Source organism: Phyllobates terribilis, unplaced genomic scaffold, assembly GCF_046119375.1.
Source record: "Phyllobates terribilis strain yellow unplaced genomic scaffold, ASM4611937v1 Scaffold_10__3_contigs__length_209671492, whole genome shotgun sequence".
Classification (NCBI taxonomy): Eukaryota; Metazoa; Chordata; class Amphibia; order Anura; family Dendrobatidae; genus Phyllobates; species Phyllobates terribilis.
The window spans coordinates 29141917-30295349 of NW_027362770.1; the positions used below are offsets into that span (position 1 = coordinate 29141917).

At 46.1% G+C, this 1153433-nt stretch overlaps 1 protein-coding gene across 2 annotated transcripts; it reads right to left on the minus strand.

Annotated features, from left to right (window-relative positions):
• Positions 1 to 28348: 28348 nt before the first annotated feature.
• Positions 28349 to 694884, minus strand: ATP10B (ATPase phospholipid transporting 10B (putative)). 2 transcript variants are annotated; one of them, XM_073649518.1, is made up of 25 exons: positions 694624 to 694884; positions 515041 to 515104; positions 307809 to 307956; positions 213478 to 213747; positions 206164 to 206358; positions 90482 to 90686; positions 79770 to 79855; positions 76463 to 76569; positions 70509 to 70640; positions 69763 to 69890; positions 69356 to 69608; positions 68558 to 68787; positions 56607 to 56798; positions 54015 to 54594; positions 52255 to 52361; positions 51203 to 51329; positions 48670 to 48854; positions 41531 to 41843; positions 41027 to 41103; positions 39579 to 39704; positions 36633 to 36833; positions 35366 to 35446; positions 33929 to 34033; positions 33283 to 33467; positions 28349 to 32147 (listed from the first exon to the last, which is right to left on the minus strand). In XM_073649518.1, exons 4-25 carry the CDS (start codon positions 213735 to 213737, stop codon positions 31763 to 31765), a joined length of 4260 nt encoding a protein of 1419 aa, XP_073505619.1. In that variant the 5' UTR covers positions 213738 to 213747; positions 307809 to 307956; positions 515041 to 515104; positions 694624 to 694884; the 3' UTR covers positions 28349 to 31762. The 2 variants fall into 2 exon arrangements, with proteins under 2 accessions (XP_073505619.1, XP_073505620.1); XM_073649519.1 differs by lacking the exons at positions 206164 to 206358; positions 213478 to 213747; positions 307809 to 307956; positions 515041 to 515104; positions 694624 to 694884 and adding an exon at positions 121204 to 121997.
• Positions 694885 to 1153433: the final 458549 nt, after the last annotated feature.

A 1153433-nucleotide genomic window follows, 5' to 3' on the forward strand; every position in this document is an offset into this window, starting at 1 on the left:
TTGGTATCCAAGTTCCACCAACGTCTGCTGGTCCTTGGTAGTGCTTTCTGGCACAGGTACCTCCTGCATAGTAACCGAGTTCCAGTACCATCAGCTGGTTCTCGGTAGTTCCATTGGCTCTTGTACCTTCTGCTACCCATCCGGGTTCCAGTACCATCAGCTGGTTCTCAGAAGTGCCTTTGGCTTAGGTGCCTCCTTCTCGGTATCCAAGTTCCACCAACGTCTGCTGGTCCTTGGTAGTGCTTTCTGGCACAGGTACCTCCTGCTTAGTAACCAGGTTCCAGCACCGCCAGCTGTTTCCCAGCAGTGGCTTTGGCATGGGTACTCCCTCCTGCCCAGCCTGGTTCCAGCACGCCAGCTGTTTCCGGGTAGTGTCAACAACACTTTGCCTCCAATGCGTTGTCCTGTCGTGTTGCGGTCGGGTTAGTCGACTCTATGGTGCCTGCAGTTTAGGTGACTGCTATGTGGGCTGCGGGATCTGGCAATGAAGGCTGGTTACATAGTGCCAATAGGACAAGCACCCTCTGTAGGACTGTGTGTTTCCGTAACTGCGGCCGGCTCGCGGCCTTGCAACTTTTTTTTTCATGGGTACCTTCTGTTACCCATCCGAGTTCCAGTACCGTCAGCTGGTTCTCAGCAGTGCCTTTGCTTAGGTGCCTCCTTCTCGGTATCCAAGTTCCACCAACGTCTGCTGGTCCTTGGTAGTGCTTTATGGCACAGGTACCTCCTGCATAGTAACCGAGTTCCAGTACCGTCAGCTGGTTCTCGGTAGTTCCATTGGCTTTTGTACCTTCTGCTACCCATCCGGGTTCCAGTACCATCAGCTGGTTCTCGGAAGTGTCTTTGGCTTAGGTGCCTCCTTCTCGGTATCCAAGTTCCACCAACGTCTGCTGGTCCTTGGTAGTGCTTTCTGGCACAGGTACCTCCTGCTTAGCAACTGAGTTCCAGTACCGTCAGCTGGTCCTCGGTAGTTCCATTGGCTCTTGTACCTTCTGCTACCCATCCGGGTTCCAGTACCGTCAGCTGGCTCTCGGCAGTGCCTTTGGCTTAGGTGCCTCCTTCTCGGTATCCAAGTTCCACCAACGTCTGCTGGTCCTTGGTAGTGTTTTCTGGCACAGGTACTTCCTGCTTAGTAACCGAGTTCCAGTACCGTCAGCTGGTCCTCGGTAGTTCCATTGGCTCTTGCACCTTCTGCTTCCCATCCGAGTTCCAGTACCGTCAGCTGGTTCTCGGCAGTGCCTTTGGCTTAGGTGCCTCCTTCTCGGTATCCAAGTTCCACCAACGTCTGCTGATCCTTGGTAGTGCTTTCTGGCACAGGTACCTCCTGCTTAGTAACCGAGTTCCAGTACCGTCAGCTGGTCCTCGGTAGTTCCATTGGCTCTTGTACCTTCTGCTACCCATCCGAGTTCCAGTACCGGCAGCTGGTTCTCGGCAGTTCCTCAGCCTTCTTGTACCCTCTGCTACATTTCCAAGTTCAAGCTTTTTGAAATGGTTCTTGATAATCACTCTGGATCTCCCTGACGAGGACCCTGAAGACCACCCCGAAGAAGACGAGGACCCCGAAGACGAGGACCCTGAAGACCACCCCGAAGAAGACGAGGACCCCGAAGACGAGGACCCTGAAGACCACCCCGGAGAAGACGAGGACCCCGAAGACGACGACCCTGAAGACGAGGACCCTGAAGACCACCCCGGAGAAGACGAGGACCCCGAAGATGATGACCCTGAAGACGAGGACCCTGAAGACCACCCCAAAGAAGACGAGGACCCCGAAGACGACGACCCTGAAGACGAGGACCCTGAAGACCACCCCAAAGAAGACGAGGACCCCGAAGACGAGGACCCTGAAGATGAGGATCCTGAAGACCACCCCGAAGAAGACGAGGACCCCGAAGACGACGACCCTGAAGATGAGGATCCTGAAGACCACCCCGAAGAAGACGAGGACCCCGAAGACCACCCCGGAGAAGACGAGGACCCCGAAGACGACGACCCTGAAGATGAGGATCCTGAAGACCACCCCGAAGAAGACGAGGACCCCGAAGACGAGGACCCTGAAGACGACGACCCTGAAGACCACCCCGAAGAAGACCAAGAAGATGACCCTGAAGAAGATGACCAAGAGGACAAAGAACAAGAAGACAACCACCAAGATACAGAAGAACAAGAGACAGAAAACCAAGAAGCAGAAGTACAAGAAGCTGCAGAACAAAAAGCGGAAGAACATTAAGCATAATACTAAAAATCAGAGCGAAAGATATTATCTAAATTATAAGCAGAAGAAGACTAAGCAGTGTATGGGGGCGAGTCCGTTCCTCCTCGTGGTGCCCCTGGAAAAGACCTGCTGCTGCAGGCCAAACTGAACGCGGACAAATCCTGTTGTAAATCTTTTGTGACGGGCAGAACGAAAGGTGTAATGTTCAAACTTTTATAGATAACAACTACAGGAATGCCTGTCACAAATAAGAATATGATGAAGAAGAAGAATATGAAGAAGATAAAGAAGTAGAATATGAAGAAGAATAATAGTTGAATAAGAAGTATAGAAGAATGTAAAAAAAAAGAATAATATGAAGAAGGCGAAGAAGAAGAAGATGAATAAGGTGAAGAAGAAGTTGATGAAAAAGATGGTGATGCTGAGGATGATGAAGGAGAAAGTGTGGGAGAAGTAAAAAAGAAGGTGAAGAGCATGGAAGTAGTGAAACATAAATATCTGACAAAACATAAAAAAACTTAACATAGTCAATATTTCCGTAACTCAGAACGTCTTTAAAAAAATATTAATTCCTGCTATTCCATTTGATTGGGCTAAACCTCTATGCCTTTATTGTCTCCCCCACCTCCCCCAATACATTCTACATTATTCTTAGTTGTTTTCCTTCATGTAGAATTAACCTACAAGGAAAGAAAGGGTTTATTTTCCTTCTGATATTTGTGTCCCATTGACTTGCATTGGTTTTCGGTATCGGAATCGGCGATATCTGATATTTTTTGGGTATCGGTCCGATACAATCCGATCCGATATTTCTCGATATCGGAAGGTATCGCTCAACACTAGTCTTGACTCATCAAGACAGATTTGAACATTTTTTTTCAAAGTGGGTAGTGAGCTCAAGAGAGAGGGATAAAGGAAAAAGTGTCTTATTAGCACCAACTACTGTGACATAAGTCACTGGCAGAGATGATCTCTGTCAGCTAGGACCCAGGAGTTCTGCTAAGCCAGGCACACACCTAGTGACCATGTGATCTCCAGATCCTACTAAAGCAACAGCAGTGCCAGTGCTTTAATCACTGCATAGTGCTCATGAGTGCTATGTATCTGAGAGAAGAGACAGAGGCGGTAATAAGCAGCTTCTGCCTTCTGTCCAGGATCTCCTCACAGCCAGGGGCTAGACTTGCTCCTCCTAAAGTGCAATAGTGGAAGCTTTAACCACATGCCCTAAATGTACAATGGCTTTGGGTTAAAATGCAGAACCAAGCACCATAAATTTACAGCACTTGGCTATTATCAGGTAAAAAATGATCCACCATTTCATGCACAAAGATGTTATGTAGTGTCTTGTGATTAAAGAACACAATCAAATGCCTGTGCCCTAATCACATAGATTAGTTCTGTCCTGCATTGTTAGCCTATTTAATGACTATCCAAAATTGAGGTTGCTTAAACCTATGTAGGAAGATGTCAAATTATTTTAGGCGAGGGTTTATTTGCAACACCATAGTATTCACTTTTAACCCCTTCAGGACATATGACATACATTTATGTCATATGTAATCTTCCTGTCTTTGATGCGGGCTCACACGTCGAGCCTGCATCTTTCTCGGCAGATAACGAGGGATTTAATCAGCCACAGTGTGCCTTTAACAGCCGCAGGTGGAGCGGCTGTTAACCCGTTAAATTGCGCTGTCAATCTCTGACAGCGGCATTTAACACGTGCTGACAGGAGGGCACGTAATCCACACGCCCATCGGCGTCCCCATGACGGGATTGTGGGGAGCTGATGGGTTTCCATGACAGTTGGAGGTCTGCTGAAGACCTCCGTGCTAGTCATGACCATTCTCCTGTGAAAGCCAGCCTGTAGCTGGCGTTCATAGGAGATTGTGATTTTCTGTATACATAATAGTGCTGATGCAGTGCTATATACTATATATAGCACAAGCGATCAGACAATCGCAGCTTCACATCCTCTAAGGTGACTATTAAATACAATAAAAAGTTTAAAAAAAGTTTGAAAAAAAAAGAAAAAACACAAAGGTTCAACTCTCCCCCTTTTGTCCAATTAAAAATAAAACAATTTAAAAAAATACACTGCGTTCGTAAAAGTTCGATCCATCAAAACAAAGTAAATTAATCTGATCAATAAACGGTGTAACAAGAAAAAAAAATCAAAATGCCAGTATTCAATTTTTTTGGCCACCGCAACGTTGCAATAAAATGCAATAAGAGGCGATCAAAACATGATATCTACCAACAAATGGTATCAGTAAAAATATCGGCTCGGGGCACAAAATATAAGCTCTCACACAGCCACAGATTATGAAAATGTAAAGCATTACGGGTCTTGGAATATGTCAACACAAGCAAATTTTTTCTTTTTACAAATTTTCATATTTTTTCACCACTTAAATCATATTACCGGGTCATTTTAACTGTATATTGATCACAGTAAATTAATAAAGCAAAAAACAATTTGGAAATTGCACTTTTTTGCACTTGGAATTTTTTCCCACATTTCAATGCCTCACATGATAAAATTAATGACGTCATTCAAAAGTACAACTTGTCCCTCAAAAAACAAGCCTTATACAGCTATGTGGATGGAAAAATAAAAGTTATGGGTCTTGAAAGAAAGCGAGGGGAAAACAAAAACAAAAAAAATGGAAAAACGCACGTGGGTAAAGGAGTTAAAGGGCAGGAGTGTGAATTTTTTATTTTTTTTGCTATGATCTAGGGTCTGAATTCATTTTGAAATCTCTGCCTGTAACCTAACCACACTTTATTTTAATAATCTACCACTGAAAAGGTCACTTCCATTTTGCCACTACCCATCATTTGAGTATCAGCCTGTCAAAGGCTGTACTGGGTTCACATCTCTGTTAATGAGAAGTGACCAAAAACAAAGCTTTTGCTTCCTATATCATTATCAGATAAACAGGAGAAAAGGTGAATTATGAGTGGTTTGAGTTAGAGACCTAAAACCTGCAGCTGTGCTGCTCTTTAGAGCGCCAATCAACATGCAAGGATTGCCTGCCACTCATTGTAATGCCGTAGCCATGTTGGTTGTGGCATTACAGTGATTGGCTGGCCGAACACAGCGTCATCAGGTCTATATCAGACCTGGCGCCGCGATGCTCGTCACAGTCTACTCCGGCATCAGGCAGAGTAGGGAGAGGTGAGGCTGCGTCAGGGAGAGATTTGCTTGTGTATTAGGTAGTGTAGGGAGAAAAACTGTACATTGCACATATCCATCTTAACAAACAGTCCTTCTGAGGACTAACTAATCCATCTGCAGAGATATCAGGCAGGGTGTATAGGCAGGCAGGCAGTGTATACAGCAGACTGCAGTGTGTAACATACCTGGCGGCGTCCTTGCATAGTGGTCCATCTCCCACTGTGCAAGAGCGCGCACTTGATCTCCAGTCCAGTCTGCTAGCCTGGCTTCCCTCCATGCTGTTTGCTTGCCTCTGTTTCTGCTGCTTAAGGGCGGCGCCCGATCACTTCCTGTTTCTTGTACCTGCTGCGGATACACCCCTTGTGCGTCCTCAGCCTATTGCTGTCTGTCACCTGGTATTTAACCCCGCTGCTCCAATGAATCCCTGCCTGAGCATTGTGTTTCATTCAGTGTGCTCTTTCACTCTGAATGTGCCAGGTCCCCTACTGTGTTTGCTTGCCTGCCCTTCCTGGAGGCTGTATTTCCAGGCCTGTCTGAACACACTCCTAGCCTGTTCCTCCCGCCTTCTAGGGGCTGCATACCTAGACCCGCTCCTGTATCTTGCTACTGTGTCTGTTCTTGTCTGTATACTCTTCTAGCCTGTTTCCTGTGTTTCTCTATGTCCGTACCTTTCCTTTTTCTGCACAGTCTGAACTCGTACCTAATTCCTGCTTGTTGTCACTGTACTTTCGTTTGTGAGTTAGTGGTCCACTCGCTACTTCACTGTAAGTACCCTGTGGGTATCTCGTTCTGCCTTTCCCTTCCTGCCTGTTCCGTGTGTACAGAGCTCTGTCCCCCCTGCTCCGCCTTGCTCACCGCTCTGGCGGTTCTAGCCTGCTCTGCCTTGCTCACCGCTCCGGCGGTTCTAGCCTGCTCTGCCTTTGCTCACCACTCCGGCGGTTCTGGCCTGCTCTGACCCTTTGCTCACTGCTCCGGCAGTCTTGCTCCGCTCTGACCTTTTGCTCACTGCTCCGGCAGTCTTGCTTCGCTCTGACCCTTTGCTCACTGCTCCGGCAGTCTTGCTCCACTCTGACCCTTTGCTCACTGCTCCGGCAGTCTCGCTCCGCTCTGACCCTTTGCTCACTGCTCCGGCAGTCTCGCTCCGCTCTGACCCTTTGCTCACTGATCCGGCAGTCTCGCTCCGCTCTGACCCTTTGCTCACTGCTCCGGCAGTCTCGCTCCGCTCTGACCCTTTGCTCACTGCTCCGGCAATCTTGCTCCGCTCTGACCCTTTGCTCACTGCTCCGGCAGTCTCGCTCCGCTCTGACCCTTTGCTCACTGCTCCGGCAGTCTCGCTCCGCTCTGACCCTTTGCTCACTGCTCCGGCAGTCTCGCTCCGCTCTGACCCTTTGCTCACTGCTCCGGCAGTCTCGCTCTGCTCTGACTACTGATGCTCACCACTCCTGGCGGCCTCGTCCTGCTCTACTCTTGCTCACCGCTCCAGACGGCCTCGTCCTGCTCTACTCTTGCTCACCGCTCCAGGCGGCCTCGTCCTGCTCTACTCTTGCTCACCGCTCCAGGCGGCCTCATCCTGCTCTACTCTCGCTCACCGCTCTAGGCGGTCTCGTCTTGCCCTGCTCTCGCTCACCACTCTGGGCGGCCTTACTCTGCTGTGTTTGTCCGCCACATCTGTGGTTCTGTTCCTGAGTCCCAGTGTGTACTGGGTCCTATCCCGCCTGTGTTCCTACCTGCTAGTGCCTCCCTGTCTGCACTCTAGACGTGCTTGCCTGTACTGCCCTGCCTGCATACCCGCCTGCCTGCATACCAGTCGTGCCTGCCTATACCCACCAGTCTGTGTGCCAGCCTAACCTGTCTGTTCCTGTATTCCCCTGTGTGGGTCAACAGCCGTGTCCGGGGTCTGTCCTGGAGTAGCACCTGGTCCCTCTGCTCGGTTCCTCCTTGGTGCACTGGCGTCGTATGCCGTCGTGCGACCCTGGTCGGATCGGGTGAATACCTAGTTGCGCCCTTCCAGGCATTCACTCTCCGGCACGGTACAGTGGAATCACACGCACACGCCGCTCAGCCCGGGCGTGTGCATTACAGCATGCTCAGGCCATGGTTCCCGTTGAGCCCCACGGCCTTCGCTCTCTGAGACGTTTTCCAGCGAATACGTGCATTAAAAATAAATAAAAAAAAATATATATATATTTTTTTCTTTAGCTGAGTTCCAGGCGAATTACACACCCGTCTAGATCTTTCTGCACTCGTTCCTGCGGATCCGCCACGGTACTATGGGGATCCAAGACAGAGTCGTGCATTTGTGGAGCAATGCATGCTACACTTCAAGTTCTACCCTCTTTGTTTTCCCACCGATCGGGCTAAGGTGGGATTCATGATGTCTTAATTAGCGGGTGATGCCTTGAAATGGATCACCCCCCTATGGGATGCACAGGATCCTATCGTCCTGGACATAATGGCCTTCTTGGTAGCCTTTCTAATGGTCTTCGATGATCCTAACCTGGAGGCTCCTGCTGAAGCTTCATTTCCCAATATCCCGGAGCAGCCCCGATGGGTAATGTGTGTGGGTAGCGCATTAGTCCTCCTGCCCGAAGAGACTACTGCCCAGCCAGAATCCACACAGGATGACTACGCTCTTCGGAATACTTCTCCCAACCTCAAGAGGCAGTCCAGACGTGCTAGGCGTAGAGGCAAGCCGTCACGCCTGGGTCTGTCCTCCCAAAGACCTCCTGATCCCAACCTTGAAGTCCCTGCTGAAGCTTCATTTCCCTGTATCCCGGAGCAGCCCCTACGGTTAATATGCGTGGATAGCGCACCTGTTCTCCTGCCCGAAGAGACTTCTGCCCACCTAGAATCCTCCGGGATACCACCTGATGACAAATGGAGAGAGACTTCCCTACACCCGGTACCCGATACTTCGTCCGCTCCGTCCTGTGAGCCTGACAATAGGTACCTCAAAGCGGTAGTTAACCCCGAGTATCTACACCCCTCTGACCAGGCGGAGGACCTCCAGTTGTCTCCAGAACCCTTCGGGGTGCTACCTGGTAGTTAATGGACAGAGTCTTCCCTATACTCTGTACCTGATACCTCGCCCGCTTCGTCCAGTGAGTCCGACCTAGTGTACTCCGAAGCAGAGGTTATCCCCGAGTCTCTACACCCCTCCGACCAGGCGGAGGACCTCCAGTTGTCTCCTGAACCCTTCGGGGTGCTACCTGATAGCGATTGGACAGAGACTCTCCTATACTCGGTACCTGATATCTTGCCCGCTTCTTCCAGTGAGTCCGACCTAGTGTACTCCGAAGCAGAGGTTATCCCCGAGTCTCTACACCCCTCCGACCAGGCGGAGGACCTCCAGTTGTCTCCTGAACCCTTCGGGGTGCTACCTGATAGCGAATGGACAGAGACTCTCCTATACTCGGTACCTGATACCTCGCCCGCTTCTTCCAGTGAGTCCGACCTAGTGTACTCCGAAGCAGAGGTTATCCCCGAGTCTCTACACCCCTCCAACCAGGCGGAGGACCTCCAGTTGTCTCCTGAACCCTTTGGGGTGCTACCTGATAGCAAATGGACAGAGACTCTCCTATACTCGGTACCTGATACCTCGCCCGCTTCTTCCAGTGAGTCCGACCTAGTGTACTCTGAAGCAGAGGTTACCCCCGAGTCTCTGCACTCTTCCGACCCGGCGGAGGACCCCCAGTTGTTTCCTGAATCCTCCGGGGTACCACCTGATAACAAAGAGACAGTGACTTTTCTACACCTTGTACCTGATACCTCGCCCATTTCATCCTGTGAGCTTGACAAGATGTACCCCGAAGTAGAGGTTACCCCCGAGTCTCTGCACCCCTCCAACCCGGCGGAGGGATTCCAGTTGTCTCCTGAACCCTCTGGGGTGCTACCTGATAATAAGTGGAGAGAGACTTCCTTGTGTGCTGTTCCTGGTACTCCACCCGTTTCGTCTGTTGCTGAGGATGGCTGGATAGGAGGTAGCATCCTAGCTACCCAGAGGAGACCAGTTTTTCCGGTGGACAGTGGAAGTGATCTCCTTGAAGTGAAGGATTGGCCCTCAAATTCTCTGCGGAACATTCTGGCAGGCCTGAAGAAGAGGGGGTGTAAGGGGGGGGGGGTATTGTAACATACCTGGCGGCGTCCTTGCATAGTGGTCCATCTCCCACTGTACAAGAGCGCGCACTTGATCTCCAGTCCAGTCTGCTAGCCTGGCTTCCCTCCATGCTGTCTGCTTGCCTCTGTTTCTGCTGCTTAAGGGCGGCGCCCGATCACTTCTTGTTTCTTGTACCTGCTGCGGGCACACCCCTTATGCGTCCTCAGCCTATTGCTGTCTGTCACCTGGTATTTAACCCAGCTGCTTCAATGAATCCCTGCCTTAGCATTGTGTTTCATTCAGTGTGCTCTTTCACTCTGAATGTGCCATGTCCCCTTCTGTGTTTGCTTGCCTGCCCTTCCTGGAGGCTGTATTTCCAGGCCTGTCTGAACACGCTCCTTGCCTGTTCGTTCCACCTTTTAGGGGTGGCATACCTAGACCCGCTCCTGTATCTTGTCTGTCCTGTCTGAACACGCTCCTAGCCTGTTCCTCCCGCCTTCTAGGGGCTGCATACCTAGACCCGCTCCTGTATCTTGCTACTGTGTCTGTTCTTGTCTGTATACTATTCTAGCCTGTTTCCTGTGTTTCTCTATGTCCGTACCTTTCCTTTTTCTGCACAGTCTGAACTCGTACCTAACTCCTGCTCGTTGTCACTGTACTTCCGTTTGTGAGTTAGTGGTCCACTCGCTACTTCACTGTAAGTACCCTGTGGGTATCTGGTTCTGCCTTTCCCTTCCTGCCTGTTCCGTGTGTACAGAGCCCTGTCCCCCCTGCTCCGCCTTGCTCACCGCTCTGGCGGTTCTAGCCTGCTCTGCCTTGCTCACCGCTCTGGCGGTTCTAGCCTGCTCTGCCTTTGCTCACCACTCCGGCGGTTCTGGCTAGCTCTGACCCTTTGCTCACTGCTCCGGCAGTCTTGCTCCGCTCTGACCCTTTGCTCACTGCTCCGGCAGTCTTGCTCCGCTCTGACCTTTTGCTCACTGCTCCGGCAGTCTTGCTCCGCTCTGACCCTTTGCTCACTGCTCCGGCAGTCTTGCTCCACTCTGACCCTTTGCTCACTGCTCCGGCCGTCTCGCTCCGCTCTGACCCTTTGCTCACTGCTCCGGCAGTCTCGCTCCGCTCTGACCCTTTGCTCACTGCTCTGGCAGTCTCGCTCCGCTCTGACCCTTTGCTCACTGCTCCGGCAGTCTCGCTCCGCTCTGACCCTTTGCTCACTGCTCCGGCAGTCTCGCTCCGCTCTGACCCTTTGCTCACTGCTCCGGCAGTCTCGCTCCGCTTTGACCCTTTGCTCACTGCTCCGGCAGTCTTGCTCCGCTCTGACCCTTTGCTCACTGCTCCGGCAGTCTTGCTCCGCTCTGACCCTTTGCTCACTGCTCCGGCAGTCTCGCTCTGCTCTGACTACTGTTGCTCACCGCTCCAGGAGGCCTCGTCCTGCTCTACTCTTGCTCACCGCTCCAGGCGGCCTCGTCCTGCCCTGCTCTCGCTCACCACTCTGGGCGGCATTACTCTGCTGTGTTTGTCCGCCACATCTGTGGTTCTGTTCCTGAGTCCCAGTGTGTACTGGGTCCTATCCCGCCTGTGTTCCTACCTGCTAGTGCCTCCCTGTCTGCACTTTAGCTGTGCTTGCCTGTACTGCCCTGCCTGCATACCCGCCTGTCTGCATACCAGTCGTGCCTCCCTATACCCACCAGTCTATGTGCCAGCCTAACCTGTCTGTTCCTGTATTCCCCTGTGTGGGTTAACAGCCATGTCCGGCGTCTGTCCTGGAGTAGCACCTGGTCCCTCTGCTCGGTTCCTCCTTGGTGCACTGGCGTCGTATGCCGTCGTGCGACCCTGGTCGGATCGGGTGAATACCTAGTTACGCCCCTCCAGGCATTCACTCTCCGGCACGGTCCAGTGGAATCACACGCACACGCCGCTCAGCCCGGGCGTGTGCATTACACAGTGCGTATAGCACAAGAGGTTCCATTCCAATTCTGCCTTCTGCTGCTGTTAGATATTTCTATACAAAGGCCCAGGTCTCAGGGGCCAGGAATACTTTTCTTTGGATCTTAATCCTCATTATTTGCTTAAAAAGCAATCCAGAGAACACCGTTTTTCTGCGCCATTTGCTTGTTGGCACTGCAGAATACAGCCAGGTCCTTTCCATATTACAGCGCTAGAAATCCAGCTTTTTAAAACTCTGTTTTCTCCGTCAAACGGATCACATATACGTTGTCAGAAAGTACTGCCATTTCTGGCCACCATTAAAAATTTCCTTTAGTGTGTGATTGAAGCAATTCACTGCAGTTTGCTGTTCAAACTACTTACCTACAGGCCAGGTATTTAAAACTCTGTTTTCTCCGTCACATGGATCACATATAAGTTCGCTCCAAACTCAGTCATTTATAGTGAGCGTGAAAGATATTGTCCTCCATTTAAAATGGGCAAGCCACGTGGCAAGGGACGGGGAACTGGACGTGATGGTAATGGTGCATGCAGAGGCCGAGGACAAGGCCGTGGGCAAACTGAAATTGTGCCACAACAAACACCCACATCTTCTCGCCTGACCTTCCTGTCCCAATTTCAAGGGGACCGCAGCACACCACTATAGAACCCAGAGCAGTGTCAAAAGGTTGTTGGTTGGATAGCGGATAATGCTTCCAGTCACTTAGCCACCACCACCCTGTCTTCCACACAGTCAAGTCTCAGTAGCCGTGAGTCTTGACCGCATATTGCTCACTCTGATCCTCCTTCCTCCAACCATGCCGAGTACCCAGAGACAACTGATCCCATACTTGGACACTCTGAAGAGCTGTTCACTTTTCCATTTATAGATTCGGGCCTCTCACCCGGTCCACTTGAAGCGGGGCAAGAAGAGATCGCATGTAGCGATGCCCAAATATTTGAGCAGCCACGGTCACACAAAGGCGACGGTGGGAAAGTGTCACAAGAAGTGGACGATGATGAGACACAATTGCCAGAAAGTCAGGAGGAGGACCAGGGTGCGGAAGTGGAAGATGAGGTGGTGGATGATATAGTAACTGACCCAACCTGGCATGAGGACATGCAGAGCGAGGACAGGAGCACATAGGGGGAGGGAGGCAGAGCACCCCAACAGGCAGGAAGAAGCAGTGTGGTGGCTGCAGACAGAAGGCAGGCAACAGTTCCCCGTAACACCAACACGAAGAAAGTTGCCAGTACATCTGTTAGGTCTTCCCGAGTCTGGTTGTTTTTTAAAGACTCTGCCGATAACCCCAAAAAGGCCATTTGCACCACCTGCCAGGCCAGCATCAGCAGGGGTGGCAAAACCACCAGCCTGACCACCACCAGCATGATCAGGCACATGGCAGCAAAGCACCCGACTTTGTGGGCTGAACCCCAGGGTCCAGGGACAGTGTCTGCAGGTGGCACCATTGCTTCTTCCGCTGTTGTGCATGCAAGCCAATCCCCTGTCCATGGTGCATGCGAAGATGCCTCCTGCCCTGCACCTGTCATTGCGCACTCTCAAGTAGCAGCATCAGGAAGCACGTCCATATCCTTGGCCCAGCGCAGCGTTCAGTTGTCCATACCCCAGTCCTTGGAACGCAAGCGCAAATATGCAGCCAAAGCCCTACAGGCCACACTAATAAATTCTCACATCTCACGACTGCTTGCGCTTGACATGTTGCCTTTTAGGCTCTTGGAGACGGAAGCATTCCGCAACCTGATGGCGGCGGCCGACCCTCGGTACTCGGTCCCCAGCCGCCACTATTTCTCCCGGTGTGCCGTCCCCGCATTACACAAGCACGTGTCCCAAAACATTAGCCGTGCCCTCAACAACACAGTTACAGGGAAAGTCCACCTAACCACGGACACGTGGACAAGTGCTTGTGGGCAGGGACAGTACATCTCGCTGACGGCACACTGGGTTAACATAGTGGAAGGTGGGACCCAGTCGGACCTTGGGACGGAACACGTCCTCCCGATGCCAAGGATTGCGGGCCCTAGGTCAATCAGGGTTGCCCCCACGGCCTACAGCTCCTGCACCTCATCCTCCTCAGCCTCCTCCTCCTCTTCAGCCTCCATCTCCGAAATGACCACATCAGTCACGAGCTGGAAGCACTGCAGCACTGCCTCGGCCAAGCGGCAACAGGCTGTGCTGAAGCTAATATGCTTAGGTGACAAACCACACAATGCTGAAGAGTTGTGGACAGCTCTGAAAGAGCAGGCAGATCTGTGGCTCACACCGCTGAACCTACAGCCAGGCATGGTCATGTGTGACAATGGCCGGAACCTGTTGGCGGCTCTGAGGCGAGGCGAGCTCATACACGTACCATGCCTGGCCCATGTGCTTAACCTCGTGGTTCAGCGGTTTCTCAAATCCTACCCAGAGCTGCCAGATCTGCTTGTTAAAGTACGCCACCTGTGTGCCCATTTTAGAATGTCAGCTGCTGCTTCCGCCGCCCTTGCAGTGTTTCAGCAGCGTTTGCAGCTTCCGGCTCACAGACTGGAGTGTGATGTCCCCACGCGTTGGAACTCTACACTGCAGATGTTGGGAAGGATTTGTGAGCAGAAGAGGGCAGTTGTTGAATACAAGCATCAAAACGGCCGTCGGTATTCAGCTCACACTCCACACATAAGACCTCAGGGGTGGATATGATGTTAGACATATGTACCATCCTCCAAAACTTTGAGGACTCCACCAAGATGGTGAAAGGCGATGACGCCATAATTAGCATCACCATCCCGCTTCTCTGTCTTCTGAAATGCTGTCTGCTCACAATCAAAGAAGATGCATTGCAGGCGAAGCACGATGAGATGGAGCAAGGAACCATACAGGGTGATTACACGCAGCCAAGCCTCATCTCATCCCAACGTGGATTGGGTGACAATGAGGAAGAGGAGGAGGAGGATGAAGGACAGGAGCTAGTTTCATGCACTATAGATGGTACTACCTGCACAGCTGTCATATCTTCTGTTCAGCATGGATGGCCAGAGGACAGAGAGGAGGAGGAGGAGAGCATGGTCAGTAATCCTCTTGGTGAGGACACGGAAGTCTTGCCTGTTAGTATTCTGGCACGAATGGCTGAGTTTATGTTACGCTGCCTTTCCCATGACCCTCGCGTTCTCAAACTTTTGGGTGACAGTCATTACTGGTTGGTGACACTTCTAGACCCACTCTACAAGGAGAACTTTATATCTCTTATTCCTGAGGCGGACAGGTCTACAAAAATGGGGCTGTACCAGAATGCCTTGTTGCGGAACTATTAAAGAAATTCCCATCTGAAAACGCTGGCGGCAGAGGGCACACTTCACTGGACAACCTAGTAGTAGAGGCGAGAGAGACACAACTTCAATCCAGCAGAGGCAGGGGAACACTGTCAAAGTTCTGGGAGAGTTTTCTCAGACCCTCCCATCGCACAGGCTCTGGGGCGCGGGGTACTCTCACAGGGAGTGCAAAGTTGGGAAGATACTGAGGGAGTACCTTGCCGACCGTACCAACGTCCTCCGTGATTCCGCTGTGCCTTTTAATTATTGGGTATCCAAGCTGGATACGTGGAATGAACTTGCTCTCTATGCCTTGGAGGTCCTGGCCTGCCCTGCCGCCAGCGTTTTATCAGAGCGGGCTTTTAGTGCTGCTGGTGGAATTATAACTGATAAGCGCATCCGCCTGTCAACTGAAAATGCTGACAGGCTGACTCTTATAAAAATGAACAAGGGCTGGATTGGGCCAGGCTTCTCAACACCACTGAATGATAGCAGCGTAACAAACTCAAATCCAGTGTCTTTTCTTGGGAGGTGTCTTCCCATGCAACTTTTCACACCCACACATGGGTATACGCTTCCTTATTTTGGCTATTTGCTCTTGTCCTCCTCCTTCTCCTCATCCTCCACCACAATATCACCAGGGTGACCGTGGTCCGTGATGCAACACCCACATAATTTTTTTAAAGGGTGTTTATGATGGCCGTAAAAAAAATTTTTATACAGTATGTTCATGTATACCCCCCAGGGGTAAATGTTTGTCAGCCCATACACTTAGCGCATGGGCATTACAAGTATCGGAGGCCTGCTCCTTTCTAATGGGAACATTTTTTTATGAGGACCTCCTCCACGTCTCTTCCAAGGAGCATTGAAGTGCCTCCAATTTTTTGGCAGCCCTTGCATTCACTGCATAGGCCAACACTATGGGAGACTCTCTCCTTTCTAATAGGAATTTGTCGTTACTGTGACCCTGCTCTATGTTTCTTTAAATTCTTAGTGGGGTTTTTCCTAAAATTGGTCAGCCGTTGGACTCACTGCATACCCTATAACTGTATAGCAGACTCTCTCCTTTCTAAATGGAATTTGTCGTTACTGTGGCCCTGCTCTATTTTGTCTTTAAATTCTTAGTGGGGTTTTTCCTAAAATTATTCAGCCGTTGGACTCACTGCATACCCTATAACTGTATAGCAGACTCTCTCCTTTCTAATGGGAACATGTCGTACCTTGTTACTGTGGCCCTGCTCTATGTGTGTTTAAATTCTTAGTGGGGTTTTTCCCAAATTTTGGCAGCCCTTGCAGTCACAGCATGGGCATTACCACTATAGGAGACCTGCTCCTTTATAATGGGAACATTTTTTTTACTGAGACCCTCCTCTATGTCTCTTCAAAGGGGTATTGGGTTGCGTCCAAATTGTTGGCAGCCCTTGCAGTCACTGGATGCGCAATAACAGTATAGGAGACCCACTTGTTAATAATGGAAACAACAAAGCATAGCCGGCTGATGGCTCTCTAACAATAGCGAGGGCCGACTGCTGGCCTTTTAAGAATAGTAAGGGCCGTCTGATATCCCTATAAAAATAGGCTTCATGACTTTCAGAGTCCCTCCATCATAAATAAAACAGGATGTGTCTGATGATGTGTCACACACCACATTGCCAGATAAGGTTGTAAAATGTTAAAATTACATTTCTCGGTGAATGCATTTGACTCGCCCCCTGGGCCGTGGGGCACTCGGATCCGGGCAGTAGGGGAACGATGGGAGTAGTAGTGGCAACCCAGTTCCGTGGCTCAGGGTGGTCAGGCCAGTGGTAGTCCGTTATGTGCTGTTGATTATGTCCGACTACGCCACCCGTGGATTGCGGTTATTAGGAACCGCCGCTGCATGCAGACCGCTGGGGCTGATGAGGTGTGCAGCTAGGGTAGTGTGACTCCCCACGGGAAGAGTGCGGCCCCAGGGCAGTATAATGGATGGTGGGAGTGATGGTAGTGAGAATCCCAGTGCTGATAGTGCTGGAGGAGCAAGGAGCACACAGACAACAAGTTGCAGTCCAGGGTCTTTACTACAACAGGTAAACTGACCCATAAACAGTCCCGGCTAGGAGGGGACCTGGATGTCTGAGAGCAACGGGGAAATTGGCCCTGGTCAGGGTGAGGGTGTAGGCCTACCGTGCTTTCTGCGCTCCTTCTGGCTATCTCCTCCTGATAGGGTAACAGCCCACGTTTCCGAGCTTTCCGTGTATTCTCGCCTGTATGGCCTGCGACGTGGGTTCCTGTCTACTCCCAGCCTTGTACGGCTTTACTGGTCCCTTTGGTTGTGGCAGGGCCTCCAGGCTTCTTAGGCCAAGGAATGTACAGTCCCTTGCGGACTGGTTCTCTGCTGGAGGATGTGGAATCCTTCCAGCCTCAGACACCAAAGTCTGGTAAAATTAAGTCCTTTCTCTGCCAAGACAGGCTCTCTTCGCCTCTTGTCTCTGGCTTGTGGCTCTCCTACTGCCACACTTCCTCTTAGGTGCAACACAACTGTCCCTCTCTGCTCTGGGACCTGAATCCTCAGATAGGTCATCCAGTTCTCCCTAACCCTGCCCCCAGCACCAGCTTTTCTAGGGGCAGCCAGCTCCCCCTACTGGCCTGAGACAGGAGGCATTGCATGCCAATGTTCCCCTGACCAGAGAACCTCCCCCTTGCTCTCAGACACAGCTTTATTACACTTGTGGCATCCAGGTAGGGTGACACACATTTGTCTTAAAAAATAACGTAAAAAACCCAAAACAATAGGATCTTTCTTTAGTATAAAAAACAACGTCACCAATTTAACCTCAATGTAATCACATTGTTCAGCTCCTGCACCTCCTCCTCCGTCTCCGAAATGACCACATCAGTCACAAGCTGACAGCACTGCAGCACTGCCTTGGCCAAGCGGCAACAGGCTGTGCTGAAGATAACATGCTTAATGCTTAATTGACAAATCGCCCAGCGCTGCAGAGTTGTTGAAAGCTGTAACACTGCAGTCTGATCTGTGGCTCTCACCGCTGAATATACAGCCAGGCATGGTCGTGTGTGACAATGGGCGGAACCTGGTGACGGAGAAATGACAGCCGAAGTAGATACGGTTTCCCTCTATGCCAGTACTTTCACCGAGCTAAATACAACTCTCAGCAAAAAAAGCTGTGGCCTGGCTCCGTACCGTCCCTGGCCACATTCACCTGTCCACGTGTTTGTGGGTAGGCGGTCCTTCCCAGTAAGTGCACTGGGGAGGGCACGGGTAATGTTGTGGGACCCGTGCTTGTGGATGGCGGAGACGATACCGGGATAAATAGAGGCAGCTGGGGACCGAGTATGGACACCTGGTCGCCACCGGCATGAGGTTGTCAAAAGCTTCCACCTCCACGAGCCTAAAAGGCCATATTTCAAGTGCAAGCAGCTGCCCAGAAATCTAGCAGTTTAGTGTTGCAGCCCGTGGGTGGGTGGCTAGCTGAATACTTGCGCTTGCATTCCAAGTAACATAAAACTAAGCAGATGGTGGCCTCTATCATCATCATGGCCTCACCTCGGCACTATGAACTCTCCTGAAGGAGAAGCCAGGGCCCGCCGGAGGAGTCTCCGGTTTTCTGGTGGGCCCTTCCAATCCTGCCAAGAAGCAGCCCTGGCTAAGAAAAGTGTGGGGGAAGATTCCCGGATAGTCTATGGCTGCTTTTTTAATGTGGATCGGACATGCTTATGCATGTTATTTCTCAAACCGCATTGCAGATCAGGCCATTGTCCAACTCTGTATTCATGAAATTAAATGCGCAAAGAAAGATGTTTGTGTGTCAAAGCACCACCGACAAGTGCGAGTTGATGTTGGACGGGCTGCCATTGCTTCTGCAACAAGCAGCATTACAGGACTTCCTGGGAGAAATGACACCCAGGGTAGAAACGTTTTCCCTCTATGCCAGTACTTTCACCGAGCTAAATACAACTCTCAGCAAAAAAAGCTGAGGACCGCCAGGTTAGTAGACATAGCAAAACAATCATAAAAATAATATTTTTATACAACACCACTAAGTGAGAAAAGATTGTAATTAATAGATGAGGAGTGCTCCCATAAGGTGAAGGGAGGGAATATAAGGGTGCTGTCATGGTCTCCGAAAAATCCCATTACCGGTTGGTAACTTATGACTATCGGTCGACCATGACAGCACCACGAGAGAATTACAGAGATGAAAAAGTCTAGGGAGGGACCACAGCCTGGAGCACCCTTCTCCCAAATGTGAGGTCAGATGAAACACGCAAATCCAGTCTATAGTGCCTATAGAAGGTAGATGGAGAAGACCAAGTAGCAGCCTTACATATGTCTTCCATCGAGACACCCATCATCTCCGCCCATGAGGTTGTCACCGCCCGGGTAGAGTGAGCCTTCAACCCCTGTAGCGCTTCCTCACCGCTGGAGACATAGGCTAGAGTAATAGCCTCCCTGATCCACCTAGCCATGGTGGATTTAGCAACCTTAAGCCCCTTTCTAACCCCTTTGTAGGAGATAAACAAGGAACTATCTTTCCTGAAAGCCTGGGTGACCAAAAGGTACCTAATCACACATCTCCTTACATCTAAGGTATGGAACTCTGCCTCTTTTTGGTTACTTGGATTAGGATAGAACGAGGGTAGTATTATTTCTTGGAGTCTATGGAAACAGGAAACTACTTTAGGGAGATATGCTGGGTCAGTTCTAAGAATTATTCTATCATCCAGGATCTGAGTGAAAGGTGGGGGTGAAGACAGAGCCTGGATATCACTAACCCTTCTAGCTGATGTTAGTGCTATTAGAAGCGCTGTTTTAAGGGAGATGGACTTAAGGGATGCTGAATCTATTGGTTCAAAAGGTGAACCAGTTAATGCTTTTAGAACTAAATTTAGATCCCAGGGTACCAAATTGCTTTTGATAAACAGGCCTGGATCTAAACACAGCTTTGATAAAGCGAGAAATCCAGTAATTTCCTGCCAAGTCACAGTTATATAGGGCACCTAAGGCAGAGACTTGGACTTTAAGGGTGCTTGTTGCCAACCCCAACTCGAGGCATTTCTGTAAAAATTCTAAAATTTTACTAATTGGCGCTCCCTCACCAACTGTAGAACCAGAGAAAGATAAAAAATTTTTCCAAGTTCTAGCGTAAATCCTGGTTGTGACAGGTTTTCTACTACGCATTAGTGTAGTCACTAGATCTCGGGAGAATCCTTTGCCTTCTAACAGGGACCTCTCAAGTTCCACACCGTCAAGTGGAGGCCAGGAGCTTGAGGATGGACTATTGGACCCTGGCTGAGGAGATCCGGAATTTCGGGTAGGACCCAAGGATCGGAGATGGACATGTTCCTTAGGCATAAGAACCAGGGTCTTCTGGGCCAAAAGGGGGCGATCAGAAGGACCCTCACCTTGTCCTCTCTGATCTTTCTTAGAACCATGGGAAGGAGATTCAATGGGGGGAAGGCGTAGGCCAGACTGAAATCCCAAGTTATTTGGAGAGCGTCTACTGCCAGGGGGTTTTCTCTGGGATTTAGGGAGCAAAAGAGCTTTATCTTTCGATTTAGCCTTGTGGCAAAGAGATCTACCATTTTCGGACTATTTGGGAAAAAATATCCTGCTCTAGTTCCCATTCGCCCTGCCTCAGTGAAAAATGGCTTAAGTAGTCTGCTTTTACGTTTTCTTTTCCTTTGATGTAGAGGGCCGTTAAGGAAAGGAGATGGCATTCCGAAATCTGCTAGCAGTTCCTTAGTGTTGGAGGAAAGACTTTTTTCAGCGTCTGACCAGGACCCCTGGGCAACCATATCCCCCAGATGAGCCCCCCATCCATGGAAGCTTGCATCGGTTGAAATTATTTTAGTGACTCTAAACACCCAGGGAACACCTCGTGACAGGTTCACCATGTGCACCCACCACTGCATGGACACAACAGATCGGGGAGACAAGGACATTCGTCCTTCTAAGTGCCCACTTAACAAAACCTCATTATGTAGAACGTCCCATTGTAGAACCCTGGAGTGGTATTGTGCCCACAGAACCCCAGGAAGGCAAGATGACAGGGTACCCAACAAGGACATCGCAGCTCTAAGGGACATGACCGGGTTTGATAATGCTTTCTGTACAAGAATTTTAACCTTTTGTTTTTTGGCTTCCGGGAGGAAACATATTTGAAGGTCTGAATCCAGCATGATACCCAAGAACTGTTGTATTTTTGAAGGCACTACCCTGGACTTCTCTAGATTTAGGATCCAACCCAGACTTTCCAAGATGGAGGATACTAATTTAAGATGATTATCACATTGGGAGGCTGAGTCTCCAACTATCAAGAAATCATACAGGTAAAGGATAATTAAAATATTATGTTCCCTAACATGAGCCATGACTTCCACTATAACCTTAGTAAATACCCTGGGGGCTATGGCCAGACTGAAGGGTAAGGCTCTAAACTGGAAATATTTAATTTCGTCATCTATGATCAAAGCCTAAGGTATTTCTGGAAATCCATATGTATAGGTACATGGTAATAGGCGTGTTTTAGGTCTAACACTACCATGTAACAGTCTGAAAAAAAGTAACTTTATTGTAGATTTAATGGATTCCATCTTAAAGGTGGGAACTAACAAAAATTTATTAAGGGCTTTAAGGTTAATGATGCACCTAAAAGACCCGTCAGGCTTAGAAACCAAAAAGAGAGGCGAGTAGAATCCTAGCCCCCTTTCTGCTGTCAGGACTTCCACTAGGACCACTTTATGGACCAAGTTCAGGACTTCCACTTGTAGGGCCGTCTGCTCTAATGCTGAGGAACGGTTTGGGGTCAAGATGAATCTCCCACGAGGAATCTGCCGAAACTCGAACCTCAGACGGGAACCTACCAGATCAAGGATCCAGTTACTAGAAGAAATTTTTGTCCAGGCAGGTAAGAAGCCCAACAGCCTCCCCCCTACCTGGGCTGCGAGTCATTGGTTAGAAGAAGAAGAGCCGAATAGGAGCCCTCTACCTTTCGGTCTGCGGTCTTCCCATTTCTCCTGACCCTTCTGTGGTCTTTTTCGTAGAAATCTTCTCCTATGGAAAGGACGTTTATAAGTGGGGATAGACAAGCTCGGGAAACCTTTCTTTTTGTCACTAGCTTTATCCAGAAGTTCGTCCAGAACAGGCCCAAAAAGATGCTCTCCTTCACATGGAATAGTACAGAGTCTCGTTCTTGCTTGAATATCACCTGGCCAACATTTCAGCCACAAGGCTCTACGGGCTGAGTTGGACATGGCGGCTGACATCGCTGCCAATCTGACTGAATCCGCAGAGGCATCTGCCAGGAAGGCTGCTGCCCCCTGTAGGAGTGACATATCTGATAAAATCTCCTTCCTGGGGGTGTTATTTCTCATATGGGATTCAAGTTGGTCCAGCCATATCATTAGGTACCTGGCGGTACAAGTAGCGGCAACCGCTGGTTTTAAGGCCCCCGCAGGTGTCTCCCTGGTCCCTTTGAGAAAAGTGTCAGCTTTTCTATCCAAAGGGTCCTTAAGAGCCCCCATATCGTCAAAGGGGAGAGAGGATCGTTTAGATACCTTAGCTATAGCCACATCTATTCTGGGGGCTTTCTCCCAGGAGGAAGAAGCTGAGTCTTCAAAGGGGTATTTTCTTTTAAAGAACGGAGGAAGAATACCCTTTCTCTATGGCCTTTTTCATTCTCTACGTATCAAGTCCCGAATTTTATTGTTAAAGGGAAAACTTCTTCTTTTCCTTTGTCCCAGCCCCCTGAACATAACATCCTGGACTGATTTTTCCGGTCTGGCATCTGTAATACCCATGGCTGACCGAATTGCTTTAATTAAACCATCGACACCATTAAGGGGAAAACAATTCTGACCCGCACCACAGTCTGAGGAAGTGGATGATGAAGAGGCTGCGTCGTCCGAGTCCAACTCATAAGCCGACGACATGGAGTCATCAGGGGCTGGGAAATCTCACGGTCTGTATCCACCTTTCCTTTAGTTTTTTTGGAGAGGATTTTACTAAATTTCAGACTTGACCAAGGTTTTTAATCCCGAGGTCAGGCTAGGGGTCTCCTCTGCCAGCATTTGATTTATACAGGACTGACACAATTTTTTGGGATATGAGTCGGGAAGAACGGAGTTACACAATGCACACTGAATATGCTTGGTCTTGGAGGTACACTTCTTCCCCTATTAAAATTAGAAAGGGAGAAGGGATACTCCATTACTGAGTGAACTTTCTCGAAGATCACTTACCCAGGTGGCTCAAAAAGGCTGGTACCAATTTGGAGGAAGGACCCTTCTCAGCCGGGGGATCATTCCTGGAGGCTGCAGATTCGTCCATCCTGCTGGAGCCGTGATGACTGGACTTAGACGCCGAACTTCATTTTCCTGAGCATCGGGCATTACCAGAAACACGAGGGCGATGCACTTTTTGGGGCTCCCCAAACAGCCGCTGCGATGGTGGAGATGGCGGCTGCTCAACTTGCTGCTGCAGTAGCTGCTGCTGCTCATTATCAGACTCCATGATAGGGAGAATGAAGCTGGGAAGCCCTGAACAGTGGTGCCTGGGCCAGTTAAATAGACCTTGATCCACCCCTCAGCCACCTGCTTTAATCAACTCCTTCTTTTTTTTTTTGAACTTCCTACAGGGACGCTTGGCGCCCCCTCACGGCGGTTAATACCGCACTAACATCTAGGTGCAGGTGACCGGACTTCCGGGTTCTGGTCACGTGATCGCCCCGAGGCGCGGTGACGTCATCGGGCCACGACTTACAGGAGAAGGTCGGAAGTGCACGCCCGCACGAGCCTCGCACCAGGAAGCTTCATACGCCGCCGGCGCTCCAAGGTAGGCCCTGCTAATAGCGATGGCCTGCTACCCCAGAACGGGGCGCAGCCCCCCAGATATCCAGCGCGCCGACCTCCGCCGAGTGTCGATGGGGACAACATCCCACGCAACCCGCATCATCTCCAGGGTGATGGTGGGCTTGCCACCCCAGATAGGGGCGCAGTCCCACTGCAATCCGGATCAGACCAGGGGCAGACTCCTCCACAGAAAGGGGCGCAAACCTGGCTGAAGCAGATGAAAGGGCTGCCACCACCCCAGATAGGGGCGCAGCCCCCTGCATATCTAGTGCAAAATGCTGTGCCTTTCCCAGATAGGGGTGCACCCACATTGGCAGAATGCTGGAGCTGCAGATCCCAGATAGGGGCACTGCTCGACAGCCGTTGCCATCCGGTTCTTCCACGAGCCTGTAAAAAGGTTCCCTCCATCAAGGACAGGAAACCAAACTGAGGCGAGAGAGAGGGCTGCCCCCTTTTAAGCCTGTAAGTTTCCTGTCCTTGGTGGGCGGATCCCCTCTCTTGTGGTGCTGTCATGGTCGACCAATAAAAATGCTCAAGTTTCCCATAGACTTACATTGCGCTCGTTGCTCAGGTGGAGCACAAGAGTATTCCAATTTGATCGACTCGAGCAACGAGTACCCAAGCATTTTAGTGCTCGCTCATCACTAGTCTGCAAGCCTATGGAATAAACCAAAAAATATTGGAAAACCCGGTGTTCATATGAAGGCTGCAACTTGTTTAATATACACCAGTACGTCGAGGTTGAAGGGGAAAAAGTGTGTAATATACTCTCGTGGTGTGTAATATACTCACTGTGGTGTGTAATATACTCACTGTCAGGATTCGGCTATGCTTGCCAGTTTTTAGTGGTCATCCTGTGACCCCTCCCGTAACTTTCATACTTACGGTCATGTGCCACCTCTCTCTTCTCTCAATGAAGCAGGGGCTGTAGTTTTTCACTGAACATTGAGAGAATCAGACAGACGCTAGTTGGCACGTGACTGTAAGGGTACGGTCCGGTCACCTTTTTTAACCGCTTTGTGGCTTTCAACGCCTGAAGTTTTTAAAAGAAACTTAAAAAGGCTGAACATCTGCACAAGACATTTTGACATTGAAGTTCATTTCATTTGGTATTTTTTAGTATTCAAATTACATATGAGTGGGCACATGACTACTCGCACCACTTAAAGGGGTTGTCTGGCCTTAGAGGACAAATCACTCTGTACCTGACCGCAGACTTGGGTGCACTGAGTGTTGTGATGATTCTCCGATGCCAGGAGCGTAACTACAAGTATGTAATTTGCATACACATGGTCACATGCCAACTAGACGTGCACGGCCTCGCTCAATACGCTTGCATTGAGTGAACTAGAACACGTCTAGTCAGAATGTGGCCGGAAGTGTGCATATTGTATACTTGCAGTCACATGTCTGCCCGCTTCCGGCACCAATGAATCCTTACAGTGCGCAGTACATGTGATATGAGGATTCACAAGTCTGCAGTCACGTACACAGTGATTTGTACTCTAAGGCCGGACAATCCCTTTAAGTTGTGCATAGCAGGTGGGTGCCAAACTGAATTTTTGACCCAGATACTGAAAATCTAGATTCTCCTCTGATAATATAAGGTTTTCTTCTATTAATATATATTTATACACTTAGACATGATACACGGTCTCAATTTAAAATTCTGGAATTGGAAATACCCAGAAAAACATAAAATGTGAATATGTGGAAATATATCATATGCAGAAAGTCTTAGTCCTTCTGGATTTAAAAGTAATTACTGCTCATTTTTAATGACTGGCCACAGATTAGTGATCATAATATGGAAATGTTTTTTCCCTCTTTGATGTATTATATGCCACTTCATTCTTAGAATACAGCTTTGCTAATGCTGACAAGTACCACACAGGACCAGCAGGTGGCAGCATGACACCTTAGATGGAATCTCCTGGCTTATTAGGCAGAATTTGCATTTGTCTGAGGCTGGAGAAAGCAGGAATATTAACCAGGGAAGAGGGGAGCGTATCCATTACAGGGCTTAGGAGGCCGGCCAGGAGGTCAGCAACGGGGAATATTAATGAAGACATGCACATTAGCTAGGGTGTACATACTTAGGACGCTGTGGAACTATGGGCAACGTTTGGTTGCCGAGCAACACTTGTTGTATACACAGCCGGCCGAAAACAGTTACAGCAATTTACCGAGAATGTAGAAGTGACAGCAATTGTCGAAAAGTTTATAGTTACCATACAAATATGTCGCCTGAAGAATAGTTCAAGATGGACTATGACGCCTATGATATAGGGCTGAGAAAAGTATTTAGCCCCTCACATTATTTCGTTTGTCAGTCTGAAAGGTTTCTCGGAGTGTAATATTAGACAAATATATTCTCGACAACAGCATTTTATTATAGAGATTGTATCACCATAGAAAAGTGTGCAATTTCTGGCTAAAATGGCGCCACCTTCATCCATGCCTGGTACTACAGCTCTTCCCCATTCACTTAAAGGGGTCGTCCATTTAATCTTTATTTTACCAAATGCGTTGTGGACATTATTTCCTTGCTGACTGCACACCTTTCCTGCTCCCAAAATGGCTGCACATGGAGGAGAATGTGACCAGACCTGTCCATCCGCCTCCCACATAGTCTATCTGTGTGAAATATATATATAAATCTCCCCCGCATTCAACTTAAAGTTGTCTGCTTTGGACAAATCACTTTAAATGGATTCGCCAACAAGCTCATCACTGGGCGTCCCCCTGACTTTAAAGGGGTTACCCCTTGCCTTTCATTTCTGAAGTGGAAGGTGATCGTACAGGTGTGTGAGTAGTCTTCTATTAAATTAGTCATTTATGATACCAGTGCTCCTCAGGTCCCCATTGACAGGCGAGACACACTGGATAATCTTTTTAAAGGGGTTTTCCCATGAACAAAGAACATTTTAATTAATAAATCTTATAAGAAGTTCCACAATTGGAAGTGTTTAAATAAAATGTTCCTGTGCTGAGATAATCTTATAAATGTGCCCCTGCTGTGTCTGACCGTACAGGAACATGGTCTGATCATACCACAGCTCCTGGGCAGAGGAGTATACAGACATTACAGCGGATTCTTTTTGTGAGGTATAACAAGTTTCTAAACCGGCAGGGAAAAGTTTTTCCTTACAGAAACCATCAGCTGTGATCCCTTGCTGTCTTGTCTGTATACTCTTGTTTCCTCCTCTGCCCAGGAGATGTGGTATGATCAGACCATGGCCCTGTAAGGTCAGAAACAGCCATTACACAGCAGGGACACATTTATAAGATTATCTCAGCACAGGAACATTTTTTTTAAACACATCCAATTGTGGAAGTTATTATTATTCCAAAATCTATTGATTAAAATTAACTTTGTTGGTAGGAAAACTGCTTTAAGGAATCAGCTATGATCTGTGGGGAAATCATTGGTCACGCCTGTGCAAGTAAAGAGTAAAACATGTTCTTTGTAGACACGTTCTGTTCTGGTTACTAGAGTGAACAGTGGTCCTATTCTAGGACCCTCATCCAAGTCCTCTACCTCTAAGCCTGTGCAGCAGAACAAATCAAATAGTGATACAGAAATGGCAATAATTAACAACAATCCTTAATAGATGTTGTCCGATCAAATCGCGTCAGTCATTTAACAAGGTTGCCCACTCTTTATATTTTGAATAGGTTCTCACTGTCAGATTGGTCTTCTACCCTGCACCCCACCGATCAGCTGTTATCACCTGTGGCCTTGACCAGACGTTAGAGTGGAATAGCACTGCTCCATAAAATGTGTAGTGACCACTGCCAGGTGCTGCAGATCAGCTCCTATGGAAGAGAATAGGATCTGCTCCGCAGTACCTAGCAGTGGAGGCTGAACAGGATGTGGAGGTGGTGAGTTCTATCCTGTACACTTTACATCCAGTCATTGCAGATCAGTAGATGTGCGGGGAATTGAACCCCCAATGATCTGAAGGATAAAAGTTGTGAAAAATCCATTAAACTATTTGTACTAGTAGACAGCCTCCATAAACAGATGAAGGGCAAGAATGCCATGTCTCACAGTTCGGCCATGTTCACACATTCAGTATTTGGTCCGTTTTTTACATCAGTATTTGTAAGGTAAAACCAGGAGTGGGACAATCAGAAGAAAAATATAACAGAAACACGTCACCACTTCTGTATTATCACTCTCTCCTGGTTTTGGCTTACAAATACTGAGATAAAATACTGATCAAATACTGAACGTGGCCTTAAAGGGATTGTCGGGGATAGTGCTGGACCTGGGTTAATTGGATCCGCAAGAAGAAATGATTTTTAATAACATCCTCTAAGTTCATGAGCTCTTTCAAAAGTTGATTGCAATCATTGTTGTTATCGCCCACACAGGACACATCATCATCATCCTCAATTAGTAGGTTGAGAATCATCCCATAAACAAAATAGACAATAGAGGAAAAGTGATTAAAGACTACATAGACTTTGAGTCTTTTTGCACTATGGACCCATTAATTTGACAGGACCAAATGAATAAAGACAAAGTATTTTTATTTTTTCTCAAAAACAGCGCCTCTCATGGCCAGAGGGTTTGTCTAGTATTGCTGTAGAGCAATAAGTGTTTCAGGAAAATAGATTTTGTTTATTTCGTCACTGAAAACATTAAAAGGATAGAGTACCAGCCTATAGCCCACCCTCCTGTCATATACGGGATGGAAGTCGGGGAATGAGGCGCTGCGCGCTCACCTTGATTATTACCATGCAAGTCTGTAGGATATATAAAATGACAGACATGACAACGGAAAAACAATCTTTAATGTCATTTTATGTTAAATAAACCATTCACATTTGGCAACAGTGATAACGTGATGTGGGACAGAAGGTAAAAAAGCACCAGAAACATTTTTTTATTTTTATTTTGACATGTTAAATAGAAATACTAATAAATACGTGAGTACAATTAACAATGCATTTCCCTGAGTTTACCGCATTGATTGAGAAGAACAAATGCTAAAACTAGATCACAAGGTTAAGTATCAGCCTCATAGGATTTCATAAGTGGAGTGTAGCTACATATCATAAAGCAGTATATCAGAGACTGGGGAAGGGGAAACAAAGGCAGCCAAACAGAAGATACTGAAAATATACCCAATATGTCCTTCAGCTTTGTTGCTGCTTTTGTTTTCTGGCATGACTGTCAAGCATTTTTTTTTTTTTTTTACAGGATTTTTTGTGGTGTTTTTCTTTCTGCATTTTGTTAACCTATGGTAAAAATACATTAGAAAAAAATCAATATATTTCAATTTGGCAAAACTGCCCTGGACCCAAAAAAAGTGTGGAAATCGTGTAAAAAAAATACCAGAAATGACCCCTGAAAAAATACAGCATTTCTGTAAAAGAAGAAAAAGAGCCCTCAAAAGCAAACTACAAATCTGCAGCAAAATGTATTCATTGAAAGAATTCCGTGTAAACATTTGTCGTAAAGAAGGATTGTGAAATGTATATCGTCAGCAACTCCCATGAGAATTTTTCCTGTGGTTGTTCTACACATCCATCAGCAGAATATAAGCTGTTTTATGGCAGCCTGCATCCTGCTGGGGAATATGCAAGGCAATGGGAGAAAAATGGAAGCTTTCAGCAGCCCATCACCAAGTCATTATTGGAACGCTGCTTTTAGGAGCATTCACAATAATCACAAGATTTAAAGAGGTTGTCGACTACGTTTACACTGATGATCTATCCCTACGAGAGGTCATCAATCTCTGATCGGCTGGGGTCCGACAGCCAGCACCCCCCACCGATCAGCTGCTGTCAGGGTCTGCGCCGACGGCCACAAGTACTCACGTGCTGAGCTGGCCATCTTCTGTTAGTGGGCGAGGCTTGGAACTGCACATCCGCCTCCTATTCAAATCAATAGGAGGCGGAGGTGCAGTACCCTGTGACTACCACTCTCAGAAGACGGCCAGCTCCACAAGTGAGCACTTCTGTCAGGTGGCCGCCGCCGCCACCGATAACAGCTGATCGGGGGTATGCCAGGTGTCAGACCCCGGCCAATCAGACATTAATGACCTATACTAAGGATAGTAAAAGTAGTGGACAACCTCTTTAAGGGTTCATTAGTAAATCGATAGTTTTTTGGGAAATACAGACGGGGTGAATAATTATACATTGTATCAATCATAGTTTATTTTTTTCATAGATGGTTGGGTTACTGACGTTAATAACATTTTACTAGAAACTTAAAAAGTGCAATTCATGCAGTGAGGGGTGATGGTTTAATAAAAAGATCTTAAAAAAATATAAATAAAAAGTAAAAAATATGCATGTGCCTGTCTGCTTTGCACAAACTACCATTAATATGACTGATGTGGAGAATCACAGCGCAGTTGCTTTAAAAATTGTTTCCAACTAATTATTTAAGTATTCAGGACAGAACGCTAATGGCACCATTAATGACCTCGCCTTCCATACATAAAGCAGTACCCAGGTTACTCAAGCATATTCATCATCACTATTTAAAAAAAAAAATCACTAATTGTAATTGTTTTTTTTTTTTTTTTTAAAGTGTATTACATGTGGAATTTCAAGTATTGATTTCTAATATCCCACAAAAGTAAAAGCATAACTAAAAATAAATAGAGTGAACAAAGAACTAGATACAGATCCACTTTCCTTTGTTCATGGCAGCTCAAAACAAGAACATTTTCTTAAAATTAAATTGGAAATCGACATTTGTGGCAAGAGGGGAAAATGTATTATTTTCTCTTGGCACATATATTTGGCATAAAGAAATGAGGTCCAGTATTGTGCTTATATAGGGACTAGTATAAAGGGAATGTTTTACCAGGACAGGTCCTCTTTATATTAATGTACTGATGGTGGAAATGCATCCAACAAATAGTGCTAATCATAAGGCCAGACGGAGAAAGCCCCATCCCTGACTCCACAGACTTAGGAAAAGGGTCATGCAGCCCATCCTGACTTTACAAGATGAGTGATAAACTTGTTTGCAGTCCTTTAAAAGTTATATATTTTTAAAAAAAAATAGTGCCACCTTTACCCATATTTTGAGCTACAAAACTAAGTTTACAGGCTAGCACTATTTAAGGAAAAAAAGGTGACACTGTCACATTCCTGCCTTAAGGAGTTGAGGGTTCGACTGACTTTCATGTGGCACTTAATTGGCATCTTACTTTCCCATTAAATGGGTTATCAGGTTTATAATTTTAATAACCTATACTAAGGATAGGCAATATCCCATTGCTGGGGGTCCATCACCCGACACCCCTACTTATCAGCTCACCGTGCTGATGGAAGCCAGGTGCATGAGCGGAGCTGGAACACAAGAGCTCTGTTCACTATGTAGTGGCCATTCCCAGGTACTGCAGCCTAGCTCATATTCATTTCAACAGGAGCTGCAGTACTTGGAATGACCACTAGACAGTGGTTCTGTTCTTTCTCCACTGTTTACATTTGGCCTCTGTCGATGCTGTCAGCTGACCGGTAGGGCTGCAGAGCGTTGGGCCCCCAATCATCGGATACTGATTCGTCATCAATATCTTTGACTTGGAGAACCTCTAGTTTTAATGTCTTAACACACAAGCATACCGATGGCTGACCCAACATTTTCTAAAGAAGACCTGTCCCATGACTCCTTCCCTTTTACTTCTTAATGAACTGTCAGTTCTGGAATGTGCCATAAATTGTTTAAACAAGTAAGACAACTTAGATCAAAGACTTACACGTGACTAAGGGAACGTGATTCAAGTCATTGGATTTCGTGCAATCACCTTACGCAGATTACCAATCCCCCTGTGGTTATCAGCGGCTGTCAACCGCAGCCTGCATGTAATGTACAATTGTAAACTTGTGATGTAGATGGTGACAATGCACCCATGTATGAGAAGAACAGAAATTCGGGCAGGAAACCGTGCGATTAGAGTGTTGTCTGCCAGCAGCTCATCATTGAGGACCAGTTTATATCTGTACATTTCGTACACAAAGGTTCATGGATACACTTCATTTTCCTTCATATAAAAAGTCGATATTGCACCAGTCACAAATATTTCAAATTGGATTCCAGTGTGTAAAACAACTTCACAGTTGAAGAGATGGAGGCAACGTTGACCTCTTTTTCCCAATATGGGTTATTGAGCAGCTGAACAATATATACAAATAAATTGGGAGATCCTCCCAATATCATCTGTCTCTAAACCGTGACCGTACTGATCGACCTGCGGTGGTTAGATCTGGTGAAGTCCTCCATGTTTTCTCTTAAGAGATCAGAAACTCCTTTGGATGGTGCTACAGGTCGTGGAAGGGGCGATATTGGATTATGCATATCCCTGGGAGAATTGTTACTGCTGCCCCCATGGCTAGGTGAGCACACATTGTGAAGCACCCTTTCTGGAGTTGCAGGTAAACCACTGAAGTTAATGGAGGAGTCGAAAAGGTTGGAAGCCATTTCTATCTTATTCTTGTCCCTCCATTCTTGTATTTTGAACTCCCTTTCTTCTTTACTCAGTTTGTCCAGTTTGTGAGCTTCGATGATGGGGGCTACACCACATGTCCCTCTTAGTGCTTTGATGAAATACCTGTTCAATAGGATTAAAACATTTATGTTTAGTATAGGATGTGAAAGAAGATTACTGTAAGGTATAAAGAGCCAAATCATAGATACCAAAAAACATGACAATTCCCTCTTTACCATCAAAATATATATATTTTTTATTATAAGTAACACCAAACTCCCAGCACAATGAAGGTGCATTAGTGTTCTCTGGAGTGCCTGACTTCTATTACATCATATGCAGGATATGCCACATCTATTTCAGAGGGAAGGGGCCACTATCACAATGTCAGGAATTGAGAGGTGGCCCCTTACGTGTAGCTCTTTCTACCAACTTGAATGGACTTTCCAAAAATTGCCAAGTTATCGCACCAGGCAATTTTCTAGACTCCCATAAAGATGAATGGAAAGAGCCATCCAGGCACAGCCAGTTCTCTTCTTCTCCATCCACAGCAGCATGGAATGGGGCCTCTTTTTTGAGATACAGTAGATTTGGCAGCCGCATCTATTTGCCATTTGTGGTTGTCCCACATGGCATCCATACAGATGTGACCATGCCTGGTAATACAGGTCCACCCACTCCACTCCACCGAAGTTGGAGCCTCTTGTAGCAGCGGTGTTTTGCATTGTCTAAGGGTCCTATTCCTATTCTATCCACATATCCTAGCCCTTTGATGATGAGAAGGAAAGTTAAGAGATACAAATGAAGGTATATTACTGACCAAAACCCTGTGTCACTACAAATCTAAATAAGCCTAAACCTATGCAATTAGGATAACTAATGAATGTGCTAGAGAGATTGTCAGCAGAAAATGACTGATCAAACCAAGCACAGGTAATCAGTGGATCCTTGACACCTACTTGTTTTCCATTTACTCCCACCCTTCTCTGATTCCTATAAAGTCCGAGCGGTCAATAAAGAAAACATGTATACAGGTATATGGAAAACAAGTGCACCTGTGTTTGGTTTGAACAGTCGGTTTGTACTTACAGACTCCTTTAAATTCATATGTTTTGCTGTTGGCGTCATCTTTGGTGTCTTGCTTTTCCCGACACTTCCTTAATCTTGTCCTAACAGCTTCTTTTACACAACCACAGACTTGGCAATGGCTGGTAACGTTACCACATCAGAACAAATATATCAAAATAAATCTGCTTACCTTGGCAGGAGGGCAAGAACAGGAGTAAAAATACAGACTAGGTAGAAAGAAGCTTCTGACATCTGCTTTTCAATTATCCAGTATGGGGAAGGCGTTTCACAAGAAACACATATGGCGCTGTATGCCAAGGAAACCGTAAAATAGACAAGAACGCTGCCGATCATCGTGATCCAGTGTACTATCGTCTGTAATTAGAAACATGAAATGGCAATTGGTTTTATTAAAAACTGTTTAACGTCACATTATTCGGTTTCTTTCATACCATGCTCAGCCATACTTTTGCATAGCTATGGGTATGACATGTAGAAGGATAGAGATAGCAGAGGGAATAAAGTATCCATATATATCCTGAGATAACACAGATCTTATTTGCTGCACCAGATTAATGTACAGTAAATCAGAGCCTATTGTTGAAAAGAGCATAGTGTCCCGCTGAGAAATCTCTACATGGTACTGAGATAGTATTGTATTTTGTCAGCAGAGCAGTAGGAATCAATGTTGGCATTGATTAAATTAGACTGATTGGGTGCTCGCTGCTTACTTTACCAGTCTATCTACTATTTCTCAACAGAAATCTGTACCGGGAAACAAAGTTACTCCTAATTATATCAAACAAAAATAAAACAAATGCTGCATGACAACTTACCCAATTCTTTATTTCAATGGCAAGATGAAGCAATATAGTGAGGAGGGCACAAGTGTTCATAGGAGTACCGAATGAGTACAGGTCAATCCCAGACTTATAGTATGTCTAGAAAGGAAACAATGATGTTCATTAAATAAGATACACACAGTGCCAACCAATATAGCCCCCCACAAAGTGGTCACTGTTACATATTTCATTTGCCTCCATGTATCTCCTTACATGTACCATAGCCAGTAGTGACACCTGAACTAATGCACAACAATTCCTTTCTACAAGCATCTCATCTTAAAATTCATGATTTATCAGCAAAATATAGTTGTACTGTACATATAGCTTTATTCTGGGAATAACTACATTGTGATAAATCTGGCGACTCCCACGAGTAGCTACACCTCTGGCAACTCCCAAAAGGAGCTACACCTCTGGCAACTCCCACAAGGAGCTACACCTCTGGCAACTCCCACAAGGAGCTACACCTCTGGCAACTCCCACAAGGAGCTACACCTCTGGCAACTCCCACAAGGAGCTACACCTCTGGCAACTCCCACAAGGAGCTACACCTCTGGCAACTCCCACAAGGAGCTACACCTCTGGCAACTCCCACAAGGAGCTACACCTCTGGCAACTCCCACAAGGAGCTACACCTCTGGCAACTCCCACAAGGAGCTACACCTCTGGCAACTCCCACAAGTAGCTACGCCTCTGGAAACTCCCACAAGTAGCTACACCTCTGGAAACTCCCACAAGGAGCTACACCTCTGGAAACTCCCACAAGTAGCTACACCTCTGGAAACTCCCACAAGTAGCTACACCTCTGGCAACTCCCACAAGTAGCTACACCTCTGGCAACTCCCACAAGTAGCTACACCTCTGGCAACTCCCACTAGTAGCTGCACCTCTGGCAACTGCCACAAGGAGCTACACCTCTGGCAACTCCCACAAGTAGCTACACCTCTGGCAACTCCCACTAGTAGCTACACCTCTGGCAACTGCCACTAGTAGCTACACCTCTGGCAACTGCCACTAGTAGCTACACCTCTGGCAACTGCCACTAGTAGCTACACCTCTGGCAACTGCCACTAGTAGCTACACCTCTGGCAACTGCCACTAGTAGCTGCACCTCTGGCGACAACTAGAAACAGTTACATCTGGCAACACCTCGAAAAGCTATAGCTCAGACAGCATGCATTTACAGCTATACCTTCAGAAACAGCTCATTACATGGTTATATGTTTAGGAAAATTAGGCATGGCTGTATTCTAGCTATACTTTACAATATATTTCAGCAATTAGTGATGCCCTGCTTACATTTTCAGTCATTTCCTTCATCCATCCCTTCCAGTCATCTCCAGACAAGCACCATTCAGTGGGTCAAACATTTCTTGATTAAACAATGATAACCACCTTTCAATATTGCAGACAAAATGGTATACTTACAAGGAAAGGAACAAAGAAGCAGATAAGACTTTGATAGAAGGCATCCAGGATGGCTATCCAAAATGTAGACATCTTATATGACTATAAGAAACAGACAGACAATTTTACCAAAAGGTATCAAACATATACATTCATTTTTGTGTATCATGTGGAGGTGTAACGTGAAGCTCTTAGGCTGTAGAGCTAAATCTGCCCAGGTGCCACTTATAATACTGGAATCTCCATATGTGGCACAGGGGACTTGAGATTATTCCGGCTCCAAGACCTAGGTGCTACTACAGCTCTTTCAGCTGTGCCCCTTCTTAAAAAGGGAGGTTGGCCAGAGTTAAAAAAAAATAACATAGAAGGGACTGTAATCCAAAGAACTGGGCACTTAGATATGAGATACGAAATTTATTTGCAATCTAAAAGTGAGTGTATAACGTTTGAGTCATAGACTCTGACCTTCATCAAGCACAGATGATTTATGCACAGAGACATGGATCAAGCTGTGATAAAGCACCATAGAAGATGCCTGCAGTAATGAGAGCGCTTGACTGCAGGCATATTGCGCCTAGTTCTTTGGATTTACAGTAAACAAGGGCGAGACCCCTACTAGCGCCCCCATCCCATCTGGAGTGCCATAATTTATACATAAAGGAAAGACGGTGACAAAATATTTCACCTGGTAAGCGCCTGCAGCTCCAGAGCCACTGCTCAAATGTTCAGTCAATCTTTGTGAACTGTTCTGCAGTGATAATTTGTTAATCATGCACAAGTGACCGCTGCAGCCAATCTCTGTCTTAAACAAGGCAGCATGGTCGGCTTGTCATTACTGCAGGAAAGTTCACGGGAATTCAGGCTAGTGAGTATAACTCATTTTATCACATTTTCTGCTTTGTGGCCATTATAGACTTTGTAGACATGTGAGAGCAAGACGACTAAACAAATCTTTATACCACAAAGTCAATATAGGATCTATATATAGCAGATAACTATCTTTATACTTCACTGAATATAAAAAAGAAACATTTTTTACAAGTCACTCAAGGTCTATATGTTGTTACTTGATAACTTGAAGAAAAGTATATAATTTATTCAATTAAATATTAACACGGCTGTTCAAATAGAGAACAAAAGCAATTTGCCTCACTATGTAAAATTAATATGCTTCTTCAGGGATAACTATTTGCCAAGGGTAATCGGAATCAAAGGGAAATATCAGCATTTCTGACAGCTTTGGATGTGAAATAGAACAAACGGTTTATTAGACATTGACACGGCTTACTTCAGACCGCTGGCCACTTTTATAAAGCTCTGGCAAATTCAGGAGTGTTTCTGCTGATACGTCCATGTCCATTATCCCAAACACAAGTGGAGGCACAGAGGTGAAGAAGAGATTGAAGAAGATCAGCTGCCAATAGTCAATCATCGTAGTACCCGAGAAGCCACAGAAGAACTGGAACCAGAACAGGAGGTTGACATATGCCTGGCCAAAGGAAAGAACAACTTTATTCAATAGAAATGGTATGAACAGGTTTCAGGAGGAACATGGCCAACGTGAATGGCACCTACTGTCCATGTGCATCTCGACACCAGGAAGGACAATTGTCACAGTTGGGATACCACCAACTAATGCTGAAGGTTTTATCAAGAAAATAATCCAGAAGACCATGAAGACTGAAAGAAACTTAACTTTGGACCAAACTAGCACTGATATAAGGGACCAAGGCCAAAAATGTCATATAGAGAAGATACATTTTATCCGTGGGTAGCAGATTTTTCTAAGCCTCATCTGCATTTCCTGGTGTTTGCAAAGACCAACTTTGAGCATAATATTATACCATGTCTATTGATCAGTTATTACAACTATATTGCTAGATATTTGGAGAGCAATTTTAAAGGGGCTGTCAAAGGAGAAACATTGACAGCTTTTCTGGTTTTCTGCAGAAGCCACGAGGTAGGTCCATAATAGTCAGTAGCCAACCTTGTGGCCTTTCGAGAGATACGACAGGTAATGAGTTTACAGATGTTCCATAAGTTTTGTTAAAAGCACAAACAGATTGCAAAATTAGGCTGTTTTTTTTCCAATAAAGTTGATAGACTTGGATTTCTTATCTTGGGTTCTGTGAAGCCAGGAGGAAAAGTACAGCAGGACACACCTGCAGTTCTCATGATGGTGAGGGTTACAGTTGTCGGATCCCACCAATCAGACATTGGTTGTAGAGTTGAGTAGATTGATTTGTGCTTCCCTTGTCTGGTGTGAAGTCAGGTCCTCCATGGCAGCTGGACCAGGGTAGGCTTCACTTCTGGGGATGACACTCTCAAACTGGCATCCTGGGTGCCTCTGGTCACATGGCCTCACGTGACATCATATTGTGCAATGCGGGGCCTAGTAAACGCCACAGGCACCCAGGATGCTAGACCAAGAGTGTAAGCTGTCCTGGTCCACCTGTATTGGGGACCAGAGCAGCATGAATGTATAATGACTCTAATTGATGGCATATTATAGTTTTATGCTATGAATGTATTTCCAGAAACAACATCCTCTCTGACTGAAGACCTGCTGACAATCAGCTCATGCCCCTGATCTCTGATAACCAGCTTTTAGCACTAAGGAAAGCTTCTGCAAGTTTAGTAGATGGCACACATTAGGAATTAAAGGGAATCTGTCACCTAATCTGACAGCAGCATAATGTAGAAACAGAGACCCTGATTCCAGCGATTTGTCACTGACTGGGCTGCTTGCTGTAGTTTTCATAAAATCACTGTTTGATCAGCAGATTATCACTAGAGGACTAGTAAACCTACTGCCAGGTAGTCAAGCATATTCATGAGCAAAGTATAACCATAACCCCATCACTGAAAGGTGTACACTGTGCATAGGCAGAAAGCTGCCAATGAGTGGTGTGGGCGGGGTTGCACATCGATCTAGCAGTTCTCTGAATGCTGAGCTGAGAAAAGTGATGTTATCAAAATGACAGCAAGCACTCTAGTAAGTGGCACATCACTGGAATCAGGGTTTTTGCCCCTACATTATGCTGCTCTCAGATAGGGGAGCAAATACCTGCTGACAGGTTCCCTTTAAGTCGTTCACAGCAGGGGCAACCTTTCACACCGCTCTTCGTCACTCTCTAGTCTACTTCCCCGGTGATATTTTGATCCAGCTCCGTGCATCAATGGAAGGCTTTTATGATGTCAGTTAATGCACTGAATGGGTTTGTACTAGAATAATATCCATAAACAGGACTCCGTACGAAGTGAAAGGAATTGATCTCAATTCTGCGGATCCATTATCCCAGTGGAGGAATCACATTCATTTATAAAGATGATTAACGTATTCATAAGTTAATGGGCAAGATAGTGGAGCTTTTATGTTGGTGGCGAGCATTTTAAGATTAATGAGTTTGTCTTCTATTGAGCAGTTATAATACTAAGAAGGAGGGGAAAAAAAAAACGGTTTAAAGATTTTCCTTGGCTTTAAGTCTTTATCCCTCATTAAATATGAAATAAAGAAAATACGTCTTTATTTTCCGCTTGTTTTTTTTTTTCTTTTCACTTTGAATTTCACGTTGTCAAAATTCTGCGTGCGATTCATTTATTCAAATTAGCTTCATTTCCAGTAATCACATCGTTTGCATTATTAAACTTTAAAAAAAAAAAAAAAAATGCTTAATTTGATTTGTGTCAGGGAAAAAAAAAGAAAAAAGAATTTTACGAAAAATGGTTTCCTGGACTACTAAAAGCGAATATAATCTCATGACACATCTTCACACGGTTTTCTTACATTAGCATTGTCTGAGACTTTAACCAGCAGAAATTATGTGTTGTGTATGCAAATTGTTTGCACTAATTTAATTTGATGGATGCCATAATCAATTACTGACGATACATAGATTACTCAGAAAACAGCTCGAAAAAAAATTAAAAAATGAAATTTAATCTTTAACTATTTGTGACAGCTGCACATCAATGGAAAAGGATTTCATACAGGTGTCTTCCCGTCTGTATTATTCCTGGACCAGAACAATACACATCGCGCTTCACTGACAGCGCAAAGACAGCATTATTTTTAATGGATTCAATGATATCTAAAATCCAAAAATGTCCGCAGCCACCAGACGGCCCCGTGCCCTCCAGTAGAGCAGCACATGGCGGCTCACCTATTTGGGCCATTTTATTACATATTTAATTGGATAACAGTTATGACATTTATATCCTAAATACTACATACCACATTTTTATAGAAGAAGTAGATGACCATTTTTGCCAGTCGAGTATAGCACCAGTGACCATGGACGAGAAGAAGTTTCTTTAAATGCTTGAAGCGAGATATGGCAAAATCACTGGACATGACAGCCTGGAATCAAAGAGACAGAGCTATATTAGAAATCTATAGGGCCGCCAAATCTGGATGGAAAGGTTTATTAAAACTGAAGATTTAATAAAAAAAATATATATATATATATATATATATATATATATATATATATATATATATATATAGATATATATATATAAATACATATATATATAAATAAATACATATATATATACACATACACACACACACACATACTGTATATATATATTTATTAATAATATATATATAATTATATATTAATAATAAATATTATAATTATAAGTATTAATAATATAATAATGATTTAGTATTATTATTCTATATTGTTATTTTTATTATTAAGTCAATCGTTTAAAAAAAAATGGGCAAACCCCTCTCTGACCGTGATATGGCACAGCAAACATACATTCATTTGGGGCTAAAAATAATTTTTGGAGTTGGATTTCATAAAAAAAAAAATTGCCACCATTTGCCTTCTATAGCTATAGAGGAGTTAAATCAGCTGAGTGGATTCTCATTAATAACCAAAAAACACATTGAAGTTGAATGTGCAGGGAAACAAAGAGCCTGTAAAAGCCTAAAAGTGCAACATTTTTTATTAAACCTAATTGCAATAATGATTTTTTTTTGCCTTGAATACATGCATTTGACAAAAAAAATAAAATAAAATAAAATTATTCCCAATTGTGGACAATCCCTTCAAGGCCTCCATACATAAATACATAATAGTTAAAAGTCGGCCAAATTGTCAAAGGATATTGCCACATTAAACTAAATTTCCACCTTTTACATGTTATCTTGAGTGCCGCATTCTGTGCCAATTAATTTATTAGTGTACATTTATATTGTTCGGAGCTCCAATTTTCAAATTCTGGCCTTCGATGAGAATGCTCTGGTTGCCTGTAGCCACCACTAGGGGGAGCTTGATGCATACAGATCATGCTTTAAAATGTATTCATTAAACAGTATGCAGTTATCGCCCTCTAGTGGCAGACAAATTTAAATCTATGAAGGATTGGTGCCAGAATTTGGGCAAATTTGGGCAAATTTCTGTCATAAGCAGAAATAAACAGTTGTGTGTAAATGAACACAGGTTCCAATAAACTTGTGATTAAATGACCAGACGCCTGTATGTTCTTCCACAGGGTTATGGTACATAGAGCATTGCTCTTATACCGTCTGCCCTTTAACTGCATTAATGGAGGCAATCATCACGGATTGAGTCGAATGGCGATCAATCAGCACTACTTATACGTTTCATCAGCCAGAAAAAAAAATAACCAGGAGAGAATGTATAGCCCTAATGGGAGAACTGGTACCTGCATTCCTTCCTGGCCAGAAATCCCAATCCCGACGTCTGCGCACTGAATCATGCTGACGTCATTTGCTCCGTCACCTAAGAAAGATTATAAGATTTGTCATGTAAGACGTTTCCCAATAACAGATTTCTTACCGTGATGTCGCCTGTGGTGTACAACACAAAGGGAGCAATTAATATAGCAATTAATTGAATATTCTGCACAGCATAGGGATGTCTTTATATAATTATTGGGGGTAAGGGGAATATGCATAGGCACATACAAAATACTACCTGGAAACAATCAGCAGGCAGGCTAATAGTCTTAAATGATCTGGACAAGCATGGCCAAAGAGATGTAGAAGCGTCCAAGTTGGAACAAAATAACCAGCTTACTGACAGTTTCCAGCTAGCAACAGGAGTATTTTTATGATACTTTTGCACAGTTTCTTGAAAAAAAGTTCTTCCATCCAAAAACAGTGCCACTGCTGTCAACAGGTTGCATGTGGAAACGTAGACTACCTACCTATGGAAAGGGTCATGACGTTCAGCTTGTCGCGCACCAGTTTGACCACCATACTTTTCTGCAGAGGAGTAGCACGGCAGCACAAGACAGAACGGCAATACTTGGTCAATTCCAAAAATTTCGTTTCCAAACCGCCTTGAAAGACCACACTCAATGTCCTCCCGTCAATCACCAGTCCGACCTCAGGACGAGCCATCCTCGCTTCACAGACATCTTCAGTCTTTCGCTTGTTAAAGAAATATCTCTTCTTTTTCTCAGGGGAAAACTTTTTGACCTCTTCAAGGGTGCAGTCCAAGATAGACTCGCAGGTTTCCTATGACACCAAATACAAAGGACACCTTAAAAAAATTGACATTAATGTCCAATCAAGCTTTAATGCTTCATGGAGAACAGGGGGTGGGATATAGAACATGGCAATACCTTTTATTAATTGGAACCTGTCGTGTAGAAATTGGTATCTGATCTGTAGGCTTGTTACAGAGCAGGAGGAGCTGGTCAGATTGATCTACATTTTTGTGGGCAAAATTTCAGTGTAACTTGTATTGGATTCATGGAAATTCTTGACGTTTGTATGAGGAGTCCAGTGGGCGGTCCTACAAGTGACTGACAGTCTTCCCTGTATGACAGTGCAGATAGCTGCCAATCACTGAGTAGGACCGCCCACTGGACTCACGTACACAAGCACTGGGGAATTCAACGAGTAAAACACTGATAGACTGATTCATCAAGATCGGAGTCAGACGCTCCTGATTCATGAAGACATTGCACACCTCTTCATGAATCTGAAGCATCTGATGAGTGGTGTGCGCCATGCCGATAATCTTTCTCCAGCCAAGGACTGGAATGAGATTACAGGAGTAGGGATCACCACAGCACATTATAAATTAGTGTCGTCCCGCTCCTGCCATGCCCGCCCCTGCTCTGCCAATTTGAGCAAATCTGGGAGAAACTGGTGTGAAAACACAAAACGTTGCAACATTTTGTCACAACTCCGAGTTGCGCCTACATTTTGTGTATTTTCAAAACTTTTTGGACAGAATCCGGTCATGAAAGCTTTGATGAATCGGGTCCGTAATCTTTTCCAACCAACATTTATATCATTCTGCCCACTTACTTCTCTATACCGTGATGACCACACATCGGACAGCATTTACAACCTGACAGGGTCCCTTTAAGTGCAGATGTAGCAGAGCTGACATTGTATCACAGTAAATTCTATTCCGTGTTTTATCCCTTGAGGATTGAGGTAAATGTGCTACATTATCCTAAATCAGTGAATTATCACAGAGCACAAAAGTAATAGTTAATTGACGTCAGCTCTGCTACATCTGTACTCGCAACTCCCTTAACAAATGGCCAACTACTTAAAATATTCTTACATCAAAAGGTGAGGCACGGCTGAGGCACGCCCGGGTTTGGTTAAGTACTTTGTGTGTCTTCTAGTTATCGCTATTTATTTAGGCTGTGGGCCGCAAGACTTTGCCAAGTCACCCAGCTGCTTGTAAGAAGCACTTTCCAAACAGAGATTTCCGTGTGTCACATATGTGCTTAACAATGTATCACCAGCAGAGGCTTGGACTGTCATCTGTGTAGGAGCAAGAGGAAGAATAGAATTTCACCCCTTCTACTTCCTCCTTTTTATTACTACAATACATTTACAGTTTGCAATTTTGCAAAAGAATTTTTCATAAATGTATGTGTATATATATATATATATATATATATATATATATATATATATATATATATATATATATAGGCTAGGCTGTGTGCTGTAGTTTCAATACAATCAGTGTTTAATCAGCAGGAGATGATCACTGCTGGACTACAGCTCATGTGACTAGCAGTCAGGATAATCTGTTTAACTCCGCCCCCCACTACTGATTGGCAGCTTGCACCAAAAGCTACCAGTCAGGGGTGTGGGTGAGGTTATACATCTGCTACATCTCCATTAGACAAAACAGGTATTCTATGAAAACTACACCAAGCAGCCCAGTAGGTGATACATCCCTGGAATCAGGCTTTCTTGCACTATGTTATGCTGCTCTCAGATTTTATAGCAAATACCTACTGAAAGATTCCCTTTAAGAAGAAGCTGGGGACATGTTCAAGGGAGTACTGTATGGTTGCAAAAACAAACTACAATGGTGTGTTTGCTGCATGCAGGGTCGGCGTTAGGGGCAGGCAGACTAGGCATCTGCCTAGGGCCCCCACTTCCCCAGGGACCCCCAACCAGTGGCACACTGCCTGTGAGTCAGGGGGACACCAGCGCTGGCCCCCCTCACCTCCTTCCACATCGCGCAGTCAACTGTATCGGCATTTATGATGCCTTTACAGTTGAAAGCAATGATGGAGGAGAGAGCGTCATGTGACGCTCCCTCTCCCATCATTCCTCCTCTGCCTCTGCCTGCAGTGGGTGCAATGACATCATTTCATCGTGAGCCACGTTGTGCCGGCAGTGGAGCTGCTGAGACATGCTGCGGACACCGGGGCAGCGGGGGAACGAGGAGGAGAGGTGAGTATGTATTTATTTTTTTGTAAATCAGTGAGTATGCGGTCGCCATAATACTGCAGGACTTGGGGGCCTGCGTTACACTATGGGGTGGCTGCATTATACTCCTGGGAGGGTGGCTGCATTACACTCCTGAGGGGGATGACTGCATTACACTCCTGAGGGGGGTGGCTGCATTATACTCCTGGGGGGGTGGCTGAATTATACTCCTGGGGGGGTGGCTGCATTATATTCCTGGGGGGGTGGCTGCAGTATACTCCGGGGGGGGGGGGGCTTCATTATACTCCTGGGGGGGTGCATTATACTCCTGGGGGGTGGCTGCATTATACTCCTGGGGGGGTGGCTGCATTATACTCCTGGGGGGGTGGCTGCATTATACTCCTGGGGGGGTGGCTGCATTATACTCCTGGGGAGGGTGGCTGCATTATACTCCTGGGGAGGGTGGCTGCATTATACTCTATCAAGGACTATGGAGAGTGCATTATACTATATGGAGGACTATGGGGAGTGTATTATACTATATGGAGGACAATGGCGTGTGCATCATACAATATGGAGGACTATGAAGAGTGCATTATACTATATGAAGGACTATGGGATGTGTATTATAGAATATGGAGGACTACGGGGTGTGCATTATAAATACAACCGAAATGTTTCTGTGTGAGATGGTGCAATATGTGAGCATTTGGGGCCTCACTTTAAACTTTTGTCTAGGGCTCCATTTTGTCTAAAACCGGCCCTAGCTGTCTGTATACATGGAGATACATAAGCCAGTTTAATAGCTGTAGACAAAAAAAGGTGGGATTTTTTCTTAATACTATCAGCTTTAAAAGTTGCAGATACATTAGGCAAGTATAAAATGATAGTTGCAAACATTCACATATTCTACATTAAAGGGGATCTGTCACCCAGGAATTCATGATGCCAAGTCATGGGCAGCATAAATCAGAGCCTGGCTGCTGAATTGCAATCAGGTATAGTTTTCTCTGAAATACTCCAGGGTTTCCTTGATCTGGAAAGTTTATTCATCTTGCTCCCCATGTCTGTGTGTCCACTAGCTTGGCTCAGTCTCTCTGCCCTTATCTACATTTATGTCACTTGACAAACGGTAAGGTTTAAAATATTATAGTTAGGACTGTCCCATAAGGGTCGCCGTGATGATGTGGGATGGCTTTCACATTATTTTGATCAAAATTATGTTAACTAAGCATCCTTCATTATTTTCATGCACTATTGCGGTTTATTTATTTATTGCAGGGTATTTGTGTATTGGGTTTCTGTCTTTGTTTTTTACTGTTTAGTGGCCATGTGTAAACATGCTCTTATGTGACGCCCTGCGGCTGCAGGCTGTCACAGAACTCCTGGGTGTTGCACAGATGGGATTCTCCCCAGTGGCCTCAATACATGCAGACACCTCCACCCAAGTCCACTAGATGGAGCCCTGTCAGGTATATATATACTGGGGGGTTGGAGTTCAGGAAGTCAGTCAGTGGGAAGCAGAGAGTGTAACACGATGCTGCAGCACCAGACAATCTGAAGTTTGTGTGGCTGAAAGCCAGGCTAGGCCCAAGCTGCGGGCGAGTCTGGCCAGTAAGAGCCTAGAGTGGGCTAGAAGGCAAGGAGAAGAGAAGAGCCATGAGGGACAGAGGAACCACAGAGGGTTCGTCCCCTGATGTAAGCTGGGCACCGGGCCCGAGCCTATTGGGATCTCTATGCCCAGTAGGGAATCCGGCATACTGAGGAGGATTTCATATCCCTCAGACCACCCGTGAATATCGCATATTTAGGGGACTAGGTACCACGAAGGCCCCAGCGTCCAGGGTTTGTGGTAACCAGTGGGAAAGCCCTCGCCGCCAAGCATATGGGTGAGAGAAACATCAAGGGAGCTAGACCCTGTTCCAGGCAGGTCAGAAGCTCCAGGGAGAGAGACAGGAAGATGCAGGAAGGAGGCCTTACACCCGCTCACTGGGGAGCAAGACCAGAAGTGCACACCACCTACAAGTGCCCCGGACCGTACCTGACTACCATCTGCAGTAAAGGTACTGAAACTAGCCCTGGTATGTGTGTCTGTTCTTCCTCTGACCCGGCTGGGTCCCATCTCTCCTGCATCCCTTCACACCATCCCCACGCTGCCCTGGAGCTAGCTCTTCCTGTGGAGAGCCACACCATCCCTGCTGCCGTAACACCAGCTCCAGAGGACTGCTCCGCAGCGGCGGCACCCCTTAGCTGCATTCCACAGGTGGCGTCACAAACACTTTAAATCCCTTAGAAATATTCCCCCTTTTACTGACTGCCCTGGGTCACGGACCGGGCCAGCTACCGTGATATCCCCCAGCAACCAGAGGTCCGGCTGCCAAGTACCCCACGGCCCAGGGGGCGCATCACTTACATGCTGCATGCACACCAATTTACATTCCAGTTCAGTTCCCCAGGTTTTTCTGTCTAATGTGCACAAGTGCATATAGGGGTGTGGCCATGCTTTCCTTGAGCTGGAAAGTCTATTTCATCTTGCTTCCCAGGTCTCTGTGTCCACTAGTTGGGTTCAGTCTCTCTGCCCTTATCCACATGTATGTCACTTGACAAACGGTAAGGTTTTAAATATTAGAGTTAGGACTGTCCTATAAGGGTCGCCGTGATGAGGTAGGATGGCTTTCGCATTATTTTAATCAAAATTATGTTAATTAAGCAAGCACCCTTTATTATTTTCATGCTCTATTGAGGTTTATTTATTTATTGCAGGGTAATTGTGTTTCCGTCTTTGTTTTCTCTGAAATGCTCCAGGGTTTCAGAGAAAATATATTTTGAAGATCTGACCAGGTAGCCTACAGTAAGCCAAGACTGGCTCATCCCAGTGCTGCTGCAGGTGATTGACAGGTTGCTCCCTCATGTGTGTATATAGGAAGAGGACGGTCAATCACATCTACCAGTACTAGGAAGAGCCGGTCGGGGACAAGCCGGACTAGTCCAGTGTCTGGTTATGGTCCATGGCTGGAGCTTCTAACTATAATTTTCCCTGAAATGATGCAGCATTTCAGAAAGAGGTATACCTGGCTACAATTGTGCAGCCAGGCTCTGATTTATCGTGTCGGCGGTTTGGGCAGCATGAATCGCCTGACAAGTTCACTTTAAAAGGGTACAATATTATAACCTGGTAAAATTGTTAGAGAATTATAAGAGTCTAGGCGCTTAAAACTAATATGGAGGACAAGGCTGGAGCTTACAATAAGCAAAGCTCAAATTTTAGGTCTACTTGGCTTGAGAGGCCCATGGTGACCTAGGTATAACAGGAGGTCCATTGTGGCTCTCCAACATGAGAAACTACAGTGAGTACCTTGGAACAAGCCCTGAATGATGCTTTGTATGAACAGGGCCCATACTCCTGAACCTTCATACATTCAGCACTGCAGTTCTGATCACACTTCCATAGCTCAGAAGGGCTACAGGTAGATTATCATGATAATGGGATGATGGCCAGGTATAAATGTCAATACAAATACTGGGAATACAAGTAAACATTGGTGTGAGATTGAACAATACCTGTGGTCAACCAAGGTGTGAAATTAAACAATACCTGTGGCCGACCAAGGTGTAAAAGTAAACAGTGTCCTACAAACTCAATGCACTGCCAGGGTCTTAGGTAAACTATTCCTGAACAATTCACCTCCACCGCTTACATTTGTAATATGTATTTTTTCATGAACATAAGGCATGTCTTATGGTGACCTGTGTTCATGCTTCTGTGGTGGAAGCAAGGCTGAACTTTGGGATCCTGAAAAACACACCAAAAACTGAGTTTTTGTCACTGCTTCTTTCCTGCCAAGAAAGCAGGTTTTAATGCAAAAAAAAAGCACCAAAAATGCCCTGTGTGAACATACCCTAATGTGTCATTTAGACTCATTTGTGTTCACACACAAAAAAAACCCTTTGCATCACATTATGCATACTGGTTTATGATCTCGGGACAGTTTTAGTCCCTGACCCTCCAACGTGAAGCAAGATCACCTGCTACTGAAATGCCACTAATAAGCGAGAGCACTTATATGGTGACATCTGCTAACAGAACAAACCCTAGAAGAATGTGAAGCATGCAAAATTTCACTTGTGTCTCCGGATCAAATAAAACATGACGTCTAATGTTGCACCCATGAGTGTCGCTATACAACAAGAGGCATGTACAAACTGGCTCTGCATGGAACATACTAGCTAGACATACCGGTGTTAAGCATACAAGACACGGCATACTAGTGCTAGGTACACATTCCTGCCATATAGACTTTGCCTGTACATATTCTAACAATGGGAAGTTTATTGGTCTTTTATGGAGTAGGATTGCAGCATTTATTATATCCTGTTATAATACCGTTATTTCAATTGCTAGAAATAGAATAGTCATATGCAGTAAAAACACACAGTAGTAATATCCATACCATAAAGCTGAATGTGAAATTTAACAGCCAAGGTGCTGAGCATGTGTACTGTACACCACAGCATACACGTCCACTACAGCCCGTGTTCTGCATGTCGTATGTAATCCCCCCACGGTTAGTCCGGGGTATTTGCCCCTTTTGCAGATGTCATGATCCAGTCCCAAAGACACTTATCAGCATGTAACCATTCAACACACCTTACTCTCGGTATTAATTGTAAAAACCATGTCGCTCTGATCCAGAAGTTGGCAAGAGTAGGCAATATTAATGGCAGTCTCTTGTTTGTCCCCAGTCAGCACCCAGATGTTGATACCAGCTTCTCTCAAGGCAGCAATGGTGTCTGGAACGCCATCCTGAAGACGGTCTTCAATACCTGTTGCACCTTCAAAACAACAATGCAAAATTTTCAAAGTGATACGGAAAGTGAGTGGTCACTCTGCAAATCAGATCTCCTGCTTTGCGCTGGTGAAGGGCTAATACCCCTAAACATGTGTTTGAAAATAGGGTGTCTTTTTTGGCTTTTTATCCCACATCATTTGCAGGCTCGATAAAGGGTCGATATTGACTTTTAGGATTGCTACCCCCAATAGGTGGCAGTAGAGTTCCTGTTTTCTTCCTATCTGAAGTGGCTATTTGCATACTGACGTACAGGCACATAAGGCTGCGTGCCCACAAAGCATTTTCCAAGCGTTTATGCTGCGGAATTTCCGCAGCATAAACGCTTGGGAAACGCTTAGTAATCCGCCCCCCATGGTCCCCAATGACAAGCCGCAATGTCAATGCCCATGCTGCGGATTTTTCCGCAGCATTTATGCTGCGCTCAAAAATCCGCAGCATGTCCATTAATTTTGCGGACACGCAGCTTAATCGCCGCCATTGACTTGCATTGGACCGCGTGACACCCGCATCACTACATGTGGATAAGCGGATATCACACGGTTCAATGTGCGGATGGTACCCAGGTCTGGAGGAGAGAAGACTCTCATCCAGACCTGGGTACCATAGAAACTGTAAAAAAAAATAATTTAAAATAAAAAATAAAGCTTATACTTACCTTCCGGTGACCTCCCGGTGTTTTGTCTACTCTGTCCGGTCTCTTGCATTGCTCGCGCTGTTGTGAAGGACCTGCCATGACGTCATTGAGTCATGTGACCTGACACATGACTGAATGACATCACCGCAGGTCCTTCACACCACCGCGAGCAATGCAAGACACCAGACGCAGCGGAGATAACACCGGGAGGTCACCGGAAGGTGAGTATAATCTTTATTTTTTATTTTTTTACCATTCTTATTCTTTTTTTTTTTTTTTAACTAACTTGGTCACACTACTATAAATCCATGCCGTTTGCATGGATTTATATAGTGTGAACAAGTTGTCAAGCACTTTTCCAAGTGATGCTAAAATCGCTTGGAAAGCGCTTGTCAACCCGCATGCAGAAATGCATGCAAAAACACTTGACAAACGCTTCTACCTGGCGGGAAAAACGCATGTAAAATCCGCATGCGTTTTTCCTGCCAGGGTGAAGCTTAAAAAATATGCAGCATTTCTACATCGTGGGCACATAGCCTAATAACACTGTATTCAACCCTGTACTACTAATAATGTATACTGTTGAGTGGGCCAAAGGTTGTCAATAAGCTATTAGGCTGGAACGTGCATTTACCCCATTTGCTAGCATATTCATTCGGTAAAAACTCCTTATCATAGGGCTAACATTCACAGGCCTGATTGTAAATGGTTCAGATAATTTGGCCTGGTAGTCACTAATAGCAGACATGCCTCTGCAGGGAGAGGAGCAGTCACTGGAGATCCAAGAGATCAAACACCTATAGATCGGAAACCGGTTGGGGGAGTTTTATCTTATTCATGTAAATGTCTCCCGGTGCTTTATATTAATACTTAGACTAAGATATGTCAGGTGTGACTATGGCTGTTCTCAATCAGAACTCCCACCTTGCTCAACCAAACCATACTAGGACACAATGCACCCAGGTTTGGTTTTAACATTGTGCCTCTAGGCAGGTTGTACATCGTATAATCATAATTAACGTCATGGCTCTTTTCTTTAAAGTATCTCCAAGAGAGGAAACAATGATCTTGTGTGCAAGGAGAGTCAGTGTGCCATGACAATAATTCTGTATGAACTGGATCAGGTCTATGAGATCTTTTAGGAAATCTTGAGCAACATGTTTAAATTGCGTTAAATTTCTCTAGACACTATGTGTGACTGCAGATTGCTGAACCTGACAGTGTGTATTACGCACACAATTGCCAGGGTGAGAGGGCAACTAGATTCTCATGTACTATTGAGAATATAGTCGGCACATGACCATAAGTATGCAAATCGCATACTCCGGGTCACATGATTGCCCACTCGATCTGGCAATTGAAGGGAGTCCTGACATTATGCATAATGCACACCGCCAGGATTCACTAATCTGCAGTCAATCTATGAAATTTGGCTCAAGCCTGGTTTATCTTCCCATGTTCCTAAAGCCCAGAACCAAGTTGCCTTCCACTAAAATCTAACTCTCAATTTTTCATCCCAGAACTGAGACTTCTGTGGGTGAGTGAGAGAAGGGACAGACATTTCGAGCAGTATTTGTCACTCTGTGTTAAACGACTTGGTGCGACATGGAATAAAATGCAATAAGGCCATTCATCATGCTGCACATCTCGTCATGCAGAATATATACACCCTTACAATACAGTATTGTATGACTTACCAAGCAGAGTGAGATTCGTTTCCAGATGCTGAGCGGTTTCCATTAGCAATTCCTCTCGGTTATCAATTGCTGCTTCAGCTTCTTCACGAAAATTTGACCAGCGCTCAAAATCTTCCTCACTCAAAACCTAGGACAAGATATTAAAGACGAGTCATTCATAAAGCCTGGGTTAAAACAGGACATACATGGTTCATCTGTACACAGGTATAAGAAATGCATTCATCTGAAGAGGATTGTTTCATTAAAAGTCAAGAAAGAAAATGCACAAAATGCATTTTACAAAATTGAGGAAAACAAACGAAAATAAATTCGCACATTCTTTTTCCCCATAAATCACCAATGAAAGTGAAGATAAGAAACTTTGCAATATATCTTAGAAAAAAGTTCCCCATTTGCACATTAAATAGTAACTTTATTTTCTCTGTCTCCTGCACTTATCATTCTCTTTCAAAAACTGCTCAAATCTGTCTACACGTCTGTCTTCAGTGAGGGATCAAATTACAGCTGCAGCCTATAGAGCGGCTCAGAAAGTGCTGGAAGGAGACAAGAGCAAAGGAACACACAGAAGCTAAATAATGCAGGGTAATGGTCATATAATAGCCAGAAATAGTGTTATTGCTCATGTACAAGCGTGTGAAGCTTATGCTGAACAGTCACCTGAAATGACAGATACAATCTGCCCACTAGTGAACTGTATATAATTATAGCCAATGATGCATTACATTTATGATACTGGTTGTAAACGTTATCAAATATTACTTCCCGAAATGTCTTTAACGTTATGAGACTTTGAACTGAAGCAATTGAGCATTTTTTTTTATTAGCATTGAGAAATTTATTGCAGCTTAAAGCATCAAACACAGAGTAATTATCATAACAATCAGGTTGTTTTCTCCAAAAGTTAAAGTTTATTTTTTCAACTATTTCCTGGTTCGGATTCCTATTACACAACACCTGTCACCAAGAAAGTAGAGAGGCGGCGAGTACAAGGCGAGTACAAGACCACAAGACGGGGGTGTACAGGTGAGGTAGGGATCTCAGGCTTTTCTTACCTTTTTCGCTATGCACAGGGTTCTCAGACCGTCTCTAGCGTACCAATCCAGGTGCCTTTGAGTTCTAGAATGGATCCTCCGTAGATTCTTTCCCTCACTTATATTAACTATAAAAAAAAATACATTTAGATTTTATTTACTCATGCTTACTAAAAGGGGGTTGTCTAAAATCCTAAAAAAATAGGCTAAGCAACCACTGGAATCTACCATAAAAGTAGAACCGGACAGCAGGTGTTTAATTCAACAATGGTGCCTCCGCAGGATGAATAAAGTATTACACAATAATTATTAAAATGAACGGACTTTCTGCGTAGTGGACAGACAAAGCAGATACCCCAAACAGACTTTTTTTTTTGTAGCCACTCAATGATCTGGCAGAGTAATGAGGATCCTGAACAAGAAAGGGGGGCTAATAATAGAGTCAAAATTTACAGAAAATGGAAAAGATTTACCATCTAAATGCTCCAGTTAAACGCTAGTATAATTTGTAAAAACGGTCATTCACCACCTGCACCGGATTTATTATGCAAATTAGACACTTTCTAGACCTTTGCAGACAACCATGGTCTTACTGAAAAGGGCAGTGACTTACTGGGGCTGATACGATGCGCCAAAAAATGTGCCAAAATTTCTGCAACAAACTAAGTCAAGTTAAAGGTGGTGTAAACTTATACTACAGTCTTAAAATGTGATTTATCCAACAGCATGAACCACTATAATAATCTGGCGCATTTGAAGAATGCCTAGTCTACGTTTGCATCTAAAGATTAGTATTTGTACATCTGCCCCACTGTGTATGGTAAGTCACACATCCCCATTAAATACTAAAAAAATCATCTTTACTAAAATACATGTCTGTATTATAAAGCAAATGCATATGGTAGAGTTGAATTCAGTCCAGCAGCATTTATGAGGCACAACCCTGTAATTTTGGTGTAGCTGTGCTTGGTATTTCAGCCTCAATAAATTAACCGGGACTGAGCTGTAATGTTGGGCACAGTTGATGCCATTGTGCAGGAGGGGCATCATCAGTCAACTGAGTTACAGACATATGAAAGGATGGCCTTAACTACTCTGATATAAAATTTTGCAGTACCGGGTAAAGCACTTTTAACCATACAGCAAATAAATGACATACTATTCTTGAAAAATAATTTCTTGTATAAGTCTCTGCTTGGTCTGTATTTAAGGGAATCTGTCAGCAGGTTTTTGCTATGTAATCTAAGAAGAGGATGGGCTGAGACACTGATTTCAGTGATGTGTCACTTACTGGGTTGAGTGCGGTTTCAAAACGATAAATGTTTTATCAGCAGGAGATCATGACTGCCTGGACTACAGCTCCCATGAGCCCTGGTCTGACCACACCCCCTCCTCTGATAAGCAGCTCTCTGTCAATAGACAATGTGACCTCAATAAACTAAGTGATGCATCGTTGGAATCAGGGTCTCTTTTCCTACATCATGCTTCTCTCAAATGAGGTAGCAAAAACCTGGTGACAGATTCTTATTAATTCTTCAATATAGAAACATATTAATCTAGCATTAACAGTAATCGGATATCATTGAACATGTATTATCCTGATTGTCCTCTTGGCACGGATGCAAAGGGGTCTGCCTTTCAAAAATTTTGAAAATTAAAATCGTTAAAGGCGTGATTTACCATTGCTAATAGGGCATTTCTAGATGAGTTTTCTTCACTAGAAAGCCACTTTCCCCACATTAGAGATATGACATACAGTGCTAATATTCCTCGATGCTCACCTTTCGCCGGGTCGTCCAATAAATCCATGATGACAGAATCGGCTCCTTTGGTGTACACAATTATCTCTCTAGTTATTGGGTGACGAACCACCACTGACATTCTTTTTCTGACAGAGTCAAAGCCCAAAGTATAGAGAAGGTCAAAGGTGAGAAGGCTCCCTTGTGGAAGTCGTACTGTCACCTGGTCAGGGGTGCGGGACATTAAGGTGAAGCTATATGCTCTTGCTGCATGCACCAGGGCAGCTTCATCGGGACTCTCTGCCTCATATAAGAACTCATCTTCTATACTGAATGGGCCAACAGTGGCAAACATTTCATCAATACAGTTGTCAGCGCTGTTCTTGCTTGCTGTAGAGTCATCTCTGCCATTGCTTTCATTATCGGCTTCACCTGAACTTGAACGAGAGGCGCTATCGGGGCTGACTTTGTTCTTCTTCACACTGGTTGGAGTTGCAGGGTCAGAGCCGGAGGGAGTAGTGGAGGACGACTGACTCAGCCTCAGCAGCTTTAGCCTTTGGAACAAATGCTGAAACTTCTCCAAAGATGATGCCGATGGTTTTAGTAATGGAGGCATGGTAACCTTATGGAGCAAATAATCAAAATTAAAATGTTAGGAATGTGTGAAGGCCACGGTTCAATGTTATTTGTATGCTTATTTCTCTGGAATTGTAATGTACTAATATGTCCCTTTAAATAAGTTTTTTATTAACAGCAAAAAGGGAATAATTTTCTCTAGAAACTGTGTCTCCCGTCTTGTCTATGGGCTGGAAAAAACATGGATTCTCAACCTTCTTCTAGAGGGGCCTACCAGAAAAAATATCTGGGCCTAAGCGGTGTAGCATGGTGAAGGGCACAGCGGTGATTTCCTTGGCAGCCAGATTCTATGAAGGTGAAAAATTTTGCCACTTAGACCAGCACAGGTAGACACTGAGTGGACAACCGTTGAAACAGTTAAATCAGCCATCAGCCATTTGACTTCTAGATCGGTGCCACAGGTTCCAGTGCAGAGCACAGCAGTCACAATGAGTTTGTGATAGGCTGCTGCACTCTGCACAGGCAACTACTGAGATTACAAAGTTCTCCGTATGATGAAGTGAGCTTTATCATCTCAGTTGCTGCCTCTGCAGAGCCTAGACGCCAATGATAAGAGATCTGTGGAGGCAACAATTGAGGTTGCACTGTGCAAGTCCTCAAAAATGTCCTAAAAAAATAGTAAAAATAAATAGAACAATGTATAACTTTATTTATATTATTTTATGTGCAATTGTCCACGTTAGGGGGTGCAAAATACTTGCTTGCCACAGGCGCTGGCAACCCAAGCTATGCCTCTGCATGGTCCGTAGCAAAATTAGTAAAAATTACCTGATTTTGTCTGAAAATTTGTTTCTTGAACCACATAGAACATAAAAAACCCACAAAATTAATTCTATCATGTTGATTAACCAAATATTGCTGCAACTGAAGAAAAGCCTGTGCAAGATCTGATCACTTGTGTCTAACTTGCTTTGCTTGGGGTGCGCATTACAGTTTGAGAAGCACTGGTGTATAGAGCTGCTACTGCAATCGCTCAGACATCCAATAAACTAACATGGCGCTGCTTGTGGAGAAAATACATATATTTTCTTATCATGAACAACCGCTTTTAGGGAACTGATCATGTCCAGAAATGCTATTTTCTTGCACATATAAGGTTAATATGCAGGTAAATAGCATTAAAATGTTAGGCTGCCTTACCGGTTGTAGGAAGAAAATTAACTTGCGGCCACTCAATTCTAATCGTAGGGGGGGTGCAAGAAGTGGTTACGGTCACAGTGAACACGGCAAAAATCACTCCCTGCTGTTTTGATTGACAGCCGGTTCTGCAGCGTGTGTGAGTCTGTGCGCAACGTGTGTGTGTGTCTGTGCGCAACGTGTGTGTGTGTCTGTGCGCAACGTGTGTGTGTGTCTGTGCGCAACGTGTGTGTGTGTGTGTGCGCGCGCATGTGTGTGCGCAACATGTGTGTGTGTGCAACGTGTGTGTGTGCAACGTGTGTGTGTGCGCAACGTGTGTGTGTGGAGAGAAGGCTGTCAATCAAAAAGCCGGAGAAATGAAAGGTCCCCTTTAGAGTGTGAGCACATTTTTATAGGCTGTTGCGTGGGAATTTTTTTACACCACTGTAACGTTATACCCTTGACACCAGTCTAGGTTCTGCTGAGATTAACCCATGATCCAAATCACAAAAATGGGAGAGGTGTTTTCTGACCCTGCACAAAACTACTTGCGGTAGCAGGGCGGAGATTAAGTATCCAAGTGCATCAAAATGTCTGCAATGAAGTTCTATACACTCATGAATACATAAAAATGAAAATAACTTATTTTTTAGTCAACTTTTGTATTACATTTTTTGCTTTTCAATCATAATCACGTTTTAATGCTAGTTATATGTATTAGAATTTTGCGTAGAGCATTTTTATTTTAAACTAAACACATGTAATAACTTTATGCATTGACAGTTCTGGGAAAGTAAGCGATGGATGGAAATAGCTATACAGTTCAAGGTCAGACTTCCGATGAGCATGGATAGAGGATATCTTAATGTGCACAGGGCCTACCCTTTGCCTCGGTTCAGTTGCTGTAGAGACCACTACTGTATTGCAAATGGCCAAAGCCATGAAGAAATCAATATACGGAGAACTTGAAGGCCTGGCGCTGCTTTGTGGCTTATATGGAGACAAAGTTTCAACTTGGACTGACGCTTCTCTGACCTTCTGTAAAAGCATCTGATCCGGGGTTACATCTTTTTCCTGAAATAGAATAGAAAAAAAAAGAATTAATCTTTTTTTTTAACATTTTTCTCAAACTGCCTTTAAGTATCTATAAACGGAAACACGTAAACCAAGACCTCTTATTTCTCCATGGCTGACAAGACGTCTACACATGAAGTTAATTTGACTGCTCGAAACCCAGTATTACAATTAAGTACTATGCGGAAAGAGAGAACACAAACACGATACTGGAAGAATGGGTATTTTTAGGCCCCGTGATTCTAATCGTGTGCAGCTTCCCTTTATTCGGTTCATTTTTCTCTGCTTGACTATATCCCAATTAGTAGCATTTGTCTTGTGGCTGGCATCTGGATAGAGTAGATTTCATTACTTGTTCTCTGGATCTGGTCCAGCGTTCACAGTTTGTTTTTAGAGCAGATGTTACTTTTATATATTTGATAATTAACGGAATGACATGATCCCATCTACTATGGCAATAGCAAAATTGGTCACGTTGGACCAGGGAAGAGTAATTCGTAGAAAGCAGAGGAGAGAGTTTTGGGTCTGATGTTACTGTGCATTTTTATTTTTTACATAAAATAAAAACTTAGAAAATACGTTACATTTACTATGTTATAACACGTTCCGTCACCTTGTGGAAATTGGATAGTGCAGAGATTTACTGAAAAAAAAACTTCAGCTGAGGACAATAAATTTCCTTTGTTTGCTATTGATGGTGAAATATTCTGGAGATGAACTCTGGGATGCGATAATAAAGGGAACCGGTCAGCTGATTTATGCTGCTCGGCGTTCAGAGAAAATATAATCTAAAGATCCGGCTGGGGACCATAGCAAAAGGTCTGACTAGTCCAGCGCCGCTCCGCTCCAGCTGACTGACAGGTGTCGCTATGGGAGAGACCTGCCAATCATCTGCAGAGATGCCAGCCGGGGGCAGCGCTGGACTAGTCTCATTTATGGCTATTGTCCCAAGCAAGATCTTCCAACCATAATGAAACACCAAAGCGTTTCATACAAAAATATACCTGGCTGAAACTATGCATCCTGATTCATGCTTCTCATGGATTGGGCAGCATGGTCCCGCTGACAAGTTCCCTTTAAGTCATTTTATTCACTTCAAAACTTGTTATTCTACAGTTTGTAAATGGAACGAGCCTGCATGTGTGGATCCAAAGGTATGCATCTGGGATTTCTTGCTATAGTATAGGCAAGGGCCAACATATTATACAGGAATGCCCACAAAGCTGTGACACCCAGTGTAAGGGTAAGACCAAGCAAACGTTATCTAGGCTAGTACTTGAGAAATTACGGTATTTCTTTTGCACAATTATTTTTTGTTTTGGCCGGCTACACCCTATTCACAAACCATTCCTACCCATAAAGTACGCCTCTGGGTTGGGCGTACTAGCAATGAAAAAGATGACGGGGATTGCCTTTCCCAAGGGGTTCTCAGAGGATTTTGCAATGTCTTAAAGATTTGCCAACTCTTTTAGGCCACCTCCCCTTTTGATAGGAGTCTACTGGACATTCTGGGAGAATTGACAAGTATGGGTTACTATACTTCTATCTCCTAGAGAGAGTGTGACCACCTTCTACTGATAACTTATACTCTCCACTAAAGATTGGTCACAACACGATTCTCTCTTAGGGTGCTTTCATATTGCATCTAGGGACACGCTCAAACTCTACTACGTTTGAGAGTCCACCTCCAGTAGGCGTACGCTCCCAAAATTGATGCACGTCAGAGCACATGTTCTCTCTGCCAGCACCATTTCAGTCTATGGCCCCGCCAGCGCATACGTCCGAATCATGTTTTGCGGGGGGTTCGGACATAAGCCCCCACGAGGCCACCGAGCTTGTCCGTAAATGCAATGTGAAAGCACCCTTAAGCTATGTTCACACATGTTGGGTTTTTCAGTGTTTTTTTGCTGCAGATTAATATGCAAATTTTCAGCTGCGTTTTGCAGTACCAGCAAAGTCTATGAAAAACCAGAATTCTCTGTTCACACATCTTTGGTTTTTTTCTTGCATATTCTGTGCCTTATTTGGGTTTTTGGAACATAGAGAATGTCACTTCTTTCAGCGTTTTTTTCACCCATAGGAAGTAATGGGTGGTGAAAAAAACACTGAAAAAAGCACCAAAATTTGCATCAGCGCTTTTTCAGCATTTTTTATGGCAAAATAGAATAGGGGTTTTTTTTTTTTTTTTTTTACAGAACTTTATGTACATGAATAAATAGAGATAGAAGGACAGTGAAAAAAATGCAGAAAAAACACACCAAAAAACGCATCAAAACCTGTTTTTTGATGCAGCTGATTTCCTGCCAGAGATCAGTTTTGCTGCTGGAAAAAAAAACCAACATGTGTGAACATAGCCTTACAAATGAGATAATGGGACATAGGGGCCCTGAAAGGGGATCTAGGTACAACATATAATGGTGTTCACATACAGCAGAAGGGCAGCCTATTGTGATTATTACTACAAAACCCAACTTCTACTAATTCAAACATTGGAATAATGTGTAAAAAACTGAAAGACTTGGAGACAAAGGAAAAGAGCGAAGTCTATGAATAATTCTAGCTAGGTGGGTGCTCGGGTAAACAGAAGATTACGCTCCAAGGCCTTCAAGATCGCAAACTATGGCTGCCATTTACCATTCTCACAGAAAGAAGAGCAGCTCTCGGGTAAACAGAAGATTACGCTCCAAGGCCTTCAAGATCGCAAACTATGGCTGCCATTTACCATTCTCACAGAAAGAAGAGCAGCTCTCGGGTAAACAGAAGATTACGCTCCTAGGCCTTCAAGATCGCAAACTATGGCTGCCATTTACCATTCTCACAGAAAGAAGAGCAGCTCTCGGGTAAACAGAAGATTACGCTCCAAGGCCTTCAAGATCGCAAACTATGGCTGCCATTTACCATTCTCACAGAAAGAAGAGCAGCTCTCGGGTAAACAGAAGATTACGCTCCAAGGCCTTCAAGATAGCAAACTATGGCTGCCATTTACCATCCTCACCACAAGAAGAGCAGCTCATGAGCAAAAGTGCTGCAAACTAAACACTTTGGAGACTAAATGAGAAAGGGGACATTCATGAGAAGAGCATAGGTTTTAATTAATTCAGCACAGTGTTACCTTCTACCTCACATCAACTATGTCTTAAGGTGGTTACGATTACGGCTGGACTTTTTTTTTTTCATCACATAAACAAGTTTCCCTAAGGCCCCAAATTAAACATTTAGTGACACCAGAGATACAAATGTTGTTAGTAAAAAGGAAAACTAAACATTGTAAAGCATTGAAGCCTCAAGAATAATCTCCGAGCGGTATTATAGTGATTTGCATTCAGCAGATGGGAAACGCAGTTACTCAGAACTAATCATAATTTAAAAAAAAAAAAAACATTTCATCCGCTTGCTCATTGCCTAAATTTATAATATAGAAGGATTAAAAAAATAAGTAGAATCCAACATAACAGAAGCAATAGTATCCAGAGTGATATTAGGACTCCTATATATAGGATAGGTAGGAGGCAGAAATATAGACAGATACATAGACAGATGTGCTTTCTCTTCCAATATGGAGTAGTTTCAAAAAGTTGTCACACATCACATAAGGCAAATCTTAATATCCAACAAACCCCAAAAAAAGAGGCGTGAAAATGACAAAATAGTGTAAATGTAATATAAAAAAAATCAAACTATTGAAAATGTATAAGATAAAATATTTAAAACAATTTAAAATTCATCTACAAAATGGAAAAAGAGGTGGGACAACCGGAAACCCTATATATGTACAAGGCTGGACACCTAAAGAGATAGTAACACAATCAAAGAAATAAAAAAAAAAAGCCTCAAAGAAGGAAATAGATTGTGTATAAATATGCACACCACAATATAGCAATGGTAAAATGAGCGTTTCGCAAAACAAGCTTCGTCAAGGGTTGATTTTTTACTATTGCCACACATTGTAGGCTTATAGAGATAAATTATTTGTTTAGTCAGATATTTTTTTTTATTCATACAAAATGTTTATGGTCTAATTGTATTCATTGATACACCAGACACATAAAATGCTACTACTAAGCCAATTCTTCAGTCACCATCTTACAGTAATCTAAAATTAGATTATTTGTAGTTATTTATTATTCACCTATTTCTAAAAAAAAATGTCACGCAGAAGGTGTTTGTCCAAGGTCTTAAGGTTTGTCCAAGGTCTTAACGTGAATTCATGGAGCCAATCACAGTCAAAAGTGACCTGTCACCTTTTTGTCGGAAACCGAATTTTGCCCATACAAACAGGAATAGAACTACTTTTACTTGATTCACAACCAAAGGACGTATGGTCGTTTCCTATATTAGAGCTTCTGCATACTGTACAGCAGGGATTGTAGTACCCGGTGACGGCGGACATTCCATAAGGGCAACCTGTTTAGTTTCAGACAAGGAGGTCATTTCTATTATCCATTGGATTGCACATAATTGAACCACACTATAAACTACATTTACTGTTGGGCTATGCCTAGTGTGACGTGCTGCTCACATTCCAAAATAGAAAGCAAATAGCCCATATATTGCCTTTGTACCAGGGGTGCCAGCTGACTGTATCCATGTCTGGGCAAGGTAGAAGAAAACTACCACCTTTAATTGGGTACCATAAATTTACAATAGCATAGGGTTGAAGACAAGGACCATAAATTTAAGGCACTTGTTTTTTATGGACTTAAAAAGTATATGTAGCACCCTGAGGACTCGGCTGCTACAGGGGTATTGCACCTCACTCCAGAGGTGTGGTATTCCACTCCCGGGTAAGGATGGAGTGTGGGACTGAGCTTAGTAGGCTGCATGCACTACATACATCCCATTTCCGGGGGACAGAACTACGGTACTCCCACTAAGTAAATGTGCAGGTAAGACAGCGTCTGTCCCTGGCTGGAGTGGGAGGGGGGGTGGAACATCCCAGTAGTGTAGGGGCAGATAGGGGAGGGGCTCTGGGCATAGAGATAGGAGCCCATTGGGTGCTGGTCACCTGGGCTCACACATAGAGGGAGTATATATGGTGGGCACCATCTTAGGATAGAGTCAGTCAGTCAGTCTGAGGAGAAGCTGAAGGAGAGTTCAGCCAGGAGGGCTGACTAGGAGCTGTGGCTCCGGCTGGGCCCAGCTCCAGGGCCAGGCTTGTAGTGGAGAGGAAGAAGGAAGGCCCAGAGACGCAGAAAAGAGGGAACCCTAAGATCCCAGAATTAAGCCAAAAGGGTGAAGGGTTGGCAGAAGAGGGCACCGGATCCCAAGCTGGCGGAGGCAAAAGTAACCCTTAACCAGGAACCGGAGGTCGTGGTCAAGTTTTGCCACGACCCTCACCACATCCACCAGGAAGGTACACCAAGAGTAGGGTCAGGAAAGCCAGAGAAGGTTTTACCGTAGAAGGCCCAAGGGAACCGGACAAAGGTGGATCCCTGGTGGGGACGGCCAGGAGAAAGAGAGTGAGAGGGAAGCTCAGGACCACGCTCCGGAACTGCCTGGGGGTTAGCCGAGTCCCGCACCTGGTGAATGCAGTACGGCTCGGGTGGTCACTCCCGGCCGAAGTGACTAAAGCAACATCAGTGAGTAAAAACCCTGAAACTGCATCTCACGTCTCTGACTCTCCTTTCTGCACTACCACTACCTCCATCATCCGCACCAGCTGCCCTGAGGCCATACCCCTCCCGTTGGGGGTTATACCACCATTGCTGCACACATACTACCGGCCTCAGCGGACTGTTCTGCAGCGGCGGCCTTGTGACCGCAAATCAACGGGTGGCGTAGTCGACACAGAAACAACATCTACCAAGACTGCCACACACTTCGTTTGACACCCTGGGCACGGACCGGGTCACCGCCACAAGGACTACTACCCCCATTCAGATCCGGCTCCGGGTATCCCTTGAACATGGCCCAGGGGGCGCGTCAACTTTGGCGTAGTCGGCAGGATCACGTGCCCGCAACTACCGGGTACTGCGTGCCTGAAGAAAAATTTATCTGTACCGTAAAAGAAGTCTCCCGCCAATTCCGGAGGGTCCCCGCCATCGGACGCCATCACGGGTCGTTTCCCACCGGTTGCCCGCCATCTGCAGCTTTTTCCCTCCATCCACGGAGTTTCCCGCCACTGGGAGACGGTTCCCGCCATCTGAGACGATTTCCCGCCCTGGCAGAGCGGACGCCATTATGGGCGTGCCAGAGGGTGGTAAGAGACGACCTCCCATCGTGGGCCTGGTCCCAGAAGAGCGCCAAAACCAAGGACCGCCCCCACCAGCAGAGACTGCAATGATTGAGATGTCCGTCAGCGTGGGGGGTCTGCCCCTGGAACTGACAATCACCAAGTTGCCCCAGGACCGCCCTCAGTGTGGGCGGATACAGAACAAAAGACTGAGGATGGGTGCAGCCTGGAGGAGTCTGGAGAGGTCGCACCCGGAGATGGAGGGAGAGTCAGGCAGCACCGACCATGTGGTCAGGAGCCTGTTGCAAGTCACCACCCCACAAGACCTGGTGGAGATCCTAGCACAGCTCCCCCGAGACCGGGAGCGTGCACAGACCGCGCTGGAGGGCCTCGCACGGAGGATGGCCCAGGTGCGGCAAGAAACGCTGACTGAGTGGAGTAGGGAGATGGCCCAGCAGGCTGGAACCCGCCAGCGGAGCACGCCACCCGAGACGAGGAGTCTGACCGCCTCTGAGGATGGTGCAGGAGGAATGAAGGCCGGAGACGACGCCGTGGAAGGAGCTGAAGAGACGGAGGCAGGTAAAGGGGACGTCACTACCCCAAGCCTAGAAACCGCGAGCCTGCCCCAGCTTCCCGTCGCAGAGCCCGAAATTCCCCCTACAGTGCCCGTCGCTGCACCGCCACCGCTACAGACTAGGCCTCAAGTAGGCGCCGCGGCCACGCCCCCTGTGACGTCACGCGCCTCAACCCCGAGCGCGGCCAAGCAGGAGACGCCACCGGCCTGGTCGCAAGGCCTGGTGAATCCGGGCGCCGCTACTACCACCGCGCCCTCAACCCACAAAGTCCTACCCTTGGGTGAAGACCTGTTCGCCCAGCACACTTGCCCGGATGGGCAGCCCTTTGAGTGGCCACCGGAGTACCTCCATCCCCGACTCCGGAAGGAAAGGCCTCTGATTCCGGCTCCGGCGCCCGCCAAGATCACTCCGCTCCCGTTGGAGGAGGCCCAATTCGAATGGGACCCCACTGGAGAAAACCTCATCGGCTTCACCCAAGAGACCCGGGCGGCCGCAGCCCAGCGAGCAGAGTGCTGCCGGCAACAGCTGGAGGTCTTCGACCAGGAACGGCGAGAGAGGCGGGTCCGCGAGGAGCGGCTGCAAGTCCAGAGTGCGGAGCAGAAGAGCCGGACCAGACGAAACCCCCGTGCAGCCCACGGTCCCCGCGCCACCGGGACCGTAATCAAGTTTCAACTGCAGCACGGGTGGGGTTTTATCCGGGACCACAGAACCCCCGGCGACGTCTTTGTCACCCGCAGGGACGTCGAGAGCCATCTGCCGGAGGGACACAGAGGACGTGACCTTTACCTGGGTGACGAGGTCACCTTCACCCGGCATCAGTGTGCCAAAGGTCCATATGCTCTTCATGTGCACCGATTGACCGAGGAAGAGCTGCAGAGCAAGAAGGATCAAGAGGACCCGGACGGGTTTGAAGGTTACCCGCAGGAAGGAGCAGGAGGACGCCGTTACTAAAGTACGGTACAGTGAAACTGTAAATAGTTACCCGTAAGGGTACAAGTACTGTTACCTGTAAAGTATAGTCCCCGTTGGGACCAGCAAACTGTTACCTGTAAAGTATAGTCCCCGTTGGGACCAGCAAACTGTTACCCGTGTGTCCCTATCCCTTAACAGGCTGAGGACTGTGAGCAGCCATCCCTTTATCCCCACTGGCCGAGGACTGAGAGCGGCCATACCCTTGTAAATAGTTGCGCTTCCTAAAGCGCCCTCTACTGGTTTTATAAGGAACTGTTTTTGTACTGTTGCACTTTTACCTGGTCACAAGTGCACAGTGGCCAGAAGAACAAGAACATTTTATAAGAAGAGTATTATCTCAAAAAGGTCTTATAATATAAGTTACCCGTAATGTTATGTTGCTGATAATGTTTATAATGTTTTAAAAAAAATTTTGTATGTTTGCATGTTTTGCTCTTTTACAGCCCGAGGACGTGCTGTGATTTACCAGGGGGGAATGTAGCACCCTGAGGACTCGGCTGCTACAGGGGTATTGCACCTCACTCCAGAGGTGTGGTATTCCACTCCCGGGTAAGGATGGAGTGTGGGACTGAGCTTAGTAGGCTGCATGCACTACATACATCCCATTTCCGGGGGACAGAACTACGGTACTCCCACTAAGTAAATGTGCAGGTACGACAGCGTCTGTCCCTGGCTGGAGTGGGAGGGGGGGTGGAACATCCCAGTAGTGTAGGGGCAGATAGGGGAGGGGCTCTGGGCATAGAGATAGGAGCCCATTGGGTGCTGGTCACCTAGGCTCACACATAGAGGGAGTATATATGGTGGGCACCATCTTAGGATAGAGTCAGTCAGTCAGTCTGAGGAGAAGCTGAAGGAGAGTTCAGCCAGGAGGGCTGACTAGGAGCTGTGGCTCCGGCTGGGCCCAGCTCCAGGGCCAGGCTTGTAGTGGAGAGGAAGAAGGAAGGCCCAGAGACGCAGAAAAGAGGGAACCCTAAGATCCCAGAATTAAGCCAAAAGGGTGAAGGGTTGGCAGAAGAGGGCACCGGATCCCAAGCTGGCGGAGGCAAAAGTAACCCTTAACCAGGAACCGTAGGTCGTGGTCAAGTTTTGCCACGACCCTCACCACATCCACCAGGAAGGTACACCAAGAGTAGGGTCAGGAAAGCCAGAGAAGGTTTTACCGTAGAAGGCCCAAAGGAACCGGACAAAGGTGGATCCCTGGTGGGGACGGCCAGGAGAAAGAGAGTGAGAGGGAAGCTCAGGACCACGCTCCGGAACTGCCTGGGGGTTAGCCGAGTCCCGCACCTGGTGAATGCAGTACGGCTCGGGTGGTCACTCCCGGCCGAAGTGACTAAAGCAACATCAGTGAGTAAAAACCCTGAAACTGCATCTCACGTCTCTGACTCTCCTTTCTGCACTACCACTACCTCCATCATCCGCACCAGCTGCCCTGAGGCCATACCCCTCCCGTTGGGGGTTATACCACCATTGCTGCACACATACTACCGGCCTCAGCGGACTGTTCTGCAGCGGCGGCCTTGTGACCGCAAATCAACGGGTGGCGTAGTCGACACAGAAACAACATCTACCAAGACTGCCACACACTTAGTTTGACACCCTGGACACGGACCGGGTCACCGCCACAAGGACTACTACCCCCATCCAGATCCGGCTCCGGGTATCCCTTGAACATGGCCCAGGGGGCGCGTCATATAATTCTGTACATTAGTGTGGGAGTTGAAAAATGTATTTTTTTTTTTAATTAAAAATAGAAAATGAGGATTGCCCTAGTCCGTCCATTACATAATCAATGGATCACTTCCAAAGGCCAGCAGAGATCCATAACATAATTAAAGACATTACGGAGCATTGGATCAAAGCAATTTGTAAATATGGTCATACCATACTGAGGGTACGTATTCATCAAGCTAAAAAGCTGCAGTCCATCATATACCACTTATACAGAGCACGACTGACTAGACGAGCGCCCGACTCTGGCTGGTTGACTTGGAAACACTTCATTTAGCAATGCACGCTTCATTCATAGAATGCCTTTTAATTACATCATGGAGATAAAAGTGATCTTGTGAAGGCAGTCGTGTGCGTACAGACTATACATTTACAGACTGTGCCCAGGAACGACGGGGCTTGTTTTAATTAAAATGTGTCATTACAGCAGCCATCTCTCATTTTATAAAGTCTTGACTGAAGTCCTCTGTTGTTAATTACTAAAGTAATGAGGACTAAACTAGGGATTGCTGAAGAAGAACTACATTGTCTTCGATACCAGGTGTTCCTCGCAAATTGCTAGGCTGTAATTTTCAGAAATCATTCTCTGTTACCCTGGATTTACACGTAGGGGAGACAGGGAGAAGGTTTTGTGGTTGTAAACTGCACAATGAGAAGTATATAAAAAATAACGAAGCATTGACTCGGGGTTTATGCTGGGATTTTGAAGATATTTTCATTGAAAGAAACATATTTTTTTCTAAAATTTAATTTAGTTAAAGTGGTTGTCTGAAGTCATTCTATGTGACTGCAGACTTGTAAATCCTTACATATCATGCACTGTGAGAATTCTCCAGTGCCGTGAGAGGTGGGCACATCACCACAAGCATGTGATTTGCATACACGCAGTCAAGTGCTGACTAGATGGGCGCTGCCTCCCTCAATGCAAATGTATTGAGCAAGGCCAGGTACAGTCTAGTCGGAACGTGGCCGGAAGTATGCAATTCGCACACTTGCAGTCATGTGCCCACCACTCCCGGCACCGGAGAATCCTCTCAGTGCGTGTTATGGAAGGATTCACAAGTCTGCAGTCACATAGAATGTCTGCAGACTTGTAGCCTAAGGTCTAACGACTGGCCACTCCCAGTGCTGGAGAATCCTCACAGCAGGCAGCATCGACACCAGAGAAGCCTCTCCGTGCACGCAATGTGAGGATTCAGAAGTCTGAAGTCATATAGAGTGACTGCAAACTTGTAGCCTAAGGCCAGACAACACCTTTAAGCTGTCAATATACTCCAGATCAAAGTCAATCAATATTGTAAGATCAACCATCTATTTAATATACATAGGGGCATCTCAGAGGAATATGGGTGTATCCCAACGCCAGCATGGGTTCTTCACATAGACATGCACATTCCTCCAGAAAAGAAGAACTACCAAGACTGACTCTATCCCCATTTTATATAGGTTGTGTCAACCTATACAGAGCTCCCATCTCTATAATTAGGCACCAATGACAATTGTATCCTTCTCTTCTACAAAAGATGGAAATGGGGGGCAGCTAACATGAATGATCATCCTTGGTGTGCCTCATGTGCACCTTGTATGCTTGACAAAGAACGCCGTGGCTGCATTCGAAACGCGTTGCTAGATGTCCTAGTTAGTTTCATATGGGTCTGTACTGCATTCTCTCATATCGAATGTTCTTTAACTTTTTTGTGAATCAATAAAATGTACTTGTTTTTATTGGAGCTGGAAACCTCCATTTCTCTGCACCATGTATGCTGGCAACAGTATAATATGGAAAGTAGACCCAAAAGTATATACACTTCAGATAGCTGTTTTTAGAGGGAAGACCTACCATGCTGTAAGTAGAGGCAGCCTTGCCAATTGCATCATCGAATCCAATGATCCAGCCAGCGTCATAGCTGCACTTGCAAGCTGTATAACAAACCGCTTGTAAGCTCGCACCCCTAGTCTAGGAAACCTCCGATAGACTGCAGTGGTGGCTGGTATCTAAGGCAACAAGCCGTAAAATATAAAATTAAACATTCCTCCGTTCTGGAGAACGTAGAGGATTTTTAAGAGGTAAATTGAAGAGTTGCTTCTTTTTACAAGCACTTTGCATTTTTACCCATTTAAGAAGTTGAGACAACTGCAATTTTTTCCTTTGGATTAAACAGACACCATGTACATTTTGTTTTTTTGCATAATCTGATGCAGGAAAATTACATTTAGTCTGACAATTTAGCATTTACATTAAAACTTAAAACTTGCTATGAACTGTACAGCAAATACCAATGTTCTTAGTCTGATGAATAGCAAATACTTACAATAGGACTGCTAAAAGCCACTTGGGAAATGTCAAAACGTCCTTCAGATTTTTTTCTAAAGTGCCCTTGGATATTTGGTCGAGCACTCTGGCACCGTCTCAAAGCCCGGGTGCCTTTATGTCTCACGGTGGACTGGTTTTCTTCAGCTCTCGTATGAATCGGAATGTTTCTGAGTTTTGTCAAATCTTCATCATCAGAATCTTCTTCTTTGTAAGTTTCCAGACGTTTTGCTTTAAATAAAAAATTAACAATAAAATAATTTGCTAATTAAAACCATGGCTTGAAATGTGGATGTGTCCTTGTTGTACTGCTGGGTTGATTAACAAAAGAAAAGAAAAAAAGAAACAATTCCTTGATAATCTCTTGAGTTTGTTTTATGACAAGAGACATATTGTGATTCTAGAAAACTTCTGCTTGACTGTATCTCACAGCAAGAGGGGGAAGAACTATTACAAACACCTAAAACATCTGCTATATTTTTGTCTATTCAGAGTTGGTATGTAACAGAGGAAAATGATAACCCAGACAATAGGTATTTGATCCACCGCCATCAAGCCGAACTCCATAAAAAACAAGTATAAGCTCTAATGAAGAGCCGGCTGTCAGTCAGTATCGGGGGCGCGGTTACAGCCGCCGCTCTCTATGCACTGAGTGGTGACATGAAGCCGTGCCGGCACCGCCTCTATGACTGAAAGTCCAAGGCTGCCGGGAGGCATAAAGTTAATTTCCTCCAGACAGCGGAGCTCTCGGTCTGGGCGCCAGGCAGCTTCAGCTTGTGTAATGAGAGATGTAACTTACCGTTCTCCTGATGGGAGAATTCATTTCCTACTATTGTACATCTGCGGAAGACCATTTTATTCTCTGTCAATGTCCCAGTTTTGTCTGAGAAGATATACTGGATTTGTCCAAGATCCTCTGTAATGTTTAATGCCCGACACTGCACGGATAAGTCAATTTCTTCATCATATAGATCAATGTCATTATGTATGAAGTAGATCTGGCAAAGTTTCACCAGCTCAATGGACACATACAAAGAAATAGGAATCAAGATCTGCAAGAAAACAAGGTTCACTTTCAGGGAGACGTTAGAAGAATGGATCTTAGAGGGGTCTAATCCTTAGGAGGTTCACTATTGGAAAACAGGTGCAATACCTGAGGTCATTGTAAGGAAGGGGAAACATGGTTTAATTAACAGATCCACTTACCTGTAGTAAGATAATCATAGTAAGGAACATGTAAAAACCCGCAAGAGCTGGCGGCGTATAACTTCCATCAGGATTTGGAACATCGAATAGAGGATGTATTTCGAACTTTCGATACCAAAGACCATGACCTAAATAAGAAATGATATATAAGCAAACAGCCCAATTATGATACAATAGACTCAGCAGCTTGCTAGACCTTAGACTGAGTAAGCCATTACACAGTTATCAATGTTAAAGCCCCGGACAACCCCTTTAATGATTTTACTTTCCCCTATGAAATGAAGTAGTCATGTGGAGAAGATGGGTGAATAGGTTTATGGAACGACATAGATGTCGGATGAGCTATCATTTAGCTGGCGGATATCTTTTATGGGTGGTTTTGGTCTTAATTACACAGTATATCCCGAATCTTTCTTAGTAACCACTAATCACTGGCACACGAATGGAAGGGTCACAAAGTTTGATCTGGGCTTAGAAAATTACCCTCCACACGGGACCTTTCAATCTTTAACAAAACCACATGACACAATGTGGTCTGCATCTGTCTGGCATTTCATACTATATATTGGGTGGGATTCTACCTGACGTTTCCCGTTTGATGAGGGATATCCGATACAAGTACCATATTCTGGTCAAAAATATATTAGAATTGAAATCATAACATCTTTTAAAAATTCCGCAAAAAAATGGAATGAACAAATAAATGCAAATGGAGCCAAAATGTTAAAAAGTGGTAAAATATTAACCTATAGCTCCAATGAGGCACATGACGATGAGGATGCCAACACAGCAGAATACATTGATATTCATCCGTTTTTCCAGTTTGCTGCGCTTGTAACGTGGACCACTGTTGTTCAGCATTGCTTTGGTCTCATGCCCTTGGGGAAAAAATATACAAATGGCAGGATATTAATAAATATCTTTATATATGAATGCATTTTACAGAGCTGCTCAGCATGTAGCTGCCTGCTGTTTCGTAGCAATCAGGAAGAATCAAGTGCTTTAATTAACCATTTTGACCCAAAAGAGCAACTTTTATGGCAAGATTTGCATGTCTCACTGACAGCCAAGAGTTTTTCTTTTTTTAAGTGACTGAAGTCTACATTACAATATCTAATTATAACAATCCATCACAGATTCAAGACTAATGAAAATCATGTTATAACTGATTAATACACAGTCAATCCATATTTTAAAATTTAAAATATATGTTATATAAGAAAAAGCTGAAAACAGAATATCTAAATAGAATCATATAATTTTTTACTCCATTTTTGCACAAATAACCAGATCAGTAAACACTAGAAATGCTTATACAGCAGAAAAAGTTAAAGGAGTTGTCCAGCCCACGAAAAATATACATAAAGGAGCTCTAAGGAGTTAGAAACATAACTTTCTAATGTAGTGAAATTACACTAGGTGTCCTAATTATCAGGCAGGCCACACTGGTCCCAGGTTTGGCAGCTCCACAACATATCCTGTGTCGGCACATGGCCAAAGCTGTTTGTAAAGGTGGCTGGTTGGCCAAAATTGAGACTGTCCCCTTAATACATAGTCACATGATGAATCAGGAAACTCTCTTTGTAGAGCACAGGACCAAAAGTAGGGTTGCCAATCCTGGGACTCAAGGTAGGCCAACCACACAATTGGGGTAATTAATGTGATCGAATAGTAATCTATATAACTGCTGTATCTAAGGCTCATTTAGATTTTTTTTATTTTGGCTGGACAACCCCTTTAAAGACGACAAAATCCTATATTTCTTACTAGAGGTAAAATATGTCTGTTACACACCTGTCCTGGATCCAGGCTTTGCTCCCCTCTCCCAGGTCTGCTAAACTCTGTTGAGCTCCATGTCAGGCTTTGCAGACTGCCTGAAGTGATCCAATATGATCATCTATCTGGTCCTAGAAAAGGCTCACCAAGACACACACCTGTGTCTTGGTATTAAGATTTCTAAGTCCACTGGCATCCTGTGTGCCTGCAGCCTCCAGGACCTCAGCTACCTGTTCCTGGTCTTCTGTCCACCTGCGGTCTCCAGGACCTCAGCTACCTGTTCCTGGTCTTCTGTCCGCCTGTGGTTTTAAGGACCTCTGCTATCTGTTAAAGGTCTTTTGTCTGCCTGCAGTCTCCAGGACCTCTTCTACCTGTCTGCGGTCTCCAGGACCTCAGCTACCTGTTCCTGGTATTTTGTCCGCCTGCAGTCTCCAGAACCTCTTTACCTGTCTGCGGTCTCCAGGACCTCTGCTACCTGTTCCTGGTCTCTTGTCCGCCTGCAGTCTCCAGGACCTCTTCTACCTTTCTGCGATCTCCAGGACCTCTGCAACTTGTCCCCAGACTCCTGTCCACCTGCAGTCTCCAGGACCTCTTCTACCTGACTGCGGTCTCCAAGAACTCAGCCACCAGTCTGTGGTTTCCAGGACCTCTGCTACCTGTTCCGTGTCTTCTATCTGCCTATGGTCTCCAGTGCCTCTGCTATATCTTTCATGCATGCCTCAACTGACTGCTGCACCAACGTCCGTGTATCTGTCCGGACCTTGGGCTTTGAAGAAGGGATCCTCAGTGTCGCTAATGAGAGACTTTGCTGGGCTCACCTGATGAGGTGGATAATCAATTTGGTATAGCCCAATGTACAAAAATGACCTCAGAAAGGGTAGTAGCAATTAATTAGTTTTAATTAAAGAGGCTGTGAGAGATTAAACATAGCACAGATTTCTAGAAACAGCGCCCCTCCTGTGCATGGGTTGTGGCTGGTATTGCAACCAACCTGCAGTTCAGCACCACTTAACTAAACATGATAGATACAGTGAAATGATGAAAAAATGCAGAGTATTCTACAATGGCAAATACTAATCAGAGTATTATCCTATTTGACAAGCTGGAAGCACATCATCAGTAGACTGATTTGTCCCGGTGATGAAGTTGTTGCACATCTAAAAGAAGTACGCTTTACTCATGACATACTGTAATTAGCAATATGTCCTGAATTAGTCACCATGTTGTATATACGGATCACAACACTAAGTGAGAAATCTGTCTAATCGAGGCTTAAAGGGAGCCTGTCACCAGTAATGTCCTGTTATATTACTAAATCACTCAGTCTCTGTAATAACACTACAGGGTACACAAGCACCTACTAAAAGGCAAGGAAAAGTCACCACATATGCCCCACACTTCTGTGAACCTCTTAGAAGAAGGTAGGGTAATATGTATTGTCCTGCTGCCGGAAACGCCAATAATTAAGAAAAGTATTGTTTCTAAGACATTTAGGTAGGACTTGCACCTTAATGCATCCTGCTGTCACTTCAGAAGTGGGGGAAGCAATCCAGTGGCTAATGAGAATGAGCAGCTAAAATCTGGTAGCCAATATAGGTCGAACGAAAGCAAGAAGGATGGGCAGACACTTTGATTTTATCAGCACTCCTTAATTGTGTGGGTAGGAAGGGTTTTCCAGAATTTTTAAAGATTTAGCCAAGAGCAGGAAATAGGTTAAAGGGGTTATCAGGGATTATTTATTTTTTTCTACTATAGACCTAAGAATTAACAGTCAGGTAGTTACTAACACCGTGCCTGTTCTGCCCGCCACTGAACTCTAACCGGTGATTCTGCTGCTTCACATCAACAGAACAGCTCTTATTCTTCCGAGCTGCTCTATCGATGGGGTGTGACTGCCGACGTCATGCCAATTGACAGCCGGCTCTCAGCAATTAGGCATCGAGGAACCGGCTGTCAACCTGCATGACAGCAGAAAGAGAAGCAGCTGCACTGTTGATGTGACGTCAGCGGAAACAGCAGAATCGCCGGCAGGAGCGGTCTGTAACAACTCTGAGCAGGCAGAGATCGGTGGCAAGCAGAACACACTACCTGCTTGTTAGTTCTTAGACCCATAGTAAAAAAAAAAAAATAGTCACAGTTATCCCCTCTAAATGAAAAGAAAAATGAGAAAAGTACATATAGTCACCCCTTCAGTCACTAGCAGTTCTTGTGGCGACACTCTGGTGGTCCCCACCAGTCTCAGGTTACATCCTGCAGCAATCACAAGTCACAGATCACTCATGTGACTGATGCAGCCAATCACTGACCTCAATGCTGTTTCTGCCATGTATGTCATGTGATCGGTGAGGACAGAGCTTGGCTCCGGTGGTCATGTCCGCTGAACACTGTCCACAGTCATGTGCATGACCACTTTAGGAAATAAGCAAAGACCAGCATGGACCAACAAAGCTGCGGTGGTAGAGCGACACAGTACATGACGGCTTTAGTACATTGAATTTGTCAGGTTTTGGATGGTTTCTGCTTCAATTGTTTTGCATGAGGACAGAATACCCTCCCAGAGCTGTTGCTTAGATGTGAACTGCCTCCCGCCATCATAGACACTCCTTTTGATGATGCTCCAGAGGTTCTCAATGGGGTTGAGGTCAGGGGAGCATGGGGGCCACACCATAAGTTTGTCCCCTTTTATGCCCACAGCAGCCAGAGATGCAGATGTGTTATTTGCAGCATGAGACGGGGCATTATCATGCATGAAAATGATCTTGCTGCGGTATGCACGGTTCTTCTTCTTGAACCATGGCAGGAAGTGCTGTTTGAGAAACTCAACATACATTATGGAGTTCATCTTTACCCCTTCAGGGATCCTAAAAGGGCCGACAATCTCTCTCCCCATGATTCCAGCCCAAAACATTACTCCACCTCCTCCTTGTTGGCGCCGTAGCCGTGTTTGCATGGGGTGTCCATCAACCAGCCATCCTCCACTCCATCCATCTGGACCATCGAGATCATTTCATGCATGATAATGCCCCGTCTCATGCTGCACATAACACATCTGCATCTCTGACTGCTATGGGCATAAAAGGGGACAAACTTATGGTGTGGCACCCATGCTCCCCTGACCTCAACCCCATTGAGAACCTCTGGAGCATCATCAAAAGGAGTGTCTATGATGGCTTGAGGCAGTTAACATCTAAGCAACAGCTCTGGGAGGGTATTCTGTCCTCATACAATACAATTGAAGCAGAAACCATCCAAAACCTGACAAATTCAATGGACGAGAGAGTTCAGAAGCTCCTTTCGAACAAGGGGTCCTATGTGCAAATGTAACATCACCTAGAATAAAGTTTTGAGTTGAAAACTGTTTGATTTCAGTTTGTAATAACCTGCTCCATTACGGAGAAATCAGCAATTGAATCAATACACAATTGAGGCTTTAAGAGTGACCATCATTTTATTTTCCATAAACTAATCGTACGCATGAAAATATGCAACTTTGTAATATATTTTAATCAGAGAAATTTTCTTCTTCCTCATCCTGGACTGACTCTCAATTCATAGGTAAAATCTGTATTCAGTGAATGCAGAATTTCCCATTACTGAGATAAACAGAGCGGTGTTATAATACCCGTCCGGCAGGAGACCAGCGCCTCCCCTGCAATTGAAATCACTGGTCTCCTTCAGGCCGGGTATCGTGACAACGCTCTGTTGCCGGCTAATTACTACTGAGCTGAGCCGACAACAGAGCGTACTGTAATTGTGCACATCACACAGTGCGCAGGGACACAGCAGGGACTATCCCCTGAAATGAGTGTCAGTGATGACGCTTCGTTTCAGCGAGGGGGCAGATGTTGCGACAGTGACCCCAGCCTCTGCCCCCTGATGACACTCCGCTTGAGTATCCCAGCATGCAATGGAGGTTCTCAATTAAAGCGTCATTCCACAGGAAGTGAAAAAAATACTGACACATCAAAAGAATTGAAGAGACTGTAACTCACGAATGCATCTACAGTCTTCTTTATATTCTATTTCCCCAAAGTGGATAGAAAATGAGTGTGTGATGGAGAATGTGCAAGCAGTGAGTCTTAGGTATTAAGGGTAGACTATGTCAAGTTTTGATGCATCTGTCTGGCATTTTTGTAAGCTTTGCAAATGCCCCTAACGCATTTCACCGTTCTTTGATGAAAAGGTGTAGATAGACTTTGTACTAGGATATTTTTGGAAAGTTCATAATATACTTAATTCCTATTTCTTCACATGCCTCCAATGATGTATATATGAGGAAGTACTGGCTTACGGGAAGGGTGGAGCAAAGAGAAAATGTCACTAGATGACTGCACCCTTAATTTCACAATAGAAGATATTGGTATTCGAAAGGTCAAGCTGCAAGGAATAGATGACGTGCATGCTTCTTCTGGAGCTTTTGATAATTCTTTGAGTACGTGCACATAGCGTCTTTTAGATGCCATCGTACCCGCAGGTTTTTTGGAGCAGACGACACTTCATGAAAATGCCGGCAATGTTTCCCGAAGCGTCTTCTATGGCATCTCCCTTACTTATTTTTTTTTTAAAGGTGCATTAAAATAGTGGTCAGCTTCCAAATGGACAATGCCTGAAGAATGGTCAGGTCACTACTTTTAGCTGTTTCATGGCTTCCAAAGCCTGAAGCGGTTAAAGAAGTGAGAATAGATGGAACATATGCACAGCAAGTTGTTTTTACTTTGCAGCACATATTTTCATTTTTTTATTACATTTTTAAGTGCTTTGTCATATGGGATCCTGAGCAGCCCTGCCTTAAAAAAGATGCTCATATGCACATACCCTAATAAAAGGATTCACCATGTTGGTAGTTTTTTTTCTACACTTTGGATACTTCATGGATTTTTATATCAACAATGCTAACACAAAATGCTAGAAAAATATAAATCACCTGCATAGACCACAACTCCAATGACTTCTTCTGTATTTCGGACAGTACATCCTCGAAGGAGAAGACTTTCTGTGCCAAATCCTGTACGTTGCCCATTATTCTGATCCCTACAAATAAACAAAAATAAGTCACATGCAGTTAAAGGAGTAGTTTCTAGAATTGTGGCCACGACAAAAATACATATCTTGGGATCTTGAAAAGGCTCTTAAGGGGAACCTGTTATGTTCAGAAACTTTATTTACCTTTACATATAGGGTTAATCTTCAGGTAAATTGGGTTAAAATCATGCCTGCCAGCCTTACTGGAACAGTGGCTATGCGGAGAAAATTAACTTATATTCTCCCTGTGCCTGTTCACCTCCAGTCAGTCACTGCTCACTATACAGTGAGTGCACTGTAATCACTCCCCGACACATTGGTTGACAAACTGTGATGCGCACACACGCAGGAAGCGCCGCACACACACAGGCTGCGCACACACACACACACACACAGGAAGCGCTGCACACACACACACACAGGAAGCGCTGCACACACACAGGCTGCGCACACACACACACACACAGGAAGCGCTGCACACACACACACACACACACAGAGGAAGCGCTGCACACACACACACACACACACACACACACAGAGGAAGCGCTGCACACACACAGGAAGCGCGCGCACAGTCAATTAATATGTCAAGGAGTGATTACAGCTGCGTTCATTGTGTAGTGAGTATTTACTAACTGCTCCCTGCACTGTCCCTATGTCTAAAAGCCAGTGGGTACCAGGAAGATACAAGTTCATTTTCTTCCTGAAGCCGTTGTTCCAGTAAGACGGGCATGATTTTAACCTTCTTTATCTACAGATTAACCCAATATTTGCAAGCAGATAACAGTTCTGGACATGACGGTTCCCTTTAAGGAAGGTGAGACAAGTATCTTGATAGTCTCTACCAATATCATCTCCACTAAATATCCAGTATGAAAAAATAATACGACACTTCCAAGCAATCTGATATCCAGGGCAGCTACTGGTTTGCACAGAGGTGGACACAGACAGTAGAGTGCGCCGGTGCAAGAACAGAACATGGGTCCTATGCTCTCCAGTGCCCATTATTATAAGCCATGAGATTCATTAGCTCACTCCCTTACATGCCATCTTATAGAAGGCTGTAAGCTACTTGGAAGATGGCAGTGCGCTCTCCAACCTGCTAGGTCACTGTACAGATGCACAAGTTGCATTTGCCACCTTTCTACTCCTGAATAGTTAAGTTCAGAAACACAGGTGGAGCATATGAGAACATATCACACCATCAGATATCCTCAAGAGTAAGGAGACCTGTAATAAGTAGGGGCATGTGCCTAGCAATCAGCTGACATATATAATTAGGGAGTCAGAAAGTTATTTGTTTAAGTCTACAGTAGACAGCACCAGAGTGTTAAAGGGAATCTGTCAGCTGTTTCTGCTATGTAATCTGAGTGCAGCATGAGGTAGGGACAGAGACACTGATTTCAGCGATGTTTCACTTACTAGGCTGTGTGTTGTTTCAACACAAACAGTGTTTTATCAGCAGGAGATTATCACTGCCGGACTAGCTGTCTCATGCCTCCTGGTCCAACCACACCCCCATCACTGATTAGCAGCTCCCTGTCAATATACCATGTACCCAGAAAGCTGTGTTGTGGGCAGGGTTAGCTTTCTGAGCTCTGCTATGTCAAAACTGCTGCACTCAGTAAACTAAGTGACACATCACTTGAATCAGGGTCTCTTTCCCTACATTATGTTGATGAATTAGTAAAATGCTGGCGGCATATTCCCTTTACCATAAGTACATGACTTTGGTTTATAATAAAAGTGCTACTACATATTAACGTCCTATTAAGTTTCCTGGTATACAAGGATTGGTGTATATATGGAAGTAGGTGCTGGAAAATATTAATATACACTGTACATATATGACAGCACATCTGTGCTTTATTGTATGTACATGTGTGTATGTAGGTTTGAGCTCTCCATATATATAAAAAAAAAGGAAAAAGCCCGGTTACAAATCTTCGCATAGATTCCTTTTATTAATTGCTAAGTTTCCGTCACTAACCTAATATTCTTGTATGCATTACAATTAAAGCTCTTTTATTGCTTTTTTAATGTGTGTTGCATTAGGTAAAAAACAAAATCAACAATTCGTACCCGACCTGGTACTGAGAAAAAACAAGGAAGATACAAAGTCTTCTAGATAAGTATCATCATCATCAATACACGCGGAATATGAATGAGCAAACATAAAAATAAAGAGACAGCTGGGCACAGTGAGCTCTGTAACGCAGCTCCATCATTTGTCTATTTTATTGCTTAGTGAACAAAAGATACATAGAAGATAATTGATAGTTTTGCATTTATAAGTTTAAATTTACAACATATATGAAATGAAAGGATACGGAGTGAAGATGTGCAGATGCCTTGGGTAGCGGTCTGCTAAAAGAAGGTTTTGCTGACAACACATGCACGCTCAGCGTGGCCGAAAATGCATGTCTTTTCAAAAGGGATAAGGGAGTAAAAGCCACTGCCAGAAACCTCTGCCTGCGGCTTCTCTCTCCTGGAAGAACAAAAGAATTAGAGGGTGAAATCCTTCTCTTCTCTGACATTATTTCTTGGGCGAGATCCAGGAGGTCATCGTACACAGGGGAGGATCAGAGGGTTCAGTTGACTCTTTGCCAATGTGTATGAGAGCTGAACCGACAATGCTAACATGTCTAATTCGTTCTACGTGTGGGCAACTTCATGCAGGTGGAACTTTGGTTTTCCTGACGAAGATTTGTAGTAAAACCATATGTCGGCACATTTTGGGAAGCATCAAAGCACTATCTCTATTCTTAAAGAGCTAAACCCCTTCATGGAGCCTTTTCTAGCACTCAGGATCTTGGGTTGGCAGAAGAGACACACGTGCCCTGCTTCTCTAGCGCCAACTTCCCAAAAGTGCTTGGTCAAAGATCGGATTGGGTAATTCTAATGAGAAGCTCATAACGTTACAGCATTAATAAAACGCTTATGGGAATTGCATAATCTATCAGAATGGTTGCAAATCTATACACTAGAATTAATAAGGTTCGAGGTTTTCTGTGAACGCAGTGTTTAGGTAAAGGATAATAAAATCACATGCTCTCCCACCATCCTCCCTTCCTTGTTGTGCATTGCCGCCATGAATACAACTCATCTTGCAACCCTTAGGCCTAATGAGAACAATGTGAAGGTGTATAATAGAAACTGATATTTGCTTAACATTTCAATACCGCCGCATCGCTTTAAATACTCACATGTAACCTTTGAATTTGCTGAGGTTGTTATTTGGCTTCTCACATACGATGGTATATTTAAAGGACTCGGGGTCAAATGGAGATTCCTGGAATTAAAAAAAACATCAAAATCAATTACATTATTCCGAAATGTTCATTAGTTCTATGCATTGTGGCACAATATGTTCCTGTAAACTAAAGTTGTTTTTTAGGGTCCATCAAGCCCTTTTGCTAAATAATCAACCCACCAAGGTAATTTGATTTTGCCATTTTCATTTGATTTGTAGGTTGTTCCATTAAATAACCAAATTGTTGTTTAGACAACTTGCAATAAGGAAGCCATTAATTATACTTTGACCTCAAATGTTGCAATATCCTGTTTGTTCTGGATAAAAGACATAAAGAGGTTGTCTGGGACTTTTTTTTTTTTTTACTATGAGCCTAAAATCTAACAGGCAGGTAGTTGCTAACTGCCTGCCTGTTTTAACCGACGCCGGCTCAGAATGGTTACTGACCGTTCCAGTCGGCAATTCAGCTGCTTCACGTCAATAGAGCGGCTCTTCCTCTTCTGGGCTGCTCTGTCGACAGGCATGACCGCTGACGTCATGCTGATTGACAGCCAGCTTCCTGCAGTTAGGTAGCGGGGAGCAGGTTGTCAGTCAGCATGACATCAGCAGTCACGCACCATCAACAGAGCAAAACAGAAGAGAAGCTACTGTCGACGTGAGGTCTGCGGAAGCAGCAGAATCGCAGGCTGGAGTGGTCTATGACCACTTTGTGCCAGCAGAGATTGGCACAAAGCACAACATGCCGGTAGTCAGAAACTACCTGTTAGTTCTTAGGCACATTGTAAAAAACAAAAATATAGTCCCTGATAACACCTTTAAACTGGCCATACATATGCCATATGTGTCACTGGAAAGCTCATAACATCCTACACATTAACACTCGGCCGAGTATCTACACTGCTCAAAAAAATAAAGGGAACACTTAAACAACAGAATATAACTCCAAGTAAATCAAACTTCTGTGAAATCAAACTGTCCACTTAGGAAGCAACACTGATTGACAATCAATTTCACATGCTGTTGGTCAAATGGAACAGACTGTTACACTCGCGCCCGGACTGACTGGCGTGAGCTTGATTAGTGATCCCACTGGACCATGAACCGAGGAGTGCCTGGAGGGGCATAACTAAGTATCAACCCGGTCCGACCAAGGTCGCACGGCGGCTCAGTCGACTCCGTGAACCAGGGAGGAACCGAGCAGAGGGACCAGTTGCTACTCCAGGTCAGACCCCGGTCACAGCTGTTGACCCACACCGGGCAATGCAGGAACAGGCAGGTTAGACTGGCATATAGACAGGTGGGTACTGGCAAGCACGGCTGGTATGCAAACAGGTGGATATTGACAAGAACAGCTGGTATGAAGACAGGTGGGCACTGGCAGGCACGGCTGGCGTTCAGACAGGTGGGCACAGGCAAGCACAGCTGACATGCAGAGAGGCGGGTACTGGCAGGTAGGAACGTAGGCAGGATAGGGACCAGTACAGATGGGGATACAGGAACGGAGCCACAGGTGCGGTAGACAAGCAGAGCGGAGCAAAGCCAGCAGGTGCGGTAGACAAGCAGAGCGGAGCAAAATCCGCAGGTGCGGTAGACAAGCAGAGCAAAGCAAAACCCGCAAGTGCGGTAGACAAGCGGAGCAAAGCAAAACCCGCAGATGCGGTGAACAAGCAGAGCAAAGCAAAACCCGCAGATGCGGTGAACAAGCAGAGCAGAGCAAAACCGCAGATGCGGTGAACAAGCAAAGCAGAGCAAAACCCGCAGATGCAGTGAACAAGGAGAGCAAAACCCGCAGATGCGGTGAACAAGCAGAGCAGAGCAAAACCGCAGATGCGGTAAACAAGCAGAGCAGAGCAAAACCGCAGATGCGGTAAACAAGCAGAGCAAGGCAAAACCCGCAGATGCGGTGAACAAGCAGAGCAGAGCAAAACCTCAGATGTGGTGAACAAGCAGAGCAGAGCAAAACCCGCAGATGTGGTGAACAAGCAGAGCAGAGCAAAACTGCAGGTGCGGTAAACAAGCAAAGCAGAGCAAAACTCGCAGATGCGGTGAACAAGCAGAGCAAAACCCGCAGATGCGGTAGACAGGACAGGGCTCTGTTCACATGGAACAGACTGGAAAAGACAAGAAGATAGCTGGAACACAGGAGGTAGATACGGAGGCAGGGAAACAGAACGAGCAGAACCAGATACACACAAGGTACTTGCAATGAAGTAGCGAGTGCACACAAAACACACAAACAGACTGTCCAGGAGTTGGCGGATGCTTTAGTCCAGGTCTGGGAGGAGATCCCACAGGAGACCATCTGCAACCTCATCAGGAGCATGCCCAGGCGTTGTAGGGAGGTCATACAGGCACGTGGAGACCACACACAATACTGAGCCCCATTTTGACTTGTTTTAAGGACATTACATCAAAGTTGGATCAGCCTGCAGTGTGTTTTTCCACTTTAATTTTGGGGGTGACTCAAAACCCAGGCCTCCATTGGTTAATAAATTTGATTTCCATTGATGATTTTTGTGTGATTTTGTTGTCAGCACACTCAACTTTGTACAGAACAAAGTATTCAATGAGAATATTTCATTCATTCAGATCTAGGATGTGTTATTTGAGTGTTCCCTTTATTTTTTTGAGCAGTGTATATGCTTTCATTGGAAAGGGAGAAGAAAGCCGCTGCCCAAACATTTCCGGCAGGGACTCATCTCCAGGAGAGCAAAAGAGTAGGGTGCTGGGATATAAACTTAGGCTTATCTCCCATAGAACAAAAGCATTAGACAGATGATTATTCTCTCTCTAGACATATTGGGGGAGAGTTGGGAGACTCCCAAACGTATGGCTGGTCCCCCTAAGATCGGTAAGTACTTCAGTTTTCTCACTGGAGAATGCTTGCTTTTAAGCAGAGGTCCAGCCTATTGCTCGAGTGATGACTGCGGTCAAGTCGCAAATGGAAAATAAGAAAATCATTGGCCTGACACAGAGACCTGGGGCCATTTACTAGGACGTTCAATTATGTAGGAGTGGAGCTAAAGGAAGACTGATAAGTTAGGCATGCAACCCATGATTACCCAGAGAAACATTGAAATTCTGGTGATTACCAAAAATGAAATGTTCTCTAATAGGTATGGTGAGTACTATATCATCTTTTGCGCTACATGCATTTGCGAGCTCAGCTTTGCCAATATTTCACGGTGGTGGAAGGTCTGAAGTGCTTCTACCTCTGTAAGACATCTTCAGAAATTCTTTTCCCCACATCCTACTTCTCCTTGGCACTCAGACGGCTCCTATCGTTTCCTTGCATAATCTAATTTCAGATTATACACAGGAACAATTGTACAGCCAGTTACCTGATTTTTTTTTCTAAAAGAATTACTCTACCATGGGAGTGCGAGGAAGGTTAAATGTAGCATACTAATCGAATATGAAGCACCTAATTAGCTGTATCTGAATGTTAAACTCACAACTAAAATAATTTACAGAGCATCAGAAGGAAGACATGTCCTTATTGGCACAGAAAGAACAGGCCAACAACAATGAGAAGCGGCACGTAATTCACAAGTGAGAAATCTTATTCACATAAAACTAATTAGATTCTCTTCTCGTGATGTCCTCCATAATGACAGGATGTGAAGCATGAAAACACAAGGAGGCAAATGCACAATGCTCCTCCGGCAGCAGCAACGTTACAGATAGCTCAGCTTAGTAAAATAGGAATATATGGGAGGTTGAAGTGTGACTTAAGTGTAATGCTGTACTATATTTTCCAATGTTTGCAAAACTATGTTACCACCAAACTGCAGACATGACAGACATTACCAGGCAGGATGTCACAACACAGTTTCTTCTACACATTGTACTTATTTAGTCATCGTCATGATGGAGGTTCAACAATTTCGTTGAAGCCCTGAAAGTTTGTATGAACGTAAGACGTGAATTCCGAATCAGTCTTTATTTCCATCAACTTGCATTTCTCTAAAATAATCCAACAAAGAGGTCAAGTTGAGGAAGGAATCCTAAGAGTCCTCTACACTATTTCACTGAGCTTAGAGTAGGCATCAACATGCAACGCCGTTTCTGGAGTTACATCGGAAGAATGCAAGTGAGCAGAAAAATTAAAATTACAGATTCACCTCTCCTGATCTGTATGTTAAGGTAATAAATATCTGATATATTGGTAAAGTCTCCATGTAGTCCATGTCCCTTATGTCAAGAGGATATGTCACAACACAGGCTTATAGAGAGATGAGTGATACGTCCTGTGTGTAGGGACTTTGATAATGGGAATGGTAACGCCTAGTTGTCATGCTAGAACAAAAATGTGGTGTTGACTGTAGACACAGTGTGGTAGGACAATGTTGGTAAAGTTGCAGCCCAAGTTTAGGATATTGCCCAGGCCTCAGTCTTCTTGACCCATCACTGCTTGCATCTCCATAGTATAGCTGGACACATCATAAGACAGGACAGGCACTATACATAGATGAGGCTTGACATGCAAATCTTCAAAGTGATGATTAACTCCTTCACTTCCTGGAGACTGTATTGTGATGCATTAACGAGCGCTAGTTAACTATATAACCAGTGTCCGGAGCTTGTTTACCGGCTATTTACATAGGTGTTGGAACAGTTCTAACTCCAACTTGAACGTTTCTGGGATTCAGTTTACGGCTGAAGTAAGGACCAAGAAATACACGGGGCATGTGATTTCCAAGACTCTCCAAAGAAAATCTGACGAGTCTATTTATTTATACCCTTCATTAATAGGTGTACCATGCATAAATTTTAACATTTGCTACATGGTAGCATTATAGCAGAATACATGGCTGTATAATAAGTAACGACACTCCATGTATCCACCCAGTTTAGTCACACCCCTCAGCAAGTCTTTGTTTTAGTGAGTTCTGAGAATTACCACACCTTATGAAGACATAGGCCTGAAGACATTAACCTCGGTCTTACATAGGCCAATGATTATGATGGGGACAGAACAATTCCTAATAAGATCTGTCGGTTCCCCTTAGAACATTTCATTCGTGGCAGAACATCCCTCAATAATATTTTTTGCCGATCTAAACAATCCAATCACTCGGAGAATGAACATTTTGCTGGTTAGAAAGATGATGCTTTTAGGGGAGATAACCCTACAAGCTCGATTGCTGATTTCCCATTAATCTACCAGAAATGCCCTATTAGTTTCCACTTTTCTTTTGTGTAATAACTATTTTTTGCAGGTGTCACATTGCATATTCCATGCTGCACAGTTTCCACGGACGGTGCAGAAAGAGCATGTGCCTCCAAAGCGGCCACCCCTTAAAAGTTTTTAAAAATAAAAAAATTAAATGTCTACAACATTAATATCAAATATGCAAATTATTTAGCTTACACAGATGTGTATCTAATATGAAACAGCTTGGATACATTTTTATAAGGCTGAAAAAAAGTCAGCTTCATAATATGATAAATTACTGTACATACGCAACTGTAGGTAAAAGTTATACAAAAATCAGCATTGTACCCTGCACAGCAAGCAGTGTCAGCGCAGGACAAGTACACATCTGTGTGGGCTGTCAGCAGATCAGCAAGAAATCTGCTTCAAAATGAGAAAATGTGAGCACTTGAGAAAAGAGTAAATTGGTTCAAGACATTTTTTATCCTTGCCAAACAAGTGCAAATTAATTCACTTGCATCCGTTAAATAAATCACATGAATTCCTCCTCTATGTAATGGTTTCTAAGAATTGTTATAGAATTAATGGCTGTCCATTTAGTCTATTCTGTCATTCTGAGAGGTCTGCGGTTTTCGCGATTTGTTATCCTTTCTTCATACAACTCCTTTACAGTAGACGTTTCAGTTGTAGGATTTAAAGATAAAAAAAAAAAAAGTGACAAAAGCCTTTTTTCTTTTTAAGGGAAAGCTTTAAAAAAAAAATAAAAAAAAGAAAAAGTAAAAAAAAAATATGACCCCAGTGATATCTGGGTCATACATTATGTAAATCATCTATCTTCTAAATATGTATAGCTTTTTATTCTGCTGTATTCCAAATTGATTGTGTTCCCATCTTACAGATCACTTAGGTCTTACTCTTTACAGAACTCCTGCTCCCTTATACACAAGGCCCCTACCCTGACGTAATGGCCTCGAAATCCCTGATGAAGCATTATCCAGGCTGCCCGGCTAGGCACGTAGGCTTCAATTCATGAAGACCGGCGATGTTCACACAGGTCTCCATAAGCAGGTAATGTTGGAGTCAGACAATCCTGATTCATTAGGAGGTGCATGCTTTTTAGTGAATCAGAGGTGGCGTATGGCCCTGACAAATGGTGTGCAGCCCTGTGCCCTTCTTCATAACTCTTACTCCAGTTATGTACTGGAGTACGATTTCTGGAGTAAGGAACTCCACATCTCAAAACAAATTAAACGAGCTGTAGTGTCACTCCTCAGCTTCGCCTATTTTGACAGAGCTGGGCGAAACGATTGTAAAAGTGCCACAAGTCACAAAATTCTTGCACAACTCTGCGTTGCGCAAAAATATTGTTACTTTTCAGGGTCATTTACGCAAGATTTCTGGCGTAATTGCTTTGATGAATTGGGGCCATAATGTCCCGACTCTGCCTGATATGATGTTTTTTTTTTAGTAAAGTTCTTTCTTGCACATGAAGTAGCTCCTGATGTCAGTGTTTTAACCCTTAGATGCTACGGTCAAGAAAGAAGGGGACTCGCCTAAAGTTTGCAACGTTGCCCTGCCTTTTGTTAGTTATGTCCCTGTACTAGAATTAAGAGCTGCTACTAATGAAACATTTACGAGATAAGGCAGCGCCATGCTGACATCTGCTTTACGCATGTTGTACAATCAATAATGATAAGACATTGATTCTTTGCTGTTGTCAGGGAGGATTGTTCCTTCAGCCGGGGCGGTTTTACAATTCCGTTCGTGACTTCCATTCTGAAGTGTAATTACGGCACAATGGTAATGACGACGCCTTTTCAACGCAAAGTTCAACTCCTACGAAGTCTTCTTTCTTTTCTCTCTCCCTCTCTGAAGTGACATTTGTCTGTAAGATGTTGAAGGTGGCATTTATCTGCCAAATAACCGAACTCCTCCAAAGTTAAACACTATTGAAAGTGTAGATTCAATTAGAGCTGATTTTAAATTCACAGCTCAGGAGAAAATCTCCAAAATGTCAAAGGAAAAGTTAATCTCGCGGTTACCTCAAAGATACCCTCATAGCAAGGGGAGAAGTTACCGTACCTTCAAACTCTTTTAACCTTCCATATCGAAAGACACAAAGAGCTTATCTTATTAAGTATTAAACTCTGAAGGAAGAGTGACTGGAGTACATTAACGGAGCACAGCCGTATGAGGCAGGAATAAAGGGGCATTGTGACGGCCAAAAACTAATCTTCAAGTGTTTGCAGGTCCAATTTCAATTTTCATTAAACCAATTTAATGAAATTGTTTTACACTGCGAGAGTATTATTATTCTGCACAAGGGAATTACAAGGACAAGTCATTAGCACCTGGTAGAAATGCACTGGGGTGCACGGGAAATTAATCTCGGGTGACAAGATATGCAAACTACGATGACCAGCTCCGGAGTCGTATTAGGAAATTATATAGCAGCGCTTTAACTAAAAGACTTATTCAACAGTGTTTTAGTTAAAAAATCTATTTCTTTCACATATTCTGAATATAGCCGGGGTATAATGTCAATTAAGACAACAGTTCACAGCATCCTTGAGTATTAAACTGTGAGTTAAAGAAGCACTCCCATCTATATTTTTTTATTAGATTTATGAGTAAATGCATGTAATGTAGTGTGAGTGTATTAATATAGTCAACCTGCTGCTGCTCTCCTCGGTGTCCAGCTCCGTTCTTCTCCTCTTCTCAGTGACATCACCACAATTTTGACTAGCCGGCTCACTCTATGCTCTGTGTGTGAGCCAGAAGTCTCTTTTACAATGGAAGGCTATAGAGTCTCGTTCTGACGCTCCATAGACTTACATAAAAAGTGCCACTTCCGGGTCACGCACAACGCAGTGTGACCCGGAGAGTCTGCAGAGCTGTGATGTCACTGGGAAGAGGAGAAGAACGGCGCTGGACACCGGAGAAAGCAGCAATAAGTGAGTATATTAATACACTCACTACACTACATGCATATACACACATTCAATAAAAATATACTGTATATGTACATGTGACTGCTTCTTTAAAAATATATATAAATCTAGATTATATTATCAGATAAGTGCATTATTTTGGACAAGTCTCATGTCTGCTAACATTTTACAGTAAAATGACCCAGAGTGGTCTTCTTCAACAGTTTACGTAAAACTCTCATTAAAAATTAAAAATTACTTGTTGTCTAGACACCTGCTATGTCCAACTTCTATATTTTACCTGCTGACACACAAAGTATAACAAATCTCTGTTTTTTCTGTATGCTGTATGTTCTGTTGGCTGATGGTGGCTTAAAATATTGAAATAGCATCATTTGCCTGAGTATTTGGAAGAAATATTCCAAAGATAGTACCAATTGAAGGGAGTATAAGGGGTTGACACATCAGCAGCGCACTGATCCCAAGCCTTCTGGCTTCCAATGGAGGGGTGGGGAGGGGAATGGAGGGGGGTGGTGTTCTTTCCTGATTGACCGATCAGACCCACTACAGTATAGGAGGAGCACAGAGGCACTGAAACCTGCCAGTAATAAGTCCAGCTTCAGAGCAGCACTTCCAAGTTGTAAAATAAAGTGCTTACAAGCATTACACTCCTTGCTTAGTAGATAAGTTCGGACACTGCTGGAAGACTGCTATGGTGGCTTTTCTCCAATGAGCAATAAAGAAAATTAAAAATCCCTCTATTCTTGAAAATATAAAAGATTTTTAATAAATAAAATGCAAAGTTGATTGTTTTACATGCAGTTTGCAGGTTTACCCATTTAAGATAGTAAGAAAGGCCTTTTAGACTAGGGCTTACATGGTGATTTTGGTCAGTTGACATGAAGATCACAATCTCGCATCGCCTCTGATGAGGTCAATGAGAGAACAATGCTGTATGCAACATAAATGGGACTTCAATATGGCTGTCACCAAAAATTCAAACCATCCGCAGTTCAGGTCAGAGGTGACCTTGCCATCATAAAGCACATCATAAGTCATTTGTGCCTGCCACTTGCTTATGACCTGGCTGTGAATTGGTAGTTTATGTTTTTACAGCCATATTGCAAAATTTGTACAACACAAGTTGCAGACATATCACGCAAGACTTGATGTCACATCAACAAAACTGTTGGCTTGCACTAGCTTTATATGGATAATGGGCAGTGCCTTCAATGGCTGCTGATGGGGTCATGAACTCTCCTTAAAGACCAGATGTCTGTAGCCTGACTCACTAAATAAGGCCCTGACAATTTTCCTTTATGACAAAAGTGAACATGGAAAAAAGAAAAATGAGCATCAGCAAACCTCACCATATTAACTTGTTTGGGTGGAGTAAGGGTGCTTGTCAGTAGGTGAGTAGCGAATAATCACCAATCGCCACATATAGGTTTTTCATTCCTGACTAATTCTCTCCTATCCATTAATTAAGTCCTTCAAAGACTGGTCAGAAGCACTCTGAAGGAAATGATTCTTTCTCCCTTTTTCAGTACAACATGAAAGCGTTCTCGCACAGTAGTCATCATAGTGAGGTTCAGCACTGGCTTTATCTAATCAGCGCATCAAGGACTATGGAAATATCTGATGTTCAGACAGATTTTCTTCCAAAACACAAACACATGGTCCAGTCTTAGAACTTAGAAATGATCCTACAGTGAACAAGGATTCAGAAGGATCTAGATAAGCTGGAACAATGGGCAATGACTAATAGAATGGTATTTAACAGGGAGAAATGCAAGATTCTACATCTGGGCAAGAAAAATGAAAATTACATCTACAGAATGGGATCAAAAGAAATAAGCAACAGCACATGTGAGAAAGACTTGGGTATAATAATAGATCACAGACTTCACATGAGTCAACAGTGTGATGCAGCAGCAAAAAAGGCAAACACAGTTCGGAGATGCAGTTGGAGAAGCAAAGAGTCTAGATTACATGAAGTAATTTTCCCCCTCTACTCCTCCTTTGTCAGAACTCATCTGGAATACTGTGTTCAATTCTGGGCACTACATTTTAAAAAGACATCGAAAAGCTGGATCAATTTCAGAGAAGATCTACCAGGATGGTGAGCGGACTGCAAATTCTGTTCTGCCAGTATTGGTTTAAGGATCTGGGAATGTTTAGCTTGCAAAAAAGAAGACTAAGAGGAGACTTAATAGCTGTCTACAAATATCTGAAGGGATGTCACAGTGTTGAGGGATCATCCTTATTCTAATTTGCACATGGAAACACGAGAAGCAATGGAATGAAACTGAAAGGGAGAAGTTACAGATTAGAAAAAACTTTTTGACAGTGAGGGTGATCAATGAGTGGAACAGGCTTAAACCAGAGGTGGCGAGTTCTTCTTCAATGGAAGTCTTCAAACAGAGGCTGGACAGATATCAGCCTGGAGATGGTTTAGTGAATCCTGCATTGAGCGTTGGACACGATGCGTTGGACACAATGACCCTGGAGATCCCTTACAGCCACCATTCTATGATTCTATGATTGAAGAATAATGAACATTTGGAGAATACTTACTTGGTTTGTAAAACCTTTGACCACTTGTCTTTGCTTTAAATTAGTTTCTCCATCCAAATTAGCAGTCTCTATGTGACAGATCCCATTCTGGTCAGATGAGTAGAGAAGTAGTATGTCTGCTGGAATAATCTCATTGCTGAACAGCTTCACGAAGTCTCCAACCCGGACGTCCTTCCAGCACTTGTCCACAAAGCTTTTCTCTTTCCTTCAACAGAACAAACATAATAAAAAATTATTTAAGATTATTAAGCACATGTGTCTGGAGAACGCCAGTGGCTGGAGTACCACGGTGCAGCTACTTGACAGAAATATTAGCAAAATATAAAAAGATAAAATTTAGGTATCAAAAATATTTAACTTCTAAAGAAAATAAGAATGGGTTGATACTTTGAATAATGATTCCATCGACTGCAGAGTAACATTTACATCATAGTTCAATGAAATCTAGGATAATTCACCGTCTTAGTGTTACCATTAGAGGTTTTTAATTTGTTTTTATCCGAAGAAAATGAAGGCAGAGTAGATTCAACAATTTCAAAAACATAAATCCAACTTTTTACAGCCTCCAAAAGATTGAGGTTTGAGTTGTGCTTGTTAAGTTAGCACACCCACAGGGGGGATACACAGAGGGTCGTATAGATGCCATGAGTCGGTGGGAGCTTGCCATGTTGTGTGGACAGCATGGTATTGAGCAGGAGAAGATGAACATAATCTCTAAGGGAAGATTCAGTAGAAATAGTTTATGCTTAGGAGTCCAGTGGGTGGTCCTATAGTGTCTGAGAACTGCAAATTCAATTTCCCCTGAGTCTTTTCTTATAAAACTATAAATTAACCTGCTCCTCATCTCCTGCTTTATACCATACTGCCTAGGTATCAGATACCATGATCAATAAGACAGGTTCCCTTCAAAGGGGTCTTTGTAGTTCATACAAAGACTACATGAAAATCACTTCCCCCAAAATCTCAACACCGAACAGGGACCACTCCTAATAGGAAAATAATAAAACTGTTAATATACACAGACAATTTGCTTCAAGGGATAGAATGGACAATGTCTCTGCCCATATTTCCGAGAGTCACTTCCTTGCTGTGTTACCCTCTGATGCAAGATGTCCGCTGTATGTCATTTTATTACGGCAGGAAAAAAAAGTTATATTCTTTTTCACTGGGTGGCTTTTTTCTATAATGACATTTTTCCATGTATAAAAGAGAGAAGATCTGCAGACAATGCACCGGATTCATTGCAGAGCCGGAGACGCCACCTACACTATTATACTTTGCCCTATAAACTGTACGATCTGATCACTTTACTAGCCCTGTGCATGTACTGAAACCAGTTAGACTGATATTTCAAGTTTCCTGGCTCCAACGTATACATACGTATATCTTCCCTTTATACCCACCATCACCATAACAAGACCTATACAAAGCCCTGGATTCTTTACAAAGCTACAGAGAAAAGCTATAGCATATGAAATAGCCAAATAAAGGTGTAAAAGTAATGATACACATAAAAGTAATGATAAAAGTAACAAAGAGCAGGGAGATGCCTCCAACCCTGACGGGCCTTGCATGTCTATGTGAACAAGTCCATTGATTTTTAATGAAAACTGCAGAACTGTTCCTTTTCTCTTAACTAGCAGCTAACCTGCGGTGTTTAGCAGGGGCTGCGAACAAATAGCCGCTGTGCAGGGACCCTCCATTCAGTGGTTACATCTGGTCACTGACGGAGATTGTGGGAGACGGGTGTTAGACCTGTACTGATCTGGAAAGATCATTAATGATGCGCGCAAGTGATCATTACTCGAGTTTGCTGAGGGTGCTCGGGTAGGCAGAGTATTGTGGGTGCTTGAGTGACATGTTTGAGTCCCCGTGACCGCATGTTTTGAGGCTGTTAAACAGCCACAAAACATGAGGGGATTGCCCATGTTTGTCAGGCAATCCCCGCATGCTTTGTGGCTGTCTTACAGCCCTGAAACATGTGGCTGGGTGGATGTGAACATGTCACTCGAACTCCCATTTGGAAGCAGCAATCCTACAAGTAACTATCGACCCTTTAACGAGTCGTGCAATATGACTTAGGATAAAAGCAAATTCAGAATCTCAATATGCAGACATGGTGTTTTGGGGTTATTGCCCCTCATCAGTGCAAAGTATGAGAACTGATTTGGCAAGGTGACAGGCTCTGGACTGAGGTTTAAGGGGAGCCGGTATGTCACTTTCCACAAGGAGAAACGTCACTCCTTAAACCTCAATCCAGAGCCTCTCACCTAGCCAAATCAGATCACATACCTTGCATAGATGAGGGGCAATACCCCAAAACACCGTGGCTGAAAACAGATTCTGATTTGACTTTTATCCTAAGTCATATTGCAAGACTCGTGAGAGGGTCGATAGTGACTTGTAGGATTGCTGCTGCCAACAGGTGGCGCTGTAGAGTTCAAGTCCTCATCCACTCTGAAGAGGCAATTTACATACTCAAGCATCCGTGATACTCAGTTCATACCCGAGCACCCTAGGCAAACTCAAGTAAAGAGCACTTGCGCTCATCCTTAAAGTTCACAATAGCAAGTGACCAAAGAGCCCCTTTAAAGCTTTTGGACGCCAATGCAAAATCTATAACACGTGTCCCACAGCATACGGATACCTTCTCATGTAGCAGAAAGGCCTAGGCCTCCATAGGCATCAAGGCCCTGCGACGTTTTACTTCCACAGTAGTTCCACTCCTCTAATGATGGACAATATACTAAGGTTTTGAGATCTTGATAAGAATACATTAGAAATTACTCACAAGAATGAGTAAACTAATCTCAGGCATCGAAACACATTGTAGAGAACTGGCTTAGGATGTAAGATTCCTCTGTACGGTTTCTTGGGTCAGGACAACTTAACCATCTTAGCGGAGAAGGAAAGAACAATAGCTCCGAGAGTCTCAAGCTGTGTGCTACAGAGCGTGTCTACACCCATGAAGATTGTACGTTCCTCCACACCGCACAGACAAGAATTGCTTCAATGAATTGTGAATTGTTCAGAAAAAAAGAGCATTATTGGGTTTTTTTTTGCTAATTTTGTATTTTATGCAGAATCTTTATCAGGCTGCAATCGTGTCTTCAGATTAATAATTTACATTTACGCTGATTAGTAATTTAATTGTATCCAGTGGATTCATGTGAAGCATTAATCTGTTCAGATAATCATAAAATGCAGAAATTGTTAGATGCAAATGAGATAATTAAAGAAAATGGTCATAAAAATACAAGACTAAAATATTGCATCAGATTTGGGACATCGTCTGTATTTGGGTATAAATTTATAAAAAATATAATTTGCAACATATTTGATACAGTTTATAAAAACTAATTATTGGCTTGATAGGGGTTCCTCCATACACGCACACTATCACTTCCTTTGGTAGTGACCTTATGCCTTAAAGGCACCCACTTAAAGACCTGTTTTGTGGTGCTAGTTTTCATTGTCAGTTTACATAGTGACTCCATACTGACCGGTATTATGTGTGAGAAAATATGTGCTTAATTTGTCTACTGTAAAGAGCCAAGTTCAGATGTAAAGGGGTTGTTATCTTTAATAAAATCCTGGTTCCCAAGCACAGTGTTATAATGAAACCAAACAGGGCTTTACTCATCATCCACAGGTCCAAGGCGAGTCTCTGCAGCTGCTCTCCGTGTCGGGTAATGGCGGTGACTCTGATCTCATGTGGACGCCACGGCAGCCAGTGTAGACTGAGCTCACTGACTATCTGCTACATCATCGACATGATGTCAGCGCCACCGCCAATACCAGATAATGGGAGCAGTGGTGGAGAACCACCGGTGGACCAGGAATGGTTAGAATAGTAGAGTTTGTTTTTATTTTTATAAAAAAGTGTCTGGACTATCAAGATTTTCTGAAAGGTGACAACCTCTTTAAGCGCACCACTTTAGACTGCAGTTACTTTTAGTTCAGCGTGTATGTGTTTACCATGGGAAGAGAAAGTAAGCCACCCCCAGACATCTCTGAGACTATTCTCCCCGAAAACAAAAATGTCACACATGTCGAAATCTATCTTCCTGTTCCATTTTTTCCCCAAACCAAACCATATGGTGGTAGTTTGGAGGACCCCATAACAATTAGATGTTTGGCTGTTCATGACAGTCACTTGATTTGGCCAAAATTATTCTACGATATATGGTCAGGTTTAAAGGTTTAGAGCAATGATATGTGTCCTGTGATTGGCTGCAGCCAATGATTGTGAGGCTTTTGGGAGAGAGAAGATTATTGATTTGGGTGTGATCTATGTGTAATGTAATATACAACCTGACGACCTGGCCTGTCTGATATTATAACTCTGTTCCTCCTGCTAGAATAAAGCAGAGATGTAAAGCCAAAAACAGAAAAGAGTGGAGCGTTATCTAAGAGAAAAAAAACTTTAAATCGACCCAGTAGATCCCTTTGAAAGTGTAAATTAAGACAGTTATTCCCATCTTAGCTATTGACTTCCAGTAATAGAAGAATGAGGGTCTATATTAAAGAGCCTAGAGTTCTAGTCCTCTTCCTCTATGAAGAAACAAATTTGCTTATTTCATTTCCCAGAAAAGCATGTATGGCTTAAAAGTCTCCTCACTCTGACATGTCAGGCTTGGCTTGTCAGTCTCCATGAGGAGAAATGTTACTCCTCAGTCCAGAGCCTCTCACCTAGCCAAATCAGATCTCATACTTTGCACTGATGAGGGGCAACACCCTGAAACACAGTGTCTGCAGATTGAGATTCTTGTTTGGCTTTTGTCCTATGGCTCGTTAGAGGGGCAGTATTGACTACCCCTTACTGGCCTGGGGCATATTAGTACTCCCCAGGGCATCACCCCCGATTCAGTGAGGGCTCTGGCGCTAAGCCCACACTGAACCGGGCATATGTCAGCTGATTCTTACAGTTGACATTTGCCCGCAACAGCCGCGGGTGGAATCACGATCCACTCGCGGCTGTTAACCAGTTAAATGCCGCTGTCAATCTCTGACAGCAGCATTTAACATCCCTGCGCCAGAAGCACGGCATTAGCCTCGCCCATCGGTGACGTGATCACGGGACACCGATGCGTGGGCAAGACAACCCGGGGTCTGCAGCAGACCCCTGTGGTTGTCATGTCTCGCTTGCTATGAGCGCCACCTTGTGGTCGGCGCTCATAGCACATGAGCATTTCCGCTACACAGAGGCGATCTGCTCATTGCCTCTGTGTAACACAAACGATCAGATAACTGCAGTTTCTAGTTTCCTATGGAGACTATTGAAGCATGCAGAAAGTGGAGAAAAAATATTTTTAAAAATATGAAAAAGAAAAATTATATATATATATATATATATATATATATATATATATTAATAAACTAAATTAACCCCCTTTCGCCCCATTCAAAATAAAATAAAAAAAAAAACCACATACACGTATTTGGTATCGACGCATTCAGAATCGCCCGATCTATCAATATAAAAAAAGAATTAATCAGATCCGTAAACGGCATAGTGAGAAAAAAAAATTCTAAACGCCAGAATTACTTTTTTTTGGTCGTTGCAACATTGAAATAAAATGAAATAATGGGCGATCAAAACATCACATATGCCCCAAAATAATATCAATAAAAACGTCAGCTCGACACGCAAAAAATAAGCCCTCAACCAGCCCCAGATCCCGAAAAATGGAGACGCTGCGGTTCTCGGAAAATGGTGCCATTTCTTTATTTATTTTTTAAGTAAACTTTGGATTTTTGTTTCACCACTTAAATAAATAATAACCTATATATGTTTGGAGTCTACGAACTCGTAATGATCTGGAGAATAATAATGACAGGTCAGTTTTAGCATTCAGTGAACGTGGTAAAAAAAACAAAAACATGGAATTTGATTTTTTTTGCAATTTCACCGCACTTGGAATTTTTTTTCCTGTTTTCCAGTACACGATATGGTAAAACCAGTGATTGCATTTAAAAGTACAACTTGTCCCGCAAAAAATAAGTTCTCACATGGCCATATTGACCGAAAAATAAAAAACCTATGGAGCTTGCTGGCAAATATTCCCGTCTCAATATGGGAACGAATAATATGAGTAAAATGATAATTACAAGTTAGACTTGATGCACACTACTAATCTACAGTATGTGGTTATACAAATGTGTTATTACTGGTTCAATAACAGTTTAAAAAAATAAAGAGAATATAAAATGTTAAAGTAGTTACTGAAAGTTTTGGCTGGAAATGAGGTGGCTGAGAACAGAATTTTCTTCTGTATCTTCACTATCAAAATGACATGAAAAAACCCCATCCTTTCTATTTTCCTTACTTATTTTCTGCGCTTATCAAGATGACATTCAGCAGTGTCAGAAATAAATAAGCCACAATATCTCTATTATCCCTGAGTAATGCGTGACACAAAGGAGAAGAGACAGCCTTGTCCAAGTGCTCATAGCCAGCTGACGCGTTTCTAATGTCACAGTTATAGTGCACAGTGCAAATGAATAGAAGGAAAAATAGAGAAAATCTCCAGGATAGAGCTCCATTGTGAATTAGAGGAGAATGTCACTAAGCAAAGAACATACAGTATCCCAGGAAGGAGATAAGACAAAGAACAGAAAGTGTACGCTCATCTTAATTACTATAAGGAAGTAAAGAGTTCAGTATACCAGCCCTACATTTTATATAATTGCTAGACTTCTAGCATAAACTGCAATTATCTAACTGCACAAAAGGAAAATTGCAATGGATTTACTTTCCTTCGGCTTCAGTCTCCAAGTGCAAACAGCTAAAAGTTAACATGTGGCGAAGGTAAAATTTTAATGGGTTTGAAAAAGTAAGAAGAAAGAAAGCCATGTAAAAAATGGGATAGTTATGGGTCGGCAACTGTGACAGCTGATCAAAGAGTAAAACTGAGAAAAATGAAAATTCTTTTTGCAAAAAAAGGATTAGAAAAAAAAGTATTTTTGTAGATCCCTTCAGGTTGTGTGCAGTAATACAGCCGTGTACCATTCACTTCAATGGAACAGAGCTACAATGCCTGACACAGACCATGATTAGCATACGTACACTCTTTGTAAGAAAGCAGACATTTATTTTGAGCACAATTCTTTTAAATTTGGAAACGGAGTAAAAATTGAAAAAGCAGCAGGGAAAACCTTCAAAGGGTATTATGCTATGAAATTGGTACAGTTGTTTAGACATCATGAAAATAAACAAATTTGCAATTGACTTGCTTTTTCTATCCGCTTTCATTCTCCTGCAATGTGTGCTTTTATCTTACATAGTGTACAGCTTGTTGATGAGGGTGTTCAGTAGTTCCATTACAGGTTGAAGAGTTAACTCATGAGATTTTAACTACCTTTCCCCAGCCCATTGATTTCGATGCAGCACCTTCCGTCCCCTCCCTCTCAGCTCCTGATCAAGTCCAGCAAAATAATCAGCGTCAAAAATCAGCATTTTTCAGAGCAGCTGTCCCATTCACAGCTTACCTGTGCTTGTTCAAATGACCTGCTATGTCTATAAGCAAATATATTGATAGCAGTGTAGACTTCAGAACAAGCCCTTACAGACTATTAATCTGTCACAGTAGCATAAACTCAGTAATAGGACAAAACTACTGAAACAGAACTGTCACTAAAGGAGAAGTGCAAGCACCCCAAGTAACATGGAAGTGAAGAGACTGAATAGCTGTGGGCTGCTCAAGACACAACTTTAGAATAACCTTTTAAACAGGACAAATGTGATCAGTTTTTGCTCTTATTATTCCCGTGAGTGTTTCACAACTATTTTTTTTCTTAATTCACCATCCAGAGATATTGGCCTTTTTATGTAGTGCACCTAATATGCTAATTGTTATGCTCTTTACCAAGAGGGAATTGCTCACAATTACGCAGAGCAGCATATAGACACGACCGCTGAGAATCCTTGTAAAGACTATAAAATTAGCACTAAATAAAAAGACCCTTATCAATGAAACTGTGTGGTGGATTCATAAAACAAAAGACAACAAAACAATGAATGTTCAGAGAAGTAATAGACAAAATAAGGAAAAAAACTTACTATTTTTGGCCTGCTAAGTCCTCAGGACAGGTGATGCATGATGAAAACACCCCACATCACAAGAATAGGAATACCATGCATTTATTTCAATGATCATGATCACTACTCTGGTTCTTGTGATCGGTGGGGTTCTAGAGGTCAGACCCCTGTGATCTTACATCACCTATACGGTGTACAGCTAATAAATGTTTTTCATAGGATAACCCGATTAGGCGGAAAATGACGAGCAAATAGATCAAAAGGGTTGATAATCAGTGTTAATTCATTCATCCATGGACTACATGTCTCGCTATTAAGCTCTCGTTACAACAAATCCAGATATTTCAGCTAATGGTTAATGAAGAATGAAAAATGCATCCTACAGGATGTTTACATGCTCCATCTTGTATGGACTACAAGCTACTGGAGGCATTACTCAGGCTAGAACAGAAACATCATGTATATGTCTATAGCAAGAATGACCTGAAAGTGATGTGATCAACGACATAGGTCATCATCAATGTAATCTCGGAAACATTCAGGTGAATGTTCTGGTTTTCAAGTGCTCACGTGAACTGCCTGAGGACTACTGCCCTGAGTGTAAGAAGAGCTGTCAAGAAATGCTAATGTTACACATACATAAGAAGACCGCACCCAAGAAGTGAGCATTGATTTAGGCTCATTATCATTTCTGACAGCTACACAGGTATATAAATGACAGCACATGGTTCACAATGACGTATCTCCTTGCAGGAAGAATTCCTCTTCACATAATTGCGCAGATACTCATCACATTGTATCTATGTGACCTGCGTTGATGGTGGAGAGGTTATAAATAGTGATTATACCTTCGGGTGCCATTGTTAGGACAATGGAAACTGTACTTTTTATTCTCATTAAGGCTATTTTCATACACCGATGCATTGAAAAACACCAAGGACCAAAATGCTGTGTTAGCTGAGTGACCCTGGACAGGGACGTAAAATCCCAAGCTTTAAGAGCAATGGAAGGGGGTATAAAGACTGGAGTCAGAGCAGTAAATGACGAAGCTTGGCTACATAGGCGTAAGTTCCAGGATAATGCCTCGGATGCAAGTTATGGCACAATAGGGAAAAATTGACAAAATTTGTTGGAGGAGTTAGGCTGATTTCACACGTCGTGGCCATTATGTGTTTCTTGCCCCAATTTACCAGAATTGCAGTAAAACCAGAGGGCTCTATCATCATTTGCAATTTTTTTTTCAGTAATTTTTCTTTTGTCTTAGGATATTTTGCTGATGTTTTGATTCCAAATTCATCAAAATGGCACAACACTTTACAAGAATTTTGTGCAAAATTAAGATTGCTCTTTTATTTTTGTTTTTAACTTGCTTTGTGACTTTTAGAGCAAAAAGCAGATTTCTTTGCTTTAATGGCATAAAAATTGCGCCGACATTTTAGGCATACATAATCCAAAATTTTGCAACTTTTCAAATAGGCACAAATTATGAATCAAGTGAAAACATGTGGAAATCCTAAACTCTACGCACAATGATGAATATGAAGCAAAAAAACCCCAAACAAAACAGAAGAACATATAAAGATGAATAGTAATACGGCGTAAGCAAAAAATCGAGCAAAACACTAATAAATTGACGAACAACAGGTGGAAATGCAGTAATGAATCAGCACCACAAGGTCTGTCCTGATTTTTCTAAATTGTGGTAAAAATGCTGTGGTTTTGCTGCAATTTGGAAAAATCTAAGCAAAAACCATACTGTATCTGAAAATGTGTATGAAGGCAGCCCTGAAGAAGGGCAAAGGAAGCAAATCATCCATGAAACAATCCAACACTAGCAAAATGAGGATGCGGATGGGAACACTTCATGCCCAATTACCCCATTGCATACACTGTGCTTGGGCCATGAGCTGGTATGGAGGACCCACTGAAGACCCAGAGCAATCATGGATGCGATTTTGGAAAACTGGAAAATGTTTTTCATTTTTTTTGAAAAAAAAAATGCAGACAAACTAGAATATGTAATCTGTGCTATCGCCAGTGTGCCAGTTTCACCTACGTGTCATGTGTTTAAGTCGCTAATAAAAATAACATCCACAACACATTGTCTATAATTTGTGACACAAGCTATAGAGGAACGACCAGTTCTCAGAGTACCTCTGGCGAGCAGAACAGAGTGTATTAAATAAAAAAGCAACATCTTTTATTTAATGGAAACTTCCTTCCTCCAGGATGTGTAATAAAATTCAGACTTTCCATCAGAAAAAAAATTAAATGAACTGTTTTTGCCATCTACAGTATAAAACTTTTTAAATGATTCATCTTTTCAGCTGAAAAAGGTAACATATGTAGATTTTCTTATTCGACACATGTCACAGCAATTACTTCTGAAAAGGGCAAACCATTTTTCTATTACTCTAATAAGAGACACTAATTGCAGAGGTTTGTAAGTTACAATCATGAAGTAATATTCCACGAATATGAGCAATGATCAGAGATGTTAACAAGATGAGATTGTACATCAGTAGGTTTTATGCTAGATTAGAAAATGTAATACTGGGTTCAGGGGTTTCAGAAACGAAAAATGAATCACAGGGGTGGAAGTTGAGCCTTCAAAATATTGGTGGTGATTCTAAGTAGCAGATGTCCACCAACAATGGTTGCCCAATGGCCACACAAGCTGACACCTGTATTATAAATGGTAGATAGCAGGGCTCAGCTCCACAGGTTTGGCATTGGGCCCACAAGCTTCAACTCACATACTTGGTAAAAGTATTTTCTGTAACTTGATTTAATTAATATTTCATTCTAATAAGCTAAAGGCTTTCATATAAAGAGGACCTGTCACTAGGTCAAAAATGAACAGTTTTTGCTTGTATTATTTCCCGATGCTCCTGAGTATTCCTTTTTTTCTTTTTAAATTAGCCTTAAGGTTCCAGAGACATGGGTCATTTTATTTGAGGCTGAATTTTATTTTCTTAACCAAAAAGGCATTGCTCAGGGGATTCTTTGAGGTTGGTGTCTCTAGGCTGCCCCCTTGGTAAAGAGCATACCTTGGTAAAGTGGTAGTAAAAATTAGGATCACATCTCTGGAACTGTATGATGAATTTATGAAAATAAAAAAAAACAATACTCAGGGGAGCAGCAGTAATAAAATAAATAAAAAGAAGCTGGCGACTTTTGACCTGGTAACAGGTTCTCTAAGTCAAATTGGAATGAGAAAAAAAAACCTCCACCCCCCAAAAGATAAAATTTCTCCCATCAACTCCACATCTCTCCTGTTGCAATGCTTCCTAGGTGCCCAGTAGTGGCTACTTCCTGCTTCATCTTGACACACAGGAAGTGACTGCTCAGCCAATCACGGCTTATGCTGTGATACCGCTGCAGGCAGTTATTGGTCACTGTAAATGTTTCATGCTCCACTAAGGAGCCAGACATCACATGGCGAGATGGATGGGAAGAGGAGCACTGCCACTAGGGAAAGAGTAGAGGGACAACCCCTGAACTTGCCCTGTAGAACCCGGATCTCCCTGACGTCCCTAGATGGGTTCTTTCACCCCAAGTGGCAAGCGCATTTGTGACACCCCAGGGGTCTGGTTGCCACAGTGATAGAGATATTATGTCTGAGAGCAGGTGGGAGGTCCTTTGGTCAGGGATCCTGTGCATGCCACACCTCCTGCCCAGTCTTGGGAGGGGAAGAACTTCCCCTATATAAACCTGGGGCTGAAGCAGGGTTAGCAGTCAAGGAGAGTAGAGACAAGAAACAGTCACAGGAAGAAACAGCAGAAGCTCAGTGGGAGCAATACTACTACAAGTCAGGGGCTGGCAGCTGCAGAGCTCGCCCTGACTGAGAAGCTTTCTTACCGGACCCGGCGTCCGAGGCTGTGGGGACTAACTCTTACCCAGCAGCAGAAGCCGACCGGCAGGGGATTTCAGGTCCTCAGGCCCAGAAACCCGAAGGCACGGTCACACGCGTGGGACCAGCACCGCCATCGTGGAGCGGAAGCCATTAGAAGGCCCCGAGTCACCGGCCATACGGGTGAGCACCACACGGTACACTCAGGGACGTGGGCTACTTATATCCGCTTCTAGCAAGGTAGCCAGAAGAGTACAGTCAGTTTGGGAGGCCTACAACTCCGCCTGGCCAGGGGAGATCCCATCTGCTCAAGGACTGACCAGGCCCCGTTCACTAGCAAGTACTCCGGGAGGGTCTATCGTTGTTACCAGTAAAGACCCTGAATTACACCGCACCGTCTCTGAGTGGTTCCTGCTACCCCCATCATCCACATCTGCTGCCCTGAGGCCATACCCCTCCCGTTGGGGGTTATATCATCTATGCTGCACCATCCATCCACCGGCCTCAGCGGACTGTCCTGCAGCGGCAGCTCCATAGCTGCATTCAACGGGTGGCGTAGTCGTCCTGCATCTACCGCTGTTAAATCGCCGCTCAGTTTGACTCCCTGGGCACGGACCGGGTCACCGCCACGAGACTACAACCCTCAAGAGATCCGGCTCCGGGTAAGCTCCCGCGTGCGCAACGCAGCGCGACACAGGCCCAGGGGCGCGTCACATTCATATCCCCATCTTGCCCTAAACACGGCTCTGGCTAGTGCGTGTGGGCAGCAGGAACATTAGTCCTGCTCTATGATACATACACAAAAGGAGACAGACAAGTATAAAGAAAACAGCAATCACTCTAGGTGCACCCAGACTATGGAATGGTATATAAAGGGAATGGTATATAAAGGGAATGTTAGGGAGAGGCAAACCAAGGAATAAGGAAAAGGAAGATACCAGATAAACTTCCAAACAGCAATCTCAATGGACGACTCCTAAATGACTTCTCTTTCCACGGCTCACAGCTTCACACCAATTCCAAGATATAGCAAACTATCACTGGCAACTACCCAAGCTAAGAGGTGAGTACTTCTATCAGAGGGGAGTGGAGAACATCAGAACAGCTGAGATGTCTCCTGAAGCCTTCCATCCTGAGTTAAGCAGGAGCGTTTAACCCTTGCAACCAACAAACAAGGGAAATCTACATAGCTAACTGGAAAGCAAAGCAGATTCAACCAGTGCAGGCATGTATATAGCCAAACACTGCGAACTTCTGACCCCTGAAATAGAGACCACCACTCTGTTGCAATATCCCCGTGACAAAATGTCAGCCAACAAATAAGCAAACGATCGCTTTCCCCCCCATACAGTTTGGACATCCATGAAGATTGCTGCATGTAACCAATCAACATGCTATAATCGCCGGTCAGCCCAGTCTCCAGTGTCAATTAATACATTATTTATTCTAGTCAGAGGAGTAATTTCTAAAATAACTATACATACGGTATAATATATATACATATATATATACACACATACATACACACATACATACACACACATATATATACACACATATACATATTTTTTTAACATTACATTATTACCCTTGGTAAATATAAATGGCTGATCCAGTGTATATTGTGCATATTTATGTAGCACCCTGAGGATTCGGCTGCTACAGGAGTATTGCACCTCAACCCAGAGGTGTGATATTCCACTCCCGGGCAAGGATGGAGTGTGGGACTGAGCTCGGTAGGCTGCATGCACTACATACATCCCATTTCCGAGGAACAGACCGACGGTACTCCCACTTAGAAATGTGCAGGTACGACCGAGTCTGTTCCTGGCTGGAGTGGGAGGGGGGTGGAACATCCCATGTAGTGTAGGGGCAGATAGGGGGAGCAGTCTGGGTAGTGATAGGAGCTCATTGGGTGCTGGTCACCTGAGCTCACACATAGAGGGATATATAAGGTGGGCACCAACTAGAATCAGGGTCAGATGCAGAGAGTCAGTTGTAGAGAACAAGTCAGTTGGAGAGGAGCCTGTCTGATGCAGAGAACAAATCGGCAGAGAGAAGGAAACAACAGCCCTGGAGAGAGAGAGAGTGGAGCAGAGAAAGACCCAGAGGGGGAAGACTGAAGGGACCCAAGAACCCAAATTAGAGCACCGGGTGAGGAGTCAGCATCAGGGTACCGGAACCCAAGCTGGTGGGGGTAAAAACACTCCCCAGCCAGAGACCGGAGACCGTGGGCAGCGTCTGCCACGGTCACCCATCACATCCACCCCGAAGGCACACCACATGAAGGGTCAGGGAACCCAGGGCCAAGGGTGTCCCAGCAGAAGGCCCGAGGGAGCTGGACCTAGGTGGATCACTGGTGGGGACGGCTGAAGAAAGGACAGAGGGAGAGCTCAGGGCCACGCTCCGGACTTGTTTGGGGGTTGGCTGGATCCAGGACCTGGTGGACGCAGCACGGCTCGGGTGGTCACTAGCAGCTGGAGTGACCAGTACAACATCTGCAGTAAGTAAACACCCTTAACTGCACAACCCGACTCTGTCTTCACTGCCGTCTGCACTACACCACCACAACCCCCATCCTCTGCGTCTGTCCCCTCTGAGGCTATACCCCTCCCGTTGGGGGTTATCTCACCAAGCTGCGCACCCACCATCAGCCTCAGCGGACCCTGCTGCAGCGGCGGCCACAGTGACCGCATCACAACGGGTGGCGTAGTCGACACAAAAGAACTCTTAATAACATCTGTAGAACTGCCACATCACACTAAGCTTGACGCCCTGGGCACGGGGCCGGGTCACAGCCGCTCGGAGACTACAACCCCCCATCTGATCCGGTGCCGGGTATTCCCCTCAAAAAGGAATATGTCCCAGGGGGCGCGTCAAAAAAAAAAAAAAAAAAAAAAAAAAACCAAAGTTGACGCGCCCCCTGGGACATATTCCTTTTTGAGGGGAATACCCGGCACCGGATCAGATGGGGGGTTGTAGTCTCCGAGCGGCTGTGACCCGGCCCCGTGCCCAGGGCGTCAAGCTTAGTGTGATGTGGCAGTTCTACAGATGTTATTAAGAGTTCTTTTGTGTCGACTACGCCACCCGTTGTGATGCGGTCACTGTGGCCGCCGCTGCAGCAGGGTCCGCTGAGGCTGATGGTGGGTGCGCAGCTTGGTGAGATAACCCCCAACGGGAGGGGTATAGCCTCAGAGGGGACAGACGCAGAGGATGGGGGTTGTGGTGGTGTAGTGCAGACGGCAGTGAAGACAGAGTCGGGTTGTGCAGTTAAGGGTGTTTACTTACTGCAGATGTTGTACTGGTCACTCCAGCTGCTAGTGACCACCCGAGCCGTGCTGCGTCCACCAGGTCCTGGATCCAGCCAACCCCCAAACAAGTCCGGAGCGTGGCCCTGAGCTCTCCCTCTGTCCTTTCTTCAGCCGTCCCCACCAGTGATCCACCTAGGTCCAGCTCCCTCGGGCCTTCTGCTGGGACACCCTTGGCCCTGGGTTCCCTGACCCTTCATGTGGTGTGCCTTCGGGGTGGATGTGATGGGTGACCGTGGCAGACGCTGCCCACGGTCTCCGGTCTCTGGCTGGGGAGTGTTTTTACCCCCACCAGCTTGGGTTCCGGTACCCTGATGCTGACTCCTCACCCGGTGCTCTAATTTGGGTTCTTGGGTCCCTTCAGTCTTCCCCCTCTGGGTCTTTCTCTGCTCCACTCTCTCTCTCTCCAGGGCTGTTGTTTCCTTCTCTCTGCCGATTTGTTCTCTGCATCAGACAGGCTCCTCTCCAACTGACTTGTTCTCTACAACTGACTCTCTGCATCTGACCCTGATTCTAGTTGGTGCCCACCTTATATATCCCTCTATGTGTGAGCTCAGGTGACCAGCACCCAATGAGCTCCTATCACTACCCAGACTGCTCCCCCTATCTGCCCCTACACTACATGGGATGTTCCACCCCCCTCCCACTCCAGCCAGGAACAGACTCGGTCGTACCTGCACATTTCTAAGTGGGAGTACCGTCGGTCTGTTCCTCGGAAATGGGATGTATGTAGTGCATGCAGCCTACCGAGCTCAGTCCCACACTCCATCCTTGCCCGGGAGTGGAATATCACACCTCTGGGTTGAGGTGCAATACTCCTGTAGCAGCCGAATCCTCAGGGTGCTACATTTACGGTGTACAAACATGTCGTGCTTATCACTTTATTACCGCATTTTATATTTGATTAGACATTATGTGAACACTGGTAATCTAATAATCTGATCCCACAGCGCAAAAGGTAAATACCATACTGAGATCTATTACATAGCGAGAAAGGATAGCGAGGGGAAATGAAACACATTATTTCACATTTACAGACATTCTCTTATTATTATGCTCCACAGCCCATTTTTCACATATTGCCATTTATTAGCATGAGACTGAACATCTGTATTGCGGAGGCAACTAAAACTATTATCTTATTGTGTCACCTCGAGGCCAATTATCCTGCCCAAGGTTATACTACCTGGCAGGAATATCAGAGAATAATTGTGAACATAGATTTTTTATTACTTTAATTTGCGCAGTTTATGCCGCTCCCGCAATAAGTCATTATTAAGGGAAATCATACCTAAAATGTCCTACATCTTTCTCTACAATGTGAGATATATTAACCCCTAAACACACCACTACATACATAGCAATCTGAAGCCTCTTATTACAATTTCTAGATCACCCCTACATGTAAAGAATAACTACAGAACCACAATCCATGACACAGGATAAATCAAAGGTAATAAGTAAAAAGTTACTGGCCAAAATATGTAAGAATATATTCCATCTCAAAAAAAATATTAATCTCAATACACTTTGAAGCATACAGACTTTTAAAGACTTTTTTAACCAATGTAATTTTTTTTCTTATAAAGGCAAACTTTTTCTGGCAACGCGGGAAAGTTTTTCTTAAAGGGATTGTTTCGCATTGACAATTGAAGCCAGCCCCATGGTCAGCTGATGCTTGTCCAGCAATTTCACCTACAGAAACCCTTTGTAGGGCGAAAGTAGTGTTACATGCCGACCACGTTAAACAAAGGTTATCATGACCCACAAAGCACCATCTTCATAAATTGTCATAGAAAGTGAAGGTAACATTACACAAGCCATTGACCCATGGCAAGTTAGGTGTCAAATGACACTTTTTGCCTCACTACTGTGCTACCCGAATAAAGGTAACCTTTACTAGATCAATAGTTGGGGTTAGTGGCTTTGATATAGGGGGTGCAGGGGAAACATTTTCATCTGAGCACTAGTGCCTGAACTAAATGGCCCTCTAGCACATAAGATGAGACCAGTATTATATATAGCAGATGACAGATGAGGGCACACCTATAAATTTTCCATTTCGTCCAAGGATCTTTAAGCTACGCCTCTGGACGGTCCGGCTACAGTATGTCGCACTTTTCATCCAGTTGTCCACTATAGCTGATAGAGAAGGCTCCTCAGTAGAGGACACCATTCTATGACCTAGAAGGTCACAGGACAAAGGATTGTCGAGAGGGGTCAAGGGATTATAAACCATACCAGAATAACTAGATAAGCATATAAAACTGTAAAATAAAAACACATGGGCACAATTTTAAAGTAGAAAAAAAATAGGCCACAGTCGTCTATATTAACCATAATCTATAACAAATAGAACGGATTAGGTTTTTTTTAAAGCTTCCCTTCACAACCACCATGAAGTGTGTAGACTAAACCTAGCCAAGGTCACAGACTAACCCTCAGATTATTATAACCCATCTACTGGTACCAGCAAACCACTAATCCCTCCATCTAATATAGAAACCGTGACAATAGAAAGAGCAAAACATAAAAAGAATGGAGGCAAGGTGTGGAGCAGCAACCCTTCAGAAGGTTCTAGCTCCCTGCTGACCTCCTCTATTCAGAGCGTTGTTTTATAGTGTTATATGGATAGTGTCAGCCAATGACCCACATGTTACTGAGCAAAGGTAAATTGAACCCTCAGTAACGGCCATGTCAAGGGTCATCAGCTGACCCACTTGTTTCCTGCCACATAGCCTGGAAATCCCTTGGATTTTTGCAGGAAAAAATCCCACCAAAATCCTGAGTGAAGCATAGGAATCTGGGCTCTTTCTAAGAGGTAGACACTTTAGAACACATTTGCGAATTTTTTTGTCCTTAAGAGGTTTTTTTTGGACTTTTTGGTCAATTCCTGAGCAATTGCTATGACGTTTTTGACTGCAGTTTTTTGTTTTCAAGCATTTTTCTATTGTCTTGCGTTGTATTTTTTACTGTCATTTTTTCCTCCTTCATTCGACAATGAACATGCGCTAAGAAAATGCTCAAAAAGATGCTTGGTCATCTTTTGAGCTTTTCCATTGACTTGTATTGTAAAGTATAAAGTGTTTGCCGAGCGGAGGACACCTGAAGAATGGTCAGGTCACTTCTTTTAGGAGCCTGAGGAAGATAAAAGACACTCAAAGCCCTGAACATATGCACAGAAAGTCGTTTAACATAGAAATGCGCATGTTCATTCTTTTGAGGTGTGTTTAATGGTGGACTCCTCTAAAAACAAAAAAAACTATCGTGTGCACATGGCCTTAGAACGCCATGAGGATCCCACCATTTAATATGGAATTTTTCCTAGGCAAAAATAAACAGAAAATTTTAAATTGGCTAATTAACTTGCAGAACATTCTGTGCTCAGATTAATAGAACAAAACTGATCTAATAGGCTCATAAAAAGCTACAATTCTTTAACATTAACATAATTATCTGAAATAATGATTGTGATTTTTTTTTACCAGAACAATGTATTATTATAATTCGCATTCTTTTTGATCTCATGTACGCCTCATTTCTCTTCCGTTGAGACTTCATGGGCCTCTTATTTTAGCAAACTTCTAGTTGATTTAATTAATTCTATGGAGACTTATTGCGAGTCTTTAAACTGTTTAGAATGCCCCCTATGTAAAGATTATCTTTTCTTAGGTAATTTTTCTTGGACTTCCCGCATTTTTAATTATCCAGGGTTTTCTTCACAGTATTAAACACATTTATATGTAATAAAAAAGCCGGTATAAAGAGTATTTAGGGAATATGCTGTTCTATGAATACTAAAACATACAATTATTTAAAGTGACATTATGATCACAGATTATTTTCTGATTAATTAAGAGTAAAAATAATTCTACAATTTTTAATACCATCCCAATATAGAATATACTACATGCCGTAGGATGTACCAAAATATTCTATGATGGGATGGTGTTAAAAAATGTAGAATTATTTTTCCTTTCAATTATCCCAGGGGGCTAAATCCACTCCAAAAATGTAATGTGCTGGCTGTATTGTACAGTCAGCACCTGCCTTTAACAGCAGCTGTTTAACCACTTAAAGCAGCAGTCTATCTATCTATCTATGATTTATAGTGGGGAAGCGGCCATGCTGAAGGGCCCTGACACCACCATTTTGGTAAACCTGTGACAAGTGCTTAATTAGCTCCTTTGACACAACTAAAAAAAGCTATGAGTCTTGGAAAATGGAGAGTCAACCAACCTCCCCCCACCCAATTTTTTTATTTTTTTTGACAGTTTTCAATTTTTTTTCACCACTTGAATAATAATTTTTAAAAAATGACACAAAAAAAACCTGATAGCAATGACAAACTATGTAAGGCTGGTATCACTATAAATCGTACTGACCTGAAGAATTAAATTGTCAAATCATTTTTTACAGCACAATGAATCCGTAAAAGCAGCGTCATTAAAAACTCATCCTGCAAAAAAAAAAACAAGCCATATGCAGACCAAAATGAAAAAATGCATGGCTCTTCGAAGAAGTGGTGATCAAAAAAATGAAAACACAAAATTGAAAATTCACCTAAATCGGGGCAGGGTTACTACTAGAGATGAACGGATTACCTCGCGCTACCCTGGTCCACGGTTTAGGTCAGTGTTCTCTGGCTGTGGACAGGAATTGAGTGAATTTCCTGATCTTTCGGGTTACCCGATTCTTCGTTTGGTTCTCTGGCCTGGCAAGACGTCGTCCGTGAGGTGCACAGGTGATGTTCCGTCAGCCCTGGTAATCATAAGCCGACCCTAGGATCAGAAGTTCATTCAGCTTCTGTCAACGATAAGAGAGCACTGACCTGACCACCCATGGGCCAGGTTTCCGAGAAGCAATCCCTTCATCTCTAGTTCGTATACTTTTTGTATCAATTTCTCACATATCTTAAAGATGTCTGATTGTTGTCAGTTAATGCAAACTCTCATTGCTCACTTCTAGAACATAAAAAATTGCCCTGATGGACACTGGGGTGCACGGTTGATAGAGTTATGGTGCCGACACCTTAGATAATGATTCTCCAAATGCTCCCCTAAACATATGTACTGTTTGCTCAGCTTCAGGGACACAAACGGAATTAGATAGGTGATTTACATAATGGATCTTTCGCCCTCCAACTATCTAATTCATAATAGGGGGAAGGCTGGCGCCACTAATATTGGTAGATTCATCCAACTTTAATCCAATGTGTATGGGGGCCTTTATAGTGCATATTATTCATGAGTGCCAGTAATTAAAACTCTTTCTTATAATTTGCCAACCACATTTGTATCCATCACATGGTCAGAATATATTTTCATCCACTGGGGATAAAAAAAAATGATGATTTCAGTTGGATGACAGCTTGAAAACCTTGAGGAATCAAAATTGAATTTGTCTTCTGAAAATATTTTTTTTAAAATCAGGTTTTTGTGGGGTTTTTTATTTATTTTTGCCAGATTTTTTTCCATAATCACAATTTTTATTAAAAAATAAATATAAATCTGGGGCAAACTGGGGCTTCATTAACACTAACTTCCGGTTTCAGGAAATCCATGTATACATTAATAACAATGGAGACACCGTGACCCATATTTTGTATGAAGCATTTATTGTGCGTGTGCAAAGGTCATTGTGCAAGGAGGAGGGCAGTTGTGTCATCACCAGTGATTGGTGGATCCTGTGCTATCAGCTTTATATAAAGGTGGAACTTGTCATTATAATCCTGTCTATGAAAGCAGCACGGTGGCTCAGTGGTTAGCACTGTTTGTTTGCAGCGCTGGGGTCCTGGGTTCAAATCCCACCAAGGACAACATCTGCAAGGAGTTTGTATGTTCTCCCCGTGTTTGTGTGGGTTTCCTCCGGGGTCTCCGGTTTCCTCCCACACTCCAAAGACATATTGATAAGGGACTTAGATTGTGAGCCCCAATGGGGACAGTGCCCATAATGTCTGTAAAGTGCTGTGGAAAATTATGGCACCATACGAGTCAAATAAATAAATACGATAATGAGCCTGCTGCAAACACTTCTTGAAATGACAGGAAGTGTACGTGGCGACTGTGAAAATTACAAGGTTGAGTTTTGTTTCATTAATAACAGATTGCGAAATGAAGAAAAAATGACAAGCAAAAACCTGATCTAAACAAAAGCACATTTTCTGAAGATACATTTCCTTTTACGCAACCAAGTGTTTTTGTAAAATGTTACACCTTTTCATTATACTGAACAACAATGATCTGTTTAAAGGGAACTTGTCAGCAGGTTTTTGCTATGTAATCTGAAGACCGCATGCTGTAGGGAATAAAACACAGATTTCAGTGATGTCTCTCTTATCAAGTTCTGTGGTTTTGTTTGCCTGCAATGATTGTTTTAGCACCAGGAGCTTATCATTGTTGTGACCCAGCAGCTGGTGCTTCCTAGTTGACTCCACCCCTCCTGTGACAGGCAGCTCACTTTCTATGGACATTGTATATACAGAGCCTGCTGTGGGCGGGGTTAGCTTTCTCAGCTCTGCTTCATTGCTAAATCTAAAAGCTCTGATTATGTCAGAAAGGCAGCACCCAGTAATCTAAGTGATACATTGTTGGATTCAGCTTCTTTTTCTCTACATTAGGCTGCTCTTAGATGAGGAAGTAAAAACCTGCTGATTGATTCCCTTTAAGAGCTTGCACTTCAGTAATAAATACATCTATAGATGTAATATCTATATTTAATATAAAGGATATTTATGGCGGTACTATTAAAATTGCAAGGAAGCCTTATTCATAATGATGCTATATAGGAGATATGCACCATAGTGTGACTAAACTTACAAGTTAAAAGTATAGCAAAAAATCATCTCTCTCATATATATATATAGAAATAATCAACATAATCTCTTTACTTCCGATTAAGATGTCAATCCAATGTGCGATACACAAAGGACTGGCAGATGCAATGTGTAGATCTACAAGGGTTTTCTGATGTGATTTATGTCCTGTGTTTAGCAAAGCGACCATGATAGTTTTGATGCATTGCTGGGTGCCTGCGAGGAGGCAAGTTCTCCCAGGGTAATAGGGTACATTGTAAAAAAAGCTTAAGGCAAAGACGGTAGTGAATTTAGGTCTTGCAATTAACTCTTTACTTTTGAGAATTATGTTTAATATTGTATGTGATATATCAGTCAACCTCATACATGAAGTACGGTTTAGAGTGATAGACGGCCAAATAGAGCAAAAAAAAAAACATATAATGAAGAAGTAGAGGAATAGGTGCCAGCCCACAAGTAGCAATCCCCCAACCTACGGAACATAAAAAAGAAAAAAAAAGTGGTGTCTCAATAGCAAATTCCATGCAAAAAACTGGTGTGATTATTGGTGGCAACCAGAGCACGAGAGTCTGTGTTTAGATAGAAAAATAAAGAGGCAGCGCTCCCATACATCATGCAATGGAAAAACAGACTTAAATACGCCCTTATGCCAAATGTGCGAATTAAAGTTCACTTTTTCCATTGTCTGAGGTTTTAGAGTGCTGTCTCTCTTTATTTTTCTGATATTGCTACATACAATTGGATTGGGTCATGGAGGCTCAGCACCCAAAATCACTATCTTTTGGTGCGGTTCCACCATTTTTAAAAAAGTTAGATAGGGCTTGTTCACACTCTGTGTTTTTGCCGCTGAGTAAAAAACGCTGCACTTTTTATTACCAGCAAAGTAAATGAGATTTCAGAGATCTCATGAACACGCTGCTTATTTTTTCCTTGCAGATTTCAAACATTATTTTTTTTATTTTTTTTTATCTGTAACATGTCAATTATCTTAATTATTTTGTAGCGTTCTTCATCTATTCGAATGAACTTAAGTAAAATCACATCAAAAACCCACGTAAAAACGCATTAAAAAAATGCACGTATTTTATTCAGCCTTTTTCCTGCCAATACTGTGGTTTTTGATGCAGAAAAATCTGCTGCAATTGTGTAGATAGATTTCAGGTTCGAATAACAGTAGTAAACTATACCTAATGGATATAAATGTAAATAAATTATATACACACATATAGTCTATGTTCACATTAGCTGTTTTTTCAGCGTTTTTTTTTCTGCAGAAAAACCTGATCTCTTGGCATCAAAAACGCAGGTTTTGGTGCATTTTTTGGTGCGTTTTTCAGGATCCCAAAGTTCAGCTTTGCTTCCACCACAGAAGCATAAACACAAGTCAGAAATGCAAGACATATGTGAAACCATATTAACCAGAATTACAAATGTAACAGTGGTGGAGGTGAATTGTTCAGGAAAAGTTTTTCTAAGACACTGGCAGTGCATTGAGTTTGTATGACACTATGTATTTTCACACTATGGTCTGCCATTGAGTTGCTCAGAGATTATTCAATTTCACACCTCTGTGGGCCACAGGTATTGTTCAATCTCACACCTAGGTCGGCCAATACACATCACTAATTTAATTAAACTGTTCTAATTCAAACTGCCATCTCAGGTGACCAAGACAAGACGGTAAAATCACAAAAATAAATGAGTTTCACATACTTCTCTACTTTTTTTTTTCTTCACTAAAAAACGCAGCAAAACCTAATTGCTATGTTCACACTAGGCGTTTTTTTCACCACCCATTACTTTCAATGGGTGAAAAAGGCAGAAAAAAAAACACTGAAACAAGTGACATGCTCCATCGTGCAAAAAAACATGCAAAGCACAAAATACTGATGGCACAAAAACCAATGTGTGTGCATGAGATTTCTGAAATCTCAGACATTGCTGGTACTGTAAAATGCAGCTGAAAATTTGCATAAAAAAAGCTGAAAAAACACCTAGTGTGAACATAGCCATAAATTAACACACAAAACACTCTCGCCATGTCTCTCTAAATATACGTACTGTACTCAAACATGAACCCTAGAGGTTGTTTTCTGTAAACTGACTTTTCGTTGAAAGAGTCCACTATATCCTAATTGTTTGTACTTGTGTTAATCAGACGACTCCAGGGAAGTATTGATTTGTAAATTCTTATTGCTTAAGGAATACTAATCCTAACCCATCATTTATATATTTGTCTTGTGCTGACAGTTTCCTTACTTGGAGGCGTTTTGTCTTTAAGAACGACCTTTGTAGGCTAATCCTGGCTTTTTTATTAAGAGTGTTTAGCATGGATATTCATGTCATCATAAAGAAGGATTATCAACAGGGACATGAATGAGCGAAGCTCTCCTAGAAATTCTATGCATTTCACAGTTGATGCATTCTTCTATATATTTTAAGAGTTTGCACTCCTTTTTTTGTGAATCAGTTTTTTTTTTTCATTTTAAAAATGTTTATTCCTAAATTTAAAAACTGCTAAAAAAATATTCTTAATTACTAAAATAAAAAAAATAAAAAAAAAGTAGTCTAAGTCTATAGTTGCTTTCATTTCAGAACTGGTCTAATGTTAGGGCAATTTAGAAGGTTATGAAGGTTATTTAACTTCTCTTGAAGGACACAGCTTGGTCTCTAAATATAAAAGGTCTCTTGTTCCCTTGGACAAAAACTCCTTATTCCAGGCTTCATTGCTCTGGGACCTTACGTATCTGTATCAGACCCTTCCTAGCTAAGCCTCAGATAGGATATGTGTTCACCTTTGACCATGACTTTACAGCTTACATGAAGACAGAAAAAAAGTTAAGCAACTTGGTAAATAGATTTCTTTACTTATCTTGGACTTAACCATTAACATAGACTGTTCACAAGTATACTTTATATGGAGGAATGCTTAAAAGGGAACAAGTGGAGGCAACTTCTTCAAAATGTTCTATTACTCAGTATGGACAACAGAGCAAGGTGCCCTACTCAGATCCCTTCTCTGTCAGCCATTGTCTAGAGCAGCAAGAACTGATCTACTTTTGGAGACTCATTTATTTTATACATGGTGTTTCATTGTAATAACAGCTCATCGTCAGGATATCCAAAGTCGACAGTAGTAGAGATAAGTGGAATGCTTTGCTCAACCGCACAAATTAGTGCCATGTAGAGGATCTATGCAAATTTCCAGAGCTTCTGGGTTCGGTTTCGTCTCATGAGCCCTTCAGATGAAGCCGAGCCTTGGATCAGGTAAGGAAATTAGTGCAACTCCTTTCCATGGCAAGTCAGCACGGACCTTGACTGTGGACCAAACTTACACGAAGCAATACACTCATTTCTAGACCCTAGCTTTTGTACAATTGTATAATTTCCAAAGAAAGGTTGACCAAAATGGTCAAAATCCTCCACTTTAGCCAATGTTTATCTTATGAGTGAAAGGGGTTGTCCTGTCTTTGGGTACAAGTCTGTAGTCACTGTATGTGCCTGCAAGCTTGTGAATCCTCACATCGCGCACAGATCACGCTGTCAAGATTCTCGGGTACAGGCGGGCGCGTGACCATAAGTATGTAATTTGCATACATGTGGTCACAAGCCAACTAGACATGCGCAGCCTCGCTCAGTGCAAGTGAATTGAGCAAGGCTGGCTACGTCTAATCGGAATGTGACCGGTAGCATTCACAAGTCTCACATGACAGCACCAGAGAATTCTCACAGCACGCTTGCTGTGAGGATTCACAAATCTGCAGTCGCAGAGTGACTACAGGCTTGTACCCAAAGTCCAGACAATCCATTTAAGTCGTCCCCACTACCCTCTACAATTTACCAGTCAAAAATTGGAAATGATCAGTAGTTTTATTTGCACAATTTCTTCAGAATGGTTTCAGGAGACATACATAATTTATGTCCTATATTAGAACCAATGTTGGAAAGTTTACCTAGCGTTTAGAATTACTTTAAATGATCATATCCTCTAATATGACTGAATTAGCAAATGGTTTTAGAAATACAGCTTCTATATGCAGTTTCAACATAAAGAATAAGAATAGAGGAAATAAAACCGGAATTTATATAATTCTTCATGGGAAAAATATTTTCTACAACCAATTTGTGAATATTCAGCAGATGTGTAATGTAGAGATGTAAAAAGCAGTTAATAGTACATTTCGACAGCACATACAATACTACATAAATCAGTCCTAATAACACATAGGTAGCTGGGGCGAGCATAAACCATCCTTAATTTCACATTATGGCAATAGCATTAGCTGTAATTCCCACTAGTCATGTTCTAGTGTAGTAAAAGCTGCGGAGAGTCTTGAGCAATGGTTTGTTCTCTGCAGAGTATAATACCTAACCTGCCTAATGTAACACAAACACTTGCAGCGTGAGACGTGAGAAAGAACTCGCAGGTTGTTATCAAATTTCCTATTTATTTTTCCTGATCGTTTTCTCGGTAAATGGCCTCGTTTTTCGGCATTTATCAACATTAGATATTTAAGTGCAGCTGGTAAAAACTAATGATTTTATTTTCAGACTTGAACACAGACCTTGAGGGCTTATATCTATAATTATGTATTAATGAAGCTGTAAATCAACACTGATAAACATTAGTAAACAGCGTTTCAATGATTTATATGTGGTCTTATTTTAATTATGATTAAAGGGGTTGTCGGGGTTAATTAATATGGCTAATCTGTTTCAGAACCAAGACTGTAGAAGCTTAGCAAGGGTGTCGAAACCACAATATATGGACTTATATATGTGGGGTTTTTTTTGTTCGTTTTTACTTCTATAGACACAAAACATTTATGAAAATCATAAGTAAAGGAGACAATTAATACAGCTAAATCTATAGAACCATCTGAGCCCCCAGGCATCAAAGCTCATGGACTCTTACTAACCATTACAATGGACCCCCCTTGATTTAGCTTGAAAAGTAAAATGAGATGCACTTTTTAGCATTTTTTTTTTCAAATGCGATGCAAAGCTTAAAGGGTTTACCATGAAAATTAAAGAGGCTATCTAGGACTTTTTTTCCTAAGGGTTTAAGAACTAACCAGAAGTTAGTTGCTATCTACCTGCCTATTCTGCCCTGCGATGATCCCTTCCGGCTCAGTACCGTCATGGACAGCACCCGCCGGTGATTCTTCTGCTTTCTGTGACCTCCTGTCAACAAAGGAGTCCTCTCCCAGTCTGCTCTGTCAACAGGGCGATATTGCCAACATCATGCTGATTGAGCGCTGGTTCTCCACTGCATAACTGCAGTAAGTCAGCATGGCATTGACAGTGATGCCCTGTCGAAAAAGAAGAGCAAAAGAGAAAGATCTGCTCTGTTGCATGAGGTCAAAGGAAGGATAATCACCGCAAGGCAGAACAGACAGATAGTTAGCAACTACCTACCAGTAAGTTCTTTGCCCTGTAGGAAAAAAATAATTTTTTAACATGGGCTTTACAACAAAACGTCCAGCTTCTGAACCGTCTCCTCTACAAAAACTAACAAAAAAGGAAAGTTTGAGCAATGGAGCAGAACACTCCACATATCAGAGCTAAATTACAGAGAAATCAAGTTGATAATGCATAGATGCCTTAGTGGCACTGCAGTAATTCAGACATTCATTCATATGACATGTTCACCCAACAATGAAGCTACCAGGATGACAATACTCCAGATCTATGGGGAAGCAAATGAATGAGCAATTACCAACTATTAAATTTGATGATGATTTGCCTGGGTCATTTCCTATTCCACTTACAAAACGTACATATTAAAAGCAAGCTCTCAGTGTAATTGCAGAGTGTCTGTAAGGATAATATTGTTCAGGGTGATTATTACATTTGCACATACTTCCTTGCATAATATCAGTCAGCTACGAGTCACCAGATATTGTTGAATTATAACTCTCACCATGTTCTGCCAGACTATACTCCATGATGTGTGGACTCATTGCACAAGTATTTTGATGCAAGCAACTGAACGCTACATACTAAACGTGGTCAAGCGAACGCTATATACTAGACGTGGTCAAGCGAACGCTATATACTAGACGTGGTCAAGCGAACGCTATATACTAGACGTGGTCAACAGAGCACTATATACTAGACGTGGTCAAGCGAACACTATATACTAGATGTGGTCAAGCGAACACTGTATACTAGAAGTGGTCAAGCGAACGCTATATACTAGACGTGGTCAACAGAGAGCTATATACTAGACGTGGTCAACCGAGCACTATATACTAGAAGTGGTCAAGCGAACACTATATACTAGAAGTGGTCAAGCGAACGCTACATACTAGACGTGGTCAATCGAACGCTATATACTATATGTGGTCAACAGAACACTATATACTGGATGTGGTCAACAGAACACTATATACTGGATGTGGTCAACCGAACACTATATATTAGAAGTGATCAACAAAACACTATATACTAGATGTGGTCAACAGAACACTATATACTAGATGTGGTCAACAGAACACTATATACTGGATGTGGTCAACAGAACACTATATACTGGATGTGGTCAACAGAACACTATATGCTGGATGTGGTCAACAGAACACTATATACTGGATGTGGTCAACAGAACACTATATGCTGGATGTGGTCAACAGAACACTATATACTGGATGTGGTCAACAGAACACTATATGCTGGATGTGGTCAACAGAACACTACATACTGGATTTGAGTCAACAGAACACTATATACTGAATTTGAGTCAACAGAACACTATATAGTAGATGTGGTCAACTGAATATTATATATTATTAGAACGGGACTTGTTAATGACCTTAGGATACGTTATATTTGATTTCCCGGCATCAGTCCTGGGAAACCCCATCAAGTCCAAACACGCATAACCTTATAGAAAACATACTGTAAGGGCATTCTGTAAACTTCCTCAGAAAACTGATAATACAGGGGGCTGTAAGAGTCACCTCTCAATACACAGTGAGCTCACTGTAATTATTACCAGGCGCTTTAACAATCTCCGCAACACACAAACACTGCACAGCAGGCTGTCAATCAATGTTCCGGGGAGTGATTACAGCTGCGATCAATGTATAGTGAGCATTGACTAATCATCCCCTGCACAGTCCCAATGACTGTAAGCAATCGGGGTTTAGGCTATAACTCCATATTCTCCTTGTGGCCGCTGCTCCACATGATTTAAATTCCATTTATCTGCAGGATATCACTATACCTGCAGGTAAACATTGTTTCTGGAGGTGACAGGTTCCCTTATATAGCAGTACCAGTGACACATTTCATTGTCCGCGCTATAGTGATACTGAACTGAACTTTGATCACCATAGGATGCTCTGCTTGGTTATCATGGGACGATCTAGGTATTCTGACCATAACACAAATGTTAAAATGTAAATGTTTGACGGTTTCTGGGATCGACCAGTTGATGAAATTATTTTTTTGCGATTATATGTGTAGAACCAACCTGGTCTATGACTGCGTACAACCTCTGCCTGTGTGTTAGGCTATTACATGGTCGTTAACACCAAGGTGCTTGGCTGTGAATTAGTTATAAGTGTTTACTTGAAATACCTGAAATATTTCTGCTAATAGTTTATGATTAAGTGGCAAATAAACCAGACGGTGCGGTTACCGGACAAACTACTATGACTTGCCCAGGTTCATGCATTTGTGCTATGTGTCATTTAGCAACAGCTTTTCTACAAGAGCAGAGGAATTAAACCATAAAACATCTCCAACTGAACAAAAATGATAAAATATTAGTCAACATGCAATAAAACATCCTTTCGGGCCCTCGCCCATTCTAGGAAACTAATAGGACATATCTTAAGCTATACTAGATTTGGGTCCTAGTGGGCATCAGTGAAACCAATGACCATGCCAGCTAGACAACGTATCATGTATTACTTAACATATGGTGCACTATATATTATCTATCCTCGATGAATTCCATTTCATTTCACACCCACGTTAACCTAACCAACAAGAAACACTGGACTTGAGGAATCCAAGAGTACACCTCAGAGTCAAGCAATGAAGCGGCTTTAGCGTTTCTTTAAAGAGGATTAGTGCAACTTAGTTTCATCTCCATTTCTTAATGATGAGAACCATCATAGGAAAAGTGGTTCGTTACTGGAGTAAACCGGGGACAGTTCTGCAGAATTGTTTTAATGCAGATTTAGGTCCACTTTCCACTCTGAAATCTAAAGCCCTTACGAACAGATTGCCATTGTTCGAAATTGACAATCCATGTTGCCGCTCTTATAGCCATAGCCACACATTGATTTGCCCCATTAAATAGGCAAAATCCAAATGTAGACCATTTTAGTTTAGTAGCCTTGAATTTCTGCCAGGAAATACTCTACAAACACTCTCCGTGAACATACCCCGATACTCAAAAATAGGGACAAGGACTTCACTATGCTCATTACAAACCAGTATGTTGTGTCGAGTGCCACCCGAAAAGGATCTGATTTTTATCTTTGTGAAGCAGAAGGTTGTCCTTTATGTACACCCTCCAATAATTAAAACGGGACATATTTCAGCCCAAAAATCTATGGCCAATCAAACAATGGTACAATTTTAAAATATTAAATCAGACTACAACCATATTGAAATATCACCACCATATGCCACAAAATATCATAATATGTGAAAATATAAAAAAACAAGCCTTTATCAGTGCATATTTACCTGCAGTACACCATGCACAGCATGTTATTAATCTCCTTGTCTGACTTGTATCTCCTGAAATCCTCCCATACATCCTTAATTGCGGTAATAGCCAGGATAATACATATCGGAATAATGGCTATAGCAGGTTGAAAGGCGTTGACCACTGGTACAAAATTAAGCGCTGCCAGCAATACAAAGTACATATTGGCAAAGCGATGGAATTGTTCAAAAAGGTTCTTGGGAAGGAAAGAAAGGAATGTATACTTGGTGGTCTTAATTTTATTCGTCTGGTAAATACTGTTGGGATTCTCCTTCCAATTCGATCCTTCAAAGAGCAGGTTGGATTTGATAAATCGTTTGCCATCGTCCTTTTTCCGTCTACCCCTGATAACTCTCTCCCAGATCTCGGCGGTGATCGAAGACATTGTTCTACATGTAGAAGTAAACTTGGGAAGAAAAGTAAAACTTTACTCAATGTCTTCATAGACCGGGAAAGTAGGAAAAATCCCTGCTCATCATATTGTCCTGGAATTGGTAATCCCGATGCCCTTGGCTTTTGTGTAATAGGAATTGTCCAGCAAAATCCCAAGATGTCCGAGTAGGTCCTTCATGTGCGGCGAACTCCAGCAGACTCTTTCCTTTTCTCCTTCTTTCAAAGTACACCTGTTGATTGCAGACGTCACAGCAGCTACTTGTGTGTCACACTATAAACCAGTTATTCCTAGGGCAGGACGGCTGCCTCTGGGTCCTACAGCCGGTTTACTTTAAACTCAGTGATGAACTGCTCACCTGACTGCTCGGCTAAGTAGTCACACAGCTCGCTTACACCTAAGACAATGGGATGGCAGCGTGCCATGTGCTTGCATACAGTGACCACAATACGGAAGTCAATGAAATCTTTACTGGCTGGGCAGGATATTGGGAGAGTCTACATGTGACTCTGCACTTTGTACCAAGACAGATTATTAATAGAAAATGTGATTACAGAACAACCAGGCTCAAAAGAAAAAAAAAAAAGAAAAAATATATATATTCATATTTCTGGCAAGGGATAAACTGTAAATGATAAACCACAGCATAATTTATAATCGCCTGGGTAAAAACAATATTCTGGAGAAGGTGTAGGGAGTGATACAACTTGTGACATGGAAACTGGAAGAACAAAAAACAAATCTATTCATATTATAATGAGGTTCTCACACCAATACCTGTTTTACTGCCCTTGTTTAAATGAACAGACAATTTATTATTTTTAGTGCAAAATATAAAAGACAAAAAAAGTATAAGTCCATCAAACATTTTATCATTCTGATAGACATCTATTTTTCTTTCTACAGTATCGATCTGTATCTCTCCCTCTTTCTATATCTATATACTGTATCTGCATTTGTCTCTAACTATTGCTCTATATCTAGCTGTATAGATCTCTGTATCTATTACTATATCAAGATTCTCTATATGTCTTTGTATCTCTATGTTTTTATATCTGTCTCTCTACATCTGTGTATATCTATTTCTGTATGTCTAGCTATATTTATCTGTATTTTATCTCTCTATATCAGTATATCCATCTACTCATCCCATCATACAGCATCTATCAATCTATTGTATCTACTGTATCGTATTATTGCAGGAGCAGACACAGACAGTAGAGGACCTCTGTGCAAGAATAGTATATAGCCCCCTTGCCATCCTGTTACACGCATGCCGCCTAAGTTCAGATAGGGGTGAGACCGGTTACATGAATTTGTTGGACAAGAGTCTTCATAAACTGTAGAACAGTAACATTTAATGAGGCACGGCCAGTGCAATGCAAATGTCTCTTTGAGCAACAGGCTCCAGTAATAACAGTACAGTCTTATTTGCAGCATAGCAGTACACAGTCTATAATAATGCATACCCAACCACAGGCTTTTCCTTCACAAGCACAAGGACACAGCATTCTTTATCCTGCATGGAGATGGAGGGGGGGGGGGGTTGATGAGGGAGATGATCCCTATGACAGGCTTCCTTCTAGTCCTTATCTTCCTTTCCGACAACACTCCACACTCTTAGTTCAGGGAGTCTAACTGACCTTTGTTTAGCTTCCCTCCTGACCTTAATTCTGTTCCCTTGCCTTCTGTGAGATACAGAACACTCACCACCTTTATCTTAGGCTCCAGCCAGACAGTAAACAACTTCCCCACAATCCCACCAGGGCTCTGCTAAAATACTCCCCTTCTCCTGTGACTGTGTTAACCCCTCTAGTTGCTGGATGCTTCTGGAGCACACCACTTCCTGTCTCCTGTGCTTGTGTTACTTCTAATAGTTCCTGAATGCGTTTAAAGCAATAGCACTACTTCTGCATGTCACAATCCAATAGTTCACATTAAAGAAATCCTTTATGTGGGTGTGACAGCTTTGGAGGTAGGAGTGGGCTCCTTTCCCCCTTGGTTCCAGTGTGGCTGTACAGGCTGCACCAAGGTTACATACATAATACAAATATAAATTACTGTGAACAAACTAACAAGGAGAGACTGGTACAGAAAGTAGAGAGCCCTGCCCTTGTGGGCTTGCAGTCTACATGGTAATGGGGGGTTTCGTCAGGTCCGGGGGTAGTGTGATGGGTCATTGCAGGCTGTACGTTTTCTTGAAGAGATGCATTTTCAAGTTCAGCCTGAAACTTCCGAATGTGGTGGATAATCAGATGTGTTGTGACACAGAAGGACATGCACTAACATTTTAGTAGATTGAGGGTGGAGGAAAGGATAGATTCTGGAAATATTTTTTATATTTTACATAGTACCATATACCTGTATCAATAAATATCTGTCTCCCTATATCTATCTACAGTGTATCTATCTGTATTGGGACACAAACATTACATCCACAGGAGGTTTTATAACATCCCATTCTACACCCAAAAGGCATTAAAGTTAGTCGGACACCCCCAAAAGCATTTTAAATTAACTATACAATGTTGTAGAGGACTTAGCCCCTTTAACAAGCAAACTAGCACTGTATTAGTTACTGAGATAATACATTTTAATTCATATGCAAATGAAGAGGCTTTGGTGAAACCATGTTATGGCCATAAGTTTGGTGCAACACTGCCTCCTCATTTGCATATTGGGGGCCTTCTTCCAATTCTGATAGCGCTGGCTCTGGGAAACCGCGCTGTCTGAATTTGCGCATTCTTCTACCGGTGTCCTTTCTTCTGATGCCGCTCACTGCACTTCCGGGTGTATTAGTGTTTTGAGATGAATCAGAAGAAAGGAGAGAGGAGAATGTACATGGCCACTGCACGAGTGCACAGCCACACACACGCCGGCAGCATTCAGACAGTGCTTACTCTGAAAAGCAAGCACTGTCAATCAGAAGTGGAGAAATGGCATTGATAAGCAAATGAGGAAGCATAATGGTGCCATGACAGGTGTGCATTGAAGCCTCCTCATTTGAATATGAACTACAAGTTATTTTCTCGGGCACTGTACCAATAACTGGTACAATGCTAGTGTAGCGCCACGTGGGTTCGGTCGCTACGGAGGTATTGCACCTCAACCAGAGGTGTGATATCTCACTCCCGAGTAAGGATGGTGTGTGGACCGGGACTCAGTTAGCTGCATGCATCTCACACACCCCATTTCCGGGGGACAGCTCAATGGTGCTCCCATTAGTACAGTAATGCAGGCACGACAGATCATGTCCCTGGCTGGAGTGGGGAGGGGGGAGGAAAACCCCGTGATGTAGGAGCAGGAGGGGACGGTTTCTGGGCATAGGTAGGAGCCCATTGGTTGCAAGTCACCTGGGCTCATACACAGAGAGGGAGGTATAAGAGGTTGGCACCATCTTAGGACAGGAGTGAGTTCAGTCGTGCAGAGAAGAAGTGCAGTCTGTGAGGAGAGGCTCTGCAGGAGCTCTGCTCCAGGGCCAGGCCTAGAGTAGAGGCCGGGGTCCGAGAGAAGAGAGGAGAACAGAAAGGAAAGTAAGAAGGAACGGAACACCAAGAGGCCCAGAGACACGAATGTAGAAGGAACCCTAAGGACCCAGGAGATTACAGGTGACGGGTTGGCAGAACAGGGTACCGGATCCCAAGTTGGTGGAGGTGACTAATCCTTAACCAAGAACCGGAGGACGTGATCATTTACTGGTGCGACCCCTCACTACACCTACTAGGAAGGCACACCACACAGGGTCAGGGAAGTGGGCATCCAGTCCTCCCAGGAGAAGACCCGAGGCAGCTGGACAGAAATAGTGTCACTGGTGGGGCACGGCTGACGAAAGGATAGAAGGGAGTCCTGTGCCACACTCCGGAATTGCCTGGGGGTCGATCGAGCCCCCTGCCTGGTGGACGCAGCACGGCTCAGGCGGTCCTACCTGTGCACAAGTGACCTGGATGAGAACTGTGAGTAAAGAACCTGAACTGCAACACCTTGTCTCTGTGCTTTCTCACCGTGTCAGCACTACTAGTACCGCACCACAACCACCATCAACACTCTACACTGCCCTGAGGCTAAACTCCTCCCGTGGGGAGTTATACTACACTCTGCTGCCCTCACAACATCAGCCTCAGAGGTCTGCTCAGCAGCGGCGGTTCTTATCGACCGCAATCCACGGGTGGCGTAGTCGGACATCACATTATACTGATACAGAGACTGCCACGATATTGGTCTGGCCACCCTGAGCCACGGGAGCGGGTCGCCACTACTACTCCCAGCATTGCCCTGAAGTCCGGTCCCGGGTGCCCCACAGCCCAGGGGGCGCGTCACTAGTATGGTTTAAATAGGGGTTAAGTCCTCTGCAACGCTATATAGCCCATTTAATAATGCATTTTGGGAGTGCTGTACTCACTTTAATATGGACTTTATCCTCATTTTCCACTATAACAGCCTCCACTTTTTGGGAAGATTTTCTACAAGATTTTTGGATGTGTCTATGGGATTATTTACCCATTCATAAAGGAGAGTTTTGGTGAGGTCAGACATTTATGTTGAATGAAAGGACCAGATTCGCAATCTTTGTCCTAATTCACTACAAAGGTGTTGGATAGGGTTGAGGTCAGGGCTCTGTGTGGCCTGTCCATTTCTTCCACACCAAATGCCTTTTTTGGAATGTGTGCACTGGTGTACAGTCATGGAGAACAAAAAAAGGGCATTGCCCAAACTATTCCCACAAAGCTGCAAGTTAAAATTGTCCAAAATATCTTGGTATGCTGATGCATTAACCCCTTTACCCCCAAAGGCTGATTGCACCTTAATGACCACGCCAATTTTTACAATTCTGACCAGTGTCCCTTCATGAGGTAATACCTCTGGAATGCTTCAACGGATCCCACTGATTCTGAGAATGTTTTTTCATGACATATTGTACTTCATGATAGTGGTAACATTTATTTGATATGACTGGCGTTTATTTGTGAAAAAATTGGAAATTTGGCAAAAAATTAGAAAATTTTGCAATTTTCAAACTTTGAATTGTCATGCCCATAAATCAGAGCGATATGTAGCACAAAATAGTTAATAAATAACATTTACCACATGTCTACTTTACATCAGCACAATTCTGGAACCAATTTTTTTTGTTTGGATGTGATAAGGGTTAAAAGTTTACCAGCAATTTCTAATTTTTCCAACAAAATTTACAAAACCATTTCTTTTTAGGGACCACATCACATTTGAAGAGAGTTTGAGGGGCATTTATGACAGAAATACCCAAAAAGTGACACCATTATAAAAACTGCACCCCTCACGATGCTCAAAACCACATTCAAAAAGTTTTTTTTAACCCTTCAGGTGCTTTACAGGAATTTTTGAAATGTGGAAGAAAACAATGAACATTTAACTTTTTTTCACAAAAATTTTACTTTAGACCCAATTTTTTTTTATCTTTGCAAGGGTAACAGGAAAAAATAGACCCCGAAATTAGTTTTGCAATTAACCTGAGCACGATGATACCAAGTATGTGGGGGAAAACCACTGTTTGGGCACACAGCAGGGCTCGAAAGGGAAGGAGCACCATTTGACTCTTTAAATGTAAAATTTGCTTGAATAATTAGCAAACGCCATGTCACGTTTGGAGAGCCCCTGATGTGCCTAAACAGTGGAATCCCCACATAAATGACACCATTTTTGAAACTAGACCCCTCAGGGAACTTATCTAGATGTGTGGTGAGCACCTTGAACCCCCAAGTGCTTCACAGAAGTTTATAACGTGGAGCCATGAAAATAAAAAAATCCAATTTTTCTTTAGCCCCAAATTTTATTTTCAAAGGGGTAACAGGAGAAAATGGACCCCAGAATTTGTTGTGCAATTTCTCCTGAGCATGCATACTCCATATGTTAAGGAAAACTATTGTTTGGGTGCAAGGTAAGGCTCAGAAAGGAAGGAGTGACATTTTGGAATGCAGACTTTGATGGAATGGTCTGCGGGTGTCATATTGCATTTGAAGAGCCTCTGATGTGCCTAAACAGTGGAAAACCCACACAAGTGACCCCATTTTGGAAACTAGACCCCTCAAGGAATTTATTTAGATGTGTGGCGATTACCTTGAACCCACAGGTGTTTCACAAAATTTTACAAAATGGATCTGTAAAAATGAAAAAAATATATATATTTTTCCCACAGAAATGTTGTTTTAGCCCCAATTTTTTTCATTTTCTCAAGGATAGCAGAAAATGGACCTCAAATTTTGTTGTAAAATTTCTCCTGAGTACGCAGATACCCCATATGTGGTCGAAAACTACTTTTGATGCACAGTGCAAAGCTCAGACGGGAAGAAGCACCATATTGCAGTTCAGATTTTGTTGAACTGGTTTGAGGGTGCCATGTTACATTGGCAGAGCCCCTGAGGTGCCAGAACAGCAGACCCCCATAAAAGACCCCATTTTAAAAACTACACCTCTCAATGAATTCATCTAGGGGTGCAGTGAGCATATTGACACCACAGGTGGATCATAGAATTTTATACCATTGGGCAGTGAAGAAAAAATCTAATTACAATTTTTACCACCAAAATTTTGTTTTAGCCCCAGATTTTACATTTTCACATTGGCAAATGGGTGAAAATGGCACCAAGAATGGTGCCACAATTTCTGCTGAATATAGAAATACCCCATATGTGGCTGTACAGTACAGCTTAGCCACACGGCAAGAGTCGGGAGGGTCGGAGGCTATTTGCCTCCTGGAGCGCAGATTTTTCTAGAATAGTATGCAGACTCCATATACAGAGCCTCCAAGTGCTAGAATAGCAGAACCCCCCCTCAAGTGACCCCATTTTGGAAATTATACCACTTTGGGAATTTATTTACAGGTGTAGTAACGATTTTGACTCCATGAGTCTTTTCCAGAAACAAGCAGCAGCGGATGTTGCTGAGTGAAAATTGCAAACTGTCGTTGTAGTGACCAGTAAGTTGAAGTGACCAGTTCGTTGTGCCCAGCTCAAACCTCTGGAGACAAACACCTGTAAGTTAGGCAGTCTCATCGCTACAGAAATGCCAAACATGTGGACGCTAACTGCGGTTTAGGCACACACTGGAGCTCAGAAGGGAGGGAGGCATTTGGATTTGGGAGTGCAGAATTTGCTCAGTTTCTTTTGGGGGGCTTTGAGCTATGGTGCTTTTCCAGAGCTTTTGTGCTATCAGTAATGTGGAATCCCCTATATTCCACATTACTGATATATTTCTGATAAAAGATGACAGACCTGAGTGGGGACTTTTTTTGTGGATTGAGTTGAAGCTTTTGTTTGGAACATTTTACATAACATTTTGGATCACATTTATCTTGCGCTGTACGCTGAGCACTTATATTGGGGTTTCCATTTAAATTACCGAGTGACGTGATTCTGATAAACCCCTGAGGGATCCATTCACTATAATGAAGCAGCAGAGTTACTTTGGACTCTATCTGGCCTCTGTTCATCGTTGTCCTTTTCAGAAGTGCACAAAACTGTACGCAACGGCACTTTTATGCACGTCTAATAAAAAGACGGACGCCGACAGATCATAGACCTGACGGCGTCCACAGTGCCTCCATCTGCCTCATTACAAAGAATCGTCCACCGGGGGTTCTTTCTGAATCACGTATTTCAGAGATTTACACAGAAACCCCTATGTAAGAGCAGAGCGCAGGATAAATGTGGGCCAAGCCTTACTGCGATCTTTGGGAGGCACAATGAAAAAATCAGCAGCAGGTGAAGAATTGATTTTATTTATTGTTTACGCCGTTCCTCATGCTGTATAATTGATTAGGGGACTTTATTCTTTGGGTCAGTACCATAATAGCGATACTACACTCATAGCTTTTTTTTATGTTTTAGCGCTTTTACACAACAAAAACTTTTATAGAAAAAATAATTGTTTTTGCATCGCTTTTTTCTGAGAGCTATAACTTTTTTATTTATTAATTGATGGAGCTGTATGTTGGGTTGTTTTTTTGCGGTGATGACGTTTTCAGCATTCGTCATTTTGATCGCGTTTCATTTCACTTTTTGTTCGGTGGTATGATGATAATGCATCATTTTTTTTCTCTATTTTTTTTTATGGTGTTCACTGAAGGGGTTAACTAGTGGGACAGTTTTATAGGTCAGGTCGTTCTGGATATGGCAATACCAAATGTGTGTACTTTTTCTGTTTATTTCTTTTCCTTAAAAATATTTATGGGTACAATATATTTTTTATTTTTAAAAATATTTTTACAATTTTTTTTTTACTTTTTTCACTTTTACACTGTCAACTTTTACACTTTGGGACTTTCACTAATTGCAGTCTGATCGCTTGTATAGTATAGGGATGCAGAAGCATTCCTATACTACACAAACTGTCAGTTCTGCATGATCTGGCAACTTTCCTAGCTTTGGTGACTCTGATGTCATCATGACGACATCGGGTCACCATGACAACGATCGGGACCCCACAATGATGTCCCGGGGTCTCCGATCCAAAGGCAGAGGGGGCTTTCTTCCCTCTGCATGCACGCTAAATGCTGTGATCGCAGCAATCGCAGCATTTAGTGGGTCAAATTGCCAACAGCGGTGTGGGCACCACTCCTGGCACTTAGTCCTGGGGGTCAGCTGTCAGAATCAACTGACACTCGGTGGCGATCACGCGCACACAGCCTCTGTGCATGCAAAATCGCCGAGACATATCCATACGTCCCATGTTGGTAAGTACCAGGCCACAGGGATGTATGAATAAGTCTCATGTCAGAAAGGGGTCAAGATTTCACTGTAATTAAGGGGCTGAGGTCAAACCCTGAAAAATATGTTCCATGGTATTATTCCCCCTACACCAAATTTCACAGTTGGCACAATGGAGTCAGGCATGTAACAGTCTCCTGGCATTCACCAAACCCAGACTTGTCTATCAGACAGCCTGAGAGAGAGTCCAGTGGTGGCACGGTACATAGAAGAGTCACTTACTGATTGTGATGCACATGTCGGCATCAGCTTGATCCTTATGTACTATTCGTACTACATTGGTAGTAAATTACCTTAGATGCCTCATTTTAGCACCTCATGTATTCTTCACATTGAATGGGTTGCTTCCATGTACAAACAACCAGAAAGCATAGGAGCCACAGAGACATGGTCATGATGCAGCTGAAAACCCTTCAGCCATGTAAATGTGACATGGTTCATAAAAAATAATGATCTTTAAATGATTATGAATCTAATGGTAGTGCAGTTCAGCATGTTAAATTGTGTGGCCATTTTTGAAGTGCAGGTTCACTGCTATGGCCCTTCCAATGCCTAGAAAGTACCGTGCACAAGTCTTGTCAATTAGAACTGGTATTGTTCATCACAAATACTGGGTGTTGGGCTGTTTGCCATCTTTATTGCCTGGCCATCTAGTCATTAGGGGGGCCCCACAGCAATTTCCCAGTTTGCCATCTGCAGAACCTTTCCTGCATAGAGGGGACAGTACACTTTCTTGAAAGAAACCCTGAAGTTTAAAAGTACCTGATCTAGGAAAGGAATACCTAGAAATATCGAAATTGTGAGTTTAAGTATTAGAAAAGGCAATCATAGCACTGTAGCTAATCTCCCTGCACTTGGACGGCACAGAAAAACTGATGAAGGGTTGCAATGCAGGATAGTCCGGATGATGGATATGCAGCCCCAATCAAGTTCCAAAGAAATTCAAGTTGGTCTCAAGACAGATGAGACCTAGATGGAACTTTTTGGAAAAGCAACATTCTACTGTTTACAGAAAACGGAATGAGGCCTACAAAGAAAAGAATACAGTACCTACAGTCAAATGTGGTGGAGGTTCAAAGAAGTTTGGGGTTATTTTGCTGCTTCTGGCACTTGGTGCCTTGACTGTGTGCAAGACATCATGAAATCTGTAGATTACCAATGGATTACCAATGGATTTTGGGTCGCCCAGTGTCAGATGGCTGGGTTTGAATCTTAGGTCATGGGTCTTCCAGCAGGACAATGACCTCAAACATACTTCAAGAAGCATCCAGAAATGGATGAAAACAAAGTGCTGGAAAGTTTTAAAGTGGCCAGAAATGAGTACGGATTTAAATCTCATTTAAATCTGTGGCGAGATTTTAAAATTGCTGTTGGGAGAAGACACCCTCTCATTACGTTTGCAGCTAAAAAGAAAAACATCCTTGCACACACCTTGGACTCTAGGGCAATTCTATACACATACATCAAATACCTTTACAAGAAAAGCCGGCTACTCTATCCATAGGCGTTTTTGCTTGTATTGAAGGTCAGTTGCGTGCAAAAATAACTGCTATGCTTATACACTGGAGAAGAAAAGTATTTGATACACTGACGATTTTGCAAGTTTTCCCACCTACAAAGAATGGAGAGGTCTGTAATTTTTAATCATAGGTACACTTTACCTGTGAGAGACAAAATCTAAAAAAAAAAACCCAGAAAATCACATTTTTACATTATTAAATTGCATTTTATTGCATGAAATAGGTATCTGATCACCTACCAACCAGCAAGAATTCTGGCTCTCACAGACATGTTCGTTTTTCTTAAGAAACCCTCCTACTCTGCACTCATTACCTGTATTAATTGTACCTGTTTGCACTTGTTACCTGTATAAAAGACACATGTCCACACACTTAATTAATCAATCACACTCTAACCTCTCCACAATCGCCAAGACTAAAGAACTGTCTAAGAACACCAGGAACAAAATTGAAGACCTACACAAGGCTGGGATGGGCTACAGGACAATAGGCAAGCAGCCTGGTGAAAAGGCAACAACTGTGTGCACAATTATTAGAAAATGGAAGAAACACAAGATTACTGTCAATCTTCCTCAGTCTGGGGCTCCATGCAAGGTCTGACCTCGTGGGGTAAGGATCATTCTGAGAAAGGTCAGGAATCAGCCCAGAACTACACGGGAGGACCTGGTCAATTACCTGAAGAGGGCTAGGACTACAGTCTCAAATATTACCATAACGCACTACACCATCATGGATTAAAATCCTGCAGGGCACACAAGGTACCAACTGCTCAAGCCAACACATGCCCAGGCCTGTTTGAAGTTCACCAATGACCATCTGGATGATCCAGAGGAGGCATGGGAGAAGGTCATGTGGTCAGATGAGATCAAAATAGAACTTTTTGATATCAACTCCACTCACCGTGTTTGGAGGAAGAAGAAGGATGAGTACAACCCTAAGAACACCGTGCCAACCATGAAGCATGATGAAGGAAACATCATACTCTGAGGGTGCTTTTCTGCAAAGGGGGCAGGACAACTGCATCATATTGAAGAGAGGTTTGGCTGGGGTCATGTATCGCGAGATTTTGGCCAACAACCTCCTTCCCTCAGTAAGAGCACTGAAGATGGGTCGTGGACGGGTCTTCCAGCATGACAATAACCCAAAACACACAGCTGGGCAACTAAGGAATGGCTCCGTAAGAAGCATTTCAAGGTCCTGGAGTGTCCTAGCCAGTCTCCAGACCTGAACCCAATAGAAAATCTTTGGAGGAAGCTGAAACTCAATGTTGCCCAGCGACAGACGTGAAACATGAAAGATCTGGATAAGATCTGTATGGCGGAGTGGGCCAAAATCCCTGCTGCAGTGTGCGCAAACTTGGTCAAGAATTACAGGAAACGTCTGACCTCTGTAATTGCAAATAAAGGTTTCAGTAACAAATATTAAGTTCTGTTTTTCTATTGTATCAAATAATTATTTCATGCAATAAAATGCTAATCAGTTATGTAAAAATTATACAACCTGATTTTCTGGATTTCTTTTTAAAGATTCTGTCTCTCACAGTTGAAGTGAACCTATGATAAAAATTACAGACCTTTCCATTTTTTGTAGGTGGGAAAATTTGCAAAATCAGCAGTGCATCAAATACTTATTTTTACCACTGTCTCAATATGTTCTACAAATGAGATAATTGCCAGGAGGCAAATTGCATTCACTCACCATCTGGCTGCTATTTGGCTGTATTAAAAAAGAGATGGTAAGGAGTTATATAATTTTTTTTTAAATATACCGTATTTTTTGGACCAAAAGATGCACTTTTTTCCCTGCAAATTTGGGAGGAAAATGGGGGGGGTGCGTGTTATAGTCAGAACATACCGGGCGTTGCGGTGGTGGTGGAGTGGGATCACAGGGCCCTCCGTTCCCTCCTCCTACAGGAACGCAGCGGGGGCAGCAGCAGAAGAGGTGAGAGGCAGTCAGTGGTGAGGCAGAGCGGCGTGCACGGCTTTCTGGTGGCCGCGACCATCTTCCTGAAAACGTGATCTACAGGAAAATGGCCACCGGAACCGGCGCATGAGCAGACAGGGAGCTCGGGAGGCAATTTTCCTTTAGATCACAGCTTCAGGAAGATGGCCACGGCCACCGAAAAGCAGCGCACGCCGCTCACAGCCCGATGCCGGCCCCAGGACCCAGCCAGGCACAGGCACAGGCCCCAGCCAGGCATCGGCCCCACAGCATCTCACCACTTCTAGTTTACAAAATGGTGTCACTTGTGGGTGTTTCCACTGTTTAGGCACATCATGGGCTCCCCAAACACGACATGGTGTCCACTAATTATTCAAGCAAATTTTACATTCAAAAAGTTAAATGGTGCTCCTTCCCTTCTGAGCCATGCAGTGCGCCCAGTTGAGGGTTAATGGGATACGGAGCCAACATCCTTGGAGTTTTTCACCCACTTAGGCTGTACTGTTCTCTTCTTTGAATCTAGATATAAATACACACAAACAAGTATATGCATAATTTTTTGCTATAGAAAAATTATTTGTCGGGGTAGTAGCAATATAAATACACTGCTCAAAAACATAAAGGGAACACTCAAATAACACATCCTAGATCTGAATGAATGAAATATTCTCATTGAACACTTTGTTCTGTACAAAGTTGAATGTGTTGACAACAAAATCACACAAAAATCAACAATGAAATCAAATTTATTAACCAATAGAGGCCTGGATTTGGAGTCACCCCCAAAATTAAAGTGGAAAAACACACTACAGGCTGATCCAACTTTGATGTAAAGTCCTTAAAACAAGTCAAAATGAGGCTCAGTATTGTGTGTGGCCTCCACGTGTCTGTATGACCTCCCTACAATGCCTGGGCATGCTCCTGATGATGTTGCGGATGGTCTCCTGTGGGATCTCCTCCCAGACCTGGACTAAAGCATCCGCCAACTCCTGGACAGTCTGTGGTGCAACGTGGCGTTGGTGGATGGAGCGAGACATGATGTCCCAGATGTGCTCAATCGGATTCAGGTCTGGGGAACGGGCGGGCCAGTCCACAGCTTCAATGCCTTCATCTTGCAGGAACCGCTGACACACTCCAGCCACATGAGGTCTGGCATTGTCCTGCATTAGGAGGAACCCAGGGCCAACTGCACCAGCATATGGTCTCACAAGGGGTCTGAGGATCTCATCTTGGAACCTAATGGCAGTCAGGCTACCTCTGGCGAGCACATGGAAGGCTGTGCGGCCCTCCAAAGAAATGGCACCCCACAACATTACTGACCCACTGCCAAACCAGTCATGCTGAACGATGTTGCAGGCAGCAGATCACTCTCCACGGTGTCTCCAGACTCTGTCACGTCTGTCACATGTGCTCAGTGTGGACCTGCTTTCATCTGTGAAGAGCACAGGGCACCAGTGGCGACTTTGCCAATCCTGGTGTTCTGTGGCAAGTGCCAAGCGTCCAGCACAGTGTTGGGATTTGAGCACAACCCCCATCTGTGGACTTCGGGCCCTCATTCCACCCTCATGGAGACGGTTTCTAACCGTTTGTGCAGACACATGCACATTTGTGGCCAGCTGGAGGTCATTTTGCAGGGCTCTGGCAGTGCTCCTCCTGTTCCTCCTTGCACAAAGGCGGAGGTAGCGGTCCTGCTGCTGGGTTGTTGCCCTCATACGGCCCCCTCCCCGTCTCCTGATGTACTGGCCTGTCTCCTGGTAGCGCCTCCAGCCTCTGGACACTATGCTGACAGACACAGCAAGCCTTCTTGCCACAGCTCGCATTGATGTGCCATCCTGGATGAGCTGCACTACCTGAGCAACTTCTGTGGGTTGTAGAGTCCGTCTCATGCTACCACGAGCGTGAAAGCACAACCAACATTCAAAAGTGACCAAAACATCAGCCAGAAAGCATTGGTACTGAGATGTGGTCTGTGGTCCCCATCTGCAGAACCACTCCTTTACTGAGTGAGTCTTGGTAATTGCCAATAATTTCCATCTATTGTCTATTCCATTTGCACAACAGCATGTGAAATTGATTGTCAATCAGTGTTGCTTCCTAAGTGGACAGTTTGATTTCACTGAAGTTTGATTTAATTGGAGTTATAGTCTGTTGTTTAAGTGTTCCCTTTATTTTTTTGAGCAGTGTATATAGCCATTATGTGAAAATGTTGTCTCCCATGAGCACAAAAGATTGGCTATGATTAAACTCAAGATGCCACCAACATTACTCCAACATCTGCCATTAGGGGACAGTAGTGACACGGTTGGTCAGCCAACATTCATCTGTGCATGAACACCCTAAGTTTTTCATCTTCTAATACATTTACTTAAGAGTGTTTTATTAACATTGTAACCTTTTTACAACTGAAAATCTTAAATAAATAAGTACATAACGCTACTAAGCTTCGTTTTACTATATCTTGCATACACATTTTGTCATGTGTAAAGAATTTTTTAAGTTAGTAAGTGGGTTAGAAGGAAATGCAGAGACAGGAAATTCCGATGATAAAGTTGCATGGTTTATGATCAAGTAATGATGTGTAAAGGTTAGAAGAGCTAATGCTAGTACATAACCGTAATGGAGTAATAGTGGTGGTAGTTGTAGCAGTAGTAGTAAATAGCAGGACAAGCAGTATTAGTAGTATAAAGGAACACCAAGCAAAAAAAAAAAATTCCGTCTTGGAAAAAAAAAAATGGAAAAAATCTTCCGTGTGACCATCTTCCTCCTTACGGTGTCTGGTTGTAAGACCTCTATGTACAGCATGTGCCTCCCTCGGACAACTCAGTATCACTTGATGCCAATTGTATTCTGTATTTTAAAATATGCCTAACAATTTTTTTTTTTTTTAAAGTATGAAATAAACCTCAGCGCACATCTATACCCTTCTTCAGTAACAGTCATAATCAAAAATATTTACATCATACATTACATACATTAGATAATTTACTGCCTACACCTATGAATCCCATCAGAGGTAATACAATTATAAAATTCAGAAACTCACAGGTTTCTTTATTATGATGTATAGTAAGATGATCACAAGTACTACACATGGATATGCACAAATCTCACTAGACTGGTTAGTATTATCTATAATACATCCACTGCAAACACCATAGAAGGAATATTCAGTAAGAAAGTCCCTGTGATAATAAATCTCCCCCATTAATTCCAAGTTAAATGTGTCTCTCCCCCTTCCCTGCGCAATGACCTCTGCACAGATCACAGAGCATGCCCATAGAATTTTATAATTCACCTCTAGTCTACAGATGGCTGATGTAAAGCATCTCTCTAAATATTGTAAACAGCAGCTCAGGGAACACGGTCGGTAGGGGAGCATCCGTTTGTTATCTTTTACAGATATTAAGCCCTGTGAAGCATTTCTTTTTCGACCAGACAACCTCTAAGTCTAAAGCTTAGGGACTGGAGCATTATTGATGACCTCAACTTATCACATTGACACAGAAGTAAATGTAGGGTCTCATGACAGGCCAGCCAATTGTTATGGTGTAGAGTAAATTGCCAAATCATGTGTTTTAAAATGATGAACACACTAATGAATAAGCAACTACTTTGATTAAAAAGGGTTCCAGCTAAAAAGGAAAAAGTCACCAGCAGGACTTTTTTCGTTTTCAGTTCAGGTGACTGCAGCTGTGTGTTATGGGGCTGGCTTCTCTGTCACAGCCAATGTATAGACGCTGTCCAGGATGAGAAATTGCTGGGATCCTTGACCAGAGCGTGTCAGATCAGGACAAATTTCAGACAGGAACTCTAAATAACTGGCTGTGTGTCACAGGTTTACCGCAACAGAGAGCAGCCAGAAGACCGCAGAGTCTGAGTTCTCGTACTCCTGCATTGAGTAGAAGCACTTCTCCCTCTTATTAAATGGTGCTTGTTTCTTTCAGCAGTGCAGGAGTTAAACTGCTCAGCTTTGACTCTCTGTAGCTTCCTTCTTGGAATTTCTCAGCTGAGCAGTATAAGCCACTTCCCTCTCCTATATCGTCTATGCTCTCGCAATCTAGATTGCCAGTGTGAAGTCTTGTACTGCCTGGTGAGGTGAGGAGGAGTCTGTGTTGAGTAGAGACATTTAAGGAGAGTTGTTCTGTGACTGTTGCTTGGTGTTTTGGCTGTGTGCATAGTCCCATCCTCTTCTATTTTTGTTTACCTTCCTAATCCCTTTGGTGTTTCCCTCTGTTGAATGTGAATGCATATTTTGAAATGTTTGGTATTTTCATATATCCCTGTATGTCCTTCCCTTGTTTTTTTGTTTTGTGCTTTTACACATACTATTCCTCCCCACTTCCCTGGGTGGGGGAGGAGACAGATAAGGGCTGATTCAGGAGTACAGCAAGGTACGTGGCCCCAGCATCTTCACTATCTGTCACGGGTGTGTCAGAAGTGACAGACAGTCGCCCTGCAGTTGGTTGCAGGAGATCTCTACGGTTGGCATTACAGACTCTACGGTTGGCATTACAGGCATCTCCTTAGGGGCTGTCTCTAGGACCCAGCGGCTACCTTCCTCTGGCTAATTAATTCCCTGGCCTGGGTGTATAAATACTTGGTGTGTTCTAGAGGGAGATGCCAGCGATATTCATTACTACTGGTGAAGGCTTTAGCAAGAGCAGTGCTTAGTCCTCTCTGGAGCTTGAGGATGTGTGCGCATTTGTCTGGAGTCATCTAAAGCTAAGCAATTTCCCCTGTTTTTCCATCCTTGTTGTCTATAGTGTTTAGTGAAGATCGACTAGTGCTCATCTCCTCCCTTCCATAGCCTGAGCCAAACGCCAGGGAAAGACAGGGCAAAGTACTCGTGCGGCGATTAGTGAAGAGCCAAAGAAGGGATGTTAGGTGAGACAGGGTGATGCTAGATCAACCTAGGAGGTCTCCACTTCCCTCCTTTTCCCTAGAGTCTGGGCTCCCTTTCCCCCTTCCCTTTGTGTTTCACAAAGTCTTTCCCACACCTTGCGTGACATTATCGCCAGCCGAGCACATTTTATAAAGAAAAAAAAAAGACTAACACTTTTTTTTTTTTTCCCCTCTGTGTGTTTTTGGGCGTGGACCTTTTTTTTTTCCCCTTTCTCCTTTGGTATGGTTCAGTTGCAGAGCTCGCAGAGTGGTTGCACAGCCTGTCTCTGGTGGTAAATTACAACCACTGTGAGGTTCAGCAGCAGCATCGGCGGCTACAGGTCGCCAATGTGGGGGTCTCTGCAGGTAGGTCTGTCCAGCCTGATCCCAAGGCTGCCCTCCCAGACAGGTTTTCAGGAGGTAGGGACAAGTTATGTGGATTCAAGGAGGCATGCAAACTGCATTTTAAACTTTGTCCTTATTTCTCCGGAACTGAGGAGCAACGGGTTGGAATTGTGATCTTTCTACTCCAGGGTGATCCTCAGCCGTGGGTATTTTCTTTACAGCAGAACTCGGTCTCCAGTCTGTGAAGGGGTTTTTCTGGGCTCTGGCCCTCATCTATGATGACCCTGACCAAGTCACCTAGGCTGAGTCTAGGCTACATTGCCTTCAGCAGGGAAATCGGTCAGTGGAGACGTACAGTTCGGAATTCCGTAGATGGGCAACAGATTCCAAATGGAATGACTCAGCCCTTAGAAGTCAATTTTGTGAGGAACTTACTTAAAGGTTGAAAGATGCCCTGTCAGTATAAGGAACCCCTCAGTCCTTAGAGGCTGCCATGTCACTGGCCATACGTCTTGATAGCCGCCTTCGGGATAGATGGGTGAGACCACCTTCTCCGGGGCTTTCTTTTCGGGGTTGTGTGCCTCTGCCAGGGGAGCGGTTTGGGGTTGAGCCAGTACTGGGGGAGGTGGGGGTACCCATGCAGTTGAGGGGTGTCTCTATATCATATCTCCCCGGAGATTCACAGGAAAAAAGGCATATGTTTTTTTTGTGGGAAAAAGGGACATTTTGTTGGGACCTGTCCTTCAATTCCTAAACAAAAGGAGTCTCTATTAACTCTTGGTAGTTTGGCGTTGGATAAACAAAGAGAGCATTTGTTACAAACTTGCAGTTCCCACTTTGTCCTGTCAGCAGAGGTGGTGCTAGAGAGCAAAACCGAGAAAATTTCTGTGTTCATTGACAATAGAGCCAGAGTCAGCATGGTTGATGCGGAGTTTGTGAAAACTCATGGTCTTGCTTGATGTGCTTTAGCTAAACCTATTTCCATCTTTGTCATCGACTCGGCGCCACTTGCACAGAAAGCATTTACTCAGATTGTACATAATGGATAACTGAGGGTGGGGTCAGTTCATTGTGAAATAATCCCTTGCTATGTCCCGGACAATCTTCCCACACTGATTGTTTTGGGTATTCCTTGGCTTGTTAAACATAATCTGTTGGTGGATTGGCACACCGGGGAGATTACTGCCATGAGAACTGTTTAGATATTTCCCTTGCTACTGTCTTTACGGAAATATTACCTGCTTTTCTGTCTGGTTTTAAGGATGTTTTTTCTGAGAGGGGGTGTCAGGATTTGCTTTCTCATCGTGCTTATGACTGTGCTATTAACCTGAACCCCAGAGCTAAACTACCGAAATCCAGACTGTATAATCTTTCTGGCACTGAGAGACAAGCCATGAAGGATTTCATTGCGGAAAGTCTGGAGAAGGGACATATCGGACCCTTATCTTCACCCGTGGCGGCAGTGTTCTTTTTTATGAAGAAAAAAGATGGAGGTCTACGTCCCTGTTTAGATTTCCGGGAATTAAATCAAATTACCATCCGTGATCCATACCCTCTTCCTCTGATTCCTGATTTGTTCAGCCAGGTTGTAGGAGCTAAGGTATTCTCCAAGTTGGATTTAAGGGGAGCCTACAATCTGGTTAGAATAAGAAAAGGGTACGAATGGAAAACAGAGTTCAATACCCCGGAAGGACATTTCGAGAGACTGGTTATGCCTTTTGGTTTGACCAATTCACCTGCGGTATTCCAGCATTTCATAAATGATATTTTCCATCATTTGGTAGGGAGGTTTGTGGTGGTCTATCTGGATGATATTTTGGTTTACTCACCTGATTTTGAGAACCATCAAAGCAGGTGCTCCAGATATTAAGGGATAACAAACTTTATGTCAAACTAGAAAAATGTGTTTTCACTGTTCAGGAGGTGCAGTTTTTGGGGTACTTGTTGTCATAATCGGGTTTTCGGATGGATTTGGAGAAGATCCGTGTAGTCCTTGATTGGGAACGGCCCAAGAACCTGAAGGCTCTACATCACTTTCTGGGCTTTACTTATTTTTACCGGAAATTCATCCAAAATTTCTCTGTTATTGTGTACTGACATGACTAAGAAGGGGTCTGATTTTTCCAAATGGTCGGATGCTTCCCTCCAGGGTTTTTCTTCTTTAAAGAATCATTTTGCTACTGCAACTATACTCAGTGAACCCGATGTTTCCCAACCCTTTATTGTGGAGGTTGATGTGTCAGATGTCGGTGTTAGGGCTGTGTTGTCTCAGGGTCCATCCCCTGATAAATGGCGTCCATGCACCTTCTTTTCTGAAAAATTTTCTTCAGCTAAGAGAAATTATAACGTGGGTAAGAGGGAACTTTTGGCGATCAGAATGGCATTCGAAGGATGGAGACATTGCTTGGAGGGGGCTGTCCATCCTATTACTGACCATAAGAACCTGTCATATCTCCAGTCAGCTAAATGTCTCAACCAGCCAGATGGTACCTATTTTTATATTTTTTACTAGATTCAATTTTGTTGTCACCTTTCGTCCAGGGGTAAAAAATTTCAAGGTTGATGCTTTGTCCCAGAGCTTCCCTGGTGGTGGTGATCATGAGAACCCTGCCCCTATTTTACAGAAAGGGGTAGTCATTTCGGCACCGTATCATGAACTGGAGGGTGAGGTGTTGGGGGGCTCAGGGGGACGCCCCTGCCTCCCGCCCTTCAGAAAGGTTATTTGCACCATCTAATCTGCACCACAAAGTAATTAAGGAACATCATAGCTCTGTGCTTGCTTGGCATCCTGGTGGTAAGGCAACCACGGACCACCTCTCGTCGATTTTGGTGGCCAGGGTTGCATCGGGATGTGATTGCACACATAGCTGCCTGCAGTATTTGCGCGTGCTCTAAGGTTTCGCATACTCATCTGTTTGGTACTCTTCTTCCGCTACCTATCCCTAGTAGGCCATGGACACACTTGTCCATGGATTTCATTACTGACCTACCGGTTTCTGCAGGCAAAACAGTAGTTTTGGTGGTAGTAGATAGGTTCAGTAAAATGGTTAACTTCGTCGCATTGCCTGCACTTCCAAATGCCAAGACACTTGCTCAGGTGTTCATAAATGAGATTGTGAACCTTCACGAGGTTCCCTCTGATGTGGTGTCAGTTCAGGGGACCCAGTTTGTCTCCAAGTTCTGGAAGGCATTCTGTTCTCAACTGGGGGTGCAGCTGTCCTTTTCCTCTGCCTTCCACCCTTAGTCGAACAGACAGATCGAGCCTGTCAATCAGAATTTGGTGACCTACCTCAGGTGTTTCGCCTCCGAAAATCAGGAGGATTGGGTTGGGCATCCTACTTACCGCTGGCAGAATTTGCCATTAATAATCATTGTCTAGAATCCACTGGCAGGTCACCGCTCTTTGGTGCATACGGTTATCATATAACAGCCACAAGGTATCTCTTAAAATATAACCTTTAATAAATTTCTAAAAAGAGTGTACCTCCAAAATCTGATACCAGTCCTTAATTACATCTTTTTCATATCAGGATTGACAAATACAACCTCTAAAAATATATCAGACAAGAGACAAAAAATGTCCAAAATGGCCCCAAAAAATCCTAAGACATATAATGTCTGAACAGCCCTCTTAGAATGCAACCATATGACCTAAACGAGGCCAATAATTTCAAACTAATCCTGGTCAGTAAATTGAAAAACATACAGTGTTATCAAATATTAGTGGCATGTGTAGATCTCACCCATTTTTTTTGCATGTGGGCAAGAGATACCTCATGGCTGTTATATGTTGTTAATACTGAGGAAAATTGTCTGCCGTATGTTAAGCAGATTATAGCTATTCTATTGCATACGGTTATCACCCACAGTTTGGTAGCTTTACTGGGAGAGGAGCTTCAGGAGTTCCTGAGGAGGAATGGTTTGCTTCATCACTCTCCTTGGTATGGCAGGGTGTTCTGAGTAATTTAAAGATCATGGGAGACAGGTAAAAATGTATGGCTGACAGAAAACGATTGCCAGGTCCGGACCTGGGTCCTAGGTTTATTGGTCGCTATAAAATAACAGTCATTAACCCAGCAGCGTTTCATCTTGAACTTCCTCAGGCCCTTAAGGTCCACAACGTGTTCCACAGGTCCTTACTCAAAAAGTATGTGGAACCTCTTGAGCCCTCACCTCTACCACCATCTCCATTAATGGTTGATGGAAATCTGGAGTTCCAGATTTTGGGGATTGTAGATTCTTGTCTTCAACGTCGTTCTCTACAATACTAGGTGCACTGGAAAGGATATGGTCCAGAGGAGAGGATGTGGGTTTCAGCATCAGAGGTGAATGCTCCCAGGTTGGTTCTCTCACTCCACACCTCTTATCCTGAGAAACCCAATTCTGAGTGTCCGGAGGTCACTCGTAGAGGCAGGGGTACTGTCATGGGTGTGTCAGAAATGACAGACAGTCGCCCTGCAGTTGGTTGCAGGAGATCTCTACGTGGCATTACAGACATCTGCTTAGAGGCTGTCTCTAGGATCCAGCGGCTACCTTCCTTTGGCTAATTAACTCCCTGGCCTGGGTGTATAAACACCTGGTGTGTTCTAGAGGGAGGTGCCAGCAATATTCATTACTACTGGTGAAGGCTTTAGCAAGAGCAGTACTTTGTCCTCTCTGGAGCTTGAGGATGTGTGCACATTTGTCTGGAGTCATCTAAAGCCAAGTAGTTTCCCCGTTTGTCCTTCCTTGTCTATTGTGTTTAGTGGAGATCAACTAGTGCTCATCTCCTCCCTTCCCTAGCCTGAGCCAAATGCCATGGAAAGACAGGGCAAGGTACGCGTGCGGCAATTGGTGAAGAGCCAAAACAGGGATGTTAGGTGAGACAGGGTGATGCTAGATCAACCTAGGAGGTCTCCACTTCCCCCCTTTCCCTCTACCCTTTGTGTTTCACTAAGTCTTTCCCACACCTTGCGTGACACTATCAGAAGTAACCTGAGGAGCATGGATAGCTAGCGTGCCCTTAGTGTTAGGAGCAGAGTAGGAGACCCTGGTCCGTTATCGGACAATGGAATCGTGACACTATGTTTTCACAACGTTTTTATGCTTAGCCTATGATACGCTATATAACCTAAGAGTGAAGGGCATTGAGAAGTTTGATAAAATGTGCTACACTGGTATAAAATCAAGTGGGGATGTAATTGGAATTGTGAAATTTCAGCTTTTCATACATAAACTTTTACTAGAGGATTAGAACAAAAACTAAGAATACATTTTAAACAGCTCTAATAAATTTCCTGACCAGTGAAAAAGATTTTGATCTGTTTGAATGGTTTCTGGACAAATCCCTGCTCCTTTGCCAAAGGTCATATCAGCCTTAAAGTGTACCCGACGGTGAACATGGACATGAGCAGCATGCATCAGACACTGGCTGCATGACCTCCTCAAGGTATGTGACTCTGACTCGCCCCCTGGGCCGTGGGGCACTCGGAAGCGGGCAGCAGGGAGACTATGGGGGTAGTAGTGGCGACCCGGTCCCGTGGCTCAGGGTGGTCAGACCAGTGGTAGTCCCTTTATAAGTTTTAAGTGATGTCCGACTACGCCACCCGTGGATTGCGGTTATTAGGAACCGCCGCTGCAAGGCAGACCGCTGGGGCTGATGATGTATGCAGCTGGGATGGTGTGACTCCCCACGGGAAGAGTGAGGCCCCAGGGCAGTGTAGTGGATGGTGGGAGTGATGGTGGTGAGAGTCCCAGTACCGGTAGTGCCGGAGGAGCGAAAAAGCACACAGACAACGTACTGCAGTCCAGGGTCTTTACTCACGGTTAATATCCAAGTCACTTCAGCTGGCAATGACTGCCCGAGCCGTGCTGCGTCCACCAGGTGAGGGGCTCGGTCAACTCCCAGGCAGCTCGGAAGTATGGCTCAGGACCCCCTTCAATCCTTCCTCTGGCCTGCCTCACCAGTGACCCACTTTTGTCCAGCTGCCACGAACTTGTGCGGGTAAACGTGGATCCCGTTCCCCGCTGTTCTATATGGTGCCTTCCTAGCAGGTTTAATGAGGTGACGCACCAATAAATGATCACGACGTCCGGTCTTTGGCTGAGGGTAGTTTTTCCTCCACCAACTTGGGATCCGGCACCCTTAATCTGCCTGACCCTTCACCCTGTATTCTCATGGGCTCTTAGGGTCCCTTCTTCCTTCTTGTTCCTGAGCCCTTCTGTTTCTTTCTCTTCTTTTCCCTTCTCTGTTCCTCCTTCTTCTCCTTTCTCGTGGAGATGGGCTGAGAGAAAACCACAGCTCCCCTTCACTTCCTCTCTCTCTCTCCACTCCACCCTCATCCTTGGCCTCTCCCTCGGCCCACTCCAGAGTAGAGCTCCTACAGAGCCTCTACTCCCTGTCTTCTCCTCTCTCTGCACAGACTGAACTCCTGTCCTAAGATGGTGCCCACCTTTTATACCTCCCTCTAGCCATGAGCCCAGGTGACCAGCAACCAATGGGCTCCTACCTACGCTCAGGAACCGTCCCCTATCTGCTCCTACATCACTGGGTTTTCCTCCCCACTCCAGCCAGGGACATGGTCTGTCGTGCCTGCATTTCTGTCTAATGGGAGTACAGTTGAGCTGTCCCTCGGAAATGGGGTGAGTGTGCTGTATGCAGCTACCTGAGCCCTGGTCCATACTCCATCCTTACCCAGGAGTGGAATATCACACCTCTGGCAGAGGTGCAATACCCCTGTAGTGGCCGAGCCCTCGGGGCGCTACAACTCCTATGTTTGAAAAACATTCTTTGAAAGCCGCAGGGACTGAGCAGCACTGGAGACTAGTCACAAAGGTGGGTCCCCAGCGACTTCTCTTCGCCTGCAACCCCTGGATTGACAAGTCTCAGTCCCCAGCAGCTTTTAAAGTATGTTTTTCTCTGAAAAGCCACGTCAAACATACTCGACTGAGATCATATAGCCAGTGCCTGGTATATGCCGCCCGTGGATCTGGCAGCATGCATCAGCCGACAGCCTCTCTTTAAAGAAGTTCTCATTTCATTCATTCTTATGGGAGTGCCGAAGATCAGCCAATCGCATGCCTTAGTTTAATGGTGGTCCCATTAAGAATGAGTGAGCATGATAGACAACTTTTCCATTCACTTGGAGCTCTTCTGAGCCCTGGTTCTCAGGATCAGTGGGAGTGCTAGTGGTTGGACCCCCAGCAATAGAGAATATATCCCCTTATCCACATAAGGTATAATTTACAAACTTGAGACAACCCTTTTAATACCATGAGTGCTTTGTAAAGGATTTTGCATTTTGGACAACCACTTTTTTGTAGCAAGGGATCTATTAATGACATTACTGCCTTCAACTGCATAACGACCAAAATGTGCAAAGCACAAATAAACAGCGGCATTAAACAATGTCCACTAATTCTAGGTATTCAAGTCTATTGATCCTTAGTAAAAGAGTAACAATAAGTGATGTGCTAATGAGATAATGATGAGAAAAACAATGAGGCTGAACAGATGATGGTGAACAGTAGTTATTACACAACTATAAAATGATCACCACCGACATGAAGATAAATGCGGTACCAGGCTTACCAGCCTTCTTAACCCCACCTTGGTGAGAGTACAAAGGTTGAAGGATTAATATTTGTTTAGGTGATGACTACACAAAGTAATATCTTTTATATTGGCTTTATTTGATAACCATTTTTATTTTATATCCCCTTAGCAACTTTCACAACTGCATGATCTAATTGGTTAAACAGAATTTTAGCCCTATCAGTGTCCCCACAATGTGGTGCTGATGTGGCGCCCCTGAGGCTTCAGTCGCCACAGAGGTACTGCACCTCACCCAGAGGTGTGGTGTCTCCTTCTCTCGGGTAAGGAGGGAGTGCTGCCCGGAACCCCAACACTCACATTCAACACTACACTACTCCAGGCCGGCTGGAGGGGCAAGATGCATGAGCTCACCTGCTGAGCCCTGTCCCTGGCTGGAGTGGGGGGAATCCAAAGGTAGGGGGAGCCAGTGGTGGGTGTGGGTGGAGGAAGCAGTCTAGGGGAGCACCATAGAAGGAGGTATATAAAGGGAGGCCATCTTAGGGTGGCATGTCAGTCAGGGGAGTAAGAGAAGTGAGTGAGTGGAGACAGTCTGGGAGCAGAGTCTCCTTAGGAGCTCTTCCCCACCAGTGGGGCCTAGTGCTAGAGGCCCAAGAGGGGAGGGGAGTAGGCTCCGTTCTTGTAAAGGGTTCCCAGGGGGTACGGCGAGTGCGGGACGGCACCCGTATGCCCCGAATCTGTCAGAAGACAGAGGGATCGTAGGCCGCAAGAAGGGGAGCGGCCCCTGGGCCAGTCGTGTAACTTCAAGTCTCGGCTGGAAAAACCGGAGGCTTCTGGCTTTCATAGTCCAGTTGCCAAAGCCTCATTCTAATCCCCGTGAGGGTCAAGCAGGTCTGGGAACTCCAGTTAGACAGGAGGGACTTCAGAGCACCTGATCGGGACAGAGTGGGGAAGCGCAGGGCAGGAGGGAGAAGACCCAGCGTGAAGTCGGTCTAGAGAGGAACACAAGAAAGTGGGGTTCCAACAGGTGCTCCTAATCTACCTGAGGAAGAGCTGAACCCCCATTCTGGTGAACGCAGCGCGACGTGGGAGGCTGTAAGCTGGACAGTGCAACCTGAGGAAATTAACAACAGTGAGTAAATACTCGGATGACTGCACCGCATTGCCTCCGTCCCTTATTTCAGCTGCGCCACCTTTTCCCCTGCACTACAACGCCCAGCACAACCAACAACACCTACACTGCCCTGGAGCTAGCTCTTCCTGTGGAGAGCCACACCATCCCTGCTCAGTAACATCAGCTTCAGAGGACTGCCCCGCAGCGGCGGCACCCTTTGGCCGCATTCCACAAGTGGCGTCACGAACTTTACGAATCCCCTATAAATAATCCCCACCCCCCCTTTTGTTGACCGCCCTGGGCCACGGACCGGGCCAGCCACCGTGATATTCCACACCAGCAGCCAGAGGCCCAGCTGCTGAGTACCCCACGGCTCTGGGGGCGCATCACTGATAGGTTGGGTAATGGCGGCCATGGCCTTAATCAAGGCCCCCAAGTTTTTCATATTTGTACAACTCACAACAGAGAGCATAATAAAAAAGTATGCACAGTATATCCTCTGATATTGGTGGGATCATACCACAGTCCAGTGTGTATGGTGGCCTACCAACTGTCTCCCGACAGATGATGTTGAGCGATAGAATGCTCCAGCAAGTTTCGTTTCCAAAAGATGATCTAATTTTCCTCTGGTAGATGAGCCACCATCAGATGAGTATGGCTGTGATCAGAGAACTCCTTTGTATTTGAAGTTGAAGGCGATAGCTGACAACTGAACAATCATTTCATTGAAAGCCATTTATAATGTTTGAGGGGCTTAACATCATGGCTTATTTATCTTGCATGGAAAATGATGTAACAAAATGATTCTCCCCATCCCAAAATTGCAATAAAAAATGATCAAAAAGTTGTATGTACCCCTAAAATAATATATTAAAAAAATATAGCTCTTTTTGCAAAAAAAAAGCACAGCTCACAGCATAGCCATGGAGATAGGAAGAGAAAGCCATCAAAAACTGAATAAACATTACAGATAGTGTGTGATAGCACCCATAGCCATATATATTGAGGTCACTTTAATGCACACACAGCCTTAGTAATGTCATAGAGCTTATTATGAGTTTGACACAGTCCTAGGAGATCTTTGTGTTATATGTATCTTGTCAGGGTAATTGAAGTACTTGCAATTTAGCCATAAAATTTTTAGGAAAAAAAATTGGTGATGGCAAATTTCATTTTTATCTCTAGTAACAACTGCAGTACCAGGTACAGAACAAGGACAGAAGTGACTCCATTTTTAGAAATATTATAAAGACTTTTCTAAACCCATATACAGTGGCTTAGTTTTTAACTATTTTGTTACATTGCAACCGGTTTTTACAATTTTTTGTAATCAGATTTGTGTGTGATGCATCAGCTCTAAATAGTCTAAGTTGGTGATGTGAAGTGAGAAAAATATAGGCATAAATTTAATTTATGGGATCTCAAATAACTAAAAATTGGCATGTGCATATGTATTCACCCCTTTTGCGATGAAGCCCTAAAAATTTCTGGCGCAAGCAATTACCGTAAGTCACATGTTTAGTGAAAGGAAGTCCACCTGTGTGCAATCTAAGTGTTACATGGTCTGTCAGTAAATACACACCTTTTCTGAAAGGCCACAGAGGCTGCAACACCATTAAGCAAGAGACACCACTAACCAAACCACACCATGAAGACCAAGGAGATCTCCAAACCAGCCAGGGACAAAGTTGTTGAGAAGTACAAGTCAGGGTTGGGTTATAAAAAAATCCCAATCTCTGATGATCCCTCGGAGCACAATCAAATCCATTATCATCAAATGGAAAGAACATGGTACCACAACAAACTTGGCAAGAGAGGGCTGCCCAACAAAACGCCCAGCCCTGGCAAGGAGGGCATTAATCTGACAGGCAGCAAAGAGACAAAAAGTAACCCAGAAGTAGCTGCAGAGTTCCCAAGCAGAGACTGGAGTATCTGTCCATATGACCACTATGTAACGGGTCTGGGAGGTGGAACCTCTGAGCAACTATACAAGGGAGCAGTCCTTGTAAGGAAGCGGGTGGCTCCCAGGGAAGGCGGGCAGGTAGTCACGGCTAGTGACGGGGACAGTCTCTGGGTAGAAGGGCAGGAGGTCACGGCAAGTGACGGGGACAGTCTCTAGACAGGCGGGTGGTCACGGCAAGTGACGGCAGAGCCTCCAGGTAGGCTAGCAGGCAGGTAGCAGGTGGACGCTCCCAGGTGAGCGGGCAAGAGTCTCTGGACAGGCAGGTGGTCACAGCACGTGACGGCGGAGCCTCCAGGTAGGCTAGCAGGCAGGTAGCAGGTGAGCGCTCCCAGGTGAGTGGGCAAGAGTCTCTGGACAGGCAGGTGGTCACAGCACGTGACGGCGGAGCCTCCAGGTAGGATAGCAGGCAGGTAGCAGGTGAGCGTTCCCAGGTGAGCGGGCAAGAGTCTCTGGACAGGCAGGTGGTCACAGCACATGACGGCGGAGCCTCCAGGTAGGCTAGCAGACAGGTAGTAGGTGAGCGCTCCCAGGTGAGCGGGCAGGCTGGTCCATAGACAGACTGACAGGTGTTGGAAGGCAGACCGTCGGACCGCAGGCTTGCAAGCAGGTAAGCCGATATCAGGCAGGTATCAAGCAGGAATCTGGCAGGTGACTGGCAGGTAACAAGCAGGAATCTGGCAGGTGACTGGCAGGTAACTGGTAACGGGACCTGAGGGCTGAAGCAGAGTGAAGGCTTTGCAACAACATTGCTCGGTGCCTTATATATGGGAGGTCCTCCGGCAATTGGCCGGGGACTCCTTAGGACGGCACGTGCGGTCCCTTTAAGAGAGGGGGAGCGCGCGCGCCCTAAGCACACTGCTGGGGAAGGAGCGCGTGCTGGAAGCAGCGGGGAGAGAAGCGCTGGAGGACGCCGCGCCTGGAGCGGGGAGGTGAGAGGGATGGCATCTCTGCCTAGTACGGGGCAGGGACGCCAATGCTACAGTACCCCCCCTTTAGGCCCCCTCTTTTTTTGGCCAGAAAGAAATTTTTCAAGGAGAAGCGGGGCGTTGATGTTCTCCCTGGGTTCCCAAGTTCTCTCCTCAGGACCAAACCCCTTCCAATCCACCAGAAAAAAGGTTTTTCTTCTTACCCTCTTGAAGGCCAGAATACTCTCTACCTCAAAGACGTCATCAGTGGAAACCGGAGCAGGAGGGGCACCTGGATTATTGGAAAAAGAGTTAAAGACAACGGGTTTGAGGAGAGATACGTGGAAGGAGTTGGGAATCCGTAGGGTGGCCGGGAGTTTTAATTTGTAGGCCACAGGGTTAATTTGCCTGAGGACTTCGAAGGGACCGATGAATCGAGGGCCCAACTTGAAGGAGGGTACTTTGAGCCGCACATGTTTGGACGAAAGCTGGACGGAATTGAGGCGGATCCAGACGTCTCTTATCAGCGTATCTCTTCATCCGCTCAGAGGACAGAAGAAGAGCGGACCTGGTACTCTCCCAAATAGTAGAAAATTCGCTGACAAGAGACTCCGCAGCAGGGTTGTCCACAGAAACGGAGACAGGAAGTGGAATCCGGGGATGTTGGCCACCGACTATAAAGAACGGGGATTTGGAAGAGGATTCGCTCTCATGGTTATTGTAAGAGAACTCGGCCCATGGTAGGAGATCCACCCAGTCCGAATGGTGTGCATTAACGAAGTGCCGGAGGTAACTGGTCAGGATCTGATTGATCCACTCCACTTGACCATTGGACTGTGGGTGGTAAGTGGAGGAGAAGTCCAGGGTGATGTCAAGCAGCTTACATGTGGCTCTCCAGAATCGTGAGGTGAACTGAAGCCCACGATCCGACACGATGTGAAGGGGCAGGCCATGGAGACGGAAGATGTGGCGGATAAAGTCTTTAGCCAGCTCAGGTGCAGATGGGAGACCAGGCCGGGGAATGAAGTGGGCCATCTTAGAAAAGCGGTCAGCGACAACCCAAATGACTGTACAACCGGCAGAAATAGGAAGATCGGTGATAAAGTCCATAGCAATGTGCTGCCAAGGAGCAGCAGGTACGGGAAGGGGCAGGAGATGGCCGGCTGGAAGATGTCTGGGAACTTTGTTACGGGCACAGGATGAGCAGGCCGCGACGAAGTCTACCACGTCCTTACGCAGGATAGGCCACCAGTAATGCCGGGTAATGAGTTGGAAGGTCTTCTTTTGGCCAGCATGGCCAGCTAGTTTAGAAGAATGTCCCCAACGAAGAACCCTCTCCCGATCTGGTACAGCTACAAACGTCTTACCGGGTGGGAGACGAGTCAGATCCAAGGGGGCCACATTCATCACCTTGGAGGAGTCGATGATGTGCGTAGGCTCCTCCTCTTGATCGGAGGACAGGAAGGACCGGGACAAGGCATCAGCTTTGACGTTCTTGTCCGCCGGACGGAAATGAAGAATGAAGTCGAAGCGGGCAAAAAACAACGACCACCGGGCCTGGCGAGGATTGAGTCTCTAGGCATTTTGGAGATATGCCAGGTTTTTGTGATCCGTGTAGATAATCACCGGGTAGAGAGCCCCTTCAAGCAGACAGCGCCACTCCCCCAGTGCCAATTTGATGGCTAGCAATTCACAGTCTCCTATAGAGTAGTTGCGCTCAGACGAGGAGAAGATTTTGGAGAAGAAGCCGCAGGTTACCATTCTCCCGGTAGAAGATTTTTGGGTGAGTACCGCTCCGGCTCCGGAGGAGGAGGCATCAACCTCCAGGTAGAATTGTTTATTACAGTCCGGACGGTGCAGGACGGGAGCAGAGGCGAAGGCTTTCTTTAAGGAAAGGAAGGCCTCCTCGGCTTCAGGCGACCATGTCCTGGGATTAGCCCCCTTACGGGTGAGTGCAGATATGGGAGCAGTCCGAGACGAGAAGTGTGGGATGAAAAGACTATAGTAATTAGCGAAGCCCAGGAATCGCTGTATCGCCTTCAAACCTTCAGGATGAGGCCATTTTAGAACGGAAGAGAGCTTCTCGGGATCCATTTGCAGACCTGTCTGGGAGATGACATAGCCCAAGAACGGTAGAGAGGTCTGGTCGAAGAGGCACTTCTCGTATTTGGCATAGAGGTGGTTCTGCAGAAGCCTAAGCAGGACCTGACGAACATCCCTTCGGTGTGTGGGGAGATCCGGAGAGAAGACCAAGATATCGTCCAGGTATACCACTACGCAGGAGTACAGGAGGTCACGGAGGATGTCGTTGACTAGTTCTTGAAAGACAGCGGGAGCATTACAGAGACCGAAGGGCATCACAAGGTACTCATAGTGACCGTCCCGGGTATTGAATGCTGTCTTCCACTCGTCTCCTTGACGGATACGGACCAGGTTATATGCTCCTCGTAGATCCAGCTTGGAGAAGATCCTGGCGCCCTTGAGACGGTCAAACAATTCGGAGATGAGCGGCAGGGGGTATTTGTTTTTTACTGTGATGAGATTGAGTCCTCTGTAGTCAATACAGGGACGTAGCGAGCCGTCTTTTTTTTGACAAAGAAGAATCCGGCTCCAGCCGGGGAGGTAGATTTTCGGATAAATCCCCTAGCCAGATTCTCTTCAATGTACTCAGACATGGATCGGGTCTCGGCTGCAGACAACGGGTAGATACGCCCACGGGGAGGAGTGGTGCCAGGTACCAGGTCGATCGGGCAGTCATATGGCCTATGGGGTGGCAACGTCTCTGCTTCCTTCTTACCGAAGACGTCCACATAGGGCCAGTAAGGAGCCGGAAGACCTGGTAAATTAGCTGGAGTAGGCGGAGGGCGAGCTGGGCGGACCGGAACCAGGCAGGTCCTATGGCAGTCTGGACCCTATCGGAGTACTTCACCGGATCGCCAGTTCAATACGGGTTCGTGTGTCTGGAGCCAAGGTGGACCTAGCAACAGGGAGTGAGAAAGTCCGGACAGCAAATGGAATGAGATTTCCTCAGAGTGCAGCATTCCCACCTGCAGGGTTATGGGTTCAGTGACGAGCAGGATGGTCTCCGAGAGAAGTCTTCCATCCACGGAGGCGACTGACAATGGTTCAGCCAGGGGCTTGGTGGGAATACGTTATCTCTCTACCAGAGACTGGGAGATGAGGTTTCCAGCAGCTCCAGAATCCAGGTGGGCGAGTTCAAAGTGACGGTTTTCTCCCCAAGCAATAGAGAACGGTAAAGTCAGAGACGGAGAGGGCTTACTTTTGTCTAGGACGACCTCTCCGAGCGGTCCTAGACACTGGCGTTTCCCGGCTTTTCCGGGCAGGAACGGATGAAGTGCTCCATACTGCCACAATAGAAACAGCTTCCCTCGGCTCGGCGAGATTCTTGGCGAGATCTGACCATCTTGGTCTGGTCGATCTGCATAGGTTCAGGCGAGGGCGCCCGCGGAGTGACAGGCAGGCCTCTGGGAAGTAGGAGCAGAGCAAGAAAAGTCTTTCTCCCAGGCAGTCTCTTTGGCACGTTCTTGGAACCGGATGCCAATCCGGGTAGCTAGTGACACCAGGTCATCCAGAGTGGTAGGAATGTCCCGACCAGCTAACTCATCCTTAATCCGACCGGAAAGACCCTCCCAGAAGACGGACACCAGAGCCTCATTTTCCCAGGTAAGCTCAGAAGCGAGGGTGTGGAACCGTATGGCATATTGGCCCACGGTGAGACTCCCTTGGCGGAGACGTAGCAGAGAGGAGGCAGAAGAGGTTTTCCGTCCAGGTTCATCGAAGACTTTCCGGAAAGCAGCGAGAAAAGACGGCAGGTTGGACACCAGGGGATCCCCTCTCTACCACAGGGGATTTAGCCATGCCAGTGCCTCTCCAGTGAGATGGGACATGATGAAGGCCACCTTGGCCCAGTCGGAGATGAACTGGTATGCCAATAGCTCAAAGTGCAGGGTGCACTGGTTTATGAAACCCCGAGCTAAAGTAGGTTCGCCGGCAAAGCGTGGAGGTGCCAGAAGCCGAGGTCCATAGTCGGGTACCATGTAGGGACTGGATTGCGGTACCGCAGGAATGGGCACGGCTGGACCAGAGGTAGACAAAGACGAGTCACACAATGCGCCTAGACGAGAGTTAACGGACCGTAGATAGGACAGTACCACCTCCTGCTGAGTTTTCTGACGTAAGACTTCCTGGTGCAGATCGGAGATCTGGGGACCACCGGTTTCCATGGCCCGAGCAAACTGTAACGGGTCTGGGAGGTGGAACCTCTGAACAACTATACAAGGGGGCAGTCCTTGTAAGGAAGCGGGTGGCTCCCAGGGAAGGCGGGCAGGTAGTCACGGCTAGTGACGGGGACAGTCTCTGGGTAGAAGGGCAGGAGGTCACGGCAAGTGACGGGGACAGTCTCTAGACAGGCGGGTGGTCACGGCAAGTGACGGCAGAGCCTCCAGGTAGGCTAGCAGGCAGGTAGCAGGTGGACGCTCCCAGGTGAGCGGGCAAGAGTCTCTGGACAGGCAGGTGGTCACAGCACGTGACGGCAGAGCCTCCAGGTAGGATAGCAGGCAGGTAGCAGGTGAGCGCTCCCAGGTGAGCGGGCAAGAGTCTCTGGACAGGCAGGTGGTCACAGCACGTGACGGCGGAGCCTCCAGGTAGGCTAGCAGACAGGTAGTAGGTGAGCGCTCCCAGGTGAGCGGGCAGGCTGGTCCATAGACAGACTGACAGGTGTCGGAAGGCAGACCGTCGGACCGCAGGCTTGCAAGCAGGTAAGCGGATATCAGGCAGGTATCAAGCAGGAATCTGGCAGGTGACTGGCAGGTAACAAGCAGGAATCTGGCAGGTGACTGGCAGGTAACTGGTAACGGGACCTGAGGGCTGAAGCAGAGTGAAGGCTTTGCAACAACATTGCTCGGGCACCTCCATTTTGGAGGAGGTGCCTTATATATGGGAGGTCCTCCGGCAATTGGCCGGGGACTCCTTAGGACGGCGCGCGCGGTCCCTTTAATTGAGGGGGAGCGCGCGTGCGCCCTAAGCACACTGCTGGGGAAGGAGCGCGTGCCAGAAGCAGCGGGGAGAGAAGCGCTGGAGGACGCCGCGCCTGGAGTGGGGAGGTGAGAGGGACGGCGTCTCTGCCTAGTACGGGGCAGAGACGCCGATGCTACACACTATAAGTCATATACTCCATACAGGTGGCCTTTTTTTGAAAAGTGGCTTTTGCTTACACACAAAAATTGAAAGGCTCATTTTGAGTTTGTAAAAATACATGTGGTAGACTCCCCAAATGTATGGAGGAAGGTGCTGTAGTCAGAGGAGACCAAAATGTAACTTTTTGGTCACAAGAGACCAACACAGCTCAGCCCCCCAAGAATACCACATCATGCTGTGGGGATGTTTTTCAGCTGCAGGGACAGGGAAAATGGTCCGAGTCAAGGAAAAGATGGATGGTGTGAAATACAGGGAAATTCTTGAGTAAAATCTGTTTCAGTCTGTCAGTGATTTGAGACTGGGACGAAAGTTCACATTCCAACAAGACAATGACCCAAACCATACTGCTAAAGCAACACTCAAGTGATTTAAGGGGAAACATGTAAATGTTTTGGATTGGCCTAGTCAAAGCCCATTTTTTAATCCAATTGTGAATCTGTGGTCAGACTTGAAGATTGCTGTTCATTAGAGGAAACCATCTAACTTGAAGGAGCTGGGGCAGTTTTGCTTTGAGGAATGGGCAAAAATCCCAGTGGCAAGATGTGGAAAGCTCATAAAAACTTATTCAAAGTGACTTGAAGCTGTAATTGCCGCAAAAAGAGGCTCTACAAAGTACTGACTTAAGGGGGGTGAATAGTTATGCACACTGAAGTTTTTAGTTATTTTGTCATATTTGATAAACTGGTGCAAGCCCTAAAAAACAGTGAAATTCCAAGTTGTGAAGTAGCAAAAATATACTTTCACAAGCCACTGTAATCCCTTTAATACGACAATTCCATTGTACATATCTCCTATATGCAGGTAGCACTCATGCTCACGCCTGCCATTAGGCAATGTGGGGTAGGTGTAGGTCTCTATGGCTTTGCCTTAAAATTCCTTTTGTGCTTCTGAACAAATGGTAATACTTTAAGTGAGGAAACGGCTTGTTGGGAAGGTGATACTTGTCACACATAATAATGGATTCTCTAGAGATCATTTCCTGATTGAAGATAACAAGAGGTGAAGATTAGAGGAAAGGTGCATTAGGTTCCATTACCTCAGCTGATCTAATGCTATGAAACAGTCAAAACTAGACAACTCAGGGCGAGCTTATGTGTCACCCTGGCCTGGATGCCACAAATATAATAAAGCTATGTCTGAGAGCAGGGGGGAGGTTCTCTGGTCAGGGGAACATTAGCATGCAATACCTCCTGTCTCAGGCCAGTAGGGGGAGCAGGCTGCCCCTATAAAAGCTGGAACTGGGGGCAGGGTTAGGGAGAACTGGACGACCTGTCTCTGGATTGAGAGTTGTCCCAGAGCAGTGAGGGACAGTTGTATTGCACCCTAAGAGGAAGTGTGGCAGTGGGAGAGCCACAAGCCAGGGACAAGAGGTGAAGTACGCCTGTCCTGGCAGATAAAGAACCAAATTTACCAGACTTTGGCGTCTGAGGCTGTGAGGATTCCACGTCCTACAGCAGATAACCAGTCCGCAGGGGATTGTATGTTCCTTGGCCTAAGAAGCCCGGAGGTTTCGCCACAGCAGAAGGGACCAGCAGAGCCGTACCAGGCCGGGAGTAGAAAGGAACCCACGTTGCAAACCATACGGGCGAGAGGACATGGTGAGCTCGGGACCGTGGGCTGTGACCCTACCAGGAGGAGATAGCCAGAAGGAGCGCAGAGAGCACGGTAGGCCTACAACCTCACCCTGACAAGGGCCAATTTCCCGTTTGCTCTCAGACGTCCAGGCCCCCTCCTAGCCGGGCCTGTTTGTGGGTCAGTTCACCTGTTCTAGTAAAGACCCTGGACTGCAACCTGTTGTCAATGTGCTCCTTGCTCCTCCAGCACTAACGGTACTGGGACGTCCTGCACCATCACCCCCATCTTCCATTATACTGCCCTGGGGCCGCACTCTTCCCGTGGGGAGTCACACTATCCCAGCTGCATACATCATCAGCTCGAGCGGTCTACCTAGCAGCGGCGGTCCGCACTGACCGCAATCCACGGGTGGCGTAGTCGGACACATCAACAGCGCGTCGCAGACTACCAATGGTCTGACCACCCTGAGCCACGGAACCGGGTTGCCACTATTACCCCCATCGTTCCCCTATTGCCCGGATCTGAGTGCCCCACGGCCCAGGGGACGAGTCACTTACACTGCATGATATGCAGTGGTAAATGATCGGATTGGTGGTGGTTTAATAGCCGATTATAAAGCGTACAGTAATAGATTGCTCTCTGCAGCACAGGCTCTCTTTACATAGGACGATGTGCTGCTAAAAACAAGGATTTTTAGGCAATCTAAAATGGGTTAAAACAATCATCATTTATCCACAGGATAGGTGATAACTTCTTGATCAGTGGTTGCCTGACTGCTTGGACCTGGACCAATGGGTAGATAAAGGAAATTTTATCTGTAAAATGGAGCAGCAATGTGCATGCTCGATCTCCTCTCCATTCATTCCCCACAGGGCTGCCAAGCGATGTGCTCAGCTTTTTCCTGCATCCTATAGAGAATGAATGGAGTGGAATAAAAGCTCCCTGTTCTGATGATGGGTGCAGGTCCCAGTGGTGGGACACCCATTGATCAACAAGTTACTCATTTTAACTGGACAACTCATTTACAAATCATTTACTTTTATGAATAAAGATTTTGGTTGTTAGGCGAGTGATCAGCCGCCTGGTTATCCGGTAACGAGTGTTCAAAAGAACATTCATTCCTAACAATTATACAGTGTAAATGCACCCTTAGATTTTAATCTCTGTTGACATGGGAACGGATATATGCCTAATAGGGTAGGACCGATGCCTCCTACACCTCACTCTGTTTGGCTTACCATGATAGCTGTAGGATTAGTTTGTAGTAGCGGTGAATGAGATAGTCTCCCTCTGACACTAAAAAGGGTTAAAAGTACATTCCCAAAGTTAGAACCCTCTGGGGCTGAAGTTTGGTCCAGGTGGGGTTAACTTTGACAGCTGGCCCAGTAGAGGGAGGGAGAACTCAGTGCTAGTGTCTAGTGCAGGAAGTGAGCACAGACAGTAGTGTGCAATACTTCAGAGACCTGACAGGCTCTATAGTGGCTGCTAGGGTAGAAGTGGGTCTAGTATCCCGGACAGTGGATTGCCAACAAAGAGTCCACTTAGCCAGCCTGGGAACCTTGAGAAAGTCGTTTGGGACCTGGGGACACATTCTGTCTGTGAGGCTGCAGCCAGAAGTCAGGACTCAAGCTCGAGGATGTGGAGAGAATTATAATCCAGATATACTGTCCTTGATGAGGAAGATTCTCTAGGACTAGAGAAGAAAGTAACAGAGATGCTTCACCTAGATTGGGAACCAGGGCTGAAGTTATATCCGGTACCTGAGGGAAAGATGACAACTAGAGATGAGCGGTGTTCGACTAGAACTGTTCGCCAATCTCAAATTCGAGCTGTTTTGGGCGGTGTTCGAGTTGTTCGACGAACCCGAACGATTTGCAAAAAATTCGGCTGTTCGGGGTTATGTTCGATAACTGTTCGTGCACCAAAAGCGTGTCCTGCATGTCTGGCGCTATTTAGATCACCAATCATGCAGGGATTGTCTGCCACTCACTGTAATGCCACAGCCATGGTAGCTGTGGCATTACAGTGATTGCCCAAATCGATGGGAACAGTGCTCACAGTGAAACATGAAAAGCCGGCAATTCAGCAGCGGCATACACCGGTACCCGACAATTTAGAACAGAAAGAATAGAGAATCACACATAGATTAGATAGATAGAAACATGTCAGTCACATATATAAGAAGTACAGTGACAGTGTTGATTACTGTACTTGTCATTTAGTGTAAAGGATTTATTAAAAAAAATATTAGTGTTTTCATGCACCGTCTCTTTAAAAAAGCCGGCCGACAATTCAGCAGCGGTACCCGACAATTTAGAATAGAAGGAATAGAGAATCACACATAGATTAGATAGATAGAAACATGTCAGTCACATATATATGAAGTACAGTGACAGTGTTGATTACTGTACTTGTCATTTAGTGTTGAAATAAAGGATTTATTTAAAAAAAAAATGGCGTGGGGTTCCCCATAATTTTAGGCTCTAGCGGAGGTTAAGCAGACGGCTGAGGCAGATGTTTGAAGCCTGGGAAGGGGTAATACCCACGGAGCTTCCCAGGCTACTAATATCAGCCCCCAGCTGAATGCCTAGCCTTTACTAGCTATTAAAATGGGGGACCGTCCAAAAAATTGACGTGGGGTCCCCCCTATTTTAATAGCTAACAAAGGCTAGGCAGACAGCTGGGGGCTGATATTAATAGCCCAGGAAGGGTGCCATGAATATTGGCCCCCTCCCAGGCTAGAAACATCAGCCGTCAGCCGCCCCAGAAATGGCGCATCCATAGGATGCGCCAATTCTGGCACTTAGCCTCGCTCTTCCCACTGCCCTGTAGTGGTGGCAGTGGGGTAATAGGGCTGGGGTTGATGTCAGCTTATAATGCCAGCTGACATCAAGCCCAGGTTAGTAATGGAGAGGCGTCTATAAGACACCCCCATTACTAACCCCATAGTGAAAGTTAAAAAAAAACACAAACACCCAGAATAAAGTCCTTTAATTTAAATAAACACACAATTCTTTATTGTTCTAAATTAAACCATACTTACAATCACGCCCATTCCAGCTGAAGCCAACGATCCCCTGCAATAAAAGAAAAATAATAAAGCAACATAATCCTTACCTTTCCATGGTTCCCACGACAGCTTCAGCTCTGCTGCATCGAGTTGACAGGCTGGACCGCAGCAGAAAGCTGCCATCCAGCCTGTCATCCCGCAGACACTGAGAAGCGCAGGCTTCCTTGTGCTCCTCAGCATCTCTCTGTGACGGCATCCAGATGAGCCGAGTTCATGTCCAATGAACTCGGCTCACCTCATGTACGTCACTGACAGCGTGGGAAAATTCTCACGCTGAAGCGCTGAGTGCAGGAGAATTCTCCCACCCTGTCAGTGACGTGCATGAGGTGAGCTCATGTCCAATGAACTCGGCTCACCTCATGTACGTCACTGACAGCGTGGGAAAATTCTCACGCTGAAGTGCTGAGTGCAGGAGAATTTTCCCACGCTGTCAGTGACGTGCATGAGGTGAGCTGAGTTCATTGGACATGAGCTCACCTCATGCACATCACTGACAGCATGGGAGAATTCTCACGCTAAAGCGCTGAGTGCAGGAGAATTTTCCCACGCTGTCAGTGACGTGCATGAGGTGAGCCGAGTTCATTGGACATTAACTCGGCTCATCTGGATGCCGTCACAGAGAGACACTTTGGAGCGCAAGCAAGCCTGCGCTTCTTAGTGTCTGCGGGATGACAGGCTGGATGGCAGCGTTCTGCTGCGGTCCAGCCTGTCATCTCGATGTAGCAGAGCTGAAGCTGTCGTGGGAACCATGGAAAGGTAAGGATGATGTTGCTTTATTATTTTTCTTTTATTGCAGGAGATCGTTGGCTTCAGCTGGAATGGGCGTGACGGTAAGTAGAGTTTAATTTAGAACATTAAAGAATTGTGTCTTTAATTCAATTAAAGGACTTTATTCTGGGTGTTTGTGGTTTTTTTTTAACTTTCACTATGGTGTTAGTAATGGGGGCGTCTCATAGACGCCTCTCCATTACTAACCTGGGCTTGATGTCAGCTGGCATTATAAGCTGACATCAACCCCAGCCCTATTACCCCACTGCCACCGCTACAGGGCAGTGGGAAGAGCGAGGCTAAGTGCCAGAATTGGCGCATCCTATGGATGCGCCATTTCTGGGGCGGCTGACGGCTGGTGTTTCTAGCCTGGGAGGAGGCCAATATTCATGGCACCCTTCCTGGGCTATTGATATCAGCCCCCAGCTGTCTGCCTAGCCTTTGCTAGCAATTAAAATAGGGGGGACCCCACGTCATTTTTTTGGGGGGGTCCCCCATTTTAATAGCTAGTAAAGGCTAGGTATTCAGCTGGGGGCTGATATTAGTAGCCTGGGAAGCTCCATGGGTATTACCCCCTTCCCAGGCTTCAAACATCTGCCCCAGCCGTCTGCTTAGCCTCCGCTAGAGACTAAAATTACGGGGAACCCCACGCCAATTTTTTTTTTAATAAATCCTTTATTTTAACACTAAATGACAAGTACAGTAACCAACACTATCACTGTACTTCTTATATATGTGACTGACATGTTTCTATCTATCTAATCTATGTGTGATGCTCTATCTTTCTGTTCTAAATTGTCGGGTACAGATGCTGAATTGCTGGCCGGCTTTTTTAAAGAGACGGTGCATGAAAACACTATTATTTTTTTAAATAAATCCTTTACACTAAATGACAAGTACAGTAACCAACACTGTCACTGTACTTCATATATATGTAACTGACATGTTTTTATCTATCTAATCTGTGTGTGATTCTCTATTCTTTCTGTTCTAAATTGTCGGGTACCGCTGCTGAATTGCCGGCCGGCTTTTTTAAAGAGACGGTGCATGAAAACACTAATATTTTTTTTAATAAATCCTTTACACTAAATGACAAGTACAGTAATCAACACTGTCACTGTACTTCTTATATATGTGACTGACATGTTTCTATCTATCTAATCTATGTGTGATGCTCTATTCCTTCTTGTCTTAATTGTCGGGTACCGGTGTATGCCGCTGCTGAATTTGCCGGCCGGCTTTTTTAAAGAGAGTGTCTTCTGAGCAGTTTGTCAGCTTTTGGACACCTTTGAAGGTGTTTTCTATGTGTTTCTATGTGTTTTTGTTTGCCTGCCATTGGTTTTAACGGTGTTCGACGGTGTTCTAAGGTGTTCCACGAACAGTTCGACGAACAGTTCCTCGAACATCCCGGTGTTCGACGAACCGAACCGAACCCGAACACTACGGGGGTGGCTCAACACTAATGACAACCTGCTGGGCCTTATCCTTTATACCTGCCTGTAAATACTGCCAGTTACCAAGCAAAGTTCTAGTTGTTATTATGAATTCGGTGTCCGCTGAATTGATTGCTGTTCTGGCTCCAGAAGAGGAATTCCTGGAGTCAGAAGAGGCCGGCTGGCCAGAAGTAAGTGGGAGACACCACATACACAGCAGCTCACCAGAGGGAGGACACACTTTGTAGGGTGCCAAAACGAGCATGGGCTACAGCTCGCCCATGACTACCTCGTTTGGGCACCTTACAAGTTCACCGCCCTGATTCGCCAGTAAAATATGCAAATTTGAAATCATTCATGTACATTTGTGCTCAATTGGCTAGATACAAACCTAAGTGCCCCAGAGGAGCGAAAGAGAGGCAAGACAATTGACTAATAACATTTGAAACAGGACGACCCCTTTAAAGGCCCTATAACACTGATGCAAAACGTGTATAGAAAATGAACTTCACACTTTTGTCTTGTTGGAGCATAGCGTAGATTAGACATGTAAATATATGACAGGTTGCTATAACAGAGCAATCACATTATGATTCTTCCTAAGGATCTATCTAGTACGAGATAATGCGCTAAATCTAATCAGTTTTCAAGGTCATAACGTAAGCGTTACGAAGTTTTACAGTCAAATAATATCCTACTCCATGAAATATGCATCACACAGAATAAGTGACAAGATAATGTACTGTACTTGGGTTTCCTAGAAAGTTTCACAAATACTTTTACTTCAAAGTGAAGCAGTTATATGTAAGCTGAAACATTTAATTAGCAAAGTGATTTTATATTTTTGAGTATTTTTCGGAATTCGCACAGCGTCTGTATATGAAATGTGAGCTACCTGGAGGTGCAGTATGCACAATTATTAGGCAATTGAGTATTTTGATCATTTCATCATTTTTATGCGGATATTCCAACTCCAAGCTGTATAACCTTGAATGCTTATTGGATGAAGCAGATCAGGTGATGAACATTTGTGTAATGAGGAGAGTGAGGCCTAAGGATACAACACCCTTTATCAGGGTGTGCAGAATTATTAGGCAGCTTTTTTTCCTCATGGGAAATGGCCAGAAAAAAGAAGGATTTTTATCTGAGTCTGAAAAGTCAAAAATTGTTAAGTCTTATAGAAGGATGCCGCACTCTTGAAATTGTTAAGAAATTGGGGCGTGATCACAGAAGAATCAAAAGGTTTTGCTGCAAATAGTCAACAGGGTCACAAAAAATTGTTGAGAAAAAAAGCCACATATTAAATGCCAAATGATTTGAGAAGAATAAAACGTGAAGTGACCAGGAAGCCATTATCCTCCAGTGCTGTCATATTCCAGAACTGTAACCTCCCTGGAGGCCCAGAAGTACAAGGTGTTCAGAGCTCAGAGACATGGCTGAGGTAAGGAAGGTTAAGCCCGACCACCTCTGAACAAGGCAGAGAAGGGGTAACATCAAGACTGGGCCAAGTAATATCTGACAACAGATTTTTCAAAGGTTTTATGGTCTGAGATGACAATGATTCTTGACTGACCACATGGCTGGACCCGTGGCTGGATCAGTAATGGGCAGACTTGTACTTAGTGTTTGCCAGCAAGGTGGAGGTGGGGTACTGGTATAGGATAGTATTGTTTAAGATGAGCTAGATGGATCTTTCTGGATTGAAGATGGACTCAAAATCAACTCCCAAACCTACTGCCAGTTTTTTGAAGACTTTTCTGCAAGACAACGCTCGGTCGCATGCATTGAAGTCTCCACTGTTTGGCTAGCCAGTAAAGTGAACCTGTCAGCTGACAGTGAGCAGCATGTATCAGACACTGACTGTATGAACTGAGCCAGAAAAACATTTCCAAAGCCACCGGGAACAGAGATTGTGCTGTAGACTAGGATCGGATAGGCGGGTCTGACGCGCCCTCTGGGTCGTGGGGTACTCTGTAGCCGGGCCGGTCGTTGCTAGGGGAGATGTCACAGTGGCGGTGACCCCGTCCGTGACCCAGGGCGGTCAATAAAAGGGGATTTTATAGTAAGGGATTATCGTTTTTATGAAATGTTCGTGACGCCACCTGTGGTATGCAGCTAAAGGGAGCCGCCGCTGCGGAGCATGTCCTCTGGAGCTGTTGTTAATGCAGCAGAGTTGGTCCAGCTCTCCACAGGTAGAGCTTAGCTCAAGGGCAGAGTGGTGGGGATGTAATAGATGTTGTTGTGCAACGTGGTGCAGGGGATGATGGCGCAATAATAATTCGCAGAGACAGTGGGGTGCAGGCTTCAGGGTTTTACTCACGATTTTTAGACTCCAAGTTACCAGGGCCAGCGTAACTCCCAACACCGTCCTGTGTTTACCCTGGGAGGGGTTCAGCAAACTCCCAGGTACCTCCGGAGTACATAACAGGACCCCGTTCTGTGTGCCTTTTCTGGTCGTCTTCCTGCGCTGGCTCTCACCCTCCTGCCCTGCGCCTCACACCCAGTGTCCCAAGCCAGTGACTGCGGACCTCGTCGGGCGACGTTTTCTCTGTCTCCAGGGTCCTCTATGGTCACCTTTTTAGCGATTAGATGTGGCTGTTGGCTGCAGCACCTGAAATGCTGCACCCTCCTGTTATCTAGTTGAGACTTGAAGAACTCTGCTAGTTTAGGGGCCGGTCCCCTCTCTGCGGCCTGATCCTTCCACTCCTGGTGGGTTCGGGCGCACGGGTGGCATCCGCACTTCCCGTGCTCCTGGGATCCTTTCTGTTCTGGAGCCTTCCTTCCTGCTCCTCTCCTCTCTTTAGTCTGTCCTGGGCCTCTCTCACTAGGCCGCCCTCCTGAGCAGAGCTCCTGCAGAGCTCCTGCTCCACTACTTCTCCTTTCAGACTGATCTGTCCTTTCAAGATGGCTTCCCTTTTTATATCCTCCTTCTCAAGTGCTCCCCTGAAATTCTTCCTCCACCCACACCCACTACATGGTTCCCCCTCTCTTGGTTCCCCCCACTCCAGCCAAGGACAGGGCTCAGCAGCGCAGCAGTGCATCTTGCCCCTCCTGCTGGTCTGGAGTAGTGTAGTGTTGGATGCCGGTGTTTGGGTCCCGGGCAGTACTCCATCCTTACCTGAGAGTGGGATAGCACACTTCTGGGTGAGATGCAGTACCTCTGTGGCGACTGAACCCGCAGGGGTGCCACAGGTCCCAGGTGGCTTCTCCTCGCCCGCTGTCCTGGACTGAGTCTCTACCTACATGTGTGCATATGCAGAGAGCAGTAACTCCAATTCCGCAGGCAGGGAGAATCCACCAGGGACCCGCCTGTCTGACTTATCTACAAAGCGGTCTCAGTTCCTAATGGATTTTAAAGGGACTGTCAGTACAGGATGACTGTTCAAGCCAAGTACAGGCAATTGGTGCATTATGCCTTGGCCAAACATTTAACTACACCTTCCTCTTGCTCTATGAAGCCAGAGCTGTCAATAAAAAAAAAGAGGGGGTGAAGAGTGAGGGAAAACAAGCATGTGGGAAGATGTATTTACATGATTGTTCAAACCAAGTACAGTCGAAGGGGCTTCACGGTGGGACCAGTCATTCTGTGCAGGCTGAGTCCCTTTAAAGTGTGTTTTTTTCTGAAACGCTGCAGATTTTCAGAGTCAAACATACTTGGCTGAGTTCATTCACGCAGTGCCTGATACATGCTGTCCTCGGATTAGGCAGCATGTGTCAGCTGACAGATTCCTTTTAAAAACGATAGAATAATGATATTCCTCACCTGACCTAAGCCCTACTGAGAACTTGTGGGCCCTTCTCAAATAGGAGATTTACAGTGAAGGAGAACAGTCACCTCTCTGAAGAGTGTCTGAGAGTCTGTGGTTGGTGCACCCAAAAAGTAGATAGTCATCAGATTAAGAAACTGACGGATTCCATGGCTATATTGGTCGCTGATATTTTTGGTGAAATGTCAGAAATATATTTTGGCACATTTCGAGCTGTTTGGTTATTATTTTCACTTTAACAGATGAAATTGAACAATTGGGATGGGAAAATGTACATTTTTCAATTAGTTGCCCAATAATTCTGCACTCACAGATATTCTCCTAAGAAACGCAAAACCTCACTTATACTTTTTTAAATATTCAAGTTTCACGTTTATTAACCTCTTGGATTGACTGACAGAACTGGAGTTGTTCAATAATAAAATATATCATCAAAATTACAAATTGCCTAATTGTGCACAGAGTGTAGGTTGCTAAATGTATGGCTGTGTACATGAGGCCAAATGCAGGGGGATAATGTGCATTAAAATCTTAATGTCACAGACGTGTTACACTGATGTCACGGTATATGGTTAAAGAACTTCATCTAATACTGTATCAGCACAGGAATCATACACACACTGATGTCACAGCACTATGAGAAATCACTCTGAAGTTACAGACCTGAAATTAGACAAAAAGTGATGTCACAATGTAAAGGTAACGCACCTTATATCATACAGGAATAATGCACACAAAAATGTCACCAAGCTCAAGAATAAACACAAATTGATGTCACCCTGCAAGAACAATGATGTCAGTGATAGCAAAAGATGGGCAATGTACATAGGGTACAACAAGTAACCAGAGACCACCACAGTTAGAACTGTAACCACAATATGTTGCACTAACAAGGTCCATGGACTCTCTGTGGGGGTGAGCATGCCCTATAATTGGCAGGTAATGGCTGTGTATTAACCTGTTAAATGACAAATGTCTGACAGCGCCATTAACAGCGTTCCGACAAGGGGACACATTATTCCATGTGCCTGTCTCGATATCGCGGATGCGCCAATGGGCTGCTATTACAGCCAGGGGTCTGTTGAAGACCTCCGTGCCTATCTTTATGGAGCTCCCTTAAAGCTCAGCCAGTGGCTGGGCTGCAAAGGAGACCATAATTTTTACTGTTTGCAGCAATAATGCGGTACTTTGTATATAGCCGAAGTGATCAGACAATCACAGCTTCAAGTCCCCTAAGGGAACTAATAAATACAGTAAAAAGTAAGAAAAAAAGTTTAAAAAAATATGAAATAAAAAAAGTGAAAATGACGCCCCTTTACACCCATTAAAAATACAGATACACAAATAAAAAATACACATGTGGTATTGTCACATCTATCAAAATATAAAAATAATTAGCCTGGTCAGTAAACGCCAAGCAAAAAAAAGAAAAAACGATCAAAATCTCATAGCTACACCAAAATAGTAACAATAAAAACGCATCTTGACCTGCAAAAAATAACCCTTCACGCAGCTCCAGCTGAAAATTAAAATATTGCGGGTCTTGCAAATGGTGATAATCAAATTTTATTTTTATTTTTTAATTCAGATTTTTTTGTTCATTAAAATAGAAAAACTGGAAAAGTTTGGTATCTCTGTATTCCTACTGATGAGGAGAATCACATTGCAAGGTCATTTTTACCACACAATGTACACTGTAAAAACAAGGTCAGTATTATGGTTTTTTTTTTTCAATTTCACTGCCCTTGGAATTGTTTTCCCCTTTTCCAGTATACTATGTGGTGAAATGAATGGTGTTTTTCAAAAGTCCAACTCGTCATGCAAAAAATAAGACCTCATACGTCTAAGTGGACAGAAAAATAAAATTATGGCTCTTGGAAGAAAGAGAAGAAAAAACGGAAAACAGAAACTCCAAAAAAAAAATGGACATTGGCCACAGTTGGAAGGGGGAAAAGAATCTGTTTCCAAGTGCAGCATTACATGCGGAGCTACCACAGCTGGAAAATTCAGTGTATTTCTAATAAATGCTTCAGATTTAGTTACATAAATACTGTAGAATTCAGGGATGTCAAACTCAAACCCACAGAGGGCCAAAATGAAAAACTTGGGCAAAGTTGTGGTCCACCCAGTATAATGGGCCCCACATAGTCGTCCATACATAATAATGGGCCCAGATAGTCCTCATTGCAGAATAATGGCCCCACATAGTGCTCCATACAGAATAATGGGCCCCAGATATGGGTGGTGGTTCTGGTGTCGCGGAGCAAATATAAATCACCCTGCGGGCCAGATTTGGCCCACGGGCCGGAGTTTGACAAGTATACTGTAGACTGTGTGGCGCCCCTGCTGCGCATTAGTGCCACAGATCCTAGAGGGGTGCATGGACGGATTCCTCCGCAAGAGGCCCTCACAGCATACACACATCTCCACCTTCCACATCAGACCACAAGAGGGAGCCCGGATAGGGATATAAAAAGGGAAGGTGGAGCTAGGCAGTCAGTTCCTGCAGTAGAGAAGCCTGAGAGAGGTCAGCCTGCAGTGGAGCTCAGTCTAGTCTAGAGAACACAGCTAACAGTTCAGCAGTGGAGCAGGAGGCTCCTGCAAGCTAGACTCAGGGAGCTCAGTTAGAGCCCAAGGCGTGCCGACGCCATAAGAGCAGTGAAGCGCGGCAAGCTGCCGCTAGTGTGTATAGCCTAGAGTGAGGGCCTCGAGGCCGAAGGCTAGCGGAGAGAGTAGCATTGGGGGCAAAGAGCTGTACAAGCTCACCCCAGAAAACATATACCGGACACCGGGTCTGCGTCTACAGGGCCGTATATCCCCCTGTAGAGACAACTGGAGACCCCTGGAAGACTTCAGGTCCCAGGATCACCCAAGAGCTGATACGTACCAGAGCCAGTAGTCACGGAGGCCCCGCAAGCTGGGAGCGTGTACTCCAAGAGAAGGCCCTATCACAAAGTCAGCCGGTGCAGGACAGAGACAAAGTTAGGCCTAGCTCCAGGCAGGTCAAAAACTTACTACACAAAGGCAAGAAACAGGAGGCCCTATATCTGCTCACTGGGGAGAATCCTGATATGCACCCTTCACCCTACAGTGCTCCAGAATGTGCCTGAACATCCATCAGTAAAAGGTATTGAAGTGAACTGTGTGTTTGCCTATCCTTCAGACCCGGCTGGGTCCCCCCTGTCCTGCATCCCTACATCCACGCTGCCCTGAGGCCTAGCTCCACCTGTGGGGAGCTATACCACCCAAACTGCCTTAACACCGGCCTCAGTGGGCTGCCGCAGCGCTGGTGGTTCTCACCAGACACCACAGGTGACGTCACAAACTTTCACATAATTATCCACCCTTTTAAAGAGAGGCCAAGGGTACGGGCCCGGGAGCCGACTACCGGAACATCCCCCAAAACTAACAACAAGGCCCGGGCGCAGAGTCCTCCCCATTCCTGGGCTCGTCAACTGACCACACTTTTACCATCTGCTCAGAAAACGGTTACATCTGCTGTGATACAAATGAACATGCTGATGACTTTAAAGGGTTTCTCTCATGTCAATTCTTCAGGAGCAGCATGGAAAAAAGTGCAGGTTCATAGCAATGCAAGTAGGCTTTAACCCTCCGTCACATACAATAGGCCTGACAGGCACATCTCTTTTACTTTCATTTCTCCTTCCTCACCAGATTGTGAGGAAATCCCCTCCCTCCAGGTAGCCTCCTGTCTCTAGCAGCTCTGTGAAACCTCATACCACAGTTGGATTGCAGAGCTTCAGGAGGACAGATATAACTGCGCTAATCTCTCAGGCTCATTGTATGTTAACACGTCACACTCAATAAGGTTGGTATTTTAGGTTTTTATTCACCACAATTGTTTATTTAGCTTGTTTTATGAATGTATAGCACACAGTGTGAGGATATTTCATAGAAATAAGGCAGATTAAAAAAGAAAGTGTGCTGCTCAGGCATATACAGTAGTTCCCTAACACATATTCCTTCTCTTGCTTCAGATTATCTGCTGAAATGGAGAGGAAAATGTACAATTTATCAAAAAACCTTGATGTTGAGGAAGTAACAAACATGCTGCTAGATGATGCAGACCCCACACTGAAAGAGGATTTAGGAGAGGAAAGCGAGATTGATTCTTATGATGAGGTGGAAGTATGTGAAGTGGATTCTGAAACAGAGCAAGATGGTGACACTGATGAGGATGAAGATGTAGAATCTTATTATATGGAAAAAGATAAAAAAAAACAATGGAACAAGAAGCCACTCCAGAAAAAACGTAGGGAACCTCAAAACATTATTACTCACCTTCCTGCAGTTATAGGAACTGCAAGTAATGCAAAAACTGCAGTTGAATGCTGGAATAGTTTATTCACAGATGACATTCTGGACTCTATTGTCACATATACCTACCAATATATGGACATTATAAAGGACAAGTTCATCTGCAACAGAACCATCAAGGCCACAGATGAAATAGAACTGCGTGTTTTTTTGGATTATTATACCTTGCAGGAGCTTATAGGGCAAATAGACAAAGTTTGGAGGAACTTTGGAGTAAAGATGGGGATGGAGTTGAAAAATTTGGCCTTGTTATGTCCATAAACAGATTCAAGCTTCTAATTCGTTGCCTTTGGTTTGATGACAGAACTACCCGAACCGAACGTAAAACACATGACCGACTTGCTCCAATTCGTGATATATTCCAAAAATTTGTTGAAAACTGTAAAAAAAAGCTATTGCCCTGGGGAGAATCTCACTATTGACGAAATGCTCTCTGGTTTTCGTGGTAAATGTGCCTTTCGTCAATATATTCCATCAAAGCCTAACAAATATGGAATAAAAATGTATGCCCTTGTTGATGCCAGTAAGACCTACACTTACAACCTGGAAGTTTATGCAGGAAAACAACCAGAAGGTCCTTACTGTGTCAGCAACAAACCCAGTGATGTTGTAAAAAGACTGGCTGAGCCCTTATTTGGATCGGGTCGCAATATAACAGCTGACAATTGGTTTTCAAATTGTGATCTGATTGATTATCTGAAAATGCAGAAGCTTTCATATGTCGGAACTGTAAGAAAAAATAAAAAAGAATTGCCTACACAGTTTGTAAGTGTGAAAGGGAGACAACAGTACAGCAGTATGTTTGCATTCCATAATGGAAAGGTTTTGGTTTCCTATGTACCACAAGCAAAAAAAATTGTACTTCTTCTATCAACACTTCATGATGATGATGCCATCGATCCTGGGACTGAGACACAAAAAAACCCAGAGATAATTACATTTTATAATGCAACCAAAGGGGGTGTTGATACAGCTGATCAGATGTGCTCAACTTTCAACGTCATCAGAAACACCAAACGCTGGCCAATGGTCATATTTTTTGCTATGTGGAATTTGGGTGGTATAAATTCACAAGTCATTTACCTTGAAAACAAGCTTGAACCACTCCGTAGACGATTCTATCTGAAAAAATTGGCCCATGAACTAGTGCTTGGAGAGCTACGCAGAAGTATGAAAACAATCGGTATCCCCTCTCGCCTTCAAGTTCAGCTCAAAAGATTCCGCCCAGAAGATGATAGTGAAAATTCACCACCTGCACCACCTCCCAAAAGAAGGAGATGCACCACCTGCACCACGGAAAGCGGAATCAGAAGGCTTTCTAATTATGAATGTCACAAATGTCATAATGCAATCTGCCTGACACATGCAAAAATGATGTGTAATTCTTGCTCTTTGCTCTGCAAGTGTAATTTTTCTGGAGAAACTTCAGGATCTAATTCTGATTGAATATGTGTTTAATAGTACTTAATGTACCTTAAAATTAAGTTTGTTTCCATAAATTTTCTTTGTAGAGTTTTTTGACAGAGTCGAACTGGGGACTATTTGGCGGGAGTTTTGAAATGTTTGTATTTCAGAGTTATTAGTTTTATGTTAAGTAAATGTTTTTTTTTTGCAACTGATTATGTGTGGTCTCTTTTATTACATCCCTATGAAGGTCACTGATCACTTTTAGAGCACTGAAATTGCAAACATTAGATATTATAGGTATTTTTCTAGCCTGCGCCTGACAGTCACATTGTATGTGAACTCGTTAGAACCGAAATTGTATGTGATGGAGGGTTAAAGCTTAGACCCTGCGAGTGGCATGCGCTCCGTGACTAGTTTACTGCCCACAGTGAGGTTGCAGGGTAACCGGTAAGCGAACTGAGAATAGAGAGGATTTTTTAATAAGAAGTGTATAGCAAAGTTATTTGCTTTTAGCAGCACTTTGAAACTATGTCCATTGAAAAACTTGAGACAACCCCTATAAATCTGTAGTGTTGGTCAACTGATACAGCAGGTTTTCTTTGCAGAATGTGAATGAAGCTTAATGAAAATCCAGACTGAAAATAAGCTGTGGGAACATGCCTCAGATGTGAATACAACATTCTATATTCAGCTATACATTGCTCAAAGCAGCTCACATTACATGGACCTGGCTGCCAGACAGAGAACCTGCAGAGGGCAACAGCACAGACCGCACGAGTGACAAAGTGAGTATAATATAATAATATATAAATAATAAAAAAGAAACTGTGCTTTCAGACCTCAAATAATGCAAAGAAAACAAGTTCTTATTCATTTAGAAACAACAATACTCATGTTTTAACTCAGGAAGAGTTCAGAAATCAATATTTGGTGGAATATCCATGATTTTTAATCACAGCTTTCATGTGTCTTGGCTGCTTTCCACCAGTCTTTCACACTGCTTTTGGGCGACCTTATGCCACTCCTGGCACAAAAATGTAAGCAGTTCTTCTTTGTTTGATGGCTTGTGACCATCAGTCTTCCTCTTGATTACATTCCAGAGGTTTTCAATGGGGTTCAGGCCAGGAGATTGGGCTGGCCATGACAGGGTCTTGATGTGGTGCTCCTTCATCCACACATTGATTGACCTAGTTGTGTGGCATGGGGCATTGTCTAAAGGAAAAAAACAGTTCTCAGAGTTGGGGAACATTGCCTGAGCAGAATAAAGCAAGTGTTTTTCAACGATAACCTTGTATGCGGCTTGATTCATACGTCCTTCGCTAAGATTAACCTGCCCAATTCCAGCCTTGCTGAAGCACCCCCAGATCATCACCGATCCTCCACCAAATTTCACAGTGGGTGCAAGACACTGTGGCTTGTATGCCTCTCCAGGTTTCCATCTAACCATTAGATGACCAGATGTTGGGCAAAGCTAAAAATTAGACTTATCAGAGAAGATGTCCTTACTCCAAGTCCTCTATGGTGCTATCCATATGGTCTTTGGCAAACTTCAGCCTGGCTCTCCTTTTTTTCTAGCTTTACATGACTTGAGGCCTGCCTCTAGGAGCCTGTTATGAACTGTTCTTGCCATGCACTCCACCCCAGCTGCCATTTGCCATTCCTTTTGTAGGTCACTTGATGTCATCCTGCAGTTGCTGAGTGACATTCGAATAAGATGACGGTCATCCCGGTCAGAGGAGAGTCGCTTTCGCCCTCTCCCGGCCTGTAGCTTTGTTGTCCCCAATGTCTGCTGCTTGACCTTGTTGTAATGGACTGCCGTCTTCGAAATTTTAAGGATGGAGGCAACATGACGCTCACTGCATCCCTCTGCTAGTAAAGCCAGAATTGAGCCCTTCTTTTCCTCACTCAAAACTTTTCTTTTCAACTCCTCTGGCATGGTTAAAAGTTATTTTTTCATTCACATTACTTTTGGGCTATTCCTAGCACTTGTTTTGCCATCCAGCTTGTCCTATTGCAAGAGGATACTTTCCCTTGTTACATAAGATTTGGTTCAGGTGATCACCTAATCAGAAGCACATTAAATAGAATGAGGTGGACTTTGGTTGGAATTCAACTGACACAGGAATGGAATGGCTGTCAGACATGTAGAGATGGTGAGTTTTAGAAAACTGTGCAGCGGTCTCTTAATTTTTGACAGAGCTGTATATATACATACTGTGTGCTGAGTAAATTCTGCTTCACTTGTTGGACTGGATAGAGACACTATGCTTGAACATGAGAATAAGATCACGTGAGCCGTTCATTTTATTGTCACTCAGATCCCTAGTTATTTGATTCTTGGTAAACAAGAACAACTGTCATGAATTAATACTCCAGATGCACAGGACAGCGAACGCACAATGTGAGATGACAGCCATATGGAAAAGTCTTGAGTAACATGCACACAGAGGAAGTTTGAGGAACAAATACCTCACACTTCTGAGGAAATGGGTGCATTTTAGGAAGCAATTGTTTTGTCTATATAACATAGTTTGCACAGATACTGAACACAGACTACAATACAATAGAGGAGAAAAAAAAGAGAGTTCGGCACCATCTGAGTGTTCTGTCCATGATAACTGTGTCCAAACAAAATAATTTTTCTTACCTAATGGCCCATATACACATTACATTTATATCAGCCGAATTCGTGAATATTGGCGGGATCACAGTCTAATGTGTATGGGGGACTCCCGACTCTTATTGATGCATAGTCAATACAGTTGAAAAAAAGAAAAAACACATCAAGTTCAACCAAGGGAAAGGAAAGAACAAAGAAAAAGGGCACATGCATGATCTATAATAAAAAGTGTATAATAATTTTGTGCAGTAAAATAAAAACAAAACTAATATAATGTGGTTAGATAAGTGTGAATACCCTCTCATAATTGGGGATGTGGCAGTGTTCAGAATTAGTCAATCACATTTCAAATCATGTTAAATAGCAGTCAGTACACAGCTGCCATCATTTACAGTGATTCTGACAAACCCTCTATAAACTTTAGATGTTCTAGTAGGATCCTACTGACATGGTCTTGATTGCATTTTACAGCAAAAGCCATGGTCTGTAAACAGCTTGCAACACAGCAAATGGATCTCATTATTGAAAATTATCAGTCAGAAGAAGGGTGCAAAATTTTTTCCAAAGCATTATATATACCGTCAAACACTGAAGATAGTCATTAAGAAATGGCTCATATGTGGCACAGCAGTGACATTATCTAGAACTGTAAGTCACTCTAAAAGTGGTGAAAAGACAAGAAAAACAGATATATTACTCAGCGGATAATGTGTTTTTTCAGAACCCATGACAGCACCAACGAGAGAAGATAAAGAGGATGGCGCCTCTCTCGGCATAAGTTGGTTTACACTGCACGAGAGGACCTCCAACGTTAGTGTACACACATGTATAACCATTTCTAACTTCCATCAATAAGTGTATAACATAAAAAAAAACAACCAGAAGGTGATCACCTTAGTAACGGGAGGAAATATAAGGGTGCTGTTATGGATTCCGAAAAAACTCATTACAAGTAAGTAATATAAGTGTTTTTCTGTCACCCATGACAGCAACAACTAGAGAATTACTGAAAATTTATCTTCTATTAGGGATGGACCACAGCCTGCACAACTGGCGTTTAAGATAGCTTTTAGAGGCACTCCACGACCACCACCACCAAGGTAGACCCTGTGGATGACAGGAACTTCTTCCAGGTTCTATCATATATTCTCATAGTGATTGGCTTTCTACTACAAAGTAGGGTAGAGACCAGATTAGAAGAGAACCTTTTGCCCTCTAGTAATGATGTCTCAAATTCCAGGCTAAGTGCAGCCCAGTCACTTGAGGATGGTACATGGGCACCTGAGAAAGAAGGTCCGGGATCTCCGGAAGAATACAGGGAATCGTGACAGCCATGTTCTACGGCCAAAAGAACCAAGGTCTCTTGGGCCAGAAGGGGGCTATGAGAACCACCTTCACTCCATCCTCCCTGATCTTCCTCAACACTGCTGGAATCAGAAGCATATGCAAAGCTGAAATTCCATTTGATTTGAAAGGAGTCTACTACGTGAGGGTTTTTTCTTGGGTTCAAGGAACAGAACTTCTTTATTTTGCTGTTTAACCGGGTTGCAAAAAGATCGATCTCCGGACAACCCCACATGGCCACAATCTGAACACTGAATTTTTTTAGGGACCAATCTCCCTGAAGTAGCTGTTTGCGGCTCAGCAAATCTGCCTTGATGTTGTCTCTCTCTTTGATATGTAGAGCAGACAATGACAGAACATTCGCTTCTGCCAGCATAAATATTTGTTTTGAAATTCGCATTAGGATTCTGGAGCGAGTGCCCCCTGATGGTTTATGTACCCAACCGTGACCTGGTTGTCCGAGAGTATTCTCATGTGGTGGCCACATATTATGGACTTTTTTGTGCGTTTTCCACTGCGAGAAGATTCCACATGTTTGAGGAGCCCTTTCTTTCTCTGTTCATGTCCCCTGGATCAGATGGTTTTGCTGATGTGCCCCCCCCCCTCGCTTGGGACTGGTATCTGTGGTGACTACTCTGGTGATGTTGCGAACCAAAGGCACACCCTCCCGGACAGACTATCCACAACCATCAATGGATGGAGTGTATTACTTCTTGAGGAAGCATTAGATTGCCTTCTAGATAACCTTGTAAGGATATCTTGCTTTCTAGGATGTTCCATTGTAACTCTCGTGTGGATATGGGCCCAATTCAATACTGGGATACAGAAGGTGACTATTCTCTCTTTTTTGATCTTGTAGATGACATTCATGTCGGTCGGAGTCCAACATAAGACCCCAAAAGATCTGTGTCTTTTGTGGGTCTAACCTTGATTTTTCTAGGTTCAAACACCATTCTAAATTCTCATGATGCTGTTTATTTCCTCCACTTGACTGATAATGATCGTATGAGTTTCAAACTATTAGGAAATTGTCTATGTTACACGTACGCCTAAGTTCAGATAAGGGCGAGACCGGTTACATGAATTCATTGGAATCCTGGGGGAACCATTAATCAAGGCGACCATAGGCTGCAGCTTCTCTCAGGCACAGGATAGATTCAATTGCTGACCAGACACATTTGACAAGAGTCCTCAGAAATGATAGAACAGCAACATTTAATGAGGCATGGACAGTGCAATTTAAGTGTCTCTTTGGGCAAGAGGCTCCAGTAACAATACAGTAGTTGCTTCACAGTATTACAGTCTCTTCAGTAGCATAATTCGGCATAGATTAGATCTCTTAGCAGCACACTTCTATGCATACACAACCAAAGGCTTTTCCTTCACAAGGACTCAACAGTACAGTCATTGCCAAAAGTTTTGAGAATGACACCAAAATTATATTTTCACATGATCTGCTGGCCTTTGGTTTTTATTAGTGTTTGTCTGATGTTTATATCACATACAGAAATATAATTGCAATCATATTATGAGTACCAATAGGTTATATTGACAGTTACAATGAGTTAATGCAGTAAGTCAATATTTGCAGTGTTGCCCCTTCTTCTTCAAGACCTCTGTAATTCTGCCTGGCATGCTCTCAATCAACTTTTGGGCCAAATCCTGACTGATAGCAGTCCATTCTTGCATAATCAATGCTTGCATTTTGCCAGAATTTGTTGGTTTTTGTTTGTCCACCCGTCTCTTGATGATTGACCACAAGTTCTCAATGGGATTAAGATCTGGGGAGTTTCCAGGCCATGGACCCAAAATCTCTTTGTTTTGTTCCATGAGCCATTTTGTTATCACCTTTGCTTTATGGCAAGGTGCTCCATCATGCTGGAAAAGGCATTTTTGGGCGCCAAACTGCTCTTGGACGGTTGGGAGAAGTTGCTCTTGGAGGACATTCTGGTACCATTCTTTATTCATGGCTGTGTTTTTAGGCAAGACTGTGAGTGAGCCGATTCCCTTGGCTGAGAAGCAACCCCACACATGAATGGTTTCAGGATGCTTTACAGTTAGCATGAGACAAGACTGGTGGTAGCGCTCACCTCTTCTTCTCCGAATAAGCTGTTTTCCAGATGTCCCAAACAATCGAAAAGGGGATTCATCAGAGAAAATGACTTTGCCCCAGTCCTCAGCAGTCCACTCCCTGTACCTTTTGCAGAATATCAGTCGGTCCCTGATGTTTTTTCTGGAGAGAAGTGGCTTCTTTGCTGCCCTCCTTGAAACCAGCCCTTGCTCAAAGAGTCTCCGCCTCACAGTGCGTGCAGAAGCACTCACACCAGCCTGCTGCCATTCCTGAGCAAGCTCGGCACTGCTGGTAGTCCGATCCCGCAGCTGAAACAGTTTTAAGATACGGTCCTGGCGCTTGCTGGTCTTTCTTGGGCGCCCTGGAGCCTTTTTGACAACAATGGAAGCTCTCTCCTTGAAGTTCTTGATGATGCGATAGATTGTTGACTGAGGTGCAATCTTTGTAGCTGCGATACTCTTCCCTGTTAGGCCATTTTTGTGCAGTGCAATGATGGCTGCACGTGTTTCTTTAGAGATAACCATGGTTAACTGAAGAGAAACAATGATACCAAGAACCAGCCTCCTTTTAAAGTGTCCAGTGATGTCATTCTTACTTAATCATGACTGACTGATCGCCAGCCCTGTCCTCATCAACACCCACACCTGTGTTAATGGATCAATCACTAAAACGATGTTAGCTGCTCCTTTTAAGGCAGGACTGCAATGATGTTGAAATGTGTTTTGGGGGTTAAAGTTCATTTTCTGGGCAAATATTGACTTTGCAAGTACAGTAATTGCTGTTAAGCTGATCACTCTGACATTCAGGAGTATATGCAAATTGCCATTACAAAAAATGAAGCAGTAAACTTTGGAAAAATTACTATTTGTCTCATTCTCAATACTTTTGGCCATGACTATACACAGCATTCTTTATCCTGCATAGAGATGGAGGGGGGAGAAGGTTTGATGAGGGAGATGATCCCTGTGAGACATTTCCTTCCAGTCCTTATCTTCCTGCCCGATAATACTCTGCACTGTTAGTTCAGGGAGTTTATCTGACCTGTGTTTAGCTTCTCTCCTGATCTGAATCGTGTTCAGTTTCCTTCTGTCAGACCCAGATAACACACCACCTTTCTCTTTGGCTTCAGCCAGACTACAACAACAAGTTCCCCACAATCCCCCTGGGGCTCTGCTAAAACACTCCCTGTCTCCTGTGACTGCGCTAACCCCTCTAGTTGCTGGATGCTTCTGAAGCACAACCCTTCCTGTCTCCTGTGATTGTGCTATTTGTAACAGTTGCTGTATGTGTTCGCCGAACTGTTCATCGAACACCTTCGAACACCGTTAAAACCAATGGCAGGCAAACAAAAACACATAGAAACACATAGAAAACACCTTCAAAGGTGTCCAAAAGCTGACAAACTGCTCAGAAGACATAACTAACACATGGAAAAGTGACAAGTACATATAGTCATGCGAAAAGAAAAGAGGTGGAGGGGTAAAAGGAGGGGGAGACACAGATATAGGCATGTCATGCCCTTCTAAAATCCAAAAAGTGAGAAGCCGACACGGCCAGTCCGCTCCTGCCCGTGCCACATCCGTGTCGCCGGGTTTGTGCCAGAGCCGCGGTGAACCCTGACGGCCAGCCCCCCTCTCCCAATACTGGTGCCTGTCCGCTGGTGGGTCGAGCGAGCCCCCCTGTGGTGGAGGCAGCTCTAAGCTTTTTAATTTAAATTGTCTCTCTAATTTGAATGAATACACTTTAAATCCATTTACAAGGATCTATTGGAGGGCAAGTCTCATGACAGCAGCCGCGTAATTCCAGCTCCAGTAGCGTCCACTAAAGCTGCTGCAGTTAAAAAGCTTTTATAAGGATCGAGCTCGGCTGTCCACCGCAAGGCATCCTACTGCCAGTCCCAGCCCCTATGCCTTGGGGTGCATCCTGATGCTCTTCACTGAGTATCCCGTGGTCCCGAAGCATTTCCTTTGAAAAAATTAAGTGTCCAAACTACAGGTGGTGTAGCTTGCTTAACAGCCGGGATAATCCGCTGACTAGCAGACACTGCTACTAGGCACAAAGTATTTCCTGGGCTAGATGCAGTTAAAAATTTGTAATTAGATACTCTCGTTGGATGCTGAGAAAGCATTCCATAGAGTCTCCTGGCACACCATATATTATTCTCTTAAAAAGTTTGGGGTAGGGGTCTAGGGGACCCTTTTATAGCCAAAATCATGGCCCTGTATCGCAATACGTCACCTAGGCTGAAGATAAATGGAACTGTAGCACCCTGAGGGCTCGGTTGCTACAGAGGTATTGCACCTCACCCAGAGGTGTGATATCTCACTCTCAGGTAAGGATGGAGTGTGGATCAGGACCCGACACCTGCATGCATTACACCACATTGCCGTGGGGCAGGGCGACCAATACGCCCCTGAGATGGGCACGACAGTCCTTGTCCCTGGCTGGAGTGGGGGGAGAGAACACTGAGGAAGGGGAACCCTGTAGTGCAGGAGCAGGGAGGAAGCAGTTCCTGGGTGCATTGAGAAGGGAGTATAAAAGGTGGGCACCATCTTAGTTCAGTGCAGAGAAGTCTGAGCAGAAGTGACAGGGAGCAGGGGCTCTGCATGAGCTCTGCTCCGGAGGCGGGCCTAGTAACAGAGGCCCAGGCCTGGAAGAGGGAGAAGGAAGGAAGAGGAGCAGAGAAGGCTCCAGGAACGAGGAACGAAGGGATCCCAGGGGTGCGGAAGGGCGAGTCGCCACCGCACGCCCGAATCCACCTGCGTGGAGGGGTCAGGCCAAAGGGGGAGACCGGTCCCCGAAACTAGTGGAGGCGGGAAACGACCCTCAGCTAGAAACCGGAGGCTGTGACATTTTATGTGGCGCAGCCCCTCGCTACACCCGCTAGGAAGGCACCACATAGGGTCAGGGAAACTGGCGCCAAGTTTACCAAGAGGAGGCCCGAGGCAGCCGGACAGAAGGGTTGGTAAGAAAGGCCAGACAAAGGACACACAAAGGGGGTCCTGAGAAGCGCTCCAAAGTTATCTGGGAGTTGTCTGAGCCCCTCACCTGGTGAGCACAGTACGACGTGGGCAGCCGTTACCTGCAGACGTGGTCTGGATAATAAGAACTGTGAGTAAAGGCCCTGGACTGCATCACTGACTCCGTGTCGTTACTGCTGCTGCCCTGCACCATCACCCCCATCCTCCGCATACACTGCCCTGAGGCTATACTTCTCCCGTGGGGAGTTATGCTACGCTCTGCTGCACCCACAACACCAGTCTCAGCGGTCTGCCCTGCAGCGGCGGTTCACTCTGACCGCAATCCACGGGTGGCGTAGTCGGACATTTAAACATCAAAACCACATAAATAGTTCCGCCACTGGTTTGACCGCCCTGAGCCACGGAACCGGGTCGCCGCCACGGAGACTACAACCACCAGCATCCACCACAAAGGATCCGGCTCAGGGTGTCCCAAGGCCCAGGGGGCGCGTCAGAACATTTTCATCACCTTTCATAATCACCAAGGGACAAGGCAGGGATGTCCTCTGTCCCCTCTCTTATACATCCTAGTGACGGAGCACCTGCTCTCATCAATTCGCCATAACCCCAATATTAGGTGGATTGAGGTGGTAGGCCCCGAGTACAAGTGCTCTCTATTTGCTGATGATGTCCTAGTATATATCACTCAATCACATATATCCATCCCTGCTGTTATGGCTGAAATAGATCACTTTGTTACATGGTCAAATTTTAAAATCAATGCAGCGAAGTCTGAGGCCCTCGATGTCTCCCTCCCCAAATCCATACAGGATTCCATCCAGTCCAACTTTCCCTTTGCCTGGCCCTCACAGGGTATCAAATACTTAAGAATTCCTATTCATAGAGACCTCTCCCATCTATGTTATCTTAATTTTGGGCCCTTTATTGAACAACTCCATACAGACCACGGTTGGCAAGTTAGAACTGTAAGATTCACTACGTGAACCACTGGTGTTTTGTGGAAAAGCACATGTACACTGTGTTCCAAATTATTATGCAAAAAGTGTTTAGCAGTGATAAGGGAAGAATTTGTTTTGTTTGTCAGTTAAACTCATTGATGGTGATGTGTGTCAGGGCTCTTTATATCACTGTAAGCAATTGCAGACACCTGTGCTAATTAGTTTGGCAGGTGTGTCCAATGAAAGGCAAGACTACTTAAGAAGGCTGTCCCACATTATTAAGCAGCCTACATTTTCTGCCAAAATGGGAAAGAAAAAGGATGTGTCGGCTGCTGAGAAGCAACAAATTGTGGAGTGTTTAGGTCAAGGCATGACTACAATCAACATTGTGCGATGATCAGGATGAAGTGTCTTGGCAATCAAGAAGTATGTAGCTGATTCACAGTACACACGTGTGCGTGCTGATAAGGGCAAATTGAGGACTCTTTCCTACAGGCAATTACGTCAGGTTAAAAGAGCAGCGGCAAAAAAGCCTGGTCATAGCAGCAGACAAGTTTTTGAAGCTGCTGGTGCCTCCAACGTCCCCCGAACAACAAGATGCAGGGTCCTTCAGAGGTTTGCAGTTGTGCATACGCCATCCTGTCGACCTCCTCTATCTACTTCACACAAGCAGAAACGGCTCCAGTAGGCCAAACATTACATGAAGACTGATTTCAAAACTGTTTTGTTCACGGATGAGTGCCGTGCAACGCTCGATGGTCCAGATGGATGGAGTGGAGGATGGCTGGTTGATGGACACCCCACGCAAACACGGCTACAGCGCCAACAAGGAGGAGGTGGAGTAATGTTTTGGGCTGGAATCATGGGGAGAGAGATTCTCGGCCCCTTTAGGATCCCTGAAGGGGTAAAGATGAACTCCATAATGTATGTGTAGTTTCTCAAACAGCACTTCCTGCCATGGTTCAAGAAGAAGAACCGTGTATTCCACAGCAAGATCATTTTTATGCATGATAATGCACCGTCTCATGCTGCACATAACACATCTGCATCTCTGGCTGATATGGGCATAAAAGGGGACAAACTTATGGTGTGACCCCCCATGCTCCCCTGACCTCTACCCCATTCAGAACCTCTGGAGCATCATCAAAAGGAGTGTCTATGATGGCGGGAGGCAGTTCACATCTAAGCAACAGCTCTGGGAGGGTATTCTGTCCTCATGCAAAACAATTGAAGCAGAAACCATCCAAAACCTGACAAATTCAATGGACGAGATAGTTCAGAAGCTCCTTTCGAACAAGGGGTCCTATGTGCAAATGTAACATCACCTAGAATAAAGTTTTGAGTTGAAAACTGTTTGATTTCAGTTTCTAATAACCTGCTAATGCTTATAATTTCAAAAATGACAATTTTTTTGGTCTTTATTAAAATGAAAAGGTTGATCGAAGAGTGTGGGGGATCTAAGAGTGTGGCAACCCAGTAGTCAGGATTACTTCGAATTCTGACAATCTGAGGGTCATGTTGCAGGTAATGCAGCAAGAAGGCACTTATGTGTCTTGCGCATCTCGGAGCCCCAAAATTATTTTCCGGGCTAGATGCAGCTAAAAATTATTATTCATTTTAAATCTGGTGGAGCTTAGTATAGATGGCCTAATAGAATCAGTACTGCACACTGCTACAAAGCCCAAATTATTTTCCAGCCAAGATACAGATAAACATGATTAGTAATTTTAAATCTGGTGGAGCTTAGTATAGATGGCCTAATAGAATCAGTACTGCACACTGCTACAAAGCCCAAATTATTTTCCAGCCAAGATACAGATAAACATGATTAGTAATTTGAAAGCTTAAAATGGTTGGTGAGGTGATTTTAACCAATCATCAAGCTTTTACTCTCCCCAGGATGACACAGGGGTAGAAAAGTCGTTTCGGATCCATGATTTGTTCATCTTTATAAACGTGAGTCTGTCTACATTATCAGTGGAGAGCCGCGTGCGCTTATCTGTCAGCACACCACCAGCAGCGCTGAACACACGTTCAGACAGAACGCTGGCTGCGGGGCATGACAAGATCTCCAAGGCGTAAGTGGCTAGCTCCGGCCATTTATCCAGATTGGAAGCCCAAAAAGAGCAAGGGTCCAGTGACACAGTCATGGCTTCAATGTTTACTTGGAGATACTCCTGTACCATCGTCTCTAGGCGTTGACTATGTGTCAGACTTCTTGTCTCCTGTGGCCTTGCAAAGGATGGGCTAAAAAAGTGGTGAAATGATTCCGCAAAATTGATGTTACCAGCAGATACTGTGGTTCTGTTACGGTTTGAGTGCTGAACACTCGACTGTCCCACGGTTGGCAAGTTGGAACTGTGAGATTCAGTACGTGCACCACTGGTGTTTTGTGGAAAAGCACATGTAAGATTCTGGAACAGTCTCTGCTGATACTGCTGCATGCGTGCATCCCTTTCTATGGCAGGAATAATTTCTGCAAATTTACTTTTGTACCGGGGATCTAACAGTGTGGCAACCCAGTAGTCAGGATTATTTCTAATTCTCACAATTCGAGGGTCATGTTGCAGGTAGTGCAGCAAGAAGGCACTCATGTGTGTTGCGCATCCAGGAGCACCAAGTCCCCGTTGTGTTGGTGGCGAGGTAACAATCATGCTTCCTTCCTCTGTCCTCTCCCCTCAACCTCGCACAACATAAATGTGATCAAGGTCTCCCTCATCTGATGAGTCTTCCATCAGTTCGTCCTCCACTTCTTCCTGGGCTCCTGCACCTTCCTCACTAGTTTGGCTGCTACCATGGTAAAACCATCTCCCCCACCCTCACATGCCTGCCGCCTTGGTGCTGCCGACCGTCTGGACCTTGCAGATGTTAGCCCTTCCGCATACAACTCCTCCTCCTCTACTTCCTCCACCTCCTCTTGTGCCACCACCTGACTCCGAATTCTGTTTAACATGTGCTCCAGCATGTAAATCACCGGATTAGTCATGCTGATAATGGCATCGTCAGCACTAAACATCTTCTTCGCCATTTCAAAACTGTGCAGAAGGGTGTATAGGTCCCTGATCTGAGACCACTCCTCCAGCGTGATTTGCCCCACCTCTGGATCTCGTTGGTGCAGTCTATACGTCAGAACGTATTGCACCAGGGCTTGTCGGTGCTGCCACAGTCGCTGCAACATGTGCAGAGTTGAATTCCACCGGGTAGGCATATCGCATTTTAGCCGGTGAAGTGGCAGGCCCAACGACTTCTGTAGAGATGTAAGTCGCTGAGCTGCGAGATGCGAACGGCGGAAGTGAGCACACAGCGACCGTGCCCTCTGCACAAGGCCATCTAGTCTGGGATAGTGGGCTAAAAATTGCTGGACAACCAGGTTCAACACGTGAGCCATACAAGGCACGTGTGTGACATTGCCCCGGCGAAGGGCCGCACCCAGGTTTGCAGCATTGTCGCACACGGCCTTCCCTGGTTTCAGGTCCAGTGGAGACAACCATTCATGAAATTGGTTCTCCAGAGCTGACCACAACTCCTCAGCTGTGTGACTCACATTTCCCAGACATTTCAAAGTAAAAACCGCCTGATGAAGTTGAGCACTGCTGCCAGCATAGTAAGGAGGTGTGCAGGATCCCTTCTGCGCAGTTAGAAAGCTTGTGGCATGACCAGACAGGCTTTGGGTGCAGGTGGAGGACCGAGAGGAGGTTGAGGAGGCAGAAGCAGTGGAGGAACTTTGAGATAAAGAGGATTGACGCACAACTCGTGGGGACGGCAAGACTTGGACAGCAGCCCCTTGTCCTGCTGTCACCATAGTTACCCAGTGCCCAGTCAGCGACATGTAACGCCCCTGTCCATCTCTACTCGTCCAAGTGTCTGTGGTGAAATGCACCCTGTCACACACAGAGTTTCTCAAAGAAGCGGTGATGTTGTGTGTGACATGCTGGTGGAGCGCAGGCACACCTTTCTTTGAGAAGTAGTGCCAACTGGGCATCTGGTACTGGGGCACTGCGACGGACATAAGGTCTCGAAAATCCTCTGTGTCCACCAGGCGGAAAGGCAGCATTTCTGTAGCCAAGAGCTTGCAGATGGTGAAATTCAACCTCTTAGCTTTCTCATGGCTAGGAGGAAATGGTCTTTTACTTGTCCACATCTGAGGGACCGAGGGCTGGCTATTGTGCTTAGACGGGGTTGATAAGGGTGTCCCCGGCAAACTGTCAGTCTGTGAGGAAGATGCAGGCGGACATGTTAGGTTGCCTTGATCCAAAGGTGGTGCTATCGATGTCGGACAGCGCTCAACACCAGCTGGTGTTACCACCTCCAAAGAAAATGATGACCTGCCAATCACGCTGGCTTTTGCGGGTAAAGAGGTGGCAGGTCTGCGCCCCAAAACAGGTGTGACTGCTGTCCCCCCAGTCACAGAGGATGAAGAGGCCGCGGATGCACAAGATATGGCAGACGGTGGTTGGCGCGGCAGGCTAGGCCGCATTGTAGCACAGTGAGCTTCCCACTGCAACTTATGCTTCATGTCCATGTGCCGGTTCATGCATGAAATACTCAAACTATGTATTTTTTGGCCTCTACTTAGCTTTTGCTGACAAATGTTACAGATAACACGAGTTGGGTCATCTTTATCGATCTGAAAAAATGCCCAGGCTATGCAAGGCTTAGCACCCATGCGACCTGAAGAGCCACCACGACTTGTGGTGAGAGGCAGAGTTGTGTTTGAGGATGCAGTTGTTGACGTGCTTCCAGTACTACATCTCTGTCCAGGAAGGCGCAACCGGACCTTGTCGTCACTAGCATTCTCCTCCACCTCCTCTGCTGACCTCATCTCTTGGCTGACTGTGGGTTGACAGTAAGTGGGATCTCCAACCTCATCATCATCACCCTGTGCGTTATCACACCCGTCGTCCTCAGAGCCAACCTGTTCCTGCCCTGACAAAAAACTAAAGTTGTCGCTCCATTCAGGTATTTGAGTCTTATCATCGTCTTCCTCATTGTCTCCACCAACAGGAGTTACAGTTTGGGAATGAGGGTCTACATTATGGTCAGAACCTTCAGCATCTGGTCCTGGATCCGACTCAAAGATTCTGGGCATCAGTGCAGATCATTTCCTCGTCTGGATTCACAGAAGCGCTGGAGTCGACCTCTGATTCTCAGGCTATAGTATGAGTAAACAGCTCTGCAGACTCAACCATCTGTTCTACCTCATACTCAGACGGGCAGCTGGAGATTTGGGAGCTGTGAGGAAGCAAGTGCGATTGGGGTGACACCTTTGAGGACTGGAGTATTTGTGATGTTGAAGTTGATGTGGAGGAGAGCCCACTTAAAGGAACACTTGATATCCATTGAAGCACCTGCTGTTTTTGTGCCTCATCTGGAATTTGTAGCGATTGGCGTGGCCGTAAGAAAGGGATCTTATCACTTTGTCCGCTAAAAGAAGTAGACATTTTAGTTTGGCTGGAAGATGGTCTTTCTTCTGCAGATGTTACTGTTGCTTTAACACCTACCCCACGGACACAACTTTTTTTCCCCTTCCCAACACGCCTATTCCCCTTTCCACCAGCAGCAGGCCTTTTTCCACTCATTTTGGTGGTTAACTAATTCACAACTCTGGAGTTGTTTGCACAAAAAAAAAATGGATGGGAACCGAGCAGAGCTGAGTGGCCAAACTGTGGTATTAGGCCAAAACTATTGGCTGGGTTAGATGCAGAAAAAAATTATATTCAATTTGCAACCTGATGGAGGTCAGTATAGATGGACTAATAGAACAAGTCCCACACACTGCTAGAAGGCCAAATATTTTTTCAGAGCTAGATGCAGATAAAAATTATTTTTAATTTGCAACCTGATGGAGGTCAGTATAGATGAACTAATAAAACAAGTCCCACACACTGCTAGAAGCCCAAATATTTTTTCAGAGGTAGATGCAGAAAAAAATTATATTCAGTTTGCAACCTGATGGAGGTCAGTATAGATGGACTAGTAGAACAAGTCCCACACACTGCTAGAAGGACAAATATTTTTTCAGAGCTAGATGCAGAAAAAAAATTATTTTGAATTTGCAACCTGATGGAGGTCAGTATAGATGGACTAGTAGAACAAGTCCCACACACTGCTAGAAGGCCAAATATTTTTTCAGAGCTAGATGCAGACAAAAAATTATTTTTAATTTACAACCTGATGGAGGTCAGTATAGATGGACTAATAGAACAAGTCCCACTCACTGCTAGAAGGCCAAATATTTTTTCAGAGCTAGACACAGATAAAAATTATTTTTAATTTGCAACCTGATGGAGGTCAGTATAGATGGACTAGTAGAACAAGTCCCACAAACTGCTAGAAGGCCAAATATTTTTTCAGAGCTAGATGCCGAAAAAAATTATATTCAATTTGCAACCTGATGGAGGTCAGTATAGATGGACTAATAGAACAAGTCCCACAAACTGCTAGAAGGCCAAATATTTTTTCAGAGCTAGATGCAGATAAAAATTATTTTTAATTTGCAACCTGATGGAGGTCAGTATAGATGGACTAATAGAACAAGTCCCACACACTGCTAGAAGGCCAAATATTTTTTCAGAGCTAGATGCAGAAAAAAATTATATTCAATTTGCAACCTGGTAGAGGTCAATATAGATGGACTAATAGAATGATGCTATGCCCAAAAGGTTTTACTTCACTAGGTGCAGTAAAAAAATTGGTATTCTATACACAGGTGGTATATCTTGCAACACAGATAGGCTACTCCACTGACTAACACACTCTGCAATAGGCCAAAAAGGATTAGCTTTGCTAGATTCAGCCAAATGCTGTGAAAAAAACTTGCACAGCACTGGCACAGACCTGCCTGGCAAAAACTGATAGGAACTGATGTAACCTAGTCCTGAAAAGGACTCCAATTACAATTAGTCTTTACTCCCACAATCTATCTATTTAAGAGCACAGACCTGCCTGATAAAAGTCGTAGGAAATGCTGTAACCTAGTCCTTAAAAGGACTGCAATCACAACTATTCCCTACTCCCAAGCTATCTGTAGATTTGTGCAAAAATTGGCTTGAAATTAACAAGGTATAGCGCACACAGCAACAGCGGTGCCGTCTAACACGCAGCTGCAGCAGTGAGAAAATGGTGGCGACGGGGAAAATGGCTGGGTCTTATAGGGCAAGGACATGTGACATACACTGCCAATGACACATGCCCTAGCTTGTGTGAAAAAAAGCACTTCGCTCTGTGTGTGCGCTGCTGATAGGCTGACAGATTGCACCTCCCCACTGTAAATGCGGGAAAGAGAAAAAAAAATGGAGATCTTCATTATTCCTGCAGAGATCCATCCCCTGCCCCTCCCCCCACCCCGCTGTACACTCAAACTGCGTATTAACATTAATTTTCATCATTACTGAGAAAAAATCCAGTTATGATTTTGGTGCACGAACGGTTATCGAACATAACCTCGAACAGCCGAATTTTTCTCAAATCGTTCGTGTTCGCCGAACAGCTCGAATTTGAGATTGGTGAACAGTTCGAGTCGAGCAACGCTCATCTCTAGTAGGGAATAATCAGTCTGTTTTTTTTTCTGAGGTGGGCCTTAACTTCAGCCATTATCTTCGTAAACACACGGGGTGCTACTGCTAGGCCAAAGGGAAGGGCATTGTATTTAAAGTGCCTCCTGATTGCTCCTCTTGTTACAGCCATCCTGAGAAACTTCTGAAATCCTGCATGTATTGACACATGGTAAGTACGGTAAGTATGGTTTAATTTAGAACAATAAAGAATTGTGTGTTTATTTCAATTAAAGGACTTTATTCTGGGTGTTTGTGTTTTTTTTGTAACCTTGACTATGGGGTTAGTAATGGGGGTGTCTTATAGACGCCTCTCCATTACTAACCTGGGCTTGATGTCAGCTGGCATTATAAGCTGACATCAACCCCAGCCCTATTACCCCACTGCCACCTCTACAGGGCAGTGGGAAGAGCGAGGCTAAGTGCCAGAATTGGTGCATCCTATGGATGCGCCATTTCTGGGGCGGCTAACGGCTGGTGTTTCTAGCCTGGGAGGGGGCCAATATTCATGGCACCCTTCCTGGGCTATTAATATCAGCCCCCAGCTGTCAGCCTAGCCTTTGCTAGCTATTAAAATAGGGGGGAACCCATGTCGTTTTTTTTGGGGTCCCCATTTTAATAGCTAGTAAAGGCTAGGTATTCAGCTGGGGGCTGATATTAGTAGCCTGGGAAGCTCCGTGGGTATTACCCCCTTCCCAGGCTTCAAACATCTGCCCCAGCCGTCTGCTTAACCTCCGCTAGAGACTAAAATTACGGGGAACCCCACGCCAATTTTTTTTTTTAATAAATCCTTTATTTTAACACTAAATGACAAGTACAGTAATCAACACTATCACTGTACTTCTTATATATGTGACTGACATGTTTCTATGTATCTAATCTGTGTGTGATGCTCTATTCTTTCTGTTATAAATTGTCGGGTACCCATGCTGAATTGCCGGCCGGCTTTTTTAAAGAGAAGGTGCATGAAAACACTAATATTTTTTTAAATAAATCCTTTAACACTAAATGACAAGTACAGTAACCAACACTGTCACTGTACTTCTTATATATGTGACTGACATGTTTCTATGTATCTAATCTATGTGTGATTCTCTATTCTTTCGGTTCTAAATTGTCGGATACCGGTGTATGCCGCTGCTGAATTGCCGGATTTTCATGTTTCACTGTGAGCACTGTTCCCATCGATTTCGGCAACCACTGTAATGCCACAACCACCATGTCTGTGGCATTACAGTGAGTGGCAGACAATCCCTGCATGATTGGTGCTCTAAATAGCGCCAGACATGCAGGACACGCTTTTGGTGCACGAACAGTTATCGAACATAACCTCGAACAGCCGAATTTTTTGCAAATCGTTCGCGTTCGTCGAACGACTCAAACACCGCCCAAAACAGCTCAAATTTGAGATTGGCAAATAGTTCTAGTCGAACACCACTCATCTCTACTAAAGAGCAGCCTTATGCTGATTTTATCGACTTACCCCTTCTGGGGCGATCATCCCACCTATTTTTCTCTCTGAACTTCCTCCTTCGGTTGAATTTCTTCATCCAAAAGGACTGATTGAAGGATGAAAAGGGAGATCTTGGGAACCTTTTCTTCTTATCCCCTGCTTTCTCGAGGATGTCATCCAGGGCTGTACCGAATAAGTAATCATCTTCACATGGGAGGGCGTACAACTTCCCCTTTGTCTGTATGTTCCTTGGCCAGCACTTTAACCAGACCTTTCTGTGGCCTGCGTTAGATAGCACTGCTGACCTTGCTGCCAATCTTGCAGAGCCTGCTGAGGCATCTGACAGGAAGGCCGCCACCCCTTTCATTACTGGGAGTGTGGCCAAGATGGAATCTCGGGCTGTTTTATCCTTCAGCTGGTCTTCTAATCTATTTAACCATCTATGGATGGTTTTAATGCCCATGGCGATGACTACCATGTACCCTTGAGGAAACTATCAAATTTTCTCTCTAAGGGGTCTTAATAACCCTCCATTCTCAAAAGGGAAGAGATGATTTTCTTGAGGCTTTGGAAATCGCAAAATCCAGTTTAGGGGCTTTATTTCAGGACGTTGTCGCCTCCTCAAAGGGGTATTTACATTTGAAAGAAGACTTTATTTATGAGTCCTTGCACTTTCTCATCAATGGGGAAGGTTTTATGTTTTCTCTGATTCAGAGTGCCAATCATTATATCCTGTACTGATTTTTTTGTTTTTTGGTCAACTAACCCCATTGTGAACCTCACTGCTTTTATTAGATTGCCCACTTTATCCAGGGGAAAGAAATGACTGGTCCCGGAGTCACTTCTAGATGAGGATGAACTAAAAGACTCATCCAGAATCCCTTTGTCTGACTGTGTAGCTGATAACGTGGGGGATCTTGGGTTTTGTTCCTATGATGTTTTCCATGAGTGGAACAGGGATCTCAAAGCATTCTACAAGTCTGGCATAATCTCTTAGGCCAAACCCTGGCTAACCCCTGACCGCACAAAATGCAGGCTCTGTGTTTAGATTTATCTGAACATTTTATGGGGGGCTCCTAGCCACAGAGGGGAGAGAAATAAAAAGATAGAAAGAAAAGGAAACCCTCATTAATAGGCTGAACTTTCATGTGGATCGCTCACCGGATATAAAGGGTACCAGAACAGGAGGCAGAATGTCATTCAAAATCTCTCCTTTGGAGACCGCGGAATCTTCTATTCCGCTGGAGCTGTGCCGACTTGACCTGGAGTCCCTAGTCCTGCATACTCCGCTCTACTGGCTGCTACTTCTGTCCAGGCATGGCTGCGGTTTCTCCTGTGGCCGCCGCAGCTGGAGACGCTGTGGCTGGTGCTCTTGCTCTGATTGCTGCTGCAGCATTGTATGCTGCTGCTGCGTCTCCATAACAAAATCACATGCGCCCCTGTCTGGACAGCAACCAACCCTTAAAATAGTTTGAATTCAGGGGCTCTGCCAGTCAGCGTGCTCCTGCAGCTTCTGGTACCCGCCCTGGAAAAATTAACCAGGGTGAAAAGGTCCAGACGTTCATCATCAGGGCGCGACTTCCAGTCCACGCCCTGTGACTGCGCCTCCGGGATGCGTTGCTGCCGGCCACCATGTGGTGATGGCGCTACGGACCTCCGCTACGTCTGATGGACGAGACCCCATCGGGCCCCCTGCGGTGCTTCCAGCTCCCCTGGCGCCGGCCACTGCAGAGACGGAGTCCTGCCAGCAATCGACCGGCCCAGGTCTGGGAACTCTGTCTTCGTTCCTCTTCTGTCTTCTGCTGCCATGCAATAAGGTTCCCCAGTCAAGGACAGGAAACCACTGATGCGGAAAGAGGAACCACCCTTTTTATGTTAAAGGTTCCCTGTCCTTGAAGGGTGGATCACCTCTCTTGTTGGTGCTTAAAAAATTGGTCTGGGAGACTGCCAAGAGGCCTTTAGCAACCTTAAAAAAGCTGCAGGAATTTCTGGCAAGTATTGGTTGTGTACTACATGTGACAACAATCTTTTGTATTCAAAAATATCTCTGGCCTATGTGGCAGGGTGTTAAGATGGAAGCCTTTTCTTTCAAAGAAAAACAGCGCCAAGCCCAACTGTGTTTTGCCAAAATCTACATTAAGTCTGCCAAAAGAAAGTGATAAAACATGTCATGGTCTGATGAGACTAAGGATCAACTTTTGGCCATAATTCCAGAAGATAAGTTTGACACAAAGCCATCAATCTGCATTACCTAAAAACACCATTCACACAGTGAAGCATGGAGGAGGCAGTTATCTGCTTTGGGGCTGTTTATAGGCTGATGGAACTGAGGCTTTAGTCATGGTGGAGGGGATTCTGAACAGTTCCAAATATTAGTCAATTTTGCAATTAAATCTTCTGGCCTGTGCTAAAAAGCTGAAGATGAAGAGGAATTTTACTTTTCAGCACGGCAACGACTAAGTGAAAGTGCAAATCAACAAAATAATGGCTTTACCAGAAGCAGATCAACGCTTTGGAAGGGCCCAGCCAGAGCCCAGACCTGCATCCAGTTGAAAGTCTGTGGGTGACCTGAAGAGGGCGCTGTACACAGGAGATACCCTCCAGAAATAATTCGTTTTGGTATGATTTATTTTTCATGACAAAAAATCTGGCATTTTTACAATGGTGTACATATTTTTTCTATCCACTGTACACTGTTTTCAAAACCCAAAACTTAACTCACTTAAAGAGGTTATCCACTACTTTTACATTTTTGTCTTATTCTTAGGATAGGGCATCAATGTCTGATCAGCTGGGGTCTGACACCTGGCACCCCCGCCGATCAGCTGTTATCAGTGGCCGCTGGTCGGAAGTACTTACTTGCAGATTGGCCATCTATTTGTAGTGGCTGGGGCTTGATACTGCACATCTGTCTCCTATTGCTTTGAATAGTAGGCAGATGTACAGTACCCTGCAGTGACTACTACAGCCAAGCTCTGCAAGTAAATACTTCCGACCGGCGGTCACTGCCACTGATAACAGCTGATCGGCGGGGGTGCGGGGTGTCGGACCCCGGTCGATCAGACATTGATTCTCTATCCCAAGAACCAAATTTAAAGATGACAGTGTTGCCCCAACTTTTAAAACTATCATAAATTAATAAGAACACGATAGGAACACACCCGCTGGGTCCACCCAGAGTGGCTCCCACAGCTGTAACAGTGGTGGACTGTACGAGCCCATTCCTACCCCTGAAGTCCCCAATCGCGTCATGTATATAGTGTTATGCGTCTTTTGTATATCTTCTGTCATGTATATAGTGTTATGCGTCTTTTATATATCTTGTGTAATGTATTGTGATGTGATAATGTATAGAGCATGAGTAATGTAGAGGTAATACATACAGTAAGTGTAGCATGTATACGGTGAATAGACTGTTATGGTAGTGTACAGCATAGGGTAAGATATAGACTAGGATAGAAGAGGAAGGCAATAGGCTTAGTACATACTAGTATAAGATAGTATTTGTAGTTAGCTGGGGACATAGGATAAGTTACAGTTAATGTTTGAGACTAGCCCACAATGGAATGGGGTTAATGTTATAATAAAGCAGACTACTTCCTGATAGTCAGATAGGGAAGTATAGTAACCAAGGTCAAGCGCAATGGGCTGCTGGCGGCAGTAAGGAGCTATCATTCATGGCAGTGGGAGGCCTTAGTAGAATCCCTTGTGGACATTCCTGCAACATCTGGCGCTCATGGCTTGACATAGGTACTGGGAGGAGTGCCTTATTCCCTAGCGTACAGGGGACAATGGACGCGGAACCACAATAAGGGAAGTTAACGGATCTCGGGTGCACTGCGGAATGGGACAGAAAATCCCTGGGGCAGACAGGAATAGCCAACGTTAGAATAGTCCAGGAGGGAAGGATAGTATTGCTGAAAACGGACTCTGTTAAGGTAAAAATACTGTGGCAAGAAAACAAGAAACAGAAGTGTTGTGCCCGATAAAGCGTGTTACAATCTGATGAACTTGAACTGTCCAATAACCTTTTGCTGATTAATACAAACTGCGTGTCTTCCGAGTTATGTGGGCGGCCTGGAAGATGGAGGCCTGGGAGCAGCGGAGGTCTGCAGCCCACAAGTGAACGTGTTCCCCCCCATACTGGACAGCACATTGGGACTGGGATGTGATTTTCCTGTAGAATGCCAGGGCGCAATGAGACAGCAGCTTGGTCATGGCTACCGCTCTCGGTCACTTTACACAGCTGCCACTCATCAATATGGTAACACATAATAAAGTTGCAAATAATACCAATTTTACTTAGCCTCTTCCTGACGAGGCCAATTTACATTTTTGTGCTTTCGGTATTCCCTCTCCTTTAAAGAGTTGTAACTTTTTTTTACTTTACCATCAACATAACCATATCAGGGCACTTCTTTTGTGGGACATATTCTAGTTTAGAATGATACCATTTACTTTGCCAAATGCACTGAAAACAGAAAAAATAAACCTTTTAAGTGCCGTGAAATGGTCAAAAAACTAAATGTTGCCATTGTTTTTATGGTGGACAATCTGCATTTGCAACAGGATTGTAGGAGTATGATTGCAGCAATACAAATCTTTTTTAATTTTGCTTTTTTTTTGTGAAAGTGGTGAAAAAAAAATTCTGAATATTGTTGAAAAATATTAGGTTTGTGATGCCATATACTGTGACACGCAACTTTTCCAATTTTCCATTGGTGTTTGAGGCCTTTTTTTTCTTTTGCAAGGCAAAGCAGATCGAAATGTGTGGCTCATATGACAATTTGAACACATCACTTTTTTGGGTAGTGTACAGATCATAAAACTGCAATTCTAGCGTTTGTTTTTTTTTAAGTAAACCATGCCAGTTAATTTTATATTTTGACTTTTTGCAGCATTTTTTCTGCAGTCAAAACCTGCTATCTTGACAGTAAAAGCACTGTGTTCAAAATGCACGTTTTGCTTTTCTTTTTGGGTGCTTTTTTTGGTGCGCATTGCATGTCTGATTTGTTTACAGTACAAGCTTAATTTCAGTCAGGAAAAAAAAAAGCGCGTGCATGAGATTTCTGAAATCTCATTGCTTTTGTTAGCACTATAAAATGCAGCTTATTTCTTTATTTTTAATGGGGGGAAAGCTGATTTCTTATCCACACAATAATACATTAAATAGAGAAACTCATGTTCTCTTCTGAAGTCCATGGTTCGGGATCAACTCCTTAACCTCCTCCATACATGGGGACTTTTTGAGTCACATCAGAGGACAATGCATAGTTCTTAATCATAAGCTAGTTATCACGTTTCTGTTATGGCTGCTGATGGTGAGATGATGTATAAAGGTTTCTTCACCCCAGCACTGCAAGAGACTGTCTTAGAATATGGACAAGTGATAGAATCAGAAAAGCAGCTGTTCACATCCCAGTATGACGTAGTCAAGATGCAGATGAATCCATTGTCTTGTTGAGCGACACCAAGCGAGAAGCCCTCTGCACGTGACACCAATGAGGAGCCCTCTGTACATTACTGTAATTCTTCTGCCCTTTTGTGAGAGACTTTAAGCGCATGAGACCTAGTAAGATTAAGGATATAAGACGAAGACTTAAGGCTCATTTACACTGGTCGATAAACTAACAGGTAACAACCTATCGTTCACGATAATTGTGTAATGTGAATAGGTCGAGCGCCTGAAAGATGGTTCCAAAAACGCTCGTAAATAAAATCAATTAGGAGATCAAAAAAATGATCGTTGAATTTTCAAAAACTGTGTGTAGTAAATGGAGATTGTTCACTCATTCAACGATTTGACACACAAAAAGGAGGAGTGAAAATCATATTCCCAAATAGGGATGACTATTCGTTCCAAGGCAAGAGTTCAGTAGCAGTTGAAGCATTGGAGTGAGTACTGTGGTAATGCTAATCACTTGTCCACTACTGAGGTAGACACAGGAACACTTGAGGTTAAAGTCTGTGGTTAGTTTATTACTTCATAAACCAGCAAAAACAAAATAGTAACACAAAATGGCCCATCTCTTACAGATACTCACAAAAAAACAACAACCTGGTCATGGCTGATTAACCCCTCAGCACATAACATGCTGGAGAGAAATTTATGGGTTTCACATCATGGAAGAAAGCAAACTTCGTTACACATATCTCCCCTCAAATACATTGCCAGTAACCCTGTCACAGTACATATTCACAGATTGAGCAAGTACATATTCGTAATAACTTTTGTTACAATATAAAGAACACAATTCAACATTCACAAGTTCTCACACAGCGAGCAGTGCCATATGTGAGTTGAAAGGGGGTTTATCAGCTATGAACTCCAGTGACCTTTCTCACGTCAGCACTACACACTGCAGAAGCGTAATCACACTCTTGTCTCAGTGTGTTCAGGCTGGCTTGCTGAACGGTCACATCATGCCACCACTCAACAAACCACCCAGATGTAGCAGAGTTGGAGTTCTTTGTGGGACAGATATGGATCACCTTCTCGTCACACAGGTGAGGAATATGATGGTTTATTATTTTTCGTAGGGTATGGTACGTGTAGAAGGCGCTTATCAGGCTAACTACTACCAATGGCAGCGATAATTGTGGACAGGGACCCACTAATGTCCGTAGTAGATATACTACAATAAATTAACTGTTCTATAGTAAAAATCGCGCTATCGGTAGTGGAAAAGAGATCAGGAGAAGAGTACTATTATTTTATAAAAAATGTTTTATTTGTTTGGATGCTAGCGATAAAAACTTAATAAAATACAGGATTAAAAAGACGAGTGTAAAAAACAATATTTCGTTTGGGATAAAAAAAACAAAAACAAAAAAAACAAATGGTATACAAGGTGTAATAAATAGTTAAATCCAGCTGTTAATTGGTGTGGAAAAAATGCCTGTGGTGGCTTTGTACCTGGAAAGAAGAGGAGTTTGGTTAGGACTATTGTTCTCTAGTATTGGATATGCTTAGCTGGCTGTGGAGCTGTTACTCACCAGGTATCAGGATTGGCAAAGTGCAGGTGTGCACTAGGACTGTGGTCCGTCAGGATTCTTTGGGTGAGGCGTGGTCCTAAACGCTTTGTTATGCTCCTGGAGATTTAATGATATGGGGTTAGTGCTGTTAGCACTGGGTAGGTAGATAGTGGGGTTAGCGACTTACCCTCGGAGGAGCTGGTCTATTTTTGGAGATTGCTTGTTAGCACTCCCTCAATTGGGGGGTGCAGCAGGAGGCTCTGGATTGTATCTGACTTTATTGCAGAGATGTGACAGGGGGGCTTATGGTTGCCGGTAGGCGTATTAACGCTTGAGAATACTCAATGTCCTGTATATAGATATGGAGAAAGGATTAGGAACTGAGACATACAGGAATAGTCCACAGTATGTGGTAAACCTAGATGTTTACCTGTGCATAATTATCAGTAATCCAGGGGTGCAACAGGAGGCTCTGGATTGTATCTATCTCTGAGCAGAGATGTAGCAGGAGGCTTCTGATTGCCGGGTGATAGGGGGCGTTGTAGCACTCAAGGATATTTGATGTCCTGTATATAGATGGGGAGGGAGAGTTAGGGGCTGAGGTATGCAAACAATAAGCCACAGTGTAAGTAAGTCCAGGTGTTTACCTTGTTTAGGGTCCAAGTGTGAAATGGTCAGTCACCTTCTTATCTATAGCTGAAGGCCTAAATCAAGGGAAGGTGTTCAAGAGGTTCTGCAGGAGGTTTCAGCCTAGTGGTAGGTGTAGCAGGAGGCTCTGGCTGAGTCGTTTCCTGGCTAAGTAGCAGTGGGTCTTGTCCCTGGATGCTGTGGTGCAGCAGGGGACCGGCTACAAATGTGGCAGGAGGCCTGGTCTGGGTAAGTATATTCAAGTAGGTGGAAGGCTTTGGTAGCAGGCTGTGTAGTAGATATCCGGGCAAGGTATATGGTTATGCGGAGTCCGGTATTCATACACGGTCCCTACTCGTTTGGAGTCAGGCAGGCCGCGTTCCTGGAATCCTGTCGGTAATAAAGAGGTGAGTGTATGTGGTTTTTGGTCCTAGTGGTGGCGTGTGTCATAAGCGGTGGGGGCCGTGGCCCAGGGTACTTACGGTCCGTGGTCCTGCGGAGATGTCAAAAGGTAGTGGGGCCCGGAGCGAGAGCGGGGTCCCGGCCGGTGACCGCCGCTACTCGCGTGCTTCCGGGTAGGTGGAGCAAGAGAGGAGGGGTGGAGAAGGTGAGGGGGCGCGTTCTTTGGAAGCGCGCGAGAGGCAGAGAGACGCGCTGACACGTGGTATTTAAATATATGTCAAGAAAAGAAAGCGAGTGGATCTTTAAATTAAACACCTTGAGACCATGGGGTCTTAACAGTGAAATTGAGCTATTCGCTTTCAATGACTGATAGTTACCATGACAACGCCACAAACAGCGGACCGTTGCCATGACGTTATTATAGACAGGTATATAAAGGACTCCACCTACTGGGCCAGACTATCCCTGATGAAGACAGCCGTCAGCTGTCGAAACGCGTTGGAATTGACTGACCCAGAAGAGAAGGCGCCCACAGGCATCCGTCCCGAATACACGCTGCACACCACGTGTCAGCGCGTCTCTCTGCCTCTCGCGCGCTTCCAAACAACGCGCCCCCTCACCTTCTCCACCCCTCCTCTCTTGCTCCACCTACCCGGAAGCACGCGAGTAGCGGCGGTCACCGGCCGGGACCCCGCTCTCGCTCCGGGCCCCACTACCTTTTGACATCTCCGCAGGACCACGGACCGTAAGTACCCTGGGCCACGGCCCCCACCGCTTATGACACACGCCACCACTAGGACCAAAAACCACACACACTCACCTCTTTATTACCGACAGGATTCCAGGAACGCGGCCTGCCTGACTCCAAACGAGTAGGGACCGTGTATGAATACCGGACTCCGCATAACCATATACCTTGCCCGGATATCTACTACACAGCCTGCTACCAAAGCCTTCCACCTACTTGAATATACTTACCCAGACCAGGCCTCCTGCCACATTTGTAGCCGGTCCCCTGCTGCACCACAGCGTCCAGGGACAAGACCCACTGCTACTTAGCCAGGAAACTACTCAGCCAGAGCCTCCTGCTACACCTACCACTAGGCTGAAACCTCCTGCAGAACCTCTTGAACACCTTCCCTTGATTTAGGCCTTCAGCTATAGATAAGAAGGTGACTGACCATTTCACACTTGGACCCTAAACAAGGTAAACACCTGGACTTACTTACACTGTGGCTTATTGTTTGCATACCTCAGCCCCTAACTCTCCCTCCCCATCTATATACAGGACATCAAATATCCTTGAGTGCTACAACGCCCCCTATCACCTGGCAATCAGAAGCCTCCTGCTACATCTCTGCTCAGAGATAGATACAATCCAGAGCCTCCTGTTGCACCCCTGGATTACTGATAATTATGCACAGGTAAACATCTAGGTTTACCACATACTGTGGACTATTCCTGTATGTCTCAGTTCCTAATCCTTTCTCCATATCTATATACAGGACATTGAGTATTCTCAAGCGTTAATACGCCTACCGGCAACCATAAGCCCCCCTGTCACATCTCTGCAATAAAGTCAGATACAATCCAGAGCCTCCTGCTGCACCCCCCAATTGAGGGAGTGCTAACAAGCAATCTCCAAAAATAGACCAGCTCCTCCGAGGGTAAGTCGCTAACCCCACTATCTACCTACCCAGTGCTAACAGCACTAACCCCATATCATTAAATCTCCAGGAGCATAACAAAGCGTTTAGGACCACGCCTCACCCAAAGAATCCTGACGGACCACAGTCCTAGTGCACACCTGCACTTTGCCAATCCTGATACCTGGTGAGTAACAGCTCCACAGCCAGCTAAGCATATCCAATACTAGAGAACAATAGTCCTAACCAAACTCCTCTTCTTTCCAGGTACAAAGCCACCACAGGCATTTTTTCCACACCAATTAACCGCTGGATTTAACTATTTATTACACCTTGTATACCATTTGTTTTTTTTGTTTTTGTTTTTTTTATCCCAAACGAAATATTGTTTTTTACACTCGTCTTTTTAATCCTGTATTTTATTAAGTTTATTATTTTTCATTTTACAGTAATAAATGGCTAAGAGAGGGTGGGGAATATTTATTTAAAATAACTGTGTCAGTGTCTTTCTTTCAATTAAAGAACTTTATTCTGGTTGTGTATTTTTTACAATATGACTACGGGGTTAGTAATGATGGCATCTTACAGACGCCTCTCCATCACTAACATGTGACATTACAAAGTGGACACCAACCCCATAACTATTACCCCACTTGCCACCACATCAGGGCAAGTGGGAAGAGCGAGGCTAAGCACCAGAATTGGTGCATCTAATGGTGCACCATTTCTGGGGCGGCTGAGGGCTGATGTTTTCAGTCTGGGAGGAGGCTAATCTCCATGGCCCTTTCCTAGGCTATTAATATCGGTCCGCATCTGTCTGTTTAGCATTTGCCTGGTTATTGAATATAAGGGAAACCCCATTGCACTTTTTTTCTGGTGCTTCCCTTAGAATAACGAGTAAAGGCTAAGCAAATATCTGTGAACTGATATTAATAGCCTGGGAACCTTTATGGCTATTGACCTGTTCCCAAAATATTAACATCAGCCCCCAGCCATTGGCTTTCTCTCTGCTGGTTACGAGGGAAAGGTAGGGTTAGGTAGTGCCGTATTAAGGAAAGGCACTCCCCTTCTTTCATTTGTTTGCACTGATAATGTGGTTTGTTGTTTTAATGGTGTTGAATTTTAAGATACATTTTTTAAAAGTTAATTTTTAAATATAAAAATAAAGTACTAAATCGATGATCGCTATAAACAACCACTTCGCTGTTACCAAACAAAAGAAAAAACTCAACATGTAAATCTTTAAAACAGTTATCCCTTCCCATCCAGTCACCTCTCCCAAAAACATGGAGATCTCCATCTCCATCCCAAACGATAGTGATTCCACTGTTTAACGGTAACTGCCAGCTACAACCCACCCAAACATGCACCTGTACTTCTATTTCATTTGGTTAGGAAGGTACTTGCCAATTTTAATTTTTATAATATATTTTTGTTGAACATATTTATATTTAATTGTACTTTACCTTGGTGGAATGCCTTTCGAAATAATGTTTCTTTATTTAATGCAATTAATGTTATGGGTTTTTAGATAATAAAGACAAAAAATAATTATTGCCTCCCCGTTTTACTATTAATATGTGTAACTTCTAAAGATACCATTTTGGTATATCAGTAGTATCATTCATTAATAAAGTTTTCCCAATTATATAATTCACAGATTTATTCCTTTTAGTAATCCTGGGTCAAAAAGAGCAGTGCAAACAAATGTCATTTTCCTCTTCAAAACTGATATTTCCTGCACAGGTTAATGACTAGCTTTAGGAGAATTAATGACATTCCTATGTATAGAGAGTACATTATACTGTATTTAAGAAAGGTAAGAAGGTGGATCCAGGAAACTACCGTCCGGTAAGTCTGACATCAGCAGTGTTCAAGGTCTTTGAGGGCATCATAAGAGATAACCTGCTAAGTTATATCGCAGAGAATAATATAATAAATGATAATAAGCATGGATTCATGAAAGACAAATCATGTCTAACCAACATGTTGGTTTCTATGAGGAGGTAAGTGCAAATCTGGATGTTGGTAATGCGGATGATGTGATTTATCTGGACTTTGCAAAGGCAGCATATACATTAAATAGGCGTATACTCGGGTCTACAGAACAGGAGAAGGACTTGGGTATTCTGGTTACAAGTAAGCTGAGCAGCAGTACTCAATGTCAAGCAGCAGCTGCAAAAGAAAATAAGATTTTAGGATGTATAAAAGGAGAAATAAAATCCTGCAATCCCAATGTACTGTTACCCCTTTATAAATCAATGGTAAGGCCACATCTAGAATATGGGATCCAGTTTTGGGCTCCACATTTTAAAAAGGATATTCAGAAGTTAGAGTCAGCTCAAAGGTGGCAACTAGATTATTACAAGAGATGAAAGGCCTCTCCTATGAGGAGAGGTTGAAAAAGTTGGACTTGTTTAGCTTAGAATAAAGACGTCTCACAGGAGATCTCATTTACATGTATTAATACTTGTGTGGTCATTAAAAAGGTCTAGGACTTATTCCTTCCAAAGATACTAAGGACCAGGGGGCACTCATTAAGGGTGGAAGAAAGGCGATTCCGGCAGCTAAAGAAGAAAGGGTTCTTTACAGTCAGACTGTGGAATGTCGACCACAGGAGGTAGTGATGGCAGACACTTTTTAAAAAAAAAAAAGGGCTGTAAGATTTCGTCAGTACATAACATTGTGGGTTACAGATAATTTAGTGACAAAATGCATCATTGTTGGATAAAGGTTGAACTTGATGGACCCAGGTCTATTTTCAACCTGTGGAACTATTATATAAAGGTTATGATACTACAATTACTACTATAAACCAGCAGTAGAATAAGATAAAACATAACAGTTCCGTAAACACTAACTTACTAAATCCCAGCAAACACTTCTTTATTGTCTTCGCTTTTGAACTTGTACTATCTTTATACGTGGCCAAGAAGTAAACCTATTTCCTCCTCGGTTTCTCAGAAACCCTAGGTCAAACCTGTTTTAGCTGTATGGCAGCTGGCTACAGTAGATGGCTAGGGCTAGTCATGCTACAGTGCAACATTTGAGAAAAACCTGGCTCTCTTAGTACCGTAGTTTGCTAATTTAATACATGTGTTCACCTCAATATTTCAATAAGGTTCAGTGATTGTTCTCAGTTTTTAGGGCAGTATGTCATTTTTCTAACTTAGCTAAGCAGTCCATGTAGTCTTATCTAGATCTGGGGTCTCACCCGACCCCTGGAGTTGTAATCTGCAGCCCGGGGGCCATCAGAGGAGCTCCTGAGACCTAATGCGAGACAACAGTGAAAGCTGATGGAAGAGCGCCCCTTAATGCCATCACTCCAGAGCAGTGTGTCAGAGTGGAGGGGTCTCTTTCCCCACACTGCTTGACAGTTGGTGGTAGGTCCATATGGAGAGAAGGTTTTTTTTAAACCCCTTCCCGGAATCCACCCCAATGGGAAGTGACTTCCCGGAAATCTCCGTACATGTATGGCATGATGATGACACCAGCTCACAAACAGAGCAGGCATCATCATCAGCAGTTGTCAGCTGCAAGGGCTACAATCGGTATTCGCATTTAACCCCTTTAGATTCTGCTGTCAGCAGTAATAGTATTTAGATAGTAGAGAGAGGAGCTCCCTCTTTAATCACAGTGTGGCAGCAGTCTACTGTTGCCTGTAAGGCTCTGAAATAAGCGGGGTCTAACAGGCGTAGTGTCAGTGTAAAACTGATTAATCAAATATCCTGCAGTATAGAAGTTCCATATTGGCACAAAGTAAAAGGGGGAAAAAAAGGAAAAAAATTGCAAAAATGTATTTTTTTTTTAAAGAATTTATAAAAAAAATAACAAAATATAAAAAAACATACAGGTGCATCTCACTAAATTAGAATACCATTAAAAAGTTAATTTATTTAAGTTCTTCAATACAAAAAGTGAAACTCATTATATAGAGTCATTCCAAACAAGAGTGATCTATTCCAAGTGTTTATTTCTGTTAATGTTGATGATTATGGCTTACAGCCAATGAAAACACAAAAGTCATTATCTCAGAACATTAAAATAATTAACAAAAACACCTGAAAAAGATTTCTAAGTGTTTAAAAAGGTCCTTTAGTCTGTTTCAATAGGCTCCACAATCATGGGGAAGACTGCTGACTTGACAGATGTCCAGAAGGCAGTCATTGACACACTCCACAAGGTCCCAGAGTTCCAATTTTTATTTGGAAATCACGGTCCCAGAGTCTGGAGGAAGAATGGAGAGGCAGACAATCCAAGCTGCTTGAGGTCTAGTGTGAAGTTTCCACAATCAGTGATGGGGATCCATGTCATCTGCTGGTGTAGGTCGACTGTGTTTTATCAAGACCAAAGTCAGCGTAGCCGTCTACCAGGAAATTTTAGAGCACTTCATGCTTCCCTCTGCTGACAAGCTTTATGGAGATGGAAATTCATTCTCCAGCAGGACTTGACCCCTGTCCACACTGCCAAAAGTATCAATACCTGGTTTAAAAACAACAGTATCATTGAGCTTGATTGCCCAGCAAACTCGCCTGACCTGTCAAGAGGAAGATGAGAAACACCAGACCCAACAATAGAGACGAGCTGAAGGCTGCTATCAAAGCAACCTGGGCTTATATAACACCTCAGCAGTGCCACAGGCTGATCGCCTCCATGCCACGCCGCATTGATGCAGTAATTGATGCAAAAGGAGCCCGACCAAGTATTGAGGGCATTTACTGAACATACATTTCAGCAGGACAACATTTCGGATTTTAAAAATGTTTTTCAAGCTGTTGTTATAAAGTATTCTAATTTACTGAGATAATGACTTTGGTGTTTTCATTGGCTGTAAGCCATAATCATCAGCATTAACAGAAATAAACACTTGAAATAGATCCCTCTGTTTGTAATGACGCTATATAATATATGAGTTTCACTTTTCATATTGGACACTGAAATAAATAAACTTTTTGATGATATTTTAATTTAGTGAGATGCAACTGTACTTTAATAGCCGCCAATGACAGACTTGCTGTAGACTAGTCATATAGGCGGGTCCCCGGCAGCTTCTCTCCGTCCACTACCCTGGATTGACAGGTCTCTCCCTGCATGCTTGTACAAGTAGAAGACCAGTCATTGCAGTGCTATAACTTTCTAACAGGATGTTTGTAACACTTATGGTTTTTTACCAGCTACTCAGTTGATTAATGACTACAGACCACATCAAAGTTGAATATGCAGCGAAACAAAGAGGCTGTAAAAGCAAAACATTTCAACATTTTTAATGAATCCCTATTGCAAAAATGAATCTTACCCTCAAATACAAATTTAAGTCTAAAAAAAAAAAAAAGATAAATGTCCCCTAAAGGTGGAGAACCCCAAGCAGAAATCAATGCTCTCCAAGTACCACATACATAATGATGTATAAAGAGCTCTTACTTGTTATACACACAGGTTCTCCTCAGATTGATCTTCCGGTCATTGAGGTATCTTTTATAATCTTCCACACCATCCTTGAATGCAATAACAAGCAGCACTACGACAAGTGGCACCATAGTAATCTCCTTATGAAACACTTCAACTTGAGGCATCCAGTTCAGAATAGCAAGGAAAAGAAAGTAGAGGTTTGCCGACCTGTGTGAGGCAAAGGAGAAAGCATCATTGGAGCGGCTTTTAAAGGGATTTTATCATGATAATCAAACTCCTCAAACAGCTTATCTAATAATCTAACACGTTAAAATATAAGCCAATTTGTATATTTAGAAAATCTGGCATTCCATACAATTAATTACGCTTAAGTACTCTGGGTGTGATCAGAGCCCTCTCCCTCTCTTTCCGGTCTATCACCTTTTGTGTTCTGCTTGACTGACAGCTAACTCGATGTGCAGTCAATTCAGTGAGCTGTCAATCAAACCAAAAAAGGTGGCTCCAGGCGTAAATTAGAGCCAGGAAGGCAGAGGTCAGGGAAATGCTCACACTGACATCCAGAGCACTTCAGCCTCAGTTGCATAAAATTAGTCTGGTTATGTAGCAACAATTTGGCTTATGTTTCCTTTTAACCAAAACATTAAGAGTAAAAAAGAAATTAAACAGATTGAATCAAGTTTTCTATCAGCATATCGTATAAAAAATAGTCTGCTGATCATTAAGTAGACAATCCTTTGTAGTGTAGATTCACCTCTGATGACTGTAGGGTGAACGGTAACATTATCCTTGTTAGGAGTTATAAATGAAGCTCATTGAAGAAGCAGACAGAGATAAAGGTGCCAATCTCCATAAAAAAGCAGCCATCAAACTCACAAATTTTGGCAAGGACAGACCACTAACTTATATATTTGGGGACTCCCCAACTCTTCCATGATAAATTATGTCAGATTATAGTAGGTCTACGCGTGCTAAGGGTGGATTTATACTAATGGACCCATGGCTGGTAAATGCCCAATGAATGAGCAAAATAGACATTCATCAAGTGTAATGATTTTTGAGCTTACTTAAAAATCATCTTTCTCAGCAGCACTATGTCTTGTCTAAACAGGACATGTGCTGCCGATAACAATACCATTGTTTTGTGCGCACAGAATAATGATTGTTCTGTACAGATTGAGGTGAGGTTGACATGTCTAACCACTTCCCAAAATTCGCCATACGTGCATGGCACATATTTGTTGCAGGAGTATGGCGTGGACTCAGGAGCTGAGCACTCATCATGTTCAGTAGATGGCTGTGTTAAATAGACAGCAACTGCCTTGAATGGCAGAGACTGGAGCCGAGCCGCGATCAGAGCCGAGCGGCGATCATTGCTAACCCCTTAAATGCGAATGTCAAGCTAACACAAAATTTAAGGTGCAATGTCCAGGGATGCACAGTTCCGTTTTCCCATTGTGGCTGTCCCCATTGTGACATTATTGCATAGTGTCATTAGGTTGCCATGGCGGCCAGGGCCCTGCTGAAGGCCCTTGTGCCTATCATAATGGTTCTCCTAGGCTTTATAGGGGTCTGTGATTTTCTCTATCTCTATTGTGCAATTACAGGTTCAAGCCCAATACAGTAACTGTAACAACTATGTTGCAGCCATGAAGGAACCTAGACAAAAATGTTCATATTCCATAGCAACAGACCACACTGCCGCTATTGGATCAGTGAATCGTTTGTGGTGAGGAAGGGGTGGGGGGGTTGCAGTGGCTATCATTATAATTTCAGTGACATCCTCAGAACGCTGTTGAATAGAATGGTTGATCAAGAAGCCAACTGCTCCCTGATCTACCATTCAACCTGTACTTGTGAGTCAGAGACTCCGTGCACTGCAGGCGCAATGACGTCAGTAGAGCTGTGGGGGCAATCTTACTGTGTGGGTGACTGTGGGGCCATGATTCTCAGTGGGGGGTGGTGTGGTGGCTCCCAAACTGAGGAACATCATATGGAGTGGGGGGATGTACTGTAGCTGGCCATGATACAGAGCGGGGAGGTGGGGTGAACTGTGACTGGCCATGATACTGAATGAGGTGGGACTGTGGGGCTCCATACTGAGTGAAAGGTGGACGGTGAAGGCCATCATACTGAGTGGGGGATGGACTCATACTGAGCAGGGGGCTTTGGGAGCCATCATACTGTGAAGAAGGGGTGGAGAGACTGTGGAGGTCCCATACTGATTGGGGGGTGGACCAAGGGTGCCATAATGCTGAGTGAGGAGTGATCTTTGGCCCACATACTAAGCGGGGGGTCGTGGATGCTATCATTCTAAATGAGGAGCTGTGGGAGCCATCATACTGTCTGGGGGAGAATCATGCTGAGTGGGAACTCTAAGGGTATTATACTGAGCTAGGGTATCCTACTGACAGGCCCCCATACTGTATGGTGATCATGATAATTTGTCTGGGAGAGCTATGGGGACATCATACGAGGGGGGAGGGCACTTTAGTGACATCATACTGTGAGTGTATTAAACTCTTTTGGTGGCACTGTGGGGACATCATACCTTGCTAGGCACACTATTCATCATACTTTCTGTATGGTGCAGTAGAAGTTTCTACACTGAGCAAGGGACTGAGGGGTCCCCATAATGGGTAAGGTACTGTGGGGGTTCCCATACTGGATAGGGACTGTGGGGGTCCCCATACTGGGTAAGGGACAGGGGAGGCCATCATACTGAGTGGTGGCTATGAGAGCCCTCATACTGAGTGGAGCACTATAGAAGCCAACATTTTGAGTGGGGGGTTGTGAGGGCCTATGATACCAATTGGGAGGTGGGCTGTGGGTGCCATGATACTGAGTTGGAGGGAGGGCTTTAGTTAGCCATAATACTGAATGGGAACTAGACAGTGGGGTTCCCCATGCTGAGCATGGGGAGACTTTGGCGGCCCCCATACTGAGCAGGGGGAGATACTGGTGGCCCCCATACTAGGCGGTGGCTTGTGGGGTCCCCTATACTGAGCAGGGAAAGACTGAGGGGTTGCCTATGCTGAGCATGGGGAGATACTGGTGGCCCACATATTGAGCATGGGGGATACTGGTGGCCCTCATACTGAGCAGGGGGAGTTACTGGAATGGCATACTAGGCGGCTGCTTGTGGGGTCCCCTATACTAAGTGAGAGGCTGTGGGGTCCCTAATACTAAGTGAGGGTGGACTGTGAGGGCCATGATACGGAGTTTGGAGGTGGGAGGGGGAGACTACAGGGGCCCCATACTGATTGGGGGATGGACTGTGGGGGCCATCTTACAGAGTGATGAGTGGACTGTGAGGGCCCCCATACTAAGTAGGGGGTTGTGTGGGTCGCCAAACTAAGGGAGGTCATCAAGTGGGGGTATCATACTGACAGTCCGTCACACTTTATGGTGACCAGACCATGATACTTTGTCTGGAGAACTAAGGAGACATCATACGTGGGGTGGGGTACTTCAGTAGCATCATGTTATGGGGGTTTTGTAATGTGTGGGTGGCACTGTAGGGACATTTTACTTTGCGGTGGGCACTAGACGTCATACTATATGTGTGGCTGTAAGCTGTAAGGGGGGGAATTCACTGTGGGGGTACCATAATGAGTGTGTCATTTTTTTGGGAGAATAATTCTCTATAATGGCCATGATAGGGATATCGTGAGCGAGAACACTAAGGAGCTTCAATAAGTTCATAATCGCTGTGGACATCAAAGCAAAAGGTGGCTACTTTGAAGAGCCTAGAATATAAGACATATTTTCAGTTGTTTCACACTTTTTTGTTAAGTATATAATTCCACATGTGTTAATTCATAGTTTTGATGCCTTCAGTGTGAATGAACAATTTTCATAGTCAGGAAAATACAGAAAAATCTTTAAATGAGAAGGTGTGTCCAAACTTTTGTTCTGTACTGTATATATATATATATATATATATATATATATATATATATATATATATATATATATATATATATATACACCGTATATATATACCGTATATTCCGGCGTATAAGACGACTTTTGAAGACTGAAAAATCTTCTGTCTAGTCTGGGGTCGTCTAATACGCCGGTAATGCTTTTGAACTTTCAGAAATTGACATGCGGGGATACTCTGGGGGTGTTAATAAGCTGCCGTGGCCGTATCCCTGCCATGTCGGAGTTAATATAAGGTGGAGGGAGTTAAAATACGGTGGCGGTAGGTCCAGACGGTCAGCGCTTCTGTGCTGAAACTGACACATCGCTGCGTATTCCCAGCTTTCACTTGTCACAGAAGCGCTGCGCTGTGTCCGGAGCAGGGAAGTTCGCATCGCTTCTGTGACAATATATGAAAAGCCGGCAATTCAGCAGCGGCATAAGCCGGCACCCGACAATTTAGAATAGAAAGAATAGAGAATCACACATAGATTAGATAGATAGAAACATGTCAGTCACATATATATGAAGTACAGTGACAGTGTTGCTTACTGTACTTGTCATTTAGTGTAAAGGATTTATTAAAACAAATAATAGTGTTTTCATGCACTGTCTCTTTAAAAAAGCCGGCCGGCAATTTAGCATCTGTACCCGACAATTTATAACAGAAAGAATAGAGCTTCACACATAGATTAGATAGATAGAAACATGTCAGTCACATATATATGAAGTACTGTCATAGTGCTGGTTACTGTACTTGTCATCTAGTGTTAAAATAACGGATTTATTAAAAAAAAAATTGGCGTGGGGTTCCCCTTAATTTTAGTCTCTAGCGGAGGTTAAGCAGACAGCTGGGGCAGATGTTTGAAGCCTGGGAAGGGGGTAATACCCACGGAGCTTCCCAGGCTACTAATATCAGCCCCCAGCTGAATACCTAGCCTTTACTAGCTATTAAAATGGGGGAACCCCCCCCAAAAAATAACGTGGGGTCGCCCCTAATTTAATAGCTAGCAAAGGCTAGGCAGACAGCTGGGGGCTGATTTTAAAAGCCCAGGAAGGGTGCCATGAATATTGGCCCCCTCCCAGGCTAGAAACACCAGCCGTCAGCCGCCCCAGAAATGGCGCATCCATAGGATGCGCCAATTCTGGCACTTAGCCTCGCTCTTCCACGCTGCCCTGGTGCGGTGGCAGGGGGTAATAGGGTTGGGGTTGATGTCAGCTTATAATGCCAGCTGACATCAAGCCCAGGTTAGTAATGGAGAGGCGTCTATAAGACACCCCCATTACTAACCCCATAGTCAAAGTTAAAAAAAACACAAACACCCAGAATAAAGTCCTTTAATTGAAATAAAGACACAATCCTTTATTGTTCTAAATTAAACCATACTTACCATCACGCCCATTCCAGCTGAAGCCAACGATCTCCTGCAATAAAAGTAAAATAATAAAGCAACCTCATCCTTACCTTTCCATGGTTCCCACGATGGCTCCAGCTCTGCTACATCGAGATAACAGGCTGGACCGCAGCAGAACGCTGCCATCCAGCCTGTCATCCCGCAGACACTGAGAAGCGCAGGCATGCTTGCGCTCCTCAGTGTCTGACTGTGACGGCATCCAGATGAGCCGACAATGAACTCAGCTCACCTCCTGGACGTCCGTCACTGACAGCGTGGGAAACTTCTACTGCGCATGCGGGGAGCAGGAGAATTTTCCCACGCTGTCAGTGACGTGCATGAGGTGAGCAGAGTTCATTGGACATGATCTCGGCTCATCTGGATGCCGTCACAGTCAGACACTGAGGAGCACAAGCATGCCTGCGCTTCTCAGTGTCTGCCGCATGGCAAGCTGAACGGCAGCGTTCTGCTGCGGTGCAGCCTGTCATGTGAATGTAGCAGAGCTGGACCGGTCCTGGGAACCATGGAAAGGTAAGGATGAGGTTGCTTTATTATTTTACTTTTATTGCAGGAGATCGTTGGCTTCAGCTGGAATGGGCGTGATGGTAAGTATGGTTTAATTTAGAACATTAAAAAATTGTGTCTTTATTTCAATTAAAGGACTTTATTCTGGGTGTTGTGTTTTTTTTAATTACTTTACTAGAAATTCATGGTGGTCATGTCTAATATTGGCGTGACCCCATGAATTTCGGGCTTAGGGCCAGCTGATAATGTCAAGCTGGCCTTAACCCCTTTATTACCCAGTGAGCCACCGCACCAGGGCCCTGGATGAGTTGGGTACAGCGCCAGAAGATGGCGCTTCTATGAACGCGCCATTTTCCGGGGTGGCTGCGGACTGCAATTTGCAGCGGGTGGGGCCCAGAAAGCTTGGGCCTCCCTGCGCTGCAGATTCCAGCCCCCAGCTGCCTAGTTGTACCTGGCTGGACACAAAAACAGGGCGAAGCCCCACGTATTTTTTTTTTAAATTATTTCATGAAATAATTAAAAAAAAAAGGGCTTCCCTATATTGTTGTGTCCGGCCAGGTACAAATAGGCATCTGGTGGTTGGGGGCAGCCCGTTCCTGCCTGCTGTACCTGGCTGGACACAAAAATATGGCGAAGCCCCACGTCAACATTTTTGGGAAAAATTAATTACAAAATTAATAATTTAGGGACTGCATCTTTATTAACCCCTCAATTGTCATTTAGTGTTAAAATAAAGGATTTTTTAAAAAGAAAATTGGCGTGGGATCCACCATCATTATAGTCTCTAGCGGAGGTTAAGCAGACGGCTGGGGCAGATGTTTGAAGCCTGGGAAGGGGGTAATACCCACGGAGCTTCCCAGGCTACTAATATCAGCCCCCAGCTGAATACCTAGCCTTTACTAGCTATTAGAATGGGGGACCCCCCCAAAAAATGACGTGGGGTCCCCCCTATTTTAATATGTTTATGAGTGACAGTTTTCCTGCTATATACCTGCATGTCATAAGAATTTAAATTAAAAAAGGACCATGTTAAATTCAAATCTGTTTTTTTAAAATTTTTACCGGTGTTTGGTATGCGTTGGAAAAGGGGTAGTCTTATACGGTGAATATATCCTAAACTCTATATTTTAACAGGAAAGTAGGGGGGTCGTCTTATACACCGGAATATACGGTATATATATATATATATATATATATATATATATATATATATATATAGATAGATAGAGATAGATATACACATATATATATATTCACACACATGCATACATATATACACATGCATATATATATATATATATTATATATATTCACACACATACATACATATATACACATACATACACACATATATATATATATATATATATATATATATATATATATATATATATATATATATATAAATAAAATATACTTTTTTGGGGGGCTTAATCAGGACTTTTGCTATGGGGTCCTGTGATTTATATGCTAGTGATGCTCTTACCTGTAAAACTGCTCAAATAGATTCTTTGGTAGAAACGTTAATATAGTATACTTGGTAGTTTGGATTTTGTTTCCAGAATAAAACCTGGAAACATTCTTGCAGTCGTCTTCCCATTTTTTGTTATTGGCAAACACCACTCGCTGCTCGTTTAAGTTGTAAATTGGCCGCTTTTTCTTGGGTAGGAGAGGAGTTCTTTCAGAAGAAAATGAGGAAGGATCTTTTTGTAAAACTTGCTTCCAACGGTAAAAGGTTGAATCCATTGATAAAATGCTAGATTAGAATAAAAAAAGTGACATATCATCAGGAAACCAGACTTACAAGAAAACGAGTCATTTAAAAAAGTTCAAGATCACTGTAGTTGATTGTGTATTCTCAGGTCAAAGCTACACACAGATTATATCACTTGTAGGTGCTCAGAAACAAGTCTATGACACTGAGTAGGTGGTAAAGAGGTTCTCCAGAATTTACAAGACATGCTGTTTTCTTACAAAAACAGTGCCACACCTTTCCACAGGTTGTACATGCTATTGCTGCCCAGCTTTATATATTCGAATTGAACCAAGCTTTGTTATTTTGTGGCACCCCAGGGGTCTGGTTTCCACAGTAACGGCAATGTTATGTCTGAGAGCAGGTGGGAGGTCTCTTGGTCAGGGATCCTGTGCATGCCACACCTCCTGCCCAGTCCTGGGAGGGGAAGAACTTCCCCTATATAAACCTAGGGCTGAGGCAGGGTTAGTGAGTAGAGAAGAATACTGTGTACAGTTTTGGGCACCACATTTTAAAAAAGACATAGACAAACTGGAGCTCAGAGAAGAGCGACCAGAATGGTGACTGGTCTGCAAACCATGTCCTATGAGAAACGGTTGCAGGATTTGGGAATGTTTAGCTTGCAAAAAAGAAGACTGAGAGGAGACTTAATAGCTGTCTACAAATATGTCAAGGGCTGTCACATTGTAGAAGGATCATCTTTATTCTCATTTGCACAAGGAAAGACTAGAAGCAATGGGATGAAACTAAATGGGAGGAGACACAGATTAGATATTAGAAAAAACTTTTTGACAGTTAGGGTGATTAATGAGTGGAACAGGCTGCCACGAGAGGTGGTGAGTTCCCCTTCAATGGACGTCTTCAAACAGAGGCTGGACAGACATCTGTCTGAGATGATCTAGTGAATCCTGCTTTGAGCAGGGGGTTGGACCAGATGACCCAGGAGGTCCCTTCCAACTCTACCATTCTATGATTCTATGATTCTATGATTCTATGAAGAAGTAGAGACAGAGAAGAGAAGCAGATATAGGAAAGAACATCAGGAGCTCTGTGGGAGCAGTGCTACAAGGAGTCAGGGGCTGGCAGCTGCAGAGCTCGCCCTGACTGAGAAGTTATCACCGGACCCGGAGTCCGAGGCTGTGGGGACTAACTCCTATCCAGCAGCAGAAACCGACCGGTAGGGGATTGCAAGTCCTCTGGCCCAGAAACCCGAAGGCACGGTCACACGCGTGGGACCAGCACCGCCGTCGTGGAGCGGAAGCTACTAGAAGGCCCCGAGTCACCGGCCATACGGGTGAGCACCACACGGTACACTCAGGGACGTGGGCTACTTATACCCGCTTCTAGCAAGGTAGCCAGAAGAGTATCGTTAGTTTGGGAGGCCTACAACTCCGCCTGGCCAGGGGAGATCCCATCTGCTCAAGGACTGACCAGGCCCCAATCGCTAGCCAGTACTCCGGGAGGGTCTATCGTTGTCACCAGTAAAGACCCTGAACTACACCGTACCGTCTCCGAGTGGTTCCTGCTACCCCCATCATCCACGTCTGCTGCCCTGAGGCCATACCCCTCCCGTTGGGGGTTATACTATCACGCTGCACAATCCTACCACCGGCCTCAGCGGTCTGCCCTGCAGCAGCAGCTCCTTAGCTGTACTCAACGGGTGGCGTAGTCGTCCAACATCTACCGCTAATACAGCGCCACTTAGTCTGACTCCCTGGGCACGGACCGGATCACCGCCACGAGACTACAACCCTCAAGAGATCCGGCTCCGGGTAAGCTCCCGCATGCGCAACGCAGCGCGACACAGGCCCAGGGGCGCGTCAACTTCATCAACACCCACACACTCTTTTGGGAATTACACAAAAAGCATAGCACAACCCATTCGACTGTTCTTGTAACCTCTAGTGGCAGGCTCGTAGACATCGACATGGTCATCTCAGTCAACACTTGTTGAGATGGGAATAACCCAGGAGTACACTTTGTTGGCCTTAAGGACTAATAGAAATTTTGCAATTATAAGTATTTTTACACAGAGGCAGATGTGGTCTTGCATTGTTTGAGTGGGACAAGTTTTACTTAGAGGATGATTCTTTTCTTAGATTTTCTGGACTTGCAGAATAAGAGGGTTTTTCCATCACCATTATTTAAAAAAATACCTTCTCTCCTTTTAGCAAACCCCAAAGCTTCTTGAGCCCCCTTTCCCAGTAGTGAATATTTAGACATTGCAATAAAGTGTCAGATAGTATCAGAAATAACAAATGGCCTCCACTTTTTGCATTTACGACTGACCAATTTTTGGTGTAGCATATATCTTCAGATTGAGATTAAAACAAATATTAAAATAACTTTTTAAAATACTTTTCACTAGAAGGGAGCCTTGACCAAAAGTGTATCATAATGGCAACCCTTGAAATTTATTTCTGATAATGTGCTTGATTCTCCATAAAGAGAGCAGCATACCAAGGCTAACAAAGGGTGACTCTTAGGGCAGAGACAGACTGCCGTATAACTCGTGCGATGATCGCATCACACTGAACGGACTGGCCAGCACCTCTCTTGACCTGAGCATGACAGCATGATGGATTTCTATGCAGCTTTCCAGCTCTGGTCAGGAGAGTAGACAGCCAGTAAGAGGTTTACAATGTGATCCTCATGCGAGAATTACGGTTGTTTGTCTCTGCTTTTTAAGGGGTTTTCCACTTTTAGAAAACTGGATCCCAAATGATTCCTGTAATTTAAAAAACAAAATCAAGAGAGTACTCACCTTCCCCCGTTAAAGTTTTGTGTATTGGCTGTATACGTGATGTAAGGACTGCAGGGCGTATCACCGCTGCAGCCAAATACTGAGCTCAGTGGCTCTGCTGACATAGATGGTCTGAGCCACTAAGCTCAGTGAGTGACTTAAGTGATGATCAGCATTGTAGTCGTAACTATACCAATGCAGCCAAAACACAGAAACCAAAGCAGCATTAAACTGGCGCTGAAGTGGTGAAGGTGAGCACTGTGTGACGCTGTTATTTTACATTAGAAGAATTGGGATCCACCTATCTAAAAGTGGAAAAACACCTTTAAGCTGTACATACACTAACATACAGGCAAATATCACAACCCCTTCCGATTCCCACATGTGAAGGAATGCTCGGCTGAGAGTTCCTGTGTCCTTTAAAAGAGAATAGTTACCAGAATCAACTGGTAGTGGCTTATCTCCCCAATTAAATTCTAACCTCCTGATCATTATTTATCCCAGCATAATTTGTCAGGGAATAGTTGGGAGGCCCCTATACACATTAAATTCTTGGCCAAATTTGACAAAAGGTATAGCAAAGTGTGTATTGGGCCCTTTGATAACTCACCATCTATTAAAGGGTAGTTTGCATATTAACAACTATGATATGTCTCTACTTCCTGGTTGGTGGTGTTGGGGGTGAGATCTAGAACGGAAGGGTTCCTTCACAGCTTCACCCACATTACTGCTCTTAAATACCCACTATTGAGGATAATGCTGCACAGCTCCACTCACTTGACTGGATCGGTGTTGTAATTCTATGCATAGTTGGTGGGCAAAATCCACTATATGAAAAAAAAGCTGCCATGGGGGCATCTGTCTCTATTCTTAAGCATAGTAGGGGTGACATATGTTGTGCCACTAAGACAAATAGCCAATCAATCAAGAATACACCAGTACAGCTATTCAATAGGGTTGTTTAACTTAAATGGAAGTATTAGAAAATTACCTGATGTTTAAATCTGATTTTTGTGCTACATATATTTGTGAGAGGAAGGTTAAAATGTCCTTTTCTGATCATCGCTTCTCTTTACAGGTTCTTTACGACAACATAAAAAGTTGTAGGGACAGACAGAGAACATTGTTGGTTTGAACACATTTACAAGAAAACACTAAATGGCTTTGTAGACCATATTATGTTTGGCCATTTTTTGCAAACAGAATTCAACCATAGACATTTGATTTCCAGAAATAGGATAATTATTGTATCTTTATTTCTGTCTCGGCAAGTAAGGGCTGCCATAGAAGTGGTACAGCTGCATGGACCGTAAAAATGTCTAACAAAATAGAAAGAACAAAAAGAATACATCTTGCTGGTTTGGATGATTTGTAACTTTCAGATGGTCGCAGGATTTTTACCTTCTTTTTAAACATTCGCATTATTGAATGATACCACATGATAATCATATAATCAATAAAAAGATAACATACAATGTAGTATCATATACAAATATAGTGCACTGTACACAATCAGCAGTATAAATTTCAGAGAGACTACCGAATCCTTAACATGTAATTGTTCATAGGAAAATGCCTTATTAACTCAGTAATATTTTGATCATCTTGCTGAATTACAAGGTATCGATGCATATAAATATGTTTCCCACCCATCCATCTCAAAGCTATGGCCTCTCTGCCAAGAATGTAGCTTCTTGAAGGAATATAATATCGTAATGATGAGGCCACATTTCCTCATCCACGATTCCCAGTATACAAAGCTCTGACATGCAGTCAACAAAGACCTCTATCAATTTTGACATCATACTAATCATTTCACCCCAGTAATGACTTCACAATCCCAAGTAAGGTTACAGAAGTTTAGGGGAGATTCCCCAAATCTATCACAGTCGTCAATTGACAATCTGCCAAATCGAAATAATCTGGAAGGAGTTAAATAAGATTGATGAAAAATGTATACCTGTACGAGTTTAATATTTTCTGCTGGTGACACCAAAGTATGGGCCTCTATGGCAGGCTTATGGAATCTTTTTTCTGCCAGGGGCCATTTGGATATTTATACCATCATTCGGGGGCAGTATGAAATTATCAACATGAAATTTACCATGCTATATTTGGTCAAACATTTAATTAACTCACCCCTAAGGTGATGGCTGGAGCAGATTCTCTTTGGTGCAGCTGTGATGTTAGGTCGCATTGATGGTGCAAATCACAACTACTTTTCCAGATTTGCTTCGGTCTGGAGCACAGTACACTTTTTGCAATGAATTTTTAAAAGATCTCACAGCAGTAAGTTCTGAACACAAATGTATTTTACACCGCAGGTCTCTTCACAGTGAGAAAATCATCACTGCTCATTTATAGACCTCAAGCAGTGGAGGGTCTGCAGTATGTACATCACATAGGAGACATCAAGACTGCTCTTCAGTGGAATGTATAAGTTTGGGCACACCTGGTCAAAATTACTGTTGTGAACAGTTAAGCAAGTTGAAGATGAAATGATCTCTAAAAGGGAAAAAGTTAAAGATGACATTTCCTTTGTATTTTAGGCAAAAAAATATATAGATTTTGTAAGCAGACAAAAAGCGGCACTCCAGCAAGCGATTTCCAGTGAAGAACCTTTATTCCTTATTCACACACTAAAACCTGGAGCCGGGGAAGCGGGAGTCCTTCAGGACAACAGCTGTTTCGCACTAAGCTGGTGTTTCAAAGGGTCCAAACTGATTCCTCTTACAGAACGGTACCAAGGTAGTTGAAACGTGAACATGATGGGGAACTACCGCTGGATGCTTCACAGAGAAGATCTGCAGGCCTTCTATAAGAGAAAAGGTATCAAGGGGAACTTTGAAAAGAAAAGGAAAAGGCGAGGAATTTTCAATAAAGTTGCAGAATGAATGTTCAATAAATTTTTATATATAATGTGTACAATTTTGGCAACAAAAGAAGATTTTTCTTGTTCATTTTGCTTCTCCATAATTTCACACGCGCTTTGTGCAAAATCCATACGTGATGGTTAAAAATGAGTGTTGAGCGAGCACTAAAATGCTCGGGTGCTCGAAGCTCGGGCCGAGCTCACCGAGATACTCGGGTGCTCGACCCGAGCATTTTTGCGGCGGCACCCCCGGCAGTCTGTAGCAAGCCTAAAAAGTGCACAAAACGATAGTGACAGTGTTCAAATGACATGGGGATCGCCCCAGGAAGCATTTCTGACCCCCCAGCTCACTGCTGTGAACAACGTGGTCAGAGGTATTAAGCCACTTTAACGGGCTTACAATAAAAAGTTCAAAAGCAAAACTGAAACGGTTTTCCTGTGAAATATGTTAAGGAACTTCCTTTACAGGGTAAAGACTTGTGTATAAAGTAAAATAAATAACCAAAAACAAAAATACTCCTCCACACCTTGGGCTATGTTCACAAGTAGCATTTTTTATGCGTTTTTGCACTTTTGTATTGCTTTCAACCGTGACAAATGCATTCACCGGGAAATGTCATTTTAACATTTTACAACCTTATTTGGCCATGTGCTGTGTGACACATGCATACAGCGCTGAAAAGACATGGGAACAGCATGGGGAAGACCCCTGGAAGCATCTCTGACACCCAGGTCACTGCCTAAAAGTGTGCCCATCAGAAGTGATCCTTGCCCCATCAGAAGATGCAGACTTGCAACTATGCCTGTGCAAGTCCTTGTCCCAAGGCAGTGTTCAATTGTACCTCCCCCATTCCTTGCAATGCAAGCGCAAGTATGCAGCCTGCCACCCACCCACCCCCAGGCTGCAATACCATACTACTTTCTTGCTTGCACTTGAAATTGGGCCTTTTAGGCATGTGGAGGCGGAATCTGGCCACCACGTCATGGCTGCGTTGGCGGCTTGGTATCCATACCCAGTCCCCAGCCGCCCGGCAGCCGGGTGTCCACGCTCGGTCCCCAGCCGCCCCGTGGCCGGGTGCCCACACACGGTCCCCAGCCGCCGCTATTTATCCCGGTAACCTTCCCCACACTTTTCTTAGCCTGGCCTGCTTTATGGCAGCATTGGACGAGCTCACCAGAGAACCAGACTCCTCCGGTGGGCCCTGGCTTCTCCATCAGGAGAGCTGAGAGTGCCAAAGTGAGGAGCATGATGATGATGATAAAAGTTAGCATCTGCTTTGTTTTCTTGGAATGCAAGCGTAAGTGTGCAGCCTGCCACCCACCGCCCCCCAGGGCTGCAATACAATACTGCTAGCTTGCTAGCACTTGAAATGAGGCCTTTTAGGCTTGTGGAGGCAGAAGCCAGCCACCATGTGATGGCTGCGCCAGAGGCCTGGTATCCATACTCAGTCCCCAGCTGGGTGTTCACGCTCGGTCCCCAGCCGCCAGGAGGTGGCCGGGTGTACATACTCGGTTCCCAGCAGCCCCACAGCCGGGTGCCTACACACAGTCCCCAGCCACCTGGGGGCGGCAGGGTGTCCATAAACGGTCCCCAGCCGCCCCTATTTGTCCCGGTGCGCCTTGTACACAAGCGCGCATACCAAAACATTAACTGTGCCCTCCCCAGGGCATTTAGTGGGAAGGACAGCCTAACCACAAACACGTGGACAAGTGAATGTGGCCAGGGATGGTCCATCTCACTGATGCCTTCACACTGGGTTAATATTGTGGAAGCTGGGACACAGTTGGACACTGGGATGCAACACGTCCTCCAGACATAGAGGATTGCGGGTCCTGGGTCAATCAGGCTTCAACACAAAGTTCAGAAGGTAGACAGCAGTAGTGGTCGGCCTCCTACACAACGAGTAAATTATTCATGATCATTCATGAGGCCATCCATCTCCTTAGCTTTCTGTTCCTTGGAATGCAAGTTCATGTATGTAGTAGCAACTAGCCCTGAAGTGGTCAGCGTTTTGGCGCATATCCTACCTCCTCCGAGGATTGCTGGATGTTTTCCTGCTACTATCCCAGTTCTATGACTCCCGTTCAGGTGATGAATGATGGATGATGTGGTGGCAAAGGAGAAAGAGCAGGAGGAACAGGGACCATTCACATCAATATCAGGCCAGTTAACCACACATGTCTTGTAGGATAAGTTTCTGTACCAAAAGGAGCGGTTCGGCTACACAGTTTAGGGTATACAGTGAGTGCAATGCCTACCAAAAATTTTGAAGCACTCCAATGCCCCTTGGAAGTGACATGGAGGTCAGAGGGCCTTAACTAAACCGTTTTTTCCATTTATAGCAACTGGGTCTCCTGTACACTGTTGGCCTAAGCAGTGAATGGAAGGCTTTCCAAAAATTATGAGGAACTGCAGTGCCCCTTGAAACAGACGTGGATTATAGCGTACTAAAATCCTTCTCCCCATTATTGGGGAGTGGGTCTCCCTTAGTGTTCACCAATGCATTGAAAAGCAAAAGCTGACTAAAATTAGGAGGAAATGCAATGCCCATTGGAAGAGTCATGGAGGTTAGAGGTAATTAAAAACAACATTTCAATGCCCCTTGGAAGAGCTGTGGAGTTCAGAGTGGTTTAACAAGATGGTTTTAATGCCCCTTGGAAGAGTGGTGGAGGTCGCAGTGGAATAAAAAGACAATATCAATGCCCCTTGGAAGAGTGGTGGAGTTCAGAGTGGTTTAACAAGATGGTTTTAATGCCCCTTGGAAGAGACGTGGAGGTCACAGTAGCTTAACAAGATGGTTTTAATGCCCCTTGGAAGAGCTGTGGAGTTCAGAGTGGTTTAACAAGAGGGTTTTAATGCCCCTTGGAAGAGACGTGGAGGTCACAGTAGCTTAACAAGACAGTTTTAATGCCCCTTGGAAGAGTGGTGGAGGTCGCAGTGGAATAAAAGACAATATCAATGCCCCTTGGAAGAGTGGTGGAGGTCACAGTAGCTTAACAAGATGGTTTACATGCCCCTTGGAAGAGCTGTGGAATTCAGAGTGGTTTAACAAGAGGGTTTTCATGCCCCTTGGAAGAGACGCGGAGGTCACAGTAGCTTAACAAGATGGTTTTAATGCCCCTTGGAAGAGCTGTGGAGTTCAGAGTGGTTTAACAAGATGGTTTTCATGGTCCTTACAAGAGACATGCAGTACAGCATATTAAAAACATTATTCCCATTATTGGGGAGTGGATCTCCCATAGTCTTTGCCTATGCCTTCCAAGCAAAAGCTCCCAAAAATTAGGACGGAGGAACTTGCAATGCCCCTTACAAGAGACATGCAGTACAGCATATTGAAAACATCATTCCCATTATTGGGGAGTGGGTCTCCCATAGTATTTGCCTATGCCTTCCAAGCAAAAGCTGCCAAAAATTAGGACGGAGGAACTTGCAATGCTGGCAAACAAGAGCCATGCAGTACACCATATTAAAAACATTATTCCCATTATTGGGGAGTGGATCTCCCATAGTCTTTGCCTATGCCTTCCAAGCAAAAGCTCCCAAAAATTAGGACGGAGGAACTTGCAATGCCCCTTACAAGAGACATGCAGTACAGCATATTGAAAACATCATTCCCATTATTGGGGAGTGGGTCTCCCATAGTATTTGCCTATGCCTTCCAAGCAAAAGCTGCCAAAAATTAGGACGGAGGAACTTGCAATGCTGGCAACACGGACCAAGGTCACCCTGGTGGGATAGTGGTAGTGGAGGCTGAGGATAAGGAAAAGAGCAAAATACAGCCGAAATGAGGAAGCGTATACCCATGTGTGGGTGTGAAGCGGTGCTTGGGAATACACCTCCCGAAATAACACAGTGGATTTGAGTTTATGTTACTCTGCTGTCATTTGGTGGTGATGAGAAGTCTGGCCCAATCCAGCCCTTGTTCATTTTGATAAGGGTCAGCTTGTCAGCATTGTCAGTTGACAGGCGAATGCGCTTATCAGTTATAATTCCCCCAGCGGTACTAAAAATACGCTCCGATAACAAGCTAGTGGCAGGGCAGGCCAGGACCTCCAAGGCGTACAGAGCGAGTTCATTCCAAGTGTCCAGCTTGGATACCCAATAATTAAAAGGCACAGAGGAATCACGGAGGACGCTGGTACGGTCGGCAAGGTACTCCCTCACCATCTTTTGAACCTTTCCACTCCTTGTGAGAGTACCCCACGCCTCAGGGCCTGTAAGCTGGGTGTGTCTCAGAAAACTGTCCTAGAACGTTGACAGTGTTCCCCTGCCTCTGCTGGATTGGAGTTGCGTCTCTCTCGTCTGTACGCCTTGGTTGGGCAACGAACTGTGACCTCTGCCGCTAGCGTGTTCAGATGGGAATTTTATTTAACAGTTCTGCAGCAAGGGCCTTCTGGTACTGCCCCATTTTTGTAGACCTCTCCAGCTCAGAAACAAGAGAGCGAAAGTTCTCCTTGTAGCGGGGGTCTAAAAGTGTCACCAACCAGAAATGACTGTCACCCAACATTTTGACAACGCGAGGGTCACGGTTAAGGCAACGTAACAAAAAGTCAGCCATGCGTGCCAGACTGGTAACGGGCAAGACTTCCGTGTCCTCACCCAGATGACAACTGACAATGCTCTCCTCCTCCTCCTCCTCCCCCCTGTCCTCAGGCCACCCATGCTGAACCGACGGTATGACAGTTGTACAGGTACTACCATCTACAGCGCATGATACCAGCTCCTGTTCTTCCTCCTCCTCCTCCTCTCCCTCATTGTCCCCCAATGCACGTTGGGATGAGATGAGGCTGGCTTCTTGATCCATCTCATCATACTCTGGCTGCAATGCCTCCTCTTTAATTCTCTGCAGAGAGCGTTGCAAAAGACAGACAAAGGGGATGCTGACGCTAATGATGGCATCATCGCCACTCACCATCTTTGTGGACTCCTCAAAGTTTGTCAGGATGGTACATATGTCAGACATCCAGGTCCACTCCTGAGGTCTTATGTGTGGAGTCTGACCTGAATATCGACGGCCTTGTTGCAGCTGGTACTCCACAACTGCTCTCTTCTGCTCACAAATCCTTTGCAACATGTGGAGGGTAGAGTTCCAACGTGTGGGGACATCACACACGAGTCGGTGTACCGGAAGCTGCAAATGATGCTGCAACACAGAAAGGGCGACGAAAGCAGACTTGCGAAAATGAGCTGACAGGCTGAGTACTTTGACGTGCACATCTGGCAGCTCGGGGTACGATTTAAGAAACCGCTGAACCACGAGGTTAAGGACATGAGCCAGGCATGGTACGTGTGTGATCTCGCCTCGCCTCAGAGCAGGCACCAGGTTACGGCCATTGTCACACACGACCATGCCTGGATGTAGGTTCAGCGGTCTCAGCCACAGATCTGCCTGCTCTTTCACAGCTGTCCACAACTCACAAGCAGTGTGAGGTTTATCACCTAAGCTTATGAGTTTCAGCACAGCCTGTTGCCTCTTGGCTGAGGCAGTACTGCAGTGCTTCCAGCTTGTAACTGATGTGGTGATATCGGAGATGGAGGCTGAACATGAGGAGGAGGAGGATGATGCGCAGGAGCTGTACACTGTGGGGGCAACTCTGACTGACATAGGGCCCGCAATCCTTTGTGTGGGGAGGATGTGCTCCGTCCCAAGGTCCGACTGGGTCCCGGCTTCCACTAGGTTTACCCAGTGTGCCGTCAGGGAGATGTACCGTCCCTGGCCACAAGCACTTGTCCACGTGTCCGTTGTCAGGTGGACTCTCCCGTCAGGGAGATGTACCGTCTGTAACATCCCTGGCAGTGTGCTTGCATAGTGCACCACCTCCCACTATGCAAGACCGCAATCTTACCCATCAGTCCAGCCTACAAACCTTGCTCCAGTTCATACTGTGTGCATGTCTCTTGTCTGATTGCTTAGGGCGGCGGCCCGGTTACTTCCTGATTCTTATAGCTGCTGTGGGTGTGCTCCTAATGTGTCCCCAGCCTATTGCTGTAAGTCACTGGATATTTAAACACCCTCCACCCAGAAGGAGGAGCCTGAGCAACACCTTCACTCAGTTAGTCTTTTCAACTGAATTGCCAGGTCCTGTCCTGTATCTTGTCTGTTTCTGCCACCCTGGGGGCTGCATACCCAGACCTGTTATCTTTGACTTCTTGTCTGTTTCCATCACTCCGGGGGCTGTATTCCCAGGCCTGTTACCTATGACTTCTAGTCTGTTTCCGCCACTCTGGGGGCTTTATACCCAGGCTCGTTCTTGTATCTCATTGCAGTAGCAGTTCCTGTCTGAACTGTATCCTAACCTGTTTGTCTCTATGTCCATACCTTCCCTTTTCCTGCAGTATCTGAACCTGCACCTAACTCCAACTCGTTGTCTCTGTACTTCTGTTTGTTTTGTGTCCATTCGCTACTTCATAGTAAGTACCTTGTGTGTATCTGGTTCTGCTTGTCCCTTTTCCCTTCCTCCGTATCTTCCTCCTGTGTTCTAGCCATCTTCCTGTATTTTCCAGTCTGTTCCATGTGAACAGAGCCCTGTCCTCTCTGCCTGCACCTTCAGCCCTGTTCGGCTCTGCTTGCTCACCGCGCCAGAGGTTTCTCTCTGCTCTGCCTTACCCACCGCTCCGGAGGCTTCTCTCTGCTCTGACTTGCCCAACGCTCTGGCGGCTTCCCTCTGCTCTGCCTTACCCACCGCTCCGGCGGCTTCTCTCTGCTCTGACTTGCCCACCACTCTGGCGGCTTCTCTCTGCTCTGCCTTGCCCATCGCTCCGGCGGTTCCGCTCTGCTCTGCCTTGTCCACCGCACCTGCGGTTTCGCTCTGCTCTGCCTTGTCCACTGCTCCGGCGGTTCCGCTCTGCTCTGCCTTGCCCACCGCACCTGCGGTTTTCGCTCCGCTCTGCTAGCTCACTGCACCAGCAGTTCCTCTCTGCTCTGCCTTGTCCTCCGCTCCGGCGGTTTCGCTTTACTCTGCTTGTCTACCGCATCTGCGGCTCTGTACCTGTCTCCCAGTCTGTACTGGACCCTATCCAGCCTGCTAGTACCTCCCTGTCTGCGCTCCAGCCGTGCTTGTCAGTATCTCCCTGTCTGCACTCCAGCCGTGCTTGCCAGTGCCCACCTATCTGCATACCAGCCGTGCTTTCCAGTTCCCACCTGTCTGCATACCAGCCCTGCTTGCCAGTGCCCACCTGTCTGCATACCAGCCGTGCTTACCAGTGCCCACCTGTCTGCATACCAGCCGTGCTTGCCAGTGCCCACCTGTCTGCATGCCATCCGTACTTGCCAGTGCCCACCAGTCTGCATACCTGCCGTACTTGCCAGTGCCCTCCTGTTTGCATACCAGACGTACTTGCCAGTACCCACCTGCCTGTATGCCAGTCTAACCTGCCTGTTCCTGCATTCCCCGGTGTGGGTCAACAACTGTGACCAGGATCTGACCTGGAGTAGCACCTGGTCCCTCTGCTCGGTTCCTCCTTGGTTCACGGAGTCGACTAAGCCGCCGTGCGACCTTGGTCGGATCGGGTTAATACTTAGTTACGCCCCTCCAGGCACTCCTCGGTTCATGGTACAGTGGGATCACTAATCACACTCACGCCAGTCAGTCCGGGCGCGAGCATAACACCGTCCCTGGCCACAAGCACTTGTCCACGTGTCTGTTGTCAGGTGGACTCACCCAGTAACTGCCTTGTTGAGGGCATGGCAGATGTTTTGGGACACGTGCTTGTGTAGTGCGGGGATGTGGCACACCGGGCAAAATAGTGTCGGCTGGGGACCGAGTACCGAGGGACGGCCACCGCCATAAGGTTGCGGAAGGATTCAGTCTCCACCAGCCTAAAAGGCAGCATTTCCAACGGAAGCAGTCGTGAAATGTGCAAATTTAGGACTGTGGCCTGTGGGGCATTGGCTGCGAATTTGCGCTTTCGTTTAAAGGTTTGGGATGTGAACAATCGAACGCTGCGGTGGGACGTGGACGTTGATGCTGTTTCTTGAGAAACTGCCATAACAAGTGAAGATTGAGAGGAGGGGGTATCTTTGCATGCAGTATGGACAGGGGATTGCCTTGCACGCACAACAGGGGTTCTCTTACATGCACAACAGTGGAATAACCAGTCGTGACACCCGCTGACTGGTCGTGGATCCTGGGGTTCGCCCCACAAAGTCGGGTGCTTTGCTAACATGTGTCTGATCATGCTGGTGGTGGTCAGGCTGGTAGTTTTGTCACCTCTGCTGATGCTGGCATGGCAGGTGGTACAAATGGCCTTTTTGAGGTTATCAGCAGAGTCTTTAAAAAAATTCCAGACTCTGGAAGACCTACCAGTTGTACTGGCAACGTCCCTCGTGTTGGTGTTACAGGGAACTGTTGCCCGCCTTCTGTGTGCGGCCACCACACTGCTTCTTCCTGCCTGTTGGGGTACTCTGCCTCCCTCCCCCTGTGTGCTACTGGCCTCGCTCTGCGTGTCCTCCTGCCACGTTGGGTCAGTTACTAGATCATCCACCACCTCCTCCTCTTCCACTTGCGCACCACGATCCTCCTCCTCACTTCCTAGCAATTGTGTCTCGTCATCGTCCACCTCTTGTGACAAATTGCCAGCGTCGACTTCCTGTGGCCGTGGCTGTTCAAATATTTGGGCATCGCTACATGGGATCTCCTCTTCCACCACTTCAAGCAGAGCAGGCGAGGGGCACAAATATGGAAATGGACAAGTGAACAGCTCTTCAGAGTGTCCAAGTGTGGGATCAGTTGCTCTCTGAGGACACTCGGCATGGTGGGAGGAAGGAGAATCAGGGTGAGGATTAGTATGCCTTCTACCCATTATTGGTGTCCTCAGGCCACCCACGCTGAACCGACGGTATGACAGTTGTACAGGTACTACCGTCCACAGCGCATGATACCAGCTCCTGTTCTTCCTCCTCCTCCACCTCCTCTCCCTCATTGTCCTCCAATGCACGTTGGGATGAGATGAGGCTGGGCTGTGTGTAATCGCCCACTACGGCTTCTTGATCCATCTCATCATACTGTGGCTGCAATGCCTCCTCTTTAATTCTCTGCAGATAGCATTGCCAAAGACAGACAAGTGGGATGCGGACGCTAATGATGGCATCATCGCCACTCACCATCTTGGTGGACTCCTCAAAGTTTGTCAAGATGGTACATATGTCAGACATCCAGGTCCACTCCTGAGGTCTTATGTGTGGAGTCTGAACTGAATATCAACGGCCTTGTTGCAGCTGGTACTCCACAACTGCTCTTTTCTGCTCACAAATCCTTTGCAACATGTGGAGAGTAGCGTTCCAATGTGTGAGGACATCACACACCAGTCGGTGTGCCGGAAGCTGCAAACGCTGCTGCAACTTAGCAAGGGCGGTGGAAGCTGTAGCCGACTTGAAAAAATGAGCTAACAGGCGGCGTACTTTGACGAGCAGATCTGGCAACTCAGGGTATGATTTAAGAAACCGCTGAACCTCGAGGTTAATTACATGAGCCAGGCATGATAAGTGTGTGATCTCGCCTCGCCTCAGAGCCGTCACCAGGTTACAGCCATTGTCACACACGACCATGTCTGGATGTAGGTTCAGTGGTCTCAGCCACAGATCTGCCTGCTCTTTCACAGCTGTCCACAACTCACAAGCAGTGTGAGGTTTATCACCTAAGCTTATGAGTTTCAGCACAGCCTGTTGCCGCTAGGCTGAGGCAGTACTGCAGTGCTTCCAGCTTGTAACTGATGTGCTGATATCTGAGATGGAGTCTGCAGATGAGGAGGAGGATGATGTGCAGGAGTTGTACACTGTGGGGGCAACTTTGACTGACATAGGGCCCGCAATCCTCGGTGTGGGGAGGATGTGTTCCGTCCCAAGGTCCGACTGGGTCCCGGCTTCCACTATGTTTACCCAGTGTGCCGTCAGGGAGATGTGCGGGGATGGCACACCGGGCAAAATAGTGTCGGCTGGGGACCGAGTACCGAGGGACGGCCATCTCCATAAGTTTGCGGAAGGATTCAGTCTCCACCAGCATAAAAGGCAGCATTTCCAATGCAAGCAGTCGTGAAATGTGCGAATTTAGGACTGTGGCCTGTGGGGCATTGGCTGCGAATTTGCGCTTTCATTCAAGCTCTGGGATATGGACAATTGAACGCTGTGGTGTGACGTGGACCTTGATGCTGTTTCTTGAGAAACTGCCATAACAAGTGAAGACTGAGAGGAGGGGGCATCTTTGCATGCAGTATGACAGGGGATTGCCCTGCATGCACAACAAGGGGTTCTATCACACGCACAACAGCGGAAGAAGCAGTGGTGACACCCGCTGACATTGGTCGTGGACCCTGGGGTTCGCCCCACAAAGTCGGGTGCTTTGCTAACATGTGCCTGATCATGCTGGTGGTGGTCAGGCTAGTAGTTTTGTGACCCCGGCTGATGCTGGTATGGCAGGTGGTACAAATGGCCTTTTTGGGGTTATCAGCAGAGTCTTTAAAAAAATTCCAGACTCTGGAAGACCTACCAGTTGTACTGGCAACGTCCCTCGTGTTGGTGTTACAGGGAACTGTTGCCCGCCTCCTGTGTGCGGCCACCACACTGCTTCTTCCTGCCTGTTGGGGTACTCTGCCTCCCTCCCCCTGTGTGCTACTGGCCTCGCTCTGCGTGTCCTCCTGCCACGTTGGGTCAGTTACTAGATCATCCACCACCTCCTCCTCTTCCACTTGCGCACCACGATCCTCCTCCTCACTTCCTGGCAATTGTGTCTCGTCATCATCCACCTCTTGTGACAAATTGCCAGCGTCGACTTCCTGTGGCCGTGACTGTTCAATTATTTTGCATCGCTACATAGGATCTCCTCTTCCACCACTTCAAGCGAAGCAGGCGAGGGGCACAAATATGGAAATGGACCAGTGAACAGCTCTTCAGAGTGTCCAAGTGTGGGATAAGTTGCTGTCTGACCACACTTGGCATGGTGGGAGGAAGGAGCATCAGGGTGAGGAGGAGTATGCGGTCGAGACTCACGGCTACTAAATCTTGACCGTGTGGAAGACCGACCGGAGGTGGTGGTGCCCAGGTAACTGGAAGTATTATTTGCTATCCAATTAATAACCTGTTCACACTGATCAGTTTGCAATACTGGTGTTGTAGTGTGCTTCCCTAGTAATTCGTTCAAAAAGTGGGAGCGAGAAGATGTGGCTGTTGGATGTGGCACATTTTCACCTTGGCCACGGCCCCGTCCTCTACACGCACCATCACCAGAACGCCCAGTTCCACGTCCCTTGCTACGCGCCTTGCCCATTGTAAATGAAGTAAAATGGCTTACACTCTTACTATCAATGGAAAAAGGGCAATAAAATGGAGATTAGAACCGTGGAAGAGGAAAACCACAGTTCTATTTGTCTGGCCTACACCAGAATCTTTTAAACAGATATATTGGTGTCTGACCAGTCAGGGAGACACTATTACTGTTTTTTTTTTACGTAAAACAGGCCAAAAGCTGGATAATACAGAGATTTGAACTGTGGAACTGCAAAACCCCAGTTCTAATTTACTGGCGTATGCCTGACTTTTTTAAATACATATTTTGGTGTCTGAACAGTCACAGACACACTAAATTTTTTTTTTTTTTGGGGGGGGGGGGGATACTAAAAGTTATTTGGACAGTCTGAGTGAGGAAAAAAAAATAAATACAGGATTTAGATGAAAAAAAAAATAATTTTTCCTGGCCCCTGAGACCGGGGTGATAAGTCTAGCAATTTGACCAACAGGAGCACACAGGACTATAATGCAGCGTTTTCTGGTATAACCACTGCGTCTCCTATACAGCCTGCCTGCCTGCCTGATATCTGGGATGGATATTAGTCCTGAGAAGGACTGTTTGTTTGATTTGGCAGGCTTTAGAGACCCTACACTACCTATTTCGCACTATATATCTCTCCCTAACTCAGCAGCACTGACCCTACACTGGCTGATCCGGAGCGACTGTGTCCAAGATGGCGGTGCCCGGTTTTAAATACTCGAGGTGACGCTGTGCGGCCAGCCAATCACTGTAATGCCCACAAACAACATGGCTGCGGCATTACAGTGACTGGCTGGCAATCCCTGCATGTTCATTGGCTCTGTAAAGAGCGCCCAATGTGCAGGGAGGAGACCCGAGCTCCCGCCTGAGTAACCCGGAAATGCTCGGTGCTCGCCTAACATCCCGAGTAGCGTGATGCTCGGACGAGTAACGAGCAGTGTCGAGCATGCTCACTCAACATTATTAATAGCCACTCGCAATCCACGAGCAATAGGGCCAAATGTATTATCTCTTAATGTTATAACAACCGATTTCTTCCAATTTATAATGTGGCCTAAAATGTCTCTGAAGCCAATTCCCTAGGAAGAAAATGCTCAACGTGCGATAGAAAGAGCACAGGATCATCCTTATATAGTCCTACTTTATCAGTTCTGGGGCCCATCTTACTCCCGTCACTTGGATATCGTGTCTTAGCTTTAAAGCATAAAAGCAAATCGCATCGGAAACAGGGGGCTATCTTGTCTAGTATGTCTTTCCATATTAAATGTAGACAGACTATTTAATTTACTAGAACATTGGATTGTGGCTTCTTATCCTATTCACATGTAAGCAGTATTTGGTGCAGGAAATCCCATTCTTTAGAGTCAAAGACCTTCGCCATATCTAGTGATGCCAAAACAATTGTTTTTTATGTGCATGACCAATTTGTGTGAATACTTGAGCCCTCTTTATATTGCTCAATGTTGACCTTTTCATTTAGTCCAATTGTACATCAGGATTAATGGCAAAATCACATCTTTAAACAATTTGCTATATTTTTTGCAAAGATTTTAGAATCCGTGTTTAGGAAAGGTATGGGGAAGTAAGGACCACACTCCTCAGCCAGTTGTCTGGCTTTATTAATATCACTAATCTCTTTACTGTCTCAGGCGTCGTTCGCTTCTGGTTACTTACTCCAATACCTCAGCCAGACTGGTGGAGAAAATTGCTGTCTCACCATTAACAATTCAGAGCCTAGCCAAGTAGGCCATAGAATAAATCATATTTAGATTCCTCAGTCTCCTTTTGATTGAGATGAAAGCTCTGCACTTTTGTAAATCAGAAATGGTTTTATTTTGGAAATAGCATCATTGTTATGTTTTCATATTGGATTGATTGAGCTTGACGAGCTAATTGAAGATTGTGGTCTTTCCAATTCCAGAATCTAGCCATCAGTGGACTTGGAGGGGCCCCTGGAGATGAAGCACTCAGAAGGAACTCTGTGGGCTCTTTCGATTGCATAGGCCAAGGAGAAAGCGGTATTGGGAAATAGTTCATGCATTCACTTCTCAATAAAAATCACTAGGATTGGGGCCTCCTGACCTTTCTGGTAGCCCGTAACAAATTTGCCCTACGCAATCTATTTAAGTCATCTCTCCTTTGCTGCCTCAGCTCTGCCTTCTGCTCCAATATTTGAATACATTCTGTAAGAGGTGCCACTTGATCCTCAAGACCAGATATTCAGGTCTTTGCATGATGGATCCTCTCCCTCAGATTAGAGACGTCATATTGTAAAAGATGAAGGTTCACCTTGACTTTTTCAATCTTCCCGGTCAGCTATGTTTTGCAGGGTTGGATAGCAGTTAGCAATTATGCTGATACTTTCCTCAAAATAGGTTCTGCATCTGGGTCATAACACTCCTGTGACAATGGTGCTGCCTCTTGAGGTTGTTTTGCTGAGGTGCGCTGGGATGAAGATGAGGCACACTATCTGGGATACACTTACAGCTTCTTATTTGCAGTCCGAGATTTACTAGGACTCATATTGAGACTCTCAAGCCTACAAAAATACAGTTAACTGTCTGGCTTTATGCTGTACAGAAATAGAAGGCTAGCATCATTGGTTTGGTTTCAATGTCCCTCAGACATGAATGTACATGTGTTAATGTTAGATACTCTAAGCAAGAGTCTTCAAGACTTTAGGCAATCATGTTCATTCTGAGTTCAAAGCTTATGTTGACAAGTATCTCATGTATACTAGCTAGCATTACAAGAGGACGAGTCAATGCTTCTATATGTATAGAGATTGACAGGGTATCGGGATAATTTTCGTGTATGTACTGTATGTGTAGCACCCCGAGGGCTCGGCTGCTACAGGGGTATTACACCTCAAACCAGAGGTGTGATATTCCACTCCCGGGTAAGGATGGAGTGTGGACCAGGACTCAGTAGCTGCATGCACCACACACACCCCATTTCCGAGGGACAGCTCAACGGTGCTCCCACAAGATAGAAGTGCAGGCACGACAGCATCTGTCCCTGGCTGGAGTGGGGAGGGGGAGGAAAACCCAGTGGTGTAGGAGCAGATAGGGGTGGGTCTCTGGGCATAGGTAGGAGCCCATTGGTTGCTAGTCACCTGGGCTCTGGTGTTAGAAGGAGGTATAAAAGGTGGGCACCATCTTAGGACAGTAGTCAGTTCAGTGGAGACAGTCTGAGGAGAAGACAGGAAGCAGAGCCCCTGCATGGGCTCTGCTCTGCAGGCAGGCCTTGTCAGGAGGCTGGAGCCAGAGAGAGAGAGAGAGAAGAAGGAACAGAAAGGAATGTAAGAAAGGAACTGGAACAGAGGAGAAAGGAAGCAAGGAACATAGAGAAAGGCCCAGAGACACGAAGGCAGAAGGAACCCCATATGCCCAGAGGAGATACTGGGTGAAGGGTTGGCAGAATAGGGTACCGGAACTCAAATTGGTGGAGGCGACTAATCCTCAGCCAAAACCGGAGGTTGCGACCACATCTTGGTGCGACCCCTCACTACATCCACCAGAAAGGCATACCGCATAGGGTCAGGGAAACCGGGAGAGGTTTCGCCAACAGAAGGCCCGAGGAAGCTGGACAAAGGTGGGTCACTGGTGGGGAAGGCCAGTAGAAAGGAAGAGAGGGGAGCTCTGAACCACGCTGTGGAATTGCCTGGGAGTTGACCGAGTCCCTCACCTGGTGGACGCAGCACGGCTTGGGCAGTCATCGCCTGCAGCATTGACCTGAATAACAACCGTGAGTAAAGCTTTGGAAACTGCAATTACAAGTCTCTGTGTTTCATCGCCGCACCAGCACCATCAGTACTGGGACACTCACACCATCACTACCACCATCATCCACATTAGCTGCCCTGAGGCAATACTCCTCCCGTGGGGAGTTATCCCATACTCAGCTGCGCAACCAACACCAGCCTCAGCGGTCGGCAGCGCAGAGGCGGTCCCCACTGACCGCAATCCACGGGTGGCGTAGTCGGACACTTATTACAATACAAATAGACTGCCACTGGTTTGACCACCCTGGGCACGGACCGGGTCACCGCCACGGAGAACTACAACCCCCAGCGATCCGGCTCCGGGTATTCCCCCTGCACAGCAGCAGCACAACACAGGCCCAGGGGGCGCGTCATATGCACACAACAAAGTCAGTCCAGAAAAATTACGGCTTAACCCTTTAAAATATCTGTCAGAAATAGATCTTAATCCAAGTGAATTAGAGCCTGGATTGCACAGCAGGCAGGTATAAACGTGTCCGACAATTATTTAGTGTCTCTCATACTTATCAGAAAAGTCCATAAACATTTTGGCTAAGCCTATCATCTAGAAGTAAGACGGTATAAAGCGTTGCTGCCAACTTCAGGGAATCACATGTAGCTTATGGATCTTGAATCAGTCAGTGATGTCTCGTTCCTAATCATATGGGATATCTCATATCCATGTTAGCTGTAAAACCACAGATTTACCATTAAGAACGTGGGTGGCTGGGTCTCTACCATATGTAGAGGTGGAACTTTCCATAAAGGAAAAAGATTTAAAGTTGGACAAAAATAAATCAAATTTAGGACACTACAGGTAATTGATTTATTTAGTTACATTTCAGGTGTTTCCATTTGCATCAATTTGAAAAAAAAACAACTTGTTGCTCTACATAAACAGTAGTCAATATCCTTCTGTCATTTGTGACAGCTGAGCTCGTAAGTCATTTTTAGACTAATAGCTTTCCACGATCTTACTACGTGGTCCTTTGCTCTTCTGTGATTTATTGTGCAGTGAGCACACCTGATGTCACAATGGCTTTAATAAAAACATCACGATATGTTCCGCTCCTCTTGCAAATTTCCCTTAAAATACAATTTCTAAAATAATTAGGGGTTCAATGACCTATGCAAATCAAATGAGAACTTTACCACAGAAAAGCGAACAGAATACAATACATATAATTAGCTGATATCTGGCTTATTATAAAACAATACGCATTTTTGAAATAGTATTTCTCTAATTATAATTGCTACTTAGGTCCTGCTAATACTAATGTAAAAAATATCTGCAAGCTATAAGCGGATGGAAATATTCTTTAGCTTAAGTACTGAAAACGTCGCAGACATGACCGTATACGGCCAACCCGGGTTCCACCGTTCATATGCCTCCACCCCCATCTTACCACACTTACAAATAAAAACACTGCACCTGTAATTTCTTTGGATAAATTTGGCCACAGCGGCCATTTTATTAACAAACAACATTAACATATATACATTATTATGAAATAAATAAGAAGGGAGGGTTCTTGGAGTTAAAGATTGATCTGGCAAAACTAAAAACCGAAGTCGAACCACCGTGTTACCCTCAGCCGTCCATCTCCAGCTCGAGGGCACCAAAGCTCCCAGGGTAAAACCCCGTCCAGAGCCCCAAAAAACCATATGCCAGATCACCCCGGTTAATCAAACCACGGCCTATAAAATTCAAATAATTTTCCACCGACACTTCTGTGCCAACTCCAAGAACCCCACCCCCCGCCAAGCCACTGCGACAAACCTTCTTACACAACTTTAAATACTCTTCTTTATGCCACATCAAATGCCCCTTTAATTCGTCCCTGATAAAAAGCAAACCATCCTTTTACCCATAACCTACAAAAAATACCAACGGAAAAAAGAGGGTGGGTGGGTGGGTACTTTTTCCTATGCTCTTCTCCTCTGGACTGTCAGTTTCCCGCACTTTTTCCCTCTTATACCGCTCTTCCCCCAGCTCCACCCCCGTCCCAATGCCCGCCTTTCCTGACCTCTACCCAATCCCGATTATTGGGATTCAAATTGCACCCTCCTGGCCCATCCCGGTCATGTGGGGCTTCCTGCTAGGTTGCCCTGCCTCCAGCCCCCTTCTTGACCGTATACGGCCAACCCAGGTTCCACCGTTCATATGCCTCCACCCCCATCTTACCACACTTACAAATAAAAACACTGCACCTGTAATTTCTTTGGATAAATTTGGCCACAGCGGCCATTTTATTAACAAACAACATTAACATATATACATTATTATGAAATAAATAAGAAGGGAGGGTTCTTGGAGTTAAAGATTGATCTGGCAAAACTAAAAACCGAAGTCGAACCACCGTGTTACCCTCAGCCGTCCATCTCCAGCTCGAGGGCACCAAAGCTCCCAGGGTAAAACCCCGTCCAGAGCCCCAAAAAACCATATGCCAGATCACCCCGGTTAATCAAACCACGGCCTATAAAATTCAAATAATTTTCCACCGACACTTCTGTGCCAACTCCAAGAACCCCACCCCCCGCCACAAACGAACAGCCCTGACCACCTCAGGCTTGTGAGCGCCCCAACACCGCCATAGCCCTCTCAATCCCTTCCTGTATAGCCAAAGTCCACAAATCAATTCCAACATCGTTCAGAATTCTCCAACCCCTGCCTCAAGATCAAGATGCCGGACACTTACTCCCCCGTTCCGACAGACAAATGCTGCTATGGCTCTATTTAACTTCACTCGTGCCCTGTTAATGCCCTTCATTGATCTAGCCTCCCTCCATTTCTTCCTCGGTACAATGTCCGACCAAACCGTTAACACCCCCGGAAAAGATGTCCACAACCTTAAAAAATCGATCCGAATATCCCTCATCAATTCCCTAACTGGCCGAGACCCCAAATCATTCCCCCCCATATGCACTACCAAAATATCCGGCGCCCGGTCCAAACGAGTCGCCCTATAGAATTCCGGGAGCACCCTTCTCCATACCATCCCTCGAAAACCCAGCCACCGAACCACCGCTTGCTCCCTGCTAAAACCCACTTGCCTACCGTTCGGCCTCGCGTCCGCCCGCAGCGTCCCCCAATGAACGAAAGAGTGTCCGAGAATCCAGACTAATAACGGGACGTCACCTGCAAAAAGACAACCAAAGAATTGTACTCACTTCTTAACCAGATAATAACGTAAGCCTGCATACCTAATGCCGTACATAGGACAGATAATGATCTGAACTCCACCTCCCGATGCGCTTTATCACCTCCTTGCTTAAACCCAAACCATCCGCTTCTGACGCCGCACCGATTCTGAAAGAATGCGAACCGTAAACCTCAGGGCTAAGGCCCAATTCTATGATCCCTTTCTTAAACACTGCAATAAATTGAAAACGAGACAAAAACTCACCATTTTTATGACATAATAATGGGCCCTTACGTCCCGACCAGACTTGCCAATAAGCCATTAAACATCTCCTAGGACACAAACGATCCATCCACTTCACCCAGTACCACTCGCTTGCCTCTGCCCAATTGATCCGTCTTCCCCCTCCTAATCCAGAATTCTATGCACCTATCCCGACCGCTCACGTCCTCGGCAAACAAACCCCCAGCCTTACTCCTACTTGGTGCCACCAACTCGCCTAATCTTAGTGCGCCAAAAAACGCCCATGAAAAAGCCAACCTAAACAGTGTGGCTTCAAAAACCGAACAACAGATCTTATCCAAAGCAAAACCCAACTGCTCTAAAATACTAAAAGTCACCGGTCTTCGTTTGTCTAATACTTTACTTCCCCTCCTAAAACCCTTAATTGCTTGCTTCACTAAAAAGGATTTTGTAACATCTTTTAACCCCAGTAATCTAAAACCAAATGCCAATCCTGCAACAAATTTACTAACTTTTGAAACAGACCACCCGCTCTCCGCTGCCTTTCCTACAAGAAACAACACCGCCATTTCACTATCACCATCACTCTCCACCTCACCCCACTGCAGTAACAAACTTTGCCATACTCGCCACGATGCCTCGTATGATGCCCAGGTCTGCCTTGTGATGGACTCCTGTATTAAACGTCCTGCTCTTCCATAACCAGCTGCCACAAATGCGAAGGGCATTCCTGTCCCACGTCCTCTGCCTCTGGTGCTAGCGCCCGAAAATGGTCCCACTGAAAACGAGACAAGGCATCTGCTATGGAATTTTGCACACCTGGAACATGGACCGCTGTAATCCAAGCGTTCAAGTTAAGGCAACAAAGAACTAGATTCCTCAGCAGCCTAATCACAGGCGGAGACGAAGCAGACAAGCTGTTGATGACAGATACCACTCCCATGTTGTCGCAATGAAACCGAATTCTCCTGTTAGCAAAACACTCACCCCAAATAGTAACTGCAACAACAATGGGGAACAATTCCAAAAAAGCCAAATTCTTCGTAAGACCCTTCTCCTTCCACTCGCTCGGCCATACTCCAACACTCCACCGCCCTTTCCAGTAGGCCCCATAACCAGCACCTTCTGCAGCATCCGTAAATATCTGACAATCAAAGCTGCTTAAGAACTCCTGCTGGATTAATGACCTGCCGTTATAACTTTCCAAAAACAGCTTCCAAACCTTTAAATCCTACTTGTGTTCCCTATTTAGCCGAATAAAATGATGGGGGGCCCGCACTCCTACTGTCGCGCCTGACAACCTGAGACAAAATATTCTGCCCATTGGCATAATCCTGCATGCAAAATTCAGTCGCCCCAACAGCGATTGCAACTCCCTCAGGGTCACCTTGCGCAGCCTCCCGACTCTATCAACCTCCTGCTTGAGCAAAATCAATTTGTCCTCCGGTAACCGACACTCCATCCTTTCTGTATCAATTACAATGCCCAAAAAACTTATGGTTGTGCAAGGGCCTTCTGTCTTCTCTTCAGCCAATGGTACGCCAAAATGCTCTGCCACCCACACCATAGTACCTAATAAATTCCTACACAACAACGATTGCGGAGGGCCTATAAACAAGAAATCATCTAAATAATGAATGACTGACTTAACTGATGCCAGGTCCTTCACAACCCATTCCAAAAATGTACTAAACGTTTCAAACAAAGAACACGAAATTGCACAACCCATTGGCAAGCACCTATCCACATAATATGCCCCATTCCAAAAACAACCTAACAACGGGATACTATCCGGGTGAACTGGCAGCAACCGAAAAGCCGACTCGATATCCGTTTTTGCTAGCAACGATCCTGACCCATATCGCCGTACCCATTGCACGGCAGCATCAAATGAAGTATATTCAACGGAACACAATTCTTGTGCAATGCCATCGTTCACCGAGAGCCCCTTCGGGTACGACAAATGCTGAATCAAACTAAACTTATTCCGCTCTTTTTTGGGCACAACCCCCAGTGGTGAAATAATCACTTTGCTGCTAGGTAATTCCTGAAACGGTCCCGCCATCCTACCCAATTCCACTTCCTTTGCCAATTTCACACTGACCACATCCGGATGAAGAGAGGCCGAGGTCACATTTTTTACTGAAAAGGGGACCTCGTGCTCAGGAGGAGGTATTCTAAAACCTTCCAAAAAACCATCCGAAATAACCTTAGCTTTCAATTGATCTGGATACCTACTTAGAAAGGGGGCCATCACGTGCACCCTCACTGGAGTCACCCCTTTGACCGGTACCCACTGTCGCCTTTCCCTTACCCTTTTTAAAACATTTTGATGCTCCGTGTGAGCCTCCACTACAATGGGAGCACACATGTTTAAATTTACAGGAGCTCCCATATTTGCATTGGCCCTCGTTGAATTGCCAGCAAGTTCCAGCCTCTTTCTTAGTGCTTTGTGCCCCCTGACTGTTTCCCCCATGTCCTGTTGATTGGTTCCCACTACTGTTGCCCCCGTGAAAGGACTGCCCATACCTCACAGGGGCCATAACCTTCAGCCACAATCCAATGTCCTTTTGATCCCATCTAATCTCCGGGCGAACTGCCTTCCTCTGACGAAATTGCTCGTCATACCGTAACCATGCCTGACCCCCACAAGTCCTATGAGCCTCCCCAATAGCGTCCAAGTAGCAAAACAAACCCGAGCAATTATCAGGAGCCTTTTCCCCAATAACGCTAGCCATTATTGCAAAAGCTTGTAACCAGTTAACAAACGTCTGTGGAATCAACCTCCACCTGCGCTTTTCTTCCTCCTCTTTCTTACTGTCGTCCTTTTTTCCCTTATCCAGGTTAAACTTTTCCAACGGAAGAAGGGAAAAAATTTCCACATACTCATCCCGCCAAATTTTTTCCTTAACCTCTTTTTTTAAATGCGCCCCCAATGGCCCCTCAAAACACACATATACCTCCCCTTTTGCCCTATCATCCAGTTTTACAGTATCCCCTTTCTCCTTTTCCGTCTGCACACACACCGACACCCCCAGACGGTGTCCCGGCTGCAAACCCCGCTGACCTGGCCGATGCGCTCCCCTCCTGTGCCAACACCGTTTGACTATGTACCCAAGCCCCCGCTGGTGACGACCCCACTTGATTATCTCCACCGCCTTCTAATCTGGCCAGAATGCGCGACATTTTAACCAACATATCCCTAATCCCGCATACATCTGACCCACTACCTCCCCCAACATGTTCCCCACTGGGGCCCGCTGACTGCCTATCCCCCACCCCGACTGCCAATGACCCCGTGGGTGACAAACCATACATAGATGCATACTCACCAAGCTGCACAGGTGCTGTGTCCCCGCCAGCCGTACGCCCCGAGTCCTGACGATTCCTTGCTTCGCCTCGATCTCCACCGAAGTCCGATCCGCTCGCCTCCATGCACTCAAGGCCCGCGCCCCTGGCCTCCACGTCACCAGGGGGGACCCGAGCCCATGTTGACATCCCAGCCGCTCGTCCTCCACTCATCTCTGTTCCTGTCCTCGCCGCCGTCCATGTACCGCGTTGTTTAGCAGATCCAGACTCCCTAGCCCGATCCATGACAGTCCGTGAGAAACTGCCAGGCAACCCCATGCTGCTGCCTGCCGCCTCATCCCTCTGCATGGTGTGACTTGGGCCAGGCAGGAGGTCCTGGAACTGCTGCTGCCTGCCCGTGTGCTTCTGCTGCATCCTTCCCCCGCTGGACTGTTTGGCAGGCACCCCGACAGGTACCTCGCCAGGTGTGCCTGCCGCGCGAGTATCCCCTTGGTCAGCCGCCTCAGCATTAGTGTTGGTCCTCCGCCTTTTGAATCTTCCGCTCCGTGCATTGACGCGGGATCTTGGAGCGGGGGGCGTGTCCGCGTGCCCGCCGCTCATTGGCTGCGCGTTATCGTCGTGAGTTTCCGGGGCCGGAAGTGACGTGGGCCGCACTTCCGGGGAAGCCCCGCCCCCCGGATGGCGCGTCATCAGCACGGGCCTTGCACCACAACGGAGCGGGGCACCTCGTTCCCGGACCTCGACCCGACACCTGGAGAGCCAGCACGCCGGCTGGGCGGATTCCTGCCGCGGCGTGCACGTTGGCGGGGGGTTCCCCGCCATCATGAACATCCAACGCAGGGTCCCCTGAGGGGCTCCGCAGCCTGCGCCTGCTGCCCGTATCCACCATCTCCGGGGAGAGCCTCTCGGGAGGCCGCGTCCTCCTGGCGGTTCTTCCTGATCCAGACGTGGATCCTTCTTCGCCAGCATTCCCCAGCAGACCGGACAGCTGGGCCTCGAGCCATCCTCCTCGCCTGGATCTAGCTACCTCCCTCAACCTAGCGACAAGGGACTCCACAGACTCCATGACCGCAGAGAAACGTCCCAAATAAAGGTAAGGGTTTTTTTTTTTTTTGTGTTCCTCTATTACTTTTTCCTATGCTCTTCTCCTCTGGACTGTCCGTTTCCCGCACTTTTTCCCTCTTATACCTCTCTTCCCCCAGCTCCACCCCCGTCCCAATGCCCGCCTTTCCTGACCTCTACCCAATCCCGATTATTGGGATTCAAATTGCACCCTCCTGGCCCATCCCGGTCATGTGGGGCTTCCTGCTAGGTTGCCCTGCCTCCAGCCCCCTTCTTTACAGATGTTACATACGTGACCAAGAGCCTAAAAAGGGTTATCCGGGACCAAACTATTGATGACCTACCAATAGCACAGATCATAAATATGAGATCAGTAGGGGTCCGTAACTTGGCACAACCACCAACCTGCTGATATCTGGCAGCAGCTGGATGTCAGCAATGTATGAAGAGGAACACTGTAGCTCTGTGTAGTCTTTGAAGGCCACTGCTGAGTTCTAAAGTTCATCTCAAATTCACTTGAGTGGGATAAAACTGAAGAAATTGGCAGCAGTCAGGTATTGGTGCGGATATCTTCTGTTCAATGTAGGTTCCAGGTTGTGTAGTACCAAGATTAAGAACAATGGCTCAGATTTGTTAAGACTGGTGACGATTTGATGAGGGGGTGTGTCACGAGTGTGTCAGAAGTGACAGACAGTGGCCCTGCAGTTGGTAGCAGGAGATCTCTACGTTTGACATTACAGACACCTTCTTAGAGGCCGTCTCTCTAGGATCCAGTGGCTACCTTCCTTTTGCTAATTAACATCCTGACCTGGGTGTATAAATACCTGCTGTCTACAAGAGGGAGGTGCCGGCGATCCTCACATTACCCCTTGTGAAGGCTCATATCAAGTGCATTACTTCTTCCTCTCTGGAGCTATGAGGATGGGTGTTTATCTCTCTGAAGTCAACTAAAGCTAAGCTATCTTCCCTTATTTGTTCCCCCTTGTTGTCTGTAGTGGTCTGTGGGGATCAACTAGCGCTCATCCCCCTCCCTTCCCTAGCCAGGGCCTAACGCCAGGGCAAGGTTCACGTGCGGAGATTGGTGAAGAACCAATATAGGGACGTTAGTGGCGATGGGGTGATATTAGATCAGCCTAGGAGGTTTCCACTTCCCTTTTTCCCTAGTGTTGGCACCCTTGAAATTGAACCAGAAAATTAGTGCAATTACACATGTTTTGTTATTCACGTTTATTTCCTTTATGTGTGTATTTGGAACAACACACAAAAAAAAACTGAAAAAAAAGGGCAAATTGGACATAATTTCACACAAAACCCCAAAAATGGTGCAGACAAAATTGTTGGCACCCTCAACTTAATATGTGGTTGCACACCCTTTGGATTAAATAACTCCAATCAATCGCTTCCTATAACCATCAACAAGCTAATGCTACACTTCTCAATTGGAATTTTGGACCACTCTCCTTCTGCAAACTACTCCTGGTTTCTCATATTTGAAGGGTACCTTGTCCCAACAGCAATTTTAAGAACTTTCCACAGGTGTTCTACGGGATTTAAATCAGAACTCATTGCTGGCCACTTCAGAACGCTCTTGTGCTTTGTCTCCATCAATTTCTGAGTGTTTTTTTAAGTATGTTTGGAGTCATTGTCCTGCTGGGAGACCCATGACCTAGGGCGCAAACCGAGCTGACTGACACTGGACATTACATTGTGACCCAAAATCCTTTGGTAATTTTCAGATGCCTTGCATACAGTCAAGGCACCCAGTGCCAGAGACAGCAAAACCCCAAACTATCTTCGAACTTCCACCATATTTGACTTTAGGTACTGTGTACTCTTCTTTGTAGGCCTTATTCTGCTTTAGGTAAACAGTAGAATGATGTGCTTTACCAAACAGATCTTGGTCTCATCTGTCCAAAATAAGGGTTTTAGCTTACTCACATACATTTTGGCAAACTGCAGTTTAGCTTTTTTGTGTCTCTGTCAGCAGTGGGGTCCTCCTGGGTCTCCTGCCATAGCGTTTCATTTCATTCAAATGTCAACAGATAGTTCATGCTGACACTGATGTACCCTGAGCCTGCAGGACAACTTGAATTTTTTGGAACTTGATTGGGGCTGCTTATCCACAATCCGGACTATCCTGCGTTGCAACCTTTCATCAATTTTTCTCCACCAATGTCCAGGGAAATTAGCTACAGTGCCATGGATTGTAAACTTTTTGATTATGTTGTGCACTAGGGACAAAGGAACATCGAGATCTCTGTAGATGGACTTGAGAACCAAAATTGTTGACCAGTATCAATAATCTCAAGGTTACAAGTCCTCAGAAAGTATTCTGCTCTTTCTGTTCTCTGTGGTTAGTGTGCTACACACAGACACATAATGCAAATATTGTGTCAACTTCTCTTTTTATCTGGTTTTGGGTGTGATTTTCATATTGCATACACCTGTTACTTGCCACAGGTGAGTTTGAATGAGCATCACATGCTTGAAACCGTTGTTCACCCACAATTTTTGAAAGTTGCCAACAATTTTGTCAGGTCCATTGTTGGTGTTGTGTGAAATTATGTCCAATTGGCCTTTTTTTCTCTGTTTTTTTGTGTTGTTTATTTCCTTTGTGTGTATTGGAACATGTGTATAACAAAACATGTGTAATTGCAATAATTTTCTGGGAAAAACTCTTCATTCTCTGGAATAATTTCAAGGGTGTTAACACTTTTGGCCATGACGGTATAGTTTTGTACTTATAGATTCAGCATCACTTGTGTTTTTATCATTCAATCCTCTGCTCGTTCTAGGATTTTCAGCCCAGTGGGCAGTCCTATCAGTGCCAGCTTTCTTTGTATAAGAATGTATGCGGAGAAAAGTGTCAGTTTCCATTGAATCTTTTATAACAAAGCTTTGTATCAATCTGCTCAGCTCCCCTTGCTCTATAACATGCTGCCTGCAGATTAGACTGCATTTTCATGATTGTTTCCTTTAACAGAATTAATTTTATTCTGTTGACATGCTGCAGATTTAATAACATGCTGCAGTTTTTCCAAACCAGTCAGAAAAAAAGAAAAACAAGTGTGTGCTTAAGATTTCTGAAGTCTCACAGCTTTTGCTGGTACTGTACAAAGTAGCTTTTAATTTGCATGAAAAAGGTAAAAAAAAAGCACTACAAAGACGCAACGTGTGAACATAGCCTTAGAGGGAATTTCCCATGAACAAAGTACATTTTATCCAATAGATCTTGGAAGAATAATAATAAGTTCCACAATGGGATGTGATTAAAAAAATGTCCCTGTGCTGAGATAATCTTATAAATGTGCCCCTGCTGTGTACTGTGTAATGGCTGTGTCTGACCGTGCAGGAACATGGTCTGATCATACCACATCTCCTGGGCAGGGAGGACGCAAAAGAGTATACAGACAGGACAGCAGGGGATAAACTGCTACAAATAAATCAATACATTGAAAACAAGACAGGATAAAGCTGCATTTCTTTTCTACATATTAGATCTCGGAGATCGGAACTAGAAGGTAAATGAAATACACTTGGGAAGTTCCTATCATCTGAAACAAGACTGGGATGGATACGACAACCTTACAAACTTACTTCAAAAAAAGAAAATGGTCCAAAAACACTTATGCATGTAAAAACAAAAATTCAACTACCATCAATTCTATACAATTTTTGCAAGAAAGGAATTCTAGATTTTCAAATGCATCTTTGAAACATGCGACCTAGAATACAATGTGAGGGGTTGAAATGAAAGAGAAGATATGGAAGCGATTAACAAAGTTGCAGCCTTACACGAAGTTGTTTAAGTATCAGGACTTGCAAAGATTTTCTCCAGCATTTTTATGTATTGGAAGAATCAATAATGAGCACGAAAAATCCAAAGTTCCATAGGAATAAGCACTACAATTTGGGAAATAAAATATGTCTAGAAAAAGAGGGAATGAAGCCAGCCTACTCCCAAATCTGTTAGAAAACTGAGAAAAAAAAGAACAAAGGCAAATACAACAAAACAACATGTTCGCTTCAGTTTTTCAGAATTGAAATCGAAAGTAAGGAGGTTAGACTCTGCACTGGATTTTTCTAACAGAAAAACTCATGCATCTCCAATGCAATCCAAAAAATTAACATTGAGAAGAGTAAAAAAAAAATAAAAAAATGAAGGTTGAGATAGGGAAAAGAAAACACAGTCAGAGGAATGGAGCAAAAAAAAAAAACCCAAAAAACCATAGCTGTAAGATCCAGACTTGATATGGTGAATGTGTCAGAGATACTATCACAGCACAGAATTACGTATTGTCTTGAGTTGAGTTTTTGACGTATGAACAGTTTCTACCTTATTCAACATCAGATTTCTAGGTCTTCCATCAGTTCCCTCTAATTAGATTTTTATTTGCATGCAACATATAAAAAGAATGAGACTTCGTGTCATTAACATTATATGGGTGTTCAGGAAAAACTTGCAAGTTCTTCTATAGATAAACTTGCAAAGTGTTTGTAAAAACAAGCAATGTTGCAATTTACTAATAAAAAAAAATATTCTCTATTCTCAAGAACTTACTTGAGTGGTTACTGTCCACCACTGCAGTCTATCAGTGATGGCTGGTCTCCTAGGCAGGGAGTACAGCACTTACAAGATCCTTTATACAGAATTTTCAAGCACTGCCTAAACTGGTCCTGATTGCTGCATCAGCTTTGCTTCTGATGCTGATTCTGCTTACAGCTGGTCTGCTCACGGCAGAACCCACCACTGGAAACCCCACAATCACCAGAAGTAATCATACAGAAAGTATAGCCCTGTACTCTTCAGAGTTCATCCGCTGGTTCTGTATTCAGTCACATCATCAATAAACACTAGTGACCCAGCGCCATTGGAAGCCATGCATGCCCAAGCCATCACACTGCCTCCACCATGTTTTACAGAGGAGGTGGTGTGCCTTGGATCATGCCTTCTCCATACTTTCTTCTTCCCATAATTCTGGTGTAAGTATATGTTAGTTTCATCTGTCCAAAGAATGCTTTTCCAGACCTGGACTGGCTTTTTTCGATGTTTTTTTGACAAAGTATAATCTGGTCTTTGTAGTTTTATGGCTGATTAATGGTTTGAACCTTGTAGTGAACCATCTGTATTTGCTCTCATTTAGTCTTTTATTTTTGGTAGACTTAAATACTGAAACACCTACTTCCTGGAGAGTGTGATTCACTTGGATGGATTTGGGGAAGGGGGTTTACTTCACTATGGAAAGGATTTTACAATCATCAACCACTGTTGTCTTCTGTGGACGTCTAGGCCTTTTTGAGTCCCCAAGCTCACTAATGCACTCTTTTTTTTTTCAGAATGTACGAAACTGTTGATTTGGCCACTCCTAACATTTTTGCTATCTCTCTGATAGATTTCTTATTTTCAGCCTAATGATGGCCTGTTTCTCTGCCATTGAGAGACCCTTTGACCGCATGTTGTGTGTTCGCAGCAACAGCTTCCAAATGCAAATTCCACACCTGGAATGAGCTCCAGATTTTTTACCTGCTTATATAATGATGCTAATTATCCAAGTACCTTTGGTCCCCCTTTTAAAGATATAATTCCTAAACTCTTACTCCAATTAGAATGTGAATACCCTAAAATTAAAGCTCAGAGTCTGCTCTTTGAGCCCCATATTGAATATATAACTGTATCTTGCATATGTTCTGGTAAACAGCTAAAATGCCAAAACTTGTGTCACTATTATTAATTAAGGCACAGCCACATGCTATGGGGCCTGGTTGTGAAACCATAAAAAGACTATGCCTTACTGACATTCTTCCATCATTACATATAATGGACAAGTGGCTTTCCATGTGGATTCCAGAGCAGGTGACTGTGTAGTCTGCAGTTCACCGTTCATCTTGCAGAACAGGATTTTGGGCGGAGATAATATTACAACTGTGCATTGCAAGTTGCTGCTGCTGCAATATGACATGACATTAACAGTTAATCCTATCCTCAAAACCTGTAAAACTACCTGTCATTGTACATTAACTGGAGAATGCAAAAGAAAAAGAAATAAAAAAAAATCTAGAAAGGCCCCTCACACAGAAAAAAAACAAATGAAGACAAAAAAACAATTAAAGTGAACTTATCACTTAGTTTTTCACATGAATTAAAACAAGATCATAATTAAACTTATTGTTGATTTGTTCATTTTCTTTCATTTTCTCTACATAACATGCTTAACATCATTTTAATAATAGTTCAGTTTCTGTCTATAATTTCCCATTAAGTAAATATTTATACAATAATTTATGATCTTTTATCTTTCTCTGACTAAAAGTAAATTGTCACTGCCATTGAACTTGTCTAGAGGCCGGATCTTCTTCCATTAACCACTTCATCACCTTGTGATTTTCAGTTTTTGCGTTTTTGTTTTTTGCTCCTTTTATTCCCAGAGCCATTACTTTTTTAATTTTCCAACAGTATGGCAATATAAGGGCTTGTTTTTTTGCAGGGCAAGTTGTACTTTTGAATTACATCATTCAATTTACCATATAGTGTACTGGAAAATAGGAAAGTGCAATTCCACATGTCAGTACGAGTACGCAGATACCAAAGATGTACAGAAAAAAAGAAATTTGTATGAAAAATTATTTTTTGCATTTGTCGCCATTTTCCGAGACCTGTTACGTTCTCATTTTTCATGATCATGATGGGTGAGGGATTATTTTTGCACCCCGAGCTGATGTTATTGATACCATTTTGGGGTAGATCTAATGTTTTTATCACCTCTTATTGCATTTAATGCAATGTTATGGCAGCCAAAAAACATAATTCTGGCGTTTTTTTTTCTTCTCGTGACGTCGTTTACCGATCAAATTAATTTACTTTATATTTTGATTGATCGGACATTTCTGAATGTAGAGATGCCAAATATGGGTTTTGCGCTTTTTTTATTTTTAATGGGTCAAAATGAGTGATTTGAACTTTTTTTTTTATTTTCTTAAAACTTTTTTCACTTTTTACTTTATTGAATAGTCGCCTTAGGAAACTTAAAGCAGCGATCGTCCAATCGCCTGTCCTATACATTGCAGTGCTGAACAGGAGATTTACAATGACAGGCAGACAGCAGACCTCCGGCTGTCATGACAACCCATCGGCACCTCATGGCCACGTGATAGGGGCGCCAATGGACGGGATTTGTAATGAGCTCCCGGCCGGTGAGTGTCACTTTCAGTGATTGACAGCGGAGTTTAACTTGTTACTAGCATTTAACTTTTTAACAGCCACGGGTGGATCTCGGATGCACCCACACCTGATAGAGGCACATGATAGCTGATTAAATCAGCCATCAAGCACTGGTAAAGATGCGGGCACAGCGCCGGAGCCCGCATCAAAGGCAGGGACACGCTCGATGAAGTAAATATACGTCATCAGTCATGAAGGGGTTGAAGCTGTACTCTGAAATGCTATAATATGTACACATTGAATATGTGAAATTGGAAATGCATTACTCCTCCCATCAGCCTAAGGCGCTTTTAAATAGAGCTTGATCATGCCTACCCATATAATAGTAGGCTTTTAGCCTGGGAGAGGCGTCCTGTTTGGCTTTGGCTCACATGAATTGGGCAATTTATGCGTTAAGTACTTTCATTTTTTAACGTGTTTTCTACAGCAGTAAAGCAGTTCCAAATTCATATATTCGATGTTTACATATTATAGCATTTCAGAGTGCAGTTTTAATTTGTTAGTTATATAGAGAGGCTCTCTTAGCTTACACCCGTTCACACTTGTCTTTTTCTGTTTGGAAGTGCCGGTCAGTTTTTTGATACATTTTTGTGCAAATCAGTTGCAAGTACAGGGAAATTGGCCTGGCATTTACAGCTCTCTAACCTCTCTCCCTTTTTCCCCACCTACCTCTGGCTTTTTGTCAGTGACTGACAGGTCAATTTCCTCTGAGGCCAAGTTCTCACACAAGGGCCATCATTTCCAGGAATGGTGCATGCACAGATTGATAGTCTAACTCTTAAACGTCATCAGGACATTACTGCACGTGCACAGTGTCCAGGAATGATGGTGCTTGCGTAAGAAATTGGGATGGAGGAGCGGTTCAGAGAGAAAAGGGACCTGTCAGTCACTAAAAGGAGGTCAGCGGCGGGTGGAGAGAGTGGCAGGATAGATTTAAGCGCAGGGCTCGCCCCTTTGCACTTGTGGCTCATTTGAATGAAAATTTGCAAAGAAGAAATAGTAGTTTGCCTAACAAGGGTTCAACTAAACAATTATTCACTGTTTATTAATTTAATAAGACAAGAAAAGGCAATACACCTGAGGAAGCCACAATGCCTGTGGTGATACACGTGTGGCACCCCAGGGGTCTGGTTACCACAGTAATAGAAATATTATGTCTGAGAGCAAGTGGGAGGTTTCTCTGGTCAGGAGCCCTAAGCATGCAACACCGCCCGCCCAGACCTGGGAGGGGAGGAATCTGCCCTTATAAACTGGGTCTGGGGTGGGATTAGGAGAGTCAGAGCCTGAAGAGGGAAAGTTACAGCAGGAGCTCTGTAGGAGCTAGGAGCAGAAGACCAGGGACTGGAAGCTAAGCAGAGATATAGCTCGCCCTGGCAGAAGAATCTAAGACCGGACACGGAGTCCGAGGCTGTTGGGACATCCAGGTCCAGCAGCAGAATCCAACCGGCAGGGGATTCCAGGTCCTCTGGCCATAGAAGCCCGGAGGCACGGTCACAAGCAAGGGACCAGCACCGCCATTGTGGAGCGGAGGCTAACAGAAGTCCCCAAGTCACCGGCCATACAGGTGAGCACCACACAGTACACTCAGGGACGTGGGCTACTTCTACCCGCATACAGCAAGGTAGCCAGGAAGAGTGCAGACAGACGGGAAGGCCTACAACTCCACCTGGCCAGGGGAGATCCTGCTTGCTCACAGACTGACCAGGCCTCTACTGCTAACCAGTACTCCCGGGAGGGTCTGCTTTATAATACCAGTAAAGACCCTGAACTGCACTGCACAGACTCTGAGTTGTTCCTGCTGCGCTCGTGCACCATCACTCCCATCATCCATACCAACTTCCCTGAGGCTATACTTCTCCCGTGGGGAGTCATCCCATTCTTAGCTGCACACACAACACCGGCCTCAGAGGTCTGCCTTGCAGCAGTGGTCCCCACTGACTGCAATCCACGGGTGGCGTAGTCGGACCATTATCATACTAATAAGACTGCCACTGATTTGACCACCCTGGGCACGGACCGGGTCATCGCCACGGAGACTACAACCCCCAGCGATCCGGCTCCGGGTATTCCCCGCACACACAACGCAGGCCCAGGGGGCGAGTCACACGCAAGGTCCTTTTTTCCCTCTCTATTTTTGTCTGTACACATGGACCTTGATATTTGCCTTACATCATATTAGAGGCATAAAATGGAGACATGGACTTATAATACAAAATGTATGGATGTCAATAACACAGCAGGGACTTTACAAAAGTTACTTTAGTTAGGGGACTAAAAAGCTGCTGACAGGTTCCCTTGAACAATATTTTTGAACAGTAATGAAAGTCAAGGGGTTCAATTCAAGCATTGTGCATAAACAGCTACTGATGGAGAAATGTAATCATTGTGCAAAATGATTGACATTTAGTAGAAAAGTAAATAAAACTATTGTAATAAAATAATAAAATGCATGTAATAGATTGTAATGAAATCTCAAGCCTTTGCAAATGGAGCTATGGGATGCCTAACAAAGCTATAAGATGTAACCAGTAGGGCAATTCTTGACAGTCCTTAACCTTTTAAGGGTTAAGGCAACCCTCTATGACTTACTGTAAAAACAAAATAGACAAAAGTATTACCTACAGGAGCCTTTATAACATCACATTCTTAATCATAAGCATTAATAGGGAGTTGCCCCCCTCTTCTGCAGCCACTCTTCTCGGAAGGCTTTTGGTGTTTGGGGGAGTTTTTTCCCACTCATCCAGAAGGGCATTTGTGAGGTCATACACAGATTATGGATAAGAGAACATGGCCCACAATCTCTATTCTAGCTCAATTCAACCATGTTCGATGGGGTTTAGGTCAGGACTCCGTGTCAACCAGGCAAGGTCTTCCATATTAATATCACCCAACGATGCTTTCATGGATTTTGCTTTGTGCACTAGGACACATTTATAGCATAACAGAAAAGGCCTTCAAATGTCAATGTAGAGTGAGTGAGCAGGGATTACAAAATGGACAGGTAGGAGAAAAAGGAATATTTCGGACAAGAACAGAAAAAGCCAATACTTACGGGAGTGATGAGTTAACTTGTTTGTGCAGAGCCAGTTGTATGACGTCTGACAAGCATGAAAGTTTATATTTATTGAGAAGACAACAAACGGCATTCTGAACTATATGGTCACAATTACTTGCTGATTATTTCAATATATGCTGCTCAAAAAAATAAAGGGAACACTTAAACAACAGAATATAACTCCAAGTAATTCAAACTTCTGTGAAATCAAACTGTCCACTTAGGAAGCAACACTGATTGACAATCAATTTCACATGCTGTTGTGCAAATGGAATAGACAATAGATGGAAATAATTGGCAATTATCAAGACACCCTCAATAAAGGAGTGGTTCTGCAGGTGGGGACCACAGACCACATCTCAGTAACAATGCTTTCTGGCTGACGTTTTGGTCACTTTTGAATGTTGGTTGTGCTTTCACACTCATAGTAGCATGAGACGGACTCTACAACCCACAGAAGTTGCTCAGGTAGTGCAGCTCATCCAGGATGGCACATCAATGCGAGCTGTGGCAAGAAGGTTTGCTGTGTCTGTCAGTGTAGTGTCCAGAGGTTGGAGGCGCTACCAAGAGACAGGCCAGTACACCAGGAGATGTGGAGGGGGCTGTAGGAGGGCAACAACCCAGCAGCAGGACTGCTACCTCCGCTTTGTGCAAGGAGGAACAGGAGGAGCACTGCCAGAGCCCTACAAAATGACCTCTAACAGTCCACAAATGTGCATGTGTCTGCACAAACGGATAGAAACCGACTCCATGAGGGTGGTATGAGGGCCCAACGTCCACAGATGGGGGTTGTGCTCACAGCCCAACACCGTGCAGGATGTTTGGCATTTGCCACAGAACACCAGGATTGGCAAAGTCACCACTGGCACCCTGTGCGCTTCACAGATGAAAGCAGGTTCACACTGAGCACATGTGACAGACGTGACTGTCTGGAGATGCCGTGAAAAGCGATCTGCTGCCTGCAACATCCTTCAGCATGACTGGTTTGGCAGTGGGTCAGTAATGGTGTGGGGTGGCATTTCTTTGGAGGGCCGCACAGCCCTCCATGTGAACCCTATGCTGGTGCCGTTGGCCCTGGGTTCCTCCTAATGCAGGACAATGCCAGACCTCATGTGGCTGGAGTGTGTCAGCAGTTCCTGCAAGATGAAGGCATTGAAGCTATGGACTGGCCTGTCCGTTCCCCAGACCTGAATCCGATTGAGCACGTCTGGGACATCATGTCTCTCTCCATCCACCAATGTCACCATGCACCACAGACTGTCCAGGAGTTGGTGGATCCTTTAGTCCAGGATTGGGAGGAGATCCCACAGGAGACCATCTGCAACCTCATCAGGAGCATGCCCAGGTGTTGTAGGGAGGTCATACAGGCACGTGGAGGCCACACACAATACTGAACCTCATTTTGACTTATTTTAAGGACATTACATCAAAGTTGGATCAGCCTGTAGTGTGTTTTTCCACTTTAATTTTGGGGGTGACTCCAAATCCAGGCCTCCATTGGTTAATAAATTTGATTTCCATTGATGATTTTTGTGTGATTTTGTTGTCAGCACATTCAACTCTGTACAGAACAAAGTATTCAATGAGAATATTTCATTCATTCAGATCTAGGATGTGTTATTTGAGTGCTCCCTTTATTTTTTTTTGAGCAGTGTAAAAACAGTATATGTTGCTCAAACATGAAACCCTTGAAATAGGATCAATCCAGAACTTAAACATTTCAGGGTCACCAATATTTTATTTAAAGAAACTCTAAACCAAAGAGACAGCTTGAATTTTGTTACCATTTTTCTATAAATTGGGTAGGGATTTCTCAGAAGTGTAAGGCTGAGTTCACACGATGCGTTTTTCATGCGTTTCCGCGGCGTTTTTGCAGTTGCGTAAACGCCGGGGAAACGCATGAAAAACGCATGGTAGAAGGGCAGCAATGTTCCCCAATGGAAATCCGCATGTGCTGTGCCCATGATGCGGATTTTTCCGCAGTGTAAACGCTGCGGTCAAAAATCCGCAGCATGTCAATTAATTTTGCGGAAACGCTGCTCTTTTGCCGCCATTGACTTGCATTAGACCGCATGGAATCCGCATCACTGTATATGTTGATGCGCTTTTCATGCGGTCTAATGTGCGGATGGTACCCGGGTGTGGATGAGAGGACTCTCATCCAGACCCAGGTACCATTAAAAAAAAAAGAATAAAATAAAAAATATATATATTCTCACCTTCTGACGGCCCGCGCTGCGTCCTGCCGGCTTCCCGCGCACTTCGCGGTTGAATGAAGGACCTTCGCTGACGTCAGAGTCATGTGACGGGTCACGTGACGCTGACGTCAGAAGGTCCTACAGTCTTCACTGCCGGCAGCCGGGACCGATGAAGCAGGACACCGGGGGCCATCAGAGGGTAAAGTATATATTTATTTTTTGACATCACACACTATATGAATCCATGCCGGTTGCATGGATTTATATAGTGTGACCAAGTTGTCAAGCACTTTCCAAGTGATGCTAAAATCGCTTGGGAAGCGCTTGTCAACCCGCATGCGGAAATGAAAGTGAAGACCGCTTCATTTCCGCATGTCCCTGGCAGGAAACCGCATGTACAATCCGCATGTACAATCCGCATGTACAATCCGCATGCGTTTTTTCCTGCCAGAGAGATGCAGAAACGCTCAGGAAAAAATCCTGAGCATTTCTGCATCGTGTGCACATACCCTAATGAAATGAATTTCAATATATTGTACAGTAAGGATTCCCAAACACAATCTTCTCAAAGACAATAAGGTCATCCAAATATCAAAACATTTACACTTTTAGACTTTGTTCATTGCAACCCGTACTGCCTCGCTGACATAAGAAAATAAAACAAAAAACCTAAAATCTCACATGCTTACAGCCCAACACCATGCAGGGTCATTGACATTTGCCAGAATACATCAAAATTGGCAGATTTGACATTGGTGCCCTGTGCTCTTCACGGATGAGAGCAGGTTCACACTGAGCAAATATGACAGATGTGAAAGAGTCTGGAGACGTCGTGCAGAAAGTTCTGCTGCCTGCAACATCCTCCAGCATGACCCCCAGCAGTGGGTTTGTAATGGTGTGGGAAGGCCTTTCTTTGGAGGGCCGCACCGCCCTCCATGTGCTGGCCAGAGGTACTGGGATGAGATGCTCAGACTCATTGTGAGACAATATGCAGGTGCACTGGGACCTGGGTTCCTTCTGATGCATGACAATGCTAGGCTTCATGTAGCTGAAGTGTGTCAGCAGGTCCTGCATGATGAGTGCATTGATGCTTTGGACTGGCCCGCCCATTCTCCATACCTAAATCCATTTGAGAACATTTGGGATATAATGTCTCGTTCCATTCACCAACTCCACGTTGCACCACAGACTGTCCAGGAGTTGACTGCTGCTTTAATCCAGGTTTGGAAGGAGATCCCTCAGGAGAACATCCACCACCTCATCAGGAGCATTCCCAGGCATTGTAGGGAGGTCATATAGGCCCGTGGAGGCCACACGCACACTATTGAGCATCATTTCCTTGTCTTGAGGCATTTCCACTGAAGTTGGATCAGCCTGTAATTTGATTTTCCACTATTATTTTGAGTATCATTCCAAATCCAGACCTCCATGGGGTATTACTTTTGATTTACATTGATCATTTTTATGTTCTATTGTTCTCAACGAATTCCACTATGCAATTAATAAATATATGCAACTAGAACATTTTATTCAGTGATATCTAGGATGTGGTATTTAAGTGTTCCATTTATTTTTTTGAGCAGTGTTTATTCAATTCAGCCTCTGCTCTTTCTATTCTTAGGATTTCAGTGGGCGGCCATGGTCAGTGATGCAGGGAGAGCCGTTTAGGACTTCCCACTGGACTCAAACATGGGAATTCCTGGGATTTAACGGAATACAATTTATTCTGGATTATATTTCCTCCATTACATCCTGCCTGCAGATCAGAAAGCATATTCAATGTGACAAGTTCCCTCAGAGTGAGAATGCCAGCAGTTAAAGGGGTGTTCTCAAGTTTAAAAATTACTCGCCATCAACAGGATAGGTGATAACTTTCGGATCACCAGGGATTCGACCACTGTTTCCCCCACAGATGCAAAAAACCGGGTCTCTGAAGAGCCACAGCTGACTGGAGCGGAGGTCGATCATGCGCACTACTTCTCCATTCATTGTTAAAGGGAGCGCCAATGACTTAAGCGGGAAGGTGGAGGCTACAGTGATTGAACCCCCTGCAGTCAGAAAGTTATCCCTTATCTCCTTGAGAACACCCTTTCAATTACTTTGTTTGCAGGTAGGAATTTGCTGGGAGCTACAAATGCTTGTTGATGAATTTTACACCCATTTTTCCCATTAATTCCCCTCTTTTGCTAGAGTCGTGTTGCAACCAAACTTACAAAACCCTAAATGTGGCGGAGTTTCAGAGAAAAACATGGTTTAGGAGCAGAGAAACTAGTCGGACAGGCGGGTCCTTGCCGGCTTCTCCCCTCTCTCTGTATACACGCAGAGAGACCTGACAATCCAGGGAAGCATATCAGAGTTAAACGTATAAGGCTGAAATCGTGCAGCCAATGCATGATACATGCGGCCTGTGGATCGGACACCACGTATCAGCTGTCAGGTTCACTTTTTGTCAGGGCCTTTGAGCTCCAAATATCCACTGTAGCTGGGGGGAGTGAAAAAGACTGTTTTACTTATAAGCTTATTTTCACTGTTCTCACTACAGTGGACAGCAATTACTTTATTATATTATAGATATTAGGAGATATTGGACACTTTTTTCTATTGCGGCATCACACAATCTTAAATAGAAGACTTGGCAATGTTTATTTTCCTCATAAAACTAAACTAAAAATGGTAAGAAAAAGATGTCCATAATAGTGGTAATCATGTAAAGATGAGGCATTATATACCTCGGAAAATTGAAGACTGAGAATCTCTTCTCATTTTTCTTAAAAATAATTCCTTGACTTTACTATTCATCAGAGCAGCTAAGAAATCACAAGGAATGAAGAACTTGATAGCGCATTCAACATTTTGCTGCGTGACATAATTCTGGGTAGGAGAAAGCGGTCTGTAAATAAATCCCCCTTATCTTTGATACGGCCTGTAACTCCCAGAGAGGATATTATCTTTCCAATGCAGAAAGTAAATCAGAAAAGGCAGAAGGTGCTATTTATACACATGATCCCCCAAAACGGCTAATTTATATTTCCCTTAAAAAAACAAGAGAATTATGTGCGCGACAGGCGCTTGAAAGCAGGTTCGGTATTCGAATACATTTTATCTAGAAATGACAAAGTTTTTCAATCAGAACCATTATAATGAGAGAGGGAAAATCATTTTCCAGTGCAGTTTTCTAGTGCCACAAATTATTATATCCTGCGAAGATTATTTTTTTCCCTCAATCTGTGAGATGAGAAAAACTCTTTACAATAAAGAAAAGGGCATTTGAGGATCATTCCAAGGCTAGAAATGAGGTCCCATTATGGTGTTAGGATTTGCCACCCAACAGAAGCCATTGGTATTTGTTGCCGCTGCCATAGCCTATCCATTACCATCGGGAAACATTCACCTCCACAGTTTTCTAGCAATTAGGAAAAGAGCAACTAGGGCTAAGGTCAGTCAGTCCAATGGCCTTGTAGCTGCCATATAAGCTGCCTTTATTCTATACATATTCAAGCTTAAATTAAATATTCTTTTACCAAGAGGCCAAGTATAACAAATGTGTGCAATAAAAATTGCGCGACCTGCCTGCCGAAAAAGAAGTGTAAAACTTAAATGCTAGCAGTGCAATATTTGGGAGCCATTATAATTAGTGTTAATGCACATTAAAAAAAACATTTCAAATATGTTTTGAATACGCTTCTTATTCAAATGCAATAGAAATTCTACTTTGCTATATATAAGCCAAGTTTTTTGAGAGTTATTTTCTGACAAGGTTTTGAAAACCTTGTTGTGGAAATAAAGAAGTGACATGTCACTTTCTTCAGACAGATTATGTTGCATCTCTAGGAGTTTTCGCCTCTTTTCTCTGTAAGGCTATGTGCACACAAAGCGTTTTTGATGCGGCGGAAACGCTTCGAAAACGCTTGTTAATAGGTCTGCCAGCTATAGCAATGGTAATCCTGATGTGCTGTTCACATGATGCGGACATTTCCGTTCAGGATTAGCATTGTGGGAAAAAACGCAGCATGACCATTAAGCCCCGTTTTCCGCCCGTTGACTTTAATTGAAACGCAGCAAATCCGCAAGTTTAATATTTATACCTGCGGATTTGCTACGTTTCAATTAAATCCAATGGGCGGGAAATGATCCAGTAACATGGTGCGGGTGGTACCCAGTTCGGCATAGAAGGACTACAACTCCTCTCATCCGACCGCAGCTCCTGCTGATAACAGCGAGAGCGGCGCTACTGAGGGGAGCAGTAGTTCTCCTCAGCAGAGCCGGGAACAACAAGCAGTGAAAAAACAAAAAAAATAAAAGTAAAAAAAAAATTAAAAAAAATCCTTATACTCTCCTGTACGGCAGCCCCCGGTGTCTTCCTGGTCCCCGGCAATGTTCTCTCCGGCGGTATACTGAGGGGACCGCACTCGTTCCCAGCACTATACTGTGCTTCCAGGACCTGCGATCATGTGAGCGATCAAGTGACCTCCCCATGGGAGCATTTTGAAGAATGTTCCCAGGGTGATGGTAGTGAGAGCTCACCGGGGCTGATCAGATGATCTTCAGCTGATGAACCCCAGCGACCTCCTGCAGCAATGTATACTGACGGGTGATTTTACACTCCTGTCAGTATACAGTGCTGTCTTCTACAGCAGTGACATCAGTGATTGTTAATGTCACTGCTGTAGAAGTGACCCGGATTGTCCCTGGGTGGTAATCGTGGACTGCGTCATGACGGCAGACAGGTGAGGAATATGGTTGTTTGTTATTTTACGTTTTTTAAGAAGATCGATGGCTTCGCAGACAGCGTGTAATAAAAATATTTTTAGAACCATGTGTTTTTTTATTTCATTAAAATACTTTATTCTGTCCGTGTCTTTATTCTGGTCGTGTTATTGAAAAAGCGGTGACCATTTTACTACACAGTTAATAATGGGGGCGTCTTATAGACACCCTCAATTACTAACCTGGGCTTCACGTCAGTCACAAATAAAAGGCTAACGTGAACCCCAACCCCATTACCCCACTTGTCACTGCTACAGGGCAGTGGGAAGAATGGAGGCTAAGCGCCAAATTTGGCGCCATTTCTGGGACTGCTGAGAGGTGATGCTAATAGCTGCGGAGGGGTCTATTGTTCATGGCCCCTTCCCGGGCTATTAATATCAGCCTGCAGCTGTCTAGTTTAGCCTCTTCTGGCTAGATTTTATAGGGGGACCACACATCAATTTGTTTCTGGGGCCCCCCTGTAATCTAGCCAGTAAAGGCTAAACAAACAGCAGTGGGCTGATATTAATAGCCAGGGAACATTTTTTGGCTAACAGCCCCTTGCCCGGCCACGAATATCAACCCCCCTTTCAAAAAGGTCTTTCTGAGGCCATCAAGGTGTTTGTCTCTATCCATCTGGTTGGAACATATCCAACTGTATCTGATTGGCTGTAAACAATAGAGTTTTTTATGTGTTTTGGATGGAAACTGTCCCATTTAAGGTATGTAGGACGGTCGATTGGTTTCCGGTACAAGGATGTCTCTATTTCATTCTTCTGTAGCTTGATGATGGTGTCCAAAAAGTTAATTTCAGTACAGAAGTAGTTGAGTGTTAGGTTGATGGTGGGATGAAATCGATTAAAGTGTTCATGGAACGTCTTCAATTGTAGCTCAGACCCTGTCCAGATAATTAAAATATCATCAATGAAACGATAGCAGGCCAGAGGCCTGATGGGACAGGAGTACAAAAAGTCACTTTCAAGCTTGGCCATGAAAAGATTTGCGTACTGTGGAGCCATTTTACTTCCCATCGCAGTACCAGTTTCCTGTAGATATATGTTATCAAATTCAAAGTAATTGTGGGTGAGGATGAATTCTGTAAGTTTGACCACAGAATCCGCAACAATTCCTGTATTTTCTATGAAGATTTTGCAGGCATTCAATCCATCCTCGTGTGGGATGTTACTGTACAGAGATTCTACATCCATGGTGGCCAGGATGGTTCCTTCTGGTAGAGGACCTACTGCTGCTAGTTTATTCAGTAGGTCTGTCGTGTCCTGAATGTAGCTGGGTGTACTCTTTACCAGTGGTTTAAGAACACACTCTACCCATCCAGAAACTTGCTCAGTAAGGGTGCCCACACATGAAATAATTGGTCTTCCTGGATTTACAGATTTGTGGATTTTGGGGAGCATATAGAATGTCCCTATTCTTGGACTCTCTGGTATCAGGTCATCGGCCCTTATGGATTCATCAGCAGACACGATACCAACTTGTTTAGTTCCTTGTAATAGTCCTGTGTAGGATCAGACTCCAGTTTTTTGTAGTAGCGCATGTCAACCAGTTGTCTCTTTGCTTCCTTCATGTAGTCTGATGTGTTCATCATGACTATTGCACCACCCTTGTCAGCAGGTATAATGAAGATTTATTTGTTGGTTTTCAAAGATTGTATGGCCTTTCTCTCCTGGGCACTGATGTTGGATGCTTGTCTCCTGTTTGTGTCTAAGATGGTGGATTTTATCACATGTCTGAAGGAGTCTATATATGTATCCATATGTATCTTTTTCTTTAACGTTACTGGTACGTTTTTTCTTTCAGAAATATTATAACACTTTCTTCTCATATATAAGACATTATAAAACTCTTTTCACTGGTATAAACACATCTTTCACATATAAAACATTTTTCTCATATCAAGCATTTATCATATCAAAACATTTTTCTTGACATCACATTCTTCATATAAAACTTTTGTCAACTGGTCACAGTGCAATTGGCAACCAGGTGTCCATTTTTCTGTAAGGTGCAAACTGGTAAACACGAACATGAGGGACCCGTCCAAAACCCTCAACGGAGGCCCTGGGGTGGCTGCAGGGCATAGATGATCCCGATGTTGGACCACGTCTTCGGCCACCTCCAAAGGGTTTTTGTTCTGAGGTCATAGGTTGCATTAACATAAAACCAATAGGGGGCACTTTAAGAGGTGCAATTATTTACAATGGAGAGCTTTTGGCTGCTCACAGTCCTCAGCCTATAAGTTCTGGTACCCTTACCGGGTAACTGGATAAATATACACCCAGAACCTTTCAACTTGCAGTGTCTCTGCTGTACCTTTTCGGGTAACTATGTTACATAGTTACATAGTTTATAAGGCCGAAAAAAGACAAGCGTCCATCCAGTTCAGCCTATTTCTTGTGCACTGCAGCTATTCCGCAGCGTTGATCCAGGGGAAGGCAACAAAAAACCATGCGGTATAGGCCAATTTACATCATTGAGTAAAAATTCACTTCCCGACACCAATCTGGCAGTCAGATTAAATCCCTGGATTAACTAACTAAGCATAAGATGTAATTTTATTGTTCTCAAGAAAGGCGTCCATGCCTCTCTTGAACTCATTAAGTGAGTTGGACATCACCACTTCCTCTCCCAGAGAGTTCCAGAGTCTCACGGCTCTGACCGTAAAGAATCCCCTTCTATGCTGGTGCAGGAACCTCCTTTCCTCCAGACGCATAGTGTGCCCCCTCGTCTTTGTCACCATCCTTGGTATAAACAGGTCATGGGAGAGATCTCTGTACTGCCCCCGGATGTATTTATACATGTTTATGAGTTCTCCCCTAAGCCTTCTCTTTTCCAACGTAAATAGGCCTAATTTTGACAACCTCTCTGGGTATTCTAGTCCCTCCATTCCCTTTATTACCTTAGTCGCCCTCCTTTGTACCCTCTCTAACTCCAATATGTCTTTCCTGAGCACCGGAGCCCAGAACTGTGCACAATATTCTAAGTGCGGCCTTACCAGCGCTTTATACAGAGGAAGAACAATGTTCTCATCATATGCCCCTATTCCTCTTCTGATGCATGCCATGACTCTATTTGCCTTCGCAGCTGCTGCCTGACACTGGGCACTCCACTTTAATTTGCTATTAACCAAGACGCCCAGGTCCTTCTCCATATCAGATTTCCCCAACGGTTTCCCATTTAATATGTATGGGTGACTGCTGTTTTTCTTTCCCATGTGCATGACCTTACATTTATCAGCATTGAACCCCATTTGCCATTTTTTGGCCCAACTCCCCAATTTATCTAAATCCTCCTGTAGCTGTGCCCTATCCTCATCTGTATTAACTACTTTACAAAGTTTAGTATCATCTGCAAATATTGCTATTTTACTATGCAACCCTTCCACTAGATCATTAATAAATATATTAAATAATATAGGGCCCAAGACTGACCCTTGAGGCACCCCGCTAGTAACCCTGACACCCCCTGAGCTTACTCCATTGATAACCACCCTCTGCTTTCTATCACTCAGCCAGCTATTTACCCACTTGCACACATTGTCCCCCAGACCAAGCATTCTCATTTTATATACCAACCTTTTGTGTGGCACGGTATCAAACGCTTTGGAGAAGTCAAGGTATACAACATCCACTGACTCTCCCCGGTCCAGCTGTGAGCTCACCTCCTCGTAGAAGGCCATCAGGTTTGTTTGGCAGGAGTGATCCCTCATGAATCCATGTTGATATGGAGTTAGACAGTTATTATCATTAAGATATTCTACAATAGCATCTCTAAGAAATCCTATAGTTCCCAGGGTCACTTTTACACCCCTTTTTGAAAATTGGTACCACATTTGCTTGGCGCCAGTCTAGTGGGACAGTCCCTGTCCATAAAGAGTGCTTGAATATAAGATACAGCGGCCTGTCTATCACATTACTTAATTCTTTTAGTACCCGGGGGTGTATGTCATCTGGGCCTGGTGACTTGTCTATTTTGATATTATTTAGGTGTTTCTGAACTTCCTCCTGGGTTAGGTGGGTGATATTTAGCGGAGGGTTTACTTTATCACTCTGCATTTCTTCCGATAAATTGTTTTCTTTTGTGAAAACAGTGGAGAAGAAGCTATTGAGTAGGTTTGCTTTACCCTCATCACCCTCTATGATTTTACCCAGGTTATTTTTCAATGGGCCAACGCCATCAGTTTTAATCCTTTTACTGTTTATATAGTTAAAGAACAGTTTGGGATTCGTTTTACTTTCCTTGGCAATTAGTCTCTCTGTCTCCTCTTTTGCTATTCTTATTTGTTTCTTACAGATTTTGTTTTTTTCCCTATAAGATATTAGCGCTTCCTCGCTGCCTTCTTGTTTAAGTTTACCAAAAGCCCTTTTTTTGTTTTTCATTGTACAGTTCAGTTAACTAAAACAGGTTAACAGTGGGGCCCCCCACTAAGTGTATGGGCTGACAAACATTTACTCCTGGGGGGGGTATACATAAACATACTCTATAACAAAAAAATGATATGGGCATCATAAACACCCTTTAAAAAAATTATGTGGGTGTTGCATCACGGACCACGGTCACCCTTGTGATATGGTGGTGGAGAATGAGGAGAAGGAGGAGGACAAGAGCAAATAGCCAAAATCAGGAAGCATATACCCATGTGTGAGTGTGAAAAGGTGCATGGGAATACACCTCCCAAGAAAAGACACTGGATTTTAGTTTATGTTACGCGGTTATCATTCGGTGGTGTTGAGAAATCTGGCCCAATCCAGCCCTTGTTCATTTTTATAAGAGTCAGCCTGTCAGCATTTTCAGTTGACAGGCGGATGCGCTTATCAGTTATAATTCCACCAGCGGCACTAAAAACCCGCTCTGATAAAACGCTGGCACCAGGGCAGGCCAGGACCTCCAAGGCATAAAGAGCCAGTTCATTCCACGTATCCAGCTTGGATACCCAATAATTATAAGGCACAGAGGAATCACGGAGGACATTGGTACGGTCGGAAAGGTACTCCCTCAGCATCTTCCGAAACTTTGCACTCCTTTTGAGAGTACCCCCGCCTCAGGGCCTGTGCGATGGGAGGGGCTGAGAAAAGTCTCCCAGAACTTTGACAGTGTTCCCCTGCGTCTGCTGGATTGAAGTTGTGTCTCTCTCGCCTGTACTCCTTGGTTGTCCAATGAAGTGTGCCCTCTGACACCAGCGTTTTCAGATGGGAATTTTATTAATAGTTCCGCAACAAGGGCCTTCTGGTACAGCCCCATTTTTGTTGACCCCTCCGCCTCAGGAATAAGAGATATAAAGTTCTCCTTGTAGCGTGGGTCTAGAAGTGTCACCAACCAGTAATGACTGTTACCCAAAATGTGGAGAATGCGAGGGTCATGGGAAAGGCGGCGGAAGCTGTAGCTGACTTTCTAATATGGGCAAACAGGCAGCATATTTTAACAAGCAGAACCAGCAGCTCCGGGTAGGATTTGAGAAACCGCTGAACCACAAAGTTAAGCACATGTGTGTCACCCTGACCTGGATGCCACAAGTGTAATTAAAGCTGTGTCTGAGAGCAGGGGGGAGGTTCTCTAGTTAGGGGAACATTAGCATGCAATGCCTCCTGTTTCAGGCCAGTAGGGGGAGCTGGCTGCCCCTATAAAAGCTGGTACTGGGGACAGGGTTAGGGAGAACCAGATGACCTGTCTCAGGACTGAGACGTGTCTCAGCAGAGCAGGGACAGACAGTTGCACTGCACCTAAGAGGAAGTGTGGCAGGAGGAGAGCCACAAGCCAGAGACAAGAGGCAAAGAGAGCCTGTCTTGGCAGAGAAAAGACTTAATTTTACCAGACTTTGGTGTCTGAGGCTGGAAGGATTCCACATCCCCCAGCAGAGAACCAGTCTGCAAGGGACTGTACATTCCTTGGCCTAAGAAGCCTGGAGGCCCTGCCACAACCGAAGGGACCAGTAAAGCCGTACAAGGCTGGGAGCAGAAAGGAACCCACGTCGCAGGCCATACAGGCGAGAATACACGGAAAGTTCGGAAACGTGGGCTGTTACCCTATCAGGAGGAGATAGCCAGAAGGAGCGCAGAAAGCACGGTAGGCCTACACCCTCACCCTGACCAGGGCCAATTTCCCCGTTGCTCTCAGACATCCAGGTCCCCTCCTAGCTGGGACTGTTTGTGGGTCAGTTTACCTGTTTAGTAAAGACCCTGGACTGCAACCTGTTGTCTGTGTGCTCCTTGCTCCTCCAGCACTATCATCACTGGGACTCTCACTACCATCACTCCCACCATCCACTATACTGCCCTGGGGCCGCACTCTTCCCGTGGGGAGTCACACTACCCTAGCTGTACACCTCATCAGCCCCAGCGGTCTGCATGCAGCGGCGGTTCCTAATAACCGCAATCCATGGGTGGCGTTGTCGGACATAATTAATAACACATAACGGACTACCACTGGCCTGACCACCCTGAGCCACGGAACCGGGTTGCCACTACTACTCCCATCGTTCCCCCTATTGCCCGGATCCGAGTGCCCCACGGCCCAGGGGGCGAGTCAGCTTTGGCGTAGTCGGCAGGATTTCGTGCCCACAACCACCGGGTACTGCGTGCCTGAAAAAAGACTTTTGTAACTTACCTGTGGCGAAGTTTCCCGCCGTCCGGAGTCTTTTCCCGCCATCCGGAGCCGATTCCCGCCATCAGACGCCATCTTGGACCGTTTCCCGCCGTCTTCTGCCGTCTTCCCGCCATCCGCAGCTGTTTCCCGCCATCGGACGCCATCTTCAGGACGCCGCGCGGGAAGAAGAGGGGCGCGGACGTCAAAACCGCGCGAGATCCGAAGCTCCGCCCCACGCACCAACGCTGCGCAAGGTCCTGGAAGGGAGAGAGAGCGACGCTGACGTCATCAGGACGTGACGCCAGGTCCTCGTCCATAGCAGCAGCAGCGGAGCCGCGGCCTACAGAAGAGGATCGTCGGAAGGTAGGCCACGCTTAACTAGGGGGGAGGAAGATGTCGGACACAGAGGCGCCCACTACCACCAACGCAGCTGCAGCAGCGGTGATGCCCTTTTCCCTGCCCTACATCCCTGGAGCGACCTGGCTGCCCAAGTACTCAGGGGAGCCCCATGCCCTAACTGACTTCAAGGAAAGGCTATACAGTTTGTTCCACGTTTACCCCCTGACAGAGGAACAGAAGGTCAGCATATTGACAGGGCAGTTAACTGGCGCAGCCCAAAGGGAGGTAAAATCATGGCCCACTGAGGAGAAAAGGACTGTGAAGGGTATTCTGGCCCGGCTGCGGGGTACCTTTGATACACGTACCTCCGCTGAGATTAAAATGAGGTTCTATGGATGTAAGCAGCGGGCACAGGACAGCATCAGAGACTATGCCCTAAATCTGCAGGAAGCCTTGAGGGCTATTCAACAAACTGACCCTGGCAGTGTGCAGGAAACCGATAAGCTGCTAACAGAACAATTCATAGAAGGTCTGCTGTCTAGCGCCCACAGGGCCCAACTGCGCCTCATGTTCTTTCAGAACCCCGACCTGACTTTTGTCCAATTTAAGGACAGGGCCATAAGGGTGCTCCGTGAATCTGCAACCAGTGGTGCTATAAACCCCCGGCGCCCTGCTATCACCTACCACCAGGAGGCGGCGCCCTCCTCTATGGACTCCGTGGAGGCTGATGCACAGGCCCTGAACCAAGCCCCGTCGAAAGGCCTGCACCACCAAGTCCAGGAGCTAACCAGGAGCGTCGCGGCATTGACCAGGACCATCCAGGCGTTGCAAGTGGACCTGTCAAGACCCATCGAGCTGGCTTCAAGTCCGGAGGATGTCCCGTGGCGTCGACAGAGGAGGATCCCGTCGTTCCGAGGGAGGCCCACAGACCGCTACGCAAAGGATGGACAGCCCATTTGCCGTCGATGCAACCAGCCCGGACACCTTTCCAGGTACTGTAATTTAAACAGGTCCAACCTGGGGCAGAGGGCCGACCCCCAGGCATAAGATCACCAGGCCCTTATAATTGGCGTGATAAGTACGTTGGGGGGCGCCCGGTTTTACCCGTGGTGCTGGACGGTATCCCCATGAGCGCCTTGCTGGATACTGGGTCGCAAGTAACCACAATCCCTTATGTACTTTTTAAGCAGTATTGGACTGATGCTGATATCACACGGTATCCAGACAGTAACTTGAGCATCATCGCCAGTAATGGCTTGCCCGTGCCGCAGATGGGGTTCAAGGAGATGACCATTAAAATTGGTAAAGTTGAACTGCCGGCACAGGGAGTGATTATTGTGGACATTGACCGTCATGAAAGTCACCCTAAAATAACTGTGGGTACTAACATAATTGAAAATTGTCTTTCAGAGGTAATTGTAATTCTACAACAGGTGGCGGTGAATGCTAGTTCCAGCCAACAGAGAGTCCTCAACAAGGAGATAAAAGCCCTGATGAGACGGCAGCAGGTAGAACTGTCTGGTGGTGAGATCGGTAGCGTAAGACTGAGTGACCCATTCCCCATTTCCATGCCTCCCAAAAGTGAAATGATGATCTGGTGTCGGACTGCAATCGGGTTGAGAGGTAGAGACTACCAAGCCATGGTAGAACCTGTGTACTCAGACAGCAGACCCACCATTTTGACAGCCCAGGGGGTGGTTGATGTCCATTATGGGAGGGTGCCCGTCCGCATCCTCAACATTGGGGAGAGGGAGGTACACCTACCCAGGTACGCTACACTTGCCAAACTGTTTGTTGTCGAACACAAAGCTATCAGGGCCGTGGAACCCTTGCCTCCATCTCCACAGGCGGAGGGTAATGGCTCCCAGAAACAAAAGGAGGACTGGTGCCAGAAACTCCATGTGGGTGCGGACTCCACTCCCCTGCACCAAAAACAAGGAGTCTACCGGGTGGTACAGGAGTACGAGAGAGTGTTTAGTAAGCACCCGCTAGACTTCGGCAGAGTAAAGGGGATAGAACACCACATCCCCACAGGGAGCCACCCACCGATAAAAGAAAGACACAGACCTGTACCCCCTGCACACTACCAGAACGCAAAGGGCATGCTAAGAGAGATGAAAGAAGCTGGGGTCATTAGAGACAGCTGTAGAACCTGGGCAGCCCCTTTGGTTCTGGTCAAAAAGAAAGACGCCACCATGAGAATGTGCGTCGACTATAGACAAATCAACCGTATCACCCACAAAGACGCATATCCGCTGCCTAGAATCGAGGAGTCCTTAGCCGCACTAAAATCAGCTAACTTCTTTTCTACTTTGGACCTTACTAGCGGGTACTGGCAGGTTCCTGTGGCAAAGGCTGACAAGGAGAAGACCGCCTTCACCACCCCGATGGGACTGAGCGAATTCAACTGTATGCCTTTTGGGCTCTGCAACGCACCAGGGACCTTCCAGCGGCTGATGGAATGCTGTCTAGGGCACCGAAACTTCGAGACGGTCCTCCTTTACCTGGATGACGTGATCGTCTATTCGAAGACCTACGAGGACCATCTAAAGCACCTGGCTGAGGTGTTCGAAGCCCTGGCAGGCTATGGCCTGAAGGTGAAACCATCGAAGTGTCACCTGCTGAAACCAAAGGTCCAGTACCTAGGGCACGTGGTAAGCGCGGAAGGAGTGGCCCCCGACCCTGACAAGGTCACGGCAATCAAGAGCTGGCCAAGCCCCTCGAACATCAAAGAGGTGAGACAGTTTCTCGGGTTGGTAGGCTACTACCGAAGGTTCATCCCCGGGTTCACTAAGATGGCAGCTCCTATGCAGGACCTCCTGATCGGACAGTCTAAGTCCCGAAGTCAAAAGCCGCCCTTCAAGTGGGATAAACCGGAAGAGGAGTCCTTCCGCCAGCTAAAGATGGCCCTCACGGGGGATGAGATCCTGGCCTACCCTGATTACGGCCAGCCTTTCATTCTCCACACAGATGCCAGTAATGTGGGACTGGGAGCCGTACTGTCCCAAAACCAACAGGGCAGAGAACGGGTGATCGCATACGCCAGTCGGAAGCTGAGGCCCACCGAGAGGAACCCGGAGAATTACAGCTCCTTCAAGCTAGAATTCTTGGCAGTGGTGTGGGCCGTGACGAAACGCTTCAAGCATTACCTGGCCTCCGCGAAGTTCACCATGTACACGGACAACAACCCGTTGACACACCTGGACAATGCAAGACTGGGTGCCCTGGAACAGCGGTAGATGGCCCGTCTCTCCAACTATGACTTCGTGATCAAGTACCGGGCCGGCAAAACCAACGCCAACGAGGACGCTCTATCAAGGATGCCTCACTTACCTTAAGGTGACGAAGACCCAGAAGAGCTGGAGGAGGTAGAACTCCTCGCGTTTCACCGGTATGGAGCCGCTCAACACTCTCACCGCGTGAAGGAGGAGGATCTAACAACTGTGATGATGAATCCCCTACCTCACCACAGCTGGGCCAAGACCCAAGATAGTGACCCTGCAGTCCGCCTGGTGAAAGATCTGCTGACCCGGGAAGACGCCCGCCTAGATCCAGATGCACCAGAGGAAGCCAAGCTGCTATGGAAGGAGAAGAGCAAGCTGTTCCTCTACGAAGCCAAGTTGTGCAGAAGGATTGTTAACCACCGGACGCACGAGCTGACCTGGCAAGTCGTGGTCCCAAGGCGGGATGCAGCTATGGTCCTGGGGGCTTACCATGACAGAGCGGGACACTTCGGTTGGAAGAAACTGGAGTTCCTACTAAGAGGAAGGTTCTTTTGGGTCGGCATGAGAGGAGCTTTAGAAAAGTGGTGCAGAGACTGTGGCCCTTGTCACCTGAGGAGGAAGGACCGCACCAGCCAGAAGACACCCTTGAGGCCCATCGTCACCACGCAGCCTCTTGAGCTGGTAGCTCTGGACCACGTCAAATTGGCTCCAAGCCGGTCTGGATACATCTATGCCCTGACAATCGTGGACCACTATTCCCGTTTTCTAGTGGTGGTCCCGGTAAAGGACTTAACAGCCCAAATGTAGCACCCTGAGGATTCGGCTGCTACAGGGGTATTGCACCTCAACCCAGAGGTGTGGTATTCCACTCCCGGGTAAGGATGGAGTGTGGAACTGAGCTCAGTTAGCTGCATGCACTACACACATCCCATTTCCGGAGGACAGACCAATGGTACTCCCACTTAATAATGTGCAGGTACGACCGAGTCTGTCCTTGGCTGGAGTGGGAGGGGGGTGGTACATCCCAGTAGTGTAGGGGCAGATAGGGGGAGCAGCCTGGGTAAAGTTAGGAGCTCATTGGGTGCTGGTCACCTGAGCTCACACATAGAGGGAGTATTTAAGGTGGGCACCATCTAAGATCAGGGTCAGTCTGTGAGAAGTCAGTCAGTGAGACATCAGTCTTTTGCAGAGCAGTGGAAGAGAGTAGAAGAGCAGAGCAGCCCCAGCCCAAGAGTGAGAGAGGAGAGCAAGAAAGACCCAGAGGGGGAGAAAGAAGGAACTCTGAGACCCCAAATACAATCACAGGGTGAAGAGTTGGCAACAGGGTACCGGATCCCAAACTGGTGGGGGCTACAGCATACCTCAGCCAGAGACCGGAGGCCGTGGGCAGCATCTGCCACGGCCACCCACCATATCCACCCGGAAGGCAGACCACGCATAGGGTCAGGGAACCCAGAGGCAAAAGGGTTCGCCAACAAGAGGCCCGAGGGAGCCGGACATAGGTGGATCCCTGGTGGGGAAGGCCAGAGACGAGGACAGGACAGAACGGGAGCTCAGAACCACGCTCCAGAACTACTTGGGGGTTGGCAGAGTCCAGGACCTGGTGGACGCAGCACGGCTCGGGTGGTCACTCAAGGCCGGAGTGACCGGAACATCTGCAGTAAGTAAAGAACCCTGAACTGCACAACCCGACTCTGACTCTCATTACCATCATCCCTGCACCTCCACAACCACCATCCTCTGCACCTGACCCCCTGAGGCTATACCCCTCCCGTTGGGGGTTATACTACCTAAGCTGCACAAACACCATCAGCCTCAGCGGACCCTGCTGCAGCGGCGGCCGTAGTGACCGCAATTCAACGGGTGGCGTAGTCGACATAAAGAACTTTAGTAACATCAGTAAGGACTGCCACACACTGAGTTTGACACCCTGGGCACGGACCGGGTCACAGCCACTCGGAGACTACAACCCCCATCTGATCCGGCTCCGGGTATTCCCCTAAAGAATATGGCCCAGGGGGCGCGTCAACTTTGGCGTAGTCGGCAGGATAACGTGCCCGCAACAACCGGGTACTGCGTGCCTGAAGAAAAGAACGAGTTTACCTCAAAAAGAAGTCTCCCGCCGGTCCCGGAGGGTCCCCGCCATCGGACTCCATCACAGATCGATTCCCGCCGGTTGTCCGCCATTAACAGCTTTTTCCCGCCATCTGCAGAGTTTCCCGCCACTGGGAGACGATTCCCGCCATTTCCAAAGGTTTCCCGCCTTGGAAGAGCGGACGCCATTATGGGCGTGCCAGAGGGTGGCAAGAGGCCGCCTCCCATCGTGGGCCAGGACCGAACATGGCGCCAAAAGTGGAAACCGCCCCCACCAACAGAGACTGTGATGCTAGAGGTGTCTGTCAGCGTGAAAGAACTGCCCCTGGAGCTGACAATCACCAAGTGGCCCCGGGACCGCCCTCGAAGTGGGAGGACTGAGAACAAGAGAGCAAAGATGGGTGTCGCCTGGAGCAGTCTGGAGAGAGCGCACCCGGAGACAAGAAGCCTGGAGCAGAGTCCAGAAAGAGCCTACCCGGAGATGGAGGGAGAGCCAGGCAGCACCGACCCAGTGGTCAGGAGCCTGATGTGGGCCGCCACTTCAGGCAGCACCGACCCAGTGGTCAGGAGCCTGTTGCCGGTCGCCACTCCAGAAGGCCTGCTGGAGACAACGGGAGGAGAGCAGAGCAGCACCAACCCGTTGGTCAGGAGCCTGCTAGAAGCAACGACCCCACTAGGCTTAGTGGAGGTCTTGGCACAGCTCCCCCGAGATCGGGAGTGTGCACAGACTGCGCTGGAGGGCCTCGCACGGAGGATGGCCCGGGTGCAGCGAGAGACGTTAGCGGAGTGGAGCCGAGAGATGGCCCAGCAGACAAGAACCCGTCAGCGGAGCACGCCACCCGAGACGAGGAGACAGACCGCCTCTGAGGATGGCGCAGGAGGACTGAAGGCCGGAGACGGCGCCGAGAAGGGAGCCGAACGTAAGGAGGCAGGTAAAGGGGACGTCTCTACCCCAAACCGGGAAACCGCGTACCTGCCCCAGCTCCCCGTCGCAGAGCCCGAAGTATCCCCTGCCGTGCCCGTCGCTGTAACGTCACCGCCGCAGACTAGGCCTCAAACGGGAGCCGCGACCCCTGTGACGTCACACGCCTCGACCCCGAGCGTGACCAAGCAGGAAGTACCACCAGCCTGGTCGCAAGGCCTAGTACCCCCGGGCGCCGCAATACCAACAGCGCCCCCTACCTCCGCGGAGCCACCGGCCTGGTCGCAGGGCCAAGTAGCCCAGGGCGCCGCCGTCCTTACGGTGCCCTTCACTTTCCAGGTGTCCCAGGCCTGGCCGCAAGGCCTGGGCAACCCGGGCGCCGCCACCACCACCGCGCCCATAAAACCAAGAGTGCCGCATCTGGGAGAAGATCTGTTCGCCCAACACACATGGCCGGACGGGCAGCCCTTTGTCTGGCCCAGGGAGTACTATGAACAAGAGCTCCAAAAGAGGGCAAGGCCCATGTGTGAGCCCCTGATCCCGGCTCCGAAGCCCGTAAAAAGGACCTCGCCCCCGCTAGAGGAGGCACAGTTTGAGTGGGACCCCACCGGAGAAGATCTCATGGGGTTCACTCAGGAGACCCGGGCAGCTGCAGCGGAGCGTGCAGAGTGCTGCCGGCAACAGCTCGAGGTCTTCGAGAGGGAGCGGAGAGAGAGGCGGGTCCGGGAACAACAAGCCCAAATAAAGAGCGCGGAGCAGAAGAGCCGGGCCAGGAGGAGTCCCCGTGCAGCTCATGGTCCCCCTTCCACCGGGACTGTGATCAAGTTTAATATGCAGCACGGGTGGGGCTTCATCCGAGATCACCGCACCCCAGGCGACGTCTTCGTGACAAGAAGAGACGTTGAGTCCCACCTACCGGAGGGACACAGAGGTCGTGACCTTTATATAGGGGACGAGGTCACCTTCACCCGCCACAAGTGTGCCAAAGGACCCTACGCCCTCCATGTGCATCGCCTGACGGAGGAGGAGCTGCGGTGTGAGGAGGAGCAAGAGGACCCGGACGGGTCTGAAGCTAAAGTTAATCACAAAGAAAGAGCAGGAGGACGTCGTCGTTGAGTACAGCAGAGTAGAAGCTGTATATAGTTGCCCGTCGGGGCACAGTGAACCGTTGCTGCTAATATAGTCCCCGTTGGGACCAGAGAACTGAACTGTTAACCCGTGTGTCCCTTAACCCCACTGACCGAGGACTGAGAGCGGTCGTTCCTTCCCAATACCTGGCCGAGGACTGAGAGCGGCCATACCTTCCCTTTGTATATAGTTGCGCTTCCTAAAGCGCCCTCTACCGGTTTTATAGAAGAACTGATTTTTCTTCAAGAGACTGTCGCACTTTACCCGGTCACAAGTTGCACCGTGACCGGAGGTACCAGAAGACAAGAATGTTTTTATGAAAAGTTTTTATGAAAAGTTTTATATGATAGTTTATTATGTTGTTTATACAAAAATTGTATGTTTTGGTGTTGTTTATATCTTACAGCCCGAGGACGTGCTGTGATTTACCAGGGGGGAATGTAGCACCCTGAGGATTCGGCTGCTACAGGGGTATTGCACCTCAACCCAGAGGTGTGGTATTCCACTCCCGGGTAAGGATGGAGTGTGGAACTGAGCTCAGTTAGCTGCATGCACTACACACATCCCATTTCCGGAGGACAGACCAATGGTACTCCCACTTAATAATGTGCAGGTACGACCGAGTCTGTCCTTGGCTGGAGTGGGAGGGGGGTGGTACATCCCAGTAGTGTAGGGGCAGATAGGGGGAGCAGCCTGGGTAAAGTTAGGAGCTCATTGGGTGCTGGTCACCTGAGCTCACACATAGAGGGAGTATTTAAGGTGGGCACCATCTAAGATCAGGGTCAGTCTGTGAGAAGTCAGTCAGTGAGACATCAGTCTTTTGCAGAGCAGTGGAAGAGAGTAGAAGAGCAGAGCAGCCCCAGCCCAAGAGTGAGAGAGGAGAGCAAGAAAGACCCAGAGGGGGAGAAAGAAGGAACTCTGAGACCCCAAATACAATCACAGGGTGAAGAGTTGGCAACAGGGTACCGAATCCCAAACTGGTGGGGGCTACAGCATACCTCAGCCAGAGACCGGAGGCCGTGGGCAGCATCTGCCACGGCCACCCACCATATCCACCCGGAAGGCAGACCACGCATAGGGTCAGGGAACCCAGAGGCAAAAGGGTTCGCCAACAAGAGGCCCGAGGGAGCCTGACATAGGTGGATCCCTGGTGGGGAAGGCCAGAGACGAGGACAGGACAGAACGGGAGCTCAGAACCACGCTCCAGAACTACTTAGGGGTTGGCCGAGTCCAGGACCTGGTGGACGCAGCACGGCTCGGGTGGTCACTCAAGGCCGGAGTGACCGGAACATCTGCAGTAAGTAAAGAACCCTGAACTGCACAACCCGACTCTGACTCTCATTACCATCATCCCTGCACCTCCACAACCACCATCCTCTGCACCTGACCCCCTGAGGCTATACCCCTCCCGTTGGGGGTTATACTACCTAAGCTGCACAAACACCATCAGCCTCAGCGGACCCTGCTGCAGCGGCGGCCGTAGTGACCGCAATTCAACGGGTGGCGTAGTCGACATAAAGAACTTTAGTAACATCAGTAAGGACTGCCACACACTGAGTTTGACACCCTGGGCACGGACCGGGTCACAGCCACTCGGAGACTACAACCCCCATCTGATCCGGCTCCGGGTATTCCCCTAAAGAATATGGCCCAGGGGGCGCGTCACAAACAGCGGCCAGAGCCTTCCAGCAATATTTCTGCCGTCCACACGGGTATCCGGAACAGGTCCTGACAGACCAGGGTCCAGCGTTCGAGGCTGAAATCTTCCAGGAGTTCTGCAACCTCTATGGCTGTAAGAAGATTCGTACAACGCCTTACCACCCCCAAACCAACGGGATGTGTGAGAAGATGAACAATATAGTCATTGATCTCCTGAAGACGTTGCCCCTGGAGGAACGCAGCCTGTGGCCAGAAAAATTGCCGGACCTGGTAGACATGTACAACAACATCCCGGTGAACGCTACAAACTGCACCCCGGCTTACCTGATGCGAGCTAGACCAGGTAAGCTGCCCGTAGACCTGGAGATGGGAGTCCTAATACCTGAGGACACCTCCCCGGATGCCGACTGGGATACGGAAAGGCAACTGCAGTACAAGAAGGTACAGGAGAGTGTGGAGAAGAGCCTGGCCCAGGTGAGAGAGAGGCAAGAAAAACTCTTCAACCAACACGCCCCTGCTGGTCCCCTAGAACCTGGTGAGCAAGTCCTGAAGCGGAAGAGAAGGCTACATAAGTTGGATGACCAGTGGGAAAGGGAACCCTACACCGTACTGCAGTCTGACCACGACAACCCAAAGGTGTGCGTGATCACAAAGGACGGAGGAGAAACCACTAGCACCGTCTCCAGAGACCACCTCAAAAGATGCCCCGAGCAACTCCGTAGTGCTGAAGAGGATCAGAGTCACCTTGAACCCGCAGAGGACAAGGAAGAAATGATCAGCACCGTTCTCGGAGAGTTCCCTCAGTCCTGGACTCGCATAAATGATGCCATAGTGGTACCTGTCCTGCATTTCCTGCAACCGGCCCAGCAACAACCAACACCAGAGCCAGAAGGTGAAGAGGAGCAAGCGGTTCCAGAGGCAGAAGAGCCTGTACCAGCAGCCCAGGAGAGTCAACCCTCTGCTGACAGTGAGCCTGCCATGCCTGCGGTAAGCCAAAGAACCCGCAGACAGCTGCCTGCCCTACCTGTACACCCAGCTGGTAGCTGTACCCCTAACGCTAGTGGGAAAAGCAGAGTCCACCACCAGACAGTGGGTTAAGGAGGTCAACCAGGAGCACAAAGGGACAGATACCCGCTCGCTGGAGAATATAGGGTGCACTAAGATTGTAAATAACCCTGTTGCCAAATGTTGAATTGTTTGCCAAAGTTACCTGCATGTTTATTGATAGTGTGTTTCAGTTTCTTGCAGCTACCGTAAGGACTCACAGGTTATGGACTTTTTGTAACCGGGACCTTGTATGGACTGCGTTCGGAGCCTAACCAAGGAATGAACTAAGACTGTAAAGGACTTGGGGTAGGACAGACCCCCACCTGGTTAAGGCTCCCCGTTGTATTGGTGATATGGACACCCGGTCACAGGCCACACTGTGACCTTAAGCACTCAATTTGTGCGTCGTCTGTCTATTAATGTTTTATTGTTATGCATATTGTCTTTGTTTACTGTTTAGTCCCGGAGTACTAAATTTCACTAGGGGGGAATGTGTCACCCTGACCTGGATGCCACAAGTGTAATTAAAGCTGTGTCTGAGAGCAGGGGGGAGGTTCTCTAGTCAGGGGAACATTAGAATGCAATGCCTCCTGTCTCAGGCCAGTAGGGGGAGCTGGCTGCCCCTATAAAAGCTGGTACTGGGGACAGGGTTAGGGAGAACCAGATGACCTGTCTCAGGACTGAGACGTGTCTCAGCAGAGCAGGGACAGACAGTTGCACTGCACCTAAGAGGAAGTGTGGCAGGAGGAGAGCCACAAGCCAGAGACAAGAGGCAAAGAGAGCCTGTCTTGGCAGAGAAAAGACTTAATTTTACCAGACTTTGGTGTCTGAGGCTGGAAGGATTCCACATCCCCCAGCAGAGAACCAGTCTGCAAGGGACTGTACATTCCTTGGCCTAAGAAGCCTGGAGGCCCTGCCACAACCGAAGGGACCAGTAAAGCCGTACAAGGCTGGGAGCAGAAAGGAACCCACGTCGCAGGCCATACAGGCGAGAATACACGGAAAGCTCGGAAACGTGGGCTGTTACCCTATAACAAGGAGATAGCCAGAAGGAGCGCAGAAAGCACGGTAGGCCTACACCCTCACCCTGACCAGGGCCAATTTCCCCGTTGCTCTCAGACATCCAGGTCCCCTCCTAGCTGGGACTGTTTGTGGGTCAGTTTACCTGTTTAGTAAAGACCCTGGACTGCAACCTGTTGTCTGTGTGCTCCTTGCTCCTCCAGCACTATCATCACTGGGACTCTCACTACCATCACTCCCACCATCCACTATACTGCCCTGGGGCCGTACTCTTCCCGTGGGGAGTCACACTACCCTAGCTGCACACCTCATCAGCCCCAGCGGTCTGCATGCAGCGGCGGTTCCTAATAACCGCAATCCACGGGTGGCGTAGTCGGACATAATTAATAACACATAAAGGACTACCACTGGCCTGACCACCCTGAGCCACGGAACCGGGTTGCCACTACTACTCCCATCGTTCCCCCTATTGCCCGGATCCGAGTGCCCCACGGCCCAGGGGGCGAGTCACATGGGCCAGGCATGGTACGTTTGTGAGCTCGCCTCGCCTCAGCGCCACCACCAGGTTCCGGCCATTGTCACACATGACCTTGCCTGGCTGTAGGTTCAGCAGTGTGAGCCACAGATCTGCCTGCTCTTTCAGAGCTGTCCACAACTCTTCAGCATTGTGCGGTTAGTCACCTAAGCATATTAGCTTCAGCACTGCCTGTTGCCGCTTGGACGAGGCAGTGCTGCAGTGCTTCCAGCTTGTGACTGATGTGGTCATTTCGGAGATGGAGGCTGAAGAGGAGGAGGAGGCTGAGGAGGATGAGGTGCAGGAGCTGTAGACCATGGAGGCAACCTTGATTGACCTAGGGCCAGCAATCCTTGGCGTCGGGAGGACGTGTTCCGTCCAAAGGTCCGACTGGGTCCCGGCTTCCACTATCCTAACCCAGTATGCAGTCAGCGAGATGTACTGTCCCTGCCCACAATGAACTTGTCCACGTGTCCGTGGTTAGGTGGACTTTCCTGGTAACTCGTTGTTGAGGGTGTGGCTAATGTTTTGGGACACGTCCTTGTGTAATGCGGGTACGGCACACCGGGAGAAATAGTGGTGGCTGGGGACCGAGTACCGAGGGACAGCCGCCGCCATCAGGTTGCGGAGTGCTTCCGTTTCCATGAGCCTAAAAGGCAACATTTCGAGCATAAGCAGTCGTGAAATGTGAGAATTTAGTAGTGTGACTTGTGGGGTGTTGGCTGCATATTTGCGCTTGCGTTCCAAGGACTGGGGTATGGACAACTGAACACTGCACTGGGACAAGGACATGGACGTGCTTCCTGATGCTGCCACTTGAGAGTGTGCAACGACAGGTGCAGGGCACGAGGAATCTTCGCATGCACCACGGACAGGGGATTGGCTTGCATGCACAACAGTGGAAGAAGCAATGGTGCCACCTGCAGACACTGTTCATGGATTCTAGAGTTCGGCCCACAAAGTCGGGTGCTCTTCTGCCATGTGCCTGATCATGCTGGTGGTGGTCAGGCTGGTCATTTTGCCACCCCTGCTGATGCTGGCCTGGCAGGTGGTGCAAATGGCCTTTTTTGGGTTATCGGCAGAGTCTTTAAAAAACAACCAGACTCGGGAAGACCTAACAGTTCTACAGGCAACTTCATTCGTGTTGGTGTTACAGGGGAATGGTTACCTGCCTTTTGTCTGTGGCCACCACACTGCTTCTTCCTGCCTGTTGGGGTGCCCTGCTTCCCTCCCCCTGTGTGCTGCTATCCTCACTCTGCATGTCCTCCTGCCAGGTTGGGTCAGTTACTATATCATCCACCACCTCGTCTTCTACTTCCGCACCCTGGTCCTCCTCCTGACTTTCTGGCATTTGTGTCTACCTCTTGTGACACTTTCCCACCGTCGCCTTCGTGTGAAATATTTGGGCATCACTACATGCTATCTCCTCTTGCCCCATTTCAAGTCGACCGAGCGAGAGGCCCAAATCTATAAATGGAAAAGCGAACAGCTCTTCAGAGTGTCCAAGTGTGGGATCAGTTGTCTCCGGGCACTCGGCACGGTGGGAGGAAGGAGGATCAGGGTGAGGAATATGCGATCCAGACTCACGGCTACTGAGACTTGACCATGTGGAAGACAGGGTGGTGGTGGTGGCTAAGTGACTGGAAGCATTATCCGCTATCCAATCAACAACCCTTTGCTGCTCTAGGTTCAATAGTTGTGTGCTGCGGTCCCCTAGGAATTGGGAGAGGAAGGTCAGGCGAGAAGATGTGGGTGTTTGTTGTGGCACAATTTCAGCCTTGTCCTCGGCCTCAGCATGCACCATCACCATCACGTCCAGTTCCCCGTCCTTTGCCACGTGCCTTGCCCATTTTAAATGGAGGACAGTATCTTCCACACTCACTACAAATTACTGAGTTTGGAGCGAACTTATATGTTATCCGTGTGACGGAGAAAACAGAGTTTTAAATACCTGGCCTGTAAATAACTAGTTTGAACAGCAAACCGGTGTCAAAAACTTTGCTGACACAGTGAAAAAAAATTGGAATGGAGGCCAAAAATGGCAGTATTTTCTGACAACGTATATGTGGCGCCCCTGTGGGTTCAGTCGCCACAGAGGTACGGCACCTCACCCAGAGGTGTGTTGTCTCCTCTCAGGTAATGAGGGAGTGCTGCCCGGAACCCCAACACCCGCATTCAACACTACACTGCTCCAGGCTGGCTGGAAAGACAAGATGCACTGTGTTCCTGCTGAGCCCTGTCCCTGGCTGGAGTGGAGGGGGACCAAAGGTAGGAGGAATCAGTAGTGGGTGTGGGTGGAGAATGTAGAGTAGGAGAGCACCATTGTAGGAGGTATATAAAGGGAAGCCATCTTAGGGTGGCAGGTCAGTCAGTGGAGAACAGTCAGTGAGTAGTAAGGGGAGCAGAGTCTCTTCAGGAGCTCTGCTCCACAAGTGGGGCCTAGTGATAGAGGCCCAGGAGGGGAGCAGAGGAGAAGGGCTCTGCGGCACCCTGCTGCGCATTGGTGCCACAGAACCCAGAAGGGTGCATGGATGGACTTCTCCACAAGAGGCCCTCACACATTCACACACCTCCACCCTACTACCTCAGACCAGCAGAGGGAGCCCGACAGGGATATATAGATAGAGGGTGGAGCCAGACAGCTCAGAGTGTGATGAGAGAGTTCCAACTCAGACACAGAGAGGGACAGAGCTGAGAGAGCGTGCTGACGCTCAGAGAGCAGCGAAGAGGCAGCACGCTGGCTGCTGTGCTTAATCGAGCCAAGGCCTACAGCACGAGTGAAGGCCTAGTGAGGGCCCTGAGTGTGGCCGAAGACGAGAGGAGAAGGAAGAAGTAACGAGGGGGCAGAGGAGCATACCAGGCTCACCCCGAGATATATACCGGACACCGGGTCCACGCTAACGGGGCCCTTTTATACCCAGTAGGGACCACCGGAACCCCTGGAGGACTACAGGTCCCAGGTTTACCAAACGCTGACTACAGTACCAGGGCTAGGAGTCACGGAGGCCCCAGCGACCAGGGAGAGTTATCTCCAAGAGAAGGCCATACCACCAGGTCAGCAGGTGCAAGAGAGAGAGAGAGACAGTAACCAAGCTAGGCCTAGCTCCACGCAGGTCAGAAGCATAGCGAGTAAAGCCACGGATCAGGAGGCCCTATACCCGCTCACTGGGGAGAGTCCAAAAGTGCGCCCTTCGTCCGGAGTACCCTGGACCGTGCCTGCATCATCACCAGTAAAGGTATTGAAGCTTACCCCCGTGTGAGTGTCCGTCTTTCCTCCGGGACCGTCCTGCCGTCTCTAACCAGCATCCACCATTCACCCCTACACTGCCCTGGAGCTAGCTCTACCTGTAGAGAGCCACACCATCCTTGCTGCCGTAACACCAGCTCCAGAGGACTGCTCTCTGCAGTGGCGGCTCCCTTTGGCCACATTCCACAGGTGGAGTCACAAACTTTCCAAATCCCCTATATATAACATCCCCTTTTTTAATGACCGCCCTGGGTCACAGACTGGGCCAGCCACCGTGATATCCCCCATACCGGCATCCATAGGCCCGGCTGCCGAGTACCCCACGGCCCAGAGGGGCACATCAGCTCTGTTCTACAGAAAGGATCCCAGGGGGTACAGTGAGTGCAGGACGGCACCCGTACGCCCCGAATCTGCCCGGTGTCAGAGGGATCAGGCAGCAAGAAGGGGACCGGCCCCTGGACCAGCCGTGTTCCTCCAGGTCTCGGCTGGAAAAACCTTAGGCTTCTGCACTTCCAGGGTGCAGTCGCCAAGGTCTCATTCTAGTCATCGTGAGGGTCAAGCAGGTCCGGGAACTCCAGGTTGCCCAGAGGGACTTCAGAGCACCCGAGCGGGACTGAGTGTGGGAAGCGCAGGGCAGGAGGGAGAAGACCCAGCGTGAGAAGTCGGTCTAGTTAGGAACATAAAGAAAGCTGGACCCCTGGTCTGGTGGACGCAGTGCGACGCGGAGGGGGACACCCGTACAGTGTACCTGAGAACCTTGAATAAGAACTGTGAGTAAAACTCGGATGACTGCACTTCCCTGCCTCTGTCAGTAATTTCAAGCTGCGCCATCCCTCTTGCACCACAAGTCCCAGCACCAACCACCACCAAACTCTACCCTGCCCTGAGGCCCGCTCCACCTGTGGGGAGCCGTTCCATCCCAGCTGCCTTAACTGCCTCAGAGGTCTGCAGCAGCACTGGTACAAATTACCAGAAACGACAGGTGGCGTCACGAACTATTTACTTTATTTTTATTTCTATTCAAGTTCCAATCCCCTTTTTAAGAGTGACCTCAGGGTACGGGCTCGGGAGCCGACCACCGTGACATCCCCTAACCAGGCAAAGGCCCGGGTACCGAGTCGTCCCCATCCCCTGGGCGCGTCATACTCTTCCTGGCATCACAAAAAGGATTTTGTGCCCGTTGCCACCGGGTACTGTGTGCCTTAGAGAACTGTGTCACATACCGTGGTGAAGTTTTCCCGCCAATTGCCGCTGTTTCCCGCCATTGTTGAGTCACCGCGCGGGAAGAAGAGGGGCGTAACCGCAGAAGCATGCCAAGCCCAAGCCCCGCCTCACGCACAGCATCAGGTCCTGGAGGGAGACCGCCGTGCCAGGAAGCGAACCCCTTGACATCAGAGATGCAAGGTCCTGCACTGGAGTTGCTCGACGGGCAACTCCCCTGTTCCTGTCCGGAGGACCTCAGCCAGCGCTAGAAGTCGGAAGGTAGGCCGCAGTTAACTAGGGGGCACAGCAATGGCGGATGATCAGCAACACGCCAGGGCCCCAGTTAATGCCCCAGATGACCAGTCTGCACCCGGCACTGCTCAGGCAGGAGCAGTCGCCGCACCAGCACGAGCTGTGGCACGGATGGTGCCCATGGCTCTACAGCATGCCCTAAATGTTCAGAGGGTGAGGGAACTGTTGGAACAGGACACCCTGACTGAACGGGAGGATGACCAGGACGGGTCACCCACCTCCCATAACGAGGCGCAGCCCAGGAGGGGGCGCCCTTGAGCTACTAATTCCCCGGTAGCTCTCATGTTAAGTATAAGTTAACTTGAACTTGGAGTCCGTGAACTATCAGCGGTCCCACTATTGTACATAGTTTGTGACACGCCCCCTGGGCCTGTGTTGTGCAGGGGAACCCGGAACCGGGCCTGTTGTAGAATGCTGGGGGTTGTAGTCTCCGTGTGGCGGTGACCCGGTCCGTGCCCAGGGTGGTCAAACCAGTGGCAGTCTTAATGTATAGCAAATGTCCGACTACGCCGCCCGTGGATTGCGGTCAGTGGGGACCGCCGCTGCGCTGCCGACCGCTGAGGCTGATGTTGTTTGCGCAGCTGAGTATGGGATAACTCCCCACGGGAGAAGTATTGCCTCAGGGCAGCTAAGAGATGATGGGAGTGATGGTGTGAGCGTCCCAGTGCTAATGGTGCTGGTGCGGCGAGGAACCACAGAGACGTGCGGTTGCAGTTTTCAATTCTTTACTCACAGTTGTTGTTCATGTCAATGCTGCAGGCGATGACTGCCCGAGCCGCGCTGCGTCCACCAGGCAAGGGACTCGGTCAACTCCCAGGTAATTCCAGAGTGTGGTTCAGAGCTCCCTTCTCTACCTTTCTCTGGCCGTCCCCACCAGTGACCCACCTTTGACCAGCTTCCTCGGGCCTTCTGTTGGCGAAACCTCTCCCGGTTTCCCTGACCCTATACGGTATGCCTTTCTGGTGGATGTAGTGAGGGGTCGCACCAAGATGTGGTAACAACCTCCGGTCTTTGGCTGAGGAATCTGTTGCCTCCACCAATTTGGGTTCCGGTACCCTGTTCTGCCAACCCTTCATCCTGTATCTCCTCTGGGCATATGGGGTTCCTTCGGTCCTCGTGTCTCTGGGCCTTTCTCTGTGTTCCTGCTTCCTTTCTCCTCTGTTCCAGTTCCTTTCTTACTTTCCTTTCCGCTCCTTCTCCTCTCTCTTTCTGCTGTTTCTGGCCTCCACCCCAGGCCTGCCTCTGGAGCTGGGCCCAGACTGAGCCACAGCTCCCTGTCAGCCCTCTCTGGCTGAACTCCTGTCTTCTTCTCCTCCACTCTGAACTGAACTGGACTGAACACGCTGTTCTAAGATGGTGCCCACCTTATATACCTCCTTCTAACAACCGAGCCCAGGTGACTAGCAACCAATGGGCTCCTACCTATGCCCAGAGACCCACCCCTATCTGCTCCTACACCACTGGGTATTCCTCCCCCCGCCCCACTCCAGCCAGGGACAGATGCTGTCGTGCCTGCACTTCTGTCTAGTGGGAGCACCGTTGAGCTGTCCCTCGGAAATGGGGTGTGTGTGGTGCATGCAGCTTACTGAGTCCTGATCCACACTCCATCCTTACCCGGGAGTGGAATATCACACCTCTGGTTTGAGGTGCAATACCCCTGTAGCAGACGAGCCCTCGGGGTGCTACATTTGCACCTCCTAAGGTGCCCCCTGGTGGTTTTCACAAGACCACCACAACTAAAACCTGTTTGGTGTGGCCAAACCAGTGGTCCTACACCAGTCCTGCAGCCCGCCAAGGACCTTCGTTGGGGGTTTGGAGCAGGTTCCCCACACGCTAGCTTACCCGGATGAGAGGGACACATCCGAGGAGGGATCTCATCAAAACTGGTTGTTGCAGAAAGTAAAGTTGTGTTGCTGCTAATGTGCATGTGCTCAATTGTTATAAAAGTATTTTATATATATTAAACAGAAAGAAAATATTTTTGCTACAGTAAAGCATAAATAATGTTTATTAAATCTGTTATTGCAACGTTCAAGCCAAGTGCCTCCCATAAAGGGAAGAAAAATAGTTATGTTCATAAAATTGTTATTGATATCATTGTAACCTGTTTTAAAAATTTGATCCAATTATCCAAATAAAAGGTAGGAGGCGCTGGTAGGCTGGTCACTGATTAGCAGCGAATCAAGGGACACAAACCACAATGTGTCAATGGGATAGTACCAATACAAATAGGGGTATAATTCGCGCTTTGGTAGTGGGTAAAGGGAAATTGGGGAGATACCAACGTGGGGGCGTAACTAAGGACTAGTCGTAGATTGGATAAAATTAATTAAGCTTTATTTGGAATAAATAGATAAAAGGTGTTTAAAACCAGTTAAAAGTGATAAAGTCTCTGACCAGAGGCCAGTATATCTAGAGAATAGGAGTAACATATTGTATTTTGATAGAAGATGGTCCTTAGTGTGGTCCAGAGGTGGTCCAGATTCTCCCCAGTGGCCTCAATACATGCAGACACCTCCACCCAAGTCCACTAGATGGAGCCCTGTCAGGTATATATATACTGGGGGGTGGAGTTCAGAAAGTCAGTCAGTGGGAAGCAGTGAGTGTGACACGATGCTGCTGCACCAGACAAGCTGAAGTCTGTGTGACTGAAAGCCAGGCTAGGCCCAAGCAGCGGGGCTAGTCTGGCCAGTGAAGAGCCTAGAGTGGGCCAGAAGATAAGGAGAGGAGAAGAGCTTTGAGGGACAGAGGAACTACAGAGAGTTCGTCCCCTGATGCAAGCTGGGCACCGGGCCCGAGCCTATTGGGACCTCCATGCCCAGTAGGGAATCCAGCATACTGAGGAGGATTTCATATCCCTCGGTCCACTCGTGAATACCGCACATTTAGTGGACTAGGTACCACGAAGGCCCCAGCGTCCAGGGATAGTGGTAACCAGGGGAAAGCCCTCGCGGACAAGCATACGGGTGAAAGAAACATCAAGGAATCTAGACCCTGTATCAGGCAGGTTAGAAGCTCCATGGAGAAAGGCAGGAAGATACAGGCAAGGAGGCCTTACACCCGCTCACTGGGGAGCAAGTCCAGAAGTGCACACCACCTACAAGTCACCCGGACCGTACCTGACTACCATCATCAGTAAAGGTACTGAAGCAAACCCCTGTGCGGGCCTGTTCTTCCTCTGACTCGGTTGGGTCCCCTCTCTCCTGAATCCCTTCACACCATCCCTGCCCTGGGGGCCCGTTCCACCTGTGGGGAGCAGAAACACCTCAGCTGCCATCCCAACACCCCCGGAGGTCTGAAGCAGCGCTGGTAATCATTACCAGGTACAACAGGTGGTGTCACAAACTGTTTATTTAGTTTATCCAAGTTCCAATCCCCTCTTTCAAGAGTGACTCCAGGGTACGGGCCCGGGAGCCGACCACCGCGACATCCCCAAACCAGGTAAAGGCCTGGGTACCGAGTCATCCCTATTCCCTGGGCGCATCATATATGTGATCCGTTTGACGGAGAAAACACAGTTTTAAATAGCTGAATTTCTAGCGCTGTAATATGGAAAGGACCTGGCTGTATTCTGCAGTGCCAAGCAAATAATGAGGATTAAGATCCAATAATAATGATTCCTGGCCCCTGAGACCTGGGCCTTTGTATAGAAATATCTAACAGCAGCAGAAGGCAGAATTGGAATGGAGCCTCTTGTGCTATATGCACTGCAGTCTGCTATATACACTGCCTGCTTATTTACCCTGCCTGCCTGATATCTCCGCAGATGGATATGTGTAATGTAGGTTTTTCTCCCTACACTACCTAATATACAAGCAAATCTCTCCCTGACGCAGTAGCACCTCTCCCTACTCTGCCTGATTCCGGATTGACTGTGACGAGCACAGCGGCGCCAGGTCTGATATAGACCTGATGACGCTGTGCGGCCATCCAATCACTGTAATGCCACAACCACCATGGCTGTGGCATTACAATGAGTGGCAGGCAATCCCTGCATGTTGATTGGCGCACTAAAGAGTGCCAAATATGCAGGGAGGGGACTCGAGCTCCCGAGCAACCCCGGTAATACTCGGCGAGCGCCGAGCATCTCGAGCAGTGAGATGCTTGGGCGAGCACCGAGCAGTAGCGAGCATGCTGGCTCATCACTAACAAGGACGATGAGGAGGCAAATCCTGACACCCCCTCTCAGAAAAAACGTCCTTAAAACCAGACAGAAAAGCAGGTAATATTTCCGTAGAGACAGTAGCAAAGGAAATATCTAAACAGTTCTTATTCATTTAATAATCTCCCCGACTTGCCAATCTACCAACGGGTTATGTTTAACAAGCCACGGAATAACCAAAACAATTGGTGTGGGAAGATTGTACAGGACATAGCAAGGAATGATTTCACAATGAACTGACCCCATCCTCAGTTTTACATTATGTACAATCTGAGTAAATGCTTTCTGTGCAAGTGGCGCCGAGTTGATGGCGAAAATGGAAATAGGTTTATCTAAAGTACAGCAAGCAAGACCATGAGTTTTCAAAAACTCAGCATTAACCATGCTGACTCCTGCACCACTGTTAAACACAGAAATTATCTCGGTTTTGCTCTCTAGCACCACCTCTGCAGTCAGGACAAAGCAGGAACTGCAGTTTGGCCACAAATGCACCCCTTGTTTATCCAACTCCAGACTACCGAGAGTTAATCGGGTCTCTTTGTTTACGAATTGAAGGACAGGTCGCAACAAAATGTCCCTTTTTCCCACAAAATAAACATATGCCTTTTTTTTTGCGAATCTCTGAGGAGATGTGTGATGCAGAGACACCCCCTAACTGCATGGGTTCCTCCACCTCCCCCAGTACTGGTTCACCCCCAAATTGCTCCCCCGGCAGAGGTACACAACCCAGACAATAAGGCCCCGGAGAAGGTGGTCTCACCCGTCTATCTAGAAGGAGTCTATCAACACGTATGGTCAAAGACATGGCAGCCTCCAAGGACTGACGGTTTTCATATACTGCCAAGGAATCTTTCAAACTTTCAGTAAGCACCTCACAAAATTGACTTCTAAGGGCTGAGTCATTCCATTTACGGAATTCCGAACTGTACGTCTCCATGTACCGATTCCCCTGCTGAAGGCGATGTAGCCTAAACTCAGCCAAGGCGACTCGGTTAGGGTCATCATAGATGAGGGGCAGAGCCACAAAAAACTCCTCCACAGACTGGAGACAAACCAAGTCCTGCGGTAAAGAAAACACCGACTGAGGATCTCCTTGCAGTAGAGCGATCACAATTCCAACCCGTTGCTCCTCATTTCCAGAGGAATAGGGACGAAGCTTGAAATACAGTTGGCAGGCCTCCTTGAAAACAAATAACTTGTCCCTACCTCCTGAAAACCTGTCCGGTAGGGCAACCTTGGGTTCAGGCTGGGCAATCCCTACCTGCAGAGGCCCCCAACATTGGCGACATGTAGCCGCTGATGCTTCTGTTGAACCTCACAGTGGAGGTCATTCACCTCCAGAGACAGCCTGTGCAGCCGCTCTGCAACTGAACCCATACAAAGGGACAAAAGGAAAAAAAAAAAAAAAAAAAGGTCCACGCCCAAAAACACACTGAAAAAAAAAGAAAAGTGTCAGTCTTTTTTTTTTTTCCCCTTTTCAAAATGTGCTCAGCCGGCGATAATGTCATGCGAGGTTTGGGAAAGACTTAGTGCAACACAAAGGGAAGAGGGAAAGTGAGCCCAGACTCTAGGGAAAGGGGGAAGTGGAGACCTCCTAGGTTGATCTAGCATCACCCTGTCTCCCCTAATGTCCCTGTATTGGCTCTTCACCAATCACCACACACGTGCCTCGCCCTGTCTTTTCCTGGCGTATGGATAGGGAAGGGAGGAGATGAGCACTAGTTTGTCTCTAATAAACACTGTAGACAACAAGGGTACACAAACAGGGGGAAATTGCTTAGCTTTAGACGACTCCAGACAAATGCACACACGTCCTCAAGCTCCAGAGAGGACGAAGTACTGCTCTTCCTAAAGCCTTCAAAAGTAGTAATGAATATCGCCCACACCTCCCTCTCATACACATCAGGTATTTATACACCCAGACCAGGGAGTTCATTAGCCCGAGGAAGATAGCCGCTGGGTGCTAGAGGCAGCCTCTAAGAAGATGTCTGTAATGCCAAAACGTAGAGATCTCCTGCAACCAACGACAGGGTGACTGTCTGGCACTTCTGACACACTGTGAAAGGTTTATGGGCATGAAAATTCAAAGCTTGAAAATTGCTAAAGTTTTGCCAAATTTCTGATATTTTCACAAATAAAAGCAAAAAATATTGTCCTACGTTTACCACTAATATGAAATACAATGTGTCATGAAGAAACAATCTGAGAATCAGTGGCATCCGTTGAATTGTCCCAGAGTTATTACCTCAAAGTGACACTGGTCAGAATTGACAAAAAAATTGGCCTGGTTAGGAAGGTGAAAACAAACTGGGTGGTGAAGCAGTTAAAACATATAGTAACTTGTCTGGAAAGGTACAAACATCTATATGTTTCTACAGAATACTAAGATAATATTGTATTGCTAGGTGCTACTGTGAAGGTAAATGGAGTTTAAAAAGACCTTTTTTAATAACCCAGAATACCATGTTTTGTTGATAGACTCTCTCTGGTATTGATGGCCATGAATTCAATGTCATTTTATAAAAATTAGATCACAACTAACAGAACAAAAGAAACAGAACAAACGCCACAATCTGTTTACTTTTAGTTTAGCTGCATTGTCTTTTATTTGGATGATAATTGGCCCTACCATATCTCCCCTTATCTGCTGTTATGGAAAGTATATTGGAGAAACTAATTCAATTTGGATGGGGCTTACAAGTTTTATCTCTAGCCAAATCGGAGTTCTCAAGTTTTGGCTGGAGACCATCATTAAGGCTTTGCTGTGCAAAACACTATTTAGTCTCTTTGCTTATTATTCCAAATGAGCCTCATCTCCCATTACACCAGATGGACCCTTTAACCATCACCCTAATTAAATGATACAAAGAAACCTGTTTGTTTCTGCTGTCACCTTGGCATGACGCTGGTTTTGTAACTCAGCGTGTTACAAAAACACTCATTGGACAACTGGCTTCGTATGTGAGAGAAGTTTGATAGTGGAGTCCACAAAAGACAGGGATTGGTATAATGAATGAAATTTTGCATACATGGCTGGTGCTACATAAATGAATTGAACATAAAGGCACCCTTCAGGAAATAACACAATATAAACCACATTAACAGAGCAGAGCAGTATAAGTGTACTGTTACAAACTTTTGACATTCTATAGAGACCAGTCAGAAGTTTTGATGGGTGAAGATCTGAGTTGTGAGACCTTCATTGATTGCCATAACAATGGAGCACAAGTCAAGTACTGCTCTCCTCCTAGACTTAAGACAGACTCCATCTATTACGTCTGTCTTCAATGTCGGGGAAGAGCAGTGCTCCTTAGTTTCAGCAAATCGGTGGGGTTATCCGAACATGCCCCCCACAGCAGAACTTATGGCATGTGAAAATTTTGGTAAAAGTTAAGTTACTAGTGATAAGCGAGTACCGTAATATTCGTAACCGCTATACTTGTAACGAGTACTTTGTAACAATCACGTATTCGTTCCAAATAGCGAGTACAATGTAAGTCGATGGGAAATGCGAGCAATTTTCTACTGAATCCTACAAAAGAGGTCTGGGGGCCTGAGCAAAAGGATGAAACAGAATGGAAAGAGCCTGGAGAATGTGCCTGCATGCATTTCTGACTCATATGGTTTCTGGGAATAAGTTTGTTACAGTATTCCGCCACTTTTACAGACACACAAGAGCAACTACCAAACCTAACCTAAATTGCATTTAACAGGCCAAAAAGGTTAAGAAACAGTTTTTCCTGCATTCCATTTCACTTGTATATAAGACTAAATAAACCAGAGAAACCCCAAAAATATCCCTTTTAGTGTGTGTTCACACATACTGTTGTGGCTTTTTTTCGCCTTTTACAATAGGGAGGGCCCTGACTTACACATTTTGTAGGTCCCTCTGTCATACATCATTTTTAGTTCGCTATTTCCCAGCACTTTACAAGCACAGCTAGAACGTACCAGTAGGTATGTTGATCTTTGACCTGAGAGGCCTCAGGTGGCTCTGTAACATGAGTTTTGGAGGGACAGCTGTTACTTACACATTTTGGCGGTCCCTCCATCATTGACACACAGATAGTGGAATACAAATTCCATAGCAGTTTACAATGTGCCCATTGTAGCATTGGGCTTGACCCTCCTCCTCCTCCACCACCAAGTGATACTGCGGCCCTAAATTCAAATGTTCAGAGGCCCTGCAGTAGTGAGGAAAGCTGAGCTTTGTGAGAGCCCTCGTGTGGCCCTGTAACATACATTTTGAAGTGCCCTCCTCTAGAAATTTTGGATGTGCCTCTACTGTACATTTGAGAGTGCCCTCACTTATTCATATTGTAGGGCCCTCACTATTATTTAACTCATTTAAGGGCAGAGACTACAGAGAAAAAGGCCAAGAGACATGGAGTACTAGAAGGTAACAGTGAGTGCGGCCTGCGATCCTCAGGTTTGGCTTCACTCTGTGAACCGGAAAAATAAAGCTGCACTAGTTAAATGGATGACGAGCTCAAAAATATCACTTGTGCAAGTCAATGAACAAAGGATATATGGCGCCCCCCCTCCAGGATGAGTTGGAGAAGCTTCTCCAAAAGGCTCAGAGATTTTGATTGTCAATATTCACCAGATTAAATAGGAAAAGAAGACTTCTTGATACTTTACTACTTGGTCCTTTGCGGAATGTGCATCGTATTTCCAAAAATTACTCCTGGGGGCTGTGTCATAGGTGCAGGAAGATTCCATGACAAGGCCCTCCCTTGACAAACATTATCTACGATGGAGTACTGTAGTAGTTGTGGCCCTCAATTCAAGTTTTCAGAGGGCCATCAGTTGGTCATAAACAGTCAGTGTAAATTTCTATTGAATATGGCACAACCTGTTAACAAGGGCCTCCAATGACAAATATTTGTTTGGTAGGATCACTGTATATTCCAGATTTGTCCACTGTACAATGTGCATAGGGTTTGTAAAAATTAACCATATGGGCTGAGTCATGGTTGACACAGTAGACTGTGTGGTCGTGGAAGATTTGTTGCTGCTTGGCAAATGTGTAGAGGCCTTGTCTGCTATCCAAGACCGAATCTGCTCTCGCTCTTCTGGCTTCCACAAACGTTTACGCTCCAGACCGGGAAATTTTTCCAGGAACATAGTGGATGCATCAAGCTTCTTCTGACCTGACACAGACTGAGTGCCTTCTCGCCAGGGACGGCTCCAGGTTTCTCTGTGCCCCGGGCGAAAGAGTCTCAGTGGGCCCCTTTAGCACATACCACGATTCATGATGCACAGATACGGTGAAGAAATATAGGTATACAACACAGGGCCCAGCCTGCCACCTCATCTTTCACATATGCAAACATGCACGCACACACAGTACGCAGACACGCACGCACACACACAATACGCAGACACGCACACACACACACAATACGCAGACACGCACACACACACACAATACGCAGACACGCACACACACACACAATATGCAGACACGCACACACACACACACAATACGCAGACACGCACACACACAATACGCAGACACGCACACACACAATACGCAGACACGCACACACACACACAATACGCAGACACGCACACACACACACAATACGCAGACACGCACACACACACACAATACGCAGACACGCACACACACACAATATGCAGACACGCACACACACACAATACGCAGACACACACACAATACGCAGACACGCACACACACACAATACGCAGACACGCACACACACACACACAATACGCAGACACGCACACACACACAATACGCAGACACGCACACACACTTCATGCAGCAGCAGAGTGCGATCAGTGTGCTGCTGCTCCACCAATCAGGCCCAGTGCTGTCACTTTCAAGACATGGCCACGCGCTGTGCGCTGTGTAGCTGTGTCTGGTAGTAATGACACGGCAGGTGCGACACACAAGCACAATTAAAGGTGCAGTGTCGCCCCTGCATGTCATTACTACCAGACACAGCCACACTGCGCACAGCGCGCGGCCATGTCTTGAAAGTGACAGCACTGGGCCTGATTGGTGGAGCAGCAGCACACTGACCGCACACTGCTGCTGCTGCATGAAGCAGAGCAGGGCTTGAACAGCACCGGCGGACCTGCACAGATGCCAGGGAAGCAGCCTGGGCCCCGATAACAAGTGGGCCCCCTGATGGTCCAGGGCCCCGGCACTTGCCCGGGTACTGACGCCGGCCCTGCTTCTCGAGCACCACTGACAACACCACATCCATGTCCCTTAACAGGCTTTTTTTGTATTTGGGGTTTTGTTGACAGATTTTCAGATGTTGGTGGCACAAGCCAAGCTAGCTGTCAAAGCCAAAATAGTGGGTAAAATGGCCTGGTGCGTGCTTGGTAGCAAGCAGTAGGAAATGTTTGGACTACTCTTTGCATAGGGCACTAAACGGGTTTTTAAGTGGACTAATGTGGACAGAAGCCAGGCTGTCACCCCTAAAACAGCGGGGAAAATAGACCGGTGCTTTAAAAAAAAAAAAAAGGCAGCACAAAATGCAACTACTCTGTGTGCTGGAAAAATATTGCTTTGCCTCTGACATGTAAAGAACATGTCTATAACTGTGAACATTTGGTTTTCATTTTATTGTTAAGCAAAGAACAAATAGGACAGAATAACTGAAAACTTCAGTGTGCATAACTATTCATACCCCCTAAAGTCAGTACTTTGTAGAGCCTCTTTTTGTGGCAATTACAGCTGCAAGTCAATTTGGATAAGTCTCAATGAGCTTTTCACATCTGGACACTGGGATTTTTGCCCATTCCTCAAGGTAAAACTGCTCCACCTCCTTCAAGGTAGATTGTTTCCTCTAGTGAACAGCAATCTTCAAGTCTGACCACAGATTCTCAAATGGATTAAGGTCTGGGCTTTGACTAGGCCACTGCAAAACATTTACATGCTTCTCCTTAAACCACTCAAGTAATGCTTTAGATCTTTATCTTGTTGGAACGTGAACCTATCTCCTAGTCTCAAATTACTGACAGACTGAAACAAGTTGTGCGCAAGAATATCACTGTATTTCGCACCATGCATCTTCCCCTCGACTCTGACCATTTTCCCTGTCCATGTTGCCGACAAACATTTCCACAGTATGATATTGCAACCACCATGTTTCACTGTGGGGATGGTGTTCTTGGGGTGATTAGCCATATTTTTGGGGAGTCTACCAAATCTTTTGTCAAACTCAAAATGCGCCATACAATTTGTGTGTAGGTAAAGGCTTTTTTTCTGCCAACTCTTCTATAAAGGCCACCTCTATGGAGTGTATGGCTTATTGTGGTTGTATGGACAGATACTCCAGTCTCTGCTTAGGAACTCCGCAGCTCCTTCAGAGTTACCTTTGGTCTCTGTGCTGTGCCTCTGATTAATGCCCTCCTTGCCCGGGCTGAGAATTTTGGTGGGCAGCCCTCTCTTGGCAGATTTGCTGTGGTACCATCTTCTTTCCATTTGATAATGAATTTGATGGTGCTCCGGGAGATCATCAGAGATTGGGATTTTTACTTATTTTTTTTAAACCCAACCCTGACTTGTACTTCTCCAAACAAGTCAGGGACAAAGTTGTTGAGATCTCCTTGGTCTTCATGATATTGTTTGTTTTTGTGGTGCCTCTTACTTAATGGCGTTGTAGCCTCTGTGGCCTTTCAGAAAAGGTAAAGTGTATATACTGACAGACATGTGACACTTAAATTGCACACACGTGGACTTCCTTTCACTAAGCATGTGACTTATTAAGGTAATTGCTTGCACTAGAAATTTTTAGGGCTTCATCGCAAAAGGGGTGAAGACATATGCACATGCCAATTTTTAGTTATTTGATCCCATAACTTTAATTTATGCCTATGTGGCACCCCAGGGGTCTGGTTTTCCACAGTAATGTAATGTTATGTCTGAGAGCAGGTGGGAGGTCCTTTGGTCAGGGATCCTGTGCATGCCACACCTCCTGCCCAGTCTTGGGAGGGGAAGGACTTCCCCTGTATAAACCCTGGGCTGAGGCAGGGTTAGTGAGTCAAGGAGAGTAGAGACAGAGAAGCAGCATAGGAGAAAACAGCAGAAGCTCAGTGGGAGCAATACTACTACGAGTCAGGGGCTGGCAGCTGCAGAGCTCGCCCTGACTGAGAAGCTTTCTTACCGGACCCGGCGTCCGAGGCTGTGGGGACTAACTCTTACCCAGCAGCAGAAGCCGACCGGCAGGGGATTTCAGGTCCTCAGGCCCAGAAACCCGAAGGCACGGTCACACGCGTGGGACCAGCACCGCCATCGTGGAGCGGAAGCCGTTAGAAGGCCCCGAGTCACCGGCCATACGGGTGAGCACCACACGGTACACTCAGGGACGTGGGCTACTTATATCCGCTTCTAGCAAGGTAGCCAGAAGAGTACAGTCAGTTTGGGAGGCCTACAACTCCGCCTGGCCAGGGGAGATCCCATCTGCTCAAGGACTGACCAGGCCCCGTTCACTAGCAAGTACTCCGGGAGGGTCTATCGTTGTTACCAGTAAAGACCCTGAATTACACCGCACCGTCTCTGAGTGGTTCCTGCTACCCCCATCATCCACATCTGCTGCCCTGAGGCCATACCCCTCCCGTTGGGGGTTATACCATCTACGCTGCACCATCCATCCACCGGCCTCAGCGGACTGTCCTGCAGCGGCAGCTCCATAGCTGCATTCAACGGGTGGCGTAGTCGTCCTACATCTACCGCTGTTACATCGCCGCTCAGTTTGACTCCCTGGGCACGGACCGGGTCACCGCCACGAGACTACAACCCTCAAGAGATCCGGCTCCAGGTAAGCTCCCGCGTGCGCAACGCAGCGCGACACAGGCCCAGGGGCGCGTCAACTTTGGCGTAGTCGGCAGGATTTCGTGCCCGCAACCACCGGGTACTGCGTGCCTGAAAAAGAGACTTTTCAAACTTACCTGTGGTGAAGATTCCCGCCATCCAGCGCCATCTTCAGCCTTCTTCCCGCCATCGGTGAAGTTTCCCGCCATCCGGCGCCATCTTCTGCCTTCTTCCCGCCATCCGTGGAGTTTTCCCGCCATTGGACGCCATCTTGAGGACGCCGCGCGGGAAGAAGAGGGGCGTGGACTCCGAAAGCGCGCGAGAACTGAAGCCCCGCCTCACGTCCGGACGTTGCGTAAGGTCCTGGAAGGAGCCCAGCAGACGCCGACGTCACAGGAGCGCGACGGAAGGTCCTCAACCCTGACGATCCACTGCGGAGCCGCGGCCTACGGAACAGGATCATCGCAAGGTAGGCCACGGTCCACTAGGGGGGAGGAAGATGTCGGATACGGAGGAGAGCTTCACTGCCTCAACCCCCGCCAGCGCTACCGCTGCTGCAGTTATGCCCTTCACCATGCCCTATATCCCGGGAGCAGCTTGGCTACCCCAGTACTCAGGGTAGTCACATACCCTGCATGACTTTAGAGAAAAGCTGGATAGCCTCTTCCAGGTGTACCCCCTCACAGAAGAGCAAAAAGTGAGCATCCTGGTGGCCCAACTAACCGGGGCAGCCAAAAGGGAAGTAAAATCCTGGCCACCTGGGAGGAAGACTGTCGCAGGGATACTAACCCGGCTGAAGGACACCTTTGATACCCGCACCTCAGCCGAGATTAAGCTTAGATTCTACGGGTGCAAGCAGCGAGCGCATGAGAGTATAAGGGACTATGCACTAAACCTACAAGAGGCCCTGAGGGCCATTAAGCAGACCGACCCTGATGGGGTGGGAAACGAGGACAGGCTGTTGACCGAACAGTTTATAGAGGGACTGTATTGTAATACCCACCGAACCCAGTTGCGGGCAATGGCCTTACAGGATCCCCATCTGGGCTTTGCACAGTTCAAGGACAGAGCCATCCGGGTGCTCCGAGAACCGGCACCGGGTGGCGTTGTGACCCACAAGCGCCCTGCTATCACTTACCACCAGGAGGCGGCGCCCTTGTCGGCAGGGCCTGTGGGAGCTGATGCGCAGGCTTTGGACAATGACCCGGCTCCAGACCTACACCATCAGGTCCAAGAGCTAGCTAAGAGCGTTGCTGCGCTAACCCGAACTGTGCAGTCTTTACAGGCTTCCACCCCAGGGAAGATCCAGCTGGCATCCGGACCGGAGGACATCCCGTGGCGTCGACCAAGGAGGACCCACCGGCCAGAGGAAGACCCAGTGACCGATACAGCGAGGACGGACGACCCATCTGCCGCCGCTGCAATCAACCTGGACATATGGCAAGGTACTGTTCTTTAAACGGGCACAACCTGGGGTAGAGGGCCAACCCCCAGGAAAAAGATCACCAGGCCCATCGAGCTGGCGCGACAGATATGTGGGAGGACGTCCAGTCTTGCCTGTGGTACTGGATGGCATTCCCATGAGTGCCCTACTGGACACCGGGTCACAGGTCACCACCATCCCGTACGTGCTCTTTAAGCAGTACTGGAATGACTCGGATATTACCCGCTACCCTGACGACGACTGGAGTATCATCGCCAGCAATGGCCAGCCCGTGCCACAGATCGGATTTAAAGAGGTGACCATCAAAATCGGTAGAGTCGAACTGGCAGCACAGGGACTGATCATTGTAGATATTGACAAACATGAGAGTCACCCAAAAATAACTCTAGGAACTAATGTAATTGAAAATTGTCTTGCAGAGGTGATTTTCCTTTTACAGCAGGTTGCCAAGAACGCCAGCTCCGGCGAGTAGCGGGTGCTCCAGAAAGAGATCCGGGCACTGATGCGACGGCAACAGGTGGAACTCTCCGGCGGTGAGATTGGTAGCGTAAGAATGTGTAACCCTTTTCCTATTGCCATGCCCCCAAAAAGTGAAATGATGATTTGGTGCCGGGCAGCTATTGGTCTGAGAGGTAGAGATTACCAGGCAATGGTAGAACCAGTTTACTTGGACAGTAGGCCCACCATTTTGACAGCACGGGGGGTGGTTGATGTACGCCATGGGAGGGTGCCCGTTCGCATAATAAATATCGGGGAGAGGGAAGTGTACCTGCCCCGGTATGCCACGCTAGCCAAATTATATACCATTAACCAAAATTCTATACAATCTGTGGAACCCTTGCCTCCATCTCACCCGGAGGAAGGTAACGGCTCTAAGAAAAACATGGAGGACTGGTGTCAGCAACTACATCTGGGTACTGACTCCACTCCCGCACACCAGAAACAAGGAGTCTATCGGGTGGTTCAGGAGTACGAGAGAGTGTTCAGTAAACACCCGTTAGACTTCGGGCGAGTCAAGGGGGTAGAACACCACATCCCCACGGGAGACCATCCTCCTATAAAAGAGAGGTATCGACCCGTACCTCCTGCGCACTACCAACACGCCAAGGGGATGCTTAGAGACATGAAGGAGGCTGGGGTGATCAGGGATAGCTGTAGCCCCTGGGCAGCTCCACTAGTCTTAGTCCGAAAGAAAGACAACACCATGAGGATGTGTGTAGATTACCGGAAAATCAATCGTATCACACACAAGGATGCGTACCCCTTACCAAGGATAGAGGAGTCATTGGCTGCTTTAAGATCTGCTAACTTCTTCTCTACCTTGGATCTCACTAGCGGGTACTGGCAGGTTCCTGTAGCAGAGGCGGACCAGGAGAAGACCGCATTCACCACCCCGATGGGACTTAGCGAGTTCACCTGCATGCCGTTCGGACTCTGCAACGCACCGGGAACCTTCCAACGACTAATGGAGTGTTGTCTGGGCCACAGAAACTTCGAGACGGTCCTGTTGTACCTGGACGATGTCATCGTATATTCCAAGACGTATGAGGACCACCTGAAACACCTGGCGGAAGTGTTCGAAGCTCTGGCAAGTTACGGCCTAAAGGTGAAACCCTCCAAGTGTCACCTCCTGAAACCAAAGGTGCAGTACCTGGGACACGTGGTGAGCGCTGACGGAGTGGCTCCCGACCCTGATAAGATCACCGCAATTAAGGAATGGCCAAGCCCCTCCAGCGTAAAAGAAGTGCGGCAGTTCCTCGGGTTGGTAGGCTACTACCGAAGGTTTATTCCCGGTTTCACCAAAAAGGCAGCACCTATGCAGGACCTCCAGATAGGCCAGTCCCGGAAGGCCAAGAACCAGAAGCCGCCCTTCAAATGGGAGGAGCTGGAAGAAGAGTCCTTCCGCCAGCTGAAGATGGCCCTCACGGGGGACGAAATCCTGGCGTACCCGGATTATAGCCAGCCCTTTATCCTCTACACTGACGCCAGTAACATCGGGCTAGGAGCCGTACTGTCCCAGATCCAGCAGGGGAAGGAACGAGTAATTGCCTACGCCAGCCGAAAACTGCGACCCACCGAAAGGAACCCCGAGAATTACAGCTCATTTAAGTTAGAGTTCCTGGCCGTAGTATGGGCAGTCACCGAGCGCTTTAAGCATTACCTCGCTTCTTCCCGGTTCACCGTGTACACGGATAACAACCCGTTGACACACCTGGACACGGCAAGACTCGGTGCCCTGGAGCAGAGGTGGATGGCCCGTCTGTCCAACTACGAGTTCACAATCAAATACCGGGCAGGACGCTCCAATACCAACGCGGACGCCCTGTCCAGGATGCCCAACCTGCCGGACGGAGGAGAAGATCCGGAGGGACTGGAAGAAGTTGAACTCCCTGCATTCCACCGTCATGGGACTATCCAGTATTCCCACCGGGTAAGGAGTAAGCAGGCTGCTACGTTGAACCCCTTACCCCACTACAACTGGGCGGAAACGCAAGACAGCGACCCTGCCGTCCGACAGGTGAAGGAGATGCTGACTCGGCCGGAGGCTCGCCTTGAACCAGACGCTCCGGAGGAAGCCAAACAACTATGGGCAGAGAAGAGTCGACTGTTCCTTTACAAAGGGAAGTTGTGCCGCAGAATGGTTAACTCCCGGACGCATGAATTACTCTGGCAAGTAGTGGTGCCACGAAGAGACGCAGCCATGGTGATGGAGGCATACCACGACGGAGCTGGACACTTCGGGTGGAAGAAGCTGGAGTTCCTGCTGCGCGAGCGGTTCCACTGGGTAGGCATGAGGGGAACCATCGAGAAGTGGTGCAGAGACTGTGGCCCGTGCAACCTGAGAAGGAAGGACCGTGCCAGCCAGAAGACTCCCCTGCAGTCCATCGTCACCCAGCAACCATTGGAACTGGTAGCCTTGGATCATGTAAAACTGACCCCAAGCAGAAGTGGCTACGTCTACGCGTTAACCATCGTGGATCATTACTCCCGGTTTCTGGTTGTCGTCCCCGTCAAGGACTTAACGGCTCAAACAGCAGCTAGAGCCTTCCAGCAGCACTTTTGCCGTCCACACGGGTACCCGGACCAAGTGCTGACGGACCAGGGACCTGCCTTTGAAGCGGAGGTCTTCCAGGAATTCTGCAATCTGTATGGCTGCCGGAAGATAAGGACGACACCCTACCATCCGCAAACTAATGGACTTTGTGAGAAAATGAACCAGGTGGTAATGGATCTTCTAAAAACGTTGCCCCTGGAAGAACGCATTCTGTGGCCTGAGAAGTTGCCCGATCTGGTGGACCTATACAACCACATCCCGGTAGGTTCCACCAACTGTACCCCGGCTTACCTAATGAGGGCAAGACCTGGTAAGTTACCTGTTGACCTGGAAATGGGAGTCCTGACACCCGAGGACACTTCACCAGAAACAGACTGGGACACAGAGAGGCAGCAGCAGTACCGGAGAGTACAGGAGAGCGTGGAGCGAAGTCTCTGTCAGGCTAGGGAAAGACAAGAGAAAACTTACAACCAGTATGCTCCCGCTGTTCCCCTGGTACCCGGAGAGCAGGTCTTGAAGAGGAAGAGACGGCTCCACAAGTTGGATGACCAGTGGGAGAAGGACCCGTACACCGTACTGCCCTCAAGCCACGAGAACCCGAAGGTTTGTACCATCAGTAAAGACGGAGGGGAAACCACAGCCATTGTATCCCGGGACCACCTGAAGAAGTGTCCCGAACAACTGAGGAACCCTGAAGAGGAACAAGAAGACCATCGACCCGTAGAGGAAAGGGAAGATATGGTTAGTACTGTGCTCGGGGACTTCCCTCGGTCTTGGACTCAAGTCAATGGTGCAGTTGTGGTACCCGTACTCACCTTCCTCCAACCAGCATCCCAAGCACCTACGGAGCAACAGGTAGAGCTGGAAGAACAGCCGGTCCAGGAGGCAGAAGACTCCACACAAGCAGAACAGTTGGATCAACCCTCTGCTTATAGTGAGCCTGCCGTACCCCTAGTGAGACAAAGAGCCGGTAGACAGCTGCCCAGTTTACCCTTGACAGCTCCTACACCCTGTAGTTCAGGGCCAGACAGTCAGCTCCGTAGGTCCACTAGGGCCACTAGAGGCCAGTTACCCGCACGCTGGAGGATTTGAAGTGTATAAATTGTTTTATTTATGTTTATCTGTGTATTGTTGCTTGTGTATAATTTTGTGTTTCCAGTTATTTTTAGGAATCCTTGGTGGATTTACCGGGAATCCTTGTACATAGTTGGAGCGTAACCCAGGATGGACTAGAGACTGTTAAGGACTCGGGGTAGGACAGACCCCTACCTGGTTACGTCTCCCTGTTTTGGTGAAATGGACACCTTGCTTTCTTCAAAGACTACACCCGGTTACGGACATGCCGTGACCACCTTTATGTGTTTCTTCTTATTGTACTATTATTGTTGTTATATCTTGTTATGTTTTTTTTCTAAAATATGTTTAGTCCCGGAGTACTAAATTTCACTAGGGGGGAATGTGGCACCCCAGGGGTCTGGTTTTCCACAGTAATGTAATGTTATGTCTGAGAGCAGGTGGGAGGTCCTTTGGTCAGGGATCCTGTGCATGCCACACCTCCTGCCCAGTCTTGGGAGGGGAAGGACTTCCCCTGTATAAACCCTGGGCTGAGGCAGGGTTAGTGAGTCAAGGAGAGTAGAGACAGAGAAGCAGCATAGGAGAAAACAGCAGAAGCTCAGTGGGAGCAATACTACTACGAGTCAGGGGCTGGCAGCTGCAGAGCTCGCCCTGACTGAGAAGCTTTCTTACCGGACCCGGCGTCCGAGGCTGTGAGGACTAACTCTTACCCAGCAGCAGAAGCCGACCGGCAGGGGATTTCAGGTCCTCAGGCCCAGAAACCCGAAGGCACGGTCACACGCGTGGGACCAGCACCGCCATCGTGGAGCGGAAGCCGTTAGAAGGCCCCGAGTCACCGGCCATACGGGTGAGCACCACACGGTACACTCAGGGACGTGGGCTACTTATATCCGCTTCTAGCAAGGTAGCCAGAAGAGTACAGTCAGTTTGGGAGGCCTACAACTCCGCCTGGCCAGGGGAGATCCCATCTGCTCAAGGACTGACCAGGCCCCGTTCACTAGCAAGTACTCCGGGAGGGTCTATCGTTGTTACCAGTAAAGACCCTGAATTACACCGCACCGTCTCTGAGTGGTTCCTGCTACCCCCATCATCCACATCTGCTGCCCTGAGGCCATACCCCTCCCGTTGGGGGTTATACCATCTACGCTGCACCATCCATCCACCGGCCTCAGCGGACTGTCCTGCAGCGGCAGCTCCATAGCTGCATTCAACGGGTGGCGTAGTCGTCCTACATCTACCGCTGTTACATCGCCGCTCAGTTTGACTCCCTGGGCACGGACCGGGTCACCGCCACGAGACTACAACCCTCAAGAGATCCGGCTCCGGGTAAGCTCCCGCGTGCGCAACGCAGCGCGACACAGGCCCAGGGGCGCGTCACCTATATTTTTCTCACTTCACCAACTTATACTATTTAGTGCGGATGCATCACACACAAATTGGATAACAGAAATATTTAAACACAGGTTGTAAGGCAACAAAATAGGTAAAAAGCCAAGGGGGTGAATACTGTCGCAAGCCACTGTATAATATTCTGCCCAATTCTGTTTAGTATGGACTGAACCTTTACTTTTATTGGGCAATACCTCAACCCTGTAAGGTTACCTTTATTTCCTGGGGTTTCAAATTTTGGAGGTCTGAATCATGAATAGGTATAATGAAATTATCTTTTCATAATAAACAGTTCTTCTAGGATCTTAACAATTTCATACAGGTTATAGATCTAATGGGGTGGAGAACAGGATGAAGTAATACCTAAAACTCTGGAGAACAGTTGATATTTTGTTTATTAAAATTTAATTATAATAATACAACTAAAATTATGTTAAGTCCTTCAGAGTTATTGGCACACTAACACAAGAGGGTCTTGAGCAGAGGACACTCAAATATATTCTCCCCATAAATGCATGTGAAAATAATTTTTGTGATAAACTGTTTAACTGGTCACTGTCATTTGAATATTTTACATAAATCAATAATACAAGTAAATAAAACAAAAATTGTGAAATATCTTAAAAAAATTGCTTCTTTCTTCAGCAATGAACCATTTCGCTCTCCTTGTGCCCCTTGAATTCATCGTCCACTCTGTAAAGCAGTTGAAGTCAGTCTTGTTCAAAGCAAGATGGACTGCCAACTAATTGAAGTCTCAGGTTCTAGGTCCTATTAAACTTTGTAGAGGAGGTGAACAAGGAGGAGGAGTGCAGAGTACTGCGCACAGTGAGGGATAGCCACCCCATGCTGCAGCTTCTAGCAACAGTATTTCACTTTAGTGTTGAATTCACTGCTACGCAGCTCAGTACTGTGGTATAATGAGCTTCATGCTACTGCTTCTGTCTGTGTGCTAGAAGTAAGGGTGGCTGCCTGAATTGTTCGGATTTATCTTTTTCCATTCTTGCCATATTGGATCATTCTTTTGGTATTTGATGACGCGTGTGTTACAAAATATATATAAGGTCTGTACCCATTGCTACTTATTGTTAGGAATCGTGGTTCTGTGCTCCCACCTGGGAATGGATCTGGTCTGGTGCTATGCTACTTTGATCACAGGCACCGCCATTGTCCTGACCCTGGAGTCAGAGCTACTACGCGTGCAGGGAAACCATCCCAATCTGGTGTTGAAGGATGGGTGAGGACGCGGGATACAGTGTCTCTTACTGGTTTCCCAGGTTGCCAGGCAATGCAGGACGCTGCTGTGTCTGGTATTAGGCAGTGGTGGGATTTTGTGCATTCTGCTGTGCAAGCTAGCAGGGTGTGGTTGTCTGGGGATGATTGGGCGGTATTCAACACCTGATAATTAGGCGGGCTATTTAGCCCTGTTCCCTGCTCAGTCCTGTGCTGTTTATTGCAGTTCCTATGTGCTGTGGTGGTAAGTGGTGCTAGCAGTAGTGTTGCTATCTTTTCAGGGGTTTTCTCATTTTCTCTTCTGGTTACACTCCCTGGGGTTCTTGCAGAGGTACTCACCTGGTCCTTGACTAGACACCGACCGCGTCACCAGATGCCAGCTGTCCGGCTACAGTGGGCCTGGGAAGGGCTCTGCCAAAGTCCCCCTTCAATTTACTGCGAGCCGGGTGAAGAGTTTTCCTGGCCCTCAACGGCTCGCCTAGCTGGGCAGCTTGCGCCAAGTGCGTCTGTGGCTACACCTTTACTGGTTTGGTGCCAGTCCTGCTGGGTCTCTCTGCATAGTGCATAACACATATTACATGTTATCTACAGTATTTTCCCTAATCAGGAAGCCTCTGTTCCTCTCCCTTTTTGAATTGACTCGTACCTTTATTTGTAGTTTTCATACTGTGTTATATTGAATGTGAAAGTTTTTTATTTCATTCTTTTTTATCTAAATGTGAACACTTGCACTCCTGCATCTAACTAGTATCTGTATCTTTGGGTACATGTGTTACATAGAAGAAAAAAAAGCCATCGCCTGGAGAAGTAATATCAGCTAGTCTTCACTTACTATCTCACAGACGACTGAAAGTTTTCCTTTAGAGCCCGCAGAGAAGAAAAATGCAGGCATACAAGCCATTTCATTGCCAGAAATAGTTCTTCCTCATATACAAGTTTTCTAAACTAAAACTACAAATACTGAACACCTTAAAGGGAATCTGTCACCCCCCTGGGAGATATCAGACCTCTACTATGGGCATACAGGGTATAGAAAAGTAAATCTATACATACCTGTATGGCCCATAGTAGAGGTCTGATTGCAGAGAAATCTGGTTTTATAAAGTCTTTTTTCCAGAGGCTTGGCGGGGGACGCCAAGCAAACCCCTCCTATCTGCTTACTATTCCCCTAAATCACAGCTTCTGTGCTAAATTACCATATTCCCCCCTCCCCTGCAAGTCACAGGGCTCTGTGACGTGCCCTGCTCTGCCTCCCCTCCCGCTTTGTTTCCCTCCGGCCCCATTTGGCTACGTACTGCAAGCGGAGCGGAAGTCTCAGTGACTCACCGCCACTTGCACAATACAAGGCTGCGGCACAGTACGCAGCCAAACGGGGCCTGAGGGAAACAAAGCGCGCTCCATGGGAGTGGCGCTTTGCACATGCGCGGGAAGGGAGGCAGAGCAGGGTGCGTCACAGGGTCTGTTACAGACATTTAGGGGAATAGTAAGCAGATAGGAGGGGTTTGCTTGGCGTCCCCCGTAGAGGTCTGATATCGCTCAGGGGGGGTGACAGATTCCCTTTAACAGCACCCACACACCAGAGCAAACCATAGTAACCACATAGGAGGATGTAATAGGGAGTTTGACATTGTACATTACCCCTATTATATTGGTTATTTGCCCTCTGTACCAGTGATAAAAAATTCAAAACAAATATAACTGCCCAGACATCATCTGATGAACACAATGCTTAACAAACAGCTGTAACAAACTATAACCTACAGATGGTTAGTTAGGTAGTTAAATTTTATGGACGTCATTTTATATGTTTTTCAGCCCATTTATAAAAGACTTATAAAACAGAGACACAGTCATGGAAAATTAAGACTTTTATATGAATGCTGTGTTTGCGCTTTTGTGGCCCTACATGAATATACAGCAAGTCCAAAAATCTTAGAAAATAAGTTTAGAAGTGGCCTTTATGACACAACCCATTAAGAAAATTGTGGCAGACTTTCAGCATAGCTAATAAAAGTATTGACTGTATGGAACAAACAAAAGTGTTAGGACAAAAAAAAAACGTAAAAAACAAATTTATGCTAAATATCACACTTCTAAGGGGAACCTGTCTAAAAGATATAGGCCTCCGTACCACGCAGTTACCAGGATGGTAATGGACAATTTTGCATAATTTAGAAAAGCTAAGTCAGCATAAGTCACATTCAAATGACCTAGAAGAAGTTAAAGAGGAGGAGCTGCTCCTCTAAATGGTTATTCTGGCTGGTACCCCGCCTTATTTCTATAGGCCAAAAATGTAATTAAAAGTCATCTACAATGGCTTCCAGGAATGGAATACATCACCATAAACTAAGAAGAAAGAGGTCTTAGAGTTCTAGGTCTACATTATGCTAAATTCACCACCAGGTTGTACAAACACATTTGTGGCGATTAATCAAGACTGGTGAAGTGCACAATCACACTACGCCCACCGGACTAACAGGAGTAGAAGGCACTAAATTCATTAAGAGATGCATGCCGCTTAAAGGGGTTTTCCCACAAAGTACATTTTAATTCATGGATCTTAGAATAAAAATAAGTTTATAATTGGATGGGTTTAAAAAAAATTCTGTATGCCGACATAATCTTATAAATGTGCCCCTGCTGTGTACTGTGTAATGGCTGTGTCTGACCATACAGGGATATGGTCTGATCATACCACATCTCCTGGGCAGGGGGGAAGCAAAAGAGTATACAGACATTACAGCAGGGGATCACAAATAATTCTGTGAGCTAAAACAAGTTTTTAAACAGGAAGTGAAATGTTTAACCTCACAGAAAGCAGCAGCCACGATTCCATGCTGTTTTGTCTGTATACTCTTGTGTGTCCTCCCCTGCCCAGGAGATGTGGTATGATTGGACCATGTCTCTACATGGTCAGACACAGCAGGGGCACATTTTTAAGATTATCTCAGCACAGGAACATTTACTTAACACATCAAAATGTGAAACTTAATTTTATTCCAAGATCTATTAAAGTGTACTTTATTTGTGGGACAAATGCAAAGTGTTGTATCAACTCTGTAGTGCCAGACACTGTTTAACTTTGGAGTCATAAAGCTGTGGATAACATTTCCAACACACCCAGCTATATCCCTGATATGAAAGTAAGCAATAAGTCACAGCGAGGTAATAAAAATGTCCTTAACAATTGTGTCCAAACAAAATGTTCATTTACACAGCTGAAAATGACCAGAAGTAATATCACCAAGTTTTATTATTCTAAATAATTAACATCTATGGAAAATATCAGATCAGTAAAATTAGAACATGTGTGGTCTGGGATCAAATACAAAATTATGTTTTCTGTAGGGTTGCGTTTTAGATTTGTGAAGGCAACTTTTCTAGTGCGGTATTAGTTGATACAGAAAAATTAGAAGCCAAAGATGATAAAGGAAACAAAGGAAAATAATAATCAAAGTAACAAATAACATTTATTGCAAAAAAACACAAATTGAAAGACAATAGTTTATAATGGTAATTGTTCCAACACAGGAGGACACAATTGACATGTGTTGGTGGATGAACCACAGTGAAAAAAACAAAACAACCCCTTTAAGTAAAAATCCAATTACATAAGATAAAACAATCAATTCATAATAGCATATGCACATTGGAAATAAGAGTGGCATGCCGGGGGTGTGGGAATTGTATTGAATTATAAAGTCAATTAAATGTGATGATTTCAAAGTATACATCCTGGCAACCAATATAAAATGGGCTTACCCAGAAAATACACCCAACGCGCGTTTCACTAATGCTTTGTCAGGGGTCATTTGTTGGGTTTTATTGATCGAGAAAACTAAATTCCAATTTAAACAATAAACAAACAACTATCTACAGATTGTATTAATTTTCAATTGAATCCTCTTCTCTAAAATTCCTATAATGGATGAATGCACTGATACATGTACTGCAGATAAGCATAGAAGGTTAAAATTAATTTATTAACTTACCGGAATTTCGTTGGAGTTTTGACTGAAAACTGACTTGATCAGTAAAATCTTTTAAAAAAGTATAATAATCAGCTGGACTTGAACTTATGATTTCATCACTGCTATTCTCCAGTGCCAATTATTGATCCAAAATGATGAGGTGTGATTTCTGTAAAAGTAAAAACTTGGTGTTTGAATGATTTTATAGTCAATTGATCGCAAGCAAATTCCCCATAATTCTTTGAAGATTATTTTTGTCATAGTACTCATATAAGTCAATTTTATAAAGGAACATCTGCATAGCCAAGACCTTTTATAATTCTCAGTTTTTGTTTCAAAAAGTATTTTAATCTGGTCCAAAAACCTCTTTAAATTATCAGTCATAGCCACTTTAAAAGGAATCTGTCAGCAGGTTTTTGCTACCTCATCTGAGAGCAGCATGATGTAGGCAAAGAACCCTGAATCCAATGATGTATGACTTATGATTACTGGGTGCAGCCGTTCAAACGCAATCAGAGGTTTTAGATTCAGTGATGCAGCAGAGCGGAGAAAGCTAACCCTGCCCATACCAGTCTCTGTATATACAATGTTCATAGACAGTGAGCTGCTTATCACGGGAGTCAGACTAGCATGCACGTGTTGATGTGGCTGTTGTAATCCAGACAATGATAATCGCAAGGGGATAAAACCTACAAAAAAAGTAAACAGCACACAGCCGGACATGTGACACATTGTTGAAATCTGTGTGTTAACCCTTTCCACATGCTCTCCTCAGATTACATAGCAAGACCTGCTGATGGATTCCCTTCTAAGGGTATATGCACACTGAGGCTCTGATTCATTGTTTCCTTTGAATCTGTTTTTTGTCTTGTTTCATGTGTTTTGCTCATTTTTTGTTTGCACTCAGTTCATTATCCTACATGCGCCTTCTTTGAAGTCTTTTTTCCATTTGTGGGTGGAATTTAGCGATTCCAGATGCTTTCAGATAATTTATCAATAGCAGCTTTTGAAGTGTCACAAATTTTGGCGCAATTCTTGGCATCAAATTTTGACTTTTTGCCCCAAAAGGTTGCAAAAGTAATTGAAGACAAGAAAAAAGCTAGTTTTTTACTTTGCTAAAAATTCATGACTAGCGTGTGCCATTTTGATGAATTTGATGCAAAAAAAACAGAAAAGAATATCTCAAAACAAAAAAAATTTAAGTGGCATAAAAAAGAAAAACACGCAAGTGATGAATCAGGAACAGAGTATTTTTGCAGAGTTTACAGAGTGGAATCTTTGGGTTGCTGAGGAGGATCTCCAGACCTTCCACTCTATTTGTACTACAAAAACTTGGTAAATATCTCAGTGTGAACATACCCTAAGATAGCTGGCAAAAACCTTAGCATGAAGCTCCGGGACTTAAAGAGGGGGAAAACACAATTGATGGAGACACAATTTTGTGGTACTTAACTCATCAATATTACAGGTTCTCCCATAATCTGCTCGTTACTGCACGTTTCATCAGTCTGCACAGTTCTTTAATTAAAAAAATGGCTGCTTATGGAGGAGAATGATCAGACCGGTGCATCAGTCTCCAACTGAAATGCCCTGCACATAGGAAAGCTTTGTTCTTTTGTAAGAATCTGATCGGCAGGTCCAATTAGATGTTCCTCTACTGATAGCCATTTTGGGCACAGAAGAATTGTGAAGTTTCTGAAGAAGGCTGTACGAACAAGTTCAGGAGTAGAACCTCTAGTACTTGTATACAGTGGATACAGAAAGCATTCAGACACCTTTAAATTTTTCACTCTTTGTTTCATTGCAGCCATTTAGTAAATTCAAAAAAGTTAATTTTTTTCTCATTAAAGTACACTTTGCACCCCATCTTGATTGAAAAAAACAGAAAATGTAGAAATTTATGCAAATTCATTAAAAAAGAAAAACTGAAATATCACATGGTTATAAGTATTCAGACCCTTTGCTCAGACACTCATATTTAAGTCACATGCTGTCCATTTCCTTGTGATTCTCCTTGAGATGGTTTTACTCCTTCATTGGAGTCCAGCTGTGTTTAATTAAACTGATAGGACTTGATTTGGAAAGGCACATACCTGTCTATATAAAGACCTCACAGCTCATAGTGCATTTCAGACCAAATGAGAATCATGGGCTCAAAAGGAACTGCCCAAGGAGCTCAGAGACAGAATTGTGGCAAGGCACAGATCTGGCCAAGGTTACAAAAGAATTTCTGCATTACTCAAGGTTCCTAAGAGCACAGTGGCCTTTATAATCCTTAAATGGAAGAAGTCTCGGACCACCAGAAGTCTTCCTAGACCTGGCCATCCAGCCAAACTGAGCAATTGTGGGAGAAAAGACTCGGTGAGAGAGGTAAAGAAGAACCCCAAGATCACTGTGGCTGAGCTCCAGAGATGCAGTAGGGAGATGGAAGGAAGTTCCACAAAGTCAACTATCACTGCAACCCGTCACCAGTCGGGCCTTTATGGCAGAGTGGCCGGACGGAAGCCTCTCCTCAGTGAAAGACATATGAAAGCCCGCATAGAGTTTGCTCAAAAACACATGAAGGACTCCCAGACTAAGAGAAATCCGATTCTCTGGTCTGATGAGACGAAGATAGAACTTTTTGGTGAGAATTCTAAGCGGTATGTGTGGAGAAAACCAGGCACTGCTCATCACCTAAAAATGTATTCTGTGACCAAAATATTATAGATGATAAATCAATTTATTAGTATAGAAATACACAACACAAAATAAAAACACAAATAATAAAAACACGAAATATAAAAATAGAGGAGATCTGGGTGTATCAATGAATGTCAAAAATATAGGCCAGCATGCAAAAATCAGCTCATGATAATATTACATAAATACTTATTGAAGTGCAATATAATATATTTATAAATAATACATAATCTTATAATAAGTCAATTTGCTATGTGTGCACACCCTATTTTTATTATTATTTTTTATTTGTATATATTTTTTTCTCACTTTTTAATCCTCCTTCACTCTACACATTATCATATATATATATATATATATATATATATATATATATATATATATATATTATATATATTTTCTATACACAGTACAGACCAAAAGTTTGGACACACCTCATTTAAAGAAATTTCTGCATTTTCATGACTATGAAAATTGTACATTCACACTGAAGGCATCAAGACTATGAATTAACACATCTGGAATTATATACTTAACAAAAAAGTGTGAAACAACTGAAAATATGTCTTATATTCTAGGTTCTTCAAAGTAGCCACCTTTTGCTTTGATGACTGCTTTGCACGCTCTTGGCATTCTCTTGATGAGCTTCAAGAGGTATTCACCGGAAATGGTCTTCCAACAATCTTGAAGGAGTTCCCAGAGATGCTTAGCACTTGTTGGCCCTTTTGCCTTCACTCAGCGGTCCAGCTCACCCCAAACCATCTCGATTGGGTTCAGGTCTGGTGACTGTGGAGGCCAGGTCATCTGGCGTAGCACCCCATCACTCTGCTTCTTGGTCAAATACCCTTACACAGCCTGGAGGTGTGTTTGGGGTCATTGTCCTGTTGAAAAATAAATGATGGTCCAACTAAACGCAAACCGGATGGAATAGCATGCTGCTGCAAGATGCTGTGGTAGCCATGCTGGTTCAGTATGCCTTCAATTTTGAATAAATCCCCAACAGTGTCACCAGCAAAGCACCCCCACACCATCACACCTCCTCCTCCATGCTTCAAGGTGGGAACCAGGCATGTAGAGTCCATCCATTCACCTTTTCTGCGTCGCACAAAGACACGGTGGTTGGAATCAAAGATCTCAAATTTGGACTCATCAGACCAAAGCACAGATTTCCACTGGTCTGATGTCCATTCCTTGTGTTCTTTAGCCCAAACAAGTCTCTTCTGCTTGTTGCCTGTCCTTAGCAGTGGTTTCCTAGCAGCTATTTTACCATGAAGGCCTTCTGCACAAAGTCTCCTCTAAACAGTTGTTGAAGAGATGTGTCTGCTGCTAGAACTCTGTGTGGCCATTGACCTGGTCTCTAATCTGAGCTGCTGTTAACCTGCGATTTCTGAGGCTGGTGACTTGGATAAACTTATCCTCAGAAGCAGAGGTGACTCTTGGTCTTCCTTTCCTGGGGCGGTCCTCATGTGAGCCAATTTCTTTGTAGCGCTTGATGGTTTTTGCAACTGCACTTGGGGACACTTTCAAAGTTTTCCCAATTTTTTGCACTGACTGACCTTTATTTCTTAAAGTAATGATGGGCCACTCGTTTTTCTTTACTTATCTGCTTTTTTCTAGCCATAATACAAATTCTAACAGTCTATTCAGTAGGACTTTCAGCTGTGTATCCACCAGACTTCTGCACAACACAACTGATGGTCCCAACCCCATTTATAAGGCAAGAAATCCCACTTATTAAATCTGACAGGGCACACCTGTGAAGTGAAACCCATTTCCGGTGACTACCTCTTGAAGCTCATCAAGAGAATGCCAAGAGTGTGCAAAGCAGTCATCAAAGCAAAAGGTGGCTACTTTGAAGAACCTAGAATATGAGACATATTTTCAGTTGCTTCATACTTTTTTGTTAAGTGTATAATTCCACATGTGTTAATTCTTAGTTTTGATGCCTTCAGTGTGAATGTACAATTTTCATAGTCATGAAAATACAGAAAAATCTTTAAATGAGAAGGTGTGTCCGAACTTTTGGTCTGTACTGTATATACATACACTTCTGTGAAATCTACCTGTCCAGTTATGGTTGTGAATCAATTTCTCCTGCTGTTGTGCAAATGGAATAGACAACTGGTAGAAATGATAGGCAATTAGCAACATACTCCCTATAAAGGAGAGGTTCTGCAGGTGGTGACCACAGACCATTTCTATGTTCTCATCCTTTTTGGCTGTTTTGGTCACTTTTTCATTTTGCCTATTGCTCTCACGCCTAGAGGTACAGTAGCATGAGGCGGTGTCTACAGTACAACTCACAGATGTTGCTCAGGTAGTGCAGCTCATCCAGGATGGCACATCAATGCCAGCTGTGGCAAGAAGGGTAGCTGTGTCTGTCAGTGTAAGAAGGAAGACTTGCCTAGGGACAGGTGCGGAGCTCCGTCGCCAGAACTGCCAGGGTCCTGCCCAGTGTTGCCAGGGGACGGGATTAAGAGTGCACGGGGGACTTCCTGGACAGTGCTGGGGGGACAGAGGAGAGAGACGGAAGAGATGAAGTCAGGTATCTGGGCTCACGCGAAAGACAGTTGGTTGTGGAGAGCAGACCGGCAGTTGGGGAGAAACGGTCTGACCTGCCGACAACGAGAGAGAGACGTGCTGCCCTGTCCTCGGTGAAATGGAGACGTGCTGACTTGTCTACGGTGACGGACGAACGGGTGACACAGCTTGCCACAAAACAAGGGGCGTGCGGTCTGTACCAGGCCTACAGAAAATGATCATTCAGTTACCTGCATCACCACAGTTTTCCAGACATCTGACGATGACCTACAGGTGAAGGCTCACCCGGGATTAGTGATCCTAACGCAGTTTGTTGTATGCCAGAGGAGATTGCTACGGCTCTTAAAGGAGTCGTGACCGCTGTCGTGTTGTCAAAAGGACTGGGGGCCCAGTGGGTGAGACCGGAGACCGCCCACTGCTGCCAGAAGGCGGACACCCTCCGGAGTGAGTGTCTGAAAACGGACGTAGTTATCGCTAAAGGACAGATAAGTGCAAGCCTCCAGTACTCTATCTTCTCTTATTCAGCCTGAACTTTTGGGACTGCGCCGTATTGCTCATCCTTTCCGTGTCATAGTTAAACCGCAATCGTTTATTGTCCGATTCTACTGTTTTATTGTTGTGTTACTTAAATTTACACACCCTGCGTGGAGAAACCAAATCTTGAATTAAACCTCTGCCATACTCTCTGCATGCTGTGTGCGGCATCCGAGCCTTTTAACATCAGCACATTGTCCAGAGCATGGAGCAGATACCAGGAGATGTGGAGGGAGCCATAGGAGGGCAACAACCCAGCAGCAGGACCGCTACCTCCGCCTTTGTGCAAGGAGGAACAGGAGGAGCACTGCCAGAGCCCTGCAAAGTGACCTCCAGCAGGCTACAAATGTGCATGTGTCTGCACAAACGGTTTGAAACCGACTTCATGAGGGTGATATGAGGGCCCGACATCCACAGATGGGGGTTGTGCTCACAGCCCAACACTGTGCAGGATGCTTGGCATTTGCCACAGAACACCAGGATTGGCAAAGTCGCCACTGGGGCCCTGTGCTCTTCACAGATGAAAGCAGGTTCACACTGAGCACATGTGAAAGACGTGACAGAGTCTGGAGACACCGTGGAGCGCGATCTGCTGCCTGCAACATCCTTCAGCATGACCAGTTTGGCAGTGGGTCAGTAATGGTGTGGGGTGGCATTTCTTTGGAGGGCCGCACAGCCCTCCATGTGCTCGCCAGAGGGAGCCTGACTGCTATTAGGTACCGAGAGCAGATCCTCAGACCCCTTGTGAGACCATATGCTGGTGCGGTTGGCCCTGGGTTCCTCCTAATGCAGGACAATGCCAGACCTCATGTGGCTGGAGTATGTCACATTTGTCAGAAAAAACAACCTCTTTAGGAAAACGAAAAATGATTTACTCAATATAAAAGAGTCATTGAGTTGAAGGCTGAGAAATGGGTGAGAACCGGTACATTCCTCATGCGATGCGTCAACATTCAATAAACCTAGCTCACATTCATCAATAAGAGCAAAATTTTTAGTTTCTCATAGATATATTTTCCATTATAACCTATGAACAATTTGATTAGAAATACAAAATTAAAGCGTGTAGGGAAATTAGAAAGAATAATATTAAGCTCCACGACTCTGATACCCCTCCTCCATCCTGATGACTTTTGCTGTACATGTGCATTTGACTGCTGCTGCCATTCACAGAGGCCTCATCAGTCCCTGGTGTGGTGGCGTTGGACGGTTTAGCAATTTACAAGGCGAGTAATTTTTATTTTTTAACCTGCCAGCTTTAGCTACTAAATTTTTAAATTCCCTAAAAAAAAAAAACCCTATATTGGGAAAAATAGGACTAAGATAGATCAACAAAATATTACAATATTGATATTTTTTATTGTGATCAATTTTGAAAAGCCTAGTTACAACAATACTTTTGATCTCAATGTAGAACACAGATGGATCCTTGATTAATTACACAGTTCTTGCCTGAAAACAAAATTATTTCTGAATGACTGATTTTTTCCTGAGCGCATTTCACCCAGATCAATTATATCTTGTTTGAAAAAAGTGATAAAATATCTTAAAATAATGAATTGTCAAGTTTGAAATTTGGCTTATCTTTGTATATGGTCTATGCTACAATATATCAGTACAAGGATATACTGATTTGTCAGAAAAAAAAATAGAGAAATCAAATTGGTAAGAATCTGCTGTTAAAATCTTAAAGCAACTCCATGAAACAATAAAAGTGTGCTCATGAATGACCTGTTGCCATAGCCCTGCTAAAGAGATGGCCTACATACAAACAATATTCAGCCATGTTGGAGAGCATGGACATCTTTAGACCTGTTGGCATTGCCCTGCCCCAGAGATGCCCTACATATAAACACAACAATATTCAGCCATGTTGGAGGGCATAGACCTCTTTAGACCTGGAATAGTCCTGTCCCAGGGATGTCCTACACAGTAAACACAACCATTTTCAGTCACTTTGGAGAACTTGGACATCCTTAGACATGTCGGCATCGCCCTGCTACAGAGATGCCCTATATGTAAGAAACAATATTCAGCCATGTTGGAGGGTTTGAACATCTTTAGACCTCTTGGCATAGCCCTGCCCAGAGATGTCCTACATATAAACACAACCATATTCAGCCATGTTGGAGAGCAAGGACATCTTTAGACATCTGGTTACCTATCTTATCTCTGCTTTACTCTTAAATCAGTCTCATGAATATTACTTATATTTTCAAAGTCATCCTGTGAACTACAGTAACTAGCATGTTGAATTCACAATATATCTTTATAACGCCATATTACTTCTGGGTCCAACATTGCATGCAGTAATTATATTTTAAATTGCTCCAAATCCCAGGCATTTTCATGGAGGCAATTGGTGAAATTATGACAGCTTGAAACCACCACTAAGGGAAGAATCAGAGCTTACAATATTTTTTTTGAAGGAAATCACTGTATAACTTTATCCATCCACAAGTGGTTGGAAAACTAGAAGAATTATATTATTGGAGGTGTGGACTTCTGCATAAAAAAATAGAGATCTGATCACAATAATATGAATCATTCAGCACATAAAATTTAGATAATTTTTTATTAAGGATTGCACATTCACAATTAGGCTTCCCTTTATTGTAGCACATAAGAGATCAACATATCAAATAAAGGGTACAAAAACAAATTTAATACCAATAAAAACAAGATAGTTAATCCATCATGCAGGTAAAACAAGCCACCCGCAGGTAATTGTGCAGTACCAGTAACGTGGAAATCAATGCAAGTAAATTTAATTAAGTTTAAGAAAGGAAAATAAAGGTAAAAAATATGGGTTGAATGATCTAAATTGGAGATGGTCTAAGAACATATCCTGCCGCAAGTTATTTCAAAGTTTATTGAGGTTATGAAACAACAAATTACAGGTGAAGCGAGAACAAGTTTTTGTCTGTCAAGATCTGCCTCTATAAAGGGATTCAACCACCTTGTTATTGCTAACACACCTTCAAAAGTTCCTTTTGACAAACTGTTTTGATAGAAAGATTGACATAGTTAAATGTAAGTTATGTACGTCAGTATATTTTACATAAGTGAGTGAGAGCCCCACGACCCAAAGTATTGTCGCACTCTACTGAGCAGGGACGCAAAAACTGCAGCCGGGTGGTCACATGTGGCCATTCCATATGCAGAAATAATTGTAGGTGTAGCTGCTCAGATATGAAAGAAACGAGGGGCAGTATGGGAGAAGGAATAAGTAAGTACTAATGGTGCAGATTCTTCCAAATCCAACATGGATCAGGAGAAGGGTTCCACAGACTGGCACTTAAAACAGGAGAACAGGAGTTAAAAGTAGGCAATCTATGCATGCAGATCTCTCCATTGCAGTTTATGGGAGATGCAAAATGCCATGTTGTTGGTACAACACCCACAATCTATATAGAGACCCACATGCATGATCATTAAAAAATAAAAATGTTTGGAACAAATTATTCTATTGTATATTGGTCACTATTATGGGCAAACACAGAGGGGGCACTATTTCTTCGTATGTGACACAGAGGAAGTATTGTGGTAGACTATTACTCTGTGGGGGCATATAGGGGCATTGTTACTGAGTGGAGGCACAATAGGGGGAATTATATTGTTATGGACACACTTGGTGATGTGGTTTCTTTATGCACCAGGTCAGGGTGAGCAGCATAGTCCAGAGTTGAGCAGAGCAGAGCAGGTCTGGACAGATAGGCACATGAATCAGCCAGGGCAAAGAAAGCAGGATATTTAGGGCAGCAGGCAGATAAGTGAAGCAGGAAGCAGTAGAAAACAGAGCTAAGTGTCCCGATACATAGGAAATGTAGATATATAGGCAATCTGAAATTTGCAGCATGGTTAACAGAGATTCAATCAGGCTCTTGTAGCAATTAAATGGTTAATTGCAGGATAGCAGTGAACTATTGGCAGACTTGCTTGCAGAGAAGCAGTTCATAATAGATAAATGTATTGGTAAACTGGTAACTTGCTTGTAGAGATTTTTTACCTTGATAGAGATTGAGGTTTGAACAATGCCAAGATCAGTTGCAAGAAGTAGGTAATCTGGAATATGGATTGTAGAATAATAAATGTAGACTAGATCTAAATGAGCTAAACTGAGCTTGGAAATAGTAATGGTAGTAGAAACGAACTCAGGAGTATCAGAGGAGATAAGTAGAGACCTGGCTGGAGCTTAGCCAAGGCAAAGAAGAAGCAAACTGCTAAAAAATAACTTTAAGGTATGAACTATGCTTTCTAAATAACCAGGCACATATGAGCACCTGACCCAGCTTTAAAAGGTCTATTACTGTGTGAGGGTATGGAAATTACATTGTTTCTATTTGGAGTTACTATGGGGAAGACAAAGGGGGCATTATTACTATGTGTAGGCACAGAGGAGACATTATTACAGAATAGAGGCATATTGATACTGTGTGAAGGTCCAACAGTTTTCTTGGTTGCTGGACCAGAGCCCTGCAAACCTTATACTATGCACAGTCATCCCGGTTGACTCTTCTGATTAGTAAGCCCAGAACAATATCATGACATAACGTAATGATGTTGAGGGGCCTACTATGACATCAGCAGATAGTAGCAGGAGTGTAAGACTCAGGTGTGACATCTATGGACTTCTTACATAGCTTCTGGCCCAATGTCCTTTGAATATTTTTGCTCAAGTTTAATATATACATAAATATTTGTATTATTTTTCGAGAGGGATGACATATACTTTTGTAGGTCCCAGCAATGCCACAGGAGCAGACCCATCTGAGGAACATGCTGGTAGTGGGGCTAAGTCACAAAAATTGCCCATGAGTTGTTTGAACTTTAGTTTAGCTCCTGGTGTTAAAAATAAACTGCACTGCTTGGTCTTGATAAAACACAGTGGACCTACACCAGCAGATGACATGGCTCCCGAAACCATCATTGATTGTGGAAACTTCATATAAGACCTCAAGCAGCTTGGATTATGGCCTCTCCACTCTTCCTCCAGACTCTGAGACCTTGATTTCCAAATGAAATGCAAAATTTATTTTCATCTGAAAACAACAACTTGGATCACTGAGCAACAGTCCAGGTCTTTTTCTCCTTGGCCCAGGTAAGACGCTTCTGGCGTTGTCTATTGGTCATGAGTGGCTTGACACAAGGAATGCGACACTTGTAGCCCATGTCCTGAATACGTCTGTGTGTGGTGGCTCTTGAAGCAATGACTCCAGCAGCAGTCCACTCCTTGCGAATCTCCCCAAAATTTTTGAATGGCCTTTTCTTAACAATCCTTTCAAGGCTGCGGTTATCCCGGTTGCTTGTGCACCTTTTTCTACCTCACTTTTTCCTTCGACTCAACTTTCCATTATTATGCTTGGATACAGCACTCTGAACAGCCAGCTTCTTTAGCAATGACCTTTTGTGGCTTACCCTTCTTGTGGAGTGTATCAATGATTGCCTTCGGGACATCAGTCAAGTCAGCAGTCTTCCCCATGATTGTGGAGCCTACTGCAACAGACTAAGGGAACTTTCAAACCCTTAGGAAGCTTAAGCAGGTGTTTTTTGTTAATTATTCTAATCTATTTACTGAAATAATGACTTGTGTTTTCATTGGCTGTAAGCCATAATCATCAACATTAACAGAAATAAACACTTGAAATAGATCACTCTGTTAGTAATGACTCTATATAATATGAGTTTCACTTTTTGTATTGAAGAACTGAAATAAATTACATTTTTGATATTCTAATTTAGTGAAAAGCACTTGTATTTGAGTGTTGGCCATGGTTTACATCTTGACATTAACGCTCTAAATTTATGTTTATGAAGGGCTATAGACATGATTAGAATGTATCTACCTCCTCAAGAGTATTCTTGACTCAGATGGGTGTGTAACATCCCTGGCGGCATGCTTGCATAGTGCACCATCTCCCACTATGCAAGATCACAATCTTACCTTTCAGTCCAGTTGCAAATCTTGCTCCTGTTCATATTGTGTGCATGCCTCTGTTCTGACTGTTTAGGGCGGCGGCCCGGTTACTTCCTGATTCTTATAGCTGCTGTGGGCGCACCCCTAATGCGTCTCCAGCCTATTGCTGTGAGTCACTGGATATTTAAACCCCCTCCACCCTGTAGGAGGTGCCTGAGCAACTCTTACCTTTAGAGGGCTCCTTGCTTCTGATGTGCCAGGTCCCGTTCTGTTTCTTGCCTGTCCGCCAACCTGGGGGCTGTATTCCCAGGCCTGTCTGAACACTCTCCTAGCCTGTTTGTCCGCCTCTCCGGGGGCCGTATACCCAGACTCGCTCCTGTATCTTGTTGCAGTGTCAGTTCCTGTCTGAACACTCTCCTAGCCTGTTTGTCTGCCTCTCTGGGGGCCGTATACCCAGACTCGCTCCTGTACCTGGTTGCAGTGTCAGTTCCTGTCTGAGCACTCTCCTAGCCCGTTTGTCTCTGTGTCCGTACCTTCCATTTTCCTGTAGTCTCTGAACCTGCACCTAACTCCTACTCGTTGTCTCTGTACTTCTGTTGTGAGTTTAGAGTCCACTCGCTACTTCTTTGCAAGTACTTTGTGTGTATCTGGTTCTGCTTGTCCCTTCCAGTCTGTTCAGTGTGAACAGAGCCCTGTCCTCTCTGCTCTGCCTTGCTCACTGCTCCGGCGGTTCCTCTCTGCTCTGCCTTGCTCACCGCTCCGGCGGTTCCTCTCTGCTCTGCCTTGCTCACCGCTCCGGCGGTTCCTCTCTGCTCTGCCTTGCTCACCGCTCCGGCGGTTCCTCTCTGCTCTGCCTTGCTCACCGCTCCGGCGGTTCCTCTCTGCTCTGCCTTGCTCACCGCTCCGGCGGTTCCTCTCTGCTCTGCCTTGCTCACCGCTCCGGCGGTTCCTCTCTGCTCTGCCTTGCTCACCGCTCCAGCGGTTCCTCTCTGCTCTGCCTTGCTCACCGCTCCGGCGGTTCCTCTCTGCTCTGCCTTGCTCTGCTCTGTCTGTTTACCGCACCTGCGGTTTCGCTCCGCTCTGTTTGCTCGCCGCTCTGGCGATTTTTCTCTGCTTTGCTTGTCTACCGCATCTGCGGCTCTGTTCCTGTGTCCCAGTCTGTACTGGACCCTATCCAGCCTGCGCTCCAACCTGCTAGTACCTCCCTGTCTGCACACCAGCCGTGCCTGCCAGTATCCACCCTGCCTGCATACCAGGTGTGCCAGCCTAACTTGCCCATTCCTGCATTCCCCGGTGTGGGTCAACAGCTGTGACAGAGGTCTGACCTGGAGTAGCACCTGGTCCCTCTGCTCGGTTCCTCCTTGGTTCACGGAGTCGTTAGCCGCCGTGCGACCTTGGTCGGATTGGGTATATACTTAGTTATGCCCCTCCAGGCACTCCTTGGTTCATGGTACAGTGGGATCACTATCACACTCACGCCCGTCAGTCCGGGCGCGAGCGTAACAGGGTGCTGTGAAGGGGCTTTTCTAAATAATAATAGGAAAAATTCAGACCATTGGTCTCCACATAAATTAAAAGAAAAATAATTCCTCAGACTTGGATATTTTTTTTTTATTTATTTATTTTTTTTAAGTGCAACATGATCCATATCGGATGCTCGCATGCCCGTTGTAGGCGCCTTAAGTGGGGGACAAGGGTCAGCATGGATATGCTAAAAGTCCCAAATACAGCAAGCTACCATACATTGTAGTCTTTCACCTTTTTCATCGCTGCCAACATTACTTTTATCAGCAATATGTAGCTCTTAAGTAACTTTTCAGTGGGGTTGGACCATGAGCTTGCCCTCATTCCCTACAAGTATCAATGATTCTTGGGCAACTGTCTGTTCTGCAATAGACTATATTTGATATGTAATAAACAATGCATACTAGTACACTGCACAAGACTTAGCATTTTGGAGTTACTTTGAGCCAGGTATCGAGACATTACAATTAGGGTAGACACACACTGGCATATAACACTGCCGAGTGCTATCCGATGTTTTATTGGATAGCACTCGGCCCAATATACTATGTGGTAGAACTCAGATCTGCGATTTTTTTTCTCATACCGAATTGCCCTAAGAAAAAAAATCACAGCATGCTGGGGGTGCATCCGAGAATGGGATTGCACTCACTGTACAAGTATATGGGTGCTTGTGAAACATTACCGCGGACGATGGCAATGGAGGAGATGAAAGGAATTACTTTCTCCGTCTTCTCATGAGAGAGAATCGGAGCACAGTACACGAACACTCGGCTCAAACTTTGACAGAGTATGAGCCGAGTGTCATTTGAATAATCGGCCTCAATTCTCTCCCATGAGAGAACATATGCTTGTGTGACCCCAGCCTGAGGCCCTAATCAGGCTTGCACACATGCTTACATTTGCTCATTTGTTGTTCTTCTGATAAAGTAACTTCAAGAACTGACTGTTCAAATACTGCCTAATATTTCCGACCCCTTGAGAAGTGCCATTTTAACAGAATAACCAATGTTATGGCTAATCGGTGCAAAATATTTCTCCTAGTACGATGCAACATATGACAATATAAGGGATGCATTCTAGCATCAGAATACAACAATTATTTTGGTCTCTTTTATAAGTACAAAATGAACTTATATTTGTTCTGGTTATTATAGCAACCTGTAGATTTTTCATACAATTGAAAAGATAACATTGATTTTGCAAATAGTTCACTAAAGTAAAGCACAAAACAACGTAAAAACAAAGCAAAAAATCTATACACTAAATACACAATTCCAATCTGTATAAACTTGAAGGCTTATTGAATGAAGCAGATCAGGTGATGTGTATTTGAGTAATGAGGGAGGTTTTGGCCTAAGGATACAAAACCCTTTATCAGGGTGAGCAGAATTATTAGGCGCCTTGTTTTCCTCAGGGTCCAAATAATGTAACTAATTCTGAAAAGTCAAAACTTGTTAGAAGTCTTACAGAGGGAAGAAGCACTCTTGAAATTGTTGCGATATTGAGGCCTAATCACAAATCCATAAACAATTTTGTTGCAAACAGTCAATAGAGTTGCAAAAAAAAGTTTATTGAGAAGAGAAGATGCACATTAACTGCTGGAGATATGAGAAGAATCAAACGTGAAGCAACCATGAAATTATTATCCTCCAATGCTGCCATATCCCAGAACTGCAACCTCCCCGGAGGCCGAGAAATACAAAGTGTTCAGTGCTCAGAGACATGGCCGAGGTAAAAAAAAGGCTGAAACCTGACCAACAATGAACCAGACATGGAAGTGGAGATGTCAGGACTAGGCAATGAAATATCTGAAGATGAAACTAACTTGACTCAGTAATGGGCACAGACCTACAATTTCACATGGTGGAGGTAGGATATTGCTATGGGCTGATATGAAAAATGAGCTACTTGGACATTTTTGGGGTTGAAGATGGACTCAAAATCAACTCCCGAATCTAATGGCAGTTTAAGAAGACATTTTTTTTCAATTAATAGAATAGGAAAAATTCTGCTTCTTTCAAGAAAATCATGATTTTTATGCAGGACAATGCTCCATTGCAGCATCAAAGTCTCTACTGCTTGCCTGCCAGTAAAGGCCTTATGCCATGTTCACATGTTCAGTATTTTACATCAGTATTTGTAAGCCAAAACCAGGAGTGGAACAATCAAGGGAAAAGTATACAGTGGGCAAACTTACTTTTTGTAAGTTTGCCCACTGACAAAGACATGAACAGTCTATAATTTTAAGGTTAGGTTAACTTTAACATTGAGAGATAGAATATCCCCCCCCCAAAAAAAATCAAGAAAATCACATTGTATAAATTAGATACATTTTGTAACATACCTGGCGGCGTCCTTGCATGGTGGTCCATCTCCCACTGTGCAAGAGGGCGCACTTGATCTCCTGTCCAGAATGTCTCTCTGGCTTCCCTCCATGCTGTCTGTTTGTGTCTGTTTCTGCTGCTTAAGGGCGGCGCCCGATCACTTCCTGCCTTTTGTACCTGCTGTGGGTCACACCCCTTGTGCGCCCTCAGCCTATTGCTGTCTGTCACTTGGTATATAGCTCAGCAGCTCCCTTCTATCGCTGCCTGAGCATAGTGTTTCCTTCAGTGTGTGCTTGCACTCTGAAGGTGCCAGGTACCGTCTCTTGTCTCCTGCTTTTTGTATCAGTTCCCGTGTCTGAACTGAGTCCTGTATGTCTCCTGCTTTGCGGTATCAGCTCCCGTGTCTGAACTGTGTCCTGTATGTCTTCTGCTTTGCGGTATCAGCTCCCGTGTCTGAACTGAGTCCTGTATTTCTCCTGCTTTGCGGTTTCAGCTCCCGTGTCTGAACTGAGTCCTGTATGTCTCCTGCTTTGCGGTATCAGCTCCCGTGTCTGAACTGTGTCCTGTATGTCTTCTGCTTTGCGGTATCAGCTCCCGTGTCTGAACTGAGTCCTGTATTTCTCCTGCTTTGCGGTTTCAGCTCCCGTGTCTGAACTGAGTCCTGTATGTCTCCTGCTTTTCGGTATTAGTTCCCGTGTCTGAACTGAGTCCTTTCTGTGTTCTCTTGTCTGTCCTGTCTGAACACGCTCCTAGCCTGTTCCTCCTGCCTTCTAGGGGCCGATTTCCTAGACCCGCTCCTGTATCTTGTCTGTCCTGTCTGAACACGCTCCTTGCCTGTTCGTCCCGCCTCTCTGGGGGCAGTATTCCCAGACCCGCTCCTGTATCCCGCTGCAGTGTCGGTCTCCTCCGTACACTCAGTTCCAGTCTGAACTCTCTCCTATCCTTTACCTGTTTTTGCCTCTATGTCCGTTCCCTTCCTTTTTCTGCAGAGTCTGAACTCGTACCTAACTCCTGCCAGTTGTCTCTGTACTCCCGTTTGTGAGTTTGTGGTCCACTCGCTACTTCACTGCAAGTACCCTGTGGGTGTCTGGCTCTGCCTTTCCCTTCCTGTCTGTTCCGTGTGAACAGAGCCCTGTCCTCCCTGCTCAGCCTTGTCTGCACTCTAGCCGTGCTTGCCTGTACCCCTTTGCCTGTATTGTTCCTGTGTCCCGGTGTGTACTGGGTCCTATCCCGCCTGTGTTCCTACCTGCTAGTGCCTCCCTGTCTGCACTCTAGCTGTGCTTGCCTTTACCCCCCTGCCTGCATACCCGCCTGCCTGCATACCAGTCGTGCCTGCCTATACCCACCAGTCTGTGTGCCAGCCTACCAGCCTGTTCCTGTATTCCCCTGTGTGGGTCAACAGCCGTGTCCGGGGTCTGTCCTGGAGTAGCACCTGGTCCCTCTGCTCGGTTCCTCCTTGGTGCACTGGCGTCGTATGCCGTCGTGCGACCCTGGTCGGATCGGGTGAATACTTAGTCACGCCCCTCCAGGCATTCACTCTCCGGCACGGTCCAGTGGAATCACTACCAATCACACGCACACGCCGCTTAGCCCGGGCGTGTGCATAACACATTTATTTGCATTTTGCAGTGAGAAATAAGTATTTGATCCCCCTACAAACCATTATGAGTTCTGGCTCCTACAGACCAGTTAGACGCTCCTAATCAACTCGTTACCTGCATTAAAGACAGCTGTCTTACATAGTCACCTGTATAAAAGACTCCTGTCCACAGACTCAAATAATCAGTCAGACTCTAACCTCTACAACATGGGCAAAACCAAATTATAAACTGTTCAGGTCTTTTTCAGTGGGCAAACTTACAAAAACAGCAAGGGATCAAATAATTATTTCCTTCACTGTATACTTTTCCCTTGATTGTTCCACTCCTCGTTTTGGCTTACAAATACAGACGTAAAAAATAACCAAATATTGAACGTGTGCACATGGCCATAGAGGTGAAAGAATAATGACATAATGAAAAATGTACATTTTTATTTTCAGGTGTTTAGTTACATTAGTCTGCACACTAATAGTTGCCAAATAAATCCCCCACATAGATAATTAATCTCCAAAAGACAGACAAAACTTCACTTACTTAAATATTCAGGCTTCAGATTTATTAACCTTTTCTATTGACCCACAGAACCATAGTTGCTCAAAAATAAAATGAATCAAAAATGTAAATTGCCCAATAATTGTGCACACGGTGTGTGTGCATATACAGTGTAGGTATAGATCTCACACAGTCAGCACAATTATTGTCCTCATTCAGGGGCTCAAAAGTAATTGGAAAAATTAACTTTATTATAAATAAAATGTTCATTTTTAATACTTTATACGGAATCCTTTGCAGGCAATGACTGCCTTAAGTCTGAAAGCCATACACATCACCAAACGCTGGGTTTCCTCCTTTGAAATGCTTGGTCAGGCCTTTACTGCTGCTGACTTCAGTTGTTGCCTGTTTGTGGGTCTTTCTGCCATAGGTTTTGTCTTAAGCATGTGAAATGCATACTCCGTAGGGTTGCAATGTGGTGATGGACTCGGCCATTTCAGAAAATTCCACTTCTTTACCATTAAAAACTCCTGCGCTGCTTTCGCAGTATGTTTTGGGTCATTGTCCATCTGTCTTGTGAAGCGCCGTCCCATCAACCTTTCTGTATTTGGTTGAATCTGAGCAAAAAGTTCTGCCCTGTACAGTTGATAATTCATCCGGCTGCTTCTGTGTTAAGTCACATTAAAAATAAACCCTAGTGACTCAGTGCCATTGGAAGCCATGCATGCCCATGCCATCACACTGCCTCCACCATGCTTTACAGAGGATTCTCTCTTCTTCCAAGCATTCTGGTATGGGTTGTTTTTAGTTTCCGCTGTCCAAAGAATGCCATTTCCAGAACTGGACTGCCTTCTTTAGATGTTTTTCTGCATAGTCAAATCTGGCCTTTCTACTTTTAAGGCTGATTAATGTTTTGCACCTTGTGGTGATCCCTCTGTAATTGCGCTCATGAAGTCTTTTCTTTATGGTAGACAGATACTGTAACACCTACTTCATGTAGCATGTTCTTCACTTGGGTGGGTGTTGTGAAGCATTTTTCTTCACCATGGAAAGGATTCTGTGATCAACCACCACTGTTGTCCTCCGTGAATGTCCAGGCCTTTTGGAGTTATTAAACTCACCAGTGCACTTTTTTTTTGCAGAATGTACCATACTGTTGATTTGGCCTCTAACATTTATGCAATCTCTTTGATTGATTTCTTCTTATTTTTCAGCCTAAAAATGGTCTGTTTCTCTTCCATTTAGAGCTCCCTTGACAGCATATTGTGGGCAGGCCCCCCATCAGGGCGTTACAGCCCTTACTGTCGTATGAGGCCCAGTGAGCAGAGGGGGACTGGTGAGCAGAGAGGACTCAATCGAGCCCCCACTGTTCTGCCCACTGGGCCTCAGCAGCAGTATTCTGCAGGCTCACTTATTGTTAAAGTGCGTTCACTTTAAATCTATTGCCGCGAGGGAAGCTTCCCACACAGCAATAGTTAACAGCCGCCAGTCAATCACTGGCCAGCAGCTGACGTCAGTGTGCACGTCGCTGGCATATGACGTCACTGTCATGCGCCCGTGACCGCACTTCGGGTGATGGGAGATTGGACACTGGTAAGGAGAATGTTTTCTTTTTTTACGACACTCTATGGGGGCAGGATGGAGAGACATTGCGTGCAGAATGGACATACATTGCGGGCAGAATGGAGAGACATTGCAGGCAGAATTATTATTATTTATTATTAAAGGCGCAATTTATTCCATGGCGCTCTACATGTGATAAAGGGGGTATACATAGCAAAAACATTTACATAATCTTAACAAAACGAGTCAGCGACTGGTACAGGAGGAGAGAGGATCCTACCCGCGAGGGCTCACAATCTACATGGGATGGATGGGGATATAGTAGGTGGGGGTAGAGGAGGTCATGCAGTAATGTGGTGGAGCAGTGGTTACTGCAGGTTGTAGGCTTGTCGGAAGAGGTAGGTCTTCAGGTTTCTTTTGAAGGCTTCCACGGTAGACGAGAGTCTGATGTGTTGGGGTAGAGAGTTCCAGAGTAGGGAGGATGCGCGGGAGAAATCTTGTATGAGATTGTGGGAAGAGGAAATAAGAGGAGAGTAGAGCAGGAGATCTTGTGAGGATCGGAGGTTGCGTGGTAGCGAGGTAGGTACCGGGAGACGAGATCACAGATGTATGGAGAAGACAGGTTGTGGATGGCTTTGTATGCAAAGGTTAGGGCTTTGAACTTGAGTCTCTGGGAAATGGGGATCCAGTGAAAGGATTGACAGAGGGGAGAGGCCAGGGAATAGCAGTGGGACAGGTGGATTAGTCGAGCAGCAGAGTTTAGGATAGATTCGAGGGGCGCAAGAGTGTTGTAAGGGAGGCCACAGAGCAGGAGGTTGCAGTAGTCAAGGCGGGAGATGATGAGGGCATGCACTAGTGTTTTTGCAGAGTCTTTGCTGAGGAATGCGCGGCTCCTGGAGACATTTTTGAGTTGGAGTCGGCAGGAAGTGGAAAGGGCTTGGATATGTGGTTTGAAGGAGAGATCAGAGTCCAGGGTTACCCCAAGGCAGTGAGCTTGTGGGACTGGGGAGAGTGAACAGCCATTGACGTTGATGGATAGGTCAGATGGGGGGGTGTGAATAAGAGGGTGGAAAGATGATGAATTCTGTTTTATCCATGTTACATTTTAGAAATCTGGCAGAGAAGAAGGATGAGATGGCAGACAGACATTGTGAGATTTTGGTTAGTAGGGAGGAGATATTGGGTCCAGAGAGGTAGATCTGTGGGTCATCAGCATAGAGGTGATACTGAAAGCCGTGAGATTCTATGATATGTCCAAGGCCAAAGGTGTAGATGGAGAAGAGCAGTGGTCCTAGAACTGAACCTTGGGGGGACACCGACAGATAGGGGGTGAGATGAGGAGGTGGTGCGTGAGGAGGTGGTGCGTGAGTGGGAGATGCTGAATGTCCGGTCTGTTAGGTATGAGGAGATCTAAGATAAGGCCAAGTCCGTGATACCAAGAGATGAGTGAATCTGTAGTAAGAGGGAATGGTCGACTGTGTCGAAGGCAGATGACAGGTCCAGGAGGAGGAGCATGGAGTAGTGTCGCTTGGATTTGGAGGTTAGTAGGTCGTTGGTGGTTTTGGTCAGAGAAGTTTCAGTCAAGTCGGAAGCCAGATTGTAAGCGGTCGAAAGGGGGAACATGAGGAGAGATGGGAGGACAGTTCAAGGTGGACATGTTGTTCTAGTAGTTTTGAGGCATAAGGGAGAAGTGATATGGGGAGGTAGCTAGTCAGAGAGGATGGGTCAAGGGAGGGCTTTTTGAGGATGGGTGTGATTGAGGCATGTTTGAAACATGAGGGGAAGACATCTGTTGTTAATGACAGGTTGAAGAGGTGGGTTAGGGTTGGGATGAAGACTGTGGTATGGTTAGGGATGAGATTGGGTCAAGTTCGCAGGTGGTGAGGTGTGATTTGGAGAGTAAAGAGGAGACTTGACCTTCTGTAATGGTGGAGAAGTGGGGTTTGGAGGAGGAAGGTTGAGTAGATATGAGGAGGGGTTGTGGGGACCTTAGGCAAAAGATTTGTCTGATGGTGTCAATCTTCTGCTTGAAGAATGAGGCAAAGTGTTCGGCTGAAATAAGAGAAGAGGGAGGAGGTGCTGGGGGATGAAGGAGAGAATTTAAAGTGTTAAATAGCTGTTTAGGGTTGTGGGACAGGGAAGATATGAGAGATGAGAAGTATGTTTGTTTTGCTGCAGTGAGTGTGGATTTGAAAATAGTCAGGGATTGTTGGAATGCGATGAAGTGCTCGATGGAGTGAGACCTTTTCCATCTCCGCTCCGCAACCCTGGAGGCCCGTTGCAGTTATTTAGTAAGGTTGGTGTGCCAGGGTTGCCTGTTGATTGTGCGAGCTTTGGTATGTGTGAGAGGGGCGATCGAGTCGAGAGCTGCAGCTATTGTGGTGTTATATAAAGCAGCAGCAATATCTGCGTCGTGTACGTGTAAAGAATTTATGTCTGTAAGTGGGAGGAGGGATTCAGAGAGTGAGTAGTTCAAGGTGTTTGAGGTTTCTGCGAGGGTGTGTAAGTTTGTGGAATGGGGATTGTGGACCTGGAGAGGAGAGGGTAGAGAATGAGAGGAGGTTGTGGTCAGAGAGAGGAAGAGGTGAGTTAGAGAGATTAGATAGGGAACAGAGGCGGGTGAAGATGAAGTCCAGCATGTGGCCATCTTTATGAGTAACTGCAGAAGATCATTGAGCAAGGCCGAAGGAGGAAGTGAGGGATAGGAACTTAGAGAAAGATGAGTGGGAAGTGTCAATGGGGATGTTGAAGTCACCCATTATGATAGTGGGGATGTCAGCGGAAAGGAAGTGAAGCAGCCAGGTGATGAAGTGGTCTTAGAAAGTGGTGGCTAGCCCTGGGGGTCTGTAAATGACAGCCAGTTGGAGGTCAGAGGGGGAATAGATACACACACAGTGCACCTCAAAAGACGGGAGTGTAACGGAGGGTGGCAGTGGTATTTGGGTGAAGGCGCAGGTATCTGACAGGAGAAAACCTATGCCTCCACCATGTTTGCCGTTGGGGCAGGGGTGTGGGAAAGGTGGAATCCGCCATACGAAGGGTTGCGAGAGTTTGTGGGAGGTCATGGATAGGAGGTAGAAGTGACTGTGGGGATATGGCGAGGAGGACCAGGATTTGGAGAGATGTCGCCAGCAGTGAGAAAGAGTAGAGAAAGCGTTAACAGGTGGGAGTAGGAGAGAGCATGAGATGGCTGTCTGTGTTTGGAGATACAGAACTGAATGTTGAGGAATAATTCTGAGGAGGAGTTGAGATGAATGGGGAGGATGGAGGGAAAGATGAACAGTTTCTTACAAGGTGTAGGGATTTGAGGGGTTACTAGAAAGTGGAGGACTTTTGGGGAAAAAGTGAAAGCTAACAGAAACATAGTTAAAAGAGAGTAAGTAGTCAAAGTGTTGGTTACCTGACTCCTGCCCCAACTAACTGCCTCTGAAATAACTGCCACTTATCTCCGAAGCCACTTTACACAAGAAGACACGTGCACAACCCAGCACGCGTGCACCCCTTAAGGAGCTTCTAAATATATAGGGTACACTAAACCATCAGGTGAGGGGCATTGTGGGAGCAGCTTGTGGCTAAATTAGCCGCTGCTCACATCACCAGGATGGGTGATCAAAGACCGAACTAGTACTCTGTAGGCTCTGCAGTTTAGCACCTCTAAACATCAGATAAAATCTACAGTGGGGAAAGGACAGACATATGTGAGTATTGAATGGAATGGGACAGATAAGGCAGAAATATCAAGCGGAGAATTGTACCAGTAAGTTGATTCAGGGAAGCAAAGCAATAGATGACGACATATACAGCGAGCAGAGGAATTGTGCAGGAGCAGAGCATGTACCTGTGTGAAAAGAGAAGACGACGGGTGTTAGTCCATGGCCTCTGAAATAACTGTCACTCATCTCCGAAGCCACTTTGCACAGGAAAACGCGTGCACAGAATGGAGAGACTATGGGGGCAAAATGGAGACACATTGCGGGCAGAATGGAGAGACATTGGGAGCAGCATGGAGACATTGGGGGCAGCATGGAGACAATGGGGGCAGGATATGGCATATTAATTATTACTTTAGGAAATAATTAAATGATATTATTACTGCTCTCATGTATTTTATTTTTGAAGATACTGTTTTCAGTGAGGGGGTCCTGTTACTGGGCAGGGCGGCGCTATGTCGCTTTCTTTTCTTCATCTGTAGTGCAGAAGTTAGGGATAAATTGGAGAATGCGCTCTGGGAGCGGTGCTATAGATAACTTATTTTATGCAGAGACGAGTCCTGGCCGGAATAAGTTATGGCGGTCTGAGCTGGATTAAGGAAAAAAGTGAAGATTTAGGACATCACCTAGAGATGTCTCCAGTTAGTCAGTGTGTTACCTATACACTTACACTATACACTGAATACTATGTACAGCGCTCCTGTGTATAATGGCACTTATGGTAATATTAGTATTGTGTTAATGATCAGTATTGTAGCATTCGGTCACTGTGGTGGTAACATGCGATCTGGTCATAGTGTGGCGGTATTTGTCCCTTGTATGTGGTACTATTCGGTCACTATGTTGTGGTAATATGTGGTCTGGTATATGATATTATTGGTCATTTTAAAAAATGTATGTGACACATTCCCATAAATAAAAATATACCTAAAAAGAGTATTTGGTATTATAAGAAATATTTAATAGGTTAGAGTAGAGTATGGCCCGGCTAGAAGAGTCTACCTTGTCGTGGTGGTGGCTTAAAAAATCTTTTGGCCAAAACAAAAGCTGCTGGCTATGTATGTGATATGGTGTTCGATGGGAACTGTTAATGTGTGATTGGTGAGGACGGGGTGCAGAAGTGGAGCTTTTCCAAGAGTGGGCAGTGGGACTGTGGAAGATTCGAGGGATGGAGGAGTAGCTGGAGTGGAGCCTCGGCAGAGTCTCAAGGGGGACTGAAAATTTTGCCAGTATGGGGCCCCGAAATTCCTGATGGCAGCCCTGATTGTGGTTCACATCAACAGCTTCCAAATTCAAATGCCACATCTGGAGTCAGCTCCAGACCTTTTATCCTGCTTTAATTGATGATGGATTCATGAGGGAATAGCTCATGCAGCCTATTAAAGATCTTTTGAGATAATTGTCCAATTACCTTTGGTCCCTCGAAAAAGAGGCAGTAGCATATTAAAGAGCTGTAATTCCTAAACCCTTACTCCAATTAGGATGTGAATAACCTCCAATTAAAGCAGAGAGTCTGCACATTATGTTTTGCTACCTAAAATGCCAAAACTTGTGTGACTCTCTAAATATTTCTGGACCAAACAGTTTATTAGAACTTGATCAGTGTTCTCTATCAGGTGACATGTTAGGGGTGTGAAATATATATATATATATATATATATATATATATACACACACACACACATATACATATACACATACACACACATACACACGAGGGTCAGTCAATAAGTAATGCCTCCTATTTTTTTTCTCCTTAACTAAGGTAGTTATGTTAAATATTCGAATTTGGCACAGTTCCTCAAACCTTCTTCTCCAATCCACAGCAATTGCAACTTCCTGCACCAACAGGTGGCAGGACTGTATCAGTTTGCAAAATGGCTGAAATCGATGTTCGTATTAGACAACGTTCTGTGATTGAATTCTTGCACGCAGAAGGTGAAACGCCCATTCGAATTCATGAGAGACTGAAAAATGTGTACGGTGATGCAACAGTGGATGTCAGTACTGTTAGACGATGAGTTCGTCGCTGTAACACAGCTGAAGGGCCATCACCGTTGGCTGACAAAATGCGGAGTGGCAGGCCAGTAACCGCAGTGACTCCAAGCAACATTCAGCGAGTCGATGACATCATTCGTGGTCACCGCAGGGTGACTGCAGATGAATTGTGTGGCATTATCTGCCTCAGTAAAGGCAGTGTGATCAAAATTATTGGACAACTGGGATACAGAAAAGTTTGTGCACGGTGGGTCCCAAGAATGCTTTTTACCATGCTGGAATACATGCCCTTGTTAAACGGTGGACCAAGACTTTGGAAATGGATGGAGATTATATTGAAAAGTGACAAATTAATCGTTAATGTTGTGGTTTTCAACCTATGTAATTGCATTTGAATTTCTTGCCAATTAAAAGGAGAAAAAGATAGGAGGCATTGCTTATTGACTGACCCTCGTGAAATATATATATATATATATATCAGATGGTGGCCCGATTCTAATGCATCGGGTATTTTAGAATATGTATGCGGCCGACCGGGCGCAATCAGCAAAACGGTGTTTAAATTTGCCGGCGATATCGCTGATTGGTCGCGGTGGCCGGCCGCGACCAATCAGCAGAGCGTTGTTTAAATTTGGCGCCAATCTCGCAGATTGGGCGCGTCTGGCGTACGCGACCAATCAGCAGAGCGTTGTTTAAATTTGGCGCCAAGCTCGCTGATTGGTCGCAGCTGGCGTCCGCAACCAATTAGCACAGCAGTGTTTAAATGTGGCGCCCAAATCGGTGATTGGTCGCGGGCAGCGGCCGCGACCAATCAGCAGAGCGGTGTTTAACTTTAGCGCCAAGATCACTGATTGGTCGCATGCGGAGAGCGTGACCAATCAGCGAATCGTATTGGTGAGGACCGGGGAGCGCTGCTGCCTGTACCGCTACTTCCGCTGCGAGAAGCCGGGACCGGGACATGAGCGACTGCTCGCAGCAGAAGTATCCCGACCCGTAGCGCCGCCCCCCGGTCCTCCCTTGACACTTTTGCCGCTGATGTTCCCACAGTATCCGCATGGTGTTACTAAGGTCCTGACATTTGTTTTAAAAAACGCTGATTGGTCGCTGGCGCAGCCCGCGACCAATCACTGATTTGGGCGCCCAATTTAAATATCGGCCGCGACCAATCACCGATCTTGGCTCCACATTTAAACACCGCTGTGCTGATTGGTCGCCGACGCTGGGCGCGACCAATCACCGATTTTGGCGCCACATTTAAATAGCGTCCGCGACCAATCAGCACAGCGGTGTTTAAATGTGGAGCCAAGATCGGTGATTGGTCGCGGCCAATATTTAAATTTGGCGCCCAAATCGGTGATTGGTCGCGGGCAGCGCCAGCGACCAATCATCGATTTTCAACACAAATGTCCGGACCTTTGTAACACCATGCAGATAATGTGGGGACATCAGCGGCTAGGGTGTGAAGGGAGGACCGGGGAGCGGCGCTGACATCCAATTGGTCGCGGCAGCTATTTAAATGTGCCGCACAAATCGGTGATTGGTCGCCGTCTTGGCCCGCGACCAATCACTGATCTTGTCGCCAGAGTTAAACACTACTGTGCTGATTGGTCGCGGCCGATATTTAAATGTGGCGCCCAAATCGGTGATTGGTCGCGGGCAGCGTCATCGACCAATCAGCACAGCGGTGTTTAACTTTTGTTTAACCGGGACATGAGCGGGCGTTCGCAGCAGAAGTATCCCGACCCGCAGCGCCGCTCCCCGGTCCTCTCTTCCGCATGGAGGTCAGCGACGCCGGCGGTCCTTCCGCTGCTACCGGTCAGAAGATGAGAGCCTCGCGCCGCTCATCTCCCGGCTGCATCTCCTTCCCGCAGATGGGTCCGGCGGTCGAGGTCCTTCTGCTGGTACCAGCCCGGAGATGAGCGCCTCGCGGCGCTCATCTCCCGGCTGCATCGCTGCTGAGCTCCGTCCCGCAGATGAGCCGCTAACGGCCGCCATCTTTTTCCAGAAATCCCGCGGCGCTGATTGGCCGCTGCCGGACCAATGAGCGACGCGGGATTTCCTGGACAGACAGACAGACAGGATAAGACGAATATATATATATATATTTATTATATATATATATATATATATATATATATATATATATATATATATATATATATCTATATCTATATCTATATCTATATCTATATCTATATATATATATATATATATATATATCTATATCTATATCTATAATATCGTCTTATCCTGTCTGTCTGTCTGTCTGTCCTGGAAATCCCGCGTCGCTCATTGGTCCGGCAGCGGGATTTCTGAAAAAAGATGGCGGCCATTAGCGGCTCATCTGCGGGACGGAGATGCAGCCGGGTGATGACCGGCGCGAGGCGCTCATCTCCCGGCCGGTAGCAGCAGAAGGACCCCGACCCCCGGCGCCGCTGACCTCCATGCGGAAGGGAGGACCGGGGAGCGGCGCTGCGGGTCGGGATACTTTTGCTGCGAGCAGTCGCTCATCTACCGGCTTCTCGCAGCGGAAGTAGCCACACAGGCAGCGACGCTCCCCGGTCCTCACCAATACGATTCGATGATTGGTCGTGGTCTCCGGCCGCGACCAATCACTGATATTGCCGCAAAAGTTAAACACCGCTGTGCTGATTGGTCGCGGACGCTGCCTGCGACCAATCACCGATTTGGCGCCACATTTAAACACTGCTGTGCTGATTGGTCGCAGACGCTGCCCGCGACCAATCACCGATTTGGGCGCCACATTTAAACACTGCTGCCACATTTAAATAGCGTCTGCGACCAATCAGCGAGATTGGTGCCAAATTGAAACACAGCTCAGCTGATTGGTCGCGGTCGCCAACCGCGACCAATCAGCAATATTGGCGCCAAATTTAAACCACGCTCTGCTAATTGGTCGCGGCCGTCGGCCGTGACCAATCAGCGATATTGGCGCCAAATTTAAACACCACTTCAGTGATTGGTCGCGGTTGCCAGCCACGACTGATCAGCATTATTGGCACCAAATTTAAAAACCGCTCGGCTGATTGGTCGCGGTTACCGGTCGCGAATAATCACCATTATTGGCGGCAAATTTAATTACCACTCTGCTGATTGGTCGCGACCGCCGGCCGCAAACAATCAGCATTATTGGCGCCAAATTTAAACCCCGCTCTGCTAATTGGTCGCGTTCGCTGATTGCGCCCGGTCGGCCGCATACATATTCTGGAATACCCGATGCGTTAGAATCGGGCCACCATCTAATACACACACACATATATATATATATATGAATTAACACATGTGGAATTATATACTTAACAAAAAAGTGTGAAACAACTGAAAATATGTCTTATATTCTAGGTTCTTCAAAGTAGCTACCTTTTGCTTTGATGACTGCTTTGCACACTCTTGGCATTCTCTTGATGAGCTTCAAGAGGTAGTCACCGGAAATGGTCTTCCAACAATCTTGAAGGAGTTCCCAGAGATGCTTAGCACTTGTTGGCCCTTTTGCCTTCACTCTGCGGTCCAGCTCACCCCAAACCATCTCGATTGGGTTCAGGTCTGGTGACTGTGGAGGCCAGGTCATCTGGCGTAGCACCCCATCACTCTCCTTCTTGGTCAAATAGCCCTTACACAGCCTGGAGGTGTGTTGGGGGTCATTGTCCTGTAGAAAAATAAATGATGGTCCAACTAAACACAAACCGGATGGAATAGCATGCTGCTGCAAGATGCTGTGGTAGCCATGCTGGTTCAATATGCCTTCAATTTTGAATAAATCCCCAACAGTGTCACCAGCAAAGCACCCCCACACCATCACACCTCCTCCTCCATGCTTCAAGGTGGGAACCAGGCATGTAGAGTCCATACGTTCACCTTTTCTGCGTCGCACAAAGACACGGTGGTTGGAACCAAAGATCTCAAATTTGGACTCATCAGACCAAAGCACAGATTTCCACTGGTCTAATGTCCATTCCTTGTGTTCTTTAGCCCAAACAAGTCTCTTCTGCTTGTTGCCTGTCCTTAGCAGTGGTTTCCTAGCAGCTATTTTACCATGATGGCCTGCTGCACAAAGTCTCCTCTTAACAGTTGTTGTAGAGCTGTGTCTGCTGCAAGAACTCTGTGTGGCATTGACCTGGTCTCTAATCTGAGCTGCTGTTAACCTGCGATTTCTGAGGCTGGTGACTCGGATAAACTTATCCTCAGAAGCAGAGGTGACTCTTGGTCTTCCTTTCCTGGGGTGGTCCTCATTTGAGCCAGTTTCTTTGTAGCGCTTAATAGTTTTTGCAACTGCACTTGGGGACACTTTCAAAGTTTTCTCAATTTTTCACACTGACTGACCTTCATTTCTTAAAGTAATGATGGCCACTCATTTTTCTTTACTTGGAATTTGTATTATGGCAAGAAAAAAGCAGCTAACAGTCTATTCAGTAGGACTATCAGCTGTGTATCCACCAGACTTCTGCACAACACAACTGATGGTCCCAACCCCATTTATAAGGCAAGAAATCCCACTTATTAAACCTGACAGGGCACACCTGTGAAGTGAAAACCATTTCCGGTGCCTACCTCTTGAAGCTCATCAAGAGAATGCCAAGAGTGTGCAAAGCAGTCATCAAAGCAAAAGGTGGCTACTTTGAAGAACCTAGAATATAAGACATATTTTCAGTTGTTTCGCACTTTTTTGTTAAGAATATAATTCCACATGTGTTAATTCATAGTTTTGATGCCTTCAGTGTGAATGTACAATTTTCAAAGTCATGAAAATACAGAACAATCTTTAAATGAGAAGGTGTGCCCAAACTTTTGGTCTGTACTGTATATACATACACACACGCATATATATGTACGTATATACATCAAATTTGACACCTGATAGAGAGCAAGAAATCAAGTTCAATTGTAGCTGCAGAAGATTATTACAATGTCATAATGATAAAGTAAGGGGGTGCTTGGAAAAATTTCCCAGAGGTCGTCATTTTTAATCTATCCCCCATCCAACTACTATTCCTCATCGATCACACTCCAGCACAGATAACATTTGCTCCATTTCACAATGTAGAATGTAATCAGACTGAAGCGCTCATACCGTTTGGAAATATACAGATATTAGACTGAGCACACTTGCTTTGATCTTAGGATTTAAAATGAGAATTGCAGAAAGAACAAAGGAAAAAAAGTGTGTTTCTCAAAAGGATTCTTCTTAATCAGAAAATATAAACCAGAGTGGCTGAGTAGGTTAAATGAATAGTTGGCAACAAGCATCCAAAGCATACAAATGAGGTACAACTTGGGAATCCAAAAGGTTAGTATTTCCAATTATTACCTTACCATTCTAAGAAAAGTCATCATAAAGTAACGTTACACAATGGTACGGATGCTGATACGGATCCACAGGAAAGAGAACTTACAGAGTTAAAATTAAGAGGAATTTCTCATAAAACACTTATGTTCTGGCAACTTCCTCTTCAGTCCGGTATTTGAATATCTGCTTTATGGTCTGAACATCTAAACGCCATATGGTTCTACTGATTTGCTTTATATACGGAACATTAGATCTGATATTGGGAAGGGAGGGCAGGTGTAAAAGTTTTAATGTAAGCTCTAAAATGCAGATGCATTACAGGCATCTGAAATCAAGCTCATGTCTATGGAATATTTAGGTGACCCTGTGTAGTACAGGTACGTTCATGTTAACCGATCAAGGTCTGTGTCATATTTCCACCATCAAAGCAATTGGGTATGGGGGATGTGCATTAAAATTTAACTTTTATTTGGGCTAATTGAATACTATCACAACAGAAAAGAAAAAAAAAAGAAAAACACACCCAACAAACAAAGCACAATAAAAATTAATGTACAAACTTAACTACCGTAGATATCCACAATACCTCACAAATGAGGAGAAAATCAGAGCAATCTTGTTAGCATTAATTCTTCTCTCTTATCCCGCTGCATGAGAAGTGGGTGGGGGGCACTTAGCACTTAAAGAAGGCCGGCCCTGTAACCATCCTTTATCCTTTTTGCCTACTCAACCTACTGCTCCCTACAATTATATGTATGTTACTGTATATATGGTCATAGAAAGTGTACATTATTGGTTGTTCCGGTTTGGGGACACACATTTGATTTGTTGTGGTGGATTTATTTGACACAAATAAAAACAGTAAATGTTAGTGAAATATAGGGGACCTCCAATATGGTCGCTACTACAATGCCGACATGGGATGAACTTTCTCGAAGTCCTGGATAGCAAATCTGCCTGGTCACCAAGTGATACATGTCACGACATTGCTGTATGATATCTCGGGGCTAGGGCATCTTCCCTATTCCTCAAGCTAGGGCCGCGTTAGCTAGTCCTGTCCCCGGATTAATTTGAATGGTGAAGATACCAGGGCCACATGCCTTCCTGAGCTCCTAAATTAGCCCTTATCTGTTCCCTCCCCTATCCAGGGAAATGGGGAGTAGTAGTGTATAAGAATGCACAAACCAGACTAACAAGGGAAGACATACAGGGATAAATGAAAATACCAATCATACAAATAGGCACTCACAAAATAACAGAGTGGAACACCGGGAAGTAAAGGGAAGGAAAAAACAAATAGGAGAGGATGAGGCTATGCACACAGACAAATCACCAAGCAACAGTCTTTAGAACAACACTCCAAACCCCTCCAATTCCAGAAGCAGGCAGTATGAAACTAACACTAGCAATACCCGATTGCTAGAGGAGTGTATATACAGCAGAGGGGAGTGGCCAACACTGAACAGCTGAGCCCATCAAAGCAGGAAAGCTCCAGAAGCTCTCAACTGAACAGATTAACCCCTGCACTGCTAGCAGAAATCTGCACCATTTAATATGATGGTGAAGGGCTTCTAAACAGTGCATGAGTACGTGAAATCAGTCACCGCATTCTTCTGGCACCTCTGTTGCGGTAAACTTGTGACAATACATCTCCTTTTAATGTTTTAAAATATATATTAGGTAGGTAGAATGGTCAATGAGCTTTTCTAGAGGAAGCAGTAACTTAAAGTGTAACTGGGGACTCCTGGTCCACTGGCAAAATATGTAGTCTGGCCCCCACATGTCCTCTTACACAAACAACTTATTAAAATTCGATAGAGCAACCTATATTTTTAACTCCTGCTTTATGCATACAAGAGAATACAGGTACTGTGATGTTACTGGGTTTTATTCCCATTTTGTAAGATTTGAGGCATCATTGCTATATAAGTTGTATAAAGATATACAGACCGAGGGATTGGTGATATAGAAATATGTATACAGTGAAACTTGATTGGGAGGACCATCCAAAATTACAGTGAAGATATTCTTCTGGTAATCAGAATAAAACGGCTAAGAAGCTTAATATTTTGGCAATAGTGTTATTAACGTTTACCTATTAGTATTTTAATGAGCAATAAACTTAAAAGATCATTTTTAATTGGCTTACTGACTATTGTATGTTTGATTCAAAGTAGTGGAGTTGCTAATCATGATTTTAAATATATATCCGTCGCATTTGATACTTGATAGACAGGTCTACCTCATACTTATATGTACTGTGGAAATCAAATCTTTTTAACATGCAGAATATTTGGCAGAAGTGACAATCTTTTTAAACAGGCATTTTAGTTTAGTATTTAAGTGACCATTGACCCCGCACTATTACAATGGACATTACAGTGATCATTACAGCAGCATTGTAACTTTAGCTGGGTTATCAAGCTTGTGCTGTGACGTCACCATTTATAATCCTGTATTATGACATCATTGAATTTATTGTCACAACTGTGTTTAATCGCTGTGGTCAGATATCATTGTACGCAGTACCCAGATACTGTGACAGAACTGTAAAGCACGGCATACACACGAGATAGCTGTGCCATCTTAACCTACATACATATATTTTCCCCTATCCCCATTGTTCTCATTTTATGTATCAACCTTTTGTGTGGAACCGTATCAAAAGCTTTTGAAAAGTCCATATACACAACATCCACTGCATTTCCTTGGTCCAGTCCAGAACTTGTCTCCTCATAAAAACTGATCAGATTAGTCTGACAGGAACGGTCCCTTGTAAACCCATGTTGATATTGGGTCATGAGGTTATTCTTCTTCAGATACTCTAGTACAGCATCTCTTAGGACACCCTCCAGGATTTTACCCACAGTAGAGGTTAAGCTTACTGGCCTATAATTTCCGAGTTTGGTTTTTGTCCCCTTTTTGAATATTGGCACCACATTTGCTATACGCCAGTCCCGTGGTACAGACCCTGTTATTATGGAATCTTTAAAGATTAAAAATAACGGTCTATGACGTTACTTAATTCCTGCAGTACTCGCGGGTGTATCCCATCCAGGCCCAGGGATTTGTCAACTTAGTGATTTTTAGATGCCGCTGTACGTCCTGCTGGGTTAAACAAGTGACATTTAATGGAAAATTATTGTTATCATTCATCATATTTCTGTCATGCGATTTTCATGTGTAAATACTGTTGAAAAAAAATCATTTAGCATATTGGCTTTTTCCTCATCCTCATCCACCATTTCACCCAGACTATTTTTAAGGGGGCCAACACTATCATTTTTTAGTTTCTTACTATTTATGTAGTTAAAGAATATTTTGGGATTATTTTTACTTTCTCTGGCAATGAGTCTCTCTGTCTCGGTTATGTTCTGCAACTTAGAACTAAGGGATAGGAGGGAAAAGCTGTCCCTGCACGGAGACTCAGCTTAACCCTACACTGGGGTGGGTGCCCCATACCTTATGAATAGCCCCACCGAAACTCCTGCACTGAACACAAATGAAGTACTGAAGGAAGGGGAAAGGGGTCCCTAAAAGATCTAAGGACTGGGAGCAAAAGCTGGAGACCTCCTAACAGAAAAGTTAGTTGCAGAAACAAAGATTAAAGGAAACAAAACTGGTGGAACAAGAAGTCCCAGGATAATAATTGACCAAAGCACAAAGAACTAAACAAGGCTACTTAGCCAGAGCACAAGCGTAAAAACACTGAGGTCCAGCAGGGAATGGGAGCCAGGTGCTGAGTAATAAAGAGTGCAGAGATCACATGACCAAGAAACCCAGCACCAGAGGAAAAACTAGAAGCCAGCAAACCACAACAAGATGGCCGATAGTAAAACAAAATAGATTCTAACAGTCTCAATCTTTGATGCCTTGATTTGTTTTTTACAGAATTTATTTAATTTTCTGTATTAATTTAATGCCTCATCACTACCTACTTGCTTTAGTTCTCTAAATGCTTTCTTTTTGTCACTTATTGCACTCCTTACAGCTCTATTTAGCCATAGTGGTTTACTCCTATTTCTAGCATGTTTATTCCCATAGGGTATATATTGGACATAGGTCCTATTCAGGATGCTAATAAATGTCTCCCATTTGCTTTGTGTAGTTTTATGTCTCAGGATATATCGTCCCAGTTTATTGCACTAAGATCATCTCTCAACCATTGTAAATTTGCCTTCCTGAAGTTTAGTGTCCTTGTAACCCCTCTACTACACATCTTATTAAAGGTTACATGAAAACGTATTATTTTGTGATCACTATTACCCTAGTGACCCCCAACTCGTATATTTGATATGCGGTCTGGCCTGTTGGTTAATATTAGGTCTAGCAGTGCCCCCCTTCTTGTTGGGTCCTGAACCAGTTGTGAAAGGTAATTGTCTCTCATAGTTGTCAAAAACCTATTACCTTTGCTTGAACTACAGGTTTCTGCTCCCCAATGTATTTCAGGGTAGTTGAAGTCCTCCATAATAATGACTTCTCCTTGAGTCGCTGCTTCATCTATTTGCTTTATGAGGATATTCTCGGTTGCTTCCATGATTTTTGGAGACTTATAACAAACCCCTATCAGTAATTTATTATTTTTTCCCCCTCCCCTTATCTCCACCCACAGGGACTCTACATTTTCATTAGATTCACATATATTCTCATGCAAGATGTGTTTTAAGGATGATTTTACATATAAACACACACCCCCCCTCGCTTGTTTGCACGGTCATTTCTGAACAGACTATAGCCCTGTAAATTAACTGCCCAGTCAAGGCTCTCGTCCAGCCATGTCTTAGATATCCCCATCGTGTCATAATTATTTTCCAACAAAATTAATTCTAATTCCTCCATTTTGTTGGTGAGGCTTCTGGAATTAGTGTACATGCATTTTATGTATCTCTCTGTACCTCTATTCCAGTGTTTCTCAACTCCAATCCTCAGGACCCCCCAACAGGCCATGTTTTCAGGATTTCCTTAGTATTGCACAGGTGATGGAAGTTCTCTCATCTGCGCAATACTAAGGAGATCCTGAAAACATGATCTGTTGTGGGGTCCTGAGTACTGGAGTTGAGAAACACTGCTCTATTCCTTCTTACTATATTGACTGTTGTAACCCCACCCCCAATTTCTTTATTTGAGCCCAGGTCACTATCTGCACTATCTTCCCCACCTATAAAATGAATACCTTCCCACCCAATCCCTAGTTTAAACACTCCTCCAACCTTCTAGCCATTTTCTCCCCCAGCACAGCTGCACCCTCCCATTGAGGTGCAGCCAGTCCCTAGCGTAGAGCCTGTAGCCAACTGAGAAGTCAGCCCAGTTCTCCATGAACCCAAACCCCTCCTTCCTACACCAATTCCTGAGCCACTTATTTATCTCCCTAATCTCCCGTTGCCTCTCTGGCGTGGCACGTGGTACAGGCAGTATTTCAGGGAATACCACCTTGGAGGTCCTTGCTTTAAGCTTGCAGCCTAATTCCCTGAAATCATCTTTAAAGGACCTTCTACCTAATTCTAACTTTGTCATTTGTGCCAATGTGCACCATGACTGCTGGGTCCACAGCAGCCCCTCCCAATAATCTGTCAACCCGATCAGCGATGTGCTGGACTCGAGCGCCAGGTAGGCAGCACACTGTTCGACGATCCCTGTCTTTGATTGCCCCATCTGTTCCCCTAATAATGGAGTCACCGACTACCAGCACCTGCCTGGCCTGCCCTGCTCTCCTATTTCCCCCCTTACTGGAGCTGACACTCCTCCGGCTTTCAGAGGACTTGTCTTGCTGCAGCAGTGCTACCCCTGTACCGACGCCACCCTCATCTGCCAACTTTGCAAACTTATTGGAGTGTGCCAGATCAGGAATAGCCTCCCTGGCACTCTTCCCTCTACCCCCCCTTGTAACTGTCGCCCAGCTAGCTGCCTCACTGTCCTGCAGCTCCCGACTACCACCCTCCCCCACATCTACCCCAGTGAGCAGCTGCTCAGTGAGCAGCAGACCCCTTTCCATATTGCCAATGGATCTCAGTGTTGCCAGCTGCTCATTTAGATCCAGTACCTGGACTTCCAAACGCACAACGTATACATATCTCACACAGCAGTATGCATCCACAACTGGCTGTTCAAGGATTGCATACATGTGGCAAGATGTACACTAGATAGCATTGTCAATAATGGAGCTCATTTCCTAATGGGGATTGCACTAGACACAAATGTTAAGTAAAAAGAAATTTAAAGCATTAATAAAATACAGACAGCAATTCAGTCCAAATTCCTCCTTTCCAAACTCCCTGAATCCAAGTCATTGAAAAACAAGTCACACACTTACTTCCGTTTGCACTTACGCTCCGGTCACACTCGCTAAGGAATTCAATTTTTTTTTCCCCGTTTAGCAGCAATCCAACCTACAGCTCAATGCACTGCCAAAGGTGGCCTTCATTAATGTAATGTATATGGGGGGTGTAATAAAGCAGGAGATAAGGTCCTGGATGATTGATATGTGTCACCAAAGAGGTTGGCCTCAGTCATGTAAAATCTGTACTACTAACATTAGGTTACTGAGAGAGTTTTAATTTGACTGGATTTTGGGTCCAGGAATTAGGAGCAACCAAAAGAGTTTGGATGGGAAAGGTCGTTCTCATAATCCAGCCAGGTTTACAGGCCTAATATCAGGCAACTGGGTTATCTCAGCAGTGTGGAGATGTGCTGGAGCTGACCAGAGGTGTATTTGTTTCTTTAACACATTTTAAAACTGCTTGAGCTGATTTTGCATCAGATTCTGAACCCAGAGACTGATGAGGCTGCTACATTCACTTTGTTCATTATACCTGAAGAAAGGACTATTTATGTTATGCACTTTATACAGTGATACTGAAGGAAGGCTGTTTTTGTTTTGGAGTTATAAGTTGATGATGGACAATACACATTATGCTGTTCTGATATAAAAACCATGTGCATGTGTGTACCCAAGTGGCTGCCAGAGAGCTGAAACCATACAGCGGCTTAAGAAATATTTCTGTGCAGGGACATTGCTTTTCATTTTCAGAGGTTGCTGAGCAGTTTCTCTTTTACTACTATAAATTTGGCTACCTTCATGCACACTTTTTCTGGTGATTGATTTTGAAATGCATTTGTTCAGTAGATGGAAGAACACCTGAATAAAAAAGCCCGAACATGTACAAATGCATCAAAACCACAATTAAAAAATGCAATATTGTATTGCATTATTACATATTGACTGCTAGCTAATATCTGGTGCTGCATTTTTAAATTCATTCATTTTTAGAGCAGTTGATGTATAATCCAAGTTACAGATTTTTCTCTTCTGAGAGTGTCACTCCCAGTAATATAGGCTGTATGTGAGATCTTGTCTATTGGAGTTCTAGATTAGCTCATATCAGTACAGCTTCTATACCGCACACACTTCCTCTTCACATGCTTTTCTATAGCATGTAGAGGCTCTCTCCCTTTTAAGAAGATCTGTGAATACCCCCACTCAGCCTGCTTCTATATGTTACACAGGAAAGGAAGGGGGTGAAAAAAAGAACCATCAGAACCAGGAACTCTGGCTCTGAAGGATTTGCAACATTTGTGCTTAGAAGAGAATAGACTTCTCAGAGTAATAAGTCTGCAGTGTCTATCGGCCTCCTCCAATTGTGAAACATTTTACATAGGAAAGCAGTTTTTCTTTCCGTTTGGAGGAGGCTGATTGACTAGTCTGGTCACAAGCTCCTCCATCTCCATCCTTCTTTGGCCCTATGAAGTCCGAGCTGTCAATCAAAGGGGGGAGATTGACTGAAAATAAGCAGGTGGGAAGGTGTATTTAAATGATTGGTCGCCGTGATTCATCGAGTGGAGGGACTTGGTTTGAAAAGTCATCCTGTGCTGACAAGAGTCCCTTCAACCCCTTTATGACCTGGGGCATACAAAGTACTTGCCCCAGGTCACCACCCCCTATTCAGCGAGGGTTCCGGCGCTGAGCCCGCACTGAACTGGGCACGTCAGCTGATTTATTCAGCGGACATGTGCCCACAACAGCCGCGGGTGGAATCTCAATCCACCCGTGGCTATTAACCAGTTAAATGCCGCTGTCAATCTCTGACAGAGGCATTTAACATAGCTGCGCCGGAAGCATTAGCCCCGCGCCCATCAGTGACCCAGTCACATGATAGCGGGTCTCCGAAGGGTGGGCATGGCAACTCGGGGTCTGCAGCAGACCCCTGTGGTTGTCATATCTCGATTGCTATGAGCACCACCCAGTGGTCGGAGTACATAGCAAGTGAGCATTTCTGCTGCATACAAGCGATCTGCTCATCGTCTGCATGTAGCAGAGGCAATCTGACAACTGCTGCTTTTAGTCTCCTATGGAGACTATTGAAGCAAGCAGAAAGTGTGGAAAATGTTTTTTAAAAAATAAAAAAAAATAAAATATAAAAAGTTTAAATCATCCCCCTTTCTCCCCATTCAAAATAAAAAAAATGAAAAAAAGAAACATACACATTTGGTATTGCCGCATTCCGAATCGCCCGATCTATCAATATAAAAAAAAGAATTAATCTGATCAGTAAATGGCGTAACGAGAATTATTATTTTTTGGTTGTCGCAACATTGTAATAAAATGCAATAACGGGCGATCAAAACATCGGATCTAACCCCAATTGGTAATAATAAAAACGTCAGTTTGACGCGCAAAAAATAAGCCGTCACCCAGCTCCAGATCCCAAAAAATGGAGACGCTAAGGGGCTTGGAAAATGGCTTTTTAGCAAACTTTGGATTTTTTTTCACCACTTAAATAAAAAAGAACCCATACATGTTTGGTGTCTACAAACTCAATTACCTGGAGAATCATAATGGCTGGTCAGTTTTAGAATTCAGTGAACGTGGTAAAAAAAACTGTAATTGCATTTGTGGCACCCCAGGGGTCTGGTTTCCACAGTAACAAGCAATGTTATGTCTGAGAGCAGGTGGGAGGTCTCTTGGTCAGGGATCCTATGCATGCCACACCTCCTGCCCAGTCCTAGGAGGGGAAGAACTTCCCCTATATAAACCTGGGGCTGAGGCAGGGTTAGAGAGTTGAGAGGGAGAGTTCAGCCAGGAGGGCTGACAGGGAGCTGTGGCTCCGGCTGGGCCCAGCTCCTGGGCCATGCCAGAAGTAGAGAAAAGAAGCAAATATAGGAAGAAACAACAGGAGCTCTGTGGGAGCAGTGTTACAAGGAGTCAGGGGCTGGCAGCTGCAGAGCTCGCCCTGACTGAGAAGTTATCACCGGACCCGGAGTCCGAGGCTGTGGGGACTAACTCCTATCCAGCAGCAGAAACCGACCGGCAGGGGATTGCAGGTCCTCTGGCCCAGAAACCCGAAGGCCCCGAGTCACCGGCCATACGGGTGAGCACCACACGGTACACTCAGGGACGTGGGCTACTTATACCCGCCTCTAGCAAGGTAGCCAGAAGAATATCGTTAGTTTGGGAGGCCTACAACTCCGCCTGGCCAGGGGAGATCCCATCTGCTCAAGGACTGACCAGGCCCCAATCGCTAGCCAGTACTCCGGGAGGGTCTATCTTTGTCACCAGTAAAGACCCTGAACTACACAGTACCGTCTCCGAGTGGTTCCTGCTACCCCCATCATCCACGTCGGCTGCCCTGAGGCCATACCCCTCCCGTTGGGGGTTATACTATCACGCTGCACAATCCTACCACCGGCCTCAGCGGTCTGCCCTGCAGCAGCAGCTCCTTAGCTGTACTCAACGGGTGGCGTAGTCATCCAACATCTACTGCTAATACAGCGCCACTTAGTCTTACTCCCTGGGCACGGACCGGATCACCGCCACGAGACTACAACCCTCAACAGATCCGGCTCCGGGTAAGCTCCCGCGTGCGCAACGCAGCGCGACACAGGCCCAGGGGCGCGTCAACTTTTGGCGTAGTCGGCAGGATTTCGTGCCCGCAACCACCGGGTACTGCGTGCCTGAAAAAGACTGTTCAAACTTACCAGTGGTGAAGATTCCCGCCATCCGGCGCCATCTTCTACCTTTTTCCCGCCATCCGGCGCCATCTTCTACCTTCTTCCCGCCATCCGCGAAGTTTTCCCGCCATCCGGCGCCATCTTCTGCCTTCTTCCCGCCATCCGTGGAGTTTTCCCGCCATTGGACGCCATCTTGAGGACGCCGCGCGGGAAGAAGAGGGGCGTGGACTCCGAAAACGCGCGAGAACTGAAGCCCCGCCTCACGTCCGGACGTTGCGTAAGGTCCTGGAAGGAGCCCAGCAGACGCCGACGTCACAGGAGCGCGACGGAAGGTCCTCAACCCTGACGATCCACTGCGGAGCCGCGGCCTACGGAAGAGGATCATCGCAAGGTAGGCCACGGTCCACTAGGGGGGAGAAGGATGTCGGATACGGAGGAGAGCTTCACCGCTTCAACCCCCGCCAGCGCCACCGCTGTTGCGGTCATGCCTTTCACCATGCCCTATATCCCGGGGGCAGCCTGGCTACCCCAGTACTCAGGGGAGTCACATACCCTGCATGACTTTAGAGAAAAGCTGGATAGCCTCTTCCAGGTGTACCCCCTCACAGAGGAGCAAAAAGTGAGCATCCTGGTGGCCCAATTAACCGGGGCAGCCCAAAGGGAGGTAAAGTCCTGGCCACCTGGGAGGAGGACTGTCGCAGAGATACTAACCCAGCTAACCGAGGAGGAGCTGCAGTACTACCAATACGAGGAAAGCCAAGAGGACCCGGACGGGTCTGAGGACTACCCTCAGGAGGGAGCACAAAGAGGACATAGCTACTGAAGGGAAGTAGCGTGAATAAAGAGCTGTACATAGTTACCCGTTAGGGTACAAGGACTGCTGCTAATTAAAATATGGTCCCCGTTGGGATTAGTGAATTGTTCCCCGTGTGTCCCTATCCCTTACCAGGCTGAGGACTGTGAGCAGCCAATCCTTATCCCCACTGGCCGAGGACTGAGAGCGGCCATATCCTGTAAATAATTATGTGTTTCTAGTAATTTATAGGAGTCCTTGGTGGATTTACCGGGAATCCTTTGTACAGTTAGTGGAGCGTAACCCAGGATGGACTAAAGACTGTTAAGGACTCGGGGCAGGACAGACCCCTACCTGGTTACGTCTCCCTGTTTTGGTGAAATGGACACCTTTGTTTTCTTCAAAGACTGCACCCGGTTGCGGACATGCCGTGACCACCTTTATGTGTTTTTCTTATTGTATTATTATTGTTATACCCTGTTATGTCTTTCTAAAAAAATATGTTTAGTCCCGGAGTACTAAATTTCACTAGGGGGGAATGTGGCACCCCAGGGGTCTGGTTTCCACAGTAACAAGCAATGTTATGTCTGAGAGCAGGTGGGAGGTCTCTTGGTCAGGGATCCTATGCATGCCACACCTCCTGCCCAGTCCTGGGAGGGGAAGAACTTCCCCTATATAAACCTGGGGCTGAGGCAGGGTTAGAGAGTTGAGAGGGAGAGTTCAGCCAGGAGGGCTGACAGGGAGCTGTGGCTCCGGCTGGGCCCAGCTCCTGGGCCATGCCAGAAGTAGAGAAAAGAAGCAAATATAGGAAGAAACAACAGGAGCTCTGTGGGAGCAGTGTTACAAGGAGTCAGGGGCTGGCAGCTGCAGAGCTCGCCCTGACTGAGAAGTTATCACCGGACCCGGAGTCCGAGGCTGTGGGGACTAACTCCTATCCAGCAGCAGAAACCGACCGGCAGGGGATTGCAGGTCCTCTGGCCCAGAAACCCGAAGGCCCCGAGTCACCGGCCATACGGGTGAGCACCACACGGTACACTCAGGGACGTGGGCTACTTATACCCGCCTCTAGCAAGGTAGCCAGAAGAATATCGTTAGTTTGGGAGGCCTACAACTCCGCCTGGCCAGGGGAGATACCATCTGCTCAAGGACTGACCAGGCCCCAATCGCTAGCCAGTACTCCGGGAGGGTCTATCTTTGTCACCAGTAAAGACCCTGAACTACACAGTACCGTCTCCGAGTGGTTCCTGCTACCCCCATCATCCACGTCGGCTGCCCTGAGGCCATACCCCTCCCGTTGGGGGTTATACTATCACGCTGCACAATCCTACCACCGGCCTCAGCGGTCTGCCCTGCAGCAGCAGCTCCTTAGCTGTACTCAACGGGTGGCGTAGTCATCCAACATCTACTGCTAATACAGCGCCACTTAGTCTGACTCCCTGGGCACGGACCGGATCACCGCCACGAGACTACAACCCTCAACAGATCCGGCTCCGGGTAAGCTCCCGCGTGCGCAACGCAGCGCGACACAGGCCCAGGGGCGCGTCACATTTTTTTGGCAATTTCACCGTGCTTGGAATTTTTTTCCCGTTTTCCAGTAAACGATATGGTAAAACTAGTGATGGTGTTTAAAAGTACAACTTGTCCCGCAAAAAATAAGCCCTCACGTGGCCATATTGACAGAAACATAAAAAGGCTATGGCTCTGGGAACAAGGGGAGCTAAAAACGAAAAAGCAAAAATGGAAAATGCTCCAGTAATTAAGGGGTTAAAACATAATCATGTGTGTGACTCCCCCATTCACAGTCCAGCCCTAAATCCCATTGAGAATCTGTGTCAAGATGTGAAAACTGTTGTTCACAGACGTCTCCATACAATTTTACTGTTTGTAAAAAAGAATGGGAAAACATTTCAGCCTCTAGATGTGCAAAGCTGGTAGAGACAGACCCCAAAAGACTTGCAGCAGTTAGTGCAGTGAAAGGTGGTCCTACGAAGTATTGACTCAGGGGAGCTGAATACAAATTGATGTCACAATTTTCAGATTTATATTTGTAAAGTATTTAGAAAACCATGTATTATTTCCTTTACACTTCACAAATACTTACCACTTTGTGTTGGAATATCGCATAAAAATCCAAATAAAATACATTTATGATTGTGGGTGGAATGTGAAAAAATGTGGAAAAGTTTACAGGGTATGAATACTTTCACAAGGCATATTTATATTACATACATAAATTGTTGTCATTTTTTTTCTAATTCAACTGCTCAGATCAATTATTTCTGGCACACAGAGCCCAGTTATGCAAGATCTTGAATGTCCGATGGTGCAGTCAGGTTCAGAGCTTCTTTAACATAGTGCACTATTAACCTGCTGAGCCACGTTGATAAGGATAAGCCTATAGCAGTGTATGGATAATCAGGTCAGAGGATTATGCAGACTACATGTGTTATCTTGGCTGAAATCTCAGTTAAGTCTAGATATGCTCCAGATATAGTATTTCGCTATACGCTTCCTTTATATTTCCCATATTGCATAGTTCATTGAATAACAACAAATTCCAATATGTAATTACACTATTATATTATCAGGCAACCATTGCACCAGAAAAAGGTAGGATTATTACATAATCACATCGTTCTGCCATGCCTTACACTTTAGACACCAAATTTACGAAATAAGACAAGCGGGTCCACTATTACATGCAGTAACTTTTACATACTTTAAGTATGTACTTCTTCGTAGCGAATGACTGATCTCTTAACGTCCAGGGTATGGAATTACTTTTCTTTGTCGTTCTTCGGAAACTGGCAGAAAACCGGCAGAATTATTTCCTGATTTAGGTTAGCATTAGATACCACTTTGGGGATAAAGGAGGGATCCAATCTGAGGATTAACCTATCGGTTAAGATTTTTAAGTAAGGGTCTAATATTGAGAGCGCTTGAATCTCACCTACCCGCTTTGCCATGGTGTCTGCTACCGGGAAAGCCGATTTCATGGAAAGTAGATCCACTCCCGCCTGCTCTCAACACTAGGTTTAGATCCCATGGCGGCACCAGGTTTCTTATTGTAGGTCTCAGGCAAAAAATTGCTTTGGTGAATCTTGATATCCATGGATGGTCTACTAAGGAGTAGTCCAAGAAAGCACTCAGGGCAGAGAGGTGTACTTTTAACGTGTTTGGTCTAAGCCCTTAGTCAAAACTCTGTTGGAGGAATTCCAGGATCTTAGGTATGTCAGGGTGAGAAGTCCCCGAAATTGATTTTCCTGAAAAGGTCCAGAACTGTTTCCATATTCTGGAATAGATGGTTGACGTTACCGGCTTTCTACAGGCTTGTAGAGTTGTAATCACCCGGTGAGAAAGGCCCTTGGAGGCTAGGATCCGCCTTTCAGGATCCATGCTGTAAACTGGAAAAAATGGATGTCCTGATATAATAAGGGACCATGAGACAGTAGATTCTTTCTGCCTGGGAGGCAGAATGGATGATCTGGTTTAACAACGGAAATTAGTTCTTTTTGGGCCAATAAGGTGCTATCAGAATTAGAGTAGCTTTTTCCTGCTGGATTTTCCTCAATCTCCTCGAGATAGGAGGGATTGGTGGAAAAGCGTATACCAGCTCTGCTCCCCATGGTTGAGAGAGTATCTACTCTTTCCGGACCATTGTTCGGGTTCATAGAGAAAAAACGCAGCAGTTTTCTGTTCCTTCTGGTTGCGAACAAGTCTATGGATGGAGAGCCCCATCTTTGAACTATCTGAAGGAAAATCTCTGGGTTCCGTTCCCATTTGGAGGACCAAATTCTTTCTCTGCTGAGAAAATCCGCTACAGTGTTTTCAATTCCTTTGAGATGGACAGCCGACACCAATAGAACGTTTCTCTCAGCCCAATGGAAGATCTGTGCCGCTAAAGATTGTAATAGTCTCCCATTTGGGCCTCTCTGCCGGCATAGGAAAGAGATGGTGGTACTGTTGTCTGAGAAAATCTTTATGTGGTTTCCTCTGACTAGGTCCTGACACCATTGGAGAGTTTCCCTGACCGCCTTTAGTTCTTTAAAATTTGACGATCTGTTTCCCATTTCGGAAGACAAGATGTCATTAGACCTAAGATTCGCATGGCGTATCTGACTCACGTGGTCTTTTCTTTCTTGAAGCTCCAGATTTCCAGCCAGATTCCCTCCTGTTTTGTTAGAAGCAAGGAGGAATTTTGGAGAGGAGAATTAAAAAATACCCCTAGGAATTTTTTGGTGCTTGGCTGGAGGCTTGACTTTTCCCAGTTGATCCCCCATCCTAGGCATTTTAGGGTTTCGATTCTGTGTCTTTGTTGTTGGAGAAGGGGGGACTCTGATTCGGCCACCAACAGCATATCATCTAGATAGGGGATTATGATTGTGCCCTAAGTTCTTAGAAAGGCTGCCACTTCTGTCATTACTTTTGTAAAGACTCGGGGAGCCGATGACAGGCCGAATGGCACGCAGGTGAACTGGAAGTGACATACCGTGTTTTCTAGCTCAGGAGCGAATCTTAGGTATTGTTGATGATATAAATGGATAGGCACATGGTAGTATGCATCCCTGAGATCTAGGGTACACATTACTGAGTCCTTCTATATCAATGTGATGCTGGATCTTATTGTCTCCATTTTGAATCTTTTGTATTCTACCCATAGATTTAGAGGTTTGAAATTCATAACCATTCGGCGTTTGCCTGACGGTTTTACTACCGAAAAGATGGAGGCATAGCGTCCTGGGAATGGGGCTACTTGTTTTACTACATCTAGAGATTCTATGTTTAATATATCCTGCCAGAGGCTTTTTAGGGCCAAGGGAGAGTGAGGACGACTAACTTGATATTGGTGCGGGGGAGTATGGGAAAAGACTATCTTGTACTCGTCCTCTATGATCCGTAAGATCCACTGTTTTTTTGTTAAGGATTGGCATTTGTCCAGAAAAAAAAGGAGCCTCCCCCCAACCCCTATGGGGTCCGGGTCTACTCGAGAGTCCAGAAGAAAACTGGGTTGCTCTATCTTTTCCCTCTTTCCTGTAAGACCATCTACCTGATTTACCCTTGCCCCTACTGTCTCGTTTAGGGGACCGACGGGTTTTACGAAAGGGCTGGCATTGCCTTACTTTATCCTCAGGGAAACATTTTTTCTTATCTGACACTCTCTCAAGGATTCCGTCCAAAACCGGGCCAAGGACCTGAGCACCAGAAAAGGGAATGGAGCAAAGTTTATTTTTTAAATGGCTGTCACCCGACCACGTTTTAAGCCAAATTGCCTGTCTGGCGGAATTAGAGAGTACACTACCCCTTGATGCGAATCTAACTGATTCAGCTGATGTGTCAGCCATAAATTGTGTTGCCAATTTTAACATAGGCAGGGAGTCTGACAAAACTTCTCTTTGGGTATTGGATCTAATCTGATCTGACAGTTCATATATCCAGAGGCACATGGATCTAGCCACAGAAGTAGCCGCAATGTTCGTTTTTATTACTGCTGCCGAAGTTTCCTAGCATCTCTTCAGCATACTCTCTGCCTTTCTGTCCATTGCGTCCTTGAGACAAGAAGAGCCCTCAAAGGGGATGGACATTTTCCTAGCTACTTTTGCTATAGGGATATCCACTTTGGGAATTTCTTCCCATAGTTTGATGTCCTCTGGATCGAACGGAAGCCGTGCTTTAAAGTGCCTTTTCTCCACGTCTTCCCACTCTTCCATAATCATCGCTTTTAAGTACTCCTTCACTGGAAACACTCTGTTCCTTTGTGTTCTCAGACCGGAGAACATTTTGTCTTGTCTTTAATGGGAAATGTGAGTGTCTTGTAGATTCATGGTGTGCCTTACAGATTTTAGCAACTCATCCGGATGTTCTGCTGAAAACATATTTTTTCCTCTCCTCTGAAGGTAATTGGGAAAAACATTCTTCCTCCCCTTCCAGACTCTGTGCTGAGGCTGAACCTTGATATTCCCCTTGCTGAGATGACTCCTTCATTTCCCACCTAGGTCTCTTTGGGCGGGATGAGGGCCGAACCGTCTGGGGTGAAGGTTGTATTTGGGAGGGTATGAGATTAGAAACAGTGTTCTGAGCCTCCTCACGGATCATGGGCCGCATATCCGTTAGGAATGATGCCTTTTCTTCTTTGAGAAATTTGGCAATGCCTGTTTTACATAATCGTCTTTTGTACGACTCCTGCAGCTTAGAGTTACAGGATACACATCTCTGGGATTTTTTAGAGGAAGATCCGGACCTCTGGGCTCCTCTATCCTATTTTTAAAAGAGACACAGGGATTTTTGTTTAATACCCTTTGTTATACAGGAGATTTGAGGCAAGGTTTAAATATACTCACACTACCCAGGGACTCTGTTGGGACTTCTGACCATGGAAGATTGTAATCCATAATGTCAGGAAGTGTGTGACTGCAATGTACCCTTTTAAATGGTCTTACCTGGTCCAGGTGTGTGAGTCACGCCCCCGTCGACAGCTACTGCCATTCTTTTGCAGGGATGTCCTCTCTGCTGCCCAATATGAAGGTTTCATTTCAATCCAGCGTGGAACGCACGTGTCATCATAAAATTGCCCCGGGAAATCATCTCAGCCCCGGGGCAAAGTCCGTATCTCTGCCGCTTCTTACAGAAGTCCCGCCTCCGGCCGGAAGTTCGGACCGCATTCATCACGTGCGCTCCACTCTGAAACGCACGCAGGCCTAACCGGAAGTTCGGCCGGCAGACTCCGCCCCTGGCTGGAAGTTCAGCCTAGAGACTTCGCACGTGCTAGTGCGGAAGTCTGCTGGCAGGCAGCCTATCACTGAGAGCCCTCTGTCCAAGGGTTGCAACGCCGCCGGGTGACCCCTCCATCAACCTGGCTGTGGGAACCCAGTGGGGTATCAGCATGGAGCCTCTTGACCGGGGGAAGGGGAGAGATTGAACCCCCCAGATCCTCCCTGGCTCACAGGTACCTTCTTTTTTTTGACTTTTAGCACAACTTGTTCTTACAGCATCCTGTCCTGCTAGGGACAGGAAAAACACAGAGGGTGAGGTGAGGGAGGCTTTTAACCTTTCATGTTTTTCCTCTCCCTTGAGGAACAGAGGACTTACCTTCTGTCGTGCTGTTATGATGGACAAACTGGTAAACTATAATAGAAACAAGTCACCAATTCTGCATTTATCACCCACTCCTGGTTTTGGCTCCCACTCTTGAGAAAAAATACTGACCAAATAATAATATTGGGGCAGAAGCCTAACTCGCATTTTCTTATTGTTTAAATTCTAGTGTTTGTATACATGAATCCAGTGGACGGTCCTACTAGTGATTGGCAGCTATTGGCACATTCATACAAGGAAGACTGTCAATCACTAAGTAGGACTGCCCACTGGACTTGTATGCATACAAACACCAACATTTTTCATGAATAAAATGCAAGCTTTGCTGAAAATTTTCACAAAATAACAGATCAACCTCATCAGCTCCTCCTTCTCTATAACATTAAGCCTACAGAACAGATACCATTTTCAACGTGCCAGATTCCCTTTAAGTGACAGATCACAGTGCTTATAAATGAGAACTAGCAGGGATTACTAGGGGCCTGGTCTTTCGGCAGGAGCTACAACCTGAATTTGGTTTTAAGACACGTTGCATAGTCTAAGATCAATCTATGGAGATGCCACTAAATTGCTGCATTCGTTTTATAGCCAAAGCTGCCGTGTACCCCTGCCTTCCTGATGGCTCTGCTCTTTATGGGCCTCGAAATTTGCCCATTTAAAAAAGTTATTGAATCTTCTTTGCGGTCCCATTAAATAGTAAAACATAAAACTGTGGACATCTGAATGACGCACAACATCTTGCTAAAGCTTTAAAATATCAATAAGCGAGTCTGTATAAAAGTCACATCCTCCTGAAGTGCAGCTCACGGTAAAAAGTGAGATCCCATTGCCTTCCATTGCCATTTGGAATGAAACCTTCTGTGACACAGATCAATACGTTATTAGAGTGAATAAAAATCCAAATGAACTTTAACACAGACAATTACACCTTTGGCCACAATTCCCTTTGTAGCAAAGTGTTTGAAGGTCAAAGTCTGAATCGTCTTCAGGTTATTAAAGTTATTTAAAAAACCTAGCCGTGTTTCCCTCACCTACCCTTGTCACATCTATAGGGTTTTCAGTGCCGCAACGTCAGAGGAAAAAAAGTCTATAAGAATAAATGGTTCTAGTACAGAAACAAATACACAAAATACTTAAAATACTTGAGATAGAAAACAGACCTAGAACTACCAGTAATTCACCTATAAACATGTAGATTAGAAGTGAGTACTAAGTGCAGTACAAATAATGAGACATGCACTAAATCCCACCCACCCCTTTTCAGTCCGACTGCCGTATGTCCAAGGATCGCAATGCAATCCTCGGACTGGCCATCTGTTCTCCTGACTTGAGTGTGACAGCTGCTTAGAAATACATGCTCAGGTCAGGAGAGCAGACTGCCTGTCCGAGGATTGCGATGCAGTCTGACTGCACCCAATCAGTGACGCCAGCCAGGAGCGGTGGGATTATGGGCGGGGGAAGAGGTGAATATTCATTTGACATTTACACACACTTGGCTAGCTGGCGCGCATGTAAGTTAGAAATGAATATTCACCCCTTCTCCCGCCCATAATCTCGCCAGCCCCTCTGTGCCAGTGTTACTGATTCAGTCAGAAAGCCGTATGCAGCCATCTCGCTCAGGTCAGGAGAGCAGACGGCCAGTCCAAGGATTGCGATGCGATCCGCGGGCATACAGCAGTCGGACTGAATCACTGACACCGCAGAGAGGTGGGCGGGATTATGGGCGGGGGAAGGGGGAATATTCATTTGGCATTAACATACATTTGACTAGCCGGTGAACGACAATACATTTTCCAGGGCTTACAGGAACACAATGGAGTAGTGTACAAAAGTAAAAGTTATATATCCTGAAAGGGCTGCCCAAGCCCTATTTCAGGATACTATTAGTAGGGTAGGCAAAAATGACCTGACAGATTCGTTTAAAGGAGGAAGCAATACACAGATTGTCTTAACTATCATAATGACCAATCTGCTGTCCTGAATCCCAGATTCCTGCTTGTTGGGGAGCGATGTGCACCCAGTTGATTGACAGTTTGAACCAGCAGAGAAGGATTACCTATCCCTTGGCCCAATCTTCGTGCTCTGCGGTGAGCTTTGTCTCTGCAGCATCAGAGGAGCGTAGTCGCACAGATGTTGGTCTGATCACTAGTTTAAAGTGCAGTCTCATGATTCAGCCAGCTTCAAAGCAGCATTGAGAAGCTCTATAGAAAAGAGAGCTTGCAAGCACCGGGCATGTTTGGCCACCACTAGCGGTGGTTGGTAGCATAAGCAACAAGCTTTATATAATAAAATTAAAAATCACTCCTCTCAAGAATGGAGTAAAAGTACTGAAAAGTTTTTACAAGCACTTTTACATTTTAACCATTAACAAACATGAGAATAACCCTTTACAACCACCCCCACTGTGACCTCAAAAAGTGAGAATAGTGCCACACTCAATCCAAAAACTGGCAGACATAATGGTCCTTATATCATTCCTTTCATACATTTCCAGCCAAAAAGTTTGACACTGAATGAGGAAGTTCTCGCAAAAGTGATCTGTAACAGATTGTGCCAATTATAGAAATCTCCCTTTATGGAAGGTGGAAATAATTGGGCGGCACTAAGTGCCGGCATCTTTATTCATGAATATGTCCTTATTATTGGAAGAAATGTATGAGGGCCTGAGTGATGGTACAATGCGCAGCAGCTGGGAGCTATGCGCAAACAGAATATTTGAAGAAGGGAAATGATATTTCCTGACACCAATGGATTCTGTGAGTCACGACCAATTCTCTCTCTGTGAAATGCAGTCACAAGTAGAACGGATACCACTACGGCTGCATTGTCATTTCCTCCAAATACAAATGGTACAATTAACCATCCTCATTTTTAAATCCTTTCCATGCTTCAGAGGGACTGGGGTGAGTAGAAGGGGATTGGCAGTTTTCGGAAACCAGCATCAGTGTTCTGTTCTATCAGACTATAAAAAATACTCAGTACTAAAAGACCATGATCAGACAGATTTTAAGATCCACAACACGGCCTAATTGTCATGGATTTGCAGTAGGTGACCTCAGCTGTTTTCTGGATCCATCCATTAAAATGATCCATAGGATGTGTTTTTAGCAGAAGGCAATAGCCCTAAACCATGGTATGGTATGGTCAGAGAGATTTCTAGAAGCATTCGTCATAGAATTTGGCTATGCAATAATCAACTGATAGGAAAGGGTCCCCATCTATAAGGAAAATGGGTGTCAAAATCAGCAAGGATCTGATGTAGATAATTAAAATGCAACTTTTAATATTTTCATGTTAAAAAGGAAGGCTATGCCAATACTTCATTACAAGCAGACAAACACACACAAAAGTAGAAGTGGCAAAAGTGATCCAGTGAAACAGTCTCTATACCTAGTTGCTGCACAGCACCGTCGGTTACAAAAGGCTGTTTGCAGGGCAAATATCCCTTCTATTGTCCCTTTTCAAATAATTCTGGGTTCCCACTACCTGGGACCCTGAATTTTACTATTTTCTCTATATCCCCTGAGGAGTCCCCCCATTACGAAAGGAGGGTTTGTATAGGGACACTATGGGCATGACTGGGAGATTAGGGTACCTGTTTGGCCACTGCCTCCTCTCAAGTCTATGGATAGCCTTTTCGGAAGACCACAACGAAGAGTCCGAACCATTTTTTATTACTGCCCTGGATCACTTTTGACACTTTACTTTTGAGCAGTTTTTGCCTGTTTGTAGTTAAGTATTGTCATAGTCTTCCTTTTTAACCTGAAAACATTAAAAGTTACATTTTAAAATTACCTCCATCAGTTCCTTGCTGATTTGGACTTGTATTGATTGGATCGTTGTGCCTCCTGTGGGTCCTTGCTGAGGATGGGTGTCCTCAAGCCACTGTCCCAAGTAAGTTGGCCACATTCATTTCAAGACTGAAATTACTATAAGTAGCCATACATGTGAATGGTTCTATGGAGAGCATGCGGAATATAGGTGATGTTTTGTTACGCATGCCAATTCTTCTGAAATCTCTACAAGACTTGTCTATAAAGGGGAGGCCACCTGGACATCCAGAAGAAATAAATCTCTAAGGGGTCACAATACCCTCTCGGCAGACAGCTCTCCTGCAGCTTTTTAATTAATGCAATATTGAGCATTAGCATCCAGAGGCACAGTCAAGGGATCGGGAGGGGTCATGTACCATCGAAAAGAGTTATGGTTTTGCAGATAAAAGTTTGGTGCCGCACTTCATGCATCTCAATCCCCAGTGTCTTGGACATCAATTTTGACAAATGGACAATTTCATTTAAAAGAATCTCTCACATCAAAGTTTTTATCCATTAAATATATTGCAATCGTCATATTATATAGCACTGTGTACTTACAATTCGTCATTTTGCTCTTTTCCATTAAGTCTATGAATCTTTCTAAGCTCTATGTAGAAACATAAAGTCTCTTTTCCCTGCATGATTTATCCCCCTCTTCAACTCTTGGCCCAGCAGCTCCGTTCCACCCCCGTCAGGGACTTTGCAGTGATGTATAGTTGTAGTTCTAATGATGACTCATGCAGCGAAAAGAGACTTCCTGTTTCTATATAGAATTTAGAAGGATTCAGCTGGTCAATTTACTCATGCCCAATGGAAAAGAGAATAATTAGCTAAGTAGAAGGGCAAAATAAGAAATTGTAGGTACACAGTGCTAGATGATGAGTGCAATATATTAAGAGGATAAATATTTTGATGGGAGGAGGAGGGCTTCTTTAATTGTCAGGTGTAGGAAGAATGTATTCTTGATGCTTGCTGTTCTGATCATGTGTACAGTTGCATACATTTTTTTAGCCAAATGGTTGTGAAATTATTCTATGGTGGAAATTGGTTTGCAAACTATTTTAGAGCTCATCAGGTCTCTCTGTTTATCGGCAAGGAATCATTCCTAAGCACCTAATGCTTTTCCACTTAAATATGGATGTAATACAGATTGCATTTTGCTTTCAGTGTACAGCCTTTGCAAAGCTAGGCTGAATAATAGTGAAGAATAACGAATAAGGAAGCCCATGGTTAAGAAACCCTTTCTATATCTGTGTAAGATGCACACTGCAGGCTGAATATCCACAACGTTCCTTCTGCCTGTTCTTCCTAGGAAAAGCTCAGTATGACGGACGAACCTGCAGCATTTCCCATCTGCATACGTAAGTCCGAGTAATTCAGATGTAGCAGAGTAACGAACAGTATCAAAAATCTTCCGCTGCTCGGCTGATCGAGTGCAGCCATGAAGCTGTCCTGCAGGCAGTGCTGAAATGAATAATTCAGATGCTGCAGGTTGCTCTTTGTCAGTTTCCTGGCAGCCGGCGTTTTCCCAATTGCATTAGGGAAATCCTATCTACAGATTATCAGCCACAAAGCAATATTTCTCGGTTCACGCTGTTCTCCTTTCTAATTTCAGATGCATAGTATTTGAGAAGCGCAATTTATAAATAAGGAGAAAAGCCTTGTTGGAAGTTCTGCGGGGTAGGAATGGCGCTCAGCGCTTGGGATGTGCACTCGGTATTTGTGCTGCAAGATTTATGCAGCTTGGCGGAATAGATGGGGTTGGTCGGGGACTGATGTTTTCTTGACTTTGTTTCAAGGTGTAAAAAAACATCCTAGTCTACTTTTATCAACAAGTTAGAGGTAGAATAGATGCAAAGAATTGTCTGCAATGACATTACACAACAAGTTCTATAAAACCAAAAAGAGGAGAATCAATAGAAGTGTTTAAGATAATGCATCAATCATCGATTTGTAATGTAAAACTCGTATTTTTAATGTGTTCCTGTATTTTTGGACTACTGACTTGCCACTATATCTGATCATAGGGGCTCTGCTGCGGAGACGTCTAGAAAAAGCTGAAAAGAAGAGGCAGAACTGTGTGGGTGGGTGAGGTGCCTCTTTGGTTCTGATCGGTGTTCCTCAGCTCTCCTCACAGTCGTAGGAGAATAACTGTGCAAATTAATATACCGTTTATGGTTCTATCCACCTTTGGCTTTGCTCAGCTCTTTTCAGAGAGCACAGTGCTCACTTCTGCCCCTTTGTTTCAGAAATCAGTGGGGGTCTTGGCTGCCAGACCCTACAGATCAAAACTTCTGACATGCCAACAGTTTTCTGAAAATACAGGTTCACTTGTAATAGTTCATATATTGGCCAAGTGAAAATAGTTTTCGTCAAAATTGTCTTCCTCCACCTCCTGGGAAGTGCTGCATTTTGGAATGACAGTTTAGAACCAAACGCTTTTGTCCTACTTTTCTCCATATATGTTAACATATTTTTATGTTATTAATAGATTGGTTGCATTGCTCCATGAAACATCTGTTTGGTTCCTAAGAGTAAGGCGAGAGCCGGTTTATAATGCAGAAGAGCACTTTTACCTTAAAGTTGTGAGGTTAATTGTATATTTTGCTCTGTCCTCTGGGTGGGTGGGGGTGAGTGTATAAAAGAGAATTGTATGATTGTTATTTTTTCTTTTTTAGGTTTGAGCCCAATAAAAATTAAAAATAAAATTGGAAGGAATGATCGACTGTAGCTAGCGTCCTCAGCTTTCTCCTCCTTCTAGCTGCATGCTAACTTTGTTACTATATGGCTGCTTTCATGGCACGCTTGTTCTTCTGATATATGATGGACTCTAAGGTAAAACTTTCTCCCACTAGATATTTGAGGCATAACCTATGAATATACAATTAGAGGGGTTGCCCTGTTGAAATCAATAGGTCTGTGTTACCGCAGACTTATGAATCCCTGTAGCACACGCACTGTGGCGATTCACCGGTTTCTGACCCGGGACCGGAGGGTATGTATGCGTTATACATACAGCCGCCCAGAGTCCATCCAGTGGAGCAAAGACGCACCCCGACAAGAGAGGCGGCTGTGGCAGACTAGAGGGGCGACCTCTCTCAATACAAGTGTATGGAAGCGAGGCCGATCTCACTGGCCGGGGGTAAGCATAACTCATACATATCCTCCGGTCCCGGCTGAGAAACCCAGCGAATCCCCACAGTGCCCAGTGCGTGCGCTGGGGGGATTCATTAGTCTGCAGTCACATAGAGTGACTGCAGACTTACTGATTTGGACCGGACAACCCCTTTATCTCTCACAAGCTCCATTATTTAGAAAAAAACAAACAAAAAAAGAATAAGCTTATCTGGTGTTGCTGTGTCTGTGAAAAGCTCCCAAGAAATAAAATGTTTTAATCCGTAAGTAAAACACTAAAAAAAGCAAAAATATTTTACAAGTTTTACTCTGTGTAATTATACCGACCAGGTCATTTGTGCCACATGATGAACGGCATTGTTATGCACGCAACTCACTCATACACTGGTAACAGGAATAATTAAGCCTACAACACAAAGAAGCCGCACCCAGACTGTACTAATCCCTGTACAGACTACACAATCCCGAGCCGCACAACTAAAATCACCGCTTCGCACCTGGCTCGCTAAAAATCCGTCAAGGGGCTCCTCGTACCTTCCTGAGGAAGGAAGGCTGCTGTGAACAGCTAAGCAGGAGAGGGAAAGTGAGCAGAGGGATACGAGGACCCAGGGTGAGGAAACAAAGCACGTGCACGAAGGGGAAATAATTAGAACTAAGAAGAATAATAAATGAAACAAGAATAATCTCCTACCAACCTAACTGAGGAGAAAGGAAAGGTGCTGGGAAGGCCGACAAACAAACATACAGCAGAAATGCAAACGGTGTTTGCCTAGTAGGGAACATCCCTTCACTGAAGGGCTGAAACTCCTTAGCACTAATCCACTTAGATGTATAGCCAGCAAGGAAGTGTTGTGAAGGGAGAATATACAGTGGGGGAAATAAGTATTTGATTCCTTGCTGTTTTTGTAGGTTTGTCCACTGACAAAGACATGAACAGTCTATAATTTTAAGAGTTGGTTAATTTTAACATTGAGAGATCGCATATCCAAAAAAAAAAAAAAAAAAATCAAGAAAATCACATTGTATAAATTAGATTTTTTTTTTTGCATTTTGCAGTGAGAAATAAGTATTTGATTCCTCTGACAAACAACACTTAATACTTGGTGGCAAAACCCTTGTTGGCAAGTACAGCAGTCAGACGTTTTTTGTAGTTGATGATGAAGGTTGCGCATACGTCAGGAGTAGTGTTGAGCATTCCGATACTGTAATATCGGGTATCGGCCGATATTCGCGGTATCGGAATTCCGATACTTAATTCCGATACTTTTACAATATCGGATACCGGAATCGGAAGTTCCCATAATGCCTGCGCTCTGCAGTGTCTGTGAAGGATGACAAGTTGGATGGCAGCGCGATCCAGCCTGTCATCAGAATGCCATCCCAGCGGGGGAGAATTCTCCTGATTGTTTAAAAGCCGGCGGGCGGTATAAAGCCGCCGGCTTTTAAACAATCACACAGCCCCATACTGCTTCCCCGCAGCCTCCCACCCCGATCGTAAGTTAGGACCGGGCGGGGAGCGCAGCTCCAAGGAGCGGGGAGTGAAGGACCCGGGCGGGGAAGCCGGCAGTGAAAAGACTTCACCGCCGGCTTTCCCGTTCTGTGCTGCGCTTTCCCGCCAGTTATTTCAAATGAACAGCTGAGGTATCAGCTGATGCCGATCAGCTGTTCATTTGAAGTCGCCGCGTTGCCCTCAGAGGGTTCATGTGAGTTCATGCTTGACTGCATGAACTCACATGAACTTTCCCACGGCCGCACAGGTCAGCCTCACCTCGCAGACGATCAGACCGTCATGATTAGTGTGTGTGCGGGGTGTGTGCGCGATGTTTGTGCGGGTGTGTGCGGTGTGTGTGCGGGTGTGTGCGTGCAGGCAGACATAGGCCGATGTGACACTACTACTCCCATCGGCCTATGTCTGTCCCCCGTCCACTCCTGCCAGCAGGATCAGCTCGATGGGAGCAGTAGTTCCCATCAGCCTGATCCTGCTATTTAAATTGCCCTACTGTGTCCCCAATAAATGTTAAATACATGTCATTGGTGGCCAGTGGTTACCTAAAAGAAATTAGTTCATACATTACCTGTCCCCGTCGATCGCCACCTAAAATAAAGTAAAAAATAAAAAACTACACCTATACTCACCTAGACACCTAATTCCCCGAAGCCATCGATCTCCTGTAATAAAATGTAAAATAATAAACCACAACCTTATCCTTACCCCTCCGTAGCAGTCCACGAGTGTCCCACGATGATCTCCAGTTCAGAGCAGCCACATAGAATGTGACCGCTCTGAACCGCTGCCGCCGCTAGAATGACGGGGCCGTAAGGGTTCACCGGAGTTCAGGCAGCGCTGCTCCGGTCAGCTCCTTTACGGCCCTGCTGTATCGTGAGAAATTCCCACGGTACAGCAGTGCCGTAAAGGAGGTCTCCGGAGCTGCGCTGCCTGAATGCACTCCGGTGACCTCAGTCAGTGGCTCCCGCTGCCGGGAGCGGACGTGTTCTCGGCAGCGTGAGCTTACAGCAGCCATGCACAGCTGTCACCATCTCCAGATGTGACAGCTGTGCATGGGAGATCAGCGCAGGAACGTGGACAGGTAACTATTATTTTTAGTAAACTAAGAATTAAATAAAATTGTGTGTTTTATTTCAAATAAATTATTTTTTTCTGGGTGTAGTGTGTTTTTTCTTTTTAACACTTTGTAGGTTAGTAATGGGGGTGTCTTATAGACGCCCATCATTACTAACCTGGGCTTCATGGCAGCTGGCGCTGACATGAACCCCACCACTATTACCCCCTGCCACCGCACCAGGGCAGCGTGGAAGAGCGAGGCTAAGTGCCAGAGTTGGCGCATCCTATGGATGCGCCATTTCTGGGGCGGCTGACGACTGGTGTTTCTAGCCTGGGAGGGGGCCAATATTCATGGCACCCTTCCTGGGCTATTAATATCAGCCCCCAGCTGTCTGCCTAGCCTTTGCTAGCTATTAAAATAGGGGGGACCCCACGTCATTTTTTTTGGGGGGGGTCCCCATTTTAATAGCTAGTAAAGGCTAGGTATTCAGCTGGGGGCTGATATTAGTAGCCTGGGAAGCTCCGTGGGTTTTACCCCCTTCCCAGGCTTCAAACATCTGCCCCAGCCGTCTGCTTAACCTCCGCTAGAGACTAAAATTATGGGGGATCCCACGCCATTTTTTTTTTAAATAAATCCATTATTTTAACACTAAATGACATTTGAGGAGTTAATAAAGATGCAGTCCGTAAATTATTATTTATTTTTTAATTAATTTTTCCCAAAACTTTTGACGTGGGCTTCGCCATATTTTTGTATGCCAGCCAGGTACAGCATCCAGCTTCTATGAACGCGCCATTTTCCGTGGCGGCTGCGGACTGCAATTTTCAGCGGGGGGCAGAAAGCTTGGGCCTCCCTGCGCTGCAGATTCCATCCCCCAGCTGCCTAGTTGTACCTGGCTGGACACAAAAATAGGGAGAAGCTCCACGTTTTTTTTTTTTTAATTATTTCATGAAATTCATGGAATAATTAAGAAAAAAAGGGCTTCCCTATATTGTTGTGTCCAACCAGGTACAAATAGGCAGCTGGTGGTTGGGGGCAGCCCGTTCCTGCCTGCTGTACCTGGCTGGACCCAAATATAGTGCAAAGCCCCACGTCAATTTTTTTTTAATTATTTCAGGAAATTCATGAAATAATTAAAAAAAAATTATGTGGGGCTTCGCCCTATATTTGTGTCCAGTCAGGTACAGCAGGCAGGAATGGGCTGCCCCCAACCACCAGCTGCCTATTTGTACCTAGCCGGACACAACAATATAGGGAAGCCCTTTTTTTCTTAATTATTCCATGAATTTCATGAAATAATTAAAAAAAAAAATACGTGGGGCTTCGCCCTATTTTTGTGTCCAGCCAGGTACAACAAGGCAGCTGGGGGCTGGAATCCGCAGCGCAGGGAGGCCCAAGCTTTCTGGGCCCCACCCGCTGCAAATTGCAGTCCGCAGCCGCCCCGGAAAATGGCGCGTTCATAGAAGCGCCATCTTCTGGCGCTGTACCCAACTCATCCAGGGCCCTGGTGCGGTGGCTCACTGGGTAATAAAGGGGTTAAGGCCAGCTTGGCATTATCAGCTGGCCCTAAGCCTGAAATTCATGGGGTCACGCCAATATTAGACATGACCACCATGAATTTCTAGTAAAGTATTTAAAAAAAACACAAACACCCAGAAAAAAGTCCTTTAATTGAAATAAAGACACAATTCTTTATTGTTCTAAATTAAACCATACTTACAGTCACGCCCATTCCAGCTGAAGCCAACGATCTCCTGCAATAAAAGTAAAATAATAAAGCAACCTCATCCTTACCTTTCCATGGTTCCCAGGACAGCTTCAGCTCTGCTACATCGAGATGACAGGCTGGACCGCAGCAGAACGCTGCCATCCAGCCTGTCATCCCGCAGACACTGAGAAGCGCAGGCATGCTTGCGCTCCTCAGTGTCTCGCTGTGACGGCATCCAGATGAGCCGAGGTCATGTCCAATGAACTCAGCTCACCTCATGCACGTCACTGACAGCGTGGGAAAATTCTCCTGCACTCAGCGCTTCAGCGTGAGAATTTTCCCACGCTGTCAGTGACGTGCATGAGGTGCGCCGAGTTCATTAGACATGACCTCACCTCATGCACGTCACTGACAGCGTGGGAAAATTCTCACGCTGAAGCGCTGAGTGCAGGAGAATTCTCCCACGCTGTCAGTGACGTACATGAGGTGAGCCGAGTTCATTGTCGGCTCATCTGGATGCCGTCACAGCCAGACACTGAGGAGTGGAAGTATGCCTGCGCTTCTCAGTGTCTGCGGGATGACAGGCTGGATGGCAGCGTTCTGCTGCGGTCCAGCCTGTCATCTCGATGTAGCAGAGCTGGAGCCGTCGTGGGAGCCATGGAAAGGTAAGGATGAGGTTGGTTTATTATTTTACTTTTATTGCAGGAGATCGTTGGCTTCAGCTGGAATGGGCGTGATGGTAAGTATGGTTTAATTTAGAACAATAAAGAATTGTGTGTTTATTTCAATTAAAGGACTTTTTTCTGGGTGTTTGTGTTTTTTTTAAATACTTTACTAGAAATTCATGGTGGTCATGTCTAATATTGGCGTGACCCCATGAATTTCGGGCTTAGGGCCAGCTGATAATGCCAAGCTGGCCTTAACCCCTTTATTACCCAGTGAGCCACCGCACCAGGGCCCTGGATGAGTTGGGTACAGCGCCAGAAGATGGCGCTTCTATGAACGCGCCATTTTCCGGGGCGGCTGCGGACTGCAATTTGCAGCGGGTGGGGCCCAGAAAGCTTGGGCCTCCCTGCGCTGCAGATTCCAGCCCCCAGCTGCCTAGTTGTACCTGGCTGGACACAAAAATAGGGCGAAGCTCCACGTTTTTTTTTTTTAAATTCATGAAATTCATGGAATAATTAAGAAAAAAAGGGCTTCCCTATATTGTTGTGTCCGGCTAGGTACAAATAGGCAGCTGGTGATTGGGGGCAGCCCGTTCCTGCCTGCTGTACCTGACTGGACACAAATATAGGGCGAAGCCCCACATCAATTTTTTTTAATTATTTCATGAATTTCCTGAAATGATTTAAAAAAAATTGACGTGGGGCTTCGCACTATATTTGTGTCCAGCCAGGTACAGCAGGCAGGAACGGGCTGCCCCCAACCACCAGCTGCCTATTTGTACCTGGTTGGACACAACAATATAGGGAAGCCCTTTTTTTCTTAATTATTTCATGAATTTCATGAAATAATTAAAAAAAAAAAATACGTGAAGCTTCTCCCTATTTTTGTGTCCAGCCAGGTACAACTAGGCAGCTGGGGGCTGGAATCCGCAGCGCAGGGAGGCCCAAGCTTTCTGCCCCCCCCCCCTCCCCACTGAAAATTGCAGTCCGCAGCCACCCCGGAAAATGGCGCGTTCATAGAAGCTGGATGCTCTACCTGGCTGGCATACAAAAATATGGCGAAGCCCACGTCAAAAGTTTTGGGAAAAATTAATTAAAAAATAAATAATAATTTAGGGACTGCATCTTTATTAACTCCTCAAATGTCATTTAGTGTTAAAATAAAGGATTTATTTTAAAAAAAATTGACGTGGGGCTTCGCCCTATATTTGTGTCCAGCCAGGTACAGCAGGCAGGAACAGGCTGCCCCCAGCCACCAGCTGCCTATTTGTACCTGGCCGGACACAACAATATAGGGAAGCCCTTTTTTAAAAAAATTATTTCATGAATTTCATGAAATAATTTAAAAAAAAAATGCGTGGGGCTTCGCCCTGTTTTTGTGTCCAGCCAGGTACAACTAGGCAGCTGGGGGCTGGAATCCGCAGCGCAGGGAGTCCCAAGCTTTCTGGGCCCCCCCCCGCTGCAAATTGCAGTCCGCAGCCGCCCCAGAAAATGGCGCGTTCATAGAAGCGCCATCTTCTGGCGCTGTACCCAACTCATCCAGGGCCCTGGTGCGGTGGCTCACTGGGTAATAAAGGGGTTAAGGCCAGCTTGGCATTATCAGCTGGCCCTAAGCCCGAAATTCATGGGGTCACGCCAATATTAGACATGACCACCATGAATTTCTAGTAAAGTATTTAAAAAAACACAACACCCACAATAAAGTCCTTTAATTGAAATAAACACACAATTCTTTATTGTTCTAAATTAAACCATACTTACCATCACGCTAATTCCAGCTGAAGCCAACGATCTCCTGCAATAAAAGTAAAATAATAAACCAACCTCATCCTTACCTTTCCATGGCTCCCACGACGGCTCCAGCTCTGCTACATCGAGATGACAGGCTGGACCGCAGCAGAACGCTGCCATCCAGCCTGTCATCCCGCAGACACTGAGAAGCGCAGGCATACTTCCACTCCTCAGTGTCTGGCTGTGACGGCATCCAGATGAGCCGAGGTCATGTCCAATGAACTCAGCTCACCTCATGTACGTCACTGACAGCGTGGGAAAATTCTCCTGCACTCAGCACTTCAGCGTGAGAATTTTCCCACGCTGTCAGTGACGTGCATGAGGTAAGCTGAGTTCATTGGACATGACCTCACCTCATGTATGTCACTGACAGCGTGGGAGAATTCTCACGCTGAAGCGCTGAGTGCAGGAGAATTTTCCCACGCTGTCAGTGACGTGCATGAGGTGAGCTGAGTTCATTGGACATGAACTCGGCTCATCTGGATGACGTCACAGAGAGACACTGAGGAGCGCAAGCATGCCTGCGCTTCTCAGTGTCTGCGGGATGACAGGCTGGATGGCAGCGTTCTGCTGCGGTCCAGCCTGTCATCTCGATGTAGCAGAGCTGAAGCTGTCGTGGGAACCATGGAAAGCTAAGGATGAGGTTGCTTTATTATTTTACTTTTATTGCAGGAGATCGTTGGCTTCAGCTGGAATGGGCGTGATGGTAAGTATGGTTTAATTTAGAACAATAAAGAATTGTGTCTTTATTTCAATTAAAGGACTTTATTCTGGGTGTTGTGTTTTCTTTTAACTTTGACTATGGGGTTAGTAATGGGGGTGTCTTATAGACGCCTCTCCATTACTAACCTGGGCTTGATGTCAGCTGGCATTATAAGCTGACATCAACCCCAACCCTATTACCCCCTGCCACCGCACCAGGGCAGCGTGGAAGAGCGAGGCTAAGTGCCAGAATTGGCGCATCCTATGGATGCGCCATTTCTGGGGCGGCTGACGGCTGGTGTTTCTAGCCTGGGAGGGGGCCAATATTCATGGCACCCTTCCTGGGCTATTAATATCAGCCCCCAGCTGTCTGCCTAGCCTGTGCTAGCTATTAAATTAGGGGGGACCCCACGTTATTTTTTTGGGGGGGTTCCCCCATTTTAATAGCTAGTAAAGGCTAGGTATTCAGCTGGGGGCTGATATTAGTAGCCTGGGAAGCTCCGTGGGTATTACCCCCTTCCCAGGCTTCAAACATTTGCCCCAGCTGTCTGCTTAACCTCTGCTAGAGCCTAAAATTAAGGGGAACCCCACGCCAATTTTTTTTTAAATAAATCCTTTATTTTAACACTAAATGACAAGTACAGTAATCAACACTGTCACTGTACTTCATATATATGTGACTGACATGTTTCTATCTATCTAATCTATGTGTGATTCTCTATTCTTTCTATTCTAAATTGTCGGGTACAGATGCTGAATTGCCGGCCGGCTTTCTTAAAGAGACGGTGCATGAAAACACTATTATTTTTTTAAATAAATCCTTTACACTAAATGACAAGTACAGTAAGCAACACTGTCACTGTACTTCATATATATGTGGCTGACATGTTTCTATCTATCTAATCTATGTGTGAAGCTCTATTCTGTCTGTTATAAATTGTCGGGTACAGATGCTGAATTGCCGGCCGGCTTTTTTAAAGAGACGGTGCACGAAAACACTAATATTTTTTTTAATAAATCCTTTACACTAAATGACAAGTACAGTAAGCAACACTGTCACTGTACTTCATATATATGTGACTGACATGTTTCTATCTATCTAATCTATGTGTGAAGCTCTATTCTTTCTGTTGTAAATTGTCGGGTACCGGTGTATGCCGCTGCTGAATTGCCGGCTTTTCATGTCATTCTACATTATTCTTAGTTGTTTTACTTCATGTAGAATTAACCTACAAGGAAAGAAAGGGTTTATTTTCATTCTGATATTTATGTCCCATTGACTTGCATTGGTTTCCGGTATCGGAATCGGCGATATCCGATACTTTTTGGGTATCGGCCCGATCCAATCCGATACGATATTTCCTGATATCGGAAGGTATCGCTCAACACTAGTCAGGAGGAATTTTGGTCCACTCCTCTTTGCAGATCATCTCTAAATCATTCAGATTTGAAGCTGTCGCTTGGCAACTCGGAGCTTCAACTCCCTCCATAAGTTTTCTATGGGATTAAGGTCTGGAGAGTGGCTAGGCCACTCCATGACCTTACTGTGCTTCTTTTTGAGCCACTCCTTTGTTGTCTTGACTGTATGTTTTGGGTCATTGTCTTGCTGGAAGACCCAGCCACAACCCATCTTCAATGCTCTTACTGAGGGAAGGAGGTTGTTGGCAAAAATCTTGCGATACATGACCCCATCCATCTTTCCTTCAGTACGGTGCAATCGTCATGTCCCCTTTGCAGAAAAGCACCCCCAAAGTATAATGTTTCCCCCACCATGCTTCACGGTTGGTACGATGTTCTTAGGGTTGGTCTCATCTTTCTTCCTCCAAACACGGCGAGTTGAGTTAATGCCAAAGAGCTCAATTTTTGTCTCATCTGACCACAGCACCTTCTCCCAATAACTCACAGAATCATCCAGGTGTTCATTGGCAAACTTCAGACGGGCCTGCACATGTGCCTTCTTGAGCAGGGGGACCTTGTGGGCAGTGCAGGATTTTAAGCCTTTAAGGCTTAATGTGTTACCAATGGTTTTCTTGGTGACTGTGGTCCCAGCTGCATTGAGATCATTAACAAGTTCCCCCTGTATAGTTTTAGGCTGATCTCTCACCTTCCTCATGATCAAGGATACCCCACGAGGTGAGATTTTGCATGGTGCCCCAGATCGATGTCAATTGACAGTCATTTTGAATTTCTTCCATTTTCTTACTATTGCACCAACACTTGTCTCTGTCTCACCCAGCGTCTTACTTATGGTTTTGTAGCCCATTCCAACTTTGTGCAGGTTTATGATCTTGTCCCTTACATCCTTAGAAAGCTCTTTGGTCTTGCCCATGTTGTAGAGGTTAGAGTCTGACTGATTAATTGAGTCTGTGGACAGGAGTCTTTTATATAGCTGTCTTTAATGCAGGTAACAAGTTGATTAGGAGCGTCTAACTTGTCTGTAGGAGCCAGAACTCAATGGTTTGTAGGGAATCAAATATTTATTTCTCACTGCAAAAAATGTATAATTTATACAATGTGATTTTCTTGATTATTTTTGGGATATTCTATCTCTCAATGTTAAAATTAACCTTATCCTTAAAATTATAGACCATTCATGTCTTTGTCAGTGGGAAAACTTACAAAAACAGGAAGGGATCAAATACTTATTTCCGCCACAACCCAGAAAGTGATAGAGCAAGCAAAACGGGAGAATGGGAAACACCTGAAGAGGAGCAAACCCCAAAAGGAAATCTAAAGGCAATAGGAACCATCAGCATAAGGACAGCGAAGGAAAAGGCCAGCGAAGGAAAAGGCCAGCGAAGGAAAAGGCCAGCGAAGGAAAAGGCCAGTGAAGAAAAGGACACTGCTCAACAGACAGGAAATCTGACCACAGAGCAAGAGGTCACCGTATCGAATTCCCAAACCGAGCCATGACAGCCGTAAAATGAAATTCAAAAAACAATAGCACAATTGCATATTTTACCATTTTACATGACTTAATATTTTTTTTTTTAGGTTTCAATATATTACACTGTGTGCACAATTATTAGGCAATTTGTATCTTTAATCATTTATTTTATATTAGTAACAACTCCAGTGCTGTCGGTCAGTTCAAAAGGTTAAATAAACCAGAGTATTTAAAAAAGTAAATGTAAGGTTATGTCTTTCTAAGAAGAATATCTATCTGTGCAGAATTATGCAACTAAATGAAAAATGTAAATTTTCCCATCTTAATTGTTGTTTTTCATCAGTTAAAGCGAGAAAATTAACCAAACAGCTTGAAATGTGCCAAAATACATTTCTGACATTTAAAAAAAAAAACCTGGCGGCCTTCAGCAAAATTTAGCAGAGATCTCAATTTGCGAATTATGGTAATTTAGGAGGAATAAAATAATGTCATTGGACTGAAAAGTATTCTAGTTTTATTAAAAGAAATATAGCTTAAAAGGTGTATTCCTATCTCCCAAGATCCTATCCCAATATGTAGTAGGTATAATAGCAGCAAATACCTCCAATTAGAATTGTAGTATAGTTCTCCTGATAATCTGTGTCGCTTAACCTATGTGCAGGGCATTGCAGAAGCTTAGGTATTCATGGTTACGACCACTCATATAGTGACAGTTTTTAGCGGCTGTAACCATGGATACCTAAGCTACTGCAATGCCCTGCACATGATGTAAGCAACATAGCAAATCAGAAGAATTAGGCTATGTGCCCACGATGCAGAAATGCTCCGGATTTTTTTTGAGCGTTTCTGCATCTCCCCTGGCAGAAAAAACGCATGCGGATTGTACATGCGGATTGTACATGCGGATTGTACATGCGTTTTTCCTGCCAGGGACAAGCGGATGTGAAGCGTTCTTCACATGCATTTCCGCATGCGGGTTGACAAGCGCTTTCCAAGCGATTTTAGCATCACTTGGAAAGTGCTTGACAACTTGGTCACACTATATAAATCTATGCAACCGGCATGGATTTATATAGTGTGACCGTAAAGAATAGTAAAAAATTAAAAATAAATATTATACTTACCTTCTGATGGCCCCCAGTGTCTGTCTTCGGTTGCCGGCAGATCGCGGCACACTGAAGGACCTGCCGACGTCAGCGGTCGCGTGACCCGTCAGATGACTAAATGACATCAGCGCAGGTCCATCAGTCCACCGCGAGCTGCCGGCAAGCGAAGACAAAGACATCAGAAGGTAAGTATAATATTTATTTTTTATTTTATTCTTTTTTTCACAGGTACTATGGTACCCGGGTCTGGTGGAGAGTCTCCTCTTCTCCAAACCCGGGTACCACCCTTATTTCAATAGCTTAGGCCTCATTCAGACATCAGTGATTAGTTGGTGTCTCAGCTTCTACCATCAGAGTTTCATCAGGTTCATTTTTTTGCCGATTAGAAGTTTTCTCACGTTTCATCTATCGAATTGAAATGAAATTCATTCAGCCCATGGATGGCAAGTGGATGATATCCGAATACTGTCTGATTTTTTCCAGAACCACATGCAGTGGTGATCTTGGATCTAAGATCAGATGTGTCTCAGTGTTTTGGTACAGTCGATCCGCCAAAATACATGGACTTGTCAGCAGCTCCATAGACTAGAACTAGTACAAGCTCTATCCACGACAAACATTGATAGAACTCGTATGTGAAAACTGACATCTGAATGAGAGCCAAGCCAGCCATCTTCTCTTGTATACATCGGCTGACACAGAAGTGGGCAGGACTAGTTATACCCGTGGCTAAACACCCCCCCCATTTCTCCACCGGCGCCATGGAGTCTGAGGACCCTCTTTGCTTACTGCACTGGCGAATAGTCTTTGAGCGAGAGTGAGTGGAGGTGGGTGACGTTATTTAATAGCATATATCTGTACTCTAGAGTCGATGCCAGGATAGGGATTCGCAAAGTGCAGGCACTAGGCAAATATTTTGTGATTTTAACACATTGGCAATCACCTTAATACATCAATAAATAGCTCTAGATTTCACATTCTACAAAACAATTACAACTTTTCGAGAACTTCTCATGGAAGTACACCTGAGTGACACTGGTCTGTGACAGCTTAGGGCTATACATGGGCAATTGCATGTGTATTCTCCACCTAAGGACCATGAGCATCAGCCAAACTATTTACCTGAATGTGACTGATTACTACTCACAAATTCCATCCCTATTAATGGATTAATTCAGTACTATAAACTATCTCTAGCCAAGCATTCCGAAGCAGCATCCCGTGAATAAGCCGTGAGTCACCTCTTGGCAAGCTGAATGTTTCGCCGTCATACAACACACTTCTATTACATTACCTTATGCGAGAAATATGCAAATATCAGTCCATATAAGATTGTGTGTATGGTGCCAATTATCTGGCAATTAGCAGCCAAAATACACAAACAAATGCACATGGATTGCATCGAGAGGAGATTCAGAATCGGCACTGCATGCTTACACTTGTAAGCCTGAAGAAATGACTCAGAGAAAGTCATTACTAAACCTGGGAATTAACTATATATAACTGCTAATGTAATTGAAAGTCTCTTTTCTAGATTATTCTATTGTTTTCTCACATTTGCGTCTTATTATAAATATTGAATTTCATATGGAATTCCTTAGGCGTCCAATTACGGATGTCGGCATTAGAAATGCGCGCTTCATCCACTGAACATCCTGCTCTCTGAATTGGGTTTTTCAGCTTTTAAAGACCATCACATTTGTATTGCCGGTGATAATTGGGCACAAAGTAACAGTGGATGTTCTGAGATTATTTCACTTTCAGTAGATGAGATCTCATGTAATATGAAATAAATGAAATTTTATCAAGGATATTAGGGCAGCAAAGCCTCTTAAAGGGAATCTGTCAGCACGCTTTCTGTGTACATTGTAAAGTGACAGAGAGCTGCTAATCAGTGCTGGGGTGTGGTTGGACTAGGAGGCATGAGACACCTAGTCCTGTATGGATAATTTCCTGCTGATAAAACACTGATTGTATTGAAAGAGAAGCACACAGCCTAGTAAGTAATCAGTGTCTCTGCTCTTACATTATGGTGCTCTCAGATTACATAGCAAAAACTTGCTGACAGATTCTCTTTAAAGGAGTGTTCCCAGTAGAATTTTTAGTAGACCTCTTGACACAGACTTGTCTTCAACAGATACTGAAATATCTGACTCAGAATCTAACTCAAAGAGCACAAGGGGTAGACAGAGGGGCGGAAGGAGTTGAAAGGGGAGAGCTAATGACCGAATAACAAGCACACATTTTTTGGACCAAGGTTTTTACCTTCAGAACCATCCCCACAACAATTCGCGACAACTGATAGGTCACAAGTAATTAACCTTTCAAATAGAGATCTCAGTGAAGTGGAATACAAAGTATTGTCTCATGATTTATCATGTATACCAACATCTGATTTTCTAATTTTTGACAGTATCAAAGACCTCCATCTATTTGCGAGGAAGCTCGGATGGCGGATGCATTTCCTGAAGGAGGACAAACGCCTCTGCCAGGAGATGGGGGTCTCTCTGATGGGCTTCTACCAGATATCAGGATTCTATTTAACCTTTCTGACACTATTCCTGAAAACACAGTTGAAGGCCCCTTTACAGATTTAAAACTAAAAAGCAAAAAGATGCTGCCTATCCAGAGTGACCTCTCCCAATAGACGTTTTTGTTGAGTTGGTTTCTAAGGATCTAGAACAATTAGATAATCATACGATTCCCAAGAAAAGGAATTTAAATAAATGGGAAATTGACGCCCTTACTAAACTTGAAAATGATCCCAGTCTGGTTATAAAACCTTCAAACAAGGGAGGCAATATTGTGGTGATTGACTCAACTAAATACCAGGAACTCTGTTTGACTATCCTAAAGGACTCCTCCAGCTATGCAAAACTTGCCTCTAACCCCCTCCAATTATTCTCTAACCAAATGAAAAATATCCTTATGGAGGGTCTGAGAAATTCCTATATTGATAAGAGTGAATTTGATTTTATGGCCCCGCTATATCCTACAGTAGCCACCTTTTACTGTCTTCCAAAAATTCACAAGGAGCTTACACCACTAAGGGGCAGACCAATGGTCTCTGGTGTGGGAAGTTTTTGTCAGAATGTTGGGATCCATCTGGACCAACTGCTGAAGCCATTTGTCCTGGCGTTGAATTCTTACACTAGGGACTCAACAGATTTGTTAAGGAAATTGGAAGGGATCGAACTTGAGGACGACATGATTCTCGGTAGTATTGATGTTGAATCATTATATTCTTCAATCATACATACTAAGGGCTTGGAGGCAGTGAAATATTTTTTGCAGAGCAGGAGTCGTCAATGTTCTGGTCACAGCCACATTTTACTGACTCTTCTTGAATTTTGCCTCACCAGAAACTTCATTTTCTTTAATGGTCACTACCACCACCAGCTCAGGGGCACAGCCATGGGTAGTCCATGTGCGCCTTCTACGCCAATCTGCTCCTGGGCTGGAGGGAAGAGACTGTGGTTTTTGGCAAGGGTAGTCTGGAGGGTACCCAACAGATCATTATGTGGACATGATATATAGATGACATTTTGGTCATCTGGAGGGGCGACCCAACTAGTTTTAGTAACTTTGTTTGCAAACTGAACGATAATACCATGGGCCTGACCTTTATATCAGTACACCATCAGACCAAGCTTCCCTTCCTAGATGTTTTTATCTACAAGTCAGCTGAAGGTTTCCTTCAAACTAAAACGTACAGAAAACCCTCTTCCTCAAACGCCCCGTTAAGATTGGATAGCCATCAACCCCGTCCCTTAAAAAGAAAAAGGGAATTCCCAAAGGGCAATACTTCAGGGTATGACGAAACTGCTCGATGGATGCAAATTTTGAGTCTCAGTCGCAAGATCTCCGCAATCGATTCCTAGACAAGGGATACCCTGATGGGTTTTTACAATCTGCTTATTTTCACTCCAAAACCAGAGACAGAAACCAGCCACTAACACCTAAACCGCACGAAGGAGAGAACATTCCCTTTCGCTACATTACTAATTTTGACAATGGTGCTGAACAAGTACGTTCAATTATACAGAAACACTGGCAGGTGTTACAGATGGATGATGACATTGGGGACATGGTTGGTTCCCACCCGCTCATCACTTTTAAAAAAAGACAGTCTATTGGTGACCGTTTGGTCCATAAGCATTTTGTCCCTCCTAAGAATACCACGTGGCTGCCCACAAATGTAAGTGGCTGCCATAGATGCAGTGGGTGTGTGGCCTGTCCAGCTATGACCACTGGAAAAACTTTTACCAGCAACATCACAGGGAATGTCTATAAGATCATGTCCTTTATTAATTGCCACACAAAAGGAGTAATCTACAAGGTGACATGTCGATGCGGCCTCGAGTACATAGGAAAAAACACTTGTGAATTGAGAAGAAGTCCGTGAACATTTACGTGATGTTGTTAACAAAAGAGACACCCCTGTTGCCAGACACGTGAATGTCACATATAATGGTGACATTTCGTGGATATCCTTTATGGGCATCGACAAGATAGATGTCCCAAAGAGGGGGGGGCAACTGGGACCAACACGTACTACAACGCGAAACACGGTGGATCTATCGCTTATGAACTCAATCTCCACTAGGCCTCAATGAGAGGCTCTCTGTCAGCTGTTTCCTTTAGGATAAGGGTTTTCTGAGGGACAATTAGGGACAGTCATCGGTGCGGCACTTTCATTTTCCCAAACGGTGCCAACCTTCGCTTTCAGGTAGGGATCTCATGTAGATGGATCAGGAACGGAGTAGGCACTCCCTCACTTTTTCCTTTATTCTTTGCCCTCCAACCATGTCATCTGTGTTCAAAAATCCTCCTCTGCCCCGTAGTAAAAACCTGTTGACCTAGTATCATACTATTTTATATGTCCTTTTACCATTTTGGACTAATTGTCCCTGCACCTATCCTTGTGTCCTTGAACCTGTGAGGATTCCTATAAGTAGTATCAGGCAATTATAATCCTCCTTCAAAAACTTGGAGTGGCAAACCATTAAGCCCTAGCCCCACTTTGGGCCAGAACAATCACCCCATCTCCCCTGATGAGTATTAGGACGAAACGCGTCATGAGGGGTTAATTTAGGGCATCACTGTGTCTCCAGACCACTGTGAATGTCTTTAGGGGTATTGTGTGGCATTATTTATATAAGGCCCCATCCACTACCAGACCCCAACTAGTTTTTACAATAACTGGTAATTTCCTGGATTCTGGCAACCTGTACAAGACAACCACATGGCGAGATCATTTCATTACTGTCTTAATTGATTGTGGTGTTGATCAATTGTGGTTGCATTTTTGGATTGCTCCTTATCTCTTGACAGGGCTACATCTATGAGGACTCATGTGTTATCTTTTATCTATATATTGTATAATGTTTGTCTATATGTTATTTTAAATCCCCTCTTTTAACTACACTGCTCAAAAAAATAAAGGGAACACTCAAATAACACATCCTAGATCTGAATGAAAGAAATATTCTCATTGAATACTTTGTTCTGTACAAAGTTGAATGTGCTAACAACAAAATCACACAAAAATCATCAATGGAAATCAAATTTATTAACCAAAGGAGGCCTGGATTTGGAGTCACCCCCAAAATTAAAGTGGAAAAACACACTACAGGCTGATCCAACTTTGATGTAATGTCCGTAAAACAAGTCAAAATGAGGCTCAGTATTGTGTGTGGCCTCCACGTGCCTGTATGACCTCCCTACAACGCCTTAGCATGCTCCTGATGAGGTTGCGGATGGTCTCCTGTGGGATTGTGGGATCTCCTCCCAGACCTGGACTAAAGCATCCGCCAACTCCTGGACAGTCTGTGGTGCAACGTGACGTTGGTGGATGGAGCGAGACATGATGTCCCAGATGTGCTCAATCGGATTCAGGTCTGGGGAACGGGCGGGCCAGTCCATAGCTGACACACTCTAGCCACATGAGGTCTGGCATTGTCCTGCATTAGGAGGAACCCAGGGCCAACCGCACCAGCATATGGTCTCACAAGGGGTCTGAGGATCTCATCTCGGTACCTAATGGCAGTCAGGCTACCTATGGTGAGCACATGGAGGGCTGTGCGGCCCTCCAAAGAAATGCCACCCCACACCATTACTGACCCACTGCCAAACCAGTCATGCTGAAGGATGTTGCAGGCAGCAGATCGCTCTCCACGGCGTCTCCAGACATGTGCTCAGTGTGAACCTGCTTTCATCTGTCAAGAGCACAGGGCACCAGCGGCGACTTTGCCAATTTTAGTGTTCTGTGGCAAATGCAAAACGTCCACAGATGTGGGTTGTGCTCAAAGCCCAACACCGTGCAGGACATCAGGCCCTCATACCACCCTCATGAGTCGATTTCTAACCGTTTGTGCAGACACATGCACATTTGTGGCCTGCTGGAGGTCATTTTGCAGGGCTCTGGCAGTGCTCCTCCTGTTCCTCCTTGTACAAAGGTGGAGGTAGCGGTCCTGCTGCTGGGTTGTTGCCCTCCTACGGCCCCCTCCACATCTCCTGGTGTACTGGCCTGTCTCCTGGTAGCGGCTCCAGTCTCTGAACACTACACTGACAGACACAGCAAACCTTCTTGCCACAGCTCGCATTGAAGTGCTATCCTGGATGAGCTGCACTACCTGAGCAACTTCTGTGGGTTGTAGAGTCCGTTTCATGCTACCACGAGTGTGAAAGCACAACCAGCATTCAAAAGTGACCAAAACATCAGCCAGAAAGCATTGGTACTGAGATGTGGCCTGTGGTCCCCATCTGCAGAACCACGCCTTTATTGAGGGTGTCTTGATAATTGCCAATAATTTCCATCTATTGTCTATTCCATTTGCACAACAGCATGTGAAATTGATTGTCAATCAGTGTTGCTTCCTAAGTAGACAGTTTGATTTCCCAGAAGTTTGATTTACTTGGAGTTATATTCTGTTTAAGTGTTCCTTTTATTTTTTTGAGCAGTGTATATCCCATTAAAAGTTATATTTTAACATACATTCTATCTGCTGCCAATACCAATTTTGATTGATAGACTGCCAACCCTACTATTATGCTTACATTATGGTGCTCTCAGATTACATAGCAAAAACTTGCTGACAGATTCTCTTTAAATTAGTGTTCTCAGAATCAAACTCATCATCACCTATCCACAGCGTGTCCCAGTACTTTTATAGTATGCATAAATTTGATAGGAATTAGATAACTTGCACTTAAAACAGTATTTTATATGTATATGTAGACATATTTTTTCAGTGTACAATGTACATGTTGTTTAACTGTCCAATATCAGAAATAATGATTTTGTGTCCCACACAGTGATACAAATATTTTTGATTTTGATAGGCAAGTCAGATGTGTAGGGTGAGTTAATAGGCCAGAGATGATGAGAAATGCCTAGGGGCATGTCTTCGTCCCTTGATCACAACTTCTAAGGCCCTACAGCTACATGAGACAAGCTGCTGTCAGAACAAGTCAGTCTCGCTAGCTAGTGTTCATACCAACACTGTTCATTATATCAATTCTGTAGGGAAAGACAATCTTGTATCAAGGTTTAATAAAACTCTTCGCACTGGTTTTATAGAGCAAGATGGTAAACAACACATCAGAGTCAAACAATACGCTCTTTATTATTAATTTGCTCTAAGAGAAAAAAGGGACACAAAAGTTTTTGTAATTTTAGCTGTAAATAATTACTAGAAAGTATCCATTTTTACATTATAGAGAAACAAAAATTTCAAGTATTAGGGGTAAATTTTACTGTATTTTCTTTTTATACAGAGGATAAACATCTTTTCTTCTTGAATAGATGACTACTTCACTTTGGGCAGTAAAGCAGTTGTAATTAGAAAATAAAATGTTCTCCAGAAAAGGTAAATTAGGGAGAGCGGGGAGGGCGAGAGAGAGAGCGAGCGGGGAGGGCGAGAGAGAGAGCGAGCGGGGAGGGCGAGAGAGAGAGCGAGCGGGGAGGGCGAGAGAGAGAGCGAGCGGGGAGGGCGAGAGAGAGGGCGAGCGGGGAGGGCGAGAGAGAGGGCGAGCGGGGAGGGCGAGAGAGAGGGCGAGCGGGGAGGGCGAGAGAGAGGGCGAGCGGGGAGGGCGAGAGAGAGGGCGAGCGGGGAGGGCGAGAGAGAGGGCGAGCGGGGAGGGCGAGAGAGAGGGCGAGCGGGGAGGGCGAGAGAGAGGGCGAGCGGGGAGGGCGAGAGAGAGGGCGAGCGGGGAGGGCGAGAGAGAGGGCGAGCGGGGAGGGCGAGAGAGAGGGCGAGCGGGGAGGGCGAGAGAGAGGGCGAGCGGGGAGGGCGAGAGAGAGGGCGAGCGGGGAGGGCGAGAGAGAGGGCGAGCGGGGAGGGCGAGAGAGAGGGCGAGCGGGGAGGGCGAGAGAGAGGGCGAGCGGGGAGGGCGAGAGAGAGGGCGAGCGGGGAGGGCGAGAGAGAGGGCGAGCGGGGAGGGCGAGAGACAGGGCGAGCGGGGAGGGCGAGAGACAGGGCGAGAGACAGGGCGAGCGGGGAGGGCGAGAGACAGGGCGAGCGGGGAGGGCGAGAGACAGGGCGAGCGGGGAGGGCGAGAGACAGGGCGAGCGGGGAGGGCGAGAGACAGGGCGAGCGGGGAGGGCGAGAGACAGGGCGAGCGGGGAGGGCGAGAGACAGGGCGAGCGGGGAGGGCGAGAGACAGGGCGAGCGGGGAGGGCGAGAGACAGGGCGAGCGGGGAGGGCGAGAGACAGGGCGAGCGGGGAGGGCGAGAGACAGGGCGAGCGGGGAGGGCGAGAGACAGGGCGAGCGGGGAGGGCGAGAGACAGGGCGAGCGGGGAGGGCGAGAGACAGGGCGAGCGGGGAGGGCGAGAGACAGGGCGAGCGGGGAGGGCGAGAGACAGGGCGAGCGGGGAGGGCGAGAGACAGGGCGAGCGGGGAGGGCGAGAGACAGGGCGAGCGGGGAGGGCGAGAGACAGGGCGAGCGGGGAGGGCGAGAGACAGGGCGAGCGGGGAGGGCGAGAGACAGGGCGAGCGGGGAGGGCGAGAGACAGGGCGAGCGGGGAGGGCGAGAGACAGGGCGAGCGGGGAGGGCGAGAGACAGGGCGAGCGGGGAGGGCGAGAGACAGGGCGAGCGGGGAGGGCGAGAGACAGGGCGAGCGGGGAGGGCGAGAGACAGGGCGAGCGGGGAGGGCGAGAGACAGGGCGAGCGGGGAGGGCGAGAGACAGGGCGAGCGGGGAGGGCGAGAGAGAGAGCGAGCGGGGAGGGCGAGAGAGAGAGCGAGCGGGGAGGGCGAGAGAGAGAGCGAGCGGGGAGGGCGAGAGAGAGAGCGAGCGGGGAGGGCGAGAGAGAGAGCGAGCGGGGAGGGCGAGAGAGAGAGCGAGCGGGGAGGGCGAGAGAGAGAGCGAGCGGGGAGGGCGAGAGAGAGAGCGAGCGGGGAGGGCGAGAGAGAGAGCGAGCGGGGAGGGCGAGAGAGAGAGCGAGCGGGGAGGGCGAGAGAGAGAGCGAGCGGGGAGGGCGAGAGAGAGAGCGAGCGGGGAGGGCGAGAGAGAGAGCGAGCGGGGAGGGCGAGAGAGAGAGAGCGCGGGGAGGGCGAGAGAGAGAGAGCGCGGGGAGGGCGAGAGAGAGAGAGCGCGGGGAGGGCGAGAGAGAGAGAGCGCGGGGAGGGCGAGAGAGAGAGAGCGCGGGGAGGGCGAGAGAGAGAGAGCGCGGGGAGGGCGAGAGAGAGAGAGCGCGGGGAGGGCGAGAGAGAGAGCGAGCGGGGAGGGCGAGAGAGAGAGCGAGCGGGGAGGGCGAGAGAGAGAGCGAGCGGGGAGGGCGAGAGAGAGAGCGAGCGGGGAGGGCGAGAGAGAGAGCGAGCGGGGAGGGCGAGAGAGAGCGAGCGGGGAGGGCGAGAGAGAGAGCGAGCGGGGAGGGCGAGAGAGAGAGCGAGCGGGGAGGGCGACAGAGAGAGCGAGCGGGGAGGGCGAGAGAGAGAGCGAGCGGGGAGGGCGAGAGAGAGAGCGAGCGGGGAGGGCGAGAGAGAGAGCGAGCGGGGAGGGCGAGAGAGAGAGCGAGCGGGGAGGGCGAGAGAGAGAGCGAGCGGGGAGGGCGAGAGAGAGAGCGAGCGGGGAGGGCGAGAGAGAGAGCGAGCGGGGAGGGCGAGAGAGAGAGCGAGCGAGGAGGGCGAGAGAGAGAGCGAGCGGGGAGGGCGAGAGAGAGAGCGAGCGGGGAGGGCGAGAGAGAGAGCGAGCGGGGAGGGCGAGAGAGAGAGCGAGCGGGGAGGGCGAGAGAGAGAGCGAGCGGGGAGGGCGAGAGAGAGAGCGAGCGGGGAGGGCGAGAGAGAGAGAGCGAGCGGGGAGGGCGAGAGAGAGAGAGCGAGCGGGGAGGGCGAGAGAGAGAGAGCGAGCGGGGAGGGCGAGAGAGAGAGAGCGCGGGGAGGGCGAGAGAGAGAGAGCGCGGGGAGGGCGAGAGAGAGAGCGCGGGGAGGGCGAGAGAGAGAGAGCGCGGGGAGGGCGAGAGAGAGAGAGCGCGGGGAGGGCGAGAGAGAGAGAGCGCGGGGAGGGCGAGAGAGAGAGCGTGGGGAGGGCGAGAGAGAGAGAGCGCGGGGAGGGCGAGAGAGAGAGAGCGAGCGGGGAGGGCGAGAGAGAGCGAGCGGGGAGGGCGAGAGAGAGAGCGAGCGAGGAGGGCGAGAGAGAGAGCGAGCGAGGAGGGCGAGAGAGAGAGCGAGCGGGGAGGGCGAGAGAGAGAGCGAGCGGGGAGGGCGAGAGAGAGAGCGAGCGGGGAGGGCGAGAGAGAGAGCGAGCGGGGAGGGCGAGAGAGAGAGCGGGGAGGGCGAGAGAGAGAGCGGGGAGGGCGAGAGAGAGCGGGGAGGGCGAGAGAGAGAGCGGGGAGGGCGAGAGAGAGAGCGGGGAGGGCGAGAGAGAGAGCGGGGAGGGCGAGAGAGAGAGCAGGGAGGGCGAGAGAGAGAGCAGGGAGGGCGAGAGAGAGAGCAGGGAGGGCGAGAGAGAGAGCAGGGAGGGCGAGAGAGAGAGCAGGGAGGGCGAGAGAGAGAGCGGGGAGGGCGAGAGAGAGCGGGGAGGGCGAGAGAGAGAGCGGGGAGGGCGAGAGAGAGAGGGGAGGTCGAGAGAGAGAGAGGGGAGGGCGAGAGAGAGAGAGAGGGGAGGGCGAGAGAGAGAGGGGAGGGCGAGAGAGAGAGGGGAGGTCGAGAGAGAGAGGGGAGGTCGAGAGAGAGAGGGGAGGTCAAGAGAGAGAGAGGGGAGGGCGAGATATTGATGCAACTGTTTAAACTTAATATTAGGCTGATGCTTCCTTGGCAGATATCGCTTTACAGGACTCATTACCATCACAGACACAAACACAATGACTGGTAACATCTATATTTAGATAGCATCAGGGCCGGACTGGCAATTCTGGCAAATGCCAGATGGGCTGGTGCCAGGTGTGGGCCTCTCCTTCACTCCATTGACACCTTCCCCTTGTCACCACATTTTTCTATTTAGATTCCTGCGCTGTGCAGGGATTAACTCCAGTGGTGACTTGACCTCTGCTTCTTCCTATCCGCATTCTGTACATAAAGGACAGCATGACGCCAATGCAGCTAGTTAGCTTAAAGGGGTTTTCCGATCTAAAATGAAAAGTCTCCTCGCTTCTGGACAAATCCAGACATGCAGAGAAAGTGAGAACTGCATCTGCTTCCTCACCTCCTTCAGATGTCAGTTATATCCAAAGGAGGGGAGAGTGAAGAAGCCGCTGAATTGCTGCAGGGATCACCTGGAACAGCGTCCACACCAGAGGTGAGTATAAGTGTTCTTTTTTTAACTGGGAGGAATAAAAATAATAGTGATTGAGAAGGCGTTGTCCGAGTAGTGGACAACCCCTTTAATTTTACATTTATCATCAATCACTATGCAACAAAAAGGGGCTAATGAAAATGTAAAAAAGGGAGCAATACAGTCATGGTGGCGGTTTAGGGAGTTAGAGCAGCTGACAGGTTCCCTTTAATGGTACATTTAGGTGCAGTCAATGCACCTTGAAGGGGTGGTCCGAAGCTAAAAATTATTTTCATCCTAAATTACTATTTATCGTAATAATAGCATTTCTGATATGCTTTAATTAGAAAGTGCTCATCATTCCCTCTCTAATTTAACTGATTTAGATTTTTTTTTTTTTTATCTATTTCCTTTTTGAAATGCTGCTGGGATACTCAAACAAGTCGTCATCAGGAGGCAGAGACTGTGGTCAGTGCCGCAGTCTCTGTCCCCACCCTGAAACAAAGTGTCATTCAGGGGCGGACATATCATTAATATAACCTGTGTTGTCGCACAGGGGCCCAAGAAGTCAGGGGGTCCATTTCCACCTCTAAAACAGATGGAATTGTGCATTATCATGAGCTATTGGACGGCAAAGGGCCTATATACTGTTCTTACACTGAGGTTCTTTTCTGTTTGTGTCCACCAATGGCATCATTAGTGACAGCTATTTCAAAGGCTGGGCTAGTCCCTGCTGTACTGAGCATGTGTCAGTTGTCAGTTCCGATGCACGTTCAGTAGGACCTCCCTTGTCACTGCGCAATATTCTTCTCAGTGCACAACCTTGCCGGCTCTAACGAGAAGTCACGGGCCGGAGAGAGAGGGCACTGTTAGTCCGCATTGTAAGGAGTGAACAGGATGAGCAGAGACCATCCCTGCCCTGATAGTGAAGTCACTTTTGTAGTCCCTGTTCACTGCATTCTTTCCATGACTGATGGCCAGCTGTGCATCAAGTGGGGTGTCGGGGCGAGCTTACAGCGGCTACTCTCACTGCTGTGAGCGGTGTCTAAAATTACTCCGGGCACATCTGCATGACTGAAAGCTGGTGGCTCATGGAAGAAAAAAAAAAAATTGTCTAAGGTGCCGCACTTTAGGTACAGCGGCCGGGCACCTTCATAATGCTATTAATCTGCAGATCAACCCTATATCTGCAGGTAAATAGTTATCTGACCTGACAGGTTCCCTTTAAATTTCACAGTGTTATTCTAGCATCACAGATGTTTGTTTCTGTAAATGTGATATACATCTCGAGCGATCCACAGAAAACGACGAATATATATCACATTCACTTCATAGCAAGTGGGCCGGTGTGCTTTCAAATGCCAGGGCTGAATTTAAGTACCAATCCGACCCTGGATCGCATCCACTATTTACAATAAGTGATGGTCACGGCTTGTATATAGTAGTGTAGACCAGTCAATAGCCACACTGTTTAATGATGAATAGTCATAAACTAGACTTCGAAAAAACCTACTAGATCAAGTTCACAATTTGTAAGGATTTCCACTTCAATACCCCAGTGCCTGTTCTAGTGTGACATTTTCGCCTGCATTACTGTACAGATATTTATTCATATGCCTTAAATGTAATATTTCAGAATCACTAGGTTCAGATGTCCCCCCAAAAAAAACCCTCCAAAAACATAAAAGCAAGAGATCTTTCTCATTCTATTAAAGGATTTTGAAGCTTGAAATAAATTCCAGTTTTCCTTTGGAAGACATGGATACAGAAATCCACAGCTGCTTTCATGTTGTTAGTCATCAGGTTGTTAGAGGAGGAATTTTGTCTGCCAGTAAACAGCTAAAAGCCTTTGACACAGAAAATTAAATAATGCTACGTGCTTACAATACCTGTCTCGCCTGTGCTAGATGTTGCCATCTTTGATCCTGCCACGAACACTAGAGAATACTGTGCAATTTACCGCTATGGCAGGAGCAGATACCACAGTGGAGATGTAGAGATGTAGCACAACGCAACGCGGTACTGCGCCACGGTGAAAGCAGGGAAAAGGAAAGCAGAGGTTGTTGGGGGGGGGATTATTCTATAGGCACTGTAGGCCTGTATCTAAAGGAGGACTGGAAGAAGTGTGTTTGCAAAGAGTATAATTTACATATGAAAACACATAGCAGTGTACAGGTATTAATATGTTATTTAGGCGGTGGTGCATGGAGGACAGCCGGGCAAGAAGTCTGTAGAAGATGCAACATATCCTGATGATTATGAAGATGGAGAAAAAGAGGCAGCAGGTAAGATTTGAGACATGGCTTCCCATTACTCGGGGCAATGTTCAATTTGCTATTGTAACCCCAACCACAATGCTCTACTTCATTTTCTAAGAGCTGAAAAAACATACCCTACATGACTGAAAGGAGTGACGCATTCTAAGAGCTGAGCCTAAGGAGTCAGACATGTCGATAGCTATTTATACCTGATATGTAAATGTGGTATCCATCCTGGGTCAAACATCTGACCTCCATCGAGTTTCAGGGCCTCCATGTGGCCACATTTCCTTACTCCAAGATGAAGATGATCAAATTTGCTACAATAACTCTTAATTTTACTTATAAAGCTCCATTGATTCTACAGCACTTTACAGACATCATCACTTTCCCCTTCGGGGCTCACAATTTAAATTCCCTATCAGTATGTCTTTGGCGTGTTAGAGGAAGCCCATGCAAACACGGCTGGAACATATCTATAACAGCTTAGCCAATACTTTTATGTACCTTTCTAATACATGACCCACAAGTGCCCTCCATAGCTACGTCCCTTAAACAGCTACAGAAGTTAGACAGTTTTTATATATCACCTATACAAAGTAGGGACATAACTGAGGTCTAGCAGGCGTAGCCTGCAGGCCTGGTGTCAGTACCCGGCACACCCGGGCAAGTGCCTGGGCCCTGAGCAGGCGGGGGGGGGCCCTCTCGCCATCGGGCACCCTGGCGTGCTATGGGACCTGTGAGCGGTGCCAGTGCCCCCTCCCCCAGCTTGCTCAGGGCCCCGTCCCAATACTCAACTCTCCCAGTGCCTCCACAGCTGGTCCTGTATCTTTGGCGGCTGCTGCACTGTGACGTCTCAGGTCTGAGGGCGTGATGACGTCTTTCCCCCGCCCCCTCTAGTTAGTAGCCACAGTGCAGAGCGGGAAGACGGCAGCACGGCTGAGGAGTCCAGAGCAGCAGCAGCGACGAGAGCAGCGGCAGCAGGTGAGGTGAGTATTTGATTTTTATTTTTTTTTTATGTATGGAGGCATGGGGCACCTGCATGTGGCATTATATGGGGCCCCAGGAGGCATTTTGCATGATATGGAGACCCAGGAGGCATGGAGCATGATATGGGGACCCAGCCTCACTCAATTAAGTAAATATAAATGACATTCCATCATTACTTGAAGACATGAAGGTCAGTCAATCCAGAAAATTGCTAAAATAATGTAGCATCGGCGTCTCTGAACCCTGACAGGCAGAGACGCCGGCCCCCTTACCGCCGCGCTCCTGGTCTGGCGTCTTCCGGCTCTCCTGCTGCTGGCGCATGCAGCTTCCCGGGCACTGTGCTTAGGGCGCGTGCTCCCTCCCTCTTAAAGGGGCCGCGCGCGCCGTCCTAAGGAGTCCCCGGCCAAGGGCTAGAGGACTTCTCATATAAAAGGCACCTCCTCCAAAATGGAGGTGCCCGTGCAAGGTTGTAGCTCTGTGTACTAACTCTGCTTCAGCCTTCAGGTCCCGCTGCTAGTCTGACTACCAGTTCCGTCCACCAGCCTGACTACCAGTCCAGCCCGACAGTCTGCTTACAGCCCAGCCTGCCAGTCTGTCTATGGGCTTGGCCAGTCCGCTAATCCGGAGCCTTTACCTGCTACCAGTCTCCGCCAGCCAAGTACACTCTCCAGCCCGACGGTCTGCCTACGGTCCAAACCCACCAGTCTGTCTATGGGCCAGGCTAGCCTGCCTACCCAGAGAACGTACCAGTTACTTGCCGTGCCTACCAGCCAGCCTACCTGGAGGCTCCTGCTTGTTACCTGCCGTGCCTACCAGCCTGCCTACCTGGAGGCTCCTGCCAGTTACCCGTGGTGTCTGCCAGTCAGTCTACCCAGATCACCCGTCAGCCTGCCTGTCGTGCTCATCTGCTGTACCGGTCAGTCCCTGCTTTCTGACCCATGGGAGTCACCTACTCTCATACAAGGACTGGTCCAGAGTAGCACCTGGTCCCTCTGCTCGGTCCTTCCCTGGTTCACGGAGTCGATTGAGCCACCGTGCGACCTTGGTCAGTCCGAGTTGATACCTAGTTACGCCCCTCTGGTCCCTCCTTGCACCGCAGCACAGAGGTTCCACCACCCAGATCCGTAACAAAGAATATCTTCTGTATGCTCAAATGCAGTCATTAAAACCATCAACAGTCTCAGCAATGGAAGACCAAGAAATACATCTGCTGCAAAGGATAAGTTCATCAGAGTTACCAGCCCTAGAAATCACAAATTGACATCACCTCAGAAAATAGCCCTCAAAAATGATACACAGACACCAAGTAGCAGACATATCTCAAAATCAACTGTCCTGAGGATACTGTGAGGAGTAAGTCTTTGTGGAAAAATTTCTGAAAAGAAAATACTACCCAGTAGCGCAAACAAGAAGAAACTTGTTTGGGCCAAACAATCCAAGAAACTTGACATTGGATCTGTAGTGTGGTCTGATAAGTAAAAATTTGAGATTTTTGCTATTAACCACCTTGTCTCTATGAAAAAAAAGCAGAAAAGGTGAGCAGTTGGTTTCTACAGGTGTGCGGTCGGTTGTGAAGCATGGAGGGGGAGGTGTGATGGTGTTGGGGTGCTTAACTGGTGACACTGCTGGGGATTTATTCCTAAATCAAAGCACACTTACACGGCATGATTACTCAAGTATTCATCATCCTGCCATCCCATCTGGTTTTCACTTAGTGAGACCATCATTCGTGTTGCAGCAGGACAATAACCCAAAACTCACCTCCATGTAATAAAAGGGCTATTTGATCATAAAGCAGAGGGAAGGAGCGCAGCCTCAGTTAGCATGCCCTCTAAAATCACCTGACCTGAAATTGTCCCAATTAAGATGGTTTGGGATGAGTTGGCCCACAGAGTGAAGGCGAAACAGCCAACAAGTGCTGAGCACCTCTGGGAACTCCTTCAAGATGGTTGGAAAGCAGTTCCAGGTGACTACCTGAACAAACTGCTTAAGAGAGCGAGTAAAAGTCTAAAAAGGCAGAAAACTTTGAGGAATCTAAAGTTTAACACATGTTCTGTTTTTTTTTCACTTGCAGGTCTTTAGATGTTGGGTCCATGTGTGCTCTTTAGAAGTTTTGCTGCTTTCAGTCTGAATTTGCAATGTGCACAGTTCAATAAGAAAGGAAACCATTGCATTAAAAGTTAAGACCAAACTGTTGACTGGTCCTATATACAGTACTTAAAAAAACTTGTTCTTTCATGGACATTTGGATAAAAGTATGGTGTTGCTGTCTCCTAGTCTCTAAATATGTCTAATGGTATGGCACCAAAGTAATGTCTAAGGACTCTAAGAAAACTCCCTATTCTCGTGCGGAGTAATTTGCAGTCTACTCTTTTTATGTTGGCAGGTATTCTTCATTAGAACTTTGCCAGCACTATAGGAGCTGGATATTCCTCTCTCTCTTTTTCCATCATGTGTTACTTTTGTCATAGTCCAATGGCTTGCCTGTACTGATGTTAAATCCTGTCTCTTTGTTGTTTTTGTATGCTGTGTGATAGAACATAGATCAGGAGAAGAGAGACAAGATTATGCTAGAAATGGATTACACAGGAAGTGGACAGCAAATTAGACAGTAAGGTGTCCGGCACCTTGAAGTGATTTTTCAGGGGCAAGAAAAAAATATTTTTATATAGATTTAGTTATCTGTTCATTATATCTTCTATTAAAAAATGCAATGACCGTTTTCTTTCCACATTGGGAGGAGTATTGTTCAATGAAAAATCTTTAATAAGAGTAGAACTTGTTGGTGGTCATCCTCCGATTACTTAGGTGGTCTTAGTGACTCGCCCAGGGGGATATGGGGGACTCGGTACCCGGGCCTTTTCCTCCTTGGGATGTCACGGCAGTCGACTCCCGGGCCCGTACCTTGAGGTCTCTCTTTAAAAGGGGTTTTACTAACAGTTTTTGTCTCGTGACGCCACGTGTGGTTCCCGGTAATGGGTACCGGCGCTGCGACAGACCTCTGGAGCAGATGTTTAGGACAGCTGAGTTGGTGCGGCTCTCCACAGGCAGAGCACAGCTCCAGGGCAGTGTAGGTGCAGATGGTGATGCTGGGCGTTGTAGAATAGGGGCAGTAGCGTGGTAGAAATAACTGACAGAAAGAGTGGAGTGCAGTCATCTGAGTTTACTCACAGTTCTTTAGGTTCCTCAGGTACACTGTCCAGGTGTCAGCCTCCTGCGTCGCACTACGTTTGCCAGACAGGGGTTCAGCACTCCCTCAAGTATATCAGAAGCACTTAACGGGACCCCCTTTCTTTATGTTCCTTCCTTGGCCGACTTCCCGCACTGGGTCTTCTCCCTCCTGCCCTGCGCCCCACCACACAAAGTCCCGATCGGGTACTCTGAGATCCCTCTGGGCAACTTGAAGTTCCCGGACCTTCTTGGTGCCCTTCACGGTGGCTTAGGTGTGGTTGTGGCAACAGTACCATGAAAGTGCAGAAGCCTCCAGTTTTCCAGCCGAGACCTGGAGTAACTCAGCTAGCCCAGGGACCGGTTTCCTTCTTGCGGCCGTGCGGGTGCCGTCCTGCACTCGCCGTACCCCCTGGGATCCCTTCTGTTCCTGGAGCATTCCTCCCTTGCTCCCACTCCTCTCCTGGGCCTCTCTTACCAGGCCCCACTCTGGAGCAGAGCTCCTAAAGAGACTCTGCTCCCCTCCTCTCTTGCTGCTCACTTACTTACTAACTACTCTAAGATGGCTTCCTATATATATATTCTCTAAGTGCTCCCCTGTTCTACGTCCTCCACCCACACCCACTACTGGTTCCCCCTCACTTTGGTTCCCCCACTCCAGCCAGGGACAGGGCAGCAGAAGAAGTGCATAATGCCCTTCCAGCCGGCCTGGCATAGTGTAGTGTTGAGTGCAGGTGTTGGGGTCCCGGGCAGTACTCCCTCCTTACCTGAGAGAAGGAGATGCCACACCTCTGGGTGAGGTGCAGTACCTCTGTGGCGACTGAAGCCTCAGGGGTGCCACATTAGATCATAGAATCATAGAATGGTAGAGTTGGAAGGGACCTCCTGGGTCATCTGGTCCAACCCCCTGCTCAAAGCAGGATTCACTAGATCATCTCAGACAGATGTCTGTCCAGCCTCTGTTTGAAGACGTCCATTGAAGGGGAACTCACCATCTCTCGTGGCAGCCTGTTCCACTCATTAATCACCCTAACTGTCAAAAAGTTTTTTCTAATATCTAATCTGTGTCTCCTCCCATTTAATTTCATCCCATTGCTTCTAGTCTTTCCTTGTGCAAATGAGAATAAAGATGATCCTTCTACAATGTGACAGCCCTTGACATATTTGTAGACAGCTATTAAGTCTCCTCTCAGTCTTCTTTTTTGCAAGCTAAACATTCCCAAATCCTGCAACCGTTCCTCATAGGACATGGTTTGCAGACCAGTCACCATTCTGGTCGCTCTTCTCTGAACTTGCTCCAGTTTGTCGATGTCTTTTTTAAAATGTGGTGCCCAAAACTGTACACAGTATTCAAGATGAGGTCTGACCAAAGAGGAGTAAAGACCGATAATGACTTCACGTGATCTAGACTGTATGCTTCTGTTAATACATCCCAGAATTGTATTTGCCTTTTTTGCTGCTGCATCACACTGTTGACTCATGTTCAGTCTATGATCTATTAGTATACCTAAGTCTTTTTCACATGTACTGTTGCTTAGCTCTATTCCTCCCATTCTGTATATGCTTTTTTCATTTTTATTGCCCAGATGTAGTACTTTGCATTTTTCCCTGTTAAAAACCATTCTGTTGGTTGCTGCCCACTGCTCCAGTTTATTTAGGTCTTTTTGAATCCTCTCTCTCTCTTCTCTAGTATTAGCTATCCCTCCTAGCTTTGTGTCATCAGCAAATTTAATCAGTTTACCCTCAACTCCTTCATCTAAATCATTGATAAAGATGTTGAACAATACAGGTCCCAGGACGGAGCCCTGTGGTACCCCACTTGAGACATTCATCCAGCTGGATGTGAAGCCATTTACAACCACCCTTTGAGTCCGATCACTAAGCCAGTTATGAATCCACCTAACAGTTGCCTGGTCCATTGCATACTTGGTCATTTTTTCAATAAGGATGGTGTGAGATACTTTGTCAAATGCTTTGCTGAAGTCAAGATATACTATATCTACAGCATTTCCCTGATCCATCCAGTCAGTGATTCTGTCATAGAAGGAAATTAAGTTAGTCTGACATGACTTGTTAGTTACAAACCCATGCTGACTCTGGTTAATCACTTCATTCTTATCCATGTACTTACATACATGTTGTTTAATAATTTGTTCAAAGATCTTTCCTGGTATAGAAGTCAGACTCACCGGCCTATAGTTCCCTGGGTCCACCTTCTTCCCCTTTTTGAAGATAGGAACAACATTTGCTCTTCTCCAGTCTTCTGGGACTTCTCCTGTTCTCCAAGAATTTTCAAAGATTATGGAGAGTGGTTCTAAAATTTCTTCTACGATCTCCTTCAGTACTCTGGGGTGTAATTCATCTGGACCTGGAGACTTGAACTCATTTATGTTAGCTAAATATTCCCTCACAATCTTTCTGTTTACAGATAACTTGGATTCCTCTATTCCTTTAAAAGGACAGTGAAGATCAGTTGATGTTATATTTTCTTTCTGAGAGAAAACAGATGCAAAATAGGAATTAAAAAGTTCGGCCTTCTCAACATCCTCTCTTACCATTTCTCCATTTTCATCCTGTAAAAATCCTATAGCATCTTTGACTTTTCTTTTACTTTTGACATACCCCCAAAATCCTTTTTTATTGCTTTTGACATCTCTTGCAAGCCTTAATTCATTGTCAGCTTTAGCTAACCTGATACGTGCCCTGCAGGATCTGCAGACTGCATTATAATCTTCTTTAGATATGCCTCCCTCTTTCCATTTAATAAACATTTCTTTCTTTCTTTTTAGCATGTGTTTAAGTTCTGTGTTCATCCATCCTGGTTTCCTTAAAAGCTTCCCATTCTTCCTACTTTTCGGGATTGTTAACGATTGTGCTTTGAGAATCTCATTTTTAAAAATTTCCCATCCTTCCTGGACATTTTTGTCCTTAAGGACATCCAGCCATTGGATCCCTCCTATTCTCTTTCTGAGTCTCTTAAAATCTGCCTTTCTAAAATCTAACCTTGAAGTTTGAGTCTTCACATGTCTTCCTCCTCTAGTTATCCAAAATTCTATAATAGCATGATCGCTGCCTCCTAGGGTCCCAGCCACCTTTACCTCCTCAACCATTTCCTCCCTGTTTATAAGGATTAGATCCAAAGTAGCAGATCCCCTTGTTTTCTCCCCTACCTTTTGGAAGATAAAGTTGTCAGCAAGAGAGGATAAGAATTTGCTTGACCTGTTAGTTTTACTTGAGAGAGATTCCCAACAAATGTCTGGATAGTTGAAATCTCCCATGACCACTACGTCAAATTTTTTGGAGAACTTGGTCATTTGATACATAAAGAGTTCATCCATATCTTCAGCTTGCCCAGGTGGCCTGTAGTAAATGCCTACAATGGTGTCCTTTCCGTTGTTCTCTCCTTGTATTCTTACCCAAACAGTTTCCACAGAACTCCCAGTCTCTGAAGCTTCAATCTCTGTGCAGATATACGCTTTTCTAACATACAATGCAACACCTCCTCCTCGTTTATCAAGTCTGTTTCTTGCAAATAAGTTGTATCCTTTTATTCCAATCATGTGTATCGTCCCACCAAATTTCAGTGATTCCAATGACATCATATTCCTTTTCCTGCATTAGTAGTTCCAATTCTCCTTGTTTGTTGCCCATGCTTTGTGCATTTGTATAAAAACATTTTAGTTTGTGATTGGTTTCTCTTCCTCCCATATTTTTATTATTTAAATTGTTTTGTCTTTGTTCTTCTTTTCCACTTCCAGTAGCAGAGATCTCAATAGTATTTGTCAGCTGTATGGCTTTTTCTGGCCTTTTGCTTCCCTTCCCACATTGTTCTAGTTTAAAGCTCTTCTGATGAGTGTAGCAAGGCGACTTCCAAATACATGTTTCCAGTCTTCGTAAGGTGCACCCCATCTCTAGCAAGTAGTTCATCGTATAGGTAATTCATTCTGTGATCCAGAAATCCAAATCCTTGTTGACGGCACCATCGACGTAGCCAGTCGTTCACCTGTAGAATCTTATTCCACCTCATTGTTCCATGGCCATCCACTGGGAGGATGGATGAGAAGACCACCTGCGCTCCCAATTCTTTCACTTTCTTGCCTAAGTCTTCAAAGTCACTGCAGATGGTTTCCAGGTCCTTTCTTGCGGTGCCATTTGTCCCCACATGTATTAGCAGGAATGGGTAGTGATCTGTAGGTCTGAAGAGTCTTGATATCCTGTCAGACACATCTTTAATTTTTGCTCCTGGAAGACAGCACATTTCTCTTGAGGTTATGTCTGGTCTGCAGATAGCAGCCTCTGTTCCTCTTAACAGGGAATCCCCCATAACCACCATTTTCCGTTTTTTCTTCACAACATTCTTCTTTCTCCATCCAGGAGGATTCTGAGGGCTTACAAGGTTATTCATTGCTGGCAAAGTCTTATTTTGCTGTATTTCTTCATGGTTCTCCTGCGTGAGAGCCTGGTACTGGTTCCTGAGCAGTATGGGTGCTGACTGCCTCTCGATCCTCCTGCTTCTGTGGGTCACATGCTTCCATTCCTCGGTTTCGTCAGATGCAGTTCGAATTTCTTCTCTTTCTGAATCATGAAGAGATAATTCTGCTCTGTCTAAGAACTCTTCACCTTCCTTAATGATTTTCAAGGTAGTTAACCTCTCCTAGATTTCGCAACTTTTCCTCCAACAGGGACACAAGCTTGCATTTCTGGCATGTGAAGTTTGGCTTTTCCACTGGCAAGTCTGTGAACATGTAGCAGGATATGCAGCTCACCAAATGGCTCCTGGACTCTTCCATGTTCTTACTGTTAATGTTCTGAAAACAGTGAAAAAAGCTTAAAAAAAAAGCTTCAAAGCGCGCGGTTTACCGATGTCCTCTTTTCAGCTCCAACAGCCAAAATCCAGTGTTCTTTGAGCTCGCGGAGACTCTTCACTTACCCCAAAATGCAGTGGGAATATGCAAATTATCTCCTCAGGACTCCTCCCCTGGTTTACCGATGTCCTCTTTTCAGCTCCAACAGCCAAAATTCAGTGTTCTTTGAGCTCGCGGAGACTCTTCACTTACCCCAAAATGCAGTGGGAATATGCAAATTATCTCCTCAGGACTCCTCCCCTGGTTTACCGATGTCCTCTTTTCAGCTCCAACAGCCAAAATCCAGTGTTCTTTGAGCTCGCGGAGACTCTTCACTTACCCCAAAATGCAGTGGGAATATGCAAATTATCTCCTCAGGACTCCTCCCCTGGTTTACCGATGTCCTCTTTTCAGCTCCAACAGCCAAAATTCAGTGTTCTTTGAGCTCGCGGAGACTCTTCACTTACCCCAAAATGCAGTGGGAATATGCAAATTATCTCCTCAGGACTCCTCCCCTGGTTTACCGATGTCCTCTTTTCAGCTCCAACAGCCAAAATTCAGTGTTCTTTGAGCTCGCGGAGACTCTTCACTTACCCCAAAATGCAGTGGGAATATGCAAATTATCTCCTCAGGACTGTTAAGAGGAACAGAGGCCGCTATCTGCAGACCAGACATAACCTCAAGAGAAATGTGCTGTCTTCCAGGAGCAAAAATTAAAGATGTGTCTGACAGGATATCAAGACTCTTCAGACCTACAGATCACTACCCATTCCTGCTAATACATGTGGGGACAAATGACACCGCAAGAAAGGACCTGGAAACCATCTGCAGTGACTTTGAAGACTTAGGCAAGAAAGTGAAAGAATTGGGAGCGCAGGTGGTCTTCTCATCCATCCTCCTAGTGGATGGCCATGGAACAATGAGGTGGAATAAGATTCTACAGGTGAACAACTGGCTACGTCGATGGTGCCGTCAACAAGGATTTGGATCTCTGGATCACGGAATGAATTACCTATACGATGGACTACTTGCTAGAGATGGGGTGCACCTTACGAAGACTGGAAAACATGTATTTGGAAGTCGCCTTACTACACTCATCAGAAGAGCTTTAAACTAGAACAATGTGGGAAGGGAGGCAAAAGGCCAGAAAAAGCCATACAGCTGACAAATACTATTGAGATCTCTGCTACTGGAAGTGGAAAAGAAGAACAAAGACAAAACAATTTAAATAATAAAAATATGGGAGGAAGTGAAACCAATCACAAACTAAAATGTTTTTATACAAATTCACAAAGCATGGGCAACAAACAAGGAGAATTGGAACTACTAATGCAGGAAAAGGAATATGATGTCATTGGAATCACTGAAACTTGGTGGGACGATACACATGATTGGAATAAAAGGCTAAAAGGATTCAACTTATTTGCCAGAAACAGACTTGATAAAAGAGGAGGAGGTGTCGCATTGTATGTTAGAAAAGCGTATATCTGCACAGAGATTGAAGCTTCAGAGACTGGGAGTTCTGTGGAAACTGTTTGGGTAAGAATACAAGGAGAGAACAACGGAAAGGACACCATTGTAGGCATTTACTACAGGCCACCTGGGCAAGCTGAAGATATGGATGAACTCTTTATGTATCAAATGACCAAGTTCTCCAAAAAATATGATGTAGTGGTCATGGGAGATTTCAACTATCCAGACATTTGTTGGGAATCTCTCTCAAGTAAAACTAACAGGTCAAGCAAATTCTTATCCTCTCTTGCTGACAACTTTATCTTCCAAAAGGTAGGGGAGAAAACAAGGGGATCTGCTACTTTGGATCTAATCCTTATAAACAGGGAGGAAATGGTTGAGGAGGTAAAGGTGGCTGGGACCCTAGGAGGCAGCGATCATGCTATTATAGAATTTTGGATAACTAGAGGAGGAAGACATGTGAAGACTCAAACTTCAAGGTTAGATTTTAGAAAGGCAGATTTTAAGAGACTCAGAAAGAGCATAGGAGGGATCCAATGGCTGGATGTCCTTAAGGACAAAAATGTCCAGGAAGGATGGGAAATTTTTAAAAATGAGATTCTCAAAGCACAATCGTTAACAATCCCGAAAAGTAGGAAGAATGGGAAGCATTTAAGGAAACCAGGATGGATGAACACAGAACTTAAACACATGTTAAAAAGAAAGAAAGAAATGTTTATTAAATGGAAAGAGGGAGGCATATCTAAAGAAGATTATAATGCAGTCTGCAGATCCTGCAGGGCACGTATCAGGTTAGCTAAAGCTGACAATGAATTAAGGCTTGCAAGAGATGTCAAAAGCAATAAAAAAGGATTTTGGGGGTATGTCAAAAGTAAAAGAAAAGTCAAAGATGCTATAGGATTTTTACAGGATGAAAATGGAGAAATGGTAAGAGAGGATGTTGAGAAGGCCGAACTTTTTAATTCCTATTTTGCATCTGTTTTCTCTCAGAAAGAAAATGTAACATCAACTGATCTTCACTGTCCTTTTAAAGGAATAGAGGAATCCAAGTTATCAGTAAACAGAAAGATTGTGAGGGAATATTTAGCTAACATAAATGAGTTCAAGTCTCCAGGTCCAGATGAATTACACCCCAGAGTACTGAAGGAGATTGTAGAAGAAATTTTAGAACCACTCTCCATAATCTTTGAAAATTCTTGGAGAACAGGAGAAGTCCCAGAAGACTGGAGAAGAGCAAATGTTGTTCCTATCTTCAAAAAGGGGAAGAAGGTGGACCCAGGGAACTATAGGCCGGTGAGTCTGACTTCTATACCAGGAAAGATCTTTGAACAAATTATTAAACAACATGTATGTAAGTACATGGATAAGAATGAAGTGATTAACCAGAGTCAGCATGGGTTTGTAACTAACAAGTCATGTCAGACTAACTTAATTTCCTTCTATGACAGAATCACTGACTGGGTGGATCAGGGAAATGCTGTAGATATAGTATATCTTGACTTCAGCAAAGCATTTGACAAAGTATCTCACATCATCCTTATTGAAAAAATGACCAAGTATGCAATGGACCAGGCAACTGTTAGGTGGATTCATAACTGGCTTAGTGATCGGACTCAAAGGGTGGTTGTAAATGGCTTCACATCCAGCTGGATGAATGTCTCAAGTGGGGTACCACAGGGCTCCGTCCTGGGACCTGTATTGTTCAACATCTTTATCAATGATTTAGATGAAGGAATTGAGGGTAAACTGATTAAATTTGCTGATGACACAAAGCTAGGAGGGATAGCTAATACTAGAGAAGAGAGAGAGAGGATTCAAAAAGACCTAAATAAACTGGAGCAGTGGGCAGCAACCAACAGAATGGTTTTTAACAGGGAAAAATGCAAAGTACTACATCTGGGCAATAAAAATGAAAAAAGCATATACAGAATGGGAGGAATAGAGCTAAGCAACAGTACATGTGAAAAAGACTTAGGTATACTAATAGATCATAGACTGAACATGAGTCAACAGTGTGATGCAGCAGCAAAAAAGGCAAATACAATTCTGGGATGTATTAACAGAAGCATACAGTCTAGATCACGTGAAGTCATTATCGGTCTTTACTCCTCTTTGGTCAGACCTCATCTGGAATACTGTGTACAGTTTTGGGCACCACATTTTAAAAAAGACATCGACAAACTGTAGCAAGTTCAGAGAAGAGCGACCAGAATGGTGACTGGTCTGCAAACCATGTCCAATGAGGAACGGTTGCAGGATTTGGGAATGTTTAGCTTGCAAAAAAGAAGACTGAGAGGAGACTTAATAGCCGTCTACAAATATGTCAAGGGCTGTCACATTGTAGAAGGATCATCTTTATTCTCATTTGCACAAGGAAAGACTAGAAGCAATGGGATGAAACTAAATGGGAGGAGACACAGATTAGATATTAGAAAAAACTTTTTGACAGTTAGGGTGATTAATGAGTGGAACAGGCTGCCACGAGAGATGGTGAGTTCCCCTTCAATGGACGTCTTCAAACAGAGGCTGGACAGACATCTGTCTGAGATGATCTAGTGAATCCTGCTTTGAGCAGGGGGTTGGACCAGATGACCCAGGAGGTCCCTTCCAACTCTACCATTCTATGATTCTATGATTCTATGATTCCTCCCCTGGTTTACCGATGTCCTCTTTTCAGCTCCAACAGCCAAAATCCAGTGTTCTTTGAGCTCGCGGAGACTCTTCACTTACCCCAAAATGCAGTGGGAATATGCAAATTATCTCCTCAGGACTCCTCCCCTGGTTTAGATGTAAGAAAATACAGCCCTGAGCCCTGCAGTATTTTAGACCCTTTCCAGTGCATCTTTAAATAAAGACTCAAAACTATTTTCTACTTATCTCATTAATGCCACGCCACCGTTTATTAATGCTATCTGCATTCTGTAACTAACATGCATTCATTTTCTAATTAGAAGACACTTTGAGACAAACTGTGACAAATCCCCTATATAAAGTAATTATTATTAAAGAACGTATTTGATAACTTGACTTGAAATAATTTTACTGCTAGAAAGATTGCTTTTCCTTTTACTGAAAGCAATCGACTTCTTCGTTTAATTAAATTATAATTGATCCCAAGCTTTGCTCCCCCTAAACTAGGGGTTTAATAGCTGTTGTAGACTGCAGGAGTTGGTTTACCATCAGATAATTGCAAAATAGACATCCAGCCCCTCAGGTGCTAATTATCTTACAATAAACCACGTCAAGCAGAGTCTTATTATTGAACAGCCAAGTGCGGCAAGTCAGGTTAAAGCACACCAAGGTTGCACTCATTTATCATGAGCAAATTATGCTATAAAACTTAATATTGGCTGCAAGTCTGGTAACAGGAGAATCATTTTTTTCCGGTATAAAATCTTAGTCTTGACTTTTCTAAAGCCTTCTGCTTTAATATATCAATACAGTGTCGTGAAAAACATACAGTGCTCCTGTTAAATTTGGTAACAGTGAAAAATAACATTCCTTCCTTTGGTTTTGAACAAACATAATGAGGCTTATTCCTGAATATGTATGAAGAGCTCTAAACAATTAAGGGCAGACTGATCAAGGAAGGCGGATCTCAGCTACTCATTAAAGGGGTATTCACAAAATCACAATGTGGTCTTCGAATAAAGTACACATGTTTATTCACTTGTGCCAGTATAATCCATTTTTAAATCTGCCCTACCTTGCACATTTCACCCCTCGTTTGGATGCCCCTACAGGCTCTACTTGCCCTTGAATTGCCATTAGAACCTGTAGCTCAAAGGACCCTGACTGATCCAGCATAGTACAATGTCTCTCAGCTGGCTGGCTGACATCATAGCTATGCTGTGGGTCTGTGTCTAGAACACAGTTCCTGTGATAGATGATGTCATTGGAAGGGGAAGAGCCTCCTTCGTTACAGTGCAGAGTTCATAGCGGTGTGCAGGGGTGTTGATAACCAAAAGGCGTGACATACTGCAGAATGAGGTTGTATACTTGGGGCTGAGAGGAGAGATATACTACAGGATGAGCTCTATACAGGAGATATTTACTGCAGAATGGGCTATAAATAGAGGGGATAGAAAGCAGAGAAACTGCAATATGGGGCTCTGTGTACAGGGGCTGAGATTAGTTAAGCTTCTGCTGAGAATTCCCACTGTTGAGGGTTCAGTGATTCGAAACTGTAAATGCTGCTTTTTTTATGTATTTGCAGAGAATTATCTTTGTCATATGCATTTCTCAGCAGCAGGCAACCAACACAGTTCTGCATTACAATTGTGGAGGAGTGCAGGACAATTGAGCTCTACTAGAACCAGCTAATGATGAAAAACCACACTCCAACTATACTGATTTAAATGGCATAAGTACCTAGGCAGGGAACAACACAGGAGAATAAGGTGAATTCTACAGTCATGGCCAAAAGTATTGAGAATGAGACAAATAGTAATTTTTCCAAAGTTTACTGCTTCATTTTTTGTAATGGCAATTTGCATATACTCCTGAATGTCAAAGAGTGATCAGCTTAACAGCAATTACTGTACTTGCAAAGTCAATATTTGCCCAGAAAATGAACTTTAACCCCCAAAACACATTTCAACATCATTGCAGTCCTGCCTTAAAAGGAGCAGCTAACTTCGTTTTAGTGATTGATCCATTAACACAGGTGTGGGTGTTGATGAGGACAGGGCTGGCGATCAATCAGTCATGATTAAGTAAGAATGACATCACTGGACACTTTAAATGGAGGCTAGTTCTTGGTATCATTGTTTCTCTTCAGTTAACCATGGTTATCTCTAAAGAAACACGTGCAGCCATCATTGCACTGCACAAAAATGGCCTAACAGGGAAGAGTATCGCAGCTACAAAGATTGCACCTCAGTCAACAATCTATCGCATCATCAAGAACTTCAAGGAGAGAGCTTCCATTGTTGTCAAAAAGGCTCCAGGGCGCCCAAGAAAGACCAGCAAGCGCCAGGACCATATATCTTAAAACTGTTTCAGCTGCGGGATCGGACTACCAGCAGTGCCGAGCTTGCTCAGGAATGGCAGCAGGCTGGTGTGAGTGCTTCTGCACGCACTGTGAGGCGGATACTCTTTGAGCAAGGGCTGGTTTCAAGGAGGGCAGCAAAGAAGCCACTTCTCTCCAGAAAAAACATCAGGGACCGACTGATATTCTGCAAAAGGTACAGGGAGTGGACTGCTGAGGACTGGGGCAAAGTCATTTTCTCTGATGAATCCCCTTTTCGATTGTTTGGGACATCTGGAAAACATCTCATTCGGAGAAGAAGAGGTGAGCGCTACCACCAGTCTTGTCTCATGCCAACTGTAAAGCATCCTGAAACCATTCATGTGTGGGGTTGCTTCTCAGCCAAGGGAATCGGCTCACTCACAGTCTTGCCTAAAAACACAGCCATGAATAAAGAATGGTACCAGAATGTCCTCCAAGAGCAACTTCTCCCAACCGTCCAAGAGCAATTTGGCGCCCAACAATGCCTTTTCCAGCATGATGGAGCACCTTGCCATAAAGCAAAGGTGATAACTAAATGGCTCATGGAACAAAACATAGAGATTTTGGGTCCATGGCCTGGAAACTCCCCAGATCTTAATCCCATTGAGAACTTGTGGTCAATCATCAAGAGACGGGTGGACAAACAAAAACCAACAAATTCTGGCAAAATGCAAGCATTGATTATGCAAGAATGGACTGCTATCAGTCAGGATTTGGTCCAAAAGTTGATTGAGAGCATGCCAGGGAGAATTACAGAGGTCTTGAAGAAGAAGGGGCAACACTGCAAATATTGACTTGCTGCATTAACTCATTCTAACTGTCAATATAACTATTGGTACTCATAATATGATTGCAATTATATTTCTGTATGTGATATAAACATCAGACAAACACTAATAAAAACCAGAGGCCAGCAGATCATGTGAAAATATAATTTTGGTGTCATTCTCAAAACTTTATGCCATGACTGTACACTTATATTAGCTTGATGATAACTAAGGGAGGTGGGGCTAGTCAAGAGGAAACAGGAAAGGGGGGAGTGATCTGCAGCACAGTAGAGAAGCAGAGTACCGCTAGCAAATGTAGTTTTAGCATATAACAATAGGACCACCCAATCACCCATGTGAAGCTGGATGCACCAGGGGCAATAAGAGACTTAAAAGAAAAAAAAAAGACAAAGGTACAAGAAAGAAACTTTATATTGGGCTTAGTCACTATATTAACAACAAGTATGCATTTACTATTCTTTGTGAAAAATTATCTGATTCTGGGACTAATCCTTTAAAGGATTTTTTGAAACTGCATTAATAATGGCCTATGCTTAAGGTAACCCATTAATACATGATTGTTGTGTGGGGGCCTGACTATGGTACTGGTAGTTAAACCTTCACTAAGCAAATTTTGACAGCTTATCATAAAGCCGTGAATATTGCAGTCTTCGAAAAATATCTCCCACCATAGCCTATATTATGACAAATTTCTGATAAGTGGGGGTTCCTCCACTGGGATAAAACCCTAATGCTAGAAAGCAAGTCATCCATGGTTGGAAGCATTGAAGCAAAAGGCTAAATTTAAATGTAGTTCTTCTTTCGATCAATCTTTGCTTAGCTAAATAGGTGTTAGGCAACCCTAATTCTTTAAATAGATGAAAGAGGGAAATATACTTCATGTAGAAAAAGCTTAAAGAGAAGAAAGAAATGCAGTTGATAAATGCTGTTCATAGATATTGACCCAACTCAAATAAATCATGGTCATGGATGATAAGAGGCCCATGACTGGGGATAATGCACTATCAAGAATATATTATCAATAGATTTTATTATACAAAACTGTGCACTTTGTATATATGGGTAGCGTGTCCTCCCTTTTTTGGGCTGTGCATCTTGTCTACATAGCTTTCCACAGACCGGTGTGAAACAGTCTGGTCTGGGACGTGCTTTGTCCCCGTCTATCCTAAGTCCTACAGGCAGATACCAAGGTGAAATACTAGAGTTAGGAACAATCCTGATTGGGTATACCTTGACATGGTTGGGTGGCTTTTACGCTTTTTGTGATCAAAATAGAGTCAACTAAGTACCGTATGTTAATTACATGTACTATTACTATTTATTTACTGCAGGGTATTTGCTCTCTTTGTTTTAATCCCAAGTTTTGTCTGTTAATGGCCCCAGTGTAAATGTGCACCTACATTTTGAACTCTTATCAACAGGTTTGCCGGCTCATTTCTTCAGTTTTGCTTTAGTCATACTGTAGCTCTTGGGAAAAAAAAAAGGAGAAAAAAAATGAATGTGCAAAAACTGAAAATCGCCATATCTCGTAGGGGTTAAGAGTGGCGTACAAAACACCAGTCTAAAGGATTTGGGTCATAAATGTGTTATTTCACCACTGTTATTTTAGCACAATGCGAAGTGCAATTATTTGCACACTGTATAGATATACACCATTTGGAGAAGGATTAACGGAAGTTATCAAACAAATCAGTGTCCAATTTCAAGTCAATTCTAGTGTTAAATGAAAATTCTCACTTAGGAAAATTATTCTAGGACACCCACGATTCAAATTTTCCCAGCACAATGATGTTCCTGGGCACCTGACTGGCCAGAGATTCACTTACAAAGAGCCGCACTGCATTAAACAGTCAGAAACGCCCATGTTCAATGGAAAAATTTGAAAAGGATTGTTCTGCAGCCCCTTTATTCTCAGAACTGAAGGGGTACCACGGATCATTAACAGGTTAAAGAGAACCTGTCAGCAGGATTTTGCTAAGTAAAGTTTACACATGGCTATATTGGAGCTTTGATACTGATTAAAATGGTACCTGTGGTGAAGAAATCTTTTTTATGGATTTTGGGTAATCAGGGTTTGAAGTTTGGGCAGGACTGTGGGGCGGGACCTGCAACAGCCCCTCCGCGGCTCCTGTTGTCTTTATTGAACGCTTACTTTAAACCTTGCGCCATCCTAGCCACAGGCGGCACTTGAGCAAATTGATCTCCTTGCAGGCTTCAGGAAAATGGCGCCGGTGGCGGCAAATGGACAGAATAGGCTCTCGGGTCGTCATTGAGCCAAGATCTAAATCTGTGCATGCGCCATCACCGGCTCCATTTTCCTGAATACTGCAAGGACATCAATGTGCTCAAGTGCCGCCCGCAGCTAGGATGACGCAAAGTTTACACTAGGTGGACAATAAAGACAACAGGAGCACGGAGGGGCCATTGCAGAGTGGAAGACCCTGCCCCACAGTACAAATCTGTGTTAAGAAAACTTCAAACCCTGAATACACAAAACGGATTTCTTCACCACAGGTATCGCCTTATCAGTATCACAGTGCCAATATGGCCATGTGTGTACTTTAATTGGCAAAATCCTGCTGACAGGTTCTCAAATTATTATCTCCTATTCATAGGATGGGGATAACTCACTTAGTGATCACTGGGAGTCCAACCGCTTGGGAACTCCCAAAAGCCCAAGATCGGGTTCTGGAAAAAGAGAACCCGGATATGCGGAGAGCCATCTTGAATGGAGCAGAGGTGCATATTTTCAACCTCCGCTCCAAAGTCCACTGCCGGAAATCGTGAGTGACTAACTCTGCTTTCTCTGGCAGTCCATTAGACAATATACAGTGGGTATGGAAAGTAATTAGACCCCTTCAAATTTTTCACTCTGTTTTATTGCAGCCATTTGGTAAATTCCAAAAAGTTCATTTTTTTTCCTCATTAAAGTACACTCTGCACCCCATCTTGACTGAAAAAAAAACAGAAATATAGAAATTTTTGCAAATTTATTTAAAAAAAAATGAAATATCACATGGTCATAAGTATTCAGACCCTTTGCTCAGACACTCATATTTAAGTCACATGCTGTTCATTTCCTTGTGATCCTCCTTGAGATGGTTCTACTCCTTCATTGGAGTCCAGCTGTGTTTAAACTGATAGGACTTGATTTCGAAAGGCACACACCTGTCTATATAAGACCTCACAGCTCACAGTGCATGTCAGACCAAATAAGAATCATGAGCTCAAAGGAACTGCCCAAGGAGCTCAGAGACAGAATTGTGGCAAGGCACAGATCTGGCCAAGGTTACAAAATAATTTCTGCATTACTCAAGGTTCCTAAGAGCACAGTGGCCTTCATAATCCTTAAATGGAAGAAGTCTGGGACCACCAGAAGTCTTCCTAGACCTGGCAGTCCAGCCAAACTGAGCAATCTTGGGAGAAGAGCCTTGGTGAGAGAGCTAAAGAAGAACCACAAGATCACTGTGGCTGAGCTCCAGAGATGCAGTAGAGAGATGGTAGAGTGTTCCACAAAGTCAGCTATCATTGCAGCCCTCCACCAGTCAGGCCTTTATGGCAGAGTGGCCCGACGGAAGCCTCTCCTCAGTGCAAGACATATGAGAGTCAGCATAGAGTTTGCTCAAAAACACAAAGGACTGCCAGACTAAGACCAATCCGATTCTCTGGTCTGATGAGACGAAGATAGAACATTTTGGTGATAATTCAAAGCGGTATGTATGGAGAAAACAAGGCACTGCTCATCACCTGCCCTATACAATCCCAACAGGGAAACATGGTGGTGGTAGCATCATGCTATGGGGGTGTTTTTCAGCTGCAGGGACAGGACGACTGGTTGCAATTGAAGGAAACATGAATGTGGCCAAGTACAGAGATATCCTGGATGAAAACCTCTTCCAGAGTGCTCTGGACCTCAGACATGGCCGAAGGTTCACCTTCCAACAAGACAATGACCCTAAGCACACAGCTAAAATAACAAAGGAGTGGTTTCAGAACAACTCTGTGACCATTCTTGACTGGCCCAGCCAGAGCCTTGACCTAAACCCAATTGAGCGTCTCTGGAGATACCTGAAAATGGTTGTCCACCAACGTTCACCATCCAACCTGACGGAACTGGAGAGGATCTGCAAGGAAGAATGGCAGAGGATCCCCAAATCCAGGTGTGAAAAATTTGTTGCATCATTCCCAAGACAACTCATAGCTGTACTAGCTCAAAAGGGTGCTTCTACTCAATACTGAGCAAAGGGTCTGAATACTTATGACCATGTGATTTCAGTTTTTCTTTTTTAATAAATTTGCAAAAATGTCTACATTTGTTTTTTTCAGACAAGATGGGGTGCAGAGTGGACTTTAATTAGAAAAAAAAAATGAACTTTTTAGAATTTACCAAATGGCTGCAATGAAACAAAGAGTGAAAAATTTAAAGGGGTCTGAATACTTTCCGTACCCACTGTATATAGCAGAAGTTGAGCATGCATACTTCCCCTTCCATTCAAGATGGGGCTTCGCAGATCCAGAGTTCCAAAGCCCTGATCTTGGCATCGCAGTGGATTCCTAACGGTCAGACTCCCAGCAATCCGCAAGTTATCTCCGGTGACGCTTAATATTTTGTGAATCACCCTTTAAGTGAAGGCATAACAATGCCATCACCACAATAAATCTTTCAGGATAATGGGGAGAGAAGATAAAACTTCTGAGAAAGCATGGTGGATCATTGACTCTTGTAGCACCGTCACGCCTCTGCTAGTTGCTAGAATTGTAGCCATAAATGTTTATATATTTTTCTTCTAAAGTTAAGATGTATCTCTCAGCATTTTCAGAGATCCATCCCTATATAGTTTTAAAATATGCAAGTAGCTGAAATTTGGGTTTGTGAAGCCACACATCGTCTTTAATGATTGCAGCCTGTAGGTGTCACTGTAGCATTTCTAGTCAATGAAAGATTTTAGAAATGAGAAAGTTATACATTAATAAAAGGCACTTGTAAGAATGTTCCAACACCTCGCTAAGCGAGCACAAGAGTCACCGTTTCTGCTTTACACCTTCTGTACCTCAATGCACTTGTGTTCATCAGTAACTGAAATCATACTCCTATAGGGCAAATTACCTGTGCAGCGCTAGGCAGCCTAATAGGACTATGTGAGAAAATACCTTTATAAGAGTATTCGAATGCCACCAAAAATGTCCCAGTACCACTTACAGCGGAAAAGTATAGCACTGAAACTGGTAGGAATTATTGAAGGTTGCAATTGCAAGCAAGAGATCTAATTGTACGTCATTTGTGCACTGTTACGGCAGGTAACATACATATCGCTAGTCACTGTTCACATGCTTGTAATACAGAGCAGGGCACAGCCCAATTTCTAGATGGGATCCACATCATTTAATATGCAGCATGCTCCATCAGATGCAGTGCGGTGGCCTATATATACCCATCAACATCAGGGCATCCAAAACATGAATGTAGGATTGAGAATATTAATACAAATATCTTACAAGTCTACCTTCAATATGAAAATGCAAATGAAAATCGATATGAAACACTAGAAACAAAACCTAAAAAATATAAAATTCTAATGCTAAGTTACGTGATAATAAAACCCATTAAATTTCATATCTTAAAGGGAATCTGTCATCAAGTTTTTGCTACTTTGAGAGTAACATGATGTAGTGGAAGAGACCCTGATTCTAGTGATGTCTCACTTGCTGTGGTTTTGATAAAAATCATTTATTTATCTGCTGCAGATCTACCATTTCTAAATTCTGAGCTCTGTATAACGCCACCCACACCACTGATTGGCAGCTTTCTGTGTACACTGTGCATAGGCAGAAAACTGTCAATCAGTGGTGGAGGCTGGGTTATAAAGAGGTGATTAATATGGAGGACTACATGGCAGCAGGTTTACTAGTTCTAGGACTACATGGCAGCAGGTTTACTAGTTCTAGGACTACGTCAGCAGGTTTACTAGTTCTAGGACTACATGGCAGCAGGTTTACTGGTTCTAGGACTACATGGCAGCAGGATTACTAGTTCTAGGACTACATGGCAGCAGGTTTACTAGTTCTAGGACTCCATGGCAGCAGGTTTACTAGTTCTAGGACTACATGGCAGCAGGTTTACTAGTTCTAGGACTCCATGGCAGCAGGTTTACTAGTTCTAGGACTACGTGGCAGCAGGTTTACTAGTTCTAGGACTACGTGGCAGCAGGTTTACTAGTTCTAGGACTACGTGGCAGCAGGTTTACTAGTTCTAGGACTACGTGGCAGCAGGTTTACTAGTTCTAGGACTACGTGGGAGCAGGTTTACTAGTTCTAGGACTCCGTGGCAGCAGGTTTACTAGTTCTAGGACTCCATGGCAGCAGGTTTACTAGTTCTAGGACTCCATGGCAGCAGGTTTACTAGTTCTAGGACTCCATGGCAGCAGGTTTACTAGTTCTAGGACTACATGGCAGCAGGTTTACTAGTTCTAGGACTACATGGCAGCAGGTTTACTAGTTCTAGGACTCCATGGCAGCAGGTTTACTAGTTCTAGGACTCCATGGCAGCAGGTTTACTAGTTCTAGGACTACATGGCAGCAGGTTTACTAGTTCTAGGACTACGTGGCAGCAGGTTTACTAGTTCTAGGACTACATGGCAGCAGGTTTACTAGTTCTAGGACTACATGGCAGCAGGTTTACTAGTTCTGGGACTACATGGCAGCAGGATTACTAGTTCTGGGACTACATGGCAGCAGGTTTACTAGTTCTAGGACTACATGGCAGCAGGTTTACTAGTTCTAGGACTACGTGGCAGCAGGTTTACTAGTTCTAGGACTACAGGGCAGCAGGTTTACTAGTTCTAGGACTACATGGGAGCAGGTTTACTAGTTCTAGGACTACGTGGCAGCAGGTTTACTAGTTCTAGGACTACGTGGCAGCAGGTTTACTAGTTCTAGGACTACATGGCAGCAGGTTTACTAGTTCTAGGACTCCATGGCAGCAGGTTTACTAGTTCTAGGACTCCATGGCAGCAGGTTTACTAGTTCTAGGACTCCATGGCAGCAGGTTTACTAGTTCTAGGACTACATGGCAGCAGGTTTACTAGTTCTAGGACTACGTGGCAGCAGGTTTACTAGTTCTAGGACTACATGGAAGCAGGTTTACTAGTTCTAGGACTACATGGCAGCAGGTTAACTAGTTCTGGGACTACATGGCAGCAGGATTACTAGTTCTGGGACTACATGGCAGCAGGTTTACTAGTTCTAGGACTACATGGCAGCAGATTTACCAGTCCTCTAGTGATAATCGCCTGCTGATAAAATAGGGATTTTTGCAAAACTTCAACAAGCAACCAAGTAAATGACATTGCTGGAATAGGGGTCTCTGTCTCTACATCATGCTGCTTTCAGATTAGGTGACATACAGTACAGACCAACAGTTTGGACACACCTTCTCATTTAAAGATTTTTCTGTATTTTCCTGACTATGAAAATTGTACATTCACACTGAAGGCATCAAAACTATGAATTAACACATGTGGAATTATATACTTAACAAAAAAGTATGAAGCAACTGAAAATATGTCTCATATTCTAGGTTCTTCAAAGTAGCCACGTTTTGCTTTGATGACTACTTTGCACACTCTTGGCATTCTCTTGATGAGCTTCAAGAGGTAGTCACCGGAAATGGTTTTCACTTCACAGGTGTGCCCTGTCAGGTTTAATAAGTGGGATTTCTTGCCTTATAAATGGGATTGGGACCATCAGTTGTGTTGTGCTGAAGTCAGGTGGATACACAGCTGATAGTCCTACTGAATAGACTGTTAAAATTTGTATTATGGCAAGAAAAAAGCAGCCAAGTATAGAAAAACGAGTGGCCATCATTACTTTAAGAAATGAAGGTCAGTCAGTGCGAAAAATTGGGAAAACTTTGAAAGTGTCCCCAAGTGCAGTTGCAAAACCATCAAACACTACAAAGAAACTGGCTCACATGAGGACCGCCCAAGAAAAGGAAGACCAAGAGTCACCTCTGCTTCTGAGGATAAGTTTATCCGAGTCACCAGCCTCAGAAATTTCAGGTTAACAGCAACTCAGATTAGAGACCAGGTAAATGCCACACAGAGTTCTAGCATCAGACACATCTCTTCAACAACTGTTAAGAGGAGACTTCGTGCAGCAGGCCTTCATGGAAAAATAGCTGCTAGGAAACCACTGCTAAGGACAGGCAACAAGCAGAAGAGACTTGTTTGGGCTAAAGAACACAAGGAATGGACATTAGACCAGTGGAAATCTGTGCTTTGGTCTAATGAGTCCAAATTTGAGATCTTTGGTTCCAACCACCGTGTCTTTGAGAGACGCAGAAAAGGTGAACGGATGGACTCTACATGCCTGGTTCCCACCGTGAAGCATGGAGGAGGAGGTGTGATGGTGCTTTGCTGGTGACACTGTTGGGGATTTATTCAAAATTGAAGGCATACTGAACCAGCATAGCTACCACAGCATCTTGCAGCGGCATGCTATTCCATCCGGTTTGCGTTTAGTTGGACCATCATTTATTTTTCAACAGGACAATGACCCCAAACACACCTCCAGGCTGTGTAAGGGCTATTTGACCAAGAAGGAGAGTGATGAAGTGCTACGCCTCCACAGTCACCAGACCTGAACCCAATCGAGATGGTTTGGGGTGAGCTGGACCGCAGAGTGAAGGCAAAAGGGCCAACAAGTGCTAAGCATCTCTGGGAACTCCTTCAAGATTGTTGGAAGACCATTTCCGGTGACTACCTCTTGAAGCTCATCAAGAGAATGCCAAGAGTGTGCAAAGCAGTCATCAAAGCAAAAGGTGGCTACTTTGAAGAACCTAGAATATAAGACATATTTTCAGCTGTTTCACACTTTTTTGCTAAGTATATAATTCCACATGTGTTAATTCATAGTTTTGATGCCTTCAGTGTGAATGTACAAATTTCATAGTCATGAAAATACAGAAAAATCTTTAAATGAGAAGGTGTGTCCAAACTTTTGGTCTGTACTGTACGCCCTTTAATTAGTTCCATATTTAGCAAAGAGGTTCCTGACATCAGTGGCATAATTTAGTTTGAGCAGAAATAAGGTGGTAGCCTTGGGAATACATTTTAAGGGGTGCAAAATTTCTAAATGAACAAAAAATACTATTTTTTTTCTTCTTTTAAAAATATGCACCTTTAAGAAGTGGCATCTCTGATGCAGACGATCTGGGCAGTACACATGCTCTGGACTTCTGCCCATTTTCAACTGTATCATCATCAACATGATTAATATAGCTGGATTCTTATATAGTGGCTATATGATTCTGATATATTTAGTTCTAATCTTTTCCATGAGTCAATGGTGTAGATCTGTAGCCTGTCTTAAAAGTCAAGATATCTTAAATAAATTAGACAGGCTATGGAGTTATATCTACACTATTAGTTCATGAAACATTAAAAAACAGTGGTTACGCTAAGTTTTCAAGTACTTGGTTTAAAGGGGTTGTCCACTACTCAGACACCGGATTTTTAAATACTATATTCCTCAGTAGAAAATATAAATACCCTATACTCAACCCTCACACACACACACTGGCACCACTCTAGCGCTTTCGCCATCATGTCTCCCAGGGCTTGCATGACATTGTTATGCAAGTGGCTGCTAATGGGCTGCAGTTCTTACACTTCCTTTGGATAACCAAGGATCTTCTGAGGGAAATAAGAGCAAAGAAGCTGTTGATTGTTATGCCAGGTGGGTGCTACATCCAATGTCTCTGGAGCCATGGGAAACCCAGGACCGAAATTTGGAATTCTGCCAGTGCAGGTGGTGAGCATGTTATTTTTATTTTACAAGGTAAATACAGTAATTAAAGAATCTTTCCCATCAAAGTTCTTTTCCCCTTAATATATTTTAGTCATCATATTATATAGCACTGTGTATTTACAATTGCTCATTTTCCCTTCTACCCAGCTAATTCTTCTCTTTTCTCTGCTCTATGTAGAAACAGGAAGTCTCTTTTTCTTGCACGACTCATCCCCTTCTTCAACTCTTGACCAAACTTCTCCCTCCTCTACATGTCAGGGACTTTTGCAGTGACTCAAGACTCATACATGGAAAAGAGACTTCCCGTTTCTACATACAGCTTAGAAGGAATGAGCTAATTAGTTTTTAATCACATGGTGTCATAGATCTTGTAAAAAAAAGAGAATAATTAACTGGGTAGAAAAGAAATATGTGCAATTGTGAGTACACAGTGCTATATAATATGATAACTGGAATATATTAAGAGGATAAAAACTTTGATGGGAGTGATTTTTAAAGAAAGGGTTGTCCAAATAGTAGAAAACCCTTTTAAAGTCACTGAATAGAAACAGTCACCATTTAGTTTTGTGGAAATAAATCTATCCTGGTTATGTAATGAAAAAAGAGGCACAACTAGTTACAATAAGTATCTCTGACAACTATTACGTTTACTTTGAAACCATTTTCGCTTTCAATAAAGCTGTTGAATCCCTTCAATAAACCACAGAACAGCACAATGTAGACTCATATCAGCTCGGTCCTATCAACTTCTCGAGGACAACCGAGATTGAGAAAGATTTTGCACAAGTCAATTGCCACAAAACATTTGTTAATAAATTTGGCCATCTTTTGCACTCACCAAAACGGATGTAATTTATATTAAAATGTTTTCACATGAGCCTGCATTCGATAATTTCATGGGAAATGTTAGAAGCTACCATCAGGAAAATAAATGCCATGTTCTTCAATCACAACGTCCCATGGATCTAAGCTACTCACATCTGAAAAATTGTAACGCGCAGCAATGCTCAAAAACCAGGAAAATGCGAAGCCTCAAAATATCAGATCGTACATCAACTTTCCTCTTAATTGACTGTCGCTGAAGTATTTGACAAAAGCAATTAACTGCGCCATTAACAAAGCTATAGTCTAAAATACATTAAACTGAGTCATTATTTTCACTGGCGGTAAATGTCAGCTCAAACATTTTGCACAGTAAAGACTAGAGCATAAATTACTTTGAATCTATGGTGAAAAACAAATGGCTTCACCCTTTCCAAAAGTCTGGCGGATAATACCTCCCCTCAATAATGACTTATTCAAATGATTCAGCAGTTAATATGGTAGTAACGGTTTCTCAGAAAACTCATTAACATACAAGACCTTGACAACATTTCTAACAAAGAATATTTCATGTTCACTGGCATCTGATGTTCTATTCACTCACTTATGTTCAATAGGATGGTCCCTAACAGGCATGCAGAGATGCCACCACAGAAAAGGCCCTGACCGGTTGACCGGCAGTTTGGTTGTGGTTTAACGCCTTCCCGTCGAAGCCTGTTTCCACCTGCCTGACCAGCAAAAATTTTTCAAATCTGCCACATGTAACTTTTTGTCATAACCACCCAGTAACGGATCCATATAGAACAGTGATACTGAGACTTTTTTAGTGACACATTGCACTTTATTTTAGTGGTAAATTTAGGTTGATACACTTTAGATATTTTCATAAATGCAAACTAACGAAACTTTGGAAAAATTTGCAATTTTCGAGCTTTGAATTTTGATGCCCTTAAAACAGATATTAATTCCGGACAAAATGATTAATAAATGTCATGGTTGCCCTGTTCGTGAAAGCATGGCAGCTGTTAATAGGGCTTCCAAATACAAGCTTAGCACAAGCCACTCTGTTTACCAGATCCCAGATTTTGCCATGACTTTCACCTCTTAATCCCTGTACAGTGAATTACACAAGACCTCCTGGGCTAGGGCCCCAGAGTCAGCTGCTGCCTGGTGGAGTAAGCTGGTGGCAAGAAGAGTCATCATACGGGGTCGAAACTACAGTCATGGCCAAAATTATTGAGAATGAGACAAATAGTAATTTTTCCAAAGTTTACTGCTTCATTTTTTGTAATGGCAATTTGCATATACTCCTGAATGTCAAAGAGTGATCAGCTTAACAGCAATTACTGTACTTGCAAAGTCAATATTTGCCCAGAAAATGAACTTTAACCCCCAAAACACATTTCAACATCATTGCAGTCCTGCCTTAAAAGGAGCAGCTAACTTCGTTTTAGTGATTGATCCATTAACACAGGTGTGGGTGTTGATGAGGACAGGGCTGGCGATCAATCAGTCATGATTAAGTAAGAATGACATCACTGGACACTTTAAATGGAGGCTAGTTCTTGGTATCATTGTTTCTCTTCAGTTAACCATGGTTATCTCTAAAGAAACACGTGCAGCCATCATTGCACTGCACAAAAATGGCCTAACAGGGAAGAGTATCGCAGCTACAAAGATTGCACCTCAGTCAACAATCTATCGCATCATCAAGAACTTCAAGGAGAGAGCTTCCATTGTTGTCAAAAAGGCTCCAGGGCGCCCAAGAAAGACCAGCAAGCGCCTGGACCGTATCTTAAAACTGTTTCAGCTGCGGGATCGGACTACCAGCAGTGCCGAGCTTGCTCAGGAATGGCAGCAGGCTGGTGTGAGTGCTTCTGCACGCACTGTGAGGCGGAGACTCTTTGAGCAAGGGCTGGTTTCAAGGAGGGCAGCAAAGAAGCCACTTCTCTCCAGAAAAAACATCAGGGACCGACTGATATTCTGCAAAAGGTACAGAGAGTGGACTGCTGAGGACTGGGGCAAAGTCATTTTCTCTGATGAATCCCCTTTTCGATTGTTTGGGACATCTGGAAAACAGCTTATTCGGAGAAGAAGAGGTGAGCGCTACCACCAGTCTTGTCTCATGCCAACTGTAAAGCATCCTGAAACCATTCATGTGTGGGGTTGCTTCTCAGCCAAGGGAATCGGCTCACTCACAGTCTTGCCTAAAAACACAGCCATGAATAAAGAATGGTACCAGAATGTCCTCCAAGAGCAACTTCTCCCAACCGTCCAAGAGCAATTTGGCGCCCAAAAATGCCTTTTCCAGCATGATGGAGCACCTTGCCATAAAGCAAAGGTGATAACAAAATGGCTCATGGAACAAAACAGAGATTTTGGGTCCATGGCCTGGAAACTCCCCAGATCTTAATCCCATTGAGAACTTGTGGTCAATCATCAAGAGACGGGTGGACAAACAAAAACCAACAAATTCTGGCAAAATGCAAGCATTGATTATGCAAGAATGGACTGCTATCAGTCAGGATTTGGTCCAAAAGTTGATTGAGAGCATGCCAGGGAGAATTACAGAGGTCTTGAAGAAGAAGGGGCAACACTGCAAATATTGACTTGCTGCATTAACTCATTCTAACTGTCAATATAACTATTGGTACTCATAATATGATTGCAATTATATTTCTGTATGTGATATAAACATCAGACAAACACTAATAAAAACCAGAGGCCAGCAGATCACGTGAAAATATAATTTTGGTGTCATTCTCAAAACTTTTGGCCATGACTGTACAAGATGACATAAGAGACAAAATCAGAATGCAAGTGGGAGGTCAAAATACAATCCAAGGTCAGAAAACAGGAAAAATCAGGAAGGCAAAGCAACAGTAAGGACTCGGACTATACCAGATATGCAGAACTTACTGACTGTCAGTAGGAATGGATTCTCAAGGGTTTAAATAGCGAGCAACCCCACCCAATGCTGACCTCAGAAAGAAATACAAACTAACAGAATTTATCCCCAAAGCTTCTGGACTGGCTATAGTCAAGTCCCAAGAATAAAACAGGGCTACTGAATAGTCACACTACGTAGGCCAACAAGCAAAGCAGGAGTAGAGGGGACAGGCATCGGCACAGATGTGGCAATAACATTTACCATGTCTCCTTCACATCAATTTTTGAATGGAAAATATTTTGCTAGGATGTTTGAAGGGTTAAAAGTTTAACAGCAATTTTTCGTTTTTTGATGAAATTTGCAAAACCTATATTTTTAACTTTGAGGAGCCTATGTCAGAAAACCCACAAACAAGACCCCATTTTACAAACTACACCACTCAGCATATTCAAAACTGCATTCAGATTGATTGTTAACCCTTCATTTGCTTCACATGAATTACCCTATTTTGCGGATTATAAGATGCACTCCCCCCCCCCCCCCCCACACACACACAAATTTGGGAGGAAAGAGGGGGTTGCGTCTTATAATGCAAAACATACGGTATCTTTCCTGGGGGGGGGGGGGGGCCGCGTCGGATTGGGGTCCCAGATATAGGAGGTTGATGGCGGCTGCAGAGGTAGCGGGGATATGCTGTGGGCCCCGTCCTCAAAAGTGTAGCTGATTCAAGGTGGCGGTAGCGGAGTGATGCTGTGGCCCAGTCCTCAGAAGTTGGCAGTGAGTGAGGACGAGGTTCCCTATCCTGTACACAGCCCTGCGCTGTGCTTCGGCAAAATGGCCGCCGGAGGATGCGCTGATACAGATCTCGAGAGACTAGATCTAGTCTCCCGAGATATCAATCTGTGCATGCTCTGGTGGCCTTTTTGACAAAGCACAGTGCAGGGCTATGTACGGGATAAAGAACCTAGTCTCCACTCACCGCCGACTTCAGAGGATGGGGCCGCAGCATCGCCCCATTACCACCGCCTCCACCACCGCTTTGAATCAGCAACGCTTCTTCAGAAGACAGGGCCTGTAGCATCGCCCCGCTACCTTCGCAGCCGCCACCAACCTCCTGAGCGGAGACGAGGTTCCCTATCCCATACCCAGCCCTGCGCTGTGGTTCAGCAAAATGGCTTCCAGAGCATGCGCAGATTGAGATCTCAGGAGACGAGATCTCGTCAACATTAACAAAAATAAACACTTGAAATAGATCACTCTGTTTGTAATGATTCTATATAATATATGCGTTTCACTTTTTGTATTGAAGAACTGAAATAAATTAACTTTTTGATGATATTCTAATTTTGTGAGATGCACCTGTATATTATTTTAGTGGTTTCAAAAATAAAGCCTTACAAATTTCTCATTCCTATAATCGTACGGAGCTGGAAAATCATATTGCAACATTGAAACGCAAAAAACTTTTTATCCTCAGCAAGTCCAAATTAATAGTTATTCATGGGGAAACCCCTAAGAAATAACAATGTGCTCTTTTGTATGGAAGAATCAGATTAAAAGTACTAATCTTTACAAATGCCAGCTCCCACACTTTAGCTGAAGCTTCGCTTATCCAATTTCCAAGAGTGATGATGATACATAGCTGATAAATTTACATCAGTAAGAATAAAAAAGTATGCATCCCATAAAAAAAAAGGTTTATCCTCCGTACATGATAATGTTATATTTCATAGTCACAAGGTGATTTTGGGACCAGAAATAAAATTAAAGTACGTTCGAGGAATATTTATATTTTTTTCTAAGAAGAGAAAGGTTTTGTACAGAGCTTTTGATCATATTGCTAATGATGAGACTGATGTAGCCAGCTGTAGCAGTAGGCAACGAGTCAGGGAACAGCATGGGATATTTTGCTCAGGGCTTTTTCCAAATACAAATTACAATAGCAGGCAACTAGGGGAATGTGTAATATCGGTTTTAAAAATCATCCCTTTCAAGTAATTTAAAATTGCCAGGATAGAAAGGAAGCAGGGCATGAAGAACAAGAAAAATTGAAAACGTGAAGGAATATCAAAAATACTACTTCTAAAGCATAAACAAGCCCATAGGGACTGATTAGCTTAAAGGAAGTCTGTCAGCAGCTTTATGGTCAGAAAAGCAATTACAGTGCAGGGTAGGGTAATAGAACAAGTTGAAACATAACTTTCTGACCATATATACATTATTCATTGCAGAAAAAATAAACTTTTAAGCTTTTAATGCAATCCCAATCTGGCTAGTACGCCAGCTTTCCACCCATCAACCCAATTCCTTGACTTTGATTACATCTGTACAGCTCCCCTAGTTCAACAGGAAAATCTTTCGAGCTACTTTTTCCTAGCTTGATACTTGCACAGAGAAGGACGCTGCACATAGGCCAGGCCAGGCATGACACGTGTGAGATTTAGGTATGGAATACAGTGACCTAGGAGAGCGGTCCAGATGTTAACCAAAGCCAAGAGTAGAGTAAGAACTTACCGCAGAGCCGGTGAACTTGTGATCATCAAAGTTCATTTTCTCTGAAAGTGTATATGTGATCAGAAAGTTGGTTTCAAATTGTACTACCCTACTCAGAGTTGTAATTGCTTTGTGACTATAAAACTGAACAGATGACCGTTCTCCATAGAGAGATAGGGTTTTCATCTGAATATGGAAGACCCTTTCACTCAACGTCTTAAAAAAGGTAAGAAACAAAAAAGGTTTTTTTTCAACCAATCCAGTACTTTGTATTTCTTGTTAAAATGATCTTAAAGTTTAACATAAATAAATGTAAGGTCAGGCTTTTGGGATGAGGAAACAAAATGTACAGTTAACTACTAAAAAGCAGAGAAACTGTAAAAAAAAGACTTGGCCATATGAGTGGACCAAAAACTCAAATTTAGTGACTAGTGCCAGGCAGCTACTGCCAAGGATAATAAAATCATGGAATTCATTATAAATGGCATAAGTGCTCATGACGAGAACATAGTTTTGTCCCTGTATAAGTCATTAGTGCGACCACACTTAGAATACTGTGGACAATTTTGGGCTCCAGTGTATAAGAAGGACATAGCTGAACTAGAGCGGGAATAAGATATCAAACTTGGGCTTATTCAGTATGATAAAGAAAGGCTTAGGGGCGATCTTATTAAAATGTAATACTATATGAGGGAACAGTACAGAGATCTTTCTAATGATCTATTTACACCTAGGGCTGCAACAGGAACAAGGGGCGTCCTTTATGCCTAGATGAAAGAAGGCTCAACCATAATCACGGACGGTGATTCATTACTGTACGAGCAGCGAGATTATAAAACTCTCTGCCGCATGATGTTGTAATTGTTGATTCACTACAAAAGTACATGGAGGGCCTGGATGACTTACTTATATAATATTCCAGGCCATGGGCACTACATTCTGTGACGGGACATTAATCCAGGGAGTTAGTCTGATTACAGAGCGTGGAGCCAGAGAGTTTTCCCCTAATAAGGGGCTATTAGCTTCCTCTGGATCAAAATATAAGGTTATAGGCGGTGTCCTCTTTCAGCCTTGAAAATGAAAAATGTTGTAAATTAATACACACTGCTCAAAAAAATTAAGGGAACACTCAAATAACACATCCTAGATCTGAATGAATGAAATATTCTCATTGAGTACTTTGTTCTGTACAAAGTTGAATGTGCTGACAACAAAATCACACAAAAATCATCAATGGAAATCAAATTTATTAACCAATGGAGGCCTGGATTTGGAATCACCCCCAAAATTAAAGTGGAAAAACACACTACAGGCTGATCCAACTTTGATGTAATGTCCTTGTGTGACGCCCAGCTGCGCTTGGTATCACAGATCCTGGAAGAGTGCATTGATGGATGCCTCCGCAAGAGGCCCCCATAAACATTCACACATCTCCACCTTCCACCTCAGACGAGCAGAGGGAGCCCGTTAGGGATATAAATAGGGAAGGTGGAGCCAGGCAGTTCAGTTCCTCTGGAGAGTTCAGCAAGTGCAGGTCTGAATGCAGAGTAGAGCTCAGTTCAGTTGTAGCTCAGAATAGTGAGCTTAAGGTGTGCCGGCGCCATGAGATCGGTGAAGCGCGGCAAGCTGCCGTTAGTGTGAGTAGCCTAGTGAGGGCCCGAGTAGGCCGAAGGCGAGTGGAGAGTTAGTACATAGGGGGCAGAGGAGCTTAACCAGCTCACCCCAAAGCAGTTACCGGACACCGGGTCCGAAGCTTACCGGGATCTCTATGACCCAGTAAGGCATAACCGGAATCCCTGGAGAACTACAAGTCCCAGGAACGCTAAAGTGCTGATACGCAACAGGTCCAGGAGACACATAGGCCCAGCAAGCTGAGGAGTGTGTACTCCAAGAAAAGGCCCTACCACAAGGTCAGCCAGAGCACGACAGAGACAAAGTTAGGTCCAGCTCCAGGCAGGTCAGAAACTTACTACGCAGAGGCAAGTAACAGGAGGCCCTACACCAGCTCATTGAGGAGGATCCTGACATGCACCCTTCACCCTACAGTGCTCCAGGACGTGCCTGAATTTCCATCAGTAAAAGGTACTGAAGTGACTATCGTGTCTGTCCCTGTTCTTGCTCTGACCCGGCTGGGTCTCTCACCTGTCCTGCATCCCCCTCTCCGTATGCTGCCCTGAGGCCCAGCTCCACCTGTGGGGAGCTATACCATCAAGCTGCCTTATCATCGGCCTCAGTGGACTGCGCAGTGCTGGTGATTCTCACCAGAAGCCACAGGTGGCGTCACGAACTTTAATAAAACTAAGAAATCTATTAGCCCCTTTTTAAAGAGCGGCCCCATGGTACGTGCCCGGGAGCCGACCACCGCGACATCCCCAATGCAAAGGCCCGGGTACAGAGTCAACCCCATCCTCTGGGCTAGTCACTTAAAACAAGTCAAAATGAGGCTCAGTATTGTGTGTGGCCTCCACGTGCCTGTATGACCTCCCTACAACACCTGGGCATGCTCCTGATGAGGTTGCGGATGGTCTCCTGTGGGATCTCCTCCCAGACCTGTCCTGAAGCATTCGCCAAGGAGGTCTGGCATTGTCCTGCATTAGGAGGAACCCAGGGCCAACCGCACCAGCATATGGTCTCACAAGTGGTCTGAGGATCTCATCTCGGTACCTAATGGCAGTCAGGCTACCTCTGGCGTCCACATGCCAAACCGGTCATGCTGAAGGATGTTGCAGGCAGCAGATCGCTCACCACGGCGTCTCCAGTCTCTGTCACATGTGCTCAGTGTGAACCGGCTTTCATCTGTGAAGAGCACAGGGCTCCAGTGGCGACTTTGCCACAGAACACCAGGATTGGCAAATGCCAAGCGTCCTGCACGGTGTTGGGCTGTGAGCACAACCCCCATCTGTGGACGTTGGACCCTCATAACACCCTCATGGAGACGGTTTCTAACTGTTTGTGCAGACACATGCACATTTGTGGCCAGCTGGAGGTCATTTTGCAGGGCTCTGGCAGTGCTCCTCCTGTTCCTCCTTGCACAAAGGCGGAGGTAGCGGTCCTGCTGCTGTGTTGTTGCCCTCCCACAGCCCCCTCCACGTCTCCTGGTGTACGGGTCTGTCTCCTGGTAGCGCCTGCAGCCTCTGGACACTACACTGACAGACACAGCAAACCTTCTTGCCACAGCTCGCATTGATGTGCCATCCTGGATGAGCTGCATTACCTGAGCAACTTCTGTGGGTAGTAGAGTCCGTCTCATGCTACCACGAGTGTGAAAGCACAACCAACATTCAAAAGTGACCAAAACATCAGCCAGAAAGCATTGGTACTGAGATGTGGTCTGTAGTCCCCACTTGCAGAACCACTCCTTTATTGTGTGTCTTGATAATTGCCAATAATTTCCATCTATTGTCTATTCCATTTGCACAGCAACATGTGAAATTGATTGTCAGTGTTGCTTCCTAAGTGGACAGTTTGATTTCACAGAAGTTTGATCTACTTGGAGTTATATTCTGTTATTTAATAGTGTTGAGCAAGCATGCTCGACACTGCTCGGTACTCGCCCGAGCATCTCACTACTCGGGATGTTCGGCGAGCACCGAGCATTTTCGGGTTACTCGGGCGAGAGCTCGGGTCTCCGCCCTGCAAGTTTGGCGCTCTTTACAGAGCCAATGAACATGCAGGGATTGCCAGCCAGTCACTGTAATGCCGCAGCCATGTTGGTTGTGGGCATTACAGTGATTGGCTGGCAGCACAGCGTCACCTCAAGTATTTGAAATCGGGCGCCGCCATCTTGGACACAGTCGCTCCGGATCAGAAAGTGTAGGAAGAGTGCTGCTAGGGAGAGATGTATACTGCGAAATAGGTAGTATAGGGTCTCTAAAGCCTGCAAAATCAAACAGTCATTCTGAGTACTAATATCCATCCCAGATATCAGGCAGCCAGGCTGTATAGGAGACGCAGTGGTTATACCAACAAACATTGCATTACAGTCATTTGTGCTGCTGCTGCTCAAATTGCTAGACTTAGCCCCAGGTCTCAGGGGCCAGGAAAAATCCTTTTCTTTTCATCTAAATCCTCTTTTTTTTTCCCCCTCAGTCAGACTGTACAATTACCTGTCTTATTAACCTTTTGGTACTCCCCCCCCCCCCCCCCCAAAAAAAAAAAATTGAGTGTGTCTGTGAGTATTCAGACACCAGTATATCTGTTTAAAAGAGTCTGGTTTCGACCAGATAACTAGAGCTGTGGTTTTGCAGTTCCACGGTTCAAATCTCGGCATTATCCACTTTTTTGCCTTTTTTCCATGAAAAAACAGTTTGAGTGTCTCGATGACTGTTCAGACACCAATATATATGTTTAAAAGATTCTGGTGTAGGCCAGAGAACTAGAACTGTGGTTTTCCTCTTCCATGGTTCTAATCTCCTTTTTATTACCCTATTGCCATTGACAGTGCGAGTGTAAGCTATTTTACTTCATTTACAATGGGCAAGGCGCATGGCAAGGGACGTGGAACTGGACGTTCAGGTGATGGTGTGTGCAGAGGACGGGGCCGTGGCCAAGGTGAAAATGTCCCACAACCAACAGCCACATCTTCTCGCTCCCAGTTCTTGACCGAATTACTAGGGAAGCACACAACAGCACCACTATTGCGAACTGATCAGTGTGAACAGGTTATTAATTGGATAGCAGATAATGCTTCCAGTTACCTGGGCACCACCACCTCCGGTCTGTCTTCCACACAGTCAAATCTTAGCCGTGAGTCTCGACCGCATACTCCTTCTCACCCTGATGCTTCTTCCTCCCACCATGCCGAGTGTCGTCAGACAGCAACTGATCCCACACTTGGACACTCTGAAGAGCTGTTCACTGGTCCTTTCCATATTTGTGCACCTCGCCTGCTCTGCTTGAAGTGGTGGAAGAGGAGATCCCATGTAGCGCTGGCCAAATATTTGAACAGCCACGGCCACAGGAAGGCGACGCTGGCAATTTGTCACAAGAGGTGGACGATGACGAGACACAATTGCCACGAAGTGAGGAGGAGGACCGTGGTGCGCAAGTGGAAGAGGAGGAGGTGGTGGATGATCTAGTAACTGACCCAACGTGACAGGAGGACACGCAGAGCGAGGCCAGCAGCACACAGGGGGAGGGAGGCAGAATACCCCAACAGGCAGGAAGAAGCAGTGTGGTGGCCGCACACAGAAGGCAGGCAACCATTCCCCGTAACACCAACACGAGGAACGTTGCCAGTACAACCGGTAGGTCTTCCAGAGTCTGGAATTTCTTTAAAGACTCTGCTGATAACCCCAAAAAGGCCATTTGTACCACCTGCCAGGCCAGCATCAGCAGGGGTGACAAAACTACCAGCCTGACCACCACCAGCATGATCAGGCACGTGTCAGCAAAGCACCCGACTTTGTGGGGCATACCCCAGGGTCCAGGAACAGTGTCAGCGGGTGTCACCACTGCTTCTTCCGCTGTTGTGCGTGTAAGAGTACACCCTGTTGTGCTTGCAAGGCAATCCCCTGTCCATACTGCATGTAAAGATGCCCCCTCCTCTCAGTCTTCACTTGTTATGGCAGTTTCTCAAGAAACAGCATCAACGTCCACGTCCACGTTCCACCGCAGTGTTCAATTGTCCATATTCCAGACCTTTGAACGAAAGCGGAAATTCGCAGCCAACAGTCCACAGTCCTAAATTCGCACATTTCATGACTGCTTGCATTGGAAATGCTGCCTTTTAGGCTGGTGGAGACGGAATCCTTCCGCAACCTTATGGCAGTGGTCGTCCCTCGGTAATCGGGCCCCAGCCGACACTATTTTACCTGGTGTGCCATCCCCGCACTACACAAGCATGTGTCCCAAAACATCTGCTGTGCCCTCAACAACGCTGTTACTGGGAGAGTCCACCTGACAATAGACACGTGGACAAGTGCTTGTGGCCAGGGATGGTACATCGCCCTGACGGCACACTGGGTAAACATAGTGGAAGCTGGGACCCAGTCGGACCTTGGGAAGGAACATATCCTCCCCACACCGAGGATTGCGGGCCCTATGTCAGTCAGAGTTTCCCCCACAGTGTACAGCTCCTGTGCATCATCCTCCTCATGTTCAGCCTCCATCTCAGATATCACCACATCAGTTACAAGCTGGAAGCACTGCAGTACTGCCTCAGCCAAGCGGCAACAGGCTGTGCTGAAACTCATAAGCTTAGGTGATAAACCTCACACTGCTTGTGAGTTGTGGACAGCTGTGAAAGAGCAGGGAGATCTGTGGCTGAGACCGCTGAACCTACATCCAGGCATGGTTGTGTGTGACAATGGCCGTAACCTGGTGGCGGCTCTGAGGCGAGGCGAGATCACACACATACCATGCCTGGCTCATGTGCTTAACCTCGTGGTTCAGCATTTTCTTAAATCGTACCCCGAGTTGCCAGATCTTCTCGTCAAAGTACGCCGCCTGTCAGCTCATTTTCAGAAGTCGGCTACAGCTTCCGCGGCCCTTGCTATGTTGCAACAGTATTTGCAGCTTCTGGCACACCGACTGGTGTGTGATGTCCCCAGACGTTGGAACTCTACCCTCCACATGTTGCAAAGGATTTGTGAGCAGAAGAGAGCAGTTGTGGAGTACCAGCAGCAACAAGGCCGTCGATATTCAGGTCAGACTCCACACATAAGACCTCAGGAGTGGACCTGGATATCTGACAAATGATCTATCCTGACAAACTTTGAGGAGTCCACCAATATGGTGAGTGGCGATGACGCCATCATTAGCGTCAGCATCCCACTTGTCTGTCTTTTGCAATGCTCTCGGCAGAGAATTAAAGAGGAGGCATTGCAGCCAGATTATGATAAGATGGATCAAGAACCCATAGCGGGCGATTACACACAGCCCAGCCTCATCTCATTCCAACGTGCATTGGGGGACAATGAAGGAGAGGAGGAGGAAGAGGAAGAGGAAGAACAGGAGCTGGTATCATGCGCTGTAGACGATATTACCTGTACAACTGTCATACCGTCAGTTCAGCGTGGGTGGCCTGAGGACAGGGGGGAGGAGGAGGAGGAGAGCATGGTCTGTCGTCATCTTGGTGAGGACACGGAAGTCTTGCCCGTTAACAGTCTGGCACGCATGGCTGACTTTATGTTACACTGCCTTAACCGTGACGCTCGCGTGGTCAAAATATTGGGCGACAGTCATTACTGGTTGGTGACACTTTTAGACCCCTGCTACAAGGAGAACTTTCACTCTTATTCCTGAGGTGGAGAGGTCTACAAAAATGGGGCAGTACCAGAAGGCCCTTGCTGCAGAAATGTTAAAAAAATTCCCATCTGAACACGCTAGCGGCAGAGGTCACAGTTCGTTGCCCAACCAAGGTGTACAGGCAAGAGACGCAACGCCAAGCCAGCAGAGGCAGGGGAGCACTGTCAACGTTCTGTCACAGTTTTCTGAGACCCGCCCAGCTTACAGGCCCTGAGGCGCGGGGTGCTCTCACAAGGAGTGGAAAGTTTCAAAGGATGGTGAGGGAGTACTTTGCCGACCGTACCAGCGTCCTCCGTGATTCCTCTGTGCCTTTTAATTATTGGGTATCCAAGCTGGACACTTGGAATGAACTCGCTCTGTACGCCTTGGAGGTCCTGGCCTGCCCTGCCGCTAGCGTGTTATCGGAGCGTGTTTTTAGTGCCGCTGGGGGAATTATAACTGATAAGCACACTCGCCTGTCAACTGACAATACTCACAAGCTGACCCTTATCAAAATGAACAAGGGCTGGATTGGGCCAGACTTCTCATCACCACCAAATGACAGCACAGTAACATAAAGTCAAATCCACTGTGTTATTTCGGGAGGTATATTCCCATGCACCGCTTCACACCCACACATGGGTATACGCTTCCTCATTTCGGCTATTTTTTGCTCTTCTTCTTATCCTCAGTCTCCACCACCACTATACCACCATGGTGATCGTGGTCCGTGTTTCCAGCATTGCAAGTTCCTCCGTCCTAATTTTTGGCAGCTCTTGCTTGGAAGGCATAGGCAAAGACTATGGGAGACCCACTCCCCAATAATGGGAATAATGTTTTTAATATGCTGTACTGCATGGCTCTTGTAAGGGGCTTTAAAATCGTCTAGTTAAGCTACTGCGACCTCCACGTCTCTTCCAAGGGTCATTGATATTGTCTTTTTATTCCACTGCGACCTCCACCACTCTTCCAAGGGGCATTGATATTGTGTTTTTATTCCACTGCGACCTCCACCACTCTCCCAAGGGGCATTAATATTGTCTTTTTATTCCACTGGGACCTCCACCACTCTTCCAAGGGGCATTAAAACCGTCTTGTTAAACCACTCTGAACTCCACAGCTCTTCCAAGGGGCATTGAAATGTTGTGTTTAATTACCTCTAACCTCCATGACTCTTCCAACGGGCATTGCATTTCCTCCTAATTTTAGTCAGCTTTTGCTTTTCAATGCATAGGCTTACACTAAGGGAGACCCACTCCTCAATAATGGGTAGAAGGTTTTTAGTACGCTGTAATCCTCGTCTGTTTCAAGGGGCATTGCAGTTCCTCATAATTTTTGGAAAGCGTTCCATTCACTGCTTAGGCCAACAGCGTACAGGAGACCCAGTTGCTATAAATGGAAAAAACGGTTTAGTTAAGGCCCTCTGACCTCCATGTCACTTCCAAGGGGCATTGGAGTGCCTCGAAATTTTTGGTAGGCATTGCACTCACTGTATGCCCTATAACTGTGTAGCCGAACCGCTCCTTTTGGTACAGAAACATATCTTACAAGACATGTGTGGTTGTCTGGCCTGATATTGATGTGAATGGTCCCTGTTCCTCCTGCTCTTTCTCCTTTGCCACCACATCATCCATCATTCATCACCTGAAGCTTTGTTTTAATGGGAGTCATAGAACTGGGATAGTAGCAGGAAAACATCCAGCAATCCTCGGAGGAGGTAGGATATGCGCCAAAATGCTGACCAGCTCAGACCTAGCCACTACTACATACATGCGCTGGCATTTCAAGGAACAGAAAGCTAAGGAGATGGATGGCCTCATGATCATGAATAATTTACTCGTTATTTAGGAGGCCGACCACTGCTGCTGTCTACCTTCTGAACTTTGTGTTGAAGCCTGATTGACTCAGGACCCGCAATCCTCTATGTCTGGAGGACGTGTTGCATCCCAGTGTCCAACTGTGTCCCGGCTTCCACAACATTAACCCAGTGTGAAGGTGTCAGTCAGATGGACCATCACTGGCCACATTCACTTGTCCACATGTTTGTGGTTAGGCTGTCCTTCCCACTAAATGCACTGGGAAGGGCACAGGTAATGTTTTGGTATGCCCTCTTGTGTATAAGGCGCACCGGGACAAACAGGGGCGGCTGGGGACTGTGTGTAGGCACCCGGCCGTGGGGCGGCTGGGGACCGAGTATGGACACCCGGCCGCCCCCTGGCGGCTGGGGACCAAGAGTGAACACCCGACCGCCGGGCGGCTGGGGACTGAGTATGGATACCAGGCCGCCGACGCAGCCATGACGTGGTGGCCAGATTCCGCCTCCACATGCGTAAAAGGCCCAATTTCAAGTGCAAGCAAGCAAGCAGTATGGTATTGCAGCCTGGGGGTGGGTGGGTGGCAGTCTGCATACTTGCGCTTGCATTCCAAAAAAACAAAGCAGATGCTAACTTCTATTATCATCATCATCATGCTCCTCACCTTGGCACTCTCAACTCCCCTGATGGAGAAGCCAGGGCCCACCGGAGGAGTCTGGTTGTCTGGTGGGCTCGTCCAATGCTGCCCTAAAGCAGGTCAGGCTAAGAAAAGTGTGGGGAAGGTGCTTCGGCCTCCTCCAAACCAAAAGGCCCCATTTCAAGTGCAGGCTAGCAGTATAGTATTGCAGCCTGCGGTTGGGTGGGTGGTTGGCTTCTTATTTGCGCTTGCATTGCAAGGAATTGGGGAGGTACAATTGAACACTGCCCTGGGACAAGGACTTGCACGGGGATAGTTGCAAGTCTCCATCTTCTGATGCGACAAGGATTACTTCTGATGGGCACACTTTTAGGCAGTGACCTGGGTATCAGAGATGCTTTCAGGGGTCTTCCCCATGCTGTTCCCATGTCTTTTCAGCACTGTATGCATGTGTCACACAGCACATGGCCAGATAAGGTTGTAAAATGTTAAAATGACATTTCCCGGTGAATGCATTTGTCACGGTTGAAAGCAATACAAAAGTGCAAAAATGCATAAAAAATGCTACTTGTGAACATAGCCCAAGGTGTGGAGGAGTATTTTTGTTTTTGGTTATTTATTTTACTTTATACACAAGTCTTTACCCTGGAAAGGATGTTCCTTAACATATTTCACAGGAAAATAGCTTCAGTTTCGTCTTTGAACTTTTTATTGTGAGCCCGTAAAAGTGGCTTAATACCTCTGACCACGTTGTTGACAGCAGTGACCTGGGGGTCAGAAATGCTTCCTGGGGCGATGCCCATGCTGTCCCCATGTCTTTTGAGCACTGTCACTATCGTTTTGGGCACTTTTTAGGCTTTCTACAGACTGCCGGGGGTGCCGCCGCAAAAATGCTCGGGTCTCCCATAGACTAACATTGGGCTCGTTGCTCGGGTCAAGCACCCGAGTATCACAGCGAGCTCGGCCCGAGCACCCGAGCATTTTAGTGCTCGCTCAACACTATTGTTTAAGTATTCCCTTTATTTTTAAAGCAGTGTACTTTAACATCTAGTACTCATTAATCCACAAAACTCATAACAAAATAATTTGACACACGTGGCATAACAGCAAACAGACAGCATTTCATTTCTGACCTGTTTAGTGTAATTAGCCCCAAAACTCAAAGAGAAGAAATGTTCCTCAATTGTTACAGCTTTTGAGATATACTGTATTGTTATACTTTTCACATTTTATCATCTGGTTTTCTTATTGTTTTGTAACTCCAGGGCAGAGGATCCATCCAATATTTCATAATGCAACATAAATCTGGAAAACCATTAATCTCATATCCTGACTGTAAAAAATTAGGTAAAAGCATAAGTGCGCCATTTCTAGGCTTATTACTAGTCAGATGTATTCTTGAATTCTAAATGGAATACAAGGGAAATAGCTGGTAGTTACAAATTGTACAAGATTATCCAAAAAGTGTCACATCTGTGCACCACCGGCATTGCCACGTAGTTTAGTACACATTAGTTTCTTCCTGATTTTCAAGTTTTCAGGAGCAAGAATAAGACAGATAAATGGAAATCAAGTAAGTAGGACAGCACTCTGAATGCTAAGCCATGAAGTACACCGAGCTCCCATGCTTAGTCTAAACAATCATTTTGTGGTAACAGACTCTACTTAAAACCTCCCGTCTAAAATTTTGTAGGTCCACCTCATGCAGACAAAACAACTCAAATACATCGAGGCTTGGGCGCCACAGAACCTGTGAAGGTGCTGGGTGGTATCTGGCAATAAAATGTTAGCAGTAGATCTTTCCAGTCCTGTACGTTATTAGATGTGGCCTACATGAACCAGGCTTGATTTTCCAGAACATCTAAGAGATGCTTGAAAGGATTGAGATGTGAGAAATTTGGAGGCAAAGTCCACATCTCAAACTCTTTGTCCTCAAACTATTTCTGAACAATTTTTGAGTGTCGTCAAAAAGGGGTGTATTTATTCTGCAATAATGTTCTACATGCCAACGTAACTGGCTCAGCAGCAGTACTCAATGTCAAGCAGCAGCTGCAAAAGCAAATAAGATTTTAGGGTGTATTGTTACCCCTCTATAAATCATTTGTAAGGCCACATCTAGAATATGGGATCCAGTTTTGGATTCCACATTTTAAAAAGGATAATCAGAAGTAAGAGTCAGTTCAAAGGCGAGCAACTAGATTACAAGGGATGGAAGGCCTCAAATGATGAGAGGTTGGAAAAGTTGGGCTTGTTTAGCTTAGAAAAAAAGATGTCTCAGACGAGATCTCATTTATATGTATAAATATATGTGTGGTCAGTACAAAGGACTAGCACATGACTTTTTCCTCCCAAAGTCCATACTAAGGACCAGAGGGCGCTCATTACAGGTGGAAGAAAGGCGATTCTGGCAGCTAAATAGGGAAGAGTTCTTTACAGTCAGAGCAGTCAGACTATGGAATGCCAGACCACAAGAGGATAAAAAATGGCAGACACTAACAGTTTTTAAAAAAGGGCTGGATGATTCCTTAGCATAAATGGCATTGTGGATTATAGATAATTTAGTGACAAAGAATGTATGATTGGTGGAGAAAGGTTGCAAATTGTCTCTTCAGAGAAAAATAGAACTAGAACTCTAGTGCCACCTACAGGAAATAGCAATCATGAGAGTCAATAGTGACCCTTTAACGAGCCTTGTCACATGACTAAGGATTAAAGCCAAGACCAGAAACTCAATTTGCTGACACTGTGTTTCAGGGTACTGCCCCTCGTCAGTGCAAAGTGTGAGTTCTGGTTTGGCTGGGTGAGAGGCGTCAGACCGGTATCTAGGAAGTAACGTTTCTCCTTGCGGAGATCGACACGCTAAGCACGTCAAGGTGAGGAGACTGAGCCGCAATGCTCCTCTGGGAAATATGCAAATTGTCTCTTCAGAGAGGACGAGAACTAGAACTCTAGTGCCACCTATAGTGGAGAAAGGTTGAACTTGATAGACCTAGGTCTATTTTCAACCTACGTAACTAGGTAACACCTACAAGAATTTCAGGACCAAAGTTTCCAGCAAAACATTTCTCAAGCTTTGCATATCCTCTGCTGGCTTTCTTGCTTTCTTTCCATAGTGCATCCTTGTGACATCTCCCCCACACAAATAATTCAGCAGGCCAGACCACTTTTTTTTTTTGTTTATATATACAGAATAAATCACGGCACTCCAAAGAAATAAAAAAGCGCCTAAGTAGGTTCACACTCCTTAGCAAGCAATAAACAGAACTTTTCACTCAAAAATTTGCATAAGTGATATGTTTTTCACTGCGACCCACACTATACACTATTCATGACCGAAACATTATTAATTGTGATGATTGCAGTTAAAATATATCACTTCAGCAATTTTCGAGTAGCAAGTTCTGTTTAGTACTTTTTATTTTATTGTTTAGTGGTCCGGTCCCGATGCTTATGTGCCCACTGTAGATATATACAGTGCATTGACACCGACTTGTTTGTGGTTATGCAGCCCCAGGCAATGCAAGGTGTAATGCACTGTACGTTTTGACACCTTTCCATCTATTATGTATTCTGCCAGTTTCGAAAGCATTCCAGAAAATAAATCATGGCATGAGGAAACACAGGGCAACAGATGGTAGAAATAGGAACTCCGTTTCAATTCTTGTTAATCACAAAGTGTAAAGGAATCATAAAATGCAGTTTAACCAAGATGTTGGTTTTTCCATCAAAAAATGTTAAATCCATAGAAATACCATTTTTATGTAACCAAAAAACTTAACATATGAAAGTAATCTGAAGAAGAAAAAGCAGTGAAATGAGTGATGACAAACAAGCAACAATGCATAAAATAGACCGATTCTCTGCAACGTTAAGGTCAGAGCTTTCCTCGGGGAGAAAGATGTAATTTAAAGTTTCAAAATGTCAACAGCAGAAGCAAATCTGTGCGGCCCAACACAGGATTTGGCTTTTTGAGAAATGATCTCCATGGGGTTGGTTACTTTATGTAAATTCCTTGAAAGTCTGGCACTTGCTATTGTTGATTTAACTATGGCAACAAAATGAATGGGCTACAATTAGTGTTGAGCGAGTATGTTCTATTAACCCTTTCGCCGAGTATGCTCGGGCCGAGCTCCAAGTATTTATAGCTGCTCGGTGATGAGGTTAAATCGCTCCCGTGTGCATGATTTGCAACTGTTTGACAGCTTTATTACATGGGAGGAATGTGTATTTCTTACACATTCTTCACATTTAATAAAGCTGTCAAACAGTTGCAAATCATGCACACGTGAGGGATTCAACCATATCACCGAGCAGCTATAAATACTCTGAGCTCGCCCGAGCATGCTCGGAATAGAAAATACTCGCTCAACACTAACTACAATATCTCGTTTATGGTATCGAAGATTACGGGCAAGTCTGCTGTAAGATGCATAGTATATACCAGTAAGTAAGTTTGTTTTTTACTTCAATAGGATCTGTCAGTAACATTTGCCCCAGGCTAACCGTGGTAGTGCACGATCAGTCAGTATAAAACATTTCCATACCTGCAACCCAAATAAAACAAGAATTATTTAATCCAAACATAACATTGAACACCTTTCATTCTTAAAATGAAATGGAATAATGTCTAACTCATTTAGATAATGATAGCAACACATCTAAAAAAACAGGGTTAAGAGGCGTGAAAAATAAGAGATACTAATGAAAACCACTGGAGGGTCAATTTTCAATTAGGACACGTGACTATATAAAGAGAGTATATTAGAGAGGCAGAGTCTCTCAGAAGCAAAGACGGTCAGAGCTTCACCAATCTGGATAAAAGCCTAAAAACTGTGGAACAATTTCAGAAAAAATATTCCTCAATGTAATATTGCAAAAACTTTGAATATCCAACCATCTGTATGATTCTGAAGAAATCCATGAGCACAAACGTACAAAGCTGACAAACGTACAAGCTGGATGTTTGTGATCTATGGGCCCTCAGGCAGCACTGCACTATAAACACACATTTCAGTCATGCATGGACTCAAATACTTCCAGAAATCATTATCACTGACAGATGCGCGTCCCATTTCTGGAACTCGCACCTATGCGAACAGGTGTCCCCCTAACCTGTCAGGTGAGAGAGCGAAGACATCCATTGCTAATAGCTATGGAAATTACATAAACAGAGAAGCAAGTGTGGGGCCCACATCCATGAAACATTTATGAAGAGCCATAAAGTTTCCTAAAATGGGAATGCCTGTTTAAAAGAATTTTACTATACGTATTTGGAAATGATCCTCAAGTGTAAAGGTCCACCAATGTATCTGATTTTCGCTGTAAAGCAAAACATTCAGTCCACCAAATGGTAAATCAAGGAGCTTCTTGCAGCTTGTATCTGAACCCAATAATTACAGCATTTTTCGGACCATAAGTCGCACTTTTTCCGGCCAAATTTGGGAGGAAAATGGGGGGTGCATCTTATGGTCCGAAAGTAACTTACCGATGGTGGTGGAGCGGGATCGCAGCAGCAGCAGGCCGCGGCAGCAGCAGAAGAGGATGTGAGGTGGGCCGGTATCTGCCTGGGGGCCGGGGCCTTGCCGGGTACAGGGGCTGGTGTCATGCTGTGAGCGGCCACCTTTCTGAAGCTGTGATCTACAGGAAAATGGCCGATGGAGCCGGCGCATGCGCTCTGCCATGCTGGTGGCCATTTTCCTGTAGATCACAGCTTCAGAAACATGGCTGCGTGCATCAGAAGCCATTCACGCCACTCTGCCACACCACTCACAGCAAGACACCCAGTACCAGGCCCCCAGCACCAGTCGCCAGGCCCCCAATGCCAGCCACCAGCCCCCAGCCCCAGGGCACCAGTGCCAGGTACCGAGGCCCCAAGCCCCAGGCCCACAGCTCCAGGCCACAAGCGCCAGGCCTGACTTCCTGAAGGACCCTACTCCTGTGACCCGGCTCCACCGCCCCCCCAGGTAAGATACCTATTCAGACTATAGAACGGACCCCCATCTTATAAAAAATATTTTTTTTTCCTATTTTCCACCCCAAAATTTGGGGTGAGTCTTATGGTCCGGTGTGTCTTATAGTCCGAAAAATACGGTAGATGTTGGGTTTTTTCAGTAGTATCCCTAGTACAGAGTCTGATGATAAAGCATCAAGCATAAAGAATATTCAGAATGCGCTGCTTTCCATGACGCCTCTGTGGCACCTGGGAAACTTGCTAACTTTAAAAGGGAAAACCAGAAGCCTCCCAGACGTTACTGGAAAGTTGGCAAGTATGGCATTACAGCCATTGTGTCTATTATAAGGTGGTCATGGTACAGTTTGTCACTGACAGCTTGAAAACAGGAGGCATCAAAACATACAAATACAAGACTAAAAAGTCCCCATCCACAAGGTTTTATACTACTTTAACTTGATAATGTCAAATAATTCTATAGACTTTCTGATAAAGTCTTACTAACCTTGTCCATGTGTAGCATTGAATGTATTAATGTAAATGTAAGTAAAGACAAAACAATTTATTGCAACACAAGTCATGAGTCGCTTCTTCCTTTTTCTCAGTATTCACAGTGGTCATAAAAAGAGCAGCGTCATAACTGGATTTGATCACATGGGCACAGATGTAGAGAATTACTGTACTAAAAAATGCATTTTATACTTCTGGTTTCACAAAACATGGACTCAAGAAATTGTGAAACAGAGTAGCCATTGTAACCAAGTATCTTTTTGACATTGTTAGATGACAACCAGATTTATTATTTCTGTTTTTGGACATCACAGATTTTGGTGTCCTTATGTGGTAAGTGAATGTGGTATATAATCGGCACTGTCCCCATTGGGGCTCACAATCTAAATTTCATATCAGTATATCTTTGGAGTGTGTGAGTAAACCGGAGAGCCCGGAGGAAACCCACGCAAACACGGGGAGAACATACAAACTCCTTTCAGATGTTGTCCTTGGTGGGATTTGAACCCAGGACCCCAGTGTTGCTAAGCATTGAGCCACTGTGCTGAAATACCAAAGGAACATCTAAATTGACATTTCTATCTGAAAATTAGATTCTATGGCAAGGAATTATTTTGGTTTAATTTAAAAGATGGTGTTATGGGCTTACCAGGTAAGGTAGTTTCTCTAAGCCACAGATCAGGGTAAGCAGCACAGACCTGATACAATGATGAAGAAAGGTATGCAGGATGTCATATATTACTAAGTGGAGCTGGAAGCACTAGATGAAGCAGGAGGGCAGCCACATACATGGATAGCAAAGATGTATACACAATCTAGCAGCAGCAATGCAATCATTCAAAGGAGCATCAGAGATGTACAGTAGGGAAAAAAAGTATTTAGTCAGCCACCAATTGTGCAAGTTCTCCCACTTAAAAAGATGAGAGAGGCCTGTACTTGACATTATAGGTAGACCTCAACTATGAGAGACAAAATGAGAAAAATCCTGAAAATCACATTGTCTGATTTTAAAATATTTTTTTCAAATTTTGGTGGAAAAATAAGTATTTGGTCAATTACAAAAGTTCATCTCAATACTTTGTTATATATCCTTTGTTGGCAATGACCGAGGTCAAACGTTTTCTATAAGTCTTCACAAGGTTGGCACACACTGTTGGTGGTATATTGGCCCATTCCTCCATGCATACCTCCTCTAGAGCCGTGATGTTTTGGAGCGGTCGTTGGGCAACACGGACTTTCAACTCATTCCAAAAGGTTTTCTATAGGGCTTAGATCTGGAGATTGGCTAGGCCACTCCAGGACCTTGAAATGTTTTTACTCCTTTGTTGCCCTGGCGGTGTGCTTGGGATCATTGTCATGCTGAAAGACCCAGCCACGTTTCATCTTCAATGCCCTTGCTGATGGAAGGAGGTTTGCACTCAAAATCTCACGAGACATGGCCCCATTCATTCTTTCATCGTCAAGGATCAGGCGTCCTGGTTCCTTGGCAGAGAAACATCCCGAAAGCATGATGTTGCCACCCCCATGCTTCACAGTAGGTATGGTGTTCTTTAGATGCAACTCAGCATTCTTTCTCCTCCAAACACGCAAAGTTGTTTTTCTACCAAACAGTTCTACTTTGGTTTCATCTGACCATATGACATTCTCCCAATACTCTTCTGAATCATCCAAATGCTCTCTAGCAAACTTCAGAGGGGCCCCGACATGTAACGGCTTAAGCAGAGGGACACGTCTGGCACTGCAGGATCTGAGTCCCTGGCGGCGTAGTGTGTTACTGATGGTAGCCTGTGTAACGTTGGACCCTGCTCTCTGCAGCTCATTCACTAGATCCCCCTGTGTGGTTCTGGGATTTTTTCTCACCATTCTTGAGATCATTTTGACCCCATGGGGTGAGATCTTGTGTGGAGCCCCAGATCGAGGGAGATTATCAGTGGTCTTGTATGTCTTCCATTTTCTAATTATTGCTCCCACAGTTGATTTCTTCACACCAAGCTGCTTGCCTATTGCAGATTCAGTCTTCCCAGCATGGTGCAGGGCTACAATTTTGTTTCTGGTGTCCTTCGACAGCTCTTTGGACTTCACCATAGTGGAGTTTGGAGTGTGACTGTTTGAGTTTGCGGACAGGTGTCTTTTATTATAAGTTCAAAAAGGTGCCAGTACTACAGGTAATGAGTGGATGACAGAGGAGCCTCTTAAAGAAGAAGTTACAGGTCTGTGAGAGCCAGAAATCTTGCTTGTTTGTAATTGACCAAATACTCATTTTCCACCAAAATTTGAAAAAAAATTCTTTCCAAATCAGACAATGTAATTTTCAGGATTTTTCTCATTTTGGCTCTCATAGTTGAGGTCTACCTATGATGTCAATTACAGGTCGACCTCATCTTTTTAAGTGGGAGAACTTGCACAATTGGTGGCTGACTAAATACTTTTTTTCTCCACTGTATATGCAATCTGGAATCTTGCAGCAGAGATGTAGTTTCATATAGGAACAGCAAAGTCATAAATGTTTGCTAGCAACAGAATAGCAGAAAGAGATTATCAGGTTTCCTGATTGCAGATAGGACTTTGTAAAACAGATAACTTGACAGCAGAGCTGACAATGCAATAACACCATGAGTGGTTGGACAGAGCTTAATCGTAGCTGCTCGTTGGATTGCAGACCAGAATTGCCGAGAACAAGTCATTATCTGGTGCCTAGACCGCTGAGACGAGCATAATGCTGCTTATTCATCGGGTAATTGCATTGTTTATGACGGAACAAAAGTTTTTCTCAAAAGCACATTACATGATTTAAACTGCAGATATGCTGCTGATAACAGGAAACTGTATGGGGACAGATTGATATTTTAGTGATTGTTCTGTTCCCGTCATTCTCAGTCAGAATGTGTAAAGAGGCCGGAAAACAAGTGCCGAATGACTTGAATATTGTCGATCGCACTAATTTAACGGTGTGAAAACAGCTGATATAAATGCAACTGAAATGTTTGTGGGTGAAGGTGAAGTATGTTAGCATTTGGGGCCCTACTTTGAACTTTTGCCCAGGGCCACACTTTGTCTAAAACCGGCCCTGATATTTAGAGACGTACTGAGCCGTGTACATGTGAATCCAGAACCAGGTCTGAGAAACATTTACTACAAAAGCTACAGATCGACAAATCTAGCACTATATTAAGCTAAAAGGTTTTCTAGAAAGTAAAATGAGATATGTGGCAAGTTTCTTATATTCACTGGCACAATTAATGCAAAGTTTTTTGATATGATAGTCACCGTTAAAGTGCATTTACAGGTTTCTTTTAAGAAATTACTTCACATCTAGGGGTTCCTATCCACCTAATTTTAAAATGGAGGACCACTGAGATAAGTAATTCATGAAGATGCTTTATCAACAAGTTATAACAATTGAAACATTTAAACTATTTGAACTTTGCTAAAAAAAAAAAAAGCAAACACCAAAGTGCTAAAATATAATTTTCAAATATAAATGTGCTAAAACATTCACTGTGACTTATGAAAAACTTGCAATCATCATTCAATTTGCACCATATACAACAGGGACTACTTAATATCTTGCAGTGTTACTGCACATGCAAGAGCAACTTATAACTTTGTTTTATCCTAATATGAAGCAATGTACTAAGAAAAACTGCCAAAACAGACCGCATGAGGCAGAACAAAAATGACTATTAATCAATTATATACTTGCCTGCAGCATTTCACCTGATGACATTTCTGTGCAACTGGCTATAGCATATATCGGTAGCATTCATTGCACAACAGAAAATATTACGCTTTGTAATAATTCACAGAGAAACCACAAAAGAAACAAGTTCAATCTGTTTTCAGAAAAATCTAACACGAAGCACCTGGGCAGGTACATAAAATCAATGACGGATGGATATAATCTGCAATTTACTGTATAGGTCTCATCATACGAGACAAGGGACCTTTTGCATCCCTATGGGCTTCAAGGTTCAGTTGTAACACCCACCCTACTATAGGTACATTTTGTGAACTAGGAAAATAGACAAAATCAATTAGCTCGCCCCGCAGAAGTTCCGTCCGGCAAGGAAGCTCATGATCAAACAACTGCTCAGTCTTGTAGGAATGAACAGAAGGACAATCCAGCTTCCGAGTCCAGATAAAACAGTTTCTTTATTATAATCATTAAAATGTGGAAAACATGGCATAGCCCAAGTATAGAGAAACCATCACAGCAACCAAAACACGCTTTGAAAGCACATTGCATTCTCCAACTCGGTATTGTCTTAGATCCTTGGACTACGCCATGTCTTCCACATTTTATCACATGACAAAATTACTAAACATGTACACAGACCTATATATTGGTTAAAAAAATTATAACATATTATATAGAGCAGCTCTACCACTATTAAACATATATACAAAGATACAAAATACAAAGATGCAGCACAGTCCATATATCGGCCAGGGTCCGGCCACTCAGGGTTAAACACACATGGTTCAGCATAATACCTGCAAGCTCCTCTCTGGAGCAAGCCTCTCCAGATACTGACCACCAACGGAGTCAAAAGGCTGGCTATTTATAGCCCAGACCACCCTGGGGTGGAGATATGGAGAACAACCTCCCGCCCCCTCTATGATTCTTCTCATAAAACACGCCCTTTTAAATATGGCTGCTTAACCATCTATGCACCTACTATGCAGGAGAAGACTTCCATGTTTCACATCACTGAGGCTAGCAGCCTCAGTGAAACATATCTCCCCTCCAGCATTCCGCCAGTGACTGTCTACTGAGGTAGACACAGGTACGCTGTCTCTTTAAATTTCAAGTTGGTTTATTAAAGTGCGGCATGAACCATAAAGTCCATAAAATAAAAGACAGCCCGCTGGACAAAACAGGAAAAAACAAAAACAAAATGGCAACACAAAGCACAGTTGTTGTGGTAGCAGGGATCCACCTGTTCCGAGTTTAGCAACTCCACATGGTTCAGGTCAGCTCAACACAAAGATGTGTGGAGTTACTCGCTCCAGACTCACTGAACACTGAATGCCTCAGCAGGCAGAGTATTTAAACTCCAAGACCACACTCTGAGGTGGAGATATGGTGAATGACCTCCCACCCTTCACAATGGTCATTCACAAAAAACACTCCATTTTAAAATGGAGGTTTAACCCTCTCAGTAAATAACATGCTGGAGCAAACACCATGGTTTCAATTCACGGAAGCTAATAGCCTCCATGAAACCTATCTTCCCTCTATCACCTCACCATCTCACACACACACACTACTACAGTCCTGCTCATCATTATTGGCACCCATGAAGTCTAAGTACATAATGTGGAATATCTACTGAAAAAAATGAATCAAGTGAAGCAGTTTTATTGTGTAGAGCACTCGTGTTAAATGCAAAAGAGTAAGTGATAAACAATTTAAAATAAAAAACAATGGGAGGGAAAAATATAAAAACCTAAAGCTTGCTGTGACAATGGTATTGGCACCCATTACTTTAACTTAGTATGAAAACACATTTTGACTCACCTGTGGTAAATTACAAAAGAGATTCACTGTGATTCATTGTCGGAGCCCATGTGACATGAATTAGTCAATGAATGATGACTGCAGTGTTTTAAAAAGCCACGATGGGACATGTTCCTTTGTCACAATGGTGAAGAAAATGAGCTATCTGAGGACATCAGAACTGCTATTATTAGCCAACACAAGGCTTCCAAAGGGTATAAGGCCATCTCCAAAAGACCTTGGTATCCCAGGTTCAACAGTGTGCAATGTTATTAAGAAGTTTGCCAAGCATGGCTTCAAGAACCTCCCTGTACGTGGGGGAAAAAGGAAAATTGACGAGATGCCTTTGAAGATTGGTGCGAATGGTGGAAAAACAGCACGTCAAACATCCAAAGACCTGAAGGCCACCCTGGTACAGTCTGGGGTCATAGTTTCAAAAAGTACCATATGCCGCACACTAAACCAAGCAAAGCTGTATAGGCAAAGGCCAAGGAAGAAATCATTGCTGAAGAAAAGACATAAAAAGCAACGACTGGTATTTGCCAAAGAGTACCTTGACAAACCACAATCCTTCAGGGAAAATGTTCTGTGGACAGATGAAACAAAAATATATCTTTTTGGCAATGCAAAGCAACAGTTTGTTTACAGACGGCGCAATGAAGCTTATAAAGAAAAGAACACCTTACCAACAGTTAAGCATGGTGGAAGAATCATAATGCTGTGGGGTTGTATAGCTGCATCTGGTACTGGAATCCTTGACGTCAGAGAATTATCAAGAGATTTTAGAGCGAATTGTCCTACCCAGTGTAAGAAAACTTGGTTTGAGTCAAAGATCATGGGTCTTCCAGCAAGACAATGACCCAAAGCACACATCCAAGAGTACACAGGACTGATTGACAATGAAAAAATGGACAGTTTTAAACTGGCCAGTAATGAGTCCTAACCTCAATCACATTGAAATTTTTTGAGGTGAGCTGAAATCTGCCATTGGGAAAAAGAACCATGAAAACATTCAAGAGCTTGAACAAACTGCAAAGGAAGAGTGGGAGAAAATTCCAGCTGAGAAATGTAAGCAGCTTATAGATGGCTACAAGAAACGTTTGGAGGCCGTCAGCAATGCCAAAGGGTGTGCAACCAAGTATTAATTAGGGATGCCTTTATTGCTGCATATGCTGTTTTTTTGGTTTCTTCTTTGAAATTGCAACATGGAAGTTGACAAACAATGTCTTATTGTTGTATTACTTTGGACCACTAATTAAATCCTGAGGATATAACTTTGGTACATTTCCATTTATTTCTGAAGATATTGTACAGTCTATGAAAACAATTAAGGGGTGCCAATAATGGTGAGCAGCACTGTATATGTCAAATTTAGTGCAGATTGGTCTAGTCATTTGGCTGTGCATACAGAACAAACCAAACTATATATTTAGTCAGGTACTTGCCACAGGCGAGTTTGAATGAGCATCACATGCTTGAAACAAAGTTATTTACCCACAATTTTGGAGAGGTGCCAACAATTTTGTCAGGCCCATTTTTGTGTTTTTGTGTTAAAATATGTCTAATTTGCTTTTTTTTTTCTTCTCTCTTTTTTTGTGTTGCTGCAATACACACAAAGGAAATACACATGTGTATAACACATGCAGTTGCAATAATTTTGTGGGAGAAATACTTCATTTTCTGGAACAATTTCAAGGGTGCAAACACTCTCGGCCATGTAATATACAAATATACAAACACAAAACTGAATATATTTCAGGATAAAATCAGCAAAAATGTTATAAGGAATTAATATATCGTGGAAAATATAAAAACTAGGCTTCATTGCGTACTCATTGTATTTTGTCATTTAGCTTCTCATATACTACAATTAAGTTCAGCAGCAATATCTGAACAATCCATAGACAGGTGTGGCACCATTTCTAGAAGAAATCGGCCATATATTTCCAATCGAGAATAGTAATTCACTGGTTTACCGTTATGCTACAATCTAATGTTTCTGAGACACACATCATGTTGGGAAGATATTAAGGTGTCAACTACTGAGAGCTACTGATTTTTCAAAAACAGCCAATCTCTAGCCACAGCAGGGACACTAGTATGTATGGCACGGAAATGTTGAGACCAATGATTGGCATAAACGTGACATCATTGGTGCAGAACTGGCAGGCACCACTGGATCAGTGGTGTTGGATTGGTGAAGGATAAATTATAAAATTCCAGAACAAATGTATGCCAGTCTATAGCTGCAGGAAATTTTACTTTGTACTGCAGAATCAGAGATGCCCTGAATTTATTAAAAGGCATGTATATTATTTTTAAAAATTAGGCACATCTCGCTGCATCACATTTTAGTTTAGGACTGGCATATGAAACTTCGGTCTAACGAAATTAGAAGGTCGCAAAACTTCAAAATTATAAAATGATTAAAATTCATTTACAAAAAAAAAAAAGAAAAATCACATCTGGCCTTTTGCCTGTTGCAGTCCAGCGTACAACACGGCAATCCACCCACCCCATGTCTCAATTTTAATGGTATCTGAATTCTCAGGATGGAGATGCAGTTGAAAACAATGGTGGAATAGGGATCAGTCAGCTCTCTCTTGCCCCATTCATTTGGTGTATCTGAGTCCCAGTGCAGCAGGCGCAATTACATTACTAGGTTACCCCTGCTATGTGGAGCCTCAGTCAACACTGCACAGAGTGGAGCAGCACATCGGAGAATGGGGCCAGGTGATTATTACTTATACATTTTTTATTGCAGTCAGTACATTGGGGAAATTTTGGGGTCATCATGCTGTGTGGACACCGTACTGTGTGGGGGATCATACGGTCTGCAACTCGTGGGGGAGAGCAGAGGTAGTCATACCGCATGGGGGGTTGCGGAGGCCATCAAACTGCAAAGGTGTTGAGGGACCACAACACTGTTTGAGGGGGGCATCTTATTGTGCCAAAGGAACTGTGGGGCATCATACTGTTGGGGGTTCAGGGAGCTTCATAACGTGTGAGAGGCCTGGGGGACCATCATAATGTGTGGGTGGCGTGGGGATCATAACACCGTGTGGTCATCATACTGTGCGAGGTGGGCTTTGGGGGTAATCTTATTGTGTGTGGTGGGGAGCTGTTGAGACCATCATATTGTGTGGGGAAAGCAGTTTATCAATGTATATCTACTTTAGTCTAAATAACAGGAGCTGTATGATTTGCTGCTTTTCATACAGTAAATATAAAAAGCAGTAAATTATGGTTTTGATTAGATGCTACAGATAAGAATACACGTTACAATTCTAGCTATCGTAATGCATTAGTAATGGCAGCGAGTCAACAGACTGAATTCTGCTTTAAATTAAATAATGAGAAGAATTAATTTCAACCTATTGGTTTGGCCCTTAACAGTCATGGTCTCTCATGTGCCCCCTCAAAAAAAATTAATTGCCCACCCCCGCTTTAGACTATTCTCTTTTTTTACAGATGATATACTTTTTCATTTTCACATCCATTTCGTTATAAGGCCAAAGCAATCAAATCTACTTGCAGCACATCCATTTGGCTTGCGCAGTCTTGCTGCAGACACACAAGTTCTAGCACCCTCGATGGTTCAGGTCAGGTCATAATCAAGTTTTCCTCAGCTCTCATTTTTTAAGTGCGGTGTTTTTCCTTCCTTGCAAGAAGTTTGACATAAAGGTGTAAAGTCAGTCACCATGGGAACCAAATCCGTTTAGGAAAAGAAATGATGTGACCAGGTTGTTTGTAGTTCATGTTTGCAGTGCCAATGTGTCATACCGTTCCTGACAGGGCTGCCTCTGGGGACGCACCGGGCGCTCACTTTCTCTGCCGCTCATTGTACTTTGCCTTCATCCACCTTTCTGTTCTAGCACTTGCTGCATAATGCATATCAGAAAATGTCAACCTGAAAGGGAGGATTCGCACTGACAAAGGACGGATGAGTATCATGATAACAGGAGAGATAGACACCGTGTACAGGGAAGGACTTCATTGTATGCGTGCCTGGAGCTGTGGAAAGGTCACATACACCCTGGCACAGGTGGGGTGTCGAACAAACAAAATTCACCTCATCTTAAAATTAGGTTTCACAGCACAAACAAATACTGGTTTTATGTGGAGTCTTTCAAAAGCCTATTTTGAGCAAATACATTCTAGTAAGCAAAAGTCTGACTCTAAAGAGGCATTTACAATGCAAGATAATGGTGACCTAGTGTCGCTAGGAAAGCTTGTTTCACGATTATCCTGCCGTGTAAATAGGCTGCCGATAACCCGATGACTGAGCAAAACGCTTATTCATAGGGTGAAATAATCTGTTATGGGGCATAATAGATCATTGTTCTCAGTGGTGCATCATCCTGTGTAAACTATGGCAGCCTATGAGTCTAGGATAGGTCGCTCATTGCGTATAGTTTGCTTTGATCTGCCTGTTGAAAAGTTTGCCAATCAGCGGTCATATAGTGCCGCCGATTGGTCTATGTAAAAGAGATACTAATCACATGCAGTCCTTCCAACTTTTACCGAGTCCTTTCCTTGAGGTACTAAGCCACTGTAAATGTCTCCCCTTTTTTACAGGCCACATCCCTTTGCGCCCCTTACAGGTCTCATTTTTCACCTCCTGAGTCTGACAGCCATTTCTTACAACCCCCTCTATAACCTGAGTGAACAGAGGGGTTTTTTAAAAAAAATGTTTCTTTCAATGAGGACAATTCCAGCAGCATTCTGTGTCTTATGGCTGCCGCAAATACAGCAGATGGCCACCCGATCCTGACAAAAGTAGCAGGTTTAATCCATAAGAGAATGTATTATCATGTTGGTTTATTGAAGAGACACTTTTTACAGGAGTCTAAAAGAAAATTACATTAGACCTCATTCAGAAGTCCGTGATTTTGTTCATCAGTGTGCGGGATCAGAGTTTCAACAATGTTTGGTTCGTATGGCAGTTTTTACAATTAGTGTTTCAAGAGCGATTTTTCACTGATGGAAAAAAGACAAGGCTACTCAACATTACAATGTTAATCACTTACCACACACGGATAGTACACCGATGCCATACGTGTGCTGTCCATGACTTTCACAAACCCATTTACTTGAATGGGTAATATTGATCCGTAACTCGATTGGCAAAAGAATACAAACATGTGAGCACCTGCATAGACTATAATGCTTGTGTGCTTTATATGTGAAAAGCAATGCTAGAACATGGACATGTGGAGTGTCCCTTACACTATAATGTGTCTGTAGAACACGTACATTACTCACAGACTGAATCAGGCCTTAGGCTATTGTGGCGCCCCTGCGGGTTCAGTCGCCACAGAGGTACTGCATCTCACCCAGAGGTGTGGTACCTGTAACATACCTGGCGGCGTCCTTGCATGGTGGTCCATCTCCCACTGTGCAAGAGCGCGCACTTGATCTCCAGTCCAGAATGTCTCTCTGGCTTCCCTCCATGCTGTCTGTTTGTGTCTGTTTCTGCTGCTTAAGGGCGGCGCCCGATCACTTCCTGCTTTTTGTACCTGCTGTGGGTCACACCCCTTGTGCGTCCTCAGCCTATTGCTGTCTGTCACCTGGTATATAGCTCAGCTGCTCCCATCTATTCCTGCCTGAGCATAGTGTTTCATTCAGTGTGTGCTTGCACTCTGAAGGTGCCAGGTCCCGTTCTGTGTTCTCTTGTCTGCCTATCCTGGAGGCTGTATTTCCAGGCCTGTCTGAACACGCTCCTAGCCTGTTCCTCCTGCCTTCTAGGGGCCGATTACCTAGACCCGTTCCTGTATCTTGTCTGACCTGTCTGAACACGCTCCTAGCCTGTTCCTCCCGCCTTCTAGGGGCCGATTACCTAGACCCGCTCCTGTATCTTGTCTGTCCTGTCTGAACACGCTCCTTGCCTGTTTGTCCTGCCTCTCTGGGGGCCGTATTCCCAGACCCGCTCCTGTATTCCGCTGCAGTGTCGGTCTCCTCCGTACACTCAGTTCCAGTCTGAACTCTCTCCTATCCTTTACCTGTTTTGCCTCTATGTCCGTTCCCTTCCTTTTTCTGCAGAGTCTGAACTCGTACCTAACTCCTGCTTGTTGTCTCTGTACTCCCGTTTGTGAGTTTGTGGTCCACTCGCTACTTCTCTGCAAGTACCCTGTGGGTGTCTGGCTCTGCCTTTCCCTTCCTGTCTGTTCCGTGTGAACAGAGCCCTGTCCCCCCTACTCAGCCTTGCCTGCTCTTACTCCTTTGCTCACCGCTCCGGCGGTTCTAGCCTGCTCTGACTCCTTTGCTTACCGCTCCGGCGGTTCTAGCCTGCTCTGACTCCTTTGCTCACCGCTCCGGCGGTTCTAGCCTGCTCTGACTCCTTTGCTCACCGCTCCGGCGGTTCTAGTCTGCTCTGACTCCTTTGCTTACCGCTCCGGCGGTTCTAGCCTGCTCTGACTCCTTGCTCACTGCTCCGCAGCCTTGCTCCGCTCTGACCCTTTTGCTCACTGCTCCGGCAGCCTTGCTCCGCTCTGACCCTTTTGCTCACTGCTCCGGCAGTCGTGTCCTGCCCTGCTTCTGCCCGTTGCTCCGGCAGTCCTGTCCTGTCCTGCCCTGCTTCTGCCCGCTGCTCCGGCAGTCCTGTCCTGCCCTGCTTCTGCCCGCTGCTCCGGCAGTCCTGTCCTGCCCTGCTTCTGCCCGCTGCTCCAGCAGTCCTGTCCTGCCCTGCTTGTGCTCGCTGCTCCTGCAGCCCCGTCCTGCTCTGTTCTTGCCCACCGCTTCGGGCATTCCCTCTCTGCTGTGGTTGTCTACCGCATCTGCGGTTCTGTGACCCAGTCTGTACTGGGTCTTAACCTTTCTGTGCTCCAGCCCGTCCTTTCGGCCAGTACCTCCCTGCCTGCATACTCGCCTGTATCCACCCATCTGCATACCTGCCGTGTTTGCTTACATCCACCAGTCTGTGCCAGCCTAACCTGCCTGTTCCAGTAATCCCAGTGTGGGTCAACCCCCGTGTCCGGAGTTTGACCTGGAGTAGCACCTGGTCCCTCTGCCCGGTTTCTCCCTGGTGCACTGGCGTCGTATGCCGTCGTGCCACCTTGGTCGGATCGGCCAGATACTTAGTCACGCCCCTCCAGGCACTCTCCGGTCCATGGTCCAGTGGAACCACAACACCCGCACACGCCAGTCAGTCCGGGCGTGTGCATAACAGTACCCCACTCTCAGGTAAGGAAGGAGTACTACCCGAGACCCACACACCCACATCCAATACACTCCACTTCAGTAGGGAAGGGCGAGATTGCTCCTAAGGGAGAGCACAGTCCCTGGTCCATAGCTGGAGGGTGGAACTAGGTAGAGGAGGTGGGTGGAGGAAGTAGTCAGTGGAGCACAGAAGGTAGGAATATAAAAGAGAGGGTGGAAGGTTCTAGAGTTTGTTCTGAGTCAGTTCAGAGGAGAGAGAGCTGGGAGCAGGAGCTCAGGAGGAGCTCTGCTCAGGAAGAGTGGAGAAAGGAGCAGGGCCCAGTGAGAGAGGCCCAGGAGAAGGAAAGAGAGAAGAGGGGAGCAGTGAGAAGGGCTCCAGGAGGAACAGAGGGGATCCCAGGGGCACAGTGAGTGCAGAGGCCACCCGTGCGCCTGAATTCACACTGACGTGGAGGGATTAGGCCGCAGAGAGGGGACCGGCCCCTAAACTAGTGGAGAACGACCAGGCTCAGCTAGATAACCGGAGGCTGCCGCATTTTCAAGGTGCTGCAGCCAACAGCCACAATTGTATCGCCGAAAAGGTGGCCACATAGGGTCCAGAGGATTGCAAGTCGACCGACAAGGCCCGAGGCCACTGGCTTGGGACACTGATTGTGAGGCACAGGGCAGGAGGATGAGAGCCAGTGCAGTGAGACGACCGGGAAAGGTACCTAGAACGGTGTCTCATTAAGTGCTCCTGAGGTAATTGAAAGTTTGCTGGATCCCTACCCCGGAGGACACAGGACGACGTGGGCGGTTATAATCCGAAAAGTGTAATCTGAGGAACTTAACAACTGTGAGTAAAACCTGAAGATTGCACCCCACTGTGTCATTGAATAACAGCATCTACCTCATAAAATCACCATCTACACCACCCTGGAGCTTAGCTCTGCCTGTGGAGAGCTGAACCAACTCGGCCGCATCACCATCAGCTCCAGAGGATCTGCACCGCAGCGGCGGCCCCATATAGCCGCATACCACAGGTGGCGTCACAAATATTATATATAAAAAACTTTATTCCCCTTTTAATTTCCCCCTTTTATTGACCGCCCTGGGTCACGGACCGGGTCTCTGCCACAGTGACATCCCAGAGCACCGATCGGCCCGGCTACTGAGTACCCCACGGCTCAGGGTGTTCGTCACTATGTTCACACATCATGGTTTTTTCAGCATTCTTGTTCTGCAGCAAAATCTGATCTCTTGCCAGGGGCTTGTTCAGGATTTTTGTTGCTTTTTTGGTGTGTTTTTGGTGCTTTTTTTTCACTGTTCTTTTGTCAGTTATGCATGTACATAATGTTCAGTGAAAAAAAAAATGCTGAAAACTTGACACCTGGGTTTTTGGTGCTTTTTTTCACTACCCATTACTTCCAATGGGTGAATAAATGCTGAAAAAACGCTTAAAGAAGTGACATGCTCTATTTTGCAAAAAAAAACCACACAAAGCACAAAATCATGAACAAAAAAAAAAGCCATGATGTGTGCATGAGATTTCTGGAATCGCATGGACTTTGCTGGTACTGTGAAACGCAGCTGAAAATTTGCATAAAAAATGCATAAATAACAGCTGAAAAAAACATGATGTGTGAACATAGACTTAATATTCTACAAATCGCTGAAAAAACGACTGTCCTCACTACAGAGACATACGACCAAAGGTAAAATCTCACAAGAGGAATTCATTATATTGGCTATTGCCTTTTTTGTTAAAGTGATTATCCAAATGTAATATTTTTTGGGAGGGCATGGATTGACCAAAAATAATTTTTTATCAAAATATAAAAAAAAAAAAAAATAAGCACTCTTCTAGACACCTGACAGCTGTAGCCAATTGAAGGCTGCTGAGGCGCTATAACCGATAAGGGCAGGCGCTGCTTCCTCCAGAGTGGCTTGCGTTGGATCCGCGAGGCTATTGGGAGTGGGGTATACCTCTGTTTATTATTTTTAATCAATACATGCCTAAAGAAAAGATTTTAAATGACGGACAGCCCTTTTAAGTTTTATTAAGGTAGTAATCAGGTCATATTCTATGTTTGTATCGATGCACATTTGGGCAGTCATTAGGATTCCACCTTCTACATCTGGTTTTGGGGGGGAGGGAGGTTGCTGCTGCAGCTACCACGGGTTCCCACTGCTAAAGGGAAATGAATATTCCCTCTTCTCCACTCCCATGGGCATGGAGAAGAGGGAATATTCATTCTCTTTAGTAGCGGGCACAGAGGAGCGCTGAGCCACGGTTCCTGCCGTCAGTGCCCGCTACTAAAGAGAATGCATATTCACTCTTCTCCACGCCCATGTTTCGGGCGTGGAGAGGAGTGAATATGCCAGCAGCAGCAGCTCACATCAGTGTCTGAGAGCACACGCTGCTCAGATGCCGACATGAGTTGCTGGCAGACAGGACACAGCAGCGCTGGAGCACAGGTGAGGAAGGAAGGCGAGTATAAGTGTTTATTTTTTGTGTGCACAGTGATGGGGCCACACATACCAGGATTTGGGAATGAGGGGGCCACACATACCAGGATTGGAGGGTGAGGAGGCCACACATACCAGGATTGAGGGATGAGAGAGCAATGCATACCAGAATTAAGGGATGAGGGAGGCCACGCATGCCAGGATTGGGGGATGAGGGAGGCCACACATACCAGGATTTGGGGGATGAGAGAGGCCACGTATGACAGGATTGGGGGATGAGGGGTGCCACGATTAGGGGATGAGGGGTGCCACGATTGGGGGGGGTGAGGGGTGCCACACGTGCCAGGATTGGGGATGAGGGGTGCCACATGTGCCAGGATTGGGGGATGAGGGGTGCCACAGGTGCCAGGATTGGGGGATGAGGGGTGCCACACGTGCCAGGATTGGGGGATGAGGGGTGCCACACGTGCCAGGATTGGGGGATGAGGGGTGCCACACGTGCCAGGATTGGGGGATGAGGGGTGCCACACGTGCCAGGATTGGGGGATGAGGGGTGCCACACGTGCCAGGATTGGGGGATGAGGGGTGCCACACGTGCCAGGATTGGGGGATGAGGGAGGCCACAATTGGGGGATGAGGGAGGCCACGATTGGGGGATGAGGGGTGCCATGATTGGGGGATGAGGGGTGCCACACGTGCCAGGATTGGGGATAAGGTGTGCCACACGTGCAAGGATTGGGGGATGAGGGGTGCCACAAGTGCCAGGATTGGGGGATGAGGGGTGCCACACGTGCCAGGATTCGGGGATGAGGGGTGCCACACGTGCCAGGATTTGGGGATGAGGGGTGCCATATGTACCTAGATTGGGGGATGAGGGGAGGCCACGATTGGGGGATGAGGAGTGCCACAATTGGGGGATGAGGGGTGCCACACGTGCCAGGATTGGGGATGAGGGGTGCCACACGTGCCAGGATTAGGGGATGAGGGGTGCCTCACGTGCCAGGATTTGGGGATGAGTGGTGACATATGTGCCAGGATGAGGGGTGACATATGTACCTGGATTGGGGGATGAGGGAGACCACGCATGCCAGGATTAGGGGATGAGGAGGCCACGCATGCCACGATTGGGGGATAAGGGGTGCCACACATGCCACGATTGGGGGATAAGGGGTGCCACACATGCCATGATTGGGGGTGCCATGATTGGGGGATGAGGGGTGCCACACGTGCCAGGATTGGGGGATAAGTGGTGCCACACGTACCTGGATTGGGGGATGAGGGGTGCCATACCTACCTGGATTGGGGGATGAGGGGTGCCATACATACCAGGATGGGGAAATTTACCTGTAGCTGCTGGTACTAGGCTTTTACGTGAGTCAATAGGTTTTCTCAGTTTTTGTGGAAAAATTAGGGGCCTCGGCTTATACTCGGGTCGGCTTATTTAAAATATACAGTATTTTAAAATCAGTGAGTACGTGGTGCCCATAATACTGCAGGACTGTTGGGTGCACTATATGGGGGCTGCATTTTACCCTATGGGGTGTGCAATATACTGTATGGAGGACTATTGGGAGTGCATTATATTCTATGGAGGACTATGGGAAGTTCATTATACTATATGGAGGATTATGGGGGTGCATTTTACTATATAGAGGATTATGGGTGGCGCATTATACTATATAGAAGGCTATGAGGGGCCATTATAATATTTTGAGGGCTATGTGGGCGTCCATTATACTGAATGAAAGCAATTATACGGTGTGAAGGTTTATGTGGGGTCCCATCATACTATTTGGAGGGCTGTGTGGGGGCCATTATACTGTTTGGAGGGCTAGTGCGGGCCATTATATTGTATGTAGGCCCATTATACTGTATGGAGGGCTGTCTCGGAGTCACAGTTTGGGGATCATAATGTGTTAGGGTCACCATACTTTGCCAGGGGCGCTGAAGTGGGGTACAATGGGGTCATTATACTGTGTATGTGGAGGCTAATGTGGAGGAATGTACCATGGGGGTATCATACTGTGTTTAGGGGGCACTTTTATTGCCATCATACTTTATGGGGGCAATGAAAGAGGACTTCAGCAGGAGGAAAATTACTAAGTAAAGGCTGAAAAGTTGTGAGATATGCTCTTCTGTGACACAGACAAATATTTATCTTTTGTGGGGGGCAATTAGAGCCTCTGCTATGGGGCCCCATGATTTCTATGCACGCCCCTGCTGATAGGAATTCTAAAGGTCCTTAGCATCGCAATTTTAATCACCCACCAGTATTAATATGCTAAACATATAAATGCCTGATGCCATTAATTGGGCTACTCATATGGCTTCTCACAGACCATACATGCTATCAAAAACCTATGATTTGAATTGGTTCAGGCTAGATAAGATCATACGTTGGGGTTATTTTGATCAATAAAAAAGTTCTACAATTTTTCATATTGGCCAAAATATTGCAGCATGAGGGGACAATTCAACAGTGGAGTCCTCGTTCTTCTACTGAAGTTTCTTTCTTGGGGTTTAAGGAGTTGACATTCTCTACTCTATAGATACTAGATATGTCACAAAAGTTATAGTCTGTTCGCTAAGGAAGTCAAGTATTTCCACCTCCTTCCCCTTCTAAAAAAAAAATGAAAAGGAGTTAGTGAAGCCAACCATAGTCTCACTCAGGCATCCATAATTTTTCTTAATATCAACTGGCATCTCTCTGCTAAATCTGATAATGAAAACTGACTAAGGAGCTATAATATATCATGTTGGTTTGTAGGACAGATCTCCAGTAGACACAAGTTGTGCCTTAATTGATATTCACATTTATTCAATTCCAGAACCAGAAAATAACACCACATATTGTGCCAAAACAACAAATACAGCATAAAAGATTTTTCGATGTGGCTGCTCCTGGTAGTATAGCAATGAAGGATTCAGTGTTTCCCATGCTTCCTATTCATGGCCCTACATGGGAATCGCTGCAGCAGTCATTGGTATACTACCTGGAGCACTCAGCCCCCCAAAATAGTTTCACGCTCAGTTCCCCTACTTCTTGACTGTTTTTACGCAAAAGTTGCCTCTTTAAATAGTCACTGTCATTTCAATAAACTTCACATAATCCAATAGTATGAGCCAATATAACAAACTTTGGAATAAGTCTTTCTAAGCGAAATTTACTCCCTTTATCACTTATGAGCCACTTCTCCCCATCCGCCCTGCCTCATGAACTCCCCCCTCCATAATGAAAAATAGCTGAAATCCATTTTTGTTCAAAGCAGGACAGACTGCCAGCACAATGAGCTGTCAGGTTACTCCTAAGGCTGTGTGCACACAGCGCCCTTTTGCCGCATGGAGAATCCTGAAGTCTCATTCACACGTTCCTTATTTGTAACTTGCAGATTTGGTGCAGATTCAGATCTGCAGCATGTTAATTCTTTCAACGTTTTTGCAGTGTTTTTTCACCCACTGACTTCAATGAAGTCAAACAAATGCTATAAAAATGCAGGTCTAAAAGTGATTGTAGATTGGTCACGTTTTTGTAGCGTTTTTAGACTGCAGTGAATGTTATAGAGACAGATAATGATAACCTATTTGTTCTCAATGTCAATATGAGAGTCTAATGCTTCCTGGGCGTCCCTGGTGCACATTCATATGGTAACTATTCTCCTGCATTGTTTACAGGTGTATTAAAATATATTCTGGCTGTGTGGTTATTTGATGTTGCACCTTTGCCTGCTCACTTGCTTGCACTGGCTTAGTTCTCCCTTTGTGAGACTCCCATATGGTCACATCTTGGTGCATTATTTGCACAAACTCTATAAAATAATATATATATGACGCGCCCCCTGGGACATATTCCTTTTTGAGGGGAATACCCGGCACCGGATCAGATGGGGGGGGTTGTAGTCTCCGAGCGGCTGTGACCCGGCCCGTGCCCAGGGCGTCAAGCTCAGTGTTATGTGGCAGTCCTACAGATGTTATTAAGAGTTCTTTTGTGTCGACTACGCCACCCGTTGTGATGCGGTCACTGTGGCCGCCGCTGCAGCAGGGTCCGCTGAGGCTGATGGTGGGTGCGCAGCTTGGTGGGATAACCCCCAACGGGAGGGGTATAGCCTCAGGGGGGACAGGTGCAGAGGATGGGGGTTGTGGTGGTGCAGTGCAGACGGCAATGAAGACAGAGTCGGGTTGTGCAGTTAAGGGTGTTTACTTACTGCAGATGTTGTACTGGTCACTCCAGCTTCGAGTGACCACCCGAGCCGTGCTGCGTCCACCAGGTCCTGGATCCAGCCAACCCCCAAACAAGTCCGGAGCGTGGCCCTGAGCTCTCCTTCTGTCCCGTTCTCTGGCCGTCCCCACCAGTGATCCACCTAGGTCCAGCTCCCTCGGGCCTTCTGTTGGGACACCCTTGGCCCTGGGTTCCCTGACCCTTCATGTGGTGTGCCTTCGGGGTGGATGTGATGGGTGACCGTGACAAACGCTGCCCACGGTCTCCGGTCTCTGGCTAGGGTGTGTTTTCTGCCCCCACCAGCTTGGGATCCGGTACCCTGTGCCGACTCCTCACCCGGTGCTTTAATTTGGGTTCTTGGGTCCTCTCTGTTTTCCCCTCTGGGTACTCCTTCTCTGCTCCTCTCTCACTCAGGGTCTCTCTCTTGCTGCAGGCTGACTTCCTCTCTGCTTGCTGTCTGCTCCTCTGCAGCTGTCTTGCTGTCTCCAACTGACTTGTTCTCTGCATCTGACCCTGATCTTAGTTGGTGCCCACCTTATATACACCCTCTATGTGTGAGCTCAGGTGACCAGCACCCAATGAGCTCCTATCTTTACCCAGGCTGCTCCCCCTATCTGCCCCTACACTACTTGGGATGTACCACCCCCCTCCCACTCCAGCCAGGAACAGACTCGGTCGTACCTGCACATTTCTAAGTGGGAGTACCGTCGGCCTGCTCCTCGGAAATGGGATGTGTGTAGTGCATGCAGCCTACCGAGCTCAGTTCCACACTCCATCCTTACCCGGGAGTGGAATATCACACCTCTGGGTTGAGGTGCAATACCCCTGTAGCAGCCGAATCCTCAGGGTGCTACATTCCCCCCTGGTAAATCACAGCACGTCCTCGGGCTGTAAGACAAAAACATCACATAACATACAAAATTTTTCATAAACATATAAAATATATAAAACATTATATATATAAAACTTTCTCGTCGCCTCTGGCTCCTCCTCCGGTCACTGTGCAACGTGTGACCGGGTACAGTGCGACAGTCTTTCTAGAAAAATGGTTTTCCTATAAAACCGGTAGGGGGCGCTTTAGGAAGCGCAACTATGTACAGGGATATGGCCGCTCTCAGTCCTCGGCCAGGTAAGGAGGGAAAGGGAATGGCTGCTCACAGTCCTCAGCCTGGTATGGATACGGAATAACGGGTAAACAGTTCACTCATGCTGGTCCCAACGGGGACTATATATATGTAGCAACAGTTTCTTTATACCCCGGTCGGGTAACTATTTACATCTACTGCTCTGCCGCACTCAACGGCGTCTTCCTCCTGCTCTTTGCTTACAGCTGGTTGTAACTTCAGACCCGTCCGGGTCCTCTTGCTCCTCCTCCTCGCACCGCAACTCCTCCTCCGTCAGGCGGTGTACGTGGAGGGCGTAAGGTCCTTTGGCACTCTTGTGCCGGGTGAAGGTGACCTCGTCTCCGATGTAGAGGTCACGACCTCTGTGCCCCTCCGGCAGATGGGACTCCACGTCTCTGCGCGTGACAAAGACGTCGCCGGGGGTGTTGTTGTCTCGGATGAAGCCCCACCCATGCTGCTGGTTAAACTTTATTACAGTCCCGGTGGTACGGGGACTGTGCGCTGCACGGGGGTCCCTCCTGGTCCGGCTCTTCTGCTCGGCACTCCGTACTTGGGCCTGCTGTTCCCGGACCCGCCTCTCTCTCCGCTCCCTCGCAAACTCTTCAAGCTGCTGTCGGCAACACTCAGCACGCTCCGCTGCAGCTGCTCTGGTTTCCTGAGTGAACCCCATTAGATCTTCTCCGGTGGGGTCCCACTCAAACTGTGCTTCCGCTAGCGGGGGCGAGATCCGTGCCACGGGCTTCGGAGCCGGAATCAGGGGTTCATCCAGGGGTCTTAGTCTCTGCTGCCGTTCCAGCTCATGGTATTCTTCGGGCCAGATGAAGGGCCGCCCGTCCGGCCATGTGAGCTGGCTGAACAAGTCCTCCCCCAGGTGTGGCACCCTTGGTTTTACGGGTGCGGGCGCGGTGGTGGTGGCGCCCGGGTTGCCCAGGCCTTGCGGCCAGGCCTGGGGCACCTGGAAGGTGAAGGGCACCGTTAGGACGGCGGCGCCCTGGGCTACCTGGCCTTGCGACCAGGCCGGAGGCTCCGCGGAGGTAGGGGGCGCTGTTGGTGATGCGGCGCCCGGGGGTACTAGGCCTTGCGACCAGGCTGGTGGTATTTCCTGCTTTGTCACGCTCCGGGTCGAGGCACGTGACGTCACAGGGGTCGCTGCGGCGGCTTCCGGTCGGGGCCTAGTCCATAGCGGTGACATGGCGGCTACGGGCACAGCAGGGGGACTTTCGGGCTCTGCGACGGGGAGCTGGGGCAGGTGGGCGGTTTCCCGGCTTGGGGTATAGGCGTCCCCTTTACCTGCCTCCATGCGTTCGGCTCCCTTCTCGGCGTCGTCTTCGGCCTTTGGTCCTCCCGCGCCATCCTCAGAGGCGGTCTGTTTCCTCTTCCAGGGTAGCGTGCTCCGTTGACTGGTCTCAGCTTGCTGGGCCATCTCCCGGCTCCATTCCGCCAATATCTCGCGCTGTACCCGGGCCATCCTCCGTGCGAGGCCCTCCAGGGCAGTCTGTGCACACTCCCGGTCTCGGGGGAGCTGTGCAAGGACCTCCACTAGGCCTAGTGGGGTCGTGGTGTCTAGCAGGCTCCTGACCAACGGGTCGGTGCTGCTCTGCTCTTCTTCCAGCAGGCTCCTGGCCAGCGGGCCGGTGCTGCTCTGCTCTCCTTCCTCGGTCTTTAGCAGACTCCTGGCCAGCGGGCCGGTGCTGTTCTGCTTTCTCTCCATATCCGGGTAAGCTCCTCCGCTACTCCTCGTTAGACTTCTTGCCTCCGGGTGCGCTCGCTCCAGACTGCTCCAGGCGGCACCCATCTTCGTTCTTTTCTTTCGTCTCCTCCCACTTAGAGGGCGGTCCCGGGGCAACTCGGTGACTGTCAGCTCCAGGGGCAGTTCTTTCACGCTGACAGACACCTCCAGCATCACAGTCTCTGTTGGTGGGGGCGGTTTCCACTTTTGGCGCCATTTTCTGTCCTGGCCCACGATGGGAGGCGGCCTCTTGCCCTCCTTTGGCACGCCCATAATGGCGTCCGCTGCTCTTCCAAGGCGGGAAATCTGCGGATTTGGCGGGAAGCGTCGCCCAGTGGCGGGAAACTCTGCAGATGGCGGGAACAAGCTGGAAATGGCGGACAATCGGCGGGAAACGACTGGTGATGGAGTCCGATGGCGTGGACCCTCCGGAACCGGCGGGAGACTTCTTTCTGAGGTAAACTTGCACTTTTCTTCAGGCACGCAGTACCCGGGTGTTGCGGGCACGTAATCCTGCCGACTACGCCAAACTTGACGCGCCCCCTGGGACATATTCCTTTTTGAGGGGAATACCCGGCACCGGATCAGATGGGGGGGGTTGTAGTCTCCGAGCGGCTGTGACCCGGCCCGTGCCCAGGGCGTCAAGCTCAGTGTTATGTGGCAGTCCTACAGATGTTATTAAGAGTTCTTTTGTGTCGACTACGCCACCCGTTGTGATGCGGTCACTGTGGCCGCCGTTGCAGCAGGGTCCGCTGAGGCTGATGGTGGGTGCGCAGCTTGGTGGGATAACCCCCAACGGGAGGGGTATAGCCTCAGGGGGGACAGGTGCAGAGGATGGGGGTTGTGGTGGTGCAGTGCAGACGGCAATGAAGACAGAGTCGGGTTGTGCAGTTAAGGGTGTTTACTTACTGCAGATGTTGTACTGGTCACTCCAGCTTCGAGTGACCACCCGAGCCGTGCTGCGTCCACCAGGTCCTGGATCCAGCCAACCCCCAAACAAGTCCGGAGCGTGGCCCTGAGCTCTCCTTCTGTCCCGTTCTCTGGCCGTCCCCACCAGTGATCCACCTAGGTCCAGCTCCCTCGGGCCTTCTGTTGGGACACCCTTGGCCCTGGGTTCCCTGACCCTTCATGTGGTGTGCCTTCGGGGTGGATGTGATGGGTGACCGTGACAAACGCTGCCCATGGTCTCCGGTCTCTGGCTAGGGTGTGTTTTCTGCCCCCACCAGCTTGGGATCCGGTACCCTGTGCCGACTCCTCACCCGGTGCTTTAATTTGGGTTCTTGGGTCCTCTCTGTTTTCCCCTCTGGGTACTCCTTCTCTGCTCCTCTCTCACTCAGGGTCTCTCTCTTGCTGCAGGCTGACTTCCTCTCTGCTTGCTGTCTGCTCCTCTGCAGCTGTCTTGCTGTCTCCAACTGACTTGTTCTCTGCATCTGACCCTGATCTTAGTTGGTGCCCACCTTATATACACCCTCTATGTGTGAGCTCAGGTGACCAGCACCCAATGAGCTCCTATCTTTACCCAGGCTGCTCCCCCTATCTGCCCCTACACTACTTGGGATGTACCACCCCCCTCCCACTCCAGCCAGGAACAGACTCGGTCGTACCTGCACATTTCTAAGTGGGAGTACCGTCGGCCTGCTCCTCGGAAATGGGATGTGTGTAGTGCATGCAGCCTACCGAGCTCAGTTCCACACTCCATCCTTACCCGGGAGTGGAATATCACACCTCTGGGTTGAGGTGCAATACCCCTGTAGCAGCCGAATCCTCAGGGTGCTACATATATATATATATATATATATATATACACACATACACACAGTACAGACTAAAAGTTTGGACACGCCTTCTCATTTAAAGATTTTTCTGTTTTTTCATGACTATGAAAATTGTACATTCACACTGAAGGCACCAAAACTATGAATTAACACATGTGGAATTATATACTTAACAAAAAAGTGTGAAACAACTGAAAATATGTCTTATATTCTAGGTTCTTCAAAGTAGCCACCCTTTGCTTTGATGAGTGCTTTGCACACTCTTGGCATTCTCTTGATGAGCTTCAAGAGGTAGTCACCGGAAATGGTCTTCCAACAATCTTGAAGGAGTTCCCAGAGATGCTTAGCACTTGTTGGCCCTTTTGCCTTCACTCTGCGGTCCAGCTCACCCCAAACCATCTCGATTGGGTTCAGGTCTGGTGACTGTGGAGGCCAGGTCATCTGGCGTAGCACCCCATCACTCTCCTTCTTGGTCAAATAGCCCTTACACAGCCTGGAGGTGTGTTTGGGGTCATTGTCCTGTTGAAAAATAAATGATGGTCCAACTAAAAGCAAACCAGATGGAATAGCATGCCGCTGTAAGATGCTGTGGTAGCCATGCTGGTTCAGTATGCCTTCAATTTTGAATAAATCCCCAACAGTGCCACCAGCAAAGCACCCCCACACCATCACACCTCCTCCTCCATGCTTCACGGTGGGAACCAGGCATGGAGAGTCCCTCCATTCACCTTTGCTGCGTCGCACAAAGACACGGTGGTTGGAACCAAAGATCTCAAATTTGGACTCATCAGACCAAAGCACAGATTTCCACTGGTCTAATGTCCATTCCTTGTGTTCTTTAGCCCAAACAAGTCTTTTCTGCTTGTTGCCTGTCCTTAGCAGTGGTTTCCTAGCAGCTATTTTACCATGAAGGCCTGCTGCACATAGTCTCCTCTTAACAGTTGTTGAAGAGATGTGTCTGCTGCTAGAACTCTGTGTGGCATTGACCTGGTCTCTAATCTGAGCTGCTGTTAACCTGCGATTTCTGAGGCTGGTGACTCAGATAAACTTATCCTCAGAAGCAGAGGTGACTCTTGGTCTTCCTTTCCTGGGGCGGTCCTCATGTGAGCCAGTTTCTTTGTAGCGCTTGATGGTTTTTGCAACTGCACTTGGGGACACTTTCAAAGTTTTCCCAATTTTTCCCACTGACTGACCTTCATTTCTTAAAGTAATGATGGCCACTCGTTTTTCTTTTCTTAGAATTTGTATTATGGCAAGAAAAAAGCTGCTAACAGTCTATTCAGTAGGACTATCAGCTGTGTATCCACCAGACTTCTGCACAACACAACTGATGGTCCCAACCCCATTTATAAGGCAAGAAATCCCTCTTATTAAACCTGACAGGGCACACCTGTGAAGTGAAGAACATTTCCGGTGACTACCTCTTGAAGCTCATCAAGAGAATGCCAAGAGTGTGCAAAGCAGTCATCAAAGCAAAAGGTGGCTACTTTGAAGAACCTAGACTATAAGACATATTTTCAGTTGTTTCACACTTTTTTGTTAAGCATATAATTCCTTCAGTGTGAATGTACAATTTTCAAAGTCATGAAAATACATAAAAATCTTTAAATGAGAAGGTGTGTCCAAACTTTTGGTCTGTACTGTAATATATATATTGTTTGTTTTTTCAATTACTTATTTAATCATAAAAAGAGGTCCAATAAGCTCCACAGAGTGAAATTTTAGAATATGTTGGGGTGGTTGCGCAATTATATGTCTATATATATTAATTATCCATTAGCTATCTCTATAACATTCACTTCTGTCCAAAAACGCTAGAAAAAAGCAGGTGAAAAAAATGCATCAAAAACGTGCTTGTCTCTGTGTTTTTCCTGCCAAGAGATGCAAAAATGGAGCACAAATTTTTGCATCCAAATACTCAACGTATGCACATACCCTTACACTCTATGGCGCGATCACTAGTGTTGAGCCACCCCCGTAGTGTTCGAGTTCGGTTCGGTTCGTCGAACACCCGTGTGTTCGTCGAACACCTTCGAACACCGTTAAAAACAAATGGCAGGCAAACAAAAACACATAGAAACACATAGAAAACACCTTCAAAGGTGTCCAAAAGCTGACAAACTGCTCAGAAGACACAACTAACACATGGAAAAGTGACAAGTACATATAGTCATGCGAAAAGAAAAGAGGTGGAGGAGTAAAAGGAGGGGGAGACACAGATATAGGCATGTCATGCCCTTCTAAAATCCAAAAAGTGAGAAGCCGACACGTTCAGTCCGCTCCTGCCCGTGCCACCTCCGTGTCGCCGGGTTTGTGCCAGAGCCGCGGTGAACCCTGACGGCCAGCCCCCCTCTCCCAATACTGGTGCCTGTCCGCTGGTGGGTCGAGTGAGCCCCCCTGTGGTGGAGGCAGCTCTAAGCTTTTTAATTTAAATTGTCTCTCTAATTTGAATGAATACACTTTAAATCCATTTACAAGGATCTATTGGAGGGCAAGTCTCATGCCAGCAGCCGCGTAATTCCAGCTCCAGTAGCATCCACTAAAGCTGCTGCAGTTAAAAAGCTTTTATAAGGATCGAGCTCGGCTGTCCACCGCAAGGCATCCTACTGCCAGTCCCAGCCCCTATGCCTTGGGGTGCCTCCTGATGCTCTTCACTGAGTATCCCGTGGTCCCGAAGCATTTCCTTTGAAAAAATTAAGTGTCCAAACTACAGGTGGTGTAGCTTGCTTAACAGCCGGGATAATCCGCTGACTAGCAGACACTGCTACTAGGCACAAAGTATTTCCTGGGCTAGATGCAGTTAAAAATTTGTAATTAGATACTCTCGTTGGATGCTGAGAAAGCATTCCATAGAGTCTCCTGGCACGTCATATATGATTCTCTTAAAAAGCTTGGGGTAGGGGTCTAGGGGACCCTTTTATAGCCAAAATCACGGCCCTGTATCACAATACGTCACCTAGGCTGAAGATCAATGGAACTGTAGCACCCCGAGGGCTCGGTTGCTACAGAGGTATTGCACCTCACCCAGAGGTGTGATATCTCACTCTCAGGTAAGGATGGAGTGTGGATCAGGACCCGACACCTGCATGCATTACACCACATTGCGGTGGGGCAGGGCGACCAATATGCCTCTGAGATGGGCACGACAGTCCCTGTCCCTGGCTGGAGTGGGGGGAGGGAACACTGAGGAAGGGGAACCCTGTAGTGCAGGAGCAGAGAGGAAGCAGTTCCTGGGTGCATTGAGAAGGGAGTATAAAAGGTGGGCACCATCTTAGTTCAGTGCAGAGAAGTCTGAGCAGAAGTGGCAGGGAGCAGGGGCTCTGCATGAGCTCTGCTCCGGAGGCGGGCCTAGTAACAGAGGCCCAGGCCTGGAAGAGGGAGAAGGAAGGAAGAGGAGCGGAGAAGGCTCCAGGAACGAGGAATGAAGGGATCCCTGGGGTGCGGACGGGCGAGTCGCCACCGCACGCCCGAATCCACCTGCGTGGAGGGGTCAGGCCAAAGGGGGAGACCGGTCCCCGAAACTAGTGGAGGCAGGAAACGACCCTCAGCTAGAAACCGGAGGCTGTGACATTTTATGTGGCGCAGCCCCTCGCTACACCCGCTAGGAAGGCACCACATAGGGTCAGGGAAACTGGCGCCAAGTTTACCAAGAGGAGGCCCGAGGCAGCCGGACAGAAGGGTTGGTAAGAAAGGCCAGACAAAGGACACACAAAGGGGGTCCTGTGAAGCGCTCCAAAGTTATCTGGGAGTTGTCTGAGCCCCTCACCTGGTGAGCACAGTACGACGTGGGCAGCCATTACCTGCAGATGTAGTCTGGATAATAAGAACTGTGAGTAAAGGCCCTGGACTGCATCACTGACTCCGTGTCGTTACGGTTACCATCACCCCCATCCTCCGCATACACTGCCCTGAGGCTATACTTCTCCCGTGGGGAGTTATGCTACGCTCTGCTGCACCCACAACACCAGCCTCAGCGGTCTGCCCTGCAGCGGCGGTTCACTCTGACCGCAATCCACGGGTGGCGTAGTCGGACATTTAAACATCAAAACCACATAAATAGTTCCGCCACTGGTTTGACCACCCTGAGCCACGGAACCGGGTCGCCGCCACGAAGACTACAACCACCAGCATCCACCAAAAAGGGTCCGGCTCCGGGTGTCCCAAGGCCCAGGGGGTGCATCAGAACATTTTCATCACCTTTCACAATCACCAATGGGACAAGGCAGGGATGTCCTCTGTCCCCTCTCTTATACATCCTAGTGACGGAGCACCTGCTCTCATCAATTCGCCATAACCCCAATATTAGGTGGATTGAGGTGGGAGGCACCGAGTACAAGTGCTCTCTATTTGCTGATGATGTCCTAGTATATATCACTCAATCACATATATCCATCCATGCTGTTATGGCTGAAATAGATCACTTTGTTACATGGTCAAATTTTAAAATCAATGCAGCGAAGTCTGAGGCCCTCGATGTCTCCCTCCCCAAATCCATATAGGATTCCATCCAGTCCAACTTTCCCTTTGCCTGGCCCTCACAGGGTATCAAATACTTAGGAATTCCTATTCATAGAGACCTCTCCCATCTATGTTATCTTAATTTTGGGCCCTTTATTGAACAACTCCATACAGACCACGGTTGGCAAGTTAGAACTGTAAGATTCACAATGTGAACCACTGGTGTTTTGTGGAAAAGCACATGTACACTGTGTTCCAAATTATTATGCAAAAAGTGTTTAGGAGTGATAAGGGAAGAATTTGTTTGTTTGTCAGTTAAACTCATTGATGGTGATATGTGTCAGGGCTCTTTATATCACTGTAAGCAATTGCAGACACCTGTGCTAATTAGTTTGGCAGGTGTGTCCAATGAAAGGCAAGACTACTTAAGAAGGCTGTCTCACATTATTAAGCAGCCTACATTTTCTGCCAAAATGGGAAAGAAAAAGGATGTGTCGGCTGCTGAGAAGCAACAAATTGTGGAGTGTTTAGGTCAAGGCATGACTACAATCAACATTGTGCGATGATCAGGATGAAGTGTCTTGGCAATCAAGAAGTATGTAGCTGATTCACAGTACACACGTGTGCGTGCTGATAAGGGCAAATTGAGGACTCTTTCCTACAGGCAATTACGTCAGGTTAAAAGAGCAGCGGCAAAAAAGCCTCGTCATAGCAGCAGACAAGTTTTTGAAGCTGCTGGTGCCTCCAACGTCCCCCGAACAACAAGATGCAGGGTCCTTCAGAGGTTTGCAGTTAAGCATACGCCATCCTGTCGACCTCCTCTATCTACTTCACACAAGCAGAAACGGCTCCAGTGGGCCAAACATTACATGAAGACTGATTTCAAAACTGTTTTGTTCACGGATGAGTGCCGTGGAGCGCTCGATGGTCCAGATGGATGGAGTGGAGGATGGCTGGTTGATGGACACCCCACGCAAACACAGCTACAGCGCCAACAAGGAGGAGGTGGAGTAATGTTTTGGGCCTGAATCATGGGGAGAGAGATTGTCGGCCCCTTTAGGATCCCTGAAGGCGCTAAAGATGAACTCCATAATGTATGTGGATTTTCTCAAACAGCACTTCCTGCCATGGTTCAAGAAGAAGAACCGTGTATTTCACAGCAAGATCATTTTTTTGCATGATAATGCACCATCTCATGCTGCACATAAAACATCTGCATCTCTGGCTGATATGGGCATAAAAGGGGACAAACTTATGGTGTGACCCCCATGCTCCCCTGACCTTTACCCCATTCAGAACCTCTGGAGCATCATCAAAAGGAGTGTCTATGATGGCGGGAGGCAGTTCACATCTAAGCAACAGCTCTGGGAGGGTATTCTGTCCTCATGCAAAACAATTGAAGCAGAAACCATCCAAAACCTGACAAATTCAATGGACGAGAGAGTTCAGAAGCTCCTTTCGAACAAGGGGTCCTATGTGAAAATGTAACATCACCTAGAATAAAGTTTTGAGTTGAAAACTGTTTGATTTCAGTTTCTAACAACCTGCTAATGCTTATAATTTCAAAAATGACCATTTTTTTGGTCTTTATTAAAATGAAAAGGTTGATCGAAAAGTTTGGGGGATCTAAGAGTGTGGCAACCCAGTAGTCATGATTACTTCGAATTCTAACAATAGGAGGGTCATGTTGCAGGTAGTGCAGCAAGAAGGCACTTATGTGTCTTGCGCATCTCGGAGCCCCAAAATTATTTTCCGGGCTAGATGCAGCTAAAAATTATTATTAATTTTAAATCTGGTGGAGCTTAGTATAGATGGCCTAATAGGATCAGTGCTGCACACTGCTACAAAGCCCAAATTATTTTCCAGTCAAGATACAGATAAACATGATTAGTAATTTTAAATCTGGTGGAGCTTATTATAGATGGCCTAATAGAATCAGTGCTGCACACTGCTACAAAGCCCAAATTATTTTCCAGCCAAGATACAGATAAACATGATTAGTAATTTAAAAGCTTAAAATGGTTGGTAGGGTGATTTTAACCAATCATCAAGCTTTTACTCTCCCCAGGATGACACAGGGGTAGAAAAGTCATTTCGGATCCATGATTTGTTCATCTTTATGAACGTGAGTCTGTCTACATTATCAGTGGAGAGCCGCGTGCGCTTGTCAGCACACCACCAGCAGCGCTGAACACACGTTCAGACAGAACGCTGGCTGCGGGGCATGACAAGATCTCCAAGGCGTAAGTGGCTAGCTCCGGCCATTTATCCAGATTGGAAGCCCAAAAAGAGCAAGGGTCCAGTGACACAGTCATGGCTTCAATGTTTACTTGGAGATACTCCTGTACCATCGTCTCTAGCCGTTGACTATGTGTCAGACTTCTTGTCTCCTGTGGCCTTGCAAAGGATGGGCTAAAAAAGTGGTGAAATGATTCCGCAAAATTGATGTTACCAGCAGATACTGTGGTTCTGTTACGGTTTGAGTGCTGAACACTTGACGGTCCCACGGTTGGCAAGTTGGAACTGTGAGATTCACTACGTGCACCACTGGTGTTTTGTGGAAAAGCACATGTAAGATTCTGCAACAGTCTCTGCTGATACTCCTGCATGCGTGCATCCCTTTCTATGGCAGGAATAATTTCTGCAAATTTACTTTTGTACCAGGGATCTAACAGTGTAGCAACCCAGTAGTCAGGATTATTTCTAATTCTCACAATTCGAGGGTCATGTTGCAGGTAGTGCAGCAAGAAGGCACTCATGTGTGTTGCGCATCCAGGAGCACCAAGTCCCTGTTGTGTTGGTGGCGAGGTAACAATCATGCTTCCTTCCTCTGTCCTCTCCCCCCAACCTCGCACAACAGAAATGTGATCAAGGTCTCCCTCATCTGATGAGTCTTCCATCAGTTCGTCCTCCACTTCTTCCTGGGCTCCTGCACCTTCCTCACTAGTTTGGCTGCTACCATGCGCCCTGGTAAAACCATCTCCCCCACCCTCACATGCCTGCCGCCTTGGTGCTGCCGACCGTCTGGACCTTGCAGATGTTAGCCCTTCCGCATACAACTCCTCCTCCTCTACTTCCTCCACCTTCTCTTGTGCCACCACCTGACTCCGAATTCTGTTTAACATGTGCTCCAGCATGTAAATCACCGGAATAGTCATGCTGATAATGGCATCGTCAGCACTAAACATCTTCGTCGCCATTTCAAAACTGTGCAGAAGGGTGCATAGGTCCCTGATCTGAGACCACTCCTCCAGCGTGATTTGCCCCACCTCTGAATCTCGTTGGCCCAGGCTATACGTCAGAACATATTGCACCAGGGTTTGTCGGTGCTGCCACAGTCGCTGCAACATGTGCAGAGTTGAATTCCACCGGGTAGGCACATCGCATTTTAGCCGGTGAAGTGGCAGGCCCAACGACTTCTGTAGAGATGTAAGTCGCTGAGCTGTGGGATGCGAACGGCGGAAGTGAGCACACAGCGACCGTGCCCTCTGCAGAAGGCCATCTAGTCTGGGATAGTGGGCTAAAAATTGCTGGACAACCAGGTTCAACACGTGAGCCATACAAGGCACGTGTGTGACATTGCCCCGGCGAAGGGCCGCACCCAGGTTTGCAGCATTGTCGCACACGGCCTTCCCTGGTTTCAGGTCCAGTGGAGACAACCATTCATGAAATTGGTTCTCCAGAGCTGACCACAACTCCTCAGCTGTGTGACTCACATTTCCCAGACATTTCAAAGTAAAAACCGCCTGATGACGTTGAGCCCTACTGCCAGCATAGTAAGGAGGTGTGCAGGATCCCTTCTGCGCAGTTAGAAAGCTTGTGGCATGACCAGACAGGCTTTGGGTGCAGGTGGAAGACCGAGAGGAGGTTGAGGAGGCAGAAGCAGTGGAGGAACTTTGACAAAGAGGATTGACGCACAACTCGTGGGGACGGCAAGACTTGGACAGCAGCCCCTTGTCCTGCTGTCACCATAGTTACCCAGTGCCCAGTCAGCGACATGTAACGCCCCTGTCCATGCCTACTCGTCCAAGTGTCTGTGGTGAAATGCACCCTGTCACACACAGAGTTTCTCAAAGAAGCGGTGATGTTGTGTGCGACATGCTGGTGGAGCGCAGGCACACCTTTCTTTGAGAAGTAGTGCCGACTGGGCATCTGGTACTGGGGCACTGCGACGGACATAAGGTCTCGAAAATCCTCTGTGTCCACCAGGCGGAAAGGCAGCATTTCTGTAGCCAAGAGCTTGCAGATGGTGAAATTCAACCTCTTAGCTTTCTCATGGCTAGGAGGAAATGGTCTTTTACTTGTCCACATCTGAGGGACCGAGGGCTGGCTATGGTGCTTAGACGGGGTTGATATGGGTGCCCCCGGCAAACTGCCGGTCTGTGAGGAAGATGCAGGCGGACATGTTAGGTTGCCTTGATCCAAAGGTGGTGCTATCGATGTCGGACAGTGCTCAACACCAGCTGGTGTTACCACCTCCAAAGAAAATGATGACCTGCCAATCACGCTGGCTGTTGCGGGTAAAGAGGTGGCAGGTCTGCGCCCCAAAACAGGTGTGACTGCTGTCCCCCCAGTCACAGAGGATGAAGAGGCCGCAGATGCACAAGATATGGCAGACGGTGGTTGGCCCGGCCGGCTAGGCCGCATTGTAGCACACTGAGCTTCCCACTGCAACTTATGCTTCATGTCCATGTGCCGGTTCATGCATGAAGTACTCAAACTATGTATTTTTTGGCCTCTACTTAGCTTTTGCTGACAAATGTTACAGATAACACGAGTTGGGTCATCTTTATCGATCTGAAAAAATGCCCAGGCTATGCAAGGCTTAGCACCCATGCGACCTGAAGAGCCACCACGACTTGTGGTGAGAGGCAGAGTTGTGTTTGAGGATGCAGTTGTTGACGTGCTTCCAGTACTACGTCTCTGTCCAGGAAGGCGCAACCTGACCTCGTCGTCACTAGCATCTTCCTCCACCTCCTCTGCTGACCTCATCTCTTGGCTGACTGTGGGTTGACAGTAAGTGGGATCTCCAACCTCATCATCATCACCCTGTGCGTTATCACACCCGTCGTCCTCAGAGCCAACCTGTTCCTGCCCTGACAAAAAACTAAAGTTGTCGCTCCAATCAGGTATTTGAGTCTCATCATCGTCTTCCTCATTGTCTCCACCAACAGGAGTTACAGTTTGGGAATGAGGGTCTACATTATGGTCAGAACCTTCTGCGTCTGGTCCTGGATCCGACTCAAAGATTCTGGGCATCAGTGCAGCTCATTTCCTCGTCTGGATTCACAGAAGCGCTGGAGTCGACCTCTGATTCCCAGGCTATAGTATGAGTAAACAGCTCTGCAGACTCAACCATCTGTTCTACCTCATACTCAGACGGGCAGCTGGAGATTTGGGAGCTGTGAGGAATCAAGTGCGATTGGGGTGACACCTTTGAGGACTGGAGTATTTGTGATGTTGAAGTTGATGTGGAGGAGAGCCCACTTAAAGGAGCACTTGATATCCGTTGAAGCACCTGCTGTTTTTGTGCCTCATTTGGAATTTGTAGCGATTGGCGTGGCCGTAAGAAAGGGATCTTATCACATTGTCCGCTAAAAGAAGTAGACATTTTAGTTTGGCTGGAAGATGGTCTTTCTTCTGCAGATGTTACTGTTGCTTTAACACCTACCCCACGGACACAACCTTTTTTCCCCTTCCCAACACGTCTATTCCCCTTTCCACCAGCAGCAGGCCTTTTTCCACTCATTTTGGTGGTTAACTAATTCACAACTCTGGAGTTGTTTGCACAAAAAAACAATGGATGGGAACCGAGCAGAGCTGAGTGGCCAAACTGTGGTATTAGGCCAAAACTATTGGCTGGGTTAGATGCAGAAAAAAATTATATTCAATTTGCAACCTGATGGAGGTCAGTATAGATGAACTAATAGAACAAGTCCCACACACAGCTAGAAGCCCAAATATTTTTTCAGAGGTAGATGCAGAAAAAAATTGTATTCAGTTTTCAACCTGATGGAGGTCAGTATAGATGGACTAATAGAACAAGTCCTACACACAGCTAGAAGCCCAAATATTTTTTCAGAGGTAAATGCAGAAAAAAATATATTCAGTTTGCAACCTGATGGAGGTCAGTATAGATGGACTAATAGAGAAAGTCCCACACACTGCAAGAAGGCCAAATATTTTTTCAGAGCTAGATACAGATATAAATTATTTTTAATTTGCAACCTGATGGAGGTCAGTATAGATGGACTAATAGAGAAAGTCCAACACACTGCTAGAAGGCCAAATATTTTTTCAGAGCTAGATGCAGAAAAAAATTATATTCAGTTTGCAACCTGATGGAGGTCAGTATAGATGGACTAATAGAACAAGTCCCACACACAGCTAGAAGCCCAAATATTTTTTCAGAGGTAGATGCAGAAAAAAAATTATATTCAGTTTGCAACCTGATGGAGGTCTGTATAGATGGATTAATAGAACAAGTCCCACACACAGCTAGAAGCCCAATATTTTTTCAGAGGTAGATGCAGAAAAAAAATATATTCAGTTTGCAACCTGATGGAGGTCAGTATAGATGGACTAATAGAGAAAGTCCCACACACTGCTAGAAGGCCAAATATTTTTTCAGAGCTAGATGCAGACAAAAAATTATTTTTAATTTGCAACCTGATGGAGGTCAGTATAGATGGACTAATAGAGAAAGTCCCACACACTGCTAGAAGGCCAAATATTTTTTCAGAGCTAGATGCAGATATAAATTATTTTTAATTTGCAACCTGATGGAGGTCAGTATAGATGGACTAATAGAGAAAGTCCCACACACTGCTAGAAGGCCAAATATTTTTTCAGAGCTAGATGCAGAAAAAAATTATATTCAGTTTGCAACCTGATGGAGGTCAGTATAGATGGACTAATAGAACAAGTCCCACACACAGCTAGAAGGCCAAATATTTTTTCAGAGGTAGATGCAGATAAAAATTATTTTTAATTTGCAGCCTGATGGAGGTCAGTATAGATGGACTAATAGAGAAAGTCCCACAAACTGCTAGAAGGCCAAATATTTTTTCACAGCTAGATGCAGACAAAAAATTATTTTTAATTTGCAACCTGATGGAGGTCAGTATAGATGGACTAATAGAGAAAGTCCCACACACTGCTAGAAGGCCAAATATTTTTTCAGAGCTAGATGCAGATAAAAATTATATTCAGTTTGCAACCTGATGGAGGTCAGTATAGATGGACTAATAGAACAAGTCCCACACACTGCTAGAAGCCCAAATATTTTTTCAGAGCTAGATGCAGAAAAAAATTATATTCAATTTGCAACCTGATGGAGGTCAGTATAGATGGACTAATAGAATGATGCTATGCCAAAAAGATTTTACTTCACTAGGTGCAGTAAAAAATTGGTATTCTATACACAGGTGGTATATCTTGCAACACAGATAGGCTACTCCACTGACTAACACACTCTGCAATAGGCCAAAAAGGATTAGCTTTGCTAGATTCAGCCAAATGCTGTGAAAAAAACTTGCACAGCACTGGCACAGACCTGCCTGGCAAAAACTGGTAGGAACTGATGTAACCTAGTCCTGAAAAGGACTGCAATTACAATTAGTCTTTACTCCCACAATCTATCTATTTAAGAGCACAGACCTGCCTGATAAAAGTCGTAGGAAATGCTGTAACCTAGTCCTTAAAAGGACTGCAATCACAACTATTCCCTACTCCCAAGCTATCTGTAGATTTGTGCGAAAATTGGCTTGAAATTAACAAGGTATAGCGCACACAGCAACAGCGGTGCCATCTAACACGCAGCTGCAGCAGTGAGAAAATGGTGGCGACGGGGAAAATGGCTTGGTCTTATAGGGCAAGGACATGTGACATACACTGCCAATGACACATGCCCTTGCTTGTGTGAAAAAAAGCACTTCGCTACGTGTGTGCGCTGCTGATAGGCTGACAGATTGCACCTCCCCACTGTAAATGCGGGAAAGAGAAAAAAAATGGAGATCTTCATTATTCCTGCAGAGATCCATCCCCTGCCCCTCCCCCCACCCCGCTGTACACTCAAACTGCGTATTAACATTAATTTTCATCATTACTGAGAAAAAATCCAGTTATGATTTTGGTGCACGAACAGTTATCGAACATAACCTCGAACAGCCGAATTTTTCTCAAATCGTTCGTGTTCGCCGAACGGCTCGAACACCGCCCAAAACAGCTCGAATTTGAGATTGGCGAACAGTTCGAGTCGAACAACGCTCATCTCTAGCGATCACACAACTTTTTTTGGTTCAAAGGCCACAAATGTCATATTAAACCAATCCAAGGGCTGCACTAAAAATTAAAAGGGGTATTACCTTATGTGACTTTTGTGGCTTATCGAAAGTATACGGTACACTATAAAAATCTGATAGGTACTGTATAAATTCTACTTAGAAAACTCTTACCTCCAAAAATCTGTATTAAATGTACTTTTCACTTGTTTTACGAGGATTTAGAAATAGATTCTGCTTCTAAATCCACTTCAAAAACTCCATTAATAAGTATTTAAATTCGTTTCTGACTAATTTTAAAAGGGAAAAGCTCCTTTAGAGCACAGCACTGTTTGTTTTTTCATGTTATTTTTAACACTTCGCAGGAAAATAGCAGGCTTATTCAAAAAGTATTTGAAGCATTTTTTTTGTGCGAATCTGCAGTAAAATAGCTTTTTAAATACTCATTAAAACTTGGTGAATAAGCCCTAAAGAGGAAGAGGTAATGAATGCTAATGGCTCTCTATAGTTCATGGATTCTTTACTTACTGCCCAATGATTTAGAAGGTTTTAAACTGTAAGGTTTTAAATATTAGAGTTAGGACTGTCCCATAAGGGTCGCCGTGACAAGGTGGGATGGCCTTCGCATTATTTGATCAAAATTATGTTAACTAAGTACCCTTTATTATTTTCATGCACTATTGCGGTTTATTTATTGTAGGGTTTTTGTATATTGTGTTTCTGTCTTTGTTTTTTTCTATTTAATGGCCATGTGTGAACATGCTCTTACATGCTTCATGCACACCCATTTACATTCCAGTTCAGTCCATCAGGTTTTTTCAGTCTAGTGTGCACATAAGGGTGTGGCTACCCTGAAAAGCTGAGAAGTTTATTCATCTTTCTCCTCAGGTCTGCGTCCACTGTTTGGGTTCAGCCTCTCACCCCTTATCTACATTTATGTCACTTGACAAACAGTAAGGTTTTAAATATTAGAGTTAGAACTGTCCCATAAGGGTTGCCTTGATGAGGTGGGATGCCTTTCGCATTATTTTGATCAAAATAATGTTAACCTAGTACCCTTCGTTATTTTCATGCACTACTGCGGTTTATTTATTTATTGGAGGGTATTTGTATATTATGTTTCTGTCTTTGTTTTTTTTTTTCTAGAACTCACATGAACTACAGTGGAATGAGCGGCAGACATGGAAGACCAATTGTCTAATTCAAATACTACCCGTGCCAAACCAGTTAAGAGACCCCATTGTCCTGATGTATGAGGTATCAAGAGATATCTACACAGTGCATTAGTACTTGCCAGTCGCTGTGCCTTAGCTGCATGCCACTACTCTTCTGTGTGTGGCTGCTCACATATAGTTGATAGACCAGCATTTTTCTGTCCATGAGGGCTGGGGCCACACAGAATGACATCTCTGACCACATGTGGCCCCCAGGCCACAGGTTGTTCACCCCTACTCCATGTAGAGGGGAGGAAAAGGAGAAGTGAGGGGTAGAATGATGAATATGGAAGCACACACAGATTGAGCAGCAGCTTTTTAGCAAATGATTTAACTTCTAGATCTGGATTCACAACTACACAGCTTAATTCTCCTGAATAATGTCTACTATGCTGTTGTCTTTGTGCTACACAGAGATATAAGATCCCTCATCTCTCTCTGTATACACTGTGTAGGAGACATCATACAAGTTACACTCCACACACTAGCTCCAATTTTCAATTCTAAACTGAAGTCTGCAGAAGGGTAAACTAGTCAAAAATGCAGAATAAGAGTCATATAATGGCCATAAATAATGTTATTACTCAAATACACGCACACAAAACAGCCTATTCTGAAAAGTTACCTGAATTTACATGTACACTTAACAAATTATGGTGTCACTTTCTGGCTCTGGAATTGAATAAATGATGTCAGCTGGAGTGATGTTCTCCAGACCTATATGACATCAGAGTTTTCACAAGCCTCATTAGCAGCAGAGGCAGGATTACAATATCAGATAACACGACTGATAACACTGGATCCACTAATCACAGGTGATGTGACAGCTGACCCTGCTCAATCATTGCACACGCTCATTACATGCATCAATACAAAAGATAGGGTCAAATATTGTTCATTGCGGCTAATCTACATGTGTTGTTTCTAAAACAACAAGCTAGAGTAAAAAAAAAAAGTGTGAAAATGGAAAGATTTTTTTTTTAATTTTAATAGATTCTGAATTGTAAAAAAAAAAAAAAAAAAAATTGATTTAAACAATAGGTCATTTTCTGATGGTAGTCATTTATTAATTTGCTTGTGTTATCAGCCCATATACTATTCATCTGTGTGGATTCAGATACTGGCTTAGGACTGATTCATGGAGCTTTATATTCAATATGCCAACACAAGGGGCTTGCCCTCCAGATGAGCATGTACCTACTGCATCACTCCTCATACAGCTTTCAGATTGTAAGCTCTTATGGGAAGGGGCCAGTATCTTTGACCCATTGTTTGTTCTGTGTTTTTCCTTGCTTCTTAGTTTACTTATCTTTTGCATTCTCATTTGTAAAGCACAGTGAACTATAAAAAATATATAAAGATTAGCATTACACTGCTAACACAAAACCACAACAACAAAATCATACTCCGACATAATATAACTAAGGATCACTGCAGCGAAACCCCCTCCTCGGCGTACTTGATCTTACCTCGGTATTGTAATGCATCACTGGGAGTATATGGGGCTGATCATGGTCTCTTACGGTATTGCGCCCCAGGCATCTCTCTAAAATATCCCTTTATAGAATTTGTCATTGTTGGCAGGTGGTGTCGCTTTTTTCACACACCTTGGCTTTTCAATTACTTTTGTTAGCCTAAAATCCTATCCAGATTGTCAAAGCCGGCATAAAATGCAGCGTGCATGATTACAATCCTCCATTGCACAGAGCAGGATAAAGAAACGTAGAATCATTTATTAACCACTGTTATCTAATACAACACTATAACATTGGCTGTTTTGCCCTTAGGCAACTTTGCTTTCTACAGGGTTTAGAATATATATTTTTATTTCATACAGAGCTCGAACTGTGAAAATGCTGCAATGAAAAATAAATGTATTTTAACACAATTTAGTGGTCAATGTGCAATTATTCCAGCTTTATGGTATTATTGTTATTATTAGTATTGTTATATACAGTGTCTAGGGAGAAAACAGCCCCAGACTACATACAGTACATATCATAGCCAATTTTATGAATCTCACAAGACAAACAGTGGATCTTTAAAGTAGGAGAAATCTAGGACTTTACTTACTTTCTTATCCACTTATCGATATTAGTTCAAGTGAAGGTATTTCCTTGTGTTAAAAAAATAAATAAACTGCATATATGTGATCTCTACTTTTTCACTATAGTGACTATAATTTTCAAAGGGGATCTGTCACCAGGTTTTGGGTTCCCCTTCTGAAAGCAGCATAATGTTGGGTCAGAGACCCCGAGTCCATCAATGTATCACTTACTAGGCTGCTTTCTGTAGATTTGATAATATCACAGTTTTCTGAATGCTGAGCTCTGTATAACGCCCCGCACACCACTGACTGTACACTGTGCATAGGCAGAAAACTGACAAAGAAAGTTGATAATTCGTGTTATACAAAGCCCATGATAATGTATCACTACATGGGAGTTTTACTAGTCCTCTAGTGATAATCTCCTGCTGATAAAACTGATTTTATCAAAACTGCAGGAAATAGCCTAGCAAATGACATTGCCAGAATCAGGGTTTCTATCTGAATATTTTCCTGCTCTCAGAATTAGATAGAAAAGAACTGATGACAGATTTCCTTTAACAAGATGTTCATCATATCGAATTTAAGTTATGGCAGTGTAGAAAATGAGAGGGTAATACAATGTATATTACTTAGAAAAGTTCTATTTCCCTGTGCAATCAAATAAAATATAAAAGCACTGTAAAATATAGTATAAGGCTTTAGGTTTGCTGGGTCCCTGTATGGTATCATGGGTTCCATGCCTACACCTGCATAGTTCAACCCAAAGATTTAATTATATATTTTGATGCTTAGTAAATACAGAATCTGCTTTTTTTTTAATCATTTACCACTTCCTACACACCTACATGCATGTATGTGATTGGGGCTCATTAGTACAGGTGTTGCAGTGCACACACAGCCAGGGTATAATGGTGGAGATATTTCCAGTTTTCACTGTTGAACCCTTTCAGTAAGTCCTGGTGCATAGCTACAACAGAAATAGACACTAGAGATGAGCAAATATATTTGAGTGGATTTAATAATATCTCTTTATGCTCTGGGTGCTCTTTAGACCCCAGAGCACAGTAAACGTAATACTAAAAAAATAAGTTAGTCATTTTGCTCACTTCTCCGACCCTCCACTTATCACCGCCACCTGTCTGGTTCACCAGGGCTGTGGAGTCAGTAAGCCAAACCTTTACCTAAGACTCCTCAATTTCCCTGACTCCCGACTCCACAGCCCTGCCTCACTACTGAGCGTGTACATAAAGCGCAGCACAGATTCATCTCAACTAAAAGCCGAGATCCTTAGATCAGGAATAGAACAGACATTTATAGGACATTTCATAACTTTCCCAAATTCTTATGAAAACATTTACAGCACATCCAAAATTGAACTGCTGAACCCAATCTATCTCTCTCTCTCTATATATATATATATATATATATATATATATATATATATATATATATATATATATATATATATATATATATATATATATATATATATATATATATAATCGTCTTTGTCTGTCTGTCTGTCCAGGAAATCCCTCGTCGCTGATTGGTCCGGCCGCGGCCAATCAGCGATGCGGGATTTGAGAAAAAGATGGCGGCCGTTAGCTCATCTGCAGGACGGAGGTCAGCGGCAATGCAGCAGGGAGATGACCGGCACGAGGCGTTCATCTCCCGGCCGCTAGCTGAACGGAGGACCGGAGAGCAGCGCCGCCGGTCGGGATGCTTCTGCTGCGAGCAGCCGCGCATCTCCCGGCTTCTCGCAGCGGAAGTAGCCGCACAAGCAGCGCCGCTCCCCGATCCTCACTGATACGACGCTGATTGGTCGCAGTCGACGCCCGCGACCAATCAGCGAGATTGGCGCCAAATTTAAACACCGCTCTGCTGATTGGTCGCGGCCGTCCGCGACCAATCAGCAATTTTGGCGCCAAATTTAAACACGCTCTCCAGTCCTCACTAACACGGTTCGCTGATTGGTCGCAGCCGCCGCCCGCGACCAATCAGCATTATTGGCGCCAAATTTAAACACCGTTCTGCTAATTGCGCCCGGTCGGCCGCATACATATTCTAGATTTCCCCGTGCGTTAGAATCGGGCCACCATCTAGTTTATTATATATTTTAGGAGTCGGAGTCAGTCCATTTTATACAGACTTCAACTCAGACTGCACCAAAACGGACACAGACTCCGACTCCACAGCCCTGTGGTTCTCGCAACATGATCCGATCACTGCCGCTCAAGCATAAGTCCTGGCCTAGCACGAGAGTCCCAGGAGTGTTCAGTGCAAGCACAAGCACGCATAAGTTCATGATGTAAGAGCCGTTAGTCCCAGGTAAGTGTAAGGATTCAGCGATTCATAGAGTGGTGGTGATTAGAAGATGTAGTGGGGACCCCAAGAGTGACGATGAGGAGCAGAAGGGCCAGGGAGGTGAGTGATTTAAAAAAAAAAAAAAAAAAAAAAAAACTCTGCTTAACTTTTGAATAACCCTTTACGGTTCAGAAAAATCACAGCCAGAAAAAGCAAATTACAAAAAAATACATTTTGGTGAAGGTGGATTTTTTGTAAAATTCAATTCCACTGAGAATTATGTCTGCGCCTGTTTAGATTTTCCCGGGAAATACAACTTGCAGTGATCTGCTTATCTCTTATTGACACCTCTGCATTGTGTTTGCTGGGGGTAAAATTAAATTCAGCTCACCATAGGAAATATCTTGAGTGTGTTCGGAACTTGGAAACTCTGTGTCAAGGTGTTGGGTAATCACAAAGTAGAAAAGTCCTTAACCTTGTTTAAGGGTGCACAGTAGGGTGGTCATTATTTTTTAAAGTGTTTTCTTCACTAGGCACCCTTTCATTCTGTTTCTGTATGTAAACTAAAAATGCAGAAAATAATTCAGCCAAATATACCCAGATTTAGGAGTCCCTACCCATCATCAAACTTTCTGGATTTTTGCCATGGCAGACTCCCATTTGCACCTCGTCGATTCTGGTTGTGGCAGGACAGTGCAAATTTTGCTGAATATAGCCTGACATTAAAGGAAACCTGTCCTGTCCCCCATGCCCACAGAACCACCAGCAGTTGGGTCTGCATAAATAAACACCTTAACAGTCTCTGTATTACATTACATACATAAACGGATCTTCAGAAAAAGTATTTCTAAAGTCAGTTTATGATCTGTAAATGAGGGCTTTGACTAGTTGAGGGGGCGTTAGTGTCCCCAGACTAGTCGGCCCACTTAGCATGTAATCACGCCCCTGTGGGTGTGATAACATAACTTACAAGCTCCGGCGGCATCGCTAGCGCTTCACTTACCTTGTGCATGCGCGCAGCTTCTTCCCCTGTCATCATTGATCCTCTGATGTCAAGTGTAATCATGCTGGCTACAGAGAGGTGCACTGTGCATGATCAGAAATCTCTGCATTGATGTATTCCCCCGAAGAAGCTGACACGAAAAGCGCATTAGGGTACCTGTCCCCACTCTACCCAGGTTGTCAGATGAGTATTGTTGTATGTGTGGTGTCCGTTGAATCCTGTATATCCTTCTACCTGCATGTTTAACCTCTACAGAAAATAACATTTGGCGGGACTTTCCAGCCCCCATATTGACTATATCTCCTATTGGATACCACTACTGGCAGTGCAACTTACAGTGGGTACGGAAAGTATTCAGACCCCTTTAAATTTTTCACTCTTCGTTTCATTGCAGCCATTTAGTAAATTCTAAAAAGTTCTTTTTTTTTCTCATTAAAGTACACCCTGCACCCCATCTTGACTGAAAAAAAAACAGAAATGTGGAAATTTTTGCAAATTTATTAAAAAAGAAAAACTGAAATATCACATGGTCATAAGTATTCAGACCCTTTGCTCAGACACTCATATTTAACCCTCAACCGGTGAGGTGGGGTTTGCCACTCCCCAGGAAATTTTTATTCGGCTGCCATTCTTTGAAAAATGTTGGTATGAGGAAACGGGTCTCACTAGCTTCCTTCCATCTGTGGGTGTCAAGAATTTGTTATACTCATGTGTAATCAATCGCCAATAAATAAACGATTAAAACAAACATGATCTTTGCATTTTCTGTAAAAATAAGAGATTTCTAAACACTGGGGTATAGGAAACCCCACATCACCAGTTGCGTGACAAAAACCCCACCTCACCAGTTGAGGGTTAAGTCACATGCTGTCCATTTCCTTGTGATCCTCCTTGAGATGGTTCTACTCCTTCATTGGAGTCCAGCTGTATTTAATTAAACTGATAGGACTTGATTTGGAAAAGTACACACCTGTCTATATAAAGACCTCACAGCTCACAGTGCATGTCAGACCAAATGAGAATCATGAGCTCAAAGGAACTGCCCAAGGAGCTCAGAGACAGAATTCTGGCAAGGCACAGATCGGGCTAAGATTACAAAAGAATTTCTGCATTACTCAAGGTTCCTAAGAGAACAGTGGCCTCTATAATCCTTAAATGGAATTAGTTTGGGACCACCAGAAGTCTTCCTAGACCTGGCCGTGCAGCCAAACTGAGCAATCGGGGGAGAAGAGCCTTGATGAGAGAGGTAAAGAAGAACCACAAGACCACTGTGGCTGAGCTCCAGAGATGCAGTAGGGAGGTGGGAGAAAGTTCCACAAAGTCAACTATCACTGCAGCCCTCCACCAGTCGGGCCTTTGTGGCAGAGTGGCCAGACGGAAGCTTCTCCTCAGTGCAAGACATATAAAAGCCCGCATAGAGTTTACTCAAAACACTTAAAGGACTCCCAGACTAAGAGAAATCAGATTCTCTGGTCTGATGAGACAAAGATAGAACTTTTTGGTGATAATTCTAAGCAGTATGTGTGGAGAAAACCAGGCACTGCACATCACCTGCCCTATACAATCCCAACAGAGAAACATCGTGGTGGCAGCATCGTGCTATGGGGGTGTTTTTCAGCTGCAGGGACAGGACGACTGGTTGCAATTGAAGGAAACATGAATGCAGCCAAGTACAGAGATATCCTGGATGAAAACCTCTACCAGAATGCTCTGGAAGGTTCACCTTCCAATAAGACAATGACCGTAAGGCTATGTGCCCACGTAGCAGATTTGATGCAGAGTGTTTTTGCCTCTCTCTGGCAGAAAAAAACGCATGCAGATTTACATGCGTTTTTTCTGCAAGAGAGAAGCGTTTTTTCAGCGTTTTCGCATGCGTTTTTTCAAGCACTTTTCTAAGCGATTTTGAACATCACTTGGAAAAGTGCTTGACAAGTTGGTCACACAATATAAATCCATGCAACCGGCATGGATTTATATTGTTTGACCAACTTAGATGCTTTAAATGCAGCATCTATAGTAAAAAAAAAAATAATAATAATTAAAAAGTTAAAAATAAAAAAAACCTGTATACTCACCTCTCCAGTCTCCTCCCTGCGGTGTCCTCTCTCTTTGGCGTCCCGCAGTGTACTTGCAGGACCTGCTGTGACTTCACTTAGTCAGCTGATGGTCACACGACCATCATCTGTCAGCGGTCGAGTGACCATCAGCTGACTAAATGATGTCACCGCAGGTCCTGCAAGTACACTGCGGGACGCCGAGGAGAGAGGACGCCACCGGGAGCAGACCGGAGAGGTGAGTATACAGTTTGTTTGTTTTTTTTTTTAACTTTATTTCTTTTTTTCACCGCGTGGTAGCCGGGGATGAAGAGGAGTTGTAGTCTCCTCTTCATTCTGGGTACCACAAGCACCGCGATTACGCTGCAAATTCGCAGCCATTGAATTTAATTGAAACGCAGCAAATCCACATATACCTGCGGGTTTGCTGTGTTTCAATGTTCCTCAATGGCCGCAAATTTGCAGCGTAATCGGGGTAGAAATGGTCATGCTGCGTTTTGCAACGCGATGTGAATTTGGTGCGCTAATTAGCGCATCATGTGCACAGCACATCCGAATTCACATTGCTTTGCATGGCAGACGGTTTTACAAGCATTTTCACGGCTGTAAAAACGTAGCAAAAACGCTACGTGGGCACATGGCCTAAGCACACAGATCAAATAACAAAGGAGTGGCTTCAGAACAACTCTTGACTGGCCCAGCCAGAGCCCTGACCTAAACCCAATTGAGCATCTCTGGAGAGACCTGAAAATCGCTGTCCACCAACGTTCACCATCCAACCTGACAGAACTGGAGAGGATCTGCAAGGAAGAATGGCAGAGGATCCCCAAACTCAGGTGTGAAAAATTTGCTGCATCATTCCCAAGAAGACTCATGGTTGTACTACAGTAGCTCAAAAGGGTGCTTCTACTCAATACCGAGCAAAGGGTCTGAATACTTATGACCATGTGATATTTCAGTTTTTCTTTTTTAATAAATTTGCAAAAATTTCTACATTTGTTTTTTTTCAGTCAAGATGGGGTGCAGGGTGTACATTGAGAAAAAAAAATTAACTTTTTAGAATTTACCAAACGGTTGCAATGAAACAGAGTGAAAAATTTAAAGGGGTCTGAATACTTTCCGTACCCACTGTATACCTTATTGACTATTGAGTTGCATTCTATTTAATATTGATACCTGTAACACTATATGCTATATTTTGGTTATATTTGTCTATTTTATGCAACTTCTATTATATGTACTTATGAATGGATTACTTCTTACCCTATATGGGAGTCTAGATTACCCATTAGTCCACTGTGATACTCTAGCTAGAGTAATATATATGCAGGGCTGTGGAATCGGTAAGACAAACCTCCGACAACTCAATTTCCATGACATCGACTCCAACTCCGACTCCACGACTCCGACTTCCTCATACATGGCTCATATGTAAGTGATAAATTTACTGTAGCACAGATTCATCTCAGCTAAAAGTCTAGATCCTTAGATCATGAATAGGACAGACCTTTATAGGACATGTGGGAAACACCGACTCTGACCTTATTGAAGTTACCACCGGTCACAGCCGCTGGCTCTCTCGGACCGCTGCGGGTTCCCACGCTGTCACACAGGACAGCGTGCGAGTCAGTGGCTGTGATGGGCGGTGACACGGTTACCGCCAGTCAGCTGTCAGGTCAGCTAATGACTACTACTATCATCAAAATCATATAGAGGCACAGGAGTATAAGCCAAATTATAAACAGAACTATATTTACATAAATGACAAAATCAAGTAAAAGAAAAAAGAGAATATCAGACAAAAGCAAAGCCACACAGGAAAAACCTTCCCTAAATAATCAACACGATTCCTAAAGATGAAACATATATCAAATAGAAATATGATATAAAACCACTTCTCTAGGACCATATGTCTCAGAAATATGCATCACAAAATGATAAAAATACGGTGGAACACAGTCCTACCACATATAGAATGCACAACAATCCAAAAGACACTTTGCACGGTTCATAGAAATAAGTGGAAATGGTGGAACAGAGTCCTACCCAAACATATAAAAGAATCCAATGAGGATGTAAAGAGAGCCTCGGAGGAAGCTGCACGTGAAATGCGCGTCAGGTGTGTTTCCATTTGCGGCCACACAGATTTTACTTTGTTCTATTTTCCATTTAGGTTATATCCTTCTGTCCTTCCTTGCATCTGGATCATGTTTAGGCTTCATTCTGGGACAAATATCCATTTCATAGGTCTTGTGCCACTCTATCACTAATTTTGGGTACACACTAATCCTTGAGCCATATACAAGGCTCTCTTTACATCCAACATGGATATTGTAGATTTTGGCCTCCTCCCAGACTAATAACACCAGCCATCAGCCGCACCAGAAATGGCAAATCCATTAGAAGCTTTGGCTCTTCCCGCTTGCCCTGGTGCGTTGGCAAGTGGGGTAATGGTTTTGGGGTTGATGTCAGCTGTGAAATGTCCGCTGACATCAAGCCAAGGGGTTAGTAATGGAGAGGCATCTATAAGACACCCCCATTACTAACCCCGTAGTCAAAAATATTAAACACACACAGAGAAAAGTCCTTTAACTGTAAAAAGCACTCCCTGACAATTACCCTCTTTTACCCATTTATTACTTTTAAAAAATAAATGAATCAAAAAGGGGTCCGCCGTAAATCCATCCCGCGTCGATCGAAGACTGCTACATCCAGATGCAGTTCTGAGCGTGAGAAATTTCTCAGGCTGCAAGTGTGGTGCCCCTGAGGGTTCAGTCGCCACAGGGGTACTGCACCTCAGTAGGGGTGTGGTATCTCCTCTTCCAGGTAAGGATGGAGCACTTCTCGGGACCCTACTTCACCACTCAACACTACACCCCTCCTGTCCTGTAGGGGGCCTAAATGCACCAGGGTGCTGCCCCGGCCTGGGATATAGGAGATGGAGGGAACCAAAGATGTAGTGGGTGAGGGTGGAGGATACACTTTTAGGGTACACTTACACATTTATATTTAATCTTCGGCCATCTTAAGTTCAAGGTCTTTGATTGTGATCTTCGTCTTTGCTTGTGGTCCTCTGCTAGAGTCTGCAGCCGATTGAAGATGCACGGTCCTTGTTCTCTGGCCTTGAGACGAAGAGCGGGTCAGAGTTAACCACTGTCTCTACCCGGTCAAGGTCCTGACCTAAGAAGGCCTGGAGGGGAGCGGAGGAGATAGGCTCCACAGGCAAAAGGATCCCAGGGGGATACGGACGGAGCGGCATACGCCACCTGTATTTCTTATTCTGGCCTAGTCAGGGGGACTTCTGCTGCAAGAGGGGTGACCGGCCCCCGAGATCTGACTCTGTTACTTCACGTCTCAGTCAGAAAAGCCCGGAGGCTTAGTGGATCCCAGGAGGGATACGGACGGAGCGGCATACGCCACCTGTACCTCTCTACCTGCGTTTATCCAGTGGGACCCGGCCTTACACCTAGTTCTAACCACACAAACAGTCAAGTGAAGACTTAGTGGGAGAACTCACCAAGGAGAGGAACACACACCAGAGGGGTCTCGACAGGTGCTCCTGATCTACCTGGAAAGTGCTGGACCCCCTTCTTGGTGGCTGCAGTACGCCGTGAGGAGCAGAGGGAAGCTTTGCAGCTAAAGTTCATTGATAGTGAGTAAAAACCCTGGATGACTTCACACCCCGCTTCAGCCTGTTATTTCCTGCACGGCACTGCACCCACCATTCCTCATCACACTGCCCTGAGGCCTGCTCCGCCTGCGGGGAGCCGTCCCAACTTAGCTGTCTGTAACACCGGCCTCAGTGGACTGAAGCAGCGCTTGTGCTCATCACCGGAAACCGTAGGTGGCGTTGTCGGAAAATAGCACTCAACCCTGAAAGCCCATAGATTTTCATGTGACTGCCCTGGGCACGGACCAGGTCCGGGCCACGACTGCAACCCCGAGACACCTACACTGACCCAGCTCCGAGCAACCCACTTCCCAGGGAGGGCTGTGAGCGTCACACAAGCGGTGACGTCAATAAGGTTACTGACGTCAGCGCTCATCACAGCATCCGAATTCACACGCTACTGTCCGTGTGTTCCGGTGGTCGTGCTGAGCGGTTACATTATTGCTATCACAGCTCAGCACTGCATCCAGATTTAGCAGAGTCTAGAATTGTCGGGGGACGTGTGATGGATTTACGGCGGACCCCATTGGATTATTTTATTTTTTTAAAGGTAATTGTAGCACCCTGAGGATTCGGCTGCTACAGGGGTATTGCACCTCAACCAGAGGTGTGATATTCCACTCCCGGGTAAGGAAGGAGTGTGGAACTGAGCTCAGATAGACTGCATGCACTACATACATCCCATTCCAGAGGAGCAGGCCGACGGTACTCCCACTTAGAAATGTGCAGGTACAACCGAGCCTGTTCCTGGCTGGAGTGGGAGGGGGGTGGTACATCCCATGTAGTGTAGGGGCAGATAGGGGGAGCAGTCTGGGTAGTGATAGGAGCTCATTGGGTGCTGGTCACCTGAGCTCACACATAGAGGGATATATAAGGAGGGCACCAACTTAGATCAGGGTCAGACGCTGAGAACAAGTCAGTTGGAGAGAGAAAAGGAAACAGCAGCCCTGGAGAGAGAGAGAGGAGAAAGAAAGAGAAAGACCCAGAGGGGGAAGACTGAAGGGACCCAAGAACCCAAATTAGAGCACCGGGTGAGGAGTCAGCAAGAGGGTACCGGAACCCAAGCTGGTGGGGGTAAAGACATTCCCCAGCCAGAGACCGGAGACCGTGGGCAGTGTCTGTCACGGTCACCCACTACATTCACCCTGAAGGCAAACCACATGAAGGGTCAGGGAACCCAGGGCCAAGGGTGTCCCAAAAGAAGGCCCGAGGGAGCTGGACCTAGGTGAATCACTGGTGGGGACGGCTGAAGAAAGGACAGAGGGAGAGCTCAGGGCCACGCTCTGGACTTGTTTGGGGGTTGACCGGATCCAGGACCTGGTGGACGCAGCACGGCTCGGGTGGTCACTAACAGCTGGAGTGACCGAAACATCCGCAGTAAGTAAACTCCCTTAACTGCACAACCCGAGTCTGTCTTCATTGCCGGCTGCACCGCACCACCACAACCCCCATCCTCTGCGCCTGTCCCACCTGAGGCTATACCCCACCCGTTGGGGGTTATACTATCAATAGCTGCACCAACACCATCAGCCTCAGCGGACCCTGCTGCAGCGGCGGCCACAGTGACCGCATCACAACGGGTGGCGTAGTCGACACAACGAACTTTAGTAACATCAGTAAGCACTGCCACATAACACTGAGCTTGACGCCCTGGGCACGGGACCGGGTCACAGCCGCTCGGAGACTACAACCCCCCATCTGATCCGGTGCCGGGTATTCCCCTCAAAAAGGAATATGTCCCAGGGGGCGCGTCAACTTTGGCGTAGTCGGCAGGATTGCGTGCCCGCAGCACCCGGGTGCTGCGTGCCTGAGGAGAGGTGCGGGTTTGCCTCGGGGGGAGGGCTCCTGCCGGTTCCGGAGGGTCCGCGCCATCGGACTCCATCACCGGTCGTTTCCCGCCGATTGTCCGCCATTTCCAGCTTGTTCCCGCCATCTGCAGAGTTTCCCGCCACTGGGCGACGCTTCCCGCCAAGACCGCAGATTTCCCGCCTTGGAAGAGCAGCGGACGCCATTATGGGCGTGCCAAAGGAGGGCAAGAGGCCACCTCCCATCGTGGGCCAGGACAGAGAGTGGCGCCAGGGGTGGAGGCCGCCCCCACCAACGGAGACTGTGATGCTGGAGGTGTCTGTCAGCGTGAAAGAACTCCCCCTGGAGCTGACAGTCACCGAGTTGCCCCGGGACCGCCCTCTAGGTGGGAGGAGACGAAAGGGAAGAAAAAAAGATGGGTGTCGCTTGGAGGAGTCTGGAGCGAGCGCACCCGGAGGCAGGAAGCCTGGAAAGGAGTAGCGGAGAAGCTCACCCGGAGATGGAGAAAAAGCAGAACAGCACCGGCCCGCTGGCCAGGAGTCTGCTAGAGACCGAGGAAGGAGGGCAGAGCAGCACCGGCCCGCTGGCCAGGAGCCTGCCGGAAGCAGAGCAGAGCAGCACCGACCCGATGGTCAGGAGCCTGCTAGAGTCCACAACCCCGCTAGGTCTAGCGGAGATCTTAGCGCAGCTCCCCCGAGACCGGGAGTGTGCACAAACTGCCCTGGAGGGCCTCGCAAGGAGGATGGCCCGGGTACAGCGCGAGATACTGGCGGAGTGGAGCCGGGAGATGACCCAGCAAGCTGAGACCAGTCAACGGAGCACGCTACCCTGGAAGAGGAAGCAGACCGCCTCTGAGGATGGCGCAGGAGGACCCAAGGCCGGAGACGGCGCCGAGGAGGGAGCCGAACGCATGGAGGCAGGTAAAGGGGACGCCTATACCCCAAGCCGTGACACCGCTTACCTGCCCCAGCTCCCCGTCGCAGAGTCCGAAAGTCCCCCTGCTGTGCCCGTAGCCGCCACGTCACCGCAATGGACTAGGCCCCGACCGGAAGCCGCCGCAGCGACCCCTGTGACGTCACGCGCCTCGACCCGGAGCGTGACAAAGCAGGAAATACCACCAGCCTGGTCGCAAGGCCTAGTACCCCCGGGCGCCGCACCACCAACAGCGCCCCCTACCTCCGCGGAGCCTCCGGCCTGGCCGCAAGGCCAGGTAGCCCAGGGCGCCGCCGTCCTAACGGTGCCCTTCACCTTCCAGGTGCCCCAGGCCTGGCCGCAAGGCCTGGGCAACCCGGGCGCCACCACCACCGCGCCCGCGCCCGCAATACCTAGGGTGCCACACCTGGGGGAGGACCTCTTCGGCCAGCTCACATGGCCGGACGGGCGGCCCTTCATCTGGCCCGAAGGGTACCCTGAGCTGGAGCGGCAGCAAAGACTAGGGCCCTTGTGTGAGCCCCTAATCCCGGCTCCGAAGCCCGTGGCTCGGGTCTCGCCTCCTCTAGCAGAAGCCCAATTCGTGTGGGACCCCACGGGAGAAGATTTGATGGGGTTCACCGGAGAAACTCGGGCAGCCGCAGCTGAACGTACAGAGTGTTGCCGTCAACAGCTGGCAGAGTTTAAGAGAGAACGGGAGGAGAGGCGGGTCAGAGAACAACAGGCCCAAATCCAGAGCGCGGAGCAGAAGAGCCGGACTAGGAGGAACCCCCGTGCAGCGCATTGTCCCCGCACCATCGGGACAGTGATAAAGTTCAACCCGCAGCATGGGTGGGGCTTTATTCGGGACCGTAACAACCGCGGTGACGTTTTTGTGACCCGCAGAGACGTCGAGTCCCACCTGCCGGAAGGTCACAAAGGCCGTGACCTCTACGTCGGAGACGAGGTCACTTTCACCCGGCACAAGTGTGCCAAAGGACCTTACGCCCTCCACGTACACCGCTTGACAGAGGAGGAGTTGCGGTACGGAGAGGAGGAGCCAGAGGACCCGGACGGGTCTGAAGAAACATCATATCAAGAACGAGCAGGAGGAAGACGCCGTTGAGTGCGGCAGAGCAGGAGCTGTAAATAGTTACCCAATCGGGGTATATAGAAACTGGAACTGTTGCTGCTGCTAAAATAGTCCCCGTTGGGACCAGGGAACTGTTTACCCGTTAACCCCTTCATCCTACAGGCTGAGGACTGTGAGCAGCCATTCCCTACCCTCTACCTGGCCGAGGACTGAGAGCGGCCAACTTTCAACTTTCCCTGTATATAGTTGCGCTTCCTAAAGCGCCCCCTACCGGTTTTATAGAAAACCAGTTTTTTTCAAAGAGACTGTCGCACTTTTTCCCGGACACACGTTGCACAGTGTCCGGAGGAGGAACCAGAGACAAGAGAAGTCTACGAGAATGTTTATATAAAAAAGTTTTATATATATAATGTTTTATATGTTTATATGAAAAAAAAAAAAAAAATTTGTATGTTTTGGTGTTTTATGTCTTTACAGCCCGAGGACGTGCTGTGATTTACCAGGGGGGAATGTAGCACCCTGAGGATTCGGCTGCTACAGGGGTATTGCACCTCAACCAGAGGTGTGATATTCCACTCCCGGGTAAGGAAGGAGTGTGGAACTGAGCTCAGATAGACTGCATGCACTACATACATCCCATTCCAGAGGAGCAGGCCGACGGTACTCCCACTTAGAAATGTGCAGGTACAACCGAGCCTGTTCCTGGCTGGAGTGGGAGGGGGGTGGTACATCCCATGTAGTGTAGGGGCAGATAGGGGGAGCAGTCTGGGTAGTGATAGGAGCTCATTGGGTGCTGGTCACCTGAGCTCACACATAGAGGGATATATAAGGAGGGCACCAACTTAGATCAGGGTCAGACGCTGAGAACAAGTCAGTTGGAGAGAGAAAAGGAAACAGCAGCCCTGGAGAGAGAGAGAGGAGAAAGAAAGAGAAAGACCCAGAGGGGGAAGACTGAAGGGACCCAAGAACCCAAATTAGAGCACCGGGTGAGGAGTCAGCAAGAGGGTACCGGAACCCAAGCTGGTGGGGGTAAAGACATTCCCCAGCCAGAGACCGGAGACCGTGGGCAGTGTCTGTCACGGTCACCCACTACATTCACCCTGAAGGCAAACCACATGAAGGGTCAGGGAACCCAGGGCCAAGGGTGTCCCAAAAGAAGGCCCGAGGGAGCTGGACCTAGGTGAATCACTGGTGGGGACGGCTGAAGAAAGGACAGAGGGAGAGCTCAGGGCCACGCTCTGGACTTGTTTGGGGGTTGACCGGATCCAGGACCTGGTGGACGCAGCACGGCTCGGGTGGTCACTAACAGCTGGAGTGACCGAAACATCCGCAGTAAGTAAACTCCCTTAACTGCACAACCCGAGTCTGTCTTCATTGCCGGCTGCACCGCACCACCACAACCCCCATCCTCTGCGCCTGTCCCACCTGAGGCTATACCCCACCCGTTGGGGGTTATACTATCAATAGCTGCACCAACACCATCAGCCTCAGCGGACCCTGCTGCAGCGGCGGCCACAGTGACCGCATCACAACGGGTGGCGTAGTCGACACAACGAACTTTAGTAACATCAGTAAGCACTGCCACATAACACTGAGCTTGACGCCCTGGGCACGGGACCGGGTCACAGCCGCTCGGAGACTACAACCCCCCATCTGATCCGGTGCCGGGTATTCCCCTCAAAAAGGAATATGTCCCAGGGGGCGCGTCATAATAATTGAGTAAAAGAGGGTCGGGGGTGCTTTTGACATTTAAAACGCTTTTCTCTGTGTGTTTATTGCTTTTGACTATGTGGTTAGTAATGGGGGGTGTCTTATACATGCCTCTCTATTACTAACCCCTGGGCTTGATGTCAGTGGACATTACACAGCTGACATCAACCCCAAAATATTGGCCCGCTTGTCAACACACCAGGGCAAGCTGGAAGAGCCAGGCAAAACACTAGAATTGGCACATCTAATGGATGTGCCTTTTCTAGGGCGGCGATGGGCTGCTATTTTTAGGCTGAGGAGGGGCAAATATCCATGGACCTTCCGATCCTGAGAATACCAGCTTTCAGCTGTCTACTTTACCTAGGCTGGTTTTTAAAAATAGGGGGGATCCCATGCAGTTTTACTATTTAAATAATTTTAAAAAAAAAACAGCATGGGGGCCCCTCTATTTTTGATAAAAAGTCAAGATAAAGCAGACAGCTGAGGACTGCAGCCCTTAGCTGTCTGTTTTACCTGCGCTTGTTATAAAAAATAGACTGGAACCCACATTTTTTTTAATTTAACATGCTGCGCTGGCCAATCACAGCCATACCAATATTTCTGGGAGAAGTGCATTTTCAGAGTCCGTGCATGGACACTAGGTGTCCGGTATCATTCGCTTTCGCCCATCCCTAGTTACCACCTAAAAAATAAATATAAATCTATATCTATATCTTACACTCATCACTGACCCTAGGGAGGTACAGTTTATTTTTCTTTAGGAGATTCCAGTTGTTATAGTGAAACTGTTATGTAAATTCGCATAACAAGCATCCCACAATTCCTGTGGCCTGTGTCTGAGGCTTAAGTGGCTCAGTGGTTATCACTGTAGCTTTGTAGTGCTTGGATCCTGGGTTCAAATGCCACCAAGGACAATAATTTGGGGTATGTATGTTCTCCTTGTGTTTGCATGGGTTTCCTCCCATACTCCAAATATATACTGATAGGGAACTTATAGCAGATTGTGATCCCCAATGGGGACAGTGATGAGGATGTATGTAAATCTAAGCATGAAAATTTAAATTTTGCAGCCTTCAATGGAAGGCTAATAGCAAAACAAAATTTCACAGCCTACAGAATAAACCAATACAGTAATTATTCTTCATATAGGAAACTGCTCCGGTGGATTGAGCAGTCACACATTAAAAAAAATAAAAATTAGCCGGCTATGCTCTTACAAGTCAAATCCTATGGCGCTCTCTTGGTAACAATTTAATGTATCAGTTAAGTTAAGATAACAGCAATGAATTTAAGGAGAGGAATAATTTGTGGTATTTTTTCTAAATAATTGTTATTGCTAGAAGTAAGCAAATACTTAATTTACCTCTGAAATCTAGCAACTTTCAGGCATAAATCCCCTCGCTGAATGGATGGCACCTCCGACAGAGAGGGAACTAAACAACAACATAAAAGATATTTATTTCTAGACATGTTCATTTAAGAAGAAGGATTGCATAATGCGCGTCTTGTGAAAAAAAGCAAAAGGAACATATTGAGGCTTCATTATAGCAGTATTTTATATCTTCAGCAAACTGCAGGTGCTGCTCAAGCATCTGGTTATGTCGGTCTTTGGGGAATAGGAACGGCAGGGCCTTATTGACTCCAGCGCCAACAAGAACACCGCAGGGATGTATAAATATACCGGCTTATCATAAACGGTCATGTAAATAATCATGGCACAATTATAGCTGGAGAGACCCAAGTTATCAGGGATGTCCACACAAGGCATTTGCAAGTCAGTGTTTATGTGCTTGTAAAAGTCATAGCCGAGGTCCTCAGAAACGTTATGAGGGTTATGAGTGGGTAATAAACGCAACGGAGGTGAAAATATCATAAATCATGGTGGAATATATCAGCCAGAAGTCCGTGTGTTTACTGTGGGAATCAACACGGCCTGCTTTTTAGAGGGAAGAAAGATTCACCCAAGAGGATTATGTTATTAGAAGAGGATTGTAAATGCATCAGGGCATAAATGTATAAATATGCTATAGAAGCCTCATTTATAAAACAGAAATGGAGATTGAAGTACACTTATTGCCTGTAGCAACCAATCAGATCCATGCTATAAATCAGGATCCTAGTTCGAAGGTCATGCTGTCCGACTGAACCAATCTCAAGGGCAGGGCCGGCTCCAGGTTTTTCTGGGCCCCGGGCGAAAGAGTCTCAGTGGGCCCCTTTAACACATACCACGATTCATGATGCACAGATACCGCAGAGAAATATATATATATATATATATATATATATATATATATATATATATATATATATATATATATATATATATATATATATATATATATATATATATATATATACATACAGTGCCTACAAGTAGTATTCAACCCCCTGCAGATTTAGCTGGTTTGATAAGATGCAAATAAGTTAGAGCCTTCAAACTGCAAACGAGAGTAGGTTTTATGAACAGAAGCATAAATCTTACAAACCAAAAAGTTATGTTGCTCAGTTGAATTTTATTAAATTTTAAACATAAAAGTGTGGGTCAATTATTATTCAACCCCTATGTTTAATATTTTGTGGAATAACCCTTGTTTGCAATTACAGCTAATAATCGTCTTTTATAAGACCTGATCAGGCCGGCACAGGTCTGTGGAGTTATCTTGGCCCACTCCTCCATGCAGATCTTCTCCAAGTTATCTAGGTTCTTTGGGTGTCTCATGTGGACTTTATTCTTGAGCTCCTTCCACAAGTTTTCAATTGGGTTAAGGTCAGGAGACTGACTAGGCCACTCCAACACCTTGACTTTTTCCCTCTTGAACCAGGCCTTGGTTTTCTTGGCTGTGTGCTTTGGGTCGTTGTCTTGTTGGAAGATTAAATTACGACCCATCTTAAGATCCTTGATGGAGGAGAGGAGGTTCTTGGCCAAAATCTCCAGGTAGGCCGTGCTATCCATCTTCCCATGGATGCGGACCAGATGGCCAGGCCCCTTGGCAGAGAAACAGCCCCACAGCATGATGCTGCCACCACCATGCTTGACTGTAGGGATGGTATTCTTGGGGTCGTATGCACTGCCATCCAGTCTCCAAACGTCACGTGTGTGGTTGGCACCAAAGATCTCGATCTTGGTCTCATCAGACCATAGAACCTTGAACCAGTCTGTCTCAGAGTCCTCCAAGTGATCATGAGCAAACTGTAGACGAGCCTTGACATGACGCTTTGAAAGTAAAGGTACCTTACAGGCTCGTCTGGAACGGAGACCATTGCGGTGGAGTACGTTACTTATGGTATTGACTGAAACCAATGTCCCCACTGCCATGAGATCTTCCCGGAGCTCCTTCCTTGTTGTCCTTGGGTTAGCCTTGACTCTTCGGACAAGCCTGGCCTCGGCACGGGAGGACACTTTCAAAGGCTGTCCAGGCCGTGGAAGGCTAACAGTAGTTCCATAAGCCTTCCACTTATGGATGATGCTCCCAACAGTGGAGACAGGTAGGCCCAACTCCTTGGAAAGGGTTTTGTACCCCTTGCCAGCCTTGTGACCCTCCACGATCTTGTCTCTGATGGCCTTGGAATGCTCCTTTGTCTTTCCCATGTTGACCATGTCTGAGTGCTGTTCACAAGTTTGGGGAGGGTCTTAAATAGTCAGAAAAGGCTGGCAAAAGAGATCTTTAATCCACACATGTGAAGCTCATTATTCTTGGTGCCTGAACTACTTCTTAATACTTTAGGGGGACCAAACAGAATTCTTGTGGTTTGAGGGGTTGAATAATAAATGACACTCTGAATTAACTTTTAACGTTTTAAAAAAATAAATAAATAAATAAACAAAACAAAATTTGCTGCAGTGCATTTCCCACTTCCAGGCTGATCTACAGTACAAATGTCACAATGCCAAGTTAATTCCGCATGTGTCAACCAGCTAAATCTGCAGGGGGTTGAATACTACTTGTAGGCACTGTATATATATATATATATATATATATATATATATATATATATATATATATATATATATATATATATATATATATATATATATATATATATATATATATATATATATATATATATATATATATATATATATATATATATATATATATATATATATATATATATATATAGCACCCCGAGGGTTCGGTTGCTACAGAGGTATTGCATCTCACCCAGATGTGCGATATCTCACTTCCAGGTAAGGATGGAGTGTGGCTCAGGACCCTAACACCCACATGCACTACACCACATTTCCGGGGGACAGCTCGACGGTGCTCCCATTAGTTATGCAGGCACGAGTGAGCATGTCCCTGGCTGGAGTGGGGGGAGGGAACACCTAGAGAAGGGAACCCGGTAGTGTGTGCGTGGGGGAAGTAGATCCTGGGTGCACTCTGTACAGGAGTATAAAGGGAGGCACCATCTTGGAAAGGGAGTGAGTTGAGAGAGGAGAAGACAGGGAGCAGAGCTGCTTTATGGGCTCTGCTCCACAGGCAGGCCCTGTCAGGAGGCTCCAGGAAGGACAGAGGGGACCCCAGGGGTGTGGACTGGCTGGTAGCCACCACACGCCCGCCGCTACCTGAGTAGGGGGGGTCAGGTCAAGAAGATGGGAACCGGATCCCAAATTAGTGGAGGAGAGAAACTACCCTCAACTAAGAACCGGAGGCTGCGACATTACATGTGGAGCAGCCCCTCACCACACCCGCTAGAAAGGCACCACATAGGACCTGGGAAACGCAGGCCAACGTTTGCCCACCAAGAAGGTCCGAGGCAGCTGGACATAAGCGTGGTCACTAGTGGGGTTGAAGACCAGAGACAGGGGACATAAAGGGGGTCCTGCAAAGCACTCCAGAAAGACCTGGGAGTTAACCGAGCCCCTCACCTGGTGAGCACAGCGCGACACAGGCGGCCACCTCTGCAGCGGTGGCCTGGAGCAGTAACCGAGTAACCGTGAGTAAAGACCCTGAACTGCACCACCAAGACTCCGAGTTGTCTTTGTTGCGCTCGTGTACCACCATCACCCCCATCATCTATCCCTGCTGCCCTGAGGCCATACCCCTCCCGTTGGGGGTTATACCACCACGCTGCACATCCTCATACACCTGGCCTCAGTGGACTGTTCTGCAGCGGCGGCTTCAAAGCCGCACTCAACGGGTGGCGTAGTCGATCAAGTTAACATCTACTGCCATAGACCGCCACTTAGTCTGACTCCCTGGGCACGGACCGGATCACCGCCACGAGACTACAACCCTAAAGAGATCTGGCTCCGGGTAAGCTCCCGCGTGCGCAACGCAGCGCGACACAGGCCCAGGGGCGTGTCTATATATATATATATATATATATATATATATATATATATATATATATATATATATATATATATATATATATATATATATATATATATAGTACAATGCAAAGATTTCACTTCTTACATTACATGAGTGATATCTATTGTAAATTCCACAATAGCTCAGAAACCGGTGAATCGCTCCACACAGAATACTGGCCCCCATACAAGGCTCCATACGGAATACTGGCCCCCATATAACGCTTCATACAGGATACTGGCCCCCATATAACGCTCCACACAGAATACTGGCCCCCATATAACGCTCCACACAGAATACTGGCCCCCATATAAGGCTCCATACGGAATACTGGCCCCCATATAAGGCTCCATACGGAATACTGGCCCCCATATAACACTTCATACAGGATACTGGCCCCCATATAACGCTCCACACAGAATACTGGCCCCCATATAACGCTCCACACAGAATACTGGCCCCCATATAAGGCTCCATACGGAATACTGGCCCCCATATAAGGCTCCATACGGAATACTGGCCCCCATATAACACTTCATACAGGATACTGGCCCCCATATAACGCTCCACACAGAATACTGGCCCCCATATAACGCTCCACACAGAATACTGGCCCCCATATAACGCTCCATACAGAATACTGGCCCCCATATAACGCTCCATACAGGATACTGGCCCCCATATAACGCTTCATACGGAATACTGGCCCCCATATAAGGCTCCATACGGAATACTGGCCTCCATATAAGGCTCCATATGGAATACTGGCCCCCATATAACGCTCCATTCAGGATACTGGTCCCCTTATAAAGCTCCATACAGGATACTGGCCCCCATATAATGCTGCATGCAGGCTGTTACCCCCACATAATGCCCCATACAGGCCCCCCCCCTTTTAAAGCTCCATGCAGGCTGTTACCCCCCACATAATGCCCCATACAGGCCCCCCCCTTTTAATGCTCCATGCAGGCTGTTACCCCCCACATAATGCCCCATACAGGCTGCCCCCCCTTATAATGCTCCATGCAGGCTGCCCCCCCCTTTATAATGCCCCATGCAGGATGCCCCCCCCCTTTATAATGCCCCATGCAGGATGCCCCCCCTTCTCTTTATAATGCCCCATGCAGGCTGTCCCCCCCTCTATATAATGCTCCATGCAGGATGTCCCCCCCCCCTTTATAATGCCCCATGCAGGATGCCCCCCCCTTCTCTTTATAAAGCCCCATGCAGGCTGTCCCCCCCCCTCTATATAATGCCCCATGCAGGATGTCCCCCCCCCTTTATAATGCCCCATGCAGGATGTCCCCCCCCCTCTTTATAATGCCCCATGCAGGATGTCCCCCCCCTTCTCTTTATAATGCCCCATGCAGGCTGTCCCCCCCCCCTCTATATAATGCCCCATGCAGGATGTCCCCCCCCCTCTATATAATGCCCCATGCAGGATGTCCCCCCCCTCTATATAATGCCCCATGCAGGATGCCCCCCCCTTCTCTTTATAATGCCCCATGCAGGATGCCCCCCCCTTCTCTTTATAATGCCCCATGCAGGATGTCACCCCCCTCTCTTTATAATGCCCCATGCAGGATGTCACCCCCCTCTCTTTATAATGCCCCATGCAGGATGTCACCCCCCTCTCTTTATAATGCCCCATGCAGGATGTCACCCCCCCCTTCTCTTTATAATGCCCCATGCAGGATGTCACCCCCCTCTCTTTATAATGCTCCATGCAGGCTGTCCCCCCCCCCCTCTATATAATGCCCCGTGCAGGATGTCCCCCCCCCTCTATATAATGCCCCATGCAGGATGCCCCCCCCTCTCTTTATAATGCCCCATGCAGGATGTCACCCCCCTCTCTTTATAATGCCCCATGCAGGATGTCACACCCCTCTCTTTATAATGCCCCATGCAGGATGTCACCCCCCCTTCTCTTTATAATGCCCCATGCAGGATGTCACCCCCCCTCTCTTTATAATGCTCCATGCAGGCTGTCCCCCCCCCTCTATATAATGCCCCGTGCAGGATGTCCCCCCCCTCTATATAATACCCCATGCAGGATGCCCCCCCCTTCTCTTTATAATGCCCCATGCAGGCTGTCCCCCCCCTCTATATAATGCCCCATGCAGGATGCCCCCCCCCCTCTTTATAATGCCCCATGCCTCCATACATTAAAAAAAAAATCAAATACTCACCTCCCTCCTCCTCACCTGCTACCTGCTGCCCGCTGCCCGCCGCTCGGCTCCGAACTCCAGCGTTGTCGGTGTCTTCCCGCTCAGCGCTCCCTGTGACGACTCAGGGGAAGGCGCGGTGTAAAGACGTCACCGCGCCCTCTGACCTGAGACGTCACAGGGAGCGCAGAGCAGGAAGACAGCGGATCTGCGGAGGCACGGGGAGAGGCAAGTATCGGGCTGCCGGGGCCCTGAGCAAGCGGGGGGAAGGGCAGGCGCTGACACCGCTCTCCTCCGCCCATAGCCCAGCGGGGTGCGCGACCGCCAGTGGGCCCCTCTGCCTGCTCAGGGCCCCGGCATTTGCCCGGGTGCGCCGGGTGCTGACGCCGGCCCTGCTCAAGGGTCACAAGAAGATGTAAACTGGTTATTAGCATCTGTGAAATTTATGGTATATGCAAAGAATATTTCAGGAATATGATAGACTAGATGGTGGCCCGATTCTAACTCATCGGGTATTCAAGAATATGTATGCGGCCGACCGGGCGCAATCAGCAGAGCATTGTTTAAATTTGGCGCTAAAATCGCTGATTGGTCACGGCCGGCAACCGCGACCAATCAGCACAGCGGTTTTTAAATTTGGCGCTAATATCGCTGATTGGTCGCGGCCGTCATCCACGACCAATCAGCGAATTTCATTAGTGAGGACCGGGGAGCGGTGCTGCGGGAGATGAGCGGCTGCTCGCAGCAGAAGCATCCCGACCGGCGGCGCCGCTCCCCTGTCCTCCGTTCACACTTGCCGTCGGGAGATCAGCGGCTGGCCGCTGATCTCCCGAAGTTAGCCGCATGGAGGTCAGCGGCACCGCTGGTCGGGGTCCTCCTGCTGCTAGCGCCGCTCATCTCCCGGCTGCATCGCCGCTGACCTCCGTGCAGCAGATGAGCCGCTAATGGCCGCCATCTTTTTTCTGAAATCCCGCGTCGCTGATAGGCCGCGGCCGGACCAATGAGCGACGCGAGATTTCCTGGACAGACAGCGGCCGGACCAATGAGCGAAGTGGCATTTCCTGGACAGACAGACAGACGGGATAAGACAATTATATATATAGATTTTTAACCACCCTCTCGGGTCACACTATATAAATCCATGCAGTTTGCATGGATTTATATAGTGTGACCTAGTTGTCACAAGCACTTTCCAAGTGATGCTAATCACTTGGAAAGCGCTTGTCAATCCGCATGCGGAAATGTCAGTGAATAACGCTCCATTTCCGCATGTCCCTGGCAGGAAAACGCATGTACAATCCGCATGCGTTTTTTTTCTGCCAGGGAGATGCAGAAAAGCTCAGGAAAAAATCCTGAGCATTTCTGCATCGTGGGCACATAGCCTTACTAGAGTGAACCCCCATTCTGCCAATATATTGCGACACAATGCACCATTAGCATTTACCTGACCCTGCTCACACTAGTCCTCTTCTCTCTGACATGGGAGACACATTTTAGCAAACAGAAGATAAGATGGTTGGGGCTGCACAGAATTGCAGTGCAGGCTGAATTTTGTTTCTGGGCCACAGCCAGGGCTGGCGTCAGCACCTGGGCAAGTGCTGGGGCCCTGAGCCAGCGGAAGGGCCCAATCGCTGTCGGGATTACCGGCTCATCATGGGGAACATGACTCACAGGGGTCCTGGTACCAGAGTCCGCGACTGGGCCCACCACGTGCTCAGGGCCCCAACACTTGCAATACTTACATCTCCCCGTTCCTCCGCAGGTCCTGTATCTTCCGTGTCTCCTGACTGTAACATCTCAGGGCAGAGGGCGCGATGACGTCACTTCAGCGCGCCCTCTGCTGAGGAATCACAGTGCAGAGAGCGGGAAGACGGAGATACTGAGGAGTCCGGAGTAGCGGTAGTGAGGAGAGGTGAGTATTTGATTTTTTTTTCTGTATGGATCATTACATGGGTCCCCTTATGCATGGATCATTACATGGGTCCCCTTACACATGGAGCATTACATGGGGCCCCTTACGCATGGAGCATTACATGGGGCCCCTTACGCATGGAGCATTACATGGGGCCGCTTATGCACGGAGCATTATATGGGGCCCATTATATGAATGGATTAATTTTCCCCCTTCCAGCGGGCCAAATAGAGATGGACTGACCAGAAGAAACCTGTAGGATAGCCTGAGAACTAGCACCCAAGAGGCAGGTTGAATTCCCTTGTCTGCGCAGCACCCTTAGCCTACCAGAATACTACACTGTGGACGCAGGAGGAATACAGGCCTTGAGGGTGTTCCCCTATAATGGAGATGAGAAAACAGGAATCCTACAACATAACAAAGGTCATAGGAAGCAGGGATTTAGGGGTCTGCTGGGGAACGTCACCCCAGTGGACTATCATGTCAGCTTGGTTAACAGAATAGGTTCTGTTTACACTTGTTGCTCATCATACCTCATGTGTGCAGTTTCCTGCATCTGCTGCTAAATGACTGTCTGAGGAACTTTGTCATCTGCGCATGTTATGTTGTACCATCTTATGGCTGTGATCCTTTTTGGCTGTGTTACGAGTAAAAGTTTCATCTGTTCATCTGCCTCCTGACTCTGTCACGCTCCGCACCAACATCACGGGGAATGCCATCATTACCACCACACAGAGTAAAAGCAGTGTTAACCCCCACACACCCCACAGTGTGCTCATTTTTTACTGTGCAGAGCACCAGGCACCGCCACCCAACCCCATGATGGCAAGAAAGGATCCGACACATGCGTGATGTACTGGGCGCCCTGCACTCAGGGGTGTCACATATGCACAATAAGATTTTTATTCTTGTTTTTCAAGCTGAAACAGCTCTCGAAATTGCTCCTTACTTGGGGAGTTTTTGGAGGAGTTTTTCTTTTTTCTGAAGAGGTTTTGGAAGAGTTTTTTTTTACCTGAAGTCTTTTTTGCAGTCTTTCGATTGAACAATGAATAATTTAGGGGGTTTCCATCGGGAACAGCCTCAAAGAGGTGGCATGAACTTCTCTCCATCATGCGTTTTTCAAAATCACTTCAGGAAAAAAAAAATGCTCAAAAAATTATTAACATCAGAATGGAATTTCTATAGAAGTTAATTGGAAGAGTTTTCTAAAAGTTTTTGAAAAGGATTTGAGAAGGATTTTGGAGAAGATCTGCTCCATAAGACTCCAAAAACAATTCTGTGTGAACATGCCATGATGGTATCTACACTAGCTTCCATAGTAGTCAGTTATGGATCTGTCCTACTCACGTAATGCTCACAATGGTGCATGGCTCAATAACCCTTTCGCTACCAGGACAATACTGACATTTTAAAGCAATATCTGAATTATAAAATGAAAAATCATATTATACCTCCATAACTTGGTATAGTTTTAAATGAGACACCTGGAAAGTTGTGAAAATGCAACTTTGCACTTTGCAAAAATGCTGGAGGTTTGATTGTAAAGAGTAAAGTTTTATAAGAAATCTATAAAAATTCATGTTTGATTCATCCTGAGTAGTGATGAGCGAGCACTAAAATGCTCGGGTGCTCCAAGATCAGGGTCGAGCACATTGGAATACTCGGGTGCTCGACCCGAGCAACGAGCCCAATGTAAGTCTATGGGAAACTCTAGCATTTTTCTGGCGGTCCCCACCGGCGGTCTGCAGAAGGTCTAAAATTGCCCAAATAGATGGGAACGGTGCTCAATTAAACGTCAGGCAGGCAGAATATATAGGCAGGCAGGGTATATAGGAGGGTGCATGAAAAACATAGCAGGGCAATTGGAACACACTAGTGCCCTCCGATTTTCATGCATCCGTCTCTTTAAAAAAGCCGGCAATTCATCAGCGGCATACACCGGTACCAGACAATTTAGAACAGAAAGAATAGAGCATCACACATAGATAGAAACATGTCAGTCACATATATAAGAAGTACAGTGACAGTGTTGATTACTGTACTTGTCATTTAGTGTTAAAATAAAGGATTTATTAAAAAAAAAATTGGCGTGGGGTTCCCCGTAATTTTAGTCTCTAGTGGAGGTTAAGCAGACAGCTGGGGCAGATGTTTGAAGCTTGGGAAGGGGGTAATACCCACGGAGCTTCCCAGGCTACTAATATCAGCCCCCAGCTGAATACCTAGCCTTTACTATTAAAATGGGGGATCCCAAAAAAAAATGATGTGGGGGTCCCCCCTATTATAATAGCTGGCAAAGGCTAGGCAGACAGCTGGGGGCTGATATTAATAGCCCAGGAAGGGCGCCATGAATATTGGCCCCCTCCCAGGCTAGAAACACCAGCCGTCAGCCGCTCCAGAAATGGCGCATCCATAAGATGGATGGCAGCGCTCAGCTGCGATCCAGCCTGTCATCTCAATGCCATCCCAGCATGGGAGAATTCTCCTGCTCAAGCGCTGAGCGCAGGAGAATTCTCCCACGCTGTCAATGACATGCATGAGGTGAGCGGAGTTCATTGGACATGAGCTCACCTCATGCATGTCACTGACAGCGTGGGAGAATTCTCCTGCGCTCACCGCATGCGCAGGAGAATTCTCTCACGCTCACCGCATGCACAGGAGAATTCTCCCACGCTGTCAATGACATGCATGAGGTGAGCTGAGTTCATTGGACATGAGCTCACCTCATGCATGTCACTGACAGCGTGGGAGAATTCTCCTGCGCTCACCGCATGCGCAGGAGAATTCTCTCACGCTCACCGCATGCGCAGGAGAATTCTCCCACGCTGTCAGTGACGTGCATGAGGTGAGCTGAGTTCATTGGACATGAACTCGGCTCATCTGGATGCCGTCACAGCCAGACACTGAGGAGCGCAAGCATGCCTGCGCTTCTCAGTGTCTGCGGCATGGGAAGCTGGATGGCTTTTTTTAGGGGGTCCCCCATTTTAATAGCTGGTAAAGGCTAGGTATTCAGCTGGGGGCTGATATTAGTAGCCTGGGAAGCTCCGTGGGTATTACTCCCTTCCCAGGCTTCAAACATCTGCCCCAGCCATCTGCTTAACCTCCGCTAGAGACTAAAATTACGGGGAACCCTACGCCAATTTTTATTTTAATAAATCCTTTATTTTAACACTAAATGACAAGTACAGTAATCAACACTGTCACTGTACTTATTATATATGTGACTGACATGTTTCTATCTATCTAATCTATGTGTGATGCTCTATTGTTTCGGTTCTAAATTGTCGGGTACCGCTGTATGCCGCTGATGAATTGCCAGCTTTTTTAAAGAGACGGGTGCATGAAAATTGGAGGGCACTATTGTGTTCCAATTGCACCGTTCCCATCGATTTGGGCAATTTTTGACCTCCTGCAGACCGCCGGGGGGGACCGCCAGAAAAATGCTCGAGTTTCCCATAGACTTACATTGGGCTCGTTGCTTGGGTCGAGCACCCGAGTATTCCAATGTGCTCGACCCGAGCTTCGAGCACCCGAGTATTTTAGTGCTCGCTCATCACTAATCCTGAGCCCAAGACACACAACACTTCCTAAATATAAAAGTCCAAGACAGGTCAGAGATAAAGATAGCATTTAGATCCAGAGTCTATGCCGTAGATTACAGGCATACTATTCCAAACCATGCAGATGGTATTCTTATGAGTCTTCCCAATGTGTCCCTGCCTTTACCGGCCTTCAGGTTCTACCGTATGGATGTGTTCTTCCTATAGTGTCTGTTCACTGCCCCTTCTCTTTAGTGCTGGGCAGCACATGCCTCAGCAGCGGAAGCAACAATGCGTCAGTGGTCCACAAAGATCAGGCTTGGAAGAGAAACTGTCGCCACAAGTCAGCTATAGGATCTAGGAAGAGGGCAGCACAGGAGAGTGGGATACTGCGTGCCAAGTAGTCAACCCTAAAGTGGCATATGAATAGTGATACACAGTGGTTTGACCGATGTCCGCCTATGGTGTTCCTTGGAACTAGAAAGTTTTTCCCACAATCTTCGAATGGTGTAAATTAATGAATGGACAAGTGAGAAGGTATTTTTATGAAATGGACATTGAGAAGAAAGATTTTAACAAGACAGCCCAGTAAATGAGAAATAATTTATCCGACTCCTACTGTCCAGCTAAAGTTTGTGCACCCATTATGTACAAGATGTGTTATTCCTTTAGAAAACAGAATTATCACTTATTAACTCTTATAGGCTTTGTTCAAAGACATGATGCACTTTCTCTGCACAGCTGCAGCAGCAAAAAAACGCATTGTTTTGCTACCATTTTTAAACACGGAAATATTTTTTTTTATTGCAACAACAGCAAATAGAAAAAAAAAATTCTAAATTCAGTAACAAATGTGCACAGTTCATAATTACTTGTACTTATGGCTACATGCACATATACTCTAACCAAGAATGAAAAATCATGGAATTATGGAAATCACATCGCGCTCAAATCACTCAATACTGAATTGTTACAAATTGTACCAGGAACAGTTTTTAAACAATGCTACTCCAAGCCACATGCTGCTCGTACTATTGTGAGCAGCCTGCGCGGCCTAAATGTGCTACCATTGTCTGTAGCATGTTCAGAATTGTCTCCCACAAAGCACAAGTTGTATGTCATTGGTCGGCAATTGCAAAGGAAGCTGCCAGCAGTGGATCTTAATGATTTGCATGCCCACGTGAACTCAGCATGGCAGAACATTCCTCAAACAACCATTAATAATCTCAGCATTAGCAGCCAAGGCCTGTAAGTGTGGGGATCTCTACACTTGACACTCATACTTGATACTGAATAAATGGAGATGTTGTGCAAATGATGAAAAAATGTAAACTAAATTTTCAAATAAATGTCTGTCTATCGATCCTGTAATTTCCTATACTCCATGATTTTTCCCTTGTGGTGTTGCAATTTCAATTTTGCGAAGTGTATAAATCAGTAAAATTAAATATATTATAAAACTAAAAAACATCACGGAGGGTAGTGACACTTGGCTTGGATGTATACCTGCTCTTCACACTAGGCAATTATGGTAACCAATGGCTGCACAATACGGTTTCAAAATCCTGCAGTCATTAGGCATCGCGATGGGTGGTGTTTCGGATGTATGCGACTAATCTCAATGTGTGGCATTACCTGCAGTTAGAGGCCAAATGCTGCTTGTGCGATCAAAATGCACCCACCCTGTGTCATGCTAGGTATGGGAAGGACCTAATGAACAATAACGGGAAAAGGGGGGAAGCCCAGCAACTAGGGAAAGGGAGAGTAGAAACCCCTAGGTAGATCCAAACACCCTGACTCCCTATCTCTCCTAGATATGTTCTTCACCTATCGCCGAGCAGGATACCTAAACCCTGGCTGTCCCTAGAACAGGGCCCTAGGTAGGGAGGTGAAGGGGTGAGCACTAGTCCGCTCCACTGCAACTAAAAAAAAAACAAGGGAAACAGTCAAGGGGAAACACTTAGCTTTGAGAAGACACAATCCTCAAAGAAACTCCAAGACAAATCTAGCCGACTGCTAGCACACAAGACCTGAACAGAGGAATTTACTCTATCACCGGCGACTTTCTGGAGACACTGAGGGCATTTTAAGATCAAGCAAGAATGTGTCAATTAGCAACAGAAGGTGGAGACCACGGCTGGGTAATAGCAAGAGAAGGATAGCACTACACTACAGAGATGAAAGGATCCAGAAGGTGTCTGCAAGGCCAAGCGCCGCGACCTTCTACAGCTGGACCCAAAACGACTATCAAGCCTGATACACCCGTGACACCATGCAGCAGACTATTGGGCATGCAATTATGCTTTACAATGATATGAACACTGGTAGGGCACAGGTGGATGAAGTTTTGGCAGCCTAAGTGTGTGAGAATGTAGTGTAGCTTGATGTGCTATGTTCCCAAAATGAGCTTTTCGTGTGTTTTTGATGTTGCAGATTTTCTGCACCCATTAAGTAAAATAGGTTACTTGCATTTTTCAAAAATACGTAGCATAAAAAACTCACCAAACACTCATTGTGGGAACAGTCTCAGAGTAGGTCATGTTTTGCAGCAGCTGCTGTTGTTTATATGGATATAATCGATTAAAAAATTGTAATGAATATATATGGACCGTCAGCACAATTTAACAATTTATATGTAGTCACGTTCTTGAGGATATGATCACTATGCCTGAAAAAAGCCTCAAAGAGCAAGGCTGAAACATCTCATGAAATCAGTGAAGGCTCCTCCATCTGTAACACTGAACATCTGGAGTGCTGCCTTTCTTTAAGGCATTATTTATCCATCCACATTATCATACAATAGTGAATCGAAAAGTTACTAAAATCTCTAACTTCTAAGATTTGTTCCACACCAATGATTACTTTTTAGAAACGGAAAGCTCAGGAACACAAAGCAGAAGTCATTTACATGGCACCTTAGAATGTGAATAAACGTAAGGGAGACAAAGAATTACTTGCTGGTATCAAAGCAGCAAGTTCGGTTTATTCTTAAATCATGTATAAAAACCAGGCCAACTCCATTCCTGTCCTCTTCCATAAATTGTCCCGAGGAAAAGCTGGGCTGTGTGCACTTTACTGTGAATTAGCCGGTGCATGCTCATGAAAGCCAATATGTTATCAGCACAGAAGGCACGTTAACATGCATGAACTGGAAGCGCATGTAAAATTGCTACCCAGCAGGCGTCTGCCTTTCCCAGAAGAGGCGGCTGTGTACATCACTTAGCAGAATTATAATAAAATAGAAATACTCTCCCGCTGCTTAAGTGCTGCTTCAGTTTTCTCCTTCGAACATATTGCATTACGTTAAAGTCTGAATAAAAGATTAAAAAGTCGCCTTTCTACAAGAGATTGTAACGAGGGACATAAACGATATGAAATGTTCAAGGATGAAACTTTCTGGAGGATGCATGGTGATCATTTTGGTAAAAAAAAATTTATGGAGAGAAATATCATTAGTGCTAGAAAATTCATATTTTTTGAGACTTTAAAATATTAAAAATGTAGCTACATTTATTAAAGTTTGTATGTGGAATTATAGATTTGGCACAATTTACTAGACATGTTAGGAAACCTCTTCCTTACATCATCTTATGGCTGACACTTTTCACCAATATTTTGAGTAAGAGAAAAAATTCACATTTTATGCAGTAACCCCCTGTACTGATCTAAAGAGAAATGTAGACCATGACTAAACATGAACCATACAAATGCATATGTGACGCCTCTTCTCGAAAAGCCCTTTTCTTTACCCTGGGAGATGGGGGACTCGGAGTCGGGTCCTGTGATGGAGAGAGATGGGGTGCAGCCGTGGCCCGGACCCGACCCGACCCGTGCTCAGGGCCATCACAGTTAAAAGGATGGTGTGGGCTTATCCGGGTTGAGTGGCTGATTTACGACTACGCCACCTGTGGCACCAGGTGAAGGCCACCAGCGCCGCTGCAGTCTGCTGAGGCATGGTGGTATGGCGGCCACAGTTATTACTACAACCCACAGGCAGAGAAAGGCCTCAGGGCAGAGGGACAGGATGGAGGGGGTAGTAGTAGAGGAGAACGGGCTCCGCGTCGTGTGGTGTAGCGCAGAATAAACAGTCCGGAGGCCATAGGGGTGAACTTCCAAGGCTTTACTCACATAGATGGCATACGGAAGGTGACTCCCTGCTCCCCGCGGAGTCCTGCCGTTACCAGGGACGGGGGTCTGACAACCTCCGAGTTAGTCCAGCATTCAGTCGGGACCCTACACCAGAGTGTTCCTGAACTACAGGCCGTATCCTTTCCTGTCCGTGGGGTGAGCGTATAGGCCGGGTCTCCCTCTGAGCTCCTCTCAGAACAAGGGCACGGGTGGCAGCTCCGCTCCGTCCGATGGGATCCTCAGGGCCTACCGGACTTTCCCGACCAGGACATGGAGTAGCAAGGTCCGGTGTCCGGGGCCGGTACCCCTCTTGCAGCCGGACTCCCTCTGAATATATCAGGTGGCGAGAACAGGTGGCGTACACCGCTCCGTCTGCATCCTGCCTGGGATCCATTTGCTATGGAGCCACACTCTTAAGCTCCAGGCCTTCTTGGTCCTGGTCCTTGACCGCGTCGAGACATTCTTTGTCTACAACCTACCCCTCGTCCCAAGGCCGGGGCACGAGGGTTGTGTCTCCATCCGGTGCGGGCCCACACAGGATCCGCGTTAGGGTGGGAGATCACAGTCCACTCAGCAATTGACAGCATAGAGACAGTCAAAGAGCGATTGAAGGCAGTCAAAGAACCAAGAGCCAAAATGGCTCTTTATTAAATATGAAATTTAAAGTGTAACTAACTTGTAAGTCCTCCACCCTCACCCACTAACTGGATCCCCTCACTCTTGGTTCCCCAGTCTCCCTGTAACCAGGAGGGCAGCACTTAGTGCCTACTAGCCCCCTCTGGTGGAGAATTGGGGTGTTGGATGCAAAGGTTGGGTCACGACTATCACACTGTTCTTACCTCAGAGGAGGAACACTACACTCCATTAGAGAAGTGCAGCATCCCTGTGGCGGTCGAAACCTCAGGGGCGCCACATTCCCCCCTGGTAAAACACAGCACGTCCGCGGGCTGCAAAAGAGTAACACCCAGGAAATTTTTCTTTTTAGTATAAACATGAACTATCTTCCCTTTATGGGAGGCACATCTCCTTAAATGTTGCATAACAGGTTATACAGTACAAAAATACAAAAGTATAAAGTTATAAAAAGTGCTGGCGTTTTCCAGAGACATTTTGTGCAGACAGGCGGGTTAAAGTGCAAAGACGCAGAGTCAGTTCAGAAGTGCGAAGGAGCTGTCTCAAACCCTCAACGTAGGCCCTGGGGTGGCTGCAGGGCATGAAGATCCCGAGTTGGACCTCCCAGAGAGCCACCCTGACAGGTTTTCCTTCTGAGGTCTTGAGGTAGAAAGGTATATACCTGGTTTTTCATAAAACCAATGTGGAGCACCTGGAAAGATGCAAACTATATACAAGGAAAGTCTGCCGCCTGCCATAGTCCACAGGGACCAATGTCTCTGGTAATGGGTAATAAATCAATTCAAAATATAAAACAACTTAACCATAACTATAACAGCAGCCGGGGGCTGCTTAGTCCATATATTCCCGCCGGGGAAAGGGCTCATTCCTCCCGACAGAGGCTGACCGGCCCTCCACAGGTGGGTGCGCTGGGGCATCACTCCTGGAGACTCTATGAACATCCAAGGCGTACCACCCCCGCACCCCACTGTGACTGGTGAAGGACACTATCACCCGGGGTGAGGTTCCAGCCAGGGTGTCCCTTTTTGAGCTGGGGCTCGACGTCACGACGGTTAAAGAAGACGTCCTGCCTCAGCCCGGGACTCCTGATGAAGCCCCATCCTGCCTCCTGGTGGAAGCGGATCACCTGCCCTTCTTCACGGGGGCTCGGGTGGGACGCCTCCCTTTGCCGGGCTCTGGACTTCGCAGCTTTGGCCTGAACTCGGAGCTGCTCACACCGTACTTCCCATTCTTGCTGCTCCCGGTTTAGTTGGAGGACTTGCTGGAGGCACTCCTCCCTTCTCCTCTCTTCGGTCTGGGACTCCCGGGGGGAGCCTTCTAGGTTGCCCCCCTGGTTGTCCCAGGCCCTCTCTTCCGCTGCCGTGCAGGTAACTGTGGGGCCCGGAAGCAGCATTAGGGGGTGCTGCAGCAGGCCCGAGTCCGCGGGCCTTTCTTGGTTGGGACCCATAGATTCCCATGCAGGCCCGGGGTCTTCCGGTAACGGAGGTGGGAGACCACGGAGGTCTCCGGAGACGGCAGCAGCTTGGAGATCCGGGGCCACAGCCTGCTCCCAGGTCACTGCGCCGGGCAGCAGGCACTCAGACCACAAGTCCAGGAGGGGAGCAACTTCCTCAGCGGCCGGGGTAAGGGGTTCGGACTCACCCGTCTCTGGGCCGCAGGCGCCCTCCGAAGCCTCCTCTTCCTGGTCTGCTGCTCCTTGGGGGAGGGTTTCCTTCTCCCGCCGTTGCTCCTCCAACCGCTGCGCAGCCGCCTCCATGCACCTTTGGACCAAGTAATCTGGCCCGGCGGCGGGAATCAGGGGCACTCCCAAGTACGGGTATCTACTGGCTCTGTCTCCACCGGTGCTGGCAGCCGAACCAGCCGCAGAAGGCTCCTGTTGAGTTCCCTCCGCAGCGTCCATGACCGCTTCCAATGGTGGCGATGCTGAGACTGCAATGGCCGCACCTTGTTCCTTCTCTTCTTCCTCCTCTTTCAGGGCGGTTCCTGGGCGGCATGTTGACAGGCCCGCCTTCGTTCAGCCCATCCGGTTTGACGGGCATTACCCCGCGGACAGTCTCTGATGGAAGGGGCAGTCCACATTTTTGGCGCCATACGGGAGCCCAGCCCACGATGGGAGGTGTTTAAAGACAGACTTTTCACGGCATTATGGCGCCTGTTCTTCTAGGGTGGGCGCCATTTTAAGTGTAAAACGACAGTTCAAGGTGTATGGCACACAGTACGCGGTAGCAATGGGCACTTCCTTCCTTTGCTGCGGGCACGCAATCCTGCAGACTACGCCAGGTCTGTGACGCCTCTTCTCGAAAAGCCCTTTTCTTTACCCTGGGAGATGGGGGACTCGGAGTCGGGTCCTGTGATGGAGAGAGATGGGATGCAGCCATGGCCCGAACCCGACCCGTGCTCAGGGCCGTCACAGTTAAAAGGATGGTGTGGGCTTATCCGGGTTGAGTGACTGATTTACGACTATGCCACCTGTGGCACCTGGTGAAGACCACCAGCGCCGCTGCAGTCCGCTGAGGCATGGTGGTATGGGGCCATAGTTATTACTACTCCCCACAGGCGGAGCAAGGCCTCAGGGCAGAGGGACAGGACGGAGGGGGTAGTACTAGAGGAGAACGGGCTCCGCGTCGTGTGGTGTAGCACAGAATAAACAGTCCGGAGGCCATAGGGGTGAACTTCCAAGGCTTTACTCACATAGATGGCATAAGGAAGGTGACTCGCTGCTCCCCGCGGAGTCCTGCGGTCACCAGGGACGGGGGTCCGACAACCTCCGAGTTAATCCAGCATTCAGTCGGGACCCTACACCAGAGTGTTCCTGAACTACAGGCCGTATCCTTTCCTGTCCGTGGGGTGAGCGTATAGGCCGGGTCTCCCTCTGAGCTCCTCTCAGAACAAGGGCACGGGTGGCAGCTCCGCTCCGTCCGATACCCGGTGGGATGCTCAGAGCCTACCGGACTTTCCCGACCAGGACATGGAGTAGCAAGGTCGGGTGTCGGGGCCCGGTACCCCTCTTGCAGCCGGACTCCCTCTGAATATATCAGGTGGCGAGAACAGGTGGCGTACACCGCTCCGTCTGCATCCTGCCTGGGATCCATTTGCTATGGAGCCACACTCTTAAGCTCCAGGCCTTCTTGGTACTGGTCCTTGACCGGGTCGAGACATTCCTTGTCTACAACCTACCCCTCGTCCCAAGGCCGGGGCACGAGGGCTGTGTCTCCATCCGGTGCGGGCCCACACAGGATCCGCGTTAGGGTGGGAGATCACAGTCCACTCAGCAATTGACAGCATAGAGACAGTCAAAGAGCGATTGAAGGCAGTCAAAGAACCAAGAGCCAAAATGGCTCTTTATTAAATATGAAATTTAAAGTGTAACTAACTTGTAAGTCCTCCACCCTCACCCACTAACTGGTTCCCCTCACTCTTGGTTCCCCAGTCTCCCTGTAACCAGGAGGGCAGCACTTAGTGCCTACTAGCTCCCTCTGATGGAGAATTGTGGTGTTGGATGCAAAGGTTGGGTCACGACTATCACACTGTTCTTACCTCAGAGGAGGAGCACTACACTCCATTAGAGAAGTGCAGCATCCCTGTGGCGGTCAAACCCTCAGGGGCATCACACATACAGAACTATGTGCATGTATTTTGTTTTGCTAATATTAGCTGAAACACCCAGGACTGCTTCACCTTTGGATTTAACATGCCATCTACTGTACAGTTACAGGGGTTGACTCACCATTAATCTTCAGGAGTACACTGCTCCCCTGCCTGCCGGTGGGCGGTGTGCTCCTGCTTGTATGATAGTTCGGACCCGCAGTATTGTTGCACTGCTGACCCAAGCTGAGCTATCTCTGATGCAGCGAACAGAGGCAGCCTTACCTCTGCAGCACTGGAGGAGCACATGGACAATGAAGATGGCCAGACCTAGGCAGCTTCAGAGCAAAGCTTACAAGCTCTGCAAAAACGCTTGTAAGTGCTGTTCTCCTTGCTTAGGAGACCGGCCTCTGCAGTGGTGACTGCTAACCTGGGCAATGAGTAATAAACTATAGAATTAAAAATCCCTTCATTCTGGAGAAAAGCAAAAACATAACTAGTAATTTGCAATTTTAATCATTTGCTATGCTGACAACCTAATCTCTTACATTTTTCTTAAATGCATGCAATTGGAGCCAAAAATTATTTTTGAAATTCGGTTTCATTAAACATTTTGCACCCTTTGCCTCCTATAGCATCTAAATAAGGACTCGCATACATAGGACAAGTGCTATCCAATGTTTTATCGGATAGCACTCGGCCCAATTTCATACTATGGGGCAATGCTGATGTCCAATTTTTTTCACTGACATGGGACCATCCTGTTCATCAGTCTGCTCCAATTGAAATCTCACATGAGAAAACGGATTTTCTATTGGGTTTTGTTTCCAAATGGTTGTCGAGTAGCCGCTGCAGCCAGAAGCCTCAGAATTCTGGAGCAGTGTCACTGGTATCATGAATCCCATTACAGAAAGGCGATTCCAGTAGTACAGTACATGATCACTCATGTCATTAAGGCAGTAAAGGCACCTAGTGCCAGAGACAACAAAGCAACCCCAAAACATCTTTCAACCTCAACCATATTTGACTGTAGGTACTGTATTCTTTCTTTGTAGGCCTCAGCTCACCCATAAACAAATTTCAGATAAGAGAGGTAATAGAGTAGAATATAGGATCGATTTGAGTTAGAATGTCAGCTTGCCCATGGCCTCGGCCTCTGCGTGTACCATCACGTCCACTTCCATGTCCCTTGCCCATTTTAAGTGAAGTATAATATTTGTCACGCTCCCAAAAATGTCAAGATTATTACATCAGTAATATATGATCACGTCTGATGACCACGGTTTTAGGCAGTGGCCTAATAGATATGGTATTGGTCAGCGACCAAGTTTGAATAGGTTTAAACACACAGTTGGCAGACTTTAAATGGAGTAGAATATTTGTCACATTCCCAAAAATGTCAGAATTATTACAGCAGTAATATAGGATCATGTCTGATGATGGACACGTTTCTCTGCATCCACAATACAGCAATGCAAATAAAATCATCCAAATCTGGCTGTGTGCTGCTAACAAGCAAAAGGAGCAGTAAATTGGTGTATTATATTGCTTTTCAACAATCAGGATTAAGAGCAAAAAGATTATTAGCCCTGATATCTAGGGCTATGGATATCTGTAACAGCAGCAGAAAAAACTGCTATTCTGCTGTATACACTCTCCGCAAACTCTGCCTGCCTAACTCCTGCTATCACCAGGATTGATATGCATCAGAATTAGTCCTTGGAAGGACTGTTGGCGTAGATTTGTAATGCTTTTGAATACCTCACTAAAACAACCACCAAGCATGCTGTGACGAGCATAGGGTCCCGGGTCTTGCATAGACCTAATGACGCTATGCAGCCAGCCAATCACTGTAAGGCCACAACCAACATGGTTGTGGCATTACAGTGACTGGCAAGAAATCCCTGCATGTTAATTCGCTGTCTAAACAGAGCCAAACATGCAGTGCGGGGACTCGAGCTCCCGCCCGAGCATTTCAAAATTACTCGTTGAGCACCGATCATCTCGAGCACCGAATAGTGGCAAGCATTCTTGCTCATCACTATTCTCAAGTCCTTAGACAGCTCTCTTCTCCTCTTTCTATTCTCCATGCTTAGCGTGGCACACACAGACACGCAATGCAAAGATTGAGTCATCTTCTCCCCTTTTTTTCTGGTTTAAAGGTGTGATTTTCATATTGTCCACACCTGTTACTTGCCACAGGTGAATTTGAAGAGCATCACATGATGGAAAGCAACTTTGTTTCAAACAAATTTGGAAGTGTGCCAAAGTGGAATTTTATAAAGGTGCCAATAATTTTGTCCGGCCCATTTTTGGGGTTGTGTGTGACATTATGTCTAACTTGCCTTTTTTTCACAGTTTTTTTTGTGGTCTTCCAATGCACTCAAAGGAAATAAACATGTGTATAACAAAACATGTGTAATTGTAATCATTTCCAGGGAGAAATACTTCATTTTCTGCAACAATTTCAAGAGTGCCTACACTTTCGGCCATGACTGTGGTATATATATCAAGATATAGATCAATGCAGTCCTATTTTAAGTACTCATCAGAAATTTTAGTTAGCATTTAACTTTCTGGAGATTGGATTGAGTGATTTGATGGATCACTGGCTAGACTGGATTTTTATTGGCTGTGATTAAGATATCTTAAGACAAACAAAATGTCAGACTAACAAACCTTATGCCGCCAACAAGACGTCACGCGACTTATACTTGTCCCAAATGTTTCTTGCTGAAAGATCCTGAAAGAAAAAAAAAGAAAATCGATTTTATTTAAGTTTCTCCTCCAATATGGCAACTGTATGGGAATAAACGTTTGCCAAGTCCCTGGACATGTTGTATATTATTGACAGCACATCATCTGTTTGAACATCGTATATGAAACTATAAACCCTCATTGTTGATCTTGCGTGTTCCCATGTTATCAACAAAGTCTTGTTTTTCATACTGTAGGATCGCTGCAGTGTTTAGACCAAACAATTACGGGAATGAGTCTTCTTACTAAGGAAGTGCTAACAATTTATAAGCCTGTGTAAAAGGGTCACAAGTTGTCATTTTTGCCAGCGATCAGCTGCAATCTTGGCAGCAAGCGGGCAGTTTCCTTGCAGTGCCACCACAGGGAAAATAAAGCATTTTGTGGTGTCCATTGTAATCGATCGCTCGGTAACTAAGAAGCTTTTTGTAGCACCTCCGTATTCTCACTCATACATGGAAATACTGGATGAAAACTCTTATTATTGGAAAATGACAGTTTTCTATCCAAACAACCCCTTATATATTTATACAGATTGTAAAAGTGTTTAATGTTGTTTTTTGCCTTCAGAACTGAACTAATTCCTCTAGGCACCTAAGTGTGGAAATCATTCTGCCGACATATTGGTCCACGCGGACAGGACAGCTTCTTGCAGATGATGCAGATTATTTAGGACTGATCCAGTTAATCTCAACGATCTTGGACCACAATGCACGGACTGGATGTGAATCTCTCGACTGGAGCATGATAGCCAGGGCTGTGTAGTCGCAAAGTCAAAAATCATACTCTGACTCCGTTCAGTATTTTACATCAGTAAAAGCCAAAACCAGGAGTGGAACAGTCAGAGGAAAAGTATAAAGGAAACACGTCACCACTTCGTATTTGTAAGCCAAAACCAGGAAATGGGTGAAAAATACAGGAGGTAAAATACTGACCAAATACTCAGCGTGTGCACGTGGCCTCAGACTCCACTGCCTCACTACTGAGCGTGTACATAAAGTGCAGCACAGATTCATCTCAACTAAAAGCCGAGATCCTTAGATCAGGAACAGAACAGACATTTATAGGCCATCTCATAACTTTCCCAAATTCTTATGAAAACATTTACAGCACATCCTGCACTGAACTACTGTACCAATTTATCATATATTTTAGGAGTCAGAGTCGGTCCATTTTATACCAACTCTGATGCCATCAAAATGGACACCGACTCCACAGCTCTGATGATAGCTTCATGTAATTCTATGAGGCTGTTACGCTCTTGTCGGGAGACCTACGGCCAGTCCGTGCAATGTGGCAGATTTGCATGGACATGTGCATGCGCCCTTAGAGGTACTGATTTGCCATTCTGCATCGTACCAGAGGTGGACTAAATAATTAAGATCTGGGGCTTATTAAAGGGACTGGCCACTACTTTTTTACTGATGGCCCATCCTTGGGATAGGCCATCAATATCTTATTAGTAAGGTTGCACCTGTCACCGATCATTTGTTACCGATGCCGGATGGAAGTTCTCCCATGTTGCCGGAACACAGCAGTTATATCATTTTTATGGTGGCTGCAGACAGAACTACAGTTCCCCCCGTTATTCTAATTAGAGGTAGATCTGCAGCACCCAGCCATGGTCACAATAGTTTTGACGGAGCTTCTGTGTTTTGGCAGCTTCTGCAAACTGCCGTCCGCGGTCGGGAATAGCTGATTGGGGTGGTGGTACCCAGCACCTCGGGAACTGATCAAATACTGATTATAGATATGAGGATAGGTCATCATCAATAAAAAAGTTGCCAATCTTTGAGTCCAGGAAGAATGACACTTGGAGTCAAGTTCCTAGAACAAAACCATGACCATACAACTCTTATGGTATCATGCAATGTGCTGCAGAGAGTGACCTTCTGCCAAAGGGTAAACAACAGCCATAAAAAGATGAACTAGGCCACCATACTTACAGTAGATGAGCGCTATTGTCCAAACATCTAACCACATGGCTCAGAGGAACCAGAGTGTGCCAGGAAATTATTCCCCACACCATTACTCCACCTCCACGAGTATAAATGTTTGACACCTGAAAGGAAGGTTTCATGAATTCCTACTGCTCGTGACAAAATCTGACCATTCAATCAGCATGGTGCAATTGAAATATGGACTCATCTGACCAGGGAAGGTTTTTCCAGTGCTCCATATTTTTGCTCAAATGGATCATCTGCTATTACAGTCCATTTTTGCTCAGGAGACTTGAGTTGAGTATTTGGAAATGTTAGTTGGAGCACCAGGATGGTATTTGGTTGCAAATTGCATGATTATGCACCATCTGTTCATCGCAATAATTCTTGACATCTTCCTCTGACTGTCAAGGGTGTGTCAGAGGTGACAGACAATTGCCCTACAGTTGTTTGCAGGAGATCTCTACGTTTGGCATTACAGATATCTTCTTAGAGGCTGGCTCTAGGACCCAGCAGCTACCTCCCTCTGGCTAATTAGCTCCCTGACCTGGGTGTATTAATACCTGGTGTGTCTCAGAGGGAGGTGATGGCGATATTCATTACTACTTGTGAGGCTTTAGCAAGAGCAGTACTTCGTCCTCTCTGGAGCTTGAGGCCATGTGCGCATTTGTTTGGAGTCGTCTGAAGCTAAGCAATTCCCCCTGTTTGTGTACCCTTGTTGTCTATAGAGTTTAGTGGAGATCGACTAGTGCTCATCTCCTTCCTTCCCTAGCCATAGCCATATGCCAGGGAAAGTCAGGACGAGGCACGCGTTCGGCGATTGGTGAAGAACCCATATAGGGACGGTAGTGGAGACAGGGTGAATCTAGACCAGACTAGGAGATCACCACTCCCCCCTTTCTCTAGCGTCTGGCTCCCTTTCCCTCTGTGTTGCACTTTCCCACACCTTGCGCGACATTGACCCCTTTAAGTTCACAAGTCATGACCATAGGACCCTGTTTCACCGGATGTTTTTACTCAATCCCACCATTCTCTGTATATTTTTTAATACTGTTGCACAAGACAATGGCTCAAATTGCCAAATTTTTCACATTTTAACAAGGATTTTTTTATGCAACGCTCCGGCTTCACTCTGTCTGTACGGGGAAGCGCCAATCATAAAAAGTAGGCGTATCTAATAAAGCAGCGATTCAGTGTATATTGTGTATTTTTTCAGTGTGCTCATCAAGGTTTAGCTTCCAATTTTTGACAGTGTAACAGAGGACAGGCTAGAATAGTAAGGAAAATGAGAATTGGTAAAAAGGCCAAGGCACTTCATGCACAGAGAAGTATTTTATCCTGATGCTAGAGTGAACAGTTTCTATTTCTATCATGGGTGGCACATTGCAAGGTAATTCTAAGGAACTACCGTATAGCAAGACCATTATCAGACCATTTTAAATAGAAAAGTCATTATACTGGATTGCTCGGGCTACTAATCATAAAAATACAGGTGTAATTCTCATAGATCTTTACAAGTCAATTTTTACAATAAAAAAAAACATTGATTTTCTGCTACCATTTATCACCCAGCACCTCAAGTGTTCATTAGGAACTGGTTTTATGACCATTACATGCATGTAAGCGTATATTCTTCATGGTGCTTGCATTCAGCTCTCATAATCGCTCATTGCTTATACAGACAGACGACTGGAAGAAACATGAACCGCAGTACACGTGTCTCACTCACAGCACAAAAGTCAATTCAGAGCCCAATATATCACGCCTTACCCATGTACTGTAAAATAGACTCCGATGCATTCTTATGGGTAATACAAGCTCTATAGCTTTAACAGTTTTCCCCTTAGGCACACTTGTCTATTCTGACTTCATGATGCAGCAATTTTTTTTCCACATTTCCATTCCTGCTCCTGAGAGCTATAACCTGGGCTTGGTTTTGTTTTTCTGGACAGGTTACATTATATAATTTGACTATTTTGGATAGCTCATTAAGGGATATTTGTACAAACAAAGTACATTTTAACCAATAGATCTTGGAATCAAAATAATTTCCACAATTGGATGGGATTAATAACAATATTCCTGTGCCGAGATAATCTTATACATGTGCCCCTGCTGTGAGGGAACACGGTCTGATCATACCACATCTCCTGGGCAGGAAAGGAAGCAAAAGAGTATACAGACATTACAGCAGGGGATCACAGATCACAAATGTGTCTTTTATTTTAAAAAACATATCCTTGTATATTTGTATCCTAAATCTAGTGTTCTGTAGGATTTATGTACTTGTGTATACATTAGATTGTTTATTGAGGTTAATGCTAATTATCGACAAGTTATACGGTCATGGGATATTAGAGGGTCGACTTGCCTTGTGAGTACAGAACGCATGCTTGAGAAAGGGGCACGCAAGTGTAACTGAATGATGGTTTTGTCTCGGCAGAGTCTTTATAAACCTTATTAAACGCCTGAATGCCTCCTTGAAATAGAAATGAATATATCTTAAGACTGTTGCAATTACCGTATCTCATATTGTTTGTGTGACAATGGATTAAAATATACACAATTTTTGCAGAACAAATAAGAAATGTCATTGGGATCATTTCCTTGCAAGTTATTAGACTAGATATACAGTGGGTACGGAAAGTATTCAGACCGCTTTACATTTTTCACTCTTTGCTTCATTGCAGCCATTTGTTAAAATCGAAAGTTCTTTTTTTTTCTCATTAAAGTACACTCTGCACCCCATCTTGACTGAAAAAAACAAATGTAGAAATGTTTGCAAATTTATTAAAAAAGAAAAAATGAAATCACATGGTCATAAGTATTCAGACCCTTTGCTCAGACAGTAATATTTAAGTCACATGCTATCCATTTCCTTGAGATCCTCCTTGAGATGGTTCTACTCCTTCATTGGAGCCCAGCTGTGTTTAATTAAATTGATAGGACTTGATTTGGAAAGGCATACACCTTTCTATATAAGACCTCACAGCTCACAGTGCATGTCAGACCAAATGAGAATCATGAGCTCAAAGGAACTGTCCAAGGAGCTCAGAGACAGAATTGTGGCAAGGCACAGATCGGGCCAAGGTTACAAAAGAATTTCTGCATTACTCAAGGTTCCTAAGAGCACAGTGGACTCCATAATGCTTAAATGGAAGAAGTTTGGGACCACCAGAAGTCTTCCTAGACCTGGCTGTTCAGCCAAACTGTGCAATCGTGGGAGAAGAGCCTTGGTGAGAGAGTTAAAGAAGAACCCCAAGATCACTGTGGCGGAGCTCCAGAGATGCAGTAGGGAGATGGGAGAAAGTTCCACAAAGTCAACTATCACTGCAGCCCTCCACCAGTCAGGCCTTTATGGCAGAGTGGCCCGATGGAAGCCTCTCCTCAGTGCAAGACATATGAAAGCCCGCATAGAGTTTGCTCAAAAACACATGAAGGAATCCCAGACTATGAGAAATAAGATTCTCTGGTCTGATGAGATGAAGATAGAACTTTATTATAATTCTAAGCGATATGTGTGGAGAAAACCAGGCACTGCACATCACCAGCCCAATACAATCCCAACAGTGAAACATGGTGGTGACAGCATCATGCTATGGGGGTGTTTTTCAACTGCAGGGACAGGACGACTGGTTGCAATTGAAGGAAACATGAATGTGGCTAAGTACAGAGATATCCTGGATGAAAACCTCTTCCAGAGTGCTTTGGACCTTAGACTTGGCATAAGGTTCACCTTCCAACAAGACAATGATCCTAAGCACACAGCTAAAATAACAAAGGAGTGGCTTCAGAACAACTCTGTGACCATGCTTGACTAGCCAAGCCAGAGCACTGACCTAAACCCAATTGAGCATCTCTGGAGAGACCTGAAAATGGTTGTCCACCAACGTTCACCATCCAACCTGACGGAACTGGAGAGGATCTGCAAGGAAGAATGGCAGAGGATCCCCAAATCCAGGTGTGAAAAACTTGTTGCTTCATTCCTAAGAAGACTCATGGCTGTACAAGCTGAAAAGGCTGCTGCTACTCAATACTGAGCAAAGGGTCTAAATACTTTTGACCATGTGATAGTTCAGTTTTTCTTTTTTGATAAATTTGCAAAAATTTCTACAATTTGTTTTTTTTCAGTCAAGATGGGGTGCAGAGTGTATTTAAATGAGAAAAAAAAATTAACTTTTTAGAATTTACCAAATGGCTGCAATGAAACAGTGAAAAATTGAATTGGGTCTGAATACTTTCCGTACCCACTGTACATGACATGCTCCCCATTAATAGCAGATCTATGCGACTTTACAGTAGTTTTCATACTTTTTAACCAATTTTCTATAAACCAGCACTAAGTAAAGTCCTTCTCTAATGATATACAATGTCCACACAATGCAACCAATCAGTACCCAAATAATCTGTTCCTTAAGTGGAGTATTTGGTGAGTTTTTGATGTTGTAGATTTCTGCACCCATTAGGTAAATTAACTTACAAGAGTTTTTTTCATTACATTTTTACATGCATTTTTAGTATCTTAATACATGTGAGTTTTTTTGGGGGGGTTTATTTGGGACATTTATTTTTAATTTACTTTGGTAAAACTTCATTGATAAGGTAGCATCTGAAAATAATGACAAAGTGAAGGTCCAGGATTGGGAAGGTTTATATGCACTGCTCGTGGGTTCAGAATCCCCAGCAAATGGTTATTTGAAGGGGTTCAGGCGGGTTTATGTCCAGAGTGACCCTAGCCATTCCCAATAATTGACATCCTGTACAAGAAGGAGAACATGCTCACATGGATAGGACATGCATTTTATTAATGGTAAAGCTCATTTCCATGTGGATGCGACTGGCTTTTAGTGCTTTTGAGTAGTGCTAGAGTAACAGACAGACCTGGAGTATCACTTTTATAATATTGCTCACCGATTTATATTATTCTATGTGGAAGAATAATGTAGCAGGTTATGCAAGCAAAAGTCTTGCATCAACTGTAAAACACAATCTTTACTAATTAGTTGTCATTAGTGATGAGCGAGCATACTCGCAAATACTTGGTACTCGCCCGAGCATCTTAGTACTCGACATGCTCGGAGCTCGTCGAGAACTTGCGAGATGCTCGGGCGGATGCTCGGGTCCCCTCCCTGCATGTTTGGCGCCCTTTAGAGCGCCAATCAACATGCAGGGATTGCCTGCCATTCATTGTAATGCCGTAGCCATGTTGGTTGTGGCATTACAGTGATTGGCTGGCCGCACAGGGTCATCAGGTCTATATCAGACCGGGCACCGCTGTGCTAGTCAGTCTACTCCGCAATCAGGCAGTGTAGGGAGAGGTGCTGCTGAGCTAGGGAGAGATTTGCTTGTGTATTAGGTAGTGTAGGGAGAAACAAATACATTACACATATCCATCTCAACAAACAGTCTTTCTGAGGACTAATCGATCTGCAGAGATATCAGGCAGGCAGTGTATATAGCACAAGAGGCTCCATTCCAATTCTGCCTTCTGCGGCTGTTAGATATTTCTAGACAAAGGCCAAAGTCTCAGGAGCCATGAATACATTTTTTTGGATCTTAATCCTCATTATTTGCTTAAAAGGCAAGCCAGAGAACATCGTTTTCTGTGCTATTTTCTTGTTGGCACTGCAGAATACAGCCAGGTCCTTTCCATATTACAGCAATAAAAATCCAGATATTTAAAACTGTGGTTTGTCCGTCACACGGATCACATATAATTGCACTGAAAATACTGAAATTTTTGGCCTCCATTCAAATTTTTTTTCAGTGTGTCAGCAAAGTTTTTGCCACCGGTTTGCTGTTCAAAGTAGTTACCTACAGGCCAGGTATTTAAAACTGTGGTTTCTCCATCACACGGATTACATATAACTTCGCTCCAAATTCAGCCATTTGTAGTGAGCGTGGAAGATATTGTCCTCCATTTAAAATGGGCAAGGTGCATGGCAAGGGCTGGGGAACTGGACGTGATGGTGATGGTGCATGCAGAGGCCGAGGCAGTGGGCAAGCTGAAATTGTGCCACAACAAACACCCATATCTTCTCGCCCGACATTCCTGTCCGAATTCCTAGGGGACCGCAGCACACCACTATTGAACCCAGAGCAGTGTCAAAAGGTTGTTGGTTGGATAGCGGATAATGCTTCTAGTCACTTAGCCGCCACCACCACCACCACCCTGTCTTCCATACGGTCAAGTCTCAGTAGCCATTAGTCTGGACTGCATATTTCTCACCCAGATCCTCCTTCCTCCCTCCATGCCGAGTGCCCGGAGACAACTGTTCCCCGTAACATCAACACGAAGGAAGTTGCCAATACAACTATTAGGTCTTCCCGAGTCTGGTCATTTTTTAAAGACTCTGCCGATAACCCCAAAAAGGCCATTTGCACCACCTGCCAGGCCAGCATCAGCAGGGGTGGCAAAACGACCTGCCTGACCACCACCAGCATGATCAGGCACATGGCAGCAAAGCACCAGACTTTGTGGGCAGAACCCCAGGGTCCAGGAACAGTGTCTGTGGGTGGCACCATTGCTTCTTCCTCTGTTGTGCATGCAAGCCAATCCCCTGAGCATGGTGCATGCGAAGATACCTCCTGCCCTGCACCTATCGTTGCATTGTCCACTCTCAAGTAGCAGCATCAGGAAGCACGTCCACATCCTTGTCCCAGCTCAGCGTTCAGTTGTCCATACCAAAGTCCTTGGAACGCAAGCACAAATACGCAGCCAACACCCCACAGGCCTCACTACTAAATTCCCACATTTCAAGACTACTTGCACTCGAAATGTGGCCTTTTAGGCCTGTGGAGACAGAAGCATTCTGCAACCTGATGGCGATGGCCGTCCCTCGGTACTCGGTCCCCAGCCGCCACTATTTCTCCCTGTGTGCCGTCCCCGCTTTACACAAGAACGTGTCCCAAAACATTAGCCGTGCCCTCAACGCAGTTACCGGGAAAGTCCACCAAACCATGGACACGAGGACAAGTGCTTGTGGGCAGGGACGGTACATCTAGCTGACGGCACACTGGGTTAACATAGAGGAAGCTGGGACCCATTCGGACCTTGGGATGGAACCAGTCCTCCCGACACCAAGGATTGCGGGCCCTTGGTCAATCAGGGTTGCCCCCACAGTCTACAGCTCCTGCACCTCATCCTCCGCCTTCTCTTCAGCCTCCATCTCCGAAATGACCACATCAGTCACAAGCTGGAAGCACTGCCTCGGACAAGCGGCAACAGGCTGTGATGAAGCTAATATGCCTAGGCAACACACCGCACAATGCTGAAGAGTTGTGGACAGTTCTGAAAGAGCAGGATGATCTGAGGCTCACACCGCTAAACCTACAGCCAGGCATGGTCGTGTGTGACAATGGCCGTAACCTGGTGGCAGCTCTGAGGCGAGTAGAGCTCACACACGTACCATTCCTGGCCCATGTGCTTAACCTCATGGTTCAGCGGTTTCTCAAATCCTACCCGGAGCTGCCGGATCTGCTTGTTAAAGTATGCCACCTGTGTGCCCATTTTAAAAAGTCACCTACAGCTTCTGCCGCCCTTGCCGTGTTTCAGCAGCGTTTGCAGCTTCCGGCTCACAGACTGGTGTGTGATGTTCCCACAATTTGGAACTCTACACTGCAGATGTTGTGAAGGATTTGTGAGCAGAAGAGGGCAGTTGTTGAGTACCAGCATCAACAAGGCTGTCGGTATTCAGTTCAGACTCCACACATAAGACCTCCGGAGTGGACATGGATGTCAGACATATGTACCATCCTCCAAAACTTTGAGGACTCCACCAATATGGTGAGCAGCATTGAAACCATAATTAGCGTCACCATCCCGCTTCTGTGTCTTCTGAAATGCTCTCTGCTCACAATCAAGAGGATGCATTGCAGGCGGAGCACGATGAGATGGAGCAAGGAACCATACAGGGTGATTACACACAGCCAAGCCTCATCTCATCCCAACATGGATTGGGTGACAATGAGGAAGAGGAGGAGGAAGAGGAAGAACAGGAGCTAGTTTCATGTGCTATAGACAGTACTACCTGCACAGCTGTCATACCGTCTGTTCAGCGTAGATAGCCAGAGGACAGAGAGGAGGAGGAGAGCATGGTCAGTCATCCTCTTGGTGAGGATACGGAAGTCTTGCCTGTTAGCAGTCTGGCATGCATGGCTTAGTTTATGTTACGCTGCCTTTCCAATGACCGTCGCATTCTCAAAATTTTGGGTGACAGTTATTACTGGTTGGTGACACTTCTAGACCCACGCTACAAGGAGAACTTTATATATCTCTTATTCCTGAGACGGACAGGTTTACAAAAATGGGGCTGTACCAGAAGGCCCTTGTTGTGGAACTATTAAAAAAATTCCCATCTGAAAATGCTGGCGGTAGAGCTCACAGTTCGTTGGACAACCAAGGAGAACAGGCGAGAGAGACAACTCCAATCCAGCAGAGGCAGGGGAACACTGTCAAAGTTCTGGGAGAATTTTCTCAACCCCTCCCATCGCACAAGCCCTGAGGCGGGGGGTACTCTCACAAGGAGTGCAAAGTTTGGGAAGATGCTGAAGGAGTACCTTGCCGACCGTACCAACGTCCTCCGTGATGCCGCTGTGCCTTATAATTATTGGGTATCCAAGCTGGATATGTGAAATGAACTGGCTCTCTATGCCTTGGAGGTCCTGGCCTGCCCTGCCGCCAGCGTTTTATCAGAGCGGGTTTTTAGTGCTGCTGGTGGAATTATAACTGATCAGCGCATCCACCTGTCAACTGAAAATGCTGACAGGCAGACTCTTATAAAAATTAACAAGGGCTGGATTGGGCCAGACTTCTCAACACCACCGAATGATAGCAGCGTAACATACTCAAACCCAGTGTCTTTTTTGGGAGGTGTATTCACATGCACCTCTTTACACCCACACATGGGTAAACGCTTGGGCTATTTGCTCTTGTCCTCCTCCTTCTCCTCATCCTCCACCACCATATCACCAGGGTGACCGTGGTCCATGATGCAACACCCACATAATTTTTTTAAAGGGTGTTTATGATGCCCATAAAAAAAAAAAATTATACAGTATGTTCATGCATACCCCCCAGGGGTAAATTTTTGTCAGCCCATACACTTAGTGCTTGGGCATTACAACTATAGGAGACCCGCTCCTTTCTTATGGGAACATTTTTTCAGGAGGCACTCCGCTACTTCTCTTCCAAGGGCCATTGAAGTGCCTCCCAATTTTGGCAGCCCTTGCATTCACTGCATAGGCAAACACAATGGGAGACCTACTTCCTAATAACGGGAACATTGTTTTCAGGAGGCCCTCCTCCAAGTCTCTTCAAAGTGGTATTGGGGTGTGTCCAAATTTTGGGCAGTCCTGCAACTCACTGTATACGCAATAACAGTATAGGTGACCCACTCTTTAGTAATGGGAACAATAAAACATAGCCTGCAGATGGCTCTCTAAGAATAGTGAGGGCCGACTGCTGGCCCTTTAAGAATAGTAAAGGCCGCCTGATGGCCCTATAAAAATAGGCTGTGACTTTCAGATTCCGTCCTTCATAAATGAAACATGATGTGTCTGATGATATCTCACACACCACATGGCAAGATAAGGTTGTAATATGTTAAAATGACATTTCCCGGTGAATGTATTTGTCACGGTTGAAAGCAAAGCAAAAGCGAAAAAACGCACTAAAAACACTACGTGTGAACATAGCCTAAGGTGTGGAGGAGCATTTTTGTTTTTGCTTATTTATTTTGCTTTATATACAAGTCATTACCCTGGAAAGGATGTTCCTTAACATATTTCCCAGGAAAATCCATTTTGGTTTTGTTTTTGTATGTTTTATTGTGAGTCCGTAAAAGTGGCTTAATACCTCTGACAATTTTGTTGACAGAAGTGACCTGGCAGTCAGAAATGCTTCCAGGGGCCTTCCCATGCTGTTCCCATCGATTTGGGCAATTTTTAGGCCCTCTGCAGATCGCCAGGGGGAGCCGTCTGAAAAATGCTTGAGTTTCCCATAGACTTGCATTGGGCTCGTTGCTCAGGTCGAGCACCCGAGTATTCCAATGTGCTCGACCCGAACATCGAGCACCCGAGGATTTTAGTGCTCGCTCATCACTAGTTGTCATGTGCCTCATAAAAAGGAATATGTCGCAATTTCTATTTTTGTATTAATAATTAGTGATTATATAATAGTCAATTATTTTTGATACAAAATGAAAGGCTATGTTTTAACAGTGTATTATTTTTCTCTGCTGCCATTTTCATTTGCTGATGTGCAAGTGTGAGCACGACACTTCCACAACTCAAATACGGCAGCCCCTGGGCATAGGTGACTGCAGGAGGTGTCCGACTGCATCTCCTGCATTGTGGTTGTCCCTGGGCTATTCTGTTCACAGCTGTAGGGGGAGCCAGACGCCATTTTGTAGCAGTCCAGCGCAGTCCTCTGAACTACTATTTTCACCTGTCACTGCTCACTGTTCAACACGAGCAGTGACAGGAGGTGGCAAATGGTGTGTGGAGGTCCACGATGCAATGAGCGGTGGTCAGTAGCCTGACACAGTACTATTGTCAGGCTACCGAACGGTTCTTAGTGCTGGAGAAAACACCGCCGCAGCCATGCTTTAAGCAGTTAGGCCAGGACTGGGGAGGAGTACTCCGATTGGAGGTAGAACCCCTGCTTTCCCGGCAGTTTTCAGAGCACAGCAGTGGAATCATCATGCTGCGGTGTTCGGAGCTCTGCTATGTCAGTGTAAGCTTCATTCAGGTGTCCCTACATTCCAGAAATCTGAAGGAGGGTTTACACTGACATAGCAGAGCCTTGTGCTAATCTCATCATGTGAGACACAGCCAGCAGATGCAGTCCACGCATCCAATCTTAGCTCGGGATACCGTCTGTTCATCCAATCTTGCCACATGATATGCATCCAATGCCAGCGAGGGATACACTCCACACATCCAATCTCACAATCTCAGCGCAGGATACAGTCCATGTTTCTAATCTTATTGGCTGATACACTCTGCACATCCAATCCCACCCAGTGCAGGATATAGTCCGTGTATCAAACCCAAGCGCATGTGACGGCAAGCAGCACCAACTAATAGAACTGAAGCTGCCGCCATCCTCGGTGGCGCTGTGCACACCTCATTACCACTTTGCAGTCGCCAACAATATGAAATCATCAAACCTTTTTAAATTATTTTTCATATGTTCTACCATTAAAAAGGTTTTTTTTTTGTAAAAATGTAAACGTTAATGCTTTACAGTTTTTCAATCGTTAAAAAAAAAAATGATTTGATGGCACCTTCCATTTCAAGATTACTGATAAATGACAGTAGTAAAAAAAAGGCCAACCTGAGGAAAACATTAAAAAGAATCTGTCAGTGGGATCAACCCTCCTAAGCCTATATGTAGATCAGAGAAAGTTAAATAAAATGATACCTTGATTTCTACAAACTGACGTCTTATTCCAGAGAAGGGTTTAGCCTAGTGACAGATTCCCTTTAACACTGACATTTTTATGGTCCTCTTGGAACGCAATCTATGCTGGACTTAAAGAGTAACTAAACCTTCATCTATCTATATATAATCTATAGCTATACATCAAAATACATTTTGGAGTACCCTTTTAATTGCATTCCGATTAATCCACCCCTTTCACCAAAAGATGTTCACTTCAGGCGAAAGGCTGGGGTATGGACTCAAAAAAAAAAAAATCTATGAAAATCTCCCTTTAAAAAGTATTTAAACCTGTATTATTTTTTTTCTGTAAGTTACCTCTTATCCTACAGTCACAGAATAACGTACTGACCACTGGGGATACGACCGCTGGAAAACCCAGAGATCCCAAGAATGGTGCCGCTTTCCAGAAATCGGTCTCTGCCGAGCCTCATCTATTGGACTGATAGAAATAGCATGCAATGTACGTGGCTTCTTTGAGCAGTCCGATAGTAAATGGAGGCAATGTAGGTCGAATGTCTGCTCAGCCATGCTTTATTCAAGATGGGGCTCTGAAGAACACAGTTGTCAGGATCCAGAGCACCATTCTCTGAATCACGGAAAGGGAATAATTTAAGACCTCTGGTACAACCCTTTAATAAAAGCCCACTAAAGTATGATGAAACACACAGTAATATAGGTGCAAGTGTGAGATAAATAAAATCTCCATTAATTTTCATCCACCATAATTGAAGTTCTTGCCCAAAGGCAATTTTAATGGAAGACCATTTCAGTGTTTCTTGCTACAATTTGCTTAAAAGGGGTCCCCTGGTCTAAGGAGCAAAGTCAGAAGTCTCTATAGGACTGCCGAATCAGGACTATTCAAGTGCATGCCCTGTGCAGGTAGTCAGCCACAAGTATGCGATTTGTTGCGGTATGCTGATAGTTGCAGTCACATGCCGATTAGACTCCTGCACGTCTCTAAATTCTCTTCTACCGAGGAGCTGGATGAGATTAGTCAGCACGTAGCTGAAAAAAGATAAAAAAAATACATGCAGCCACATCACCACCTACCTGTACATGACATACAGGGGAATCATGACAGTGTGGGCATTGCACACGTCATGATTTGGCTGTCTATAGTAACAGAGTGACTGCAGACTTTGCTTCTTAGACCAGACAAACCCTTTAACCTTTTAATTCCTGTAAGAAACAAGCGGCGTCATGCAAAAAGGTGCTACATAAGAGGCAAAAATCCTCAGCGATGTGCAACATTTGTGCAAGAAGACTGCCATCTACTGTCCAAACAAGACTCTGTGGAACTAGTCAAAGGATGGAGAATTTCCGAGAGCAAAGCTTAAATGAAGCACAGGGTCAAGTGAACCTGGTGACAAAGTTTCCCAATATAAAAGGCCAGTGCACCAAAATGGGAGGAGTTTTGGAGCCAAGTAAAGGAACGGGCAGGACGTGTATCAAGATGCTGAGGCGAGGTGGCAAAAAGCCTGAGACCGTGGGCAGTTGCACGCTTGTAAGCAGAACCCGGGTGGCGGCAAGTGAGTTCTGGAATCCAAGGCTTTAAGACCTGATCCATGCCAGGCAAGTCTAGGAGCCCAGACGAAGCCGGTCAAGACCTGAGATTCTGACCTGCGTTGGTCAAGATCTGGAGCACAGACGTCGCCGGTCCCAGTCCTCATCCCACAGGGTACCAGAGACATCCACCATTGGTCAAGAACTGAAGATCCGTGAGAAGACTCCGCTCACGGGAGGACACCAGTGATGATAAATGGGAGGTGCGAGCGAGCCGGGCCATCTGGGCTAGTGCAGAAGACAGGCAGAGGCCGGTTAAAGTGTTGTCAGAAGGACTTGCAGCCTAGCGGGAAGAATTCCTGCCGTAAATATCCTGTTTACTATTGTTTGTCATTGCTATAGTTACTACAATTCCATAACCAGGGAAATGGCTTTAGAAGTTACTTCCACCTAGTGCTGTCTGTGAGTTGCATCCGGTCACCTGCTTACAGTCACTTCTAAAAAAAAAAAAAAAAAACACCTCTAAATAAAGAAAAGAATCAGAAAAGCCACACTTAGAGGAGGTCATCACTAGAGATTGTAGAACTGATTTGCTAGTTTTGAGATTCTCTACAAAGTGTTTGAAAATTAATAAGATTTTTTCCAAAATACATGTTAGAAAATAAATTTTTTCCTTTCCCTTAAATTATAAATAAAACCTTCAGGTTTCTAGTAATAAAACAGCAGCACAGCAGTCTGGATGGCACTGAACCAGTTAATCTATCGAAGCCCTTTGTGAAATAAATAAAAATATGCAATATGTACTAATGTGATTTAGGTAGAGCTGTATTGTATCTTCATCTTATTGATGCTAAAAAAAATATATTACATTTTCTCATGACATCAATAAAATGTCAAACGTGTAATAATGAATCCACAAACCAATTTATCAAACGTCAAACTGAATGACCGTTTCTGTCTCCAGCACATACGGTTTTTGGTAATAATTTATGTATTTTTTTGCCTTTACTCTCATAGCTAATGACAGAAAGATATTAAATATCCATAAAAATATGGAAAGTTCCATCTCCATGTGTTGTATAAATGACATCTTTAAAATGTAATGTGCAAGAAACGCTGTGGCCGGATCACCGAGATCCTTGTTGATCAAGAAGAGAAACAAAAATAAATGAACCATTTTGCACTATGGATGCTTTATAGGTTATAAATATATTCGGACACTTGTCCAGTGTCATTTATCCTGTTCTCAATTATTCTGCTTAGTTGACTGATGGAGTAAACAAAAGCTGCAGGCACTATCTTGAGTGGACAGTAGAGGGCGCTGTGATAATGGTCACTGCCTGCTGATATGAACATCATCCATCTTTAGCCCATTAGTTTGACTTCTCAGATATGTTTGTCAGCTTATTCTGTAATCCTCCTACCTTGTTGTGGTGATAACGATCATGGTTGCTGTAAAGTTTCATAGTTTTTAAAGGGGTTGACCGGGACTTTAACATTGATAGAATATCCTTAGTATAGGTTATCAATGTCTGATCCGTGGGGTGCGATACCCGGCACCCCTACCTATCAGCTGTTCCCAGTGTCGGTGGCTGGAACTGCTCAGTTATGAAGCAGCACAGCTGTTGATGGAATAGTGGCTGCGACTGGGTATTGCACATCCATCCACTATTGATTTGAATAGGGGGCGCATGTGCAGTACCAGACCATGACCACTATACAGTCAACAGAGCTGTGCCATGCAGTGCCATAACTGGAAACAGCTGATCAGCAGAGGTGCCAGGTTTCACACGCCACTGATCAGACCTACCATAGGTCACCAATTTTAAAGCCACAGACAACCCCATTGAAGGTAGACATAAGTCCATCAAGTTCAACCTATACCCTAAAGTCCCATGTTAGGGGAAAAATTCCTTCCAAACTCCACATACCACAATCAGACTAGTTCCCCGGATCAATGTCCCATCACACATTTTAGTACCCATAACCTAAAATATTCTATATTTATTTTCAAGAAAAGTATCCAGGCCTCTTTGAACTTTATGAATGTAGGACCGTCCCAATTTAGGGTCACCTTGTCGCTGGTGGGACGGCTTGTATACTTTTTTTGATCAAAAATAGTTCACTAAGTACCCTATATTTATTATGCAACTTTGCTTTACATTTATATATAATGATGGTAGGGTATGAGATATATTTTTGTCTTTTGTAGGTTTTGTTTCTTTTTTGCTAGTGTGAACATGCTCCTATTTCTTGCATGTGTACCATCTTAGACCTCAGTTCACATTGCTTGGTTTTTCATTACAACATCATGTTGCAAATTGTATGTCCCAAATCAACTAGATTACTCAAAAAATGTTTTGAGAGCTGAGGACTCTGCTGAAAGCAGAAATCTGCAACAGAATCCTCTACAAAGCCCCAATGATGACACAAATCTTACAAATCCTGATAATGTCACTCCTTGGAGCCACCAACAAATGACAGACACTAAAGTAACAGTGTAAGCCGTTAGTAGAGGAGCTGTCATACATAGGTATAACTAAAATATAAGCAACACCAATTAAGAGAAAAACGGAGCATGCAAAAATTACATTCATAAATATGAACACTGCTCAAAAAAATAAAGGGAACACTTAAACAACAGAATATAACTCCAAGTAATTCAAACTTCTGTGAAATCAAACTGTCCACTTAGGAAGCAACACTGATTGACAATCAATTTCACATGCTGTTGTGCAAATGGAATAGACAATAGATGGAAATTATTGGCAATTATCAAGACAAACTCAATAAACAGACTCCATGAGGGTGGTATGAGGGTCCGACGTCCACAGATGGGGGTTGTGCTCACAGCCCAACACCGTGCAGGACGCTTGGCATTTGCCACAGAACACCAGGATTGGCAAAGTCGCCACTGGCGCCCTGTGTTCTTCAAAGATGAAAGCAGGTTCACACTGAGCACATGTGACAGACGTGACAGTCTGGAGATGCCGTGGAGAGCGATCTGCTGCCTGCAACATCCTTCAGCATGACTCGTTTGGCAGTGGGTCAGTAATGGTGTGGGGTGGCATTTCTTTGAAGGGCCACACAGTCCTCCATGTGCTCGCCAGAAGTAGCCTGACTGCCATTAGGTACCGAGATGACATCCTCAGACCCCTTGTAAGACTATATGCTGGTGAGGTTGGCCCTGGGTTCCTCCTAATGTAGGACAATGCCAGACCTCATGTGGCTGGAGTGTGTCAGAATTTCCTGCAAGATGAAGGCATTGAAGCAATGGACTGGCCCGCCCGTTCCCCAGACCTGAATCCGATTGAGCACATCTGGGACACCATGTCTCGCTCCATCCACCAACATCACGGTGCACCACAGACTGTCCAGGAGTTGGCGGATGCTTTAGTCCAGGTCTGGGAGGAGATCCCACAGGAGACCATCCGCAACCTCATCAGGATCATGCCCAGGCGTTGTAGGGAGGTCATAGAGGCACGTGGAGGTCACACACAATACTGAGCCTCATTTTGACTTGTTTTAAGGACATTACATCAAAGTTGGATCAGCCTGTAGTGTGTTTTTCCACTTTAATTCTGGCGGTGACTCCAAATCCAAGCCTACATTGGTAAATAAATTTGATTTCCATTGATGATTTTTGTGTGATTTTGATGTCAGCACATTCAACTTTGTACAGAACAAAGTATTCAATGAGAATATTTCATTCATTCCGGTCTATTTTTTAAGCAAATATAATATATATATATATATATATATATATATATATATATATATATATATATATATATGCATGCCCAGTTTTAATGTGACCGCCGCTACCTGCCTGCACAAAGATGGCGGCTGTCTGATTTACTGCGCGGGGAGACAGCTCAAACGAGAACACATGAGGGAAAAAGACAGCACAGGGGTGGAGAGAGAGCAGACAAGGGGGAGAACAGATGGGGTACAAAGGTCAAAGAAGAGATCACAGCAGCACATGGGGGAAAGAGAGAGTGGATAGGTGGGTGAGCGATTCTCAACGCTGCAAAGCCTGCCCCCATCGTGACATTACCGCCCTCCCGATGTTATCGCATTGGGCCTCCATCTAGTATATATATTATATATACACACATACATACATACACATGTGGCAAGAAAACTGATCAGCGCATCCTAGGTGTGAACAGCTGCAGAAACTGTACAATATATATAAAGAAAGCGCAGCAGCACTCCATTATGGCCAAGATACATAAAGACAATGAAAACATATGATCTAGACTGTATTAACACTCTGTAACCTATACTTACAAAAAACTGAGGCTCTTAGTGACGCGCCCCCTGGGCCAGTGCTGTAGTGCGGCGCACGTGTGCGCGGGGGGGGGGAATACCCGGAGCCGGATCCGATGGGGGTAGTAGTCTCCGAGTGGCGGGGACCCGGTCCGTGCCCAGGGTGGTCAAACTAAGTGTGTGGCAGTCTTTGTAGATGTTGTTTAAGTGTCGACTACGCCACCCGTTGATTTGCGGTCGCAAGGCCGCCGCTGCAGAACAGTCCGCTGAGGCCGGTGGTATGTGTGCAGCAATGGTGGTATAACCCCCAACGGGAGAGGTATGGCTTCAGGGCAGCTGGTGCGGGTGAAGGGAGTGATAGAAAGGGCGTCCCGGTACCTTTAGTGCTGGTAGTGCGATGGAACACAGAGACTGATTGCAGTTTTCAATGCTTTACTCACAGATGTTATCAGTGTCAGTCCTGCAGGTGATGACGACCCGAGCCGTGCTGCGTCCACCAGGTACGGGGCTCGACCAACCCCCAGGCAGTTCCAGAGTGTGACCTTGAACTCCTTTCTCCGTTCCTTTCTCTGGCCGTCCCCACTAGGGACCCACCCATGTCCAGCTTCCTCGGGCCTTCTGGTGGCGAAACCTATCTCCGGTTTCCCTGACCCTATGTGGCGTGCCTTCGTGGTGAGTGTAGTGAGTGGTCGCGCCAAGACGTGGCCACGACCTCCGGTTCCTGGCTGAGGATAAGTGGCCTCCACCAGTTCGGGATCCGGTACCCTGATCTGCCAACCCTTCACCCGCTGACTCCTAGCGTGTTCGGGTTCCCTCTTCCTTCATGTCTCTGGGCCTTTCTCCAGGTTCCATTCCTTCCTTGTTCCTTTCCTCTTGTCTTTCTCTCTCTTGCTCCCTTCAGGAGCAGCACCCAGACAGGGCTGCTGCTCCCTGTCACTACTCTTCTCCTCTTTTTCTGTCTGACTGAACTCCTAAGATGGTGCCCACCTTTTATACTCCCTCTGACACCCGAGCCCAGGTGACTAGCCACCAATGGGCTCCTTCCTATGCCCAGAGTCCCTCCCCTCTCTGCTCCTGCACCACTGGGATATTCCTCCCCCCCTCCCACTCCAGCCAGGGACAGACGCTGTCGTACCTGCACATCTATCTGGTGGGAGTACCGTTGATCTGTCCCCCGGAAATGGGATGTATGTGGTGCATGCAGCTAACTGAGCTCTAGTCCACACTCCATCCTTACCCGGGAGTGGAATACCACACCTCTGGTTCGAGGTGCAATACCCCTGTAGCAGCCGAGCCCTCGGGGTGCTACATTAGCGCATATATACACACACAGCCTTCATGGAGGTCGCCACTAGCTTAACAGCACAGAAAAAAAATGCATAGGACCACCACACCGACATCACCCACCCCCAGTCATAGCTACACATTTACAGATAAATGAATTATAGTTATTAGCCAGGCACAATGTACTTTTTCTATTATTAAATGTCACTTAGGATGATAATTAACATGCATTATCCATAGAAAAGTCATACATAAAAGTTGCTGTCATTGCACGGTGACATTTAAACTAAAAACTATAAAATAACACTTAGCGATAAATTGAGGCACGTTGAAAATTAATGCAGCGTCCGCTGTTCTTATTATGTACTTAAAATTGCATTTAGCTCCACCGCGGCTCTCATTTCTGGAACTTCTCTCCTAATTTCTAGTTAAAGTGGCTTTGGGTCATTAATTAACAGGTGTGTACACCTGTTAGACGGACTCGGAAAACCGTTTCCATTTTTAATAATACCCGTTTCCCATCATACGCACCACCAAACTGTTTCATTGTTTATTACAGAGCGAGGGAAGTGAAAAGTAAAAAGAAAAGTAAGAATTGCAGCAAATAGTCCACATGACTGTACATTCTTTATCTCTCAAGTAAAATTTTACTTTGGCTGTTGGTAAAATTGAGCTATAATCGGACAATTCTATCAAGTGCATTTGTCATTAGTCAGATCTGTTTTAAAGGACCTTTTATATGGGCCTATAATCGGCTGAACATCCACATTCATTGGCCTGTGTAAACCTGGCAGCGATGAGCCAACACTATGTGGCCTAAAAAAATATATATTTTATTTTAGTGGTGAAAAATAAATCTGAAGTTTTTAAAAAAAATTCTTTGGATGGTGTCGTTATTTTCCGAGACCCATAACGTTTTCATTTTTCAGTCGATGGAGCTATCTGATGGCTTATTTTTTGCGGGTTGAGATGTAGTCTTTATTAATACAATTTTGGAATAGATGTGACTTTTTGATTGTTTGCTACAGCATTTTTTTTGTACAAATGCTTTAAAAAAAATAGAAGTGTTTAGAGTTGTTTTTTTTTTTTTTATCAATAAACAAAATAAAGTGAATTAACAGAAATCAAAAACAATAAATTTTTGTTGTGATCCCCCTTTGCCTTTAAAACAGCCTCTGTTTTTCTAGGTACACTTACGCACAGTTTTTGAAGGAGGTCGGTAGTTCTAAACATCTTGGAGAAGCAACCACAGATCTTCTATGTATGAGGCTTGCGCAAATCCTTTTGTCTATTCATTCAATCCCAGACAGACTATGTTGAGATCAGGGCTATGTGGTGTCCATATCATCATTTCCAGGACACTGTTGCTCTTTCCACTGATAATAGTTCTTAGTGACATTGGCTGTATTATCGGGATCATTGTCCTACTGCTGAATATATTTGGAGACAACCATACGTCTTCCTGATGGCATTTCATGATGGATAAGTATTTGCCTGTATTTCTCGGCATTAAGGACACTTGACCAAATCTCCAACACTATTTGCTAAAATACAGCCAAAAATTTGCAAGGAACTTCAAGCAGCTTCTCTTTTGCCCCAGAGACAATTATTGTACCGCTCTCCAGCCCTTTAGTCAACAAACTGCCTTTTGTTACAGCCAAATATTTCACACTTTGACTCATCAGTCCAGTGCCATTTTTCAGCACCCCAGTTTCAGTGTTGTCATGCATAGTTCAATTGCTTGGCTTTGGCTTCATGTCAAGGGTGTCTTTTTGACCGCAATTCTTCCATTAAAGCCACGTTCACACACTCAGTATTTCATATCAGTAAGCCAAAACCAGGAGTGTGTGAAAAAATGCAGAAGTGGTGACGTGTTTCTATTATTGTTTTCCTCTGACTGTGGCTTACAAATACTGATGTGAAATACTGACCAAAATACTGAACGTGCCCTTAAACCACTTCTGGACAGACATCTCCAAACAGCAGATTGATGTATCTGGATTCTGCTAGTTGACGTCAGTTCTCACCTGTTGCCACTGCTGCACATCTTCCGATTTGAAAGGGAAATAAACATGACACATCTTTCTTCTGCTGCAAGTTTTTTGTTAGTCCACTGTATCCAAGGTCCTCAAGGCTGTCCATTTTTTGGAGCTTCTTCAAAACCACTTGTATAGCACATCTTGAAACCATATGCTGCTTTCAAATCTTTGCCTGGGAGAGACCTTGCTGATACAGTATAACTACCTTGTGCTTTGCTGCTGTTCTTATATATGAAGAGCTTTTCATTCACGTACATGTATAATGTGAACATTTTCTAATTGCAATCCACTGTAAAATATATATGACATTTCGGTCTATTGTAGACCTTCTTCAGATAAACAGTGACTTGCACAGGCGCTATACCTGCAGTGGGATTCCACTGTTACCTCACGCTGCACTTCATACAAGTTCTCATATCTTTTTGTATCACCTACTCTAGAGGCATCTGTTTATCTGAAGTGCCAAGTTCTTCATATATTAGATTACGGATTGGGCCCCTACGTGTGCACCTTCATTCAGGAGTGCCTTGTTCTACTATACTTGCTGCTGTTCTTAGTCTTGCCATGGCGGTTCGACCTGTCACATGAAATTGGCATCCACAAACTCACCTTTGTAGCAGAGTTTAGCTGTTACATAGGAAGTGGCTGGGTCTTTGTCTATCTGCTCTTGCTGTCCTGTCTGTTAAACTAAATACAGGCATAACAGATGAGCACATTTTCAGTTTAGTGTACAGAAATACAGAGAATATGCTAGAGCTGTAAGGGGAAGGAAGGTCAGGCACCCAAAGTGCTGGCAAAAAACTGATGAAGCTAAACCAATCACTCAAAGAGTAGTTAAGGAGTTAAAGATTATAAGAGTATTGATATATCAGACCGGTATGTGCATCAAAAACAGTTTTAACCGTTGGGGAGTGCAGCAAGATCATGCTTACTTAATGTTTGTTTTTGAAAGGGCAGGTACAGTTTAGGAGGAGTGCAGCAAGACCATGCTTACTTAATGTTGGTTTTTGAAAGGGCAGGTGCAGTTTAGGAGGTTTCAAAAGGTATATCTGCAGCTCAGAGCAGTACCACAGATATATTACGCCATTCACCCAGCTCTGCAGCACTGACAAGCTCAGCTCTATCACTCTAAGTTGTGGCAAAAATGTATATAAAATGAATACATCTTTCATATATCACACCTCATGTCTGTGTAAGGGTGTGGACGGTATTAACCTCTTCTTGAAGACGACAATCGCATAATGTGAATAGTGTCATGCGTCTCTCGGAGTCTAGTGTGTAATATGATATGGTATAGTGTAAGTATTGTTAATATGGTAATGTGAAGTATAATATCCATGATTTTTAATAATGTTGGTAGTGTACAGCATAGGGTAAGACATAGTGACGCGCCCAGGGGATGGGGACGACTCGGCGCCCGGGCCTTGTTGTTAGTTTTGGGGATGCCGCGGTGGCCGGCTCCCGGGCCCGTACCCTGGGGTCACTCTTAAAAGCAAGGAATGGGGGAAAGGTGTATGGGAAAGGGGAAATTGTTCGTGACGCCACCCGTGGTGTCTGGTGAGGATCACCAGCGCTGCGACAGTCCTCTGAGGCCGGTGTTCAGGCAGCTGAGTTGGTGCGGCTCCCCACAGGTGGAGCGGGGCCTCAGGGCAGCATAGGAGAAGGGATGCAGGACAGAGGGGACCCAGCCGGGTAAGAGGAAGGGTAGAAGAATAGGCACGCACACCGTTGTTCACTTCAGTAACTTTACTGGTGGTGTTTCAGGCACAATCCAGGGCACTGTAGGGTGAAGGGTGCATATCAGGACTCTCCCCAGTGAGCGGGTGTGGGGCCTCCTGTTTCTTGCCTTTTCCTGATAAGTTTATGACCTGCCTGGAGCTAGGCCTAACTTGGTCTCTGTCTTGCACCATCTGACCTGGTGGTAGGGCCTTCTGTTGGAGATCACACTCCCCGGTCTCTTGGGCCTCCGTGACTCCTGACCCTGGTATAACAGTCAGCTTTTGGTGTTCCTGGGACATATAGTTCGCCAGGGGTTCCGGTTGTTTCTGCTGGGCGTAGAGATCCCTGCAGACGCGGACCCGGTGTCCGGTAAATGGTCTTGGGGTGAGCTGGCTAAGCTCCTCTGCCCCCTATGTAGCTTGCTTTCTCCACTTACCTTCGGCCATGCTCAGGGCCCTCGCTAGGCTTCACACAGGCAGTAGGCCTCACTACTCTTCATCGCTCTTTTGGCGTCGGCACGCCCTAGGCTCACTAATCTGAGCTCACTGAGTCTGTACTGACCTGACAACTTCTCTGGCTGCAGCAAACTGACTTTAGACTGTGACTCCAGGCTTCAGACTTCAGACTAGACTGAACTGCCTAGCTCCACGTTCCCTTTTTATATCCCTAACGGGCTCCCTCTGGTGGTCTGAGGTGGAAGGTGGAGGTGTGTGAATGCTACGAGGGCCTCTTGTGGAGGAATCTATCCATGCACCCCTCTGGGATCTGTGGCACCAATGCGCAGCAGGGCGCCACAATAGATTAGAACCTAGGGCATGAGAGAAGGACAGTAGGTTTAGTACATACTGATATGGCATAAGATATAGTTAAGGTTTGAGGCTAGCCCACAGTGGGAAGGGATTGGTGAGGATAGATAATGGACTCACTTCCTGATAGTGAGTCAGATCAGGAAGTACAGTAACAAGGTCAAGTTCAAGTGCAGTGGGCTGCTAGGACCAGCATGTATCAATCGTTCAAGGCAATACTGTTATCCCGTGCGGATATACCAGCAACGTCAGGAGCTCATGACCCGGCATGGGGGCTGATAGGTGCATTGTGCCCTCTGAAACACATGGGAAGATGGACGCGGTGCCGTTTGAAGGGCAGGTGGCCGATCCCGGGTGCTCAAGAAAATCCTGGGGCAGACGGAGTCAGTGGGCTTGGGGATAGTCTAAGAGGAAAGAGTGGTAGGGCTGAAGATGTGTTGTGTTAAGTAAGTAAAGAATACGAAGTGTTGTACCCCATCCCACATGTTACATCCTGATGAACTTGAACTGAACAGTAAACATTTGCTTCTTGCAATGAACTTCGTGTCCCCTGAGTTGTGTACAGTGGCTTATGAAGATGGAGGCCTTGAGACAACAGAGGCCTGTGGCCTACAAGTGAGTGTGATGCCCCCTCACCTGACAGCACACTGGGACTGGGACACGGTTTTCCATTAAAGACCCAGAGCATAACCGGACAGCAGCTCAGTCATGGCTACTTCTCTTGGCCACTTTACATCTGTATAGTATTTTGTATGTGCACTGCATTAGCCCGGGTTCAGATGACCATATTTCATGAACCACGTACAGACTTATGGCCTCATAAAAGCTTATGAGGCTGTAAGTTCAGGTGAGGAGGCCCAAAACCAGTTTAGGCATTGTGGTAAGGTCTGTATACAGACCATGAAATATGGTCGTATGAACCCGGCCTCAGGGTCACCTTTATGCTTTAGAGCACACTCTCACTGCGTAACTGCAATTTATGATTAAAAAAATGAGAAATCATCTAAGCGTAAAAAATATGAGAAGAATATGAGTTGAACGTGGGAGAAGATCGGAGTTATTTCTGAACATGCATTTAATGTAACTCCTCCTCGCACATTTATTTTCACGAACCTCACACTCCCACACTCTTCAATTGTCATAAAGCCTGAATAGAAGTGCTCTTTGAGAAATAATTTACATCTAAAATGCTTTCTATATGTAGAACATAATCTAACATCTGCCATTATCGGTAGAATTTTGTTCTACTTGGATCAGAAGGATATATAGGGTTCGGTACTTGTCTATTTCAACTAACTTTGCATTTATTGCTTGATCTATTAACTATTTCATTGCCACAAATATATTCAGGAAATAATACTTTATTCAGGTCACTGGTTTAATGATTATGGCCAGGAGACCTTTACTAGAAAGCCGTCACTCATTGATCTGGCTGGAAGGCTCGATGATGGCGTCACAATAGGATTGGCCTTTGCTTGCACTCAGGACATGGCAACAGAGGTGATGGCAATTCAGAACAACTTCCTAGGCTCCGTAATACACAGAAAGTAGACTAAGTATAGGCACTAATTATAAAGTAGCAATATCAACATCAAACCAAGTGGACAATACTGCAGTTTCTGCTGTGGGTATACAGCTACGCCGTGGTCACAACCACAACATATCAAATCAGCAGCAACGATCAATTTTCCATGTGGATTCTTTCCGCAGTATGTGTTGGAGATTTATTTAAAGCTCATGTAAAACGCAGCGTATTTTTACCATTTTTACTATGGGTTAATAAACTAGTGTTTTAGGATGTGGAATTCTTTTACTTGCAAAGAAATAGGCTTGGACACTGGTTATCCAGGCTTAGGAGCACGACGGGGTGGGCAATACTGTGGCCCGTAATACTGTTAAAGCGATAGCTGCCACTATTACATGATGAGAAAGGAATATATCTGGACCATAATCATAATTGAGAGAGGACCCCATTTATATATAACCTACAAAAATATGAAAAAAATTAAAATGCTAATTTTTATTAAAAAATAAAAAAAAAATTATATACCAAATTGCAAAAAAACAAGCTACGAAGTTAAATATATACATAATGACAAAAAAATAAGTGAGGCTCACAGTGAAGGCTCAAAAGAGAGATACACCAATTAGATAGTATACATGATTGGCAAAAAGTAATATGCAGGGTAGGGAACAGCCAGTTATGTCAATTAACAACAAAGTATAGAGAATATCCCTGCACAGTCTGAAGCATAATGGAGGCACAATTATGACCACAACATGAGGTATATAGGATTAAACACCAGTGTGCAAAATATCATCCATATGCATGGAAAAACAGATGTATGGATACGGACACCCACGGTGCATACGCCGCAATCCGCAAACATGCGTCACACGTGTTAGAGAACATATATATGCACACACACACACACACACAGGTGCATCTCACAAAATTAGAATATCAAAAAGTTAATTTACTTCAGTTCTTCAATCCAAAAAGTGAAACTCATATTATATAGAGTCATTACAAACAGAGTGATCTATTTCAAGTGTTTATTTCTGTTAATGTTGATGATTATGGCTTACAGCCAATGAAAACACAAAAGTTATTATCTCAGTAAATTAGAATACTTTATAACAGCTTGAAAAATGTTTTTAAAATCCGAAATGTTGGGCTACTGAAATGTAAGGAGGGGGCAGGAGATGGGCGTAGCTAGTAGGAAGCCCCCCATGACTGGGATTGGCCGGGAGGAGCCAAGATTGTAAAATACAGGGGTTAGGATTGGGTGAGTTCGTGTAAGGGGGCGGGCATTAAAAGAGGTGAGGGGTGGACTGTAGGAATAGTGCGGGAAAGCTGCCATTCTGCGGGGAAAAGAGAACTGTGAAGACCCCATATTGTGCAATCTATTACCTGCATGGAGTCTGTGGAATCCATAATGGCTCAGCTGCGGGACACGGCCCGTTCTAGAGATGGAGGCTGGCTAGTGTCTCAGCTGTCAGCCTTGTTGGGGGCAGCACGAGCGCAGGACGAGGCACCAGGACCCAGCGGGAGAGCAAGGAGGTCGTGGCCTCCCGAGCGGCTGTCATCTGAGGTATTTGTGGGCAGGAGGCGGCGGCTGCGGAGCCCCTCACGGGACCCTGCGGGGAGCGAGCTGCATAGTGCGGTGCCACGCCGCCATGCTCGCACCAGCAGGAATCCAAACAGCCAGCCTGCGAGCTCAGGACGGCGAGGAACGAGGGCCGGGGTGGATGTGCGCGCCGCACAGGAAATGTGGCCTACTGCAGCAGTGCAGCCCGGACCGGATGTCAGGGCAGCGCCTAGCAGGGACATCCCTGCATCAGGCAGATCTGTATATACCCGGTGCGATATCAGTCATCGGAGGCGTGCAGCGAGGAGCCGGCGGGACATGCAGCTGGAGCGGCAGGTATTCCTGGCGATGCTCTGGTCGGGGTACCTGCCAGATGGAGCAGGAGATGTACTACACGGCGGCGATCTGCGCGCAGGCAGCAACAGGGAGAAGAAACACTGCCAGGCCCAGCTGTTCAGTCTGCGACGTGCGGCAGAATGGAGCTGCCTGGCAGTCCCATTCCATCCAGCACGGGCCGGGCCGGTCGGTCCGAGACTGGGGGCGATCGTGGTCACAGACTTGTAAAGTGGAGCAGAGCGAGGACAAGCGGGAGGCGAGCTTCAGGCGTGGGAGCATGAACGGCTGCGGCAGGCGCTCTGGTCCCCCCTGGTGACGAGGAGGACGGGGGTGCGGGCCTGGATCATTGCCGCCAATCGGAAGGATCAGACTTGGGGCAAGGAACCAACAACTCACAGGATCGGCAGGACTCAGGATTGTGGGCTGGCGGGGACACAGAACATGCGCAGCTACGCAAGTATGATTATATGTCTGGTTTGTTGCCCGCAGGGGCTGTATCACAAGGGGTAACAAGTAGTCAATTAGTGGGGTATGGTGGAAGGAATGTAGGTGGGCCGAGTAGGGCACAGGTACCGGGGCTTTGTGATATTTTACGCACTATGTCGCAATTCTTGCTGAGGTTAGACGGTGGGGCAGCAGGTGAGACAGGGGTTTCGCACGTGAGAGCTTGGTTGCATGGGCAGGTGGCAGCACAGCGGGATGGGCCTGAAGCGGTCAGATCAGTAGTTGGTAGCGAGGAGGGGTCCTCTGGGGTTTCGGTATCGGTGCAAACCGAAAAAGAAAAAGGCGATATGGTAAAGCAGGATGACAGGGCAAAGGGTGAAGTGTTCGTGTGTTTCGAGGGGCCTTTGGGGGCACATTTAAAAAAAAAAAAAAAAAAAAAAAAAAGAGGTAAGGGAAAAAATTTGGCGGGATGAGTATGTGGAAATTTTCTCCCTCCTCCCTTTGGAAAAGTTCAATTTAGACAAGGGAAAGAAGGAAGATAGCAAGAAGGAGGAGGAAGAAAAGCAGAGGTGGCGATTGATTCCCCAGACATTTGTGAATTGGTTGCAAGCGTTCACAATATTGGCTAGAGTTATCGGGGGAAAAGTTTCTGGAAAATTGCTCCGGTTTGTTATTTGGATTCTATAGGGGAGGCCCATCGTACATATGGGGGGCAGACAGGGTTACGTTATGATGAGCAGTTCATGTGTGGCACCCCAGGGGTCTGGTTTCCACAGTAATGCAATGTTATGTCTGAGAGCAGGTGGGAGGTCTCTTGGTCAGGAATCCTATGCATGCCACACCTCCTGCCCAGTCCTGGGAGGGGAAGGACTTCCCCTATATAAACCTGGGGCTGAGGCAGGGTTAGGGAGTTCAAAGGGAGAGTTCAGCCAGGAGGGCTGACAGGGAGCTGTGGCTCCGGCTGGGCCCAGCTCCTGGGCCATGCCAGAAGTAGAGACAGAGAAGAGAAGCAGCTATGGGAAAAGAACAACAGGAGCTCTGTGGGAGCAGTGTTACAAGGAGTCAGGGGCTGGCAGCTGCAGAGCTCGCCCTGACTGAGAAGTTATCACCGGACCCGGCGTCCGAGGCTGTGGGGACTAATCTTACCCAGCAGCAGAAACCGACCGGCAGGGGATTTCAGGTCCTCTGGCCCAGAAACCCGAAGGCACGGTCACACGCGCGGGACCAGCACCGCCGTCGTGGAGCGGAAGCTACTAGAAGGCCCCGAGTCACCGGCCATACGGGTGAGCACCACACGGTACACTCAGGGACGTGGCCTACTTTTACCTGCCTCTAGCAAGGTAGCCAGAAGAGTACAGTTAGTTGGGAAGGCCTACAACTCCGCCTGGCCAGGGGAGATCCCATCTGCTCAAGGACTGACCAGGCCCCGATTGCTAGCAAGTACTCCGGGAGGGTCTATCTTTGTCACCAGTAAAGACCCTGAACTACACCGCATCGTCTCTGAGTGGTTCCTGCTACCCCCATCATCCACGTCGTCTGCCCTGAGGCCATACCCCTCCCGTTGGGGGTTATACCATCCACGCTGCACCATCCTTCCACCGGCCTCAGCGGTCTGCCCTGCAGCGGCAGCTCCATAGCTGCATTCAACGGGTGGCGTAGTCATCCACCATCTACTGCTAATAGACTGCCACTTAGTCTGACTCCCTGGGCACGGACCGGGTCACCGCCACGAGACTACTACCCCCATCTGATCCGGCTCCGGGTAGGCTCCCGCGTGCGCAACGCTGCGCGACTCAGGCCCAGGGGCGCGTCACATGCAGAGGAAGGCGGTGAGGCCAGAAATTAAGTGGGATCAGAAGGGGCGGAGTAGAAAAGAAAAATCGGGAACGTGTTGGCAGTTTAATGACGGCCAAAGTAAATACGGCAACAGCTGTAAGTTTAAACACGTGTGTTCCCATTGTAACGGGAGTTCCAACGGTGCCTCTAAATGTTTCCAGAAAGGAAAAGAGGCGGAGGACGTGGGAGACGAATGCCCTTCGCATTTGTGGCGACTGATTACGGAGGAGCAGGAAGGTTAATTCGGGAGTCTATTGTGAGTAAAACCTGGTCCGCTTACGAGGCATCATCTTTTTTTTGTCAGGCAGGCACTAAAGAGTTTCAGGAGGGGCAGACACATTCCAGGCAAACGTAGACCAGTGTTTACTACATTAGAGGGTTTGGGCGCAGTTTTAAGAAGGATTTGTAGTTCTAGTTTTGAGTTGGCATTGTTTAGGTTAGCGTTCTTGCTAGCTTTCTTCGGTGCAATGCGAGTTGGGGAATTGGTGGCGCCAAGTAAAGGCAGGGCGGGGGGTCTGCGGGCTGAAGATGTGGGATATTGGGTTGGGGGCATTGATTTTTGGATAAGACACTCAAAGAGGGATCAGGCGGGAAAAGGCAGGCGTGTGGTGTTGGGTAAGGTGGATGGGGCAATGATGTGCCCAAGGAAGTGTTTGGAAGACTATTGGCAAGTATGGTCGGGTAGAGTTGGTCCGCTTCTACGCCATGAGGATGGAACGTTTTTGTCCCGTTTTCAGTTTACAGCGGTACTTAAAAAAGGGATCCACAAGTTGGGGCTTAGCCCAGAATTATATGGCTCAAATTCATTTAGGATTGGCACAGCGTAAGAGGCAGACCAGTGCGGTTTGGGTGCTGAGGTGATAAAGCGCATTGGCAGGTGGAATTCTGACAGCTATCTTACGTATGTGAGGTATCAACTGGGTTTTGGTAGGGAGCAGATTTTTGTCCGCTGGCTGGGTTTTAGAGGGATGGTGTGGTGTCGGTTTTTGTCAGAATTCCACAAAGAGGCCCGGTTGGATAGAGGGCCTGATATCTTGGTGGTGCACATAGGTGGGATCGATTTGGGAACAAGGCCCATTAGGGAATTAATTCGAGATATTCGCTTCGATATTTTGAGGTTATGGACAACATTTCCGGGGTTGCTGATGATGTGGTCAGACATCGTGCCTAGACAAAAGTGGAGGGCGGCGAGATCATTAAAAGGGATTAATAGAGTGAGGGTGAAGTTGAACAGGGCCGTAGCGGCCTTTGTATCCAGGAACGAAGGCATAAGCATCAGACATTTAGATTTAGAGTCCGGAGCAGGGAATTTTTGGCTGTCGGATGGTGTTCATTTGAATGCTATCAGAAGTGATCTTTGGGCTTTGGCAATACAGGATGGGATTGAAAGGGCATTGTTGGGATTGGGGCACTCATGAGCCTGAGCTTTCAGGACTGTGCGTGGTTGGCGGGGGGTGGGGTTCTTGGAGTTGGTACTGATTTGTCGGTACAAGGAATTTGCGAGAATTCTGGGCAGTTTGAAGTTACATGGGGGGTGGTCTGGCAATTTTTGGTTCAGGGCTCTGGATGGGGTTTTACCCTGGGAGCTCTTAGGTGATTAATCTTTCACGTATTGTGGAAGTATGGTGCCCTCGAGCTGGTGGTGCACGGCTGAGGGTAAGATGGCAGTTGGATTTCTTTTGTGTTATAAAAAGCCAGACCTATTAGCTCCAAGAACCCTCCCCTCTTATTTTATCTGGTATTATTGTTAATATGTTAATGTTTGTGTGTTAATAAAATGACCGCTGTGGCCAAATTTAACCAAAGAATCCATTGGTTTTTATTCGGGGGAGTAAGGTGTAGCGTTTGGAGAAGACGGAATAAAGTAAAAATACGGGAAGAAGCCGTACCCGGTCATGTTCAGTAAATGCACTTAATACTTGGTTGGGGCTCCTTTTGCATCAATTACTGAATCAATGTGGCGTGGCATGGAGGCGATCTGCTGCTGCATCTCTATGCAAAAAATGAAAGTCCCATAGTGGGACAAAGTGTAAAAGTGAAAGAAAGTGTCAGAAAGTAAAAAAATAATATTTTTAAAAAATAAACAAAAAATGAAAAAATAAAAAAATATATTGTACCCATAAATATTATGAAAAAAAACAAAATAATAAAAGTACACATATTTGGTATCGCGCATCCGGAATGACCTGACCTATAAAACTGTCACACTAGTTAACCCATTTAGTGAACACGGTAAAAAAAACTAAAAACAAACCAAAAAACAATGCTTTATCATCATACTGCCAAACAAAAAAATGGAATAAAACGCGATAGAAAAAAGAAAGTAAATAAAAATGGTACCGCCGAAAAAGTCATCTTGTCCAGCAACAAACAAGCCACCATACAGCTCCATCAGCCGAAAAATAAAAAAGTTATAGCTCTCAGAATAAAGTGATGCAAAAAAAATTTTTTTTCTATAATAGTTTTTGTGTAAAAGCGCCAAAACATAAAAAAAAAAAACTGTATAAATGTAGTATCGCTGTAAACGTACTGACCCGAATAATAAAGCAGCATTATCAATTTTACCACACGCGGAACAGCATAAAAAAAAAAAAAAAAAAACAATTCCTGAATTGTTGATTTTTGTTTATTCTGCCTCCCAAAAATCGGAATAGAAACCGATCAAAAAATTTAATTTGCCCGAAAAGGGTAACAATAAAAACGTCAACTTGTCTCGCAAAAAACAAGCCGTCACATGACTGTCAGCCGAAATATGGAAAAAGGATTGCAAAAACTAGCCTTTGCAAAAAAAATAGCGTCTTTTAGTGTGTGACAGCTGCCAAACATAAAAACCCGGTATGAATCTGGTATCGCTGTAATCGCACCAACCCGAAGAATAAAGTCGTCTAATTACTTATACTGCACGAGGAACGGCGTAAAAAATAAATGCTAGAGTTAGCGGTGTACTGGCGTTGGGGTTGTGCTAGGGTTAGGGTTTTTTCAAAAGTAAAGAAAAAAAAATGATGATGATATGGCGACTAGTGTTTAGCGCAAGTGCTCGCTACTTGAGTTTGCACAGGGAATTGCGGGTGCTCGAGTGACATGCTCGAGTCTCCGCCCCATTTGTTTTGCGGCATATACACAGCCAAAAAATACACTCGGGGATTGCCTGCCATGCACGAGTGATCCCGACATGTTTTTTTTTGGGTGTCTAACAGCCGTCAAACATGCGGAGCGGGAACTCAAGCATGTCACTCGAGCACCCGCGATACTTGGTGCACACCAGAGTACCCAATGCAAACTCAAATAGCGAGCACTTGCGCTCAAGACTAATGACAACGTTTTCAATATGATGACCTAATGTTATCAAATTCTGTGTAGTACCTCTGGGTTCAAAATGTTCACTATACCCCTTGATAAAATCCTTGAGGGGTGTAGTTTCCAAAATGGGATCGGTCGAGGGGGGGTTTCCACTGTTTAGGCACACCAGGGGCTCTCCAAACGCAACATGGCATCCGTACTCAATTTTAGCCAATTTTACTTTCAAAAAGTCACACAATGCTCCTTCCCTTCTGAACCCTGCCGTGTGCCCAAACAGTGTATTCTCCCCACATATGGAGTATCGGTGTACTCCGGTGAAATTGCACAACAGTTTTTTGGTCCATTTTCTCCACTTTCCCTTGTGAAAATAAAAAAATTGGGGCTAAAAGATCATTTTTGTGGAAAAAGTTAGATTTTTTTATTTTCACGGCTCCATGTTATAAACTTCTGTGAAGCACCTGGGGGTTCAGAGTGCTCACCACACATCTAGAGAAGTTCATTGAAGGGTCTAGTTTCCAAAATGGTGTCACTTGTGGGGGTTTCCACTGTTAAGGCACATCAGGGGCTCCCCAAACGCAACATGGGGTCCACTAATTATTCAAGCAAATTTTACATTCAAAAAGTCAAATGGCGCTCCTTCCCTTCCGAAACCTACCTACCGTAGTGGCTTTCTCCAATATGGGGTATTGGCTTGCTCAGGAGAAATTGCACAACAAATTTTGGGGTCCTTTTTTTTTGTGCTACGCTTGTGAAAATTAAAAAATTTGGGTCTAAAGTAACAATTTTGTGAAAAAAGTTAAAATGTTCATAGTTTTTTCCACATTCCAATAATTCCTGTGAAGCATCAGAAGGGTTAATAAACTTCTTGAATATGGTTTTGAACACCTTGAGGGGTGCAGTTTTTAGATTGGTGTCACTTTTGGGTATTTTCTGTCATAAAGGCCCCTCAAATGTGATGTGGTCCCTAAAAAAAATGGTTTTGTAAATTTTGTTGGAAAACATGATAAATCGCTGGTAAACTTTTAACCCTTATAACTTCCTAACAAAAAAAATTCTGGTTCCAAAATTGTGCTGATGTAAAGTAGACATGTGGGAAATGTTATTTATTAACTATTTTGTGTGACATATCTCTCTCATTTAAGGGCATGAAAATTCAAAATTTTGAAAATTGCGAAATTTTCAAATTGTTCTCCAAATTTCTGATTTTTTCACAAACGCAAGTCATATCGAAGAAATTTTACCACTATCACGAAGTACAATGTAGCGCCCCAAGGGCTCGGTCGCTACAGAGGTATTGCACCTCTGCCAGAGGTGTGATATTCCACTCCCGGGTAAGGATGGAGTATGGACCAGGGCTCAGGTAGCTGCATACAGCACACACACCCCATTTCCGAGGGACAGTTCAACGGTGCTCCCATTAGACAGTAATGCAGGCACGACAGAATCTGTCCCTGGCTGGAGTGGGGAGGGGGAGGAAAACCCAGTGATGTAGGAGCAGGAGGGGACGGTTCCTGAGCGTAGGTAGGAGCCCATTGGTTGCAGGTCACCTGGGCTCATGCTTTAGAGGGAAGTATAAAAGGTGGGCACCATCTTAGATCAGGGTCAGTCTGATCAGAGAAGTTCAGTGGAGAGGTGACAGGGAGCAGAGGCTCTGTAGGAGCTCTGCTCAGGAGTGGGCCTAGAGAAAAGGCCGAGAAAGGAGGAAGAGAAGGAACAGGAGAAGAAGGAACAGGAGAGAGAGAGAGAAGCAGAAGGGCTCAGGAACAAGAAGGTGGAAGGGACCCTAAGAACCCATGAGAATACAGGGTGAAGGGTCAGGCAGATTAAGGGTACTGGATCCCAAGTTGGTGGAGGAGAAACTACCCTCAGCCAAAGACCGGATGTCGTGATCATTTATTGGTGCGACACCTCATCAAACCTGCTAGGAAGGCACCATATAGGACAGCGGGAAACGGGGCCCACGTTTACCCGCGCAGATCCGCGGCAGCTGGACAAAAGTGGGTCACTGGTGAGGCAGGCCAGAGAAAGGACAAAAGGGGGTCCTGAGCCAGACTTCTGAACTGCCTGGGAGTTGACCGAGCCCCACACCTAGTGGATGCAGCACGGCTCGGACGGTCACTGCCTGTACAGAAGTGACCCGGAGCACATGAACTGTGAGTAAAAGACATTGGACTGCAGTACGTTGTCTGAGTATTCCTTGCTCCTCCAGCACTAACGGTACTGGGACTCTCGTCACCATCACCTACACCATCCCCTGCACTGCCCTGGGGTTACACTCTTCCCGTGGGGAGTTACACTACCTCAGCTGCATATAGTATCAGCCCCAGCGGACTGCCTTGCAGCGGCGGTTCATAATAACCGCAATCCACGGGTGGCGTAGTCGGACAACATGAACAGCACATAGCAGACTACCATTGGTCTGACCACCCTGAGCCACGGAACCGGGTCGCCACCACTACCCCCATCGTCTCCCTGTTGCCCGGTTCCGGGTTCCCCACGGCCCAGGGGGCGAGTCAACAATATGTCACAAAAAAACAGTCTCAGAATCAGTAGGATCTGTTGAAGCGTTCCTGAGTTATTATCGCATGAAGGGACACTGGTCAGAATTGTAAAAATTGGCCTGGTCATTAACATGCAATTGCAAACCACACTCGAGGGTAAAGGGGTTAATCTTGTACACTTTCTACTGTAGATGTGTGAAACGGATCTCGCGAACAGCACATGGATGTAAAACACAGACACACGGGTGACATTCTAATGTAAATTAGAAAGATAGTCTGAGTGTTCTGGATGAAACTCGGACAATTTGTCATTAGCTCGTCTGCAGCTGCCCTAAAGCAGACATGATCTCTGTAGCTCTTCAAGAAAACTGGAAGCAGTCCCTAGAGCAATAGTGAGTTTTAATGAGGTTAAAAATAAGATTCTTCTCATTTTTGCAAAAGCTTTAACTTTATTCAGACCAAGCCGCAGAGTTCAGCAATGGCATATGGAGAATTTTGCAGCAAATAGTTAAAATAGCTATCGGGGCTCTAACTAGACATATGATACATGTGGGTTTCCTCATTTCTGCATTAACAAAACAGCAGGGAACCGGTCAAGTGAAAAGATGCTATTAACCAGCAGATATGGGGTTAATCTGCAGGTAAATAGCATTCTGAACCTGCCCGGTGCCGGCACTTAGACCCCCGCTGCTGGGAGGATATTAACTATATTACACCTGGTAGCGTTCCAGTTTCACGGGGTGGTGCCGGTGCGGTTTCAGTCACCATTCTATGTGTAGCGCCCCATGGGCCGGTTGCCACAGTAGTGCTGCCTCCTTCACCAGAGGTGATATTACACTTGCAAGCAGGGGGAGCTCCCCACGTCAGGTAAACCCCACATGCACACACAAGTTCTGATCCCTTACCTGAAGAGGGAGCTCTACACCCTTTTTCTGGGGAGCTGCCTTTTCTGATTGGGGAGGGAGGAGTTAGTCAGTGAGTGTGAGAGGGAAGGCAGAGGGGGAGAAAGCAGCAGAGAGAGAGAAAGCAGCAGAGAGGGAGAAGGAGAAAGTTCTGGGGAGGAGGGCACGTGAAGAGCTCACCTCAGGCAGCGGAGCAGAGGATGCTATAGTCCTGGGTTGTACAGGGATTGCACGTCCCAGCAACCGAATCTGAGGGGCAGGAGACTGCAAGTTTTCTGGCCACAAGCAGAAGCCCGGCAGCACAGTGGCATAACTAGAGCCTGGAGCTGCACCCAAGATGGCAGTACCCAATTTAGGTTTGCATCGCCTGCTAGCATGGAGCTCAGAGTAGGAGTGAAGACGAGGGACTGCAGAGTAGCTCACAGGCAGCGGGGCCCGCCTCGGAGAAGCGCAGCAGGCAGGCCTCCAAACCCACCTGACGGGGCGGACTCCAACTGCTTCCAGGCTGACCGGACCCTCCTGGACCTAGTGACCAGTGCCCCGGACTCCACAGCTTCCTCTGCAGTTAAGGTAACTGGACTGCATTCCTCGTGTCTGTCTTCTTCTTCTGCACCTCCCCGCAGCTGTGCTACCACCGCGACTATCATCACTGCTGCCACCCTGCTCTCTGCACCCCGTTTCCCCTGCCGCCATCCTTCATATCAGCTTTCTCAGTCCCTGGGGGCCCGCTACGCCTGTGGGAAGTGTTTCATCCCAGCTGCTATACCATTTATCCCCAGGGTCCACACAGCAGCGCTGGTCATCCCTGACCAGGCACCACAGGTGGCGTCACATAAAGACTACAAATCCCCTGTAAATACTCCCTTCATCTGCTCGGCCAGGGCCACGGACCTGGGCTACAGTCACCGTGACCTCCCTGGAAGACTGCCGGCCCAGCTACCGAGTACCCTAGGCCCTAGAGTGCACCCCCGGCACTGACAGCCAGCTCTAATGCTGGTCCTGCTGGCAGTCAGTGCCAGGGGCGCGGTTACAGGTGCCACTGTACACAGAGGCTGACTGAACCTGCGCTGCCGCTAACCCGGTGTCTGAAATCGGAACGCTATTGGGAGGAATACACTTCATTTCCTCCCAGTAGTGAGGGTCTAAGTGCCGGCACCGGGTAGGATCAGAATGCTATTAATCTGCATATCTGAAAGGTCATAGATTTTTTTCAAGTGACAGATTCCCTCTAAGTAGGATAGACATGCCATGCCAGGTTGATGTAGCTTTCTTTGCCCTCTGTCCGTCTTTGCCTTTTTTCCGTAGGCCTTTTGTGGATGAGTGATTTGTTCAATTGGTTTTATCTGGGCCAGGTATGGATAAGGGGAAACCTGCACAGGAGGAAGGGAGAGACAGTTCTTACTACAAACCTAACTGCCATTAGGAGTAGCTTAAGAGTAGCTTTTTGTTTTGGTTTTTTAATAATTTAGTGCACCATGAAAAGTTATAAAATTTTGCAAATCACTTTTTTAGGGATTTGTCTTCAATCCTGTAAAAAAATTTTTTTTTTTATGTATGCAGCTTCCAAACCCTTGCTTATTCCCAGTCTTCTGAATTGCCTTTAGCTGCATTGATATCAGAACATACTCACATGGAGTAGAGGTGATGGCAGTGAAAGGGTCAGCCGTCTCCTCAGAGCATTGCCGAATGCCATCTGATGATTTGTCAGTTAGCGCTCGGCCCAATGTTATACTATGGGGCAGCTCAGATGTGCGATTGTTCTCTCATGCTGAATCTGCATGAGAAAATAATCAATTGGCAGCAAGACTCGACTTTCTCAAACCAATACAAGTCTATGGGTGCGTGTGAGACATCGGACTGCACTCAAATGTCATCTCAGTGCAGTCGGATATACGCCGACTAAGGCCGTGGAGGAGATGGAGAAATTACTTTCTCCATCTCCTCGGCACCTGTGCTGGGATTCTCTCATGCGAGAGGATCGGAGCGCAGAGCATTGACACTTGGCTCACGCTCGCAGCAGAGAAGGAGCCGAGTGTCATTAGCATATGGCATCTTCTGCTAATAAAAAGTTTACTAAACTTTGCAAATCACTTTCTGTTGGACACAATTAATTAAAACAAACAGTTTAGTTATTTTTTTTAAAAAACATCAAAATCATTAACCCATCAAACTCATTTGCTGAAAAAACAGCTTTGCTGGACATTTCATTTAAGCCAGTTTAATAATCTGTGTCAGATATAACATCCCATCATGATTTTGCCTCCTGGGGGCTTACACATTTCCCTCATCTATAAACACAGAAAGGGCACAGTCAGACTGGAGTATAAATCGGACTGAGATCGGAAAGCAGTGCATGGACTGACCGGCGGCTCTCCCTACCTGAGCACGACAGCTTCATGTATTTCTATGCAGCTGTCACATTTGGGTCAGGAGAGCCGTCGTCACGATGTCTGATTTTTTTGGCCGTCTGACTGTGCCCCAAGACTCTAAATGGCATCTCAGTATCCTCTTTGTAATTTTGCCGCATGTTCCCTGTGTCCCTATATCATTCACTATATGAATAGGTCATACATAAAATGTACTGATAATCTGGAGTTATAAAATATTTCTTGGGTTGCCATTTTCACAGTGTGCAGCAATTAAAAATCCATGCCATTAATAAAGTGCTGCAGATCCAAGTAGTATCACATACGAACAGGCATGGGAAGAGGCAGCGAGCAGACTGTAGGACAGATTACAGGCACATTTTGCCATGCATGAATAAAACAAGGATGGAAAATGCTGTATGTAACGCGCGGCCGTGTGATCCCAGGGGAAACTGCGGCATTCTGATTGAATCCATTCAGGTCCTCAGTTATTATCAGGTCTCTATGACAGCAGAGGACAAACTGCCTTTCAGCGGGCCAGCCGCAATGTGCCAGCCATTCAGGAAAGGAAAGAATAAAAGAAACCCAATGGAATTCCTTTCCCGATATCACAAAACATTGATTCTTTGAATGGTTCTGCGGTTTAATATCTCACAGCTTCTGACAATGGAGGGGCGATATGGAGTCTTAATAAAGCTCATTCACTACAGGCGGTAGAGTATATTTCAGGTTGGAAATCCAAGAGTCATTAACACCGGAGGTTCACTTACGTATCACTTCACAAAAGTAAAAGCTCACACTTAAAATGACGGCACAGGGAGGAATACAGAATACAAAGTGGAGCTCAATTTCACAATTACCTCTCTCAATGAAAGGAAATTGGTGTAAAATGCAATTCCTAATATTCTTGTATCAGCGCACATTCCATTTCAAAAGTACAGATTTACTATTTTTATTTTAAGAGCGCTTCCCACTAGTAAGGCTAGACCACCGTGCAAGATGGCAACTCTGGATGTGGAACATGAAAATTGCAATGGTGCATTGTGATATCGCATCTAATCATTATCATCGTGGTTGTATTGTAGCATCCAATATAACATGACGGAACTGTAGCTAAAAGTTGCTGCATTTTTGGTTGCAATACACATGTGGCTACAGTGGCTTGAGAAAGTATTCACCCCCTTGGCTTTTTAACTATTTTGTTACATTACAACCTGTGTTTAAATATTTTTGGAATCAGATTTGTGTGTGATGCATCAGCACTAAATAGTCTAAGTTTGTGAAGTGAGAAAAATATAACCATATATTTATTTTATGGGATCAAATAACTAAAAATTGGCATGTGCATATGAATTCACCCCTTTTGCCATGAAGCCCCTAAAAATTTCTAGTGTAATCTAGTCACATGATTAGTGACAGGACGTCCACCTGTGTGCAATCTAAGTGTCACCTGGTCTATCAGTATAATAAGGCACCACTAACCAAACAACACCATGAAGTCCAAGGAGATCTCCAAACAAGTCAGGGACAAAGTTGCTGAAAAGTACAAGTCAGGGTTGGGTTCTAAAAATATTCCAATCTCTGTAATGGATTTGATGGTGCTCCGGGGGATCATCAAACAAATGGAAAGCACATGGTACCACAACAAACCTGCCACGAGAGAGCCGCCAACCTAACTCTTAGCCTGGGCAAGGAGGGCATTAATCAAAAAGGCAGCACAGAGACCAAAGCTAACCCTAAACGATCTGCAGAGACTGGAGTATCTATCCATATGACCACAATAAGCCGTACACCCCATAGAGGTGGCCTTTATAGAAGAATGGGCAGAAAAAAATCTGTTACTTACACACAAAAATTGTAAGGCTCATTTTGAGTTTGCCAAAGGCAAGTGGGAAACTCCCCAAATGTATGGAGGAAGGTGCTGTCTTCAGATGAGACCAAAATGTAACTTTTTGGCCACTGAGATAAAGTAAGTCTCGCGTCAAAGCAACACAGCTCATCATCCCAAGAACACCACCCCCCAGTGAAGCATGGTGGCAGCATCATGCTGTAAGGATGTTTTTCGGCAGCAGGGACAGGGAAATGGCCTGAGTCGAGGGAAAAGTGGATGGTGTGAAATACAGGTATATTCGTGAGCAAAACCTGTTTCAGTCTGTCAGTGATTTGAGACTGAGATGAAGGTTCACCTTCCAACAAGAAAATGACCCAAATCATACTGCTAAAGCAACACTCGAGTGGTTTAACAGGAAAGGTGTAAATGCTTTGGCGTGGCCTAGTCGTAGCTCAGACCTTAATCCAATTGAGAATCTGTGGTCAGACTTGAAGATTGCTGTTCACCAGAAGAAATCAACTAACTTGGAGGAGCTGGAGTTGTTTTGCTTTGTAGAATGGACATAAATCCCAGTGGAAAGATGTGGAAAGCTGATAGAGACTTATCCAAAGTAACTTGCAGCTGTAAGTGTAGATTCTCCTTTTGCAGCAAAGTACTGACTTTAGGGGGTGAATAGTTATGCACACTGAAGATTTCAGTTATTTTGTCCTATTTGTTGTTTGCTTCACAATAAAAAGAAAAACCAAATGTTCACAGTTGTAGACATGTTCTTCACATGAACTGATGCAAACCCTAAAAATAAACAGGGAAATTCCAGGTCGTGAGGTAGCAAAACACGAAAAATGCCAAGGGGGTGTCAATACTTTTGCAAGCCATTGTAGATCATCAAATCATAATGTAAGTAATGCGTATCCGCAAGAGGCTTATGACTGGACAGTGATTTGGGACTTTTTTCCCCTAATAAAAGGGAACCTATCACTTGATTCATGCTGATAAATCAGACAGACAGTGACTGCCTGATTGCAGCCAGGCTTTTTTTTTTCCTCTACGGCTGGCTTTTCAAACTAAGGCCACGTGCACACGTGAGAATTTGGTGAGTTTTTTTTACATCAGTATTTGTAAGCCAAAATCAGGAGAGGAACAAATCAGAGAAAAAGTATAATAGAAACACGTCACCACTTCTGTATTTATCACCCACTCCTGGTTTTGGCTTACAGATACTGAGTTGAGGGTTTAGCCCAGGGGCGGACCTACCACCCCTGCAGCCGGTTCATTGAACGGGGTCCCCCCAGGGAGAGGGGGCCCATCCAACCTCCAGCAAGGCCTCCTCATGGGGCCCCCCCGCAGGATCCCCCGCCGTCACATGACCCCCCCCCGCCGTCACATGACCGGAGTTGTCCTGACGGCGCCGGCACAATACTTACCTCTCCCCGTGCCTCCGCAGCGTCTTCCGCGTCCTCTGACTGTGACGTCTCAGGTCAGAGGGCGAGGTGATGTCTTTACACAGCGCGCAATCTCTCCTGAGCTGTCACAGCGGGAAGACACGGGCGACGCTGTGGAGTCCGGATCAGCATCAGGTGAGAGAAGTGAGGTGAGTATTTGATTTATTTTTTTTTTTTTATGTATGGGGGCATGGGGCATTATATGGTGGGGGGAGAGTGGGCGTGACATCCTGCATGGGGCATTATATGGGGGGGTGACATACTGCATGGGGCATTATATGGGGGGTGTGTGTGACATACTGCATGGGGCATTATAAGAGGGGAAGGGGGGGGGAGTGACATCCTGCATGGGGCATTATGAGAGAGGGGGTGTGACATACTGCATGGGGCATTATAAGAGGGGGAGGGGGGAATTGACATCCTGCATGGGGCATTATATGGGGGTGGGGCGGGGGGAGTGTGACATACTGCATGGGGCATTATAAGAGGGGGAGGGGGGAATTGACATTCTGCATGGGGCATTATATGGGGGTGGGGGGAGTGTGACCTCCTGCATGGGGCATTATAAGAGGGGAAGGGGGGAAGTGACATCCTGCATGGGGCATTATAAGGAGGGTGGGTGACATACTGCATGGGGCATTATAAGGAGGGGGGGGTGTGTGACCTCCAGCATGGGGCATTATAAGGGAGGGGGTGGTCTGACATACTGCATGGGGCATTGAAAAGGGGGGAAGTGACATCCTGCAAGGGGCATTATATGGGGGAGGGGGGAGAGGTGACATCCTGCATGGGGCATTTTATGGGGGGTAGAGGTGACATCCTGCATAGGGCATTAAAAGGGGGGTGTCATCCAGCATGGGGCATTATAAGGGGGGGGGGGGGAACAGCCTGCATGGAGCATTACATGGGGGCCAATATTCTGTATGGAGTGTTATATGGGGGACAGTATCCTGTATGGAGCGTTATATGGGGACCAGTATCCTGTATGGAGCATTATATGGGGACCAGTATCCTGTATGGAACATTATAAGGGGGTCAGTATCCTGTATGGAGCATTATATGGTGCCCATAATACTGTATGGAGGACTATACTGTCCGGTCTGCACTGTGCGCTGTGAGGATTCGCCGGTTTCTGAGCTATTGTAGAATTTACAATAGATATCGCTCGTGAAATGGGGCATTATAAGGGGGGGGGGGGGGACAGCCTGCATGGAGCATTATATGGGGGCCAATATTCTATATGGAGCGTTATATGGGGGTCAGTATTCTGTATGAAGCATTATATGGGGGACAGTATTCTGTATGGAGCGTTATATGGGGGCCAGTATTCTGTATGCAGTGTTATATGGGGACCAGTATCCTGTATGGAGCATTATATGGTGCCCATAATACTGTATGGAAGACTATATTGTCCGGTGTCTATAAGACACCCCCATTACTAACCCCATAGTCAAAGTTAAAAAAAAAACACAAACACCCAGAATAAAGTCCTTTAATTTAAATAAAGACACAATTCTTTATTGTTCTAAATTAAACCATACTTACAATCACGCCCATTCCAGCTGAAGCCAACGATCCCCTGCAATAAAAGAAAAATAATAAAGCAACATAATCCTTACCTTTCCATAGTTCCCACGACAGCTTCAGCTCTGCTACATCGAGATGACAGGCTGGACCGCAGCAGAACGCTGCCATCCAGCCTGTCATCCCGCAGACACTGAGAAGCGCAGGCATGCTTGCGCTCCTCAGCGTCTCTCTGTGATGGCATCCAGATGAGCCGAGTTCATGTCCAATGAACTCGGCTCACCTCATGCACGTCACTGACAGCGTGGGAAAATTCTCACGCTGAAGCGCTGAGTGCAGGAGAATTTTCCCACGCTGTCAGTGACGTACATGAGGTGAGCCGAGTTCATTGGACATTAACTCGGCTCATCTGGATGCCCTCACAGAGAGACACTGTGGAGCGCAAGCAAGCCTGCGCTTCTCAGTGTCTGCGGGATGACAGGCTGGATGGCAGCGTTCTGCTTCGGTCCAGCCTGTCATCTCGATGTAGCAGAGCTGAAGCTGTCATGGGAACCATGGAAAGGTAAGGATGATGTTGCTTTATTATTTTTCTTTTATTTCAGGAGATCGTTGGCTTCAGCTGGAATGGGCGTGATGGTAAGTATGGTTTAATTTAGAACAATAAAGAATTGTGTGTTTATTTCAATTAAAGGACTTTTTTCTGGGTGTTGTGTTTTTTTTTAAATACTTTACTAGAAATTCATGGTGGTCATGTCTAATATTGGCGTGACCCCATGAATTTCGGGCTTAGGGCCAGCTGATAATGCCAAGCTGGCCCTAACCCCTTTATTACCCAGTGAGCCACCACATCAGGGCCCTGGATGAGTTGGGTACAGCGCCAGAAGATGGCGCTTCTATGAACGCGCCATTTTCCGGGGTGGCTGCGGACTGCAATTTGCAGCGGGGGTGGCCCAGAAAGCTTGGTCCTCCCTGCGCTGCAGATTCCAGCCCCCAGCTGCCTAGTTGTACCTGGCTGGACACAAAAACAGGGCGAAGCCCCACGTCAATTTTCTTTAAATTATTTCATGAAATAATTAAGAAAAAAAGGGCTTCCCTATATTGTTGTGTCCGGCCAGGTACAAATAGGCAGCTGGTGGTTGGGAGCAGCCCGTTCCTGCCTGCTGCACCTGGCTGGACACAAATATAGTGCGAAGCCCCACGTCAATTTTTTTTAAATTATTTCATGAATTTCACGAGAACGAGCACATTTGAATTTTGCCTGATCCACTCATCTCCAATTATCACTTTAATTCATAGCAGACAAAAGGGATAAAATCACAATCAAACAGTATGGATATATGTCCTAATCAAAAGAAGGCCATCCTGGGTTGCAAGTTGATGAGGATATTCTCAACATACTGTAATGGTCTTCAGATCAAGACAGGAACAAGTCATAAATGGAAAAAAACATCAGCTGTGGAATACAATAGTTTCTGATCTGTAGAGTATAATGGTTGAGCACCATTAAACATGACAGCTTTCTTCCAGAGCCAATGCGACACCCGTCCTCAAGCAATGTCTGCACTTGTAATTTCTTATTTCACTGGAGTAAATCTGCAAAACTCACTACCTGTGAATAGTTAGTACTATCTTTTTTTTTTTTTTTTTTTTTTTTTTTTTTAAGAAAGCAGCCATGCCTTTTTGAATCCATAACAATTGATTTAATGGCTAATGCTGTATAATTCAATAAGGACACAATCTTGGCATCGTCTTCAGGGAACCGTACAGAATAAGAGAAGATGCTACAATAGTGCAGATTATTGAATACAAATCAGATATGCAACGAAACTGAAGAATCTTGCCAAGATCTGACCTTGAAGGAACTACTATGCATCTTCTATCTTTTCAAGGAACCCAAGTAACAGATTGCCTTGTTTCAAACAAAATTGTATTCAGTTGCTTAACTGTCAAGCAGCCATAGTTGTTATTGATTAGTGAACTTACAAACACATACAAAACCCTTCAGGTGATCAATCACACGGAGCAGTTATGAGAGAACCTACAAGAACCTCACAATTTGTCAGACGTGTTTAGAAAACTGCATCGGGCACATTGTACAGTATAAAGATTTCTAATTGTAAGGCTTTCACAAGCGCCACTGTTAGTCAGAACTGGGAATATTATATATATATACATACACACTGTATGTTATACACACATATCTAGCTGCATAGATATCCCCTGATCCTAATGGAAATGCCTTCAGTATGCAGTGCTGTGGATTTGGATTTATGTACCGTAATTTGTCAAAGTGGTCCACCTTGCCATTCCAAGCTTTACCGTACTTTCATCCTCATTTATACACAATGTGCTAAATAATCATTCTGCAAGTGACTTTTAAAAATGATGTGATCCTACCACTGAAAAATCAACATCGCGCTCTAATTCGTATCTGAATTAGGACCTCTCTCAGATGGCGGGTTCATTCTGAAGGTGAGGAACACACAACTGAGCCCACACAATGATGGCGGCGGCGCAGAATTTTAACCCCTTTACCCCCGAAGGTGGTTTGCACGTTAATGACCATTCCAATTTTTACAATTCTGACAGGTGTCACTTTATGAGGTAATTACTCTGGAACGCTTCGACGGATCCCACTGATTCGGAGACTGTTTTTTGTGACATATACGACTTCATGATAGTGGTAAAATTTCTTCAAATGTGATGTGTTCGTGAAAAAAAAAAGGAAATTTGGCAAAAAGTTTGAAAATTTCACAATTTGCAAAAATTTGAATTTTCACGCCCTTAAATCAGAGAAATATGTCACACAAAATAGTTAAGGTTAAATAACATTTCCCACATGTCTTCTTTACATCAGCACAATTTTGGAACCAAATTTTTTTTTCTTTATAAGGGTTAAAAGGTGACCAGCGATTTCTCATTTTTCAAACAAAATTTACAAAACTATTTTTTTTTAAAGGACCTGTAACGGGTCTGGGAGGCGGAACCTCTGAGCTACTATACAAGGGGGCGGCCCTTGTAAGGGAGCGGGTGGCAGTCTCTGGATGAACGGACAGGGAGATACGGCAAATGATCAGGGCAGTCTCTGGGTAAAGGGTAGGTACGACCTGTGATGGCAGAGCCTCCGGGTAGGCTAGCAGGCAGATGGTAGATGTGTGCTCCCAGGTGAGCAAGCGAGAGTCTCTGGAATAACAGGTGGTCACGGCACGTGACGGCGGAACCTCCGGGCTGGCAAGCAGGCAGGTAACGGAGAAGCGCTCCCAGGTGAGCAGGCAAGAGTCTCTGAAGTAGTTGATGGTCACAGCACGTGACAACGGAGCCTCCGGGCTGGCAAGCAGGCAGGTAACGGAGAAGCGCTCCCAGGTGAGCGGACAAGAGCCTGAAGTAGCTGATGGTCACAGCACGTGACAACGGAGCCTCCGGGCTGGCAAGCAGGCAGGTAACGGAGAAGCGCTCCCAGGTGAGCGGGCAGGCTGGTCCATAGACAGACTGACCGGAGTTGTAAGGTAGACCGTCGGACCTCAGGAAAGTAGGCAGGTAGCTGATGTGCGCTCCCAGGTGAGCGGGCAGGCTGGTCCTTTAGACAGACTGACAGGAGTAGTAAGGCAGACCGTCTGACCTCAGACTGGCAGACAGGTAACAAGTACTCAGGCAGGAATCAGGCAGGTAACTGGCAGGAAACTGGCAGGTAACTGGCAACGGGACCTGAGGGCTGAAGCACAGGTGAGACACAGGTGCAAACAACATTGCTCGGGCACCTCCATTTTGGAGGAGGTGCCTTATATATGATGAAGTCCTCCGGCCATTGGCCGGGGACTCCTTAGGACGGCGCGCGCGGCCCCTTTAAGAGGAGGGGAGCGCGCGCGCGCCCTAAGCACAGGGGCCGGGAAGGAGCGCGCGCTGAGAGCAGAGCGGGAGGAAGACGCCGGGAAGGAGCGCGCGCTGACAGCAGAGCGGGGAGAGGACGCCGGGCACGGAGCAGAGCGGTGAGGGGAGCAGCGTCCCTGCCTAGCAGAGGGCAGGGACGCCAGCGCTACAGGACCACATCACATTTGAAGTGACTTTGAGGGACCTATATGGCAGAACATACCCAAAAGTGACACCATTCTAAAAACTGCACCCCTCAAGGTGCTCAAAACCACATTCAAGATGTTTATTTACAGGAATTAATGGAATGCGGAAGAAAAAAAATATACATTTAACTTTTTTTCACAAACATTTTAACCGTGCAAAACAGTGCAGGAACATGGTCTGATCATACCACATCTCCTGGGCAGGGAATGAAACAAAAAAGTATACAGACAAGACAGCAAGGGATTGCAGCCGATTCTTTTTGTGAAGTAAAACATTTCACTGCCTGTTTTTAAAACAATGTTTTACTTCAAAAAAAGAAACAGCTGTGATCCTGTGCTGTAATGTCTGTATACTCCTCTGCCCAGGAGCTGTGGTATGATCAGACCATGTCCCTGTACGGTCAGACACAGCCATTACACAGTACACAGCAGGGGCACATTTATAAGATTATCTCAGCACAGGAACATTTTATTTAAATACATCCAATTGGGGAACTTCTTATTCCAAGATCTATTGATTAAAAATTACTTTTGTTCGTAGGAAAACCCCTTTAAGGAATGGACCATAACTAAGTTATCCCCTTTCCAAGAAGTTTTGCTACCCCTTAAGCCTTCATGGCAGACTCCACTAAAAAAAGGCGAAACAGTAGCCCTGAAGGCCTCCTGGTGCGGATATCACAGAGTCATGTGCGTCATTAGTCTGTCAAGTCAAATTATTGGCAAATTACGGACAAGCTACCCCCTCCATCAATAACCAGTACAATCTGGTGTGACACAACCTCGAAACAGTAGCACTGACTTTACTTTCCAAATCTGTGACTATGGCATGAGGAAATTGGTTTTAAATGGGTTGTCCCATTATAACTACCCTTCTCCATATGCATATGAAATGCTGGAAGTGACAGACAGGAGAAAAGGAGCAGAGACAAAATGTTCTCTCAACACCAGAGAGGTTGGCTTTCACTAAAATGGAAGGCACAGTGCATGCTGGGAAATTAGGGTAAGTTCTAGCAGATATAGTGCTGGAAGAATGATTAAAAGGAAAAGACAATAAGTCACAAAGAATGAGAATTGTGACAGTTCCTCAACACATTAGACAGGAAAGTTCACCAAAAACAGTTTTAAGTTGAGGGGGTTGAGGGCAGCAAGACTATGCTTTTCTACATGGTTTGTGTAAAAGGACAGATATACTTTAGGGCTGGTTCACATGTAGTGTTTTTGGTACATGTTTTTTGTCCAGAAAAAATGAGTAATTTTACAGTGAGATCAAAATGAATGGAGATTTCTAAAATGCTATTTATACTTCATTGTCCTTGGTGTGTTTTTAAAAAATGTCTCAAGTCAATTCTTTCAATGATTTTACGGAAGATCAAAATGGTTTATCAACAGAAACCAGATAAAATAACGGGTCAGAAAACGCACAAAAACGCGAGTAATTTCAGCTGCGTTTTTATAGCCTACTTTTTTCATACCAAAAAAAATACCAGGTGTGAACATTACCATAAAATCTAGACTAAGGACCCATCAAAATATGCCTTAGGAAATACAGTGGGTAAGGAAAGTATTCAGACCCCTTTAAATTTTTCACTCTGTTTCATTGCAGCCATTTGGTAAATTCTAAAAAGTTATTTTTTTCTCATTAAAGTACACGCTGCACCCCATATTGACTGAAAAAAAACAAATGTGGAAATTTTTGTAAATTTATTAAAAAAGAAAAACTGAAATATCACATGGTCATAAGTATTCAGACCCTTTTCTCAGACACTCATATTTAAGTCACATGCTGTCCATTTCCTTGTGATCCTCCTTGAGATGGTTCTACTCCTTCATTGGAGTCCAGAAGTGTTTAAACTGATAGGAATTGATTTTAAAAAGGCACACACCTGTCTATATAAGACCTCACAGCTCACAGTGCATGTCAGACCAAATGAGAATCATGAGCTCAAAAAGGAACTGCCCAAGGAGCTCAGAGACAGAATTGTGGCAAGGCACAGATTTGGCCAAGGTTACAAAAAAATTTCTGCATTACTCAAGGTTCCCAAGAGCTGGCCTCCATAATCCTTAAATGGAAGACGTTTGGGACCAACAGAAGTCTTCCTAGACCTGGCCGTCCAGCCAAACTGAGCAATCGTGGGAGAAGAGCCTTGGTGAGAGAGTTAAAGAAGAACCCCAAGATCACTGTGGCTGAGCTCCAGAGATGCAGTAGGGAGATGGGAGAAAGTTCTACAAAGTCAACTATCACTGCAGCCCACTACCAGTCGGCCTTTTATGGCAGAGTGGCCCGACAGAGGCCTCTTCTCAGTGCAAGACATAAGAAAGCCCACATAGAGTTTGCTCAAAAAACATGAAGGACTCCCAGACTATGAGAAATAAGATTCTCTAGTCTGATGAGACGATGATAGAACTTTTTGGTGATAATTCTAAGCGGTATGTGTGGAGAAAACCAGGCACTGCTCATCACCTGCCCAATACAATCCCAACAGTGAAACATGGAGGTGGCAGCATCATGGGGGTGTTTTCAGCTGCAGGGATAGGACGACTGGTTGCAATTGAAGGAAACATGAATGTGGCCAAGTACAGAGATATCCTGGATGAAAACCTCTTCCAGAGTTCTCTGGACCTCAGACTTGGCTGAAGGTTCACCTTCCAACAAGACAATGACCCTAAGCACACAGCTAAAATAAGAAAGGAGTGGCTTCAGAACAACTCTGTGACCATTCTTGACTGGCCCAGCCAGAGCCCTGACCTAAACCCAATTGAGCATCTCTGGAGAGACCTGAAAATGGCTGTCCACCAACGTTCACCATTCAACCTGACGGAACTGGAGAGGATCTGCAAGGAAGAATGGCAGAGGATCCCCAAATCTAGGTGTGAAAAACTTGTTGCATCATTCCCAAGAAGACTCATGGCTGTACAAGCTCAAAGGGGTGCTTCTACTCAATACTGAGCAAAGGGTCTGAATACTTATGACCATGTGATATTTCAGTTTTTCTTTTGCAAAAATTTGTACATTTGTTTTTTTTCAGTCAAGATGGGGTGCAGAGTGTACTTTAATGAGAAAAAAATGAACTTTTTAGTATTTACAATATGGCTGCAATGAAACAGACTAAAAAATTTAAAGTGGTCTGAATACTTTCCATACCCACTGTACATACTTTCCAAAAAATGGACAACAGCAATTGCTACTGCAAAGTCTCATGAGTTTTATGTAATATAGCAGTCATTTGTACACTATAAGTAGTGGTTTCCGCTATTTCTATTTTCTCCTAGAGCACTTATTCTTTCTTGAATCAATAAGTGCATTATTACCTGATCAGATACTAATAACTTAAAGAAGTCCAAAACCATTTAATAGGAGCCAATCAGGTACACAAACACTTATGTTTTGTGAGTTATTAGAAGGTCACCGTATTAGATACAGGGACACTGTAGAATAACAATTAATTTCAATCAATAGTGAATTAGCAGGATGGATTAGAGAGCGCTGAAATTTACAAAGAGCACAGCAATTTATATGTAAGAAACTGGAAGCCCCGGCTGATCAATAAACAGCTCCTCCAAAATCAGATCTAGATTTACTTCCCGGGAAACACATTGTATATGTATACCTTAGATATATGCCAACCACTGGGAGGTCATAGGGGTCGTCCGGTCCAAATCAATAAATCTGCAGTCACTCTGTGTGACTGCAGACTTATGTATGCCTCCAGTGTAAGCACTGTGCGCTGCGGGGAGCCTATGGTTTCAGACCCGGGACCGGAGGACATGTATGAGTTATACATACTCCCGGCCAGTGGGCGCAGCCTCACTTCATACACTTGTATTGAGGTAGGCCGCGCCTCGTCTAGTGAGTGTGGCCGACTAGGGGAGCGGGCTCGCTCCACAAAAGTGTATAGAAGCGAGGCTGCGCCCTCTGGCCGGGAGTATGTATAACTCATACATACCCTCCGGTCCCGGGTCAGAAACCGGCGAATCCCCGCAGTACACAGTACGTGTGACGGGGGGATTCATAAGTCTGCAGTTACACAGAGTGGCTGCAGACTTATCGATTTGGACCGGACTACCCCTTTAACAGGGTTTTCTTGGTAAAGAGAAATGATGTGTGCAGTGACTACAGTGGAACACAGACTAAATCTAAAATTACTGTACAAAGATTCCAGCCTTTAATGCAGCATTGCTTTCCCCTGATAATGAGGAACAATATCTGCGTTACAGTTCATTGGTCCTTACTCCATTTCATATTTGTCCTGATCTCCTCGACTTCTGTACAAGCGAGGGCTTTAACTATTAACAAGGCAAGTTAACATACAAATCCTTACAACCAGAATATATTTTAACACCATCTCTTTTTGTATCTCTGATTTTTCATCCTTTTCTTCCAACTGCAAACTTTTCTATTTCCCTCTACGTAGCTAAACGGTGGCTTGTTTTATTTTTTGTGCAAACCACGTAGCTTTTGAATGAAATCATTCATTTTACCTTATAATGTACTGAAACATGGTAAAAAAAAATCCAAAGTAGGGTGAAATGATGAAAAATAATGCAATTCCACCACTGTTTTTTGGGGGTTTTATTTTTATAGGGCTTATTGTGCGGTATTGACCTCCCAACTTCACTCTGTAAGCAACTACGATTACACAGATACCAAACCTCTATAGTTTTAGCTCTGAATTTTTTAACCACTAAAATATAGAACTTTGTAAAAAAATATTTAAATATCCTTTAAATCTTTAACCATATGGTTTAATTTGATGACTTAATAGTTTGGATTTTTAAAGATGTGGCACACGTAATTAACACTTCACTTTCTCATTCATTCACACAGAAGGCAGAGAAGTCAGGACAGATCACAGACGTGCGGGAAAGTCTTTGTACCTCTGTTCCTGCTCTCATGTCACTTTCAAGCAGGGATGCAGCTTTCAGTGTCTGTACATACAGTACCAGCAAAATACTAACAAAACAAAGCACTCACACAAACGAATTGGATGGTTATTTACAAAGCATGTGGCTAGGGACAGTTACTGTACATATTAGACAGGTATAGAGCTAGGATTTTCTAACTGGACATATTATGATGTTACAAAATGTTTTGAGCAAAAAACTTACTCGACAGTAAGGCAGTGTGGCCACAATGCGGATTTAATGAGTTTCCGCGACGGCATTTCCGCCGCAAAAACGCATTAGCCCCTTAAAGACCTTCGTTTTTTGATCCCTTCCTTCCCAGAGACATAGCCTTTTTATTTTTCACTTAATATGGCCATTTGAAGGCTTCTTTTTTGCGGGACGAGTTGTACTTTTAAACGCCATCACTGGTTTTACCATATCGTGTACTCGAAAATGGGAAAAAAATTCCAAGTGCGGTGAAATTGCATTTACACAGTTGTTTTTAGTTTTTTTTTTTTACCACGTTCACTAAATGCTAAAACTGACCTGCCATTATTATTCTCCAGGTCATTACGTGTTCGTAGACACCAAACATATATAGGTTATTTTTTATTTAGGTGGTGAAAAAAAAATCCAAAATTTCCCCAAAAAAAAAGGCACCGCTTTCCGATACCCGTAGCGTCTCCATTTTTTGGGATCTCGGGCCGGGTAGGGGCTTTTTCTTTTGCGTGCCGAGCTGATGTTTTTATTGATACCATTTTGGGGTAGATCCGATGTTTTGATCGCCCGTTATTGCATTTTATTGCAATGTTGCGACGACCAAAAAACCTAATTCTGGAATTTAGAATTTTTTTCTTGTTACGCCGTTTATCGATCGGATTAATTCTTTTTTTATATTGATAGATCGGGTGATTCTGAACTCGGTGATACCAGATATGTGTATGTGGGAATTTTTTATATTATTTTATTTTGAATGGGGCTAAAGGGGGGGGTGATTTAAATATACACTGCTCAAAAAAATAAAGGGAACACTCAAATAACACATCCTAGATCTGAATGAAAGAAATATTCTCATTGAATACTTTGTTCTGTACAGAGTTGAATGTGCTGACAACAAAATCACACAAAAATCATCAATGGAAATCACATTTATTAACCAATGGAGGCCTGGATTTGGAGTCACCCCCAAAATTAAAGTGGAAAAACACACTACAGGCTGATCCAACTTTGATGTAAAGTCCTTAAAACAAGTCAAAATGAGGCTCAGTATTGTGTGTGGCCTCCACGTGTCTGTATGATCTCCCTACAATGCCTGGGCATGCTCCTGATGAGGTTGCGGATGGTCTCCTGTGGGATCTCCTCCCAGACCTGGACTAAAGCATCCGCCAACTCCTGGACAGTCTGTGGTGCAACATGACGTTGGTGGATGGAGCGAGACATGATGTCCCAGATGTGCTCAATCGGATTCAGGTCTGGGGAACAGGGGGCCAGTCCATAGCTTCAATGCCTTCATCTTGCAGGAACTGCTGACACACTCCAGCCACATGAGGTCTGGCATTGTCCTGCATTAGGAGGAACCCAGGGCCAACCGCACAAGCATATGGTCTCACAAGGGGTCTGAGGATCTCATCTCGGTACTTAATGGCAGTCAGGCTACATGGGCGCCCACGGAAGACAACAATGGTGGATGATCGCAGAATAATCTCCATGGTGAAGAGAAATCCCTTCACAACAGCCAACCAAGTGAACAACACTCTCCAGGTGGTAGGGGTGTCAATATCCAAATCTACCATAAAGAGAAGACTGCATGAAAGTAAATACAGAGGGTTCACTGCATGGTGCAAGCCACTCATAAGCATGAAGACTAAAAAGGATAGACTGGACTTTGCTAAAAAACATCTAAAAAGCCAGCACAGTTCTGGAAGAACATTCTTTGGACAGATGAAACCAAGATCAACCTCTACCAAAATGATGGAAAGAGAAAAGTATGGCGAAGGCGTGGTACAGCTCATGATCCAAAGCATACCACATCATCTGTAAAACATGGCGGAGGCAGTGTGATGGCTTGGGCATGCATGGCTGCCAGTGGCACTGGGTCACTAGTGTTTATTGATGATGTGACACAGGACAGAAGCAGCCGAATGAATTCTGATGTATTCAGAGCCATACTGTGTGCTCAGATCCAGCCAAATGCAGCCAAACTGATTGGTCGTCGTTTTATACTACAGATGGACAATGACCCAAAACATAAAGCCAAAGCAACCCAGGAGTTTATTAAAGCAAAGAAGTGGAATATTCTTGAATGGCCAAGTCAGTCATCTGATCTCAACCCAATTGAGCATGCATTTCACTTGTTAAAGACTAAACTTCAGACAGAAAGGCCCACAAACAAACAGCAACTGAAAACCACCGCAGTGAAGGCCTGGCAGAGCATCAAAAAGGAGGAAACACAGCGTCTGGTGATGTCCATGAGTTCAAGACTTCAGGCAGTCATTGCCAACAAAGGGTTTTCAACCAAGTACTAGAAATGAACATTTTATTTACAATTATTTAATCTGTCCAATTACTTTTGGTCCCTTTAAAAACAGGGTGGCACATGTTAAGGAGCTGAAACTCCTAAACCCTTCATCCAATTTTAATGTGGATACCCTCAAATGAAAGCTGAAAGTCTGAACTTCAACTGCATCTGAATTGTTTTGTTTAAAATTCATTGTGGTAATGTCTAGAACCAAAATTAGAAAAATGTTGTCTCTGTCCAAATATATATGGACCTAACTGTGTGTATATATACAAATATACATATACATATATACATATATACATATATATATATATATATATATATATATATATATATATACACACATATGTGGCACCCCAGGGGTCTGGTTTCCACAGTAACAGCAATGTTATGTCTGAGAGCAGGTGGGAGGTCTCTTGGTCAGGGATCCTGTGCATGCCACACCTCCTGCCCAGTCCTGGGAGGGGAAGAACTTCCCCTATATAAACCTAGGGCTGAGGCAGGGTTAGTGAGTAGAGAAGAAGTAGAGACAGAGAAGAGAAGCAGATATAGGAAAAGAACATCAGGAGCTCTGTGGGCGCAGTGCTACAAGGAGTCAGGGGCTGGCAGCTGCAGAGCTCGCCCTGACTGAGAAGCTATCACCGGACCCGGAGTCCGAGGCTGTGGGGACTAACTCCTATCCAGCAGCAGAAACCGACCGGCAGGGGATTTCAGGTCCTCTGGCCAAGAAACCCGAAGGCACGGTCACACGCGTGGGACCAGCACCGCCGTCGTGGAGCGGAAGCTACTAGAAGGCCCCGAGTCACCGGCCATACGGGTGAGCACCACACGGTACACTCAGGGACGTGGGCTACTTATACCCGCCTCTAGCAAGGTAGCCAGAAGAGTACAGTTAGTTTGGGAGGCCTACAACTCCGCCTGGCCAGGGGAGATCCCATCTGCTCAAGGACTGACCAGGCCCCAATCGCTAGCCAGTACTCCGGGAGGGTCTATCTTTGTCACCAGTAAAGACCCTGAACTACACCGTACCGTCTCCGAGTGGTTCCTGCTACCCCCATCATCCACGTCGGCTGCCCTGAGGCCATACCCCTCCCGTTGGGGGTGATACTATCACGCTGCACAATCCTACCACCGGCCTCAGCGGTCTGCCCTGCAGCGGCAGCTCCTTCGCTGCATTCAACGGGTGGCGTAGTCGTACAACATCTACCGCTAATACAGCGCCACTTAGTCTGACTCCCTGGGCACGGACCGGGTCACCGCCACGAGACTACAACCCTCAACAGATCCGGCTCCGGGTAAGCTCCCGCGTGCGCAACGCTGCGCGACACAGGCCCAGGGGTGCGTCACATACATATATACACACATATATATATATATATATATATACACATACATACATATATATATATACACATACATACATACATACATATATAAACACATACATACATACATATATACATATATACATACATATACATATATATATATATATATATATATATATATATATATATATATATATATATATATTCGTCTTATCCCGTCTGTCTGTCTGTCTTTCTGTCTGTCTAGGAAATCCCGCGTCGCTCATTGGTCCGGCAGCGGCCAATCAGCGATGCGGGATTTCAGAAAAAAGATGGCGGCCGTTAGCGGCTCATCTGCGGGACGAAGATGCAGCCGGGCGCTCATCTCCCGGCCGGCAGCAGCAGAAGTACCTCGACCGCCGGTGCCGCTGACCTCCATGCGGAAGGGAGGACCGGGGAGCGCGCTGCGGGTCGGGATACTTCTGCTGCGAGCAGCCGCTCATCTCCCGGCTTCTCGCAGCGGAAGTAGCCGCACAGGCAGTGACGCTCCCCGGTCCTCACCAATACGATTCGCTGATTGGTTGCGCTCTCCGGCCGCGACCAATCAGTGATCTTGGCGCAAAAGTTAAACACCGCTGTGCTGATTGGTCGCGGACGCTGCCCGCGACCAATCACCGATTTGGGCGCCACATTTAAATAGCGGCCGCGACCAATCACCGATCTTGGAGCCACATTTAAACACTGCTGTGCTGATTGGTCACGGACGCTGCCCGCGACCAATCAGCGATCTTGCCGACACATTTAAACACCGCTCTTCTAATTGGTCGCGGCCGCCAGCCGCGACCAATCAGCGAGATTGGCGCCAAATTTAAACAACGCTCTGCTGATTGGTCGCGGCCGGCAACCGCGACCAATCAGCAATTTTGGCGCCAGATTTTAACACCGCTCTGCTGCTTGCGCCCGGTCGCATACATATTCTAGAATACCCGATGCGTTAGAATCGGGCCACCATCTAGTGTGTGTAATATATATATATGTAGGCACATAGTCTAAGGCTATGTTCACACATCATGTTTTTTTCAGCGTTTTGTTTTCTGCAGCAAAACCTGATCTCTTGCCAGGAGGCTATTCAGGATTTTTCTTGCTTTTTTACCTTTTTTTCCACTGTCCCTTTGTCTTTTATGTATGTACATATAGTTAAGTGAAAAAAAAATCTCATTCTGGTTTTGACACAAAAAAACACGGAAAAACCTGACACCTGCATTTTTTCAGCGTTTTTTTCACCACCCGTTACTTCCAATGGGTGAAAAAACACTGAAAGACGTGACATGCTCTATTTTGGAAAAAAAACATGCAAAGCACAAAATACTCAAAAAAAAAAACACCAAAAGGTGAGTGCATGAGATTTCTGGAATCTCAGACTTTGCTGGTACTGTGAAACGCAGCTGAAAATATGCATAAAAAAAAAAAAACGCTGAAAAAAACCATGATGTGTGAACATAGCCTAAGTGAACACAGCACAATCCACTGAATATATTGTGTCAAGTTACAATTTTCTGCTTCATGGTATAGTCTATATGTCTATTAGGTTAAAAAACTTCTCGTATGTGTAGGAAAGCAGTTTACACTTACAGTTGGTGACTGAGGACATCAGGACCATGTATTTGTACAGGTTGTGTATGAAATGACAGGTTCCCTTTAAAGTGCATTCGTCCTATTAACTTGCGGATATGGGGTTAATCTGCAGGTCAATGGCGTTCTAAAGCCGTGCGGCCACCACATTGAAAGCCCGGCTACAGGGAGGAAATTAAGTTTATTCCTCCCAGCTCCCTCCGGCTTTTAGTCATTTAGGCATATACTGTACAGCGAGTGGCGCTGATACACTGCAGACACGGCTGCCGGTCAATGTGCCAGGGCGACCTTATAGCCACCACTCAGTATTTACTGAGCGGGGACACTAGCCGCATCGGCACGTCTGGATGACTGAGTCCCTGAGGCTGCAGGGAGGAATAAAGCTCATTTCTTCCCAGTATCCGAGCTTTCAATGAAGCAGCCGGGCAGGATCAGATGGCTATTAACCTACTGACTAACCCCATATCGGCTGGTTAATCATTTGGGGCCATGACATGCTCCCTCTAAGTGTATGCATGCGATTTGGATGCCATTTTAAAAGATATATGAAATAATCAAATCAGGACATAATTTTGGACATCTTTAGATTAAAAGAATAAAATTTAGGCAATCATTTTAAAAATAGGCTCTCAGACCGATTTTTAATTCTTTATATAATAGCAATAAAATACTAATTTTGATCTGAATCTTGATCTGTTCTTGACCAAATGAGAATAGTCCTCCAAACAGGACCTCTCCCGTGGAGAGGACGAGACAATGTGGAAATACATCGCCTGCCTATATACCACCAGGGGCTGGGGCAGCAGAGGCATGCTAGCGCCCTATGGGGAATCTGGAAAGACTATATGTCTCTTAGCCTTAAGAGATGTCTCTTGCCAGAAATTTACGCTCTCAGTATATTTAACATGATGTCATTTAAACCACAAGTTAATTATGTCATGAAGCCATCGGTCTGTTTAATGATGTCACATTCAATAAATGTCACCAAGAAGTGACTCATCCATTGTGTTTGCAGGGCCGGGAAATCATTTTGTTTGTCACTTTGTAGGCAGATTTCAGATGTTACAAGGATTCGCTTTTGATGCTGCAGGTCAGAATTTAGATATAACAGAAGCGCAGTGTCAGTCTAGCGTTCATTTGTGACAGGGCTGCCAATTATGCAAGATGGCTCATATTGTTGGCATAGGTCTGCGTGTGAATTACGATTACTAAGCAAATGTCAAGCTGTGCTTAGCCGCACTTTACAGTTTTCTACCTTAGTTAGGAAGCAGATGCGTAGAGATCTGTAAGAATAACAGTTATCCTGGATAAAATCAGACTCCTCAGATGGTTAGAGGAAGGAGAGGATATCATTTTGTTTTTTCCCCCTTATTCACCTATTGTTATAAGCTAAATCAGTATTTTAAAGGGATCTTTCAGCGTTTTTTTGCTATGCAATCTGACAGCAGCATGATATAGGGGCAGAGACCCCGATTCCAGCAATGTATCACTTAGTTTACTGGGTGCATTACTTGTGATGCAATCAGAGTTTTCTCTGCTGCAGATCTAGCAGAGCTCAGAATGCTGAGCGCTGTATAATCCCACCGATACCACTGATATCTGTGTACACTGTATATCAGCAGAAAGCTGCTACTCAGATGTGATGGCATGGATGGACTACGAGGCACCTAGTTCTCTACTGATAATCTCTTGCTGATAAAACACTGATTGCATTGAAAGTGACATCCCTGTAATCAGGGTCTCTGCTCCTACATCATGGTGCTCTCAGATTACATAGCAAAAACCTGGTGAAAGATGCCCTTCAATTTGGTGCATATTAAGTGATAAAATATTAAATATAATATGAATAATATTTAGTAGAATGAAGAACGGCTTTGTTAGTTCGGATCGGCACAAGTTATGCTTGGGAAAATTCATTGCCCACCCCTGGTCTAGATTGAACCTTTAGAAACTACTAAACTGGATAGTATAACATCTTGTTAGCAGATATTACTTTGTGTTATCGAAATGTCAAAAAACAAAATTTACTTTGTTCTCCTGGGCACTTTTTTTCTAGACCACCTCTTTCAGAAGACCACCACTGATTGCAAATATTTTTTTATAATGTGTTTTTTAATTCCCTTATAGCCCATGTTAATTTGCCCCATCTAGAAGACCATTTTTCACAGCGATCTTGGGTTGCTCTCAAAGAGTTAACAGTGTATATATACTTTGCTTTTAGTTTAATGTAATATAGGGTGTAGATGAGCTATTGTTTTTTCATACTAAATCGGTCCTCTTTACAGTTGGTGCAAATCGATTTGCAGGACCTGGTCCATCGGTCAAGTCAGTACTCTCTGGCCTTTGGAGAACAGTCCTAAGAACTGCCTCCTACCTGACAGCATCCGCGACTCTACTTTTGATTAGCCTGTCTGGCCCGATATCCCATGCGTCACACCACAACAGTGACGATATGCCAGGCTGGTTAATCAAAAGAAGAGCCATGAATGCTGGGGAGGTAGGCAGTTCTCAAGGACACAGATTAATGACGTGGCTGATGGACAAGGTCCTGAAAATCAATTCAAACCAACTCTTGTCCTATGTATTTGCGCTGTTGTGAGAGTGTGAACTGTGATAGCAGCAGGAGAGCATTAGGACCCTGTGGGTTTTGCCTGGCTGAGCTCAGAGCAGGGGCAGATCAGGAGACCCTGTGTGTTCTGAGGGTGTCTGCTGTGTGAGACGCTGGACGGGGGAGTCTGAGGAGAACTGTGAGGATTGAACTGCAACAAGACTCTCTCTCTACAAGCTTTCCTGTGGGGGTTGTTAACCCCTGGCCCTGGTGAAGCTGTGTCCCTGCTTAAGAATGAGTGCTGAGCTGGGGAAAGCTATGTGGCTCTTTGGAGTTTTGTGGAAGTCCATGCTGAGTGGACTAGAGACTTTGTGCTGAAGGAGCCAAGTGTCGAGTGAAAGGGAAAGAGACTGAGGATATCATCTCTGTGACGGAGCGCGTGGTCGGTGGTCTGGAAAACAGTGAGTGACCGCGAGAGAAGGGGTCCGGTGCCATTCACATTGAGAGGATACTGACAAGCCTGGTGAAGAGTATATCCCAGACCTTAACCTGAGGCTCCAGGACTAAAGTCCCCGGCGTGTGGGCTCAGCATCGGCCAACAAGACAAGGAATCTTTGCTGTTTTTGTGAACGTTGCTTTTTATTTGGCGCCAAAGTTTTCCGGGACTAGCTGCAGCCACCACGATTCACAGGCCTGTGATAGACCACATCTGAGGTTAACGGTACCGTAACTGTAAGATACCCCGGTATCCCTATACTAGGGGAATAAGAGCAATTGGTATAGTTTCATGCATTGTTATGGTTAATAGTGGTAGGATTGTACTCGGTTTGCCATCTCAGGGGTCCCTATAGACCGCCCTCACTAGAATGACACTGTTTAGGTAAAATTGTTCCAGATCTTTAGTATAATTCACATAAACTGGAAACCTTGAGATTGGCACATTGATTTCAGCTTTTGCTGATTGTGTGCATTTAGTAGGGACAGTGACCCAGGTGGAACCTGAGACTGATTCATGCAATACTGAATTTTAGTCTAATACCTGTTTTAGAAAAGAAAGTGTGGTTTATTTCTGTCTCTGTCTCGGTTTGTGACTCACTGAATCTCTCTCAGACCTCCGGTCATTACACTGTTATCATGTGGATACATTTGGCCTGTTAGGTTCCTTTATAAGGGCTATCTACGGGCAGCTGCATCTGTGGCGCCCCTGAGGGTTCAGTCGCCGCAGAGATACTGCACCTCACCCCGAGGTGTGGTGTCTCCCTTCTCTCAGGTAAGATGGGAGTGCCGCACGGAACCCCAAAACACCTGCATCCATCACTACACTGCTCCAGGCCGGCTGGAGGGGCAACATGCAGAGCGCAGCTGCTGAGCCCTGTCCCTGGCTGGAGTGGGGGGAACCCAAAGGTAGGGGGGACCAATAGTGGGTGTGGGTGGAGGAAGCAGATACAGGAAGCACTTATACAGTAGATATAAAATGGAAGCCATTAGAGTGGTGAAGGGTGTGGAGTTTAGTGAGGGCTGTTCAGGGGAACAGTCCAGGAGCAGAGGCTCATCAGGCGCTCTGCTCTACAAGTTAGGGCCCAGGATAGAGGCCCCGGAGGGGAGCAGGGAGTAGGCTTCGTTCTAAGGAAAGGATCCCAAGGGGTACGGCGCGTTCAGGACGGCACCCGTACACCCCGCTCCTGCCAGGTGTCAGGAGGGATCGGTTGCTTCATTCTAATCTCCAGGGGGTCAGGTTGGTCCCGGATCCAACGTACAGGAAGGACTTCAGCATACCCGAGCGGGATTGAGAGTGGGCAGTGTAGGGCAGAGGAGAGAAGAACCAAGTGTAAAGACGGTCAAAGTAGGAACACGAGAAAGTGGGGTTCCGCCAGGCATTGCTAAGCTGCTTGAAGAGGGATTGAACCCCTGTCCGGTGGACACGGAGCGGCGAGGGAGGCCTTCACCTGTAAAGTGCACTTGTGAATTGCCTAAGAACTGTAAGTAAAATCTTGGATGACTGCATCGAACAGCCTCTGACTGTTTCTTCACCGGCGCCATTCTTCCTCCCCCGCACTACAACGCCCAGCACACCATTCATCTATTTTACACTGCCCTGAGGCCCGCTCCGCCTGTGGGGAGCCGTACCATCTTTAGCTGCCCTGACATCTGCCTCAGGAGGACTGTTGCAGCGCTGGTGATCCTCACCAGACACCACAGGTGGCGTCACAAACTCTCTGAACTTTTTACTAATAAGTGATATATGTCACCCTGGCCTGTATGCCACATATGTATAATAAAGCTGTGTCTGAGAGCAAGGGGGAGGTCCTCTAGTCAAGGGCCATTAGCATGCAATACCTCCTGTCCCAGGCCAGTAGGGGGAGCAGGCTGCCCCTATAAAAGCTGGAACTGGGGGCAGGGTTAGGGAGAACTGGACGACCTGTCTCTGGATTGAGAGGTGTCCCAGAGCAGGGACAGACAGTTGTGTTGCAGCCTAAGAGGACGTGTGGTAGTAGGAGAGCCACGAGCCAGGGACAAAAGGCGAAGTGAGTCTGTCCTGGCAGATAAAGAAACTAATCTACCAGACTTTGGTGTCTGAGGCTGTGAGGATTCCACATCCTACAGCAGATAACCAGTCCGCAGGGGACTGTATGTTCCTTGGCCTAAGAAGCCCGGAGGCTCCGCCACAGCAGAAGGGACCAGCAGAGCCGTACCAGGCCGGGAGTAGCAAGGAACCCGAGTTGCAAGCCATACGGGCGAGAGGACACGGTGAGCTCAGGAACGTGGGCTGTTACATTACCAGAAGGGAAATAGCCAGAAGGAGCACAGAGAGTACGGTAGGCCGACACCCTCACCTTGACCACGGCCAGCTTCCCACTTGCTCTCAGACATCCAGGCCCCCTCCTAGCCGGGCCTGTTTCTGGGTCGTTTTACCTGTTCTAATAAAGACCCTGAACTGTTTAAGAGGCCTCCGTTTCCTGGCTAACGCGGTTGGAATCATCCCCTCCATCATCCATCATACACTGCCCTGGGGCCCTACTCTTCCCGTGGGGAGTTGTACTATTCGGAGCTGCACATTTACATCTGCCCCAGAGGTCTGCACTGCAGCGGCGGTTAGCACTGACCGCAATCCACGGGTGGCGTAGTCGGACATTACTTAAAACTTATAAAGGACTGCCACTGGTCTGACCACCCTGAGCCACGGACCGGGTTGCCACTACTACCCCCATCGTCTCCCTATGGCCCGGCTCCGAGTGCCCCACGGCCGAGGGGGCGAGTCAGATACCCCTTTGTGCACTGACTGCCCCGGGCCAGCCGCCGTGATATCCCCCGGCTACCGGAGGCCCGGCTGCCGAGTACCCCACGGCCCTGGGTACGAGTCACATCAAACACTGGCTGTATGATCTTAGCCAGGTATGTTTGACTCTTAGTCGCTGCAGTATTTCAGAGGATTACATACTTTAAAAGTCACCAGGGACAGAGCCGTGCTAGAGACTAGCCGGACAGGCTTCTCCTCACCCACTGCCCTGGAGTGACAGGTCTTTCCTTATACGCACACGTCTCCAGGATGGCTCAATCCCCGGTGGCTATTAAAGTATGTTTTTCTCTGAAACACCGCAACGTCTCAGAGTGAAACATGACTGACTGAGATGATACAGCCCGTGGCCGTGGAGCAACAAGGGCTAAGTAAGCATCTTTTTATTATTTTTAGCTAGAGCGGGACTGGGAATTAACAAAAATAAACTTGGAAAATCCCTTTAAAAGGGGTTGTCCACTACTTAAGATTACCCCCCAATGTATCCCCCCGGGGCCTCTAAGAATTTTTGTAAATACCTTATGTTGCAGATAATGCCTGTGAGTGGCGCCATCACTGTCCGTGACCCACGTGACATCCGCTGATGTCACAACAAGTGCTGGCAGCAGCCTGGGGTCTTTTTCTTCCTGGTTCCACAGTGGATGCCAGGCTGTGGGTGGGGTTTCCCTCCCCGCTTCACACCCAGCATCCACCGCGTGCTCTCCCTCTCTTCATTCATTAGGAAAGCGTGTGGTGGATGCTGGGTGTGACGCGGGGGGGTGACCCCGCCCACAACCCAGCAGCCACCGCGGGGACCCCAACGCTGAGTCACGCCTCACTTGTCGTGACGTCAGTGCGGGGTCACGTGATGCCTGTGAGCGGTCACCGACAGCGCCGTTCACAGGCATTATCTGCAAGGGAAGGTATTTACAAAAAAGCTTAGGGGCGTCAGGGGGATATTTTGAGGCATTAACCTTAAGTAGTGCACAACTTCTTTAAAATGGCTGCTGTCAGGCCAAATGGGCAGAGGGGAGAAAGCTTCTGCAAGATGCAACAGCTCATCTTTCCCTAGGGTATCTGGTCTTAACTGCCCAATTCTTATTTCCCCAAAATAATCTGTTCTGGGTGCATCTCGAATCTCCCTCAACAGTGTCTGTATAGGGGCCTTCAGTGTGTTTTGTTGAAATTTACTGCAAAATTCACACTACTAATCAAAGAGAATTTGTCAGTAGATTTTTGCTATGTAATCTGAGAGCAGCATGATGTAGTGACAGAGACCCTGATTCCAGCGATGTATCACTTAGTTTACTGAATGCAGCAGTTGTGATAGAATTAATTTTCTCTTCTGCAGATCCAGCAGAACTCTCAATGTTGAGCTGTGTATAATCCCACCCACAGTACTGATTAGCAGCTTTTTTTTGCATACATTGTATATTGACAGAAAGCTGCTAATCAGAGGTGGGGGTTTAGTTGGACTAGGAGGCATGAGGCAGCTTGTCCTGTAGTGATAATGTCCTGCTAATAAAACACCGATTGTATTGAAGCAGCAAAACACAGCCTAGTAAGTGACAAATCACTGGAATCAGGCTGTCTTTCCCTACATCATGCTGCTCTCGGAACATAGTAAAATATTCCGACTGATTCCCTTTAACATGAAAAATAAAGTTGATGTAAGTTACGTAACAGTAAAGTACCATAATTGCAAAGTGTTAATTGATAACAGTAGATAGTCTTTCACCTACTCAGATTAAAAGCATAAAAATAACTTCAACCCCAACCTTCTGCTTGTGAGAATGAAGAACATCTCATCTGTCAACTTATATCATCATGCATTACAAGTGCACTGCCATTGAAAGGGCATTGTAAAGCAACCTGCTTCTGTTACCATATGGTCCTAATTACCACTGGGATGTTGCCCATGTCCATTTGCCTTGCTCTTCCTAATGAACAAAGCAGCTCATTTCCATGGAGCCACAGGTTTCTGTAAAATCAACATTTAGACTTAATAAATAAATGAAAGATCAGCAAAGCATTAAATATGTTTTTCTCTACAATATATAAATTAAAGAAAAAGTTTAATTTAAAAAATATATAAAGGAAAGTGGAAGCATTAAAGGACAGGTACTGCAATTTTGGTAAAGGGGGAGCTAAACAAATTTTTCAAGTACCTACTATTACTAAATAGTAGATAATACCAAATAGTAGATAATACATTAAATGGAAACTAATATGGAAATTGCCTTACAGGAGCATTGCATGGCCTGTAAGTCTCCTTACACTGGCATGTCAGAAATGTCACTCTCCACTATGGACGCTCGTCTAGTAGCACGTTGGACCTTCTTTGGCCTTCATAACAGCAGAAATTCTTTGTGGCAAAAATTACACTTGGGGTTAAAATCGTTCTGGAGATTTGTTGGCCCATAAGCTGCTATAAAGGGATGGACCTGGTCAGCCCTACTGTCCAAAAATTCCACCCAAAAAGTTGTCAAGTACAACTGACAAGTCATAGATTAAACAGACATAAAAGGATGATGCTAAGGGGGTGGTTTGAAAAAGTTACTTCAATAAGAAACACATTTACAATGACACCAAAATTAATAAAATAATCATTAGATTCTACCTTCTACATCAACTGCATAAATATCAAAATGTGTAATCCAATAAAACCAATCTTATAAGAAGTCTTGAGGAAACGGCGCTATAAGCAGCTGGCCTTAAAATATAGAGACATAGGACCCAATTCATCAAAGCTTTTACGCAAGAATTTTGGCATAAAAAGTTTTGAAAAGTTTTATAATTTTGATGCAACTCTAAATTTTCACCAAGCTCTGACAAAGTGAGCAGAGCGAGGGCGAGACAGGGACGTGGTGACCACCGCTAGTTAAATTCATTATGAGCGGCAGTGTTCACTACACCACAGATATTACTTCAGCTGGGACTGGAGTAGGATTTGTGGCTATGTGCACACAGAGTTGCATGCCAGTCGTCTGACGATACTCATTCACGAAGAAGCATAAGCCTCTTAATGAATAAGGAGTGTCTGACTGCAATTCGCCTCCTCATCAGTTCCGGTGTGCACAACGCTGGTCTTGATGAATGGAATCCATAATACTACTTTATGGAAATCCGTCAGATCTGCTTTAGTCTTCCTGTCTACGGGGTCTTATAATATATAGAGGCTGGGTCTAGTGTCAGTAATAGAGGGGTTGGGCAGCTTCATCTCAACTACCTGACTTTAAAGGGAGTATTTTAGCACAAAATGACTACTCAAAACAAGCACAGGCACTCTGTCGATCTAAAGCATTTCTCAAGGACTACTCGGATTTGAAATAAAAAAAAGACATCTCCAAATGCAAACATGCACTGCTCCTTTGTTGAACACAAAATGACTGTACTAACAAAGCACCCTTGGCGTGGCAGAGCAGTTCAGTGCACCTTCCATTACTTTTTTTCCATCTAGCTCTGTCCTTTTTTTTGATTGACAGCACCAGTTTTACAGGAGTCACAGATGGTTGGAGGTAGATTGACAATCAAGTAAATGGAAAGGTGCACTGACTTCCTTGCTAATGCCAAGAGTGCTTGGTATGAACAGTTATTTTGTGCTCAACAAGGGAGCAGTGCATGTTTGTAACTTTTCTTTTTAAATTTCAAATCATGGTAGTCCTTTAGATTGGTGGGGGGTCCCACTACTGAGTCCCCCACATGATCACACATAGAGAAGCCTGTACCCAGAGGAGCGAGCTTCTGCACATTATATTGGTTGAGGTCCTTAGACCCCCAGCCAGTCTTCCAAAATAAAGTTAATCTGAAGGACTGCTGTGATTTGAAATCTATTCCCTGATATACAGTACTTTATTATCTTCTCTATTGCAATAAAACAGCATAAATTGCCCATTATCTAGAAGAAACATACAGGGGCCACCGTGTGAGGGATATATGACCTTATTTCACTCCTTCAGTGTTTCATCCAAAGGATCATTTAGCCTAAAGTACAAATAGAATTACACATATTAAAAAGCTTTGGCTGACTTTTACAAATAAATGAAGTTCCACAAGCTTTGCAGAAGAGGAAATATTGGAAAGTTTAAATCCATGAGATATTGCTGCACATTGCACTTTCCCTATTCAGGAAAGCCATTAAGTTCCCAGCTTGAAACGGCAAGTCCCGTAGGACTATATATTGTACTCTGTCACATAGCGCAGTGACTGTATGGTTATAGCACAGAAACCTTTACAATATATGTGTTCTTAATAGAGCAGTAATGTAAAATATGGGTTAGCACATCCATAAAACACTTCATCCTGGATTCACTGAAGACAACCAGCAGATACAGGCCGTTTTGTAGTCCATTTTATAAGACTGAACAGTCATTTTGGGGGGTGGTGAGGGTGGACATCAACGGGTCTAGTGGCGTTGGTGTTCCTAGAGTTGGAAAAGATAAACTAAAAGGTGTATGATCACCTTAAGACCACCATATTTTCTGACATTAACCTAACCCCTAGATACCACCAGGGCTATTTTCATCTATCCCTTCAATCCAATGGAGCACTAGACCACCCAATAGAAAAAATGTTATCTCTAAAGACGCCTTAAAACATCAGTGATTGATTGCTCCAGTGGGCGGTCCTATCAGTGACTGACAGCTTCCTTTGTATCATTGAACATACAGAGACAGCTGTCAGTTACTGGTAGGATCGCCCACTGGAGCAATCAATCAGTGATAGTGTCCTTTGTATAATTGTGCATACAGAGTCAGCTGTCAGTCACTGGTAGGTCCGCCCACTGGACTAGAAATCCCCAAAAGAGCTGAGGTTTAAATGATAAAAACACAGGTTATATCTAAAATTTTCTCACAAACTATATAAATCAATCTGCTCAGCCCCCACTGCTCTAAAACATGGTGCCTGCAGATTAGACTGCATTTTCATGATGACCACTGCCCTTAAAGCATTTTCAAACCACCGGGTTTAGTATTATCCACCCCCAATGTCTCACTTGGTTTATGTGCTGGGGGAAAAATATAAAACAACCAGAAAAAGCTAAGTCTGGCGGCTTTCCTTAGGAAACGGTGCCAAACCGACCCACGGGTTTTAGGTCATATTGGAGCAAAGACATCTTTAGTTACATAGAGCTGAAGGACAGTACAATAACATACACAATCTTTGAACAGGTGCTGCCCTGTTTTCGGAAGAAAAAAAAAAGCTATATTTACTGTATATTAATTCTTGACAACCCCTTTAAAAAAAAAAAAATTAATAATGCTCATTCCCTGGAAGCCTTGAAGGTTGTTCCCAAAATTGTCAGTTACTCCCATGGATATAACAGTGCTCCCAGGAAAGGGATTCTTGGAGCCCAGTCTTTATAGGGACTATCAGCACAGGATGACTGTTCAAATCATGTACAGGCGATTGGTGCATCACGGCGGGGCCAATCTATATATATAATTGTCTTATTCTGTCTGTCTGTCTGTCTAGGAAATCCCGCGTCGCTCATTGGTCCGGCCGCTGTCTGTCCAGGAAATCCCACGTCGCTCATTGGTCCGGCCGCGGCCAATCAGCGACGCGGGATTTCAGAAAAAAGATGGCGGCCATTAGCGGCTCATTTGCCGGACGGAGGTCAGCGGCGATGCAGCCGGGAGATGAACGGCGCTAGCAGCAGAACTACCCCGACCGGCGGCGCCGCTGACCTCCATGCGGCTGTCGGGAGAACAGCGGCTAGGACCGCTGATCTCCTGACGGCAAGTGTCAACGGAGGACCGGGGAGCGGCGCCGCCGGTCGGGATGCTTCTGCTGCTAGCAGCCGCTCATCTCCCAACTGCTCGCAGCGGAAGTACCCGCACAAGCAGCGCCGCTCCCTGGTCCTCGCTAATACGTCCAGCGGCTGCGACCAATCATTGATATGGCCGGCAAATTTAAACGCCGCTCTGCTGATTTGTCACGGCCACCGCCCGCGTCCAATCAGCGATTTGGGCGCCAAATTTAAACTCGCTCTCCAGTACTCACTAACACGGTTCGCTGATTGGTTGCGGCCGCGACCAATCAGCGATAAGTTCGCCAAACTTAAACAACGCTCTGCTGATTGTTCGCGGCCGCCGGCCTGCCGCGACCAATCGGCGAGATTGGCAACAAATTGAAACAACGCTCTGCTGCTTGTGCCCGGTCGGCCGCATACATATTCTAGAATACCCGATGCGTTAGAATTGGGCCACCATCTAGTCATTTATATACACCTTCCCACCTGCTTGGTTTCCCTCTATCTTCACTCTTCTCTGGCCCTATTAAGTCAAAGCTGTCAAAAAGGAAGGGGTGGAGGGAAAACAAGCAGGTGGGAAGGTATATATAACGTTTGGCCCGCCATGAAGCACCCAGCGGCGGGGCTTAGCTTGAGCAGTCATTCTGTGCGGACATTCTTTTAAAAGGGAACAAGTCATGTGAAAAAACACTATTAACTTGCAGATATGTGCAAGGCACAGAAGTGTATTTATATAATTACATTTTTATTTCAACATAGATTAAAATAATTTTTAAAAAAGGCATGTAAGACACAAGACATGTCTTGTGTCTTACATGCCTTTTTTAAAAATTATTTTAATCTACGTTGAAATAAAAATGTAATTATATTCATATACTTCTGTGCCTTGCACTTATTCTTATCGGTTTTGTTCTCTTTGTATGTGCTTCCTGGCTTACCTACCTAATGATCCTTACATACATGTAGATTTATCTATTTAACCTGCAGATAACAGCTTCAGTCACACTTAGGACATAGTGAGTGGCGATTGACACAGCGCCCAGGCACTAACAGCTGGCTTTACAGTGCATGAGTGCTGAGCCGGCTGTCAGTCAGTGCGTGTTTACTGCCACCGCTCGCTATGCACTGAGTGGTAACTGAAGCGCCTATGACTGAAAGCCCGAGGCTGCCGGGAGGAATAAAGTTATTTTCCTCCTGACAGTGGGGCTCTCAGTGCAAACAATGGGCAGCTTTAGAACTCTATTAATCTGCAGATTAACCTAATATCCACAGGTTGATAGAGGTTTTTTTTTCACATGACAGATTCCTTTTAATGGAGGGAAGATGCACATGCTAGAACTTTGTCCATTAATCGTCAGTGTGAAAATAGTGGCTATACCCGGCTCTCCCATAGACAATAAATGGAGCAGAGGTGAAGCATGCATACCTCCTCTCCATTCAAAGTCGGGCTCTACAAATCCAGGAACCAGAGCCTTGTTCTCAAGATAACTGTAGGCCCCAACAGTCAGGTGAGAATAAGTTAATATTTTAGAACAACCCTTAATTTTATAGGTGAAATTCATATTTCATGCATGTTCGGAAGCCCAGAAAGTTTACAGTTTAAGCAGGGGTGTTAAAAAAAAAAAGCATTGTTCTCCCAAAAAGTCATGAGTAAACTTCACATGTGACATAATGGTCTACTGTAAGAAAGGTCTCGGATTTTTTTCTGTTTCCAAATTGAAAGTTTCTTTTCACTTGGAACATTTAACAGATCACCTAACTTTCAAGGAAAAACCACCATCAGCCAGGACTGTTCTTGGAAGTATTAGTATTATTCTGCGGCATCCCCGACACGGCTTTTGATTAGCCAAAGCGAACGTAATGTCATCTGTGCGTCACCTCCCACAGATGCCGTCGCGAAAGCCCTGGACAAATCAAATTCCGCCACAGTTGACGGTGGAAGGTAAGAGATTTTTGAGTCTCTCCTGTCTAGATGCCAGGAACCACTGATCTGGAACTTGACTGGAGTCCCGTGAATCTCTCTCTAGTCAGGAGACCAACAGCCGGTCCATGCATCATGACCCATACTCAGGCCAGATTCAAGTTTGTGTTTTGCAGACCAAAAGCTATGGGCACACAGCATCTTCTTCAGGTGATTTCCACCTGAAACAGCATTGCAAAAGTGCTGCAAAAAATGAGAATACAGCACAACAACATTGTTATGCACATATTCAGTCTTCGTTCACATCTTATAACCAGTGTTCGCCCACTCTTTATACTTCATAGTGTAGAGTCAAAGACCATGGTGACTGAGCAGCTGCAGGAACGATGGCAAGGCTGCTTCAAGAGAACGACCGCTGACATTTACCTGAAATAGCTTTGCTTAGGAAAATTTGATACCTGAGTCAACGTCTAAAAGACGCCATGTGCACAGGTTTTTGAAACATTTTTTCAACCAAAACCAGCAGGGCTGTGGAGTCGTGGAGTCTGAGTCGGTGTCCATTTTGGTGGAGTCGGTATAAAATGGATAGACTTTGAAATTATGTAATAAATTGGGTACAGTAGTTCAATGCAGGATGTGCTGTAAATGTTTTCATAAGAATTTGGGAAAGTTATGAAATGTCTTATAAATGTCTGTTTTGTTCCTGATCTAAGGGTCTAGACTTTTAGTTGAGATGAATCTGTGCTGCGCTTTATGTCCACGCTCAGTAGCGAGGCAGTGCTGTGGAGTCAGAAGTCAGGGAAATTGAGGAGTCCACAGTCCTGAAAAACCAGGATTGGATCAATCAGAAAGGAGAAGTTTCTCTATTGCTTTAGAATCCGCTTAGCATATAATACAGTCCACCTCAATATCACATAATATCAGGCGACTTCTCTTTGCCAACGATCGCAATGAAGGAAGACAATGTATTAGTTTACAGGAAATCAGTTCCTCTTTGTGTGCGACCTAAAAATAATTCCATCCCAAGGAGAATTACCGATGCTGTAGACAAAATAGAAAACCAGTGTTGTATCTGAATGTTTGACAGAAGATTTACGCTCCAGTCGATATATTTTGTAAATGTTTTTTCCACCATCAGTGAACACATTACGAAAGTTAACCTAAACTTCAACAAATAAAGCGCATTGTTAAATGTGCCAACTTGATTGGATGATTAAGCTCAGCACTTTCCAGCCCTATTTTGGTTCATGGTCTCATTAATTCCATCAGCGTTTCATCTCACAATAGTATATTCCAAACATGTCTCTCCAGGCAACAGTCTTATTTTAGCAGAATATAAATGAGGAATCAATAAGCTCCTGCTGGAGGTTTATCTAAGGTGATTTTATAGTACAAGAACCTATAATTGCCTGCAAAAGTAAGTTTTACTTGTGCATTGTAGGTTATCACCGAGTCAGGAAATGGGGGAAGGGGTGGACAACATTTCATTTGAAATCTCGAAGAGACATTTTAATTGCACGGTGCTTAGCGTTACTGGTGCAATAACATTAGTTTAAAATCAATTTATAGGAGTCACATGCCTATATACGCTATTAGATATATGGATTCATTTATATGGCCACCAGGTAATGCTACATTTCTCCTGGGCACAAATCATAGAAAAGTTGCAATGAAGTTAGAAAAGAAGACCCACAAAACTGATAAGGGCATGGAGGATTTCGTTACAAATAAAGATTAAAAGAATAATGTGTATTTTGTATTGAGAAGAGACATACAAGTGTGACATGCAGAAGTAGTGCTGTTGCTTTAAAAGCATTCAGCAACTATTAGAAGTAACACAAGCACAGGAGACAGGAAGTGGTGTGCTCCAGAAGCATCCAGCAACTAGAGGGGTTAACACAGTCACAGGAGAAGGTGAGTGTTTTAGCAGAGACCCAGGGGGATTGTGGGGAAGTTGTGGAGTGTCTGGTTGGAGCCGAAGAGAAAGGTGGTGTGTGTGTTCTGTATCTCACAGAAGCGCCCCTGCAAGTGAAAAGGATTTAAGTCAGGAGTCAAGCTAAGCACAGGTCAGGTGGAGTTCCTGAGCTAACAGTGTGGAGTATTGTCGGGCAGAAAGATAAGGACTGGAAGAAATGGTGTCACAGGGATAATCTCCCTCAGCAAACCCTCCCCCTCCTACATTTCACTGTGCTGTAAAGAATGCTGTGTTCATTAATGTGCCTTTGCATTAGAACTGTGCTGTCATGTACTACTGGGAAGATTGTGAACTGCTGTGCTGATAAGGAAACTGTACTGTTTGTTACTGGAGCCTGTTGCTCATAAGACTTAACTTGCACTGGCTGTGCAGCTTCTTATTAAATGCTACTTTTCTACCGTTTAGGAGGACTCTTGTCAAGTGTGTCTGGTCAACAAGTGAAACTACCTTTGTGTCTGAGGTTCAATACCCCTGTGTGCCTGAGAGAAGCTGCAGCACATGGTCTATGGTCGCCCTGAGTAACGGTTCCCCCAGGATTCCAAAGAATTCATGTAACCTGTCTCGCCCCTATCTGAACCTAGCGGCATGCGTGTAACACAAGATTAACTTGTACAAGTACATAAATGGCCCATGCAATTAATATGGTCAAAAGCGGTTTCATGTAAAACTTCCTCAAAAGACAAGGGGGCACTTCCTGTCAACAAAACAAGGTTTCAAGACTTCTTTACCATAAGGACTACTAATGTTTGGAACAGCTGACCTCAGGAACCGGTCACAGTGAGAACCATTGATGGGTTCGCAAAAAACTTTGATGATTCCTACAAATACGTATGCATAAAATTCTCTCTCCAAATGTTAAGTCAGTCAACAATCGGGATCAGGAGAGAAATTCTGCTCCTCTTTTAGAACAGATTGCTTTGTGCATTATGGTTGCGTAAGAGGAAAGACCGGGGTGTAAGTACTTTTAAGAACAAGGGATAAGGAACTGCTGGGGCCATACCTCTGGTTGCAGGGGGAAGACAGACTTCCAGCACAGGAGTCAGGTGACTGGGAAGCTGGGGGCGTGTCCAGAGTGAGAGCTGGGAGGTCAGGTGACTGTAAAACTGGTGGCGTGGCTAGAGAGGGAGAGACGAGGACTTTCGTGCGGGAAAGGAAGAGCAGCGTGCCGCTCAGGAGAGCAGTGTGAGAGGGTCTAGGCTCCTGGTTCCAGTACTGGGAGCAAGAGCCGAGTACAGTGGACCGGAGGAGTCAAGCCGACTAGAGGGAGAAGAGACGCAGGGTCTGTGGAGCCGAGCACGTGAGGTGCCGTGTTATGGACTAGGGGCTCAGCGGGTAAAACCGGAGACTGCCCGCTTCCACCAGAAGACGGAGCATTGTTTAGGCGGGGAAGCCTGAAGAAATCAACACCGGCCTCAGCTGGCAACTGCCTTGTGGAGGAAGAGAGTCAGCTAAGGGTAAAAACTGTAGTTTACAACCGGTTCGACTTTGCTATATCTAGTTAAACTGTGAACTGTCAGTTAAAGACTTTTATTTGCTACTTCCCTTGTTTTCCCCCCATATTTTCCCTTGTTCCTCCCTGCGTGGAGATTGACCCTGTTATCATAGACTTCCCCTGTTTATTAACCCTGCATTGGCTGCTCTGTGTCGCTGCATCTAAAGTACCCGTGTTACAGTTGTACTTGTACAACTTCCTTCTTTACTTTTTTCCATCTTGTGACTTTTTCAACCATACTAACTATGTAACTTGCAGGATAATGTCTTCTCAGCTAATCAAGATGGTAGAAAAGTTGAACCTGCATTGATCAGCCAATATCCCTGTCCGTTTGTACATCAATGGGGAGATAGCCATAAAACCACGGGCAGCACGAATCAGAACCGGACTTCACAATTTCAGCATGTATATTTTACTCTGAAACACTGCGGGGTTCTAGAGAAAATATAGTTTAAAGATCCCCAGGCTGGCTTCTAGCCACACCGCTGCATTTTACTGTATAATGTGAAAAGAGACCTGTCAATCGCCTCTAACAGCACTGTAAAAAGCGAACCAGAGGCAGTGCCGGACTCAAGACCTTTTGAAACCCCACCAGGCTCGGATGCGCGCTGCTCGTGGTTTGGGAACGCCCCTCTTTTAACAAGAGGAATAGTACTGTCAATTTGTCACTTGTTTTTCTTAATTATTCTGCAGGAATAACAGTGAAATGTAACAAAAATAAGGTGCTTTAGCATTGCTATTACTAGGTGAATATAGACATGTCAGGAATGATGACAGCTCCTTTCTGACTTGCCTTGAGTCTGCATTTATTTCTAAAATCAGAGCATAATGCAAATGAAAGCGAACCTCCACCTTTAAAACGTGACTAAGGCTGCGTGCCCACTATGCGTTTTCAAGCGTTTTTGCTGCGGAATTTCCGCAGCGGAAATGCGTAAAAAAAAAGCTTGGTAATACGTGCCCCATGGCAAGAAAATTTCTGCTGCGGATTATCATTGCGGAAAAATACGCAGCATGTCCATTAATTTTGCGGACACGCAGCGTAATTGCTGCCATTGACTTGCATTGAATCGCTTAATATCCGCATGACTACATGTGCACATGCGGATATTAAGCGATTCAATGTACGGATGGTACCAGGGTCTGGAGAAGAGGAGACTCTCCTCGAAACCCGGGTACCATTCTACCTGTAAAAAAAAGAATAAAATAAAAAATAAACATATACTCACCTTCCGATCTCCCCCGGTCTCCTGTATGATGCGTTCGGTCTCTTGTACGGCTCGCGATAGTCTTTAAGGGACCTTCCATGACATCATTTAGTCATGTGACAGGTCACGCGAACGCTGACATCGGCGGTCGTGTGACCTGTCACGTGATAAAATGAAGTCATGAAAGGTCCTTTCACACCACCGTGAGCCGGACAAGAAACCAAAAGTGGGAGAAACACAGGTCCTGTGTTGGACTTGCCAGTACTCTTCTTTCCCTGATGAGAGAAGAAAAAGAAGGGGGCCCAAATTATAAAGTGAGCTTTCACGAAGATCACTTATCATCCTGCTATAAGAGGGAGTACCGGATTTGGAGAGGAACCCGTTCCTGTAGATGGGTTTTTCCTCAAGGTTGACACCCCACTGGAGTTCTTGCCGCGCTGCGAAGACCTGCCGGAACGCCCGCTTCCGCCGTTACCTTGCTCCTGCTGGCGGGAAGGGTCACTGGGGGGGGTCCTTTCGCATGCTTCCCTTGTTGCGGTGGTGGTGGTGAGTGGGGGTGCAGGGACTGCACCTCCTGTAGCTCCTGCTTGCTCATAGCTAGTGCCAGAGTGTACTAAAGAAGTACTTTCCCAGTGCTTAACCCCAGTATTTGAACCCCTATAGGGGCTCCACCCCTCCTCAGCTGGCTTGAATTTTCAATCAGCCAGCCGTGGGGCATTTGTGCGCTGCATCTTGGGGGATATGGGCGTGCACCTCTTCCAATGTGGGTGACACCCCCCTGATGCTGTGGTGGGCGCAATGTGTGGTGTCGCTGTCTGGTCCAGGGATCCCGCGCGCGTTCAGACGCGCCGCTATCCAGAGATGCACCGCGGCACGTCCGGCGCGCGCACAGTCACGCCGACTCCAGTGGTGCACTGCAGCTCACATCATGGGGAGGCGCTCTGTGCGCGTACTTCTGTGCAGTGGGACCCAGAAGTCCCAGGCCTATTCACCGCCCTGGGCACCCGACACCACCGGAGAACGCAGCGGCTCCAGCCTTCTTCTGTGTCGCGTCTCCCTGCTACCCTGAAGGCCCACTGACCTCAGCGGTGGCGCTTCAGGACACCGCGCCAGCCGAGGCAGGGAACCACCGCGGCCTGAGCCGGTCTGGCCGGGCCGGGTACGACATTATCATGATTTTTCATCTTAGAAACGCTGTAGGTCCCCGTCAAGGACAGGAAACCAACTGATGCGGGAGAGAGGTACCGCCCTTTTTATCTGTAGGTTTCCTGTCCTTGAAGGGTGGATCCCCTCTCTCCGTGGTGCCATCATGGGGGAAGGAAAAACGTAAGTTTTCTTAACCATGGGAGTCAAGTTTAGCTTTTGTGATGTAAAAGTCAATGCCACAAATATAGCAAAAATGATCTGCTTTGCTAATGCAAGTCTGAGGCATCTCTGAATATATTCTGATACAAATAAGCCAAAAGGGTTAAAAGATAATGCTGTGTGATTGATAGAGGGTGGATTTATACAGCCAAGTGATGTCCTTTAAAGGGCATCTTTCACAAGACTTTTGCTACTCCATCTGAGAACAGCATGATTTACAGGCAGAGACCCTGATTCCAGCGATGTATCACTGATTCGGCTGGTTGCTGCAGTTTTGATTATAAAAACAGTTTTATCTGCTACAGATGTACCATTTCTAAATGTGAAGCTCTGTATCACCCCACACCACTGATTGGCAGCTTTCTGTGTGTACTGTGCATAGGCAGAAAGCAGCCATTGAATGGTGGGGGCAGGGTAGGACTACATGGCAGCAGGTTTACTAGTTCACTAGTGATAATAAAACAGTGATTTTATAAAAACTACAGAACACAGGTGACGACACCATTGTTGGATTAAGGGTCTCTGCCCCTACATTAAGCTGCTCTCAAATTAGGTAGCAAAAACCTGTGACAGACTAACTTCAAATTAGGATTGCATTAATCAAGGATGAGATAGCAGGCTTCTATTGGTCACTCAGATAATGCAATACTGATGGCTCGATAGACTATTGATATAATAATGATGACAAAGTAATGGACATGCAATTGGCTCCCACTCCTGAGAAAAAATACTGACCGAATGCTAACCAAATACCAATAGTGGGGCCATGGCCTAAGTGTGATGTTAGTGTGAAGATCAAGTTCAAGGTGCATTGGGCTGGAGGCATGGGGAGTGAATATCATTCTGGCAGCATGAGGTCATAGTAAATTTCCTAGGGAACTTCCTGTAACATCCGGGGCCTACAACCAAACTAGGCAATGAGGAGTCTAAACCTTTCCATACAGAGGAAGCCGTACAGGGAATCGCGTAAGGGAAACCTAACAGATCTCGGGAATGCTATGGTGCTGGATGGGGAGTCCACAGGGCTAACAGGAGCTGTTAAAGGAATAGTCCGAGCTGAACGTAAGCAAAAACTTGAGATGTACTGTGTTGATGGAACTGGAACCAGTGGGTGCTGTGACCAATACTGCATGTTAAAGACAGTTAAAAACTGGACAGTTCAAGTACATCAAAGTTGATCTTGCTAAAACGAACCAGGTGTCCCTGATATGTGTGTGTGGCTGGTCCTGGACCTGAGGACGTGGAAACCGCAAAGGCCTCTGGCCTGCAAGCAGGGCCGGACTGGCCATCTGGCAGTTCTGGCAAATGCCAGATGGGCCGGTCCGGCCATGGGCCGCATTACCTGCTATTAGCAATTATGACGGAGCACATAGCCGAAGGCTCCGTCACTTAGGCAGGCCACGGGCATCCTTTCACAAGTAGTGCAGGTCACTTGCGCAGGCGAGCTGCAGGCAGCCCTTCAGCCGGGTTTGCTGGAGGCTGTTGCATGCTGGTGACATCGGCGATTGATGATGTCACTGCATCGCACCGCCAGCGTGCACCGAGAGACGGGACAGAAGAGGTGATGGACACTGAGGAGGATGAGGAGACAGGATTAGGTGAGTATAAAGATTTTTTTTTTTTTGGGTGCTGTGGGGACCCATAATACTATATAGGGGCTGTTTGTGGGGGGGATCATCCTGCTATATGGGGGCTGCTTGTGGGGGACCATCATGCTATATGGGGGCTGCTTGTGGGGGACCATCATGCTATATGGGGGCTGCTTGTGGGGGACCATCATACTATATGGGGGCTGCTTGTGGGGGACCATCATACTATATGGAGGCTGCTTGTCGGGGACCATCATACTATATGGAGGCTGCTTGTCGGGGACCACCATACTATATGTGGGCTGCTTGTCGGGGACCACCATACTATATGTGGGCTGCTTGTGGGGGACCACCATACTATATGTGGGCTGCTTGTGGGGGACCACCATACTATATGGAGGCAGTCTGTGGGGGACCACCATACTATATGGAGGCAGTCTGTGGGGGACCACCATACTATATGGAGGCAGTCTGTGGGGGACCATCATACTATATGGAGGCAGTCTGTGGGGGACCATCATACTATATGGAGGCAGTCTGTGGGGGACCATCATGCTATATGGAGGCAGTCTGTGGGGGACCATCATGCTATATGGAGGCAGTCTGTGGGGGACCATCATGCTATATGGAGGCAGTCTGTGGGGGACCATCATGCTATATGGAGGCAGTCTGTGGGGGACCATCATGCTATATGGAGGCAGTCTGTGGGGGACCATCATGCTATATGGAGGCAGTCTGTGGGGGACCATCATGCTATATGGAGGCAGTCTGTGGGGGACCATCATGCTATATGGAGGCAGTCTGTGGGGGACCATCATGCTATATGGAGGCAGTCTGTGGGGGACCATCATACTATATGGAGGCAGTCTGTGGGGGACCATCATACTATATGGAGGCAGTCTGTGGGGGACCATCATACTATATGGTGGCTGCTTGTGGGGGACCATCATACTATATGGAGGCTGCTTGTGGGGGGACCATCATACTATATGGAGGCTGCTTGTGGGGGGACCATCATACTATATGGGGGCTGCTTGTGGGGGACCATCATACTATATGGGGGCTGCTTGTGGGGGACCATCATACTATATGGGGGCTGCTTGTGGGGGACCATCATACTATATGGGGGCTGCTTGTGGGGGACCATCATACTATATGGAGGCTGCTTGTCGGGGACCATCATACTATATGGAGGCTGCTTGTCGGGGACCATCATACTATATGGAGGCTGCTTGTCGGGGACCATCATACTATATGGAGGCTGCTTGTCGGGGACCATCATACTATATGGAGGCTGCTTGTCAGGGACCATCATACTATATGGAGGCTGCTTGTCAGGGACCATCATACTATATGGAGGCTGCTGGTCAGGGACCATCATACTATATGGAGGCTGCTTGCCGGGGACCATCATACTATATGGAGGCTGCTTGCCGGGGACCATCATACTATATGTGGGCGACCAGCAAACTATATGTGGGCTGTCTGTGGGGGACCAGCAAACTATATGTGGGCTGTCTGTGGGGGGGACCAGCATACTATATGTGGGCTGTCTGTGGGGGGGACCAGCATACTATATGTGGGCTGTCTGTGGGGGGACCATCATACTATATGTGGGCTGTCTGTGGGGGGACCATCATACTATATGTGGGCTGTCTGTGGGGGGACCATCATACTATATGTGGGCTGTCTGTGGGGGGACCATCATACTATATGTGGGCTGTCTGTGGGGGGACCATCATACTATATGTGGGCTGTCTGTGGGGGGACCATCATACTATATGGAGGCAGTCTGTGGGGGGACCACCATACTATATGGAGGCAGTCTGTGGGGGGACCACCATACTATATGGAGGCAGTCTGTGGGGGCCCATCATACTATATGGAGGCAGTCTGTGGGGGCCCATCATACTATATGGAGGCAGTCTGTGGGGGCCCATCATACTATATGGAGGCAGTCTGTGGGGGCCCATCATACTATATGGAGGCAGTCTGTGGGGGCCCATCATACTATATGGAGGCAGTCTGTGGGGGCCCATCATACTATATGGAGGCAGTCTGTGGGGGCCCATCATACTATATGGAGGCAGTCTGTGGGGGCCCATCATACTATATGGAGGCAGTCTGTGGGGGCCCATCATACTATATGGAGGCAGTCTGTGGGGGCCCATCATACTATATGGAGGCAGTCTGTGGGGGCCCATCATACTATATGGAGGCAGTCTGTGGGGGCTCATCATACTATATGGAGGCAGTCTGTGGGGGCCCATCATACTATATGGAGGCAGTCTGTGGGGGCCCATCATACTATATGGAGGCAGTCTGTGGGGGCCCATCATACTATATGGAGGCAGTCTGTGGGGGCCCATCATACTATATGGAGGCAGTCTGTGGGGGCCCATCATACTATATGGAGGCAGTCTGTGGGGGCCCATCATACTATATGGAGGCAGTCTGTGGGGGCCCATCATACTATATGGAGGCAGTCTGTGGGGGCCCATCATACTATATGGAGGCAGTCTGTGGGGGCTCATCATACTATATGGAGGCAGTCTGTGGGGGCCCATCATACTATATGGAGGCAGTCTGTGGGGGACCATCATACTATATGGAGGCAGTCTGTGGGAGACCATCATACTATATGGAGGCAGTCTGTGGGGGACCATCATACTATATGGAGGCTGTCTGTGGGGGACCATCATACTATATGGAGGCGGTTTGTGGGGGACCATCATACTATATGGAGGCTGTTTGTGGGGGACCATGATACTATATAGGGGTCTGTGATGGATCTTCATCTTGTGTGGGGGCTGTGGTGGACATTATACTGTGTGGAGGTCTATGGGGTACATTATACTATGTAGTGGGCTGTGGTGACCTTCATACTGTATGGGGTTATTAAGGGGGACATCAAATTTAATGGGGTGGTTATGAGGGACATCATGCTTTATATAGGGGTCTGTTGTGCACCTTATACTGTATATTAGGGGCTGTGCTGAATACCATAATGTATGGGGGGCTGTGGTGACCATCTTAATATGTGGGTGCTGTGCTACATCATACTTTGTATATGTGATGCGCCCAGGGGATGGGGGCTACTCGGTACCCGGGCCTTTGCCTGGTTTGGGGGTGTCACGGTGGTCGGCTCCCGGGCCCGTACCCTGGGGTCACTCCAGAAATAGGGGATTGGAACATGGATAAAATAAATAAACAGTTCGTGACGCCACCTGTGGTACCTGGTGTAACATACCTGGCGGCGTCCTTGCATAGTGGTCCATTTCCCACTGTGCAGGAGCGCGCACTTGATCTCCTGTCCGGAATGTCTCTCTGGCTTCCCTCCATGCTGTCTGTTTGTGTCTGTCTCTGCTGCTTAAGGGCGGCGCCCGATCACTTCCTGCTTTTTGTACCTGCTGTGGGTCACACCCCTTGTGCGTCCTCAGCCTATTGCTGTCTGACACTTGGTATATAGCTCAGCAGCTCCCTTCTATCCCTGCCTGAGCATAGTGTTTTCCTTCAGTGTGTGCTTGCACTCTGAAGGTGCCAGGTCCCGTCTTTGTTTCCTTGTCTGCCTTTCCTGGAGGCTGTATTTCCAGGCCTGTCTGAACTTAGTCCTGTATGTCTCCTGCTTTGCGGTATTAGTTCCCGTGTCTGAACTAAGTCCTGTATGTCTCCTGCTTTTCGGTATTAGTTCCCGTGTCTGAACTGAGTCCTGTATGTCTCCTGCTTTTTGTATCAGTTCCCGTGTCTGAACTGAGTCCTGTATGTCTCCTGCTTTTTGTATCAGTTTCCGTGTCTGAACTGAGTCCTGTATTTCTCCTGCTTTGCGGTATTAGTTCCCGTGTCTGAACTAAGTCCTGTATGTCTCCTGCTTTTTGTATCAGTTCCCGTGTCTGAACTGAGTCCTGTATGTCTCCTGCTTTTTGTATCAGTTCCCGTGTCTGAACTGAGTCCTGTATGTCTCCTGCTTTGCGGTATCAGCTCCCGTGTCTGAACTGTGTCCTGTATGTCTCCTGCTTTGCGGTATTAGTTCCCGTGTCTGAACTAAGTCCTGTATGTCTCCTGCTTTGCGGTATTAGTTCCCGTGTCTGAACTGAGTCCTTTCTGTGTTCTCTTGTCTGTCCTGTCTGAGCACGCTCCTAGCCTGTTCCTCCTGCCTTCTAGGGGCCGATTACCTAGACCCGTTCCTGTATCTTGTCTGACCTGTCTGAACTCGCTCCTAGCCTGTTCCTCTCGCCTTCTAGTGGCCGTTTTCCTAGACCCGCTCCTGTTTCTGGTCTGTCCTGTCTGAACACGCTCCTTGCCTGTTCGTTCCGCCTCTCTGGGGGCCGTATTCCCAGACCCGCTCCTGTATCCCTCTGCAGTGTCGGTCTCCTCCGTACACTCAGTTCCAGTCTGAACTCTCTCCTGTCCTTTACCTGTTTTGCCTCTATGTCCGTTCCCTTCCTTTTTCTGCAGAGTCTGAACTCGTACCTAACTCCTGCTTGTTTTCTCTGCAAGTACTGTGTGAGTATCTGGCTCTGTCTTTCCCTTCCTGTCTGTTCCGTGTGAACAGAGCCCTGTCCTCCCTGCTCAGCCTTGTCTGCACTCTAGCAGTGCTTGCCTGTAACCCTCTGCCTGTATTGTTCCTGAGTCCCGGTGTGTACTGGGTCCTATCCCGCCTGTGTTCCTACCTGCTAGTGCCTCCCTGTCTGCACTCTAGCTGTGCTTGCCTTTACCCCCCTGCCTGCATACCCGCCTGCCTGCATACCAGTCGTGCCTGCCTATACCCACCAGTCTGTGTGCCAGCCTACCAGCCTGTTCCTGTATTCCCCTGTGTGGGTCAACAGCCGTGTCCGGGGTCTGTCCTGGAGTAGCACCTGGTCCCTCTGCTCGGTTCCTCCTTGGTGCACTGGCGTCGTATGCCGTCGTGCGACCCTGGTCGGATCGGGTGAATACTTAGTCACGCCCCTCCAGGCATTCACTCTCCGGCACGGTCCAGTGGAATCACTACCAATCACACGCACACGCCGCTTAGCCCGGGCGTGTGCATAACACCTGGTAATGATTACCAGCGCTGCTTCAGACCTCTGGGGGTGTTGGGATGGCAGCTGAGGATTCTGCTCCCCACAGGTGGAGCGGGCCCCCGGGGCAGTGTGGAGTTTGATGGTGGGTGGTGATGCTGGGGCTTGTAGTGCAGGCGGGATGGCGCCGCAGGAGTAACTGACTGAGACAGGGGATTCGCTTCAATACCTTCACTGGTGCGGATTTCAGTTACGGTCCAGGGTACTCAGTAGGATGGGTGCACTTCAGGACTTCTCCTCCTGGTCCGTGTCTACCTCTCTGTATGCTCCTGGCCAGCCTGCAACTGGGCCTAGCTTATGTGTCGTGCTGTTCCTTCACCTGTCGCTCAGTAGTAGGACCTTCTGCTGGCAACCACTATCCCTGAGCACCAGGGCCTTCGTGGTTCCTGGTCCTGTCCTGTAATGGGTCTAGCTTCAGGTCGACCAGGGACTTGTAGTCCTCCTGGAATGCCGGTGATCCCCACTGTAGGCGCGGACCCGGTGTCCGGTTTGTATATCGGGGTGAGCCTATGATGCTCCTCTGCCCCCTCAACTCCTCTCTCCTCTTGCCTTTGGCCACACTCGGGGCCCTCGGAACTCAGCAGCAGACGTGCTTTGCAGCTCTCAGCGTCAGCACGCTCTCAGACTCTTTGACTCTGTCTAAACTACTAACTGAGCGCGCTCTCTATCTATCTATCTATCTATCTATATCCGGGCTCCCTCTGGTGGTGTGAGGTGGAAGAGTGGAGGTGTTTATATGTAATGAGGGCCTCTTGTGGAGAAGTCCATCCATGCACCCTGGGTCCTGTGGTACCTGTGAACAGCAGGGTGCCACATATGGCTTGTGAGCTCATCATACCATGTGGGGCATAATACTCTATAAGGGTCACAAAAGGGGTATCGTAGTTGTCGAGACCACTTAGGGGCTTTAGTAGAGGGAAAATAAGTAAGTGCTGAAATACATATCCTCCGTTTCTTAGAAAGTTGGGAGATATGCCATTCTTTGACGTGATAGAAATAACAGGTCCCATAGAAAAAGTCTTATGTACCCCCCTGGGAGGCCCAAGGGGGAGGGGTCGTTGTCATTATGGGGAAGCAAGGAGGCATTATTATTATTATTATAATAATAACAATAATTAGAAAGCACAGGGGCTGTTTATATTACTATAACTAGGTGCATAGTCCCTATCATAAGGGGGTCACAGGGGAATTATTATAAGGCAGCACAAGTTGTGGTTTGTGTAGAGGTGGTAGAATGAGAGGAGGGTCTTGGAAAAGCAGTAAAGTAAAGATGCCTCTGATATTTTACAAGGACGAATTATCGTCGGAAGAAGAGGTAATGGCGGTCTGGCCCGAATTAAAAAGAAGAGGGAAAACGAATGACACCAACCAGTGAGAACGGCACTGGAGAGAATCTGCACAGTACACACATATATGGTCTGTAGAGCCCTGGTGTAGACCTGATATTACCATTATATGGTCACTGTATGGTCGTGATAGCAGTCCTAGTGCAGTGGTTTTAGTTAAAGGGATTGACGGGTTTAATGTCTGCAGTGACTCTGTATGACTGCAGATTTCTGAATCCTCAGTGTGTGCATCGCGTGCTGTGAGGATTCTCCGGTGTCGGGAGCGGCCGGTCACGTGAACACAAGTATGATTTGAATTAATGCGATCACGAGCCGACTAGACGTGCACGGCCTCTCTCAATACAAGTGAATTTAGCAAAGCAGAGTACATTTAGTTGGAATGTGGCAGGAGGTGTGGAAATCCCATACTTGTGGTCACATGACGGCCTCTCCCAACGCTGGCACCGGAGAATCCTGACAGTGCATGCTGTGAGGATTCAGACGTCTGCAGTCACAGACTTTAACACCAAGCCTGGACAACCCCTTTAACAATCAGTATGGTGGTATTATTGTCAAGGTAAAATATATATATTATAGAAAATCAATTAGTTTCTTTTAATAGATTACCTAATCAATGTGAATTAATATAGCGATGATGGAATAATCTATGTGTATGTATGCAAATGTGTATATGCGCATGGATTATGTCAATAGTTAATGAATATATAACACAGTTTCTGTTCTTATTGTAGGCATGAACAACTAAATGATTTCCTGGGAATGGCGTATGCATGTGCATGGCTGATAACAGAGAGATTCATGTCGAGTTGGCAACGATGGCGCTGAGAGACGACTTCACCCCTCCCATCGGAATTCCTAAGGCGTTACTGAGGCCAAGAGATACATGGATGAGCAAATTGCAGCGTGCCAAGTTATCAGAAAAGAGCAATACATTTTAGTAATCCCACCTAGAAGTGGAATACTATATAACCCCATGTCTACGTAATAAAGTATGGCATTTTGCGAGGTTCAGTCTCTGAGTGAAGTTTTTCAACCAGATTAGCAGATTTGGTTAATTAGCTTCTCTGCATGCACTCGGACATTTTTAATTTGGAGGAGAGCAGTTACCTGGTGTGTCTTAAATTGGTGAAACCTCCACATTATCAGTACTGTATATACGGGTAATATTTGGTTATGGTTTGTTGGTATTTGTCTGTTATATTGCAATATTGTTATTATTCAATTTTATATAGTGATATTACTAGACATATTGAAAATCTTGATTTCCTTCAGGGAGGGTAATATAAGGAATAGATATCTCCATCTGGGCCTCGGGGGCTGGGACAGCATGGGCCTGTGTGCTTTTATATGCCAGGGCTGAATGTCAGTCCCAGTCCGTCCCTGCCTGCAAGTGAGTATAATGCGATGTACACAGCACAACACTCATGGACTGGCACACACTGTGATGGTGAAGCGCCAGGGTGTGGAGAAGCAGCAGCTCACCCACAGCTGCATCAAAGGCTGTCATATATAACAACCCCCGTATCTTGAAAATTACGGCCAATTAGTAAATTTAGGTATTACTTTCAGCTCCTAAAAATTACTTGTATTCAACAGTTTCTGTGAACAATTTTTCTGCAGACTCGTGTCATCCACGGCAGTATGCTGATGGCTTCTGCAGTGCAATAAGAGCTTCAACATTACTCATATCTGCTGAGAAAATAATATTATACCTGAATGCTGCTAGATGACACCTAAAGTAAGGGGGTTCCAGCAGTTTAACCTACACCTGAATGGCACGGCTAACAGTCATGATATATTAATGAGAAAACCCCTTTAATAAACAGGAGAACATCCATTGCGAAGAACCTTAGCGTCTGTTGAAAAGTAAAAGTAGTTTGATGAATGTTACATCATTGTTTCCCGGAAATTTGCAATTCAATGAGCGAGAAGCACCTTAGATCCAGCTTTTTATTACGTTTCTCTTTTCTTGGTTTAAGAAGTAATGACCTTGTAATGAAAATGTTGAGCAGAGAGCGCTAATCCCTTCAATGTGATTCCTTCTGAAGATAGCTTGAATTTATAAACCTTTGTATTTTAGCAATACCAGTGTAAGACGTCAGCTGGTTTACAGATTAGGAAACTGGAGAACAGGTCGTTGTGGCATTGGTTTGAAGTGTGCTGCATTAGATAGCTAAAGTGATAAAAATGCTTTCCTAGACTCAAGGCAAAATATCATGGATAAAAGCAGATCCTTCAAGTACGAAAATAGTAATATTTAGCTTCAAAGCCTTAAAAAAGTGATACATCTCAAGAAACTTCTAGTGGCACCTCCTGACAAAATTTACGTTGGTAGATGTAGCAATAGAAACAAGGTAAATTGATAGTGAAGCTCATACATGTAACCCTTTAATATTAGGGAAAAGCTTAACTTTAAATTACAGCAGGTAAAATAATTATTAAACACGTCACCAATTTTCTAAGTAAATGTATTTCTAAAGGTGCTACCGACATGAAAATCTCACCAGATGTCAGTAACAACCCATCCAATCCACATAGACAAAGAAATCACCATAGGTGTCCATAAATTAAGCTACGGGTAATAATGAGAAATTACACAAGGAAAGAGTACTGAACACGCTTACTGAAAATGTATTTAATACTTTGTACAAAAGGCCTGTGTTGTTGATGACAGCTTCAAGACTCCTCCTGTATGGAGAAACTAGTCACATGCATTGCTCAGGTATGATTTTGACCCATTCTTCCACACAAACACTCTTCACATCCTGAAGGTCCCGTGGGCTCCTTTTATGAACTCTGAGCTTTAGTTCCTTCCATAAATCTGCTGTTGGATTCAGGTCAAGTTATTGGCTTGGCCATTCTAGCAGCTTTATTTTCTCTGAAACCAATTGAGAGTTTCCTTGTCATACTGAAATGTCCGGTCCCGTTTAATCATCATCCTGGTAGATGGCAGCAGATTTTTATCAAAAATGCCTCGGTACATTTGTCTAGTCATCCTTCTTTCAATTATATGAAGTTTGCCAGTGCCGTATGTTGAAACACATCCCCATGTCATGAGGTTTCCACCTCCAAACTTCACTATCGGTATGGCATTTTTGGGGTTTGGCCTCCAAACACGGTGTGTGCTATGGTATACAAAAAGTTCAATTTTAGTCTCATCTGATCAGACTATATTTTCCAAGTATTTCACAGGCTTGTCTAAATGTTGTGAGCAAACGTTAAACACGCTTGAACATGCTTTTTGCTCAGCAATGGAGTCTTGTGTGGTGAGCGTGCATACAGGCCATGAAGGTTAAGTGCATTACTTATAGTTTTCTTTGTACTTGCTAATTCCATGTCTTTTTATTGCTCTCCACAGGTGGTCATTGACTCTTAGAGGAGTAAAATTAATTATCAGAAGAGTTGTCTGTCTGAAGTCTTGCAGGGAGCAACTGGTCGTGGCCGGTTTATGGTGAAATTATGTTCTTTCCAATTCCAGAATATGGCCCCAACAGTGCTCACTGGAACTTTCGGTAGTTTAGAAAGTCTTCCGTAACCAATGCCATCAGTATGTTTTGCAACAATAAGGTTGCAAAAGTCCTGCGAAAGCTCACTGGTTTTACCCATCATGAGATGTTTCTTGTGTGGCACCTTGGCAATGAGACACCCTTTTATAGGTCATCAGTTGAACCAGCTGACATTTTTCACTAAGTGGCAGGATTGTTTTCTATTTACTGAGATTTCAGCTGGTGCCATTGACGCGCCCCTGGGCCTTCTGTGTCGTGCGGCATCGCGCACACGGGGGCTTACCCGGAGCCGGATCAGATGGGGGTAGTAGTCTCGTGGCGGTGACCCGGTCCGTGCCCAGAGAGTCAAACTAAGTGGCGAGTCTATTAGCAGTAGATGTTGGATGACTACGCCACCCGTTGAATGCAGCTTTGGAGCTGCCGCTGCAGAGCAGACCGCTGAGGCCGGTGGAAGGATGGTGCAGCGGGGATGGTATAACCCCCAACGGGAGGGGTATGGCCTTAGGGCAGCAGGTGGAGATGATGGGGGATGTGATGGTGCGGTAAGGAGGCACAGAGACGTGGGATGCAGTTTCAGGGTTTTTACTCACTGGTGTTGCTTCAGTCACTTCGGCCGGGAGTGACCACCCGAGTCGTGCTGCGTCCACCAGGTGCGGGACTCTGCCAACCCCCAGGCAATTCCGGAACGTGGTCCTGAGCTCCCTTCTCTCTCTCTCTCTCTCCGGCCATCCCCACCAGGGATCCACCTTTGTCCGGTTCCCTTGGGCCTCTATATGGTAAAACCTTTTAAGGCTTTCCTGACCCTACTCGTGGTGTACCTTCCTGGTGAATGTGGTGAGGGTCGTGGCAAAACTTGACCACGACCTCCGGTTCCTGATTAAGGATGTTTTGCCTCCGTCAGTTTGGGATCCGGTGCCCTCTTCTGCCAATCCTTCACCCTTTTTAGCTCACTTGTGGGATCTCAGGGTTCCCTCTTGGTCTTATGCCTCTGGGCCTTTCTTCCTCTTCCTCTCTGCTTCAGGCCTGGCCCTGGAGCTGGGCCCAGCCGGAGCCACAGCTCCCTGTCAGCCTTCCTGGCTGAACTCCTCCTCAGAACTCTCCTGACAGACTGACCCTATCTCTAGATGGTGCCCACCATATATACTCCCTCTATGTGTGAGCCCAGGTGACTAGCACCCAATGGGATCCTACCTCTATGCCCAGAGCCCCTCCCCTATCTGCCCCTACACTACTGGGATGTTCCTCCCCCCCTCCCACTCCAGCCAGGGACAGACGCTGTCGTATCTGCACATCTAACTGGTGGGAGTACCGTAGTTCTGTCCCCCGGAAATGGGATGAGTGTAGTGCATGCAGCTATCTGAGCTCAGTCCCACATTCCATCCTTACCCGGGAGTGGAATACCACACCTCTGGTTTGAGGTGCAATACCCCTGTAGCAGCCGAGTCCTCAGGGTGCTACACCATGACTTTACAAGGCTTTTTGAAACTCTCTTTCTACATGTATTCAATACTTTTTCCCTGCGTCATTTCTCAGTATTACACATAACTTAAAGGACATCTATGGTCTGATTTCTTTGCCTGTGTGGATTGGATGGGTTGTTATCGACATCTGGTGAAAATTTCATGTCAATAGCACCTTTAGAAACATATTCACTTAGAAAATTGGTGACTTGTTCAATATTCTTTTACTCGCTGTATCTAATATAATCAGAATCAAATGTCTACTTTTACAAGCAGCGTTGCTACTATACTTTCTGCAAGAATGATCACACAGGGATGTTTTGATATGCAGCTCACTGTGAATAGACAATGTACATAAAAGCTGTAGTGCGTGGGGGTAGCTTTCTGAGCTCTGCTGTATGCTACATCTAAAAACTCTGATAGTATCACAACTGCTGTTAAACTAAATGATACATTTCTGGAGTCAGAATCTCTTTCCCTACATTATGCTGCTCTCAGATAAGGTAGCAAAAATCCGGTGACAGACTCCCTTTAACACTAGAACTACTGATGGAGTCATTTTGACTCCTTTCGTTTTTTATTTCTCTTCTGTGACTACATTTTTCAGAATTCCGGCTTGAAACTCGGTGACTTTTCCTCAAATATGATGTGAAAAAAGATTTTGTGAGAATAAATAATTTTGGTGAAAAATTTGCGCGTTTTTTTCAAAATTTGCCAAGAACTACTGAAGGGAGTCATTTTGACTCCCTACTATATTTTGAGGTCCTTTTGTCACTAAATGTTGCTATAAAGTTTTGTGCATAATTTTTTCACTCTGTCTTATTTACCCTGATGTTCATATAGATGTAGTTCAATTTACATGTCAACTTTTCACATTTTCCTTGTGTTTTACCTGCTTGTATTACTGTGTAATGCTGAACAAAATAGCTTGTTTACTCTAGGCTCTTATCTTATGCTAATGAAGGGTGGTGTTTTTCTAAGGTCCTAGCAGGAGACAGTATTCTGGATAGTAACTTTACTTTCAGTTCAGCTGAAGAGACAAAGAGAACAGACGCAGACATACGAGCTCTGAAGACTCATACAGGTATGAATTGTTATGAAATAGTTTAGCTGTCTGTCAACTGATTCAGCCCACCTACTTTTGAAGGTGGCAGAACAGTTATTATTTCTTTTAGTTTTCATTTCATTTCTATTTTTCAGCAGGGAACTATATAGAATTATGGAATTTGTGAGGAATATGGAGAGAAGACGTTTGATAAAGCCTCAGGATATTCTGGCTACTTTGCAATCCATACCGGAGGATGAATCGGAATCCGAATTGCAGGAACATGTATTTGATTCTGACAGTGATGAAGATTTCATTCCTCAGAACATATCAAGTGAATCTGAAGACTCAGAAGGAACAAATCCAGAAGGTAAGTAGTTATGTGTATTTATTTGTTCTTCCACACACTGAGTTAGGGCCTGTGCACACTAGCAGAATTCTGGCTGAATAGCCATCTGGATATTCTTGCCACAATACAGGCCGTACCTGCCCGCTCATGCCTGAAGCTCCGCTCCGAACCCCGGGCTGGAGCCGCTGTCAGGGACAGAGCAGCGCTTGCTTATGCGCGAGCACGGCTCCGTCCCAGACAGCGGCTCCAGCCCGGGGTTCGGAGCGGAGCTTCAGGTATGAAACTCCGCTCTGTACCTGAGCGGGCAGGTACGGGCCGGATTGTGGTGAGAATATCCGGTCGGATATTCCGCCGCTAATCCAGCCAGTGTGCACGGACCCTTACAAAACAAAAATTCTAAATATTCATCAACTTTTTTACAGATATTCCAAGCACATCAACTGGGGATCGGGCTCATGCAGTTATGTTGCCTCGTGACCATCCTCCTGGTCGTGGACAGAAAAAATCAGCAAAACGTCCCAGAAATGAAAGAACAACAGATAACGATGGCGGCGAAGGTAATGCAACAACAAACACCAGAGAAGGCGAATCTGAAGGAATACTAGTTTCAGCGGATGGTATTCAATGGAAACCTGTTGAAATTGGAGAACACTTGCCTGGTAGGCGTGACTGCCAAAATATTCTTCGAGAAGCACCTGGCCCTACAGGATACGCCAGAAGAAATATCATTATCGATAGTCCTTTGAGTGCATGGCGTTTATTTTTTGATTCATATATATTGACACATATAAAGAACTGTACGCTTGCAGAAGCATGCAGGAACAATAATTTACAGTTTACTCTATCTGATGAGGAGCTAGATGCATTCATTGCGATATTCTATGCTCGTGGAATATCTGGCACGAACCTTCACTCGATTAGCAGTATTTGGTGTAATGACTGGGGAATACCGTTTTGCAAAGCGACAATGTCTAGGGACCGCTTTGTTGAAATTATGAGGTTTCTCAGATTTGATGAGAAATCTACTCGATCGGAGAGACTGCAAACGGACAAGTTTGCTCTATTTTCTACTGTGTGGGACAGGTTTATTGAAAATTGTATTGCGTGTTACAAACCTGGCCCATACATAACGGTGGATGAGCAACTTTTCCCAAGCAAAACTAGGTGTCCATTCACGCAGTACATGCCTTCCAAACCAGATAAATATGGCCACAAATATTGGCTAGCTGTTGATAAGAGGAGCAAATATCTGGCAAATGGCTTCCCTTATCTAGGCAAAGATGACACACGCCGTGCTGAGGACCGTTTAGCTGACCATGTGGTAATGAAGTTATTGGACCCGTTTTTGAAAAAAGGTCGCAATGTTACAACCGATAATTATTTTACTTCAGTAAAATTAGCTAAACAGCTAAAAAGCAAAGGAACAACCATCGTGGGAACACTGAACAAGATAAGGCGAGAAGTGCCTAAAGAAATAAAATCCATGAAAGAGGAATTGTACAACACTAAAGTGTTTAGAAATGAAGACAATTTTACACTTACAGTATATCAAGGAAAGCCCAACAAAAATGTGGTCATTTTGAGTTCCGTTCATCCAGATGTTGTTGTTGCGTCTGATTCCGCTAAAAAAAACTCCAGAAACGGTAAAGTTTTACAATGAAACAAAATATGGAGTAGATGTAGTGGATCAGATGGCACGAAAATACACCACACGAACATGCACAAGGAGATGGCCTGTTCATGCATTTGAAAATGCCTTAGACTTTGCGGGTATAAATGCATGGATAATATTCAAGGAGATTACCCACCAAAAAATGTCACGCAAGGCATTTTTGCAAACGCTTGTGAGAGAGTTGAGTGGTCCTTATGTCACAGATAGGGAAAAGGGTTCCACGTCCCAAGTTTCTACATGCTCAGAAGTGATGGTTCAAACAAAATTTTGCCAGATAAAAGAAAAGTGCAAGAAAAATAGATCTGTCGGAAATTGTAAGACTTGTGGTAAGTCTTTGTGTGGGCAATGTACTGCCATAAATCAAAGGCAATGCCTAAAATGCGAAACACCAAATGTTTAGAAGGTGAATTCTGCGCCATATTTTCATTTTTATGCTCCTCCACCTACATTTTCTCTGCTTTTTGTTCTTCAGTTGTTGTTTATATGTGTGCACTTGAATAAAAAAAAATGTTTGAAAAACATCTATTATAATTATTGTTATTTTCTGTAGAAAAATAAGAAAAGCAGAAAAAAAACAAATCAAAAGCATTACTGTTGGATCTCACAATAATAATACATTACAAAAAATATAATTATTAATAAATAACCACAAATGAAACTCTAAAAATAAACGAAAACAAGCAAGGAGTCAAAATGACTCCTTTCAGTAGTTCTAGGCGGGGTCACGAGTCCAGTAGTCCTAGTGTTAATTGTAAAGTGCTGCGGAATATGTTAATGCTATATAAATAAAATTATCATTATTTATATTATCCCCATGTATGGCATCAAGACTTCTACAACAAAGAAAATAGTAAGGAATTAAAATACAACACAGCATACTGCAACGTTACTGAACACTTCGAATATACAATAAGGTTTAATTTACATAGAACTGGAAAATCCCTTTAAATTGATCCTAAAGGAGAAGGTTGACTAACGAACAGTGTTGTTTAAAGGGGTTCCCCAGGATTAGAAAACCATGGGTTCCTTCTTTCTTTCTCAAACAGTGACACACCCATGTATAGGTGAGGTGTGTTATATTCGCTTACAGTAGCTCTAACCAAAGTAACTAAACATTAATTTTATAATTTTTTTTTATTTGGGTTCTTCATGCAAAATGTTCTAATCTAATATATATAATTGTCTTATCCCGTCTGTCTGTCTGTCTGTGTCTGTCTGTCTAGGAAATCCCGCGTCGCTGATTGGTCCGGCCGCGGCCAATCAGCGACGCGGCATTTCAGAAAAAGATGGCGGCCGCTAGCGGCTCATCTGCCGCACGGAGGTCAGCGGCAATGCAGCCGGGAGATGCAGCCGGCTGCTCGCAGCATAAGTCCCCTCCCCCCCGCTTGCTCAGGGCCCCGGCACCCGGCGCCATACTTACCTCTCCCCGTGCCTCTGCAGCAGGTCCTGTGTCTTCTGCTGCTGCTCTGTGACGTCTCAGGTCAGAGAGCGCTGTGACGTCTTTACACTGCGCTCTCTCCTGAGCAGTCACAGCGCACAGCGGGAAGATGCCGGCTACGCTGGAGTCCCGAGCAGCAGCTGAGAAGAGAGGCGAGTATTGGATTTTTTTTTTTATTGTATTGGGGCATAGGGCATTAAATGGTGGTGTGGGGTGTGTGACATCGTGGAGGGGCCATTATAAGCGAGGGGGGGTGTGACATCCTGCATGGGGCACTATGGGGGGGATATGACATCCTGCATGGGGTATTATATAGGGGGAATGTGACTTCCTGCATGAGGTATTATATAGGGGGGATGTGACATCCTGCATGGGCCACTATGGGGGGGATGTGACTTCCTGCATGGGGTATTATATAGGGGGGGATGTGACATCCTGCATGGGCCATTATAAGGGAGGGGGGGTGATATCCTGCATGGGCCACTATGGGGGGGATGTGACTTCCTGCATGGGGTATTATATAGGGGGGGATGTGACTTCCTGCATGGGCCATTATAAGGGAGGGGGGTGTGACTATTGGCGGCAGATTTAAAATAAGTACGCCACCGTCGGGAGACATATTCTAGAATACCCGATGCATTAGAATCTGGCCACCATCTATAGTTTATAATTTACTTTATTAGACAATTTGGCTTTTTTGCCTATACCATAAGATGATCAACATGGCCTTCTAACCTCTAGCTTTCTTTAGGCTTCTTCCATCTTTGTGAAACATCCATACTCCTTGTAATTGGAGTATGGATTCTGTCTTTGGAAAGGCGGCACCTCAGGGGCATGATAATATTCCAATTTGTAGTCTCCTCTGAGTGCTCTGCTGTTTAAGGCACCATGTCCTGAATTTTGGCACTGCAGTATGAGTGAGACAAGCTGGCAGAGCAACACGAGAGGAGACCATCTTCTGCTTATCACAGTGTATTGGAAAATGGGAAAAAAAATTCCAATTGGGGAAAAATTGTGAAAAAAATGCAATTCTGACATTTTTACAATGTACATTATGTGGTAAAAATGATCTTACATGATGATTCTCCTCATCAGTACAATTACAGTGATATCAAACATTTTCAGTTTATTATTTTAGTGGTGAAAAAAAAATCTGAAAGTTTGAGTTCTGGGTTGTGTCACGTTTTGCAAGACCCGTAACATTTACATTTCTTGGCCGATGGAGCTGTGTAGTGGCTTATTTTTTGCGAGGGGGAGAGTTTTTATTAATACCTTTTTGCGAAAGATATGACATTTTGTTAGCTTGTTACAGCATTTTTGTAGTATTGCGGAAAAAAAATGTAGTTCTGGCGTTCTTGAATTTTTTTTTTTTTGTTTACGGTGTTTACCGATCAGATTTATTATTTTTATATTTTGATAGATAAGACTTTTCTGAATGCGGCGACAACACAATTTTTTTTTTTTTATTAGCTTTATTTTTAAAGCCAGAAAATGGGGGTGTTTTAAACTTTTTATTTTTTTCATATTTTTAAAAACTTATATTGTTTACTTTTCATTGTTCTTGTTATTCCCCTTAGGGGACTATAACATGTAAACCTGGTCGCTTGTGCTATATCAATGCTATAGTAATAGTATTGCAGCACATAGTAAATATCACGGTCTCCCTGAAGCCGGGCCACAGGCTGGGTTTCAGGGTAGCTCCATAATGACAAGCACGGAGATCTTCAACAGACCCCCTGCTGTTATAGGAACCCATCGGCGGCCCGCGATCACGTCACAGACGTTAATCGCTTTTCGCCAACCATGATTGTTAGAGGTGGGTCATGGCTAAAGCACAGACATTGCCTGCTGGAGTATGGGGTGAGCTCACCCCATGATCCTGCCTCCTACCGTATATGTACGACGGATGTCATGAAGAGCTTAAAAGCACCACTTCAGTGTTTTTTTTATTTTTTTTTATTTTACCCCTAGAGTGGCATCACTAATTAATAAATGTTCCCTGCCCCCTAGTAATATACTTATCAACCACCATCCATGGCCCTGGCCACTGTCAATCCAGGGCAGCAGGCAAGGAGAAGCAGCCGGGGATCCGCCTGTCCACCTGGGCTATAGCACGGCCTCAATCTCCGGCAGCTTTAAAAGTACCGTATGTCGTTCTCTGAAATGCCGCAGGATTTCAGAGTCAGACATACCTGGCTGAATTAATACAGCCAGTGTGCAACAGTGTACAGTACAGACCAAAAGTTTGGACACACCTTTTCATTTATAGATTTTTCTGTATTTTCATGACTATGAAAATTGTACATTCACACTGAAGGCATCAAAACTATGAATTAACACATGTGGAATTATATACTTAACAAAAAAGTGTGAAACAACTGAAAATATGTCTTATATTCTAGGTTCTTCAAAGTAGCCACCTTTTGCTTTGATGACTGCTTTGCACACTCTTGATAAGCTTCAAGAGGTAGTCACCGGAAATGGTCTTCCAACAATCTTGAAGGAGTTCCCAGAGATACTTAGCACTTGTTGGCCCTTTTGCCTTCACTCTGCGGTCCAGCTCACCCCAAACCATGTTGATTGGGTTCAGGTCTGGTGACTGTGGAGGCCAGGTCATCTGGCGTAGCACCCCACCACTCTCCTTCTTGGTCAAATAGCCCTTACACAGCCTGGAGGTGTGTTTGGGGTCATTGTCCTGTTGAAAAATAAATGATGGTCCAACTAAACGCAAACCGGATGGAATAGCATGCCGCTGCAAGATGCTGTGGTAGCCATGCTGGTTCAGTATGCCTTCAATTTTGAATAAACCCCCAACAGTGTCACCAGCAAAGCACCCCCACACCATTACACCTCCTCCTCCATGCTTCACTGTGGGAACCAGGCATGTAGAGTCCATCCGTTCACCTTTTCTGCGTCGCACAAAGACACGGTGGTTGGAACCAAAGATCTCAAATTTGGACTCATCAGACCAAAGCACAGATTTCCACTGGTCTAATGTCCATTCCTTGTGTTCTTTAGCCCAAACACGTCTCTTCTGCTTGTTGCCTGTCCTTAGCAGTGGTTTCCTAGCAGCTATTCTACCATGAAGGCCTGCTGCACAAAGTCTCCTCTTAACAGTTGTTGTAGAGATGTGTCTGCTGCTAGAACGCTAGAAGTGGCATTGACCTGGTCTCTAATCTGAGCTGCTGTTAACCTGCGATTTCTGAGGCTGGTGACTAAGATAAACTTATCCTCAGAAGCAGAGGTGACTCTTGGTCTTCCTTTCCTGAGGTGGTCCTCATGTGAGCCAGTTTCTTTGTAGCGCTTGATGGTTTTTGCAACTGCACCTGGGGACACTTTCAAAGTTTGCCCAATTTTTCGCACTGACTAAACTTCATTTCTTAAAGTAATGATGGCCACTCGTTTTTCTTTACTTAGCTGCTTTTTTCTTGTCATAATACAAATTCTAACAGTCTATTCAGTAGGACCATAAGCTGCATATCCACCTGACTTCTGCACAACACAACTGATGGTCCCAACCCCATTTATAAGGCAAGAAATCCCACTTCTTAAACCTGACAGGGCACACCTGTGAAGTGAAAACCATTTCCGGTGACTACCTCTTGAAGCTCATCAAGAGAATGCCAAGAGTGTGCAAAGCAGTCATCAAAGCAAAAGGTGGCTACTTTGAAGAACCTAGAATATAAGACATATTTTCAGTTGTTTCACACTTTTTTGTTAAGTATATAATTCCACATGTGTTAATTCATAGTTTTGATGCCTTCAGTGTGAATGTACAATTTTCATAGTCATGAAAAAACAGAAAAATCTTTAAATGAGAAGGTGTGTCCAAACTTTTTGGTCTGTACTGTATGTTTAAACCCTTTAAAATTAAATTAATTTATTAGAATATATTTAAAAATGAATCAAATAACCCATGTGCACAATGGACAACCACACACTGATGTCTGATTACGTATACAAAACCAGCCTGTACGGCACTATAGAGTAATCATTGATACAAAGATGGCCTGTACGGCAGTAGAGTGATCAGAGCAAATATACAGCAATGAATACAAATTATTTTTTACCTGGAAGTAATATTGGTGGAGACAGTCAAAATGCTGGATCAATAAATACTGACAGCAAAAAGACCCCTGATAGATATCCATTTAGATCAGAGTCCAGATATTGGGACAATATAAGATAGTCAGTGCCCCATAGCAAATAAATGGCAAATAGCATAAACAAATTCTTTATAAAACAGAAAAGTCAAGTTGCTGGCATTACACGGTGGCTCAGTGGTTAACACTGCAGTCTTGCAGCACTGGGGTCCTCCTGGGTTCAAATCCCACCAAGGACAACATCTGCAAGGAGTTTGTATGTTCTCCCCGTGTTTGCGCGGGTTTCCTCCGGGTTCTCCAGTTTCCTCCCTCACTCCAAAGACAATACTGATAAGGGACTTAGATTGTGAGACCTAATGGGGACAGTTCCAATAATGTCTGTAAAGCGCTGTGGAATTAACGGCACTATATAAGTGAATAAAATAAATAAATAAATTACACATGATACATGGTCAAAGCTGTACTTCAGTTAACACAAAAAGAGAATCCCAGGTCATATCACAAATATGCGGCCTTATTTCCCTAGGACAAACACTAGGCTATTCCTGCCTAGCAGTGGAGCTTGGCACCCTTGATAAGCGGGATTTGGTGCCCCTGCTCCACATCGTCTCGCCCTCACTTTTCTTAGTTAGCCCTGCTAGACATGGAAATGTAGCACCCTGAGGATTCGGCTGCTACAGGGGTATTGCACCTCAACCCAGAGGTGTGATATTCCACTCCCGGGTAAGGATGGAGTGTGGAACTGAGCTCGGTAGGCTGCATGCACTACATACATCCCATTTCCGAGGAGCAGGCCGACGGTACTCCCACTTAGAAATGTGCAGGTACGACCGAGTCTGTTCCTGGCTGGAGTGGGAGGGGGGTGGTACATCCCAAGTAGTGTAGGGGCAGATAGGGGGAGCAGCCTGGGTAAAGATAGGAGCTCATTGGGTGCTGGTCACCTGAGCTCACACATAGAGGGTGTATATAAGGTGGGCACCATCAAAGAACAGGGTCAGTCTGCTGTAGAGGAGGAGTGAGTCAGCCTTTTGCAAAGAGTCTGTTGGAGAGCAGAAGAGCAGAGCAGAGAAGCCTGAGCCAGAGTGAGAGAGGAGAAGAAAGAGAGACCCAGAGGGGGAAACAGAAGAAAGGACTCTAAGAACCCAAATCCAATCCACGGGTGAAGAGTCGGCATCAGGGTACCGGAACCCAAGCTGGTGGGGGCAAAAACACACCCCAGCCAGAGACCGGAGGCCGTGGGCAGCGTTTGCCACGGCCACCCACCACATCCACCACGAAGGCATACCACGTGGAGGGTCAGGGAACCCAAGGCCAAGGGTCTCCCAACAGAAGGCCCGAGGGAGCTGGACCTGGGTGGATCAATAGTGGGGACGGCCAGAGAAAGGACAGAAGGAGAGCTCAGGGTCACGCTCCGGACTCGCTTGGGGGTTGGCTGGATCCAGGACCTGGTGGATGCAGCACGGCTCGGGTGGTCACTTGAAGCTAGAGTGACCGGAACATCAGCAGTGAGTAAACACCCTTAACTGCATAACCCGACTCTGTCTTCCTTTAACACCTATGCTGCACCACCACAACCCCCATCCTCTGCACCTGACCCCCTGAGGCTATACCCCACCCGTTGGGGGTTATACCATCACAAGCTGCACCTACACCATCAGCCTCAGCGGACCCTGCTGCAGCGGCGGCCATAGTGACCGCAATACAACGGGTGGCGTAGTCGACAATAAAGAACTTAATAACATCTGTAGGACTGCCACATACAACTGAGTTTGACACCCTGGGCACGGACCGGGTCACAGCCACTCGGAAGACTACAACCCCCATCTGATCCGGCTCCGGATATTACCCCTAAAAGAATATGGCCCAGGGGGCGCGTCAACTTTGGCGTAGTCGGCAGGATTACGTGCCCACAACAACCGGGTACTGCGTGCCTGAAGAAAAGAACGAGTTTACCTCAAAAAGAAGTCTCCTGCCGGTTCCGGAGGGTCCCCGCCATCGGACCCCATCACCAGTCGATTCCAGCCGGTTGTCCGCCATTAACAGCGTTTTCCCGCCATCTGCAGAGTTTCCCGCCACTAGGAAGCGATTCCCGCCATTTCCAAAGGTTTCCCGCCTTGGAAGAGCGGACGCCATTATGGGCGTGCCAGAGGGTGGCGAGAGGCCACCTCCCATCGTGGGCCAGGACCGAAAATGGCGCCAAAAGTGGAAACCGCCCCCACCAACAGAGACTGTGATGCTAGAGGTGTCTGTCAGCAAGAAAGAACTGCCCCTGGAGCTGACAATCACCAAGTGGCCCCGGGACCGCCCTCGAGGGGGGAGGAGACGAAAGAAGAGAACAAAGATGGGTGCCGCTTGGAGGAGTCTAGAGCGAGCGCACCCGGAGGCAAGAAGCCTGGAGAGGAGTAGCGGAGGAGCTTACCCGGAGATGGAGAGAAAGCAGAACAGCACCGGCCCGCTGGCCAGGAGTCTGCTAGAGACCGAGGAAGGAGAGCAGAGCAGCACCGGCCCGCTGGCCAGGAGCCTGCTGGAAGAAGAGCAGAGCAGCACCGACCCGTTGGTCAGGAGCCTGCTAGACACCACGACCCCACTAGGCCTAGTGGAGGTCCTTGCACAGCTCCCCCGAGACCGGGAGTGTGCACAGACTGCCCTGGAGGGCCTCGCACGGAGGATGGCCCGGGTACAGCGCGAGATATTGGCGGAATGGAGCCGGGAGATGGCCCAGCAAGCTGAGACCAGTCAACGGAGCACGCTACCCTGGAAGAGGAAACAGACCGCCTCTGGGGATGGCGCGGGAGGACCAAAGGCCGGAGACGGCGCCGAGAAGGGAGCCGGACGCAAGGAGGCAGGTAAAGGGGACGCCTATACCCCAAGCCGGGAAACCGCCCACCTGCCCCAGCTCCCCGTCGCAGAGCCCGAAAGTCCCCCCGCTGTGCCCGTAGCCGCCATGTCACCGCTATGGACTAGGCCCCGACCGGAAGCCGCCGCAGCGACCCCTGTGACGTCACGCGCCTCGACCCGGAGCGTGACAAAGCAAGAAATACCACCAGCCTGGTCGCAAGGCCTAGTACCCCCGGGCGCCGCATCACCAACAGCGCCCCCTACCTCCGCGGAGCCTCCGGCCTGGTCGCGAGGCCAGGTAGCCCAGGGCGCCGCCGTATTAACGGTGCCCTTCACCTTCCAGGTGCCCCAGGCCTGGCCGCAAGGCCTGGGCAATCCGGGCGCCACCACCACCGCGCCCGCGCCCGTAAAACCAAGGGTGCCACACCTGGGGGAGGACTTGTTCAGCCAGCTCACATGGCCGGACGGGCGGCCCTTCATCTGGCCCGAAGAATTCCATGAGCTGGAACGGCAGCAGAGACTAGGGCCCTTGTGTGAGCCCCTGATTCTGGCTCCGAAGCCCGTGGCACGGGTCTCGCCTCCTCTGGAAGAAGCCCAATTTGCGTGGGACCCCACGGGAGAAGATCTAATGGGGTTCACCGGAGAAACCCGGGCAGCTGCAGCAGAGCGCGCTGAGTGCTGCCGTCAGCAGCTCGCGGAGTTCGCAAGGGAGCAGAGAGAGAGGCGGGTCCGAGAGCAACAGGCCCAAGTACGGAGTGCCGAGCAGAAGAGCCGGACCAGGAGGGACCCCCGTGCAGCGCATTGTCCCCGCACCATCGGGACAGTGATCAAGTTCAACCAGCAGCATGGGTGGGGCTTCATCCGAGACCGCAGCACCTTCGGTGACGTTTTTGTAACGCGCAGAGACGTTGAATCCCATCTGCCGGAGGGTCACAGAGGTCGTGACCTCTACATCGGAGACGAGGTCACCTTCACCCGGCACAAGTGTGCCAAAGGTCCCTACGCCCTCCATGTGCATCGCCTGACGGAGGAAGAGCTGCGGTGTGAGGAGGAAGAACAAGAGGACCCGGACGGGTCTGAAACTAGAGCCAAAGGTAACCAAAAAGCAAGAGCAGGAGGACGCCGTCGCTAAGGACAGCGAAGCAGAAGCTGTATATAGTTGCCCGTCGGGGCACAGTAAACTGAAACTGAAACTGAAACTGTTGTCGCTAATATAGTCCCCGTTGGGACCAGCATGTGTGAACTGTTACCCGTTGTTCCCTTAATCCCACTGACCGAGGACTGAGAGCGGTCATTCCTCCCCAATACCTGGCCGAGGACTGAGAGCGGCCATATCCCCTGTATATAGTTGCGCGTCCTAAAGCGCCCCCTACCGGTTTTATAGGAAAACCAGTTTTCCAGAAAGACTGTCGCACTTTACCCGGTCACGCGTTGCACAGTGACCGGAGGAGGAGCCAGAGGCGACGAGAATGTTTTATCTGAAAAGTTTTATATATATATATATAATGTTTTATATGTTTTATATGTTTATGCAAAAAAAAAATTGTATGTTTTTGGTGTTTATGTCTTACAGCCCGAGGACGTGCTGTGATTTACCAGGGGGAAATGTAGCACCCTGAGGATTCGGCTGCTACAGGGGTATTGCACCTCAACCAAGAGGTGTGATATTCCACTCCCGGGTAAGGATGGAGTGTGGAACTGAGCTCGGTAGGCTGCATGCACTACATACATCCCATTTCCGAGGAGCAGGCCGACGGTACTCCCACTTAGAAATGTGCAGGTACGACCGAGTCTGTTCCTGGCTGGAGTGGGAGGGGGGTGGTACATCCCAAGTAGTGTAGGGGCAGATAGGGGGAGCAGCCTGGGTAAAGATAGGAGCTCATTGGGTGCTGGTCACCTGAGCTCACACATAGAGGGTGTATATAAGGTGGGCACCATCAAAGAACAGGGTCAGTCTGCTGTAGAGGAGGAGTGAGTCAGCCTTTTGCAAAGAGTCTGTTGGAGAGCAGAAGAGCAGAGCAGAGAAGCCTGAGCCAGAGTGAGAGAGGAGAAGAAAGAGAGACCCAGAGGGGGAAACAGAAGAAAGGACTCTAAGAACCCAAATCCAATCCACGGGTGAAGAGTCGGCATCAGGGTACCGGAACCCAAGCTGGTGGGGGCAAAAACACACCCCAGCCAGAGACCGGAGGCCGTGGGCAGCGTTTGCCACGGCCACCCACCACATCCACCACGAAGGCACACCACGTGGAGGGTCAGGGAACCCAAGGCCAAGGGTCTCCCAACAGAAGGCCCGAGAGAGCTGGACCTGGGTGGATCAATAGTGGGGACGGCCAGAGAAAGGACAGAAGGAGAGCTCAGGGTCACGCTCCGGACTCGCTTGGGGGTTGGCTGGATCCAGGACCTGGTGGATGCAGCACGGCTCGGGTGGTCACTTGAAGCTAGAGTGACCGGAACATCAGCAGTGAGTAAACACCCTTAACTGCATAACCCGACTCTGTCTTCCTTTAACACCTATGCTGCACCACCACAACCCCCATCCTCTGCACCTGACCCCCTGAGGCTATACCCCACCCGTTGGGGGTTATACCATCACAAGCTGCACCTACACCATCAGCCTCAGCGGACCCTGCTGCAGCGGCGGCCATAGTGACCGCAATACAACGGGTGGCGTAGTCGACAATAAAGAACTTAATAACATCTGTAGGACTGCCACATACAACTGAGTTTGACACCCTGGGCACGGACCGGGTCACAGCCACTCGGAAGACTACAACCCCCATCTGATCCGGCTCCGGATATTCCCCCTAAAAGAATATGGCCCAGGGGGCGCGTCAGAAATATAGACAAATCCCTAGTCTAGACAATATGATTCCTAATCTAAGAGGGACATATTGAGCATGCAGTAAAGTAGAAAAAAGACTTATTGTTTTAGATGTCAGGCATAATATCACAATGTAATATCTGTTTCTCATGCATCAACGCGTCTCTCCATTAGATGGACCACCAGGAGGCCCAAGTATAGGTAAGAGATAGAGTGATGTGGGATAGTCATAAGCTCATTGTGATATATTAATACAGTCAATGCCCATTACATGCTGACCATGGATTGGGTGCCATGTATCAGCTATCAGGTTCACTTTAAGACAACCTCTAAGCTCTTAAAACACTCCTTAAAAGGAATATCGCTGTAAAAATACAGGGACGTTTAGGGTAAATTTCCCAGTTTTAATTAACTGTGTATTTTTGGCGTCTATCGTTAACAATCCTATTATACTTTACTGTAAGTTCGCCACAGGTTAGCCAGGACTTCAGATGCTTTGTTAGCAAGAAAAGTAAAGACGAAAATTTCTCTTTAGAATTTCTTTTAGTTGCATAAGAAATAGGCCACAGTTAAAATTCACCATAAGTTGAACTCTCAACAAAAAAGAAATGCAACTATGATAAAACACCAAAAAATGGAAAGTCTCCCAATGATTTCACTACTTATAAAATATTAGAAATGTTGTGGGAACATTGTAACAACCCCAATTTAAATCAGAAATGTGATCGGTTAGTAAGAAATGTAAAAATACAAAAAAAATAAATCTACAATGTGTGGATCTTTGATAATTTTCATGTATTTGAAAAATCCTAAACATCCTGTGACTAAAGCACATTTCACAACCAAAAGTCAACACGTTGTTCTAACACTTACATAACAGCATCACATGAAGGCAAAATGTGAGAAATAAACAAATTAATTCTAAAAGGAGATAAGTGATACAAATACCTTAGATTCTCGAGGCTTTGATAATTACCTATATAATGTAGCTAAAGGAGTTGAGACTTGGGCACAAAGGTCCATCTCATACAGGAGGATGAGTGGATACCCTATGAGACAATGTTAGACTCTTTATCAAGCCTTTTAAACCCTGTCTGACCCAGGTGTTTGATGCGGACTCAGGTATTGAGCCTACATCTTTCTCAGCAGCTGATGGCTTTGTTATTCAGCCATCATCTGACTAGCAGCCGTGCATGTAGCGGTTTTTCACCCAAGGATATCAACATGGTAAATGCTGCTGTCAATCCATGACAGCTGGATTTACAGTGCACGATCTACTAAAATGACATGCTTTTCGGCAGCCACAAAAAATGCTATAAGAGACGTTCAAGTCATTGTATCTATCTCCAAAACGGTATAAAAAAAAAAAAAAGTCAGCTCGCCAATCAAAAAAAAAAAAGCAAAAAAAGTCATACAGTTCCATCGACCAAAAAAAAGGAAAAAAAAAAAAATGTTATGCGTGATAGAAAATAGCAAACACAAACACTTTCCAAATACTTTTTTTTTTTTTTTACACCGCTCAAAAAAAAATGCATTTTTGGTATTACCGTAATCACATTGACCTGAAGAATCATATTGACAGGTCATTTTTACTGTTTAATGAAAGCAGAAAAAAAATATTACATTTTTGTAATTTAGCTGCACTTTTTTTTCCAGCTTTCCACTACATCACATAATAAAATGGATGGTGTCATTCAAAAGAGCAACTTCGTCCCGCCCCCCAAAAAAATTATGGTTCTTAGAAGTGGAGGAAAAAACAAAAGTGAAAAAAACTTCTGTCTTGATATTTATCCCTAGTTATGTTATAAGGCTTGTTAAGGGACCAGACTGTGACAGACAAGTCACAAGACATCAAACCATGTAGGACTTTTTGCAACTTGTTTGTTGACATCGCAGTACCCTGGGCAGTTGCAATGTGACCCCATTCACGCTCTTGCACTGCGATAAAGCAACACCACCTAGTCAACTGTGGTTGTCTTAGGAGATGGACATATTTCCCGCATTCCCCCTTGAAGACACGAGTGTTGTTATGATGCATAATGTGGACTAAGATATGCGTTATTGCTGATAATGTTGTGTATTGCCCAAGGATAGGGAGAGTTAGGGTTAATGTTTGGGACAAGCCTATAGTGGGAGAGGCTAAGTTGAAGGGACATAGACCGTTTCCTGTCAGAACGGGATATAGGGCCCAGCATGCGCGAGAAGCAGACCTAAAGTCTAAACAGCAGGCAGTGCTGCATGAAGTGGGTGTTCCAAACCGACAAGAGACTGAGTCAGTGGATAGCGTGATCCAGAGAAAAGGAAAACCGATACAAGGACAGAGGGGTCAATTTGAGACGGGTCCCGAGAGAGGAGTGGATGCATAGTAGTATAGCCTCGAGTTTACAACTCAGAGAGGTAACAGGCCAGAGATTATGAGACAAAGAGTGGTCAGGGCGGGAGATCCAAGATGTCAGTAGTATAGAAGCCAAGTACCGGCCATATTGGCAACTAGTTCGCTTGAGGGGAAAGACTACGTGGAACCACTGGTTGAGAAAAGGACCTTCACTAACTGGACTGTAGTACTGAGCTGGGTTGTGGTGAAGGCAGGTGAACTAGTAGAAACAGGAACCAAGTGAGTCAAGAGAAAGGAACAGAGACTGTATGAAAACACTCCATATTGTGGAGGAAACATTCATTAAGCTGTGCACCCACTATCTTCTGTACATAATTCTCACCACGTTTTCCTTCAGCAAAGTTTATTTTTGACTGGTAGTCTCCCTTATTGAAGTCCTCAACATCTGGTCCTGGCTAACCAAAGTCATCGGAAACCTGCCGCCTGCAAGGGCGTAGCGCTCTCACAGCACAAGTCCTCGTGCCCAGCCAGGACCTTCACCTTCATGTAATGTGCCACGTATAAGAGATGAGTATCTCGCCCACAGCCACTGCCCTGCGCCACACTACAGTCGCACAACAGATGTCGCAGCCAAAGCCACTGTGTAGCCCCAAGCCTTAAAAGGGAACCTGTCATGTCTTATCTACTATGTAAACTGCCCCCATAGCATTGTTAGTGAAGCAATGTGCATCACTAACACGCTTTTTTCATTAAAATAGGTGCAACTATATTGAATATATAACATTTTCTATACTTATAATCCTACCTGCTCGTTCAGCCATAGGGGTGTGATCCTCGCATTCAGTCATGGGCGGGCGCCACATTGTCAGGGCTGGCGCCTCCCAAGTATTTGAATTTTGCTCCCAGCGAGCTCTGATATTTGTGGGGCGCATGCGCTGTATGGCATGGCCAGGCAGTAAAGCTTCCAACGCTGGGAGCTGCGCGTGCGCAGTTAGGCTGTGTAGTTTCCAGCTTCCCTGCGCAAGTGCTATGACGAGCTGCTCCCGGCATGTACGCAGTCAAGTTCCCAGCTTCACTGTGTGCGGCTGGAGCCGCTCGTCACAGCACATGTGCAGTGAAGCTGGAAACTACACAGCCTCACTGCGCATGCGCGGCTCCCAGCGCTGGAAGCTTTACTGCCTGGCCATGCCATACAGCGCATGCGCCCCACAAATATCAGCGCTCACCGGGAGCAAAATTCAAATACTTGGGAGGCGCCAGCCCTGACAATGTGGCGCCCGCCCATGACTGAATGCGAGGATCACACCCCTATGACTGAACGAGCAGATAGGATTATAAGTATATAAAATGTTGTATACTCATTATATTTGCACCAATTTTAATGAATAAAGCGTGTTAGTGATGCACATTGCATCACTAACAACGCTATGGGGGCAGTTTGCATAGTAGATAAGACATGACAAGTTCCCTTTAATGTGCATGCAAAACATTGAACTTGATGCATGAGAAAGAACGATTTACAAGGAAACATTAATGTTTAGTGGCAGAAATGCAAGCCACATGGAAACCATGCAGGAACACCAAGTAACCATTACGAAAAAGAATGAAACTGGTCTTATTAAATTCTAAATAAAGTTAGACCTAAATGCGGATTTACTTTTTACTCATTAACAAAATGAGCTTTCCCCTAAAGGTTTTCGAGAAGTCTTCAGGCCATGTTCTATTGTTATAGCTAACAAGAGCATCTTATGACTTATCACATTGGATTGACTTGTTACTTGTGTTCTGAGCCCCAAGGGTATCTTTGTGAGCCACACGCTATAGATAAGTGCCAAGAACTCTAACTTTTTTGTTTTTGTTATACAGAGAATCTTAAAGGCTTCACTAATGCCCATCTGGCAAGGTGTGGATTACTTGTATGCAAAGTATGATAATGACTATGGATATTGTTCCAGGAACGGCTGCCATAGTTTGCAAAGAAAGAAAGACTGTTCAGTCCAAGAAGCCAGTGTTGTATTGTTCAGCAAATTACTAGATAAAGAGACAATTCAGTCACAATCTTGACTAGTGCAAACTATACAAGCACAAGTATAAAGTTGAACAAAAGATTTGGGAATTTCTAGGAAGATCATCCTAAAGGGGCATTTACACTACAAATTAGTCGCAAACTAGTGTTATTAAAATTCTTGTTTCATAATTATCTAGCCATATAAACAGGTCACTGATCACTCGAGGAATGTGCAAAACGCTCATTCATAGGATGAAATGATCATTTATGCAGCATAAAAGGCAATCATTCTTGACCGTGCATCTTCCTGTGTAAACAGGACTTGTGCTTCATAGAACCATGGCAGCCTATGCATATTGAGTGATCTAATATAGAGTGCTCCGTGTGCATCATTTGCTTTAATCCGCCTGTGTAAACAGATAGTCAAACAACAGCCGATCGGTAAGAGTTTACCAGTCAGTGGTCGGTCTGCGTAAACAGACCTTCAAAGATGTGTCTATGTAACATTGGTACTAATAGGGATATGAGTGATGTATATGACGCACCCCCTGGGCCATATTCTTTAGGGGAATACCCGGAGCCGGATCAGATGGGGGTTGTAGTCTCCGAGTGGCTGTGACCCGGTCCGTGCCCAGGGTGTCAAACTCAGTTGTATGTGGCAGTCCTACTGATGTTATTAAGTTCTTTATTGTCGACTACGCCACCCGTTGTATTGCGGTCACTATGGCTGCCGCTGCAGCAGGGTCCGCTGAGGCTGATGGTGTTGGTGCAGCTTTTGGTAGTATAACCCCCAACGGGTGGGGTATAGCCTCAGGGGGTCAGGTGCAGAGGATGGGGGTTGTGGTGGTGCAGCGTAGATATAATTAAAGACAGAGTCGGGTTGTGCAGTTCAGGGTATTTACTCACTGCTGATGTTCCGGTCACTCCAGCTTCAAGTGACCACCCGAGCCGTGCTGCGTCCACCAGGTCCTGGATTCAGCAAACCCCCAAACAAGTCCGGAGCGTGACCCTGAGCTCTCCTTCTGTCCTTTCCTCTGGCCGTCCCCACTAGTGATCCACCTAGGTCCAGCTCCCTCAGGCCTTCTGTTGGGAGACCCTTGGCCTTGGGTTCCCTGACCCTCCACGTGGTCTGCCTTCGGGGTGGATGTGGTGGGTGGCCGTGGCAGACGCTGCCCACGGCCTCCGGTCTCTGGCTAGGGTGTGCTTTTGCCCCCACCAGTTTGGGATCCGGTACCCTATTGCCGACTCTTCACCCGGGGATTGAATTTGGGTTCTCAGAGTCCTTTCTTTTCCCCTCTGGGTCTTTCCTTCTCTGCTCCACTCTCTCTCTGCAGGCTCATCTGGACCTCTGCTTCCTCCTGACTCTGACAGACTGACCAACTGTGGCAGACTGACTCCTCTGCAAAGACTGACCCTGATCATAGATGGTGCCCACCTTAAATACTCCCTCTATGTGTGAGCTCAGGTGACCAGCACCCAATGAGCTCCTATCTTTACCCAGGCTGCTCCCCCTATCTGCCCCTACACTACTGGGATGTACCACCCCCCTCCCACTCCAGCCAGGAACAGACTCGGTCGTACCTGCACATTTCTAAGTGGGAGTACCGTTGGTCTGCTCCTCGGAAATGGGATGTGTGTAGTGCATGCAGCCTACCGAGCTCAGTCCCACTCTCCATCCTTATCCGGGAGTGGAATATCACACCTCTGGGTTGAGGTGCAATACCCCTGTAGCAGCCGAATCCTCAGGGTGCTACATTCCCCCCTGGTAAATCACAGCACGTCCTCGGGCTGTAAGAACAAAACACCACAAAACATACAAATTTTTGCATAAACATATAAAACATCATACAAAACATTATATATATATATATCAATAAAACTTTTCATATAAAACATTCTTGTAGACTTTTCCTCGCTTCTTGCTCCTCCTCCGGTCACTGTGCAACGCGTGACCGGGTAAAGTGCGACAGTCTTTTCTTGAAAAATGGTTTTCCTATAAAACCGGTAGGGGGCGCTTTAGGACGCGCAACTATATACAAAAGGGAAGGTGGCCGCTCTCAGTCCTCGGCCAGGTATTAGGGAGGAATGACCGCTCTCAGTCCTCGGTCAGTGGCATTTAAGGGTTAAACGGGTAAACAGTTCACACTTGCTGGTCCCAACGGGGACTATTATAGCAGCAGTAACAGTTTCTTTGGTACCCCTACGGGTAACTATATACAGCTTCTACTCTGCCGTACTCAACGACGACGTCCTCCTGCTCTTTCTTTATGATTACGTTGGGCGAACAGATCTTCTCCCAGATGCGGCACTTTTGGTTTTATGGGCGCGGTGGTGGTGGCGCCCGGGTTGCCCAGGCCTTGCGGCCAGGCCTGGGGCACCTGGAAAGTGAAGGGCACCGTAAGGACGGCGGCGCCCTGGGCTACTTGGCCCTGCGACCAGGCCGGTGGCTCCGCGGAGGTAGGGGGCGCTGTTGGTATTGCGGCGCCCGGGGGTACTAGGCCTTGCGACCAGGCTGGTGGTACTTCCTGCTTGGTCACGCTCGGGGTCGAGGCGTGTGACGTCACAGGGGTCGCGGCTGCGGCTTCCGGTTGAGGCCTAGTCTGTGGCGGTGACGTTGCGGCTACGGGCACGGCAGGGGGTACTTCGGGCTCTGCGACGGGGAGCTGGGGCAGGTACGCGGTTTCCCGGTTTGGGGTAGAGACGTCCCCTTTACCTGCCTCCTTTCGTTCGGCTCCCTTCTCGGCGCCGTCTCCGGCCTTCAGTCCTCCTGCGCCATCCTCAGAGGCGGTCTGTCTCCTCGTCTCGGGTGGCGTGCTCCGCTGACGGGTTCTTGTCTGCTGGGCCATCTCTCGGCTCCACTCCGCCAACGTCTCTCGTTGCACCCGGGCCATCCTCCGTGCGAGGCCCTCCAGCGCAGTCTGCGCACACTCCCGATCTCGGGGGAGTTGTGCCAAGACCTCCACTAAGCCTAGTGGGGTCGTCGCTTCCAGCAGGCTCCTGACCAACGGGTCGGTGCTGCTCTGCTCTCCTTCCATTGTCTCCAGCAGGCTCCTGGCCAGCGGGCCGGTGCTGCTCTGCTCTCCCTCCTCTGTTTCTAGCAGGCTCCTGGCCAACGGGCCGGTGCTGCTCTGCTTTCTCGCCATCTCCGGGTAAACTCCTCCGATACCCTTCTCCAGGCTTCTTGCCTCCGGGTGCGCTCTCTCCAGACTGCTCCAAGCGACACCCATCTTTGCTCTCTCCTTTCGTCTCCTCCCCCTTCGAGGGCGGTCCCGGGGCCACTTGGTGATTGTCAGCTCCAGGGGCAGTTCTTTCACGCTGACAGACACCTCTAGCATCACAGTCTCTGTTGGTGGGGGCGGTTTCCACTTTTGGCGCCATTTTCGGTCCTGGCCCACGATGGGAGGCGGCCTCTTGCCATCCTCTGGTACGCCCATAATGGCGTCCGCTCTGACAAGGCGGGAAACCTTTGGAAATGGCGGGAATCGTCTCCCAGTGGCGGGAAACTCTGCAGATGGCGGGAAAAAGCTGTTAATGGCGGACAACCGGCGGGAATCGACTGGTGATGGGGTCCGATGGCGGGGACCCTCCGGAACCGGCAGGAGACTTCTTTTTGAGGTAAACTTGTTCTTTTCTTCAGGCACGCAGTACCCGGGTGTTGCGGGCACGAGATCCTGCCGACTACGCCAAAGTTGACGCACCCCCTGGGCCATATTCTTTAGGGGAATACCCGGAGCCGGATCAGATGGGGGTTGTAGTCTTCCGAGTGGCTGTGACCCGGTCCGTGCCCAGGGTGCCAAACTCAGTTGTATGTGGCAGTCCTACAGATGTTATTAAGTTCTTTATTGTCGACTACGCCACCCGTTGTATTGCGGTCACTACGGCCGCCGCTGCAGCAGGGTCCGCTGAGGCTGATGGTGTTGGTGCAGCTTTTGATGGTATAACCCCCAACGGGTGGGGTATAGCCTCAGGGGGTCAGGTGCAGAGGATGGGGGTTGTGGTGGTGCAGCATAGATGGTAATTCAAGACAGAGTCGGGTTGTGCAGTTTAGGTTATTTACTCACTGCTGATGTTCCGGTCACTCCAGCTTCAAGTGACCACCCGAGCCGTGCTGCGTCCACCAGGTCCTGGATTCAGCAAACCCCCAAACAAGTCCGGAGCGTGACCCTGAGCTCTCCTTCTGTCCTTTCCTCTGGCCGTCCCCACTAGTGATCCACCTAGGTCCAGCTCCCTCGGGCCTTCTGTTGGGAGACCCTTGGCCTTGGGTTCCCTGACCCTCCACGTGGTCTGCCTTCGGGGTGGATGTGGTGGGTGGCCGTGGCAGACGCTGCCCACGGCCTCCGGTCTCTGGCTAGGGTGTGCTTTTGCCCCCACCAGTTTGGGATCCGGTACCCTATTGCCGACTCTTCACCCGGGGATTGAATTTGGGTTCTCAGAGTCCTTTCTTTTCCCCTCTGGGTCTTTCCTTCTCTGCTCCACTCTCTCTCTGCAGGCTCATCTGGACCTCTGCTTCCTCCTGACTCTGACAGACTGACCGACTGTGGCAGACTGACTCCTCTGCAAAGACTGACCCTGATCATAGATGGTGCCCACCTTAAATACTCCCTCTATGTGTGAGCTCAGGTGACCAGCACCCAATGAGCTCCTATCTTTACCCAGGCTGCTCCCCCTATCTGCCCCTACACTACTGGGATGTACCACCCCCCTCCCACTCCAGCCAGGAACAGACTCGGTCGTACCTGCACATTTCTAAGTGGGAGTACCGTTGGTCTGCTCCTCGGAAATGGGATGTGTGTAGTGCATGCAGCCTACCGAGCTCAGTCCCACTCTCCATCCTTATCCGGGAGTGGAATATCACACCTCTGGGTTGAGGTGCAATACCCCTGTAGCAGCCGAATCCTCAGGGTGCTACATATACATATAATGGATCAATAACGTTATGAGAGGATACTTGAGCTGGGAAAGCAAAGAGAGGAAAGTGTACAAAATGTTAGGGGTCGAGTTTGAAAATTTCCTTTAAAATTTAACTTTAATAAGATGAACTTTTGAAGGGAAATTTTCCCAGCAAATATGAGCTCCCATTCCAATGCAGCAGGGTGTATATACACATGTACACACTCTGCTGTATACCCTGTGTACTGTAAATACACCCACATCAGTGAGTGGGCGTAGGGATAATCTATCGCCAGGGTTAGTGTAATGGTGCCTTGTGCATTACTTCTATTCACAGCAGAGTCCTGTACAAGAGATAGTGCTGATGATGTGTGTGACATTAGGGGAGGAGTAGGAGAGGTTCAGGTCGACTGAGGCTGTGTGCTCACGATGCGTTTTTGGTGCATATTTTGGTGCGTATTTGCAGCGCGTAAACGCTCCAGAAACGCATTGCATACCTTATCCCAGGACTTCCTATGACATTCTGCAAGTTCTGTGCACATGGTCCGTATTTTTTCTGAGCAGATTTTACTCGCAGAAAAAATACGGACATGACCAATTCTTGTGCGTTTCTGCATGCGTATTTGCCTATACAATGCATTGGAAAAACGCATGGCAAATACGCGTCAAATACGCATGTAAAAAACGCATGCGTTTTTCTGGCAAGGAGATGCAGAAATGCTCAGGAAAATTTCTGCTTCATTTCTGCATCGTGGGCACTAAGCCTTACAGGACTGTGCTCACTGCTGGCTGGCCTGCAGCCTAGCACAAGGAATGATGGCAGTGGCGTAGCTCTCGAGGGGGCAGAGGGGGCGGTGGTCCCGGGGCCCACGCTCTCAGGTGCCCACCCTGATCTACGCTAGTGCAACTGTATGGGCTTGCGCAGCAAGGCGATACAGTTAGTCTCCCTGCTCTGCCCCAGAGTGTATGTCCCTGCACTGCAGGAGGCTGCTATGGGGCCTTTTAGCAGGAGGGGCCCCCCAGTGCCAACATCGGACCCCCCTCCTGTCACCACAAGTTCAATTATGAGAGACGAAGCACAACGCTCCCTCGCCCATCAGTCCCCTGATGCAGACACTGACTGGGAGCGATAACATCATTGGCGCCTGCTGTCCTGAGATGTGAGGGTGCTCGGAGCAGCGCAGGGAACGAGGAGGGGAGGGGTGAGTATTGTACTTATTTATTTTTAATGGGGGTGCATCACACTATATACATTGCATATGGGGGTGCATCATAATACACTGCTCAAAAAAATAAAGGGAACACTTAAACAACAGAATATAACTCCAAGTAAATCAAACTTCTGTGAAATCAAACTGTCCCCTTAGGAAGCAACACTGATTGACAATCAATTTCACATGCTGTTGTGCAAATGGAATAGACAATAGATGGAAATTATTGACAATTATCAAGACACCCTCAATAAAGGAGTGGTTCTGCAGTTGGGGACCACAGACCACATCTCAGTACCAATGCTTTCTTGCTGATGTTTTGGTCACTTTTGAATGTTGGTTGTGCATGCACACTCGTGGTAGCATGAGACGGACTCAATAACCCACAGAAGTTACTCAGGTAGTGCAGCTCATCCAGGATGGCACATCAATGCGAGCTGTGGCAAGGAGGTTTGCTGTGTCTGTCAGCGTAGTGTCCAGAGGCGCTATCGGGAGACAGGCCAGTACACCAAGAGACGTGGAGGGGGCCGTAGGAGGGCAACAACCCAGCAGCAGGACCGCTACCTCCGCCTTTGTGCAAGGAGGAACAGGAGGAGCACTGCCAGAGCCCTGCAAAATGACCTCCAGCCGGCCACAATGTGCATGTGTCTGCACAAACGGTTAGAAACCGACTCCATGGGGGTTGTGCTCACAGCCCAACACCGTGCAGGATTCTTGGCATTTGCCACAAAACACCAGGATTGGCAAAGTCGCCACTGGCGCCCTGTGCTCTTCACAGATGAAAGCAGGTTCACACTGAGCACATGTGACAGACGTGACAGAGTCTGGAGACGCCGTGGAGAGCGATCTTCTGCCTGCAACATCCTTCAGCATGACTGGTTTGGCAGTGGGTCAGTAATGGTGTGGGGTGGCATTTATTTGGAGGGCCGCACAGCCCTCCATGTGCTTGCCAGAGGTAGCCTGACTGCCATTAGGTACCGAGAAGAGATCCTCAGACCCCTTGTGAGACCATATGCTGGTACGGTTGGCCCTGGGTTCCTCCTAATGCAGCACAATGCCAGACCTCATGTGCCTGGAGTGTGTCAGCAGTTCCTGCAAGATGAAGGCATTGAAGCTGTGGATTGGCCCGCCCGGTCCCCAGACCTGAATCCGATTGAGCACATCTGGAACATAATGTCTTGCTTCATCCACCAATGTCACGTTGCACGACAGACTGTCCAGGAGTTGGCGGATGCTTTAGTCCAGGTCTGGGAGGAGATCCCACAGGAGACCATCCACAACCTCATCAGGAGCACCAGGCATTGTAGGGAGGTCATACAGGCACGTGGAGGCCACACACAATACTGAGCCTCATTTTGACTTGTTTTAAGGACATTATATCAAAGTTGGATCAACCTGTAGTGTGTTTTTCCACTTTAATTTTGAGGGTGACTCCAAATACAGGCCTCCATTGGTTAATAAATTTGATTTCCATTGATGATTTTTGTGTGATTTTGTTGTCCGCACATTCAACTTTGTACAGAACAAAGTATTCAATGAGAATATTTCATTCATTCAGATCTAGGAGACGTTATTTGAGTGTTCCCTTTATTTTTTTGAGCAGTGTATATAGACTCTGCCTATGGGGGTGCATGATACTATAGACACTGCCTATGGGGGTGCATGATACTATATAGACTGCCTATGGGGGTACATTTTACTATAGACTCTGGCTACAGAAGTGCATTATACTATCTGGAGGCCTATGGGGGTACATTATACTATCTGGAGGCCTATGGGGGTACATTATACACTATATGGAAGCCTATGGGGAGTGCATTATACACTATATGGAGGCCTATGGGGAGTGCATTATACACTATATGGAAGCCTATGGGGTGCATTATACACTATATGGAGGCCTATGGGGGTGCATTATACACTATATGGAGGCCTATGGGGGTACATTATACTATATAGAGTCTGCATATAGGGAGTGCATTATACTACAGAGGCCTATGGGTAGTGCATTATCCACTATATGGAGGACTATGGGGAGGGCATTATACACTATATGGAGGACTATGGGGGTACATTATACTATATGGAAGCTTATGGGGAGTGCATTGTACACTATATGGAGGCCTGTGAGGGTGCATTATACACTATATGAAGGCCTATGGGGGTGCATTATACACTATATGAAGGCCTATGGGGGTGCATTATACACTATATGAAGGCCTATGGGGGTGCATTATACTATATAGAGTCTGCATATGGGGAGTGTATTATACAATAGAGGCCTATGGGTAGTGCATTATACTATATTGGGGACTATCTAGTGCATTATACTATATGTAGGTTATTTAGGGGGCCATCATACAGTGTGGGAGATAATGTGGGGTCTTTCTATAGCATGCGGGCCATCTTACAGTGTTGGAGCCATCAGTTTGGAGGCTACTAAGGGGTTAGTATACTGTGTGGGGGGTACTATACAGTGAGGGGGCATTATACTATGTATAGGAGAGCATCATACTGTGTAGAGGGGAGCTGGACATGGGGGGAGCAGGACATTATTAAATGTTAAGTGGGCACTTATCGTTATAGGGGAACTCAGGTTATTATGACTATCAAAGGGGCAAACAGAGGGCACTTACTTTCTTTGGGGCAAAAATGGGCTTTGTTTTCTAGGGCATTTCTATAGTTTAGAGGGTTGTTTTACGATATAGAGGGCACACAGTAGATGCAGTAATAGGGACATACCCCAATACTGAGCCACTGCTGTCGTGTATCAGCAGGATGATAAGTTTGTGCAGGTTGGGAATAGATGGGGACGGTGCCTGAAATGTAAGTAAGGAGTCAAATGTGTCCGTTTTAATCTCCGCAGACGAGTCCTGGCTGGAGAGGGGAAGTTGTCGTGTCGGTCTGGCCCAGATTGAAAATACGGGAAAAGTGAACGATTTCATCAGAAAGAATGTCACCTTTAAGGTACTATATATAATTGTACTGTAATCTCTTTAGTGTTCTGCAGGACTGGTATCTACAACTATATGGTCACCATATAGCAGTAATATCAGTGTTGGTCTTCGTATAGAGATTTTTCTTAATAACAGCGCGGTCATCTGCTGAGGTTCTCCTACATCCACTATTAGGGTGCTCCACCATAGATGTAATCAGGGTTATCTGGTTAGGGTCCCCAACCACCACTATTTGTCGTCTCCGCCTTCCACAAGCATGGGTCCTACAACATTACCTGTGCCCTCCCCAGTGCACTTACTGGGAAGGACAGCCTAACCACAAACACGTGGACAAGTGAATGTGGCCAGGGACAGTACGGAGCCAGTCCATAGCTTTTTGTATTTCACCACAGCCATATTTTTTAGCTCAGTGTAAGGACTGATTTGGGAAACCATATCTACTCCAGCTGTCATTTCTCCCAGGAAGTCCTCTAATGCAGCTTGGCGCATAAGCAATGGCAGCCCATCCAACATCAGCTCGCACTTGTTTGTGTGTTGAAGCACCACCGACATCTTTCTTTGCACCTTTAATTTCATGACTACAGAGTTAGGCAATGGCTTGATGTGCAATGCGGTTTCAGTACTAACATGCAATTAAGCACGTCCAATCCAGATTAAAAAAAAAGCAGCCTTGGAGTGTCCGGGAACCTTCCCACACACTTTTCTTAGCCAGGACTGCTTCTCGGCAGGGTTGGACGGTCCCACCAGAGAATCCTCGGGTGGGCCCTGGCTTCTCCATCAGGAGCGTTCATGATAGCGCAAACTTTGCAGCAGCTATGGGGCTCTTGAGCGGGAAAGAAAGGTTAGCCCTCAGATTAAAATCCTCTGGTGGGCCCAATGTTTTTCACTCCTTCTCAGTGGGAATAGTATTTCACCACAGCCATATTCTTTAGCTCGGTGAAAGGACTGGCATAGAGGGAACTCTGCTCGGGCGAGTACAGAGCAGTGGTGAGCGCGTTTGCTCATCACTAGTAATGAATAGTGATGAGCGAGGACTAAAATGCTCGGGTGCTCGTTACTCGGATCGAGCATTACCATTTGCTCGACCCGGGCAAATGGTCGAGCAAATGGTAATGCTCGAGTGCTCGATCCGAGAAACAAGCCCAATGTAAGTCTATGCTCTAGTGTTTTTCCAGCGGCCTCCCACAGATGTCTACAGGGGTCCATTAAAATTGCCCAAATCGATGGGAACAGTGCTCAAATGACATGGGAACAGCATGGGGAAAACCCCTATTCTGACTCCCAGGTCACTGCTGTGAACAATGTTGTCAGAATATTATGCCACTTTTATGGACTCACAATAAAACATATAAAAACGAAACCAAAATGAATATTCCTGGAAAACACATTAAGGAACACATTTCCAGTGTAATGACTTGTATATAAAGCAAAAGAAATAACCAAAAACAAATATGCTCCTCCACACCTTGGGCTATGTGCACACGTAGCGTTTTTGATGCATTTTTGCCCTTTTGCATTACTTTCAACGGTAAAAAATAAGTTTACCGGTAAATGTCATTTTAACATTTTACTACCTTATCCGGCCATGTGGTGTGTGAGACATGATCAGACACATCCTGTTTCATTTATGAAGGAGGGTCTCTGAAAGTCACAAAAACTATTTTTAAAGGGCCATCAAGCGGCCAGCCTTCACTATTGTTAGAGGGCCATCAGCTGGCTTTGCTTTGTTGTTTCCATTATTAAGTAGAGCGTTCTCCATACTGTTATTACATATGCAGTGACTGCAAGGCCTGCCCAAATTTTGGAAAAACCCCAATACACCTTTGAAAAGGAGGGCCTCATTTAAAAAAAATAATTTCCTATTATTAAGGAGCGGGTCTTCTATAGTGGTAATGACCATGCAGTGACTACAAGGGCTAAAAAAAAAAATGACGCACTCCAATACCTCTTTGAAGAGACAGAGGGAGGTCCTCATTAAAAAAAATTGTTACTATTGCTAAGGAGTGGGTCTCCTATACTGGTAATACCCATGCACTAAGTGCATGGGCTGAAAAACATTTACCCATGGGGGGCATACATGAACATACTGTATAACATACAGAATCTAAAAAATAAATAGCTATGGGCATAAACACCCTTAAAAAAAAATTATGTGGGTGTTGCATCATGTTCACCCTGGTGATATAGTGGTGGTGGAGGATGAGAAGGAAAAGGAGGAGGACAATAGAACATAGACAAAATTAGGAGGTGTATACCCATGTCTGGGTGTTAAGATGTGCATGGGAATAGACCCCCCCAAAAAAGCCACTGGATTTAAGTTTATGTTACGCTGTTATCATTCGGTGGTGTTGAGAAGTCTGGCCCAATCCAGCCTTTGTTCATTCTTATAAGAGTCAGCCTGTCAGCATTTTCAGTTGACAGGCGGATGCACCTATCAGTTACAATGCCCCCAGCGGCACTAAAAAGCCTGTCTGACCAAACGCTAGCGGCAGGGCAGGCCTGGACATCCAAGGCATAGAGAGACCATTCTGACCACGTGTCCAGCTTGGATACCCAATAATTATGGGAATTACAGGAATCACAGAGAATGTTGGTACAGTCAGCAAGGTACTCCTTCAGCATCTTCCAAAACTTTTCCCTCCTTGTCAGAGTACCCCGTGCATCAGGGCCTGGGCGCTGGGAGGGTCTGAGAAAACTGTCCCACACCTTTGACAGTGTTCCCCTGCCTCTGCTGGTTCGTATTTGTGTCTCCCTTGCCTGCACTCCTTCTTTGTCCAAGGAACTGTGACCTCTGCCGCCAGCGTTATCAGATAGGATTTTTTTTAATAATTCCGCAACAAGGACCTTCTGGCAGTGCAACATTTTACTAGACCTCTCTCTCTGCCGCGGGAAGGAGAGATAGAAAGTTCTACTTGTAGTGTGGGTCTAGAAGTGTGATCAACCAGTAACTACTGTTGGTCAAAATACGTACAACGCGAGGGTCATTGGAAAGGCAGAGAAACATACCAGTCTGGCACACATGGTTGACTTTAACAGCCAAGTCTTCCCTGTCCTGGCCAAGAGGACGACTGTCCATGCTCTCCTCATCATCCTCCCTTTCCTCAGGCCATCAACGCTGAACAGACGGTACTACCCACACAACTGTCATACCGTCTGTAGCGCAGGAAACCAGCTCCTGTTCCCCCTCCTCCTCATGATCACCCAATCTGCATTGGGATGAGAGGAAGTGTTAGAACCCTCCTGTTTTTTCCATCTTGTGTTTTGCGGTCACGTGAGCATCTGCCTTTACATTCCAGCTCCGCCCTTTTGGCTTGTGCTGTTTCTCTAACCAGGTGCTTCTGTGCCTATCTCTGTCAGTTTGCTTGGTCCTTCTGGGACCTCTAGTACCTTTTTCTCAGTTTATCTTTTTCTGTTCTGCAACAACTTTCTCTGTTAAGGAGGAGTCCCATTTTTGTTCCAGTCCTTCGTTCTTTTAGGGACTCCTCCCCTTATGCTATAAGTCTTCGTTCAGACTAGCCGAGGACTAAGGCGGGTCTGTTCACAATGAACAGGCAGCCTGCTACATCGTAGGGATTAAGCTTAGTCTTACTGTAGGGATAGCTTTCCCCTTTATTTCCTTCGTACTTGTTGCAGATCATAACAGAAAGCTGGGCTGTGTGGCATCATCCTGTATGGTTCCTTGCTCCATCTCATAGTGCTCCGCCTGCAATGCATCCTCTTTAATTGTGAGCAGAGAGCATTTCAGTAGACAGAGAAGCAGGATGGTGATGCTAATTATAGCATCATCGCAGCTCACCATCTTGAGTCCTCAAAGTTTTGGAAGACGTCTCAGATGTCTGACACCCATGCCCACTCATCAGTTCTTATGTGCGGAGGTTGCACGGCTGCACTGAATGCTGACGGGTGTGTTGAAGCTGGTACTCAACAACAGACATCTGCTGCTCACAAATTCTTGCCAACATCTGCAAAGTTGAGTTCCAATGCATGGTGACATCGCACAGTCAGTGAGCTGGAAGCCGCAAATGCTGCTGAAGCACAGAGAGGCCGGCGGAAGCTGTATGTGACTTTCTAAAATGGGCACACAGGCGGCGTACTTTCACAAGCAGCTCAGGCAGATCAGAGTAGGTTTTGAGAAACCGCTGAACCACCAAGTTGAGTACATGGGCCAGGCATGGTACGTGTGTGAGGTTGCATAGCTTCAGAACCTCCACTGGGTTCCGGACATTGTCACACACGACCATGCCTGGCTGTAGGTTCAGCGGTGTCAGACACAGATCTGCCTGCTCTGTTACAGCTGTCAACTCTTCAGAGGTGTGCGGTTTGGGCCCTAAGCATATTAGCTTCAGCAGTGTCTGTAGCCGCTTGGCCGAGGCAGTGCTTCCAGCTTCTGACTGATGTGGTCATTTCGGAGATGGAGGCTGAGAAGGAGTTGGTGGTGAGGGAGCTGTAGTATGTGGGATCAACCCTGATTGACCCAGGGCCTGCAATCCTCAGTGTCGGGAGGGCATATTCCATCCCAGGGTCCGACTGGGTCCCAGTTTCCACTATATTAAACTCAGTGTGCTGTCAGTGAGTTGTACCATCCCTGCCCACAAGCACTTGTCCACATGTCGTGGTTAGGTGGACCTTTCCAGTAACTGTTGTTAAGGGCACGGCTAATGTTCTGGGACACGTGCTTGTGTAATGCAGGACAGCACACAGGGAGAAATAGTGGAGTCTGGGGACTGAATACGGAGGGACGGCCGCAGGCATCAGGTTGTGGAAAGATTTAGTTTCCACGAGTTTAAAAGGCAACATTTCAAGTGCAAGCATTCGAGAAATGTGTAAGTTTAGTAATGTGGCCTGTGGGGAGTTCGAACACAAGCGCAAATACGCAGTCAAGGACGTTGTCAACTGAACGCTGCACTGGACAAGGACGTGAACGGTGACTGTGATGGTTGCAAGTGTTTCAAGTGTGCAACGACAGGTGCAGGGTGGGAGGCATCTTCACCTGTGCCATGGACAGGGGATTAGTATGCAGGGACAGTAGAACAGGCAGTGGTGTCACCCGCAGACACTGTTTCTGGACCATGGCGTTCGGCCCACTTAGTCGGGTGCTTTGCTGTCATGTGCCCGAGCATGCTGGTGGTGGTCAAGCTGGTAGTTTTGCTGCCCCTGCTGATGCTGGCCTGGCATAGGGTGCAAATGGACTTTTTGGGGTTATCTGTAGAGACTTTAAAAAATAGCTTGACTCAGGAAGACCTAACAGTTGGACTGGCAACTTCCCTCGTGTTGGTGTGCTGGTGAACATTTGTGGCCACCCCACTGCTTCTTCCTGCCTGTTGTGGTGCTACGCCTCTCTCCCTCTGTGTGCTGCTGTGCTTGCCATGCATGTCACCTTGCCAGGTTGAGTCAGTGAATTCATCATTAGTCACCTCGTCTTCCACTTCTGCACCCTCGTTATCCGCCTGACTTTTTGGCAATTGTGTCTCATAATCATCCACCTCTTGCGACAGTAATTGCACTTTCCCACCGTCATATTCGTGTGACCGTAGCTGCTCAAATTTTTGGGCATCGCTACATGCCATCTCCTCTTGCCCTGCTTGAAATGGGGCAAGCGAGAGGCCCGAATCTATAAATGTAAAAGTGAACAGCTCTTCGGAGTGTCCAAGTGTTGGACCAAATGTCTCCAGGCACTCAGTATGATGGGAGGAAGGAGGATCAGGGTGAGGAATATGTGGTCCAGACTCACAGCTACTGAGACTGGACCGTGTGGAAGACAGGGTGGTGGTGGTGGCAGTAAACTGACTGGAAGCATTATCTGCTATCCAAGCAACAACCTTTTCACACTGCTCTGGCTTCAAGATTGGTGTTCTGCGGCCCCCTAATAATTGGGACAGGAAGGTAGTTCAACATGATGTGGGTGTTTGTTGTGCTCCCTCATCAGGCACAGTTTAATCTTGCCCACAGCCTCGACCTCTGCGTGCACCATCACATCCACTTCCCCGTCCCTTGCCACGCACCTTGACCATTTTAAATAGAGTATAATATTTGGCCCGCTCCACAAAATGTCTGTATTATTACCGCAGTAATATGGGATCACGAGTGACAACCACAGTTTTAGCCAGTGTCCTTGTAGTATAATATTGGTTAGTGAACAAGTATGAATAGGTTCAAGAAAACACAACTGGCTGACTTTAAATGGAAGGTAATATTTGGCCTGCTCCAAAAAATGTCTGTATTATTACAGCAGTAATATGGGATCATGTCTGATAATGGAAAAGTTTCTCTGCTTCCACAATACAGCAATGCGAATAAAATAAAAAAAAAATCTGCCTGTATTCTGCTAACAAGCAAATGGAACTGTAAAATGGAGTACTGTATTGCTTTTTAAGCAAATAAGGATTAGGAGCAAAAAAAAATAAAAAAATAGCCCTATATGTAGGGCTATGGGTATCTCTAACAGCAGCAGCAGACAGAACATGCAATGGACCCTATTGTGCTGTATACACTGTCCACAAACCCTGCTTAACTCCTGCTATCACCAGTAATATATGCAGCTGGATTAGTCCTCAGAAAGACTGTTAGTTTACATGTATATATAGTTGTGGAATAACTGACTAAAACAAGCAACAATTCTCTCCATCACTCAGCAGCAGCTCTCCTCTGCTTGTTTCCGGTGTAGACTGTGATGAGCATAGGGTCACTAGGTCTTGTATAGACCCGATGACGCTATGCAGCCAGCCAATTACTGTAATGCCACAACTAACATGGCTGCGGCATTACAGTAAGTGGCAGGCAATCCTTGCATGTTAATTGGCTGTCTAAAGAGTGCCAAACATGCAGGGCGGGGACCCGAGCTTCCGCTCGAGCAGCGAGATGCTCGAGTGAGTACCGAGCAGTGACGAGCACGCTCGTGACTCGCCCCCTGGGCCTAGCGTACACGTGTAGTGGGTTACCCGGAACCAGGTCTCTGGGGGGTTGTAGTCTCCGTGGCGGTGACCCGGTCCCGTGGCTCAGGGTGGTCAGGCCGATGGCGGTATTTTGTGGGGGTTCTAGGTTAATTGTCCGACTATGCCACCCGTGGATTGCGGTCAGTGCGAACCGCCGCTGCAAGTGCAGACCGCTGGGGCTGATTGTGTATGCAGAAAAGGTAGTGTGACTCCCCACGGGAAGAGTGCAGCCCCAGGGCAGTGTAGATGATGGTGGGAGTGATGGTGCGAGCGTCCCAGCACTAGTAGTGCTGGCGCGGCGATGAAGCACAGAGACGTGGGGTTGCAGTCCAAATTCTTTACTCACAGTTCTTTATATTCTTAGTCATTCCGCTGGCAATGACTGCCCGAGCCATGCTGCGTCCACCAGATGCGGGGCTCGGTCAACCCCCAGGCAATTCCAGAGTGTGACACAGGACTCCCTTCTATTCCTTTCTCTGGCCGTGCCCCACCAGTGACACTACGTCTGTCCAGCTCCCGCGGGCCTTCTCTTGGGAGGGCTTCGTGCTCACCTCCCTGACTCTATGTGATGTGCCTTTCTAGTAGGTGTAGTGAGGAGTCGCACCAAGATGTGATCACGACCGCCGGTCCTTGGCTGAGGATTAGTCGTCTCCACCAACTTGGGATCCGGTACCCTGTTCTGCCAACCCATCACCCTCAATCTCCTGGGCCTTTGGGGTTCCTTCTGCCCTCGTGTCTCTGGGCCTCTCTGGGTGTTCTGTTCCTTTCTGTATCTGTCCTCTCTGCTGGTTCTGGCCTCCACTCCAGGCCTGCCTCGTGGAGCTGGGCCCAGACTGAGCCACAGCTCCCTGTCAGCCTTCTCTGGCTGAACTCCTTCTCTCTCTGAACTGAACTCTGAACTAAGATGGTGCCCACCTTATATACCTCCCTATAGTGTATAAGCCCAGGTGACTTGCAACCAATGGGCTCCTGCCTATGCCCAGAGACCCACCCCTCCTGCTCCTACATCACTGGGATTTCCTTCCCCTCCCCACTCCAGTCAGGGACAGATGCTGTCGTGCCTGCACTTCTGTGGGAGCACCGTTGAGCTGTCCCCCAGAAATGGGGTGTGTGTGATGCATGCAGCTAAACGAGCCCTGGTCCACACCCCATCCTTACCCGGGAGTGGGATATCACACCTCTGGCAGAGGTGCAATACCCCTGTAGCGGCCGAACCCTCGGGGCGCTACACTCGCTCATCACTAGTATTGAATTCAAATACAGTAGTCATGGTCAGCAACTTGCAATGGTTTCTCGCTCTGCTATTCATTTTCTATTCGCCAGAGAACAATCTGAGTGTAATTATCAAAAAAGTCAAAAGCGAGATACCAGATACCAAAAGATGCCATGATCCACTTAAAAATATCAGCCAGACGGGTAACTGCCGTAAAAAGGCATCCGAAATATTAAGTATGAAATCTTTCCAGCAAATGGGGAGAAAGTCATCATAAATAAGCTGGAAACTATAGCTAATTAGGAGATAAGCAAAATGTATTAATGCTCAGAAATTAATGAGCTCATAAAACCAGCACCTTTCACAAAGAGACATAGACCCGGCAGAAGCTGGAAAGGTTATGGAAGGGCCAGTTTAATTTACCATCCAATTTGTATCTATGCTTAAGAATTTTATCAAGCATCCAAGCCCTAATTTCGTTCTGAGAAGTGTTGTCTTTTTACAAGTTATTGTTAGTTCCTCAAAGAAGACCACTAATGAACCATTTTTTCTATCATTTTTTTTTTTTACAAAGCGGTCATTGAGGCCAGCAAATCCTCCTGATATGTACTTGCTAGTTTAAGTGATCTATTCATGGAAATATCTAAATCTTGGAAATGGCTGGAAGTTGTTCTAGGACATTCAAGACATAAAAGCACCAAAAGAATCATCTGTCACTGCAAAAGTTTCACAACCATCAGACATCTTTTACTAATTAGGTACAGATGACTCGCCCCCTGGGCCGTGGGGCACTCGGATCCGGGCAATAGGGAGACGATGGGGGTAGTAGTGGCGACCCGGTTCCGTGGCTCAGGGTGGTCAGACCAATGGTAGTCTGCTACGTTCTGCTGATAATGTCCGACTACGCCACCCGTGGATTTGCGGTCATTAGGAACCGCTGCTGCAGGGCAGACCGCTGGGGCTGATGATATATGCAGCTGGGATGGTGTGACTCCCCACGGGAAGAGTGCGGCCCCAGGGCAGTATAGTGGATGGTGGGAGTGATGGTAGTGAGAGTCCCAGTGCTGTTCGTGCTGGAGGAGCAAGGAGCACACAGACAACAGGTTGCAGTCCAGGGTCTTTACTAGAACAGGTAAACTGACCCACAAACAGTCCCAGCTAGGAGGGGACCTGGATGTCTGAGAGCAACGGGGAAATTGGCCCTGGTCAGGGTGAGGGTGTAGGCCTACCGTGCTTTCTGCGCTCCTTCTGGCTATCTCCTCGTTATAGGGTAACAGCCCACGTTTCCGAGCTTTCTGTCTATTCTCGCCTGTATGGCCTGCGACGTGGGTTCCTTTCTGCTCCCAGCCTTGTACGGCTTTACTGGTCCCTTCGGTTGTGGCAGGGCCTCCAGGCTTCTTAGGCCAAGGAATGTACAGTCCCTTGCAGACTGGTTATCTGCTGGGGGATGTAGAATCCTCACAGCCTCAGACACCAAAGTCTGGTAAAGTCAAGTCCGTTATCTGCCAAGACAGGCTCTCTTCGCCTCTTGTCTCTGGCTTGTGGCTCTCCTCCTGCCACACTTCCTCTTAGGTGCAGTGCAACTTTCTGTCCCTGTTCTGCTCTGGGACAAGTCTCAATGCTGAGACAAACCATCCAGTTCTCCCTAACCCTGCCCCCAGCACCAGCTTTTATAGGGGCAGCCTGCTCCCCCTACTGGCCTGAGACAGGAGGCATTGCATGCTAATGTTCCCCTGACTAGAGAACCTCCCCCTTGCTCTCAGACACAGCTTTAATACATTTTGATTTTTGTGGCATCCAGGCCAGGGTGACACACAGACATCACTCGAATACTGAGCAAGAGATTCCGGATTAATATTAGGATCTACATAATCAGCGCATTCATACAGAGACCACTTCAATGTAGTCAGGTATTGTCTTCTCTCTGATTCCAGGTCCATCACTCCATAAGAGAAAAACACTGTTCCATCTTCTCTGGTTTTACAGCCGTGTCCCCAACTTTGGGAAAAAAAAACAACTCATATCTCCAATCCAACAGTTATCCAGAGCAGAATCTCTGGTACTGGCATCATGGTTCCCATTGTTGAAGGCTGATGCCAGTAGTATGGCACATTACCAGTAACTAGCTGCAATGATCATGTGCCATCTGCTTGTAGAAATCAGTAGGACAACCAGACTTTGTACAGTTTATCCAGTTTGGGATGGGAGAGGGTGGATTTTTTTGTTGTTTGAGCCACTTTGTCCAATAAAAAGGATCAACAATATGGCAGAAACCTATAGACTTAGCATCTGTTGAGCATTCCTGGTGATTGTCATGTAATTAATCAAGCACTTCCATTATTTATATGGTTAATCTCCTATGAGTTAATAAATGCACATGTGAACAGAGCCCACAGCACAAAGATAAGTGGAGAAAAAAAACAAAAAACATTTTTCTCATCAGATCATATCATATACAAGAAGAATAAGGTTATACCACTCTAACATGATACCCTTTACCAGTAGAAACGGCAAGAAAAGCTATACAAGAAAATAAGTAAGCAGGTGTGCCCATACAAATATATATCCCTACAAAAATGTGATGACACCACCATACAGTAAAAAATATAGTTTATTGATAAGTATTAAAAATGGTATACTATATCATTAAAAAAACTAATTCAAGGAAATTTGTACAAAACAAGGGGATCCTTGAGAAAGCAGGAGGCAGGCGAAACACACATCATGCGTTATTTTTTGGGTAAATATACTCCACAAATTAAATTGGTGATCGTGTTCTCGCTATTACTCCCATTGCTAAATATATAGGTGTGTAGCACCCCGAGGGCTCGGTTGCTACAGTGGTATTGCATCTCATCTAGAGGTGTGATACCTCACTTCCAGGTAAGGATGGAGTGTGGATCAGGACCCCGACAGCTACATGCACTACAGTCATGGCCAAAAGTGTTGAGAATGAGACAAATAGTAATTTTTCCAAAGTTTACTGCTTCATTTTTTGTAATGGTAATTTGCATATACTCCTGAATGTCAAAGAGTGATCAGCTTAACAGCAATTACTGTACTTGCAAAGTCAATATTTGCCCAGAAAATGAACTTTAACCCCCAAAACACATTTCAACATCATTGCAGTCCTGCCTTAAAAGGAGCAGCTAACATCGTTTTAGTGATTGATCCATTAACACAGGTGTGGGTGTTGATGAGGACAGGGCTGGCGATTAATCAGTCATGATTAAGTAAGAATGACATCACTGGACACTTTAAAAGGAGGCTGGTTCTTGGTATCATTGTTTCTCTTCAGTTAACCATGGTTATCTCTAAAGAAACACGTGCAGCCATCATTGCACTGCACAAAAATGGCCTAACAGGGAAGAGTATCGCAGCTACAAAGATTGCACCTCAGACAACAATCAAATTGTTGTCAAAAAGGCTCCAGGGCGCCCAAGAAAGACCAGCAAGCGCCAGGACCGTATCTTAAAACTGTTTCAGCTGCGGGATCGGACTACCAGCAGTGCCAAGCTTGCTCAGGAATGGCAGCAGGCTGGTGTGAGTTCTTCTGCACGCACTGTGAGGCGGAGACTCTTTGAGCAAGGGCTGGTTTCAAGGAGGGCAGCAAAGAAGCCACTTCTCTCCAGAAAAAACATCAGGGACCGACTGATATTCTGCAAAAGGTACAGGGGGAGTGGACTGTTGAGGACTGGGGCAAAGTCATTTTCTCTGACGAATCCCCTTTTCGATTGTTTGGGACATCTGGAAAACAGCTTATTCAGAGAAGAAGAGGTGAGCGCTACCACCAGTCTTGTCTCATGCCAACTGTAAAGCATCCTGAAACCATTCATGTGTGGGGTTGCTTCTCAGCCAAGGGAATCGGCTCACTCACAGTCTTGCCTAAAAACACAGCCATGAATAAAGAATGGTACCAGAATGTCCTCCAAGAGCAACTTCTCCCAACCGTCCAAGAGCAGTTTGGCGCCCAACAATGCCTTTTCCAGCATAATGGAGCACCTTGCCATAAAGCAAAGGTAATAACTAAATGGATCATGGAACAAAACATACAGATTTTGGGTCCATGGCCTGGAAACTCCCCAGATCTTAATCCCATTGAGAACTTGTGGTCAATCATCAAGAGACGGGTGGACAAACAAAAACCAACAAATTCTGGCAAAATGCAAGCATAGATTATGCAAGAATGGACTGCTATCAGTCAGGATTTGGTCCAAAAGTTGATTGAGAGCAGGGAGAATTACAGAGGTCTTGAAGAAGAAGGGGCAACACTGCAAGTATTGACTTGCTGCATTAACTCATTCTAACTGTCAATATAACCTATTGGTACTCATAATATGATTGCAATTATATTTCTGTATGTGATATAAACATCAAACAAACACTAATAAAAACCAGAAGCCAGCAGATCATGTGAAAATATAATTTTGGTGTCATTCTCAAAACTTTTGGCCATGACTGTACACCACATTTCCGGGGGACGGGGTGACCGATATGCTCCTGAGATGAGCACGACAGTCCCTGTCCCTGGCTGGAGTGGGAGGGAGGGAACACCCAGGAAGGGGGAGCCCAGTAGTGCAGGGGCAGAGAGGAAGCAGTTCCTGGATGCACAAGAGAGAGATATAAAAGGTGGGGGCCATCTTAGTGAGTGAGTTCTGTGAGAGGAGAAGTCAGGGAGCAGAGCTGCTGCATGGGATCTGCTCCCCAGGCAGGCCCTGTCAGGAGTCCTAAGCCTGGAGAAAGAGAAAGAGAGGAAGGAGAGGGGAGCGGAGGAGGCTCCAGGAGCAGAGGAAGAAGGGACCCCAGGGGTGCAGACCGGCCAGTCGCCACTGCACGCCCGTATCTACCTGCGTAGAGGGGTCAGGCCAAGAGAGGGTACCAGATCCCTTACTAGTGGAGGCGCGAAACTACCCTCAGCTAGGAACCGGAGGCTGCGACCTTTCAAGTGGCGCAGCCCCTCGCTACACCCGCTAGGAAGTCACCACATAGGGTCCAGGGAAATGGAACGCACGTTTGCCCGCCAAGGCCCGAGGCAGCTGGACAGAAGCGTGGTCACTGGTGGGGTACGACAGGCCAGAGGAAGGACACACAAAGGGGGTCCTGTGAAGCACTTCAGAGATACCTGGGAGCTGGCTGAGCCCCTCACCTTGTGAGCACAGTGCGACGTGGGCAGCCGGTACCTGTAGAAGTGGTCTGGAGTATAAGAACTGTGAGTAAAGACCCTGGACTGCATCACTGACTCTGTGTCGTCACTGCTACTCCTGCACCATCACCCCCATCCTCCGCATACACTGCCCTGAGCCTATACTCCCTCCCGTGGGGAGTTGTATTACACTCTGCTGCACCCACAACATCAGCCTTAGCGGTCTGCCCTGCAGCGGCGGTTCATCCTGACCGCAATCCACGGGTGGCGTAGTCGGACATTTAATATCATCAAAACCACATAAATAGACTGCCATTTGGTTTGACCACCCTGAGCCACGGACCGTGTCACCGCCACGCGGAGACTACAACCCCCAGCGTCTCACAAATGGCCCGGTTCCGCGTTCCCCACACGGCTCAGGGGGCGCGTCAGGTGCACCATGTACACACCTTTTGGTGTTATTTATTAGCCTATCTTCTGCATTAATTGAATTGTATTATTGACAATGATCCGTATCTCTATTATTTGATACCGTTATGTTATGTCCGCTTGTTTGTTTTGTGTTTCTTTTAAATTTGTTTTTAATGATATGATATCCATTTTAATACTTATCAATAAACTATATTTTTACTCTATGGTGGCGTTATTACATTTTTGTAGAGATACACACAGTAGCAACAGAAACCGAAATGCTTATAATAAATGTACCTAAATTATGGGGTTTACATGCAAGTCCATCCTTATTTAGAGGATTACGGCAGCTTGAGTAGTAGTAACCTATGTGAGATGAGATCCATGATCAATATAAATATACATGGTATACTGCTATGATTCTGTGCAAAATCTTCAAAAAAAAATAATTCAACAAAATGTGCAGCGTGTGAATACTGCCTTGGAACTACAAAGATTACTTAAAGGGATTATTAGGGAGCAGTTTATTTTTTTACTCTGGGCCTAAGAACTAACAGGCAGGTAGGTGCTAAATACCTGCCTATACTACTTTGTGCCGACTCAGAGGTCATGGAAAGTTTCTGCCAGCAATTCTGCTGCTTCACATCAACGTAGCAGCTCTTCCTCTTCCAGGCTCCTCTGTCAACAGTGCACGACTGCTGACATCATGCTGATTGACAGGCAGCGCCCTGCAGTTAGGCAACGGGGAGGTGGCTGTCAATCATCAGTGTGTAACTGCCGATGTCATGTCATCAAAGCAGAGCGGAAGAGAAGCAGCTGCTTTGTTGACGCGATGTCCGTGGAAGCTGCAGAATTGCCAGCAGCAGTCGTTGACCACTCTGAACCTGTAGAGATTGGCGGCAGGCACAAAGGGCAGGGCTGCTTCTCTTCCATTCTGCTCTGTTGACAGGGTTACTGCCAATGTGCTGATTGACAGCCAGCTCCCCGCTGTCTAACTGTGGGGAGCCAGCTGTCAATCAGCAGTCACCCTGTCAACACTGCAGAGTGGAAGAAGAAAAACTGCTCTCTTGATATGAACCTGTTTATTTTTTATTTTTTACTATGAGCCTAAAAACTAAGTTTAAAAATCGTCCTGGATAACCTTTTTAAGAGTTTACAATGAAGCAGGTCATGAGAGGAATGACAGAAGTTTCTATCTTAAAAGTTAGTGATGGGATCATTAAATTCTGGTGGCGTGACCGATACTTCTGGAACAGTTTAGTCAATGCATGCCTTCTAGCTCAGCTCTGACTGCACACATACAGGCAAACTGTCATCAGAGCCAATAAATCGTTAAAAGCCAAGACCTATGCTTCATTAACGCATGTGGTTTTGCTGAATATGCAATTTCCAGAGGAATCTGAGCGACGCTCTTTAAAACCAGGAAACTAATTATTCAGTGGGTAGATCATCACTACAGTGTACAAGACATACATAGAAACAGCTGATGGTAAACCATGCTTCCATTCACTAATGCATACACTGCAGTACAATCCATTCTCCAGAGGTTAATATATGATATGCCTCTGCTTCCAGTTTAATCTGTGTGAGCCAACGAGGCTATCATTCACAATTAAACTGAGCAGCCATTGCAATGGTAGCATCATCTACTGAATTGATGGCTATCGGTGGCATAATGTACTGTGGTCTTCTTTATGTGCCGCTTATAATAAATAACCTTTATTATTTTCTTAGAAGAGACGCGCTCCTGTCTCCGTAACCAACTCAACAAGAGGAATGCTCTTTAAGTAATGCGATCTACATTCGTAGAACCGGGAAGTTTATCACTGTCACTGTGCGCTTTGTCTCAGGGACCTCTTCTAACGAAGCACCGCCATTCCACTGCACCTCGAGCACGCTGCTTAATTAGACTGGGACACAGCTTTTAAAAAAAACAGTTGATTTAGAAATAAAAGTTTGTGAAAAAATGCATAAAAGATTCTGCATGTCAGAAAAGGACAGGTTAATATTTGATTAATATTGTTTCAGTTTTCAGATATACTTGTTTGGCTAGTGCCCTGCGCAGGACCTTCGGTTGGTGCGCCCAACCTCACATGATGGGATGAAAAAAATCTGTAGTTCAACACACCAAGCAGTGCCTAAGTGATGACTTTTATAGTTTTATATTCTCTTTTATAGTTATACATTACATTCAAAATAATTTATTGCCATCACCACCATAGTAGTGGTATACAGAACATAAATACTACCATACATTGCTTAAAAAAGGAATTTGTCACCATTTTTTAATCCACCTAATATGATGTAGAGACAAAAATCCTAATTCCAGCGATGTGTGACTTGCTGGGCTGCTTACTGTAGTTTTGATAAAATCTCTATTTTGTATGCAGCTCAATAGAGGACAAGTAAACCTGCTGCCAGGTAGTCCTACAAATTCATGAGCTTTGTATAACCCTACCCGCTCCAACTGATTGGCAGAATTCTACCTGTGTGTACACAGAAAGATGTGGGCAGGGATGTGGGCAGGGTTATACAGAGCTCCGCATTCAGAGAAATGCTAGATCTGCAGAAGATAAAACAGCGATTTTATAAAAACTGCACCCAGTAGCCCAGTAAGTAATACATCTCAGGTGACAGATTCCCTTTAAATATTACTATTAATGACCAAAATTCATATACTAGGTACAAGTCGTGTGGGATTGGCAGACCACCTAATCCATTTCCCAACATATGAATCAGCATAAGAATCAACATAAGAATCAGGTGGTTGCAATGCATCAAATTCTTTTGTTTGGTAAGGAGGTAAGCTGCCATCGGCTAAGCAAAAAGTTCATGTAAGGAAGAGTTGAGAGGGTTAGCCATTAGCCAAATGATATTTAATCTGTATTGCCAGCTTAATATTTCTACACAAAACTTGTAGGATTGCTGCTTCCAATAGGTGGCGCTATAGAGTTCAAGTCCTTTTTTTCTCTTAAGAGGCAATTTGCGTACACAATTATCAAAATTAGTGGAGGTTGCTATCCGGTCATTGTGTGGCGCCCCTGTGGGTTCAGTCGCCACAGAGGTACTGCATCTCACTCTCAGGTAAGGAAGGAGTACTGCCCGGGACCCTAACACCTGCATCCAACACTACACTACTCCAGACAAGCAGGAGGGGCAAGATGTGTCGCTTTCCTGCTGAGCCCTGTCCTTGGCTGGAGTGGGGGGAGCCAAAGTAGGAGGAACCATATAGTGGGTGTGGGTGGAGGAAGTAAATCAGGGGAGCACTTGTTAGGAATAGTATAAAGAGGGAAGCCATCTTGGGTGTGAGAGTTCAGTCAGAGGAGGACAGTGAGAGGAGCAGGAGCTCTGTAGGAGCTCTGCTCAGGAGGAGGGCCTAGCCAGAAAGGCCCAAGACTGAAGAGAGAGAGGAGCAGGAGAAAGGCTCCAGGAGTGAAGTGGGGATCCCAGGGGTACTGGTAGTGCTGGAGGCCACCCGTACGCCAGAGTCTACCAGGCGGTGGAGGGATCAGGTCGCAGAGGGGACCGGCCACTAACTAGTGAGAATTACAATCTTCAACTAGGTAACAGGAGGCTGCAGAATTTCAGGTGCGAAAGTGTAGCACCCTGAGGGTTCGGCTGCTACAGGGGTATTGCACCTCAACCCAGAGGTGTGATATTCCACTCCCGGGTAAGGATGGAGTGTGGACCTGAGCTCGGTAGGCTGCATGCACTACACACATCCCATTTCCGAGGAGCAGACCGACGGTACTCCCACTTAGAAATGTGCAGGTACGACCGAGTCTGTTCCTGGCTGGAGTGGGAGGGGGGTGGTACATCCCAAGTAGTGTAGGGGCAGATAGGGGGAGCAGCCTGGGTAAAGATAGGAGCTCATTGGGTGCTGGTCACCTGAGCTCACACATAGAGGGTGTATATAAGGTGGGCACCATCAGAGAACAGGGTCAGTCTGTCAGCCTTTGCAGAGGAGTCACAGGAAGAGGAGCAGAGCAGATCCAGAGAGAGAGAGGAGAAAGAAGGAAAGACCCAGAGGGGGAAGCAGAAGAGAGGACTCTAAGACCCCAAATTCAAACAACGGGTGAAGAGCCGGCATCAGGGTACCGGAACCCAAGCTGGTGGGGGCAAAAACACACCCCAGCCAGAGACCGGAGGCCGTGGGCAGCGTCTGCCACGGCCACCCACCACATCCACCACGAAGGCATACCACGTGGAGGGTCAGGGAACCCAAGGCCAAGGGTCACCCAACAGAAGGCCCGAGGGAGCTGGACCTGGGTGGATCAATAGTGGGGACGGCCAGAGGAAGGACAGAAGGAGAGCTCAGGGTCACGCTCCGGACTCGCTTGGGGGTTGGCTGGATCCAGGACCTGGTGGACGCAGCACGGCTCGGGAGGTCACTTGAAGCTGGAGTGACCGGAACATCAGCAGTGAGTAAATATCCTAAACTGCACAACCCGACTCTGTCTTCCTTTAACACCTATGCTGCACCACCACAACCCCCATCCTCTGCACCTGACCCCCTGAGGCGATACCCCACCCGTTGGGGGTTATACCATCACAAGCTGCACCTACACCATCAGCCTCAGCGGACCCTGCTGCAGCGGCGGCCATAGTGACCGCAACACAACGGGTGGCGTAGTCGACAATAAAGAACTTATAACATCTGTAGGACTGCCACATCACACTGAGCTTGACGCCCTGGGCACGGGACCGGGTCACAGCCGCTTGGAGACTACAACCCCCCATCTGATCCGGTGCCGGGTATTCCCCTCAAAAAGGAATATGTCCCAGGGGGCGCGTCAACTTTGGCGTAGTCGGCAGGATTACGTGCCCGCAACACCCGGGTACTGCGTGCCTGAAGAAAAGTGCAAGTTTACCTCAGAAAGAAGTCTCCCGCCGGTTCCGGAGGGTCCACGCCATCGGACTCCATCACCAGTCGTTTCCCGCCGATTGTCCGCCATTTCCAGCTTGTTCCCGCCATCTGCAGAGTTTCCCGCCACTGGGCGACGCTTCCCGCCAAAACCGCAGATTTCCCGCCTTGGAAGAGCAGCGGACGCCATTATGGGCGTGCCAAAGGAGGGCAAGAGGCCACCTCCCATCGTGGGCCGGGACAGAAAATGGCGCCAAAAGTGGAAACCGCCCCCACCAACAGAGACTGTGATGTTGGAGGTGTCTGTCAGCGTGAAAGAACTACCCCTGGAGCTGACAGTCACCGAGTTGCCCCGGGACCGCCCTCGAGGTGGGAGGAGACGAAAGAGAAGAGAAAAGATGGGTGCCGCTTGGAGCAGTGTGGAGCGAGCGGACCCGGAGGCAAGAGGTCTAACAAGGAGTAGCGGAGGAGCTCACCCGGAGATGGAGAGAAAGCAGAACAGCACCGGCCCGCTGGCCAGGAGCCTGCCGGAAGAAGAGCAGAGCAGCACCGACCCGATGGTCAGGAGCCTGCTAGAGTCCACAACCCCGCTAGGTCTAGCGGAGATCTTAGCGCAGCTCCCCCGAGACCGGGAGTGTGCACAGACTGCCCTGGAGGGCCTCGCACGGAGGATGGCCCGGGTACAGCGCGAGATACTGGCGGAGTGGAGCCGGGAGATGACCCAGCAAGCTGAGACCAGTCAACGGAGCACGCTACCCTGGAAGAGGAAGCAGACCGCCTCTGAGGATGGCGCGGGAGGACCCAAGGCCGGAGACGGCGCCGAGAAGGGAGCCGAACGCATGGAGGCAGGTAAAGGGGACGCCTATACCCCAAGCCGTGACACCGCTTACCTGCCCCAGCTCCCCGTCGCAGAGCCCGAAAGTCCCCCTGCTGTGCCCGTAGCCGCCATGTCACCGCTATGGACTAGGCCCCGACCGGAAGCCGCCGCAGCGACCCCTGTGACGTCACGCGCCTCGACCCGGAGCGTGACAAAGCAGGAAACACCACCAGCCTGGTCGCAAGGCCTAGTACCCCCGGGCGCCGCATCACCAACAGCGCCCCCTACCTCCGCGGAGCCTCCGGCCTGGCCGCAAGGCCAGGTAGCCCAGGGCGCCGCCGTCCTAACGGTGCCCTTCACCTTCCAGGTGCCCCAGGCCTGGCCGCAAGGCCTGGGCAACCCGGGCGCCACCACCACCGCGCCCGCGCCTGTAAAACCAAGGGTGCCACACCTGGGGGAGGACTTGTTCAGCCAGCTCACATGGCCGGACGGGCGGCCCTTCATCTGGCCCGAAGGATACCATGAGCTGGAACGGCAGCAGAAACTAAGGCCCTTGTGTGAGCCCCTGATCCCGGCTCCGAAGCCCGTGACTCGGGTCTCGCCTCCTTTAGAAGAAGCCCAATTCGAGTGGGACCCCACGGGAGAAGATTTGATGGGGTTCACCGGAGAAACTCGGGCAGTCGCCGCTGAGCGTACTGAGTGTTGTCGTCAGCAGCTAGCAGAGTTTGCGAGGGAACGGGAGGAGAGGCGGGTCAGAGAACAACAGGCCCAAATCCGGAGCGCGGAGCAGAAGAGCCGGACTAGGAGGAACCCCCGTGCAGCGCACTGTCCCCGCACCATCGGGACGGTGATAAAGTTCAACCCGCAGCATGGGTGGGGCTTTATTCGGGACCGTAACAACCGCGGTGACGTTTTTGTGACCCGCAGAGACGTCGAGTCCCACCTGCCGGAAGGTCACAAAGGCCGTGACCTCTACGTCGGAGACGAGGTCACTTTCACCCGGCACAAGTGTGCCAAAGGACCTTACGCCCTCCATGTACACCGCTTGACGGAGGAGGAGTTGCGGTACGGGGAGGAGGAGCCAGAGGACCCGGACGGGTCTGAAGCAACACAATATCACCAAGAAAAAGCAGGAGGGAGCCGTCGTTGAGGACGGGAGTAGAGACTATATATAGTTGCCCGTCGGGGCACAGTGAACCGTTGCTGCTAAAATAGTCCCCGTTGGGACCAGTGAACTGTTTACCCGTTAACCCCTTCATCCTACAGGCTGAGGACTGTGAGCAGCCATTCCCTTCCCTCTACCTGGCCGAGGACTGAGAACGGCCAACTTCCCCTGTAAATAGTTGCGCGTCCTAAAGCGCCCCCTACCGGTTTTATAGAAAACCTGTTTTCTAAGAGACTGTCGCACTTTTCCCGGACACACGTTGCACAGTGTCCGGAGGAGGAACCTGAAACAAGAGACGACGAGAAAGTTTTATCTGCTAAGATATGTTATTTATATAATGTTTTTTATATGTTTTATATGTTTATATGAAAAAAAAAAATGTATGTTTGTGGATGTTTATCTCTTACAGCCAGAGGACGTGCTGTGATTTACCAGGGGGGAATGTAGCACCCTGAGGGTTCGGCTGCTACAGGGGTATTGCACCTCAACCCAGAGGTGTGATATTCCACTCCCGGGTAAGGATGGAGTGTGGACCTGAGCTCGGTAGGCTGCATGCACTACACACATCCCATTTCCGAGGAGCAGACCGACGGTACTCCCACTTAGAAATGTGCAGGTACGACCGAGTCTGTTCCTGGCTGGAGTGGGAGGGGGGTGGTACATCCCAAGTAGTGTAGGGGCAGATAGGGGGAGCAGCCTGGGTAAAGATAGGAGCTCATTGGGTGCTGGTCACCTGAGCTCACACATAGAGGGTGTATATAAGGTGGGCACCATCAGAGAACAGGGTCAGTCTGTCAGCCTTTGCAGAGGAGTCACAGGAAGAGGAGCAGAGCAGATCCAGAGAGAGAGAGGAGAAAGAAGGAAAGACCCAGAGGGGGAAGCAGAAGAGGACTCTAAGACCCCAAATTCAAACAACGGGTGAAGAGCCGGCATCAGGGTACCGGAACCCAAGCTGATGGGGGCAAAAACACACCCCAGCCAGAGACCGGAGGCCGTGGGCAGCGTCTGCCACGGCCACCCACCACATCCACCACGAAGGCATACCACGTGGAGGGTCAGGGAACCCAAGGCCAAGGGTCACCCAACAGAAGGCCCGAGGGAGCTGGACCTGGGTGGATCAATAGTGGGGACGGCCAGAGGAAGGACAGAAGGAGAGCTCAGGGTCACGCTCCGGACTCGCTTGGGGGTTGGCTGGATCCAGGACCTGGTGGACGCAGCACGGCTCGGGAGGTCACTTGAAGCTGGAGTGACCGGAACATCAGCAGTGAGTAAATACCCTAAACTGCACAACCCGACTCTGTCTTCCTTTAACACCTATGCTGCACCACCACAACCCCCATCCTCTGCACCTGACCCCCTGAGGCGATACCCCACCCGTTGGGGGTTATACCATCACAAGCTGCACCTACACCATCAGCCTCAGCGGACCCTGCTGCAGCGGCGGCCATAGTGACCGCAACACAACGGGTGGCGTAGTCGACAATAAAGAACTTATAACATCTGTAGGACTGCCACATCACACTGAGCTTGACGCCCTGGGCACGGGACCGGGTCACAGCCGCTCGGAGACTACAACCCCCCATCTGATCCGGTGCCGGGTATTCCCCTCAAAAAGGAATATGTCCCAGGGGGCGCGTCAAAAGCCACAAGCCACATCAGTCTCGCCGAGAAGGTGGCCATAGAGGACCCAGGGGACAGAGAAGACGTCGCTCGGCAAGGCCTGCGGTCACTGAATTGGGACACTAGGTGTGAGGTGCAGGCAGACTGCCAGAAGGAACACATAGAAGGGGGTCCCTTTATGTACTCCGGAGGTACCTGAGGGTTGGCTGAGCCCCTGCTCGGTGAACGCAGCATGACGTGGGAAGTTATGATCGGCAGTTGTAATCAGGAGCAAAGTAAGAACTGTGAGTAAATCCGGAAGACTGCACCCAACTGTCTGTCAATTATTACTGCTGCGCCATCACCCCCTGCACCACGAGTGCTACTTCCATAACAGCAAGATCTACACTGCCCTGGAGCTAAGCTCTACCTGTGGAGAGCTAAACCAACTCTGCTGCATTCACACCTGCTCCAGGGGACCTGCTCCACAGCGGCGGCTCCCTATAGCCGCATACCACAGTTGGCATCACGAACTGTATATAAGAACTTTAATTCCCCTGTAAATATCCCCTTTTTATTGACTGCCCTGGGTCACGGACCGGGTCACCGCCACTGTGACATCTCCCCTAGCAACAACCGGCCCGACACAGAGTACCCCACGGCTGAGGGGGCGCGTCAATTGGAGCAGCTTCCTTCAATAGGTGCAGCCGCATTGTCCTGTCACACACCCCTACCACAGGACATATATGCATTGTCATTGTAACTAGTGATGAGCGAGCATACTCGCAAGTACTCAGTACTTGCCCGAGCATCTCAGTATTCGAAGTGCTCGGAGCTCGCCGTGTACTTGAGAAATGCTCGGGCGGATTAGCGGGTCCCCTCCCTGCATGTTTGGCGCTTTTTAGAGCGTCAATCAACATGCAGGGATTACCAGCCACTCATTGTAATGCCGCAGCCATGTTGGTTGTGGCAATTACAGTGATTGGCTGGCCGCACAGCGCCATCAGGTCAATGTCAGACCTGGCACCGCCGTGCTCGTCACAGTCACTCCGGAATCAGACAGTGTAGGGAGAGGTGCTGCTGAGCTAGGGAGAGATTTGGTTGTGTATTAGGTAGTGTAGGGAGAAAACTAGTACATTACACAAATCCATCTAAACAAACAGTCCTTCTGAGGACTAATCCACCTGCAGAGATATCAGGCAGGTTGTGTATATAGGCAGGCAGTGTATATAGCAGACTGCAGTGCATATAGCACAAGAGGCTCCATTCCCGTTCTGCCTTCTGCTGCTGTTAGATATTTCTAGACAAAGGCCCAGGTGTCAGGGGCCAGGAATAATTTTTTTTGGATCTTAATCCTCATTATTTACTTAAAAAGCAATCCAGAGAACACCGTTTTTCTGCGGCATTTGCTTGTTGGCACTTCAGAATACAGCAAAGTCCTTTCCATATTACAGCGCTAAAAATCCAGCTATTTAAAACTGTGGTTTGTCCGTCACACGGATCACATATAATTGCGCTGAAAATACTGCCATTTTTGACCTCCATTCAAATTTTTTTTCAGTGTGTCAGCAAAGTTTTTGGCACCGGTTTGCTGTTCAAAATAGTTACCTACAGGCCAGGTATTTAAAACTGTGGTTTATCCATCACACGGATCACATATAACTTCGCTTCAAATTCAGCCATTTGTAGTAAGCGTGGAAGATATTGTCCTCCATTTAAAATGGGCAAGGTGCGTGGCAAGGGACAGGGAACTGGACGTGATGGTGATGGTGGATGCAGAGGCCGAGGGCAAGCTGAAATTGTGCCACAACAAACATCCACATCTTCTCGCCCGACCTTCCTGTCCAAATTCCAAGGGGACCGCTGCACACCACTATTGAACCCAGAGCAGTGTCAAAAGGTTGTTGGTTGGATAGCGGATAATGCTTCCAGTCACTTAGCCACCACCACCCTGTCTTCCACACTGTCAAGTCTCAGTAGCAGTGAGTCTGGACTGCATATTCCTCACCCTGATCCTCCTTCCTCCCACCATGCCGAATGCCCTGAGACAACTGATCCCACACTTGGACACTCTGAAGAGCTGTTCAATTTTCCATTTATAGATTCGGGCCTCTCGCCCGGTCCACTTGAAGAGGGGCAAGAGGAGATCGCATGTAGCGATGCCCAAATATTTGAGCAGTCACGGTCACATGAAGGCAATGGTGGGAAAGTGTCACAAGAGGTGGACGATGATGAGACAATTGCCAGAAAGTCAGGAGGAGGATCAGGGTGCGGAAGTAGAAGACGAGGTGGTGGATGATATAGTAACTGACCCAACTTGGCAGGAGGACATGCAGAGCGAGGACAGCAGCACACAGGGGGAGAGAGGCAGACCACCCCAACAGGCAGGAAGAAGCAGTGTGGGGGCCACAGACAGAAGGCAGGCAACCGTTCCCCATAACACCAACACGAAGGAAGTTGCCAGTACAACTGTTAGGTCTTCCCGAGTCTGGTTGTTTTTTAAAGACTCTGCCGATAACCCCAAAAAGGCCATTTGCACCACCTGCCAGCCCAGCATCAGCAGGGGTGGCAAAACGACCAGCCTGACCACCACCAGCATGATCGGGCACATGGCAGCAAAGCACCCGACTTTGTGGGCCGAACCCTAGGGTCCAGGAACTGTGTCTGTGGGTGGCACCATTGCTTCTTCTGCTGTTGTGCATGCAAGCCAATCCACTGTCCATGGTGCATGCGAAGATGCCTCCTGTCCTACACCTGTCATTGCACACTCTCAAGTAGCAGCATCAGAAAGCATGTCCACGTCCTTGTCCCAGTGTAGCATTCAGTTGTCCATACCCCAGCCCTTGGAACGCAAGCGTAAATACGCAGCCAATGCCCCACAGGCCACAGTACTAAATTCCCACATTTCACGACTGCTTGCACTCGAAATGTTGCCATTTAGGCTCATGGAGATGGAAGCATTCCGCAACCTGATGTCAGCGGCTGTCCCTCGGTACTCGGTCCCCAGCAGCCACTATTTCTCCCGGTGTGCCGTCCCCGCATTACACAAGCACGTGTCCCAAAACATTAGCCGTGCCCTCAACAACGCAGTTACCGGGAAAGTCCACCTAACCCCGGACACGTGGACAAGTGCTTGTGGGCAGGGAAGGTACATCTCGCTAACGGCACACTGGGTTAACATAGTGGAAGCCGGGACCCAGTCAGACCTTTGGACGGAACATGTCCTCCCGACGCCAAGGATTGCGGGCCCTAGGTCAATCAGGGTTGCCCCCACAGTCTACAGCTCCTGCACCTCATCCTCCCTCAGCCTCCTCCTCCTTCTCTTTAGCCTCTATCTCTTTACCACATCAGTTACAAGCTGGAAGTACAGCAGCACTGCCTCAGCCAAGCGGCAACAGGGTGTTCTGAAGCTAATATGCTTAGGTGACAAACTGCACAATGCTGTGGACAGCTCTGAAAGAGCAGGCAGATCTGTGGCTCACACCGCTGAACCTACAGCCAGGCATGGTCGTGTGTGACAATGGCCGGAACCTAGTGGCGGCTCTGAGGCGAGGCGAGCACACTCACGTACCATGCCTGGCCCATGTGCTTAACCTCGTGGTTCAGCGGTTTCTCAAATCCTACCCGGAGTGACGGATCTACTTGTTAAAGTACGCCGCCTTTGTGCCCATTTTAGAAAGTCACCTACAGCTTCCGCCGCCCTTGCCGTGTTTCAGCAGCGTTTGCAGCTTCCGGCTCACAGACTGGTATGTGATGTCCCCAAGCGTTGGAACTCTACACTGCAGATGTTGGGAAGGATTTGTGAGCAGAAGAGGGCAGTTGTTGAGTACCAGCATCAACAAGGTCATCAGTATTCAGTTCAGACTCCACACATAAGACCTCAGAAGTGGACATGGATGTCAGACATATGGACCATCCTCCAAAACTTTGAGGACTCCACCAAGATGGTGAGAGGCGATGATGCCATAATTAGTGTCACCATCCTGCTTCTCTGTCTTTTGAAATGGGAGGGAGGAGGAGGTGGTCAGTCATCCACTTGGTGAGGACATGGAAGTCTTGCCTGTTAGTAGTCTGGCACGCACGGCTGAGGTTATGTTATACTGCCTTTCCCATGACACTCAAAATTTTGGCCGACAGTCATTACTGGTTGGTGTCACTTCTAGACCCACGCTACAAGGAGAACTTTCTATCTCTTATTCCTGAGGCGGACAGGTCTACAAAAATGGGGCTGTACCAGAAGGCCCTTGTTGCGGAACTATTAAAAAAAATCCCATCTGAAAACACTGGCGGCAGAGGTCACAGTTCATTGGACAACCAAGGAGTACAGGCGAGAGAGACAAATGCAATCCAGCAGAGGCAGGGGAACACTGTCAAAGTTCTAAGAGAATTTTCTCAGTCCCTTCCATCGCACAAGCCCTGAGGCGTGGGGTACTCTCACAAGGAGTGCAAAGTTTGGGAAGATGCTGAGGGAGTACCTTGACAACCGTTCCAACGTCCTCCGTAATTCCTCTGTGCCTTATAATTATTGGGTATCCAAGCTGGATACGTGGAATGAACTGGCAGCCTATGCCTTGGAGGTCCTAGCCTGCCCTGCCGCCAGCGTTTTATCAGAGCGGGATTTTAGTGCCGCTGGTGGAATTATAACTGATAAGCGCGTGGCACCCCAGAGGGTCTGGTTGCCACAGTGGTAGTAATACCATGCCTGGGAGCAAAACAGGAGTTTCCTGGTCAGGGACACATGACATGCAACATCTCCTGCTCCAGACCAGAGAGGGGAGGATCCGGCCCTATATAACTGGATCTGGAGGCAGGGTTAGTCAAGTCTGAGTCTAGCCGGAGTCTAAGTTGAGTCTAGTCAGTGTCAGGAGTCTGATAGGACTAAGGAGCAAGGAGCTGAGGACTGGAGATGTGCAGAGCTCGTCCTAGCCGGAGTAGATACAGAGGACCGGACACCGGAGTTCGAGGCTGTTGGACCCTTCAAGCCCAACAGCAGATACCGCAAGGCAGGAGATTGTAGGTCTCCTGGCCAACAGAAGCCCGGAGGCTCAGCCACACGAAAGGACCAGTACCGCCACAGAGGAGCGAGGAATACACGGGATCCGAGTCGCCAGCCATACGGGTGAGCAGCACGTTACACTCAGGGACGTGGGCTACAACACGACTATAAGCGGGATAGCCAAAAGAGTACAGTCAGAACGGCAGGCCTACAACTCCACCTGGCCAAGGGACTTCAAGGATTGCTCCTAGACTGACCAGGCCCTCATCCCTAGCAAGTACTCCCGTCGGGGCCTATATACTTGTCACCAGTAAAGACCCCAGGACTGCACTGCAAAGACTCCGTGTCATTTTTACTGATCCAGGCACCATCACCACCATCATCCTTACATGCTGCCCTGAAGCTACACTCCACCTGTGGGGAGTCACATCACCTTGCTGCGCACACCATCAGCTTCAGCGGACTGCCCCGCAGCGGTGGTTACCAATAACCGCAATCCACAGGTGGCGTAGTCGGACTATCTATAACTGAGACACAGACTACCCTGGTTTGACCGCCCTGGGTCACGGACCAGGTCGCCGCCACAGTGACTACAACCCCCATCATCTACAAGGCCCGGCTCCAGGTATCCCCACGGCCCAGGGGGCGCGTCAAGCGCATCCGCCTGTCAACTGAAAATGCTGACAGGCTGACTCTTATAAAAATGAACAAGGGCTGGATTGGGCCAGATTTCTGAACACCACCGAATGATAGCAGCGTACCAAACTCAAATCCAGTGTCTTTTTTTGGGAGGTGTATACCCATGCACCTCTTCACACCCACACATGGGTATATGCTTCCTGATTTTGGCTACTTGCTCTTGTCCTCCTCCTCCACCACATCACCAGGGTGACCGTGGTCAGTGATGCAACACCCGCATAATTTTTTAAAGGGAGTTTATGATGCCCTTAAAAAAAAAAAAGATTATACAGTATGTTCATGTATACCTTCCAGGGGTAAATGATTGTCAGCCAATACACTTAGTGCATGGGTATTACAAGTATAGGAGACCCACTCCTTTCTAATCTGAACATTTTTTTATGCAGCCCTCCTCCTCGTCTCTTCCAAGGTGCATTAGAGTGCCTCCCAATTTTTGGCAGCCCTTGCATTCACTGCATAGGCAAACACAATGGGAGACCCACTTCCTAATAATGGGATCATTGTTTTCAGGAGGCCCTCTGACCTACAGGTCTCTTCCAAGGGGCATTGGAGTGCCTCCAAATTTTTGGCAACCCTGGCATCTTTAGTAATGGGAACAATAAAACATAGCCTGCTGATGGCTCTCTAAGAATAGTGAGGGCCGACTGCTGGCCCTTTAAGAATAGTAAAGGCCGCCTGATGGCCCTATAAAAATAGGCTTTGTGACTTTCAGAGTTCCTCCTTCATAAATGAAACACGATGTGTCTGATGATATCTCACACACCACATGGCCAGATAAGGCTGTAAAATGTTAAAATGACATTTCCCGGTAAATCCATTTGTCACGGTTGAAAGCAATGCAAAAGTGAAAAATGCATAAAAAACGCTACATGTAAATAGGTGTGGAGGAGCATTTTTGTTTTTGTATATTTCTTTTGCCTTATATACATGTCATTATTCTGGGAAGGATGTTCCTTAGCATATTTCCCAGGAAAATCCATTTTGGATTCATTTTTGTATGTTTTATTGTGAGTCCGTAAAAGTGACATAATACCTCTGACAATGTTGTTGACAGCAGTGACCTGGGAGTCAGGAATGCTTCCAGGGGTCTTCCCCATGCGGTTGCCATGTCATTTGAGCACTGTTCCCATCGATTTGGGCAATTTTTAGACCTTCTGCAGACCGCCGGGGGGAGCAGTCTGAAAAATGCTCGCGTTGCTAGACTTACATTGGGCTCGTTGCTCGGGTCGAGCACCCGAGTATTCCAATGCGCTCGACCCGAGCATGTTAGTGCTCGCCCATCACTAATTGTAGCCTAATCTTACTGATCACTGAGGTCTGCAGATTTTAGAACATTTAGAGAATTAAGCTGAATGTGCTTTCTGTAAAGCCCCCCATACAATTTAGATAGCTGACTGCCGATCATTCAGATAGGCTCTCCTATACACAGGAGCACTCAGCTGGCCAAGTGCTCCGATTTTTCTATGAGAGAGCAGCTACCAGACATCTTTGGTGGCGGTCTTGCCTCTTCGAGAACTAAAATCAGACACTCCAAATCCTTCTGTCTTCAGACATCATCTATCACATAGACATTAGACTGTTGACCAAACACATTGATCTTGGCAGGTTAGGACGACATCCGTCTTGCTTGTGGGAGCAGTAAGTATTGCGATAAGCATAAAACACTGGTCAAACCCCTTGATTTTGGCTTAACTGCCCATCCAAAGGTTATGGAAGCCCCTCTTCCAATGGCAAGTCTCAGGAGAGAGAAGAATTGGAGAGTTTAATTTTAAATGCCTGATCCTTTTGTTCTCAAGGAGAAGAGAGATTAAAGAGAAAACTAAAAAATGAAGAAGACCAACACACCGGTTAGTACAAGTGTAATATGGATGCACACATACTGCGGTGGCCATCAACAAACAAAACCTAAAATAAAAACAATAGAGTAGGCACACTGCAATATGCGAACAGTAGCAACATGTTCATTTGAGGGGGTGTCCAAACAAGGACCATCCTGACTGGGTGCACCTTGTTGCGGTGGGAAGGCCTTTATGTTTTTTTGATAAAAAAAAATGTTAACCAAGTTCCTATGTTTTTTTCACACGTGCAGCTATTTGTTCACTTGCTTCAGTGTGGCTACACACTATGTCTTTATTCTAGGTTTTGTTTGTTGAGGTCCACAGCGTATATGTGCACCTGCATAATAGGCCATGGCCCCACTATCAGTATTTGGTCAGTATTTTTTCTCAGGAGTTGGAGGCCAAACCAGGTGAGGAACAATCAGAGAAAAGTTATAATAGAAACAGGTCACCAATTCTGCATTTATTGACGCGCCCCTGGGCCTGCTGTGTCGTGCGGCATCGCGCGCACGGGGGCTTACCCGGAGCCGGATCAGATAGGAGTAGTAGTCTCGTGGCGGTGACCCGGTCCGTGCCCAGGGAGTCAAACTGAGCGGCAGAGTTTAGCAAAAGATGGTACGGTGTTCGACTACGCCACCCGTTGAATGCGGCTATGAAGCCGCCGCTGCAGGACAGTCCGCTGAGGCCGGTGGTACGGATGTGCAGCGTGGATGGTATAACCCCCAACGGGAGGGGTATGGCCTCAGGGCAGCAGATGTGGATGATAGTGGTAGTGATGGTGCAGCAAGGAAGCTCAGAGACGTGTGGTGCAGTTTCAAGGCTTTTACTCACAGGTGTTGCTCCGGTCACTTCGGCCAAGAGTGACCACCTGAGCCGTGCTGCGTCCACCAGGTGCAGGACTCGGCCAACTCCCAGGCAGTTCCAGAGCGTGGTCCTGAGCTCCCCTCTCTTCCTTCCTACTGGCCGTCCTCACCAGGGACCCACCTATGTCCGGCTTCCTCGGGCCTTATGGGGCAAAACCTCTCTCCGGTTTTCCTGACCCTATGTGGCGTGCCTTCCTGGTGGATGTGGCGAGGGGTCGTGCCAAAGCTTGACCACGACCTCCGGTTCCTGGCTAAGGATGATTTGCCTCCACCAGCTTGGGATCCGGTACCCTTCTCTGCCAACCCCTCACCCGTTTTAGTTCACTCGTGGGATCTCAGGGTTCCCTCTGCTTGCGTCTCTGGGTCTTTCCTTGTGTTCCTTTTTCTTCCTCTCTCTGCTTCAGGCCTGGCTCTGGAGCTGGGCCCAGACGGAGCCACAGCTCCCCCTCAGCCCTCTCTGGCTGAGCTCCTCTCTGAACAGACAGACAGACCTCCTCTAAAGATGGTGCCCACCTTATATATTCCCTCTGACACCCGAGCCCAGGTCACAATGCAACCAATGGGCTCCTCCTATGCCCAGAGTCCCTCCCCTGACTGCTCCTACACTACTGGGATGTTCCTCCCCCCCTCCCACTCCAGCCAGGGACAGACGCTGTCGTACCTGCACATCTATCTGGTGGGAGTACCGTTGTTCTGTCCCCCGGAAATGGGATGAGTGTAGTGCATGCAACTAGCTGAGCTCAGTCCCACCCTCCATCCTTACCCGGGAGTGGAATACCACACCTCTGGATCGAGGTGCAATACCCCTGTAGCAGCCGAGTCCTCGGGGTGCTACATTATCACCCACTCCTTGTTTTGTCTCCCACTCCTGAGAAAAAATACTAACCGAATGCTGACGAAATACTGATTGTGGGGGCCTTGGCCTTACTCTTATACTAGCAGGCTTCACTCATGTTTAAGTTCAAGGGAGTAAAGATAGTGATTGGTGCAATGAATGTGAAGTGGATGGTCTGGGGCTGGCCACCACTGGGGAAATTATTATTGGTATTAAAAATCATTTTTGCAATTTGGTTTCATTGGAAATTTTCTACCATTTTGCTTTTATAGGCTCTGTTTCCCTGAAATTCAACTTTGATATAGTCTATGGTCATAAATCGAGCAAGAGCTCAAAGACTGATTGAAAAATTAGAAACTCTCCCATTGGATTGTCAGAATATGCTCAATAAAGAATTCTCATTTAATCCTTTCTGCCACCAAGAATACAAAGGACAATTTATGGTGCAACATTTTTTAATGAAACCCAATTATAAAAAAGATTTTTAGCCAAAAATACATGCATTTAAGGAAAAAAAATATCCCCAATCCCTTTAACGATGGCACCTGTTCTGAATTGCATTAAAAGTGCACTCCTTTGAGTGGTCACCAAGTATCGCTATATTTTCCCATGTCTAGAAACAGGTTGGAGAAAGGTTAAAAAAGTGACAATCTGCCCGCTTTTTTTTTAAAGAATGGTTATAGGAAACGACACTTGTCTAAATATGTGTTTACCTGGTGTGAATTCTGCAGTTCTCCTGAACCTGGAGTTATTTTTTGTTCCTGCGCCTTTCCTGAGATATAGCCTACTCTTCCTTGTATGTAGTCTTTTAAACCAAACTGTACAAAGTCTTCAAGAAGACTCCCATAGATAAGAGTTTACGACCACGGCCATTTGGCAGAAATGACTACATTTGTATATAGAGCAGAGGGGAGCAAATCTCGGGAATGGAGAGCTGCAAAAATCAAAAGAAAAAAAAAACAAACAACAGAATCAGAACAGCGCCATTTACACCAGTAAAAAAAAAAAAAAATCTTTAAAATCGCAACTGATAGGTCCACTTTTGGAATATTTATATATTAAAAAAATAAAAATAAAGATTCCATGTCACATAAGCATAAGAATTAACTAGTCTGCATACTAGGTACAACACTTTGTAATATGACAATTTCAATAACTGGCAGGATACACCTTCTCCATCCTTTGATATTCGATAAACGTTTCGTCATGGTATGCTGAGAAAAATTTTCCGACAAAAAGGGATCCAAGTAATTGAAGTCATCACTGTGCAATGAATTATTATTTTTTTTTTACAATAATATTGGTTTGCCCTTTTTGTTGTCATTAAAGAGAAGCAATCTATTGATTCTGAGCAAAACATGGCTGAAATGACATTGAAAAGGGGTTTTTTTTTCAATGGACACTGACAAGGTTAATTGTCTGTCAACATGAATAGATCAGTGCCAATATAATATGTAAAACCATATCCCAATGAAAATGTATAAAAATCTAAAGTACTAAAGTATTCTATGTACAGAACAGACCAAAAGTTTGGACACACCTTCTCATTTAAAGATTTTTCTGTATTTTCATGACTATGAAAATTGTACATTCACACTGAAGGCATCAAAACTATGAATTAACACATGTACAATTATATACTTAACAAAAAAGTGTGAAACAACTGAAAATATGTCTTATATTCTAGGTTCTTCAAAGTAGCCACCTTTTGCTTTGATGACTGCTTTGCATACTCTTGGCATTCTCTTGATGAGCTTCAAGAGGTAGTCACCGGAAATGGTCTTCCAAAAATCTTGAAGGAGTTTCCAGAGATGCTTAGCACTTGTTGGCCCTTTTGCCTTCACTCTGCAGTCCAGCTCACCCCAAACCATCTCGATTGGGTTCAGGTCTGGTGACTGTGGAGGCCAGGTCATCTGGAGTAGCACGCCATCACTCTACCTCTTGGTCAAATAGCCCTTACACAGCCTGGAGGTGTGTTGGGGGTCATTGTCCTGTTGAAAAATAAATGATGGTCCAACTAAACGCAAACCGGATGGAATAGCATGCCGCTGCAAGATGCTGTGGTAGCCATGCTGGTTCAGTATGCCTTCAATTTTGAATAAATCCCCAACAGTGTAACCAGAAAAGCACCCCAACACCATCACACCTCCTCCCCCATGCTTCACGGTGGGAACCAGGCATGTACAGTCCATCCGTTCACCTTTTCTGCGTCGCACAAAGACACGGTGGTTGGAACCAAAGATCTCAAATTTGGACTCATTAGACCAAAGCACAGATTTCCACTGGTCTAATGTCCATTCCTTGTGTTCTTTAGCCCAAACAAGTCTCTTCTGCTTGTTGCCTGTCCTTAGCAGTGGTTTCCTAGCAGCTATTTTACCATGAAGGCCTGCTGCACAAAGTCTCCTCTTAACAGTTGTTGAACAGATGTGTCTGCTGCAAGAACTCTGTGTGGCATTGACCTGGTCTCTAATCTGAGCTGTTGCTAACCTGCGATTTCTGAGGCTGGTGACTCGGATAAACTTATCCTCAGAAGCAGAGGTGACTCTTGGTCTTCCTTTCCTGTGGCGGTCCTCATGTGAGCCAGTTTCTTTGTAGCGCTTGATGGTTTTTGCAACTGCACTTGGGGACACTTTCAAAGTTTTCCCAATTTTTCAGACTGACTGACCTTCATTTCTTAAAGTAATGATGGCCACTCGTTTTTCTTTACTTAGAATTTGTATTATGGCAAGAAAAAAGCAGTTAACAGTCTATTCAGTAGGACTATCAGCTGTGTATCCACCTGACTTCTGCACAACACAACTGATGGTCCCAACCCCATTTATAAGGCAAGAAATCCCACTTATTAAACCTGACAGGGCACACCTGTGAAGTAAAAACCATTTCCGGTGACTACCTCTTGAAGCTCATCAAGAGAATGCCAAGAGTGTGCAAAGCAGTCATCAAAGCAAAATGTGGCTACTTGGAAGAACCAAGAATATAAGACATATTTTCAGTTGTTTCACACTTTTTTAAGTATATAATTTCACATGTGTTAATTCATAGTTTTGATGCCTTCAGTGTGAATGTACAATTTTCAAAGTCATGAAAATACAGAAAAATCTTTAAATGAGAAGGTGTGTCCAAACTTTTGGTCTGTACTGTATATATAGACAATGTAAAAAAAAATAACAATAATGTTCAAGAACTCTTGTTTATCACAACAGATGATCAAATGATCAAGAATAAAAAAAAAAATTCATGCCAGTGTGAAAAAATTTACGGCTTATATAAAAAGTCGCGAGTATTCCAAATTTATTAGAGAACTTGTTGATTTTAAAAAGAATAATGTATAGGAGCAGAGAAGGCTAGGGATGACCAATATAGACCTGTTGATTAACATGTCAATGTGAATTATCAAACTCTAAGAAGAATACACCCATCTAGGGATAATGTAGCAAGAGGACATGGTGGAAGAAGGGGCGGAGAGGAAGGGATCTATGGTATTAAACATGTTAACCGGCGTGCCAATTGGATAGCCGTAATGACCCAAGAGAGTCAACTGGGTAGTAGGGACGGTACTTTGGACCCTGCTCCATCTATACCTTTTTTAGGTCAAGGTCCCCTGATCTTGCAATACATGTTGAGGGATCAGAGACCTTAAGTGTTAAGAGAAATAAGTTGAAGAGATTAGATGATTTACAAAAAATATGTTTATCCCAGTGAAGAGTTACGGACAAGGGAATTGAACTTTTTGGATGAGGTCTTCCATTTGCCCGCATCATGAATTTTGGGAACTGAACTTGCATCCTCCTTCAGCAAACCAAGGCACGCTATCTGAACTGCCAGGATCAGTTATTGTAGACTGCATTCTTTGTAGGGTGGCTAATGGTTGTGTAGTCGATGGGAGGTATGTATCACAGAGATGGCTGGTCTCTGATGTAACATGGAGTATTTTCTCTAGTGCACGCACACACTAAGAGGACTAATTGGTGCAGCTGGTACCGGATTACAGGTAGCTGTGAAGAGTTGGGCGGGTCTAGCTGCCCATATACCTCACCTCTGGGTGTGGTTAACAGCCTATATAATGGAGGCTGTTTGACACCTGATCTGGGTTTGGAGGGAGAAGGCCTCCTGTGTGTTTTCTCCAGACTGAACTGTGTGCTGGACATGTACCAACCTGTGTGACCACAAGACCGGTTTACCAGAGACTTTGCTTAAAAGGACTGTTTTCTTTGTTTTTTGCCTGCACTAAAGGCTGTTTGTTTGCTTTTTACTTTCTGACCGGTTTATGAAGCCAATAAACCGTTCTGGACATTTAAAAGGAACATGCCTCCTGTTTGCCTCTCCTCGCACCTAAGCGAGTACAATCCCTACACCAGTGGTTCTCAACTCCAGTCCTCAAGACCCACCAACAGATCAGGTTTTCAGGATTATCTGAGTTTTGCACAGGTGATGGAACCTGTGCAATACTAAGGAAATCTTGAAAACATGATCTGTTGGTCGGTCTTGAGGACTGGAGTTGAGAACCACTGCCCTACACCTTTCTCAGGCAGATGCCCTGAGCCCTGATCCCTAATCCCAAGGAATTCTGTGTCAGCACATTTGACCAGTGGCAAGAATTGACCCAGCTTGCCATTGGTGTACTGTCATATTCAACCTTCATATTACTGTCAGAGAACATTCAGCACAGTCAGTACCTTAGTCAAACTCAAGTGGACCAGGTAATCAAACATAAATGGGGAAAATCTTTCATTTGTCAACAGGCATGGATCAGTGCTGTCTTTTATTCCTCTATGACTGATGCCAATCATTAGATAAGCTGTTCCATCTTCCTGCCAACCTGTCTGTTGTCTTTTAAACCATTCTTATGCCACCAGTGCTGAATTTTGATGGCCCATGCCAGCTTGGAATCTATTCCTTGTCCACCAGGTCATCTATACCCTTGTCCACCAGGGTTGCTGTTCCTGCACTGCAAGCATCATCTTGCACGCTCCGTTATTTTTTTTTACCGCGTGGCTTCTGCGACAGATGTTATGGGCTGCCCACTCTGTTTTGTAATGCTATAGGAATTCAGTTACTCTAACTGGTGTTCTCCCTAAGCTGCACAACATCCAAGCTCACCCTGCTCAGTCCCGGTCCTATCTCATTGACTGTACCATTTGTCTCATGCGTCATTTTGACTTTGTAACAGGGCTCCCCGATATGGCCTTCATTTCCAGGCCAGACCAGCTGGAAGTCAAATACAAAAGAGGGTTCCTGGGGAACTACCAAGCTTGCCACAGCCAACAAACTGTTCAAGAATGATTAAAGAAGCCCTCGCATTAGCTTTTTTTTTGCCTAAACCTGTGTAATTGTTCGTGCAGTGTGTTAATATACTCATCGATCACCATCTTCTCTGGTGTCCAGTGTCAAACTGTTAGAACTCTCCTGTTAGGTTTTTTCTAGTTTGCTGGTCACATGACCATTTTTGTCTATTTAATCCGGCTCCGCTCTCCTGGCCTTGCTGGACTTCATTGTATTTTCTACTCTTGAGCTAGCTTGGTACTCTGTTACCTTTCTCTGTTAGTTTTGCTAGGTCTTCTGACCTCTATGTTCTATGTTGTGTGTTTGTCTTTTACTGCTACAATTTCTGCTAGGAGGTGTCCAACTTTATCCCAGTCCCTAGTTCTTGTAGGGATCCCTACCTTGCATCTATAGGTCTCCGTACAGACTAGCCGAGGACTTTAGCGGGTCTGATCGCAGGATCAGGTTCCCCGTTACATCGTAGGGATCCAGTTTAGTTCTATTGTAGGGACAGATCTCCTGTCTTTCCTTAGTGCTTGTAGCAGATCATAACACAAACTACTACTCATTCTGCTCTCTTAGACTCGTAAAGTGGCTACTTTGTAAGTCTGTGGAGTGTCAGAATGCTGCTCCAAAAGGCTTACTGTATTTTATGGACTAGAAGACACACTTAATTCCCAAAAATTTTTTGGAGGAAAGTGGGGGATGCGTTCTATAGCCTAGATGTACCTGGCTATTGCTGTGGGGTGGGGGGTGAGAGCGGCAGCAGCAGTGGAGGAGCAGGTCCCAGGAGGCATAAGACAGCGCTGGGGATAACATGTGTGCCAGCTATTAAAGTGAGATGAATATGCTCTGGTCCCCAAGCCCATAATCCCCCCCACCTCTCTGCACTGAAGCAAGCGCCGAGAGGTGGGCGGGACTATGGGTGTGGGGAGCAGAGCATAATCATTTTACATTAACAGCGAGCACACGTGTTAGCTAAAGCCACCGGCTTCCTGCAGCGTTTGGGCAATCACGTGAGTCCGCTATTAAGGGAAAAGAATATTCCCTGCTCCCTACGCCAATAGTCCCAGGCATTGGGAGCAGTGAATATTCTGGGGGCTGACGTCGACGTGTGGGGGAGCATGGCATTGACGTCATGCACTGCGCGAGCTTATACACTGAAGCCAGTTGCCGGCATCAGAAGAGGATGGCGCGCTGCAAGGTAGCGAAGGAAAAGTAAGTAGAATCGGTTATTTTTTTATGTGTGCAGCATGATGGGGGAATCACATATAGAAGGATGGGCCCAGAATGGGAATCATATATACCAGGATGAGACAAAGATGGGTCACATATACACCAAGAAGGGAGACATTAGCCCCATAAAAGTGTCAGCAGCAGATCCCACCATAACACTGTGTCAGGACCACATTTTTTGCTTCAAATTTTTGTTCCTGTTTTCCTCGAACTGTCAATCTGTGCTGACAAGAGTCCCTTTTAAAAGCAGCACAGACATTAACCTTTCCCCTAAACCGGTGTAAATTTTAGTGTGGTGTCAGTGTGCCAATATACTCAATCAATCACCATCTTCAGGGACAGAGTCCCTTTAATGATTACTAAATAGAAATGTAGGAACATCTCAATTCATTTGAAAAATCCCTTCTTCCTAGTTGTTGTTGTTTCCAGATCTTTATCATAGAAATATTTGACATTTTCAAACTTTACTAAAATTCAAAAAACCTCTTATGCCGACTTGCGTGCTAAGATGATGAACGCACAAATGACAAATGGAAGTCAGTAAGGGAGAACATCTATACCTAATTTAATTTTCATCTCGTACAGTCACAAAATTGTCTTTGTTTGGCCATTATAAATGTGACCCTTACAAAATATCGTACATTTGGTTTTATTATAAGTGCTGTAGAAATGTTCCGTTTTTTAGAGAGCACTTTCCTCATCTTTGAATTCATGTTCTTTATTGATTACAGCATCATTGACTTAGAACAACTGCCAAACTTTCTTCAAGTCAGTCGAAAATGTGAATTCCTAATTGATGTCAATAAATTAAGTTTTCTTTTCAATCTAGCGATATTCATGAGATAGATTTAAGACTTGGAACACAACAAAGTACTGATCGATATAAAGTAGAGGAGACATTTTTCCAAGTGTGGTGAAATTAGGAAATAAAAATGCATTCCGCCTTTTTTATTTAGGTTTTGTTTTTATGGTGTGCATTCTGTGGTAAAAGTTATGCCCAATCGTGATTCTACACATTATCACAAGTACAATAATATCAAACTTGAGATTTAGAAATTTGTGAAAAAAAACAAACATCTGGCTACTGGGATTTTCGCCCATTCCTCAAGGCAAAACCGCTCCAGCTCCTTCAAGTTAGATGGCTTCCTCTGATGAACAGCAATCTTCAAGTCTGACCACAGATTCTCAATTTGATTAAGGCCTTGGCTTTGACTAGGCCACTCCAAAACATTTACATGTTTCCCCTTAAACCATTCGAGTGTTGCTTCAGCAGTACACTTTGGGTCATTGTTTTGTTGGAAGGTGAACCCTTGTCCCAGTCTCAAATCATTGACAGACTGAAACAGGTTTTGCTCAAGAATATCCCTGTATTTTGTACTACTATCCATCTTCCCCTCGACTCGGATCATTGTCTCAGTCCCTGCTGCTGAAAAACACCCCCACAGCATGATGCTGCCACCATGTTTCTCTGGGGGATGAGGCTCTTGGGGCGATGAGCTGTGTTGGTTTGGCGCCATACATAGCATTTACCTTTGTGGCCAAAAAGGTACATTTTTGTCTCATCTGACCACAGCACCTTCCTCGATACATTTGGGGAATCTCCCACATATCTTTTGGCAAACTCAAAACGAGCCTTACACACAAAAATGTTAAGTAAAGGCTTTTTATTGCCCACTCTTCCATAAAGGCCACCTCTATGGAGTGTACGGCTTATCGTGGACGTATGAACAGATACTCCAGGCTCTGCTTGGGAACTCTGCTGCTCTTTCAGGGTTACCTTTGGTCTCTGTGCTACTCTCTCTGATTAATGCAATCCTTGCCTGAGCTGAGAGTTTTGGTGGGCGGCCCTCTCTTGGCAAGTTTATTGTGGTACCATGTTCTTTCCATTTGATTAGCATGTATTTGATGGTGCTCCGGGCAACTTTGTCCCTGGCTTGTTTGGAGATCTCCTTGGTCTTCATGGTGTGGTTTGGTTAGTGGTGTCTCTTGCTTAATGATGTTGCTATCTCTGTGGCCTTTCAGAAAAGGTGTTTATATACCGACAGACCATGTGACACAGATTGAACATAGGTGGACTTCTTTTCACTAAGCATGTGATTTATGAAGGTTATTGCTTGTACCAGAATTTTATAGGGGTTTCTTAGTGTAGCACTCTGAGGACTCGGCTGCTACAGGGGTATTACGCCTCAAGCCAGAGGTGTGGTATTCCACTCCCGGGTAAGGATGGAGTGTGGAACTGAGCTCAGTTAGCTGCATGCACTACACACATCCCATTTCCGGGGAACAGACTGATGGTACTCCCACTAGAGAAATGTGCAGGTACGACAGTGTCTGTTCCTGGCTGGAGTGGGAGGGGGGTGGAACATCCCAGTAGTGTAGGGGCAGATAGGGGGAGCAGCCTGGGTAAAGCTAGGAGCTCATTGGGTGCTGGTCACCTGAGCTCACACATAGAGGGAGTATATAAGGTGGGCACCATCTTAGATCAGGGTCAGTCAGTCAGTTGTCAGTCAGCCAGTCAGCCAGTCTGTCTGAGAGCCTGAGAAGCAGAGCAGAGGAGAAGGAAGAGAGACCCAGAGGCGCAGAGGGGACCCCAAGATCCCAGAATAAGGACAAAAGGGTGAAGGGTCGGCAAAAGGGTACCGGATCCCAAGCTGGCGGAGGCTACAGCACACCTTAGCCAGGAACAGGAGGTCGTGGGCAGGATCTGCCACGACCCTCACCAAATCCACTAGAAAGGCATACCAAGCATAGGGTCAGGGAGCCCAGAGGAGGCTTGACCACCAAGAGACCCGAGGGAGCCGGCCAAAAGTGGATCCCTGGTGGGAACGGCCAGAAGAAGGGAGAGTCAGAAAGGAGCTCAGGACCATACTCAAGAATTGCCCGGGAGTTGACCGAGTCCAGGACCTGGTGGACGCAGCACGGCTTGGGTGGTCACTGCTGTACACAGTGACCCGAGCAACACCAGTAAGTAAAACCCTGGAACTGCATTTTATGCCTCTGAGTCTCCTTGCTGCACCTTCACAACCACCATCCTCCACGGCTGACCCCCTGAGGCTATACCCCTCCCGTTGGGGGTTATACTACCAAAGCTGCACACATACCAACAGCCTCAGCGGACCCTGCTGCAGCGGCGGCCTTTTGACCGCAAATCAACGGGTGGCGTAGTCGACACAAAGAACTCTAATAACATCTGTAGGACTGCCACACACTGAGTTTGACACCCTGGGCACGGACCGGGTCACAGCCACTCAGAGACTACAACCCCCATCTGATCCGGCTCCGGGTATCCCTAACAGCACTGGCCCAGGGGGCGCGTCATTAGCAAAAAGGGTTAATACATATGCCAATTTCTAGTTATTTGATCCCATAAATTTAAATTTATGCCTATATTCTCACTTCACCAACTTAGACTATTTAGTGTTGATGCATCGCACACAAATTGGATTACAAAAATATTTAAACAGGTTGTAATGTAACAAAATAGGTAAAAAAAACAAGGGGGGGAGGGTGAATACTTACATTCGCAAGTGCCTGCGTGCACGTGTGTATTATATATCCCCCCAAAAAAATTCTATTCCTTTTTTTTTATCTTATCTTACTTTTTTTCTTAGGGGACTTAAGCTTGGATCGTTCGGTCCAATAGCTTATACAGATATTGACAGCGGAGTTGAAATGGTTAACATCTCCGGCAGGAGCTCATCTCTGGCTGAGGCTGTTGGGAACATATGTCTGATATTTAATATAGCTGGTATCTTATTCATCTAATGCTGGTGGGGAGAGCTCGGCTCCTGAGTTCCAACCACACACAATCATTTAAATGTGATAATGCATTAAATGATTAAAGTAGACGTGTAACAGCAAGTTGTACAGATGTTTTGGATTGCGTACATATATCGCACTGTAGCCCCCACTTGAAGTTTACCAAGCAATCCAAAGCAGACATGCACTTGTTCTATATAGTTGGAGGAAAAATAATTTTCTGGAAGTAAGCGGCTGCAGGGAGAATAGAACTTTATTTCCTCCCTGTAGCTACACTTTGTTTTAAACATGTTTGGCAGTGGAACTGTATTTACCTGCAGAATACCCCTATGTCTGCAGGTAAAAGCATTTTTTTGTGCTGGCATGCTCCCTTTAACACTAAACCACCTCAAGTAAAATCTTACTAAGAATACACTATGAAACAGGAGTAACATCTACATATACCATTTCTATGCAGATCATTTTAAAGACCAACCCTATATTTAAGAAAACAGGACAAGGCCTTGAAGGTAAATGATTGACAGCAATGGTTGAACAACACATGTAGGCCTCACAATATAAGAATAGAAAATACATGCCAAACTGGTTTTTCAGGCTTACTCCAAAGATGAAACATATGAGATGAAAATAAAATGTCACAACAGACAGGAAAGAAAATTATTTAATTTTACTGTATACAATACATGGGACATTGATCTACAGTAGCCTGCAGTGACAGAAAGAAGGCCTAAAATAAGACTAGATGCACCACGTTTATCACAGTGCCTCATGAAGAATGATACATTTGGTGCATCATTAGACATTTGTTTAAACTTACGCCACATCTTGGTTGGCTTATGTAGGGATGTGGACAGTCTTATCCTGTTTCTGAAGACAACAATAGCGCTGTGTGTATAGTGTCATGAGGTTTTACATGAAATGGTGATGTGCGTCTTATATAATGTGTTATGGTGACGTACAGCATATAAGTCATGTTAAGTGTTAATGTACAATGTGAGAAATTTATAGTGCAGAGTAAGCTTAAGTACGATTTATATAGCAAGTGGTTTAGCAACAGCATAGGATATAAGATAAGAACAATAGGTTTAGTCTATTGGATAGGAAATAGTTAACAATAACACTAGTTCTACCCACTGGGCTAGTTCGAATAAAAGTGGGGCACTTTCTGATAGTGTGTTGTTAGAGAAGTGCAGTGTCAATGGGCTGCCAGGGGCAGCATGGGCCAATCATTTGAGGCAGTGGGAGGCCATACTGATATCCCTCATGGACATTCTGGTAATGTCTGGAGCCTAGGGCTCAGGACAGGTACCAAGGAGTGGGCCTGGTCTTCTGACCTCTCTAGGTCGTTGGATATGGAATTACATGGGGGGCAGGTGGCCGGTCCTGGGTGTACTGCTTAAGTGGACAGGAAATTCCTGGAGGCTGGTGTTGTCAAGGGTGTGTCAGAAGTGACAGTCACCCCCCAGTTGGTTGCAGGAGATCTCTACGTTTGGCATTACAGACATCTTCTTAGAGGCTGTCTCTAGGACCCAGCGGCCACCTTCTTCTGGCTAATTAACACCCTGGCCAGGGTGTATAAATACCTGCTGTGTTGCAGAGGGAGGTGCCGGCGATATTCATTACTCCTTGTGAAGGCTTGAGCAAGAGCAGTACTTCTTCCTCTCTGGTGTTGAGGACGTGTACCCAGTTGTCTGGAGTCATCTAAAGCTAAGCAATTCCCCTTTACTTGTCCCCCCTTGTCTTTAGTGTCAGTGGGGATCGACTAGTCCTCAACTGCTCCCTTCCCTAGCTTTAGCCAAATGCCAGGGAAAGACAGGGCGAGGAACTCGTGCAGCGATTGGTGAAGAGCCAATATAGGGACGTTAGGGGAGACAGGATGATATTCTATCAGCCAGGAGGTCTCCACTCCCCCCTTTCCCTGCAGTCTGAGCTTCATTTCCCCTCTTCCCTTTGTGTCTTTCCAACACCTTGCGTGACAAGTGGAGTCAGCTGGCTTTGGGATTGTCCAGGACAAACGAGTGGCAGGGCTGAAGAGGTGCTGTACTAAGGAAGTAAGAAACTTGAAATGCTGTGCCCTATCCCACATGTCACCACCTGATGAACTTGAACTAACTAGTGAACGTTTGCCTGTTGTAAAGAACTTTGGATCCACTGAATTGTGTGGATGCTCCTGAGGACGGAAGATTGGACGCAGAGGAGGCCTGCCGTCTACAAGTGAGTGTGATGCACCCCACAACTGACAGCACACTGGGACTAGGACACAGTTTGGCCGGTTTCACACTTCCGGATATTTCCGGCATCGGAAAAACTCGTACCAGATATATCCGTGTCCGTGTGCCGCATCAGGAGCACACGTACCGGTACAGTTTGCGCTGTTCCCAAGCACTGGGTGCTGAACGCTGCCCTCATCATTGTAACATGCTTACACTGTGATCAACACGAGCAAGGGACAATGTTGAGAGTAGTAGTCTGCTCCCGTAGTGTCCATGTGTAAAAATGAGACTAAAATAATAAAAACCTTGTAGTCACCTATCCAGAGATATCCCCCGCTGTAATCCTCTGACCGCTGATACCGAGGAGCCAGGGAGAATGAGCCGCCTCCAGTGAGCAGGCCCCAGAACTGAGCTCAAGAGCGGTGTCCGGTCACTCACTGAGCTCTGTGCAGCTCCGGGGCCCGCTCATCGGCGTCAGCGGATTACAGTTGGGGACATTGCTGGACAGGCAAGTATAAGGATATTATTTTAGACTTATTTTTACATATGGAAACAGCGGGAGAAGACTACTATTCCCAACAATGATGAGAACAGCGTTCAGCACCCGGCGCTTGGGAACAGCGCTACCTGTAGCGCTGACTCCCAAATGCCAGTACGTGTCACACTGATGACACATGGATGTCATAATAATAACAAAAAAAAAACCTGCAAAGGCTTCCTAAGAATTTAAAAAGATCCCTTAGTCCGTTTCAGTAGTCTCCACAATCATGGGGAAGGCTGCTGACATGACAGATGGAAAGAAAGCAATCATTGACACACTCCACAATGTCCCAGAGCTCCAATTTTCATTTGTAACTCAAGGTCCCAGAGTCTGGAGGAAGAGTGGAGAGGCACACAATCCAAGCTGCTTGAGGTCTAGTGTGAAGTTTCCACAATCAGTGATGGTTTGAGGAGCCATGTCATCTGCTGGTGTAGGTCCACTGTGTTTTATCAAGACTAGTGATGAGAGCGCATGCTCGCTACTGCTCGGTACTCGCCCGAGCATCTCACTACTCGAGATGCTCGGCGCTCGCCGAGTATTTCCGGGGTTGCTCGGCAGGAGCTAGGGTCCCCTCCCTGCATGTTTGGCGCTCTTTAGAGTGCCAAACAACATACATGCAGGGATTGCCTGCCACTCACTGTAATGCCGTAGCCATGTTGGTTGTGGCATTACAGTGATTGGCTGGCCCCATAGCGTCATCGGCTCTATATCAGACCTGGCGCCGCCATGTTCGTCACAGTCACTCCGGAATTAGACAGTGTAGGGAGAGGTGCTGATGCGTCAGGGAAAGATTTGCTTGTGTATTCGGTAGTGTAGGGAGAAAAACTGTACATTACACATATCCATCTTAATAAACAGTCCTTTTGAGGACTAACTAATCCATCTGCATAGATATCAGGCAGGCAGGGTATATAGGCAGGCAGTGTATACAGCAGACTGCAGTGCATGTAGCACAAGAGTCTCCATTCCAATTCTGCCTTCTGCTGCTGTTAGATATTTCTATACAAAAGGCCCAGGTCTCAGGGATACTTTTTATTGGATCTTAATCCTCATTATTTGCTTAAAAAGCAATCCAGAGAACACTGTTTTTCTGCGCCATTTGCTTGTTGGCACAGCACAATACAGCCAGGTCCTTTCCATTTTACAGCGCTAAAAATCCAGCTATTTAAAACTGTGTTTTCTCCATCAAACGGATCACATATAAGTTTAGAAAATACTGCCATTTTTGGCCTCCATTAAAAATTTCCTTTAGTGTGTCAGTGAAGCAATTCACAGCAGTTTGCTGTTCAAACTACATACCTATAGGCCAGGTATTTAAAACTCTGTTTTCTCCGTCACACGGATCACATATAAGTTCGCTCCAAACTCAGTCATTTGTAGCGAGCATGGAAGATACTGTCCTCCATTTAAAATGGGCAAGGAATGTGGCAAGGGACGATGAATTGGATGTGATGGTAATGGTGCATGCAGAGGCCAAGGACAAGTCCGGGGGAAAGCTGAAATTGTGCCACAACAAACACCCATATCTTCTCACCTGACCTTCCTGTCCCAATTTCTAGGGGACCGCAGCACACCACAATTGAACCCAGAGCAGTGTCAAAAGGTTGTTGGTTGGATAGCGGATAATGCTTCCAGTCACTTAGCCGCCACCACCACCACCACCCTCCAGTCTTCCACACGGTCAAGTCTCAGTAGCCGTGAGTCTGGACCGCATATTCCTCACCCTCATCCTCCTTCCTCCCACCATGCCGAGTACCCAGAGACAACTGATCCCACACTTGGACACTCTGAAGAGCTGTTCACTTTTCCATTTATAGATTCAGGCCTCTCGCCCGGTCCACTTGAAGCGGGGCAAGAGGAGATCGCGTGTAGCAATGCCCAAATATTTGAGCAGCCATGGTCACTCGAATGAGACGGTGGGAAGGTGTCACAAGAGGTTTACGATGATGGAGACACAATTGCCAGAAAGTCAGGAGGAGGACCAGGGTGCGGAAGTGGAAGATGAGGTGGTTGATGATATAGTAACTGACCCAACCTGGCAGGAGTACATGCAGAGCGAGGACAGCAGCACACAGGGGAAGGGAGGCAGAGCACCCCAACAGGCAGGAAGAAGAAGTGTGGTGGCCGCAGACAGAAGGCCGGCAACCATTCCCCGTAACATCAACACGAAGTAAGTTGCCAGTACAACTGTTACAGTAGGTCTTCCAGAGTCTGGTTGTTTTTTAAAGACTCTGCCGATAACCCCAAAAAGGACATTTGCACCACCTGCCAGGCCAGCATCAGCAGGGGTGGCAAAATGACCAGCCTGACCACCACCAGCATGATCAGGCACATGGCAGCAAAGCACCCGACTTTGTGGGCTGAACCCCAGGGTCCAGGAACAGTGTCTGCAGGTGGCACCATTGCTTCTTCCGCTGTTGTACATGCAAGCCAATCCCCTGTCCATGGTGCATGCGAAGAAGCCTCCTGCCCTGCACCTGTCGTTGCACACTCTCAAGTAGCAGCATCAGGAAGCACGTCCATGTCCTTGTCCCAGCGCAGAGTTCAGTTGTCCATACCCCAGTCCTTGGAACGCAAGCACAAATATGCAGCCAACGCCCCACAGGCCACACTACTAAATTCTCACATTTCACGACTGCTTGCACTTGAAATGTTGCCTTTTAGGCTCGTGGAGACGGAAGCATTCCGCAACCTGATGGCGACGGCCATCCCTCGGTCCCCAGCCGCCACTATTTCTCCAGGTGTGCCGTCCCCGCATTACACAAGCACGTGTCCCAAAACATTAGCCGTGCCCTCAACAATGCAGAGGGAAAGTCCTCCTGACCACGTACACGTGGACAAGTGCTTGTGGGCAGGGACGGTACATCTCGCTGATGGCACACTGGGTTAACATAGTGGAAGCTGGGACTCAGTCGGACCTTGGGATGGAACACGTCCTCCCGATGCCAAGGATTGTGGGCCCTAGGTCAATCAGGGTTGCCCCCATGGTCTACAGCTCCTGCACCTCATCCTCCTCAGCTTCCTCCTCCTCCTCCTCTTCAGCCTCCATCTCAGAAATGACCACATCAGTCACAAGCTGGAAGCACTCAGCACTGCCTCGGCCAAGAGGCAACAGGCTGTGCTGAAGCTAATATGCTTAGGTGACAAACCGCACAATGCTGAAGAGTTGTGGACAGCTCTGAAAGAGCAGGCAGATCTGTGGCTCACACCACTGAACCTACAGCCAGGCATGGTCGTGTGTGACAATGGCCGGAACCTGGTGGCGGCTCTGAGGTGAGATGAGCTCACACGTACCATGCCTGGCCCATGTGCTTAACCTCGTGGTTCAGCAGTTTCTCAAATCCTACCCGCAGCGGCTTGTTAAAGTACGCCGCCTGTGTGCCCATTTTAGAAAGTCAGCTACAGCTTCCGCCACCTTTGCAGTGTTTCAGCAGCGCTTGCACCTTCCGGCTCACAGAGTGGTGTGTGATGTCCCCACACATTGGAACTCTACACTGCAGATGTTGGGAAGGATTTGTGAGCAGAAGAAGGCAATTGTTGAGTACCAGCATCAACAAGGCCGTCTGTATTCAGTTCAGACTCCACACATAAGACCTCAGGAGTGGACATGGATGTCAAACATATGTACCATCCTCCAAAACTTTGAGGACTCCACCAAGATGGTGAGCGGTGATGATGCCATAATTAGCGTCACCATTCCGCTTCTCTGTCTTCTGAAACGTTCTCTGCTCACAGTCAAAGAGGATGCATTGCAGGCGGAGCACGATGAGATCGAGCAAGGAAATATACAGGGTGATTACACACAGCCAAGCCTCAGCTCATCCGAATGTGGATTGGGTGACAATGAGGAAGGACAGGAGCTAGTTTCATGCACTATAGACCATACTACCTGCACAGCTGTCATACTGTCTGTTCAGCGTGGATGGCCAGAGGACAGAGAAGAGGAGGAGGAGGAGAGCATGGTCAGTTATCCTCTTGGTGAGGACACGGACGTCTTGCCTGTTAGTAGTCTGGCACGCATGGCTGAGTTTATGTTATGCTGCCTTTCCCATGACCCTCACGTTCTCAAAATTTTGGGTGACAGTCATTACTGGTTGGTGACACTTCTAGACCCACGCTACAAGGAGAACTTGATCTATCTCTTATTCCTGAGGTGGACAGGTCTACAAAAATGGGGCTGTACCAGAAGGCCCTTGTTGCGTAACTATTAAAAAAACTCCCATCTGAAAACGCTGGCGGCAGAAGGCACACTTCGTTGGACAACCAAGGAGTACAGGCAAGAGAGACAAAACTTCAATCCAGCATAGGCAGGGGAACACTGTCAAAGTTCTGGGAGTGTTTTCTCAGACCCTCCCATCGCACAGGCCCTGAGGCGCGGGGTACTCTCACAAGGAGTGCAAAGTTTTGGAAGATGCTGAGAGAGTACCTTGCCGGCCGTACCAACGTCCTCCGTGATTCCTCTGTGCCTTATAATTATTGGGTAGCCAAGCTGGATACGTGGAATAAACTGGCTCTATATGCCTTGGAGGTCCTGGCCTGCCTGCCACCAGCGTTTTATCAGAGCGGGTTTTTAGTGCCGCTGGTGGAATTATAACTGATAAGCGCATCCGCCTGTCAACTGAAAATGCTGACAGGCTTACTCTTATAAAAATGAACAAGGGCTGGATTGGGCCAGACGTCTCAACACCACCGAATGATAGCAGCGTAACAAACTCCAATCCAGTGTCTTTTCTTGGGAGGTGTATTCCCATGCACCTTTTCACACCCAGACATAGGTATACGCTTCCTGATTTTGGCCATTTGCTCTTGTCCTCTTCCATCTCCGCATCCTCCACCACCATATCACCAGGGTGACCGTGGTCCGTGATGCAACACCCACATAATTTTTTTAAAGGGTGTTTATGATGCCCATAAAAAAAAATATTTATACAGTATGTTCATGTATACCCCCCCAGGGGTAAATGTTTGTCAGCCCATACGCTTAGTGCATGGGCATTACAAGAATAGGAGGCCCGCTCCTTTTTAATGGGAACATTTTTTTTTTTTTTTTTTTATGAGGCCCTCCTCCACGTCTCTTCCAAAGGGCATTGAAGTGCCTCCAAATTTTTGGCAGCCCTTGCATTCACTGTATAGGCCAACCCTATGGGAGACTCTCTCATTTCTAATGGGAATTTGTCGTTACTGTGGCCCTGCTCTGTGTGTCTTTAAAAATTCTTAGGGGGGGTTTTTCCCAAATTTTGGCAGCCCTTGCAGTCACAGCATGGGCATTACCACTATAGGAGACCCGCTCCTTTATAATGGGAACATTTTTTTTTTTACTGAGACCCTCCTCTGTCTCTTCAAAGGGGTACTGGGTTGCATCCAAATTTTTGGCAGCCCTTGCAGTCACTGGACATGCATTAACAGTATAGGAGACCCACTTGTTAATAATGGGAACAACAAAGCATAGCCAGCTGATGGCTCTCTAACAATAGCGAGGGCTGACTGCTGGCCCTATAAAAATAGGCTTTATGACTTTCGGAGTCCCTCCATCATAAATAAAACAGGATGTGTCTCATGATGTGTCACACACCACATTGCCAGATAAGGTTGTAAAATGTTAAAATTACATTTCCCGTGAATGCATTTGTCTTAAAAAAAGAACGTAAAAAACCCCAAAACAATAGGATCTTTCTTTAGTATAAAAAACAGCGTCACCAATTTAACCTCAATATAATCACATTGTTTAGCTCATGCACCTCCTCCTCCATCTTCGAAACAACCACATCAGTCACAAGCTGACAGCACTGCAGCACTGCTTTGGCCAAGCAGCAACAGGCTGTGCTGCAGATAACATGCTTAATGCTTAATTGACAAACCGCCCAGCGCTGCAGAGTTGTTGAAAGCTGTAACACTGCAGCCTGATCTGTGGCTCTCACCGCTGAACATACAGCCAGGCTTGGTCATGTGTGACAATGGGCGGAACCTGGTGAGGGAGAAATGACACCCAGGGTAGATACGGTTTCCCTCTATGCCAGTCCTTTCACTGAGCTAAATACAACTCTCATCAGAAAAAGCTGTGGACTGGCTCCGTACCGTCCCTGGCCACATTCCCCTGTCCACGTGTTTGTGGGTAGGCGGTCCTTCCCAGTAAGTGCACTGAGAAGGGCACGGGTAATGTTGTGGGACCCGAGCTTGTGGAAGGCAGAGACGATACCGTGAAAAATAATGGTGGCTGGGGACCGAGTATGGATACCCGGCCGCCGCCGGCATGAGGTTGTGAAAAGCTTCTGCCTCCACGAGCCTAAAAGGCCACATTTCAAGTGAAAGCAGCTTTAGAGGACTTCCTGGGAGAAATGACAGCTGGGTAGATATGGTTTCCCAAGTCCTTTCACCAAGCTAAAGAACATGGCTGTGGTGAAATATAACTCAGCAAAAAAAGCTGTGGACTAGCTCCGTACTGTCCCTGGCCACATTCACCTGTCCACGTGTTTGTGGGTAGGCGGTCCTTCCCAGTAAGTGCACTGGGGAGGGCACGGGTAATGTTGTGGGACCCATGCTAGTGGAAGGCGGAGATGACACGGGGAGGAACAGTGGCGGCTGGGGACCGAGTATGGACACCCAGCCGCATGAGGTTATGAAAAGCTTCCGCCTCCACGAGCCTAAAAGGCCACATTTCAAGTGCAAGCAGCTGTCAAAAATTTGGCAGTATAATATTGCAGCCTGTGTGTGGGTGGATGGCTGGCTGCATACTTGCCCTTGCATTCCAAGGAATGGGGTAGGGACAACTGAACGCTGCACTGGGACATGGATGTGGACGTTGATTGTTGCAAGTCTGCAACGACAGGTTCATGGCGGGAAGCATCTTCGCATGCGCCAAGGATCACTTATGATGGGCACACTTTTAGGCAGTGACCTGGGAGTCAGAAATGCTTCCAGAGGTCTTTCCCATGCTGTTCCCATGTCTTTTCAGCACTGTATGCATGTGTCTGATGATGTGTCACACACCACATGGGCAGATAAGGTTGTAAAATGTTAAAATTACATTTCCCAGTGAATGCATTTGTCATAGTTGAAAGCAATGCAAAAGTGAAAAAACGCATCAAAAACGCTACGTGTGAACATAGCGCAAGGTGTGGAGGAGTATTTTTGGTTTTGCTTATTTATTTTGCTTTATAGACAAGTCATTACCCTGGAAAGGATGTTCCTTAATATATTTCTCAGAAAATCCATTTTGTTTTTGTTTTTGTATGTTTTATTGTGAGTCCGTAAAAGTGGTGTAATACTCTGACAATGTTGTTGACAGCAGTGACCTGGGGGTCAGAAATTCTTCCAGGGGTCTTTCCCATGCTGTTCCTATGTCATTTGAGCACTGTTCCCATCGATTTGGGCAATTTTTAGGCCCCCTGCAGACCCCCGGGGAGAGCCGCCTGAAAAATGCTCGAGTTTCCCATAGAGTTACATTGGGCTCGTTGCTCGGGTCGAGCACCAGAGTATTCCAAATTGCTCAACCCAAGCAACAATTACCCGAGCAATTTAGTGCTCGCTCATCACTAATCAAGACCAAAGTCAGCGTAGCCGTCTTATAGAAAATTTTAGAGCACTTCATGCTTCCCTCTGCCGACAAGCTTTTTGGAGGTGGAAATTTCATTCTCCAGCAGGACTTGGCACCTGTCCACACTGACAAAACTATCAATACCTGATTTAAAAAAAACAGTATCACTGTGCTTGATTGGCCAGCAAACTCACCTGACCTTAACCCTATGGGGTATTGTCAAGAGGAAGATGAGAGACACCAGACCCAACAATGCAGAGGAGCTGAAGGCTGCTGTAAAAGCAACCTGGGCTTCCATAACTTGTCAGCAGTGCCACCGGCTGATCGCCTTCATGCCACGCCGCATTGATGCAAAAGGAGCCCCGACCAAGTATTGAGTGCATTTACTGAACATACATTTCAGATTTTAAAAACATTTTTCATGCTGTTATACAAACCCTACAAAAATTATGGAATCACCGGGCTCGGAAGATGTTCATTCAGTTGTTTAATGTTGTTGAAAAAAAGCAGATCACAGACATGGCACAAAACTAAAGTCATTTCAAATGGCAACTTTAGGGCTTTAAGAAACACTAAAAGAAATCAAGATTAAAAATGTGGTACTCATTAAGGGTAATATTTTTCAGGTGTGATCACTCCTTTTTAGATGCAGACTAACGAGCAGATCTAATTTGATGCAGGTGTTAGTTTTGGAAATGAAAATTTACAGAGTGATTCCATAATTTTTTCCCTCTTCTTGGTCTGAAAAAAAATTACCCTTACTGAGTACCACATTTTTAATCTCGATTTCTTGATTTCTTTTAGTGTTTCTTAAAGCCCTAAAGTTGCCATTTGAAATGACTTTAGTTTTGTGCCATGTCTGTGATCTGCTTTTTTTCAACAACATTAAACAACTGAATGAACATCCTCCGTGCCCGGTGATTTCATAATTTTTGCCAGGGGTTGTAAAGTATTCTAATTTACTGAGATAATGACTTGTGTTTTCATTGGCTGTAATCCATAATCATCAACATTAACAGAAATAAATCACTCTGTTTGTAATGACTCTATATAATATATGAGTTTCACTTTTTGTATTGAAAAACTGAAGTGAAGTAAATTAACTTTTTGATGGTATTCTAGTTTAGTGAGATGCACATGTAGGTATAACCCCATCAACAGAACCAATTGGCAACACTGTATATTGACAAAAAGCTGCTAAGAGGCCACCCGAGAACGGGGTGGAGTGTCTGATTCATTGAGGCCTCATTCACATGTCCGTGTTTAACCCCTTTACAGCCCATGACATACTAATACGCATCTGTGCCCTGGGCTTTAAGAGCCTGACCCGTATTAGTACGTCATGGCGATCGCCCGCGCACACAGGCTGTGCGGGCGCGATCGCCGCCGGGTGTTAGCAGATTGTCACAGCTGACACCCGGTACTATGTGCAGGGAGCGGTCCGGCACCGCCCCCGGCACATTAACCCCCGCAATGCTGCGATCGAAGTCGATCGCAGCATTGCGGTGGCAAGAGGAGGTGATCGCAATACTCACCTCCTCTTCCGGCCTTCAGCGCTGTCTGCCGGGGCTTCCCGGGTGTTGCCATGACGACCCGATGTTGTCATGACAACATCCGGGTCACCAGGCAGCAGGAACTTTGTTTGGTCATGCGCAGTGCACGACCAAACAATCTCACTGTGCAGCGCTGACTGCCTGCATGTCACAGGGATGGTGCTCCATCCCTATGCTATGCAGGCGATCAGAATAAAAAAAGTGAAAGTCCCACAGTGGGACAAAGTAAAAAGGCGTAAAAACTCTCAGAAAGTGAAAAAAAAAAAAAAAAAAAAAAAAAATTAAAAATATTTTATAAAAAATAAATAAAAATATAATGTACCCATCAATAAATATTATTATGAAAAAAAAGCAAACAAACAATAAAAGTACACATATTTGGCATCGCCGTGTCCGGAACGACCTGACCTATAAAACTGTCCCACTAGTTCACCCCTTCAGTGAACACGGTAAAAAATAAAAATAAAAAACGAAGCAAAAAACAATACTTTATCATCATACTGCCAAACAAAAAATGGAATAACACACAATGAAAAAGACAAATATAAATAAAAATGGTACCGCTGAAAGCGTCTACTTGTCCTGCAAAAAACAAGCCACCACACAGCTCCATCATCCGAAAAATCAAAAAGTTATAGCTCTCAGAATAAAGTGATGCAAAAAAATAATTTTTTCTATAAAATATCTTTTATTGTGTAAAAGCGCCAAAACATAGAAAAACAATATAAATGTGGTACCACTGTAAACGTACTGACCCAAAGAATAAAGTTGCCTTATCAATTTTACCACACGTGGAACAGAATAAAAAAAAACAAAAAAACACAATTCCTGAATTGGTGGTTTTTGTTTATTCTGCCTCCCAAAAATCGGAATAGAAAGCGATCAAAAAATGTCACGTGCCTAAAAATGGCACCAATAAAAATGTCAACTCATCCCACAAAAAACAAGCCGTCACATGACTCTGTTTGCCAAAATATGGAAAAATTATAGCTCTCAAAATATGGCGATGCAAAAACTAGATTTTACAAAAAAATGCGTCTTTTAGTGTGTGACAGCTGTCAATCATAAAAACCCCATATGATTCTGGTATCGCTGTAATCGCACCGACCCGAAGAATAAAGTCATCTAATCACTTATACAGCACGAGGAACGAAGTAAAAAATAAACTCTCGGGTTAGGGTTGGGCTAGGGTTAGGGTTGGGGTTAGGGTTGTGATGGGGTTGGTATTTTTTTCAAAAGTAAGAAAAAAAGATGACGATATGGCGACTAGTGTTGAGCGCAAGTGCTCGCTACTTGAGTTTGCATCGGGTGCTCTGGTATGCATTGAGTATCGTAGGTATTTGAGTGACATGCTCGAGTCTCCGCCCCATATGCTTCGCGGCCAAAAAAACTTTGCGGGGATTGCCTGCCATGCACGAGTGATCCCCGCATGTTTTTTTTGGGGTGTCTAATAACCGTGAAACATGCGGGGCAGGGACTCGAGCACACGCAGTACATGGTGCATACATGAGTACCCGATGCAAACTCAAGTAGCGAGCACTTGCACTCAAGACTAATGACAACTTATTCAATATGATGACCTAATGTTATCAAATTCTGTGTCATACCTCTGGGTTCAAAATGTTCACTATACCCCTTGATAAAATCCTTGAGAGGTCTAGTTTCCAAAATGGGGTCACTTGTGGGGGGTTTCCACTGTTTAGGCACACAGGGGCTCTCCAAACGCGACATGGTGTCCGCTAACAAATTGAATGGAAAATCGGCTCAAATTGTTAGCGGACACCATGTTGCGTTTGGAGAGCCCCTGTGTGCCTAAACATTTGAGTTCCCCCACAAGTGACCCCATTTTGGAAACTAGACCCCCCAAGGCACGCATCTAGATGCATAGTGAGCACTTGGAAACCCCCAGGTGCTTCACAAATTAATCTGTAAAAATAAAAAAGTGTTTTTTTTTCCACTTTTTCATTTTTACGAATCAATTTGTGAAGCACCTGGGGGTTCCAAGTGCTCACTATGCATCTAAATAGGTGCCTTGGGGAGTCTAGTTTCCAAAATGGGGTCACTTGTTGGGGGGTTTCCACTGTTTAGGCATATCAGGGGCTCTCCAAACGCAACATGGCGTCCGCTAATTATTCAAGCAAATTTTACATTCAAAAAGTCAAATGGTGCTCCTTCCCTTCTGACCCCTGCCGTGCGCCCAAACAGTGGTTTTTCCCCACATATGGGGTATCTTCGTGCCCAGGGGAAATTGCACAACAAATTTTGGGGTCCATTTTTTCCTGTTACCCCTGTGAAAATAAAAAAAATTGGGTCTAAAGTAACATTTTTGTGAAAAAAGTTAAATGTTCATTTTTTCTTCCACATTCCAAAAATTCCTGAGAAGCACCTGAAGGGTTAATAAAGTTCTTGAATGTGGTTTTGAGCACCTTGAGGGGTGCAGTTTTTAGAATGGTGTCACTTTTGGGTATTTTCTGTCATAAAGACCTCTCAAAGTGACTTCAAATGTGATGTGGTCCCTAGAAAAATGGTTTTGTAAATTTTGTTGGAAAAATGAGAAATCACTGGTCAACTTTTAACCCTTATAGCTCCATAACAAAAAAAAAATTCTGGTTCCAAAATTGTGCTGATGTAAAGTAGACATGTGGGAAATGTTATTTATTAACTATTTTGTGTGACATATCTCTCTGATTTAAGGGCATAAAAATTCAAAGTTTGAAAATTGCAAAAATTCGCCAAATTTTTTCACAAATAAACACAAGTGATATCGAAGAAATTTTACCGCAATCATGAAGTACAATATGTCACGAAAAAACAATCTCAGAATCAGGGGGATCCGTTGAAGCGTTCCAGAGTAATTACCTCATAAAGTGACAGTGGTCAGAATTGTAAAAATTGGCCTGGTCATTAACGTGCAAACCACCTTGGGCTGTAAAGGGGTTAAACATGGACGTGAAAAATAGTACTGGTGTCAGTCTTTTGCATCAGTGTGTCCATTTTTACTATCAGTGTTTTTCATGGATAGATAAAGAAAGAATTAAATTACGAAACTTCTCCAATACAACACAGACGGCACACATTTTCTAAAATATCAAAATTGTCACGCATTTTTGTGCAAATTTAAAGTACAACATTTTTTCTGGCTTTTTAAGGAAGAAAGCTGTCAAAAATAAATTTGATACATTAACCGTATATGTTTTCACAGTGGTCATTAAGAGGCTTTAATATTCAACACTGCATTTTCTCGGAACTGAGAAGTAATCCTACAGCGCCCCAGAGTTCATATTATAAAATTTGGGGCTAAAACCATGGATAAAATGTAATTTTTCGTTTTTATATCTAAATGTTATAAAATTCTGTGAATCACCTGTGGGATTAAAAATGGTCACCACATCCCAAGGTAAATTCTTTGGCTATGTGCCCACGATGCAGAAATGCTCCGGATTTTTCCTGAGTGTTTCTGCATCTCCCCTGGCAGACAAAACACATGCGGATTGTACATGCGGTTTCCTGCCAGGGACATGCGGATGTGAAGCGTTCTTCACTTGCATTTCCACATGCGGGTTATCAAGCGCTTTCCAAGCGATTTTAGCATCACTTGGAAAGTGTTTGTCAACTTGGTCACACTATATAAATCCATGCAAACGGTATAGATTTATATAGTGTGACCCCAAAGAATGGTTAAAAATAAAAAAATAAATCTATACTTACCTTCCGATGGCCCCCGCAGTTTTGCTTCACTCCGTCCTGGCTGCCGGCAGATCGCGGTACACTGAAGGACCTGCCGACGTCAGCATCGCGTGACCCGTCACATGACTATGACGTCAGCGCAGGTCCTTTAGTCCACCGCGATCTGCCGCCATGGGAGGACGAGAGCAGCGGGGGCCATCGAAGGTAAATATAACATTTTTAATTTTCTTTTTTTTTTTTTTTTTTTTTTTTTTTTTTTTTTTTTTTTTTTTACAGGTACTATGGTACCTGTGTCTGGGTGAGAGTCTTCTCTCCTCCACACCCGGGTAGCATCCACACATTGGAACGCATCTACATATACAGTGATGCGTAATCCATGCGTTCTAATGCAAGTCAATGGCGGCGAAAACGCAGCACTTCTGCAAAATAATTGGTAGTGCTGCTTTTTTTTCCGCAATGATAATCCGCAGTGGAAATTTCCGCACCATGTGCACAGCATTTTTTAAGCGTTTCTGCAGCGTTTTTGCCACTGCGGAAATGCTTTAAAAACGCATCGTGGGCACACAGCCTTTGTGAGGTCTAGTTCTCAAAATGGGTTAGCTTGTGGGGGGAGGGGGAAGAGTTTTGGAATGTCAGGGGCTCTGCAAATGCGACATGTCATCCAAAATGTATTCCAGCCAAATTTTCACTCCAACAATCAAATAGCGCTGTTTCCTTTCCAAGCCCTGCCATGTATCCAGACAGGTTTTGACCACAAATATGGCCGCATTCAGGAGAAACTGAGTAACATATAATAGAGTCCATTTTCTCCTGCCCTTGCGAAAATTACAAACTTGAAGCTAAAATAACATTTCACTGGAAAACATAAAAAACACAAAAACGTAATATTTTATGACACTTAAATGGAATAAGAGTGCTGTGAAGCACATGTGGGTAAAAAATGGCAAGATTAATTCCTTGAGGGGTCTTGTTTCCAAAATGGGGGGGGGGGGGGTCATGTGTGTGTGTAGGGGGGGGGGGGGGTTCTGCTGCTTTTGTACCTAAGGGGCTCAGAAAATGCAACATGGTGTCCACAAACTATTCCAGCCAATATTACACTCCAAATACCAAATAGCACTTCTTCTGAAACCCGGTCATGTGTACAAACAGCAGTTTTTGACCACCTGTGGGATATTACATATTCGGGAGACAACAATACTTTTTAGGGTATATTTTCTCTTATTACACCTTGTGAAAATGAAAAGTTTGCCGCTAAAGAAACATTTTAGAAGAAAAAAAAAATTTTTCATTCCACTTTGCCCTAATTCCTAATTAGCACCTGAAAGGTTTACAAATTTCTTAACAGCAGTTTAGAATAATTGGAGAGGTGTAGTTTTTAAAATGGTACCACTTCTGGGGTTTTCCCATATAAAAAGGCCCCTCAAGTCTCTTCCTAACTGAATAAGTCTGTAAAAAATTAACAAAATCTAATTTCCTTGAAAAATGAAACATTTTTGGTCAATTTTAACTCTTCTAAAACCTAACGAAATGTGAATGGCCCAATAGACTATCACAGGTACGAGTGCTACCCGTGAAAAACACAGATAGCGCTTGTATGTAAAAAGCTGATTTTTCACGAAAAAAAATGTTCCAACAAAGTTTCGTCATTATCAGTTTTTACCAGCACGGTTTCACCAGTTTTTCTCCGTAATAAAAAAAAAAAAAAAAAAAAAAAACTGATAAAAGGTTTTACAAGCTTCTGTTATCAAACATTAAAGCACCACTCCAGAGTTTTTTTCTTCAGCTTTGGAGTGGCGCATTAAATGCAAGCCCTCCTGCCCCCAGTCATATACTTCAACGCCAGCATTTTCATAGTATTTTTGACACCGCTCCAATCCCATGACTGGCCGGAAGTCAGAAGCTACGTCACAAGCTCTCAATACAAGTCTATGGAAGACAGAACGAGAAGCTTATAGACTTATATTGGAAAGTGACTTCCATGAAACACTGGAGCAGCCGCCAGGTCACCAGAGACCGATGGAGCGACTCTGGAAATGGATGAAGGCGGTGGCAGGTCAGTATGAGCCACTGGACAGGGGAATTATATTTAAAGCCCATTCCAGTGGTGCAATAAAAAAGAAAAATGATGGAGTGGTGCCTTAAGTGAAAAACTGGCAGCGCACATGGCACCCGACTATTGTTTGATTTTTTTTTTCTCTGACCTATAGACTTTCATTCGTGAATTTGATTAGGAACTTAGTCACCAGTTGGTCCGTATATTTGTGTGGACCACTCCGTCTGCAAAAATACACAGACATATGAACAGCCTCATTGACTTTAAGGCTGTGTGCACACGTTTCAGATATGGTGCGTTAAGGTATGTGCACACTGTCCGGGCGGCTTCCGCTCATTTTATGCGCCATTTTTTTTTCACCTGCGGACTTTCCTCATAGAGGTTGGTCTAAGGTTGGTAAAGCCTGCATTTGGACCCTCCGGAGAAATCGACTTGCTGTGGTCTGGAAAGACACGCAGCATGTCCGTATCCGCGGGTGATCCACAGGATAGACGCATAATGGACATGGGATTTCTAGAAATCTCATCCACTATGCTCTAATATCTGGCCGCTGCAGGTTTGACACAGCATAGACACGCAGCTTCAAACCCGCAGCGGCTCAGGATCGTGTGCACATACCCCTAGAGGTAGCAAAGCCTGAAGCAATCCGGACACCAGCAAAAGTGAATGAGAAACCTCATGCACACGTTGCTTATTTTTGACTTGCAGATTTGGTGCAGAAAATCTGCAGCATGTCAATTCTCTGTGCGTTTTCCGCCTGTTTATCACCATTGCCTTCACTCAAATCAGTCAAAAACGCACATTTTTTGAAGCTGCGTTTTTCCTGCCAAGAGATGCAGAAATTTTACACATATCCTAATAGATATGATTTCTATATGTGAAACATATATGTTATGCTGGAGTCGAGAGACCTGCGGCCCGTGAGTGCGTTGTGGTCCACGCTTGGCCCAATCTGCACGGATGTCTGAAGCAGTCCTAAAACATCTCCATTTGGACTTCCGCTCACTCGCAGCCCCTGAAGCTATGAAGGCAGGTGGTCTGCTCACCTGTACACTCTATGTGCAAACTCAACTTACAAGTTTTATAAAGAGCCAGCGACTCAGATGTGACAACAGGAGGAATATGAGGGACTTACTGTGCTGCAGAGGACAAGGCCGGCTCTTGAGATTTCCTTGAGGCATCCACAGATCTAAACAGCAGAACTTCTGGGATGGTTACACAGAAAGTTTGGTGTTCTTCAGGCTTCGCCCACACACCCTGCTCACTGAAGGAAGAAACAAACCTGCCCAGCACTGACTAGAAAGATAAGAAGCGTCCTAGCCACACCTAGTCTTCTCAAGCTTCTCCACACTTTCTGGAGGAAGCATGCCTAGTCCTAGTGTAGGCTGTCTGCTGTGCCCTAATGAATTCCTAGCAGCTCACACAGACCTGCATTGTGTTCCTACAAACACTTTGCACATGGGTACTATTAACCGCCTCCATGCCAGGAGCGTACGGCGTGTATTTGACAGTATAATGTAAAGTTAAGGCACTAATAAGTTGTAGATTTATTGTAACGTCAGCGGTGGAATATCTGTATTACAGGATTATACAGTATGAACGCTTATGTTCCACTTCTGTGATCACGCCTGTTACCCCCTCCCTCACAGTACCCCTCCCTGTGTCCCCCACCTGCACAATACTAAGACGTAAATCACAGGTGAGGTCAGGTAAGCAGCGTATTAGCATTCCTTCACCGCTTGTACAAAAATCCACAGCATGTTGGGATCAGGGTCTTTTCTTACTCTCCTTTTCTGGTTTTGGATACTAAAAATAATAGAAGAAAGAATATAAAAAATATAAATCTTAAAAAGCCAAATAAAAATCTGTAAACCTAAAACTAATTTTTAGTATAATGGTCGTGCTGCCATACTTTGTCTTTCCGGTTAATTGACTTGATTGTCAATTCACCAGCTCTGTTTGCTGTCAGTGGATGAAAACGTTCTTATTTATATCCAGAAGCTAAAAAACTTGCTCCACGAGCTTCTTAAATTACTCATTTTCAGATGTTTCACTCACAAAATATCCTTTTCTCAGCAAAAAAGCAGGATTAGACCTGTACCTGTGGTCAACCTTTGGATGTAAACAAAAATGTTCTTTTCAGCTGACAGCAAACAGAGGTTTTGACAATGGCGAAGAACTAAAAAGGTTGTACAGTGAAAATAAGTTATTGCTTATCCACAGGATACTGGGGGTTTGATCACTAGGACTCGCACCTTTGCTGCTGAGCGCTTTGCTCGGCTTTCTCTGGTAACCCCATAAAAAATGAATGGAGGGCGGCTGGGTTTCGAGCTGCTGCTCCATTTGGTAATGGGGATAAAAGTTCCCCTATCTTCAGTGTAAGTAGCAGACACAGGACCCCATCGATCAGCTAGTTATCACCTATTCTGTGGTAAGGTGCTTACTGTATTTGTTTTCACCAGACCAACCCTTTAAAATACAAATTCATCATTTTAAGTCACTTCCTTTTTTTTATTGTTATATTAGCTGCCTTTTTGGGTGACAAATTTGAGTCATAAATCTGGCGCAACGTTAAAATTGGTCTTTTTTTCTGTCTTGAACTGTTTTTGCGTCTTTTTGGTGTGAAAATGTTGCACTTTTTACAAAATGGTGCAAAATTTGCCCTAAAATACTGGTGTACTCAAAAATACACTAGGAGGGACTAGAGTGCAGTTGCATCAGTTTCTGCAACCTTTCATTTTAGTTAAAGAAGTTATCCAGTACTTTTTATTATCTCCCCAATGTATTCACCATGTGCCCATAAATGTTTTTGTAAATACCTTTGGTTGTTCTTCTTGCCTGTGAGCGGCACTATCAGTGGCCACTCACAGGCCTCATGTGACCCCCGGCTGCAGCAGCTGACTTTTTCTTCCGCTGATGTTACGTCAAGTGAGGTGTGACATCAGTGACGCGGTCCCTGCGGTGGATACTGGGCTGTGGGCAGGGTTACCCCATGCGTCACACCAAGCATCCACCGCGCGCTTTCCCAATGAATGAGGAGAGGGAGAGTGCGTGGTGGATGCTGGGTGTGACACACGAGATACCCCCACCCACAACCCATCACTCACTGTGGAACGCAGCACTGAGTCACCCCCAGCCCCGGCTGCAGCCGGAACTTGACGTGACATCAGCGGATGTCAGAACCGGCTGCAGCCGGGGGTCACGTGATGCCTGTGAGAGGTCAGCAATAGCGCCGCTGACAGGCAAGAAGAACAACCAAAGGTATTTCCAAAAACCCTTATGGGCACAGGGTGAATATATTGGGGAGATAATAAAAAGTACTGGACAACTCCTTTAACTTCCTTCCAGCAGTGGGATTCTCACTGCTGTCACCGCACTGTGTCAGAATGTTATTAACCTGCAGATTAACCCCATATCTTCAGGTTAATAGTGCTATTTTACATGATAGGTTCCGTTTGCCCACTACTTTTAAATTTATGACCTATCAATAGAAAAGGTCATCAATATCATGTCTGTTGTGGTCCGACATGTGGCTCCTCCCACTGGTCTCTGTTATCACCTCTGTTGGTGGCCAGATATAAACATTGTACAGAGTGGAACGCATTGAAGAAAATAGGATGTGATCTGCAGTACCTGCACCAGTCCTGGCAGGGTGGACAGAGTTGTGGAGTTCTGCTCTTTGTTTATAGCCAGCCTGTGCTGGAGGTTATAATAGCTGATCAGTGGGCGTGCTGGGTATTAGATCACCATGATCTTGTATTGATAACCTATCAATCAGTGGCGTAACTAGAGTCCAATGGGCCCCGATGCAAGATTTGGACTGGGGCCCCCCTCTCCTGATATATATCCCCCGTCCTGGTATATATATTCCCCTTCATGGTATATATATCCCCTATCCTGGTATATATGTTCCTTATCCTGCCTGGGCCCCATCCTGGCATATTCCCCATCCTGGTATATATATTCCCACATGCCCGGGGAACAGAGGGTCATAGCGCATGCGCAGTAACCACACAGCCTCGCTGCACAGGCACGGGACCAGCGGCCGAACATGTACAAATGCGCATGCGCCCCACAATAATAGCGCTTGCCGGGAGCAATATTCAAATACGTGGGCGGCGCCAGCAGTGGCTGAATGCTGCGCCCACCCATAACTGAATCTGAGAATCCCACCCCTATGACTTAAAACGAGCAGGTAGGACAAAGTATATCAAAGGTTATAAAATCATTATAATACCACCAATTTTAATGAAAAAAACTTGTCAGTGATGCACATTATGACGCGATGGGGCAATGGGGTACTCGGCAGCCGGGCCTATGGATGCTGGGGGGGGGGTATGTCACAGTGGCTGGCCCGGTCCATGGTCCAGGGCGGTCAACCAAAAAGGGGATTGTAACTTGGATAGAAAATAAAAATAAAGTAAATAGTTTGTGACGCCACCTGTGGTACCTGGTAAGGTTTATCAGCGCTGCTGCAGACCTCCGGGGGGTGATGGGATGGCAGCTGGGATGTTTCTGCTCCCCACAGGTGGAGCGGGCCCCCGGGGCAGTGTGGAGTTTGATAGGTGGTGATGCTGGGGCTTGTTGTGCAGTCGGGATGGCGCAGCAGGAGTAACTGACAGAGACAGGGGATTCACTTCAATACCTTTACAGGTGCGGATGTCAGGTACTGCCCAGGCTACTCAGTAGGATGGGTGTGTGTCACCCTGGCCTGGATGCCACAAAATATATTAAAGCTGTGTCTGAGAGCAAGGGGGAGGTTCTCTGGTCAGGGGAACATTAGCATGCAGTACCTCCTGTCTCAGGCCAGTAGGGGGAGCAGGCTGCCCCTATAAAAGCTGGTGCTGGGGGCAGGGTTAGGGAAAACTTGAAGGCCTGTCTCAGGACTGAGACGTGTCCCAGAGCAGAGCAGGGACAGACAGTTTTGTATTGCACCTAAGAGGAAGTGTGGCAGGAGGAGAGCCACAAGCCAGAGACAAGAGGCGAAGCAAGCCTGTCTTGGCAGATATGAGACTGACTTTACCAGACTTTGGTGTCTGAGGCTGGGATGATTCTACATCCTCCAGCAGAGAACCAGTCCGCAAGGGACTGTATATTCCTTGGCCTAAGAAGCCTGGAGGCCCTGCCACAACAGAAGGGACCAGCAAAGCCGTACAAGGCTGGGAGCAGAAAGGAACCCACGTCGCAGGCCATACAGGCGAGAATACACGGAAAGCTTGGAAACGTGGGCTGTTACCCTATAACGAGGAGATAGCCAGAAGGAGCACAGAAAGCACGGTAGGCCTACACCCTCACCCTCACCAGGGCCAATTTCCCCGTTGCTCTCAGACATCCAGGTCCCCTCCTAGCTGGGACTGTTTGTGGGTCAATTTACCTGTTCTAGTAAAGACCCTGGACTGCAACCTGTTGTCTGTGTGCTCCTTGCTCCTCCAGCACTATCAGCACTGGGACTCTCACTACCATCACTCACACCATCCATTATACTGCCCTGGGGCCGCACTCTTCCCGTGGGGAGTCACACTACCCTAGCTGCACACCTCATCAGCCCCAGCGGTCTGCATGCAGCAGCGGTTCCTAATAACCGCAATCCACGGGTGGCGTAGTCGGACATTATCAATAGAGCATAGCAGACTACCATTGGTCTGACCACCCTGAGCCACGGAACCGGGTTGCCACTACTACCCCCATCGTTCCCTATTGCCCAGATCCGAGTGCCCCACGGCCTAGGGGGCGAGTCAGCTTTGGCAGGATTGCAACCAACCCGCCACAAACGGGTATTGCGTGCCTGAAAGAGACTTTGCACTTACCTGAAAAGAGGTTTCCCGCCATCAGACGCCATCTTGGACCGTTTCCCGCCGTCTTCTGCCGTCTTCCCGCCATCCGCAGCTGCTTCCCGCCATCGGACGCCATCTTCTGGACGCCGCGCGGGAAGAAGAGGTGCGTGGACATCAAAACCGCGCGAGATCCGAAGCTCCACCCCATGCACCGACGCTGCGCAAGGTCCTGGAAGGGAGAGAGAGCAACGCTGACGTCATCAGGACGCGACGCCAGGTCCTCGTCCATAGCAGCAGCAGCGGAGCCGCGGCCTACAGAAGAGGATCGTAAAGTCAGTTAGGCCACGCTTAACTAGGGGGGAGGAAGATGTCGGACACAGAGGCGCCCACTACCAGCAACGCAGCTGCAGCAGCGGTGATGCCCTTTTCCCTGCCCTACATCCCTGGAGCGGCCTGGCTGCCCAAGTACTCAGGGGAGCCCCATGCCCTAACTGACTTTAAGGAAAGGCTGTACAGTTTGTTCCAAGTCTACCCCCTGACAGAGGAACAGAAGGTCCGCATACTAACAGGGCAGTTAACTGGCGCAGCCCAAAGGGAGGTAAATTCATGGCCCACTGAGGAGAAAAGGACTGTGAAAGGTATTCTGGCCCGGCTGCAGGGTATCTTTGATACACGTACCTCCGCTGAGATTAAAATGAGGTTCTATGGATGTAAGCAGCGGGCACAGGACAGCATCAGAGACTATGCCCTAAATCTGCAGGAAGCCTTGAGGGCTATTCAACAAACTGACCCTGGCAGTGTGCAGGAAAAGGATAAGCTGCTAACAGAACAATTCATAGAAGGTCTGCTGTCTAGCGCCCACAGGGCCCAACTGCGCCTCATGTTCTTTCAGAACCCCGACCTGACCTTTGCCCAATTTAAGGACAGGGCCAAAAGGGTGCTCCGTGAATCTGCAACCAGTGGCGCTATAAACCCCCGGCGCCCTGCTCTTACCTACCACCAGGAGGCGGCGCCCTCCTCTATGGACCCCGTGGGGGCTGATGCACAGGCCCTGAACCAAGCCGCGTCGAAAGACCTGCACCACCAAGTAGAGGAGCTGACCAGGAGCGTCGCGGCGTTGACCAGGACCGTCCAGGCGTTGCAAGTGGACCCGGCAAGACCCATCGAGCTGGCTTCAAGTCCGGAGGATGTCCCGTGGCGTCGACAGAGGAGGATCCCGTCGTTCCGAGGGAGGCCCACAGACCGCTACGCAGAGGATGGACAGCCCATTTGCCGTCGATGCAACCAGCCCGGACACATTTCCAGGTACTGTAATTTAAACGGGTCCAACTTGGGGCAGAGGGCCAACCCCCAGGCATAAGATCACCAGGCCCTTACAATTGGTGTAATAAGTACGTTGGGGGGCGCCCGGTTTTACCCGTGGTGCTGGACGGTATCCCCATGAGCGCCTTGCTGGATACTGGGTCACAAGTAACCACTATCCCTTACGTGCTTTTTAAGCAGTATTGGACTGATGCTGATATCACACGGTATCCAGACAGTAACTTGAGCATCATCGCCAGTAATGGCTTACCCGTGCCGCAGATGGGGTTCAAGGAGATGACCATTAAAATTGGTAAAGTTGAACTGCCGGCACAGGGAGTAATTATTGTGGACATTGACCGTCGTGAAAGTCACCCTAAAATAACTGTGGGTACTAACGTAATTGAAAATTGTCTTTCAGAGGTAATTGTAATTCTACAATAGGTGGCGGTGAATGCTAGTTCCAGCCAACAGACAGTCCTCAACAAGGAGATAAAAGCCCTGATGAGACGGCAGCAGGTAGAACTGTCTGGTGGTGAGATCGGTAGCGTAAGACTGAGTGACCCATTCCCCATTTCCATGCCTCCCAAAAGTGAAATGATGATCTGGTGTCGGACTGCAATCGGGTTGAGAGGTAGAGACTACCAAGCCATGGTAGAACCCGTGTACTCAGACAGCAGGCCCACCATTTTGACAGCCCGGGGGGTGGTTGATGTCCGTCATGGGAGGGTGCCCGTCCGCATCCTCAACATTGGGGATAGGGAAGTACACTTACCCAGGTACGCTACACTCGCCAAGCTGTTTGTGGTCGAACACAAAGCTATCAGGGCCGTGGAACCCTTGCCTCCATCTCCACAGGCGGAGGGTAATGGCTCCCAGAAACAAAAGGAGGACTGGTGCCAGAAACTCCATGTGGGTGCTGACTCCACTCCCCTGCACCAAAAACAAGGAGTCTACCTGGTGGTACAGGAGTACGAGAGAGTCTTTAGTAAGCACCCGCTAGACTTCGGCAGAGTAAAGGGGATAGAACACCACATCCCCACAGGGAGCCACCCACCAATAAAAGAGAGACACAGGCCTGTACCCCATGCACATTATCAGAACGCCAAGGGCATGCTAAGAGAAATGAAAGAAGCTGGGGTCATTAGAGACAGCTGTAGCCCCTGGGCAGCCCCCTTGGTTCTGGTGAAAAAGAAAGACGGCACCATGAGAATGTGCGTGGACTATAGACAAATCAACCGTATCACCCACAAAGACGCATACCCGCTGCCTAGAATAGAGGAGTCTTTAGCCGCACTAAAATCAGCTAACTTCTTTTCTACTTTGGACCTTACTAGCGGGTACTGGCAGGTTCCTGTGGCAGAGGCTGACGAGGAGAAGACCGCCTTCACCACCCCTATGGGACTGAGCGAATTCAACTGTATGCCTTTCGGGCTCTGCAACGCACCAGGGACCTTCCAGCGGCTGATGGAATGCTGTCTAGGGCACCAAAACTTTGAGACGGGACTCCTTTACCTGGACGACGTGATCGTCTATTCGAAGACCTACGAGGACCATCTCAAACACCTGGCTGAGGTGTTCGAAGCCCTGGCAGGCTATGGCCTGCAGGTGAAACCATCGAAGTGTCACCTGCTGAAACCAAAGGTCCAGTACCGAGGGCACATGGTAAGTGCAGAAGGAGTAGCCCCCGACCCTGACAAGGTCACGGCAATCAAGAGCTGGCCAAGCCCCTCGAACATCAAGGAGTTGAGACAGTTTCTCGGGTTGGTAGGCTACTACCGAAGGTTCATCCCCGGGTTCACTAAGATGGCAGCTCCTATGCAGGACCTCCTGATCGGACAGTCTAAGTCAAGGAGTCAAAAGCCACCCTTCAAGTGGGATAAACCGGAAGAGGAGTCCTTCCGCCAGTTGAAGATGGCCCTCACGGGGGATGAGATCCTGGCCTACCCTGATTATGGCCAGCCTTTTATCCTTCACTCAGACGCCAGTAATGTGGGACTGGGAGCCGTACTGTCCCAAAACCAACAGGGCAGAGAACGGGTGATCGCATACGCCAGTCGGAAGCTGAGGCCCACCGAGAGGAACCCGGAGAATTACAGCTCCTTCAAGCTAGAATTCTTGGCGGTGGTGTGGGCCATGACGGAACGCTTCAAGCATTACCTGGCCTCTGCAAAGTTCTCCGTGTACACGGACAACAACCCGTTGACACACCTGGACAATGCAAGACTGGGTGCCCTGGAACAGCGGTGGATGGCCCGTCTCTCCAACTATGAGTTCGTGATCAAGTACCGGGCAGGCAAAACCAATGCCAACGCGGATGCCCTATCAAGGATGCCTCACTTACCTGAGGGTGACGAAGACCCAGAAGAGCTGGAGGAGGTAGAACTCCCCGCGTTTCACCGGTATGGAGCCGCTCAACGCTCTCACCGCGTGAAGGAGGAGGATCTAACAACTGTGATGATCAATCCCCTACCTCACCACAGCTGGGCCGAGACCCAGGATAGTGACCCTGCAGTCCGCCTGGTGAAAGATCTGCTGACCCGGGAAGACGCCCGCCTAGATCCAGATGCCCCAGAGGAAGCCAAGCAGCTATGGAAGGAGAAGAGCAAGCTGTTCCTCTATGAAGGCAAGTTATGCAGAAGGATTGTTAACCACCGGACGCACGAGCTGACCTGGCAAGTCGTGGTCCCAAGGCGGGATGCAGCTATGGTCCTGGGGGCTTACCATGACAGAGCGGGACACTTCGGTTGGAAGAAACTGGAGTTCCTGCTAAGAGGAAGGTTCTTTTGGGTCGGCATGAGAGGGGCTGTAGAAAAGTGGTGCAGAGACTGTGGCCCTTGTCACCTGAGGAGGAAGGACCGCACCAGCCAGAAGACACCCTTGAGGCCCATCGTCACCACGCAGCCTCTTGAGCTGGTAGCTCTAGACCACGTCAAGTTGGCTCCAAGCCGGTCAGGGTACATCTACGCCCTGACAATCGTGGACCACTATTCCCGTTTTCTCGTGGTGGTCCCGGTAAAAGACTTGACAGCCCAAACAGCGGCCAGAGCCTTCCGGCAATATTTCTGCCGTCCACACGGGTATCCGGAACAGGTCCTGACAGACCAGGGTCCAGCGTTCGAGGCTGAAATCTTCCAGGAGTTCTGCAACCTCTATGGCTGTAAGAAGATTCGTACAACGCCTTACCACCCCCAAACCAACGGGATGTGTGAGAAGATGAACAATATAGTCATTGATCTCCTAAAGACGTTGCCCCTGGAGGAACGCAGCCTGTGGCCAGAAAAACTGCCGGATCTGATAGACTTATACAATCATATCCCGGTGAATGCTACAAACTGCACCCCGGCTTACCTGATGCGAGCCAGACCAGGTAAGCTGCCCGTAGACCTGGAGATGGGAGTCCTAACACCTGAGGACACCTCCTCGGATGCGGACTGGGATACGGAAAGGCAACTGCAGTACAGGAAGGTACAGGAGAGTGTGGAGAAGAGCCTGGCCCAGGTGAGAGAAAGGCAAGAAAGACTCTTCAACCAACACGCCCCTGCTGGTCCCCTAGAACCTGGTGAGCAGGTCCTGAAGCGGAAGAGAAGGCTACATAAGTTGGTCGACCAGTGGGAAAGGGAACCCTACACTGTACTGCAGTCTGATCACGACAACCCGAAGGTGTGCGTGATCACCAAGGACGGAGGAGAAACCACTAGTACCGTCTCCAGAGACCACCTCAAAAGGTGCCCCGAGCAACTTCGTAGTGCAGAAGAGGATCAGAGTGACCTTGAACCCGCAGCGGACAAGGAAGAAATGATCAGCACCGTTCTCGGAGAGTTCCCTCAGTCCTGGACTCGCATAAATGATGCCATAGTGGTACCTGTCCTGCATTTCCTGCAACCAACTGCGCAACAACCTGCAACAGAGCCGGAAGGTGAAGAGGAGCAAGCAGTTCCAGAGGCAGAAGAGCCTGTACCAGCAGCCCAGGAGAGTCAATCCTCTGCTGACAGTGAGCCTCCAATGCCTGCGGTAAGCCAAAGGACCCGCAGACAGCTGCCTGCCCTACCTGTACACCCAGCTGGTAGCTGTACCCCTAACGCTAGTGGGGAAAGCCAGGTTGGTCCACCACCAGACAGTGGGCTACGTAGATCAACCAGGAGCACAAAGGGGCAGATACCCGCTCGCTGGAAAATATAGAGTGTACTAAAATTGTAAATAACCCTGTTGCCAAATGTTGAAATTGTTTGCCAAGTTACATGCATGTTTGGTAATTCTGTGTTTCAGTTTCTTGCAGCTACCGTAAGGACTCAAAGGTTATGGACTTTTTATAACCGGGACCTTGTATGGACTGCGTTCGGAGCCTAACCAAGGAATGAACTAAGACTGTAAAGGACTTGGGGTAGGACAGACCCCCACCTGGTTAAGGCTCCCCGTTGTATTGGTGATATGGACACCCGGTCACAGGCCACACTGTGACCTTAAGAACTCAATCTGTGCGTCGCTTGTATACTAATGTTTTATGGTCATGCATATAATCCTTGTTTACTGTTTAGTCCCGGAGTACTAAATTTTACTAGGGGGGGATGTGTCACCCTGGCCTGGATGCCACAAAATATATTAAAGCTGTGTCTGAGAGCAAGGGGGAGGTTCTCTGGTCAGGGGAATATTAGCATGCAGTACCTCCTGTCTCAGGCCAGTAGGGGGAGCAGGCTGCCCCTATAAAAGCTGGTGCTGGGGGCAGGGTTAGGGAAAACTTGAAGGCCTGTCTCAGGACTGAGACGTGTCCCAGAGCAGAGCAGGGACAGACTGTTTTTTATTGCACCTAAGAGGAAGTGTGGCAGGAGGAGAGCCACAAGCCAGAGACAAGAGGCGAAGCAAGCCTGTCTTGGCAGATAAGAGACTGACTTTACCAGACTTTGGTGTCTGAGGCTGGGAGGATTCTACATCCTCCAGCAGAGAACCAGTCCTCAGACATCCAGGTCCCCTCCTAGCTGGGACTGTTTGTGGGTCAATTTACCTGTTCTAGTAAAGACCCTGGACTGCAACCTGTTGTCTGTGTGCTCCTTGCTCCTCCAGCACTAACAGCACTGGGACGCTCACTACCATCACTCACACCATCCATTATACTGCCCTGGGGCCGCACTCTTCCCGTGGGGAGTCACACTACCCTAGCTGCACACCTCATCAGCCCCAGCGGTCTGCATGCAGCAGCGGTTCCTAATAACCGCAATCCACGGGTGGCGTAGTCGGACATTATCAATAGAGCATAGCAGACTACCATTGGTCTGACCACCCTGAGCCACCGAACCGGGTTGCTACTACTACCCCCATCATTCCCTATTGCCCGGATCCGAGTGCCCCACGGCCCAGGGGGCGAGTCAGGTGCACTTCAGGACTTCTCCCCAGTGAGCGGGTATAAGGCCTCCTGGTCCGTGTCTGCGTCTCTGTGTGCTCCTGGCCAGCCTGCAACTGGGCCTAGCTTATGTGTCGTGCTGTTCCTTCACCTGTCGCTCGGTAGTAGGACCTTCTGCTGGCAACCACTATCCCTGGTAATGCTGGGGCCTTCATGGTTCCTTGTCCTGTAATGGGTCTAGCTTCAGGTCTGCCAGGGACTTGTAGTCCTCCTGGAATGCCGGTGGTCCCTACTGGGTATAAAGGGACCCTGTAGGCGCGGACCCGGTGTCCGGTTTGTATATCAGGGTGAGCCTATGATGATCCTCTTCACCCTTAACTCCTCTCTCCTTTCTCCTCTTGCCTTCGGCCACACTCGGGACCCTCATAACTCAGCAGCAGATGCGCTGCGTCGTCGCTGCTCTCAGCATCAGCACGCTCTCAGACTCTCTCTCAGTCTGACTGATCTGCTCTGCCTGGCTCCACCCTCCATATATATATATATCCCTAACGGGCTCCATCTGGTGGTATGAGGTGGAAGAGTGGAGGTGTCTGTATGTAATGAGGGCCTCTTGTGGAGAAGTCCATCCATGCACCCTTGGTCCTGTGGTACCTGTGCACAGCAGGGTGCCACAATTACCTCACTAACAACGCTATTCGGGCAGTGTTTATAGTAGCTAGGATGTGACCGGTTACCTTTAAAACGTTCCCTTAGTCTGTTTCAGTAGGCTCCACACTCATGGGGAAGACTGCTGATTTGACTGATGTCCAGAAGGCAGTCATTGACACACTCCACAAGGAGGGTAAGCCACAAAAGGTCAAGAAAAAATGTGGTAGAAAATTGTGCACAAGCAACCGGGATAACCGCAGCCTTGAAAGGATTGTTAAGAAAAGGCCATTCAAAAATTGGGGGGAGATTCACAAGGAGTGGACTGCTGCTGAAGTCATTGCTTCAAGAGCCACCACACACAGATGTATCCAGGACGTGGGCTACAAGTGTTGCATTCCTTGTGTCAAGCCCCTCATGACCAATAGACAACGCCAGAAGTGTCTTACCTGGGCCAAAGAGAAAAAGACCTGGACTGTTGCTCAGTGATCCAAGTTGTTGTTTTCAGATGAAAGTAAATTTTGCATTTCATTTGGAAAACAATGTCCCAGAGTCTGGAGGAAGAGTGGGGAGGCCACAATCCAAGCTGCTTGAGGTCTAGTGTGAAGCTTCCACAATCGGTGATGGTTTGGGGAGTCATGTCATCTGCTGGAAATTGTAGAGCACGTCATGCTTCCCTCTGCCAGCTTTTTAGAGATGGATATTTCATGCTCCAGCAGGACTTGGCATCTGTCCACACTGCCAAAGTACCAATACCTGGTTTAAAAACAACAGTATCACTATGCTTGATTGGCCAGCAAACTGCACACCAGACACCAGACCCAACAATGCAGACGAGCTGAAGGCTGCTATTAAAGCAACCTTGGCTTTCATAACACCTCAGCAGTGCCACAGGCTGATCACCTCCATGCCACGCCACATTGATGCAGAAGTTTATGCAAAAGGAGCCCCGACCAGGTATTCAGTGCATTTAATGAACATACATTTCAATAGGACAACATTTCGGATTTTAAAAACATTTTTCAAGCTGTTGTTATAAAGTATTCTAATTTACTGAGATAATGACTTTTGTGTTTTCGTTGGCTGTAAGCAATAATCCTCAACATTAACTGAAATAAACACTTGAAATAGATCACTCTGTTTGTAATGACTATATAATATATGAGTTTCACTTTTTTGTATTGAAGAACTGAAATTAATTAACTTTTTGATGATATTCTAATTTTGTGAGAAGCACCTGCATATGTCCCTTATCCTGGGCCCATACTTGTGTATATATATATCCCCCATCCTAGTAAATATGTCCCACATCCTGGTATATGTATTTTATCCTGTGCCCCATTCTGGTATATATGTATCCCTCATCCTGGTGTATATGTCCCTTATCCTGGTCTCCATCACGGTAATATATCCCTTATCCCGGTATATGTCCATTATCATGGGCCTCATCCTGGTATATATATATCCCCCATCCTGGTATATATAGTATATCCCTTATCCTGGGCCCCATCATGGTAATATATCCCTTATCTTGGTATATAGAAAAACCTCGGCACTCAAAGGCGTAAACTAAACTTAATTTTAACATCAGTCCACAGCAAAAAACGTCAACATGACCTTCATCAGTGTACCAAATGCTGGGAATGGTATCAAAAAGAGGAAGGAGGAATGCAATATCTCCACAGTGTGGTTTCTTAGAGTCAGGGTACGCTGGAATAGCGACCAGGATGCGGTATCCACCGCTAGTGAAGGGTTTATCAAGGGCTGCGAGCCTAAGAAAATGAGGGTAGCAGCAAGGACATGAGTCCCAATTTATATGGGTCAGGGTCTGTCTGAATGGTAGAACACACGCGGTATCCACCGCTAGCGGAGTACTTGCTGCCACCCTCATTTTCTTAGGCTCGCAGCCCTTGATAAACCCTACACTAGCGGTGGATACCATGTCCTTGTCGCTATTCCAGCATACCCTGACTCTAAGAAACCACGCTGAGGAGATATTGCGTTCTTCTACCTCTTTTTGATACCATTCCCAGCATTTCGTTGGCTATTAAAATTTAAGTTTTCTTTACGCCTTTGAGTGCCAAGGTTTTTCTATAATTATATGGCATTGGACCCTACTCGAGCACCAGGTCCAGGCACCAGCGATTTACATTTTATTATCCTGGTATATGGCCCTTATCCTGGGCCCCATCCTGGTAATATGTCCCTTATCCTCGTAATATGTCCCTTATCCTGGGCCTCATCCTGGTAATATGTGCCTTATCTTGGGCCCCAACCTGGTAATATGTCCCTTATCCTGGGCCCCATCCTGGTAATATGTCCCTTATCCTGGGCCTCATCCTGGTAATATGTGCCTTATCTTGGGCCCCAACCTGGTAATATGTCCCTTATCCTGGGCCTCATCCTGGTAATATGTCTCTTATCCTGGGCCCCATCCTGGTAATATGTCCCTTATCCTGGGCCCCATTCTGGTAATATGTCCCTTATACTGGGTCCCATCCTGGTAATATGTCCCTTATCCTGGTATATGTCCCTTATCTTTGGTCCCATTCTGGTAATATGTCCCTTATACTGGGTCCCATCCTGGTAATATGTCCCTCATCCTGGGTTCCATTCTGATAATATGTCCCTTATATTAGGCCCTATTCTGGTAATATGTCCCTTATACTGGGTCCCATCCTGGTAATATATCCCTTATCCTGGGCTCCTTCATGGTAATATGTCCCTTATCCTGGTATATGTCCCTTATCTCGGGTCCCATTCTGGTAATATGTCCCTTATCCTGGTAATATGTCCCTTATCCTGGGCATCATCCAGGTAATATGTGCCTTATCTTGGGCCCCAACCTGGTAATATGTCCCTTATCCTGGGCCCCATTCTGGTAATATGTCCCTTATACTGGGCCCCATCGTGGTATACAGTATATCACAAAAGTGAGTACACTCTTCACATTTTTGAAAATATTTTATTATATCTTTTCATGGGACAACACAGGAGATATAACACTTTGACACAATGTAAAGTAGTCAGTGTACAGCTTGTATAACAGTGTAAATTTGGTGTGCCCTCTAAATAACTCATCACACAGCCATTAATGTCTAAACTGCTGGCAACAAAAGTGTGTACACCCTTAAGTGAAAATGGCCAAATTGTGCCCAGTGTCAATATTTTGTATAGCCACCATTATATTCAAGCACAGCTTTACCTCTCTTGGGCATGCAGTTCACTAGAACTTCACAGGTTGCCATGGGAATCTTCTTCCACTCCTCCATGATGACATCATGGAGCTGGTGGATGTTAGAGATCTTGCGTTCATCCACCTATCATTTGTGGATACCCCACAGATGCTCAATAGGGTTTAGGTCTGGAGACATGCTTGGCCAGTCCTGCACCTTTACCCTCCGCTTCTTTAAAAAGGCAGTGGTCATTTTGGAGGCTTCTGCAGATCAGTTTCCAAAGCGAGGGTATGATGCTCTGCTTCAGTATGTCACAGTACATGATGGCATTCATGGTTCCCTTAATGAACTGTAGCTCCCCACAGCCGGCAACACTCATGCAGCCCCAAACCATGACACTCCCACCATCATGCTTCATTGTAGGCAAAACACATTTGTCTTTATACTCATTGCCTGGTTGCCGCCACACACACTTGACACCATCAGAGCCAAATAAGTTTATCTTGGTCTCATCAGGCCACAGGACATTGTTCCAGTAATCCATGTCCTTAGTCTGCTTGCTTTTCAGCAAACTGTTTGCATGCACATCATCATCTGCATCATCATCATTTGCAGGCACATAAATTGTACATAATCTTTAGAAGAGGCTTCTTTCTGGGACAACAGCCATGCAGACCAATGAGATGTAGTGTGCGGCGTATACCCTGAGCACTAACAGGCTAACTCCCCATCCCTTTAACCTCTTCAGCAATGCTGGCGGCACTCATCATATGTCTATTTTGAAACGACAACCTCTAGATATGACGCTGAGCACTTGCACACAGTTTCTTTGGTCGACCATGGCGAGGCCAGTTCTGAGTGGTACCTGTCTTGTTAAGCTACTGTATGGTCTTGCCCGCTGTGCTGCAGCTCAGTTTCAGGGTGTTGGCAATCTTCTTATAGCCTAGGCCATCTTTACGTAGAGCAACAATTTTTTTTTCAGATCCTCAGAGTTCTTTGCCATGAGGTGCCATGTAGAACTTCCAGTGATCAGTGTGAGAACGATAACACCAAATTTTACCCACCTGATCGCCATGCACACCTGAGACCTTGTAACACTAATGAGTCACATGACACCGGGGAGGGAAAATGGCTAATTTGGAACAATTGACCATTTTCACTTAGGGGTGTACTCACTTTTGTTGTCAGCGGTTCAGACATTAATGGCTGTATGCTAAATTATTTAGAGGGCACATCAAATTTACACTGTTATACAAGCTGTACAACTGACTTCTTCATATTTTATCAAAGTGTCAAATCTTCAGTGTTGTCCCATGAAAAGATATAGACAATTATTTACAAAAATGTGAGGGGTGTACTCACTTTTGTGATATACTGTATATACAGGTGCATCTCACTAAATTAGAATATCATCAAAAAGTGAATTTATTTCAGTTCTTCAATACAAAAAGTGAAACTCATATATAGATTCATTACAAACAGAGTGATCTATTTCAAGTGTTTATTTCTGTTAATGTTGATGATTATGGCTTACAGCCAATGAAAACACAAAGGTCATTATCTCAGTAAATTAGAATACTTTATAACACAACAGCTTGAAAAATGTTTTAAAATCCAAAATATTGTCCTACTGAAATGTATGTTCAGTAAATGCACTCAATACTTGGTTTGGGCGCCTTTTGCATCAATTACTGCATCAATGCGCTGCGGCATGGAGGCGATCACCCTGTGGCAATGCTGAGGTGTTATGGAAGCCCAGGTTGCTTTGATAGCAGCCTTCAGCTCATCAACATTGTTGGGTCTGGTGTCTCTCATCTTCCTCTTGACAATACCCCATATATTCTCTATGGGGTTAAGGTCAGGCGAGTTTGCTGGCCTGACCTTAACCCCATAGACCTTAAGCACTAAACCAGGTAATGGTACTTTTGGCAGTGTGGACAGGTGCCAAGTCCTGCTGGAGAATGAAATTTCCATCTCCAAAAAGCTTGTTGGCAGAGGGAAGCATGAAGTGCTCTCAAATTTCCTGGTAGACGGCTGCGCTGACTTTGGTCTTGATAAAACACAGTGGACCTACACCAGCAGATGACATGGCTCCTCAAACTATCACTGATTGTGGAAACTTCACACTAGACCTCAAGCAGCTTGGATTGTGTGCCTCTCTACTCTTCCTCCAGACTCTGGGACCTTGATTTCCAAATGAAAATTGGAACTCTGGGACTTTATGGAGTGTGTCTATGACTGCCTTCTGAACATCTGTCAAGTCAGCAGTCTTCCCCATGATTGTGGAGCCTACTGAAACAGACTAAGGGATGTTTTTAAATGCTTAGGAAGCTTTTGCAGGTGTTCTTTGTTAATTATTTTCATTTACAAATATAATGACTTTTGTGTTTTCATTGGCTGTAAGCCATAATCATCAACATTAACAGAAATAAACACTTGAAATAGATCACTCAGTTTGTAATGACTCTATATAATATATGAGTGTAATGCAGCGGCTTGCGGCATTACTGTAATGGTCCAGTGTGTGTTTTGGCTGACCATGTACCTCCCCCTCAGGTGACTGATCACATGACTGTGACATCAGCACAGGTCCTGTGTGTGCACTGGAAGATATATAAACCCTGGTAGTTTTGAGACAGGGTGTGTAAGGCGTGAGGCCTGTTCCCGTGTGTGGGACACCGTTAGCCTGGAGAGGCTTAGTGAGGCCTAGTGAAGCCTGGTGAAGCCTGAAAGGCAGAGGCTGGATCCTTATGTGTAAGCGATACCAGTAGCCTTGGAGGGCCAGAGGCTTGGAAGGCAAGAGTCCTGGAAGGCAGAGGCTGGATGTTAGGTGAGACAACATACCAGTAGCCTTTGAAGGAACGAGGGCTGGAGACCCCCAACTGGGAAGCCGTAAAGCCACAGTGGTGGCAGACCAAAACTGACTGTCCTGGAAGGCAGGGGCTGGATGTTAGGTGAGACAACATACCAGTAGCCTTTGAAGGAACGAGGGCTGGAGACCCCCATCTGGGAAGCCGTAAAGCCACAGTGGTAGCAGAACAAAACTGACTGAAGCAGCTAAAACCCGGCAAAGGTAAAACACTGCATTATATGGACGTTGATATAAGTGACTTTGCTGAAGGCTGTAACTGGAGCCAAGTGTGCCTGTCTGCCACTTGAAAGGCTCCTGGACATTATATGTGTATGTCGGCGAGCCACTGAGTTGAACTCAGTGATAAGCAGTAGTGAAGTGTAATAAACTGCTGGATTGTGAAATACTGGAAAACGTGGCTGGTATGCTTTAATTGACCCGATGCAGCGAGTGTCCCCCAGCATGATGACTAGCGCTGCCTTACAATGAGTTTCACTTTTTGTATTGAAGAACTGAAATAAATTAACTTTTTGATGATATTCTAATTTAGTGAGATGCACCTGTGTACCCCCCACCTTGGTATATATGTCTCTTATCCTGGTATACGTCCCTTTTCCTGGGCCCCATTCTGGTATATGCCCCCCACTCTGCCACTGTTCTTTAATGCATAGAAAAAACAAACAAAATAATTCTACTCACCTTCCTTCCCTCCATTCCCCTGCCGCACGGCGTCCTCTTCTGAAGCCGGCAGCTGACTTCAGGGTGCAAGCTACGAGAGCCCATGATTTCACTGCCGTGCTCCACCAGTCACGTGCACGTCAGCTGCTGGCCTCTGATTGGCCGGCAGCTTGTATTTCCGCACACAAACCCGACGGGTCTGTGCACTGCAATACACTTCGACTGGATGTGCGTACAAGGAAGTTTCTGCTTGCGCCAGCGAACCACTCACCCACATGCCCCCCAACCCACATGGTCCTGGTCGCGGTCACAACCTCTGCGACCGAGGATGTTACACCCCTGCTAGCAATACATAAGTCATCAGTATAAAAGCAGTAGACAATCCCTTTAATGGGGTTATCCAAGACTATTTTATTTTTTCTTATGAGGCTAAGAATTTACAGGCAGAGAGATGCTGATCTCTGCAGGCTTTCAGCTGCCAGCCATTCTACGGTTTCCGGTGATGTCATATCAACAGAGCAGCAGCTTCTCTTCTACACTCCTCTGTTGACAGGGTGTGACCGACAATGTCATGATGATTGACACCTGGCTCCCTGCTGGGAGCTGGGCGTCAATCAGCATGATGTTGGCAGTAACGCCCCGTCAACGGAAGAGAGCAGAAGAGAAGCAATTCTGCTGCTTTATTTGACCTCACATCAACAGAGCAGCTCTTCTTCTTCTAGGCTGCGCTGTTGATGTGAGGTCAAATTAAGCAGCAGAATTGCTGACAGGAGTGGTTTGTGACAGCTGTGAGCCAGCGTCGGGCAGAGCAGTTCTTAGTCCCATGAGAAAAAAAAAGAAAATAGTCCTGGATAATCCCATAAAATAAACATTCTCCAAGGATGGCAACATCTTATTTCTTACTAACGTTAAAATGAAGAGTGAGAAATACTCTGAAGTATTGATGGTGTTTTCATACACTCCACAGACCTCCGAATCCTGAAGTTGTAAATGGAATGGGGAGGAGAAAGCCTCTGATTTTTTTTTTTTTTAATCAAAATGTCAAATATGGAGTGAGGCAGATTTACTAACGTTTGCACCTTGACTTTAGTATGGGTAAAATGTGCCACATTTTGACACTAAGTGTCACAGTCAGGCCATGTTCACATTTTCAGTATTTAGTCAATATTTTACATCAGTATTTGTAAGCCAAAACCAGAAGTGGAACAATCAGAGGAAAAGTATAATAGAAACACATCACCACTTCTGTATTTATAACCCACTCCTGGTTTTGGCTTACAAACACTGATGTAAAACACTGACCAAATATTGAACGTGTGAACGAGGCCTTAGACCCATTTATTATGTGTTTAGACACTTTTTACAACTCATTTAACATAGGGCAAAGTGTGACCTTGTGCTCAAGATGCAGTTGTAAAAACATAGAAATCAATAAACCAAGTAAGACATGGTCTAAACTAAGGTTTTCACAGTATTAAAAGCAATATATAGCCTCCCTTGTCTTAGATGCTATGTACAGTATACCTTTATATAAAATATTTTTATTGTTTATTTTTTTAAATGCAAAGTTACCCCTTCCACTATTGGACATAAGTGTACATCCTAAGGCTGGTTTCACACGTCCTGATATTTCCGGTGCTGGAAAAACCAGTAAGGCAGATATCCGTGTCTGTGTGTCCATATGCACCTGTGTGGCAATCGTGTGCCGCATCACCGCCGGATCACGAGTATCGGCACTTGGGAATCAGCAGTTAACTGTTCCTGAGTGCCGGGTGCTAAACGTTGCCCTCATCATTGTCCCCCGCCGGCGCTGCGATCAGCACCAGCAGGGGACAATGTTGAGAGTAGTAGTCTGCTCCCGCTGTGTCCTGGTGTAAAAGTAAGAATAAAATAAAAAATCCTTATACTCACCTGTCTGAAGATGTCCACTGTTGTAATCCATGTGACCGCTCACACCAAGGAGCCGGAGAGTGTCCTGTCACTCACTAAGCTCAGCACAGAGCAGGGGCCCACTCGCTGTAGTGAGTCATTCTCCTCGACTCTTCTGTGTGGCCCCCCTGCGGGTTCAGTCGCCACAGAGGTACTGCATATCACCCAGAGGTGTGGTATCCCACTCTCAGGTAAGGAGGGAGTACTGTCCGGGACCCACCCACCTGCATCCAACACTACACCATTCCAGACCAGCAGGCGGGGCAAGATGCACTGGCTTATGCTGAGCCCTGTCCCTGGTTGGAAATGGGGGGAACCGAGTGAGGGGGAACCAAGTAGTGGGTGTGGGTGGAGGAAGAAGGACAGGGGAGCACTTCAGTAGGAGTATAAAAAGGGGAACCATCTTGGAAGAGAGGGTTCAGTCAGAGGAGAGACAGTTGGGAGCAGGAGCTTTGTAGGATCTCTGCTCAGAGGAGAGGGCCTGGATTGAGAGGCCCAGGAGGACTGGCTGGACGAGGAAGGGAGCAGAGGGAAGGCTCCAAAAGCGAGGGGATCCCAGGGGCACGGGGAGTGCGGAAGCCACCCGTGCGCCCGAATCTACCAGAGCGTGGAGGGATCAGGCCGCAAAGGGGACCGGCCCCTAACTAGTGGAGAACTACAAGGCTCTGCTAGAAACCGGAGGCTTCTGAACTTTCAGGGTGCAGTTGCTCACAACTGCAACTAAATTGCTAAAAAGGTAGCCGCATAGGATTCAGGGGACTGCAGGTTGCCCGCCAAAATCCGAGGTTACTGGCTTGGGACACTGGTTGCGAGGCGCAGGGCAGGAGGGTGAGAGCCAGCGCAGGAAGACGACCGAGGAAGGCACACAGAATGGGGTCCTGTTATGTACTCCTGAAACACCTAGGAGATTGCTGAACCCATGCCTTGGTAAACACAGGACGGCGTGGGAACTTACCCTGGCACTGGGAACCTGGAGTCTGATAACTGTGAGTAAACCTTGAAGACTGCACCCCACTGTGTCCTAGAATTATTATCTGCGCCATCCTCTGCACCACATCGCACATTAACATCTACCTCATCAAATCATCCCTGCATTGCCCTGGAGCTTAGCTCTGTCTGTGGAGAGCTGTCCCAACTCTGCTGCGTCACCATCAGCTCCAGAGGATCTGCACCGCAGCGGCGGGTCCATATAGCCGCATACCACAGGTGGCGTCACGAACATTAAACTATAAAAACTATAATCCCCTTTTATTGACCGCCCTGGGTCACGGACCGGGTCACGGCCACTGTGACATCCCCTGCACCGACCGGCCCGGCACCGAGTACCTCACGGCCCAGGGGGTGCGTCATCTGCTTGACTGGTCTCATGGATTACAGCAGGGGACATTTTCAGACACGTGAGTATATGGATTTTTTATTTTATTCTTATTTTTACACCAGGACACAGCGGGAGCAGAATACTATTATAAACTTTGTCCCCTGCTGGTGCTGATCGCAGCACCAGCAGGGAACAATGATGAGGGCAGCATTCAGCACCTGGCGCTTTGGAACAGTGCTAGCTGTATGCTGATACCCAGGCGCCGGTACGTGTCACACTGATAACACATGGATGTCATCCATGTGTCATCAGTGTTTGACGTTTTGAGGTAGTGCAAAAAAAATGGACATGTCAGCATGTTTTACCCACAGACACATGGTCCGTGGAAACACACTGACATGTGCACATGCGTGTGTATGTGTCTCCGGTACGTGTGGAAGCTGTCACCACACGCACCGGACACACTGACGCGTGAAAGAGCCCTAATGTGGAGTCACTTACTACATCAGAACATACAATTACGTCCCATGGATGGCATGGGCACAGTAGTTGTGATGGTTCCATCTTCAGATGGCGCTCGCTGTAATGTGCAGCTAAGTACCTACTGTTTGTGCTGAAACTGGAGCTAGGCCCGATCTCAACACTTTAACGTCTCAAATGTCACTAGCAATATTAATAGCAGAATTTGAGGATTTTGACTGCTCTCTCGATCATCCCATTGGCAACCTAGCAATGCCTATTGAAAGCCTATCAGATCTCACCAGGGTTTTAAAGAATACCTGCCAGTCAAACACTGACAGGCTGGAAATAGCACTGCACTACATAGGTAGTTCAGTGTAAGGGCTTATTCAGACATCAGTTTTTCCCGTATGAGCTTATCCATGTTTTTTACAGATATAACTCATAATCATTATCGTCTATAGGGCTGTTCATGTTCTATTTTTTTGCGAAACAGGTATTCCGCAGCAAAACATGGAGAAATGTCTGATTTTGATGTAAGTGAAAAAATCGGTCAGAACTCAAATGCCAGTATTTGTATTCCATGTGCCATCCATGTGCTATCCAGGTGCTGTCACATTTTCATTTTTCTTTGATTGGAGAAACTTGAGAAACTTTTTTTATGCAAATAATAAAAAAAAGATGAAAGTCTGATTGTAAAAACTTACACATTGACCACATTTTTTTTCTGTCCTGAAAATCCACAATGTATTACTGTACTGATGAAAATCTCATCTAAAGCACTGATGGAAATGGTTGCGTGAAAAATCACTGACGTCTGAATGAGCCCTAATATCAATGCAATCAAAGGATTGCATGTTGAAATCATATATAGCAGCGTACATGTTTAGTGCAGTATTGGTTGCAGAATCATTTTAGATGATTCTACACAGCAACAAAAATATCTTGATTTTTACCTGTCTAATGGGTCAGAATAGCCAAAGTAACAGCAAAATAGTGGCATTGTGACGGGGCTTAGTATTCTGACCCAAGTCTGCACCTTCACAATTGAATTTGCTCTATAAACCACCCAGTCAACAATTCAAAGTTCTGTATACATTAGACATTCCTTGTACATAATAAAATACATTTGCATTTTAATGAGAGTATTGCGTAAACATATGTTTGATTGCCTTTGCCATAATGAGATGTTAGGAATGGGTGTGGGAAAAGCAGAATATGAAGGCATTAGTTATGGAGAAAATACAATGTGCCTTATTTATAGAACATTAGCTGTCAGTTAATAAATAGCTGTATGCTTCATACATGTATTTCAGATTTAGATATTGTTTTATGTGCTACTTATGTCTATTTGCTCACAGTGAAACTTGTTGCAACCCAAGACACAAGTACAATTGAATGCAGGGGACCGAACTTTTAAATATTCTCCGAGCGAGCTGTCAGGGTAACAATCCATCTCTCAGAGATTGGGCCAACTCATATGGCAGGCTGATGGCCCCTCCCAGCAGGCTGTGCCTGGGGCAAATTCCCCACCTGCCCCTCCCCTAATTTCTCCCTTTCCCTTGTTGCATCCAGTCATTCACGTCTGTAGGACTTATCTGCAGAACTTCAGTTCTGTGGAACTTACTGCCCAAGACTATCAGACTTCTTCCAAATATTCCTTGTTTTAAAGGGAACCTGACAGCTGACATATCATGCCCAAAATATGGTATGTGGTAGCATGTATTAGACCCTTCCTGTATCATTTCAGTGATCTTGCAACGTAATAGTCTACCTGGTCTTATTTTGACCATCATATATTACAGATGTGTGTATATGTATATATATATATATATATATATATATATATATATATATATATATATATATACACAGTGGCATGTAAAAGTTTGGGCACCCCTGGTCAAAATTACTGTTATTGTGAACAGTTAAGCAATTTGAAAATGAAATGATCTCTTAAAGGTCTGAAGTTAAAGATGACACATTTCCCTTGTATTGTAGGCAAAAAAATATGTATATTTCTATCTTTTACATTTTATAAATTACAAAAAGGAAAATGGGCGGAAGCAAAAGTTTGGGCACCCTGAATGGTTAGTACCTTGTAGCCCCCCTTTTGCAAGTGTCACAGCTTATAAACGCTTTTTGTAGCCAGCCAAGAGTCTTTCAATTCTTGTTTGAGGGATTTTCATCTATTCTTCCTTGCTTCCTTGGAAAATTCTTCCAGTTCTGTGAGATTACTGGGTCGTCTTGCTTGCACTGCTATTTTGAGGTTGAGCCACAGATTTTCAGCGCTGTTTAGATCAGAGGACTGTGAGGGCCATTGTAAAACCTTCAGCTTGCGCCTTTTGAGGTAGTCTATTGTGGATTTTGATGTGTGTTTAGGATCATTATCCATTTGTAGAAGCCATCTTCTTTTAAACTTCAGCTTTTTACAGATGGTGTTATGTTTGCATCAAGAACTTGTGGAAATTTAATTGAATCTATTCTTCCCTCTACCCGTGAAATGTTCCCCGTGCCATTGGTTGCAACACAACCCAAAAGAATTATTGATCCACCCCCATGTTAATGGTTGGATAGATGTTCTTTTCCTGAAATTCTGTGCCCTTTTTTATCCAAATATACCTTTGATCATTGTGGCGAAAGAGTTCTATTTTAATCTCATTGGTCCACAAGACTTGTTTCCAAAATGCATCAGGCATGTTTCGATGTTCTTTTGCAAACTTCTGATGCTCAATTTTATTGTGAGGAAGCAGGAGAGGTTTTCTTCTGATAACTCTTCCATCAAGGCCATATTTGTGCTGGTGTCTCTGAACAGTCGAACAATGTACCACAACTCCAGAGTCTGCTAAATCTTTCTGAAGGTCTTTAGCAGTCAAGCAGAGGTTATCATTTGCCTCTCTAGTAATCCTACGAGCAGCTCTCACTGACATTTTTCCTGGTCTTCAAGACCTTATCTTGACCTCCACTGTTCCTGTTAACTGCCATTTCTAAATTACATTTAGAACTGAGGAAAGGGCAACTTGAAAATGCTTTGCTATCTTCTTATAGCCTTCTCCTGCTTTGAGGGCCTCCACCATTTTCATTTTCAGAGTACAAGCCAGCAGCTTAGAAGAACCTATGGCTTCTGTGGCTTCTGTTCTTTGGCACAAGGTTAGAGGAGGCTGGGTTTTTCTGCATCACCTGGCCTTTCCTAACGATGATATTGATAGTGACAAAGTCATAACCCTAAAAGGCTAATTAAGGTCTGGAACCTTGGTCAAAGTTATCTGAGCACATAAATTTGCAAGGGTGCCCAAACTTTTGCATTGGCCGATTTACCTTTTTGTAATTTATAAAATGTAAAAAATGACAATATAAATATATTTTTGCCTAAAATACAAAGGAAATGTGTCATATTTAATTTTAGGCCTTTTAGAGATCACTTAATCTAAAACTTGCTTAACTGTTCACAATAACAGTAATTTTGACCAGGGGTGCCCAAACTTTTACATGCCACTGTATGTATGTATATATATATATATATATATATATATACACTGTGTTCCAAATTATTATGCAAATAATATTTTCTCAGATTTTCCCAAATTACCTATATGAATTGCAGTCATTATAATTTTCCAGTCAAATAACTATTAGAGTACAATTGAAAGGTTTTTGTACAAACTGCCTATGATAACAGTATATTTTAAAAAAAATAAAACACTCAAACTGCACTCAAAATGCATGTTCCAAATTATTATGCACAGCAGAGTTTTCAACCTTTTCATTTTAATAAAGAACAAAAAAATGGTCATTTTTGAAATTATAAGCATTAGCAGGTTATTACAAACTGAAATCAAACAGTTTTCAACTCAAAACTTTATTCTAGGTGATGTTATATTTGCACATAGGACCCCTTGTTCGAAAGGAGCTTCTGAACTCTCTCGTCCATTGAATTTGTCAGGTTTTGGATGGTTTCTGCTTCAATTGTTTTGCATGAGGACAGAATACCCTCCCAGAGCTGTTGCTTAGATGTGAACTGCCTCCCGCCATCATAGACACTCCTTTTGATGATGCTCCAGAGGTTCTCAATGAGGTTGAGGTCAGGGGAGCATGGGTTACACACCATAAGTTTGTCCCTTTTTATGCCCATAGCAGCCAGAGATGCAGATGTGTTATGTGCAGCATGAGACGGGGCATTATCATGCATGAAATGAACTCGATGGTCCAGATGGATGGAGTGGAGGATGGCTGGTTGACGGACACCCCATGCAAACACGGCTACGGCGCTAACAAGGAGGGGGTGGAGTAATATTTTGGGCTGGAATCATGGGGAGAGAGATTTTCGGCCCTTTTAGGATCCCTGAAGGGGTAAAGATGAACTCCATAATGTATGTTGAGTTTCTCAAACAGCACTTCCTTCCATGGTTCAAGAAGAAGAACCGTGCATTCCACAGCAAGATCATTTTCATGCATGATAATGCCCCATCTCATGCTGCACATAACACATCTGCCTCTCTGGCTGATATGGGCATAAAAGGGGACAAACTTATGGTGCGGCACCCATGCTCCCCTGACCTCAACCCCATTGAGAACCTCTGGAGCATCATCAAAAGGAGTGTCAATGATGGCGGGAGGCAGTTCACATCTAAGCAACAGCTCTGGGAGGGTATTCTGTCCTCATGCAAAACAATTGAAGCAGAAACCATCCAAAACCTGACAAATTCAATGGACGAGAGAGTTCAGAAGCTCCTTTCGAACAAGCGGTCCTATGTGCAAATGTAACATCACCTAGAATAAAGTTTTGAGTTGAAAACTGTTTGATTTCAGTTTGTAATAACCTGCTAATGCTTATAATTTCAAAAATGACAATTTTTTTGTTCTTTACTAAAATGAAAAGGTTGAAAACTCTGCTGTGCATAATAATTTGGAACATGCATTTTGAGTGCAGTTTGAGTATTTTTTTAAAAATATACTGTTATCATAGGCAGTTTGTACAAAAACCTTTCAATTGTACTCTAATAGTTATTTGACTGGAAAATTACAATGACTGCAATTCATATAGGTAATTTGGGAAAATCTGAGAAAATAATATTTGCATAATAATTTGGAACACAGTGTATATACAGTGCCTACAAGTAGTATTCAACCCCCTGCAGATTTAGCTGGTTTGATAAGATGCAAATAAGTTAGAGCCTTCAAGCTGCAAACGAGAGTAGGTTTTATGAACAGAAGCATAAATCTTACAAACCAAAAAGTTATGTTGCTCAGTTGAATTTTATTAAATTTTAAACATAAAAGTGTGGGTCAATTATTATTCAACCCCTATGTTTAATATTTTGTGGAATAACCCTTGTTTGCAATTACAGCTAATAATCGTCTTTTATAAGACCTGATCAGGCCGGCACAGGTCTGTGGAGTTATCTTGGCCCACTCCTCCATGCAGATCTTCTCCAAGTTATCTAGGTTCTTTGGGTGTCTCATGTGGACTTTATTCTTGAGCTCCTTCCACAAGTTTTCAATTGGGTTAAGGTCAGGAGACTGACTAGGCCACTCCAACACCTTGACTTTTTCCCTATTGAACCAGGCCTTGGTTTTCTTGGCTGCGTGCTTTGGGTCGTTGTCTTGTTGGAAGATGAAATTACGACCCCTCTTAAGATCCTTGATGGAGGAGTGGAGGTTCTTGGCCAAAATCTCCAGGTAGGCCGTGCTATCCATCTTCCCATGGATGCGGACCAGATGGCCAGGCCCCTTGGCAGAGAAACAGCCCCACAGCATGATGCTGCCACCACCATGCTTGACTGTAGGGATGGTATTCTTGGGGTCGTATGCAGTGCCATCCAGTCTCCAAACGTCACGTGTGTGGTTGGCACCAAAGATCTCGATCTTGGTCTCATCAGACCATAGAACCTTGAACCAGTCTGTCTCAGAGTCCTCCAAGTGATCATGAGCAAACTGTAGACGAGCCTTGACATGACGCTTTGAAAGTAAAGGTACCTTACGGGCTCGTCTGGAACGGAGACCATTGCGGTGGAGTACGTTACTTATGGTATTGACTGAAACCAATGTCCCCACTGCCATGAGATCTTCCCGGAGCTCCTTCCTTGTTGTCCTTGGGTTAGCCTTGACTCTTCGGACAAGCCTGGCCTCGGCACGGGAGGACACTTTCAAAGGCTGTCCTGGCCGTGGAAGGCTAACAGTAGTTCCATAAGCCTTCCACTTACGGATGATGCTCCCAACAGTGGAGACAGGTAGGCCCAACTCCTTGGAAAGGGTTTTGTACCCCTTGCCAGCCTTGTGACCCTCCACGATCTTGTCTCTGATGGCCTTGGAATGCTCCTTTGTCTTTCCCATGTTGACCATGTCTGAGTGCTGTTCACAAGTTTGGGGAGGGTCTTAAATAGTCAGAAAAGGCTGGCAAAAGAGATCTTTAATCCACACATGTGAAGCTCATTATTCTTGGTGCCTGAACTACTTCTTAATACTTTAGGGGGACCAAACAGAATTCTTGTGGTTTGAGGGGTTGAATAATAAATGACACTCTGAATTAACTTTTTCCGTTTTAAAAAAAAACAAAACAAAAAAAAAACAACAAAATTTGCTGCAGTGCATTTCCCACTTCCAGGCTGATCTACAGTACAAATGTCACAATGCCAAGTTAATTCCGCATATGTCAACCAGCTAAATCTGCAAGGGGTTGAATACTACTTGTAGGCACTGTATATATATATATATATATATATATATATATATATATATATATATATATATATATATATATTATACATATATATATATATATATATATATATATATATATATATATATATACAGTACAGACCAAAAGTTTGAACACACCTTCTCATTTAAATATTTTTCTGTATTTTCATGACTTTGAAAATTGTACATTCACACTGAAGGCATCAAAACTATGAATTAACACATGTGGAATTATATACTTAACAAAAAAGTGTGAAACAACTGAAAATATGTCTTATATTCTAGGTTCTTCAAAGTAGCCACCTTTTGCTTTGATGACTGCTTTGCACACTCTTGGCATTCTCTTGATGAGCTTCAAGAGGTAGTCACCGGAAATGGTTTTCACTTCACAGGTGTGCCCTGTCAGGTTTAATAAGTGGGATTTCTTGCCTTATAAATGGGGTTTGGACCATCAGTTGTGTTGTGCAGAAGTCAGGTGGATACACAGCTGATAGTCCTACTGAATCGACTGTTAGAATTTGTATTATGGCAAGAAAAAAGCAGCTAAGTAAAGAAAAACGAGTGGCCATCATTACTTTAAGAAATGAAGGTCAGTCAGTCCGAAAAATTGGGCAAACATTGAATGTGTCCCCAAGTGCAGTTGCAAAAACCATCAAGCGCTACAAAGAAACTGGCTCACACGAGGACTGCCCCAGGAAAGGAAGACCAAGAGTCACCTCTGCTTCTGAGGATGTTTCTCCGAGTCACCAGCCTCAGAAATCGCAGGTTAACAGCAGCTCAGATTAGAGACCAGGTCAATGCCACACAGAGTTCTAGTAGCAGACACATCTCTTCAACAACTGTTAAGAGGAGACTTTGTGCAGCAGGCCTTTATGGTAAAATAGCTGCTAGGAAACCACTGCTAAGGAGAGGCAACAAGCAGAAGAGACTTGTTTGGGCTAAAGAACATAAGGAATGGACATTAGACCAGTGGAAATCTGTGCTTTGGTCTGATGAGTGCCAATTTGAGATCTTTGGTAACAACCACCGTGTCTTTGTGCAACGCAGAAAAGGTGAACGGATGGACTCTGCATGCGTGGTTCCCACCGTGAAGCATGGAGGAGGAGGTGTGATGGTGTGGGGGTGCTTTGCTGGTGACACTGTTGGGGATTTATTCAAAATTGAAGGCATACTGAACCAGCATGGCTACCACAGCATCTTGCAGTGGCATGCTATTCCATCCAGTTTGCGTTTAGTTGGACCATCATTTATTTTTCAACAGGACAATGACCCCAAACACACCTCCAGGCTGTGTAAGGGCTATTTAACCAAGAAATTGGTGAAAATTGTGAAAATTTTGCAATTTTCAAAATTTTAATTTTTATGCCCTTAACTCAAAGAGATATGTCACACAAAATAGTTAACAAATTACATTTCCCACATGTCTGTCTACTTTACATCAGCACAATTTTGGAACAAAAATTTTTTCTTTAGTAGGGAGCTATAAGGGTTAAAAGTTGACCAGCTATTTCTCATTTTAACAACAAAATTTACAAAACCAATTTTTAGAGACCACATCCCATTTGACGTGACTTTGAGGGGCCTTTACGACAGAAATACCCAAAAGTGACACCTTTCTAAAAACTGCATCCCTCAAGGTGCTCAAAACCACTTTCAAGAAGTTTATTAACCCTTCAGGTGCTTCACAGGAATTTTTGGAATGTGGAAGAAAAAAATGAACATTTTACTTTTTTCACAAAAATGTTAATTTAGACCTAAATTTTATTTTCACAGGGGTATCAGGAAAAAATGGACCCCAAAATTTATTGTGCAATTTCCCCTGAGCACGCAGATACCCCATATGTGAGGAAAAACCACTGTTTGGGCGCACGGCAGGGTTTGGAAGGGAAGGAGCGCCATTTGACTTTTTGAATGTAAAATTTGCTTGAATAATTAGCGAACACCATGTTGCGTTTGGAGATCCCCTGATGTGCCTAAACAGTGGAAACCCCCCACAAGTGACCCCATTTCGGAAACTAGACCCCTTAGGGAACTTATCTAGTTGTGTGGTGAGCACCTTGAACCCCCAGGTGCTTCACAGAAGTTTATAACATTGAGCCGTAAAAATAAAATTCTCACATTTTTCCAACAAAAATGTTTTTCAGCCCCCAATTTTGCATTTTCATAAGGGTAACAGGAGAAATTGCACCATGCAATTTGTTGTGCAATTTCTCTTGAGTTAGCCGATACCCCATATGTGGGGGAAAACCACTGTTTGGACGCACGGCAGTGTTCGGAAGGGTAGGAGCACCATTTGACTTTTTGAATGTAAAATTTGCTTGAATAATTAGCGGATGTGCCCCTGATGTGCCTAAACAGTGGGAACCCCCCACAAGTGACACCATTTTGGAAACTAGACCCCTTAGGGAACTTATCTAGATGTGCGTTGAGCACCCTGAACCTCCAGGTGCTTCACAGAAGTTTATAACATTGAACCGTAAAAATAAAATTTTCACATTTTTTCAACAAAAATGTTTTTCAGCCCCCAATTTTGCATTTTCACAAGGGTAACAGGTTGCGTTTGGGGAGTCCCTGATGTGCCTAAATAGTGGAAACCACCCCACCCTCCCCCCAGTGACTCCATTTTGGAAGCTACACCCCTCCAGGATTTTATCAAGGGGTATAGTGAACATTTTGAACCCAGAGGTACGACACAGAATTTGATAACATTAGGTCATTATATTGAATAAGTTGTCATTAGTCTTGAGTGCAAGTCCTCGCTATTTCAGTTTGCATCAGGTACTAGGGTATTCACTAAGTATCGCGGGTTCTCAAGTGACATGCTCGAGTCCCTGCCCCGCATGTTTTTTTATTAGACACCCGAAAAAAACATGCGGGGATCGCTTGTGCATGGCAGGCAATCCCCGCAAAGTTTTTTTGGCTGTATAACAGCTGCAAAACATTTGGGGAGGAGACTCGAACATGTCACTCGAGCACCCGCCATACTCTGTGCATACCCAAGCACCCGATGCAAACTCAAGTAGCGAGCACTTGTGCTCACTAGTCGCCATATCGTCGTCATTTTTTTTTCTTTACTTCTGAAAAAATCCCAACCCCAACCCGAACCTTAGCCCAACCCTAACCCTAGCCTAACCCTAACCCTAGCCCAACCCTAACCCTAGCCCAACCCTAGCCCAACCCTAACCCCAACCCTAACCCTAGCCCAACCCTAACCCCAACCCTAACCCTAGCCCAACCCTAACCCTAGACCATCCCTAACCCTAGCCCAACCCTAACCCCAACTCTAGCCCAACCCTAACCCAAACCCTAGCACAACCCTAGCACAACCCTAAACCTAGCACAACCCTAACCCTAAAGTTTATTTTGTACGCCGTTCCTCGTGTGGTATAAGTGATTAGACGACGTTAGTCTTCGGGTCGGTGCGATTACAGCGATGCCAGATTCATATCGGGTTTTTATGATTGACAGCTGTCACACACTAAAAGACGCATTTTTTTGCAAAGACTAGGTTTTGCATCGCCATATTTTGAGAGCTAAAATTTTTCTATATTTCGGCCAACAGAGTTATGTGACAGCTTGTTTTTTGCGGGACAAGTTGACGCTTTTATCGGTATCATTTTCAGGCAAATGACATTTTTTGATCGCTTTCTATTCTGATTTTTGGGAGGCAGAATAAACAAAAGCCAACAATTCAGGAATTGTTCTTTTTTTTTTTTTTTTTAATGCCATTCTGCGTGTGGTAAAATTGATAAGGTAGCTTTATTCTTCGGGTCAGTACGTTTACAGCGGTACCGCATTTTTTTTTTTTTTTTTTTTTTTTTTTTATATTTTGGTGCTTTTACACAATAAAAACTATTTTACAGAAAAAAGAATTGTTTTTGCAGCGCTTTATTCTGAGAGGTATAACTTTTTTATTTTTCTGTTGTTGGAGCTGTATTGCAGCTTGTTTTTTGCAGGACTAGATGACGTTTTCAGTGGTACCATTTTTATTTACATTCGTCTTTTTGATCGCGTTTTATTTCATTTTTTGTTTGGCGGTATGATGATAAAACATCGTTTTATGTTTCGTTTTTTTTTTACCGTGTTCACTAAAGGGGTTAACTAGTGGGACAGTTTTATAGGTCAGGTCGTTCCAGACGCGGCGATACCAAATATGTGTACTTTTATTGGTTTATTTATTTTTTTTTATAAGATTATTTATTTATGGGTACAATATATATATTTTTTTATTATTATTATTTTCTTTTTTTCTTTTTTTTTTTTTCACTTCCTGACATTTTTATTACTTGTTCACATTGTCCCACTATGGGACTTTCACTTTTTGCAGTCTGATCGGCTGCATGGCATAGAGAGCAGCAGCTCCCTACGCCATGCAGACTGTCAGCGCTGCACAGGGAGAAGTTACTTTGGTCGTGCACTGCGCATGACCAAAGCAACTTCCTGCCTCCTGGTGACCCGGATGTTGTCATGATGACATTGGGTCACCATGGCAACATCCGGGACCGGTTCAGACGCCGCTGGACGCCTGCAGAGAAGGTAAGTATTGCGCTTACCTCCTCTTGCCACCGGAATGCTGCGATTCGATCGCAGCATTTCGGGGGTTAATGTGCCGGGAGCGGTGCGGGACCGCTCCCTGCACATAGTACCAGGTGTCAGCTGTGACAATCAGCTGACACCCGGCGGCGATCTTGCCCGCACCGCTTGCGTGTGGGTGAAATCGACAGGGCGTATTAATACGTATCAGGCCCATAAGGCCCAGGGCACAGATACGTACTAATACGCCCTGGGTCAGAAAGGGGTTAAATGAGAAGGTGTGTCCAAACTTTTGGTCTGTACTGTATATATGTGGGCAGTGGGGACCATCATACTATATATATACAGGCACACATCAGAGAATAGAAAAGATCGCACTCACCACAGAATGCCTTGTGAATGATCCTTTATTTCAGATCTGGCGTGTAATCAAAGGCGCAGGTATGGATCCGTGCACACTGGACCCGTGGAAGTGCTACATACGCGCAAAACGGCCCTCGTCCTCCTTTCTCACCCCCGCACACATATACCTGTGCCTATGATTACATGCCAGATCTGAAATAAAAGGTCATTCACAAGGCATCCCGTGGTGAGTACGATCTTTTATATTCTCTGATGTGTGCCTCATGATTATCTGCTTCAGTTGATTCAGCACCACCTGTAGTGGATTAGCCAAGGACTCAGGATTGCCTGTATTACAGGACTATGTGCTGGAAAAGGCTGAAGGCAGAGCTGGTGCCGGTCTGCTGCTCTTCTGTTTATATATATATAGGTGCATCATACTAAATTAGAATAACATCAAAAAATTAATTTATTTCAGTTCTTCAATACAAAAAGTGAAACTCATATATTATATAGAGTCATTACAAACAGAGTGATCTATTTCAAGTGTTTATTAGTGTTGAGCGACCACTAAAATGCTTGGGTGCTCGAAGCTCGGGCCGAGCTCACCGTGATACTCGGGTGCTCGACCCGAGCAACGAGCCCAATGTTAGTCTATGGGAGACCCGAGCATTTTTGCGGCGGCACCCCCGGCAGTCTGTAGAAAGCCTAAAAAGTGCCTAAAACGATAGTGACAGTGCTCAAATGACATGGGGACAGCATGGGGATCGCCCCAGGAAGCTTTTCTGACCCCCAGGTCACTGCTGTCAACAACGTGGTTAGAGGTATTAAGCCACTTTTACGGGCTCACAATAAAACGTTCAAAAACTAAACTGAAACTGCTTTCCTGTGAAATATGTTAAGGAGCATCCTTTCCAGGGTAAAGACTTGTGTATAAGGTAAAATAAATGAGCAAAATCAAAAATACTCCTCCACACCTTAGGCTATGTTCACAAGTAGCATTTTTTATGTGTTTTTGCACTTTTGTATTGCTTTCAACCGTGACAAATGCATTCACCGGGAAATGTCATTTTAACATTTTACAACCTTATCTGGCCATGTGCTGTGTGACACATGTATACAGTGCTGAAAAGACATAGGAACAGCATGGGGAAGACCCATGGAAGCATTTCTGACACCCAGGTCACTGCCTAAAAGTGTGCCCATCAGAAGTGATCCTTGCCGCATCAGTAGATGCAGACTTGCAACTATCCCTATGCAAGTCCTTGTCCCAGGGCAGTGTTCAATTGTACCTCCCCCATTCCTTGCAATGCAAGCGCAAGTATGCAGCCTGCCACCCATCCACCCCCAGGCTGCAATACCATACTGCTTTCTTGCTTGCTCTTGAAATTGGGCCTTTTAGGCATGTGGAGGCGGAATCTGGCCACCATGTCATGGCTGCGTCGGCGGCCTGGTATCCATACTCAGTCCCCAGCTGCCCGGCGGCTGGGTGTCCACGCTTGGTCGCCAGCAGCCAGGGGGCGGCCAGGTGTCGATACTCGGTCCCCAGCCGCCCCTATTTGTCCCGGTAACCTTCCCCACACTTTTATTAGCCTGGCCTGCTTTAGGGCAGCATTGGCCGGGCCCACCAGATAACCAGACTCCTCCGGTGGGCCCTGGTTTCTCCATCAGGGGAGTTGAGAGTGCCAAGGTGAGGAGCATGATGATGATGATTGAAGTTAGCATCTGCTTTGCTTTCTTGGAATGCAAGCGTAAGTGTGCAACCTGCCACCCACCCACCCCCAGGCTGTAACACCATACTGCTAGCTTGCTTGCACTTGAAATGAGACCTTTCAGGCTTGTGGAGGCAGACGCGGCCACCATGTCATGGCTGCTTCGGCGGCCTGGTATCCATACTCGGTCCCCAGCCGCCCTGCGGCCGGGTGCCCACACACGGTCCCCAGCCGCCTGGGGGCGGCCGGGTGTCCATAAATGGTCCCCAGCCGCCCCTATTTGTCCCGGTGTGACTTATACACAATCTCGCACACCAAAACATTACCTGTGCCCCAGTGCATTTAGTGGGAAGGACAGCCTAACCACAAACACGTGGACAAGTGAATGTGGCCAGGGATGGTCCATCTCACTGACACCTTAACACTGGGTTAATATTGTGGAAGCCGGGACACAGTTGGACACTGGGATGCAACACGTCCTCCAGACATAGAGGATTGCGGGTCCTCGGTCAATCATGCTTCAACGCAAAGTTCAGAAGGTAGACAGCATCAGTGGTCGGCCTCCTACACAACAAGTAAATTATTCATGATCATGAGGCCATCCATCTCCTTAGCTTTATGTTCCTTGGAATGCAAGCGCATGTATATAGTAGTGGCTAGGCCTGAGGTGGTCAGCGTTTTGGCGCATATCCTACCTCCTCCGAGGATTTCTGGATGTTTTCCTGCTACTATCCCAGTTCTATGACTCCCGTTAAAACAAAGCTTCAGGTGATGAATGATGGATGAGGTGGTGGCAAAGGAGAAAGAGCAGGAGGAACAGGGACCATTCACATCAATATCAGGCCAGTCAATCACACATATCTTGTTGGATATGTTTCTGTACCAAAAGGAGAGGTTCGGCTACACAGTTATAGGGCATACAGTGAGTGCAATGCCTAACAAAAATTTCGAAGCACTCCAATGCCCCTTGGAAGTGACATGGAGGTCAGAGGGCCTTAACTAAACCGTTTTTTCCATTTATAGCAACAGGGTCTCCTGTGCACTGTTGGTCTAAGCAGTGAATGGAAGGCTTTCCAAAAATTATGAGGAACTGCAATGCCCCTTGAAACAGACGTGGATTACAGCGTACTAAAAACCTTCTACCCATTATTGGGCAGTGGGTCTCCCTTAGTGTTCGACTATGCATTGAAAAGCAAAAGCTGACTAAAATTAGGAGGAAATGCAATGCCCGTTGGAAGAGTCATGGAGGTTAGAGGTAATTAAAAACAACATTTCAATGCCCCTTGGAAGAGCTGTGGAGTTCAGAGTGGTTTAACAAGACGGTTTTAATGCCCCTTGGAAGAGACGTGGAGGTCACAGTAGCTTAACAAGATGATTTTAATGCCCCTTGGAAGAGTGGTGGAGGTTGCAGTGGAATAAAAAGACAATAACAATGCCCCTTGGAAGAGTGGTGGAGGTCACAGTGGAAAATAAAGACAATATCAATGCCCCTTGGGAGAGTGGTGGAGGTCGCAGTGGAATAAAAAGACAATATCAATGCCCCGTGGAAGAGACGTGGAGGTCACAGTAGCTTAACAAGACAGTTTTAATGCCCCTTGGAAGAGTGGTGGAGGTCGCAGTGGAATAAAAAGACAATATCAATGCCCCTTGGAAGAGTGGTGGAGGTGGCAGTGGAATAAAAAGACAATATCAATGCCTCTTGGAAGAATGGTGGAGATCGCAGTGGAATAAAAAGACAATATCAATGCCTCTTGGAAGAGTGGTGAAGGTCGCAGTGGAATAAAAAGACAATATCAATGCCCCTTGGAAGAGTGGTGGAGGTCACAGTGGAATAAAAAGACAATATCAATGCCCCGTGGAAGAGACGTGGAGGTCACAGTAGCTTAACAAGACGATTTTAATGCCCCTTACAAGAGCCATGCAGTACAGCACATTTAAAACATTATTCCCATTATGGGGGAGTGGGTCTCCCATAGTCTTTGCCTATGCCTTCCAAGCAAAAGCTGCCAAAAATTAGGACGGAGGAACTTGCACTGCTGGCAACACGGACCACGGTCACCCTGGTGGTATAGTGGTGGTGGAGGCTAAGGATAAGGAGAAGAGCAAAAAACAGCCGAAATGAGGAAGCGTATACCCATGTGTGGGTGTGAAGCGGTGCATGGGAATACACTTCCCAAAACAACACAGTGGTTTTGACTATATGTTACTCTGCTGTCATTTGGTGGTGATGAGAAGTCTGGCCCAATCCAGCCCTTGTTCATTTTGATAAGGGTCAGCTTGTCAGCATTGTCAGCTGTCAGGCGAGTGTGCTTATCAGTTATAATTCCCCCAGCGGCACTAAAGACACACTCTGATAACACGCTAGCAGCAGGGCAGGCCAGGACCTCCAAGGCATACAGAGCGAGTTCATTCCAAATGTCCAGTTTGGATACCCAATAATTAAAAGGCACAGAGGAATCACGGAGGATGCTGGTATGGTTGACAAGGTACTCCCTCACCATCTTTTGAAACTTTCCACTCCTTGTGAGAGTACCCCACGCCTCAGGGCCTGTAAGCTGGGCGGGTCTCAGAAAACTGTCCCAGAACATTGACAGTGTTCCCCTGCCTCTTCTGGATTGGAGTTGGGTCTCTCTCGCCTGTACGCCTTGGTTGGGCAACGAACTGTGACCTCTGCCGCTAGCGTGTTCAGATGGGAATTTTTTTAACAGTTCTGCTAGGGCCTTCTGGTACTGCCCCATTTTTGTAGACCTCTCCACCTCAGGAATAAGAGAGTGAAAGTTCTCCTTGTAGCAGGGGTCTAAAAGTGTCACCAACCAGTAATGACTGTCACCCAACATTTTGACAATGCGAGGGTCCCGGTTAAGGCAGCGTAACATAAAGTCAGCCATGCGTGCCAGACTGGTAATGGGAAAGACTTCCGTGTCCTCACCAAGATGACGACTGACCATGCTCTCCTCCTTTTCTTCCTCCTCCTCCTCCCTGTCCTCAGGCCACTCACTCTGAACCGACGGTATGACAGTTGTACAGGTACTACCGTCTAAAGCGCATGATACCAGCTCCTGTTCTTCCTCCTCCTCCTCTCCCTCATTGTCCCCCAATGCACGTTGGGATGAGATGAGGCTGAGCTGTGTGTAATCGTTCACTACGGCTTCTTGATCCATCTCATCATACTCTGGCTGCAATGCCTCCTCTTTAATTCTCTGCATAGAGCGTTGCAAAAGACAGACAAGTGGGATGCTGACGCTAATGATGGCGTCATCGCCACTCACCATCTTGGTGGACTCCTCAAAGTTTGTCAGGATGGTACATATCTCAGACATCCAGGTCCACTCCTGAGGTCTTATGTGTGGAGTCTGACCTGAATATTGGCGGCCTTGTTGCAGCTGGTACTCCACAACTGCTCTCTTCTGCTCACAAATCCTTTGCAACATGTGGAGGGTAGAGTTCCAACATGTAGGGACATCACACACCAGTCGGTGTGCCGGAAGCTGCAAACGCTGCTGCAACACAGCAAGGGTGGCGGAAGCTGGAGCAGACTTCCGAAAATGAGCTGACAGGCGGCGTACTTTGACGAGCAGATCTGGCAACTCGGGGTACGATTTAAGAAACCTCTGAACCACGATGTTAAGCACATGAGCCAGGCATGGTACGTGTGTGATCTCACCTCGCCTCAGAGCCGCCAACAGGTTACGGCCATTGTCACACACGACCATGCCTGGAGGTAGGTTCAGCGGTCTCAGCCACAGATCTGCCTGCTCTTTCACAGCTGTCCACAACTCACAAGCAGTGTGAGGTTTATCACATAAGCTTATGAGTTTCAGCACAGCCTGTTGCCGCTTGGCGGAGGCAGTACTGCAGTGCTTCCAGCTTGTAACTGATGTGGTGATATCTGAGATAGAGGCTGAACATAAGGAGGAGGAGGAGGATGATGCGCAGGAGCTGTACACTGTGGGGGCAACTTTGACTGACATAGGGCCCGCAATCCTCGGTGTGGGGAGGATGTGTTCCGTTCCAAGGTCCGACTGGGTCCCGGCTTCCACTATGTTTACCCAGAGTGCCGTCAGGGAGATGTACCGTCCCTGGCCACAAGCACTTGTCCACATGTCCGTTGTCAGGTGGACTCTCCCAGTAATTGCATTGTTGAGGGAATGGCAGATGTTTTGGGACACGTGCTTGTGTAGTGCGGGGATGGCACACCGGGCAAAATAGTGTCGGCTGGGGACCGAGTACCGAGGGACGGCCACCGCCATAAGGTTGCGGAAGGATTCCGTCTCCATCAGCCTAAAAGGCAGCATTTCCAACGCAAGCAGTCGTGAAATGTGCGAATTTAGGACTGTGGCCTGTGGGGCGTTGGCTGCGAATTTGCACTTTCGTTCAAAGGTCTGGGATATGGACAATTGAATGCAGTGGTGGGACGTGGACGTGGACGTTGATGCTGTTTCTTGAGAAACTGCCATAACAAGTGAAGACTGAGAGGAGGGGGCATCTTTGCATGCAGTATGGACAGGGGATTGCCTTGCACGCACAACAGGGGGTTCTATTACACGCATAACAGCGGAAGAAGCATGGTGACACCCGCTGACACTGGTCGTGGACCCTGGGGTTCGCCCCACAAAGTCGGGTGCTTTGCTGACTTGTGCCTGATCATGCTGGTGGTGGTCAGGCTGGTAGTTTTGTCACCCCTGCTGATGCTGGCCTGGCAGGTGGTACAAATGGCCTTTTTGGGGTTATCAGCAGAGTCTTTAAAAAAATTCCAGACTCTGGAAGAACTACCGGTTGTACTGGCAACGTCCCTCGTGTTGGTGTTACGGGGAACAGTTGCCCACCTTCTGTCTGCGGCCACCACACTGCTTCTTCCTGCCTGTTGGAGTACTGTGCCTCCCTCCCCCTGTGTGTTGCTGGCCTCACTCTGTGTGTCCTCCTGCCACGTTGGGTCAGTTACTAGATCATTCACCACCTCATCTTCTTCCACTTCTGCACCACGGTCCTCCTCCTCACTTCGTGGCAATTGTGTCTCGTCATCGTCCACCTCTTGTGACAAATTGCCAGCGTCGCCTTCCTGTGGCCGTGGCTGTTCAAATACTTGGCCATCGCTACATGGGATCTCCTCTTCCACCACTTCTAGCGGAGCAGGCGAGGGGCCCAAATATGGATATGGACCAGTGAACCGCTCTTCAGAGTGTCTAACTGTGGGATCAGTTGCTCTCTGAAGACACTCGGCATGATGGGAGGAAGGAGCATCAGGGTGAGAAGGAGTATGCAGTCGAGACTCACGGCTACTAACACTTGACCATGTGGAAGACAGACCGGAGGTGGTGGTGCTCTGGTGACTGGAAGTATTATCAGCTATCCAATTAATAACCTGTTCACACTGATCAGTTCGCAATAGTGGTGCTGTTGTGTGCTTCCCTAGTAATTCGGTCAAGAACTGGGAGCGAGAAGATGTGGCTGTTGGTTGTGGCACATTTTCACCTTGGCCACGGCCCTGTCCTCTGCAAGCACCATCACCAGAACGTCCAGTTCCACGTCCCTTGCCACGCACCTTGCCCATTGTAAATGAAGTAAAATAGCTTACACTCGCACTATCAATGGCAAAAGGGTAATAAAAAGGAGATTAGAACCGTGGAAGAGGAAATCCACAGTTCTAGCTCTCTGGCCTACACCAGACTCTTTTAAGCAGATATATTGGTGGCTGAACAGTCAGCGAGACACTGAAAATGTTTTTTTTTATGGAAAAAAAACAAAAAAGTGGAAAATACAGAGATTTGAACCACAGTTATAATTTCCTGGTGTATACCAGACTTGTTAAAATAGATATATTTGTGTCTGAACAGTCAGCGACACACTCAATTTATTTTTTTTTGGGGGGGGATGTACCAAAAGGTTAATAAGACGCGTACTTGTACAGTCTGACTGAGGAAAAAAAAAAACAGGATTTAGATGAAAAAAAAAAGGATTTTTCCTGTCCCCTGAGACCTGGGGATAAGTCTAGCAATTTGACCAGCAGGAGCACACAGGACTGTAATGCAGTGTTTGTTGGTATAACCACTGCGTCTCCTATACAGCCTGCCTGCCTGATATCTGGGATGGATATTAGTCCTGAGAAGGGCTGTTTGTTTGATTTGGCAGGCTTTAGAGACCCTACACTAACTATTTTGCAGTATAAATCTCTCTCTAGCTCAGCAGCACTCTCCCTACACTGTCTGATCCGGAGCGACTGTGTCCAAGATGGCGGTGCCCGGTTTTAAATACTCGAGGTGACGCTGTGCGGCCAGCCAATCACTGTAATGCCCACAAACAACATGGCTGTGGCATTACAGTGACTGGCTGGCAATCCCTGCATGTTCATTGGCTCTGTAAAGAGCGGCAAACGTGCAGGGTGGAGACCCGAGCTCCCGCTCGAGTAACACGGAAATGCTCGGTGCTCGCCGAACATCCCGAGTAGTGAGATGCTCGGACGAGTACCGAGCAGTGTTGAGCATGCTCGCTCAACACTAGTGTTTATTTCTGTTAATGTTGATGATTATGGCTTACAGCCAATGAAAACACAAAAGTCATTATCTCAGTAAATTAAAATAATTAATAAAAAACACCTGCAAAGGCTTCCTAAGCATTTAAAAAGGTACCTTAGTCTGTTTCAGTAGGCTCCACAATCATGGGGAAGACTGCTGTGTTAACAGATGTTCAGAAGGCAGTCATTGACACACTCCACACAGTCCCAGAGTTCCAATTTTCATTTGGAAATCAAGGTCCCAGAGTCTGGAGAAAGAGTGGAGAGGCCACAATCCAAGCTGCTTGAGGTCTAGTGTGAAGTTTCCACAATCAGTGATGGTGTGGGAAGCCATGTCATCTGCTGGTGTAGGTCCACTGTGTTTCATCAAGACCAAAGTCAGCGCAGCCGTCTACCAGGAAATTTTAGAGAACTTCATGCTTCCCTCTGCCGACAAGCTTTTTGGAGATGGAAATGTCATTCTCCAGCAGGACTTGGCACCTGTCCACACTGAAAAAAGTACCAATACCTGGTTTTAAAACTTCATTATCACTGTGCTTGATTGGCCAGAAAACTCGTCTGACCTTAACCCCATAGAGAATCTATGTCCGCTTGTCAAGAGGAAGATGAGAGACACCAGACCAAACAATTCAGACGAGCAGGAGGCTGCTATCAAAGCAACCTGGGCTTCCATAACACCTCAGCAGTGTCACAGGCTGATCGCCTCCATGCCACACCACATTGATGCAGTAATTGATGCAAAAGGAGCCCCGACCAAGTATTGAGTGAATGTACTGAACATATATTTCAGTAGGACAGCATTTCGGAATTTAAAAACATTTTTCAAGCTGTTGTTATAAAGTATTCTAATTTACTGAGATACTGACTATTGCGTTTTCATTGGCTGTAAGCCATAATCATCAACATTACCAGAAATAAACACTTGAAATAGATCACTCTGTTTGTAATGACTCTATATAATATAGGAGATTCACTTTGTGTATTGAAGAACTGAAATAAATTAACTTTTTGATGATATTCCACTGGTCTAATGCTCATTCCTTGTGTTCTTTAGCCCAAACAAGTCTCTTCTGCTTGTTGCCTGTCCTTAGCAGTGGTTTCCTAGCAGCTATTTTACCATGAAGGCCTGCTGCAAAAAGTCTCCTCTTAACAGTTGTTGTAGAGATGTGTCTGCTGCTAGAACTCTGTGTGGCATTGACCTGGTCTCTAATCTGAACTGCTATTAACCTGTGATTTCTGAGGCTGGTGACTCGGATAAGCAGAGGTGACTCTTGGTCTTCCTTTCCTGGGGCGTTCCTCATGTGAGCCAGTTTCTTTGTAGCGCTTGATGGTTTTTGCAACTGCACTTGGGAACACTTTCAAACTTTTCCCAATTATTTCCACTGACTGACCTTCATTTCTTAAAGTAATGATGGCCACTCGTTTTTCTTTCCTTAGCTGCTTTTTTCTTGCCATAATACAAATTCTAACAGTCTATTCAGTAGGACTATCAGCTGTGTATCCACCAGACTTCTGCACAACACAACTGATGGTCCCAACCCCATTTATAAGGCAAGAAATCCCACTTATTAAACCTGACAGGGCACACCTGTGAAGTGAAAACTCTCTCCCCGCTGCTTCCGGCACGCGCTCCTTCCCCGGCAGTGTGCTTAGGGCGCGCGCGCGCTCCCCCTCTCTCAAAGGGACCGCGCGCGCCGTCCTAAGGAGTCCCCGGCCAATTGCCGGAGGACCTCCCATATATAAGGCACCTCCTCCTAAATGGAGGTGCCTGAGCAATGTTGTTGCAAAGCCTTCACTCTGCTTCAGCCCTCAGGTCCCGTTACCAGTTACCTGCCAGTCACCTGCCAGATTCCTGCTTGTTACCTGCCAGTCACCTGCCAGATTCCTGCCTGTTACCTGCCAGTCACCAGCCAGATTCCTGCTTGATACCTGCCTGATATCCGCTACCCACTTGCAAGCCTGCGGTCCGACGGTCTGCCCTCCGACTCCTGTCAGTCTGTCTATGGACCAGCCTGCCCGCTCACCTGGGAGCGCTCACCTGTTACCTGCCTGCTAGCCTACCTGGAGGCTCTGCCGTCACTTGCCGTGACCACCTGCCTGTCCAGAGACTCTTGCCCGCTCACCTGGGAGCGCTCACCTGTTACCTGCCTGCTAGCCTACCTGGAGGTTCTGCCGTCACTTGCCGTGACCACCTGCCTGTCCAGAGACTCTCGCCCGCTCACCTGGGAGCGTTCACCAGCCACCAGCCCGCTGCCCTTCTACCCAGAGACTGTCCCTGTCACTTGCCGTGACTACCTGCCCCTCTACCCAGAGACTGTCCCTGTCACTTGCCGTGACTACCTGCCCATCTTCCCTGGGAGCCACCCGCTTCCTTACAAGGACTGCCCCCTTGTATAGTTGCTCAGAGGTTCCACCTCCCAGACCCGTTACAGTTTGCTCGGTCCATGGAAACCGGTGGCCCCCAGATCTCCGATCTGCACCAGGAAGTCTTACATCAGAAAACTCAGCAGGAGGTGGTACTGTCCTATCTACGTTCCGTTAACTCTCGTCTAGGTGCATTGTGTGACTCGTCTATGTGTACCTCTGGTCCAGCCGCGCCCATTCCTGCGGTACCGCAATCCAGTCCCTTCATGGTACCCGACTATGGACCTCGGCTTCTGGCACCTCCACGCTTTGCCGGCGAACCTACTTTAGCTCGGGGTTTCATAAACCAGTGCACCCTGCACTTTGAGCTATTGGCATACCAGTTCATCTCCGACCGGGCCAAGGTGGCCTTCATCATGTCCCATCTCACTGGGGAGGCACTGGCATGGCTAAATCCCCTGTGGGAGAGAGGGGATCCCCTGGTGTCCAACCTGCCGTCTTTCCTCGCTGCTTTCCGGAAAGTCTTCGATGAACCTGAACGGAAAACCTCTTCTGCCTCCTCTCTGCTACGTCTCCGCCAAGGGAGTCTCACCGTGGGCCAATATGCCATACGGTTCCGCACCCTCGCTTCTGAGCTTGCCTGGGAAAATGAGGCTCTGGTGTCCGTCTTCTGGGAAGGTCTTTCCGGTCGGATTAAGGACGAGTTAGCTGGTCGGGACATTCCTACCACTCTGGATGACCTGGTGTCACTAGCTACCCGGATTGGCATCCAGTTCCAAGAACGTGCCAAAGAGACTGCCTGGGAGAAAGACTTTTCTTGCTCTGCTCCTACTTCCCAGAGACCTGCCTCTCAACCAGTCACTCCGCGGGCGATCTCGCCTGAACCTATGCAGATCGATCAGATCTCGCCAAGAATCTCGCCGAGCCGATGTAAGCTGTTTCTATTGTGGCAGTATGGAGCACTTCATCCGTTCCTGCCTGGAAAAGCCGGGAAACGCCAGTGTCTAGGACCGCTCGGAGAGGTCGTCCTAGACAAAAGTAAGCCCTCGCCGTCTCTGACTTTACCGGTCTCTATTGCTTGGGGAGAAAACCGTCACTTTGAACTCGCCCACCTGGATTCTGGAGCTGCTGGAAACCTCATCTCCCAGTCTCTGGTAGAGAGATACCGTATTCCCACCAAGTCCCTGGCTGAACCATTGTCAGTCGCCTCCGTGGATGGAAGACTTCTCTCGGAGACCATCCTGCTCGTCACTGAACCCATAACCCTGCAGGTGGGAATGCTGCACTCTGAGGAAATCTCATTCCATGTGCTGTCCGGACTTTCTCACTCCCCGTTGCTAGGTCTACCTTGGCTCCATACACACGAACCCGTACTGAACTGGCGATCCGGTGAAGTACTCCGATGGGGTCCAGACTGCCATAGGACCTGCCTGGTTCCGGTCCGCCCAGCTCGCCCTCCGCCTACTCCAGCTAATTTACCAGGTCTCCCGGCTCCTTACTGGCCCTATGCGGACGTCTTCGGTAAGAAGGAAGCAGAGACGTTGCCACCCCATAGGCCATATGACTGCCCGATCGACCTGGTACCTGGCACCACTCCTCCCCGTGGGCGTATCTACCCGTTGTCTGCAGCCGAGACCCGGGCCATGTCTGAGTACATTGAAGAGAATCTGGCTAGGGGATTTATCCGAAAATCTACCTCACTGGCTGGAGCCGGATTCTTCTTTGTCAAAAAGAAAGACGGCTCGCTACGTCCCTGTATTGACTACAGAGGACTCAATCTCATCACAGTAAAAAACAAATACCCCCTGCCGCTCATCTCCGAATTGTTTGACCATCTCAAGGGCGCCAGGATCTTCTCCAAGCTGGATCTACGAGGAGCATATAACCTGGTCCGTATCTGTCAAGGAGACGAGTGGAAGACGGCATTCAATACCCGGGACGGTCACTATGAGTACCTTGTGATGCCCTTCGGTCTCTGTAATGCTCCCGCTGTCTTTCAAGAACTAGTCAACGACATCTTCCGCGACCTCCTGTACTCCTGCGTAGTGGTATACCTGGACGATATCTTGGTCTTCTCTCCGGATCTCCCCACACACCGAAGGGATGTTCGTCAGGTCCTGCTTAGGCTTCGGCAGAACCACCTCTATGCCAAATACGAGAAGTGCCTCTTCGACCAGACCTCCCTACCGTTCTTGGGCTATGTCATCTCCCAGACAGGTCTGCAAATGGATCCCGAGAAGCTCTCTTCCGTTCTAAAATGGCCTCGTCTTGAAGGTTTGAAGGCGATACAGCGATTCCTGGGCTTCGCTAATTACTATCGTCTTTTCATCCCACACTTCTCATCTCGGACTGCTCCCATATCTGCACTTACCCGTAAGGGGGCTAATCCCAGGACATGGTCGCCTGAAGCCGAGGAGGCCTTCCTTTCCTTAAAGAAAGCCTTCGCCTCTGCCCCCGTCCTGCACCGTCCGGACTGTAATAAACAATTCTACCTGGAGGTTGATGCCTCCTCCTCCGGAGCCGGAGCGGTACTCACCCAAAAATCTTCTACCGGGAGAATAGTAACCTGCGGCTTCTTCTCCAAAATCTTCTCCTCGTCTGAGCGCAACTACTCCATAGGAGACCGTGAATTGTTAGCCATTAAATTGGCACTGGGGGAGTGGCGCTATCTGCTTGAAGGGGCTCTCTACCCGGTAATTATCTACACGGATCACAAAAATCTGGCATATCTCCAAAATGCCCAGAGACTCAATCCTCGCCAGGCCCGGTGGTCGTTGTTTTTTGCCCGCTTCGACTTCATTCTTCATTTCCGTCCGGCGGACAAGAACGTCAAAGCTGATGCCTTGTCCCGGTCCTTCCTGTCCTCTGATCAAGAGGAGGAGCCTACGCACATCATCGACTCCTCCAAGGTGATGAATGTGGCCCCCTTGGATCTGACTCGGTATCCACCCTGTAAGACGTTTGTAGCCGTACCAGATCGGGAGAGGGTTCTTCGTTGGGGACATTCTTCTAAGCTAGCTGGCCATGCTGGCCAAAAGAAGACCTTCCAACTCATTACCTGGCATTACTGGTGGCCTACCCTGCGTAAGGACGTGGTAGACTTCGTCGCGACCTGCTCATCCTGTGCCCGTAACAAAGTTCCCAGACATCTACCAGCCGGCCATCTCCTGCCCCTTCCCGTACCTGCTGCTCCTTGGCAGCACATTGCTATGGACTTTATCACCGATCTTCCTATTTCTGCCGGTTGTTCAGTCATTTGGGTTGTCGCTGACCGCTTTTCTAAGATGGCCCACTTCATTCCCCTGCCTGGTCTCCCATCTGCACCCGAGCTGGCTAAAGACTTTATCCGCCACATCTTCCGTCTCCATGGCCTGCCCCTCCACATCGTGTCGGATCGTGGGGTTCAGTTCACCTCACGCTTCTGGAGAGCCTCATGTAAGCTGCTAGACATCACCCTGGACTTCTCCTCCGCTTACCACCCACAGTCCAATGGTCAAGTGGAGCGGATCAATCAGATCCTGACCAGTTACCTCCGGCACTTCGTTAATGCACACCATTCGGACTGGGTGGATCTCCTACCATGGGCCGAGTTCTCTTGCAATAACCATGAGAGCGAATCCTCTTCCAAATCCCCGTTCTTTATAGTCGGTGGCCAACATCCCCGGATTCCACTTCCTGTCTCCGTTTCTGTGGACAACCCTGCTGCGGAGTCTCTTGTCAGCGAATTTTCTACTATTTGGGAGAGTACCAGGTCCGCTCTTCTTCTGTCCTCTGAGCGAATGAAGAGATATGCTGATAAGAGACGTCTGGATCCGCCTCAATTCCGTCCGGGAGACAAGGTTTGGCTCTCGTCCAAACATGTGCGGCTCAAAGTACCCTCCTTCAAGTTGGGCCCTCGATTCATCGGTCCCTTCGAAGTCCTCAGGCAAATTAACCCTGTGGCCTACAAACTAAAACTCCCGGCCACCCTACGGATTCCCAACTCCTTCCACGTATCTCTCCTCAAACCCGTTGTCTTTAACTCTTTTTCCAATAATCCAGGTGCCCCTCCTGCTCCGGTTTCCGCTGATGACGTCTTTGAGGTAGAGAGTATTCTGGCCTCCAAGAGGGTAAGAGGAAAGACCTTTTTTCTGGTAGATTGGAAGGGGTTTGGTCCTGAGGAGAGAACTTGGGAACCCAGGGAGAACATCAATGCCCCGCTTCTCCTTGAAAAATTTCTTTCTGGCCAAAAAAGGAGGGGGCCTAAAGGGGGGGGGGGTACTGTAGCATCGGCGTCTCTGCCCCGTACTAGGCAGAGACGCCGTCCCTCTCACCTCCCGGCTCCTGGCGCGGCGTCCTCCAGCGCTTCCGGCACGTGCTCCTTCCCTGGCAGTGTGCTTAGGGCGCGCGCGCGCTCCCCCTCTCTTAAAGGGACCGCACGCGCCGTCCTAAGGAGTCCCCGGCCAATTGCCGGAGGACCTCCCATATATAAGGCACCTCCTCCAAAATGGAGGTGCCCGAGCAATGTTGTTGCAAAGCCTTCACTCTGCTTCAGCCCTCAGGTCCCGTTACCAGTTACCTGCCAGTCACCTGCCAGATTCCTGCTTGTTACCTGCCAGTCACCTGCCAGATTCCTGCCTGTTACCTGCCAGTCACCTGCCAGATTCCTGCTTGATACCTGCCTGATATCCGCTACCCGCTTGCAAGTCTGCGGTCCGACGGTCTGCCCTCCGACTCCGGTCAGTCTGTCTATGGACCAGCCTGCCCGCTCACCTGGGAGCGCTCACCTGTTACCTGCCTGCTAGCCTACCTGGAGGTTCTGCCGTCACTTGCCGTGACCACCTGCCTGTCCAGAGCCTCTCGCCCGCTCACCTGGGAGCGCTCACCAGCCACCTGCCCGCTGCCCTTCTACCCAGAGACTGTCCCTGTCACTTGCCGTGACTACCTGCCCCTCTACCCAGAGACTGTCCCTGTCACTTGCCGTGACTACCTGCCCGTTTTCCCTGGGAGCCACCCGCTTCCTTACAAGGACTGCCCCCTTGTATAGTTGCTCAGAGGTTCCACCTCCCAGACCCGTTACACTCATCAAGAGAATGCCAAGAGTGTGCAAAGCAGTCATCAAAGCAAAAGGTGGCTACTTTGAAGAATCTAGAATATAAGACATATTTTCAGTTGTTTCACACTTTTTTGTTAAGTATATAATTCCACATGTGTTAATTCATAGTTTTGATGCCTTCAGTGTGAATGTACAATTTCCCTAGTGAAGAAAATTCAAAAAATCTTTGATCTGTACTTTTGGTCTGTACTGTATATATATGGGCAGTCGAGACATCATGCTATATATATGTGGGCAGTTGTGACTATCATACTATATATATATATATATATATATATGCGGGCAGTGGGGACCATCATACTATATATATGGAGCAGTGGGAACCATCATACTATCTATACAGTGGGGAAAATAAGTATTTGATACACTGACGATTTTGCAAGTTTTCCCACCTACAAAGAATAGAGAGGTCTGTAATTTTTTCGCAAGTACACTTCAACTGTGAGACACAGAATCTAAAAATAAAAACCAGAAAATTGCATTGTATGATATTAAATAATTAAATTGCGTTTTATTGCATGAAATAAGCATTTGATCACCTACCAACCAAAAAAATAATTACTTTAACAGACCTGTTAGTTTTTCTTTAAAAAGCCCTCCTACACTGCACTCATTACCTGTATTAATTGCACCTGTTTGAACTCATTACCTGTGTAGACCATGTACCAGGGAGGTCTCTCTCAGAATACAGCGGGCGGAGGACAAAGGATACTAGCAGACAATTTGTTAGGGAGCACCTTTTTACTAAGAACAAAAACTGGGTTGCCCTGGCAACGCAAGAAAGGAACACAGATAAACTTCACACACACCCTGCTCAGGACAGCTCAGGACAGCTAGGACCCCTGCGCTGCACAACTGACAGGACCAGGATGTACTAAAATATGAACTATAATTTGCCTAAACAGTGGTTCCACCTAATGCAGTAACCGAGTGTTACCCAGAGCAAGGATATAATCAGATGGGTGCAAGAGGCGGCCCCTTCAGTGGTGCAATGCAACAGTTCACAAACTTAATTCTCTACAATTACAATACTGTTCTATCAATACACACGCTCACCCACTGAGGGGAGAAGCTAGCTAAGGTTCACCCTGCCCTGTTAGCAAACAATGTCTCTAACTGAGAACCTGTGTTTGGCACCAAACTTTCTCTATAGTTTGTGTGCACGCTCACCCACTGAGGGGAGAAGCTAGCTAAGGTTCACCCTGCCCTGTTAGCAAACAATGTCTCTAACTGAGAACCTGTGTTTGGCACCAAACTTTCTCTATAGTTTGTGTGCACACTCCCACCGGGATCCCTGTGGTGGGGCCTGAACTCAGGACTTACCAGCAGTTAACTGATCTCTGAATAAGCTGTATGATTGTCCGACTGGTCATTTAGCTGAGAGACTGAGGAGAGGATCCTGGAATTGTCACAGGAGGGAAGTTTCAGTCTGACAGGCTAGCAGATGGCCCTTCATGTCACACAAATACCTTGGGGGCAGTCCAACTGTAGTCATCCCCCCAAAGCGATTCTTCCTCTCTGGCAGCAGTCACAGGCATAGTTTCACCTTTGCTCAAAGTCTTGCTCAGCTCCAAGCATGCTGCACACACAGAGCTTTCGATGCAGCACCACGATCTGCCTCCTCTCCTTACTTCCTGCTTTCACTGACTAAATCACCATCAAGTCCACCATAGAGTCCCTTTCAGAGGCAACAGAGACCTGTTGTGGCCAGAGTCTGATACCGCAGCAATGTCCACACATCTCCCTCTCACACCTGTATAAAAGACACCTGTCCACACTCAATCAATCACACTCCAACCTCTCCACCATGGCCAAGACCAAAGAGCTGTCTAAGGACACCAGGGGCAAAATTATAGACTTGCACAAGAATACAATGGGCTACAGAACAATAGGCAAGCAGCTTGGTGAGAAGGCATTAACTGTTGGCACAATTATTAGAAAATGGAAGAAACACAAGATGACTGTAAATCTTCCTCGGTCTGGTGCTCCATGCAAGCTCTCACCTCGTGGGTTAAGGATGATTCTGAAAAAGGTCAGGAATCAGCCCAGAACTACATGGGAGGACCTGGTCCATCACCTGAAGAGAGCTGGGACCACAGTCTCAAACATTACCATTAGTAACACACTACACCGTCATTTATTAAAATCCTGAAGGGCACGTAAGGTCCCCCTGCTCACACCAGCGCATGTCCAGTCCCTTTTGAAGTTCACCAATGAACATCTGGATGATCCAGAGGAGGCACGAGAGATGGTCATGTGGTCAGATGAGACCAAAATAGAACTTTTTCTGGTATCAACTCTACTTGCCGTGTTTGGAGGAAGAAGAAGGATGAGTACAACCCCAAGAAAACCATCCCAACTGTGAAGAATGGTGAGGGATATGTCATACTTTGGGGGTGCTTTTCTGTAACGGGGACAAGACGACTGTGCCGTATTGAAGGGAGGATGGATGGGGTCATGTATCGTGAGATTTTGGCCAACAACCTCTTTCCCTCAGTAAGAGTATTGAAGATGGGTCATGACTGAGTCTTCCAGCATGACAATGACCCGAAACACACAGCCAGGGCAACTAAGGAGTGGTCCTGGAGTATCCTAGCCAGTCTCCAGACCTGAACCCAATAGAAAATCTTTGGAGGGAGCTGAAACTCAATGTTTCCCAGCGACAGCCCCGAAACCTGAAAGATCTGGAGAAGATCTGTATGGAGGAGTGGGCCAAAATCCCTGCTGCAGTGAGTGCAAGCTTGGTCAAGAACTACAGGAAATGTCTGATCTCTGTAATTGCAAACAAAGGTTTCTGTATCAAATATTAAGTTCTGTTTTTCTATTGTATCAAATACTTATTTCATGCAATAAAATGCAATTTAATTATGTAAAAATCATATATTATGATTTTCTTGATTTTTTTTTAGATTCTGTCTCTCGCAGTTAAAGTGTACCTGCGATAAAAATTGCAGACATCTCCATCCTTTGTAGGTGGGAAAACTTGCAAAATCGTCAGTGTATTAAATATTTATTTTCCCCACTGTATGTGGGCAGTGGGGACCAATATACTATATATATGGAGCAGTGAGGCCATCATACTATATATATATATATTTGTGGGTAGTGAGGTCCATCATGTTATATATGTTGGCAGTGGGGACCATCATGTTATATATGTGGGCAGTGGGGACCATCATGTTATATATGTGGGCAGTGGGGATCACCATGTTATATATGTGGGCAGCGAGGACCATCATATTATGTATATGGGGCTGTGAGACCATCATACTATATATATGGGCAGTGGGGACCATCATGCTATATATGTGGGCAGTGGAGACCATCATACTATATATGGGCAATGGGGACAATCATATTATATATATGGGCAGTGGGGACCATCATGTTATATATGTGGGCAGTGGGGACCATCATACTATGTACAGTATATGGGGCTGTGAGACCATCATACTATATATATGTGGGCAGTGGGGACCATCATACTATGTATATGGGGCTATGAGACCATGATACTATATATGTGGGCAGTGGGGATCAACATACTATATATATGTGGGCAGTGGAGACCATCAATCTATATATATGTGGGCAGTGGGGACCATCATACTATATATATGTGGGCAGTGGGGATACCATACTATATATATGTGGGGAGTAGAGACCATCATACTATATATATGAGACAGTGTAGCCCATCATACTATATATATGTGGGCAGTAGAGCTCATCTATAATATAACCAGAGATGCATCCTTCTGTCCGAAGCCTCTATACACTGCGCCTGCCCCCGACCTTCACTGACAGCCATCCTCAATGTAGAGCCAGTGTAAGTCAATGCCGGGGGTGCGGTTATAGGTATACTCAGAGCAGAGACCGAACCGGCACTGCCCTGCCTCCATGACCGAAACCAAAAGCTGGCGGGGAGAATAAAGTTAATTTTCTCACCGCTGCATGCAGGCGCCGCTCAGCATAGTAACACAGTTGGCCTGCAGATTAACCGCATATCTGCAGGTTAATAGTTTTATTTCTGATGACAGGATCCCTTTAATTTTCTAGTACAATATTTCAATAAAATGCTGCCAGAGTCAGTGCATGTGCATACCGCTCTATCCGGCGCCATTTTTGAAGACACTATGTCTTAAAAAAAATGGCGCTGGACATGTACCAATACAAATGCTCGCCACCCGGGCGTAGAACGGGTTCAATAGCTAGTACTACTGTATATACAGTATGAGGCAGTGGAGCCATCATACTGTATATATGGGGGGCAGTGGGGCCATCATGCTATATATATGGGGCAGTGAGGGCCTCTTATACTATATAGAGAGGAACTGTGGAGACTATCATAAGGGGGCTGTGGGTAGATCATCTTCCATATAGGAGGCTGTAGGGACATGATACTATATATAGAAAGGCTGTGAGATCATCATACTATATATAGGATGCTGTTGGGGACATAAACTGTAAATAGAGAACTGTAGGGACCATCATAGGAGGTTCTGGAGACCTCATACTATTTGTGGGGAGCTGTGGGCACCATCATAGTATATATGGGAAACTATAGAGCCTCATACTATATATATATAGAGGTGCAGTGGGGACATCATATTGTATATACTGTAGTAGGCTTTGCAGCGATTTTATTATAGATAGGGAGCTCTGGGGTCCTCAATGGTAAATGGTTTTCAGGACCATCATATTGTGTATTGGGAGTTGTAGGACCATCATTCTGTATATAAAGAGCTGTGTGGGCACTCAGGGGCCTTTTTTGTTATAAATGGGGGCATTATTAGTTTTGCTAGGGGCACTCAGGTACCATTATTCATTTTTTTGGTGGTATTCGTTGCTAGAAGAGGGCACTTGGGATATTATATCCTTCAAAGGAGCATACAGGGCCTTTCTATGTAGCACAGTAGGGGAATTAATACTTTCTATGGGACACTATTTAATTTTTGGATGGAAGGAGTAATCATAGTAATGACACAATTTTTTTAAATATTGAGGTCACTGTTCCACATTGCAGGTGCATGCAGAATGGGGAGTTTGTGCAGGTCAGGAATAGATGGAGACAGTGCTGGAAATGTGAGAAGTCATATGTGTCTTTTTTGTAATCTCTGCAGACAAGTCCTGGCTGAAGAAGTTGTCTTGGAGGACTGGACCAGATGGAAAAGACGGGAAAAGTGAATGACACCAATCAGAAAAAACGTCATCTGTAAGTTACTATATATAACTGTACTGTAGTCACTTGTATTTTCTGCAGGACTGGTATCTACCACTATATGGTTACTATAAGGTGGTAATATTGCTCTTTTTAGTATAGTTTTTTTCTTCTTTTATTTAGTAACAGCTTAATGTATTTCAGTCATTATGTAGTAGAAGGTGTATGGTGGTAAGATTGGTTTTTGTATAGTGTTTTGTTATGTAGAGGTAATGGTCATATTATAATATTATGTATTTGCTATGTAGTTGTAATGGTAATGGACATTGTGTAGCTGTATTGTTTTTGTCTTTTATAATAGTTATTTAGATAATATTGGTCTTTGTATAGTGTATTTTTGGTTAGCAACAGTGGTATACTGTAGTTGTACAGTACAGACCAAAAGTTTGAACACACCTTCTCATTTAAAGATTTTTCTGTATTTTCATGACTGAAAATTGTACATTCACACTGAAGGCATCAAAACTATGAATTAACACATGTGGAATTATATACTTAACAAAAAAGTGTGAACAACTGAAAATATGTCTTATATTCTAGGTTCTTCAAAGTAGCCACCTTTTGCTTTGATGACTGCTTTGCACACTCTTGGCATTCTCTTGATGAGCTTCAAGAGGTAGTCACCGGAAATGGTTTTCACTTCACAGGTGTGCCCTGTCAGGTTTAATAAGTGGGATTTCTTGCCTTATAAATGGGGTTGGGACCATCAGTTGTGTTGTGCAGATAGTCCTACTGAATAGACTGTAAGAATTTGTATTATGGCAAGAAAAAAGCAGCTAAGTAAAGAAAAACGAGTGGCCATCATTACTTTAAGAAATGAAGGTCAGTCAGTCCGAAAAATTGGGAAAACTTTGAAAGTGTCCCCAAGTGCAGTTGCAAAAACCATCAAGCGCTACAAAGAAACTGGCTCACATGAGGACCGCCCCAGGAAAGGAAGACCAAGAGTCACCTCTGCTTCTGAGGATAAGTTTATCCGAGTCACCAGCCTCAGAAATCGCAGGTTAGCAACAGCTCAGATTAGAGACCAGATCAATGCCACACAGAGTTCTAGCAGCAGACACATCTCTACAACAACTGTTAAGAGGAGACTTTGTGCAGCAGGCCTTCATGGTAAAATAGCTGCTAGGAAACCACTGCTAAGGACAGGCAACAAGCAGAAGAGACTTGTTTGGGCTAAAAAACACAAGGAATGAACATTAGACCAGTGGAAATCTGTGCTTTGGCCTGATGAGTCCAAATTTGAGATCTTTGGTTCCAACCACCGTGTCTTGGTGCGACGCAGAAAAGGTGAACGGATGGACTCTACATGCCTGGTTACCATGAAGGCCTGCTGCACAAAGTCTCCTCTTAACAGTTGTTGTAGAGATGTGTCTGCTGCTAGAACTCTGTGTGGCATTGACCTGGTCTCTAATCTGAGCTGTTGTTAACCTGTGATTTCTGAGGCTGGTGACTCGGATAAACTTATCCTCAGAAGCAGAGGTGACTCTTGGTCTTCCTTTCCTGGGGCGGTCCTCATGTGAGCCAGTTTCTTTGTAGCGCTTTATGGTTTTTGCAACTGCACTTGGGAACGCTTTTAAAGTTTTCCCAATTTTTCGCACTGACTGACCTTCATTTCTTAAAGTAATGATGGCCACTCGTTTTTCTTTACTTAGCTGCTTTTTTCTTGCCATAATACAAATTCTAACAGTCTATTCAGTAGGACTATCAGCTGTGTATCCACCAGACTTCTGCACAACACAACTGATGTTCCCAACCCCATTTATAAGGCAAGAAATCCCACTTATTAAACCTGACAGGGCACACCTGTGAAGTGAAAACCATTTCCGTGACTACCTCTTGAAGCTCATCAAGAGAATGCCAAGCGTGTGCAAAGCAGTCATCAAAGCAAAAGGTGGCTACTTTGAAGAACCTAGAATATAAGACATATTTTCAGTTGTTTCACACTTTTTTGTTAAGTATATAACTCCATATGTGTTAATTCATAGTTTTGATGCCTTCAGTGTGAATGTACAATTTTCATAGTCATGAAAATACAGAAAAATCTTTAAATGAGAAGGTGTGTCCAAACTTTTGGTCTGTACTGTATATATATATATATATATATATATATATATATATATTATATATATATAATATATATATATAAATAGTAAAGAAGGGTGTAACCTTCCTTTGGTACTAAAGTAGTTAGAATAACATGTTCCCATACTTCTCTCCGAACTGATGTTAGGTCAAGTTAAGGGTTTAGTTTCAGTGGTACAGTCAGTAGAGTAGAAGGGGGAACGCAGTGTCTCGGTCAGGCGTGGAGTATATCTGGGGTTTAGCTTGACATATTTCATTATGGGGCTCTAGTACTTTTAATGGGTCACAAGATGCCACTATCGGGCGCAGCTGTTACTGAGAGCCTGCTACCAGAATGACAGTGAGGAATTAACTGCCGCAGGGGGCGGGGCATCCTAGATAATGACTGGAGAATTTTCCAGAAAGTGTCAGTTGGAGTCCTGTCAGAGTTGTGACAGGAAGCCTTACGGGCAGACAGCCGGGGAAATTGGCTGCTATGGCAGACGGGGGCTCCCTACCCTCAGACAGTGGATAAGCAGTGTAAATATCTCCTCACGCAGGAGTCCCATTAGCCGGCCGGAGAAACTCAACAGAGGTATTGAGGACCCTGGGGCACTTCTAGTCTGCAGATAGCAGAGGAAGATAGGACTCCAGGTTAAGCCATGAGGGAGACATAGGATCCAGACATATTGTCGCTGGTGAGGAAACATCTCTTGGGACAGAGAATAGAGTTAAAGAGATGTTTCACCAATAGAGGGCACTAGGGCTGAAGATGTTTCTAGCACCTGTATGGGAGATGAAAACCTGTTTGGCCTTATCCAATGTACCTGACTGCAAATACTGTATATACTCCTCTCCCCTAAGTAAAATCCCAGTTATGGTTAAGAACTCTGTGTCCTCTGAATTTATTGCTGCCCTGGTCCCAGAAGAGAAATGCTTGGAGACAGCCGCGATCGGATGGTTTGAAGTAAGTGAAGAATGTCACAAACCCAGCCACACATCAGAGGGAGGACACAAATTGTCTATAGGGTGTCAAAGCGAGCAGGGGCTACAGCTCGCCCACGACTACCTTGCTGGGGCACCTTATATATACAGGGTACCCAGAATCTATTGTAATTAAGGCGTGTGTAAGATTGTATTCCTGAGAGGACCACGTGTGACGGTCAGGTAGAACTACGGGTAGGCCCTGTATCGGATAAGGTTGGGAGTGGTATAGCCTGGGGGTTGTCCTTCTCCATACTGTGAAGCTGGCACTTGGGATCTCTCAGGCTGTATAAGTTGTATTTGTGATTGTTGGCTGTTGTAGCCCATACCTTGTTTAGATGAGAAATACTGTCATTTCTTGCAAGTTATAAAAAAAAGAAACTGCCTTCCGGCGCTTCAACGGGTCCAAAGGGTTGACCCGTTGAAGCGCCGGAAGGCTGCGAAACGGCCTTTGTCCCTTTTTTCCTCTCCCCCGCATACCCTTCGGGGTCTCAGTCCAATACTGCATGCTGAAATGCTTCGCACACAAAAATAAAGGAACGTTTTAAAGAAGACTGGGTGAGTGCTGCCTTTCCTTCTATTCTTGCTTGAAGTTGAAGAACGCCATTGCCCTGCACGGTGTTAGCCCACAACTGCAGTCGGAAGTTGCGCTGAATGCTCTGCAGGGGGACGCCCACAAAGTTGTCTTGTTGAAATCTGAAGATAAGCGGAAGACGGTCGATGACATTATTCGGATATTGGAAAAAGCATTTGACCATGTGACGGCAGGGAAACTGCGAGTACAGTTTTTCACCCGGATTCAGAGAGACAGAGAATGCCTGATTCAGTATGCTATAGCGTTGGAGGAACTTCATCAGGAGATCAATAAAAATCACCTGTGACTGTGGGTACTGAGGCCGATGTTGACAGCATTCTTCGGGATAAGTTCATCGAGGGCATACGGAGTGAGGCACTAAGGAGTGAATTGTTATTGAAGGCGCGGAGAATCCCTGTCACCTATTCTGAAATACAAGAAGAGGCAGTAGCACGAACCTTAGAAGTGAAGCCCGCTCATCAGTGGAGTAACCTACAGGTGGCTGATTCAACAGGGCAGAGACCAGACCCTATCCAGACACAGTTGGCGGTTTTACAGAAAACCATGGAAAGGCTGACGGAACAGATGCAGCAGATGCGGGTTCGAGAAACCCCTCCAATACACTCGGCGCCAACTAACCCCTCTGCTCCCTTGTACGAGACCCTATACCCCAGGGAGGACGTAGATTGCGTTAAGACCTGAGGCACCCCGAAGAAGGACAAGAAGGCCGGTCCAATGTTAGCGATGCCAAGAACTCTGTCATATGCAGCGAGACTGCCAGAAGAACCTGCCAGCTGAAGTCCCAGCATCGGCAAAAGGGAGACCCTCTCTGTAGTTGGGCTTACCGTGAGGCAGGAACCAAATCAACGCCCAAAGTCTGTTCCGAAGATCAGATTGCGGATAGTCCCACTCTGGAGGTGCAGTTTGCAGGAAAGAAGGTGACAAGCTTGGTGGATACCGGATTGGAGGTGACGACCAAGTCGATAACATTTTTCAAGGCGCACTTCAAGGAGACTGTAAAACCGGAGTCGGGACATGTGTTAAGGCTGAAAGCCGCTAATAATGAGGAAATCCCAGTGGCGGACATTGCATGGATGAAGGTACAGCTATGCGACCAGGAGTTGGGAACCAAAGGAGTGGTACTCGTGAAGACACAGGCGAGACCGAACCTCCCGGTGGTTCTGGGAATGAAGATCCTGAGAGAGCTGGACTCCCTTCTGTTTGAGTGCGATGGTCCGAGGTATTGGAAGCGGGCAACACCCCACAGAGCCACTCAGAAAGCCCTGCAGCAGGTGGTTCGTTCATGTGGTATTCAGAAGAGTTCGGCAGAGGGAAGAACGGTGGGAGCGGTAAATGTTCCACATGGGTCTGGTGTTGTGATCGCCCCGGGTTAAGAGAAGCTTGTGTTGATGCCGGTAGGGACACACTGAAATCTGAATGGTGTGGAGGTGGTGCTGGAACCGGTGATTTGGTCAGAAGATACAGATAGTCCGATGATAGCCCGAACGTTGCCCATTGTACAAGATGGAAGTGTACCCGTAAGGTGTCTGAATCTGCAGAATCATGTGGTGACTCTGGCAGTGGGCACTAAGCTGGCTGATGTATATGTGTGGTGAAGGAGTCGTTCCCAAAAGTCAGTTCACACTGAGGGCAGACCGCCGGACCACCTGTACCCTGTCAATGCAGATGGCAGCAGAAGAGTCCCCCACACCTGCGTGGAATGGCAGGAAGATTATGGAAATTATGCAAGTGGATGAGTCTCAGTTGACAGCCGAGCAGGCGCACAGGCTGGAGGCTACACTGTGGGAATATCAGGCTGCTTTCCCCAGGAGTGATGAAGACTTTGGTTGCACGAAGGCAGTGGAACATGAGATACCCAGGGGAAACACCCCCTCAATTCGGGAGAGATATTGCCAGATCCCATCGAATCTCTACCAAGAGGTCAAGGGGATGATAGCACAAATGCTGGATAATGGGGTGATCCGCCCAAGTCAGAGTCCTTGGGCCGCACCGGCGTATTGGCACCGGAGAATGACGGGTCCATACGGTTTTGTGTTGATTAACGCAAGCTGAATGCACATACTGTACGTGACTCCTTCCCGTTACCAAGAATCGAGGAATCCCTGTCTGCTCTGGGAAAGGCGAAGCACTTCTCCACGCTTGACCTGCCCAGCGGCTACTGGCAGGTACCTATGGCGGCTCGAGATCAGGAGAAGACAGCATTCATCTTACCAATGGGTCTGTACGAGTTTAACCAAATGCCCTTCGGACTGGCTAATGCCCCAGGAACGTTTCAGTGGTTGATGGAGTATTGCTTGGGTGATTACAATTTTGAGTCTGTGTTGATCTATCTGGACGATGTGATTATATTCGGGGATTCGTTCGATGATCACTTAAAAAACTCTGACAAGTGTTGCACTGACTGAGAGACAATGGACTTAAGATCAAGCCCAAAAAGTGTCACCTGTTCCGGACACAGATCGAGTATCTGGGGCATGAAGTATTGGCTGAGGGTGTGCGGCCGGTAGCGAGTAAAATTGAGTCCATTCAGGAGTGGCCCAGGCCCAAGACCCTGAGGGAAGTACAGGCGTTTCTCGGTTTAGCCGGATACTACCGTCGTTTTGTGAAAGACTTTGCTAAAGTGGCTGAGCCACTGCATGAGCTGTTGAGAGGGACGGCACAGGGGCCCAGGAACCCTTGTTAGCGTATGCGAGTTTTGACCGACCTTTCACTCTGTACACTGACGGGATTCTCCATGGTCTGGGAGCCGTGTTAGCCCAAGAACAAGAGGGGCATGAGAGGGTTATCACGAATACCAGCCGGTCCTTACGGGACACCGAGCGAAATCCAGACAATTACAGCTCGGTCAAGTTGGAGATGTTGGCCCTGGTGTGGGCCATGACCGAGAAGTTCGCAGAGTACCTGGCTGGTTCAGAGGTTCTTGTGGTGACGGACAAAAATCCGCTGGCGCACTTGGAGAATGACAAACTGGGAGCCTTGGAGCAGAGGTGGGTGGCGCGAATGTCCAAGTTCTATTACCGGATTCGGTTTCGTTCTGGTAAAGAGAACTCCAATGCCAATGCATTGTCACAAGTGACTCAAGGCACACCCAAGCATGTGGTGGAAGAAGATCTCGAGGATACTGAGATCCCCGATCTGAGGCGATAACCTGTGTTCATAGACGTGGCACGTTCAAGTGGGGTGGCGACACAGGTCGCCACATTGTTGGGAAAGACTCGCCAGGAGTAGGCCGATCTACAGGATGCAGACTCCGAGCTGTTGCGAGTAAAAAAATGGCTAAGTCAAAAGTACTGGCCCGATGGAAGGGCGAGAGCTCGTCTGGGCATAGAAGGGCAGAAGCTGCTATGGCAGTGGGACCGATTGGCCATAGTGGAAGGGGTACTGTATCGCTGGATCTAAACAGCAGAGCTGGGGTACCATTGGCAGGTGGAAATCCCAGCCTCAGTGGCTCCAGAGATTGCACGAGAGGCTCATGTAATGTATGGGGTGTTATGTTCTGCTACCAGAGCTAAGGAAAGAGAGGAGATCTGTCCCTACGATAGAACTCAGCTTTATCCCTACGATGTAACAGGGAACCTGATCCTGCGATCAGACCTGCTAAAGTCCTAAGCTAGTCTGTACGGAGACCTATAGATGTGGGGAAGGAATCCCTACAAGTACTAAGGACTGGGAGGAAAATGGGACACCTCCTAACAGAAATAGTAGCAGACAGACAAACAAACAAAATAAATAGAACAAAGAGGTCCGTAGACCAAGCAAACTAACAGAGTTAGATACAGAGCACAGGCTAGCTAGAAAGTAGTTATACAATGAAGTCCAGCAAAGCCAGAAGGGCGGAGCAGGATTAAATAGGCCAACAAGGTCATGTGACCAGCAAAGGAAAAAACCTAAGAGCAAGGTTCTAACAGTACCCCCCCTTCTAAGAGGATCCCCCGGATCCCCTAGGACCAGGCTTATCAGGAAATCTCCTGTGAAACGCTCTGATAAGTCTGGACGCGGAAACATCATCTGACCTCACCCAAGAGTTATCCTCGGGTCCGAAACCTTTCCAGGCCACAAGATACTGCAAACTACCTCTATACCGTCTAGAGTTAAGGATGCGAGAAATTTCATATTCCCCGTCCTCCACCACCGGAGGAACAGAGGCAGAGGCGTCACCATCCGACACAACAGCTTTTTTTAACAGAGAGACATGAAATACCGGATTAATTCTCCAGGAGGTAGGAACCTCCAACCTAACAGCAGATTGGTTGACAACCTGAAGCACCTTAAAGGGCCCTACAAACTTGGGACCCAATTTCTTAGAAGGAATCCTCAACCGCAGATTCCTAGAGGACAACCAAACCATGTCACCAACAGCGAACAAAACCTCCTGTCGTTTCCTATCAAAGTAGTCTTTAGATTTTCTGTTGGCCTCCTGAAGATTACCACGCACATCCGTCCAAACTCTCTCCAAATCACCGGAAAAATTCTCCTCCTCAGGCACGGCAGATCCCAACTTGGAGAACGACCCAAACGACGGATGTCTCCCAGAACAACAAAAAAAAGGCGAACAACCAGCAGAAGAAGATGTATGATTGTTCAGAGCAAATTCAGCAAGTGGCAGAAACTCAGACCACCCCTCTTGATTGTCTGCCACAAAACAACGCAAGAACTGCTCAACATCCTGGTTTTTCCTTTCTGTCTGGCCATTAGATTCAGGATGATATCCGGACGAGAACGACAAATGAACTCCCAACCTGTCACAAAAGGCACGCCAAAAACGAGCCACGAACTGAGGACCCCTATCAGAAACAATGTCAGTAGGAACGCCATGAAGTCTGACAATTTCCTTGACAAAGGCCTTAGCGAGAGTTTTAGCGCAGGGCAGTTTGACGAAGGGAACCAAGTGACACATCTTGCTAAAACGGTCCACGACCACCCAGATGACCGTAAAACCCTCAGAGGGGGGAAGGTCAGTTATAAAGTCCATAGCCAAATGTGTCCAAGGAGCACTGGGAACCTCCAAAGGACAAAGCAACCCCGCAGCAGGAGTATGTGAGGACTTAGATCTAGCACATATAGTACATTGACGCACCCACTTAATGACTTCCTTCTGCCATCCCGGCCACCAAAAACTGCGACCCACCAGTCTTTTGGTCTCAGAGATTCCGGGATGACCTGCCAACCGAGATTCGTGACACTCAACAAACAAATCTCTCCTAAAGGTCCCAGGCACAAACAACCTCCCATGAGGAGTGTTAGATGGGGCATTCTCCTGTGCTTTAAGAATCTCATCTTCCAAAACGGAGTCCAAAGCAGCTATCACAACACCTTCTTGTAAAATGTTCTCCTCTTTCTCTTCACCGACTATGGGAGAAAAACTGCGAGACAAGGCATCCGCCTTAACATTCTTAGTACCAGGGATGTAAGTAACGGAGAAATTAAACCGCGAGAAAAACAGTGCCCACCTAGCCTGACGGGCATTCAGGCGCTTGGCAGCATCAAGATATATCAGATTTTTATGATCCGTAAGAACCTGAACGGGAAATTCCGCACCTTCCAAGAAGTGGCGCCAGTGTTCAAATGCGAGTTTAATAGCCAATAATTCCCGATTACCAATATCGTAATTCAGTTCAGTCTCCGAAAAAATTTTTGAAAAAAAGGCACAGGGATGTAATCCATCCCCGTTATCCTGAGACAATACTGCGCCAACCCCCACAGAGGAAGCATCAACCTCAACCAAAAACGGCTTAGTCACATCAGGCTGCATAAGGATGGGAGCAGAGGTGAACCTCTCCTTGAGATACACAAAAGCTTCAATAGCCTCAGAAGACCACTGAACCGCATCAGCACCTTTCCTGGTGAGATCGGTCAGAGGTTTGACAATACTAGAAAAATTTTTTATGAATTTTCTGTAATAATTGGCGAAACCTAAAAACCTCTGTATCGATTTCAAACCAATAGGCCTAGGCCATTCCTGTACAGCTTGAACTTTAACCGGGTCCATCTCAAAGCCTTCGCTGGAGATAATGTAGCCCAAAAAACTAATTCTCTGTACAGCGAACTCACATTTCTCCAGCTTAGCAAAAAGCGAATTGTCCATTAACAACTGTAATACCTCACGTACGCTCCGCCAATGAGACTCCAGATCCGGCGAATAAATCAAAATGTCATCCAAATACACAACCACATTTTTGCCGATCAAAGGTCTAAGGATGTCATTAATACGATTCTGAAAAAATGCAGGAGCATTAGTAAGACCAAAAGGCATAACCAGATTCTCAAAATGACCCACAGGAGTGTTAAAAGCAGTCTTCCATTCGTCACCCTCCTTCATGCGCAACAGATTGTATGCCCCCTTAAGGTCAATTTTAGAGAACCACTTGGCCCCCATTAACTGGTTAAACAGATCAGGAATCAATGGCAGTGGGTAAGGATTGCGTACAGTAATTTTGTTAATCTCACGAAAATCCAGACAAGGACGTAAACCGCCGTCCTTTTTTTTTACAAAAAAAAATCCAACCGCCACAGGAGACTTAGAGGGCCTAATGTGACCGGCGGCCAAACTTGTCTGTATGTATTCCTCCAAAGCCTTCCTCTCAGGAATAGTAAGGTTAAATAAACGACTTTTAGGAAGAGTCGCTCCAGGGACAAATTCAATTGAACAATCATAGTCTCTATGGGGAGGCAAAACCTGCGATTCCTTCTCAGAAAAAACTCTCCAAAAATCCTGAATAGGAACAGGCAATTCTCCCCTATCCAAAGCTGCAATACGCCCGTTACAACACTTGTCATAACATTTATGGCTCCAGGATTTAATTTCACTGGTAGACCAATCCAGTACAGGATTGTGAAATTTTAACCAGGGCAATCCCAATATTACTGGAGAAGGCAAGTTATTCAAAACTACCAAATCCAATTTCTCATGGTGAACACCATTAATAGTGAGAGGAAATTCACAGACCTTGAGAGTAATATTCTTCAAAGGGGAACCATCCACAGAAACCACAGCAATGGGGGATGATAAAGGTTCGGGTTTTAAATTGAGTCTTTCCAAGAATCCCCCATCAATTACATTCAGAGTAGACCCACAATCGACAAACACCCGAAATTCCATTAATTTTTCCTGAGCAATCGTGGAAGCAGCTAAAAATACACCCTTGGAATTTAAACAGGCAATACGGGCATGACTGACCATTTTTTTTTCTTTCTTCATACGAAGCTCACAGCCTTTAATCAAATGACCAGATTTTCCGCAATAGAAACACAAGCCTTCAAAAAATCTATGGTCTTTTTCTTGAGAGCGAGGTGCCACCGATCCAATCTCCATCGGTTCACCACTGTTAGTACACACATTCTCATAACCAGAAACTGACATAGCAGAGGATTTGCTCTCATTAACCCTTGCACGCAGTCTCCTATCCACCCGTATAGCTGATTGCATAGCCTGTTGCAAATCTTCAGGTGTAGGATAAGCAATTAGCAGGTCTTTAACCCTTTCATTGAGCCCAGCAAGAAATAGACTTTTCAGAGCAGAATCGTTCCACCCTGTTTGAGTAGACCAACGACGGAAATGAGTACAATATTTTTCCACATTACCTGATCCCTGTCTCAAACGTCTCAACTCAGTCTCAGCTGATGCGACACGGTCAGGATCATCATATAATAGCCCCAAAGCAGAGAAAAAACTATCCACTGATCTGAAGCATGTATCACTAGGTTGCAAAGAAAAGGCCCACTCCTGAGGCTCTTTGCGCAAAAGTGACATTATGAACCCTATGCGCTGGGATTCATCCCCAGAGGACTTGGGTCTCAAACGAAAATACAATAAGCAAGCATTTTTAAATGAAAAAAATTCTCGGTGTTCACCAAAAAATAAATCCGGCAAACATACCTTAGGCTCCAAGAAATGTGCTCCAGGACAGTTACTCACGTGCTGACGGAGCTCGGCCACCTCCAGAGAGAGTCCCTGCAGGCGATGAGCCAAATCCTGAACCGACACCATGATGGAACAGAAAAATCTTTCCTTAGAGAATTTGCAGGCTGGACTTACTGTTATGTTCTGCTACCAGAGCTAAGGAAAGAGAGGAGATCTGTCCCTACGATAGAACTCAGCTTTATCCCTACGATGTAACAGGGAACCTGATCCTGCGATCAGACCTGCTAAAGTCCTAAGCTAGTCTGTACGGAGACCTAGAGATGTGGGGAAGGAATCCCTACAAGTACTAAGGACTGGGAGGAAAATGGGACACCTCCTAACAGAAATAGTAGCAGACAGACAAACAAACAAAATAAATAGAACAAAGAGGTCCGTAGACCAAGCAAACTAACAGAGTTAGATACAGAGCACAGGCTAGCTAGAAAGTAGTTATACAATGAAGTCCAGCAAAGCCAGAAGGGCGGAGCAGGATTAAATAGGCCAACAAGGTCATGTGACCAGCAAAGGAAAAAACCTAAGAGCAAGGTTCTAACATGAGGTGCACACTTTGGGCCTGAGAAGACGATGGTTACACCGGTTTGTGTACACACCAGGCTTAGAAGAGTTTGTGAGAGAGGTGTGTGTAGGTGCCGGCTATGTGAATTGAATAAGTCGCCAGAACAGAGGGCCCCTGTTCAGACGATCATGACGTCTGCCCCATTGGAGATACTAATGGTGGATTACCTAAGAGTTGGGTACTCCAGAAGTGGTCATCATTCATGCCTAATCCTGACCGATCATTTTGCAAAGTTTGCTGTGGCTGTTCCCACCAAAGATCAGACAGCTAAGTCCACAGCAGAGGCGATTTGTAAGCATTTAATTCCGGTTTATGGGTGTCCCCAAAGGGTGCATTCAGATCAAGGTGCCTGCTTTCAGGGTTAGCTCATGACTGAGTTGCTGCAGGTCTATGGGATTCAGCAATTGCGGACGACGCCCTATCACCCACAAGGAAATGGGGCTTGCGAGCGATTCAACCAAACACTGCTCCAGATGCTGAGAACACTGGAACAGAAGCAAAAGGAGCGATGGACTGAGTTCACCCCAGAACTTATGTGGGCCTATAATAACAGGGTCGATAGCACCACGGGGTTCACGCCTTACATGATGATGTTCGGTCAGCCTGGACAAGAAATTGAAGAACTGGGACTGACTGTACCGGATGAGCCAGAGTATTGTACAGCCAGTGAGTGGGTCCAGGATCATCAACGAAAATTGCAAGAAATCCACCGAATAGTGGAAGAACGTGTACAGGATCATCCCCACCAAGATCAGGGACCGGTTCATAAGATGAGCTCCTGGTGGGTGATAAGGTACTAGTGCGGGTCACGCATCCGTGAGAGAAGTTGAGTAACTGGTGGGTGGATACACCTTACACTGTAGTGGAAAGGGTATTTCCAGGGGGAAGTGTGTATACCGTGGTTCCTGAAGGGTGCATTGGACCCCGTCGCACCAGGCACCGAAATTGGTTAAAGAGGTGTATGTCTGACAAACCTGCCTATCTCTCTGAATAACCTGAGCGATCTGTTGCTGATGTTATGATCTGCAAACAAGAACTAAGGAAAGAAGGGGAAAGCTTTCCCTACAGTAAGACTAAGCTGAATCCCTACTATGTAGCGGGTTGCCTGTTCCTAGCGAACAGGCCGGCCTTAGTCCTAGGCTAGTTTGAACGAAGACCTATAAAATAACGGGAAGGGGTCCCTAAAAGAACTAAGGACTGGAACAAAACTGGGACACCTCCTGAACAGAGAAAGTTGCTGCAGAAAACAAAAGATAAACTGACAAAAAGGTACTAGAGGTCCCAAAGGACCAAGCGAACTGAGAGATATAGGCACCGAAGCACCTGGCTAGCAAAACAGTCAAACAACACTGAAGTCCAGCACAGCCAAAAGGGTGGAGCTGGAATATAAAGGCAGATGGTCACGTGACAGCAAAACACAAGATGGAAAAAACAAACAGGAGGTTCTAACAGTTGAATGTTGAATGTGACTGTTGGGATAACTTTGGGACCGATTCCCCGGACATGCAGAGTCCAACAGTGCAAGTTCCTGATGTACCTGGGACGGCTCCCAATGTTACTATTTTACCAAATGTGACGAATGCTCCATTGAGTCCGGCAGGTACCGGCTTACCGAGGTCGGAGAGGAGCACAGCTGGTGTTCCCCCGATACGATACAATCCTGAAGAGTACGTGCTGCATGTGAGTAGTGGGAAGCCATTTGCCGGGACGCCAAACTATAAGTGGGGTGGAGTGTAGTATGTTAATGTTTTCTGTTATAAGATATAATGCCGCAATAACTTAGTTTGTCCACAAGAAGTCACCTTTGAACAAGAGGAGAAAAGACTGAAAACAGGAAGTAAAGAAAAACGGTTGTTTTCCCTGAGGTGGTTTTGAAGAGAGGTCCTGCGGTTGAGACATGGAAGACTGGGACTCTAAAGTGATCCAAATTGGATGGTGTGAAACTCTAATGTGTGACCAGTCACCAACTGTTTAATTGGTTAGGGAGAGCTAGATAGGATTCACAGCTTCACAAGGAACATTGCTATTAATGAGAATATAGATGGACTGATGGAGACAGTGAACTCCAGTATATTGACACTCTGGTAAACGTGGACGCCATAGGAGAGCTCCGTGAAATAATACTGGGATTGATCTGAAACTGTTTCTGCTCCTGTGACAGAGAAATTGGTGACCTAGGAAGCTGATCAAATCTTGTGGCCGGATATCATCATAACAAGCCCAGTTGTTTTGTGTTTGAGGATATTCCGTTAGGGCGTCCGCCCTAAGTGCTCACAAAGAGGACAGTGCACTCTGTACATTTTGTGTTAGTTCAAGTGATTGTCGTGTAAATATATATATATACTGTATTTATACATATATATATATATATATATATATATATATATATATATATTAAGGGGAAAACCGGGTACCTGGAATCTACTGTAATTAAGGCCGGAGGTGGGTGTAAGATTGCATTACTGAGAGGACCACGTGTCACGGTCACGGTAGAACTATGGGTGGGCCCTGTATCGGATAAGGTTGGGAGTGGTATAGCCTGGGGGTAGTCCTTATCCATACTGTGAAGCTGGCACTTGGGATCTCTCAGGCTGTATAAGTTGTATTTGTGATTGTTGGCTGTTGTAGCCCATACCTTGTTTAGATGAGAAATACTGTCATTTCTTGCAAGTTATAAAAAAAAGAAGCTCGTTTGGTAACATACCGGAGTCAGTCATTCATAGCGGCGCCGTATCTCACACGCACACTACTATATGACTGCGTGTCACGCTGTCTCTGTATACTGGAGGTAGGGGGCCTAAGCTGACCCTAAGCTGGGGCCCTGACTAATCCCTCAACCTGGAGGTACTGTTAAAGGTACAGAGGTCCAGGCCGCCAGCGTAACCCCTACCTCCTGAAGATCCCTGCACCTCAGTAATCTAGTCCTGAGAAGGACCCCGATCACAACCAAAGGGAACAAGAAATAATATGCCCAAACACAGTATTTAGACGAACGAGACAGTACAAGGGAAAAACCAAAACCACCTTGCATACAAACAACTTCTCAACTACAACAGAGGGAAAACCAACGGGAAAGGAGATAAATGATAAAGAGAGGAAAGGGAAAAAACACTTCCAAATACACTTATCTCAGCAACTCCAAACACCATGATCCGCTCTGTCAGTCAGAATGAAATGCTTTCACCGACACCTCCCAAACAGACCAGCAGGTATATGAAGGAGTCTCACTACAGAAGTATTGATTGCAGCTGGGCGAGGCTGGACCTCATCTAGCCCAGAGAGAGAGAGAGAATTAACTCCCTCACTGCCGAGAAACACAAAGCACCAACAAGTCAGCTGCGAGAAGTCAGGCTGTGTACTCGTGACGATCTTCGTGGCAACACACCCGTGACAGTACCCCCCCTTCTACGAGGGGCCTCCGGACCCTCAGGGCCAGGTTTACCCGGGTGAGTCGTGTGGAAGGCCCGAACTAATCGGTCTGCGTTAATATCCGACGCAGGAACCCACATCCTCTCCTCAGGACCATACCCCTTCCAATGAACCAGGTACTGAAGGGACCGGCGATTAAAGCGTGAATCAATGACCCTCGATACCTGGAACTCCAAGTTACCATTGACAACCACTGGAGGGGGAGGTAAAGGTGACGGTACCACCGGCGCCACATACCTCTTAAGCAATGATCTGTGAAACACGTTGTGAATTTTAAACGTAGGGGGGAGGTCAAGACGGAATGCCACCGGATTAATAATAGAACTGATTCTGTACGGCCCGATGAACCTGGGACCCAGTTTCCAGGAGGGAACCTTAAGTTTTATATTCCTGGTAGACAACCATACCCGATCGTTCACACTTAGGTCCGGACCAGACACTCTCCTCCTATCAGCCATACGTTTGTATCGGTTCCCCATAGTATTCAGATTCTTCAGCACCCCTCTCCATACTGAAGCGAGTGATGAGGAAAATCGTTCCTCCTCAGGAACCCCCGAAGAGCCCCCCCCACTGAAAGTACAAAACTGGGGGTGAAAACCATATGCCCCAAAAAACGGGGACTTACCAGTGGACTCGCTCCGCCTATTATTAAGAGCAAACTCTGCCAGAGGTAAGAAAGAAGCCCAGTCCTCCTGGTTCTCTGACACAAAACACCGGAGATATGTCTCCAAGCTCTGGTTCATACGTTCCGTCTGACCATTGGTCTGTGGATGAAAAGCCGATGAGAATGACAACTGCATCCCCCGCCGTGCACAAAACGCCTTCCAGAACTTAGACACAAACTGAGAACCCCGATCAGACACCACCTCGGAGGGTACCCCGTGAAGCCTCACAATCTCCCCAATGAACACCTGCGCAAGAGTTTTAGCATTAGGGAGAGCCGGAAGAGCGATAAAATGTGCCATCTTGCTGAACCTGTCCACTACAACGAGTATGACCGTTTTACCCGAAGACGGAGGGAGGTCCGTAATAAAGTCCATAGACAGATGAGTCCAAGGACGCTCCGGGATCTTCAAAGGTAAGAGGGCCCCAGACGGACGGGTATGTGAGGTCTTAGAGCGCGCACAAACCCCACAGGACGCGACAAAAGTTACCACCTCCTTATGTAAGTTAGGCCACCAAAACCGACGCGAGAGGAGATCCACAGTTGCTTTACTCCCCGGGTGTCCTGCCAAAACTGAGTTATGGTGTGCCTCGATCACCTTTTGTCGCAACTGATCTGGAACAAACAGTCTCCCCGGAGGTCCAACAGGGGCGTCCCCCTGAGCCTCCAATACCTCCTCCTCCAGCTCAGAGCATACTGCCGAAACCACCACCCCCTCCTGAAGGATAGGAATCGGGTCGTCCGTATTCCCGGCCCCCGGGAAACTACGAGATAAGGCATCCGCCTTTACATTTTTTGACCCAGGACGATATGTAACGACAAAATTAAACCTGGTAAAAAACAATGACCACCTAGCTTGTCTGGGATTCAGACGTTTCGCGGACTCCAGATATAGCAGGTTCTTGTGATCGGTGATGACGGTGACCGGATGAACAGCCCCCTCCAGAAAATGGCGCCACTCCTCAAAAGCTAACTTAATGGCCAAGAGTTCCCTATTGCCGACATCGTAATTCCTCTCAGCGGACGACAATTTTTTAGAGAAAAAGGCGCACGGATGCCACTTACCAGGGGACGAACCCTGTGACAATACTGCTCCCACCCCTACCTCGGAAGCGTCTACCTCTACAATGAATGGCTGAGACGCATCAGGTTGAATGAGTATGGGCGCCGAGGCAAAACATTTTTTCAAAGAGGAGAATGCTTGACAAGCCTTGTCAGACCACCTAGAAAAATCCGTCCCCTTTTTAGTCATGTCAGTGAGAGGCTTAACCATGGACGAGAAATTACGAATGAACTTCCGGTAATAATTAGCAAACCCCAGGAAACGTTGTAGTGCCTTAAGATTCTCTGGCCGATCCCACTCAAGAACTGCCCGCACTTTCCCAGGGTCCATACGAAAACCGGACGCTGAAACCAGGAAGCCTAAAAACTGGAGTTCCTGTACGGCGAACACACACTTTTCCCACTTGGCATACAGTTTATTATCCCGCAAGATCTGTAACACCTGCCTAACGTGCTCCTGATGAGACACCAGATCCGGCGAGTAAATTAGGATATCATCCAGATATATGACAACAAACTGTCCCACCAAGCGGCGAAAAATGTCATTAACAAAGTGTTGGAACACCGCCGGGGCATTAGTCAGACCGAATGGCATGACAAGGTTCTCATAATGCCCCTCCGGAGTGTTAAACGCCGTCTTCCACTCATCCCCCTCCTTCATCCTAATCAGATTGTACGCCCCCCTGAGATCCAACTTAGAAAACCATTTGGCGCCCACGATCTGATTAAAGAGATCGGGAATAAGTGGGAGCGGATACGGATCTCGGACCGTAATCCGATTAAGTTCACGGAAATCCAGGCAAGGGCGTAGGCCTCCATCTTTCTTCTTAACAAAGAAGAACCCCGCAGCCACCGGTGAAGATGAAGGTCTAATATGCCCCTTAGCCAGACTTTCTGAGATATAATCCTTCATGGCCTGCCTCTCAGGACCAGAAAGGTTATACAACCTAGCTTTAGGTAACTTGGCCTCAGGAAGCAGTTTTACAGAACAGTCATACACGCGATGAGGAGGTAGTTCCTGACACCCTTTCTCCGAGAATACATCCTCAAAGTCCGCCAGAAATGGAGGTAAGACCCAAGGAGTAACCGCACCAATGACCGTGTTCATGCAGTTTTTATTACAGAATTTACTCTATTGGCTTATCTCCCTGGTTTGCCAATTAATAACCGGGTTATGCTTAGCTAACCAAGGAAGGCCCAACACAATAGGAGTGGGAAGACCCTCCAACACGTAGCAAGACAACAGTTCTTTATGTATTGCCCCCACTTGAAGTTTTACGTCATGCACAACTTGCAAAAAACTTCCCTGCCCAAGAGGCCTGGCATCGATCGAGAATATGGGGATGGGTTTAGCCAACTCACTCAACCGCATACCTTGAACCCGGGCAAACCGAGCATCAACCAGATTAGCCCCGGCCCCACTATCCAGAAGAACAGATATCCTCTCAGTTCTCGTACCCACCACCACCTCCGCCAGTACGAGAAACTGAGACGAACCTAGGGACGAAATACCTACTCCCAGATTGCCGTCCACCACACAACCTGGGATCAACAGTTTTCCGACGACTCTTCACTCTGCAAGGGACGGGATGGACACCCCCCAATAAAATGTCCCTTTCTCCCGCAGAAGAAACACCTTCCTGCCTTATGGCGCACCACCGGTCCCCTCCCCCGAAATGATGTCCCTCCTAATTGCATAGGCTCCTCTGGACTGACCAGGGGAACCATCACATGAGGGGACCTTGTAGGAGGTGGAGTCATCACAGGGGGTAGAGTTATCCCGCACCTCTCCCGAAGCCGTCTGTCCACGCGAATAGCGAGGGCCATAGCGGCTTCCAGAGACACGGGAGAGTCATACTGTGCCAACACATCCTGTAATTTGTCGGATAAACCATGACAAAACTGGCTCCTAAGAGCCGGGTCATTCCACTGGGTGTCCGTGGCCCACCTACGGAACTCCGAACAGAATTCCTCCGCCGGACGATCTCCCTGCTGGATCCTACGTAACTTAGACTCAGCAAGGGAGATCCGATCTGGGTCATCATATACGAGTCCCAGGGCAGCGAAAAACCTATCCACTGACTGGAGAGCCGGGGAACCCGGGGGAAGAGAGAACGCCCAAGATTGTGGGTCCCCTTGTAGGAGCGAGATGACAATTCCCACCCTTTGTTCTTCACTCCCCGATGACCGAGGCCGCAGCCGAAAGTACAATTTACATGCCTCCCGGAAAACAAAAAACTTGTCCCGCCCCCCAGTGAACCTATCAGGGAGAGCTACTTTAGGTTCTGGTCCGGCTTGCTCCTGAGGATGCCAAACCTTGGACCTAACGTCCGCCAGCTCCATGGACAAACTCTGCAATTGCCGAGCTAGACCGGCTACTGGATCCATAGTAGCTGGAGAAAAACTAAGTGGGTCGGTGAAAATGTCACGCTGTCTCTGTATACTGGAGGTAGGGGGCCTAAGCTGACCCTAAGCTGGGGCCCTGACTAATCCCTCAACCTGGAGGTACTGTTAAAGGTACAGAGGTCCAGGCCGCCAGCGTAACCCCTACCTCCTGAAGATCCCTGCACCTCAGTAATCTAGTCCTGAGAAGGACCCCGATCACAACCAAAGGGAACAAGAAATAATATGCCCAAACACAGTATTTAGACGAACGAGACAGTACAAGGGAAAAACCAAAACCACCTTGCATACAAACAACTTCTCAACTACAACAGAGGGAAAACCAACGGGAAAGGAGATAAATGATAAAGAGAGGAAAGGGAAAAAACACTTCCAAATACACTTATCTCAGCAACTCCAAACACCATGATCCGCTCTGTCAGTCAGAATGAAATGCTTTCACCGACACCTCCCAAACAGACCAGCAGGTATATGAAGGAGTCTCACTACAGAAGTATTGATTGCAGCTGGGCGAGGCTGGACCTCATCTAGCCCAGAGAGAGAGAGAGAATTAACTCCCTCACTGCCGAGAAACACAAAGCACCAACAAGTCAGCTGCGAGAAGTCAGGCTGTGTACTCGTGACGATCTTCGTGGCAACACACCCGTGACACTGCGTTACAGTCGTTACATATGTATAGATTCTCTTTTTAATAGCGGGGGGGGGTCTTATGGGGAGGCATACACTTTGGGGCTCGGGCCCCTGATTTTTTAGGACCCCAGCAATGCCCCTGCTGCACGCGCCATTCCATATTGTTGAATGAATGTCGCCTCCTGTGAAAACCTGTGCAACTATTTACGTGGAGATGTCAGAAGTCATTTTATATTTTGAATTGTTTCCTATGACATTTTCGGATGTCCTCCATCATGCCTATCCAGTAATTTTCCTGTACATTCCAGCTTATTTTGAAACTCACTTTGGAACCTCTTTAAGGAATCTGTTTTCCAATAAGTTTTCACAATGAAAATACGCTAATCCAAACTGTATCTGTACATTGTTAACAATTGAAGAAGGAACTCAGCAGGAGTGAAATGGGCATGACACACATAAACTACCGACACCGAGAAAGGCGTGCAGCAAATCTTTCTCGTAGTGGAGATGACAAGTCAGCGAGACCACACGGAGAGAAGACATTTCTCATAGCGGTCGCTGAAGTTTATTGCACTCTCACTTCTCATGAGCCAAAGTATGTAGAGTCCAAATTTCAGTAAGATAGATCGTTTCTTTTAAACGTTACACCAGTTTTTCCGAGTAAAGTAGAGAATAAATTACCCTGTATTGTGCATATTAACAGCAGCAGCTGCAGCAGCTGTAACAACTGCAGCAGGTAAAAAGACAATTCTAAACCAGAGATATACAGAGATGAACCTAGTAAGATAGATGACAAACACTGACACAGGAGGAAAAAGGGAGGAGTTACTTACATCAGAGCAGGGCTATAGGAAGAGAAACAGGTCAAACTTCTAAGGCCACATACACATGTTGAGTAGTGTTGAGCCACCCCCGTAGTGTTCGAGTTCGGTTCGGTTCGTCGAACACCCGTGTGTTCGCCGAACTGTTCGTCGAACTGTTCGTCGAACACCTTCGAACACCGTTAAAACCAATGGCAGGCAAACAAAAACACATAGAAACACATAGAAAACACCTTCAAAGGTGTCCAAAAGCTGACAAACTGCTCAGAAGACATAACTAACACATGGAAAAGTGACAAGTACATATAGTCATGCGAAAATAAAAGAGGTGGAGGAGTAAAAGGAGGGGGAGACACAGATATAGGCATGTCATGCCCTTCTAAAATCCAAAAAGTGAGAAGCCGACACGGCCAGTCCGCTCCTGCCCGTGCCACCTCCGTGTCGCCGGGTTTGTGCCAGAGCCGCGGTGAACCCTGACGGCCAGCCCCCCTCTCCCAATACTGGTGCCTGTCCGCTGGTGGGTCGAGCGAGCCCCCCTGTGGTGGAGGCAGCTCTAAGCTTTTTAATTTAAATTGTCTCTCTAATTTGAATGAATACACTTTAAATCCATTTACAATGATCTATTGGAGGGCAAGTCTCATGCCAGCAGCCGCGGTAATTCCAGCTCCAGTAGCGTCCACTAAAGCTGCTGCAGTTAAAAAGCTTTTATAAGGATCGAGCTCGGCTGTCCACCGCAAGGCATCCTACTGCCAGTCCCAGGCCCTATGCCTTGGGGTGCCTCCTGATGCTCTTCACTAAGTATCCCATGGTCCCGAAGCATTTCCTTTGAAAAAATTAAGTGTCTAAACTACAGGTGGTGTAGCTTGCTTAACAGCCGGGATAATCCGCTGACTAGCAGACACTGCTACTAGGCACAAAGTATTTCCTGGGCTAGATGCAGTTAAAAATTTGTAATTAGATACTCTCGTTGGATGCTGAGAAAGCATTCCATAGAGTCTCCTGGCACGCCATATATGATTCTCTTAAAGAGCTTGGGGTAGGGGTCTAGGGGACCCTTTTATAGCCAAAATCACGGCCCTGTATCGCAATACGTCACCTAGGCTGAAGATAAATGGAACTGTAGCACCCTGAGGGCTCGGTTGCTACAGACGTATTGCACCTCACCCAGAGGTGTGATATCTCACTCTCAGGTAAGGATGGAGTGTGGATCAGGACCCGACACCTGCATGCATTACACCACATTGCCGTGGGGCAGGGCGACCAATATGCCCCTGAGATGGGCACGACAGTCCCTGTCCCTGGCTGGAGTGGGGGGAGGGAACACTGAGGAAGGGGAACCCTGTAGTGCAGGAGCAGGGAGGAAGCAGTTCCTGGGTGCATTGAGAAGGGAGTATAAAAGGTGGGCACCATCTTAGTTCAGTGCAGAGAAGTCTGAGCAGAAGTGGCAGGGAGCAGGGGCTCTGCATGAGCTCTGCTCCGGAGGCGGGCCTAGTAACAGAGGCCCAGGCCTGCAAGAGGGAGAAGGAAGGAAGAGGAGCGGAGAAGGCTCCAGGAACGAGGAATGAAGGGATCCCAGGGGTGCGGACGGGCGAGTCGCCACCGCACGCCCGAATCCACCTGCGTGGAGGGGTCAGGCCAAAGGGGGAGACCGGTCCCCGAACTAGTGGAGGCAGGAAACGACCCTCAGCTAGAAACCGGAGGCTCTGACATTTTATGTGGCGCAGCCCCTTGCTCCACCCGCTAGGAAGGCACCACATAGGGTCAGGGAAACTGGCGCCAAGTTTACCAAGAGGAGGCCCGAGGCAGCTGGACAGAAGTGTTGGTAAGAAAGGCCAGACAAAGGACACACAAAGGGGGTCCTGTGAAGCGCTCCAAAGTTATCTGGGAGTTGTCTGAGCCCCTCACCTGGTGAGCACAGTACGACGTGGGCAGCCGTTACCTGCAGACGTGGTCTGGATAATAAGAACTGTGAGTAAAGGCCCTGAACTGCATCACTGACTCCGTGTCGTTACTGCTGCTGCCCTGCACCATCACCCCCATCCTCCGCATACACTGCCCTGAGGCTATACTCCTCCCGTGGGGAGTTATGCTACGCTCTGCTGCACCCACAACACCAGCCTTAGCGGTCTGCCCTGTAGCGGCGGTTCACTCTGACCGCAATCCACGGGTGGAGTAGTCGGACATTTAAACATCAAAACCACATAAATAGTTCCGCCACTGGTTTGACCGCCCTGAGCCACGGAACCGGATCGCCGCCACGAAGACTACAACCACCAGCATCCACCAAAAAGGGTCCGGCTCCGGGTGTCCCAAGGCCCAGGGGGTGCGTCAGAACATTTTCATCACCTTTCACAATCACCAATGGGACAAGGCAGGGATGTCCTCTGTCCCCTCTCTTATACATCCTAGTGACGGAGCACCTGCTCTCATCAATTCGCCATAACCCCAATATTAGGTGGATTGAGGTGGGAGGCACCGAGTACAAGTGCTCTCTATTTGCTGATGATGTCCTAGTATATATCACTCAATCACATATATCCATCCCTGCTGTTATGGCTGAAATAGATCACTTTGTTACATGGTAAAATTTTAAAATCAATGCAGCGAAGTCTGAGGCCCTCGATGTCTCCCTCCCTAAATCCATATAGGATTCCATCCAGTCCAACTTTCCCTTTGCCTGGCCCTCACAGGGTATCAAATACTTAGGAATTCCTATTCATAGAGACCTCTCCCATCTATGTTATCTTAATTTTGGGCCCTTTATTGAACAATTCCATACAGACCACGGTTGGCAAGTTAGAACTGTAAGATTCACTACGTGAACCACTGGTGTTTTGTGGAAAAGCACATGTACACCGCGTTCCAAATTATTATGCAAAAAGTGTTTAGGAGTGATAAGGGAAGAATTTGTTTGTTTGTCAGTTAAACTCATTGATGGTGATGTGTGTCAGGGCTCTTTATATCACTGTAAGCAATTGCAGACACCTGTGCTAATTAGTTTGGCAGGTGTGTCCAATGAAAGGCAAGACTACTTAAGAAGGCTCTCTCACATTATTAAGCAGCCTACATTTTCTGCCAAAATGGGAAAGAAAAAGGATGTGTCGGCTGCTGAGAAGCAACAAATTGTGGAGTGTTTAGGTCAAGGCATGACTACAATCAACATTGTGCGATGATCAGGATGAAGTGTCTTGGCAATAAAGAAGTATGTAGCTGATTCACAGTACACACGTGTGCGTGCTGATAAGGGCAAATTGAGGACTCTTTCCTACAGGCAATTATGTCAGGTTGAAAGAGCAGCGGCAAAAAAGCCTTGTCATAGCAGCAGACAAGTTTTTGAAGCTGCTTGTACCTCCAACGTCCCCCGAACAACAAGATGCAGGGTCCTTCAGAGGTTTGCAGCTGTGCATACGCCATCCTGTCGACCTCCTCTATCCACTTCACACAAGCAGAAACGGCTCCAGTGGGCCAAACATTACATGAAGACTGATTTCAAAACTGTTTTGTTCACGGATGAGTGCCGTGCAGCGCTCGATGGTCCAGATGAATGGAGTGGAGGATGGCTGGTTGATGGACACCCCACGCAAACACGGCTACAGCGCCAACAAGGAGGAGGTGGAGTAATGTTTTGGGCTGGAATCATGGGGAGAGAGATTGTCGGCCCCTTTAGGATCCCTGAAGGCGCTAAAGATGAACTCCATAATGTATGTGGATTTTCTCAAACAGCACTTCCTGCTATGGTTCAAGAAGAAGAACCGTGTATTTCACAGCAAGATCATTTTTCTGCATGATAATGCACCATCTCATGCTGCACATAAAACATCTGCATCTCTGGCTGATATGGGCATAAAAGGGGACAAACTTATGGTGTGACCCCCATGCTCCCCTGACCTCTACCCCATTCAGAACCTTTGGAGCATCATTAAAAGGAGTGTCTATGATGGCGGGAGGCAGTTCACATCTAAGCAACAGCTCTGGGAGGGTATTCTGTCCTCATGCAAAACAATTGAAGCAGAAACCATCCAAAACCTGACAAATTCAATGGACGAGAGAGTTCAGAAGCTCCTTTCGAACAAGGGGTCCTATGTGAAAATGTTACATCACCTAGAATAAAGTTTTGAGTTGAAAACTGTTTGATTTCAGTTTCTAACAACCTGCTAATGCTTATAATTTCAAAAATGACCATTTTTTTGGTCTTTATTAAAATGAAAAGGTTGATCGAAAAGTTTGGGGGATCTAAGAGTGTGGCAACCCAGTAGTCATGATTACTTCGAATTCTGACAATATGAGGGTCATGCTGCAGGTAGTGCAGCAAGAAGGCACTTATGTGTCTTGCGCATCTCGGAGCCCCAAAATTATTTTCCGGGCTAGATGCAGCTAAAAATTATTTTTAATTTTAAATCTGGTGAAGCTTATTATAGATGGCCTAATAGGATCAGTGCTGCACACTGCTACAAAGCCCAAATTATTTTCCAGTCAAGATACAGATAAACATGATTAGTAATTTGAAAGCTTAAAACGGTTGGTAGGGTGATTTTAACCAATCATCAAGCTTTTACTCTCCCCAGGATGACACAGGGGTAGAAAAGTCGTTTCGGATCCATGATTTGTTCATCTTTATGAACGTGAGTCTGTCTACATTATCAGTGGAGAGCCGCGTGCGCTTATCTGTCAGCACACCACCAGCAGCGCTGAACACACGTTCAGACAGAACGCTGGCTGCGGGGCATGACAAGATCTCCAAGGCGTAAGTGGCTAGCTCCGGCCATTTATCCAGATTGGAAGCCCAAAAAGAGCAAGGGTCCAGTGACACAGTCGTGGCTTCAATGTTTACTTGGAGATACTCCTGTACCATCGTCTCTAGGCGTTGACTATGTGTCAGACTTCTTGTCTCCTGTGGCCTTGCAAAGGATGGGCTAAAAAAGTGGTGAAATGATTCCGCAAAATTGATGTTACCAGCAGATACTGTGGTTCTGTTACGGTTTGAGTGCTGAACACTTGACGGTCCCACGGTTGGCAAGTTGGAACTGTGAGATTCACTACTTGCACCACTGGTATTTTGTGGAAAAGCACATGTAAGATTCTGCAACAGTCTCTGCTGATACTCCTGCATGCGTGCATCCCTTTCTATGGCAGGAATAATTTCTGAAAATTTACTTTTGTACCGGGGATCTAACAGTGTGGCAACCCAGTAGTCAGGATTATTTCTAATTCTCACAATTCGAGGGTCATGTTGCAGGTAGTGCAGCAAGAAGGCACTCATGTGTGTTGCGCATCCAGGAGCACCAAGTCCCTGTTGTGTTGGTGGCGAGGTAACAATCATGCTTCCTTCCTCTGTCCTCTCCCCCCAACCTCGCACAACAGAAATGTGATCAAGGTCTCCCTCATCTGATGAGTCTTCCATCAGTTCGTCCTCCACTTCTTCCTGGGCTCCTGCACCTTCCTCACTAGTTTGGCTGCTACCATGCGCCCTGGTAAAATCATCTCCCCCACCCTCACATGCCTGCCGCCTTGGTGCTGCCGACCGTCTGGACCTTGCAGATGTTAGCCCTTCCGCATACAACTCCTCCTCCTCTACTTCCTCCACCTCCTCTTGTGCCACCACCTGACTCCGAATTCTGTTTAACATGTGCTCCAGCATGTAAATCACCGGAATAGTCATGCTGATAATGGCATCGTCAGCACTAAACATCTTCGTCGCCATTTCAAAACTGTGCAGAAGGGTGCATAGGTCCCTGATCTGAGACCACTCCTCCAGCGTGATTTGCCCCACCTCTGAATCTCGTTGGCCCAGGCTATACGTCAGAACGTATTGCACCAGGGCTTGTCGGTGCTGCCACAGTCGCTGCAACATGTGCAGAGTTGAATTCCACCGGGTAGGCACATCGCATTTTAGCCGGTGAAGTGGCAGGCCCAACGACTTCTGTAGAGATGTAAGTCGCTGAGCTGCGGGATGCGAACGGCGGAAGTGAGCACACAGCGACCGTGCCCTCTGCAGAAGGCCATCTAGTCTGGGATAGTGGGCTAAAAATTGCTGGACAACCAGGTTCAACACGTGAGCCATACAAGGCACGTGTGTGATATTGCCCCGGCGAAGGGCCGCACCCAGGTTTGCAGCATTGTCGCACACGGCCTTCCCTGGTTTCAGGTCCAGTGGAGACAACCATTCATGAAATTGGTTCTCCAGAGCTGACCACAACTCCTCAGCTGTGTGACTCACATTTCCCAGACATTTCAATGTAAAAACCGCCTGATGACGTTGAGCCCTACTGCCAGCATAGTAAGGAGGTGTGCAGGATCCCTTCTGCGCAGTTAGAAAGCTTGTGGCATGACCAGACAGGCTTTGGGTGCAGGTGGAAGACCGAGAGGAGGTTGAGGAGGCAGAAGCAGTGGAGGAACTTTGACATAAAGAGGATTGACGCACAACTCGTGGGGACGGCAAGACTTGGACAGCAGCCCCTTGTCCTGCTGTCACCATAGTTACCCAGTGCCCAGTCAGCGACATGTAACGCCCCTGTCCATGCCTACTCGTCCAAGTGTCTGTGGTGAAATGCACCCTGTCACACACAGAGTTTCTCAAAGAAGCGGTGATGTTGTGTGCGACATGCTGGTGGAGCGCAGGCACACCTTTCTTTGAGAAGTAGTGCCGACTGGGCATCTGGTACTGGGGCACTGCGACGGACATAAGGTCTCGAAAATCCTCTGTGTCCACCAGGCAGAAAGGCAGCATTTCTGTAGCCAAGAGCTTGCAGATGGTGAAATTCAACCTCTTAGCTTTCTCATGGCTAGGAGGAAATGGTCTTTTACTTGTCCACATCTGAGGGACCGAGGGCTGGCTATTGTGCTTAGACGGGGTTGATAAGGGTGTCCCCGGCAAACTGCCGGTCTGTGAGGAAGATGCAGGCGGACATGTTAGGTTGCATTGATCCAAAGGTGGTGCTATCGATGTCGGACAGCGCTCAAGACCAGCTGGTGTTACCACCTCCAAAGAAAATGATGACCTGCCAATCACGCTGGCTGTTGCGGGTAAAGAGGTGGCAGGTCTGCGCCCCAAAACAGGTGTGACTGCTGTCCCCCCAGTCACAGAGGATGAAGAGGCCGCGGATGCACAAGATATGGCAGACGGCGGTTGGCCCGGCCGGCTAGGCCGCATTGTAGCACACTGAGCTTCCCACTGCAACTTATGCTTCATGTCCATGTGCCGGTTCATGCATGAAGTACTCAAACTATGTATTTTTTGGCCTCTACTTAGCTTTTGCTGACAAATGTTACAGATAACACAAGTTGGGTCATCTTTATCGATCTGAAAAAATGCCCAGGCTATGCAAGGCTTAGCACCCATGCGACCTGAAGAGCCACCACGACTTGTGGTGAGAGGCAGAGTTGTGTTTGAGGATGCAGTTGTTGACGTGCTTCCAGTACTACGTCTCTGTCCAGGAAGGCGCAACCTGACCTCGTCGTCACTAGCATCTTCCTCCACCTCCTCTGCTGACCTCATCTCTTGGCTGACTGTGGGTTGACAATAATTGGGATCTCCGACCTCATCATCATCACCCTGTGCGTTATCACACCCGTCGTCCTCAGAGCCAACCTGTTCCTGCCCTGACAAAAAACTAAAGTTGTCGCTCCAATCAGGTATTTGAGTCTTATCATCGTCTTCCTCATTGTCTCCACCAACAGGAGTTACAGTTTGGGAATGAGGGTCTACATTATGGTCAGAACCTTCTGCGTCTGGTCCTGGATCCGACTCATAAAGATTCTGGGCATCAGTGCAGATCATTTCCTCGTCTGGATTCACAGAAGCGCTGGAGTCGACCTCTGATTCCCAGGCTATAGTATGAGTAAACAGCTCTGCAGACTCAACCATCTGTTCTACCTCATACTCAGACGGGCAGCTGGAGATTTGGGAGCTGTGAGGAAGCAAGTGCGATTTGGGTGACACCTTTGAGGACTGGAGTATTTGTGATGTTGAAGTTGATGTGGAGGAGAGCCCACTTAAAGGAGCACTTGATATCCGTTGAAGCACCTGCTGTTTTTGTGCCTCATCTGGAATTTGTAGCGATTGGCGTGGCCGTAAGAAAGGGATCTTATCACATTGTCCGCTAAAAGAAGTAGACATTTTAGTTTGGCTGGAAGATGGTCTTTCTTCTGCACCTACCCCACGGACACAACCTTTTTTCCCCTTCCCAACACGCCTATTCCCCTTTCCACCAGCAGCAGGCCTTTTTCCACTCATTTTGGTGGTTAACTAATTCACAACTCTGGAGTTGTTTGCATAAAAAAACAATGGATGGTAACCGAGCAGAGCTGAGTGGCCAAACTGTGGTATTAGGCCAAAACTATTGGCTGGGTTAGATGCAGAAAAAAATTATTTTTAATTTGCAACCTGATGGAGGTCAGTATAGATGGACTAATAGACCAAGTCCCACACACCGCTAGAAGCCCAAATATTTTTTCAGAGCTAGATGCAGAATTTTTTTTTATTCAATTTGCAACCTGATGGAGGTCAGTATAGATGGACTAATAGACCAAGTCCCACACACTGCTAGAAGCCCAAATATTTTTTCAGAGCTAGATGCAGAAAAAAATTATTTTTAATTTGCAACCTGATGGAGGTCAGTATAGATGGACTAATAGACCAAGTCCCACACACTGCTAGAAGCCCAAATATTTTTTCAGAGCTAGATGCAGAAAAAAATTATTTTTAATTTGCAACCTGATGGAGGTCAGTATAGATGGACTAATAGACCAAGTCCCACACACTGCTAGAAGCCCAAATATTTTTTCAGAGCTAGATGCAGAAAAAAATTATTTTTAATTTGCAACCTGATGGAGGTCAGTATAGATGGACTAATAGACCAAGTCCCACACACCGCTAGAAGCCCAAATATTTTTTCAGAGCTAGATGCAGAAAAAAATTATATTCAATTTGCAACCTGCTGGAGGTCAGTATAGAAGGACTAATAGAACAAGTCCCACACACTGCTAGAAGCCCAAATATTTTTTCAGAGCTAAATGAAGAAAAAAATTATTTTTAATTTGCAACCTGATGGAGGTCAGTATAGATGGACTAATAGACCAAGTCCCACACACTGCTAGAAGCCCAAATATTTTTTCAGAGCTAGATGCAGAAAAAAATTATTTTTAATTTGCAACCTGATGGAGGTCAGTATAGATGGACTAATAGAACAAGTCCCACACGCTGCTAGAAGCCCAAATATTTTTTCAGAGATAAATGAAGAAAAAAATTATTTTGAATTTGCAACCTGATGGAGGTCAGTATAGATGGACTAATAGACCAAGTCCCACACACTGCTAGAAGCCCAAATATTTTTTCAGAGCTAGATGCAGAAAAAAATTATTTTTAATTTGCAACCTGATGGAGGTCAGTATAGATGGACTAATAGACCAAGTCCCACACACCGCTAGAAGCCCAAATATTTTTTCAGAGCTAGATGCAGAAAAAAATTATATTCAATTTGCAACCTGCTGGAGGTCAGTATAGAAGGACTAATAGAACAAGTCCCACACACTGCTAGAAGCCCAAATATTTTTTCAGAGCTAAATGAAGAAAAAAATTATTTTTAATTTGCAACCTGATGGAGGTCAGTATAGATGGACTAATAGACCAAGTCCCACACACTGCTAGAAGCCCAAATATTTTTTCAGAGCTAGATGCAGAAAAAAATTATATTCAGTTTGCAACCTGATGGAGGTCAGTATAGATGGACTAATAGAATGATGCTATGCCCAAAAGATTTTACTTCACTAGGTGCAGTAAAAAAATTGGTATTCTATACACAGGTGGTATATCTTGCAACACAGATAGGCTACTCCACTGACTAACACACTCTGCAATAGGCCAAAAAGGATTAGCTTTGCTAGATTCAGCCAAATGCTGTGAAAAAAACTTGCACTGCACTGGCACAGACCTGCCTGGCAAAAACTGATAGGAACTGATGTAACCTAGTCCTGAAAAGGACTCCAATTACAATTAGTCTTTACTCCCACAATCTATCTATTTAAGAGCACAGACCTGCTTGATAAAAGTCGTAGGAAATGCTGTAACCTAGTCCTTAAAAGGACTGCAATCACAACTATTCCCTACTCCCAAGCTATCTGTATATTTGTGCGAAAATTGGCTTGAAATTAACAAGGTATAGCGCACACAGCAACAGCGGTGCCGTCTAACACGCAGCTGCAGCAGTGAGAAAATGGTGGCGACGGGGAAAATGGCTTGGTCTTATAGGGCAAGGACATGTGACATACACTGCCAATCACACATGCCCTTGCTTGTGTGAAAAAAAGCACTTCGCTCCGTGTGTGCGCTGCTGATAGGCTGACAGATTGCACCTCCCCACTGCAAATGCGGGAAAGAGAAAAAAAAATGGAGATCTTCATTGTTCCTGCAGAGATCCATCCCCTGCCCCTCCCCCCGCCCCGCTGTACACTCAAACTGCGTATTAACATTAATTTTCATCATTACTGAGAAAAAATCCAGTTATGATTTTGGTGCGCGAACAGTTATCGAACATAACCTCGAACAGCCGAATTTTTCTCAAATTGTTCGTGTTCGCCGACCGGCTCGAACACCGCCCAAAACAGCTCGAATTTGAGATTGGCGAACAGTTCGAGTAGAACAACGCTCATCTCTAATGTTGAGTGTTTGGTAAGTTGTTTACCTCAGTGATTGTTAGTAGTGTTGAGCGATACCTTCCGATATCGGGAAATATCGGATCGGATTGGATCGGACCGATACCGAAAAAGTATCGGATATCGCCGATTCCGATACCGGAAACCAATGCAAGTCAATGGGACATAAATATCGGAATTAAAATAAACCCTTTCTTTCCTTGTAGGTTATTTCTACATGAAGGAAAACAACTAAGAATAATGTAGAATGTATTGGGGGAGGTGGGGGAGACAATAAAGGCATAGAGGTTTAGCCCAGTCAAATGGAATAGCAGGAATTAATATTTTTTTATTATGTTCTGAGTTACGGAAATATTAACTATGTTAAGTATTTTTATATTTTGTCAGATATTTATGTTTCACTACTTCCATGCTCTTCACCTTCTTTTTTACTTCTCCCACACTTTCTCCTTCATCATCCTCAGCATCTTTTTCATCCACTTCTTCTTCACCTTCTTCTTCTTCACCTTCTTCGTATTATTCTTTTTTTTACATTCTTCATATTCTACTTCTTCATCTTCTTCATATTCTTCTTCTTCATCATATTCTTATTTGTGACAGGCATTCCTGTAGTTGTTATCTATAAAAGGTTGGACATTACACCTTTCGTTCTGCCCGTCACAAAAGATTTACAACAGGATTTGTCCGCGTTCAGTTTGGCCTGCAGCAGCAGGTCTTTTCCAGGGGCACCACGAGGAGGAACGGACTCACCCCCATACACTGCTTAGTCATCTTCTGCTTATAATTTAGATATTATCTTTTGCTCTGATTTTTAGTCTTATGCTTAATGTTCTTCCGCTTTTTGTTCTGCAGCTTCTTGTATTTCTGCTTCTTGGTTTTCTGTCTCTTGTTTTTCTGTATCTTGGTGCTTGTCTTCTCTTCTTTGTCTTCTTGGTCAACTTCTTCAGGGTCATCTTCTTGGTCTTCTTCGGGGTGGTCTTCAGGGTCGTCGTCTTCGGGGGTCCTCGTCTTCGGGGTCCTCGTCTTCTTCGGGTTGGTCTTCTGGGTCCTCGTCTTCGGGGTCCTCGTCTTCTTCGGGGTGGTCTTCAGGGTCCTCGTCTTCTTCGGGGTGGTCTTCAGGGTCCTCGTCTTCTTCGGGGTGGTCTTCAGGGTCCTCGTCTTCAGGGTCATTGTCTTCGGGGTCCTCGTCTTCTTAGGGTTGGTCTTCAGGGTCCTCGTCTTCAGGGTCCTCGTCAGGGAGATCCAGAGTGATTACCAAGAACCATTTCAAAAAGCTTGAACTTGGAAATGTAGCAGAAGGTACAAGAAAGCTGAGGAACTACCGAGGACCAGCTGACGGTACTGGAACCCGGATGGATAGCAGAAGGTACAAGAGCCAATGGAACTACCGAGGACCAGCTGATGTTACTGGAACTCGGTTACTAAGCAGGAGGTACCTGTGCCAGAAAGCACTACCAAGGACCAGCAGACGTTGGTGGAACTTGGATACCGAGAAGGAGGCACCTAATCCAAAGGCACTGCCGAGAACCAGCTGACGGTACTGGAACCCGGATGGGTAGCAGAAGGTACAAGAGCCAATGGAACTACCGAGGACCAGCTGATGTTACTGGAACCCGGATGGGTAGCAGAAGGTACAAGAGCCAATGGAACTACCGAGGACCAGCTGATGTTACTGGAACTCGGTTACTAAGCAGGAGGTACCTGTGCCAGAAAGCACTACCAAGGACCAGCAGACGTTGGTGGAACTTGGATACCGAGAAGGAGGCACCTAATCCAAAGGCACCGCCGAGAACCAGCTGACGGTACTGGAACCCGGATGGGTAGCAGAAGGTACCCATGTAAAAAAAAAGTTCAAGGCCGCGAGCCGGCCGCAGTTACCAAAACCCACAGTCCTACAGAGGGTGCTTGTCCTATTGGCACTATGGAACCAGCCTTCATTGCCAGATCCCGCAGCCCACATAGGAGTCACCTAAACTGCAGGCACCATAGAGTCGGCTAACCCGACCGCAACACGACAGGACAACGCATTGGAGGCAAAGTGACGTTGACACTACCCGGAAACAGCTGGCGTGCTGGAACCAGGCTGGGCAGGAGGGAGTACCCGTGCCAAAGACACTGCCGAGAACCAGCTGACGGTACTGGAACCCGGATGGGTAGCAGAAGATACAAGAGCAAATGGAACTACCGAGGACCAGCTGACGGTACTGGAACCCGGATGGGTAGCAGAAGGTACAAGAGCCAATGGAACTACCGAGGACCAGCTGATGTTACTGGAACTCGGTTACTAAGCAGGAGGTACCTGTGCCAGAAAGCACTACCAAGGACCAGCAGACGTTGGTGGAACTTGGATACCGAGAAGGAGGCACCTAATCCAAAGGCACTGCCGAGAACCAGCTGACGGTACTGGAACCCGGATGGGTAGCAGAAGGTACCCATGTAAAAAAAAAGTTCAAGGCCGCGAGCCGGCCGCAGTTACCAAAACCCACAGTCCTACAGAGGGTGCTTGTCCTATTGGCACTATGGAACCAGCCTTCATTGCCAGATCCCGCAGCCCACATAGGAGTCACCTAAACTGCAGGCACCATAGAGTCGGCTAACCCGACCGCAACACGACAGGACAACGCATTGGAGGCAAAGTGACGTTGACACTACCCGGAAACAGCTGGCGTGCTGGAACCAGGCTGGGCAGGAGGGAGTACCCGTGCCAAAGACACTGCCGAGAACCAGCTGACGGTACTGGAACCCGGATGGGTAGCAGAAGATACAAGAGCAAATGGAACTACCGAGGACCAGCTGACGGTACTGGAACCCGGATGGGTAGCAGAAGGTACAAGAGCCAATGGAACTACCGAGGACCAGCTGATGTTACTGGAACTCGGTTACTAAGCAGGAGGTACCTGTGCCAGAAAGCACTACCAAGGACCAGCAGACGTTGGTGGAACTTGGATACCGAGAAGGAGGCACCTAATCCAAAGGCACTGCCGAGAACCAGCTGACGGTACTGGAACCCGGATGGGTAGCAGAAGGTACCCATGTAAAAAAAAAGTTCAAGGCCGCGAGCCGGCCGCAGTTACCAAAACCCACAGTCCTACAGAGGGTGCTTGTCCTATTGGCACTATGGAACCAGCCTTCATTGCCAGATCCCGCAGCCCACATAGGAGTCACCTAAACTGCAGGCACCATAGAGTCGGCTAACCCGACCGCAACACGACAGGACAACGCATTGGAGGCAAAGTGACGTTGACACTACCCGGAAACAGCTGGCGTGCTGGAACCAGGCTGGGCAGGAGGGAGTACCCGTGCCAAAGACACTGCCGAGAACCAGCTGACGGTACTGGAACCCGGATGGGTAGCAGAAGATACAAGAGCAAATGGAACTACCGAGGACCAGCTGACGGTACTGGAACCCGGATGGGTAGCAGAAGGTACAAGAGCCAATGGAACTACCGAGGACCAGCTGATGTTACTGGAACTCGGTTACTAAGCAGGAGGTACCTGTGCCAGAAAGCACTACCAAGGACCAGCAGACGTTGGTGGAACTTGGATACCGAGAAGGAGGCACCTAATCCAAAGGCACTGCCGAGAACCAGCTGACGGTACTGGAACCCGGATGGGTAGCAGAAGATACAAGAGCAAATGGAACTACCGAGGACCAGCTGACGGTACTGGAACCCGGATGGGTAGCAGAAGATACAAGAGCAAATGGAACTACCGAGGACCAGCTGACGGTACTGGAACCCGGATGGGTAGCAGAAGGTACAAGAGCCAATGGAACTACCGAGGACCAGCTGATGTTACTGGAACTCGGTTACTAAGCAGGAGGTACCTGTGCCAGAAAGCACTACCAAGGACCAGCAGACGTTGGTGGAACTTGGATACCGAGAAGGAGGCACCTAATCCAAAGGCACTGCCGAGAACCAGCTGACGGTACTGGAACCCGGATGGGTAGCAGAAGATACAAGAGCAAATGGAACTACCGAGGACCAGCTGACGGTACTGGAACCCGGATGGGTAGCAGAAGGTACAAGAGCCAATGGAACTACCGAGGACCAGCTGATGTTACTGGAACTCGGTTACTAAGCAGGAGGTACCTGTGCCAGAAAGCACTACCAAGGACCAGCAGACGTTGGTGGAACTTGGATACCGAGAAGGAGGCACCTAATCCAAAGGCACTGCCGAGAACCAGCTGACGGTACTGGAACCCGGATGGGTAGCAGAAGATACAAGAGCAAATGGAACTACCGAGGACCAGCTGACGGTACTGGAACCCGGATGGGTAGCAGAAGATACAAGAGCAAATGGAACTACCGAGGACCAGCTGACGGTACTGGAACCCGGATGGGTAGCAGAAGGTACAAGAGCCAATGGAACTACCGAGGACCAGCTGATGTTACTGGAACTCGGTTACTAAGCAGGAGGTACCTGTGCCAGAAAGCACTACCAAGGACCAGCAGACGTTGGTGGAACTTGGATACCGAGAAGGAGGCACCTAATCCAAAGGCACTGCCGAGAACCAGCTGACGGTACTGGAACCCGGATGGGTAGCAGAAGGTACCCATGTAAAAAAAAAGTTCAAGGCCGCGAGCCGGCCGCAGTTACCAAAACCCACAGTCCTACAGAGGGTGCTTGTCCTATTGGCACTATGGAACCAGCCTTCATTGCCAGATCCCGCAGCCCACATAGGAGTCACCTAAACTGCAGGCACCATAGAGTCGGCTAACCCGACCGCAACACGACAGGACAACGCATTGGAGGCAAAGTGACGTTGACACTACCCGGAAACAGCTGGCGTGCTGGAACCAGGCTGGGCAGGAGGGAGTACCCGTGCCAAAGACACTGCCGAGAACCAGCTGACGGTACTGGAACCCGGATGGGTAGCAGAAGGTACAAGAGCCAATGGAACTGCCGAGAACCAGCTGGCGGTGCTGGAGCCCAGGGTAAATACTAAAAACAGAAGAGCCAGAGGTGTATTTGGAGGAGGTTTTAAATCCGTACTACAGTGGATGTGGACAAAGCAGGAGAATTTGCCGGACACACAGCTGGGGATCAGCTGACGTTACTGAATCCCAATAACACTGGAGCAAGCGTTGACTGTGCAGACGGCACTTCTGAGCAGCAACTAGCGGTATTGGAGCCCAGGGTAAATACTAAAAACGGAGGAGCCAGAGGTGTAATTGGAGCAAGTTTTAAATAAGTAGCACAGTGAATATGGACAGAGCAGGAGAAATTGCCGTGAACACAGCAGGGGAACAGCTGACGTTACCGAACCCCAATAACACCGCAGCAAGTGTTGACTGTGCAGACGGCACTTCCGAGCGCCAACTGGCGGTGCTGGAGCCCAGGGATAAGAATGAAAACAGAGGAGCCAGAGGTGTAATTCGAGCAACTTTAAAATGTGTAGTACAGTGGATGTGGACAAAGCAGGAGAAATTGCCGTCCGCACAGCAGGAGAACAGCTGACGTTACTGAACCCCAATAACACGGCAGCAAGTGTTGACTGTGCAGACAGCACTTCCGAGCGCCAACTGGCGGTGTTGGAGCCCAGGGTAAATACTAAAAACGGAGGAGCCAGAGGTGTAATTGGAGCAAGTTTTAAATAAGTAGCACAGTGAATATGGACAGAGCAGGAGAAATTGCCGTGAACACAGCAGGGGAACAGCTGACGTTACCGAACCCCAATAACACCGCAGCAAGTGTTGACTGTGCAGACGGCACTTCCGAGCGCCAACTGGCGGTGCTGGAGCCCAGGGATAAGAATGAAAACAGAGGAGCCAGAGGTGTAATTGGAGCAACTTTAAAATCTGTAGTAGTGAGAATGTGGACAGAGCAGGAGAAATTGCCGTCCGCACAGCAGGGGAACAGCTGACGTTACTGAACCCCAATAACATGGTAGCAAGTGTTGACTGTGCAGACAGCACTTCCGAGCGCCAACTGGCGGTGCTGGAGCCCAGGGATAAGAATGAAAACAGAGGAGCCAGAGGTGTAATTGGAGCAACTTTAAAATCTGTAGTAGTGAGAATGTGGACAGAGCAGGAGAAATTGCCGTCCGCACAGCAGGGGAACAGCTGACGTTACTGAACCCCAATAACACGGCAGCAAGTGTTGACTGTGCAGACAGCACTTCCGAGCGCCAACTGGCGGTGTTGGAGCCCAGGGTAAATACTAAAAACGGAGGAGCCAGAGGTGTAATTGGAGCAAGTTTTAAATAAGTAGCACAGTGAATATGGACAGAGCAGGAGAAATTGCCGTGAACACAGCAGGGGAACAGCTGACGTTACTGAACCCCAATAACATGGTAGCAAGTGTTGACTGTGCAGACGGCACTTCCGAGCGCCAACTGGCGGTGCTGGAGCCCAGGGATAAGAATGAAAACAGAGGAGCCAGAGGTGTAATTCGAGCAACTTTAAAATGTGTAGTACAGTGGATGTGGACAAAGCAGGAGAAATTGCCGTCCGCACAGCAGGAGAACAGCTGACGTTACTGAACCCCAATAACACGGCAGCAAGTGTTGACTGTGCAGACGGCACTTCCGAGCGCCAACTGGCGGTGCTGGAGCCCAGGGATAAGAATGAAAACAGAGGAGCCAGAGGTGTAATTCGAGCAACTTTAAAATGTGTAGTACAGTGGATGTGGACAAAGCAGGAGAAATTGCCGTCCGCACAGCAGGAGAACAGCTGACGTTACTGAACCCCAATAACACGGCAGCAAGTGTTGACTGTGCAGACAGCACTTCCGAGCGCCAACTGGCGGTGTTGGAGCCCAGGGTAAATACTAAAAACGGAGGAGCCAGAGGTGTAATTGGAGCAAGTTTTAAATAAGTAGCACAGTGAATATGGACAGAGCAGGAGAAATTGCCGTGAACACAGCAGGGGAACAGCTGACGTTACCGAACCCCAATAACACCGCAGCAAGTGTTGACTGTGCAGACGGCACTTCCGAGCGCCAACTGGCGGTGCTGGAGCCCAGGGATAAGAATGAAAACAGAGGAGCCAGAGGTGTAATTGGAGCAACTTTAAAATCTGTAGTAGTGAGAATGTGGACAGAGCAGGAGAAATTGCCGTCCGCACAGCAGGGGAACAGCTGACGTTACTGAACCCCAATAACATGGTAGCAAGTGTTGACTGTGCAGACAGCACTTCCGAGCGCCAACTGGCGGTGCTGGAGCCCAGGGATAAGAATGAAAACAGAGGAGCCAGAGGAGTAATTGGAGCAACTTTAAAATGTGTAGTACAGTGGATGTGGACAAATCAGGAGAAATTGCCGTCCGCACAGCAGGAGAACAGCTGACGTTACTGAACCCCAATAACACGGCAGCAAGTGTTGACTGTGCAGACGGCACTTCCGAGCGCCAACTGGCGGTGTTGGAGCTCAGGGATTACAGTTCAGGTGGTAGAAACATGAACAGAACAGGAGACCTGGATACTGTTGCCAACCAATTATTTATTCTGGAAGAGGACTGGCAAATTCATGAGAGATCCAGGCCTTGTTCATTTTGAGAAAAGTAAGCCGGTCAACGTTATCGGAGGATAGTCGCATGCGACGGTCTGTTAGTACACCACCTGCGGCACTAAAGACGCGTTCCGATAATACACTAGCAGCAGGGCAAGCTAGCACCTCCAGTGCATACTGACTAAGCTCTGGCCATGTATCCAGCTTACAGACCCAAAACTTGAAGGGAGAAGAGCCGTCTGGGAGTACACTAAGAGGGCAAGACATGTAGTCTGTCACCATCTGACGGAAACGTTGCCTCCTGCTGACTGGAGCTGTCTGTGATGGTGTAGACATTTGTGGCGGCGGGGACACAAAACTTTGCCACATTTCGGCCATACTGGTCTTGCCTTGTGCTGAGGCGCTGCTTCTGCTCCCTCTTTGTGCAGAGCTTCCTCCACTGCCTCGACGCACTGAGCTGCTTTGTAAAGCACTAGCAGCACTGCTCTCGGTTGGAATGGAGAACATGATGGAATGCACCAGTGCGTCTTGGTACTCCCGCATTTTACGCTCCCGGTTCAATGGTGTTATGAGGCTTTGTAAGTTGTCCCGGTAGCGAGGATCTAGGAGGGTGGACACCCAATAATCAGCCGTGTTGAGAATGTGGGCGATGCGGCGGTCGTTTCTGAGGCACTGCAGCATGAAATCAACCATGTGCTGCAGACTGCCAACTGGCCAAGAAACGCTGTCCCCTGCTTGAGGCGTGATCTCTGCCTGCTCTGCATCACCCCACCCTCGCTCTAGATACTGACTACTAGAGCATTGTGTACCTCCCTCCTCTGGACAGATGTCTTCCTCATCCATTGACTCCTCCTCATCCTCCTCACAAAGTGTCCCCTGCCTAGGCCTTTGTGAGGAACCACGTTGCGCAGACTGTAGAGAAGCAGATGGCATTTGTGACTCCTCATCCTCCACCTCTTCCAAAACCTCGTCCCTTAGTGCTTGCAGTGTTTTTTCAAGCAGGCAGATAAGGGGGATAGTCATGCTGACTAGTGCATCATCTGCACTCGCCATCCGCGTGGAATAATCGAAGGCACGCAAAACGTGGCAAATGTCCTTCATAGAGGCCCACTCAGTGGTGGTGAAGTGTGAACGGCGCGCACTGCGACTTGTTTGCGCCTGCTGCAGCTGGTACTCCATTACTGCTGCCTGCTGCTCACACAACCTCTCCAACATATGTAACGTTGAATTCCACCTGGTGGGTAGGTCACATATGATGCGATGTTCCGGAAGACATAATCGGCGCTGCAGAGCTGCAATGCGTGATCTTGCATTGCTGGAACGCCGCAAGTGAGCGCACTCTATGCGGACCTTGTGAAGCAGTGCATCAAGATCCGGATAGTCCCTCAAAAAACTCTGCACGACCAAGTTGAGCACATGTGCCAGACATGGGATGTGAGTGAGGTTGCCTAGGCCCAGAGCTGCCACCAGATTTCGGCCATTGTCACACACTACCATGCCTGGCTGGAGATTCGCTGGCACAAACCACACGTCACTCTGCTGCTTGATGGCATTCCAGAGCTCCTGCGCTGTGTGGCTTCGATTCCCCAAAGAAATTAATTTTAATACGGCCTGTTGACGTTTGGCCACGGCTGTGCTCATATCGGTCATCATAACAGGTAACCGTTCACGGGTCGATGTGGAGGTAGACCGTGACGGCTCCTGCAGCGCTGATTCAGAGGAACTGGAGTATGAGGAGGAGTCAATGTGTACAGACTGGATTCCTGCAATCCTTGGAGTTGGCAGAACACGTACAGCGCCACTCTCAAGATCTGTACCCGGCTCCACAACATTTACCCAATGGGCAGTGAGGGAAAGGTATCGTCCCTGTCCATGCTTACTGGTCCACGCATCAGTGGTCAGGTGGACCTTGCTACTGACGGCGTTTTGTAGCGCATGTTTAATTTTTCCCTCCACATGATGTTGCAGGGCAGGGACGGCTTGCCTGCTGAAATAAAAGCGGCTGGGCACGTTGTATTGTGGGACTGCCAATGCCATAAAGTTACGGAATGTGTCAGTCTCCACCAGCCTGAATGATAGCATTTCAAGGGCCAGTAGTTTAGCAATGCCAGCATTCAGAGCCTGTGCTCGGGGGTGGTTTGCCGAGTATGGGCGCCTTTTCTCCCATGCCTGTGCTAACGATGGCTGTAGACTGGCCTGGGAGTGTGAGGATGACTGGGAAAGTGGTGCTGTGGGTGGAATTACACTGTGTCTCTGTACAACAGTGCCAGAGATTCTTCCATGGCGATCCTGTGAGGAAGCCGAACCAGCTGTGTGTGAGCTGGAGGAAGAGGCTACAACACGAGCTGAAGAGGTGGTAGGTGGCGCTGTAGGTTGGCCTAGGTCTTCAGTGTGTTTGTGTAACTCCACCACGTGCTTGGTCCGCACATGTTTCCACATATTTGTGGTATTGAGGTTGCTGACACTTTTCCCTCTTTTCACCTTCTGATTACACAGCTTGCATTTGACAAAGCAAATGTCATCTGCAACTGTGTCAAAAAAGGACCAGGCACTGCAAGTCTTGGGAGCGCCCGCTTTGGATTTTGGAAGAGCCATGCTCCTAATGGGTGCCGAAGTGGAGGCTACAGGCAACCAAGTCTGCCCCCTCCCTCTCCCTCCTTTTTGGGCCGTTCGGGGAATCTCTTCCTCAGAGCTGCTCCCACCACCTTCCTGTCCCTCACGCCATGATGGGTCAAGGACCTCATCATCTACACCACCCTCTTCAAACAACTGCTTCTCCTGGGTAGTCTCGACAGCACAGTACGCACCAGAAAGTGGCACCTGAGTCTCATCATCAGATGCGTACTGAGGTGTGCTGCTGACCATAGGCACTGGCCCACCCGCCTCTTCAGATTCAGAGAGACAAAACGGTTGCGCATCACTGCATACTACCTCTTCTTCAAATTCTCGAATTCTGCTTGGCTGGCCCCCTCTTTCCAAGCCAAGAGATTCAGAGAACAGAAGTAGAGATGGCTCCTGTCCAGGGCTCTCTGACTGCCTGGGCAATTTGGCAGGTGGTGAAGAGACAGATGGGTGCTCTTCAGTGCTCAGGACCTGAGAGGATCTGGAACTAATTGAAGTCGATGCGTTAGCTGCCATCCATCCGACAACGGCTTCAATTTGGTCCTCGCGCAGCAGTGGGGTACGGCTAGCTCCTACAAAGCTGCGCATAAAGGACTGTTCCCTGGTAAAACTGGGGGATGCTGAGTCACTGGTGCCCGCAGCAGGCACAGAATCCCCACGTCCTCTCCCTGCAGGCACAGAATCCTCACGTCCTCTCCCTGCAGAAACTCCACGCCCACGCCCACGACCACGACCACATGCCTTACTCCCTGCCTTCTTCATCTTGGTAGACTGATAAAGATAGGCAGAAAAGTACTAAGGGCTTAGTGTGCTTATTCCTGAACAGCTGCTAACAGGTATAAGAAACACTAATTTTATAAAGTGTGGACTAGACTTTAATATGAGCTAATGTGGCCTACACAACTGTAAAGTGGAGTGTTTGGTGAACTTTATTTAGGTTTTTTTTGTCACAAAAAGACACTGGATGTGCCTAAAGATGTAATAACGATAGTATCACAAACTTTTTGTAGCTATTACAATGTAGGAAGGTAACCTACAATGCAATAGATGAGGCTGCAAAAAATAGGCTAATACTAATCTGGCTGGGGCTGCAGGGCCCAATGCTGCAGAAAGGCTCCTCTATCTACTCCTATATAGTGTGTTTGGAATCAATTTAGCTGAATATGGATGGAACCACCACACTAATAGGAGATATCAGGAAAAATTATGAATTGGCAATAAAGGACAATGTATGAGGCAGTGACACACACTGAGTGCACTACAACCAGACGGGGTTGAAGCACACACTACAGGGTGAGCTGCACTCACACACCAGACCTTGCAGACAGCGGTGAACAGTACAGATGCAGAGCACTGTGCACTAGTGCTGCAAGACGGAAAAAAATTTCTCTATCTACTCCTATATAGTGTGTTTGGAACCAATTTAGCTGAATACAGATGGAACCACCACACTAATAGGAGATATCAGGAAAAATTATGAATTGGCAAAAAAGGACAATGTATGAGGCAGTGACACACACTGAGTGCACTACAACCAGACTTGGCTGAAGCACACACTACAGGGTGAGCTGCACTCACACACACAGACCTTGCAGATAGCGGTGAACAGCACAGGGAACTGTGCACTAGCACTGCAAGGCACAGTGATTTAGAAAGTAGCTTGGGTAAAGCAGTATAGAGCAAATAGGTAGCTAAAACTGTCCCTCAGAACAACAGCGTCCTATCCCTAACTGAATTCACAGCAGAGTGAGCTCAAAATGGTGGCGGTGGCTTTTATAGTGCATCATGACATCATTTCAGCAGCCAATCACAGCCATGCCATTAGTTAAGATGCCTACATGCCTAACAGGATGTGCCCACACTTCTTAGGATCCTCATTGGCTGAATAAAATGAAAATGTCTCATTGCATTATGGGAACTTCCGATTCCGGTATACGATATTGCAATAGTATCGGAATTAAGTATCGGAATTCCGATACCGCGAATATCGGCCGATACCCGATATTTCAGTATCGGAATGCTCAACACTAATTGTTAGCCAAAACCAGGAGTGGGTAAAAAAATGCAGAAGTGGTGCATATATTTCTTTTATACTTTTCCTATGACTGTTTCACTCCTGGTTTTGGCTTAAAAAAAGTTTAAAAAACTCACCAAATACTCAACGTGTGCATGTGGCCTAAAGGAGGGCTTTCACGCTGGTGATAAGCGCTACCCTACTCATTGTGGTCACTGATCTGCTCTCCCCAATTTTGGGCTGTCTCGCTAAAATTGCCTATTGCAGCATTTCCAACACTGATGGCTATCAGGCACTGCCAGATTCTGCAGGGACTTAACCTCACTGTGTTCTGTAGAAATTTGCTTCCATGTCCTATCCCTAAGCAGTAGAGGGTTTATCATGTGGCTCCTCCCTCCACTCTTCACCTGATCTAAGGTTCTAATCCAGTTCCTGTCTAGTTTCCTATAAGGTGCTCTTTTGTATTGTTTCTCCCGTTTTCTGACCCGACTAGCCTAATTCGGATTTCTCCACTCCTGACCTTGACTACATATATTGAACCTGTGCTGGCTTCCCTGACCTTGGATTCTCTGAACACGTCTTTGCCTTCATCCACTTGTACCTTGAACACGTCTTTGCCTTCATCCACCTATACCTTGCAGCCATGTCTCTGACCCTCCGGTCAGCTGCTGCAAACTCGGGCACTGCCCTGGACTGGTACCTACCTATGGCAAAACATTTCCTCACCATCAGAGGCTCTAGTGAATATCAGGTAGTCACTTAGTTACCCTTCTCCTGGGTTAACCTGGCCCATGGCGCAGTGGGTCCACACCCTCCAACATTACAGTTAGATCAGGCCATGGACTCCACTGACAAATTGTGACCCAGAGATCCCAACTCAAACATACAAATACTGTATGAGGAGGTGTGCTCTCAATGTGAGCATCAAGACCAGATGATGCAGTCTATCAATGTGGTGACAACTCAGCTGCAGGGAATGTCCAACGCAATGTCTTGCCTGTCTTCTGCCTCTACCACATCTGGCCAACCCTCCCCAGGACTGTCAGCCTTCCCGAGAGAACCACCTATGGCTCCAGTTTCTGGTGGAACTGCTAAGCTTTACCTTCCACTTCTGTCCCACTACAATAGAGATCCCAAGGAGGGCCGCGGCTTCATTAATCAGTGCCAGATCCACTTCATGCTCATCTTTTTCCTTTGGACCAGACTAAGATAGCGTCTATCGTCTCTCAGCTATCTGGGCAAATCCCATTTGGGAGCGTTGTGGTCCGGAGATCCGCAATGTTGGGAAGATCCTGGAGATGTTCTGAGTGGTATTCTAGGTTACAGGCCACACCTTCTCAGTTGATTTGTCCCTTTTGTCCCTAAGAAAGAGCAAGGACACCATGGCTCAATATACATTACGCTTCCGTACCTTGGTGGTCAAGTTGGCTTTTAATGAAGAAGCCCTGGTGGCAAACTTCTGGCAGGGCCTGGTTGGTTGTATAAAGGATGAGTTGGCAGGCAGAGATCTATCATCATTGCTGGATGTGACGCGCCCCTGGGCCTGTGTCGCGCTGCGTTGCGCACGCGGGAGCTTACCCGGAGCCGGATCTGTTTAGGGTTGTAGACTCGTGGCGGTGACCCGGTCCGTGCCCAGGGAGTCAAACTGGACGGCAGTCTGTTAGCGGTAGAAAATGGTTGATGACTACGCCACCCGTTGAATGCAGCCAGGGGGCTGCTGCTGCAGGGCAGACCGCTGAGGCCGGTGGAAGGATGGTGCAGCGTGATAGTATAACCCCCAACGGGAGGGGTATGGCCTCAGGGCAGCCGACGTGGATGATGGGGGTAGCAGGAACCACTCAGAGACGGTATGGTAGCGTTCAGGGTCTTTACTGGTAACAACGATAGACCCTCCCGGAGTACTTGCTAGCGAACGGGGCCTGGTCAGTCCTTGAGCAGATGGGATCTCCCCTGGCCAGGCGTAGTTGTAGGCCTCCCAAGCTGACTGTACTCTTCTGGCTACCTTGCTAGAAGCTGATGTAAGTAGCCCACGTCCCTGAGTGTACCGTGTGGTGCTCACCCGTATGGCCGGTGACTCGGGGCCTTCTAATGGCTTCCGCTCCACGATGGCGGTGCTGGTCCCACGCGTGTGACCGGGCCTTCGGGCTTCTGGGCCAGGGGACCTGAAATCCCCTGCCTGACGGATTCTGCTGCTGGGTAGAAGTTAGTCCCCACAGCCTCGGACTCCGGGTCCGGTAAAGAATCTTCTTAGTCAGGGCGAGCTCTTTAGCTGCCAGCCCCTGACTCCTTGTGACTCTGCTGCTTCCTATGCTGCTCTTGTCTCTACTCTTCCTGGACTCACTAACCCTGCCTCAGCCCCGGGTTTATACAGGGGAAGTTCTTCCCCTCCCAAGGCTGGGCAGGAGGTGTGGCATGCACAGGATCCCTGACCAAAGGACCTCCCACCTGCTCTCAGACGTAATATCTCTATCACTGTGACAACCAGACCCCTGGGGTGTCACACTCCCCCCTAGTGAAATTTAGTACTCCGGGACTAAACACTTTTTAGAAAAATATAACAAGGTATATCAAAGAACAATAAAATACAATAAGGAAACACAATAAGATGGTCACGGATGTCCGCAACCGGGTGCAGTCTTTGAAGAAAAGCAAAGGTGTCCATTTCACCAACACAGGGAGACGTAACCAGGTAGGGGTCTGTCCTACCCCGAGTCCTTAACAGTCTCTAGTCCATCCTGGGTTACGCTCCAACTATATACAAAGGATTCCCGGTAAATCCACCAAGGTTTCCTAAAAATAACTAGAAACACAAAATTATACACAAGCAACAATAAACAGGTAAACATTGTAAAACAACTTAAACATTTAGATCCTCCAACGTGCGGGTAACTGGCCTCTAGTGGCCCTAGTGGACCTACGGAGCTGACTGTCTGGCCCTGAACTACAGGGTGTAGGAGCTGTCAAGGGTAAACTGGGCAGCTGTCTACCGGCTCTTTGTCTCACTAGGGGTACGGCAGGCTCACTATAAGCAGAGGGTGGATTCTCCTGTTCCGCTTGGGTGGAGTCTTCTGCCTCCTGGACCGGCTGCTCTTCCAGCTCTACCCGTTGCTCCGTAGGTTCTTGGGATGATGGTTGGAGGAAGGTGAGTACGGGTACCACAACTGCACCATTGACTTGAGTCCAAGACCGAGGGAAGTCCCCGAGCACGGTACTAACCATATCTTCCCTTTCTTCCACGGGTCGATGGTCTTCCTGTTCCTCCTCAGGGTTCCTCAGTTGTTCGGGGCACTTCTTCAGGTGGTCCCGGGATACAATGGCTGTGGTTTCCCCTCCGTCTTTACTGATGGTACAGACCTTCGGGTTCTCGTGGCTTGAGGGCAGTACGGTGTACGGGTCCTTCTCCCACTGGTCGTCCAACTTGTGGAGCCGTCTCTTCCTCTTCAAGACCTGCTCTCCGGGTACCAGGGGAACAGCGGGAGCATACTGGTTGTAAGTCTTCTCTTGTCTTTCCCTAGCCTGACAGAGACTTCGCTCCACGCTCTCCTGTACTTTCCGGTACTGCTGCTGCCTCTCTGTGTCCCAGTCTGTTTCTGGTGAAGTGTCCTCGGGCGTCAGGACTCCCATTTCCAGGTCAACAGGTAACTTACCAGGTCTTGCCCTCATTAGGTAAGCCGGGGTACAGTTGGTGGAACCTACCGGGATGTGGTTGTATAGGTCCACCAGATCGGGCAATTTCTCAGGCCACAGACTGCGTTCTTCCAGGGGCAACGTTTTTAGAAGATCCATTACCACCTGGTTCATTTTCTCACAAAGTCCATTAGTTTGCGGATGGTAGGGTGTCGTCCTTATCTTCCGGCAGCCATACAGATTGCAGAATTCCTGGAAGACCTCCGCTTCAAAGGCAGGTCCCTGGTCCGTCAGCACTTGGTCCGGGTACCCGTGTGGACGGCAAAAGTGCTGCTGGAAGGCTCTAGCTGCTGTTCGAGCCGTTAAGTCCTTGACGGGGACGACAACCAGAAACCGGGAGTAATGATCCACGATGGTTAACGCGTAGACGTAGCCACTTCTGCTGGGGGTCAGTTTTACATGATCCAAGGCTACCAGTTCCAACGGTTGCCGGGTGACGATGGACTGCAGGGGAGTCTTCTGGCTGGCCCGGTCCTTCCTTCTCAGATTGCACGGGCCACAGTCTCTGCACCACTTCTCGATGGTTCCCCTCATGCCTACCCAGTGGAACCGCTCGCGCAGCAGGAACTCCAGCTTTTTCCACCCGAAGTGTCCAGCTCCGTCGTGGTATGCCTCCATCACCATGGCTGCGTCTCTTCGTGGCACCACTACTTGCCAGAGTAGTTCATGCGTCCTGGAGTTAACCATTCTGCGGCACAACTTCCCCTTGTAAAGGAACAGTCGACTCTTCTCTGCCCATAGTTGTTTGGCTTCCTCTGGAGCGTCTGATTCCAGGCTAGCCTCCGGGCGAGTCAGCATCTCCTTCACCAGTCGGACGGCAGGGTCGCTGTCTTGCGTTTCCGCCCAGTTGTAGTGAGGTAAGGGGTTCAACGTAGCAGCCTGCTTACTCCTTACCCGGTGGGAATACTGGATAGTCCCATGACGGTGGAACGCAGGGAGTTCAACTTCTTCCAGTCCCTCCGGATCTTCTCCTCCGTCCGGCAGGTTGGGCATCCTGGACAGGGCGTCCGCGTTGGTATTGGAGCGCCCTGCCCGGTATTTAATTGTGAACTCGTAGTTGGACAGACGGGCCATCCACCTCTGCTCCAGGGCACCGAGTCTTGCCGTGTCCAGGTGTGTCAGCGGGTTGTTATCCGTGTATACGGTGAACCGGGAAGAAGCGAGGTAATGCTTAAAGCGCTCGGTGACTGCCCATACCACGGCCAGGAACTCTAGCTTAAATGAGCTATAATTCTCGGGATTCCTTTCGGTGGGTCGCAGTTTTCGGCTGGCATAGGCGATTACTCGCTCTTTCCCCTGCTGAATCTGGGACAGTACGGCTCCTAGCCCGACGTTACTGGCGTCGGTGTAGAGGATGAAGGGCTGGCTATAGTCCGGATACGCCAAGATTTCATCCCCCGTGAGGGCCATCTTCAGCTGGCGGAAGGACTCTTCCTCTAGCTCTTCCCATTTGAAGGGCGGCTTCTGGTTCTTGGCCTTCCGGGACTGGCCTATCAGGAGGTCCTGCATAGGCGCCGCCTTTTTGGTGAAACCGGGAATAAACCTTCGGTAGTAGCCTACCAACCCTAGGAACTGCCGCACTTCTTTTACGCTGGAAGGGCTTGGCCATCCTTTGATTGCGGTGATCTTATCGGGGTCGGGAGCCACTCCGTCAGCGCTCACCACGTGTCCCAGGTATTGCACCTTTGGTTTCAGGAGGTGACACTTGGAGGGTTTCACCTTTAGGCCGTAACTCGCCAGAGCTTCGAACACCTCCGCCAGGTGTTTCAGGTGGTCCTCATAAGTTTTGGAGTATACGATGACATCGTCCAGGTACAACAGGACCGTCTCGAAGTTTCTGTGGCCCAGACAGCACTCCATTAATCGTTGGAAGGTTCCTGGGGCGTTGCAGAGTCCGAACGGCATGCAGGTGAACTCGCTAAGTCCCATCGGGGTGGTGAATGCGGTCTTCTCCCGGTCCGCCTCTGCTACAGGAACCTGCCAGTACCCGCTAGTGAGATCCAAGGTAGAGAAGAAGTTAGCAGATCTTAAAGCAGCCAATGACTCCTCTATCCTTGGTAAGGGGTACGCATCCTTGTGTGTGATACGGTTGATTTTCCGGTAATCTACACACATCCTCATGGTGTTGTCTTTCTTTTTGACTAAAACTAGTGGGGCTGCCCAGGGGCTACAGCTATCCCGGATTACCCCAGCCTCCTTCATGTCTCTAAGCATCCCCTTGGCGTGTTGGTAATGTGCAGGGGGTACGGGTCGATACCTCTCTTTTATGGGAGGATGATCTCCCGTGGGGATGCGGTGTTCTACCCCCTTGACTCGCCCGAAGTCTAACGGGTGTTTACTAAACACTCTCTCATACTCTTGAACCACCCGATAGACTCCTTGTTTCTGGTGTGAGGGAGTGGAGTCAGTACCCAGATGTAGTTGCTGACACCAGTCCTCCATGTCTTTCTTAGAGCCGTTACCTTCCTCCGGGTGAGATGGAGGCAAGGGTTCCACAGATTGTATAGAATTTTGATTAGTGGTATATAATTTGGCTAGCGTGGCATACCGGGGCAGGTACACTTCCCTCTCCCCGATATTTATTATGCGAACGGGCACCCTCCCATGGCGTACATTGACCACCCCCCGTGCTGTCAAAATGGTGGGCCTACTGTCTGAGTAAACTGGTTCTACCATTGCCTGGTAATCTCTACCTCTCAGACCAATAGCTGCCCGGCACCAAATCATCATTTCACTTTTTGGGGGCATGGCAATAGGAAAAGGGTCACACATTCTTACGCTACCAATCTCACCGCCGGAGAGTTCCACTTGTTGCCGTTGCATCAGTGCCCGGATCTCTTTCTGGAGCACCCGCTGCTCGCCGGAGCTGGCATTCTTGGCAACCTGCTGTAAAAGGAAAATCACCTCTGCAAGACAATTTTCAATTACATTAGTTCCTAGAGTTATTTTTGGGTGACTCTCATGTTTGTCAATATCTACAATGATCAGTCCCTGTGCGGCCAGTTCGACTCTACCAATTTTGATGGTCACCTCTTTAAATCCGATCTGTGGCACGGGCTGACCATTGCTGGCGATGATACTCAAGTCGTCGTCAGGGTAGCGGGTAATATCCGAGTCATTCCAGTACTGCTTGAAGAGCACGTACGGGATGGTGGTGACCTGTGACCCGGTGTCCAGTAGGGCACTCATGGGAATGCCATCCAGTACCACAGGCAAGACTGGACGTCCTCCCACATATCTGTCGCGCCAGTTCGATGGGCCTGGTGATCTTTTTCCTGGGGGTTGGCCCTCTACCCCAGGTTGTGCCCGTTTAAAGAACAGTACCTTTCCATATGTCCGGGTTGATTGCAGCGGCGGCAGATGGGTCGTCCGTCCTCGCTGTATCGGTCACTGGGTCTTCCTCTGGCCGGTGGGGTCCTCCTTGGTCGACGCCACGGGATGTCCTCCGGTCCGGATGCCAGCTGGATCTTCCCTGGAGTGGAAACCTGTAAAGACTGCACAGTTCGGGTTAGCGCAGCAACGCTTTTAGCTAGCTCTTGGACCTGATGGTGTAGGTCTGGAGCCGGGTCATTGTCCAAAGCCTGCGCATCAGCTCCCACAGGCCCTGCTGACAAGGGCGCCGCCTCCTGGTAGTAAGTGGTAGTGGGGCGTCTGTGGGTCACAACGCCACCTGGTGCCGGTTCTCGGAGCACCCGGATGGCTCTGTCCTTGAACTGTGCAAATTCTAGATGAGGGTCCTGTAAGGCCATTGCCCGCAACTGGGTGCGGTGGGCATTGCAATATAAACCCTCTATAAATTGTTCGGTCAACAGCCTGTCCTCGTTTCCCACTCCATTAGGGTCGGTCTGCTTAATGGCCCTCAGGGCCTCTTGTAGGTTGAGTGCATAGTCCCTTATACTCTCATGCGCTCGCTGCTTGCACCCGTAGAATCTAAGTTTAATCTCGGCTGAGGTGCGGGTATCAAAAGTGTCCTTCAGCCGGGTTAGTATCCCTGCGACAGTCTTCCTCCCAGGTGGCCAGGATTTTACTTCCCTTTTGGCTGCCCCAGTTAGTTGGGCCACCAGGATGCTCACTTTTTGCTCTTCTGTGAGGGGGTACACCTGGAAGAGGCTATCCAGCTTTTCTCTAAAGTCATGCAGGGTATGTGACTCCCCTGAGTACTGGGGTAGCCAAGCTGCTCCCGGGATATAGGGCATGGTGAAGGGCATAACTGCAACAGCGGTAGCGCTGGCGGGGGTTGAGGCAGTGGAGCTCTCCTCCGTATCCGACATCTTCCTCCCCCCTAGTGGACCGTGGCCTACCTTGCGATGATCCTGTTCCGTAGGCCGCGGCTCCGCAGTGGATCGTCAGGGTTGAGGACCTTCCGTCGCGCTCCTGTGACGTCGGCGTCTGCTGGGCTCCTTCCAGGACCTTACGCAACGTCCGGACGTGAGGCGGGGCTTCAGTTCTCGCGCGCTTTCGGAGTCCACGCCCCTCTTCTTCCCGCGCGGCGTCCTCAAGATGGCGTCCAATGGCGGGAAAACTCCACGGATGGCGGGAAGAAGGCTGAAGATGGCGCCGGATGGCGGGAAACTTCACCGATGGCGGGAAGAAGGCTGAAGATGGCGCCGGATGGCGGGAATCTTCACCGATGGCGGGAATCTTCACCACTGGTAAGTTTGAACAGTCTTTGCTTTTCAGGCACGCAGTACCCGGTGGTTGCGGGCACGTGATCCTGCCGACTACGCCAAAGTTGACGCGCCCCTGGGCCTGTGTCGCGCTGCGTTGCGCACGCGGGAGCTTACCCGGAGCCGGATCTGTTTAGGGTTGTAGACTCGTGGCGGTGACCCGGTCCGTGCCCAGGGAGTCAAACTGGACGGCAGTCTGTTAGCGGTAGAAAATGGTTGATGACTACGCCACCCGTTGAATGCAGCCAGGGGGCTGCTGCTGCAGGGCAGACCGCTGAGGCCGGTGGAAGGATGGTGCAGCGTGATAGTATAACCCCCAACGGGAGGGGTATGGCCTCAGGGCAGCCGACGTGGATGATGGGGGTAGCAGGAACCACTCAGAGACGGTATGGTAGCGTTCAGGGTCTTTACTGGTAACAACGATAGACCCTCCCGGAGTACTTGCTAGCGAACGGGGCCTGGTCAGTCCTTGAGCAGATGGGATCTCCCCTGGCCAGGCGTAGTTGTAGGCCTCCCAAGCTGACTGTACTCTTCTGGCTACCTTGCTAGAAGCTGATGTAAGTAGCCCACGTCCCTGAGTGTACCGTGTGGTGCTCACCCGTATGGCCGGTGACTCGGGGCCTTCTAATGGCTTCCGCTCCACGATGGCGGTGCTGGTCCCACGCGTGTGACCGGGCCTTCGGGCTTCTGGGCCAGGGGACCTGAAATCCCCTGCCTGACGGATTCTGCTGCTGGGTAGAAGTTAGTCCCCACAGCCTCGGACTCCGGGTCCGGTAAAGAATCTTCTTAGTCAGGGCGAGCTCTTTAGCTGCCAGCCCCTGACTCCTTGTGACTCTGCTGCTTCCTATGCTGCTCTTGTCTCTACTCTTCCTGGACTCACTAACCCTGCCTCAGCCCCGGGTTTATACAGGGGAAGTTCTTCCCCTCCCAAGGCTGGGCAGGAGGTGTGGCATGCACAGGATCCCTGACCAAAGGACCTCCCACCTGCTCTCAGACGTAATATCTCTATCACTGTGACAACCAGACCCCTGGGGTGTCACAGATGCCCTTATACACCTAGCCACTGGGATAGATCTCCACATTCATTAGCGAGGCCTGGAACAAGTTTCTATATCTCCTCATGCCAAAGGACCATCCAGACGGGCTTAAACTTCCAGTTCTCCTTGCTACTGCAAGTTGTACCACCAGCCACTGACTCAATGCAGGTTCAGCTGGTCAGACTTTCTGTGCTTGAATGACAGTGGAGGTACAGAGAGAACATATGCATGAACTGTGGAGGCAAGGGACATTTTGTTCACCAGTGCCCTGTGAGACCGAGAAACTCCAGTACCCAGTGTTGGGTGGAGAGACGATCCTAGATTAAAGTAATTGCTCTCCAAAGCTACTGACTGAATTTACCCTGACCTGGCAGGAGAGGTCTCTCTCCGCGGCTGCTCATCTGGATTCCGGCTTCACAAGTAACTTTATTCATCAGGATCTGGTACATCAACTTCAGCTCCCTACAGTACAGCTGGATCATCCCCTAACTATTGCCTCCATTGACAGACAACTCCTGGCAGAGCCTATTCGATTCATCACGCTGCCAGTCACGCTGCGAAGTGGAGTCCGGCATTCTGAAAATATTTCCTTCTATCTTCTACCCAGATCTGTGAATTCTATTCTCCTGGGTCTTCCATGGCTGCGTCTACAAACGTCAGTTGTTGACTGGTCTATCGGCCAGGTGCTTCAATGGGGATGGTATTGTGCTTCCAACTGCCTTGTCAAGGTCATGCCCAAGACTCCGTCTTCTGTGCCTTAAAACCTTGCTTCTCTGCCCATCAATTATCATGCCTTTGCAGATTTCTTATGTGAAAAGGAGGCAGAGGTCCTGCCACCCCACAGATCTTATGACTGTTCTGTCGACCTTTTACCGGGTACCTCACCACCCCGGGGTTGGGTGTATCCATTATCTCTGCCTGAGACTCAGGCCATGTCTGAATACATTCAAGAAAACTTGGCCAAGGAATTAATTCTTAAATCCTCTTCTCTGGCTGGTGCTGGTTTCTTCGTGTCTAACAAGGATGGTTCCCTATGTCCCTATATTGACTATTGAGGGCTTAACAAAATCACCATTAAAAACAAGTATCTTCTGCCTTTGATTTCCGAATTGTTGAAAGAATCCATGGAAGAAAGATCTTCTCAAAATTGGATCTGCGAGAGGCTTACAACCTGATTCATATCCGCAAGGGTGACGAATGGAAAGCGGCTTTTTGTACCTGTGACGGCCACTACAAGTATCTCATTATTCCTTTTGGTCTGTGCAATGCACCTGTTGTGTTTCAGGAATTCGTTAATGGATGACTTCTTCCGGAATCTCTACGTTACCGTGGTTGTGTAATTGGACGACATTCTGATTTTCTCTCCTGATCTATTTACCCATAGAAGACACGTTCATCAGGTTCTGCAGCGTCTATGGGAGAATAAATTGTTTGCCTAGTTATCCAAATGTATCTTCGAGAATGGCTCCTTGCCTATTCTGAGCTACATTGTTTCCAGCCAGGGTCTTGAAATGGACCCTGAAAAAAATTCTGCTCTTCTCTCCTGGCCTAGTTCGCAAGGCTTGCAGGTGATCCAGCATTCATGAGTTTTGCCAAATTCTACAAACAATTTATTTAGCATTTCTCGTCCCTCATTGCACCCATTTCTGCCTTAACCAAGAAGGGGGCTAAATGCCAGAGTTGGTAGTGTCTGCCTTCCAGCAGTTGAAAGAAGCCTTCTCAAGAGCCCCAGTTCTGCACCACGTGTATCCCAAGAAGCAGTTTCTCTTGGAGGTAGATGCTTCTTCCATCAGTACTGGGGCAGTGCTTCTGCAAAGAACTTCTTTGGAGAAATCTGTCTCTTACGTTTTTTCTCCAAATTGTTTTTGCCGGACGAGCGAAACCTTACCATTGAGGATGATGAGCTTCTGGCCATTAAGATAGTGCTCAAGGCATGGTGACATCTACTAGAAGGTGCCAGCTCTAATAATATACAGTACATGGACCATAAAAATTTGCCCTTCCTGCAGGGTGGACACTCTTCTTCGCTTGTTTTAACTTCGAGTTACACTTTTGTCTTGAGGAGAAGAATATCAAAGCAGATGCCCTGTCTCGATCCTTTGATGTAGCATAGTAACATAGTTTTTAAGGTTGAAGGAAGACTAAGTCCATCTAGTTCAACCCATAGCCTAACATGTTGATCCAGAGGAAGGCAAAAACCCCATGTGGCAAACACTAAGCACCACATTGGGGAAAAAAATTCCTTCCTGACTCCACATACGGCAATCAGACTAGTTTCCTGGATCAACGCCCTATCAAGGAATGTAATATATATAACTTGTAATATTATACTTTTCAAGAAAGGTATCCAGGCCCTTCTTAAATTTTAGTAGTGAATCACTCATTACAACATCATGCGGCAGAGAGTTCCATAGTCTCACTACTCTTACAGTAAAGAATCCGCATCTGTAATTATGATTAATCCTTCTTTCCTTGTCTCAGTCTCAGGCCTCAGAGTGAAAAGATCGGTTGAAAGGTCTTTGTACTGTCCCCTCATATATTTTTGTACATAGTAATAAGATCACCCCTAAGCCTTTGTTTTTCCAAACTAAATAACCCCAAGTGTAATAACCTGTCTTGGTATTGCAGACCCCCCATTCCTCTAATAACCTTGGTCGCTCTTCTCTGCACCCACTCTAGTTCAGCTATGTCTTTCTTATGCACCGGAGACCAGAACTGTACACAGTATTCTAAGTGTGGTCGCACTAGTGACTTGTATAGAGGAAAAATTATGTTCTCCTCATGAGCATCTATGCCAATTTTAATACATCCCATTATTTTATTTGCCTTTACAGCAGCTGCCTGACACTGGCCACCAAACATGAGCTAGTCATCCACCAATACACCCAGGTCTTTTTCAGTGACAGTTTTGCCCAGTGTTTTACAATTAAGCATATAATTATACATTTTATTTCCTCTGCCCAAGTGCATTACCTTACATTTATCTCCATTAAAGCTAATTTGCCATTTATCAGGCCAAGCTTCTAGTTTACATAGATCCTCCTGTAATATAAAATTGTCCTCCTCTGTATTGATTACCCTGCCGAGTTTAGTGTCATCTGCCAATATTGAAATACTACTCTGTATGCCCCCTACAAGGTCATTAATAAATATGTTAAAAAGAAGTGGGCCCAATACTGACCCCTTTGGTACCCCACTGTTAACTGTGACCCAGTCTGCGTGTGTTCCATTAATAACCACCCTTTGTTTCCCATCACTGAGCCAGTTCTTAATCCACTTACATATATTTTCCCCTATCCCCATTATTCTCATTTATGTATCAACCTTTTGTGTGGAACTGTATCAAAAGCTTTTGAAAAGTCCATATGCACAACATCCACTGCATTTCCTTGGTCCACTCCGGAACTTACCTCTTCATAAAAGCTTATCAGATTAGTTTGACAGGAACGGTCCCTTGTAAGCCCATGTTGATATTGGGTCATGAGGTTATTCTTCTTCAGATACTCTAGTATCTTTAGCATAGCATCTCTTAGAAAACCCTCTAGGATTTTACCCACAGTAGAGGTTAATCTTACTGGCCTATAATTTCCAAGTTCGGTTTTTGTCCCCTTTTTGAATATTGGCACCACATTTGCTATACGCCAGTCCTGTGGTACAAACCCTGTTATTATGGAATCTTTAAAGATTAAAAATAATGGTCTGTCTATGACTTTACCTAATTCCTGCAGTACTCGCGGGTGTATCCCATCCGGGCCTGGGGATTTGTCAACTTTAGAGGAAATTTGCCTTCCTGAAGTTTAGTGTGACAGATTCCGTGGAGGATTCTCAGCTAGAGATGAGCAGTGTTCGATTCGAACTGTTCGCCAATCTCAAATTTGAGCTGTTTTGGGCGGTGTTCGAGCCGTTCGGCGAACACGAACAATTTGAAAAAAATTCGGCTGTTCGAGGTTGTGTTCGATAACTGTTCGTGCACCAAAATCATTACTGGATTTTTTCTCAGTAATGCTGAAAATTAATGTTAATACGCAGTTTGAGTGTACAGCGTGGCGGGGGAGGGGCAGGGGATGGATCTCTGCATAAATAATGAAGATCTCCATTTTTTTTTCTCTTTCCCGCATTTACAGTGGGGAGGTGCAGTCTGTCAGCCTATCAGCAGCGCACACACGGAGCGAAGTGCTTTTTTTCACACAAGCAAGGGCATGTGTCATTGGCAGTGTATGTCACATGTCCTTGCCCTATAAGACCCAGCCATTTTCCCCGTCGCCACCATTTTCTCACTGCTGCAGCTGCGTGTTAGACGGCACCGCTGTTGCTGTGTGCGCTATACTTTCAGTGTTAATTTAAAGCCAATTTTCGCACAAATCTACAGATAGCTTGGGAGTAGGGAATAGTTGTGATTTCAGTCCTTTTGAGGACTAGGTTACATAATTTCCTACGACTTTTATCAGGCAGGTCTGTGCTCTTAAATTGATAGGTTGGGAGTAAAGACTAATTGTAATTGCAGTCCTTTTGAGGGCTAGGTTACATCAGTTCCTATCACTTTTTGCCAGGCAGGTCTCTGCCAGTGCTGTGCAAGTTTTTTTCTCAGCATTTGGCTAAATCTAGCAAAGCAAATCCTTTTTGGCCTCTTGCAGTGTGTGTTAGTCAGTGGAGTAGCCTATCTGTGTTGCAAGCTACACCACCTGTGTATAGAATACAATTTTTTTTATTGCACCTAGTGAAGTAAAACCTTTTCGGCATAGCATCATTCTATTAGTCCATCTATACGGACCTCCACCAGGTTGGAAATTCAAAATAATTTTTATCTGCATCTAGCTCTGAAAAAATATTTTGGCTTCGGCTTGTAGCAGTGTGTGGCACTTGTTCTATTAGTCCATCTATACTAACCTCCACCAGGTTGCAAATTCAAAATAATTTTTATCTGCATCTAGCACTGAAAAAATATGTTGGCTTCGGCTTGTAGCAGTGTGTGGGACTTGTTCTATTTGTTATGTTCTGCTACCAAAGCTAAGGAAAGAGAGGAGATCTGTCCCTACTATAGGACTCAGCTGAATCCCTACGATGTAACAGGGAACCTGATCCTGCGATCAGACCTGCTAAAGTCCTAATCTAGTCTGTACGAAGACCTATAGATGTGGGGAGGGAATCCCTACAAGTACTAAGGACTGGAAGGAATATGGGACACCTCCTAACAGAAATAGTAGCAGACAGACGAACAAACAAAATAGATAGAACATAGAGGTCCGTAGACCAAGCAAACTAACAGAGATAGATACAGAGCACAGGCTAGCTAGAAAGTAGATATACAATGAAGTCCAGCAAAGCCAGAAGGGCGGAGCAGGATTAAATAGGCCAACAAGGTCATGTGACCAGCAAAGGAAAAAAAACCTAACAGCAAGGTTCTAACAGTACCCCCCCTTCTAAGAGGATCCTCCGGATCCCCTAGGACCAGGCTTATCAGGAAATCTCCTGTGAAACGCTCTGATAAGTCTGGACGCGGAAACATCATCTGACCTCACCCAAGAGTTATCCTCGGGTCCGAAACCTTTCCAGGCCACAAGATACTGCAAACTACCTCTATACCGTCTAGAGTCAAGGATGCGAGAAATTTCATATTCCCCGTCCTCCACCACCGGAGGAACAGAGGCAGAGGCGTCACCATCCGACACAACAGCTTTTTTTAACAGAGAGACATGAAAGACCGGATTAATTCTCCAGGAGGTAGGAACCTCCAACCTAACAGCAGATTGGTTGACAAGCTGAAGCACCTTAAAGGGCCCCACAAACTTGGGACCCAATTTCTTAGAAGGAATCCTCAACCGCAGATTCCTAGAGGACAACCAAACCATGTCACCAACAGCGAACAAAACCTCCTGTCGTTTCCTATCAAAGTAGTCTTTAGATTTTCTGTTGGCCTCCTGAAGATTACCACGCACATCCGTCCAAACTCTTTCCAAATCACCGGAAAAATTCTCCTCCTCAGGCACGGCAGATCCCAACTTGGAGAACGACCCAAACGACGGATGTCTCCCAGAACAACAAAAAAAAGGCGAACAACCAGCAGAAGAAGATGTATGATTGTTCAGAGCAAATTCGGCAAGTGGCAGAAACTCAGACCACCCCTCTTGATTGTCTGCCACAAAACAACGCAAGAACTGCTCAACATCCTGGTTTTTCCTTTCTGTCTGGCCATTAGATTCAGGATGATATCCGGACGAAAACGACAAATGAATTCCCAACCTGTCACAAAAGGCACGCCAAAAATGAGCCACGAACTGAGGACCCCTATCAGAAACAATGTCAGTAGGAACGCCATGAAGTCTGACAATTTCTTTGACAAAGGTCTTAGCGAGAGTTTTAGCGCAGGGCAGTTTGACGAAGGGAACCAAGTGACACATCTTGCTAAAACGGTCCACGACCACCCAGATGACAGTAAAACCCTCAGAGGGGGGAAGGTCAGTTATAAAGTTCATAGCCAAATGTGTCCAAGGAGCACTGGGGACCTCCAAAGGACAAAGCAACCCCGCAGCAGGAGTATGTGAGGACTTAGATCTAGCACATATAGTACATTGGCGCACCCACTTAATGACTTCCTTCTGCCATCCAGGCCACCAAAAACTGCGACCCACCAGTCTCTTGGTCTCAGAGATTCCGGGATGACCTGCCAACCGAGATTCGTGACACTCAACAAACAAATCTCTCCTAAAGGTCCCAGGCACAAACAACCTCCCATGAGGAGTGTTAGATGGGGCATTCTCCTGAGCTTTAAGAATCTCATCTTCCAAAACGGAGTCTAAAGCAGCTATCACAACACCTTCTTGTAAAATGTTTTCCTCTTTCTCAGCACCGACTATGGGAGAAAAACTGCGAGACAAGGCATCCGCCTTAACATTCTTAGTACCAGGGATGTAAGTAACGGAGAAATTAAACCGCGAGAAAAACAGTGCCCACCTAGCCTGACGGGCATTCAGGCGCTTGGCAGCATCAAGATATATCAGATTTTTATGATCCGTAAGAACCTGAACGGGAAATTCCGCACCTTCCAAGAAGTGGCGCCAGTGTTCAAATGCGAGTTTAATAGCCAATAATTCCCGATTACCAACATCATAATTCAATTCAGTCTCCGAAAATTTTTTTGAAAAAAAGGCACAGGGATGTAATCCATCCCCGTTATCCTGAGACAATACTGCGCCAACCCCCACAGAGGAAGCATCAACCTCAACCAAAAACGGCCTAGTAACATCAGGCTGCATAAGGATGGGAGCAGAGGTGAACCTCTCCTTGAGATACACAAAAGCTTCAATGGCCTCAGAAGACCACTGAACCGCATCAGCACCTTTCCTGGTGAGATCAGTCAGAGGTTTGACAATACTAGAAAAATTTTTTATGAATTTTCTATAGTAATTGGCGAAACCCAAAAACCTCTGTATCGATTTCAAACCAATAGGCCTAGGCCATTCCTGCACAGCCTGAACCTTAACCGGATCCATCTCAAAACCTTTGCTGGAGATAATGTAGCCCAAAAAACTAATTCTCTGTACAGCGAACTCACATTTCTCCAGCTTAGCAAAAAGCGAATTGTCCATTAATAACTGTAATACCTCACGCACGCTCCGCCAATGAGACTCCAGATCTGGCGAATAAATCAATATGTCATCCAAATACACAACCACATTTTTACCGATCAAAGGTCTAAGGATGTCATTAATCAGATTCTGAAAAAATGCAGGAGCATTAGTAAGACCAAAAGGCATAACCAGATTCTCAAAATGACCCACAGGAGTGTTAAAAGCAGTCTTCCATTCATCACCCTCCTTCATGCGCAACAGATTGTATGCCCCCTTAAGGTCAATTTTAGAGAACCACTTGGCCCCCAATAACTGGTTAAACAGATCAGGAATCAATGGCAGTGGGTAAGGATTGCGTACCGTAATTTTGTTAATCTCACGAAAATCTAGACAAGGACGTAAACCGCCGTCCTTTTTTTTTACAAAAAAAAATCCAACCGCCACAGGAGACTTAGAGGGCCTAATGTGACCGGCGGCCAAACTTGTCTGTATGTATTCCTCCAAAGCCTTCCTCTCAGGAATAGTAAGGTTAAATAAACGACTTTTAGGAAGAGTCGCTCCAGGGACAAATTCAATAGAACAATCATAGTCTCTATGGGGAGGCAAAACCTGCGATTCTTTCTCAGAAAAAACTCTCCAAAAATCCTGAATAGGAACAGGCAATTCTCCCCTATCCAAAGCTGCAATACGCCCGTTACAACACTTGTCATAACATTTATGGCTCCAGGATTTAATTTCACTGGTAGACCAATCCAGTACAGGATTGTGAAATTTTAACCAGGGCTAACCCAATATTACTGGAGAAGGCAAGTTATTCAACACTACCAAATCCAATTTCTCATGGTGAACACCATTAATAGTGAGAGGAAATTCACTGACCTTGAGAGTAATATTCTTCAAAGGGGAGCCATCCACAGAAACCACAGCAATGGGGGATGATAAAGGTTCAGGTTTTAAATTGAGTTTTTCCACGAATCCCCCATCAATTACATTTAGTGTAGACCCGCAATCAACAAACACCCGAAATTCCATTAATTTTTCCTGAGCAATCGTGGAAGCAGCTAAAAATATACCCTTGGAATTTAAACAGGCAATACGGGCGTGACTGACCATTTTTTTTTCTTTCTTCATACGAAGCTCACAGCCTTTAATCAAATGACCAGATTTTCCGCAATAGAAACACAAGCCTTCCGAAAAACGACGGTCTTTTTCTTGAGAGCGAGGTGCCACCGATCCAATCTCCATCGGTTCACCACTGTTAGTACACACATTATCATAACCAGAAACTGACATAGCAGAGGATTTGCTCTCATTAACCCTAGCACGCAGTCTTCTATCCACCCGTATAGCTAATTGCATAGCCTGTTGCAAATCCTCAGGTGTAGGATAAGCAATTAGCAGGTCTTTAACCCTTTCACTGAGCCCAGCAAGAAATAGACTTTTCAGAGCAGAATCGTTCCACCCTGTTTGAGTGGACCAACGACGAAAATGAGTACAATATTTTTCCACATTACCTGATCCTTGCTTTAAACGTCTCAACTCAGTCTCAGCTGATGCCACACGGTCAGGATCATCATATAATAGTCCTAAAGCAGAAAAAAAACTATCCACTGATCTGAAGCATGTATCACTAGGTTGCAAAGAAAAGGCCCACTCCTGAGGCTCTTTGCGCAAAAGTGACATTATGAACCCTACGCGCTGGGATTCATCCCCAGAGGACTTGGGTCTCAAACGAAAATACAATAAGCAAGCATTTTTAAATGAAAAAAATTCTCGATGTTCACCAAAAAATAAATCCGGCAAACATACCTTAGGCTCCAAGAAATATGCTCCAGGACAGTTACTCACGTGCTGACGGAGCTCGGCCACTTCCAGAGAGAGTCCCTGCAGGCGATGAACCAAATCCTGAACCGACACCATGATGGAACAAAAAAAATCTTTCCTTAGAGAATTTGCAGGCTGGACTTACTGTTATGTTCTGCTACCAAAGCTAAGGAAAGAGAGGAGATCTGTCCCTACTATAGGACTCAGCTGAATCCCTACGATGTAACAGGGAACCTGATCCTGCGATCAGACCTGCTAAAGTCCTAATCTAGTCTGTACGAAGACCTATAGATGTGGGGAGGGAATCCCTACAAGTACTAAGGACTGGAAGGAATATGGGACACCTCCTAACAGAAATAGTAGCAGACAGACGAACAAACAAAATAGATAGAACATAGAGGTCCGTAGACCAAGCAAACTAACAGAGATAGATACAGAGCACAGGCTAGCTAGAAAGTAGATATACAATGAAGTCCAGCAAAGCCAGAAGGGCGGAGCAGGATTAAATAGGCCAACAAGGTCATGTGACCAGCAAAGGAAAAAAAACCTAACAGCAAGGTTCTAACACTATTAGTCCATCTATACTAACCTCCACCAGGTTGCAAATTCAAAATAATTTTCATCTGCATCTAGCTCTGAAAAAATATTTGGGCTTGGGCTTGTAGCAGTGTGTGGGACTTGTTCTATTAGTCCATCTATACTAACCTCCACCAGGTTGGAAATTCAAAATAAATTTTTATCTGCATCTAGCTCTGAAAAAATATTTGGGCTTGGGCTTGTAGCAGTGTGTGGGACTTGTTCTATTAGTCCATCTATACTAACCTCCACCAGGTTGCAAATTCAAAATAATTTTTATCTGCATCTAGCTCTGAAAAAATATTTTGCCTTCAGCTTGTAGCAGTGTGTGGGACTTGTTCTATTAGTCCATCTATACTAACCTCCACCAGGTTGCAAATTCAAAATAATTTTTATTTGCATCTAGCTCTGAAAAAATATTTTGGCTTTGGCTTGTAGCAGTGTGTGGGACTTGTTCTATTAGTCCATCTATACTAACCTCCACCAGGTTGCAAATTCAAAATAATTTTCATCTGCATCTAGCTCTGAAAAAATATTTGGGCTTGGGCTTGAAGCAGTGTGTGGGACTTGTTCTATTAGTCCATGTATACTAACCTCCACCAGGTTGCAAATTCAAAATAAATTTTTATCTGCATCTAGCTCTGAAAAAATATTTTGGCTTCGGCTTGTAGCAGTGTGTTGGACTTGTTCTATTAGTCCATCTATACTAACCTCCACCAGGTTGCAAATTCAAAATAATTTTTATCTGCATCTAGCTCTGAAAAAATATTTTGGCTTCGGCTTGTAGCAGTGTGTGGGACTTGTTCTATTAGTCCATCTATACAAACCTCCACCAAGTTGCAAATTCAAAATCATTTTTATCTACATCTAGCTCTGAAAAATATTTGGGCTTTGGCTTGTAGCAGTGTGTGGGACTTGTTCTATTAGTCCATCTATACAAACCTCCACCAAGTTGCAAATTCAAAATCATTTTTATCTACATCCAGCTCTGAAAAAATATTTGGGCTTGGGCTTGTAGCAGTGTGTGGGACTTGTTCTATTAGTCCATCTATACTAACCTCCACCTGTTAGAACTCTCCTGTTAGGTTTTTTTCTATTTTGCTGGTCACATGACCTTTTTGCCTAATTAATCCTGCTCCGCCCTTCTGGCCATGCTGGACTTCATTGTAATTTCTACTCTTAAGCTAGCCAGGTGCTTTGTAACCTTTCTCAGTCAGTTTAGCTTGGTCTTTTGACCTTTATGTTCTATGTTGTGTGTTTGTCTTTTTACTGCTACAATTTCTGCTAGGAGGTGTCCATCTTTCTCCCAGTCCCTAGTTCTTGTAGGGATTCCTCCCTCACATCTATCGGTCTTCGTTCAGACTAGCTGAGGACTTTAGCGGATCTGATCGCAGGATCAGGTTTCCCATTACATAGTAGGGATCTAGCTTAGTTCTATTGTAGGGACAGATCTACTGTCTTTCCTTAGTGCTTGTAGCCTATCATAACACAACCAGGTTGGAAATTCAAAATAATTTTTATCTGCATCTAGCTCTGAAAAAATATTTTGCCTTCAGCTTGTAGCAGTGTGTGGGACTTGTTCTAATAGTCCATCTATACTAGCCTCCACCAGGTTGCAAATTCAAAATAATTTTTATCTGCATCTAGCTCTGAAAAAATATTTGGGCTTGGGCTTGTAGCAGTGTGTAGGACTTGTTCTATTAGTCCATCTATACTAACCTCCACCAGGTTACAAATTCAAAATAATTTTTATCTGCATCTAGCTCTGAAAAAATATTTTGCCTTCAGCTTGTAGCAGTGTGTGGGACTTGTTCTAATAGTCCATCTATACTAACCTCCACCAGGTTGGAAATTCAAAATAATTTTTATCTGCATCTAGCTCTGAAAAAATATTTTGGCTTCGGCTTGTAGCAGTGTGTGGGACTTGTTCTATTAGTCCATCTATACTAACCTCCACCAGGTTGCAAATTCAAAATAATTTTTATCTGCATCTAGCTCTGAAAAAATATTTTGCCTTCAGCTTGTAGCAGTGTGTGGGACTTGTTCTATTAGTCCATCTATACTAACCTCCACCAGGTTGCAAATTCAAAATAATTTTTATTTGCATCTAGCTCTGAAAAAATATTTTGGCTTTGGCTTGTAGCAGTGTGTGGGACTTGTTCTATTAGTCCATCTATACTAACCTCCACCAGGTTGCAAATTCAAAATAATTTTCATCTGCATCTAGCTCTGAAAAAATATTTGGGCTTGGGCTTGAAGCAGTGTGTGGGACTTGTTCTATTAGTCCATGTATACTAACCTCCACCAGGTTGGAAATTCAAAATAAATTTTTATCTGCATCTAGCTCTGAAAAAATATTTTGGCTTCGGCTTGTAGCAGTGTGTTGGACTTGTTCTATTAGTCCATCTATACTAACCTCCACCAGGTTGCAAATTCAAAATAATTTTTATCTGCATCTAGCTCTGAAAAAATATTTTGGCTTCGGCTTGTAGCAGTGTGTGGGACTTGTTCTATTAGTCCATCTATACAAACCTCCACCAAGTTGCAAATTCAAAATCATTTTTATCTACATCTAGCTCTGAAAAATATTTGGGCTTTGGCTTGTAGCAGTGTGTGGGACTTGTTCTATTAGTCCATCTATACAAACCTCCACCAAGTTGCAAATTCAAAATCATTTTTATCTACATCCAGCTCTGAAAAAATATTTGGGCTTGGGCTTGTAGCAGTGTGTGGGACTTGTTCTATTAGTCCATCTATACTAACCTCCACCTGTTAGAACTCTCCTGTTAGGTTTTTTTCTATTTTGCTGGTCACATGACCTTTTTGCCTAATTAATCCTGCTCCGCCCTTCTGGCCATGCTGGACTTCATTGTAATTTCTACTCTTAAGCTAGCCAGGTGCTTTGTAACCTTTCTCAGTCAGTTTAGCTTGGTCTTTTGACCTTTATGTTCTATGTTGTGTGTTTGTCTTTTTACTGCTACAATTTCTGCTAGGAGGTGTCCATCTTTCTCCCAGTCCCTAGTTCTTGTAGGGATTCCTCCCTCACATCTATCGGTCTTCGTTCAGACTAGCTGAGGACTTTAGTGGATCTGATCGCAGGATCAGGTTCCCCATTACATAGTAGGGATCTAGCTTAGTTCTACTGTAGGGACAGATCTACTGTCTTTCCTTAGTGCTTGTAGCCTATCATAACACAACCAGGTTGGAAATTCAAAATAATTTTTATCTGCATCTAGCTCTGAAAAAATATTTTGCCTTCAGCTTGTAGCAGTGTGTGGGACTTGTTCTAATAGTCCATCTATACTAGCCTCCACCAGGTTGCAAATTCAAAATAATTTTTATCTGCATCTAGCTCTGAAAAAATATTTGGGCTTGGGCTTGTAGCAGTGTGTAGGACTTGTTCTATTAGTCCATCTATACTAACCTCCACCAGGTTACAAATTCAAAATAATTTTTATCTGCATCTAGCTCTGAAAAAATATTTTGGCTTTGGCTTGTAGCAGTGTGTGGTACTTGTTCTATTAGTCCATCTGTACTAACCTCCACCAGGTTGCAAATTCAAAATAATTTTTATCTGCATCTAGCTCTGAAAAAATATTTGGGCTTGGGCTTGTAGCAGTGTGTGGGACTTGTTCTATTAGTCCATCTATACTAACCTCCACCAGGTTGCAAATTCAAAATAATTTTTATCTGCATCTAGCTCTGAAAAAATATTTTGGCTTCGGCTTGTAGCAGTGTGTGGGACTTGTTCTATTAGTCCATCTATACTAACCTCCACCAGGTTGCAAATTCAAAATAATTTTTATCTGCATCTAGCTCTGAAAAAATATTTGGGCTTGGGCTTGTAGCAGTGTGTGGGACTTGTTCTATTAGTCCATCTATACTAACCTCCACCAGGTCACAAATTCAAAATAATGTTTATCTGCATCTAGCTCTGAAAAAATATTTTGGCTTTGGCTTGTAGCAGTGTGTGGGACTTGTTCTATTAGTCCATCTATACTAACCTCCACCAGGTTGCAAATTCAAAATAATTTTTATCTGCATCTAGCTCTGAAAAAATATTTGGGCTTGGGCTTGTAGCAGTGTGTGGGACTTGTTCTATTAGTCCATCTATACTAACCTCCACCAAGTTGCAAATTCAAAATAATTTTTATCTGCATCTAGCTCTGAAATATATTTGGGCTTGGGCTTGTAGCAGTGTGTGGGACTTGTTTTATTAGTCCATCTATACTAACCTCCACCAGGTTGCAAATTCAAAATAATTTTTATCTGCATCTAGCCCAGCCAATACTTTTGGGCTAATACCACAGTTTGGCCACTCAGCTCTGCTCGGTTCCCATCCATTGTTTTTTGTGCAAACAAATCCAGAGTTGTCAATTAGTTAACCTCCAAAATGAGTGGAAAAAGGCCTGCTGCTGGTGGAAAGGGGAATAGGCGTGTTGGGAATGGAAAAAAAGGTTGTGTCCGTGGGGTAGGTGATAAAGCAACAGTAACATCTGCAGAAGAAAGACCATCTTCCAGCCAAATTAAGATGTCTACTCCTTTTAGCGGACAATGTGATAAGATCCCTTTCTTACGGCCACACCAATCGCTACAAATTCCAGATGAGGCACAAAAACAGCAGATGCTTCAACGGATATCAAGTGCTCCTTTAAGTGGGCTCTCCTCCACCTCAACTTCAACATCACAAATACTCCAGTCCTCAGAGGTGTCACCCCAATCGCACTTGCTTCCTCACAGCTCCCAAGTCTCCAGCTGCCCGTCTGACTATGGGGTAGAACAGATGGTTGAGTCTGCACAGCTGTTTACTCATACTATAGCCTGGGAATCAGAGGTTGGCTCCAGAGCTTCTGTGAATCCAGACGAGGAAATGATCTGCACTGATGCCCAGAATCTTTATGAGTCGGATCCAGGACCAGACACAGAAGGTTCTGACCATAATATAGACCCTCGTTCCCAAACTGTAACTCCTGTTGGTGGAGACAATGAGGAAGACGATGATGAGACTCAAATGCCTGATTGGAGAGACAACTTTAGTTTTTTGTCAGGGCAGGAAGAGGTTGGCTCTGAGGACAACGGGTGTGATAACACACAGGGTGATGATGACGAGGTTGGAGATCCCACTTACTGTCAACCCACAGTCAGCCAGTCGATGAGGTCAGCAGAGGAGGTGGAGGAGGATGCTAGTGACGACGAGGTCAGGTTGCGCCTTCCTGGACAGAGACGTAGTACTGTAAGCACGTCAACAACTGCATCCTCAAACACAACTCTGCCTCTGACCACAAGTCGTGGTGGCTCTTCAGGTCGCATGGGTGCTAAGCCTTGCATAGCCTGGGCATTTTTTCAGATCGATAAGAATGACCCAACTCGTGTTATCTGTAACATTTGTCAGCAAAAGCTGAGTAGAGGCCAAAAAATCCATAGTTTGAGTACTTCATGCATGAACCGGCACATGGATATGAAGCATAAGTTGCAGTGGGAAGCTCACTGTGCTACAATGCGGTCTAGCCGGCCGGGCCAACCACCATCTGCCACATCTTGTGCATCCGCGGCCTCTTCATCCTCTGTGACTGGGGGGACAGCAGTCACACCTGTTTTGGGACGCAGACCTGCCACCTCTTTACCCGCAACAGCCAGCGTGATTGGCAGGTCACCATTTTCTTTGGAGGTGGAAACACCAGCTGGTGTTCAGCGCTATCCGACATCGATAGCACCACCTTTGGATCAAGGCAACCTAGCATGTCCGCCTGCATCTTCCTCACAGACCGGCAGTTTGCCGGGGACACCCTTCTCAATCCCGTCTAAGCACAACAGCCCGCCCTCGGTCCCTCAGATGTGGACAAGTAAAAGACCATTTCCTCCTAGCCATGAGAAAGCTAAGAGGTTGAATTTCACCATCTGCAAGATCTTGGCTACAGAAATGCTGCCTTTCCGCCTGGTGGACACAGAGGATTTTCGAGACCTTATGTCCGTCGCAGTGCCCCAGTACTAGATGCCCAGTCGGCACTACTTCTCAAAGAAAGGTGTGCCTGCGCTCCACCAGCATGTCGCACACAACATCACCGCTTCTTTGAGAAACTCTGTGTGTGACAGGGTGCATTTCACCACAGACACTTGGACGAGTAGGCATGGACAGGGGCGTTACATGTCGCTGACTGGGCACTGGGTAACTATGGTGACAGCAGGAAAAGGGGCTGCTGTCCAAGTCTTGCTGTCCCCACGAGTTGTGCGTCAATCCTCTTTATCTCAAAGTTAATCCACTGCTTCTCGCTCCTCAACCTCCTCTCGGTCCTCCACCTGCACCCAATACGCAATACGTTCAGACATATAGCCTGGGCCAGCAAGATCCAGAGGTGGGGCAAATCACGCTGGAGGAGTGGTCTCCTATCAGGGACCTATGCACCCTTCTGCACAGTTTTGAAATGGCGACGAAGATGTTTAGTGCTGACGATGCCATTATAAGCATGACTATTCCGGTGCTTTACATGCTGGAGCACATGTTAAACAGAATTCGGAGTCAGGTGGTGGCACAAGAGGAGGTGGAGGAAGTAGAGGAGGAGGAGTTGTATGCGGAAGGGCTAACATCTGCAAGGTCCAGATGGTCGGCAGCACCAAGGCGGCAAGCATGTGAGGGTGGGGGAGATGGTTTTACCAGGGCGCATGGTAGCAGCCAAACTAGTGAGAAAGGTGCAGGAGCCCAGGAAGAAGTGGAGGAAGAACTGATGGAAGACTCATCAGATGAGGGAGACCTTGATCACATATCTGTTGTGTGAGGTTGGGGGGAGAGGGCAGAGGAAGGAAGCATGATTTTTACCTCACCACCATCACAACAGGGACTTGGTGCTCCTGGATGCGCAAGACACATGAGTGCCTTCTTGCTGCACTACCTGCAACATGACCCTCGAATTGTGAGAGTTAGAAATAATCTTGACTACTGGGTTGCCACACTCTTAGATCCCCGGTACAAAAGTAAATTTGCAGAAATTATTCCTGCCATAGAAAGAGATGCACGCATGCAGGAGTATCAGCAGAGACTGTTGCAGAATCTTACATGTGCTTTTCCACAAAACACTAGTGGTGCACGTAGTGAATCTCACAGTTCCAACTTGCCAACCGTGGGACCGTAGAGTGTTCAGCACTCAAAACGTAACAGAAACACAGTATCTGCTGGTAACATCAATTTTGCGGAATCATTTCACCACTTTTTTAGCCCATCCTTTGCAAGGCCACAGGAGACAAGAAGTCTGACACATAGTCAACGCCTAGAGACAATGGTACAGGAGTATCTCCAAGTAAACATTGAAGACATGACTGTGACACTGAACCCTTTCTCTTTTTGGGCTTCCAATCTGGATAAATGGCCGGAGCTCGCCACTTACGCCTTGGAGATCTTGTCATGCCCCGCACCCAGCGTTCTGTCTGAACATGTGTTCAGCACTGCTGGTGGTGTGCTGACAGATAAGCGCACACGGCTCTCCACTGATAATGTAGACAGACTCACGTTCATAAAGATGAACAAATCATGGATCCGAAACGACTTTTCTACCCCTGTGTCATCCTGGGGAGAGTAAAAGCTTGATGATTTGTTAAGATCACCTCACCAACCGTTTTAAGCTTTCAAATTACTAATCATGTTTATCTGTATCTTGGCTGGAAAATAATTTGGGTCTCGTAGCAGTCTGCAGTACTGATACTATTAGGCCATCTATACTAAACTCCACCAGATTTAAAATTACTAATCATGTTTATCTGTATCTTGGCTGGAAAATAATTTGGGCCTTGTAGCAGTTGCAGTAATGATTCTATTAGGCCATCTATACTAAACTCCACCAGATTTAAAATTACTAATCATGTTTATCTGTATCTTGGCTGGAAAATAATTTGGGCCTTGTAGCAGTTTGCAGTACTGATTCTATTAGGCCATCTATACTAAGCTCCACCTGCTTTCAAATTAATAATAATTTTTAACTGCATCTAGCCTGGAAAATAATTTTGGGGCTCCTAGATGCGCAAGACACATGAGTGCCTTCTTGCTGCACTACCTGCAACATGACCCTCAGATTGTCAGAATTCGAAATAATCCTGACTACTGGGTTGCCACACTCTTAGATCCCCCACACTCTTCGATCAACCTTTTCATTTTAATAAAGAACAAAAAAATGGTCATTTTTGAAATTATAAGCATTAGCAGGTTATTAGAAACTGAAATCAAACAGTTTTCAACTCAAAACTTTATTCTAGGTGATGTTTCATTTGCACATAGGACCTCTTGTTCGAAAGGAGCTTCTGAACTCTCTCGTCCATTGAATTTGTCAGGTTTTGGATGGCTTCTGCTTCAATTGTTTTGTATGAGGACAGAATACCCTCCCAGAGCTGTTGCTTAGATGTGAACTGCCTCCCTCCATCATAGACACTCCTTTTGATGATGCTCCAGAGGTTCTCAATGGGGTTGAGGTCAGGGGAGCATGTCGGTCACACCATAAGTTTGTTCCCTTTTATGCCCATATCAGCCAGAGATGCAGATGTGTTATGTGCAGCATGAGACGGTGCATTATCATGCATGAAAATGATCTTGCTGCGGAATACACGGTTCTTCTTCTTGAACCATGGCAGGAAGTGCTTTTTGAGAAACTCCACATACATTATGGAGTTCATCTTTACCCCTTCAGGGATCCTAAAGGGGCCGACAGTCTCTCTCCCCATGATTCCAGCCCAAAACATTACTCCACCTCCTCCTTGTTGGCGCCGTAGCCGTGTTTGCATGGGGTGTCCATCAACCAGCCATCCTCCACGCCATCCATCTGGACCATCGAGCATTGCACGGCACTCATCGGTGAACAAAACAGTTTTGAGGTCAGTCTTCATGTATTGTTTGGCCGACTGGAGCTGTTTCTGCTTGTGTACAGTGGATAGAGGAGGTCGACAGGATGGCTTACGCACAGCTGCAAACCTCTGAAGGACCCTGCATCTTGCTGTTTGGGGGACGATGGAGGCACCAGCAGCTTCAAAAACTTGTCTGCTGCTATGACAAGGCTTTTTTGCCGCTGCTCTTTTAACCTGACATAATTGCCTGTAGGAAAGAGTCCTCAATTTTCCCTTTTCAGCACGCACACGTGTGTACTGTGAATCAGCTACATACTTCTTGATTGTGCGATGATCAGGATGAAGTGTCTTGGCAATGTTGATTGTAGTCATGCCTTGACCTAAACATTCCACAATTTGTTGCTTCTCAGCAGCCGACACATCCTTTTTCTTTCCCATTTTGGCAGAAAATGTAGGCTGCTTAATAATGTGGGACAGCCTTCTTAAGTAGTCTTGACTTTCATTGGACACACCTGCCAAACTAATTAGCACAGGTGTCTGCAATTGCTTACAGTGATATAAAGAGCCCTGACACACATCACCATCAATGAGTTTAACTTACAAAAAAAAAATTCTTACCTTATCACTCCTAAACACTTTTTACATAATAATTTGGAACACAGTGTACATGTGCTTTTCCACAAAACACCAGTGGTTCACGTAGTGAATCTTAAAGTTCTAACTTGCCAACCATGGTCTGTATGGAGTTGTTCAATAAAGGGCCCAAAATTAAGATAACATAGACTGGAGAGGTCTCTATGAATACGAATTCCTAAGTATTTGATACCCTGTGAGGGCCAGGCAAAGGTAAAGTTGGACTGGATGGAATCCTGTATGGATTTGAGGAGGGAGACATCGAGGGCCTCAGACTTCACTGCATTGATTTTAAAATTTGACCATGTAACAAAGTGATCTATTTCAACCATAACAGCAGGGATGGATATACAGTACAGACCAAAAGTTTGGACACACCTTCTCATTTAAAGATTTTTCTGTATTTTCATGACTATGAAAATTGTACATTCACACTGAAGGCATCAAAGCTATGAATTAACACATGTGGAATTATATACTTAACAAAAAAGTGTGAAACAACTGAAAATATGTCTTATATTCTTGGTTCTTCAAAGTAGCCACCTTTTGCTTTGATGACTGCTTTGCACACTCTTGTATTCTCTTGATGAGCTTCAAGAGGTAGTCACTGGAAATGGTTTTCACTTCACAGGTGTGCCCTGTCAGGTTTAATAAGTGGGATTTATCTACTATATAATTGTATTATCCCGTCTGTCTGTCTGTCTGTCTGTCTATCTGTCTGTCTGTCTGTCTGTCCAGGAAATCCCGCGTCGCTCATTGGTCCGGCAGCGGCCAATCAGCGCCGCGGGATTTCAGAAAAAAGATGGCGGCCGTTAGCGGCTCATCTGCAGGACGGAGCTCAGTGGCGTTGCAGCCGGGAGATGAGTGCCGCGAGGCGCTCATCTCCCGGCCGGTACCAGCAGAAGGACCCCGACCGCTGGACCCATCTGCGGGACGGAGATGCAGCCGGGAGATGAGCGGCGCGAGGCGCTCATGTCCCGGCCGGTAGCAGCGGAAGGACATCTGGCGTCGCTGACATCCATGTGGAAGGGAGGACCGGGGAGCGGCGCTGCGAGTCGGGATACTTCTGCTGTGAGCGCCCGCTCATGTCCCGGGTTCTCGCAGCGGAAGTAGCCGCACAGGCAGCGCCGCTCCCCGGTCCTCACCAAGAGGATTTGATGATTGGTCGCGGTCTTCGGACCCGACCAATCACTGATCTTAGCGCAAAAGTTAAATACCGCTGTGCTGATTGGTCGCGGACGCTGCCCAGGACCAATCACCGATTTGGGCGCCAAATTTAAATATCGGCCGCGACCAATCAGCACAGTAGTGGTTAACTTTAACCGCAAGATCAGTGATTGGTCGCGGGCCAAGACCGCGACCAATCACCGATTTGTGCGGCACATTTAAATAGCGGCCGCGACCAATTGGATGTCAGCGCCGCTCCCCGGTCCTCCCTTCACACCCTTGCCGCATGGATGTCAGCGGCGCTGCCTGTGCGGATACTTCCGCTGCGAGAACCCGGGACATGAGCTACTGCTTGCAGCAGAATTATCTCGACCCGCAGCGCCGCTCCCCGGTCCTCCCTTCACACCCTAGCCGCTGATGTCCCCACACTATCCGCATGGTGTTACAAAGATCCGGACATTTGTGTTAAAAATCGCTGATTGGTCGCTGGCGCTGCCCGCGACCAATCACCGATTTGGGCGCCAAATTTAAATATCGGCCGCTACCAATCAGCACAGCGGTGTTTAAATCTGGAGCCAAGATCGGTGATTGGTCGCGTCCAATTTTTAAATTTGGCGCCCAAATTGGTGATTGGTCGAGGCCAGCGCCAGCGACCAATCAGCGATTTTTAACACAAATGTCCGGCCTTTTGTAACACCATGCGGATACTGTGGGGACATCAGAGGCTAGGGTGTGAAGGAAGGACTGGGGAGCGGCGCTGCCTGTGCGGATTCTTCCGCTGCGAGAACCAGGGACATGACCGGGCGCTCGCAGCAGAAGTATCCCGACGCGCAGCGCCGCTCCCCGGTCCTCCCTTCACACCCTAGCCGCTGATGTCCCCACAGTATCCGCATGGTGTTACAAAGGTCCGGACATTTGTGTTAAAAATCGCTAATTGGGCGCTGGCGCTGCCCGCGACCAATCACCTATTTGGGCGCCAAATTTAAATATCGGCCACGACCAATCACTGATCTTGGCTCCACATTTAAACACAGCTGTACTGATTGATCGCGGACGCTATTTAAATGTGGCGCCAAAATCGGTGACCAGCGTCGGCGACCAATCAGCACAGCGGTGTTTAAATGTGGAGCCAAGATCGGTGATTGGTCGCGGCCGATATTTAAATTTGGCGCCCAAATCGGTGATTGGTCGCGGGCAGCGCCAGCGACCAATCAACGATTTTTAACACAAATGTCCGGACCTTTGTAACACCATGCAGATACTGTGGGGACATCAGCGGCTAGGGTGTGAAGGGAGGACCGGAGAGCGGCGCTGCGGGTCGGGATACTTCTGCTGCGAGCAGTCACTCATGTCCCGGCTTCTCGCACCAATCAGCAGAGCGTTGTTTAAATTTTGCGCCAAAATCGCTGATTAGTCGCGGCCGGCGGCCTCGACCAATCAGCGATTTTGGCGCCAAATTTAAACACCGCTCTGCTGATTGGTCGCGGCCGGCGACCAATCAGCGATTTTGGAGCCAAATTTAAACCCCGCTCTGTATCACTCTGCTGATTGGTCGCGGTCGGCGGCCGCGACCAATCAGCAGTATTGGCGCCAAATTTAAACACCGCTCTGCTGATTGGTCGCGACTAATCAGCGATTTTGGAGCCAAATTTAAACACGCTCCCCAGTCCTCACTAACACGGTTCGCAGATTGGTCGCGGCCACCGCCCGCAACCAATCACCGATATTGCCGCCAAATTTAAACACCTCTTTGCTGATTGGTCGCGGTTGCCTAACGCGACCAATCAGCGATTTGGGCGCCGAATTTAAACGCCGCTCTGCTAATTGCGCCCCGTCGGCCGCATACCTATTCTAGAATACCCGATGCGTTCGAATCGGGCCACCATCTAGTTGCCTTATAAATGGGGTTGGGACCATCAGTTGTGTTGTGCAGAAGTCTGGTGGATATACAGCTGATAGTCCTATTGAATAGACTGTTAGAATATGTATTATGGCAAGAAAAAAGAAGCTAAGTAAAGAAAAACGAGTGGCCATCATTACTTTAAGACATGAAGGTCAGTCAGTCCGAAAAATTTGGCAAACTTTGAAAGTGTCCCCAAGTGCAGTTGCAAAAACCATCAAGCGCTACAAAGAAACTGGCTCACATGAGGACCGCCCCAGGAAAGGAAGACCAAGAGTCACCTCTGCTTCTGAGGATAAGTTTATCCGAGTCACCAGCCTCAGAAATCGCAGTTTAACAGCAGCTCAGATTAGAGACCAGGTCAATGCCACACAGAGTTTTAGCAGCAGACACATCTCTACAACAACTGTTAAGAGGAGACTTTGTGCAGCAGGCCTTCATGGTAAAATAGCTGCTAGGAAACCACTGCTAAGGACAGGCAACAAGCAGAAGAGACTTGTTTGGGCTAAAGAACACAAGGAATGGACATTAGACCAGTGGAAATTTGTGCTTTGGTCTGATGAGTCCAAATTTGAGATCTTTGGTTCCAACCACCGTGTCTTTGTGTGACGCAGAAAAGGGAATGGATGGACTCTACATGCCTGGTTCCCACCGTGAAGTATGGAGGAGGAGGTGTGATGGTGTGGGGGTGCTTTGCTGGTGACACTGTTGGGGATTTATTCAAAATTGAAGGCGTACTGAACCAGCATGGCTACCACAGCATCTTGCAGCGGCATGCTATTCCATCCGGTTTGCGTTTAGTTGGACCACCATTTATTTTTCAACAGGACAATGACCCCAAACACACCTCCAGGCTGTGTAAGGGCTATTTGAAAAGAGGGAGAGTGATGGGGTCACAGTCACCAGACCTGAACCCAATTGAGATGGTTTGATGTGATCTGGACTGCAGAGTGAAGGCAAAAGGGCCAACAAGTGCTAAGCATCTCTAGAAACTCCTTCAAGATTGTTGGAAGACCATTTCCGGTGACTACCTCTTGAAGCTCATCAAGAGAATGCCAAGAGTGTGCATAGCAGTCACCAAAGCAAAAGGTGGCTACTTTGAAGAACCTAGAATATAAGACATATTTTCAGTTGTTTCACACTTTTTTGTTAAGTATATAATTCCACATGTGTTAATTCATAGTTTTGATGCCTTCAGTGTGAAGGTACAATTTTCAAAGTCATGAAAATACAGAAAAATCTTTAAATGAGAAGGTGTGTCCAAACTTTTGGTCTGTACTGTATGTGGTTGAGTGATATATACTAGGACATCATCAGCAAATGCAGAGCACTTGTACTCGGTGCCTCCCACCTCAATCCACCTAATATTGGGGTTATGGCGAATTGATGAGAGCAGGTGCTCCATCACTAGGATGTATAAGAGAGGGGACAGAGGACATCCCTGCCTTGTCCCATTGGTGATTATGAAAGGTGATGAAAATGTTCCATTTATCTTCAGCCTAGGTGACGTATTGCGATACAGGGCCCTGATTTTGCCAATAAAAGGGTCCCCTAGACCCCTATCCCAAGCTTTTTAAGAGAATAATATATGGGGTGCCAGGAGACTCTATGGAATGCTTTCTCATCATCCAGCAAGAGTATCTAATTACAAATTTTTAACTGCATCTAGCCCAGGAAATTCTTTGTGCCTAGTAGCAGTGTCTGCTAGTCAGTGGATTATCCCAGCTGTTAAGCAAGCTACACCACCGGTAGTTTGGACACTTAATTTTTTCAAAGGAAATGGTTTGGGCCCCCGGGACACTCAGTGAGGCACCCCAAGGCACAGGGGTGGGACTGGCGGTAGGACGCCTTGCGGTGGACCGCCAAGCTCGATCCTTATAAAAGCTTTTTAACTGCAGCAGCTTTAGTGGACGCTACTGGAGCTTGAATTACCGCGGCTGCTGGCATGAGACTTGCCCTCCAATAGATCCTTGTTGTTAGCAGAGGATTAATCCGCGTGACATCCAGAGTTTAGAACACAGAATGTAGGTTTATTCATATCCAGCATAGGCACAGCATGGAGTCTGGTGTTACTGCAGCATGAGGAGAAACAAAACATAAAACAACAATACAGGAAGAGAAGGAGGGGGCATCCTGTCTGTGTGAGTTTTTTTTTTTTTTAAAAACAACTTTGTTAACAACCTCACAATATGCACAACATATGAAACAGCACACAGTAGTTGTTGCAATACACATACAGATTAATATGTATTATTCCAACACCCCCACTCAACAACTACTTATCCTCTTAGTCCCATTGTGGTTCTCAATTCTTGGAACCTAGCTCATGGCAATGGCTTTGTCATAATGTCAGCAACCATCTTATCAGTTTCACAATAGACAAACTGAATTATGCCACGATCTATCAAATCACGTAGATGATGATGTCTGACGTCAATGTGCTTGGTTCTAGCACTGATCTTTTCACTGCATGCAAGTTTAATGCATCCTTGGTTGTCCTCATAAATTACAGTTGGCTGAGTTGACGGTTTGCCAAGATCGTCCATCAATTGTCTTAGCCAAACAACCTCCTGGCTTGCATAGGCTGCGGACACATACTCCGCTTCTGTAGATGACAAGGCAACAGATACTTGTTTCCTACTAGACCAGGAGATTGAACTTTCTCCAACTTTAAACAAGTATCCACCTGTGGATTTACGATCACGTGAATCACCAGCCCAATCCGCATCTACATAGCCGGTAAGTTCTAGATCTCCTGCTGCAGATAGTTTTAAATTTACATCTTGCGTTTCTTTCAAATATCGGAGAAGTCTCTTAACAGCATTCCAGTCTCTTTGGTGCGGTTTTTCCACATATCTGCAAAGGATTCCAACTGTTGTTGTGACATCCGGTCGAGTCATAGTTGATATGTATAGAAGTGCCCCCACTGCCTGACGATATTTCTCATTGTTAGGCAACAGGTCATCTTCTCCTTCCAGCTTCAGGTAGGATGGTTCCATTGGGGTTGATATACCCTTGGCCTCTGACATTTTAAACTGATTCAGAATCAAATTAATTTTTGCACTTTGGTTTAGAAGAAAACTTCCATCTTCCTCTCTCTGGATTTGGATTCCTAGATAATATGTCACACTTCCAAGGTCTTTTGTTTCAAAGTGCTGATTCAGAATTTCAGTAATTTTTCCAATTTCTGCGTCGTCTTGATGAACAACAATCACGTCGTCCACATATAAGAGAATATACATCCACTTTCCATCTGTATATTTTGTGTAAAAGCACGGATCTGCTTGACCTCTTTTAAATCCTTCTTCCAACAAGACTTTATTCATCTTGGTGTTCCATGCTCTTGCTGATTGCTTAAGACCATAGAGAGATTTTTGTAGTTTGCAAACAAGATTCTCTTCACCTCTTTTTACATAACCTTCAGGTTGAGTCATGTATAAGTCCTCCTCAATGTCACCATTTAAAAAGGCAGTTTTTATATCCAAATGCCTGACATACATCTTTTGTACAGCAGCTACAGCTAACAAAGCTCTGAACGTGGTCTGTTTAGCGACTGGAGCAAATGTAGCATCGTAATCTTCGCCATACTTTTGAGAATATCCTTTTGCGACCAACCTTGCTTTGAATCTGTGGACTTTACCTTCAGAGTCATATTTGGTTTTGAAGATCCACTTGCACTTGATTGCCTTTTTGCCCTGTGGTAGCTTGGTGAGTTTCCAAGTTTGGAGTTGATGAAGCGATTTGATTTCCTCATTAGCGGCATCGATCCACTTTGTTCTTTCATGGACAGGTAGTGCTTGCATTTCATCCCATGACTGCGGCTCTGATTCAGGTAGTGTCTTGACAATGTAGGATAGACGTTTAGCTGGTATACCTTTGTTTGATCTTGACGATCTCCTGATTTCAGATTCACCTGATTTTTCTGTTGTTCCTTCATTAGTTGAAGAATCCAGCCAGACCTCTACATCCTCCTTGTTGCTGTCTTGTAATTGTGACTTCAGCTGGACTTCTGGCGTGATGTCACAAAACTTGGGTGATACAAAGTTGTCATCAATCACTACATCTCTACTTATTGTGATCTTGTTTGTTTCTGGGTGTAGAATCCTATAACCTTTCTGGGTTTCGCTGTAGCCTACCAGGATACCTTCCTTAGCGTGAGATTCCCACTTAGTTCGCTTTTCTTTGGGAACATGTACAAATGCTTTACTTCCGAATATTCTTATGTGATGTAGTTTTGGCTTTCTGCTATTCCATTGCTCAAATGGAGTTTTCTCTGTAGCTTTACCTGGTAGTCTGTTCTGAAGATAGCAAGCTGTCATGATTGCTTCACCCCAATATGCTGTGGGCAGATTTGCATCAAATAACATGCTTCTTCCACTTTCACTTAGTGTTCGGTTCCTTCTTTCCGCGACACCATTTTGCTCTGGGTTGTACGGTACAGTGGTCTGAAATAGGATTCCATTTTTCTTTAAAATGCTTTGTGTCTCATTACTTGTATATTCAGTCCCATTATCTGCACGCAGAATATTTGGCACTCTTCCAAATTTATTATATACTTCAGCTAGGTATATTTCAAGTTTCTCTGGAACTTCCTTCTTGCTGTGAAGCAGGTGGACAACTGTATATCTTGAATGATCATCAATAAATGGGAGAAAATATCTCTTCTTCCCTGGAGTCAGAGTGCTCATTGGACCACAGACATCTGTGTGTATTAAATCTAGTGGCTGTGCTGTTGTTGTACTAATTCTCTTAGGAAAAGCTTTCCTAGACATTTTCCCTTTGATGCAGCTAGTACACTTCATTGTCTGGTTACATAGATCAATTGTAATATCCTCAGCTAGTTGCTTTTGGACTAACTTTCTTATTGCTTCTGGGTCTCTGTGTGCCAGACGCCTATGCCACACATGTATACAGTTTTTATGCTCTTCTTGTTGCGCTGTATACACACACTCTTTGCATTTCAGCTGATAAAGTTCATCTGTGATGTTTCCCTCTGCTAGTGGGTGACCTTCCTTTGAGATGATGCAGTTATCATGCTTAAATGTAACTTCATTTCCTTGTTTTGTGAGTTTCTTCACAGATAGTAGATTACTTTCAAGACTAGACACATGCAGCACATCCTTTACTGGGATCTTCCTGCTTTGTTTTGGTGAGATTTTACAATCAATATAACCATCTCCTATGCCTTCTGAAGTCATGTACTGACCATTAGCCATAATCACTTTCTCTGATTTACTTTGGTCAAGCTTAGAAAATAAGTCTCTGTTATTAGTCATGTGACTAGTTGCTCCAGAGTCTATACACCATGCATGCTTTGATGTATTTGCACTGACAGTAAATGCAGTTTCAGTATTCACAGAATCATTTTCTCCAGATACAGCACTTTTAACCCTTTGATGACTGCTTTGCTTTTTCAGCTGATTCATTCTAGCTTTCCAGACTCTGCAGTCAGCTTTCAAATGTCCTGATTTCTTGCAAACAAAACATTCGCGTGTTTCTTTTATGTGCTTCCTGTTATCAGTTAGGTTTTGTGTCTGTAAAGCAGATTCTGTGTTGCATATCCTACTGTTTATACCTTCTGCCTTTCGCTTATATTCATCTATGAGCTTCCTCCTGACATACTCCAGTGTAAGCTCATCATCTGGACGCGCATCTAGTGCGGTTACAAGCGTATCATAGTTCTCTGGAAGGCCACTAAGCAGTAATGCGGCCACATGAAAGTCCTTTAGATCTTCCCCAATGCCTCTCAGGCGTTCTACAACTTCCAGAATACTTCTTATGTAATCCTGCATATCCTGGCCTTTCTGTAGCTTAGACTGGTACAGCTTTCTCATGAGATAGAGCTTATTGCTTAAATTTATCCTCTCATGTACCTTTTGCAACTGCTCCCACATTTCCTTTGCAGTATTACATTTACACACATGCACAATCTGGTCATCATCTATACTGAGTGATATGGTACTTTGTGCTTTCTGATCCATCTCTGTCCACTCCTGTGGCACTTTGTCAGGTTTAGGCTCCTGTGTGTATTTCCACGTACCTTCTCTTATCAGCAGCATTTTCACTTTGAATTTCCAGGATTGATAATTCTGGTTAGTGAGACTTGGCGCTGTAAATTTCATGGAGCTGGTGCTGATGGCCATCTTTGCTTCTTCTCAGTTTGCTGTCTTTCTTTCTTTTCTTTCCTCTGTGTTCTGGGGATCTGTGACTCTGGTACATCTGGTACATCTGGGCCCATAACCTGTTAGCAGAGGATTAATCCGCGTGACATCCAGAGTTTAGAACACAGAATGTAGGTTTATTCATATCCAGCATAGGCACAGCATGGAGTCTGGTGTTACTGCAGCATGAGGAGAAACAAAACATATAACAACAATACAGGAAGAGAAGGAGGGGGCATCCTGTCTGTGTGAGGTTTTTTTTTTTTAAAAAACAACTTTGTTAACAACCTCACAATATGCACAACATATGAAACAGCACACAGTAGTTGTTGCAATACACATACAGATTAATATGTATTATTCCAACACTTGTAAAAGGATTTAAAGTGTACTCATTCAAATTAGAGAGACAATTTAAATTAAAAAGATTAGACCTGCCTCCACCGCAGGGGGGCTCGCTCGACCCACCAGCAGACAGGCACCAGTATTGGGAGAGGGGGGCTGGCCGTCAGGGTCCACCGCGGCTCTGGCACAAACCCGGCGACACGGAGGTCGCACGGGCAGGAACGGACTGGCCGTGTCGGCTTCGCACTTTTTTGGTTTTAGAAGGGCATGACATGCCTATATCTGTGTCTCCCCCTCCTTTTACTCCTCCACCTCTTTTCTTTTCGCATGACTATATGTACTTGTCACTTTTCCATGTGTTAGTTGTGTCTTCTGAGCAGTTTGGCAGCTTTTGGACACCTTTGAAGGTGTTTTCAATGTGTTTTTGTTTGCCTGCCATTGGTTTTAACGGTGTTCGAAGGTGTTCGACGAACAGTTCGACGAACAGTTCGGCGAACATACAGGTGTTCGACTAACCGAACCGAACTCGAACACTACGGGGGTGGCTCAACACTAGTCTCAGCACTTCATTATCCCAGCCAGGATTATTGAAGCAGCCTCTGTCCTTTTAAAAGACATTCCTTTGGGCAAAACCTTTGTCCCTACTGATAGGAGGAGAAGAATTCTTCCCTGGGGACATGAATCCGAATTGGTTGGTTATATGGGTATATATAAGTCCACTGGGATGATTGCTCACCATTTCTGGTGGCCCTCGCTGGTAAAGGATGTCCGGGACTTTGTAACCACCTGTTCATAGTGCGCCAGAAACAAGTCTTCAAGGGACAAGCCTGCTGGTTTCCTCCTTCATCACGGACCTGGCTCTGTCCAAGGGTAATGACACCATCTGGGTTGTGGTGGATTGGTTTTCACTTTTTCACTTTATTCCCTTAGCCGGCCTTCCCTCTGCACTTAATCTCGCCACCAGTTCTTGCAGCATGCTTTTCGTCTCCATGGTCTTCCTCTCCACATAGTCTCTGACTGTGGAGTCTAGTTTATTTCTAAACTATTGAGAGCACTTTGCAAGGTGCTCAAAATCCAGCTGGATTTTTCATCCGCATACCATCCAGATCAACGGGTATATCAGAATCTGGAAAAAAACCTTCACCACTTTATCTCTGCTTGTCAGGATGACTGGGTACAACTACTCCCCTGGACAAAGTTTTCCTACAGCAAACACGTTGGGGAGTCTTCTGGCGAATTTACATTCTTCATTGTGTATTCCCAGCATCCTCAAGTAACCTTGCCTATGTCTGCTTCCTCCGGGGTACCATCAGCTGACTCTTTTTATGGCGACTTCCTTCAGATCTGGCAGCAAACTCAGTCCTCCCTCCTTAAGGCCATGTATAGAATGAAGATTCATGCAGACAAGAAGAGAGGTTTGCTGCCTCAGTATGATCCTGAGTATAAAGTCTGGTTGTCTTCCCAGAGCATTTGCCTTAAGGTGCCTTCGTACAAGTTTGCCCATTGGCACCTTGCGCCATTCAAGATTCTTAGACAGGTCAACCCGGTGACCTATAAGCTTCAGTTGCTGCCCAATCTTCGGATCCCGAATTCCTTTCATGCCTCGCTCTTGAAGCCGGTAGTCCTAAAATGTTTTTCCAAGGCCCATACTTCTGACCCTACATCTGTTCCTGAGGGTCATTCGGATGTGTCGAGGCTAAGGACATCTTGGACTAAAAAGGTCCTGGGGAAGACCTTCTATTTGGTTGATTGGAAAGGTTTAGGTCCTGAGGAAAGGTCTTGAGAGCCCGCTGGGAACACCTATGCCCCTTCCATTCTCAAAAGGATGGGTCACAAAGTGGGGTACTGTCACTGGTGACTTGCACTGGTGATAAGTGCCGGCCTACTCACTGCGGTGACCACTCTGCTCTCCCCAGTCTTGGGTTGTTTCGCTGAGCTGCCTCTGGTAGCATTTCCAACACTGCTGCATCCTCCTGCTTCTGGTGAGTCTACACCTGGCTATAAGAGGTGCGGCCAGATTCTGCAGGAACTTAACCTCTGCAGGAGACAGTGGGGTTATCTTCCCTGGCCTATCCTCTATCAGTAGAGGGTATATCAGGCGATTCCTCTCACAACTCCTTGCCTGATTTAAGGTTCAAGTTTAGTTCCTGTTTAGTTTTCTGTAAGGTGCTCTCTTGTATTGTCTCTCCCATTTTCTGACCCGGCTAGCCTACTCGTTTATTCTGATTTCTCCTGTCCTGACCGCTGCAATGTATATTGAACCTGTTCTGCCTGCCCTGACCTTGGATTCTCTGACCACATTTTTGCCTTCGTCCACCTGTACCTCATACCTGTGTTTTAGACCCACTAGTCAGCTGCTGCAGGCCCGAGGACTGCCCTGGAGGGGTACCTGGTGACTACTTGCAACAAAGCCTATACTCAACATCAGAGGCTCTAGTGAATACCAGGTAGTCATTTAGTTGCGCCCCTCTAGGGTAAATTCGGCCCGTAGTGCAGTGGGAACACACCCACCAACATTACAGGGGAAAACTTGTTGCATAGCAATGTAACAGCAACAATACGATGATAATACAATACTGTATGATTCCCAAGTCATGGGACATGACAGGTCTCCATCTTGAAGGCTACTTGAAAGAAAAGTTTTTAGGCTTATTTAGCCTTGTTTTATCAATATTTATGATCATTAAGACATATTAATGATCATTAATAATTTATTAATATATATGTATATACATACCCCTGTAGAATCCTTGTAGTCGTAATTTCTGGTGCACTAACAGCTCACTGTTACAATCATTTGATGGAGGAACCGGCTACATGGCCATTTCTACAAATGGAGTGTCTCAGGGGCCGTTTTGCAAAACACCAACACCTGACTGTGAGCAACCTGCATGGCCTAAACGTGCTACCTTAGCCTATAGTGTCTTTGGACTTCTCTCCAATCTATTACATCTGGGATTTCATTAGTCAGCAATTGCAAAGGCAGCTGCCAGCAGTGGATCTTGATGATTTACCTGCATCCATTAATAACCTCATTGATACCATGCCAAGCTGTATAAGAGCAGATATTTCTGTGTGTGGCACTTACACAGAATGCTGAGTACATTGAGATATTTTGTAAATGTTGTTTCCATTTTATCATAATTTGTATTTCATTCGCATATCTACCTATTCTGTTTGATTTAACAACCAAAATTATAAGGACTCATTTTAGTAAATGGGTTTGTTCACATATCTGTTTTTTAACAAATTCCTGTGTCTGTTTTGATCAAATAAGTGGATGCGCCATTTCTGGGGCGGCTGACGGCTGGTGTTTCTAGCCTGGAAGGGGGCCAATATTCATGGCACCCTTCCTGAGCTATTAATATCAGCCCCCAGCTGTCTGCCTAGCCTTTGCTAGCTATAAAATAGGGGGAACCCCACGTCATTTTTTTTGGGGGGTCCCCCATTTTAATAGCTAGTAAAGGCTAGGTATTCAGCTGGGGGCTGATATTAGTAGCCTGGGAAGCTCCATGGGTATTACCCCCTTCCCAGGCTTCAAACATCTGCCCCAGCCGTCTGCTTAACCTCCGCTAGAGACTAAAATTACGGGGAACCCCACGCCAATTTTTTTTTTAATAAATCCTTTATTTTAACACTAAATGACAAGTACAGTAACCAACACTATCACTGTACTTATTATATATCTGACTGACATGTATCTATCTAATCTATGTGTGATGCTCTATCTTTCTGTTCTTAATTGTCGGGTACAGATGCTGAATTGCCGGCCGGCTTTTTTAAAGAGACGGTGCATGAAAACACTATTATTTTTTTAAATAAATCCTTTACACTAAATGACAAGTACAGTAATCAACACTGTCACTGTACTTATTATATATGTGACTGACATGTTTCTATCTATCTAATCTATGTGTGAAGCTCTATTCTTTCTGTTCTAAATTGTCGGGTACCGCTGCTGAATTGCCGGCCGGCTTTTTTAAAGAGACGGTGCATGAAAACACTAATATTTTTTTTAATAAATCCTTTACACTAAATGACAAGTGCAGTAACCAACACTGTCACTGTGCTTCTTATATGTGTGACTGACATGTTTCTATCTATCTAATCTATGTGTGATGCTCTATTCCTTCTTGTCTAAATTGTCGGGTACCGGTGTATGCCGCTGCTGAATTTGCCGGCCGGCTTTTTTAAAGAGAGTGTCTTCTGAGCAGTTTGTCAGCTTTTGGACACCTTTGAAGGTGTTTTCTATTGTTTCTATGTGTTTTTGTTTGCCTGCCATTGGTTTTAACGGTGTTCGACGGTGTTCTAAGGTGTTCGACGAACAGTTCGACGAACAGTTGCTCGAACATCCCGGTGTTCGACGAACCGAACCCGAACACTACGGGGGTGGCTCAACACTATTCAGGACCTTTTATCTAACTCTCATTTAAAGCATTCACAAAACTGTCTTTTGCTGTGGTGAACAAGTTGGAAGTTGTCTGCTCCAATCTGATGGCCACTTCCAGCTCCCCTCCATGGATCGGCCTAATATTACAGCTTTATCAGATGAAGCCATGAGTGCCATTGAAATGCCTTTCATATATAAAGCAGAATATCAAAATGATCAAAGTGGAATGGTTCATATTTTTCTAAGAAAAAGTTGAAAAAATTTCGTGTTTTACTACTGTTTATTATAAACACTGTCGGAAAGAGAAATCTTTCCTGTAAAATAATAATAAATAGCGGTTTTCCACAGATAAAACTCAGTGATCTATAGAATTTAATTTTTCCTCTGTCAAAAAGCTTGGAATGAATTAAAGAAGGAGTGATATGTACAAGAATTACATTTGTCTCTTCCCATCTCTTCTAGTCCATAGAATAGAGATTAGTATAAAAAATAATTCCTTACTGATAAAAATAGATTTTACAAGCGAAAATGACAAGAAGCCTCCAGTTATAATGGCATCATTCCAGCTTCTATGGAAATGGAAGAGAATCACAAGAGACACCTTTATAATGGAAGTATAATTGTTTTCACTTAAAATCGGGCAACTAGCATTTGCCAGGTTTGCAGAGACTGGTGTGGAATTTTATCCTACGAGCATTTGCATTTAAAAATATTATAAATTAAAAAGTACTTACAATATATAACTCTTATATACCAAAACTGTGCTAACAGACAGTTGGTCCATCATGACAAGCATACTTGTCATACTGATCTTGCCGGTACTGCTCAATCAGAAGTAGTATAATGGCTATAATAATATGATCTGATAGTGTAGATTAGAGAAACTTCTGATTTCTGCTACATAACCCTAGATCAGGGCCCATATCTTATGTGGACATTTAACCTAGGGTCTATTATAGGATGTCGAGGGGCGTATCTGGTCCTGGTGGGAAAGGGGGCCCAGTGGGTTCCCCAGACAGGCACGTCTTTTAACTGTATCTGCATTTTCATGTCATGGATACAGTTAAAAACTTTGGTGGAGGAATGAGTTTTTGGCTCCCTCCTGCATCACTAGCTCTGGTTAGTCGCAGGCTTTTTAAAGTGCACAGAGGACGTTAGGCAGTATGATGTCACATCATCGTGACACGTGTGCTTAAAGCTTGCGGCCCACCAGGGCTCGAAAGTGCACATTGGTGGTCAGACAGCGTAATGATGTCAGATCATCATGCCACATGTGCCTGACTATGGCTGCATGGAAAGAAAAAGGAGGATCTCGCAGCTCATTGTGGAAGGTGGGGCGGTAAGTATGAAATGTTTTCATTGAAATTTGGAGCATCAGATGGCATACTAGATATTCATGTGGAAATTAATTTTGTAGGTTGGCATTAATATTAATATGATATGTGGCAAAAAGTGGGATTATTATTATATGGAGGCACAAAAGGGGCATTATTATTGTATGGGCCCGCAAACTGAGTTATTCTTAGGCTATGCTTACACATTGCGTTTTTTCAGCGTTTTTTTTTTTTTTTTTTGCAGCAAAACCTCATCTCTTGGCAGAAAAGAAACTGCATCAAAAACACAGGTTTTGGTGCATTTTTTGGTGAGTTTTTGGTGTGTTTTTCAGGATCCCAAAGTTCAGCTGTGTTTCTACCACAGAAGCATGAACACAGATCACCAATGCAAGACATATGTGAAACCTATAGAATCCTTGTATCCTATATACTATTGCACTTTATAGTCATTTACTATTGCACTTTACAATCATGTATGTTTGCACATTGGGCTATTAATGATTTACTTTATGGTCAGCATTATACACTTTTTGAATTTAAAATTCCAATGATTATTGACACCATAAATTACTAAGTACCCGTTGGTGCATGTTTGGGACACTCTACCCTTGCATGGGTTCTCTCTTTCCTTTTTAAATGTTTTTAATTTTTTTTGTGTGATCTAATGGTCTTTGTCAAACTCTTGTCCAATAAAATATTATATTTTTGCAATACAAGCATCTGGGTGTGCCCAGCTTTTTGTACCTGTGGCTTTTTCTTCCTCTTTACATTATATGCATCACACAGGCTGCCTGTATCACCCCTTTTATATTTAGCTGTGCCTGCTATTGCTTTGCTTCATGAATAGTTTACTTAAGACACTGGCAGTGCATTGAGTTTGTATGACACTATTTACTTTCACACTATGGGGTCTGCCATTCAGTTGCTCAGGGCATTGTTCAATGTCACACCTACCTGGGCCACAGGTATTGTTCAATCTCACACGTAGCTCAGCCAATGTTTACACTCTACACATCACTAATTTAATTAAACTGTCCTAATACAAATAACCATCTCAGTGACCAAGATAAGATGGTAAAATCACAAAAATAAATGTTTTTCACATACTGTTGTACTTGCTTATTTTTACTAAAAATACAGCAAAACCTGATAGCTATGTTGTTCATACTAGGCGTTTTTTCAGCTTTTTTTCACTACCTATTACTTACAATGGTAATTGTTGAAAAACGCTGAAAAAACGCTGAAAGAAGTGACATGTAGGGATGAGCGAGCACTAAAATGCTTGGGTACTCGTTACTCGGGTCGAGCAAATTGGAATACTCGGGTGCTCGACCCGAGCAACGAGCCCAATGTAAGTCTATGGGAAACTCGAGCATTTTTCAGGCGGTTCCCCCCGGCGGTCTGCAGAGGGCCTAAAAATTGCCCAAATCGATGGGAACAGTGCTCAAATGACATGGGGAAGTCCCCTGGAAGCATTTCTGACTCCCAGGTCACTTCTGTCAACAACGTTGTCAGAGGTATTACGCCACTTTTGCAGACTCACAATAAAACATACAAAAACAAAACCAAAATGGATTTTCCTGGGAAATATGTTAAGGAACATCCTTTCCATGACATGTACAATGTATTTAAAGCAAAATAAATAACCAAAAACAAAAATACTCCTCCACACCTTGGGCTTTGTTCACACGTAGCGTTTTTGATGCGTTTTTGCACTTTTGCATTGCTTTCAACCAAGACAAATGCATTCACCAGGAAATTTTATTTTATCATTTTACAACATTATCTGGCCATGTGGTGTGTGACACATCATCAGACACATGCATACAGTGCTGAAAAGTCATGGGAACAGCATGGAGAAGACCTCTGGAAGCATCTCTGACTCCCAGGTCACTGCCTAAAAGTGTGCCCATCATAAGTGATCCTTGGCGCATGCGAAGATGCCTCCCGCCATGAACCTGTCATTGCAGACTTGCAACACTCACCATCCACGTCCTTGTCCCACTGCAGCATTCAGTTGTCCCTATCCCATTCCTTGGAGTGCAAGCGCAAGTATGCAGGCAGCCAGCCAGCCACCCACCCACACACAGGCTGCAATACTATACTGCCAAATTTTTGACAGCTGCTTGCTCTTGAAATGTGGCCTTTTAGGCTCGTGGAGGCAGAGGCTTTTCACAACCTCATGCCGGCGGCAGCCGGGTGTCCATACTCGGTCCCCAGCCGCCACTATATTTCCCGGTATCGCCTCCACCTTCCACAAGCACGGGTCCCACAACATTAACCGTGACCTCCCCAGTGCACTTACTGGGAAGGACCGCCTAACCACAAACACGTGGACAGGTGAATGTGGCCAGGCACGGTATGGAGTAAGTCCACAACTTTTTTTGCTGACAGTTGTATTTTGCTTGGTGAAAGGACTGGCATAGAGGGAAACCCTATCTACCCTGCATGTCATTTCTCACAGGAAGTCCTGTAATGCAGCTTGTTGCAGAAGCAATGGCTGCCCATCCAACATCAACTCGCCCTTGTCGGTAGTGCTTTGACACACATACATCTTTCTTTGCGCATTTAATTTCCTGAATACAGAGTTGGACAATGGCCTGATCTGCAATGCGGTTTGAGAAATAACATGCATAAGCACGGCCGATCCACATTAAAAAAGCAGCCATAGAGTGTCCTGGAACCTTCCCCCACACTTTTCTTAGCCAGGGCTGCTTTTCGGCAGGGTTGGACGGGCCCACCAGAGAACCGGAGACTCCTCCGGCGGGCCCTGGCTTCTCCTTCAGGAGAGTTCATAGTGCCGATGTGAGGCCATGATGATGATAGAGGCCACCATCTGCTTAGTTTTCTGTTACTTGGAATGCAAGTGCAAGTATGCAGCCAGCCACCCAAAACAGGCTGCAACACTAAACTGCCAGATTTCTGGGCAGCTTTTTGCACTTGAAATATGGCCTTTTAAGCTCGTGGAGGCGGAAGCTTTTCACAACCTCATGCCGGCGGCGGCCGGGTGTCCATACTCGGTCCCCAGCCGCCACTATATTTCCCGGTATTGCCTCCACCTTCCACAAGCACGGGTCCCACAACATTACCCGTGCCCTCCCCAGTGCACTTACTGGGAAGGACCGCCTAACCACAAACACGTGGACAGGTGAATGCGGCCAGGGACAGTACGGAGCCAGTCCACAACTTTTTTTGCTGACAGTTGTATTTAGCTCGGTGAAAGGACTGGCATAGAGGGAAACCCTATCTACCCTTTCATGTAATTTCTCACAAGAAGTCCTGTAAAGCTGCTTGTTTCAGAAGCACTGGCAGCCCGTCCAAAATCAACTCGCAACCACATGCCTCATGTCTCGTGTCCATACTTGGTCCCCAGCCGTGACTATTTCTCCCGGTGTTGTCTCTGTCTTCTACAAGCGCGGGTCCCTGAACATTACTGCTGGTACTTTTCTGTGGGAATTTCCTTGCCTCCTACCAGCCTGGAATATTTCCAGCAAACTATGGTACGACGCCATGGTATTAGCACTGCCCCCAGTACCAGTAGCGAAGCCATCCCCAATTTCCTTCTCAGGAATTTTATTTGGTAGACTGAGTGGCTGCCCAAATATATTTTCTCACAAAGGAGCTGAAGATACAGTGGCAGTAGTTGCAAGTTTCTCCAGCCTGTTAGATATTAGAGGGTGAATGGCAGCACATTGGATCAGTGGTTAGCACTGAAGACTTGCAGCACTGAGATCCTGGGTTCAAATCCCAGCAAGGACAACATCTGCAAGGACTTTGTATGTTCTCCTCGTGTTTGCGTGTGTTTCCTCCTCAGTAAAAAAGCAGCCATAGAGTGTCCGGGAACCTTTCAACTCACTTTTCTTAGCCAGGACTACTTCTTGGCAGGGTTGGACGGTCCCACCAGAGAATCCTCTGGTGTGCCTTGGGTTCTACCTCAGGAGAGTTCATGATAGCGCTAACTTTGCAGCTGCTATGGGGCTCTTGAGCGGGGGAGAAAGGTTAGTCCTCAGAATCAAATGCTCTGGTGGGCACAATGTTTTTCAATCTGAAACAGCTTCTCAGTGGGAGTTGTACTTCACCACAGCCATATTCTTAAGCTCGGTGAAAGGACTGAAATAGAGGGAAACTGTATCTACCCCGGCTGTCATTTCTCCGTCACCAGGTTCCGCCCATTGTCACACATGACCATGCCTGGCTGTATGTTCAGCGGTGAGAGCCACAGATCAGGCTGCTGTGTTACAGCTTTCAACAACTCTGCAGCGCTGGGCGGTTTGTCAATTAAGCATTAAGCATGTTATCTTCAGCACAGCCTGTTGCCACTTGGCCAAGGCAGTGCTGCAGTGCTGTCAGCTTGTGACTGATGTGGTCATTTCGGAGATGGATGAGGAGGTGCATGAGCTGAACAATGTGATTACATTGTTGTTAAATTGGAGACGCTGTTTTTATACTAAAGAAAGATCCTGTTGTTTTGTTTTTTTTACATTTTTTTTTAAGACAAATGCATTCACCGGGAAATGTCATTTTAACATTTTACAACCTTAGCTGGCAATGTGGTGTGTGACACATCATCAGACACATCCTGTTTTATTTATGATGGAGGGACTCTGAAAGTCATAAAGCCTATTATTATAGGGACATCAGACGGCCCTTACTATTCTTAAAAGGCCAGCAGTTGGCCCTAGCTATTGTTAGAGAGCCATCAACCGGCTATGCTTTGTTGTTCCCATTATTAACAAGTGGGTCTCCTATACTGTTATTGCGTATCCAGTGACTGCAAGGGCTGCCAAAAATTTGGAAGCAACCCAATACCCCTTTGAAGAGACATAGAGGAGGGTCTCAGTAAAAAAAATGTTCCCATTATAAAGGAGCGGGTCTCCTATGGTGGTAACGCCCATGCTGTGACTGCAAGGGCTGCCAAAATTTGGGAAAAACCCCACTAAGAATTTAAAAACACATGGAGCAAGGCCACAGTAACAAGTACGACATGTTACCATCAGAAAGGAGAGAGTCTGCTATACAGTTATAGGCTATGCAGTGAGTCAAACGGCTGATCAATTTTAGTAAAAACACCACTAAGAATTTAAAGACACATGGAGCAGGGCCAGAGTAACAAGGTACGACATGTTCCCATTAGAAAGGAGAGGGTCTGCTATACTGTTATAGGGTATTGTAACGGGTCTGGGAGGTGGAACCTCTGAGCAACTATACAAAGGGGCAGTCCTTGTAAGGAAGCGGGTGGCTCCCAGGGAAGGCGGGCAGGTAGTCACGGCAAGTGACAGGGACAGTCTCTGGGTAGAAGGGGCAGGAAGTCACGGCAAGTGACGGGGACAGTCTCTTGACAGGCGGATGGTCACGGCAAGTGACAGCAGGGTAAGAGTCTCTAGACGGGCAGGTGGTCATGGCAAGTGACTGCAGGGAAAGAGTCTCTAGACGGGCAGATGGTCACGGCAAGTGACAGCAGGGAAGAGTCTCTAGATTGGCTAGCAGGCAGGTAGCAGGTGAGCGCTCCCAGGTGAGCAGGCAAGAGTCTCTGGACAGGCAGGTGGTCACGGCAAGTGACGGCAGGGCCTCCAGGTAGGCTAGCAGACAGGTAGCAGGTGAGCGCTCCCAGGTGAGCAGGCAAGAGTCTCTGGACAGGTAGGTGGTCACGGCAAGGGACGGCAGAGCCTCCAGGTAGGCTAGCAGGCAGGTAGCAGGTGAGCGCTCCGAGGTGAGCGGGCAAGAGTCTCTGGACAGGCAGGTGGTCACAGCGAGTGATGGCTAAGTCTTCAGGTAGGCTAGCAGGTAGGCGCTCCCAGGTGAGCGAGTAAGAGTCTCTGGACAGGCAAGCAGGTATCAGGCAGGTACTTCCTCGTCCACAGGCGGACTTATCCATAGACAGACTGGCAGGTGCTGGTAGGCAGACTGTCGGACCACAGGATAGCAAGCAGGTAAGCAGATATCAGGCAGTTATCAGGCAGGTATCAAGCAGGAATCTGGCAGGTGACTGGCAGGTAACTGGTAACGGGACCTGAGGGCTGAAGCAGAGTTGAAAAGCTTTGCAACAACATTGCTCGGGCACCTCCATTTTGGAGGAGGTGCCTTATATATGGTGAGGTCCTCCGACCATTGGCCGGGGACTCCTTAAGACGGCGTGCGCGGCCCCCTTAAGAGAGGGGGAGCGCGCGTGCGCGCCCTAAGCACAGAGGCCGGGAAGCAGCGCGCGCTGCCAGCAGAGCGGGAGGAAGACGCCGGGCACGGAGCGGAGAGGTGAGGGGAACGGCGTCCCTGCCTAGCAGGAGGCAGGGATGCCGATGCTACAGGTATGCAGTGAGTCCAATGGCTGACAATTTTAGGAAAAACCCCACTAAGAATTTAACCCCTTAGCAGCATTTGCCATACTAATACGCGTCTGTGCCCTGGGACTTAAGAGCCAGACCCGTATTAGTACGTCATGGCGATCGCTCGCGCACACAGGCTGTGCGGGCGCGATCGCCGCCGGGTGTCAACTGATTGTCACAGCTGACACCCGGTACTATGTGCAGGGAGCGGTCCTGCACCGCTCCCAGCACATTAACCCCCGCGATGCTGCAATCGAAGTCGATCGAAGTCGATCGCGGCATTGCAGTGGCAAGGGGAGGTGATCGCCGATACTCACCTCCTCTTCCGGCTTCCAGCGCAGTCTGCAAAGGCTTCCCGGGTGTTGCCATGACGACCCGATGTCGTCATGACAACATCCGGGTCACCAGACAGCAGGAAGATTGCTTGGACATGCGCAGTGCATCTCCAAGCAATCTTCACACTGTGCATTTCTGACAGCTTGCATGGCATAGGGATGGTGCTGCATTCCTGTGCCATGCAGGCGATCAGAGAAAAAAAAGTGAAAGTCCCAGAGTGGGACAAAGTAATAAAGTGTATAAACTGTGTGAAAGTGGAAAAAAAAATAAAAAAAAAATTTGCAAAAATATAAAAAAAAAATAAAAAAAATAATCCACCAAAAATAAAAATATAATGTACCCATCAATAAATATTATAATAAAAATAAATAAATAAAAGTACACATATTTGGTATCGCCGCGTCCGGAACAACCTGACCTATAAAACTGTCCCACTAGTTAATCCCTTCAGTGAACACGGTAAAAAAAAAAAAAAACGAAGCAAAAAACAATGCTTTATCACCATAGCGCCAAGCAAAAAGTGGAATAACACGCGATCAAAAAGACGCATATAAATAAAAATGATACCACTGAAAACGTCATCTCGTCCCGCAAAAAACAACCTGCCATACAGCTCCATCAGCCGAAAAATAAAAAAGTTATAGCTCTCAGAATAAAGCGATGCTAAAAAATATTTTTTTCTATAAAATAGCTTTTATTGTGTATAAGCGCCAAAACATAGAAAAATGATACAAATGTGGTACCGCTGTAAACGTACTGACCCAAAGAATAAAGATACCTCATCAATTTTACCACACGCAGAACAGAATAAAAAAAAAAAAAAAAAAACAATTCCTGAATTGTTGGTTTTTGTTTATTCTGCCTCCCAAAAATCGGAATAGAAAGCGATCAAAAAATGTCACGTGCCTGAAAATGGCACCAATAACAACGTCAAGTCATCCCGCAAAAAACGAGCCGTCACATGACTGTCTGCCAAAATCTGGAAAAATTCTAGCTCTCAAAATATGGCGATGCAAAAACTAGATTTTACAAAAAATGCGTCTTTTAGTGTGTGACAGCTGTCCGTCATAAAAACCCCATATGATTCTGGCATTGCTGTAATCACACCGACCCGAAGAAGAAAGTCGTCTAATCACTTATACCGCACAAGGAACAGCGTCAAAAATAAACTCTTGGGTTAGGATTGGGCTAGGGTTAGGGCTGGGTTTGGGGCTAGGGCTGTGCTGGGGCTAGGGTTGTGCTGGGGCTAGGGTTGTGCTGGGGCTAGGGTTGTGCTAGGGCTAGGGTTGTGCTAGGGCTAGGGTTGTGCTAGGGTTAGGGCTGGGGTTGGGATTTTTTTCAAAAGTAAGAAAAAAAGATGACGATATGGCGACTAGTGTTGAGAGCAAGTGCTCGCTACTTGAGTTTGCATCAGGTGCTCTGGTATGCATTGAGTATCGTGGGTATTTGAGTGACATGCTCGAGTCTCTGCCCCATATGCTTCGCGGCCAAAAAACTTTACGGGGATTGCCTGCCATGCACGAGCGATCCCCGCATGTTTTTTTTTGGGTGTATAATAACCGTGAAACATGCGGAGCAGGGACTCGAGCATGTCACTCGAGCACACGCTGTACATGGTGCATACCTGAGTACCCGATGCAAACTCAAGTAGCGAGCACTTGCGCTCAAGAATAATGACAACTTATTCAATATGATGACCTAATGTAAACAAATTCTGTGCCGTACCTCTGGGTTCAAAATGTTCACTATACACCTTAATAAAATCCTTGAGGGGTATAGTTTCCAAAATGGGGACACTTGTGGGGGAGCTCCACTGTTGAGGCACATCACGGGCTTTCCAAACGCGACATGGTGTCCGCTAACAAATTGAATGGAAAATCGGCTCAAATTGTTAGCGGACGCCATGTTGCGTTTGGAGAGCCCCTGTGTGCCCAAACATTGGAGCTCCCCCACAAGTGACCCCATTTTGGAAACTAGACCCCCCAAGGCACCTATCTAGATGCATAGTGAGCACGTGGAACCCCCAGGTGCTTCACAAATTGATTCGTAAAAATGAAAAAGTGATAAAAAAACATTTTTTAATTTTTATGAATCAATTTGTGAAGCACTTGGGGTTCCAAGTGCTCACTATGCATCTAGATAGGTGCCTTGGGGGGTCTAGTTTCCAAAATGGGGTCACTTGTGGGGGAGCTCCAATGTTTGGGCACACAGGGACTCTCCAAATGCAACATGATATCCGCTAACAAATTGAATGGAAAATCGGCTCAAATTGTTAGCGGACACCACGTTGCGTTTGGAGAGCCCCTCTGTGCCCAAACTTTGGAGCTCCCCCACAAGTGACCACATTTTGGAAACTAGACCCCCCAAGGCACCTTTATAGATGCATAGTGAGCACTTGGAACCCCCAGGTGCTTCACAAATTGGTTCGTAAAAATGAAAAAGTGAAAAAAAAAAACACTTTTTCATTTTTATGAATCAATTTGGGAAGCACCTGGGGTTCCAAGTGCTCACTATGAATCTAGATAGGTGCCTTGGGGGGTCTAGTTTCCAAAATGGGGTCACTTGTGGGGGAGCTCCAATGTTTGGGCACACAGGGACTCTCCAAATGCAACATGATATCCGCAAACAAATTGTCGGCTCAATTTGTTAGCGGATATCATGTTGCATTTGGAGAGTCCCTGTGTGCCCAAACATTGGAGCTTCCCCACAAGTGACCCCATTTTGGAAACTACACCCCCCAAGGCACCTATCTAGATTCATAGTGAGCACTTGGAACCCCAGGTGCTTCTCAAATTGATTCATAAAAATGAAAAAGTGTTTTTTTTTTCACTTTTTCATTTTTACGAATCAATTTGTGAAGCACCTGGGGGTTCCAAGTGCTCACTATGCATCTAGAAAGGTGCCTTGGGGGGTCTAGTTTCCAAAATGGGGTCATTTGTGGGGGAGCTCCAAAGTTTGGGCACAGAGGGGCTCTCCAAACGCAACGTGGTGTCTGCTAACAATTTGAGCCTATTTTCCATTCAATTTGTTAGCGGATATCATGTTGCATTTGGAGAGTCCCTGTGTGCCCAAACATTGGAGCTCCCTCACAAGTTACCCCATTTTGGAAACTAGACCCCCCAAGGCACCTATCTAGATGCATAGTGAGCACTTGGAACCCCAGGTGCTTCACAAATTGATTCATAAAAATGAAAAAGTGTTTTTTTTTTCACTTTTTCATTTTTACGAATCAATTTGTGAACAACCTGGGGGTTCCAAGTGCTCACTATGCATCTATAAAGGTGCCTTGGGGGGTCTAGTTTCCAAAATGGGGTCACTTGTGGGGGAGCTCCAAAGTTTGGGCACAGAGGGGCTCTCCAAACGCAATGTGGTGTCCGCTAACAATTTGAGCCGATTTTCCATTCAATTTGTTAGCGGATACCATGTTGCATTTAGAGAGTCCCTGTGTGCCCAAACATTGGAGCTCCCCCACAAGTGACCCCATTTTGGAAACTAGACCCCCCAAGGCACCTATCTAGATGCATAGTGAGCACTTGGAACCCCTAGGTGCTTCACAAATTGATTCATAAAAATGAAAAGGTGTTTTTTTTTTCACTTTTTCATTTTTACGAATCAATTTGTGAAGCACCTGGGGGTTCCAAGTGCTCACTATGCATCTATAAAGGTGCCTTGGGGGGTCTAGTTTCCAAAATGGGGTCACTTGTGGGGGAGCTCCAAAGTTTGGGCACAGAGGAGCTCTCCAAACGCAATGTGGTGTCCGCTAACAATTTGAGCCGATTTTCCATTCAATTTGTTAGCGGATACCATGTTGCATTTAGAGAGTCCCTGTGTGCCCAAACATTGGAGCTCCCCCACAAGTGACCCCATTTTGGAAACTAGACCCCCCAAGGCACCTATCTAGATGCATAGTGAGCACTTGGAACCCCTAGGTGCTTCACAAATTGATTCGTAAAAATGAAAAAGTGTTTTTTTTTTCACTTTTTCATTTTTACGAATCAATTTGTGAAGCACCTGGGGGTTCCAAGTGCTCACTATGCATCTATAAAGGTGCCTTGGGGGGTCTAGTTTCCAAAATGGGGTCACTTGTGGGGGAGCTCCAAAGTTTGGGCACACAGGGGCTCTCCAAACACAACATGGCGTCCGCTAATTATTCAAGCAAATTTTACAATCAAAAAGTCAAATGGCGCTCCTTCCCTTCCGAGCCCTGCCGTGCGCCCAAACAGTGTTTTTTCCCCAAATATTGGGTATCTGCGTGCCCAGGGGAAATTGCACAACAAATTTTGGGGTCCATTTTTTCTTGTTACCCCTTTGAAAATAAAAAAAATTGGGTCTAAAATAACATTTTTGTGAAAAAAGTTAAATGTTCATTTTTTTCTTCCACATTCAAAAAATTCCTGTGAAGCACCTGAAGGGTTAATAAAGTTCTTGAATGTGGTTTTGAGCACCTTGAGGGGTGCAGTTTTTAGAATGGTGTCACTTTTGGGTATTTTCTGTCATAAAGACCTCTCCAAGTGACTTCAAATGTGATGTGGTCCCTAAAAAAATGGTTTTGTAAATTTTGTTGGAAAAATGAGAAATCGCTGGTCAACTTTTAACCCTTATAGCTCCCTAACAAAAAAAAATGTTGGTTCCAAAATTGTGCTGATGTAAAGTAGACATGTGGGAAATGTTATTTATTAACTCTTTTGTGTGACATATCGCTCTGATTTTAGGGCTTAAAAATTCAAATTTTGAAAATTGCTAAATTTTCAAAATTTTCGCCAAATTTCCGTTTTTTTCACAAATAAACGCAAGTGATATCGAAGAAATTTTTCCACAATCATGAAGTACAATATGTCACGAAAAAACAGTCTCAGAATCAGGGGGATCCGTTGAAGCGTTCCAGAGTAATTACCTCATAAATTGACAGTGGTCAGAATTGTAAAAATTGGCCCGGTCATTAACGTGCAAACCACCCGCGGGGCTTAAGGGGTTAAAGACTCACAGAGCAGGGCCACAGTAACATGTTCCCATTAGAAAGGAGAGGGTCTGCTATACTGTTATAGGATATGCAGTGTGTCCAACGGCTGACAATTTTAGGAAAAACCCCACTAAGAATTTAAAGACACACAGAGTAGGGCCACAGTAACAAGGTACGACATGTTCCCATTAGAAAGGAGAGGGTCTGCTATAGAGTTATAGGGTATGCAGTGAGTCCAATGGCTGACAATTTTAGGAAAAACCCCTCTAAGAATTTAAATACACACAGAGCAGGGCCACAGTAACAAGGTACGACATGTTCCCATTACAAAGGAGAGGGTCTGCTATAGAGTTATAGGGTATGCAATGAGTCCAGCGGCTGACCAATTTTAGTAAAAACCCCACTAAAAATTTAAAGACACACGGAGCAGGGCCATAGTACCAAGGTACAACATGTTCCCATTAGAAAGGAGAGGGTCTGCTATACAGTTATAGGGTTTGCAGTGAGTCCAGTGGCTGACAATTTTAGGAAAAACCCCACTAAGAATTTAAAAACACATGGAGCAGGGCCACAGTAATAAGTACGACTTGTTCCCATTAGAAAGGAGAGAGTCTGCTATACAGTTATAGCGTATGCAGTGAGTCCAACGGCTGACCAATTTTAGGAAAAACCCCACTAAGAATTTAAAGACACACAGAGCAGGGCCACAGTAATGGCAAATTCCCATTAGAAAGGAGAGAGTCTCCCATAGTGTTGGCCTATGCAGTGAATGCAAGGGCTGCCAAAAATTTGGAGGCACTTCAATGCCCCTTGGAAGAGACGTGGAGGAGGGCCTCATAAAAAATTGTGGTGTGCTGCGGTCCTCTAGAAATTGGGACAGGAAGGTCAGGCGAGAAGATATGGGTGTTTGTTGTGGCACAATTTCAGCTTTCCCCCAGACTTGTCCTCGGCCTCTGCATGCACCATTACCATCACATCCAATTCATCGTCCCTTGCCACATGCCTTGTCCATTTTAAATGGAGGACAGTATCTTCCATGCTCGCTACAAATGACTGAGTTTGGAGCGAACTTATATGTGATCCGTGTGACGGAGAAAACAGAGTTTTAAATACCTGGCCTATAGGTATGTAGTTTGACCAGCAAACTGCTGTGAATTGCTTCACTGACACACTGAAAGAAATTTTTAATGGCGGCCAGAAATGGCAGTATTTTCTGACAACGTATATGTGAGCCGTGTGACTGAGAAAACACAGTTTTGAATACCTGGCCTGTAGGTAACTATTTTGAACAGCAATCTGGTGTCAATTGCTTCAATGACATACTGAAAAAATATTTTAATGGAGGCCAGAAATGGCAGTATTTTCTGAAAACGTATATGTAATCTGTGTGACGGAGAAAACACAGTTTTAAATACCTGGCCTGTAGGTAACTGTTTTGAACAGCAAACCAGTGTCAAAAACTTTGCTGACACACTGAAATTTTTTTTTAATGGAGGCCAGAAATGTCAGTATTTTCTGAAAACATATATGTAATCATTGTGACGGAGAAAACAAAGTTTTAAATACCTGGCCTGTAGGTAACTGTTTTGAACAGCAAACCAGTGTCAAAAACTTTGCTGACACACTGAAAAAAAAATTTAATGGAGACCAGAAATGGCAGTATTTTCTGACCATGTATATGTGATCCCTGTGACGGAGAAAGCACAGTTTTAAATACCTGACCTGTAGGTAACTATTTTGAACAGCAATCTGGTGTCAATTTCTTCACTGACACACTGAATTTTTTTTTTAATGGAGACCAGAAATGGCAGTATTTTCTGAAAACATATATGTAATCATTGTGACGGAGAAAACACAGTTTCAAATACCTGGCCTGTAGGTAACTGTTTTGAACAGCAAACTAGTGTCAAAAACTTTGCTGACACACTGAAAAAACAATTTAATGGAGGCCAGAAATGGCAGTATTTTCTGAAAACGTATATGTGATCCGTGTGACAGAGAAAACACAGTTTATAATAGATGGATTTTTAGCGCTGTAATATGGAAAGGACCTGCTGTTTTCTGCAGTGGCAACAAGCAAATGGCGCAGAAAAACCGTGTTCTCTGGATTGCTTTTTAAGCAAACAATGAGAATTACGATGCAAAAAAAATTATTCCTGGGCCTATTTTCAGAAATATCTAACAGCAGAAGCCGACAGAACTGGAATGGAGCCTCTTGTGCTATATGCACTGCAGTCTGCTATATACACCGCCTGCCTATACACCCTGCCTGTCTGATATCTCTGCAGATGGATTAGTCCTCAGAAGGACTGTTTGTTAAGATGGATATGTGTAATGTACGGTTTTTCTCCCTACACTACCTAATACACGATCAAATCTCTCCCTGACACAGCAGCAGCTCTCCCTACACTGTCTGATCCGGAGTGACTGTGACGAGCATGGCGACGCCAAGTCTGATATAGACCTGATGACGCTGTGCGGCCAGCCAATCACTGTAATGCCCACAACCAATATGGCTACGGCATTACAGTGCATGGCAGGCAATCCCTGCATGTTCATTGGTGCTCTAAAGAGCGGCAAACATGCAGGGAGGGGACCCGAGTTCCCGCCCGAGCAACCCGGAAATACTCGCCGAGCTTGTCGAGTACCATGATGCTCGGGCGAGCACCGAGTACTGGCCATCACTAGTGACATGCTCTATTTTTCAAAAAAACATGCAAAGCACAAAATCCTGTTCAAAACTTTGCTGGTACTGTAAAACGTAGCTGCAAATTTGCATAAAAAAACGCATCAAAAACAATGAAAAAAACATATTGTGTGTGGATGCAAATAGGGACATTATTATTATATGGGGCCACAAAGATAGGCATAATTATTGTATGAGGCTGCAAAAGTGGACATATTATATGGAGTTGCAAAGAAGGGTCTAAGTATTGTACAGGGCATAAAGTGGGACATTGCAAAAGGTTCATGTCTTCTGCATGGGAACACAAACGGGGCACTATTCCTATGTGAAGGCATGTGAATGAGAAGGCACTATAAGTGTGTTGAGGTAGAAGGGGTGGGATGTTTGTTGTGTGTAGGTACAAAGTTGTCGTATGACAATGGGGGATGGAATTGTTACTGTGTAGGGCGCTATTTAGTTTGTATACAGTTAGGTAACAGTGATGAGCCACAAATTTCTGTGTTAACATTCTGAAGAAACAAGACATGGATTGTTTCAAGCTGTCATGCTAGTCTAGTCCAGACAGTGAAGAACAGGCCAAATAAATGACTACAATCACTGAGACCGTCACCGGTAAGTTACTGGATTTATACGTACATAATACCCTTTATTGATATTGACAGCTCCTGTGTTCAACTGGTATCTACCACTTTATGGTCATTGAATTGTGGTCTCGGTGCAGTTTTCTTTGGTAATGATCATTATGATGCTATTATTGGGTTACTACTGTATGTCGTGACAATATGTAGACATGGTGTGGCGGTATTATTGTTGGTAGTATTGGTGGTAGTAAAGTTAGTTTTATTCAATAACAGTGTGGTGGTATATTTAATTCTAAAGGTCGTTTTGTTGCTTATTGTCAGCCTGCTGTCTATATTTATATCTGTTTTGTTTATCTTGTGTTTTTTAAGGAGGAGGAACATATATTCTTATAAGTCTTATAGGGGCAAGGTGGGGGTAAGGCTACAGGGACCCAAGCATCAAAGCAACAACCTAGTGGTAATTAAGCGCTGAGGTCCAAAATTAGACCTTGGCCCCATAAGGCGCTAATTACACCTCTACTTATGTCTGTTTAACAATGTACTTAATTATGCTTTAATAGCTGCCTTTGCACTATTAGTTTATAGGCTAATGCACTTTCATATGAATACATAAAGGTTTCGGTATTTACGAAATAAAAAAACAATATTAAATTTAAACCTGTGACATAAAAAGTAGAAATAAAAAAAATCCCACACAAACATAGGGGATAATTGGTTGAATGCTGGGGATCGGTCTACCGGGGTCTCCAGGAATTCCAAAATTGGGTCTTTGAGACCCCAAATGGAGTGGAGATGTCATGGCTCAACTCCGGTACTCAATCTGGTGAGCTCAGGCTGTGGGTCGGTTTCCCTCTCTGCTGAACCACAGCCTGTGTTGTCTCTGTCCAACTGCTCATAATGCTCTTGTTTTTACTTCGCTGTGTAGCTTCTATGCAGGTGTTTTCACTTCCTCATTTTGGCTTGTCCTATCACATATTGGTAAGGGCTATTTATACTCTCCTGGCACTTGCAGTCTTTGCTGACTATATTCCTAGTTTGATGGTGTTTGGAGATCCAGCTTCGCAGATAGTAATTATCTTACCTGACTAATCTCTATTTGTCACGACACAGCTGTCAAAAAGATCTAGACCAGGGGCACCTACCCTGTCCCTAATGCTAGGGGGTGCTCTAGCTTGCCCTATTTCCCGGGATACTTCTAAAGGTGAAGATGCCGGGGCCTCCGCCCTCACCCTACCTCCTGAATAAGCCCTCCGTCTGTTCACCTTCTCCACCCGGGAAGAGGGGCACTACTGTGCACCATAGTACACTAACCCGACCAACAGAGCAACACAGACAAGGGTAAACCGAAAACTCCAGGCACACAAAATATTCACTCACATATAACAGAGGAATGCATCAGGGTGTGAAGGTAAGGGAATAAACTAAAGTAGAAGAAGGTTAAGGAATAATCACGCATGCAAACCAAACAACAGTCACTGTTTACTCCTCCAACTCTCCTTCTCATAACAACTCCTCTCCCTCCGTTAGCCATGCAGCAAGAGCTAGCTCTGACAAGGATTAGTATCAGAGCCCAGATTATAAAGGGAAAAGGAGTGGCTAACCGAGCTCAGCTGTGAATACAGGGATTTCCAACATGGCCGTTTAACCCCTGTTTTGCCAGAAAAAAAAATAAACACATTTAAAATGGCAGAGAAGTGCTTCTTCTCTGAGCTGGAGTAGGAGCCATCCAACGCTGTGGCCTTCTGGCTCCAGTGTTGCGGTAACCCCATGACAGTACCCCTTCTTCTACGAGGGACTCCCGGAACCTCAGGACCAGGCCTTTCGGGATGAGCCACACAAAAAGCCCGGACCAGTCTGGCAGCATGAACATCAGATGCTGGTATCCACATCCTCTCCTTAGGATCTTACCCCCTCCAATGTACCTGATATTGAAGCGACCGCTGAACAAAATGAGAATCCAAGATCTAAGTAATCTGAAACTCCAACTTTCCGTCGACAATGACAGGTAATGGAGGTAGAGGTGATGGTACAGAAGATGCATCATATTTTTTGATGAGAGAACGATGAAAGACATTATTTATCCTGAAGGAAGACTGTAAAGCAAGGCGAAAAGCTACGGGATTGAAGACAGCTATGATTTTATAAGGACTGATAAACTTGGGACACAGTTTCCAAGACAGAACCTTCAATTTAACGTTCCTAGAAGACAGCCACACCAAGTCACCAACACACAGGTCCGGACTCATCAAACATCTCTGATCAGCCATACTCTTATATTTAGATCCCATCTTCCTCAAATTATTAGTAACTCCCTGCCAAATGGTGAAAATAGAAGATGAAAATCATTCCTCCTTTGGTAATCCAGAAGGGCGATTACCATTAAAAGAACTAAAATGAGGATGGAACACATAGGCCCTAAAAAACGGGGACTTACCAGTCGATTCCTGACAACGATTATTTACAGTGAATTCGGCTAATGGTAAATAGGTAACCCAGTCCTCCTGACTTTCAGAAACAAAACACCTGAGATACGTCTCCAGATTCCAGTTAACCCGTTCCATCTTTTCGTAAGACTGCGAGTGGAATGCGGAAGAAAATTACAAATGTTGCCCAGACGGGTGCAAAATGGCCAAACTGCACCCCCCGATCCGAAATAGTATCGGTTGGGATCCCATGTAATCTATTTTTCTCCATAACAAAAACTTGCGCCAAAGTTCTGGCATTTGGTAAAGCTGGTAATGCTATGAAATGAGACATCTTACTGAACCTTTCAACCACAACAAGAATTACAGAATTCCCAGCTGACACGGGTAGATCGGTGATAAAATTGACCGATAAGTGAGTCCAAGGTCTGATGGGAATCTCCAACAGTTGGAAAACCCCTGACGGATGAGAATGATGGGTTTTAGAACGCGCGCAGACACTGCAGGCGGCCGCATACTCTCAGACATCCTTATGAACACCTGGCCATTAAAAACGCCGGGAAAGCAAATCAGCGGTGGCCTTATTACCAGGATCCTGGATGTCCGTCCAACACTGTATTGTGATGTTCGCTAAGGACTCTAAGACGGAATTTTACAGGAACAAACAGTTTACCAAGTGGACAGGCGGCAGGGGCGTCCTAATGAGCGTCAACAACCTTTCTTTCTAGATTGGAGAATATAGATGCCATAACCACCCCCTTTTGAAGAAGAATAAGTACCGGTTCACACTTATCTCCTACTCCAGGAAAGCAACGAGATAAGGCATCTGCCTTAATGATTTTGTTCTCCGGCCTATAAGTGACGAAGAAGTTAAACCTGGTAAAAAACAATGCCCATCTAGCCTGACAAGGTGTTAGACATTTCGCCGATTCCAGGTATACGTGATTCTTATGATCCGTGAATACCATCACAGAGTGGACCGCCCGCCCCAAAAAATGACGCCACTCCTCAAAAGCCCATTTGATAGCTAAGAGTTCCCTGTTACCATTTTCATAATTTCTCTCAGCAGGTGACAGTTTTTTAGAGAAATAAGCACATGGTTGACATTTACCAGGAGACGCACCCTGCAACAACACCGTCCCCACTCCCACTTCAGACGCATCAACCTCGACGATAAAAGGCTACGAGACATCAGGTTGTATAAGAATTTGTGCAGAAGAAAAACACTTTTCCAACATATCAAATGCCTCCCTAGCAGGACTGGACCATCTGGAGAAATCCATCCCCTTCCTGGTTGTAGCATCGGCGTCTCTGCCCCTAGCCAGGCAGAGACGCCGTCCCTCTCACCGCCGCGCTCCCTGCCCGGCGTCCTCCAGCGCTCCTCTTCCTGCTTCTGCCGGCGCGCGCAGCTTCCCGGGCACTGTGCTTAGGGCGCGCACGCTCCCTCCCTCTTAAAGGGGCCATGCGCGCCGCAATAAGGAGTCCCCGGCCAATTGCCGGAGGTCCTCCCATATTTAAAGCACCTCCTCCAATATGGAGGTGCCCGAGCAATAATTGATGCACAGTTTACTTACCTCTGCTTCAGCCCTCAGGTCCCCCTGCTAGCCTGACTACTAGTCCAGCCCGCCTGCCTGACTATCAGTCCAGTCCTCCAGCCTGACTACTCTCCAGCCTGACAGTGTCTGTCTTTCGTTCGGTCCGCCAGTCTGTCTATGGGCTTTGCCTGCCTGCTTACCTGGAAGCACCTGCCTGTTACCTGTCAGCCTACCTGGAGGCTCCTGCCCATCACTTGCCGTGACCACCTGTCTGCCTACCTGGAGGCTCCTGCCCGTCACTTGCCGTAACCACCTGACAGCCTACCTAGAGGCTCCCGCCTGTCTCTTGCCGTGACCACCTGTCTGCCTACCTGGAGGCTTCTGCCCGTCACTTTCCATGACCTCCTGACAGACTACCTAGAGGCTCCCGCCTGTCACTTGCCGTGACCTCCTGACAGCCTACCTAGAGGCTCCTGCCTGTCACTTGCCGTGACCACCTGTCAGCCTACCTGGAGGCTCCTACCTGTCACTTGCCATGACCACTTGACAGCCTACCTAGAGACTCCCGCCTGTCACCTGCTGTCTCTGCCAGTTCATCTACCCGGATCTCTCGTCAGCCTGCCTGCTGTGCCCATCTGCAGTATTGGTAATTCTCAGCCATCTGACCCGTGGGAGTCACCTGCTCTCTTACAAGGTCATCCCCAGAGTAGCACCTGGTCCCTCTGCTCGGTCCCTCCCTGGTCACGGAGTCGTTAGCCGCTGTATGACCTAGGTCGGTCCGAGTTGATACTTAGTTACGCCCTTCTGGGTCCCTCCTTGCACCGCAGCACAGAGGTTCCACCACCTGAATCCGTAACAGTTTGCTTGGGCCATGGAACCCGGTGGCTCCCAAGCCCCTTCGCTCTCTGACCTGTACCAGGAGGTTTCTCGTCAGAGATCCCAACAGGAAACCATCCCGAACTTCCTGCGGAGTGTCAACTCCTGCCTGGACACACTTACTGTTCCACCTGTGTCCGCCTCGAGTCGTGCAACTCCCGCTCCGGCAGCGCCGCTGCCCACCAATACCACAGCATCCAACCCATGTCCTCGGCTTTCTGCACCTCCTCGTTTTGGAGGCGACCCCGCTCTAGCTCGGGGTTTCATAAATCAGTGCAACCTTCACTTTGAACTTTTGGCACATCAGTTTCCCTCCGACCGGGCCAAGGTGGCGTTCATCATGTCTCACCTCACTGGAGAAGCACTGACATGGCTAAATCCCCTGTGGGAGAGAGGGGATCCCCTGGTGTCCGATCTATCGTCTTTCCTCCCTGCTTTCTGGAAAGTCTTCGACAAACCAGGACGAAAATCCTCCACTGCCTCCTCTCTGCTTCATATCCACCAAGGGAGTCTCATCGTGGGCCAATATGCCATACGGTTCCGTACCCTCGCTTCTGAGCTTGCCTGCGACAACGAGGCCCTGGTGTCCATCTTTTGGGAGGGCCTTTCCGGTCGGATTAAGGACGAGTTAGCCGGCCGGGACATTCTTACCACCCTGGATGACCTGGTGTCGCTAGCTACCCGGATCGACATCCGTTTCCTGGAACGTGCTGAAGAGACTACCCGGGAGCGAAGATTTCCTCGTCTTGCTCTTACTTTCCAGAGACCTGTCTCTCAATTAGCAACTCCCCGGGCACGCTCGCCCGAACCTATGCAGGTCAACCAGACCAAGATGGTGAAATCTCGCCAAGAGTCACGCCGAGCCGAGGGGAGCTGTTTCTATTGTGGCAGTAAGGAGCACTTCATCCGTTCCTGACCGGTGAAGCCGGGAAACGCCAGTGTCTAGGACCGCTCGGAGTGGTCGTCCTAGGCAAAAGTAAACCCTCTCCTTCCCTGACTTTGTCTGTCTCCATCTCCTGGGGAGAGAACCGCTACTTTGAAATTGCACACCTAGATTCCGGAGCTGCTGAGAACCTCATTTCCCAGTCCCTGGTAGAGAAATATCACATTCCCACCAAACCTCTGGCTGAACCATTGGCAGTAGCCACTGGGGATGGAAGACTCCTTGAGGTGACCATCCTGCTCGTTACAGAACCTATAACCCTGCAGGTGGGAATGCTGCACTCTGAGAGGATCTCCTTCCATGTGCTTTCTGGTCTCTCTCACTCCCTATTGCTAGGTCTACCCTGGCTTCAGAGACATGAACCCGTGCTGAAATGGCAATCTGGTGAAGTTCTCCGTTGGGGGCAGGATTGCCATAAGACCTGCCTGGTCCCGGTCCGCCCGGTTCGTCCGCCCCTCACCCCAGCTAATCTACCCGGTTTACATGCACCTTACTGGTCCTATGCAGATGTCTTCAACAAAAAGGAAGCAGAGACACTGCCACCTCATAGGCCATATGATTGCCCGATCGACCTGGTACCCGATACCACTCCACCCCGTGGGCGTATTTACCTGTTGTCGTCGGCCGAAACCCGGGCCATGTCGGAATACATTAAGGAGAATCTGGCTAGGGGATTCATCCGGAAATCTACCTCCCCGGCTGGAGCCGGATTCTTCTTCGTCTCCCCGGCTGGAGCCGGATTCTTCTTCGTCAAGAAGAAGGATGGTTCACTACGCCCCTGTATAGACTATCGAGGACACAACCAAATCACGGTCAAAAACAAATACCCCCTGCAACTCAACTCCGAGTTGTTTGACCGCCTTAAGGGCGCTAAGATCTTTTCCAAGCTGGATCTACGTGGGGCGTATAACCTGGTCCGGATCCGTCAAGGAGACGAGTGGAAGACGGCTTTCAATACCCGGGACGGTCACTATGAATACCGTGTAATGCCCTTCGGTCTCTGCAATGCTCCCGCCGTCTTCCAAGAATTAGTCAATAGAGATGAGCGTTGTTCTACTCGAACTGTTCGCCAATCTCAAATTCGAGCTGTTTTGGGCGGTGCTCGAGCCGTTCGGCGAACACGAACGATTTGAGAAAAATTCGGCTGTTCGAGGTTATGTTCGATAACTGTTCGTGCACCAAAATCATAACTGGATTTTTTCTCAGTAATGATGAAAATTAATGTTAATACGCAGTTTGAGTGTACAGCGGGGTGGGGGGAGGGGCAGGGGATGGATCTCTGCAGGAATAATGAAGATCTCCATTTTTTTTTCTCTTTCCCGCATTTGCAGTCAGGAGGTGCAGTCTGTCAGCCTATCAGCAGCGCACACACGGAACGAACTGCTGTTTTTCACACAAGCAAGGGCATGTGTCATTGGCAGTGTATGTCACATGTCCTTGCCCTATAAGACCAAGCCATTTTCCCCGTCGCCACCATTTTCTCACTGCTGCAGCTACGTGTTAGACGGCACCGCTGTTGCTGTGTGCGCTATACCTTGTTAATTTCAAGCCAATTTTCGCACAAATCTACAGATAGCTTGGGAGTAGGGAATAGTTGTGTTTGCAGTCCTTTTAAGGACTAGGTTACAGCATTTCCTACGACTTTTATCAGGCAGGTCTGTGCTCTTAAATAGATAGATTGTGGGAGTAAAGACTAATTGTAATTGCAGTCCTTTTCAGGACTAGGTTACATCAGTTCCTATCAGTTTTTGCCAGGCAGGTCTGTGCCAGTGCTGTGCAAGTTTTTTTCACAGCATTTGGCTGAATCTAGCAAAGCTAATCCTTTTTGGCCTATTGCAGAGTGTGTTAGTCAGTGGAGTAGCCTATCTGTGTTGCAAGATATACCACCTGTGTATAGAATACCAATTTTTTTACTGCACCTAGTGAAGTAAAATCTTTTGGGCATAGCATCATTCTATTAGTCCATCTATACTGACCTCCATCAGGTTGCAAATTGAATATAATTTTTTTCTGCATCTAGCTCTGAAAAAATATTTGGGCTTCTAGCAGTGTGTGGGACTTGTTCTATTAGTCCATCTATACTGACCTCCATCAGGTTGCAAACTGAATATAATTTTTTTCTGCATCTAGCTCTGAAAAAATATTTGGCCTTCTAGCAGTGTGTGGGACTTTCTCTATTAGTCCATCTATACTGACCTCCATCAGGTTGCAAATTAAAAATAATTTTTATCTGCATCTAGATCTGAAAAAAATATTTGGCCTTCTAGCAGTGTGTGGGACTTTCTCTATTAGTCCATCTATACTGACCTCCATCAGGTTGCAAATTAAAAATAATTTTTATCTGCATCTACCTCTGAAAAAATATTTGGGCTTCTAGCTGTGTGTGGGACTTGTTCTATTAGTCCATCTATACTGACCTCCATCAGGTTGCAAACTGAATATAATTTTTTTCTGCATCTAGCTCTGAAAAAATATTTGGCCTTCTAGCAGTGTGTGGGACTTTCTCTATTAGTCCATCTATACTGACCTCCATCAGGTTGCAAATTAAAAATAATTTTTATCTGCATCTAGCTCTGAAAAAATATTTGGCCTTCTAGCAGTGTGTGGGACTTTCTCTATTAGTCCATCTATACTGACCTCCATCAGGTTGCAAATTAAAAATAATTTTTATCTGCATCTACCTCTGAAAAAATATTTGGGCTTCTAGCTGTGTGTGGGACTTGTTCTATTAGTCCATCTATACTGACCTCCATCAGGTTGCAAACTGAATATAATTTTTTTCTGCATGTAGCTCTGAAAAAATATTTGGCCTTCTAGCAGTGTGTGGGACTTTCTCTATTAGTCCATCTATACTGACCTCCATCAGGTTGCAAATTAAAAATAATTTTTATCTGCATCTAGCTCTGAAAAAATATTTGGCCTTCTAGCAGTGTGTGGGACTTTCTCTATTAGTCCATCTATACTGACCTCCATCAGGTTGCAAATTAAAAATAATTTTTATCTGCATCTAGCTCTGGAAAAATATTTGGCCTTCTAGCAGTGTGTGGGACTTTCTCTATTAGTCCATCTATACTGACCTCCATCAGGTTGCAAATTAAAAATAATTTTTATCTGCATCTACCTCTGAAAAAATATTTGGGCTTCTAGCTGTGTGTGGGACTTGTTCTATTAGTCCATCTATACTGACCTCCATCAGGTTGCAAACTGAATATAATTTTTTTCTGCATCTAGCTCTGAAAAAATATTTGGCCTTCTAGCAGTGTGTGGGACTTTCTCTATTAATCCATCTATACTGACCTCCATCAGGTTGCAAATTAAAAATAATTTTTTTTCTGCATCTACCTCTGAAAAAATATTGGGCTTCTAGCTGTGTGTGGGACTTGTTCTATTAATCCATCTATACAGACCTCCATCAGGTTGCAAACTGAATATAATTTTTTTCTGCATCTACCTCTGAAAAAATATTTGGGCTTCTAGCTGTGTGTGGGACTTGTTCTATTAGTCCATCTATACTGACTTCCATCAGGTTGCAAACTGAATATAATTTTTTTCTGCATCTAGCTCTGAAAAAATATTTGGCCTTCTAGCAGTGTGTGGGACTTGTTCTATTAGTCCACCTATACTGACCTCCATCAGGTTGCAAATTCAAAATAATTTTTTGTCTGCATCTAGCAATGAAAAAATATTTGGCCTTCTAGCAGTGTGTGGGACTTTCTTTATTAGTCCATCTATACTGACCTCCATCAGGTTGCAAACTGAATATATTTTTTTTCTGCATCTACCTCTGAAAAAATATTTGGGCTTCTAGCTGTGTGTGGGACTTGTTCTATTAGTCCATCTATACTGACCTCCATCAGGTTGCAAATCGAATTTAATTTTTTTCTCCATCTATCCCAGCCAATAGTTTTGCCCTAATACCACAGTTTGGCCACTCAGCTCTGCTCGGTTCCCATCCATTGTTTTTTTGTGCAAACAACTCCAGAGTTGTGAATTAGTTAACCACCAAAATGAGTGGAAAAAGGCCTGCTGCTGGTGGAAAGGGGAATAGGCGTGTTGGGAAGGGGAAAAAAGGTTGTGTCCGTGGGGTAGGTGTTAAAGCAACAGTAACATCTGCAGAAGAAAGACCATCTTCCAGCCAAACTAAAATGTCTACTTCTTTTAGCGGACAATGTGATAAGATCCCTTTCTTACGGCCACGCCAATCGCTACAAATTCCAGATGACGCACAAAAACAGCAGGTGCTTCAACGGATATCAAGTGCTACTTTAAGTGGGCTCTCCTCCACATCAACTTCAACATCACAAATACTCCAGTCCTCAAAGGTGTCACCCCAATCGCACTTGCTTCCTCACAGCTCCCAAATCTCCAGCTGCCCGTCTGAGTATGAGGTAGAACAGATGGTTGAGTCTGCAGAGCTGTTTACTCATACTATAGCCTGGGAATCAGAGGTCGACTCCAGCGCTTCTGTGAATCCAGACGAGGAAATGATCTGCACTGATGCCCAGAATCTTTATGAGTCGGATCCAGGACCAGACGCAGAAGGTTCTGACCATAATGTAGACCCTCATTCCCAAACTGTAACTCCTGTTGGTGGAGACAATGAGGAAGACGATGATGAGACTCAAATACCTGATTGGAGCGACAACTTTAGTTTTTTGTCAGGGCAGGAACAGGTTGGCTCTGAGGACGACGGGTGTGATAACGCACAGGGTGATGATGATGAGGTTGGAGTTCCCACTTACTGTCAACCCACAGTCAGCCAAGAGATGAGGTCAGCAGAGGAGGTGGAGGAAGATGCTAGTGACGACGAGGTCAGGTTGCGCCTTCCTGGACAGAGACGTAGTACTGGAAGCACGTCAAAAACTGCATCCTCAAACACAACTCTGCCTCTCACCACAAGTCGTGGTGGCTCTTCAGGTCGCATGGGTGCTAAGCCTTGCATAGCCTGGGCATTTTTTCAGATCGATAAAGATGACCCAACTCGTGTTATCTGTAACATTTGTCAGCAAAAGCTAAGTAGAGGCCAAAAAATACATAGTTTGAGTACTTCATGCATGAACCGGCACATGGACATGAAGCATAAGTTGCAGTGGGAAGCTCAGTGTGCTACAATGCGGCCCAGCCGGCCGGGCCAACCACCGTCTGCCATGTCTTGTGCATCCGCGGCCTCTTCATCCTCTGTGACTGGGGGGACAGCAGTCACACCTGTTTTGGGGCGCAGACCTGCCACCTCTTTACCCGCAACAGCCAGCGTGATTGGCAGGTCATCATTTTCTTTGGAGGTGGTAACACCAGCTGGTGTTGAGCGCTGTCCGACATCGATAGCACCACCTTTGGATCAAGGCAACCTACCATGTCCGCCTGCATCTTCCTCATAGACCGGCAGTTTGCCGGGGACACCCTTATCAACCCAGTCTAAGCACAATAGCCAGCCCTCGGTCCCTCAGATGTGGACAAGTAAAAGACCATTTCCTCCTAGCCATGAGAAAGCTAAGAGGTTGAATTTCACCATCTGCAAGCTCTTGGCTACAGAAATGCTGCCTTTCCGCCTGGTGGACACAGAGGATTTTCGAGACCTTATGTCCGTCGCAGTGCCCCAGTACCAGATGCCCAGTCAGCACTACTTCTCAAAGAAAGGTGTGCCTGCGCTCCACCAGCATGTCGCACACAACATCACCGCTTCTTTGAGAAACTCTGTGTGTGACAGGGTGCATTTCACCACAGACACTTGGACGAGTAGGCATGGACAGGGACGTTACATGTCGCTGACTGGGCACTGGGTAACTATGGTGACAGCAGGACAAGGGGCTGCTGTCCAAGTCTTGCCGTCCCCACGAGTTGTGCGTCAATCCTCTTTATGTCAAAGTTCCTCCACTGCTTCTGCCTCCTCAACCTCCTCTCGGTCTTCCACCTGCACCCAAAGCCTGTCTGGTCATGCCACAAGCTTTCTAACTGCGCAGAAGGGATCCTGCACACCTCCTTACTATGCTGGCAGTAGGGCTCAACGTCATCAGGCGGTTTTTACTTTGAAATGTCTGGGAAATGTGAGTCACACAGCTGAGGAGTTGTGGTCAGCTCTGGAGAACCAATTTCATGAATGGTTGTCTCCACTGGACCTGAAACCAGGGAAGGCCGTGTGCGACAATGCTGCAAACCTGGGTGCGGCCCTTCGCCGGGGCAATGTCACACACGTGCCTTGTATGGCTCACGTGTTGAACCTGGTTGTCCAGCAATTTTTAGCCCACTATCCCACACTAGATGGCCTTCTGCAGAGGGCACGGTCGCTGTGCTCACTTCCGCCGTTCGCATCCCGCAGCTCAGCGACTTACATCTCTACAGAAGTCGTTGGGCCTGCCACTTCACCGGCTAAAATGCGATGTGCCTACCCGGTGGAATTCAACTCTGCACATGTTGCAGCGACTGTGGCAGCACCGACAAGCCCTGGTGCAATACGTTCTGACGTATAGCCTGGGCCAACGAGATCCAGAGGTGGGGCAAATCACGCTGGAGGAGTGGTCTCAGATCAGGGACCTATGCACCCTTCTGCACAGTTTTGAAATGGCGACGAAGATGTTTAGTGCTGACGATGCCATTATCAGCATGACTATTCCGGTGATTTACATGCTGGAGCACATGTTAAACAGAATTCGGAGTCAGGTGGTGGCACAAGAGGAGGTGGAGGAAGTAGAGGAGGAGGAGTTGTATGCGGAAGGGCTAACATCTGCAAGGTCCAGACGGTCGGCAGCACCAAGGCGGCAGGCATGTGAGGGTGGGGGAGATGGTTTTACCAGGGCGCATGGTAGCAGCCAAACTAGTGAGGAAGGTGCAGGAGCCCAGGAAGGAGTGGAGGACGAACTGATGGAAGACTCATCAGATGAGGGAGACCTTGATCACATTTCTGTTGTGCGAGGTTGGGGGGAGAGGACAGAGGAAGGAAGCATGATTGTTACCTCGCCACCAACACAACAGGGACTTGGTGCTCCTGGATGCGCAACACACATGAGTGCCTTCTTGCTGCACTACCTGCAACATGACCCTCGAATTGTGAGAATTAGAAATAATCCTGACTACTGGGTTGCCACACTGTTAGATCCCCGGTACAAAAGTAAATTTGCCGAAATTATTCCTGCCATAGAAAGGGATGCACGCATGCAGGAGTATCAGCAGAGACTGTTGCAGAATCTTACATGTGCTTTTCCACAAAACACCAGTGGTGCACGTAGTGAATCTCACAGTTCCAACTTGCCAACCGTGGGACCGTCAAGTGTTCAGCACTCAAACCGTAACAGAACCACAGTATCTGTTGGTAACATCAATTTTGCGGAATCATTTCACCACTTTTTTAGCCCATCCTTTGCAAGGCCACAGGAGACAAGAAGTCTGACACATAGTCAACGCCTAGAGACGATGGTACAGGAGTATCTCCAAGTAAACATTGAAGCCATGACTGTGTCACTGGACCCTTGCTCTTTTTGGGCTTCCAATCTGGATAAATGGCCGGAGCTAGCCACTTACGCCTTGGAGATCTTGTCATGCCCCGCAGCCAGCGTTCTGTCTGAACGTGTGTTCAGCGCTGCTGGTGGTGTGCTGACAGATAAGCGCACGCGGCTCTCCACTGATAATGTAGACAGACTCACGTTCATAAAGATGAACAAATCATGGATCCGAAACGACTTTTCTACCCCTGTGTCATCCTGGGGAGAGTAAAAGCTTGATGATTGGTTAAAATCACCCTACCAACCGTTTTAAGCTTTCAAATTACTAATCATGTTTATCTGTATCTTGGCTGGAAAATAATTTGGGCTTTGTAGCAGTGTGCAGCACTGATTCTATTAGGCCATCTATAATAAGCTCCACCAGATTTAAAATTACTAATCATGTTTATCTGTATCTTGGCTGGAAAATAATTTGGGCTTTGTAGCAGTGTGCAGCACTGATCCTATTAGGCCATCTATACTAAGCTCCACCAGATTTAAAATTAATAATAATTTTTAGCTGCATCTAGCCCGGAAAATAATTTTGGGGCTCCGAGATGCGCAAGACACATAAGTGCCTTCTTGCTGCACTACCTGCAACATGACCCTCATATTGTCAGAATTCGAAGTAATCATGACTACTGGGTTGCCACACTCTTAGATCCCCCAAACTTTTCGATCAACCTTTTCATTTTAATAAAGACCAAAAAAATGGTCATTTTTGAAATTATAAGCATTAGCAGGTTATTAGAAACTGAAATCAAACAGTTTTCAACTCAAAACTTTATTCTAGGTGATGTTACATTTTCACATAGGACCCCTTGTTCGAAAGGAGCTTCTGAACTCTCTCGTCCATTGAATTTGTCAGGTTTTGGATGGTTTCTGCTTCAATTGTTTTGCATGAGGACAGAATACCCTCCCAGAGGTGTTGCTTAGATGTGAACTGCCTCCCGCAATCATAGACACTCCTTTTGATGATGCTCCAGAGGTTCTGAATGGGGTAGAGGTCAGGGGAGCATGGGGGTCACACCATAAGTTTGTCCCCTTTTATGCCCATATCAGCCAGAGATGCAGATGTTTTATGTGCAGCATGAGATGGTGCATTATCATGCAAAAAATGATCTTGCTGTGAAATACACGGTTCTTCTTCTTGAACCATGGCAGGAAGTGCTGTTTGAGAAAATCCACATACATTATGGAGTTCATCTTTAGCGCCTTCAGGGATCCTAAAGGGGCCGACAATCTCTCTCCCCATGATTCCAGCCCAAAACATTACTCCACCTCCTCCTTGTTGGCGCTGTAGCCGTGTTTGCGTGGGGTGTCCATCAACCAGCCATCCTCCACTCCATCCATCTGGACCATTGAGCGCTGCACGGCACTCATCCGTGAACAAAACAGTTTTGAAATCAGTCTTCATGTAATGTTTAGCCCACTGGAGCCGTTTCTGCTTGTGTGAAGTGGATAGAGGAGGTCGACAGGATGGCGTATGCACAGCTGCAAACCTCTGAAGGACCCTGCATCTTGTTGTTCGGGGGACGTTGGAGGCACCAGCAGCTTCAAAAACTTGTCTGCTGCTATGACAAGGCTTTTTTGCCGCTGCTCTTTTAACCTGACGTAATTGCCTGTAGGAAAGAGTCCTCAATTTGCCCTTATCAGCACGCACATGTGTGTACTGTGAATCAGCTACATACTTCTTGATTGCCAAGACACTTCATCCTGATCATCGCACAATGTTGATTGTAGTCATGCCTTGACCTAAACACTCCACAATTTGTTGCTTCTCAGCAGCCGACACATCCTTTTTCTTTCCCATTTTGGCAGAAAATGTAGGCTGCTTAATAATGTGAGACAGCCTTCTTAAGTAGTATTGCCTTTCATTGGACACACCTGCCAAACTAATTAGCACAGGTGTCTGCAATTGCTTACAGTGATATAAAGAGCCCTGACACACATCACCATCAATGAGTTTAACTGACAAACAAACAAATTCTTCCCTTATCACTCCTAAACACTTTTTGCATAATAATTTGGAACACAGTGTACATGTGCTTTTCCACAAAACACCAGTGGTTCACGTAGTGAATCTTACAGTTCTAACTTGCCAACCGTGGTCTGTATGGAGTTGTTCAATAAAGGGCCCAAAATTAAGATAATATAGATGGGAGAGGTCTCTATGAATAGGAATTCCTAAGTATTTGATACCCTGTGAGGGCCAGGCAAAGGGAAAGTTGGACTGGATGGAATCCTATATGGATTTGGGGAGGGAGACATCGAGGGCCTCAGACTTCGCTGCATTGATTTTAAAATTTGACCATGTAACAAAGTGATCTATTTCAGCCATAACAGCATGGATGGATATATGTGATTGAGTGATATATACTAGGACATCATCAGCAAATAGAGAGCACTTGTACTCGGTGCCTCCCACCTCTATCCACCTAATATTGGGGTTATGGCGAATTGATGAGAGCAGGTGCTCCGTCACTAGGATGTATAAGAGAGGGGACAGAGGACATCCCTGCCTTGTCCCATTGGTGATTGTGAAAGGTGATGAAAATGTTCTGATGCACCCCCTGGGCCTTGGGACACCCGGAGCCGGACCCTTTTTGGTGGATGCTGGTGGTTGTAGTCTTCGTGGCGGCGACCCGGTTCCGTGGCTCAGGGTGGTCAAACCAGTGGCGGAACTATTTATGTGGTTTTGATGTTTAAATGTCCGACTATGCCACCCGTGGATTGCGGTCAGAGTGAACCGCCGCTGCAGGGCAGACCGCTGAGGCTGGTGTTGTGGGTGCAGCAGAGCGTAGCATAACTCCCCACGGGAGGAGTATAGCCTCAGGGCAGTGTATGCGGAGGATGGGGGTGATGGTGCAGGGCAGCAGCAGTAACGACACGGAGTCAGTGATGCAGTCCAGGGCCTTTACTCACAGTTCTTATTATCCAGACCACATCTGCAGGTAACGGCTGCCCACGTCGTACTGTGCTCACCAGGTGAGGGGCTCAGACAACTCCCAGATAACTTTGTAGCGCTTCACAGTACCCCCTTTGTGTGTCCTTTGTCTGGCCTTTCTTACCAACCCTTCTGTCCGGCTGCCTCGGGCCTCCTCTTGGTAAACTTGGCGCCAGTTTCCCTGACCCTATGTGGTGCCTTCCTAGCGGGTGTAGCGAGGTGCTGCGCCACATAAAATGTCACAGCCTCCAGTTTCTAGCTGAGGGTCGTTTCCTGCCTCCACTAGTTTCGGGGACCGGTCTCCCCCTTTGGCCTGACCCCTCCACGCAGGTGGATTCGGGCGTGCGGTGGCGACTCGCCCGTCCGCACCCCTGGGATCCCTTCATTCCTCGTTCCTGGAGCCTTCTCCGCTCCTCTTCCTTCCTTCTCCCTCTTCCAGGCCTGGGCCTCTGTTACTAGGCCCGCCTCCGGAGCAGAGCTCTTGCAGAGCCCCTGCTCCCTGCCACTTCTGCTCAGACTTCTCTGCACTGAACTAAGATGGTGCCCACCTTTTATACTCCCTTCTCAATGCACCCAGGAACTGCTTCCTCCCTGCTCCTGCACTACAGGGTTCCCCTTCCTCAGTGTTCCGTCCCCCCACTCCAGCCAGGGACAGTGACTGTCGTGCCCATCTCAGAGGCATATTGGTCGCCCTGCCCCACGGCAATGTGGTGTAATGCATGCAGGTGTCGGGTCCTGATCCACACTCCATCCTTACCTGAGAGTGAGATATCACACCTCTGGGTGAGGTGCAATACCTCTGTAGCAACCGAGCCCTCAGGGTGCTACAGTTCCATTTATCTTCAGCCTAGGTGACGTATTGTGATACAGGGCCGTGATTTTGGCTATAAAAGGGTCCCTAGACCCCTACCCCAAGCTTTTTAAGAGAATCATATATGGCGTGCCAGGAGACTCTATGGAATGCTTTCTCAGCATCCAACGAGAGTATCTAATTACAAATTTTTAACTGCATCTAGCCCAGGAAATACTTTGTGCCTAGTAGCAGTCTCTGCTAGTCAGCGGATTATCCCGGCTGTTAAGCAAGCTACACCACCTGTAGTTTGGACACTTAATTTTTTCAAAGGAAATGCTTCGGGACCACGGGATACTCAGTGAAGAGCATCAGGAGGCACCCCAAGGCATAGGGGCTGGGACTGGCAGTAGGATGCCTTGCGGTGGACAGCCGAGCTCGATCCTTATAAAAGCTTTTTAACTGCATCAGCTTTAGTGGACGCTACTGGAGCTGGAATTACGCGGCTGCTGGCATGAGACTTGCCCTCCAATAGATCCTTGTAAATGGATTTAAAGTGTATTCATTCAAATTAGAGAGACAATTTAAATTAAAAAGCTTAGAGCTGCCTCCACCACAGGGGGGCTCGCTCGACCCACCAGCGGACAGGCACCAGTATTGGGAGAGGGGGGCTGGCCGTTAGGGCTCACTGCGGCTCTGGCACAAACCCGGCGACACGGAGGTGGCACGGGCAGGAGCGGACTGAACGTGTCGGCTTCTCACTTTTTGGATTTTAGAAGGGCATGACATGCCTATATTTGTGTCTCCCCCTCCTTTTACTCCTCCACCTCTTTTCTTTTCGCATGACTATATGTACTTGTCACTTTTCCATGTGTTAGTTGTGTCTTCTGAGCAGTTTGTCAGCTTTTGGACACCTTTGAAGGTGTTTTCTATGTGTTTCTATGTGTTTTTGTTTGCCTGCCATTGGTTTTAACGGTGTTCAAAGGTGTTCGACGAACAGTTCGACGAACAGTTCGGCGAACACACGGGTGTTCGACGAACCGAACCGAACTCGAACACTACGGGGGTGGCTCAACACTATTAGTCAATGACATCTTCCGTGATCTTCTATATTCCTGCGTGGTGGTGTACCTGGAAGACATCTTGGTCTTCTCTCCGGACCTTCCCACACACCGGAGGGATGTTCGTCAGGTCCTCCTTAGGCTCAGGCAGAATCACCTCTATGCCAAATTTGAGAAGTGCCTCTTTGAGCAGACCTCCCTTCCGTTCCTGGGCTATATTGGCTCCCAGACAGGTCTACGAATGGACCCCGAGAAGCTCTCTGCCGTCTTAAAATGGCCCCGTCCAGAGGAGTTGAAGGCGATTCAGCGATTCCTGGGCTTCATCAACTACTACCGTCTCTTCATCCCGCACTTCTCTTCCCGGACTGCTCCCATCTCTGCGCTCACCCGTAAGGGAGCAAATCCCAAGGTATGGCCGCTCGAAGCTGAGGAGGCCTTCCTTTCCTTAAAGCAAGCCTTCTCCTCTGCCCCAGTGCTGCACCGTCCAGACTGAAACAAACAGTTCTTCCTGGAGGTTGATGCTTCCTCCTCCGGAGCCGGAGCGGTGCTCACCCAAATATCTTCATCCGGGAGAATGGTAACCTGCGGCTTCTTCTCCAAACTCTTCTCCTCGTCTGAGCGCAACTACTCCATAGAAGACCGAGAACTGCTAGCCATCAAATTGGCGCTGGAGGAGTGGCGTTACCTGCTTGAAGGGGCTCTATACCCAGTGATCATCTATACTGATCACAAAAACCTTGCATATCTCCAGAATGCCCAAAGACTCAATCCGCGTCAGGCCCGGTGGTCTTTGTTCTTCACTCGCTTCAACTTTATCCTACATTTCCGCCCAGCAGACAAGAATGTTAAAGCTGACTCCTTGTCCCGATCCTTCCTGTCCTCCGATCTAAAGGAGGAGCCTATGCACATCATCGACCCCTCCAAAGTGATGAGTATGGTCCCCTTAGATCTGACTCGTCTCCCACCCGGGTGGAGATTCTTCCCTGGGGTCATTCATCTAAACTAGCCGGCCATGCCGGTCAGAAGAAAACATTCCTGCTCATTACTGTCACGCTGTCTCTGTATACTGGAGGTAGGGGGCCTAAGCTGACCCTAAGCTGGGGCCCTGACTAATCCCTCAACCTGGAGGTACTGTTAAAGGTACAGAGGTCCAGGCCGCCAGCGTAACCCCTACCTCCTGAAGATCCCTGCACCTCAGTAATCTAGTCCTGAGAAGGACCCCGATCACAACCAAAGGGAACAAGAAATAATATGCCCAAACACAGTATTTAGACGAACGAGACAGTACAAGGGAAAAACCAAAACCACCTTGCATACAAACAACTTCTCAACTACAACAGAGGGAAAACCAACGGGAAAGGAGATAAATGATAAAGCGAGGAAAGGGAAAAAACACTTCCAAATACACTTATCTCAGCAACTCCAAACACCACGATCCGCTCTGTCAGTCTGAATGAAATGCTTTCACCGACACCTCCCAAACAGACCAGCAGGTATATGAAGGAGTCTCACTACAGAAGTATTGATTGCAGCTGGGCGAGGCTGGACCTCATCTAGCCCAGAGAGAGAGAGAGAGAATTAACTCCCTCACTGCCGAGAAACACAAAGCACCAACAAGTCAGCTGCGAGAAGTCAGGCTGTGTACTCGTGACGATCTTCGTGGCAACACACCCGTGACAGTACCCCCCCTTCTACGAGGGGCCTCCGGACCCTCAGGGCCAGGTTTATCCGGGTGAGTCGTGTGGAAGGCCCGAACTAATCGGTCTGCGTTAATATCCGACGCAGGAACCCACATCCTCTCCTCAGGACCATACCCCTTCCAATGAACCAGGTACTGAAGGGACCGGCGATTAAAGCGTGAATCAATGACCCTCGATACCTGGAACTCCAAGTTACCATTGACAACCACTGGAGGGGGAGGTAAAAGTGACGGTACCACCGGAGCCACATACCTCTTAAGCAATGATCTGTGAAACACGTTGTGAATTTTAAACGTAGGGGGGAGGTCAAGACGGAATGCCACCGGATTAATAATAGAACTGATTCTGTACGGCCCGATGAACCTGGGACCCAGTTTCCAGGAGGGAACCTTAAGTTTTATATTCCTGGTAGACAACCATACCCGATCGTTCACACTTAGGTCCGGACCAGACACTCTCCTCCTATCAGCCATACGTTTGTATCGGTTCCCCATAGTATTCAGATTCTTCAGCACCCCTCTCCATACTGAAGCGAGTGATGAGGAAAATCGTTCCTCCTCAGGAACCCCCGAAGAGCCCCCCCCACTGAAAGTACAAAACTGGGGGTGAAAACCATATGCCCCAAAAAACGGGGACTTACCAGTGGACTCGCTCCGCCTATTATTAAGAGCAAACTCTGCCAGAGGTAAGAAAGAAGCCCAGTCCTCCTGGTTCTCTGACACAAAACACCGGAGATATGTCTCCAAGCTCTGGTTCATACGTTCCGTCTGACCATTGGTCTGAGGATGAAAAGCCGATGAGAATGACAACTGCATCCCCCGCCGTGCACAAAACGCCTTCCAGAACTTGGACACAAACTGAGACCCCCGATCAGACACCACCTCGGAGGGTACCCTGTGAAGCCTCACAATCTCCCCAATGAACACCTGTGCAAGAGTTTTAGCATTAGGGAGAGCCGGAAGAGCGATAAAATGTGCCATCTTGCTGAACCTGTCCACTACAACGAGAATGACCGTTTTACCCGAAGACGGAGGGAGGTCCGTAATAAAGTCCATAGACAGATGAGTCCAAGGACGCTCCGGAATCTTCAGAGGGAAGAGGGCCCCAGACGGACGGGTATGTGAGGTCTTAGAGCGCGCACAAACCCCACAGGACGCGACAAAAGTTACCACCTCCTTATGTAAATTAGGCCACCAAAACCGACGCGAGAGGAGATCCACAGTAGCTTTACTCCCCGGGTGTCCTGCAAAAACTGAGTTATGGTGTGCCTCGATCACCTTTTGTCGCAACTGATCTGGAACAAACAATCTCCCTGGAGGTCCAACAGGGGCGTCCCCCTGAGCCTCCAATACCTCCTCCTCCAGCTCAGAGCATACTGCCGAAACCACCACCCCCTCCTGAAGGATAGGAATCGGGTCGTCCGTATTCCCGGCCCCCGGGAAACTACGAGATAAGGCATCCGCCTTTACATTTTTTGACCCAGGACGATATGTAACGACAAAATTAAACCTGGTAAAAAACAATGACCACCTAGCTTGTCTGGGATTCAGACGTTTCGCGGACTCCAGATATAGCAGGTTCTTGTGATCGGTGATGACGGTGACCGGATGAACAGCCCCCTCCAGAAAATGGCGCCACTCCTCAAAAGCTAACTTAATGGCCAAGAGTTCCCTATTGCCGACATCGTAATTCCTCTCAGCGGACGACAATTTTTTAGAGAAAAAGGCGCACGGATGCCACTTACCAGGGGACGAACCCTGTGACAATACTGCTCCCACCCCTACCTCGGAAGCGTCTACCTCTACAATGAATGGCTGAGACGCATCAGGTTGAATGAGTATGGGCGCCGAGGCAAAACATTTTTTCAAAGAGGAGAATGCTTGACAAGCCTTGTCAGACCACCTAGAAAAATCCGTCCCCTTTTTAGTCATGTCAGTGAGAGGCTTAACCATGGACGAGAAATTACGAATGAACTTCCGGTAATAATTAGCAAACCCCAGGAAACGTTGTAGTGCCTTAAGATTCTCTGGCCGATCCCACTCAAGAACTGCCCGCACTTTCCCAGGGTCCATACGAAAACCGGACGCTGAAACCAGGAAGCCTAAAAACTGGAGTTCCTGTACGGCGAACACACACTTTTCCCACTTGGCATACAGTTTATTATCCCGCAAGATCTGTAACACCTGCCTAACGTGCTCCTGATGAGACACCAGATCCGGCGAGTAAATTAGGATATCATCCAGATATATGACAACAAACTGTCCCACCAAGCGGCGAAAAATGTCATTAACAAAGTGTTGGAACACCGCCGGGGCATTAGTCAGACCGAATGGCATGACAAGGTTCTCATAATGCCCCTCCGGAGTGTTAAACGCCGTCTTCCACTCATCCCCCTCCTTCATCCTAATCAGATTGTACGCCCCCCTGAGATCCAACTTAGAAAACCATTTGGCGCCCACGATCTGATTAAAGAGATCGGGAATAAGTGGGAGCGGATACGGATCTCGGACCGTAATCCGATTAAGTTCACGGAAATCCAGGCAAGGGCGTAGGCCTCCATCTTTCTTCTTAACAAAGAAGAACCCCGCAGCCACCGGTGAAGATGAAGGTCTAATATGCCCCTTAGCCAGACTTTCTGAGATATAATCCTTCATGGCCTGCCTCTCAGGACCAGAAAGGTTATACAACCTAGCTTTAGGTAACTTGGCCTCAGGGAGCAGTTTTACAGAACAGTCATACACGCGATGAGGAGGTAGTTCCTGACACCCTTTCTCCGAGAATACATCCTCAAAGTCCGCCAGAAATGGAGGTAAGACCCAAGGAGTAACCGCACCAATGACCGTGTTCATGCAGTTTTTATTACAGAATTTACTCCATTGGCTTATCTCCCTGGTTTGCCAATTAATAACCGGGTTATGCTTAGCTAACCAAGGAAGGCCCAACACAATAGGAGTGGGAAGACCCTCCAACACGTAGCAAGACAACAGTTCTTTATGTATTGCCCCCACTTGAAGTTTTACGTCATGCACAACTTGCAAAAAACTTCCCTGCCCGAGAGGCCTGGCATCGATCGAGAATATGGGGATGGGTTTAGCCAACTCACTCAACCGCATACCTTGAACCCGGGCAAACCGAGCATCAACCAGATTAGCCCCGGCCCCACTATCCAGAAGAACAGATATCCTCTCAGTTCTCGTACCCACCACCACCTCCGCCGGTACGAGAAACTGAGACGAACCTAGGGACGAAATACCTACTCCCAGATTGCCGTCCACCACACAACCTGGGATCAACAGTTTTCCGATGACTCTTCACTCTGCAAGGGACGGGATGGACACCCCCCAATAAAATGTCCCTTTCTCCCGCAGAAGAAACACCTTCCTGCCTTATGGCGCACCACCGGTCCCCTCCCCCGAAATGATGTCCCTCCTAATTGCATAGGCTCCTCTGGACTGACCAGGGGAACCACCATATGAGGGGACCTTGTAGGAGGTGGAGTCATCACAGGGGGTAGAGTTATCCCGCACCTCTCCCGAAGCCGTCTGTCCACGCGAATAGCGAGGGCCATAGCGGCCTCCAGAGACACGGGAGAGTCATACTGTGCCAACACATCCTGTAATTTGTCGGATAAACCATGACAAAACTGGCTCCTAAGAGCCGGGTCATTCCACTGGGTGTCCGTGGCCCACCTACGGAACTCCGAACAGAATTCCTCCGCCGGACGATCTCCCTGCTGGATCCTACGTAACTTAGACTCAGCAAGGGAGATCCGATCTGGGTCATCATATACGAGTCCCAGGGCAGCGAAAAACCTATCCACTGACTGGAGAGCCGGGGAACCCGGGGGAAGAGAGAACGCCCAAGATTGTGGGTCCCCTTGTAGGAGCGAGATGACAATTCCCACCCTTTGTTCTTCACTCCCCGATGACCGAGGCCGCAGCCGAAAGTACAATTTACATGCCTCCCGGAAAACAAAAAACTTGTCCCGCCCCCCAGTGAACCTATCAGGGAGAGCTACTTTAGGTTCTGGTCCGGCTTGCTCCTGAGGATGCCAAACCTTGGACCTAACGTCCGCCAGCTCCATGGACAAACTCTGCAATTGCCGAGCTAGACCGGCTACTGGATCCATAGTAGCTGGAGAAAAACTAAGTGGGTCGGTGAAAATGTCACGCTGTCTCTGTATACTGGAGGTAGGGGGCCTAAGCTGACCCTAAGCTGGGGCCCTGACTAATCCCTCAACCTGGAGGTACTGTTAAAGGTACAGAGGTCCAGGCCGCCAGCGTAACCCCTACCTCCTGAAGATCCCTGCACCTCAGTAATCTAGTCCTGAGAAGGACCCCGATCACAACCAAAGGGAACAAGAAATAATATGCCCAAACACAGTATTTAGACGAACGAGACAGTACAAGGGAAAAACCAAAACCACCTTGCATACAAACAACTTCTCAACTACAACAGAGGGAAAACCAACGGGAAAGGAGATAAATGATAAAGCGAGGAAAGGGAAAAAACACTTCCAAATACACTTATCTCAGCAACTCCAAACACCACGATCCGCTCTGTCAGTCTGAATGAAATGCTTTCACCGACACCTCCCAAACAGACCAGCAGGTATATGAAGGAGTCTCACTACAGAAGTATTGATTGCAGCTGGGCGAGGCTGGACCTCATCTAGCCCAGAGAGAGAGAGAGAGAATTAACTCCCTCACTGCCGAGAAACACAAAGCACCAACAAGTCAGCTGCGAGAAGTCAGGCTGTGTACTCGTGACGATCTTCGTGGCAACACACCCTTGACAATTACCCGGCATTACTGGTAAGGATGTGGTGAACTTCGTCTTGGCCTGTTCGTCTTGTGCCCGCAATAATATTCCCAGACATTTTCCAGCCAGTCACCTCCTGCCTCTTCCCGTACCTGCTGCCCCTTGGCAACACATTGCTATGGACTTTATTACAGATCTCCCTGTTTCTGCCGGCAGTACAGTCATTTGGGTGGTCGCCGACCGCTTTTCTAAAATGACCCACTTCATCCCTCTGCCTGGTCTCCCATCTGCATAAGAGCTGGCTAAGGACTTCATCCTTCACATCTTCCGTCTCCATTGCCTACCCCTCCACATTGTGTCGGATCGAGGGGTTCAGTTCACCTCACGCTTCTGGAGAGCTACGTGTAAGCTGCTGGATGTCACCCTGGATTTCTCCTCTGCTTACCATCCACAGACCAAAGGCCAAGTGGAGCGTATCAACCAGATCCTTACCAGCTACCTCCGGCACTTTGTTAATGCTCACCATACCGATTGGGTGGACCTCCTACCATGGGCCGAATTCTCCTACAACAACCATGAGAGCGACTCAACTTCCAAGTCCCCGTTCTATGTAGTCTATGGTCAAAATCCCCGGATTCCGTTTCCCGTCTCCATTTCTGTGGACAACCCTGCCGCGGAGTCTCTGGTCAGCGAATTTTCCACCATTTGGGAAAATACTAGGTCCGCACTTCTTCAGTCCTCCGAGCGGATGAAGAGATATGCTGACAAAAGACGTCTGGATCCGCCTCAATTCCATCCGGGAGACAAGGTTTGGCTCTCCTCCAAACATGTTCGGCTCAAAATACCCTCCTACAAGTTTGGTCCTCAGTTCATCGGTCCATTTGAAGTCCTCAAACAAATTAACCCAGTGGCCTACAAGTTAAAACTCCCGGCCACCTTACGGATTCCCAACTCCTTCCACGTATCTCTCCTCAAACCAGTTGTGTTTAATTCTTTTTCCAACAATCCAGGTACTCCCCCTGCTCCGGTTTCCGCTGAGGACGTTTTTGAGGTAGAGAATAGTGTTGAGCGAACATGCTCGACACTGCTCGGTACTCGCCCGAGCATCACGCTACTCGGGATGTTCGGCGAGCACCGAGCATTTCCGGGTTACTCGGGCGGGAGCTCGGGTCTCCGCCCTGCATGTTTGGCGCTCTTTACAGAGCCAATTAACATGCAGGGATTGCCAGCCAGTCACTGTAATGCTGCAGCCATGTTGGTTGTGGGCATTACAGTGATTGGCTGGCCGCACAGCGTCACCTCGAGTATTTAAAACCGGGCGCCGCCATCTTGGACACAGTCGCTCCGGATTAGACAGTGTAGGGACAGCGCTGCTGATTTAGGGAGAGATATAAACTGCGAAATAGTTAGTGTAGGGTCTGTAAAGGCTGCCAGAACAAACAAACAGTCCTTCTCAGGACTAATATCCATCCCAGATACCAGGCAGGCAGGCTGTATAGGAGACACAGTGGTTATACCAGCAAACGCTGCATTACAGTCCTGTGTGCTCCTGTTGCTCAAATTGCTGGACTTAGCACCAGGTGTCGGGGGCCAGGAAAAATCCTTTTTTTTCCATCTAAATCCTCCTTTTTTTTTCCTCCTTCACACTGTACAAATACCCGTCTTATTAACCTCTTGGTGTGTCCCCCCTCCCCCCCCCCAAAAAAAAGCGTGTCTCTGATTTTTCAGACACAAATATAACTGTTGAAAATAGTCTGGTGTAGGCTAGAGAAACAGAAGTGTTGTTTTGCACTTCCACGGTTCAAACCTCTGTATTATCCATTTTGGGCCATTTGTATCTAAAAAAAAAACAGTTTGAGTGTGTCGCTCACTGTTCAGCCGCAAATATCTCTATTTAAAAAAGTGTAGTATACCCCAGTAAACAATAACTGTGGTTTTGCCATCCCACGGTAAAAAATCTCTATTATTCAGCTTTTGGTAGTTTTTTCCGTAAAGAAAAACAGTAGTGTCTCCTGACTGTTGTGACACAAAAATATATCTGTTGAAAATAGTCTTGTGTAGGCCCGACATCCCAGTGTGGTTTCGCAGTTCCACGGGTCAAATCGCTGTACTAACCAGTTTTGGGCCTTTGGTATCTAAAAAAAAAGCAGTTTGAGTGTGTTGCTCACTGTTCAGCCGCAAATATCTCTATTTAAAAAAGTGTGGTATACCCCAGTAAACAATAACTGTGGTTTTCCTCTTCCACGTTTCTAATCTACTCTTCATTACCCTTTTTCCATTGATAGTGCAAGTGTAAGCTATTTTACTTCATTTACAATGGGCAAGGCGCGTGGCAAGGGACGTGGAAGTGGACGTTCTGGTGATGGTTCGTGCAGAGGACGGGGCCGTGGCCAAGGTGAAAATGTGCCACAACCAACAGCCACATCTTCTCGCTCCCACTTCTTGACTGAATTACTAGGGAAGCCCAGAACAACACCAGTATTGAGAACTGATCAGTGTGAACAGGTTATTAATTGGATAGCAGACAATACTTCCAGTAACCTGGGCACCACCACCTCCGGTCTGTCTTCCACACGGTCAACTCTTAGTAGCCGTGAGTCTCGACCGCATACTCCTCCTCACCCTGATGCTCCTTCCTCCCACCATGCCGAGTGTCGTCAGACAGCAAGTGATCCCACACTTGGACACTCTGAAGAGCTGTTCACTGGTCCATTTCCATATTTGGGCCCCTCGCCTGATACGCTTGAAGTGGTGGAAGAGTAGATCCCATGTTGCGATGCCCAAATATTTGAACAGCCACGGCCACAGGAAGTCGACGTTGGCAATCTGTCACAAGAGGTGGACGATGACGAGACACAATTGCCAGGAAGTGAGGAGGAGGATAGTGGTGCGCAAGTGGAAGAGGAGGAGGTGGTGGATGATCTAGTAACTGACCCAACGTGGAAGGAGGACATGCAGAGTGAGGCCAGCAGCACACAGGGGGAGGGAGGCAGAGTACCCCAACAGGCAGGAAGAAGCAGTATGGTGGCCCTAGACAGAAGGCAGGCAACCGTTCCCCGTAACACCAACACGAGGGACGTTGCCAGTACAAGCGGTAGGTCTTCCAGAGTCTGGAATTTTTTTAAAGACTCTGCTGATAACCCCAAAAAGGCCTTATGTTCCACCTGCCATGCCAGCATCAGCAGGGGTGACAAAACTACCAGCCTGACCACCACCAGCATGATCAGGCACATGGCAGCAAAGCACCCGACTTTGTGGGGCGAAACCCAGGGTCCACGACCAGTGTCAGCGGGTGTCACCACTGCTTCTTCCACTGTTGTGCGTGCAAAAGAACCCCCTGTTGTGTGTGCAAGGCAATCCCCTGTCCATACTGCATGTAAAGATGCCCCCTCCTCTCAGTCTTCACTTGTTATGGCAGTTTCTCAAGAAACAGCATCAACGTCCACATCCACGTCCCACCGCAGCATTCAATTGTCCATATCCCAGACCTTTGAACGAAAGCAGAAATTTGCAGCTAACGCCCCACAGGCCACAGTCCTAAATTCGCACATTTCACGACTGCTTGCATTGGAAATGCTGCCTTTTAGGCTGGTGGAGACGGAATCCTTCCGCAATCTTATGGCGGTGGCCATCCCTCGGTACTCGGTCCCCAGCCGACACTATTTTGCCCGGTGTGCCATCCCCACACTACACAAGCACGTGTCCCAAAGCATCTGCCGTGCCATCAACATCGCAGTTACTGGGAGAGTCCACCTGACAACGGACACGTGGACAAGTGCTTGTGGCCAGGGACGGTACATCTCTCTGACGGCACACTGGGTAAACATAGTGGAAGCCGGGACCCAGTCGGACCTTGGGACGGAACACATCCTCCCCACACCGAGGATTGCGGGCCCTATGTCAGTCAGAGTTGCCCCCACAGTGTACAGCTCCTGCGCATCCTCCTCCTCCTCCTCATGTTCAGCCTCCATCACAGATATCACCACATCAGTTACAAGCTGGAAGCATTGCAGTACTGCCTCCACCAAGCGGCAACAGGCTGTGCTGAAACTCATAAGCTTAGGTGATAAACCTCACACTGCTTGTGAGTTGTGGACAGCTGTGAAAGAGCAGGCAGATCTGTGGCTGAGACCGCTGAACCTACATCCCGGCATGGTCGTGTGTGACAATGGCCGTAACCTGGTTGCGGCTCTGAGGCGAGGTGAGATCACACACGTACCATGCCTGGCTCATGTGCTTAACCTCGTGGTTCAGCGGTTTCTTAAATCGTACCCCGAGTTGTCAGATCTGCTCGTGAAAGTATGCAGCCTGTCAGCTCATTTTCGCAAGTCGGCTACAGCTTCCGCCGCCCTTGCTGTGTTGCAGCAGCGTTTGCAGCTTCCGGCACACCGACTGGTGTGTGATGTCCCCACACGTTGGAACTCTACCCTCCACATGTTGCAAAGGATTTGTGAGCAGAAGAGAGCAGTTGTGGAGTACCAGCTGCAACAAGGCCGTCGATATTCAGGTCAGACTCCACACATAAGACCTCAGGAGTGGACCTGGATGTCTGACATATGTATCATCCTGACAAACTTTGAGGAGGCCACCAAGATGGTGAGTGGCGATGACGCCATCATTAGTGTCAGCATCCCACTTGTCTGTCTTTTGCAACGCTCTCTGCAGAGAATTAAAGAGGAGGCATTGCAGCCAGAGTATGATGAGATGGATCAAGAAGCCGTAGCGGGCGATTACACACAGCCCAGCCTCATCTCATCCCAACGTGCATTGGGGGACAATGAGGGAGAGGAGGAGGAGGAGGAAGAACAGGAGCTGCTATCATGCGTTGTAGACGGTAGTACCTGTACAAGTGTCATACCGTCGGTTCAGCGTGGGTGGCTTGAGGACAGGGGGGAGGAAGAAGAGGAGGAGGAGGAGGAGGAGAGCATGGTCAGTCGTCATCTTGGTGAGGACACGGAAATCTTGCCCGTTACCAGTCTGGCACGCATGGCTGACTTTATGTTACGCTGCCTTAACTGTGACCCTCGCGTTGTCAAAATATTGGGTGACAGTCATTACTGGTTGGTGACACTTGTAGACCCCCGCTACAAGGAGAACTTTCACTCTCTTTTTCCTGAGATGGAGAGGTCTACAAAAATGGGGCAATACCAGAAGGACCTTGCTGCAGAACTCTTAAAAAAATTCCCATCTGAACACGCTAGCGGCAGAGGTCACAGTTCGTTGCCCAACCAAGGCGTACAGGCGAGATAGATGCAACTCCAATCCAGCAGAGGCAGGAGAACACTGTCAACGTTCTGGGACAGTTTTCTGACACCCGCCCAGCTTACAGGCCCTGAGGCGCGGGGTACTCTCACAAGGAGTGGAAAGTTTCAAAAGATGGTGAGGGAGTACCTTGCCGATCGTACCAGCGTCCTCCGTGATTCCTCTGTACCTTTTAATTATTGGGTATCCAAGCTGGACACTTGGAATGAACTCACTCTGTACGCCTTGGAGGTCCTGGCCTGCCCTGCCCCTAGCGTGTTATCGGATCGTGTTTTTAGTGCCGCTGGGGGAATTATAACTGATAAGCGCACTCGCCTGTCAACTGACAATGCTGACAAGCTGACCCTTATCAAAATAAACAAGGGCTGGATTGGGCCAGACTTCTCATCACCACCAAATGACAGCAGAGTAACATAAAGTCAAATCCACTGTGTTATTTCGGGAGGTGTATTCCCATGCATCGCTTCACACCCACACATGGGTATACGCTTCCTCATTTCGGCTGATTTTTGCTCTTCTCCTTATCCTCAGCCTCCATGACCACTATACCACCAGGGTGACCGTGGTCCATGTTGCCAGCATTGCAAGTTCCTCTGTCCTAATTTTTGGCAGCTTTTGCTTGGAAGGCATAGGCAAAGACTATGGGAGACCCACTCCCCAATAATGGGAATAATGTTTTTAATATGCTGTACTGCATGGCTCTTGTAAGGGACATTGCAAGTTCCCCCTTCCTAATTTTTGGCAGCTTTTGCTTGGAAGGCATAGGCAAAGACTATGGGAGACCCACTCCCCAATAATGGGAATAATGTTTTTAATATGCTGTACTGCATGGCTCTTGTAAGGGGCATTAAAATCGACATGTTAAGCTACTGTGACCTCCACGTCTCTTCCAAGGGTCGTTAATATTGTCTTTTTATTCCACTGCGACCTCCACCACTCTTCCAAGGGGCATTAAAAGAGTCTTGTTAAGCTACTGTGACCTCCACGTCTCTTCCACAGGGCGTTGATATTGTCTTTTTATTCCACTGTAACCTCCACCACTCTTCCAAGGGGCATTAAAACCGTCTTGTTAAGCTACTGTGACCTCCACGTCTCTTCCACGGGGCATTGATATTGTCTTTTTATTCCACCGTAACCTCCACCACTCTTCCAAGGAGCATTAAAACTGTCTTGTTAAACCACTCTGAACTCCACGTCTCTTCCAAGCGGCATTAAAACCATCTTGTTAAGCTACTGTGACCTCCACATCTCTTCCAAGGGGCATTAAAACCGTCTTGTTAAACCACTCTGAACTCCACAGCTCTTCCAAGGGGCATTGACATGTTGTTTTTAATTACCTCTAACCTCCACGACTCTTGCAACGGGCATTGCATTTCCTCCTAATTTTTGTCAGCTTTTGCTTTTCAATGCATAGGCGAACACTAAGGGAGACACACTCCCCAATAATGGGTAGAAGGTTTTTAATACGCTGTAATCCACGTCTGTTTCAAGGGGCATTGCAGTGCCTAATAATTTTTGGAAAGCCTTCCATTCCCTGCTTAGGCCAACATTGTACAGGAGACCCAGTTGCTATAAATGGAAAAATTGGTTTAGTTAAGGCCCTCTGACCTCCATGTCACTTCCAAGGGGCATTGGAGTGCCTCGAAATTTTTGATAGGCATTGCATTCACTGTATGCCTTATAACTGTGTAGCTGAACCGCTCCTTTTGATACAGAAACATATCCTACAAGACATGTGTGGTTGGCTGGCCTGATATTGATGTGAATGGTCCCTGTTCCTCCTGCTCTTTCTCCTTTGCCACCACCTCATCCATCATTCACCACCTGAAGCTTTGTTTTAACGGGAGTCATAGAACTGGGATAGTAGCAGGAAAACATCCAGCAATTCTCGAAGGAGGTAGAATATGCGCCAAAACGCTGACCACCTCAGGCCTAGCTGCTACTACATACATGCGCTTGCATTCCAAGGAACAGAAAGCTAAGGAGGTGGATGGCCTCATGATCATGAATAATTTACTCGTTGCGTAGGAGGCCGACCACTGCTGCTGTCTACCTTCTGAACTTTGTGTTGAAGCCTGATTGACCCAGGACCCGCAATCCTCTATGTCTGGAGGACGTGTTGCATCCCAGTGTCCAACTGTGTCCTGGCTTCCACAATATTAACCCAGTATGAAGGCGTCAGTGAGATGGACCATTCCTGGCCACATTCACTTGTCCACATGTTTGTGGTTAGGCTGTCCTTCCCACTAAATGCACTAGGGAGGGCACAGGTAATGTTTTGGTATGCGCGCTTGTGTATAAGGCGCACCGGGACAAATAGGGGCGGCTGGGGACCGTTTATGGACACCCGGCCACCCCCACGCGGCTGGGGACTGTGTGTGGGCACCCGGCCGCCCCCTGGCGGCTGGGGACCAAGCGTGGACACCCGACCGCCGGGCGGCTGGGGACTGAGTATGAATAGCAGGCTACCGACGCAGCCATGACGTGGTGGCCAGATTCCACCTCCACATGCCTAAAAGGCCCAATTTCAAGTGCAAGCAAGCTAGCAGTATGGTATTGCAGCCTGGGGGTGGGTGGGTGGCAGGCTGCATACTTGCTCTTGTATTGCAAGTTATGGGGGAGGTACAATTGAACACTGCCCTGGGACAAGGACTTGCATGGGGATAGTTGCAAGTCTGCATCTTCTGATGCGGCAAGGATCACTTCTGATGGGCACACTTTTATGCAGTGACCTGGGTGTCAGAGATGCTTCCAGGGGTCTTCCCCATGCTGTTCCCATGTCTTTTTAGCACTGTATGCATGTGTCACACAGCACATGGCCAGATAAGGTTGTAAAATGTTAAAATGACATTTCCCGGTGAATGCATTTGTCACGGTTGAAAGCAATAGAAATGTGCAAAAACGCATAAAAAATGCTACTTGTGAACATAGCCCAAGGTGTGGAGGAGTATTTTTGTTTTTGGTTATTTATTTTACCTTATACACAAGTCTTTACCCTGGAAAGGATGTTCCTTAACCCCTTTCCGACCTGGTCAGTAATAGTACGCACCAGGTCGGGAAGGCCGGTTCAGCGGGGGCTCCGGCGGTGAGCCCGCACTGAAGCGAGCACATGTCTGCTGATTATTGGAATCGCAATCCACCCGCGGCTGTTAACATGTTAAATCTCTGACAGTGGCATTTAACTCGCGCTTCCGGGAGTCCTAAGCCCCGCCCATCAGTGACCCCGTCACGTGATCGCGGGTCACCAATGGGAGGGCATGACAACTCAGGGTCTGCAGCAGACGCCTGTGGTTGTCATGTCTCAATTGCTATGAGCGCCACCTAGTTGTCAGTGCTCATAGCAAGTGAGCATTTCTCCTGCATACAAGCGATCTGCTCATCGCTTGTATGCAGTAGAAGCAATCAGACAACTGCTGCTTCTAGTCTCCTCTGGAAACTATAGAAGCAAGCAGAAAGTGTAAAAAGAAAGTTTTAAAAAAAATAAAAAATATATAAAAGTTTAAGTCACCCCCCTTTCGCCCCATACAAAATAAAATATATATATATAAAAAAAAAACACATACACATATTTGGTATCGCCGCGTTCAGAATCGCCCGATCTATCAATATAAAAGAAGAATTAAACGGCGTAACGAGAAAAAAATTTTAAACGCCAGAATTAAGTTTTTTTGGTCGCTACAACTTTGCAATAAAATGCAATAACGGGCGATCAAAACATCGGATCTACCCCAAAATGGTATCAATAAAAACGTCAGCCTGGCACACAAAAAATAAGACCTCACCTGGCCCCAGATCCCGAAAAATGGAGAAGCTAAGGGTCTCGGAAAATGGCGTCATTTTTTTTTGTTTTTTTTAGCAAGCTTTGGATTTTTTTTTCACCACTTAAATAAAAAAGAACCTATACATGTTTGGTGTCTATGAACTCGTAACGACCTGGAAAATAATGATGGCAGGTCAGTTTTAGCAATCTGTGAACGTGGTAAAAAAAGGACGCAAAAAACAACTGTGGAATTGCATTTTTTTGCAGTTTCACTGCACTTGGAATTTTTTTCCCATTTTCCAGCACATGATATGGTAAAACCAGTGATGGTGTTTAAAAGTACAACTCGTCCCACAAAAAATAAGCCCTCACATGGCCATATTGAACGAAAATTAAAAAAGTTCTGGCTCTGGGAAGAAGGGGAGCAAAAAAGGAAAACACAAAAACAGAAAGACCCATGGTCGTTAAGGGGTTAACATGTTTCACAGGAAAGCACTTTCACTTTCGTTTTTGAACATTTTATTGTGAGCCTGTAAAAGTGGCTTAATACCTCTGACCACGTTGTTGACAGCAGTGACCTGGGGGTCAGAAATGCTTCCTGGGGCGATCCCCATGCTGTCCCCATGTCATTTGAGCACTGTCACTATCTCTTTGGGCACTTTTTAGGCTTTCTACAGACTGCCGGGGGAGCCGCCGCAAAAATGATCTGGTCTCCCATAGACTAACATTGGGCTCGTTGCTCGGGTCGAGCACCCGAGTATCACAGTGAGCTCGGCCCGAGCTTCAAGCACCCGAGCATTTTAGTGCTCGCTCAACACTAGTAGAGAACATTCTGGCCACCGAGAGGGTAAGAGGAAAAACCTTTTTTCTGGTGGATTTGAAGTGGTTTGGCCCAGAGGAGAGAGAACTTGGGAACCCAGGGAGAACATTCATGCCCCGCTTCTCCTTGAAAAATTTCTTTCTGATCTAAAAAAGAGGGGGCGTAAAGGGGGGGGGTACTGTAGCATCGGCGTCCCTCTCACCGCCGCGCTCACTGCCTGGCGTCCTCCGGCGCTCCTCTTCCTGCTTCTGCCGGCACGCGCAGCTTCCCGGGCACTGTGCTTAGGGCGCGCGCTCCCTCCCTCTTAAAGGGGCCGTGCGCGCCGCCCTAAGGAGTCCCCAGCCAATTGCCGGAGGTCCTCCCAAATTTAAAGCACCTCCTCCAATATGGAGGTGCCCGAGCAATAGTTGATGCACAGTGTACTTACCTCTGCTTCAGCCCTCAGGTCCCGCTGCTAGCCTGACTACTAGTCCTGCCCGCCTGCCTGACTATCAGTCCAGTCCGCCAGCCTGACTACTCTCCAGCCCGACAGTGTCTGTCTTTCGTTCAGTCCGTCTATGGGCTTTGCCCGCCTGCTTACCTGGAAGCACCTGCCTGTTACCTGTCAGCCTACCTGGAGGCTCCTGCCTGTCACTTGCCATGACAACCTGACAGCCTACCTAGAGGCTCCCGTCTGTCTCTTGCCGTGACCACCTGTCTGCCTACCTGGAGGCTTCTGCCCGTCACTTGCCGTGACCACCTGACAGCCTACCTAGAGGCTCCCGCCTGTCACTTGCCGTGACCTCCTGACAGCCTACCTAGAGGCTCCTGCCTGTCACTTGCCGTGACCACCTGTCAGCCTACCTGGAGGCTCCTACCCGTCACTTGCCGTGACCACCTGACAGCCTACCTAGAGGCTCCCGCCTGTCACCTGCTGTCTCTGCCAGTTTATCTACCCGGATCTCTCGTCAGCCTGCCTGCTGTGCCCATCTGCAGTATTGGTCAGTCTCAGCCATCTGACCCGTGGGAGTCACCTGCTCTCTTACAAGGTTGTCCCCAGAGTAGCACCTGGTCCCTCTGCTCGGTCCCTCCCTGGTCACGGAGTCGCTAGCCGCCGTACGACCTAGGTCGGTCCGAGTTGATACTTATGTACGCCCCTCTGGGTCCCTCCTTGCACCGCAGCACAGAGGTTCCACCACCCGAATCCGTAACACTGGTCATATCCGTAAAAGGTTTGGCTACTACCGAAAAGTATTTAATGAACTTACGGTAGTAGTTGGCGAAACCTAAAAACTTTTGTAATGCCTTCAAATCCTCAGGACAATCCCAATCTAATACTGCCTGGACTTTTACTGGATCCATGCGAAAACCGGTGCAGGACAACACATATCTTAGAAAAGGGATCTCCTCAACCGAGAACATACACTTCTCAGGTTTAACATATAATTTATTGTCTCGAAGTATATGAAATACCTGCCTGACGTGTACCTGGTGTGACTTAAGGTCAGAAGAATAAATCAGTATGTCATCAGGGTAGATAACCATGAATCTGCTTGTCAGGTGGCTAAAGATGTAATTTATAAAGTGTTGAAAGACGGCTGGCGCATTAGTCAACCCAAAAGGCATCACTAGATTCTCATAATGTCCATCAGGCGTATTGAACGCCTTCCACTCATCTCCCTCTTTAATATGTATAAGATTATACGCCCCCCCAGAGGTCCATCTTAGAGAACCATTTAGCCCCTACAATTTGATTAAAGATGTCTGGAATGAGCAGAAGAGGATAAGGATCACAGATAGTAATTGCATTGAGTTCACAAAATCCAGGCAGGGACGTAACCCCCCATCCTTTTTTTTTTACAAAGAAAAACCTAGCTTCAACGGGGGAAGAGCATGGTCTGATATGACCCTTAGCCAGGCTTTCCCCAGGCAAGAGATTTATGGCGCAATTATAGGTTCGATGGGGAGGGAGCACTCCTGGTCCGAGAACACATCCCCAAAATCCGAAAGATAACTAGGCACAGACTGGGTATCCACCCTAGTCAAACGGGTACTCAAGCAATGTCCTTGGCAATACCCACTCCAATTAACTACCTCCTGAGTCTGACAATCTACTACTGGATTGTGCAGAGCGAGCCAAGGAAGACCCAGTACCATGGGTGAGTGCAGACCCTCTAGCACATAACAATCTAACACTTCAAAGTGCATGGCCCCCACCTGAAGCCGCAAATCACGGACAACTTGAGTAAAGTGCCCCTGACTTAGGGGGGGCGGAGTCAATGGCAATTATTGGTATGGATCTGGACAGAGCATGTGGACTGAGGCCTTGGGCCTGGACAAACTTAGAGTCAATCAAATTAAACCCCGCCCCACTGTCTAGAAAGGCTGACACCGCCACTTTAACTCCCACCACAAAAACTACGGGTAATAGAAAAAACTGTCCTACCCACAGAGGTGATAAGTACACCCAGTTGCTAACCCGCCCGCAATCCGGGCCATCTAGTTTTCCGGCGGTTGCTTATTATGGGGTCGGAAAGGACACGTACCCACGAAATGGCCCTTTATCCCACAAAAGAAACACACTCCCCCTTACGCCGGACGACCAGCAATTACCAGAGGGAGATGCCGCACCCACCTGCATGGGTTCCACGCTTGGCTCAACGCTGTCCTCCTTTGACTCCGGACCCCCCACACATGGAGGTAACTCCCTACATCTCTGGGGAAGATGGCGATCAACCTGAATCGCCAGAGACATGGCTGTCTCAAGGGAGTCAGGAGTCTCATACAGTGACAAAGTGTCCCTCACCCTAAGCCTCTCACAGAACTGACTACGGAGTGCGGCGTCTTTCCACTTGGTATCTGTGGCCCATCTTCTGAACTCAGAGCAATATTCCTCCACCGGCTGGTCTCCCTGCCGAAGTTGGCGCAATGTGGACTCGGGTAAGGAGATGTGATCAGGGTCATCATACATAAGCCCCAGTGCCTGAAAAAAACCTCCACTGTCTGAAGCGATTGTGAGTCAGACAGGAGAGAAAATGCCCATGCTTGGGGATCCCCCTGAAGGAGCGATATATTTATCCCCACACGTTGCTCCTCTGTACCCGAGGAAACCAGACGTAGCCTGAAGTGTAGTTTACTGGCCTCTGTAGACAACAAACTTTTCCCGCCCCTCAGAGAGCCTGTCAGGCAACGCGACCTTGGACTCCACTATGGCTTGTGTGAGAGATGCCCCTCCCACACCAGACATATTAGTGGACTGCAAGACCACCATGTGTAAATCCACCATCTCCAGACTGAGCTGCTGTAATTGGCCCATCAGGGCAGTGATAGGATCCATCAAGGATCAGAAGAAACAGTTGCGGTCAAAGCTAATGTCGTGACACAGCTGTCGAAAAGATCCTGGAACAGGGGCATCTACCCTGTCCCTAACGCTAGGGGGCACCCTAGCTTGCCCTACTCCCCGGGATACTTCTAAAGGTGAAGATGCCGGGGCCTCCACCCTCGCCCTACCTCCTGAATAAGCCCTCCGTCTGTTCACCTTCCTCACCAGGGGAAGAGGGGCGCTACTGTGCACTGTAGTACACTAACCCGACGAACAGGGCAACACAGAGAAGGTTAAACAAAAAACTCCAAGCACACAAAATATTCACTCACATATTACAGAGGAATGCACCGGGGTGTGAAGGTAAGGGAATAAGCCAAAGTAAAGAAGGTTAAGGAATAATCACTCATGCAAACCAAACAACACTGATTACTCCTCCAACTCTCCTTCTCATAACAACTCCTCTTCCTCCGTTAGTCATGCAGCAAGAGCTAGCTCTAACAAGCATTAGTATCAGAGCCCAGATTATAAAGGGAAAAGGAGTGGCTAACCGAGCTCAGTTGTTAGCACAGGGATTTCCAACATGGTCGTTTAACCCCTGTTCTGCCAGAAGAAAATAAACACATTTAAAATGACGGAGAAGTGCTTCTTCTCTGAGCTGGAGTAGGAGCCTTCTGGCTCCACACTGTCGCGGTAACCCTGTGACACTGTTGCTTTTCTTACGGTTTGTTTGTGTGTCATCCTCCCCAGTTCTCTTTTTCTTTCTTTTATTTTAAGGTTCTGGGAAGTTTTTCATGTATTCTATTTGTTGTTTAGTTCTTTATATTTTCTTCCGTCTTTCTTGAGTGATTGTGTGAACACATCCTTGCCTTTCTTTTCAACCTCTGCTTGTGTGCACTTCTTTCTGTTGTTGTTTTGGAGTACATATTTTCTGTAGTTTAAGGTGCAGTTAAGGACACTCAAGGTTAGCTGACATTGAGTTTGGGTGCCATTGTGTAATCTTAGGGTGCCAACCTCTGCGGTAAGGCATGGATAAATCAGGGCCAGGTTAGGGATTGCCTTGTCTGAATAGGTACCTGTAGTGTGCAGATTTATCATCTCCCATGGTTATAACATAACTCGTGTGAGTGTGCTAATACAGTCATAACACGAGGTGCGCATCCTCTGTGTTATGCACACGCCCGGGCTAGAGCGGCGTGTGCATGTGATTGGTAGTGATTCCACTGGACCGTGCCGGAGAGTGTATGCCTGGAGGGGCGTGACTAAGTATTCACCCGATCCGACCAGGGTCGCACGACGGCATACGACGCCAGTGCACCAAGGAGGAACCGAGCAGAGGGACCAGGTGCTACTCCAGGACAGACCCCGGACACGGCTGTTGACCCACACAGGGGAATACAGGAACAGGCTGGTAGGCTGGCACACAGACTGGTATGCAGGCAGGCGGGTATGCAGGCAGGGGGGTAAAGGCAAGCACAGCTAGAGTGCAGACGGGGAGGCACTAGCAGGTAGGAACACAGGCGGGATAGAACCCAGTACACACCGGGACTCAGGAACAATACAGGCAGGATAGGGCCCAGTACACACTGGGACTCAGGAACAATACAGGCAGGATAGGGCCCAGTACACACTGGGACTCAGGAACAATACAGGCAGGATAGGGTACAGGCAGGGCAGGACAGGACTGCCGGAGCAGCGGGCAGAAGCAGGGCAGGACAGGACTCAGTTCACACGGAACAGACAGGAAGGGAAAGACAGAGCCAGACACCCACAGGGTACTTGCAGTGAAGTAGCGAGTGGACCAAAAACTCACAAACGGGAGTACAGAGACAATAAGCAGGAGTTAGGTACGAGTACAGACTCTGCAGGAAAAGGAAGGGAATGGACATAGACAAAACAGGTAAAGAATAGGAGAGAGTTCAGACTGGAACTGAGTGTACGGAGGAGACCGACACTGCAGCGGGATACAGGAGCGGGTCTGGGAATACTGCCCCCAGAGAGGCGGGACGAACAGGCAAGGAGCGTGTTCAGACAGGACAGACAAGATACACAGAAAGGACTTAGTTCAGACACGGGAACTAATACCGCAAAGCAGGAGACATACAGGACTTAGTTCAGACACGGGAACTAATACCGTAAAGCAGGAGACATACAGGACACAGTTCAGACACGGGAGCTGACACCGCAAGGCAGGAGACATACAGGACTTAGTTCAGACACGGGAACTAATACCGTAAAGCAGGAGACATACAGGACACAGTTCAGACACGGGAGCTGACACCGCCAGGCAGGAGACATACAGGACTTAGTTCAGACACGGGAACTAATACCGTAAAGCAGGAGACATACAGGACACAGTTCAGACACGGGAGCTGACACCGCAAGGCAGGAAACATACAGGACTTAGTTCAGACAGGCCTGGAAACAAGCCTCCAGGAAAGGCGGACAGGGAAACAAAGACGGGACCTGGCACCTTCAGAGTGCAAGCACACACTGAAAGAAACACATATGCTCAGGCAGGGATAGAAGGGAGCTGCTGAGCTATATACCAAGAGACAGACAGCGATAGGCTGAGGACGCACAAGGGGTGTGACCCACAGCAGGTACAAAAGGCAGGAAGTGATCGGGCGCCGCCCTTAAGCAGCAGAAACAGACACAGACACAAACAAGACAGCATGGAGGGAAGCCAGAGAGACATTCTGGACAGGAGATCAAGTGCGCGCTCCTGCACAGTGGGAGATGGACCACTATGCAAGGACGCCGCCAGGTATGTTACAGTACCTCCCCCCTTACGCCCCCTCTTCTTCAGGCCTGCCAGAATCTTCCGCAGGGAATTCGAGGACCAGTCGTTCACTGGGTTGGAGGGGGACAGAGACTTGAGGGTAATCTCTGCTTCGAGGTACATCTTGTCAAGCTCACAGGAAGAAATAGACGGGTTATCAGGTACATAATGAGGAAAAGTCACTGTCTCTTTGTTATCTGGTGGTACCCCGGAGGATTCAGGAAACAACTGGAGGTCCTCCGCCGGGTCAGAAGAGTACTGAGGCTCAGAGAAAACATCTGCTTCAGAGTACACTAGGTCGGACTCACTGGAGGAAGCAGGCGAGGTATCAGGTACAGGAAATAGGAAAGTCTCTGTCCATTCACCACCAGGTGGCACCCCGAAGGGTTCTAAACACAACTGGAGGTCCTCCGCCTGGTCGGAGGGGTGTAGAGACTCGGGAGTAACTTCTGCTCCGGAGAACACTAGGTCGGACTCACTGGAGGAAGCAGGCGAGGTATCAGGTACAGGAAATAGGAAAGTCTCTGTCCATTCACCACCAGGTGGCACCCCGAAGGGTTCTAAACACAACTGGAGGTCCTCCGCCTGGTCGGAGGGGTGTAGAGACTCGGGAGTAACTTCTGCTTCGGAGAACACTAGGTCGGACTCACTGGAGGAAGCAGGCGAGGTATCGGGTACAGGAAATAGGAAAGTCTCTGTCCATTCACCACCAGGTGGCACCCCGAAGGGTTCTAAACACAACTGGAGGTCCTCCGCCTGGTCGGAGGGGTGTAGAGACTCGAGAGTAACTTCTGCTTCGGAGAACACCAGGTTGGACTCACTGGACGAAGCGAGCGAGGTATCAGGTACAGAGTATAGGAGAGTCTCTGTCCTTTCGTTACCAGGTAGCACCCCGAAGGGTTCAGGAGGTCTCAGGGAGGACAGACCCAGGCGTGACTGCTTGCCTCTAAGTCTAGCACGTCTGGACTGCCTCTTGAGGTTGGGAGAAGTATTCCGGAAAGCGTAGTCACCCTGTGAGGATTCTGGGTGGGCAGTAGTCTCATTGGGCTGGAGAACTATTACGCTACCCACACACATTACCCATTGGGGCTGCTCCGGGATGTTGGGAAGTGAAGCTTCAGCAGGAGCCTCCGGGTTAGGATCATCGAAGACCATTAGAAAGGCCACCAGGAAGGCCATTAGGTCCCGGAGGATCGGATCCTGTGTCTCATATAGGGGGTTGATCCATTCCAAGGCATCCCCCGCCAGGTAAGACATAATAAAGGCCACTTTAGCCCAATCGGAAGGAAAATAAAGAGGGTAGGCCTTAAAGTGTAGCATGCATTGCTCCACAAATGCACGACACTGTTTTGGATCCCCATAGTAACGTGGCGGATCCGCAGGAACGAGAGCTGATAGATCCATCTGGACGAGTGCGCAATTCGCCTGGAACTCAGCTAAAGGGAAAAAAAAAAATATATTTATTTATTTCACTGCATGTATTCGCTGGAAAAAACTTCTCAGAGAGCGAAGGCCGTGGGGCTCAACGGGAACCATGGCCTGAGCATGCTGTTATGCACACGCCCGGGCTAGAGCGGCGTGTGCATGTGATTGGTAGTGATTCCACTGGACCGTGCCGGAGAGTGTATGCCTGGAGGGGCGTGACTAAGTATTCACCCGATCCGACCAGGGTCGCACGACGGCATACGACGCCAGTGCACCAAGGAGGAACCGAGCAGAGGGACCAGGTGCTACTCCAGGACAGACCCCGGACACGGCTGTTGACCCACACAGGGGAATACAGGAACAGGCTGGTAGGCTGGCACACAGACTGGTATGCAGGCAGGCGGGTATGCAGGCAGGGGGGTAAAGGCAAGCACAGCTAGAGTGCAGACGGGGAGGCACTAGCAGGTAGGAACACAGGCGGGATAGAACCCAGTACACACCGGGACTCAGGAACAATACAGGCAGGATAGGGCCCAGTACACACTGGGACTCAGGAACAATACAGGCAGGATAGGGCCCAGTACACACTGGGACTCAGGAACAATACAGGCAGGATAGGGTACAGGCAGGGCAGGACAGGACTGCCGGAGCAGCGGGCAGAAGCAGGGCAGGACAGGACTCAGTTCACACGGAACAGACAGGAAGGGAAAGACAGAGCCAGACACCCACAGGGTACTTGCAGTGAAGTAGCGAGTGGACCAAAAACTCACAAACGGGAGTACAGAGACAATAAGCAGGAGTTAGGTACGAGTACAGACTCTGCAGGAAAAGGAAGGGAATGGACATAGACAAAACAGGTAAAGAATAGGAGAGAGTTCAGACTGGAACTGAGTGTACGGAGGAGACCGACACTGCAGCGGGATACAGGAGCGGGTCTGGGAATACTGCCCCCAGAGAGGCGGGACAAACAGGCAAGGAGCGTGTTCAGACAGGACAGACAAGATACACAGAAAGGACTTAGTTCAGACACGGGAACTAATACCGCAAAGCAGGAGACATACAGGACTTAGTTCAGACACGGGAACTAATACCGTAAAGCAGGAGACATACAGGACACAGTTCAGACACGGGAGCTGACACCGCAAGGCAGGAGACATACAGGACTTAGTTCAGACACGGGAACTAATACCGTAAAGCAGGAGACATACAGGACACAGTTCAGACACGGGAGCTGACACCGCCAGGCAGGAGACATACAGGACTTAGTTCAGACACGGGAACTAATACCGTAAAGCAGGAGACATACAGGACACAGTTCAGACACGGGAGCTGACACCGCAAGGCAGGAAACATACAGGACTTAGTTCAGACAGGCCTGGAAACAAGCCTCCAGGAAAGGCGGACAGGGAAACAAAGACGGGACCTGGCACCTTCAGAGTGCAAGCACACACTGAAAGAAACACATATGCTCAGACAGGGATAGAAGGGAGCTGCTGAGCTATATACCAAGAGACAGACAGCGATAGGCTGAGGACGCACAAGGGGTGTGACCCACAGCAGGTACAAAAGGCAGGAAGTGATCGGGCGCCGCCCTTAAGCAGCAGAAACAGACACAGACACAAACAAGACAGCATGGAGGGAAGCCAGAGAGACATTCTGGACAGGAGATCAAGTGCGCGCTCCTGCACAGTGGGAGATGGACCACTATGCAAGGACGCCGCCAGGTATGTTACACTCTGCTTCACTCGATATCTCCGGGACCATAGTAGAAAGCTGAGAACAGTGGTCAGCTATTTCAGGCAATTTCATTGGCACTGAATGAAGTAGAGACCGAGCATGCGTACCTCCGCTTTGTTTAAAGAGAACCTGTCACCAGAAATAACGTTATTAACCTCCAGATATGTGGTTATCCTGCAGGTTAACAGTGTTATTATGATGCCTGGCGCCTGCACGTAGCCAAATGCAGTGGGGAGAAAATTAACTTTATTTTCCCCGCCAGCATTCAGATTCAGTCATGGGGGCAGGGCGCCGCAGATTCAGTCACCGCTCTGAGAATACAGAGAGGTTGCTGTTACCATGGCCCTGACTGACACTGGCTCTGCATTGCAGAGGGTCGGGGACACGGTTACAGCGGCTGCTCTGTATACTCAGAGCGGTGACTGAACTGCCTCCTGTGACTGAATTCGAAGGCAGCGGGGAGAATAAGTTAATTTTCTCCCCACTGTATTCGGCTATGTGCTGGCACCTGGAAGCATAATAACACTGTTAACCTGCAGATTAACCACATATCTGCAGGTTAACAGCATTATTTCTGGTGACAGGTTCCCTTTAAGAAGAGGGTGGTCAAAAAATTGTCAAAAAGTTACTCCCTATCCAGATGGTTAGGGGAGAAATTGTAATATTGGGAGATTCCTTTAAAGTAGAAATCCAATAAAGTAAGATAATATATACATATTTGGTATCATCAAAACTGTAAAATAAATCTATATCAGAATTTTTAATGCTCTCTGTGTGCTATAGTAAAAGATAAAAACTGTTATTTTCTGCTTTTTTCCAAAATAAAAATAATATACAGTACATGAAATTCTAATGTATTCATACCATAAAAATGGCACCTATATAAAGTATGAATGAAACCAAAAAATTTAAAAAAAGTTCTGTTTAGTTTTGTTTATATGCAAGTCTATCATCCCAAGCAGGTCCTTTATTCAAGGATGTCAAGAATAGGGTAAACTACATATCTTGGACCTGCCACTGTGATCTGGAACTCTCGGCACTTTAGAAATGCAGGCACCTACTGGTACCAATGGATTTCACTCCTGAAATAAACACAGTGATACCAAATGAAACTAGCTTAATATAGAGGCAACCAGAAAAAAGAAGCCTATAATCAACTGGGTTAAAAACAAAGGGACCCTTCATTAAAATTGCAGAAGAGATCTCCATTGGTGAACTGTATGTGGCAACCTGGTAGTTCTTAATAAGGCTTTCATGGCCAGGCTTTGTGCAAGCAACTTTGCTTATCAGGTCTCATAGGTATCCTGGCCTTCACCCTTTAACCTCTATACAGGGATCTGGACTTACAATCTGGCCCTCTACATCCACAGAGTAGCTGCTGCCAGGTGGAACCAGCTGGTAGCCAGAGAGTGCAGGCACAAGACAAAATCAGGTGAAAAGAACAAGGACTTTAACTTTAAAGTATCCATGGTCATAAACAAGAAGACAGAGTCATAGGCAGAATTGTAAGGTGGGCAGAAGGTTAAGATAGTCCAGGGACAGCAACAGGTATCAAGCAAGCAGGCTTTGGTATCAGACAAACAGGAGAATCAAGTTAGAATCAGGATACATTTACAATTGGCAAATCTCAGAAGTATGCTGGGAGTTTAAGTAAGGCGTGGCACTGCCCTATTGGCCACATCAGGGAACTGATTATTCCTGCTGTGCTGCTGGACAACAAATGCACCTATTCAGCCAGGGTAGCATCACACCAGTATTTCAGGCTGGAAAGTGTTGAAACTGCCCTGAGCTACTGGCCATGAAGTCTTCTTTATCACTAATATCACTCGCAAAATGAATACGGTGGAGCTGGTGACAAAAGCAGATGTCGCTGGAGCAGGTACAAGTAGGTACCAGCAAGATCTTTATAAAATTAAAAAATATCAATTATTTGCCTTTTTGAACACCCATCACTCCAGTGGTTTCCACCAGTAACTGAAGTAATGACATCTATTCAGTGATTTGACCACTTAGGCCACCAACTGGAGTGGAGAAGGGGAGTTGGAGAGGTAGGAAACACTTCTTTCTTTATTTTTATTTATGTTCAATCACTGTAGTGAATTTTTGTCCTGGAAACCCCTTTATGGTTTTTGGTCAATTCAATACTCTTTCTTGGGCCATGGTCTATTTGGCCCAGCAATGGGTAAACTAGAGGCCAAGGAAGAAGATCACTCCTTGTGGTCACAGTGCCATTTTTCATAGTTGCAGTACTGTTGTTTTGTGTTGGCATACATTAAAGGAACGGATCCTCATAGCAAATAATAATGTCATGTTCCTGGATTGGAACACTTGATCCTGTGTTCTGTGGTTGGCATCTCTTTCAGCTGAGCCACAGCAGACACACCTTTTCTTTGGGTGTTTTAGTTCTGTCCTGTCAGTTTTGGTTAACAGGTGTTTTTCATTTACTCTGTTTGTGTGCCCGATTACCTTTTGGGTGCAGCTTTATATACCTTCCCCTTCTGGTGTTTCCTGCTGGTGATAGTCTTTGTTGGTTTATGTTGGTTGCAGCTGTTTCACGTGTGATTCCTTTATTCCTTTGGGAATTGCTACTCTAGCGATACTAGGAGCTGCTAAGGACATTCAGGGTGAGCTGCCGTCGAGTGGGGGCACCATTCAGTTATCTTAGGGCACCAACCTTTGCGGTAAGGCAAGGACAGACCAGGGTCAAAGGAGGGCTTTTCCTAGTCTGAACAGGGATCTGTCAGTTTCAGGTATTTGTCTCTCTGCTTTGTACGCTACCCATGTGAATGTGCTTTAGCAGTCAGAACAATTAAATTTGGTTCCCCATGATGGTTCCTGGTTTTGCCACAAACCTTACCCTGTCAGTGACCATTATCCTTTTCAGTTTTTCATCTCTTGTTTGGTAACAATGCAGTTCTTCCTCTGAAGAGAATCGTGCACAGATTCTTTCCACCCTATTTCAAAGGAATAGGCCACATTAAGGCTGTGCCTGTTCTATCCTCTTAGGGAAGTTGAATGGGTTACTACTAGAGTTGAGGAAATAGATTTCTAGGTCCCTGGACTGGTGTCCACGTTGGTACTCTGTCCAGCCATATGAAAGCAGTAAGATCTTCCTTAGCTGGTACTCGAAGGCTGGAATCCTTGAAACCTGTTGCAATCATCAGGACTACATTTTTCATACCATCACATGGAGTCTAGTCACTTGGCCTCATATAATCTCATAATGTGTGTTGGGCCACAACATCAGGACATTACAGGGGCCTAGTGATCACAAGAGCCAAGCAGGATACTTTGATTCAAGTGCCAGCTGAGAAAGTGTACACTGCCCTGGTCTAGCTGCCATGGAGTACCAAAACTGGCTTCACAATGTAAGGCTGGTAACTTGCACACCTACACTACCGTTCAAAAGTTTGGGGTCACCCAGACAATTTCGTGTTTTCCATGAAAACTCATACTTTTATTTATCAAATGAGTTGCAAAATTATTAGAAAATATAGTCCAGACACTGACAAGGTAGAAATAATGATTTTTATTTTAAAGAATAATTTTCTCCTTCAAACTTTGCTTTAGTCAAACAATGCTCCCTTTGCAGCAATTACAGCATTGCAGACCTTTGTCATTCTAGCTGTTAATTTGCTTGAGAAATTTCACTCCATGCTTCCTGAAGCCCCTCCCACAAGTTGCATTGGCTTGATGGGCACTTTTTGCGTACCACATGGTCAAGCTGCTCCCACAACAGCTCAATGGGGTTGAGATCTGGTGACTGCGCTGGCCACTCCATGACAGATAGAATACCAGCTGCCTGCTTCTTCCATAAATAGTTCATGCATAATTTGGAGGTGTGCTTTGGGTCATTGTCCTGTTGTAGGATGAAATTGGCTCTAATCAAGCGCTGTCCACAAGGTATGGCATGGCATTGCAAAATGGAGTGATAGCCTTTCTTATTCAAAATCCCATTTACCTTGTACAAATCTCCCACTTTACCAGCACCAAAGCAACCCCAGACCATCACATTACCTCCACCATGCTTGATAGATGGCGTCAGGCACTCTTACAGCATCTTTTCAGTTGTTCTGCATCTCACAAATGTTCTTCTATGTGATCCAAACACCTCCAACTTTGATTCGTCTGTCCATAAAACTTTTTTCAAATCTTCCTCTGTCCAATGTCTGTGTTCTTTTGCCCATATTAATCTTTTCCTTTTATTAGCCAGTCTCAGATATGGCTTTTTCTTTGCCACTTTGCCCTGAAGGCCATCATCCCGGAGTCGCCTCTTCACTGTAGAAGTTGACACTAGCGTTTTGCGTGTACTATTTAATGAAGCTGCCAGTTAAGGAGCTGTGAGGCATAGAATTCTCAAATTAGAGACTCTAATGTACTTGTCTTGTTGCTCAGTTGTGCAGCGGAGCCTCCCACTTCTCTTTCTTCTCTGGTTAGAGCCTGTTTGTGCTCTCCTATGAAGGGAGTAGTACACACCGTTGTAGGAAATCTTCAATTTCTTGGCAACTTCTCGCATGGAATAGCCTTCATTTCTAAGAACAAGAATAGACTTTTAGTTTCACATGAAAGCTCTCTTTTTCTGGCCATTTTGAGAGTTTCATAGAACAAACAAATGTAATGCTCCAGATTCTCAACTAGCTCAAAGGAAGGTCAATTTTATAGCTTCTCAAATCAGCCAAACCGTTTTCAGCTGGGCTAACATACTTGTGCAAGGGTTTTCTAGGGTTTTCTAAGCATCTATTAGCCTTCTTACACAGTTAGCAATCACAATGTACCATTAAAACACTGTAGTGGTGGTTGTTGGAAATGGGCCTCTATACACCTATATAGATATTGCAATAAAAACAAGACGTTTGCAGCTAGAATAGTCATTTACCACATTAACAATGTATAGAGTGTATTTCTGATTCATTTGATGTTACCTTCATTAAAAAAATGTGCTTTCTTTCAAGAATAATGACATTTCTAAATGACCCAAAACTTTTGAACGGTAGTGTACTTAGCGTCTTCCTACTCACTGCGGTCACCCCTCTGCTTTTCCTCATGTCAGGCCATCTCATGAGCTTCTTACAGCATTTGTCAGCACTGCTGCATCTTCCTGCTGTCTCCACCTAGCTATAGGGAGGCACGGCCAGTCTCTGCAGGACTTTATTACTATTGTGTCCTGCAGAAATTAGCTTCCCTAGCCTATCTTCTGCCAGCAGAGGATATATTAGACACCTCCTCTCTCCACTCCTTGCCTGAGCCTTGGTTCTAATCAGCAGTTTTTTACTAGTTTCCAGTTAAGGTGTGTTCCTGTTTTGTCTCCCGGCTTGTCTACCCGTTCTGTCCGATCTCTCAGATCCTAACCTCGGCTTTGTATCCTGAAGCTGTGCTATCTGCCTTGACATCTGACTGTCTGACTCCATCTCTGCCTGTGCTATTTATACATTGTATCCCTGCCTTGACCTGTTGGTCAGCTGCTGCAGGTCCTGGCACTGCCCTGGAGTAGTATGTGGTGGCTACCCTGTGGCCCAAGCCTATCCTCACCATCAGAGGCTCTAGTGAAGACCAAGTAGCCATTTAGTCACGCCCCTCCCGGGTAAGCCCAACCAGTAGTGCAGTCACACAAAATCTTTTTGCTTAAAGGGGTTTTCCCACAAACAAAAGTTGATTTTAATCAAGAGATCTTGGAATAATAATAACTTATACAATTGGATGTGTTTAAATAAAATGTTCCTGTGCTGAGATAATGTTATAAATATGTCCCTGCTATGTACTGTGTAATGGACGTGTCGGACCGTACAGAAATATGGTCTGATCATACCACAGGATCCTGGGCAGGGGAGGAAGAAAAAAGTATACAGGCATCACAGCAGGTAATAGCAAATGATTCTTTCTTTGAAGTAAAACATGGTTTAAAAACAGGCAGTGAAATGTTTTACCTCACAAAAAGAATCAGCTATGATCCCATGATGAAATGTCTGTATACTCTCATTTGTTTCTTCCCCTGACCAGGAGCTGTGGTATGATCATGTCCCTGTAAGACACAGTCATTACACAGTACTTAGCAGGGTCACATTTATAAGATTATCTCATCACAACAACATTTTATTTAAACACATCCAATTGTGGAAGTTATTATTATTCCTAAATCTATTGATTAAAATGCACTTTTGTTCATGGGAAAATCCCTTTAACACTTTATCCCCTAAGCCTGTTTGCACCTTCATGACCAGGCCAAATTTTACAATTCTGATCAGTGTCACTTTATGAGGTAATAACTCTGGAACGCTTCAATGGATCACACTGATTCTGACATTGTTTTACATGACATATTGTACATCATGATAGTGGAAAAATTTCTTCGATATGTCTTGCGTTTACTTGTGAAAAAAAAAGTAAATTTCGCGAAATTTTTTACAATTTTGCAATTTTCTAATTTTTATGCCGTTAAATCAGAGAGTTAGGTCACACTAACTGGTTAATAAATAACATTTTCCACGTGTCTACTTTACATCAGCACAATCTTTTAAACAAAAATTTTTTGTTAGGAAGTTATAAGGGTTAAAATTTGACCTGTGATTTCTAATTTTTCTAACAAAATTTAAAAAATCATTTTTTTAGGGACCACATTACATTTGAAGTGACTTTGAGGGGTTTATATGATAGAAAATACCCCAAAATGACACTATTCTAAAAACTTGTCACACAAGTGTGGGAAAGACTAAGTGCAACATGAAGGGATGAGGGAAAGGGAGCCCAGACACTAGGGAAAGGGGGAGTGGAGACCTCCCAGGCTGATCTAATATCACCCTGTCCCACCTAACGTCCCTATATTGGTTCCTCACCAGTCGCCGCACAGGAACCTAAAACACTGTATTTCTCTACAGCTAGGCCCTGGCTAGGGAAGGGGGGATGAGCACTAGTCAGTCCCCAGTAATAACTAAAGACAACAAGGTAGACAGACACGGAGGAAAATAACTTAGCTTGAAACGATTTCAGAGAGAAAGCACACACGTCCTCTTAGCACTAGAGAGGAAGTAAGAACAGCACAAGCTCCAACCTTTCACAAGGAAACATGTGAATATCACCGACACCTTCCTGCTGCAAAGTAAAACTATTTAAACACCCAGGCCAGGGTTTCAAGGAGCAGGAAGGAGGTAGCCGCTGGGCCCTAGAGTGAAACAGCTAAGAAGGTGTCTGTAATGCCAAACGAAGAGATCTTCTGCAGCCAACTGCCGGGCGACTGTCTGTCACATCTGACACACCTGTAACAAAACTGCACTACTCAAGGTACTCAAAACCACAGGAGTTTTTGGAATGTGGAAAAAAAATAAACATTTAACTTTTTTTCACAAAAATATTACTTTTTTTTTTACTTTAGACACAATTTTTTTTATTTTTGCAATGGTAACAGGAAAAATGAACCCCAAAATATGTTGTGCAATTTCTCCTGAGCATGCCGATACAATGAGGGGGAAAACTACTGTTTGGGCGCAAGGCAGGGCTATGAAAGGTAGGAGCGCCCTTTGACTTTTTGAATGTAAAATTTGATGGAATAATTAGCGGACGCCATGTCACATTTGGAAAGCCCCTGATGTGCCTAAACAGTAGGGGGTCCCAGACAAGTGACCCCATTTTGTAAACTAGACCCCTCAAGGAATTTATCTAGACATGTGGTGAGAACCTTGAAACACCAGGTGCTTCACAGAGTTTTACAGCTTTGATCTGTAAAAATGAAAAAAAAAATACAGTATATTTTTCCCACAAAAATGTTGTTTTAGCCCCATATGAACAAGAGAAACCCCCCATATGTGACCTCATTTTACAAACTACAGCCCCAATGAATTCATTTAGGGGTGCAGTGATCATATTGACACCACATGTGCCTCATAGAATTTTATATTATTGGGCGATGAAGAAAGAATACATAACATTTTTACCACTAAAATGTTGTTTCGGCCCCAAGTTTTTAATTTTTCTAACGGCTAAAAGGAGAAATTTTTACAACAAACTGAGGTCCATTTTTTCCTGAGAGTGCCAATACCCTACATGTAATTGTGAAATACTTTTCAGGCACAGTGCAACGCTCAGAAGGGAAGGGGCGCCATATTATAGTGCAGATTTTACTGTTAAGGTTTGTGGGTGCCATGACACACTGAGAGAGCCTCTGAGGTGGCAGAACAGCAGAACCCCACCATAAGTGATTCCATTTTACAAACTACACCTCTCAATGAATTTATGTAGGGGTTCAGTGATCATATTGACACCACTGGTGTGTCACAGAATTTTATACCAATGGGCAGTGAAAAAAAAATAATTACTATTTTACCACCAAAATATTGTTTTAGCCCCAGATTTTACATTTTCACATGGGTAAGTGGGTAAAAATGGCACCAAAATTTGTGCCTCAATTTCTCCTGAACGTGGCAATACTCCATATGTGGCTGCACAGTAGTGCTTAGCTAGACGGCGAGACTTGGGAGGGACAGAGCACTATTTGCCTCATGGAAAGCAGATTTTCCTGGAATAGTATGCGGACTCCATATACAGAGCCCCTAAGTGTTAGAAGAGCAGAACCCCCCCTCAAGTGACCCCAATTTGGAAATTATACCCCTTTGGGAATTTATCTACAGGTGTAGTGATGATTTTGCCTCCATGGGTGTTTTCCAGAAACAAGCAGCAATCGGTGTTGATGAGTGAAAATTGCAAACTGCCATTGTAGTGACCAGTACGTTGTAGTAAGCAGTACATTATAGTGCTCATACATTGAAGTGCCCAGTACATTATGCCCAGCTATGGGCATGGAGACATGCACCCGTAAATTAGGCGGGCTCTTATCGGTATAGAAATGGCACACATGTGGATGCTAAATGTGGTTTAGGCACACTGTGGGGCTCAGAAGGGAGGGGAGCATTTGGACTTGGGAGTAGAGAATTCAATGTATTTCTTTTGGGTGGCAAGGCCCTATTTTGCTTTCCAGAGCCTTTGTACTACCAGTAACGTGGAAGCCCCCTATATTTCCTTTAACACATGATGGACCTGACTGGGGGCTTTTTTTGAGGATTGAATTGAAACTTTTGTTGGGAACATTTTGTACAATATTTGGGATCACATTTATCCGGTGCTCTATGCTGAGCACTTTCTTTGAGGTTTCCATCTTAATCTGACGCGATTCAGATGAAACCCCCGATGGATCCATTCACTATGATGAGGCAGCAGAGTTACTCTGGACTCTGTCTGGCCTCTGTTCAGCGGTGTTCTTCTTTTCAGAAGTGCATAAAACTGTGGCGGACCGCGCTTTTATGCACGCCTAAAAAGATGGACACTGCCAGATCACAAGCCAGACGGCGTCCACAGTGCCTCCATCTGCCTCACTATAGGGAATCTTCCGCCGGTGGTTCCGTCTGAATCACGTATTTCAGACATTTACATGGAAACCCCAGTGTAAGCGCTCAGCATACAGCGCAGGATAAAATTGAGCCGAGCCTTACTCCGATCTTTGGGAGGCAGAATGTAAAAATCAACAGCAGGTGAAAAATTGGTTTTATTTATTTTTTATGCGGTTCCTCATGCGGTGTATGTGATTAGAGGACTTTATTCTTCAGGTCGTTGCGATTACAGCAATACCAGATTTATATTGTTTTTTTATGTTTTGGCTGCTGTCACACACTAAAAGACACTTTTTTTGCAAAACTAGTTTTCGCATCGCCATATTTCGATAGCTATAATTTTCCCACTCAGGGCCGCCATCAGGGCATTACTGCCCTTACTGACATATGGGGCCCGGTGAGCAGGGGGGGCCCCAGTTCTTCAGCTCACTGGGCCCCAGTGGCAGGATTCTGCCGGTTAACTTTCTGTGATCGTACGTCCTCAGAGGCATGTTCACTTTAAATCTATTGCCATGTGGGAAGCTTCCTGCATGGCAATAGTTAACAGCCACCAGCCAATCACAGGCCAGCAGCTGACGTCAGCATGTACGTTTTGGCATATGACGTCACTGTCATGCGCCAGCGATCATGCTTCTGGTGATGGCAGAGCTGGACACTGCTGAAGCTCCGCAAGGTAAGAAGAAACTTTTTTTTTTTTTTAAAAGCTGCACTAATGGAACATTGGGGGCAGAAAACATAGGGGCAGGATGAAAACATTGGGCGAGAATGGAAGACATTGGGGGCAGAAAACATGGGGGTAGAATGGGGACATTGGTGGCAGAATGGAACCATGGGGCAGGATGTAGAGACATTTGGGGCAGGATGGAGAGACATTGGGGGCAGGATGGAGAGACATTGGGGGCTGAATGCAGAGACATTGGGGGCACAATGGAGACAATGGGGGGAGAATGAAGACAATGGGGAGAGAATGGAGAGAAATGGAGACATGGGGGCAGAATGGAGACATGGGGGCAGAATGGAGACATGAGGGGCAGGATGGAGAGACATGAGGGGCAGGATGGAGGGACATGAGGGGCAGGATGGAGACATTGGGGCAGAATGGGAAACATGAGGGCAGAATGGGAGACACTGTGGGCAGAATGGAAACATGAGGGTCAGGATGGAGAGACATTGGGGGCAGGATGGAGAGACATTGGGGGCAGAATGCAGAGACATTGGGGGCAGAATGGAGAGACATTGGGGGCAGAATGCAGAGACATTGGAGGCAGAACAGAGACATTGGGGGCAGAATGGAGACAATGGGGGGAGAATGGAGAAAAATGGAGACATAGGGCAGAATGGAGACATGGGGGCAGAATGGAGACATGAGGGGCAGGATGGAGAGACATGAGGGGCAGGATGGAGATATTGGGGGCAGGATGGAAAACATGGGGGAAGAATGGGAGACATTGTGGGCAGAATGGAAACATGTGGGGTAGGATGGAGAGACATTGGGGGCAGGATGGAGAGACATTGGGGGCAGAATGGAGACAATGGGGAAGAATGGAGATATGGGAAAGAATGGAGACATGAGGGGCATGATGGAGACATGAGGGGCAGGATGGATAGACATGAGGGGCAGGATGGAGACATTGGGGGCAGAATGGGAAACATGGGGGCAGAATGGAAACATGAGGGTCAGGATGGAGAAACATTGGGGGCAGGATGGAGAGACATTGGGGGCAGAATAGAGAGACATTGGGGGCAGAATGGAGACATTGAGGGCAGAATGGAGACAATGGGGGGAGAATGGAGACAAATGGAGACATGGGGGCAAGATGGACACAGTGGGGCAGGATGTGTGACATTATTGTTGTAGGGGCTAATTAAAGGATACTATTACTCCTGTGATATATATTTTTTTGAGGATACTGTTTTCAGTGAGGGGAGGAAATGTTATTGTGCCGGGCAGCTCTATGTCGCTTTTTTTTCTTCATCTGGTGTAGTGTAGAAGTTGGGAAAAATTGGGGAATGTGCTCTGCAAGCTGCTCTACATAACTGTTATTTTATGCAGAGACGAGTCCTGGCTGGAAGAAGTGATGGCGGTCTGCACTAGATGAAGAGGAAAAGCGAAGATGAAGGACTTCAACTAGAGACACAACCAGTGAGTCAGTGTATTACCTGTACATTGACACTATATACTGTATACTATGTACAGAGATCCTGCGTATAATGGCACCTATGGTAATATTAGTATTCTGTTTTTTTTATTAATGATCAGTATTGTGGTCATGGTGTGGCAGTATTTGTTCCTTGTATGTGGTATTATTTGGTTACTATGAGGTGGTAATATGTGGTCTGGTCATGGTGTGGCGGTATTTGTCCCTTGTATGTGGTATTATTCGGTCACTATGTGGTGGTAATATGTGGTCTGGTCATAGTGTGGTGGAAATTTGTCCCTTGTATGTGGTATTATTGGTAATTTAATTTTTTTTTGCCAGTATGGGACCCCAAAATTTCTGGTGGCAGCCCTGCTACCACTATGATACCAAGGCCATTGAATGTGTAAATTTAAAGATAAAATTTCTATGCAAGAGTATTGTAAATGTGTCCCAGCGTATGTCAGTGGCCTAGAACTAATTTTGTTAAATATTTAAAATATTTATAAGGATAGGGAAGACTGTAAGAATGCATTTTTCTGATGGACTGAAAAGTAATTTTTTTTTTATAAAAATATATCTAAATATGAGCATTCAACCTTAAGATTAGAGATTTTTCATGAGCCAGTCATCACTAGTCAGATTCAATTAAATACCCAATATCATTAGTTTTCTGTCATTGGGAGATGACGCTTGGCTTTAAACATAGCATCTGTTGTTCATGCTTGATTATACTAAAAGGGCTTTAAGTCACATGACTGCTATTGGCTTTTATAACGCTATAATGCTGGAATCCATTGAACTTCTGAAGTCAGAAATACATCACGTTTTTATATACAATATGTATGTGGCCATAGGTTTCACTTTGAATTAGAGACTTTGAATTAATCCACTTACTTACAAGATTGATAATGAAGTGTATTGATCTGAAAAGCGATATGTAATTCTAGATGACTCAATCTATAACGATTTTAGATTAAGGTTTTTAGAGCAACATGTAATTGTGTGCGTTGGATATTATATGCTGCTTTTAAAATAATAATAATAATAATTAATAAAAGCTCAATTGAAGTTGCACGGTTTCTATCAAGCTTAAGGTTTACCTCCTTGATAAATGGAAAACAATAATGTTAAACTTTAAATTCTCTAAATTTTCTGTTTTTCTAAATTCTTGGAAAATTAATTTAATTTAATTTTAACTTCTCATTCTATAATGCTGGTCTTAGACTGCAAAAACTTTCACTACAGTCAATTAGTTTAAATTGTTGTTTTTGGGCCAACACTCCTACAAAGTCATTGAATCTTATATTCAATGTCTTAACGATAATGTAGCTAAATAGTAGACTGTAACCTACCACTAGACCTCTAAATAAATTGGGCAACTGCCTTCCCATTGCTTCATGTTTCAGTATAACATCAGCTTTTTAGATAAAAGCTCATTTGCAAATCATGCACACAACCAGTACCATCAGCCAGTTTAGATCCCACACATACCAGTGTCTTGAGTTTTTTCTATCCTTGGAGAAAGTTGGTCACATCTGCCTTTACTACTTTTCTATTCAACAAAATGACTAAGTGCTTAAGGCATTACACTCCTTAACCTATGTATGTCAATGATTTCATAAATTGCTAACCATTCTATCATGTAAATTGCTAGTTTGAGGTAGGTTAAAGGGGTTGTCCGGTCCAAATCGATAAGTCTTCAGTCACTCTGTGTGACTGTGTAAGGGTGTGTCCAGGGCAATTTATGCCCTTCATCCCTTCCTAATGAAATGGGTACGCTCTTTTTGTTATGTAAACAATGTTGTAGCACGAGTATATTTCGAAAATGTTTTTAGAATTATTGATATTGTGGATGACTTATGTTTATTACCATGCATGTTTTATGATATTGGAATTAGGACATAGATATAAGGATAAGAAAGGGTAATAGGTGTAGCTAGTATTGGGAAGTACAGTTGAGGCTACTGTAGTCCAGGAAGAAGTAAGTTAGAATAAGGTAGGGGTTAACAGTTATAGGTGTAACACGGGTGATGGAATGCAACTCATAGAGACCACGAGGCGGGAACAGTCAGGGGTTGATAATATAACCACTTTACATATGTAACAATTATTTTAAAGGGGTTAGTAACAATGGAAATCAACAGTAACTTGAAATAACAAAAAGGAATCTTTCAGCAAATAACAGTAAAGTTCTTTTCTGTAATGCAGTGCACCCAGTCGTGGGAGTCACCCCTTAAGTTCTCTTTCTCTTTATATGGCACTAGCGGGGTTCACCGGTTCTTCCCGCTAGACCGCAAGTCTCTTTCGAATATAGTCAATCAAGTCCCGTTGAGCCTCCCACACACCAACCGGCCTCCTCCCATCCTGAAGTTCTAATCCTAACTGTCCCCGGTACCGTAGGTGAAAGTTGGAAGTGACGGCTCTGCTCACTCGCGCTGTTCCTCCACTACTGCTGGCGCACCTCTCCTGTCGCAGTATTCTCTCAGCTCTTCTCGGCTTGACCGTCGACGGTAATCGCTCAGGCTTTGGGCAGGGGGGCCCAGAACTCTGCTCTTGACATGCGACGTCGGGTTCCGGAATATCAATCAACGCGGAGCACGAGTCCTGTGCCTGATCAGCATATGCAGAACTCAGGGCACTTCAGTGAGGAGTCCAGACCTTGTCAGGCGGTGTCCAGCACTTAGGTGATGCGGGCCTCCTCCTGAGGCCTGTCACGCTTGGCTCTGCGGCACCTCTAGAGCACGTCTTCTCTGCTCTCCTGCTTGACCCAAAATCTGCCTGCGGTTTGGTGTGCAGGGGTTTTATATCCAGGAAATCCTTCCTGAGGGTCACCTGATCAGGTCCGGCATCTGAATTTACTTCCCCTTCAAATCTTCTATCACAACTTTGTCCTGCTTCATTTCGCCTGGCCAGCAGATGGCAGCCATTCCTCACTAATGGCACATCCTGCAAGAGTTCTCCTGATGTTTTGCTGCCTTCTCCCACATTCCTTCCTCCTTTTTGCTCTCCAGTCCCTGGGCGAGTGGAATCTTTGTGGGTTTGAAATTTCTTCACAAGTAGCCCAAGTTCAGCCAAGAATTGAATGCACTCCTTCGTTTTCTGCTGGATCTGAGACCAGACAAACTCATCCTGGGCATACCGGTTAGGAGGAATCTCGGCATTGGCCCGCTCAGTCCTGCAGGGCTTCTCTTGCAGAGGCGCCTCTGGAGTCCCCGAAGAGTCGATCACTGGGGATTGTAAATCGCCTCCCGGTTCATTCTCTGCCCCACTTGATAGCGGCATCGGCAGTTCCGATGGACACAACGGCACAGCAATCCATCCTTCCTCATCCTCTAAGGCCCCCATTTATGGGGCTTCAGCCACTTCTGTTGGGGACTCGGCCCCGTTACAGTCTTCTGCTTTGGACTTTAGGGCTGCAGCATATTCCGGTGCAAGACTCTAGGTGCTGCGGCATAATCTCCTTTGGCTCTGACCTCGTAGACTGGGTTGTCTGGGTGGACCTTCTTCACCACCGGCTAGGGTATCGCCTCCCAACGTGATCCAGCTTGCTCCCGGGCTGCTTGGGCCGCACTAGCACATGGGACACTGGCTTGAGTTGTCCACTTAAATGTGGACAATGGGGACCGACTTAAATGCTCCACTTCCAGAAACCTCTGTTCAACTAATCCTCTTACTGTCTGAAGTCGGCATCGGTGCTCTCAAATGCAGGTATTTGGGCTACTGCCCGGGCAGGGGTCCTCTGAGTCCAGCTCAAGTTCAGTGATTTCTCGTCTGTTCCGCCCAAACAGCAGCATGTAGGGAGTGTAACCAGTAGTCGCATGGACTCGATTGTTATAAACCCACACCAACTCAGATACAAATTCGGGCCACTTAATCTTTTGTCTTCTTCCAAGGTTCGCAACATTTGTAACAGGGTTCTGTTAAAGCGCTAGCAGGCCATGTTCCCCTGGGGATGATATGGCATCATTCGTGATTTATCGATTCCGTAGATACGATATAGCTCATCCATCACTTGTCCTTGGAAGCAGGCCCCCTGGTTAGAGTGAATACAGGCACCCATATATTCGGATGAAGTCCTGACTGATGGCCCTGGCTGCAGCTTCTGCTGTCTGGTCCCGGGCCATTGTACAGAGCTCTGATCATCAGGTAGTCAATCATCAGGACCTCCAAAGGTGCAGAAGTTCGGATCGTCTGAACAGGAGCTCTCTGTTCCGGGAGTTTATTCAGCTCACACCGGCGACATTTTCGGCAAACTCCTTCAACTTCTTGCTGTAGTTGGGGCCAATACACCAACCATTGTAACCACCAATAGGTCTTCTCCACACCAAAGTGGGCTCCCCTCTCATGAGCTTCTTTAGCTAGTTGCACTACCAGCGCTTCTGGAGCCACCACTTGCCAGGTAACATTGAACTCTCGAGGTAGTTGAATCCTTCGGCACAGCAGGCCATTTTTCAGGAAGAGCCTTTTCCACTTGCCCAAGATCTGCAGGGTAGTTGGGAGTGAAGCACTCCTAGCTTCTTGGTCAGGCCTTTGTCCCAGGGTGATTTTCTCAGCTTTGCTAGTTGTGAACTGGACTGTTGCAGATATATACACTCATCTTTTGAGAGGCCCAAAATCTGGGTGGGTCTGGTCTGTTCTCCAAACTCCTGGGCAGCTATTACAGCAGCGGCAAACTGCCTGAAATCTGGGATCTCATCACCTTCAAGCTCTTCGTTTATGTCTGTCTTCACCAGCTTGGGTGACTCAGGACAGGACATTTGCATGGGTGTTCAGGGCCTTAGACCAATAGGAGATCTTGTACTATGATATTTGGACATCCTTGCAACCCAGCTTTGTATTTTCTAAGTGGGCCAACGGGTTATTGTCCGTTCGCACGTGTATTTCTAACCCCGACAAGTACTCCGCGACTTTCTCAATCATGGCCCATACCAGTGCCAGCAACTCCAGTTTGAATGAACTGTAGTTGTCCGGATTCTTCTTTGTGCCCCACAGCGACCGACTGGCATACACGATCACCCACTCTCTTCCTTCTTGTACCTGAGCCAATACAGCCCGTAATAGCTCCCATCACTGTACAGCATGAAGGGCTGTGAGAAGTCAGTGTACGCCAGGATTGGGGCATCCATCAGTGCCATCTTCAATGCTCGGAATGCTTGGGTTGACGCTTGACTCCCCCGGCCGTTCCTCTCAACAACTCATTGAGTGGTACCGCAATCTTAGCGAAGACCTTTATGAATCTGTGGTAGTATGCGGCAAGCCCCAAGAACGCCATCAGTTCTCTCAGGTTGGTAGGTTTGGGCACTTCTGGAACGCAGCCACTTTCTCTGCAGTGGGATGTACTCCCGCGCTAGACACGGTGTGTCCCATTTATTCAATCTCCCGTTTAAATAGATGATACTTATGAGGCTTGATTTTTAACCTGTGCCTTTGAAGCCACTCCAGAATTTGCTCCAGCTGGTAGAGGTGATCATCAAACATAGCGAAATAAATGATTATGTCATCCATGAATATCAAAGTGGCTTCGAAGTTGAGATCTCCCAAGCATCTTTCCATCAACCGCTGAAAGGTCCATGGCGCATTTGTCAGTCCAAACAGCATCTGATTAACTCGAACAAGCCCAATCAGTGAGCTCAGAGGCTTTGCCTATATCGATGGCATGAGATGCAGGTTTGCCAACTGTCCAGAAATTTCAGGACAGTCCGTAAAAATTGATCACTTTTTTGCCCCTTCCTTAAAAGAAATTGAAGGAGTCAGTTTTGTTCTTTTTTTGAAGTTGAAGAAATCCAGATTGTTTTGACTGTAATTATTAATTTACAGTTCCCAGTGAACGCAGCTGATGTCTTCATATCAGAATTATAGACTGAAGACATGTATCACGTATAATATTATTGATTTATCATGGTTATCCAATATGTCCATAAAACATATTAAAGTGATTTCTTGGTAAGCTTTCCAGAAAAAAATAAAAAGTCAAGTTGGCAACACTGATGAGATCTTGAGCTCACCGGTTGGCTGCAGAACTGACGATATTATGTCAGCATTGCAAACAACAATAGACAGTGGAGCAGGGGAAGAAAGTCATAGCAGGACCCAGGGAGGGTAAATACGAATTTTTTTTTTTTTTTTTACAACGAACAGCTACTGGGAAGCTTTTCTGAAGATGGAAAACTCCTTTAAAGTGAACCTGACAGCTAAATTTGTGAGCAACATGTATGAGACACTGGCTGTATTAACTCAGCCAGGTATGTTTGACTTTCAAACGCTTCGGTGTTTCAGAGAAAAACATTTTAAAAGCCACCGGGAACTGAGACCACTCTATAGATTTGTCGGACAGGCGGGTCCCTGATGGCTTCTTCCCTCCCGCTGCCCTGGATTGACAGACCTCTGCCTACATGACCTGTCAATCCTGGCCAGTGGGCATGGAGAAGCCACGGAGGACCCGCTGTTCTACTAGTCTCCTGTGCAGCTCAGTCGCCGGCGGCTATTAAAATGTGTTTTTCAAACATGTCTAGCTGAGATAATACCATCAGTACCGGAATACATCATCAGACCTATCAACAGTACATGCATACATCACCAGAACTGCCATCAGTGCATGCCTACATCACTATAACCATCATCAGTATTAGAAGAACCAGTATTACATATACAGTGGCATAACCACAACGATTAGCTGACCAAGCAAAAATACCAACTGTTTATGTGTCAATAACAAATATAAAACCTAAAATAGACAGAAATAGTCTATTTTAGGTTTTATATACAGTGGCATGTAAAAGTTTGGGCACCCTTGGTCAAAATTACTGTTATTGTGAACAGTTATTCGAGTTGAGCTACATTGTTCTACTGTTCAGATACAGCTGCACAAATATGGCGTTCATGGAAGAGTCATCAGAAGAAAACCTCTCCTGCATCCTCGCCATAAAATACAGGGTCAGAAGTATGCAAAAGAACATCTAAACAAGCCTGATGCATTTTGGAAACAAGTCCTGTCGACTGATGAGGTTCAAGTAGAACTCTTTGGCCACAATGATCAAAGGTATGTGTGGAAAGAAAAGGGCACAGAATTTCAGGAAAAGAACATCTCGCCAATCAATAAGCATGGGGGCAGATCAATCATGCTTTGGGGTTGTGTTGCAGCCACATTTCACACGTAGAGGGAAGAATGGATTTAATGAAATTTCAACAAATTCTTGATGCAAACATAACCCCATCTGTAAAAAAAGATCCACAGTAGATGACCTCAAAAGGCACAAGCTGAAGGTTTTACAATGATCCTCACAATCCCCTCATCTGAACATTATTGAAAATCTGTGGTTAGACCTCAAAATAGCAGTACATGTAAGATGAGCCAGGAATCTCACAGAACTGGAATAATTGTCCAAGGAAGCATGGATGAAAATCCCTCAAACAAGAATTGAAAGACTCTTGTCTGGCTACAAAAAGTGTTTACAAGTTGTGATACTTTCAAAAAGGGGTGCTACTAGGTACTAACCATGCAGGGTGCCCTAACGTTTGTGTTTGCCCATTTTCCTTTTTGTAATTTTTAAAATGTAAACAATGAAAATATATACGGTATATATTTTTGCCTACAATACAAAGAAAATGTGTCATCTTTAACTTTAGGCCTTTTAGAGATCATTTCATCTTCAACTTGCTTAACTGTTCACAATAACAATAATTTTGACCAGAGGTGCCTGAACTTTTACATGCCATTGTATATACAGTGGTGGCCAAAAGTATTGGCACCCCTGCAATTCTGTCAGATAATACTTAGTTTCTTCCTGAAAATGATTGCAATCACAAATTCTTTGGTATTATTATCTTCATTTAATTTGTCTTCAATGAAAAAACACAAAAAGAATTGTCCTAAAGCCAAATTGGATATAATTCCACACCAAACCTAAAAAAGGGGGTGGACAAAAGTATTGGCACTGTTTGAAAAATCATGTGATGCTTCTCTAATTCGTGTAATTAACAGCACCTGTAACTTACCTGTGGCACCTAACAGGTGTTGGCAATAACTAAATCACACTTGCAGCCAGTTAACATGGATTAAAGTTGACTCAACCTCTGTCCTGTGTCCTTGTGTGTACCACATTGAGCATGGAGAAAAGAAAGAAGACCAAAGAACTATCTGAGGACTTGAGAAACCAAATTGTGAGGAAGCATGAGCAATCTCAAGGCTACAAGTCCATCTCCAAAGACCTGAATGTTCCTGTGTCTTCCGTGCGCAGTGTCATCAAGAAGTTTAAAGCCCATGGCACTGTGGCTAACCTCCCTAGATGTGGACGGAAAAGAAAAATTGACGAGAGATTTCAACGCAAGATTGTGCGGATGGTGGATAAAGAACCTCGACTAACATCCAATCAAGTTCAAGCTGCCCTGCAGTCCGAGGGTGCAACAGTGTCAACCCGTACTATCCGTCGGCATCTGAATGAAAAGGGACTGTATGGTAGGATACCCAGGAAGACCCCACTTCTTACCCCGAGACATAAAAAAGCCAGGCTGGAGTTTTCCAAAACTTACCTGAGAAAGCCTAAAACGTTTTGGAAGAATGTTCTCTGGTCAGATGAGACAAAAGTAGAGCTTTTTGGGAAAAAGCATCAACATAGAGTGTACAGGAAAGAAAAAGAGGCATTCAAAGAAAAGAACACGGTCCCTACAGTCAAACATGGCGGAGGTTCCCTGATGTTTTGGGGTTGCTTTGCTGCCTCTCGCACTGGACTGCTTGACCGTGTGCATGGCATTATGAAGTCTGAAGACTACCAACAAATTTTGCAGCATAATGTAGGGTGCAGTGTGAGAAAGCTGGGTCTCCCTCAGAGGTCACCGGTCTTCCAGCAGAACAATGACCCTAAACACCCTTCCAAAAGCACTATAAAATGGTTTGAGAGAAAGCACTGGAGACTTCTAAGGTGGCCAGCAATGAGTCCAGACCTGAAACCCATAGAACACCTATGGAGAGATCTCAAAATGGCAGTTTGGAGAAGGCACCCTTCAAATATCAGGCACCTGGAGCAGTTTGCCAAAGAAGAATGGTCTACAATTCCAGCAGAGCATTGTAAGAAACTCATTGATGGTTACCGGAAGTGGTTGTTCGCAGTTATTTTGGCTAAAGGTTGTGTTACCAAGCATTAGGCTGAGGGTGCCAATACTTTTGTCTGGCCCATTTTTGGAGTTTTGTGTGAAATGATCAATGATTTGATTTTTGCTTCATTCTCTTTTGTGCTTTTTCCTTGCAAGCAAATTAAATGAAGATAATAATACCAAAGAATTTGTGATTGCAATCATTTTCAGGAAGAAACTGAGTATTATCTGACAGAATTGCAGGGGTGCCAATACTTTTGGCCACCACTGTATATACTAGCTATTGAACCCGTTCTACGCCCGGATGGTGAGCATTTTTATTGGTATATGGTCTCCCATGCTGGTATGTGCTGCCCTCCTCCTTGTATTTGTGCTGCCCCCATCCTGTCTCCACCATCCTATCCTGGTATGCATGGCACCCCTCATCGCCTATCCTGGTATGCATGGCACCCCTCACCCCCAATCCTGGTATGCGTGGCACCCCTCACCCCCAATCCTGTTATGTGTGGCACCCCTCATCCCTATCCTGGTATGCATGGCACCCCATCCCTCAACCCTATCCTGCTATGTATGGTATTCATCATTCTGGTATGCATGGCACCCCATCCCTCATCCCCAATCCCTGTATGCATGGCACCCCTCATCCCCAATCCCGGTATGCGTGGCACCCCTCATCCCCAATCCTGATATGCGTGGCACCCTTCATTCCCAATCCTGGTATGCATGGCACCCCTCATCCCCAAACATGGTATGCATGGTACCCCATCCCTAATCCTTGTCCTGGTATGTATGGTATCCCTCATCCTGGTATGCATGGCACCCCATCTCTCATCCCCAATCCCTGTATGCATGGCACTCCTCATCCCCAATCCCTGTATGCGTGCACCCCTCATCCCCAATCCTGGTATGCGTGGCACCCCTCATCCCCAATCCCGGTATGTGTGGCACCCCTCATCCCCAATCCCGGTATACGTGGCACCCCTCATGCCCAATCCCGGTATGAGTGTCACCACTCATCCCCAATCCCGGTATGCATGGCATCCCTCATCCCCAATCCTGGTATGGATGGCACCCCTCATCCCCAATCCCGGTATGCGTGGCACTCCTCATTCCCAATCCCGGCATGCGTGGCACCCCTCAACCTCAATCCTGGTATGCGTGGCACCACTCATCCCCAATCCCGGTATGTGTGGCAGCACTCATCCCCAATCCCGGTATGCGTGGCACCACTCATCCCCAATCCCAGTATGCGTGGCACCCCTCATCCCCAATTCCAGTATGCGTGGTACCCCTCACCCCCCAATCCTGGTATGCGTGGCACCCCTCATCCCAAATCCCGGTATGCGTGGCACCCCTCATCCACAATCCTGATATGCGTGGCACCCCTCATTCCCAATCCTGGTATGCATGGCACCCCTCATCCCCAATCCTGGTATGCATGGTACCCCATCCCTAATCCCTGTACTGGTATGTATGGTATCCCTCATCCTGGTATGCATGGCACTCCGTCCCTCATCCCCAATCCCGGTATGCGTGGCATCCCTCATCCCCAATCCCGGTATGCGTGGCACCCCTCATCCCCAATCCTGATAGGCGTGGCACCCCTCATCCCCAATCCCCGTATGCGTGGCACCCCTCATCCCCAATCCCAGTAAGCGTGGCACCCCTCATCCTCAATCCCGGTATGCATGGCACACCTCGTCCCCAATCCCGGTATGCTTGGCACCCCTCGTCCCCAATCCTGGTATGCGTGGCACACCTCATCCCCAATCCCGGTATGCAGGGCAACCCTCATCCCCAATTCCGGTATGCGTGGCACCCCTCATCCCCAATCCCGGTATGCATGGCACCCCTCATCCCCAATCCCGGTATACGTGGCACCCCTCAAGCCCAATCCCGGTATGCGTGGCACCACTCATCCCCAATCCCAGTATCCGTGGCATCCCTCATCCCCAATCCCGGTATGCGTGGCATCCCTCATCCCCAATCCCGGTATGCGTGGCACCCCTCATCCCCAATCCCGGTATGCGTGGCACCCCTCATCCCCAGTCCCGGGATGTGTGGCACCCCTCATCCCCAATCCCGGAATGCGTGGCACCCCTCATCCCCAATCCCGGTGTGCGTGGCACCCCTCATCCCCAATCCCAGTATGCGTGGCACCCCTCATCACCAATCCTGGTATGCGTGGCACCACTCATCCCCAATCCCGGTATGCGTGGCACCACTCATCCCCAATCCCGGTTTGCGTGGCACCACTCATCCCCAATCCTGGTATGCATGGCACCCCTCATCCCCAATTCCGGTATGCGTGGCACCCCTCACCCCCCCAATCCTGGTATGCGTGGTTCCCCTCACCCCCCAATGCTGGTATGCGTGGCACCCCTCATCCCCAATCCCGGTATGCGTGGCACCCCTCATCCACAATCCTGATATGCGTGGCACCCCTCATTCCCAATCCTGGTATGCATGGCACCCCTCATCCCCAATCCTGGTATGCATGGTACCCCATCCCTAATACCTATCCTGGTATGTATGGTATCCCTCATCCTGGTATGCATGGCACCCCTTCCCTCATCCCCAATCCCGGTATGCGTGGCACCCCTCATCCCCAATCCCGGTATGCGTGGCACCCCTCATCCCCAATCCCGGTATGCGTGGCACCCCTCATCCCCAATCCCGGTATGCGTGGCACCTCTCATCCCCAATCCCGGTTTGCGTGGCACCCCTCATACCCAATCTCGGTATGCATTGCACCCCTCGTCCCCAATCCCGGTATGTGTGGCACACCTCATCCCCAATCCCGCTATGCGTGGCACCCCTCGTCCCCAATCCCGGTATGCGTGGCACCCCTCGTCCCGAATCCCAGTATGCAAGGCACACCTCATCCCCAATCCCGGTATGCGTGGCACCCCTCATCCCCAATTCCGGTATGCATGGCACCCCTCATCCCCAATCCCGGTATACGTGGCACCCCTCAAGCCCAATCCCGGTATGCGTGGCACCACTCATCCCCAATCCCAGTATCCGTCGCATCCCTCATCCCCAATCCCGGTATGCGTGGCATCCCTCATCCCTAATCCCGGTATGCGTGGCACCCCTCATCCCCAATCCCGGTATGCGTGGCACCCCTCATCCCCAGTCCCGGTATGTGTGGCACCCCTCATCCCCAATCCCGGTATGCGTGGCACCCCTCATCCCCAGTCCCGGTATGTGTGGCACCCCTCATCCCCAATCCCGGAATGCGTGGCACCCCTCATCCCCAATCCCGGTGTGCGTGGCACCCCTCATCCCCAATCCCAGTATGCGTGGCACCCCTCATCCCCAATCCTGGTATGCGTGGCACCACTCATCCCCAATCCCGGTATGCGTGGCACCACTCATCCCCAATCCCGGTTTGCGTGGCACCACTCATCCCCAATCCTGGTATGCATGGCACCCCTCATCCCCAATTCCGGTATGCGTGGCACCCCTCACCCCCCCAATCCTGGTATGCGTGGTTCCCCTCACCCCCCAATGCTGGTATGCGTGGCACCCCTCATCCCCAATCCCGGTATGCGTGGCACCCCTCATCCACAATCCTGATATGCGTGGCACCCCTCATTCCCAATCCTGGTATGCATGGCACCCCTCATCCCCAATCCTGGTATGCATGGTACCCCATCCCTAATACCTATCCTGGTATGTATGGTATCCCTCATCCTGGTATGCATGGCACCCCTTCCCTCATCCCCAATCCCGGTATGCGTGGCACCCCTCATCCCCAATCCCGGTATGCGTGGCACCCCTCATCCCCAATCCCGGTATGCGTGGCACCCCTCATCCCCAATCCCGGTATGCGTGGCACCTCTCATCCCCAATCCCGGTTTGCGTGGCACCCCTCATACCCAATCTCGGTATGCATTGCACCCCTCGTCCCCAATCCCGGTATGTGTGGCACACCTCATCCCCAATCCCGCTATGCGTGGCACCCCTCGTCCCCAATCCCGGTATGCGTGGCACCCCTCGTCCCGAATCCCGGTATGCAAGGCACACCTCATCCCCAATCCCGGTATGCGTGGCACCCCTCATCCCCAATTCCGGTATGCGTTACACCCCTCATCCCCAATCCCAGTATGCATGGCACCCCTCATCCCCAATCCCGGTATACGTGGCACCCCTCATGCCCAATCCCGGTATGCGTGGCACCACTCATCCCCAATCCCGGTATGCTTGGCACCCCTCATCCCCAATCCCGGTATGCATGGCACCCCACATCCCCAATCACGGTATGCGTGGCACCCCTCATCCCCAATCCCGGTATGCGTGGCACCCCTCATCCCCAATCCTGGTATGCGTGGCACCCCTCATCCCCAATCCTCGTATGTGTGGCACCACTCATCCTCAATCCCGGTATGTGTGGCACCACTCATCCCCAATCCCGGTATGCGTGGCACCCCTCATCCCCAATTCCGGTATGCGTGGCACTCCTCACCCCCCAATCCTGGTATGCGTGGTACCCCTCACCCCCCAATCCTGGTATGCATGGTACCCCTCACCCCCTAATCCTGGTATGTGTTGTACCCCTCACCCCCCAATCCTGGTATGCATGGTACCCCTCACCCCCCAATACTGGTATGTGTGGTACCCCTCACCCCCCAATCCTGGTATGTGTAGTACCCCTCACCTCACAATCCTGGTATGTGTGGTACCCCTCACCCCACAATCCTGGTATATGTGGCCCCCTCATCCCTTTCACACTGTACACACATACAAAAAAAATAAACACTTACACTCACCTTTCTTCTCTGTACTCCAGCGCTGCTGCGTTCTGTTCTGCCGGAGGCCAGGGGAGAAATGCGGCGCCGGAGCACTGCGCTGTCCGGCGCCATTTTGCTGAAGACACACTGTAAATTTGTCTTCAGTAAAATGGAGCCAGATAGCGCTATGCGCACGCGCCGATCCGACGCCTCACTACTGCCCCGGTCTCCTGCGAAGAGTGGTGCCGCGGAAACGCTCCTCCCAGTCAGGTAAGTATGCAAGTATGGCGCCGGAGATCGCGGTATGCGTTCAGTGCCTACACATACCGCGATCTCCGGCGCCATACACCTCCTCTTACCTGTAACGCCTGGATGCCTGCTTCTGTCTGGAGCCAGACTGCGCGTCACGCATGTGCAGTCTAGTGTTGAGCCACCCCCGTAGTGTTCGAGTTCGGTTCGGTTCGTCGAACACCCGTGTGTTCGCCGAACTGTTCGTCGAACTGTTCGTCGAACACCTTCGAACACCGTTAAAACCAATGGCAGGCAAACAAAAACACATAGAAACACATAGAAAACACCTTCAAAGGTGTCCAAAAGCTGACAAACTGCTCAGAAGACACAACTAACACATGGAAAAGTGACAAGTACATATAGTCATGCGAAAAGAAAAGACGTGGAGGAGTAAAAGGAGGGGGAGACACAGATATAGGCATGTCATGCCCTTCTAAAATCCAAAAAGTGAGAAGCCGACACGTTCAGTCCGCTCCTGCCCGTGCCACCTCCGTGTCGCCGGGTTTGTGCCAGAGCCGCGGTGAACCCTGACGGCCAGCCCCTCTCTCCCAATACTGGTGCCTGTCCGCTGGTGGGTCGAGCGAACCCCCCTGTGGTGGAGGCAGCTCTAAGCTTTTTAATTTAAATTGTCTCTCTAATTTGAATGAATACACTTTAAATCCATTTACAAGGATTTCTTGGAGGGCAAGTCTCATGCCAGCAGCCGCGTAATTCCAGCTCCAGTAGCGTCCACTAAAGCTGCTGCAGTTAAAAAGCTTTTATATGGATCGAGCTCGGCTGTCCACCGCAAGGCATCCTACTGCCAGTCCCAGCCCCTATGCCTTGGGGTGCCTCCTGATGGTCTTCACTGAGTATCCCGTGGTCCCGAAGCATTTCCTTTGAAAAAATTAAGTGTCCAAACTACAGGTGGTGTAGCTTGCTTAACAGCCGGGATAATCCGCTGACTAGCAGACACTGCTACTAGGCACAAAGTATTTCCTGGGCTAGATGCAGTTAAAAATTTGTAATTAGATACTCTCGTTGGATGCTGAGAAAGCATTCCATAGAGTCTCCTGGCACGCCATATATGATTCTCTTAAAAAGCTTGGGGTAGGGGTCTAGGGGACCCTTTTATAGCCAAAATCACGGCCCTGTATCACAATACGTCACCTAGGCTGAAGATAAATGGAACTGTAGCACCCTGAGGGCTCGGTTGCTACAGAGGTATTGCACCTCACCCAGAGGTGTGATATCTCACTCTCAGGTAAGGATGGAGTGTGGATCAGGACCCGACACCTGCATGCATTACACCACATTGCCGTGGGGCAGGGCGACCAATATGCCTCTGAGATGGGCATGACAGTCCCTGTCCCTGGCTGGAGTGGGGGGAGGGAACACTGAGGAAGGGGAACCCTGTAGTGCAGGAGCAGGGAGGAAGCAGTTCCTGGGTGCATTGAGAAGGGAGTATAAAATGTGGGCACCATCTTAGTTCAGTGCAGAGAAGTCTGAGCAGAAGTGGCAGGGAGCAGGGGCTCTGCATGAGCTCTGCTCCGGAGGCGCGCCTAGTAACAGAGGCCCAGGCCTGGAAGAGGGAGAAGGAAGGAAGAGGAGCGGAGAAGGCTCCAGGAATGAGGAATGAAGGGATCCCAGGGGTGCGGACGGGCGAGTCGCCACCGGACGCCCGAATCCACCTGCGTGGAGGGGTCAGGCCAAAGGGGGAGACCGGTCCCCGAAACTAGTGGAGGCAGGAAACGACCCTCAGCTAGAAACTGGAGGCTGTGACATTTTATGTGGCGCAGCCCCTCGCTACACCCGCTAGGAAGGCACCACATAGGGTCAGGGAAACTGGCGCCAAGTTTACCAAGAGGAGGCCCGAAGCAGCCGGACAGAAGGGTTGGTAAGAAAGGCCAGACAAAGGACACACAAAGGGGGTCCTGTGAAGCGCTACAAAGTTATCTGGGAGTTGTCTGAGCCCCTCACCTGGTGAGCACAGTATGACGTGGGCAGCCGTTACCTGCAGACGTGGTCTGGATAATAAGAACTGTGAGTAAAGGCCCTGGACTGCATCACTGACTCCGTGTCGTTACTGCTGCTGCCCTGCACCATCACCCCCATCCTCCACATACACTGCCCTGAGGCTATACTTCTCCCGTGGGGAGTTATGCTACGCTCTGCTGCACCCACAACACCAGTCTCAGCGGTCTGCCCTGCAGCGGCGGTTCACTCTGACCGCAATCCACGGGTGGCGTAGTCGGACATTTAAACATCAAAACCACATAAATAGTTCCGCCACTGGTTTGACCACCCTGAGCCACGGAACCGGGTCGCCGCCACGAAGACTACAACCACCAGCATCCACCAAAAAGGGTTCGGCTCCGGGTGTCCCAAGGCCCAGGGGGTGCATCAGAACATTTTCATCACCTTTCACAATCACCAATGGGACAAGGCAGGGATGTCCTCTGTCCCCTCTCTTATACATCCTAGTGATGGAGCACCTGCTCTCATCAATTCGCCATAACCCCAATATTAGGTGGATTGAGGTGGGAGGCACCGAGTACAAGTGCTCTCTATTTGCTGATGATGTCCTAGTATATATCACTCAATCACATATATCCATCCATGCTGTTATGGCTGAAATAGATCACTTTGTTACATGGTCAAATTTTAAAATCAATGCAGCGAAGTCTGAGGCCCTCGATGTCTCCCTCCCCAAATCCATATAGGATTCCATCCAGTCCAACTTTCCCTTTGCCTGGCCCTCACAGGGTATCAAATACTTAGGAATTCCTATTCATAGAGACCTCTCCCATCTATGTTATCTTAATTTTGGGCCCTTTATTGAACAACTCCATACAGACCACGGTTGGCAAGTTAGAACTGTAAGATTCACTACGTGAACCACTGGTGTTTTGTGGAAAAGCACATGTACACTGTGTTCCAAATTATATTGCAAAAAGTGTTTAGGAGTGATAAGGGAAGAATTTGTTTGTTTGTCAGTTAAACTCATTGATGGTGATGTGTGTCTGGGCTCTTTATATCACTGTAAGCAATTGCAGACACCTGTGCTAATTAGTTTGGCAGGTGTGTCCAATGAAAGGCAAGACTACTTAAGAAGGCTGTCTCACATTATTAAGCAGCCTACATTTTCTGCCAAAATGGGAAAGAAAAAGGATGTGTCGGCTGCTGAGAAGCAACAAATTGTGGAGTGTTTAGGTCAAGGCATGACTACAATCAACATTGTGCGATGATCAGGATGAAGTGTCTTGGCAATCAAGAAGTATGTAGCTGATTCACAGTACACACGTGTGCGTGCTGATAAGGGCAAATTGAGGACTCTTTCCTACAGGCAATTACGTCAGGTTAAAAGAGCAGCGGCAAAAAGCCTTGTCATAGCAGCAGACAAGTTTTTGAAGCTGCTGGTGCCTCCAACGTCCCCCGAACAACAAGATGCAGGGTCCTTCAGAGATTTGCAGCTGTGCATACGCCATCTTGTCGACCTCCTCTATCCACTTCACACAAGCAGAAACGGCTCCAGTGGGCCAAACATTACATGAAGACTGATTTCAAAACTGTTTTGTTCACGGATGAGTGCCGTGCAGCGCTCGATGGTCCAGATGGATGGAGTGGAGGATGGCTGGTTGATGGACACCCCACGCAAACACGGCTACAGCGCCAACAAGGAGGAGGTGGAGTAATGTTTTGGGCTGGAATCATGGGGAGAGAGATTGTCGGCCCCTTTAGGATCCCTGAAGGCGCTAAAGATGAACTCCATAATGTATGTGGATTTTCTCAAACAGCACTTCCTGCCATGGTTCAAGAAGAAGAACCGTGTATTTCACAGCAAGATCATTTTTTTGCATGATAATGCACCATCTCATGCTGCACATAAAACATCTGCATCTCTGGATGATATGGGCATAAAAGGGGACAAACTTATGGTGTGACCCCCATGTTCCCCTGACCTCTACCCCATTCAGAACCTCTGGAGCATCATCAAAAGGAGTGTCTATGATGGCGGGAGGCAGTTCACATCTAAGCAACAGCTCTGGGAGGGTATTCTGTCCTCATGCAAAACAATTGAAGCAGAAACCATCCAAAACCTGACAAATTCAATGGACGAGAGAGTTCAGAAGCTCCTTTCGAACAAGGGGTCCTATGTGAAAATGTAACATCACCTAGAATAAAGTTTTGAGTTGAAAACTGTTTGATTTCAGTTTCTAATAACCTGCTAATGCTTATAATTTCAAAAATGACCATTTTTTTGGTCTTTATTAAAATGAAAAGGTTGATCGAAAAGTTTGGGGGATCTAAGAGTGTGGCAACCCAGTAGTCATGATTACTTCGAATTCTGACAATATGAGGGTCATGTTGCAGGTAGTGCAGCAAGAAGGCACTTATGTGTCTTGCGCATCTCGGAGCCCCAAAATTATTTTCCGGGCTAGATGCAGCTAAAAATTATTATTAATTTTAAATCTGGTGGAGCTTAGTATAGATGGCCTAATAGGATCAGTGCTGCACACTGCTACAAAGCCCAAATTATTTTCCAGTCAAGATACAGATAAACATGATTAGTAATTTTAAATCTGGTGGAGCTTATTATAGATGGCCTAATAGAATCAGTGCTGCACACTACTACAAAGCCCAAATTATTTTCCAGCCAAGATACAGATAAACATGATTAGTAATTTGAAAGCTTAGAACGGTTGGTAGGGTGATTTTAACCAATCATCAAGCTTTTACTCTCCCCAGGATGACACAGGGGTAGAAAAGTTGTTTCGGATCCATGATTTGTTCATCTTTATGAAAGTGAGTCTGTCTACATTATCAGTGGAGAGCCGCGTGCGCTTATCTGTCAGCACACCACCAGCAGCGCTGAACACACGTTCAGACAGAACGCTGGCTGCGGGGCATGACAAGATCTCCAAGGCGTAAGTGGCTAGCTCCGGCCATTTATCCAGATTGGAAGCCCAAAAAGAGCAAGGGTCCAGTGACACAGTCATGGCTTCAATGTTTACTTGGAGATACTCCTGTACCATTGTCTCTAGGCGTTGACTATGTGTCAGACTTTTTGTCTCCTGTGGCCTTGCAAAGGATGGGCTAAAAAAGTGGTGAAATGATTCCGCAAAATTGATGTTACCAGCAGATACTGTGGTTCTGTTACGGTTTGAGTGCTGAACACTTGACGGTCCCACGGTTGGCAAGTTGGAACTGTGAGATTCACTACGTGCACCACTGGTGTTTTGTGGAAAAGCACATGTAAGATTCTGCAACAGTCTCTGCTGATACTCCTGCATGCGTGCATCCCTTTCTATGGCAGGAATAATTTCTGCAAATTTACTTTTGTACCGGGGATCTAACAGTGTGGCAACCCAGTAGTCAGGATTATTTCTAATTCTCACAATTCGAGGGTCATGTTGCAGGTAGTGCAGCAAGAAGACACTCATGTGTGTTGCGCATCCAGGAGCACCAAGTCCCTGTTGTGTTGGTGGCGAGGTAACAATCATGCTTCCTTCCTCTGTCCTCTCCCCCCAACCTCGCACAACAGAAATGTGATCAAGGTCTCCCTCATCTGATGAGTCTTCCATCAGTTCGTCCTCCAGTTCTTCCTGGGCTCCTGCACCTTCCTCACTAGTTTGGCTGCTACCATGCGCCCTGGTAAAACCATCTCCCCCACCCTCACATGCCTGCCGCCTTGGTGCTGCCGACCGTCTGGACCTTGCAGATGTTAGCCCTTCCGCATACAACTCCTCCTCCTCTACTTCCTCCACCTCCTCTTGTGCCACCACCTGACTCCGAATTCTGTTTAACATGTGCTCCAGCATGTAAATCACCGGAATAGTCATGCTGATAATGGCATCGTCAGCACTAAACATCTTCGTCGCCATTTCAAAACTGTGCAGAAGGGTGCATAGGTCCCTGATCTGAGACCACTCCTCCAGCGTGATTTGCCCCACCTCTGGATCTCGTTGGCCCAGGCTATACGTCAGAACGTATTGCACCAGGGCTTGTCGATGCTGCCACAGTCGCTGCAACATGTGCAGAGTTGAATTCCACCGGGTAGGCACATCGCATTGTAGCCGGTGAAGTGGCAGGCCCAACGACTTCTGTAGAGATGTAAGTCGCTGAGCTGCGGGATGCGAACGGCGGAAGTGAGCACACAGCGACCGTGCCCTCTGCAGAAGGCCATCTAGTCTGGGATAGTGGGCTAAAAATTGCTGGACAACCAGGTTCAACACGTCAGCCATACAAGGCACGTGTGTGACATTGCCCCGGCGAAGGGCCGCACCCAAGTTTGCAGCATTGTCGCACACGGCCTTCCCTGGTTTCAGGTCCAGTGGAGACAACCATTCATGAAATTGGTTCTCCAGAGCTGACCACAACTCCTCAGCTGTGTGACTCACATTTCCCAGACATTTCAAAGTAAAAACCGACTGATGACGTTGAGCCCTACTGCCAGTATAGTAAGGAGGTGTGCAGGATCCCTTCTGCGCAGTTAGAAAGCTTGTGGCATAACCAGACAGGCTTTGGGTGCAGGTGGAAGACCGAGAGGAGGTTGAGGAGGCAGAAGCAGTGGAGGAACTTTGACATAAAGAGGATTGACGCAAAACTCGTGGGGACGGCAAGACTTGGACAGCAGCCCCTTGTCCTGCTGTCACCATAGTTACCCAGTGCCCAGTCAGCGACATGTAACGCCCCTGTCCATGCCTACTCGTCCAAGTGTCTGTGGTGAAATGCACCCTGTCACACTCAGAGTTTCTCAAAGAAGCGGTGATGTTGTGTGCGACATGCTGGTGGAGGGCAGGCACACCTTTCTTTGAGAAGTAGTGCCGACTGGGCATCTGGTACTGGGGCACTGCGACGGACATAAGGTCTCAAAAATCCTCTGTGTCCACCAGGCGGAAAGGCAGCATTTCTGTAGCCAAGAGCTTGCAGATGGTGAAATTCAACCTCTTAGCTTTCTCATGGCTAGGAGGAAATGGTCTTTTACTTGTCCACATCTGAGGGACCGAGGGCTGGCTATTGTGCTTAGACGGGGTTGATAAGGGTGTCCCCGGCAAACTGCCGGTCTGTGAGGAAGATGCAGGCGGACATGTTAGGTTGCCTTGATCCAAAGGTGGTGCTATCGATGTCGCACAGCGCTCAACACCAGCTGGTGTTACCACCTCCAAAGAAAATGATGACCTGCCAATCACGCTTGCTGTTGTGGGTAAAGAGGTGGCAGGTCTGCACCCCAAAACAGGTGTGACTGCTGTCCCCCTAGTCACAGAGGATGAAGAGGCCGCGGATGCACAAGATATGGCAGACGGTGGTTGGCCCGGCCGGCTAGGCCGCATTGTAGCACACTGAGCTTCCCAATGCAACTTATGCTTCATGTCCATGTGCCGGTTCATGCATGAAGTACTCAAACTATGTATTTTTTGGCCTCTACTTAGCTTTTGCTGACAAATGTTACAGATAACACGAGTTGGGTCATCTTTATCGATCTGAAAAAAAGCCCAGGCTATACAAGGCTTAGCACCCATGCGACCTGAAGAGCCACCACGACTTGTGGTGAGAGGCAGAGTTGTGTTTGAGGATGCAGTTGTTGACGTGCTTCCAGTACTACGTCTCTGTCCAGGAAGGCGCAACCTGACCTCGTCGTCACTAGCATCTTCCTCCACCTCCTCTGCTGACCTCATCTCTTGGCTGACTGTGGGTTGACAGTAAGTGGGATCTCCAACCTCATCATCATCACCCTGTGCGTTATCACACCCGTCGTCCTCAGAGCCAACCTGTTCCTGCCCTGACAAAAAACTTAAGTTGTCGCTCCAATCAGGTATTTGAGTCTCATCATCGTCTTCCTCATTGTCTCCACCAACAGGAGTTACAGTTTGGGAACGAGGGTCTACATTATGGTCAGAACCTTCTGCGTCTGGTCCTGGATCCGACTTATAAAGATTCTGGGCATTAGTGCAGATCATTTCCTCGTCTGGATTCACAGAAGCGCTGGAGTCGACCTCTGATTCCCAGGCTATAGTATGAGTAAACAGCTCTGCAGACTCAACCATCTGTTTTACCTCATACTCAGACGGGCAGCTGGAGATTTGGGAGCTGTGAGGAAGCAAGTGCGATTGGGGTGACACCTTTGAGGACTGGAGTATTTGTGATGTTGAAGTTGATGTGGAGGAGAGCCCACTTAAAGGAGCACTTGATATCCGTTGAAGCAACTGCTGTTTTTGTGCCTCATCTGGAATTTGTAGCGATTGGCGTGGCCGTAAGAAAGGGATCTTATCACATTGTCCGCTAAAAGAAGTAGACATTTTAGTTTGGCTGGAAGATGGTCTTTCTTCTGCAGATGTTACTGTTGCTTTAACACCTACTCCACGGACACAACCTTTTTTCCCCTTCCGAACACGCCTATTCCCCTTTCCACCAGCAGCAGGCCTTTTTCCGCTCATTTTGGTGGTTAACTAATTCACAACTCTGGAGTTGTTTGCACAAAAAAACAATGGATGGTAACCGAGCAGAGCTGAGTGGCCAAACTGTGGTATTAGGCCAAAACTATTGGCTGGGTTAGATGCAGAAAAAAATTATATTCAATTTGCAACCTGATGGAGGTCAGTATAGATGGACTAATAGAACAAGTCCCACCCACAGCTAGAAGCCCAAATATTTTTTCAGAGGTAGATGCAGAAAAAAAATGTATTCAGTTTGCAACCTGATGGAGGTCAGTATAAATGGACTAATCGAACAAGTCCTACACACAGCTAGAAGCCCAAATATTTTTTCAGAGCTAGATGCAGAAAAAAATTATATTCAGTTTACAACCTGATGGAGGTCAGTATAGATGGACTAATAGAGAAAGTCCCACACACTGCTAGAAGGACAAATATTTTTTCAGAGCTAGATGCAGACAAAAAATTATTTTTAATTTGCAACCTGATGGAGTTCAGTATAGATGGACTAATAGAGAAAGTCCCACACACTGCTAGAAGGCCAAATATTTTTTCAGAGCTAGATGCAGATATAAATTATTTTTAATTTGCAACCTGATGGAGGTCAGTATAGATGGACTAATAGAGAAAGTCCCACACACTGCTAGAAGGCCAAATATTTTTTCAGAGCTAGATGCAGAAAAAAATTATATTCAGCTTGCAACCTGATGGAGGTCAGTATAGATGGACTAATAGAACAAGTCCCACACACAGCTAGAAGGCCAAATATTTTTTCAGAGGTAGATGCAGATAAAAATTATTTTTAATTTGCAGCTTGATGGAGGTCAGTATAGATGGACTAATAGAGAAAGTCCCACACACTGCTAGAAGGCCAAATATTTTTTCAGAGCTAGATGCAGACAAAAAATTATTTTGAATTTGCAGCGTGATGGAGGTCAGTATAGATGGAATATTAGAGAAAGTCCCACACACTGCTAGTGTTGCACCCCGAGGACTCGGCTGCTACAGGGGTATTGCACCTCGAACCAGAGGTGTGGTATTCCACTCCCGGGTAAGGATGGAGTGTAGAACGGGGCTCAGTTAGCTGCATACACTACACTCACCCCATTTCCGGGGGACAGATCAACGGTACTCCCACCAGATAGATGTGCAGGTACGACAGCGTCTGTCCCTGGCTGGAGAGGGGAGGGGGGAGGAATGTCCCAGTGGTGTAGGAGCAGACAGGGGAGGGACTCTGGGCATAGGTAGGAGCCCATTGGGTGCTGGTCACCTGGGCTCAGGTGTCAGAAGGGAGTTTATAAGGTGGGCACCATGATAGAACAAGAGAGAGGAGAGAAGAGGTGCAGAGGAGTGCAGTCTGAGAGAGTTCAGCCAGAGAGGGCTGACAGGGAGATGTGGCTCAGTCCGGGCCCAGCTCCAGAGCCAGGCACGAAGCAGAGAGAGAGAGAGAAGTAAGAAGATGAAGGAACAGAAACACCAGGAAAGGCCCAGGGACGCAAGAAAAGAGGGAACCCTAAGATCCCACGGAATAACGGGTGAAGGGTTGGCAGAACAGGGTACCGGATCCCAAACTGGTGGAGGCCAATTATCCTTAGCCAGGAACCGGAGGTCGTGGTCAAGCCTTGGCGCGACCCCTCACCATATCCCCCAGGAAGGCATACCGTATAGGGTCAGGGAAGCCGGGAAAGGTTTCGCCACCGGAAGGCCCGAGGGAGCCGGACAAAGGTGGGTCCCTGGTGGGGACGGCCAGTAGGAAGGAAGAGAGGGGAGCTCTGGACCACGCTCTGGAATTGCCTGGGAGTTGGCCGAATCCCTGACCTGGTGGACGCAGCATGACTCGGGCGGTCTTGACTGCGCATAAGGGACCTGATAAAGAACTGTGAGTAAAGCATTGAAAACTGCAGCTGCACGTCTCACTGAGTCCTTGTCGCACTAGCACCATCAGTACCGGGACACTTGCACCATCACTACCACCATCTTCCACACTAGCTGCCCTGAGGCAATACTCCTCCCGTGGGGAGTCATCCCATACTGCGCTGCACAAACAACATCAGCCTCAGCGGTCTGCAGTGCAGCGGCGGTCCCCACTGACCGCAAACCACGGGTGGCATAGTCGAACAGTATAAACATTGCCACTTAGTTTGACACCCTGGGCACGGACCGGGTCACCGCCACGAGGACTACTGACCCCAACAGATCCGGTTCCGTGTATTCACCGCGTGCGCAACGCTGCATACAACATGGCCCAGGGGGTGCGTCAACTTTGGCGTAGTCGGCAGGATTTCGTGCCCGCAACCACCGGGTACTGCGTGCCTGAAGAAAAGTTCATATATACCTCAAAAAGAAGTCTCCCGCCAATTCCAGAGGATTCCCGCCATCGGACCCCATCTGGGGTCGTTTCCCGCTGTTTGCCCGCCATCTGCAGCCTTTGCCCGCCATCTGCGGAGTTTCCCGCCATCAGGGGATGATTCCCGCCATCTTGGACAGTTTCCCGCCCTGGCAGAGCGGACGCCATTGTGGGCGTGCCAGAGGGTGGCAAGGGGCCACCTCCCATCGTGGGCATGGCCCCAGAGTGGCGCCAAAGGAGGGAACCGCCCCCACCAGCCGAGACTACAATCATGGAGATGTCCATCAAAGTGGGGGGTCTGCCCCTGAAACTGACTGTCACTAAGTTGCCCCGGGACCACTCCTAATGGGGGCGGATAGGGAACAAAACGGAGAGGATGGGTGCGGCCTGGAGGAGTCTGGACAGATCGCACCCGGGAATGGAGGAAGCGCCCAGCGATGCCGGCACCTCGGTCCGGAGCCTGCTGCAGGCCGCAACGCCAGGCAGCCTAGTGGAGATCCTGGCACAGCTCCCCAGAGATCCGGAGCGTGCACAGGCTGCGCTGGAGGACTTGGACCGGAGGATGGCCCGGGCACAGCAGGATGCGCTGGCCGAGTGGAGAAGGGAGATGGCCCTGCAGGCTGGGATCCGCCAGCAGGAGGCGCCACCCGCAACGAGGAGCATGTCCGCCTCTGAGGATGGTGCAGGAAGGACGAAGGCCGGAGACGACGCCGCGGAGGGAGCTGCAAGGATGGAAGCAGGTAATGGGGACGTCATTACCCCGAGCCCAGTAGCCGCAAGCCTGCCCCAGCTCCCCGTCGCAGAGCCCGAAGTCCTACTCACCGCTCCCGTTGCCGCGCCGCCACTGCTCCCAACTAGGCCTCAAGCGGCAGGAGCCGCGGTCACGCCCTCTTCCGCGCCATGCCCCTTGACCCTGAGCGCGGCGAAACAGGAAGTGCCACCGGCCTGGTCGCAAGGCCTAGTGAACCCGGGCGCCGCTGCCCCTACAGCGCCCTCCTCCTCAACGGTGCCATTCCCAGTACAGAATAGAATTCCCCCGGCCTGGTCGCAAGGCCGAGTACCCCCGGGCGCTGCCATCCCTACGGCACCCTCAACCTCCACAGTGCCACCCCTGGGCGCAGATCTTTTTGCACAACATACCAGCCCGGACGGGCTGCCCTTCGTGTGGCCACCAGAATACGTCAACCTCCGACTCCAGAAGGAATGGCCCCTGTGTGAGCCTCTGATCCCGGCTCCGGTGCCCGCCAAAATAGCACCGATCCCGTTAGAGGACGCCCAATTTGAATGGGATCCGACCGGTGAGAACCTCATGGGGTTCACCCAGGAGACCCGGGCGGATGCAGCCCTGCGTGAGGAGTGCTGCCGTCAACAGCTGGAGGTCTTTGGAAGAGAACGGCGAGAGAGGCGGATCCGTGAGGAACAGCTGCAGGCCCGGAGCGTGGAACAGAAACGCAGGGCCCGACAAGACCCCCGAACAGCCCACGGTCCCCGCACCGACGGGACCGTAATAAAGTTCCAGCTAGAGCATGGCTGGGGCTTTATCCGAGACCATCGAACACCCGGCGACGTCTTTGTCACCCGCAGGGATGTCGAGAGCCACCTGCCGGAGGGACACCGCGGACGTGATCTCTACCCGGGTGATGTGGTCACCTTCACCCGGCACAAGGGTGCCAAAGGACCATACGCCCTCCACGTTCACAGGCTCACGGAGGAGGAGCTACAGTACCACCAAGAAACAGAGTACACCGAGGGTCCGGACAGATCTGAAGACTACCCGGAAGAACAAAGAGGACACCGTTATTAGAGAATGGTAAGGAAGGACTGTACATAGTTACCCGTCGGGGTACAAGAACCGTTACTAGATTGAAGTGTGGTCCCCGTTGGGACTGGTGTGGAACTGTTAAAGAACTGTTACTTGTGTGCCCCTTATCCCTAACCAGGCTGAGGACTGTGAGCAGCCATTCCTCTATTCCCACTGGCCGAGGACTGAGAGCGGCCATACCCTTGTAAATAGTTGCGCTTCTTAAAGCGCCCCCTATTGGTTTTATAAGAACTGCCTTTCTACCTTGGAAGTAGTGACTGTTGCACTTTACCTGGTCGCAAGTTGCACCGTGGCCAGAAGATCAAGAATATGTTTTGAAAATGTTTGTGTGAAAATGTCTTATAATGGAAGTTTAATATGCTGCTAAAATAATAATGCCAAAAGTTTTTATATAGTGTTTTACAAAAGAGTTCCGGTGGCACTAGTAGAATGTTTTATAAAAATGTTTTATACCAGTAACGTTAAGAAGAAAAGAGTACCTCCCATAAAGGGATGAGTTCATAGTTAATGTCTTATATGCGAGTGCACTTTAAAAATATTTGTATGTTTAAAATGTTTTTATTCTATTCCAGCCCGAGGGCGTGCTGTGATTTACCAGGGGGGAATGTAGCACCCCGAGGACTCGGCTGCTACAGGGGTATTGCACCTCAAACCAGAGGTGTGGTATTCCACTCCCGGTTAAGGATGGAGTGTGGAACGGGGCTCAGTTAGCTGCATACACTACACTCACCCCATTTCCGGGGGACAGATCAACGGTACTCCCACCAGATAGATGTGCAGGTACGACAGCGTCTGTCCCTGGCTGGAGAGGGGAGGGGGGAGGAATATCCCAGTGGTGTAGGAGCAGACAGGGGAGGGACTCTGGGCATAGGTAGGAGCCCATTGGGTGCTGGTCACCTGGGCTCGGGTGTCAGAAGGGAGTATATAAGGTGGGCACCATGATAGAACAAGAGAGAGGAGAGAAGAGGTGCAGAGGAGTGCAGTCTGAGAGAGTTCAGCCAGAGAGGGCTGACAGGGAGCTGTGGCTCAGTCCGGGCCCAGCTCCAGAGCCAGGCACGAAGCAGAGAGAGAGAGAGAAGTAAGAAGAAGAAGGAACAGAAAAACCAGGAAAGGCCCAGGGACGCAAGAAAAGAGGGAACCCTAAGATCCCACGGAATAACGGGTGAAGGGTTGGCAGAACAGGGTACCGGATCCCAAACTGGTGGAGGCCAATTATCCTTAGCCAGGAACCGGAGGTCGTGGTCAAGCCTTGGCGCGACCCCTCACCATATCCCCCAGGAAGGCATACCGTATAGGGTCAGGGAAGCCGGGAAAGGTTTCGCCACCGGAAGGCCCGAGGGAGCCGGACAAAGGTGGGTCCCTGGTGGGGACGGCCAGTAGGAAGGAAGAGAGCGGAGCTCTGGACCACGCTCTGGAATTGCCTGGGAGTTGGCCGAATCCCTGACCTGGTGGACGCAGCATGACTCGGGCGGTCTTGACTGCGCATAAGGGACCTGATAAAGAACTGTGAGTAAAGCATTGAAAACTGCAGCTGCACGTCTCACTGAGTCCTTGTCGCACTAGCACCATCAGTACCGGGACACTTGCACCATCACTACCACCATCTTCCACACTAGCTGCCCTGAGGCAATACTCCTCCCGTGGGGAGTCATCCCATACTGCGCTGCACAAACAACATCAGCCTCAGCGGTTTGCAGTGCAGCGGCGGTCCCCACTGACCGCAAACCACGGGTGGCGTAGTCGAACAGTATAAACATTGCCACTTAGTTTGACACCCTGGGCACGGACCGGGTCACCGCCACGAGGACTACTGACCCCAACAGATCCGGCTCCGGGCATTCCCCGCGTGCGCAACGCTACATACAACATGGCCCAGGGGGTGCGTCACTAGAAGGCCAAATATTTTTTCAGAGCTAGATGCAGACAAAAAATTATTTTGAATTTGCAACCTGATGGAGGTCAGTATAGATGGACTAATAGAGAAAGTCCCACACACTGCTAGAAGGCCAAATATTTTTTCAGAGCTAGATGCAGATAAAAATTATTTTTAATTTGCAACCTGATGGAGGTCAGTATAGATGGACTAATAGAGAAAGTCCCACACACTGCTAGAAGGCCAAATATTTTTTCAGAGCTAGATGCAGAAAAAAATTATATTCAGTTTGCAACCTGATGGAGGTCAGTATAGATGGACTAATAGAACAAGTCCCACACACAGCTAAAAGCCCAAATAATTTTTCAGAGGTAGATGCAGAAAAAAATTATATTCAGTTTGCAACCTGATGGAGGTCTGTATAGATGGATTAATAGAACAAGTCCCACACACAGCTAGAAGCCCAAATATTTTTTCAGAGGTAGATGCAGAAAAAAATTATATTCAGTTTGCAACCTGATGGAGGTCTGTATAGATGGACTAATAGAACAAGTCCCACACACAGCTAAAAGCCCAAATAATTTTTCAGAGGTAGATGCAGAAAAAAATTATATTCAGTTTGCAACCTGATGGAGGTCTGTATAGATGGATTAATAGAACAAGTCCCACACACAGCTAGAAGCCCAATATTTTTTCAGAGGTAGATGCAGAAAAAAAATATATTCAGTTTGCAACCTGATGGAGGTCTGTATAGATGGACTAATAGAGAAAGTCCCACACACTGCTAGAAGGCCAAATATTTTTTCAGAGCTAGATGCAGACAAAAAATTATTTTGAATTTGCAACCTGATGGAGGTCAGTATAGATGGACTAATAGAGAAAGTCCCACACACTGCTAGAAGGCCAAATATTTTTTCAGAGCTAGATGCAGACAAAAAAATATTTTTAATTTGCAACCTGATGGAGGTCAGTATAGATGGACTAATAGAGAAAGTCCCACACACTGCTAGAAGGCCAAATATTTTTTCAGAGCTAGATGCAGATATAAATTATTTTTAATTTGCAACCTGATGGAGGTCAGTATAGATGGACTAATAGAGAAAGTCCCACACACTGCTAGAAGGCCAAATATTTTTTCAGAGCTAGATGCAGAAAAAAATTATATTCAGTTTGCAACCTGATGGAGGTCAGTATAGATGGACTAATAGAACAAGTCCCACACACAGCTAGAAGCCCAAATATTTTTTCAGAGGTAGATGCAGAAAAAAATTATATTCAGCTTGCAACCTGATGGAGGTCAGTATAGATGGAATAATAGAACAAGTCCCACACACAGCTAGAAGGCCAAATGTTTTTTCAGAAGTAGATGCAGATAAAAATTATTTTTAATTTGCAGCCTGATGGAGGTCAGTATAGATAGACTAATAGAGAAAGTCCCACACACTGCTAGAAGGCCAAATATTTTTTCAGAGCTAGATGCAGACAAAAAATTATTTTGAATTTGCAACCTGATGGAGGTCAGTATAGATGGACTAATAGAGAAAGTCCCACACACTGCTAGAAGGCCAAATATTTTTTCAGAGCTAGATGCAGACAAAAAATTATTTTTAATTTGCAACCTGATGGAGGTCAGTATAGATGGACTAATAGAGAAAGTCCCACACACTGCTAGAAGGCCAAATATTTTTTCAGAGCTAGATGCAGATATAAATTATTTTTAATTTGCAACCTGATGGAGGTCAGTATAGATGGACTAATAGAGAAAGTCCCACACACTGCTAGAAGGCCAAATATTTTTTCAGAGCTAGATGCAGAAAAAAATTATATTCAGTTTGCAACCTGATGGAGGTCAGTATAGATGGATTAATAGAACAAGTCCCACACACAGCTAGAAGCCCAATATTTTTTCAGAGGTAGATGCAGAAAAAAAATATATTCAGTTTGCAACCTGATGGAGGTCAGTATAGATGGACTAATAGAGAAAGTCCCACACACTGCTAAAAGGCCAAATATTTTTTCAGAGCTAGATGCAGACAAAAAATTATTTTTAATTTGCAACCTGATGGAGGTCAGTATAGATGGACTAATAGAGAAAGTCCCACACACTGCTAGAAGGCCAAATATTTTTTCAGAGCTAGATGCAGATATAAATTATTTTTAATTTGCAACCTGATGGAGGTCAGTATAGATGGACTAATAGAGAAAGTCCCACACACTGCTAGAAGGCCAAATATTTTTTCAGAGCTAGATGCAGATAAAAATTATTTTTAAATTGCAACCTGATGGAGGTCAGTATAGATGGACTAATAGAGAAAGTCCCACACACTGCTAGAAGGCCAAATATTTTTTCAGAGCTAGATGCAGAAAAAAATTATATTCAGTTTGCAACCTGATGGAGGTCAGTATAGATGGACTAATAAAACAAGTCCCACACACAGCTAGAAGCCCAAATATTTTTTCAGAGGTAGATGCAGATAAAAATTATTTTTAATTTGCAACCTGATGGAGGTCAGTATAGATGGACTAATAGAGAAAGTCCCACACACTGCTAGAAGGCCAAATATTTTTTCAGAGCTAGATGCAGACAAAAAATTATTTTGAATTTGCAGCGTGATGGAGGTCAGTATAGATGGACTAATAGAACAAGTCCCACACACTGCTAGAAGGCCAAATATTTTTTCAGAGCTAGATGCAGAAAAAAATTATATTCAGTTTGCAACCTGATGGAGGTCAGTATAGATGGACTAATAGAGAAAGTCCCACACACTGCTAAAAGGCCAAATATTTTTTCAGAGCTAGATGCAGACAAAAAATTATTTTTAATTTGCAACCTGATGGAGGTCAGTATAGATGGACTAATAGAGAAAGTCCCACACACTGCTAGAAGGCCAAATATTTTTTCAGAGCTAGATGCAGATATAAGTTATTTTTAATTTGCAACCTGATGGAGGTCAGTATAGATGGACTAATAGAGAAAGTCCCACACACTGCTAGAAGGCCAAATATTTTTTCAGAGCTAGATGCAGATAAAAATTATTTTTAAATTGCAACCTGATGGAGGTCAGTATAGATGGACTAATAGAGAAAGTCCCACACACTGCTAGAAGGCCAAATATTTTTTCAGAGCTAGATGCAGAAAAAAATTATATTCAGTTTGCAACCTGATGGAGGTCAGTATAGATGGACTAATAAAACAAGTCCCACACACAGCTAGAAGCCCAAATATTTTTTCAGAGGTAGATGCAGATAAAAATTATTTTTAATTTGCAACCTGATGGAGGTCAGTATAGATGGACTAATAGAGAAAGTCCCACACACTGCTAGAAGGCCAAATATTTTTTCAGAGCTAGATGCAGACAAAAAATTATTTTGAATTTGCAGCGTGATGGAGGTCACTATAGATGGACTAATAGAACAAGTCCCACACACTGCTAGAAGGCCAAATATTTTTTCAGAGCTAGATGCAGAAAAAAATTATATTCAGTTTACAACCTGATGGAGGTCAGTATAGATGGACTAATAGAACAAGTCCCACACACTGCTAGAAGCCCAAATATTTTTTCAGAGCTAGATGCAGAAAAAAATTATATTCAATTTGCAACCTGATGGAGGTCAGTATAGATGGACTAATAGAATGATGCTATGCCCAAAAGATTTTACTTCACTAGGTGCAGTAAAAAAATTGGTATTCTATACACAGGTGGTATATCTTGCAACACAGATAGGCTACTCCACTGACTAACACACTCTGCAATAGGCCAAAAAGGATTAGCTTTGCTAGATTCAGCCAAATGCTGTGAAAAAAACTTGCACAGCACTGGCACAGACCTGCCTGGCAAAAACTGATAGGAACTGATGTAACCTAGTCCTGAAAAGGACTGCAATTACAATTAGTCTTTACTCCCACAATCTATCTATTTAAGAGCACAGACCTGCCTGATAAAAGTCGTAGGAAATGCTGTAACCTAGTCCTTAAAAGGACTGCAATCACAACTATTCCCTACTCCCAAGCTATCTGTAGATTTGTGCGAAAATTGGCTTGAAATTAACAAGGTATAGCGCACACAGCAACAGCGGTGCCGTCTAACACGCAGCTGCAGCAGTGAGAAAATGGTGGCGACGGGGAAAATGGCTTGGTCTTATAGGACAAGGACATGTGACATACACTGCCAATGACACATGCCCTTGCTTGTGTGAAAAAAAGCACTTCGCTCCGTGTGTGCGCTGCTGATAGGCTGACAGATTGCACCTCCTCACTGTAAATGCGGGAAAGAGAAAAAAAAATGGAGATCTTCATTATTCCTGCAGAGATCCATCCCCTGCCCCTCCCCCCACCCCGCTGTACACTCAAACTGCGTATTAATATTAATTTTCATCATTACTGAGAAAAAATCCAGTTATGATTTTGGTGCACGAACAGTTATCGAAATAACCTCGAACAGCCGAATTTTTCTCAAATCGTTCGTGTTCGCCGAACGGCTCGAACACCGCCCAAAACAGCTCGAATTTGAGATTGGCGAACAGTTCGAGTCGAACAACGCTCATCTCTAGTGCAGTCTATCGAGGCTTCAGACAGAGGTATGCATCCACGGTTATATTATAGCTATATATCAAAACTGATAGTTGTCAGTGAATATCAGCAAAATGTCTGGAGCACCAATAAAAAAAAAATTGCTTCAAAAATCATATAATTAAATATTACGTACTGCAGTATTTTGACATATTTTCATGAGCCTAATATGTGTAGTGAAACTGATAGCTGTCAGTGAATGGCACTCAGCAATGCTGCTGGCACGTGCCCACGGAAGGAACACATTTCACTCCAGGGGGCATCATTTTACTGGAAGGGGTATAAATGATCATACTCCAGGCGGGTGTTATTTTATGACAAGTTAGTATATGATTATACTCCAGGAGAGCATTTTTGAATGATTACTCTGAGGGAGTGGGGGCCTTATTCAACCCCTTACCAACATATGACATACTGGTATGTCCTATGTTGGCTCCCTGATGAAACTAGCTCTTTGCCAGCAGGTGATAACTGTGTAATTCAGCCATCATCTGCCTCCAACAGCGGCTAGTGGAGCTCTGCCCACGGCTGTTAACCTTTTAAATGTTGCTGTCAATCTGTGACAGCTGCATTTACAGCAAGCGGTGAGATACTGATGGGTGGTTAGAATAGCGCACCACTACCAAGCGATCGCAGGGCGCCAATGGGATGCCATGATAGACAGGGGTCTGTTGAAGACCCCCTGTGCCTGTCATGGTGGTACTCCCATTAAAGCCAGCCCATGCCCAGTGCTGTGGCATTGCTCTGTAAATGTGGCGCCCCTGAGGGTTCGGTTCACCACAGAGTTATTGCATCTCATCCAGATATGTGGTACCTCACTCTCAGGTAAGGAAGGAGTATGGCTCAGGACCCTAACACTACATCCACTACACCACATTTCGGGGGGACAGGGCGAGATTGCTCCTACGGGAGAGCACAGTCCCTGATGCCTGGCTGGAGTGGGGAGGAACCACCTAGAGAGGGGAACTATGTAGTGGATGGGTGGAGGACGTAGTTCCTGGGAGCACTGGAGTAGGAGTGTAAGTACAGGAGCCATCTTAGAACAGTAGGTTCAGTTCCAGTCAGACAGACTGAGGTGAAGACAGGGAGCAGGGGCTCTGCATGAGCTCTGCTCCAGAGGCGGGCCTAGTCAGGAGGCCTGAGCCTGGAAGGAGAAGAGAGAAGAGGGAGCAGGAAGGCTCCAGGAACAGAAGGGACCCCAGGGGTACGGGCCGTGCAGCAAGCCACCCGTACGCCCGCGGCTACTAGGAGGTAGGGGGGTCAGGCCAGAAAAGGGGAACCGGTCCCTCAACTAGCACAGAGCTACAAGGCCCAACTAGGAAACCGGAGGCTTCAGCATTTCAAGTACTGCAGGCCACAAGTCCACACTAGTACACTAAGAAGGTAGCCGCATAGGACCCAGGGGACGGAACACACGTCGCCCGCCAAGGCCCGAGGACACCGGATAGAAGTGCTGCTGGGTGTGAGGTGCAGGGAGCAGGCCAGAGAGAGGACACACAGAAGGGGGTCCTGTAATATGCTTCGGAGTTACCTGAGGGTCGACCGAGCCCCTCACTGCGTGAACACAGGACGCCGTGGGCTCCTACACTGGCCCTGTATCTGGAACTGCTACAATCGTGAGTAAAAGACCTAGGACTGCACTATCTGACTCCGTGTCATTACTGACTACCTGCACTATAACCACCATCATCCATACACGCTGCCCTGAAGCTCCACTCTTCCTGTGGGGAGTTACATCACCTTGCTGCACATACCACCAGCTTCAGCGGAATGCTCCGCAGCGGCGGTTCCCAATAACCGCATTCCACAGGTGGCATAGTCGGACTATATATAACAGACACCCATAGACTACCCTGGTTTGACCGCCCTGGGTCAAGGACCGGGTCACAGCCACGGTGACTACAACCCCCAGCATCTACCGGCCCGGCTCCGGGTACCCCACGGCCCAGGGGGTGCATCATAAAGAATAAGCAATCATCCCAATTGGACTTCAAATTACAATAAAAGTAAAAAGAATGTTAAAGATCTAATCACTAGTGTTGAGCCACCCCCGTAGTGTTCGAGTTCGGTTCGGTTCGTCGAACACCCGTATGTTTGCCGAACTGTTCGTCGAACTGTTCATCGAACACCGTTGAACACCGTTAAAACCAATGGCAGGCAAACAAAACCACATTGAAAACACCTTCAAAGGTGTCCAAAAGCTGACAAACTGCTCAGAAGACACAACTAACACATGGAAAAGTGACAAGTACATATAGTCATGCGAAAAGAAATGAGGTGGAGGAGTAAAAGGAGGGGGAGACACAGATATAGGCATGTCATGCCCTTCTAAAACCAAAAAAGTGCGAAGACGACACGGCCAGTCCGTTCCTGCTCGTGCGACCTCCGTGTCGCCGGGTTTGTGCCACAGCTGCGGTGGACCCTGACGGCCAGCCCCCCTCTCCCAATACTGGTGCCTGTTCGCTGGTGGGTCGAGCGAGCACCCCTGCGGTGGAGGCAGGTCTAAGCTTTTTAATTTAAATTGTCTCTCTAATTTGAATTAATACACTTTAAATCCTTTTACAAGGATCTTTTGGAGGGCAAGTCTCATGCCAGCAGCCGCGTGATTCCAGCTCCAGTAGCGTCCACTAAAGCTGCTGCAGTTAAAAAGCTTTTATAAGGATCGAGCTCGGCGGTCCACCGCAAGGCGTCCTACCGCCAGTCCCAGCCCCTATGCCTTGGGGTGCCTCCCCGATGCTCTTCACTGAGTGTCCCGGGGGCCCGAACCATTTCCTTTGAAAATATTAAGTGTCCAAACTACAGGTGGTGTAGCTTGCTTAACAGCTGGGATAATCCGCTGACTAGCAGACACTACTACTAGGCACAAAGTATTTCCTGGGCTAGATGCAGTTAAAAATTTGTAATTAGATACTCTCGTTGGATGCTGAGAAAGCATTCCATAGAGTCTCCTGGCACGCCATATATTATTCCCTTAAAAAGCTTGGGGTAGGGGTCTAGGGGACCCTTTTATAGGCAAAATCATGGCCCTGTATCGCAATACGTCACCTAGGCTGAAGATAAATGGAACATTTTCATCACCTTTCATAATCACCAATGGGACAAGGCAGGGATGTCCTCTGTCCCCTCTCTTATACAACCTAGTGACGGAGCACCTGCTCTCATCAATTCGCCATAACCCCAATATTAGGTGGATTGAGGTGGGAGGCACCGAGTACAAGTGCTCTGCATTTGCTGATGATGTCCTAGTATATATCACTCAATCACATATATCCATCCCTGCTGTTATGGCTGAAATAGATCACTTTGTTACATGGTCAAATTTTAAAATCAATGCAGCGAAGTCTGAGGCCCTCGATGTCTCCCTCCCCAAATCCATACAGGATTCCATCCAGTCCAACTTTCCCTTTGCCTGGCCCTCCCAGGGTATCAAATACTTAGGAATTCCTATTCATAGAGACCTCTCCCGTCTATGTTATCATAATTTTGGGCCCTTTATTGAACAACTCCATACAGACCACGGTTAGCAAGTTAGAACTGTAAGATTCACTACGTGAACCACTTTTGTTTTGTGGAAAAGCACATGTACACTGTGTTCCAAATTATTATGCAAAAAGTTTTTAGGAGTGATAAGGGAAGAATTTGTTTGTTTGTCAGTTAAACTCATTGATGGTGATGTGTGTCAGGGCTCTTTATATCACTGTAAGCAATTGCAGACACCTGTGCTAATTAGTTTGGCAGGTGTGTCCAATGAAAGGCAAGACTACTTAAGAAGGCTGTCCCACATTATTAAGCAGCCTACATTTTCTGCCAAAATGGGAAAGAAAAAGGATGTGTCGGCTGCTGAGAAGCAACAAATTGTGGAGTGTTTAGGTCAAGGCATAACTCCAATCAACATTGCCAAGACACTTCATCCTGATCATCGCACAATCAAGAAGTATGTAGCTGATTCACAGTACACACGTGTGCCTGCTGATAAGGGAAAATTGAGGACTCTTTCCTACAGGCAATTACGTCAGGTTAAAAGAGCAGCGGCAAAAAAGCCTTGTCATAGCAACAGACAAGTTTTTGAAGCTGCTGTTGTCTCCAACGTCCTCCGAACAACAAGATGCAGAGTCCTTCAGAGGTTTGCAGCTGTGCATAAGCCATCCTGTCGACCTCCTCTATCCACTGCACGCAAGCAGAAACGGCTCCAGTGGGCCAAACAATACATGAAGACTGACTTCAAATCTGTTTTGTTCACCGATGAGTGCCGTGCAACGCTCGATGGTCCAGATGGATGGAGTGGAGGATGGCTGGTTGATGGACACCCCACGCAAACACGGCTACAGCGCCAACAAGGAGGAGGTGGAGTAATGTTTTGGGCTGGAATCATGGGGAGAGAGATTGTCGGCCCCTTTAGGATCCCTGAAGGGGCTAAAGATGAACTCCATAATGTATGTAGAGTTTCTCAAATAGCACTTCCTGCCATGGTTCAAGAAGAAGAACCATGTATTCTGCAGCAAGATCATTTTCATGCATGATAATGCACCGTCTCAAGCTGCACATAACACATCTGCATCTCTGGCTGATATGGGCATAAAAGGGGACAAACTTATGGTGTGACCCCCATGCTCCCCTGAGCTCAACCCCATTCAGAACCTCTGGAGCATCATCAAAAGGAGTGTCTATGATGGCGGGAGGCAGTTCACATCTAAGCAACAGCTCTGGGAGGGTATTCTGTCCTCATGCAAAACAATTGAAGCAGAAACCATCCAAAACCTGACAAATTCAATGGACGAGATAGTTCAGAAGCTCCTTTCGAACAAGGGGTCCTATGTGCAAATGTAACATCACCTAGAATAAAGTTTTGAGTTGAAAACTGTTTGATTTCAGTTTGTAATAACCTGCTAATGCTTATAATTTCAAAAATGACCATTTTTTTGTTCTTTATTAAAATGAAAAGGTTGATCGAAGAGTGTGGGGGATCTAAGAGTGTGGCAACCCAGTAGTCAGGATTACTTTGAATTCTGACAATCTGAGGATCATGTTGCAGGTAGTGCAGCAAGAAAATTTTTCGGAAGAAAAAGACTCAGGATATATAACCATGCACACCCAATGTTGGAAAAGTGAAAAAAATCTTTATTACATGATTACATTTAGACAACAAAAGAAAAAATTTTTAAAAGCATTTAAAACAGACAAAAACATGTGCAATCTTCATATGGGGGAATTCATGATAATATGCATAAAAATAGCAATAAACCCCACTATGTTATGTGCCACAGGTATATTTTACATCACTTATATAACATTCGATTAGTGTAGACCAACTAAGCAACCCTGGCTATAAATAGCACAGCATAACCAGTCAAAATATGTGTTTATGACAAAGCAAACCCCCCTAAATAATATAAGTGAATCAAGGAATGAGTAGGAGAGATGGTCTATTGGCAATGGGGCAGCGTAACGCGTAGGGTCTCTGGTGCCAGCAGGTAATTATTCTTCCATATATTTTTTATTTACTTATTTTCTTGACTTGACCACTCAGGAATGCCTGGCTTGTTATTTATATGTGGATCAACTGTGCCACGTCATATATGACTTTGGCGACACAATCTGGCCAATACCTCTAAAATATGGGCCCCCATTGCCAATAGACCATCTCTCCTACTCATTCCTTGATTCACTTATATTATTTAGGGGGGTTTGCTTTGTCATAAACACATATTTTGACTGGTTGTGCTGTGCTATTTATAGCCAGGGTTGCTTAGTTGGTCTACATTAATCGAATGTTATATAATTGATGTAAAATATACCTGTGGCACATAACATAGTGGGGTTTATTGCTATTTTTATGCATATTATCATGAATTCCCCCATATGAAGATTGCACATGTTTTTGTCTGTTTTAAATGCTTTTAAAAATTTTTTCTTTTGTTGTCTAAATGTAATCATGTAATAAAGATTTTTTTCACTTTTCCAACATTGGGTGTGCATGGTTATATATCCTGAGTCTTTTTCTTCCGAATAATTTTGTGTCTTTACATCAGGTTACTGTAGCACCCCTTTCTATTTGTGATTATTATTCCCCAGCAGTGCCCACTTTTTCTTTTTGTGTACTAGTGCAGCAAGAAGGCACTCATGTGTCTTGCGCATCTAGGAGCCCCAAAATTATTTTCCGGGCTAGATGCAGCTAAAAATTATTATTAATTTGAAAGCTGGTGGAGCTTAGTATAGATGGCCTAATAGAATCAGTACTGAAAATTGCTACAAAGCCCAAATTATTTTCCAGCCAAGATACAGATAGACATGATTAGTAATAAGGTGTGCAGGATCCCTTCTGCGCAGTTAGAAAGCTTATGGCATGACCAGACGGGCTTTGGGTGCAGGTGGAGGACCGAGAGGAGGTTGAGGAGGCAGAAGCAGTGGAGGAACTTTGAGATAAAGAGGATTGACGCACAACTCGTGGGGACGGCAAGACTTGGACAGCAGCCCCTTGTCCTGCTGTCACCATAGTTACCCAGTGCCCAGTCAGCGACATGTAACGCCCCTGTCCATGTCTACTCGTCCAAGTGTCTGTGGTGAAATGCACCCTGTCACACACAGAGTTTCTCAAAGAAGCGGTTATGTTGTGTGCGACATGCTGGTGGAGCACAGGCACACCTTTCTTTCAGAAGTAGTGCCGACTGGGCATCTGGTACTGGGGCACTGCAACGGACATAAGGTCTCGAAAATCCTCTGTGTCCACCAGGCGGAAAAGAAGCATTTCTGTAGCCAAGAGCTTGCAGATGGTGAAATTCAACCTCTTAGCTTTCTCATGGCTAGGAGGAAATGGTCTTTTACTTGTCCACATTTGAGGGACCGAGGGCTGGCTGTAGTGCTTAGACGGGGTTGAGAAGGGTGTCCCCGGCAAACTGCCGGTCTGTGAGGAAGATGCAGGCGGACATGTTAGGTTGCCTTGATCCAAAGGTGGTGCTATCGATGTCGGACAGCGCTGAACACCAGCTGGTGTTTCCACCTCCAAAGAAAATGATGACCTGCCAATCACGCTGGCTGTTGCGGGTAAAGAGGTGGCAGGTCTGCGTCCCAAAACAGGTGTCACTGCTGTCCCCCCAGTCACAGAGGATGAAGAGGCCGCGGATGCACAAGATGTGGCAGACTGTGGTTGGCCCAGCCGGCTAGGCCGCATTGTAGCACAGTGAGCTTCCCACTGCAACTTATGCTTCATATCCATGTGCCGGTTCATGCAGGAAGTACTCAAACTATGTATTTTTTGGCCTCTACTTAGCTTTTGCTGACAAATGTAACAGATAACACGAGTTGGGTCATCTTTATCGATCTGAAAAAATGCCCAGGCTATGCAAGGCTTAGCACACATGCGACCTGAAGAGCCACCACGACTTGTGGTCAGAGGCAGAGTTGTGTTTGAGGATGCAGTTGTTGACGTGCTTCCAGTACTACGTCTCTGTCCAGGAAGGCGCAACCTGACCTCGTCGTCACTAGCATCCTCCTCCACCTCCTCTGCTGACCTCATCTCTTGGCTGACTGTGGGTTGAGAGTAAGTGGGATCTCCAACCTCGTCATCATCACCCTGTGTGTTATCACACCCGTCGTCCTCAGAGCCAACCTCTTCCTGCCCTGACTAAAAACGAAAGTTGTCGCTCCAATCAGGTATTAGAGTCTCATCATCGTCTTCCTCATTGTCTCCACCAACAGGAGTTACAGTTTGGGAACGAGGGTCTACATTATGGTCAGAACCTTCTGCGTCTGGTCCTGGATCCGACTCATAAAGATTCTGGGCATCAGTGCAGATCATTTCCTCTTCTGGTAAACAGCTCTGCAGACTCAACCATCTGTTCTACCCCATACTCAGACGGGCAGCTGGAGACTTGGGAGCTGTGAGGAAGCAAGTGCGATTGGGGTGACACCTCTAAGGATTGGAGTATTTGTGATGTTGAAGTTGAGTTGGAGGAGAGCCCACTTAAAGGAGCACTTGATATCCGTTGAAGCACCTGCTGTTTTTGTGCCTCATCTGGAATTTGTAGCGATTGGCGTGGCCGTAAGAAAGGGATCTTATCACATTGTCCGCTAAAAGAAGTAGACATCTTAGTTTGGCTGGAAGATGGTCTTTCTTCTGCAGATGTTACTGTTGCTTTAACACCTACCCCACGGACACAACCTGTTTTTCCCTTCCCAACACGCCTATTCCCCTTTCCACCAGCAGCAGGCCTTTTTCCACTCATTTTGGTGGTTAGCTAATTCACAACTCTGGAGCTGTTTGCACAAAAAACAATGGATGGGAACCGAGCAGAGCTGAGTGGCCATACTGTGGTATTAGCCCAAAAGTATTGGCTGGGTTAGATGCAGATACAAATTATTTTGAATTTGCAACCTGCTGGAGGTTAGTATAGATGGACTTATAGAACAAGTCCCACACACACTGCTACAAGCCGAAATAGTTTTTCAGAGCTAGATGCAGAAAAAAATTATATTGAATTTGCAACCTGATGGAGGTTAGTATAGATGGACTAATAGAACAAGTCCCACACACTGCTAGAAGCCGAAATATTTTTTCAGAGCTAGATGCAGAAAAAAATTATATTGAATTTGCAACCTGATGGAGGTTAGTACAGATGGACTAATAGAACAAGTCCCACACACTGCTAGAAGCTGAAATATTTTTTCAGAGCTAGATGCAGAAAAAAATTATATTGAATTTGCAACCTGATGGAGGTTAGTATAGATGGACTAATAGAATGATGCTATGCTCAAAAGGTTTTACTTCACTAGGTGCAGTAAAAAAAATTGTATTCTATACACAGGTGGTGTAGCTTGCAACACAGATAGGCTACTCCACTGACTACCACACACTGCAAGAGAACAAAAAGGATTTGCTTTGCTAGATTTAGCCAAATGCTGTGAAAACAACTTGCACAGCACTGGCACAGACCAGCCTGGCAAAAAGTGATAGGAACTGATGTAACCTAGCCCTGAAAAGGACTGCAATTACAATTAGTCTTTACTCCCAACATATCTATTTAAGAGCACAGACCTGCCTGATAAAAGTGATAGGAACTGATGTAACCTAGCCCTGAAAAGGACTGCAATTACAATTAGTCTTTACTCCCAACCTATCTATTTAAGAGCACAGACCTGCCTGATAAATGTCGTAGGAAATGATGTAACCTAGTCCTTAAGAGGACTGCAATCACAACTATTCCCTACTCCCAAGCTATCTGTAGATTTGTGTAAAAATTGGCTTGAAATTAACAAAGTATAGTGCACACAGCAACAGCGGTGCCATCTAACACGCAGCTGCAGCAGTGAGAAAATGGTGGCGACGGGGAAAATGGCTGGGTCTTATAGGGCAAGGACATGTGACATACAGTGCCAATGACACATGCCCTTGCTTGTGTGAAAAAAAGCAGTTCGCTCCGTGTGTGCGCTGCTGATAGGCTGACAGATTGCACCTCCCCACTGTAAATGCGGGAAAGAGAGAAAAAAAATGGAGATCTTCATTATTCCTGCAGAGATCCATCCCCTGCCCCTCCCCCCGCCCCGCTGTACACTCAAACTGCGTATTAACATTAATTTTCATCATTACTGAGAAAAAATCCAGTTATGATTTTGGTGCACGAACAGTTATCGAACATAACCTCGAACAGCCGAATTTTTTTCAAATCGTTCGTGTTCGCCGAACGGTTCGAACACCGCCCAAAACAGCTTGAATTTGAGATTGGCGAACAATTCGAGTCGAACACCGCTCATCTCTACTAATCACCCCTCTTTTTCCCCATTTAAAATAAAGATGTGAAAATAATAAAATATACAAATTCCCAGGAGTGCAGGGACATTATATTATTATTATCTCCGGGGTGGATGTGTTATTTTATTATTATATTCCATGGGTGGGGGCGTTATTGTATTATTATACACTAGGGGTGGGGGCGTTATTTTATTATTATATTCCAGGGGTGGGGGCTTTATTTTATTATTATATTCCATGGGTGGGGGCGTTTTTTTATTATTAAATTCCAGGGGTGAGGGTGTTATTTTATTATTAAACTCCAGGGGTGGGGACGTTATTTTATTATTATATTCCAGGGGTGGGGGCGTTATTTTATTATTAATCTCCTGTGGTGAAGGTGTTATTTTATTATTAAATTCCAGGGGTGGGACTTTATTTTGTTATTAAACTCCAGGGGGGGGCTTTTTTTTAAATTAATTTTTATTAATTTTTTAATTTTTTTTATTAATTCCCAGGAGTGCAGGGGCGTTGTTTTATTATTAAACTCCAGGGGTGGAGGTGTTATTTTCTTATTATATTCGAGGGATGGGGGCATTATTGTATAAACTCCAGGGGCGGGGGCGTTATTTTATTATTATTATACTCCAGGGTTGGGGGTGTTATTTCATTATTATTATACTCCAGGGGTGGGGATGTTAATTTATTATCATACCCTGGTGGTGGGGGTGTTATTTATTTATCATATTCTGGGAGTGGGAGTGTTATTTTATTATTATTATACTCCAGAGGCGGGGGCATTATTTTATTATTATTATTATTATTATTATTATACTCCAGGGGTGGGGGCCTTATTTCATTATCATACTCTGGGGGAGATATTTTCTGATTATAATTACTTTCCCTTGATGTGGGATTGTCCTCCTTCTCCCAACATCTGACTGGCGTCCTTGAAAGAGAAGTACGAGAAGAAGTACTGTAAGGTTGTGATATTTTTCCTTCCATGATGCCGTTCCCGAGTGGCCATGTTCTAGGTCACCTACCAGTCAGTTCTGCTCAGCCCAGCAAATAAGTAAGCCTCTATTGTTTTCTTTTCATCTCTTGTATTCGGTTGCTACTTGGAGACCAGTTGCCTCATTCTAATAGGGGACTTGGACACTCGGCCAGGTCACTCAGCCATGTGGCTGGCCATGTTACAGCAGACGTGATCGTCGTTCACGGGAAAAGCAGAGAAGAGATGGACTGTTTTATTGGGTTTCAATGTTTTTTTTCTGTTGATTATTCTGTGTGAATTGTGTGATAAAATGGTCAGGGACAACCATATTTTGCCGTGGGCGCATGTAGGGGGATAGAAAGGGAGATGAAGATGCCGTAGCAACAGGAGGGTTTGTGTGATTTGATGTATATGTTATATATTTCATTTATTTCTGTGATAAAAAGAATGTTATATTTTATCCCAGGAAGGTGTACTTCAGTTCTCCTCTAGGCTTTTCCTTAAGGCCGTCCCTAGGTATGCGGGAGTTCTGTCCACTAGGTGAACCATACAGTACATAGGGATATAGTTTGCACTACACAGGGAAAAGATAGTTAACAATTGGGATTAGCACACTGTTTGGGAGGGGTTAGAGTAGTTTTTACAGAAAAGGTTTTCCGGGTTAGTAAAAAGAGTCAAGGATTCAGTCAATTCAAGGTGGAGTCTAGTCAGTGAAGGAGAGTGGAGTGGAGAGAAGGAAGGCTAGACATCACAGGAAAACAGGTTCTAGAAAGTAGATGCTTCAGAGCTGGAAGGGTTCTATCTGTGCAAGTCTCCCAATAGAATGAAGATACACCTGAAGCTTCATCTGGACGCTGGGGCCTAAGGCCTGGAAGAGGTATTGAGAGTCTTCCCTCTGTCTCCCTGATGAGGAAGATGTCGGCTGGGTTGCAGAGTAAGGGGAAGATGGTGGGTCTCAGGACAGGATGGTGACTACGACGGGTAGGACACAGAACCAAGGAAACATTACTAATGAGACTCTGTCTTAATCTGTATGCTGCAGCCATGTGTAAATGAATTGCACAGTAAAGCAGAACATGTTAATCCAGACCCAAGTTCTCCGGTCTTGTTTGTAGCAGGAACCAGTCCCAAGGACAGGGAGGTAGCGAGGACTCCTGAAGCAAAAGTGAGTAAAGAACGAACTCCATCACACAGCACACTCAACTATCATTCCTGTTTAGAAGAGGGATTTCAGGGCAAAGAGAACTCAGTTCCGGCCCACAACAAACCTGAGCCCCCCTTCACCTGGGCAAAGTCTCAAGGGGGCCTGAAAATTTTGCCAGTATGGGGCCTTGAAATTCACAATACTACTCCTGAAGATATTACCTACAATGTTCTCACCTATTATTGCCAAATACCTACTGAACTAAGGTTCATCAAGAGATTGGACCTTTGGGGGTAATTATGGAACCTAATCACAATTAAGTTTTATCTTTATTATGAATTTCATCTCCATATTTTCCAGTCATCGTATGGTTGTTGTCGTTGTAAGCTCAAAACCTCACAACTAGCTGGAATAAAAAAAAAGTGTTGTTAAAAGAGATTTTAGATGGTTTTGAAGCATCTTTTAAACTACCACTTGAAAATGAAGAATTTACTAGTATGTGACAAGAAAAATGCTGACAAACTTCCTCCTATTCAGATCCCATTAAAGTGGATGGACAGCAACATTAGTGTTGAGAAGATCGTGGATTCCAAGAATTTCAGAAATTAGTTGCAATATTTATAAATATGACAAGGGCTCTTAAGAACCTGTGGACAATATCAATTCTTCTCAACTGACTAAATAATTTCACGAAAGATATCCCCCTTAGTCAAGCATCATATAAAGCATCATCTAAAGGCTGCTGTTGAAAGAGTGTCAGGATTCTGCTGTCGTTCTGCTGATTCACCACCAGTGGCTGCTGTTGTACACCTTGAAAAATTGTGCTGCATTTACATCCATTACCACTGGGTGCTGCTATTTTGTATCTGAATTTTTACTTTATTTTTGTGCCTTCTTCAGAAGTCTTGGAACTTTGAGACATTGTTTGTGTATTATGTCTAGTCTTCTGTCTAGCTCCATTCTTCAGCTTCAGTCTTCACCTCTAGCAAACTGTGTTTTCCAGACTGTTCCTACTCCTCACAGGAGTCCTCATTTAAGTCACTACTCCCAAGGATATTACCTACTATTTGCTGTGCCCTGCTAATGCTTGTCTGGTGATTGATTCACCAGTATCTCAACAATTGTATTGAAAATTCTTGTCATATGAAAAAAAAATGCTTAGGCTTTATTCACTCCTTGTTTGTAGTTCACATTAGGTGAAGGCTGCCATCAGGGCATTACTGCCCTTAATTGCGTATGGGGCCGGGTGAGGAGGGGGGCTCGATCTGGGCCCCCCTCCTCACCGGACCCCAGGAGCAGGAGTCATGCCCCCATATATGTAGTCGGCCACTTGCTCACTAACTGGATGTGCATCCTCGGACGCACATTCAGTTGATCTCTATTGCCGAGGACATATATGGGGGTATGATGGAGACATGTGGGGCGAGGATGAAAGGACATACATGGGTCAAGATGAGGACATGTGGAGCCAGGATGAGAGAACATATATAGGTGCATGATGGAGACATGTGGGGCCAGGATAAGAGGACATATATGGGGGCATGATGGAGACATATGGGGCCAGGATAAGAGGACATATATGGGGGCATGATGGAGACATATGGGGTCAGAAAGAGAGAACATATATGGGGGCATGATGGAGACATGTGGGGCCAGGATGAGAGGACATATGGGAGCAGGATGGAGACACATGGGGCCAGGAATGAGACACATGGGGGTTGTAATTACAGGAAGGTGCCAGTATGTAGGACATTATTACTGTAGGGGCTAATTAAGGGATGTTATTGCTGCTGTGATGTATTTTATTTTTGAGAATACTGTTTTCAGTGCGGGGGGGGGGGGTTGTTGCTGTGCAGGGCAACACTGTTGCTTTTTTCTTCATCTGGCATTGTGTAGAAGTTGGGGAAAAATTGGGGAATGTGCTCTAGATAACTGTTATTTTCTGCACAGACTAGTCCTGGCTGGAAAAATGATGATGGTCTGCACTAAATGAAGAAAAGCGAAGATGAGTATCTTCAATTAGAAACGTCACTGGTGCGTTAGTGTGTTACCTGTACACTTACACTATACACTACATAGTATATACAGTGTTGCTCACTATTATTGGCACCCCTTCATTTTTTTCATAGATTGTTTAATATCTTCAGAAATAAATGGAAATGTACCAAAGTTATATCCTCAGGATTTTTTTAATTAGTTGTCCAAAGTAATACAACAATAAAACATTGTTTTTCAACTTCCATTTTGCAATTGCAAGTAAAAAAACAGAATAAACAGCATTTGCAGCAATAAAGGCACCCCTACTTAATACTTGGTTGCACACCCTTTGACATTGCTGATAGCCTCCAAACATTTCTTCTAGCCATCTATAAGCTTCACTTCTCAGCTGACATTTTCGCCCATTCTTCCTTTGCAGTTTTTTCAAGCCCCTGAATGTTTGCAGGGTTCCCAATGGCAGATTTCAGCTCACCCCAAAGATTTTCAATGCGATTAAGGTCAGGACTCATTGCTGGCCATTTTAAAACATTCTATTTTTTATTTTTCAACCATTCCTGTGTACTTTTGGAAGTTTGATTTAGGTCATTGTCTTGCTGGAGGACCCATGATCTTCAACTCAAATCAAGTTTTCTTAAACTGGTTAGGACATTTCGCTCTAAAATCTCTTGATAATTCTCTGATTTCATGATTCCTGTGATAAGGTCAAGGCCTCCAGTGTCAGACGCAGCAAACAACCCCACAGCATTATGGATCCTTCACCATGCTAAACTGTTGGTAAGGTGTTCTTTTCCTTATAAGATTCATTGCGCCGTTTGAAACAAACTGTTGTTTTGCATTGCCAAAAAGCTTATTTTTGTTTGATCTGTCCACATAACTTTTTTCCAGAAGGATTGTGGTTTGTCAAGGTACTCTATGGCAAAGATTAGTCTTTCCTTTCTATGTCTTTTCTTCAGCAATGGTTTCTCCCTTAGTCTTTCCCCATAAAGCTCTGCTTGATTTAGTGTGCGGCGTATGGTACTTGTTGAAACCATGACCCCAGACTGTTCCAGGTTGGCCTTCAGGTCTTTGGATGTTTGATATGGTGTTTCTTCCACCATTCGCACCAACCTTCGAAGACATCTCTTGTCAATTTTCCTCTTTCCCCCACGTCCAGGTTGGTTTTTGGCGGTTCCATGCTTGGCAAACTTCTTATTAACATTGTGCACTGTTGAAACTGAAATAACAAGGTCTTTGGAGATGGCCTTATACCCTTTGGAAGTCTTGTGTTTGCTAATAACAGCAGTTCTGATGTCCTCAGACAGCTCCTTTGTCTTCACCATTGTGACAAAGGAACAGGGCCTACCATGTGGCTTTTTAAAACACTGAAGTCATCATTCATTGGCTAATTCATGTCACATGGGCACCAAGAATCACAGGTGAATCTCTTTTGTGATTTACCACAGGCAAGTCAAAAGGTGTTTCCATACTAAATTAATGTAAAGGGTGCCAATACCAGTGACACAGCAAGCTTTAGGCTTTTCTATTTTTCCCTCCCATTGTTCTTTATTTCAAATTATTGTTTATCATTTGCGCTTTTGTATTTAACACAAGTGCTCTACACAAAAAAAATTCACTTGATTCATTTTTTTCCAGAGATATTCCATATTATGTTCTTAAAATTCATGGGTGCCAGTAACAATGAGCAGGACTTTACAGAGCTCTTATGTATAATGTGACCAGTGATCCCTGTAATACCTGTAAACTGACACTATATACAGAGCTCTGTTACGGGTCCGGGAGGTGGAACCTCTGTGCTACGTTGCAAGGAGGGACCCAGAGGGCCGTAACTAAGTATCAACTCGGACCGACCCTGGTCGTGCGGTGGCTAACAACTCCGTGACCAGGGAGGGACCGAGCAGAGGCACCAGGTGCTACTCTGGGGACGACCTTGTAAGGGAGCAGGTGACTCCCACGGTACAGATGGCAGGGACTGACCAGAATAGCAGGTAGGCACAGCAGGCAGGCTGGCGAGCAGAAGCCTCCAGGTAGGCTATCAGGTAGACATGGCAAGTGACGGCAGGAGTCTCTAGGTGGACTGGCAGGTGGTCACGGTAAGTGACGGCAGGAGCCTCCAGGTAGGCACGGCAGGTATCAAGCGGGTAACAGGCAGGTCACAGGCAAGTGCTCCCAGGTGAGCGGGCTGGCAGGCATGGCAGGTAACAGGCAGGCAACAGGCAAGTGCTCCCAGGTGAGCGGGCTGGCAGACACGGCAGGTAACAGGCTGCTCCCAGGTGAGCGGGCTGGCAGACACGGCAGGTAACAGGCAGGCAACAGGCAAGTGCTCCCAGGTGAGCGGGCTGGCAGGCACGGCAGGTAACAGGCAGGTAACAGGCAGGTTACAGGCTGGTAACAGGACTGGTAGTCAGGCTGGCAGCGGGACCTGAGGGCTGAAGCAGAGGTAAGAAACACTGTGCAACAACTTTTGCTCGGGCACCTCCATTTTGGAGGAGGTGCCTTATATTTGGGAGGACCCTTGGCTATTGGCCGGGGACTCCTTAGGACGGTGCACGCAGCCCCTTAAAGAGGGAGGGATCGCGCGCGCGCCCTAAGCACAGTGCCCGGGGAGCTGCGCGCGTCGGCACCAGGAAGAGGAGCGCCGGTGAACGCAGAGCGGGGAGCGAGGAGGTGAGTGGGACGGCGTCTCTGCCTAGCAGGGGGCAGAGACGCCGATGCTACAAGCTCCTGTGTATAATGTCACTGGAGATCCCTGTATACTGACACTATATACAGAGCTCCTGTGTATAATGTCACTGGAGATCCCTGTACACTGACACTATTACAGAGCTTCTGTGTATAATGTCACTGGTGATCCCTGTATTACCTGTACACTGACTCTATATACAGAGCTCCTGTGTATAGTGTCACTGGTGATCACTATATTACCTGTACACTGACTCTATACACTGTATACTATGTGCAGAGCTCCTGTGTATTATGGCACTTATGATAATAGTATTGTGTTTTTTATTAATGATCAATATTGTAGTATTCAGTCACTATGTGGTGGTAATATGTGGTGTATTCATGGTGTGGTAGTATTTGTTTCTTGTATGTGGTATTATTCAGTCATTATGCAGTGGTAATTTGTGGTCTGGTCATGGTGTGGACATATTTGTTCCCAGTATGTGGTATTATTTGGTCACTACATGGTGGTAATATATGGTCTGGTCATGGTGTGGCAGTATTTATCCCCTGTACGTGGTATTATTTGGTCGCTATGTGGTGGCAATATGTGGATCTGCCATGGTGTGGTTGTATTTGTCCCTTGTATGTGGTATTATTGATTATTTAAAAAAATGTATATGACACGTTCCCTTAAAGAAAAATAAATAAAAAAATACCTAAAAAGAGTATTGGGTATTTTAACAAATATTTAATAGGTTGGAGTAGGGCTCTACCAAAAATCTTTTGGCCAAAACAAAAACAGCTGGTTATGTATGTGATATGGTGTTTGATGGAAAATGTTAATGTGTGATTGGTGAGGATGTGGTGCAGAAGTGGAGCTTTTCCAAGAGTGGGTGGTGAAATTGTGGAAGGTTCGAGGTGTGGGGCAGAGCTGGGTTGGAGCCTGGGCAGAGTCTTAAGAAGGCCTGAAAATTTTGCCAGCATGGGGCCCTGAAATTCCAGATGGCAGCCATACATTAGGTGTTATAGCCATTTGGAGTATGCAGTTCAGTGTTGGCCACCAATTCATAAAAAGGATGTCCTGCAGTTAGAAAAAAGTACAAAGAAGAGCCACAGAACTGACAAAGGACACAGAGGATTGTAGTTATAAGGAAAGATTCAAATTATTAATTTATTTAGTCTTTAAAAGAGATATATAAGTGGGGAACACTATTAACCACTTTATGACCTATGACATATCTATATGTCATAGGTCGCCTCCCCCTCTTTGATGCGGGCTCCGGAGCTGAACACGCTTCATTTTAAGCACTTGACAGCTGATCTGATCAACTGTCATGTGCCCCTAACAGCCGCCAGTGGAATCGCGATCCTGTTAACATGTTAAATGCTGTTGTCTATCTCTGACAGCGGCATTCAACATGTCCACGCCGGAAGCATGTCACTAGCTCCACCCATCGGTGCCCCGTCACATGATCTGCAGGAGACTTCTATGGTTGTCATTGCCAATCTGCTTTGAGCGCTGCCCTGTGGCCGGTGTTCATAACAGATGAGCATTTCTGCTACACACAGCGGAGTTGAAGCCTCAAAAAGTAGAAGCAAGTAAAAAGTACAAAAAAAATGTTTCAAAAAAATATAAAAGTTCAAATCACCCACCTTTTGCCCCATTCAAAATAAAACAATAAGAAAAAAAATCAAAAATACACTACGAACTCGTAATGACCTGGAGAATCATAATGACAGGTCAGTTTTAGCATTTAGTGAACATGGTATATTAAAAAAAAAAAAAAACAATTGTGGAATTGCACTTTTTTTTTGCAATTTCACCGCACTCTGAACTTTTTTCCCGTTTTCCAGTACACGATATTGTAAAATCAATGGTGTCATTCAAAAGTGCAACTCCTCCAACAAAACACAAGCCCTCACAGGGCCATATTGATGAAAAATAAAAAATTATGGCTCTGGGTAAAAGGGAAGCAAAAAAACGAAAATGCAAAAAAGGTAAATCGCATGGTGGTAATGGGGTTATTATTTATTTATTATTATAGCGCGATTTATTCCATGGCACTTTACATGTGAAAAAGGGGGTATACATAGCAAAAACCATTACAATAATCTTGAACAAAACAAACTAGCGACTGGTACAGGAGGATAGAGGCCCCTTCCCAAAAGGGCTCACAATCTACAAGGATTAGCTTGTACAAGGGTTCACTTGTACAAGTAAATAAATGGCCCATACAAAAATTGTGATCAAAAGTTGTTTCATGTAAAATGAGGGCATTAGCTCCATCTGGAGGAAAAATGTTTAATCTCCATAGGAGGCATATCTTTTTAACTATGAGAAATATTACTCAGTGGAACACTGAATAGTCTACCTCAAGAACGATCAAAAAGTTTGAATACTTTTTTTCTTTTCTTTTTTTTTAAATTAATGTTCTGAATGTTGATCCACTCACTTCACAGGGCAGATTGGGTCATGCATTAATATATTAATAATGTATGACACAATCTGTCCTAATGCATGACCCAATACCCAGAGACGTAGCGATATTAGAGCTATACGGTGACCATATAGTGGTAGATACCAGTCCTGCAGACCATATTACAGAGATTACTGTATAGTTATAGAAATTGACTTGCAGCTAATGTTTTTTCAGATGGGATCACTTTTACCACCTTTTCCATCTGGCCCAGACCACCATGACAACTTCTTCCAGCCACGACTAGTCTGTAGAGTTTACAACAAAGACATTTGACTTCTCACATTTCCAGCACTGTCCGCATCTATACCCAACCTGCACAAACTCCTCATCCTTCTGCCACCCTAATAATGAGCAGATGCCCTATTACTGCATCTACTGTGTGGCACAAAACCAGTGCTCCTCTTAGTGCCCCACATAATAATGCCAACCACTGTGCCACTTATAAAGTATAATGCCTCCTTTGTGCCTTCTAGATGGTAAATCTGGCCCAAAAAATATATTAATGCCCCGTACAAGTGCCCTACAAAACAGTGCACACATTTTGCTCCCTAGAAAGTAATAATGCCCCCTGTGTGCCACTTGGACAGTCATAATACCCTTGGTGCCCCTATAACAAGTGCCAACTTAGCATTTAAAAATGTCCACAGTTCCCCTTTTGCAGCTCTCCTATACACAGTATGATGTCCCCACAGCTCTTCTATACACAATATGGTGGGCTCACAGCCACCATATACACAATATGATGTCCTCACAGCTCCTCTATACATAGTACGATGGGACAACAGATCCCCTCTACACAGTATGATGTTCCCACAGCTCCCCTCAACATAGTATGATGTCCCCACAGCTCCACCTATACACAATATGATGGGTCCACAGCTCCCCTCTATACAGTGTGATGTCTCTATAGATCCCTATACACAGTATAATGGCCTCACAACTCGCCTATACACAGTATGATATCCCCACTGCCTCCTTCTAAACAGTATGATTCCCCCACAGTAGACTTCACACTTTATGATAGGCCCCATAATAAAACGCACAATGTATAATCGTTCTTAGTAACCCCCACAATGTATGACGACCCCCACACTGTATAATGGCCCCTTAAATTCCCCCCACTGTATAATGGCTTCCACACTGTATTGTGACCTCCAAATTGTATGATAGCCCTACAATAGCCTACACACTGTATGATAGCGCCCACACTGTATTATGGCCTCCTTTATTAGTCCCCATGCTGTATGATGGCCACTTTAGCAGTCTTTACTATGTATGATGGACTCCTTTGTAGTCCCTACTATGTATGATGGCCCCCTTAATATCCCCCACTCTGTATGAGAGCCCGCTTAGTAGCCCCAACATTGTATCATGGCCTCACATAATAATAAAATAATAAATAAACATATACTCACCTAACCCTGGAAAGTCCAACGATAGACAATGGCAAGTCCCAGGCCAGCCAACAAGGTGATGACATCAAGTCGGGAAACACACAGGATGTTAGGGTTCCTGTATGATAACATCATCATGTCGCTCGGTTCATGATCTGCCATTCTGCAGGTTGCAGGCCTAAAGTGACTTCCGGCCCACAGAACGGAGAGCAGCATTGGCCATGTCTCCCTGCTCTACAGCAGGGTTTAACTGCATTAGTGTGCTGTGCATGCTACTGCCTATACCCCTTGTGGTAGATCAATCACTCAGCTGCACACAGAGGTAGACACAGGTACGCTGTCTCTTTAAATCTCTTGTTGGTTTATTAGAATGCGGCATAAACCAACACTGAGTCCATAAAAATATACACAGTCCTTTGGGCAAAACAGGAAAACAAACAAAACAAAGAGGTCATGCAAAACACAGTCCTTGTGTTAGCAGGGGTCCGCCTGCTCGGAGTTTAGCAACTCTTCATGGTTCAGGTCAGCTCAACACAAACATGTCTGGAGTTTGCCTCCCCAGACTTACTGACCACTGAATGCCTCTACAGGCCGAGTATTTAAATCCCAGACCACACCTTGGGGTGGAGATATGGTGAGCGATCTGCCACCCGCCCTATAGTCGTTCACAAAAAAACTGGCAAATTAGAAATGGTTGATTAACCCTCTTAACACATAATATGCAGGAGAAGACTTCCAGGTTTCCCATCACTGAAGCTAATATCCTCAGTGAAACATATCTCCCCTCCGACACTCTGCCAGTGACTTTGTCACACCCTTAACATTAGAATCTTACATTCCTCAGTTCAGCTTGATAGACATGTATCTTTTACCAACCGTACTATGCAGTATCCCTTAAAGCCAACCTGTTACAAGTAAATATGAAACTGTAATTCAAACTGCAGGCACCATGTTATGGAGCAGGAGGAGCTGAGCCCATTGTTATATAGTTTTATAAAAAATTATTCTGGATAACTGGTGTTTTAGTCAATTAAATCTCTACTTGTTTTGGGCTTTTAACTCAAGTAGGAGGTCCTAATCTGCGTCAGACTGCGGCCTCTGTATGCAGTATGCAGATTTATACAAGGAAGGCTACCAAGCACTGTTTCTAACCACCCACCTCACTGAAAAGCCTAAAATAAGTAGCAATATAAATGAATATAACACAAGTTATATTGAATCTTTTCCAATAAAGCTGTATATGACTCTACACACCTTCTGCTACATAGCTTGCATAGTGGTGGACACAGACATGAATGGGCCCCAGTAAGCACAAGCACAGTATTTGGACCCTTTTGCAGTCCAATAGTTCTATCTTTCGCAGAGGCTGATTGCTACTATAAGGCCACGGCTCCACTACCAGTATTTGGTCAGTATTCGGTCAGTATTTTTTTCAGGAGTGGGAGCCAAAACCAGGTGAGGAACAATCAGAGAAAGGTATAATAGAAACAAGTCACCATTTCTGCAATAATCACCCACTCCTGGTTTCGTCTCCTACTCCTGAGAAAAAATACTGACTGAATACTGACCAAACACTGATTATGGGGCTGTGGCCTAAAAATTAAAGTGAGGTTGATACGCCATTGATGAGGCCAGTAATCATCTGCCATGCTCGCATTTTAAGATAATTCTTGATCGCTGCAGTGGAGAACACAAGTATTGTTGTACAGCAAGAAATAGTCATTACAGGATCGTCAGTGGACTTAAAATGTAGATGTATAAGCTTTGGATATATTAACCAATATTAAATTCATTAAAATATGTTTTGAAACTAGAAATTTCATTATGGAGCAGGGAATCCCAGAGTTTTTCAGTAAGGCCACGGTCCCACTATCAGTATTTGGTCAGTATTTTTTCTCTGGAGTGGGAGCCAAAACCAGGTGAGGAACAATTAGAGAAAAGGTATAATAGAAACAAGTCACCAATTCTGCATTTATCACCCACTCCTGGTTTTGGCTCCCACTCCTGAGAAAAAATACTGACCGAATACTGACTAAATACTGATAGTGGGGCCGTGGCCTAAAGGTTGAAATTGATTTTTTTGAGTCTTATTGCAGAGATCATTAATTTATTGTAGGGTTTTGTTTACCCAACAGAAAATCGATGCACAAAATTGCAATTTGCCTGATCTGTAGAAAGGCAATATAAAAGAGGGAAAAAAGAAAACATGGGTTAAATATTACTGTATAATGTAATAAGACAAATCATTTGCCGCTGCTGCTGCCGCTGTGAATAAAACATGCGATATTCTGTTTTCATTTGTGTCACTTATCAAACACAAGCAGATTTTTCATAAACATCAATTATTAGGTAGAAATACAGTTTGTCTTAGAATTACCCAGAAATAAAACGCTTCTCATCCATCTTTTTATATTAGGAAACTAATAAATAATGTACAGAAAGATAAAATATTGTGTATGAAATTGAAAAATAAAAGTTGCCTATTACTCATACAAACCGCGCCTGATCAGTGGCGTGAAAGTAACCAGTGTTATTCATATCTTCTTAGGAGGGCGAAAAAAAGTGTAAACCACTCTAGGTATTATATTGTTACTTCCCCAAAATAGTTACCAGAAGGGCTCTATCTGGGTCCATTCTACACTTGTCTTAACCCTAATCCTAATGTTTACCCATATCACCCATGTCGTCACTATTAGTAATGAGCAAGCATGCTCAGCACTACTCCTTACTCGATCGAGCATTAGGGAGCTCGGGCATGCTCGTTACTCAGTTGAGTATCAGGCGTGCTCAAGCGCAATGCTCGAGTCACTGTCCCGCATGTTTCGCAGCTGTTAGACAGCCAATCAACATGCGGGGATTGCCTGCCATTCACAGTCATGCAGTAGCCATATTGGCTACTGACATTACTGTGATTGGTCGGCTGCATCACATCATCAGGTCTATCTAAGACTTGGAGACCCGATGCTCGGCCCACTGACCTCTGATATCAGAGGATAAAATTAATATTCACTGCTTCCTCCTTGGACAGAAGGACAAATCCCTGGTTATATTATAGATAGGGGGGACCACATTCCATTTTTCAAAACTATTTATTTATTGCCAAAAATGACTGGGAAATACCGTGAGAGATGGTGTTATTTTTTCTTCTCTTTTTTTATTTTGCCTTATATACAAGTCATTATACAGGAAAGAATGTTTCCTAACATTTTTTCCTGTAAAATCCATTTTATTTTCGGTTTTTGTATGTTTTATTTGAGTCCGTAAAAGTGGCGTAATACTCTGACAACGTTGTTGACAGCAGCGACCTGGGAGTCAGAGATGCTTCCAGGGGTTTTCCCCATGCTGTTCCTATTCCATTTCAATGGTGTTTCCATCTATTTCAAATGATTTTCCGGACCCTCAGACCTTCTGGCAGGGTCTACCAGAAAAATTCTTGCGTTTCCCATTGACTTCCATTATTCTCGTTACTTGAAACGAGCACCCGAGGATTTTAGTGGTTGCCCATCACTAGTCACTATGTATCTGACATCTCCTTAGCAAGGTCATGCCACCTATCTGACAATGTGTCCATTTTCTGGTACTTTTATGCTTCTCGTTTGTGAAAAGATAATGTAAATGTGTATTAATGCCTTGAATAAACCCATAAACAGCTGTTCAATGTATTTTCCATCCTGATGAATTTTGCCTTTCAGTACAAGCTGTGAGAAAACAGCTGGAAAAACCTCCAGGGAAAAAATTGAAAACAAAAAGACATAATGAGTTTGCTAATTTGTATGCTATTACCCATAATCCTTGTCCAAAACATTATGGATTATGACAAGTCATAAGGTTATAAAGCAAATATTTCTATGAGGTTTCTATGAATTGTCTATTTTATTTCTTCTCCAAGATGCCTCTTGAGATTGAGAACTTCACACCGGACGCATCCTATTCTGAATTATCCCAGTTGTCAGATCTTGGATCATGTATTTATAGAAGAAAATAATATTATTTTTGACAGGATCATTTTCAGAGTTGGATTGTATTTATTCTAGCAGGAAAATCACGTATTATGCTCATGACCATTTTCCCTCTTCCTACGTCTTTTTTATAAGTTAGCTGCGGTTACTGTTGAGGCAAATATGGTTAGAACATGCTAATGTTATTTGAATATGCAGAATACACCATTGCATTAGTTCACAAAAATTACATCTTGCACATCTGTCATTGTGAGCATTGGATTGAAGTGAACATGCAAGAATTAAGCGGTATCTGTCAACGTGTTTTTGCTATGTAATCTGAGAGCTCCATAATGTAAGAGCAAAGTACCCTGATTACTTCAATGTGTCACTTACTGGGCTGTGTTTTGCTGTTTCAATACAATCAGGGTTTTATCAGCAGGAGATTATCACTACAGGACAATCGACCTCATGCTTTCCAGTTCAACCACGTTCTCAGCCCTAATTAGCAGTTTTACATAGTTCTATAGTTCCATAGGATGAATAAAGTCCTAGGTCCACAAAGTTCAATCTTTCTCCACCAATTGTACAGTTTGTCACTAATTTAACTATAACCCACAATATTATGTTTAGTGAGGAAATCATCAAGCCTTTCTATAAAAGCTGTTATAGTGTCTGCCAACACTACCTCTTGGGGTAGGGTATTCCACAGTCTGACTGCTCTGACTGTAAAGAACCCTTTCCTGTTTAGCCGCCGAACACTTTCCTGTTTAGGTGCCAGAATCGCCTTTCTTCCACACGTAATGAGTGCCCCCTGGTCCTTAGTATAGTATTTGGAAGGAATAAGTCATCTGCTAGTTCTTTGTACTGACCAAACATATATTTATACATGTAAATGAGATCTCCTCTGAGGCGTCTTTTATCTAAGCTAAACAAGCCCAATTTTTCCAACCTCTCATCATAAGAGAGGCCTTTCTCTCACTATACAATGTATACAGAAAGCTGTGAGGGTGGTGGGGGGTTATACACAAGCACTGTTAGGCTATGTGCACACAAAGCGATTTTAATGCATTTTTGTGGCATATTTTCGCAGCGAAAACTCATTAAAATCACTTGTAATAGATCTGCCATTTACTGCAATGCAAATCCGCATGTGCTGCGCACATCATGCGGAAATTTCCACTGCGAATTCGCATTGCAGTAAAAACCACAGCAAGACGAATTATAGTACAATTTCACTGCGAAATCGCCGCCATTGACTTGCATTGGATCGCATAAGATCCACATGACTACATGCGGATCTTATGCGATTAATGCGCGGATGGTACCCGGGTCTGGAGAAGAGGAGACTCTCCTCCAAACCCGGATACCATAGTACCTGTAGTTAAAAAAGTATTAAAATAAAAAATAAACATATACTCACCTTCTGATGGCCCCAGCTCTGCTCCCGGAGTCGCTGCTGGCTCTTCGGCTGCTCGTGGTGGTAAAAGGACCTTCCATGATGTCATTTAGTCTTGTGACACGTCACGCGACTACTGACGGAGGTAGCGTGACCTGTCACATGACTAAATGACGTCATGGAAGGTCCTTTTACACCACCCTGAGCCGCCGAAGACACCAGACGAACCGGAGAAGGAGATCGGGGCCATCGGAAGCTGAGTATAATGTTTTTTTTTTATTTTTCAACATTTTTATTCTTTTTTTTACTATTGATGCTGCATTTGCATCGTAACTTGGTCACACTACTATAAATCCATGCCGATTGCATGGATTTATATAGTGTGACCAAATTGTCAAGCACTTTCCATGTGATGCTAAAATCGCTTGGAAAGCGCTTGACAACCCGCATGCGAAATCGCATGTAAAAACGCTTGACAAACGCTTCTACCTGGCGGGAAAAACGCATGTAAAATCTGCATGCGTTTTTTTCTGCCAGGGAGATGCTGAAACGCTCCGCAGCATTTCTGCATCGTGGGCACTTAGCCTTAGATCTACAGCAAAGAAGGCAATGACACTATCCTATATGCTGCACCCAGGAAACTAAGTGATACATTGCAGGAATCAGAGTATCTGTCCCTACCTCATGTCATACCACATTCCACTAAGGTTGCAGTCAGAGTGCACAGCAAAAACTTACAGTGCTGACAAATTCACTTTAAGAGAAGGAAGAAAGGAACATTTTTTACTGGAAACACCAATTGACCTCTGAACTTGTAAGTCCACAATCACTGCAGCCTTGCAGTGCTGAGGTCCTGAGTTAAAATCCCACCAAAGACAACATCTGCAAGGAGTTTGTACATTCTCCCTGTGTTTTCGTGGGTTTTCCCCTGGTGCTCAGGTTTCCCCCTACACTCCAAAGATATACTGATAAGGAAGTTAGATTGTGAGTCCCAATGGGGATAATGATGTCTGTAAAGCACTGTGGAATTAATTACATAAATTAACACTGCCTGAGCTCTAAACTTGCAGGTCCACAAGCAAACATTTCTGAAAAGGTCAGTTCTTAAGAAATAATAAAAAAAATGTCCATGTTAAACCTCTCCAGGCAAACAGATTCACATCTGAAAAGATATTTTTCATCATGTAAAAAGAGATCTGTATGTTTTGCCTCTGTGATTGCATTTGTTTCTAAAAATACAGTTCATATCACTTTTTTACCTATCTTCAAACATTGTCAGTAAAACTACTAAACTTTAGAGTTTCTCTGGACTTTTTTTCTATCCACCAAATTCAATTTTGTGATTGCTTTTCTTTTGTGACCCTGAAACATCCGTTCTGTACTAAGTTAATGACTAGTATTTTTTTTAATTCAGGCGAGTACTGACTCAAATAGGTAATATTGTTGCTGACTCAAAGGTTTAATTAGGTCAAATAGAACTGCAGGTTTTCTCCAGAGTTTTTTCCATTCCTGGCTTGTTTTGGCAGTACAAACCAGTGAAGCATAGAGAGAAGGAAACTTTGTTATGCTGTAACTTCTTGCTTCAGCTATAGCGTGGGAGATTAAGTTGATGCTTTCGCCGTTAAAACGTTCACAGCGATATCATGAAATCTTGGAAAGGACTGGATACTTTATGAAGCGCAGACGCGATTTACTTTGCAAAGCTTAGGTGAAACATTACTCGTACTTATATTCATGGCAGTTCACATTTAGTTTTAGTTCTGTTCTACCATTTTCACTTATTCTATTACTCTATTTTTTAGTCTAATTGTAGATTTAACTTTAGATTTCTCTGTCATCCAAAACTTAATATATCACAGCAAACCCCCTGCTAAAACCTCTGTTATTTTTCTATTGTAAATATACAGGTGCATCTCACAAAATTAGAATATCATCAAAAAGTTAATTTATTTCATTTCTTCAATACAAAAAGTGAAACTCATATATTATATAGAGTTATTACAAACAGAGTGATCTATTTCAAGTGTTTATTTCTGTTAATGTTGATGATTATGGCTTACAGCCAATGAAAACACAAAAGTCATTATCTCAGTAAATTAGAATACTTTATAACAGCTTGAAAAATGTTTTTAAAATCTGAAATGTTGTCCTACTGAAATGTATGTTCAGTAAATGCACTCAATACTTGGTCGGGCTCCTTTTGCATCAATAACTGCATCAATGCGCTGCGGCATGGAGGCGATCAGCCTGTGGCACTGCTGAGGTGTTATGGAAGCCCAGGTTGCTTTGATAGCAGCCTTCAGCTCGTCTGCATTGTTGGGTCTGGTGGCTCTCATCTTCCTCTTGACAAGCGGACATAGATTCTCTGTGGGGTTAAGGTCAGGCGAGTTTGCTGCCAATCAAGCACAGTGATACTGTTGTTTTTAAACCAGGTATTGGTGCTTTTGGCAGTGTGGACAGGTGCCAAGTCCTGCTGGAGAATGAAATTTCCATCTCCAAAAAGCTTGTCGACAGAGGGAAGCATGAAGTGCTCTAAAATTTCCTGGCAGACGGCTGCGCTGACTTTGGTCTTGATAAAACACAGTGGCCCTCCACCAGCAGATGACATGGATCCCCATCACTGATTGTGGAAACTTCTCACTAGACCTCAAGCAGCTTGGATTGTGCCTCTCCACTTTTCCTCCAGACTCTGGGACCTTGTGGAGTGTGTCAATGATTGACTTCTGGACATCTGTCAAGTCAGCAGTCTTCCCCATGATTATGAAGCCTATTGAAACAGACAAAGGGACCTTTTTAAATGCTTAGGAAGCCTTTGCATGTGTTTTTTGTTTATTATTTTAATTTACTGAGATAATGACTTGTGTTTTGATTGGCTGTAAGCCATAATCATCAACATTAACAGAAATAAACACTTGGAATAGATCACTCTGTTTGTAATAATTTATGAATTTTACTTTTTGTATTAAAAATAAATTACCTTTTTGATGATACTCTAATTTAGTGAGATGCACCTGTATATATGTATATATACTTTTTGTTCAGAGGCATAGCGCCCACAGCGGCAGTCCACGCAGCCGCTATGGGACCCATTAGTCAGCTTGGCACCAGGTCTCCTCCCCCCAGTCATCATAATTTCACTGGTATTCACACCAGGAGGTGGGTACCTTTGAATAGAATGCTCCCTAAGCTCCATGATATACCATTCAGTGTGTCTGAGACTCTGTGCATTGCAGGCATGATGACGTCACTACATCGCGCCAGTAGTGTGGAGCCTCAGTACACATACTATACAGACTGAAGTAGTGCACTGTGGAAATGGGGTAAGGTGAGTATGTTTTTTTCTTCCTAACTCTCAGTAATTATGGGGGGCATCAGATTGAGTGGGGAGCTGTTGGGTCCCTTATACAGTGTGGGGACCTTTATATTGAGTGGGCCATTATACTAAGTGAGGGTCTATGGGTGCCATAATATTGGGTGGGGGGGATGGTGGGGGATCTTATACTGAGTGGACGGCTGGTGGGGCCCTTATACAAAGGGGGCCATTGTCCTGCAAGTAAAGTTTACTTGCATATTCGCAACATCTCTGCAGCAGCTTCTGTGAGTGATCCAGCCCAACTAAAGACAATACCACGTCACTTTAAAATTAAACATAATTGTAATCCCCGTTCTTTCATGGTGCGTGGTACTGATTTAGTACACATGGGGATGCGAGGAGGCAATGTCAAGAAGTTGCTTGCTCAGAGGGAGTCGCAGTGGATCGTGCGCCTGAACATGGTGACACCGTATGGTTTGAATGAGTCCCTGAGCTTTGCTCCATTTCTGTAACCATACCCTTTGCACATCCTATTTCCACATGCTTAGGGCTTAGCATGTGTGTTTATGAGTGGTTTTAACCTTATATTTACTTTTGTTTCTATTTTTGGTTTTAATTATTATTGTTCTTCTGGTTTTGCTATTCCTCTTTTTCAACAGTGCACTACTGTGGACGTTCCCTCAGAATCTATTGCTATCTGGAGAGTCATGTGAAATACATCTACTATGGGACTCACTACTTTGGATGGGAGTGCTACTGGACCAGAATCTATATCATGTCTGGCCGTATTTAGAATATGTACTATTTCTACAGATTAGAAACATAAACTGTATTTCTACTTGTCCATTTGTACACTCGCCATATTGTTATCTTTCTGTCCCATTCACTCTCCGTTTCTGTCCCTTTAAAAATTTCTACAGGCAGCATGTAGTACTACATATTTACGTGGTGTGCGCATACGTGTGCGGGGGGGGGGCCGCGTCGCGTGCGTGCCTGGCCGTCTCTGTGCTGCTCTGCGCCTGCGTGGACATCTTTTTGTTCGCGCGTGCGCAGAAGTGGTCTGACGGCTGGGGCGCGCCTGGCGCGCTCCCTGACCCGCGCGCATGCGCCGTTTCAGTTTCTGCTCCACGTCATGTGATCGGGGGGACACGCCCCCGGCTTAAGTGGCCTCTTCCGGGTGCGTGCCCCGCTTCACAGCTGCCTCTACTCTGGGTCATTATATGATAGCGCTTATAAGCACACCTTGGGGCACCACAGGCTCATCACCTGCCCTTGAGAAAGCGGTTGGTCACACCGCGAAACGCGCGTTGGGCTTCTGGTTACCACTCAATCTCCCCCCCTTCTCTCTGACTGTGCTAGTTTGTCAGGTATTTATCATGGACCTATACTCTGTTTTGGTACCTGGTTTGGACTATGTTTCCCATATGTTATAATATTGGTATTCTCTCACCTTCCAATAGGTAGAAGGTTTTCACTCATAGAGGGATCTTTATTAGGGATTGATTTTTGCTCATTTAATACATTCATATTTATGATTTATAATTTTTATTTTTTTTGACTACGGGCAATTGTGCAATTCTGTCTAACCCAGGGACTAAAATCATCATTTTTATACTTGCATGTGCCAGACCTCCAAGCATTTTTTCCATCTAGTCACCTCTTTTGTCTTTTAAACATTTACTCTTTACTCTTGTATGTTTAAATAAATATACCTTTTGCAATGATATGCTGAGTTGTTCTCCTTGTTTACTATGTTTTTCAGCATGCTGTTTGGACGGATGCCTGTCACGTGACTAGCTATCCGCCCAAACTTTTCTTTTCGGTTATTGTATGGCAGTGTTTCTGTTATTATTGAAATTATATGTGTACAATTTTGAGATTTACTGTGCCACCAAATGTGAACTGCAACCATAAAATATTTATGGGCCGATTCAATAGGGTATTCATGGCAGAATTCTAGCGTAAAACACCTTAATAAGTCTTAATATTTTTGCTAGTCTTAATGATTGGGGTCATTAATATCACTGTCATCGAGGAAAGTAGAAAGAACAAAGTACTACTATACATTGTATTTGAGGGCTCACACTTCTGGTCATATCCCACAGAAGAGCTACTGCTGAAAAAAGTTAGACAGATCAGAATGCCAATGCTGACCTCTGTCGGCCAAAATTGTCTATAGTCGGGAGGTGAGCATCAGAACTCAACCAAAGAGCAATGGAAGTATGTCCCCTAGCCTGATGAATCATATTTTTCTCAAGTATGTTTTTTCTATATTATAGATAAGATAGATGTGTGTGTACATTGCTTACCTGGAGAAAAAAAGGCAACATGATGAATTATAGAAAAAAGGCTAGCCGACAGAGGCAGCACAGTGTTCTAGGCAATGTTCTGCTGGGAAACCTTCGGTTCTGGCATTCATGTGGATGTTACTTTGATCTGTATGAGACCAAACACAGCCCTTTATAGCGATGGTATTTCCCTGTCGGCCTAGATCTCAAGTCAACCAAGCAACCTCTAAAATAAATGAAATATTAGTGTCTTGCTTGTTGAAACTTGAATTGAGTGAGTACTGATTTATTTGAAATCTGATAATTTTTTTTACATGTCTATTATTTCATGAATATTGATTTTATTTGATTGATCTTCTATTCCAGAGTTGGCCTAAACCTTTGAGCTTGACCAGATATCTTTTATTATTAAGTGGTTTGACCTTTGGACCTCACTTCTTCTTTTTGTTACTTATTTGCCTTTCTTCTTTACCATTGATGAGCCTAAGGCTATGGCCCCATTATCAGTATTTGGTCAGTATTCGGTCAGTATTTTTTCTCAGGAGTTGGAGCCAAAACCAGATGAGGAACAATCAGAGAAAAGGTATAATAGAAACAAGTCACCAATTCTGCATTTATCACCCACTCCTGGTTTTGTCTCCCACTCCTGAGAAAAAATACTGACTGAATACTGACCAAATACTGATTGTGGGGCCTTGGCTTAAAACTGCAATCTGCAATACTTGGCTCAGCAGGCTTTTTATTCCTGCTGCTGTGACATATTAGTTCACTACTACTTCTAGTATTATTCAAGAGTTCCAGCTCCTATTTTCTGCAATAATGTTCCCGAAGATCTATATGTATGTTCAGCTTCAAAATGCCGGTCAGTGAGAGCTACTGCAAAGTGCCAAGTGTCAGATGCACACTGTACCTTGCTCCATGGATGTTACAATACCAACAACAATGGAACAACAAAAATCCTGTGCATTATAAAGAGTAAAATCCAAAGTGAAAATATTCAGAATTAACATACTACAAATTGAAAAATCAGCCCAATTCCAATGTCCACCTACTGTAATATGATGCAGATTTTTCATCCACCAATCAAGACCGAAAATATGCAGCACATTTGTTATGTGTGCACAGGCCCTAACACTGGACGCTACTACAGTGAATACAGCCCAGATGCTGACACACACCTGAGACTCTTCATATTTACTTCTCAGCATAAAACACTTGTAAATCCAATAGATATTGCAGCTTCACATAAAGCCCTTCCCTTCTTCACACATAAATGAAAAGCTGTAAAAGATGGACTTAAAGGGGGTGTACACTTTTATGTTTTTACTGCTTGGGCACATGTATGCTCAAGCACTGCCATTCTGCTGCAGCCTCACAGTCTTTGTTGATATGGTTTCAGTAGTGACAAATTACCACAGTGTGTGACCTCTGCAGACAATCACTGAGCTTAAAAGCTCTTGCAACATCTATGCAAATCAGTACGAGATCACAAAACAAAGCATGGACTGGCAGCAGTTTTCCCAACAGGAGCATGACAGTTTCATGTATTTCTATGAGGCTGTCATGCTCGCATTGGGAAACCTGCGGTCAGTCCGTTTATTGGCGGTTTGTGCTTGCACCAATATGCAGACTCTCCGGGTCACATTGCGCTCTGCGTGACCCAGAAGTGTCTTTTACAGTGTAAGGCTATGTTCACATATCATGGTTATTTTTGTGTCACAATTCTGCTGCAAAACCTAAGCTTCAAGGGCATTTTGTTCAGGATTTTTCTTGCAGTTTTGGTGCTTTTTTGTTGCGTTTTTGGTGCGTTTTTTCAGCGTTTTTTTCACTATCCTTCTGTTTATTTTTATGCGCGTACACAAGTGGTCAAAATTGTTGTTACTCCTCGTTTAATGAAAGCAAAACCACAATGGTCACAGAAATAACTTGAATCTGACAAAAGTAATAATACATTAAAAATCTATGAAAATGAACAAATGAAAGTCAGACATTGCTTTTCATTCCTGCTTCAACAGCATTTTCAAAAAAATTAAACTCATGCAATAGGCCTGGACAGAAATGATGGTACTCTTAACTTAATATTTTGTTGAACAACCTTTTGAGGCAATCACTGCAATCAAACGATTCCTGTAACTGTCAATGAAACTTCTACACCTCTCAACAGTTATTTTGGTCCACTCCTCATGAGCAAACTGCTCCAGTTGTCTCGTGTTTGAAGGTTGCCTTTTCCAGATGGCATGTTTCAGCTCTTTCCAAAAGATGCTCAATAGGATTTAGGTCAGGGCTCATAGAAGGTCACTTCAGAATAGTCCAATGTTTTCCTCTTAGCCATTCTTGGGTGTTTTTAACTGTGTGTTTTGGGTCATTTTCTTGTTGCAAGACCCATGACCTGCGCCTGAGACCAAGCTTTCTGACACTGGGCAGCACATTTCACTCTAGAATCCCTTGATAGTCTTGAGATTTCATTGTGCCCTGCACAGATTCAATAGACCCTGTGCCAGATGCAGCAAAGCAGCCCCAGAACATAACAGAGCCTCCTCCATGTTTCACAGTAGGGACAGTGTTCTTTTCTTGATATTCTTCATTTTTCCGTCTGTGAACATAGAGCTGATGTTCCTTGCCAAAAACTTCCATTTTTTTCTCATCTGTCCATAGGACATTCTCCCAGAAGCTTTGTGGCTTGTCAACATGTAGTTTGGCAAATTTCAGTCTGGCTTTTTTATGATTTTTTTTTCAATAATGTTGTTCTCCTTGGTCGTCTCCCATGAAGTCTACTTTTGATCAAACAATGACGGATGGTGCAATCTGACACTGATGTTCCTTGAGCTTGAAGTTCACCTTTAATAGCTTTAGAAGTTATCCTGGGCTGTTTTGCTACCATTCGTATTATCCGTCTCTTTAATTTGTCATCAATTTTCCTCCTGCGGCCACGTCCAGGGAGGTTGGCTACAGTCAGATGGATCTTAAACTTCTGAATAATATGTGCAACTGTAGTCACAGGAACATCAAGCTACTTTACCTTTAACACGCTTGTCTATAATTTTCTTTCTAATCTCCTGAGATAACTCTTTCCTTTTCTTCCTCTGGTCCATGTTGAGTGTGGTACACACCATGTCACCAAACAGCACAGTGAGTATCTGTAGCCCTATATACAGGCCCACTGACTGATTACAAGATTGTAGACTCCTGTGAAGATAATTAGTGGGCACAACTTGATTTAACATGTCCCTTTTGTCACATTATTTTCAGGGGTACCATCATTTCTGTGCAGGCCAATTTCATGAGTTTAATTTTTTTTAAAATTCTTTGTTCATTCTCATAGATTTTTAATTTATTATTACTAGTGTTGAGCCAACATGCTCGACACTGCTCGGTACTCGCCCGAGCATCACACTACTCGGGATGTTCGGCGAGCACCGAGCATTTCCGGGTTACTCGGGCCGGAGCTCGGGTCTCCGCCCTGCATGTTTGGCGCTCTTTACAGAGCCAATGAACATGCAGGGATTGCCAGCCAGTCACTGTAATGCCGCAGCCATGTTGTTTGTGGGCATTACAGTGATTGGCTGGCCGCACAGCGTCACCTCGAGTATTTAAAACTGGGCGCCGCCATCTTGGACACAGTCGATCCGGATCAGACAGTGTAGGGACAGCGCTGCTGATTTAGGGAGAGATATATCCTGCGAAATATTTAGTGTAGGGTCTGTAAAGGCTGCCAGATCAAACAAACAGTCCTTCTCAGAACTAATATCCATCCCAGATATCAGACAGGCAGGCAGGCTGTATAGGAGATGCAGTGGTTATTAGTGTTGAGCCACCCCCGTAGTCTTCGAGTTCGGTTCGGTTCGTCGAACACCCGTGTGTTCGCCGAACTGTTCGCCGAACTGTTCATCGAACACCTTCGAACACCGTTAAAACCAATGGCAGGCAAACAAAAACACATAGAAACACATAGAAAACACCTTCAAAGGTGTCCAAAAGCTGACAAACTGCTCAGAAGACATAACTAACACATGGAAAAGTGACAAGTACACATAGTTATGCGAAAAGAAAAGAGGTGGATGAGTAAAAGGAGGGGGAGACACAGATATAGGCATGTCATGCCCTTCTAAAATCCAAAAAGTGAGAAGCCGACACGGCCAGTTCGTTCCTGCCCGTGCCACCTCCGTGTCGCCGGGTTTGTGCCAGAGCCGCGGTGGACCCTGACGGCCAGCCCCGTTCTCCCAATATTGGTGCCTGTCCGCTGGTGGGTCGAGCCCCCCCCCGCGGTGTGGGGGGGTAACATCTGCAGAAGAAAGACCATCTTCCAGCCAAACTAAGATGTCGACAATGTGATACGATCCCTTTCTTACGGACACGCCCATCGCTACAAATTCCAGATGAGGCACAAAAACAGCAGGTGCTTCAGCGGATATCAAGTGCTCCTTCAAGTGGGCTCTCCTCCACCTCAATTTCAACATCACAAATACTCCAGTCCTCAGAGGTGTCACCCCAATCGCACTTGCTTCCTCACAGCTCCCAAGTCTCCAGCTGCCCGTCTGAGTATGGGGTAACACAGATGGTTGAGTCTGCAGAGCTGTTTACTCATACTATAGCCTGGGAAACGGAGGTCTGCTCCAGAGCTTCTGTTAATCCAGACGAGGAAATGATCTGCACTGATGCCCAGAATCTTTATAAGTCGGATCCAGGACCAGATGAAGAAGGTTCTGAGCATAATGTAGACCCTCGTTCCCAAACTGTCACTCCAACTGTTGGTGGAGACAATGATGAAGACGATGATGAGACTCAAATACCTGATTGGAGCGACAACTTGACTTTTCGGTCAGGGCACGAAGAGGTTGGCTTTGAGGACGACGGGTGTGATAACACACAGGGTGATGATGACGAGGTTGGAGATCCCACTTACTGTCAACCCACAGTCAGCCAGTCGATGAGGTCAATGGAGGAGGTGGAGGAGGATGTGACTAGCCCAGGGTATGGGGATGACTCGGTACCCGGGCCTTTGCCTGGCCTTGGGGATGTCGCGTAGGTCGGCTCCCTGGCCCGTACCCTGGGGTCACTCTTTAAAAGAGTGGATAATTGTTAATTTTATAAGAGTTCGTGACGCCACCTGTGGTATCTGGTGAGAAGCACCAGCGCTGCAGCAGTCCACTGAGACCCGTGATAAGGCAGCTCGATGGTATAGCTCCCCACAGGTGGAGCTAGGTCTCAGGGCAGCGTATGCAGGGGGAATGCAGGACAGGCGAGACCCAGCTGGGTCAGAGCAAGAACGGGAACGGACACGGTAGTCACTTCAGTACCTTTTACTGGAGGAAATTCAGGCACATCCCGGAGCACTGTAGGGTGAAGGGTGAATATCAGGATCCTCCCCAATGAGCGGGTATAGGGCCTCCTGTTTCTTGCCTCTGCGTAGTAAGTTTCTGACCTGCCTGGAGCTAGGCCTAACTTTGTCTCTGTCCTGCGCTGGCTGACCTTGTGGTAGGGCCTTCTCTTGGAGTTCACGCTCCCACTATGCGGGGCCTAAGCGTCTCCTGGCTCTGTTACGTATCAGCACCTTAGCGATCCTGGGACTTGTAGTTCTCCTGGGATTCCGGTTATGCCTTACTGAATCTAGCTAGCAGGAGCCTCGTGCTCCACTGCTGAACTATTAACTGAGTTCTCTAGACTAGACTGAGCTCCACTGCAGACTGACCTCTCTTAGGCTTCTCTACTGCAGGAACTCTTCAGAGGAACTGAACTGCCTAGCTCCACCTTCCCTATTTATATCCCTAACGGGCTCCCTCTGCTGGTCTGAGGTGGAAGGTGGAGATGTGTGAATATTTATGGGGGCCACTTGTGGAGGATTCTATCAATACACTCTTCTAGGATCTGTGATACCAAGCACAGCGGGGCGTCACAGATGCTATTGACGACGAGGTTAAGTTGCGCCTTCCTGGACAGAGACGGAGTACTGGAAGCACGTCAACAACTTCATCCTCAACCACAACTCTGCCTCTGACCACAAGTCGTAGTGGCTCTTCAGGTCACATGGGCTCTAAGCCTTGCATAGCCTGGGCATTTATTCAGAATGATAAGGATGACCCAACTCGTGTTATCTGTAATATTTGTCACCAAAAGCTAAGTAGAGGCCAAAAAATCCATAGTTTGAGTACTTCATGCATGTACCGTCACATGGATATGAAGCATAAGTTGCAGTGGGAAGCTTACTGTGCTACAATGCGGCCTAGCAGGCTGGGCCAACCACCACCTGCCCCATCTTGTGCATCCGCGGCCTCTTCATCCTCTGTGACTGGGGGGACAGCAGTCACACATGTTTTTGGACGCAGACCTGCCACCTCTTTACCTGCAACAGCCAGTGTGATTGGCAGGTCGTCAGTTCATTGGGAAGTGGAAACACCTGCTGGTGTTGAGCGCTCTCTGACATCGAGAGCACCACCTTTGGATCAAGGCAACCTAACATGTCCGCCTGCATCTTCCTCACAGACCGGCAGTTTGCCGGGGACACCCTACTCAACCCCGTCTAAGCACAACAGCCAGCCCTCGGTCCCTCAGATGTGGAAAAGTAAAAGACCATTTCCTCCTAGCCATGAGAAAGCTAAGAGGTTGAATTTCACCATCTGCAAGCTCTTGGCTACAGAAATGCTGCCTTTCCGCCTGGAGGACACAGTGGATTTTCGAGACCTTATGTCCGTCGCAGTGCCCCAGTACCAGATGCCCAGTCGGCACTACTTCTCAAAGAAAGGTGTGCCTGCGCTCCACCATCATGTCTCACACAACATCACCGCTTCTTTGAGAAACTCTGTGTGTGACAGGGTGCATTTCACCACAGACACTTGGATGAGTAGGCATGGACAGGGGCGTTACATGTCAGTGACTGGGCACTGGGTAACTATGGTGACAGCAGGACAAGGGGCTGCTGTCCAAGTCTTACCGTCCCCACGAGTTGTGCGTCAATCCTCTTTATCTCGAAGTTCCTCCACTGCTTCTGCCTCCTCAACCTCCTCTCAGTCCTCCACCTGCACCCAAAGCCTGTCTGGTAATGCCACCTGCTTTCTAACTGCGCAGAAGGAATCCTGAACACCTCCTTACTATGCTGGCAGCAGGGCTCAAGGCATCAGTGTTTACTTTGAAATGTTTGGGAAATGTGAGTCACACAGCTGAGGAGTTGTGGTCAGCTCTGGAGACCCAGTTTCATGAATGGTTGTCTCCACTGGACCTGCAACCAGGGAAGGCCATGTGCGACAATGCTGCAAACCTGGGTGCGGCCCTTTGCCGGGGCAATGTCACACACGTGCCTTGTATGGCTCACGTGTTGAACCTGGTTGTCCATAAATTGTTAGCCCACTATCCCGGACTAGATGGCCTTCTGCAGAGGGCACGGTCGCTGTGTGCTCACTTCCGCCGTTCGCATCCCGCAGCTCAACGACTTACATCTCTACAGAAGTCGTTGGGCCTGCCAGTTCACCGGCTGAAATGCGATGTGCCGACACGGTGAAATTCAACTCTGACCATGTTGCAGCGACTGTGGCAGCATCGACAAGCCCTGGTGCAATACGTTCTGACGTATAGCCTGGGCCAACGAGATCCAGAGGTGGGGCAAATCACGCTGCAGGAGTGGTCTCAGATCAGGGACCTATGAAGTTGACGCGCCCCCTGGGCCGTGGGGTACCCTAAGCCGGGCCGGTAGACGCTGGTGGTTGTAGTCACTGTGGCGGTGACCCGGTCCGTGATCCAGGGCGGTCAATCCAAGGGTAATTTGTATATATGGGTTTTATAATGTCCGACTACGCCACCTCTGGAGTGGGGCAAAAGGGGCCGCCGCTGCGGAACAGTCCTCTGAAGCTGGTGGTTTTGCACCAATGGTATTATTACTCACCACAGGAAGAGTGTAGCTTCAGGGCAGTGTGGGTGGATGATGGTGGTTGTAGTGCAGGGAGTCATTAATGAACACAGAGTCCGTGTGATGCAGTCCCAAGATCTTTACTCACAGTTGTTGCAGTCCAGATTACAGGTACCAGAGCAATCTCACCCGTCGTGCTGTGCTTACTCAGTGAGGGGCTCAGTCCACCCCCAGATAGCTCCGGAGTACTTAGCAGGACCCCCTTCTGTGTGTCCTTTCTCTGGCCTTCTCCCTGCACCTCACACCCAGTGACACTTCTATCCCGTATCCTCGGGCCTTGGCGGGCGACTTGTGTTCTGTCCCCTGGGTCCTATGTGGCTACCTTCTTAGTGAGACTGGTGTGGACTTTTATCTGCAGTACATGAAATGCTGCAGCCTCCGGTTTCTAGTTGAGCCTTGCTGTTTCTCCGCTAGTTGAGGGACCGGTTCCCCTTATCTGGCCTGACCCCTCTACCTCCTGGTAGCAGCAGGAGTACGGGTGGCCTTCTGCACGGCCCGTAGCCCTAGGGTCCCTTCGGTTCCTGGAGCCTTCCTGCTCCCACTCCTCTCTTCTCTCCTTCAGTCCTGGGCCTCCCAGGCTAGGCCCGCCTCTGGAGCAGAGCTCATGCCGAGCTTCTGCTCCTGTCACTTTTCCTCCTCTGACTGGCTTGCTCTTTCTAAGATGGCTTCCTATTTATACTCTCCCTGTCATGTGCTCCGCTAAGCTGCTCCCCTAAGCACCCACTACATAGGACCCTCCCACCAGCTAGGGACCTGGGACTGTGCTCTCCCTTAAGAGCAATCTCGCCCTACCCCCACCGCGGGTAGGTGTTGGATGCAGGTGTTAGGGTCCCGAACCATATGCCTTCCTTACCTGAGGGTGAGATACCACACCTCTGGGTGAGATGCAGTAACTCTGTGGCGACTGAACCCTCAGGGGCGCCACACACCCTTCTGCACAGTTTTGAAATGGCGACGAAGATGTTTAGTGCTGACGACGATGCCATTATCAGCATGTGACGCGCCCCTGGGCCTGTGTCGCGCTGCGTTGCGCACGCGGGAGCTTACCCGGAGCCGGATCTCTTGAGGGTTGTAGTCTCGTGGCGGTGATCCGGTCCTTGCCCAGGGAGTCAGACTAAGTGGCGCTGTATTAGCGGTAGATGTTGGACGACTACGCCACCCGTTGAGTACAGCTAAGGAGCTGCTGCTGCAGGGCAGACCGCTGAGGCCGGTGGTAGGATTGTGCAGCGTGATAGTATAACCCCCAACGGGAGGGGTATGGCCTCAGGGCAGCCGACGTGGATGATGGGGGTAGCAGGAACCACTCGGAGACGGTACGGTGTAGTTCAGGGTCTTTACTGGTGACAAAGATAGACCCTCCCGGAGTACTGGGTAGCGATTGGGGCCTGGTCAGTCCTTGAGCAGATGGGATCTCCCCTGGCCAGGCGGAGTTGTAGGCCTCCCAAACTAACGATACTCTTCCGGCTACCTTGCTAGAGGCGGGTATAAGTAGCCCACGTCCCTGAGTGTACCGTGTGGTGCTCACCCGTATGGCCGGTGACTCGGGGCCTTCTAGTAGCTTCCGCTCCACGACGGCGGTGCTGGTCCCACGCGTGTGACCGTGCCTTCGGGTTTCTGGGCCAGAGGACCTGCAATCCCCTGCCGGTCGGTTTCTGCTGCTGGATAGGAGTTAGTCCCCACAGCCTCGGACTCCGGGTCCGGTGATAACTTCTCAGTCAGGGCGAGCTCTGCAGCTGCCAGCCCCTGACTCCTTGTAGCACTGCTCCCACAGAGCTCCTGATGTTCTTTTCCTATATCTGCTTCTCTGTCTCTACTTCTTCTCTACTCCTGGCATGGCCCAGGAGCTGGGCCCAGCCGGAGCCACAGCTCCCTGTCAGCCCTCCTGGCTGAACTCTCCCTCTGAACTCTCTAACCCTGCCTCAGCCCCAGGTTTATACAGGGGAAGTTCTTCCCCTCCCAGGACTGGGCAGGAGGTGTGGCATGCACAGGATCCCTGACCAAGAGACCTCCCACCTGCTCTCAGACATAACATTGCTTGTTACTGTGGAAACCAGACCCCTGGGGTGCCACATTCCCCCCTAGTGAAATTTAGTACTCCGGGACTAAACATATTTTTAGAAAAACATAACAAGGTATAAACAATAATAATACAATAAGAAAAACACATAAAGATGGTTACGGCGTGTCCGCAACCGGGTGCAGTCTTTGAAGAAAAGCAAGGTGTCCATTTCACCAAAACAGGGAGACGTAACCAGGTAGCGGTCTGTCCTGCCCCGAGTCCTTAACAGTCTTTAGTCCATTCCTAGGTTACGCTCCAACCATGTACAAGGATTCCCGGTAAATCCACCAAGGACTCCTATAAATAACTAGAAACACATAATTATTTACAGGATATGGCCGCTCTCAGTCCTCGGCCAGGTAGAGGGAAAGAACGACCGCTCTCAGTCCTCGGTCAGTGGGGATAAGGAATGGCTGCTCACAGTCCTCAGCCTGGTTTAAGATAGGGGCACATGGGGAACAATTCACTAATCCCAACGGGGACCATATTTTAATTAGCAGCAGTCCTTGTACCCTTACGGGTAACTATTTACAGCTCTTTATTCACGCTACTTCCCTTCAGTAGCTATGTCCTCTTTGTGCTCCCTCCTGAGGGAAGTCCTCAGACCCGTCCGGGTCCTCTTGGCTTTCCTCGTATTGCTAGTACTGCAGCTCCTCCTCGGTTAGCTGGGTTAGTATCTCTGCGACAGTCCTCCTCCCAGGTGGCCAGGACTTTACCTCCCTTTGGGCTGCCCCGGTTAATTGGGCCACCAGGATGCTCACTTTTTGCTCCTCTGTGAGGGGGTACACCTGGAAGAGGCTATCCAGCTTTTCTCTAAAGTCATGCAGGGTATGTGACTCCCCTGAGTACTGGGGTAGCCAGGCTGCCCCCGGGATATAGGGCATGGTGAAAGGCATGACCGCAACAGCGGTGGCGCTGGCGGGGGTTGAAGCGGTGAAGCTCTCCTCCGTATCCGACATCCTTCTCCCCCCTAGTGGACCGTGGCCTACCTTGCGATGATCCTCTTCCGTAGGCCGCGGCTCCGCAGTGGATCGTCAGGGTTGAGGACCTTCCGTCGCGCTCCTGTGACGTCGGCGTCTGCTGGGCTCCTTCCAGGACCTTACGCAACGTCCGGACGTGAGGCGGGGCTTCAATTTCTCGCGCGCTTTCGGAGTCCACGCCCCTCTTCTTCCCGCGCGGCGTCCTCAAGATGGCGTCCAATGGCGGGAAAACTCCACGGCTGGCGGGAAGAAGGCCGAAGATGGCGCCGAATGGCGGGAAAACTCCACCGATGGCGGGAAGGAAGCGGAAGGTGGCGCCGGATGGCGGGAATCTTCACCACAGGTAAGTTTGAACAGTCTTTTTCAGGCACGCAGTACCCGGTGGTTGCGGGCACGAAATCCTGCTGACTACGCCAAAAGTTGACGCGCCCCTGGGCCTGTGTCGCGCTGCGTTGCGCAGGCGGGAGCTTACCCGGAGCCGGATCTGTTGAGGGTTGTAGTCTCGTGGCGGTGACCCGGTCCGTGCCCAGGGAGTCAGACTAAGTGGCGCTGTATTAGCGGTAGATGTTGGACGACTACGCCACCCGTTGAGTACAGCTAAGGAGCTGCTGCTGCAGGGCAGACCGCTGAGGCCGGTGGTAGGATTGTGCAGCGTGATAGTATAACCCCCAACGGGAGGGGTATGGCCTCAGGGCAGCCGACGTGGATGATGGGGGTAGCAGGAACCACTCGGAGACGGTACGGTGTAGTTCAGGGTCTTTACTGGTGACAAAGATAGACCCTCCCGGAGTACTGGGTAGCGATTGGGGCCTGGTCAGTCCTTGAGCAGATGGGATCTCCCCTGGCCAGGCGGAGTTGTAGGCCTCCCAAACTAACGATACTCTTCCGGCTACCTTGCTAGAGGCGGGTATAAGTAGCCCACGTCCCTGAGTGTACCGTGTGGTGCTCACCCGTATGGCCGGTGACTCGGGGCCTTCTAGTAGCTTCCGCTCCACGACGGTGGTGCTGGTCCCACGCGTGTGACCGTGCCTTCGGGTTTCTGGGCCAGAGGACCTGCAATCCCCTGCCGGTCGGTTTCTGCTGCTGGATAGGAGTTAGTCCCCATAGCCTCGGACTCCGGGTCCGGTGATAACTTCTCAGTCAGGGCGAGCTCTGCAGCTGCCAGCCCCTGACTCCTTGTAGCACTGCTCCCACAGAGCTCCTGATGTTCTTTTCCTATATCTGCTTCTCTGTCTCTACTTCTTCTCTACTCCTGGCATGGCCCAGGAGCTGGGCCCAGCCGGAGCCACAGCTCCCTGTCAGCCCTCCTGGCTGAACTCTCCCTCTGAACTCTCTAACCCTGCCTCAGCCCCAGGTTTATACAGGGGAAGTTCTTCCCCTCCCAGGACTGGGCAGGAGGTGTGGCATGCACAGGATCCCTGACCAAGAGACCTCCCACCTGCTCTCAGACATAACATTGCTTGTTACTGTGGAAACCAGACCCCTGGGGTGCCACACATGACTATTCCGGTGATTTACATGCTGGAGCACACATTAAACAGAATTCAGAGTCAGGTGGTGGGACAAGAGGAGGTGGAGGAAGTAGAGGAGGAGTCGTATGCGGAAGGGATAACATCTCCAAGGTCCAGACGGTTGGCAGCACCAAGGCGGCAGGCATGGGAGGGTGGAGGAGAGGGATTAACCAGGGCGCATGGTAGCAGCCAAACTGTTGAGGAAGGTGCAGGAGCCAAGGAAGAAGTGGAGGACGAACTGGTGATGGGCATGGAAGACTCAGATGAGGGAGACCTTGATCACATTTCTGTTGTGCGAGGTTGGGGGGAGAGGGCAGAGGAAGGAAGCATGATTCTTACCTCGCTACCAACACAACAAGGACTTGGTCCTCCTGGATGCGCAAGACAAAATGAGTGCCTTCTTGCTGCACTACCTGCAACATGACCCTCAGATTGTCAGAATTCGAAGTAATCCCGACTACTGGGTTGCCACACTCTTAGATCCCCGGTACAAAAGTAAATTTGCCGAAATAATTCCTGCCATAAAAAGGGATTGACGCATGCAGGAGTATCTGCAGACGCTGTTGCAGAATCTTACATGTGCTTTTCCAAAAAACACCAGTGGTGCACGTAGTGAATCTCACAGTTCTAACTTGCCAACCGTGGGACTGTCGAGTCTTCATCACTCAAACCGTAACAGTTCCACAGTATCTGCTGGTAACAGCAATTTTGTGGAATCGTTTCACCACTTTTTTAGACCATCCTTTGCAAGGCCACAGGAGACAAGAAGTCTGACACATAGTCAATGCCTAGAGAGGATGGTGCAGGAGTATCTCCAAGTGAACATCGAAGCCATGACTGAGTCACTGGACCCTTGCTCATTTTGGTATTCCAATCTGGAAAAATGGCCGGAGCTCGCCACTCACGCCTTGGAGATCATGTCATGCCCTGCAGCCAGTGTTCTCTCTGAACGTGTGTTCAGCGCTGCTGGTGGTGTGCCGACAGATAAGCGCACGCGTCTGTCCACTGAGAATGTAGACAGACTCACGTTCATAAAGATGAACAAATCATGGATTCGCAAGGACTTTTCTACCCCTGTGTTATCCTTGGGAGACTAAAACCTTGAGGATTTGGTAAAATCACCTCACCAACCGTTTTAAGCAACTGTGGGGCAATTGATGCCACTTAACCCTAGAACGCATGACCATAAAAATCTACACTTTCATGTACCTGGGGCCTTTTAGGCCCTTGTGCAAATAACATGGAATAACTCAAACTCAAATGACAAACAACTATATACATGAAGAATACCTAGAGTTTCAAAATTCTAACTAAAGTAATATTGCAGAAAATAGAAAACAATTAACAGGGCGGGCCTGTGAGGCCCCAGGTATGCGTTCTAGGGTTAAGTGGTGTCTGTGCCACAATTTTGGGAAAAAATGGAGACTCTTTTTGGAGTCCCCTTGCTGTGTCTTACGTGACGTTGGCATTGTCAATTCCAGGTGGGTTGGGTCGCTACCCCCCCCCTTTTAACTGTAAGAAACTACATACACTATGGCTTGGGGTAACACAGATGGTTGAGTCTGAAGAGCTGTTTACTCAGAGGTCTGCTCCAAATCTTCAGTGTCTGCTAGTCAGCGTAGAATTTTTAACTGCATCTAGCCTAGGCAATACTTTGGGCGTAGTAGCCCAACTGCGAAGCAAGCTGCACCGCCTGTGTATCTAATAAGAATTTTTAAATGCATCTAGCCTAGGCAGACTGTGGGGACCCCCAACCAAACCCAGACGCTCAGCCCCACTACCGCCCCCTTTTCCTTGACAATACAATAATGTAACTCTTACAACTGGATGGGTGAGGATCGGTCACAGCTTTATTAACTCTTTTTACTCATTCCATTAGAAAGGCATTTTATTTCTAAAATAATTCAGCTTGTTGCAGCATGCCCTGGGTCTCCACTCCGGCAAGTTGGCCAACAAGTGTAACTCTCCAACATGTCCTTTCTATTTCCAGGCCACGGAGGATACTGCGTACTCCTATGCAGGACTCTGACCCCCACCCATCACACTTAACGCTTGTTCCACTCCGTCCTGGAGTCCTGACAGGAATATGTCCAGTACAATATCCATTAAGTGAACAACGTATGAGGCCTGCTTTATCTCCTTCCAGTTGTCAGTGTCGTACCACTACACCACCTCTGTCTCTTCTAAATTTTGCCATCCGAATATTTATTACCCGCCTTGTCCGTTCGATGGCCGTGATGTCTCGCGCACCTTGCCATACCGCTATCGGCTCAATCTCTGACCATACTATAGCTAGTTTTGTGAAAAATTCTCTGAAGCGCTCAGTGTCTAGTTTCATTATTGCCATTAGTTATGCGCTGTTGTGATGACCTAGGTTGTTTCCCCCGGCCTGTATAACTAAGATGACCGGACATCTTGCCTCTCTCCCTACCTTGATTACCTCCATTAGTACCTGTGGCCATAGCAGGCCTCTAATACCTCTCTAGTTGAAATATGTGTTATGAAACTCTAATTTCCTCCCACCTGGGCAGACTTTCGCCCTTTTTTCTGCCCAATACATATACGAGTGGCCTATCACCCACACTGTTGGCTTAGCATCACCTGTAAAAGAAACAAACCACGTTAGGATAACAAGTCCGGTCTTATGTATCTTGCCAAACACGTGGATCGCCATCTCCCTATCCTCTGAACTTCCGTTTCTGACAGTCCTGCTCTTGCTGCTTCCGTGGCCGCGCCTATGCGGAATGAGTGTGTCCCGTAATCTTTGGGGTGGTTCCCTGCCGATGTTATGCATTTATTAAATATAGCTTGAAACTGGTATCTTGATAATGGCATTCCATCAATATGTGATAGGAAGAAATTACTTTCTGATCTGATGGTTAGATATGGTTTTACTATTGTTGCCCGACTCAGTGTACCGTTTGTGGGTTGTAGAAGTACCCAAGTGCCCCTGCCCGCTGGAACCGTTTTCGATTTGTGTATGCGTAGACGTATTGCATTATTGGCTATGACTACGTCCTGGTGTAATAAGCCTCCACTGGTGGTAATTTTGGATTGAGGGACTAATTCGCTTATGCATAGCGCCCCGAAGAAGGCGATCACAAATGCAGTAGACAGTAGTGTTGCTTCAAATTGTGAGTGTCATGTTAATGGTGTTAGGGATATGATGTGAGAAATCAGTTTTAGTGACACGGGACGGGACGTCTACACTCCTGACTTGGCTGACCCCTTTTCCACCCTTTTATGGATTGTCTGATGATGAACCTTTGTCACATCTCTCCAATTCAGTAGTTGGAAGTGAAATGCTACTCCAGTCAGACACCGCTGCGCTGACGCCCCTGATATGCCCCTCATAATTAGCTGGTGGAGAAATTCTATGGTGACTTGTGATCTGGCTTGTTCACATTGGTCAACCCGTCTGCCTGCTACTAGTCGTGTCCACTCTTCCCATGCCGTACCGTATGCTTGCCACGTCGACGGGGCAACTGACGCTCTGATTAATGGCATCAACTATTCGCCACTAGATCCCAAAGGGAAGGTGGGCAACTGTTGCCCGATGGGTGGGCGTTGTGGAAGAGCTCTGTGAAAATCTGCCAATCGAATTGTTATAAAGCGTTAGCAGCAGCTTTAGACCCCTCAGCATAGTGGCTAGCGCGGACCCATACATTGTGTTTTAGGCACAGGAATGCTAGCCTGGGTAGTAGGCATAGCATTGGGAGAGACGATGATGCCATCTTATTAATGCAGTGCGCTAGGCTGGTGTTTTTTGTTATGAAGCATATATTTTTGTAAGCCAGGTGCGCGCCCCATATTTCTATTGCTACCACTATTGGGAAGAAAAATTATTTTCAGGGCTAGATGCAGCTAAAAATTATTATTAATTTAAAAGCTGGTGGAGCTTGGTGTAGATGGCCTAATACAATGAGTCCCACACACTGCTAGAAGGCCAAATATTTTTTCAGAGCTAGATGCAGATAAAAATTATTTTTAATTTGCAACCTGATGGAGGTCAGTATAGATAGACTAATAGAGAAAGTCCCACACACTGCTAGAAGGCCACATATTTTTTCAGAGCTAGATGCAGATAAAAAATATTTTTCATTTGCAACCTGATGGAGGTCAGTATAGATGGACTAATAGAGAAAGTCCCACACACTGCTAGAAGGCCAAATATTTTTTCAGAGCTAGATGCAGACAAAAAATTATTTTGAATTTGCAACCTGATGGAGGTCAGTATAGATGGACTAATAGAGAAAGTCCCACACACTGCTAGAAGGCCAAATATTTTTTTCAGAGCTAGATGCAGATAAAAATTATTTTTAATTTGCAACCTGATGGAGGTCAGTATAGATGGACTAATAGAACAAGTCCCACACACAGCTAGAAGGCCAAATATTTTTTCAGAGCTAGATGCAGATAAAAATTATTTTTCATTTGCAACCTGATGGAGGTCAATATAGATGGACTAATAGAGAAAGTCCCACACACTGCTAGAAGGCCAAATATTTTTTCAGAGCTAGATGCAGATAAAAATTATTTTTCATTTGCAACCTGATGGAGGTCAGTATAGATGGACTAATAGAGAAAGTCCCACACACAGCTAGAAGCCCAATATTTTTTCAGAGGTAGATGCAGAAAAAAAATATATTCAGTTTGCAACCTGATGGAGGTCAGTATAGATGGACTAATAGAGAAAGTCCCACACACTGCTAGAAGGCCAAATATTTTTTCAGAGCTAGATGCAGACAAAAAATTATTTTTAATTTGCAACCTGATGGAGGTCAGTATAGACGGACTAATAGAGAAAGTCCCACACACTGCTAGAAGGACAAATATTTTTTCAGAGCTGGATGCAGATAAAAATTATTTTTAATTTGCAACCTGATGGAGGTCAGTATAGATGGACTAATAGAGAAAGTCCCACACACTGCTAGAAGGCCAAATATTTTTTCAGAGCTAGATGCAGACAAAAATTATATTCAGTTTGTAACCTGATGGAGGTCAGTATAGATGGAGTAATAGAACAAGTCCCACACACAGCTAGAAGCCCATATATTTTTTCAGAGGTAGATGCACATAAAAATTATTTTTAATTTGCAACCTGATGGAGGTCAGTATAGATGGACTAATAGAGAAATCCCACACACTGCTATAAGGCCAAATATTTTTTCAGAGCTAGATGCAGACAAAAAATTATTTTCAGTTTGCAACCTGATGGAGGTCAGTATAGATGGACTAATAGAACAAGTCCCACACACAGCTAGAAGCCCAAATATTTTTTCAGAGGTAGATGCAGAAAAAAATTATATTCAGTTTGCAACCTGATGGAGGTCTGTATAGATGGATTAATAGAACAAGTCCCACACACAGCTAGAAGCCCAATATTTTTTCAGAGGTAGATGCAGAAAAAAAATATATTCAGTTTTCAACCTGATGGAGGTCAGTATAGATGGACTAATAGAGAAAGTCCCACACACTGCTAGAAGGCCAAATATTTTTTCAGAGCTAGATGCAGACAAAAAATTATTTTTAATTTGCAACCTGATGGAGGTCAGTATAGATGGACTAATAGAGAAAGTCCCACACACTGCTAGAAGGCCAAATATTTTTTCAGAGCTAGATGCAGAAAAAAATTATATTCAGTTTGCAACCTGATGGAGGTCAGTATAGATGGACTAATAGAACAAGTCCCACACACAGCTAGAAGCCCAAATATTTTTTCAGAGGTAGATGCAGATAAAAATTATTTTTAATTTGCAACCTGATGGAGGTCAGTATTGATGGACTAATAGAACAAGTCCCACACACAGCTAGAAGCCCAAATATTTTTTCAGAGGTAGATGCAGAAAAAAAATATATTCAGTTTGCAACCTGATGGAGGTCTGTATAGATGGATTAATAGAACAAGTCCCACACACAGCTAGAAGCCCAATATTTTTTCAGAGGTAGATGCAGAAAAAAATATATTCAGTTTGCAACCTGATGGAGGTCAGTATAGATGGACTAATAGAGAAAGTCCCACACACTGCTAGAAGGCCAAATATTTTTTCAGAGCTAGATGCAGAAAAAAATTATATTCAGTTTGCAACCTGATGGAGGTCAGTATAGATGGACTAATAGAACAAGTCCCACACACTGCTAGAAGCCCAAATATTTTTTCAGAGCTAGATGCAGAAAAAAATTATATTCAATTTGCAACCTGATGGAGGTCAGTATAGATGGACTAATAGAATGATGCTATGCCCAAAAGATTTTACTTCACTAGGTGCAGTAAAAAAATTGGTATTCTATACACAGGTGGTATATCTTGCAACACAGATAGGCTACTCCACTGACTAACACACTCTGCAATAGACCAAAAAGGATTAGCTTTGCTAGATTCAGCCAAATGCTGTGAAAAAAACTTGCACAGCACTGGCACAGACCTGCCTGGCAAAAACTGATAGGAACTGATGTAACCTAGTCCTGAAAAGGACTGCAATTACAATTAGTCTTTACTCCCACAATCTATCTATTTAAGAGCACAGACCTGCCTGATAAAAGTCGTAGGAAATGCTGTAACCTAGTCCTTAAAAGGACTGCAATCACAACTATTCCCTACTCCCAAGCTATCTGTAGATTTGTGCGAAAATTGGCTTGAAATTAACAAGGTATAGCGCACACAGCAACAGCGGTGCCGTCTAACACGCAGCTGCAGCAGTGAGAAAATGGTGGCGACGGGGAAAATGGCTTGGTCTTATAGGGCAAGGACATGTGACATACACTGCCAATGACACATGCCCTTGCTTGTGTGAAAAAAGCACTTCGCTCCGTGTGTGCGCTGCTGATAGGCTGACAGATTGCACCTCCCCACTGTAAATGCGGGAAAGAGAAAAAAAATGGAGATCTTAATTATTCCTGCAGAGATCCATCCCCTGCCCCTCCCCCCACCCCGCTGTACACTCAAACTGCGTATTAACATTAATTTTCATCATTACTGAGAAAAAATCTAGTTATGATTTTGGTGCACGAACAGTTATCTAACATAACCTCGAACAGCCGAATTTTTCTCAAATCGTTCGTGTTCGCCGAACGGCTCGAACACCGCCCAAAACAGCTCGAATTTGAGATTGGCGAACAGTTCGAGTAGAACAACGCTCATCTCTACGGCTGACGTAACATGTTGCTGACTGGGCACTGGGTAACTATGGTGACAGCAGGACAAGGGGCTGCTGTCCAAGTCTTGCCGTCCCCACGAGTTGTGCGTCAATCCTCTTTATGTCAAAGTTCCTCCACTGCTTCTGCCTCCTCAACCTCCTCTCGGTCTTCCACCTGCACCCAAAGCCTGTCTGGTCATGCCACAAGCTTTCTAACTGCGCAGAAGGGATCCTGCACACCTCCTTACTATGCTGGCTGTAGGGCTCAACGTCATCAGGCGGTTTTTACTTTGAAATGTCTGGGAAATGTGAGTCACACAGCTGAGGAGTTGTGGTCAGCTCTGGAGAACCAATTTCATGAATGGTTGTCTCCACTGGACCTGAAACCAGGGAAGGCCATGTGCGACAATGCTGCAAACCTGGGTGCGGCCCTTCGCCGGGGCAATGACACACACGTGCCTTGTATGGCTCACGTGTTGAACCTGGTTGTCCAGCAATTTTTAGCCCACTATCCCAGACTAGATGGCCTTCTGCAGAGGGCACGGTCGCTGTGTGCTCACTTCCGCCGTTCGCATCCCGCAGCTCAGCGACTTACATCTCTACAGAAGTCGTTGGGCCTGCCACTTCACCGGCTAAAATGCGATGTGCCTACCCGGTGGAATTCAACTCTGCACATGTTGCAGCGACTGTGGCAGCACTGACAAGCCCTGGTGCAATACGTTCTGACGTATAGCCTGGGCCAACGAGATTCAGAGGTGGGGCAAATCACGCTGGAGGAGTGGTCTCAGATCAGGGACCTATGCACCCTTCTGCACAGTTTTGAAATGGCGACGAAGATGTTTAGTGCTGACGATGCCATTATCAGCATGACTATTCCGGTGATTTACATGCTGGAGCACATGTTAAACAGAATTCGGAGTCAGGTGGTGGCACAAGAGGAGGTGGAGGAAGTAGAGAAGGAGGAGTTGTATGCGGAAGGGCTAACATCTGCAAGGTCCAGACGGTCGGCAGCACCAAGGCGGCAGGCATGTGAGGGTGGGGGAGATGGTTTTACCAGGGCACATGGTAGCAGCCAAACTAGTGAGGAAGGTGCAGGAGCCCAGGAAGAAGTGGAGGACGAACTGATGGAAGACTCATCAGATGAGGGAGACCTTGATCACATTTCTGTTGTGCGAGGTTGGGGGGAGAGGACAGAGGAAGGAAGCATGATTGTTACCTCGCCACCAACACAACAGGGACTTGGTGCTCCTGGATGCGCAACACACATGAGTGCCTTCTTGCTGCACTACCTGCAACATGACCCTCGAATTGTGAGAATTAGAAATAATCCTGACTACTGGGTTGCCACACTGTTAGATCCCCGGTACAAAAGTAAATTTGCAGAAATTATTCCTGCCATAGAAAGGGATGCACGCATGCAGGAGTATCAGCAGAGACTGTTGCAGAATCTTACATGTGCTTTTCCACAAAATACCAGTGGTGCACGTAGTGAATCTCACAGTTCCAACTTGCCAACCGTGGGACCGTCAAGTGTTCAGCACTCAAACCGTAACAGAACCACAGTATCTGCTGGTAACATCAATTTTGCGGAATCATTTCACCACTTTTTTAGCCCATCCTTTGCAAGGCCACAGGAGACAAGAAGTCTGACACATAGTCAACGCCTAGAGACGATGGTACAGGAGTATCTCCAAGTAAACATTGAAGCCACGACTGTGTTACTGAACCCTTGCTCTTTTTGGGCTTCCAATCTGGATAAATGGCCGGAGCTAGCCACTTACGCCTTGGAGATCTTGTCATGCCCCGCAGCCAGCGTTCTGTCTGAACGTGTGTTCAGCGCTGCTGGTGGTGTGCTGACAGATAAGCGCACGCGGCTCTCCACTGATAATGTAGACAGACTCACGTTCATAAAGATGAACAAATCATGGATCCGAAACGACTTTTCTACCCCTGTGTCATCCTGGGGAGAGTAAAAGCTTGATGATTGGTTAAAATCACCCTACCAACCGTTTTAAGCTTTCAAATTACTAATCATGTTTATCTGTATCTTGACTGGAAAATAATTTGGGCTTTGTAGCAGTGTGCAGCACTGATCCTATTAGGCCATCTATAATAAGCTCCACCAGATTTAAAATTAAAAATAATTTTTAGCTGCATCTAGCCCGGAAAATAATTTTGGGGCTCCGAGATGCGCAAGACACATAAGTGCCTTCTTGCTGCACTACCTGCAGCATGACCCTCATATTGTCAGTATTCGAAGTAATCATGACTACTGGGTTGCCACACTCTTAGATCCCCCAAACTTTTCGATCAACCTTTTCATGTTAATAAAGACCAAAAAAATGGTCATTTTTGAAATTATAAGCATTAGCAGGTTGTTAGAAATTGAAATCAAACAGTTTTCAACTCAAAACTTTATTGTAGGTGATGTTACATTTTCACATAGGACCCCTTGTTCGAAAGGAGCTTCTGAACTCTCTCGTCCATTGAATTTGTCAGGTTTTGGATGGTTTCTGCTTCAATTGTTTTGCATGAGGACAGAATACCCTCCCAGAGCTGTTGCTTAGATGTGAACTGCCTCCCGCCATCATAGACACTCCTTTTAATGATGCTCTAAAGGTTCTGAATGGGGTAGAGGTCAGGGGAGCATGGGGGTCACACCATAAGTTTGTCCCCTTTTATGCCCATATCAGCCAGAGATGCAGATGTTTTATGTGCAGCATGAGATGGTGCATTATCATGCAGAAAAATGATCTTGCTGTGAAATACACGGTTCTTCTTCTTGAACCATGGCAGGAAGTGCTGTTTGAGAAAATCCACATACATTATGGAGTTCATCTTTAGCGCCTTCAGGGATCCTAAAGGGGCCGACAATCTCTCTCCCCATGATTCCAGCCCAAAACATTACTCCACCTCCTCCTTGTTGGCGCTGTAGCCGTGTTTGCGTGGGGTGTCCATCAACCAGCCATCCTCCACTCCATCCATCTGGACCATCGAGCGCTGCACGGCACTCATCCGTGAACAAAACAGTTTTGAAATCAGTCTTCATGTAATGTTTGGCCCACTGGAGCCGTTTCTGCTTGTGTGAAGTGGATAGAGGAGGTCGACAGGATGGCGTATGCACAGCTGCAAACCTCTGAAGGACCCTGCATCTTGTTGTTCGGGGGACGTTGGAGGCACCAGCAGCTTCAAAAACTTGTCTGCTGCTATGACAAGGCTTTCTTGCCGCTGCTCTTTTAACCTGACGTAATTGCCTGTAGGAAAGAGTCCTCAATTTGCCCTTATCAGCACGCACACGTGTGTACTGTGAATCAGCTACATACTTCTTGATTGCCAAGACACTTCATCCTGATCATCGCACAATGTTGATTGTAGTCATGCCTTGACCTAAACACTCCACAATTTGTTGCTTCTCAGCAGCCGACACATCCTTTTTCTTTCCCATTTTGGCAGAAAATGTAGGCTGCTTAATAATGTGAGAGAGCCTTCTTAAGTAGTCTTGCCTTTCATTGGACACACTTGCCAAACTAATTAGCACAGGTGTCTGCAATTGCTTACAGTGATATAAAGAGCCCTGACACACATCACCATCAATGAGTTTAACTGACAAACAAACAAATTCTTCCCTTATCACTCCTAAACACTTTTTGCATAATAATTTGGAATGCAGTGTACATGTGCTTTTCCACAAAACACCAGTGGTTCACGTAGTGAATCTTACAGTTCTAACTTGCCAACCGTGGTCTGTATGGAATTGTTCAATAAAGGGCCCAAAATTAAGATAACATAGATGGGAGAGGTCTCTATGAATAGGAATTCCTAAGTATTTGATACCCTGTGAGGGCCAGGCAAAGGGAAAGTTGGACTGGATGGAATCCTATATGGATTTGGGGAGGGAGACATCGAGGGCCTCAGACTTCGCTGCATTGATTTTAAAATTTTACCATGTAACAAAGTGATCTATTTCAGCCATAACAGCAGGGATGGATATATGTGATTGAGTGATATATACTAGGACATCATCAGCAAATAGAGAGCACTTGTACTCGGTGCCTCCCACCTCAATCCACCTAATATTGGGGTTATGGCGAATTGATGAGAGCAGGTTCTCCGTCACTAGGATGTATAAGAGAGGGGACAGAGGTCATCCCTGCCTTGTCCCATTGGTGATTGTGAAAGGTGATGAAAATGTTCTGATGCACCCCCTGGGCCTTGGGACACCCGGAGCCTGACCCTTTTTGGTGGATGCTGGTGGTTGTAGTCTTCGTGGCGGCGACCCGGTTCCGTGGCTCAGGGCGGTCAAACCAGTGGCGGAACTATTTATGTGGTTTTGATGTTTAAATGTCCGACTACGCCACCCGTGGATTGCGGTCAGAGTGAACCGCCGCTACAGGGCAGACCGCTGAGGCTGGTGTTGTGGGTGCAGCAGAGCATAGCATAACTCCCCACGGGAGGAGTATAGCCTCAGGGCAGTGTATGCGGAGGATGGGGGTGATGGTGCAGGGCAGCAGCAGTAACGACACGGAGTCAGTGATGCAGTCCAGGGCCTTTACTCACAGTTCTTATTATCCAGACCACGTCTGCAGGTAACGGCTGCCCACGTCGTACTGTGCTCACCAGGTGAGGGGCTCAGACAACTCCCAGATAACTTTGGAGCACTTCACAGGACCCCCTTTGTGTGTCCTTTGTCTAGCCTTTCTTACCAACACTTCTGTCCGGCTGCCTCGGGCCTCCTCTTGGTAAACTTGGCGCCAGTTTCCCTGACCCTATGTGGTGCCTTCTTAGCGGGTGTAGCGAGGGGCTGCGCCACATAAAATGTCAGAGCCTCCGGTTTCTAGCTGAGGGTCGTTTCCTGCCTCCACTAGTTCGGGGACCGGTCTCCCCCTTTGGCCTGACCCCTCCACGCAGGTGGATTCGGGCGTGCGGTGGCGACTCGCTCGTCCGCACCCCTGGGATCCCTTCATTCCTCGTTCCTGGAGCCTTCTCCGCTCCTCTTCCTTCCTTCTCCCTCTTCCAGGCCTGGGCCTCTGTTACTAGGCCCGCCTCCAGAGCAGAGCTCATGCAGAGCCCCTGCTCCCTGCCACTTCTGCTCAGACTTCTCTGCACTGAACTAAGATGGTGCCCACCTTTTATACTCCCTTCTCAATGCACCCAGGAACTGCTTCCTCCCTGCTCCTGCACTACAGGGCTCCCCTTCCTCAGTGTTCCCTCCCCCCACTCCAGCCAGGGACAGGGACTGTCGTGCCCATCTCAGGGGCATATTGGTCGCCCTGCCCCACGGCAATGTGGTGTAATGCATGCATGTGTCGGGTCCTGATCCACACTCCATCCTTACCTGAGAGTGAGATATCACACCTCTGGGTGAGGTGCAATACGTCTGTAGCAACCGAACCCTCAGGGTGCTACAGTTCCATTTATCTTCAGCCTAGGTGACGTATTGCGATACAGGGCCGTGATTTTGGCTATAAAAGGGTCCCCTAGACCCCTACCCCAAGTTTTTTAAGAGAATCATATATGGCGTGCCAGGAGACTCTATGGAATGCTTTCTCAGCATCCAACGAGAGTATCTAATTACAAATTTTTAACTGCATCTAGCCCAGGAAATACTTTGTGCCTAGTAGCAGTGTCTGCTAGTCAGCGGATTATCCCGGCTGTTAAGCAAGCTACACCACCTGTAGTTTAGACACTTAATTTTTTCAAAGGAAATGCTTCGGGACCATGGGATACTTAGTGAAGAGCATCAGGAGGCACCCCAAGGCATAGGGGCTGGGACTGGCAGTAGGATGCCTTGCGGTGGACAGCCGAGCTCGATCCTTATAAAAGCTTTTTAACTGCAGCAGCTTTAGTGGACGCTACTGGAGCTGGAATTACCGCGGCTGCTGGCATGAGACTTGCCCTCCAATAGATCCTTGTAAATGGATTTAAAGTGTATTCATTCAAATTAGAGAGACAATTTAAATTAAAAAGCTTAGAGCTGCCTCCACCACAGGGGGGCTCGCTCGACCCACCAGCGGACAGGCACCAGTATTGGGAGAGGGGGGCTGGCCGTCAGGGTTCACCGCGGCTCTGGCACAAACCCGGCGACACGGAGGTGGCATGGGCAGGAGCGGACTGGCCGTGTCGGCTTCTCACTTTTTGGATTTTAGAAGGGCATGACATGCCTATATCTGTGTCTCCCCCTCCTTTTACTCCTCCACCTCTTTTATTTTCGCATGACTATATGTACTTGACACTTTTCCATGTGTTAGTTATGTCTTCTGAGCAGTTTGTCAGCTTTTGGACACCTTTGAAGGTGTTTTCTATGTGTTTCTATGTGTTTTTGTTTGCCTGCCATTGGTTTTAACGGTGTTCGAAGGTGTTCGACGAACAGTTCGACGAACAGTTCGGCGAACACACGGGTGTTCGACGAACCAAACCGAACTCGAACACTACGGGGGTGGCTCAACACTAGTCAGCCGCCCCAGAAATTCTGGCACTTAGCCTCGCTCTTCCCACTGCCCTGTAGCGGTGGCAGTGGGGTAATAGGGCTGGGGTTGATGTCAGCTTATAATGCCAGCTGACATCAAGCCCAGGTTAGTAATGGAGAGGCATCTATAAGACACCCCCATTACTAACCCCATAGTGAAAGTTAAAAAAAACACAAACACCCAGAATAAAGTCCTTTAATTGAAATAAACACACAATTCTTTATTGTTCTAAATTAAACCATACTTACCGTCACGCCCATTCCAGCTGAAGCCAACGATCTCCTGCAATAAAAATAAAATAATAAACCAACATCATCCTTACCTTTCGATGGTTCCCAGGACAGCTCCAGCTCTGCTACATCGAGATGACAGGCTGGACCGCAGCAGAACGCTGCCATCCAGCCTGTCAACCCGCAGACACTGAGAAGAGCAGGCTTGCTTGCGCTCCTCAGTGTCTCGCTGTGACGGCATCCAGATGAGCCGAGGTCATGTCCAATGAACTCGGCTCACCTCATGCACGTCACTGACAGCGTGGGAAAACTCTCCTGCACTCAGCGCTTCAGCGTGGGAAAATTCTCACGCTGAAGCGCTGAGTGCAGGAGAATTCTCCCACGCTGTCAGTGACGTGCATGAGGTGAGCTCATGTCCAATGAACTCAGCTCACCTCATGCACGTCACTGACAGCGTGGGAAAATTCTCCTGCACTCAGCGCTTCAGCGTGAGAATTTTCCCACGCTGTCAGTGACGTGCATGAGGTGAGCTCATGTCCAATGATCTCAGCTCACCTCTTGCACGTCACTTACAGCGTGGGAGAATTCTCACGCTGAAGCGCTGAGTGCAGGAGAATTTTCCCACGCTGTCAGTGACGTGCATGAGGTGAGCTGAGTTCATTGGACATGAGCTCACCTCATGCACGTCACTGACAGCGTGGGAGAATTCTCCTGCACTCAGCGCTTCAGCGTGAGAATTTTCCCACGCTGTCATTGACGTACATGAGGTGAGCCGAGTTCATTGGACATGACCTCGGCTCATCTGGATGCCGTCACAGCGAGACACTGAGGAGCTCAAGCAAGCCTGCGCTTCTCAGTGTCTGCGGGATGACAGGCTGGATGGCAGCTTTCTGCTGCGGTCCAGCCTGTCATCTCGATGTAGCATAGCTGAAGCTGTCGTGGGAACCATGGAAAGGTAAGGATTATGTTGCTTTATTATTTTTCTTTTATTGCAGGGGATCGTTGGCTTCAGCTGGAATGGGCGTGATTGTAAGTATGGTTTAATTTAGAACAATAAAGAATTGTGTCTTTATTTCAATTAAAGGACTTTATTCTGGGTGTTTGTGTTTTTTTAACTACTTTACTAGAAATTCATGGCGGTCATGTCTAATACTGGCGTGACCCCATGAATTTTTGGCTTAGGGCCAGCTGATAATACCAAGCTGGCCCTAACCCCTTTATTACCCAGTGAGCCACCGCACCAGGGCCCTGGATGAGTTGGGTACAGCGCCAGAAGATGGCGCTTCTATGAACGCGCCATTTTCCGGGGTGGATGCGGACTGCAATTTGCAGCGGGACGAGCCCAGAAAGCTTGGGCCTCCCTGCGCTGCAGATTCCAGCCCCCAGCTGCCTAGTTGTACCTGGCTGGACACAAATATAGTGCGAAGCCCCACGCATGCTTGCGTTTCTCAGTGTCTCTCTGTGAGGGCATCCAGATGAGCCGAGTTAATGTCCAATGAACTCGGCTCACCTCATGCACGTCACTGACAGCGTGGGAAAATTCTCATGCACTCAGCGCTTCAGCGTGGGAGAATTCTCACGCTGAAGCGCTGAGTGCAGGAGAATTTTCCCATGCTGTCACTGACGTGCATGAGGTGAGCTATGGGGTTAGTAATGGGGGTGTCTTATAGACGCCTCTCCATTACTAACCTGGGCTTGATGTCAGCTGGCATTATAAGCTGACATCAACCCCACTGCCACCGCTACAGGGCAGTGGGAAGAGCGAGGCTAAGTGCCAGAATTGGCGCATCCTATGGATGTGCCATTTCTGTGGCGGCTGACGGCTGGTGTTTCTAGCCTGGGAGGGAGCCAATATTCATGGCACCCTTCCTGGGCTATTAATATCAGCCCCCAGCTGTCTGCCTAGCCTTTGCTAGCTATTAAAATAGGGGGGATCCCACGTCAATTTTTTGGGGGGTCCCCCATTTTAATAGCTTGTAGAGGCTAGGCATTCAGCTGGGGGCTGATATTAGTAGCCTGGGAAGCTCCGTGGGTATTACCCCTTCCCAGGCTTCAAACATCTGCCCCAGCTGTCTGCTTAACCTCCGCTAGAGCCTAAAATTATGGGGAACCCCACGCCAATTTTTTTTTAAATAAATCCTTTATTTTAACACTAAATGACAAGTACAGTAATCAACACTGTCACTGTACTTCATATATATGTGACTGACATGTTTCTATCTATCTAATCTATGTGTGGTTCTCTATTCCTTCCATTCTAAATTGTCGGGTACCGCTGCTGAATTGCCGGCCGGCTTTTTTAAAGAGACGGTGCATGAAAACACTAATATTTTTTTAAAAAAATCCTTTACACTAAATGGCAAGTACAGTAATCAACACTGTCACTGTACTTCTTATATATGTGACTGACATATTTCTATCTATCTAATCTATGTGTGATGCTCTATTCTTTCGGTTCTAAATTGTCGGGTACCGGTGTATGCCGCTGCTGAATTGCCGGTTTTTCATGTTTCACTGTGAGCACAGTTCCCATCGATTTGGGCAATCACTCTAATGCCACAACCACCATCGCTGTGGCATTACAGTGAGTGGCAGACAATCCCTGCATGATTGGTGCTCTAAATAGCGCCAGACATACAGGACACGCTTTTGGTGCACGAACAGTTATCGAACATAACCTCGAACAGCCGAATTTTTTGCAAATCATTCGGGTTCGTCGAACAACTCGAACACCGCCCAAAACAGCTCGAATTTGAGATTGGCGAACAGTTCTAGTCGAACACCGCTCATCTCTAGTGGGGAGAGCAATGATGGGATGGGGTGAGCAATGATGGGGATGGGGGAGAGCAATGATGAAGGTGGGGGAGAGCAATGATGAAGGTGGGGAGAGCAATGATGGAAATGGAGTGAACAATGATGGGGAGGAAGGAGAGCAATGATGGAGGTGGGGGAGTGAAATGATGGAGTTGGGGGAGAGCAATGATGGGAATGGGGTGAGCAATTATGGAGATGGGGAGAGCAAAGATGGGGATAGGGTGAGCAATGATGGGGATAGGGAAGAGCAATGTTTTAGGTGGGGGAGAGCAATGATGATGGAGGAGAGCAATGATGGAGGTGGGGGAGAGCAATGATGAGGATGGGGAGAGCAATGTTGGGGGTGGGGAGAGCAATGATAAGGATGGGGAGAGCAATGATGAGGATGGGGAAAGCAATGATGAGGTTGGGGAGAGCAATGATGGGGATGGGGAGAGCAATGATGAGGATGGGGAGAGCAATGATGGGTATGGGGAGAGCAATTATGGGGATGGGCAGAGCAATGATGGGGAAGGGAAGAGCAATGATGAGGATTGGGAGAGCAATGATGGGGAGAGCAATTATGGGGATGGGGAGAGCAATGATGGGGACAGCAATGATTGGGATGGGGAGAGCAATGATGAAGGTGGGGTAAGAAATGATGGAGTTGAGGGAGAGCAATGATGGGCATAGGGTGAGCAATGATGGTGATGGGGGAGAGCAATGATGAAGGGTGGGGAGAGAAATGATGGAGTTGGGGGAGAGCAATGATGGGAATGGGGTGAGCAATGATGGAGATTGGGAGAGCAAAGATGGGGATAGGGTGAATAATGAAGGGGATGGGCAAGAGCAATGATGGAGGTGGGGAGAGCAATGATGGTGGGGGAGAGAAATGATGGAGGTGGCAGAGAACAATGATGTGGAGAGCAATGATGATGATGGGGAGAGCAAAGTTGGAGGTTGGGAGAGCAATGATGAGGATGGGGAGAGCAATGATGAGGTTGGGGAAAGCAATGATGAGGATGGGGAGAGCAATAATGGGTATGGGGAGAGCAATGATGATCATGGGCAGAGCAATGATGGGGAAGGGGAGAGCAATGATGAGGATTGGGAGAGCAATGATGGGGAGAACAATTATGTGGATGGGGAGAGCAATGATGGGGAAAGCCATGATAGGGATGGGGAGAGCAATGATGGGAAGGGGAGAGAAATGATGGGGAAGGGGAGAGAAATTATGGGGATGGGGAGAGCAATGATGGGTAAGGGGTGAGCAATGATGGGGAAGGGGAGAGGAATGATGAGGATGGGGAGAGCAATGATGAGGATGGGAAGAGCAATGATGAGGATAGGGAGAACAATGATGAGGTTGAGGAGAGCAATGTTGAGGATGGGGAGAGCAATGATGGGGATGGGGAGACCAATAATGAGAATGGGGAGAGCAATGATGAGGACGAGGAGAGCAATGATGGGGAGAAAAATGAAGAGGATGAGCAATGATGGAGGTGGGGTTGCACAATGATGCAGATTTAGTGAGCAATGATGGAGGAGGTGAGGGAGAACATTGATGGAGGTGGGGGAGAGCAATGATGGAGGAGGTGGGGAAAGCAATGATGGAATGGGGCAAGCAATGATGGGGATGGGGGAGAGCAATGATGGAGGTAAGGGAGAACAGTAATGGGGATGGGGTGAGCAAGGATGAGGATCGGGGAGAGCAATGATGGAGGTGGGAGAGAGCAATGATGGTGATGATGAGAACAATGATAAAGGTGGAGGAGATGACAACGATGAAGGTGGCGGAGATCTGACACTGATGAAGGTGCGGGAGATATGACAATGATGTAGATGTAGGAGATATGACAATGATGGAGGTGAAGGGAGATAGATAGTGATGGGCGAGCACTAAAATGCTTGGGTTCTTGATGCTCGGGTCGAGCAAATTGGAATGCTCGGGTGCTCGACCCGAGCAATGAGCCCAATGTAAGTCTATGGGAAACTCGAGCATTTTTTAGGCGTCTCTCTCCGGCAGTCTGCACAGGGCCTAAAAATTGCCCAAATCGATGGGAACAGTGTTCAAATGACATGGGAACAACATGTGGAAGATCCCTGGAAGCATTTCTGACTCCCAGGTCACTGCTGTCAACAACATTGTCAGAGGTATTACGCCACTTTTATGGACTCACAATAAAACATACAAAAACAAAATCAAAATGGATATTCCTGGGAAATATGTTAAGGAACATCCTTTCCAGGGTAATGACTTGTATATAAGGCAAAATAAGTAACCAAAAATAAAAATACTCCTCCACACCTTGGGCTATGTTCACACGTAACGTTTTTGATGTGGTTTTTGCACTTTTGCATTGCTTTCAACCGTGACAAATGCATTCGCCAGGAAATGTCATTTTAACATTTTATAAACTTATCTGGCCATGTGGTGTGTGAGACATGATCAGACACATCCTGTTTCATTTATGAAGGAGGGACTCTGAAAGTCACAAAGCCTATTTTTATAGAGCTATCAGGCGGCCTTTACTATTCTTAAAGAGCCAGCATTCGGCCCTCGCTATTCTTAGAAAGCCATCAGCCGGCTATGCTTTGTTGTTCCCAATACTAAATCGTGGATCTCCTATACTATTATTGAGTATGCAGTGAGTGCTGGTCTGCCCAAAATTTGGATGCAACTCCAATACCCCTTTGAAAATTTAGATGCACCCCAATACCCCTTTGAAGAGACATAGAGGAGGTCCTCCTGAAAACAATGTTCCCATTATTAGGAAGTGGGTATCCCATACTGTTTGCCTATGCAGTGAATGCAAGGGCTGCCAAGAATTTGGACTTACTTCAATGCCCCTTGGAAGAGACATATAGGAGAGCCTCCTGAAAAAAAATGTTCCCATTATTAGGAAGTGGGTCTCCCATTGTGTTTGCCTATGCAGTGAATGCAAGGGTTGCCAAAAATTTGGAGGCAGTCCAATGCCCTTGGAAGAGACGTGGAGGTCAGAGGGCCTCCTGAAAACAATGTTCCCATTATTAGGAAGTGGGTCTCCCACAGTGTTGGCCTATGCAGTAAATGCAAAGGCTGCCAAAAGTTGGGATGCACTCAAATGCCCCTTGAAAGAGATGTAGGGGGCCTCATGACAAAATGTTTCCATTATTTAGAAGTGAGTTTCCCATAGTGATGGACTATGCAGTGAATGCAAGGACTGCCAAAAATTGGGAGGCACTTCAATGCACCTTGGAAAAGACGTGGAGGATGGCCTCATAAAAAAATGTTCCCATTAGAAAGGAACGGGCCTCCTATACTTGTAATGCCCATGCACTAAGTGTATGGGCTGACAAACATTTACCCCTGGGGGGTATACGTGAACATACTGTATAAAATTTTTTTTTATGGGCATAATAAACACCCTTTAAAAAAATTATGTGGGTGTTGCATCACGGACCACGGTCACCTTGGTGATATGGTGGTGGAGGATGAGGATGAGGAGAAGGAGGAGGACAAGAGCAAATAGCCCAAATCAGGAAGCGTATACCCATGTGTTGGTGTGAAAAAGTGCATGGGAATACACCTCCCAAAAAAAAGACACTGGATTTGAGCTTATGTTACGCTGCTATCATTCTGTGGTGTTGAGAAGCCTGGCCCAATCCAGCCCTTGTTCATTTTTATAAGAGTCAGCCTGTCAGCATTTTCAGTTGACAGGCGGATGCACTTATCAGTTATAATTCCACCAGTGGCACTAAAAACCCGCTCTGATAAAACGCTAGCGGCAGGGCAGGCCAGGACATTCAAGGCGTAGAGAGCCAGTTCATTCCACTTGTCCAGCTTGGATACACAATAATTATAAGGCACAGAGGAATCACGGAGGACGTTGGCATGGTCGGCAAGGTACTCCCTCAGCATCTTCCCAAACTTTGCACTCCTTGTGAGAGTACCCCGCGCCTCATGACCTGTGTGATTGGAGGGTTTGAGAAAACTCTCCCAGAACTTTGATAGTGTTCCCCTGCCTCTGCTGGATTGGAGTAGTGTCTTTCTCGGCTGTACTCCTTGGTTGTCCAATGAACTGTGACCTCTGCTGCCAGCGTTTTCAGATGGGAATTTTTTTAATAGTTCTGCAACAAGGGCCTTCTGGTACTGCTCCATTTATATAGACCTGTCCGCCTCAGGAATAAGAGATATAAAGTTCTCCTTGTAGCTTGGGTCTAGAAGTGTCACTAACCAGTAATGACTGCCACCAAAAATTTTGAGAACATGAGGGTTACGGGAAAGGCAGCGTAACATAAACTCAGCCATGAGTGCCAGACTGCTAACAGGCAAAACTTTGACCATGCTCTCCTCCTCCCTGTCCTCAGGCCATCCACGCTGAACAGACGGTATGACAGTTGTGCAGGTAGTACCATCTATAGTGCATGAAACTAGCTCCTGTTCTTCCTCCTCCTCTTCCTCATTGTCACCCAATCCACATTAGGATGAGATGAGGCTTGACTGTGTGTAATCACCCTGTATGGTTCCTTGCTCCATCTCATCGTGCTCCGCCTGCAATGCACCCTCTTTGATCGTGAGCAGAAAGCATTTCAGAAGACAGAGAAGTGGTGACGCTAATTATGGTGTCATCGCCGCTCACCATCTTGGTGGAGTCCTCAAAGTTTTGGAGGATGGTACATATGTCTGACATCCATGTCCACTCCTGAGGTCTTATGTGTGGAGTCTGAACTGAATACCGACGGCGTTGTTGATGCTGGTATTCAAAAACTGCCCTCCCTTGCTCACAAATCATTCCTAACATCTGTAGCGTAGAGTTCCCACATGTGGGGACATCGCACACCAGTCGGTGAGCCGGAAGCTGCCAACGCTGCTGATGCACGGCAAGGGTGGCGGAAGCTGTTGCTGACTTTCAAAAATGGGCACACTAGCGGCGTACTTTGACAAGCAGATCCGGCAGCTCCGGGTAGGTTTTGAGAAACCGCTGAACCATGAGGTTAAGCACATGGGCCAGGCATGGTAGGTGTGTGAGCTCGCCTCAGAGCCACCACCAGGTTCCGGCCATTGTCACCCACGACCATGCCTGGTTGTAGGTTCAGTGGTGTCAGTCACAACTCTGCCTGCTCTTTCAGAGCTTTCCGCAACTCTTCAGCATTGTGCGGTTTGTCACCTAAGGATATTAGCTTCAGCACAGCCTGTTGCAACTTGGCCGACACAGTGCTGCAGTGGTTCCAGCTTGTGACTGATCTGCTCATTTCAGAGATGGAGGCTGAAGAGGAGGAGGAGGCTGTGGAGGATGAGGTGCAGGAGCTGTAGACTGTGGGGGCAACCCTGATTGACCTAGGGCTTGCAATCCCTGGTGTCGGGAGGATGTGTTCCGTCCCAAGGCCCGACTGGGTCCCGGCTTCCACTATATTAACCCAGTGTTCTGTCAGCGAGATGTACCGTCCCTGCCCACAAGCACTTGTCCACGTGTCGGTGGCTAGGTGGACTTTCTCTGTAACTGCGTTGTTGAGGGCACGGCTAAAGTTGTAAGACACGTGCTTGTGTAATGAGGGAGTCGGAACACCAGGAGAAATAGTGGTGGCTGGGGACTGAGTACTGAAGGACAGTCACCGCCATCAGGTTGGGAAAGTTTCTATCTCCACGAGCTTAAAAGGCAACATTTCTAGCACAAGCAGTCGCGAAATGTGGGAATTTAGTAGTTTGGCAAGTGGGGCGTTGGCTGCGTATTTGCATTTGCGTTCCACGGACTGGGGTTTGGACAATTGAACGCTGTGCTGGGACAACGACGTGCTTGCTGATGGTGCTAGTTGAGAGTGTGAAACGACCGGTGCAGGGCAGGAGGCATCTTCGCATGCACTATGGACAGGGGATTGGCGTGCAAGCTCAATAGCGAAAGAAGCAGTGGTGTCACCCGCAAACACTGTTCTTGGACCCTGTAGTTTGGCCCACAAAGTCGGGTGCTTTGCTGCCATGTGCTGGTGGTGGTCAAGCTGGTAGTTTTGCTACCCCTGCTGATGCTGGCCTGGCAGGTGGTACGAATGGCCTTTTTGGGGTTATTGGCACAGTATTTAAAAAACAACCAGACTCGGGAAGACCTAACAGTTGTACTGGCAACTTCTGTTGTGTTGGTGTTATGGGGAACAGTTGCCCGCCTTCCGTCTGCGGCCACCACACTGCTTCTTCCTGCCTGTTAGGGTGCTCTGCCTCCCTCCCCCTGTGTGCTGCTGTCCTCGCTCTGCATTTCCTCCTGCCAGGTTGGGTCAGTTACTATATCATTCACCACCTTGTCTTCCACTTCCGAACCCTGGTCTTCCTCCTCACTTTCTGGCAATTGTGTCTCATCATCGCTTCAAGTGGACCAGGTGAGAGGCCCGAATATATAAATGGAAAAGTGAACAGCTCTTCAGAGTGTCCAAGTGTGGGATCAGTTGTCTCTGGGCACTCGGAATGGTAGGAGGAAGGAGGATCAGGGTGAGGAATATGCAATCCAGACTCACGGCTACTGAGACTTCACCATGTGGAAGACAGGGTGGTGGTGGTGGCTAAGTGACTGGAAGCATTATCTGCTATCCAACCAATAACTTTTTCACACTGCTCTGTGTTCAATTGTGGTGTACTATATCCCCTATTAATTGCGGCATGAAGGTCGAGCGAGAAGATGTGGGTGTTTGTTGTGGCACAATTTCAGCTTGCCCACGGCCTCGTCCTCTGCATGCATCATCACCATCAAGTCCAGGTTCCCGTCCCTTGCCACGTGCCTTAACCATTTTAAATGGAGGACAATATCTTCCACGCTCACTACAAATGGCTGAATTTGGAGCGAACTTATATGTGATCCGTGTGACAGACAAACCACAGTTTTAAATAGCTGGCCTGTAGGTAACTATTTTGAACAGCACCGACCTCGTATCAATCAGTTCACTGACACACTGCAGCAAAATTTAAATGGAGATCTTAAATGGCAATATTTTCAGCGCAATTATATATGATCCGTGTGACGGACAAACCACAGTTTTAAATAGCTGGCCTGTAGGTAACTATCTTTAACAGCAAACTGGTGTCAATAACTTCACTGACACACTGCAACAAAATTTCAATGGAGGCCAGAAATGACAATATATTCAGCACAATTATATGTGATCCGTATGACGGACAAACCACAGTTTTAAATAGCTGGATTTTTAGAGCTGTAATATGGAAAGGAGCTGGCTGTATTCTGCAGTGCCAAGAAGCAAATAGCGCAGAAAAACGGTGTTCTCTGGATTGCTTTTTAAGCAAATAATCAGGATTAAGATAAAAACAAAATATTCCTGGCCCCTGATGCCTGGGCCTATTTCTACAAATATCTGTAAAAGCACCAGCAGCAGACAGAACTGGAATGGACCCTCTTGCTATGTGCACTGCAGTCTGCTATATACCCTGCCTGCCTGCTTAGCACTGATATCTCTGCAGCTGGATTAGTCCTCAGAAGGACTGTTAGTTGAGATGGATATGTGTCTCTAATATAGTCTGGTATACCTACACTAACTAGAAACATGCAAATCTCTCCCTAGCTCAGCAGCGCCTCTCCCTACACTGTCTGATTCTGGAGTGACTGTGATGAGCATGGCGGCGCCAGGTCTGATATAGACCTGATGACGCTGTGCGGCCAGCCAATCACTGTGATGCCGCAACCAACATGGCTGCGGCATTACAGTGTGTAGCAGACAATCCCAGCATGTTGATTGGCGCTCTAAAGAGCGCCAAACATGCAGGGAGGGGACCCGAGCTCCCGCCAAGCAACCCCGGAAATACTCGGCGAGCGCCAAGCATCTCGAGCAGTGAGATGCTCGGGCAAGTACCGAGCAGTAGCGAGCATGCTCGCTCATCACTAGAGATAGGACAATGATGGAGGTGGGGTGAGATAGCACGATGATGGATGTATTTTGATTGGTGAGTGGCTAATAGTATATTAATGGTGGGGTACATATCTGTATTCAGGGGCACAGTGCAGGGGAGATACTTGTATGTACACAATATAAAGGGTGGGCCATTTATATTGATAGACCTAAATAAAATGGGAATGGTTGATGATATCAACTTCCTGTTTGTGGCACATTAGTATATGGGAAGAGGAAAACTTTTCTAGATGGGTGGTGACCATGGCGGCCATTTTGAAGTCGGCCATTTTAGATCCAAGTTTATTTTTTTCAATAGAAAGAGGGTCATGTGACACATCAAACTTATTGAGAACTTCATAAGAAAAACAATGGTGTGCTTGGTTTTAACGTAACTTTATTCTTTCATGAGTTATTTCCAAGTTTCTCTTTGTTTACAGCCATTGACATGTTGCAGAGGTTAACACATGAGGAGTGGATATAAATTGTGTTGATGTTTGGTGAACGCAGTACCCGGGTCATTACAGCAGATTTCAATGCAAGACACCCTATGAGACCACCCATCTCCCATGCTACAGTTAGAAAACTGCTTGCCAAATTTTGTGAAACAGGTTCAGTGTTGGATTTGCCAAAATGTGAACGCAAGTAAACTGTCACTAATGAAGAAACATCAGTGGCTGTCCTAGCTTCATTCATCAAGAGCTCACAGCGTAGCACTCGCCGCATGTCACTGGAGAGTGGCATCAATCGAACATCCCTTCGGCGGATATTAGCTACTCACAAATGGCACCATTCAAAATCCAGCTGTTGCAGCATCTCAACGAGGATGACCCAGATCGGTGCACTGAATTTGCAGAACGGGCAAAACAAAAATTGGAACAGGACCCTCAGTTTTCACAGAACATTATGTTCAGTGATGAGGCAAACTTTTTTGTGAATGGTGAAGTTAACAAACAAAACCACCGCTATTGGTCTGACACTAACCCACAGTGAATAGATCCCTCCAAGACTGTTGGAACACAAAAATTGATGGTATGATGTGGTATTTGGGGTACAAAAATAGTGGGGCCATTCCTCATCAATGGAAACCTCAATGCCACTGGATATCTGAAATTGCTACATGATGATGTATTGCCCTCTTTATGCACTGAAGATGGCACGTTCCCTGAGATTTTTAAACAAGATGGTGCACCACCACATTATGGGAGTCAGGTCCGAGCATTCCTACATGAACAGTTTCCTGGAAAGTGGACTGGTTGTCGTGGGCCAGTTGAATGGCCAACAATGTCTCCCGATCTGACCCCCTTAGACTTTTATCTTTGGGGTCATCTGAAGGCAATTGTCTATGCTGTGAAGATACAAGATGTGCAGCATCTGAAACAACGGATACTGTAAGCCTGTGCTAGCATTTCTTCTGCGGTGTTGCTATCAGTGTGTCAAGAGTGGGAGAAGAGGGTTGCATTGACAATCCAACACAATGGGCAGCACTTTGAACACAGTTTATAAGTGGTCATAGACTTGTAAATAACTCATGAAAGAATAAAGTTACGTTGAAACCAAGCACACCATTGTTTTTCTTATGAAATTCTCAATAAGTTTGATGTGTCACATGACCCTCTTCCCATTGAAAAAAATAAAGTGGGATCCAAAATAGCCGACTTCAAAATAGCCGCCGTGATCACCACCCATCTGGAAAAGTTTTCCCCCTCCCATATGCCACAAATAGGACATTGATATCACCAACCATTCCCATTTTATTTAGGTGTATCCATATAACGGGCCCAACCTTTATATGTGACCTTGTTATTTTCTAGGCTGGAGATCATCGTGACAAGACGAGTCGTGGCTGGGAGATGTCGACATGAAGTTCTGACCAGATGAAGAAGAAGCAGCAGAAACAGACTCTAATCAGATGACACGTCAGCGGTAAGTGTCTGGATGTAAATATTTCTCTGTATCTCCACTGTGTGACTTGGAGTGATAATGTTATCTGTAAAATCCCTTAGGCTGCATTTTCACATTTGTGTGAAATGTCCGTGAGCTGCCACATTTTTTTATTGGACGGCACGCAGACTTGTAGAGTTTTCTGGGTCCATTCACACATTCGTGAAAATCACGGATCTGAGAATGAGATCCGTGAGGGTCAGAGAATGTCCTGTTCTGATCCGATTTTGAAGATCAGAATAGGACATGCTCAATGCATCTGTAAAAGCGGGCAGCACACCAACACTGCACACAGGACAAGGATGTATCCTATTATGTATAGCACAGTCCCTTAGTATATAGTGTACTCATAGTGTATAGCGCCATCCTTAGTTACATAGTTTTATCTTTTAATATGTATAACACCCTCCCTTATTATGTACCATTCTCTCTAGTTATATACGGTACCGTCTCTTATTATATAGCTTCCTCTGCTGTTATGTATAGTGCTGTCCCTTACATAGCGTATTCTTGTTATTTTTGTCAGTCATAGCGCCCTATTTTACTTCATAGTCGTCTCTTGTTAGATATAAAATGACTGCTGATGGAGGAGCTGGTGAGGCAGCATCTGACCAGAAGACCAGTCCATCAGCTCCTCCATCAGAAAGAAGCTTTCCCATGCTCCATCAACAGTCATTGCATTATTATAACAACAGAGGACGCTATGTAATAAAAAACAGGATGCTATATTATCCGATATGTAAGGGATGATGCTGTACATAACAAGGGAAAGCACTGTGTAATATGGGGCGGCAATATATATAATAATGGAGACTATGTTAGATATATATATATATATATATATATATATGTATATGTATCTATATATATATATATATATATATATATATATATATATATATATGTACAGTTATATGAAAAAGTTTGGGCACCCCTATTAATCTTAAGCTTAATGTTTTATAAAAATTGGTGTTTTTGCAACAGCTATTTCAGTTTGATATATGTAATAACTGTTGGACACAGTAATGTTTCTGCCTTGAAATGAGGTTTATTGTACTAACAGAGAATGTGCAAAAATAATGATGACCCTGCTTGTAAGAGCTTACAATCTACAATGGGGAGTATTAAAAAATTAAAATATGTCATTTTTAAAAAAAAAAAAAAAAAAAAAATCACTACACCTGGTCTTTACCAAAAAGATTTGGGGAAAGAAACACAAGATCCATTCAAATCCCAAAAGCTAGCTCCTACAACATGCTGTTGTGTTTGGGTGACATGTATGGGTCTAATATTGGACTATTCCAAGGAAGTATGCCAAAAGAAATTTTATTTTAACCACACACACACTTTTTGAGGTATACTGTTCTGTTTAAATTTCTAGTATTATGAAAATGTTCACGCCATTTTTTTAAAATACAAAATTAAAAATTTTCACACTCCAGAAATTTTAACGGAACTGTCAACTTCACACTGTGTACATATTGTAAGAAAAACATTTTTATTTTGCACACTTCTTTCCGTAATAGTTTAATATTAGACCCATACATGCCACCCAAATGCATCTGTTGGTTACCACCAATTACCATCATTTTGCCCTACCCAGATAGCTTGAGATCACTTGGATATTAATAAAGCTACAGTTATATGAAAAAGTTTGGGCACCCCTATTAATCTTAAGCTTAATGTTTTATAAAAATTAGTGTTTTTGCAACAGTTATTTCAGTTTGATATATGTAATAACTGTTGGACACAGTAATGTTTCTGCCTTGAAATGAGGTTTATTGTACTAACAGAAAATGTGCAATATGCATTCAAACAAAATTTGACAGGTGCATAAGTATGGGCACCCTTATCATTTTCTTGTTTTAAATACTCCTACCTACTTTTTACTGACTTACTAAAGCCCTTTTTGGGGTTTTGTAACCTCATTGAGCTTTGAACTTCATAGCCAGGTGTATGCAATCATGAGAAAAGCTACTTAAAGTGGCCACTTGCAAGTTGTTCTCTTGTTTGAATCTCCTCTGAAGAGTGGCATCATGGGCTCCTCAAAACAACTGTCAAATGATCTGAAAACAAAGATTATTCAACATAGTTGTTCAGGGGAAGGATACAAAAAGCTGTCTCAGAGATTTAACCTGTCAGTTTCCACTGTGAGGAACATAGTAAGGAAATGAAAGAACACAGGGACAGTTCTTGTTAAGGCCAGAAGTGTCAGGCCAAGAAAAACATCAGAAAGGCAGAGAAGAAGAATGGTGAGATCAGTCAAGGACAATCCTCAGACCACCTCCAGAGAGCTGCAGCATCAACTTGCTGCAGATGGTGTCACTGTGCATCGGTCAACTATACAACGCACTTTGCACAAGGAGAAGCTGTATGGGAGAGTGATGCGAAAGAAGCCGTTTCTGCAAGCACGCCACAAACAGAGTCGGCTGAGGTATGCAAAAGCACATTTGGAGAAGCCAATTTCTTTTTGGAAGAAGGTCCTGTGGACTGATGAAACCAAGATTGAGTTATTTCGTCATACAAAAAGGCGTTATGCATGGCGGCAAAAAAACACAGCATTCCAAGAAAAACACTTGCTACCCACAGTAAAATTTGGTAGAGGTTCCATCATGCTTTGGGGCTGTGTGGCCAATGCCAGCACCGGGAATCTTGTTAAAGTTGAGGGACGCATGGATTCCACTCAGTATCAGCAGATTCTTGACAATAATGTTCAAGAATCAGTGACAAAGTTGAAGTTACGCAGGGGATGGATCTTTCAGCAAGACAATGATCCAAAACACCGCTCCAAATCTACTCAGGCATTCATGCAGAGTGTAACGGGTCCGGGAGGCGGAACCTCTGAGCTACTATACAAGGGGGCGGCCCTTGTAAGGGAGCGGGTGGCAGTCTCTGGGTGAACGGACAGGGAGTTACGGCAAGTGATCAGGGCAGTCTCTGGGTAAGGGGTAGGTACGACCTGTGATGGCAGAACCTCCGGGTAGGCTAGCAGGCAGATGGTAGACGTGTGCTCCCAGGTGAGCAAGCGAGAGTCTCTGGAATAGCAGGTGGTCACGGCACGTGACGGCGGAACCTCCGGGCTGGCAGGCAGGTAGGTAACGGAGAAGCGCTCCCAGGTGAGCGGGCAAGAGTCTCTGAGATAGCTGGTGGTCACAGCACGTGACAACGGAGCCTCCAGGCTGGCAAGCAGGCAGGTAGCGGAGAAGCGCTCCCAGGTGAGCGGGCAAGCTGGTCCATAGACAGACTGACCGGAGTTGTAAGGCAGACCGTCGGACCTCAGGCAAGCAGGCAGGTAGCTGATGTGCGCTCCCAGGTGAGCGGACAAGTTGGTCCTTAGACAGACTGACCGGAGTTGTAAGGCAGACCGTCGGACCTCAGGCAGGCAGGCAGGTAACAAGTATTCAGGCAGGAATCAGGCAGGTAACAAGCAGGAAACTGGCAGGAAACTGGCAGGTAACTGGCAGGTAACTGGCAACGGGACCTGAGGGCTGAAGCACAGGTGAGACACAGGTGCAAACAACATTGCTCGGGCACCTCCATTTTGGAGGAGGTGCCTTATATATGATGAAGTCCTCCGGCCATTGGCCGGGGACTCCTTAGGACGGCGCGCGCGGCCCCTTTAAGAGGAGGGGAGCGCGCGCGCGCGCGCCCTAAGCACAGGGGCCGGGAAGGAGCGCGCGCTGAGAGCAGAGCGGGAGGAGGACGCCGGGAAGGAGCGCGCGCTGACAGCAGAGCGGGGAGAGGACGCCGGGCACGGAACAGAGCGGTGAGGGGAGCAGCGTCCCTGCCTAGCAGAGGGCAGGGACGCCAGCGCTACACAGAGGAACAATTACAATGTTCTGAAATGGCCATCCCAGTCCCCAGACCTGAATATCATTGAACATCTGTGGGATCATTTGAAGAGGGCTGTCCATGCTCGGCGACCATCAAACTTAACTGAACTGGAATTGTTTTGTAAAGAGGAATGGTCAAAAATACCTTCATCCAGGATCCAGGAACTCATTAAAAGTTACAGGAAGCGACTAGAGGCTGTTATTTTTGCAAAGGGAGGATCTACTAAATATTAATGTCACTTTTCTGGTGAGGTGCCCATACTTATGCACCTGTCAAATTTTGTTTGAATGCAGATTGCACATTTTCTGTTAGTACAATAAACCTCATTTCAAGGCAGAAACATTACTGTGTCCAACAGTTATTACATATATCAAACTGAAATAGCTGTTGCAAAAACACCAATTTTTATAAAACATTAAGCTTAAGATTAATAGGGGTGCCCAAACTTTTTCATATAACTGTATATATGTATATATATATATATATATGTGTAGGTTGGGCCCCTAGGTCAATTCCTCCTGTGGGCCCTAGACACTCCAGTCCAACATTGTATGTGAAGAAAATGCAAGGTGATCCCATGTCATTCACTGTTCACTGCTGGAAGGGGGGGTTTACAGAGCTCTTCTTATGCAAATCTGACATCACTGCAGCTCAAGCAGAGGGGAGGAGGGCTGAGAAGCAGGAGTGAGATCCTTCACAGCAGCTGTGAATGGCACAGGACGGCCTGTCCCCCGACCATGTGCTTCCTTTGTGTGCGGAGCTTAATAAATAGCGAACTATGGGAAAACCATATATCCGAGTGATACCCAAGATATATTTTTGTAAACTGGAAAGAAAGGAGAATCCCATCAGCTCTTTCTCCACCGCCCATCTAGTAAGGATAGGGAGATATGCAGCACAGCCTTTCAGAAGCCCAGAGGGCCACTGTGTTTGGTCTTCGCGTGTAGCAGGGGCCCATCTGGGTCTGTTGACACCAGAACCGGTTTCCTGGGATCATCCAGTAAGGAGGTACAGCCCATTTTACCTTTGGGAGTCTCTTAGCTGAAAGGCAGCAGGAGTGGAGACTTGGACTTGAGCCGGGGGCAGTAGGGGAGTAGCCCAGAGAGTCTAAAAACTCCTGCAGGTCTCCTCCCAGCATCTTTGTCCTTAGGGGAGCCCGTGCCATCAAGATGTGTCGGACAAGTCCAGCAACCGAGTGAGGGCCTACATCCTCCCCCATGTGGTAGCCCTCCCCCACAAGCCAGGCTTTCCATCTAGACTGGTAACTGGCTTTAAGTTCTGCTGACTTGTTGTACCATGCTTTTATATTTGTAACTCTAACCACTGTATATGTATAACCCTGATATATTTAGTAGATTGTTTAGTGAGCCCTTATGGCAATTAAATATATAAGTTAATCTTGGGCTGTTCTTTCATCCCGATCCCCGGACCTTACGTCTGTTGTTCGGTCCAACGAACACAATACTCGGCTGGTTTCTAGCCTGATATAAGTCTGTTATATCAAATAGGAACTGGTGGCAGCTCTATCCAGGCTGACAAGGCTCTTCTTCACTGGAGTAGTGAAAGAGCCTCTCGGCCTGCCAGGGGTGTGAGTGAGTGTGGGGGCCACGTCAGTGTCTACGTGGACCACCTTTTCTCAATCCCTGGTGCCTCTCTGTACCCGTGTGGACAGGAGATGACGGTGTAGAACTGTATCAATCAGACCTTACATGTCTTCAAGGGGGTGTGTGGAACGTCACGTTGGTGCAAAGGGTAAATCCGTATCATGTGCTCCGTCTGGCGTAGTGTGACGTCAGGCGGGTGGCGGTGTGTGGATCAACCGGAAGAAGTGGCAACAGCGGGACTTTGCAGGGCCTCCCTAGAGCCATTTCTTCACACTGTACACATACATTTAATGAATAAAAAACTTAATGGGAGAGCTTATTTAAAAGGAATTTGTCCTGACAATCAACACTCCAAACCGCTCATATGGTCATGTAACTCTTTGAAAGGTAAGCCATTTTCAAAAGAACTACACTAATATAGTGACAGTTAGTTAGCTGTTAGACCATGGATGCCTTAGCTACTGCAATGCCCTGGACATGGGGTAAGCAACATAGCAAACCAGAAGAACGATACTTATTTTCTAATTGGAGGTATTTGCTAATATTATTAATATACCTACTACATATTGGGATAGGATCTTGGAAATGGGAATACCTCATTAACTTTTAAGACTTATTACAATAAAAGCCATTGAATTTGTAAAGTTTGATGATACAGTATACACACATACACCATATATAATGTAATTTCCAAAAAAAAGTTAGGATGCTGTTTAAAATTTTAAGAAAACAAGAATTCAAGACAATTTTCAGTTTCGTTTGAAAAAAATGATCTCATATAGGAATTAATGGCAGTAAAACATCTCAAAAAGGTGGGACAGGGTTAAAAAAGTCTGGAAAAGTAGATGGTACTAATGAAAAAAAGCTGTCAAAGGACTGTGCATAAAAAGAGAATGTTAGAGAGGCAGAGTCTCTCAGAAGCAAAGATATTCAGAGGTTCACCAAACTGTGAACAACTGCATCTAAAAACATTGGAACAATGTCAGAAAAATGTTCCACACCTTGAAATTGCAAAGGTTTTAAATATCCCACGGTCTATAATTTAGAGATTTGGAGACTCTTAAGACTCAGGGCAAAAAAAAAATATTCACAATCACCTCAGAGTTCTATGCAGCAGTGTAGTTTGGGGCTGCTGAGCTTTGCATACTTCATGCAGCAGGAGGACGAAGTTACATTCTGGCATAAAATCTAGCATCAAATACATTTTACTTTAATTATCAGTATTTTCTTAAAATACAATACATGTGCTTGGTGGATAAGGGTGAAAAGGGAATCTGTCACCGGAATTTTGCTATCCTATCAGAGAGCAGCATGATGTAGGGGCAGAGATTCTGATTCCAGTGATGTGTCGCTTACTAAGCACCTTGCTGCAGTTTTGATAAAAAGTTTAATTTTCTGCAGATGTAGTATTTTTCTGACTGCTGAGCTCTGCATAACCCCACCCACACCACATTACTGATTGACAGCTTTCTGTGTACACCATGCATAGGCAGGAAGCTGCCAATCAGTGTTGAGGGCAGGGATATATAAAGCTCACTATTTATAATCTCTTGCTGATAAAACAGTGATAGTATCAAAGCTACAGCAAGCAGCCCAGTAAGTGACACATCAGTGAAATAAAGGTCTCTGTCTCTACATTATGCTGCTTTCAGATTAGCTGATGACAGATTCACTTTAAATATTGGACTTGGAGTTGCAAAATATTTGACTTGCTATTTCATGCTATGTCAATGACAGTGCCAACCTCTGAGAAGTGACAGCTCCAACACCTAATTGGCAGCAGAGATCACATACTATGTTATCTGAGGTAAACCACTGTGGGAAAGGATAGTTGAGAATTGTTTGTGTTTGTAACATCTGTGCTGATTCGTGCCTCCTCTATTTCTGCTTTGGCCTCAGGGCAGCAGTGCACCTTTGTTGCTTGTGACGTGTGATATTTTTTCCCTGGGATTTTTCTTGCTGCTTTGTAAGAGAGCTATAGATTAATTTTGGTCTAGGTTATTATCACTCCTTCCCGAGAGCCCTGAGCGGAGCAATCAACTATTTAAACCCCTGAAGCTCTGACTCCACTGCCAGTCAATAGCATTGCTGTCCTGGTGTATACTGCTGTGCTCCTGTTTGTTATTTTGATTATTCCTGCTTTTTGACCTCAGCTTGATTTTTGACTACTCACTTGCTTTGCGGTTTTATCCCTGACGTGAACTCTTGGCTTTGACCCTGCTTGATGACCGTTCCTGCCTCTTTCACTCCATCAGATTGCAGCCCTTCTGTTGACGCAATCCACTGGACCCTTGTCCATCTAGACTAGATACCTGTACAGGGGTTAAAGAGTGAAGGTCGGGGTACCTCTGGAATCTGCCAGATGGGGTGGCTTGTGCCAAATCTGTCCAAAGCAGCCTTTTTGAGCCTGTGTCCTCTTACAGTCATGACAGTTTGTTTGCAGCTGTTTTATGTCCAACTACCTTATTAGTGAGCATCTGGCTGCCAACCTTTACAAAAAATGTCACTAGTTAATTTATGTGGCTCCACATTTTTTTTGCACAGTGGAACGCTCTTAAAAATTCTACGGCCCTGATTTATCAAATCAATTACACCAGAATTCTGGCGTAAATCGCTTTGAAAAGTAAAAAAAAAATTGTGAAACCTTCAGTTTGTCCGGCCCTGTCAAATTATGTGGATCTGAGGCAGGACGGTAGCATGTCTGAGGGTCTGACTGGAGTAAGATTTGTGGAGAGGTGAACGGAGGAACACACTACTTGTCAGATGTGCCAGATTCAATTAGAAGTGTGCTCCTCTTAATAAATCAAGAGCGTCTGAATCCAACACGTCCCCTCACCCAGGCCGGTGTGAACATTGCTGGTCTTAAAGAATTGGGAGCTATAGCTATAACACAAATAGTTGTCGGGAAGATCAGCATGGACATATCACAGTTAAAACCCCTACAGATGTAACTTCTTGTAATGAGAAGGGAATTTGTCAATAGGATCAACCTTCCTAAGCCTTCTATATGGGCATGCAGGTCATAGAAAGTTGCATAAAATGATACCTTGATATCTGCTCTCCCATATTTTATTCTAGAGAAATCCATATTTTTCTTAATATGTAAATGAGCTGTTAAGATCTAAGGGCCGGACATAGATCTCCTTGAGAATCTACCTACAGAGCTTATTTTAAATTAAAGGTGCCGTTACCAATGTGAGACATATAGATCAGGAAAGCAAACGATCAGTCATTACAAGTCTCACATTGGTTAACCCCCTTTCATTAAAAATAAGCCCTGGAGGCAGATTCTCAGTGATATCTATTTCCTGCCCAGAGATCTTAACAGCTCATTTGCATATTAAGAAAAAGTGGATTTTTCTGGAATCAGACATCGGATCGCAGACATCAAGATATCATTTTATTCAGCTTTCTATGACCTCATACAGATGGCTTAGGATGGTTGATTCTAATGACAGAGTCCCTTTAATAATATATACTTAAGCATCATTCCTGATATAATTGCTTCATTGGCTTATGTTAAAAAATCTAATAATTGTTTTAACATTTAAAATCCAGATCAAACAAGCAAATCAAACCTTTTATCACTGTGGGAATTGTGCTAAACTGTGACACCAGATTAAATAAAGTCTAGGTCTGAAGACTTTTAACCACAATCTTCTATCTTCCTATTACTGGCTTGTGTTTGTATATACAGAGAACACTGGGAGGGAGATAATTGAATTGGTGTGATTATTAGAGTCGGAATTTATTTTCATCATGACTTTATGTTTGCAAATAGAATAACAGAAAGAAGAAGAAAGACTTATCTACCTCATCGCCAAGTCAAGTCAAAAGAGTCTGGCTTTTCCCAACTTCTATAGATGCTTTCAACTAGAGAATAAAGTAGGGTATAAAGCTTTGTGTTAAATGTATGAAACTACAAATGATTCCAGGCTCTAGCAAATCAAATCTGTCCTGGAAAACAAGCAGTCCTCTCAACAAAAAGAAAAATTAATGGTTGGGTATCGTTGTTGCGATCCTCCCCAACTTGTTGAATAAATGGGTTCAAAGGCTCTTCTGAAGGCTGCACCCATTAAAAGGTATTCCCATTATACTCATTTATACCATACTCCATTATAGAAGTTATGACAAGTCATTTCAACCCCTGGGGCTGCACTTACACTATATGGATAAAAGTATTAGAATAAACCTAGTAATCATTGAATTCAGGTTTTCCATTAAGTCTCATTTTACAGATTAAAGATGATTGAATTAATTCAACATGAATCGAATTTGAGTCAAATTACTTGAAATTTGCAGGTCCCGTCAAATTTGTACAATATTCAATTAATTTTGTGTGACTCACACAAAAGCAGTCATCACCATTTTACAGTTTGTAGTAGATTATATCTGTCATAGACTGCTGCATGGGCTTCCCCAACATATCTCACAATGGAACAACAGTCTCTCTCTCATCCCGCAAAGCGCTCATCTCACAACCCAATGCCCGCTAACATCTTAAATGGCATCTCATTTTTCCTGTACACTAAAAATCTGTCAACTTCACCAATTTTATCAGCAACTATATCACACTTGTCATTCATCTTATAACTACGTTTACATTATGTGAAAAGTCTACCATTTTACATACTGACTACAATGAACAGACACAAAATTCCCATTTACTGGGGCCTCTTAAAGGGAACCTGTCAGTAGGTTTTTAGATCACAAAGTAAAGTCATCGCTGTAAATTACAAGTAATTATTATTACGTCCATACTTTTACAATATGTAGCATTCCCCTCACCGCCGCGGTCCTGTTCCGGTGTTGTCTTCCTGCTCCCCTGCTGCTGTGGTGTGCACCGTGGGCAGCTTCCCGGGCACCGTGCTTAGGGCGCTCGCGCGCACGCTCCCTCCCTCTAAAAGGGGCCGCGTGCGCCGTCCTAAAAAGTCCCCGGCCAATGGCCGGAGGATTTCTTCTATATAAGGCACCTCCTCCAAAATGGAGGTGCCTGTGAAAGGTTGTTGTTCCGTGTGCTAACACTTGCTCCAGCCCTCAGGTCCCACTGCCTGTCAGTCCTGCCCACCAGTCTGTCTGTCAGTCCAGCCCACCAGCCTGTCTAACAGTTCTGTCCTCCAGTCTGTCTTCAGTCGTGCCCGCCAGTCTGCTTACCTGGAGCATCATCTAGTTACCTGCCGTGCCCGCCAGCCTGCTTACCCGGAGCACCTGTCTGTTACCTGTTGTGCCCGCCAGCCAGCCTACCTGGAGCACCTGCCTGTAACCTGTCGTGCCCGCCAGCCTTTCTCCGGGAGCACCTGCCAGTTATCTGCCGTGCCCGCCCGCTGGCCTACCCGGAGCACCTGTCTGGCTATCTGCCGTACCTGCCTGCTTATCTACCCGGTCCACCCGTCAGCCTTCCTACCGTGCTCATCCACTGTACCGGTCAGCTCCTGTCATCTGACCCGTGGGAGTCACCTGCTCTCACACATGGTCGGTCCCAGAGTGGCACCTGGTCCACCTGCTCGGCCCCTCCCTGGTTCACGGAGTCGACTGAGCCACCTTGTGACCTGGGTCGGTCCGAGTAGGCACTTAGTTATGCCCCTCTGGTCCCTCCTTGCACCGCAGCACAGAGGTTCCACCACCCGGACCTGTAACATAATATAAGTTCATATCTCCATTGCCCCATAATCCATTGGCAAAATCTTATGCAAATGATTTCACAATTGCAGGGGCTTGGCCTACACTTACAGCTCTCCAGCCTATCTCCTTCTTTATTGTCTCCCAGTGCTGGCCTCCTGCCAATAATTGACAGGTCACTCTTCTCTGTGACCTGCTCCCTTGGTTGAAATCTCACACAGATGAAGGAGGATTGTGGGCTGATGAAGACTCTGTGGCAACAAGTGGGTGAAAAGTGTTACAAGTTATGTGTTATGTTATGTCTTATGATTAGTGTGATAAAGTTTACTGTGTTTTATCCCTATGGCCGTTATTGTATGCTGGTTCTCCTACAGGCTCTGCCTAAGGCCATCCCTGGGAATGCGGGAGGTTTATCCACTAGGGGAATCTTATAATGTATAGGGATATAGTTTGCATTACATTGCTTAGACACTAGACAGTTAACACTGGGATTATTTCAACAGTTGGGAGGGGTTAGAGTAGTTTTATAGAAAACAATTTGTGGGTTGCAGGCAGTTAGTCTGGGTGTGGAGTTTGTGACTCACACACCCACACACCCCAGTTCTGGGTCCATGACCCTTACAGCACAGGACTAGTGCAAATCCTGTTAAAGGAAAGTGGAGTGGAAAAAGGAAGGCGGAACAGAATGAGGACACATCTGATGCTCCATCTGGATGCCGGCACAGTCTTGGGCTTAAAGCTTGGAAGAGGTACTGAGAAACAGACGGGGGACAAACACTGAAAAGGCACATAACCAAGGGAACATCACTAACAAGAGACTATGTCTTAACCTGTATGTTGCAGCCGTGTGTAAAAGAATTACACAGTAAAAAGGAACCTGTTAATCTGGATGTAAGTTCTCCTCTCTTGTTTGAAGCCGGTTCCGGTCCCATGTATGAAGTAAAAGTGAGTAAAGAACAGACTCCATCACACAAAACACTCCAATTTCAGTCCTTTATAGAAGAGGGGTTACAGGGTGCAGAGAACTCAATTCTGGCCCACAGCGTGTTGAAACCGGCCCTGTGCCCCCCTTCACAGATGCAGTCATTCCCAGGGGTGCTGGATTATCTATCTGCGCATGCGCCAGCACTGAGCAAGGCACCGCTTGTGCAAGATCTTAGCCTATACCACTAGGAAGCCTCACACTGTAAGTCACATCAGTTCAGCACAATTAAACTCCCTGTGATATGTGTGGGCCACAGTGTGAACATGCTCTTACACATTGCACATATACTCCGGCTCATTTCTTTGGTTTTCCTGTAGTTTCTTGTACACAAATAGGGGTGTGGCTCCCCATTTTGAGGTAGGCATTTCATCTATATAGCTTTCCATTGGCAGGTGTCTGAACAGTTGGGCTTGTATTCTGTTCTGTTCTTATCTCCATTGAGGTCGGTTTATTACAGGGTATATGCTTATTTAGTTTTTTTCTTGGGTTTTGTCTAAGATTTTGTGTAGCGGGGGAAGGGGGAGGAGCTAGAGGCAGAATGCCTCCCCCTCCCATCTACATAAAATCTTATCAATAGCATGTGCCGTCTCCTATCTCGGTAATGTAACAATCTGTCTTCCCTGAATTCAGATTTTATGCGAGAATTAAGAGTCTAGGAGGTCTATGAGGATGTGGTGAATAAATGCAGAATATTCCCTTTAGTCAGTTCCGCCATATTAGTAAGAATGTTTCCAAAATGGGCGACTATAAGGAGCAATCTCTTTCACTCTCTAGATTTGCAGTAAATGATAACCAATAGGTTAACTAAATCTGCATACACATAGAATCTTAAACTAGATCATACAGAATGCTTCAAAGACAAATGTACAGATGTAACTAAGAGCAAAAATGTTTTTTAATGACTTTTAACAGAGATATCAGATGTATCTTTGGGAGCCCTTAAAACTTGATCCAATTTTAAATAATGTAATACCAACTAGGCCAGTGATCAAGTTCAGACAAGCTAAAGCCATAAAAAATATGATAGCTCCAAGTAGACCATGAAAAATTATAGATCCTAACAAGTGTGGGAAGAATTTTTCTTTTTTTTCCCCTCGTTGGTTTGATCCCATAAATGTGCCCAAAAGAACTGCCTTTGTTGTAAACTGTACAGATAAATTAAAAAGTTTCAAGTCAAATACCACCATGGAGACCAGTGATATTGTATCGTTTATAAATTGCAGTTTGAACATTGGAAAATAGACTGAATGACTATAGTCATAATATAAAATCTAAATTCTTCAACACAGTTTGTCATGCCACTTATTCAAATACACGATGGAGTGTATGCATAGCTCCAATTGAGACCACTCCCCATACATACCCTGACAGGTTCACAACACTGGTCAGGCAGGAATACTATTGGATTTTAAAATTGCAGTGTCTGATGTCTGATGGTCTAAATGAGGCCATTTTACACATGTCTCCCGGGTATCGTGAGCTTTGCTCGCTTCTCTTGGGATTGCTGCCATCTGCTGTGCTCCAAGTCAGGTATCTCAAGTTGCTCAGAGTGGATCAATGACATAATATCCCTAGTCCTATTTAAGGCCCATTGAAACACACACCTGTGTCTTTGGAATTTGTTTCTTGACCTCTGCGTTTGATATGCTCTACCATCTGTGCATACTCTGTGTGTTATGTCAGCGCCGGCGTCTCTGCACCATTCCTCTTCCTCCTCCCGGCAGAGATGCCGACATGCTTTCTCACTCACCCTTACTGCTCCAGTCCCCGCCACCTCTTCTTTCTCCCAGCACCTGCGCAAAGGTGCAGGTATCCTGGGAGTGTGCTTAGGGCATGCGGGCGCGCGCCTTGCTTCTTAAAGGGGCAGTGCTCTCACTTCTGAAATATCCCCAAGCAATAGCTGGGAGACATCAGATATTTAAGGCACCCTCTCCTATAGGGAGATGCTTGAGTAACTTCACTGTTAGTGCATTCGCTACCTTATTAGTTGTAAGGTCCCTGTATTTGTGGTCCCTGATCCTGACCATCCTGTCTGAACCCAATCTTGAACCTGTCCTGCCAACACCTAGCCCTGATCCTGATCTACCTTCTCTGTGTCTGTCCCTCTACCCTCTCCAGTCCAGTCCGAACTTGCACCCGTGCTCCTATAGCTGAGTCCATCCTGTGTTCCTGTACCTTTTCTGTCTGCACCTGTTCCGCACCCTCTAACCAGCAGTACAGTATCCATCCCTCCTGTTTACCAGTTCCTGGCTGGCCTGACTATCCGAGTTCATCCCTGCTCTCCTGCCTCTCTGGGGTCGACTGCTATGGCTCTGGAGTCGGTCCTGGAGTAGCACCTGGCATCTATCTGTGGTCAAGCCTAACCACACCATCAGGGGCTCTGGGGAAGAACCAGGTGGTTGCTTAGGTATGCCCCTATAGACTCTCTCCGGTCCTTAGCACAGTATGCTCTATTTGCTTCCCTACTGGGTTCCACTTCATCTGTCTTGCTGCGATGGGCCTTCTAGTTTGCTGCATCAACGCCGGGGTCCATATGCCCACCTGCACCTGGGGCTTAGAGAATCCACCTCACCTGGAGAGCCTGAAAGCCATATAGTTTTCAGTTATTGCAGCAGTTTTCAGCCTTTCTAATGAATGGGGAAAAAAACGCATCAAAAATGTGGCAAAACGCAATTATTTTATGCTGCATTTTTTCTGCAACACTTCATCATTTGCATTACATACTGTATGTCGGCAGCAAATACTTAACATACATGCACATACCCTAAGAGAACTTCTGTAAATAAAATAGTGCTTTATCAAAACTAATGCAAGGTGACCAGTAAGTGACACATCACTGGACTCCGTGTCCCTGTCCCTACATCATGATGCTCTCAGATGGGGAACAAAAACCTCATGACAGATTGTACTATTATGTAAGTATCAGGAATGCTATCTCCTTCTGTACCCAATGTTTGTTTTTTCTCATTATTTGAAAAGCTGTATGTATTACTAGTGTACATTTTCCGGAAGATATAAGATAATTTCTTTCCCGGTTTCATATCAAACTCAATGGAACAGCAGCAATTTCTAACTACTGTAACTTTGCCTCTGGGACAGCACTATTGTGCATTTGAGTCTGCTTGAAATTAAACTATAATGGTGTAAAGAATTGACTCTCAGTTCTATTATTACACATAAAAATGCAACATTGAAAATAGAAAAAAGTCCCAAAATGAAACTCTTTGTCTCCTACCAGGGCTAGAATATTGTGTAACTTCGTAAATGCGAAGCTTTTGACTTACTCATAGCAGTGAAAACCATCTCTAGTGGCTTCATTAACCTCTTCCTTAATTAGGACTTAAGCCATGACCCCAATATCAGTATTTGGTCAGTATTCGGTCAGTATTTTTTCTCAGGAGTGGGAGACAAAACCAGGAGTGGGTGATAAATGCAGAATTGGTGAGTTGTTTCTATTATACCTTTCTCTGATTGTTCCTCACCTGGTTTTGGCTCCCACTCCTGAGAAAAAATGCTGACCAAATACTGATAGTGGGGCCGTGGCCAAAAAATGCTGAGCTTCACAAGAGACCAAGATTCTTGCTATATACTGGAAAACTATTGTATTGTAGTATATAGTGCAAGTGATTAAGGTTCAAGATACCTAAAAGAACTAATATATAATGCAAAAAATATAAAAAAAAGTTTTTAAAAATACACTGCTCAAAAAAATAAAGGGAACACTTAAACAACAGAATATAACTCCAAGTAAATCAAACTTCTGTGAAATCAAACTGTCCACTTAGGAAGCAACACTGATTGACAATCAATTTCACATTCTGATGTGCAAATGGAATAGACAATAGATGGAAATTATTGGCAATTACCAAGACACCCTCAATAAAGGAGTGGTTCTGCAGGTGGGGACCACAGACCACATCTCAGTACCAATGCTTTCTGGCTGATGTTTTGGTCACTTTTGAATGTTGGTTGTGCTTTCACATTCATGGTAGCATGAGACGGACTCTACAACTCACAGAAGTTGCTCAGGTAGTGCAGCTCATCCAGGATGGCACATCAATGCGAGCTGTGGCAAGAAGGTTTGCTATGTCTGTCAGTGTAGTGTCCAGCGGCTGGAGGTGTTACCAGGAGACAGGCCAGTACACCAGGAGACGTGGAGGGGGTCGTAGGAGGGCAACAACCCAGCAGCAGGACCGCTACCTCCGCCTTTGTGCAAGGAGGTACAGGAGGAGCACTGCCAGAGCCCTGCAAAATGACCTCCAGCAGGCCACAAATGTGCATGTGTCTGCACAAACGGTTAGAAACCGACTCCATGAGGGTGTCATGAGGGCCCGACATCCACAGATGGGGGTTGTGCTCACAGCCCAACAGCGTGTAGGACGCTTGGCATTTGCCACAGAACACCAGAATTGGCAAAGTTGCCACTGGCGCCCTGTGCTCTTCACAGATGAAAGCAGGTTCACACTGAGCACATGTGACAGACGTGACAGAGTCTGGCGACGCCGTGAAGAGTGATCTGCTGCCTGCAACATCCTTCAGCATGACCGGTTTGGCAGTGGGTCAGTAATGGTGTGGGGTAGCATTTCTTTGGAGGGCCGCACAGCCCTCCATGGGCTTGCCAGAAGTAGCCTGACTGCCATTAGGTACTGAGATGAGATCCTCAGACTCCTTGTGAGACCATATGCTGGAGCGGTTGGCCCTTGGTTCCTCCTAATGAAGGACAATGCCAGACCTCATGTGGCTGGAGTGTGTCAGCAGTTCCTGCAAGATGAAGGCATTGAAGCTATGGACTGGCCCGCCCATTCCCCAGACCTGAATCCGATTGAGCACATCTGGGACATCATGTCTCGCTCCATCCATCAACGTCACATTTCACCACAGACTGTCCAGGAGTTGGTGGATGCTTTAGTCCAGGTGTGGGAGGAGATCCCACAGGAGACCATCCGCAACCTCATCAGGAGCATGCCCAGGCATTGTAGGGAGGTCATACAGACACGTGGAGGCCACAAACAATACTGAGCCTCATTTTTACTTATTTTAAGGACATTACATCAAAGTTGGATCAGCCTGTAGTGTGTTTTTCCACTTTAATTTTGGGGATGACTCCAAATCCAGGCCTCCTTTGGTTAATAAATTTGATTTCCATTGATGATTTCTGTGTGATTTTGTTGTCAGCACATTCAACTTTGTAGAGAACAAAGTATTCAATGAGAATATTTCATTCATTCAGATCTAGGGTGTGTTATTTGAGTGTTCTCTTTATTTTTTTGAACAGTGTATATATATTTTTTAAAAGTATAAGAATTCAAATCACCCCTTTTTTCTTTTGAAAAATATACATACTAGGTATGTCCAATATATCAAAATATGAAATTAATTAACCCCTATAAGTAAACATCGTAAAGAAAAAAAAACAAGTACACCAGAATTGCAATTTCTTTTTTCACTTCACCTCCTTAAAAATATAATAAGAAGCAATCAAAGCATTGTATGTGTACAAATTCGTATCAATTAAAATGTCAGCTCACAGCACAAAAACAAGCCCTCACTAAAGCCCATCAATAGAAAAATAAAAATGTTACGGGTCTCAGAAAATGGTGACACAAAGCAAAAAAATATTTTTTAACAATATTCAGATTTTTTTTCAGCACTAAATGAGAAACAAAATATCGATGCATGTTTGGTATCACCGTAGTTGCACTGATCCAAGCAGTCATGTTTCCAGGTCACGTTTACTGCACAATGAACGCTGTAAAAAAATAGATGGTAGATTTGCATTTGTTTTCACTGTTTCATCCAGTTTGGAATCCTTTTCCGATTTTCAGTACATTTTATGGCAAAATGAATCATGCAAAGCTAAAGCCCTCATACTTTTATGTGAATGAAAAACTTTATGGCTCTTGGAAAAAGATGAGGAAAATATGAAAGTCCCCACCCCAAAAAAATTACTTTGTTCTTAACCCCTTTACCACCTTGGAGGTCTAAGTACGTCCAAGGTGGTATCTCTACTACACTCCATGCGGGCTCCTGTGCTGATAATGACTCGCCCCCGGAGCCTCGGGGTACTCTTTGGGGGGGGGGAATCATGGTGGCTGGCCCAGGGCGGTTAGTGCACAAAGGGGTATCTATTCTATGAAACAATGATCTGTATAATGTGACAAAGTCACTGCCAAAGTACTGGAGTGGAGATATGTAGCTCTGAGATTGTTACCTCCGGTAATATAAACATAGAAAAAATGTTCCAGCACACGAGGTGATGACAGGGGTTAATCAGTCATGTTTAATGCTAGGGAGATTAAACACCTATAGAGAGGTCAGAGTTCAGAGGATAAATTCCCAGACTTTTAAAGCATTTGGTGTGGGGTGGACCTGGAGGTACAAGTTCTGGAGCTGTATTGTCATGCGAAGGAAAGCTAAACCTTGGCTTGTTTGTTCCAGAAGCGGGCGGTTACCCATAGCAACAAGGACGGTGCCATACGTTATGTTTTGTTCTTCCTGTTAGGCCAGGAAGGCCATGTTTGTTTTGCTAACATTGCCATGTCATGGTTTATGCAGTACTCTTAATAAACCATTGGAAGATTTAAAGAGACAGTGTTCCTGTGTCTACCTCTATTTGCAGCCGAGTAAACCGATCTACCACAATTGGTGTTAGAAGTGCAGGCAAGATCTCCAGGAAGCAAGTGTGACATCTGTGGACAGACTGCATGTCCTGGGTGATGGCGGCTGTAAGGATGGAACAGCGGTCAGACAAAATGGAGGAGCTGATCAAGCATCTGGTCCAAAGCCAGCAGCAGCACCAGCAGCAGCTCCAACAACAGCAGCAGATTGATTTACTTACAGAGGCGATTCGTGGTAAGGTAGAAGCTCCAACTCCAATGTCAGCTGATGATTTCTCTGTCCAGAAGGTTGTGAGGAGAGTTTTGCAGAAAATGACCCCGGTTCACGACACAGAGACCTTTTTAACTGTTTTTGAAAGGGTTGTGGATAGGGAGAAACTCCGACCAGAGCAGTGGGTGGAAGTTCTGGCACCATACTTAATGGGGGAGCCACAAAAGGCCTACTATGAGTTTTCCTTACAGAACGCCAAAGAATATGAAAAATTGAAAACAGAAATTTTGGCGCACTTGGGAGTGACAATGTCTGTCAAAGAACGACAGGTCCACTGTTGGGCATAACACCATGACAAACCCCTCACTCCCAAATGTTTGATCTGCTGCATGTTACGCTCGCGCCCGGTCTGACTGGTGTGAGCGTGATTAGTGATCCCACTGTACCATGAACCGAGGAGTGCCTGGAGGGTCGTAACTAAGTATCAACCCGATGTCGCACGGCGGCTCAGTCGACTCCGTGAACCAGGGATGAACCGAGAAGAGGGACCAGGTGCTACTCCAGGTCAGAGCCCGGTCACAGCTGTTGACCCACACCAGAGAATGCAGGAACAGGCAGGTTAGCTGGTATGCAGACAGGTGGGCACTGGCAGGCAAGGCAGGTATGACAGCAGGTGGGTACTTAGCAGGCACGGCTGGTATGAAGGCAGGTGGGTACTGGCAGGCACGGCTGGTATGCAGACAGGCGGGTGTTGACAGGCACGGCTGGAATGCAGACAGGCAGATACTGGCTAGTATGAATGTAGGCTGGATAGGGACCAGTACAGACTGGGATACAGGAACAGAGCCGCAGGTGCGGTGGACTAGCAGAGCAAAACCGCAGGAGCAGTGAAAAAGCAGAGCGGAGCAAAACTGCAGGCGCGGTGAACAAGCAGAGTGGAGCAAAACCGCAGGTGCGGTGAGCAAGCAGAGCGGAGTAAAAAAGCAGGTGCGGTGAACAAGCAGAGCAGAGCAAAACCGCAGGTGCGGTGAACAAGCAGAGCGGAGCAAAACCACAGGTGCGGTGAACAAGCAGAGCGGAGAAAAACCGCAGGTGCGGTGAACAAGCAGAGCGGAGCAAAACCGCAGGTGCGGTGAACAAGCAGAGCGGAGCAAAACCGCTGGTGCGGTAAACAAGCGGAGCAGAGCGGAACCGCCGGAGTGGTGAACAAGCAGAGCAGAACAGAACCGCAGGTGCAGTAAACAAGCGGAATAGAGCGGAACCGCCAGATCGGTGAACAAGCAGAGCAGAACAGAACTGCAGGAGTGGTAAACAAGCGGAGCAGAGTGGAACTGCCGGAGCGTTGAACAAGCAGAGCAGAACAGAGCAGAAGGTGAAGGCAGACAGGATAGGGCTCTGTTCACATGGAACAGACTGGAAAATACAGGAAGGTGGTAAGAACACAGGAGGTAGATATGTAGGTAGGGAAAGGGGACAAGCAGAACCAGATACACACAAGGTACTTACAATGAAGTAGCGAGTGGACACAAAACTCACAAACAGAAGAACAGAGACAACGAGTTGGAGTTAGGTGCAGGTTCAGACACTGCAGGAAAAGGGAAGGTACGGACATAGAGAGAAACAAGTAACGGGCTAGGACACTGTTCAGACAGGAACTGAACCGGGAACAAGATACAGGAACGAGCCTGGGAACTCAGCCCCCAGGGTGGCGGAAACAGACTAGAAGTCAGAGGTACAGGTAGCGGCCCTGGGTACTCAGCCCCCAGGGTGGAAGAACAGACTAGATACAGGACAGGACCTGGCAACTCAGTTGCAAAAGACAAACTGAGTGAAAGTGTTGCTCAAGCACCTCCTACTGGGTGGAGGGGGTTTAAGTATCCAGTGACTCACAGCAATAGGCTGGGGACGCATTAGGACTGTGCACACAGTAGCTATAAGAAACAAGCAGAAAGCCGCGCCGACGCCCTAAGCAATCAGACAAGAGACAAGGACAGAGCAGATGCTGGAGCAAAGAGTGCAGCATGGACTGACAGGTAAGATTGCGGTCTTGCAAGGTGGGAGGTGGTGCACCATGCAAGCACGCCGCCAGGGATGTTAGACTGCACCTCATCCAAAAGTGGTTACAGCTGGAGTCCTCTACACCAGTGCAGATGGTGGAATGAGTGATAATGGACCAGTTCGTGCACTCCCTTCTGAGCCCGCTGCAGACTTGGGGTGCCCAGGGAGATCCCCAGAATGCAGATGACTTGGTCGGACTGGTCAAAGGGTACCAGGGGGTCGATGGGTCATTGGGGAGGCAACCCATTCCATACTGGGGGCGGAGGTTAAAAGGGGGAGGAGCATCCAAAGTCCAAGGGGCGGCAGAGGTCATGCCAAGGCCCTCATTGGAGGATGTAATTTGCTTTCGGGATGTCACGGCCCAGGTCATATAGCTGCCCATTGTCCCCTGACCACAAAGCAAATGGACTGGAGCATGGGACGCCGGTGTTCATTCTACACATATCCAGCTTGCAGTGTGGACTGTCCACCTGGCAAGGGGCCTCAAACTTGTCCTGTAAAAGTGAATGGTCTGCAGATTTTATCTGGACCATTTTTGAGGTTTTGTGTGAAACTATGTCCAATTTTCCTTTTTTTCTGTTTTGTTTGTGTTTTTCCCATACACACAAAGGATATGAACGTGTATAACAAAACATGTGTAATTGCAATAATTTTCTGGGAGACATACAGTACTTCATTTTCTCAAGCAATTTCAAGGGTGCCAACACTTTCGGCCATGAATGTATATTCATTCTAGTTTATATTTAATAATATTTATTTTTGTATTTGAATTAAATTTTCATGCATAGTGCACTTTCTATATATTAATGATGAATTGTATGATTACCTCTAATTATAGTACATCCAATGCCCTCTTATTTTTAACATTTTTTTATCTTGTCCCTTGTGTATTCAATTAATACAGTGATTGTATAATGATAGTGCCTATTTTTTTAATACATTTTGTTGGGCTATGCATAAAATTGGGTCTGAGGTGCAATCCAACTTGGCAACAACCGAGGCTAAAGCAAAGAAGAGTACTGATTAGAGATGAGTGTTGTTCTACTCGAACTGATCGCCAATCTCAAATTCGAGCTGTTTTGGGCGGTGTTCGAGCCGTTTGGCGAACACGAACGATTTGAGAAAAATTCGGCTGTTCGAGGTTATGTTCGATAACTGTTCGTGCACCAAAATCATAACTGGATTTTTTCTCAGTAATGATGAAAATTAATGTTAATACGCAGTTTGAGTGTACAGCGGGGTGGGGGGAGGGGCAGGGGATGGATCTCTGCAGGAATAATGAAGATCTCCATTTTTTTTCTCTTTCCCGCATTTGCAGTGGGGAGGTGCAGTCTGTCAGCCTATCAGCAGCGCACACATGGAGTGAACTGCTGTTTTTCACACAAGCAACGGCATGTGTCATTGGCAGTGTATGTCACATGTCCTTGCCCTATAAGACCAAGCCATTTTCCCCGTCGCCACCATTTTCTCACTGCTGCAGCTGCGTGTTAGACGGCACCGCTGTTGCTGTGTGCGCTATACCTTGTTAATTTCAAGCCAATTTTCGCACAAATCTACAGATAGCTTGGGAGTAGGGAATAGTTGTGATTGCAGTCCTTTTAAGGACTAGGTTACAGCATTTCCTACGACTTTTATCAGGCAGGTCTGTGCTCTTAAATAGATAGATTGTGGGAGTAAAGACTAATTGTAATTACAGTCCTTTTCAGTACTAGGTTACATCAGTTCCTATCAGTTTTTGCCAGGCAGGTCTGTGCCAGTGCTGTGCAAGTTTTTTTCACAGCATTTGGCTGAATCTAGCAAAGCTAATCCTTTTTGGCCTATTGCAGAGTGTGTTAGACAGTGGAGTAGCCTATCTGTGTTGCAAGATATACCACCTGTGTATAGAATACCAATTTTTTTACTGCACCTAGTGAAGTAAAATCTTTTGGGCATAGCATCATTCTATTAGTCCATCTATACTGACCTCCATCAGGTTGCAAATTGAATATAATTTTTTTCTGCATCTAGCTCTGAAAAAATATTTGGGCTTCTAGCAGTGTGTGGGACTTGTTCTATTAGTCCATCTATACTGACCTCCATCAGGTTGCAAACTGAATATAATTTTTTTCTGCATCTAGCTCTGAAAAAATATTTGGCCTTCTAGCAGTGTGTGGAACTTTCTCTATTAGTCCATCTATACTGACCTCCATCAGGTTGCAAATTAAAAATAATTTTTATCTGCATCTACCTCTGAAAAAATATTTGGGCTTCTAGCTGTGTGTGGGACTTGTTCTATTAGTCCATCTATACTGACCTCCATCAGGTTGCAAACTGAATATAATTTTTTTCTGCATCTAGATCTGAAAAAATATTTGGCCTTCTAGCAGTGTGTGGGACTTTCTCTATTAGTCCATCTATACTGACCTCCATCAGGTTGCAAACTGAATATATTTTTTTTCTGCATCTACCTCTGAAAAAATATTGGGCTTCTAGCTGTGTGTGGGACTTGTTCTATTAATCCATCTATACAGACCTCCATCAGGTTGCAAACTGAATATATTTTTTTTCTGCCTCTAGCTCTGAAAAAATATTTGGCCTTCTAGTAGTGTGTGGGACTTTCTCTATTAGTCCATCTATACTGACCTCCATCAGGTTGCAAATTAAAAATAATTATTATCTGCATCTAGCTCTGAAAAAATATTTGGCCTTCTAGCAGTGTGTGGGACTTTCTCTATTAGTCCATCTATACTGACCTCCATCAGGTTGTAAATTAAAAATAATTTTTATCTGCATCTACCTCTGAAAAAATATTTGGGCTTCTAGCTGTGTGTGGGACTTTCTCTATTAGTCCATCTATACTGACCTCCATCAGGTTGCAAATTAAAAGTAATTTTTATCTGCATCTAGCTCTGAAAAAAATATTTGGCCTTCTAGCAGTGTGTGGGACTTTCTCTATTAGTCCATCTATACTGACCTCCATCAGGTTGCAAATTAAAAATAATTTTTATCTGCATCTAGCTGAAAAAATATTTGGCCTTCTAGCAGTGTGTGGGACTTTCTCTATTAGTCCATCTATATTGACCTCCATCAGGTTGCAAATTAAAAATAATTTTTATCTGCATCTAGCTCTGAAAAAATATTTGGCCTTCTAGCAGTGTGTGGGACTTTCTCTATTAGTCCATCTATACTGACCTCCATCAGGTTGCAAATTAAAAATAATTTTTATCTGCATCTACCTCTGAAAAAATATTTGTTCTTCTAGCTGTGTGTGGGACTTGTTCTATTAGTCCATCTATACTGACCTCCATCAGGTTGCAAACTGAATATAATTTTTTTCTGCATCTAGCTCTGAAAAAATATTTGGCCTTCTAGCAGTGTGTGGGACTTTCTCTATTAGTCAATCTATACTGACCTCCATCAGGTTGCAAATGAAAAATAATTTTTTTTCTGCATCTACCTCTGAAAAAATATTGGGCTTCTAGCTGTGTGTGGGACTTGTTCTATTAATCCATCTATACAGACCTCCATCAGGTTGCAAACTGAATATAATTTTTTTCTGCATCTACCTCTGAAAAAATATTTGGGCTTCTAGCTGTGTGTGGGACTTGTTCTATTAGTCCATCTATACTGACCTCCATCAGGTTGCAAACTGAATATAATTTTTTTCTGCATCTAGCTCTGAAAAAATATTTGGCCTTCTAGTAGTGTGTGGGACTTTCTCTATTAGTCCATCTATACTGACCTCCATCAGGTTGCAAATTAAAAATAATTTTTATCTGCATCTAGCTCTGAAAAAATATTTGGCCTTCTAGCAGTGTGTGGGACTTTCTCTATTAGTCCATCTATACTGACCTCCATCAGGTTGCAAATTAAAAATAATTTTTATCTGCATCTACCTCTGAAAAAATATTTGGGCTTCTAGCTGTGTGTGGGACTTGTTCTATTAGTCCATCTATACTGACCTCCATCAGGTTGCAAACTGAATATAATTTTTTTCTGCATCTAGCTCTGAAAAAATATTTGGCCTTCTAGCAGTGTGTGGGACTTTCTCTATTAGTCCATCTATACTGACCTCCATCAGGTTGCAAATTAAAAATAATTTTTATCTGCATCTAGCTCTGAAAAAATATTTGGCCTTCTAGCAGTGTGTGGGACTTTCTCTATTAGTCCATCTATACTGACCTCCATCAGGTTGCAAATTAAAAATAATTTTTATCTGCATCTAGCTCTGAAAAAATATTTGGCCTTCTAGCAGTGTGTGGGACTTTCTCTATTAGTCCATCTATACTGACCTCCATCAGGTTGCAAATTAAAAATAATTTTTATCTGCATCTACCTCTGAAAAAATATTTGGGCTTCTAGCTGTGTGTGGGACTTGTTCTATTAGTCCATCTATACTGACCTCCATCAGGTTGCAAACTGAATATCATTTTTTTCTGCATCTAGCTCTGAAAAAATATTTGGCCTTCTAGCAGTGTGTGGGACTTTCTCTATTAGTCCATCTATACTGACCTCCATCAGGTTGCAAATTAAAAATATTTTTTTTTCTGCATCTACCTCTGAAAAAATATTGGGCTTCTAGCTGTGTGTGGGACTTGTTCTATTAATCCATCTATACAGACCTCCATCAGGTTGCAAATTCAAAATAATTTTTTGTCTGCATCTAGCTCTGAAAAAATATTTTGCCTTCTAGCAGTGTGTGGGACTTTCTCTATTAGTCCATCTATACTGACCTCCATCAGGTTGCAAACTGAATATATTTTTTTTCTGCATCTACCTCTGAAAAAATATTTGGGCTTCTAGCTGTGTGTCGGACTTGTTCTATTAGTCCATCTATACTGACCTCCATCAGGTTGCAAATCGAATATAATCTTTTTCTGCATCTAACCCAGCCAATAGTTTTGGCCTAATACCACAGTTTGGCCACTCAGCTCTGCTCGGTTCCCATCCATTGTTTTTCTGTGCAAACAACTCCAGAGTTGTGAATTAGTTAACCACCAAAATGAGTGGAAAAAGGCCTGCTGCTGGTGGAAAGGGGAATAGGTGTGTTGGGAAGGGGAAAAAAGGTTGTGTCCGTGGGGTAGGTGTTAAAGCAACAGTAACATCTGCAGAAGAAAGACCATCTTCCAGCCAAACTAAAATGTCTACTTCTTTTAGCGGACAATGTGATAAGATCCCTTTCTTACGGCCACGCCAATCGCTACAAATTCCAGATGAGGCACAAAAACAGCAGGTTCTTCAACGGATATCAAGTGCTCCTTTAAGTGGGCTCTCCTCCACATCAACTTCAACATCACAAATACTCCAGTCCTCAAAGGTGTCACCCCAATCGCACTTGCTTCCTCACAGCTCCCAAATCTCCAGCTGCCCATCTGAGTATGAGGTAGAACAGATGGTTGAGTCTGCAGAGCTGTTTATTCATACTATAGCCTGGGAATCAGAGGTCGACTCCAGCACTTCTGTGAATCCAGACGAGGAAATGATCTGCACTGATGCCCAGAATCTTTATGAGTCGGATCCAGGACCAGACGCAGAAGGTTCTGACCATAATGTAGACCCTCATTCCCAAACTGTAACTCCTGTTGGTGGAGACAATGAGGAAGACGATGATGAGACTCAAATACCTGATTGGAGCGACAACTTTAGTTTTTTGTCAGGGCAGGAACAGGTTGGCTCTGAGGACGACGGGTGTGATAACGCACAGGGTGATGATGATGAGGTTGGAGATCCCACTTACTGTCAACCCACAGTCAGCCAAGAGATGAGGTCAGCAGAGGAGGTGGAGGAAGATGCTAGTGACGACGAGGTCAGGTTGCGCCTTCCTGGACAGAGACGTAGTACTGGAAGCACGTCAACAACTGCATCCTCAAACACAACTCTGCCTCTCACCACAAGTCGTGGTGGCTCTTCAGGTCGCATGGGTGCTAAGCCTTGCATAGCCTGGGCATTTTTTCAGATCGATAAAGATGACCCAACTCGTGTTATCTGTAACATTTGTCAGCAAAAGCTAAGTAGAGGCCAAAAAACACATAGTTTGAGTACTTCATGCATGAACCGGCACATGGACATGAAGCATAAGTTGCAGTGGAAAGCTCAGTGTGCTACAATGCGGCCTAGCCGGCCGGGTCAACCACCGTCTGCCATATCTTGTGCATCCGCGGCCTCTTCATCCTCTGTGACTGGGGGGACAGCAGTCACACCTGTTTTGGGGCGCAGACCTGCCACCTCTTTACCCGCAAGAGCCAGCGTGATTGGCAGGTCATCATTTTCTTTGGAGATGGTAACACCAGCTGGTGTTGAGCGCTGTCCGACATCGATAGCACCACCTTTGGATCAAGGCAACCTAACATGTCCGCCTGCATCTTCCTCACAGACCGGCAGTTTGCCGGGGACACCCTTATCAACCCCGTCTAAGCACAATAGCCAGCCCTCGGTCCCTCAGATGTGGACAAGTAAAAGACCATTTCCTCCTAGCCATGAGAAAGCTAAGAGGTTGAATTTCACCATCTGCAAGCTCTTGGCTACAGAAATGCTGCCTTTCCGCCTGGTGGACACAGAGGATTTTCGAGACCTTATGTCCGTCGCAGTGCCCCAGTACCAGATGCCCAGTCGGCACTACTTCTCAAAGAAAGGTGTGCCTGCGCTCCACCAGCATGTCGCACACAACCACACCGCTTCTTTGAGAAACTCTGTGTGTGACAGGGTGCATTTCACCACAGACACTTGGACGAGTAGGCATGGACAGGGGCGTTACATGTCGCTGACTGGGCACTGGGTAACTATGGTGACAGCAGGACAAGGGGCTGCTGTCCAAGTCTTGCCGTCCCCACGAGTTGTGCGTCAATCCTCTTTATGTCAAAGTTCCTCCACTGCTTCTGCCTCCTCAACCTCCTCTCGGTCTTCCACCTGCACCCAAAGCCTGTCTGGTCATGCCACAAGCTTTCTAACTGCGCAGAAGGGATCCTGCACACCTCCTTACTATGCTGGCAGTAGGGCTCAACGTCATCAGGCGGTTTTTACTTTGAAATGTCTGGGAAATGTGAGTCACACAGCTGAGGAGTTGTGGTCAGCTCTGGAGAACCAATTTCATGAATGGTTGTCTCCACTGGACCTGAAACCAGGGAAGGCCGTGTGCGACAATGCTGCAAACCTGGGTGCGGCCCTTCGCCGGGGCAATGTCACACACGTGCCTTGTATGGCTCACGTGTTGAACATGGTTGTCCAGCAATTTTTAGCCCACTATCCCAGACTAGATGGCCTTCTGCAGAGGGCACGGTCGCTGTGTGCTCACTTCCGCCGTTCGCATCCCGCAGCTCAGCGACTTACATCTCTACAGAAGTCGTTGGGCCTGCCACTTCACTGGCTAAAATGCGATGTGCCTACCCGGTGGAATTCAACTCTGCACATGTTGCATCGACTGTGGCAGCACCGACAAGCCCTGGTGCAATACGTTCTGACGTATAGCCTGGGCCAACGAGATCCAGAGGTGGGGCAAATCACGCTGGAGGAGTGGTCTCAGATCAGGGACCTATGCACCCTTCTGCACAGTTTTGAAATGGCGACGAAGATGTTTAGTGCTGACGATGCCATTATCAGCATGACTATTCCGGTGATTTACATGCTGGAGCACATGTTAAACAGAATTCGGAGTCAGGTGGTGGCACAAGAGGAGGTGGAGGAAGTAGAGGAGGAGGAGTTGTATGCGGAAGGGCTAACATCTGCAAGGTCCAGACGGTCGGCAGCACCAAGGCGGCAGGCATGTGAGGGTGGGGGAGATGGTTTTACCAGGGCGCATGGTAGCAGCCAAACTAGTGAGGAAGGTGCAGGAGCCCAGGAAGAAGTGGAGGTCGAACTGATGGAAGACTCATCAGATGAGGGAGACCTTGATCACATTTCTGTTGTGCGAGATTGGGGGGAGAGGACAGAGGAAGGAAGCATGATTGTTACCTCGCCACCAACACAACAGGGACTTGGTGCTCCTGGATGCGCAACACACATGAGTGCCTTCTTGCTGCACTACCTGCAACATGACCCTCGAATTGTGAGAATTAGAAATAATCCTGACTACTGGGTTGCCACACTGTTAGATCCCCGGTACAAAAGTAAATTTGCCGAAATTATTCCTGCCATAGAAAGGGATGCACGCATGCAGGAGTATCAGCAGAGACTGTTGCAGAATCTTACATGTGCTTTTCCACAAAACACCAGTGGTGCACGTAGTGAATCTCACAGTTCCAACTTGCCAACCGTGGGACCGTCAAGTGTTCAGCACTCAAACCGTAACAGAACCACAGTATCTGCTGGTAACATCAATTTTGCGGAATCATTTCACCACTTTTTAGCCTATCCTTTGCAAGGCCACAGGAGACAAGAAGTCTGACACATAGTCAACGCCTAGAGACGATGGTACAGGAGTATCTCAAGTAAACATTGAAGCCATGACTGTGTCACTGGACCCTTGCTCTTTTTGGGCTTCCAATCTGGATAAATGGCCGGAGCTAGCCACTTATGCCTTGGAGATCTTGTCATGCCCCGCAGCCAGCGTTCTGTCTGAACGTGTGTTCAGCGCTGCTGGTGGTGTGCTGACAGATAAGCGCACGCGCCTCTCCACTGATAATGTAGACAGACTCACGTTCATAAAGATGAACAAATCATGGATCCGAAACGACTTTTCTACCCCTGTGTCATCCTGGGGAGAGTAAAAGCTTGATGATTTGTTAAAATCACCCTACCAACCATTTTAAGCTTTCAAATTACTAATCATGTTTATCTGTATCTTGGCTGGAAAATAATTTGGGCTTTGTAGCAGTGTGCAGCACTGATTCTATTAGGCCATCTATAATAAGCTCCACCAGATTTAAAATTACTAATCATGTTTATCTGTATCTTGGCTGGAAAATAATTTGGGCTTTGCAGCAGTGTGCAGCACTGATCCTATTAGGCCATCTATACTAAGCTCCACCAGATTTAAAATTAATAATAATTTTTAGCTGCATCTAGCCAGGAAAATAATTTTGGGGCTCCGAGATGCGCAAGACACATAAGTGCCTTCTTGCTGCACTACCTGCAACATGACCCTCATATTGTCAGAATTCGAAGTAATCATGCCTACTGTGTTGCCACACTCTTAGATCCCCCAAACTTTTTGATCAACCTTTTCATTTTAATAAAGACCAAAAAAATGGTCATTTTTGAAATTATAAGCATTAGCAGGTTATTAGAAACTGAAATCAAACAGTTTTCAACTCAAAACTTTATTCTAGGTGATGTTACATTTTCACATAGGACCCCTTGTTCGAAAGGAGCTTCTGAACTCTCTCGTCCATTGAATTTGTCAGGTTTTGGATGGTTTCTGCTTCAATTGTTTTGCATGAGGACAGAATACCCTCCCAGAGCTGTTGCTTAGATGTGAACTGCCTCCCGCCATCATAGACACTCCTTTTGATGATGCTCCAGAGGTTCTGAATGGGGTAGAGGTCAGGGGAGCATGGGGGTCACACCATAAGTTTGTCCCCTTTTATGCCCATATCAGCCAGAGATGCAGATGTTTTATGTGCAGCATGAGATGGTGCATTATCATGCAAAAAAATGATCTTGCTGTGAAATACACGGTTCTTCTTCTTGAACCATGGCAGGAAGTGCTGTTTGAGAAAATCCACATACATTATGGAGTTTATCTTTAGCGCCTTCAGGGATCCTAAAGGGGCCGACAATCTCTCTCCCCATGATTCCAGCCCAAAACATTACTCCACCTCCTCCTTGTTGGCGCTGTAGCTGTGTTTGCGTGGGGTGTCCATCAACCAGCCATCCTCCACTCCATACATCTGGATCATCGAGCGCTGCACGGCACTCATCCGTGAACAAAACAGTTTTGAAATCAGTCTTCATGTAATGTTTAGCCCACTGGAGCCGTTTCTGCTTGTGTGAAGTGGATAAAGGAGGTCGACAGGATGGCGTATGCACAGCTGCAAACCTCTGAAGGACCCTGCATCTTGTTGTTCGGGGGACGTTGGAGGCACCAGCAGCTTCAAAAACTTGTCTGCTGCTATGACAAGGCTTTTTTGCCGCTGCTCTTTTAACCTGACGTAATTGCCTGTAGGAAAGAGTCCTCAATTTGCCCTTATCAGCACGCACACGTGTGTACTGTGAATCAGCTACATACTTCTTGATTGCCAAGACACTTCATCCTGATCATCGCACAATGTTGATTGTAGTCATGCCTTGACCTAAACACTCCACAATTTGTTGCTTCTCAGCAGCCGACACATCCTTTTTCTTTCCAATTTTGGCAGAAAATGTAGGCTGCTTAATAATGTGAGACAGCCTTCTTAAGTAGTCTTGCCTTTCATTGGACACACCTGCCAAACTAATTAGCACAGGTGTCTGCAATTGCTTACAGTGATATAAAGAGCCCTGACACACATCACCATCAATGAGTTTAACTGACAAACAAATTCTTCCCTTATCACTCCTAAACACTTTTTGCATAATAATTTGGAACACAGTGTACATGTGCTTTTCCACAAAACACCAGTGGTTCACGTAGTGAATCTTACAGTTCTAACTTGCCAACCGTGGTCTGTATGGAGTTGTTCAATAAAGGGCCCAAAATTAAGATAACATAGATGGGAGAGGTCTCTATGAATAGGAATTCCTAAGTATTTGATACCCTGTGAGGGCCAGGCAAAGGGAAAGTTGGACTGGATGGAATCCTATATGGATTTGGGGAGGGAGACATCGAGGGCCTCAGACTTCGCTGCATTGATTTTAAAATTTGACCATGTAACAAAGTGATCTATTTCAGCCATAACAGCATGGATGGATATATGTGATTGAGTGATATATACTAGGACATCATCAGCAAATAGAGAGCACTTGTACTCGGTGCCTCCCACCTCAATCCACCTAATATTGGGGTTATGGCGAATTGATGAGAGCAGGTGCTCCGTCACTAGGATGTATAAGAGAGGGGACAGAGGACATCCTTGCCTTGTCCCATTGGTGATTGTGAAAGGTGATGAAAATGTTCTGATGCACCCCCTGGGCCTTGGGACACCCGGAGCCGGACCCTTTTTGGTGGATGCTGGTGGTTGTAGTCTTCGTGGCGGCGACCAGGTTCCGTGGCTCAGGGTGGTCAAACCAGTGGCGGAACTATTTATGTGGTTTTGATGTTTAAATGTCCGACTACGCCACCCGTGGATTGCGATCAGAGTGAACCGCCACTGCAGGGCAGACCGCTGAGGCTGGTGTTGTGGGTGCAGCAGAGCGTAGCATAACTCCCCACGGGAGGAGTATAGCCTCAGGGCAGTGTATGCGGAGGATGGGGGTGATGGTGCAGGGCAGCAGCAGTATTGACACGGAGTCAGTGATGCAGTCCAGGGCCTTTACTCACAGTTCTTATTATCCAGACCACGTCTGCAGGTAACGGCTGCCCACGTCGTACTGTGCTCACCAGGTGAGGGGCTCAGACAACTCCCAGATAACTTTGGAGCGCTTCACAGGACCCCCTTTGTCCTTTGTCTGGCCTTTCTTACCAACCCTTCTGTCCGGCTGCCTCGGGCCTCCTCTTGGTAAACTTGGCGCCAGTTTCCCTGACCCTATGTGGTGCCTTCCTAGCGGGTGTAGCAAGGGGCTGCGCCACATAAAATGTCACAGCCTCCGGTTTCTAGCTGAGGGTCGTTTCCTGCCTCCACTAGTTTCGGGGACCGGTCTCCCCCTTTGGCCTGACCCCTCCATGGAGGTGGATTCGGGCGTGCGGTGGCGACTCGCCCGTCCGCACCCCTGGGATCCCTTCGTTCCTCGTTCCTGGAGCCTTCTCCGCTCCTCTTCCTTCCTTCTCCCTCTTCCAGGCCTGGGCCTCTGTTACTAGGCCCGCCTCCGGAGCAGAGCTCATGCAGAGCCCCTGCTCCCTGCCACTTCTGCTCAGACTTCTCTGCACTGAACTAAGATGGTGCCCACCTTTTATACTCCCTTCTCAATGCACCCAGGAACTGCTTCCTCCCTGCTCCTGCACTACAGGGTTCCCCTTCCTCAGTGTTCCCTCCCCCCACTCCAGCCAGGGACAGGGACTGTCGTGCCCATCTCAGGGGCATATTGGTCGCCCTGCCCCACGGCAATGTGGTGTAATGCATGCAGGTGTCGGGTCCTGATCCACACTCCATCCTTACCTGAGAGTGAGATATCACACCTCTGGGTGAGGTGCAATACCTCTGTAGCAACCGAGCCCTCAGGGTGCTACAGTTCCATTTGTCTTCAGCCTAGGTGATGTATTGCGATACAGGGCTGTGATTTTGGCTATAAAAGGGTCCCCTAGACCCCTACCCCAAGCTTTTTAAGAGAATCATATATGGCGTGCCAGGAGACTCTATGGAATGCTTTCTCAGCATCCAACGAGAGTATCTAATTACAAATTTTTAACTGCATCTAGCCCAGGAAATACTTTGTGCCTAGTAGCAGTGTCTGCTAGTCAGCGGATTATCCCGGCTGTTAAGCAAGCTACACCACCTGTAGTTTGGACACTTAATTTTTTCAAAGGAAATGCTTCGGGACCACGGGATACTCAGTGAAGAGCATCAGGAGGCACCCCAAGGCATAGGGGCTGGGACTGGCAGTAGGATGCCTTGCGGTGGACAGCCGAGCTCGATCCTTATAAAAGCTTTTTAACTGCAGCAGCTTTAGTGGACGCTACTGGAGCTGGAATTATGCGGCTGCTGGCATGAGACTTGCCCTCCAATAGATCCTTGTAAATGGATTTAAAGTGTATTCATTCAAATTAGAGAGACAATTTAAATTAAAAAGCTTAGAGCTGCCTCCACCACAGGGGGGCTCACTCGACCCACCAGCGGACAGGCACCAGTATTGGGAGAGGGGGGCTGGCCGTCAGGGTTCACCGCGGCTCTGGCACAAACCCGGCGACACGGAGGTGGCACGGGCAGGAGCGGACTGAACGTGTCGGCTTCTCACTTTTTGGATTTTAGAAGGGCATGACATGCCTATATCTGTGTCTCCCCCTCCTTTTACTCCTCCACCTCTTTTCTTTTCGCATGACTATATGTACTTGTCACTTTTCCATGTGTTAGTTGTGTCTTCTGAGCAATTTGTCAGCTTTTGGACACCTTTGAAGGTGTTTTCTATGTGTTTCTATGTGTTTTTTTGCCTGCCATTGGTTTTAACTGTGTTCGAAGGTGTTCGACGAACAGTTCGACGAACAGTTCGGCGAACACACGGGTGTTCGACGAACCGAACTGAACTCGAACACTACGGGGGTGGCTCAACACTAGTCCTGATAAACATCGTAGACCAGGTCCTAACATCTCAAATGGAGGTAAGGTTTGGGTTTCCATTAAAAATGTACTGTTAGAGACTGCTTTTAAAAAGACGGCTCTTAAGTAGGGATGAGCGAACCCGAACTGTAATGTTCAGGGTTTGTACCGGATACCTAGTGTCCGGTTCCGAACTCCAAAGACAAACTTTTTACTGGAAGTTCGTTTTACTGTTTGAGTTTGGTGCCGAGTAAAGTTTGTTGAAAAGCTGCAGTGCAGCGTGACTAGGCCTGTATAAATGCCGGATCACGGGTTTCACCGCCATTCTGCTCTGATTAGCGTAGAGACAGGGCGAGGCTTGAGTGAGGGACAGTGTTAGGTACTGTGTGTGTACGCGTCTTTGTTGGAGTACTGTGCTAAAACGCCTCTGGGTGTGCTCTGCACCCGTGTGTGAGAGTACTGTGCCAAAAAGCCTCAGTGTGTACTCTGCACCCATGTCTGTTGGAGTAGTGTGCCTTTAAGTCACTTATTTTTTACTCTGCAGCTGTGTCTCTGGGAGTACTGTGCCTAAAAAACACTTTTGTCTGTGGGAGTACTGTGTCTAAAACACATTTTTTTTTTTACTTTGCATCAGTGTCTGTGGAAGTACTGTGCCTAAAATAACATTTTTCATTTTACTCTGCTGCCGTGTCTGTGGGAGTACTGTGCCAAAAAGCCTGTGGGTGTACTCTATTCGTGTCTATGTGGGAGTACTCTGCCAAAAAGCCTCTGTGTGTGTGGCGTGCCCTAACAGCCTGGTGTAGAGTGCCATAACTGCCTGGCAAAGAGTGCCATAAGAGAATGCCAAGAGTGTGCAAAGCAGTCATCAAAGCAAAAGGTGGCTACTTTGAAGAACCTAGAATTTAAGACATATTTTCAGTTATTTCACACTTTTTTGTTAAGTATATAATTCCACATGTGTTAATTCATAGTTTTGATGCCTTCAGTGTGAATGTACAATTTTCATAGTCATGAAAATACAGAAAAATCTTTAAATGAGAAGGTGTGTCCAAACTTTTGGTCTGTACTGTACATCTATTCCACAGTCCACAACATGATAACTTCTTTCCATGCATTCATTGACAGATTCATGTTTATGGTCATCTGACCCGGCCTGTTATCTCAAACCACCAGGCTGGGTTTGGGTTTCAGCGACACAAACCACTCATGGGTATGTTGTTTGATTCATGACCAGAGCTCCTATGCAGTGTGGGATTTTTCCCCCAAACAGATGAGTTTCAGAACAGCCTGTTATCATTTTCCCCTGGCTGTGCTGAAGTTGGTGATGCAGGTGTTACGCTGACCAGATGAGGAGGCGATAGAGGAAGCGGAGTAAGAGGAGGAGGCAACATGCACAGAAAAACATCCTCAGTGGTAGTAGGACATCAATCCTCGGTGGTGTTAGAACATGCTCCAAAACGCATTCTGCCTCAGAACCAGCCGCCACCACATTTACACAGTGGGCAGTTGAAGAGATATAATGTCCCTGCCCATGCTTACAGGTCCACGTATTGGTGGTTATGTGTACCTTGACACTGATGGCGTTGCACAGTTCATACCTGATTCTCTACGCAACATGTCTGTGCAGGGCACTGATGGTGAGCCTGGAAAATTACCAGGTTCTGTGTTTCCCGTGATCCCAACATATAGTTACCCCTTTATAAATCACTTGTGAGCGTGAGGAAGAGTCCGAGACTGCAGCAGAAGAGGGAGCAGGAGGAGGCTGAGATCTTTCCTTGTTTCTCAGATGTGTACCCCATTGCAGCTCATGCTGTGCATACAGATGCTTCGTTCTGCAAGTGGTGCTTAGGTTAAGAACACTAATGTCTCGCTTCACTCTTGTCAGGGAGTGCAAACCACCTGTGTCTTGTCAGGGAGCTCCTTTGTGCTTGCTTTGGTGTGCTCAGTTCGTTGGCACGGAGGGCAGTAGCAGCCGATGTACTGGCTAGGGCAGGGGCAGACACTGACAGCTTTGGGCCCCTGTGCAAAAAAATGTGTCTGGGCCCCCGACCCTGCCCGGCATGCTGCTTGTGATGAAGGCAATCTGGCAATGGGACTCCCACAGCCTCAGGCTATGAGCAGCATGCCAGATTACCCTCATTATTACCTCCCTGCAAGCAGGGGTGTGCATAGAAATCACAGGGCCCCATAGCAAAAGTTCTATTTGGACCTCTCCACACCTCTAAAAAATATATATGTTTATATAAATTTTTTTTTTACTGAGATTAAGATAGAAATATTTATCAGTTAGGAATCGGTTCTGCTGGTTCCAGCACAGTGATACTTGCAGTCAGGTGACAACTAGTGTCAGCTATGTAATTGACTAGAACACTGCAACATGTGGCTGACACTCTAGTTGGCACATGACAGCAAGTGTGCAAAGCGCATCCTCATGATTACTGCTGGAACAGGCAGAGACCAACCATGTACTGTATATATGGTATTATACTACAAATGAACGTATGGAATAGTAGGGGACTGCAATATTCCATACAACGGTATTCCGTAAAAGACGTACTTAAAGTATTTACATTTTTTTTACAGTGGATGCTGAAACCACTGTATGGCACCCAAAGGAGGCAACTTTTTAACGTATGCCTCATGGTGTATACGCTGAACAGAGGCCATTTGGTCTTAAAAGGTTCTTCCCCCAAAAAATCAAGCTATCCCTGATTCTGATGATAAGGGTTAACTTACTGAATGTTGGGGGACTGTCCACTGGGACCCCCAGCAATCCTGAGAACAGGATTCTGCAGCTCAGCAATGAGGTGCCCAACTGCCCATGCTTGACTTCTGCTCTTCATTGTTTATGGAACTGATGGAAATAACCGAGCACAGCGCTGGGAAGCTCTATAGATAATGAAGAGAGCAGAGGCCAAGCAGGCACAACTCTGCTCCATTCAGGACGAGACTGCAGAGCCCTGTTCCCGGAATCTCTGGGAAGCTCAGCAGTTGGATCCCCAGTGATCAGCAAGTTGTCTCTAATCCTGAGGATAACTTGATTATTTGGTCAATAACCCTTTAAAGAGCCAGACCGATTCTCCTTTTCTTTATAATTGCAGTATCATACATGAACCAAAAACAAGTATGTTCACACAAACATACATACACACACATAGATACACACACACACATATAGATATGTAGCACCCCGAGGGCTCAGCTGCTACAGGGGTATTGCACCTCGAACCAGAGGTGTGGTATTCCACTCCCGGGTAAGGATGGAGTGTGGACTAGAACTCAGTTGGCTGCATGCACCACATACATCCCATTTCCGGGGGACAGATCAACGGTACTCCCACCAGATAGATGTGCAGGTACGACAGCGTCTGTCCCTGGCTGGAGTGGGAGGGGGGGAGGAATATCCCAGTGGTGCAGGAGCAGAGAGGGGAGGGACTCTGGGCATAGGAAGGAGCCCATTGGTGGCTAGTCACCTGGGCTCGGGTGTCAGAGGGAGTATAAAAGGTGGGCACCATCTTAGGAGTTCAGTCAGACAGAAGAAGAGGAGAAGAGTAGTGACAGGGAGCAGCAGCCCTGTCTGGGTGCTGCTCCTGAAGGGAGCAAGAGAGAGAAAGACAAGAGGAAAGGAACAAGGAACAAGGAAGGAATGGAACCTGGAGAAAGGCCCAGAGACATGAAGGAAGAGGGAACCCGAACACGCTAGGAGTCAGCGGGTGAAGGGTTGGCAGATCAGGGTACCGGATCCCGAACTGGTGGAGGCCACTTATCCTCAGCCAGGAACCGGAGGTCGTGGCCACGTCTTGGCGCGACCACTCACTACACTCACCACGAAGGCACGCCACATAGGGTCAGGGAAACCGGAGATAGGTTTCGCCACCAGAAGGCCCGAGGAAGCTGGACATGGGTGGGTCCCTAGTGGGGACGGCCAGAGAAAGGAACGGAGAAAGGAGTTCAAGGTCACACTCTGGAACTGCCTGGGGGTTGGTCGAGCCCCGTACCTGGTGGACGCAGCACGGCTCGGGTCGTCATCACCTGCAGGACTGACACTGATAACATCTGTGAGTAAAGCATTGAAAACTGCAATCAGTCTCTGTGTTCCATCGCACTACCAGCACTAAAGGTACCGGGACGCCCTTTCTATCACTCCCTTCACCCGCACCAGCAGCCCTGAGGCCATACCTCTCCCGTTGGGGGTTATACCACCATTGCTGCACACATACCACCGGCCTCAGCGGACTGTTCTGCAGCGGCGGCCTTGCGACCGCAAATCAACGGGTGGCGTAGTCGACACTTAAACAACATCTACAAAGACTGCCACACACTTAGTTTGACCACCCTGGGCACGGACCGGGTCCCCGCTACTCGGAGACTACTACCCCCATCGGATCCGACTCCGGGTATTCCCCCGCGCACACGTGCGCCGCACTACAGCACTGGCCCAGGGGGCGCGTCAACTTTGGCGTAGTCGGCAGGATCTCGTGCCCGTAACCACCGGGTACTGCGTGCCTGAAAAAGAGACTTTTTACTTACCTGTGGTGAAGTTTCCCGCCGTCCGGAGTCGTTTCCCGCCATCCGGAGCCGATTCCCGCCATCCGACGCCATCTTCTGCCTTCTTCCCGCCATCCGTGGAGTTTTCCCGCCATTGGGCGCCATCTTGAGGACGCCGCGCGGGAAGAAGAGGGGTGTGGACTCCGAAAGCCCGCGAGAACTGAAGCCCCGCCTCACGTCCGGACGTTGCGTAAGGTCCTGGAAGGAGCCCAGTGACGCCGACGTCACAGGAGCGCGACGGAAGGTCCTCAACCCTGACGATCCACTGCGGAGCCGCGGCCTACGGAAGAGGATCATCGCAAGGTAGGCCACGGTCCACTAGGGGGGAGGAGGATGTCGGATACGGAGGAGAGCTTCACCGCCACAGCCGTCATACCAGATTGCAGAGCTGCTAGTGGTGCTCCAGAAGGAAGAACCGGAGTACGCGCAGGCCGCGCTGGAAGAGCTGAACAGGAGGATGATCTGGGCGCAACAAGACGTGCTCGCCGGGTGGAAGGAGGAGTTGACCCGGCGCACGCTGACCTGCCAACCGGAGGTGCAGCCACCATCCAGCACCGCGTCGATCCCGAGAGGCAGCAGAAGCGGACCGGAGGCCGGGGACGACGCCGCGGGGGAGGCCGCAACGACAAGTAAGGGGAACGCCGTTACTCCGGGCCCTGAGGCCGCGGACCTGCCCCTACCTCCCGCCGCGGGACCCGAAGCTCTGGGTGCCGCACCGCCCACCGTACCTCCACCACCAGTAGTCAGCCCTCCAGCAGCAAGCTCTGCAGCGGAGCCTCGCCCTGAACCGTGCTCCCCAACACCGGGCACGATCAGAAAGTCACCGGCCTGGTTAAAAGGCCGAGTGCCCGCGGGCGCTGCACCCCAGCCGGGGCCCCCAGTCGTGCCATCATTGGGGAAAGACCTGTATAAGCAGCACACCTGCCCGGATGGGACACCATTCGTCTGGCCGCCTGAGTACACCAACCCCCGCTCCAGGAAGAGTCATCCCGTAGGAGCAAGGGCCCCAGATGAACCGCTAATCCCAGCTACGGGGCCCGTGGACCTCTCTTCACCCCGCTGGAGGACGCCCAATTCGAGGGGGACCCCACTGGAGAAGACCTGATGGGGTTCACTCAGGAGACCCGGGCGGGCGCCGCCCGGCGCTATGAGACCTGCCGCCAACAACTGGCAACGTTTGAGCGGGAGCGGAGAGAGAGGAAAGTGAAGGAGGAGTGGCTCCACATTAAAAACGTGGAGCAGAAGACAAGGACCCGTCAAGACCCTCCCCCGTACAGCTCACGGTCCCCGAGTCACCGGGACTGTTGTTAAGTTTCACATGGCATGTGGCTGGGGCATCATCCAAGACCCGAAGACCATAAGCCAGGTGTTTGTAAACAGGAGCGACGTAGAGTCCCACCTACCGGAGGGGCACAGTGGACGGGACCTGGTGCCTGGAGATACCGTCACCTATACCAGGCATAAGGGAGTGAAGGGGTGGTACGCCCTTCATGTCCACCGGGTCAAGGAAGAAGAGGAGCAATCGTACCAGGAGGAGGAGGAGAAAGAGGGCCCGGACGGGTCTGAACCTGAGGAAGAGAAAGGAGCGTGTGGAGCACACCGTTAATCGTAAACGGTAAAAGAGGAGATGTAAATAGTTACCCGACCGGGTATAAGGACTGTTGTGGGACTGTTTCCACTAAGAGTGTGGTCCCCGTTGGGACAGAAAGAGAACTGTTGCCTATTTTTGCCCTAATCCCTAACCTGACCAAGGACTGAGAGCGGTCATCCCTTCCCTCTACCTGGCCGAAGACTAAGAGCGGCCAGATCCCAAGATCCCAAGAACCCGAGAATTCAAGAATGTTTTATTTGAGAATGCCTTAATGTGAAATTTGATATGATGCCAAAGTTTTACATAGTGTTTTTGTAAAAGAGTTCCGGTGGCATTAGCCAGCTGTTGAGAAAACCTCCCATAAAGGGATGGATGAAAGTTGATGTGTTTTATGTGTACGTACACTTTAAAAATTGTTTTTACTCTATTTCAGCCCGAGGGCGTGCTGTGGTTTACCAGGGGGGAATGTAGCACCCCGAGGGCTCGGCTGCTACAGGGGTATTGCACCTCGAACCAGAGGTGTGGTATTCCACTCCCGGGTAAGGATGGAGTGTGGACTAGAACTCAGTTGGCTGCATGCACCACATACATCCCATTTCCGGGGCACAGATCAACGGTACTCCCACCAGATAGATGTGCAGGTACGACAGCGTCTGTCCCTGGCTGGAGTGGGAGGGGGGGAGGAATATCCCAGTGGTGCAGGAGCAGAGAGGGGAAGGACTCTGGGCATAGGAAGGAGCCCATTGGTGGCTAGTCACCTGGGCTCGGGTGTCAGAGGGAGTATAAAAGGTGGGCACCATCTTAGGAGTTCAGTCAGACAGAAGAAGAGGAGAAGAGTAGTGACAGGGAGCAGCAGCCCTGTCTGGGTGCTGCTCCTGAAGGGAGCAAGAGAGAGAAAGACAAGAGGAAAGGAACAAGGAACAAGGAAGGAATGGAACCTGGAGAAAGGCCCAGAGACATGAAGGAAGAGGGAACCCGAACACGCTAGGAGTCAGCGGGTGAAGGGTTGGCAGATCAGGGTACCGGATCCCGAACTGGTGGAGGCCACTAATCCTCAGCCAGGAACCGGAGGTCGTGGCCACGTCTTGGCGCGACCACTCACTACACTCACCACGAAGGCACGCCACATAGGGTCAGGGAAACCGGAGATAGGTTTCGCCACCAGAAGGCCCGAGGAAGCTGGACATGGGTGGGTCCCTAGTGGGGACGGCCAGAGAAAGAAACGGAGAAAGGAGTTCAAGGTCACACTCTGGAACTGCCTGGGGGTTGGTCGAGCCCCGTACCTGGTGGACGCAGCACGGCTCGGGTCGTCATCACCTGCAGGACTGACACTGATAACATCTGTGAGTAAAGCATTGAAAACTGCAATCAGTCTCTGTGTTCCATCGCACTACCAGCACTAAAGGTACCGGGACGCCCTTTCTATCACTCCCTTCACCCGCACCAGCTGCCCTGAGGCCATACCTCTCCCGTTGGGGGTTATACCACCATTGCTGCACACATACCACCGGCCTCAGCGGACTGTTCTGCAGCGGCGGCCTTGCGACCGCAAATCAACGGGTGGCGTAGTCGACACTTAAACAACATCTACAAAGACTGCCACACACTTAGTTTGACCACCCTGGGCACGGACCGGGTCCCCGCCACTCGGAGACCACTACCCCCATCGGATCCGACTCCGGGTATTCCCCGGCGCACACGTGCGCCGCACTACAGCACTGGCCCAGGGGGTGCGTCAGATACACATACATAAACACACAAATACAGACACACAGATACACACACCCATGCACACACACAGGTACACACATTTATACACACACACAGATACACATACATACACACACACACATATACACAAACATAAAAACATATACAAACACACACATACTAATCTTCTATGATATCCGGTGTTCAGCCATGGAGGAGGTTGGCCACATAGCTTATAGTTCACCTGGAGAGGGCTGCAGAGACCACTGTGGGGGATGGGACACAGCAGCTAGGACTCATATCAGCCCCCTGTTACTATCTTGCTGTCCTGTGCTGTGAAATCTCCTCCCCCAAGCTGTAATCTGTGACATGATGCCGCTGGAAGGAACAATGTAGGGAGCAGAAGTCGCAAGGTAAGTTTTGCTCTCCCTCCATTATTGTCCCCTGTGCTCTGTGTGGCCAGGGCCCCCTGACTCTACCGATGAGGTGAACACTCACCATTGGGACGTGCCATGCAGGAGGCCAGAGGCTGCAGCCAGTGAGCTCTTTCACCAGTCTGGTGGAGAAAGCGTTCATTGACCAGCGTCTCTTCCAGCGTGACATGCCCCCTTTTTCAGTGTCCTCTCCTAGGCTCTGAGTACTGGAAGGATTATGAGTGGGAGGGGCCCAGTGTCAGTCAGAACTGGGCTTTTTGAGGGGCCCCATAGCGAATGCTTAAACCCCTCCCTGCAAGGGCCCCCCTCCATCTGTGGGCCACGGTGCAGCTGCATCAGCTGCACCAGTGGTATGTCTGCCCCTGGGGTAGCAGCCGGCCTCTGCGCTTTTACAATTTACTTTGGCTATGTAATTTACCATGCAAATAGATAGCATGTCTGAAACTCTTAACACATCAGGATGACAATAAGAGTGTCAGATATTAAAAGTAAAACACCCCTGTAGTTTCTGTGCTAAATAGGCATAATACAAAAAAATTTTTTTATTCCTATCAGGATTTGATCTCTTAACACTGTAGCTTCAGAGACTGATGCCTTACCATTGCACTATCTGGTGAAGAGATACTAAGTGATAACTTTTCTTGTCTTATGAGATAAACCATGAAAATACTCAGGGTGACTAAAAGTCATTGTGATTCTGATTCTGATGTTTGAAGAAAGTCACACATCAGACTCACACATCAAAATCAAACATCATTTGAATTTGGCTTGCTTGCAGTCTGTACATAAGTCCCAATGAGTTTTAGACAAGTTTGCACTGAAAATCATATAACTAAATAGAACTGCTAGGTTTTTACAACTGAGTTTATAGCTCAGTGGTTAGTGCACTGGCTTTACAATGCAGAATTTTGGGTTCAAGTCCCATCAGCGAGCAGTTACTTTTTTTTTTTTTATTATTACAGTTGTAAAAGTCACTCGTTAAAGTCACTCGTTAAAGTCACTCATCAGAATCACTCGTCAGAATCATTTGTCAGAATCACTCATCAAAATCACTCGTCAAAATCACTTGTCAGAATCACTCATCAAAATCACTCGTTAAAATCACTTGTCAGAATCACTTGTCAGAATCACTCATCAAAATCACTCGTCAAAATCACTTGTCTGAATCACTTGTCAGAATCATTTGTCAAAATCACTTGTCAGAATCATTTATCAAAATCACTCGTCAAAATCACTTGTCAAAATCACTCGTCAGAATCACTTGTCAGAATCATTTGTCAGAATCACTCGTCAGAATCACTCGTCAGAATCACTGGTCAAAATCACTTGTCAAAATCACTTGTCAGAATCACTTGTCAGAATCACTCATCAAAATCACTTGTCAGAATCACTTGTCAGAATCACTTATCAAAATCACTTATCAAAATCAGTTCTCAGACAGGGTATTTAGCCTCAAACTGACATCATTCTGATGTTTGATTTTGATATCTGCTCATGTCCTAAAATGGACACTTTACCCTGCATCAATGTCCTCAGTCCCTGCTGCTCACCCTGAACTATGGCTTAACTGATCTACCTCACCAGGTGAGCCCATAACATTTCCTTTAAATTGTTCTTTTCTAAGAATAAAGGGGCAAGTTCACCGTTTATTTTACCCTGAAGATAGAAACAATAAGAGACACATTAAGTTGTCTCTTTAGGAGACTAGTCTGTGCCCATTAGTAATTGTTCATGCATGTATTAGTGGGTATTATTCTGTTATATAAATAGAAGATAGGTTGCGCGAAATTATGTTATAATTAGTGATATTATGCAGAAAGTAAGGTGGATGGTGGTTTTCTAGTTGCGGAATCACAAAGATGAGTGATTGAATAAGACACATGGGGAACCAAATGCTGAGACTAGTAACACAGGGCACTGATTAGGAAAGATTAGGAAAGAGCCCTTAAAGAATAATAATGGCACTGGTGGCCCTCTATAAACAGAGTCCATGGAGTTTACAGCCCCTTTATGTAGCATCAGCGTCTCTGCCTCCTGCCAGGAAGAGACGCCGTTCCACTCACCACCGCGGTCCAGGTCTGGCGTACTTCCGCTCCCTTGCTGCTGTGGTGTGCACCGCGAGCAGCTTCCCGGGCACTGTGTTTAGAGCGCGCGCTCCCTCCCTCTTAAAGGGGCCGCTCGCGCCGTCCTAAAGAGTCCCCGGCCAATGGCCGGAGGACTTCTCCTATATAAGGCACCGCCTCCAAAATGGAGGTGCCTGTGCAAGGTTGTTGTTCTGTGTGCTAAAACTTGCTTCAGCTCTCAGGTCCCGCTGCCTGTCAGTCCTGCTTGCCAGTCTGTCTACAGTCCAGCCCGCCGGCCTGTCTATAGTTCTGCCCGCCAGTCTGCTTACCTGGAAGCACCTGCCAGTTGCCTGCCGTGCCCGCTAGCCTGCCTACCTGGAGCACCTGCCAGTTACCTGTTGGGCCCACCAGCCAGCCTACCTGGAGCACCTGCCAGTTACCTGTCGTGCCCGCCAGCCAGCCTACCTGGAGCACCTGCCTGTTACCTGTCGTGCACGCCAGCTTGCCTACCCGGAGCACCCGTTTGGCTATCTGCCGAACCAGCCTGCTTATCTACCCAGACCACCCGTCAGCTTTCCTGCTGTGTTCATCCGCTGTACTGGTCAGTTCCTGCCATCTTACCCATGAAAGTCACCTGCTCTCACACAAGGTTGGTCCCAGAGTGGCACCTGGTCCCCCTGCTCGGTCCCTCCCTGGTTCACAGAGTTGATTGAGCGGCCCTGCGACTTTGGTCAGGCCGAGTAGCCACTTAGTCACGCCCCTCTGGTCCCTCCTTGAACCGAAGCACAGAGGTTTCACCACCCGGACCCGTAACACTTTATATAATATATCATTTTCCTGGAACAGGTGTAAGGCTGTGTGCCCACGATGCGTTTTTCAAGCGTTTACACAGCGTAAATGGTTGGGAAACGCTTGGTAAACCTTCCCCCATGGTCTCCAATGCAATTCCGCACTTTCAATGCCCATGCTGCGGATTTTTCCGCAGCGTCTATGCTGCGCTCAAAAATCCGCAGCATGTCCATTAATTTTGCGGAAGCGCTGTTTTTTCGCCGCCATTGACTTGCATTAGAACGCGCCAATTCCGCAAGACTGCATCTGTACATGCGTAATTGGCGCGTTCTAATGTGCGGATGGTACCTGGGTGTGGAGGACAGGAGACTCTCCTCCACACACAGGTACCATAAAAAAAAGAATAAAATAAAAAATAAAGATTATATTCACCTTCCGACGTCCCCCGCACTCCTTCTCTTCGCTTGCCGACAGATCGCGCAGGACTGAAGGACCTGCGCTGATGTCACAGTCATGTGACGGCAGGTCTTTTCAGTACAGCGAACTGCGATCTGCCGGCAGCCACGAAGGAGCACAGCAAGACTGCAGGGGCCATCAGAAGGTAAGTATTGGTTTATTTTTTTATTTTTAACCACTCTCTCGGGTCACACTATATAAATCCATGCCGTTTGCATGGATTTATATAGTGTGACCTAGTTGTCACAAGCACTTTCCAAGTGATGCTAATCGCTTGGAAAGCGCTTGTTAACCCGCATGCGGAAATGCCAGTGAATAACGCTTCACTTCCGTATGTCCCTGGCAGGAAAACGCATGTACAATCCGCATGTGTTTTTTTCTGCCAGGGAGATGCAGAAACGCTCAGGAAAAAATCCTGAGCATTTCTGCATCGTGGGCACATAGCCTAAGGCAGTAGTGGAGCATATTGTATCAAAACACAGTGACAGTGAGGGAGCCTAGCAGTTTGCAAGCTGCCATAATGAACCAAGAATTCTCTGCAGAGATGGTATCTCCAGTTAATCATTGTGGTAGCTACAATTTGAAGTAGCCACCATTTGTCAGATGAGGAACATGGGAAGACTTATACAGCCAAGTTATAGCTGGTGGATATTATGAAGCCTAAAACTTGGCAAGACCTGTAGTAAGGGACCGTTATTGCTGTGGCTGTGATATATGCTCTGAAGTAAATACAGTTATATGAAAAAGTTTGGGCACCCCTATTAATCTTAAGCTTAATGTTTTATAAAAATTGGTGTTTTTGCAACAGCTATTTCAGTTTGATATATGTAATAACTTTTGGAATACAGTAATGTTTCTGCCTTGAAATGAGGTTTATTGTACTAACAGAAAATGTGCAATCTGCATTCAAACAAAACTTGACATGTGCATAAGTATGGGCACCTCACCAGAAAAGTGACATTAATATTTAGTAGATCCTCCTTTTGCAAAAATAACAGCCTCTAGTCGCTTCCTGTAGCTTTTAATGATTTCCTGGATCCTGGATGAAGGTATTTTTGACCATTCCTCTTTACAAAACAATTCCAGTTCAGTTAAGTTTGATGGTAGCCGAGCATGGACAGCCCTCTTCAAATGATCCCACAGATGTTCAATGATATTCCTGTCTGGGGACTGGGATGGCCATTCCAGAACATTGTAATTGTTCCTCTGCATGAATGCCTGAGTAGATTTGGAGCGGTGTTTTGGATCATTGTCTTGCTGAAAGATCCATCCCCTGCGTAACTTCAACTTTGTCACTGATTCTTGAACATTATTGTCAAGAATCTGCTGATACTGAGTGGAATCCATGCGTCCCTCAACTTTAACAAGATTCCCTGTGCTGGCATTGGCCACACAGCCCCAAAGCATGATGGAACCTCCACCAAATTTTACTGTGGGTAGCAAGTGTTTTTCTTGGAATGCTGTGTTTTTTTGCCGCCATGCATAACGCCTTTTTGTATGACCAAACAACTCAATCTTGGTTTCATCAGTCCACAGGACCTTCTTCCAAAAAGAAATTGGCTTCTCCAAATGTGCTTTTGCATACCTCAGCCGACTCTGTTTGTGGCGTGCTTGCAGAAACGGCTTCTTTCGCATCACTCGCCCATACAGCTTCTCCTTGTGCAAAGTGCGTTGTATAGTTGACCGATGCACAGTGACACCATCTGCAGCAAGTTGATGCTGCAGCTTTCTGAAGGTGGTCTGAGGATTGTCCTTGACTGATCTCACAATTCTTCTTCTCTGCCTTTCTGATGTTTTTCTTGGCCTGCCACTTCTGGCCTTAACAAGAACTGTCCCTGTGTTCTTCCATTTCCTTACTATGTTCCTCACAGTGGAAACTGACAGGTTAAATCTCTGAGACAGCTTTTTGTATCCTTCCCCTGAACAACTATGTTGAATAATCTTTGTTTTCAGATCATTTGACAGTTGTTTTGAGGAGCCCATGATGACACTCTTCAGAGGAGATTCAAACAGGAGAACAACTTGCAAGTGGCCACTTTACGTAGCTTTTCTCATGATTGCATACACCTGGCTCTGAAGTTCAAAGCTCAATGAGGTTACAAAACCAAAAAAAGTGCTTTAGTAAGTCAGTAAAAAGTAGGTAGGAGTATTTAAAACAAGAAAATGATAAGGGTGCCCATACTTATGCACCTGTCAAATTTTGTTTGATTGCAGATTGCACATTTTCTGTTAGTACAATAAACCTCATTTCAAGGCAGAAACATTACTGTGTCCAACAGTTATTACATATATCAAACTGAAATAGCTGCTGCAAAAACACCAATTTTTATAAAACATTAAGCTTAAGATTAATAGGGGTGCCCAAACTTTGTCATATAACTGTATATGGGAAGTGGATGAAGTAGAGGTCTCTTTGAAATCAAGACAGCTGAATGTGAGAAGCATTGAGCATGAACATTTAGCAAGTGTGACACCGCATGTTAGGAACCACCATCATTCATATTTGGTTATTTAGTTTGTATACTTTGATCTTGTTGAAGAACTTAACATTGTATTTTCCAAACTTCAGTGCCTTTTGTGGGTGACTTTCATTTCTGCATACTACACCAGCATTGTCTCCTTTAATGACTGCGCTGTCTCCTCTAGCAATGGTCACCCTCTGCCTTCACCTTTTTACCATGGTTGTACCACTTTATAAAGCAGGGATGTGGAAGATTTTTCTGCCAAGTGCCAATGTATATTTACACCATCCTTCGGGGGGCATGCAAAATTATCAATTTGAAAATGATCATGCTATATTTGGTCAAACAATTTATTAACTCATCCCTAATTTGATGGATGGAGCTGCTTCTCTTTGGTGCGGCTATGATGTTAGGTGGTATTAATGGTATTACTACTTGCAACTGCCTTTACAGTTTTGCATGGGTCTGAAGCACAGTTAACTCTTTGAGATGATACTTTTTGTAAAGAACTCACAGCAGTAAGTTGTTCCAAACATAGATATATATTATACTGCCTCTTCAAGGTGGGAATTTCATCAATACTCACGTTATATTTATAGAACTCAAGCAGTGAGAGGTCTGCTGTCTACATCACATAGGAGACATTGAGGCTGCTGTATACAATACATAGGTGGATGTACAGTACAGACCAAAAGTTTGGACACACCTTCTCATTTAAAGATTTTTCTGTATTTTCATGACTATGAAAATTGTACATTCACACTGAAGGCATCAAAACTATGAATTACCACATGTGGAATTATATACTTAACAAAAAAGTGTGAAACAACTGAAAATATGTCTTATATTCTAGGTTTTTCACAGTAGCCACCTTTTGCTTTGATGACTGCTTTGCACGCTCTTGGCATTCTCTTGATGAGCTTCAAGAGGTAGTCACCGGAAATGGTCTTCTAACAATCTTGAAGGAGTTCCCAGAGATACTTAGCACTTGTTGGCCCTTTTGCCTTCACTCGGCGGTCCAGCTCACCCCAAACCATCTCGATTGGGTTCAGGTCTGGTGGCTGTGGAGGCCAGGTCATCTGGCGTAGCCCCCCATCACTCTCCTTCTTGGTCAAATAGCCCTTACACAGCCTGGAGGTGTTTGGGGTCATTGTCCTGTTGAAAAATAAATGATGGTCCAACTAAACGCAAACCGGATGGAATAGCATGCCGCTGCAAGATGCTGTGGTAGCCATGCTGGTTCAGTATGCCTTCAATTTTGAATAAATCCCCAACAGTGTCACCAGCAAAGCACCCCCACACCATCACACCTCCTCCTCCATACTTCACGGTGGGAACCAGGCATGTAGAGTCCATCCGTTCACCTTTTCTGCGTCGCACAAAGACACGGTGGTTGGAACCAAAGATCTCAAATCTGGACTCATCAGACCAAAGCACAGATTTCCACTGGTCTAATGTCCATTCCTTGTGTTCTTTAGCTCAAACAAGTCTCTTCTGCTTGTTGCCTGTCCTTAGCAGTGGTTTCCTAGCAGATATTTTACCATGAAGGCCTGCTGCACAAACTCTCCTCTTAACAGCTGTTGTAGAGATGTGTCTGCTGCTAGAACTCTGTGTGGCATTGACCTGGTATCTAATCTGAGCTGCTGTTAACCTGCGATTTCTGAGGCTGGTGACTCGGATAAACTTATCCTCAGAAGCAGAGGTGGCTCTTGGTCTTCCTTTCTTGGGGCGGTCCTCATGTGAGCCAGTTTCTTTGTAGTGCTTGATGGTTTTTGCAACTGCACTTGGGGACACTTTCAAAGTTTGCCCAATTTTTCGGACTGACTGACCTTCATTTCTTAAAGTAATGATGGCCACTCGTTTTTCTTTACTTAGCTGCTTTTTTCTTGCCATAATACAAATTCTAACAGTCTATTCAGTAGGACTATCAGTTGTGTATCCACCAGACTTCCGCACAACACAACTGATGGTCCCAAACCCATTTATAAGGCAAGAAATCCCACTTACTAAACCTGACAGGGCACACCTGTGAAGTGAAGACCATTTCCGGTGACTACCTCTTGAAGCTCATCAAGAGAATGCCAAGAGTGTGCAAAGCAGTCATCAAAGCAAAAGGTGGCTACTGTGAAGAACCTAGAATATAAAACATATTTTCAGTTGTTTCACACTTTTTTGTTAAGTATATAATTCCACATGTGGTAATTCATAGTTTTGATGCCTTCAGTGTGAATGTACAATTTTCAAAGTCATGAAAATACAGAAAAATCTTTAAATGAGAAGGTGTGTCCAAACTTTTGGTCTGTACTGTACATCACATAAGAGACTTCAGGATTGGTGCATATGTGGCGCCCCTGTGGGTTCAGTCGCCACAGAGGTACTGCATCTCACCCAGATGTGTGGTATTTCACTCTCAGGTAAGGATGGAGTACTGCCCAGGATCCTAACACCTGCATCCAGCACACTATTCCAAGCCAGCAGGAGGGGGCAAGATGCCTCTGGTTCTTGCTGAGCCCCTTCCCTGGCTGGAGTGGGGGGTGGGGGAACCAAGTGAATGGGAACCATGTAGTGGGTGTGGGTGGAGGACGTAGATCAGGGGAGCACTTCAGTAGCTGTATAAAAAGGGGAGCCATCTTAGAAAGACAAGCCAGTCAGAGTGTTCAGTAAGAGGAGGAAAGTGAGGGGAGCAGAGGCTCTGTAGGAGCTCTGCTCCAGAGCGGGCCTAGGGAGAGGCCCAGGACTGAGAGAGAATGAGAGAGAGAGAAGAGGAGAGGGAGCAGGAGAAGGGCTCCAGGGATAGAAGGGATCCCAGGGGTACTGGCAGTGCTGGAGGCCACCCATATGCCCGAATCTGCCAGGCGGTGGAGGGATCAAGCCGCAGAGGGGACCAGCCCCTTAACTAGTGGAGAACTACAAGGCTCAGCTAGGAACCTGAGGCTGCTGTACTTGCAAGGTGCAGTGGCTACATCCGCAACTATATCACCGAGAAGGTGGCCACAGAGGGTCCAGGGGACTGCAGGTCACCCGACAAGACCCGAGGCTACCGGATTGGGACACTGGTTGCGAGGCGCAGGGCAGGAGGGTGAGAGACAGCGCAGGAAGACGACTGAGAAAGGCACACAGAAAGGGGTCCCGTTAAGTGCTCCTGAATTATCTGGGGGATTGTTGAACCACTGCTTGGTGAATGCAGCGCGACGTGGGAGGCTGTAAGCTGGACAGTACAACCTGAGGAACCTAACAACTGTGAGTAAACTTGGAAGACTGAACCCCACTGTCTCTGTGATTATTGTCTGCGCCATCACCCCCTGCACTACAACGCCCAGCACAACCCATAACATGTACACTGCCCTGGGGCTAAGCTTTACCTGTGGAGAGCCACACCATCCCTGCTGCAGTAACATCCGCTCCACTGGACCTGCTCCGCAGCGGCGGCTCCCTTAGCTGCATACCACAGGTGGCGTCACAAACTTTGTATATAAATCCCCTGTAAATAATTCCCTATTGAAAGACCACCCTGGGTCACGGACCGGGTCACCGCTATTGTGACATCCCCCAGCATTTACCGGCCTGGCACCGGGTGCCCCACGGCCCAGGGGGCGCGTCATACCTGGCGTCACGAACAGGATATGAACCCACCCGTTATCACCGGGTATTGTGCGCCTGGAGACTATGTGTTCTACTGAATGTGGCGCCCGCCCCAGAAGAATGGGCGCCATTATGCGAGTGATCAAAGACAACAATACAGAACCTCTCATCGTGGGCCCGGTCCCAGAATGGCGCCAAAAGCGCAACCCGCCCCCTTCAACTGTGGCCACACACATTGATGTGTCCATCAAGGTGGGGAAGACGCCCCCAGGTGTGACCGACAGCAAGCAGCCATGGGACCACCCCAGAAAGGGGAGAGGGGAAAAGAAAACTGGGAAACAGGGTGTGGTCTCCAGCAGACCAGACAGACCACACCCAGCAGGCAAGATGGAAGGAAGTGAGCCTGAGACCCCGGCCCGCGGCCTGCAGCCAAGCGAGACACCTCTTACCCTGGCAGAGGTGATCTACAAGTTGACCCTGGAGAATGCGGAGTTTCTCCATGCCGAGATGCGTGAGCTCAGCCGGCAGGTAGGAGAGGCCAAGAGGACAGCCATCGCCGGCTGGAAGGAGGAGGTGCTGGGGAAGATAGAGGCCATGTGGCAGCGAGTCCCATGTTCCACCGACAGCGCCCCAGCCCCGGCGGAGCCAAACCAGGACCAGGAGGCAGAGAGCAGCCAAGGAGAGGCCGCGGGAGCAGGTAGGAAGAGTTTCCCTGTCCCGGGCGCAGACCGCGCTGACCTGCTCCTGGGCCCCCTGGCGGCACCTCCATACTCGGGCGCGCACGCTCCCGACTTGCTTCTAAGCCCAGAATCCACTACACCGGGCGCCTGTTCCGCCTACCAGCTCCGCGATCCCGTGGCAGAATCCCCCTATCACCTGGCCAGCTCCACCGATCTGCTCCTCGATCCCCTGGCGGAATCCTCATACCACCCGGGCGCCTGCTCAGCTGACCTGCTCCTGGGCCCCCTACCGGAGCCACCAGCCCACGCACCTGAGTGGGCCTACGGAGGCCCCATGTATGATTGGTCCGCCAGGAACACCGACCAGGGAGGACTCCCTCTGATGCCCACGCCTTGTCCCCCGGTCGCCTGCCCAGGAGGAGAGGAGTTCCGGTGGGACAACTGGGAAGGGGACCTCATGGGGTTCCCGAAGGAGACGCAGGCCCAGGCACTCCGGAGGGAAGAGCACTGCAGGAGGGAGCTCCTGCAGCTGGAAAAGGAGCGTTATGACCGGCAGGTGGGGTGGGAGGACATGGAGGCCAGAAACATGGCGGCCAAGACACAGACCCACCAGGCAAGACCCACTACACCCAGTCCCCGTCTGGAGGGGATAATAGTGAAGTTTGACTTGGACGCCGGGTGGGGCTTCATCCGAGAGCCGCAGACGGATCGAGTCGTCTTTGTCAACCGGCGGGACGTAGAACCCTACCTCCAACAGGGGTATCCCGGCCGAGACCTCTATCCCGGTGACCGTGTCACCTTCACCCGTCATAAGGGAGAGCGCCGGTGGTATGCCCTCCAAGTCTACAAGGTGGCGAAGGAGAGAAAGGGTATGCCCCCGCACAAAGCTGAAGACCCGGCTGGATGAGTCGGTAAGAATCAGGAGTTCCCCCGGTGGGAAGCCAGTATTGAACTGGCTGTTTACAGAAACTGTATATAGTTACCCGTAGGGGTAAAGCAGAAAAGTTGTGTTTTCCAATTGAACTGCAAAGGTTTGTGTGTGTTACCCAGTTACCCGGTAAGGGTATAGAGACATTAAGGTAGAGGACGGTGATCTCCTTAAAAACTCTCCATTGTATATAATTGCACTTCTTAAAGTGCCCCTTATTGGTTTTATATATCAACAAATGACCTCAGAGCAAAAACCCGTTTGGCGTGGCCGAAGACGTGGTCCAACACCTTGATCACCTATGCCCTGCAGCCACGCCCAGGGCCTACATTGAGGGTTTTCGGACGGGTCCCTCATGCTGCTCATGTTGCCCCTTTACTAATGAAAATGACATCCGGCTATAAATTTCACTGCAGTTGATTAAAAATGTTTGAGATGAGAAATATCCTATTTGCTTGGAAAATGTTTTATATGAAGAAATGTTTTATATATATGAAAAAAAATGTTCCTTAAAGTCTTATAATGTTTTGATAAAAACGTAACCAGCAACGTTCGAGAAAAAGTGCCTCCCATAAAGGGAAGAAAAGATGTTATTTTTATGATCTTCTATGTGATGCATCTAAAAATTTGCATGTCTGTAACATACCCCGTTTTTACTCTGTTCCAGCCCGCGGACGTGCTATGTTTTACCAAGGGGGTATGTGGCACCCCTGCGAGTTCAGTCGCCACAGAGTTACTGCATCTCACCCAGAGGTGTGGTATTTCACTCTCAGGTAAGGAAGGAGTACTGCCTGGGACCCTAACACCTGCATCTAACACACCACTCCAGGCCAACAGGAGGGGGCAAGATACCCCTGGTTCTTGCTGAGCCCCTTCCCTGGCTGGAGTGGGGGGGGGACCAAGTGAGGGGGAACCATGTAGTGGGTGTGGGTGGAGGACGTAGATCAGGGGAGCACTTCAGTAGCTGTATAAAAAGGGGAGCCATCTTAGAAAGACAAGCCAGTCAGAGTGTTCAGTCAGAGGAGGAAAGTGAGGGGAGCAGAGGCTCAGTAGGATCTCTGCTCCAGAGCGGGCCTAGGGAGAGGCCCAGGACTGAGAGAGAAGGAGAGAGAGAGAAGAGGAGAGGGAGCAGGAGAAGGGCTCCAGGAACAGAAGGGATCCCAGGGGTATGGGCAGTGCTGGAGGCCACCCGTACGCCCGAATCTGCCAGGCGGTGGAGGGATCAAGCCACAGAGGGGACTGGCCCCTTAACTAGTGGAGAACCACAAGGCTCAGCTAGGAACCGGAGGCTGCTGTACTTGCAAGGTGCAGTGGCCCCACATCCGCAACTATATCGCCGAGAAGGTGGCCACAGAGGGTCCAGGGGACTGCAAGTCGCCCGACAAGACCCGAGGCTACCGGATTGGGACACTGGTTGCGAGGCGCAGGGCAGGAGGGTGAGAGACAGCGCAGGAAGACGACTGAGAGAGGCACACAGAAAGTGGTCCCGTTAAGTGCTCCTGAATTATCTGGGGGATTGCTGAACCCCTGCTTGGTGAACGCAGCACGACGTGGGAGGCTGTAAGCTGGACAGTGCAACCTGGAGAACTTAACAACTGTGAGTAAACTCAGAAGACTGCACCCCACTGTCTCTGTGATTATTGTCTGCGCCATCACCCCTGCACTACAATGCCCAGCACAACCCATAACATCTACACTGCCCTGGAGCTAAGCTCTACCTGTGGAGAGCCACACCATCCCTGCTGCAGTAACATCCGCTCCAGAGGATCTGCTCCGCAGCGGCGGCTGCCTTAGCCGCATACCACAGGTGGCGTCACGAACTTTGTATGTAAATCCCCTGTAAATAATTCCCTATTGAATGACCGCCCTGGGTCACGGACCGGGTCACCGCCATTGTGACATCCCCCAGCATTTACCGGCCCAGCACCGGGTGCCCCACGGCCCAGGGGGCGCGTCACATATGCGTCACTTAGGAGACTCTGGGGTTGGAGCATATACATCGAACAGAAATCACTGTGACGGCATCATACAGTTGTGTCAAAAAGTGTTTGCCTCCTTCCTGATTTCTTATTCTTTTACATGTTTGCCACACTTAAATATTTCAGACGACAAAACAAATTTAAATATTAGACAAAAATAGATGGTAAGCACAAAATGCAGTTTTTAAATGAAGGTCTTTATTATTAAGGGAAAAAGAAATCCAAATGTAAAGGTCCTGTGTGAAAAAGTGATTGCCCCCTAAACCTAATATGGGCCACCATTAGCCGCAATAACGGCAATCAAGTGTTTTCGATAACTGGCAATGAGTCTTTTACAATGCTCTGGAGGAATTTTGGCCCACTCATCTTTACAGAATAGTTGTAATTCAGCCACATTGGAGGGTTTTCAAGCATAAACCACCTTTTTAAGGTTACGCCACAGTATCTCAATCAGATTAAAGTCAGGAATTTGACTAGGCCATTCCAAAGTCTTAATTTATTTTGTTTTTCTTAAATCATTCAGAGGTGGTCTTGCTGGTATGTTTTGGATCATTGCCCTGCTGCATAACCCAAGTGCACTTCAGCTTGAGGTCATGAACGAACAGATGGCCGGACATTCTCCTTCAGGTTTTTTTGGTAGCAGAATTCATGGTTCCATTTACTACAGCAAGTCTTCCAGGTTCTGAAGCAGCAAAACAGCCTTAGACCATCACACTACCAGCACCATATTTTACTGTTGGTATGATGTTCCTTTTCTGAAATGTTGTGTTATTTCTACGCCAGATGTAATGGGACATACACCTTCCAAAAAGTTCAACTTTTGTCTTGTCAGTTCACAGAGTATTCTCCCAAAAGTCTTCGTGATCATCAAGATGTTTTCTGGCAAAACTGATGTTGGAATAATACATATTAATCTGTATGTGTATTGCAACAACTACTGTGCTGTTTCATATGTTGTGCATATTGTGAGGTTGTTAACAAAGTTTAGTTAAAAAAAAAAAAAACTCCCACAGACAGGATGCCCCCTCCTTCTCTTCCTGTGTTGTTGTTATATATGTATTTTGATTTCCTCATGCTGCAGTAACACCAGACTCCATGCTGCGCCTATGCTGGATATGAATAAACCTACATTCTGTGTTCTAAACTCTGGATGTCACGCAGATTAATCCGCTGCTAACAGGTTATGGGCCCAGATGTATCAGATGTACCAGAGTCCCCAGAGTCCCAGAGTCACAGATCCCCAGAACATAGAGGAAAGAAAAGAAAGAAAGAGAGCAAACTGAGAAGAAGCAAAGATGGCCACCAGCAGCAGCTCCATGAAATTTACAGCGCCAAGTCTCACTAACCAGAATTATCAATCCTGGAAATTCAAAGTGAAAATGCTGCTGATAAGAGAAGGTACGTGGAAATACACACAGGAGCCTAAACCTGACCCAGTACCACAGGAGTGGACAGAGATGGATCAGAAAGCACAAAGTACCATATCACTCAGTATAGATGATGACCAGATTGTGCATGTGTGTAAATGTAATACTGCAAAGGAAATGTGGGAGCAGTTGCAAAAGGTACATGAGAGGATAAATTTAAGCAATAAGCTCTATCTCATGAGAAAGCTGTACCAGTCTAAGCTACAGAAAGGCCAGGATATGCAGGATTACATAAGAAGTGTTCTGGAAATTGTAGAACGCCTGAGAGGCATTGGGGAAGATCTAAAGGACTTTCATGTGGCCGCATTACTGCTTAGTGGCCTTCCAGAGAGCTATGATACGCTTGTAACCGCACTAGATGCGCGTCCAGATGATGAGCTTACACTGGAGTATGTCAGAGGGAAGCTCATAGATGAATATAAGCGAAAGGCAGAAGGTGTAAACAGTAGGACATGCAACACAGAATCTGCTTTACAGACACAAAACCTAACTGATAACAGGAAGCACATAAAAGAAACACGTGAATGTTTTGTTTGCAAGAAATCAGGACATTTGAAAGCTGACTGCAGAGTCTGGAAAGCTAGAATGAATCAGCTGAAAAAGCAAAGCAGTCATCAAAGGGTTAAAAGTGCTGTATCTGGAGAAAATGATTTTGTGAATACTGAAACTGCATTTACTGTCAGTGCAAATACATCAAAGCATGCATGGTGTATAGACACTGGAGCAACTAGTCACATGACTAATAACAGAGACTTCTTTTCTAAACTTGACCAAGGTAAATCAGAGAAAGTGATTATGGCTAATGGTCAGTACATGACTTCAGAAGGCATAGGAGATGGTTATATTGATTGTCAAATCTCACCAACACAAAGCAGGAAGATCCCAGTAAAGGATGTGCTGTATGTGCCTAGTCTTGAAAGTAATCTACTATCTGTGAAGAAACTCACAAAACAAGGAAATGAAGTTACATTTAAGCATGATAGCTGCATCATCTCAAAGGAAGGTCACACACTAGCAGAGGGAAACATCACAGATGAACTTTATCAGCTGAAATGCAAAGAGTGTGTGTATACAGCGCAACAAGAAGAGCTTGTTGCGCTGTATACACTGTATTCATGCGTGGCATAGGCGTCTGGCACACAGAGACCCAGAAGCAATAAGAAAGTTAGTCCAAAAGCAACTAGCTGAGGATATTACAATTGATCTATGTAACCAGACAATGAAGTGTACTAGCTGCCTCAAAGGGAAAATGTCTAGGAAAGCTTTTCCTAAGAGAATTAGTACAACAACAGCACAGCCACTAGATTTAAAACACACAGATGTCTGTGGTCCAATGAGCACTCTGACTCCAGGGAAGAAGAGATATTTTCTCACATTTATTGATGATCATTCAAGATATACAGTTGTCCACCTGCTTCACAGCAAGAAGGAAGTTCCAGAGAAACTTGAAATATACCTAGCTGAAGTATATAATAAATTTGGAAGAATGCCAAAGATTCTACGTGCAGATAATGGGACTGAATATACAAGTAATGAGACACAGAGCATTTTAAAGAAAAATGGAATCCTATTTCAGACCACTGTACCATACAACCCAGAGCAAAATGGTGTCGCGGAAAGAAGGAACCGAACACTATGTGAAAGTGGAAGAAGCATGTTATTTGATGCAAATCTGCCCACAGCATATTGGGGTGAAGCAATCATGACAGCTTGCTATCTTCAGAACAGACTACCAGGTAAAGCTACAGAGAAAACTCCATTTGAGCAATGGAATAGCAGAAAGCGAAAACTACATCACATAAGAATATTTGGAAGTAAAGCATTTGTACATGTTCCCAAAGAAAAGCGAACTAAGTGGGAATCTCACGCTAAAGAAGGTATCCTGATATGCTACAGCGAAACCCAGAAAGGTTATAGGATTCTACACCCAGAAACAAACAAGATCACATTAAGTAGAGATGTAGTGATTGATGAGAACTTTGTAACACCCAAGTTTTGTGACATCACGCCAGTAGTCCAGCTGAAGTCACAATTACAAGACAGCAACAAGAAGGATGTAGAGGTCTGGCTGGATTCTTCAACTAATGAAGGAACAACAGAAAAAATCAGGTGAATCTGAAATCAGGAGATCGTCAAGATCAAATAAAGGTATACCAGCTAAACGTCTATCCTACATAGTCAAGACACTACCTGAGTCAGAGCCGCAGTCATGGGATGAAATGCAAGCACTACCTGTCCATGAAAGAACAAAGTGGATCGATGCCGCTAATGAGGAAATCAAATCGCTTCATCAACTCCAAACTTGGAAACTCACCAAGCTACCACAGGGCAAAAAGGCAATCAAGTGCAAGTGGGTCTTCAAAACCAAATATGACTCTGAAGGTAAAGTCCACAGATTCAAAGCAAGGTTGGTCGCAAAAGGATATTCTCAAAAGTATGGCGAAGATTACGATGCTACATTTGCTCCAGTTGCTAAACAGACCACGTTCAGAGCTTTGTTAGCTGTAGCTGCTGTACAAAAGATGTATGTCAGACATTTGGATATAAAAACTGCCTTTTTAAATGGTGACATTGAGGAGGACTTATACATGACTCAACCTGAAGGTTATGTAAAAAGAGGTGAAGAGAATCTTGTTTGCAAACTACAAAAATCTCTCTATGGTCTTAAGCAATCAGCAAGAGCATGGAACACCAAGATGAATAAAGTCTTGTTGGAAGAAGGATTTAAAAGAGGTCAAGCAGATCCGTGCTTATACACAAAATATACAGATGGAAAGTGGATGTATATTCTCTTATATGTGGACGACGTGATTGTTGTTCATCAAGACGACGCAGAAATTGGAAAAATGACTGAAATTCTGAATCAGCACTTTGAAACAAAAGACCTTGGAAGTGTGACATATTATCTAGGAATCCAAATCCAGAGAGAGGAAGATGGAAGTTTTCTTCTAAACCAAAGTGCAAAAATTAATTTGATTCTGAATCAGTTTAAAATGTCAGAGGCCAATGGTATATCAACCCCAATGGCACCATCTGTTATGTTCTGCTACCAAAGCTAAGGAAAGAGAGGAGATCTGTCCCTACTATAGGACTCAGCTGAATCCCTACGATGTAACAGGGAACCTGATCCTGCGATCAGACCTGCTAAAGTCCTAATCTAGTCTGTACGGAGACCTATAGATGTGGGGAGGGAATCCCTACAAGTACTAAGGACTGGGAGGAATATGGGACACCTCCTAACAGAAATAGTAGCAGACAGACGAACAAACAAAATAGATAGAACATAGAAGTCCGTAGACCAAGCAAACTAACAGAGTTAGATACAGAGCACAGGCTAGCTAGAAAGTAGATATACAATGAAGTCCAGCAAAGCCAGAAGGGCGGAGCAGGATTAAATAGGCCAACAAGGTCATGTGACCAGCAAAGGAAAAAAAACCTAACAGCAAGGTTCTAACAGTACCCCCCCTTCTAAGAGGATCCTCCGGATCCCCTAGGACCAGGCTTATCAGGAAATCTCCTGTGAAACGCTCTGATAAGTCTGGACGCGGAAACATCATCTGACCTCACCCAAGAGTTATCCTCGGGTCCGAAACCTTTCCAGGCCACAAGATACTGCAAACTACCTCTATACCGTCTAGAGTCAAGGATGCGAGAAATTTCATATTCCCCGTCCTCCACCACCGGAGGGACAGAGGCAGAGGCGTCACCATCCGACACAACAGCTTTTTTTAACAGAGAGACATGAAAGACCGGATTAATTCTCCAGGAGGTAGGAACCTCCAACCTAACAGCAGATTGGTTGACAACCTGAAGCACCTTAAAGGGCCCTACAAACTTGGGACCCAATTTCTTAGAAGGAATCCTCAACCGCAGATTCCTAGAGGACAACCAAACCATGTCACCAACAGCGAACAAAACCTCCTGTCGTTTCCTATCAAAGTAGTCTTTAGATTTTCTGTTGGCCTCCTGAAGATTACCACGCACATCCGTCCAAACTCTTTCCAAATCACCGGAAAAATTCTCCTCCTCAGGCACGGCAGATCCCAACTTGGAGAACGACCCAAACGACGGATGTCTCCCAGAACAACAAAAAAAAGGCGAACAACCAGCAGAAGAAGATGTATGATTGTTCAGAGCAAATTCGGCAAGTGGCAGAAACTCAGACCACCCCTCTTGATTGTCTGCCACAAAACAACGCAAGAACTGCTCAACATCCTGGTTTTTCCTTTCTGTCTGGCCATTAGATTCAGGATGATATCCGGACGAAAACGACAAATGAATTCCCAACCTGTCACAAAAGGCACGCCAAAAACGAGCCACGAACTGAGGACCCCTATCAGAAACAATGTCAGTAGGAACGCCATGAAGTCTGACAATTTCCTTGACAAAGGCCTTAGCGAGAGTTTTAGCGCAGGGCAGTTTGACGAAGGGAACCAAGTGACACATCTTGCTAAAACGGTCCACGACCACCCAGATGACAGTAAAACCCTCAGAGGGGGGAAGGTCAGTTATAAAGTCCATAGCCAAATGTGTCCAAGGAGCACTGGGGACCTCCAAAGGACAAAGCAACCCCGCAGCAGGAGTATGTGAGGACTTAGATCTAGCACATATAGTACATTGGCGCACCCACTTAATGACTTCCTTCTGCCATCCAGGCCACCAAAAACTGCGACCCACCAGTCTCTTGGTCTCAGAGATTCCGGGATGACCTGCCAACCGAGATTCGTGACACTCAACAAACAAATCTCTCCTTAAGGTCCCAGGCACAAACAACCTCCCATGAGGAGTGTTAGATGGGGCATTCTCCTGAGCTTTAAGAATCTCATCTTCCAAAACGGAGTCTAAAGCAGCTATCACAACACCTTCTTGTAAAATGTTTTCCTCTTTCTCAGCACCGACTATGGGAGAAAAACTGCGAGACAAGGCATCCGCCTTAACATTCTTAGTACCAGGGATGTAAGTAACGGAGAAATTAAACCGCGAGAAAAACAGTGCCCACCTAGCCTGACGGGCATTCAGGCGCTTGGCAGCATCAAGATATATCAGATTTTTATGATCCGTAAGAACCTGAACGGGAAATTCCGCACCTTCCAAGAAGTGGCGCCAGTGTTCAGATGCGAGTTTAATAGCCAATAATTCCCGATTACCAATATCGTAATTCAGTTCAGTCTCTGAAAATTTTTTTGAAAAAAAGGCACAGGGATGTAATCCATCCCCGTTATCCTGAGACAATACTGCGCCAACCCCCACAGAGGAAGCATCAACCTCAACCAAAAACGGCCTAGTAACATCAGGCTGCATAAGGATGGGAGCAGAGGTGAACCTCTCCTTGAGATACACAAAAGCTTGAATGGCCTCAGAAGACCACTGAACCGCATCAGCACCTTTCCTGGTGAGATCAGTCAGAGGTTTGACAATACTAGAAAAATTTTTTATGAATTTTCTGTAGTAATTGGCGAAACCCAAAAACCTCTGTATCGATTTCAAACCAATAGGCCTAGGCCATTCCTGCACAGCCTGAACCTTAACCGGATCCATCTCAAAACCTTTGCTGGAGATAATGTAGCCCAAAAAACTAATTCTCTGTACAGCGAACTCACATTTCTCCAGCTTAGCAAAAAGCGAATTGTCCATTAATAACTGTAATACCTCACGCACGCTCCGCCAATGAGACTCCAGATCTGGCGAATAAATCAAAATGTCATCCAAATACACAACCACATTTTTACCGATCAAAGGTCTAAGGATGTCATTAATCAGATTCTGAAAAAATGCAGGAGCATTAGTAAGACCAAAAGGCATAACCAGATTCTCAAAATGACCCACAGGAGTGTTAAAAGCAGTCTTCCATTCATCACCCTCCTTCATGCGCAACAGATTGTATGCCCCCTTAAGGTCAATTTTAGAGAACCACTTGGCCCCCAATAACTGGTTAAACAGATCAGGAATCAATGGCAGTGGGTAAGGATTGCGTACCGTAATTTTGTTAATCTCACGAAAATCCAGACAAGGACGTAAACCGCCGTCCTTTTTTTTTACAAAAAAAAATCCAACCGCCACAGGAGACTTAGAGGGCCTAATGTGACCGGCGGCCAAACTTGTCTGTATGTATTCCTCCAAAGCCTTCCTCTCAGGAATAGTAAGGTTAAATAAACGACTTTTAGGAAGAGTCGCTCCAGGGACAAATTCAATAGAACAATCATAGTCTCTATGAGGAGGCAAAACCTGCGATTCCTTTTCAGAAAAAACTCTCCAAAAATCCTGAATAGGAACAGGCAATTCTCCCCTATCCAAAGCTGCAATACGCCCGTTACAACACTTGTCATAACATTTATGGCTCCAGGATTTAATTTCACTGGTAGACCAATCCAGTACAGGATTGTGAAATTTTAACCAGGGCAAACCCAATATTACTGGAGAAGGCAAGTTATTCAACACTACCAAATCCAATTTCTCATGGTGAACACCATTAATAGTGAGAGGAAATTCACTGACCTTGAGAGTAATATTCTTCAAAGGGGAGCCATCCACAGAAACCACAGCAATGGGGGATGATAAAGGTTCAGGTTTTAAATTGAGTTTTTCCACGAATCCCCCATCAATTACATTCAGTGTAGACCCGCAATCAACAAACACCCGAAATTCCATTAATTTTTCCTGAGCAATCGTGGAAGCAGCTAAAAATATACCCTTGGAATTTAAACAGGCAATACGGGCGTGACTGACCATTTTTTTTTTCTTTCTTCATACGAAGCTCACAGCCTTTAATCAAATGACCAGATTTTCCGCAATAGAAACACAAGCCTTCCGAAAAACGACGGTCTTTTTCTTGAGAGCGAGGTGCCACCGATCCAATCTCCATCGGTTCACCACTGTTAGTACACACATTATCATAACCAGAAACTGACATAGCAGAGGATTTGCTCTCATTAACCCTAGCACGCAGTCTTCTATCCACCCGTATAGCTAATTGCATAGCCTGTTGCAAATCCTCAGGTGTAGGATAAGCAATTAGCAGGTCTTTAACCCTTTCACTGAGCCCAGCAAGAAATAGACTTTTCAGAGCAGAATCATTCCACCCTGTTTGAGTGGACCAACGACGAAAATGAGTACAATATTTTTCGACATTACCTGATCCTTGTTTTAAACGTCTCAACTCAGTCTCAGCTGATGCCACACGGTCAGGATCATCATATAATAGTCCTAAAGCAGAAAAAAAACTATCCACTGATCTGAAGCATGTATCACTAGATTGCAAAGAAAAGGCCCACTCCTGAGGCTCTTTGCGCAAAAGTGACATTATGAACCCTACGCGCTGGGATTCATCCCCAGAGGACTTGGGTCTCAAACGAAAATACAATAAGCAAGCATTTTTAAATGAAAAAAATTCTCGATGTTCACCAAAAAATAAATCCGGCAAACATACCTTAGGCTCCAAGAAATATGCTCCAGGACAGTTACTCACGTGCTGACGGAGCTCGGCCACTTCCAGAGAGAGTCCCTGCAGGTGTTTAGCCAAATCCTGAACCGACACCATGATGGAACAAAAAAAAAATCTTTCCTTAGAGAATTTGCAGGCTGGACTTACTGTTATGTTCTGCTACCAAAGCTAAGGAAAGAGAGGAGATCTGTCCCTACTATAGGACTCAGCTGAATCCCTACGATGTAACAGGGAACCTGATCCTGCGATCAGACCTGCTAAAGTCCTAATCTAGTCTGTACGGAGACCTATAGATGTGGGGAGGGAATCCCTACAAGTACTAAGGACTGGGAGGAATATGGGACACCTCCTAACAGAAATAGTAGCAGACAGACGAACAAACAAAATAGATAGAACATAGAGGTCCGTAGACCAAGCAAACTAACAGAGTTAGATACAGAGCACAGGCTAGCTAGAAAGTAGATATACAATGAAGTCCAGCAAAGCCAGAAGGGAGGAGCAGGATTAAATAGGCCAACAAGGTCATGTGACCAGCAAAGGAAAAAAAACCTAACAGCAAGGTTCTAACACCATCCTACCTGAAGCTGGAAGGAGATGACCTGTTGCCTAACAATGAGAAATATCGTCAGGCAGTGGGGGCACTTCTATACATATCAACTATGACTCAACCGGATATCACAACAACAGTTGGAATCCTTTGCAGATATGTGGAAAAACCGCGCCAAAGAGACTGGAATGCTGTTAAGAGACTTCTCCGATATTTGAAAGAAACGCAAGATGTAAAATTAAAACTATCTGCAGCAGGAGATCTATAACTTACCGGCTATGTAGATGCGGATTGGGCTGGTGATGCGCGTGATCGTAAATCCACAAGTGGATACTTGTTTAAAGTTGGAGAAAGTTCAGTCTCCTGGTCTAGTAGGAAACAAATGTCTGTTGCCTTGTCATCTACAGAAGCGGAGTATGTGTACGCAGCCTATGCAAGCCAGGAGGTTGTTTGGCTAAGACAATTGATGGACGATCTTGGCAAACCGACAACTCAGCCGACGGTGATTTATGAGGACAACCAAGGATGCATTAAACTTGCATGCAGTGAAAAGATCAGTGCTAGAACCAAGCACATTGACGTCAGACATCATCATCTGCGTGATTTGATAGATCGTGGGATAATTCAGTTTGTCTATTGTGAAACTGATAAGATGGTAGCTGACATTATGACAAAGCCATTGCCACGAGCTAGGTTCCAAGAATTGAGAACCACAATGGGACTAAGAGGATAAGTAGTTGTTGAGTGGGGGTGTTGGAATAATACATATTAATCTGTATGTGTATTGCAACAACTACTGTGCTGTTTCATATGTTGTGCATATTGTGAGGTTGTTAACAAAGTTTAGTTAAAAAAAAAAAAACTCCCACAGACAGAATGCCCCCTCCTTCTCTTCCTGTGTTGTTGTTATATATGCATTTTGATTTCCTCATGCTGCAGTAACACCAGACTCCATGCTGTGCCTATGCTGGATATGAATAAACCTACATTCTGTATTCTAAACTCTGGATGTCATGCGGATTAATCCTCTGCTTACAACTGAAATGAGTCTTTAAGTTCCTTTTTCTCAGCAATGGTTTTCGTCTTGGATCTCTGCCATGCATGCCATTTTTGCCCAGTCTCTTTCTTATGGTGGAGTCATGAACACTGACCTTATCTGAGGCAAGTGGGGCTTACAGTTTTTTGGATGTTGTTGTGGGGTCTTTTGTGACTTCTTGGATGAGTCATCGCTGCGCTCTTGGGGTAATTTGGTAAGCCGGCCACTCCTGGGAAGGTTCACCACTGTTCCATGTTTTCACTATTTGTGGATAATGGCTCTCACTGTGGTTCGCTGGAGTTCCAAAGCTTTAGAAATTACTTTATAACTAGTGTTGAGCCACCCCCGTAGTGTTCGGGTTCGGTTCGGTTCGTCGAACACCGGGATGTTCGAGGAACTGTTCGTCGAACTGTTCGTCGAACACCTTAGAACACCGTCGAACACCGTTAAAACCAATGGCAGGCAAACAAAAACACATAGAAACACATAGAAAACACCTTCAAAGGTGTCCAAAAGCTGACAAACTGCTCAGAAGACGCTCTCTTTAAAAAAGCCGGCCGGCAATTCAGCAGCGGCATACACCGGTACCCGACAAATTAGACAAGAAGGAATAGAGCATCACACATAGATTAGATAGATAGAAACATGTCAGTCACATATATATGAAGTACAGTGACAGTGTTGCTTACTGTACTTGTCATTTAGTGTAAAGGATTTATTTAAAAAAATAATAGTGTTTTCATGCACCATCTCTTTAAAAAAGCCGGCCGGCAATTCAGCAGCGGTATCCGACAATTTATAACAGAAAGAATAGAGCATCACACATAGACAGATATAAACATGCCAATCACATATATAATAAGTACAGTGACAGTGTTGGTTACTGTACTTGTCATTTAGTGTAAAGGATTTATTTAAAAAAATAATAGTGTTTTCATGCACCGTCTCTTTAAAAAAGCCGGCCGGCAATTCAGCATCTGTACCCGACAATTTAGAACAGAAAGAATAAAGCATCACACATAGATTAGATAGATAGAAACATGTCAGTCACATATATATGAAGTACAGTGACAGTGTTGATTACTGTACTTGTCATTTAGTGTTAAAATAAAGGATTTATTTTAAAAAAAATTGGCGTGGGGTTCCCCGTAATTTTAGGCTCTAGCGGAGGTTAAGCAGACGGCTGGGGCAGATGTCTGAAGCCTGGGAAGGGGGTAATACCCACGGAGCTTCCCAGACTACTAATATCAGCCCCCAGCTGAATACCTAGCCTTTACTAGCTATTAAAATGGGGGACCCCCCCAAAAAAATGACGTGGGTTCCCCCCTATTTTAATAGCTAGCAAAGGCTAGGCAGACAGCTGGGGGGTGATATTAATAGCCCAGGAAGGGTGCCATGAATATTGGCCCCCTCCCAGGCTAGAAACACCAGCCGCCAGCCGCCCCAGAAATGGCGCATCCATAGGATGCGCCAATTCTGGCACTTAGCCTCGCTCTTCCCACTGCCCTGTAGCGGTGGCAGTGGGGTAATAGGGCTGGGGTTGATGTCAGCTTATAATGCCAGCTGACATCAAGCCCAGGTTAGTAATGGAGAGGCGTCTATAAGACACCCCATTACTAACCCCATAGTCAAAGTTAAAAGAAAACACAAACACCCAGAATAAAGTCCTTTAATTGAAATAAACACACAATTCTTTATTGTTCTAAATTAAACCATACTTACCATCACGCCCATTCCAGCTGAAGCCAACGATCTCCTGCAATAAAAGAAAAATAATAAAGCAACCTCATCCTTACCTTTCCATGGTTCCCACGATGGCTCCAGCTCTGCTACATCGAGATGACAGGCTGGACTGCAGCAGAACGCTGCCATCCAGCCTGTCATCCCGCAGACACTGAGAAGCGCAGGAATGCTTCCGCTCCTCAGCGTCTCTCTGTGACGGCATAAAGATGAGCCGAGTTCATGTCCAATGAACTCGGCGCATCTCATGCACGTCACTGACAGCGTGGGAGAATTCTCCTGCACTCAACGCTTCAGCGTGAAAATTTTCCCACGCTGTCAGTGACGTGCATGAGGCTGATATTTAAATTTGGCGCACAAATCGGTGATTGGTCGCGGGCAGCGTCCGCGACCAATCAGCACGGTAGTGTTTAACTTTGGCGGCAAGATCAGTGATTGGTCGCGCGCCAAGACCGCGACCAATCACCAATTTGGGCGCCACATTTAAATATCGGCCGCGACCAATCAGAACAGCGTTGTTTAATTGTGGATCCAAGATCGGTGATTGGTCGCGGCCGATATTTAAATTTGGCGCACAAATCTGTGATTGGTCGCGGGCAGCGTCCGCGACCAATCAGCACAGTAGTGTTTAACTTTGGTGGCAAGATCAGTGATCATCGATTTGTGCGGCACATTTAAATAGCGGCCGCGACCAATTGGATGTCAGCGCCGCTCCCCGGTCCTCCCTTCACACCCTAGTCGCATGGATGTCAGCGGCGCTGCCTGTGCGGATACTTCCGCTGCGAGAACCCGGGACATGAGCGGGCGCTCGCAGCGGAAGTATCCCGACCCGCAGCGCCGCTCCCCGGTCCTCCCTTCATACCCTAGCCGCTGATGTCCCCACAGTATCCGCATGGTGTTACAAAGGTCCTGACATTTGTGTTAAAAATCGCTGATTGGTCGCTGGCGCTGCCCACGACCAATCACCGATTTGGGCGCCAAATTTAAATATCAGCCGCGACCAATCACCGATTTGGGCGCCAAATTTAAATATCCTCCGCGACCAATCACCCATCTTGGCTCCACATTTAAACACCGCTGTACTGATTGGTCGCGGACGCTATTTAAATGTGGCGCCAAAATCGGTGATTAGTCGCGCCCAGCGTCGGCGACCAATCAGCACAGCGGTGTTTAAATGTGGAGCCAAGATTGGTGATTGGTTGCGGCCGATATTTAAATTTGGCGCCCAAATCGGTGATTGGTCGCGGGCAGCGCCAGCGACCAATCAGCGATTTTTAACACAAATGTCCGGATCTTTGTAACACCATGCGGATACTGTGGGGACATCAGCGGCTAGGGTGTGAAGGGAGGACCGGGGAGCGGCGCTGCGGGTCGGGATACTTCTGCTGCGAGCAGTCGCTCATCTCCCGGCTTCTCGCAACGGAAGTATCCGACCAGGCAGCGGCGCTTCCCGGTCCTCACCAATACGATTAGCTGATTGGTCGCGCTCTCCGCACGCGACCAATCAGTGATCTTGGCGCTAAAGTTAAACACCGCTCTGCTGATTGGTCGCGGACGCTGCCCGCGACCAATCACCGATTTGGGCGCCACATTTAAATAGCGGCCGCGACCAATCAGCGAGCTTGGCGCCAAATTTAAACAACGCTCTGCTGATTGGTCGCGGACTCCAGCCGCGACCAATCAGCGAGATTGGCGCCAAATTTAAACCCCGCTCTGCTAATTGGTCGCGGATGCCGGCCGCGACTAATCAGCATTATTGGCGCCAAATTTAAACACCGCTCTGCTGATTGATCGCGGTCGCCATCCGCGACCAATCAGTAGTATTGGCGCCAAATTTAAACCCTGCTCGGCTGATTGGTCACGGTTGGCGGCCGCGACCAATCAGCAGTATTGGCGCCAAATTTAAACCCCGCTCTGCTGATTGGTCACAGTTGCCTTCCGCGACCAATCAGCGATTTTGACGCCAAATTTAAACACCGCTCTGCTGATTGGTCGCGGCCGGCGATTGCGACCAATCAGCATTATTGGCGCCAAATTTAAACCCCGCTCTGCTGATTGGTCGCGACCGCCGGCCGCGACTAATCAACATTGTTGCCGCCAAATTTAAACACCGCTCTGCTGAATGGTCGAGGTCGTGACCAATCACCATTATTGGCGCCAAATTTAAACACCGCTTTGCTGATTGGTCGCGACCACAAACTATCAGCATTATTGGCGCAAAATTTAAACCCCGCTCTGCTGATTAGTCGCGACCGCCGGCCGTGACCAATCAGTGATATAGTCGCCAAATTTCAACACCGCTTTGCTGATTGGTCGCGGTTGCTGGCCGCGACCAGTCAGCAATTTTGGCGCCAAATTTAAACACCGCTCTGCTGATTGCGCCGGGTCTGCCGCATACATATTCTAGAATACCCGATGCGTTAGAATCGGGCCACTATCTAGTTTCATGAAATAATTTAAAAAAAAATTGACGTGGGGCTTCGCACTATATTTGTGTCCAGCCAGGTACAGCAGGCAGGAACGGGCTGCCCCCAACCACCAGCTGCCTATTTGTACCTGGCCGGACACAACAATATAGGGAAGCCCTTTTTTTCTTAATTATTTCATGAATTTCATGAAATAATTTAAAAAAAAAATACGTGGGGCTTCGCCCTATTTTTGTGTCCAGCCAGGTACAACTAGGCAGCTGGGGGCTGGAATCTGCAGCGCAGGGAGGCCCAAGCTTTCTGGGTCCCCCCAGCTGCAAATTGCAGTCCGCAGCCACCCCGGAAAATGGCGCGTTCATAGAAGCGCCATCTTCTGGCGCTGTACCCAACTCATCCAGGGCCCTGGTGCGGTGGCTCACTGGGTAATAAAGGGGTTAGGGCCAGCTTGGCATTATCAGCTGGCCCTAAGCCCGAAATTCATGGGGTCACGCCAATATTAGACATGACCACCATGAATTTCTAGTAAAGTATTTAAAAAAAACACAACACCCAGAAAAAAAGTCCTTTAATTGAAATAAACACACAATTCTTTATTGTTCTAAATTAAACCATACTTACCGTCACGCCCATTCCAGCGGAAGCCAACGATCTCCTGCAATAAAAGAAAAATAATAAACCAACCTCATCCTTACCTTTCCATGGTTCCCACGACAGCTTCAGCTCTGCTACATCGAGATGACAGGCAGGACCGCAGCAGAAAGCTGCCATCCAGCCTGTCATCCCGCAGACACTGAGAAGCGCAGGCATGCTTGCGCTCCTCACTGTCTCGCTGTGACAGCATCCAGATGAGCCGAGGTCATGTCCAATGAACTCAGCTCACCTCATGTACGTCACTGACAGCGTGGAAGAATTCTCCTGCACTCAGCGCTTCAGCGTGAGAATTCTCCCACGCTGTCAGTGACGTATATGAGGTCAGCTGAGTTCAATGGACATGAATGAGCTCACCTCATGCATGTCACTGACAGCGTGGGAAAATTCTCCTGCACTCAGCGCTTCAGCGTGAGAATTTTCCCACGCTGTCAGTGACGTGCATGAGGTGAGCTCATTCATGTCCAATGAACTCGGCTCACCTCATGCACGTCACTGACAGCGTGGGAAAATTCTCACGCTGAAGCGCTGAGTGCAGGAGAATTCTCCCACGCTGTCAGTGACGTGCATGAGGTGAGCCGAGTTCATTGTTGGCTCATCTGGATGCCGTCACAGCGAGACACTGAGGAGCGCAAGCATGCCTGCGCTTCTCAGTGTCTGCGGGATGACAGGCTGGATGGCAGCGTTCTCCTGCGGTCCAGCCTGTCATCTCGATGTAGCAGAGTTGAAGCTGTCCTGGGAACCATGGAAAGGTAAGGATGAGGTTGCTTTATTATTTTACTTTTATTGCAGGAGATCGTTGGCTTCAGCTGGAATGGGCGTGGTGGTAAGTATGGTTTAATTTAGAACAATAAAGGATTGTGTCTTTATTTCAATTAAAGGACTTTATTCTGGGTGTTTGTGTTTTCTTTTAACTTTGACTATGGGGTTAGTAATGGGGGTGTCTTATAGATGCCTCTCCATTACTAACCTGGGCTTGATGTCAGCTGGCATTATAAGCTGACATCAACCCCAGCCCTATTACCCCACTGCCACCGCTACAGGGCAGTGGGAAGAGCGAGGCTAAGTGCCGGAATTGGCGCATCCTATGGATGCGCCATTTCTGGGGCGGCTGGCGGCTGGTGTTTCTAGCCTGGGAGGGGGCCAATATTCATGGCACCCTTCCTGGGCTATTGATATCAGCCCCCAGCTGTCTGCCTAGCCTTTGCTAGCTATTAAAATAGGGGGGACCCCACGTCATTTTTTTTGGGGGGTCCCCCATTTTAATAGCTAGTAAAGGCTAGGTATTCAGCTGGGGGCTGATATTAGTAGCCTGGGAAGCTCCGTGGGTATTACCCCCTTCCCAGGCTTCAAACATCTGCCCCAGCCATCTGCTTAACCTCCGCTAGAGCCTAAAATTACGGGGAACCCCACGACAATTTTTTTTTAAATAAATCCTTTATTTTAACACTAAATGACAAGTACAGTAATCAACACTATCACTGTACTTCTTATATATGTGACTGACATGTTTCTATCTATCTAATCTATGTGTGATGCTCTATTCCTTCTATTCTAAATTGTCGGGTACAGATGCTGAAATGCCGGCCGGCTTTTTTAAAGAGACAGTGCATGAAAACACTATTATTTTTTTTAATAAATCCTTTACACTAAATGACAAGTACAGTAAGCAACACTGTCACTGTGCTTCATATATATGTGACTGACATGTTTCTATCTATCTAATCTATGTGTGATTCTCTATTCTTTCTATTCCAAATTGTCGGGTACCGCTGCTGAATTGCCGGCCGGCTTTTTTAAAGAGATGGTGCATGAAAACACTATTATTTTTTTTGATAAATCCTTTACACTAAATGACAAGTACAGTAAGCAACACTGTCACTGTACTTCATATATATGTGGCTGACATGTTTCTATCTATCCAATCTATGTGTGATGCTCTATTCTTTCGGTTCTAAATTGTCGGGTACCGGTGTATGCCGCTGATGAATTACCGGCTTTTCATGTTTCACTGTTGGCACTGTTCCCATCGATTTGGGCAATCACTGTAATGCCACAACCACCATGGCTGTGGCATTACAGTGAGTGGCAGACAATCCCTGCATGATTGGTGCTCTGAATAGCGCCAGACATGCAGGACAAGCTTTTGGTGCACGAACAGTTATCGAACATAACCTCGAACAGCCGAATTTTTTGCAAATCGTTCGGGTTCGTCGAACAACTCGAACACCGCCCAAAACAGCTCGAATTTGAGATTGGCGAACAGTTCTAGTCGAACACCGCTCATCTCTATTTATAACCTTTTTAAGACTGAAAGATCTCAATTACTTTGTTTCTAATTTGTTCCTGAATTTCTTTGAATCGCAGCATGATGTAAAGCTTTTGAGGATTTTTTGGTCTACTTCACTTTGTCAGGATAATGGAATTCACCACACACTCTAGACTTGGATGATGCAATTTTTATTCATTCTCCTTGCAAAGTAGACAAATTTGTGCTGGGAAATATGCGACAACAATTTACAAGACGTTTCGACCCTACCAGGGTCTTTATCATATTGCCATTGTTTTCAGGGTAGTGTTGTGCATAGAAAACTTTAGGGAACAGAGTCCTGATTATAGGGCATATGGAATGCTGGTCTTATCGCAGAAAGTTGGGTATCCTTTATAAGGTGCTTTGCATGGTGTGATGCACGGCATTAGAGGGCCTCTATGTAGGCGTCAGCCTCCCGAGTCACATCACACCATGAAACAAAGCACCTTATAAAGGATACCAACCTTTCTGCTACAAGATCAGCATTCCATATGCCCTATACTTGGGACTCTATTCCCTAAAGTTTTCTATGTGCAACACTACCCTGAAAAGAATGACAATATGATAAAGACCCTGGTAGGTTTGAAACTTCTTGTACATTGTTGTTGCATGTAAAAATTGCACGCATTTTTCCCAGCACATTTTTGTGTACTTTGCACGGAGAATTAATAAAAATTGCATCACCCAAGACTAGAGGGTGCGGTGAATTCTATTATCCTGTTTCAAGGGGTTACATACCCCGTGCCACCATCACCACATACTTCAACAGTGTGCACGCCAACTCTTCTACTTACTTCACTTTGTCAGGCAGGTCCTATTTAAGTGATCTTTAGACTGAAAACAGGTGTGGCAGTAATCAGGTCTGTGTGTGGCTAGGGAAACTGAATTCAGCTTTCCAAAAATGTGATAAACCACAGTTAATTTATGTTCTAAGGGGGGGCAACACTTTTTCACACAGGGCCCTGTAGTTTTGGATTTCTTTTTCCCCTAATAATAAAGACGTTCATTTAAAACTGCATCTTGTGTTTACTTGTGTTATCTTTGTCAAATATTTAAATTTGTTTTGTGATCTGAAACATTTAAACGTTACAAATATGCAAAAGAATAAGAAATCAAGAAGGGGCCAAGCACTTTTTCACACAACTTTATACATCAAATTAGAGACACTGGGGCTGCAGCAAATACATCACAAAAGAGACACTGGAGTTGGCCATATACATCACATAGTAGATACTGGAGCTGGAGCATAAACATCACATAGGAGACGCTGGGGCTGCAGCATATACATCACATAGGAGACACTGGGGCTGGAGTATATACAATAGTATACAGTGGGGCTGGGGTATATACAATAGTATATACAATAGAGACATTGGGACTGCTGCACAGCATATACAACACAGAAGTCACTGGGAAAGTCGCTGCTGTCTTCATCTGTGGGATGGGAGTGCATTAAGTGCTAACTCCACTCACAAAGTACATCCAGATGCTGGCACTGGCCAGTGTCAGGGCATAATCTTTCATTGCATGTGCTGCAGTATTCAACAGTGAATGCTGTGTGAGCATGCTCACAGTGCAAGAAGAAATGAAAGGGCCAGGTGCTGGCAAAAAGGGGCTGCCGGCTTGAACACTGCAGTCCCCGGAAATCAGCCTGGGGGCAAGAGAAAAGGCTAGGGCTAGACGTTCCCTACCCCTGTGATAAACTGACAGTTTTCCTTAAAGTCATATATTTCTATAATATTAAATTTGAAGTAATAAATTCAGTTGCAAACGTAAAAAAAATCTGGTTTTCAATGTTTTCAGTTATCTCATTGGTTCTAATCTCTACTCTCAGTTCACTGTTTCTAAAGTTAACTTTGGAAAACTGACATTTGCCAATATAGTAACATCTAAATGATAGCTTTGAGAAAAACACTCAGATGTTCAAAAACACTTTTAAGGATCCATTTTGATGGCTTGAGCACCTCTCCAAAATCTAATGGCATGTGTTAAGAGGATAACATTAGCGTTCTTATTATAGGCTTCCATTGGGTGCACTTCACAAACTGTTTTCTATATGTCAGATTCATAGCACAGATCCCATCAGTATAATTTCCATCGGGGATTTGCAAAGCTCTTCATAATGTAAGTACCATACACCAGGGACAAAGTGATACCTGGGGACACAATATATCCTGCAAATAATAACACAAATAACAGAATTGTATGATGCCTCTTATCATCGAATACTCCAATGACTAATGAAAATAATGTCATGTGATGAATTAGCATTATTTAAAAATAAGATTTATGGATGTGTGGATTGTTCATGGCTGATTACAAAATATAGCCAATATTACATGTTTATTTTAGAAAACAGCTATTGTTTAATCATTATAGAAGCATCCATATGTGTGCATGTATACAGTATATATATACATATATATATTAGGGTGACAGTCAAAAAATTTTTGTGCAGTTTCATTGTGGGTCTGGCTTGCAAACCTTTTCCCGTCCCAGTGCACAGTCAATGGACCACTGCTTTCGAAGGAAGTGAGATGGGTAGGAACTGTACGGGTGTCTTTAAAAGCATCCAGCAATTAGAGGGGTTAATGAGTTGCAGTTAAGAGGGAGTAGTCAGCCCAGCCCCAGAAAGACTGGAAAAAATTAGTTTTGGGGAGTAGAGTCTGCTGGAAGGATGGAAACCTGGACCCCGGGCCAATGGAGGTGCTGAGCTTCTTTGACTGCAACTGCCAGCTAGTTGTGAGCAGTTAACAATTATGTGTAACAATTATAGGGGGTGAGACTTTGAATAAAACAAATTTTTAATTTTCTATTGATTGCATTGTCACCCTAATATATATATATATATATATATATATATATATATATATATATATATATATATATACCATATATTTATAAATATCTAGGTATGCAACACATGGTATGGGAAAAATGCTTTCAAAATAGAAATGCTTAATTTTATCAATTAACAAAATGCAAAGTGAATGAACCATACAGAAATCTAAATCAAATCAATATTTGGTGTGACTACCCTTCGCCTTCAAAAAGCATCAGTTCTTCTAGGTAGGGCTAGTAGGAGCAATTGGGATTGGCTATAGCTTTTATTTATTTATTTATGTATGTATTTATTTCACATATTGTGACACCCTATAGGGTCATAAAAGATCGTTGGGGTGCATTTAACAACATTTAAAGGGAATCTGTCAGGTGTTGTTTTGGAGGACACTCAGTATCCTGAAATAGAGCTTGTGCAGCCCTTTCAGAATATGTAACGTTTATTGCTCCTGTTTTCTTGCTGTAGGCTATGGACAATTCAGAGTCGCGCACCAGTTAGTCAAGCGTATGTAAATCAAAAGTAAATATGCAACCCCTACCCCATTAAATAATCCCTCCCACCCCTGTGTGCTGGCATCAGTGGTAGTAAACCCAGCATGCGGAGACCTAGGGAGACATCGTGCATGCGTAAGAGATTTACTATCATTGATGCTGGGGCAGAGGGGTGGGAGAGATTATGGGCGGGGCTAGGGATGCATATTTACTTTTGATTTACATATGCTTGACTAACTTGTCCAAGACTGTGGATTGTCCAGAGCTTACAGCAAGATAATGGCAGACGGTACAGCAAAAAAGTTATATATTCTGAAAGGGTTGCTCAAGCCATACTTGAGGATACTATTTGTATCCTGCGAAAAAAATCACCTGACAGATTCCCTTTAAATCCTTTTTTTTAACCTGATATTCCCTGTGGAAATTCAGGCTCTATTCTCCATAAGGCTATGTTCACGCATCTTGTTTCTTTCAGTGTTTTTTATGCAAATTTGCAGCTGCGTTTTACATTACCAGCAAAGTCTATGAGATTCCAGAAATCTCATGCACACATCTTGTTTTTTTTAATAAGGATTTTGTGCTTTGCGTGTTTTTTTGAAAAATAGAGCATATCAGTTCTTTCAGCATTTTTTCAGTGTTTTTCACCCATTGGAAGTAATGGGTAGTGATAGTGAAAAAATTCTGAAAAAATGCCTACTGTGAACATAGCTGTCAGGTTTTGTTGAATTTTTAGTGAAAATAAGCAAGTACAATAGTATGTGAAACACATTTATTTTTGTGATTTTACCATTTTATCTTGGTCACTGAGATGGTAATTTGTATTAGGACAGTTAAATTAAATTAGTGATGTGTACAGTGTAAACATTGGCTGAGCTACGTGTGAGATTGAACAATACCTGTGGCCCAGGTAGGTGTGACATTGAACAGTGCCCTGAGCAACTGAATGGCAGACCCCATAGTGTGAAAGTAAATAGTTTCATACAAACGCAATGCATTGCCAGTGTCTTAGGTAAACTATTCCTGAACAATTCACCTCCCCAACTGTTATGCCAAAACCAGAACAAGATTTTTTTTTGCTGAATTTTATGTACATGCATAAAAAGATAAAAGGACAGTGAAAAAAATGCACCAAAAACAAGCAAAAAAACAAGAAAAATCCTGAACAATCTCCTGGCAAGAAATCAGGTTTTGCTGCAGGTTTGCTGCAGAAAAAAAAAAAAACGCTGAAAGACATGATGTATGTGTGAATATAGCCTAATAGTTCTGTCTGGGTCTCCTAGGACACGGCAGCTCCTGCTCCCACCCTATACCCAGCAATCACATGACCACTAGGTCAGCACTCAGGAGGAGGAGGACACTTGTAGTAGTTCCTATTACTATATACACAGCACTTGTTTAGTACTATGTATACAGTGATTGGGAAGGCAAAGATGAAAATAAACCATCTCTGCCTTCTCCATGGGGAGTCTGGCTGTGTCTGACCACTAGTTCCCCACTCCTGTAGATCTCATGTAGCAGTTCTACTATGCAGTGATGTTTCAGAGTATCACTGAAGAGTAGAACGTGGACCACTCAGACATATATCTTCTATGGATCTTCTATGGGAGATAATTTTCATCAGTGTTTGGTCAAATCTGTCAGTTTTTGCCATCAGTGTTTCATAAGTAATTTTCTCTTTTGAAAAAACAAATAAATAGCAAAGCATCTCCTATCCACTACAGTGTTAAAGCTGGATGCAGATGGAATGCTGCACACGAATAGCTATGTGTGGTGTCATAGCCTTTTATGGTAATTTTCATTTGTTAATAGGATAAAAAGCGAATATGTCTCCATACACTAATATTAATAGGATAAAAAGCATGGAGTAGTATATGGCAAAATCAAAAGGTAATTACATATAAGCAAAGTTCCCAACTGCTGCAAAATAAGTCAGATAGTCACCATGTCCCTCCACCCCAACTCACATTTTGCTATGCTTCTTCCCGGGGGCATGTCCGTATACTACTCCATGATGCTTTTCTGTCTATAAGGGATAAAAATGGATGGAATAGTGCTGGGCAAAAAAATTTGCTTTACCCTGGTCCACATGTCACTTTCGGTAGTCTGTGGCTACTGGAGCAGGTAATTGCGAATCTCCTCCTCCTCGTACCTGTGACTCTTTTTATTAGTAGACCCATAATGTCATTACATTGCAGGGCAAGGCATGCATGACGTTGGGGGGCCTACTGATCACAGCAAGGTCTGGAGATGCTGGAGGTAGTAGGAGGTTCACAGGGCTCTGGTCTGGTGACTATAGGCTACCATTGTGGCCGCTGAACCAGTGTCTTGCAAATCTTTTTGCTCATCTCTAGTTTTTACCATTATTTATCCATTAAAATATTTTAAAAAATTTCCGTATTAAGCTGGAAATGAAACATTTTCAACTTTCAGACTTTTCCTTGATATTTACGAAACGTTGACTTTAGGAGGAAATTCTCATCCACATCAATATATTATTATTATTATCATTATCATCATCTGTAATTTCCCTACAGCAGGTTTCAACCAGAGAAAACACTCGGAACACTTTACTATTCTTCATTTCAATTTATGTTAAAAATGGAATGAAACATATAATTGTATCATGTGACATATCCATTCTAATGCAATCTGGCGCTGTGGTGGTTAATTTGTAAATTGGTTTCCAACATTTATTTCCAGTACTTTTCCGATTATGACTCAAAATGGTTTGCATCCATTATGGTTTATGTGTCATAACACATCTATTCTTAGTTCCACCATCTGGAATGTTGCATATATTTTCAGCGCTATGCTTAACACCGTAGGTGCTAGGAGTGTGGATTATAACATATTGTCAATCTGCTTCACAGCCCTCTTGAAGAAAATGACCAAGGGGTACAAGTTACAATTAAATTAGCATTGTAAGTCAATGTGGATATTACAATAAAATAAGAATAATAGCTCAAGACTTGAGTATTTTATTATATTATACTGCATATTAGTGTTACAGAAAGATGGGAGTTACATATGACAGCCGATTTCGTGTTTTTATATTCATTTCACTTATCCAATGTAATAAATGTGCCTGTGTCATGAATATGAATATAATAGGGAGAATATACATACAGTATAATCTCATTCTCGTAATTAATATACAGTAATAATATATTATAATATGTACTGTCCATCCGGAAAATATACTTTTTGGATTAGAAAGATTTATATTTACATCGTTGTGGGGCATTTGTATATAATAATTAGTGATGGGCCAGCACTAAAATGCTCGGGTGCTCGATGCTTAGGTCGAGCAATTTGGAATGCTTGTGTGCTCGATCCGAGCAAGGAGCCCAATGTACAGTACAGACCAAAAGTTTGGACACACCTTCTCATTTAAAGATTTTTCTGTATTTTCATGACTTTGAAAATTGTACATTCACACTGAAGGCATCAAAACTATGGATTAACACATGTGGAATTATATACTTAACAAAAAAGTGTGAAACAACTGAAAATATGTCTTATATTCTAGGTTCTTCAGAGTAGCCACCTTTTGCTTTGATGACTGCTTTGCACACTCTTGGCATTCTCTTGATGAGCTTCAAGAGGTAGTCACCGGAAATGGTTTTCACTTCACAGGTGTGCCCTGTCAGGTTTAATAAGTGGGATTTCTTGCCTTATAAATGGGGTTGGGACCATCAGTTGTGTTGTGCAGAAGTCAGGTGGATACACAGCTGATAGTCCTACTGAATAGACTGATAGAATTTGTCTTATGGCAAGAAAAAAGCAGCTACGTAAGGAAAAACGAGTGGCCATCATTACTTTAAGAAATGAAGGTCAGTCAGTGTGAAAAATTGAGAAAACTTTGAAAGTGTCCCCAAGTGCAGTTGCAAAAACCATCAAGCGCAACAAAGAAACTGGCTCACATGAGGACCGCCCCAGAAAAGGAAGACCAAGAGTCACCTCTGCTTCTGAGGATAAGTTTATCCGAGTCACCAGCCTCAGAAATCGCAGGTTAACAGCAGCTCAGATTAGAGACCAGGTCAATGCCACACAGAGTTCTAGCAGCAGACACATCTCTTCAACAACTGTTAAGAGGAGACTTTGTGCAGCAGGCCTTCATGGTAAAATAGCTGCTAGGAAACCACTGTTAAAGACAGGCAACAAGCAGAAGAGACTTGTTTGGGCTAAAGAACACAAGGAATGGACATTAGACCAGTGGAAATCTGTGCTTTGTTCTGATGAGTCCAAATTTGAGATCTTTGGTTCCAACCACCGTGTCTTTGTGCGACGCAGAAAAGGTGAACGGATGGACTCTACATGCCTGGTTCCCACCGTGAAGCATGGAGGAGGAGGTGTGATGGTGTGGGGGTGCTTTGCTGGTGACATTGTTGGGGATTTATTCAAAATTGAAGGCATACTGAACCAGCATGGCTACCACAGCATCTTGCAGTGGCATGCTATTCCATCCGCTTTGCGTTTAGTTGGACCATCATTTATTTTTCAACAGGACAATGACCCCCAACACACCTACAGGCTGTGTAAGGGCTATTTGACCAAGATAGAGAGTGATGGGGTGCTACACCAGATGACCTGGCCTCCACAGTCACCAGACCTGAACCCAATCGAGATGGTTTGGGATGAGCTGGACCACAGAGTGAAGGCAAAAGGGCCAACAAGTGCTAAGCATCTCTGGGAACTCCTTCAAGATTGTTGGAAGACCATTTCCGGTGACTACCTCTTGAAGCTTATCAAGAGAATGCCAAGAGTGTGCAAAGCAGTCATCAAAGCAAAAGCTGGCTACTTTGAAGAACCTAGAATATAAGACATATTTTCAGTTGTTTCACACTTTTTTGTTCAGTTTATAATTCCACATGTGTTAATTCATAGTTTTTATGCCTTCAGTGTGAATGTACAATTTTCATGGTCATGAAAATACAGAAAAATCTTTAAATGAGAAGGTGTGTCCAAACTTTTGGTCTTTACTGTATGTTAAGGAACATCCTTTCCAGGGTAATGACTTGTATATAAGGCAAAATAAATGTACAAAAACAAAAATTCTCCTCCACACCATGGGCTATGTACAAACGTAGCGTTTTTGATGCCTTGTTGCACTTTTACATTGCTTTTAATCAAGACAAATGCATTCACCGGGAAATGTCATTTTAACATTTTACAACCTTATCTGGCCATGTGGTGTGTGACCAATCATCAGACACATCCTTTTTCATTTGTGATGGAGGGACTCTGAAAGTCATAAAGCCTATTTTATAGGACCATCAGGCGGCCCTTACTATGCTTAAAGGGCCAGCAGTCGGCCCTCGCTATTGTTAGAGAGCCATCAGCCGCCTATGCTTTGTTGTTCCCATTATTAACGAGTGGGTCTCCTATACTGTTATTGCATATACTATAACTGCAAGGGCTGCCAAAAATTTGGAGGCACTCTAATGCCCATTGTAAAAGACATTGAGGTCGGAGAGCCTCCTAAAAACAATGTTCCCATTATTAGGAAGTGGGTCTCCCATACTGTTTGCCTATGCAGTGAATGCAAAAGCTGCCAAAAATTTGGAAGAGCTCCAATGTCCCTTGCAAGACAAGTAGAGGAGGTGATATGGTAGATATAGTGGTGAATGATATGGTGATGGAGGATGAGGAGATGGAGGAGGACAACAGCAAATAGACAAAATCAGGAAGCATATATCCATGTGTGGGTGTGAAGACAGAGATGAATGGGAATAGAATTAGACTTCCCAAAAAAAGACACTGTTTTAGAATTTAGGTTATGCTGCTATCATTCGGTGGTGTTGAGAAGTCTGGCCCAATCCAGTCCTTGTTCATTTTTATAAGAGTCAGCCTGTCAGCATTTTCAGCTGACAGGCGGATGCACTTATCAGTTATAATTCCACCAACGTCACTAAAAACCCTCTCTGATAAAACGCTAGCGGCAGGGCAGCACAGGAACTCCATGGTGTAGAGAGCCAGTTCATTCCACATGTCCAGCTTGAATACCCAGTAATTATAAGGCACAGAGGAATCATGGAGGACATGGTACGGTTGGCAAGGTACTCCCTCATCATGTTCCCAAACTTTGCACTCCTTGTGAGAGTACCCCGTGCCTCAGGGCCTGTAAGATGGGAGGGTCTGAGAAAACTGTCCCAGAACTTTGACATTGTTCCCCTGCCTCTACTAGATTGGAGTTATGTCTCTCTCGCCTGTACTTTTTGGTTGTCCAACGAACTGTGACATCTACCGCCAGCGTTTTCAGATGGGAATTTTTTTAATAATTCCGCAACAAGGGCCTTCTGGTACTGCCCCATTTTAGTAGACCTGTCCGCCTCAAGAATAAGAGATAGAAAGTTCTCCTTGTAGCGTGGGTCTACAAGTGTCACCAACCAGTAATGACTGTCACCCAAAATTTGGAGAACGCGAGGGTCACGGGAAAGGCAGCATAACATAAACTCAGCCATGCGTGCCAGACTGCTAACAGGCAAAACTTCCGTGTCATCACCAAGAGGACGAATGACCATGCTCTCCTCTTCCTCCTCCTCCTCCCTGTCCTCAGGCCATCCACGCTGAACAGACAGTATAACAGTTGTCCAGGTAGTACCGTCTATTGCGCATGAAACTAGCTCCTCCTCCGCCTCTTCATCATTGTCACCCAAACCACGTTGGAATGAGATGAGTAGAGATGAGCGGTGTTCGACTCGAACTGTTCGCCAATCTCAAATTCGAGCAGTTTTGGGCGGTGTTCGTGCCGTTCGACAAACCCGAACGATTTGCAAAAAATCCAGCTGTTCGAGGTTATATTCGATAACTGTTAGTGCACCAAAATCGTAACTGGATTTTTTCACAGTAATACTGTTAATCAATGTTAATAGACAGTTTCAGTGTAGAGTGGGAGGGGGGAGGGGCAGGGGATGGATCTCTGCAGAAATAATGCCGATCTCCATTTTTTTTTTCTTTCCCGCAGTTACAGTGGGGAGGTGCAGTCTGTCAGCCTATCAGCAGCGCACACACGCAGCGAAGTGCTTTTTTTTCACACAAGCAAAGGCATGTGTCATTGGCTGTGTATGTCACATGTCCTTGCCCTATAAGACCCAGCCATTTTCCCTGTCGCCACCATTTTCTCACTGCTGCAGCTAAGTGTTAGACGGCACTGCTGCTGCTGTGGGCGTTATACTTTGTAACTGTGTGAATTGCAAGCGAATTTGCTCTTAAATAGACAGATAGGTTTAGGGAGTAGGGACTAGTTCTAATTGCAGCCCTTTTGAGGGCTAGGTTACAGCAGTTCCAAGCACTTTTTGCCAGGTAGGTCTGTGCCAGTGCTGTGCAAGTGTTTTTCACAGCATTTGGCTAAATCTAGCTAAGCCAATCCTTTTGGGCCTCTAGCAGTGTGTGTTAGTCAGTGGAGTAGCCTATCTGTGATGAAAGCTACACCACCTGTGTATCTAATACCAATTTTTTACTGCAACTAGCCCAGTAAATACTTTTGGGCCTGTAACAGTGTCTGTTACTCATTGTAGTAGCCCATCTGTACCAAGCTACACCACCTTTGTATTTAATAACAATTTTTTACTGCATCTAGCCCAGTAAATACTTTTGGGCCTGTAGCAGTGTCTGTTACGCCTTGTAGTAGCCCATCTGTACCAAGCTACACCACCTTTGTATTTAAAAACAATTTTTTACAGCATCTAGCCCAGTAAATACTTTTGGGTCTGTAGCAGTGTCTGTTACACATTGTAGTAGCCCATCTGTACCAAGCTACACCACCTTTGTATTTAATAACAATTTTTTACTGCATCTAGCCCAGTAAATACTTTTGGGCCTGTAGCAGTGTCTGTTAGTCTTTGTAGTAGCCCATCTGTACCAAGCTACACCACCTTTGTATTTAATAACATTTTTTTACTGCATCTAGCCAAGTAAAACATTTTGGGCATAGTAGCAGTATCTGGTAGCCAGTGGAGTAGCCCATCTGTACCAAGCTACCCCACCTTTGTATTTAATAACAATTTTTTACAGCATCTAGCCCAGTAAATACTTTTGGGCCTGTAGCAGTGTCTGTTACTCATTGTAGTAGCCCATCTGTACCAAGCTACACCACCTTTGTATTTAATAACAATTTTTTACTGCATCTAGCCCAGTAAATCCTTTTGGGACTGTAGCAGTGTCTGTTACGCATTGCAGTAGCCCATCTGTACCAAGCTACACCACCTTTGTATTTAATAACAATTTTTTACTGCATTAAGCCCGGTAAATCCTTTTGGGCCTGCAGTAGTGTCTGTTACTCATTGTAGTAGCCCATCTGTACCAAGCTACACCACCTTTGTATTTAATAACAATTTTTTACTGCATCTAGCCCAGGAAATACTTTTGGGCCTGTAGCAGTGTCTGTTACTCATTGTAGTAGCCTCTCTGTACCAAGCTACACCACCGTTGTATTTAATAACAATTTTTTACTGCATCTATCCCAGTAAATCCTTTTAGGCCTGTAGCAGTGTCTGTTACGCATTGTAGTAGCCCATCTGTACCAAGCTACACAACTTTTGTATTTAATAACAATTTTTTACTGCATCTAGCCCAGTAAATACTTTTAGGCCTGTATCAGTGTCTGTTACTCATTGTAGTAGCCCATCTGTACCAAGCTACACCACCTTTGTATTTAATAACAATTTTTTACTGCATCTAGCCCCACAAATCCTGCTGGGCATGTAGCAGTGTCTTTTACGCACTGTAGTAGCCCATCTGTACCAAGCTACACCACCTTTGTATTTAATAACAATTTTTTACTGCATCTAGCCCAGTAAATACTTTTGGGCCTGTAGCAGTGTCTGCTACTCATTGTAGCAGCCCATCTGTACCAAGCTACACCACCTTTGTATTTAATAACAATTTTTCCTGCATCTAGCCAAGTAAAACCTTTTGGGCAAAGTAGCAGTATCTGGTAGTCAGTGGAGTAGCCCATCTGTATCAAGCTACACCACCTTTGTATTCAATAACAATTTTTTACAGCATCTAGCCCAGTAAATACTTTTGGGCCTGTAGCAGTGTCTGTTACTCATGGTAGTAGCCCATCTGTACCAAGCTACACCACCTTTGTATTTAATAACATTTTTTACTGCATCTAGCCCAGTAAATCCTTTTGGGCCTGTAGCAGTGCCTGTTACACATTGGAGTAGCCCATCTGTACCAAGCTACACCACCTTTGTATTTAATAACAATTTTTTACTGCATCTAGCCCAGTAAATCCTTTTGAGCCTGTAGCAGTGTCTGTCACTCATTGTAGTAGCCCATCTGTAACAAGCTACACCACCTTTGTATTTAATAACAATTTTTTACTGCATCTAGCCCAGGAAATACTTTTGGGCCTGTAGCAGTGTCTGTTACTCATTGTAGTAGCCCATCTGTACCAAGCTACACCACCTTTGTGTTTAATAATAATTCTTTACTGCATCTAGCCCAGGAAATACTTTTGGGCCTGTAGCAGTGTTTGTTACTCATTGTAGTAGCCCATTTGTACCAAGCTACACCACCTTTGTATTTAATAACAATTTTTTACTGCATCTAGCCCAGTAAATACTTTTAGGCCTGTAGCAGTGTCTGTTACTCATTGTAGTAGCCCATCTGTACCAAGCTACACCACCTTTGTATTTAATAACAATTTTTTACTGCATCAAGCCCAGTAAATCCTTATGGGCCTGCAGTATTGTCTGTTACTCATTGTAGTAGCCAATCTATACCAAGCTACACCACCTTTGTATTTAATAACAATTTTTTACTGCATCTAGCCCAGGAAATACTTTTGGGCCTGTAGCAGTGTCTGTTACTCATTGTAGTAGCCCCTCTGTACCAAGCTACACCACCGTTGTATTTAATAACAATTTTTTACTGCATCTATCCCAGTAAATCCTTTTGGGCCTGTAGCAGTGTCTGTTACGCATTGTAGTAGCCCATCTGTACCAAGCTACACCACCTTTGTATTTAATAACAATTTTTCTGCATCTAGCCCAGTAAATCCTTTTGGGCCTGTAGCAGTGTCTGTGACGCAGGGTAATAGCCCATCTGTACCAAGCTACACCACCTTTGTATTTAATAACAATTTTTTACTGCATCCAGCCCCATCAATCCTGTTGGGCATGTAGCAGTGTCTTTTACGCACTGTAGTAGCCCATCTGTACCAAGCTACACCACCTTTGTATTTAATAACAATTTTTTACTGCATCTAGCCCAGTAAATACTTTTGGGCCTGTAGCAGTGTCTGCTACTCATTGTAGCAGCCCATCTGTACCAAGCTACACCACCTTTGTATTTAATAAGAATTTTTTACTGCATCTAGCCCAGTAAATCCTTTTGAGCCTGTAGCAGTGTCTGTTACTCATTGTAGTAGCCCATCTGTACCAAGCTACACCACCATTGTATTTAATAACAATTTTTTACTGCATCTAGCCCAGGAAATACTTTTGGGCCTGTAGCATTGTCTGTTACTCATTGTAGTAGCCCATCTGTACCATGCTACACCACCTTTGTGTTTAATAATAATTTTTTACTGCATCTAGCCCAGGAAATACTTTTGGGCCTGTAGCAGTGTTTGTTACTCATTGTAGTAGCCCATCTGTACCAAGCTACACCACCTTTGTATTTAATAACAATTTTTTACTGCATCTAGCCCAGTAAATACTTTTGGGCCTGTAGCAGTGTCTGTTAGTCTTTGTAGTAGCCCATCTGTACCAAGCTACACCACCTTTGTATTTAATAACATTTTTTTACTGCATCTAGCCAAGTAAAACATTTTGGGCATAGTAGCAGTATCTGGTAGCCAGTGGAGTAGCCCATCTGTACCAAGCTACCCCACCTTTGTATTTAATAACAATTTTTTACAGCATCTAGCCCAGTAAATACTTTTGGGCCTGTAGCAGTGTCTGTTACTCATTGTAGTAGCCCATCTGTACCAAGCTACACCACCTTTGTATTTAATAACAATTTTTTACTGCATCTAGCCCAGTAAATCCTTTTGGGCCTGTAGCAGTGTCTGTTACGCATTGCAGTAGCCCATCTGTACCAAGCTACACCACCTTTGTATTTAATAACAATTTTTTACTGCATCAAGCCCAGTAAATCCTTATGGGCCTGCAGTATTGTCTGTTACTCATTGTAGTAGCCAATCTATACCAAGCTACACCACCTTTGTATTTAATAACAATTTTTTACTGCATCTAGCCCAGGAAATACTTTTGGGCCTGTAGCAGTGTCTGTTACTCATTGTAGTAGCCCCTCTGTACCAAGCTACACCACCGTTGTATTTAATAACAATTTTTTACTGCATCTATCCCAGTAAATCCTTTTGGGCCTGTAGCAGTGTCTGTTACGCATTGTAGTAGCCCATCTGTACCAAGCTACACCACCTTTGTATTTAATAACAATTTTTCTGCATCTAGCCCAGTAAATCCTTTTGGGCCTGTAGCAGTGTCTGTGACGCAGGGTAATAGCCCATCTGTACCAAGCTACACCACCTTTGTATTTAATAACAATTTTTTACTGCATCCAGCCCCATCAATCCTGTTGGGCATGTAGCAGTGTCTTTTACGCACTGTAGTAGCCCATCTGTACCAAGCTACACCACCTTTGTATTTAATAACAATTTTTTACTGCATCTAGCCCAGTAAATACTTTTGGGCCTGTAGCAGTGTCTGCTACTCATTGTAGCAGCCCATCTGTACCAAGCTACACCACCTTTGTATTTAATAAGAATTTTTTACTGCATCTAGCCCAGTAAATCCTTTTGAGCCTGTAGCAGTGTCTGTTACTCATTGTAGTAGCCCATCTGTACCAAGCTACACCACCATTGTATTTAATAACAATTTTTTACTGCATCTAGCCCAGGAAATACTTTTGGGCCTGTAGCATTGTCTGTTACTCATTGTAGTAGCCCATCTGTACCATGCTACACCACCTTTGTGTTTAATAATAATTTTTTACTGCATCTAGCACAGGAAATACTTTTGGGCCTGTAGCAGTGTTTGTTACTCATTGTAGTAGCCCATCTGTACCAAGCTACACCACCTTTGTATTTAATAACAATTTTTTACTGCATCTAGCCCAGTAAATACTTTTGGGCCTGTAGCAGTGTCTGTTAGTCTTTGTAGTAGCCCATCTGTACCAAGCTACACCACCTTTGTATTTAATAACATTTTTTTACTGCATCTAGCCAAGTAAAACATTTTGGGCATAGTAGCAGTATCTGGTAGCCAGTGGAGTAGCCCATCTGTACCAAGCTACCCCACCTTTGTATTTAATAACAATTTTTTACAGCATCTAGCCCAGTAAATACTTTTGGGCCTGTAGCAGTGTCTGTTACTCATTGTAGTAGCCCATCTGTACCAAGCTACACCACCTTTGTATTTAATAACAATTTTTTACTGCATCTAGCCCAGTAAATCCTTTTGGGACTGTAGCAGTGTCTGTTACGCATTGCAGTAGCCCATCTGTACCAAGCTACACCACCTTTGTATTTAATAACAATTTTTTACTGCATCAAGCCCGGTAAATCCTTTTGGGCCTGCAGTAGTGTCTGTTACTCATTGTAGTAGCCCATCTGTACCAAGCTACACCACCTTTGTATTTAATAACAATTTTTTACTGCATCTAGCCCAGGAAATACTTTTGGGCCTGTAGCAGTGTCTGTTACTCATTGTAGTAGCCCCTCTGTACCAAGCTACACCACCGTTGTATTTAATAACAATTTTTTACTGCATCTATCCCAGTAAATTCTTTTAGGCCTGTAGCAGTGTCTGTTACGCATTGTAGTAGCCCATCTGTACCAAGCTACACAACTTTTGTATTTAATAACAATTTTTTACTGCATCTAGCCCAGTAAATACTTTTAGGCCTGTATCAGTGTCTGTTACTCATTGTAGTAGCCCATCTGTACCAAGCTACACCACCTTTGTATTTAATAACAATTTTTTACTGCATCTAGCCCAGTAAAACCTTTTGGGCATAGTAGCAGTATCTGGTAGTCAGTGGAGTAGCCCATCTGTACCAAGCTACACCACCTTTGTATTTAATAACAATTTTTTACAGCATCTAGCCCAGTAAATACTTTTGGGCCTGTAGCAGTGTCTGTTACTCATTGTAGTAGCCCATCTGTACCAAGCTACACCACCTTTGTATTTAATAAAATTCTTTTACTGCATCTAGCCCAGTAAATACTTTTGGGCCTGTAGCAGTGTCTGTTACGCATTGTAATAGCCCATCTGTACCAAGCTACACCACCTTTGTATTTAATAACAATTTTTTACTGCATCCAGCCCCACAAATCCTGCTGGGCATGTAGCAGTGTCTTTTACGCACTGTAGTAGCCCATCTGTACCAAGCTACACCACCTTTGTATTTAATAACAATTTTTTACTGCATCTAGCCCAGTAAATACTTTTGGGCCTGTAGCAGTGTCTGCTACTCATTGTAGCAGCCCATCTGTACCAAGCTACACCACCTTTGTATTTAATAACAATTTTTCCTGCATCTAGCCAAGTAAAACCTTTTGGGCAAAGTAGCAGTATCTGGTAGTCAGTGGAGTAGCCCATCTGTATCAAGCTACACCACCTTTGTATTCAATAACAATTTTTTACAGCATCTAGCCCAGTAAATACTTTTGGGCCTGTAGCAGTGTCTGTTACTCATGGTAGTAGCCCATCTGTACCAAGCTACACCACCTTTGTATTTAATAACATTTTTTACTGCATCTAGCCCAGTAAATCCTTTTGGGCCTGTAGCAGTGCCTGTTATGCATTGGAGTAGCCCATCTGTACCAAGCTACACCACCTTTGTATTTAATAACAATTTTTTACTGCATCTAGCCCAGTAAATCCTTTTGAGCCTGTAGCAGTGTCTGTCACTCATTGTAGTAGCCCATCTGTAACAAGCTACACCACCTTTGTATTTAATAACAATTTTTTACTGCATCTAGCCCAGGAAATACTTTTGGGCCTGTAGCAGTGTCTGTTACTCATTGTAGTAGCCCATCTGTACCAAGTTACACCACCTTTGTGTTTAATAATAATTTTTTACTGCATCTAGCCCAGGAAATACTTTTGGGCCTGTAGCAGTGTTTGTTACTCATTGTAGTAGCCCATCTGTACCAAGCTACACCACCTTTGTATTTAATAACAATTTTTTACTGCATCTAGCCCAGTAAATACTTTTAGGCCTGTAGCAGTGTCTGTTACTCATTGTAGTAGCCCATCTGTACCAAGCTACACCACCTTTGTATTTAATAACAATTTTTTACTGCATCTAGCCAAGTAAAACCTTTTGAGCATGGTAGCAGTATCTGGTAGCCAGTGGAGTAGCCCATCTTTACCAAACTACACAACCTTTGTATTTAATAACAATTTTTTACAGCATCTAGCCCAGTAAATACTTTTGGGCCTGTAGCAGTGTCTGTTACTCATTGTAGTAGCCCATCTGTACCAAGCTACACCACCTTTGTATTTAATAACAATTTTTTACTGCATCTAGCCCAGTAAATCCTTTTGGGCCTGTAGCAGTGTCTGTTACGCATTGCAGTAGCCCATCTGTACCAAGCTACACCACCTTTGTATTTAATAACAATTTTTTACTGCATCAAGCCCAGTAAATCCTTATGGGCCTGTAGTATTGTCTGTTACTCATTGTAGTAGCCAATCTATACCAAGCTACACCACCTTTGTATTTAATAACAATTTTTTACTGCATCTAGCCCAGGAAATACTTTTGGGCCTGTAGCAGTGTCTGTTACTCATTGTAGTAGCCCCTCTGTACCAAGCTACACCACCGTTGTATTTAATAACAATTTTTTACTGCATCTATCCCAGTAAATCCTTTTGGGCCTGTAGCAGTGTCTGTTACGCATTGTAGTAGCCCATCTGTACCAAGCTACACCACCTTTGTATTTAATAACAATTTTTCTGCATCTAGCCCAGTAAATCCTTTTGGGCCTGTAGCAGTGTCTGTGACGCAGGGTAATAGCCCATCTGTACCAAGCTACACCACCTTTGTATTTAATAACAATTTTTTACTGCATCCAGCCCCATCAATCCTGTTGGGCATGTAGCAGTGTCTTTTACGCACTGTAGTAGCCCATCTGTACCAAGCTACACCACCTTTGTATTTAATAACAATTTTTTACTGCATCTAGCCCAGTAAATACTTTTGGGCCTGTAGCAGTGTCTGCTACTCATTGTAGCAGCCCATCTGTACCAAGCTACACCACCTTTGTATTTAATAAGAATTTTTTACTGCATCTAGCCCAGTAAATTCTTTTGAGCCTGTAGCAGTGTCTGTTACTCATTGTAGTAGCCCATCTGTACCAAGCTACACCACCATTGTATTTAATAACAATTTTTTACTGCATCTAGCCCAGGAAATACTTTTGGGCCTGTAGCATTGTCTGTTACTCATTGTAGTAGCCCATCTGTACCATGCTACACCACCTTTGTGTTTAATAATAATTTTTTACTGCATCTAGCCCAGGAAATACTTTTGGGCCTGTAGCAGTGTTTGTTACTCATTGTAGTAGCCCATCTGTACCAAGCTACACCACCTTTGTATTTAATAACAATTTTTTACTGCATCTAGCCCAGTAAATACTTTTGGGCCTGTAGCAGTGTCTGTTAGTCTTTGTAGTAGCCCATCTGTACCAAGCTACACCACCTTTGTATTTAATAACATTTTTTTACTGCATCTAGCCAAGTAAAACATTTTGGGCATAGTAGCAGTATCTGGTAGCCAGTGGAGTAGCCCATCTGTACCAAGCTACCCCACCTTTGTATTTAATAACAATTTTTTACAGCATCTAGCCCAGTAAATACTTTTGGGCCTGTAGCAGTGTCTGTTACTAATTGTAGTAGCCCATCTGTACCAAGCTACACCACCTTTGTATTTAATAACAATTTTTTACTGCATCTAGCCCAGTAAATCCTTTTGGGCCTGTAGCAGTGTCTGTTACGCATTGCAGTAGCCCATCTGTACCAAGCTACACCACCTTTGTATTTAATAACAATTTTTTACTGCATCAAGCCCAGTAAATCCTTATGGGCCTGCAGTATTGTCTGTTACTCATTGTAGTAGCCAATCTATACCAAGCTACACCACCTTTGTATTTAATAACAATTTTTTACTGCATCTAGCCCAGGAAATACTTTTGGGCCTGTAGCAGTGTCTGTTACTCATTGTAGTAGCCCCTCTGTACCAAGCTACACCACCGTTGTATTTAATAACAATTTTTTACTGCATCTATCCCAGTAAATCCTTTTGGGCCTGTAGCAGTGTCTGATACGCATTGTAGTAGCCCATCTGTACCAAGCTACACCACCTTTGTATTTAATAACAATTTTTCTGCATCTAGCCCAGTAAATCCTTTTGGGCCTGTAGCAGTGTCTGTGACGCAGGGTAATAGCCCATCTGTACCAAGCTACACCACCTTTGTATTTAATAACAATTCTTTACTGCATCCAGCCCCATCAATCCTGTTGGGCATGTAGCAGTGTCTTTTACGCACTGTAGTAGCCCATCTGTACCAAGCTACACCACCTTTGTATTTAATAACAATTTTTTACTGCATCTAGCCCAGGAAATACTTTTGGGCCTGTAGCAGTGTCTGCTACTCATTGTAGCAGCCCATCTGTACCAAGCTACACCATCTTTGTATTTAATAACAATTTTTTACTGCATCTAGCCCAGTAAATCCTTTTGGGACTGTAGCAGTGTCTGTTACGCATTGCAGTAGCCCATCTGTACCAAGCTACACCACCTTTGTATTTAATAACAATTTTTTACTGCATCAAGCCCGGTAAATCCTTTTGGGCCTGCAGTAGTGTCTGTTACTCATTGTAGTAGCCCATCTGTACCAAGCTACACCACCTTTGTATTTAATAACAATTTTTTACTGCATCTAGCCCAGGAAATACTTTTGGGCCTGTAGCAGTGTCTGTTACTCATTGTAGTAGCCCCTCTGTACCAAGCTACACCACCGTTGCATTTAATAACAATTTTTTACTGCATCTATCCCAGTAAATTCTTTTAGGCCTGTAGCAGTGTCTGTTACGCATTGTAGTAGCCCATCTGTACCAAGCTACACAACTTTTGTATTTAATAACAATTTTTTACTGCATCTAGCCCAGTAAATACTTTTAGGCCTGTATCAGTGTCTGTTACTCATTGTAGTAGCCCATCTGTACCAAGCTACACCACCTTTGTATTTAATAACAATTTTTTACTGCATCTAGCCCAGTAAAACCTTTTGGGCATAGTAGCAGTATCTGGTAGTCAGTGGAGTAGCCCATCTGTACCAAGCTACACCACCTTTGTATTTAATAACAATTTTTTACAGCATCTAGCCCAGTAAATACTTTTGGGCCTGTAGCAGTGTCTGTTACTCATTGTAGTAGCCCATCTGTACCAAGCTACACCACCTTTGTATTTAATAAAATTCTTTTACTGCATCTAGCCCAGTAAATACTTTTGGGCCTGTAGCAGTGTCTGTTACGCATTGTAATAGCCCATCTGTACCAAGCTACACCACCTTTGTATTTAATAACAATTTTTTACTGCATCCAGCCCCACAAATCCTGCTGGGCATGTAGCAGTGTCTTTTACGCACTGTAGTAGCCCATCTGTACCAAGCTACACCACCTTTGTATTTAATAACAATTTTTTACTGCATCTAGCCCAGTAAATACTTTTGGGCCTGTAGCAGTGTCTGCTACTCATTGTAGCAGCCCATCTGTACCAAGCTACACCACCTTTGTATTTAATAACAATTTTTCCTGCATCTAGCCAAGTAAAACCTTTTGGGCAAAGTAGCAGTATCTGGTAGTCAGTGGAGTAGCCCATCTGTATCAAGCTACACCACCTTTGTATTCAATAACAATTTTTTACAGCATCTAGCCCAGTAAATACTTTTGGGCCTGTAGCAGTGTCTGTTACTCATGGTAGTAGCCCATCTGTACCAAGCTACACCACCTTTGTATTTAATAACATTTTTTACTGCATCTAGCCCAGTAAATCCTTTTGGGCCTGTAGCAGTGCCTGTTACGCATTGGAGTAGCCCATCTGTACCAAGCTACACCACCTTTGTATTTAATAACAATTTTTTACTGCATCTAGCCCAGTAAATCCTTTTGAGCCTGTAGCAGTGTCTGTCACTCATTGTAGTAGCCCATCTGTAACAAGCTACACCACCTTTGTATTTAATAACAATTTTTTACTGCATCTAGCCCAGGAAATACTTTTGGGCCTGTAGCAGTGTCTGTTACTCATTGTAGTAGCCCATCTGTACCAAGCTACACCACCTTTGTGTTTAATAATAATTTTTTACTGCATCTAGCCCAGGAAATACTTTTGGGCCTGTAGCAGTGTTTGTTACTCATTGTAGTAGCCCATCTGTACCAAGCTACACCACCTTTGTATTTAATAACAATTTTTTACTGCATCTAGCCCAGTAAATACTTTTAGGCCTGTAGCAGTGTCTGTTACTCATTGTAGTAGCCCATCTGTACCAAGCTACACCACCTTTGTATTTAATAACAATTTTTTACTGCATCTAGCCAAGTAAAACCTTTTGAGCATGGTAGCAGTATCTGGTAGCCAGTGGAGTAGCCCATCTTTACCAAACTACACAACCTTTGTATTTAATAAGAATTTTTTACAGCATCTAGCCCAGTAAATACTTTTGGGCCTGTAGCAGTGTCTGTTACTCATTGTAGTAGCCCATCTGTACCAAGCTACACCACCTTTGTATTTAATAACAATTTTTTACTGCATCTAGCCCAGTAAATCCTTTTGGGCCTGTAGCAGTGTCTGTTACGCATTGCAGTAGCCCATCTGTACCAAGCTACACCACCTTTGTATTTAATAACAATTTTTTACTGCATCAAGCCCAGTAAATCCTTATGGGCCTGCAGTATTGTCTGTTACTCATTGTAGTAGCCAATCTTTACCAAGCTACACCACCTTTGTATTTAATAACAATTTTTTACTGCATCTAGCCCAGGAAATACTTTTGGGCCTGTAGCAGTGTCTGTTACTCATTGTAGTAGCCCCTCTGTACCAAGCTACACCACCGTTGTATTTAATAACAATTTTTTACTGCATCTATCCCAGTAAATCCTTTTGGGCCTGTAGCAGTGTCTGTTACGCATTGTAGTAGCCCATCTGTACCAAGCTACACCACCTTTGTATTTAATAACAATTTTTCTGCATCTAGCCCAGTAAATCCTTTTGGGCCTGTAGCAGTGTCTGTTACGCAGGGTAATAGCCCATCTGTACCAAGCTACACCACCTTTGTATTTAATAACAATTTTTTACTGCATCCAGCCCCATCAATCCTGTTGGGCATGTAGCAGTGTCTTTTACGCACTGTAGTAGCCCATCTGTACCAAGCTACACCACCTTTGTATTTAATAACAATTTTTTACTGCATCTAGCCCAGTAAATACTTTTGGGCCTGTAGCAGTGTCTGCTACTCATTGTAGCAGCCCATCTGTACCAAGCTACACCACCTTTGTATTTAATAAGAATTTTTTACTGCATCTAGCCCAGTAAATCCTTTTGAGCCTGTAGCAGTGTCTGTTACTCATTGTAGTAGCCCATCTGTACCAAGCTACACCACCTTTGTATTTAATAACAATTTTTTACTGCATCTAGCCCAGGAAATACTTTTGGGCCTGTAGCATTGTCTGTTACTCATTGTAGTAGCCCATCTGTACCATGCTACACCACCTTTGTGTTTAATAATAATTTTTTACTGCATCTAGCCCAGGAAATACTTTTGGGCCTGTAGCAGTGTTTGTTACTCATTGTAGTAGCCCATCTGTACCAAGCTACACCACCTTTGTATTTAATAACAATTTTTTACTGCATCTAGCCCAGTAAATACTTTCAGGCCTGTAGCAGTGTCTGTTACTCATTGTAGTAGCCCATCTGTACCAAGCTACACCACCTTTGTATTTAATAACAATTTTTTACTGCATCTAGCCAAGTAAAAACTTTTGAGCATGGTAGCAGTATCTGGTAGTCAGTGGAGTAGCCCATCTTTACCAAACTACACAACCTTTGTATTTAATAACAATTTTTTACAGCATCTAGCCCAGTAAATACTTTTGGGCCTGTAGCAGTGTCTTTTACTCATTGTAGTAGCCCATCTGTACCAAGCTACACCACCTTTGTATTTAATAACAAGTTTTTACTGCATCTAGCCCAGTAAATCCATTTGGGCCTGTAGCAGTGTCTGTTATGCATTGTAGTAGCCCATCTGTACCAAGCTACACCACCTTTGTATTTAATAACAATATTTTACTGCATCTCGCCCCATAAATCCTTTTGGGCCTGTAGCAGTGTCTGTTACGCATTGAAGTAGCCCATCTGTACCAAGCTACACAACCTTTGTATTTAATAACAATTATTTACTGCATCTAGCCCAGTAAATACTTTTGGGCCTGTAGCAGTGTCTGTTACTCATTGTAGTAGCCCATCTGTACGAAGCTACACCACCTTTTATTTAATAACAATTTTTTACTGCATCTAGCCAAGTAAAACCTTTTGGGCATAATAGCAGTATCTGGTAGTCAGTGGAGTAGCCCATCTGTACTAAGCTACACCACCTTTGTATTTAATAACAATTTTTTATAGCATCTAGCCCAGTAAATACTTTTGGGCATGTAGCAGTGTCTGTTACTCATTGTAGTAGCCCATCTGTACCAAGCTACACCACCTTTGTATTTAATAAAATGTTTTTACTGCATCTAGCCCAGTAAATCCTTTTGGTCCTGTAGCAGTGTCTGTTACGCATTTTAGTAGCCCATCTGTACCAAGCTACACCAGCTTTGTATTTAATAACAATTTTTTACTGCATCTAGCCAAGTAAAACCTTTTTGGCATAGTAGCAGTATCTGGTATTCAGTGGAGTAGCCCATCTGTACCAAGCTACACCACCTTTGTATTTAATAACACTTTTTTACAGCATCTAGCCCAGTAAATACTTTTGGGCCTGTAGCAGTGTCTTTTACTCATTGTAGTAGCCCATCTGTACCAAGCTACACCACCTTTGTATTTAATAACAATTTTTTACTGCATCAAGCCCAGTAAATCCTTTTGGGCCTGCAGTAGTGTCTGTTACTTATTGTAGTAGCCCATCTGTACCAAGCTACACCACCTTTGTATTTAATAACAATTTTTTACTGCATCTAGCCCAGGAAATACTTTTGGGCCTGTAGCAGTGTCTGTTACTCATTGTAGTAGCCCCTCTGTACCAAGCTACACCACCGTTGTATTTAATAACAATTTTTTACTGCATCTATCCCAGTAAATCCTTTTGGGCCTGTAGCAGTGTCTGTTACGCATTGTAGTATCCCATCTGTACCAAGCTACAAAACTTTTGTATTTAATAACAATTTTTTACTGCATCTAGCCCAGTAAATACTTTTAGGCCTGTATCAGTGTCTGTTACTCATTGTAGTAGCCCATCTGTACCAAGCTACACCACCTTTGTATTTAATAACAATTTTTTACTGCATCTAGCCCAGTAAAACCTTTTGGGCATAGTAGCAGTATCTGGTAGTCAGTGGAGTAGCCCATCTGAACCAAGCTACACCACCTTTGTATTTAATAACAATTTTTTACAGCATCTAGCCCAGTAAATACTTTTGGGCCTGTAGCAGTGTCTGTTACTCATTGTAGTTGCCCATCTGTACCAAGCTACACCACCTTTGTATTTAATAAAATTTTTTTACTGCATCTAGCCCAGTAAATACTTTTGGGCCTGTAGCAGTGTCTGTTACGCATTGTAATAGCCCATCTGTACCAAGCTACACCACCTATGTATTTAATAACAATTTTTTACTGCATCCAGCCCCACAAATCCTGCTGGGCATGTAGCAGTGTCTTTTACGCACTGTAGTAGCCCATCTGTACCAAGCTACACCACCTTTGTATTTAATAACAATTTTTTACTGCATCTAGCCCAGTAAATATTTTTGGGCCTGTAGCAGTGTCTGCTACTCATTGTAGCAGCCCATCTGTACCAAGCTATACCACCTTTGTATTTAATAACAATTTTTCCTGCATCTAGCCAAGTAAAACCTTTTGGGCAAAGTAGCAGTATCTGGTAGTCAGTGGAGTAGCCCATCTGTATCAAGCTACACCACCTTTGTATTCAATAACAATTTTTTACAGCATCTAGCCCAGTAAATACTTTTGGGCCTGTAGCAGTGTCTGTTACTCATGGTAGTAGCCCATCTGTACCAAGCTACACCACCTTTGTATTTAATAACATTTTTTTACTGCATCTAGCCCAGTAAATCCTTTTGGGCATTTAGCAGTGCCTGTTACGCATTGGAGTAGCCCATCTGTACCAAGCTACACCACCTTTGTATTTAATAACAATTTTTTACTGCATCTAGCCCAGTAAATCCTTTTGAGCCTGTAGCAGTGTCTGTCACTCATTGTAGTAGCCCATCTGTACCAAGCTACACCACCTTTGTATTTAATAACAATTTTTTACTGCATCTAGCCCAGGAAATACTTTTGGGCCTGTAGCAGTGTCTGTTACTCATTGTAGTAGCCCATCTGTACCATGCTACACCACCTTTGTGTTTAATAAGAATTTTTTACTGCATCTAGCCCAGGAAATACTTTTGGGCCTGTAGCAGTGTTTGTTACTCATTGTAGTAGCCCATCTGTACCAAGCTACACCACCTTTGTATTTAATAACAAATTTTTACTGCATCTAGCCCAGTAAATACTTTTAGGCCTGTAGCAGTGTCTGTTACTCATTATAGTAGCCCATCTGTAACAAGCTACACCACGTTTGTATTTAATAACAATTTTTTACTGCATCTAGCCAAGTAAAACCTTTTGAGCATGGTAGCAGTATCTGGTAGTCAGTGGAGTAGCCCATCTTTACCAAACTACACAACCTTTGTATTTAATAACAATTTTTTACAGCATCTAGCCCAGTAAATACTTTTGGGCCTGTAGCAGTGTCTGTTACTCATTGTAGTAGCCCATCTGTACCAAGCTACACCACCTTTGTATTTAATAACAATTTTTTACTGCATCTAGCCCAGTAAATCCTTTTGGGCCTGTAGCAGTGTCTGTTACGCATTGCAGTAGCCCATCTGTACCAAGCTACACCACCTTTGTATTTAATAACAATTTTTTACTGCATCAAGCCCAGTAAATCCTTATGGGCCTGCAGTATTGTCTGTTACTCATTGTAGTAGCCAATCTTTACCAAGCTACACCACCTTTGTATTTAATAACAATTTTTTACTGCATCTAGCCCAGGAAATACTTTTGGGCCTGTAGCAGTGTCTGTTACTCATTGTAGTAGCCCCTCTGTACCAAGCTACACCACCGTTGTATTTAATAACAATTTTTTACTGCATCTATCCCAGTAAATCCTTTTGGGCCTGTAGCAGTGTCTGTTACGCATTGTAGTAGCCCATCTGTACCAAGCTACACCACCTTTGTATTTAATAACAATTTTTCTGCATCTAGCCCAGTAAATCCTTTTGGGCCTGTAGCAGTGTCTGTTACGCAGGGTAATAGCCCATCTGTACCAAGCTACACCACCTTTGTATTTAATAACAATTTTTTACTGCATCCAGCCCCATCAATCCTGTTGGGCATGTAGCAGTGTCTTTTACGCACTGTAGTAGCCCATCTGTACCAAGCTACACCACCTTTGTATTTAATAACAATTTTTTACTGCATCTAGCCCAGTAAATACTTTTGGGCCTGTAGCAGTGTCTGCTACTCATTGTAGCAGCCCATCTGTACCAAGCTACACCACCTTTGTATTTAATAAGAATTTTTTACTGCATCTAGCCCAGTAAATCCTTTTGAGCCTGTAGCAGTGTCTGTTACTCATTGTAGTAGCCCATCTGTACCAAGCTACACCACCTTTGTATTTAATAACAATTTTTTACTGCATCTAGCCCAGGAAATACTTTTGGGCCTGTAGCATTGTCTGTTACTCATTGTAGTAGCCCATCTGTACCATGCTACACCACCTTTGTGTTTAATAATAATTTTTTACTGCATCTAGCCCAGGAAATACTTTTGGGCCTGTAGCAGTGTTTGTTACTCATTGTAGTAGCCCATCTGTACCAAGCTACACCACCTTTGTATTTAATAACAATTTTTTACTGCATCTAGCCCAGTAAATACTTTCAGGCCTGTAGCAGTGTCTGTTACTCATTGTAGTAGCCCATCTGTACCAAGCTACACCACCTTTGTATTTAATAACAATTTTTTACTGCATCTAGCCAAGTAAAAACTTTTGAGCATGGTAGCAGTATCTGGTAGTCAGTGGAGTAGCCCATCTTTACCAAACTACACAACCTTTGTATTTAATAACAATTTTTTACAGCATCTAGCCCAGTAAATACTTTTGGGCCTGTAGCAGTGTCTTTTACTCATTGTAGTAGCCCATCTGTACCAAGCTACACCACCTTTGTATTTAATAACAAGTTTTTACTGCATCTAGCCCAGTAAATCCATTTGGGCCTGTAGCAGTGTCTGTTATGCATTGTAGTAGCCCATCTGTACCAAGCTACACCACCTTTGTATTTAATAACAATATTTTACTGCATCTCGCCCCATAAATCCTTTTGGGCCTGTAGCAGTGTCTGTTACGCATTGAAGTAGCCCATCTGTACCAAGCTACACAACCTTTGTATTTAATAACAATTATTTACTGCATCTAGCCCAGTAAATACTTTTGGGCCTGTAGCAGTGTCTGTTACTCATTGTAGTAGCCCATCTGTACGAAGCTACACCACCTTTTATTTAATAACAATTTTTTACTGCATCTAGCCAAGTAAAACCTTTTGGGCATAATAGCAGTATCTGGTAGTCAGTGGAGTAGCCCATCTGTACTAAGCTACAACACCTTTGTATTTAATAACAATTTTTTATAGCATCTAGCCCAGTAAATACTTTTGGGCATGTAGCAGTGTCTGTTACTCATTGTAGTAGCCCATCTGTACCAAGCTACACCACCTTTGTATTTAATAAAATGTTTTTACTGCATCTAGCCCAGTAAATCCTTTTGGTCCTGTAGCAGTGTCTGTTACGCATTTTAGTAGCCCATCTGTACCAAGCTACACAAGCTTTGTATTTAATAACAATTTTTTACTGCATCTAGCCAAGTAAAACCTTTTTGGCATAGTAGCAGTATCTGGTATTCAGTGGAGTAGCCCATCTGTACCAAGCTACACCACCTTTGTATTTAATAACACTTTTTTACAGCATCTAGCCCAGTAAATACTTTTGGGCCTGTAGCAGTGTCTTTTACTCATTGTAGTAGCCCATCTGTACCAAGCTACACCACCTTTGTATTTAATAACAATTTTTTACTGCATCAAGCCCAGTAAATCCTTTTGGGCCTGCAGTAGTGTCTGTTACTTATTGTAGTAGCCCATCTGTACCAAGCTACACCACCTTTGTATTTAATAACAATTTTTTACTGCATCTAGCCCAGGAAATACTTTTGGGCCTGTAGCAGTGTCTGTTACTCATTGTAGTAGCCCCTCTGTACCAAGCTACACCACCGTTGTATTTAATAACAATTTTTTACTGCATCTATCCCAGTAAATCCTTTTGGGCCTGTAGCAGTGTCTGTTACGCATTGTAGTATCCCATCTGTACCAAGCTACAAAACTTTTGTATTTAATAACAATTTTTTACTGCATCTAGCCCAGTAAATACTTTTAGGCCTGTATCAGTGTCTGTTACTCATTGTAGTAGCCCATCTGTACCAAGCTACACCACCTTTGTATTTAATAACAATTTTTTACTGCATCTAGCCCAGTAAAACCTTTTGGGCATAGTAGCAGTATCTGGTAGTCAGTGGAGTAGCCCATCTGAACCAAGCTACACCACCTTTGTATTTAATAACAATTTTTTACAGCATCTAGCCCAGTAAATACTTTTGGGCCTGTAGCAGTGTCTGTTACTCATTGTAGTTGCCCATCTGTACCAAGCTACACCACCTTTGTATTTAATAAAATTTTTTTACTGCATCTAGCCCAGTAAATACTTTTGGGCCTGTAGCAGTGTCTGTTACGCATTGTAATAGCCCATCTGTACCAAGCTACACCACCTATGTATTTAATAACAATTTTTTACTGCATCCAGCCCCACAAATCCTGCTGGGCATGTAGCAGTGTCTTTTACGCACTGTAGTAGCCCATCTGTACCAAGCTACACCACCTTTGTATTTAATAACAATTTTTTACTGCATCTAGCCCAGTAAATATTTTTGGGCCTGTAGCAGTGTCTGCTACTCATTGTAGCAGCCCATCTGTACCAAGCTATACCACCTTTGTATTTAATAACAATTTTTCCTGCATCTAGCCAAGTAAAACCTTTTGGGCAAAGTAGCAGTATCTGGTAGTCAGTGGAGTAGCCCATCTGTATCAAGCTACACCACCTTTGTATTCAATAACAATTTTTTACAGCATCTAGCCCAGTAAATACTTTTGGGCCTGTAGCAGTGTCTGTTACTCATGGTAGTAGCCCATCTGTACCAAGCTACACCACCTTTGTATTTAATAACATTTTTTTACTGCATCTAGCCCAGTAAATCCTTTTGGGCATTTAGCAGTGCCTGTTACGCATTGGAGTAGCCCATCTGTACCAAGCTACACCACCTTTGTATTTAATAACAATTTTTTACTGCATCTAGCCCAGTAAATCCTTTTGAGCCTGTAGCAGTGTCTGTCACTCATTGTAGTAGCCCATCTGTACCAAGCTACACCACCTTTGTATTTAATAACAATTTTTTACTGCATCTAGCCCAGGAAATACTTTTGGGCCTGTAGCAGTGTCTGTTACTCATTGTAGTAGCCCATCTGTACCATGCTACACCACCTTTGTGTTTAATAAGAATTTTTTACTGCATCTAGCCCAGGAAATACTTTTGGGCCTGTAGCAGTGTTTGTTACTCATTGTAGTAGCCCATCTGTACCAAGCTACACCACCTTTGTATTTAATAACAAATTTTTACTGCATCTAGCCCAGTAAATACTTTTAGGCCTGTAGCAGTGTCTGTTACTCATTATAGTAGCCCATCTGTAACAAGCTACACCACGTTTGTATTTAATAACAATTTTTTACTGCATCTAGCCAAGTAAAACCTTTTGAGCATGGTAGCAGTATCTGGTAGTCAGTGGAGTAGCCCATCTTTACCAAACTACACAACCTTTGTATTTAATAACAATTTTTTACAGCATCTAGCCCAGTAAATACTTTTGGGCCTGTAGCAGTGTCTGTTACTCATTGTAGTAGCCCATCTGTACCAAGCTACACCACCTTTGTATTTAATAACAATTTTTTACTGCATCTAGCCCAGTAAATCCTTTTGGGCCTGTAACAGTGTCTGTTACGCATTGCAGTAGCCCATCTGTACCAACCTACACCACCTTTGTATTTAATAACAATTTTTTACTGCATCAAGCCCAGTAAATCCTTTTGGGCCTGCAGTATTGTCTGTTACTCATTGTAGTAGCCCATCTATACCAAGCTACACCACCTTTGTATTTAATAACAATTTTTTACTGCATCTAGCCCAGGAAATACTTTTGGGCCTGTAGCAGTGTCTGTTACTCATTGTAGTAGCCCCTCTGTACCAAGCTACACCACCGTTGTATTTAATAACAATTTTTTACTGCATCTATCCCAGTAAATCCTTTTGGGCCTGTAGCAGTGTCTGTTACGCATTGTAGTAGCCCATCTGTACCAAGCTACACAACCTTTGTATTTAATAACAATTTTTTACTGCATCTAGCCCAGTAAATACTTTTAGGCCTGTATCAGTGTCTGTTACTCATTGTAGTAGCCCATCTGTACCAAGCTACACCACCTTTGTATTTAATAACAATTTTTTACTGCATCTAGCCCAGTAAAACCTTTTGGGCATAGTAGCAGTATCTGGTAGTCAGTGGAGTAGCCCATCTGTACCAAGCTACACCACCTTTGTATTTAATAACAATTTTTTACAGCATCTAGCCCAGTAAATACTTTTGGGCCTGTAGCAGTGTCTGTTACTCATTGTAGTAGCCCATCTGTACCAAGCTACACCACCTTTGTATTTAATAACAATTTTTTCTGCATCTAGCCCAGTAAATCCTTTTGGGCATTTAGCAGTGCCTGTTACGCATTGGAGTAGCCCATCTGTACCAAGCTACACCACCTTTGTATTTAATAACAATTTTTTACTGCATCTAGCCCAGTAAATCCTTTTGAGCCTGTAGCAGTGTCTGTCACTCATTGTAGTAGCCCATCTGTACCAAGCTACACCACCTTTGTATTTAATAACAATTTTTTACTGCATCTAGCCCAGGAAATACTTTTGGGCCTGTAGCAGTGTCTGTTACTCATTGTAGTAGCCCATCTGTACCATGCTACACCACCTTTGTGTTTAATAAGAATTTTTTACTGCATCTAGCCCAGGAAATACTTTTGGGCCTGTAGCAGTGTTTGTTACTCATTGTAGTAGCCCATCTGTACCAAGCTACACCACCTTTGTATTTAATAACAATTTTTTACTGCATCTAGCCCAGTAAATACTTTTAGGCCTGTAGCAGTGTCTGTTACTCATTATAGTAGCCGTTCTGTAACAAGCCACACCACGTTTGTATTTAATAACAATTTTTTACTGCATCTAGCCAAGTAAAACCTTTTGAGCATGGTAGCAGTATCTGGTAGTCAGTGGAGTAGCCCATCTTTACCAAACTACACAACCTTTGTATTTAATAACAATTTTTTACAGCATCTAGCCCAGTAAATACTTTTGGGCCTGTAGCAGTGTCTGTTACTCATTGTAGTAGCCCATCTGTACCAAGCTACACCACCTTTGTATTTAATAACAATTTTTTACTGCATCTAGCCCAGTAAATCCTTTTGGGCCTGTAACAGTGTCTGTTACGCATTGCAGTAGCCCATCTGTACCAAGCTACACCACCTTTGTATTTAATAACAATTTTTTACTGCATCAAGCCCAGTAAATCCTTTTGGGCCTGCAGTATTGTCTGTTACTCATTGTAGTAGCCCATCTATACCAAGCTACACCACCTTTGTATTTAATAACAATTTTTTACTGCATCTAGCCCAGGAAATACTTTTGGGCCTGTAGCAGTGTCTGTTACTCATTGTAGTAGCCCCTCTGTACCAAGCTACACCACCGTTGTATTTAATAACAATTTTTTACTGCATCTATCCCAGTAAATCCTTTTGGGCCTGTAGCAGTGTCTGTTACGCATTGTAGTAGCCCATCTGTACCAAGCTACACAACCTTTGTATTTAATAACAATTTTTTACTGCATCTAGCCCAGTAAATACTTTTAGGCCTGTATCAGTGTCTGTTACTCATTGTAGTAGCCCATCTGTACCAAGCTACACCACCTTTGTATTTAATAACAATTTTTTACTGCATCTAGCCCAGTAAAACCTTTTGGGCATAGTAGCAGTATCTGGTAGTCAGTGGAGTAGCCCATCTGTACCAAGCTACACCACCTTTGTATTTAATAACAATTTTTTACAGCACCTAGCCCAGTAAATACTTTTGGGCCTGTAGCAGTGTCTGTTACTCATTGTAGTAGCCCATCTGTACCAAGCTACACCACCTTTGTATTTAATAACAATTTTTTCTGCATCTAGCCCAGTAAATCCTTTTGGGCCTGTAGCAGTGTCTGTTACGCAGGGTAATAGCCCATCTGTACCAAGCTACACCATCTTTGTATTTAATAACAATTTTTTACTGCATCCAGCCCCATCAATCCTGTTGGGCATGTAGCAGTGTCTTTTACGCACTGTAGTAGCCCATCTGTACCAAGCTACACCACCTTTGTATTTATTAACAATTTTTTACTGCATCTAGCCCAGTAAATACTTTTGGGCCTGTAGCAGTGTCTGCTACTCATTGTAGCAGCCCATATGTACCAAGCTACACCACCTTTGTATTTAATAAGAATTTTTTACTGCATCTAGCCCAGTAAATCCTTTTGAGCCTGTAGCAGTGTCTGTTACTCATTGTAGTAGCCCATCTGTACCAAGCTACACCACCTTTGTATTTAATAACAATTTTTTACTGCATCTAGCCCAGGAAATACTTCTGGGCCTGTAGCATTGTCTGTTACTCATTGTAGTAGCCCATCTGTACCATGCTACACCACCTTTGTGTTTAATAATAATTTTTTACTGCATCTAGCCCAGGAAATACTTTTGGGCCTGTAGCAGTGTTTGTTACTCATTGTAGTAGCCCATCTGTACCAAGCTACACCACCTTTGTATTTAATAACAATTTTTTACTGCATCTAGCCCAGTAAATACTTTTAGGCCTGTAGCAGTGTCTGTTACTCATTGTAGTAGCCCATCTGTACCAAGCTACACCACCTTTGTATTTAATAACAATTTTTTACTGCATCTAGCCAAGTAAAAACTTTTGAGCATGGTAGCAGTATCTGGTAGTCAGTGGAGTAGCCCATCTTTACCAAACTACACAACCTTTGTATTTAATAACAATTTTTTACAGCATCTAGCCCAGTAAATACTTTTGGGCCTGTAGCAGTGTCTTTTACTCATTGTAGTAGCCCATCTGTACCAAGCTACACCACCTTTGTATTTAATAACAAGTTTTTACTGCATCTAGCCCAGTAAATCCATTTGGGCCTGTAGCAGTGTCTGTTATGCATTGTAGTAGCCCATCTGTACCAAGCTACACCACCTTTGTATTTAATAACAATATTTTACTGCATCTCGCCCCATAAATCCTTTTGGGCCTGTAGCAGTGTCTGTTACGCATTGAAGTAGCCCATCTGTACCAAGTTACACCACCTTTGTATTTAATAGCAATTATTTACTGCATCTAGCCCAGTAAATACTTTTGGGCCTGTAGCAGTGTCTGTTACTCATTGTAGTAGCCCATCTGTACCAAGCTACACCACCTTTGTATTTAATAACAATTTTTTACAGCATCTAGCCCAGTAAATACTTTTGGGCCTGTAGCAGTGCCTGTTACGCATTGTAGTAGCCCATCTGTACCAAGCTACACTACCTTTGTATTTAATAACAATTTTTTACTGCATCTAGCCCAGTAAATCCTTTTGAGCCTGTAGCAGTGTCTGTTACTCATTGTAGTAGCCCATCTGTACCAAGCTACACCACCTTTGTATTTAATAACAATTTTTTACTGCATCTAGACCAGTAAATACTTTTGGGCCTGTAGCAGTGTCTGTTACTCATTGTAGTAGCCCATCTGTACCAAGCTACACCACCTTTGTATTTAATAACAATTTTTTACTGCATCTAGCCCAGTAAATACTTTTAGGCCTGTAGCAGTGTCTGTTACTCATTGTAGTAGCCCATCTGTACCAAGCTAAACCCCTTTTTATTTACTAACAATTTTTTACTGCATCTAGCCAAGTAAAACCTTTTGAGCATGGTAGCAGTATCTGGTAGTCAGTGGAGTAGCCCATCTGTACCAAACTACACCACCTTTGTATTTAATAACAATTTTTTACAACATCTAGCCCAGTAAATACTTTTGGGCCTGTAGCAGTGTCTGTTACTCATTGTAGTAGTCCATCTGTACCAAGCTACACCACCTTTGTATTTAATAACAATTTTTTACTGCATCTAGCCCAGTAAATCCATTTGGGCCTGTAGCAGTGTCTGTTACTCATTGTAGTAGCCCATCTGTACCAAGCTATACCACCTTTGTATTTAATAACAATTTTTTACTGCATCTAACCCAGTAAATCCTTTTGGGCCTGTAGCAGTGTCTGTTACGCATTGTAGTAGCCCATCTGTACCAAGCTACACCACCTTTGTATTTAATAACAACTTTTTACTGCATCTAGCCCAGTAAATAATTTTGGGCCTGTAGCAGTGTCTGTTACTCATTGTAGTAGCCCATCTGTACCAAGCTACACCACCTTTGTATTTAATAACAATTTTTTACTGCATCTAGCCAAGTAAAACCTTTTGGACCTGTAGCAATGTCTGTTACTCATTGGAGTAGCCCATCTGTATAGATATGCAGCGATACTAAATAACCAATGGTGCACGAACTTATGGCCTCCGTATTGGGCAGAACAAGTGGTGACAAAAAACAGACACTCCTGTAACTCTTCCCAATAGTGGTGCAATAGAAATATGGGGCGCACGCCTGGCTAACAAAAATATATGCTTCATAACAAAAAACACTAGCCTAGAGCACTGCATTAATAAGATGGCATCATCGTCTCTCCCAGTGCTAGGCCAACTACGCCGGCTAGCATTCCTGTGCCTAAAACACAATGTATGGGTCCGCGCTAGTCACGATGCTGAGGGGTCTAACGCTGCTGCTAACGCTTTATCACAATTCAATTGGCAGATTTTCACAGAGCTCCTCCCCAACGCCCACCCATCGGGCAACAGTTGCCCACCCTCCCTATGGGATCTAGTGGAGAATAGTTGATGCCATTAATCAGAGCGTCATTTGCCCCGTCGATGTGGCAAGCATACGGTAAGGCATGGGAACAGTGGACACGACTTGTAGCAGGCAGACGGGTTGACCAATGTGAACAAGCCAGATTACAAGTCACCATAGAATTTCTCCATCAGCTAATGATGAGGGGCATATCAGGGGCGTCAGCGCAGCGGTGTCTGACCGGAGTAGCATTTCACTTCCAACTACTGAATTGGGGAGATGTGACAAAGAGATTCATCATCAGACAATCCATAAAAGGGTGGAAAAGGGGTCAGCCAAGTCAGGAGTGTAGACGTCCCGTCCCGTGTCACTAAAACTGATTTCTCACATCATATCCCTAACACCATTAACATGACACTCACAATTTGAAGCAACACTACTGTCTACTGCATTTGCGATCGCCTTCTTCGAGGCGCTATGCATAAGAGAATTAGTCCCTTAATCCAAAATTACCACCAGTGGAGGCTTATTACACCAGGACGTAGTCATAGCCAATAATGCAAAACGTCTATGCATACGCAAATTCGAAAATGGTTCAAGCGGGCAGGGGCACTTGGGTACTTCTACAACCCACAAACGGTACACTGAGTCGGGTAACAATAGTAAAAATATATATAACCATCAGATCAGAAAGTAATTTCTTCCTATCACACATTGATGGAACGCCATTATCAAGATACCAGTTCCAAGCTATATTTAATAAATGCCTAACATCAGCAGGGAACCACCCCAAAGATTACGGGACTCACTCATTCCGCATAGGCGCGGCCACGGAAGCAGCAAGAGCAGGACTGTCAGAAATGGAAGTTCAGAGGATAGGGAGATGGCGATCCACGTGTTTGGCGAGATACATAAGACCGGACTTGTTATCCTAACGTGGTTTGTTTCTTTTACTGGTGATGCTAAGCCAACAGTGTGGGTGATAGGCCACTCGTATATATATTGTGCAGAGAAAAGAGCAAAAGTCCGCCCAGGCGGGAGGAAATTAGAGTTTCATAACACATATTTCAACTGGAGAGGTATTAGAGGCCTGCAATGGCCACAGGTACCAATGGAGGTAATCAAGGTAGGGAGAGAGGCAAGTGGTCTGGTCATCTTAGTTATACAGGCCGGGAGAAACGACCTAGGTCATCACAAGAGCGCATAACTAATGGCAATAATGAAGCTAGACACTGAGCGCTTCAGAGAATTTTTCACAAAACTAACTATAGTATGGTCAGAGATTGTGCCGATAGCGGTATGGTGCGCAAGACATCATGGCCATCGAACGGACAAGGCGGGTAATAAATATTCGGATGGCAAAATTTAGAAGAGACCGAGGCGGTGTAGTGATACGACACCGACAACTGGAAGGAGATAAAGCAGGCCTCAAACAGCCCGACGGTGTTCACTTAATGGATATTGGACAGGACATATTCCTGTCAGGACTCCAGGACGGAGTGGAACAAGCGTTACGAGTGATGGATGGGGGTCAGAGTCCTGCATACGGCAGCGCTCCGTGAAAAAGGTGTCGAAACGATCGTCGGAGCGGTAGGTGTTTTGCCATGCTTTCATTCATACAAACTTTGGCTTAAGGTAATGTTGGCTCTTATTTATTATGCATGTGTATATCTTTTGATGTGGATTGATCTGTTCACCTGTTAAATAGGATATTTCTCTATGCACATTAGGGCCCAATTCAGTATCATTTACCTCCCAAATATATTGCCAAGTAGTAGCATGTATATACACCTCTTGTAATGATTCATGGTTTAACACCCTACATCTGTGGTATGGGTTATCCACTGTTTTTATATCTTTAATTTTAAAGAATATCAATAAATATAATATATTTTAAACCTTAGTTACTCTTTGAGGTGGTTTGGATTTATATATCCCACACTCGTTGTTACTATATTGATTGAGTTTGGTGGTGGAGGTTAATTTCCTCTGTTTGGATACTATCCGGAACCTGTTTAGGTTGATACGCCTGCATGCGTGAATCCCTTTCTATGGCAGGAATTATTTCGGCAAATTTACTTTTGTACCGGGGATCTAAGAGTGTTGCAACCTAGTAGTCGGGATTACTTAGAATTCTGACAATCCGAGGGTCATGTTGCAGGTAGTGCAGCAAGAAGGCACTCATGTGTCTTGCGCATCCAGGAGGACCAAGTCCTTGTTGTGTTGGTAGTGAGGTAAGAATCATGCTTCCTTCCTCTGCCCTCTCCCCCCAACCTCGCACAGCAGAAATGTGGTCTCCCTCATCTGATGAGTCTTCCATGCCCATCGCCAGTTCATCCTCCAATTCTTCCTCGGCTCCTGCACCTTCCTCAACAGTTTTGCTGCTACCATGCGCCCTGGTAAATCCCTCTCCCCCACCCTCCCATGCCTGCCTCCTTGGAGCTGCCGACCGTCTGGACCTTGGAGATGTTATCCCTTCCGCATGCGACTCCTCCTCTACTTCCTCCACCTCCTCTTGTCCCACCACCTGACTCCGAATTCTGTCTAACGTGTGCTCCAGCATGTAAGTCACCGGAATAGTCATGCTGATAATGGCATCGTCAGCACTAAACATCTTCGTCACCATTTCAAAACTGTGCAGAAGGGTGCATAGGTCCCTGATCTGAGACCACTCCTGCAGCGTGATTTGCCCCACCTCTGGATCTCGTTGGCCCAGGCTATACCTCAGAACGTATTGCACCAGGGCTTGTCGGTGCTGCCACAGTCGCTGCTACATGTGCAGAGTTGAATTCCACCGTGTCGGCACATCGCATTTCAGCCGGTGAAATGGCAGGCCCAATGACTTCTGTAGAGATGTAAATCGTTGAGCTGCGGGATGCGAACAGCGGAAGTGAGCACGCAGCGACCGTCCCCTCTGCAGAAAGCCATCTAGTCCAGGATAGTGGGCTTAAAATTGCTGGACAACCAGGTTCAACACGTGAGCCATACAAGGCACGTGTGTGACATTGCCCCGGCGAAGGGCCGCACCCAGGTTTGCAGCCTTGTCGCACACAGCCTTCCCTGGTTTCAGGTCCAGTGGAGACAACCATTCATGAAACTGGGTCTCCAGAGCTGACCACAACTCCTCAGCTGTGTGATTCACATTTCCCAGACATTTCAAAGTAAACACTGCCTGATGCAGTTGAGCCCTGCTGCCAGCATAGTAAGGAGGTGTGCAGGATTCCTTCTGCGCAGTTAGAAAGCGGGTGGCATTACCAGACAGGCTTTGGGTGCAGGTGGAGGACTGAGAGGAAGTTGAGGAGGAAGAGGCAGTGGAAGAACTTCCAGATAAAGAGGATTGACGCACAACTCGTTGGGACGGCAAGACTTGGACAGCAGCTCCTTGTCTTGCTGTCACCATAGTTACCCAGTGCCCAGTCAGCGACATGTAACGCCCCTGTCCATGCCTACTCGTCCAAGTGTCTGTGGTGAAATGCACCCTGTCACACACAGAGTTTCTCAAAGAAGCAGTGATGTTGTGTGCGACATGCTGGTGGAGCGCAGGCACACCTTTCTTTGAGAAGTAGTGCCGACTGGGCATCTGGTACTGGGGCACTGCGACGGACATAAGGTGTCTAAAATCCTCTGTGTCCACCAGGCGGAAAGGCAGCATTTCTGTAGCCAACAGCTTGCAGATGGTGAAATTCAACCTCTTAGCTTTGTCATGGCTAGGAGGAAATGGTCTTTTACTTGTCCACATCTGAGGGACCGAGGGCTGGCTGTTGTGCTTAGACGGGGTGGAGTAGGGTGTCCCCGCAAACTGCCGGTCTGTGAGGAAGATGCAGGCGGAAAAGTTAGGTTGCCTTGATCCAAAGGGGTGCTCTCGATGTCGGAGAGCGCTCAACACCAGCTGGTGTTTCCACTTCCAAATGAAATGATGACCTGCCAATCACACTGGCTGTTGCGGGTAGAGGTGGCAAGTCTGCGTCCAAAAACATGTGTGACTGCTGTCCCCCCAGTCACAGAGGATGAAGAGGCCACGGATGCACAAGATGGGGCAGACGGTGGTTAGCCCGGCCCGCTAGGCCGCATTGTAGCACAGTGAGCTTTCCACTGCAACTTATGCTTCATATCCATGTGACGGCTCATGCATGAAGTACTCAAAATCTGGATTTTTTGGCCTCTACTTAGCTTTTGGTGACAAATATTACAGATAACACGAGTTGGGTTATCCTTATCAATCTGAAAAAATGCCCAGGCTCTGCAAGGCTTAGAGCCCATGCGACCTGAAGAGCCACCACGACTTGTGGTCAGAGGCAGAGTTGTGGTTGAGGATGCAGTTGTTGACGTGCTTCCAGTGCTCTGTCTCTGTCCAGGAAGGCGCAACCCAACCTCGTCGTCAATAGCATCCTCCTCCACCTCCTCTGCTGACCTCATCTACTGGCTGACTGTGGGTTGACAGTAAGTGGGATCTCAAACCTCGTCATCATCACCCTGTGTGTTCTCACACCTGTCGTCCTCAGAGCCAACCTCTTCCTGCCCTGACCCAAAAGTCAAGTTGTCGCTCCAATCAGGTATTTGAGTCTCATCATCGTCTTCATCATTGTCTCCACCAACAGGAGTTACAGTTTGAGAACGAGGGACTACATTATGCTCAGAACCTTCTTCATCTGGTCCTGGATCCGACTCATAAAGATTCTGGGCATCAGTGCAGATCATTTCCTCGTCTGGATTAACAGAAGCTCTGTAGCAGACCTCCGTTTCCCAGGCTATAGTATGAGTAAACAGCTGTGCAGACTCAACCATCTGTGTTACCCCATACTCAGACGGGCAGCTGGAGACTTGGGAGCTGTGAGGAAGCAAGTGCGATTGGGGTGACACCTCTGAGGACTGGAGTATTTGTGATGTTGAAGTTGAGGTGGAGGAGAGCCCACTTGAAGGTGCACTTGATATCCGTTGAAGCACCTGCTGTTTTTGTGCCTCATCTGGAATTTCTAGCAATGGGCGTGTGAGTAAGAAAGGGATCGTATCACATTGTCCACGAAAAGAAGTAGACATCTTAGTTTGGCTGGAAGATGGTCTTTCTTCTGCGTATGTTACTCCCCCACCCACCGCGGGGGGGGGCTCGACCCACCAGCTGACAGGCACCAGTATTGGGAGAGGGGGGCAGGCCGTCAGGGTCCACCGCGGCTCTGGCACAAACCCGGCGACACGGAGGTTGCACGGGCAGGAACGGACTGGCGGTGTCGGCTTCGCACTCCCGCATAGTCCCTCTGCACGCTCGCGCCCGTAACCTCAAAGGGATGCGCAAGTAGCTTTTCTTCCCAGGGCTGTTCCCTGCCCAGCAGGAACGTGGGGGAGCTTAGGTCAGACTTCCATTGTACTCCCTTACCTCCCTCGCCCTCTTTCCTTCTTCCGTTCTCCATCTAACCCCTCGGCTCTGTGGTGTCCGCTCTCCCTCCAGCTCTCTCCTTCTCACAGGTGGACTACCGCGTGTATTCACACTATGGCAAATCTTTTGGGCCCAGGCATAAGAAGTTGTCGAGGTAATGGATAATAGAAACGTCCATTACAACCCATTCGAGGAAGCAACTAAACGCCTCAAATAGTGAGCAGGATCAGGAGCACCCCATGGGCAAACAGCGATCTATATAGTATGCTCCTTCCCAGAAGCAGCCCAATAGGTGGACACTATTCGGAGGCACAGGTAGTAAGTAACCGGAACGCCGCATCAATGTCTGTTTTGGCCATTAGGGTGACCATTCCCAACTTCTTGATCCGCCTGATTGCCTTGTCAAAGGATGTACAGTATATACTACTGTACTTGGTTCCGCGTCGATGTTGTTGTTTACTGACCTGCCCCTTGGATATGACAAATGGTGGATTAGTCCGAATGTATTGGGTTCCGATTTTGGCACAACTCACAACAGGGATACCACTACGTCTTGTAAGGAAAGTGTTCTGAATGGAACCGCCATTCTACCTAAAGATATTTCTTTTTTTAATTTTCTTGTCACGACATCTGGGTGTTGGTAGGCTGATTTTAGATTTGTATTCCAGCGTTTCTTGATTTTAGAAGGGCATGACATGCCTATATCTGTGTCTCCCCCTCCTTTTACTCCTCCACCTCTTTTCTTTTCGCATGACTATATGTACTTGTCACTTTTCCATGTGTTAGTTGTGTCTTCTGAGCAGTTTGTCAGCTTTTGGATACCTTTTAAGGTGTTTTCTATGTGTTTCTATGTGTTTTTGTTTGCCTGCCATTGGTTTTAACGGTGTTCGGCGGTGTTCGACGAACAGTTCGACGAACAGTTCGGCGAACACACCGGTGTTCGACGAACCGAACCCGAAAACTACGGGGGTGACTCAACTCTAGAGATGAGGCTGGGCTGTGTGTAATCACCCTGTATGGTTCCTTGATCCATCTCATCGTGCTCAGCCTGCAATGCATCCTCTTTGATTGTGAGCAGAGAGCGTTTCAGAAGACAGAGAAGCGGGATGGTGACGCTAATTATGGCGTCATCGCTACTCACCATCTTGGTGGAGTCCTCAAAGTTTTTGAGGTTGGTACATATGTCTGCCATCCATGTGCACTCCTGAGGTCTTATGTGTGGAGTCTGAACTGAATACCGATGGCCTTGTTGATGCTGGTAGTCAACAACTGCCCTCTTCTGCTCACAAATCCTTCCCAACATCTGCAATGTAGAGTTCTAACGCGTGGGGACATCACACACCAGTCGGTGCTGAAACACGGTAAGGGCGGTCGAAGCTGTAGTTGACTTTCTAAATTGGGCACACAGGCGGCGTACTTTGACAAGCAGATGCAGCAGCTCCAGGTAGGTTTTGAGAAACCGCTGAACCATGAGGTTAAGCACATGGGCCAGGCATGATACATGTGTGAGCTCGCCTCAGAGCCACCACTAGGCTCCGGCCATTGTCACATATGACCATGCCTAGCTGTAGGTTCAGCGGTCTCAGCCACAGATCTGCATGCTCTTTCAGAGCTGTCCATAACTCTTCAGCATTGTGTGGTTTGTCACCTAAGCATATAAGTTTCAGCACAGCATGTTGCCGCTTGGCCGAGGCAGTGCTGCAGTACTTCCGGCATGTGACTGATGTGGTTATTTTGGAGATGGATGCTGAAGAGGAGGAGGAGGTGTAGGAGATGTAGAATGAGGGGGCAACTCTGATTGACCCAGGGTCCACAATCCTCGGCGCCGGGAGGACGTATTCTGTCCTTAAGTCCGACTGGGTCCCGGCTTCCGCTATGTTAACCCAGTGTGCCGTCAGCAAGATGTACCGTCCCTGCCCTCAAGCATTTGTCCACGTGTCCGTGGTTAGGGGGACTTTCCCAGTAACTGCATAGTTAAGGGCACGGCTAATGTTGTGAGACACGTGCTCTTGTAATGCGAGGATGACACACCGGGAAAAATAGTGGTGGCTGGGGACCGAGTACAGAGGGACGGCCGCCGCCATCAGGTTCCGAAAGCTTCGATCTCCACTAGCTTAAAAGGCAATATTTCGAGCGCAAGCAGTCGTGAAATGTGGGAATTTAGTAGTGTGGCCTGTGGGGCGTTGGCTGCGTATTTGCACTTGTGTTCCAAGGACTGGGGTAGGGACAACGGAATTCTGCGCTGGGACAAGGACGTGGACGTGCTCGCTGAGGGTGCTAGTTGAGAGTGGGCAATGACAGGTGCAGGGCAGGAGGCATCTTCACATGCGCCATGGACAGAGGATTGGTTTGCACGCACAACAGCGAAAGAAGCAGTGGTTCCACTTGCAGTCACTCTTCCTGGACCCTGGGGTTCGGCCCACTTAGTCGGGTGCTTTGCTGCCATGTGCCTGATCATGCTGGTGGTGGTCAGGCTGCTAGTTTTGCTACTCTTGCTGATGCTGGCATGGCAGGTGGTGCAAATGGCCTTTTTAGGGTTATCAGCAGAGTCTTTAAAAAACAAACAGAGTCGGGAAGACCTAACAGATGTACTGGCAACTTCCGTTGCGTTGATGATACGGGGAACGGTTGCCCGCCTTCTGTCTGTGGCCACCACACTGCTTCTTCCTGCCTGTTGGGGTGCTACGCCTCCCTTCCACTGTGTTCTGCTGTTCTCACTCTGTATGTCCCCCAGCCAGGTTGAGTCAGTTACTATATCATTCACCACCTCATCTTCCACTTAAGCACCCTGGTCCTCCTCCTGACTTTCTGGCAATTGTGTCTCATCATCATTCATCTCTTGTGACAGTCGCCTTCGTGTGACCACGGCTGTTCAAACATTTGGGCATCAGCACATGCGATCTCCTCTTGCCTCGCTTCAAGTGGACCGGGTGAGAGGCCCGAATCTATAAATGGAAAAGTGAACAGCTTTTCGTAGTGTCAAAGTGTGGGATCAGTTGTCTCTGAGGACTCGGCATGGTGGGAGGAAGGAGGATCAGGGAGAGGAATATGCGGTGTAGACTAACGGCTACTGAGACTTAAGCATTATCTGCTATCCAACCAATAACCTTTTTACACTGCTCTATGTTCAATAGTGGTGTTCTGCAGTCCCCTATTAATTGGGACGGGAAGGTCGAGCGAGAAGATGTGGATGTTTGTTGTGGCACAATTTCAGATAGCCCACGGCCTCGGCCTCATCCTCTGCATGCACCATCATCACCATCACATCCAGTTCCCCATCCCTTGCCATGAGCCTTGCCCATTTTAAATGGAGGACAATATTTCCCACATTCACTACAAATGGCTGGATTTGAACCGCAGTGATATGTGATGCATGTGACGGAAAACCACAGTTTTAAATAGCTGGCCTGTAGGTAACTATTTTGAACAGCGAACTGGTGTCAATAACTTCGCTAGCAAACTACAACAAAATTTCAATAGAGACCAGAAATGGCAGGATTTTGAGCGCACTTACAGTACAGACCAAAAGTTTGGACACATCTTCTCATTTAAAGATTTTTCTGTGTTTTCATGACTTTGAAAATTGTACATTCACACTGATGGCATCAAAACTATGAATTAACACATGTGGAATTATATACTTAACAAAAAAGTGTGAAACAACTGAAAATATGTCTTATATTCTAGGTTCTTCACTGTAGCCACCTTTTGCTTTGGTGACTGCTTTGCACACTCTTGGCATTATCTTGATGAGCTTCAAGAGGTAGTCAGGATTAAGCAAATAATCAGGATTAAGATCCCAAAAAAATTATTCCTGGCCCCTGATACCTGGAGCTATTTCTAGAAATATCTGTAAAAGCACCAGCAGACAGAACTGGAATGGACCGTCTTGCTATATGCACTACAGTCAGCCACATACACTGCCTGCCTGCCTAGCACTGATATCTATGCAGCTGGATTAGTCCTCAGAAGGACTGCTAGTTGAGATGGATATGTGAAAAATATATGGTGGTATACCTACACTAAGTAAGAAACAAGCAAATCTCTCCCTAGCTCAGCAGCACCTCTCCCTACATTGCCTGATTCCAGAGTAGACTGTGACGAGCATGGCGGCGCCTGGTCTGATATAGACCTGATGACGCTGTGCGGCCAGCCAATCCATGTAATGCCACAACCAGCATGGCTGCAGCATTACAGTGTGTGGCAGACAATCCCTGGATGTTCATTGGTGCTCTAAAGAGCGCCAAACATGCAGGGCGGGGACCCAAGCTTCCGTCGAGCAACCCCGGAAATACTCGGCGAGCGCCGAGCATCTCGAGCAGTGACTTGAGCGAGCACCTAGCAGTAGCGAGCATGCTCGCTCATCACTAATAATAATGTATGTACATACATTTTACTGACATCTGAATTAGATCCCCTGCATGCTAGTTGCCAATCTCCTAGATGGACTCCATTAAAAAAAATTATGTTTGACGGATTTAAATGCCAATGAACCTAATTTTACCAGAACAAATAGTGTAGCATAATGCGCTATTTGTCATGGGTGTGTCAGGTGTGAGAGACAGTCAGCTAGATCTGGCTGTAGAAGGTCACTGCGCTTGGCATTGCAGACGCCTTCTTGATCCTCTCATTTATGTAGTATAGTTATATCCTTCTTCCTTTAGCGCTCAGCAGCAATCTTCTGCTGCTGATTGACACACCCCTGCTTGGTAGTTAAAAACTCTCAGTTTCTCCAGAGCGTCGCCGGTGATAGTTTTTTGTACCTCTGTGCAGGCTTGGAACATTAGCAGTTGGCTAGTCTCATTTTTGTTGCACTTGGAGGACAGTTGGCATTATCTCTCCGGTGTCTGCTCAAGCTAAGTGTATCCCGTTTATTTGTCTACCTTGTTGTCTTTAGTTTGTAGTGGGGCCTGACTAGTGCTCACCCCATCCACTCCCTACCTAGGGCCTAGCTCTAGGGACATTCAGGATTTAGGTTCTTGCTTGGCGATAGGTGCAGAACATATATAGGGATGATAGGGTATGCAGGGTGATATTAGATCTGCCTAGGGGTCTTCACTAGTGTTGAGCCACCCCCGTAGTGTTCGAGTTCGGTTCGGTTCGTCGAACACCCGTGTGTTCGCCGAACTGTTCGTCGAACTGTTCGTCGAACACCTTCGAACACCGTTAAAACCAATGGCAGGCAAACAAAAACACATAGAAACACATAGAAAACACCTTCAAAGGTGTCCAAAAGCTGACAAACTGCTCAGAAGACACAACTAACACATGGAAAAGTGACAAGTACATATAGTCATGTGAAAAGAAAAGAGGTGGAGGAGTAAAAGGAGGGGGAGACACAGATATAGGCATGTCATGCCCTTCTAAAATCCAAAAAGTGAGAAGCCGAGACGGCCAGTCCGCTCCTGCCCGTGCCACCTCCGTGTCGCCGGGTTTGTGCCAGAGCCGCGGTGAACCCTGACGGCCAGCCCCCCTCTCCCAATACTGGTGCCTGTCCGCTGGTGGGTCGAGAGAGCCCCCCTGTGGTGGAGGCAGCTCTAAGCTTTTTAATTTAAATTGTCCCTCTAATTTGAATGAATACACTTTAAATCCATTTACAAGGATCTATTGGAGGGCAAGTCTCATGCCAGCAGCCGCGTAATTCCAGCTCCAGTAGCGTCCACTAAAGCTGCTGCAGTTAAAAAGCTTTTATAAGGATCGAGCTCGGCTGTCCACCGCAAGGCATCCTAGTGCCAGTCCCAGCCCCTATGCCTTGGGGTGCCTCCTGATGCTCTTCACTAAGTATCCCGTGGTCCCGAAGCATTTCCTTTGAAAAAATTAAGTGTCCAAACTACAGGTGGTGTAGCTTGCTTAACAGCCGGGATAATCCGCTGACTAGCAGACACTGCTACTAGGCACAAAGTATTTCCTGGGCTAGATGCAGTTAAAAATTTGTAAGTAGATACTCTCGTTGGATGCTGAGAAAGCATTCCATAGAGTCTCCTGGCACGCCATATATGATTCTCTTAAAAAGCTTGGGGTAGGGGTCTAGGGGACCCTTTTATAGCCAAAATCACGGCCCTGTATCACAATACGTCACCTAGGCTGAAGATAAATGGAACTGTAGCACCGAGGGCTCGGTTGCTACAGACGTATTGCACCTCACCCAGAGGTGTGATATCTCACTCTCAGATAAGGATGGAGTGTGGATCAGGACCCGACACCTGCATGCATTACACCACATTGCCGTGGGGCAGGGCGACCAATATGCCCCTGAGATGGGCACGACAGTCCCTGTCCCTGGCTGGAGTGGGGGGAGGGAACACTGAGGAAGGGGAACCCTGCAGTGCAGGAGCAGGGAGGAAGCAGTTCCTGGGTGCATTGAGAAGGGAGTATAAAAGGTGGGCACCATCTTAGTTCAGTGCAGAGAAGTCTGAGCAGAAGTGGCAGGGAGCAGGGGCTCTGCATGAGCTCTGCTCCGGAGGCGGGCCTAGTAACAGAGGCCCAGGCCTGCAAGAGGGAGAAGGAAGGAAGAGGAGCGGAGAAGGCTCCAGGAACGAGGAATGAAGGGATCCCAGGGGTGCGGACGGGCGAGTCGCCACGGCACGCCCGAATCCACCTGCGTGGAGGGGTCAGGCCAAAGGGGGAGACCGGTCCCCGAACTAGTGGAGGCAGGAAACGACCCTCAGCTAGAAACCGGAGGCTCTGACATTTTATGTGGCGCAGCCCCTTGCTCCACCCGCTAGGAAGGCACCACATAGGGTCAGGGAAACTGGCGCCAAGTTTACCAAGAGGAGGCCCGAGGCAGCCGGACAGAAGTGTTGGTAAGAAAGGCCAGACAAAGGACACACAAAGGGGGTCCTGTGAAGCGCTCCAAAGTTATCTGGGAGTTGTCTGAGCCCCTCACCTGGTGAGCACAGTACGACGTGGGCAGCCGTTACCTGCAGACGTGGTCTGGATAATAAGAACTGTGAGTAAAGGCCCTGAACTGCATCACTGACTCCGTGTCGTTACTGCTGCTGCCCTGCACCATCACCCCCATCCTCCGCATACACTGCCCTGAGGCTATACTCCTCCCGTGGGGAGTTATGCTACGCTCTGCTGCACCCACAACACCAGCCTTAGCGGTCTGCCCTGTAGCGGCGGTTCAATCTGACCGCAATCCACGGGTGGCGTAGTCGGACATTTAAACATCAAAAACCACATAAATAGTTCCGCCACTGGTTTGACCGCCCTGAGCCACGGAACCGGATCGCCGCCACGAAGACTACAACCACCAGCATCCACCAAAAAGGGTCCGGCTCCGGGTGTCCCAAGGCCCAGGGGGTGCGTCAGAACATTTTCATCACCTTTCACAATCACCAATGGGACAAGGCAGGGATGTCTTCTGTCCCCTCTCTTATACATCCTAGTGACGGAGCACCTGCTCTCATCAATTCGCCATAACCCCAATATTAGGTGGATTGAGGTGGGAGGCACCGAGTACAAGTGCTCTCTATTTGCTGATGATGTCCTAGTATATATCACTCAATCACATATATCCATCCCTGCTGTTATGGCTGAAATAGATCACTTTGTTACATGGTAAAATTTTAAAATCAATGCAGCGAAGTCTGAGGCCCTCGATGTCTCCCTCCCTAAATCCATATAGGATTCCATCCAGTCCAACTTTCCCTTTGCCTGGCCCTCACAGGGTATCAAATACTTAGGAATTCCTATTCATAGAGACCTCTCCCATCTATGTTATCTTAATTTTGGGCCCTTTATTGAACAATTCCATACAGACCACGGTTGGCAAGTTAGAACTGTAAGATTCACTACGTGAACCACTGGTGTTTTGTGGAAAAGCACATGTACACCGCGTTCCAAATTATTATGCAAAAAGTGTTTAGGAGTGATAAGGGAAGAATTTGTTTGTTTGTCAGTTAAACTCATTGATGGTGATGTGTGTCAGGGCTCTTTATATCACTGTAAGCAATTGCAGACACCTGTGCTAATTAGTTTGGCAGGTGTGTCCAATGAAAGGCAAGACTACTTAAGAAGGCTCTCTCACATTATTAAGCAGCCTACATTTTCTGCCAAAATGGGAAAGAAAAAGGATGTGTCGGCTGCTGAGAAGCAACAAATTGTGGAGTGTTTAGGTCAAGGCATGACTACAATCAACATTGTGCGATGATCAGGATGAAGTGTCTTGGCAATCAAGAAGTATGTAGCTGATTCACAGTACACACGTGTGCGTGCTGATAAGGGCAAATTGAGGACTCTTTCCTACAGGCAATTACGTCAGGTTGAAAGAGCAGCGGCAAAAAAGCCTTGTCATAGCAGCAGACAAGTTTTTGAAGCTGCTTGTGCCTCCAACGTCCCCCGAACAACAAGATGCAGGGTCCTTCAGAGGTTTGCAGCTGTGCATACGCCATCCTGTCGACCTCCTCTATCCACTTCACACAAGCAGAAACGGCTCCAGTGGGCCAAACATTACATGAAGACTGATTTCAAAACTGTTTTGTTCACGGATGAGTGCCGTGCAGCGCTCGATGGTCCAGATGAATGGAGTGGAGGATGGCTGGTTGATGGACACCCCACGCAAACACGGCTACAGCGCCAACAAGGAGGAGGTGGAGTAATGTTTTGGGCTGGAATCATGGGGAGAGAGATTGTCGGCCCCTTTAGGATCCCTGAAGGCGCTAAAGATGAACTCCATAATGTATGTGGATTTTCTCAAACAGCACTTCCTGCCATGGTTCAAGAAGAAGAACCGTGTATTTCACAGCAAGATCATTTTTCTGCATGATAATGCACCATCTCATGCTGCACATAAAACATCTGCATCTCTGGCTGATATGGGCATAAAAGGGGACAAACTTATGGTGTGACCCCCATGCTCCCCTGACCTCTACCCCATTCAGAACCTTTGGAGCATCATTAAAAGGAGTGTCTATGATGGCGGGAGGCAGTTCACATCTAAGCAACAGCTCTGGGAGGGTATTCTGTCCTCATGCAAAACAATTGAAGCAGAAACCATCCAAAACCTGACAAATTCAATGGACGAGAGAGTTCAGAAGCTCCTTTCGAACAAGGGGTCCTATGTGAAAATGTAACATCACCTAGAATAAAGTTTTGAGTTGAAAACTGTTTGATTTCAGTTTCTAACAACCTGCTAATGCTTATAATTTCAAAAATGACCATTTTTTTGGTCTTTATTAAAATGAAAAGGTTGATCGAAAAGTTTGGGGGATCTAAGAGTGTGGCAACCCAGTAGTCATGATTACTTCGAATTCTGACAATATGAGGGTCATGCTGCAGGTAGTGCAGCAAGAAGGCACTTATGTGTCTTGCGCATCTCGGAGCCCCAAAATTATTTTCCGGGCTAGATGCAGCTAAAAATTATTTTTAATTTTAAATCTGGTGAAGCTTATTATAGATGGCCTAATAGGATCAGTGCTGCACACTGCTACAAAGCCCAAATTATTTTCCAGTCAAGATACAGATAAACATGATTAGTAATTTGAAAGCTTAAAACGGTTGGTAGGGTGATTTTAACCAATCATCAAGCTTTTACTCTCCCCAGGATGACACAGGGGTAGAAAAGTCGTTTCGGATCCATGATTTGTTCATCTTTATGAACGTGAGTCTGTCTACATTATCAGTGGAGAGCCGCGTGCGCTTATCTGTCAGCACACCACCAGCAGCGCTGAACACATGTTCAGACAGAACGCTGGCTGCGGGGCATGACAAGATCTCCAAGGCGTAAGTGGCTAGCTCCGGCCATTTATCCAGATTGGAAGCCCAAAAAGAGCAAGGGTCCAGTGACACAGTCGTGGCTTCAATGTTTACTTGGAGATACTCCTGTACCATCGTCTCTAGGCGTTGACTATGTGTCAGACTTCTTGTCTCCTGTGGCCTTGCAAAGGATGGGCTAAAAAAGTGGTGAAATGATTCCGCAAAATTGATGTTACCAGCAGATACTGTGGTTCTGTTACGGTTTGAGTGCTGAACACTTGACGGTCCCACGGTTGGCAAGTTGGAACTGTGAGATTCACTACGTGCACCACTGGTATTTTGTGGAAAAGCACATGTAAGATTCTGCAACAGTCTCTGCTGATACTCCTGCATGCGTGCATCCCTTTCTATGGCAGGAATAATTTCTGCAAATTTACTTTTGTACCGGGGATCTAACAGTGTGGCAACCCAGTAGTCAGGATTATTTCTAATTCTCACAATTCGAGGGTCATGTTGCAGGTAGTGCAGCAAGAAGGCACTCATGTGTGTTGCGCATCCAGGAGCACCAAGTCCCTGTTGTGTTGGTGGCGAGGTAACAATCATGCTTCCTTCCTCTGTCCTCTCCCCCCAACCTCGCACAACAGAAATGTGATCAAGGTCTCCCTCATCTGATGAGTCTTCCATCAGTTCGTCCTCCACTTCTTCCTGGGCTCCTGCACCTTCCTCACTAGTTTGGCTGCTACCATGCGCCCTGGTAAAATCATCTCCCCCACCCTCACATGCCTGCCGCCCTGGTGCTGCCGACCGTCTGGACCTTGCAGATGTTAGCCCTTCCGCATACAACTCCTCCTCCTCTACTTCCTCCACCTCCTCTTGTGCCACCACCTGACTCCGAATTCTGTTTAACGTGCTCCAGCATGTAAATCACCGGAATAGTCATGCTGATAATGGCATCGTCAGCACTAAACATCTTCGTCGCCATTTCAAAACTGTGCAGAAGGGTGCATAGGTCCCTGATCTGAGACCACTCCTCCAGCGTGATTTGCCCCACCTCTGAATCTCGTTGGCCCAGGCTATACGTCAGAACGTATTGCACCAGGGCTTGTCGGTGCTGCCACAGTCGCTGCAACATGTGCAGAGTTGAATTCCACCGGGTAGGCACATCGCATTTTAGCCGGTGAAGTGGCAGGCCCAACGACTTCTGTAGAGATGTAAGTCGCTGAGCTGCGGGATGCGAACGGCGGAAGTGAGCACACAGCGACCGTGCCCTCTGCAGAAGGCCATCTAGTCTGGGATAGTGGGCTAAAAATTGCTGGACAACCAGGTTCAACACGTGAGCCATACAAGGCACGTGTGTGACATTGCCCCGGCGAAGGGCCGCACCCAGGTTTGCAGCATTGTCGCACACGGCCTTCCCTGGTTTCAGGTCCAGTGGAGACAACCATTCATGAAATTGGTTCTCCAGAGCTGACCACAACTCCTCAGCTGTGTGACTCACATTTCCCAGACATTTCAATGTAAAAACCGCCTGATGACGTTGAGCCCTACTGCCAGCATAGTAAGGAGGTGTGCAGGATCCCTTCTGCGCAGTTAGAAAGCTTGTGGCATGACCAGACAGGCTTTGGGTGCAGGTGGAAGACCGAGAGGAGGTTGAGGAGGCAGAAGCAGTGGAGGAAAAATGACATAAAGAGGATTGACGCACAACTCGTGGGGACGGCAAGACTTGGACAGCAGCCCCTTGTCCTGCTGTCACCATAGTTACCCAGTGCCCAGTCAGTGACATGTAACGCCCCTGTCCATGCCTACTCGTCCAAGTGTCTGTGGTGAAATGCACCCTGTCACACACAGAGTTTCTCAAAGAAGCGGTGATGTTGTGTGCGACATGCTGGTGGAGCGCAGGCACACCTTTCTTTGAGAAGTAGTGCCGACTGGGCATCTGGTACTGGGGCACTGCGACGGACATAAGGTCTCGAAAATCCTCTGTGTCCACCAGGTGGAAAGGCAGCATTTCTGTAGCCAAGAGCTTGCAGATGATGAAATTCAACCTCTTAGCTTTCTCATGGCTAGGAGGAAATGGTCTTTTACTTGTCCACATCTGAGGGACCGAGGGCTGGCTATTGTGCTTAGACGGGGTTGATAAGGGTGTCCCCGGCAAACTGCCGGTCTGTGAGGAAGATGCAGGCGGACATGTTAGGTTGCCTTGATCCAAAGGTGGTGCTATCGATGTCGGACAGCGCTCAAGACCAGCTGGTGTTACCACCTCCAAAGAAAATGATGACCTGCCAATCACGCTGGCTGTTGCGGGTAAAGAGGTGGCAGGTCTGCGCCCCAAAACAGGTGTGACTGCTGTCCCCCCAGTCACAGAGGATGAAGAGGCCGCGGATGCACAAGATATGGCAGACGGTGGTTGGCCCGGCCGGCTAGACCGCATTGTAGCACACTGAGCTTCCCACTGCAACTTATGCTTCATGTCCATGTGCCGGTTCATGCATGAAGTACTCAAACTATGTATTTTTTGGCCTCTACTTAGCTTTTGCTGACAAATGTTACAGATAACACGAGTTGGGTCATCTTTATCGATCTGAAAAAATGCCCAGGCTATGCAAGGCTTAGCACCCATGCGACCTGAAGAGCCACCACGACTTGTGGTGAGAGGCAGAGTTGTGTTTGAGGATGCAGTTGTTGACGTGCTTCCAGTACTACGTCTCTGTCCAGGAAGGCGCAACCTGACCTCGTCGTCACTAGCATCTTCCTCCACCTCCTCTGCTGACCTCATCTCTTGGCTGACTGTGGGTTGACAGTAAGTGGGATCTCCGACCTCATCATCATCACCCTGTGCGTTATCAGACCCGTCGTCCTCAGAGCCAACCTGTTCCTGCCCTGACAAAAAACTAAAGTTGTCGCTCTAATCAGGTATTTGAGTCTTATCATCGTCTTCCTCATTGTCTCCACCAACAGGAGTTACAGTTTGGGAATGAGGGTCTACATTATGGTCAGAACCTTCTGCGTCTGGTCCTGGATCCGACTCATAAAGATTCTGGGCATCAGTGCAGATCATTTCCTCGTCTGGATTCACAGAAGCGCTGGAGTCGACCTCTGATTCCCAGGCTATAGTATGAGTAAACAGCTCTGCAGACTCAACCATCTGTTCTACCTCATACTCAGACGGGCAGCTGGAGATTTGGGAGCTGTGAGGAAGCAAGTGCGATTTGGGTGACACCTTTGAGGACTGGAGTATTTGTGATGTTGAAGTTGATGTGGAGGAGAGCCCACTTAAAGGAGCACTTGATATCCGTTGAAGCACCTGCTGTTTTTGTGCCTCATCTGGAATTTGTAGCGATTGGCGTGGCCGTAAGAAAGGGATCTTATCACATTGTCCGCTAAAAGAAGTAGACATTTTAGTTTGGCTGGAAGATGGTCTTTCTTCTGCACCTACCCCACGGACACAACCTTTTTTCCCCTTCCCAACACGCCTATTCCCCTTTCCACCAGCAGCAGGCCTTTTTCCACTCATTTTGGTGGTTAACTAATTCACAACTCTGGAGTTGTTTGCACAAAAAAACAATGGATGGTAACCGAGCAGAGCTGAGTGGCCAAACTGTGGTATTAGGCCAAAACTATTGGCTGGGTTAGATGCAGAAAAAAAATATTTTTAATTTGCAACCTGATGGAGGTCAGTATAGATGGACTAATAGACCAAGTCCCACACACCGCTAGAAGCCCAAATATTTTTTCAGAGCTAGATGCAGAAAAAAATTATTTTTAATTTGCAACCTGATGGAGGTCAGTATAGATGGACTAATAGACCAAGTCCCACACACCGCTAGAAGCCCAAATATTTTTTCAGAGCTAGATGCAGAAAAAAATTATATTCAATTTGCAACCTGCTGGACGTCAGTATAGAAGGACTAATAGAACAAGTCCCACACACTGCTAGAAGCCCAAATATTTTTTCAGAGCTAAATGAAGAAAAAAAATATTTTTAATTTGCAACCTGATGGAGGTCAGTATAGATGGACTAATAGACCAAGTCCCACACACTGCTAGAAGCCCAAATATTTTTTCAGAGCTAGATGCAGAAAAAAATTATTTTTAATTTGCAACCTGATGGAGGTCAGTATAGATGGACTAATAGACCAAGTCCCACACACCGCTAGAAGCCCAAATATTTTTTCAGAGCTAGATGCAGAAAATTTTTTTATTCAATTTGCAACCTGATGGAGGTCAGTATAGAAGGACTAATAGAACAAGTCCCACACACTGCTAGAAGCCCAAATATTTTTTCAGAGCTAAATGAAGAAAAAAATTATTTTTAATTTGCAACCTGATGGAGGTCAGTATAGATGGACTAACAGACCAAGTCCCACACACTGCTAGAAGCCCAAATATTTTTTCAGAGCTAGATGCAGAAAAAAATTATATTCAGTTTGCAACCTGATGGAGGTCAGTATAGATGGACTAATAGAATGATGCTATGCCCAAAAGATTTTACTTCACTAGGTGCAGTAAAAAAATTGGTATTCTATACACAGGTGGTATATCTTGCAGCACAGATAGGCTACTCCACTGACTAACACACTCTGCAATAGGCCAAAAAGGATTAGCTTTGCTAGATTCAGCCAAATGCTGTGAAAAAAACTTGCACAGCACTGGCACAGACCTGCCTGGCAAAAACTGATAGGAACTGATGTAACCTAGTCCTGAAAAGGACTCCAATTACAATTAGTCTTTACTCCCACAATCTATCTATTTAAGAGCACAGACCTGCCTGATAAAAGTCGTAGGAAATGCTGTAACCTAGTCCTTAAAAGGACTGCAATCACAACTATTCCCTACTCCCAAGCTATCTGTATATTTGTGCGAAAATTGGCTTGAAATTAACAAGGTATAGCGCACACAGCAACAGCGGTGCCGTCTAACACGCAGCTGCAGCAGTGAGAAAATGGTGGCGACGGGGAAAATGGCTTGGTCTTATAGGGCAAGGACATGTGACATACACTGCCAATCACACATGCCCTTGCTTGTGTGGAAAAAAGCACTTCGCTCCGTGTGTGCGCTGCTGATAGGCTGACAGATTGCACCTCCCCACTGCAAATGCGGGAAAGAGAAAAAAAAATGGAGATCTTCATTGTTCCTGCAGAGATCCATCCCCTGCCCCTCCCCCCGCCCCGCTGTACACTCAAACTGCGTATTAACATTAATTTTCATCATTACTGAGAAAAAATCCAGTTATGATTTTGGTGCACGAACAGTTATCGAACATAACCTCGAACAGCCGAATTTTTCTCAAATTGTTCGTGTTCGCCGACCGGCTCGAACACCGCCCAAAACAGCTCGAATTTGAGATTGGCGAACAGTTCGAGTAGAACGCTCATCTCTAGTCTTCACTCCCCTTTCCCTAGTTGTTGGGCTCCCTTCCCCCTCTTCCCGTCGTTGTACACTTATTCCTTCTCTCATTCTTCGTTACACTATTTTACATAATCTGCAACACAAGTGTGAATTGATCCTTATCTGTGTTGTCAACATTTATATCAAGATACTATTTGGATCTAGAGATGAGTAAATTGCTTCTAAAAGAATCAATTTCGCTACTAATTTCCCCCAAAATTTGGATTTCAATGAATATGATTTTTTTCAGATTTGATTTATGCTGGAGTCTTAGGGCTGATAAGGGGTAAAAATAATAAACTATAATATTCATCAGTCTTCTTTCCCTCCCTCACCTGTCCCGCCACCTCAGCTCCTCACTTGGCCCACTGCTTGCTCTCCTTTGGTTTGTTTTTTTGTCCGGGTCTTCCAGTTCTGCCTCTGACCAAACCCCATGCAATCACATGTGACCCAAGGCAGATCATTGACGTTAATGACATGCATCTCACCTCTCATGGCTGCATTTGACTTAGTCAGTAGCAGAGCAGGAAGACCCACCCCTGCAGAGGCAGTACAGGTGAGGGGAGGCAAACAAGTGTTGAGTATATCAGTTTATTGTTTTTTTAAAGACAATTTGAAGATTTATGAATTAAACCCACCCTCTCAAATTAAATTGTTTGAAATCACAGTGACCACTAAGCGATTGAACTCTTAGTGGCGTCAGAATCCTTACCACTCCAGTGGTTTGTCATACAACACTCAACACCTCTGAATTTGGCTAGATAATTATGGAAAAGACCAATGCACAAAGTAATACATGAGTTCTGACTGTACTGTGGCTGCCCAAAGACCTTACATTATTTCCATAGATTCCTGTGAAAAGGGGAAGGCAGCCCTCTGAAACATTGCAGATGCTTTTTCTTAAATCAAATGGCTTTATTTTGGAACTCCCACAGAGGCATTATAAGCTTCATGGTTGCTTAATACTTGGCGGTTACTTATGAATACAGAGGGACTACACATAATCAGCTGCACATTTTATCTTGACTTGGTATGTAGCAGTCTCTTACTGGGGCCTAAAGGACCATGTGCCTGACCACACAAACTTCAGTAGGTCAGGTTACATGCATGAATACTGACAGGTCTCTGGTAGGCGACCCAGTTCTACAGCCTACCCAGCATAGTCACTACTTGCTGGCCTGCAAAAGTCACTTGTCTGAGTTGGAAAAGCATCATTGCCAATGTTATACTGCTAACCTATGTAGTGTTACATGCTGAACATCCTAAGATTGCATGTGTATAAATGTGTTTGCCATACATCACTCTCTGCTAACAAAGAATGATTCCCTGACCTCAATGTGATCCAAACCAAGTTGCATGTTTTCAAAATGTAGCAGAAAAAGAATAGACACTTTGCTTAATTTGACTTAGAAATTGTGCTTTTTGCTTCTCAATCCAAACTATTCACAGAACTTTTGTCACTTGCGATTTTCGGAAGAGTAACTAACAAGAATTAGTGTACAGTTTAAGCAACTACAGAATCATCCATGGTCTCGTGTAGTTCTAGATCTCTCAAAAACACTTTTGGGTAAAGTCTACAGACCCTCCACTAATTGTATGGGCAACCAGTCCTCACTACACCCTTTCACTGATACTGTCAGTTATGTTTTACAGGTCTAGAAAAAACTAGCTTCCTGCTTCATGTGAGCCCAATGGCTTGGTTCAGTGATGCTCCCGAGATCTTACATTGTCTATGGATCCTTCAGTCCCATTATAAACTGCATTGGAATCTAGGACAACTAATTCAGACCTCCTTGTTCACTAGTTTTCACAAAACTTTCAATGCCCACAGGAAATCCTTCAGCCCTGTAGCAGACTCCCTGGCAGCTGGTCTCAGACCATCCCTCTTTCCAATGTCAGAAGAAGGTTCTCTAGCACCTCAAACTCTCTCATACTTTCATTTGGTGTCAAAAACTAATATATAGACGTACCTTAGTTAGCCCTAATGTATTGGAAGTGGGACACAGCATCCCAGTGCTTTGTCAATCACCATCAGCTTAGCAAAGCATTATAGTAATATGCCTCACTGACCAACATCACCTCATTCTGCAAGTTGGCATTCATGACTACTTATTTCTGCTGCCAACTTTGTTGATAGGGAATGATGTCACCTCTAGTCCATCAGACCATAGCAAAGGCAGCTTGCAGGTTCCCAGACTCTGTTGTGTAAGCAATAGTGATGAGCGAACGTGCTTGCCACTGCTCGGTACTCGCCCGAGCATCACGGTGCTCAACAAGCTTAGCGCTCGGCGTGTATTTCCGGGTTGCTCGGGCAGAAACTCGGGTCCCCGCCCTGCATGTTTGGCGCTCTTTAGAAAGCCAATGAACATGCAGGGATAGCTTGCCACACACTGTAATGCCGTAGCCATGTTGGTTGTGGGCATTAGAGTGATTGGCTGGCCGCACAGCGTCATGAGGTCTATATAGCATTTGTACCTTCCAGCTTACCGACTAGTGTGCAATGTCCCCATGCGTTGGAATTCTACATTGCAGATGTTGGGAAAAATTTATGAGCAGAAGAGAGCAGTTGTTTACAACCAGTATCAACACGGCCATTGGTATTCAGGTCAGACTCCACACATAAAACCTCAGGAGTGGACATGGATGTCAGACATCTGTACCACACTCCGAAACTTTGAGGAGTCCAAGATGGTGAGCGGCGATGGCGCCATAATTAGCATCATCATCCTGCTTCTCTGTCTTCTGAAACGCTCTCTGCTCACAAATAAAGAGGATGCATTGCAGGCGGAGCACGATGAGATGGAGCAAGGAACCATACAGGGTGATTCCACACAGCCCAGATTCATCTCATCCCAATGTGGATTGGGTGACAATGAGGAAGAGGAGTAGGAAGAACAGGAGCTAATTTCCTGTGCTATAGACGGTACTACCCGCACAACTGTCATACCGTCTGTTCAGCATGGATGGCCTAAGGACAGGGAGGAGGAGAAAGGGAAGAAGGGGGAGGATGAGGAGGAAAGCATGGTCAGTTGCTCTATTGGTGAGGACACGGAAGTCTTGTCTCTTTGCAGCCTGGCACACATGGCTGAGTTTATGTTATGCTGCTTTTCTCATGACCCTCGCGTTGTCCAAATTTTGGGTGACAGTCTTTACTGGTTGGTGACATTTCTAGACCCACGCTTCAAGGAGAACTTTCTGTCTCTTATTCCCACGCCGGAAAGGCCTAATAAAGTGAGGCAGTACCAAAATGCCCTTGTTGCAGAATTATTAAAAAAAATTCTCATCTGAAAACGCTGGAGGCAGAGGTCATAGTTCGTTGGACAACCAAGGAGTACAGGCAAGAGAGACACAAATGAAATTCAGCAGAGGCAGGGGAACACTGTCAAAGTTCTGGGACAGTTTTCTCAGACCCTCCCATCTTACATGCCCTGAGGCGCTAGGTACTCTCCCAAGGAGGGAAAAGTTTAATAAAATGCTGAGGGAGTACCTTGCCGACCGTACCAACATCCTCCGTGATTCCTCTGTGCCTTAAAATTATTGGGTATCCAAGCTAGACACATGGCACGAACTGGATCTCTATGCCGTGGGGGTCCTGGCCTGCCCCGCCACTAGCGTTTTGTCAGAGCAGGTTTTTAGTGCCGCTGGTGGAATTATAACCAATAGGCGCATCCACCTGTCAACTGAAAATGCTGACAGACTGACTCTTATAAAAATGAACAAGGCTGGATTGGTCCAGACTTCTCAACACCACCGAGTGATAGCAGCGTAGCATTAACTCAAATATAGTGTCTTTTTTTTGGGAGGTCTAACTCTATTCACAGGCACGTGTGTCTTCACACCCAGACATGGGTATAAGCTTCCTGATTTTGTCTGTTTGCTCTTGTCCTCCTCCTTCTCCTCATCCTCATCCTCTACCACCATATCACCACAATATCTACCATATCCCCATATCTACGTCTCTTGCAAGGGGCATTGGAGTTCCTCCAAATTTTTGGCAGCCGTTGCAGTCACTGCATAGGCAAGCAGTATGGGTGACCCACTTCTTAAAAATGGGAACATTGCTTTCAGGAGGCCCTCTGACCTCTATGTCTCTTGCAAGGGACATTGAAGTTCCTCCAAATTTTTGGCAGCCGTTGCATTCACTGCATAGGCAAACAGTATGGGAGACTCACTCCTTTCTAATGGGAACATGCCATTACTGTGGGCCAGTTCTATGTGTCTTTAAATTGTTATTGGGGTTTTTCCAAAATTTTGGCAGCCCCTGCAGTCACTGCATGGTCATTACCACTATAGGAGACCCACACCTTCATAATGGGAACATTTTTTTTTACTGAGACCCTCCTCTATGTCTCTTCAAAGGGGTATTGGGATGCATCCAAATTTTTGGCAGCTCTTGCAGTCACTGCATACACAATCTACTGTATATATATATATAATTGTCTTATCCCGTCTGTCTGTCTGTCTTTCTGTCTGTCTGTCCAGGAAATCCCGCGTCGCTCATTGGTTCGGCCGCTGTCTGTCCAGCAAATCCCGCGTCGCTCATTGGTTCAGCCGCGGCCAATCAGCGACGCGGGATTTCTGAAAAAAGACGGCGGCCGTTAGCGGCTCATCTGCCGGACGGAGGTCAGCGGCGATGCAGCCGGGAGATGAGTGGCGCTAGCAGCAGAAATACCCCGACCGGCGGCGCCACTGACCTCCATGCGGCTAACGTCGGGAGATCAGCGGCTAGGACCACTGATCTCCCGACGGCAAGTGTAAATGGAGGACCGGGGAGCGGCGCCGCCGGTCGGGATGCTTCTGCTGCGAGCAGCCGCTCATCTCCCAGCTACTCGCAGCGGAAGTACCCGCGCAGGCAGCGCCGCTCCCCGGTCCTCGCTAATACGACGCTGATTGGTCGCAGCCGCCAGACGCGACCAATCTGTGATATGGGCGGCAAATTTTAACGCCGCTCTGCTGATTGGTCGCGGCCGCCCGCGTCCAATCAGCGATTTGGGCGCCAAATTTAAACTCGCTCTCCAGTACTCACTAACAATGTTCGCTGATTGGTCGCGACCAACCAGCGATATGGGCGTCAAATTTAAACACCGCTCTGCTGATTGGTCGCGGTCGCGACTAATCTGCGATTTTATCGCCAAATTTAAGCACGCTCTCCAGTCCTCACTAACACAGTTCGCTGATTGGTCTCGGCCGCCACCCGCGACCAATCACCGATATTGCCGCCAAATTTAAACACCGCTTTGCTGATTGGTCGCGGTTGCGGGCCGCGACCAATCAGCGATTTTTGCGCCAAATTTAAACAACGTTCTGCTGATTGCGCCCGGTCGGCCGCATACATATTCTAGAATACCCGATGCGTTAGAATCGGGCCACCATCTAGTAAAAGTATAGGAGACTAACTCTTTAATAATGGGAACAACAACGCATAGCCGACTGCTGGCCCTTTAAGAATAGTAAGAGCAGCCTGATTGCCCTATAAAAATAGTGTTTGTGACTTTCAGAGTCCCTCCTACATTAATTAAACAGGATGTGTCTGATGATATCTCACATACCACATGGCCAGATAAGGTAGTAAAATGTTAAAATTACATTTCCTGGTGAATGCATTTTTCACGGTTGAAAGCAATGCAAAGTGCAAAAACGCATCAAAAATGCTAAGTGTGAACATAGCCCAAGGTGTGGAGGAGAATTTTTGTTTTTGTTTATTTATTTTGCCTTATATACAAGTCATTACCCTGGAAAGGATGTTCCTTAACATTTTTCCCAGGAAAATCCATTTTGGTTTTGTTTTTGTATGTTTTATTGTGAGTCTGTAAAAGTGGCGTAATACCTCTGCCAACGTTGTTGACAGCAGTGACCTGGGAGTCAGAAATGCTTCCAGGGGTCTTCCCCATGCTGTTCCCATGTTATTTGAGCACTGTTCCCATCGATTTGGGCAATGTTTAGGCCCTCTGCAGACCGCCGGGGGGGGAGGGGGTTGGGCTACCGCCTGAAAAATGCTCGAGTTTCCCATAGACTTACATTGGGCTTGTTACTCGGACCAAGCACTCGAGCATTCCAATTTGCTCGACCCGAGCAACGAGTACCTGAGCATTTTAGTGTTCGCTCATCACTACTAATCAAGCATGTAGAACAAAATAACTGATCATTACAATAGCAATAATATAAAGGCTCATAAACAGACCATAATGTAGGAAGAAAGTTTGGATCTACTTATGAACTAACCAATTTATAATCTAATCATTTTCCAGATTTACACCTTTGGCATTCCTCAGAATCTGCAGGGATTCTGCCTGTCAGTTAGGTCATTGGGTACTCCCATGGTGTAATGTTTTTCCATTGATATTTTTTTAAATCCTAATACCTGCATAACTTAAAATGTATTGTAAATTATGCAAAGTTGAACTTACAATGAGCATTCTTTGTCACTTTTTTTTGTCCTGCTTCCTTCTTTTCTTCTTTATTACAGCATTGAGTAAAGTGTACGGTCCTCTATTGCCGAGCCCATTACTGCTGATTAAGTCTGGGAAACAATATTTCCTGGACCTTTTTGTAAGGCCACAAAACTCCCTGCTTTGTTTTCAATGGCACTTCTCTTAAGTAGTTTTGTGTGCCTTGTGACAGCAGCAGTTAGGCAGTAGTAATGCAAAGTGGGGAGCTTAGGTCTGCTGCGCTTGCTCTGCTGCGCTTGCTCTGCTGCTACTATTTCACAGCCAAGTGGTGCCAATGCATAGTGGGGTGGTTAAGTCTTCATAGCTTGCTAGGCTGATGCTGTGTAAAATGTGAAACTTCGGCACAAGGGCATGTGTAGCACCCTGAGGATTCGGCTGCTACAGGGGTATTACACCTCAAGCCAGAGGTGTGATATTCCACTCCCGGGTAAGGATGGAGTGTGGAACTGAGCTCAGTAGGCTGCATGCACTACACACATCCCATTTCCGAGGAACAGACCGATGGTACTCCCACTAGAGAAATGTGCAGGTACGACAGTGTCTGTTCCTGGCTGGAGTGGGAGGGGGGTGGAACATCCCAGTAGTGTAGGGGCAGATAGGGGGAGCAGTCTGGGTAGTGCTAGGAGCTCATTGGGTGCTGGTCACCTGAGCTCACACATAGAGGGAGTATATAAGGTGGGAACCATCTTAGATCAGGGTCAGTCTTTTGCAGAGTGAGGTCAGTCAGTGAGACGTCAGTCTTTGCAGAGGAAGAGAGCAGAGGAAAAGAGCAGCTCCAAGGCCAAGAGAGAGAGAGAGGAGAAAGAAAGATCCAGAGAGGGAGAAAGAAGGAACTCCAAGAGCCCAAATTAGACCAGAGGGTGAAGAGTTGGCAACAGGGTACCGGATCCCAAGCTGGCAGAGGCTACAGCACACCTTAGCCAGGAACCGGAGGTCGTGGGCAGGATCTGCCATGATCACCCACTAAATCCACCCGGAAGGCAGACCACGAATAGGGTCAGGGAACCCAAAGATAAGGGTTTACCACCAAGAGGCCCGAGGGAGCCGGACATAGGTGGATCCCTGGTGGGGAAGGCCAGAGAAGAGGACAGGACAGAAAGGGAGCTCAGGACCACGCTCCAGAACTGCCTGGGGGTTGGCTGAGTCCAGGACCTGGTGGACGCAGCACGGCTCGGGTGGTCACTTAAGGCCGGAGTGACCAGAACATCTGCAGTAAGTAAACAAACCCTGAACTGCACAGCCCGACTCTGAGTCTCATTTCCATCCCCGCTGCACCACCACAACCCCCATCCTCTGCAACTGACCCCCTGAGGCTATACCCCTCCCGTTGGGGGTTATACTACCTGAGCTGCACATACATCACCAGCCTCAGCGGACCCTGCTGCAGCGGCGGCCGTATTGACCGCAATTCAACGGGTGGCGTAGTCGACACAAAAGAACATCTAGTAACATCATAAGGACTGCCACACACTGAGCTTGACACCCTGGGCACGGACCGGGTCACCGCCACTCGGAGACTACAACCCCCATCTGATCCGGCTCCGGGTATCCCCCAAACAACACTGGCCCAGGGGGCGCGTCAACTTTGGCGTAGTCGGCAGGATAGCGTGCCCGCAACAACCGGGTACTGCGTGCCTGAAGAAAAGTACACCGTTACCTTAAAAAGAAGTCTCCCGCCGGTTCCGGAGGGTCCCCGCCATCGGTCCCCATCACAGGTCGTTTCCCGCCGGTTGTCCGCCATTTGCAGCTTTTTCCCGCCATCCATGGAGTTTCCCGCCACTGGGAGACGATTCCCGCCATTTCTGAAGATTTCCCGCCTTGGGGGAGCGGACGCCATTATGGGCGTGCCAGAGGGTGGCAAGAGGCCACCTCCCATCGTGGGCCAGGTCGAAGAATGGCGCCAAAAGCGGAAACCGCGCCCACCAACAGAGACTGTGATGCTGGAAGTGTCCATCAGCGTAAGAGAACTGCCCCTGGAACTGAAGTTGCCCCGGGACCACCCTCGATGTGGGCGGAGACAGAAGAAGAGAACAAAGATGGGTGTCGCCTGGAGCAGTTTGGAGAGAGCGCACCCGGAGACAAGACGTCTGGAGGAGAGTCCAGAGAGAGCCTACCCGGAGATGGAGGGAGAGCCAGGCAGCACCGACCCAGCGGTCAGGAGCCTGATGCGGGCCGCCACTCCAGGCAGCACCGACCCAGTGGTCAGGAGCCTGTTGCAGGTCGCCACTCCAGAAGGCCTGCTGGAGATCCTAGCACAGCTCCCCCGAGACCGGGAGTGTGCACAGACCGCGTTGGAGGGCCTCGCACAGAGGTTGGCCCGGGTGCAGCGAGAGACGTTGGCGGAGTGGAGCCGAGAGATGGCCCAGCAGACCGAGACTCGTCAGCGGAGCACGCCACCCGAGACGAGGAGACAGACCGCCTCTGAGGATGGCGCAGGAGGAATGAAGGCAGGAGACGGCGCCGAGAAGGGAGCCGAACGAATGGAGGCAGGTAAAGGGGACGTCACTACCCCGAGCCGGGAAACCGCGTGCCTGCCCCAGCTCCCCGTCGCAGAGCCCGAAGTACCCCCTGCCGTGCCCGTCGCTGCAACGTCACCGCCGCAGACTAGGCCTCAAACGGAAGCCGTGACCCCTGTGACGTCACACGCTTCGACCCCGAGCGTGGCCAAGCAGGAAGTACCATCGGCCTGGTCGCAAGGCCTAGTACCCCCGGGCGCCGCAATACCAACAGCGCCCCCTACCTCCGCGGAGCCCCCGGCCTGGTCGCAGGGCCAAGTAACACAGGGCGCCGCCGTTCTTACGGTGCCCTTTACTTTCAAGGTGCCCCAGGCCTGGTTGCAAGGCCTGGTTAACCCGGGTGCCGCTACCACCACGGCGCCCATAACACCTAAAGAACCGCACCTGGGTGAGGACCTGTTCGCCCAGCATACGTGCCCGGATGGGCAGCCCTTCGTATGGCCCCAGTAATACATCCAGCTGGAGCTGCAAAAAGCAAGGGCCATGTGCGAACCCCTGATCCCGGCTCCAAAGCCCATAAAGAGGATCTCGCCCCCGCTAGAAGAGACCCAGTTTGAGTGGGATCCCACCGGAGAAGACCTCATGGGGTTCACTCAGGAGACTCGGGCAGCCGCAGCGGAGCGTGCAGAGTGCTGCCGCCAGCAGCTCGAGGTCTTCGAGAGGGAGCGGAGAGAGAGGCGGGTCCGGGAACAACAAGCCCAAATAAGGAGCGCGGAGCAGAAGAGCCGGACCAGGAGGAATCCCCGTGCAGCACATGGTCCCCGTACCATCGGGACTGTGATAAAGTTCAATCTGCAGCATGGGTGGGGTTTCATCAGGGATCACCGCACCCCAGGCGACGTCTTCGTGACCAGGAGAGACGTTGAGTCCCACCTACCGGAGGGACACAGAGGTCGTGACCTGTATTTAGGGGACGAGGTCACCTTCACCCGGCACAAGTGTGCCAAAGGACCCTACGCCCTCCATGTGCATCGCCTGACGGAGGAGGAGCTGCGGTGTGAGGAGGAGCAAGAGGACCCGGACGGGTCTGAAGAATCTAAAGAAGGAGCAGGAGGACGCCGTCGTTGAAGTACGGTAGAGAGAGACTGTATAAAGTTACCCGTCAGGGTATAAGAACTGTTCTAGTTAAAATATAGTCCCCGTTGGGACCAGCCAATTGAACTGATGCCCGCGTGTCCCTAGTTCCTAATACCTGGCCGAGGACTGAGAGCGGCCATATTTCCCTTGTATATAGTTGCGCTTCCTAAAGTGCCCCCTACCGGTTTTATAGGAAACCGTGTTTCTTCAAGAGACTGTCGCACTTTACCCGGTCACAAGTTGCACCGTGGCCGGAGGAACAAGAGTGTTATTTATGATAAGTTTTATATGAAAAGTTTATGCTGATAATATATGATGTTTTATATGTTTATGTTTTATGAAAAAAAAAAAAATGTATGTTTGTGGATGTTTATATCTTACAGCCCGAGGACGTGCTGTGATTTACCAGGGGGGAATGTAGCACCCTGAGGATTCGGCTGCTACAGGGGTATTACACCTCAAGCCAGAGGTGTGATATTCCACTCCCGGGTAAGGATGGAGTGTGGAACTGAGCTCAGTAGGCTGCATGCACTACACACATCCCATTTCCGAGGAACAGACCGATGGTACTCCCACTAGAGAAATGTGCAGGTACGACAGTGTCTGTTCCTGGCTGGAGTGGGAGGGGGGTGGAACATCCCAGTAGTGTAGGGGCAGATAGGGGGAGCAGTCTAGGTAGTGCTAGGAGCTCATTGGGTGCTGGTCACCTGAGCTCACACATAGAGGGAGTATATAAGGTGGGAACCATCTTAGATCAGGGTCAGTCTTTTGCAGAGTGAGGTCAGTCAGTGAGACGTCAGTCTTTGCAGAGGAAGAGAGCAGAGGAAAAGAGCAGCTCCAAGGCCAAGAGAGAGAGAGAGGAGAAAGAAAGATCCAGAGGGGGAGAAAGAAGGAACTCCAAGAGCCCAAATTAGACCAGAGGGTGAAGAGTTGGCAACAGGGAACCGGATCCCAAGCTGGCAGAGGCTACAGCACACCTTAGCCAGGAACCGGAGGTCGTGGGCAGGATCTGCCACGATCACCCACTAAATCCACCCGGAAGGCAGACCACGAATAGGGTCAGGGAACCCAAAGATAAGGGTTTACCACCAAGAGGCCCGAGGGAGCCGGACATAGGTGGATCCCTGGTGGGGAAGGCCAGAGAAGAGGACAGGACAGAAAGGGAGCTCAGGACCACGCTCCAGAACTGCCTGGGGGTTGGCTGAGTCCAGGACCTGGTGGACGCAGCACGGCTCGGGTGGTCACTTAAGGCCGGAGTGACCAGAACATCTGCAGTAAGTAAACAAACCCTGAACTGCACAGCCCGACTCTGAGTCTCATTTCCATCCCTGCTGCACCACCACAACCCCCATCCTCTGCAACTGACCCCCTGAGGCTATACCCCTCCCGTTGGGGGTTATACTACCTGAGCTGCACATACATCACCAGCCTCAGCGGACCCTGCTGCAGCGGCGGCCGTATTGACCGCAATTCAACGGGTGGCGTAGTCGACACAAAAGAACATCTAGTAACATCATAAGGACTGCCACACACTGAGCTTGACACCCTGGGCACGGACCGGGTCACCGCCACTCGGAGACTACAACCCCCATCTGATCCGGCTCCGGGTATCCCCCAAACAACACTGGCCCAGGGGGCGCGTCACATGCACCGCTGTTCACTGCACATGCTTGTCTTGTTTTGTCATGTCGGTAATTCTACTGGCCAGGATCATTATGTGACTGCTGCTGCCAATCACTGCCCACTGATTGACTGCAGTAGTCATTTGACATTTAAGCCAGTCCCCTATTTCTATTTTCTGGTTTAGAAGGCACATGAGCCACAGACAATCTGTGCTGCTGATTGGCTGCAGCTGTCATGTGTCTGAAGAGAAAAATAACAGATCTGCAGGGAAAAAAGGCAGATGTACAGAGGAAAGGTGGGGTCCTATGAATGAGTATGTTTTTTTATTTGAAGACCACTGTGGGTCCGTAGATGAAAACCCTTTTATTGTGTCCCATCATTAAAAGCAAGAACTGAAAAGATGAAATAAGACTCTCCCTTATTTACTATTTTCTCCCAGGAGGTACCTGTCTGCTGCTTATTTCCAAACCCTCCTAAAGTAAAGGCTACATATTTGTCCATTTGAAGTCATTTAATATACTGTCTAAACAGGCCAATCACACTTCCAATACTCACAGGATGACAGGTAATGATAGATATGTTCGTTCTCTAAACATAGGATTCATAGGACAATGTGCTGCTAAGAAAGATGATTTTTAAGGATGCACTCCCATCAAAGTTTTCATCCTCATAAAGAGGTTTTCCAGGGAGATAAAAAATTGTTGTACTGCCCCTGACCTCATAAACTCTAAAGATGATATGCCTAGTGCAGTTCTAGTATCTTGTTATTCAGTGTGACAGGAGCTGCTCCTCACTGCTCCCACTCCCATCTGGGACAATACATCACACAGCAGTATTCAGCTTGCCGCTGTAACAGCCAGTCTGAGGTGAGGGGGTGTAGCCTGCTCACTTCTAGTAGCCCTGCAGTTAAGGAGACATTATCAGGGGACTGGCTGCTACTATAACCTGGGAGCAGGCCACACCCTCGCCACGCTCCCTCATATTTTGCTGCAGTGAAGATAAGATTATCAGGGGTCTGTCTGCTACTAGAAGCCAGGAGCAGACCATGCTCTCTCCTCAGACTGACTGTTACTTACAGCGGGGAACTTCACATTGATGTGTGATGTATTGTCCCAGACGGGAAGAGGGAGCAGTAAGGAGCAGCTCCTGTCACACTAAATTACAAATGTTCTAATGATAATAGAAATCCACTGGGCATCTCATCTTTATAGTTTATGACAGCAGGGACTGTACAAAAATGTTTTACCTCCCCAGAGTACCCCTTTAATATATTGCAATCATCATATTATACAGCACTGTGTACTTACAATTGCTCATTTGCCTTTCTACACAGCTAATTATTCTCTTTTCTCTGCTCTATGTAGAAACAGGAAGTCTCTTGTCCCCCGCATGAATCATTCCCTCTTCAACTCCTGACCCAACTGCTCCACTCCTCTCCCCTGCCAGGAACTTTTGCAGTGACTCATAATTTCTTGTTTCTTCATAGAGCTTAGAAAGATGCAGCTAGTCAGTTTTTAATCACGTGATGTCATGGACCTAATGTAAAGAGAAGAATTAGCTGGGTGGAAAGACAAAATGGGCATTTGTATGTAAACAATGCTATATAATATGATACTTGCAATATATTAAGAGGATAAAAACTTTGATAGGAGTGCTTCTTTAAGCAAGCTTAAAAGTAATTTCGCTGTTTTTGCTGGTTTGTTGGCAGATTGTCAGTTTATTCACGCTGCCCGATTATCGGGAAACACTTGTTTCCAATTAAAATGTGCAACCTACATGCACCTTAACATACACATTCATC

Bases quoted from the DNA above. Each gene is read 5' to 3' on its own strand.
- ATP10B (XM_073649518.1), bottom strand. From the start codon at position 213,737: ATGGATTCAACCTTTTACCGTTGGAAGCAAGTTTTACAAAAAGATCCT. The intron at 34,034-35,365 runs GTAAGTATACCA...TTTCCTTTCTAG, and splicing joins GCTTCTTTGTTCCTTTCCTT to ACATACTATAAGTCTGGGAT. The intron at 32,148-33,282 runs GTAAGCAGATTT...CCTATTGAACAG, and splicing joins GTTCTTGCCCTCCTGCCAAG to GTATTTCATCAAAGCACTAA.